Below are 1153433 nucleotides of genomic sequence, written 5' to 3'. Positions count from 1 at the left end.
ACACCTAAGGAACCCAAAATATTCTTACCAATCTAATGAAATGTTTAGGCCTGATTCATAATTTTTGAATGCTTGGTACTAGCAATACTGTCTGTGCCACTGTTGATTTTGGGCCCTCTGAATGAATTCTTCAGAGCTTTGTTGTGTTGTTCAATGAAGCCCTGTTGCTACATTATTGAATATATCATATATTCTACTGTTTTTCTTCTGTTTTTCTTACTAAACGTCTCCATGTCATAACTAAACAATAGCCATGGTTACCATTACTGGTGGAATATTAACTTTTGCCACTCCTGATTTCTTGTGGTTAATAAAATTTGCAACCATCACATCACCTTTGCAAATATTTTGCATTTAATAGTGTATTTATTATGTCTTCTAGCAGTTCAACTTTGGATATACACGTTTTTCCTCATGACAAGGATATATTACTGCCACATGGATTGCTTTCTGTTGCTTTATAGATCTGACAAAACATACAGGCAGATAGGAGCCTAATTGGTGCTTATAAGAGTGGCAGAACTTCCACAATTATAAATTGCAGGACTGGAAGGGACTTGGAGAAGTCATCTAGTGTGGTTTCCTGCACTCGTGGCAGGACAAAGTAGAAGATTCCTGACTGTTTTCAGAGGGGCTGACAGACTTGCCGGGCCCCTGGGCAAAGTGTGTTTGGATCTCTGACTCTGTGCTCCTGGAAGGGATGGGGCCTTGGGTGGAAAGGGTGGGACCTCCTTAGCACCACTGGACTGCACAACACCCCAACCCCCACCTTTCCCCACCCCTTAGCACTGCCTGGACCATGCCTCCCAGGGCTCCAGTGATGATTTAAAGCATCTGGGGCTCAGTTTGCCACCACTGCCGCAGTAGCAAGGGAGCCCTTTTGAGTCATTGGGCCCTGGGACAACTGCCCCTTTCCCCCACCAGCAAGGGGCTTGGGTGCTTGTCTAACCTGCTCTTAAAAATCTCCAATAATGAAGATGCCACAGTTTCCCCAGACAATTTATTCCAGTGCTTAACCACCCTGATGGGAAGTTTTTTTTCCTAAGGTCCCACCTAAACCTCCCTTGCTGCAATTTAAGCCCATTGCTTCTTGTCTTATCAGTGGAGGTGAAGGAGAACAATTTTTCTCCTTGTAACAACCTTTTATGTACTTGAAAATTGTTATCATGTCTCCTCTCAGTCTTCTCTTCTCCAAACTAAACAAACCCATTGCTAATAACGTTTTAAAAGGGGAGGAAAATACTCAGTGGATTGATTAGCAGAGGGCTCAGCAGTAGGATCCAAATTAGGCTTAGCTGGTTGTAAAAATGAGTTCATCAAAGGAGAATTTGGACTTCAAATCTAGGTTTCAACTGGGTTTACAGAGTGTGAACAAACAGATACTTTTAGAATAATTAGAAAGGCCACAGACCCTGTCTGCTTTTGCTCTAGTATCTTCCTCTGCATTCAAAGAACTGCAGTCATTTTCCAGGTTTATGGCCAATTAAATTAATCCTCTCCAATATGTGTAGCATATGCACTGTGCTCCCTGCCATACTATCTACAAACAGGGCCTGATCTCACCAACATTACTGGTGGATCCAATGACAGAAATTGTCTGTTTTCCTGTGATAATAATTCATGCTTTCCTGAGGATGTGCAAGGGCTTTGGCACACATCTCTTACATAATTACAGAAGCTGCCTACATCAAGTCCATTCAGTGCGATATACCCCCTCAGTACCATTTACCTGCATACTTCTAAAGACCTAGCACCTACTAAAGCAGTATCAGTCCTAGCTCAGGGTTGAAAGCTTGATACCCTTCCTACCCTTTCTTGTTTGGCTTTCATTTTCCTATTTCAAGAAGACACGGAATTTGTTCAGGGGCTGCCTGATAAATGAAAATTAGCAATCAGTATTAATGAGCCTACTGTATATGCAAATTCAAAAATTACAGCATATCCTCTAGTACAATTAACTAACACCATTTGTGCAACTATAGATAAGGGGGTGTCAGTGAGTCTCATATATAGTAAACTTTTTCGGAGGCGCTTTTATTACTTAGAAAAAAAATCTATTCATGCTGAAGCTCTGTGTGTATATTCATAGACAAGGACTGAATCCTTTATATAATTTGGTTCCAAACCAGTTCAGATGTTTTTTTCATTAGAATGGTATGCTTGCCAATTTTGCATGCTGTTTTAGTTCCTCTAAAAAAAATCCACACACTTTAAAAAGTGAATTATTTGGCCATTATTTGGTAATAACTATTAGTATATTCCAAAAGACCAAAGACTTAAATTGAGACATTAAATTTTGACCATTCACTACTGTAGATATGCAGAATATTTCATGACCTTTCTCCTTATCCTTGCTTCTTAAATGTTTATCTACATTGAACCAGATTCAGACACTATGCTGATATAACACATTGACGTGGCTTGATCAGAATAACTAATCATATTACTGATCTACTCATTAAGGGTAATATTATGAAGACATTAATCAATGGATTATTAAATACACGCTATTTCTTAGTATAGTGAAAGCTTTGTTAGAAGGCACTCGTGTGGATTGGGGGCTGAATGTGACATAAAAAAAAGCTTATTGCTCTGTCCCTACCCCCTACAGCAGGTCTGGGCAAAATATCTGGCCTGCCAAGACACTGGATCCAGCCCACAGATGCTGCAGGAAGCCCCAGGCAAGCTTCCCACCTGCCTTGCCCCACCCGCACGCCGCTCAGAAATGCAGCTGTGGGTGACTTCACTTTAAAAACATAGCCTGGAGGGGAAGGGGAAAGCTTTAGGAACTGCTCCCACTCCCGGCACAATTCCATTGGCCAGCTTCTGGCAAGAAGCTGGTCAGTGGAAGCGGCCTGTTTGAATAACAGGCAGCCATGAAGCACAAGAGGATCACTTATACACAGAGCACATGGCTGCAGCCTATGCAGTGGTGGAGCAGCCAGGGAGGCTAATTCAGGAATGGGTAAGATGCCTGGCCAGAGCTTTGCCTCTGACACCCTCACCCCTCCCTTCCCCAACCCTCTGCCCCTAACTCCTGCCCCCCTACTCTACCTACCCAAATCCTCTGCTCCCTCCTGCACCCATATTCCCCTCCCAGATCCGGTACCCCAATTCCCTGCCCCAGATCACAGTCCACTCCTGTCCTATCTAATAACCCCCAAACCCTGCATCCCCCTCCCATACCCCAATTCCCTGCCCTAGGTCATAATCTGACCCCTTAAAGCCCAATCCAGTGCCCCAGATCACAACTACCTCCTTCACCCAAACACCCTCCCTTACCCCTAGCTGTCTTCTGCACCTAATCTCCATCCCAGACTCTGCACCTCTTCCATTAACATCATGGAAGATTGTGGCCCTTGACCACTTTACAAATTCTTGGAGTCCTCCTCCCCCTCATCAAAAATTATTTCCCACCCCTCCTGGCAACTTGAGGCAGGCTGAGGGAGAAGGAGGCACCTGCTGCTGCTATCTGCCAGAAGTGCCAGCAGTCAGAAGCCTCACAATAGCCAGCTGAACAGTGGGGAGTTAGTCATGTGTGCCTGAAGCTGCTGCAGAATTGTGGCTGGGAGAATGCTGGTTAACGAAGTTTTCCAGTTAATAGTGCTGGATAAGAAAGCTTTCACCGTATAACTCATATTATCTCATCAGGACATTGATTGGTATATTAGTGTAATTCACTATCTCCCATCAACGGAATTTAGTCATTTTTGGATTATAATTTAAACATTCTTCTCTGCCCTCATCCATTAATATCAAGGTTTGTGCACACACAAAAAGTAGAATTTGCTACGATGTATACAATATCCCAGGTTTCAAACCCTCTTCAAACAGACACAAGCAAGGAACTGCCCAGGTAAGACTCCTACTCTCTAATCTGAAATCACACTGCTGAGGCTAAATATTACTCCACATAAAGGGCTGAAGTCCTTACTCAAAGAGATATTGATAGCAACTGGAGATTTATGTAATGAACACCAGATAAAGGCTTTGTTATCTGGGCCACATGATAATGCTACTTCGATATAGGCAGACACTACTTTTCTGTCCTACTAAGACCGAACTATCTTTGGGGAATACTGGATTCTTCCAGATGAAAGGAGAGTATATGCTTTCCAAAGACAGGTCAGCCATGGGGAGCAAAGACAAAGGAAGGGGATCCTGTTGGGTCTATAGCTGTTTTATAGTCATTGTCTAGAGTGTGGCAGAGAAGCTGAGAGAGGTAACAGTCAATCACAGAGTATCCTTAGGTGGTGGCACATTCCTGGAAGAGGTGATGGAAGAAATATAGTAAGTCTAGTGATTCACTTCACATATGTGTACAAGTGTTCAGAGACCTATCTGAGATTATCTCAACTTTGGTTTTTCATCTTTTTTTTTTCCCTTCTCCTGCTGACTGGGAATTTCCGAATATAGTTTAGGTTTAAAGCTTGCCAAATCTGACTAGAAATTTTCCTAGGTCATCCCCCACCTGTGGTCGCAAAGTTAAAGATTGATGATGGTCTTTGTGTCTGAGAGGCAGATTAGGAAGCCACAAAATCCATACTAACGGTATGTCTGGTACAAACTAATGACTACTTTTGCGGCAACAGGCAATGCAAGTAAACACATTACAATATTACAGGCAACAATTAGATAAAGAGTTTTAATAACGCCAGGTGGTAACATGGATATAGCCTAAGTATACAATTGCAACTAACTAATAGAACACCATAGTCACACCCTCCTGAAGACCTTGAGGAGTGACAGGATTGTTACAGCCTGTTTTGTTTGTATAGCAGGTATCTCAGTGAGAGGGGAGAGATTAGGATAGCATAAGAAACTAAAGACTTAAGTAGTACTTATAATGAAAGTTTAGAAAGTAAGTAAAGAAGAGATGAGAATGAAGATTGCAAACATGCCTTGCACCCCTGGTTGTATGAGTTTATAGGCCTGTTTGAAGGCATTTAGGATCCAACCCTCAAAGCCATAAACAGATTTCTACACCCTAAGATAGTTGTGGGTGCTCATGTCTGGCTGGAGTATTATATTAAGGCACCCCTTTGAATATGCTTGAGTTCTCACATTGTGTCCTCATGAAGAGAGGTGTTTTTGATTAACATTCGAAGAAATACCACAAGTCGTGCTCCGTTCCTGCTTTCTAGGAAAGCAGGATGTTTGCCCCTTCAAGTTAGGGTATATCTTGGGCCTCAGTGATCTTTAACTCAGACAATTATGACATAACACCACACCTGTGAGATTGGCACGAGATGCCATGTCTGATCATTCTATTTTCAGGACATAGAATATTTGCATGCTGTCTTGTACGTCCACATGATGGCTTTTGTGGATCACCTGTCCCAGCCCAAAGAGCTAGATCCAGAACCTTTGAAAAGGTTCAGAAAAGGGCAACAAAAATAATCAGGGGTTTGGAATGAGTCCCATATGAAGAGAGATTAAAAAGACTTGGACATTTCAGTTTAGAAAAGAGGAGACTAAGGGGGGGATATGATAGAAATCTATAAAGCATGACTAGTGTGGAAAAAGTGAAAAAGGAAAAGTTATTTACTTATTCCCACAATATAAGAACTAGGGGTCACCAAATGAAATTAATAGGCAGCAGGTTAAAAACAAACAAATAAGTTTTTCTTCACTCAGTGCATAGTCAACCTGTGGACCTCCTTGCCAGAGGAAGTTGTGAAGGCTAGAACTTTTAACAGAGTTCAAAAAAGAGCTAGATAGCCATTGAGGGACCTAACCTCCATGAATCTATTAGCCAGGATGAGTAGGAATAGTGTCCCTAGCCTCCGTTTCTCTGGAAGTGGATGACAGGGGAGGTATCACGTGAGGATTACCTGTTATGATCCCTCTCTCTGGGGCATCTGGTATTGGCCACTGTCGTCGGACAGGACACTGAACTAGATGGACCTTTGGTGTAACCCAATATGGCCGTTCTTATGAATACCACTACATATATGAATACCTCTCTATCTGTTGATGATTTAACTCTAGAATACCATATTTCAACAAAGAAAGAAAATCTTCTATCTTATCTCTCCTACATCTTTCTTATAATCTTACTCTATTGCTGAAGCTAACTTCTTACTGGATAAATTTTCTGTAGGCCTTACGTTTCTTCTAGATAGAATGAAAAACAGTGAAAAGTTTATCAAGACTATATTAGTTTGCAGGTAAGGTTAGACTTTAAGGCTACGCTCCCCACCTTTTAAAAGAATGTTTTTCCATGAGTTTCAACTGAGTCTTCTTTATTACATCTCAGATAGTTCTTTAGACAAAGTTCCCCAGAGGGGAACCTATTACTCAATGAAAACCCCATGAACTGGGTTCCACTACCAGGCCCATTGAGTCATTAAAGTCCGGCCCCCTCAATAACTAGATAGCTCAGTAAAGACCATCTTCCCTTTCTGAAAAATCACAGCCTTGAGGGTCTGTGAAGTGAGGTTGACACACCAGAATTAGCATAAGGGCAAATAATCAGTCACATTACATTGAGTTCACTGTGTGTCCTATTGCTTTCACCTGCACTCTCTCTCTCTCTCGGCCTTCAAAATAAAGCCCACATTGCAGCTTTCTCCAAGCAGTAGTTCCAATTTTTCAGCTGACATGTCACACTGAAAGATGTCGTTTCAGATTTGGTTAAACAAAGGAGTCAAACATGCTATAGCAGATTAAGCTTGAGTTGATCTTGGGGGATTTGCTGAGTGAAAGTGAAGGAGGGTTTTTCAATCAGTCAGTGATTTTTTTGTGCCTGAACACTGCTTTTTGGCCATTCGCATTAATTGTTTGGTGCATTTGGGGTCGTTTTTCTTTCTAAAGCTTGTTACAGTTGTAAAGGAATGTAGCAAATAGGCTGTGTTAGGGCTTGATTAGTGGAACTAAGTAACCATATGTTTGTGAGCAATCCTTTGGCTACTTGCCATGTCCAAATAATTGCAAACAACCAATATTTTGCAGGCAACCACACAAGGACTCCTCTTGGAATATGCCATGGATTAATTGGCTCCTTCCAGGAAAAGAGACTACCACTGTATGATTTAACAAATGCATGGGAAGAGAGATTTTTAAAATAAAGGCAAATCCTAATTGCCTTACTTATGAGAGAACTATTGACTTCAAAGCAAGCCAAGATTTGGGCCTAACAATATACATGTGCTGGAGGAACTCAAAGACAACAAAGGCAGACACAAAGGAAAACACGAGCTGGAAAGAAAACAGCCAGTCTCCTTTCCATAACATCCATGCTGCCTTATTGAGTTCAGAGAAAAGTGCTGGTTCATTTTGGTTCATTACAGTAGAGACATTCTCTGCAATGAATCCCCTTCTCCTTATTCTTCTGATATTTTCTGTGGCACTTATATGGGAACTCATCTGGCACGCAGGAGCTGAATTCTGGCTTGAATTTGGGATCTGGTTTCATTACTTAACAGTGCAATCAGTGATCATCCGTAGCTGAAAACAAACAGCATAAGCCAACTTGAAAATGGGGTGTATATTCCCATAGATCTGTCTTTTACTACTTTATGAAGGAAAATGGGTCAGGCCACCAACTCTCAGAGCAATACAGATCTTCAAGAAGTCCTTATCTATTTGGCTTAATCCCTGAATTATGTAAGAGTTAATTTAACAAGACAACCTTTGATATCTCTGAATTCAGGCATTTCCCATAAAACACATCACAGAGTTTCATATGGGAATGAGGACTTTTCATATTTTAAAAGGAATAATATCTGTCTTTAGTGATGTATATACAACTCACTTCACCCACATCTAACAACCATTCATTTATGAATACATGAACATTAGAGAAGCTCCAAAGATAGGCACTCTAGATCATACACACTAACCAAACAGCATTTCATCATCATATTCAATTTTCAACTCAGAGGGCCTGATTTTCAGAAATAAATTCTGATGATAGGTCCACTCCTAATTTGTGCATGCAATATCATGTATGTATTTTGGAGAGGTCCTCCATCTAACTTTGAGTGCACGTGTGTTCTTGCAACTGCACACAGGTTGTACAAGAGGTACAAAGGAATGTCTCCATTTTACAAATGGGCAAAATGAATCATATGGTGATTAAAAAAATATCCAACACCCATGTTCCCTGTAAGCTGTGAGCTTGTGTGGCTGCTCAGGAGAGATTCAGATGCCTCCCAACTGATTAGCAGAGTGTGCACAGCTGTTTTGTTTTTACTGGTGGTATACATCCACACATGCCTCAGTGCCCATAAAAAATACTCTGCAGATTGATGGAAAAGATTAGAAGGAACATCGTCCAAGACCACACTGACAGAGCTAGGAATTGAGGGGTGGGGCAAATACAGGTAAGTTTTTATAGGGATGTATTAGGCTATCAAGCAATCCCTGTCAGGCCAAATGTCGGAAAAGCTTCTTTTGGAAGAAAAGAGGAAAAAGACATAGCCTCAGTTTCATTAAGCTTTCATTGGGAAAGGTTTCTGAGATCCACGATGTGTGAGAGACTGCTTGATTCAGAGTAGGGGATTTGAACTTTTGTCTCCCCAACCCATGTGACAGACCTCACCACAAGCCATTCCTGGGAGTGGGTTTCTCTTCAGCTCTCCTGTTGGAACTGTTCCATAATTAAAGGTTTGCTGGACTAGAGAGAGACTGACTCTATAGCCCAGGTAGTAGGACAGTCCCCTAGAATGTGGATGTTATAGGGCCTTGAATCTGGGTCTCCCACATCCTAGCAGACTTTCTTAACCACTAGCCTATTCGGGAGGGGGAGGAAGGGTGGTTGTTTGGTTTTAATTTTCATGCCAAATTTTGAAAGGTTTCTGTTTCATCCTAATGTGGAATAAGAACTTTCAGATAGTCGACAGGAAACAGGATGGACGTTTCTGAGCTAAGTCATTGCTTGCTCAGCTCCACACTTAAGTGTTTATCAGTTACCAGTCTAATCTCCTTAATGCATTGTTCCTGAAGGGTGCACAACACCATTCTCTGGTGGGAGTAATTTCAGACCTGAGGATACTGTGTGATATTAAGGTAACCCAAGGGTATCTTTAATCACTGTGTAATAAAGCACTGTTTCTTCCTGTCTGTAGAGTGAAGGCTGTTCTTCATGAAGAACAAAGTAATAATTTGAGACAGGATTTTTTTTTGTTACTTTCCCCACCCTATCGCAAAGGAGATGGCCTAAAAAAGGGGGAAATTTCGTTGTTTGCTCTTAGGACAAGTGGAAACAATAAGAGCTGTAGAGATCTCCTTTCTCTTTCAGTCTTAAGTATATATCCTGAGGTGTTCAAAAGCAAAACTTGGGATAAGTTATGCAAAAAAGGGAAAACCAAGAATACAAATACCTACTATCTACAAAGAGCAGCTGGTGAAAAATAGAGTGGAGAGTTTACAGAGCCAGTTTAAACAAAACATTTTGGGGTTCTTGGCATCTCTATACTGCGCCTAAGAAAAAAGGTTTATAATGAGGAGTCCTGGATTTGTATGAAGAATGGAAAAGTGAGGAGAAAAACAGATGTTTTGCCCTGGGCACTGGTGGAATCCACAGGAATTGGTGAAAGCCCAATAGTTTTGGATAGTGAAGGGAAGACTTAGACTATTAAATATACATTACAGGGGCAATTAGGCAATAGGTAAGTCTTCCCCTCTCTAGATTTCTTGGGCCAAACTGACCAAAGTGGAAGTGAGAATTATATAGGTTGGCCAGTCTGATTTCCATTGTGCCCCAGATGGATTCCCTGTCACAGACAGCAGGCACTTTTGTTTCTGATGCCATTCCTTGGAATGGTGCGCTGGGTGAAGCAGCTCTGGTTTCTAGCTGGAGTTACTCTGTCACCACATGATTTGAGACTGTTGCAGGGATGTGCTAAATACTGCTAACTGATGCTGCCTCTTCGGTTCCTATTCAAACCAACATCATCCACTTTTTAGGAAGTATGGAATGTTTCTCTCTTCCCCTGTGGACTAAGGTAGTGCGGGAGAGTAAATGCAACACATTTAACATTTACCCAAATTTCTCCCCCCGTATGATTTATGCTTAATAGCAGGTAGGCTGAATCTATGCTGAATCCGGTCCTATTATATAAGAACTTCTAAATCCCAGGGAATCCACAGGTTAGCCTGAATCTTACCTTGTTTCACATGCTTGTTTCAGTGTTGCGGCTCACAATGGTGTATACACTGAGGGAAAAACTTGAGGGCAGACACACTGTAACCTTCAGCAGTGTACAAACAGCAGTGTAGGGAGGATCTGGTTTAGATCATTGGCCCCTTCTTTCTTTCAGACTACATTTTGAGATGCTTTTAAGGGAAAATAGCCTGCGGAACTTGTTCAGATTCTCATCCTTTTGTAATGCAGGTGAGCATGGATACAGATTTTTTTAATCCCCCATCTCATGGCTGGTCTGTCTGAGCAATCAGAGTCCTACTGTTCCCATCAAATACATGCCGTTCTTTAGCTCAAGCCCATCGTGGGGAATGGAGAGGTCTGAAGTTTGTCTCCCATCTCAATCCACCAAGGGGGTCATGACACTTTCTGTGCAACTGAGAAATTGGCAGCCTTAGTTAAAAAGTGTTGGCAGAGAAAATCTTTGGACGCTGGCTTATTTCAGGCTGCCTTCATTTCAAATATGCTCCTTGAACATGACTTTTTTCCATTAATTATTATTGTGCTCTAAGAACGTTCACTAGGGCTCTCAAATGTGGACCAATCTTCAGTCCCTTATATGTGCCTCTCTCCCATTGAAATTACATGTATGAAAGGTTGGCAAGAGCCAAACCCCTGGAGTACAGATTGTGATGAGTGAGTAGCTATTTACCGAGTATGAAAAGAGAGATAATCTTAGGTTTCCTAGATCAGTCTGAGTGATGTCTGGCTGCATTCCACTTTATTAAGAGAAGGCTCATTTTGACTTACTGGCTTGCTCGGTTCCATTCCCCATTAGAGAAGCTCACAGAATAATAGCACATTTGACTACAAGCGACATCGGAAATTGTACAGTAATGTTTGCTTTTTTCAGCAGAGCAACTTTTCCAAAAAGGCTCTGATCCTTTCCTTGTTCCTAGTGACTTTAAAGAGTTACTATCTGGGAGGTACTTCAAATACAACTTGGGTGATATTAAAGCTTAATAAATATACGGTTTCCATTTTCTTTGCCACTGACATAATATTCTTTTTAGATTTCCTTTACCTAACTTTTAGTATGCCTATCAGCAGTGAAGTGGCCTCTAGTTGCTCCCATAACAAGGGAATTTGTTCTTCTAATTCTAGCCACATGGTGTCTCAGGCATCAATTCATCATTTAAATTTGTCGTAAGCGCATTAAATAGAACATTGAAATTGTTCTTGTCAAATAATCTCCAAGAAGTATAGAGCCAGACTCTGCTACATCCACAGGGTTCTGCTCTGACATTTTGCACTGTTAAAATAAAGCAGACATTTTTCCTCCTTTAAGAACTCTTTAAGCTATTAAATCACATTATCATTTATACATATTTTTATCTGCTGTATTTGCATGGTGATGGCTGTGGATCTGTCAGTGTTTTCACTATAAGCCCTTATTTCCAGAGACTTACACAGTAACTCAGCCTTAATAATTTGCTCCAGGCTAAAACTTAAAATGCAAAGTCTCAGCCTGAGATAATATTTCTTTTTTTTTCTCTGTTTTTAAAACAAATCATTTTGACCACTCTGAAGGGTGAGATACGTGAGCAAGACCAGAAAATAATCACTTTTTCCTTTCTTGCATTCATTTAATTCCCAAACAACTGCAGTTCAGTGGGGCCTGGTAAGCCACTCAGACCCCAGGATTCCTCCCAATTTATGTCCTCATAAACTCATAGACTTTAAGGTCAGAAGGGACCATTATGAACATTTAGTTTGATCCCCTGCACAATGCAAGCCACAGAATCTCACCCACTCACTCCTGTAATAATCCTCTCACCTATATCTCAGATATTGAAGTCCTCAAATGATGGTTTAAAGACCCCAAGATGCAGAGAATCCTCCAGCAAGTGACCCGTGCCCCATGCTACAGAGGAAGGCGAAAAACCTCCAGGGCCTCAGCCAGGTCTACCCCAGAGGAAAATTCCTTCCTGACCCCAAATATGGCGATCAACTGAACCCTGAGCATGTGGGCAAGACTGACCAGACAGACACTCAGGAAAAAATTCTCCATAGTAACTCCTATCATCCCACCGTTGGCCTATTTACCACTGATAGTAAAAGGTTAATTAGTTGCCAGGATCATGCTATCCCATCAAACCATCCCCTTCATAAATCCATCTAGCTTAATCTTGAAGCCAGAAAGGGCTTTTGCCCCCACTACTTCGCCTGGAAGGCTGTTCCCAGAACTTCACTCCTCTAATGGTTAGAAACTGTTGTGTCTTGAATAGGAGAAGGCCTGAAGAGATCTTTTATAATTGCGACTGAGAACTTTCCTGGCCATCATTGTTCATGGCACACGAGACAAAATAGTCTGCAACATGTTCTTGGGAAGAATATTGGGAACAAAACTGAATGCTGGCTTTGGTCAGTGGAATGAGCAGCTGTGACTGGCACAGGAGAGAGACGTGTTGGGTAAGAAAGTGCCCCTTTTCCATGAGCAGAGAACCTGTAAACGAGGCGTGAAAGTACATTTGCACTTGATCTTAGCACAGTTCAGCAAGAACCTGCAGTTGTGTCAGGTGGGGCAGGCCTGTGGTGACAGATTTCTGTAAAGGGATATCATGCCTTACTAATCTACTACAGTTCTTTGGGGGCATCAACTAACATGTGGATCGGGGAATCCAGTGGATATAGTGTATTTAGATTTCCAGAAAGACTTTGACGAAGTCCCTCACCAAAGGCTCTTAAAGAAAGTTAGTTGTCATGGGATAAGAGGGAAGGTCTTCTCATGGACTGATAACTGGTTAAAAAACAAGAACTAAAGGGTAGGAATAAATAGTAAGTTTTGAGAATGGAGAGAGGTAACTAGTGGGGTCCCCCAAGGGTCTGTCCTGGGACCCATCCTATTCAACCTATTTATAAATGATCTGGAGAAAGGGGTACAGTGAGGTGGCAAAATTTGCAGATGATACTAAACTCCTCAAGGTAATTAAAACCAAAGCAGACTGTGAAGACCTTCAAACAGATCTCATCAAACTAAGGGATTGGGCAACAAAATGGCAAATGTAATTAAATGTTGGTAAATGTAAAATAATGCACATTTGAAAAAATAATCCCAACTGTACATACAATATGATGGGAACTAATTTAGCTATAACCACTCAAGAGAGAGATCTTGGAGTCCTTGTGGATAGTTCTCTGAAAACTATCAATGTGCAGCAGCAGACAAAAAAACAAACAGAATTTTGGGAATCGTTAAAAAAGGGATAGAGAATAAGACAGAGAACACTGTATTGCCTCTATATACAATCATTCTATGTCCACATCTTAATACTGTGTACAGATGTGGTTACCTCATGGAATGAAATTAATTGGTAGCAAGTTTAAAGCAAACAAAAGGAAGGTTTTTTTTCACACAGCGCACAGTCAGCCTGTGGAACTCTTTGCCAGAGGAGGTTGTGAAGACCAGGACTTTAACAGGGTTCAAGAAAGAACTAGATAAATTCATGGAGGTTAGGTTCATTAATGGCTATAGCAAGGATGGTTAGGAATGGTGTCCCTAGCCTCTATCAGAGGCCGGGAATGGGTGATGAGAGAGGAATTGCTTGAAGATTCCCTTCTCTGTTCACTCCCTCTGGGACATCTGCCATTGGCTACTATTGGAAGACAGGACACTAAGCTAGATGGACCTATGGTCTAACCCAGTATGGCTGTTCTTATGTTCTTATGATATAATCCTGAGAGCTGGCAATACTGGTAACTCAAAAACTGTCTAATACCTCTCACATGCTACCTTTTGTCTTCCTTTATCCCATCCCCTGCCCAAATAAACTCCAGACAAGCTATAATCCAGAGGCCAGGGGTATCAGCTGGAGGAGAAATAGGTTGATTATAAAGCAGAAAGCTTCTATTTGCCCAGTAATTTCTGGCAATCAACGATAATGAAAACAGAAATAGAGAAAGTGCTTGATAATTACATGATTTTTTGTGTACAACATGTTAATGTCTGCGTGAGCAAAGTGGCAGCTATTCAAAGCAAGAGAAGGTTGTGTTTCCTTAACCAGTTTACTACAAGTGGCTATTGTTTAAAAGGTGTCATTGCTCCTCTCTCTGTCTCATATTAATTATTGAAAATGATATTTAACTGAATCTGAAAGGCAGAAGATTCTGGAAACAAAATTATTTTCTGCTTCAACAAAACCGTTCCATCTGTGAAATTTAAAAATGGGGAGGAAGGCAATGAAATTTTCTGTGAGAAATAAATAAATAAGATTAGAATTGACCTTGCTGCTATGAGGACTTCTTCCTGCCTCTTCAGGGGGGCAAAAAAATCAAACATGTTAACCTTGTTCGTTTGTTTCCACTGCCTGCAGAAGGCCTCTTGGCACATACATCACTTCTAATCTTATTTCTATTTCCTCTTGTATGTAGTGCATTAACCTCACTTTGCATTTGTCTTGTTTTTAATTTAAAAAAAAATGTTCAAGAGATTGAACCCTCCATTTGCCAGTTGATGGTGATTTGGATCGTAATGGCCTCCAAAAAATAATTTGGTTTGCGGGGAGGTCAATTAGCTTCTAGATTAACTTGAAATTGTTTTGAAAATGTCCCACAGGCATCGGTACAGTGACAACACAACTTGCTAGCAATCTGCAGCTAAGGAGAAGAGAGCATGAGAGGAGTTCGCCTCCAAAGGCTGGGGTGGCATATCTGCAGCAGTTGATATGAATTCACTTCCAGGTTATTGTTGTGATATCTATGATATGCCAGGCTGTGTGACTTGGCGGAGCAGAAAAGTAGGGATCTCACCAGTTTTGAGTTTTCCTGGGTAGCCCCACAACAGCTCTCGCTGATCTAAAAACCCCAAAGCTTTGAGAATGTGCAGATCTGAAGTTTTACTTTGTGGTTTGGGCGTTTGCTCCGAAGGAGGATGCACCAGAGCAGCTGTTTTGGAAGGCGATGCGTGTGCAGTTAATTCTGGAGACATCACTCATTTTTCCTTCCCTCTTGTCTCTGCAGTTGGCACTGATATCGAATGCCATCCTTCTTCAGTAGCTTTGCATCATTTACTTAAGATGAAAAGTTAAAGTATGTGATTGATGTTCTAGAATTTAGGGGCTATTGAATGCTGTCAGGCTGCTTGATGTTACACAATACAAGAGGAGGAAACGCCCCTTCCTCGGGAAGACTTATCTTTTGAATGCTAGCAAAGAGCATATTCATAGAGCAAGGAAAAGAGAGCAGACAAGAGACTGCAAAGCCAATAGAGCCATCATCCATCCATCCATGCCAATATGTGCAAAAAGGGTTCAGAAGCACAAAACTATTAGAGAGGAATCCAAACCCACAAATGGATCCTGTTTTGATTATTAGCTAGAAGAAAAGCCAGTGCAGAATACCAACCAAGGTTTGGATCGATTGATAAGCTCTTTAGGGCAGAGCTTCATACAGTGTCTGACAAAATGGGGGTCTTGGACAACGACTGGGACATCTAGGTGCTACAATAACGCAAAGAATAGATACTGTAATTTTTAAGCCAATCTCATGAGTTTGGGGGATGGGGCTAAGCTCATGAGATTTGGCTACTTGGGTGTCTCTATGATGCTCCATTGAAGTCAGTAGGTCTTCTTCAGGCCTGCTGATTGGGGGGGACAAAAGGGGCAATTGGCCCAGGGCCAGGGCCCCTTTGAATGGCTGCTGGAGTATGGGAGTGCTGTGCCGAGCATTCCACAGGGCTCTGAGGAGTGCAGGGAAGGTCATGTTGCTGAGTGGTGCTAATGTCTGACTGCCCTTGGCCCCGCCCATTCTTCCAGCAGCCCCGCCCCCTACAGAACTGTCCCCCCACCCCACCCCCACACCTTGCCATGGTGCCCACGGTGGCTATTGCCCCCCCCCCCCGGTTTCCTAATTGGCGTAATGCCCCACCCTAGAAAAATGCTTTTGGGCCCAGATAATAATCCATGACTGGATTATAAATCAAACCAATTGTATGATGCACAGAGCAATCTGCATGGACCACAGACCACACATGGGACTAGTACCAAAGGGAGGAACCCTCCCTGAGCTCAAGTGGTAGAGACTTCGATTTTGGGAGCCGAAGGACTAGGGTTCTGTGTGCGTGAGATTTATATGGTAATTTATCTACCCCAAATGAATTCAATAAGGAAGCCATTGTACCTTAAAAAGGCACATCCAAAATAAGAGAGGATTTGGTATGTATGAACTGTAGGAGGCACATGATGATTTCACCTGCCCTGTTATGCAAAATAATTCCATCAATCTTCCCTACTTCATCCCACTCCTGCCACGTTATCCAGAGCACAAGAACATCAAGCTTAATTCTTGAAGTCAGTGAAATTGAGCTAATCTCAGACCATTTTTTGCAGAACTACTACTTTCTAGTTGGACCCAGGTGGAGACACAGAAAGAAAAGGCCTTTGCTCTTGAAAAAAGGCATCATATTTTTTAAACGATGAAAGCATTCTTAAAATCTAGAATTAAACAGAGGAACCAACAAAGTACCTATGCTGGGAATTCTTTGGCACGCTGAGTCTTAGTCTAGGTGGAAAATGGATTGTATTAAACTTGTGATGAAGAAACCAGGGAAAACATTTCACGTCTTTCCTTCTATATGTTTTTTTAAAAAGAAAACACTATAAAAACGGTCATCTCTATTTCTTTCTGCCTAATCAATGAAGCAGTAAATATAAAATTCAAAGTAGAAAAATGTCCTAACCAAGCCCAACTTTATGAGGTATTTAGAGAGTAATTATACAGTGAGCTTTCCTTACCAGAGCATGGATAGAAAGCTGCTAATACTGAGGCTTAGAGCTCTTTTGATAAGAGGTGCAAGGTTTAAAAAAAAAATGGCAGCTATAAATTACCATTCTAAATTCAGATGCCTAAAAGAGGTAGCGGTTTTGCAACTGTTTGTGCACCCCAAAAACTGCCACTGGGGTTGGGAATTTTACACTCTTTTTACAGATGGGAAAACTGAGAGCCTGAAGGTTTAATTTACCTCAGTGCTGACGTGCGGTGTTTTAGAGTACTTCTATCCACTTTGCATGGCATATTGATTAGCTGCTCAGTTTTTGACATCAAAAGCTTTTTTTCTCCAGATGTTTGTTACAGGGAATCCATGTCTTTCCATTTAGAATAAGAAGCACTAAGCTCACACTTCATTGCTCACATTGCTTCTTAATTATAGGAAAGTCACAGCCAACGTCAGGCTGTTGAGCAATGCTTTCTACACCATGCAACAATTGCTGGTAAGTAAAAAAAAATTCAGCTTTCGAGTTGCTGATTGTTTCACCCATGTTCCTCCAGCGCTGCTCCCCAGGATTCTTTTTAAAGGGCAATTTAAAATGAAATCAAATAATGATTGAATGCATTTCACATTAAAGTTTTTAGTAGAAGGCCTCCCTTTTTTCCCCTTTAAATTCTGCAATGTGCCTGTCCATCCCTAGAGATCTTTGGTAATTTAAAGAGGCAATTGCTTCTTGAGCTTGTCCTGTGAAATTAAAGAAATAGAGCTATAGAGTCCATTGCTAAAACTCCAGGGAACTGGATGCAGTCCAAGAAAGACTTAGTCTGGGTAACATCAATATTTGTCCCATTAAAAAGCACACTATAAAAATCAGTAACATTGTTCAGAAGATTGCTTGGGTCCTTGTGGGCTAATTCCTCATTATAAAACGCAGCCACTAGCTGACCGGCAAATCTGTACATGAAACAGCTATATAAGCTAGGTAATGTACGTGGCAAATTCCCTTCCAGACTTTTGCTCATACTTCAGCAATGACAGCGTATAATATTGGAGCCATTTTTAATTGTACTAAAGGCTGTAGAATATATCCTCTCTTGACTCCAGACTGCAAGCTCAGCTTCAAATAGAAAACTGAAAAACACCCATTTTATTTCTTTCTAAAGCTACTTCTCTTTCAAGCTAAAGCTGTTTCTTTGAGTTTCTTCCCTCACAAGGAAGAGTCATCACTTAGTATTAAAATCCTCTCCAAAGAATGTTGCTTGCCTAAATCTTAAAAGAGATTGGATATTTATATGGAGTTGAAGAAGTGGGCTGTGCCCACGAAAGCTCATGATATCATCTACATATTCTGTTAGTCTATAAAGTGCTACCAGACCATTTGCTTGATGCTTTTTTCTGTAACAGACTAACTTGGCTACCCCCTGGAGTTCAAGAATATCCAGAATTGTCATAATTAATGACAAGAATAGTTTTGGAAGGTTTGGTAAGCCTTGTGCTTCGTGGTTTAAACCAGTCCTTATTACAGATCAGGATGAGACATAGGGGCAGATTATTTCACATCTGTTTATTGAGGAGGTTTTACACCTTCCTATGAAATAACTCAAGCTGGAAATAGGATACTAAGGCAACAAGGGCCTGATCTAATCCAGAATGCCAATTCCTAGTTTCTTTACAATTCTACAATAATCTTTTAATGGCTCTTAACCCATAGCATGCTGATATTTTCCAGACTGCCCACCATGTAAAAAGGCAAGAGAAGACATTTAGGCTACGTCTACACTGCAGGCTTCTTGTGCAAGAATGACTGTTCTTGCACAAAAATTTGCCAGGTGTCTACACTGCATGTGCGTTCTTACGCAAGTAAATTTACAGTACAGCGTCGGAAAACAGGGCTTCTTCTGGAAGAGTTATTCCTCTCCCCATGAAGAATAAGCCCTCTTGCACAAGAGCTCTTCCGTAAAAAGGCAGTGTAGACAGGCAATGTGAATTTCTTGTGCAAGAAAGCCCTATGACTAAAATGGCCATCAGAGCTTTCTTGCACAAGAGAGCGTCCACACTGCCATGGACGCTCTTGCGCAAAAGCACATCTCTTGTGCAAAAGCACATGGCAGTGTAGACGCGCTCTTGTGGAAGACCTTTTGCACAAGAACTCTTCAGCAAAACAGTTCTTGTGCAAGAAGCCTGCAATGTAGATGTAGCCCTACTTTAGAACAGTTTTCATTCAGAGAGCCCATATGTAAGGCTGCTACTATATCTGCACCTCATATTTATCACGGTAATTTGACTGTATTCATGCAGCTATTTAAGCACCCAGCTCGTCACTTGTTCATAGTCATGTATAGTCAGAATCATTGTTCAGCAGATGCATATATGCAACAGCATTTCTGCCTTTGGCTTTCAGAGGTTTCTGAATGAAAGTTTGGTTCCATATTCTGAAGAATTCAGACTTAAAGCCCAACTAATTCAAAAGCTGGGTCTGATCTTTACTTCAGGGGCACTAGAAATGCAGGTTTAAGACCTGAACACAGGGTACTGTATTTTTTTTTCAAATACAAATATCTTTGCTTTATAAATGTAACCTACAGATCAATGGCTCTTGCTCTTAATGCAATGCAGATGGTCAGCTATAAAAGGAAGAGTAGATTTTCTTTTTCTTTTCCCTTTTTAAATAACTTTTCTAAGAAATTCTCCCAGGAGAAATAGAAATCCTTTCTTCAGACAAAGATAACTGCACATATGTGCTACATCTTTTTTGTAGCCATGCTTTTTTCTTTCCAAGTGGGTCCAGAAGTCCCATGTCTTTCTTATCCTCTCGTCCATGCCTTTGCACAGGTGCACAATTCCTGAGGTGGTGTGAGATATGTTGCAAAGTGTGCACGTGCCTCTGCGTATAGAATGGAAATTTAAAGTATTTTTGCCAGTCAGTATAAATATATGATTTTGCCTCTCTTGGGGGGAAAACACACATGGTGACTTTACACATGGATGTCATTAAAGTCCTAATCCCTCTCCCTCCTCCCTTTTGCCGCTCCAACACCAGCTTCCCCAGCTTGGAGTTAGGGTTATGGATAGGTTCATGTTAGGATTAGAGATAGGGTTAAGGTGACTTAGGGTGAGGGGTTTAGGTTTGGGCTATGGTTTAGGGTAAGTGTTTGGTTGGTTTTAGGGTAAGGATGTCATTCATATGTAGACTGTACTAGTACACGATGACAATATTTCAATGCCTTAGTTTGGAAACTCACAATTTCAATTGTCTTATGAATGTATAATAAAATAAAACTAGATTTGGTAATTAGGAGCTAGCAGTCATACATAGGAACTGGTATCTACCTCTTCCAGCTTTGAGCAGGAATAAACTGTAACCACTAGTTCAAGCGATTTCATTGTAGATGGAAAGTGATGGAATAAGAAATGTGTGGAGGTAGAACTTTGAATAATTTGAAACAATCCTTTCTATCCCGCCACCCTCCCAGCACCTTTGTTTCATGTAATACATTTTTTAAAAAAGGAAAAACAAAAGATGCACCCTTTATTGTTTGCTACTAAACAAAAAGAGTGACGTTTGATCATAAAATACACTTCTGCATCAAGAAACCTGACAGAAGAAATCAATAAAAAAGGAATTGCTTGTCTTGTTTTTTTTTTTTTTCAGAATAATACTCAGAGAAAATATGATAACACATCTCGAAGGCAGGTCAGGAAGGGCAAGTTTAGCTCAACAGAGGCATGGCATGAACAAAGTGTGTGACTAATCCATATATTCCTTTATTACCTGGGCACCATCTTCCCCAACTCTATTGGATCAGAGTCAAGCAAAACAGATTTTAAGATTACATTTTGTTTATCCAGCCTTTTCAACAGCAGGCGTTTATCACCATTATGTGAGTAAGGTTGCATTGGCCTGCAGAAATGGTGCAGTTTAGAAATGCTTATTTCTTCTCCCTTGCTCTTGTACTCCAATTCCCATGTTGGTGTCCATGGATGCTAAATTGCTAAACCTCTTTCGACAACGACACATGGATTTGGCAATGGTCAGCAATCCCCAGCCTTCCAAGGCATAGAAGATAGAAAAGAATTGTCTTCTTCTCTGTACCAAATTATTTTTCCTTCAGATAGAGCATACCTTCTATGGAGAGCCAAAAGGAATAGGGAGCTTATGATACAAAGCCTCCCCAGCCATCACTGAAGGTGCATGTGTACAGCTGATCAGCATATGGCTTTTGTGGTGTTATATAGTATAGTGAAGATGAGAGTCTATGTGAACAGGAATTAGGTAGCATGTGAGGTTTGGGATAGCAGGGGGAGGGAGAAGTGGGAATTTGGAGGTTGTCATAAGCTGTAACATCAATATAAATTCCTGAGGCAGTTTGGTGTTTAGGAAGAAGCGGCTCAAACCAGCTAAGCACAACTCAGGTGATGTACAAGATATGCACAAGAGCATAATTTCTGCCAGTTCCAATTTGTTCGTGCAGGCCCCAGTCCCGCAAAGTATTTAAGCATGTGCTTAACTTTAAACATGTGAATAGCATCTCTGAAGTCAATATTTCCTCATGGCTGCATTGAAGTTAATGAGATGATTCATCTCAAAGTTCAGCACATGCTTAAATACTTTGCAGAAATGGCTTTATTGCTGGCTACATAGCTCCCGTGCTGGGAGAATTTGACCTAAAGTTAGTGAGTGTGTGTGTGTGTAATTTGTGGCATATCCATCTATGCAATAACCAACTCTCAGAGGGGGCTAAAATAATGAATCATACTAAACATGGTGAAATAAGCAATCCTTTTTTGTGCTAGACAGGGAATGAGTTTCAGTGTTTCAAAGAAGCGATGATCCAATAAATAATGGAGATGTTAATACCTCATGTTCAGAAGGCCAAAGAATCCGAATTTTGTCTTGATTTCAATGAATGTTGCAAGAGCTCAGCAGATTCCTGGACATGTGGAATGTTAAAATAGGTAAGACAAGAAATGAATTCTACAGTATCTTGCTCCAATATTTCAAGACATATCTGAAAACGCTGTATGTGTTCTCTCTCTACCAAGTAAGGCTGCCTAGTAGTAAGTCAAATGAAATGATAATGCTCCCTTGGTAGTGAATTTGCCATGTAGGAAATAAGGCTATGTCTACACTGCAGTTTTTGTGCAAAAACTTGCAGAGCATCCACACCTCAAACACGTTTTTGTGCAAGAAAATGTACAGTGAATCCACAGAACAGAGGCATTTTTGTGATATATTTATTCCTCTTTCTACAAGGAATAACTCCTTTTTGCACAAGAGTTCTTATGCAAAAAGGTGTGTGGGGACGGGAAACGGGGGTTTTGCGCAAAAACAGCCTATCGGAAGATGCACAGGTGCCTTGGTGGCTATTCTGTTAATGGCAATCAGAGCTTTCTTGCAAGAGAGCATCCATGCAGTCTGGGGGCTCTCTTGTGCACAAGCACATCACTTTTCCAATGCGCTTTTGCAGTGTGGACACGTTCTTGTGCAAGAAGTTTTTGCGGAAGATCTCTTCTGCAAAAAGCTTCTTGCGCAGGAAGCATGCTATGTAGACATAGCCTGAGTGATATGAGCAGGCTAGACATAGAAGTGTTTCATGAATTTGATTCCCACATAAAGAATGTATGTGGAAGCTGAAGTTGGGAGATGTCCCTGTGTGCCAACTGAAGTACTCTGAAGAATTATAAGGATATCTTTGAAGCTGGAATTGAGCACTATGTTATATTCTGGCCAGACCCTCCGAATAAGATATAAACAATAATCAGCAAAGACAATATCCAGCTATATTGAAGAACATGTTGATGAAATTCAAGTAACCCCTTGAGAGCTTGTAAGCTGCTTTCTCTCACAATTCTTTGTTGCAAACACTGATTGAAGGAAACAGGAAGGTCAGTAGTCACTTCCAGGCTAACATAACTCCAGCCATGTTGGTAACTGCTAACCACATCATATCACAGTCTTTGGTGAGAGTCCAGGGATCCTAACAGTGCTGTGTAGTGTCTTGATTCTGTAAACCATGCCTTTTGCAAGTTAATCTTTGAAAGCTCATTTTAGTGGCACTATATTCATGATTAAGGGAGTGCAAATTCTGTTATTTGCAGATTAAATAGTTAAAGGGGCTATACCATATGCTTGTATGGCTAAGACTAAGGACTACATGAAGAACCTATGCTTTGCCTACGGTCAGCTTTGCCTATGCATGATTCTTCTGTTTATTCTGTTGAATAATTCAGCACTCACTTATTGTACAGGCTGAACATCCTTGATCCAGCACCCTTGGGACCTGGCAGGGAATTTGCTGGACCAGGGGAGGTTAATGCTGGCCCCTCTGCTGCCACTGGCTGTGAGGCTCCGCTCTGGCAGCAGTAGAGGGACTGGCACTGATGGAACAGAAACGGGGGGTGCTCAGGAGAAGAGGCAGGCTGGCTGCAGAGCTCCAAGGCTGGGAGCCAGGAGTGAAGCCCCATGGCTGGCAGCAGAGACCCATGGCTGCCAGACCATGCTCCTGGCTTTGGCTGGGCTCTCACCTGCGGGGCTCCACCGCCATCCTTCCTTTTCCCTCCTGGCACCCCCATCTCCACTCCTGCCCTTTCCTGAGCTTGAACACCACAAATCAGTTTTGTGGCACTCCAGGAACTCTGGAAGGGTGGGGAAGGAGGTCCTAAGCACAGGCCACTGAAAAGGGACAGCAGGTGGGTGCGCCAAAGATCGGACATGTCACCAAACATTCTCTGTCTCCCTGGTGCTTCTTTCTCCCATGCTCAGGGTCTTATTTCCATTGTTGGGTTTGGTGAGTGGGTGCTGGGTTTTATTGATGGCCTGTCATGTACAAGTGGTCCCTTCTGGCTTTAACTCTGTGACTCTGCTATCCTCTTGAAGGGAGGAGACTGGATTTCCTTTGGAAAGCTGTGCACGGTCCAGTCCTACCATCACTGTAATTCTGACAGTGGAAAGGACAGGACATGAAAAAGCCCCAAGAATTGTCTTTTGACTTGCTTTGCTGGTTCACAGTTTGAATTTGGTTGGAGAGCCGTAGGTAAAATATAACATCGAGGGATTTTTCCCCCTCTTTTGTAGAGGCACTGTATATTTTCTGTTCAGCTTAAGTGGTTCATACACTGTTCATACCAGTGCAGAAAGAGAAACACCCCGAGGAGCAAGCTGCAAAAATGGACGAGTGCTCTAGTTCTATGTTGGGCATTCTAATCCTCTGCTGTTCACTGCCTTTGTGTCACTACAGATTCCATTATCCTTTCTCAGGAAACAATTGCTTCCTCCCAGGGACAGAGATGTAGCTGTGTAAGCCCAAGGCTCTTTGCAGCCTGGGAAGTTTGAAGTTTAACTTAGACCCGGGGATATTTGAGAAGTTGTGAAAGAAAACGTATTGGCTTTTCCTCTATTAAGTTTCTGTAATGACTTTTACTGAGCCCAAAGATTCATCTTAGAGATGGCAGCCCAGAAGCAGCTTGGGAAGCAGCACTAGGTGAATGGCAAAGGTGCTTGATAATAAGGAGAAAATTAACATATCAGCAGGCAGGATTTAGTTGCACATGACAGCACCTAACAGTTCCATTTTTTCAGAGCTCCATTAATGTAGAGAACTCCAGCCCCATTCTGCAGGGTGCTGAGTTCCCTACTGAGCTATGTAACAGGTGAAGCTTTTAATTTTGCCTACTGCATGTGTACATCTCTAGCTACTTTGCTGTCTTCATATCTTGTGTTCAGTTCAGTGCAGACTGTCAGAAGAATCACCCATGTGCTGCTCTCTCACACAGAGATTTGACTTTATTTGATTGTTCCTTTTATTTAGTCAGAATGGATTTCATTTCAGGTTCTTTCTTTACTTGGGGGGAGGGGAAAACGATCCTCATTGGGCCTCAGCAGATTAAGGTTCAGATCCAAGGTCTGCCATGTATTACCTCTGTGACATTGAACGGTTCACTTATGCTTTTTGTACCTCAGGTCCCTATCTGCAAAAGGGGACATTAGACTGGGGACACCCTGTTGAGGCTTACAGCTGGGTTTACTCACAACTTGCACCTGATCCCTAATCTACGGAGGCCCATGTGCACGTTTTATCCAGAAGAATCTTTCTTCTAGCAGAGAGGTGCAAAACCTTCGAATAGAGTCAAGAACACAAAGCTAATCATGATGCTCTTTATGTGGTATGGAGACTTTTTCTTTTTGTCTCTGTGAGAATTAGGCTCTCTGCTGATTTATGGGACCCTGTCGGGCTTTATGTACTCAGAGCTAGCAAAACTTAATTTTTTGCCAAGGGAACCCTTCCATGATTTACTGTGTCTTTCTGAGACTCCCACAAGTCATTTCACTAAAAAAGAATCTCACTAGAAAAGGTTGCAAAGTTTTACCACATCTACAGTGAACTTTAATGGCATTCCATGGAAACACAGGACCTGTTCTCCAGATAAATGTTTTAGTGACTAAAACATTTACTTTGCTACTTCTCACAAGACACAGTCAACCTGTGGAACTCCTTTCCAGAGGATGTTGTGAAGGCCAGGACTTTCACAGAGTTCAAAAAAGAGCCAGATACATTCATGGAAGATAGTGGCTATTAGCCAGGATGGGTTGGAATGGTGTCCCTAGCCTCTGTTTGTCTGGAAATGGGTGACAGGGGAGGGATCATGTGAGGATTACCTGCTGTGTTTCCTCCCACTGGGACGTCTGGCATTGGCCACTGTCAGCAGACAGGATACTGGGCTAGATGAACCATTGGTCTGACCCAGTATGACTGTTCTTATGTTCTTAATTGACAAGGATATTTTAGTCAAATCCAAAATTAAAAAATTAAAACAGTGCTAGATTTTGTTAAGCTACTAAAAAATAAGCAAGGAGAAAGAAATATTGAAGTGAAATGGTTATTGTCATTTTTGTGAAATGTGGGCGGCTGTGATACATTCCTCTGCCCAGCCTAAACTTTCCCAAACTAGGTATGGCCTGTATCCCAGATTTATCTCTTTATTCCTAGAGGACCACCCCTACCCAGATAGAATTCAGCTCATTGAGACTGCTATTGTAGCTACAGAAAGCTATAACCAACAGTGTTTCACAGAATCGCCCATAGCAGGTGCTCATTGCCTCTTCTGCAGATGAATCTGCTCGGTTCTGGAGCAAAGCATAGAAAGCTAGAAACCTCATAGGAACACAACACACACTGCTTTCCTTTGCCATGAAAAGGGCATCCATTTTTGTAATGGCACAAAAATGTCTATGCCATAAACACACGTGATGATTCTCTTTTCATAATTTTACAGAGGAAGTGGCTGGTAGCTAACAGGATCATTCTCGTGAACTATGAGAGTAGTACCTGCAAATCTGCGGATGCTTTATATCTGCGGGTTTCTGCATCTGTAGATATGGAGGTGGATATCTGTGGCTTGTTTTTGCAGATACTGGTGCAGATACAAATTTTGTATCTGTGCAGGGCTCTAACTGGGGGGGAGAGTAATTGATGACATAACCAGAAAAGATTCCGGATCAGGCTTTAAATAGTGTATGTTTGCATGTTTGAAAATCTTGGGCCTTAGTTTTCAGAAATCTAACAAAAGCCAAGGAGCCCCCTTTTTGAAATCTGGGCTAACTAGTCAGATTATTTTCCAAGAAATAATCATTCATATTGCAATTTTGAAAAGAAAATCTCCACTATAGGACTAGGCAACTTTAACAACAAGAAGATATGAGAAATGTGCCCTGTATTTTTTAGTATCTAAAAACTAGAAGACAATTTAAAATTTCCCAAGAGGCCAAATGTCATGTGCCTGTATATTTTAAATCTCTGAAAATGGAGGTGAATCTATGCACATTAAATCATGGACCAAGGATTTGTCAAGATTAAGAGGACTATAAAGTACCCAAATATGACTGCAGAGATTGTTCACGGGTTTAAAAACTTGAACAAAAGCAAGCAAAGTTTCAAAGAAACACCAGCTGCAAGGCCAGTGATAAGAAGTGCATAGAAATGACAGCATTTGGGCTATTTGTTCCTATATCTGTGACAGAGATTCACTGGATTGTGTGTGGACAATATTTCTGCCACTATCCAAAAGTAAAGAAAGCGCAGAAAGTAAAATAAACAAAATGATTCACTCAATATCATTTATTCTGAGGAAGGGGGTTTTGCCCACGAAAGCTTGTGATACTATATATCTCTATATAGATATAGATATACTTCCTCTCTAGGGGGACACTCAGTGCTTTTTTACAGTTGTTTTAAAAAAAAAAATTCTTCATAGCGATCAGTGAATGAAAGTTCATTTGTAAAGCACTTTTTTTTCTGGGCTAACACTAGAAGTGTGTCTAGACTACAAGACTCTTTCAAAAGAATATTTCGAAAAAGCCTCTTTCGAAAGGGAGCATCTAGACTGCAATCAATTCTTTCAAAAAAGCAAGATGCTTTTTCAAAAGAGAGCACCCAGGCAGTCTGGATGCTCTCTTTCGAAAAAGCCCTGTTTGCATTCAAGAACACCTTTTTTCAAAAGAGCACTTTCGATAAAAGGCATTCTTCTTCTAAATGAGGTTTACCACAGTCGAAAAAAATGCTGTGTTCTTTCAATTTAATTTCGAAAGAACACAGCTGCAGTCTAGATGCAGGGGAAGCTCTTTAGAAAAAAGGCTACTTTTTTCAAAAAGAACCTGTAGACTAGACACACCCTAGTTAATATCCTGATTTTTAAGAACAGGCTATTATAGCAGATGCTCTTTCAGGGCTAGATTCTGCTTGGATTATCTGAATAAGAAACTCCCCTCAAACTCCAGTTTATGCTACCTAAACCTGGGTCCTGTGCTCAGGAATAAGCAGGTGCTGCATGCTTGCTAACTCTTCCCTAAGGGCAGTTGGTCTAGGAATGGTAAAGTATTAGCTCTGCCCCTCCCATTCACTGGCCAGTGCAACTAAATCAGCAGGGTGTGAGGCATAATTATCCCTTCCAAAAGAAGGAGAAAGTGGGGGAGCAATTGTCACTCAGAGGTGAGTGTTGGAAGTGTAATGGGTGGTGTAATTTATGCAGTGTGTGCTGCTAAGGCCCTGTTTAAAGTCACATTCTAATCCCATATTTGCAGTATGGCTCAGTACAGCAATCTGTAAAGTACACATCCTCCTTTCTCCTCTAACTGTAGAAGTGTTAGCTGCCCAGTTCACACTGAATGGTCTCTTGCAAGATGTGGTAAATCTTTATCTGTTGTATCTAGCATTTAATTGTGACATTCTGATTACTTTTCCAAGACCTGAAGAAGAGCTCTCTATGGCTATGTCTAGACTGCAGGCTTCTTTCGAAAGAGGCTCTTTCGAAAGCATCTTTCAAAAGAGCCTCTTTCAAAAGATCGCGTCTAGACTGCAGGCGGATCTTTCGAAAAAGAAATCCGCTTTTTCGAAAGAGAGCACCCAGCGAGTCTGGATGCTCTCTTTCGAAGACGGCCTCTTTACATTGAAGAACGCCTTCTTTCGAAAGAGGGACTTTCGAAAGAAGGCGTTCTTCCTCGTAAATTGAGGTTTACCGCCATCGAAAGAAAAGCCGTGTTCTTTCGAAATAATTTCGAAAGAACGCGGCTTGAGTCTGGACGCAGGGGAAGTTTTTTCGGGAAAAGGCTACTTTTCCCGAAAAAACCCCTGAGTCTGGACACGGCCTATAAGACCTGGGTTCAATAAAAGATGTTACTTTACCCACCTTGTCTCTAATATCCTTGGACAACACAGCTACAACACTGCAAACAACAGCAGAAGACATCATCTTCATTTTATGTTAATTAACCCACAATACTCGGGTTAACTTGGCTGTGTTACTTTGGCCATATAATTTAACCCCGACATGTTCCATTTTGCTAATCTGTAAAATGGGCGTAATAATGTCTGTCTCTGTGAAAACCAAGATCCTTGATAATATCCTATAAGACCAAAGTCCATGTATGTGTCTAATTCCCTGCCCTGTGTAACTGATACCAAGAGTATAATATGATTCCTGAAAGAATTACATTATTATATGGGTAAAATGAAAACATCCACAGTTACATTAGACAGAACTTTAAAATTACCAGGACTATAAATGCTTATGATTCAGGGCATAGCCAGTTATCTTCCTGGAGAGAGGGAAAAACTTACCCTTTGGGTAGCTTATAGAGTATGCTTACATTGTGGTGTTTATTACCCCTTTCTCTGAAGCACCTGGTAGTGGGCACTGGTGCTGTCTAAAGGCAGGCATCTGGTATGATAATTCCTATAAAACAAATTGACCCAGATTATTTTCCCAATTATAATCATGTCCATCAGAAGTAATACTGGTGGTGTGAGTGGAATTACTTTGGATTTTCACCAGGTCAACAAGATTAGAATCTAGTCACTCAGCCAAAGATGTGAGGATGTGTCCCAAAACCACATCATATGCAGAATTTTCTGTTTGACACAGAAAATGAATTTAACAATTACTGAGGCCAAACTTTGTATTCTTATTTCCTGCAGCAACCTGAAATATCCTGCGTCTGTCATGACTGATTTAAATTAGCAACTAAAATACTAGAGCTTGATTGCCATAATAGAATTTCTGTTTCCAGAATGATAAGGACATAATGGCATGTATTGATCTGCTAAGATGGTAGGAGTCATTGAAAGATGGATCTCCCCATATTCTTCTTGTCCTTTCTCTATTATAATATTTATCGAGAACATGTCAGAATGGTTGGCATTAAAGCTTGGGAATTTGATAAACTGATAAATAGTGCATATATGTGAAGCAATGATTGATCAATGTATATTAACTAAGGTTATTTGGACAAGGAAATGTAATACTTTCTCCACGTGGAACAAAATTTAATAGTCTATCTCACTTCTCATATGCTTCCTAGTAATCGCCTTCAGTTATCCAGACCCCAATTAATTACAGTCATTTAGATGGTGAACACAGTTTCTTTTGTGGGTACACCTAGTCAGAATATTGCTTGGAATTTTTTTTTTCAAACAAGGAAGACTTACATGCAGATTATTTTTAAGCAGATTTTTTTCCTATGTCATACCCATTTTAAATGTACATTTGGAGAATCCACAATGCATTGCAAGCAGGTTTAACATCTAAATTAAAACCTGCACAAGAAAAAAGATTTCACCCAGTTTACCAGTGTAAGCTCCTAGCTAAGCAGTAATGATTCCCTTAGTTTCCTTGGGATTTTATGTTCTTTTCATAAATTCAGAGAGAAAAAAAGTGCTTGCTTTTTTTGTTGTTTCTTTTCTGAAGCAAGGAAAAAGAAGTACGTGTCTTTTCCCTCCCTTGACATTCAGCCATAGAGTGTGTGTGATAAACACACAATGGTGAAAACATCATCAGCTGAAAAAGGTTTTAATTTTAGTTCTTGAAGACAATGACAAATCTAAGCCCATCCACATGAATTAAGACATAGCAGAGGAGATAACTGAACAAGAATAATGAAGCAAGTTGAAAATATTTACTGGAGGGGAACCTTGGAGACTGGCTAGGTTGCTAATTTCTGTAGTGTTCACAGTTTCCTTAAGGTATATACCAGCCAGTCCACAGATATGCACAACAGCTGGGATTAGCAACTCCAAAGATAGAACAATGCAGGATAACTAAAGTATCAGCGCTCTATGCTCCTCATGTGTCAATAGCATTGCAAGAAATATCACTGGAAGAGACAATAAGGAACCCACAGCAGGGTAGCTTCCCATAAAGAGAGACAGCACCACTGCTAGCAGGGGTACACACATGATCTGCAAGCTGTGAATGTTGCCTGCAAGTATTCTCATTGGGAAGGATCACATACATAGAAACCATCCTGGGAAAAAGAAGTGGTGCCTTGACCACACACGAGGGCTCTCTGCACTTCAATAATGGAACTTTGACTATCGAGCATGAGGCTGGCATGAGTGGGTAACGAGGCTCAGACTTCAGCTTGACTTCTTATTTGTTTAAAGTTTGCAATATGCTTAACTACCTGGGTGAATCTGAGGCTTCGATCAGGTCTGTTGAATTTGCTTCTGCAGGAAACAAGATTGACTACAAACGTCATGAGTTCTAGGTCCACGTTCAAAACGCCCATCTGCAAACTTGTTTTCTTACAAAGTAGCCTCTTACCCTGTTAGCATTTGCCCAAGAATAAAAACCATCTAGATGTATTTCACAGGCTTCTGATGGTTGGGAGTGGGAAGTTGAATGTACTGAGATACTAGAACAGTGGGGGGCTGTATTAGAAAAGAAATAAAATAGAATAGCCTTTTCAAGTGATAGTGTGATGTCTTTAGTTCTTTCCTCTTCCGAGACTTAAATACAACAAAGGAACTTTCTGTATCACATTCCTTTACTGCCTCCAAACCTCCTTCCTGGGAATGAGTAATGATGTTTGATTTAGTTTTGTTTTTATAAATGAAGGCCAATCTGCTTTCTCCTTTTAGTATAATAATTTCAGTATTTCTCTCTCTCCCTCTAACTGTTGAGTAATAGAGCACTGCCATTATTAAAAACCATTTATATTATTTTCCTGCATTATGTTGCACTGATCATTGTTTATGCTAAATGTGTCTGCTTTTTCACTATTTTGTGATACTCTGCTACCTCCTTACTTTTTTCCTCTCTTAGCAATGAGCTTCCTTGAGGAAAATCAGAAACACTGAAATTTTGAAAGGAAGGATGATCTAGTAGTTAAGTCATTTGCTTGGCACTCAGGAGAGCATCATTCAGTTTCCTACTCTGCAGCAAGTTTTTTCTGTCACCTTGGACAAGTCACTCAGTCTCTCTGGTTATATCTACACTACAGATAAACAGCCGTGGCTGGTCTGTGTCAGCTAAGGTAGTCAACAGGGCTGTTTAACTGAGGTAACATTATCTGGACTTGGGTCGGACTCCAGGCTCTCTGGATCCTGGACTCCATCCCGAGTTCACACATCTACATTTCATGTAAACAGCCCTCTAGACTGAGTCCCATGAGCCCATAGCAGCTGACACCTGCCAATAACATGTTCAAATGCAGTGTAGATATAGCACAGTGCCTTAGGCCAGGTCTACACTGGATCTGTCAGTTCAGCTTAAGGTACGCTTACCTTAAGATGAGCTTGGCAGTGTCCCCACAGCAGAAAGCTTATGGGAGCAAATAGTCCCATTGGCTTCCCTTACTCCTCGCAAAAGCAGGAGTACCAGAGGCTGGTGGGGGCACCCTCTGAGTTTGATTAAGCGAGTCTTAATTAGGCTTGCTAAATTGACCTCTGGAAGATTGATCACAGCAGCAATGATCTTCCTTTTAGTGTAGACATGGACTAAGTTCACCATCTGTAAAATGAAGAGAATAACACTGCCTTAGATCACAAGTATGTTCTAAGGATGAATACTGTTAAGATTATGAGGTGCTCAAATACTGTAGTAAGGCAAGTGTCTATAAGGATCTATTTGAAAAGCTGGATATTTTTTATGGAGATGAGTTTGTTCCCTTCTATTGTTTGTGATGAATAGTTGCATAAAAAGAGACCTTTGTTTCTCAAGGATTCCTCTGTTTTTAGTCTTTGTAGTCCACCTGAATCAGTGACTTCCCCATACTTGAAGATAAATGTATGTGTCTCCCACTGATGTCAACATACTTCTTTACTACTTAATCTCCACTCTGCTCCTTGCAGAGCAACATATAGGAAGAATTGCATCTTAGTAAGAAACAATTGCCAGATTATATATTTTTTTAAAGAAAGTGACAGATGGGGCCTGATTTTTCAACCTCTCCCCATAATCTGCAGATATCCCCTTATTTTGTGCCTGCATGTCCAGATGTGGGTGTGCACCTCCCCAGTCTGTGCTCACATATATTAATGCCCACGTAACTAACTGTGTGTAAAGAAATAGGAATGTGCGCATATGCATGGGAGCAAATGCTAATTAGACTCAGTGGTGTGAGCATCACTGACATAGCTAATCACTATTTCTTTTTTAGAAAAGCAAAGGGATTTTGCCTCACAGTAACCATTCAACATACAATGATTTTTCCTTTACTGTTAATGACTTTGTCAGGGACATAACTATGCTTTATAAATATTGGCTTATGAATATGCATATTCATAAGTCAAAGATGCATTAGGCAAAATGCATCATGTAACATATCCTTTTGGAAGTTATGATCTGCTGAATGTGTATATTCTATTTCTGTGCGTGTATCATTCTTTTATGTGAAGTTAGAAATATGAAGTTTAAATCTGATTATAAATCTAGATGTGCTAATAAGGGCCATTAGTGGTACTCTGAAAACATAATGGCTCGGTACTCAAACCAATGACTTGTGAATAATCTAGTTGTTCCTGTAAACTTGGATTGTGATTAGTCCTGCCAGGACATATGACCAAGCCACCTCATGCTGGAACCCATTTTGGATCTTGTGCTTTTCCACTGCAGACGAGAAACATTTGAACTGAAGACAAATAATTCCTGCCTTGGGAAAGTGGATATAAAGGTTGCAAACAATACAGTAGGGAGTGACTAGATACCAGGAAACCTCTTACCACCCAAGATGCCTTCTGGAAACATCTAAGGCTGAACAGGAGGAAGGATGAGGCCCAAACTAAGAGGCTACTATTAGAGTAAGAATTGGCATGTAACAATTTTCTTAGTGACTCAGAGGTGAGCTGTGTAAGTCTGTAACTTTAAAACAACAATTAGTCCTTTAGGCACCCCTAGATACTAACATATAGTATCATGAGATCTCATGGGCAAAACCCACTTCTTCAGATAAGCTGGAGTTAGCAGCTCATCTGAAGAAGTGGGTTTTGCCCACAAAAGCTCATGATACTATGTATATTTTGATAGTCTCTAAGGTGTCCCAGGACTACTCGTTTTTTCTTAGTATATTAGGCTAAATTGGCATGTTTTGTTTATTTTGGCTTAGTAACTTAATTTGATCATCTCTGTTTTCACATACAATCACTTAAATCCTACTTTTTATACTTAATAAAAACACTTCTGTTTATTATCAAGCCCAATGTAAATAATTGTTATCTGGGGGGAAGGGAAGAGCAACCAATGTGCTTATATCTCTTTCATTGATAAAGAGAGTGAACTTAGGAGCTTTCTCTGAGTAGAACTTTTACACAGAGTAAGATGTGTTTATTTGGGAGTTTGATCCCTTTTGAGGGTTGTGTTCTTGGATGTTGTCAAGGCCCTATAGCTGAGGTGGGTCAGCATCTGTGTTGCTCTGCCGGGGGGTTGTTACCCTACCTCTGGGTCTTTGCTGGGAGACATCACAGTCTCTGGCCCCACAGGATGGTGGGGTGCCCCAGAGGGGAAATAGGTGGGCTCAATGATAAGATCAGCACACTGGGTGACAGCCCAAGGTGACCCCTATGATCTAACCCATCGTTGTTAGAGTCATTGTTAATAACTTATAGTTATTCTACATTCAAGATATCAATATAATCTATTGGGAAATGGATCAAGATTTTGTATGTAAGGTTTCCGCTTCATAGTGGAAGAAGTGAATGAGCAGAAGATGACATGGTCTATATTAGTTTCCTTACACAATCTTTCCGGTGACTTTCTTCTGGTTATTAAGGATATGTGGTTTCATTTTTCCTTTTTGAGATACATTCAGGCTATTCAGTTTGCCAATCATTTGAATACCAACAAACTGGCTGATTTTGACTGTCAGAGCATGACAAGCTAGAATACGTCTTTTGAGTGAATTGTTGGTCTGTCATGTTATTTCTCCTGGTAATGGTATAAGAGCTGATAACAATTCGAATACCTAAAAATAGATGTACAGAATAGGCCTGCAAATTTGTAACTGGAAGCTGGTGTTTTATCATCTTGGCTTATTCTGCCATTACATGCTGTAATGTGATAACTTAAAATAACTAAGTGCCAGTTGCATGCCAAAAATATAAAGTGTCATTCAGTATTACAATATCTCTTTCTATAGGAAGCTCTTTTCACTTTCTGTAGTAGCAGAAATAATTCAAAAGAATGCCACACACTGAATTGCTTGCAATGGACCAAATGCATCCAACTATTATTAGTCTCAGGATGCTCAGAAGATATAGATTGGTCCATTTCTGTTTAATATGGGAATTAATCTTCATCTCTCCCTAGTTTCCACTTGCTATGGAGTTCATGCGTGACATGCATTCTGCCATTGCCCTGACAACAGTTTCTTTGTTTTCCATCATGAAGTGGAAGCTTGCGCCTATAAGATACCTGATACCTTGAAGTACTGATTTAAGGATGCATCATTGGTGCCAACTTCCCAAGAGGCGATTTTTGAAAAGACACTCTTGGGTTCCAGTGAATGGAAGTACAAAATCTGTTTTATATTTGCCTGGATAGTCATGCGCTAATTTTTGTTGTTCCGTGAGTTGTTCATGCATATAATGAATATGCAGTAGTTTCAATGAGCTGGAACCTTCTGCTTCAGATGGTGCTTCAGCAAGTTATTTCCTTGTTGTAATCCAGACAAAATGTTTCCTTGTTGTGACAAATATGTGTCATGACCATGCATTTAACACACTTCTCCTGAAAATTATGTAATGTGGTGGGTTATTTCACTGAAAGCTGATGATAGGCAGTTTTCAACAAGCTGCAATATTTTGGACTATATGTTGGCATTGCTATCACTTTTCTTTCATGTATTTGCCCTAGCATCTGGGCAACACCCAAGCTATGATGGCACTTACTGCCTATTTACGATGAAATATGATTATTTCAATATATTCTTTTTCAATCTATTTGTCAAAATCTCAAAGATATTGCCAACTTTTATCAGTTGGATAAGGACCACGAGAGGGTACTAGAGATGTAAAGCCAAACCAATTTTAAAGCCAAACCAGATTAGCTATTACAAAAGACAGAACTATGTAGCACTTTAAAGACTAACAAGATGATTTATTAGGTGATGAGCTTTTGTGGACCAGACCCACTTCCTCAGATCAATATGTGGAAGAAAATCGGCACAACCATATATACCAAAGTGATACAATCAAAAAAAGTGAACGCATGTGAAATTGACAAATCAAATTTTAGAACAGAGTGGGGGTCAGGGGGAAAGGTAAGTTTCTGTGAGGTAGTGACATAGGGATGATAATAGGGGAAGCTATCTTTGTAATGGGTGAGATAATTAGAGTCTTTGTTTAAACCCATACATAAAGTGTCAAATTTAAGCATGAATGACAATTCTAAAGCTTCTCGTTGAAGTCTGGAGTTAAAGTCTCTTTGAAGCAATATGCATGTTTTAAGGTCATTAAGTGAATGATCAGTCTGGCTGAAATGGCAGGCAACAGCTTTCTCTCTGTGAGAGAGTCTTATGTCTGTTTTGTGTGTATTGATTCTTTGGCGAAGTGTCTGAGACGTTTGTCCAATGTACATAGCAGACGGACACTTTAGGCACATTATGGCATAAATTATATTTCTGGATGAACAGGAATATGTGTTCTTGATCTTGTAACTGGCACGGTTAGGTCCAATAATGGTGTCAGCAGAGTAAATGTGTGGACAAAGCTGGCACCAGGGTTTGTTGCAAGGGAAAGTTCCAAGGTTGGTTTTAGTGTGATATGTCCTATGGTTGATGGTAATAATCATCCTATGTATCCTATGTCACTACCTTACAGAAACTTACCTTCCCCCCTCACCTCCACTCTGTTCTAAAACTTGATTGGTCAATTTCACATGCGTTCACTTTTTTTTGGTATATATGGTTGTGCCGATTATCTTCCACATATTGATCTGAGGAAGTGGGTCTGTCACACGAAAGCTCATCATCTAATAAACCATCTTGTTAGTCTTTAAAGTGCTAACTAGTTCTGTCTTTTGTTTCAGCTACACCATACTAACATGGCTGCATCTCTATCACCAATTTAGCTATTGTAGTCCTCCTTAGCAAATGAAATAAAATAAACATTTTTAAAATGCTTAGATTCTTCTGCATTCAGCCACTACTGGAAAGGAATTTGCTACTGTGCTACTTCCAAGGGGTTGGCCAAAAGGTCTTGATGATTGTCCTTTGCGGGGAGAGACAATATGCTTAAGCTTCTATTTTTATTGAAACTGCATGTTGCAATTTAATGTAGGTTAACACTCCATTAAAGATGTATCACATGCTACAGTTGCCACGCAGGAAGGTCCACATAGCTTACTGAAACCTACCTCCCATTCCTGCAGGAATATGATTTTGTTGCGCTGCTTTTACATTGATACACTGTGGCCCTAGGCCCCATCATTGCAGTGTTGGCTTCTGGTTAGACAGCATGTAAAGATACGATTCTCATAGACTTTAAGGTCAGAAGGGAGCATTATGATCATCTAGTCTGACCCCCTGCACGATGCAGGTCAGAGAATCTCACCCACCCACTCCTGGAATAATCCTCTCACCTATATCTCAGATATTGAAGTCCTAAAATGGTTTAAGGACCCCAAGATGCAGAGAATCCTCCAGCAAGTGATCCGTGCTCCATGCTACAGAAGAAGGTGAAAAACCTCCAGGGCTTCTGCCAATCTACCCTGGAGGAAAATTCCTTTCCAACCCCAAATATGGCGATCAGCTGAACCCTGAGCATGTGGGCAAGACTCACCAGCCAGACACCCAGGAAAAGTTCTCTATATTAACTCCTATCATCCCTCCATTGGCCTATTTACCACTGATAGTGAAAGGTCAATTAGTTACCAAGAGCATGTTATCTCATCAAACCATCCCCTTCATAAACCCATCTAGCTTAATCTTGAAGCCAGATAGGTCTTTTGCCCCCACTACTTCCCTCGGAAGGCTGTTCCAGAACTTCACGCCTCTAATGGTTAGAAACCTTCGTCTAATTTCAAGACTAAACTCTCATGGAGGTCACCGATTCCATGGGCTGGGACAGTAAGGGGGTTGGATCAGCTGCCAGAGGAGGAGCAGGAGTCCCCAGGCCACCGGAACCACGCTAGTGGCCACCCCAGAGCTGCTGGAACAACTAATTGGTGGTCAGCCCTGAGGTTGACAGAATTGCATCACCGGGACTATTGAAACAGCAGCCAGTGGCCAACCCTGGGGTTGCCAGAGGAGCGGCTTCTGGGCAACCAGAGTTGAGCCAGCACTCCTGAAGCTGGATTAGCAGTCGTCAGCCCCTGCCACAAGAGCACTGGGGCTAGAGCAGTTCCCCCACCCTGCTGCAAGGTATATTTAGTATGAATTGGGAACAGGTCATGGGTGTCTGTGATTTTTTGTTTATTGCCAGTGACCTGTCCCTGACTTTTCCTAAAAACACCCCTCACTGACTTTTAACCTTAACAAGAAGGCATGTTTCAGCACCAGGCATCTGCTCCTTGTTTGGCCAATAGCTTCCATCAATGGCTTTAAGATAGTTCTGCTCCTTGACTTCATTTTAATCATCCTTGAGATGCTGTAGCTAACTATTCCAAATGCAGCCTCTGCAGTGAAAGCTGTGGTCAGTAGGGTGGAATGAGGAGATGTAATTATTGCTGTTTAATCACAGCAAATGTGTTGCACACATCCCTTTTCCATGTGCACATTTGTCTGTGTATGTTAAAGGGTGTCATCATGCCCTTGGTATGTTAAGTTTATAGGTAGCCACTAGTAGTAAAGATTTTGTTGTTTGTCTAGACAGTGTTTTCTCTCGGGAATATATTGATGTCTCTTGTATCTGTCAGAATGATTTTAGTTTTTGAGGGTGGTGGGGCAGGCAGGGGATAACTGAGAATTGTATAGTATGTATTTTATCATGAGATACAATTAGTGGACAAGAATAGCTATCCTGTCAAAAAAAATCTCCTATCTTAAAGCAAAACGAATTGCTAAACAATAGGAAAAAACTACAGCTTTTACTTTGGCTTGTGTGTTTCTGTTTCTTTCACCTCACCTGGTTTTGCTAAGTTCAGGTGCCTCACTTCATCTTCTTTCCCCTCATTTTAAATTGTTTTAGAAGTGCCAAGAGCATCTTGTTTGATTTAATAAACTCTTTGTCAGTCATAGGCAGATTGGTTGAAGAGCTGCAGTTCTCTTAGGTATCTGCTTATGAAGCATATGAACCTGTTAGTGGTGATTTTCCTTCATATCCTCTTGTGTTTGTTTTTTATGAGCAGGATAGAAAGGTTCTGTTGTGAGAAAGTCGAAAGGTGGTTGACTCATTTTTCTCTCCCGTTGCAATTTTATATATTTTTCCCTCCTCTGCAAACGTTGGGTTGAGATTGTGCTGCCATGCACTTATTTCCCAGGCCTTCTTCAACACATGGCGATATTGGCACAGACATGCAGAGCTGCATTCTGCATTGAAGTTGCATTAAACTCTACCGGGAGCTGAAGCTTTGCATACTAAAAGTTGTGTAAAGGTGTCAGAATGGTCATTTTAGCCTAGAAAAATATGTTGTGAATTGATGGAAGAAAGTTTAGAACAGAATCATGAAATAATTAGTCTGGGATAGACAAACTGGTATGTAAAACATAAACAACCCAACCACTTTAGAGACATGATCTTGTAAGTTGCTGACCATTCTGACCCAACCCAGCAAAACACTTAATCATGTGCTTAACTTTATGCGTGTTAATAGTCATCTAGTCTTCTCCGGGACTGATTATGTGTATAATCCAAAGCATATACTTTGTAGGATCAAAATTTAAAACCTCTTTCCTACCCCAATGTATGCCCCAAGCCATTTGTCAGACATTGGGTCATGATTTCTCCTTGGATTTGATCCTGTTGAGGTATAGGGGACGAAGAGTCCTGTGGCACCTTATAGACTAACTGAAGTGTAGGAGCATAAGCTTTCGTGGGCAAAGACCCACTTCGTCAGATGCATGTAGTGGAAATTTCCAGAGGCAGGAATAAATATGCAGGCCAGGATCAGGCTGGAGATGACCAGGTGGATCCAATCAAGGAGGATGAGGCCCACTTCTAGCAGCTGATCTGGAGGTGTGAATTCCAAGAGAATAGAAGCTGCTTTTGTAGTTAGCAAGCCATTCACAGTCTTTGTTTAATCCAGAGTTGATTGTGTCAAACTTAAAGATGAACTGTAGCTCAGCAGTTTCTCTTTGAAGTCTGGTCCTGAAGTTTTTTTGCTGCAGGATGGCTACTTTTAGATCTGCAATTGTGTGTCCAGGAAGATTGAAGTGTTCCCCTACAGGTTTTTGTATGTTGCCATTCCTAATATCAGATTTGTGTCCATTGATTCTTTTACGTAGGGACTGTCCTGTTTGGCCGATGTATATAGCAGTGGGGCATTGTTGGCACATGATGGCATATATTACGTTGGTGGATGTGCAGGAGAATGTACCAGTGACAGTATGGCTGATCTGGTTAGGTCCTGTGATGGTGTTGCTGGTGTATATATGCGGGCAGAGTTGGCACCGAGGTTTGTTGCAAGGATTGGTTCCTGAGTTCGAGTTATTATGGTGCGGTGTGTAGTTGCTGGTGAGAATATGCTTCAGGTTGGCGGGTTGTCTGTGGGCAAGGACCGGCCTACCTCCCAAGGCCTGTGAGAGCGAGGGATCATTGTCCAGGATGGGTTGAAGATCACTAATGATGCGTTGGAGAGGTTTTAGCTGGTATAGTTAACCTCTCCAAAAAGCTAAGAGTCCTCGATTTTCATTGACCTCAGTGGGGATAAGGTTTAAGGAAACCTATAAAATCTCCAGAATCAAGCTCATGACTTCCAACGTGGCAGCAGTATTTCATTTTCTCTACAGTAAGTCAGTTCTCTATTTTCCCCTGTGCAATGTGTCTCATCTTCCCACCACTAATCAAACAAGAACAGGAGACTGGTCATTCAAGAGAAAGCTGTGGTTGAAACACACCTATCTGGATAATTAGCTGAGGTCTGATGGGGAAAGAAATATGTAAAAAGTCTGTGACAATAAGATGGGTTCAAAAGAGTTTTTGAAAGACCTTACAGCCCAATTCTAATTAGAGAATGGCCCAAAGTGGTCAGAAAATAAGGCTTCTGCTGTAGAAATTCTTACCATAAAGACCAACATCAGCAAAGATGCTTAATTATCCACTGTATAGAATAATCCCCTTGTGGAGACTGCTGCATGTACTGTGTGTAAAGGGTGTTGAAATCAGAATTATCCTGAAAGTCATTAGTCTGAAAAGCAAGGCCAGTAGAAGATGATGCAGTAATAGAAACAATTCAAAATAGTCATCTTTTCAGCCACTTCTTGTTTAGGTGTTCTGAAAACAGCAAGCAGAGACAGAAATGGGAGATGGATTCTCTATCCATTACACCATTTTAACTTTATTGATTTCAACTGTGTTACTTCTGATTTCCAGCAGTGGCCATCAGAGTGAGAATTAGACAGCATCTCAAGATGCCCAGCAAAATCCCCTATAATGTTTTGAAAATGGCAGCAGCAAAACAATCTCTGAGTAAAATAATATAGTGCTGGAACTCTGGTCTCAATCACCACAATCTACACAGAATATAGGCTTCAAAACATGGGCTTTAAAAAGTGATCCAACATCATTTCACAGATGCCGAGAAATAATTCTACTGACCTACAGCACTGCACCCACAAAAGCTCATGATACCATCTACATGTTTTGTTCGTCTATAAAGTGCTTCCAGACCATTTGTTGTTCTTTTTTGTAAGGGAATGTCTACACTAGCCCCCTAGTTCGAACTAGGGAGGCTAATGAGGGTGACCAAAATTGCAAATGAAGCAATTATTCCTCCTGGAATGAGGTTTAACAGCTAATTCGAATTAAGGGCTTTACTTCGAACTCCCATTTCACTGCTGTGTGTAAACGCAGGCAGTTATTCCAGGCTAGTCAATTTCCAAAAATGGCAACCACCCAGGAACATGCTAATGAAGCGCGGGATATTTAAATCCCGCGCTTCATTTGCAATTTTGGTCTCCCTCATTAGCCTCCCTAGTTCGAACGAGGGGGCTAGTGTAGACATACCCACACAGACTAACTTGGCTACCTCCTGAAGCATTTTCTAAGGAGTGAGCTATAGATATATATGCATCAAGAACTTTATGGGTCTAATGTTCAAAGGTGCTGCTGAGTACCAGTAATTCCAAATGATTTTGGCTTGAGTTGTCAGTGCTCTGCATCTCTGAATATATGCAAGAAGCCCCCAACTTACGAACGGTTTGCATTCCAAAAGTTCATTTGTGCGTCTGTTGTTTGGAACATGGAACGCATTTCCCCATAGTAACAATGTTATAAATGGTATTCAGGTTCCCAGGCTAGCCCACAAAAGCCCATTGAACCCATAATGTAGCTGAAATAATGTATATTTGCAGTGAAAAAAATCGTAGAAATAGGTGTTTTTGTTAATCTTGAATGCTGGTGCTTGAGGAAAGGCAGATTTAATTGGAGGAGGATGTAGGTGGAAATTCTGAAGGGGACTTTGGGTCATCATCAAGATGCCACCACTCCCACCTCCGCGGGCTGGGCGCTGGCTCCTGCAGCTAGCCTCTCTATCTGTAGGCCCCATTCACCAGGAGGTGGTGAGTGGTATGAGCACAGGCCAGAAGATTCTGGAGGAATGGAGTGCGACCATGCAGCCGGTAGCTGAAGAGAAGTTTCAGTTTCCCCTTTAAAGCACCAGTTCTCTCCAGAGTCTTCCTGCACAATCACCCTCTGCTCCTCCATAGTCTTCTGGCCAGCACTTGTGCTGCTTACCACCACCGGTGCCTCTTGCCTGCTCCCCGAGGCTGCAGGTGAGCTTGTGTGTATGTGTGGATGTTTTTAAGTCAGATGTTAGTCACTCGTGGCATGTCTACATTGGGGAGTTATTTTGAAATAAATCCCCTTATTTAGAAATAACAAGGCGAGCATCCACATTAGGGCTACGTCTAGACTGCAGCATTTTTCCAGAATACCAGCAGTATCCTGGAAAACCAAGGCCACATCCAAGGAATGCATCTGCTTTTCTAAGAAAAAATTCAGAAATGTGGATGTGTTCTTTTGCCATCCCTGTAAACCTTGTTTTAGGAGAAAGAAGGAATGGCTTGAAAGAGCAGGTTTTTCTGAACTTTGGTGCTCTATATATGCATCAAATTTCGTAAAAGCCTCTTTTGAAAGGAAAACGGGAAAAGACATGCAAATTGCATTTTGCAATTTGCGTATCTTTTTCCAACTTTTCTTTGTAGTCTAGATGTAGACTATCAAGCGTGTTATTTTGAAACTAGCCAATTAGCCTGTCATAAGACGGGATTTTCAAGTCTCTCCTCCACGTCGGTCTTCCCTCCTGAGCCTCCAGTCTCTCTCTCTCTCTCTCTTTCCTCCTCCTACTGCTTCCTTCTCTCTCTCTCTCTGTCTCCACACTCCTCCACCTCCTGTCTCTCACTCGGGGGACCACAGAGCCCAAACAGCAGCTTGCACTGCTTGCTCCCCTGTGGTGGCTCAGCTGAGCAGCACAGAAGTCAGCAGAGCGCCACGGTGGGAGGTGAAGGATGTGACTTAGGCAACAGCACCACCCAGAGGGAACAGCCAGGGAGGCAACAGCGCCGCCCAGAGGGAACATTCAGGAAGGCAGTAGTGCCACCCAGAGGGAACAGCCAGGGAGGCAACAGCGCTGCCCAGAGGGAACAGCCAGCATTTCAGTGTTACAGAGTCACAGACATTGGGCTACTATATATGTGATAATGAGCTTGTTAGTTTGAAATAATAACTCTTGCTTGGGAAGAGGACTAAGCTTATTTCATAATAGTTATTTCAGGAGTTGTTATTATTTTGAAATAACCTGGTTGTGTAGACAAAGCCCCGGGGAGTGCCTGTATATTTACATTCATACAGGTGGACAGAGAGAGAGAGAGAGAGAGAGACACCCTGCATGGGGAAGAGAACTATATAGAGCCAGAGTTGTGACTTGCTTTATTAGACCCACAGCTTAGACACCCTGTAGCTCCTATGTTCAAAACATTCCCTTGAGTATCAAATGTATCATTGTGATCAGTCTTTTCACCATTTTCTGCTTATGACTAATGAAAAGTCTGGGTAGTGTAGAAAGTGTTTATAAGTTGCCTCTGAGAAGTCGTTTTATTAGGTAAGTCTCTGTGCTCTAGAGCACCAGTGCACTGTTGCATCAGTGCACTGCCTGCGAGGCAGAACTGAAGGAAGATGTGTATTCCTCTGGAGGCCAATCTAAGAGACAGCAGCTGAAAGCAGCAGGGGACAGTTGAGCCCAATACTAATCATAAGCAACGTGATAAGACATAGGACACATTCCTGATGAGGGAGATCCTGTTGGAACTACAATGAGATAGCTTGGCAGGTTAACAATACTCACTTCCTAATAGCTGACAAACCAGATATGCCGAAGCCTTGTTTGTACTCAGTCACTTGAGATTCATTGATATGAGCGAGGAAAAAAAGTATTGTGTGTAACTTACTGTCCCCAAATCCCTTCATCTTAGCGCAGCCACAGACCTCATTCCCAGGGCTGACAAAATAACCTGTCTGACAATAAATGAATGCCTGGCCTTTTATGCTGTCAGCTCACGGTCAGATGAGTTAGAAATGTTAAGTGCCGATATTCATGTTCAGAGGATTCTTTGAGACTCTGCAACCTCTGATCCTCTACTAACATTGCACACGACTCCTCATCATCGTATTGCGCCATGTTGAGGTCTCCATTGTAGTAGCAGGAGCCTCACATGCTCTAGTTGAGAAGTCTTCATGTCGATCATTGTTGAATGCTCAGAACTTACTCGTTGCCTGGTAACAATTTTTCACAGCGGCACTAAAATGTGCGTTCTGATTGCTTTAAAAACTGACAGCAATTATAGGAAAGGCAGACCGCTGCTTTCATTTTAGAAACCAAATATACAAATGGGCCTTCCTATTCCGTTAGCATTACATTATGATTTAAATAGGCTTCCCACTGTACAAGAAGCTGAGTGGTAAGGTAAAAGACCTGTGATACTGAGTTTTTATGTCAACAGCAGTCCCATACTTCGCTTAGCTCTGAGCCAGATCAGAAAAGAGGCGATTCTGGAAAGAGCTGAAAGACAAGAATATGTGTGGATTTGACTGTTCACTCTTATTATTCTAGGGCCATCTCCTGTGATCTTCACTCAATTTTTACTCAGGCAAACTTCTACTTTACTTTAGAGAGACCCTCAAATTTTGACTTCTAAATTTCACATTGTGTTTATTTGAGGCATCATCTATATAGTAGTCCAGTGTCTGTGAGTCTGTGACGCTGAAATGCTTGCTGTTCCCTCTGGAACGAGGGAATGAGGTGTAACGGTAGTTCGAATTAGAAAGCCTAATTCGAACTAGCTACTCCGTGCCACGTGTAGCCATGGGCACGGAGTCCGCACTAACGGGGATTTAAAAATGACAGCGCCTGGCAAGATGCAAATGAAGCCCGGGATATTTAAATCCCAGGCTTCATTTGCAACTTCGATTGCCTAGATTAGCCACCCTAGTTCGAATTAGGGTGGCAGTGTAGACAAACCCAGAGAGACGGACAGAGCAAGAGACCAGAGGCTCAGGAGAGAAGACCGATGTGGAGGAGAGACCTGAAAATCCCGTCTTATGACGGGCTAATTGGCTAGTCAAATGATGAATTACTTAGGGCAAAGTAACAGTGCATAAAAACAGGGAATATAGCCATGTTTTTATGTGAAATGGCCTAAAATACTTGCCTGAAATATTTTTCTGAAGAATAAATTCCTGTATTTTTAAAGCTGGCTGCAAATGTGTAAATGTATATAAAGGGAGACGGTTTTTTTGTATAACTTTGAATTTGTGATATGCTCCTTGCATCTACCCTTGCATTTCAGTGTAATCGACTCAGGATAGCTTTTGCCAAATAAAAATACCAGAGTGAAAAAAAAACGGTATTGAAAGTGTCTCCACTAACCTCCTAGTCCATCAATGAGATGCTGTGTCTCTTTCCTCTGATTCCCTCCATTGTCCATTACTCTTTTCCACTTTTTGTCAACACCTTAATTGTTGTACTTAACTTTGCTTTTCTCTACCCTCCACCTTTACTACTTTAACCGCAACTCTGCCACTCTACTACTGATGCCCACAGCTCAAGTTTTTCCACTCCCCACACAATCCACCCTCCAGATTAACCTCAACATTTTCTACACTGGGAACATGAGTTGTGTTAGAAAATGTATCAGCTAGCCCTGTTTAGTTAATCAGATAACCTGTTAGACACCACTTAATGCCCATTGTCAACAAAGACAATGGTGATTGGAAATGTGCTAAATAGTCATGGTTAATCCTGGAGAGATACAACTAATATGAGTGTTCATATGTCACAGTTTCAGGAATAGCTGCACTTCTGTTCCCTTTCTAGTATGTCTGAGTGCACCCCATGAAGCTTCAGCCCTACTCCTATTGCAGAGTGCAATTGTACAATTTTCCCTGTTTTTCAGCTGTGCTTACTTGCAAGCCAACTGGGTTAAGCATCTTTGGGACTCTGACCAGTCATGTATGCAATGATCAGGCAGTCTTCTGAAAAGAAAAATATTGCTTAGAATCATAGAACTGGAAGGGACCTTGAGAGGTTATCAAGTCCAGTCCCCTGCCCTCAAGGCAGGACCAAGCACCATCTAGATCATCCCTAGTAGTTGTCTTTCAAACCTGCTCTTAAATATCTCCAATGATGGAGATTCCACAACTGCTCTAGGCAATTTATTCCAGTGTTCAACCACCCTGACGGTTGAGAAGTTTTTCCTAATGTCCAACCTAAACCTCCCTTGCTGCAATTTAAGTCCATTGCTTCTTGCCCTAGCATCAGAGGTCAAGGAGAACAATTTTTTCCTTCCTCCTTATAACTCCTTCCTCCTTATAACTTTACTATAGGAACCTCTGTCTTTTACTGGGAGGATCCTTTGTGCTACAATCTAGCACTAGAGACTACAGCTCCAATGAGTCCTTGGGGAAAAAAGAGGGAAATGGTTGCTCTTTTCCAGGCAGAGAGAGAGAGAGAGAGAGAGAGAGAGTTGGTGGGCTCCAATTTGGAGAGGGGAGCCAAATTGCTGGTGTGGAGCCTTTTTGCAGTCCAGGAGCTGCTGCTGCTGGAAGCTAGAGCCTGTTACTGAGAACCTGCTGGGGCTTGGATCTAGCAGGCTATTTCAGAGGCTGTTGGGGATTTCCCCTGGAGGGGAGAGATTTTGGCTGTGCCTGTGGCTGAGGATGGCCTGCATAAACCATCATGAAAGGTGACTGTGGCTCTTTGGGAAAGTGCTGCCTAGGACCATGCACAGAAGACAAACTGGCTCTGGGTAAAGCCTGATAAAAGTGAGTGAGGAGGGAGGACCGAGTGAGTAGGGGCGGGGCCTTGGAGAAGCACCAGGAAGGAGGTGGGGCAAGGATGTTTGGGTTTGAGGTAGATCATGGATTGCACTTAAATTCAAAAAGCAATCTCATGCTTAAAAAGGTTGGAGACCATTACTCTAGTGGATGTGGAGACTGCCTGGCTATGTCTACACTGGTGTGATCTTGCACCAGAGATATGCAAATGAGGCTAAGCGTGGAATATCGCTGAGCCTCATTTGCATATCTAATGAGCCGCCATTTTGCGAAAGACAGAAGGAGCTGTCTACATTGCCCCTTCTTGTGCAAGAAAAACCCTCTTGTGCAATGCTGCTACGCTAATTATTTTTGGGAATAACGGCATTGCACAAGAGGGTTTTTCTTGTGCAAGAAGGGGCAGTGTAGACAGCTCCTTCTGGTTCAAGAGCCTCTTCTGCAAAAATGGTGGCTCATTAGCTATGCAAATGAGGCTTGGCAATATTCTACGCTTAGCCTCATTTGCATATCTCTGGCGCAAGATTGCACCAGTGTAGACATAGAGTCTGTGTGGAGAGAGAGAGAGACCAGAAGGGAAGAATGATTGTGATTTGGTCAGAGGGCTAAGCAGAGGCACTGAGCAGCAGGCAAGGGGCTGAGAAATAGCCAGATGGGGTCCTGACGATGGAGAGCTAATTCCCCCCATAAGCCAAGAAGAGATGCCTGAGTAGCTGGTGCTTGTTATAAGCAGAGACTGTGCCTTGCTGTACAGAACCATAAAAATACTGGGTTAGAAGGGACCTCCACAGATATCTAGTCTGGTCTGCTGCATCAGGGCACGACCATGTCTGAAGAAAGCCTGGAGTATTTTGAATCATACTATTATATCAACAATAAAGCATCAACGAGAAGAGCTGAAACAAACTCTTCAGACAAGTTATAGACTAAAAACTGTTCCTAAATATTACCTGGCCTATATCCAAATTAAAAATACTTAGAAATCAGGATTGCTTTGCAAATGACTTTCAAATACAGAGGACATATGATTTCACATGAATTGTCTGACTGACTCCCTCTAATTGCTACATACTCTCTGCAGCAATAATGATCAGTCTTGGGACCACTGCAATTGTAACATTCCTTCAGTATCTACACAGAAGGAGACTTTCCTGTGTTATGAAATTGCCACTCAGAAACTGATTCTGCTTGGTGGTAAGTTCCCTCTACTTACATTAACTTCAGCAGGAGCTGACGATGCTCCAGGCTTTCTAGGATCAAGCAATATAGCAGAGCTGCTTCCTGGATTGTGTGTATGTGGTTTTTACTCTAGATAAATATTCTGTACAGAAGCTAAACGTTAGCTTCCTCTATGTTTACTGCCTCTTGCTAATATTGGGTTTCCATTTCTAATCTAAAACCACAAACACAGAAAATAATCTCTTCAGTGGAATAGCCCTAATAAGTTGTTTATTCACACTTCATTAAGCAATTGAAGGGAGGGAAAATCCACTTTCAGTGGCCTTTTTGTTTTCCACATAATTAAAGACACTGGGCTCTTTTACTAAGATTAGCTCAGAGGTTTTGTTGATTGCTCTGTCCTTCCATGTCATCTTGAATGATTATAGTGATTTTGTGCCATTGACAGCTGTCTCATTATCTTTACATGGCACTCTCTAGACTTGTTTACCAATACACTGAGGTTAAATGTGGATGTCAAGGCTTAACTATAACTTGGTTGCCCTTAATGTCTGTCAGTGTTCTTTGCCTTTAAAACCAAGTTAGGGAAGATTGCAAGAGACGTTAAGTGTGCTGATCATGTCTTTTGTCAGCATATCCAATGCAATATAATTAGTGGGGTCAGACTTCACATACTTTGTATCATTTTGTCAGAAAGCTGTAATGGCTTTTATTGGCCTATAGCAGAGTTGCAGCAAAACATCTGCCCTGCCAATAAGCTTAGGTGACTCCAAGCTCATGAGGTCAAAGCCCATTGAACTGAAAAGCTTATTCTGTGGTGTATTCTGTGGACACCAAAGGAAATTAATGGGTTGCAGATTTAAAACTAATAAAAGAAAGTTCTTCTTCACACAGCACACAGTGGAACTCCTGCCAGAGGAGGCTATGAAAGCTAGGACTATAACAGAGTTTTAAAAAGAGCTAGATAAATTCATGGAGGTTAGGTCCATAAAAGGCTATTAGCCAGGGGGTAAGGAATGTTGCCCCAGGCCTCTGTTTTTCAAAGGTTGGAGATGGATGGCAGGAGACAAATTGCTTGATCATTGTCTTTGGTCCACCCCCTCTGGGGCACCTGGCACTGGCCACTGTCAGCAGACGGGATATTGGGCTAGATGGACCTTTGGTCTGATCCAATATGGCTGTTCTTATGTTCTTAAGTTTGGCTGTTTTTGTTTGTTGGTTTATTTGTTTTTTTCAGTGACAAATCACAAAGTTCCCACATAGTGCTCCATATGAGAGACTCAGTAAGAGTAGGGACTTTTACACTGATGTTGTCCTTCTGGTGTGCCATGGTTGATTTTCCCTTCATTTCATTCTGACTCCGTGGGACTAGAAAGGCACAAAAAGGGTTTTATTTGGGGGTTCCTGCCTAAGAACACTTCTGCCATATGCCATCGCTTCCTGAGGGCATGGGTAACCGTAGTGAAGATCTAGCTCTTCTATCCTACACAGCCTGTGACCGGTTGTATGAATCATGCTGTAACATCATGATTCACTGCTGCAGCACCTCCTGCTGGTTACTTGGGAAATCAGCTCTTCAGACGCCAAGAGTCTTCTGTTGGCTGGTGTCTCACCCTTACTTACGTGTCTGCTGCTGGTTCAGACCCTGTGTCCCTTCCTGCCCATGGTGCCCTTTCCTCTCAGTACTACCCTACAGCAATTCCCCTGCACTCAGAAGTCCCCCATCCCCCTCCCCAGTACCTTATACTCACCTTGCCTCAGTGACCTACTGCCAGTTATCATCTAATCCCTGCCTCAGGGCAAACTGCAGTCTGAAATGGTCACTCATCAACTGTGGCCTTTTTCACTGGCTGCCTCCACACAACTCTAGTACTGTCAGACCTTGAGAGCAAGGCCTCAGCCTGGTAGTTTGCCTGGCCAGAGCTTCCCCAGTTCCTCCTGCCCTTCCCTAGCACCACTCTGTCTCAGGAAGCATCTGTGGCTTCTCCAATAGCCAGTCCCCTTCTGTGCCACAGCTTGATCAAGAGTGTGTTCTCTCTTCCATGCTAGGAGCCCTTATTTTTGCAGCCCCAGCTGGGTCCTGATTGGCTGCTACCTGCAGGCTCTATAATCTCTGCCCTCTCCCAGTCTGGATTTAACTCCAATTAAGGCCAGTGCAGGTGGGAGGGGGGACAGATAATCCATCACACCTGAACTAGAATTGAAAGTGTCAAGGAGCAACTCTGGGCTCAGGCAACTCTGCCCAGCTGCAGCTGAGGAGTTGCTGCTGCTGGAGGGGAAGCTTCAAAGGGAGCCAGGCAGCTCAGAAGGAGTCTGACCAGGCAGGGAAAGGAACCTATCCTGAGAGTTTCTGGGATAGGGTGATGCAGATACTTTCTTGTGTAGAGGAAGAGCTTGTCTGTTGATCCTGGAGGGCCTAAAGGTTGAAATAGTACTTTCCTCTCTGAGATGGACTGCAAGATTTTTACAAGGAAGTGGGTAGTAGAAGGTTGTCCAGAGAGGCAGCGTTAAGGAACTCTTGGGAGCTGGACCTCTGGCAGACCTTACAGGACTCTGGGCCAGAGCCTGGTGGCATTGGGAGGGCCAGGATTCTCCTACCAAACCTCTCACTCCAATAAGAAGTGCATGAAATACTTCACTTCCTATACTCCCCTGCGGGAGGAAGGAAGGAGAGGGTAAATAATTTTTGAACCCCCAGAAGTAAATGGACACTCATGGGGAGTCAATTATTGAACCCCATATCTTCCTAAGAACCTTGCATGTTCAAAAGTTTCAGAGGAAATTCTTTCCGGCAACCATGCAACACACCTCCATCATATTCATCCAGGAACCTACCCCTGCAATCAATTCTGGTGCCAACATCTGTCTACACATCTACGCAAGCAACATCATCACAGGACTTAACCACATAAACCACCGCATCAGAGGCTCATATAACTGCACATCCACCAATGTGATCTATGCCATCCAGTGCCAGCAATGCTCCTCTGCCATGGATATTGGCCAAACTGGGGAGTCTATGACAAAGGGTTAAAGGACACAGATCAGATATCTGAAAAGGTAAGACACAGAAATCTGTTGGGAAACATTTTAACTTGCCTGGGCGCTCATTAATGATTCTCGAAGTTTCCATATTATTACAAGCCAATTTCAAAAACCAGCTTGAAAGGGAAACTTCAGAATTTAATTTCATTTACAAGTTTGATACCTACAATAGAGGTTTATCTCTGTTCGCTCTCAGATACTGCCATTGCTTCGCTGGGTTTCCTCTGGCTTATTCTTTGGTTTTGGCACCTGGGATACACAGCTTCACCAATCAAAGCCTTCGTATCTTTGTTTTCACTCAGGGTGCATCTAGACTGGCAAGATTTTGCACAAAAGCCGCCGCTTTTGCGCAAAATCTTGCCACCTATCTACACTGGCCACGAGTATTTGCACAAGAACACTGACTTTGTACTGTACAAAATCAGTGGTTCTTGTGCAAATACTCCGACGCACCCGCTCAGGGATAAGCATTCTTGCGCAAGTATTCTTGTGCAAGAGAGCCAGTGTAGACAGCCAAGTTAATTTCTTGCGCAAGAAAGTCCGATGGCTAAAATGGCCATCGGAGCTTTCTTGCACAAGAGAGCGTCTACACTGGTACAGATGCTTTTGCACAAAAGCAAATCTTTTGCGCAAAGGCACATGCCAGTATAGATGCTCTCTTGCGCAAATACTTTTAATGGAAAAACTTTTCCGTTAAAAGTATTTGCACAGAATCATGCCAGTCTAGACGCAGCCGTAGCCTCAGGGAAATCTCTCATTGTCCCTGATGAGTTAGTTCTTCTTCAGTCCTTGTCATTCGGCAGTGTCTTAGGTAGTGTCTTCTTAATGTTTTTCCACTATGTTGCTCCAGAAAGCAATTCAATTGGCTCTTCCATGTAGGCAGAATTTAAATCAGAGACACATTTGCAGCTGCTGTTCCACTGGCTGCAGCTTAGTGTAACCCTTCTGCCGGGTAGGCCTGGCAGTAACCAGGGCTGGGTTCAATATCTTGGGGTCCATCTCACACAAAACAGCTCGAGCCCCCACCCAGTAATCTGGGAAATTCACACACCCCTGGGTGCCTCTGGGAGCCAATGCTTCCCCACTCGCAAGCAATGAGTCTGAGTGTAGGAAAGAAACATTTAATGAAACAGAGAGAGAAGTCATACGGCATTAACTTGGGTAAACACCACAAACAGAGTTCATAACCCAAACATGAGCTAAGGCCACCCCCAGCCAAGAATCACGTGAAGTCCAAAGAGTCCGACACCCCAAAAGTCTCTGTCCCTGGTCTGTGCCACCCAGAGTCCCAAAGTTCACCCGCAGGGTTTCACCTCCCAACCTGGGTAGAAATGGGGGGTGGGGAGATAGATGGGGGCACCTTACAACACTCCTCCACGCTCCACCAGCTGTCTTGTCCCATGCCACTGGATGTTCTACTGGTTGCCTGCCGCCACTCCTCGCCTGCCGCCGCTACATGCCACGCCGCTGGTTGCCGCGCCACATCGCTGGTCGCCGCTCCTTGCCTGCCACTGCTCCATGCCACGCTGCCGCTCCTACCGGCCACATTGCTCCACGAGCCCGTGATTCCCATCAGCCACTCTGCTGGCTGTCGCCACTTCACTGGCTGCAATGGGTCTGGCTCTCAGCCAAACCAGTGATTTCAGCTCTCAGCGATTTCAACACTTTAGCCACCAGCTGGACTGGCAAAGGAATCCAGCTTCCACTGGACTAACAAAAGAAAAGACTCCTCAGGGAGTCTGCTTTAGGTCTGTCTTTAAAACAAAGGGGGAAAGGGGCAGGTTAGGCCAGTCTTACAGCTCACACCTGGTAGGTGTGAAGCAGGCTGACTCAAGCTCTTTAACCCTTCCCCCCAGCTCAGTTCAGTCAACTCTGGAAGAGGGAGACTTGTTCCTCAGAGACCTCTTACCATGATGTTGGTGTCTCTCCTGCAAGCACTTGTGGCATGTTTTACAGTTCCCACATTTAGGGGTAACATGATTAGTGACCCCCCTCAACAGCCCCAAATTATTTACAATTCTCCACATTCCATTCCAACACAGACCCTCCATCATCCCTGGCTGAATGGGATTTACATAGTCATACCTGGTATTCTCTCCTGAGCTGTATTTACATATCAACAGTTAACAGTTAATTACCTTGCAGAACTAAACAATTGGAGCGGGCACACCCACTCCTCCTTTTAGCTGGCTGATAGCAAGCAGCAGTTCAGCCCCTGCTTACATCAGCTTGATGGAGGGTTGTGAACATGGGATACAGAACATTTGGATCACTGCAGTAAAAAAAAATAAAAATAAAACATGAGTCAGTAGGATGGTTTGTCACATTTCTCCCTGATTCAGCCTACCAATGTTAAAAATTTACGATGCTCACCATTTATCGGTATTGTGCTAGCGTCTAAAAACCCCAACTGCTATTGGCAAAGCCGCGGCGAGAAAAGCCGCTCCGCGTCTCCCTGGTCTGCTGGGAGCTACTCATTGGCTACGTCTATATTGGCAAGATTTTGCGCAAATACTCTTTAACGCAAGAGTTTTTGCATTAGAGTATTTGAGTAAGAGAGCGTCTACACTGGCATGTGCCTTTGCACAAAAGATGTGCTTTTGCACAAGAGCGTCCATGCCAGTGTAGATGCTCTCTTGCGCAAGAAAGCTCCGATGGCCATTTTAAACATGGGGCTTTCTTGTGCAAGAAATTGATATTGCCTGTCTACACTGGCCTCTTGCGCAAGAACAGTTGCGCAAGAGGGCTTATTCCTGAGTGGGAGTGTCAGAGTATTTGCACAAGAACCACTGATTTTATACATTAGAACATCAGTGTTCTTGTGCAAGTACTTGCGGCCAGTGTAGACAGGTGGCAAGATGTTGCGCAGAATCGGTCACTTTTGTGCAAAATCTTGCCAATGTAGACGTAGCCATTGTGCTAGGCATTGTGCAGGTGTACAGTGAGAGATTGTCCCTGCTTAAAATCTCAATACACAAGAAAAAATGGATAGGAAGGGAAATAGAAGTGTAGTAAGGTGACTTGCCAGGGTCCCATGGCAGATCAGTGGCAGGGGTCGGAATAGAATCCAACTTCACATTCATGGACTATTGCCCTATGTACTGGACTATGCAGCTTCTCTAAAGATTTCTTCAGAAGACACCTCAAAGGTAACTGAATTTGTCAGACTTAGAAAAAAAATTCTTCCATCAAGATGTTTTCGTTGGTGCTGGGGGTAGATACAAAATTAAAACTCTGCCACACAAAACTGTCATTCTTTTCTAGTAACTTCTGCTTTGAATTAAAGCACAGCCTAATTTTCTAATGCTTTCCCAGTGCCAAGCAGTACTTTAACAATTTATCTTTCTATTTGGTATCACTTTCTCGATTGGAGAGAATTAATTGTCTGGGATTGCCAGAAATAACTACAAATCACACAGCAGTTACCCCTAGCCATTAGTCTGAAAGTGGCTACAATCACCTTCTTCTGAATTATTCAGCTAAGAGGTCATGAGTAGCAAATGCAATGAAAAGCCATTTGCTTTAGTGCCATTAGCACACTTTGGAGATAATTATATAATTTTTCAAGTATTCCAAGGGATTTACTTGAGCAGTATAATCATGTGTGTGAATTTCAGCAATGGGAAATTATAGATAATTTCTGTTTGTTTTGCTTCTGTTTCTATAGCAATAAGAGAAATCATTTAAAAACATAGCACTTTGTTCTAATAATCGTGTTAATACAGTCCCTAAAACGAATAATGCTGCTGAAAGAATGGAGTCACCCTCTAAGAAAGTAATCCAGTAATGTTTTCTATATGTCAAACAAATACTTTTTACTTTGCAGACCATTATAGGAGGAGAAAGTTCTTTGACTTCAGGTCAAACATCATTAATAGAAGTGTTAACTTACGTTTGGTTACAAAATCAAGAGTTACTGTCATTACCAGCAAGGTCTCTGCTTAACAGTAAGCTCACATATTTTGTTTGCAGAACTGGCAGGTAAGAAGATCTTTGGACTTGAAAACTATGCATTTTCATGTTAAATCATTGACATTTACACAAACTCCATACAGGTTGTCTGTTCCTATAAACCAGGATGGACAATAAAACGGCAGTTGTTCACTACAGTTAGTCCCTTGTCAGCCGATGGTCAGAGCTCTGTGTGTGTGTGTGTGTGTGTGTGTGTGTGTGTGTGTGCATGTGTGTTACACCCGAGCCTTCAACTGCTGGGACACAAGGACCTGTCGCAGTGGGCAGTCTAGGAGAGACTGAGAGTTTAACGTCCGTGTCTTTGTCCACTAGGATCGGGATCCCTTCGTGGAGGGCAGCCAACAGGCTGACAGATGCCCCAGAGTTTATAGGAAGAGCTTATTACATCTCAGATTTTAACTGCTAGGATACATGATCCCTTCGCAGCAGGCAGCCTAGGGAAGGCTGAGAGATGCCCCTACGGATCTGTCCTCTGGAAGCGACACGATCCAAATGCCCAGCTCTCCCTGTATCTGTCCCTTATGACCGGCTGGAGTTCTTTTAAATTGTGCTTGGTTCTGTTGCAGCAACTGAAGGAGTCAGGTTAAAGCTTAAACAATTACAGGTTTATTAAAGAAGCTTATAAATCATATGGTTACAATGGTTATTGCTCTATTTCTTAACTGCTAGCAAATATAGATCTTAAAAATGGTTACAAAGAAAATAAAGATAGAAAATAGAAGTAATGGTACCAAGTGACAGCTTAATCTTTAAAGAGCTCTAAGTCTATGTGTACACTTAAGACAAAGGACCACATCCAGGTACAATTTTACCCCCTTCTGTGCCTCTCAACTCCAGCGTATCAGGCCAGGGCCAGTCCCTCAATTCCTAGGAAAGACGAATACGAGGTGGGCGTCCCCGTGGAACCTTGAGAGGTCAAACACCTAACCCGACCAGCAGATAGATGGTAGATTGACATTCAAAGTGAGTGTGCTGCTGGACCCATCTTTATACCCATAGGGTCACGTATTTCTCTTTCTTATCTGTGATGCCAAATGGTGTTGGTCTGTATTTGTGATGCCAGTTCTTACAAGGGAGTTGTGAACTTAATTTACACTTGTAAGAGAGATAACTAAATTGGGAATACTGGGCATTCTTTTCTCAGTGGGAGATTCCTCTCCCAGGGACAACTGTGTGTGATCGTATCAATATAGGTGCCAGCCAGGGCAGTTCTCGCAGCCTCGAGGTCAACAATTGCCTTAATCATTTTTTCTCATATCTATGTTTTCAGCTTACCCAGGTTCAGATGAGCCGGCATATCCTGGCCTCGCATCGAGGCTTCAAAGGCTATGCTGATTTTTATTGCTCCTTCTCTGCCCTGTAGACAGGCACCTCAGAGGGGCAAACAAGATGGATGTGACAGAGGGGGACTGTCTTGCTACACCCCAGATGAGCCACTGCCGCTATATTTATCTGCACCTCTTCAGGTATGGGTGATTGCATTGCCCATTGGCCAGGATAATGATCTATGGCCAAAGGGAGCTGTGATTCCCATATCTGTGGAGGTAAAGGTAAAAATGGCAGTGTGGGGACCATCAAGGGCTTATCCTGGTGGACTGGATCCGGCCCATGGGCTGGAATTTGTCCACTCCTGATGTGAACTATAGTTCCACTGAAATCAGCAGAACTATGCCAATTTCAACATTTGAGGTTCTGGCTCCATAAGTCCATTTTTTAGACTTAGTGAGTATAACGCAGATTTGAAATACAAGATATATAAGAAGGGAAGCAGGTAGTGTCACTTTTTATTTAAAAGATCCCAGTATAATTGAAGCAGATGGAGGAGAGAAAAATATTTCAAGTACTAAAGCAATTTCCAAAATTGTGATTCTACAAAAATGAGTGAGGTGAATGATGAATGGGATGAGGTAAAATGACATACATGGAAGAAAAAATTAAACCAAGAATAATATCTGTATAGCCTCTTACAAGTACATGCAGTTTAGTCATTTGCATGCACAATTACTCTGGTTACATGCACAAACAAATCTAATCCCCCATTTGTATGTGTAGCTGCCCAGTTGGGAAAAATTTTAATAAACACATGCAAATTACAGGTGCAATTTTGTGTGCATTCTGCACATGAAATTGTGTGCCTAAGTTGCATGAAAATTGAAATCCTTCTGGCTAACAGAGAAAATAAGCTGACTTTGAAAGATATATGGCAATTTTTCTTGGATATATATGATTATGAATATAATGTCTAACAATTTAAGCAGTTCCACTTGCTATGAATAATTCATCAAGATGCACATACATATATTATTAATAATACTAATATTAATTATTTCTATAGTACCGGAAAAGACCGGAAGGCAGTGACGCATCGGAGGTTGATATGACCAGCTTCTGGTGAAAGAAACAATTAGTAGCAGGGAATTTGGATAGGTGAAGATGGGTGCAAGGCTGTGGGGAAGAACAGCAATTTAGAGGTCACAAGGCAATAGACAGCAAAGATACGATAAACTAGGGTTTAGCAGTGGTGATGGAGAGAAAAGGATATGTTTGGTAGCTATCAGTTCTTTTTCTGTTCCTTTAGCATTTTTGTTTTTCTTTTTCACTCTGCATCCCATATATGAATATATATATTCAAAGTGATGTCATGCCTATTTTTGAGCACACTGCAGAGTACACCTGCCTTAGATGCGTAAAACCTACAACATGTACATACAACCCACATTTTGCATGCACACCAGACGAGAGGGCTCTACGTCTGGATCAGGTTCAAAATCTTGTAGGTTCGAGACAGCCAGTGAGGACAAAACATGAAAGGTCATCACTGAATGCTCTTTAGTACAACAGCCAGCTCATGCTGAGCCTAGCTGAAATGGGCCCTACTTGTGGCTGCTCAGAAACTTAATTAAAGCTTTGCTTTAATAATCTAGAACTGAGCGATGTACCAGACTGAAAACCCACAGCATCTTGCTTTTGTCACCTCCCTGTTAAAGATTAGGTATACTGTAAAGAAAGGGATGTAAAGAAAATCTTTTGGGTGGTGCTCTTGTTTTGTTTTAGTTCAGATAAATTCTCTGATTCTCTAAATTTTCCAAGATGCTCTGAATAAAGCCTTAATTACAATTAATCTCCAAAGAAATACTTACAGTAGCTATTTCTGGTCTTAGAAAAATGTTTTTTTCCCCCCAAGGTATAATGTCGTGCTCATGAAAATTAATGGTTTGTCACTCATATCTTTTACCGCATCTTTTAATGATCATTCTTAAAATGTATTATTGTGGGGTTTTTTCTTCAAAAATTGGGCTAAAAACATTAACAAAATATTGTGTGAACCTTTTTAGCCATTTTTAACCAAGGCCAGTCATATAAGTTCCATCTATAGTCATAGAATGTCCTTAGACAATGTGATAAGAGTAACAAAAACACAGCTAACATCCAGGGAACAGTGTGAACAGTGCTACAACTTTGTCTAATTCAAAAGAAGTGTCCAAGGCACAGCCTACAACATGGTCAGCAATTGAAAGAGTTCTGCGCAAGGCATCACTTCTGACCTGAGTAAGACCTTCTATAGAGTGAGAAGATTAATCTGTCCCCTAAGGCCATGGCTTCACTCCAAAGAAGATCGACACTGCTGTGATCAATCTTCCAGAGTTCAACTTAGTGAGTCTAGTTAAAACTAGACTCAGAGGACACTCCTTCTGGAGTCTGGTACTTCTGCTCTTGCGAGGAGTAAGGGAAGCCAGTGGGACATTTTTTCCCATTGGTTTCCCTCTGTGGCAAATTTGGTTTACGGTAAGCCAATTCCAGCTACCTATTCCACGTAGCTGGAGTTGTGTACCTCAAGCCAAGCTACCAAGTCTCATGTAAATGTGGCTTTACTCATTCCTTGTCCTTTCTTTTCTTTCAACAGAGGTGCTGCTCATCATGGCATTTCATTAGCTATGTGAAATACATTTTGCTAGCAACTGTATTGAGACATGACAAACTCACATATGGTCCCATTCCGCCACTCTTATTCATGCTAAGTTACTCTTTATCCCACGTATACCGAATCCTTGATTAGCCCCATCGTGGAGCTGTTTATGATGTTACGACTAGCTTTAATAATAGAAGGTCAGTGTGATGATTTGCATGCTTAAAAACATAGTAACGGCGGTTCAATCTCTTGGGTATTCCAGTGTTTATAAAGAGCTTGCTAGTCTGGCCTAATTTTCTTTCCTGTTTCTACGACACTTTCTTTAAAAAAATCCTATTTGCAATATCCCAACTACTGTAATCTGGAAAGTCCTGTTTTGAATAGCGGCATTTGGAAAAATTAAATGAAAAATTCAGGATTGTGCAACAAATATAATTATATCTTTGAACAAGGCTCACGAATGGCGGAGCGGGGGAGAGGTTAAAGTGGTCAGTTTTCCAGCAGCCTGGAGCTCCTGGTCACTGCTGCCACTGCAGCTGTGGCAGCAGTGGAGCAGCCAGAGGCTTGAGCCCCTTTGAATTGCCCAGAAGCATCCAAGCACCACTCCTCACAGCTCTGAAGTCTGGAGAAGGGGTTGCGCCGTGGTCTGGGAAGCGCTAAAGGCTGATTGCCCTTGGTCCCTCCCCTTCCACTGATGCCCCACCTCTTCCAGGAGGCATGAAGCTGGGACCCTTCCACACGTTGCCCCTAGGCTACAGTGGCTGTTGGCTCCACTGCTTTGAACTATTGCTCTCTAGCTTTGTCCTATGTGGCAAATGTGTTATTTGTGCTCAGCTGTGTTTTGAGTGCAATATGACTGAAAATTTACAAGTTGCAAGAAATGTTTGAATTTGTCAATAGGGCAAATGATAGTCAGGCTTCTCAACAGTCTAGGTGGTGTAACCCTCTCCAGTAAATCATGCCTCAGAAACCATTTTCTAGTGGGAGACATAATAAAAGTGAAAAGCATTTTTACAGCATTCAGGAAACTATAAATTATTGGAGGCATTTTTTTTTATTATTATTGCTGTGTGGTAAATCATGTTCTGGGGTATGTCAAAAAGGGTTTGTAAACTGAGAGCCTTTTGTAATTACTCAAATGAGATTGACTCTTTTCAACTTAAATTCCGACAACAAAAGAAATGCAGTGTGTGTGTTAAATGTGTTTACTAGCTCGGCTGCTTCCTGTAGACATAGGCCAAGGACTGATGGTTATAAAACCGTAGACGTATGAAGCTTTTTTATTTATTTTTTTTTTTTGGTGTTTGAGTGCACACAAACAAACGTAGTATTAGGTTCAAAGTGAAGGTTGATGGACTGCTTGGTGAAAATGGATGTATTGTAAGGCATCCACCTTTTGTTCATTTACAAACACTGTGAATATTTTGATGTTAGCACTGTAACCACTATCCCCCTTGCTTGTAGAACATTGACACAATATCTGGGGTTTTTTAAAGCATTTTCTCCTTCAAACACAAAGGGCATTGTTTTATTTCCATACCGTTTCTCAATGAACTTTATATCACACAAATATTATACAGTGCCATAGCCAGGGGAGCTGCTACGGACCTCTGGGCAAGGCGGGGAAACAGCTCTATGCTCCCTGAAGGGGTGGAGCCTTGGGTGAAATAGGTCCAAAGCAGCCAGCTCTCCATGCCTCCCAGACTGTCACAGCTCCCCAGTACCACCCAGGACTAAGTAGCATGCCACACTGGGCTCCAGTGGCTATTTTAAAGGTTTGTGGCTCAGGCCGTAGTAGCAGTAGCAGTAGCAGTGGCTGGGAGCCCTGGGTCACCTTTGAAATGCTTGGCCCTGGGGTGCTTATATATTGTAGCCTATCAAGTTACTTTCCTATCATGCTAATAATATGTTTGTGTTAATTTAGATTAATTCGGTAATAGTTAAAAACGCTAATGTAAGAAATCTTCTAAAAGCTGCCCTCAGCATTCCCGTAGGCCCTTTGTGTTAGCTTGACTGATATCTGGGGGTACGTCTACACTAGCCACCTAGGTTGATCTAGGGAGGCTAATGAGGGTGACTGGAATTGCAAATCAAGCCCGGGATTTAAATATCCTGCTCTTGATTTGCATGTTCCCGGCCGGTCGCCAATTTAGAAATTGACTAGCCTGAAGTACCTGCCTGCATCTACACGCAGCAGTGAAATGGGATTCCGATGTAAAGCCCCTAATTTGAATTAGCTGGTAAACCTCATTGCAGGAAGAATACCAGCTAATTCAGTTTAGGGCTTTAAATCGGAATCCTGTTTCGCTGCCACGTGTAGACACGGGCAGTTACTTTGGGCTAGTCAATTTCTAAATGGCGACTGGCCGGGAACATGCAAATCAAGCGTGGAATATTTAAATCCCGGGCTTGATTTGCCATTCCGGTCGCCCTCATTAACCTCCCTAGATCAATCTAGGGGGCTAGTGTAGACGTACCTTGGGTTCAGGTGTAATACACTTGGCCTTATGTCTGCTCAAATTTGTGAAGGCTGCTAATACTAACACAGTAGCACTCAACTCCTTGAGGGAGGGCTTTGCCATTAATGCACCTGGGTACAGTACAGCCCAGTTCTAGGCTGCCTGGTGAGTCAGGTTCCCCTGCAGTGCAGTGGCTCCTGCTCTAGAGTATAACAAGATGGTACAGCCTCTGAATGCAGTTTCCAATAAGTGCCATGTCTGCATTACAATCAATTAAAGGACAGGCTTGCACTTGAATGAGAGAACATACATAAGCTCACAGTCCAGGTCAAGTAATGTGGGGTTATATTTTATCTTTTGTCCATGCTACAACAGGCCATTTGCAAGATCAGCAGGATCTGAGGTTTGCAGACTTCCGTGGTTGGGACACAATCTCACCCAGACTCTGGTCATAACTTATTTATGAATTCCCGGGCCTGAAAAAGGGGAACTTAGGTCTGGACCTCTCACCCACACAGTATGACGGGAACAATACCCTCAGACTCAGCAGATGTATTATTAAATATAGGTCCCAAATAATTGGTTCAGGCTGAGTTAAGCAATGAGGACACAGGTTGCGATAGATAACCACAAAGACCCATGGCAACGAATTGACGTATATGATAATAAGTTAAGAGCAATGATATATTGACTAACAGGAAAAGAACACTTCAGAATTAGAAACACCCCATATTGAATATGCATAGAACATGTTATCGTCAGCATCACTTAGTATAAAAGTGGGACCCCAGCCCAGAGGCGATAGGGAGAAGAAGATGTAGTCCTTGGAAGGGCCAGAATGATGGCCCTTTGTGATGATGGGGAAGGCGAAGGTAATGAGAAAGATGATGGGCTAATACCTAAGATTGTTCTGGAAGGAATGATGTAAGGATGTGGTGAGGAAATATGAATGTACATTCCCTGTCTTTAAAATTGAGGTGTTTGTGACTGCACCAACTTTATTAATAAACTGTGAATATTGTAAATATACAAGGGTATGTCTACACTACCACTCTAATTCGAACTAGGGTGGTTAATGTAGGCAACCATAGTTGCCAATGAAGCCCGGGATTTGAATTTCCCGAGCTTCATTTGCATATTGCCCGGTGCCGCCATTTTTAAATGTCTGCTAGTTTGGATTCCGTGCCCGCGGCTACACGCGGCACGAACTAGGTAGTTCGGATTAGGCTTCCTACTCTGAACTACTGTTACTCCTCGTGGAACGAGGTGTACCGGTAGTTCGGAATAGGAAGCCTAATCCGAACCACCTAGTTCGTGCTGCGTGTAGCCGCAGGCACGGAGTCCGAACTAGCGGACATTTAAAAATGGCGGCGCCCGGAAATATGCAAATGAAGCCCGGGAAATTCAAATCCTGGGCTTCATTTGCAACTCTGGTTGCCTACATTAACCACCCTAGTTCGAACTAGGGTGGTAGTGTAGACATACCCCAAGAGTTTCTATATTGTGAGTGTTACAACTGTGCACATCAGGGTTCCCAATCATGCTATAATTGAATACTGGGCCTGATCCTGGGACAGAGAACCTGTTAACCCTAAAGATGGGTAATTAGAATTTAACATAATCTTGGATCAAGCTACAGTATCCCTCCATTGGTGGGCCTGACCATAGCTCAAGTGCAAATAAATATGCCTCATTCTAACTCTGGTGTGGGGACTAAAATGTACGGAGCTTTTTTCTTTTATATAAGCAACAGAATGGGGGTATGTCTACACTACAATGTTAGTTCGAACTAACGTCCGTTAGTTCGAACTAACATTCATAGCCGCTACACTAGCGATCTGCTAGTTCGAATTTAAATCGAACTAGCGGAGCGCTTAGTTCGAACTAGGAAAACCTCATTTTACGAGGATTAAGCCTAGTTCGAGCTAGCTAGTTCGAATTAAGGGGTGTGTTGCCCCTTAATTCGAACTAGTGGGAGGCTAGCCCTCCCCAGGTTTCCCTGGTGGCCACTCTGGCCAACACCAGGGAAACTCGTATGCCCCCCTCCCGGCCCCGGCCTCCTTAAAGGGGCACGGGCTGGCTACGGTGCCCGTGCCAGGTGCAAGCCTGCCAGCACCCAGCCAGCAGACCCTGCACCTGGCACGGCACAGAGCCACCCACCCGATGTCCCCCAGCCCACCCCCTCTTCCCGGGACCAGGCTGGCGGCTCCCGGGAGGTTGCCTGGCACCGCAAGAGGCGGGCACCTTCCTGGGCTAGTGCGGACATCGTGGACCTCATCCACGATCTCCGCACTAGGCACAGGAAAGTGGCCGGCTAGGGCAGGAGAGCTGCCAGCCTGGCCACCCAGGAGCAGGTGTACATGAAAATCAAGGGGGTCCACTGAGACCCCTGACCCTGAGCCCTGAGCTTAGAATGGCCGTCCTGGGTCAGACCAAAGGTCCATCTAGCCCAGTAGCCTGTCTGCCAACAGCGGCCAACCCTAGGGACCCTGGAGGGGATGGACCGGAGACAGTGACCAAGCCATTTGTCACGTGCCATCCCTCTCCAGCCTTCCACAATCCTTGGGCAGGGACACCACTCCTACCCCCTGGCTAATACCACTCCATGGACCCAACCTCCATGACTTGATCTCACTTCCCTTTAAACTCTGTTCTAGTTGTAGCCTTCACAGCCTCCTGCAGCAAGGAGTTCCACAGGTTAACTATTTGCTTTGTCAAGAACAACAACTTTCTCTTACTAGTTTCAAGCCTGCTACCCAGTCCTTTCCTTTGGTGTCCTCTAGTCCTTCTTTATGGGAACTAATGAAGAACTTTTCTGTATGCACCCTCTCCACCCAACTCCTGCTTTTAGAGACCTCTATCCTGTCCCCCCTCCGTCTCCTCTTTTCTAAGCTGAGAAGTCCCAGTCTCTGTAGCCCCTCTTCATCTGGGACCTGTTCCCAACCCCTGATCATGTTAGTTGCCCTCCCCTTTCCCAGCCTTTCTCTTCCCCTCTCCCACCTCCTTTTCCCAGTCTCCCCCAGTTTTGTTCAATAAAGACAGATTCCATTTTTGACCACAATTGTCCTTTATTTTGTACATCAAGAAAAGGGGCTAGGGAAGGGTAAGTGGAAGGAGGTGAGAGGGGAATGGGGTACGAGCCCCCGATGGGGAGGACTGGGCTGGCTTTGTGGGCTTCTGGGGGTGGAAGCTCTCCTGCAGCCCCCCAATTGCCCCCTCTCCCCAGATGGCAGCCTGCAGCAAGTGCAGCCGGGCTGATGGCCGAGTGGTGTGATGTGCCCAGTGTGGGCACTCCGGGCACTCCAAGCCAGGACTGGTTTTCAAGCGGGGCACCCCTGAGAACTGTCTGTCCAGGGTGGGGGTCGGGTCCCTTTAAGCGCAGCCCTCGGCTAGCCTGAGACAGCATCTCCACGCTCTAAGTGCCATCCTTAAGCCCTGTTCAGGGTCCACTCAGTGTGGACATGCTAGTTCGAATTAGCAAAACGCTAATTCGAACTAGTTTTTAGTTCTAGACGCGTTAGTTCGAATTAGTTTAGTTCGAATTAACTAATTCGAACTAAGTTAGTTCGAATTAGCACTGTAGTGTAGACGTACCCTATGACATCTCCAAAGGAGCCAAAATAACTGCAGAGGAGAAATCTATATAAGCACTTATGTGCAAGAAGATGTTGCCTATATTTCAAAGGTTGCACCCTGTTTAATTGTCAGTTAATGCATGTTTTACTGTTAGCCAGTAACATTACCTATGAGTGCCTATTGCTGCTGCTAAAGTGCATCAAATGTGTGGAACTCTGGTCTGCATCCTTGTATCAAGCATTGGTAGATCCTTCAAAATTTGTGGCTGTCCGCTTTATATCTGCGGGTATCTCCCTCTGCAGATGTGGAGGTGAATATCCACAGCTCATTTTTGTGGATACAGATTCAGATCAGATACAGAAACAATTTTTGTATCCATGCTGGGCTCTAGGTGTAGGCCGCATGTTTACTTCACATAACTGCTTTAATTAAGGATTGGCTTGCAATGTATACATTCTTGTGTACGTTTTCTTTGATGATTTTTTCATTTGATCAGTATTAAGTGCTGCATTCATGAAGTGCTTGGTTGCAATTACAAAGTGCAACATGTGTTTTAGGAACCATTAGCAGCACTGGTGCACCATAAACCAATACGATTCTATAATTACAGGGAGTATTTCTGACAGCAGTGTTTATCAAACTGTGCTCTGCAGAGTCCACATCTCCAGGGGCTCCGTGAGGTTGACAAACTGGAAACATCGATAGGTACAACACATACAATCAGTGGACCACTGGGGCTCCACATAAATTTTTATGCATGTAAAGGGCTCCGGAGCCCAAAAAGTTTGAGAACCACTGTCTTATAGGAAGCAATGGCTTAGGGAATGACATGCAAAGTTATATTGCATCCTAATGCAGTTAGAAAGAGAGCGTCCCATGGAAGGCAGTGTTGTGGAAGCCATATTGGTCCCAGAATAGCGGAGTAGCTGGGAGAGATTATATCTTTTATTGGACCATCTTCTGTTGGTGAGACAGACAGACTTTTGAGCTGACATGGACTCTTCTTCAGGTTTGAGAACTGTTTTTAGTGTGTCACTGCTAAGTGTAAGGTGGAGTAGGTTGTTTAACACTTTCCCTATAACACATTTTGACAAATAGCTGTTGAAATCTGATTTCATTCATTTTTTCAGGTTGTTTCACCTCCTGAATTCGGTAGGTTGAATGCTGTTGGCTGTTTTCAAACTTCTACATCCTGTTCTGAGATATGGGACCTGAGTAACAATGAGGCTTTGGTGGCAGCTGGGAGTTTCACATTGGTTGGATAACAATAACATACCAAATGTGCATTAACAGAGATAAGACAGCAAGCAAAATAAGGAAGCTGTGATTTGAAAATCACATTACAATTTCAGAACCTGTACATTCCTTGGAAATTCTTCCTTATCGATGTGCCTTTCGGAAAATAGGTCACAAATCAGATGTTTGTAAAAGACAGCTTAAAAAGTGTCTTCAGCACCCTCGCACTTCACCATGTGCATTATGTCATTTCTAAACTTTCCTTTTTGTTCAAACTAACCAGATCCTCTCATCATTGTAATAACACTTCCAAACACTTGAAAGCTTGTCACAGAGGTTCTAAGTCCATTTGAAGAAGAGGATAAGAAGCTGCTGTGCTTTGCATGTCAGGGTAGTTGTCTTAATACCTAATGAGCCTCTGTGTTCCTCAGTTGTAGAGCTTGAGGAAACTAGGAAATTCCTCTTTGAAAAATGAGGGCATTAGCTCTTGGGGAGAGGGGGAGAGGAGGAAATGAAAATAAACTCACCCTCTAGCAAGTTGGCTAATGTATATTGAGTGAAAAGCAAGTAACCATTGAGAACATGAATGTTGCTTTACCTGCAGACCATGGGTGGGCAGTAATTTTTAATAAGGGTACTGGTGAGGCTGCTGCGAGCCAGATCTGTCAGCTTAGCAGATCAGACTGAGCCTTCTGGCTGTATCTTGCCCACCCCTGCTGTAGACCATGGATGGTGCGGAACAAAACAGAAGCTCGGTTCCATCTTCCTTCAATATAGAAAAAATTTAAAAAAAGAAGAGAGGATTTTGGTTTACTTTATGTCCTTCCCCTGTCATGTCAAGAGGCTGATTATAACTCAAATAGCCCAGCATTATAATCAGAATGTGAGTATCTTTTAGTTTAATTTACCAACAGTATATTATGGTGTGATGGAGTGAGAGAAAATAATAGGAATAATTGTTAAAGCAAGAGAAAATATTGTAAATAAAATTTCTCCAAAAATATCAACCAGATTTCTCATGTAGTTTACTGTCAACCTGTGGAATTCCTTGCCAGGAGATGATGATGTGAACTCAGGGGGCCTTAGCCAAACATTTAAACCAGATTGTTTCTTTGCCTGGATTATTCACAGACATTCCTCAGGAAAAGGGCCATTTTTTTCCTCAAAAGGCTGCAAAGAAACCAAGAATTCTTTTCCAATAATACTTTTCCTCTTAGCATCTTCCCAACAACTACTTCCAGCAGGCTGAGGAACAGCCATCCTCAGCCCCAATCCCTGTAGGATTTGCTGGCTGAACAGGTGGTTACTGCAGCCTTCAAGCATTCCACAATCTCTTGTGGTGACTGCAGGAGCTGCCCCTTCTCCCTCCCTACCCGGGGAGCTACTCGGCACAGTGCCTATGCGATGGAATTCCACCGGGAGATTGCTGGCCATCCCGGTCTCCCCTTGGGTAAAACAACCCCTACTCCCCATTTATTCCACATTGCCTGCTATCCCTCTCCCTGCACTTCAACACTGTGCACAGCCATTGGTTTGTGATGCCAATTGTCAACTCACAGGGGCATGGCCAAACAAGGTTGTAGATTTGCTTCACAACAGAGTCAATTAAGGATAGTTGCTTTTATTAATTTCACTGTGTCACTACTATTACAGGCTTGATACTGCCAAATGGTTACACATCTACCACAAAGTGACACATCAATAAGCACAGGCAGAGCAATGCATAAGAGAGCAACAGGCACTTAGAAATGATTATGCCCTTTCAACCTGCGGGGAGTCCCGTTCCTGTCACCTCGCACCAGGCCGTAGTGGACATGGCTCCAGCTGGGGGAATCCAGGGCACTCTCCAAGGTCTAGTTGCCTGGTGAGACTCACCTGGCACGGGACTCCCTACATCAGTGTTACTACAGTTGTTTAATGGGTGTGGGTGTACTGGCTCAACACCATTCTTATCACTCTCATGAACTGATCCTGAGCTCAAACTTATTTACCACTTAGTAGCTTCCCAACTCAAGACATGAGTTAAAGCTGATAAAGCCCAGCTGCTGTTTGTGTTTGCAGGTTACAAGGTTACTAGGCTGTGTACTTTAAGGATGGAAATTTCCATCCCAGATCTGCTAAGCTGCAGGACCCATATATAACTTTTTATGTGACAGTTGTGAAGACCAGGACTTTAACAGACTTAAAAAAAACCTAGATACATTCACGAAGGTTCAACCCATCTATGCTTATTAGCCAGGATGGGTAGAAATGGTGTCCTTAACCTCTGTTTGTCAGAGACTGGAAATGGAAGACAAGAGTAGGATCACTTAGGGTATGTCTACACTACCCTCCTAATTCGAACTAGGAGGGTAATGTAGGCATACCGCACTTGCAAATGAAGCCCGGGATTTGAATTTCCCGGGCTTCATTTGCATAAGCCGGGCGCCGCCATTTTTAAATCCCGGCTAGTTCGAACCCCGTGCTGCGCGGCTACACGCGGCACGGAGTAGCTAGTTCGGATTAGGCTTCCTAATCTGAACTAGCTGTACTCCTCATTCCACGAGGAGTACAGCTAGTTCGGATTAGAAGCCTAAGCCGAACTAGCTACTCCATGCCACGTGTAGCCGCGTGGCACGGGGCTCAAACTAGCCGGGATTTAAAAATGGCGGCGCCCGGTTTATGCAAATGAAGCCCGGGAAATTCAAATCCCGGGCTTCATTTGCAAGTGCGGTATGCCTATATTACCCCGCTAGTTCGAACTAGCGGGGTAGTATAGACATACCCTTAATGATTACCTGTTTTGTTCACTCTGTCTGGGGCATCTGGCATTGGCCACTGCTAGAAGACAGAATAGTGGGCTACACGGACCTTTGGTCTGACCGAGTATGGCCGTTCTTATTCTCAAATTATGTAAATTGGTACATCTTTATTACAGTAAATGGAGTGGAATTAATTTTCATCAGCTGAAAACTTAGTCTTATGTTCTTGAAGATAAATTTTCCTTTGCAGTATGTAAAACTGATTGGATTTATAATGGTGTAGAAAAAGGAACCTGGAAAAGTCTAGATGCATATAACTCTTGTTTAGAAAGCCCTTCCAGAATCACTTAAAACCCATTTATAAAAACAGCGTGCTAACTCATGCTTATTTAGCCATGCCCTCAGTAATTTAATGCAGTATGAGCCAATGTGTTAAGGGGAAGCAGAGAGAATGTTAGAGCCAAACAAGTAGTTGACAAGCCCTAAAGTTGAAAAATTCATCCCAGGGAATCCAGGGTATGTAAGTGAACATTATGAACCTGCTTGTATATGTGCTGTTGTGTAGGTTCATGAAATCATGCTACTCAAATGAACATGAACAGTCTTAGCACATTTAGTACTCAAGTTTACGAGGTGAAAGTGGCAAGGGTGCTCATGTCATACCCTGGGAGAAAGTCACATGCCTCCTAGTTCAGAGTGCCCCCCTCCCTAACATTGCTCCATCCTGCTGCAGATCAGTGCTCCTGGGAGGCTCCTGCTAGCTGTACAGAGCAGGGGTAAGGGATGCCAATGTCACAGTCGCGGTGTCCCCTCTCCCCTGCACCCCATGTGTGCAAAGCAGGGACACAGGAGGCTTGACTCAGGAAGACTTGGGTTGAAGCTGTTTCCTTCTGCTCTGAGTGGAGAGTGTGAATGTCTCTCTTAAAGAGACAATGCACTGTTTCTGAGATTTCCCCAGCAGCTAGTTCACATAATCTCTCTCCCTCTCTCTTCCCTCCCCCTGCCCATGTACACCCACCTCTGCAGAAAAGGGGAGGGGAGACAGGGCTCAGGAACAGAGAAGAAAAGCTTTCAATCAGTGTCATAGATACAGCTCCTGCATCGTTCATGTCCAAAGTCCTGTCTCTCTATCACTCTCATCTCCCAACATATATTCATGGTGGTGTTGGTGCTACTCTTTGATGCTTCCTGCAATGTACATACATTCTCTGTAATATTATTCTTTCACTGTGTGCTATTTTAGGGTTTTGTCCGGTCCGTGCATTTTGTAATTTTTATTTCTCTTGCACTTAAATTTAATTCTTTGAGTAGGGAGTTCTAAACTGCCTAACTTGTCCTGGGTGGTCGAGTTATTATCCTTTTGGTTATATATATATATATATATATATATATATATATATATATATATATATATATATATATATCTGGATGAAAAAAGTAAGAGGGAACATGCCAGCAGTGCAGGTACGGTACTGCCCAGATGTCAAGCAGACCGAGTCCTGCGGGGCTTATCCGCTACTCGCTAATCTGCCCTGGAGCTCAGAATTGTTGTCAGCTACTCAGGGGGGTATTGTTTGTTTTGTTCTTAGAGATACATTGCAAATGTTTGAACTCTAAATCAAAGAAAATAAGGCTAGTATGATACATTTCCTAATGGCTATGCCTGAGCTAGTTTGTTTTTTGGTTTTTTCTTGGGATGTGTGTTTTTTTTCTTTATCCATTTATCTGCACACATCTGTATACCTGCATAGTTATTGTGCAAAAAGCTATCATTATATGTAATTGAACATCAAACAACTATTTCATTAATGGACCCATTATCAGAAAGCACAGTGACATTAAAATATGTGCATGTTGTTACCATAGATACCTGACTTTTCTATCACGTTCCCCCCCCCCCCACATGCACACATATATACACACACACAGAGCATGTTATTCTAAGCATTTTGTATAGCTGCTAATGTACTTTTGATAGACATAATTACCCCAGGTATGCTAGACAATCTTTATTTGAATGCTTTGAATCAGATGAAAGTGTTGTAAATGCAAATGCTCAAGAAAATAACCCTTGTAATTCATAATTCATCTAATCCGAACAGGAGATGTTTTTGCTAAAGAATTTTAAACGTGTCTGGTGCATTGTGATTTATAAATCTGTGGAAGCAGATTTCTTTGAAACTTTTTATTAAGGCAAAGTTACAATAAAATACTAACATGCTACATTGTGCATTATTTATTGCTATTCAGGATCAGGGTAATATACAAAGAACCTGGCTATAGATTCCGGCTTGCTAAAAAAGTTTTCTGAACACCTTCTGTTTTCTAAACACCTTTCACCATTTGGTTGGCATGGAGGGCTGACAGCATGTGTTCACGTTTAGTTACAAAAGGACTTGATTGTGTTAAATAGACACATACTTGGCCAAGCAGTGCTGGGTTAGGAACAGTAATGTTTACTCTTACTAGAGCCCTCATGTACCACATGTTCAAAGCCCTTTACAATCTCTAATTAACGCTCACAACCTCATGAGGTAGGCATATGGGTGGGCAGTACAGGTTATACCTCTATAGTCTGGCAGCATCTGAGGGTGTTTTGGGGCTAGAACACTCACAGGAGAAAGTCAGGGGCCCTATTCTCAGCAACTCCTCTCCCATTCTCCCAGAGCTTCTAGAGTGCCATAAATTGTTGAATTGCAGTGTTCAGGTTTGGGGAGGAGGAATGAGGAACAGGAGACTCAGGGGAAGAGGGGGTGCTGAAAAGCACCTGTACAAATCTGGCAAAAATTTGTTTGCCACATTCCGCCATTGATTTGTATGCAGAATCCTCCATTGATTTAAATAGGGAGATTTGCCTGTGGATCAAAACTACAGGAGGATTGTTCAAGAAAACAGCTTTTTCTAAAAGGTTTGAATGTTCAGATATGAAGATACGCTGATCTTAACACAGTGATAAGTATAACAGCCATGAAAGACACTATTCATTACCAGAGTATAGCACTTCCTGATGGTATTATTGCTTCCTTCAGTGAGAACTGAAGGAAGTGAGACAGGGTACGTCGAAACTATGAGGGGGAGGGGTTTCGAAAGAGGATATGCAAAGTCCATGGGAATTTGCATATCTTCTTCCATTTGCTTTTTTTTAAAGTGGGTCTTTCAAAAGTGAAAGTAGTCCGAAGGCAATTTTTTTCAGAAAAAAACCTATTTTTTGAGAAAACCTCTCTTCCTAAAAAAAAGGAGGTTCACACAGTTTTTCAAAAAAGGGTTTTTTCCTGAAAAAAATGCATCCAGACTACTTTCACTTTCAAAAGACCCTCTTTCGAAAAAGCAATCTGAAGAAGATATGCAAATTCCCACTGAATTTGCATATCCTCTTTCAAACCCCGACCCCCTCCCCCCCCCCCGTAGTTTGGACGTAGCCCCAAGGTTTCAAATTCTATTGTACCAGGCATTCTACAAATAAAACAAAGATACTCCCTGGCCAGAGAGCTCTCAATGCAGTATGTACAAAGGCTGCTGAAGAATACGCCATTTGCCAATGCACTCAGCAGAATTTTTGGGGGGCAGTTTTGGTGTGGACATTTCCAGTGGGGCTTGTTCAGAGAAACCAGTGCTCTCTCCATCTATATTATCTTTGTGCCCTCTTCTCTATCTCCCATCAGACATTGGGAGCCTCATTTCACTGGGGATGAGCTAACCCTACTGACTTTCTAATGGTACAAAACCAAACAACCTTGTCTTGCCCTTTCTCTGCCCATTCCCTGAGGCCCTGCATCCTCGCTCCATTCCCCCGCCCCCGTCACTTTCAACAGGCTGGAGCAGGGGGTGACAGGTCAGAAGGACATGAGGGCTCCAGCTAGGGAAAGGGGCTCCGGACTAGGTCTAGTGATGAGGGATTTGGGATGAGGAAGGGGGCTCAGGGCTGGGACAGGGGCATGGGTGAAGGCAGGGCTCTGGCTGGGGGGCACCGGCTTGGGGGGTGAGGCCAGGGTTGATGGAGTTGGGATGCTGTACGGGGTGTGGGCTCTGCGAGGGAGTTCAGGGCTAGGGCAGAGAGTTTATGTATATGGGGGGGTGGGCTCTTGGATAAAAAGTTTGGGGTTTGGGAGGGGCTCCAACCTAGGTATTAGGAATGTAGGGTTGTGGGAGGGGCTTGGGGATGGGACAGGGCAGTTGGGGCATGCAAGATGGTGCAGGATGCGGGTGGCACTTACCTAAGGCAGCTCCCAGGAAATGGCCAGCTGGTCCCTGCAGTCCTAGGCAGGAGGCCAGGGAGGGTCAGCATGCTGCCTGCTTGTACCACCCCCATAACTCCCATTGGTTGCTGTTCCCAGCCAAGAAGATGCGGAACCGGTACTCAGGGTTCAGAACTGCCATGGCTCCCCGTATGCCTTGGAGCCACAGGGACCTGCTGGCCACTTCCTAGGAGCCTGCCTTAGCCCTGATGTACTGCCAACCAGGTTTTTAACAGCCCACTCAGTGATGCTCACTGGAGCATCCAGGATCCCATTTTGACTGGGCATTCCAGTTGAAAACCCGATTCTTATCCACCCTAGACTGAGGTCCCATGGCTCCCACTCACTAAACTTGGATTTACGATTGCCAAGAATTTCTTCAAATCATGCCCTTGTTTTTCCTTTTTCTCCTGGGTCTTTAGATTTGTCTCGAGTAGGTTTTCATGTATAATCCAAGTGTAACACTAATGGACCTCAAGTCATCAGCAGTTGAGATCAAACCTGGGCCCTCTGCATCGTAACACATGAGCTACAAAGATACGTGTCTCTTAGCCGAGGCTGTAGCAAACTCATTAGTCTCTAAGCTGCTTTAGCTGCCACCAGAGAGGGACAGAGGGCATACCAAGCAGGTAAGGGTTATGCAGGCGTAGATGGAAGTAATTTTTAGATATTCCTGAGATGGGACTGTTTGGAGTTAAAAACAAATTGTAATTAGTACAAAATAATGAATGATTTATTGAACCAACTCTACTGCTACTTGTATGACAAGAAACCCACTGATTCTGATGCAGTTGCATGGGTGTAAGAAACAGCAGAATTTGACCTCTGACTAACGAATCAAATATCACCATCTAAATTGCTTATGACTGAATGTGTGTGTTGACTTAAATTCTCAGCTTCATTTTTTTGGACTTCATAATTTATTTATTTGGTAGCTCTGCTGATAATGGCTTTTTTCCTGCATTTCTAAAAAAATGACTATGAAAGTACTGGGACAGATTCTCAGCACAACGTGAGAAAGGAGTGTGTAAAGGTGGCTTGAAATGTGGATTGAATTAATCTGTATCAGTACTCCTAGGTAGAGCAGCCTTATGTGGAATGCTGGGCACCATTTTCTCTGTGCCTATTGAAGTCAGTGCCTGGCTAGATTCCATGAATTTACCTATGGAAATCCCACTCTGTAACTGGAAGCACAAGCATAAGGGCCTAAAAGGTAATTGAGAGAACTGTTGTTTTGGATTAACTGTAGACAGCCCTCAAGGAATTAACTAATTCTTCCCTGCTCAGTCCACAGAGGGAAAGTACGAGAATCTTTGAAATCATGTCAAAGCAAGCAAATCATTTCTCCTGAGTGCAGACTGTCAATTATGATGAATTATATGTGGCAGTTTCGTGATGTGGGTAGTGGCCTCCTAGGAATATAGATGATGCTACCAACTTTACTATGGGGAAATGTTCTTGCTGTTCCCCAGTGCAGAACATAGTGCTTTTGTTCCGTGGACAGACCCCTCATGTTGGTGCTGGGGAGAGGGATGTTTCCAAGTGAGGGATGTGCAAGTGAGGTTCATGTGATAAGTGAGGTTCAGTTGTTCCTTCATCTAAAATCAAATGCAAGTAGTGAGAACTACAGTTCTTGGTAGGAAGAACCTACCATGTCACCTTGCTCCTGTTCAAAACAACGTCTTGTCAGAAGAAAAGCTAGATCTCGGAAATTACAAGCAACAATAAGTCTGATTTCAGATCTCTTGAAAGTGTACTTTATCCCAAAGGTGTACAGCAAAGTGGGTCAACCCTTCATCACACTCATTTTCACAGAAAATATAAAGAAACAAAGCCTAAATGGCTTTACTTTTTGTAAAGCCCTGTGTTTAAAGGTAATTCTATCATTTTCCCTGTGATGAATACTTCTTTCACTTCATGTGGCACTGCAGAAACATAGAAACTTTGGCAAAGAAAAAAAAATGTGAAATTACTTCAATGCGACTGTGCCTCTGGTTTAAGTCAAGTAGCTTTCTTCCTACTACTCTCCTGTACTCTTTTCTAAGTGCACAATTTCACACAAAATTTGGTTCTCTTTGGATTAATACATTTCAAAATGAAGTTGATCTATAACCAATTTTCTCCTCATTTAAACAGTGACCTGCAAGTGTTACTCTAGGGACCAAACAGGATCAGAGAAATTATGTGTTGTTCAAGATGTTCGCTGAAGCGGAATCACTCACAAATATGTGCATATGGTGCTAGGTGCTTTAGGGATCAAACCAATGTTTACTTTATTGTACATTCTTCTTGTTTTGAAGTTACTTATTCTCCTTACTAGAAATTCAACAAAAACACACTAATTAGTTAATTACAAAAAAAAAGTCCCTTCACGTTTTCTGTTTCAAGATTTAACTCTGTGCATCTAAAGCGTGTGTGTAGTGCTAACACGGAATGCATCTGTTTGCATATGCTGGTCAGCTGTTTTAAGAGCAATTGGCAATTCCCCTCCTCAACATCAGATGAAACTGGGCATCAACGTTATCCTTCCTAAAAGTTTCAAATAATGGAGATAGTTCTTCTCTCTTGAGTCAGTGTTGAAATGCAGGATATATTTAGAGTGGCTTGCAGGATCCCATCCATGTATGATAAAAAAATGCAGTGTGATTCCCTAGAGAAACATTCCATTTTTTATATTATGGAACACATTGGTACCCATCACTGTGGCTTTGCATGAAGTAAATGAAGGCTGTCAGAAAGTTCTTATGTTTTCAGTGAATCAGTTTGTCTGTGATTATGTACATTGATGTCACTCATTTTAGAGTCAGTTCTTGAGACCCGGAAGAAGCTTAACAAAAGACATATTTGAACAGTAATATAGCTTGTTCTTTTGAGTGAATCTACACTTGGGCCATACTTCTGCTGCTCCACATCATTTATCCTATGATTTATTGTAAAGGGCTACCCATATTGACAACTTTTTGCAATGGTTATTTCACTAATTTGAATGGCCTTCCTATTTCTATTACTAGGTGTGTCCACATTCATACACATTCAACTCATTTGTTCAAAACAACATGAAAAAGGTTTTGCCCCAGTGTTGTTCAACTGGCAAAAATCTTATAATATATTTTAGAAATGTGCATCTGTCCATCTGTCTCTAAGTCTGTTTGTTCAAGAACTCCTCCTAAACGGTAAGAACCAGGACCACCACATTTGGTATGCAGCTTCCTCTTATCATATCTTAAAGGTCAGAGTTTGGTTGTGCAAAGACAATGGGATGTGCCTGGAATTGGATTGCTTCTCATAAAATAGAAAGGGAGGGTACAATTGCTTTATACCCTAAATGACTGCTTCTTGGAGCAGCTGTTTCTGGAACCCACAAATGGAGAGCAGGATCTGGTCCAAGAGGTAAATATAACTGGACCGCTTGGAAATATTGACCATAATGCAATAAAATTTAACCTCCCTATAGTGGGGAAAAACACATCAGCAGACCACTACTGTGGCATTTACTTTCAGAAAGGGAAACTACACAAAAATGAGGAGGTTAGTTAAACAGAAATTAAAAGGTACAGTGACTAAAGTAAAATCCCTGAAAGCTGCATGGAAATTTTTCAAATACACCATAATAGAGGCCCAACTTAAATGTATACACCAAATTAAAAAAACACAGTAACAAAACAAAAAAAAAGTGCAACCGTCGCTTAGCAACCAAGTAAAAGAAGCAGTGAAAGATAAAAAGGCATTGTTTAAAAAGTGAAAGTTAAAACCTAGTGAGAAAAATAGAAAGGAGAATAAACTTTGTCAAATTAAGTGTTAAATTATAATAAGAAAAGTGAAGAAGGAGTTTGAAGAGCAGCTAGCCAAAAACTCAAAAAGTAGTAGCAAAATGTTTTTAAGTACATCAGAAGCAGGAAGCCTGCTAAAGAACCAGTGTGGTCCCTGGACGATTGAGATGCTAAAGGAGCACTTAAAGATAATAAAGTCATTGAACAGACACTAAATTAATTCTTTGCTTCAGTCTTCAAAGCTGAGGATGTTAGGGAGAGTCCCAAACCTGATCCATTCATTTTAGGTGACAAATCTGAGGAATTGTTCCAGATAGAGAGGTCATTAGAGGAGGTTTTGGAACAAATTGATAAATTTAACAGTAAAAAGTCACCAGAACCAGATGGTATTCAACCAAGAGTTCTGAAAGAACTCAAATGTGAAATTACGGCACTATTAACTGTGGTTTGTAACCTATCCTTTAAATCAACTTCCATACCTAATAATTGGAAAATTGTTAATGTGATGCCAATACTGAAAAAAGGCTCTAGAAGTGATCCTGGCAATTACAGACTGGTAAGTCTAATGTCAGTACTGGGCAAATTAGCTGAAACTATAGTAAAAAATGAAATTGTCAGACACATAGATGGACACAATTTGTTGGGGGAAAAGTCAACATTGTTTCTGTAAAGGGAAATCATGCCTTCCTAATCTACTAGAATTCTTTGAGGGGGGTTAACAAACATGTGGACAAGGGGATCCAGTGGATATAGTGTACTTGGATTTCCTGAACACCTTTGATAAGGTCCCTCAACAAAGGCTATTAAGTAAAGTAAGTTGTCATGGGATAAGAGGGAAGGTCTTCTCATGGATTGATAACTGGTTAAAAGGCAGAAAACAAAGGGTAGGAATAAATTATATATTTTCAGAATGGAGCGAGGTAGTTAGTGGGGTCCCCCAAGGATCAGTACTGGGACCAATCCCATACAACCTATTTATAAATGATTTGGAGAAAGGGGAAAACAGTGAGGTGGCAAAATTTGCAGATGATTCTAAACTGCTCAAGATAGTTAAGACCAAAGCAGACTGTGAAGAGCTTCAAAGCTAAGTGATTGGGCAACAAAATGGCAAATGAAATTTAATGTTGATAAATGTAAAGTAATGCACATTGGAAAAAATAATCCCAACTATACATACAATATGATGGGGACTAATTTAGCTACAACCACTCAAGAGAGAGATCTTGGAGTCATTTTGGATAGTTCTCTGAAAACGTCCATTCAATGTGCAGTGGCAGTCAAAAAGCAAACAGAATGTTAGAAATCATTTTAAAAGGGATTGAGAATAAGACAGAGAATATCTCACTGCCTCTGTATAGAACCATGGTACGCCCACATCTTGAATACTGCGTACAAATGTGGTTGCTTCATCTCAAAAAGGATATATTGACATTGGAAAAGGCTAAGAAAAGGGCAATACAAATGATTAGGGGTTTGGAATGGGTCCCATATGTAGAGAGATTAAAGAGACTGGGACTTTTCATCTTTGAAAAGAGGGGACTAAGGGTGGATATGATAGAGGTCTATAAAATCATGACTGATGTGGAAAAGTGAAAAAGGAAAAAATATTTAATTGCTCCCATAACAGAAGAACTAGGGGCCACCAAATGAAATTAATAGGTAGCAGGTTTAAAACAAGCAAAAAGACGCACAGTAGCAGATTTAAAGGTAGCCATGCTGCAACAAAAAAAACTTCAAGAACAGACTTCAAAAGATACTGCTGAGCTACAGTTCATCGGCAAATTTGACACCATCAGTTTAGGATTAAGCAAAGACTGTGAATTACTAGCCAACTACAATAGCAGTTTCTCCTCTCTTGGTGTTCACACCTACACATCAGCTGCTAGAAGTGGGCCTCATCCTCCCTGACTGAATTGACCTCATTATCTCTAGCCTTACTCTTGATTGGTACTCTTTTCTCATGTCTTTATATTTATATCTGCCTCTGGAATTTCTACTATGTGTATCTCACGAAGTGGGTCTTTGCCCACGAAAGCTTATGCTCCAATAAATCTGTTAGTCTATAAGGTGCCACAGGACTCCTCGTTGCTGTTGCAAACAAAAGGAAGTTTTTCTTCATGCAGCACACAGTCACCCTGTGGAACTCCTTGCCAGAGGATATTGTAAAGACCAGGACTTTAACAAGGTTCAAAAAAGAACTAGATAAATTCATGGAGGTTAGGTCCATCAATGGCTATTTGCCAGGATGAGTAGGAATGGGGTGTCTAGCCTGTGTTTGTCAGAAGCTGGAAATGGATGACAAGAGAGGGAACACACAATGATTACCTATTCTGTTCACTCCCCCGGGGGCATCTGGTGTAGGCCACTGTTGGTGGACAGGATACTGACTAGGTGTACCATTGGTCTGAGCCAGTATGGCCATTCTTATGTAGGAGTCTGGCAGGAGGGACAGTTATACTGCAGAAAGACCACAGGTGGCAGCAAGGGGCCGTATATAGGGACAAGGATAGCTATGATCACATTGGGCTAGTGGGGTTGAAGAAGGGGACAGCAATCTACTATATGTTTCAAAGAGTTTGCCTGTCTGTGTGTCTATCTGTCCCCCAGCTATGGCACATGCACTCCTGCCCTGACTGTGCCCACTGGATCTGCAGCAGCCATGGAGAGCAGCTTCTCACCTGCTGCAAAGCTGTTGCGGTGAGAGAGGGCTGGAGTTGTCCTCTGTCCCTGGGGCAGCCTGCATGTTGAACCCTTCCTCTGCTGTTCCATCCCAAAACAATTCTTTAAATGAAGAAAAATAAAAACTTATTTGAGTTAAGAGCCCAAGCAACACCAGGTAAATTTTCAAGTTCTACATTTAGCACTTGGAAGGCTTATTTGTATAACCACAGCAGGAAATTCAATGCTACTTGCTGCCTGAAGTGATAATTCATGCCCAAAAGAATGAGCTTAATGAAAATGTTTAGGATATCAAATTCAACATCAGGGAACCTTACAGAAACACTTTACCCATGGAGTATGTTGCCATAGAAAAAGTCCACATTTAGAAGAATTTTCCCCCAAGATTATCATGGAGTGCAAATGCTTATGAAAGACCAAAACACAAGCATGGGGAAATTAGATTGATTGTTACTGATTCAAAAGCTTTTAGAAGTTTGTTTTTCACTATTGAATAGCTGGTCTGATAAACAAGATGGAACAGTATAAAAAATTGCCAAGTTGGTGCACTGATTTTGACAGCAGCATGAGTGATCAAAAACAGTGTATACAGTATTTTGTTAGTTTTCTTGGAGATTTTTATTCAAGTAATTATACTAGGATCAGAGGACTAGAGCTCTAATGGATTCAATCTTTCCCAAATATATAGGGCCATATTTCCAAAGGACACAATCAAGTGGCTGCTGAGGTGTTTTGGCACATAGTTACTGTTGTCATTTAGCCAGGTGGATTCTGATTTTAAGATATCCCACATATTTATGGCAGCTTCAGGTATGGCAAATCAGAAAAACAGTCCATTTATTTAGGTACCCAAATATGGTTTTAGATGCTTAAAGTTAAGCATCCAAGGTTGAACATTTTGGATGCAATTTTCATAAATTCTCGACTTTGGTCTTGAAAGTCAATGGGGCAGTTTAGCCATCGCTGCACACTGCTGAAACAACACTCTTCTGGCCCCATATCTGAATATTTTTTAACAGTTCACAGTCATGCTGGAAGGGCATAACAAGCGGGGTTCCACAGGGGTCTATTTTTGGACCAGTTCTGTTCAATATCTTCATCAACAATTTATATGATGGCATAGAGAGTACACTTATTAAGATTATAGATGATATCAAGCTGGGAGGGATTGCAACTGCTTTGGAGGATAGGGTCATAATTCAAAAAAGATCTGGACAAACTGGAGAAATAGTTTGAAATAAATAGGATGAAGTTTAATAAGGGCAAATACAAAGTACTGCACTTAGGAAGGAATAATCTGTTTCACACATAGGCTACGTCTACACTGGCCCCTCTTCCGGAAGGGGCATGTAAATTTCACGAGTCGTCGTAGGGAAATCCGCGGGGGATATTTAAATATCCCCCGCGGCATTTAAATAAAAAACTTCAAAGTAGGAATAAGACCCTCCGGAAAAGGGCACTTTTTCCGGAGGATCGGGGCCAGTCTAGACGCTCTTTTCCGGCTTTTTTAAAAGCCGGAAAAAAGTGGCGGACATTTTTATTTAAATGCCGCGGGGGATATTTAAATCCCCCGGGGATTTCCCTACGACGACTCGTGAAATTTACATGCCCCTTCCGGAAGAGGGGCCAGTGTAGACGTAGCCATTCAGAATGGGAAGTGCCTGTCTAGGAAGGAGTACTGCAGAAAGGAATCTAGGGGTCATAGTGGACCACAAGCTAAATATGAGTCAACAGTGTGACACTGTTACAAAAAGAAAAAGAAAAAAAAAGCAAACATGATTCTGGGATGCATTAGCAGGAGTGTTGTGAGCAAGACACAAGAAGTCATTCTTCCACTCTACCCTGCACTGATTAGGCCTCAATTGGAGTACTGTGTCCAGTTCTGGGCACCACATTTCAAGAAAGATGTGAAGAAATTGGAGAAGGTCCGGAGAAAAGCAACAAAAATGATTAAGGATCCAGAAAACATGAGCTATGAGGGAAGACTGAAGGAATTGGGCTTGTTTAGTTTGGAAAAGAAAAGTTTGAGAGGGGACATGATAGCAGTTTTCAGGTATCCTTAGCCTCTGAGGATGGGACAAGAAGCAAGGTGCTTAAACTGCAGCAAGGGAGGTTTAGGTTGGACATTAGGAAAAACTTTGTCAGATTGGTTAAATACTGTAATAAATTGCCTACGGAGGTTGTGGAATCTCCATCACTGGAGATATTTAAGAACAGATTAAACAGACCTCTATCAGGGATGATATAGGTGATGCTTGGTACTGCTGTGAGGGCAGGAGACTGGACTTGATGATCTCTCGAGGTGTCTTCCAGTTCTAGTATTCTATGATTCTATGATTTCAGCTTATATATTTTATGGTATGGTAGAGTCTTGATTGCAATTCTCTAGTTAAAGTGGGGAGTCAGCATCTTATTAAGAAACCCACATTTGATAATTGGTCATTCTTTTACCCTAATTTGTGTGCTATTAATATGTAGAAAAATTACCATCTCTGCATGATCCAAACTCGTTAACTCAGTTTTGCCTGTTTCAGACATAGACCAACATAATTAAAAATGAAGTAATTTCCCAAACAGAGTAACTTCCTTTTTGGCTTAAAAAATTCCTAACTTGCTTTTATCTATTAGCCATAAACCACTAGGCCAGACTCCTCTTCTAAATATCCAGTGTGAAAAAGTGAAGGGTCAGTCATCAATATCCACATAAGGAAATGAATATCTCTAGGCTCTGGAGTAATTATGGTGTTGTGAGCAAACCAGTAATATCTCTACTGAAAAGGATGCATTGTGTTTTAGTTTACAAGGGAAAAATGACAAAAGGTCAAATCCATGATTTAGTAAAAGATTTTTGTTCCACTGCACATAATACTTTTGTACATTCTGAGATGCTTTCAGATACTCTGAGAGACCTCTAAACCCAACAGACTTTTTATTATCCTATTATTGATTGTAATAGAGAAAAAATGCATTAATAACATTCCAATCTGCTAGTAAAGGTATACTTAAGTTCTATGTTCACTCCCACAGAGCAATAAAGGGCTCATCCAAAACCTATTGAAGTCAGTGGGAGTCTATTTGCCTCAGAAGAAAATGGATAAGTTATGTGTAGAATATTATTTTCCATCCATTTAATATTTTTGAAAATTTGAAATTTTCTCCTGCCTTTTTTGGAGGACAAAAAATCAAAATCTCAAAGTTGTGGTACGTGAAAAAGCAAAACAATCTGTTCAAGTAACTTTTCTTTTTGATTTTTACTTGTTTTCTTTTTTCACCATCTTTAGTCTCGTTAGCTTAAGCTTTGAAATAAAAAGTAATTTTTAATTAGTGTGTCGTAATTATGCTGGACTTGAACCATGGAAATATAGGACAGGAAGCAACCTTGATAAGTAATAAGCCCCTGGACAGAAGCAGGGCTAGTAAACACAGACCATGACTGACAGGTGTTTGTCCAATCTTTTCTTTAAAAGCTACAATGATGTGGATTCTACAGCCTCATTTGGAATCTTATTCCAGATCTTAACTGTCTTTATAGTTGGAAAGTTTTCCTAATATCTAACATAAATCTCCATTGCTGCAGATTAAGCCTATTATTCCGTGTCCTTCCTTTAGATTATGTCGTCACTCAGGGGAAGATTGATGTTACCAAGATCGATCTTCTGGCGTTCGATATAGCGGGTCTAGTTAAGACCCACTAAATCAAAGGTGCTTCCCCTCCCATCCAGCGAGGAGTAAGGGAAGCCAATGGGAGCATTTGCTCTCATTGGCCTCCCACTCTGAGGATGGTAGAAGAAACTTAAATTAAGGTACATCGACTCTAGATACGTAATTATTGTACCAGAGTTGTGTCTCTTGATTCAACCTTCCCCTTTAGCGTAGACCTGGCCTTGTAGCAACCTTTAAAATAGTTGAAAACGATGGTCAGACTCCGCCCCCAGTCCTTTGTCAGTAATTAACATGCCTTGTTTTTTTGTTTTAAAAAAATTCCTTAGAGGTCAGGCTTTCTAAACCTTTCATCATTTGTGTTGCTGTACTCTGGATGTCTCCAGTTAGTCCACAGGTTTCCAAAAGTGTGGTGTTCAGAATAGGACATAATATTTAACTGAGGCCTCGGTGCCAAGTACGGATGGACAGTTAATTCCCACGTCTTACATATGACAGTCTTCTTAATGTTCTTGAGAATATCAACCTTTTTTGCAAGCATTACCGCTTATTCAATTTGTGATGAACTATAACCCTCAAGTCCTTTTCAGCGATATTACCACCTAGACAGCTCTCCTCTATTTTGTAGGTGTGCTTTTATTTTTTCCTTTCAAAGTGAAGAATTCACACTTGTCTGTATTGAATTTCATCTTGTTGATTTGAGACTCCCTATACAATTTCTCAAGGTTGTTTTGATTCTAATTCTTTCCTCCAAACAATTTGTATCCCCTCTGAAGGTGGTGTCACCTACAAATTTTATAAGCATAGTCTTCATTCTCCAAGTCATTAATGAAAATAATGTCTAGTACCAAACCCAGGACTGATCTCTGAATGATCCCACTAGATAGGTCATTCACTTTAACATTGAACCATTGACGTTAATCTTTGGACACTGTCGCTCAACCAGTTGTGACCCACAATAAAATTATTTCATCCAGACTATGTTTCCCTAGCTTGCTTATGAGAATGTTACATGGGGCTGTGTCAAAAGCCTTTCTAAAATCTTTAGATCTCCCATTTCTGCTTTCCTGTATCTACGAGACCAGAAACCCTGTCAAAGAAGCTGAGAAGAAAAAGAAAATGTAAGTCTATATGAGAGAACATTTTTGCAAATAACAAGGGTGAAAAGTGTCTGGGTAGGGTTAGGTTTAGAGTTACAGTTGAAAATGGAAGCCTAGATGACAAAGCTCATTAGATTCTAAACAGATCATCGGGCTTTTGAAATGAGAACAGGGATGCTCCCTGTGCAGTAGTGACAGAAAGGAGCTGGAAAGAAAAGAGGAGACAATGATATGATAGTTATAAAGCAGGCCTAGCTACTGAGCAGTGTTTCCACTTCTGGGAAACTTCTAATACAAATGTCAGGAGCCAAGGAAAGGGAGAAAAGGATGCAAAAAAGTCAAGAAATGTGAGATTTACCGCAGGGCTCAAGCTGTGATCTCACTTTCCCTAGCATTTATATTGGTCTTTAAATGTACAGAATGCATCTTTTCTTCAGTTCCCTTCTTGCTGTCCTGATGGGCAGGAGTGGCACTCTCACCCAACATGCATTGGCTACAAAGGGAAAGATTGTCTTGGGGCAGTGGAGTGGTGCATGTAAACAGAAGTTCTCATCAGTACAGGAGTGGGAGGGGAAGACCATACCAGAGGCAGAGAGGAAATGTGACCCCCCCTCCCATGTGACTCCATTTGAAACCACCACACTCTTCCCCACCTTCCAACTCTATCTCATCGCATATTAACTGCTGGGCATGGCTGAGAGTTCCTAGCAGGGAAAGGAGCTGAACACCCAGCTCCTCCAGGGAGCTTTCATGTCTGTGTTAAGGGCTGGGGGGGATGGGCTGCGAGTTCTTCTCCTTTACCCACTGAGGCTACGTCTACGCTGAAGGAATTTGTCTGCAGAGGCAATGCAAATGAAGCACTCATTAGCATTTCTCGTGCTCTCATTGGCATAGTCTCTTCCGATCCATTTTGTGGAAGAGGTTTTTGTGGAGAAAAAAACGCGGTGTCGATGGGGCAAAAATCCCTTTTGTGCAAGATCCTGTATACCTGTTGTTTTGAGGAATAAGGGTTCTTGTACAAAAGGTTTTTTTGTGCAAAATGGCCCTGTCTACACTGCGTTTTCTTCCGCAAAAACCTCTTCCACAAAATGGATCAGAAGAGACTGTGCAAAGGAGAGCACAAGAAATGCCAAAGAACACTTCATTTTCATTACCTCTGCAGACAAATTCCTGCAGTGTAGACATAGCCTGAGAGGAGAACGATGGCTGACCTAGCGCTCCCTGCTCCAGCCCCTAATCTCCAACCCTGGAACACAAAGATGCAGCAGCCAGTGCAGGGGCTGGGGATGGCTGACACGAGTCTTTCCAGTACTCAGTACCGTCTGAAAATAACTTGCTGTACTGCTTAAAAGATCATACTGGTCCTGGCACAGAAGCCTGAGGAAGTTTAATTCACGACCCAGCTCTGTCTCCACTCGATCCACATGTAACACAGCTAATATATTAATAATACGACCCAGTAAGACCATGGCAATTGAGATATGGATTTAAACATCAAAATTGATGATGAACAGCTAGAGAGGATAGATCAATTCAGATGTCTTGGAAGAGCCAAGAGCATACATGCGCTGAAAAAATAAGAAGCGGTATCAGCAAAGTGAACACAGCCTTCAGTAAACTTTTGAAAACTTAATGCCATACCCTTACACACAAAACTAAATGTCTACTCAGCCATAGTTGTTGCCATAGCAACCTACAGCAGTGAAACCTGGCAACCTAAAAAAACAGATGCTCAGAAGTTAGATGTGTTTCATCACAAGTGCTTGTGGAGAATATTAGGAGTAAGTGATGAGGAAAGAAAAATGGTTGATGCAAGGTCTCTATCAGTAATGATTTGTAAGCCATGGTCCATACTATGACCTTGGTCCAAAATAGCCCCCCTAAGTTCAAATGAGTAAGTGGTGCATCCACACTACCAAGCCCATTATTTCAGACTATTGAGCTGTGGAATTCGAACTCTGTACTCCTGCTTTTCATCAGGAATAATGCTAACCCTGAACTTGTAGATTCAAAATAATGGTCGTGTGGATGCTCTAGTGCTGCTAATTTGAACTAATTGGCCTGCTGAAGGCCTCCTGCAGCTCCCCAGAGTGCTTCCAGGGGCTCTGAGTCCAAGGTAGCACATCCACATTAACGGAGCCTGCTTTGGACTAATTTCAATGCTTCCCTGTAGTGAGGACATGCACATTTGAATTTGTTAAATCAAGAGTTCTTAAGTCGAATTTAGTAATTTCAAAATAATTTTCTGGCGTTCCCAAGAGAGGACATCAGAGGCTAGGGCATATGTTAGGAATGGATCATAACCAATTACTGGTTATGGTTTTCAGCTGGAATCCAGAAAGTCCAACATGAAATAGGGATAGACCTAGGGTGACTCAGAAGCATACAATGATTAATGACATAGATATATATGATTTGAAATGGGAGGACTTAGGTCACATGGCAGCTGTTCAGCTAGCCTGCAGAGTGAGGGTAGACCAATTGCTGAAAAGGACGGGATGGACTAAGGTAAGGTCTAAGATAAGGAGCCACTAACACTGGCAGAAATGGTAGCAACCCTTATTTCCTGTGCTTTTCCAGTCCTGGATGCCAAATCATAGCTCCCTCCCTTTAAAAACAAAGAAAATCAGTGCTTAGTTATATGTGTGCACTAGGATTTACTTGGGAAATTGATTACATTTTAATTAACAATGAGTACATAGGATTAAAAAGAGAACATCCACAGAGACCATAAACAGTTTCTCAAAAAGGAACATATTGTGGACTCCCATGTGCTCCCCGTAATAAACAGCCTGCATGCACAGGCATTCTTTAGAGAGATTTTTTTTTGTTAGCGATTGGAGGGGTCAGATCCCCCCAGCTGTGTAGCTCAGTGAAAGCCAGCAGAGCTCCACTTCTTTAGATTGGCACAGGATCTGGTCCAAAGAAGTGAAATTAAAAATTCTGTAACTTCTCCAACTGTTGAATCAGGTTTAGAATAAGTTCATTTTTATTCCTGTCCCTGGCCCATCCTGACAAAAAAATGTAAAGTGAATGAACAAATAAAGAACTGAAGTGCTTCATCTTTCATATGTTATCATAGAAAACTATGTTATGTGTTTGATTCCTGACAGATGTTAGTCCTACTATAGTTCAGGCCATTTTTTTTGTACAGCTGTGATTTAATAGATCATAAATCAATCACCACTTTTGGAATTTCAGCTAACAGATGTCGTCTTTAGAGATTTTAGTATAAACACTGTTAACCCACAAATTCTTTCTGAACAAATGTCAGTTGTGTAAGAATGCCAATTGGCATACATGTTACTTGAACATTTGACTTATTAATAGAGCTTTTTCTCAATGAAATAGATTTTTTTTATAGAAAAGGCATGCCTGCTTTATTTCTCCATGAGAGTCCCAGCCTGCAATATCTGCTTGCTTGCAATGATGTCATTAGCTAGAAACAGATGCACTCAAGAGCATTAGAAATCAATCACTGGTGTTGGCACTTTAAAAAACAGCTGCTTTCTTAAATGGTTTGGAATAAACATATTTCCTGTCGAAGAAAGATCACTAGGTTATAAAACTGTTGATTAGTAATGAAAGCCCCTGGAAATTATAACTCAATCAGTTTTAAAACTATTTTGGTTTATTTTAAATTCTGGGAAATTACTTGCAATGAAGGCATGCTGGCTGCCCCCATGGAATTTTTATCATATGGTCACAAGAATGGGATTTGCAGAAATGGTAGATAAATTCTCTCTCTTTCAAAACAAGATTTACTATGAGGCTTGATTGTACCATTAAGGCATCGGCCTACATTGGCCATGGCACATTCTCATTGTCCCAGGGGAACTTAAGGAGGTATTTGTTTGAAGGAAGCAAAATTCTTTCCTCAACTCCCTGATGCACAGTATAGGAATGTATTGCCTCACCTCTCCTGCTACTCTGCAGGAGAATTATATACCATTCACAGCACCATTCTGTGAGCCTTACTTGGCCATTATTTGGGCTTTAATGGAGTAGCTGGAACTTACAGGAAGTACACATAAAGATGTAACCAAATATCAAATGTGTCTCAAAAATACCCCATCTCAGTTCACATAGAGGACTCAGATTAGTTTAAACTCTACCTTGATAAGTAGCTTATGAACCACAGAGATGTAAGAATAATTCCACAGCAAATGCTTCATATGGTTTAGTGACAAGGAAAAAAACCTGAAATGTTACAATGTATCCAGCGGAAGTTGGTAGTCTGCTTGTTCTCACCTCTGCTGCTGATGGATATGCTTCTGTTTATCCCATTCATATGAAGGTGTTGGCTACACATGCTATGGCTTCTGCTGCTGGTGCCTGTGCTAGACTGCACAATCTGATCAAAATCTAAGCCCTTATATGGGGGTCACTAGACTGCCTTTAATTCCAAATGCAACTACAAGTTGAACCTCTCTAGTCCAGCATTCTCTGGTCCGGCATGATTTTAATTAGCCGTATTCCAGTTATTGTGGATATGGCCCAATTTCCCACAGTCCTATAAAGTTTGTTTACAGACACCAGTCCTGGCTCTCTCAGTGTTCTGTGCTGTTATTTAGCTCTAATTTATCCCTAAATGTCTTCAAACAGCCCAATAAGTAGTGGAAGTGCTGGTAATGTGGCTGGACAATATTGACCTCCTGTGGTCTGGCAAACTCTCTGGACTGAACTAGGGAGGTTCAGCTTGCACAAAACGCTCAGCATGCTCACATTCTTTTCTGAGGAACACTCTCCATGTTTATAGAGCTAGGAAAATAATAGCATAGATCAGAAACTTTCTTATTTTGCAAATTCTTTGAGTCAGGGTTTGTTTCATTTCCATGTATGTACAAGTGGCTAGTACAATGGGCTTTGTTGCATGAAAAAGACTCTGCCTGAGCATACTTGATTTTATACATGCATTTTCTGAAAATACATGAACTGTAAGGTCTAAGATTTTAAACTGCAACCCATTGTAACCTTTGTCAAACTTTGTAACTCTCAGCAGCTGTGTTCAGAGACTTACTGTAAACTGCAACTTTGTAACCTTTGTAGCTCTCAGCCACTTTGTAACTTGCTCTAATCTGCATTCTCCCCTGAGTGATGGAGAGAGAGAGAGAGAGAGAGAGAAAAAGAGTGTGTGTGTGTGTGTGTGTGTGTGTGTGTGTGTGTGTGTGTGTGAGGAACTGTAACTGGAACACATAGTGATGAGTCATCAGACTGCTGCTTTGCATGCTCCCTGGTGATGAGGTGGATGAGTCACAGGGGCTATACAGACACAATATAAAGGAGAGGGAGATTCTCTCTTTCTTCCCCTGCTCCTGAGAAACTCCTCCTTACAGCCAGTGTCTCTCCTCCTGACCAACTCCCCAGCCATGATGAGCAGACAGACCCCTCAGGATCTACATGCCTGTGTTAGCTCCTTCTGCAACCCATATGCCTGTGTAAATGTGTGAGTGCCTGAGGGTAGGAATGAATGTGTGTGAATGAGAGAATGAATGAATGGAAGGGTGTGTGTGTGTGTGTGTAAGAGAGAGAGAGAGTTGGTTCCCTCTTTAGTTTAAACCAGTGGTCCCCAATCTTTCGTGGCTGCCGGGCGTCCAGGGGTGGGGCCGCTCACGCGCTGCGCTTCTGGGGGTGTGGTCATGCATGCACTGCACGCCCGGGGATGGAGGCCGCCCATGCACCCTGAGCCCAGGGCCGGCACCACGCATGTGTCGCGCGCTGGAGGCAAGGCCAGCCCAGATGTTTCGGCAGGCACACATAAATGCCCCAGCGGGCACCATGGCACCGCGGGCACCGCATTGGGGACCACTAGTTTAAACCTTTAGTAGCAGCTCTGTCCCCTTTAGTTTAAACTTTTGGTGGCAGTTCTATCTTCTTTAGTTTATACCTAGTGGCAATAAACCCATGCTAGTGTAACTCTTGGTGGTATCCAGTGGGATTTTGGGGGGGTAACAGGCCCCTGGTTCGGGACTGGGTTTCCTAGGAGCGACCACAATACAAACAATAAATAATATGCTGGAATGCATGAAAACCTTTCTAGTCTCTTTGAAAAATTCATAAATCAGTCAGTTTTCATGACTCCGAGCACATTAACACCTGCAGGTCCGCTGGTGGCGGGGAAGGGGCGGGGGAAATGGATGACTGCCCAAGGGCACAACAATACAAAATAGCCTGAAGCTCCCAGCAATGGTCAGTGGAGTCCCAGGCCCTTTAAATCACTGCCAGAGCACCATGTGGCACACTCCGGGCAGCACTAAGGACTGACTGGGGAAGGCAAAGCACCTCCAGATGTTGATAAGGGCTGACTTGCCCCACCCCCAGCCCTTCTGCTCAAGGCCCCACCCTTTCAGAGTCACAGAGAAACCTCCTGCTTTGCCCAGGGCCCCACTGAACACTTCTGTAGCACTGAAACCATAGGGTGTTACATTGTGAAAAATATTTATTCCATTACACTTTCAAAACCTGCTTTGGTCACACTTTATATTAAGGGTCTGTTTACTTAAGGCTTTAAAAGGTTTAATAAATTATTTATGCTTTAATAGTTATTTAACTGAGTTAGAGTCCGAGAGCTCAATAGGTTGCTTAAAATCCTCTATGACATCTTTTCTTGTTCTTACAACCATTTGTAACACTCTCCACTCGTGTCTGGAAAATGCTGAGAGTATTAATCATGTGTCTTTAATGAAGAGTGTGACCAAGCCTTTTACATGTTGAAAAACTACTCTAAGATCTCTGCCCCAAATTTTCAAATGTAGTACTTAAAGTTACTTTCCCAAACTCATTATTTAGGCAGTAAAATTCAACTGCCTTGATTTTTCAGTTACTAAACAGCCTAAATTTTTCTTCTGAACGTCAGGTTAGTTCTGTCTTAGTACAGACTGATCCTTTCTAGTCTGGCACTCTCTGGTCCAGCAACATCCATGGTCTGGCATGATTTTAGTTACCCTGCTGTGCACTTATCATGGGTTTGGTGAAGGTTCCCATGGTCCCATAAAGTTTGTTTTTACCTACTAGTGCAGGCTCTCAGTGTTCTGTGCCATTAATTGCTCTAATCTACCCCTAAATGTCTTCTAATTGAGGAAGTGGATTTTGTCCACAAAAGCTCACAATACCATATATATACACACTTTTGTTAGTCTCTAGGGTACGTCTACACTAGCCCCCTAAATCAATCTAGGGAGGCTAATGAGGGTGACCAGAATTGCAAATCAAGCCCGGGATTTAAATAACCCACGCTTGATTTGCATGTTCCCGGCCGGTCACCATTTTAGAAATTGACTAGCCCGAAGTAACTGCCTGCATCTACACGCAGCAGTGAAACAGGCTTCCGATTTAAAGCCTCTAATTCGAATTAGGTGGTAATCCTCATTGCAGGAGGAATACCACCTAATTCAATTTAGGACTTTAAATCGGAAGCCCGTTTCACTGCCGCATGTGGACGCGGGCATTTACTTCTGGCTAGTCAATTTCTAAAATGGTGACCGGCCGGAAACATGCAAATCAAGCATAGGATATTTACATACTGGGCTTGATTTGCAATTCTGGTCGCCCTCATTAGCCTCCCTAGATCGATCTAGGGGGCTAGTGTAGATGTACCCTAAGGTACTACAGGACTACTTGTTGGTTTTTCTAAAAGCCCAGTAAGCAGTGGAAGTGTTGGTAATGCTTCTAGACAATATTGACCTCTCGTGGTTCAGCAAATGTTCAGGTCCTGAGTGTGTTGGACTAGAGAGGTTCAACTTGTATAAAAAAATACAACTAGTCTATTCCAAAGCTATATTGATTAAAAAAAATAAGTAGCAATCTCAGAAATAGTCTTCTCCCTCTCTTCCACTAAAAATTACTTCCTCCTTTTCTCCTGTTGAAAATCTCAGATATTGGCTGGTGACTTATATTGAAGTCCTGCTGGTCTTCCATAAAATCACCATAACATAGCATCAAAGATTGGCAAAACTCTTAGGGTTGATTGCATGTACCATCTATAGCTGAAAAGCAGCATTGTGTTGATGTGATAATAATATGCAATCATACATGCTGTGCTGTTGTATACTCAGAAAAAAACACTGTAACTAATGCTCATTGATTTCCATTCATCAAAATAAATGTTATATTACAGTAAAAAAGCACTATTTTAAACAATATTAAAGTTGCAAAGTCAAGCAATCAAAAGTTAAGAAATTCCAGAATGAAAGTTGCCTAGGCAACTTTAATTTGGTGCCCCTGTGCATGATTGCTATTTTTTTTTTAATGAAGAAATAATTCTATCATGGAACATCTGACGTCCAACTTGGGGCATTAGAATAGTTTGGACCTTTAGGTTCCTATTTAGAATCCTAGAACTGGAAGGGACTTGAGAGGTCATTGAGTCCGGTCCCCTACCCTCATGGCAGGACCAAATACCATCTAGATCATCCCTGATTGGAGCAAGCACCATCTAGATCAGTGCTATGCAACTTTGGAAGCCCCAGAAGCCACAATGATACTCATAGGGCCACAACTTAAGTGTGGTTGCATATACATGCAAATATATATATATATATATATATATATGCAAATAGCTTCTTTCACACTGACAGGCATGAATGCAAAACACTTCCCACAATGCCCCAGTGCTCTCGGCACCTCCTTCCTTGGGGGCTAGAAATGCCAACACACTCTACCTGTCTGTTCCAGCCAGCCTGTCCACTTGTGTCTTTCAATGCTCACCCTGCCTGGGAGATGCCTCGCTGTTGTGGAGCATATTCCCAGTGGAGGCCATGTTCAAAGAATCCCACCTGCAGGTCTTGTGTTGAGCCCTACATAAACCCAAACCGCACCACGGGCTGCAAACAAATATGTTGAGTAGTTCCGGTCTAGATCATCCCTGGTAGGACCAAGCACCATCTAGATCATAGAATCCTAGGACTGGAAGAGACCTTATGAGGTCACCAAGTCCAGCCGCTCACCCAAAGCAGGCTATTTGCTGAATCAGAATAATGTAGAACCTTGGGACTCTTATTCTCAGGAAGGGAGTGTGAATTAGTGGTTAGAGGCTCTGCTACCTCTTCTATTTCTGCTCCTATTTATTTTCCTTTCCCATGCTCTCTTTGCACCTATAAACTGCAGATATAAATACACCCATATGCCTATCCTCCTTCCTACACCAGCACCTCTTCTGTTTCTGTTCTCACTAGAATTCTCACTTGTCCTGATTTTTTGTACCTCAAAGGCAGGAACTGTAATTTTGACCCTTTTCTTCAGTTTACTTCCTCTTCTTGTCTCCTCTGGGCACCAGAAAAGGGAGCCTTGAGGGGAGTCTCCATGCTTTCCCTTCCATACTCTCCCTGGTGCCATTGTTGTCCCTGGCATTCACTAGGGAATTCCTCTTCAATCCCACAAGTCCTGATCTGGATCATGAAGGGAATCTTCCGAGAATTTAGATGCCAAATGCTGAGCATGTATGAACACAGGTGTTTGGTTTGGTTTGGTGGGTGTGCGGAGTGGGAGTTTATTTGGGACGTGGGGTTTTTTGGATGCTCGTATAGTGGCTAAATGTGGGCAGATTTTCATGTCTTTTTTCCTCTTTTCTTGGAAACAGCTGAACCATGTTAGCTGAAATTTTAAAATATATAAATGAATTAATCTGAGACAGACATGGAAAATGTGAGTTCAAATGTTACATGGTGTCGAAGTTCTAAGCAAATGGGGTGTTGTTTATAATGGAAAGTGTTGGGCAATTTAACTCTAGGCGATACTGCCAGCGTGGCCTATAATGAGTTCCAAGTTGGGAAGGTATATTGCCACCCTTGGAATGCTCTTAGCATTTCCCTCCATGCATGAAGTGCATCGCTTTCCAGAAGCTGCCTCCCTTTTGCAGGAATGGTTTGCACATGTTGCTGTGCCGCAGGCCTGTATCCATGTGCTGACACCTCTGCTTGGCTGTATAGGCAAATCACGTAGGTGCAAGCACAAGTACTCACAATTTCATCCTAGTCCTGCTCGCTGCTCCCAGTGGTGAGTGTGAGGATCACTGCCCTCCTTTCTCTGCCCCTCCCTTTCCATGTTGTCGAAAACAGCCCCATTCCTGCCACTTCACATGTTCTTGGCATAACCAAACCCTGGCCTTGCTTTAAGGTAGGGTAAGAGGAAGCTTCCTACCAAATTTGGTAGTCCTAGCTGTTACTGTTTAGGAGGAATTCTTGAACAGACAGACAGACATTTCATTTCTAAAATAGATAGATTTACTATGCTCCACTTTCACCACAGAAATGTTATGAACATTTTGTCTTTCAAGTTCCATCTCTATCAAGTGAAGAATTTTAATGGATTGCTATGATTTCTGTTCCTGCCAGTTGGGAGAGGTGTTGTTATTATGGTTGACTGGCACATGCCTCATTACTCTCCAAGAACTTTTTCAGTATGCTTCAGAAATCCACTTGAAACTGTGATGTGTAGTGTCTAGGTTTCATTAGCCACGATACAAAAGAAGTCTGGGTTCCTTTTGTTTGTGTGAATGTCCAACTAGTAACGAAAAAAGAAGCTCTCCGGGAAATGAACAGTGTAGGGAGCTCACACTGAATTCTGTTATTAACACAGCTGCGCAATGTCATGAAAGGTATAATTCAGTGCTGCCTCTGATGAAAAATAATTTCAAAGGGGAGTTTCTCTTGCTGACTTCTTTGAATCAGCTTGTAAAAATCTGAACTCTGAATTCAAACCTGTTCTGAAGTAAAGCAGATTAATGAACTAGCCTTTTACCTTAAGACTTGGCCCTGAACTCAGGTTACCAGACAAATCAGCATGATAAACTGTTTTTACTTTGTCATGACTTGGTGTCTTAGGAAATTAAATATTTTATTGTTGTATTGGATGGTGTATCCTTGATTAATGTGTTCTATGTTGTATTTTTCATATAAATATAGATTTAAACTACCCTTGTTTCTCCTGTTCTCTCTTTTCTGCTATCAAAGATTCTGAAATTGAACAGCCAACAATACAGGGTGCATATACATGGCACCCCTACTAACCAGAGCATGTATACTATTGGTTGGTGTTTGAAAATAGTTTTGCTGCTTATTTCTAAATCCTTATCTGAGGCCAAATCTACACTTGCAGGAAGATCGGCATTCTAGAGCTCAATAGTCCAGCGTTCGATTTAGCGGGTCTAGTAAGGACCCACTAAATCAAATGCTGAGGTTCCCCTGTTGACTCTGGTATCCCACACAGTTGTGAGGAGTAAGGAAAGTCAACAGCAGAGTTTCTCCAGTGACCTCCCACTGTGAGGACACCCCAGAAAATTGATGCAAAGCACATTAACTCTAACTCAGCAATTCTCACAGCTGGAGCTGCATATCTTGAGTTAACTCTCTGCCAGTATAGACCTGGCCTGAGAAAGAATGTGTTCCTGTGAAGGTAATGTATGAGATATTTCAAGTGGATCAGTATGACTATCTTACTAGTGATTTAGCATAGGTTGCTGCCAGTTGGTCTGAATAAAGGAGTATACTTTCACTTCTGTTCACACCAATGTTGCACAGAACTGTGCACTATGGAAGATGGAAGAACAACTCCTTTTACATGGTGGCATTAGAATCCACTTTTGTACCCAGCTGTCTATGCTGGAGAAGCTCTAGGTATTCTGTGAAGCAAGGAATAAGATATAGGTAGTTCAGTGACTGCATACAGTTGCGGCTGCAATTGTGCATTTGGCAATCTACTCACATGCCACCTTGGACAATAACATGTTTTAAAGAGAGAGGTCACGTTGGCCACAGACAAGTTACCATTTGAATTGTGCATAATACAATAGCCATCCTTTCTCTGCTCACTTATCCAGCCACATCATCATTCAGATTGCCTCCCCATTCACCTTGGAGACTTTTTCTTCTAAAAGAAAGACCAGGAACCATACTTTCAAAAAAAAAAAAAAAGTGTGCACCCATCCAAATGTCGTGATTCTCCTCAGTCTTTTTAATGAGTTGTCCAAACTCCTGTGGCTTATAGGAAAGTTCAGGTCTAAGTCTGATTGTTGTGACTGGATCTCAACTCTTTTTCATTTGATGTTAATTAGTGAGGAGGAAGAGTACAAGACTGTGACCCATGGAAAACCTGTACTAGCTGTTTAACCCAGTGCTGATCTTTCTCGTTGCACAGGTTTTCATGAAGTCCTCACAAGCATACAAATCAAGGCAGGGAAGGCATTCTATCAGCTTACCTTGGCCCTGATCCAGAAGGAAAGACAAGGACCAACAGATTTATTAGGTATTCTCCACTGATGCTGAATGCATAGTCAGTGCCTGCTGGGTAGTATACTATAGCTTTAGAAGCTTGAAGAGATCTAATGACTTTACAGGCTGGAGAAGTTGAAAAAGGGGCAAGTCATAATTATTTTTCTGTATCTCTCCTGATTTCTCAGCTATCAATCTGATACTCGGAAGTTTAGGGAGGACTTGAAGAAGCATATAAAGATTAGTGAATGAGTTTCATCTTTATACTTGTAAAAGCCTAGGAATTTAGATCATAGTGCACATACAAATGCTATATTCATATTGGATAAAAATTAGGTAGATGGCTAATGTATATCAAATTTCAGAGGTTGATGGGTAACAAATCTCAGCGACTGTCCAATTGCTGCACTTTTAGGTGACATTTTTAGCTACTTGATTTATTTTGTATTTGTTTTTCTTTTGTTAAAATTTTCCAACACCCACATCCTATATTCAGGCTGCACTGCCAGAAGATTGATGCTGCAGCACTCGCTCTTCTGGAGTTTGATTTAACGGGTCCAGTAAAGACCCACTAAAACAAATGCTGAGGGTAGCCCTATTTACACTGGTGCTCCTTGATTTGTGATGAGTAAGGGAAGTCAATGGGAGCATTTGCTCCCATTCACCTTCTGCTGTGGAGATGGCGCCAAAGGACAAATTAAGGTACATGAATTCCAGCTACGCAGTTAACATAGTTGGAGTTGAGAATCTTATTTCAGCCTTTCAGGTAAGAAGAGTCAAGGTCTCAGTTCTGTAAGTCAGTTCCATCCACACTAGGTGGCATATACTCATACTTGGAATGAATGCAGTAGCATATACTCTTTTAGAAACAAAGTGATGAAAAGTGGGCATAAACTACTGCATTTTACACTACATTTTTATTTGTTAGTTTTCTTTTCAATTAGTCCTACATTAACATTTTCATGCCAGTTTTGCTTCACTTTGATTTAAATTTAAATACCATGAATCCTACCCTAGTGCATTTTATTGGGGTTCAATTTTTATTAATTTGTACAGTGAGTTCATACACTATTGGTAATATATATAAAAGTAGAAAAGTGCCCTGTTTTGCATGTGAAGCTGTTCATATGTTGGGGAACTAGGCATCTACTGCTTGGTTTGCACATGCAAATTGGATGAAACCAAAATTATATAAGACTGTAAGGAAATACATTTCATATGATACAAGAAAAACAGAGATTTGGTTGATAACCTCAGTCCCCATTCATTGCAAAAAACTTTAATCTGCTACGGCAACAGATATGCAACACCATAGTCAAGAGCTTAGAATTATGTTCTTACTGAACACTTCATGACCTTGGCTTATGCTACTGAAACTGCTATATTTAAAGTGTGAAGTTAAGAGGTGGAGCTAGTATGCACACAAGCAACATAATGCAAGTTAGTGTCATGCAAATAGGCTTCACCCTTATTAAAGTGGTTTGTATGATGCGTAATGACTTACACAAGCAATAATCTTTGAGACCCTAACTATCTTGTAAAGTAGACTGTTGTGTTTTGTTACAATTGTGGGTCAAAACTGCGATAAACATCAGATTAATGCATTTTAGAGAAATTAAATTTACAGTGATTATAACGGTAAATATTTTTCATTTAGCATGTGCATTCTTGACAAATTCTGTAATATCTCTTTGTAAAGCTGTTTCAGTTCTTGAATTTTCTTGGTACTATAAGTTTTGTGTTTAATTAGACCACATTGCAATCTTGCATATGTGCCTTCAGCTCCCAGTAGTTTCATGGACAACCTCTTAAGCATAAAACATAATTGGACCACAACTCCAGTTCTAAGCATCCCCAAATTGAGGAATCATACAATCATAGAACACTAGAACTGGAAGGGACCTCAAGAGGGCATCGAGTCCAGTCCCCGGCCCTCATGGCAGGACCCAGTACTGCTAGACCATCTCTGATAGATGTCTATCTAACCTGCTCTTAAATATTTCTAGAGATAGAGATTCCACAAGGAAGTTCAGCTCCAGCTTTGCATCCAAACTTGTGTCATGCTTCTTTATGTACAATGAGGTGAATCAAAATCCTAGCTCAGACTATCCCAGGGTCTGACTACACTAGCCCCCTAGTTTGATCTAGGGAGGCTAATGAGGGTGACCAAAATTGCAAATGAAGCACAGGATTTAAATATCCCGCTCTTTATTAGCATGTTCCCAGCTGGTCGCCATTTTAGAAATTGACTAGCCCGAAGTAACTGCCCGCGTCTACACGAGGCAGTGAAACGGGATTCCAAATTAAAGGCCTAAATCGAATTAGCTGGTAAACCTCATTGCAGGCCACCCACAGAACCTCAATGGGGCAGGCTGCAGGTTGCCCACTACTGCCCTCAATCATTCCTTTCTGAGTTTTTATTGTTTGTATTCAAGAGGAATAAAGATCTTTTAAGACTTGTCTCTTTAGACTGAATTGACTCTGTGATGGGTGCTGCAGAATCCACAGGACATAGATGTGGCTCCACTTGGTCTTGAGACCACCCAAGACATAACATCTGGCAGGGATGGAGAAGCATGGATCCAAAGGTATCTTTTCAGGAGCTCAAAGAGGACAAGGCAGCCCAAAGAACTGAGGGCTATCCAACGGTATTTTACCTCTGTAGTGTCTCAAAAATAATATAACAAGACTCTGGCCCCAAAAGGATTAGTTTTTTTTTTTTTAACCAAACAAGCATCTTCCATGGAATTCAGATCTGCTAAACTCTTCTCATTGCTCCTCTCAAATAAAAAGACCCATACATTAATCAAGTCTTTTTGTCCCAATATTCTGAAAGGGTTTTTTTTTAAATATCCATCCATCTATATATTTCCCACACTGTGTGACACTGACTTATTTGACTCACGTCAACCCAACCTATCCCCAGAATTTGTGATCCTGAATCAGAACCATTCTGCCATGCTGAGATTTTCCAGGAGGAACAAAAACAATTGTAGAGAGTTTTATCATTAGGCTGAAAAATCCAACCCTCAAAATCAGACTAAGATCATCACAGCTTTGCTCATTCTTGACATTCAAGGAAGTGGCATGTTTGACATCAAAAGCAAGCAGAACACTTTAAACTTAGTAGGGCTCCTTTATTCGATCATTGTTCTTTCCCATAAGACTGTCCCTTCAAAGTTTTAGCAACATTTCATTTATTTTTCCTTTTGCTTTTTCCTCTACCATCTCCCTTCCTTCAAACTTTTTGACACTTCTAACAACCCAGTACTGTTCATTGTGAACCCAACCCAGCAGTTTGGGGATGCACAAACACTAAAAAACCAGGTGTCAGGTATCACAGGGAATAGGTTCTCTCACTATACACTCTGATTGTTCTAATTACAGTGCTAGGTAATTGGAAGATACAAGCACTCAGTCCTGGGATCCGAATGGCATGTTCAAAATCACCCCAATTGTTGCAAGTGCCTCTCAAAAGAAGAATTTATCTCAAAATAACAAATATAAATCTTCATCAATTATGTCCATAGTTGACTGAGTGTAATGAACGTGTAAAAATCTTCTTGCACATAGAAAGGTATGGGGAGGAGTGGTTAGGTATGTTTCCTGCAAAGATAGGGCCAAATCTTGGCCCATATTGTGTCTTAACTGGACTTTGCACCCCAGGGCCAGTAGCTGCTGTGTCAAGTTGACATTTTTATCCATTTTGTGAAGCAAGCAGCCAAGGGATTCTGCTGGCCTGGAAGTCTGGGAGCCCTTGGTCCCTAACAGCGGGGCAGTCAGTATAGCAAGTCCGTCCTGAAACAACAGACTTCAAAGCCTGTCCAGTTCCTCTAGGTCCCTAGCTCCACAGCATAGAACATGGAATCCCTGACAGCCCCCAGATTATAGTCTTAAAAAGGTGATTTTATTAACAAAAACAAAGATATATTTAGTAATCACTGACTCATACAGTTACCTACATGCTTCCAGCTCCCATCCAGCACACACCATACGATTCATCATATATAGCCAAGCCCTTCGATACAACCGCATCTGCTCTAATCCCACTGACAGATACCAGAAACTTCAGGATCTCTACCAAGCATTTATAAACCTCAACTACCCACCTGGAGAAATAAAAAAGCAAATTGAAAGAGCCAAACGAATACCTAGAAACCATCTACTACAAGACAGACCCAAGAAAACCAACAATAGAACACCACTTGTCATCACCTACAGCTCCCAACTTAAACCTGCCCAACACATTATCAATAAATTACAGCCTATACTGGAACAGGACACTAAACTCCAAGAAGCTCTGGGAGACAGACCCATAGTCTCCTATAGACAATCACCTAACCTCAAGATGATTCTTACCAACAACTACAGGACATACAACACTAATACCAACCCTGGTACTTTCCCTTGCAACAAACCCCGTTGCCAGCTTTGTCCACATATTCACTCTGCTGACACCATTATTGGGCCTAACCAAGTGAGTTATAAGCTCAAGAATACATATTCCTGCGCCTCCAGAAATATAATCTATGCTATCATGTGCCGAAAGTGTCCGTCTGCTATGTACATTGGACAAACGTCTCAGACACTTCGCCAAAGAATCAATGCCCACAAAACAGACATTAGACAGGATCACAAAGAAAAAACAGTTGCTTGCCATTTCAACCAGAAAGGACACTGTCTCAATGACCTACTCACCTGCATCCTACTTCAGAAGACATTCAAATCTGCACTTGAAAGGGAATCCTCTGAACTGTCATTCATGTTAAAATTCGACACTCTCCAAAAAGGAATGAACAAACACTCGAACTATCTTACCCATTACCAAGATAGCTTCCCCAATTATCACCTCTAATACTATTAACTCACAGACATCTACCCTTCCCCACCTCTAATATCATTAACTCACTGGCATTCACCTTCCTTTCTCCCCTTCCCCCCGCATCCCCCTTCTGTTCTGAAATGTGATTTGTCCTTTTCATATGTGTTCATTTTTTTAAATTGTATCCTTTGGTATATATGGCTGTGACTATTTTCTTCCACTATTTGATCTGAGGAAGTGGGTCTGGCCCACGAAAGCTCATCATCTAATAAACCATCTTGTTAGTCTTTAAAGTGCTACATAGTCCTGTATTTTGTTTCAGCTACACCAGACTAACACGGCTACATTTCTATCATATATTTAGTAAAGCATTCTTAGTTGGCAGGTGATACAGAGCAACAGAAAAAAGGCAGATTAAACGCACAGAGAATTGCTTCCCTGGGATTCAGTTTAAAAGTTACAATTACTTGGGTTCAGCACAAACATCATAAACCAGAAAATAACCTGATTGCATCTAATGAAATATTCCCTAATCTAATTATGTCTCTGTTTCAAAGTTTAGGGTTGTTGTTTTTTCTTAGATATGGATATTTCTGGAAAATCCACACCTTATTTCTGGTTCAATCCATTTCTCTCCCAGATCTTGCTCTGAACTCACACAAAGAACTGAAGCAGGCAGAATCTGTTTTTGGATTAAAAAAATTCTCACTCTCCTCCCATTGTCTCTCCTGGCTCCCTACCCACACTTCCTGGATACTCACTGTTTCTAGGTTTAACTCTTTAGAGGCAATTTAATTAATTGAATGACTGATGTCTAGAAAAGGGCAATACCACTCCCATCCATCACAGGCCCACAATGGGCTTCTCTTTATGCAGTTTCAGGAATACAATTGTGTTGATAGCAATAATATTAGTTTCCGTGATAACCACCCATATTTCAAAGGTCCAGACCTTGGCACAAGAAATGCCAGTTTGTGTTAGAGCTTTTCTCAAAAAGAATTCTCTCCTTACCAGAGTTTATGAAACTTTCACCACAAGTCCTAAAAGTAGGCAAAACTCATTGCTACCAGTGGTTAAAAACTGTCTCTTTCCCTCACAGAAACAACACGTAAGAGTTTTCACTGGAAATACAAATATTGAAATACTAGAGGATTCACAAATCATTGCTTGGGTCCTTAACTCTTTTTTGCTTGTTTTTCTTCATTTAAATCATTGCTCTGGGGTGAGGCTAGGCATGAGGAGTTCAGTTTGCATAAGACCTTGATCTAGGAGGAGTTCTTGAATTGTGGACCTTCATTTTCTGCTGAAAAAAATCAATATTTCCTATGGAAAGCAAATCTCTAGAAAACAATTTCAAAGCAAGATACTTGAACCATCTACTCATTGCAAGCCTTGTTCCGCGGTTCTTGAAACTGGGCTTAGTTTTGAGAAATCCTGTGCTTGAGTCATAGGCCACAGATTTGAATGGTGGCTTTTTGTGCATCTGAGTAAAATACTTCAGTCTGATTCCCCCCACACACTCCAGTCACATTAAGATGAATTTTCAAACATGCCTACAGGAGTCCCTCAGAAATTCACTTACCTCCCTCAGGAATCTTTGAAAATTCCTTCCTAAACTCATAAGTCTTCCCAGATGTTCTCTAAACAAGTTAAATCAATGATGAAACTGACCCAGCTGGTTATGAACATTGTATTATGTGTTTGCACCTGCAGCTGATTTCCTTATATGAGGTGCTCATCAAAAACCCCATAAAGAATTTAATACAAGTAACTTTTTTAATGTTTGCCTATAATTAAAGGATTCCACATATCAAAAATTGTGTGTGTGTGTGTGTATTTATTTTTAATGAGAAATGAAGAGAGATGCCTAAGCACAGAGAGGGTTTTAATTAGAAATTCTACCTGTAAATACATCTAAACAGCAGGTAGCAAGTAATGAACTATTTCTAATAATCATCATCCTGTTTTTCCACCTTAGATAACTTGGCTCATTAATTACTTGAACAGTCAAGTTGGGTATTCAATACTCTTGTGCAATATAAATTTTAATTTAATCAGACACACCAATAAAAGTATTGTGGAATAATTTACATTACTCTGTCATCTATACATGCAGATATTAGTGAGCTAATATCTATAAATAAATTTGTTGTCCTCGTCCATATTCATTGATTTGTCAGAGTTTCACTTATTGACGACAAGTTTTCATTTGCCCTATTCAACTAATATTGTCAATTGCTCCCCCTCAATTTGTTTATATATCACATGTGTATGTGCAAAACCCCTCAACTGAGCATATAAGACATACTTAGAGATTGAGCAAATGCACACTTCACTACCCATTGTGACTGCACAAATGTGGATTCTGCATATACAAATCAGAACATATGCAAAATATATGTATGTATGTTTAACCCCACAGAATATTTGCCCCTGTGATGTAGGGAGATTGTTTCAGGAGCAGAAGCCAGACCAAAGACCTGAATGGGCTATCAGAAAGGAATACAGCTCAGGAAGGAGCACAGTGGAACAAAATGGAGGGTAAGAATTGAATAGGGCATATAATTGAGTCTATAAGGGAGGTTTTGTAGTTATTTTTACCATGGATATCCCCTTAAGGCTTAGTAGACAAACCACTATCTACCATACAATGCAAAGGTGGAAGAGTTGGGATCTATGGAAATCATAATGAAGGCACACAGAGAGCAACCAGGACACCCCTGAATGCCTGTAATCCTTAGCTAGGGAGACAGTTAAGACTCCACTAGTGATCTGATGGTGAAGCAATGAAAATAGTGAATGGGATTCTGTGCTGCCATTTCAGGTAGTGTGGTTCAAAACTCCCAGCCCCAAGGGACATAGCGCAAAGGCCATTTTAAACCATCTTTCTGATTCTGGGCTGCTATGGATGCTGAAATATTTCAGAAGCTGTAGCTGGGCCACACGTGGGTAGCTCCACAACCAAATGCTGCCCAGAATGACCACAGCTAGCTCTGCATGCTACCAATAAATCTCTCTTACGCTAACCCTATCCTGGGCTTGCTCCCTGTACTGAGGCTTGTGAGGGGGTCCTACATTAGTGTTCCTACATCAGGCCTGCTCCATCTATCTAGTGCAGTGCTTCTGAGGGGGGAAATTCTCTGTGACCTGGTGACAGGACTGTCATGGAAGGGAGAATCCATGCTAGTGTGGCTTTCTCAAGAACCAAGTCTGTGGCGGGAGAGTGATTATTGTCAGTAGAGCCACTTGCTGTATGACGTTAAAAAAAGCACTTAAATTTTCTGTGCCTGAGCAACTTAACCTTTCAACTGAAAGGGGAACCGTTGTATCTGGGAGGCCGCCAGTTGTGCCCGTGACGAGGAACAGACCATCTGTGCTCTGTGTGCAGCTGGGATGATTGATTTTTAGCATATCTAAATTTGTATGTAATTGGTTTACTGTGGGTATGGACAGTGTTCCATCCAAAACAAATCACTTTCATTTAGGTGGGATTCAAAAGTCCAATTTATGATAAACTACAAGATTTACCTGGCGTTGCTCAGGTCCTTGACTCAGTGAATTTTGGGGATGGGGGAGGTTTGGAAAATAAAATTAAAAAAATATACTTGCTTCATTTTAACCATTACTTTGTGTGGGGTTGGGGCTGAGGGGTTCAATATGCAGGCTGGCCTGTGGAGAGAGGACTACCCTAGACCTCTCACACTGCAGCATCTTGAAACCAGGGGAGAAGCACCTCTCCATGGCTGCTTCAACTCCAGTGGGCACAGCTGGGGTAGAGCTGCATGTCCCCCAACTTGGGCATGTCCAGGTTCATCTGTCCCCTGTACTCCCCAGCCAGAGTGAGGAGTGCAGCAAACTGTGCACTTTCCCCTTGCTCCATGATGAAGGGGAACAGTCAGCAATGTTTGCTGTACAAATCGGGGAGGGGGAATTCACCCCTCCTGCCCTCCATAAGGGATACCTGAGGGATGGGAGGCTCGGGGCTGGGGCAATCCTGGTTGAAAGGAGGGACACTCCCAGCTAGCCTCTTTCACCTTCCTGATGATTCTCTTTTCTGCATAGTTTTATGGGTGCAATCTCATTGTAGGCACATTTCTTGGCATAACCATAACCTGACCTTGCTTTAAGTTATGATATGAGGAAGCTGTATGGTGAATTGGGTGGTCTTATCTCTTACCATGTAGAGGAGTTCTTGAACAGACAGACATACAGACACACAAACTCTCTCAAATACATAGTAGTTAATATATGTATTGATTACAGTAAAATACTGCTGAAGGCAATAAACACAATACTGCAAGATTAGTCTTTAATTTTTCTATAGTTTTTAGATTCTCATGTCTAAGGCGCTCATGTAGAAGGAACTCCATGTCAGGAATAAGATTGGCACTCAGTTTTCTTCAAGTTTTGATCCAGTCTTTTTTGAGGAGGAGTAATGAATTTGGGCACTTTGGAAATGGTTCACAAAGCCTTGCAGGAAGATAATGACTATCTTACTGTGTTTTATATTCAGTTTCATATTTAGTCATCAGGGCTAGCCCAGAATACCACCCACCATTGCAGTAAATCTGGAGGACTCTTCAGTTCTTTACATGGTCTCTCTTCAGATGGACAGTTCTCTGTTGCAGGCATAATTTACACTCTAAAACTTGCACCAGGAAATAGTAGCCTGGGTTCAACCTGGCTTGAAATATACCCCATGAATACCTGCATGCTTTGACTCTGTTTTATACAAAACTTGAACCAAAATCCAGGGAAACAAATGTAAAAAATTCCACTGATGACAGTGGGCATTGGACCAAAGCCCTTACAGAACCCATAGGCTACATCTACACTGAAGAGGTTTTGTATAAAAACGGCCATTTTTGTGCAAAAACTCACAGAGCGTCTACACTATGAGCACGTTTTTGCACAAGAGAAAGTACAGTAGATCATCAGAAGACAGGGATTTTTGCACAAGAGCTATTCCTCTTTCTAGGAGGAATAAGCCTTTTTGTGCAAGAGCTCTTGCGCAAAAAGGCGTGTGTGGATTCACAATTCTGTAAATGGCCATCAGAGCTTTCTTGTGCAAGAGCATCCATGGCAGTGTGGATACTCTCTTGTGCAAAAGCACATGTCAATGTGGCTGCGCTTTTGCGCAAGAACTTTTTGCGCAAAAAGTTCTGTTTTTTTGTGCAAGAAGCCTGCAGCGTAGTTGTAGCCATGGTGTTAAGACATTCTTGATGAGCAATCTGAATCCTTCTATAGATAGAGACTATTCCAGGTAATTGGTAAAGCATGGCTCATCTATGCTCTTCTCAAGCAAACAGAATCATTGGCCTGAGAATAGAGACTGATGGCTATGCTGAAGTCCAAAGTCCCATACTTTATATTATCTCACATGTTTTGTCAGCCTGGAAATAATTTGATTACAACTATTATTGTTTTATGTATAAATCTTAACTATTTCTAGACCCCAAGCATATTTCACTCTGCTCAGCTGCCACGGTCCATTTTAACGTTGGGAAAGGACAGTTTCTCTAAGCACTAACTTTGTATCTTTTTTGGTCCCCAATTAGTAGTAGTAGTAGTTGTTGTTGTTGTACTACTAGTTAGCCACTCTACCTGGCCACCAAAAAGACTTTAGGCTGCACTTTTCAGCTGCTTTAAACTAAGTTCCGTTAAATACTTACTTAACAAACAAAACCCAACAATATGACCAAACACCCTAATTCCTCCTCCAGATTTGATGACGTGTGCAGATACTGGCTATGTTAAGGCATTGGCAAGTATTACATACCGCCTGCATGTTAGCTGGGCATTCCCACATGCCCGGGCAGTTTTGCTACCTCATCTATGAAAGAGTTACTTTACAATAGGCAACTTCGCTTCACTCTATCACTTCATTTGTTTGGTGGAATGAGTTTTGTTAGCTATGTTTCTGTGCCTTGCTTTTAAGATAACATTGATCTACTTGTTTTACCCACCATGCTGCTCACTCCTGTGTATCTGTAAGACTCCATGGACTTATTTGTAGTTGCATTTTACTGGTTCCTCACTAGGTGCTAGAAATTCCCTTCTACACTGGAGTTTTGGGGCCCCTTTCAAAATCTCTCCTTTGATGGGTTCTCCTGTCTTTTCAGAGAAGGCCTGTGTCTTGGCCTCTGGGGTTGTTTGGATAGCGGAGGGTAGAATCCAGTGATAAAAAGAAACTAAATATTTCCTAGGGTAATGATGTTCTGTCTCATCATTTTACTGAGCTGAGATTTGTGTTGTATCTTCAATTTGGTCTTCATGTGAATGTGCTATCTGCTTGTCTATTCAATGAGTCCATTGTCTATAATGGAAGCATCTTTGCTATCAAGTTACATATGTTCAGGACGCTATGCACCTTCTGGCAAATTATTTCAAGTTCACTTTGCCCTTAGTTCCATGAAGAAAATGAAGTATGAAAGGTCACTCTATTTTTCATTGCCTACACCAAAATAATTTTGTGTTAGTTTTTCTTGGAGGGGAAATCCACACACAAACACACACACACATACATTTTTGATAGCTTTGGAACTGCTAATATACTGGCTTGTTTAACAATTATTTATTTGTATCCTTTAAAATTGATGAACATCATGTTCTTAACATAGTTTTCATTTGACAGTGTTAACTGTCAGAACTTTATACTAACACTTGGGTGAGAAAAAGAGGGGGGATTAAAAGAGGCGCTGGACTGCAAAGTGCCATCATGTTAAATCAAACTGATACAGTGTCTGATTCTATGATAAGTTAAGTCAATGGAAAGACTCCTATTGACTATAGTGGTCATTGGATCAAGCTCATTATGCATGGCCTCATCTCAGAGTTCTGTGAGTTTATTAAGTTATTTCCAAACCTAGATACATTTTTAATTGCATACAGCTGTTCTATGGTGAGCAAATTTGAAAATTGAGGTGTCTAAATGAGAACTAAGTTATTTGGAATTTCTGTCCCCATTTATGGCTATTCAGCCCTCTTGAAAATCTGTCCTGGTATGTGCAAAATGTAACCATTGAAATATGGTTGAAAATTAAGTGACTAAAATTCTTAAATGGGAGGCTTTAAAGGTTTGTCGCTTTTGTAGGTTTAAAGTTTAAAACAAGTCATTGTACTATCAGAGACCACTCACTGAGCATGGTTAACCTATTTTATTCAATTTTATCTGGCATTTCTATTTCCAGGAAATCCAAAGCAACTGGAGGTGGAATTCAAGCTCTGGAACAAAGCAGGAAGAGAATTATCACTCTGGCTGAAATTTAGGGAGAAATGAGAACTCACAGAGATAGGGTGAACAAGAAGTTCTGAGCTATTTGCCATCTTCAAGTAATCAAAACAAGTTCTATACTGTGGATGTCATTATTATTGCAGACTTCTTTTCGTACATCATGTATAATAGATGAGGATCCTTTATCATAGTGGAGACATCAGAATTTATATATTTTATTTTGTATTCCTATTCCACTCACTGACTTTTTCCCCAGCATTTCATTTGCTAAAGATGTCAGAATCCGTTGTGTAATATGTGCAAGTTCCTTTCTATCTGACTGTCTGAAATAGAAGCTTTTTTATATTTTTATTTTTTCTTCTTTGAGTCAACTACAATATTGTGAAATGCTGAACAACTGGAGTCTTTGGAATAAGAGGAAGTAGTTTGAGAGGCATGTAAATGTGCTGCTTATTATTATAGCAAGCGACCAGGTATAAATGTGACAGCTAATCCTTGACATTTTCACTCTGACTCATCTGGAAATTAAATAACTGATGAGTATTTGGATTCACATTTGAAAAGCACCAACGTTACTAAGCTCTCCAATGCAAACATTTTGGACATACTTAAAATATAGCTATTAAAGCACGTGTCTCTTAAAAATGAAATGGAATTACAATATGAGACGTTGTACAGTCTGCTTGTGCATCACTGCTGTTGAGTGAAGGAAGTCAGAACGGTACAACTGAGTATCATAGGTCGTATAGTACTAAAAGCTAAAGGAGATTCTGCTTGAATTGGAGTGCTAGAAGCCTGTGATTTTTAGAATAGGATTTTTTGGATCTAGGTTCTATGTCAGCTGATGCCACAAAAATGTCATAAAGGGTAAAATCCTGAGTCCTCTGAAGTTAGTGAGAGCTATGCCTGTTAGGGCTAAAAGACTAGGGTTTAATTACAATCTTACTTTTTAGTTATACGCAGACTTGAATTATTTCATGCTAAGTATAGCTAATGCCTCCAAATCTTACACTGATATGGAATGAAGGGCATCAAAAGATATAGAAGTAGCATGTGTAAACACATAGTTGTAATAATCAAATTATTCTGCCACTTTAATTTGCATTGGATGGGATTTTTGTCTAAGGACTACAGGATAGGGACCACTTTTTAAATGTTGATTTTCAGTGAATTAACCAAGTTTTTTTTTTAAATCAAAAGGTAATCTAGTTGTTAAAATGATTACTTGAATCTAGATACTTCTGTTAAGACAACCAGAATTTTTATTGAGAGTGAGTTAAAAATTCAGATACAGTAATGTAATTATATAATTATGAGCAGAACTATTTGTCTTAATATAGTCTAACTAAACATTTCTGGCTCTCTAGATTAATAGATAACCCAGCCTTTTTTCTTGTCTTTAAAAGAAAAGGAAAAAATGTCAACAGAAACCATTTCCAAAAAGAATGTGCTAGGTCAGTTAATGTTTATCTGCAGTATGTACTCCGCTGATGTCTTCATGCTGGTAATGATTTGTTTAAAGTAGAAAGCAAAAAATACCAAGGTACATATTTATGTGAAAAGATGAATCATTTTATTGATGTCAGTCTTTTTTTTTTTAACAAGAGTTTATATCTAACAGGATACTCTCCAAGGGACACTCTCTCCCAGCCAAATGCAAGGGTTACATTTGGCTTGTTAGCGATGCATGTGTTACATCTAATGTTCCCTTGAACACACTTAGATGCAGTGACTTCCCTGGGTGAATTGTTCTGTTGCCTGATGGACCACTATGGAATTTTTTTTTTTTTTTTTTTTTTAGTGTATCTGAATTTTCTCTTTTCTGATTTAAAATTAAAGGCCATATTGTGCCTTGGAATTCCTGCCCACCCAAGAGGGCATGAGGAAATAATTATTCTTCTTCCAGTCCTGTGTCTTAGGCTTAAGCATGTAAGAGTAAGCAGTTGCCACACACCCACTCAGTCTATGTGTGGAGCAGGTGGGAGGGGATGGGTAAGAAAAGGTGGAGACTTTGCTCCTCTGCCCTCCTGCCTCCATATGCACTAGCTTATGCAGCTAAGCCAATGTGGCCGGGTGAGGTGGTGTCATAATTTCCTCCTGATAAAGACCAGCAGCAAATTGTTGCCTCCTCCCAAGTAACAAGGTGGGGAAGGAAATGTGGTGTGGAGGTAAAGGGGTTATGAGTCACGGAACCTCCTGCAACTAGCTTAGGTAACACAGCTTATTCAGGGCAGTGTATAAGGTCACAGTCTAGTTCTAAAGAAGGGTTAGAGAACCTTTTTTGTGTCAGGGGCCTCTGATCCACAGGAAAATCAGTTGAGGGCCACATACAAGTGAGAAGCAAAATAAATAAATCAATGAAATGAAAGGAAAAAAAATAAAAAAATAAACCCAAACGAATGTGACCCCCAGCTGAGAAGGAGAGAGACACTCCCCACTTTCCCCTCACACTCCAGAGCTTGGGGGAAGCCCAGTCTAGTAAATGTTGTGCACTCCATTCCCATGGTGGGGCAGCAAGGGGGCTGGAGCACCAGCACAGGCTCCCAAATGCTGGGGGAGGCCCTGAGCCAGGGACTGCAAGCCAGGGACTTCATCCAGCCCCCGGGCCTGAGGTTCCCCACCCCTGCTCTAAAGAATCTATATCCTGACACCTTTAAATACCCTGCCTCCCCTGGATGTCAGTTTCCTTCATTTATTGATAGACTGTTATCTTATCCCCTCTTTGTCACTGCTTTTCCATACTGCACATATCCATTTCCTTCAGCCCGTCTTGCTAGGACATGCAAGCTATCCACTTGATCATTTTCATTGCCCTTTTTCGAACGGCCGCTAGTTTATCAATGCTGCTTTGACAATGAAGAGTCCTAACATGAAGATAATATGTCAACTAGGGCTAAGTTCACATAAGGAAGAATGATCACCTACAGGGTCTTACCAATATTAATCCCAATGCTTTGTGGTGTTGGGCATCTCCACCTGCCCAGGGCTGAATGCCCTTACCTGCCACTGAGTTCATTGGGAGCTCAGAGTGCTCAGAACCTCATAAGCTTGCATCTTAATGTTACACCCAGTTTCACAATATGCTGCAGGTACACGCTCTGCATTCCTGTTTAAGCGAATGCTCATTCTCTTTTGAACTTTCTGCTTGGAAGGATTTTCGCTTAATGCATACTCTCCATTGTAAAATAATTAGGTCTAGCTCTTCATTGCATTGACTTTCATCCATTGTTTTAAATGTTTGTGGCCCATATACATTCCCATTCTATTCTCTACCATGTTTACAATGGCTTATCATTTGTATTATATTACAGTAGGTCAAATCATTCACAGCAGAAAAAGACTGATTTAGCTGGGACAACACAGTGAATGAGACGCCACACAGACAAATATGTCTCTAACTTTTATCTGGTGTTTAAGGAACAGAACTGAGGGTATGTCTACACTAGCCCCCTAGTTCGAACTAGGGAGGCTAATGTAGGCATTCAAAGTTGCAAATGAAGCCCGGGATTTAAATATCCCAGGCTTTATTTGCATCTACCTGTCCAGGTGCCATTTTTAACCCCCCCCCCCATCCGAACTAACTGCCCACAGCTACACGTGGCAGTCAAATGTTAACTCGAACTAAGGATTTATCTTTCTAAGGATTTAGTTTGAGTTAACGTTTGACTGCTGCGTGTAGCCGTGGGCAGTTAGTTCGAACTAGGGGGGTATAAAAATGCCACCCGGACAGGAAGATGCAAATAAAGCCCAGGATATTTAAATCCCGGGCCTCATTTGCAACTTCGAATGCCTACATTAGCCTCCCTGGTTCGAACTAGGGGGCTAGTGTAGACATACACTGAGGGAGAAAACCCAGAAGGTTCTGGCCCATTAACACCTTAGAAAGATAAGTCCAGTATGGTTCAGTAATACAGAACCATGTGCTAAAGAGGAAGGAACTCTTAGCTTCCGCCTGACAATTTTACCTAGCAATCTGGACCCAGACAGTCCTTATCTCTCTTATTCTCTCCTCAAATGAGGGGTAGGGATTGAGATTATCATATATTTGTTTATATTATGGTGGGACATAGAAGTCTTAGTGATGGACCAGGGACTCTCTGTGCATACCACTGCACATACACAAAACAAAAAAGAGCCCTTGCATAAGAGATGGAATCTAAATATAAGACAAAAGGCAACAAGTGGCTATAGAGAGAAACCAGGGTGAATAAGGAAAAAATAGGACAGCAGTAGCTGTGTAATAGGCAGTAGCTAACCAAAAAGTGTGGCGCTGTGGGTATCAAGGCAAAGGGGGATGATTAAGATGGGATATGAAAGAGGATAATGACCTAACTTTGTGGAAGTTTACAAGGAGCTTCCTCCAAAGCATGAGAGGCAATATGAGTTAAAATACTAACGTGCTTGTTTGAAAACTTTACACATGGGCTATATAGTCAGGCATTATTGACCTACTGGCAGTCAGCATCTCATTACTGAATGTGAGATGATAGGCAGCATGGGAGTAGGTCCTGTGGAGCCTGAAAGAGAGGCAAGGTATCTTATGCTTGATGTGATGGAGAAAGAAGAGCCCATAGAAAACTGACACAGCCCAATCAATCACGGAGAGGAAAACACCCTATCCTCAAATCCTGAGATGATTGACAGGGCCCCATGGCTAGAAGTCACCTGTCCAGTGCTTCATTCTGCAGCAAATATTGGACAACACATTCATGTACACTGGACACAAATCATACACCTTGGGAATCCAGGTAAAGTGATGCTGACAGGGAGAGCACTTCCACATGGAATACCCCACAAGGCTGTTTGGTGTATAACACTGCCTCCTCAGTCATCACAACAGCCTCAACCCTCTGCTGTCTTCTCCTCACAATTACCATAAAGGCCAAGTTTTTGCAAAGTCCGAGAAAGTTCTTCCCTTTTATATTTATAATGGGATGAACCAAAACTTGAGTTGAAACACCCTGAATTTTTAAGTGTTTAAAATCTGGATCTCAAATTTGCATCTTGGACACATCTGTAGTGCATATGCGACCTATTTTTTATAAGCTGAGCCTCAAGGTTCTGTCTCACATGGGAAAATGCAGCAACAATTCTACATGCAAATTCGATATTTGCACATGCAGATAGTTCCAAATATTCATTTGTGCAAGTACACACATGCTGATTGGTGCTTCCAGTTGTGGGGTTTGAATATGCAAACAGATGCACAGAAACATGCATGGACAACTGGCTGCAACTTCATACACAAAGTCTACTGTATAAGCTTTCTAACCCTGTGTTTGAACCCAAAAGCTGCAAGCTGTCCGGCTCTTTAATTAATTAAGTAAGCCCAGAAGCCAGAGGAAGATGACACAAGAGGAGACAGGGACAAATGGTGTCCCAGAGAGCCTAGAGAGCAATGTCTCACGGAGTCACGATGCTGGTGCTGTAACGCTGGATCAACAGGATGATATTGTGCAATAGAAGTCTGAAGGTGACACTGCAATGTTTGAAGAACCTCCCACAAGTACAGGTTGAACCTCTCTAGTCCAGCACCCTTAGGACCTGACTGTTGCTGAACCAGAGATTTTGCCAAACTATAGAAGGTTCAAACTGTAGTGACTTTGTAGGTGATTTTCTGTTCTGCAAAGCTAAGAATCACTGAATTGGATAGTTTATGTGTATGATCATGTTAGTTTGTGTAGTTGCTTTTCTTTTTATAGTTCACATTTTGTGTACGGATAAATAATGGCTTAGCCTGAGCTAATGAATGTAAAGTCTGGGTGGACTAGGTCTTTACCCAGCTGTTCCAATGAGTGTCATTAAAAGGAGATGGTTGTAAAATTAAATAATATACCAGGAAATTTCTCTAGTTCTTGTGCATTGCAGATGTGCTCCTCTGCACTGAACTATAGTTCCAAAATGCAGTATGAACGGGGAAATGTGTCAGAGTGCTATCAGCAAATGATTAATAATATTAAATGCTAGTCCTGTTTTACAAAGCAGCATTATTTCTAAACTTTTTTTTTTTATTTGTAGCATTCACATGAATTGTAAGCAGCATTCCAGAGTTGATATCAGGCATGTAATGGTTTTTATAGAATACTAGCTACATCTCACAATTAAATGCGCTATTTTCTTGTAAACAAAAAGAACGTAAAAAGATCATCAGAAAAAAATGTCCCAAGCATAACGGTTTATACAAATATAGCAAAAGGATTACAATAATATAAGCTGGCTGTGCTAGAAATGTCCAGTCTTCTGTTTTGTCCTTAACTTGATGGTGTAAATCCCACAGTCAGCTATGGGCTTTTGAATGTAATAGACTTTCTCTTCATAGCTTTTGAACACTGTAATGCTAGGACTTCCTCAGACAATGAAATAAGAATTTATTTCACTCAATTCAAAAGTACTTCAAAAAGGGGAGGGGGATAATAATCAATTTAAAAGCTAGACTTCAATGACTATTAGATTTTTTTTCCTTATGCTTAATTAAGTCTAATGAAACAATGCAGACTTTTTCCTGTCACCTGAGGTGTGATTATGTTAAATATTTAATTCTTGTGAAGGAGTAAGCTGCACATCTAATCTATATCTCGCAATCTGTTCCCTCTCTGGAGTATTTTTCATTTAGTTCTGCCTTTAGATAATGAGTTCCATTTCAAAGGAAATTGTTAAATACGTCGGCAGGAAGGGGAACGTGTTACTCTGTACTGTTTGCGCAAGAGTACACTGCTAACTAGGCTTACAACATGTAGGCTTCACTGCATTGGCAAGAGGGTACAGCAGAGATGCTTCCTTCTGCCTTTCCACAAGGCTAAAATGACACGAACCAAAGACACTAAATCCAAACTGTGTGTGTGTTTTAGGATCTATGTTAGGCTCTTCCTGCACGGCACAGCCAAGTGATTAAGGACTTTGAAAATAAGAACACGGAGTTCACATTGAAAATATCCCTCTCAGCATGCACACATTTCAAGGTTGCACATTTCTTCGACTTGTTTTCCCAAGGCGCTGTCAACTGTGTAATAGAAAAATGTATTTGTACATCTTTTTTCCCCCATCCACCGTACACTCCTTTGAAACATAACAACGCATTTCTACATACACAGTCATCCCTTAGGAAGAAATCTCTTTAGTAGAAAGGCCAGGGACATGTTTATGGAAGCAATCCCTTTATAATACAGTTGTTTTCAGCTGGTCTTAATGATTTCCTCCTATATCAGGTGATGGGGAAAAATTTCATTTAAAATATTTTACACGTGGATTTAATATAATATTAGATGTTTCGTTAGAAACAATGTGAAAATAGTTCACTGCAGCTTGATTTACATTTGTTCTTAAATGCAAATAACGACTAAAGACAAATTCACATAATTATTTTCCAACTGGATGGGTCTGCATGTGTATAATAAATCCTCAATAGACCACAGCAGAAATAGCTACTTCTTATTTACAACTCAGGAAGAGGATCCAGCAACCAGACTTTATTATGTGGAGTGAACTTTTTAAAATTAAATTAGCAGGACTAATGTGGTAGTGCATAGCAAATTAATTAGTTTGCAGAGTCTTGGAAGAGATGGTATCAACTGTTTTAGATTTCATAATAGTGCTCTTTAAAAAAATTGAGGCAAAGGTTTCCACTTGCATGTCAGTTAAATAAACACCTGCTAGATTAAAATCTGCATCTCCTAAGGCAACAGTGCTAAGGTGACACCTTTAGAAGCAGCTGAAAAAGAAGAAAGCCCCTGCCCTGGTAGAAAAACCAATCAAGCAAACAGAAACTTTTCATTTGCTACAATTTTATGTAGTTACAACTGTTGTATCATCGTGATCTGCATTTTAACTCACATGTTTTGATTTACAAAACCAATAGCATTCTGAGGCATTATTAAATGGAACTCAGTAGGGTAACTTCAGTCAAACAATGATACTCAAATAAATGAACACAACTACTGACATGCTATTTGGGAGTGGGAGGGAGGGTCACTGCAAGAATGCCTTGCTGGCACCTGTTGGGAGACTAGAACATGTATATTAAACAGCCTAACTGGCTTTTCAAAGGTAACTTTGCACTTATGTAAAATTGATAGGGCATTCATTATAAAATCCATGCAGCATCTTATTAAATGTGCTCTGTCATTGAAAGTAGAAGGTGGAGGCTTTTTAAGCTGGGGTTTTGTTGCCCTCTAGTGAATGAGGTCAGCATTATGCATGTGAAATTATTTTGATCACTGCATAATTAATGTGCAATGAATTGGTACAAAAGTGCAGTCGAATTGCATCCCATTCCAGCATGAATTAGTTAAGACATAGAAAACCTCTTTTATTTTTTTCATGCTTCCCCCCCCCCTTCTTCAGTGAAAACGCACAGTTGTCTGGATATCACAAAAAAGCAGGCTAGCCAAAGACAGCAAGTAAATCAACAACACAGATCTGCAGCACAGTCATTTTAATCCATTGGTATATACTTAATATGTCTCCTGAAAAGAATGTCTAATTATACTGTCATGCTACAAAATGCATTTTCAATTGTGATAAATTATGCCATCCTTTCAGGGAGCATACTGAGATTTATGGAAGATTACTGCAAAATTATTATGCCAGGATAAAAAAAAGTTATTGGCACCAGGGAAAAAATAACAAAATAGTAAAAAAAAGCGGGCGGGGGGAGGAATTTGTAAAATATTACACGGGATGTGCAGCTTTAGGGTCAAATTCTGCTTCAAATGCCCTCCTCCATGTGTGTCTTCTAATTGCATGAATATCAGTAGTGTTGTTACAGTTCTTGGAAAAGGGTGACTGCCCCAGCCGTGACTGTTTTAAAAGCCCATTGGGCCAAAAGTTCTCCGCTGCCTTGCATCTCACTTTTTCACGTACATCTGAGTGTGAAATTGGTGACTGATGCTTCCAAATCCCACAGAGCTCGTATGTTAGATTCATTTTACACCAATGTAGATGACTATATAAAGTTCAAAGCAGTGGTGGTTTAGGAATGTAAGGAGGTCTTTCTAAAGGCATATAGGACTTGGGTCTGCAAAGGAGTCATGGTCAACAACTGTGTAATAATCATATTCACCTTGACCTGAAAATAGCTGGCTACCCACAGCTGCTTAGACAGAATAGCTCTACTGTGTTCATGGGCTGCCCATAATCCAGAATATATTTGGGTGCATGTTAATGCTACTATTATTACACATACACAAGCATTCTTGTATATGGGTGGCTTCGGTATACTATGATTCCAGAGGTTTGCCAGAATTTTGACCCATCGTCCTCATTTCTGCCAAGATTTTTGTCTTTTTAAAAGCAAATTTTAAGGCTTCACCCTATTTTGTGGTTGTCAATCAAAGCCACTCTGTGCACAGGTCATTTGAGATCACATAATGGCTTTTGTTGTAATTATGCACCCACATGCTCTGACATTGTGCACCCAATACTGTCCCATCATGGGTCTTAGCCTTCAATCATTTCTGCAGCGTTCTCATCTTTAGCATATGGGATGACTGCAAAAGTGAGATCTGCTGTGGCATTAACAGTCCTGAATGCAATCATATAAAAATGTTCAGTTCCCTCCACAAACCATCATAGACGTGCTCTAAAGCATATGCTCAAATGGAAAGGAAAATCAACATTTCCCCTTCCCCTCCCAGCTCTTAGTTGGCCTGATGAAAGCCCATTGAAGTCAATGGGAATCAAGCTCTGTATTCCTGGAAAAGGCAACAATCATCTCTCTATATGGTTAGAGAATAGATAAAAGCTGTCACTGTTAAGGACAGGGATGGGCCAGAGCCGTTTGGGACTAGGACAGCCAGAGGGGTCAATTATGGCTTGGGATATTGAGCACAAAATGACAACAAAGCCCTTTATTGAATAGTGTGGAAGATGAACAGAAAGGCAGGAGCAGAGAGATAAATGAAAAGGAGCAGTGTTCACTGTGCACCAAGAGAAACACAGGAAAAACCTAAAAAACAACAAACAGACCAGTAGCACCCTAAAGACTAACAAAACATGTAGATGGTATCATGAGCTTTCGTGGGCACAGCCCACATCTTCAGGATACTCCTGTCATCTGAAGAAGTGGGTTGCGCTCGTGAAAGCTCATGATACCGTTTACATGTTTTGTTAGTCTTTAAGGTGCTACTAGTCTATTTGTTGTTTTTTAGATTTTTCCTGTTACAGACTAACTCGGCTACCCCTCTGAAGACCAACAGAAACACAGTAAAGAAAAGGTGACTATTCTCCACATAAAACAGGACCCAGCTACAGGAGAAAATGTGGTGTTTCAAGCCACTGAGAAGATGTGACAAACAGTGGGCCAAATCCTGAATGTACCACATGGACCAGACTCTCCTCTCAGACAATTGATGCATATATGAAGGGTTGCCACTAAATCCAATGGAGTTACTTCAGGTTTATGTAGATGTGCACAAGTGAGGGTAGAATTTTGCTCAGAGGCATCTATGAGACTTTTGACTCCAACAAGTTTCTGGCAAGATATACTGTTGATAAATATTGAAATATAACAATAATGTCCTGGTTTTTAAGTTGGCTTTGCTGAGATTTTATAGTAGTATAAGGAGGCTGGCGGTGGGTGCGGTGGGGAAATCTTTGATCAAAAGTTATTTATTATAGGCGAGATTCGCACTCAATTCCTCTGAGCAGAACCTTATTTCATGAATGGTTTCACTTATTCTAGGGGAAGTACCCCAGAGAACAAGGTACTATTCAACATAAGGATGGTATAATTAGTTCTCTATAAGTAATAATCCATTCACCCAAAAGACTTCTCAATCACATCTTCCCAAAATGAAAATACAACTGTAGCTGGTAAGATAGTTGTTACATATGCCAGAGCTAACTCTGACAACCATGATGTGTTCCGTCCACCTTTCAATAACAATTTGCCTTCCTTATTTGCTGCACTATTAGAATTCCAGAAATGTCATCACAGTCCCATTCTAATTTCCCACCTATTGGTTGTTTTTATTTGCTCGGCTATTCATTGTAACAGAATTTCCACTACTGCCACACAATAATAGACTCTATTATGATATATTGTATAGTTCAGAGCCAGTAATGTTGGTATATGAATTTGTTTTACAGAACCGATGGCCTAAAGCCGCAAAGGAGAACTATAATGTTATATCTTGTATGGTCTTAATTAAATGATAAACCATAGGATAGATATTAGGGCAAGTCTCCTGAATGGAGCAATGTCTACATAAATAGAGTAGCAGGAGTTGATGTACCTTAGATCAAGTAGATACAGAGTTTCCACTAAGGAGGATCAATGGGAGAAATTCTCCTGTCGACTTCCCTTATGCTTCTCATTCCGGTATAGTATCAGAGTCAACAAGAGAGTGATTGGTGGTTGATTTAGCTGATCTTCACTAGATGCACTGAATTGACCCTTGGGGGGATCGATCACTCCAGCGCCAATCTCCCAGGAAATATAGACATGGCCTTAGTGATACCATATATAAATGTGGAGTAATTCAGTTGACTCTAGAGAAATTCCTTCAAATGTAGAAAAATGTAACTGAGATCACAACATGGCACATTTTTCATTTATAGTTGGGCTTCTTTTTCTTTTGATTTTACTTTGGCAGGCCAGTAGCTGTCACTTATGCACATTAATATTGTCTTACTCCGTTAATAGCCACATCTAACTGTAGTAAACTGCTCACAGATTAAGGTATTACTTGTGATGGATGTGAAACCACTCTGTAAAAATTTGTTAGTGCTCTTTGTTGACCTATAAACTAGGACGTATATTGTGTGAACATATTAGGTTAGTTTTAGAGAGGGTTGTGAGGAAAAAAAGTATGAAGTGAAAAGAGTGGCTCAAACTACTAATCAGCAAACCAAAACTTCCAGGCTGTTAGGTGACAATGACAAGCCATTGGCTCTGAGGATTCTGACTGGATCTGTAGCTGAACCTATAGGTCTAGCTTTGTCCAGAAAGGCTATGGGCCCTGGACAGAGAAGAAACAAAGTATATACCAGCTTTAAAAGGGATGGTCGCTCAAGAGAAGGCTAGTAGTTGTTGGAGAGAACCAGACTGAAGCTTTGTCTACACTTAAAAGTTTAAAACACAGTCAGCAGCTCTTTAAGCTGAAAGTGTGGCCATGGTACTGTAGCCAGACAGGAACCCCCCTTGTAACATCCATTTTTGCTTGCCTGGAGCATACAGGGCACACAGAGCAGAAGGCCCAGGCTGTGTGACCGTGAATGGCTGTAAACAGAGATACGCCAATTGCTGACCAAGAGGCTGCCAAGGAGTGCCCTTGACTCAAACCCATACTGATACGAACACACATCCATCCCGCCGGGGGGGGGGGGGGGGGGGGAGGAATCTCTCGCCCAGTAAAAAAAATGTCTAGTATTCACAATTTAGTTATCTCTCTTGCAAGTGTAAATTAACTTGAAACTTGCTTGTAAGAACTGGCGCCACAAAACAGACCAGTAGAATTTAGCTTCTTAGATAAGAAAGAAGATACAGGCCCCCAAAGGTATAAAGATAGGTCCAGCAGCACATTTTCTCTGAGTGTCAATCTACCATCTATCTGCTGGTCAGGTTAGGTGTTTGATCTCCCGAGGTTCTAGAGAGGACGCCCACCTCGTATTCGTCTTTCCTAAGAATTGAGAGACCGGCCCTGGCCTGACACGCTGGAGTCGAGAAGCACAGAAAAAGGTAAAAATTGTACCTGGATGTGGTCCTTTGTTTAAGTATATATATACATAGTGTTAGAGCTCTTTAAAGATTAAGCTGTCACTTGGTACCATTATTTCTATTTTCTATCTTTACCTTTTTCCTGTGATTATTTTTAAGACCTATATATCTATATCTATATCTATATCTATATCTATATCTATATCTATATCTATATCTATGCTAGCATTTAAGAAATAGAGCAATAGCCATTGTAACCATATGATTTATAAGCTTCTTTAATAAACCTGTAACTGTTTAAGCTTTAACCTGACTCCTTCAGTTGCTGTAATAGAACCAAGCACAATTTAAAAGAACTTCAGCCGGTCATAAAAAGACAGACATAGAGAGAGCTTAGGCGTTTGGATCTGTGTCACTCCCAGGTGACAAGATCCGTTAAGGCACCTTTTCAGCCTTTCCTAGGCTGCCCACTGCGAAGGAACCCCTGTGTTCTAGCAGCTAAAATCTAAAGTGTAATAAGCTCTTCCTATATAACAAGGCGTCTGTTGGCCTGCTGGCCACCCTCTGCGACGGGACCCCAGTCCTAGCAGTAAAGACACGGACGTTAAACCTTTTCTCAGACACACACACACACACACACTGCCCTGACCGTTGGCTGACAGGTACGAGCGCTGACAGAGATATTGCTCAGCACATAGGGCTCTTCTAGACTACGCGGAGGATTCTAAAGAGAATATGCAAATTCCCAAGGAATTTGCATATCTTCTGATCTCACTTTCGAAAGTAGAGCTTCAAAACTGAAAGTAGTCAAGATGTGTTTTTTTCGGAAACCTCCCCCACTTTTTTTCGAAAAGCTGCTTTTCCTCAAAAAATGAGGTTTACGTGGCTTTTCGAAAAAGGGGGGATTGCCGAAAAAACATGTCTTGATTACTTTCACTTTTGAAAGCTCTGCGGAATTTGCATATCCTCTTTCAAATCTTCCGTGTAGTCTAGATGAGCCCATAGTAAAACCAAGAGGGGAGTAGCTAAGTGTGCTGAGAGCACAGCTCCCAGCTCTGTAGCTTGGCCTGCACTGGCGCTTTAAAGCACTGTACCTGGCACTGTAAAGCCCTGTTTTTTCACATCCCATAGCCAGAAGGTTACAGCTCTGAAAGTGCCTATATAGACCTAGCCTGAGACACAGCATCCGAAGAGGGGCACCTGAAGAAGCTAAGCCTGAAGTTACTTTCAGGATGTTAAGCCGCTAGAGGAGATCCATGCTTAATTAGTAAGGAAAGATGTGCCATGGCTCAAGCAATTTTTTTTTCTTACTTTCATAACTGACATGCAGGCGAGCTGACAGAGTTGCCAGGCCTGTAGGGAAGGTGTGTGTGTGGGTGGAGTGGGGGGGCGGGCTCTGCCCTTCCAGAAGGGGTGGGGTGGAAGAGATAGCCTCCCTGGGAAGCTCTTCAGTGCCACCCAGAATATGTTACCTGGGGTTCTGGGAGTGATTTAAAGAGGCCACAGCATCAGTTTTCCAGGAGCCCTGGTCCCTTTCAAATCAGTATGCCTAGGAATTGTTGTTGCCTTCCCTCTAGTAGGCCTGCCAACATGAGAAGCTTAGAGGTGCCAGGATTATGAATAATCACACCTAGAGGTGCCGGAGCTCAGCCCCAGAAAGCCCTGGCCCAAACTAAGCCCTGGGGAAGAGACATGCATGTAAATTGTTGTTTTTATTTTTTTTTCTCTAAATGCTTTGTTCTTGCTGTTATAATGCTTTGTTCTTGCTTTAAGAAGGCTGGCTGATCACTATATATCATTGATCAGAGTCCTGAAGGAAAGAACCTGAAGGTGCACCTGCTGGGTAAGAACATCAATATACAGGAATCTGAAGTCCAGGGCTAAGGCTAACAGAACTGCAAAATTTCACCGCAGAATAGAAGAAGGTGTAAGTCTAGATTCCAAAGAGGGGTGTAATCAGAGAGGAAGCCATAGGTAGTGGGTATAATAGGGCAGGGAAGGCTAAGCCTTCCCTAGGTCAGGTGTAGCTTCAGGACCTGGGTTGTGGGGTTTTGCTCATTATGAGCTATGCAGGTTCCAGACAGCCACGGAGATAATATCTGCTATTCTGCTGCTCCGTTTCACCAATAATCTTCCTGGATTCCAGATAATTTATTAATGAACCTGGGAAACTGAGTAGCAGGTACTAGAACTAGGTGATCGGGGGTGCTGCTGCACACCCTGGCTTGAAGTGGATTCCATTATATATGGGGTTCACAGTTTGGTTCAGTGGTGCTCAGCAACCCCCACTGTATAAATTGTTCCAGTGCCCCTGCTCCTCAACCACCCAGAAACCTGCATGGCACATATGAAAAACTCAGCATTCGTCTGCTGGGCATCTAAGGGTCTGGGGAGGGGAGGCATACTGTGTTTCCCATTCTCTAGCATGACAGAGACAGCCTGGGGCTCCTCTGGCTGCAGTTGGGAAGAGGATGCTTAAGGTTTGAGCTGCAGGGGAAGAGCCTCATGTGGAAAGGGCACATTTGGGGGCTAGACTTCCCAAAGGATGTTTCCACCCAACCACAGTCCAAGGAGGAAGGGGAGAAAGTGCAGCTAGCCCTATAATCCTGACACCACTCCCAGATCAAGCTATTAAAAGCAGGGGCTGAAACAGGAGGCTAGAGCGAAGCACAGCGCAATACTAAGCATTTCTTAAAACACAGCCGAATGCCGGCACACTGCATTTTCTTGAACAGAAGCTACTGATTTTGTGATCTGCCTACACTGCAGCATCTTGCTTAGGGGTGGTGCAGTCTCCTCACACTGTAACAAATCTTGATCTCCTGGCACACAAGGTTAGATGGTTACTCATTTCTCCATGTCCTTTTGCTCCTGAGCCATGCCCGCCAGAGGAGCCTGTTCCCACCCATTGACACCCACAAGGCCATTATTGCAAGCTTTGAAGAGAAGTCTGGAGAAGAAGCTCTTACATGCCTACCATTGTTACACTGCTACATCCTAACGGCACTCAGATAAAATTGAGGCCTTCAGGAGGGACTCTTCCGCCTCCTGCTTATCCCAGGGGAAACAGTTCAGAGTCTCCACCTTGTTTTTGAAGCGTCGGCAGAAATTGGGTGCTCACAGCCCAGCCTGCCAGCAGTGCTCAACATGTACTTTTCGTGTTCTTTAGCTATGGCAACCTCTTCCCACAGCATTGTTTCAAAGCACGTTTTTAACATTAGATTGCTAAGAGACTCCTACAGGCCCCTGCCAAGAGTCAGCGTTGGAGCGTGGGTCAGCTCATGCAGTGAGGCTGGATGAAGTTTTAATACCAGTCTGGATAATGTATGAAACTGACATGCTGTAGCCGAAGCAGTGTTATTACAACTACAGCCATGAGATGTAAAAGAGTAATAATCGTTACTGACCTCGTTTGAGACGTATAATGTACTGTCATAACCAAGAATACCTAGCAATGACTTGCCTATTCCGTACCAGCAGTTGCAAGATATTTGCTTACAGTCTAAGGTGCTTTGGCGTGTACTTCCACTACAGATTGAATCTCTCAAAGCCAGCACTCTCTGGTCTGGCAATATCTATGGTCTGGCATGATTTTAGTTAGTTGGATGCCCATTTATCACAGGTGTGGCCAAGTTTTTTGCTGTCCCATAAAGTCTGCTTATAGCCACCGGTCCTGGCTCTCACTGTTCTGTGCTGTTATTTAGCTCTAATTTAGCCTTAAATGTCCTCTAAGAGCCCAGTAAGCCGAGGAAGTGTTGGTAATGCTGCTGGATAATACTGACCTCCTGTGGTTCGGCAAATTCTCTGATTTGGCACCAGTCAGGTTCTGAGGGTGCAGGATTAGAGAGGGTCAACCTGTATTCGATTTAAGCCAAGAGCATGAAAGCAGGTTTAACCATAACCTATATTTTCCTAGATACGATTGTTTATTATTTAAATGCAATGCACTCAGAATGATTTTTTCCTTCAGTTAGCAGTATGTATTCTTGGCCTCAGTATCACCCCAACAAAGTGTCATCTCTCATATTGCAGAAATGGAAATATTTTCATCACTTTTATGCTATGGATAGGTCCCATGAAATATTTTTTCTCCAAAATGTTATAAATGTTTTTGGCCTTCCGACTGAGTTTATATATCCTATGGAAATTAATCTGAATAAAGAGGGCACCCTTAAAGAAGATTCTGTTTGTTGATTCTTACCTTATTTGTGGTATTTGGTATGTTCCTTTTATTTAGGAAGAATTGCAAATATTGCAAAGAAAGGTTAAAGGATTTTCTAGGTAAATTGCAAATTTTAATGGCTCCTCCTGTTGCTATCATCACTATTGGCATGCAAATGTAAAATTATACAGAGCTAAAGTAAATCTTGGCTTTTTCCAATATCCATTTATTAACTATAATGCCAATTTTTCTTTGGTTTCATCTAATTTTGCATTAGTTCATAAGTTTGTGTATTAGTTAGACATGTGGAAAACTGAGATACTTTCTTATCTTCTACAATTTTTTTGTTTTGAATCTCATCATTAGATGGCCTCCTATTACTTTTATCTCTTCAAAATGGAGGCTTCATTTCCTCTCCCCCTTAATATGCAAATAAAGGCTCTTAAAATGGAAACCCATTGATGAAACTGACTGACTTCAAATGGCACGATGCATTTTCAAATTTGGATTTTTTTTCCCTGTGCTCAGCATTTCATAATGAATGAACGAACCAAATTTCAGTATTCTAGTTCAGTAGCAACTTGGAAATTAATTATCTCAAGCAGTCAGCACATCACACCATTAAGAGCATCTGTATGTTATTAGCTAATAGCAAGTCTGTGACTGTCATATTAGAACTGACTGTTACCTTGTGTATTTTTAATAATTCTGGACAGTCATTGCCAAGCAACATTGAATGCTCCCACATCCATTAATCTTCACATTCAAATTGTGTATTTTAACATGCATCTTCCTTTTCTGCAATCTAACGTATGCACACAGCACAAATTATCCCAAACGTGATTGATTATTGGTTAATCTCAAATTCCAGAAGGAGGGAGATGACAGTTGTGGTTTTAAGAACTGGCCTCATTTACAAGCATGTGAATTATAAATCAGTTAGAAAATTGCATGTTTTTGTTGCTGAGTTGACCTGGAACATGATATTACAAATCAAAGGGACATTTTTGTGTGCTTTTATTTTAACTGTGATGAACTTTCAGCGTGGGAGCATCTGTTCGCATTGTTCCTTGTGACATCAGTACAGCGAGGGCTCTACCAAATTTACAGCTGTGAAAAATACATCCCTGATGATGAAATCTGGTCTCCCCCTGTAAAATCTGGCCCTTAGTGCACTTATACCCTAAACAAAACAAATTACACAAGGGAGATCAGAGTTTCTCAAATTGGGGATCCTGACCCAAAAGGAGGCTCACAAGTTAGTTTAGTAGAGTCACAGTACTGCCACCCATACTTTCGCACTGATGCTTTCAGATCTGGTTGTCCAGAGATTGGCAGCTGCTGGTCGGGCACCCAGCTCTGAAGGCAACATCCCACCAGCAGCAGCATTAAAGGTGGCAATATCATATTATGCCATCCTTCTCTGCCGCTGTTGACAACAATTCTGCCTTCACACCTGGGCTCCCAGCCCACAGCCCCTGCTCCACAATTGCCCACCTTCGAAGGGAATGCCGCTGCCAGTAGCTGTGCAGAAGTAAATAATGCAGTGCCGTCTCCAAAACAACTACCCCCAGGGGAGGACTGGCAATCAAAATAGGCCCAGAAAATGGGTTGAGAATGGTCAACTTTTTCATGCACACTATCTTTGTTCATTTATACCATACTCACATTGTTATTTATTGTCAGTTACAGAAAACCACACACCCACAACGACCAACGATAACAGAATTAATCCAACCACTGCGTAATCTCTACTCACCGGTCAAGACTCAAGCAACTCTATCACCGATTCCACCATTGCACAAAGCAGGCCTACGCATTGCTGTCATGCACCATCGCATATTGCGCATCGCATGTTCGTTCCATTGATTTCAACCGTAATGCGATGTCATTCACTTTGGTGCCAAAGAAACCAAGGCTGAACCAATGCAGTGGCCCACGCCCAACCACACACACATACACACATGGCTTCGGTTGCCTTGGATTTATTAGGAAACATTTTGAATTTTGGTATTATAGATTTTTTTGGTATTAGAACAGTGGTCTCCAACCTTTTTACACCCAAGAGCACTTTTTAAATGTCAGAACAAGCCAAGATCTACCGCCCCATCCTTTCTCCAAGACCCCACCCCTTCCTTGAAGCCCCGCCCTCTCTATTCTCCTCCTCTCCATCACTTGCTATCCCCAGCCCTTAAACACTCTGCCAGAGCCAGCCCCAGCCCTTTTGGTGTCCTGGGCCCGGGCGCATGGCGCTGCCCCCGGGGCGCACGGCCGCTGGCGCGCAGCCCGGAGCCTGCCCCCAGGGCACATGGTGCATGCGCTGCCCTGCCTGGCCCAGCCAGTGCTGGTGGCACGGGCACCAGGCTGTGCAGGGCCCCGCTGCCATTGGGGGAAGGGCACTGCTGGGCCAATGCTGCAGGGCCGGTGCCGCAGGAGCTGGGCGCGTGGCGCCTGATGGCATCTATAAGGGACACCTCACGCCCCTTACAGCTGCCATCAGGCGCCCCCCCATCAGTTGGCACCCTGGGCAGCTGCCCAGCTTGCCCGTGCCTCAGTCCGGCCCTGCACTCTGCACTGCTGCTTATTTATTATTGTTCTGTAGGAAGAGGTTTTTCCAACATTTGGCCTGTCTGGACGGGACCAAATGTCAGAAAAAACCCTTCTTTCCTTGTGGAATGAGGAATACAGGGCTTGCCGAAAGAGCATGTTTGCTCTTACACTAAAAAAAGTGAAAGAACAAACACATCCATGGATGTGGAGGAGTTTTTCTGGGATATCTCTGGAATCCTAGAAAAAGTCCTGGGCTACATCTACACTGGCCCCTTTTCCGAAAGGGGCATGCTAATTTTACAGATCGTAATAGGGAAATCCGCGGGGGATTTAAATATCCCCCGCGGCATTTAAATAAAGATGTCCGCCGCTTTTTTCCGGCTTTTAGAAAAGCCGGAAAAGAGCGTCTACACTGGCCCCGATCCTCCGGAAAAAAACCCTTTTCCGGAGGATCTCTTATTCCTATTTTGAAGTAGGAATAAGAGATCCTCCGGAAAAAAGCCGGAAAAAAGCGGCGGACATCTTTATTTAAATGCCGCGGGGGATATTTAAATCCCCCGCGGATTTCCCTTTTACGACCCGTAAAATTAGCATGCCCCTTTCGGAAAAGGGGCCAGTGTAGACGTAGCCCTGCAGTCTAGCTGTACCCTTGCTGGGTTGAGACAGGATGTGTGGGCTCTGGGATGGGAATGAGAGATCTGGGTGTGGGAAGGGGTGAGAGGTGCAAGCTCTGGGAGGAAATCTGGATGCAGGAGGAGGTGAAGAAGGGGATGCTGGCTCAAGGAGGGGGCTCCAGGCCGGGCAGTGTTGGGGTCAGATGGAGGGTTGTGGTACTAAGTAAGCCACAGGCTTGTGGATGTGAGGATGCAGGAATTTGGGTTGGAGTATGTCAGGGGCTCAGGGCAGGGGGTTCAAGTGTATGATAGGCTCAGAGGTAGGGTCTGGGTGGTGGTAGTGCAGGAGTGTTATGATCCCGTGGCCAGATGGGGGCTCGGCCCCAATTGGATGTTTGTTGGCCAGGCTTCATTTTTAAATAAAATACTATGTCAAACACAAAAAGTTTCTGCATTGTATTTATTTATGAGAAGGGCAGGGAACCTGTTTTGAATTAGGGGTCACTGACTCACAGAAAAGTCAGTTGGGGCCACACAAGTGAGATGCAAAAGAAAAAACCCTCCGCCAAAAACCCTCCGAGCCTCATTAATGTGGCCTCAACTGTGCTAGTGGGAGCAGGGGACATGGTACTAGGGAAGGGTGCTAGTGGGTGCTGGGGTAGGTGACAGGGTGCCAGTGGTGGCAGAGTGCTGGGTTGGGGGCAGGGTGCCAGTGGGGGCAGAGAACATGGTGCTGGGGGGCAGGGGGCAGGGTTCTGCAGAAGGGGACAGGGTTCCAGTGGGGGCAGGGAGTCCCCCGTATCTGCCTCCTCCTGGGACTCCTCTCCCTTTCCCCTCCTTTTCTCCCTCCCCCCACAGAGGAAGGAAGCCCTGGCGTGGGCCTCCTCCAGGGATGACTCCTGCCTTTCCCCCAGAAGAGGGAAAGCACTGGCTTACGCCTCCTCCATGGACAACGCTCCCCTCCCTCCCCCTGCAGAGGAGGGAAAGCCTTGGCATGCGCCTCCTCTGGGGACGCCCCTACCCCACCCCGCCCCGCCCTGCCACGCCAGTTCACGGCATGCCACGGCCCAGGGGAAGGGAAGCAGCCACTGCACTTCCAGACCCCCGGAAGTGGCACGCAGCTGCCGGACTTCCGTCCACTCCTCAGGAAGATACCACTACCTCCTGTCACTGTAGGTAGGTAGTGGGGCTTTTTAGGGATGGGGGAAATCGGAGGGGGCCCCCAAATGCCCCATGATCAACTTGTTGAGCCTTCGGAATTGACCAGTCAATCGTGATCATCGGGTTGGTGACCATGGCATGAGACGCTTTACGGTGGATATTACGGTCCATTCGGACAACAGCCCACCGGGAAATTCCCGGTATCCCGCCAGGCCAATCCGCCCCTGGTTGAAATTATGGGTATGTCTACACTACAAAGTTAGTTCGAACTAACGGACGTTAGTTCGAACTAACTTTAATAGGTGCTACACTAGCGCTCCGCTAGTTCGAATTTGAATCGAACTAGCGGAGCGCTTAGTTCGAACTAGGTAAACCTCATTTTACGAGGACTAACGCCTAGTTCGAACTAGCTAGTTCGAACTAAGGGCTGTGTAGACCTTTAGTTCGAACTAGTGGGAGGCTAGCCCTCCCCAGGTTTCCCTGGTGGCCACTCTGGCCAACACCAGGGAAACTCTATGCCCCCCTCCCGGCCCCGGCCCCCTTAAAGGGGCACGGGCTGGCTACGATGCCCGTGCCAGGTGCAAGCCTGCCAGCACACAGCCAGCAGACCCTGCACCTGGCATGGCTCGAGCCAGCCACCCGATGCCCCCCAGCCCTCCCCCTCTTCCCAGGACCAGGCTGGCGGCTCCCGGGAGCTTGCCCGGGACCACAAGAGGAGGGCACCCGCCTGGTCTAGTGCGGACATCGTGGACCTCGTCCACGACATCCGCACTAGGCACAGGAAAGTGGCCGTCTAGGGCAGGAGAGCTTCCAGCCTGGCCACCCAGGAGCAGGTGTGCATGAAAATCAAGGGGGTCCACTGAGACCCCCGACCCTGAGCCCTGAGCTTACAATGGCCGTCCTGGGTCAGACCAAAGGTCCATCTAGCCCAGTAGCCTGTCTGCTGACAGCGGCCAACCCTAGGGACCCTGAAGGGGATGGACCAAAGACAGTGACCAAGCCATTTGTCTCGTGCCATCCCTCCCCAGCCTTCCACAAACTTTGGGCAAGGACACCACTCCTACCCCCTGGCTAAGACTACTCCATGGACCCAACCTCAATGACTTTATCTCACTTCTCTTTAAACTCTGTTCTAGTTCTAGCCTTCACAGTCTCCTGCAGCAAGGAGTTCCACAGGTTGACTCTTTGCTTTGTGAAGAACAACTTTCTGTTACTAGTTTGAAGCCTGCTACCCATTCCTTTCCTTTGGTGTCCTCTAGTCCTTCTATTATGGGAACTAATGAAGAACTTTTCTTGATGCACCATCTCCACCCCACTCATGCTTTTATAGACCTCTATCCTATCCCTCCCTCAGTCTCCTCTTTTCTAAACTGAAAAGTCCCGGTCTCTTTAGCCTCTCTTCATATGGGACCTGTTCCAAACCTCTGATCATTTTAGTTGCCCTCCCCTCTACCACCCTCTCTCTTCCTCTCTCCCACCTCTTTTTCCCAGTCTCCCCGAGTTTTGTTCAATAAAGAGAGATTCTATTTTTGACCACACGTTTTCTTTATTTTGTACATCAGGAAGGGGGGCTAGGGAAGGGTAAGTGGAAGGAGGTGAGGGAGGAATGGGGTACAAGCCCCCGATGGGGAGGACTGGGCTGGCTCTGCGGGCTTCTGGGGGTGGAAGCTCTCCTGCAGCCCCCCCAATTACCCTCTCTCCCAAGATGGCAGCCTGCGGCAAGTGCAGCCGGGCTGATGGCCAAGTGGTGTGATGTGCCCAGTGTGGGTAGTCCGGGCACTCCAAGCCAGAACTTCTTTGCAAGCGGGGCACCCCTTAGAACAGTGTGTCCGGGGTGGGGGTCGGGACCCTTTAAGCGCAGCCCTCGGCTAGCCTGAGACAGCATCTCCATGCTCTAAGTCCTCCTTTTATGCCTTGCCGGCACTGCTTCCGGCCATCCTTAAGCCCTGTTCAGAGTCCACTCAATGTGGACTTGCTAGTTCGAATTAGCAAAACGCTAATTTGAACTAGTTTTTAGTTCTAGATGCGTTAGTTCGAACTAGCTTAGTTCGAATTAACTAATTCGAACTAAGACTAGCTTAGTTCGAATTAACTAATTCGAACTAAGTTAGTTCGAACTAGCGCTGTAGTGTAGACGTACCCTATGAAATTTACTGTTTTTCAATTCCTATGATCATGAAATTGACCAGAATGAACCATGAATTTGGTAGGGTCCTATGGCATAGTAATGGCCTTTAAAACTGGTCCTACTCTCAGTTCTCTTCAAAAACATTACCATGTCATTATCAAGCTGTGATATGAGGATTTTTGAGGATGCATTTTAGACAGGGAGTATGTGAGTTAGAAAAAAAAGTGTTTTCCAGCTCTGACTTCTATGATCAAAGAGCAAATCAACAGAATGGTTGGGGAGCTGAAGTTGCTAAGTCCACTCAAGTATCAAGGTCCTGATTAATTATGATGTTATTCCAATTAAATCTCAGTGTAGCAACTTTGAAATTACACAAGTGTAAAACTGAGATGACACAGTGGTTTATCAGACTGAGACTCATACCAGAATGAAATGTACCTATTACAGTCCTGTGTATCTTCTTACACTGGTATATGTATGTCAGGAGTAACACCACTGAAGTTGAGCGTAAAACTGGTTTAAGTGAGAGGATACTCAGGCCTAGGATGTTGTTTTGAAAGAGGGAAGTCCACATCCTGGTTCTAAATAATGGTTCTGAAGTTTCTGGGACAAACTCTGCTCTCACATGGATTAATGTGAGTTGTTCTGGTGTCATGCCCCTATAGTTTTGGGGTAGAATTTGGCCTAGTGATTTGCTTTCAGAGTACATGGCTAAAAATGCTCAGAGAAGCACTTTACTTGAACGTTTAGAAATATTTCTGATAAAACTCCTTTCAACCACATCAGAATTACTGTGAGATTCCACATAATTACAGAAGATTTAAGAGAGCTTTTGTGTTACCGTTCTTGAAAGCTTGAGAAAAAAAATTCATTTCACTCCCACTTTTTTTCTTGACACTATGGGATTTTTCTTCCCATTTTAATCAGAAGTAAGCTTCAGTGGAGAGGGCACCAGTCCAATCTGGAAGGAAGTGCAGGGAGGTTCTGTTCCTAGGCTTCCCACTGATCTACTTTGCAACCTTGCAGAAGTTACCACTCTGTGCTGCTATATCTTCCCCCACACACTTTGTTGAGCTACTCTATTTAGATTGTGTGTAATCTGACCTAGGACTGTCTTTTACTATGTATTTTTGGTAAAATATCTTCACTTTCTATTAGAAAATGGCTTTTCAATTAAACAGGAATTTACTCTCCCAAAATCTCCATTCTATAGACCAGGGATGGGGAACCTAAGCCCCAGAGGGCAGGATGCAGCTCCAGGCTTTCTTGGATCCAGCCCCCAAGGCTCAGGACTCCCCCTGGTATTGGAGAGTTCATGCTTGTGACAGGTGGATTTTGTTGGTGTTGTTGTTTTTCACGTGTGCAACTTCTGACTGATTTTTATGTGGGTCAGTGGTCCCCAACCCAAAAAAGGTTCCCCTCCCCGGATATAAATAATATTTGCACTTTCATTAAAAAACCTCCAAAATAACTTATTTTGCAATGCCAAAACCAGAAATATTTTTGTTACTAAACATTGAAAAATTTGAGGTTTTAATTTTTTAACCAAACCCCAAAACTTTTGAAGGAGAAAAAAAATCAGTCCCTTACTATTTGAACAGTTTCTAGCACACTAGGGCTCTGACCTCAGTTGGGATCTATAGGCACTAAAGTAGTACAAATAAATAATAGTAAATGATGGTGCCATCTCTTAAAAATCACTACTGTCTACACTATTAAACTCCATGAGAAATTTTTCACAGAAGATCATATTTAGTTCTTCCTCTTTCTGCAATATTTTTCAGCCCTCTTGTGCCAATTACTTATCTTTCTTGCCTGGGACTCAGAGGATTGTTTGCACTTGAACTAGACTGGATTTTTTTATTATAAATCTAGGGGAAAATATTGCTCTCCTCCACACCAGTGAAATTCCAGAGTAACTCTACTGAAGTCATGGAGCTTACTTTATTTATGCACTTCTGTAACTGAGATGTGAATCTAGTTTTTCATGTCCCATGTTAACTAAATTCTAGAGCTGGTCAAACATTTTCCAGATTCATCAAAAACAAAACATGTCAATTTAGACAAAATTTCATTGTGACAAAAATCAGAATGGAGCATTATAAAAAAAACAACAATCAAAATCAAGAGGAAATCTTTCAACTTTATCAAACCAAAATATTTCCATTACTACAAGAAGGAATTTTCCTTTTTCATTTCATGAAAAAAAAGTTGTGTTTCTTTGTCAGAAAACCCATAAAAACCAATTCTTGTCCATGCCTACTGATTTCCAACTTCCCTGTCAGTGTGTGTAACCATTTTTAATTGCAAGAAAACGCCAATGACTGAAAACAAAACACTGACTCCATGGTAAGATGTAGTTATTTTTCAAAAACTAACAAAAGAATTACTTCATTTTTTTTCATTATTGCTTCCCAGCTTTGACAGAGAGTTTTCTGTCTTCTTCATCCCCACAAACATTAAAAAAATAGAACCAGCATTTTAAAAAAATCAGGCTTGTGTGGCTAATTATTCCCAATTTACAAATTGTGTAAATTCATGCATATCGTCAATGCACAATTATGCCCCAAATTTATTTTAATATCAAAGTCCTAATGTTTATCTGACCCTACCCGAGCACATGCTAACTCTGTCTTTACAAGACAGAGTTGGGTATTCACTATGATAATTAAGCTGTATTCTCTCAACAAAGTAGCATGTAGGTCTGTGTGTTATCTGACAGGTAACAGTTGCATTCATTAAAGCAGGATATTCAAAACCAGCATACTTTGACAGGAAAGATTCCATAAACAATGCATGTCAGCCTTCACAGTCTGTGGCAGTGCAAATGCATCGCGTTCCATGATTGACTACAACTCCCTTCACTTGTGCTCAGATACTACAGGGATGAGAACAATATATACAGAATAGAGCAGAATCAAGGAGTATAAAATAGATAGATAGAGGGGGTGTGTGGGGATAGATAGATAGAGAGAGAGGGTGTGTGGGGATAGATAGATAGATAGATAGATAGATAGATAGATAGATAGATAGATAGATAGATAGATAGATAGATAGATAGATAGATAGATAGATAGATAGATAGATAGATAGATAGGGTTTGTAATGTACATAGACGCATAGATGTGTATGGCTGGGAAGGGACCTCAAAAGACCACCCAATTCATCCTCTAGTTCTGAGGTAGGGCTCAGTCAACAATGACCATCCCTGAAAAATGTTCCTCTAACCTGTTCTTAAAAACCACCAATGATGGGGGTTCCCCAGCCTTCTTCGGTAGCCTATCCCAGTATTTAACTATCCTTACATTAAGAAAGATTTTCCTAATAGTTAACCTAACTCTTCCTTGCCACTGATTAAATCAATTACAACTTAAGTCAATCATTACATTAAGTCATTCCCTTAGGGGCACCTGGCATTGGCCACTATGGGAAGACACGAGAGTGGGCTAGATGGACTTCAGCTCTGAGCTAGTCTGATCATTCTTACCTACTTCCGCATCAGCCTATAATACTCTAGCTGCTTGTACCATTTTTATTCTTTGGTTCCAGTATCTTGCAAGCTATTGACATTAGGCTGCATAATCTCTAATTCCCCAGGTCCTTTTGGTTTCCCTTTATAAACACTGTGTTTGCCCTTCTCCAGTGCTCTGGGGCAATTACTGACAGCGCCACAATTGTTTCAGCTTATTCTTTAAGATCCCTCAAGAGAATTTCATTAGGCTTTGCCTATTTGAGTACATCCAACTTATCTAAATAACCTTTAACTCATTCCTTCCCTATTCTGGCTTGTGTTCCTTTCCCCTTTTTGTTCATATTGAGTTAAACATCTGATCACAATTAACTTTTCTAGTGAAGACTGAAGCAAAATAGGCATTAAATACCTCAGCTTTCTTGGTGTCTGTTATTAGCTATCCTTTCCCACTAAATAGTGGACCTAAACTTCCCTTCATCTTTTTCTTGCTTTTAACATATTTATAGTACCTCTTCCTATTGCCATTTATGTCCCTTGCTAGCTGTAACTCAATTTTTTTCTTCGCTTTTCTGATTTTGTCCCTTTGTGCTACTTAGAACATATATAATCACTTGGGGTACGTCTACACTGTAGTATTATTTCAGAATAACTGATCTTATCCTGAAATAACATAGTTTGTGTCCACACTACAAGCAGTTATTTTGACATTATGTCAAAATAATGGCCAGCTGGAGGACTTCTTACTCTGACTCCTATAACCCTTTTACGAGGAGTAAGGGAAGCTGGAGGAAGAGTGCTCTCCCTCAGACTTCCTGCTGTGTAGACAGTGCCAAAAGCCGAAATAAGCTATTTTGACTTAAGCTACGCAATTGATGTAGCTAAAGTTGCATCACTTATTTCAGCTTTAGCCCTGCTGTGTAGACTTGCCCTAGAAGATTTTCCCGGGGAGAGAGGACAACTCAATCCCTCTCTCAGTGCAGCAGCTTGGGGCCACGTGAGAAGCACCTCTGCATGGCCACTGCAGCTGCCACGAGCACAGCAGGGGGAGGGGTGCATGTCCCCTGGCTGGGGGACAGACACACAGAGATACCAACAGACAAACTCTCTGAAATACATAGTAGATAGCTCGCCCTTTCTCCATCCCTGACCCCTGCTGGCCCAGTGGCAATATAGCTGTCCTGGTCCCCATGTCTAGCCCCTTTCTGTCCTTTCCTCCCTTCATCCTCATTCTGCAATATAACTGCCCCTCCTACCAGACCCATCCCTTTCCATTTTTTATAAAAATCAGTCGAATTCCAGGCACATCCCATTGTCCAGGCACAACCAAATCCTGACCTTGCTTTAAGTTGCATACTAAATGTGGTGGTTATAGATCATACCAATTAGCTTGAACAGACTGACTCATAGATGGATGGACAGACAGACAGATGCACATTTCTAAGATATATCGTAACAGTGCCATATATATTATGGTGGAGTGTAACGGAAGCCATGTACGTGTGTGTGTGTGTGTGTGTGTGTACACACATGTGCAGAATGTAACCCTGTCCTATAACCATCAAAACATGATTCTGTTTTCAAAATTGCTGCATTCTTCTATTGCCTTTGCCCTCATTCTCATTCCCTCCTGCTTCATGTTCTCTCTCTCTTTATAGGAAGGAGGACTCTGCTTTTATTTGTTTTGTGAATTGCCATGCAAATTCACACAGCTATATGAGTTACATTAGTAAAATACCGTGGCCCATGTATTGAGAGCAATGTGGCAACAATTCATTGTTGAAGAAAGAAAGAAAGAAAGAAAGAAAGAAAGAAGAGAAGAGAAGAGAAGAGAAGAGAAGAGAAGAGAAGAGAAGAGAAGAGAAGAGAAGAGAAGAGAAGAGAAGAGAAGAGAAGAGAAGAGAAGAGAAGAGAAGAGAAGAGAAGAGAAGAGAAGAGAAGAGAAGAGATAATTTGGGAACCAGCACCTAGCAATTATGTCATCCCAAATCAATGGTGAGCACAAAGTCCACACCCATCTGTCACTTATGGGAAAGAAGAGCATTTGAGGCCCATTCTTCTAGAACTAGTACACAAGATAATCCATTAGACAAGAACAAAAGAAAGAAACAAGGAAGGGAAGGCTCCTCGAATTATAGGATTTATTCTAGAGCAGGCACTGGGCATGTCGTAGTTTTGTTTCATAAGGTACAATAATAGAGATGGATATGCCACAGCACAATAAATGAGTCAAATCACAATTCATTCGTTACTCTTTTTATCTATGTTTTCTGTAAGTAATATTTGTAGAACAGTATTTGGAAAGGAAAGTCATGAGGAGCGACCTAAATGTTGTGACACTAACTATTAATCCCTGGCCCAAGAATGATTGTTTCTGACAATGTTGCAGATAGATGATTAATGACCTTTTCTTTCTTTTTCATTCAGAAACAGGAACATGGCCACTTGAGTTTTCCTGAAAGGCCTTCCTGCCTTTAATATGCAGCAGATCCTCAGGTCTATCCATGATGCACTCAGAATCACCCAGAGAGGTGAGGCAACAAGGCTAACATTGTCTAAAGGCATCTGCCTCCCTTGGGCCTGCGTTTAAATCAAATCCAAATGGCAATCTAGTTGGCTGGAACATACTTCTTTAACTGCTGAATTAAATATGATAATATCCTAGAAATTTACACTCCATTTTTGTGTTTTAGGGCAGTTTTTTTAAAGCATGCATTTTTAAAACTAGAAGGTACACAAGAGAAAGTGCAGGTAGAGGTCAGCTCCCATTTAGGCACCAGCATAAGTAGCCAGATTTTCTAAAGAGCTAAGCCCAGTGAATGTTTGAGGTCTTTTTGGCTACATCTACACTGCACAGTTATTTCAGAATAAGCTACACACTGAAGGGAAGCCTCAAAATTAGTCCGAGGCAGGCTTCCCTAATGTAGACGTGCTATATTGATTTAGAGCCCCAGGAGGAATAACTTAGAATGGCCCTGCTGAAGGGCTATTTCAAAATAGCAGCAGTGGAGCATCTACACACGCCTTATTTCGAAATAGCTATTTCGGAATAGGCACTATTCTTCATAGAATGAGGTTTACAGAAGTTGGAATAAGCCATCCGTTATTTCAAAATTATTTTGAAATAACAGAATGGCTGTGTAGATACTCGCATAGTTATTTTGGAATAACGATCAATAACTTTGATGTGTAGACATAGAAAAACCACTACAGCTGAGCACTTCTGCAACATGGCCCTTATACCAGTGCCTAAATGAGAACTGAGGTCTTTTGTATCTCTGGTCCCAGATAGGATGCTGAATACTTGAATATCTGCTCTGTAGCTCTGGAAAATTCAGTCCTTGCTCCACACCCTTAGTTATGGCCGTAGTAAGTGAGAAGAGGCATCACTGTAGTTGACCTTGCACCAGACAATCCAGCTCTCTCTAGCTGGCAAAATGATGCATGGGAGGCTATGACAATTTTACATGCAGATGGAAACCCATCTTTGTACTGATTCCTAGTCTCGTGATTTTCCTGAAGATAGTTTATGTTGCTGCTGATTATTAATATTGCTGCCTGGCCACCTTTAATAATCCATGCTATTATTCAGCACTGCTCACCTTCAGCTATGTGCTTGTATCCCTGTCGGCCATCCATGCCCATAAATATCACCACTGTATACTGCCATACAAACCCCTGTAAATCACTGTTGCCCGGTCTATCAGTCCTGCGCGCGGCTTGCTCTGAAATCCAGCACTTAATGTGGGTTTCAAAGTGCAAGTGCAGGTTAAAGCAGGATAAACCTACAGATTTGCTAACTGGAATAGCTGTGAATGTCACTGTTACAATCACTACAGAATTCTTTAAAGACGACGACCCAGGACTGGGTCCGGCACCCACTGAAGTTGATGAGAGCTTTTCTACTTATGTAAAGGGTCTTTGGACCAAATCCCTAGAGACCTAGCCACACTCTGTGATCTTGAATATTTTGTGATCTTGGAAATTTTGTGCCAGTGATTGCTGAGCAATTTTGTAACTCTGGCCTGAGTTTTGAGTGCTGGGCACTTAAAAATCTGACCCTATAGCCAGAGAAGAAAACACAGAACTAATCTGTTCTCTTTTAGCTTTTAAACAGTTCCTGTATACTGAAAAATGTGTATTGCTTTAATGAAGGGGGTTCCTGGTCCTGCTTGCAGGATATGGGTCTTCTGCAGTCAGTCTGCAAAGAGCCAGCCAAGAGCAAGATGGGCTAAGAGTGCCTTTTTGCCTTAGGAAGCACCCTCTCTAAGAGTATGTCTACACTACCACCCTAGTTCAAACTAGGGTGGTTAATGTAGTCATTCGAAGTTGCAAATGAAGCCCGGGATTTAAATATCCCGGGCTTCATTTGCATCTTGCCGGGCGCCGCCATTTTTAAATCCCCGTTAGTGCGGACTCCGTGCCCACGGCTACACGCGGCACGGAGTAGGTAGTTCAAATTAGGTTTTCTGGAACGAGGAGTAACGGTAGTTCGAATTAGAAAGCCTAATTCGAACTACCTACTCCGTGCCGCGTGTAGCCGCGGGCACGAAGTCCACACTAATGGGGATTTAAAAATGGCGGCGCCCAGCAAGATGCAAGTGAAGCCCGGGATATTTAAATCCCGGGCTTCATTTGCAACTTCGAATGACTACATTAACCACCCTAGTTCGAACTAGGGTTGTAGTGTAGACATACCCTCATGTATTTCCTCACTTTTCTTTTTCTTGTGTGTTAGGATTCTGGATTCCAAGAATTAAGTATTATTACACTGCGACCTTCCAGAAAGAATATTTTATGTTTTCATCCCACTTGTGTGTGTGCATGACATGGATCTAACACCTACATTCCTCATAAATACTTGAAAGATTGTGCAATGTGCTCAGATAACATAGTAATGGGAGCCTATGAAATTACATAAGATAGATAGGAATCCTGAGTAATTTACCTTTCTCATATAGTGGGTTTTGTTGTTCTTCATTTCTGTTTCTATGGACATGGGGAGTTAATTGTTTCACCTTTGTGGAAATTAAAAAAAAGATCATCTCCATCAGAATTGGTTGACAAACCCAGTGTATCATTTCAGAAGTTTGTAAGCCATCAAACTCCACGAGGTAAGAAGCAACTCATGATAGTCCAGGCATAAGTGACAATGGTGTTAAATAAAGTCAGACTGAAACCTATCACAGATTGCCTGGAAGAATACATGACAAGCCACATTGGCAGAGGTCACTGCAGGTTGATTGCTATTAACTCCTCGAATTCAAAAGGGCTATTATTTAGTCGTGTTATTGCTGCAAGAAACCATGTATTGTGGTCACAATGTGCTGGCTTTGGAAAGCTGCTGAGCTCTTATATTTTCATATTAATTTACAATGTCCCTTTTCTATGGGGAGGTGGTTTTATTTTGACAAAGTACAGTAACACTCAGGCAATCCTAATATCTAATGTATAGAGAAGGTCATGAATTCATATCCAAGCAGGTGCGAATATTACAGTGTATATGCCAGAGATGGATGGCACTTACTTGTGGTTATGCTACACTGCTAAGGAAGACACTAAATCATAAAATGTTACTTCTCACCTTGCTGAAATTGTAAAAAGGATGTAACATTTCTTTCCGTTGAAAGATCCAATTAGGGATGTGGAAGGGCAGGCTATAGCAAGGCTTCCCAAAAGCTAGAATAGCTTCTCCAGAGGAAGAAAATGTAGCACCTGAGACTTGGAGCACAAATAATACTTGCAATCAAATTAATAAAATGTGGAGGCTCTACATTACCCTCCTTTCTGCTGCCACAATGTGCTTTCCCTTGGATGCCAGATTTAAAAATGACTGTTGCATTGGAGTTGCTGTTAATGCATCATATCACATTGCTCTTGTTAGAAGCCAAGCCCTTGGCGTAAGAGCTGGCTTTAGGGTTTCAGAGAATGGCAAGTGTGCTTGTTCTTGGAAGACCATTGGTCTTTTCCATCTTTTACTCATGACCTCAGTCTGCGCGAAGGGCATGCGCAAGCAGCCTACGTTATTCGTGTGTCTCTCACACTTGCCTCCCATCCAAACCACTTTCCAAGCAACAGAGTCTCCCTGAAGTTGGGTAAAGTAGAAACTGGAAAGGCAGGTAAGTAGGATGGAAAATGAGAGTGATACATGGTATTCAGTGGGAGGTATGTTGGGGCAGGGAGTTGTTACCTCCCCAGCCAAAGGCTAGAATATTTTGTCTTTTGTCACTCCCTTGCTGTAAATCATGGCTTAGATAGGTTAATTAAAACATACTATACAAAGGGTATTTTAATAAGTATGATTATTTCTCTTTTCCTCCTTTCTCTCCCTATATTCTTTCTTCCTCATGCAAGTTCTTTCTTTCTTTTAAAACCTCTCCCCCTCTATCTTCACACCCACCTCCTTCCCCTCTATTGTCTCTTTCTCACACTCCTTTGTCCTTTCCTCCTACTCCCCATTCTTGGAACTCTCTTTCCCTGAGATACATCCAGCCTGGACGTCTCCTGTAGTGTATAGGAATTGTCAGATATCCCTTTAAATTGTTTGTGGTGTGTTTAATGGCATACTACCATATTATTCTACGCTATATTCCTTTCCTCTGCACAGTGAGGAGGAGATGCAGCAAGAAGGGCTGAGCTCTCTTGCCTTTTAAGTAAGGGGATGTGCTATGCCTGACTTACTGAAATGCCAGGTAGGGGGAGCTTGAGATAACAAACTGGTGGAGGAGAAAGGCTGTTCCTTAGCCTGCTATCAGATAATGGTTTGCTCCATTTCAGAAGTGTCCCATCCCCTTATTTACATACATGGTGGGGAGATGGGAGGAGTTGTCAGAGAAACAACATGGCTTGCTGCTTATAGCAGGGGATTGAAAGCCAGGAGTCCAGGGCCCTCTTCCCAGCTCTGCTGCTAAGTGAGAGCTAAATATCACTTTGTGTCACAGGCCACGTCTAGACGGCAAAGTTTTTCTGCGATACCGGAGGTATCCTGGAAAAGTTCTGCTGCATCCAGGCAACACGTCCGCTTTTTTGGAACAGTTTCCAAGAAAGCGGGCACATTCTTTCAGCATTGCTATATTCCTCTCGGTGAGAGGAATAAAGGATGTTCCTTAAAAGGAGGTTTTTCTGAAATTTGCCCCCTCATAGATGGGCCAAATTTTGGAAAAGCCTCTTCTGAAAAAAAAAAAAGCAGAAAAAGATACTCAAATTGCAGTTCCTATAAAACTCTGGAGTCTAGACATAGCCTCATTTTCCCCACCTGCAAAATGGGACAGCAAGAGCTTCCCAACATTATAATACTCTTGGAGAGCCCCTGATGAAAGACATAAGTGCAAAGCGTCAGCATTACTGCTTCATGTGCTGACCGGATGATGAAATGAGTTCAGGAAGCAGGCTAACATTCATTGCTTTTGTGGGATGTCGAATCTTTAACATTATCCTAATATAGTTATGTAGTTTCAGTGAAAGTAACGTATTTCAGATTAAGAAAATCAATGTGGCATCCATGCACTATGACTGGTTAGCACATTAATATTATGAATATCTTAGTTAAGGGGTGGGGGGAAAGACCTCAAGTATATCCTATCTAGGTTAGATTGCATTAATTTCTTTTGACTTCTTTCAGACATATACACCCTTTGTTTCCTTTCTTGCTTAAGGTTGCAGAGTATTCACTTTGCACTTAGAATTTACAGATTATTAATAGAATGATCTTTTTTTCTCCCTTCAATCTGTTTTCTCTGGCTTCCAAAATACCATAAGAGCCTGGATATAAAATTGCTTGCAATGCACAAATTTTAAGCATCCGATTTTATATTGCAGCCTCTATTTGCTGAAACAAATAGGCACAAAAAGAAGCTACTGCCACAGGCAATTTATGTCACCATTTTCATTCTGTATCTTCATGGATAATTTATAAGGAAATTCTTTAAAATTGTCTACACAGTGCCTACATTTGGGTATGTACTTTATATAACTTAATGCTATTTGAAAAATTATAGACCCCATAACTGTATAATGCATTTACCTTTTTGGTGAATGAATCAGATGAATCCGCTTGTGGGATTAGAATAGGAAAGAAAGGCAAAGAATATTTGTCAGCAGGGAGTACACTCAGCTTTCTGGGAAACAAGATAGGTGTGAGTCTTGTGGCTTGTGTAAGTGTTCCTCGTTTGGCAGTGAAATGCAAAATAGCGGCAAAATGAATTGATTGGGCAGTTAATATTTGCAACTCCAAGGATTTAGCAAAAAGAATAAATGGGCATTTATAGGGGAGCTCAAGGAAAACAATTGTATTTTAGACTGATTGACTGAATAGCATGTCAAGCAATATTCCCATCAAACCAGCAGAACATGCCAAACGGGGACATGAAAGAGTGATACCTTCTAGTGTATGACTATAGCCTGCTGCAACCAGCCTCACAGCCTTAATCTACAGACTTGGGCAAGTGGGATTCACAAGAGCGCTCTAAAAATAGCCATGCCGACAGCATTCTGAAGTGGGCAGCCCAGGCTTTAAATCCCCATTTCATGGGGCTTCAGAGCTTGAGTTCTCCAGCCGCAAATGCTGCCCACACGGTCCTTTTTAGAGTGCTACACAGCCCTGCTCACCCAATTTCTGTTGTAGACGTATCCTGAGAGTTATAATGTCTGAGCCTGAACTAAACAAGCCTATGTCCCAGAAGGGATTTCCCAGATGGGGTAAATCGATGAGCACAACTGTGCTAGGATAATGATACCATTCAAAGTGGCATCAGTGAGCCTGGAGACAGGCTGGAATAATAGTCAATAGCCAAGAGTTAGGCCAGTATCATTTTAATGGTATACTCAAGCCAGCTAATTTTCCTCCCCAGACAGAGTACTTGGTTTTATGTCTACTATTGTAGGCCTGCTCCTGCTCCCATTGGGTAAGCTGTACCATTTAGGAAGATATCTGTGCATGGGAAGTAAGACAGAGTTGTATCAGTCCAAAGGAAGGACTGGTAGCACTCTACCGATGGACACTCAAGGAGTTTCCTGGTGTGTGGCCCATCATACATACCCTTTACACCCAGTAAAGAGGTGATGTGTAGTTCAGCGGGCTGGCATATGAGAAGACAAGAACATGGCTCTGCCTACTTCTGTCCCTTTCCTTTGGGAGCATCTTGATAGTAGATCTGTGCCACCCCACCTCCAGTCACGCGCACAAACACGAGAGCAAGGGCCGCAGTTTTGTCTGGATCTTACATGCCCTGAAGAAGGTGAAGGGAGGTTTTTTTATGTATTCCCTCATCACTGTGAACCTGCATCAGGATCATCTAGAATTTTGCCCTGGTGCAATGACTTTGTTAATGTGGGACTTAAGTCTAGGAGTGAGCAAACCTTGAGAGAGTCCTAGTGTCGATAGGTATTAGAAAGCTTGAATGTTTATCCGAACTATCCAAAGCCACTGAACCTGCCTATGTAATATGACAACTTACACTCATTTTCCTGGCCATGGGACCAGAGGCACAGCCTTGTGTTGGAGAATTCGGTGACTCCAAGGCATCCTTGGAGCCTGTTCTCTCCCCCTCTCAGTCCCTCCTAGCCCATGAATCCTGTTCTCTCCTTCCACCCACCCAGTACAAATGGCATTTTCTCTCCTCCCTCAGACTTCCCAGCCACCAGGGTCCTTGACTCTCTCTGGCACTGCAGCTCAGGGCCAGGATGGGGGGAAAAGGGTTTGGGGCAGGGGGGCTACTTACTCAGAGTGTTGGCAGGCAAGATGGTGGAGACCCATCCCTGTTAGCTACTCCCTTGGTAGTGCGGCTTCCCTCGATGATACTCTGCAGGATAGCTCTACCCTGCAGGCCTGCTGCTCCCAGAGGCCACTCTCATATTGCATCACTCTGAACAGTGGCCCCTCCCTTTGCATATTATAGAAAACTGTCCTTTCTTCAGGGTTTCTGGTTGTCCTGGCACAACCAAGCCCTGACTTTGCTTTACGTTAGGAGAAGAGGAAGCTGCACACCAAATTTGGTGGCCCTAGCTCTTACCATTTACGATGAGTTATGGAACAAACGGACTCACAGACGCAAAGACAGACACACAAACTCTAAAATATAGCTAGCGCTAGCTGCATGCCCCATATGGGGTTGACCTTCTTTAACTACTACCAGGATAATTAAATCACAACAACTTTTGCAAGTGGACAAAGCTTTAGCAGATTTTTCAGAATTGTTAAAATATTAGGTTCCAAAACATTATCTGAGGTTCTTGTTTTTATCTTAACCAGTTTTTTTCCATCCACATAATTGCATCCCAGTCTCAGTTTACTTGTAAAATACATCTGGAGCATTATGTAAAGACTCAGTGCCAAAACATGAAGCAGATTCTTAATTCAGGTGCTTTGTCAAAAGCAGCCAACTTGAAAACAAGAAGCACATTAAATATTAATAAAAGCAGTTAAAATATGTAATATGTAAATCAAATGCTACCGTCACCATATTTTTTCCAAAGCAATTACTCTGACAGGTCAGAAAAAGAAAAAGTCTGTTATTGTTTCAGCTTGGTTAAGCTGATAAACAATATTTTGGTTGCTTTTAAGCATTCTAGGACTGTTAAGCGATTACAAAACTTAATCGCGATTAATTGCACTGCTAAATAACAATAGAATACTATTTATTTCAATATTTTGACTATTCTCTACATTTTCAGATACAATTATTTCAATTACAACACAGAATACAAAGTATACACTGCAAATATTTGCACTGTAAAAAACAAAAATATATAGTATTTTTCAATTCACCTAATACAGTTTAAATTTCCCTAGTCCAGCACTCTCTGATCCAGAAATATCTGTGGTCTGGCATGATTTTAGTTAGCCAGATTTCCACTAATGATGGGTGGGGCCAAGTTTTCTGCAGTCCCATATCATTTGTTTACACTCTCCAGTTTTGGCGCTCAGAGTTCTGTGCTGTTATTTAGCTCTAATTTGCACCTCAATGTCTTCTAAGAGCCCAGTAAGCAGTGGAAGTTTTGGTAAGGCTGATAGACCAGTGGTTTTTGAGCTAGGGGTCGCAATGCAGTACTGGGTCATGGAATGTAAAACATTGGGTCTCATTGCTGCAGGGTGATCAGTGCAAGTGCTAAGGCAGCTACCTTAGCTGTGCCCCCAGAAGTGGCCAGCAGCAAGCGTAGCTCCTGGAGGGGCGGGAGAGGATAAAATAGTGAACATAGTGCACTTTGTATTCTGTGTTGTAATGGGAAACAATATATTTGAAAATGTAGAAAAACATCCAAAATATTTAATAAATTTTGATTTGCATTCAATTAACAGGGCAATTATATCTCTGATTATGATTAATTTTTTAATCATAGTTAATTTTTGAGTTAATCGCATAAGTTAACTGCTGTTAATTGAGAGACCTAATTTTATCCAAGAAACATTATAGCCCATCACCACAATTTTAAGAAATGACTGATTTTGTTTCTCAGTTTGGGGTGCCCATCTTGAGGCAGCTATAGTGGCTTGATTTCCAGACAGTGAACACACAGCATTTTCTGAGAATCAGTCTCCGCTGAGGTCCCTCAAATTGGGCACCCAGCATCATGAGTTTCTTGAGAAAATTGTAACAAGCAAAAGATATGAGACAGTGCTAGCTTACTGATACTACTGCCCCACTGAGAAGGCTGCAGGCCAAGCTGGAAGCAGTTAACCACTTTCTGTTGGGGGATTACAAGCACCTAAGTAGCAATTACTAGGCTATTGATACAACTGGCAGTAATTGAGAGGATAGAAGTGGGAAGAATAGAATGCCTGAGGGAGGAGCTTAGAGGGGGAGCAATGTGACTGAGAGAAGCCATGTGGAAAACTTTAGCTGCAATATAGCTGTATCATGTTCTGTTTGAAAAAGATCTGTGGCCTAAAAGGTACATGCGGTGAAAGGAAAACAGCATGCGTGTGTTTATTACTGAGAAGGGGTGGAAAATGGCAAGGCAGAGTGCCACACTGGACAGTGGCAGGAGCTAAAGAGGGTGTTACATTTTCAGTGAGTAGACAAAAATAGTTTATTTGCATATTGGTTACCCTGTATTTCTGTGTGAGAGCAGGCATTTCTAGGTGTACAAAATGTACTTTATACATAAACCAGGGTCTGGCTTGCACATGTAAATGAGTGTGTTTTGCCTCTGCACATGCAAAAGTTATAGCTATATTTTAGAGAGGCCTGTTGAAAATTTGGCCCATAGAATTTTTATGATTGTGACACATTTGTACACTATGACCTTTCTATATTATTGTAAATGTATAAAGATTACAGGTGTTTTTGCGTATACTGTACTTTACAAGAAGAAAATAAATTTTTCATTCCTCTGGAACATCTCGCTATACAACTGGAATATTACCTGAACCAAGTAAACAAAATTATCTTCCAACCTGAATAAGAAAAATGTAGCAAAAAGACTTTATCTTTCTTTTTTCAACTTTCTTATTATCTAAGTTTGGCTGGGATTTAAAAGAAGGAAGAAAAAAAATAATCCAACCACGTAGAGCATTGTTCGCAGGAAAGCTATAACGCCTGTGAAAGGCCTAGCTGAAAGTTTAGAATGGCAACTTTTTTTAATTTAAATTATCAGTGCAGGGTTGGAGTGCAGCAGCTGGGAGGTGGTCATGAAAATTGTGCTCCTCATTTGTACATTCTTCCTCCGGTCCTGGCTAATAAACACACCTTTTCTAATGTACTTATGTGCCTCTCCCCACATACCCATCAAGGCAGTTCTGAGCCCCTTACATATTAATGAATTTATCTTCACAACCTGCTGTCTTACTTCAGAGGCTGGGCCAGCCCAACACTGCTCTCAGGTTCGGAGGTTAACCAAGTAAACACAAATCGCTTAATGAAAATAAATGTCAGGTTTATTAGATGATATAAAAAGAAAAGGCAAGAGAAGGCTTACAACATCCCTTTGGCTTGCTGAGGACTCCAACTCAGCAAAGGATGGATGCCTGGGCCAGGTCTGAAAGGCACCTCTGTACAGTTCCAAGTCCTTCGGGAAGTCCAAAGGCCATCGTCAATATTAAGCAATATATAGCCTGTACACAAAATCCTAGAAGCAGCAGCTAACTCTGTGCTAAAGAAGAAACCAAAACAAACACCCGTCTCTGTGAGTAGATTCCCACAGGCAGGCATGTCCACTCTGAAGCTTATCTAAACTAAGCGGTGAGCTCACCCCCTTACTAGGCGCAGCCTATCTAACAAGCTAGCTAGCAGGGAATTTTCCTTGCTAACAGCAGGCCAAAGCCTATTTCCTAGTTTGCAGACATGAAAACTGGGAAGATTCAATAACTCCTTGAAGTACAATGGTCTTCCGGTTTTCCAATCACAACACCTTTCTGGAAATACCAGCATGCTGTGGATTCAGCAGGTGGCACTCTTCCTTCTAGGACAAAATTGACCCAAGCATGACACATGCAGGTGTGTGCTATTGGGGTAGCATGTATGCATGTGTCCCTCTCTGTGCCACATAAGCGGATGGATCAGCTACACATGTGACTTGGCTCTTTAAATCAGGTGGTAGACACACTCGTGTGTTCATTGCTGCACGTCTCTGGTTGAATTCTTGGTATCCACCAAGATGGCTATTGTGCTGATGGAAATGCTAGCACTCAGATAAGGCCTTAAAATGAGGCCTTGATAATGGTTTCTGATCAGGCAAAACCCCTGCCCCCTCTTTTAAGGAGAGGTATTTCAGCCCTATTTGGAAAGTAGTGTATTCATCTAATTAAATCCCCCTCTGTAGTTTTAGTGGTATTCACTACTCTTTACTTCCTTCCTAAATGTTTTTGCATGATAGTGACTTCATTTTAGTGGTGAAGGCAACCGAAAGAATGACGTAATGTTATCAGGTTATTGGGCCAAATTCTTGGCATCAATTGACACAACTTCATTGAACTGTGTCCAAATTCCTACTTCAATCAGGTAACACCTCAAAGCATGTATGACCATAAATGTTTGATCCTAACATTAATCCTTCCTTCCCTTTTAAGTTAGTGCCCCTTTAACAATCCAGTGACAGCAGTTGGCTCCTTAACCTCCTGCCATATTGAATTCTTCTGGCTGATCTATAAAAGCCAGTAATGTTCAATTTTTTGGTTCTTAAATTCTTATATTATACATGGGTGTCATTTTCATCCCCTGCTTGTCAGACAGTTTGTAAATATGAATGGTACATAAAAAGCTTTGTGAGCAAGGTTTGTGATCATACATAATTTTCTTGGTATTCCTGAAGCACAGTTAACCCTATAGACAAAGACTAAATATTAATTAACATGCATCTTAAGTATCTATAAATGCATCTCTCAATGTTTTGAAATTATGTTTTGTCCATCCACAGTTGTTTTTACTTAAACATTTTAGTACAGAATTTTGGTTTTCATTCCTTTTTCCACATGATCGTTTCACCCCATGGGCTTTTGTTTCATGTTTTGTCTTGGTCATGATTTTGGATTGATGAGAAGGGGATGATGGTTATTCTATAAAAATAATGTAATTGAACTGCAAGCTGTTTCCTAGATGTATTTTAAAGTAATTATCTTTACACAAAAATAACATATTCCACTAGTCAGCAAAAGTTTATTGTCAAAACTTATTAGCTACCAATGTTCGTTTGTGGAAACTGTACAGCATCTGCCTCCCTGCCCTGTTTTTTGTTTAAAACGTACACAAAAAACCCCGCCATCTGCTTCTCAACACTCCAAAGGAGACATCACTGTCCAGTGGGATGTTTATCATATGTTTGCCTTTTTTTATGATCATCTAAAAGTTAGATAAAAGGCAAGTCTATCTATTTTTGTCCTTAAACTGATGCCTTCATTTATACATTTAAAAATATCTTTGGTTTGCTAGGTGATGATTATGAAGTTTTCTAACAATTTTATTCTTTAATATTTAAGGCTGGGCACTTGTATTTGAATCTGAATCAAGATTTTTAGAGATAACTAGTGATTTAAACTGCATAACCTGAGATACTTAAAGTGAACCCAATTTTCAGCATGTGATTGCTTAGCGCTCTCTAAAAATCAGACCCGTTAAGGGAATTCTAGTTGGGAACACAAAGCCACTAACTACTTGTGAAAATATTGGTCTAAAGTATTATTTCCCTTCCAATCTATTACATTTTGTTCCTTATCAAAACTGAATGCCTCTAGGCTTTTATAAAATATTTCCATACTATTTCATGTTTCATTTGACACCACCAATTTCATCCTATTTTTTTAAAAAAATGCAGTATTTTGGGGCCTGATTATACAAACATTATTCGTGTAAGTATTCCCTTACTGCCACTGATTTCAATCGGACTTCTTGTGCAAAAAGTCCTTGTGTGGAGGAGAGCTGGGCAACATTATTCAGCCAAAACTTTTTTTCTGTCAATAAATGCAGTTTTGGCTGACCAAAATATTTTGCTAATATGTGCATGTGGGGAGCAGGCCTGTTGTCAGGGGGGACAAAAGTGGATAAGCGTTCCGCCTGGCAATTCAAAGGGCCCCAGGGCTCCTGGCCACCGCCCCCGCCCCTGAGACCACTGGCACCTCGGGCCCTTTAAATTGCCACCAGAACACTGCTGGGGGGTGGCACACTGCAGTCTGGGCAGCACTGAGGGCTGACTGGCCCTGCCACACCTCTCCTGCCTGAGGCCCCACTGTTTCTGGAGGCATGGAACAGGCCCACCCCCTACCTTGCCCAGGGACCCACGGAAGCTGTTAGCTTCCCTGTGGGGAGAACCTGATTAAAAAGCAGAAAAGATTTAAGCATTTCATTTATGCCTTTTGGGAATATTTTAATATTTCAATTCCAAATGATTCTTTATTCCAATATTTTATAAAATGCTTGAAAATGTTTTGTTATGGGCCAAGCTGCAACGATTTTTTTGTTCAATATTTCAGAATTGCCAGGAACCAAAAACTATTGTTCTTGAAGCTGCAGTGTGAGGAAGGGTTTGAAGGATCAAGTTCTGCTATTAATCATCTTGTTGTTAGTTGGGTCCCAATCCTGCAAACTCTTTAGGCCTGGGCATAGCCTTCCTCACATAAGTAATCCCCACAGCTGTCTGCAGCTTTCAATTTGGGGGAGTAGTGTGGCCTCCTATACCCTCCAAAATGCCTAGGTTAAAAAGGGTTAAAATGGGTTTTTAATGAGGTGGAAAGGCTAGAAATGTTCTTTGTGCCCAGTCTCCATAAATTTTAATGTGCTTCAATATATTTGCATTGTATAAGATCTGCAACTATAATTACTACTTTAATACAATATTTTGGTGCAGAATTACTGCAGCAATGGGTAAGGTAGCTGAGAGTTGGCGTTTTCTTTAATAGAGGTCATACATCTACTAGACTACTCACTTCATTGGATGGCCCAGTACTGACCCTTTGTTTCCCTGCATATTTAAACATATGCCAGCTTACATCTCTACATTACTGTCCTTTAAAAAAAAATAAAGATACAGTCTAGTTCCAGCCAGGTAAATGCCCTTATGGGTGGAATTTTGTAGATTAATAGTGACATCTTGTGTTCAGTGAGGTGAATACATATTCCTCTGAAATCATCAAGGGAAAATACCCACAATCTGCTCTCTTTAAAGACGTGAAGCTGTTTATTTTGTGAATCTCACTCATACAACCCATGCAATGTCAGTATATAATATTTTAGATGCGTGACCAGCTTACATATGTGTATATGTGTGTGTGTGTGTGTGTGTGTGTGTATTTGCACACACCTAAATATTATATAAACACACATACTTATACCAGCACCAAGACAAACAGAAAGGAAACTGCTTTAAGTTCCATGAAATCTCACTATCATTTAAAAAAAAGTATCAGAGGAACAAGTTACTGTGTAATATTTGATTCATCCATGTTATTTAAATACAATTTCATCTCCGCAGCTGACTCAAACCTAACTGTAATACAGTGAATGTTGGGGGATTATTCATATTAAGGTATGACTTTGATGCATAATGTCAATAAACCTTTGTGGCCCTTATTTTTACTACAGGTGTAAAGCAGATAATTAAGAAGTTAAGTAGGATATACACCAGTTTAGTGACATTCTGTCAACAAGTTCTATAGAATCTGGAGGGCTCAGATGAACACTGTTCCATTTAACTTTTCAGGTCATGCCATTCCTGTCAGCCAAATACAATAGGAATTACTCAATTTAATGCTGTTTCATTTCTAATTGAATTCCATTTGGTAAATCCTGAATAAATACATTATAACTGCTGCTTCGGTCAAACAGAGAGAAATAGCCATCTTTTAATGACTCCCCTGTGGATTTAATGTCTATTCTATCTGTTAGAATAATGATTCCTACATCACTGGAATATATTTAAAGGATAATAGTTATTTAAACATGCCAAGTCTTTTTTCAGCAGATAAGTATTTTTAATTTGCATTTATGAAATCAAAAAGAGGACTAGAATAACCAGTTGCATTGATATTGGGGATTTCCTTTCTCTTTGATAGCCATAAGCCCAAACACTTGTGGGGAATCACACAAGTATAAATCAGGAGTCATTTCATTTTAATCAATGAACTCACATTAGGGAAAGACTGGAGAAAGTGGATTCTATTTCCGTGTGGTTAGATCCCTAGACTAAGCATGCTTCCTATGATCTGTTTCTGGCTTTGTCTCTTTGTGCCATTGTCTCTTTCTCGTGGCCGATCATTTAATCTGTAAGTGTATCTCTACACAGAAGGGTTAAAGTAGGAATAAGCTACGCAACTTCAGCTATGTCAATTGCGTAGCTTAAGTCGCAATAGCTTATTTCGGCTTTTGGCACTGTCTACAGCAGGAAGTCGAAGGAAGAACACTCCTTCGTTTTCCCATACTCCTCATAAAATAAGGGTTACCATGAGTCAGAGTAAGAAGTCCTCCAGCTCACCATTATTTTGAAATAATGGCTTGCTGTATAGGTACATTCTTAGTTATTTCGGAATAATGTCAGTTATTCTGAAATAACACTGCTGTGTAAACATAGCCTAAAAATCCAGTAATCTCTGGGTAACCTTATGTGCATAGCTGGCCTGTAGTACACCTGATTGGCTGTACCACCCGAGTAGTCAGAAAAGTCAGCTGACCAGTTATTAGTCAGCTGTCTATGTTAATTCCTATGTCTCTTGACCCTCCCAACCCTGCTCTTGATTTGGTCCCTGCAGTGCCTCAGTCCAGGTAATCTGCCTCTGACTCTCGGCCCAAGTTCTTAGCTTCTGACTTTGACTGCGACCCTTGGCTTTGGCATCTGACTTCTGACCTTGGGCTCTTATTTCTGGCTACCAACTCCTGCTCCAACTACTGTACTAGGCACATCTGCCCTTGTCCTAGTTTCTGGCCAATTTCTGCCCCACCTTCTCATTAGGAGAACTAGTACTTCTATTTTGCAAATGGTTCAACTGAATGTAATAGATTTCTCAGGAAAGAAGGGACTGCTCAGTGGGAGTAAGGATGGTAGAAAGAGGCCATCTGTCTTGTTTTCACCATCTGTAAAATGGTTCTAATGCCACCTGCTTCTCAGTGGTCATGCAAATCCTCATGAGAACTAGTTGCAAAAATGTCCGATGGAACACTTTTCCACTGGAAAATGCTTGATTTGACTAAATAAAATCATTTCATAGGAACTTACCAATTTCTTCAACATTTTTCAATGCAAAACTATGGGAGTCGGGGAGCGAGACAAAAGTGCACAGTTTGCTGCACTTTTCACTCTGGCTGGGGAGTGCAGGGGGCAGAAGAACCTAGACCTGCCCCAGCTGGGACATATGCGCCCCTCTCCCTTTGTGCCTGCAGTAGTTGGTATGGTGAGGCGCTCATCATTTGGCTCCAGGTTGCTGTGGCAAGAGAGTGCTTGAGTAGTCCTTTCTCCCTGTGGCAGCCTGCAAACTAAACCCCTCAGCCCCAGAATGAAGCATATACATTTTCATTTTATTTCCCCAAAAACATTAATTGAGTTAAGGACCCAAGCAATTCTGGGTAAACCAAGTAATTTATATTAGTCATCATATATGTCAAAATGATAAAGATGAAACAGGTTGATAAAGTTGTTTTGATACTTCTGAAACGCTTTATTTTTTTATTTACTTACTTATTTATTTCCATGCGCAGTTTGGATAGTTTGTTCCAATTTGGTAAAGAAAGAACTTTTCCAAATGTTGGAATTTCCCACAGAACAAAGTTTTGAATTTTGAGCAGCTCTAGCCTTCATTAATTAGCATTTCCAAATGTCTGGATGAAAGATGCTAAGTGCAAAGTATTATTAAGGGATTACAGACCTTGTGTGGGTGTTAATCCATGCCACCAGCACAAGGGAACAGCAATTACAGGCATCTTACAAATATCTGTGAGCTTGTAAGAGAAGCATGGGATAAAAGTAGATTGCAACCTTTGTGGAGAAACATTGCCCTATTCAGGAGGAGGGGTTTGGGGAGCAGATTGCTGGCGGGTGGTGGTGCTGGCATGAGCAAGGAGCACAGAGAGACACAGCACAGTTTTATAATGTGGTCTCAATCTGCTTTAGCGCACAACTGCAAGTCTGTGTCGATTCAAAGACCACTACACAATGTATGATGGTGATTGCATATTGTCATGGCTAATTCTAAATAAACTGTAAGTACAATAAATATAACAAAGTGTCAATGTAGGGTTGCGAAGGGGCCATCTGTGCAGCACAAAAAAAAAATCCTGCAGAAGCAAGTCTCAGAGCCCAGTCAACTGACTTTGGCTCCTGCTGTGGAGCTAAAAATACCACTGGAGACATTCCAGCTTGAATTGGAGCAGGCCAGGAGGGAAGGTCTCAAAGACTGGCCTCTAATCAGAGGCCAAATGTCTCCATTGCTGTTAGCCCTGAGGCATGAGCCCAAGTCAGTTGAGCTCGGCTCTGAGACATGCTCATTCAAGGTTTTGGGGGTTTTTTTCTTTCCTGCGTTGGCATGCCTGAAGTGTTTTTAAGGTGTATTGCTGTATCACCTGAAATTCACTTCTGGGCCAGTTTAAGGCCTTTGCATCAGTTAAATCCTTCTTAAGCAGTGGTGGGCAACCTGCAGCCATCATCACGGGTCTCTGGGTAGTTTACAAGACATTTTGTTTACTGATGCTCACGTGCAGCGTTGCCAGGTTCCGTGGGTTGCCTTCTGTATAGGGTTTTATTTTTCCTCTAGCAATATGAACATGAACATAAAACAAGAGCACGTGAAGTGAGGTGCGTGCTAATTGCACACAACGTTGGTTGTGAGAGCTGTGCACTTGCACTGCATCCAATCAAAGCCCTGCTATGGTTCCATCGGCACATTCTGCAAATTTTAGGTACGCAAGCACAGTTAGCAAAATACCCGACCCCAGGAGACCGTCTTGGTTAACAACAATCTTGCATTCCACTGAGATGAGGGAGGGCCATTCGTGCGGCCTGCTTACTAGCCTAGGTTGCCCATTGCTGCTCTTAAGTCTTTGTGGGGGGAAAGGAATGTAGCTCCTGGCTGTGTGACTTTAGGCAAATCACCTATGCCTCTCCTTGCCTCCACTCCATCTATAAAATGATAATAATGATATTTGTCACCTCCCAAAGGAATTGTGAGGAGAAATGTACAGTGAGGCACTCAGTCCAGTGAGGAGGTCCATAGAAACTCTGCTGTTTTCATAACACCTCCCCACCCAAATTTATTGTCTTTGCATTTTGCCTTGTAATGGTCTTTGTAATGAGTCTCTTTATTCATTTTGCTGTAATAAAAAACAAGTTCTCAGTAATGGAGAATCAAAGAATGATAGTAGATTTGGTCTCAAAATGTTGCTTCAAAGGCTAACTGTACACAGAGTGTAAAACTGTTCATAAAATTTCTCAACCAAAATAAAGACAGTGAAGCTACATCCAAAATTCTTTCCACAACACCTTCAGATATTTATTTTTCTTTCCTCCTCTCTGCCTTTTGTTTACTACTTTCTGAACATTTAACAACTCCTTTGATTTTTTTTTCTTCCCCAAGGGTTTTAATCTTTTACTTACATTCTAAAAGCAGATCACAAGGAATAAATAATCTCTCCAGGAATTAGCTACAGTATAACTGTGGTGTACTATAAAGTATTTTTATGTGCAAATAAAAAAGGCTTGTGATTGATTGTGATTCATTCTGTTTTGGAGTCCCTCCTCAGTCCTTTGGAGATTGAGGTTTAAATGTGTCTAGGTGGCAAAACAGCTCATGCTCTCTCTGCCCATGTAGATTCTCACTAGTCAAAGAAGAGGAGAATTCTTTTAAAACACGCTGATGGCAGCCTGACATATTTTATCATAGCTTTCAGCCTATTGAGGTAATCAGGCATGTGTTGTTGAAATGACAAATGAAGCCAATCAGGCTCAAAAACTGAAGGATTGCAGCAAGTGGTTTTTATGTTTGTTTTTATGCTTTGAGTTGATGCGCTAGGGAGGACACTGGTGACATACAGGATCCTGACCCTATTCCCACTGAAACAAATTGATGCTTTTCACTGGCTCTGGTGAAACCAGATTCAGATCTAGTATGTTGATAGTAAATTAGTTTTCCACCTCTCCTTATAGATACCTGGGCCTTCGGGAGTCTTCTGAACCAGAAACCAGAAAAATGCCTTACCTACCTATCCTGCAGGGTTCCCTAGCAACTATATGCTACAAAGTGAGGCCTCATAACTGTAGCATGTAGTTGCCGGGGAACTCCTAAGGGCTCCCTAGCTTCCACATTAGAAGAGCTTGTCTCTGAGCTTAGGATAGAGCTGGTTTCAATGGGAGAGGTAGGGTTTCCTCTGGCTGCTGAGGCCTTCTCATTGACCATATTAGGGGATCTGCCTAATAAACCCCCTTGAAGATGGGAAGCCATGAGCTGCAATGGTTCCTCTGGATTCAGGAAGTTGTAGAAGGTGGTAGAAAATGTCTAGGTCTTGCTGAAGATAGAAACAATGCATGAGTTGGTCACAGAGCCTAGTGAATGGCAAGAAGAAAGGGAGAGTTGGAAAATTCAAATTGGGAGTGGAAAATTCAGAGCTTGATTCATGACCATCAACCTTATGAACTGAATGGCAGAGCACCATCCATGAACACCATGGCAAAGCAAACCTTGCCAGATTTGCAAGTGCAGCGTGTCTTTTTGTTTGTTTTTAAAAGGCTGGCCCTGTGAATAGTAGCCTATTTAATTTGCATAGTTTGGATTGTGTGTCTCACTCCCAGAGTTTAAAAACTGCTGGAAGAAATGATTTAAAGAAGTGCTTACATGCCATAGTAAGTGACTGCTTCTGTTGAAAGGTATTTACTGAGGGCTATGGGGGAGTATTGTTTTTACAGGGTGACCTTAAACAGTTATGGAGAATTCTAATCTAGGCAGATAAAAAAACCCTCAGAGCTAATAAAACTGGGAGAGAAACACTCCTAGACTTGTAGTACGGGATACAACTTTATGTGCTTATGAACTGAAATGCTTTGGCAGCAGACCAAATGTGTTTTAGCAGATAGAAACAATTATTGATCAAGAACTTTTATACTAGGAGCCAAAGTTAATAACATTTTATATCAAAATCAACTGTGAAACCTGAGGGCTAGAGGTGTATTCTGAAAATATTTACTCACCCTTTGCTATGAACAAGATTGTGGTGAAGCAGTTCAAATTCACTAGCATGGGAAGGTACATCTCGGCAGAAATTGAAAAAGAGCATGCAATCTACACCAGCAAAAAGTGCATCATCAGTCATTATTTGATTTTTCTGACTTATGGTGGCAACATGTAACTAGTTCTCCAACTATATTGTCTGTTTTGAGTTTCATCCACAGGACAATTTTCATAAGAAAGAACAGAGACATCTTTTTGTCAGGTCAACCAGAGCCTTTACCCACATGTTCACTCCAAGGTATCACCACATACTATAATGGCTTTACACCAGATTTCACTGAAGTGAATGAGAAGAGAATCAAGACCTTTGAGGGCATTTGTCTACTGAAAGCATCAGAAAATCAGGAAATGCCAATACCCACTAACAGAAAATCCATGGGTTAACACCCAAATAACTTATCTATGCTGCTAGATTTTGTGATTCTCCACTATTTCCAATCTCCTGTCCCCAACATTATTGCCCACAATGAGCAAGCTGAGAAATATGCTTGGATTTACTTTCCATTTCAAACCCTTCCTGTTGTCTGAAGACTGGCATCTCAAATTGAACAGTCTTGTACTTTTCTAGAACTTTAAATCTTTTGATTGGATATTGCTCCTATAAATAGAACCCTGCATGGATATAAAGTGTATATTTGTATCCACATCTATATCCACAAAAATGAGCCATCCAGAGATGTAGATACCCATGAATATCAAGTGGATATCCACAAATTTGCAGGGCTCTAGATATAAAATTTGTTTCTGCATCTGCAACTATATCTGCAAAAATGAGCTATGGATATCTGCATCTGTATCTGCAAATGCAGATACCTGCAAATATAAAGCAGATATCCATGGATTTGCAAGGCTCTATTTATAAAATCCTGGGTGTAATTCTATGTTTCTGGATGGATAGGTTGGATGGGATTTTTCCTTGATTAATTTTTTAAACCCCTCAGCCAGAAGTGAATTCTCTTTTTATTTTAAATTGAACAATATTCAGAATCTTTTTCTTGTCTTATTTTTATATATTGTATTTATTTTTATGACTTTTGCTAACTGAACTGCAGGTATAGACCTTCATTTTCTCTGTGTTCAGTAGGTCTTTGCCATTTATACTGAATACTTAATATAGGTTTATCTTTAGGAGAGGTTTGTAGCAGAATGAATTGCAATTTTCCCAGCAACCCACAGCACTAAGAGTTTGTTTTGTTTGAACATTTTTCAAACTAACTTTTGGCTTACTATAAAAGAGTAGCATTTCTTTGAAAAAAAAAGAATGGCATCTAAGGTCCGTCTGGTCGTTTGGAAGTTCTCACAGATACTTGAAATACACTGTTTCTTTCAGAAGAATGAACTACAGAAGATTGGTCACTTTTCTGATCTTTATGCTGAAAAATTCTGAAGAGAATGGGCTTTGGGTAAATCAAAAGCATCTGAGATATAGTACCCTAATGCCTATTGACAATCTATGAGACTTGATCTCTTAAATCACTTTGGTACTTTTGAAAAATGTGTCCTTTATCTCATCTTCTTCCCCCATTTCACCAGTCCTTGCATTGTACTACGCATATTCCTATTTTTATAATAGATAAATGTGCAGAGGAGGGTTCCATATGTTTTTCCTATCATTGAGTGTGTGATACACCCCAAGTGTCACAAGGCATCTTCCAAGTGTCAAGTGTCCCCCAAAAGAGCAGAATATTCTTCCTTCCAAAAGAGTCCAAGAACAGAGAGACCATCAGGTTCATTTAGCCCTCTGCTGCGTTGAGTCTCTCAGAAGTCTTCCACTCAAGAGTTTTGCCTCTGAGCTCATTTTGAACCTAATTAACATCTCAGCTTGTTAGAAGATTCTTCTCAAGTCTGTTTCAGGAGTTCGCTTGCTCATGTCCATACACAGATACGGATCAACTTGGGATATTACTTTGCCCTGTAAAGCTATCTGCTTCTTTAAGCCCTCATTGAAACTCCAACCAGTTTCATATTAAAATAGGCATGCTTTTGCCAAGCCAGAAGCCAAATTGCAAAGATGTAACTTTCAGTTGTTAGAGGTGTTAATGGATAATTTGTTGGCCCTAGGCTTTGCCTACCTGGAGACTTAATTTGCAGTTTGGATCAAACTCTTCTGAACATGAAGATCCACATGCAACACACTTGGCCTCCTCTGTGTGGTAGGGCAGAGAAGGGATGAAAGCTGAGATTCTGGAATGTTTCTGGACCTGCTTATGGACTTTGGAAAGCTCAATTTAGATCACTGCTTATAATGATTAGATAGGACTGTCCCATACCGAACATGCAGATGGGAATGGTACATCCCTCTCTGTCACACACTCCTAGAAATAACTTTCCTGCTTGCTTTTGTGCAGAAGAGGCTCCATAGGTTTGAGGAAGAGCCCAGAAGGGGTACACCAAAGACGCTGACAGACATGCTGGGGCACCATCCTCTGATCATCTGCAGAAGATAGCTAATAGTTGCAGAGTGGCCACAGGATTTTATTGTCTGGAGGGAGTAGGGCCAACCTGGATGGCTCCTGTGTCTGTGGATCTGGGAGTGGCATTTCTGGGTTCTGCAGCATGGCTACTTGCCATCTTAATAGGCCCTGGAGCCTGTGAAGCAGATGCATGTTAGAAAACTCTTAGATGACACTCATGTCATCTGCCTCTCTCTTCCTCTCCCCCAAGTTTTTTACATCGGCTTAAGGTCCACATGTTCAGAAATGTGTGCACACACCTGTGTGTTTCATTTGCATGTGGATTTCTGAACGTCATGAGAACAACACGTTGCTGCCAGGTCTTCTGATGCTTTATAGACAGCAGTGCAGGGGTCTTCTTGATTCCACAACATGCCTTTTGCAGTCACAGAGCAATTGTCTCAAAAATCGATCAGAGACACCTCATGCATGACAGTCAAGGAAGAAACCAGAGAAAATGTAAGATGTTGCCTCATCAAAACTGATTATTTTAAAGCCCACTTCTACAAATATTTGAGGTGAAGCTGAGGGGTACTATTAAAGTGAGGTCTGCTGAGTCTTGCCCCATCAAACTCAAATCACATTTGGCTTTGGGTAATTCACTTTATGTACTTGAAAATTAGTCTGTTTCCAAATGAAACTCATAAAAAATGATTTTGTGGTTAAATGTCAGATTTTCTTCTTTGTCCAAAAATTCTCATAAATAAAATAAAAAATCACACTGATCTAAAGATAAACTTGTAAATACTAATTGATGTTTGCATTTTATATAATTATTTCTGGTAGTAGATAAGAATTTGATGAGCCAATTTTTTGTCTGATTTCCTTAATTGTGCCTGTAAGATTTTTTGCAAGTGGGTGCTTTATGTGCACATTTGGTCTTGGACTCTCATATTTCTCGAGTGTAAAGAAGGCTTTCTGTAGATAATGAACATGCACACAATTTTGCAGATTCAGTAAGAGTGCATGCTGAAAATCTGAACCTCTGTGTCTATCGGTGGCAGCATACAAGGAGCAGCACTACTTATTTCATTGTAACCCACATTAAAACACTTGATGCAATACTCACATGAACAATTTCTATGTCATGGAATATGGAGCTTTTAATATTGACCGTTGTAAAAAGAAACTTTAAACGTGCCATATATTTTTGGCAAAAATCCCGAAAATCTTCATGACATACTTAAACTATCAACTAGTGTTAAATCCCTTAGTCTAGCTTTCAAAATATTTGACTCAACCAACAGCATGTGGCGTTGTGGCTGTGCTGTTCCCAGGATATAGGAGGGACCAGATGGGTGAAGCAACATCTTTTATTGAACCAATATATGTTGGTGAAAGCGACACGCTTTCGAGCTTACACAGAGTTCTTGACGGACCCACCTTGTGTCTCAATCAGTGGTAGGCTTTTTAAATGGTAACTTCTCTAATCGATTTGTCATGGGATACAGTTCTGGTGCAAATGAAATGCTGCCTGCTATCATGCAGAGCAATTGTATTTTGAGTTGGTAGGGGATAGAGGCTCTCATTCTCTTTATTACAGCTAGGCCTGCCCACAGTGTGTGTGGAAGGGGGCACAGAAAGGGGCAGTTGCCTCAAGACGTAGCAAATCAAAGGGGCTTAGAGTTCCCAGCCTTTTAAGTTGCTGCTGGAGTGTTGCACTCTGTGCAGCTCTGAAATCTGGGAGGGCTCAGCATTGAGGCCTGGGTGGTGCTGAGGGCTAGCTGTCCACACGCCCACCCTTCCACCCGAGATCCCACCCCTTCCAGGAGTATGGAGCAGGTCCCTCTCACCCTGCCTGGGGGCTTGTGGAAGCTGTCGGCCCCCCTCATTACAGCCATTTAGAGTATATCTTCACTGCCTGCCAGATCGACGGGTAGCAATTAATCCAGCAGGAGTCAGCTTATCACACCATGGATAGACATGATACACTGATTGCCAAGCACTCTCCCATCAGTTCCGGTGGTCCATCAAAAGGAAAAGAGTAAAAGGAGTTGATGGGAGAGTGCCAGATGTTGATTTACTGTAGGGAAGGTACCGCTATAAGTAGATCTAAGTACATCGACTTCAGCTACGTTATTCACATAGCTGAAGTTGCAAAACTTAGATCGACAGCCTGCAGTAGTATAAACTAGACATAGGTGCCATTCCAACCAAACCAGAAACTGGGGAGCATTAAGTCACCTTTGCATGAACACCCGCTGAGTTGCACCAATAATTCTTAATGTTGCCATGAGTGTTAACAAATGGATGCGATACACTCATCATGGCACAATTCTGCAGGTAGTCTGGGATGATGTATGGCAGAGAGATTCCGGCCCAATGCTCCTCCGACTAAGGTTAATATAAGATTTCCCTCTGATTTGGATGAGCATTAGACTAGCCCAGCAGTCCCACCGGCATATTTTAAAATGGACACCTCATGCTACCACTTCCAGATTCATTGTTTTGCTTCTTTGTGCCTCTAGAAATTAAAAAGAAAATATTGAACAGGACACAATGACAGCGCCTGGGTAAAATGATTATGAAAAATTCTCAGTAGATAAATTAGCCTGTGAATTAAAGAGACCTGTGCGTAAATAATATTGAAACTTGATGCAGGCATTATATAAGAAAAAAATATGTATTCATTGCTGAAGTTCAGAAGCTGGTCTGCAAATGGCTTGCCATTTTCTGACTTCAATCAGAAATGTGATTTCTCTACTTAATAAAATACTCAACTCAACAATCCTTAAACACTAGGCCTTTAAAAATGACACCTCCTGCGGTGTGTGTGTGTGTATGTGTGTAAGCAAGAGAGAGACAGTGGTGGAAAATCGTAAAGTTTCAACAAGGAAATCTGCACTAATGGGGAAACAGATCTTTGCACAGACAGATCGACTGGCGAGCTGTTCAGGATCATGAGAGTTTTTAGCAAAGAGAATTTAGTTTTTCAAGTAGCTTTTTGGTAGATTGGCATAGCGAGAAGTCCATACTCACTCATTCTGCTGGATGTGAGTAACAGATACCTAATGAGTATCCATAAAATAAGCTACATCTTAGATGACAGGTGAAAATTAATGGGCAAAGTCACAAGTGAGCTTTGAGTGGTTGTTCGTATCATCCAGCAGCTCATTATGCATTCTACCAAAGGGAAACAAAAGTAAAAGTTAATTCTTTATATTTCACATTAAAGGCTAAGGATTCAATTAAATTCAAATGATTTGTTATGAAATCTGACACCACTGTTCTCAACCTGATCCTTGCTTTAAGTAAAGAAACTGAATAATTATGTTGCCGCTAACAAAAAATTAACATTTATTCTACAACTTGCACTTCTTTGGAGCCGAAGTTTTGGATCCAGGATATAATTTTCATCATGATGAATAATCACAAAATCAGCTCCTAAGCAGGGGCATTGAATTTCCACTTCAGTTGTAACCCTCAAGAGATGGTTTTCCCATTAACCCACCTAACCTTCTCTATCTGTTGCTTTAATTCTGACCTTTGCAATCAACACACTGCACTGCTTGTATTGTTTTGCCAGAAACTCCAGGAGAGCTGAAAGAACAGTTATTCCGTGACTATTCCGGATGTGTTCTTAAGTAGACTACATTGTTCATAAATTCCTTTCTTTTTAAAAATCACAACTTCAGGAACAAAAATATCAACATGTAAAACTGGATTGTATGTAGATTCTGATGTGCAATTTATTTGTAGCTTCATTTTTTGGTGTGTTTGAAAGTAGTTGCATGATATATGATAGGGTGGCTGGATATAGAGCAGTAATATTAGTTTGGGCTGTGATGTCATTAACTAAGCAAAATTTGATTTGCATAATACTTGGATGAAAGATGTTCAAGGAAAACCCACACAGCTGTAAGAAGTGCAGGGGGAGACAGGCAGAGTTGTTTGTTTTGTCTTCTAGTTATAACACAGAGACTCAGCAGACACGGTGCTACTTTGGCTACGTGCAGTACTGCAAAGTTTTTCCTTAGTAGTCTTGCCAGCCAGATCTGCTGACAGTTTCCTTTTCCCTTGTGGACTCAACTTTTTGCCCAGGTCACCTTTGGGATTTTACCCTTTTGGGGTAAAGCAGAGTTTTCAATGAATAGTTACAGGGCCTCACATAAGGTCAATGACTCTGGTCCAGGGCCAATAGTTCTGGCCCTTTTGGTCTGGCATCTTTCCACTAGTCTTCACTGTCATGATGTAGGGAAACCCAGAGCCTCCTTTTTACCAGCCCAGAGCCATCCCACCCATAGGATGGTTTGGGGCGGCCACCCCCGGCCCTGTGTTTCAGGGGACCCAACATCAGCTGCCTCAACCATCTTATGGACAGGAGCCACAGAACCCAGGGTGGCCTGGAGGTTTGACTGGGGCAGGGGCCTGGCATGGGGGTTGGCTCTCCCTTCCCACTCACTGTGGCAGTGGGATGCAGAGTGGCCTGATCCTGGCCACAGCCTGCTCCACTCCCCATAGGAGAAGAGGGGAGCAGAATGGGGCCAGGGCACTCTGCTTCCCGCCATTGCGGGAAGATGGGCAGCAGAGTATAGCAAGAGGCTGGATCACTCCGGCTCCCACCACTGCGGTGAGTAGGGGAGGGGGCTGAACCCTGCTGCCGCCCCATGCCAGGCCCCCTGGGTAATCCCCTTGCTCATGTTGCTCAGAGGAGGGGGCTTTGAGGATGAGGTGCAATGGGAACAGAGCAGGGGTGGGAAGAGGTGGGGCAGGGCTGGGGTAAGGGGTGGAGTTGGATCAGGATGGAGCAGAGGCAGGAAGAGGTGTGCAGGGACAGGTCCTGGGATGGGAAGGATTGCCCCCACACCTCCTTAGTGACAGCCCTGCATGCAGCAAATAGCTACATTCTCTCTGATCAGTCCTTTTGCGTCTTCATCGGTCTACTTCCTATGTTGGCCTACCTTCTTCTCAGGGGACTTGTATTTTCAGCAGAAGGTCTGCTCCCTGGTGCCAAGCCCTAATCCCAGTTTTCAAGTCAACAAAGGAAAAGAAACTAATTAATGAGCATAAGAATTTGTCTTACCAAGATCCTCCATCCCTCTCCCCAACTGAGCTAATAAAAATGTTTTGAGCTGTTTTGTAACTTAATTTTTTCTCAAAAATTTGACCCTTCCATTGCTGAAAAAAACAGCTGTATTACTGATCGATTTTATTGTAGGGAAGAGATGGGGAGAGAGGAAAATGTCTCTTGAAAAAAAAATCCAAAATCTTGTCCTTGTAAACTTGAAACATGGAAACTTTTGACCAGGTTGAATATATAATTTTTAAAAAAGCATTTTCAAGATAAGTTGGCCCCATCATTTGAATATGTAAACAAAGATTTTACAAATGAGACACTCAGTATGCTTGTCCAGGAGCAAATGGAACTGGGCTATAAATCCTTTCATTTCATGCCTCCAACTCCAACATTGCCTGATTTCACGGAGGTCTTTGGCCTTCTAACTTCCAAGTCCACGCTAAGTCTTGCTCCTTGCCTCCCTTTCTGTGTTGATCATTTATACGCTGATTAGTTAGCTTTGCACTGAAATAATAATGGGGCCTGGTCCAAAGCCCACTGATCTCAGTGGGAATGTTTACTTCACCTACAATGGACTCTAGATTATCATCATAGTAATAAACTTCCACCTTAGGCAAGATGAGAAGGATTATTTGTTTGAGGGCGGGGAGCTGCATTCCCCAAAATTTGTGACTATAGCAATTCATAAAATAAATGCTACTAGAAACTTGTCGTGAAATTTGCTATGAAGGTGAAAAGCACAATGACATGGCAATTCAGTACACCTGATTTTTTTACAAACCATAAAAATACTCATCGGATTCTTCTATCCAGCTGTATTGTTAAATATTAAACTCTAAAAAAGGATGTCTGTCAATAAACATTACAGCAATTTGGTACTTCAGACTTGTCAAAAATTGAATGCTATTTTTAAGATACTGCAAGCTAATAGTTGTACACACAATAATGTTTCCAATGGTAAAATTGCCAGTTACGTGTAGTAATTCATTCACTGTCTGTCAGGCATGCTAGGTAGCAGAAAGCTAGGTCAGTTGAATTGGTTATTAATGGATCCATTCAAAAATAAGCACTTGGAATCTAGAATTTGCTACAACAGTAAAAAACTGTATCATATGCCTATATGAAACTAGTAATGTTTTTATTCTGCTTAACCAATTTATATTTTATGATCTCTAGAACAGTAACTTAATTTAAAGTTCCTGCAATTATTTGTAAATGCCTCACTTTTTGAGAGAGTTATTAAAATTGCAGTTGGCCAGAGCAGGACAGGCCCATGCATCATTGAAGAAGCTAGTAATTTACAATGCAGTTGCAACTCCACATTAACATTCTAGGCTATAACGAAGATTCACATCAAACAAATTCAGAAGCAATTTTATGATTATATACTTTCCAAATGCTATAAAAAGTTAGAATTGCTCTCCAGATTTTCAGCATAGTTATTTCATTTTGTGGTGCTTCATTAATCAAACCCACATAAGCATTGTTGTGTCATGTTCTTTCCAGTGCCCATCTATGTCAATGTATATACACTGAGCATTCTATACAGGGATTATAAAGTCATAAATAGGAGGTTTTCCTTGCTTAATATTTAGAGAAATGGGTGCAAGTGCTGTCCTCCTCTAGATGATAAAGTAGTTAATTTTCTGAGTAAGTTTAGACTGACCAAAATCTATGCAGAATTGAAATATGCAAGAGCTGAGTTTTGCTTTTCTATAATGTACTCCTGTCCAAACCAATAACAATTTGTGTAACACTGTACTTCAAATAGCTTGAAAAATGTATGTTAAAGAATTACAATATAAAGCAACACAAATGCCTTTGAGGGAGAAAATAGCCAGACAGTATAGAATCATTTTGATTGCCGATCAAAATTCTCCTCCTTTGAAAATGAACCTTCACAACTCTCTGTGCTCAACCTATGGCAAATGACACTCACTACACACTGGGTGTAACTTGAAGAATGCATAATACATAGTGTAAAAGTTTGAATATTACCATGCTATTCTGTTAATTGCGGACACCAGCAATGAACATGAATAGTGTTACCTACTGAAATGTCCCATTACCAACATCAGCTAGCCTTCTCCATACAAGTAGAAAAGCTGAATTCAACAAAAAGCTAAACTATACCAAGAGGTAAGGGGGGATAAGCAAGATAAATTCTGATGTGAGATTGAAGATGTCTGTGTCCATACTATCTAGTATCAACTAAAGGAAAACAGACATGCGTAAGAATGACCTACATGCCTCCACCATATTTATCATTATATTAGTATCATGAAAAAACATCATTAAGGCTTTATATTTTCCCTTTATCACCTATTCATTAGTGGATTCAGTACCTGATTCTGTGCCATTGATTTCAAGGGGTGCAGAATAAAATCCTGAGTGCACGAGAAAGTGAAGAACTAATGCCATCACTGTCTCGAGTCCAGGAAGGTTCTAGGTAAGCATTCCCTCACAATTTATCAATGCAACCCTGTCATTAGCAGCTGCATGCCAGCTTTATGATTCATAGTATAAGGCCAGAAGAGACCATTAGATCATCTAATCTGTCATATGTAGAATCTTGGATCATTGAATTTCACGCAGTTACCCAATAACTTCTGTTGGGCTAAAGCTTTTCTTCCAGAAAGGAATCCAAATCTTGAGATGGAGAATCCACCACTCCTTTGGTAACTAGATCCACTGGCTCATCTCCCGTATTGTAGAAGTTAGGCACAAACTTTTTAACTTGGAATTTGATCAGCTTCAACATCAATCTAGTAATTCTTATTATGTCTTTCTGTGTTAAATTAGTCCTTTAGCCCTCTGTGTTTTCTTTCAGTGAAGGTACAAATGCATTGTAATCAAGTCATTCCCTCTGTCTTCTTTATGATAAGCTAAATTGATGATGCTCTTTAAGGCATCGTCTACACGGCAATGACACATCCAGAACTGGCCCATGCCAAGTGGCTCAGGCACTTGGGGCTTGGGCTTAAGGGGCTGTTTAATTGCAGTGTAGACATTCCGGTTTGGGCTGGAAATTGGACTCTAGGACCTTGAAAAGTGGGAGAGTCACAGCCTGAACCTCAATGTCTATAGGGCAATTAAACAGTCCCTTCCCACCAGTATGAATTAATTGTCTCAGGTCACCTGTGGTAATCTAATTGCAATGTAGACCATTGTAACCTAGGTCTCTGGCAGTAAAGCATTTTCTCTAGCCCACAAATTGTTGTTGGGCTCTTCTGAACCCATTCCATTTTGCACATCCTCTTAAAAATGTGGACACCCACACTGGACACGGTATTCCAGTCAAGGAGGTCAACAGCTTCTGCAGGCCCTCAGGAAAGGTGTGTGGTGGTGGGGAGGGGGAGGTGGCTCTATACCCCTGGTAGCTGTTGGGCTTCAGGAAGAAAGGACAGAGCCCAGGGTAGTCAGCCCCTGCCCCCTCCAGCCTTCAGAGCCATGAGGAACATGTAGAGCGGTGCTCCAGTAGTGATTAAAAGGGCTGGGAGCCCCTTTGAATTCCCTGATCCCAAGGCAACTGCCTCTTTTGGCCCCCTCTTCATTTTTGTGGGCCTAATTATAGTATTAGTCCCACCAATGTTTCATACATTGGTAAAATTGTTTCCTTATTTCTACTCACTGGTCCCCTGTTCATATATCCAATGAGTCGCGTTAGCCCGTTTTGCCAATCCACTGTAGCAGGAGTTCATGTTGAGCTGCTCTCCCACCATGACTCCTAAATCTTTTAGAGAGTCACTGCTTTCCAGAATACAGTCTCCCATTGGTGGGTATGGCCCACTGTTCTCATTGCTAGAACTATAGTTTTGCACTTGGCTGGATTCAAAGGCATGTTCTTTTAATGGGGCCTGCTTACCAATCACTCTGTAGGCCCCTGTCTTCCATCATTTACCATTCTGCCAAACTGTGCCATCTGCAAATTTTAATCTGCAGTGATTTTTGTATTTACTTCCGGCTCATGGTGTAAATGTTCATAGAATCATAGGACTGGAAGGGACCTCGAGAGGTCATCGAGTCCAGCCCCCCGCTGCTGCCGAAGACGCGGTCGGCGGGGTAGCCGGGATGCGCTGCTCGGCAGGTGGCTTAGCCGGCGTGGCCCCGAGCAACGTGGGGAGTGATGGGGTGAGGCAACCCCGCACCGAGGGTGCCCCCCCCCAGCAGGGCAGAAAGAAGCACCGCGGCTTTTCCCGCCGCTGCTGAGGAGGCGGTCGGCGGGGCAACCAGGACGCGCCGCCCGGAAGGCAGCTTCACGAACGCGGTCCCGAGCACCACGGGGGAAGGACCCCCCGGGCTGGGGTTGGCAGGGGCAACAGGGGAGGAATGCCACCCCACCAGCCTCAGGGCGGGCGGCCCCGCAGATGCCCCCAGTCAGCCCTATTCCCCGCTGCTGCTGGGGGTGAGTAGAGACAGCTGGGGAGGAGAAGGTGGAGCCGCGGGGAACACAGGTGCAGGTGTTCTGGAGGGGCGGGGGCGGCACCCTCCCCAGGCATAAAACCAGCAGAGTCAGAAGAAGGGGGAGGCGAGGAGGAGGACGTCGGAGGAAGAGACTGAGAGGCACGAGGAGGCAGCGGGACAAGCCGGCTGGTGAGTGGACGAGCGAGGGCGTGAGGAAGCAGCCCAGGGCGGGTGTACTGGAGCACGTGGGCTGATGAGTTGAGGCTCCATGCCCCATCAGCCGGGTTGGGGGAGAGAGGAGCGTCTCCCCCGCCTTAGGGCCCTGGGCTGGGGTCTGGAGAGAGGGAGGGCCCGGACCCCCCTCACCTCCTCGCTCGAGGGATCGTCTGGGCGACCGAAGGGAGGGTTGACCGGGCGCCGCTTTATGGAGACCGGGAGCATCTAGGACGTCAACCGGGGCAGCGGGGCTTCCCAGGGCGGGGTGAGCCTGTGGACCCCGTAACAGCGTCCGTGGCCAATCTAAACGCGCTTTGCCGCAGAAAAGCCTCGATCGTCATTTTCGCGATTGGGGCTTTTTTGCGGAAAACACTACTGTGCTGTCTACGCTGACCCTTTTCCGGAACAGTTTTCCGGAAAAAGACTTTTGCCCGAACGGGAGCAGCATAGTTTTTCCGGAAAAGCACTGATGATTTTACATTAGATCGTCAGTGCTTTTCCAGAAATTCAAGCGGCCAGTGTAGACAGCTGGCAAGTTTTTCCGGAAAAGCAGCTGATTTTCCGGAATGATTTGCCAGTGTAGACACAGCCTTTATATCTAAAATATTTGTTCCTGCAAAAAGAATTGGGAAGAAATTCATCCCCTGCTAGAGAAGGGGAGTAGACGGAACACAACATACTGGAGCTTGGATAACAAAGTAAGACAGACCATGTAAACAGAGGGAACTGATTACATAAACTCAATCACTTGAAACTAGAAGTCACAAGGGTCACAAACAACTTCAGGAAATCTCTGAATCCATGAGTTCAAAGACCCTGGGACAAACTTCCTACCTTAGCTGTGGTGTATCTCTGACATTGTTAGCACTGTGGCAAGTTCCTGTTGCTATGATGATACAGCTAAGATGAAGCATGGCAATTATCTACATTAAGGATTTAGTTATATAACCTCCTGTGATTAGCACTTGCTTCTCTAATTGGAGGAGGGGAAGTGTTCATTTTTTTTCATAGCAAACAGGGAATTAAGTGTGCAACAACCATTAACAATAATGGAAGTCTCCTCCTATTCTCCTGTATCACTGTTTAATGTATTTATTAAACAATGCTGCACCGTTAAGTAATGTTCACATAAGCAGACTGCTTCTTCAATAAATAATTTCCTTCACTATAGTACTAGATAATTAGGATATTTGGCAAGTGCTGTTTACCAGCCATAATGGAATTGTTTCAGTCATTCAAGAGCAATACAATTAATAAGGAACAAGGTAAAAAATGACATATTTTCTATTAATTTAACTTTCCTTAGAAGTTGGTACCCTCCTCACCCACCCTCTTTTTGAGTAAAGGAGCCAAGGAATCTGGAAAAGAGAAGAAGCCTTGGGAAGATGACCATCTCACAAAACTAGCTCAACAGAAATGTGTAATGCTGTTCATGAATTCATTATGGAATCTGTAGGCATTGGGAACTGAGCATTTATTACATAGACCAAGTGGTCTACATGTGACACTCCCAGAATCCTTCAATGCATGTACAGTGTTCTGTAAACGTAAAGTGCAACGTCATTCTGCCTACAGTTCATTGAGTGGAAGTCACCATTCATAGTGTTTTGGCTCAAGATCTGTTGGCCCTGCAAAGGAGATTATATGCGACCAGTTCTGGTATCTTGTGGCCAGATATTTTTCATGGTCAGGCCATCACACTATAAAATACAAGACATGGTTTATAAAGCAGAGCGCCAATTCTGGAATGGTCACTAAAGATAATCAGTGGATGAAGAGTATGATTCAAGGCGAGAGGTGAATAAGGACTAGAAGACTGAACCCCAAAATATTATGATGCGGACATCCCCAGGTAGCCTGCCTGTCAAATGGATATTCCAAGTGAATGCTTTTGTGTCACACTTGAACATACACAGAAGATTCCTGGTGCCAGAGAACAGTACTGACTATAATCCAGACAGAGTGAAATTTTTAAACTGGGAAAGCCCCATTCCCTGTCCTGCCCTATTTTCCTTATGGGAAGTTGGCCTGAATTGCCACAGCAGGATTCCCCTTGAGTGCTGCCTGCTGATTTTGCGGGCACATTTACACTGCACACTTATTTTGGAATAAGGGTATGTCTACACTACCACCCTAGTTCGAACTAGTGGGGTAATGTAGGCATCCCGGACTTGCAAATGAAGCCCAGGATTTGAATTTCCCGGGCTTTATTTGCATGTTGCTGGGCACCGCCATTTTTAAATGTCCGCTAGTTGGGACCCCGTGCCCGTGGCTACACGCAGCACGAACTAGGTAGTTCGGATTAGGCTTCCTATTCCGAACTACCGTTACTCCTCGTGGAACTATCTGGCAAGTCCATCAGGGGGCTGTGCATATCTGTGAGGCCCTGAGGGAGAGTTTCACACAAGGACCCCAGTGACACTCCCCCTCGGGCCTCAAAACAAGGGGCCTGTGCATTGCCCTTCTTTGACTTTCCTCCCACAGCCCCCCCTTCCCCTGCAGAGACAATAAACTAGATTTTTTGTTTTGGAACAAATCACTCTATTTTTTTTTTTACCGGGGTGAATGTAACAGGAGAGGGACTGAGGAAAGAACCTGTGAGAGGAGAAGAGTGTGGTGGGAGGAGGAGGAGAGGCTCAGAACTGGGGCTGGGAGTGAAGCCTGCATCAGGTGGTTCCGCCGCCTCTTGTGCGGGACCCTCAGGAGCTATGGGGGGAGGGACTAAGGGGAGAATCTGGAGGAGTGGGATCTGGGATGGGAGAGGACACCAAGCTGTCGATGACCATGTGGAAGGCCACGCAGAGGGTTCAGCACAGTTGCAGCAGCTCCCATTGTGTGTTGCAGCACAGCTAGAGATCCTCCTCGAGTCTCCACTCCTGTAGTTTTGATGAGTGTGGTCAGAGTGGCTAGCAGGGCACCCATGGGAAGGGCTTGGAGGCCTGTTATTTTGAAATAACTGCAGCTGCCCTGTCTACACACACCATAGGCGTTATTCCTTGGACAATGAAGGTTACAGAATCCAGAATAAGACACCCACTATTTTAAAATTACTTTGCTAGCATCTACATAGCAAGCCCGTTATTTCAAAGTTATGCTGGAACAATGCTGCTGTGTAGACATGACCTATGACTCCGGCCCACAACATAGGGTATGTCTAGACTACAGGCTTTTGTCGACAGAAGTTTTGTCGACAGATTCTGTCGACAAAGCTTCTGTCGACAAAGAGCGTCTAGACTACATTCAGTTCTGTCGACTAAGCAAGTTGCTTTGTCGACATGGCAGTGTAGATGCAAAGGACAGTTTAGATGCAATAAAAGCCTTCTGTCGACAGAACTCTGTTGACAAAAGGCATTATTCCTCGTAAAATGAGGTTTACCAGCGTCGACAAAACTGCTGAGTTCTGTCGACGTTATGTCAACAGAACTCAGCGGTAGTGTAGACGCAGGTTTAGTTTTGTTGACAAAAGTCCACTTTTGTCGACAAAACCCTGTAGCCTAGACACACCCATAGGGAGTATATCAGAGAAAGAAAGTCAGTGGCTAGAGTGTGCAGTGAGACAGAGCCAACAGAATGACTAGGATGGTGAATGGTTTTCATACTCTGTCAAGGGAAGTAGCCTTGAGGTTGCTCTAACTTACACAAGGACCCAAATGGGCTCCCCCAGGACCAAGAGAAAGCAGAGATGGTATACAGTACCAAGCATAGCTCAGCTGGCGGACATGAGGATACTGTCCTAAATTTACAGATTTTGGCTCTGTTTTTCAAAGTTTTGAAACTTATAGTAAGAAATGCACATTTGACAAGGATTCTGTGACTTTATCCAGTGGGCTTTGCTGAAGCTAGGACAGGTGATGATGCATTATCCATCTCACCACTTTCATAAATCAGTGCAAAATATTTCATCTTCATGATATCACAAAGTCATTCTAAACTCAAATTCTTAATTTGGTTTTATTTCCTAGGTTATCAGTTCTCTGGTGACCAGACACACAGAGAAGTGAGTCTGTTAGCAAAGACCTATTTCAAGGTGTCATGAAGCACCTTTTCAGCTCTAGCCAATAGGAAAAACTTTCCCATTCATAGTACAAGGGGCCCTGAATGGTTTGAGGCTACCAGAGAGCCCCAGTGGCAGAGGTTGCTAGTGGCCAGAAGTGGAGCCCAGCAGGTGGGCCGGGGGCAGGGAGCACAGCCAGGTGCTGGAAGAAGTAGAGCCAGGTGTGGGATTGGCGACCAGGAGGGAAGCCCAGCCAGGAGTCTGGTAACCCCCTGGGAGAGCCCAGACCTACTCTGGTCTGGCAAACTCCCTTGTTCAAGGCTGCCAGCCAGGGAGGTCCAACCTGTACCTTAAAATTTTTTGTGTTATAGTAACATTCTTCTTAAAGCCAGATGCAGGAAAGCCGTATTGGGTAGCTATTGTTTGATACTTGACATGAGTGACTTTCTTTATATTGTATCTTCCAAAGTTGTAATCGATTTTTTGCAATAACTTGCTGTACCGTACAGAGATGAATATGCATATAAAATACATACATTCTACAAAGGAAAAATATCCACCCCATGTCCTATTCATAATTCAAACTCATTATCTCTGTTTTTCTTACTTTAAACTTCTTGCAATTTTAAACCAAAGCTTTCAAGTTTCTTATCCATTTCAGCCACTGTAGCAGGAATTATGTTGAATGTTTAAATAAGTTTTAGTAAGTGAGACTAGCACTGTTTGATAAGTAATATCCGAGTCTTTTAGTAGTGTAAAACCATGAAGGTCTTTAGCTTCCTGGGATCTTCTCTAGATTCCTCCTTAAATATAAGTAGTTGCATTTGCATTTCTCTGATTCAGTACTAAAGGTTAAACAAACTATGAAAGTTGGTTTCTGGAACTTTAGGACAATGGCTGCCACATGGGTGATGAAAGGAATGGAAGAATATAATGTTGAAATTGGTGGAGTAAATGCATGTGAATAGTGGGGAGCTGATGAAAAGCCATTAAAATTGAAAATAAAGGTATAATATATTCTGGGAAACAAAACGGTTACCACTCAGAAGGAGCAGCATTAATTATTTCCAAAAGCAGAAAAATTGCTTATAGACTGGATGCCAATTAACAGCTGGTTGCTCTGAGCTAGGTTTCACACACAATACGTGATTATAAGAATAATACAATGTTTTGCACCAAAAGATGACTATAATGATGAACAAAAAGGTCAGTTCTACAATTGCCAGAAATTCTGGATAATGTTTATGCGTGATACCTACTTTGCAATTATGGACTTCGATGTCTAGGTTGGGGATAGTGATAGAAATGTAGCCGTGTTAGTCTGGGGTAGTTGAAGCAAAATGCAGGACAATGTAGCACTTTAAAGACTAACAAGATGATTTATTAGATGATGAGCTTTCAGACCCACTTCCTCAGATCAAATAGTGGAAGAAAGTAGTCACAACCATATATACCAAAGGATACAATTAAAAAAAATGAACAAATATGAAAAGGACAAATCACATTGCAGAACAGGAGGGGGATGCGGGGGGGGGGGGGGGAGGAAGGAAGGTAAGTGTGGGGATGACAGCCAACTGGGTAGAACAAGTGGCAACCAAGGTGCTGGCTCCCAAAATCAAAATGACGGAAAAGCTATTAGAATCATGGTTCATTTTTGATGGCTCATATTTTGCACACACACACATATACACAGAGAACCTTGGAATTCCCCATATGAGGTCACCAGGCACCAGAATGACTGTCCATGGATGGTAAGAAAACTTAGACCAATGTGTCAGGATATCAGAGCAGAGAGGAGCAACTGTTGGAAGTGACCACAATTTTTGAGCAAGGCAAAGGAACCAAATGTGAAAAACAAAAATCCAAAAAGCACTGAGGAAAATGAACAGCAAAGGCTAACAGAAAAGACATGACAGCATCAATTTCCAAATGAAATGAAACAGATATCAGGGACTACAATACTAAAGTTTCATCACAACACATCCATGTTGACATGCCAGGGCCCTCTCTACTAACAGCACCATTGATGGTGCAATAACTGTAGCTGGTTTCCAGACATGCAAACCTACAGACAGAGTAAGTGAGTATACGTGGAACTGTGTGAAAACAATTTGGTAACCAGAAATCTACAATGTGAAGACCAATTGATGACATTTGAATTCAAATATTATCACATAAACTTCTGAATGTGAAGGCTGAAAATCCACCAAAGACACAGGTAGACAGGCATTCCAAGACAAATGCCTCAGGAATGAATAATAGGTATTTGATAGACTTCATTTCTAACAGATTGAGATTCCCCAGATTTTACCAGCCCCATATCTCTAAAATTATTCCCCCTTCCCCTCTCCCCCCAAAAAAGAGGGAGATATCTGGGGCAAGTGATACGGGAGATGTCAGAGTGCCTGTTACAGTGTGTGTGCTATTTTGCTGCTGTAAGAACAAGTGCAAGGGTCCAAGAGAGAGAATCTCTCCATTGACCAGAGGAAAGCTTGCAGGACTTGCCCAGAGAGAGAACATGCAAAGAATGGCTTAGATAGGGAGGTAAAGCTTTGTTCAGGCTGTGACATTTGATGGATTCGGATTCACTTCATTTGCACCACCCAAGTTTTCATCAGAGGCTTTAGTAGGACCTCCTAAAGTGGATAGAACACTGAACTGGGGCGTCAGAGCTCATTTTATTCCTAACTCTGCCACTGACCCACTTTGTGGACTTGAGCAAGTCACTTCACCTTTGCCTCGGTTTCCCTGACCATGCTTTGCCTATTTAAACAGCAAGCTTGGGACAGCTACTGTCTCCTAGAATGCATTTGTATCTAGATCTTGGTTCTTGCCTCCTCAGTCCCCATCTTCATGTATAAACACTAGAAGAAATATTAATTTTGTGGTTTTATATATTTTATCATTCTGTTTCAGTTTATAAATTATCCCTGTTGTCTCCAAGATAAACCAAAACCTCAGCCCATTAATACCATTTTAAGAATGGAATTAACAAATAGCTCTAAAAGTAATCACATGGAATGAAAATGCAGAATAAGGAGAAGCTACTGTTGTGATTTAACATAGCTCTCCTTAGGATGCCCTTCCTAAAGGACTACCAAACAACCAATGCGTCGGTTTGTTCTGGTAAAATGTATGTGGCAATCAGCTCTTATCCAGCTTTAAATCTTGGAAAAGAGATACCCATTTAACCTTTCAACTCCTAATCTAAATTTATTACACGGGAAAAATTGTGCCTAAATATCAGTGTATTTATTAGAAAAGCCTGCTGCTCTGTCCTGAAGTTCTTCTTTCTGACAGCTGAATCAGAAGACAGAACAACGCTAATACACAGGCCATCCATGCTGGAGCCTGCACCTAGGAAACCCCAAAGCAAGCATCACTCCCCCTGATCTTTCCTTGTTTTAGAAATGTTTTAGGGAGTGTGAGATCTGTGACCCTCCTCCCCACCCCTATCCCCCACAATTCTTCACCAGCATCACACCCTGCATTGTCACTTACATTCAATTTACCCCAGTGTGGAATGTTACTATTGGGCTACTGTGTGTTTGTCTGTTTGAAAAGTGACAGTTTGAAAAGAGTGAATTGGGAGTGCTTTGTTCCAGGTGGGCCTTGAGGGGCTAATTGGATCAAAGGCAAGGCTATGGGCCAGGACACCTGCTTGGAGCGAGCAGCCTTATAAAACAGGCAGCCAGAGCAAACAGGGCAGCAGCCAACAGGGCTTACAAGAAGTGCAAACTTGGACAGATGACTAGGGAAGAGTATAAATATATTGCTCGAGCATGCAGGGGTGTAATCAGAAAGGCCAAGCACAATTGGAATTGCAGCTAGCAAGGGTAACAGGAAAGGTTTCTACAGACATATTAGCAATAAGAGGGTGGTCAGGGAAGGAGCAGAACCTTTACTGAATGAGGGAGGTAACCTAGTGACAGGTGAAGGAGCAGAACCCGTAGGCTGCATCTAGACTGGCATGATTTTGCGCAAATACTTTTAACGGAAAAGTTTTTCCGTTAAAAGTATTTGTGCAAGAGAGCACAAACTGGCATGAGAACACAAACAAAAGCATCCGTGCCCAGTGTAGACACTCTCTTGCGCAAGAAAGCTCTGATGGCCATTTTAGTCATTGGGCTTTCTTGCACAAGAAATTAACTTGTCTGTCTACATTGGCCCTCTTGCGCAAGAGGGCTTATCCCTGAGCGGGAGCGTTGGAGTATTTGTGCAAGAACCACTGATTTTCTACAGTACAAACTCAGTGTTCCTGCGCAAATACTCGTGGCCAGTCTAGACAGGCGGCAAGATTTTGCGCAAAAGCAACCACTTTTGCACAAAATCTTGCCAGTCTAGATGCACCCTTACTGAATGAGGGAGGTAACCTAGTGACAGGTGATGTGGGAAAAGCTGAAGTATTTGATGCTTTTTTTGCCTCTTCACAGACAAGGTCAGCTCCCAGGCTACTGCACTAGGCAGGGCCAGATTAAGGGGGGGGGGCTAGCCGGGCAGCTGCCCAGAGCGCCAACCTATGGGGGGTGCTGATTGAAGTGATAAGGGGCGCTGCGCACCCAAGGGCGGGGCTGCGCATTCACCACGTGCCCGGAGGCGGGGCCACACATGCGCTGCGCGTCCACTGCCCGGGGCACAAGTATGGCTCGGTCCGGCACTGGCTCTAGGTAACATAGTATGGGAAAGAGGTGAGCAGCCCTCAGCGGAGAAAGAACAGATTGAGAAGTATTTAGAAAAGTTGGACATACACAAATCCATGAGCTGGATCTAATGCATCCGAGGGTACTGAAAGAGTTGGCTGATGTGATTGCAAAACCATTGGCTGTTATCTTTGAAAACTTATGATGATCTGGGAGGTCCCAGATGATTGAAAAAAGAAAAATGTTGTGACCACCCTTGAAAAAGGGAAGAAGGACAAGCCAGGGAACTACAGACTGGTCAGACTCACCTCAGTCCCCGGAAAAATCATGGAGGGCAAGTCATGCCTGGCCATTCTGATTAACTTCTATGATGAGGTAACTGGCTCTGTGGACATAGGGAAGGTGGTGGATGTGATATATCTGAATTTTAGCAATGCTTTTGATACAGTATCCCACAATATTCCTGCCAGGAAGTATGGATTGGATAAGTGGACTGTAAGGTAGATAGAAAGCTGGCTAGATTTTTGGGCTCAACAGGTAGTGATCAACAGCTCAATGTCTGGTTGGTGGGTAGGGAAAGGGTCCAAACTGACCTACACAAATTGGAGGATTGGGCCAAAAGAAATCTGATGAGATTCAACAAGGACAAGTGTAGAATCCTGCACTTGGGACGGAAGAATCCCAAGCACTGTTACAGGCTGGGGAATGACTGAGTAAGCAGCAGTTAGGCAGAAAAAGACTTGGGGATTACAGTGGATGAGACCCTGGATATGAGTCAGTAGTGTGCCCTTGTAGCCTAATGGCTAATGGCATAATAGGGTGCATTAGGAGGAGCACTGCCAGCAGATCTAGAGAAATTATTATTGCTTTTTATTCGGCACAGGTAAGGCCGCATCTAGAGTATTGTGTCCAATTCTGGGCCCCCCATTACTGAAAGGATGTGGACACATTGGAGAAAGTCCAGTGGAGGGAAATGAAAATGATTAGGGGCTGGAGCACATGACATATGAGGAGATGGTGAGGGATTTGGGCTTATTTAGTCTACAGAAGAGAAGAGTGAGGGGGGATTTGATAGCAGTCTTTAACTACCTGAAGGGAAATTCCAACGAGGGTGGAGAGAGGCTGTTCTCAGTAGTGACATATGGCAGAATGAGGAGCAATGGTCTCAAGTTGCAGTGGGGGAGGTCTATGTTGGATATTAGGAAAAATTACTTTACTAGAAGGGTGGTGAAGCATTGGAATGGGTTACCTAGGGAGGTGGTGGAATCTCCATCCCTAGAGGTTTTTAAGTCCTGGATTGACAAAGCCCTGGCTGGGATGATTTAGCTGGGGTTGGTCCTGCTTTGGGCAGGGGGTTGGACCTGATGACCTCCTCAGATCTCTTCCAACTCTATGATTCTATGATTCTACATTGGTACAGACCTTACTCAGGTGTGCAGGAGGGCAAAGAGGGAACCGGGCCTCCCTTTCTTGGCTTGCCCTTGTTCACATTGCAACTGAAGCTATAGTGAGCATACCAGGGACTACTCTCTTTGTGCTCTTTATAGCAAGCAAGTAGTTGTAGGGTGGGGGGAGGACATAAGAATAAGCAGTGGGGAGAGCTGTGTTCTATCTCCATTAACTCAGTTCACTAATGGACAGAATGGCTGGTAGGATGCACAGTGGGCAATAAGTTTCTTTACTATACGGAGTGAAATAACTTCTGAAGAGCAAGAAGGGAATGGGAAGGAGGGGAGGGGGGAATGTGACTAAGTCAGACTCCATTTACTCTTACGCTTCTGGGACAGCACAATTACATGCTGCTCTTACTCAAGGATTACTCAGTGCTGACTAAGGGCCTGTCTACACTTCCCGGGGGATCATTGCTGCAGTGATCAATTCCCCTGGGGTTGATTTAGCAGGTTGACTGGTGATCACTCTCGTCAACTATAGTACTCCGCTGGAATGAGACACGTAAAAGAAAATCAAGGGAAGAATTTCTCCCTTCAACCATCCACAGTGGAGATCCTATTGTAACTTGACCTAAAGTACGTTGACTCCAGCTATCGTATTCACAGTTGGAGTTGTGTAAATTAGATCAACTTTGCACTGTAGTGTAGATCTGCCCTTAGCTTCATTGGAGCTAAGGGCAGAATCTTTTAACTAAATTCTGCTGGCAATTACATAAAGATCGACATCTCCTTTTGTATCTCTTATGACCCTGAAACAAACCCTGGATTATTTTAAAATCTTCTTGACAGTTCCTTAACCATTACTTTTTTAACCCATTTTGCTAAGGGAAGTATTTAGAATACCTTTCCTTGTTTACCGTTCCAAAAGCCTAGCTTTTTGCTTTCAAAGGGGGCTATCAATGCTCCACAAAGCACATGAAAATAAACATTGTTCTCCAATAGCAACCAACTCCAGATTGTCAAGTAATGGGAATTTAAAATTCCAGAGGAAGAGGTTACAACACATTAGCAAATGGCATAAGAATTCAATATCCAGCTGCCTTTTCCGTATGGACTTGACATCCACAACAGAGGGGAGAAAGGCAGTAAGATTTGCATGAGAATGCACTCATGCAAAGAAATTGTCACACTCCCCATCATGATGCTAAGAACTTAATTCTGGGATCGAATGCATTGCAAGGTAATCCAAGCAATGTTTAACCATACTAGAAGTTACTAAAGCTTCCAAACTCTAAGAGGGATGTATCTACTGAAACAAAGTTCATCGGAACAAAATTTTCGAATTAGGGACAGTAGTATCTTCATAAATGTGTAATTATCTACAGAGCATGCAAAACACTAATATGTCTAAAATAGTTTTGCACAAAGGCAAATATTGTATGTAGACTGAAATGACTAAATTGCATGTTACTGATACATTTAGTTGTGTTAGTGCAAGTCTGTGTATACACTTTTCCTAATAAGTGTCCTCTTCTGATTTTCTGTAACTGGATTTTTTTTTTGCCAACTTGAATCACTTATTTCAACTTTTGCTTATATAAAAAATGAAATTTTTGACAGACTTAGAAATAACTATTGAGAATTAAAATGTATTTTAATTTATTTTAGTGCAATTCGCTGTGTGAATGACCCTTCAAAACATTTAGGCTTTGTCTACACTGCAGGGTTTTTGTGCAAGAAGCTTTTTGCGGAAGAAATCTTCCGCAAAAACTACTTGCACAAAAGCGCATCCACACCTCAAAAGCGCATCGCAAAAGCAATGTGCTTTTGCTCAAGAGAGCATCCACACTGAATGGACATTTTTGCACAAGAAAGTTCTGATTGCCGTTCACAGAATGGCCGTCAGAGCACCTGTGCTTTTTCTGATAGGCTCTTTTTGCGCAAGAAACCTCGGTTGAGCATCCACACACACCTTTTTGAGCAAGAACTCTTGCACAAAAAAGAGTTATTCCTCACAGAAGGAGGTATACCTACACCACAAAAATCCCTCTGTTCTGCCGTTTTACTGTAGATTTTCTTGCTCAAAAATGCACTTGAGGTGTGGATGTGCCATAGGTTGTTGTGCAAAAACCCTGTAGTGTAGACATAGCCTTAGACTTGAAACAATGGAAAAAGCAGAACAGGATTAACCAAGACAGGCATTGTTTTTTATAAAAACCAAACCAAAAAAGCTTTAAAACTATTTTCTGCAGTTCTCTTCCTCTGATGCTGAATGCAATGTCTTTGTATGTCTTTATTAATCTGGACTGTTTGTTTTTCCTCCCTCCAGTCCCACAGAAAGATTAAATCAGTAAAATGGACACTCGTTAAGTGCCTACATCAGCCTTATCAGCCTGACAATGCTCTGTTTTTCTCCTTCAGTTGTGGTATCATAAGGATGCTGTACTGTATATAGCACCACTTAGTGGCAGAAAACCTATTTCAAATCCTCTTTTCTGGAATCTAGTCTAAGAAAGTTTGTGTTAAGCTTAAAACAAAAACAAAAAAACTTTTTTTCACACTAAGATTTAAGAGAGGTTCACAGTCATGATAGCAAGATGACTATTTAAGTAACATGTAGCCTATTTTCAGGCCAAATCTCTAAAGCTGCACATTTGCTTTTGTGAACACAAGATTGTACCCCCAAAGCAGGGGTTTGTGACCCATACATTTGGTCATGCTTTCGTGCATCTTGCACATGCTAGCCTGCAGGGACACAAGCCCTTTGTCAGTATGATCAACTGCATGTACAGGTTTGATTTCCCTTGTCCAACACCCTCGGGATCCGAACCAAGGTGTTGCCAGACCACGGTTCTTTGCTGCTGGCCTCTGGGCTCCACTTCTGGCTCTGCAGTCACCGGACTCTACTCCCAGACACTGTGCTCTACTGCTGGGTTCCTCTATGGGCTGTCAGCCCTGGCCGGTCTCCACTCTGGACCGCCAGTCCCAGCCAGGCAACACACCTGGCTGTCAGGTCTCAAGCTTTCGGATCCCAAGATGGTCTCTCAGGATAGGGATGTTTTGCTCACTGCACTTGCATACCTAGAATGTGCATGGTGCTCTCAGGGCAGTGCTGAGGGCTGCTTAGCCTTAGCCCTGCCCCTTCTGCCCCCATCCAGGGGCACGGAGCAGGTGTCCCCACCTTGCTCAGGAGCCAGGCAAGGCAGTTGGCTCCACTGGCCTTGACCTAGTCACTGAGCGGCCAAAGGGCAGAAAGGTGCCTAAAATTTAGGCATTGCAATATCTAACTCTCTTTGTCGATCTAGCCCTTAAAGTCCTATTGAATTCAGTGGAACTAGTGCTTGTGCTGGCCTTCTGCATAAGGCTGAATTTTACTCCCTAACCACACACAAATCCTATGCACCACTGAAGTCCCATTTTCACCCTATTTTGAAGAGTTAGGTGGTGCATAGGTACAGAAAGGTTAATTTTGTCCTTTAAGCAAATGACCAGTAAGTCCCTGGGCAAGATGTGAATCATCATAGAAGTAAAATGCTCTATAACTTGTTTCAGATGCCCTCAGCTATCCAGGCCCCCATGAACTATATGAAATTAGAATTGGCACAGCTGAACTTCCTGCTGACAATAGCCAACTTCTTGACAAAATGTCTCATGTATAGCTTTAGCAACAAGGGCAAGACAGGGGGAAACCTTTGGGGAAACATTCCAGCAATCTATGCAACTAGTTTTACAATCAGGGGAGAACTTTAATGCCTAAAAATATAAATATATATAAAATAAAATGTGCATAGAACAAAACAAATATATTTTCTTAGAAAGGAGACAAAGCAATATCAAAATTGTTTTGCAATCTCTGACAAAAAGCTTCACTTTTCAGACACATCAATGCCACCAGCTAAAGGATAAGAAACATTGATTTAATTAAAATCATTGTCAGGTTCAGAGATGTATAGATTTTAAGGCCAGGAGGAATCATTACAATAATTTCATCTAATCTCATGTATAACATTGGCCATAAGTTTTCACCCAGTAATGCCTGCCTCTATCAAGCCCAATAAATCCTAGTTTCTCTACTGTAGCACACATCTTTAGAAAGATACATGATCTTGAATTAGACACTTCAAGTGATGGAAAACAGACCATATTCATTGGTAAGATGTTTCACGTGTTAATTACCACACAGTTAAAATTTTAAAAGTTCATTATTTCCAAATTGCTTATTTTCCAATTTCAATTTTCCTTTCTCTGGTATTTTTTGTTCAGGTTTTCTAAGGAGGAGGGAAAGAGTTTTGTAGTCATTTTAAACCAATTTTAAAATAGTCTTCTCTAATAAATTGTCCCTCTGACATTTAAATCTCACTCATTTAAACTTTGCAGCACAAACACCCTGTTTTTCCTTCCAGTTTGTGCATAGTGAAATATGCTTCTTGCCATGTGAGCTTTCAGTTTGTGTGCTGAGTAATAAGTAAAATATTTGCTTCTGCACCACTTGAACAAAAAGTGCTTATTACATTCCAGACTTTTTTCCCATTAGTGATGGCACTATCTGTTCATCATTTCAATAGATCACATTATGATTGTAAATAAATTGAAAGAACAGTAGTAGAAGATACTGTAAATCCCATTTTTGTGTACAGCTCAGTCTTTTAATAATGCCTTTCAACATACGGCATTTCCAATCCTGTACTATACTATGCATCAGTTGTTCCTACAGAGACATAAACGTGCAGAGCCAATTTGGTTAATTAGTTAGATGAACAAAATGCAAATGCAATTGTACACTGACTTGGGTGTACAATGCACTCAGATTCCATGCGTGTACTGGATAAATTCTCACACAAATGCAACTAATTAGTCACTTGTACATAGACCTTCCTATTTTCATGCATATTCATGACAATTCTGCATGTAACCCTCTTTGATTTAACAAATAAAGGCTGTGACACATTTGGAATAAAACAATGAGTTGTCTAAAAATATACAATAGCGTGCATATGGATCATTCCAATGCCAGCAACCTGCAACTGTTTTCAGCGCAAGATGTAGGCTCTACCTATTGCAACAGAGTTCAGAAAAAGCTGCTAAAATGAAATGTCAACCAAATCCCCAAATAACTAATAGATGGATTCCGGGATCCAGCCTTTGGCTTGAACCAAACCACATTTTCAGATCATTGTAAAAGGCAAATAATACAATTTTCTTATCTAAAATAATACGTATTCTTAAAAGGCTAAAGTTCTATAATATATGGTCTCAGTCTTGGTTGGCTAGCATAGCCAAGCAGAGTCCCAAAAATACTGACACTTACCTGAGCTCTATTTAGCAGAACCACCTGTATTTATTACAGTAAGTGGGTACAGAGGCAGATCCCCTTATTCTACTGGTACAGTATCCCCCTCTCTCCTTGAGCTTGCCAACCAGGGCTTTGCTTAGACATATGGGCTGTATCTACATTGGCACCCCTTTCCGGAAAAGGGATGCTAATGAGACCAGTCGGAATTGCAAATGCTGCAAGGGATTTAAATATCCCCCGCGGCATTTGCATGAACATGGCTGCTGCTTTTTTCCAGCTCGGGGTTTTGCCGGAGAAAAGCGCCAGTCTAGACGGGATCTTGCGGAAAATAAGCCCTTGAAAGTAGGAATAAGAGATCTTTCGGAAAAGGGCTTATTTTCCGCAAGATCCCATCTAGTCTGGCGCTTTTCTCCGGCAAAACCCCGAGCCGGAAAAAAGCGGCAGCCATGTTCATGCAAATGCCGCAGGGGATATTTAAATCCCCCGCGGCATTTGCAATTCCGACTGGTCTCATTAGCATCCCTTTTCCGGAAAGGGGTGCCAATGTAGACACAGCCATGCAGAATATGAAGCTGCATATGACACCTCTAAATTTTTGCCCCAAATTAAATAGTGCCCTATGCTGTGTATGCCTAGTGCAGGGCAAGGGCAGTTTCTGCTCAAACAGCACCAATCCCCCGCCCTCCAGCTCCTGCTTTGCCTCTTGGCCCAGATGGTCCAATCCCTCAGCTCTCTGGCCCCGGCTCTGCCTCCCAAGCCTGGCAGCCCAATCTCCCATGCCCTCAGCCCCTGCTCTGCATTCTGGCCCCAGCAATCCAATCTCCTGGCTCCTCATCCCCTGCTCTGTCTCAAGGCTCAATCCCTCAGTCCTCTGCTCCCTCCCCCACTTCCTAGCTCTGGTGGCTGAATCCTCCAGTCCCCGGCCCCTGCTTTGACCATCCCCCAGTTCCAGTGACCCCAATTCCCCAACCCCTGCTCCATCTCCCAGCCCGCAGCTCTGGCAGGCTTGCAACACTCCCCCTCCTGCCTGTCCCCCCAACTGACTCTCTGCCTTGTTCCTTCCTCACTGATCCTGCTCCCACAGCCCTGAGCACAGCCCCCCCACCCTTCAGAGTTGCTTCTCTGCTCCTTGGTAAGAGATGGGGTTCAGGCTGTGTAGGACACCAAAATACATAAGGGATAAGTCCCTTTTCCGATGGATATACTCTGATGCCTGGTGGTCAGGGGTCCGGATGGGATTGTTGGTACCATCAATGCCCCCTTCTCCCCACAGTACGGGAAGCCCATGGCAGCAAAGCCGGCAATGATGGGGGTCGAAGTGGGCTAGGTTGATGAAAATTCACAGCAAGCAGGATGGTGTTGATGGCCCTCACCACCTAGAGAAGGAGCCAAACAAGCAGAGAATCACAGGGTTGCCAGGGTCTTCAGGAAGTCCCTGATCCCCTCCTGCTCTTCCCCCTTTCCTCCCCCCCCCCACACACCAAGAGCAACCCCGACTTGCCCCACCCCCCATTAGGGCTTTGTGAAGGTAAGACTGAAAAATCTCCTGGGGAGGGGGCTTCCACCACCCCACCACCCTCCTCCACTTCCCTAGGAAACCTCACTACAGCTGTTTAGTTCAGCACCATACCCACATGACCACGGCCCTGATGGTTGAGCTCCCCACTCTAAGCTGGTTTCCGACAGATCAGTAGCTGTCCAGTGTGATGGCTACCCAGTTCTGGAGGGGGATGGCGCATCTCATTTGGGTGTCCCATTGCTTGAGGGCAGGGGCAAGCCACTCACATAGCTCTAGAAAGGTCTCCTTCTGCATACAGAAATTCGGGAGCCACTGCTGGTTGTCCCACTGCTCGAGGACAATCCGGTCCCACCAGTTGGAGCTGGTGTCCAGTCACCAGAAGCAATGGTGCACGATGTGCAGGGGAGGGCAGGTTGGGTCGAGCTGCAGGAGCAGCGCCCAGAAAGCGGAGAGGAATTGCCTTACAATGAGTTGGGAGTCCTGTTTCTGCATGGCCTGGAAGCCAGCCCACAGAAACAGCTGCAGGAGATGCACCAAGACATATAAGAGCCATTGACTGATGGGAGGCAGGTCCGGGTCCATATCTAGAGTGTTGAGGTGTCCACAAGGGCAACCACAGCCGGCAGAGAAAAGGCATGGCTGTCCCTCAAGGAGGTAAGCAAAGGTGAAGAGCCTGAGACATGGTGTTCAGGGGGGGTCCCTTTAAGCTGGAGCCTCCAGTAGCCTCAAGCAGCAGCTCCAGGAAGTGAGTGCTGTCCTGATACCCTGCCTGAAGTGCTTCCAGGTGGCCTTAAATATAATTCAGCATTAAATGAGTGTGGACACTCTATTTTGAAATTGCTCAGTGCTATTTTGATGGGCATTTGCTGTGTAGACACGCTATTTTGAAATAAGCTACTTCAAAATAGCTTATTTAGGAATAAGCATGCAGTGTAGACATGCCCAGAGATACTTCCTGAGACAGGGGTCCTTCCCATCTCTTGGGAATTCCCACTTTCTAGTGGCTGTCCAATGAGCTCTTACGAAGTCATGTAACTCACATTTTATTTTCAGTTTTCCCCTTCAAACCTTTTGGTTTTTAAGTTCCTTCCTCTGAAGTGTCTCATCTTCTATATTATTTTGGGCCAATGATGTTGACAGCTTCAGAAAATTACTTCATATCAAACCAGATAATGGTCGTTTCCTCCGTGCTACTCTTAGCATCAGCTCTTCACAATAAATACATTTAGACTCCCTTCCCTGGTGCTAAATTGATTGACATTCACAGAGGGGAAGATATTAAAGCTTAAAAGCCTGTTAGTTACTGGGGGCTGGTCACCTACCTCCCTTTGAAAATAGCACTGAGAAAAAACATATAATTTTCAGAGGAAAAAGCTCCATGTTTGTCATTGATATTCAAGGTCTAGTCTACATTTAAAACTTGGTATCAGTTAGTGGTATGATTCTTTGTCAGTACAGCTCTAATTTTTTTTTAAAGCCATTGTCTACACAGTTATAAAAGTGCCTTACTGGTATAAAAGTGCTTGAAACCAATATGGCCTATTTGAGTTTCTAAACTGGAATAAATTGTACCAATATGATGAAAACCCATGTCCACACTAAGTAGGAACTTTACCATTCAACTATAAAGGGTAACGAAAAAACATTCTACAAATATATTAGAAGCAAGAGGAAAACCAAGGAAAGAGTAGGCACATTGCTCAGTGAAGAGGGCGAAACAAGAACAGGGAACTTGGAAATGGCAGAGGTACTTAATGACTTCTTTGTCTCGGTTTTCACCATGAAGATTAATGGTGATAGGATGCCTAACATAATGAATGCTAGTGGAAATGGGGTAGGGTTAGAAGTTAAAATTTTTAAAAAAGGTAAAAATTACTTAGAAATGTTAGATGTCTTCAAATCACCAGGACCTAATGAAATGCATCCTAGAATGCTCAATGAGATGATAGAGTAGGTATCTGAACTGTTAGCGATCAGCTTTGAAAAGTCATGAAAGTCGAGAGAGATTCCAGAAGACTGGAAAAAGGCAAATATAGTGCCCATCTATAAAAAGGGAAATAAGAACAATCCAGGAAATTACAGACTAGTCAGTTTAACTTCTGTGCCAGGGAAGATAATGGAGCAAGTAATTAAGGAATTCATCTGTAAATATCTGAGAGATAACATGGTGATAGATAAAGCCAGCATGGATTTGTAAAGAACAAATCATGTCAAACCAATCTGATAGCTTTCTTTGATAGGATAACAAGTCTTGTGGATAGGGGAGAAGTGGTGGATGTGGTATACCTAGACTTTAGTAAAGCATTTGATATGGTCTCACATGACTTTCTTATCAATAAACTAGGGAAATACAACCTAGATGGGGCTAGTATAAGGTGCGTGCATAACTAGCTGGATAACCATTCTCAGAGAGTAGCTATTAATGGTTCACAAGTATCAGAGGGGTAGCCGTGTTAGTCTGAATCTGCAAAAGTGGCGAGGAGTCCTGTGGCACCTTATATACTAACTGAAGTGTTGGAGCATAAGCTTTCATGGGCAAAGCTGATCTGGAGGTGTGAATTCCAAGAGAGAAGAAGCTGCTTTTGTAGTTAGCTAGCCATTCACAGTCTTTGTTTAATCCTGAGTTGATTGTGGCAAACTTGAAGATGAACTGTAGCTCAGCAGTTTCTCTTTGAAGTCTGGTCTTGAAGTTTTTTTGCTGCAGGATGGCTACCTTTAGATCTGCAATTGTGTGTCCAGGGAGATTGAAGTGTTCCCCTATAGGTTCTTGTATGTTGCCACTCCTAATATCTGATTTGTATCCATTTATTCTTTTACGTAGGGACTGTCTAGTTTGGCCGATGAATATAGCAGAGGGGCATTGTTGGCACATGATGGCATATATTACGTTAGTAGATGTGCAGGAGAATGAACCAGTGACAGTAAAACTGGACAGTCATCAGCTACTAGAAGTGGGCCTCATCCTCCCTGATTGGATCCACCTCATCATCTCTAGCCTGATTCTGGCCTGAATATTTATATCTGCCTCTGGAAATTTCCACTACATGCATCTGACGAACTGGGTCTTTGCCCACGAAAGCTTATGCTCCAACACTTTGGTTAGTCTATAAGGTGCCACAGGACTCCTCGCCACTAATGGTTCACAGTCATGCTTGAAGGGTATAACAAGTGGGGTTCCATAGGTGTCAGTTTTGGGACCATTTCTGTTCAATATCTTCATCAACGATTTAGATATTGACATACAGACTTATTAAGTTTACAGATGATACCAAGCTGGGAGAGGCTGCAAGTGCTTTGGAGGATAGGGTCATAATTCAAAATGATCTGGACAAACTGGAGAAAGGGTCTGAAGTAAATAGGATGAAGTTTAATAAGGACAAATGAAAAGTACTCCACTTAGGAAGGAACAATCAGTTTCACATATACAGAATGGGAAGTGACTGTCTAGGAAGCAGTACTGCAGAAAGGGATCTAGGAGCCATAGTGGACCACAAGCCAAATATGGGTCAACAATGTAACACTGTTGCCAACAAAACAAAGATGACTCTGGTATGCATTAACAGGAGTGTTGCGAGCAAGATACAAGAAGTAATTCTTCCTCTCTACCCTGCACTGATTAGGCCTCGGTTGGAGTGTTGTGTCTCGTTCTGGGTACACATTTCAAGAAAGATGTGGCTAAATTGGAGAAGGTCCAAAGAAGAACAACAAAATGATTAAAGCTCTAGAAAACATGACCTATGAGGGAAGACTGAAAGAACTGGGCTTGTTTAGTTCAGAAAAGAGAAGACTGAGAAGGGACATGATAGCAGTTTTCAAGTAGTTAAAAGGGTGTTACAAGGAGGAGGGAGAAAAATTGTTCTCCTTGGCTCTGATAGGACAAGAAGCAATGGGCTTAAATTAAGAACATAAGAACATTAGAACACCCATACTGGGTGAGATGAAAGCTCCATCTAGCCCAGTATCCTGTCTGCCAACAGTGGCCAATCCCAGATGCCCTAGATGGAGGGATCACAACAGATAATCCTCACATGATCCCTTGCCCTGTCACCCACCTCCAGAGAAACAGAGGCTAGGGACACCATTCCTACCCATGTTGGATCATAGCCATTGATGGACCTAACCTCCATGAAACTATTTAGCTCTTTTTTGAACCCTGTTAAAGTTCTAGCCTTCATCACATCCTCTGGCAAGGAGTTCCACAGGTTAACTGTGTGCTGAGTGAAGAAAGAATTGCAGCAAGGGAGGTTTAAGTTGGACATTAGGAAAAAATTTCTAACTGTCAGGGTGGTTAAACACTGGAATAAGTTGCCTAGGGAGGTTGTGGAATCTCCATCATTTGGAGATATTTAAGAGCATGTTGGATAGACATCTCTCAGGGATGATCTAGATGGTGCTTGGTCCTGCCCTGAGGACCCTCTGAAGGTCCTTTCCAGTTGTAGTATTCTATGATTCTATTCCAGCAGAGTGAAAGAAGCATAATTTTTAAGTATACACTGGTCCGCTGGTCCTTACTCACCTCCTTTCTGTATCCATTATATGCTCAGGACATATCTATAAACTGAAGAGTCATTTTAGTGTCTATTTTCTAATTTGGAGGGGAATTATATGATGCTCTAATGTATATTAGAAACATTTGTTCTAAGGTCTTTAGGTCACATCCTTCCCTTTTCTGTTTCTGCCTTTCATTGAAACTGTGAATCTGACCATAACTCAGGGCAGGGCAAGACTATAATTTCCCAGTGATAGTGGTGGGAGATCAGGGATCATGCTCAATACACAGACAAAGCCATCAAAGTCTTTCTCGCTTAGGAAAAAATCAATTAACAATTGTATGTTATCTTGGTAAATTTCCCTCCCTACTCAGGCTACTCTTACACAATTATAGTTCCCTTGGACTGGGGGCAAGTCTACATTACAGATGTCATAACTCAAGCCGACCTGCCTGGTCTCCTGTAGACCAGGCTGCAGAGATTTAGGCCTCTGTGGTGATTAGCTATTCTGAGGCAGGTTTCTTTCAGAGGAATTGGCAGGTTTGTCTCAGACGTAGGAATTGCACAAGAAAGTCCTTCCTGGAGCCTTCGTTAGAACACTGTTTGAATCAAGCAGACTTTATGATGAGTCCGTTTTTTGGTGGTATTTGCGATAATCAAGACCCTTGTTTGATATCTCTTTAAAATAATTTACAGATATTATTTTGATTCACTGCCTAAGCATCTTTATTGTTGTTGCCACAAGTAAGGGAAAGAAAAGAGCATCAGTGAACAGCCCAGGAAGCAGGCAAAAGCCTGTAAAATGCTGTATACCTATTATAATATATTTCTTCCAATGTGCTGGTAAAGTTACAGAAGGCAGAATTTTGGGGCATAAGGAGTAGAGTCAAAGCTCCACCTATTCCCTTCTCCACCCCTTCCACTCACACTTGGAGTCGGGAACATAGCAAACACAGTGGAGTAACTAGTGTAAAAGTGTGCCTTTCTCTCCTTTATTCCCCTACACAGTTTAGCAATTATGTTATGGTTGTGTTGGCTAACACGAATCAAAATTATCTACATGGCCATTTTGTTTTTGGTCATGCTATATCAATTTCTGGCTATGGCATGCATATTCAGGTTTGCCTGGGTGGTCTGCAGAGGGTTTTTTCCCAAAAATTTTTAATTTAGTTCCCAGTGCTAGAGGGACATGGTGATAAACATAGCCTTACAACTTACCCCCAGAGAGCAAAAGAAATAGAATGGCTGGCTTGTAAAAATATCAGTGCTTTAAACTATAATCTGTCATAAGGTTACAGATGTGAAACACGCACTCTTTTGTCTGCCTTGGGCTTATTACTTTTTGGGTGGAGAAGTCATAAGAGGAAGAGGGAAAAGGTGTGGGGAATTACCTCATTTGCAAAAATAAGTAGAAAAACAAGATCAGAAATGTTACACTTTTGTGAACATCATAATTTAATTCTACATTATGTGTTTGTGAAGTACGTTGGTGTGTTACTTTACCAAAGGCGAAAATGAGTTGGAAAGAGGGTTTTTAATTGACTCTAATATAGCCAGCACTCAAATGCTGTCATGCAATGACTATACTGTTCAGAAAGTAGACCAGAGAGCCACTCCTAGCCATCCGTCCTTAGCATGGTTGTTTCTGTGATTCTCCATAATCCTCCTTCCTTTGTTACTGCTTTTGACATGGACCAAGATTAGTAGGAATGCCTCTCCAGATCATATCAGGACTCAGCCACCTGTCTCCTACTTTCAGAACCTGAAAGCATCAAATTTATACGAGACCCAAGGTCATGTTTGCACGTTGTATTAATTTAATTTCTTTCCATATGTCACTTTCTTTTTAGTTCAGGCTATCTTTCCCACTAGTACCTGGCCTGGACTTCTTTACTCAAGCAAACCTCTCAGTGAACTCAAGTTCCCATGCAAGTAAATTAATTAAATGAGTGAAAGTCCTTTCTGAGTAAAGAATTCAGAGCAGGAGCCTGGGTTAGGAAGGAATATGCCTCTTGGCTTTGTTTTCCTTCACTCTGTCCATTTAATTTCTTGTTCCCATGCTTTCACACATTTGATGCCTGCTTGACAATATTATTGTGCACTGTGCTCGCCCTCCTCGGTGATCACACTTTTTTCTATTTCGTTTTCTGCCCACAAGTAACTCAGCTCACATCTGATACTCATCTCCTTCACTAAAAGTTCCATTGTCCCCTTGATATGCACGTGTGACTCCCATTGCTGTCAATAGGAATTACATGTGTGCATCAAAGGGAGACAGATCCCCTGTGTACTCCGTTCTCCTCATTATCTTGGCACAGTCAGTTCTGTAAATGTCTCATCTATGAGCCTCTTATTCTCTTCAGTGTTGTGTAGTGTATGTAGCAAGTTGGCTCTCAGGCTCAGCAGTCCTGCTCCTGAGGTGTTTATAGCAAGTTAATTTAATGTGCACGTGTACATTCTGGAATACCTTCATCTGGCCAAAACCACGTCTTATAGGGTATGTCTAGACTGCGTCCCTCTGTCAGCAGAGGAATGCAGATTAGGCAGGTCGACATTGCAAATGAGGCAGGGATTTAAATACCCCGCACCTAATTTGCATAAAAATGGCCACCATGTTTTGCCGACTCAGCACTTTGTCAGCCAAAAGCAGCAGTCTAGAGGGGGCTCGATCAAGAAAGAAAGCCTTTTTTGACAGATGCCTTATGGCACCTGCAAGGAGGTTTACAGGATCTGTCAAAAAAGGCTTTCTTTCTCAACAGATCCCCCTCTAGACTGCCGCTTTTTGCTGACAAAGTGCTGAGTCAGCAAAATGCGGTGGCCATTTTCATGCAAATTAGGCACAGGATATTTAAATCCCTGCCTCATTTGTAATGTCGACCTGCCTAATCTGCATTCCTCTGCCGACAGAGACATGCAGTCTAGACATACCCATAGTGTTCACACATCACATGATAGATCTTCCTACTTCCATTTTTACACGAGTCTTCGTAACTAGTGCCCTGCAAAAAATTGAAAGTGAGGGAGTGGTGGGCAGGAGAAAAAGGAGGATGATACAAAATATAGTCAGCAAAGCACACTATCAATCTCAGCTGTGACGCATAGATTCAAACAATTGACTGCAGTTTGAATCTGTTTGTCAATGGATACAAACAAATTAGCCAAATCATTCTGTTTTCCAAGATCTGTTTTCCAAGATCACCTTCTTATGGGCACTTTAAAATGAATTAACTCTTTAAGGGTATGTCTACACTACAGCACTGATTCGAACTAACTTAATTTGAATTAGTTAATTCGAAATAAGCTAATTTGAATGAGTGCATCTAGACCTAAAAACTAGTTCGAATTAGCATTTTGCTAATTTGAACTAGCATGTCCACATTGAGTGGACCCTGAACCGAGGTTAAGGCTGGCCAGAAGCAGTGCTGGCAGGGCATCAGATTAGGACTTAGAGCGTGGAGCTGCTGTCTCAGACTAGCCGAGGGCTGTGCTTAAAGGGACCCGACCCCCACCCCAGACAGACAGTTCTCAGGGGTTCTCTGCTTGCAAAGCAGTCCTGGCTTGGAGTGCCCTGAGTGCCCACACTCGGCACATCACAGCACTCGGCCATCAGCCCAGCTGCACTTGCCCCAGGCTGCCATACAGGGAGGGTTCAATCGGGGGGCTGCAGGAGAGCTTCCACCCCGAGGAGCCCGCAGAGCCACCCCAGTCCTCCCCATCGGGGGCTCGTACCCCATTCCTCCCTCACCTCCTTCCACTTACCCCTCCCCAATCCCCCTTCCTGATGTACAAAATAAAGGACACGTGTGTTCAAAAATAGAAACTCTCTTTATTGAACAAATCTTGGGGAGACTGGGAAAAGGAGGTGGGAGAGGGGGGGCAACTAAAATGATCAGGGGTTTGGAACAGGTCCCATATAAAGAGAGGCTAAAGAGACTGGGACTTTTCAACTTAGAAAAGAGGAGACTGAGGGGGGATATGATAGAGGTCTATAAAAGCATGAGTGGTGTGGAGAGGGTGCATAAAGAAAAGTTCTTCATTAGTTCCCATAATAGAAGGACTAAAGGACACCAAATGAAATGAATGGGTAGCAGGCTTCAAACTAATAACAGAAAGTTCTTCACAAAGCAAATAGTCAACCTGTGGAACTCCTTGCTGCAGGAGGCTGTGATGGCTAGAACTAGAACAGCATTTAAAGAGAAGTTAGATAAAGTCATGGAGGTTGGGTCCATGGAGTGGTATTAGCCAGGGGGTAGAAATGGTGTCCCTGGCCTCTGTTTGTGGAAGGCTGGAGATGGATGTCACAAGACAAATGGCTTGGTCATTGTTTCGGTCCATCCCCTCCAGGGTGCCTAGTGTTGGCCACTGTCTGCAGACAGGCTACTGGGCTAGATGGACCTTTGGTCTGACCCATTACGGCCATTCTAAGCTCAGGGCTCAAGGTCGGGGGTCCCACTGGACCACCCTGATTTTCATGCAAACCTGCTCCTGGGTGGCCTGGCTGGCAGCTATCCTGCCCTAGATGGCCACTTTCCTGTGCCTAGTGCGGAAATCGTGGATGAGGTCCACAATCTCCGCATTAGACCAGGTGGGCGCCCGCCTCTTGCGGACCCGGGCAGGCTCCCGGGAGCCGCCAGCCTGGTCCCGGGAAGAGGTGGAGGGCTTGGTGGCAGCGGGTAGCTGGTTCGTGCTGTGCCAGGTGCAGGGTCTGCTGGCTGGGTGCTGGCAGGCTTGCACCTGGCACGGGCACGATAGCCAGCCCATGCCCCTTTAAGGGGTCCGGGGCCGGGAGGGGAGCAGACGAGTTTCCCTGGTGGTGCTCAGAGTGGCCACCAGGGAAAGCTGGGGAGGGCTAGCCTCCCACTAGTTTGAATTAAGTGGCTACACAGCCCTTAATTCTAATTCGAACTAGGCGTTAGTCCTCGTAGAATGAGGTTTACCTAGTTCGAATTAAGCGCTTCGCTAGTTCGAATTAAGTTCGAACTAGCGGTTTGTATGTGTAGCGCCTATCAAAGTTCATTCGAACTAACGTCTGTTAGTTCGAATTAACTTTGTAGTGTAGACATACCCTAACAGAGAAGGATGAAAGTAAAAGCCGCTAATCTGGTTTCAAAGTTTACTAAAGAAATTTGAAGTAGCATAATGGGGGAAGGCAAAGCAGGCACTATTTATACCCTACTATTTCTTTATTCTCCTTCCTTGATCTCTCTGAAAATACAATTGGCCTTGGTGCCAGGATACAGAATAGATCACACAGGTCCGAGTTATAGACCCTGAAATGAAAACAGTTCACAACAGATTGTTGGGTGAGTTAATGAAAAATTCTAGTCCACAGGCTGTTATTCCCCAAGTAGAGTTGGCGTCACTGCTTAGAAATGATGGTTGGTACACATGATACGTTATGAAAGCATTATAAAGAATGCACAAATTGAAAGAGTGCACTTGCATTCTCCCAGATCCAAAATACAAGGAGGTTTGATAACTATTTTCTCAATTGGAAAGAGCAGAAGACTTTTTGTTAAAGAAAAAGAAGAAAACCTTCTTGTTACTTAGGGTAAAAATACATTTTAAGAAGCAGTGGTAGATTAAAAAATGGTACGTACCATCAGATTGAACCTCTTCTCAAACCATACTGGAGGAAAAAACCTGCTCTGCCTTTTCTTCACGATGAGATGTGCTGTTAGACTTGTTTTGATAATACTGTGAAACTTGAAATGATAACAATACTCTTTTGGCCACACAAGTCCCATTTCTTAAAATCTTAGAAGTAAAACCAAGCTTGTCTGCAGGGCTCTTTAAACTTTATGTAGCAGCAACAACAGCTGCCCTTAAACCCATGACAACAGCCCATTCCAAACTTTGGAGCTCAGGGTGAAATTATGAAAGGGCAAACTTAGACTACATATGTTCAAGGAGATTTTATTTTTCCCTGTCATTGGGTCATGTGGTTATATAATATTCTGCCAAAAGCAGTAATAGCAAATACCAATTTAAAGTAATGGTGGATATTTACTTGATGTTACATAATACATATGGGCTACGTCTACACTGGCCCCTTTTCCGAAAGGGGCATGTTAATTTCACAGGTCATAATAGGGAAATCCGCGGGGGATTTAAATATCCCCCGCGGCATTTAAATAAAAATGTCCACCGCTTTTTTCCGGCTTTTAGAAAAGCCGGAAAAGAGCGTCTACACTGGCCCCGATCCTCTGGAAATAAAAGCCCTTTTCCGGAGGATCTTATTCCTACTTTCAAGGGCTTTTTTTCCAGAGGATCGGGGCCAGTGTAGACGCTCTTTTACGGCTTTTCTAAAAGCCGGAAAAAAGCGGCGGACATTTTTATTTAAATGCCGCGGGGGATATTTAAATCCCCCGCGGATTTCCCTATTACGACCTGTGAAATTAACATGCCCCTTTCGGAAAAGGGGCCAGTGTAGACGTAGCCTCAGATTATATGCTTCAAGTAGGTAACCTGCTAAAATGGAAGGAAGGGACTATTTCTCTTTGGCTACGTCTAGACTGGCATGATTTTCCGCAAATGCTTTTAATGGAAAAGTTTTCTATTAAAAGCATTTTCGGAACAGAGAGTCTAGATTGGCACGGAAGCTTTGCCGCTAAAGCACTTTTTGCGGAAAAGTGTCCGTGCCAATCTAGACTCGCTTTTCCACAAAAAAGCCCCGATCGCCATTTTCGCGATCAGGACTTTTTTGCAGAAAACAAATCTGAGCTGTCTACACTGGCCCTTTTGCGCAAAAGGGCTTTTGCCCAAACGGGAGCAGCATAGTATTTCCGAAAGAACACTGACAATCTTACATGAGATCGTCAGTGCTTTTGCGGAAATTCAAGCGGCCAGTGTAGACAGCTGGCAAGTTTTTTCCGGAAAAGCGGCTGATTTTCTGGAAAAACTGGCCAGTCTAGACACAGCCATTGTGAGTGTATGTGCACAAGCCCGTACGCACACACATTAATCTAAACAAAATCATGGTCTTTGATTAACATGATACTAATAAAGCTACATAATAGCAAAGCAGTAAGTGTACATGTCTCATTCTTATTTGTGTATCCAGCAGAACTATTTAAGGACCAGACTTGGCCCTGGAATCTGATTTTGCATTTTGGTATGTCCCTATTTGGGCAAATCAGGAGGTCAGCTGCCCACCTATCTAATTTGATCTTTCAAACACTGGTAATATGCACAATATGTGTATCTGATAATTTTATGTGCAGTTGAACTGCATGCATAAAAAAGAATGACCACAGTGGGATGTCTGGTTCAAGCTGGCAGAAAATAATAAATTATACTTCGTGCTTATCATGGCTTTACATTTTCAAAATGCTATACCTTTCCCTCAATTGAGGGAGGCTCTCTGGGTCTGATTAAATTCTAGTTTTACAGCAATGAACTCCACTGAATTACTGGAGTAAATGCTAATTTGCACTGCTGTGAGATCTGAATTAGATCAAATGTTTGTTTCCCTTAAAATTAAGTAAATAAATAAAGGGCTTGTTTGGAGTTGGGCCCATACAAGCCAGCTAAGGAGCTGAATCAAGATTTAGTTCTTTAAAAGCCTGGTTTTTACTAGCACTGGCTTTCACTCAAGTTACTCTGATCACAGGAAGGCACGTGCCTATTTCATTCAATCCTCACCTCTACCATAAATTTAATTAGAACAAACATAAGACCTATGGCTGCTTCTAGCCCCTAGTCTCCAGCATAATGCAATGGATGAAACCTCCAAATACCTGCATAAATAGTAATGTGTTTAGCCCTTTGCTAAAACTGAACATGGGCAAATTTTACTCCTTTGTAAACTCAGCCTTTCTTTTTCATGTCGTCTCTTTTCTTTTGGATTTTCTAATATGGGCATTACCACATTATCTACCGGTATCTATATAACAATTCATTCTTTGTCAAAATATCTTTCAGTACTTAACAGACTAACAGTCTTTTTCCCAGTTTGTGACTTTATAAGGGAAACTATTCCAAACTGATATTTAAGCTGTGATTCCTTCTGGGCCTGTTGATTTTTCTTCTCATTTTTGTTTGTTTGTTTTTGTGCAGCACATTACATTGTGGTGGATGAACATGAAGGAAAACAGGTTCCTTTCTTAGCTGCAAGCTGGACTTCTGTGAACACAACTTTGTATTTTTTCCCCTTTTCTTTACACAGTGCAGGTGCTTTTAAAGTGGCCCTAGACTTTTGTAACAGCCAAGACAGACGTAAGTCCTGTCCTCTGTAGGACCATAGGATACTGCCTAAATTTGTAGCTGGAGAGCAATGAAGCGGATCCGACACAAGACTGCTAGTCAACTGATGTTGAACGTATTCATCTCTACCGGACCAAAGGCAATTGTGCCCAACTAGGACCACTAGCTACATCCTTTTAAACGCCAGCGGTTTCAGAACGCTAAGTGAGTATCACACATGCGGATAATGAAGTCCTGGGGGGCTCCCGCTTGGGGGCTGGCGCTCCCATGGTGATCACTTTACCTCTTTATTCTTCGCTTCACTCAACCCAGTGCTCCTGGGGAGCCCCAGCAAGCTGGGTGTCTAGGGCCAGGCACACGGGGACCCAAGGGGGGGGGGCTCCTGCAGGGGTCAGCATGGCTCTCCGCGCACGGCTCCCCTCCAGCAGCCCGGTGCTCCCCTCGCCCCGTGCTCGCCGGTGCCTGAGCAGCAGCAGGGGGCTGCCAAGCGTGCTCCCGGCTCCTGGCGGCTGCCGCGCGTCAGAGCGAGGCGCAGAGCGAGGCTGCTTGCGGGCTGCCTGTCACTCCGGGCCCGGTGGGCCGGGCTTGGGAGGCGGGGACTCGGCAGAGCTGCACCGAGAGCGCTTCACCTGCAGTTCAGAGCGGGCGCGCGGAAGGGGGGACGAGGAGCCGGCGAGTTGATTTGTGGGGAGGGGGAGACGAGAAGGGGGCGGCCCAGGCAGGCTGGAGGGAGGCCGCCTGGGCGCGGGGCAAGCGGCGAGGAGCAGGGCCAGCCCGGAGTCCGAGCGCAGGCGGGGAAATGCCCATTGGCTCAGGAATGCTACTTCTGCTGCTGCTTCCCTTCTGGGGCTCGGCCCGGGTAAGTTGGGGGCCCGGCTCCCACGCCGCCGACTGGCCCAGAGGATGCATCTGGGGAGCAGGGCTCGCCCGGGTTGGGCTCGCCGGCCTCGGCCGTGGGAGGGGAGGGGGGAGGTAGCGTGTAGCTCGTGTCTCTTTACACACGCACCCGGCTCTATCTGCATACAGCTGGGGAGATGCGCGTGTGGCTATCCAGGCACGGGGCCGCCTGCCGCGAGAGAAGCCCACACATCTGTGTGTGTCGGTGTGCCCCGCACATCCGTGTGTGTGTGGCGATGTCTGTGTGTCCCACACATCCTTCTGTGTGTGTATCCCACACATCTCTGTGTGTGTGTGGCGATGTCTGTGTGTCCCACACATCCTTGTGTGTGTGTGTATCCCACACATCTCTGTGTGTGTGTGTCTGTCTGTGTGTCCCACACATCTCTGTGTGTGTGTGTCTGTCTGTGTGTCCCATACATCTCTGTGTGTGTGTGTCTGTCTGTGTGTCCCACACATCTCTGTGTGTGTGTGTGTCTGTGTGTCCCATACATCTCTGTGTGTGTGTATCTCACATCTCTGTGTGTGTGTATCTCACATATCTGTGTGTGTCTATCTGTGCGTCCCACACATCTCTGTGTGTGTGTCTGTGCGTCCCACACATCTCTCTCTCTGTGTCTATGTCTGTGTGTCCCACACATCTCTGTGTTGTGTCTATATGTCCCACACATCTGTGGGGGGTGTCCCACACGCTTTTATGTGAGAGAGATCGAGAGAGATCGTGTTTGGAGCAAGTGGCGGCACGCGCGTTATTTCGTCTCTTGTTGCAGAGAGTGTGTGCAACAATGTCAGGTCTGTGTCTCGTGCTGGAGCGAACACACAGACACACACGCGCGCGCATTCAGACGGCTCTCCCGAGCCATTCGTAGTAAGCACTGGCAGACGAAAAGAGCCTACATGGATAGGGGACGGGTGGCGAAGGCAGAGCGGCACGGAGCCCCTCGGGCGGGACAGGAGGGAGCGCCCACTCAGTTACAGCGCGGTGCTGTCCAGTTCTCCTGGGGGCGGCGGGCCTGGGTGTGTTGCTGTAGGTTTGCAGTAAGGTTAAGGCGCTGATCTGAAAGCTACAGAATGCAGGAACTTCAGCGCTGACTCGGCTCCAAGTGGGACTCGGAGCCAGCGTGTCACCCTCTCTTACGTGTTGCAGCTTCTCTCGAGAGTCCAAACCACGCAGGGTTCCCCGGCAAGAGAGTACCAGGCACAGCAGGGCTAAACGCGGAGCAGCCTCCTTTAACTTCTGAATTCCGTGCCTTTGGCAGATGTATGTCAGCTCCCTCGGAGCATCTGCTGTGTGCCATGGGTATGGCGCACGTCGTTTAATTCCACATCTCTCCATCATTACAGGTTTCCTGTCAGGGCAGCTGCTGGGGGGAAGGTAAGGGGGGAGGGGTTTGACAAAACTTGCCCGTAATTCTTAATATGCCTTTCCTCCCATACACTTGCACGGCTTGTGTGTGTGCCTTTGGGCGTAGCTAGAAATACTCTTCATTCTGTGCTCCGAGTCTGCAGCACACAGTTCCGATACAGTGTATGTCATAGGATGTTGAATGCACATTTGCAATCTATTCTGTAATGGAGGCTTTCTTCCGAATTCAATGTTGTGGCTCCAGAGGGCTAAATGTGTAGTACAAATCCCCGTGAGTGTTAGTTCCTTTTGCCTGCACTGTAGCTATTTTTATAACCTCCATCTTTTGGCTCTATAATTTACTGTACAGTATACTTTAACTGGGCCTGCGCTGTCCTGCGGGCTAATGGCTGGAAAAGTTTGTTTTCAATGTCTTAACGCAGTCGTATCAAATAGACAAGCAAATGAACCCCCCCGGGTTATATAATAGACACACGAGAAAGAATGAATATACGTGGATGTAGTCTTCGAATGTTGCCTGGCAAATGTGGCGTTTGTGTGGGGCTTCTACCTATAAACCAGCCGCGGCATTTATTTATTTTACAGGCGGAGCCCTTGTTGTGCCAAGTTTAATCAGTGGGAAACCTCCTTGTCCCAGTTATCAGCCATGAAAAGCGGGAGGGGGGGGGGGGGAAGCGCTGGAAACTGGCAAGCTTCCCTGTACAGCGGCACTAGCTTGCAGTTCTCACAACTGGGCGATTTTAAATCCAAAAGCTATTATCTTCAGGTAGACCTTCTGAAATGTGTCCTAATTGCAACATCTTGCCGGAGACCGTGAGAGTCCACAGAGCTGCTGCTTTCTTGCACTTCCCAGACAGGAGCTGGCATCTGTCTCCCAAGCGTGATTTCGAGCAGAGATTACCATTGGCTTTTCTTTCTGCTTAGTAAGCTCATCTGAAAGGACAAGCAGTGTGTGTGTTGCTGCGTGCATGTGCGAATGCAGCTTTCTCTCAGTTCATAATTATTTTAAAATCCACCTGATTTCCTGGTTTAAGGGGCTCTGTCTGCTGGGATTATGTGTGTGTGTAGTGTGTAGGTATGCGTGTGTGTGTGTGTGTGTGTGTGTGTGTGTGTGTGCAAACTCTTCCTGAGTCAAAAAGTTGCACGTTCTCCTGGTGGGTATCTGATTCGTTTGTCTAGTGCTCGCTGAGTTCTTCCCCTGTGAAATCGGTGTCCAGTAGCTCGCGAGAGATCATCTCTGCCCCTTGAGCTTCAGACATTCCCCTGCCACCAGCATTTAGCTGTAGGTAACTCGCTACGGAGCTTTATGGAGCATCGACCAAGGCTGAGCAGGGATAGTCCTACATTCGGGGGAATCCCGGCTGGGCGCTGGATGCATCGCGTCTGGAGTCCGGTCCCTGGCTTCTCTCTGCAGCGCGGAGCGAAGGAAAGAGAAAGTTGCTTGAAGCTGCCAAGTTTTTCAGGAGGCGCTTTCCCTTTAAGCCAGGCGGGTCTGGGGCTGGGCGATGCTAATAGGCTGCCGTGGCTTGGGGCAGCAGGTGCGGGGTCATCCTTAGGGGGTCTGCTCTCTATTAACCTGCGTGCGCGTGTTCTTGTGTTGCAGGCTCGCGGGCCCCCCTCGCTCCCTGCCAGGTGGTGATTGCTCAGCCAGTCTGCCCTGATTTGCTAGGCGAGGTACCCGGCCGCTTAATGTGTCCAGCGCAGAGTAACCGCGCGCTGCCTGCAGTTGAGCTGGGATTTCAGGAGGCTTTCTGGGGATGGGGTGGAGCTGGTGCCGAATTCAGAGAGGGACGGGGGAGGAGCGCCTCTTCCCAGTCCTCGCGGAATTATTTTTAATCGGGCTCCAGCCCGGCCATGTAAGGGGCCCGATCCTGCTTACGGATAGGAAAACTCCCACGCATTTTAAGGTTGCAAGATCAGGGCCTCCAGTAGAAAGGAGCCCTGTTGTTGTCACTGATGAATTGCTTATCCTCGACCCCACCCCCTTTAATCACACCCAGTCAACCAGGCTATGAGTAACAATTCCTTATTGCATTTCAAGCCACTATTTTCTGTCCAGGTTAATGTTTCTAAATACCCGCAGGAGCTCCTTTTACAGGCTTCTTGTTACATGCACAGACCCAGTCTCTTACTGCACACTGCTTTGTAGTTCAGGTTCCACGACACCTGAACGACATCTTAACAGCAAACAAAAATCATGTTGTTTGTTTCCCTTTGATTGTTCTCCACAGGCACACAATGGGGATATTACAGTCAGACCCACCTGCAAACCTGGCTTTTCAGAAGAAGATTACACCGCTTTGGTTTCTCAAAATATCATGGAAGGGCAGAAGTTACTCAAAGGTAAGTGGAGGAAAATGATTCCTAGATGCGGCAGTGAAAATCTTTTATGCTCATTTTTTTTCCTGATGGTGTGGGGAGAGGAGCTTAGAGATTTGCGAGGCCAGAATTTTCTGGTTTTGCTGGTGAAATTATCTGTAGAATGTTTGTAGGAGGATGAAGCATGAAGTGGTTTACCTGAGAGTAATAGTTTGTGAATTAGATGAATCATTCCATGACCACGTCACTCAAATGAATTATTGAACTATAGTACATGATGTCTTCCTTTTCACCTCTTAATCTCCCACTCCCCACCTCGTCACAGGAACTTTAGATTGGATTTTTACAGAGTATTTTTATGTATGAAATTCAAAGATCCTTAAATTATCCCTACTTTGAAATGCATGATAAAGCAGACGTTGTTGTTGGAAATGTGGTAAACAAGCCTACAGACATTCTGTTCACAAATGTGGCATTCATTTTCATTACTGCCCCACTGACAACATGAAAACACAAGCAGGAAGAAACTACCAATTAGCTTGATAGTAATTGCAGGATTATAACCACTTTTGCGAATGTAAACTCAAGGGCATCTTCTTCATAACCCAAATGACACTAGATTATCCTGCGTATTGATCTATTTCCCCTACAAGTTAAAAATAATTAAACTTTATATTTGCATGATCCAGAAAATGTATCCTTATTTTACTGCTGTGGAAATTTTTAAAGACAAAATATAACACTCTTGATAGTCTCTAACAGATGCTGTATAATAATTTTGAAATCACAATACAGTGAGAACGGCTAAGCAGCACATCGGGGTTATAATGTTTTACAATGGATAGTAAACTTTCTCACAAGTTTATTTTGTCACAAGGGGCCTATTTCCAGCATGGTGTGAATTATGTCCCCTTCTCTACTTCCCCTCCCCAAATAGCTGACACTAGCTCTGCTGCTTGGATTCATTAGAGAGACAGGACTGCTGTAGTTCTCTCTCTGGCTTCATCACCTGGAACTGAACATTTTGCTTCAGTTATATAACCCTTTTATCTCTCCATGGTCTGGCAGTCAGTTTGGTTTTTCAGCCTAGTTGTCTTAGTTCCGCGGTGCAGGAATTCACCTGGCTGCCCCTCACATTAATTAGCAGATTTTTAAAAAAGTTACTATTTTTTTATTTGAAAGGTAACTATACAGACATGTCATATAGGCAAATCCCAGAACACACGTAAACCATGAAATAACAGAGAAATGCTACCAGGTAGTCACATAGCTAATATCTCTCCCTTCACTGCACAAAAAATGTAGGATTTTGCTGATCAGTCTGTGAGCTGAACGTGTAGATTTTGACCCTTTGGCTATGGGAATTCATTTTGATTTACAGTGTTTTGCAAATATTTATTTCTATTTTTCATCTTACTAAATAATGTCATTAGTCTGCTACTTTTGGAGGAGTATTTGTGATAATTTGGTGTTGATGAATTGTGCTGCAGATTGTGTAGGTGGACAACAGGGATGGAGCAGAAGGTCTGTTTCGAAGAGTTCAAAGTTATTGCCAGCTAAGCCAATGGAATAGCTGTCATTTCATTTCAATACCAGATGCCATCTTTATATAAATATAATTTCATATTTATTTAGTCACTCTAGTTGAGCTGCATAAAAACATGTACTTAATGAACCCTGGTTTTATCCTTTAGGCTACGTCTACACTGTCAGCTTCTTGCACAAGAACTCTTTTGCAGAAGAGTTCTTGTGCAAAATCTCTTCCAGAAGAGAGCGTTTACACTGGCATGTGCTTTTGCGCAAGAGATGTGCTTTTGCACAAGAGCATCCATGCCAGTATAGATGCTCTCTTGAGCAAGAAAGCTCTGATGGCTATTTTAACCATAGGGCTTTCTTGCGCAAGAAATTCATGTTGCCTGTCTACACTGGCCTCTTGCGCAAGAACAGTTGCACAAAAGGGCTTATTCCTGAGCGGGAGCGTCAGAGTTCTGGTGCAAGAATCCCTGATTACATACATTAGAACGTCAGTTTACTTGCGCAAGATACGCAGCCAGTGTAGACAGGCAGGAAGTTTTTGCGCAAGAGCAGCTGCTTTTGTGCAAGATCACGCCAGTGTAGACACAGCCTTAGAATCCAGTGGAGCTCCCACTGAAGTCATGGCAAAACTTCCACTGACTTGGTGGAGAATTGGCCCTCAATCTGTTATTTAAACACATATGTAAAACATATATATATACACACCATATGCAAAATGTGTGCTATGTAACATTGCCAGGTGTTACGTCAGTTGTAGAGCATTTTATCAACTGTAGGAGAGAGGGAAAAAAGTGCAAATGTTGTGTTTGCCAATAGTTAAAGTGTCGTCTTTACACCTTTGGAATTGTACACTCAAATACATGCTGCTGTTTATCATAGAGAAACAAATATCTAATTAATTTGGATAATTGTTGGAGAAAATATGCTACATAAAATTCCACGTTGTGCTTATGTTATTCTTATATATACTCAAGCATGCAAAATTGGTAGTTTTCCAGTTTTGATTTAATTTTACTTCCTAACACACTACGTCTGCGATATAAAATGTTTACTTCTTTCTTTCCATCTGGGTGAAGCATTCAACAATAGTTCATCCCCAAAATGGGTTCATGTTGCTTACATTAATGTGTTTGATGGATTGGCATATGTACTGTTTCACACTATCTAGCCAAGCAAAGCTTTTCTGCCAGTTACCACAATCTTGTCAACAGTATTCAGCAATTCCTCTTCAGGCTCTGTGGGACTGTTTGCGTGAGAGAGGCATATAGGGTTAGGTCAGCCAAGATTTTGGGGTAATTCAGGGACAAAAAAAAGTGGTGTTTTTTTTTTCTTTTCAAGTGACTCAAAATGTGAAATGCACCTCTCTGATGACCAACATACATTCCACTTAGCCCTAGAGGGTAGATGATCAATTTGGTTGACTTCCCTAGAGCTCTGGTGATTTTCACCAGTTGAGGATTTATCCCCAGAGGATTTATATGGTGTTATAGACCTTGTGCTGGACCTCAGGCCAGGAATTAATTTCAACTAGTGTTAATAAGATTCAGTATGAATAAATGAGATCTATTTAAAAGCAGTGAGATGTTAAATACAGTATTTACATACTAAATACTTGTCTACATACATACATGTTACAAACACACGTATCAAAATAAAATGTTCCTAGCATTCCTGGTTTGAATAAAGTTAAACAGCTAATGACTACTTATAATTGAGTTATTCCAATGGAAACAGCTTAGCCTTAGTTTGACGACAAAAGCTTTAACGGATTCCTTGTTTTATTATCAGTGTGTCGTAAGCTATTAACTACTACTTTGTGGCTCGTCTTATTTGCTTGAGTCAGCTTTCTAACTTCCTCAAAACATACAGATTCCTGCAGGAGTTATTTGTTACACAGTAATTAACTTGTTTGTGATAAATGGATGGAAGAAATGTCATGGCATTTTGTTTTATGTCTAAATGAAAAGTATTTGCATTCTAAAAATTTCATGCTAATTAGGCTTTAAATAGTTTTCCCCACTAGGGCTGCAAATGCTGTATATTGCATCTTATTGCAAATGCCGTGGCTTAATATGGGGCATTAGCGCATGTGTTCCATAGAGCCAGTAGTTCCCTCCTCTTTTTTATCATGAATCATTTTGATGTAATCATCTAGATTTTTGTCTGTTTTTGTTTTCAGGATAATAAACTTACAGCCATGATTACTGAGGCATGGTAATGTGTAAAATAGGATGGTAAAAGTATTTTTCCTTAGGCTAAAACTGAACCTTCTCAAAGCTGCAGCATAGCAGAGGACAATTACTGTGCTGGTATCTTTTTCTCTGTTTGTTAATAATTAATGTAAACTAAAACTGGTGAGAACATCTATCCTGAGGGGCTGGCGGCAAGGAGATGTTGCTACCCTGGAGACCAAGTTCAGGAACAACCAAAGGGGTTTGATCCTTGGGCTAGTGGAGTACAGGTCTACTAGGGTGATAACCTTTTGGCTTCCTAAAGAGGAAGGGGTAACTATTCAGTAGGTTGCTGGTAATAGTGGGCTGTGTGGTTTAAAGGTGACTGGGAAAAGTAAATTAACACATTGGTCTGGGGCCCTTTTTAATGCTCCTTTATAAAGCCTAAAAGGTGGGATCGCATTTTTTTTTAAATGTGGGTTTTCACATTTAAAATTCAGACATTGTCTGCTCTAGCATTGTGATGTCATAATTTCCCCAGGCATCATCATAATCTGGTTAGGCTCTTACAGAGCTTGCATCTCTCTCTCTCTCTCTCTCTCTCTCTCGTGGCTAGAAGCACAGTAAGTGTTGTGACTTGTCTGTCACCGAGGCACGCTAATCAAGAGACTGAAAGTGAAGCTATTGAGAAGGATGGGTTTTTTAGTGAAACCGTTTAAAACTCCCTTTTGTTTTCTGTGGTTCACATCTAGTTTATATCTTCTGTACTGTCCACAAACCAAGGTGGTGCTTTGTCTCTTTTGATTTAGTTAAAGTGGTATAAATCCCCTACTGTGGACACACTTTGATTTCTTTTTAAAGTGTTCAGATTATGTCTACACTACAGCCTATGTCTTCACAATTTATGAAGCTCAGCAATGTGCATAAATCACCTTCGTGAGTGACATAAGGTACATCGACCAAAGGGCGTGTTACACAGCATCTTATTAGTGTGGGAGCTCCTCTCCCCAACGCATCTGCCGCTCTTGGAGGTTGTCTTTTTTTTTTTTTTTTTTTAAATGCCAGCAGTGGGGAGCTCTTTCTCATTGGCATAGAACATCTTCACCAGGTGCAGATGTCTCTGTATGCCTGTGCTGCAGCAGCATTATACATGCTTATTTCTGTGTGGGAAGAGGAACAAGCTGACTGCTACAAAACAGTTTTATGCTAGGATAACTGGATCCACACTAGGACTTTGACTGGCATAACTAATTTGATTAAAATAAAACTCTATATCTTTTACTGAAATAATGAAATCAATATGAAATTGATATGTATACCTAGCCAAGTGATATTTTTGAATAAAGTAAATTTTTTCTTAAAGGAACTTGCAGCTTAAATGAATGTGTAGGGAGTACGAGCTCCTAATAGGAATCTTCCCCACTCCCCGCATCCCGAGACGTCTTCTGCAAAGTCAGGGAAGATCAGACTCCACATTCCTGATATTTTAAAAGCTTAAAACAAGCAAAAGAGGAAAAAACCTAACAAACCCTTCAGGGCCTCTTTTATCCAATAGTAGTCAAAAGCAAAAATAAGCAAAGTCCCTATTTTATATATCTATATCTATATAACTCTAGCTCACATTTCATACCAGCCTCTAATGTGCTTTTTCGAAACACCTGACTGTAAAATAGACGCGGGGCTCCCTGTTGCTGCCACCACATCCCAGGCAGCAATGAAGGGCTGGCTAGGGGAGGCTGGCTCCTAATCCCACCACTTCTGGGAGCATGTTAGGCTCTTACACCTTCCCCTTCACTTGGCCCAGGGACCCGGCAATTCCATTGACCTCTTGGATGATCTCGTTGCATGGAAAACATTGATGAAGACATTTTCAGGCAGCTAGCCCCTTCTGTCGCTTGATCCGCCGTAGCTACACTTCTATCTTTCGCACTCTAGCTCAATCGGAGTTACCCTGGGTAAGTCTGCCTGAGCTGGAAATTATCCTCCAGCCCCACTGATCTGAAGACATACCCTTAGAGATTACAAGGTATTGATGACTAGAGCAGGGGACTGGACTTGATGACCTTCTGAGGTCTCTTCCAGTTCTATGATTCTATGACTGTGTGATCTGAATGTAGCTAGGTGACATACACATCTTTCCTACTGCTCACAGAATTTAATTAAGCTCACTGAAGACCATTCCACTGTCCATCAGGATAATGGATTTCAGTCACTTTAGTCCAGTCTGTATTCAGTTTATATTCATTCCAGGTTCCCATTTGCCAGGTTTGGAAATCAGTGAGCCAGTCACTCTGAAATCTAAAATTTGGGTCTTGCCTCGCTAGGTCCACCAGCAACGGAATGGGGATGTGCAAAGAGGGCAATTGTCCCAGCGTCCAGTTGATTCCAAAGAGCTGAGGCTCCAGCTGCCAGCACTGGTACCAGGAACGTCAGGCCTTGTAAATTGCCGCTGGAGTGCCATGAGGCTGCTCTGGATGGCTCTGAGGACGGGTAGGGTCACACACTGCACTCTGGATGACACTGGGGACTGCGGGAACGGCGTGGCGCACTGACTGCCCTGCCCCTTCTGCCTGAGGCCCCACTTGGCCCCTGGTCTGTGCATGGCTCCCTGCCTCTCAATCTCCAGTTCAACTGGATAAGCCAAGACCAAAAAGAGGGAGGAAAGCATACTCAGGTATCCTAGTGCGAGAGAGACACGATCCTGCCGTTTACTTACCGTGATGGCTTTTCAGTTTCTAAAGAAAGTGGTCATAGTGTTTAGGGTAAGGATGTTAAATTGTGGTTGTCTGGATACACGATTAGTTGATAAGGGCCGCTCTGCAGAGCCGCAGCAGGGGCAACTCCTGGAGCAGGCTCGAGCTGGGGCCGAGCAATCCTGGTTTGTGCCAGCTCCAGGAGCCACCCATGCTGCAGCCCTGCATTTTAAATGTAGTAAGAACTGCTGGGCTCTTATTACATTTAAAATGCAGAGACCCAGCATCCCAGTCTAGCATGAGCTGGGACTGCTCAGCCTCAGCTTGCACTGAGTCTGGCAGCCCCTCTTCACGGTGGCCAGCCCTGTGTGCTGCAAATGGGGACTGCTTGGCGGCAGCAGCCCGTATCCATGGGGGGGACCTACCTCCCCACTGGGACCCCCAAGGACAGGGCTGCTGCTGGAGCAGCCACTGCCAATGGTGAGCCTTGGCCCTTTATAGCAGCCTCCCCTATCCCTCTGCTGCCTCTAATAGAGACAGCAGGGTGGGGAAAGGAGGGGTTTGCACAGCAGAGATGGTGCTGGGGGAAAATGAGTTTTAAATCAGCTGCCCCCTAGCACTGGCTCCTGTCTTCCTCCCCTCCCCCCGGTTGCCTCATAGAGGCAGTAAGGGTGTGGGGGAAGCCAGTAGTTGATACTTCATTCGACTACCTGATTATGCTTATTGGGTAGTTGACTACTTGCTAACATCTCTAGTTTGGGGACAACACTCCCTAACTTAAGAGCTGATTCTGCGTTAACGTGTTCTGGCTTGGCTGAGTTGCTGTGTTTTTTGCCTAAGTCCTTTTTATTCTTTCTTAAAAAAAAATACACCTTTCCCCTCACACACACCTCTTTTCTTCGCTCTCAGTTGCATTTAGTGGCTACTGGAGAAATAATAGGAGTGATAAGGATTGCAGCTGTAATATTCCATAGCCTCAGAAATGTTTAACATTTAAAAGACGTAGCTTCATAGTGAGTCCCCAGGCCATAACCTTCTGTTCTGAGGGGCTCCGATTAATTACTTTTTATTGCAGGTGATTTTATGAATCTGCCCACTGCTGAAAGGGAACTACAAACCTGGCATGCTAGAGGCATTTAAAGCAGGGGTTTCTTCCATGTCTTCTGGGGGTGGGGAGAAAGAGACACAGATGTATTTGAGCAATGTGTTTAAAAAATGGAAACAGTTGTTTAGCTGAGGCTTTTAGCCTTGCATGTGTGCTTTAACGTCCAAAAATAAAACCCTATGAATGCAGCATCTCCAAAATCATGCATGGCTACTTATGTGTATTGTAGCCTCCTCAGTAGCTTTTTGGCTTCTAAAGCTTAGTGGGGAAGAGGGAGACCTGGTCCCTGGAGACATTCTATCAGTCTTCAGCCTAATGGGCAGAATGTCTTTAGTGCCACTGGGGGAGGGGGCATCATTAGAGGCAACATTCACACTACCTTCACGGCATGCATGTGTACTACTTTTCCCCTCCATGCCATCAGTTCATAGAAGGTGCACAACCATCATCCTGTCTTTGCTATGTCGTATTATGTTCCCTTGATGTGTCCTCTTGCTGGAATTTCCAGGAAGCAAAGGGAAGGTTACTTGGTCCCCTGTTCAGTACCAATCCCAGTCTGCCCTAGTGTGTTCAGTGGGGAATTCTACTACTGCCTGTTCTAACGATTCCCAGAACCTCTTCTGGTTTGGTGTGACTTGGTGTTTCTAGTGGCCTATGCTGTATGCTTAGGGTTGCCAGGTGTCTGGTTTTGAACTGGACACTCCAGTATTTGAGCTTTCTGTTCGGGCAACAAATTAAGAAAATAGAAATGTCCACTATTTTCTAAATACGATGTAATGCAGATTGTGATGTAATGTCAAATGTGTCCAGTATTTTTGTTGAAACCATCTGGCAACCCTATGCATGCTCCCCAGTTGATGTGTATTTGAACAGAAACCTACACCAGCCTTGTAAGTTCTACATGATTTTTATATTAAAGCCTGAAAGCAGGTGAGCATCCAGTTAGCCCCAGGACTCTTCCCTACATATTGACCAGTCTTCTGTCCTTACATTTTGAGCAGGGAGCTGTTTGTTCTTTCACTCTGTCTTTGTCTAAGTGGTGGTTAGTTGGCTGGCCACTTCTATAGTCTTCAAGGCTTGTTCCAATAAGCTTGTCCTCTCCCGCTTTAAGCCCAAAGTTTTCCAGGAGAAGGAGCCTCTCCACCTGTCCTACCTAGGAAATGCTTCTCCAGTCCCACAGCTGTCTGATTAAAAGTATTTAATTCACCTCGGGCTTATTGCAAATCAGAATGTACCAGATAAATAGGGAATTCAAGGGAAGTCCCCGGGCAAGGACCAATATGTTGACTCAATGAACATTTCAGGATGGGAGACTACCATGGTGTATTATTCATATTGTGCAGTACGTTCCAGATCCTAGATCTAATATAAAATTGATTTTGGTGTATGTATTTAATGAGACATGACTATTTACTAAGAGCCTGCAAATTAAGCCTCTTGTATTGTTAACAAATATTACATTCCAGATCAGTGTTTCAAACCAAATAGCACAAAATAAAATCAGCTTGTCTCAAATTCTGGGGAAGCAACTGATCCTTATCTTTTTGGCTTTTTCAATGAGAGACTCAGATGTTTCTCTTTTTCTGTAATTTGACTATTCAAAAACTGCACTGCTTCAAAGTAGTCCTCCTAGACAAGGCAATATCTAGGAGAAAAATTAAATAAAACAGCATTTTTTTCCACTAGAACTTGCTATTTGGAGTATATTTTGTTTTCCTGGGACGTGGCTCAGTTATACTTGGCACAGTATAGTTTTGTTAACCAGTATAAAACATATTCTTTTGATATGTAAACCACTGACACCTACATCTTCCAATCTCAGACATATTTATCATAAAGCAACATCTACATTAGCAAAGTGACCTGTCACTGGCTATGTTACTAAGCAGTGATCCCATTGAGCTGCTGACCGTGTGGAGTTTCTAGAATACTATCTCAAATAGTGTTTAAAATGTTATTGTTTCATCTATCCACACAAATGGTTAAACTCTTCCCCCTCACACCTGTTCCCATGGGCCCAAAGTTGATTCCTGTGGTCTCCTCCACAGACATTCTGAGTGACAAGTCAGTTGGGCAAGTCAGTTAATATCCTGGTGTCTCACTTCCCCATCTGCACAATGGGGTGAATAGCACAACCCTGCCTCAGAAGTGTTGCGAAGATAAATGTATTAAAGGTTGTGAGGCATTCAAATGCTGTGGCAACCGGGGGCATATAAGCACCTTAGTCATCAGTGGGTCAATTTACTAGTGTAGAGGGGGCTTAAAAGTCTGATTCAAAAGCACTATTGATTATGGGATTTTCAAAGGAAGCCTCAGTTAAGCCCCCTGATTAGTTTGATCCTGCCCACAGAAGTCTTGTGATATGGTCCAGAAACCCCAAGCATTAGCACTCTCCTGTGCGACTGGAGCTTGAGTAGAGCCCTGGTGTCCCAGGTTGAGTGTGAATGAGGTTTGTGTGTTTGTGGGGTTTTTTTTCTCATCTGTTTGTGGCCCCCTTTTCCCCCCAACTAATTTTTTTTTCTTTTTTCGTCAATAGTGTTTGACTGAAAAAGGTTCCCCACTCCTGATCAGGGTGGATTGATTTAAATCATAATTTAAATAGCCCCAAAAATCATTGTTTTAAATCAAGTTACCAAAAAAGCTAAAACTGACTGCTTAGAGTACACTTAATTTTGGCGTAAGCCTCCTTGAACTCACTTGCACTTTTTTGTTTTGTTTTGTTTGAGAAAGCAAGTATAGATTGGGATTGCTTTGGAAAAGCTGAGTCATGCTGAAGTGAAACAGGAAATAGAATCTGATGCTGAAACTAAGGTTTTCTGCGCCTGCGGCAAGCTACTGAACTGTGCCTCTCCCTGCCCCCAAAAAGATACAATTCTTAATTTTTTGTATTAATTTTGTTCATTGCACATTGTTAATTGCACATATATTGAGATTGTAAATAGATGATAGTAAAGATATAAATGAAATAATATTCTAACTTTCTAATTTTAGGGGCACATTTGTGCCCCTAAATGTACTGTCTTTTTTTTTTTTTTTTTTTTTTTTTTTTTTACGGCTCTGAATAGAATTATGGCATCACCATTATGGTCTGTGGCCATGGCCTTTTAAAGTAAGGGGCATCTATTGTGTAATATAACATAAGAAAATGACACCGTGGCAACTGGCAATTCTAGATTTCTCTTACTGCAGCTTTCCGTATTGTATACTTGGGTGATAGATTCTAAAACAGGCTGTGCAAAGGGGCCTCCGCAGGCCGAATCTGGCCCTCCAAACGGGTTGATCTGGCCTGCGGCCACCCTGCCACTCCTCTGATCCCCTTCAAAAATTGTTACTCACCTCTGTTCTAAACCTAGTTAACTAATTAAACAAGGCAGAAGGGTTAGCTGAGCTAAACTTTTTTTTTTTTTTTTCAGTATCCAACACCTCAAACAGCTTGGGAATTTATTTGTCAAATCACACTTGTACTAAAAGGGATAGAAAGTGTCTTCAAAAATGATGTATTGCACTGTGAATTATTTGAGTTACTAACCAGTTGATCCACTCAGCCATATCCACATCTTCATCTACACCATTTTCTCCCAATAATCAGTTTTCCTTATGATGTTTCATTCTTGCAGCTACGCCTGCATCATCTTGCACTGCTTACACTTGACATGTTTTCCTTTTTCACATATTCCCAGATAGGGTCTCTCTTATGCCAAGAAGCCAACACATTTTTTTTTCCTGTGGCAAAAGTGGGGGGGAATATAGGAAGCTGGGTGTCTGTTGAATGTTTTCCTTTTTTCTTTCCAGTCCACTCCACTGTTCTTTTCTATGCTGCCTCTATCCTTTCCTATATATTGTCTCTCTGTCCTAAGACAACGTCTTAACTAACTCCTCTGCTGTGCTTGGCTAAGGTCCACCACCACTGAACAAAACAATCCTATCCAGCCTGTGTCTCCTTGCACATGTTACTTTTTAGTTTGCTGGGAAACAAATTGAAAGCCAAGAACTTTCAGATGCAAGATCCAGTAGTTAGTCTGGACAGACTAGAGCTGTTGGTTCACTTTTATGAAACTATGTTTAAGTGTAGCATGTTTGTGATAATATTTAATTGTAACTTGTTTTAAGTGATAAATTTAGTATTTTATTGATTTTAAAAAATTCAATTTAAATAATTGGATTTTTAACTTTTTAATTAAATCCCAGCTTTTTAATTTTTATTTTTTTAAATAATCAATTTTTATCAATCCTGATCATGATCTAGAAGAAAACAGGTACCTAAACGTAATGTAGTTCATGGAGCCTGGTAACATGTTGAAATACTATGTCCACTACTAAGTGTTTACAGGATCGTGTCCACTGCTTGCCTCTTAGATAAAGTTTGTAAAACTTCAGTTTTTCAATGGCTTAAGGAGTTATTCTTTATAAGAATCCCTTCCCAATTGACTAGAAATGAAGTTCACAGTGGGATTGATCCTGGACCATTGAAGTCCATGGGGAATCTTCACATGTATTTAGAGGCAGAAGAATTTACCGTATCTATGTATTTTTCTCTGTATGAAACCATGTTTGTAGTTACAAAACCTCACTGGTTAACTTTTTTTATTGTATCTAGATCATTCCATGGTCCACATACATCATCCTTGTAATTTTATTTCAATGTCAATTTTTTTTCCTGAAACAATATGATTTTTTTTAAAACTATTTTTAATTGGCAGAAGGACTTTGTGGAAATCAAATAGAGTCTGCAAAGATGGATGCTTGCAGGTGAATGTACTTGTCTAGCTTCTAGCAATGCTAACTTCTAAAGAGGTGGTAATTTAAACACAAGGGACTAAAATTCTGCTGTGTGCATCACCACTAAAGTCCAGGCATAACTCTGAGCGTTATTTGTCTCCCTGAATAAAGGAAACATCAGACTTCTTCAAGAGCATCAAGCATAAAGATTTTGTTTTGAACAAAATAAAAGGAAAACATCTGTTCTTTTTCCTCAAAATATTTGTCAGTAATACTGCTTTATTTCCTTCAGCAGAATCATTCCCAAGTGAATTCCTGTGAAATGCATAAAGTTGTTAGTTGAGCAAAATTCCTTTCTGCTGCTGTCTTTAATGTTGTTCTTGCTTATATTTGACTGAAATAGAACTGCATTCATGGCCTCTTAATGTTGCTTATTTATTTATTTTAAATTGCAAGTGCATGGAAAAAGAGAGGAGAAACAATGTTTTGGCATCTGGGTTGTACAGTCATTAGAAGCTGAGATTTTCATTTACTAGTCTGCGCTCTCTTCCCAACGCATCACCTGTTTCTATGACACTGACTCATTACATGCCAGCCTCATCTCTTGCTTATTCTCTGTTCACATTTAATGCAAATGCTCAATTATATTTGCTTTGCCAGTCCCGGCAATCAATGGCTATTAGCCAGGATGGGCAGGGAGGTGTCCCTAGCCTCTGTTTTGCCAGGAGTTGGGAACAGGCGACAGGGGATGGATCATTTGATGATTCCCTGTTACGTTCATTTCCTCTGGGGTACCTGGGATTGGCCACTATCGGAAGAGAGAACACTGGGCTATATGGACTTTTGGTCTGACCTAGTATGGCCATTTTATGTTCTGTCGCCTGCCTCCGCTCCCATTTGCTGCCCTTTGGTAACACCAAGAGCCAATAATAGGGACTAGTTCAAAACTCCTTTGGCTACATTGTGACTAGCTGCTATGATGGGCTGGGTATGCTACTGCCTGTTAAAATTTCTGCTCTTGTAACAATCATTTTATGGAAGGCCCAGTTGGAGGGCTGCATCCATTTGTTTTACCCATGCAATAGAAAACTAAAAATATAAATCCTTTCCATTTAAATCAAGACCCAATCTATGTGTTACATTGGTATCCAGAAGCATTGCTACCATTAAGGTTTTTGACATGTGCTTTATAAATCACAATTTTGTAGTTGTTTATAGATGAAGAATAAAAACTAGTTCCAGCCTAGTTTGTCTGGGAATGATCACCCTGCTTTTTTTTTCCTTTGAAATAATTATAAACATAGCAGTTAGTCAAAGATAAAAAGCCACGATTACAAAATTTGTCACTTACAAAGCTATTCATTGGCCCAAACAATCAATCCTGGCTATAGGAAGTCCCCAGAAGGATACCACGAAGACGTGTCAAAGAAGCAAATAAAACTATTTCTTGTCTGAGAGAGTAATGTAATGTGGGATTCTTGGCATGCAAAGCAAAACCACCAAGACTTATAGTAGCAACTGCTTTAATTAAAAACAAAATCATGGTTTGGCAATTCTGTGGGTATAAATGTGAAAACCCAAACACCAGAGTAAGCGGTTGCACTTGAATAAGTACAAATCAGTGCTGATTTAAGACATAACATGTAACAAGCTATTTATCCATGATGAACTTATCCATGAATTAAATAAATAAAGTAACTGTGATATTAATCAACCCTAAGAGTTACTACATGCACTTGCTGCTGGAGACAGTCCTACTGACTTGAGAGAGACTACTCATGCAGGATCGGGCTCGTAGTACGCTAGCAAGTTATTACCTTCGGGGGCAGGGATACCTCAGTGGCTTGCACATTGGCCTGCTAAACCCAGGGTTGTGAGTTCAATTCTTGAGGGAGCCATTTAGGGATCTGGGGCAAATTTGTCAGGGGTGGTACTCGATCCTGCTATGAGGGCAGGAGACTGGACTCAATGACTTCTTGAGGTCCCTTCCAGCTCTGAGATAGGTGTAGTGCTTCATAGCCTTTTGGAATGCTGGGCTGGCTTGAATAATGCTGCCAAATATGCAAATGTTTGTGTTGTGTTTAAGTCTCGTGCATCAGTGCCTTGTGATCTGAAGTGGGAGCCGCTTTCTATTAACTTGGCTCTGTCTTGTTTGACAGCTTGGACCAAGCTAACTTTCCTCTGCATTGTTGCTTTTGCGTATTCCGAACCACCTTCCTGTTGAACAGAAAACCTCCATCATCTACTTCTCTGGTTTCCTCCATAAACACATTTTCCAGTCCCAGATACTTTGCTTATTGCAGCATAACCCAGTTCTCAGGGCCTCTCATGGGGATGAAGGGCAGTTGCCCTGAGGTCCAGTGATTTTTAAAAGGCTTGGGGCCACTACCGTGGCAGCTATGGCACCTGGAGTTGCAGGCCCTAAATTGTCACTGGAGACATGCATGGCACAGTGTGGGTGCCAGTTAGGGCTGGCTGGGGGAGGCGCAGCGTGGTCTGGGCAGTGCTGAGGGCTGGCTGCCCCCTTCTGCCTGAGGCCCCACCCTTTCCAGGAGGCCCAGAGCTGAGCTTCCTCCACATTGCCCAGGACTTGAAGTCTGCCTTCAGCCCTGCCTGTCCCCAAATTAAAGCTGTAAAATCCCATGGAATTTAACGGGTTAAACTATAGGTTAACTGGTTAACCACCCATTGTGGATGGGGTATGTGCTGGAGCAGCCCCAGCACTTGTTTCACAGTGGGCCTGGCTGGGCTGGAGCAGCCCCTCTCTCGCGCTCCCCTTGGCTGCAAACAGTGAACTGCAGCTAATGGGAGCTGTGATACTCCGTGTCTACAGACACTTAGATAAACAAAGCATCTTGTGGCCTGCCAGTGGCTTATCTGGGCAGGCCCGTGACTCAACTTTGAAAACCCCGTCTCTAAGCATGTGTATGATGTGCCTTTCTGTGGTGTCTGAATCCCTTTGGTTGGCCTGCTAACTGTAAATATGTAGCCCAGAAGCTTAAAAGTCACCCCAGTTGTAGGGGTGTTCCTCTTCTCCAGTACCTCAAGAATAGCATTAAGACATATGAATGTGGTTTGGATGGGGAAATTTCCACTGGGACCACCTGGACTGCCTCTAGTCTATGGTAGACAACATCAAGAGTCAGTGATGGCAATTTGGTGGCGCTCTCTCGGCCTGAAAGTTTTTTCTGTTTAGAATGTATTTTAATTATGTGAGACAAAACTGGCTGAGATGTCATCTTGCCCTTTGCTGCTATGAATATGTAATAACTATATTTCTCATCAGCACTGAGTATCTAGATTGTAAATGGACAATAAGGCTCATCAGGAGGCCTGTATGGTGTATTGGTCTTTTTTGAGGACCTATCCTACAGATGGGAAAGCTCAAAGGCAGGCTTAGACATTTGTCCACATTTCTGAGTATTTTAAGGTTCCTTCCCCAGAACTCCTCCCTCCTTTGCAACTCTCTAGCTGACATCCTGGATCTTTTTTTTTTCCCTGTGACTCTCCAGGTGACTCTGCTTCTAAACCAGCATGTAAAGACTCCCACTGTCTTTCCCAAGATGCCACTAAATCCAAATTTGCGTGGTCATACTCCTGTGGTCTATACTTACTGTGAGATTGAGACTCCAGGGATGGATCATTTGGCGTTTGATTTGTTGGGTCGAATAAGAAGTGTGGCTGTGAATGGGTAATGGCAAAGCTGACCTGTGGGCTGAGGGCTGCTCTAGCTGGGCTGGAGCGGTCCCCCACCTGGGATCCAGCTTAATGTTTATCTGATTAGCTGATTAAACAGGATTTTACATCTCTAGTAAGGAACCACTAAATTGAATGCTGGTGGTGCCTCCATTGCTCCACAGAGTCGCAAAGAGTAAAGGAAGTCAACAGGAGAATTTCTCCCCATCAACCTCGCACAGTGGGGCCACCACAGAAATTCAGTGTAAGGTACATAGACTCCAGCTACATTATTCTCATAGCTGGAGTTGTGTATCTTAAAACAGATTTCTCCCACACTTTAGGCCTGGCCCAAGGCTGCATTACCGCTTGTCCCAAAGTATGTCAGATTTGAATTCAGTAGGGACTTTCTTTCATGATTTCTGGGCTGTGCCACAGATTTTTCAGTCAGAAGTTAGAGCCATATACCTAGCCTGAAAAAGGTATAGAAATGTTTGTTTGTCTGATTATGGGGGAAAAAGACTGCCTTGGTCTGGAGACTAGATAGCTATTTATCAAGTTAATTCTGTTCCCCCATCCCTGACTGGTTATCTCATTTCTAGTAAATTGTCCTGTTAAGTAGGAAATGAATGAGAATGTGTTGCTACATCCCTATAACCCCCTGCCCAATGAATAGATTGCGCTCTGCACTTCTGTTATGGGAACCACCAAACACTTCTGAGCTAATTTAAAGAATGCAAGAAAAAATGTAAAGAAAGTGATATTAAAATAACGAATCCACATCTAAGCTATTTGTGCAGGGAAAACTTGTGCTGACTTGAAGTCAAAGAGCCAGCAGCAGACCAAATGTTGTGTTTTAACTAACCTGTGAAATCAGGAAACTCAAAGTTCAAGAAAAAACTCCATACAAACCATGCCCTGTTTTACTGCCCCTGAGAAACCTTAGTAATTGCTCTATGGCATTTTTTTTAAAGCCTACATTTCTGGGACTGATCGGTAGCTCAGTGTAGCTGGGATGGGAAAGAATGGAGTTTAGTCCTCAGTCTGCTGAATTTAATAAGTGTGGACATTTTCAACTAGACTATATTGTTTTTAATGCGTTTTAGTATTTACTTGTACTGACTCTTAATATCTTGGTGCACGAACTTCTGCCTGGATTTAGGAAGAATTAAGCTTTCAAAGATATATATATATAATAATCATAGAAACTAAGAAACGTGAAGATAAGAACAGTGCAGGTGCTAAACTAGAATGTGTGCTAGGGCTGTGTATTTGGACTCCAAATGAATCCAAATAAATGCTAATATCAAGTTGCATTTGTCTTTGCTTTTTGTGGCTTTTGTAGGTCAGAGTGACACAAAATGGTGTCTTCTCACTGAAATTTCACTAACTAGATACACACATCCATGAAAATGGCCCAAAGAGTTGTTTCAGCTGCATGAACTGCATACTCTGCCTTCAATAAAATTCCTGTAGCACACTTAAAAACAGATGCAAATATTTGCAATGTAAGTGTACCCTCCTAATGTGCACATTACTTGATTCATGAAGACATATACAAAACATTTCACTGTGAGGGTGATATTGTGAGCATGTTTCTATTAATAAAGAATCAATGTACTGGCAGTTTCATCATATTGAGATTTTAAATGAAGAGGGAAGACACACTGGGTTACAATGGTGGTGTACTGCTGGTACAAATGTATATTATCCCTGGGAGGATCTGTTTTACGATACAATTGGTGTTTTAAGTGGAGCTCAGGTGAGAAAAGTGGAGCAAAGCAATGCATTTCCCTTCTATCCAAACTGCAAATGAGACATTCAGGTTGCAGTGTATGGCATAAAACAATTCCTCTGACAGGAAGACTTGCAGGCAACATTTGTTCTCATCAAGCGATCCCTTTCTGTCAAAGGGGAACAACAGAATTAAGCTGTGCCTGCTAGACTTGGCCCCCCAGCCGGATGCAATGCCGTGGCTGGAATGCGGGGATCTGTGGTTCCTTCTAGCCCTACCTGCCACATGTGCAGAGGCCGCATTCCCACTGCTATATGTACCGTATGTTTGCTAGGGATGTAAAATCCTGTTTAGTCAGTGAATTGGTTAAACATTATGTTTAACCAATTAATTGCTTAAACAAGGGCAGGCAGGAGTGACCCCCAGTTCTTGGTGTACCCTGCCTCCCTTGCCATGGGTGGAGACTGCTCTGGCCAGGCCAGGCCTATGGCAGGTGGGGGCTCTTCCATCCAAGCTGGAGCACTCCTTGCCCGCAGTGTGGTCCAACAGGCCCAGTACACTGCATTGTAGGCCTGTCTGGGCTGGAGCAGACCTTCCTCCTCCAGCTGGGTCACCGGTAAAGGTGATGCTTACCGGTTAACCATTCACATCCCTAATATTTGCACAGCACCTACAGCAAGGGGGCCTATTCTCTAGGCCCTACTGTGATATCTGTTAAATAGTAGTAATATTTCTAAGGCTTTGTTTATACTTATGCAGAGATCAATATGCCAGTGATTGATCTTTTGGGGTTCAATTTAGTGGGTCTAGTAAGGACCTACTAAATCAAATGCTGATGGCACTTCCATTGACCCTGGTCCTCCATGGGAACTCAAGGAGTAAGGCAAGTCGACTGGAGAGTTTCTCCCTTTAATCTCCCATCATGGGACCACCTCAGAAATTCAGTTTAAAGTACGTCAACTTCAGCTACAAAATTCTCATGGCTGGGGTTGCGGGGTCTTAAATCGAATTTCTGGTTTTTAGTGAAGACTTGGCCTAAAAGAGGTACTGCTTTGTTAGCTTGTTCAGAGAGCTAAAATGGTTGATGTCGTGCCTGCCCCACACCCAGTTTTTCCCTGAGCAAGGAGCAGTCCATGCACCTGGGGGCGATGGGACCACAGGCAAAGACTGGAATTGTGTGCTTGCAGGAGAGCGTGTGCACAGGGAAGGCTATGCTGGCTCTGCTCACCATACTGGCGCATACTGAGGATTAGGGTGAAATAATCCTGTATAAATATATGGCGATAATTAGCTAATCAAAGGGCCCAGCCTGTTTCCTGAGGTTGCTACAGCTGTTTAAAAGGCTCATGACTCTAGCCCCTGCAGAGATAGTGCCACAAGCGGGAGCCCTTTTAAATAGCCACATCAACCCTGGGTGGCTGCCTTGCAATGTGGTAGCGCCGGAGCCATGAGCACTTTAAATTGCTGTTATTTAAAGGGCTGGCAGCTCCCCGTCCCTCTTCTACCACATTGCCTGACCGCTCAGTGGGGTTGCCGTGGCTATTTAAAGGCCTTGTGGCTCCACCCCTGTTGGGATAGTGACTGTGAGCCATTTAAATAGGAGCCTGAGCCACTGCCTGGAAATTCGGTGGCACGGGCAGCAGGATATAAATAGAAAGTGGCCAGATGCAGTCTCGAGCCAGATCAAAGCGTTAGGTGGGCCGGATTCAGTCCCTGGGCTGCATCTTTCCCAGTTAGCTGCTGCATTGCTTGTTCTCATCATCGCTTTATATTCTACAAGCTGAATCACATTCCAGCACGTTTCACCATTACGCTAACTTGTTTGTGTGTCTTGTTCACCTGTTGTGACTGTGTTTTAGAGAATTGTTTTGAGCAAAACTCACTGCTTTGTTGTTAAAGGGAAAATCTCCCCCTGTTGATGAGATCTAGAGCTGCACATCTGAGGAGAAATGAGTAGGGAGAGTGATTTTTCCAGATGAAAAATTTACAGAATTTTCCCACTCGCACTAAAAGTACTCTCCTTTGGGATTGGGAGAAGGCATCGTTTCAGGTCTAGAAAGTCTTACTACTTGTCTTTCAAGAGCTTGATTTTTTGCTGGCTGGTTGCTTCACTCCCCTGAGAACAGAAGGTTTATACAATTACATGTAAAAGGCAACTGTTACACTTGTCTCCAGAAGGCTTAATTTTTTGTTCCTACATTACAGGGGTGAATTATTCTTCTGTTTTTCCCACCATGGGACTCTAAATGTTTTTCTTTTTTGGTTGACTTCACATTCCCGTTTGGCTTGTGATTCTCCCAGCACGATAGAGGAATGTGGGTAACTGGCATCAAAAGAATATCTCATTCTTGAGTTTAGGTTTTGGGGTTTTGTGTGTGTGTGTGTGTGTGTGTGTGTGTTTTGTTTGAGGTTGAAGGGAAATGTAGTGTAAAGTTACTGTAATGTTAAGTGTAAAGACTAGGATTGGGTTGAATATAGGGGTGAAATCTTTCTTTTCTGACAGAAGGATACTGTCAGAATGCAACAAAACATTTTTGATGGAACAGCCAGCTTTCAGCAAGACACTAACGGAGAGAGCTTTTAGTGTATGTCTCAGTAATGTGAATTTCCAAATGACTCATTCAAATGAGTTGTAAAAAAACCTATGTAATGTGCTGATGCTGTATGCCATGAAAAATAGTGCGTTCCATTCCTCAAGAGGAAATTTGATCCATCCTGAATAGAATCCAAAGTACCGTAATTCAGGTTTTATGGGTAGCGAGCTCTCTGCATTCAAAGGTTGTGGACTGTATTATAATTATTGTGTGGCTTCATCAACACTATTTTACACTATGGAATAGAGGTCACTGTGTGTGTGTGTGTGTGTGTGTGTGTGATTTTTCCATATAGATTGATGCAGTGCCCTTTCCTCAGTCCCATCCCAAGCAGATGACTGGTTTAGATGGTGGGCTGGCGTAGAGGGCTCCTGTGAGGCTATTGGCTTGCAAAATACAAACACCAGCCTTGGCATGAGGCTGGAATCTTGTTGGGTTCTGAAAGCTATGCACTTGACAGACCAAGGATACCCATGTGAAAGTGAATCAGTAAGTGATGCTCATGGTTGTGACTCAATATTGAACCAACAATCTAAAAACCTATGTAATGGGCTGATGAGAGGGGTCAGTGTTCTGTCGGGTGAGACCTCAAACAGAGATCCTGACCACCTCTGGTTATTTCAGAGCACATTTTACTTTGATAGCAGTATGGATGTTGACTCCAAAGCTCCGACAGAGCTCCCTGGCATATGAAGGCATTTTACCTGTCTGAATTCTCCCTCCATTATCAATAGGATGGGGTATTTTTTTCACTTCCTGCCCTGCGCTCCTACACAGAGCTGCTGGTTCCACCCCAGAGCAGAGCGCTGGTGGACGTGCTCTCTGCATTTTCATGAAGGGGTGACAAGTTCTCCTCCAAGTTCTCCTCCAAGTACCTGAATGACTTAGTGAATGGGGGAATCGTGAATGGGGGGATGACTGTGGCCCGTCAAGGTCACCTGATTGTGGGCTGAGAGACATTTTGCTGACATTGACAATCCACAGGCACCACCTCCTCACAGCTCCCAGTGGCCACAGTTCTCTGTTTCCAGCCAATGGGAGCTGTGGAAAGTGGCAGCCAGCACATCGCTATAGTTCCTCTGCCTGCATGCATCTCCGCCCCAGCTCCCATTGGTTGGGACTGTTAGGACAGCCCCTGAAAGCTATGGGGAGGGCACTACATGTGGATGGTCTATATCATCAACATGTCTTGCAGCCAGGTCTGCCAACAGGGTGAGGAAGGCAAGGGGGCAGTTGCCTCAAGGCCTGGCGATTCAGGGGGGCCCGAGCCTCCTGGCCACCACCACTGCTACTGTGACAGCAGTGGCAGGCAGAGCCCCAGAGCCTTTAACTGGGTTTGGGGTGGGAGTGTCATGCTCCATGTGGCACAGAGGGCTGGGTGCTCCTAGCTCCACCCCTTTTACTGGTCCCTGCCCCTTCTGGGAGTGCAGGGCTGGCCTCCCCTCCCTTGGCCCATGGGCCTGTGCAGGCTGTTGGCTCCCCTACTAATGGGCTGCAATCAGATGATCCTGGTGGACCACAGGTTACCCGCCCCTGCGCTCTACCTTGGGTGTGGTACCCCTTTCCAGTCCATCTCTGACTTCCGAGAGGAAGAATTTAGTACTTAGCCTATCTTTTGTTTGTTTGAAAAAAAGGCATGCAGTGATGAATGCTGTGAAACTGTGTGCACCTCGGATGCAACTGAATCTGCGCTCTGTTACTTATTTCTGGTTGCCTCCAAGATGTGCTAATGTTGTTACAAATATTCTTGCCCCAAAGAGATTACAGTTGAAGCTAGGGATGTTAAATTATGTGTATTTGTGTAAACACGTAACTGCTGGTGGGAGCTGGTGCTCATGGGAAGCCGGCTTTTACAGAGGCAGCAGTACAGTGGGCGGGGGAGGTGACTCCACAGGAGCCAGTATATGCAGAGAGCTGGCCGAGATCCTGCTATTAGAGGCAGTAGTGTTGGCGGGAGGGTTTGTGGGGCAGGAGCAGGCAGTTATGTGGGATATTGCACATTGGCTCCAACCCACTCCCCTCTGCCTCCGATATAGATATGGGGACCATATTTTCTGAACCAAAATTAGGGTCATGTTAGCCACGCCCCCTGCCGCAAGAAGTCCCACCCCTGGAAGTAGTACTCTCAGGGTCAAGACAGACACATCACCAGAAGTAAAGGATGCCATGTGACCACTGTAAGAACTCCTCCCACTGTCCTCTACCAATAGGGATGGGTTTGGCCCCTACAGGACCCCCTCCCCCATGCAACTATCCTGCAATTGCAATGACCCAATTTGCATTGCATTAACGCGGGGGGATAGGCTGGAGGAAGTGTTCCCTCTAAGATTTTCCTCCCATGAGCCTAGTGAATTTTGTCTTGTGCACCAGCATTGAGTTCATGTGGCTTGTTCAGATGTGTGCCACTGTGGCACCCAAATTATTAATAAATATCTTATAAACCTCTTCCTTTTCCCTCTGCTGCCATGTCTCCAACCCTCCCCTTGCCCCATCTGCTCCACGATCCTCCCCCCAACCCTCTCCCTCCTCTGCTGTCTTGGCTCCTGCCCTTCTCACTCCCCTCAGCCCTTTGGGGACCTGCTCCCCTCTCCTGCACCAGCCCTTCTCTTCCCCCTGTGTCCATTCCTCCTCTAGCTCCACTCTGATCATCTGTAGCTAGCCCTCCCCATCCCCTCTCCTGACACCTCCCTCTACCCACCTGTCCTGCCTCACTCCTCTGATGCCCGTCCCTCCCCTCCACATGTGTGCCCTTCTGCTTCACCCCCACAATCTCCTGGCACCTGCACCTTCTCTTAACCCTGCACCTTCCTGGTGCCTCCCCCTTCACTCACTGCCCCTGCCTTCCTTGCCCTCTTTCTCCCTGGTGCCCACCCCTTCAGCACCCTCTGTCTCAGTTTTCCTCACGCCCCTCTGTGCCCTCCCACATGACTTGCTCCATCCCCTGCCTTCCTCATGCCCACCCCTCCTTTCAACACTTCTTCTTCCGACATCCACTTCTCACCTCTCCTTTTCCTCTCTCTTGCCTTTATTGTCCCTCCCCTTTCCTCTTCCAACATCACCCTTACCCCTTCCTGCTCCCACCTCCACTGACACCTTCCCCTGCCCTTTTCCTCATTGTCTCCTCTTGGCCCTCTGGCATTTGTCTCTCCTCCACCCTGCCCCTTGGTGCTTTCCTCTTTCTTCTCCTACCCTGCCCCTCCCTCCACCCCTCAGCGCAAGCCTTTTCTTCTCCTCACCCGCACCTCCACCTTAATTCTCCCCCTACCCCTTCCCTCACCTTCTGCTTTCCACGTGGAAAGCAGTTTGCAGGGCTGGAGCCAGGCTGCAATGCTATTTTTATTACTGCAATCCTGGCCCCAGCTGCTCCCGGGGAAGGACCGTGTGCTGGGACTGCAGCAGAGGCTGCCCGCGGTGCAGTTTTTAGTACTGCAGTCCTAGTCTCTCTGGGCTGCCCGGCATCAGCTGGAGTCAAGCGGCAGCCGCACAAGGCCCGTTCCAGTGAGGCTGCCCCGGCTGGAATGCTCCTCGTGCAGCTACCACTTGACTCCAGCTGGACCCAGATAGCCCGTGAGGACCCGGACCAAATACTAAAAATAACACCATGGGCATCCTCTACTGCAGTCCAGTACCTGCTGATCCCGAGCATGCCCCACTGCGCTGTGTCCCAGCTGGGCTCCACGTGGCTCCTACCAGGGCTCCAAGGCGGCCTAGAGGAGGAGGAGGAGGCGGCAGTGCTGCTGGACCAGGATCCCATGAGGAGGAGGCGGCCTCATGAAGGGAAAGAGGAGAGGGTGGTGAGGAAGGGGCTGCATGCCACCGGAAACTGGCTCAGCTGCAGTATGCACCCTGCTGGGGAGGAGGGAGAGGAGGCTGCTGTGCCGTGCAAGGAGCAATGGCATGGCGTGGCGCTTCTTCCCACAAGCCGGTGTCCCCATCAAGTAGTGAAATGTCCAGCAGGGATTTCCGTGACATTTCACTACTTGATGGGGAACCAGGACAGAGTATTTTAAATTTGGGAGAGTCCTGGAAAAATTGGGCTGTATGGGCAGTGTAGATATAGAGCGAGGAGGGGGTGTACGTGTAATAGCGCTGGTTAACTGATGAGCCTGGGCTTATCCATTAACCATGTACACAAGTACATGTTAGCATCCCGAGGCATGAAGAAGCTTTATGAAACAATGCAAAGACTTGTTCATAAAATATTGGCTAGCTCAAGGGTGCATCTCAGGTCACATGAGATGTTAATACCTTGTAAATATCAATTTAATGCAACTCCAGCTAATAAAAATCCCTTCAGAGGTATAAAATTCAGTGCCCTTAGAATTACAGAAGCCTTTGAAGACAGTTTAAAGATTAATGCATTGGAAGGAGGGGACTTCAACACTCTTGTTACCTGTTTATTGTTAAGTATCAGAGGGGTAGCCGTGTTAGTCTGAATCTGCAAAAGCGACGAGGAGTCCTGTGGCACCTTATAGACTAACTGAAGTGTAGGAGCATAAGCTTTCGTGGGCAAAGACCCACTTCGTCAGATGCATGTCACATGCATCTGACGAAGTGGGTCTTTGCCCACGAAAGCTTATGCTCCTACACTTCAGTTAGTCTATAAGGTGCCACAGGACTCCTCGTCGCTTTTGTTTATTGTTAGATGCTCACAATGGAAGGAAGGAGCCTACATGTTTGAGTGACAAGCCAATTTGGCTTAAATTCTTCTTGGGCTATAATTTTGAATCATTTACTTTAAGTGCTTATGAAATGTGTCAGACTTACAGAACTAGTTAATGAGTCGTCCTGTGTATCAGGGGTGTGATCCAAAGCTTGTTGTAGCCAATGGAGAGACTCCCATTCATCTCAGTGGGTTTTGGATTAAGCCGTTATGCAACAGGAGCAGCATGAACAATGGCTGTGCACAAGGCCGGTGAGACTTTGCCGGGCCCCGGACAAGGTGTGGGGGGGACTCAGCTCTTTCCCCCCCCTGGAAAGAGCAGAGCCTCAGGCAGAAAGGGGCAGAGCTAGGGGGACCAGACCTCAGTGACTGCCCAGCATGGATTCCAGCACTGATTTAAAAGGTCTGGGGATCTGACTACTGTTTCTGTTACAGAAGCAGTGGCCTGGAGCCTTGGGCCATTTTAAATCACCAACCCCCAGGGCAACTGCCTCTCCCCCCTCCCCCCCATTAGTAGCTCTGAGTATGCAATATTTCTTGCTATGCCCTGCCAATGTGCACTGTTACTCTCCAGCTACTACTGAGCCATTTAAAAGTCTTGTGCATACTAAGGTTTGTTTTGTTTAAATCTGTTTTTTCTCTCACAAATACATGCATAGTTTTCACTGAGGTCAGTAGGAGATGTATATATGTTTCTGGGCCCTTGTTTCTTGAGTACTCTGGTGAGAACTAAAAAACCCACAACCCAATATTAGTATTAGTCTTCGAGATTGGAGCGATTAATAACTGGTCTTTAACCAATGCCACATGCCACAAAGCTCATACAGTGACGAATCATTAGTTGGTAACAAGATTTTTGTCCTGTTTGGCTTGACACATGACAATAATTGTATTTCAAATTCCCTTTTTTGCCCAATCAGGATCCCATTTTTTGTATTTCTGTAGAGGCACTAGCTATTGCAATTAGGAAAAAAAATCAAGCAACCTGTGATCCTTTTTCTTGGCTCCAAGTATGACTCATTATTATAGAATACTAGAACTGGAAGGGACCTCGAGAGGTCATTAAGTCCATTCTCCTGCCCTCTCGGTAAGACCAAGCACTATATAGATCATCCCTGATAGTTAAGAGCAGGTTAGATAAACATCTGTCTCTCATGATGGAGATTTCACAATCTCCCAAGTAATTTATTCCAGTGTTTAACCACCCTGACAGGAAGTTTTTCCTAATGTCCAACCTAAACTTCCCTAGCTGTAGTTTAAACCCATTGCTTCTTGTCCTATTATCAGAAGCCAAGGAGAACAATTTTTCTCCTTGCTCCTTGTAACACTCTGTTAGATACTTGAAAACTGCTATCATGTCCCCTCTCAGTCTTCTGTTTTCCAAACTAAACAAACCCAATTCTTTCAGTCTGCCCTCATAGCTCATGTTTTCTAGACCTTTAATCATTCTTGTTGCACTTTTCTGGACCTTCTCCAATTTCTCCACATCTTTCTTGAAATGTGGTGCCCAGAATGGGAAACAATACTCCAACTGAGCCTAATCCGCGCAGAACAGAAGAATCACTTCTCTTGTCTTGCTCACAACACTCCCGTTAATGCATCTCAGAATCATGTTTGGTTTTTTTGTGACAGTGTCACACTATTGACTCATATTTAGTTTGTGGTCCACTATGACCCCAGATCCCTTTGCTATAGTACTCCTTCCTAGACAGTCATTCCCATTCTGTATGTGTGAAACTGTTAGGAAGGAACAACGTAGAGCACTTTGCATTTGTCCTTATTAAACTTCATCCTATTTACCTCAGACTGTTTCTCCAGTTTGTCCAGATCATTTTGAATTATGTCCTCCAAAGCACTCTCAATCCCTCCAAGCTTAATATTATCTGCAAACTTAATAAATGTACTCTCTAGTCCAATATCTAAATATTTAATGAAGATATTGAACAGAACCTGTCCCATAACTGACCCCTGTGGAGCCCCACTTGTTATGTCCTTCCTGCATGACTGAGCCATTGGTCTCAGACTGGTCTCTGAGAATGGTTATCCAGCCAGTTATGCACCTATCTTATAGTAGCCCCATCTAGGTTGTATTTCCCTAGTTTATTGATAAGAAGATCATATGAGTACATATCAGATGCTTTACCAAAGTCTAGGTATACCACGTCCACTGCTTCCCCTGCATTCACAGGACTTGTTATTCTATCAAAGAAAGCTATCAGATTGGTTTATCATGATTTGTTCTTTACAAATCCATGCTGGCTGTTACCTATCTCAATTTATTATCTTCCAGATGTTTGTTTACTATGATTAGCATGTATGCTGATGATTTTTCATTATGTACAACCAGATTAGATTTTAAAAAATCATTAACATTTTCTCAAGACAGATTATTTTTCCTTTCTCTGTTGGGGGGAAGGGGGGATTTATTGCTAAAACTGAAAGTTCTCAGTAAAACTTGTTCCTACAGGCTCAATTTGCCCCAAGAACAAAGGTTATTCCTCTTGCATCATTGATCATGTACGCATTGAAATTTGCTCTCAATGTGGTTCATAGCTATTTTAAAGGACTTCCTTTTATGCCTCCTTTTCTCAAACTTATCTTATCCAACAAACTGTCAGAATTACAAATGGCTCATTGCCCTTCCCTTTGCTTTCCAGCTCATTCAGGATCCCTCCCAAACCTTGGTTTCTTGAAACATCCTAACGTTGCCAAAGTATTAATATAATTAAAAACAAAAATATTAAATTTTAAGGCCAGATTCTCAGGTGATGTAAATCACTGTAGCTTCTGATGTCAGTGGAATTAAGTCCACTTAATAATAGTCCCATAATATTCTTGTAGGATTTCTCCCCAGTAGTTGTTCTATGTTAAGTTGGCATTACGAACAGTTCTTCCTCAGAGTAATTGATAGACAGCAGCCTGGTTTCTAGCACTGCTGATTCAACTCGGCAAAGCCCATTTTCCTGATTTCTGCGTGCACTGGATTAAATTTCTCTCCTGGCCATATTGGAGCCATGTGCTACAATTTTATAGTCTCTTGTATCGTAGTATTCTAGTTCATGGCATCTAAGTGCATCTCCTACTTATTTAAAACACTTTATTTTATTGCATGTAATCTTTGGAATTTGTGTGTTGGTCTCCTTATAAAAATATAGCTTAGAAGTATTACAAATAGATCACCTGTCTAGTGAATACTCGGTAAAATGATCAGTTAATTGAACAAGGGTTGAAGTTAGCATGAGAATGCAGCTGGGATTTGGTGTGCATGATCATCTTAACTTTAGGTCTCATTTGTGGAAATTATAAAATCATAAAAGCCAGGGGAGCCAACAAAATTGCTGGGCCCCTGGGCAAGTTGTGTGGGGGCATAGCTCCCTTCTTCTAGAAGGTACAGCATTTTGGGGGAAAGGTGTGGGGCTGGGGCAGCCATTTGTCCAGTGCCATCTGCTTTATACTGCACCCCCTCACCCTCCACCAGCCTGTAGCACTTACAACAATCTTGCAGTCCACTGAGATGAAGGAGGGCCACTCATGTGACCCACTCTCTAGCCTAAGTTGCCATTGCATGCCTAGAGAATAAAGGGGAATGGCCCCAGAAATGACACTGTGACTATTGTAAGTCTTCATTCTTTTGTGCATGAGCAGAAGTGCTGGCTAATGTATGTTAAAGTGTACCAAGCTCCAATGCCAGGACATGTGATGTCCTTCTAAGATTGGATAGGCTTCTTAAGTCAGTGGGCAAGGCTCCATTGGTGATGGTGATAATCAGCACGAATGATATAGCATTCCGGGATACTTTGCAAATAATACATGATATCTGGGACCCCAGAAGCATGCTGAAGAAGAAAAATGTCCAAGTAATCTTGTTTTGAGATCCTCCCTGTACTGAGAATACAGGAAGCCAGAAGATTCTGGAAGAGACCTGTAGGCTAAGTAAGTGCTGTAGAGTTTAGATTTTGTGGACCATTGGCCCACTTGTCATAGGTAGAGGGAGATGTATAATCTGGGTGGCCTCCACCTCAGTAGAAGAAGAGCCAAACTCCTTGGAAACAGGTTGTCTAGCGGGTAGTCAGAAGGCTGTTAGTCCAATAACATAAGGGAAGGATAAATAAAGAGAAAATATGAGCATTCGTTGAGCAGGGAATCAAGAGGCTAAGAACAAAGTTAATCAAGGAAGCAAAGGATGTGAAGAGAATATATGCTTAATGGCCTATAAACCAATGCTAGGGTGTTGGTAACAAAAGAACAACTGGAATTGCTCCTTTATTAGCATAAATTCGATCCAGGTGATAGTCCTAGATATTACTTGTGAGATGACTCACTTGGTTGGAATGTTACAATCAATGGTTATAACCTATGTAGGAAGAATTGAATGAAGAAAATAGAAAGGGAAGTGGCACTCTGTCAAAAACAGCTTTACCTGTTTCCGAGTCACTGATAACTTGGAAGATAATGATTTTGAAGGCTTATGAATCAACATCCTAACAGATAAAGCACAAGATGGGGTATTAGTTAGCATCTGTTACAGGCCACCAAATCACTTTAGAGACCTGGACGACTAGCTCTTTGAGCACCTGTCTGTAACATGTAAAGAGAAAAAGGTGTGTGGTCACAGGGGACCCCAGTTTGAAATATGCTGGAGATCTACTAAAACACTGCCATTGCTAACATTCTTAACATTGATAGTTACCTAACACAAAATATGTTGAATCTAACAAAAGGGAAATTCTGTATTAGGCCTTAGCAGATAAAGAGGAACTTATAACAGAATTAAAAATTGATGGTAGCTTAGGTACAAGTGATCACATTTAGAATGTGTAAGTAGAATAGAGTCCAAACCAGTTCACTTACGCAAACACACAGAAGCACAAACCAGCTGGAAGGAAGAATTTAATCAGGAACTGAAGAAAATTGATAAGAGAAGCAATGGCATGCAAGGAGAAATTAGGGTAATAAAGAAACTTGACAATTCTATTGGTCCATTACTAGGTGGGAACAGTAGAATTATCAATCATCAGAAAAGGCAGGAATGTTCAAGTATTTTTGTTGTGTATTTGGGAAAGAAGACATTTTAGTTCTATTGCATGGTGATAGAAAGTGTTACAATTCCACAAGTATATTGGGAGGATGTTAAAAAGAAGCTATTAAAGTTAGACATTTTTAAAGCAGAATGACCTGGTAACTTGCCTGCAAGAATTTTAAAAGATCTGGCTGAGGAGCTTGCTGAATTATTAATATTGATTTTCACCAGATCTTGGAACTCTGGGGAATTTCTAGAAGCTAACTTTGTGCCAACGTTTAATAGGGTAAACAAGACGACCTGAATAATTACAGGCTATCAATATGACATCTGTTTTGGGCAAGTTAATGGAATAGCTGATGGGAACTCAATTAATAAAGAGGAGGTAATACAATTAAGCCCATGTTGATTGACATAATGGAAAATAGATCCTGTCCAACTAACTTGATTTTTTTTTGGATGAGATTACAAGTTTGGTTGAGAGGTAGCCATGTTAGCCTGTAACTTTAAAAACAACGAGGAGTCCTGTAGCACCTTAGAGACGAACAAAAATATAGATAGTATCATGAGCTTTTGTGAGCAAAACCCACTTCCTCAGATGAGCAGGGTGGAGAGGAAGTGGGTTTTGCCCACGAAAGCTCATAATATTATATATATTTTTGTTTGTCTCTAAAATGCTACAGGAGTACTCATTGTTTTTAAAAGTAAATAGTGTTGATGTTCTATACCGGGGTGGGCAATACGTTTTGATGGGGAGCCTTTCCAAAAGTGGTTAAGGGCTGCACTCTCCCATGATATTAATGGAGGAGGTACAGGATCTGTGATGGAAGCTGGATACAGAAGGGAGCTTGGAGTAAGGGATTTTGTGAAGGAGAGTGTGTGAGGTCTGAGAGGGAGTTTGGGTGAACGAGGCCACTGTGACCTGGGGCATGGTATTGGGGTGCAGGGATTTGGGTTATGACCTAGGGCAGGGGATTTACAGTGCAGTGATTTGTGTTGTGACCGGGGGCAGGAGGGGATTGTGATGTGGGGCAGGGTCTGAGAGGGAGTATGGGCTCAGGAGGGGGCAGAGGGTTTGGGGTATGTGGGGTAATGGGGTAGGAGTGGGGGTGCAGGAAAGGGCTGGTGGAGAAGGGAGGGGCTGGGGTGTCAGAGGTAGGCTCTGGCCGGGAGACTTACCTATGAGATTCCCAGCTAGCAGCCCAGCACGTTTCTCAGGCAGGAGCCTACCCTGCCCCCATGTGCTCTTTGAATAAGCGCCTGAGAGTAGGGGAAAAAGGTGCTTCGTGCACTGCCTGCTCTTGAAAGAGGCAGCTCCCATTGGCCAGAAACCAGCCAATGGGATTGTGCTGGGAGTGGGAGCAGTGTGTGAAGCACCATTTCCCCCTCCCCCCTGCTCACAGTTTGTGGAACACAGCCCAGCAGCTGCTTTTCTGAGCAGTGTGTAGGGGTGCGGTATGCAGGGGAGTTTGCTTGAGGCTTCCTGCTGCATCCATAGGATGGATCTGGTGGCGTGCTGGGCCTTGGGATCTATGGATTTGGAGCAAAATTTGGCTCACTCTTCTTAGCTAGGTGTAAATGCTGCTGTGACCAACTTGCCTAGTACCTGGGTTTCCCACCAGGCTGAAAGAAGAAAAAAAAAACCCTCAGCAACCCTCATGAACTAAGAGAGAAACACTATTAGTGAAAACACATAAACATTGGCTAGAGGTATTAATAATAACAATGAAAACTGGGCTTCTTCCAGCCTGAAGCTGCATCTAAGGCTTCGTCTACACTTGCAGCATAAAAGTGCTGCCGCAGCAGCAATTTAATGTGACCGAGTGGTTGCAGTGCCCACACTGGGAGAGAGCTTTAGGAAAACCATCACTGAGGGGTATAGCTCCCAGTGCTGGGAACCTGTCTTCTTCGGCAAGTTACTATGCTGAAACTGGCTGTGCACTGGAGGGGTGGGGTTGATTTTTCACAATTCAGAGTGAGAATGTTTGAGCTCAGTAACATGCCAATGTAGACGAGTCCTTAGTAAGTGCTACTTAATCCACATCTTCATATGCAATGGAAATCAAGCTTAAGGAATGTGCACAGGTGGAAACTAACTTTATTCCTCCTGTTTCCCCCTTTCCGGCACCAGTATCTAATCACATTGTTTTCTCTCTTTAAAGGACTTATATCAGAAAGACAGCCTATACTCGTGTTTATCTTGGAGTTCCTTTATTGCTTTTCAGCTTTATCAGTGTAGTGAAAAAATCATTTTTCCTCCTAGCTCCTACAAAGCTGACCAAAATTTTACAATTAAAAGGTGTTATCAAATCAGAATATTTTCCATTGTGATAATCCCTTGTGCGATATAAAAATGTGGCTTGTGTTGATGGTTTCGATTACAAAACAAAAGTGGGCTGATCAGGGAAAAATTGCTTTTTAACAGTTTCCTCTGTTTTCTAAGACTTTGTTCTATTCTCACAATATCAGCTAGCGTTGCAGAGCAAAAGGCTTATCTATTTATTTCTGAACATATTGTGTTAATCTAAAACTCCTTCTCCCAATGGAATGTCTGTTCAGGAAGCTCTAACCTTCCTCAGGAATGTTATTTGATTTCAGAAGGTTTTTTTTTTTTAAGGGACTGATTTATTTGGATTTTGGTGAGCTTGATCTTCTAGAATGATAAACAGCTTTCTTCATCCTGGTTTGTTATAGAACAACAATGCAGAGCAGTGATATAGGGCATGTGACGATCACAGCAGTTCTGCTATTTAAATTTAAGTTTAATGCTTTACAATGCTAAAACGATAACCTATTCTGAGGAAAGTTGTAAAACCAATCTCTGTCACATAAAAAACCCAAACCTGTTGGAACAGCTTGGATTGTATCGTATAAATCTGTTTTGTTTTCTCAACAGAAAAAAATCATGCTTATGTTTTAACCATTAAGCTAGAATTTTATGCCAACAATGTAGCTATACATGTTTCCTACTATAAAGCTATGGCAAAGTGGGGGGAAAAACATGTGTAAACTCAATAGGCTTTGCACATGTTAAATGATCTTAAAATATTTGTAAGCTAACCCTTTCCGAATAGATTTACTAGGAGGTAGAGGGACAATAAGTAGCTTGATCTTAGTTTTAGTGGAATTTTGTTAGCAGCATAATCCTTGATTAATTGGAATTGAGTTGTAAAAGTAGGAGTTATTGCACTGCAGCAAATACTCATAGCAAATGCCTTTTGTCTTTTAATGGCTGTGGGATCAGCTGTTACCTGAGCCTCTTGGGTGCAGTACAGGGTGCTGACTAGCAGATGAGAGATAATTGGATGAAAATGGGGACAAAATGAAAAAGCAGAAATATTTTTAACCATGCACAGGTGTTGGGGTCCAATTCTACTCCCATAAATCTGTTTGAGATTTGCCTTTGACTTCCGTGAGAGCAGGATTGGGCTCTTAATAGGATTATACTCATTTATTAACCCATTACCAAATTAAATCAAGGAAAGTGGATTTGTGTCTAAAATGAGCTTCCTTGTGAACATTACCTGTCTCTGGAGTACTGTAGTTGGTTAGCAATGACAATGATTGCTTCCTATGTACGGAAGTATATTTGCTGTTTTATTTATCCAGGAAATGCAGCTCTTTGGAGATGTATGATTAACCATAGCCATTATTATATTACATGCTCAGATGGGAAGCTGGAAATTAAGGGCATGCCTGAAGAATGACATGCATATATGATAGAAGATTAGCTGAATTTTAGAGTTAGTCTTTGTCAGTATTATTTTATGTTTCCTAAATCCTTGAGGACCAAGTTCTGTTTGCTTTACCAGCATTTTCCCCTTTTCTTAAGAGGTGTTTGTATCAAGTGATCAGAAACAAACTCTTCTAAGAGGTCTCATCTTTACATGCAGTGAAGGACCAAACCCAAACTTTGCTTTCTTTACTCACTCAAATCTCCTGTTGAGGTTGCGGGTTCAGGGAATAAAACACTCAGGATTAGTTCCAGTGAATCTTTTCAGAATAACTGAAATTTACCAGAAGTGGGACTGAGAATTTAGTGATTAAGACTGTGCTAAAGACCTGTGTTTCTGAACCAAAGTAGGACCAATCTGTATTTTGTTTTTTCCCCCTTCCCCTATGTAGAAATAAATGCTTAAGAATATCTGAAACATCCACCAAGTATCCTTTCCTCACTGAGAACTGGGTAACCATGTAAAATTATATTGTCCGGAGGGGATTGAGATATAGAAGTGGCCATGTGCTTAACTGTGCAGGAATCAAACTGTTTTACTGATAACATTTTATTGATTCATCTCCTCTCTCTGTTACAAGTAGCCTGAAGCCTCGCAAAATGAGCTGGCAATGTTTTTGTACTGTGGACATTGCAACATTGCAGTTCCTCATAGGTACTGAAATTTTATATACGAGCTTGCAAACTCACATAATTATCATGACTTGTAATGACTGCAACTGCAAGGTTTCAGTTCAAGCTAGAGAGCTAGTAATTTCTCTTTTATGCTTAAGAATCTGCTTTATTCTTCAGCTGTTGTGTTTTTTTTTCACTGGGAAAAGTGGAATCTTATCTTTGACTTTAATGAAGATGGGTAACATGATTGAAATCAACATAACAAGGCAGCATTCTATAACACTACCGATGAAAAATGTTGTCACGTGGAAGAGTTTTGAGATGTTTGCACGGTCTACCACAGGGGTGGGGAACATCAAGCCTGGGGCCCAGATGCATCCTCCGGCTTGCTTGGATCTGCCACCTGAGGCTCAGGGCCGACCCACACCCCCCAGCATTGGGGAACCTGTACTGATACTGCTGCCCCACCACCGAGCTAGAGCACACAAAATCTATTAGGTTGAGCCTTCCCTAGTCTCTGGTGTGTGAGGGGGAATGTGGGGAGTGTCTTTCTCCTTCTCAGTTGGAGGGCCATGTCAGTGAGGGTTTATTTTATTTTGCTTCGCTTCTTATTTTTGTGTGGCCCCCAACTGATTTTTCTATGGATCAGCGGCCCCTGACCCTGAAAAAGAACCCCCCATCCTGGGTCTACAAGAGATATTTTGTCATTTTCTGAAAAGAATTGCAGTGTTTTAATAGCATTTTTTAAAAATTCTTTTCATGACACATCTTTAAGAAAATGAGTGGCTTCACAAAATAACAATGGCATATTGTGAGTTTAACCTGCATGTATTGACTAATTAAATTATTCTGAAGGAGCTAATTTGGTATATTTCATTTAATGAAGACTTACTTAAAATTTTAATGATGTGTGGGTCTTTTCTTTTCTCTACAATGCCATATTGACTCATGACATATTTTTACACAGGCTTCATTGTACCATGAATAACAGTAGTTGAAAGTGTGAGCACTTGATGAAGTATCATTAAATTAGCTTATTGTAGTTGCAGATGTTCTGTTATACTAATTTATTGTGGTATGAATTGATCATGTCATACTCAAATACTCAGTAGTTTTTAAAGCTACACTATTCTTATTGATTATACTACTCTACCTTGAGTGTTTTATCAACCTTCTGGCAAGGCTGAGCCTTATGCAACTCGATGGTGTAACCATCTTTGACTGTTTTCACTGTTGTCTTTTTAGTTTGTAAACTCACTGAGAAAGGGACTGTGTTTGTGCAGTGCCTAGTGCAACAGTACTCTGATCCTTTGGCTCTACTGGTACACAGTAATGCAAACAGATGTCAGGTGCTTTTGAACATTATGTTGACCTCCCCTGGCTGTCTCCCTGACAAAGTGTGGACCTCTAACTACCAATAGATACAGTACTTCTGCTCAAGCACTACAGACCAGCCGGGCAACACAGCTTCACAGGTGATTAATCTGCTGCCCAGTCAGTCAGCTCCATGCACAGAGCCCTGAGCCTCTGAGTGGGTGGGGCTGATTAATCACCCACTGTGCTTCCCCACAGTTAGAGGGAACACTGCTCCAGACCTGCATTTGTGTGGCAGAAAGAACACGGTTCTCAGCCAAGTATTTATACCATGAGTGACCATAGGGAATGACAGAGGAAAATGGTAATCAACTATTCCTTGGGCAGGCAAAAGTTTCATAGCGTTCTTCCCATTAAGTTCAGTGGGAGATTTGCTGTGTAAGGACCCAAGGGTCTAGGCCTATGAATAACTATGAAATCTATTGTGAAAGAGACACTGTCAAGGCTAATGTATTTAATTAAAACACTGCACAAATATCGAAGGTGCCATTTTTCTTTGAGACACAAAACCACTGTTCTTGCCATCAGTATTGATTGAAATAACATGGGTCTTTAATGAACATTAACTTTAAAAGAATCACAGAACTATATTTACAGAAGTAGTAGCGTTGCACTGCCATCTTCTAACTTGGTTTACTAGTAAAGTTTCACTATATTCTACAGACCTAAATGTATTTCAACTGCCTATGGTATTCCTCATTTCCAGACCTAAACTATCATTTTGCTGATAAGCTGCTGCCACATTTCACTCCAAAGGTGGCTACATTTCGCGCCTTGATGAAATAAGTTGTAAGAAGCTCATTATCATAAAATTGTACCTGCCCACTGAGTTTATGATCACAGACTATGTTGCCGCTTGCTGTGTCTCTCCACTCTTTAATGTAACAGAGAAAGTTATAACAAAAACCAATGGCTGGAAGCTGAAATCAAAAACCAAAATTAGGCACAATTTTTTTTTTAACAGAGAAGGTGATTACTCACTGGAATAAACTTCCAAGGGAAGTGGTGGATTCCCCAAGTTTTCAAATCAAGCCTGCATATGTTTCTGGAAGTTATGCTTTCAAAAGACGTAAGTTACTGGTCTCAATACAGGCGTCTGGGTAAAATTTAATGGCCTGTCATCTATTCAGGAGATTGGACTTGATTGAAATAATGGTCTCTTCTGGCTTTAAGTTCTGAATTTGTCTGCCTGCCTGCCTGCCTCCTGTCATCTGACAGTTCAGAGTTCTCCAAATGTCAATACCTGGCTTTCATATAGCAATGGAAAAGAAAGTAGACAGCAAGGCCTGAGAAGGATCAGGTGCTTTGCATGCTAGCCTTGGGGAACTAGTTAATGCAGAGTACTGTAACTGTTAGCAAAATACAGTAGCATTTTTTTAATTGAACAGAAATCTGAAGAAAATGGAGTATTTCTATACTGTAAGTTTGCTTTTGGTCTGTCATCTTTAACTACTCTTTTTAACAAAATACAACCTGAATCAAATACTTGTGAAACTTACTTTTTCATCTGCATAATCACAGAAGTGAGTCAGGGGAAAATAAAGTGCTTGCAACCAACATTTTCGTTAAGGATAAACCATCAAGTATGGATTTGGGATCCTTCTCTGTTTTAGCTTGGGGAGCTTCCATATAATATGTGTGGTTGAAAAGGAGTCAACAAAAAGATGCTTTAGGGTGTGGATTACATGATACAGTGATGGCTTTGGTGGTCTTTAATCAGTGAGAGACACAGATTAGACAAATTGGTGGAGTGATATCAGTACCTATCACATAATTAATATTGTCTTACTCTTTCTTTGTAGTCTTCCATTTGCCTGTATCCATCTTTTCTCATCTTACATTTAGATTGCAAGTTCTTTTGGGGAGAAGGACCATCTTTTTGTTCTGTCCACATAGTGCAATGGGGCCTTGGTCCATGACAGCTCCTAAGTGCTATTGTAACTCACACACTTAGTGGGTGTGATTCACTGTCCCAAGTGCAGGGGCATTTAGGCCACTTATAGCAGAGATTTAAGAATGAGTGAGCTCTGCAGCCTAATCTGAAAGCCAATTGACTTCATAGCTCAAGCTGTAGAGGTTCCTATGCTAACCTCCAGGTTCAAATCTGCCTAGTAGTGGTTATACTACCATAATGGAAATTGATAATATTTGTTTTATGAAGTATGGAGTGTCTTTGAGATGTGGTTCTTACCTTCTGTCTTTTTGAAATTCTAACTATTGATAATCACACTCATTTGCAAGATGGTGTAGATGTATTCGAAGAGACCCAATGATAAATGTGAAGGACCAACAATGTAATTCAGCACAATGGTGCTGTTACAGAAGTAAACACAACAGTTGTTACTATTGACATGATAAAGGCCTGAATTAATCCCATTGCACTTCCTGAGTATATAATTTCTGACAACACACACAACCCATGCTGGTGAGTAGAGATCGGAGAACCAGGTCTAGGACTAAGGGGAACCCAGAGAGCCCTTGGCAAGGGGGAGGGGCGAGGAAAATGTCACTGGCACTGGAGGAAGAACAGGGGATCCTGATATGGGAAAAGATGGGCATTGCACGGAGTGTTAAAATGTCTCCTTTCACTAAAATCTGGGTCCTCCAAGGTGTCTAAATACTTGAAATAAAATAATCTCTTAAATTATCAAAAGTGCTACTGGTAAAAACCAAAGGTAAAAATGATGAATCATTCACTTGGTCCTCACCTAATACTTGACATTCCTCAACTCCCATATTTGGTTGAATAGGCCTGATCTACACTGGAATGGAAGGTCAACCTAAAATACGCAACTCCAGCTATGTTAATTGTGTAGCTGGAATCAACATATCTTAAATTGCTGTTCACACAGTGGGAGGCTGATGGGAGCACATGCTTCCACTGGCTTCCCTTACTCCTCGCACGGAGCAGGAGTACTGGTGCTGATGGGGGCACCCTCTGAATTTGATTTAGTACATCTTAGAATCACTCGACCCACTAAATTGAACCCGGGAAGATCAAATGTGTCTATCTTCCCCATAATGTAGATTTGCCCATAGGGAAGTCATCCATTTTAGTCTTGTGGAGTATCCACTCACTTAAAAACTTTGGGTGGCATTTGGAAGAGGTGGGGGCCAAAAATGCAAGCAGTCCCTGACATTTGCAGAGAGCTTGGCCAACACTATAATGTACAGTCCTCCCTAGTTGGCATTTTTGAGCAAGCTGAACCCTTGTTACAACATACATCAGTGAAAAGCAGAGGTCTTAATTTTCTGTTTAAAAAGAAAGCTGTGTCTGCCACATCCTGGTAAATAGCATTGCTAAGTGAGGAAGAATCAATGAAACCCAGATAGTACTTGTGTGTAATTATAATATGAATATGGAAAATGCAAGACACAGACTTAACCCATGGCAGCTGGCTTTACGTATCCAGACTTTTCTTCTAAAATGAAATGTGAACTAGGAACCCAAGCAGTTCTATGTCACTCAGCTTAGCCATCTGTAGAATTCTTAGTATTTGAATACAATAGTCACGTAGTGTAAATTGACATGGTGCTTTGCAAAATGTGTTATGAAAAGTGTATGGCCTAAATAAGAGAAGAAAACCACAAGAAACAAAAAGACAAACAAGATAGAAGACATCAGAAGAGGAGGCACTTCCTCTTGAAACACCATACCTTGGAAGCAGATGTTGCATGTTTCGGGAAAGAGTTAAATACATGTGGTTGTTGCACACAGACCAGGTGCTTTATAACTCAGAGAAAGTTGAGAGTGGCTCTCTTGAGAGGAACTAAGGTGTGGACTTGAGTAGGCTTGAGTGGACTTGAGAAGGAGGAAACTTAGGAGAATCAGGGCTGGGGGAGAACATTTTAGCTGAATTTGATCTTATTTTTATTTTCTCCCTTATCATGAAGTGTATGTGTGTGATACACAAGAAAACAGAAAATATCATAATGCCATTACATAAATCCATGGTTTAGCCCCCACTTGGAATACTGCATGCAGTTCTGGTTGCCCTGTCTTAAGGTGGCTCCTGGGTTGCAGGCTGTTGGGCAGAGCAAGAAATCATAGGATTTTAGGACTAGAAGGGACCTGGAGACATCATCTAGTCTGGTCCCTGCACTCATAGCACTAAGTATTATCTAGACCAATCTTGATGGCTGTGTTTGTCAAATCTGCTCTTAAAAAATCTCCAGTGATGGAGATGCCACAACCTCGGGGCAATTTATTTTAGCGGTTAAACACACTGACAGAACGTTCTTCCTAATATCCAACCTAAACCCCCTTTTCTGCAATTTAAGACGATGGCTTCTTGTCTTCTTCTTGGGGTTAAGAACAATTTTTCTCCCTCCTCCTCGTAACAACCTTTAACATAATTGAAAATAGTTATCATGTCCCCTCTGTCTTTTCTTTTACAGACTAAACAAATCTAATTTTTCCAATCTTACCTCCTAGCCCAATCATTTTTACTGCTCTTCTCTGGACCTTCTTCAGTTTGTCTACCTTTTTCCTGAATTGTGGCACTCAGAACTGGACACAATACTCGCACAGTAGAGCGGAAGAATTATTTCTTGTGCCTTGCTTGCAATACTCCTGCTAATATATCCTAGAATGGTGTGGTTTTTGTTTTTTGTTGGGGTGATGGGGTTAGCAACAGTGTTATAAAACCCTCTTCCACAGTACTCCTTCCTAGGCAGTTATTTCCCATTTTGTATGTGTGCAACTGATTTGTTCCTTTCTGACAGTCAATACCGTACTTTGCATTTGTCCTTATTGAATTTCATCCTATTTACTTCAGACCACTTCTCCAGCTTGTCCAGATCATTTTGAATTTTAATCCTATCCTCCAGAGCACTTGCAACCCATCCCAGCTTGATATTGTCTGCAAATGAGGGTTTCAGGATGGCTTGGGGAAGGGTATAGGAGTTTGGAAGGGGGCTAAGGGCTGGGGCTAAGGGTTGGGATATAGGAAGGGGCAAAGAGTGCAAGGTCTGGGCAGCACTTAACTCAGGTCATTCTTAGGAAGTGTCCAGCATGTCCCTCTGGCTCCTAGATGGAGGGGAGGGCCGGGCCAGGGAACTCTATATACTGTTTGCACAACTCCTATTGTCCATGATTCTTGGCTAATGGGAGCTCTGGAACTGGAGCTTGGGGCTATGGCAATGTGTGGCACACTCATGGCTGCCCCTATGCTTAGGAGACTTTGGGACATGATGGCTACTTCCTGGGAGCTGCTTAGAGTCAGGCAGGGTGCCTGCCAGTCCCGCACAAACTGGACTTTTAAAGACCCAGTCAGTGGCGCTGACTGGAACCACCAGGGTCTCCTTTCAACTGGGTATGTTGGTCAAAAACCAGACAGGTGGCAATGCTAGATGGAGAGATGCAAGGGGCACAGAGATGTATGCAAGGCCTTGTGTGTCAGGATGAAGAGCTTGGACTGATGTGTTAAGAGGTAGGAAGCCTGACACAGGTGAAGCATGGCAGTGAGGGATGCATTTCGCAGTCACATTTTGGAGGGGCATGGCCAAGGGCAGGGAAGGTGCACCAGAGAAAGTTCCAGTAATCAAGGCAGGACATAATTAGTAAACAAAGTGAAAGAAGGAAAGAAAGAAAGTTATCAACTATTGATGTACATCTTAATCGGTTTTGTTTAATGATTTGTAACTGAAAATCTGTAGTTAGAAATGAGCTGATTTTTTTTCCCATTCCTTTTCTTTCTGTTCCTTCTAGATAATGAAATGAAAGGATTCCTTCATAGCCATGCAATCCAAATGTCAGTGTTCCGGCTCATTAGAGAGACCAGCACACAGTTTGTACTTTTTAGTGGACTGTCAGAGTGACACCGTTCTAATCACCTGCTTAGCTGTGCCTTTATCACACATGAGAGTACCTTGTGGCTAAGTCTATAGTGGCACTTGACAGCACTGTAACTTTTTGGCTCAGGGGTGTGAAAAAACACCCCCTCCTCAAAGTGCAGTGAGTTACAGCACTATAAAGCATCAGTGCGAATCAGGCTACCGCTACTCCCTTGCTGGAGGTGGTTTACATAGTGTTGGAATAGCTCTTTCAGGTTTCATGCCATGACCACACTCAATTGAAAGTGCTGCTATGGCTGCACCTTAAGTTTTAAGTGTGGACAATGCCTTTGTCCAAAGGGAAATAGCATTTCTAGAGATTTGAAAGCCTTACCTGAGTCTGAGGCCTGTGACTGATTTAGTTCTAAATAGAGTCCGGAGGCTGGTCATTGCTTCTGTGCTGATGAGTTGCATTATGTGTTAGTTTACATCTTGCTGACCATTTCCATTACCATGTCAGTGACCGGTTGTGTGCGTCTCATGGCAAGGCGTTTGCAATCAGTCAGAACAATGGGAACCGGATTCATTGTGGTAAATGTGTCACTTAGTAAGTGCCCCTTCATCTTAAAGTGTAGGTTGAAAATCAGATTTAAAATTGGGCACTCCAAAGTGTATTGGATTGACCAAAACCTGATTTTTTTTGTTTTGTTTTTTTTGGAACCTTTTATTTGAAATGCGTATTGAAAGTTTTTGTTGAAAGTCATTCAGATTTGTGCGTTGTCCCCTGCCCCAACCCCGCCTCCTTTCCCCCTCTGTTGGATCAATACTTAGCAGTAAGTGTGTGCACTTCGCTTCAAAGCCAGACGTGACTCCAGAGGCACTTTTTTAAAAAAAATAACTAGGAGAACACTGTTGAATGTGTCTCTTGCATTTGAGAGCTGGTTTAATTGATGATTCAGACTCCTTCGTAGTAAACCCATTGATGTGACCTTAAAGAAAACTTTTAGGGTAGGTGATCTCAATTTCTCAGAAAATAAATGTATGTTATGTGTGCACATTTTACTGTGAGAAATGGGTTCTGTTGAGTTCAAAGGCTAAGAGCAGTGGCAAATGCCTTTATTTAAGGGCAAGCATTCTGAGATTGCACTTCTGTTTAGTATGTTTCCAAAAACAAACATATGACGGTGTAAAAGCTTTTAAACAGCACTGCGCATTGGCTTGGTCCAGAAGACATTAAAAACTGTAACCAAAAAAATCAATGAACAAAAGGATGTGTCTGCCAGATTGCATGCAAGTATCCCTGAATAGCTGACGGGTTCATTTTTTACTTGTTTATGGGCAAATTACAGAGGTGCATCTGTTCCTCATCTATATAGAGTCAACCATTTCTAGTTTTTAAGACACTCTTTGACATTCTTTGAAGATTTAATGCCAAACAGAAGATTGGTTAGAATTACAGATACAGTAAACTTTCAATGAAATGTTTCTGCCTGAAGACTATTATACTTTTTGCTCCTAATTTTAACGAGGCACAATATAAAGGTCGTCATAACTAAAACAACACACATACACAAACGTGTCTTACCACATATGTATAATGCGAAATAATGTTTGGTATTCATGAAAACTCCATTCTACTATATTTACTTTGCTCACATACGTACTCAAGGTTTTTTCTCCTTAGGGGGAACCATAAAACAGTGGCAGTGTTAGCGTATGCATGAAATGTAAGGTCAGAACAAGAACATTTTAACTGGTCACAAGGTTATTATTTGTAAAAGTCTGATGTACAGTGGCATATGCTATCATCACAAATACATGTACAAACTAGGCAATTGCAATCAAAGAAGGACCAGTTGCTATTTGTGTAGTTTTGTGCCTGCAGTTAATTGTGAGTGCAAATGCTATCCTTTAGATATCAGACAACCCAGTTTGCGTGTACAGTCAGGCAGCTAGATGTCCTCTAGCTGGCATTTGCAACAGCAAACTAATTCCGCCTGCAGTTTTGTGCTGACAAAAGTGGAGGCTGTTCTTGGAAATCACACCTTCAATGTAAATAACTTTAATGCTATCACACTGATTCTTCTAAGTTCAATCATATAGTCCAGGAAATACATAAACCCCTCTGAAACTGCAGCCAGAGGAAACTGACAGTGGCCATCAGTTAGTGGATTTTGTTTAGTAATTGCTTCATCTATTCAATACTATTGAAAACACCCAGGAGCAGAATATAGCTGCAGGGGAACAACACTCTAAAGCAGCCACCTAATTAATGAATCTCATTGCCACTTAGGCAGCATTATATAATTTGCCTTGCTTGTCAGAATAGATCTGTTCCTACCAGGTTATGTACTTGCTCTTCAGAAAAGTAATATTATTATCTGAAAAATTAGTGAAGTGGATTTGGAAGCCTGGTATGCTAAGATCCACAAATGAAGAGGATTGTATGTTCAGCTTGTGTTTACATTGGTGAACTTACAGGTAACTGAAATAATATGCAGCAACACTACACAACTATTGAAGGTATAAGCTGTCTCAGCTTTATCTGTACTGCAGTGGCCAAAGTTAGCCATTCTATTCAGATGAAGGGAAAACAAAGCCATCTCAACCACTGAACTGTTTTCTTATGTAAGCAGGGGAAAGCAAAATTATGCTTTGAGAAGAGTAAAAGGAAAATTCTTTCTGATATTAAGGTTTCCCCACTCAGCTATACAAAAATAGAGAGCAGTCAGGTTATGTATCATATCCAGGTGTCATAACTGTGTATGACAGAACAAGTGGGGCAGCAGTATGGCTGGGAATGAGTTGTTTACCTGCTTCTCTCTGAAGATTTTTTTTTTTTTAAGTCTAATGAAAACTGGTGAGGTCTATAGCCAATTGTGTGTTAACCTCCAGCATTAAGAAAATCAAAGTCATGATTAAAATATCAATGCCTGAAATTGCCCTCTTGGCAAAAATTAAAATCTTGCCATAAGGCAGAGCTAATATTTTTAATTGAATTAAAAAGTGATGTATCTCTTTTTACCAAGTTACAGTCAGATTCATTTAGTGATCGATACATTCAAAGGCATTTTATAGCAATCAGGATTCTCTTCATCATGTAAATGAATGGCTATAATAAAACAGTAGACATGTAAATTCTTGATTACATTGGGCACTCTTCCTAGCCCACATCTGCAGACCCATGAGGGCACATGGTAGAGTCTGTGCTGCATATGGTAACCTGAACAAAGGGCCCCAAACCTTCTAACCTTTGAGGGGAGCGTACATCCCTTCAAGCTTCTGACGGCTTTGATGCTTGGCGCCCTGCTTCTGTGTGGAGCTTCATTGAAGTCATGGGAGCTCTGCACAGGCTCAAGGGATCCACCCGTGCGAAGCTCATTGCTGGAGAAGAGCCTTAATTCATGAGCTCCTCTGATAGGAAGTTTGTTCCTTATCCTGGTCTGGCCATTTTATTGGATCTAGATTTAAGTGGACCTAGATTTTTGCCTCTAGTGGATCTCTCCAACCGTAGGCAGCTAACATAGTGACTCCTTTGCCACACCACTGTTTCTTTACTCTTACAGCCCCCACATGCTGTATGAGCCATTTGGGAAAAAGCAGGCTGATGCAGATTGGCCCCAGGATCGGGGGAACCTGAAAGACCCTTTGATGCCTTTCTTCCTCAGGAGTGCCCAGCACTCCTTGTCTACAACTGAGAATCAGGCGCCTTATCTTTTACCTCGAGGCACCTAACACACTTTTCGACACCGTTAGAATAAAAATAATAATAAAGGTTTGAAAATACAGATACATTAAAGTACATGCAGCAAAATCAAAACTGTTAAGTATTTTAATGCACTAATTATTACTTTATACTGGTGTGCATTTTTGTGTGATAACCCCAACAATAATTTGTTATAATCTTCATTGGGCTTTTCCCAATGTTTTGGTGGGTTTTGAAAGCTAACTAATATGTGCACTTGGCTGAACTTTGCATTTATCTGTAGGGAAAATGGAATGAATATATTAAAGCAGATGTGATATGAATAATAATTAGGAAGTATTAATCTGCAGCTCCTCAGATTTCTCTGTCAGTAAATTCCTAGTTCATTTATTTACTCTACTCTGGGTTATAGGTCAAATACAATAGGCGATATGATCTTATTTTGCTTTCTAGCTTCAGTGTAGGCCTATAATGTTGGACAGGTATGAAATTCTAGTAAGAATTTTATCAGAAAGTGGTACTCGTACAAACGATTCCAATAGCTCATGTATGCAGTGAAGCATTCTTTGCCTATGATTCAAGCAATAGAAGAAATATAATTTAACATCTGTGATTATGTACTGGGAAATGATGTTATCCCACTGTATGCAGTCACTATATTTCTCTGGACATGAGCACAATAGATTTTAGAGCTGGGCAACCTTTCTCAAGCCAGCTAGTTTCTGGATTGGTTATTAACTGGCAGAGAGATCAATTAAGATATGTGTATGTGTTGCAGGGGTCAGATTAAGGTATATGGATTTGAATGGTCAGTTATCCTGTACAGTTAACAATTCTCCCCCCCCCCCCCCTTAGTTATTTCATGCATATGTTGACTCTGGCCAGCAGTAATTTATAATTTGCTGTGTTTCAGAATTCTAAAATTTAAAAGGACAATGATCTTATACTAATAACTAACAAACCATTGCAAAGTACTATTATAATTATTATGCTGTGCAGTACAAAAGAGCCATTATTTTTATTTGTCTTAAAGTGTTTATTATGCTTCTAATTATAAGGCTCACTAGTCCATTTAACAGTGCTCCAAATAATTAAAATCTCTTTGTAGTTCTTTTTCCCTCTGCACATTTTCCTGCAATAATGTAAATATTTTGTTGAATGATTGATTGCCATGTGTGTGTGTGTGTGTGTGTGTGTGAAGTGTATTTCATTGTATTCTAAATGAAATGTTTGCATTTTTTAAACTTTGGTTCAAATACGTCATTGGGAATTTTAGGAGGACCATTATCTGGTACACATAAAACCATATCAAATGTGGGTTGAAACTCTCTAATCCGGCATTCTCTGGTCCAGCAACATTTGTGGTCCAGCATGATTTTGGTTAGCCAGATGTCCACTTATCATGTGTGTGGCCAAGTTTCCTGTGGTCCCATAAAGTTTGTTTATAACCACGAGTCCTGGCTCTCAGTGTTCTGTGCTGTTATTTAGCTCTAATTTACTCATAGACTCATAGACTTTAAGGTCAGAAGGGACCATTATGATCATCTAGTCTGACCCCCTGCACAGTGCAGGCCACAGAATCTCGCCCACCCCTCTTAGAATAATCCTCTCACCTATGTCTCAGATATTGAAGCCTTCAAATACTTTGAAGGCCCCAACATGCAGAGAGTCCTTCAGCTGTGATCTGTGCCCAATGCTACAGAGGAAGGCGAAAAACCTCCAGGGCCTCTGCCAATCTACCCTGGAGGAAAATTCCTTCCTGACCCCAAATATGGCGATCAGCTAAACCCTGAGCATGTGGGCAAGACTCACCAGCCAGACACCCAGAAAGTTCCCTATAGCAACTCCTATCATCCCTCCATTGACCTATTTCCAACTGATAATGAATGGTCAATTAGTTACCACGATCATGTTATTTCATCCAACCATCCCCTTATCATAGAATCATAGAACTCCAAATAGCCTGGTCAGCAGTGGAAGTGTTGCTAAGAGTGCTAGACAATATTGATCTCCAGTGATTCAGCAAATTCTCTGGTTTGGCTCTTGTCAGGTCCCAAGAGAGCTGGATCAGAGAGGTTCAACCTGTACTTCACATGAAGACAGATGTGGATGAAATCCTGGCGATGCTAAAATCAATAGCTAAGCTCCTACTGACTTCAACAGAGCCAGGATTTGTTTTGTGTGGTGTATTTTGTAAGAGTAGTTTATGGGAGTCTCAGAACTAGAACCAATATAGTGGCTTTTACTGTTTTGCCCAAGAGTATCTTCCACATGCATGATGGTAAAGGTTTTCAAAAGTGGCTTTTGCCTACATCATAAAGAAGCCTGACTTTCAGATAGAGCAGAGCAACAGTCTCCTGAGAATTGAGCCCTTCTATGATGTCTTTTGTGGCACACCCCAAAAATGAGGTGCCCAAACTGAGGCGATACTTTAAAAAAAATTGAAAAATGAAAGCACAAAAATGTGGGGGGAGAGGAGAAAGTGTAATTCATACTTTAAGAAATTAAATGAAAACAGTGAATGCTCTTTGTTTTACAATAGCAAAAGCAGTTAGAGTTGTGAGCATCTGAATCAATAGATAAAGTTTGCTTAAGTTCAGTTAGTGAAAATGCTTCAAAAGATTCAGCGGAATGTCACCATCCAAAACTTTGAGATAATTTCTGAAAATAACAGGTCTGCCAGAATGTCAGTATTTGAAATGAGAAGATTACTAAGGAAGAATTGGCAAGTAATAAGTGCCCTAAAGAGACATGAAAAGTTAGCAGTTTCATTTTACTTTGAGATGGGGAAAAAATTGCTTAGCACCACTTATGGCATCTTTCTTTCAAGATCACACCACTAAATGAACCAGTTATCATCCCTTGAAGGTAGGTAAAGGTGAATGATGTGATTATTAACCCAAAGTGCAGCCATCTCTGTGGTGGAACATAACTATTTGGCAGCAGGCGTCAAAGCAGCACAATAGCTCAAGACAGGAAGTAAAGGAGAATAATGTATTGAGTCAAAACTGTAGGAGGATGACTGGGAGGCAGAATATACTGAAATGCAGCTTGTTAGGTCTGGATACTGCCACTCTTATGAAAAATTCTGTGGGATGTATTCCTTTACTCTGGACAGCCATGGGTTAGTAGTACTTAGGCATCTTTGTTGAAGTCCAAATTTGATTAAATGTCCCAAAAGTTTCTCAGCTATCTAAAACCAAAAAGCCTGTTGGCTTTGTGTTATCCATTTGTAATTTTCTCCTGTGAACCACATGCAACCGCCTTTAAAGTGTTGGAGATTCCTAAACCAGTTTGGAAAATCATTCATGTGTTTTGCAATTAAGACAAAATTAACTAAAGTGCTTCATGGTTTGGATGGTGGAGTCAGTGGGCCTTGTTCTTGTTTCATCCATTTTTACACACGTATGTTACATGGAGAACTATGCATTTAAATAAGTCTAAATGAGAAAACACACACAATGAATGCGCATCAGCAAGCACCAAGTGAATGTATGATGATATAGTGACAGGGGTGACTCTCTGCTGTGGTGCCTCCTACTGGCCATCTTGGGGATTAGCTCTGTTTCTCAGTGCACCTTCATCTAGTGACATCTCACCGCTGTCACTTCTGCTCCCGGACCTGTGTCATTTCAGGACCATGGCATCCTCTTCTGGACATAGCTGTCTGGCTGTGCCCCATTCAGTTCTCCCTTCTTTGAGGGACCAGCAATCCACTGTCTACCCATTTCCTCCTCAGTGGTGAGGGTAGTGGCAAAGGGTTGGGAGGAGACCCAAATTCACCCACTACTCTGAGTCCTGGCCCAGGGACCCTATTGTTGACAGCCACATACTGCATCCCCTTCAATCTTTCAGTCTGTTTCCCTTGTCCATTTGCACCTTCTCTGCCCTTGTTTCATGGCCTCTATCAGCGGGTAGTCAGGAATTAACTCCAGATCCCCTGATCCTGCCTAGCACTGGTCCCACAGGTGTTCCCTTTTTTCCTTCTGTAAGGCAGCCAGTTCTTCCTCCTTGAGCTCCAATGAGTGACTGAAGCTGCTCTACTTATATGGCACAACTTGGTCCTCATTGGCTGCCCCTATAAATCCTCTCCTGATAGGTGGCCTCCTGTGCAGCCTCCCAAGAATTTTTAACCCCTTATGGCCCAGTGTGGGGCAGAGGCCTTATCACACATATATAATGGTACTATTGAGCTACTGTCATGGATGATAAACTTCTGTAAGTTTGCAGAGTTGTTGTAGCTGTGGTGGTCCTACCATATTAGAGAGACAAGATGAGTGAGGTGAACTTTTATTGGACCAACTTCTGTTAGTCAAAGAGATTTGCTTTCAAGCTACATTGACCTGAAGAAGAGCTCTGTGCAGCTCAAAAGCTTATCTCTTTCACCAACAGAAGTTGGTCCAATAAAAGGCTATTCTTTGTAGAGGTATTGTTTCCAAGATACTGTGAGTGTAGCATCAAAGCTTTTGCAAACATAGATCCTTGCCCCAAAGACTTTATGGTTTGAAGCCTGTATACTGAAAAATGGGTTGCAGGATCAGGTTGTAAGTTAGAAAAGAGAGAGAAACACCCAGGAAAGCAGTACACAAAAGTCAGGTAAGAGAATAAGCAGGAAAAGTAATATCTGTGATGGCTAGAAAACATTTTCAAGGAAAATATTATTTGCTCACCCTGGTGTACAATATCATAACATTTAAGTAAGTTAACCACATTTATACTTAACTCTTTGAACCTCAGTATGGAGAAAGTATTCTAATGCCCTATTAAAGACTATAAGCAGAGAAAGTTCCAAATATTACATTTGGTTCTGTTTTTCCACTTGGTGCCAGACAGCTCTCAATAGGTCTTAATGCAGCTCCAACAGTTTATGCTGTTTAATAAATCTAATCTGCAAAACAGGTCACGTAAAAACTAAAAACTTTTCTTCTAATTACAGTAAGATTTTATTGAATGCACATTATACATATAGATCATAATACTTATTAAAAAAAGACTATTAAGATTTTACAGTTCAAGTTTTTACAGGCAATGGGAGCTGTAGAAGTCTAATGCTTTCTGAGAATCATATCTGCATTAGCAAGATAAAGGACAATTTAGGAAGATTACAAAAGCAATGATTTAGAGTACAACATAAAAATCTGCTGAGAACTAATTCGCAATGCCAGCTGCTGCTAAGCTTCTTAATCTTTATCTAGTTCAATTAAAATCTGAATGTTTGGGATTTCATTAACAACTGGGGACTTGGAAATTACATGCACTTTTACACTGTATTCAACTTCTTATTCGCATTATTGGAAGTTTCCCAAAATGTCTTCAGGTAGACTAAGATATAATTAAAACTTAAGTACTTAAAGGATAATACAGAAGCAAAAGAGGATTATTTTAATTTTCTCTGTCAGATCCAATTGACAAAAAAAAAAATCCTGTGCAAGTAGAAATAAGTTGTGGACCAATAAATATCACAATGTAAGTGATATTTGTCAATGATGGGCAATAGCTGTGTAGAAAGAGAGAGGATGCCACTGAAAGGCCAGGTAATGTTTTGGAATATCTTAATTATTGTCTCTGTTCCATGCTTTTTTGTTTTTTTTTTACGAGAGAACTTCACACCTAACTGTTTGCTTCAGTAGACATGTAACCATGTTGCTATTAATTAATTATGCATTTCAAAGGATCTGCAAGTAGGCCTTTCTAAATTAAGCAAAATGATGAACAAGCTTTTAATCACTTAATACGGTGTATAAAAAGTTAATTTCCATTAATTCCTCAGGAACAAGTCTTTTAAAAAATCAGGGTTAAAAAGAACCTTAATTTTTATGCCTCTCTCTCTCTCTCTCCCCTGGTGGCTTTTCTGTTTTCTGTAAAAGGGGTTTTTACACTTTTTGGCACCTGCTATTTCAAATTCATGAAGTGAAATACATAATGGTGGACCCCTTGCTCCATTCACCTGAAGAAGTGGGCTATGCCCACAAAAGCTCATGATACTATTGACATGTATCGTTAGTCTCTAAGGGTATGTCTACACTAGCCCCCTAGTTCGAACTAGGGGGGCTAATGTAGGCATTCGAAGTTACAAATCAAGCCTGGGATTTAAATATCCCACGCCTGATTTGCATCTTATCGAAATAACGACCTGTTATTTCTCCTGGAATGAGGTTTAACAGGTAGTTCAAACGAGGGCTTTAATTCGAACTACCGGGTCCCTGCCTCATGTAGACGTGGGCAGTTAGTCTGGACTTGTAAATTTAAAAAATGGCGACCGGCCAGGAAGATGCAAATCAAGCGTGGGATATTTAAATCCCGGACTTTATTTGCAACTTCGAGTGCCTACTTTAGCCTTTCTAGTTCGAACTACGGGGCTAGTGTAAACATACCCTAAGGTGTTGCGGGACCATTCATTGGGTTTTTTTCAGTTACAGACTAATACGGCACCTCTGAGACCTTGGAGTGTGCTTGCTGACTTTGGATCAGGCCCTAAACTGTTCCAGACCCCAACAGGAACCTGACCGAAAGCCCAGTGAGATCACTGTGCAACAGGATTCTTTCTGTTGACTTCAATGGGCTTGGGTCAACCCTTGGAGTGCATGCTGCCAATTGTCATTATTGGAGAGATTCACAATGACTTCTGCCTGCTTTGGCTCAAACCCCATATGCAAAAACTTGTAGTGGGGCTAGATATGGAGAAATAGTCTTCTGGAAGAGCTGTATAATCCTATCCTACTTCTATACAATATATCCAACTATCTTGGGAGTTTATATTGCTGCCCATCACCATAGTACAGTGAAATCTTTGTTATCTGGCCCTCTGTTAACCAGAATACTGTCACATCTTCAGGTGCACAGGCCTGGCTTGGTTTACCATGATGGGCTTAACACTTTTTTATTTAAGAAGTACTAATCATATTTAACTCAAAATAGAAAATGTGAAACCAACTCTCTCACACTACAAAACTACCAACATTAAAAACTTGAGCTTTACTATTATTGTCCATTGGTTTTTCCTAGGTTGATGAGACCCTCAGATAAGTGGAATTTTTAGATAACCAGAATACCCTAATCCCCAAGTGTGCTGGATAACACAGGTTTTACAGTATCTGAGTGCCTTCCATGAAAAAGATATAGCTTTGGTCAGTTCTCTAGGGTGAAGCTCTCCCCCTTTTCTGGGGTAAACATTAATTGGCAGGAAACTAGAGAATAGATCATGTGATATTTCTGATCATATCTGTAGATATAAGCTTTTATTCTCTGATTTCATAAAAGTTCTGTTTTTAAGCATCTCATAACAATCTGGATGTCCCTTTTGACTATTCAGCCTTGCCCCTTTCAGAAATTTTGGAGTCCTATCAAAGATTTCAGTGAGTGGTTGAGAAATTTCCTTTTTGTAAAGAGAAGAGAGAAATAAATAAAATGAAGGATGCTGATATATCACAAATGGATGCATTAAATGTGTCGCTAGGGAGATGTGTGGGAGTGCAGCACTAGAGATAACGACAGATATAAGTATCTCTGCCTTTGGTTTCAAATATAGAATTCTTTGCCACAGATTGATCCTATAGGAGTCATAAATACACATTATCTGTAATTATACTCAAACTGTATAAACCTTACCTTATTAACACTTACTGCACAAAGGTTTTTTTCTTAGATCTTTTATTTTCATGACAATGTCAGGCATTTTAATTTACAGAAAACTGTTCCAGATGTTATGGATTTTGTTTTAGCTGCTGGAATGTATGGTAAGTTGTCCCACTCCTGTTCTCCCTAAATTAAGTCCATTATTTTATTACATTGGCTTTGCAGAGTTTTGGTACAGTTTCCAAAAAAATTGATTTTTTTTTTTTTTTTGAGCCACAGGCGAATGAATCTTTTTGGAAGATTTGCAAGCTAAGAATTTTTCAGCCTCTTTTTTTGAAAATGCAATTTTGGAAGCCCTAGCATTCTATCCATTTTTGTGTAGTGCACACACTTTATATCAAAAGAAGAGCTAAGTTTACAATAGCATAAACATTATGACTTTTGAGTGCTACAGTTGTGGACTTATGTCTGGGACAGAATTGTAGAAGGACTCCCAGGCCTTATTTTAGCATCCTATTGGACCCCATTCTGATCTCACTTACACCATGTAAGTTAGGAGTAATGTTACAGAAGTCACTGTAGTTACATTGGTGTAACTGAGGAAGAATGGTTTAAGGAGATGAGACTGGGATGTACTTTTGTTTATGTGATTTACGGGAAAGATGTTTTAATTAATGTTGCATTGTAAGAAAACCTATATTTAAAAGATTTACCAATATATGTTATACAGGGGCTGTCTCTACACTGGGCCACTTATTCCGGAAAATCAGCCGCTTTTCCGGAATAAGCTGCGAGCTGTCTACACTGGCCCTTGAATCTCCGGAAAAGCAACGATGCTCTACTGAACAAAATCAGCCGCTATTCCGGAAAAACTATTCTGCTCCCGCTCGGGCATAAGTCCTTATTCCGGAACACTGTTCTGGAAAAGGGCCAGTGTAGACAGCCCAGTAGTCTTTTCTGGAAAAGCGCATCTACATTGGCCACAGACGCTTTTCCGGAAAAAGAGCTTTCCGGAAAAGCAGTCTGCCAGTGTAGACACTTCTTTTCTGGAAAAACTGAAAATGGAATAGTATTCCGTTTTAAGCATTTCCGGAAATTCATGCCAGTGTAGACACAGCCAGTGTGTTTTAATGCAGTCTATAGGCTGTTTTTTTAAATATAAACCTCTGAGCCTAAAAATCTGTTGTGGAAATAAAGTAACCATCATATTTGAATGCGCTGGACAATAAGCATCCTTTGTTTATGTGGGAAAATAGAGCAGATGCATCAGCTTTCAGCAGTTCCATTACTACAGAATAAGCAAGTGTCAGCCAGAACATTGAGATAGATACTGTTGTGTTTTTTTTCTTTGCTGAAGTGAACTTGCATATTATGATGTCCCAAGAGGATGTGGTTTAATATTAACTGTACCAAGACATGGGTATCTTCCTAAAGCAATATGAATGGGTGTAAGAGATGTGTCTTTATGTCTGTATTTGCGTTCCGTGTTTCTGAAACATGGACCTCAAAAACAGACCTGAAGACACATCTACTATACCCATTCATGTACTGGCTTCATAGATTGCTCTAGGAAGGTACTCAGATCTTGGCACAGTTAAAATTGGACAATATCATTGTCTGTACTTCCTCAATAGCAAAACAATATTTGTGCTAAAGAGAATTGCAAGATAAGCTGTACCATTTGTCCACTCTTCATACATTTCTCCTTCTCACATATATAATCTATCAACCATTTTTTCCCTTACTAAACAAGCAGTGATTAAAGGGCAGGGATAGAGAAACATTAACTTGGATGTAGGGGCAAGAGAACCCCAACAGATGGTCCATTAAATCACAACACCTGCAAAAAGGAACTAATATGAAGATACATACCTGTACTGTAATTTAGGAAAAGCACTGCAGATTTTAATACTCCAACAACCTTATAGCCAGATTCCATGTGAGTGTAATGTGAAAGTTTGTCTGACTTCAGGGGAGCTGGGCCAATTTACAGCACAGAAAATTTATTCCCTATTGTTACATAGGACTAAAAACCAACCTTGAACAGAGAATAGCAAAAGTAATTTTGATTTAGGGACAAATTCTGCCTTCCTTATACAAATAAAACTTTCATAAGGGAAAGCGTGACAGGCCCATAATGTTACATGTCACACTTACTTTACGACATCATATCCAGAGATCTTTAAGTAGTGGGTAACTTTACATCATCATTGTGCTCTGTTAAAAGATAGTATGTGCACAGTGGGGTTGATTAAGAATTGTAGGACAAAATGTGCTCTAGAATACCCTTATATAGTTCCAGTTAACTGCACAGAAGGTCAACATGGGCAGAATTTCTTCCTACTCTGACTCCTGCTATAACATTACTTTTTAGCTTTCCTTGGTTTATTAATTTATCCAAGGATGATTAATATTTATATTTAAATGTGGTTAAGAACTTTTCTGGTTAAAAAGTTATCTCAGTCAGCTTTTAAAAGCCAATGCATGGGAAAAATAAGAGTTAACAGTATCATGAATAGAAAATTGTGCCAATATGTAATACTGTCATAAACAGTACCACTGTATCTGTATATTTTTACCTTATGAGTCATGCCAGAAAATACTTAGTTTGAGGGGAAAATGGTCTGTATCTCAGGGGTAAAGGCATAAGTAGTGTGTGGTCTGGGAGTTGTGTTGGAACTATAATTACTCAAGCTTTACAGAATTGTAAAGTAAATAGACATGTCAAACCCGTTCAACTTGTTGATACTTAACTGATGCTGAAGCTGAACTACGTTAACACACACATACCATCCTGATTGATTCCCTCTTTTTATATTTGTGCACATTTTGTGTCTTTGTACCCCCCAATCTCAGTGTTGGCTGCTTTTTTCGTGCATACACGAAAGGTTGATTTGCAAACAGACAGAACTCATACTGTGCATTTAAGTCACAATGTAAATTCTGAATCCTTTGCTGGTCAACTGCATGGAGTAAATTATGTTGATCCTAAGGTGACAGCTGTGTCATCTGCTGAAGATTTGTCCCATTCTATAATTTATGTTGACCAAGGCATATCAAGTCAGTTGGCTTTCAACCATTCTTTCATGTATGTCTCTGTATTTCTTTACTCTTTGCATGTACATATGAATGTGTGTGCTTTCGTCTATAATTGGGAGACTGGAAGATCAACTATTGTATGAGGCTATTGTTAATAATGCACTATGACTTTTTAACCCAATGCAAAGGTGAGGGCAAAGGGAGAAAAGTAGAATTGGGGGAACATGGAAGTCTCTTACACCAGCAGACTGAGACCTAACGAAGAGATACAAGGACCTCTGCAGACCTCAGATGAATCTTAATGTTACTCCTAATGTCAAGTCTACTGTGGGTTAGGCGTATAAGTAGTCTAAGCCAATCCTTTAAACCACCTTGCTATTATATCTTTCCTCTCATTAAAGAAAGCATTCATCTCAGATTTTCACCCATTGTTAGATAAATATTGGCTTTCTCAATTTTTCAATGCACGGAGATTCTCTTGGGAGTTGAGCAGTCATTCTCTACCTTCTGTAAACTCTTCACTAAATGAGTGTTTACTGAGAGAGCTGTTAATATAATGTGTGAATTGACAATAAAACAAAGTCATATGATTGGCAAGAAGAATGCATATTGTTCATGCAAGCTCTGAGGAAAGGCCATGTAAACCACATTCCATTATGGGTAAATTTTATTATTTTCAATAATTTTTTGTTATTGTGAACAGTCAGTTAACTTCCAATTAGAGTACAGTACAAACTGCAGTAAATCTCAGTATTACAATAGTGCTAGTTAATTGCAGATCGATTGGCACAAATCAGGAAAGACAAGTCTTTGCTTTTAGGGAATGAACTATTTTTTTAGTATAGAAAATTATAGCATTCCAGTTCCCTCTGTGAACTATAGAAGTCTCATTGCTCTTTAGAAGCGCAAGGTGTCGAGGATGGTCCATAATATCTTTCAGCATCATTGGTCTTACTTACTGGAGAGTGAAAATTGCCTAATTTACATGAATTAGCAGAGGGCTGTGTCTGAAATATCTAAAATGCTCAGTTGCCCAGAAATACTGTCAAAATACCCTTTGGGGAATTACTTAGGGCTCAGTTGTGCATCTGAAGGGGCCATTGCATAGAATACATCATATTTTATACAGGCTTGAGTCCTCCTCCGACACTCAAGCATAAATCCACAAGTGAGACATTACGTTCATAATTCCCTCTTAAAAACAGCCTTTCATAAAGTAGTTTCATTGCTATTACCTGGGTTATGCCCCCAAAATCATCCTTGGGATGGGGATTGGGGAGAGAGTCCTTGTATGCAGGAGGAAGAGAGGAGAGCATGTGTGTGTGAAATAAAAAATGGGCTTTGTTGCTAAAAAAGCCTGTAATTAACAACATTTATGACTCATCACAATTGAGTGTTACAAAGAAAGGCAGTGTGTCCTAAATCAAGTCTGTGGTGACAAAACAAATTTATTGTTTCAAGTGATACTGAATAAGTCTTTGGCTGGGAAGGAGGACAAACTCATCAGCCTCTGAGCTATTAGGGTTTTGCAAGATTACCCTTTTTCATCTTGTGAGAAAATGAATCACTTTGCCTGTTTAAGGTAGAGCGGGTTGTCTGTGGCTATGGTAATTGAGTAGGCCAGGAATGATGCTGACTGATGGTATTGGTATTTGGTTGAAACAGACTGGTTCAGAAGTAAAATTAAATGCTAAGCTACAACATTAGAGTGGGGCTAAGCAGCTTGTGCTTTCATTGGTTTCCCTCATTTCTTAAGCAAGGAAAGACAGGCCTAATCCAAAGCCTACTGAAGTCTCTAGGAGTTTTTCTATTCACTTCAGTAGACTTTGGATCTGGCTCAAAACTAGATTACACGGTTTTGCTTGATTATTTTTTAGGTTATGGAAATTCTGTGGTTGATCATATGATTTGGTTATCTGATAGAGAATAATTTATATAAACATTCTATAATCATTTGCCAAAGACTGGGGCAGGGGGAAAGAGGGTTAATGGCAAATAAAGCCCCTACCTCAGCCAAGCAGAAAAAGTGCTCTCAAGAGCCAAAAGCTTCTTGCCATAGTTTTTCTTTCTTATCATCCCATCAGATGAATGGAAAGATAGCTCCCATGGCAGAGGGATGCGGCTGGGAATCTAACCCAAATCATATATAGGTTGACTACAACATGTTGATATGCTCTTTGGGCATATCTTCTTGGTTTGGACACCACTGTTGACTCCTAAGCTATGTTGTCCACCTCTGCTGCCCATTGCCACCCCCAGGCTATTAATGTGGTAGAAAAGTAGATTCAGGTCCTGACTCTGCCCCTTGTTGGGGTTCAGGCCTGCCAATGCTGGGGAGAGTGAAGAAAAGGGATAGCTGCTCTGGGGCCTGGCAATTCTTGGGCCCTTCACAATTGCTGCTGGAGTGCCAGCTGGCACACACCAGAGCCTTGTGTCATGCTGGCTGAGGGAGATGGGGTGCCTCATGATCTGGGTGGCACTGAGGGTTGGCCCCAGCCCTTTTGCCTGAGGCCCCACCCCTCCTGGGAACACAAAGCCAACCCCCACATTTGCCCAGGGGCCCGACAATCCTATCGGTTTCACTGGCCCAATCACTTAGTGAAGGGAGTACAGCCCTGCCTTCCTAAAGGCTTTCTCCAAAGTAGCCTCTCCTACAGCCCTTGAATACTTGGGCTAGGGAGGAGGGAAGCTGAGTTTAAATTCACCTCTTGCTCACTCGTGGCTAGATAGTATCTTTACACTTTGTCACTACACCTGATTCATCCACCCTCCCTTTTCTGTTAAATTACAAAAGCTGAGTAACATATGGTACATGTGCTGGCCAGTCTCTGCATTCCTTTACCCTAAATTCTTTCACAAAGAATATGTGGACTGCAATGTCTGTTAACAAGCTGAGATCATGGGGTCTGACTGGACAAAACAATGTTGGGGGCAATGTGCCAGAACAATGTGTATTATGTGGCAGGGTTGGCCTCATTAGCTGGAGTCTCTCTGCATTGCTGTCTCAAGGGTTTCACTGCAGAGGGTGTATTTCCTTGTGCCAGAATCTGTCAGTGCAGTCAAAGAGATTCTGTTGCAAACTTCCAAAAGAATGTGTCTAAGGAGATTGGAACAACAGTCTTAATTGCTCATCACCTAATGAGCACAAAATGTTTCTGGGCACATGATGGTTTGGGACAATACAGTGCTTCAGAGTTACGAAACTGGTTTTTTTTCCTACGTGCATAGCTCTGAAAAGACTAAGCAATTTAATTATGGATGATCCACTTGACTAAATACTGTGGGGTGTGAGTATGCACGTATGTGTGTAATGGAAAAGCCATCAAAAAGGATTCCTTTTACTACAACAGTGCTACATGCGTCATTGGTGGCCTCCTTCTCTTAGACTTCGGAGAAACTTTTATCCCTAAGATCAGTGAATAGGTGCACCAATCTCTGGTAAAAAGACATACACAGATATCCCACTACCTTAGAGCTTAAAAGGATGGAGGAAAATTATGTGTCTTCATATCCTGCATTTGTTTGAAAGGGGATTGGTGTGTGACTGAAAAGCTAGTAAACACTCATGGACTGCATATGGTGGCATTGGTGAAATGGCGATCTATTAAAAGAGCAAATATCAAGAACTGATATTTATCCAAAAGCAGAATGGAAGCTGCTGGGTTTGCATTTGCATAGCCACCTCTACCACCCATCTTAAACATGAGGCTTCTTCTTTACTGCAAATTTTAAAAGATTCCTATCCCTAGTGTCAGTTGGCTTTCACAGCTTCTATTCTGCATATCCGCTTTGATGAAGGATGTGCGGTGAGGCATTTGACACACGTTGCTGCCTTTACTTAGGTGCAGAAGATGGTGTCATGGGCTGATGGTAATACTACAGGGCAGTTATTGGGGTAGTATAAGTGGGGAAGCCAAGGCACAAACTGGGTGAAGTGACTTCCTTTGGCCTCTCTGCAAATCTGCAGCAAATTGGTGTAGACCAAGCCCAGTTCTCTTGTTTCATAATCCTGTGATTTTACCACAATAATCAGTTTTGACAGCACTGTTGTAGTTTAGGAAAAGTATGTTGCAACTCTGTCACTGTTGTCAACAGCTATAGGTGCAGACCATCCAAAGTGAGTTCATTCTGTAACATGAGCTGAGGCCATGGTTTCGCTAAATGGAAGATCAACGCTGCCGTGATTGAATTTTTTCCAAAGTTCAGTGTAGCAGGGTCTAGTTAAGACTTGCTAAATTGAACTGGGAGGGCACCCCCCTCACATCCAGTACTCCTGCTTCTGAGAGGAATAAGAGAAGCCGATGAGAGTGTTTGCTTTCATCAACCTCCTGTTGTGGGGATGGTGGGGAAACTCAAAATAGGGTATGTCGACTCCAGCTATCTAAATTCATGTAGCTAGAGTTGTGTGTCTTGATTCAATGTTCCCTTTTAATGTAGATCTTGCCTGACTGATGACCCCTAAATTGGCTTGTTGTGGCATTTCCCTCCAGTTTCCAGAAGTGGGACACATGGTCTCCTTCCATTGATTCCACTCCATGTATTAGACTGTAGGGAATGCTGCAAGAGAAGAGCAGTGAGCATATTGAGTCCCCTGTGGAATCCAAAAACATTGCTACATGCCAAGTCTCTAAAGTCTCTGGGAATTACTGTACCAAGGTCACGTGTATACATCACCTTCAGTGGCACAACATGCTGCTACGGGTGTCAAGTCAGCAATATAATGATTCTAGATTTTTAAAATATAGCACGACACAGCTCTCTTCCAGGATGTCTCATTGGCTACATAAAATGAAGTTCAACAATACATGTGTTTCACTATCATTACAAATGAGACGTGTGCATTGTTTTTTAAAAAATTAAAGACTAAACATGGGTCAAAGCTTCATTCAAAGCAGGCAGACTGGGGGAAGAAAAATAACTCAGGTAATTTTTGTCAGAGTCAAAAAGGATCATAAAATCTGTTGCCTGACGAGTAAATATAGTTGCTTCAACTTCTAGCGAAGGAGCTGTATTCTAAGCTGTATTGTCTATAAGTCATCTTAGTTTGTAAACACCTATAGTTTTTTTGTTTTGTTTTGTAATTTAGTTAATCACTATGCTTGTCCTTTTCCATTTCCTAATATTTAGCACTGTAAAACTTAGACACCTGAACACGTTAGCTACCGAACTATTCTTTATGAAATATCAGAAAGAGTTCAACTTCACTAAAACAGTGCTATCTTTGCTGACTTCCTACTCTTAGAGTTTGGAGAATTTTTTCCTTCGCCATTTTTTTTAAATCCCTAAGGTCAGTGGGTGGGTCTTTATCTCCGGTATAAAGACACAGAGATACCCCACTACCTTTGACCTTCTCTGGATGCCTGATCTTGCCCACATTCAGCCTTGCACCCACTCCAGCCCTGACAGGGTGGAGATGGCTGTCAGCCAGGTCCCGCGAGTCGAATCCATCACTCTGAGTTTAAAGGGGTGGAGGCAAACTGTATGTCTTCATATCTTGTACTTATTTGAAAGGTGATTGGTGGCTCTTGACTGAAGTTTTCTATTTATCCAGACAGCAGCTGAAGCAGTATGAGTTTGCCCTCAAACACATCACCGTCTTGTCTTAGAGGGACCATCTTGCAGTGTGAGTGGGCAATGGAAATTGAACAAGCCCAATCAATTCTTGCTTTTTCTGCCAAGACTTCTAACAAAAGTGGAATTTTGTGCTGGATGTGGAAGTTTCTTTTCTGATGTCCACTTGATGGATGCAGTTTCATATGGAACCGGGGTCAATGGGATTTATGTTCCTAAAGCATTTAAGGGCTTTTGGAGATTTTACACTGCAATACATTTTGGTTTACTTCAACTAGTATCCTAAGTATGAAAGGATGTCGGTATTATTACTGATGACTTAAACCATTCATGCTCCAGGGCTGTGTGGGGAGGCTTTGCTCAGAGACTGAGCAGAATGAGGAGGAGGGGAAGGGTAAGTTAAGACTGAAGCTACTGTGAAGGCAAGAGAATGGAGATTCACCTTAACATGAACAAAATCTAAAAACTCTACAGGATACTCGGGCAGAAGAAAGTTGCCTGTAAATTTGTTTGCCACATTTTTTTCCCCCAGAGGGCAGGCTTATGTTCTGATATTTCCTGGGTGCATTGATTGCTGTGTGTGATGCTCAGAGCAACGTGTGGCCCTGCATGTGAATTTCAGGTACATAGTCCAGTACTACTTGTACTATTAACCATTGAGAGTTATATAGAATGCTTATATAATTAGCTACGTGCACTCGTCTATGAGCACTGTCTGAGTGTTCAATATCAGGTGGTTCAACAAAGTAGTCCAGGAAGGAAATGTATCCACTTCTTCAGAGATGTTTGCAAAGCAAAGAAATGGTGACAGGAGACCAAATTCCATTTTAAGGCTCTGGTCAGATGCGCAAGTCACTTGGTGCACGCAGCATTTTAAAATGCAGGTCAGAAACTTGTCAGGTAACTAAATTTTACTTGTCTAGACCGAGCTCCGGATAATTCACAATATTGATCAATAGCTTTATAGCACCTCATGATATTATTTGTAAATAGAACTGTGCAGTGATTTTTCTAACCAGGCTTGCAGACTGAGGAGTAGGTTTTGCAGCCTTTTAAGTGTGCTTTGAATTATGCTGGTGGTACAAAGCAAACTTAAAACTGGTTTAAAGGAATGTAGAAGGAGCTATTCTCATGGCACAGGATTCGCGCATCATCTCAGGTCATGTCTCCATTTGCTACGCCAGAGATCGAGCTTCTGGCATTGGATTTAGTGGGTCTAGTTAAGACCCGCTAACTTGAACGCCGAAGGTGGCTCCAGTTAGTGCCTGTACTCCTCACAGTTGCTCTCGTTGGCCTCTCACTGTGAAGATGGCACCGAGCTCAGCTTTAAGGTAAGCCAACTCCAACTACATGTTTTACATAGCTCGAGTTGTGTACTTTAACCCAACCTTCCAGTCTAGTGTAGCCCTGGCCTCATATGTTACCCACAAGTTTCATATTAAGTAATAGTTCCCGCTGGCTGCTGGCAGCTAGCCTTGTAGGTGACTTAATGCCTTTTTTGCACCTCTCCCCATGCTGATATTCGCAATAGCAGTTCAGCTAGTCCGAAGGATCTGGTCATGATAACGTTGTGCTCTTGGGAGTTTTGGTTAGGATAACCTTGTGCTCTTGGGAATTTTGTATGCTTCAGTTACTTTGTATATTTTGGAAATATGGTGAAGGTAATGGTAGGTGTCTGCTTACTAAAATGAATAATTTGTAATCTATTCTGTCCATTGTAAATATTTCTTATTGTTCCTGCTCTGAATATTTGCTTTAGCCTCTGACTATTTCCTCTGATACTGAAGAAGAAATTCAACAATTGTAATGATAGCTTTAGGTAACAATGAACTGTGGTACTCAGTCGGAATGTGGTATCTAAAGAAGGCCATAAGATCACAATCTTCACATTGGAATTAAAAAATAAACTGGCATTCTTTGATTCTCTTGACCATGTGTACATTTTTGTACAGTATATACATGCTAGAAACAGGAGAGAAGAATAACCAACAAATCAAATAACAAAACATTGAATAGGTCCAATTAATACATTTTTCCAGACATCTTTCACAGAATGGATGAGTCATTAATATTCTGATTATATGTTCTCATGAGACTGATTGTAATGAGAGCAGGAACCACCACATTATAAATCCATTCTCCTGGTGATAATTGTAACTAGAACAGTAACTGGTACAAATGTAATTCATTAATTCATTCTTATGAAAATGTAGTGACTGAAATTTGGTTGTTATCGTATGCCCCTTTGATGCAGTATCTAGGACAATTTTTGTGTTTACAAAATTAAAGTATTGAAATTGAAATAGATTATAATACAAACGGATGTAAACTTCTTACGATTCCTCCTTATCACAATCCTCTTTCTTTGCAAGTTTCTTCTTGCAATTAAGATCAAATTGAAATAAAGTTAAATGTTAGTCTTGATTTGTGGTGCTCAGGATGGATGATTAGTATAGCTAATTTGATCTCAAGTTTCCTCGAATTCCTCTTCACACAACACACAGTCGTCCCGTGGAACTCCTTGCTAGAGGATGTTGTGAAGACCAGGACTTGAACAGGGGTTCAGAAAAGAGCTAGATACATTCATGGAGGATGTCAATGGCTATTAGCCAGGATGGGTAGGAATGGTGTCCCTAGCCTCTGTTTGTCAGAAGCTGGGAATGGGTGGCGGCGGGGAGGGGGATCACTTGATAATTCCCTGCTCTCTGGGGGCACCTGGCACTGATCATTGTCGGAAGATAGGATACTGAGCTTAGATGGACCTTTGGTTTGACCCAGTATGTACACTCTTATGTTCCTACTGGAACATCCAGGGATCCTTGTTAATGTCTTGATCCAGTACTTCTTGAAAACATCTGCTCTGCAAAGCACAAGTAATTAAAAGACCATTCAAACTGAAAAATATCTTTTAGGATGAAACTTGAGTCAATATAATTTTCTGAAATTTTGTTACCCAGTGTTGTTATGGAGCTAACAGCATAACTCTATGGTGATACGTTTTTCCTGCTGCTTTAGAATGCCTTATGATGAGAAGGCAATTTTTTGTCAAAAAACTTGTTGTGATTAGTTTAGCAGAACCTGGAGAGAGGGGTTATGAGATTTTAGGAGATAGAAGCATCTAATATTTGGGGTGATCATTTTTTAATGATGTCTCCGGTTATCCTTCATACGCCTCACCACAGGAATAACTGAAGGTCCATACTATTTCACATAAGCTGTGTGTAATTTTGATAGCCATTATTGGACACTGCTTCATTTATGTTTTATTTTTACTAATAACAAAATACTCCTTTTGCCTAATTGCATAGATTGCATGGAATTCTTCTTGTGCTCTTTGTTCACTTCTGCAGCTGATAAATTTCATTTCGTGTATCAGTTTATGCTTTACTGCAACCAGCTTTCTCTGCATTTTCAACTTGGAAAATGTATCCTGTGTGTTATCCTCAAAACCTCCTCTATGAAGTACAAAAGATCTTATAGATAAAACTTTTTGACGTGATACTCAGCTGTGGTACAATCAATCCTTCCTGCCACCAAATATCTTTTGAATGATCTTTAGTATTTTTCTATAAGTAGCATTGATGTTGGTTTTTTTTTATAATCGTGCTACCATTAAATCTTTGGAAAGACCCAGATATTTCCATAAAGATGTCTTTATTGGAACTTTAATGGCACTGTTGTTCTGAATTACAGTGTTTAGATTTTATTTGGCCTTGTTGTTAAACAATAATGCATTACTATGAAATAGCAATTTGTTTTATCTTCCTAAAATCAAACATTCTTCATAATGTGTAGTATTATATTGAGATGTCAATCACTTGAATAAAATACTCTATTTGGAATACAAAAGTTTATTGCTCTTAAAACCAAACCAAATCCCTTCAAACCGAATAAATTATCTTTGTGGCTTTATAGATTTTCCATTTTTAAGTAGTAAAATTAGGGGTGTAATATTCTGGTTAAGTAGTTAACCACTTAAATTGATGGTTAAATATTTTGCTTAACTGGTTACCTGGGATCCTGTGGGTGGCGGGGGAGGAGGCTCTCCAGCCTGTCTGGGCCCACCACGCAGTGGGTGAAGGGTTGCTTTGGCTGGGACTGGCACAGCCCAACTGGGCTGAAGCACCCTCTACTTATGACATGGGAGGCCTGCCCGGGCGGGGCTGCTGGTTAACCAATTATACGATAAGCATCACCCTTACCTGTTAACGTCTCTAATTTCAATGCTCGCCTTCCCCCTCCCCCATCCCCAAGGGAAGCATTGCAATAAATGGAGCTACAGTTGTGACAATCCCTGGGTGCTATTATTAAAATTCCAAAAGTATAAGCAATAAATTAGTACCCATGAGCCATAGATTAATGGAACAATAATAGTAAGCTAGTCTACAAAAAAGGTCATTGGGTAATTAGGAAATGCTTAGTGCAATGTCAAAATGCAGTTTAGGTTGGTTAAAATGAGGTGATAAATGCTCCTGCTGCAGTGCAATCACTGAAAAGTAATTTTATGCAAAGACCTGCCCCTGTGGCTAGTTTACTCTGGCAGTGTATTCTAGTTGATGCAGGATTGGGAGATAAAGGGCCTGAATTGTTAAACTAGAAAAATTGAAGCAGCTGCTATGTGCTGTGCCTGGATAGCACATCAAAGTGCAGCAGAAATAAAGTGCCCTGCATGATGCTGTCCAGCTCCAGAGTTGATAAGTCAGTGGAAGGGCAAGATATTATAATGTTTATAGACCCTGTATCAAAGTGACTAAAAATTAATGTCTGGCCTTTTGGGCTAGCCTAGTGAGCAAACATTACGGCATATAACTAAAATGCCACTATTTTTACTGTAATCATTAGGTGTGTGCTTGTCCAGGTCTCCTGGTGCCCATCTATAGAACATATAACTCTGTTATGACCCTAGATAGAGAACCATGGCTCCTAATCTCATGCTGTAGCAGCTCACACCTTTAGCTTTGCAGGTGTGCAATGCTCACAAAATTGATACTGATCTCAATCTTGTAGGATCCTATGAAACTGACCCCCACTCTGCGGCTATACTGCCTGGTAGGACTGCACTGTTGTTAGTGAGGTGGAAGACCTTTAGTAAAATGGAGAGAAGACCAGATGCATCATCCAGGATGTCCCTTACATGGGCACATTCTACCACTTAAGAACCTGAAATCCGGAAACAGCTTTGCCTCTGAAAATCCCTTACCAAAAAATACCACTGTAGAAGGCAACAATGGAACAAAATGGCAGGAAATCCCAGTGACTTTGGAGAACCTGTTTTCTTCAGAACAACTCTCTCAGACAAGGACCTCAAATGAAAACACCAGCATGCTCTAAACTAGGGGTGGGCAAGTTGCAGTTAGCGGGCCAGATTCATCCTGCTAAGCTGCTGTATCCAGCCTGTGGCCACTTCGCTGGCACTCTTACAGTAGCTCACGCTTTAAACAGCAGCTGCTAATTGCTCAGCACGCTGGAGAGTGATGGGGAGGTTTCACAAGCTGTCCCTACTTCCTAGCAAAATCCCTCGGCTCCCATTGGCCAGTTTCTGGCCAATAGAAGCTGAGAAATTTTCCTGGAGGCAGGACCAGTGAGCACAGAGTCCCTCCCTCCCATGCTCCCCCCTACCCATGCTGGAGCAGAGCCACATGGAGCAGTTAGTCCAACAGGCAGGTGGGGAGACTGTCTCTGGTTCCTGCAGGGCTCCTGGCTGGGAGCCTCCTAGGTAAGTGCTTCCCAGCCAGCGCCTGCTTCTGGCACCACAGTCCCTATCTTCCCCCCAACTCGCTGCCTAGGCCATCACCCTCTCCTGCCCTAGGTCACTGCCCTAACCCTCTGACCCCACCTCCTCTAGGTCAAAACTACCTACCAGACCCTGCACCCTCTCTTACTCCCCTCTCCTGCACCCATACTCACTTCTGGACCCTGCACTCCAAGCCCCTGCCCCAGTCCACAACCTCCTCATTCGCCAAAATTCCCTCTGAGACCCCACACACCCTCCTGCATCCCAGTCCTCTATCCCAAACTTCCTTCTACCCTCCACCCATGGTCCCAGACCCGACTCCCTCTGCATAAAATGTGCCCCTTGACTGCTTGCCAGAATCTTTGAGTGGCCCATTAAAAATTATAGCCAACCCCTGCTCTAAACCGAATGAGTGATTAGATGGCAAAGACTGGATGGTAATACGATCATTTTGAAATTGTGGAATGACCCAAAATGTGAATGACCCCACCAGATCTTGACTGTGGTTTTAGAATGCTACATTGTGAAGATGAGCTCTGTAAATCTTCAGTTAATTCCCAGTGTGTCAGTCAAGAGAGAGGCCATCACAACATGACATGTGGTGTGCATGTGTATTAGATGAAATTAATACCAACAATAATATGGTAGCAGAGATTATTAAATTAGCTGATAGAACCAAGTGTGTGATTGCCAGTTGTTCAATGCACACACAATACTTCAGAATATTAGGAAATCGTTTTTGTAAAGCATATCTTCCTTGAATGCCTGAAATTAGATATCGTTGCTCTTACAATACAAAATTTTATTTATCTCAAGATTTATCCAGCATGGTCCATATGCAACTTTCCCAAATGCACAAGCTGTAGCTGTAGATTCTGCATTTGTAGGAAACTGACCTATTCAGAACAAAGGCTGAGTTGTTCTGAAAACCAGAAAAACAAATTTACAAGACAGTTCCATAGCACCATGCTATTGAGACTACCCAAAAGGCTTTCTGTTACATTGTGGGTCATATTCTCAGCTGGTGTAAATCAGCCTGGCTCCACTGAAGTGTGCATTTTCCTGACGGAACATTAGAGAAATGGGTGAATGGTTGATTTTCGAATATCTGGTTTCTAAGAATCCTCAGATCCAAATTCCAGCAAACTTGGGTGAGTTCTTGTGAACTGGCAAGGACTCAGCCACATCAGGAGTCTAGGAATTGCCAATGCCAGAACAATGCAGTGATTCATCTTATCTAATCTAATCTCTGGTGGTAGTTTTTATGAAACTGCAGTAGAACCCCTGTTTTACAAACTAATTGAGGTGTTCATAAAATAAAAAAAATCATAGAAGAGAAGATCTCAAAATTGAAGTAGGCACGGCGCTCTGCATTGCTGTCTTCTCATTCTTCAGGTCACTGCAAAGCAATTTGCAATGCATTGAAAGTAGTGGGATGTGAAGGGATTTCAGATTGTTTTTCTTGGCCATCACTTGGGTTATGTGGAATTTTTTACCTGGTCTGGAAAAATGGCTCACATAGTTGTCATTCATAAAATTGAGATTGCACTGTATTAACGTGACATTGTACTACCATATTCTTTATAGAAATTAGAGAATGGGTAACCAGTTAACCAGTTATCTAGTAAGCCGGTTAGGTGAGACCAGGAGCAGAAGCTTTCCCACCATGCACTGTGCTGCTGGCTTCTGCTGTGACTTCCACCCCCCCCCCCCATGTGCAGGGCTGTCCCTCACCCTGTGCCGAGGGCTAGCAGCTGCAGCCCAGCATCAGGGGTAGGATGGGAAGGGGATGGGGGAGGGAAAGGGAGCAGGATCACACTTAATAGGTTAACCAGTGAACTGATTAATCAGGATTTTATATCTCTAATATACAGGCAGTCCCCGGGTTACGTACAAGATAGGGACTGTAGGTTTGTTCTTAAGTTGAATCTGTATGGAAGTCGGAACTGGCATCCAGATTCAGCCGCTGCTGAAACTGACCGCCAGTTCTGACTTACATACAGATTCAACTTAAGAACCCCAAGCGTCCCCAAGTCAGCTGCTGCTGAAACTGACCAGCAGTGGCTGAATCAGGACGCCTGGGGCAGAGCAGCTGGGGTGCTGCCGGGTTGGTCCAGTAGTGCCCAGAGTGGCGCTGCGGGACTACCCGGCAGCACCCCAGCTGCTCTGCCCCAGGGTCCTCAACAAAAGCCTGGTCTGCTGGGGGGGGGGGGGCGCACTAGCTGCGCCCCTCCCCCCCTCAGCAGACCAGGGACACGGGGAGCAAAGCCGCAGCAGCAGCGGGGTGCCGCACCTCTGAGGCTTTGCCAGAGCAAAGCCTCAGAAGTGCGGCACCCCGCCACGGCTGCGGCTTTGCTCCCGGTGCCCCTGGTCTGCTGGAGACGGTCCCCAGCAGACCAGGGGCACCCCAAACAGCTTTTCTCACCCCAGAGGTTGAGGTGACGGGACCGCTGCGCTCTGGGCGGTCCCGCTGCCTGCGAGCTCCGGGGCGAGAGAGCCCCCCGTAAGTGCGGATCCGACATAAGTCGGATCCGCGTAACTCAGGGACTGCCTGTATTTATATTCAAAATCTTATTTCTGCCTAACTTGAATATGCTTTATGCAAAATGTGGTGTATAACCTGTGCTTGAAAAACTGCTGAATGATTGTATCCTCTTTGTGAGCATGTATCATTCCTGTATTTGAAGTTAGAATATGAAGTATAAAGCTGTTTATATATCTAGATCGGGGTGGGAAATCTTTTTTGGGTCGGGGGCCACTGAACCACAGAAAAATCGTTCAGGGGTTGCCTGCAAGTGAGAAGGAAAAAACCCCAAACAAAAAAACCAACCCTCGCTGGTGTGTCTCTCAACTGAGGAAGAAGACACCTCCCATATTGCCTCACACACCAGACCCTAGCGGGGACCCAGCCTAGTAGATTTTGTGTGCTCCAGCCCCATTTGGAGGGCTGGAGCTCCAGCACAGGCTCCCCTGAGCCTTGAGGGCCAGATCCAAGCAAGCTAGGGGTCATATCTGGTCCCTGGGCCTGAGGTTTTCCACCCCGATCTAGATGAAGGCTATTAGTAATACTCAAGAAACGTAATGGCCCAGTACTCAAGAAGACCATGATCTGCGAATAATTTTGCTTTCCCTATAAGTCTGTGCTATAGTTGATCTGTGTGGACATCATGCAAAATTACTTGAGGTAGAGTATAAATGCCTGGTTTTCTAAACTATAAACCCAGTCTATACTTGGTAAGCATCAAATTTCTGTTCCTTAAAACATCTTGTCATTTATTTTTCTTCATTGTGGCGTCTTCTTTTCTATTAGCTTGTATTTGGTAAAGTCAAATGCCCAGAACACTTCCAACACAGTAATCTGAAATAGATCTTTCTGCTATGAATCTATTAAGAATGCTTGTGCAGACCTCAGTGCCCAAAACTGTATCCTCCGTTCATTTGTAAGTACACTGCATTTCATTGTTTATGTTGAAAAAAGCTTTTCTCTGGGTGCCAATTATAGAATATCAAGCTTTTATTGCATTGACACACAGTACAATGGAGCAAAAATTACTATTTTCAATCAAGCATTCTGCTCTCTGTTGACTGGAAAGCCCTAATGTCACATTGCATACTGCAGACTCCAGAAACGTTCAAAAGGGATATTTTTGTCTATTCAAATAGTCGCTATAGTTTTCTGTATTTTGTGTTCTTTTCTGTCAGCCGTTTCAATATGTTAGTATATTTTCAATTGCAGCTTGTACCACTTTATCCTGTAATACTAATGGATTTCACGGTGTACGTGGTGTTGGTCTACATCTGTACTTTGATGGGATGTTTCCAGGGAACAACTAGAGGAAAAAGAAATTAAGACAATAGATAGACCTCTTCCTTCTGTCTGCACTCCAAAATGGTGTTATATTCATGAAGCTAGTGACAGTGGTTGATATGTTCAAAGTGGACTATAGCATGTAGCCAAACAATTCTCAATTAAATTAATGTCTTTGACTCCGTAATAAAACTCTTGACCAGTTATGATCATTACAGATCCTGCAGCATTTTTTTGCAAGAAGAGAGAAGTTCAAGAACCAGTCGGCCAAGCACCTACAGAGAGAGAATGCACAGTACCACCAAATAGCCCTGTCTCACCCCACTCAGGGTCCCATCTCTGACCATCCCTGATGCTTCAGAGGAAAGAGATTTAAGAAAAACCTCCTAGAATACATTGGGGGAATCCCTTCATGAACCTTGCTAGTTGCCGGCTGAAAGCCTGATGCACAAGCATTAGGAACATCTACTATATATATATATATAATATATATATATATGAGAGAGTTTACATGTGAGCAAGTGAGTGTGTCTGTCCATCCATCTGTCTATTTTTTCAAGAACTCCTCCTAAATGGTAAGATCTAGGACCACCAAATTCGGTATGCATAACTTATAACTTAAAGCAAAGTGAGGGTTTGGTTATGCCTTGATAATGGGATATACCTGGAATGCATTTGTTTTTCATAACTAGGAAAGGAAGGGGGCTGATAGCAGGGACATTGTACTGTGTAATGACTACAGGAGGGCAGTAAGGGACCAGAGATGGGGACCGGGACAGCAGCAGCAAGGAGCAGGGATGTGCCTGCCCTGGCTGTGGTCAGCCCCACCTCCATCAAGGCTAGTCCCAGGGCAGTCTGCCTCCTGGGCAGTGCAGACTCCAGTGTGGCCAGCCCCCAGAACTACTGGCAAGCCAGTGCAGCTCCCACTGTAGCCAGCCCTAGGGCACTGCCACCCAGCCAAGGTAGTCCCTGCTGGTTTCTGCACTGCCCACATCCTTAGCTTCTGCATTGAGCCCCTCCTCACCCCCGTAACTCTGACTCTGCACCCCCACATCCATCCCCTGCCTTGAAAGACCTGAGCCACCCTGGATAAATCTTCTAGTAAGATATAAACTGACAGTGAGCCCCAGGGCTGATGACCTCAACCCTCGACCATCACATGAAATCCTCTTGCCCCACTGCATTCATTCATTTGTTCAACTGTTTCTTAAAACTAAATTGTTTGCCCTCTCAATTCCTCATGGGATGATGCTCCAGAACCTCACCCTTCTGATGACTAGAAGCTGCCGTCTAATTTCCATTCTGAATAGCTGCTTTATATTCATTTATTCTTTTACCAACTTTGCCCTATAACTAAAACAGTTCTGGTCTTTACCCTCAAGTAAATGTCTAGAGAGCAATCTGATCCTCTCTCATCCTTCTTTTTGCTAGACCAAAACAAATCAAGCTCTTCAAGTCTTCTTTCATAAAACAGGCTCATCATTCCATTGACCATTTTAGTAGCTCTTCTAAATTTATCTTTCTTGAACTTGGGTGACCAGAGTTGTACACAATATTCCTAACCCGCTCTTGCTACTAATTTGCCCAGTGGGATTAGTCCTTTTCTATCGCTACTGGAAATACCTTGTCTAATACATCCTTGGATTTCATTTGCTTTTTTCAGGGCTGTATCACATTGGTGGCTAATAATCATCCTATGGTTAACATATGCTAGTGGCCCAGCCAGGGAGAGAGGTTCTAGTCATGGTGTCTTGTTCTGCTCGGTCTGCCTAGTGCTCCTACTGAGATCTGGGGTAAGGAGTGCAAGACTTGCCCCTCTCTGTCCATCTGGTGCCCAGTGAGGGCTCATCTAGACTACATTCCTCTGTCGAAAGAGCAATGTAAATGAGCCCCATCGAAAGTGCAAATGAAGCGCGGATTTAAACATCCCATGCTTCTTCTGCATATTCATGTCTGATCGCGGTTTCGAGAAAGGGTATTTCAAAAATGAAACCGCAGTCTAGATGCAGTTCTTTTGGGGGGGAAAAACCCTCTTTCAAAAGAACCCGTACTCCTGAAAAAATGAGGAGTACGGGTTCTTTCGAAAGAGGGGTTTTTTTCGAAAGAACCGCGTCTAGACTTCAGTTTCACTTTCGAAATACCCTTTTTTCAAAACAGCGATCGGACGTGAATATGTAAATGAAGCATGGGATATTTAAATCCGCGCTTCATTTGCACTTTCGATCGGGCTCATTTACATTGCTCTTTCGACAGAGGAATGTAGTCTAGACGTAGCCTTTGGGACTTGTTCTGCTCCTCCCGCCTGGCACTCTTACCGGGGAATAGGATTCAGGCCTGGAGGCTTGTAAGCTCTTAACTCCCACTCTCCAGCAGGAACGTCAGGTGGATGGAGTGGAGCAAGCCCCCGTGGCCCGACCCAACTCCCTGGCAGGAGCACTGGGTGAGCTTTGAAGGAGGTGGGGACAGCACAGGTATGGGTGCACTTTTCTTCACTTCCCCTCACCTCCCAAGGCGCTAGAGGTGGGGAGAGGCGGGTCTGATGGCTCCTGTCATTGCCCACCTACCCTAATTTGGGACCCACTCTGTCCCAGTCAGCTCATGCCACTGACCTACACTCGCAGACATCTCTTCTATTCTGTTGCTTCCAACTGATGAGACCCCTCCTTGTAGCAGAAATTCTAATTATTATAGCCTTTGTGCATGATTTTGTAGCTTATGCCATTGAATTTCCATGTGTTTCTGTCAATCCAGTCTTCACACTCATCCAGATCTTCCTATATAATGTTCCAATCCTCCTCTGGAGTCGTCATGCTTCCCACCTTTGTGTTCTCAAGAGATTTCATTAGCACCCTCCAATTCTTGTGGTAAGGTAACAAATACAAATAATGAATAAGGATGAGCCCCAAACAGATCCTTGTGGAACTCTGCAGGTAAACACCCTTCTACCTGATAATTCACCTTACAGCACAACCCGTTGCTCTTCCGCTTTTAGCCAATACCTTATCTATCTTAACAATGCTTGTACTGATCCCCATCTTCCTGAATATAACTAGTAATTTCCCATGTGGCACCATGTCAAATGCTTTTGTGTCACCTTAAAATGTCTTACTGAGAAGATAACTTAGAAGCTGTCTCAGCAATTTTGTGTGTGTGTAATTGTCAGGAAATGAGCTTCTAACTGCTATATGGATTTCTGTTGCTATTTTTATTTCATTGTTTTCATTTCCTAACGTGGCAATACAATAATATAAATCCCCGTTATACTAGTTTATTTCTAAATACAGCCAATAAAATAATTTCTGGTCCATTTTCCATTTCCTGTACTGAAATGCCCTATATAGTCAATGAATACATTTTTTTTCTTCCATCCAGTACTGCAAGTTTAGTATATTTAAGCTGACATTTATTGCTTTCATTTTTGTAAGGAAGTATGGCTGCTATTAATAAAGAATAAAAATTATAGTCGTCATTTACCAACTTCTGAGGAAAAATTTCTTTCAGCAGATGTGTCAGAATGCAGAGAACATAGGAGTGTTCGATTGTATTTCTTCCTCTTACCACATTTATACACTATTATTAGGAGTAACTAGTTAGTAACTGCTTTATGGAATGTTTTTGGGGATGTTAGATTATCGAGACACTCGAGTTTAAAGGTCAGGACCATTATCACTGCTTCTTCTGACTTTTTCTTCAAGAGATTTATAACAATCCTACATTGGCAGAGGCATGAGCTATTTTATCTAATAGCTCTTTCTAATCTTTAATTTCTCTGGTTTTATGATAACTAAGGTATTTAAAATCCTAATGGGCTGGAACTTTACATGCCAGCTGCTAGAATACTCTTAAATTCTGTTCTGGGACCAGTAGTTCTCTCTCATCTTACATTTTAATCATATACCATTTTTATTTCATGTTCTTATTTTTCTATTGTTTCCCATTTCTTGCTTTCTTAATTAATGTGCTGAATAATGTGTCAATTGAAGTCATTATTGGCACCCCGATGAGAGGAGCTCACCTTCAGTCTTTAATAATAAAAATAACAATTTTTCCTGCCTAGTTTTGAAATTATTATTTCATATTGCAATAGCACCTAGGAGCTACAGTCATAGACCAGGATCCCATTATGCCAGGCTCTGTATAAAGACAGATAAAAAAGATCCTTGCCCCAAAGAGCTTTCAATCTAAGTATAAGACAAGAGACAGACAGACGATGCTAGATGAGGGGGGAAACTGAGACAATATTGGAATATGCATTTCTGAGCTGTTCGGTTTATTGTTCAAGCAATAGGGGGTTAATTGTTATGATCTAGGAAACTGCTCAGTGCCTCAGACCCTTCTCTAAAAGGCTTATTCCTACAGGGATGGGAAAGCACTTCAAAAAGCCCCAGGATTATGTGGAATTTCAGCTTTCCTAATACATTCCTGTTTTCCCGCATTCGCGTCTGGAAGCATTGACAAAAGGTCATGGGGCAGGAGAGAGAAGGCTTTTGTCTAGAGGTGCAGCAAAGCAATAGAAATTGATTATAGTGACTTGTAATCTACTGATACACTGGAAGACTTACTCACTGGTTACGTAAAATTGATTTTTTTTCAAGACGTGGCCCAATAACATAATAAATCACCCTCACTTGGATTGGGGAGGGTGGAAAGCTTCCATGGATCTCACTTACAGATTCTGCTCCTTGCCCCCAAAATCTATATACCATCCGTGCACTTTTTCTAGATTGACTGTGACTGAAATCCATTGACAATGCCTGCATTCTTTAACAATCTAGGGGAATGTTTGTGGATCTACAGCTTTCCCTGTAAGTACTTAACTCAATTTTTATTAAACCTTTTTGGTTTTTTGTCGGTTTGTGTAAGAAACAATCGGTCTCTGTCAAATATTTCATTACATTTTTTTTGGCTTCCTTAAAATAATTACCCTAATAGTACTGAGACCAGTTTGTTGTGAAAAGTGCTGTATACTCTTAAATGAGTGCAACATGTTGGATGTTTTGTCTCATATTATTTCAGATGATATATTTGATCAGAGAAAGATAGTCAGGTTTCAGGAGATACCTGATTTGATGTGATACTAAGAGTAATAGCTGATAGCATGACTCCTACCAAACACACAGAGACCTTTTACCATGTAACACTGGCTTCCTGCATGTTCACTAGCAATATGTCCCACGGTTTTGTCTGCTGCAACAGTTATGGTGCTAACTAAACAGATATGGCCTTGTCTACACAGGTCTTTCTGAGATTCTCCCACTATTCCTTAGCTCAGCTATGCCATACTAGGGTAAAGTCTCAGAGGGGTAGCTGTGTTAGTCTGTAACTCAAAAAACTTAAACAATGAATAGTCCTGCAGCAGCTTACAGGCTAACAAAAAATGTAGATTGTATCATGAGCTTTCATGGGCACAATGTTTTTTGTTAGGCTCTAAGGTACTGCAGAACTAGTCGTTGTTTTTTTAGGTTTGTACTAGGGTAGACAGACACCTAACATTTTTACCTCAGAGCAGCGGAAACATAGATTTTCTGCAGTTGCAAGGAAAGGAAAGACACGCACTCAAACAATTCACAGCCAACATAGTGCTCTTAGGGTATGTCTAGATTACACACTTCTTTTGAAAGAAGCTTTTTTGAAAGAATCTTTCAAAAAAGCTTCTTTTGAAAGAGATTGTCTAGACAGCCACAACTTTTTCGAAAAAGCGTATCGCTTTTTCGAAAGAGAGTACCCAGGCGATCTGTTTGCTCTTTTTTGGAAAAAGCCCTGTTTGCAGTCAAGAATGCCTTTTTTCGAAAGAGCTCTTTTGAAAAAAGGTGTTCTTCCTCGTAAAATGAGGTTTACCACTGTTGAAAAAACCACTGCGTTCTTTCGATTTAATTTTGAAGGAACATGGCAGCAGTCTAGATGCAGGTGAAGTTTTTTTCAAAAACAGGCCATTTTTTTTTTAAAAAAACCCTGTAGTCTAGACATAGCCTCAGTGAATGCTGTGTGTGGATGTGGTGCACAAATAGTGCCCTATGCCATTGTTATTGCACTAACTGAGGTACACTAATATCTAGTGTAGATACAGACTAGCTGCTCCCTGAACGTTTCCCATCCAGTTGCAGAACTAACCCAGCCTTGCTTAGTTTTGCGTGATCATAAGCATAGCTTCAAGTTATGGTTTCAGTCTCTTTTAATAGTGAGACACAAAAGTTGACTTATTTCAAGCCTCCTATCATTTTTAAGAAAAATTGTATTACTGGGAAAACGCTTGATGCTGTGGTGCTGGTCTGTTTTTAGTAAACTCTTGTAAGAAGAAAACCTAGCACATAGTTTATATCAGGGTCTCAAACTCCCAGCCCGTGGGCCCGTCCTAGCCAAAGCAATGGTGTAATCTGGCCTGGGAGGTCCAGAAGGCTGGGGTGGGGAGCCTGTCTATTACTGGTCTCCAAAGCTTGTCCCTTCCTGCCATCGCCTTCTCTGCTGTATGGCATCCTGTCCCCAATATACATGGCTTTGGGCATAGGTGGGCAGTAAATTTTTGAAGTGGCCCTGGGCTACACTGGAAGGGGCGGGGCCTCAGACGGAAGGGACGGGACCAGGATGCTTCTGGGCTTCCACACCCACAAACCATGATTGCTCTTGGAATGGGGGAGCCCCTATCCCCCTGCTTCTCACTAAGCACCCATGCCCCTGGTGGTGAGAGGAGACTTCCCGTGCTCCCCCACCCCCAGGCCAATCAGGTTCTGGGGACGGAGGAGCACACGAAGCCTCCTCCTGCCCTGCCAGGAGCATGCAGCTCTTCTAAGTGCAGCGCACGCATCACAGGGTAGGGCTAGGATGGAGGAAACTTTGTGCACTCCCCCCACCCCCAGGCTCTGATTGGCCTGGGGGCAGGGAGCAGCAGGGCCTCCGGGGTCCAGATCAACCCACTTGGTGGGCTGAATTCAGCCCGCGGAGGCCCTTTTGCTCACGCCTAGCTTTGGGGATCACTAAAGGTAAGGGCAGGGCTTGGTGCTGCCCAGCAGCAGCTGTCATGCCCCCCACCCCATGCTCCCTGTGGCAGCAGGAGGGGGGGAAGTGGAGTGCACTGTCTGGGTACGCACTCTTCTCTGTCCTCTACTTTCTCCCTGGCTCCTGTTGTCTTGGGGAGTGCGGAGGACAGGGCACAACAACTGTTGTTGTGTGGTGCCATGCCTCACCCAGAGATCCCCAAAGCTGCATGCTCACTCATCGCCAAGAGTGGAGGGGAGGTGATGGCAGGAAAGGGTGGGGCTTAGGGCCAATAACGGACAGAACTCCTTGCCCCAGTCCACTGGGAATCTTGGGCTTGGATTGTACAATTGCTCAGAATTGGCTCATGGGCCAGAAGTTTAAAATCCTTGGTTTAAATGGAGAAATCTTTCCAGAATACAGTCCCGTGTGAGAAATTTACAAAACAGAGTCTGTGGCCAGCTCTCTACTTCCCTTGTTCTGAATTATAGCAGTGACTCTCCTTAAAAGCAGTGTTTAATTTATTTTTTTCAACAGAGTTTTGTGGACAGGGACTCCTGATTAAGCTGCTGCCTGCTTGTCTTTCTCATTGCTTTTTGGTTTCCTGGCTGAGATAACCAAGAAATGTTGCAGTCTCTCTAAGGGTACGTCTATTCTACCGCATTTTGTCGATGGAAGTTTTGTCAACAGATACTGTCGACAAAACTTCCGTCGACAAAGAGCGTCCAGACACATTGAGTTCTGTCGACAAAGCAAGCTGCTTTGTCAACAGAACTCCGTAGTCTGGACGCAATGTTACAGGCAATAACACCTTCTGTCGACAGAAGGTGTTATGCCTCGTAAAATGAGGTTTACCAGCGTCGACAAAACTGCTGAGTTCTGTCGACGTTATGTCGACAGAACTCAGCAGTAGTGTAGACGCAGGTATAGTTTTGTCGACAAAAGTCCACTTTTGTTGACAAAACTCTGTAGTCTAGACACACCCTATGTGAATCTGCTGGACTATGGCTTTTCCTTGATGTTTTCAGAAACGTAAAGGATGAGACATGTTATATTTTTATTGGGAGCTGGAAATTAAGAAACTGTCGAATAAGTCTGGCAACTACAGCAGACTGACTCCTACAGAACCGATAGGAGACCTAACTCACTATAACATAATCTTTCTTTCTCCATGACTGTAAATATCTTCATTCTGTGTAATTCTATAGTGTTGTTAACTGAAGACTACTAAATGAAGTAACTCAATTTTCTAATGCCTGAACACACTACAGTGGAGTGGAGTGCAGGAACTGTCCCCATCTTCTCTTCGGGCCCTGGCCTCTTGCCCCACCTCTTCCTCAGGGCCCACCCCCTGTTTGTTCCTTTCTCTCCCTCCCCTAGTCATGACCGATTCTCTCCCCTTCCCTTCCTCACTGCTCGGTCCTCTACATTTGCCTCTTCCCCCAGTTGAGGTCCCTCTGTTCCAGGCCTGGGACAGCAACTGCAGCCTGTTATGTGGAGCCGTCCTGACCACAAGATGCAAGTAGGTGGCTGCCCAGGCTGAGCAGGGGTTGGTTGATGGTTTGATGACCCGGTGCCTCCTCTCTTCTTCTGACTAGAGATTGCATAGGTTGCCTTTCAGCCAGACTTTCTGGTCGAAAAGCAGATACCTGGCAATCCTAGCACTAGACTCATCTGCTTGTCTGTCTCTCTCTCTCTCTTTAACTCTTTTCAGAAGAAAAAAACAATTTAGTGATGAGGGTAAACAGTGAACACTAATGGGTCTGAAGCTGAGAGCTCTTTGCTTGGAACACTCAAAGCCCTTGAATTGGAGAATTTCTGAATAAGGAGACTTTTCTTAAAGGCTAAGGGTTTCTTTTTCTCCCCTTCCCCCCCCATAGCTTTAGTAGACTGCAGGGTGCTTGCCAAAGTTAGGATATTTAATCCCGGGGTCTTGAGCTCATAAAATATTTAAAAAATGCAAAGGCAGCACTCAGTTGCTGCCCTTTGGCACCAGTGACATTGTGTCAGGATTATGGATTGCTGCCAGTCGTGCATTTCGGTCTGAAAAATTGTGAGTTTTAACTTTCTGCGAGGGTATCGATTGTAAGGTCAGTCCAAATCACTTGTTCTACTTCTATCAGTGTTGTGAAAAAAGACCCCATAGACCTCCCCTCCCTTATTCTGATAAACTATGCTCTGCAGTTACTCTTTTCAATATAGCTCTCAAATGATTTAATAAAAGGAGTAAAAATAAAATCATACTCCCCAAATGAATGTATATTCAAAAGAGCATGAACATAGTTGCTTACATCCAATTGTTTTTCTGTTTATTGTTCCCTCAGACTCGCATGTAGGCATTTTATGAGGCCAAGTAAAGATTCCTATTGACTGTAGTAAGAATTCTAAGCAGTCATAAAAAGCATTTTTAATCCTTGACTTTGAAACCTCTAGTTAGCAAGGCAAATAAAAGGTATTAATTGTTAGAAAAAAGCAGGCAGAATAGGAGGCAGACGTAACATTTGCAGTAGCATCTTAAACTTTTAAAATAATCACCCTTGTAGGAAAGAATTGGAGTCTTACACTTCCAATTAAGTGAGTAAAGGAAGATTTGCCTGAGATAAGGTATCAAGATCCCACTGGATAAGGGGAAGGAAGGAAGGAAAATAAGTGGAACCATGGCTATGCCTCTCTCCTCCCCCCTTTGCTGCTCAGCTCTGCATACCAGGAATAGGATGATCCTTTAAGAGGGCATCACACATTTTTTTCCTCCTTGCCCCTGGTGGGAACTCCGAGAGGAATTATGCTTTACTCCTGGTTGTGCTTGACAGACACCATATATCCCATAATCTTTTTGAAATGGAAGACTACAGCTACTCTAAGAGAATGAGGGATGGTTTAATAATATGTTGTTTCTTTAAAATGCACCTGACATCTCTTCCAATTCTCATGCCGAACAGAGAGGAAAAATGTAACATAGGATGTGGACTCCCACGATCCGTTGCTGTGCTGACTACATATAAATATCTATGAAAACTTACACAAGGATGCTTTAATGGCAGCTGTCAGAGATGTTTGAAATGGATTGGACCTTTTCGGTTTTCTCTCTAATAATGAATATTTGGAGAGACTTTTAAAGCTATTAGTACCTAAAAATATGATAATGTTCAGTCAAGCAGGAATGAGCACATCATTGTATGCAGAAATATGTTTTGCATCCAGCTCTTGTGGCATATCTTTATTAGTTTGTATTTTTTATATAAATAAAATACAAGAATTTATTTTAATAACAAAAACAGGTAGTAGTGTAGTATTACCCTTATATGACACAGCCATACTGAGAATATTCATATCGTGGAGCTAAAATAACAGATAAAGGCCATATTAAAGTTACATTTAGTAAAATTGAATTATCACACATTTAGTTCCATTGTAGGCTTTCAGATTTCTACTCATGAACCAATATTAGTGTGGAAATTTAAGTTTAGTCTTCAGATCACTAACAGTGTAGTCCATAGTCTTTTATTGTTGTTGTTCTATGTGCAGATAAGAAAAATTCTCTTTCTCCTTTCTCTTTCAATTCATTTATATACTCAGGGTTACTTTCACACAATGGAAATAAATAGAGTTATATTTCTACAGTTAAAATAAATGTTGCTCCTGTGGAAATAAATGACTTATTCCAACAAAAGAAAGCTGATTATACTATTGATAAAGAGGCTGTCAGTCAAGTAATTCTCATTTATATATTCAAAAGTCTTAAGTAATATAGCTTTTTTTATAGCAGCACAATAAAAAAAGCAGCAGTAGCTCTGTTAAATTTTGATCTTCAGGATAATTTTTTTAACTCTCTGCTGGAAATCATCTTCCTTCTGTATCTTGCAGTTACTTCCCTGGTAAGTAGTTTCCGTGGCTTTAAGGATATTTTCTTCTACTACTAACACCATAGCTATTTTTGGTACTTCTGGTAATATGACATATGGTGTGCCTCCTCAAATCCAGGTGACTTGTACACCTCTTAGCCTGAGCTCTGTGAGCCACATCACGTGGTAAAGACCAGCTGTGGATGTCTGTCTAATTGCAGTGTAGACATATGCTTGCACCCTGTTGTGCATAGCCCCATTCAATGCTCTTGCTGCAAAGTGTAGCCCATTGATGCTATGAATCTGCCTCTATCTACTTAAATTACCCCCATTACTAAAGTATCTGAGAACCTCACAAAATTTAATGTATATGTATTCACAGCATCCTTGAGAGGTAGGGAAGTGTTGCCTAATGGATAGCACACTGGATGGGGACTAAGGAGACCTGGGTTCTTCATGGTTTGATCAAAGGCCTGCCGGATGATCAGGGTCATCCCCAGGAATACACAAAATATGCAGTTGCATAGAGCACGGGAAAATTTGGGACAGCAAATTTTTGGGTGCCCCATTAGAGATGTTAAAATTAGATTTATGAACTAATTGAATAGTCGATGGAATTTCCATTGATTATTCGATGAGTCGATAAGGGTGCTTCCGCTTTGAAATGTAGCAAGAGCCCGCGGAAGTGCCGTGCAAGGTTCAGCCTTTGAAATGTACAAGAGCCCCAGCAGCCCCTCTTGTACATTTCAAAGATTGAAACATTGCTTGGAGCTGGGGCCCAATGGGGGACGCCCTGAGTTCCCTGCTGTCCCTAGGCACCAGCAGGGGCTCTTGTGCATTTCAAAGGTGGAGTGCCACCACTGGGCCCCTGCCCCCCTACTACAGAGCTGGAGCTGGGGGCAATTGGCTTTTAAGCAGGCTCCTCCCAGCACTCCCTTCTCTCTTTCTCCCCCTCCTCTTCCCCGGCTGCCTCTTTCTGATAGATGCAGCAAGGGGGTGGGGAGCGACTAGATAACTATTGTGTCAACTATCCAATAAGCTTTTGCTTAACAGATAGTTGACTAGCTGATTAGTTGCTTACATCCCTATGCCCTATGCCCCATGCAGCTGCATGTGCTTGTAGGCAAGTGGAGAGTAGCCCTCATTCTCTATGCAGATGGGGAGCTGAGGCATGAAGAGTCCAAGTGGCTCGTCCCAAGTTGGACAAATCTACCAAGTAGGAGGAACCCCTTCCCAACTCCAGATAGGGCAATGCCAGTCACTAGTGTAGGCCACACCAACAACATAAAGGGAGGGAAAGGGGATGGAAGAGACCTGTGGCTTGCCACCTATGGATCTGAAAAGATTCCTCTTGATGATTTGTTTGTAGTACAGGGGTGGGGAACCAAACTCACTGACCTGGCTCCCAACATGATGGTGTTAATTCTTTAGTCTCCCCATGAGGGAGGGTGCTGAAACTCAGAAACCTGAGGGGAAGCTGGAGCTTGAGTGCTGTCTCCCACTGTCGCAGGGGGAATCTCCAAACCTAACTGCAAGTGGGATCCAAGTAAGCCGAGGGCCAGATTTGCAAGCCACAGGTTCCCTTGTTTTAGGAAGTAGGAACAATTGAGAGTGAGATGGAGAGAGAATGTAGGGTGAAGAGGAAATATTACATCTTAGTTCCACTCACACTTACTTCTTATTTTATTTTAGATTTCATATTAAAAAGTCTGAGGGGTCGCTGTGTTAGTCTGTAACTTTAAACACAACTAGTCCTGTAGCACCATAGAGACTAACAAAAATATATAGTATCATGAGCTTTCGTGGGCAAAACCCACTTTATCAGATAGTGAAATGCATAAAGAAACTCTCACAGATCCAAACAATCATCTTCCTATGCAAGTGCAAACAGATGATCATCATACCCAACGGACTAAGGGGGAAAAACTCATTACAATCTACATACTGCACAGACTACTGAGAGAGAATATGCCCCTCGCACACTCTCAAAGAAACTGAGGAACCACCTAATCCACATCCTATACAACACAAAGAAGATAATCAAGAAGGAGCTTTCAATGTCGGAGAGACTCCTAAAAATCAAGCTTGCACGCAAATTTCCACGTGGCAGGACTTTACAAAAATATAATCTGAAGAAGTGGGTTTGCCCATAAAAGTTCATACTACATACATTTGTTAGTCTCTAAAGTGTCACATTGTTTTTAGATTAATGTTAATATAAGAACTCCCATCCCTTAGCTCAGCCTCCCCTGATAATTACACTTACAATAGCCACCCAGCAACAGCATTAACTCCGCTCCCTCCAGCCAACAACCTGAAATAATCAAAAGCATCAGTAGTGTTTACTGTGGCCAGTAAAAAGAGAGGAACTTCCCAAAAGCCTCTCTTCTCCAAACCATAGTCAGGAACATCCCTGCAGTGCCTGTTGAAGGCAATAAGAGTACAGCTTGGACCTCCCTGGTCCAGCACCTTTGGGACCTGACTGGTCCTGAATGAGGGATTTTTCTGGACCAAGGGAGGTCATTTCAGGCCCCCTGCTGTCAGGCCCCATGCCTACCAACTCCTCCCTTGGTCTTCCTGGCTCCCCCTCGCTCCCAGTCCCCCCTCACAGCCCAACTGAGCCGCATGCTGTCTCCTGGCTCCCCCTTCACAGCCCACTGAGGGTATGTCTACACTAGCACCCTAGTTCGAACTAGGGTGGTTAATGTAGTCATACAAACTTGCAAATGAAGCCCAGGATTTGAATTTCCTGGGCTTCATTTGCATGTTGCCGGGCGCCCCATTTTTAAATGTCCGCTAGTGCGGACTCTGTGCCCGTGGCTACACGCGGCACGAACTAGATAGTACGGAATAGGAAGCCTAGTCCGAACTATCTGTACGCCTCGTGGAACAAGGAGTAACGATAGTTCGGAATAGGAAGCCTAGTCCGAACTATCTAGTTCGTGCCGCATGTAGCCGCGGGAACGTAGTCCGCACTAGCAGACATTTAAAAATGGCGGCGCCTGGAAACATGCAAATGAAGCCCGGGAAATTCAAACCCCAGGCTTCATTTGCAAGTTCGTATGACTACATTAACCACCCTAGTTCGAACTAGGGTGCTAGTGTAGACCTACCCTGAGCTGCGAGCTGGCTCCTGGGGCCCCATCCTCACTGCAGCGCACTGGGACTCTCTGATCCTTGAACATCCATTGTCATGACCAGAGAATCCCAGATTTTAGAGGTGCAACCTGGATTGTGTGATTGCAGAGGCTTTTGTCAGAGGCTGGGAATGAGTAACGGGATGGATCAGGTGATGATTACCTGTTCTGTTCACTCTTTCTGGGGCATCTGACATTGGCCACTGTCAGAAGACAGGATACTGGGCTAGATGGACCTTTGGTCTGATCCAGTATGGCCGTTTTTATGTTCTTATGTAGCACTGGCTGGGTGATGGCTCTAGATCCAAATGGATTTATTTATTGTCCGGAAAGCTTTCTGATAATGTGAAAGGGGTTAATGTTTCTTTTCCTTGCGTATTACCCCTCCATTCAAGGCACTGGGTTTTGTTACTCTTTTGTAATAGTAAGCTATTGTTATTATGCGAGTACCACCCAATTAAGTTTAAAAACAGCCCACACAAAAGAAATAACAAGTCACGATGATTCATGTAGAAACTAAATATGTTTCAGGAGGACAAAACCTGGAATTAAGAAAATGTGCATGTTCAAAAGACATTACTGTAGGAAAAAGTGTAAGAGGTGTAACAAGCTTAGCTGAGTTTGCCAAAAAGAGCCTACCCATTTAGCTAACTGGAGGATGCACTGCAGACCTGTTAGTTGAAGATCTGCCCCATAATTCCAAAATTAAAGCAACGCCCTCAGTGTTTTTAATTTTAATAATTTAATTTTATAACTTCTAAAAGGAACCTTCCAGTGCTGACTTAATACAATCACGTTAAAAAATGAAGTTAATGTAGCAATGGTGCTAGAAAGAAAATGTGTTTCAACCACAAGGAGCTGCAATGGCAAATAAGGGTATGTATGCACAGCAGCATTATTTCAGAATAACTGACATTATTTCGAAATAACATAGAGTGCGCCTACACTACAATCCTTTATTTTGAAATAATGGTGAGCTGGAGAACTTCTTACTCCAACTCATGGTAACCCTCAGTTCATGAAGAGTAAGGGAAGTTGAAGGAAGATGGTTCTTCCTTCGACTTCCTGCTTGTGTAGACTGTGCCAAAAGCCAAATTAAGCTATTTCGACTTCAGCTACACAATTGATGTAGCTGAAATGCATAGCTTAATTCAACTTTAGCCCTGCTGTATAGATGTACCCTTAGAGATTGTGTTCAAATAAGGATCTGTGACTGTAACAGGTGACTGCATATATGATGAACTTTTACTTCTCATTGTAGACTGGAAGTTACCTTGGTGGGTGCTAATTAATTGTTGGTATTTTTCCTAAAGAAATCCTACCTTCAAATGGCCTTGAACAGAAATTTCCTTCCTCTTTCAGTTAAGAAAAGCAGGTATTCAAATAAAACTAAATAGAACAATGTCTAATACCAAGACTTTTGCCCTGGAAAACTTGAGGTTTGGTCTGATTTGATTTTAAATGAATCTGATCTGTTTTGCTGTATTAATGGTGCTATAAAGTGTATTCTACTATGCTAATAAATTTCTTTGAAAACATTTTCTGATACATATTAAATCAAGTTTCACTTTAAGGGTGTGTCTAGACTACAGGTTTTTTTTGAAAAAGTGGCTTTTTTTCAAAAAAAAAAAAAACTTCCCCTGAGTCTAGACTACCACTGCGTTCTTTCAAAAGTATAAAGCGGCTTGCTTTTTTGAAAGTACTGGCTGTAGTCTAGACTCTCTCTTTCGAAGGAGGCTTGTAGTCTAGACGTTCCCTTAGATAGTGACAGCTGGAAAATGTACATTGAAATGTATGGAAAAAAGATAGGGGGAAATATCCATGCTGTTCTTTTTACTGTTTAATGTGCCAAATCAGCAACAGAGAATGGCCTAGATTTCCAAAGATTGTAACTTGTTACCCATGTTATTATGTTGACAATGCTCTGTTTGGATATCACAGAATGAGCAAATGATCATAACCAGCTGTCTGAGGTGGGAGTAACTTTATTTATGATTATGGCCATGATGCTTACACCCACACAGTATGTACCATTGCATATATGCGTAGCTATCTTTACCAACTTCTAACCATAGTCATGTAATAAAAAGTATAACAAATAACCATTTTGATTAAAGAATGATTTGGAAATTCCCAGATGTGTCACAGAGAGTGAAAATGCAACATACCTAGAGCTAACATTTATTGTAGGACTTGCACGAAATTGTTTGATGCCTTTGTGCTCCCTCTGCTGGCTCCTGCCGTATAACAGTGTAATTAACCTAAGGTTTCCTTGTAGCACCTTGAAATCTACATGTTGCATATAACTACAGAATACAAAAGCCCACAACTAAGAGGCATTTTTCTGTTTCCGCTCCTCTGAACATAGGAGAGTGAGAGACAGACAGACTATCTTTTAAAAGCATTTGTGGTTTTCCCTTGATTTGCCAATCCTCTTGTTCAGGCTCAGTCCAATTTTTTCTGCAAGCAGCTCCATATTCTAGGTGGTATCATCAGGGACACTGTTCTCAGTGCCTGACTGCCATCTTCGGGGATCATGGATGAGCCTTGAGGTATGTTATGTTCTAGACTTCTGTAGTTTAGGATCAGCCTTTTGAAACCTGCTCTGCAACGAATGGAGATCCAGCAGAGTTTGCAAACCACACATATGATGTGTCCCCCTCATCTTTTGTCATGATAGAGCTTTGCTATTAAGTGTTATGTCAACTTTAGTTTTCTAACAGGCTGGTGGCTTGAGATGTAGAGAAACAGACAGTCTTCTAACTGGAAGGATTGGATCCCCATGGTGAGGTTCTCAACCCAGAAGAGTGGATGCAGCTTGCAAGATGAATGAAGGAGAAATGAGGTTATAATAGATTCTGAGGCCAGAAAGAACCACTGGGTCATCTAGTCTGACCTCCTGCATAATGCAGGCCATGAAATGTCACCCAGTTTCTTTGTGTGGAGACTAATAACTTGTGTGTGACTAAAGTGTGTGTGGTGGGGGAGAGATTGTGTGGTATTTGTGTGTCCAGGGCAGAGCTGGTTGAAAAATCCAGTTCTGTTTCAACCAAATTTTGAACAGAGTAATTTCATTCAGCATTTTCGTCAGAAAACGTTGATGTTTTGATGGGAAGAAATGAAACAAGATGACATGTTAACTTCCAAAGGAAATAAAATTTCAATTCAACACAAAATGAAATCTTCCTCTACTTTACCAAAACTGAACAGTTCCAAAATATTTATATTTCAAGAACAACAACAAAATTTTGAGTAGCTCTGGTTGGGGTTTATTGTGGAGTCCAACCAACCAAAGAACCTCCATGCCATCTGGATTATGTTTAGTCAACTGTTTTCCCTCTAAGCTGCACAGTTGTGTGGCTGCCCAGGAGTGATTCAAGTGCCGCACACTTCATTGGCAGAGCTGTGCACAAGCCACACTGGTTCTGTTCTCGGCCTTCGAGCCTGTGGCCGTGCAGAGCATGGAGGGAGAAAGGGGTGTTGATGTCAGTGTCCTCCTCCTATACCCCATCTCCACAGAGCAAGGCAGAGGGGACAAAGCTCAGGAGGATGAGTCGAGCTTCTGAGGTCTGAAGGAACCATCAGGGCTGTGAGTGCCTTAAGAGACAGCCCACAGTCTCTGAGATTTCCCCAGCAGGCAGGGGATGTACATACATGCGCACACATACCAACACACTCTCTCTCCCTTGCCCATGTACCTCATCTCCACAGACGGGGCAGTGGGAGCAGGTCTCCAGAGCAGGAGAGCTTTCAGTGAGATTGCCTTAAAGAAGCAGCGCATGGTATGTCTCAAAAACTTCGCTGGCAACCAGCACACATACAGTCTGTCTGTCTCACACACACACACATGGTCTTTCACACTCACCTCCCACACGTACTTGTGTTATTGTTCTTGTTATTTCTTGGTATTTCTGGAATGCATAGATATTTGCTGTAATTTTATTCTTTCAAAATGTGAGATTTTAGTTTTTTGACTGGTCTGTGCATTTCGTCATTTTAATTTCTCTCTGCTGAAATTTAATTCTGTAAGTATTGAATTCTAAAATGCCTCCCCTGTCCTATAGTAATTATCCCTATGGTAACTTATACCAAAAAAAAGTGTAAGCTTTTTTGTTTTAACTGGTGGTGCACATCCTCACATCTCTTTGGTGCACATAACAAAATGTATTCTGTACATAGATGGGAAAAATTGGACGAGAAAAATTGGTCTTATGCCCTTGATGACTTGTGGACACACTCTGGCATGTTTCTCAGTATATATCCCCTTTCCTGATCACATCACTGCTGACTGTCTTGGGCTGAACTTATGCCAGATGCATTTCATCCAATTTCTGATTTTTCTTTTTCTTTCCAGGCATTGATAAAAAAGATGGACATAATATCAGAAACCTAAAAGGGTCTTTGGCTTTTGAGTATTCATGAGCTATACCAAAGAAATGGCAGACAGACAAATTTCAGACTTTCACCTTTAAATGGATTTATATTGATTTAAATAATGCAGCGTATAATAATGAAGAGACTAGACTGGCACCATAAATAGGTTCTATGTCAATATAGCTTATGACTAAGATTTTTAAACTATGGGATTTGAATGCCCAAGTGGTCTCAGTCTTTGAATAGTTGCTTTGAAAATTCCCACATGAGTGGGGAGTATTCTCCTCCTATGTTAAAGACCACATGAAAGTAAAACCAACTACAGGAACAGATTTCCAGAAGTGGTGAATGCCTTTTTGCAGACGTGTGGTACCTGCTCACAAACACAGCCAGGATTTGCGCACGTGCATGAGGTCACACGTATTTGCAGATGTGGTTCTGTCATCTCAAAAACAAATCTACAGAAATCGGAAAAGGTACAGACAGAGCCTGGAGCTGCCATTTTCAAGGGGCTGCTGACAGAGCCCGACAAAAGCCCACTCAGGACACGCAGCAATTAAAGGGGCTGTGACTGCATTTTGGCTTTTTTGGGGGGGGGGGGGTGGTCGCCTGTGCCTGCCAAATGGTTAGGACTGGCCCTGAGTACAGATTAGGAAATAACAAAAATTATTTGGGGTAGGGCATGGCTTCCAGATGAAGAGAGGTTAATAAGATTGGGACTTTTTAGCTTAGAAGAGAGACAATTAAGGGGAGAGAGAATAGAGGTCAATAACATGACAGGTGTGGAGAAAGAATAATACTTCCTTATTTATTTTCTCATAACACAAGAACGGTGGGTCACCAAATTATATTAATAGGCATCAGATTTAAGACAAACAAAATGAAGTATTTTTTCACACAGTGCACAGTCAACCTGTGGAACTCCTTGTCAGAGGGTGTTGTGAAGGCCAAGTTTATATCTGAGATCAGAAAAGAACTGAAGTTCATGGAGAATAGGTGCATCAATGGCTATTAGGGTGGCCAGGGTCCTTAGTCTTTATTTGCAAGAAGCTGGAAATGAGCAACAGGAATGGGCAACTTGATGATTACCTGCGATGTACATTTCTTCTAACATTGGCCACGGTCAGAAGACAGGATCCTGAGCTAGATGGGCCTTTGGTCTGACCCAGTATGGCTGTTCTTATATTCTTAAACATTTGGGTCTAAGTCCACAGAGGTGATTTATAGTCAGCATTGTAGCCCCTAACTTTAGGCTCCCTGTCATCTAATGGAATCCCTAGCCCCAGAGTAGACCCCCAGGCTCCCTGTACAATGTATGATGATGAGAGTTAGGTGTTCCTGGGGGAATTACGCAATCATGCACCCAAGTAATTTAATGTATAAAAAGTATGACTGCACATTGTCACATGATATTGAATAACATGCCTTAGCAGAGAAAGTCAAGGGGAGGATTGATTGCTTTTTGCCAGAAAATGCCATAACAAACGTGTCCCATTGCAAAAAATATACAAGCAGAAGAGAGAGTAAAGGCTTTTCCTGGACATGTATTTAAAGATGGCAGAAAACAATTCTGCAAAATGTGCAATGTCCTTCTGGATCATCAGAGAAAATCAACAATTGCAAACCACCTCACCAAATCATAGAGGCACTTACAGAGAAAAGCTGCATTGCAGGGAGAATCACTAAAAATGCAGGTTACACGCTCAACATGTTTCAGCACAACCATAGTAGTACAATGTAAGCATTTGGATGTTGTCCATGACTGGGTCTTTACTTGTGCTACTGAAAATATTGTTATCTACAATGGTCCATTTTTGCATATGCCAATTTTTAAGTAGTCTAATCAAGAATGGAGGAACAATTCCAAGAGGTTACCACTTTCAAGATGTGTATCTTACAGATGTCTCCAACACAGACAAACTTTCAGACAAAGTGAAGGATAACTACACATCGGTTCTATTTGATAGAATGACTGATGAAAGGGGCTGCTATGTACATGAGATTTTACATGAATCCACTGGTGAAAGATGGTACTGTAAAGTTGTCCTCCTATTTTGCTGACATGCCCTTCTGCAGAAAACAAATCACAGCAGGTCTCAAGCAGTCTTTCACACTGTTTACAAATGTGGCTGTCTTTGACATGGATAATGCCACATACACAAAAAAAAGTTTAAAAAAATGTATATTTGGACTGTTTTCAAATAGTATCCACGTAACATGCTCACATAATCAGTCTGATGGTGGAAAGTTTTCAAAAGCCATACAAGGATGTCAGTGCATTGGTAAAAGCTTTCTCACAAATGTTTTGTCTGTACCTCAGGGGAAAAAAAAGTTCCCAATGCAATGTTGGTACCAACCCTACTAGCAACCAGATAAAAACAGCTGGTTTGCTGCTGTTCAGCACTTCCAATATATCATGGCTTTGCTGAAAGCTTATAGGTCTATAAAATCATGACTGGTGTGGAAAAAGTGAATAAGGAAAAGTTAAGTATTTATTCCCACAATAGGGGTCACCAAATGAAATTAATAGGCGGCAGGTTTAAAACGAATAAAAGGATGCTTTTCTTCACTCAGCGCGAAGTCAACCTGTGGAACTCCTTGCCAGAGGATATGGTGAAGACTAGAGCTTTAACAAGGTTCAAAAAAGAGCTTGATAGATTTACGGAGGTTAGGTCCATCAATGGCTATTAGCCAGGATGAATAGGAATGGTGTCCCTAGTCTATCTGTCTGGAAATGGGTGACAGGAGAGGGATCATGTGAGGATTACATGTTGCGTTTCCTCCCTCTGGAACATCTGGTATTGGTCACTGTTGGCAGACAAGATGCTGAGCTAAATGGACCTTTGGTGTAACCCAGTATGGCCATTCTTATGAAAAAGAAATGGAGGTGGTTGGTTACTTGACAACACATCCTTTGTGGACCTTGGAACAGTGCTGTCAGAGAAACCCAGTGTTTTATGTTGACGATTACATTGTGTTTTATCAATGAAATATACAATCCAATTGTTGACTAGATGGCTATATTTGAAAGCCACAGACCATGCACTCTCCTTGCTTTTGAGAAAATGCAAGAAATCCTGTTTTTCCTTGAGACAGATACTCAGTTTTCAGAGGAAACTGCTGAACATGTCATTAATGCAACAACTAATTAAAGTAGCAAGTTGGTGAACCTGTTTCATTTGGGCTGTTGACAATTCAACTGAAAAGCTGAAGTTGTACAACAGTGATACTGAGAGTGGGCAGCCCACAATTAATTTCCCTGAAACGGGTAAGGATTTTCAACTCTAGAAGAGTTCCTATTATGTCCTGATAAAGATTATGCTTCAATTCCTGGCTTTCTTAGCAGAGGAGTTTGGTTTGTGTATTGGGAAGGTGGCACCCAGTGTGATCCAGAGAGTTCTACAGTCGAGGAAAATTGATGTTGCCATGTTTTGGTCATCCATAGCCAATTGTTTTCAAATTCAGAAGACATTAGCTTTCAGATAAATTCTAAGAAACTCAGCTATGTGAGTGCAGCAACTCTTTACATAACCTTGTCCCTTCCAGTTGGAGGTGTTCTCTTTCAGAAGATAAACTGAAAGGGCTGGTATTCCTTTTTTTCAATCTTGGAATTTAAAAATCCATTGGTTTAACTTTATTGATACTTTTTTCTTAATTTTTTTATTCACTGTGTTAGTATTTTCGTAAGCAATATCAGAGAAGAACCTAAGGTAGCTGCACAATAATTTTGTTACATTGCACGGCACATTGAGATACTACAAGGACTCAAAGCATTCATTTGTTTGTTGTTCCACACACAGACTTTGAAAAGATGTGAGCAATTAATTTATGAAAGAAAAATAATTTTGCTGCAAATCCTTAAAACTGATACCAATTTAAAAAGTCCTTACTTAACAACATTATTTAGTTTTAAAAATCACACCTGCTCGGTCATTTTTGTTGTTGCTCAAGGAATGCTAAAACACTGCAGTAGATTCTATGATAAAATGTTCTGTCTGTGCTATATAAATACAAAATACCTGCATATATGTGTAAAGAAGGGTCAAGTAGTTCTATCATTTAATAATAATAATAATAATAACAATAACAATTTAATTTAGTATTTTTAAAATGTTTCCTTGCATAATTTTCTAGGGCGAAGTCAGACACTGAAGAATGTAATCTGCCAAAGCCAGCCAGCAGGTTGAGTGGGGAGCAGCATAAACTAGCCAATAGGAAATGCCATAGAGAGGGGTGTGGCCCAAACCCTATCCTTGGTAGGATTTGGGCAGTCGTTTCTGCTTGGGATTCACAGCCATGAACCCTGTGTTGGAGTTACGTGTCTGTAACAAGACAGTCTGCCCTTTAAGAGCCAGGAGACCTTGGGCCAGTCTATTCTGTTCAGTAGCCCATCACTCCCATTACCTGTGTGCAAGGGCTGGGACAGGGGTAGGGAACCTACGGCTTGGTCCCCTGGCTTATATGGATCCAGCCTTGAGACTTGGGGCCTTCCCCCCCCCCCCCCCCAGCACTGGGGAGCCGGCGCTGGTGATTCAATCCTGTGGCCACCCCTGCCCGTTGCTGCCCCCCTTCTCTGCTCCTGCACCCTGGGTACGTCTAGACTACAGGCTTTTGTCGAGAAAGCTTCTGTCGACAAAGAGTGTCTAGACTGCATCCAGTTCTGTCGACAAAGCAAGCCACTTTGTTGACATGACAGTGTAGACGCAAAGGACAGAGTAGCTGCAATAACGCCTTCTGTCGACAAAACTCTGTTGACAAAAGGCGTTATTCCTTGTAGAATGAGGTTTACAGCCGTCGACAAAACTGCTGAGTTCTGTCGATGTTATGTCGACAGAACTCAGCGGCAGTGTAGACGCAGGTATAGTTTTGTCAACAAAAGTCTACTTTTGTCGACAAAACCCTGCAGTCTAGACACACACCCATCTTCTGCCCAATCCTCCCACCCCCAGTCCTGCTGTCTCCCACCCTTCCAGTCCCACCAACTCCCAGCCTGCTCCTGCACCTTGCTTTCCTCTGAGATCCACCACCCTAAGCACACTTCTTGGCAGCCCCCTCCCACACACAGAATCCCTCATTTTTGGCTCCACCCTACAGTCTAGGGGAGCCCACAAAATCTACTAGCCTGAGTCCAGTAGGCTGTGCTGTATGAGGGGAGTGTGGGAAATGTCTTTCTGCTTCTTAGTCAGGTGCCACGTGAGGTGTGTTTTTTGTTTATTTGTTTTGCTTTGCTTCTCTCTTTTTTTGAGCCCCCCCAACTGATTTTAATGTGGGTCAGTGACCCACAAACCAAAAAGAATTCCCCACCCCTGGGTTAGGATTTAAAAGGTGAAATATGCAGTAGTTGAATGCTGGCTATGGTGGAGAGCTGATAGGCTGCACTGACATGAGGCAAGAAACTGGGTTTCAGCTAGGAACGTGCTGAGGGCTGTGGCTTGCCAGAGGTCCTTGGTAGGTGAGTAGATCTGACCTAGATGGCTGAGAGAATTAGAACCCATGAGTTGACAGTGAGATAGTCTGTTGCTAGGGTGAACTCATCTGCCAGGAAGGGGGCTGAAGGCTGAGTCCGGTGGGGGCCAGCTACTCTTGTTTTGAGGTTGTATCGAATTGAGGTTGTATTGGATTACGGAACTTTGTTAACCCAAAAGGGGTTGAATGCTTTTAAAGTGGCTTGGTTGGAGGGTCACCTCTATGGCAGCAGAGGCTGAAAGTGCCATGAGTCTTTCTGCAGGGGGGAGGGTGCTTTGGCATGGTAACACCCTTTCTTTTGGGGTGTGGGGGAGAGTCTGCAATAGAGGTGGAGAGGAAGTGAATCGTATAACCTTTAGCCCAATTATGAGAGCACTCACCCAGCATGTGGGAGATCTGAACCAAGATTTCCCCTCTGCTTGATATGGCTCAGGGATTTAGACCCTTGTCTTCTGCTCCTTAGAAGAGTGCTCTAACTACTTGGCTATAGACTATTCATTCGTGGAGGGGTCTCTGTCTCTCCTGGTGAAGCCATTCTGCTTTGAATAGCTACTTATGTACTCATTGGGCCATGAAAAGAGGAGAAAAGGACTGTATAACCTAGTGGTTAGAATATTCAGCTGAGATGTGAGATATCCAAGTTCAGTCCTTGTTGCAATAATTTTTAAGCGCCTAAGAAATTTTATTAGCAGAAACACTGGCACCTGCAGGGCCATCGCTATCAACATGCAAAACATGCAGCTGAGTAAGGCATCACAAAATTTGAGGCACCAAATTGCACCAGTTTTCATGATGCCCTGTGCACTTGTTTGCTGCCTATGGGTCCTGGGCTGCCCCCAGTACCATCTCCCACCACAGGTTCTATGCCATGGCTCTGGCAGCTCCTTGCCACACCTCCCTCTCCTTGCCCCAGGGCTCTGGTGACTCCCAGCCATACTCCCTGGCTGCCCCCCAAGGCTCAGTGCCCAGCCGCCACTCAGAGAGTGGTATTTGCAGGGCTGGTGGACTCATGGCCCAGGCGACTGCTATGCAGCAGGCCTCTGAGGAGAAATGCTGTTTTCCCCTTATCAACGCCGCTTCTAACCGGTGGGCTGTGTGACCATTCACTGTTCCTCTGTCCTGTGCCTCCCCACCCCTGTGCGGAACGGCTTTTGATGGGGAGGGAGGGCGGGACTGGTGCTGGGCTGCATAGGGCACCAGCATCAGTAGCGACAGCTGTGAGCACCTGCAGGGTTAGGTGGCAACTGATGAGGGATAATGAGGGGAGGATCCAAATTTTGTATTTAGATGCCTGAAGTGGACATGACATTCCTATATCTCTTTGCAGAGCCAGTCCTTGTACCGCCTTGGCTTGTACATGCATAACAGGCATGATGTTCTGAATGCATAATGGCTGCATAGGTACTAACACACTATGGCTACGTCTACACTGGCCCCTTTTCCGGAAGGGGCATGTAAATTTCACTAGTCGTCGTAGGGAAATCCGCGGGGGATTTAAATATCCCCCGCGGCATTTAAATAAAAATGTCCGCCGCTTTTTTCCGGCTTTTAAAAAAGCCGGAAAAGAGCGTCTAGACTGGCCCCGATCCTCCGGAAAAAGTGCCCTTTTCTGGAGGCTCTTATTCTTACTTCAAAAGGGCACTTTTTCCGGAGGATCGGGGCCAGTCTAGATGCTCTTTTCCGGCTTTTTTAAAAGCCGGAAAAAAGCGGCGGACATTTTTATTTAAATGCCGCGGGGGATATTTAAATCCCCCGCGGATTTCCCTACGACGACTAGTGAAATTTACATGCCCCTTCCGGAAAAGGGGCCAGTGTAGACGTAGCCTATCTGTCTTCTTCCTTTTAAAGTATGTAAGGGATAGGACCTTACCTGGGGGGAAAAAAAGAGGGTGTCTTAGAAATCATCATTATATTCTATTACATGGATGAACTATTTAACTTGTTTAAAACATAATATTCACTGTTTTTAAAAATTTTAATTCAGGGTAATTAACCTGCCTTCAAGAAGAATAGCAATTTTAATAGAAAGCTTGTCTTTGTGGGTCTGGAAGCACAATAGTTGATGAAAGTTTTTGTGGTGGAATAGATAAAATATTTACACTATAAATTTAGTTTTAGTTAAAACAGAAGTCTAATTTTGCACATTGTGGTTCTGAAGTAGGACCATGCTTACTCACCCATGCAACTATGCCCTTTAATTAGGCTTTTATAGTTGAATAATGAGTCTAGCATTAACATATTTTTGATTGTTTCCTGTTTGAATCATACTTCATCAAGAATGGCAAACAGAATTAGTCATTTTAGGTGAAGCCCCAGGTTCAGTTTATTAAATCTGGAAATAAAAATGAGCTCATGAACAAACCTTGTATGGTCCAGCTAACTTGAGAATGACTCAGATTTAGTCCTGACTACAGTAAAAGGTTTTTTTTTAATCCAGCATGTGTGTGGGAAGGGGTGAAGACTTTGGATGGAGATGTGGCCTCTGAGATGGGGCTAGAAATGAGAGGCTTGGAATTCAGGTGAGGCCTCCTGTCTGGGAGTGGGGGTATGAAATGGGTTTTGTGATGCCGGATCCGGGCAATGATCAAAGCAATATCCGTCTTTGCTGCTCCTAAACGGTGTAGTAAAATGAAGTCCTAAAACAATGCAGCACAAGTCAGGTCTGAGGCCTGAGGCCTAGCTAACAATGGATAAAACATGGCTAAGCTGTGAGCAAGAGGCAGGCCCCAGCTCACAGAACTTGGCACAAACAGGGCTGAGTGTGCAAAACATGAATTGGTAATAGTAGGGTTGCCAGGTGTCCGGTATTCACCAGGACAGTCCAGTATTTTCAGCTCCTATCTGGTTAAAAAAAAATTCAGAGAATACTGGACACCTAAAATGTCCGGTATTTTCTGAATTTTTCCCCGGCCAGGAGGCGAAAATGCCGGGCACCTGCAACCCTACAAACACTCAGCGCCTGGCCACCCTCCTTCCCCCCCACCTCCCAACACCCCCAGTCACCCGACCCCAGCCCCCATGCTTACTGGTTCCCCAAGGCTGCCGGCATAAAATGGCTGCCGGCCAAGAGACCGAGGGGAAGCAATGCTTTCCCCTGGGTCTTAGTGCTGAACCGCTCCCCTGTTCCATGTCGTGCTCAACCACTCCCCTGTTCTTATACCTGCACTAACTCTTAAAGGGGACATGCTGTTTGAATGCTGTTTTTTTCCTTTGCTCAACAACTTTGGTCCCCCCCTTTTCCCCCCCTTCAACAGAATTTTTTTCCCATTTTTTTTGGGGGGGGGAAGAGGGTGTTTGGTATTTTTGTTTCAACCATCTGGCAACCCTAGGTAATAGGCCCAGGTGCAGAACAATAATTGGTACTGGTCATAAATGGAAAGCACATGATATCACTAGCTCATTAAAAAAGACCTTGTTACCCAGTCCTCAGATACAGACTCAGGTTCAGGAAAGAGTCTAAAATGACAGCTTGATGGATCGAGATGATCTAATCAAACCACGAGGTACAGGGTGCTGACCTGACAGAGGATGGTAACCTGACAACATCTAAGGGTAACCTTACAATGTCAGAGGGTGGCAACCTCATTTAAATGAGGTTCTTTAAATGAAGTGTGACTTGTTGTACCTGTATATAAGGTGTTTTTTGGAGGACAGCCTTTGAATGACCTAGGGGGCAGTGGAAATTTCCCACTTACTGAGACATTCCATTGTGGCAAGTACAAATGTGTAGTGGTTTAGTAGTCTACTGACAACTATTACTGTACTTCACTTTACAATAAACCTGGCCTGGCACCTTCGATCCTTATCTGGTTTGTGGTCTTTGGGTTCTCTCTTGGGGTCTGCTGTGGAAACTTAAGTGCACAAGTCGACACAGCACATATCACTGAGTACATACACAAGCAGCCTTCTGGTTATCATCATCAATGGAGCCAGAGACCTGTGAGGATACCTCAGCAGTAAATTCCAACCCCCCTCCTGAAGAGCTACATAGCTAACTGTGGAGCCAGTACTCTTGATGGGGCAAGGTCACATGCAGAGCTCCCAGGACTGTTCTTCTGCCTAGGAGCAGGAAGAACACATTGCTGCTTCTGGGAAGCCATTTGGAGCCAGGTAGGCAGCCCGCTGGCATTGTGCCAACTGTACTGTCAGTCGGACTTTCCAAGAAGATCAGAAATGCTGGTTTATACAGTTATCTGATTGGTGAAGTGTTGGATACAACAGATTTTACTGTACAAATGTCAGTGTTTTAGAGATGAAAAGTAAATTTAGAATTTGCATTATAGTCTGTTTACATCTCTTAACATCTCGACGACTTCTTTCTCTAGAGAGACATACAGTATCCTGAAGTAAAAAATAACGTGTTCAAGTGATCTTAGAAGAAAATTCTTGTGCAAACATTGGAATAAAGCCTACGGAGGTTATTACCTGTGAATTATGGAGTGTGCCATTTAAAATCACAGTGTGTGTGTATATGACAAGCTGGCTGGTCCTTTAAGGAGAGTTGGGTCTACTCTCACCAGTGAAGGATCAGCTACCTGCCAGCTGAGACTGATCAGCTAGGGAACAAAGGATTATAAAAGCAAAGTATCTCAGTTGGGGTAGAGATGTTAAGAGCAGGAAGCTGTGTTATAAAGCTCTTGGTCAGGAGGAAAGAGTGGCAGCAAGCAGGCTGGCACTTCTGGAAGGCCCTGGAGCATGGCGACTTGGGCCATCTCCATAGCAACAGGGATGATCCATCTCAAGTAGATGTACACATGCTAGCTGTACTGAAGCAAACATCTGAAGTATCAGAATGGTCATGACACTGTGGGTGACAGCTTTAGTCCTGCCCAAGTACAACTCTGCCTGATCCCAATATACATATACAGGTGGACTACCCACGCCTCTGCTCGTGCTGCTGTCACCACACTAGCCCAAGTACAGTTAGCAAGTTTGTCTATTTGAGCTGGGAATCACATCTCCTGGCTGCTGTATAGACAAACCCTGTACACATGCAGGGGATAGATAGTAAGATCCTGAGTTAGAGGAAAAGGACAACTGAGGTGCTGCATTTGTGGCATATGGAGGGAAAAAGTTAAACCCCCTAAGAAAAAGAGCCTAACCTAGACTTTAGCTGTGATATCAATTCTTCCTCGGTAGGGACACAGGCCTGTGGCCTACAGTGTTACTAGAACAAGTGTCTTTGTTTCGTCCCCGTGTTTTCCAAATATTTCATTGTAGATGTGCATTGCTGATCCAAAATTGGACCCTACCAATCTCCAGAACATAATCATATTCTGAATACATGCAAAAAAATTCTAAGTTAGCCTTTATTAGTTGAGTGCAATAGAAAGTTTCTAGTCATAGTGCTAAAAACTACATGAGTGAAATCCTGGTGGCATGAAGTCAATGAGAGTTTTATCATTGTCTTCAGTTGGGCCAGGAATTTACCCCATTTATACTTTTCTAAAATTTTGTCCAATGCATGGGCTGAAAGCGGGGTGGGAGGAGGTTGTTTCCAAGGCGTCCTTTCCAAGTTACTAACTGAAATTAGACTGGCTCAGGTTTGGCCTGGATTTTTTTGATTGCCTTAAGCCTGGTTGGTTTGGTTCAAATGATTGTTTTAAATAAAACAGCAGTCCATCTGACCTTATGTTATATTTATCTTAGTTTGCAGCACTGTACAAAGAGCCAATGAGCCAATCATTCAAATTTCCCTAAGGAAAAAATTCTGTAACTGTCACTCTGCTTTTGTTTTTTTAGTGAGGTATTTTGAGCATCCATCATGCTACCAAAAATGATGTCGGAGTGTGAATTAGCATTAGAGAGAATATGGTTCAGCTCTTAGGTGTTGTAACAGGTTTGGTCCTTTGTGCAAGCACCCCTTGGTGGCTGAAGGGGGTGTCTCAATATTTACTCACCTGTCTGCAGGTGAGTCAATATCCAGTCCATGGTCGGGGTTCAAGCCTCTTCTTTTGCCCTCCTTGCTCAGGTGTGGTTTGCAGGGAGGTTGGGGGGGGGGAGGACCAGGCCCACCCACTCCTTTGGGTCGCGGCCCAGGGACCCTACATGTAGCAGTTACCTGCCAAGTTTCAAAGTCCATAATTGTGGTCACATCCCTGGGCCACTTCCTCCGGATGCTGTTTCATCCTTCTCTAGGGCCTTGTTGCTGAATTCTCCTTGTCCAGGGTTCTGCAGGGTTGTTGTTGTTGACTAGCCTTTAGCTGCAGGGTCCAGCTCCAATCAGTTACGAGGCCCAGCTCCCACTTGGAGCTGTCCAAGGTTCCAGTGTTTCCCAGTCAGCCCACAGGACTGTCTGGGTTGAGCTTCAGGAAGGAACTGACAGGCCTTAGCTAGAAGCTCCTTATATAGCAGCTTGCTGCATTCTGATTGGCTTCAGTGAAGGCTGCCCCTCTACCCTGCTCAGAGGACCTCTCCACTGCTCCTGCTGCTGGCCAGGGTACTGAAAGGCCTCCAGTGGGGAGGTTGGGCTTTGTCCACCCCATCACAGGTGTGCAGGCATTGGTCTTAAAGACTCCAGTAATCTCTTCTGGCATAGACTTCCAGGTAAGCCTTCAGCAAGTCACTACTAGGTTCAGATCCTCAGAGATATTTAGGTGTCAAAGTCACGTGAATCTCTCTGTGCCTCAGTTCCCCATCTGTAAAATGGGAATAATAGAGCTTCCCTACTTCACATGATTTAGTGAGGGTAAATAGCCTAAAGAGTGTGGCGGGCTCAGGCACTAGGCTGATGGAGGCCTTAAGTATCTCCTGAAAAATATTTTGAACTTGCTGCCCTGATGAAGGGATCTCTAAGCTGTTAATGTTTTCATGTGGAAATCTAGTTACTCAAAGTGAGAGCAAGATTTTTCAGGAGAGAAAGAAGGAAGGGGACTGACTTTCAACCCTGATGAAGATAAGGTCAAAGGGTTGAGTATCCTCAACTCTCATTGATATCTCACAGCAGTTGAGAGTGAACTTACAGAGATGGACCCAGGATGTACAATTGGTGGATTGGTTTCTGCTTTAGAGGTATATCTAGCTTTGAAGGGAAGGGAAAGGAAGGAAGGAAGGGAAGGAAGGAAGGAAGGAAGGAAGGAATAGTAGGTGTGCTTGCAGAAAAGGCTGTCCCCAACTCCACAGTTCTCCTAGCTCAAATGGGAATCGTGAAACTGATCACAGAGACAACTCTGTGTAGTTTGCCTTAGTTTAAATGGAGGAACATGCCAATATTTCCACATTTTTAAATTTTGAGTGTTTGTAGTCCTTTGCAGAAAATCTCTCTTGTTTCCTCCAGCAATTATTTTAAGAGCACTCATTTGATCTGTTGTCTATCTAACTTACGCTGGCTAATTACTCAATAAGGAACTTTTTTTCCCCAAGACCTTTTTCCTTTCAAGCATCATCTCACAAGAGTGAAGTCTCTTCCTCTTTTGATTTCACTCCATCACAGTTTAGCTTTCATCCAGACATGCGTCAGAATTTGATGGGAACAGTTAGTGCACAACAAAGCCTTATTTTTTTTTTTTTTTGCTTGCTTGATAAAGTTGAAAGATGAAGCATGTGAGAAAAGGTTAGCTTTAAACCTCTCACCTACATATAGAAAGGAACCAAGGGCCTGGCCAATATAGGAGAAATTTGAGCAGCATGCTTCATTTACTTTGTGTAGATGCAAGAAAAAAAATAGTTTAGGCCATCTTGATGTCCTCACAACTTATTGCGCTGTAGGCAGAGTGAACGCAATGAACCTAGTATTTATAAGATAGCAATGAACTGGGAATAAAGGTGGTTTCAAGACAAATGCTTGTAGAGGAATCATGCAATATGGGCCCAAATTCTTTCAGCATCACGTTTCCTATTTCTGGGGAATTGGGCTCAGAAATGAATGTGACTAAATGAATCTTCTTGACTTAGCTTGTAAAAATGAAAACAACCCCTCCCCTACACACAACAATTGGGTAAACTATAGTTGTCCCAGAGAGAGGCTTATAAAAGAACCATAATTAACTATTGCATATCTTTTTTAAAAAAAATTTCTCTCTTGAGAGAGAAATGCAAATGCAGACACCTGAAATTGCAAATGAAGCGGGGATTTAAATAGCCCATGCTTCATTTGCATAATCATGTTATGGCGCTATTTCGAAATAGCACTATTATGAGAGAAAAACCGGGGTTATTTCACGAGAAAACCCTTCCCTAAAAATGACCCTTGTAAGGGTTTTCTCTTGAAATAGCACTATTTTGAAATAGCCCATAATGTGATCATGCAAATGAAGCATGGGATATTTAAATCCCCGCTTCATTTGCAATTTCAGGCGTCTGCATTTGCATTCTGAGAGAGAGAAGAATGAAGTGTAGACATACCCTAGTTGATTCAGGACATTTTTTGTTAATGAGATGAAAAGTTTGAGAATAGAAAGTTATTGACCTGAAGTCTGGCTTCACTTGGAATTAATGAACTAGCGCTATTATAAAATAAAAATATTGGCATATTGCTTAGCTTAAGCTAAACTTCTGAATTCAATTCTTTTTCTTTACATGTATTTGTCTGATTCTTGAAGAGAGAAAAAAATGGAATATGAACATTGTAAAGTGAGACAATGAAATGACCCTGAAGCATTGTGTGGGTGGGTTGCTCCAGGGTGTGGTAGGGAAAGCAGACTGTAATGTTCCAATGTGGCATGGTCTTTATTCCTCAGAATTTTGAAATCCACAATTTGGGTCACCACGGTCACTTACATGACAGCGTGCTTTTGTATCAAAATAAATATATAAACAAACAATGGCAATATTATTAAAGTAATGGGAGTAGAGAAAAAATCTGATTTAAAGTCAAAAGTTTCTATTTGTACACATCTTTTTATAGGGACTGGAAGGGGAAAAAAGGATTGAAAAGGACTGAAATGTTAATTGAGTTTGAGAAATGCCCAGTTACACATGCACACCTAATCTGGGTGTGCAATTTCAGTAACTGTGGTTGCTAATTAAGTAGGTTCTTGGGCTTCTGACCATTTGGCAAAAAATCAGATGTTTGATGCTTTTTTTAATTCAGTGTTTCACTGTATTGTTGTTTCATTTAGATTAACATAAGTAAGTAACGGAGACATGTTCATCTGTATCCCACTGAGAAGAAATGCTGGTATAAATAGGTGTTTCATACTATAACAGTCAATCCCCACCACCACTTTTTGCACTGAAACAAAATGCCTTATCATGTAGGCTAAATAAAGCAGGTCAGTAAATTAACAGACAGGAGGAGAAGCCCTATGAATGCAATGGAAATATCAAAAATAAGCTGCTTAAAAACTAATATCCAAACAAACAGCATTCCCTAGTTCATAAACATTCTTCTGTGTTGCATACAGAAGTTCAGACTTAATTTTCTTTGGGTTGCATCGCAGCTTTTAGGCTGTGGCTCCGAGTAGGTGTTGGTACAATGAGAGTTAAGAGTGTAGGGGGCAGTGCCCACTGTTCTATCTCTTTAGCATGTGGAACATACCCTGGCAGAAAAATGGAATCTTTCCCCACATGCTTTTCACTGGCTCAGTGTCCCAGATGCAGCTATAATGGATTGCAGTTGGAAGAGGGAGGTATGATAGATATAGAGAGAGGTGTCTTTAGCTCTCCCTGTTCCTTGCACACATGCACTCAATCTGGCACTTTGTCTTTTGCTCTTTCAACAAAAATGAAGCAATTTTTATGACTTTAGGGTGTATATTTTTCTCACATATTAAAAATAATATTTTGGCATTCGATGTGTAGGTGCTACTAAGAAAAATATGAGAACAATAAAGTTTCTGTGCTGGGTATTGTCAGAGCAATGTTATATTTTTCTCACCACTTGAATTCCCATAGGTCTACACTGTACTCCCATAATGGCAGTGCTTTCTTTCTAATTTATATAAAACCCTGTCTTATAACCCTTTACACCATGGGATCACGATTCATATTGCATCCCCCAAGTAAGACCTTCTACGTTGTTGTCTGCATCACCTTAACTGCTATCACACTACAACAGGGGTCTCCAAACTACGGCCCGCGAGGCCCTCTCATCCGGCCCGTGGAGACCTTTTTGTCTACGGAAAAAAATTACGGAAATTTACGTGTATCCTGCCAAGATCAGCCGCCGCTTATGTGGACGTTATGTTTTTACCAAATTAAAATAGAGGCAGCTAGAAGTCATTGAGTTGCAAGCAAAGTTCAAAATAGGACTGGTGGGTTTTTACCAGTTTTTCCCAAGGAAGACTTTCCTAATGTCAAAACTTTTGCATCAAGGTACCTTTCAATCTTTGGAACAACATACCTGTGTGAACAAACATTTTCAAGAATGAAATATGTGAAGAACAATTTGAGAACAAACTTGTCCGATGATAATCTCAGGTCACTGTTGATGTTAGGGACAACAAATCTAAAGCCAGAAATGTCTGCTATTTTGGCATCCAGGAAACAATTTCACCATTCACACTAATACAGGTGTTCATGTGTAGTGTATCAATGTGTTATTAAATAATAACTGAATAAAATAATATTAAATAAATAATTAAAAACAACATCCATGTTTTGATTGTTTTTTATTTGGACCTCAAGTGTGTAGTCGGCCCCCGAACTGCTGTTTGATAGTTAATGCGGCCCTCGGGCTGAAAAGTTTGGAGACCCCTGCACTACAATAATGTATGAAAGAAAACTAACAGTCAGAATAAAATCAGTAGAACAAAAGGTATGTGAGTATTTTGGTGATCAGATTTTTCTGCCAGACTGACTAACCAATCTCTTCTGCTGTTCTTCATGGATTACAGGACATTTTCCTACCAAACCAATAGTTAATTGCAGATCTGCAGAGTGAAGGAATTTTATATCTAGAGCAGTGGTCAACAACCAGTTGATCGGGATCTACTGGTAGATCTTGGAGCTTCTGACAGGTGATCCTGACTGGTTTGGCCAGGAGGCTATCAAGTGCAGTGCTTCAGCTGCCCCTCCCCCCACTGCTGCTCATCTCCTTCCCTTTGCCTTGGAGCTGCCCCCTCCCCTGAGCCTTCTGCGTCCTGTGCAGAGCAGGGAAGGGAGAGAAAGGAGTGCTGATGTCAGGGTGCCTCCCAACCTGTATTCTACCTTCACAGAACGGATGCGGGCGGGGGGGGGGAGGCACAACAGGGCTTGGGATGGAGAGAGTTTGCTGGCTGCTTTTAAGAGTGGTACAGGGACAGGGAAGGGGTGAGCCTGCCTTAGGCCTACTACACCACCACCTGAGGTAAGCCGTGCCCAGCTGGAGCCAGCGCTGATCCCCTGCCCAATCATCAACCCTCTCCTACACTCCAACTCCCTGCCCTAGCCTTGAGTCCCCTGGACCCAACCTCCCTTACAGAACCTGTACCCTAAACTCCCTCTGTCCTCTCAGCTCCCTGTCCCAGGCTCAGTTCAGAGCCCCTCTCACACTCCAAATCCCTTAGCACAAGACCAGAACCAGTGTCCCAACCCTCTTCCCCTACCTGGTGAAAGGGAGGGAGAATGGGGGAGGGAGGATGGAGTGAGCAGGGGCTTGGCCTCAGAGAAGGGGCAGGAAGGAGACGGGGCAAAGATATTTGGGTCTGAGGTAGATCCTGGATTGCACTTAAATTCAAAAAGTGACCTTGTGCTTAAAAAAGGTGGAGTTCCCTGATCTAGAGCATGGTTCCATGTAACAAAGGAAAAGGAACATTACATTCCCATAGTGTGAGATTTATTTCATGTTGCCATGAGTTATATAGAATGAGGATGCAATGTGCAAGTCAAAGACATTGCTCTAGGTTCTGTTGATGCTGAACAGAATGCCATTGCTAAGATGTTTTGCGAAATATCCTTCCTCCAACCTTTTCAACATGGCAATTCTGTTCTGATCCCTTATTTAGGAAACTGCATTAGATCATGGGCCATGTGTCTACTCTAATCCACAGTAAAGATTATTTTTGTTAATCTAAATTACTAATATCATCTGGTTGACGCTAGTTTTGTGTGTCTGAAAACTGTGTTTTTCATTTTCCTTACAAATTGTGATGAATGGAACAGGTAAAAGAGAGTCAGATTTCCAAAGGGACCTAGTAGAATGTAACAGCAAGGATACTAGACTGTAGGATGGTGTGGGGGAGTGGACTCATCACCCTGCCTCAGTGACCCTCTGCCAGTCTTCATCTAGCCCCCATCTCGGGGGCTAACTGCAGTCTGTAAGGGCCACTCATCACCAGCGAAGGGATGTGGACCTGCTACCCCCGCTTACCACGGCTGTCCCTCTATGGCCCTCCTAGCCCCGAGCCGCGCTCCAGGCCCTACAGCCTGGGATCTCGCTTGACCAGAGCTTCCCCAGGCCCTGCCTTGCTGTCCCAGCACTTCTTGAGCTCCTGGGAGCCTCCTGCTTTCCCAGCTGCCAGCCCTGACTGCTCCCCCCTCCTCCAAGTGGGGAACTACTCTCCTTTATATAGCCCCCAGCTGGGCCCTCATTAGCCCAGCATGCCTTTGCTTCCAGCCTGGGCTCCGGGCTTGGGTTTTGCCCTTAAAGGGCCAGTGCAGGGCATGCGCCATGTCACACATCCTCCCCTTCTCTTCGGGCTTCCCTCGCCCCACCTGCCTCCGTTCCGGGCCTGCGGCTTACTCTCACCCCGGACTGGTTTCCCCTCAGGGCCCTAGCTACTCCCAGGTTCTTTCTAGACACCTCTGAGCATGCACAGCAGAGGCAGTGTGCCAGCCGATGCACCCTCCCCTTCCCCGCCCCCCCCCCCCCCGAGAGTCATGGCGGCGCTGCTGTCAGTGCGGAACAATGGTGCCCCATCACAGATTGGGACAGCAACCTACTACCAGACAAACACAAGCCTCTCTTCCACACTTGTAGCATGACTAATTGTTAATGAAACATCTCTGAGTAAATATTGGTGCTTGTGACTGGAAAACTAAGTCTAAATTTAAATTCAATATCAACATTTCAAAAAAGAGTGCCTCTCTAACTGACCCCATTTTTGGCAAATAAGATCTGCTTTTGCATTTGGCAGGTAAGATCTTTTCAGACAAGGCCGAAGAAAGATCCATTATTAAACTGTACGTGTGAATGAGATCACTAGGAAAGCATATGCACATTTTGTTACTGTGTTTTAAAATTAACACTAAAATTGCTATGCTTTAAAAGTGTGTGTGCATGTGCGAGAGAGAGAGAGAGAGATTATTTTCTAGTTCTGAGTAACTCTTACGTATGTGTCAAGAAAACTGAATAGTTTCAGATGCTTTATTTCTTATGTAACTGTCACTCAGGTGCATCGTGATGCCAATTGGCAAAGGATACGGGTACAGAGATCCCTTGGGTTGACCAGAAGGGGTCATGCAAGATCCCTGCAGAAATCTGGTATATACATTTTGTGGTGATTATGTTTACATGAAAAATATCTGAAGTTATGTGTATATGTAACGCCTATAGATCCTGGTATTCTGTGGGTGAAACCAAACCTGGGATTTCTGGAGCTTAGTGTATGATACTCTCTGGCATGATCTAAAGGGCAACTGGCTATTAACTAAGGCCATATCTACATTGAGAGATAAGGCTGAATTTATTAAGGTTGATTTTTTTTTAGCACCCAATTTTGTAAAGTTGAAGGTGCATGTCCCCACTGTGTGCAAGAATTTGGCATAGTTCGAAGTAGTGCATCCCTGCTAATGATATATTGTGGATAGCTATCTCTCAGTGCCTGCACTCCTTTGCATTTTGAGTTAGGTTCCCAGTGCAAGCTGGGACCAAAACTCTGCAGCAAGTGGTTCTGGGTACATGACAACAGCATCCCATAATGCACATCTCCTCTCTTTCCCCACTGCTTGAAAGAAATGGCAAACAGTATTTTCACACCCTTTTTCCCCCCTGGTTTTCTGCGCAGACATCATAGCAGCGTAAGCATGGAACCCATCATGGATCCTATTGAGGTTCAAAGCATTATGATGATAATTATGATGATAATATTAACCGTGATGTGCCTACTGCTGGAATATATCCAGAACACATTCATGGTCCGCAAGAAGGAGGATGAATCTCAGGGCCATGAACATACTCTTTTGCGGAGCACTTGAGCTGAGTGATTGGCAAATGCTGTCAGCATAGGATCCTCTAGAAACAATGCAATGCCGGTTCTGGTGCTGTCAGACAAGCACAGGCTGGTGGAACAGCAATGTGATGCAAGTATGGGACAATCTGCAAAACTTTTGCATGCATAAGGCCACTTTCTGAAGCAAAAGAATACCAGAATGAGACCCTCTCTGACAGTAGAGAAGCACGTGGCAATAGTCCTGTGGAAGCTTGCAATGCCAGACAGCTACCGTTGGGAATCAGTTCTACAATGTGGGTTTTTGTGAGCCAAGTAGCCAATGTTACTAATATCCCTCTTCTAGGGAGGGCAGTGACTCTGGGAAACATGAAGACCATAGTAGGAGGCTTTGCCATGATGGGGTTCACTAACTGTAGCAGAGCAATGGAACGCACATCCCCATCGTAGTTTTCTGACCACCTTGTCAAGGAGAATGTAAACTGCAAGGGGTACTTCTCGACAGTGCTGCAGGTGCTGGTGGATCACAAGGGTCATTCAATTGACATCAGCGTGGGATGATTGGTAAAGATGCATTACATGTGCAGCTTCAGGAATTCCTATCTCTTCCAAAAGCTGCAGGCAGAAACTTTCTTCGAGACTGGATTAATATTGGAGGCTGTGAAATGCCAATAGTGATCCTTGGAGACCCAGCCTACCTTTTGCTCCCTTGGCTTATGAAGATAACATGGGCAGCCTGAACTGCAATAAGAAGTAGTTCAACTGCAGGTTGAGTAGGCGCAGAATGGTGGTAGAATGTGTTTTTGGGGTGTTTAAAGGGAAGATTTTGGAACCTACTGACTAGGTTAGACCTCAGCAAAAGCAGCATTCCCATTATTTTGGCAGCCTGTTGTGTGCACCGTCATATTGTGAGAATAAGGGAAAAGTTATCTTGCAGGGTGTGGGGGCTGAAGCACAGTGCCCAGCCAGTGATTATGAGCAGTCAGACATCAGGGCAACAAGGAGAGCACAGTGAGGGGCACTGAAAATTAGAGAGGCTTTGAAAGATTGCTTTATGAATGGCCAGAATTGAGAGTCATGCATGTTGCTCTTAACCAGGTGCCAGAGAACAAAATGTAATTAATACATAAAACCGGTGTGCCTGCCTGTAAATCCTATAAGCCCCCTCCAACAGAAGCAATAAAGAAACTGTTGTTCAGAAATCATGCATTTTTATTTAGGGAACACAGCAGGGACAAAAAAGGAGTCCAGGGTGGAAGCTTTGCGAGGGGGCGGTGATCACAATTTCAAGGAGGACTGCCTTTTTCTTTACTGCACATCCCTAGGGGTTGAATGTGAGGTTGCCCTTGATTACCCCGCTCCCACTCCCCCCATGTTCTAGGACCTCTAGGAGAGGAGGCTATGGAACACAATGAGAAGGGAATGTTAATCCCCAAGGGCTGGAGGGGATTCCTGTGCATATATGCACCCTGGAAAGCCACGTTTTCTGTCACATCTGCCATGGATGTCAAGGCTCTCTCCTGGTTCCTCACTTCTAATTCTCTGCATGCTCTCCTGTCCTCACACTCCATGCACATCTTCGCCAGCAGCATATTCCTTCAGTCGCTTACAAATTCCCTGGCTAAGTAGGTGGATTGCATGTACTCCTTGAACATGTCATCCCTAGTTCATTTTCTCCTGCAAATTTGTGCCAGCCGGACAGCTGGAGGAGCCAGGGGACTGCACAGGAGGCTCACTGCTATTCCTGCTGTAATAGAAAGTAAAGGGCAGACTTTTCAGGAGATACATTGTGGAGTGTAAAACTTAATCTGTTAGAATAAAAAGAAGGGTTTGCCTGAAGACAATAGGGGTGTGTTATGTACAAGGCCACTGGAATGCTCGTACGCATCTACAGGTATACCACAGAGTTCATAGGGAAATAGCCGGACTCAATTTGGTGGCAGGAATGGTAAGGAATTGGCTGGGGCATGAGCCTGCAGGAGGGAGGGGATCCCGGCATGGCGACAGGGCAGCGCAGGGGTTCACATGGCGCCTGTCTGTTTGGCACCCGCTGTTTGCCAGGAGAGTGCAGCTTTTCTTTCCTGCAGGAGCATGCAAGTGGGAGGGGGGAAGGGGTATGGTGTCAGGACAGGGGCTCATGTGGCACCAGTGTGTTTGGGACCTCTCTGCACACACACCGTTTGCTGGGACAGTGCAACTTTCCTTTCCCGTAGAAGCATGTGGGCAGGAAGGTGGAGGGGGCTTGGCATGGTGGCAGGGCAGGGAATCTAGGGCTATGTCTACACTTGAGGCTTCTTGTGCCAGAAATATGCAAATGAGGCTGTGTGGAATATCGCTGAGCCTCATTTGCATAGCTAATGAGTCGCCATTTTTGCAGAAGAGGCTCTTGTGCCTGAAGGAGCTGTCTACACTGCCCCTTCTTACGCAACAGAAACTCTTCCACATTGCTGTTCTTCCTGAAAAGTAATCTGCGTAACGGCATTGCGCAAGAGGGTTTTTGTTGCACAAGAAGGGGCAGTGTAGACAGCTCCTTCTGGTGCAAAAGCCTCTTCTGCAAAAATGGCGGCTCATTAGGTATGCAAATGAGGCTCGGAGCTATTCCACGCTTAGCCTCATTTGCATATTTCTGGCGCAAGAAGCCGCGAGTGTAGATATAGCCATGTTTTGTGTTTGGTACCCCCCACCACCATTTGCTGGGAGATAACTTTCCCTACCTGCAGGAGCACGCAGGTGGGAGGGGGAAGAGGTTCCTGAGGTGGCAGCAAGGCAGGGGCTCACTCAGTGCCCGTGTGTTTGGCACCCTGCTCCCCATTTGCCAAGAGAGTGTAACTTTTCCTTCCCGTAGAAGCATGCAGGCAGGTGGGGGTAGGGAGTCTGGGTGTGGCGGCAGAGCAGGGTCATAAGCCATTCTTAACTGGGGAAGAACAAATGCTGGTTTACTGCAGAGGCATCAGCTAACAGCTTTCCCTTGCTTCATCCAGGTTTCCATGCACAATATCCATCTTCTCCAAATCCCACAGAGTGAAAGGGATCAAATGCTGACTGAATGGAACCAGAAACTTGGGCCTTACGTTGCACTGCTTTGTGCTGCAGTGATGCAAGACCTTACTGCTGGCTTGGCATGGAAAGGTGTCCTACCATGGAGGACAGAATAAGGCAGCCTCCCCAGTAATCTTGTGAGAAGGATTAAAAAGTTACCTCTATGGGGGTATGTCTACACTACCACCCTAGTTCAAACTAGGGTGGTTAATATAGGCAACCGAAGTTGCAAATGAAGCCTGGGATTTGAATTTCACGGGCTTCATTTGCATCTTGCCGGGCGCCGCCATTTTTAAATGTCCGCTAGTTCGGACTCCATGCCCGCGGCTACACGTGGCACGGACTAGGTAGTTCGGATTAGGCTTCCTATTCCGAACTACCGGTACACCTCGTTCCATTTGTATAAACATGGCTGCCGCTTTTTTCCGGCTCGGGGATCTTTCGGAAAATAAAGCCTTTTCTGAAAGGTCCCTTATTCCTGATTTTATTTAAATCCCCCGCTTCATTTGCAATTCTGACTTGTCTCATCTGCATCCCTTTTCCGGAAAAGGGGTGCAGTGTAGACACAGCCTATGAGTCTGAGTCACATGGGAAATGACATTCAAATTTTCCCAGAGTTTTTCTGTTCACCTGGAGTATGTCTACACTGCACAGTTATTTTGGAATAAGCTATTCTGAAATAACTTATTTCAAAATAGCATGTCTGCACTGCAAGGAAGCCTCAAAATTTGTCCGAGGCAGGTTTCCCTAATGTAGACATGCTATCTTGATTTAGAGCCCCACGAGAAATAACTTTGAATGACCCTGGTGAGAGGCAATTTTGAAATAGCAGCAGTGGAGCATCTACACATCCCCTATTCCAAAATAGCTATTTTGGAATAGGCATTATTCGTCGTATAATGAGGTTTACAGAAGTTGGAATAAATTATTTCAAAATAATACTATTGCCTTGTAGATGCTGGCATAGTTATTTCAGAATAACGGCAGACACACCCTTGGAGAGCAGTAGAGTTGAAAGTCCTGGCTAGAGCAGTCAAGGCAGGGTACTGTAGGACACCTACTGGAGGCCAAGAATGTTGACTTTCACAGCACCATGTACTACCGAAAAGCTGACTATGCAAGGTTGAATTTAGCATTACTCTTTGTGAAAGCGGGAGAATGGAAATTGACTTTAATAGCCCTTAAAGTCAATAGAATGGATGTGGTGGTGTGGACTCATTGTTCAGAAAATTGACCTAATGTGGCTAAGTTCAACTTAAGCTCCCAGTGTAGACTAGGCCTAAGGCTTTAGAGCAGTTTAATTATTCTCTGTAAGTGGTCTCAGTGACACTATATATATACATATATATATGTGTGTGTGTGTGTCTATGTATATCTTACCTGTCCCTATGGCGGAACATTGTGTATTCTATGTCAGATTTCAGAAAGAATTTAACAGGAAAAGTTAAGCAGGGAGGGACCCTATTCTGTGGTGATCATCAAAGGTCTGCTCTGCTACATTTGTGGGTTCAGAGAGACTCCCTACCATCCTTTGCCTAGGAAGTAAACTGTCAGCAAGTTTGCTTCATGCATGAAATGGGATCTCAGCAAGGCTTGACTGAAAATGCCGGAAGAAACTGGGTGAGATACATTTTTGTAGATGTGAAAATAACTTATTAGCTAAATTTAGGTTCAAGAATGTGTGTTCTGATTTTATTTTATACTAGCAGAAGTACCCGGCGTCGCCCAGGGAAAATATAGTAAAAGATGTGATGAATGAACTACATCAGTGACATTAACATAGTATATTTTATTGGAAATACTTTTCTCTTGTACGTCTACACTTGCAACCTAGTTCGAATGAGGGACGCAAATGTAGGCGACAGTGCGTTACTCTGCTCAACAGCTGTTCCCAAAGTGAAAGTGCACGCCGGAACACGTTAGTTCAAACCAAACCCCTTGATTTGAACTAACGCGTTCCGGTATGTATTTTCACTTGCGGAACAGCTGTTGAGCAGAGTAACATGACAGCGAGATCATGCTAATGAAGCATGGGATATTTAAATCCCTGCTTCATTAGCAATTTTGGTCACCTACATTTGCGTCCCTAGTTTGAACTAGGGTGCAAGTGTAGATGTACCCTAGTATATTACTTTAAGAAATTAACATAGCTAGTACTTTTTCTGTTATCATAGGGAAAGGATCTCGTAGTTACAGTTTGTGACATGCTTAAGAGAAGAGTCCAGCAAATTCCTATGATCAGGCTCTACTCAAAGCTAATTAGCGGCCTAGTTGGGGCTCTAAGGGCCCAATTGGGGCTCTGGGGAAATTGATTTTGAGATATAACCAATCCAGTTATTTAAGTTAGGAAATCAGGAGAATCTGTGCAAAATTTGGTGTTTCTAGCTCTTACCGCTTTGGAGATCTTTCAGGACAAATAAACAAACAAACTTTCAGAAATATTTGTAGGAAGATAGAATCATTTGCTCCCATCACGCACACTGGTTTTTATTTGCATCTCTATTATTTCTTAAATGAATTGCCTGTTGGTTTATAATTGAACTGTGCATAGTACAGGAGCTGTGGTCTAAAGTAAAACAGGTCCACTGTTCCCTGGGAACAGAAGATCTGGGATTTCAATGGGTATTCAGTTATCAGGCGTTGGATACAACAGGGGGACACCCTCACATGCCCTCCCCTTCCTCCGGTCACTTCTAAGGGTATCTCAGGTGTTGATCTGCCCGGCAAAAACAAGGCTGGTGTAACAGAGTGAGTGCTTGAGCAGCTGGCAGACTGTGTTAGGGAGCTAAAACCCAGCTCACATAGGCTAGATTCCCTTGGGCAGGAGGCAGGCAGTAAGAAGGCGATGCACAACTCTGAGTCACAGTAACTAGAAAGATTGCAAAAAGTATTGCAGACCACAGGCACTTGTGAGCACTGTTCCTATCCTCTCTCCATGAGCTGAAAATACACATATTGTCAGGTGCCTCTAGCAGTCTTTAGCCTAGTCTTTCCTCCCTCAAAGTTTTCATAGCATTACGTATTGTCTGCACGTAAAAGGTACAAGAGAAACTGAGCTACAGCCATGTCAAAGATTACAGGTCAAATGTGAGAAACCATTGAACCTCCAAAGAACAACAAAAATGTGATTGGTTTACTTTTGCTCTTGAGAGGAAAAAAGCCAAAGTTTTTCCCCCCAAAAATGAGAACTCACAACAGGAAAGGTGTATTTTCATTTAATGTATTAACGCGTGGTCAAGGATCTGCCATCTACAGAGTGTGTGTGTGTGTGTGTGTGTGTGTGTGTGTGTGTGTGTGTGTGTGTGTGACTAAAGCAACAACAGATGTGGTCTGAAAGATGCTTAGTAAAGTTATGGAAGGAAAGCCATTATGTCAATTGTACCAGATTTTTTATTATATCCTGCCATTTTTGTTTTGCCTGTATTATGGAAGCCAGTGTATATACTGTTCTGTGTGATTGTTAGCCGCAGGAAGCTGGTATTTTCATATATCTATATACCGCCAGTTTCTTTCACATTCCACACCGTTCTGTAGTTTGTTCAGTGACTCTGCACATCAGTTAAAACCAGTTTTTGGCCTTATTGCACTGGGATCTTTTCCTCCAAGGTTTCTTGAGCAGGTGGTTATGAGAGAGTCAAAAAAGCCAGACATCTGCAAGTTACACCCTTTACATGGAAGTTTGAGAACTTCTCAGGTATTTCCCAACTGGAAATTATTTGACTTGATGAACAAAACCAGGTGGGGACAGCAATATTTAAATATGGGTGCGCTGATATCATTCCATCCTTGAATGTTTATGTCAACACTTAAGCTGGGACGTTCAAAAGCTCTAGACTGAGGTGCACAATTCCTATTGATTTCAATGGGGCTTGTGATCTTAACTCACTTGGACATTAATTCCACCTTTAGTGCACAAATGCTCATATTATGCACCTGAGCTAATTGGAATATTTTTATAATTTTGTACATTCCAAGGCCAGAAGGGACCTTTGAGATCATCTACTCCGACCTCCTGTGTAACACATAGGGTTGCCAGATAGCTTCTGAAAAAATATCGGAAAAAAAGGACACTGAGAGTTGTTAAGCAACCCTTCCCCCCCTCCTCTCCCCCCAAAAAAGTTGTGGTCCCTTTAAGAAATGCTTTTGAGGCTTTTTGGCCCCAACAGGCTGCCGGCAGCCGGCCGCCATCTTTCCTCACTGTGCCAGGCCGGACATCTCCCCTGCGGAACCTGGCAAGCACCTGGGATTTTTGCCTCCTGACCAGGAAAAAAATCAGAAGATACCGGACATTTTAGCTGTCTGCTATTTTCTGAATTTTTTTACTGGATAGGAGGCAAAAATACCAGACTGTCTGGTTCAGTACTGGACACCAGGCAACCCTCGTAACACAAGCCATAGAACTTGCCCCAAATAACTCCAAGAGCAGATCTTTTCTGGGACTTCCTCTTGGAATATCTTTGAAGCTGATTGGTTGGGCAAACCAAAATTTCTCTCCTGAAATTGCCTTTCCCCTTTATGACAGAAGAAAGCATCAAGATTCTGTTGAATGGATTTCATTGAATTACCAGTAACTTATTGCCTATGCAATAATTAAGTAAAATACAAATGACATTTCCCCCCTCAAAAGTAGAGTCATTTATTTTGTTCATACTGTCAGATCCTTTATAATGACTCCTGACCTCATCACTACTCACTCAAAGGTGCTACTTTAGGCATTTTGGAGTCAAGGCATTGACTCACAAATATAGTTTTTCCAAAATGATTTTTTTTTCAATATTTAAAATGATTTTAGTTTGAAATCATTGATATTGTATGGTGAGGTCATGATTAGGAATGTGCAGGACTAATCGACTATCCAATATGTGGAGTCTATAAGAAAGAGGCCACAAGAGGGGGAAGATGAAGGGTTACTTCAAAGTGGCAGCGCCGCATGGAGACTAGGGCCAGGCCCTGGACTCCACATGGCACTGCCAATTTGAAATGTCGTGTGCAGCCCGGGGCCAGCTGGGGTGTCCCCGGCTGTATGTGGCATTTCAAAGCAGTGGCACTGCATGGAGCCCAGGATCAGCTGGGGACTCCCCTCCTGACTCTGGAGTCCACGCAGCGCTATCACTTTGAAATGCCACGACAAGCCTGATGCCGGCTCCTTGCAGTGTTTCAAAGCATCAGCACCCCATGGAGCCTTTGAAGAAGCCCTAGGTCTGTTGCTACACTTCAAAGGCAGAGGCCCCCTATTGATTAATTGAATAGTCAATGCAAAACACATCGACTATTCGATTAGTAAATTACTTGCAATTTAACATCCTTAGTCATGATTACAAATTTACCAACTGCACCAGTTATTTAAAGCATAATTCAAATGCTGCATTCCAATAATATTGTTTTACCAGGAACATAATGAGAGTATGTTTTTAGTAGACATTAAATCCCTTAATGAGGGGACAAAATGTAATTAATACATAAAACCTAGTGTAAAACAAGCTGTGCTGGAGTTAATATCACATTAAACTAGTAAGTTTTTCATTAAACAGATTAACTGCCTCTTCTTCAGAGCTGTGGAAGGAGGATATTGCAAATGTATTTATATATCCCTGGATCTCTGCTTTGTCAGTTTATGGTCCTGTTGGCCATGTGCCATTGGATGCATGGAGGGAAGTTGACAGACATTCTTACTTTACAATATTCATACCTTTTAATTGCCCTAATTGTTAAAGAATTCGTTTGTACGGAATTAAAAAAAAAACACAGGACTGTTGCTGAAGCATATAATCTGTTTTCTGATGTATCCTTGGAACAAGAGTGTAATGCCGAATTGTCCAATAGTTATGGGATTGGCTTTGTGTTTCACACTGTCTTTCAAAGATCATATAAAAGCAGAAGAAAGCAAAGATGTTTGTCAACTTGTTTCACGTTTGCATTGTGCTAACCTCACGGTAATGTGGCTATTATGGTCTCATTGTTGTGATACTTGAGAGAGCTCTTCCATTGTAAGCTCTTTCTGTGAGGGCCTTCAGACTCCCAACTAGGTATGTGAGAGTGCATCTACCCAGCACCCAAAACTCAAAATAAGATACACAATTTGAGCAGTGAAAATTGCATAGCTTATTTCAAGTCTATTTCAAAATAAAGCGCTATTTTAAGCCGTCCCTTACTCCTTGTACAATGAGGTTTACAGGGATGGGGAAATATTTTGAAATACTATATTTTGAAATAGTGGACGCTTTCAAAAGATGTAGGGTAACCATTTCAGGATACTTGTGGTATCCCGAAATAACTTTGCTGCGTAGACATACCCTCAGTGTGTAGTCGACTACATGATTAATCAGTAAGCCTGGGCTTATCATTTAATCTTACTGACTACACGCACTCCCTCTTTCCTTGCTCCTCTGTATCCCCCTGAGCTGCCTGCCCCCGCCCCCACGCTGCTGCCTCTGATAGAGAGGCAGCAACGTAGAGGTGGGGGGACAAGTAGGAGCCCATACACTTGAGAAATGACTTTCAAGCTGGCTCCCTATGCATATCCACTCCTGCGGAGCCACTTGGCCCCCTGCGCTGTTTGTCGCTTTATCAGCTCTCCACGAGCACTGGCTTCTGCCTGCTCCCCCACCCTACCGTGTGTGTAAATGTGTAACAGCTAAAATGTCAAGCGGTTACATGTTTACACAAATACCCAATAGTTAACATCTCTACTCAAAATGGGCATACATTAGATTAGAGACAAACTCCATGTTCTGATTGCCAAGAGCTTATAGCTTTTCCCCCCCCAAACATACTTTTTGAGGCTGACTTTTCTAATACCAAGCCTCCTTCCAGAAGTGACTTCTTTTTTTTTTAACAGGTTTGAAGAAAACCTGTTAAAACTGCATTTGACTTATGAGAGAAGCAAGAAAAATACTTTAAGAAAATTGTGCAGATGCATTTTTGGATTCAGAAATTGCTCGGAAGCAGAACTGGATGGCTCAAGGGACACACAGATGTTCTCCTTTAGTAATTTCAGGAACCAGCTAGAGGAAGAGTCTGTGGAAATGGCCTTCATGTACAAATTTGATACATTCACCCAAGGAATGAACAAAGACATGTCTTGGATGGGTCATTATATTCAACACCCAAATGACATCAAAAGCTTAGTATGGGGCACTTACAGCCCAGTCTATTAGCCTCAGTTAGCATGGAAACTTTAATTGATAGATTTTTTTTCCCCTCCCCTCCCCGTTCTTTTTCTGATATATATGGGTATGTCTAGACTGCAAAGCTTCTTTTGAAAAAGCTTCTTTCGAAAGAGAGCATCCACACCTCAAAACCAGATCGAAAAAGCCATCTGCTTTTTTGAAAGAGAGCATCCAGAATGCATGGACACTCTCTTGAAAGAAAGCCCTGATTGCTATTCACAGAATGGCCACCAGGGCACCTGTGATTTTTTCAATTGCTTCTTCTTTCGAAAAATGTCCCTGTTCTGCGTCCACACACACCTTTTTTTCAAAAGAGCTCTTTTGAAAAAGGCATTCTTCCTCATAATTTGAGATTTACCAATGTCGAAAACCCCCCTGCATTCTTTCGATTTAATTTCGAAAGAACACGATTGCAATGTGGACTCAGGTGAAGTTTTTTTGGAAAAAGGGCAGTTTTTTGGAAAAGGGCTGAGGGAGAGGAGAGGAGTCTTCCTGGTTTGGCCCAGAGTGGCCACCAGGGGAAACTGAGAAGGTCTGGAGGCCCCTATTTCGAATTAAGTGTCTACACAGCACTTAATTTGAATAAGCTTTTTCAAATTTGGTGTTACTCCTTGTAGAATGAGGTTTACCAAATTCGAAATAAGCGCTCTGCTATTTCGAATTAAATTCAAAATAGCGGTTTGCCTGTGTAGACCCTATTGAAGTCAATTCGAAATAACTGCTGTTATTTCATTGTAGTGGAGACATACCCTAACAATTTAGGTAGCTAAATAACATCATTAACAGGTGAGAGAGAGAACAAAATTCATTTTAACTCTTTCCTTGCTCTTCCTTTGCCTTCAACAGCTACCTTCTAATGCTGACCCTAGCTTTTATAGGCAGTAAAATAGTTATTCCGGCATAGGTGGGCTATGGAGTTTTCATAGCATGGTTGGGGGCGGGTCTCCGAAAGTAGAAGGCTGAGAATCCCTGCTCTAGGTAACTGCTTTAAATCCAGGGCAGTGTAGGAGTGACTGAACGTAAGCTCCATTGGATAGCGAGTAATCTATGCTAAATGAGTTTAGCAGCCTCTGTCTGTTCTTAGTAAACATGTACTCACATCACAATTAGAACTAATTTAACCTTGTTGGCATTCTCAGCAGTATTTCCTCTACTTGCAGTGGGCAGTACAGCAAACACCGTGGTTAACTGAATGACTGCACATGGCAAACTTGCATTGTTAATAATATTGCTGCAACTGAATGTCACAGGGGGAATATCCAGGGATCCAAATCCTGCTACAAGCCTCTCCAACAAATAACTAAAAATGAGTTGTAAAAGGTGTGTGTGTGTGTGTGTGTGTGTGTGTGTGTGTGTGTGTGTGTGTGTGTGTGTGTGTGTGTGTGAAACAAGCAGCTGGGATAGGGGTGTGGGGGGGGGCAAACAAGCAGCTGGGATAGGTTACTGATGCATTTTGCAGGCCATTTTATAATTGTCGGAAAGGTACTGTACAATAAAACTTTACACATTGCATTCTAAACTTGTAAAAATACCAGGTTTTGTGGGACACTATGGGGAATATATGCTTGGTTTATTTTTATTTCATTCTTTTTTTTTTTTTGCATTGAATATGTAGTACTTCTGGGAGCCAGTGTTCAAAGCAATCAGCTTATTCCATTCGATTCCTTACAACAGCCTGGTTCTGTGGCTGTCTGCGGTTTCTGCTCTCTGGATTTTCATTTTCAGAACTTATCTCTCTTGGCTTTCTAGCTGACTGCTCCTCTTGATCAGTTTTCCCACCACCCCACAAAATTCACAGGGAGTCTGATGGGGGTGTATGTCCCTCATGCACTATGGAAGACAGATCTATATGAGGAATCCCACTACAGGGAGATTATTGGGGGTAGGGAAGACATGGTCAATGAATACACAACTGTGACTTCCCTCTGGATCTCACCAAATACATAACCTCCCCTTAAGTGAAAGTTTTACTTTAAAGCACATTGGAATGAAGTTAATCTTATATTTTAGAGAAATGCTCATCACTTGGACTATATCCTTCCAAACTGCTTTTGAAACTGTTTCTCTTATCTGTTTGAATGAGTTTCACTTCTCTCATTTGCCTCATGTCCTGTGTTTTGATTTTGCAGCTGAATTTTTTTTGATCCTGCAATTAAGTCTGTTTTGGGAAGGAAGGATATCCTGTAGTTAAGGAGCTGGATGGGGCCACAAGACCTGGGTTAAATTCCCATCTGCACAACTGACTTCATGTGTGAACTTAGGCAAGTCAGTTAGGGTATGTCTACCCTGCATTCCTCTTTCGAGAGAGGAATGCAAATGTAGCCTAGTGAAATTGCAAATGAAGCGCAGATTTGAATTTTCCCCACTTCATTTACATAATCGCATCCTGCCGCTATTTAGAAATACCCTATTTCGAGATAAAAAATGCCATGTAGACGCGGTTATTTTGAAAGAAACCCCTTCTTTCGAAATAACCATTAAACCTCATTTTTAAGGAGGAAGGGTTATTTCGAAAGAAAGGGGTTCTTTCAAAATAACCGCATCTACACGGCGTTTATCTCAAAATAGGGTATTTTGAAATAGCGGCCAGACGCGATTATGCAAATGAAGCACGGGAAATTCAAATCCGTACTTCATTTGCAATTTCGCTTGGCTGCATTTGTATTCCTCTCTCGAAAGAGGAATGCAGTGTAGACATACCCTTAGGGTGCATCTACAGAGCAAGGCTATAGTCGAATTAAGCTGTGCAACTTCAGCTACGTCAATTGCGTAGCTTAAGTCGAAATAGCTTAACTCAGTTTTTGGCACTGTCTTCACAATAGGAAGTCGAAGGAAGAACACTCTTCCTTCAACTTCCCTTACTCCTCATAAAATGAGGGCTACAGGAGTCAGAATAAGAAGTCCTACACCTTGACGTTATTCCAAAATAATGGTTTGCAGTATAGACACACTCTTTGTTATTTTAGAATAAAGCCAGTCATTCTGAAATAACGCTGTTGTGTAGACGTACCCATAGGGACAGGTCATATCTTTACTCATGCTGAAAAATATGTTACTCTGTATATTACCTGATCCACAAGATAAGGGGTTCACAACCTAGCTCTGAAATTTGCTGTATCTCAGTTTCTGTAAAATGGGGCTAATACTTCCTTCCCACAAGCATTGTTGTGTGGATAAATACATTAATGTCTCAAAGAGAAACATACATTATTAATAAAATAATTTAAAAATGCATGATATACATATATGCTTTATATATTTTCAAATAATCATAAAATCCTCCTTTTAATACTATGCAATATATGTTAACTAGCTCCACTTAAAGAAGTTAAGATCAATTAAGATTGTTAATGGCTTCGCTTCACACCCTTTGCTTTTTTAATTTCTATTTTTCTAGCACTTTTAAAAGTTTGATAATAAAGGCTAAAAATACCCTCACAAATGCATTTTCCATCTCTGAAAAATGTCTTGATTGTTTAATTATATAGGGTGTGTGGGGGGGGGGGTGATGCTTTGGATGAATGTGCACATTGCCACTGCAAATGCCACCTGTAGTGAAATGGCTGCTGTTCTCTGCAGAGGACCAGAAGTGCTCTATTTTCCAATTACAAATGAGCGAATCCACAGGGTGATATTGGATTAATTGACAGGCAGCCATGCATGAGTGATCCGACACTTCCTAATGTAAATCACAAGTGTTTTGGAACAGTTAGAATAAAGATTTTTATATTTATTGAAATTAATCCAAAATTCAAAACCATGTCGGCACACAGGGAAGAAATATATGTCAAATAAAATTCAAGGCTCCATCTATGCTGCAGAGAACTTCTTTGCTAGCCTTTTTGAAAATCATTTGTAGAGTAATTTTTTTTTACTGCTTTAGCATATATCTGTTTTAACATACTCTAAAATGGGAAGGAAAATGTGCCTTAAGTATTGTTACTTAACTAATTACATGGTTAGATTCATAATTTAAATAAAATGGCTTGATTTGTTAATAAATTATTTAAATTAATAGGAAAAATGCTCCAGCAGTTCTTTAATACCCTTTCAGTTTAACATAGTATATTACAAATGTCTGCTGTTGAACATACAAATACCATGTTTAATTTGACAGTTGAACTTTTGGAAGAAAAATGCCAACAAAGGTTTAAAAAAAAAAAAAAAAAGCTTGGTTAGAAGCATTTTTCTCCAACACAAGAATAAATCAGTTGAAAAAAATCACTATAATCTTATATATAATTTAGGTAGTTATGTAAATTAGGTTGTGGTTGGTAATATTGCTGTTGACTTTTTATTGTATAGACTAATTTGATATTGTTCTAGAAATATGTGCCTTTAAATATTTAACAATAGCAACAATACAAGTCAATAGATGATGTTAAAAGTATTACTTTTATATAATTTATGTTCATTGATGATGATAGCATGCTTCATTTCATCACCCGCTTATACAGAGTCTGCTAGATGTTTCAAATCTCATTAAGCTATTTATTCATTGTAATGAATGATTTTAATGTACTGTATTAAGGTTATGCCACACTGCACTGTTCAAAAATCCATCTTACTGTACATATTTTAATGTTTGCAGCCAAATTAATACCTTTATTACTGCCTCAATGGTTGAGTGGACACTGTTTGTGCATTAATCATAGTTGTCTCAGCTTCATCCCATTCCTTCTGTGCTAAAGTTTGTATTGCTGCATTTTGTGATAGAGATATAGTAATCTAGCTGTCTTGGCCTTTGCATGTAAGGCAATCTTTCTGAAGCCAGTAATAGTCTGTCATTCAGGTGTCACCAGACCCACAAAAGATACAGCATTTCACTGCACCTTACACAAAACGTGCAACCGATTCTTCAAGTGAAATCTGCTGTTCTTTTTTCCTCCACCTAAATCCTTTAAAATGTGGTTTGCACATAGCATAAGCGAATGATAAGATCTCATTGTTGGATACTAAGAAGTTCAAATAAAATTCTGTCATTCATAAATCCAATCTGTTCAGCAAATGATATGCATTTGAAAAACATATAAGCTGTTAAATGCAGAAGTCTGGGTGGCTGGCATGGGTGTTGTACCATATTAACTCAGAACAGCAGTGGAGATAATGTTACCATATAAGAAGTGACAAGAAATAGTTCAGATGTAGATTAAAATAAATGAGAAATAGATAAAGCACTATTTGATTTAAAAATCAGAATTTTGGTCAACCAGGCTTCAGATAGTTGAGAGTTGACTATAGGTAAAGTTCCAAGACTTTACACAGTCTTCAGGGGAACATTTCCATATGCCGAAAAGTCTAATTCTCTCCTGTTTTGTTATCCAAAACACAAGAAATGTAAATACAAAGTACTGTAATTGATAGTAGTAAAATAGTGCACTCAAATGTGATTTAAAAAAAAAAGTTTTTCTTGTTATGTCTTCGGCCTCATTAATGCTAAATTTTTTTTGCATTTAATAATGGTTCACTTAATCCCTGTGAATAACTCCTTCTACGGAGCATATCTCTTATAAAAATAAAAGCATTTTTCCTTTAAAGTTGTATTTTAATTCAGTACAAATAACAGTGTAGCTATGTAGGCAATCATATTTAACAGCAATCTGAGAAACTGGAAGTTTTTTTCATGTATCAGAGAATGATTTGTGAAACTATTTTATTAAGTATAGAACATTTACCTGGCGTTGCTTGGGTCCTTAACTCAAATAACTTTTTATTTTCTTCATTTAAATCATTGCTCTGGGGTAGGGCTGAAAATGAGGGATTCAGTATGAAGGCTGACCCCTGGAGAGAGGACTATCCCAGGCTTCTCTCGCCCTCCCTCCTGGCTAGACCCCCCCACCCCCCAACTCCCAGCTTTTGGCCAATGAGAAGCACCACTTCATGGCTGCTTCAACTCCAGTGGGCATGGCTGGGGAAAGTCCAGGTTCGTGTGTTCCCATGCTCCCCAGCCAGAGTGAAGAATATAGCAAAATGTGCACTTTCCCTCACCCCCTGATGAAAGGGAACAGCCAGCAATGTTCCTGTACAATGGTGGAGCTCCAGCCCAGCTGGCCACTCCCTTGATGGTATAGCTGCTCCCAGGGGACACTGCAGGATTGCTTTGCTGTGGAGACTCATTGCCCCCAATGGCCATTCTCATATTGTGTCCTCTAAACAGCAGCCTCTCCCTTTTCATGTTTTGGAAAACTGCCCTTTTCCTGGGGCTTCCAGTTCTCGTAACATACACTGACCTTACTTTAAATTAGGAGAAGAGGAATCTGTGTATCAAATTGAGGCCCTAGCTCTTATCATTTAGTAGGAGTTCTTGAACAAACGGACTCACAAACAGACGCATTCTAAAATATATATATTTAGAGAGAGATTATTTTCAAAGACGTTGATTCACAGTTGAAGAGAATGGGCAAACTCATTTTTCTTAATCGTGATTACATTCATATCTTATCTATGGTTTCATTATTATAGTACCTGAGTGCCTCATACTCATTAATGGATTTTCTCTTTACCACATGCTTGTAAGATAGGGAAGTGCTAGTCCCATTTTACAGATATAGAAATGGAGACAGTCAGTGGATTGTGACTTGCTCAAGATCACCCAGAAAGTGCCAGAACTGCACCAAATAACTGAACCCCATTTGAGCATTTTAGCCACTTGAATTGTCCTTTAGGCCGTAATTGGGTGTTTCAAAGTTTGAGCCCATTGAATATTGTTGGGTTTTTTTCTGTTTAGGAGAGATGGTGGAAAAGAAACCAAAAAAAGGAGTGATGGGAAAAAACAGTGTAACCTCCCAGCAGATGAGTTACTATGAATTTCACCAATGCCACTGAGAGCAGAATTAACCCCACTAGTTTATGCTTGTTTGTGCCAACTCAACTTTTTGGAGACCTTTTCTATCTGTAATGCATAATAGGTCTTCCCATATCTAGAAAATCTCTTAATGTCTACACTGCAAAGTTAATTCGAAATAACAGCCGTTATTTCAAATTAACTTTAATAGTGTCTATACATGTAAACCTCTATTTCTAAATTAATTCGAAATAGCAAAGTGCTTAATTCAAATTTGGTAAACCTCATTCTACGAGGAGTAACGCCAAATTCGAAATAGCTATTTCGAATTAAGTGCTGTGTAGACACTTAATTCGAAATACGGGGCCTCCAGCCGTTCCCAGAGAGCCCTGGTGGCCACCCTGGGCACAACCAGGAAAACTTACTCTCCTCTCCCCCAGCCCCGGAGCCATTAAAGGGGTAGACCCTGGCCACAGTGTCTGTGCCAGCTCCAAGCCTGCCAGCCCAGAGCCAGCAGTGGCCCCAGCAAGCCACTGGCAGCCAGGCCTCCACCGCTCCCTAGGAGCAGTCTGCCAGCTCTCAGGAGCCTGACAGGGGCTGGAGAAGGTGGGTACCTTCCTGATCTAGGGCGGAGATCATGGACCTTATTCAGGTTTGGGGGGGATGCCCCCAACGTCCATGATCTCCGCACTAGATGGAGGAATGTGGCCATCTATGGCAGGATAGCTGCCAGTCTGGCCACCAAAGGCCACATGCAAACCCAGGAGCAGGTTTGCATGAAAATCAACTTGGTCTGGCGAGACCCCCAACCCTGAGCCCTGAGCTTCCCCTTCCCCTTCTTCCCCTTGCTTCCCTCTTCCAGTGCCTTCCTCCTAGGTTTCCCTCTCCCACCCTCTCTCTTCCCCTCTCCCACCTCCTTTTCCCAGTCTCCCCAGAGGTTCATCCCCTCCCCCAGTTTTGTTCAATAAACCCAGTTTCTATTTTTGAACATATGTGTCTTTTATTTGACATCAGAAAGGGGGACTAGGGAGGAGTAAGTGGAAGGATGTGAGGGAGGAATGGGGCATGAGCCCCCAGTGGAGAGGACCGGGGTGGCTCTGAGGGCTCCTCGGGGTGGGCACTCTCCCTCAGGGCCTCCTGGATCCTGACAGCCCCCCGATGGACCCCCTGGATGGCAGCCTGCAGCAAGTGCAGACGGGCTAATGGCAACGTGTCCACAAGACACACCGCTGTGCCCAGGGGTAGCTCTGGCTCCATGTGGCCAAATGCTGTGGTGTCCCGAGTTTGGGCACTCAGGGCACTCCAAGACAGGACTGCTTTGCTGTCCCTCATCAAAGGAGACAAGCAAGCGGGGAACCCTGAGAACTGTCTGTCCAGGGTGGGGGTAGAGTCCCTTTAAGCCTGGAGCTCAGTTAGCCTCAGGCAGCAGCCCCACACGCTAAGTCCTAACCTGATGCCCTGCCAGCACTGGTTCCGGCCAGCCTTAACTTTGGTTCAGGGTCCACTATTTTGAAATAGTTTTTGTGTGTAGATGCATTAATTCGAATTAGCTTAATTCAAATTCACTATTTTGAATTAACTTAATTTGAAATAGCACTGTAGTGTAGACATACCCTTAAAATCAAATACTTTTAGGGATGAGGACATGTATTAAATTAGAGGGTGATAAAAATCTCTTGAAGTCCAGCTATCTTTTGAACCCTGAAATCCTAACCCCCTCCAAAATAGTTTGATGTTCACAAAACATCTAATTTACCTACAGCTGTAGCCTGTCAACTGGAGAGGTTGATACCATGTTGTATCAGAGTTGAGACCAAAATGAGCATGAACTCTCAGCTCATTCCAAATGAAGTATGAACCTCCTTCCCCCCGCCTCCTTTGGTCTTAAATTTCTTTCAGTATAATGTGACCAGATAGTCAAAGAAACTTGGGAAATTAAGATGGATTGTGCATTTTCCTTGTGTATTTGTAACGTATTCAGCTATAGTGATAATGGTAAAGTCTTAAAGAGAGATTAAGGTAAATTGTAGCAATTGTTATTTGTTTATTTATTAAAGGCCAAATACAGCCAAAATCAGCCTCTGGACTCTTGCTGGGCTACTCTTGATATAAAAGTAGTTCAGTAAAGAGCTGTTAATGGGGTTTTAAGACTCAACACCTTGCACTATGAGGCTTCCAGAGGGGGAATTTACAACTGCATGTAGCATTAGCATTCCACTAAGCCCGGTCAGGGAATTCCCAGAAATCTTGTCATTGGGGCAAGTTCTTGCTTAAGTGACAGAATGTCAGTGAGACAGGGAAGAAATTTATAGGGGGTAGCTTCTCAAAATATCGTGCGCTAGACAGCTGACAGCTTTTTGGGAGGTCAGTTAAGAAGAGCAAGAAAGAAGCTATGTGACCTGAAGATGGAGTGACAGAAAAGATGTCTTTTTGCTTTATAGAATTATGTTAATTTTTTGTGTCCTGTTAATCTTATGAAACTGATAACCTGCATTTGAAATGATAAGACCAGGTTTAAGTGGGAAGGGCCACAATTTGTGCTCACACTCACCTTGTGCAACTTCATTAACTTCATTAGGGTTGCATTAAGTGTAAGTGCACAATTTGGCCCTAAATGATTTAAGAAAAAATAGCTCACCACACTGCGTAGAAGTGATATGAATTCAAGTGCTAAGAACACAAGTCATTAGTTTTCTCCAGAGATGAATCTATTTAGCAACCAATGCTGTAGTCCACAAACAAAGGAGTTTGTTTAGCTCAGTAGGAGGTGCAAACATTTCTTTTGTGGCAATTTGCCCAACAAAATGTGGGGTGTATTTTTTTTCTGAGATTGGGCCTGGTGTTTGACAGAAAATCAGAAATACAGGGCTTTGTACATGAATTTTAAAAGGGTTGCATGACTGTAATTATTATTAGGCCTCATATTTTCTATGTGATTGGTTTCATTTAGGCTCTTTGTTACATCTGCAGCCGAAAATGTAAGTTTGCCCCTTTGTGCCCTACTCTTAATGGTGTACCTCCAGTGTGACTATCTTGTATCACCAGTTACAATCAGAAACCTTACCTGTGTAATTAAAAAAAAAAGAAATTCTTTTAAAAAACTGTACCAGCTGTACACTATTATTATTGGTGTGCATTGTGTTAAACAGAAATAATTGGCTTTTTTTTTTAAAAAAAATGCATCTTTTCAGCTAGGTGAAAATGTTCTCATTTTAGGTTGGGAGGAGAAAGACATTTTAAACAGTACTGTATCTACATTTGATTTCTGAGGTAGCTTGAGTAATAGGAGCTGAAATATGGGAACACGTAAGTTCAAATGATGGCTCTGATACTAATTTCTACTGCGGCCTTGGGCCAGATATACCCCTTTTCCTCAATCTGCCTTGTCTGCAAAATTGGGGTGATCGTTTCAAAGCTCACTGGTATTGTGTAAGGGATAATAAGATAATATTATCTCAGAGCCAAATTCTATCACCCTTTCTCATGCTAAGTAGCACCTTACTCCACAAAGAGTCCTACTGCAAAGGACTGTGTACGAAGTAAGGGATGATTTAATACAAAGGTGGCAAGATTGACCCTAATTGTTTTGAACATGAAAGTTCTCTGTATGTTTATTAGCAGTAATAATATTTATTATGATTTTCTCTGGATAAACGGAGGTAAAGACAGGCTAATTCCTTATTGCTTATATTACAACAGTTTGCCAGCATTAATACTACATTTATGCACAGTAATGTTGAACCTCTCAAAAGACCCATTACCAACATTTGCACTGGCTATCAATTAAAAGAGCAATGAAAAGGGAGGAGAGTTTAATAAGCAAAATGGATATTACTGTGAATGGAAAGAATAAAAAATTATGAACTGAAAAAAAAATCAAGAGTAGTTCTTTATGATATTGGGAGAACAAGGACGCAGAATACTAAACAGATAAACAGGAGCAGCCCTGAAAACCTATTTTAATTGAGTACAGGTTAAAACTCTCTAGTCTGGCACCCTTGGGACTTGACCAATGCTAAACCAGAGAATTTGACAAGCCATGGGAGGTCAGTATTGTCTAGCGGCATTATCAACACTTCCGCTGTTTACTGGGCTTTTAGAAGAAATGTAGGGCTAAATTAGAGCTAAATAACAGCACAGAACACAGAGAGCCAGGACTGGTGGCTATAAACAAACTTTATGGGACTGTGGGAAACTTGGCCACATCCATAATAAGTGGATATCTGGCCACCTAAAATCATGCCAGACTACAGATGTTGCCAGACCAGAGTGCCAGACTAGAGAGGTTCAATCTGTAATTAAAGCTAGTCTGCAATAGGTGGTAGTTTCTTTTTGTAGTATTAGTTAACTGGTTTCCTTAAAGTTCTACCTTTTGTGTCCCCGCACTTTATCCTGAATGCCTTCAAATGAGTGATTTCAATGGGAAATGTGAGTGAACGAGAAATGCAGGTTTGTGTTATCTTCTTCTGCAGCAAGGGACATGTGTCACTTGGTGTATTAAGCTAACGTGGTGGATTCTCTGTAATTTAAAGTTTTTATATCATGTTTTGAAAAATTTAAATAACTCAGAGGTTATGGATTTAGTGAGTGAGTGAATGAGGTTGTGGGGCTTGCAATGTGCAAGAGGTTAGACTAAACAATCAAGGTGGTCCCTTCTGGGTTTAAAATCTCTAAGTCTGTGTGAGATTGCCAGAATACATTCACATTTAACAAATTAAATACTTTCATTTTATTTGAAAATTTCGAGCCACTGTTCCCAGTTAACCAGGCTCTCATGTAGAGGAGCAAAAAACCATTTGGCTCCCATTTGCTGCCTTGTGTTGGCTACCTAGGTTAAAAATAGCCTTTACTCAGCTGCTACTCCTTCTCTTGTGCAGGTAAGTGGCAATAGGAAAAATCTTAGCTCCATCCTCTTCCCCTCCTCCAGCCACAGGCCTGTGTAGCTCTGGTGATATCCTTGAGGAACTAATCTGAGCCAAAGGGTGGCTTAGATTACACCCCCATAGAACAAGTGGGAAACCAGGAATCAGATTGTGATTCTGAATCACAAATTGGTGCATCGTCTGCTCCCAGGGTAGTGCAACATGCCCCGCCTTTTTGTGCAGGGTTTTTGGGAAATCCACAGGTCAGTCCCTAATGAGGAAGGCAGGTTTGTCATATTTGGCAACATTTTTTTCGTGTTAAATATCCTGTGGTGATTTCTATTGGCTTATTTGTTTGTTATGAAAATTAATTTATTTGTCCAAACTAAACTTGCAACATAGAGGTAAAAATTTTCTATGACATTTTATTTCTTTCCTTAGTTTCAAATGGAGGCCCTTTTTTTGCAAACAGCTTTCCTGGCTACTCTATGCTGCTGCTATGTGCCACAGATGTGCTCCTCTTGGTGCTCAAGTGGGAAATCTCTCTTCTGCTCACACCAGAAGTGCTAAGCCATCATCTTCTCCACACCAAAATGTCCGGGCCCAGTTCAGCTCATTTGCACTAGTGCAAATCCACTGAAGTCAGGAGAGTCACTCTTGAATTACACCAGGATTAAGTGAGGGTAGACTGTACAGCACTCATTCAGATCACTGTCTCTTGGAGAATGCTGGCTGGCACTTGGAGAATCAGTGATAGACCATCGTGAGGTGAGTTGGTGGCTGCTGGTTTCTTTCAAAGGTTACTCTTAACATCAATCCATCAGGGAATAGCTTTCAAGCAGCCATAGTTTTAAATGACCAATAGGGTCGTGCACAGTCTTCCCTTTTTAAGGGTATGTTTATAGCTATTGAGCACAGGCCTACTGCACAGGCACAGTAGGTGTGCTTCAGTAGGACCTTGCCCATTGGTACACCCCCTAAATGGGCACGCCCTTTTGTGGTTCCCCCAGCTTTGCTGCTTGGTGGGATATGGCCTCAAGACCATCACCCATTTACTCCCTGCCTCCACTTTTGGAGTGATTCACCCTTCTGTGTAACTAGCAGGGGGCAGTCCGTACATGTAGGTAAGGTATAAGGATAAAGACTGAGGTTGTGCCTGGACCCTGCATGTAGGAGAGAGTATGTAAGAAGGGAATCAGAATCACAGAATACTAGAACTGGAAGGGACCTTGAGAGGTCATCAAGTCCAATCACCTTGCACTCAGGACAGGGACAAGTACATCTAGATCAGATGTTTGTCTAACCTGCTCTTTAAAATTTCCAATTATGCAGGTTCCACAACCTCCCTAGGCAATTTATTCCAGTGCTTAACCACCCCGACAGGGAGTTTTCCCTGAGGTCCAACCTAAACTTCCCATGCTGCAGTTTAAGCCCATTGCTTCTTGTCCTATCCTGAGGTGTAAAGGAGAACAGTTTTTCTCCCTCCTCTTCGTAACAGTCTCCTTGCAGCTTGCCCCTTCTTTCGGAGGTCTGACCCCAAGTCACTGAGTGATGATCCATGTCCTTTAAAACTTAAATGAGTGACCAAACGCCCACTCACTTCAGGGTGACTAGGATTATCCCAGCCTAGCTCTGCTTGCTGCAGAGTCAGTACCTGTGATCTTGAGCCCCAATTCATTCTGTTCCCACTTGAGATGGTGTAAATCAAGTACACTTGCCTTGAAGTTAATGGTATTACTCCTGAGTTCCATCTGCAAAAAATCAGCCTCTGACTGCTTGTGTAGTGTGGAGTGAAGCTGCAGATACTTTCTATTGGAATGAGGTCTTGTGAGCCAGCCTTAAATGATACTTTCAGTCTGGCAGCAGGGAAGGTATTTACTTTTTGATGGTCACAGAAGAGTCCCAGTGAAATATTCTGCTGGGTTGATGTCTGCACACTGTCATATTAAAACTAAATAGACTTTCATAGTTTTATATCTAAAGATCAGCTAAAAGGCCATGTGATCCAACAGAAACCAGAACACCCCAAAAGAGGCATAAGCTAATGTAGTTACTCAACTATCTTGGCAATTTGCACTCTTAGGCTGTGTCTACATTGGCAAGATTTTGCGCAAAAGCAGATGCTTTTGCGCAAAAACTTGCCTGTCTACACTGGCCACGAGTTCTTGCTCAAGAACACTGATGTTCTAATGTAAGAAATCAGTGCTTCTTGCACAAGAACTATGATGCTCCCGCTCAGGAATAAGCCCTCTTGCGCAAGTGTTCTTGCGCAAGAGGCCAGAGTGGACAGGCAACATGAATTTCTTGCGCAAGAAAGCCTGATGGTTAAAATGGCCATCGGCGCTTTCTTGCACAAGAGAGCATATAAACTGGCACAGATGCTTTTGTGCAAAAGCACATCTCTTGCGCAAAAGCACATGCCAGTGTAGACGCTCTCTTGTGCAAATACTCTAACGCAAAAACTCTTGCATTAAAGAGTATTTGCGCAAAATCTTGCCAATGTAGACGTAGCCTTAGGGTATGTCTAGACTACATGGCTCCGTCGACAGAGCCATGTAGATGAGTTTACTAGACATAGGAAAATGAAGTGGCGATTTAAATAATCACCGCTTCATTTACATCAAAATGGCTGCCTCGCTGTGCGGAACAGCATTTGGCAGCACGGTGGGGCAATCTGGATGCTCTGCAGTTGACAGCGGAAGCCTTTGTAGACCACTCCGTTATGTCTTGTGAAATGAGGTTTACCGGAGCGGTCGACAAAGGCTTCCGTTGTCGACCGCGGAGTGTCCAGACTGCCCTGCTGTGCCACCAAACAGCTGATCAGCACAGTGCGGTGGCCATTTTCCTATGTCTAGTAAACTCATCTACATGGCTCCGTCGATGGAGCCATGTAATCTAGACATACCCTTAGTGTATCTGGTTCAACACCTTTATCCAAATAGAATCAATCCAAATAGAATCAATATCCAAATAGAATCAATATCATTTAGAGCAGGGGAAAGTGCAGAGCAGGTTTATTAAAAGAAAATGGAAACAATCAATGCTTTGCTTGGGGAGATGCAGAACTCATTAAGTTTGACAACTTTGATCAAAGTTTGATCAAGAAGGCCCAGGTGCAAGCATGTGGCCCCGCTGGATTGTTGACAGGCCCCTGCTGGGAATAACAACAGTTTTCAGTGGTGACTGATTAGGCATGGAACTTCTGTCATGTCCTGTAAGGGACCAGAATGACAGCCTCTTGCGTGCCATAAAAAATCGTTAAACCTTTTTATGAGGCTGAGAAAAATTTAGGAAGCAATGAAATGAGTTCTCTCTAGCCCTGGATGCTGTTCATATAACTTTTCAGGACAAATAACCGATATTGTACTGGAGACTCTATAGCAGTTTGTGGGAGAGCTCCTTTTCTTTCGTGTGTGTATGTAAAAATCATTGCACAGTACAATAAATCACATATTCACCTTGCTATTTTAAACTAATAGGTGTGTTTTACTGAGACAGTTCCTGAGAGTGCAAAGAACTGTGGCATGGAAAAGGTTAAATCAATAGACAAATTTTTCAGAAATCTATTTTAGGAGGAATTGCAGCAGTTGGTTCCTCCACCCCCATTTTCTAGGAAGATATTGGAAAATAAATGGAAAAAACTACTTAATACCTCAGGTATGATAACTCAGAGGAACATATCCAAACGTCTAGGGCAGGTTCTGGAAGCATTCAGTGATAAGCATATGCAAATTATGCAGAATGTAAAACACACTATGTAAATTTATATACCAGCCCATTTAGGGGTGTTTTGAATATTTGCTAAGATCTAATGTCTCCTTATATGCACTGTAGCAAACATTTTGGGAGTTAATCTGGTAACCACTCCACTGAGAATTCCATTTCTCATGAAACTCTTCTGACCTTGACCTTAGACACAAGTTGCTGTTGTGTGGTCTCACTGTCCAATGTCTTCTCCTCAAACGAAGAGGAGAGGTGCACAGACAGCTATAACTTGTTATTGGCAGACTGGTAGAAGGTTCCCTATTGTGACCCTTATGCTATTTTGAAATTAGAAAGTTAAATCTGTATATACTGAATATAGATAATTGCCAACATAGACATTCACAACTTTAATTCTGGTATGTCCTAGGTTCTAAATGCTTGACTTTGCAATCTTATTATTTTTTTCTTGCAAAGTCTTTTGGAGCAGCAGCATCAAGTGATAATCCTGTGGCACATTTAAGCATTCTTCAGCACACAGCGGATGGCCAAATGTGGGCCTATTTCAATCAAAGGCTAGCTAAAAAGGGATAAAAGGCAAAATCTTGACTCCACTGTTATCAATGACAAAACTGATTTCAGTGTGGCTAGAATTTCACCAATGCTGAGTTTAGTTGCTCAATAGCATGCAAATAGCTTGTAATTAATACTCGCCAAATCATATTAGAACAAATCAGAAAATTTTAGTAAAAAACATACATTACAGTTGGAACAGGTAGCTTTGCCTATTATTAAAGGTGCGTTCCATCTCACTAATAAGGCCATGGTTTCCATGATAACTTTTTCAAACTTTAACTGTTTGGGCTGAAACTTTTCCATGTTTGTGCATATCGGGGGGGCGGGAGGGGGGAGAAAAATGTAAACAATTTGGTTTGAAGTGAAACAATTGTATTTTTTATTTTATTTTAGAAAGATGTTTTGTTTTGGAATATTTATTCAAAACACGAGGGAAAGTTCTTGGGGTTTTTTTTTAAGTAGTTGAATAAAATATTTCAGGTTTAAAAAGGTTTGTTTTGGACCTGCACCTGAACCAAATATTCAGCTAGTCAAACACTCCTATTTGTCTTTTTGCTATCCCCATGAAATTCCATCCACATTTGTCAAAGTTATAAGCCTCTGTAAAACCGCAGTTCACACATGCTTACCAGAGACTTCTTAGATTGTAGAAGCTAAATTCCCCGAAGATTCCATCCCCACTAAGCCTGCCCCAGGATATTCGACTTGACCATGAGACAGTCCTTTCTCTTCCTGCCTCATTCACTACATGCCCTGTAATTTCTGCAATGGGTTCTGTGGGCAACAACTTCTTGTAACACAAAACACTGATTCCATCTTGTGCACTGAATGAAGTGGGTTTCTGAGATTAAAAAATGTGAACATGCCCTTGCAGACTGTATCATAATGCATATGTACAAGGTGGCGGAGGTAAGATTGCATGGGCAATCTAAATTCTGATCTTTCCTAACTTTTGTGTGCTTGGCTTTGCAACCTTAATAATGTTCTTTTAGCATAGTTTCTTTTTGTATTGTATAATATATTGGAAAAACAGTGACCTTTTTCCAGTAACACTTTATATCCATTTTCCCCCTCTGATTGCTGACTAGAAAATTCAGTGAAATATTTTTTTCCAATAAACATTTGGCAGGGGAAAATATCCACTTTTAAATCAGTAGTCAGTATCCACATGCCAGAGCTACTGCAGTCATGGCAATATTGTCAGATTACTTGAGTTTTCCTGCTAGTCACGGTTTTGGCTTGGATTCTGTATATTTAATTGATGTAGGTTCTTATATTGTGCATGTTTCTAACATCTGATCACTTAGTCTTTTAATTTAATCCTAGTACTCAGATCATCTATGTATCCTTTTTTTTTCTACCGAGGCTCAGAAATATACAATTAGCACAGTGTTCTTCATCTGAAGGATCATCACACATTCTTCACTTGTATGAATTAATTCATTAAAAGCTACTTCCCAAAATCTTAACCTCCTGTGTGATTAAGGAAAGCCTTCCAGAGAGCTAGAACCATTTTATTGATAGGGCTATTTATACAAAGTCCTATTAATAGCCTAGAAAGATGGGCTCTCCATGTATTTTTATTAAAAATTACATTGTACTTAATGAACACCAATCATCGTGATGTGAATTTAGAAAACCTGACACCTTATTTTATAGAAAATGAAGTCCCCTAAAATATTAAAATTATCATTTTTCATAACAAAAAAGTGATATAGTCCATTGAAGTAGAGCTGAATTTATCTTAGGATTGTACTTGTCATGGCCTTGAGTATTTATTGAGTAGTTTTAAAAGTTCATTAAACTCAAGAGATTAAATATTGCTCTGAGCAGTGCTCCATAAAAGAAAAAATATAGGGCTATTACTTGGTAAAATGTTGTGCTATGTTGTTAATTTAACTCCCCTGAGTTCTCATCTTCTGATTCAAAAGACATTTCCTCGTGCTGTTAAATTTGACATTTTCAAAGAATCTCGGACTGTTTCTCACAGCATTCACCAGAAACTCAATATGGCACATTCATTTTAGAAGGGGGAAAAATGCCACTTCAGCCAGTGGTTCTTTTGAAATGTCAAGTGCATTAATCTCCCCTATTTATCCAGCTACCATTTCACCATGTCACTTTATTAACTGAAAACTAGTTGTTCACCAGAGAAGCTTTCTCTATTGTGGATGTAGGGATAATTCTCAGAAGTGAATATGTAACTGCTACCAAAAATTAAGCCACCTTGAAACAAGAATATTTTTCATTCTGTGGAAGCATTAATAAAAAGGAATAGATTATTAACATATTTCCCCCACCCCACAGAATATACTTTCCAGCATGATTAAGCTGTGATGTTTGCAATTTATTTTGCTTAGTATTTCCTATAGAACACATTTTAATCTCCTTTGGAAGGTCCTCTCTATCAGCTCATTTCATGCGGTGGAGGACATTCATTTCATTCATATTGCTCGTTCTTTATGATAGCCACAGTGTTAGAATTTTGTTTACCTGTAAGTTGGTTTTGGAAATGCATACCACCATTGTATATTACAGTAAGGGATCACCTGTATTTCAGTCTGGGCGGGGGAAAAAACACAGCTTTTTGATCACTTATCCATAGGAGTTTAGACTTCAGATTTGGTGGTCCAGCACAAAATCTGAGCTGTCCAAATCTTCCAGCTGTGGACTCATTCTCTCAAATTGCATAATACGAAATATTATTCTACTGTGATTGTCTTTAAGTCATTTCTCTGCATTTTGCTTTTGTCTTGTAGACTATTATATGCCAGGGTTTTTCTTTTTTAGTCTCTTGCTGTGTCTGATCTCTCTTGGTTTTGCTATTTAAAGTGGTTCTCATTGTATTATAAGACTGAGACTGGGAATCAGAACTGGAACTGGGATATTACTCTAAATTCAAATACAAATTCTAACCCAGAAAGAATAGTTGGAGTAATATCCACATGGCTTGTAACCTCAGTCTGATCATGCAGAGTAATGTTAACCTGCTCTTCCCCTAGTGTTATCTGCTGTTGCTGCTGAGTGTTTCCTGAGACTATGTCCATGGACATTCCTGGCTCTTGTATAAGCTAACACAGAATAGTATGATGAGGTTGGGAACTCATTTTATCTTCAGACTAAACTACATTCCTGGACTACACATGTACGCTCTCACTTATTGTGGAATATTTTTTTTAATTTGAGGCAATTTTACAGACAGCCATTGGAATATGGCTCATTCTGAAGGTACGTCTACACTGCAAGTTTATTTCAGAAAAAGCTATTCTGGAAGATATCCTCTGGACCAGCTTATTTCTAAATAGAGCGTCCACACTACAGGGAAACCTCAACGTTAGTCTTAGGTATGCTCCCCTAATGTGGATGCACTATCTTGATTTAGAGCTCCATAAAACACTGGAGAGGAGTAACTTAGAGTGTCCCTCGTGAGGAGCTATTTCGATATAGCAGCAGTAGAGCATCCACACACACCCTCTTCTGAAAGAGCTTTTTCAGAAGAGGTTATTCCTCGTGGAATGAGGTTTACCAACGTCAGGAAAAGCCCTCCGTTATTTCGATTTTCTTTCGAAATAATGCAATTGCTGTGGGGACGCTAGTATTGTTTTTTCGGAATAACAGCCGTTTTTTCGGAATAACAGTGCAGTGTAGACACACCTTTAATGTCCTCACTCAGTCCACACAGGTGTAAAGTGGTCTTCCAGATTAACAATTAGTTCATTACAATGAAAGGCCAATTCTTTTTTATCACTTAATCATTGCTGAAGTTCTGAACCCATAAGAATGTTACTGAGAGCTGGTGGATCTGGCACTGGAATTTATAGATTTGCATGTACAGAGCTGATTTTTCTGCAGCTTTGCTTCTAGGCCTGGAAACATTTCCACTTTCCAATTTGTCATCCCCATGGGTAAGTTTTCAGACACAGAGACTAGGATGGTTTTTTTATTTGCGAGTTCTGGCAAAGCACTTTCTGGCTTTTGCAAAGCCTCAAACAGGAAATCAGTCTCCAACAAAGTAAGGAAGACCTCAGTCACAATGGAGCTTAACTCTTTGTATGTACAATTTATTTACTTAAACTTGTATATGTTGATTTTATTGGGAATTCCCGTAGCTCAAGATATTTCACTCCCTGGACTCAGAATGTCACAAATGGGTGGCATTCTGACAATTCTGAGCATTACCTTTGGCCTGAGAAACAATCCAGCTTTTTATGGTGGCCATCTAGCTCAAAAAAGCTGACTTTGTGGAATTAGCATGTTAACATAATCTTTTGGGATTTGGATGATTAGATTTGGAGCCTGAATACCAACCTCAAGATGGTATTGACACATTTCAGATTCAGCACACATTGTTGGGTGCTGCACTATCCACATACAAGACAACCAGCTCTGAGTTCTTCTGCCTTTATCCCCATTCCTTAAAAGGCCTTAATTCCTTGTATGACACCATCTGCTGTGCCATATTTTGAGTCCATTGTGTGACCAAAGAGCGTAAATTTCCCATTCTACACCAATCTTGAGGTACACAGATTGCTCATCTCCAGATCTCTCAGCAAGCACAGTAAAAAAACCTGACACACTTCCTCAATACTGCGCAATTGTCTCTCTAGTTTCATCCAAGATAAAGGCTATTTCAAAACTTAAATTGAGTTCCACGACCATGTAAGTAATTTTAAATGAAGTACCAATTTTTGGCTCTTTTCATCATGTGTTTTACAGAGCACTCAACTAGTGTATTTTCTTACAGGCAAAATTACATATTTTCTGCCTCTATGCATTTCACATGAGCATCAGAGCAGTCATGTACATGCAAGCAATCCATTTCTTACTCAGTTACAAAAGACTGCCATTAGGGAAAAGCTTCCCTTGGTTGATGCAAATTAAATAAAACATTTCATCTTTCTAACATGAAACCCATGGATATATAGTTTTCCACAAGTTCTGGAAAGTATGTTTACATCAGTTTTTAATATTTGTTAGCATATATTTTCTGTGCCATGTTCTTTACTTTTACTTAGTCCAGAGCTTTCAGAATTACCCTGTATTTATTCAGATTGATGGAGGGCTTTTTGGGGTTGGGTTTATTTATTTATTTATGTATTTTTACCCTAAGAACTGATTGTGTAGTTTTGAAGTGTCTTCTAGACACCTGATACCAACCAAGTCTGGGTGCATATAGCTCTTATACCAATGTCTGTTTAAAAAAAAAAAAAAAAAACCTGCTTGTGTGTAAATCACAGAATGTTTTGAAAATGAAATTGTGGGGCCCTGGCAGAAGCAAGGGTGCAATTCCAAAACTAAAACTAAGAATTAGAGAAAGGCCCTTCCTCTAAAATCAAATTAAATCGTGTTTTGCAGCACTGTAGTTTATTTCACTAAAAAATTTACTCTGGCTTGACTGACAAATTAAACTATCAATTGTCTTGCAAAAATAATTGCCTTTGAAATATTTGACTGGAGCTTTTTAGTTGGCCGTATTTTCTCTCTTCTGATATCAAACAGTGTTTTGCAGTAGCAGCTGCTGCTTCTGAGTATGCAGGCTCTCAGATTTTCTACAAGGTCTACTCTGGCTTGGTTAGAAAATGTGCACAATCTCTTTTTGCAACTACCTGGCTAACACTCACAAGTTTAGACCAGTGTTCCCTGTAAGCTGTGTGTTTGTGTTGCCACGCAGGAGAGATTCAAATACCACCCAGGTGATTAGCAGAGTGCCCAGAGCTAGATTTTGTTTTTTTTTTTTTTAATTAGTAGTGCCTCTATTCATGCAGGTCTCAGTGCACATAAAAATTACATAAGAACATAAGAACGGCCGTACTGGGTCAGACCAAAGGTCCATTTAGCCCAGTATCCTGTCTGCTGACAGTGGCCAGTACCAGGTGCCCAAGAGAGGGTGGGCCGAAGACAATGATCAAGCGATTTGTCTCCTGCCATCCCTTTTATCCCCTGGCTAATAGCCTTTTATGGACCTAACCTCCATGAAATTATCTAGCTTTTCTTTAATCTCTATTATAGTCCTAGCCTTCACAGCCTCCTCTGGCAAGGAGTTCCACAGGTTGACTACACGCTGCGTGAAGAAGAACTTTCTTTTATTAGTTTTAAACCTGCTCCCCATTAATTTCATTTGGTGTCCTCTATTTCTTCTATTTATATTATTCTACATATGGATGGAAAAGTTTAGAGAACATTGGTCTATGCTCATACCCAGTTGTGTAGTGGGAAGAGATCCTATTAGGTAGGTCTGTGATAGCCTGATGCAAAATTCAGAGTTTGTTCTGGATTGAAAAATAGTGGTTAACCAAACCAATTAAAATAAAGGTGAACACTGTATGTTGTCACAGTTGTGTAACCATGCCTATGGGTCAGATTATATGCAACCATTCCTTGAAATTATGGTTTAAGTGAAAGATGATTTCTCCTTTAAATTAATAGCTGTCCCAGGCTGATAACTACTATAACATATTTAATTGGGAACACAAGAATAATCTCATTATGAAAACTGTAACCAAACAAATTGCAAATATCATGACGTGTTCCCATTTGAGATTCTACTGTGTATTGTTAGCAGTTATGTTTCTTACATGCTTTATTGAACCTAGGGCTCTTATGCGTAAATATAAATAATGTTGAATGTTTGAATATACATGTCCCTTGGAAATTTCACATATTAATCAGAAGTTACTATTTTTGGGGATAAAAGCTCTGTGTGGTGATTTAAATGGCTTTAAATTGTGATTGTAAACCAGGCCTGCTGATGGGGAGAGGACAAAGGGGGCAACTGTTTGGGCCCCAGAGAGTCAAAAGGGCCTGGGGTTCCTGGCTGCTGATGCTGCTACTGCAGAGGCAATGGCCAGCGCCTCATGGCCTTTAAATCCCCACTGGAGCCCCAGGCAATGTGCTTTGGGCAGCACTGAAGGGCTAGTGTGGGAGGCTTGCTCCCAGCCCCACCTCTTCTGCCAGAAACCCCGCCCCTTCTGGGAGCGCAGAGCAGGCACCTGGCAAGTCTGTCAGCCCCCTTGTTGTAAACATTTACATCTCCCACTGAGTTAATTGGGTGAGACGTTGGGACCTATGTAAGACACCAAGGTGGTTCTGAAGGTTTGTTGTATGACATCAGTTGCCATTCTTATTTCTTAAACATTCAAGTGCTGTCACTTCAGAGTAATATAGCTGCAGCAAGGTGCTGAACTCTTAGGGGCTTGATCTAGTTGTTGGTAGGTTCTTTGATTTCAGCAAGTGTGGGATCAGGTCCTCAGCATTTAACAGGATTGGACCGTTAGTGTCTTCCATCCTAATTGTTCTTCCTGATTTTATAAGGGTTCTGTGGCATTCAGCTGGCAGACAGTTGAGGGGGTTTACAAGAATGTTTTGCCCCTTCTATTTGGGACCAGCCAATAGTGTTTTCTTTTGTTGAAGAGTATGATGCCATTGGCCAGTATCACATGCCATTGGTTCACATTGGTCAACCTTGTAGCCTGCCACTCTGGATAAGAAGCACTTGTCACTCTGTGGCATAGCCAGTAGCACATCCCTACCAACTTTCTAGCATGTAGGGTTTACTGAGCTGTACTTCCAAGGCTATTTCTAGCTGTCCATGATGTAATTTGCTGTGATATGCTTGTGAATGTGGATGAAGCTTTTTATTATGCCACTTTTCATTTTTACCAGTGCTCGCTATTGGCTGAGAAATGTTGGACAGAATGGGAAGAAACATACTTTCCCTTTCTAAACCTACCATAACGTTGTACGTTTCAGTAGCATGGGTGCAATTCCCCCATCTTTCTTGGTCATTCCTATAGCTACTTTGTTTGGAATGGAAGATGACAGGTTGCACTTCTTATGTTTGTGCAGTTCCACACACCCTGTTCAATCTCACTTTGTTTGACATGTTAATAAGTGGCAGGTTTTGCTTTGAAAATATCTCAAAGCATACACATTCTGCAATTAACACCTGAAAATCCCATGGAAATAACTTCAGTGGTGACACACATGATTTGTGTGGAGTATGTTGTGGCAATTCTGTATGCAGACTTAGGGGTCTTAGACAATAGAATAGAATTTCTACCCAAGAATCTGTTTGATTTATTGCTCAAGGGGATTGTGAAGCCTGTTCCTGTACCAATTAATGGGCATTTTGCTATTATTCAGTGTGAGCAATTAAGCCAACAAGAGCACTCCTGAAAATCCCACTTGGGGTTCTATCATGCAGAGAAACTGCTTGGAACTTCCTGCTTTGGATGTGGATGGGGTATGAGAGGCATGAACAAAGGTTATAATAAAACAGGATGGCAGATGTGAAAAAGAAGTTGCCTCCTCCTTTCATAAGTACTAGTATTATTTTGTTCACTATAATTGTTTCCACTTCTGATATTCCAAATAAGTTAATAGATTTATCCATCATTAGACCTGCCTTCAACTTAAAAAAACATTGAGGCCGGGGAGAAGGGTGTTTATATTATTTTACATGAAATTTTTCAGCATTTCTTTAAGCTAATAGATTTGCTTCAGGCGAACCATACATGAGGCTGTGAAGTTTGCCAGAGAGCTTGATTTTAAATTCTATTTTATGAGAATTTAGTGTATCTAATAGAGAGGATTGGTATGTGAACTTAGTCTCATTTCACTCGATGTAATGATCCATTTCATGTAGATAGTCACATGGAACTTGATTTACAGCCATTTCCTCCCCCACCCTGGAAAAATTATTAACGTTTGCTTTAGAACTTTTGGCCATTGCACAGGAAAGAAAAAACTAACTGTCCAGTTTATCAATCGCCATTATAGTCATTTAATGCCTTTTGTGAAGAGTAGAATGTATTTAGCAATTAAATTTGATGCGGTACATAATTATTTTATCAACCAATTGCCCTTTCCTTGGTACTAATGCATTTCAGATCTTCTAATATGTTTCTCGGTTGTGGGGAAATGTTTCTGCTGTCTCCACAATTATATATGAGCTTTAGCCAGATATTTCAAGAGAGGGGTGAATATGTTTTTTAAACTTACTGATTATGCAGAAAATGGCAGAACAAAACTGAACAGTGAACTACTAGCATTGTATGTGTCTGAGAGACATAGCTCTTCAGTAGCTGCCGGTTAGGAGGATGAGTGGTGTTTAGTGGTGGAGGAGTATGCAATGACCTGGCTGTCGGTGTGAAATAATGGTCATACCCTCTAGTTTAGAGGATGTCTCCTGGATATCCATGGATTTGCAGGGCTCTGCCTATATCTGCATTCTATCTGTGGATATCCGCATCTGTGGATGTGGATATGGATATCTGCTGTTCATTTTTGCTGATATGGATACAAATTTTGTATCTAGAACCCTGCAAATTTGCAGATATCCGTTTTATATTTGTGGGTATCAGTGGGTCATTTTTGCCAGTGCAGAAGAGGATTCCAATTTTGTATCTGTGCAGCGCTCTAGAGATAGAGTTGCCAACTCTAAGGGTGTGTCTAGACTACATGGCTCCATCAACGGAGCCATGTAGATGAGCAGGGCTTGCCAAGCTGCGCGGTTCAGCACGCTGCGCATGCACAGACTGCACTTTGCATGCGCTGATTGTGCTGAGGCGCCGTGCCGGCCTATATTTCACAAGGCATAAGGGATCTGATGACAAAGGGATCTGGGGTTGGTTGATCCGCGTTTAGACTACCGCGCTGTGCAGACAAAAAAACTGATCGGCACAGCACGGCAGCCATTCTGATGTAAATGAAGCGGCAATTATTTAAATTGCTGCTTCATTTGGCTATGTCTAGTAAACTCATCTTCATGGCTCCATCGACGGAGCCATATAGTCTAGACACACCCTAACTGAAGCTATTCTGAGAGGGTTTTATTCCAGCGTGATGTAATGTTGTTTTCTTAAAATATTGTATATGATTGAGTGTAAATAAGGTCAAAATGTTTCATTTCAGTATAGTCTAATTGTTTTAGTTTTTGACTTTATCTTTTGGAGTTTTGTATTACATTATATTTTGAAATATAGTACCACAAAGCAAAAATGGTAATGTGGAAGCTATATGTTTTGAACCAATAAGTTTGAAACAAAATATTTATGGACTATTTGATGTCATGAAAAATGCCAACATTTCAGCTTTTCACTGCAATTCAAGAGGAATTCAAACTTCAAAATATTGTACATTTCTCATGGGATGGAAATTGTGTGTTTTGACCAGCTTTAATAGATTGTCAAAGCTATTTACATCAGATTTCTTTGGCCCATGGAACCCGGTTACTCTGAATCCTGAGTTAGAAGGTTTGTATCTTGTCAAAGATCTAATAGTTGTAGAATCTTTACATATTTGTAATGAAAGGTCTAGTTTAAAATTCAGAGAGCAAAACTGTAAAGTCAGATTCCATTGTTTCAATTTTCCAAGGTCACTTTTATTTGTGCTTCAGGTATTGTACCATATAGAAATGCAGCTTATTCAGAGCTACTTTAAATGCATTCATACATTTTTCCTACCTCAACATTCATTTTCAAAATAGATGTTTTTTCATGCAATATATTTGTACAAGTAAATTAAAGCAAACTTTGATATATCAAAATTATAATGAATAACTGTTACTATGAGGGTGTTATTAATTTTGTTTATCCAGAACATTGTTTATTGCATGATAATTTTGATAGTATTAGAAATAATAAAATAAGCTAGGAAGGATTCTTTTTAAAAAATGAGTGAAATCTGGAAATTGCTGTGTGCAGTCGTCAGTTAATGTAAATATCTTCACATGTTATTTTTAATTAATTAAATTTTATTGATGCAATTAGGTGGCTGACAACCATGGTTAAACTGAAGTAATAGGGACATGATGATTTCACTTATTATTGACCAGAGTGCCTACAGAATTATGATATATACCAGGACCTCATAAATCTACAGGTTCAAAAATTAGAAGCACATTATTTATAAGGTCACTAGCTTTATTTTCATCACCAGATTAGTGTTGCCCATTCTTCCATTTTCTACATAATCGTTTTTCCCTTTGAGTCACTTTTTGTTGGATTAATTTGTTTAATTTTCACACCCATCACACACTGCTGTAGTGATGGTTTTGCTTTTGCATCAAAGCATCAGATAGATTTCACACTTCTTCACAATTCAGAAATAACTATAGGCATTGAAACAGTACATACCACCTGATTTTGAATTCATTTTTTGAGACTTCATTGTAATTATGAGGGTTGCAAGTAAAGAGACATGATTATTCTTGACAGTGGTCACAGAGAGAAATGGTAATGCTGTCAGGTGTGTGATGGATTAGTGGAGAACGTCGCTTTGTCATCACCTAGTTTCTGAATCACTTAGTTTTCTGAAGTGCTGTACGTGTGAGCGCTGTTTCACAGGTCAACAATGTAGAGGCGTTGCTCTGTAGAGTTAGTCCTCGGTCCTGCAAAAGCTACCTATTATTTAATATTACACATATGGATAGTCCTTTTGAAGGGATAATGCCTATAGACAATTTTCACAGAACAGGTTTAAGGCCTCAGTCTTGCAAAGCACTCCAATTGTATGGATCCCTGAAAACCCAGGCAGAGACCCATTAAAATCAATGAGAGCCCTCATGGAAGTCATTTTATAAATCTCCTACTGGTGGGAGTTGTCTGACTCCCTTGTTCTGTTTGTACAGCACGTAGAACCATGGCCCTAGTCCATGACTGGGGCTCCTTGGTGCTACCACAGTAAATATAACAAGTAGCAAATCATAGTGGGTCTGACAGAGTCTCCGGGCTCCTTGGCAAGGCGGAGGGTGGGCCTCAGGCAGAAGAGGCAGGGTTGGGGTTAGCTGCCCTCAGTGCCTACCAGAGCACACAGTGTGGGACTTGGACCATGATTTAAAAGTTCGAGAACTCCTGCTGCAGTAGCAGTTGAATTTTTAGGACTCAGGGCAGTTGCCTCCTTTGCTCTCCCCCGCCTCTGCTAGCAGGCCTGGAAAATCCCTTCAGTTTGCTCATGGGCACTTCAGTAGAACTACTTCAGTGAGTAAAACCAGTAGAATTTGGACCCATATTAGAGCAGAGCAAAGGAGACAGGCCATGTGTGGAGAGGACCTGAGTTATGGTAGTGAAGGAGTGTGAGCTTTTCTTCCTGGATTGTCTTATTCTTGTGTCCCCTGTCTTCTGTCAAGATATTGTTATGCAGAAAGGGGCTCATGACTGCCATCCAGAAGCAGAGGTGCAGCCACATGTGAATGACTCACCCACTCATCATCCAGACCCACCCAAATCTGAGCCAGAGTTATAGTGTGGCCACAACAACCCAGGCATCCCTTAGGCACCTGAAATCCAGGAAAGAGCCATTCATCTGCCCTTCAGAAACCTGCACTCTGGGGGGGGGGGGGGAGGTCTAGACTACAGGGTTTTGTCGACAAAACTATACCTGCATCTACACTACCACCGAGTTCTGTCGACATAACGTCGACAGAATTCAGAAGTTTTGTCGACGGTGGTAAACCTCATTCTATGAGGAATAACGCCTTTTGTTGACAAAGTTCTGTTGACAGAAGGCATTACTGAATCTGCACTGTCCTTTGCGTCTTGCATTGTCGACAGAACTGGAAGTAGTCTAGAGACTCTCTGTCAACAGAAGCCTATAGTCTAGATGTACCCTGGCAGCTTTTGCTTGCAATGTTTTGAGCTGCTCCATGTGTGTGCCCAGCTTAGTAGGTGAAGCCCCGCATCTGGGGGTCGCTAGTGCCAGGAAGAGTGTGTGGTGTCCAGAGAGAAGCTGAGCTAGCACAGTTTGTTCACCTGGAAGATGCATCTGATGAAGTAGATTCCAGCCTACAAAAGCTCATGACCAAATACATTTGTCTTTAAGATGCCACAGGACTCCTTGTTCTTACTGAAACAAGAACAGGGCCACCCCTCTGAAACTTGACTCATGCCACTGTCAAGAGGGTGTTTGATTGATTGGAAGATCATTGCAAAACTCATTTAATACGAGTGCCAAGCATTCTCTTTCAGGTTCTGTAGAAGAAGCAATTAAGTCCTCTTTATGGTAGCAATTGCCTGAGGCACTAGGTTGCATGGCAGGTTGAGACGGAAAGGATTCCCTGTCTGGAAATGCAGAGGGGCTGTATTTTGGTTTGCATGCCTGTGGGTTAGAGGCTGAAAGCCAGAAGAACCATTTGTATGAACATGACCCTGAAAGGAAACTGATCCATAGGTGTCCGATATGTAAGGCAGGGGAAGGTTCTGCCTTCCCAAACCACGAGGCATCGCCCCACCCACACTGCACCCCCAGAAAGCCTACAGTAGGCATTCTGGGGTGGAATGTTGCTGCCCCCAGCACTCACCCTCCCTGCGCTCTGGGACAAGAGAGGAAGGGATAGGCCAGGCCACACACTGCACCCTCCTCTGGGACTGGGGAGGGTGAGGCCACGCTGCGGGTCCTCCAACCTCCTCTGGAGCGGGGGGACTGGGGCCATGCCATGCAGTGTGCACCCTCCGACCTCCTCCGGGGCTGGAGAGGCTGGGGCCATGCCATGCACCCTCTGCCCACCCTGGGACTGGGAGGGGAAGTGTGTGCATGGTGTGCTGTCTCGCCTCCCCGTGGGGGCAGGGAAGGGGCGGGGCCTCAAAAGAAGGGGCAGAGCTGGAAGTGCGGCTGGGTTCACCGACCACCCATGGATAAACCCAAAGCTTCCTGGGCACATACCTCTAGGATTGCTGAGTAAGAAAACTGCCTTCTTGTTTGTTTCATACACCTTCTGTGAGCCAAAGAATATTTCTGACTCATGTCATTGATTTCTTATCCTAATGGAAACAAGGCTCTGAATACTGGCTGACTGCTCAGGTCACAAGGGCAGTGATATTATAGACTGAGCAAAATCAGCCAAAAGGGCATATTGGTGGAGAGGTTATCACTGGAGGGGCTAATCAAAGAAAAGAGATTTGAAGGAGAAGAGCACATTTTCCTTGTACCTAATATCTGTGAGGGCATTTCCGCTGCAGCAGACAGCATGGAAAATGAGGGAGGCACTAAATTTCTTTGGGGGATGGGGGGATGGTCTCAAGTTCACAGAATTGGAGGAGACAAGCAGGGAAGTGAGAGAAAACAAGAAAAAAAATAAGCAGAGTGGAGTTGTTGGAGACCTGGAAGATGGAGGGGTAGAATTTGTTGCAGTAGATCTGATGTGATTAGAGCAATAGGCAAATGTTCACTCTAGCAGTCGCATATTAGGTGAATTGGTATGAATAGAGTTTCAAAGATGCAAGAGTGTCTACAGTAGTTAAGATGAGAGCAGCCAGGATTTGTGCTTCATGGAATTAGTGAAGTAACTTTGTGCATAAAGTTAAGGACAAGTGTAACACTTTGCAAGGTCAGACTTTTAGAAGAAGGGATAGATTTTAGCAATATTACATAGGAAGAAATCTCAGGATTTGGCAGCACCATTCCCACTACAAAACTGTTAAGCAAATGTCTGTTACAGAAGTAAATCTGTGAAAAATAAAACCATTTTCTTTGTACTTCACTGAGCCAATTTTAAAAAAAAAACAAAGAAAAAGAAAAGCAGGGAACCCTTCCTACATGTATTAGAAATCTGTTTTAAAATCTGTTAAGTGTGTATTTTCTGTTGAAGGAAGTTATGTTGCCGTAATGTTTTCTCGTTCGTTTCATCTAAAATATGTGAAACCTGCTGTTTCCTAAACAAGTAAAAGCAGATGGGGCAGGCTCAAGTGCTAGGTTTTGCTGATCGCTTTAGCTCTGTTAGTTCAGTTCTCACCTACTTTAATGCCATTATGTTTGAAATCTGCTTGAAATTCTCAATTTGGCAGGCCTCACAGCTGCAGCATAGATGGGTAGAGCTGATAAAATAGTTTTGAAAATAATTTTTGAAAAGTAGTAAAAGCTATATTTCATCTTGCCAATCTTTGTTCTGTTTTGCTTTATATTGTTTTTGATCAGAACCTTATCAGAAAAATGAATGTTGTAATAACGTGAATTCCAGGATTGCCAACCTCATGATTTTAAAAAACCATGAGTCAGGCTTCAGAAAATCATGAAATTATCTTAAAGAGTTTATTAAAAATTAATCGGGAGTGATTATTATTTGTCTCCTGGTTTCTAAGCCTTCAGGGTGTGGTCACTTCATGTTCTGAAGCTTTTCTTCACAATCCACAAGACCTAGAGTGTACTTCAAAAAAGAAAAAAGTAAAAAGAAAAAGAAGGAAAACAAGCTAAGATTCTTATGCAATCCTTGATAGACATGAGCTGGTGCTTTCAAATGATTGCCAAATAACTACAAGAGAATTGACAATACTGATATTCACTAGGGCTAACTGAATTCTTTGGAATTCAGTTCTTTAAATTTTTTTTTAACCAAATCCTGCAGTTATTTGCCTCCCAGCTCTGCAAATACAAATCCATTCAGCTTTCATTGGATAGTTTGTGTAACAAGCCCAAGGAGTGTTTTTGTTTTGTTTTGTTTTTTGTTTGGGGGTTTTTGTTTTGTTTGTTTTGTTTCTAGACATCTTTGGAGAGCTATTGTCCCGAGATGTGTTGGAAAGAGTGGTCAGTTGTCTGTGGAGGTGGAGGCTGGCTTCAGGAGAGAGGGTGACTGGTTTCCCAATTGTCTAAACAAGCCTAGAGCTAATCTTTTATAAGTACAGATGTATTGAACCTCAGATCCAGGGGTGAAATTTTGGACATTTGGAAGTTGGTGGACAGACTCTAATTGACTTCAGTAATGCCAGGATTTTACCACAATGCTGTATTAGAATGGATTTGAGCTGTGACGCAAATATCATGTACAGGGTAACATTGATTCAGGGATCTGGGGTAGTTTTTACTTTCCTTCATGTAGTATGGATCCCCTGCTAGGATCATATGGACATCTCTCACCCAGTCAGTTCCTTGTCAAGTCAGGGGTCCCTGGCATTGGTGGCACCTTAGTCTCTGTTGTTCTGGCTTTAAAAACAAAACAGCTTAGTCTCCTGAGGACTGAAATGTTTAATTCAAATGATTGGGTTTAATATCTGGATGAAACTTGATGACCTGTTATATACAAGAAGTTTCTTTTTGGCTGTAAATTCAGGGAAATTGCATTGGATATAAAAAATATTCTGCAATAGCCTAGCACAAATATTATGGAATCCACATAAATATAATTGGACTGAGTGTCAATATTTTCGGAAGCCATTGTACTAAAAATGCAGTCTTGTGTTTATTGTTGTGGGATTGCATAGATCTTTAGCAGGGAAAAGGACAGGATGAATGCAATCTCTGGGAAGTATTAGGCATTTCTGTAGATTTGGGGGCAACAGATCTGAAATGGACTCCCTGGGAAATAATTCAGGTGAGGCGAATGCAAAGTACCCGCTTACGGCAGTAAGGCCTTTTAGAAGCTGTACCTGGGGCGGAAACCCATTGTCTGGCTCATTGCCTATTCATGGTCTCATGGAAGGCCCAAACTGGAGAAATGAATGACGCAGAGCCATGAGTGTTCTTGTTCTGAGGAAAGGAGGTTATGAAATTGAAACAACAGGAAAACCATGTTCAGGTTTGAAGCACGGTTCCTCTGTCAGAGGCCATGTTGGGGTTGGGGTGATCACTGGCAAGTTTATTAGCGCATATCTGAGGTAGAGTTATTGTTTCAGTATGTTTTCTCTCTGTTGCTGTTAGCTTAACATTAAACGTGGTCTGTGGTAGGTTAACTGTGGTCTTCACACAGTCTCTGATGAAAAGGCAAAAGAAGCCTGTTTAAGCCTCCTGTCTACTGGGGTTATTGCACTTAGGTTTTCAAACTAAGTGTCAAGACTCAGTGCTGAATCATGGAATATCAGGCACTGGGTCTCATTGCTGCAGGGGTTTCAGATGACCAATGAGGGTACTAAGGCACCTACCTGCCTGTCCTGGCACTGCAGACTTCGCTGGGCCCCAGAAGCAGCCGGCAAGAGGCCCCACTTCTAGGTGAAGGGTGAGAGCGCACAGGGCTCCGCACACTGCCCCTGCCCTGAGCACGAGCGCCTCACTCCTATTGGCTGGGAACCTGCTGCTGGCTGCTTCTGGGGCGCAGCATGGTCTGTAGCGCAGGAGAGGCAGGAAGCTGCCTTAGTTCCCTCTTCCCCCCCGCTGTACCACCGACGGGGAGCCGCTGAAGGGAAGCCCTTCCTGCCATAGCTCTGACACCCCCAAAGCCAGAGCCCCCTCCTACACTCCAACCTCTCATCATCAGCCCCACTCTGGAACCCACACTTCGGTCAAATGATATTGGGTTGTAGCATCACCAATTTTTTTCAACTGGGTCAAGGGGAAAAAAATCATTTGAAAACCGCTGTAGAGGACTGTGTGGCCTGGGATACCCTGGTCAGAATGGAGAGAGAAACATGTGTCTCTGCACCAAAGAAGCAACAGCTGTGGAGCTGTAAGTTGAGAATGTCTTGGCTGGGTCATAGAAGAGGAACACAGGTATTATTGCCCTTAGCTGTAGCATGCATAGTCAACTGTGAATGAAATGTACATCTATATTTTTATAGAGTAAAATGTTTTGCGATTATAGCCTTCCTCTGCCTTTAGGTACAATAGATCAAATAAATCCCCACATTATTGTGTGCTGGCAAAATCACTCTAGAGTTCAACTATTACTCCACTATTCCGTAGACTCTTTATCTATTCAAAATACTTCTGTCTTAAAATGTATCTTCCTTGAAGAATTATTTTTGCCATCTGGTAGTCATGGGTGAAAGACAAACTTTTCATTCCTGCTGCATGAACTGTGAGGGTTCTCCCCTCCCCCACCTCCTGTTTTGTTTAAATTCAACAGTTTTCGTGAAAAAAAAAAAAAAAAGCATCAAATAGCCAAGATGGGACTGGGCTTCTATTAGCACGGCCCTGAATTTATCTAAAGATGTTTGATGAGAACAGCAGGGGTGGATAGCTGTGAAGTTTTCCCTTCATTGCATTTGCTGTATCAGTTCAGTTTCATTTATGTGCACAATGCCCAGGGAACTAATACATTTTAAGACAGTGAAGCTACTTGCAGTTTCTTAATGGGACTCAAGATAGTCAACAGTGCAGGTCTTTTGAAAGTGTTAGTGTAATGGAAGCTCTTTATGATTGGCATTATATCTTCTTGGTTGCCTAAAAGTCTCTCTGCCAAATGAACTACAGGGAAACAGTTTAAAAGTGGGGGAGAGTTTCAAAATAACTAGCTATGTAATTGTGACACCTTCAAAACTAACAAAAATATTTAGAATTATGAGCTTTCGTGGATAAAACCCACTTCATCAGATGAATTGGAGTGAAGATAACAGAAAATAAGATATAAACAGCAGAAGAAGTACCTCTCAGTTATTGAACCCATGTTAATGAGGCTAATTGAGTGGTCTGGATGTGTCCCATTCATAGCTTTTGACATGAAAATGTGCATCTTAGAGGCAGAAGAAATTGAATTTTAAAATGGTTTTTAAAGTTACAGACTAACATGGCTACTCCTCTGTGACTCTTTCAAAACCATTGTAAATCCGGAAGGTTTCTCCTTTAGTTAACACTGAATTTAGAATTCTTCATTTGTTCGTGATTGAAAATTAGTTGAGCCTGAAGGCAACAGGCTTGAACATTTTTGAGATTATAAATTGCACCACTCAACTTTTTAGTTGGGATTTGATGGAAGTTGCCAGCTGCGTTGCAATGAATATAAATGTATTCCAATTGCTAATAGTTTGCAGTTTGTTTGGAATGGGACCAAATATTTTAGGATGCAGCTATTTTCCACTACAGAATGAGAGGTCAGATTTTCCACTATTATAAATCAGCTGATCTCCATTGATTTCAATAGAGTGGGGCCAGGTTACCTCACCTTGTCCTGTGTTCTTTCACAGCTTCGTATGTCAAAGTCAGTGGGATGATCATGCATAGAGTGGCTACAATATCAAGCCAGTAGGTGTGGGTACAACAAATTAGTCACATCTTTATCCAAATATATTGAGGCTACGTCTAGACTGCCGCTTTTTGTCGTAAAAAGATATGCAAATTGCGCTGCACAATTTGCGTACCTTTTTCCGATTGTTTTTTCGGAAGAGACTTTTCCGAAATTTGGCCCGTCTACACTGGGCCAAATTTTGGAAAAACCTCCTCTTTCAGAAGAGCCCTTCTTCCTCATGAAACGAGGAAGACAGGGCTTCAGAAAGAGCGCATCTGCTCTTCCGCAAAAATGTCGGAAGAGCAGATGCGTTCCCTGGAGGCGGTGGAGTTTTTCCGGGATATAAGAGGTATCCCAGAAAAGCTCTGTAGTCTAGATATAGCCTGAGTTAAAAGGAGGGTAGTGCTAGTAGAATGATTCTGAGCATAAGATTTGTGACTGTTCCCTTTCAAAGGAACTAAAATGTGGTCTCTTACAGATAAATATAAATGAGTAGACCAGTGAATTTGCATGACATCATACCTTTTTAAAGATGCAAATTGAAAATTAAGCCTCAAAACAATAGAATCCTCCTGGGTCTTTCAGAAAGCATTGTGCATTGCTCATCAGATTCTGGTGCCAGGTTGGAAATTTTATTTCACAACATGCCCCATGAAAGAGCTTCTGGAGCTAGTTTCTATTCTGGGTACAGGAGACTCTGTTGAAAATATTGTTTAGTCATTTTCAAAATCTGGAAAACCCATTTAGGAAACACACCTTTTCTTGGGTTGGGCTGTATTGTAAAGAATTGAATTGATGACACTTGGTCTTAGGCTATATGTTAAAATCCAAATGCTGGCTGTGGATTCATAATAAGAGCCTAATCCTGAGCTCTGTTTGCCCCTAATCAGCTCTCAAGCCTAACTGCAAATTGGTTTTGTCTCTCCCCACTGAGAACAACTCCCCTCCTCCTGCACTCGCCCTGCCTGCCCCCCACTCCAGCTTTGGATGAGGATTTACTGAGCTCCTTTGTCACTTCATCTACCTGCTCTCTCCGTCTGTGGAGAGCATCTCCTAAAACAAAATAGAGAAAAGCAGAAATATAATGTGAAGCTACTCCATTACCCTCCCATCTCCCCACTCCCCAAAAAGAGAGGATTTAAATTAAACTGAAGCAGTTCCCCATGTACCAAGTCCCAAGTGGAAGAGACATTCTGGTATAAATATACAAGAAATAGCCTCTTTGCAGATTTATGATCACATAGGCAAAGGGGGAAAATCCTTTAAGCTGTTTTATTCTTCTGGAAACACTGCTTGCATTAACAAGGCTCCTGTGAGGTAGCTTACTGCTATGTAGCTTCCTTTTTCTTCCATTGACAGTCACTCTTCATGGGAGATGAGTGCTCTACAAATGTGGGGGTGACGCTAACTATGGATTTTAAAAATGTAAATCCTAAAGATAAGCTGGAAATGTCTTACAAGTGTCCAGATGGCCATGGGGTATATTTGAAATGAATCGCAAGTATAAACTTGAAAATGTTTTCAGTGTTTGATCTTTAGAGCACACTGCTATTAAAATAAGGTATTTAGGGACAATGTATTTTGCTTTTGTGTGATATAAATATTTATGTTTCGTTGCGCATGGCAACTGCTGATCACAGAAAGCAACTTAGTTATGAGAAAAGAAGAGCTAAGTGTAATTTTGATTATAGATGAAAGATTCTCATTACCCTGCAATGTCATATTCATGGGATTTCTGTGCTTGTGGATAGCTCCAATTTGGCACAGATTAAATTTAAATACAGTTTGCCCTGGACAATCTTGTAAAGAAGTTAGTAGTTAATGTTGTAAAGACTCACTACAAAACCATTCAGCACATCTGTAATTCGTCATGTTATAAATTCCATCTATTGACAATCTGTTAATAAAAAAGAACCCCATAACAGATAACTTCAATTCAGGCACCAGATAGAGTAGTCTTTCTTTGTGCAGCTGAAATATTAATTACCCTAAAGTGTTATAAGTACATCAGTATGACTGGTTTAGTAAATGTGGCCTTGCTGCTTGTTTTTCACTGTAACAGCGACTTTTAACTTGCAAATTCCAAAGTCAATTCTAGGACAGATACAGGTGTTCTAAGAAAATGAAAGATAAAGGGACACAGATCTCATTTATATACTGCTGTTTTCTGCAATAAAATGTGTGTTTCAATCCATCTTTGATACACGCTTGTCTTTTTCTGCAGATCAATGTTAGCTTAGCAGCCAATCACGACCCATCATCACGTCAATAAGATGTCTGTGTGTGAAAGTGCAACACATTTGTGTGAAACATAATACCCTGCAGCCTTCTCTGCTATGTAACCTATCCCTGAGCACTAGGTCAAAGGACTGATTGACTCCAGGGTGCATTCTGTCAACCACAGCAGATTCCCTTGGATGGATTTCAGAAAGGCTGTTTAACTTTTTAAACACTCCAGTTGAAAGTGTTTAGTTCTAATGGAGTTAATACATTGTGCTTAGAATTTAATTGAAAGGGCATACGAGACAAAGCTTGCTCCCACTCCTTCCTCCCCCCTCAAATGTGATTTCAAATTAGTAGGGATCAGTAGTGTTAAGTAGATGAAATAATATAACTCTCTCATTCCAAATGCTCAGATGTTTTAAAAGTAATGATAATAGTTCTCCAGTTTTTGAGAAACATAGTAAAGATTTATACATTTTTAAGGGTCTGTTAGATCATATAGTGTGACCTCCAGCAAAACACAGGCCACAGAAACGTACGGAATAATTTTGGTCTCAAACTCACATATGTAAGAAAACAATTTTGATAAAAAAGCTATTATAATACATTTTAAAAACATCACTCTTGTTCCAAGATTGAGTTTAATTTACTCAGAGACTAAACCAAACCTATGCATTGTTTGATCTATTAACATAGGTTGAACCTCTCTAATCCCGCACTCGCTGGTTCGGCAACATCTGTGGTCCAGCATGATTTAATTAGTCAGATGTGCACTTATCATAGGTGTGGCCAAGTTTCCTGTAGTCTCGTAAAGTTTTTTTACAGACACCAGTCCTAGCTCCCAGAGTTCTGTTCTGTTATTTAGCTTTAATGTATCCCTAAATGTCTTCTAGGAGCCCAGGAAGCAGTGGAAGTGTTGGTAATGCAGCTAGACAATATTGACCTCCTGTGGTTCAGCAAATTCCCTGGGTTGGCATCAGTCAGGTGCTGAATTAAAGGTTCAACCTGTACCCTAATTTTGATGCCAACATGTATAGTCTGTTTGCTCCATCATGTATAGTCATAAATAAAATAGGATCTTCCACATGTGAGGAAGTTGTGATCTGCTGTTTGTTTTTTAGTGTGTGTCTTTAGCCTTAAAAGGAAAGTTTGGTTGAACCTTTGGGATTATTCTGAATTCTTAAGCTTGTACACATCCAAACAATTAAGGGTGTCACTGGTTTTATTGCAATATACAGTATCACAATGGTTGGAGAAATCATGTTCTTTGATATTTATTAATGTACCAGGCAACTGTTCAGCCAAAAGCCAACCCCTTTATTGCTGCCTCAATCTATATTCAGTCTGGGTTCTTAGTGTGACTTGATTTGACTAGGGATGTTAAAAATTGTGTAAGAGGGTAACTGTCTAGCGGCTTAAAATCTCAGCAGTTACACTGTTACCCACACCTCACTGCGGGCTCTGCAGTTCAAAGCTAAACCTTCACTGCCCTGCCACAGGAAGCTGAGTGTAACCAACACCACTAACCAATAAGCATTCACTTATTAGTTAAACGGTTAGTTATTTACACTCTTACACCTCTAGCTTTGACACTATTTTCCTCTTTTTTCAACCCCCTTTCCTCTTCCCAGTTCACAGACACACTCTGAACAAATTTGGGAATATGAGAGTTCTTTTGAAAACTGGTTTATACCAATACTGTACACAATATACACTTAAATCATTTCCTGTTAGTTCTTAATAAGGACAATATAAATAGTCTACTATGCAAAACACTGGAAATGTGTATGAAACAATACTTTTTTTAAGCATTACTGTGAGCCACTGCTGAGTGGAATGAAATGCTGTTTCATTTTGTTACAAAACATATGTTTAAGCAGGAAATCCATCCGCATTAATTTTAATTTTCGTCTGTCAGCATGTACCAATCTTCACTGCCTGTCAGAATTCATGGAAATATCTAAACCAGAAGCAATGGAGAACACAGTGGTCTTCAGAGACAGAATTCAGGAGTTAGCTTATGGTGATGCTATTGTTAATATTATTAATTAATGTTATGTTTACCTCTTGAAATGTTAGATCCCCTGGAATGATACTAATTACACATGTTTAGTAAGTGATATCATATGGTGTCCAAAAATACTGTAGATATCCCATGTTATAAATGCACTGTAGAAGACTAACTTATATTCAGGAAGTTGAACTGAATTTTACATGCTGTACTACAGGTTGAACCTCTTTAGTCTGGCACTGTGTGGTCCAGCAACTTCCGGGGGCCAGCATTATTTTAATTAGCTGGATGTGCACTTATTATGGGTGTGGCCAATTTTTCCATGATCCCATAAAGTTTGTTTACAGCCACCTGTCCTGACTCTGTGTTCTGTGCTGTCCTTTAACTTTAATTTACCCCTACATGTCTTGTAAGACCCCAGTAAGCAGTGGAAGTGCTGGTGTTGCTGCTAGACAATATTGAGTTCTTATGGTTTAGCCAATTCTCTGGTTTGGCATTGGTCAGGTCCCAAGGGTGCCGGACTAGAGAAGTTCAACCTGTATTTCATAAAGTGTTCTTCATGTGCTGTCAGTGATATTGTAGTAGTTCATATGTGTTTGCACAATGATAAAAGCTTTCAGTGGTGCATGTGTCAGCTGCATCAGCGTAATAGGACTCAGAAATAACCTGATTTTCATCTATCCAAGCTGTGGTTTGTAGGTGCGATAGCTACACAGGTTGAAACTCTCTTAACTGGGATTCTCTGGTTCAGCAACATCCATGTTGTAGGACTAGAGTCCTGGTAGAGTGCTAGCGGCAAGGATCCCTGTGGGGCTGAAAGGGCAGCGGACTGCCCATAGGGAGATATGGTGGGGCTACCCAGCAGGGCTGGGAGACCTGGCATGTGGCTGCCTGGCTGGACTGGCAGCTGTGCACTGGGTCTCTCGGACTTCTGGGCACCCGCACGCTGGGGCTTCGGGACCTACAGGCTGTCAGAAGGTGGGGAGTCTGCCAGGAGACCAGCAGGCCAGGCCAGGGGACTGGTGGCAGGGGTCCAGAAATGTTCTCCTCTGGTCCACCAAAATCCCTCATCCGAGACCAATCAGGTCCTGAGGGTGTTGGGCCAAGGAGGTCCAACCCATCCCACCAGTTTTGTTGCATGTAAAGCACCATATTTACATTCTTGACAAATATGAATAGATTAGAGAGAGGCCCGTTTTCCTTTATAGAACCTTTCTGGTTTTTCCCAGTCATGATGTATTCGTACAAGAGCCAAGTCCGGCTACTTTGCACTGTTTCCCTGTCTCTGTCTTAAATTTTATGTTATGTTTGATGTTGCTGTCCATTACTGTGGTACATGCCTGGTAAAATACGCTGCAGGTAGATAGCTGAATGTCAGATTGCAACACACATGATGCTACTCACTGAAAACACTTATTGACACGAATGTGGGAAGTAACCACAATTCATGATTTGACTGACAATATTGATCTTTTGGGGGAGAATCAAATGATCATAGTTACATTGCACCCAGTATTTTACAGTCTTCAAAAAGGCTTTTCTGAGTTTGTGGCTTTTCTTAGGTTATAAAGGTGAAGGAACAGTTCTGGTTTTCATTTGATTAATATTAACCCAACCAGTGTCCACAATTAAAACCACTTATCATGGAAATTCTTATAGTAGAATTTTTACTGTTGCAATGTCTCTGTGAGATATGAATCCACCCAAGTCATTGTGAGCCATCCTCTGGCAGAGTCGGGATTGGGAAGTGCCCACTTAAATCTCACCACAGCAGTGTTTCATGATACTATTTGTTAGGATATTTTCAAGGCTCAGCACTGTTCCTCTTTAGTCAGCTATCTGGAGGCTTCCCTTCAACATGCCCATGGATTATGATTCAAGTTTCCTCTGTGGTGCTGTGCCAGTATGCAGAATCAAACTCAGGGAGGCAGGCTTAAATCACTTGCAGCATATGAGCACTGATTAGCATTCTCCACAATACCATGCAAACTTTTCCAGGTTATTTTATAACAAACTTTTCACAAGATGATCTCTGACTTCTTTTTTGCTTGGCAGCCACATGCATGTGGGCTTCATGCAGGATCAGCGGCTTAGCTGTTAATTCCCATCTCCCTTGTCAGACAATCTGCTTTTGCCTGCTGGTGTTCTTTCTTACATACTTTTTCACTACTGCTTCTGAAATCTAACTCCTGAACTTGTGTCTGTGACTGCTAATCTAAAACTGACCAAGGTTTGGGTTTCCATTAGAGATACCTGTTTCTACTTCCCCCACCCCTCCAACTCCCTACTTCTTGATTTTCCTTTTGTACAGTATGTGCCCTTTATGTCTGCAGGTTAGTAATACATTTGTGCTTGATGCTCTCTGCACTTGACAATTTTATCATGGTATTTAACTTGAAATATTTGTCATAGTATCTGTGTTTGTCAGCAGTGTCTGTCATGGGAGTTCCCTGTTTCTTTCACAGTGTGTATCTTACTGTCTATAACGTTCTCATTTCCTCAAATGGTTTTATTCCCAGCATTAGTCCAATTTTAGTCTTATCCTTACATTTATTTTGTATCTCTTAATGCTCTTCTTAAATTAGCTAATTGACTATTGGCTATTCACTTGGGGCTGGATTGTCACAGCCTTTCCTTGGTTTCTAAGGTCTCCTCTTTCCCCTGTGCTCAGACTGCATGCTGTTCTTGCTGTTTGTTCACATTTTATGGGGAGAAATGAGGGTGTTTTTCCATAACTTCCCACTGCACACACCTGGGTGGAAGGAGGCAAAAAAATGGGAGGATCCCTGGTTTTGTCCCTCCTACTCACCAGCCAGAGTAGCAGTTTGTTTGCACAGGAAGAAATAAACTGCTCCACCAAAAGTTCTGAAGTAATGTATTCTCCCAAACATGGAGCAGGGAGGGAGGGGAGACTCTCGGGTATGTTTACATTGCAACAGAACACCAGTGCCATCTTACTTGAGCTTGCGGGGCTCAGGCTGCGCGGCCATAAAACTGCAGCATGCCCAAGGATTCTAGTGCCTGGAGTCCAGCCTGAGCCTAGATGTCTATGGTGCAATTTTATAGCCCCATAGACAAAGCTCCCCAAACCATAGTCAGCTGACACAGGCCAAGTGTGAGTGGGTTATTGCAATGGGGAATTACCCTTTGTGTCTGAGATGGTCTGCTGTTTGGGTGGGGAAGCTACATGTTCAGGGTAGTTGGTAAAATGCTACCCTCTCTTCAGGGTAGCTTGCAAAATGACTACCTAGCCTAAGAGGCTCTGTCAATAGGCTTGTGGCTTATGGTCACTTCTCATGGAATACTTGAGAAATGTAGAGGGTTAGCTTTGAATTCCTTGTACTGCACAGGAGAGAGCCACAGAATAAGGTTCTCTTGCCTAAAATGACTGGACTCTGTATTGCCCTGATGCAGAAAGCTTTTACCTCTTGGCTGTGTCTAGACTGGCCAGTTTTTCTGGAAAATCAGCTGCTTTTCCGGAAAAACTTGCTAGCTGTCTACACTGGCCGCTTGAATTTCTGCAAAAGCACTGACTTCCTACTGTAAGAAATCAGTGCTTTTTGCGGAAATACTATGCTGGTCCAGTTCAGGCAAAAGAGCCAGTGTAGACAGCTCAGATTTGTTTTGCACAAAAAAGCCCTGATAGCGAAAATGGCTATCGGGGCTTTTTTGCGGAAAAGCGCGTTTAGATTGGCACGGACGCTTTTCCGCAAAAAGTGCTTTTGTGGAAAAGCATCCATGACAATCTAGATGCTCTTTTCCGAAAATGCTTTTAACAGAAAACTTTTCCATTAAAAGCATTTCTGGAAAATCATGCCAGTCTAGACGCAGCCCTTGAGTTACGCTGTATACGTGAGCTTTTATGTTGTATCCCAGCCTCTTTTCTCCTTGTTGGTCTATATAGCTGTTTGGGGCCAGCGACCAGGTCTTCCTCTTTTTATGGGTGACCTACTAATCGGCATGAGCTACCTGTCCCTCTGTAACTAGCCCACAGAGAATGCAAGTCTGTGTTCGCTCTTACCAAGAGCATAGTTCCGAGGTCCAGCTGATTCAGATCTTCTGCATTCCGCAAGATTCTTCTCTGTATGGTTGCACACCAATATTTGTGCCATGTAATGGCATTTGTGATGTGCACCTGGTTTCTGGTCCAACAAGGTGCTCATTTTCCCCCTTCATGCACTTTTCAGGTCACGTTGGGAGAACCAGGGTCATGTAGTACTGGAAAAAATGTGCTTTGATATTCAGTTATTTTTTTCTGGGAGTTGGAAGAGCTCTTTATCAAAGATGGGAATTTACTCTCGAGTGACACTTGAGAGGTACAGCAAATGTTGTAACAATGCCACCTAGAGAAGGTGCCAAGAAAAAAGGAAATAATCATTTCATTATGAAGAGTGTGTGGTACATTTCTGCTCAAATTAGAGCGAGAAGCAATGCCAGATATAAAAAACAAAAAATCTGCCAAAGAGTTGGGAGTAGATTCAAGAGCCTTTTCCCCCAAAAAACATCTTGTCGTGGAATGAAAACTTTAGAGCCTAAGGTGTCCAAGTTAGCAATGGTGGTAGGAAATGTGAGCCAAGCACACAAGTAGGTTCAGAGAAGCCAGTATTTACCCTCACCATGACTGAATATTTAGATTGCAAATAGAGGGGCCCATCGTGCTGACTTTCTAAGGAGCTTGATTAAGAGGGTGCCTAATTCCCTTAGTCATGTTTTAAAATTCTCACCTCACCAGCTAGGGTTGGCTGGGAGCAGTGTAATCACAGTCTGGTGGGGGAGGGGAGATCTGTGCCTGTAGCAACTGAAGCAATGTTCTCTGTGCCCCTACTCCTCGGCCCCATTCCCTTCCAGCAAAAGGGGTCTGCTCCTTCATTCCCCCTCCCTCCTTCATGCTGCATGGTTGGGTATTGAGAAGGGAAGAGGAAGTCATATGCTACATGGAAGTTCAGAATCTGGGACTTGTATTGTAGCAGCTGCTGCTACTGAGGATTGAGGTGCTGGAGGACATTCAGGGCTGGGTGATGGGCTCAGAGAAAGGGGGGCATGTGTGTGCGTCCCAAGCCGGGTGTTCCTTTCAGGCAGCCTCTCTCATCCCCACCTTTTCTGCTCTTGAACAAATAGCTGGATTTCCTGTGGTTTTGCTGATCAACTCTTCAGGGCTCTGGAAGGGATTTTCTCATATGGCACCTTTGGCAAACAGCTGGGTGGGGATTTACACCTTCTATTTGATATCTAGGAGTGTGCTAGTGTATGTATTAAATGGCAGTTGTCACAGCTTTGGGTTCCAGTGTGTTTGGGCTAGTTGGACTCTATAACCCAACTAGCACACTCCTAGATATCCTAGGGCACTGGTTCTGAGCAGTGATGGGCACGGAGGATGAGTTGAGCCTGGCAGACTCAGCCACATTTTTGCATCTGTGCAGGGCTCTACTCTTCTCTCCTACCTCCAGCATTGAGGAGGGGAGCAGGTCAGCACCCCATCCACCAATTATGGTCTCTTGCTAGTAGGGATGTGAAAAGTTAACTGGTACTAACCACCCTTAATGGTGATGATTCTGTGCGAATAGGCTATGAAATCAAAGGATAATAGCATGTCTACATAACACCAATAGGCAGAACTGAACGTGGGACCTCTGCGTTGCTACAGCTTGAGCTATAAACCAGCTGGCTCTCTACTGAGGCTGTAGAGCACACCCGTTCTTTTTCTCTGTAAATGGTCTAAGCGATACTAGAAACCTATGTCACCTAGGATAATCTCTTTTGTGCCATCTGCATACCACCTAACGCCTCTGTTTTGGAGAAGTTTTCTTTTTCATTTGGTGGGGAAAGGAAAGAAGTGGCTGCAAATTCTCTTTTTCTTCCTCAACTGATGGGAAGTTTGCTAGAGCCACTCCCGCATGACACAGTAGTTTTACTCTCTTCTTGCAGGTTGATTAGGGGAAACGTCATACTAGTACACTTAACAGTGAGGCAAAGGAGGCAGGAAAGGGGTTGAGATGTATGGAAAGAATCCTAACTGTTTGCAATCATGGAGCAGCCTGAGAGAGGTCAAGCATTGGTAGTGTTGTGACAATGAAGCTACAGCATATCTGATATCCAATCTCTTCAACCGATTTTCCTGGTTAGTGTCGAATTCCAAATAAGATCACTCGGGAAAAAAATAACCTGGGTTATGTAAAGATGTAATACTATCCACAGACTTCCAAAGCAAATAGCGGCTCACTCTGAGCAGAAGCACGACTTTCCTCTCCTCTTAAGGCAACTCTAGTTAAGGTTGGTATAAAAATGCCTGTTAATTGGAGTACCTGGAGAAAATGATAGGATTAATCTCTAAGTAAACTCTAAAGAGCTCTGGGAAAAGGCTGCTTGTATGGGTTGATTTTTTTTAAATCCCTCCCCAAAACCTGAGTTTGCACTCTGCTTTGAAGATAGGCTCATCAGTGTGCGAAGCAGACTTCTGCCTTGAGGCCATTCATAGTGCCGAAGCTTGTGAAGCTAAAACAGTTTGATGTGTAATTGCAGGAGGAAATGGAAAACCTGCTGAGCATGGCAGGATGTACTGCCTTATCACCCTTTATGTGCATCCAGTGCTTGCTGAAATTGCCAGCGGATCCGCAACATCGACAGAACGGTGACATTTTTCATGGACTGCCGTGTTCTGAATCAACACTGCAACAGTGCGATTAGAGTAGGTAAAGGAGTAGAAACAATCAAAGAGTTGCATGTGACAGATCAGTTTTTAGTCATTCCCCATTTCTTATTGCCTGCTGTCTTGTGTGATATGCAAAACAGCTTCTCCAGACGCATTACACCTTCACATTACCTGAAAATTGAATTTTATTTGGTGGCCTGCATATAATTTATAGTACTCTTCCAATACACTTCAGTTCTCATTTAGCTAAAAGTGTGTTCTTTATTTGCTTCTGGCAGGGAAACAGAGAAATAAAACTGAACATTCAGCACCACTTACAGTATATAAGAACCAGGCTATTGAAGTTTAAGCTGCTTGAATATGTTATTGACAAGAACTGTCCATTCTAGAGTAAGCACATGATGTATATGAGTATCATCTTTCCATAGTAATTAATGCACTGAATCTGAATACTGAGTCTTAAAGATACAAACTACTTTTTATATGCACAGAGAATGAGTATAGAGCATTTCATGTAAAGCAGAGTGAGTGAGCAAACTAAAGAACTTAGGTAATGGATGAGGAAAAAGGAGTTTCTTTTTTAACAATTAGGATAGAATCCTCCTTTTACTAAGCATTTCATTTTTAAGAAAATGTAAATAACTTGCAGCTTATATTCTATATCTAGGAGCTTGATTGTTGGAATCATGAATAATATGTTTTAAAATATGAATGTGCTTAGAAAGTATCAGAGGTGTGGAAATTTCTATATATCCTAATCTTCTGATTCTTTTTTTTTTTTTTTTTTTTTTTTGCTTTTGACCAACCAGCATTGTTATCTGAATTATATTTCTCCCTTAAATGCACCAGTATGTCCACAGATGCATAATTAATATATATAATTAACCACAAAACCATCTGGTTGCAATAAGGATGCTCCTGCAAAGAAGAGTTGTTGCAAATATTTTGTATGGAAACTCCATAATTGCAAGTGCAATTGTTTTTTTTTAGACTTTGAAGTATAAGTATCAAAAATATTCAGGGTAAACATTTTCTCTCCGATGCACCTGCCCAATCTTGAGCTGTATACACAGCATGATCTTATCCAGGAAGCAATGTGTTAATGTAGATGCCTACCAGGAATCATGAGAGAGCTGGCCAAGGCATTCAAGAAGTCATCAGAAGGTGGAAAATATCTCAACCAGTACTAGGTTGCATGGTGACTAGACAGGAAGACCCTGGAGAGAAAATGATGGGAATGTGTCAGCAATGGCCCCCGAGACTCACATTGCCACATCCTTGGGATGTAATGCATTTGGCATAATGAGAGGCATGACAGATTCCAATTTACATTGGAATCTACAGACACACTTAAAATTAGGTAGACTATATGAGGCATCTGCATGAGGATCATTGATAGATCAGGACTTGTGAGAACTAATATATCAACTTCTGAACTCAATTACAGCAATGTAAATATGGTTTCACCGAAGTTATTTTAGTGCAAAAATGGAATTTGCAGTGTAGATAGTTAAATGTAAATCAAGGGTATCTGTGATTGGACTCTTAAGTATTAGTTTATATATTTTTTTCCAGGACCATTTAGAGCAGTGTTTCTTAAACTTTTTGAGACAACAGAACACCAAACAATAATATTTTTTTATGTGGGACACCTAGTGTTTGATAAAAAAATTGTCAAGCAAAAAAAAAAAAAAAAAACCTCTGAAAAATTTGTTGAGGCGGGAGGGTGGAAAAAGAAGTAACAAAAACAAAGAAGAGGTTGCGGCATACCTGCAAGTTGTTCACGGAACATCAGTGTTCCACAGAACATAGTTTAAGAAACACTGGTTTAGAACCTAATTTTCAAAGAGGCTCAAGTTGAACCTATAAAATATTTCTGAAGTTTTACACATGCAGCTCATTTGTCTGTATGATCAGGCTGGGAGAATCACTTTGCAATACCAAATAATTTTTACCATCTCCTAGTTTGAGAGATGCTGAGGTGAACATTGAAAATAAATGCCATGGGTATTCATTTGTATCTTTCAAATAAATTTGAATCCGTTTTTTTCTTCTAAGAAAAATGTATTCTAATTAATAGGTTTTACAATTATGAATATATGGAAAAAGCAAAGGTTAATCTTGAATGTTTTCCTTTAAAAATTTTTTCATTGCATAACTCACCTAACAATGTGAATTTCATCTTTGAATTGAGTATATTTCCATCAATTATGTTGTTAATACCATTGTTAGGAACTTACGTTATCTGTTGTATCTTTTACCCTTGAGAATTCCAGGAACATTAAATCCAATAAATCCAAGTTCTTTCTTTATCAAGGGAGAAATTTTTGGAGTTGCTTCACTTCCATTTTTAAAAGTAATGCATTCAAATCTCAACAACAGACTAAGACACACTTGAAAATGGGACCTACATCACTCAAGCACTTTTGAAAATGTACCCCCAGGTCCTGTCTCTTCCCTTCTTGTGTGTGTCCTTGGCATGCTGGGGTCCACATGACCCTGTGTTACAGACCTCTCTTTTGTTCCTTCTTCATGTCTATCACCATCCCTATCCAAGAACTGAGCAAAATCCTTCACCCTCATCAGTGCTTCATCCTGCTGGTGTGGAACATGCACTCAGAGTTTTACTTGCAAATGAGAGCTTCAAAGGCATCCTGTAAACTTTGTGAATCGTTATAGAGGGATCAGACATCTAGTGTTGTTTTTAAATGAATTCCTCTGTGCTGTTTGGAGGTTCCAAAAGAGCCAGCTTCTCCTTTATCTCAAAGACTCAAAGGTTTCTGCTCTTGGCACCATTTCCCAAATATATTTATTTATTTATTTATTCAGTAAAACCATTGCTTCAGCCAATACAAGATAATGTGCTTTGCAATTCTTAAGCTCTCAAGCAGGGCTGCTGACTGATTTGCTCCTTACTTGCAGTTTTTCATTAGTAGGCTTGATAAGCATTCAGTTTTAGCAGCTGGGAAGCAAAGAAGTCAACCATTAGCTTTACAGCCTGGAGTGGAGGCAGTGCCATTTCCAAGGAGCATGATCAGGAATCTCAGCATTGTTGGGCCTCCCGCAAACATCCACCCTTACATAGCGGGGTACATACTGGCTCAGGGAAGGCAAAACTGACAGCAAATTGTCATAATCTACTAATAGTATGTCTTGTGTAACTATCAAGTCCCCACTGGGTATAGGTAGCATAGGCTTTTGCAGACTTCTTTCCCATCCTGAACTGGACATAAATTCTTGTGTGGAAAAATAAAAAATCAGAAATCAAAGGCCGGAGAATCAGGAAGCATTTAGATCTAAATGCCACGTTAAAAGCAGTACCCACACAGCAAATGTGGAAATGCAAACTACATTCTACTTTATCAACAGAGCCAAAAGTCACACATTAGCCATCTTGAATCTCTGTGGTGAGATATATATAAAACTTTGGTTCAAATGAATGAGTCTCTTTCATCATAGTTCGCATGTGAAGATACCAATAGTAGTGTATTATCTACTTGATCTGTGCAGCAAAGTGAGAATACTGTATATAGAAAAGCTCTGGGGTGGCTTTTTCTGTTTTTCTTTTTCTTTTTTTTCCTTTGGTACATAAATCCTTTGCAATTTCACACTGATTTTCTAAACAAGATTAACAGGTGCTACTCCTTTTATTATAAGAGCAACTTTAATCATGTTATAGATCTCAAAAACAGTAATGCTGCTCAGGTCTTTCCATGTTTGAAGGGTTGCTTTTTGCAGTTTTTCTGCCATTATAATCTTGGCTTTGATTAAATAACAAAAACATTAAAAGATTTATTTTCTCTTCTCAAACGTTGGTAATTTCTTTGCACTCCTCATGAGGTAGACGAAGCTTTCTTTGGACAACTGAGAGAAGCTTCCAGATCGCAGGCCCTGGTTCTCATGGGTGACTTTAGTCACCCTGACATCTGTTGGGAGACCAATACAGCAGTACACAGACATTCCAGGAAGTTTTTGGAGAATGTTGGGGATAACTTCTTGGTACAAGTGCTGAAGGAACCGACCAGAGGCCATGCACAGCTTGACCTGCTGCTCACAAACAGGGAGGAACTAGTAGGGGAAGTAGGGGGGAGGGGGGCAACCAGGGAAGCAGTCATCATGAGATGGTAGATTTCAGGAACCTGACCAAAGGAAGAAAGTAGAGTAGCAAAATACATACCCTGGACTTCAGAAGAGCAGACTTTGACTCCCTCAGAGAACTGATGGGCAGTATTTCCTGGGATGCTTACATGAAGGGGAAAGGAGTCCAGGAGATCTGGCAGTATTTTAAAGAAACCTTATTAAAGGCATAGGAAGAAACCATCCTTATGCGCAGCAAGAAAAGCAAATACGGTAGGAGACCAGATTGGCTTACCAGGACATCCATGGTGAGCTTAAACACAAAAAAGAAGTTTACAAGAAGTGGAAGGATCAGTTTTTGGACGGGTTTTGTTCAACATCTTTATTAATTACCTGAATGAGGGGATGAGGGGATGGACTGCACCCTCAGCAAGTTTGAAGATGACACTAAGCTAGAGGGAGAGGTAGATACACTGGAGAGAAGGGATCGGGTCCAGAGTGACCTGGACAGATTAGAGGTTTGGGCCAAAATAAATCTGATGAGGTTCAACAAGGACAAGTGCAGAGTCCTGCCTTTGGGACGGAAGAATCTCAAGCATTGTTACCGGCTGGGGACTGAAAGACTAAGGAACAGTTCAGCAGAAAAGGACCTGGGGATTACAGTGGATGAGAAGCTGGATATGGGTCAACAGTGTGCCCTTGTAGCCAAGAAGGCTAATGGCATATTATGGTGCATTAGGAGGAGCACTGCCAGCAGATCCAGAGAAGTGATTATTCCCCTTATTTGGCTCTGAGGCCACATCTGGAATATTGTGTCCAGTTCTGGGCCCCCCACTATAGAAAGGATGTGGACACATTGGAGAGCGTCCAGCGGAGGGTGACCAAAATGATTAGGGGGCTGGAGCACATGACCTATGAGGAGAAGCTGAGGGATTTGGTTTTGTTTAGTCTGCAGAAGAGAAGAGTGAGGGAAGATTTGATAGCAGCCTTCAACTTCCTGAAGGGAGGTTCCAAAGAGGGTGAAGAGAGGCTGTTCACAGTAGTGACGGATGGCAGAACAAGAAGCAATGGTCTCAAGTTACAGTGGGGGAGGTCTAGGTTGGATATTAGAAAAAACTATTTTACTAGGAGGGTGGTGAAGCACTGGAATGGGTTACCAAGGGAGGTGGTGGAATCTCCATCCCTAGAGGGGTTTAAGTATCGGCTTGACAAAGCCCTGGCTGGGTTGATTTAGTTGGGATTGGTCCTGCCTTGGGCAGGGGGCTGGACTTGATGACCTCCTGAGGTCTCTTCCAGCTCTATGATTCTATGACATAACAGTACCAGCAGATGCTAATATACATATGTGGAAATTAATGTCCTGAAGAACAGTATGGACGTTGTTCTGAGGATATTAAAATTTAATTTATAGTGCTAGCTAACTACAGTATTGAAAAACTTCCTTTTTTAGTGGAAAATCAAATTCATGCTATTGAACATAGAAACGAGTTTCTCCATACACTTGTGATTAGGTTTTAGGTTCTAATCTCCATTACTTTATGAAATACATTACAGCAGGTTGCATTTCCTTAATGAATAAAACTTACCTTAAATTATGTCTGGCATTGCAAGTGTAGATTCCTTGTAAGATGATGGTTCCATTTTGTCTTTTATTTCCTGTTGATAGTGTTATGAACACCAGTGCAAACCATGTGTCTTCTGCAAAGACCTCCCATTAGAAATTATGGAAATCTGCTGATATTTGTGTTGTGTTTTCCTCAAAGATGCTAGTCAGACCTAGTTTTATAGGCTAGGTTTTTTTTTCTTTTTTTGAAAGTACATAATAAATCGATACGACACACTTTATTATAAAAGAAACTCTCTGGAGGACATTTATTGGGCAAACTTGCAAAGTTGCAAAATGGCAAGCTTATGGTAATAGCTTGCTATCAATGCTGCCTTATATTACTGTGTATCATTTCCCATGGAAATTTCATTGTAGAATCTGTCGTTTATATTTTAAATAACATATCCTGAAAATATGCTTTCTGGAGGGAATTGTCCTGTGCTGCAAGTTAAGCCACATATTTGACTGGAAGTAGTACAGATACATTTGGAAAGCTAGAGGAATAAAAGAAGATATTGTAGATCTATCTTTTTAAGGTGGCCTACCATGTTGTAGTCAATGGAAATTTTGATACTGACTTCTGTTGAGCCTAGGATTTTACTCTGTATTTTACTTGTCAGCATTGTGGGGCAGTCAGGTTGCTAATGTGATACCGGTATTATTTACTCAAAGGTCTGTCCTCAAGTCTTATGCGAGACTGAATAAAGGACATTTTTTGAAGGACGCCTCAGTATTTAATAAGTACTATTCCAAGCCCCATGATGGGAATGTTGGAGTAAACTGGAATTATATAATTTCTTCTCTTTGGATTTTATTTGCATTGGTAAGAGAAGAATAGAAAACAAAATAGAGGGGAAGGAATGTATATGTCTTTTACCAGTTAATGTGTCCTAATGTGCGTAAAGAGCCATTTACATATATCTTTGGCACAGTAGCATTTCTTTTATACTTTCTCTGTGTGTGTTCACCCTGTGGACTAAGAAACTTTAGATGTTATGAATAGGTTCCCATTGCCCTGAATGGGCGCGGTGTGTACAGAATTAGCAAACTGTGTGTGTTGCCCAAAGTGCTTTATATATCAAAGTACTTAACAGGCATTAACTGATTAACTAATCCTTTAAAGGTGTAAATCTGTCTAGTCATATGCATGTGCACAAATAACCCCACCAGACTAGGCCAACAGACTAGGCCAACATCACGGCTAGGTGCAATTTGTGGAGTTTCACAGACCTAGAAACACATCTGAGCTGCGGTTGGTTCACTGCCTGTAGAATACCTTACAGATGTACTTATGTTCTTATTACATTTGGTGGCAGAATTCCTATTCTTTTCCATGGAAAAATATTTTGGCTCATTCTATGTGATTTCAATGACTGCAATTATTAACTTCTAAAAATCACATAAAATGAGTCTAAAAGCAGTATTATTTAAAGAATTTTTCATGGGGGTGTGAGGAGGAGGCAGACGTTCCTAAATTAGAATCTGGCTTTGGTTACAAATTTGGGACAGATCATCCATGGCCAAACTCATGCCTGATGTTAAATCACCAACTCAGTTATTACACCAGATATGAATTCAGCACTTAGAATGACTTTTCAGGACCCATTGAAATCGATGGGGCCAAAATTTTGCCTTTATTTTTCCCACCTGTAAAATGAAGGACCTAACATTTGAACCTAGGTCACAGACTCTAAGATGTCGTCTTTCTCCTTATTTTTTGTAGACAAACAGATGAACCCTCTAGAAAGAATAGTTACTTTTGAATATATATGACAGAAAACTGCAGGTTTGTTACATGTCTGATAAATAGCTACCTTTGTTTGAGTTGCTTTATGCATGTTCTGTACAGGAAGAAATGATATCATGAGCATGTACATGAAGAAATGATATCATAGGATATTTACCATTTACAAAGTTCAAATAAAACATGAATAATAAGCTATTACTGCCTAATATTTTAATAGGGTGTACAAATGCTAGTATATTTACTCATTAACTAAAAGTAAATTTGTTCCCAGTTTAGCAAGAAAAGAAAGTTTTTTGTTTTTTCGTTCATTAAAAAATGATGAATATGTATTGAGGGGAAAATAAAATAATTTGAGAGATGCTCCAAAAATGAAAACATCTATTGAATTCAGAATCATGAAAAAGATTACAATTAATTTTTTTGTTCCTTCCTTTGCTAGGATGGATTTATTTCTGTCATCCATAACTCTATTAAATCAGTGATAGAAATGTAGCCGTGTTAGTCTGGGGTAGCTGAAGCAAAATGCAGGACAATGTAGCACTTTAAAGACTAACAAGATGGTTTATTAGATGATGAGCTTTCGTGGGCCAGACCCACTTCCTCAGATCAAATAGTGGAAGAAAATAGTCACAACCATATATACCAAAAGATACAATTAAAAAAAATGAACACATATGAAAAGGACAAATCACATTTCAGAAAAGGAGGGCGATGCAGGGGGAGGGGGAAGGAAGGAAGGTAAGTGTCTGTGAATTGATGATATTAGAGGTGAGGAGAGTGGAATGTCTGGGAGCTAATGGTATTAGAGGTGATAATTGGGGAAGCTATCTTGGTAATGGGTAAGATAGTTTGAGTATTTGTTTATTCCTTCCCGTAAAGTGTCGAATTTTAACATGAATGACAGTTCAGAGGATTCCCTTTCAAGTGCAGATGTAAAAGGTCTTTGTAGCAGAATGCAGGTGGTTAAGTCATTGAGAGAGTGTCCTTTCTGGTTAAAATGGCAAGAAACTGTTTTTTCTTTGTGATCTTGTCTGATATCTGTTTTGTGGGCATTAATCCTTTGGCGAAGTGTCTGAGATGTTTGTCCAATGTACATAGCAGATGGACACTTTCAGCACATGATAGCATAAATTATATTTCTGGATGCGCAGGAATATGTGTTCTTGATCTTATAACTCACTTGGTTAGGTCCAATAATGATATCAGCAGAATGAATATGTGGACAAAGCTGGCAACGGGGTTTGTTGCAAGGGAAGGTACCAGGGTTGGTATTAGTGTGGTATGTCCTGTGGTTGTTGGTAAGAATCATCTTGAGGTTAGGTGGTTGTCTATAGGAGACTATGGGTCTGTGTCCCAGAGCTTCTTGGAGTATGGTATCCTGTTCCAGTATAGGCTGTAGTTTATTGATAATGTGTTGGACAGGTTTAAGTTGGGGGTTGTAGGTGATGACAAGTGGTGTTCTATTGTTGGTTTTCTTGGGTCTGTCTTGAAGTAGATGGTTTCTAGGTATTCGTCTGGCTCTTTCAATTTGCTTTTTTATTTCTCCGGGTGGGTAGTTGAGGTTTATAAATGCTTGGTAGAGATCCTGAAGCTTCTGGTCTCTGTCAGTGGGATTAGAGCAGATGCGGTTGTATCGAAGGGCTTGGCTATAGACGATGGATCGTGTGGTCTTTTCTGGATGGGAGCTGGAAGCATGTAGGTAACTGTATGAGTCGGTGGGTTTTCTGTAGAGAGCGGTGTCTAATTTTCCATTGTTGATTTGTACTGTGGTGTCCAGGAAGTGGATCTCTAGTTTAGAATGGTCCAGGCTGAGGTTGATGGTGGGGTGTAGGTTGTTGAAATCTCTGTGGAATATCTCCAGTGTTTCTTGGCCATGCGTCCAGATCATAAAGATGTCATCGATGTATCATAGGTAGAGAAGGTGTGAAAGGGGACGGGAGTTGAGGAAATGTTGTTCTAGGTCAGCCATAAAGATGTTAGCATACGGTGGGGCCATGTGTGTACCCATGGCTGTGCCGCTGATCTGGAGGTATAAGTTGTTCTCAAACTGGAAATAATTGTGGGTGAGAACAAAGTTACATAGGTCTGCTATCAGGTTGGCAGTAGTGTCCTCTGGGATAGTGTTTCTAATTGCTTGTAATCCGTCTTCATGTGGGATGTTGGTATATAGAGCTTCTACATCCATGGTAGCAAGGATGGTGTTATTGGGGAGGTTATCGATGTTTTGTAGTTTCCTTAGGAAGTCAGTAGTGTCTCGGAGATAGCTGGGGGTGTTGGTTGCAAAGGGTTTGAGAAGAGAGTCTACATAGCTGGATAGAGTAGTAGTAAGCGTGCCAATACCAGAGATGATGGGACATCCGGGGTGCCCAGGTTTATGGATCTTGGGAAGCAGATAGAACAATCCTGGTCGGGGGTCAGAAGGTGTTTCTGTGTGGATTTGTTCCCGAGTAGCTGTGGGGAGGCTTTTAAGGAGACAGTGTAGTTTCTTTTGGTATTCCAAGGTGGGATCAGAGGGGAGAGGTTTGTAAAATGTGGTATTCGAGAGTTGACTGGTTGCCTCCTGGTTATAGTCGGCCTTACTCATAATGACCACAGCACCCCCTTTGTCAGCTGGTTTGATTATAATGTCCAGGTTGTTTTTGAGACTCTGGATGGCATGGTGTTCAGCGCGGCTAAGATTGTGTGTCACTTGTTGTCGTTTGCGAATAATGTCAGTCTGTGCATTGTTGCGGAAGCTTTGTATATAGAAATCCAGATTGTAATTCTGACCGTCAGGGGGAGTCCATATAGAATTATTTTTCCTTTGGTGTTGATAGGGGGGATCTGGTAGGTCAGATTGATGTTCATTGGTGGTTTGGAAATATTCTCGGAGGCAGCGAAAAAAAGCCTCAAGGTCACCACAAAATTGTATCCAGTTTGTGGGGGACGTGGGGAAGAAAGAGAGACCCCGGGATTAAATCAGAATGTTTTTGTGTAAAAAAATATTGCAGGAATGTTACCGCAATGTTTGTAAAAGCATCCAGTCTAAAATGGGGAAAATAATCCCCTCAAACCCTGTTTTGAACCAATGATTAAAGCCAATTAAGTAATGTTGCAACACTTTATTCTGTTTGACAGGAGTGATGCATTGCCTTTCTGACATGATCAATCTCATTCTTTGAATACTTGACCTTGTGAATGTACATTCATAGGCATCAGCAATATTAAAAATCTCTGTTGGGCTCTTCTGCTCTGAAGTGGTGTGAGTGTGTGTGGGGGGGGAAGCCCCCCAAAACTTTTGGAGATGGGGCCACAGTTTTTATGATGACACGCACGGCTGTTAAAATGAAATTACTGTTCCTCTCTTCAGCCTTATTTATTACCTATTTCCTGACTTTTTATTGGTAGTAATACATGGAAGGACCAGACAATCCATAGGAAAGTCCTATATATAACTAGAGACCGTTTTTACTCATTTGGCCCATTGACTCCAAAGAAACTACTCAGTAGAGGAAGGGTTCCGGATTAGACCCTAGAGTTGGAAGGACCCTTTGCATTTTGTCCCACAACCCTCCCTCGTTTAAATCAGAACATCTGGACACACTCTGATTTTATTCAAAAGAGACTATCCTAAGAAGCAGCATTTCCTAAATAGCCTGAGACAGGGTATGTAGGAATTGCCAGATCCTATTGTCTAGCCTCCAGCCCCTGGCAGTGGCCACCTCTAAATGCTTCAAAGTAAAGGGAAAGAAACCTTCACAGTGGGCAGATGAGGAATCCATTTCAGGTGTCATCCTGACCTCTAAAAGTCAGAGAGATTGGTTTGAACTCAGAGTATTGAGTACAATGCCTTGCAATCCTCACTTTGCTGGCAATTTATAGATACAGTGTATCAACTGATTCATCACCATTCCCTTAAATAGCTATACATAGTGCTTTTGGGGGAGAGAGGAATTACACTGTGATTGCTGACTGGGAAATTTGTTAAATAGCTGAAAATTCACTTTGACTGGTTAATCAGGTCAACTGAGAAGGAGGCATTTGTCATTGTGTCCACAGGTTATTTTCAGACACACACCTAGGTCAGCTAATTACTCTGAGACATATGAAGGGCCACTCTTTAGACAAGAGAATTAGACAAACAAACAAACAACCCCCCATGACACATTTGTCATATTAGTTGCATTTCCAAAGATGCTTCATTTCTAGAGTCAGTATTTCAAAAGATTCCCTTGAAAAGCTCCATTCATTTGATACACCAGCTTTGAAACTTCACTGCTATTTAAAAAGATCTTCAGACATAATCTACTGTTTAGTGTTTAAACCCCCACGACTGTTATTTAACAGTGATTAGTAAATGGCAGGCTGTCAGTACTGGTTGTGAAGTTGCATCAGGCAGCCATTGTTCTTTCAAATTAAAACATTTAAACATTTAAATCCAAGGCTAGGTCTGCAGGCTCATTTTAATTATTCTTTTTGTCTTTTGGAAATACCTTTCTTCTAATGATCACACAGCTGTCATATATGTTACCTTTAGTCAGAATACATGACAGTGCTTTCCCATTAGCTGTCATTATTTTACAAGGAAAACCAAAAAGACTAGAGCAGATATATTAATTCAAAGGAAGACACTGCTGGCAAAGTTATTAAAATAAAAATATCTGAAGACTCAGATTCATTTGATTTATAGCAAAAAGTAGCTGTGAGATCTCTTAGCAGTTTAGGTGGCTGATTATTTGTTTGTTTATTTATTTATTATCTCCTGAAAGCCTTTCTGATACACCCCGAAACCTGACTATCTATTTGTCGGTTCAGAAGAACAAAGTTGTTTTACAGCCTTCAAAATATTCCATGATATATTTAATTGTTCTTTTTAAAAATATTTTTCCCATTGAGAGATACCATGGTGTTAAGCAGTAATAAAGTAACAAACCTCCCCGCTCCCGTCTTAAATTTGTGCTAACTGCTTTGAGTATAAAATCAACATCCTTCCCTTTTTGTTGGGCTTTAGCATTTCCCCATCAATTACTCTCATTCACAGTAGCACCAAGACTGTATGGGTGCCCTCAAATGGCCTTTTGTGCCTATTGTGCTTGATACAAGGGGCTTTAGATGTAAACACATTTGCTTATCCTTGATTTTCTTTCCTCTGAGATGGAGAATCTCATTTCCATTGGCATTCTGGGAGAACACAAGATAGATAATAGGTTACAACTTATAAGGCATATTGATATGGCTGAAACAATACATGAATTCTGAAAATGCTGTTCTGATGCACTTTGGACAAACAGGACAAAACATGACCCTTGCAAGGCACAGGATACATTCAACTCCCAGAGACTCTCATGGGAACAAAGAACTCTTGGCACATCCCAGGAAGTAATCAGCACCTTTCGGTCCAGGTGCATACAGAGGGAAAATGGCAGAACTGAAATATGACAAGCAGATTTCATTATCCTGCTTCTCTAGGCCCTAATGTGGCAAACCATCCCTATTCAGCAAAGTACTGAAGCATGTTCTTAAGTCCCATTGACTTTAATGGCACTTATCCAAATACTTAACTGCTTTGCTCAGTGGGTATGGATGCTTAAGTGCTTTGATGAACTGAGGCCTAATGCTGTGTAGTGTCTAAAGACTGGTTATCTATGGAGGCGATTGTATTGTCCTACACACAAAAAAGGAGGAGGAATGTTTCTTTCTTATTCCATGATACACACAATTGCTTTCCTGGTATTGGCCTTTGCTTCCTTCCCTCATTCTCTTCTTTAAATTTCTGCTTCTCCTTTGCCTCTGGAAAAGAACAACTCTGAATTAACTTGATTTTTTTCTTCTGTTTTTCTTTTATTTTTTTCCTGTGTATTCTTGAACACTTTCCAAGGATCCATGATTTTGCTGTCAAAGCTGTTTAAGTGGCTTTGGCATCCTCTGCCAATGCCAGCCTGGCTGAGTCCCATGCGTAAATGAACGAGTTTTTAGTGGCACACGTTAAAGTAACGGTTCTTAAAATGGATTGCTTTGGGAAAATTTTTGTTAGGATTATTTTTGCCCGTGTGTGCATTTAACTCCTTGCTGTTAAGCTGCAGACTAACCAAAAGTTTACGTTTAAATCTTCCAAAGCCATACATTGCCTTGGCTGACTCCAATCCAGCTCATTTCATCTTTCTGATGTATAATCTAAAGAGTTTTTTCTGTTGTTTCCCTAGGAGGTTTCAGAAAGCAATTCTGTGCTCTTCTGCAGCAGAAATGTGGCATATATTCCCCATGACTACGTTTTATGAGTAGAACACAGAAAATAACAATTCAAAAGAACTAAACACAATGGCAGGATGGAGTTACTTCTCAGACCTGTCCAGACAGACAAGATTAATCATACATGCCTTTTTTCCCCCTTTGTAATTTCCTATAGTGTGTATAAAGTTGTTATATTTACGTGTATGCTTTATTTGCTTAGTTTGTGAGGATGCAAACATCTATCATGTTCTCTGGAAATTCTGTTAGTCTCTTAAAAGAGACAAACCAATTGATTTGATTTAATGAAAGGGAGTTTTTTAAAACCTCCCCATGTCAGCCCTTCGCTAATAGAATGTGTAAATTTCCAGTGCCAAAAAATAGTTTCATTTTTACATTATTATAAAAAAAAGTCCCTGTTAAAGTGAGAACTCTGGGATCAAAAAGCTATAAGAAGATTGTAGTATGGGGGGTAGTTCATATAAGCCTATTTCAGTGGCTGGAATGACTTTCTTACCCCCACAGCATGAGTCATAAAAATAATCTGAAAATGGAGGGTCGGGAGAAGAAAGAGCAATTTAGCACCCCTGAATAACCAGTAAGCTGAAGGTTGGACTTTGGATTGGGTCATGGGAAACACACATTTAAGAACCTGATTAGTAAAACAAAATGGTTGTTTTCTAGCCAGGCCCTACTATTAGGAAAACTGTACAAAGCTAGGAGGGTACACAGTCTGCTCGTTTGCTGTGCTGCAGTGTTGAGTCAACTTCTGGTTCCACAGAATAATATGCCAAACTTAATACAGAGTTCAACTTAATGCTAGCAGTGCTAGTCTCTGCTGCAAAAGCAGGGCACTCCTCAGGAGGTTTCACACTCAGCAGCACACAGGAGTACTATGCAGAGCAAAGGATAGATTTAACAAAGGTCTCTTTAGATTGATACAGGTAGTTGCCATCAGACTGGGAGGAGATTAAATAATTAAAACTCTTAATGCTCATCTTGTAGAACGTTCCCATTTTCCAAGTTCTCTGACAAGGGCCATCTTCTGCTTCCTTTATTTCCCCCCATTACATTAACAGAAGTTCTACAACATGAACAATTCTTTCAAAGATTACACTGCCCCTCCTATTAATTTGATTTTTAATTGCTTGGCCTAGGTTTTGTTTTCAGTGTCTCTGACAAACCTTAATATTTAACGCACCCTAATTTCTAGCTTTCTCTCTAAGGGTATGTCTACATTACCACCCTAGTTCAAACTAGGGTGGTAATGTAGTCAACCAGAGTTGTAAATGAAGCCCAGGAGTTGAATTTCCCGGGATTCATTTGCATGTTGCCGGGCGCCGCCATTTTTAAATGTCCGCTAGTTCGGACTCCGTGCCCCGCGGCTACACGCGGCACGAACTAGGTAGTTCGGACTAGGCTCCCTATTCTGAACTACCGTTACTCGTTCCACGAGGAGTAATGGTAGTTCGGAATAGGAAGCCTAGTCCGAACTACCTAGTTCATGCCACGTGTAGCCGCGGGGCACGGAGTCCGAACTAGCGGACATTTAAAAATGGCGGCGCCCGGCAACATGCAAATGAAGCCCGGGAAATTCAAATCCCAGGCTTCATTTGCAACTCCAGTTGACTACATTACCACCCTAGTTCGAACTAGGTTGGTGAGTGTAGCCATACCCTAAGATAGTAAACCACTTTAGGGGTGGGAAAAAACAATATTGAAGCAATTTATTATTCTTATTGCACTTTGATGTTCTGGCATGTGTGTTATGGGGTGGGGCCACAGATGACTGCTGGGGGTTGTCCCTTGGTGTGCTGATTATGCCACTGGTACTCAATTTCTTGCTCTCTGGGGCTCCCCACCACCCTTTTCCTGCTGGGCCAGATTCTCTGGTCTCTCTCAGATAAGGCACAGAGTTGGGGTGACCTACTCCCTGAAGAGCAGTACAGACATTCATCTTGGCCGCTGAGGATAGAACAAGAAGCAATAGGCTTAAACTGCAGCAAGGGAGGTTTAGGTTAGACATTAGGAAAAAGTTCCTAACTGTCAGGGTAGTCAAACACTGGAATAAATTGCCCAGGGAGGTTGTGGAATCTCCATCTCTGAAGATATTTAAGAGTAGGTTAGAGAAATGTCTATCAGGGATGGTCTAGACACTATTTGGTCCTGCCATGAGGGCAGGGGACTGGACTTGATAACCTCTCGAGGTCCCTTCCAATCCTAATATTCTATGATTCTATGAATTAGTTCTAATTCACTAAAAAAAATTATTACAAGCAGTTCCTTACCCTAAAGAGCTTTTCCTTATTTCATGCAAATCTTCAAGTCAAAGACAATCATTTACTCTGACTCGGGTCTCCAGTTCTTCGTCTCTTTTGTATCTTAGTGTGTCAGGCCATTCTTCAGACCAGCCAAAAACAAAGGGACAGCTTCCCATAGTTCATATAGATTCCAGCACGGGGTGAGGGGTGGGGAGAATGTTTTGTTCTCTATCCCTGCCTTCCATGGAAAATTACCTGGTCCAACTAGTATTCTTCTACCAGTGGTATGGCCACATGTCTTCTAGGACCTACCACTGCTTAGACTTAAAGGACAAACTAGGGTATTCTCAAGTCATTAAGTTAATCTCCCGGTTGTTAAGGGTTCCTGGCACACCATTTGATGGCTCTGTTTTCCAATTAAAACCATAAAAAAGCTCATACCTTATATTTCTAATTTTATGTACAAGAATGGTACAAGCACCCAAATAAGAATTACAGATCCAGCAGATTGCAACACTAAAATTGATAGGTTAGATGAAGTATTTTGTCAAAAGCATCTTTGAATGATGCATATTTATATTAATAAGCCAGTTTCATTAAGTGGAGGAGATCACAATGGGAACCAAACAAAGCCCCATTGTAAGCATATAATTTATTTAGAATCATAAGGTTAGAAGGGACACTAGATGGACCCTTTTAGTAACTCCCCTGCCAACATGCAGGATTTGTGGTGTGGAATCCATCCAAGACAAATGACTATCCAGCCCCATTTCAAAACCTTCACTGAGGTGGTTCCCTACTCTACATATCCTGCCATGGTATCTAGGACATTATGTAGCACAATCAAGATGGCTAAAGGGTGTGGTTTGCAAAATTGTTTGGCATGGACCAAATTCTGTTCCTGTTGAAGTTAATGGTGAAATCCCTTTGTTTTCAGAGGATACAAAGTTCTGTTATCACGAAGCAGTTTTGAAAATCCTACTTGCAACTACAGTTGGAAATGACCCTCCTTAAAGTCCTTTTCAAAATGGCTGAATTAATCCTAGATACTACCTACTAGTCATTGTACACTGCAACCCAGTCCACTGAGAATATTAATCTGTTATACAGCTCCTAGAGAGATTTAGCCCATGATGTAATTGTTTGCATATTTTAGCTTTGCAGGTCCCCAGTTTCATCTGCGTTGTGTTGGCCTAGATGCCTGCTGTCACACAGACTTCCATGCAATGGAGCATATTTACTTTGCATGCGCAAGTATTTCAGTGTGTTTACAAATCAGATCTTTGCCTACATTTAGACATGCTGCACATGCAACATCCTTAAAGGCATAACAGAGGAAATTAATACATTTTGGACCGATGGCGGTCATTAGAACACAACATCAAAACATACGAACGGGGATACTGAGTCAGACCAAAGGTTCATCTAGCCCAATATCCTGTCTTCTTCCAACAGTAGCTAATGCTAGGTGCCTCAAAAAGAATGAACAAAACAAGGATTAATCAAGTAATCCCACCCCTGTTACCCACTTCCAGCTTTTGACAAACAGAGGGTAGGAACACCATTCCTACCCATCATGGCTAATAGCCATCGATGGACCTATTCTCCATGAATTCTAAGGGCATGTCTGTAAGAGAGAGAGAGAGAGAGAGAGATGGACTGAGATGTATTTCAGACAAAAGCCATTTCCATACTTTGCAACCAGACACAATAAAGCATGGATTGTGTGCAAATGTACAGCATGATGTTAAGATCCCTAACAGCGGGGGAGGGGAGATGGGTGGATGAACACAGCTAGAATGAGTATGAACCTCAAACTTGGTCTAGAATGTAGCCAGCATCTAAGAAGTTTTAGCTCCAGGCACGTCTAGATTATGTTTTAATTCTGAAAGAGGATATGCAAATTCTGTGGGAATTTGAATATCTTCTTCTGATCGCTTTTTCAAAAGTGGATCTTTTGAAAGTGAAAGTAGTCTGGATGTGGTTTTTTCAGAAAAAAAACCCTTTTCTTGAAAAACTGCGCAAATCTTTTTTTTAGGAAGAGTGGGGTTTTTTTTGAAAAAGGGTTTCAAAATTAAAACATAGTCTAGACGTGCCCGGAGCTAAAACTTCTTAGATGCTGGCTACATTCTAGACCAATTTTGAGGTTCATACTCATTCTAGCTGTGTTCGTCCACCCTTCCCCTCCCCCACACTTTTAGGGATCTTAACATCATGGTGTACGTTTGTACACAATCCATGCTTTATTGTGGTTGGTTGCAGAGTGGTTGCAAAATTCCATGGGAATTTGTATCCTCTTTCGAAATTAAACCATAGTCTAGGCATGCCCTCACTGTCTGAAATAAAGGAGCAGCAGAGGTGGTTAACCAAAACCAACTATTGGAGACTGCTATTAGTTCTAGCCCTTATTCGGGACAGATACTCAAGGCATATGAATTTGAGCAGTGCCCGAGTTAGAGTTATGATTGATGAATTAGCTAGTGGATACTCTTAAGTTCTTGCAATGTGTCTACTCCTATTGATTTTTGTTGTCACTTTGTAAAGCAGCTTCTCATCTCTTTTTGTATTCTTGCATGAAAATATGAATATTTAAGGAATAATGTTCATAGTGGAGGAATATATGGGTCTACAGCAGCTTCTGATGATTAAATGACATGAAACACAGGGGTTTTCTAAGTTGCAAAAGTAATTTATTATGCATACACTCCAATGACAGGAGCCTTATAGCTATTGCACAACATGAGAAGGAAACTGAGGAATGACACAATAAAATTGAAAAAGCACTGATATTTCTTCTGAGAATTTGAAAGTTGTAAATTCTGTTTGTTTCAGACTTGATTTTGGCAGCCACTTAGGGGGCAAAAATGTGTAACTCTTTATGGGCAGAGAGAGTTAGAATATTTTCTATATTGTTTTATAGGTTTTTATACTGCACTCATGATTGTTGTAGCTGTGAGCGCTTTCCCTCAGTGTGTTAAGCAAGGTGGCTGCCTATCTGTCTCGTTTGTTCTCTCCTCTCCTCTGAGGGAGAAGCATGTGGATTGTCTTGATAGTTTGGGATGGGAAGCATTGTTAAATATACCTGTTGTTGTGTGATTGTATTAGATAAGTCCAGGTCAAAGAAATGTCTTCTGCACTTGAAGCAGAATGCTGTGAAGTTTGCCACAGTCCTTCATTCCCAGAGGAGTTCATATTCTAGTCTTGGACCAGCTCCAGAGAAGGTCCAGTCTCCTGCACAAATGTGCTTTTTTCTAATTGTTGAGTGTTCCATTATGCCAGAGGTGCAAAATTATCAACCATAGTCCATCCTAGGGCTTTTAGGTATCCCGTTCTTGTAGATGTCCTGGGCCCAGGCCTTGGTTATAGAATTCTACTAGAGTTGCCAACTTTGTAATATTTAAAAACCAGACACTCCAGCACTTCCGCCTCCCTGCCCTGCCTCTCTCCTTAAGACCTACTGCCTATTTGCTCTTTGTTCATCCTCCCCTCGTCATTTGCTGCTGTGTCTCCTCTTCCTGCCCATCTACGTTGGGAGGGACTCGACTATGGAGCTGGGGTGGGGAGGTGCAGCTGCCTGACCTAGGTAAGAGGCAGCCCCAGCTGAACAGTGGCTGGTGCAGATGATGACCCAGCACCTCCCCGACTTCCCCACTCGCATTAATGAGGTTTTTTTGTGTCTGGTCAGCAGATCTGACCAGTTGTCAGGTCCTCTTGGCGACTAGACTTTCTGGTTGAAAACCAGGCACCTGGCCACCCTAAACTCCATAGACAAGAGGTTCAGTGGTGGAAGTGTCGCTTCCTATCACTACTCTTTGGGTGCATTACCCCAGGAAGGACTCAGTACGTGACTCCTGAACTTCTGTCATATCTCTAAGCCAACACAGCAGTATCTCATGACCAACCATGTCAAACTCTGCAGAGAGGTTCAGAAGGATGAGACTAGTTTGTCTCCCTTAACAGACCTCTGTCCACTGGACATGCATCCCTCCACACACACATTGCAGGAGCAGAACACATGCCTCTGCTTAGTAAAAATTGCTAACGCTATGTGAGCTTTTCATTGTTTAATATCTGCACAAATGTCACAGAATTTGCACTGAGAGCCTAGATGGTGCAAGAACATAGTCAGTGTTGCGCAGATATTTGTTCAAAGTTTGCTGTCAGTTATGTGGGTTTGCTCATGTGTACACTTGTGCCTGCACTTTGTTGCATTAACACTTGCATTTATTATGTCCAAGTTCTGTCATCTCTACATGGAAACTTTAATTCTGACGAATACATATGTAGGTTGTGATGGGGCATCTGCCCCACACTGGCCTGTTAAGGCTAAAACCCAACTTTGGGAGAGGGCTGAGAGTACAGCCCACAGCGGAGTCAGATATTGCCAATTAGGGCCTAGCTGTAGGCTTTATAAATAAGGGCTCCAGGAGGGAGAAAAAGGGAGACTCTTGCTCTAGCTGGGGAATAGGAGGAACCTGGCTGCTAAGGAAGCTGGGGGTTTCCTGGGACAGGGAAGTGCTGGGGAAAGGTGGGAAGGGCTGGGGAAGTCTGGCCTTGCCTCACTCCCAGGCTGCAGGCCCTGGAGCAAGACTTCAAGGTGCTAAGGCTGTGGGGAGGCGACCAGGATAGACAAAGGGAGCAGGTCTGCCCCTTTGCCAGTGATGAGTGGCCATTTCAGACTGCAGTTTGCCCCTTATCTCAAGGGCATAGAGGAAGATTGGCAGTGGGTCACTCAGGTAAGGTAGATATAGGGGAATTGGGGGATTCCGTGGGAGGGGAGTACCACGGAAGTACCGAGACTGAAATACCCCCCTGGAAGGCAGCCAAGAGTCACAGGAGTGGGCACTGCCAGAGGGCAGTCTCCTGAAGAGGACACCATGGTTCGGGAGCAACGTGGGTCCGGAACTGAGATGGGCAGACACCAGCCAAAAGGAGGCATTTGGGGTGTGTCTAAACTACATGGCTCCATAGATGGAGCCATGTAGATTAGGCTGATCAGCAGAGGGAAATGAAGCCGCAATTTAAATAATCGCGGCTTCATTTAAATTTAAATGGCTGCCACGCTGAGCTGACAAACAGCTAATCAGCTGTTTGTCGGCTCAGCGTGCTAGTCTGGATGCTCCCGCGCCAACCTGAAAGCCCTTTATCGACCTCCCTGTTATGCCTTGTAGGATGAGGTTTACCGGGGAGGTCAATAAAAGGCTTTCATGTCGACAGGGGAGCGTCCAGACTGCCCCAATCTGCCAACAAACAGCTGATCGGCAGAGCGGGGCAGCCATTTAAATTTAAATGAAGCCGCGATTATTTAAATCGCGGCTTCATTTCCGTTTGCCGAACAAACAAATCTACATGGCTCCGTCAATGGAGCCATGTAGTCTAGACGTACCCTTGGTGGGTAGATGCAAGCTAATTCCCAGTGCTACCAGCAGGCGCACCGGGATGGTGAGTCCGTCCCGTGCCAGAGGTGTACATTTATAAAATTGCATATGCCCACGTGGAGACTGGACTGTGAAAATAAAGCCTCTTGATCTTTCGTTTAAGAATTCATTTAAAATTAAACTTTTCTAGTATGTCATAAGAAGACATCTCTGTAATAAAGATTTTATTAAGAAAGCAAATCAAAATGTGAAAATGAAATTTTCTGAGAACTAACCATGTCAATTTATAATAAACCACTTAATGCCATAAGGAAATTGAAAAATATAGTCAGCTCAGCTAAAAATCAAACTGAGGATACTAGAATACATTAAGCAATTTATATGCGACTTTAATATCAGAGAAAATTAGTTATTTATATTTATAAATCTAGGACCTAGATTCTGATCTCAGTTATACTAGTGTAAATCCAGAGTTATTCAACTGGTTTCCTGTCTTTCAGTGGAATTATTTTTTTTTCGTTTTTAGCTCTGATAATCATCTTTTAATATAAGAAGGTGGGAATTGTAACTACATGGTGGTTTTTCTTGTTAAATTTTGGATGCTTTTGGTAAGTGTCTATGTATGGTATTAGACTAATCAGTCTGGGTACGCAGTCATGATTTTGTCCAAGTAGCTTGGCAAAAGTACCTCTCTTTAGAATTACCATCATCCTGGTTTTCTGTTGCTGAAAACTTGTTATATTGTCATCATCCTGAACTGTGTGGTGGCTTTATGTGCACACATTCACTAGGAAGTAAGGTAGATCTTTGTCTGAAGGCAAACAAATTTAATCTCATGGTTTTTGTGTTAAATTACCATGCCCATGGACTGGTGGAAAATTGTCTGTCTTTTTTAGTACATGCCATTCTATTGGGGTGCCATATGTTTTAAAAATATCCAACAGTAGTTTATTATCCTTGAGTATTATGGTAGTCTTTAATAAGTTCTAATATGTATGTATGCATACACTCTTCCCCTGAGAAAACTGCTAGAGTTACAAGCATGACAATAGCCCCCGTCTAGTATGAGGGTATATCTACACTCCAGCAAGATTGGTGGAGCTGACATTGATGCTTGGCAGGCAATTTAGCGAGTCTTGTTAAGACCAACCAAATTAACCATAGACTGCTATCCAATTGACCCCAGATGAGAAGTCAATGGGAGATTGTTTTCCTTCAACCCTGCATGGTGTAGACACCACAGGTAATTGACCTAAGATACTCAGATAGCTGGAATTTGCATTCCTTAGCTCGATTTATTGTGGTAGGGTAGACATAGCATAAGATGCTATGCATTTATGCATTCTCCACTCTGTCAGAAGGCAATAAGGTACTTTTTTTCCTATAACAATAATATCATAACAAAGACCCCAGTCTTGCAAAGATTCATGCACATTTTTAACTTTACTTATTGCACTAGTCCCATGATGTCAGTGGAAGTACTCATAGTACATAAAGTTAAGCATATATGCAACTCTCTTTATGAGGCTGGCCCAAGGTTGAGGTAGTTTTGTACCTACAAAATTTATGCCTGTGTTTCTGTACCCCAAAACAAACTTTGAATGCAAATCTGATTACTGTTGATTGTAGATACCTGATTTGCATTCACGATCATGTAGTTAGATCACATAGTCTCAGGTGTGTGCTTGCAATTCAGTTGTGATTGCAAATATTGCAGACATAGGTTGGATCCACAAAATAATCTGTTTGAAAATTTGGCCATTTATGTGTTTGATCGTGATGGATGAAAGAAATCATTTTTAAAATGCAGAGAATCTCTTAGGCAGGTTTGTACAATTACATGACTCCAGTCATGTGAAGAAATGGGTTGTACCCACGAAAGCTCATGATACCATCTACCTGTTTTATTAGTCTTTAAGGTGCTACTAGACTATTCGTTGTTTTTTAAGTATTTCACAATGAGAACTCCTGTCTTATGCAGTAGCAAGTAGTGAAAAGTTTAAAATATAATTAACAGAATAAAATAAAAAAATAAAACAGCTTTAATAATAATAGTGATACTTAGATCTTTACATAGCACTTTTCCTCTGTAAAGCTGAAAACATGTTAAAAAGGAGGTCACTATCATTTAATCTATTTTATTGATGGGGAAACCAAGGCACAGAGCATTGAAGTGACTTGCCCTGTGTCATTCAGCAGACCAGAAGCAGAACAAGGGCTAAAACTGAGGTCTCTTAAGTCCCAATCCACTGCTGTAGCCACTAGGATAAACTACCTTAGTTCATCAGTAAATTACTAATTGACAAGATAGTTTTGTACAGGTGCAGTCTTTTTGAGATGAGGCTCATGTTAAACCTGTGTTTTAGGGTCTGCTCTGATCTCGGTTTTGATCTGAGGAAGTGGGTCTGGCCCACGAAAGCTCATCATCTAATAAACCATCTTGTTAGTCTTTAAAGTGCTACATTGTCCTGCATTTTGCTCTGATCTCAGTTACTCCGTGTGAGCTCTATTCAAGTCAGAACTCGCCCTCATCTTCAAGACAATGAAGATTTATGTGAATTTCCTGAAATGATTGTCCATTTTCAAGTAACCTCTGGGAAGCTTTCTCTAAATAGTTAGTCTTCACTGTCATCTGCTTCTCTGCATGTCCTCAGCTGGGCTTTCTCACATCCTTCAGAGGTTAACAATGTCTTCAATTAATTTCTATTGTCCCCACCAGAGTATAAGTCACCATGAGCCGTCTCCAGGGAGAGTAGGGCATCTTTTATTCAAGTAATCAAGTAGCGTTACAAAACATGAAAGCCGGGCCTTGTGCTGGCTGGGGTTCTTCACTAATGACTGCCACATAATAGAGCCACCTGGTGATTTCTGTGTTACATTGCTCTGTAGGAAACCTGAGTTCAGGAACTATTTTAGGACTCTCTGATAGGATGCATACTAAACATGGTTGAGCATCTCATTCGCTTTATCTCTTAAGTGAGACCATGCTGACCAGACAGCACTTTGAGTGTCCCCAAGCAGCTGGCTGATGGAGCAGTGAGGAAGGTGAGCATAGTGACAAGATGCAGAATAATGGGACATATGTAATGGAAATAAGCAGCCACAGGAGTTATGGGGAGTGTAATTTTTGTTCCTTAAACAGAGGGCAAAAATCCATTTTATATTGTTTGTTAAATTGAAGAGCAGTGTATAGCATGCATCCCTCGTATCTTCTCGTACAGTGAGAGTACGGTAATGAGCGGCAGTGTCTATGAATAAATACATTTAAATTTGAATTCTCTTTTCTTCCTTTGCAGAATGCATTTTGATAGCTATTGATCTTTGTACAGCTCATCCCAGAGTTCAGGACACCAAATACGAGTTTTAATTCCTCCACTTATCTCTTGATAACAATTAAATGCTCGTCCTTCCTCTTTCTATAGAGATATATGAATGCCAAGCCTTGCTAAGGATAGGGTTTTCAACAGAAAGACAAGTGAAAATACAGAAGGGTGGTGGAACAATGCCGGTTTACATCAGATGAGAATATGACTCAATATGTTTATCTAAGCTGGGAGTGACTGTCCCAGCTGCTGTATAGACATGCCCCTAATCTCTCGGTGCTTGGGTTCTCTATTTGTAAAATGGGGATAAGAACTCTTCCTTACCGTAGAAGGATGTTGTGAGGATAAATACATTACATTGTGAGGTGCTCAGATACCTTGGTAATGGGGGGTCAAGGAAGTATCTAAGAAAGATCCAGTAACTCCTTGTTTAATATTGTAGTTTATGTTCTTGAAAAATGCAACTTTAAGTGAAATGATGGTAAGTGAATTTCCCTTTAAGACGTAATGGAAAAGGGATCGGAGGATAAGTTGTAGGGAGATTTTTGCCAGACAAAACACATACCCAATTTTTAAAAAGTTCTTATGAGAGAATTGTCTGACGACCTGCTCATGAGCTCCTCCTAAAGCAACTGAGTTGATACCAGGTAGGATTTCCAGGGAATGCCTTGTGGCTAAATGATCAACTGGCATGCGGCCAAGCCCTCAAGGGTTAACATGTTGTTAATGTAGCCATGTAATCTACAGGGCAGCACTGAAGGAAACAAGAGGGAGGAGACACAGAAGATGCACGGGAGAGACTGCAAACACTTCCCTGTGGACACTGAATGTGATGATGGATCCGCACTATCCCACTGGAGTGTACCACTTCTTGCTCCAGATGGTGCATGCACAGATGCCAACTTTCCAAAATGCTGAGGGGAGGAGGGAGGTACTCAACCCTCAGCTCTGCCTCAAGCCTGCCCCCAATTTCTCCCTCTCCCCTCCCAAGTGCATCCTGGCTCCTTCTCCTCCCTCCCAGCCTCCTGAAGGTGTCAAAACAGTTGATTGCTGCAGGCAGGAGGTGTGGGGAGGGAGGGCAGTTGCTGATAGCGTTGCCAGATGGTTGAAACAAAAATACCGACCGTCCCCTCCCCCCCCAAAAAAACGGGAAAAAATTCTGTTTAAGGGGGGGAAATAAAGAGGGAGGAGACCAAAGTTGTTGAGAGGGGGGAAAAAAGGACTCCAAGGACTTATTAAGCCAAAAAAAATTAAAATAAAACAGCATTAAAACAGCATGTCCCCTTTAAGAGTGAGTGCAGGGATAGGAACAGGGGAGCGGTTGAGCACTAAGACCCAGGGGAAGCATTTCTGGGAGAGGCCGGGCACTGAGTGTTTGTAGGGTTGCCAGGTGCCCGGCATTTTCACCTCCTGGACGGGGAAAAATTCAGAAAATACCGGATATCTCAGGTGTCTGGTATTCTCTGAATTTTTTTTACCGGACAGGAGGTGAAAATACTAGACTGTCCGGGTGAATACCGGACACCTGGCAACCCTAGTTGCTGATCTGCAGGGCCTGCCTGCAGAAGGGAGGCACTAGGGCTATGTCTTAGCTACATCTCTCTTTCAAAAGATTTAAATATCCCATGCTTCATTTGCATAATCGTGTCACAGCGTTCTTTCGAAAAAAGGTATTTGGAAAGTGAAACCGCCATCTAAACAGTACAGGATCCTTCAAAAAAGGGGTGTTTTTTCTAAAGGACCATGTCTAGACAGCGGTTTTACTTTCCAAATACCCTTTCAAAAGAGGGATGTAGTTTAGACATGCCCTAGGAGAAAGGGAGCAGAGCTGGTAGGGACTGCCAGCCCACCCTGCTTCCAAGCCCCTGCTAGCAGACAGAATGATGTTATAAGCAAACATGGAACAACTCATAATACCATCTACATGTTTTGTCAGTCTTTAAAGTGCTACCAGACTATTTATTGTTTTTTAAGTTTATCGTATACAGACTAGCTCAGCTACCCCCTGAAACTTTAAATGAGTATGTTCTCTACTAGATCAGGGGTGTAAGCAAAACAACATTAACCAGGATGACGTTAAGTGAGGAATTACTCTAGATAGAAAGACACGGGGAGTTCTCTGCTGCTTGGAGATCTGGAAGAATACAGTCTCCATATGAGTAAATCCTTCTGGATTTAGCTCATTGAGAGTAACATTACAGAAAAAAATCTTTGTTAAAAGTATGGTATTTTTCCCCAACCTTACTTTTCATAGCAACCAGAGGCAAAAAATAGTAAGAGTATGTAAAATTCACTGCAGCTGAACTAACAGGAGAGGAGGGTGTTATATTTAAGCTATTCATTTTTCAGTAATTAAATGGGTTTCAGGGAGAGGATGTTGCTTCTCAAAGAGCGAATCTCTTAATTGGCAGTTATGCAGGGTTAATGAACTACATTAGTGTAAAAAAATAACACATTGAGTGTCAGAATTTGACAAATCAGTCATTGGAGAATGCTGCTTTAGAATATCTTCTACCAAAAATGGAAAGTGACTTTTATTCCTCTGAAAAGAGTAAACCTCAACAAGCTCTGAGATAAGGATGGATGCTAAGAAGAACAGAAATGCTATGTAAGAAAACAGTTTGACTATCATTTTGGGGGGAAGTTGGTTGTATAAAAGAGGCAATAAAACCTCCAAAAGTAAATAAAAAGGAGGGGCCAGTCCGGAGAGGCAGAGGGCAAGTTTGATTATGCTCTTCTTTAACTCGCTGCTGTGAGGAAATTGGAACAATCACAGTTTGTGTTATTTCTGCATTTGTGAGGTTGTTCACTTAACCTGTGCAATGACCTGGAATACTCAACACCACTGAGACAGAAACAGTAACTGAGAGACTTGTGATTTTTGTGGAAGGATTGTATTGAATAGCAGCAGATTTACTTTACACCTCACTTGTAATTGATAAGAGAGGAATTATTCAGCACATTTTCCTATCCCAAGCCTTGCAAGGTGGGATACATTTTGAGGGAGCAGAGCTATGTGCCCTCCGTCAGAACAGTGGAATCTGGTTTAAAATACAGATAATAAATGCCTTTAATAAGATACTCTTTAAGCTTTCCCTACTGCTCCTGTGAACTTAAAGGTTTTAGGCTATGGTAATGGTTTTTGACAAGACAGTTGGACAAGAACAGAATATTAAACCTATTTAAGTGAAAAAATTTGCAATTTACTTAGAAATTCAGAGAACAGTGGATTTGAGAAATATACATAAACACTAGTTAGGATGTGTCAGTCTGATTAGAAACCTTTTTTCTCTCTCCATGGCAAGATGTTCCTTTTTTTCCCGTTTACAGGTTTCTTAAGGATTTTGCTCTGCCCTTCTGTCTCCCTCAGGCGTCACAGCAACCCTAAGAAAAAAAGTACATGTCATATAGGATTCACCTTTTCCCATAATATTAGCTGTTCCTGTGTGGTCAGCTGGAAACTTGATTTTATTTTCTGTAGGAAGCCACATGGGTTGTTGCATGTTTAGAAATTCAACTTTAAAGCTGACTTAAAACAAGCAACAAACCCAGAATATCCTCAATAGAGTATCCGAATTCTGAACCATTTGTATCACTAGAAGATATCAAATTTAAAATATGAACATTTGCCTGAAAAACAATTAAAACAAGGCAGGATCACTGTCTGTCAGCTATTGTACAGGTTGAACCTCTCTTGCCTGGCAACATCTGTGGTCTGGCATGATTTTAGTTACCTGGATGTCCATTTAGCATGGGTGTGGCCAAATTACCCATGATCCCATAAAGTTTGAAGCTGCCAGTTCTGGTTTTCAGTATTCTGCAGTGATGTTTAACTCTGATTTACCCCAAATGTCTTTTAAGAGCCCAGTAAACAGTAGATGTATTGATAATGCTGTTAGACTATTCTGACCTCCCATGGTTCTGCAAATTCTCTGGTTTGGAACTGTCAGGTCTTAAGGGTGCCAGACTGGAGAGCTTCAGCCTGTAGTACGTGGTGGTTTTTTTTGTTTTTGTTTGGTGTTTTTGCATACACAAAACATTTGTAGAACGATACATCTTTGCCCAGTAATAACTGCTGTATATGATATATTTAGATGGAGATACTCAGACTGAGGCACAGGGGCTGCAAATGCCTCTTTAATGTGTCTCTGGTGGCTCTTTGCAGAGCATGGTACTAAAAAACTGTGTGATTTAATTATTAACCAGTCAGGATACTTGTATTATGTTATTAACCACTTGCAGAACACATGATCGATCATTTTCCTGTGACATATTAAAAATAGCAAATGAAATCATGAATACATACTACTAGGCTCTTATCACTAATTTGGCTCTTAACTATTGAGGTCTGAGTATCACTGATATAGACTACCTGATAACGTTTTATTTATATAAAAATACACACACACTACCATTGCACTTAAAATCAATGTGCTTTGATGTTTTCTATATTTAACTCTCATATGCATACATTTCTCTGCCATTCAGTGATAGGGCTGAAAGAACAGTTGGCTATAGAAAAAATAAAAAAATTGATTTAAAATAATTCAACAAGCTGGGCTTGTTTAGTTTGGAAAAAAAGAAGATTAAGGGGGGACATAATAGCGGTTTTCAAATATCTAAAAGGGTGTCACAAGGAGGAAGGAGGAAATTTGTTCCTCTTGGTTTCTGAGGACAGGACAAGGAGCAATGGGCTTAAAGTGCAGCAAGGGAGGTTTAGATTGGACATTAGGAAAAAATTCCTAACTGTCAGGGTGGTCAAATATTGGAATAAATTGCCAAGGGAGGTGGTGGAATCTCCCTCTCTGGAGATATTTAAGAACAGGTTAGATAGACATCTGTCAGGGATGGTGTAGACGGAGCTTGGTCCTGCCTTGAGGGCAGGGGGCTGGACTCGATGACCTCTCGAGGTCCCTTCCAGTCCTATGATTCTATGATTCTAACAAGGCTGATTGGCCCCTGACCTTAGTCTAAACATCTTTAAATGCTTAAATAATAATAATAATAATTAATAATAAAAATCACCATTCTTTAAAGAGGAAGAATTTTGAAAAGGCCAAGACCGAATTTCCTCCTCCCCAGGTCCACATACTTTTTATTTTTTGAGAATGCAAATCTGACTACATCTGCCTCCTACATCCTGAGTTTTCTTTCAGGGTGTGTGAAGATTCATGCAGACTTCACTTCATTGGTTTTGCTCTGATGCACCACTGTAAAGTGTAATTGGTTAGAAAGCTTCTTTGAGAGGGTCCACATGTATTACATCTAAAGTTGTCAGAGGAGTATCCCTGTTAGTCTGTATTTGCAAAAACAACATGTATGTTTCCATGCATCTGATGAAGTGATTTTTACCCATGAAAGCTTACACCCAAATAAATTGGTTAGGGTACGTCTACACAGCAGGGCTAAAGTTGAATTAAGCTATGCAACTTCAGCTACGTCAATTGCTTAACTCAGCTTTTGGCGCTATCTACACAGCAGGAAGTCGAAGGAAGAATATTCTTCCTTCAGCTTTCCTTGATCGTGGGTTACTATGAGTCAGAGTAAGAAGTCCTTCAGCTTGACATTACTTCGAAATAAAGGCTTGTAGTGTACAGGAACTGTTATTTTGGAATAACGTGTTATTCCAAAATAAGGCTGCTGTATAGTCTTTAAGGTTCCATAGGACTTCTCATTGTATTTACAGTTGTGATAGCCATGCAAAAAATCCCATTTACTTTACACCTTTTACCTTTTCTCTTGCACCAGGACTTATTCTAATGTTTGATGCCTTTGCGTATCTTTAAACAAATAATAATTAAAAAAAAACCAAAATATGTACTCTTTTCCTGCAAAACTGGAAAACAAAGACTATTGATAGTGTGATATAAAGGGTCTATCTCTCTCATTTGGCTGCTAGGCATACATGGACTTGTCACTTCTGAGCAGGTCACCTCCTATTGATACCAATAAAAAAAAATTTGTTGCACACCTTGCATCCTTCCTATGTAGATGATCATATTCATGCTTTGTATAGGGCTAATAATAGTATCTGATACTGAAGGTCAAAAATTGGGGAGAAAATATAACAAATAGCATCCAACAAAACTCACCCTCTTCCGCATCATGTCTTGCCAGGACAACCCATATGCAAAGCTTTGGCCAGAACATTTATTGTTCATTTTTTAAAAAGAAGAAATATTCCATGTACCTTTAGGGTTTTATAAGAGACCCTTTTTCTTGACCATGACCTAGATGAGTCTCGCAAGTTGTTCCTGCCACTTAAAAATATATGGATTTTATTGGCCGAAGAAGGAGCTGTCATATATGAGGTTGGCTCTAGGGTTTGGTACCATTTTTTCATATATTTGGGAAATAAATTATAAACACTAGAAAGCAGTACAGGGAAATATAGTAACAGGCTGGTACTCAGAATATATCAGTTTGTAATTACCTTTGAGGAACTGCTCTTATTATGAGTTAATCTGTACTTTAAAATGTTTTATTAGATTTTGTTCTCTGAAGTGAATAATGCTGCCAAGGGCTAATTGCTTTGGGTAAACCTAGAAACTAAAGTCCTTGATGTATCTACTCATTTGAGTTAGCACAGAGGGTTGCACTGTGAGATGTTTGTATACAGCCTTGTTAAAGATCTAATACCCAGCTTAGGTCATTTACCTTTGTAAGGGATCAGGAGTACATTTGGTCATACTTCAGGTAGGAGGGACAGGCTAGATGACCTTCTGAGGTGGTTTCTAACTCTACATTTCTATGATGCTGTATCTATGAGACCTTAGTTAGGAACATCTCTTGAGCACACAGGCTTGCCAACGTATGTTTGATAGGTTTTTTTGATGCAGTTTCACATCCACTGGGTCTGAGCTGCTACCAAACATATTTTGCTCAGAACAAAGATACTGACTTCAAAAACTTAGGAAATCAGCAAAACAAGAATGGCTCTTTTATCCAAGTCATGCATTTTACATTTCCCCCTATTTAATAAGCCGAAGCTTGGAGATGTAGCATTCGATTCCCCTATTAGGCAAGTTCTCAGAGTTCATGTAGGTCTCCAGAAATGTATTTTTTACGCCTTTAAGTCTAAAAAAATGTTCTTCCAAATCCCCACTGAGCCTCAAGAAGAACTTTGATTTTAGGCACAGAAAGTTAACAAGAATGTTTGTTTAGAGACAACGTTGAGGCTTTTCTTCTGGAGCATGGAGTTGAATGCCCAACAAGAATGCTGGGGGGAGCAGGTATTTTGTATTGTTTTTAAGCAGGGGGAAAAGTCTGTGTGCTGGCATCCTGAATTTAAATCCCTTTAGAGACTAAAAATGTATATTTATGAGAGACTACCTCAGAGAAATCTCATGTACTCTCTTGCAAGGCACGGCTGAGCTCAAAATACTATACTATGCTCTGTCAAAATGGTAAGGGTAGATCTACACTACTATGTAAGCCCAGGGTTAGTAGAACTTGGAGACGCAACCCCTGTGTTTGTTAAGCCAGGACTTAAGTGTCTACACTTATTTGTAACCCCAAGTTAAGAACTGCTGAACTCTGGGTCCCCAACTGAGTCCCCTTCTTTCCGTTTTAAAAACCTCTGTCACTCCTGCCCGTGGGTCACAGGAGGCAGTATGGTACAATGGAGGGTGAGGCAGCAGGGCCTTGGGAGGATGGATGGTAGACCTGGGAGGCAGCAGAGGGCCTGGCGGGGGAGGGGGCTGATGTTTAAAATGCTCCTACAAAAGAAGTTACATTTAAATCTCTGCTCACGTCCTGATCCCCAGCATCTATACTGCATTATGTGGGCCCCAATCCACCCACCCATATCCCAGATTTCATTGTGCCCTCCAAAAATGTGGCTGCTCTAGCCCTCTGTTCCTGGTGCAGTGTGGGAAAACTTGACTGCCCATCAAACCTGACTGTCCAGGTGGGACCTTTCTACCCCCATGACTTCCTGGGATCCAGGAAAACAGCCCTGGGCTGGCACAGTCTGTGTTTAGATGGAAGGAGGGCTATTTGAGCATTGAGCTCTCATTGCATTGTAGACATACTCAAAGCTATCAAAATAGCTGAAAAACTTGCCTTTCCCTGTATGCGTTGCATGCTAGGGTTAAAATAAATAGATAAATAAACCAACAACTCAATCCAGAATGATGCAGCTGGCCACAAATGACTAAAGATGCTTCAGAAATTAAAAAGAAACAAAACAGCAAGGGCAAGGAGGGGAAGGTAGAGTAGCAATTAAGGAGGAGCCTTTTAGAGAATGTCTACACTGTGATTAAATAATCCTCAGGACTGTATCTCAGAGCCCTGGTCTGCTTACTCAGGCTTATGCAGCTGGAGGGTTGGGGGTGAGGGCTAAAAATTGCAATGTAGATATTTGGGCTCAGAGACTCTCTTCCTGTATGTGGTCTTTTACTGCAGTGCACACATAACCCTAAAGAGGCCCCTCTTTATTTACTACTCCTGCCCCTCTTCTTTTAAATTATGAAGTGTCTTCAGCTCTCCATGGCCAGACCAGTGTTATTCTGAACTGAAGGGGTTTGTGGTTTTGTTTTTCTCTATAATCTTTAAACTTGCAGTGAAAGCCAGGTTTAAAAGCTATTTTGATAGCTGGCTGACTCTTCCTAAATATAAGGATTTGTGGATAGTTTCTGATTTGATTTCTGAATGTAGAAAGGAATTTGGGTAGTGGATTCTTAAGTGTGGGGCCATAAGCATCAATACATGTGTAATTCTGGAAGATGTTTCAGGTATCTTATATCTCATAAGTTGTCCAGTATAAACAGGTAGCTGGCTGAACTTTTCAAAAAGGAGTTTTGCAAAAATGGCCATGTCTTCACTTGCCATGCCGTAGAGCAATCTTAAGCTGTCCAATTTAGTGGGTCTAGTTAAGACCTGCTAAATTGAATGTTCAGGGTGGCTCTGCTGGGCGCTGGTACTCCTTGTAGTTGTAAGAAGCTGCATAAGGATTTTATGAAGCTGGAGTTGTGTACCTTACCTTGACTTTCCAAGTCTAATGTAGACCTGGCCTATGTTCAGACTACCATGTTCATCTTCCCTGTGATTCACTCTTCCCAAATATTAGTACAAACAGGTTTTGGTGTGAATATCTGGAGATTGCTTATTGCTTGGAAGGATACTTTTTACTCCGGTGCCAACAAAGGCATTCATTCATGAATGGCAGTAACATGAGGTCAGAAATGCTAAGCATAATCCCCAGTCCTCAGATGGGTTTTGAGACTTATAAGAATGGGGCCCAGGCATTAGTGCTGCCACTGAAAATAAGATATCCAAGTGTAATCATCCTTTGTCCAACATTAGTCCTGTTTGAATTAAACAGGGATAATGACCTCTGTGAATTCCTCAATATAATCCCAGAATTACAACTTATGAAGAACAGTGTACTTTTAATCAAGGACTGCTATGAATGGAAATCGATCTTTCTTGCCTGGGTGGAATGTCTGGGGCCTGTGATTCCCATGTAAAAGCTGCCTGTTCCAAAAGGTGGTATGCATGCACAGCTGACGACAGGTTTTGCAATGTAGCTCAGCTCTGGACTCTCAGAAGGGGCAGGGCCTCAGACAGAAGGGGCGGGGTTAGGAGTTAGCCTCCCACAGGCAGCCCTCTGAATCATCTGGGCCACACTGCACAGAGCTCCGGTGGCCATTTAAAGGACCCACAGCCTCTGGCCCTTTTAAATCATTGGGACAACTGCCCCCTTTGCCCTTGCCATTAGCAGTCCCTCTGTACACATTACTACTCTTACACTGTCTGCCGAGTCACATGTACAGTCAGTTGCAGACTGTATTTAAGGCCAAAAGGATTTTCCTTAATAGAGCCAGATGTGCTAATCCAGCCTGAACGCTGGGAATGACTTCATTAGTTTCCTCATCCTGATGCCATCATTATGATCTAGTGCTCTCCCTTCACAAACGAAAAGTGTAGCCTTGTCTCTGACCTCCATTAATGTGTTATCATAACGCCTCCCTTTATAGCACACTCCTCAATAGGATTTCATTCTCCTGTGAGCCATTCTTTGGTGACCGTTCAGGTGAAAGTCACAGATTCCCATGAAACTTGTCAAATGTAGGTGATAACCCGCATGTCTGAGGCTGTGCCAGCTATTGTTAAGAACAGATTAGCTGCTCCATTCATTTGGAATATAAAGTACTTTAAAATAACACTCATATGAAAGTAGCTGGGTATAATCAAACATTATTGTATCCTATTATAACATGTGAAACATGAGGCTGTCAAAATTACTTCTGTGGAATGGAAGTTCTATACATGGGGAATGTAGGATTAAGCTGTTTGTCTATATTTTCTTGCATCTTGTCTGTGATATCAGTCTATATTTAATGCTTGTGAGAGGAAAGGGAAAAAATAAAGCGAAAATAACTGAGCAATGCTGCACACATAGGGAAGAGCATTTCATTGGGACTGACCTTTACCATTCCAAGATGCAAGAAATGAGAGACCAATATTGGCTCTATATATCGAAAAGGCTAAGTTTGAAATTGATACAACCAGATAGCGTTGAATTTGCAATGCCCTATATGGAAGATTTGATTAAATGTAAGATGATTGGCACATTTTATTCGCAAGTACTTTGTGGGGAGTGTATACCCCCAGAATGTTGGCAACAATGTGGAATACACACTGAATGTAGTATATTCTTTTTGTTTGGTACGCATACCCACATGTGATATGTTAAACATTAAACAAGCTTGAGAATAGCACCTGTCCTTGCACGTGTTCCATCCTTTTCACAAGTAGTCCTAGACTAGTTGTGTGTGATAGCCTGGACTGTCAAAATGAAGTATCAAGGCATTTGTAATACTAACTTTTTCACTAAGCTCTGCATTTCTTGGAGAAGATTTTCCATTATGACAGAAGCGCTGGGCATGGCAAATCCTCCCTCGGTAAGTCAGAATGAAGTTACTGTGGAGTAAATCTTATTTAATGCCTGAAAACATAAGAGCACATTTCTAGTTTGATACATAGGGATGAGAAATCAGGTGTCATTTCCAATGGTAGAAAAGTATAACAAGAGGCAATATGAATACCTAGTGCACGTAGATGTAAGTGTTTGTCTTCTGAAGAGCCATGCTTTATCTTCCCCTATAATATAATGGCTTTACCCACCATTTTATTTGAGTTTTTTTACTCCCTGATGCTGCAGAGGAACTAGGACAATACTTTCTGTATTCCCATCACTCATATGCTTGTTTTCTTGCATCCCTTCCTCTGTGCTCCATGTGCTTCTTTAATGGTTCGACTGTAAACACTTTGGGATAAGGACCTCATCTCCTTATAGCTGTAAAGCACCAGGTACCCTTTTAAACTTATAAATAGCAGTGATATAAGCATCACCTTCTATTTAGCTATGCCAAAGTATTTGCAGATGGAGTTGCTTTCTTATAAGGCAATGTAGTAAGCTACCTTTCACAGCAGACTCCTGTAGTCTTATCGCAAAACTCCACTGAAACGCATCATAAAGTCCCTCTTTGCAACACACCTCTCAGCAACAAATAAAAGATTTCACTCCCCTTCCGTATTGGATTGAAATGTGCTTTCTGCAAGGCATCAGTATAGGGCTTTTGCACCATGTTCATTCATCAGTATTCTCTAAATACAGGTCTGACCACTATGATCTGGACTTTCGTAGTCCGGCACCGTCTGTGGTCTGGCATCTCTGTGGGCGCTTCCGGGCTGGAGCACTCACAGAGAAAAGCCTGCCCCCTGCTCAGCAATTCCTCCCCCGCCCTCCCAGGGCTTCTGGGGTGCCACAAGCTCAGGGACGAAAGGGGATACAGGGATGTGGGGACACACAGGGGAAGAGGCCGGGGGCCAGAGTGCAGCCCTGCAGATGACAGTGGGGGCTGGGAGTGCAGGCTCGGTGTTCTTCCAAAGAGCTGCATTCCTGAGGCGCCACATTCGCCCTGCCTCTGCTCCTGAGTGCCCTTGCCCCCGCTTACTCAGTGGCAGCCCCTCTGCTGTTGCCAGAGTGGAGCCCCACAAAGGGTGGCAGCAGAGAGGCCGACATTGACCGAGCGGGGACTGGTCAGGGCATTCAGGGGAAGAGACAGGGCAGTTGGGGAGCCCTGCAGCCGGAAGCCAGGACCACAGCTCTCTCCGCAGCCGGTGGCGGTGTATGGGAGCGCAGCCCAGGCTGCAATGGGGCTCAGTGCACTCCCCTGGTTTGGGCCATGTCAGGTCCTGAGGATGCTGGTTCAGGGAGCTACAACCTGCATTTCCTTGTACTCCCCCAACTGCGATCCTGTAGTTATCTCTAATCTTTTGCCTTGTATGTAGATTGTAAGCTCTGCACGGCAGAGACCATTTTTCCCCCCTGTACAGCACCCAGCATAGTAGAGCCTCCTGGCCATAACCAGATGCCACAGGAATACAAATAATAATTTACATCTCTATATTTGGGACTTAAAATGGTGCTTGTGATGGTCTTCAGCATAGGGCTGAATTTCACACTGATGGCAAGGAAGCAAGGTACATATGTTGCGGTAGCAAGGCACACACAGTGGGATTCTCAGAAATGCTGAGCCACTGGCCTAACCTCTCTTCTGTCGAAGTAATGGGAAATCTTCCATGCACTGCAGTCGGAACGGAGTTAGGCCAGTCCTGAATGCTTTTGAAAATCCCACCCAGGGTACATAAGGATGCAAAATATTCAACAGAGAAACTGGATACTTTAAAATGGCGTTCATAGGTGGCTAGGCCCGCAGCCAGCGGGGGGTAAAAGACTGTGTGTGGTAGAGGGGGGCAATTGCCTTGGGGCTTGGCAATTCAAAGGGACTCAAGGATCCTAGCTGCTGATGCAGTAGCCTTGGATCTTTTAAATCACTGCTGGTGTGCTGCACCCTGGGGAGCAGGGGCAGCACAAAAGGCTAGCTGCCCCCCCCCCCCCCAGCTGTGTCTCTTCCTCCCAAGGCCCCTCCTTTCTTAGAGCATGGTGAGGGACCCCCACCACCTTCCCCAGGAGCATTATCATGATCACCAAACGAATTGTGAGGCTGTGTTTTCTGGTGCTGTGCTGTGCTGTTTCCTCTGCTAGGCTCTGTCAAAATAATACACAATGTTCACAACAAATCATAAAACACAAATCTCAAGCTGTTGGAATGGTCCCTCTGTCCTTGTGCCTAATTAATTATTGTAAGAATGTTTCTTCATGTGCACTACTCGGGGAGTGGTTGGAGGGGATGAACACTGGCAGGTCCAAGGCAGAGGCTACACAAAGCATGTGTACAGGCAACCTTGGTGGGTAGATCTACACTACAGTTAAACCCCCGCAGTTGGCCGGTGCTGGCTGACTTGGGCTCACAGGGCTTAGGCTGCTAGTCTCTAAGGGTATGTCTACACTAGCCACCCTAGTTCGAACTAGGGTGGTTAATGTAGTCATACGGAGTTGCAAATGAACCCCGGGATTTGAATTTCCCGGGCTTCATTTGCATGATGCCAGGCGGCGTCATTTTTAAATGTCCGCTACTGCGGACTCCGTGCCCGTGGCAACACGCGGCACGAACTAGCTAGTTCGGACTAGGCTTCCTAATCCGAACTAGCTATACGCCTCGTGGAACAAGGTGTACAGCTAGTTCGGATTAGGAAGCCTAGTCCGAACTAGCTAGTTTGTACCGCGTGTAGCCGCGGGCACGGAGTCCGCACTAGCGGGCATTTAAAAATGGCGCCGCTCGGCATCATGCAAATGAAGCCCAGGAAATTCAAATCCCGGGCTTCATTTGCAACTCCGTATGACTACATTAACCACCCTAGTTCGAACTAGGGTGGCTAGTGTAGTCATACCCTCAGGGTGGATCTACACAGCAAATTGAGCTACGTCAATTGCCTAGCTTAATTCGAAATAGCTTATTTTGAAATTGGGAACATCTACACAACCTTTATTTTGAAATAGAGCACTCTTCCTCCGACTTCCCTTACTCCTCCTACAAGGAGGGTTTCAGGCATTGGAGTAAGAATTCCTCCAGCTTGACAGTATTTTGACATTATTTCGAAATAATGTAGCTGTGTAGATGTACCCTAAAAGTACAGTGTTGGCATTTGGCTTAGGCTGAAACCCTGGCTCTGGGCAGCATGGATGGCGGTACCAGCTGAGGCTCTTTTTTTTCAGGTGGGTGTTTGAGGGCTTATCCCTTTACCCTTCCACTTCCTTGTGCCTTCGGACTTCGAGTACTGCTGTTCATGTGAGGAGAGGCAAACAGTTCAATGCTTATGGGGGTTGACTTCCAGTCCCCTTTCCTTTCTTCCCCTGTCCCCTTGGTTTTTTCCCCCACTCGCTTCCTGTTTTCCCTCATATGTATAGTAATATTTTCAGGTATACCTTAACCAATCCATCTACTGAAATTGAACTAACAAATTGTAACATATTGTAATGTGATTGTCGAACCAATTATATCCCACCATCTTAATTGGTTTACACCCAGCAAAATTAATTATGCGGGAGACAGAGACAGAGACAATCAGAGAACCATACAGAACCCTGTAGATAAATAATAGAGGGTATGTCTACACTACCACCCTAGTTCGAACAAGGTGTACCGGTAGTTTGGAATAGGAAGCCTAATCCGAACTACCTAGTTTGAGCCGTGTGCAGCTGCGGGCATGGAGTCCGAACTAGCGGACGTTTAAAAATGGATGCGCCTGGCAATATGCAAATGAAACCCGGGAAATTCAAATCCCGGGCTTCATTTGCAACTCCGGTTGCCTACATTAACCACCCTAGTTCGAACTAGGGTGGTAGTGTAGACATACCCAGAGAGTGGGGAAGTCGTTCCTTGCCAGACAGATATGAACACCAAAACCCTTGGCCTAAGAACAAGGCCTCAGACAGACAGACTTTGTACTTACATAGGCCTTTACAGGCAGGCCTGAATATTTGTGTCCTAATAGTGGGTTTTGAACTCAGCACTTTCCAGACTTACCTCCACTGCAGCTGCCCATCAGACTGTGAGTACGGTACTATTTCTACTTGCAGTAGCTCTCCTTGAGGTTCTATGAATATGTCACACCCTGTTAAGTCCATGAGGTTAGGAAGCCAGACACCCTCCTGCCCCAGTTTCCCTTTTGCGTGTGCCACCTAATCCTATTTGACTTCTCAAAGAATGACTTTTGTCTACCACAGTGGGGTAGCCATGTTAATCTGTAACTTTAAAAACAACAAGCAGTCTTGTGGTATATTAGTGACTAATAAAAATATTATACCATGAGCTTTCATGGGAAAACCCACTTCAACAGAAGTTTTACCGACAAAAGCTCATGATAAAGACTAACAAATACATTACAAGTTTCCGTAGGACTCCTTGTTGTTTTTATCTATCACATCACACTGCAAACCTACGTTAGCTTTTCTTCATTAATTTTTTTAAACCATTCTAATTATTTAGCATGGGTCAAAATGCTTCTTTATTTTTAGGTTGTAAGACTGATTTGTCAAATAAAACTGTTACAAGTCTTGTAATTCATTTCCATTCTGTATTTTCTCTTGTTTTTATATTCTCTGCTATGAATTCCTGAGACCATTAGATCATTCTAACTGCTAGGAAAAGACCAGCACATTTCTTGGAATCATAGATACTAGGTTTTAACTTTCTCAACTTTCTTGGTCTTGGAAAATGTTCACTTTTCTGAGATGTTCTTTTATAATGGAATAGTACATTATTATTGGTGTTCCTTGATACAAAAGAAATTCAATACCTCCAGGGTTATAAATATCATTGATTCACACAGACTAGAGAAAGATGCCGCAATATTTTTTAGATTATTAAGACGTTTCCATTTACTGTAAGATGGGAAGAGTTATGAATTTTGTAATCATTATGCCCTTGGTGACTCAGGTTAAGCAATCAAAATCTCTCTTTAAAACGTAATTATGATTGCCTCCAACATTTCATTCACTTTTTTTTCTCCCTGAAAATATTCTTTTGAATGCCTTGAGCATTTTTATATCTGCTGTTAACAAAACTTCTGTGGTCAATGCTGTAAGAGTGCAAAGCCTTAGAAACTGTGTGGCAAATTTTTATTATATTTTCTTTTCTGCAAAGCTTTAATGAAGTTATTAAGCACCTCAGGGTGTCACCGCAGGAATTCAAGCCACCCGGGAATGTATAGGTTTTTCTCCCCCGAGTAAATGTGCAAGGCAAAGAACACTAAACTTTTCAGTATTTCAGTATTGGTACTTAGAATATACATTAAAATTCTTCATGGCAAGCAGACGAAAATATTAAATCATATTTGTACATGTTTATTGCACTAATTTTGATAGATGTTTTAATAAATGGTATAAAAGAATGACTGGCACAAATCTGATGGGGAACGTCAATATATATAATACCTTTGATGGGGTTTTGAATAGCATTTGAAATAGTAAGATCCTGAATTTCAAAAGTGCCTCATTTTGGCTTTTGAACACACATCAATACTGTGGGGCACAAGTGTTTGCCTGACAGAACTGCGCCCCTTTCTGCTGGAGAAGGAGCCTTAAAGGCACAAAGTCCATGTGTGAAATCCTGATCCTGCTAAAGTCAGCTGCAGTGTGTTCTCCCATTGAAGTCCATGCAACAAGGCACTAAAAAGTCTTCTCCAAGATCATGGTTCTAAGCATTATTTTTTACTCCATCATTGTCCCCAAAAGGAAAGGAAGGTCAGGTGAATGGTTCACCTCTCATTATCACATGCATATGGAATAAACTGAGGACTTGTGAAGAGAAGGGAGCTAGTAGCTTTTGTATCAAAAACTGACTTTCCACTAAAGATCAGAGTCCAAGACCTGCACTTATGACAAATTGCATCTTACTCTGTGTGTGCTCCCATAGAGTACATAGTTGTAACTGATGTCAGTGAAGGCTACTCCTCTAAGTGCTTACCATGAGAAGTAAGGGATTCACAGTCTGGCCTACATGTGCCCACCCGAGATATTTGGAATGGATACTTCCTCATCGTTGTCCTGACCAGAGGGTGAGAGCAAGAATTCCATCTCTGTGGCTCATTCTGTCCTTCGTCTGTCTTCCCAGATTGTCATGAAGGATGTTATGGTGCCTGTGACTTTTATGGTCCATAGAGGCAGGGGGGCATGTGGACAAAAAAATATGTGAGGCTCAGGCAACATAGTAGGCAGCAGCACAGGAGGGAAAACTGGAGGCCCTCTTATGAGGGGGAGGAAGGAGCCGTTTTGTTGGACCTACATTCCGTTTTTCTAACCTCCAGTTCATTACTTCAAATCCAAAATAAAATGAAAGAAATTAAGAAAACCTAAATCTCAACAAATTAAGCTAAACTTAATAATAAAGAAAATGAAAGTTGAGATAGAGGAAAAGATAAAGATAGCACCAGGGAAACCCACACAACTAAAGCTTTTTTCCTAATGTTTACGTTCCCTTCAAACAGGAGCTTTCTATATGTAGACCTTTCTCTGCAGATATTGCTTATTGTCCCTCATGCATGTCAGTCATTTAATTAACCTTTCAAATGTCTCTTCATTGCCACTCTGAAAGGGCAAGTCCTCTGGCCTGTTTTAATATTTAAAATGAAAAACTGATGCTCATCAATGATGCTTCATTTCCTGTAGAACTATGTGCCACAGAGCCCTTTTATCTGCAGGGCCTGATATTCATGAGGATGCTTCTACTATATTAATGTAACCCTTTTGCCGGGTAGGCTTGGCAGTAACCAGGGCTGGGTTCAATATCTTGGAGTCCATCTCACACAGAACCGGCTCAAGCCCCCACCCAGTAATCTGGGAAATTCACAAACCCTTGGGTGCCTCTGAGAGGCAATGTTTCCCTACTCGCAAGCACAGAGTCTGAGTGTAGGAAAGAAACATTTAATGAAACAGAGAGAGAAGTCATACGGCACTAACTTGGGGAAAATACCACAATCAGAGTTTGTAACCCATACATGAGCTAAGCCCCTCCCCCCAGCCAAGAATCACCTGAAGTCCGAAGAGTCCAACACCCCAAAAGTCGCTGTCCCTGGTCAGTGCCACCCAGAATCCCAAAGTTCACCTGCAGGGTTTCATCTCCCAACCTGGGTAGGAATGGGGGGTGGGAGGATAGATGGGGGCACCTTAGGACACTCCTCCACGCTCCACCAGCTGTCTCGTCCCACGCCACTGGACGATCCGCTGGTCACCTGCCACCTCTCCTCTCCTGCTGCCGCCTCTGGTCGCCGCTCCTCACCTGCCGCCACTCCGTGCCACACCACTGGTCGCTGCTCCTCACCTGCCGCTGCTCCTACTGGCCATGCCACGGGCCAATGATTCCCACCAGCCACTCTGCTGACCACCGCTGCTTCACTGGCTGCAATGGGTCTGGCTCTCAGCCAAACCAGTGATTTCAGCTCTCAGTGATTTCAACTCTGTAGCCACCAGCTGGACTGGTAAAGGAATCCAGCTTCCACCAGACTAGCAAAAGAAAAGACTCCTCAGAGAGTCTGCTTTAGGTCTGTCCTTAAAACAAAGGGGGAAAGGGGCAGGTTAGGCCAGTCTTACAGCTCACACCTGGCAGGTGTTAAGCAGGCTAACTCAAGCCTTTTAACCCTTTCCCCCAGCTCAGTTCACTCAACTCTGGAAGGGGGAGACTTGTTCCTCAGAGACCTCTTACCATGATGATGGTGTCTCCCCTGCAAGCACTGGTGGCATGTTTTACAGTTTCCACATTTAGGGGTAGCATGATTAGTGATCCCCCACAACAGTCCCAAATTATTTTACAATTCTCCACATTCCATTCCAACACGGACCCTCCATCAGCCCTGGCTGAATGGGATTTACATAGCCACACCTTGTATTCTCTCCCCATCTTGGCGTGAGCTGTATTTACATATTAACCGTTAATTATCTTGCAGATCTAAACTATTGTAGTGGGCACACTCACCCCTCCTTTTAGCTGGCTGATAGCAAGCAGCAGGTCAGCCCCTGCTTACATTAATATACACTTTTCAACAATCCTGTACCTGTCTTAGGCTGATTAGGTTAAAAGGAGATCACCTCCAAGTGTGGTGATGATTCAACATTTCTGTTATTTATCCAAAATAGGCTCAATATAGTCACAGCAGGAGACTGGAAAAATAATAGAGAAATGCCGTGCTCTGTCACTAATAGGAATGCTTATTGGGGCTGGTATCTGTAATTTACTTAGCACCGATATTTCAAACAGAGTATTCTTCACTTTTCATGCAATTAAGTGTCTGTCTCATGTGCTCATATTGTGTATCGGAATGTGTTGAAAACCATACATGCGGGCACAGGGAATCAAATTTTGATTTCCTACAACAGTGAGTGAGAAAATGTTATCACTGAGAAAATAGGAAAAAGGCTAAACCTAACATTTTTTATTCCTAACAATACACTTTAAACAATGGTTAATACTATGAAAATATTGTATAAGAATGATTGATTTCTTGAAAATAGCGAATCTGCAGTATTTAACAGTATAAAATGAGATTTTCAAAGTAATTAGGGAGCTTAGACATATCTTCCATTAAATCGAATAATAGAAAGCACGTGCCTAAATCCCCCAGGCTTCTTTGATAATGTCAACATAATGTATACATTTGAAAAAGTCAGTTTTTTGTAATAACGTTAGGCGTTTGTTTCCAACATCTATAATAAAAATGATCTCTAAGAGACATTCTTCATTAACTCAGCAAACAATTGATCATTAGATATATTACGTGATGCTTTGTAAAACTGAAGACTGTATTGAAATGGGGCTTCCACAAGAAATGTGAATATGTGACACTAAACAAATTTAATGCCATATTTAAAAGCAACAGCAGCTTGGAATTCAGAGTTAATAATGATTGACATCTGCAAAATAGAGCTTTTTTTCCCCAAGATCTTTTAGTTGCCCAACATTGTGAATTCCAAATAGGATCCTTCTATTCATCCCCTTCATGTGACATTCCTATTAATGTCAGTGGAATTTCCACTCATGATTAACAAGTAGAGGGGTTCGGACCAATACAAATAACTTTACTTGGACTAAAATGCAGTCACCTCAGGGATAAAGAGTTGAAGTCATCGAAAAGGGCACAGGAACATAAACTCACTAGATGCTTGTGTTTTCACAATGGAAGTTCAGTAGGTACCTACATTTCTTCCAGTGGGTGTAAACACCACTTCTCCATCTTGGTATCTGAAAGCCTTTCTCCCTTGCCTAAGCACCAGGAAGCTCTTCCACTGCGGATAACTAGTCATCGGAATTCTGGATCTCCAGCAGCCTGAGTTCCATAGATTCATGCTCATGCGTGTTCTCTCTCTGTCTCTGTCTCTCTCTGTGTCTCTTTCTGCCTCAGTGACTCTTTAATTATGTATCCATGAACAGCTTCACGAGAGAGAGTGAATAAGCCCTACGTGAAAACATCCAGTAGTCCAGTTGTTGGAAGACTCACCTGAGAGGTACTAGATCCCTCTACAGATCACTCCTCCACCTTAGCTGGAGGATGAGTTTGAAATAGGGGTTTCCCACATCTCAGGATCTTAAACACGGGGCTAAAAATTATAAGCCAGGTGGTTAGAACTAAGGGAGTGCATCTCACATGAAATTATACCTACAGCGACCCCTATCAAGAACACCCCAGTTTTGCTTTATACTTCTTCAATGTACTCTGAGGCAAAATGGATTAAAATGAACCCAAAGTTTTTATCAGAACTGGAACCATAAAATTGAATGTGAGGAAATAGTATCCAATACCTCTAGTTAATTTTTTCAAATTAATTCCTTCTTCCCTCTGTCCCAGGGTGGGCAATAATTTTAACAAGGGGGCCACATAATTAATTTTGGCATGTGGTTACGGTCCGGTTCACCCCTGCTCGGAAGGGGCATGGCCTGCAGAGGAAAGGGTGGGGCTGGAGACTAGCCTCCCACCCAAGAGTTGTCTAGGGCTGGAGGCTTTGAATTAAACACACAGCAAAGGGCTCACCACTCTGTCCCTGCTGCCATCACGTTGCCTGGCAGGCACTCAGGGTTCCTGCAGCTATTTAAAGGGATCCTGGTTGCGGCACTACCCCGGCAGGGGCCAGAACTAGGAGCCTTTAAAATAGGCGCAGACAGCTGCCAGGCAATGCGGTAACTGTGCTGTTGGGAGCTGAGAGCCCTTTAAATAACAGCAACGTAAAGGGCTCCCAGCCCCACTGCTACCCTGTTGCCTGGTCGCTGCCAGGGGTTGCAGTAGCTATTTAAAGGGCTCATGGCTCTGGCCCATGCCAGGGTAGCGCTGCAACCGTGAGCCATTTAGGATCCTGGTGCACAAGCCACCGCCTAGAAATTCAGTGACATGGACAGCAGGATATAAATAGAAAGTAGCCAGATGTGTTAGGTGGGCTGGGCTGTATCTTGCCTAGCCCTGCTGTATCCTATCTCAACATATTCACACTCTTGATGAAACATGCTGCATCAGAAGTTAACAGATATTTTCAGATTCTTCCTTCTCTTCCTCTTGAAGGAGGTGAGATGTGTTTGAGCTTCTCTGTGAGAGGGAATCGCCACAGAAGGCTTTACTTTAAATAGATCATGGCAGGTCTTTAGTGCTGCTGTATCTGAGAACGGTCACATTAGATTTATCTAGTTTATAGCTCTTTTTCCCCCAGAAAGCAGCTTAATTAGACAGAGTAACATTTTATGATGTCTTTGGCAAAACTTTGTTCCTGAGCAGTGAAGTGAGCACTGGTGGGCACATAGGAGCCATGTGGAAGTTACACGAATCAAAAGATTTGTTCTCTCAAAAGCACTTATTTTTCAATTTAATATGAATAATTAGGCCTGATTGGGAAAATCATCTAGGCTGTGATTGTCCTCTCTGTTTTCTTTTTTATCACCACTTATAAATTAGTGCTGACTGCCACCATGGGTAAAGAACTTTTGTACAGCAACATTATTGCAATCTCAGATGTCCACGTATTCATTTATAGGTGATGGCTATTGAATATAGATCTTCCTTGTCTAAATAGCAGTGCAATTTGCCTAATGAATTGGCATGTCCTTTATAAGAGTTTATTGTTAATGTGCGTGAGAGCTGCTGACGCTGTGATGTCTGAGATACCAAATTCTGCTCTGCATTTATTTTCTTGTTTTAGCAAACAGGCCAAGTTCCAGCTTCCTGTCTACTTCCAGCCTTGCAACTGATTGTTGTAGCAAACGCTTAGTCACTTTCCTTTCCTAGGCTATGTCTAGACTGCATGCTTCTTTCAGAAGAAGCTTTTCCGGAAGAGATCTTCCAAAAAAGTCTTCTGAAAGAGAGTGTCTACACAGCAAAAGCACATCGAAAAAGCGATCTGCTTTTTTGAAAGATAGAATCCACACTGAATGGACGCTATCTCGTATTTAAGTTGTGATTACTATGGATGGAGTGGCCACCAGGGCACCTGGGCTTTTTCCTCTTTCCTCTTCTTTCGAAAGAACTCCCTCTTCCCCATCCATACACGCCTTTTTCCGAAAGAGCTCTTTCAGGAAAGGGCTTCTTCCTTATAGAAAGGGGTTTACTAATGTCGGAAAAACCCATCTGTTCTTTTGATTTTCTTTCGAAAGAATGCAATTGCAGTGTGGACGTAACTGAAGTTTTTTCGGAAAAACGGACATTTTTTGAAAGAACTCTGTAGTGTAGACATAGCCCTAGATGTGTTCTTATTTGATGCTGGCTGGATCAGGAGGAGTCTTGCATGAGGGTCTCCACAAATACTCAATAAAGATTGTTAATGTGAGATAAGATCACTTCTTTTCCCTTACCGATGCAAATCAGAGAGTCTCAAAGATTGGAAGAACCACAGGATACACAAGAAGAGCCAACTATTCAGGGAAGAAACTTTTCTGACTGATTTAGAGACCAAAGCTAACTGTAGTTGGCCCACTCTCCTTGCCCTGGTACCAGTCCTTTCAAGTCAGACACAATGTTTCTCAACTTTCTAGAAAACCTCTTTTATTCAGAAAGCTAAATTTAACAGAAGTGATGGCACCGAGTCCATTAGGAAACAAAAAATGCGGAGAAGAGGACCAGCATCCTTTATGAAGCACAATAAAAGAAAATAATCTTTAACATACTGTTTCAGTGGTAACTTAAACCTGTCTGGTAAATATATAAATATATATATGGGCTGAATGGGGATAAATATTAAGAGAATTTTTGGTGAAAGAACAGATTTTATGCATATGTTGTGGTGATGCCCAATCTTTAGAGAGTACTGGTTTGCAATCCATAACCAGATATCACAAATGGTTGGATGTTTGTTACCAGATAATTCTTTCATAATCCCCCTGAGGCTTCTGAGTGGAAGTGGTCACACAAAAGGAAACAAAAAATTAATCTCTCATTTGCTAGTAGCTGTTATATTTTTGGTAGCCTCTCACTGGAAAATGAAAAATAGCCCAACCATGCTTCAAAATAAATGGGAGATTGTGTCTGTGGAAAAATTAACACGCCAATTATGTACCCAGCAAAATGGACAGAGAAGAGAGAGATAATTAAATACTTTCTTTCTTTTTATTCAGTACTTAAAGTATATTCACCTACCAAAATACCGGTCTCATTTTTTTAATATTACCATTTGATAAACATATCTGGTCTGTTAACTATGCATGTACAAGCATTTCACTCAATTTAGTGAAATCACTGGAAATAACGCAGGTATTGAAATTCTCTCTGTAATATGACACCATTCTGTTAAATGTATTGTATAATGTATCTTTAAACAAACGCTAACCATTGCAACGATTATTTTGTTTCTGATATTTACATGGCAATGATTTGTAAGTTTGTTAAAACATCGTCCATAAATAACAAAATACACATTAGTGTAGATAGACTTTAGGGATCAGATTTTTCAAGGCACGTGGAGGCATTTGAAAATACAGATACTGTAATGTAATTGTGATCCTAAGCAATGAGTTGACTATGCATGTACTGATTTGGATGCAAAGTTGTGTGCCTTTGATCGTGCATTGTCAGAGGCATGTTGAGGGTTACTCCCTAATAAAAGTGAACTAGTATCAAAATACTTGAGCCTCATAATGCTCCCCAAAGCATAAGTCTGAGACTAAAGCTGACAAGGACCGTGCACCAGCTGGGTCTAAGTGGTGCACAGACATTGTGTGAATTCACCCCTCGCAAAATGTTCCACTTTTCCCATAATAAAAGAGATTGACTCAGGGGCGGATATAGGGCAGGGCATGCACGGGGCTTCAAGAAGCCCCGTGCATGCACGTGGTGCCACTGTGTATGCGCCATGACAAAGGGGGGCCCTGCGAAATTGTGCTGCCCTGGGCCCCGCAAAATGGTCATCTGCCCCTGGATTGACTTATGGGGGAAGATTAAAAAGTAGATATGTCTGTCTTGGCTAAGGAGCAGGTAAAGGGAGACATAACATTAACACATATTTGAGTTATCCAAATACTAAGAAAGATTAATGGAATGGTAAAGGGGGAATAAACAGGATTAGTGGGATGAAACTAAGAAAACATTTAAGATAAAGAGCAGAAAACCCTGTGAGAGAATCAGGTGTATCAAGCTTTCGAAATAGTCTCTCAAGTGGAGTGGTGGAGAGACCCTATTTGTTTGGCATATTTAATATTAGATTGGACAGAAATACAAGTTAATGTACGCTAGGGAAAAATCATGCTTTGGCAGGGAAATGGACTACAGTACTTGACCTATCAGTTCTATAGCACCTGAATTTGTTGATACTATGAAAATAATCCTTTAAAAACAGGATTATCTGGCTCTGAACAGGGGAATTTGTGATGTCGGATTTAAAAAAAATGTAAAAGAAGCAAATTCCTCATCAGTCACTAAACTCTCTTTAGCTGTCTCCTATAAAGTTATAGCAGCACAGAGAGTTAAAGGGGAATGATATGAAGAATGCCAAAATAGCCCTTTGGCTGGTTAATTTATAGTGTCCCCATGACTGCCAGCCAGGAATCAGCCACAGAGTACCGATACTGACGGCAAAAGTAATAGTCAAGGAAGCTCTAACATATGGATCCTGTAGCTGCCAGAGTAGCCCTTTTAGAACCCATCAGTATGCCAGTTTACTTTGTAATTGGATTGCTATTTTAAATGGCAACATTTTATGGTCTTGAAAATATAATTTGTATATTTGTGTAAAGTATCTTGTACTTATGATTTTAACATAATTGAGCATTTCTAGTGTCTGTGTTTGATCCTACAATGAAACAAAATGCAGGACAATGTAGCACTTTAAATACTAACAAGATGGTTTATTAGATGATGAGCTTTCGTGGGCCAGACCCACTTCCTCAGATCAAATAGTGGAAGAAAATAGTCACAACCATATATACCAAAGGATACAATTAAAAAAAATGAACACATATGTTCATTTTTTTTTTGAATTGTATCCTTTGGTATATATGGTTGTGACTGTTTTCTTCCACTATTTGATCTGAGGAAGTGGGTCTGGCCAACGAAAGCTCATCATCTAATACCATCTTGTTAGTCTTTAAAGTGCTACATTGTCCTGCATTTTGCTTCAGCTACCCCAGACTAACACGGCTACATTTCTATCATGATCCTACAATGTTTGAGAGAAGAAGTAATTCTGTGTACACTGTGCTGCTCATATTTCCTAAAGGTCCCACTGGTTTTCTTTCTTCTTAATTGTTACCATTATAGGCCTAAACAACCCCCCCTCCTCTCCAAAGGCAAAGAAATAAGAAGATAATGGGATAATAAAGGATAATAATTTGTTTCTATGGGGAACATATGTCCCCATTTCTTTTGCAAAGAAACAGTTATATTCTGATTTTATGCAAGGATTGGTCGTTGTCAGTTGATGGGTCCTGCAGGATGCTGAATCTTAGTGAAGACTACTTAATTACAAATATCTAAGGGCTTGTCTTCACAAGACCTACTAAATCAATGCCGCTGTAATTGATGCAGTGGCATTGATTTAGCAGATCTTTTGAAGATGTGGTAAGTTGAGTGGAGAGCGCTCTTTGTTGGCTTAATTAATGCACCTCAAAGAGATGCAGAAGCTATGTCGACTGGAGAGCATCTCCCATCAATATAGTATACATGACAGTAAGTTGATGTAAGCTATGGTGCGCAGAATGGGGTTTGGTTTTTTTACACTACCTGAGTGTTGTAACTTATGTTGGCTTAAACAGTCATGTTATAGGTAAAGCCTAAGTCTTCTGACTTCTTTGGTGCATTCCAATCAGCTGAGAAATTTCCTTTTGTACATACATTCCTTCATAATATAAAGATGCTTTATTAACTCTGTGCCGTCCGTTCTCTTACCCCTTACCTCTATGGGTCATTTCTCTACTTGGCTGATGGCATGACCATGATTGAATGTATACGCCATGGGGCAAGTAGCAAGAACAGTGTCAGATCCATAGGATGGTCTCTAAAGAGTCACTCGAATATCTTAAAATAGCCATCAATTTTAAGTGATTCCAGGAGCCAGTTCAGTTTCTTCTTTGTCCTATGCAGTTAAATGGTAGTTGCTTCTTGTGTCTTTCACTTACTAATCGGGATGCTACATACTACAGTGTACTCCAGTCATGTGCTTTACAAAGCAGCTTCTGAAGCACAACACAATGTAGAGTGACTGAAGTGAGTGGCATGATTTAGGTCCTTTCTTTATTCCTTGTTCGAAGTCACCTTCTTGATGCTCACACTTTTTTTTTTTTTTTTTTTAAACTAGCTGGACCAAAGGTCCTAGGTGGCAGACATGGGGGGTGTCTTGTGCAAAGTCTAAACACTTACCAAAGGAAGTCCGTAATTGAATGTGCTTTTGTAGGAATGGAGATGCATCATGATTAATACTGTTCACTGTCCGTGCAGGAAGGGCTGAGGAAAGCAATATTAAATTAAATTTAAAATTAAAAAGAAATTAAATGTTTAAATACAGGCCATTGTGCTCTTTAATCTCCTTGTGAAATGCCTCAGGGCAAGGTTACAATAATTGTGTGTTATGTTACCCTGCTAGACAAAGCTCCATTATAATGTGGCTCATTTTTGGAACATGCATCTCATAGGGAATCTGTTTGAGTAGCTATGGTAGAATGTAAATGTATTAAATGTTTCATTATAAAGTGTTCTGTTATTCTGGCTTTCCATTTTAAGCAATGTGAGTTTATTCTAAGGATATCTTAAGTACAGTACTAAAAGCTGCTGTGGTTTGGTAATTATGGTAATTTTAACAGATGGCAGTATAAGGAGTGGGGTTTTTTATGACATGTTGTACAGTTAACATTTCTAGGTAACAAAAAACATTGTATTTGTGGTATAATATTTTGTTCCACTATCTTTCAAAATAGTTCTGTACTCCGGTCTCAGAAAATATGCGGACATTTTACTGATACCATCTGGTGCTGCTAAGGGTATGTCTATACTTGCACTTAATCGACAGAACTTTGCCACAGCAAGCAAAAGTGTGAATGCTGGTTGTCAATAAGAATGAAACCCCCTTGTAGGGAGTGGAAGGATTTTGTTGGCATAAGTGTGGACAAAAAGAGCTCACGCTAGCTGACTTTTAGCGACAAGGTGGTGTCGACACTGCCTTGTCACCAAATGCTGTGCAGTGTAGATATACCCTAAGTTTTTTATCCAGCCAGCTTTCTACCACTTCAGTTACTCTTCTCTACTTCTTCCCAACTGTTAATCATGCTCAACCTGCCTGTAAGTGACCTTAAATTTATATCTAACACACAGTGGGCGCTGACTTTTAAACTTAAACATGTCAGCACAAGGAAAGCAAAGTAATGTAGCAGGACTTGTATGATATTCCTTTGAGGAAAAATGATGTTACTGTTGGAATAAAGTCTTTTTAGAGACTTTGCCCTTTCTAGATGAAAATAAACAGGTGTCACGGTGGGAATGAAAATTGGCAGAGAACAATCTGAATTAGATTTTTTTTTCTTAGTTGTAAAATCATCCCTCACCGTTAGGAAAAACAAATGTAAGACATTAGAATAAAGCAGTGTTTCTTGAATTGTCCATGTCACACCGGTGTGCTGCGAGGCAGTCGGAGGTTTGCTGTGGAGAACCAGAGTTAAAAATGGCTGCCCTTAAAGGGGCAGGTGACCCCTTCTTCTTTTTCTTTTTTTGCTCAACAAAAAAATCCTTGGTGTTCCTCATTTAAAAAAAATATTGTTTGGTGTTCCTTGTTCTTAAAAAGTTTAAGAAACACTGGAATAAAGGATTGTTAAAGTCTCATTGATTTGTTTCTTTAGACTGTACAGTTCTTTAGACTGAGAATGGGTTCACCTCTGCTTTGTTTCCTGGCTGGAGCATTTTTCCATATAACACATGTACATCTGTGTCTCTCAATCTTTTAAACTTTGCTCAGCAATGTTTCAGAGACAGTGGAGGTTAATATGGATTATTCCTCTTCATCCTGGACAGACTGGGGTCCCTGTCAGTGCACATTGTGTTAGATGATGGCTGCTGGTAGGACTACTGAAGGCTTTGCTTTCTCCTTATGCTTTAGTCACTGTCTCAGATGCTAGAACACCTTCAAAGCTATACAGCACAGTTCTCAGATGCATCTCTGATCTGTGTACTTGAAATTGAGAACTACCTAAAAATATAGACCCCAAACCTTGACTCCTCAGCCAATGCTACCTTTTGATTTCAGTGGAAGTTAATCTCCTGAGGGTCTGCTCTTCTAACTGTTTGTAGACTCTGGGACAAAACAGCTCTAACACATAGTAGCATCAAAACACAATTCATTACAGTTCTATTAAAAAGGAGATTATGTGGTTTCATGTAGTTCAAGACCAAGAGACTTTACAACAGAAACTGTGTTTTAGCTGGCACGAGAAATTCCATAAACATGGGATTCTTTAGACATTTTAAGTGTAATTTGTATTTTTTGTGCTGCAGGCAGCATAGCACTTTAACTTGATTTTTTAAAAGGATGTTTTATGTACCATGCTTTGAGTCTAAAAGGTTTCCAGTCATTGCCTGTTAAGCTTTGCCGTGGTGCTATAACTATCCACCCAAAGCCACATGCATTTCTATGATTTTGAGAATAATCTTGGATGCTACACACAGATCCTTATGCAAGTTTTCAGTTTGACAAGCTTGAATGAGGCTGGGTATTGCCCAGACAGATGTTCAGCACCATTTGAATTGCCACTGGACTGTAAACAGCTCTGATATTTATCACTTACATTTTTAGGCCGAGTTAGCTGTGTTTCACATTGCTTCTTTTCCCTGTGGGGATTGTCTCAATAAAACTTCATGCATAGCAGCATCTCTGGACAGGATGCGTGTCTGCGTTTTCACATCTGAGCCTGTGGTCAAGCTCTTATGAAGAGGAAAAACTTGAATTCTTCACTTGGCTCCACTTGATACACAAGAAACAAAAATGGAAAGGTTTGCTCAAGATAGAGCAGTGAGAACTTGCTGCCAAATGCCACTCTGTGGACTTTTTATTTTGAAGATGTTAGTCTTTAAATATTGCTATGTTATCACAGGTCCAGCCTTTCATGATATCTGATAAAGCACAGACCTTCATCTTTCATGGCATTTGATAAAGCTAAGTGCATATTCGACGGTGGACTATCCCTCAGTGTTAGGCAATTCTCCAAGAAGTCACGTAAACTCCATCGATGGCATTGGGCAGGTTGTGTAAATATCTCTGCTGTTTTTCCATCAAAAGCAGTGTGGTCGTGGGGGCAAAGCCAAGTGCGGTGGCCATATTGAGGAGAGGCGGAAAAGGGTTGCTCCATATTTAGGGCATTAGGAAGACTAGGTTTCAATTCCCTGCTCTACCTCAGTTTTTCTGTGTGATCTTGGGTAGGTCAGTTAGAATCTGTGGGTGTGATTCTCAGCTTGAGGAGATGAACTCTTACCTCTCAGTGACCTAATGTGCTAAAAATTGAGTGTAGCTGTGGCAGAGGAGGGGGAGTTTGGTCATCCCGAGTACTGGTCTTGGATGGGTACATACTCGAGGTGGCTAGCCATTTCCCACATCGTGGTGCCACAGCTACACTCTAGCTTCTTAGCTGGATGGAAACTACTGCAAGTATGTCTCCTTGAATGAGGGATCACACCCCGAGTGCAAAGCATAGATATAACTGATGTAAAATGGGGATAATTGTGTTACTGGTATATTGAGAGGATCATATAATCACAGAATCATAGAATACTAGAACTAGAAGGGTCTTCGAGAGATCATCAAGTCCAGTCCACTGCTCTCAAGGCAGGACCAGCTATCATGTAGATCATTCCTGATAGATGTCTATCCTACCTCCTCTTAAGTATCTCCATAACATCTGTGGCAATTAATTCCAGTATTTAATCAACCTACCTGTTAGGAAGCTTTTCCTAATGTCCAACCTAAACCTCCCTTGCTGCAGCGTGAGTCCATTGCTTCTTGTCCTAACATCAGAGGCCAAGGAGAACAATTTTCTCCCTCCTCCTTGTCACACCCTTTTAAATACTTGAAAACTGTTATCATGTCCCCTCTGTCTTCTCTTTTCTAAACTTAACAAGTACGATTCTTTCAGCTTTCCCTCATAGATCAAGTTTTCTAGTCCTTTAATCATTTTTGTTGTTCTTCTCTGGACCTTCTCTAATTTCTCCACATCTTTCTTGAAATATGTTGCACAGAACTAAACATAATACTCTGAGGCCTAATCAGTGCAGAGTAGAGTCAAATAATTACTTCTTGTGTCTTGCTCACAACACTCCTGTTAATGCATCCTACAATCATGTTTGCTTTTTTTCAACAGTGTCACACTGCTGACTCATATTTAGCTTGTGTTCCACTATAACCCCTAGATCCCTTTCTAGACAGCTGCTTCCCATTCTGTATGTGTGAAATTGATTGTTCCTTCCTAAGTGGAACACTTTGCATTTGTCCTTATTAAACTTCATCCTATTTACCACAGGCCATTTCTCCAGATAGTCCAGATCATTTTTGAATTATGAGCCTATCTTGCAAAACCTTGCAACCTCTCCCAGCTTGATATCATCTGTAAATTTTATAAGTGTACTCTCAATACCAATATCTAATTCATTGATGAAGATATTTAATAGAACCGGTTCCAAAAATGTCCCTTGCAGAACTCTGTTTATGTCCTTCCAGTATGACTGTGAACTATTAATAACTACTCTCTGAGTATGGTTATCCAGCCAGTTATGCATCCACCTTATAGTAGCCCCATCTAGGTTGTATTTCCCTAGTTTATTGATTAAAAAAGCCCTATGTCCATGAAAAAATTGGAGGAGGGTCACATATGATGGTAATAGGAGCCTAATTTATAGATATCTAATTTAATTTAGTCATTGCATTGCTGAGGAGATACTATAGTGGCTCCAAGTAGGCAGCAGGATTCATAGAATAACAGCTTGTGTTATGTAAATATGGGGTGTGACAGGTGAACCAAAGGTGTCTCCACTTTGGAAGGTGTGACCCACGTATCTCTGTCCATTGGCAGAGATCATGGAGTACAGGGATCTTCTGAGTTCACCAAAAAGAACCATGTAAGGTCTCTGCTGAAAGCATGAACCACACTAGTCATCAAAATCCTTGTGAGATGTATGTGCAGGGGTTCCGTATGCATACTAAAAATTATGTTCTTGCAAATTAAAGACAGATCACTCAAAAGTAGCCTGCCTTGATGCAGACTTCTCCAGACAGACTGTGGGAGACACTCCTCTCCCTGGTTAACCATTGTGTCTGCCTGCATGTTGAGTCAACAGCTTGAATAAATTGCAAGTGCTGCAGGAAGAAAACGAAAACAGTAGGGGTTATCCTGCCTGTGAGTAAAGACAATAAACTTTTAGTGGTATGCCAGGCTTGCTAAGAAAATCTTTCACAAGGCTTGATCTTATGAAAGGAGGAGCTCAGCTCTCCTGGTTGAAAACATTGGGGAAGAGAATTGGGGGGCAAGACATCCTGTAGAAGACAGGGGAGGAGGGCTCCGGAACTTTGGGCTCCGGAAAAACATGTTGCAATTTTGTTTTACATTTGCTTGCAATATTCTTTCTTACTGTTGTTTATCTCTCCATTCTTTGCTGATAAACCAATTCCTATTTTTGCTATGAATATATCTAAGTGCCACGGGAGTAAGCCTAGTGGGGAACCTGAGCTGAAACTAGCAAGCTGGTGTTTACCAGCTTTGGGAGTGGAGAAATCAAGAGTTCTGTGGTGCTCCAGAGGGATGATTGGAGAACGCAGGCATCGTGTATGCCTGTCGCTACCCTGTACAGAGAGTGAGGAAGATAGTGCTTGTGTTCCCAGAGGCTGGTGCAGTCAGGGAGCTGATCCGCTACTAGCTCAGATGAGATTTCCTCACACTAAGGCAGGCGGTAGCGAGGCACCTCACAACCCTGGGAAGCGGCGCGGAATGCAGAGCTTTGGACTGCAGGGAGGCTGCAGTCAACACTGGGCTTTACTTGCTGATGTGTTGCGGTGATATAACAGATCAATAGAAACAATGGGCAGCCCTTACCCGGAGGCCAGGCTCAAGCCCCCTCCCTAGCACCTGCTACTTGTCATGTCTTCTCCTCACTCCGTGCCTGGGCTGGGTCCTGGATTCTCTTCTGGATTCTCCCAGCGCCTCCCCCCAAGGTGACCTCTCATCCGAGACACAATAGATTTTGCCTCTGAGATACTGAACAGGGCCACTGATGGGCAAGGAGGATAAAGCTCAGCACATCGGAAACCATCAAGTACATCAGCACAAACCTCCGCAAAAGAATGGCACACCCTAAAAACCATTTAAGACAGGGCCTTTACTGGGAGCAGAAACATCAAATCTGGGGATAGAAAGGATTAGGGATAACTAGTAGGTACTGAACATCAAAAAATTCCCTGCGTCTCAACACCCACAACTCTTCCCAGCCCTCTGCTTCCCCCTCGCCATCTTCCAAGGCAGATGGGACACTGGACACTGTAGCATGGTGAATGGCTTAAGCAAAAAGGATCCGACCCTGGTGGGGCAGGTTTCTCTTCTGGCTTCCTGGTGTGGCATCCTGGTGGGGAGTGGACTCTCAGCTGGCTCTCTGGGTTGGTCCTCTGCCACTCCGATGCTGGTCTCTCCTGGACTGGGAGCTGCTTGATCCACGCACTGGACCCATATTGATCCCTTTTGTGCAAAGGACTGGGGAAGTTAACCAGTGACTCCCTGAGCTGCTCTGCTTCTCTCAGCCTCAGAAACTGTATTAAAACTAGTCTCTTCATCCCCGAATGGGGCTGTCCCCTCTCACTAAGGAGGTGAGCTTTCTAACTCATCACTGGCCCAGCAAACAGCTTGTCCAGAGCACTCTATACAGGAGACTGCCTGTTGGCCTCAGCAGGAGTTTCTAGTCCTTTCTGCCCCTACCTCTGACTCTCCAAACATTCTGGGACAGAGTGTCAGAAGTCTCTGGTAGGCCTGATTAAGTCCATCACATAGCCCCTCCCCCTGAGAGGTTCAGGAGTGGTGTACACATTGCAGACGTATGTCAGTATAACTGTATTCCTCAGGGAGATGGAGCATCCACACCCCTGTGCTACAGCTGTACTGATCTAACCAGCTCTGCACACAGTACTTTGTTGAAGGAAGGGCTTTTCCTGTCAGTAGGGGTGCTGACAGCATCGGCAGGCCCCTGGGAAAGGCAGGAGGAGCCCAGCTCCATGTTCCTTGAAGGGGTGGGGCTTCGGGTGGAAGGGGCAGGGCGGCGGCAGCCAGCCCTCTGTGTCACCTGGACCACAGTGCTTCTCCTCCCAGACCTAAGAGCCGCCTGGAGTAAGAGGCACTCTGAAGCCAAGTTAAATGGTCCAAGGCTCTAGTCGCCCTCGGCGTAGTAGCAGCAGCAGTGGCCAGGAGCCCTGGGCCCCTTTGAATCGCTTGGCTCTGGAGCAATTATGGCCCCGGTCGGCAGGCCTGCCTGTCAACATAGCTACCGCCTTATAGGGTGGTGGAGTACCTATGCACTCAGAAGAAGCTCTCCTGTCAGAGTAGGTAGGGTTCTCACAAAGCCTACAGTGGTGCAGCTGCAGCATTGTCTGTGTAGACAAGTCCTTGATCCAGGAGCTGGCAAACTCCAAGGCTGCGTCTAGACTGGCATGATTTTCCGCAAATGCTTTTAACGGAAAAGTTTTCCCGTTAAAAGCATTTGTGGAAAAGAGCATCTAGATTAGCACGGACGCTTTTGCGCAAAAGCACTTTTTGCAGAAAAGCGTCCGTGCCAATCTAGATGCGGTTTTGCGCAAGAAAGCCCCGATAGCCATTTTCACCATCGGGACTTTTTTGCGCAAAACGGTTCTTAGTTGTCTACACTGGCCCTCTTGCACAAGAGGGCTTTTTCCTGAACGGGAGAGTCATTGTATTTGAGGAAGAACACTGACAATCTTACATGAGATCGTCTGTGTTCTTGTGCAAATTCAAAGCGGCCAGTGTAGACAGCTGGCAAGTTTTTCCGCAAAAGCACTTGCTTTTGCGGAAAAACTTGCCAGTCTAGACGCAGCCCAAGTGTGGGGTACAGACATTCAATTGCTTAATAAGGAGAACAATACAAAAGAAAGGGCATTGCAATAGGGTGCCAGCCCAGGCACTGATCACTGGATCACCACAAGAGAGAACAGTGTGGAAGTTTTTGCAAAGGTTGAAGAGTCATTTTTTGTCAAATAAAGTAAGAATGGAGTCTGAATATTCTGACCAGCTTTGACCTTCACTTAAGCTGACTGTATGTCCCAAAACTCCTGCATGTGATATGATATGAGCAGCTTCAGGTGGCCTAATAAATTCACCTGACCAGGTTAAGTCCCACTTTAGTCTCACTTACTCTGTTTTTTTGCAAGGTAGGGACAGCAGTGAACTTCTCTCGCTGTGCGCAGAGCATTATCTTCAGTAAAATCTGTACCACATTTGGACTATCAAAGCTGTAGATAAATCTTGCACCCAAATCTATATGGCATTTTAACAAATGCATCATTATTCATCTTCACTTTTGAGAGTGTCCCTTTTTGCATGACATTCAAAATAACCAGCTACTAAGTGAGTTCCAAATGGAGGCTTTCATTTTCTGCTGAGGAAATAATGAGAGTTGCTGTGGTAACAAATTGTGTATACAGGAAGCAAATCTCTGTTTTTATGACTGTAGTATTTTAGCAGTAAATTACAAAATTATATAAAAATAATGAAACATTTTGCAAAAACCAGTTCAGTAAAATATATAAACAATCTTTAAAATTATATTTAGGGTAGATTTAAACTTTTTTCTATTATTGAGTTCAGTATAATGCACAGTAACGGCAAGTCTGATTCAAAGCCTAGTAAAATGAATCAAAAGGCTCACTTTTATTCAGTGGGCTCTGAATCAGGCCCATCATACAGTGATATGAATGCTCAAAACCTTTAACCTGATGTAAGCCAAATAGTCAATAAATATTAATATTATGGTCCTTTATATTAGCTCTCAGTTTTTTACTGCTTTTGTGCTAAACTGTCTGTCCTCCACTTGGGCAGGAACAGGGAGAAAATAAACCATGGCTTCTCCGTTGTCTATTGCAGTTTAACTCATATTTTCTAATCTAATCATGTGAGTACAAAGGTGTTATGAAAAAAGTTGTAGAAGGCAAAAATTGCTAACGTCATTATATAATAATTCCCACTTATGTGCCACCTTTTGTTCAGGGATCTCCAAACTATTAAACCTCTTATTCCTTCTGTGAGATCAGTAAATATTATTGCTATTACTTACTCTCACTAATTTTATTGGATTATTTTACCCTGTTTCACAGAAGGTAAGCAGAGAACCAATAAAAGTTTGGGATAAAATTCCCCAAAATGCCCACTGATTTTGGTTCTAGAGGTGAAAGTAAGTGGGAGCTCCCTGGTGTGCAGCTCCAGCAAGAGTTGGCTGAGCTGTGGCAAAAGCCAAAAGTGAGCTATTTAAAGAGCTGGCAGGGACCGGTTTGTAATAGGACAGTACCTGTAAGAAATTTTAAGTTACTTTCACTGCTGCTTGGTTCTGGAATCCAAACTGAGATATCCTGGGTCTGCTTGCCAGAAAGAGTTGAGCACTCACAATGCCAGCTGACATCAGAGAAGCTGAGGGTGCTCACAAGACTCAGGATGGGCACCCAGTAAAGGATGTACTCAAAATCAGAGGATGCTTTTGAAATTTGGGCCTTTAGTAGTTTATCTGATGGCCCCTTTCTTTGAAAATCCAGGGCATAGTATAAACTTAGGGGTGAAGTTCATGGTCATCTCCTTGTAGAAACCCCCCGAATAATAGCTTTTGTGTCCAGAACTTCTCAGACACTTGGGGTGAAAAGTCTTCTGCTCTCCAGTGCCGGAACAATAATTGGTGCAGTAACTTGTAGATGGGTGTGCATTCGTTTTGGTGAACACTTGACCTCCAGCATTAGAAGTCCACCTAGAAGCCGTCATCACCATCTCAACACCAGTCAATGAAGTTTTAAGCCAATTGTGCCATTCACAGGAGATATAGGGTCCCCATTTGTCTCTGTTCTCAACTTCACATCACTGTGATTTTCCTCGGTGGCCTTCCATGTTTCTTACATCAATGAATGAATTTCTCTCTGATTGAAAAAAGGATGACATGTGTCTACTGGAAATTTCTGGAAGACTAACAAGGCTTGAATGCTAAACCAAAACAATAAGCACAATCACGACAATGTCGTTCTGTGAAAACTCTCTATACACCCCTCTGTAATTTGTTTACATTACTGCTTTTATTTGCCAAATAATGAAAATATTATTGGCCTAGTTTGAGAATAGAAATTAAATTTTAATAGGATATACAATAGTAATAAAGAAAAAGAGCATACAAACAAGGGTTCTTCCATGATAATTAAAAATTATAAAGTCATTACTCAGACTTGCTTTCTGAATTGCCGAATGAATTAAACTTCTTGTTTCAGTGCAATGTCCTTACAGCGGTCTCTCATTAAAATTCTACATTGTCAAAATGGGTGAAAATGCATCTACAATGAGCAATTTTTGTTTAACCTTGTCTTTGCTGTGGGCCTTATCTCACTCTGCAACACAACTCACCTCTAAGATACTTCATATTTATTTGCTGAGCTGGCAGAGAAGAGGAAAGGTGGAATCACTTTTTACAGTCTGTTCTTTTCCTTTAGATATTGAGGAGATACTACTGTGGGTTACTAAAGCTCTCATACCATAAAATGGTACTTGAAGAAAAGTATTTTATGGCATCTGTGTAGATTAGAAAGAGGCATTTCTCTAACAATTTCATCTTTAATCTTAATAGATTGCATTCTGCAGGAATAGTTGGTTTCTAAAAGACTTATCCCGCAATCTTAGAAGGATAAATATAATAGAGTTGTTGCCACAGAGCATTTTATGAGAAAATATTATACACTTATTTAGGAAAGATACATGAATACCCCTTGGGAAATATTCACGTATCTGCTTTATATATTAAAAGATACTTTGCCCCCCAATTTTGGAAAGCACTGCTATTTTGGATAGCACAGAAGCAGGTACCTTAGTGCTGCCCTGGGCTGAACAGCATTGTGAATGGAAGCCAAAAATCCAATACTTGTTGCTAGTGTTCTACAAGCTATAATCCCAAGATACAAAACTTGGGCATGACCATGCAGTCCATATCCCCAGATGTTGTACCACTGAACTTTATAGGAATATTCTTGAGGAAGCTCTATTCACATGAACAAAGCCTGCAGAATTGGGCTCTGAATTCTGTTTTCATTAAAATAATCAGAAGTATAATCCAAATACGCTCATCTTCCCACATTAGTAGTCTCTCTTCCCTTTTATGTGATATCCAACTCCAGACCTCAATTCAGGAATGAACAAAAGTAACACGATTAAGTCAGTTATTGTTAGGTCTTGTCCTAAAAGTAGAAGTTTAAGTAAATGCTTAAAGGTAAGCAAAAAAGTGTTGTCAAAAATTGAGTTGTCTCCTTAATGGTAGATTTATCTATTAATGAAGCTCCAAGTTTTTTTATATCGTTTTAATGTACCTGGCTTCATGCTAGTTACAAAAGTTTTGATCTCACTGATATGATGTGTTAAGATTTAATAAAACGTATGGGTATTAAACGTAAATCATACACAAAGTATGATGGTTGTATGCCAGAGTTATAAGCAACCGACTGATTTACTGGACTTCATAACAATTGATTAAGCATTCATTAGAACAATCACTAATAATTTATTAAGTCTATAAATCATTCATAAATGCAATTTTAATATAATACATATAAAGTATTTATAATACATAATTATAAAGTATAACAAAAAGTTTGACCAAAATTTTTGTCATTTTAAAAAAGAAAATTCAACAAATAATGCAGCTCTGCTTAATGTGTGCTCTTCTTTATTTCTAGGTAAGTGTCTCAGGTCTTACAGAGTGTGGAGTTTCCTTATGTGTGGTAAATATAAGAACATACTTGGCTGTTCCAGTTCTCTGAGCACTGAAAGATTGGGATATCCTGTAGAAAAGTAAGGCCTGTATTATCTTCATTTTGGATTGACTTTTATTTTGGTTTCTTTTCAGTGTTTTCAGAGTTTATGACCACATTTCTATCTCCAGTTTTGTATACCACCAACAGTTTGTAGGTTTTGTATGCTCCACAAAGATTTTTTTGAGGGGGAGGGGGGAGACATTTTTTGCAAAATGGACATGTTTGAGGCTAGCCGAAAATAGAACCTCTAATTAGAATGGAACAAACTTTGGAATTTGTCTTCATCCCAGAACAGGATGAAAAATTGAAATCAAAATAATCTGGAACAGAAAATTCTGAAATTTCTTGTTTTGATTGGAAATGTCAAAACACTTCCAAATCAAAACATTTTGTTATTCTGGATATTGATTTTATTACTTTGTTGAATTGACCTGAAATGCTACCTTTTGAGTCAAGTCAGCAATAAACAGGTGCCTGTAGAATAAGGGAAAATGGGGCATCAGTGGAGCTCTGAGATCCAGTCAGCAAGAATCAAGCCAGAGTGTGTGAAAGAGAGTTCTTCTGTATTCTCCTTGGTGAAAGTAAACTGGAGTAGAAAAGTGGTCAGTGAACAATAAAAAGCAATTGATGTTGAGTATCCTATCTTGGAAACAGTCAAAGCAAACTCTTAGCTCTATGTTATCAGTATCTATAATAACATCTGGGGAAACTTGTACCTAGTGTTTATTTTTTCCACAATATGTTTGTAATTGCAGGGTGAGTCACCTGAGCTGGGCTGCTGGCGTTAGGGCTTTCTGTTAGACAATTGCTGAAATAATATGTTGTCTATTATAATTTTCACTGGTGGCAATTAATTATGATGGACATACAAAGTGTTTACATGCTGCCTGCAAGTATTCTTTTCAGTGCTGAGAAGTATTATTTGTTCTGTGGTAGACTAACTGAAGGAGTTCATCCCCAATACATTAATTTCAAGATTTTGCAGGGTACCATGCAATTGCCATTTTGGATTTGTTTTGGGGGGGGGGGTTTCCAGAGAAAGAGAGCATTCTCAGCCAATTCAGGCACACTGTGAGGGCTTGTGTTCACTCCACTTTTAGCCCAAAGTGGAACTCAACTGTTGCCTCCGTTTATGTACACAAAAGGCTTTATCTTAAATTAAGCAATGCTTTAAACTCAAGAGAGCTGTCCTGTCAGGCTGTGGGGGGTGGAAGTCACATGCTGCTGATGCTGAAGCTAGGAATGCAGTGGGGACTCAGCTACTGTGTTCTGCCGATACCAACACTGTGGCACGACCATCCTCAAGCTAGGCTTACTTGAATCTAGATAACTTCAGCTATGCCTGCAGTGAAGAATGTCCCTTGTGAAATTGGGAGTTAATTGCATCTTCTACCATGCTTGGCCAAGGACCACATGTTCACTCAGATATCAACAGCTCCACTGTCATGTCCAAACCCTGACACTCCTTATTGGATTGGTGATGAAAAAGCCAGGGCTGAACTGGTCTGGTAAACAGTGGTTCAATGAGATGGTAGTTTTCCGTGGAGGTTGCAACCTGGTGCTGCAGCACTTCGTCTTTCATGTAAGAGTGTGACTCTTCAGCCCTTCTGGTGGTAAAGTTAGCCACCAAATGTGACCGGAGTGTCAGTGATACAATGATGTCTACCTTAATCTGTAGTCAGCCTGGAATAATAGCTCTGAGATGTGAGCATAGTTCTGCATCATCTCTGTGGGTCACTAACCATTCAGTCTTAATTATTACAATTTAAATATGAGCCAATTTCAACTGTTTCACTGTGAACTGAAGCATACAAGAAAACTGGAAGATGCATGTATTATTAATATAGGCACATTCTACTCAGTCTGTATCACAAGTGGCAGAGCTTGTTTGTGAGCAGAGCTGAGGGAGAATATCTACTCTCATTTTCCACTGCTCCCAAAAGTCATCCTCTCTGCCAAATGTTACTAATCAATAATGGCTAGAGAGAGAAAGAAAGATCTTGGTCATAGACATACCTTAAATTCACTGCTGCATGAATGAGTGGGTGGGTTGCTCCAAGAATGCAGCATTTCCTTCCTTTACCCTGAGTCACGTCAATACTTAAAGTGTCAGAGATCGATCATCTGGTGTTCGATTTAGCAGGTCTAGTAAAGACACGCTAAATGAAATGCTGAGGGTGTATCCAGTTGGTGCCAGTACTCCTGCTCTTCGTGAGGAGTAAGGGAAGTCGACGGGAGCTTTTGCTCCCATCAACCTCATGCTGTGGAAATGGCACCAAGCTTGGCTTACAGTATGTCGACTCCAGCTACGTTATTTACATAGCTGGAGTTGCATATCTTAAGCTGACCTTCTGGGTGTAGTATAGACCTGGCCTGAGACTGAGTTCATGGTTGCTGTAAGGGTACTTTAGAAGACTGAAGACCAGAAGCTCCAAATTTGCTTTTGAACCCAGATTACTGAAATGGGACAGCACAGTATGCACTCAAGCTGTATAACAGAGCCAGGTGCTGTCCTGAACCTTTTTATTTTCCAGTTTAAATCAATCAGCTCTGATTTAAAATAGGTTCGGGGATATTATTTTACATAAAGAGTTAAGAGATAAATACTCTAGTTCAGCTTAGATGTAAATTGTAATTGTGGCTTTATAGTGTATGTATTAGAATAATGACCTGAATTGACACTACAAATATAATTACATTGAATTTTTACTGATGGCTATAAACAGTGACATTTCCCTTGATCTTTGAACAGAGTTAGTTATAAAACACATGCTCCACTTTTATATTCACGCATTGCATTCTCATCACTTTTGTCTCGTGTTCCCCGAGGGCTTGATTTAGAAGAAGTGTCTGATTTAATGGGAAAAAAAAGATGAAACAACAAAGACAGCAGTTCAGAGCATTCCTAATGTAAAAGAAGGTGTTTCTTTTTGATTGTGCTGCTCAGAATTCATTGTTTTATATTTTAATATTTTGCTTAAGAAATATGACCTTGGGCTATTTTCATTATTAAAATTATTAAATGTACATCTGCTTTCATTCTGTCTTGGAGGGCCTATTACTGACATTAAGGCATATTGAACTGATTTGATTTAACATATAACACTTTAAAGTTCCCATCAGGCTAGCAAACTGAAAAAAGCTTTTCTAAGGAAGGGTAGAAATTGGACATGGGAACCTTGGAAATTGCAATTTTACTACCGGCAAATGAGAGTCATAAAAATCAGAACTAATCATGAGTACAACATAGATATTTTCAGAATTACTGCTGCCAACCTACCCTGGTTGCTTGGGCTTTCATGGTCAACTCTGGGCAGACCAAAGAGAATGTAAAAGTTGTAGGTAACTTAAAGTGCATGCAAATCTCACATCCTCAGTTGCCTTTGATTTTTATGATACATACAGTCTAGATAACATAATAGCTGAGACTACCTGAGAGTCTCCTTTCTAACAGCGCAAAAATACTGTGATATGCTTCAGTTGATTCTGATGAAATGTATCCGCTGTACTGGGACCAATACTGTTTTATGTGGTTGTCACTAAACCATTATGAAAAAGCAATAATAGATTTTTGAACCTACTCCTGCTATTTGATTCAGCCATCTGAAAGAGGATTTGCCTTATGATATGCTGTATGTGTTTTCATCCATTTTTCTCCAGACTACCTCTGTAAATGGTTATTGTTGGTTTTTTATTATTGTACAGCCTCTCCTCGAGTTATGAACGAATTACGAACCAAACACTTGGTCGTAACTCAAAATGTTCGTAACTCGGATCCCATTGAGTTACATTGCGACTGCGCTGTTCATAAGCATGGGTAGCATTCGTAACTCGGGGACCGCCTTTACAGACGCTCAATGGGAGTTTTGGTTGTAAATGCGAACGGTCGTAAATCGACCGTTCGCAACTCGGGGACCGGCTGTATTGCATTGTAGAACCTAGAGCCATGTTGTCCAACATGCTAGCCATTAGGTCACATTTGGCTATTTGGCTGGTTGAGTGTAGCCAGTTGCCTTGAACAAACTGGCTATTTGGTCGGTTGAGTGTGGCTTGTTCACTATAGCAGAACTGCTTGGACACCACAGGCCTTGAGGCTAGAGTTAAAATCAGGACCCTATTGTACTTTGTGTTTTTAGATATGTTTTCTGCTCCAGAGATTTCATAATCTAAATGGACAAGAGACCGTCTGTGTGAGAATGGAAGTATGATTATTTGCTAGAACTAGTAAAAAATATTCAGTTATTCTTATTGTACAATGGGCTTCCACTGATGACAATTTTCACAAAAAAAAGCCACAAACCACTTTTGTACAGTTTTTAATTTTCAGAATTGTGAGAAAATGCCACTCTAGCACACTTGAAAAAAATTCTTCCCTTTTTTAACTCCACAAGAAAAAGGAAGGAAGGTTGGGCGGAAGTGCAGAGGAGTGAGAATGCTTTTCTCCCTCAAGTTTCCCCTACTACTTTTTTTTCAGGAATAAATAAAATAGAATGAAATTAATGTTGTTTTTCAAAATTTCTCAATTAAAAACAAACACCTCATGAAATTTTCCAGTGAAATAAAACTTTTGTTGTTGAAATTTTTCAAAATTTCCATCAGCTTATTTTACAGTAGAGAACTGAGGAACTGAGATTTAAGGCTGGAAAGGTCAAAAGAGCTTAGCGAAGTTAAACACACATCTTTTGTCAAATTTCATTCTGGACTTTGCCCTCCATTCCTCAGGTTAAGTAATTTGCTTGACATCGCCCACGAAGAGCACAAATTGAATGCAGATCTCTTGAGTGCCAGTCCAGAACCTTAACCACAAGACCATCTTTCATTGCATTAATACCAAGGAGTATCTGACTATTACTGAAAGTCTAGAAAGCATCAAAAATATAATAGTAGAATTACAGCTTGAGCCTCTATAATCCGGCACACTCTGTGTGGCAACATCCGTGGTCTGGCATGATTTTAATTTAGTTTCATCACTTATCATGGATGCGACCAAGTTTCCCATGGTCCCAAAAAGTTTGTTTACAGCCACCAGCTCTGGTTCTCAGTGTTCTGTGCTATTGTTTATTTCTCAATGTCTTCTAAGGGTATGACTACACAGCTGCGTTGTTTTGGAATAACTGACATTATTCCGCAATAACAAAGAGTGCATCTAGACTACAAGACTTTATTTCAAAACAATGTTGAGCTGGAGGACTTCTTACTCTGACTCATGGAAACTCTCATTTCAGGAGGAGTAAGGGAAGTTGAAGCAATATTTTCCTTCCTTCGACTTCCTGCTATGTAGAGAGCACCAAAAGCCGAATTGAGCTATTTTAACTTCAACTATGCAATTGACATAGCTAAATTAAGTATCTTAATTGACTTTTGCCCTGCAGTGTAGATGTGCCCTAAGAACCCAGTAAGTAGTGGAAGTATTGGTAATGCTGTTGGACAATATTGACTTCCCACGGTTCAGCAAATTCTCTGATTCAGCGATGGTCAGGTCCTGAGGGTACCGAACTAGAGAGGTTCAACCTGTATTACAATTTGATAAGGACACATTAGATTAATATTGCCTGCTGCATATTATTGCCATGTATTGCTAGTCATACTGGACAAATTACTATATACAAGATACTTCTAATTTCCATACCCTAAAATATAAAATCTGAGTGTCACAGTTTATTTTCATCCCTATGCAGTAATTAATTGGAAAATAGATATGACAGCTGTCTTTGAAGACATCAGCTTTGTATGCTCACCTCTCTCTTCTCTGCTCATCCTCACGCAGAAGTAAAAATCCTAATTACAAATCCCTAGAGATATTCTGACACCTGTTGTGGTCCTGTTTACTCATAGAGAGGATTGAGGCAGGGGGAGGCGGGAGAGAGAATTTAACTATTACTAAAACTCTCCCTCCTCAGCCAACATAGAAGATAGAGCTTGTTAAATGGAATTTTTTACTTCAAACTAGATTGTCCCTACTAGCAAATTCTGTAGAACGTATTTCTGCTATTGGCCATAGTTAAATGACATTCTTCCTGGCAGATATTAACAACAGAAATCCTTGAACATATTAGATTAAAAACTGTACGTATTGTTGAGCATTTTTGTTCCCTTTTTTCTTTCTGCAGTCTGTGCTGCTGATATGCAAAGGGATTTCCAGCAGCAATTTTTCTTACTTCTTTATAACATTGTCCGAATCATCACCCTTGAGTATATGTGCAACAAGACCCATATAATACATAACTGAGCATGCTAAATATACTGCCAGTTCTAAGATGGTAAGAGTGATCATTCTAGCAGAATGCTGTTTCAGGGAAGTCACCATGTTATTTTGCCTTATTTAAAGATGTTTTTAAATTTGTTTTCAGGCTTACTTTAGCAAACTGCAAAGGGAGTCTTTGTCAAGCTCGGTTAGAAGTTTACCAAACACTGATAGTGTCTTTTGTCCGGAGACAAATGCCTCTAAATGCTTAAACACACAGCTGTACTATAAATCGGTCTGCCTTTAATCACAATAACAATAGTCGCTGACAATACATTAAAGCACTTGTAAATTTCACCCATTTCAGGGGCCTGTCTGCTTATACTTTTAGAAGCAGAGCTAATAAAGCTGGTGGTTGTGAGAGCTCCTGTGTTATCTGGTTATATATTTAAAAAAATTAGCAGATGTGAAAACAAGGAAAGGTAATTTTTGTACAAAAATTGGAATACCATTTGCCAGTGCATCTCATTAGAAAGATTATAGAGCAAAGTAGAGCTGTCTTGATTATAATAACTATCTTTCAGATAATGCAGCATTACATTAGCACTTTACGGTTCTGTTGGGTAAGTAGATTTTTTTAAAATTTTAGTTTTAGTCTGAAATCGAAATGAAAATGGTCTGTTTTTGACCATGAGAAAGAAATGCTGCTGTTTTTACATGTAGCAATGGTTGCCTCTAGTACAAAGTTTATGATGCTGTTAGGGATGGGGGAAGCCATCAGTAACTGACACGTTAGACGCTGGCATTGAAAATGTAGCTAAGGAGACCTTTTATCTCTAGAAAGATGGGCAGCTCTTTTTGTAGTAAATACAATGGCAGACGAGGATAGAACATTTCCTGACCTTTCTGTAAATATTTATTAGTGCTGTTGAGTATTCACCATGTGCAGATATCTTTGGCAGCAGTTACCTTCATTGTCATTTAGCTGGGGCTCAGGTGCTGTGTGCCTGATGTCTGAGCAGTTGTAAGTGATTAAAGTTTTTCAATTTCCTAGGGCTTTATGTGGCCAGATTCAGAAGAGTTCTAAGCCATGGTCCATTCTTTCCTGGACCTTTGGGAGACCTTCAAATTGATGCACGTTTTCTCTGCTTCTCTTTGGTTTGAGCCCTGCTGGTGCTGTATATATATAATTTTGGAAGTATGATTGGGACACAGTTCTGTATTAGTTGAATACTGCTTTCTTACATTTGATAGTGGAACACAAAGCCTTTCACTGCTATAGCACTGGTCTGTGGTCAATTAGTAAAATTTGCCCACTGCTATTTCTTCAGTGGGAACATAACTGGCAGTCTCAGCAGAGACCAGGAATTGAACGGGACACAATTTGTTCACCTCAAAAGGCAGGAAGAGCCTGTTCCAGTAGTGGATTGGAGTGTGTGAAGCTGACACTGAACATGTCTGCCATCCATACTAGGTTTTTCCTGTGAATAAACAGAGGATTTCATTCTCCAGGGTTCACTGTGTAGTCAGTTCCAAAAGTACTAATTCATTCAGGGTATAGCTACACTACAGAGTTTGGTCAGAAAAATGTACACACTGCAATTGTGTTCTTCAGCAAGAAAATCAAAAGAACAGAGGGGTGTTTCCGCCATTGGTAATCCTCATTCTACGAGGAAGAAGACTTTTTGCGAAAGAGCTCTTTTGCAAAAAGGCATCTGTGGACGGGGAAGAGAGAGTTCTTTTGGAAGAAGAGGAGAGAGGAAAAAGCACAGGTGCCCTGGTGGCCATTCCGTCCATTGCAATCACAGCTTACATGCGAGAGTGCATCCATTCAGTCTGGACGCTCCCTTTTGAAAAAGCACATTGCTTTTTTGATGCACTTTTGCACAATGGACGCTCTCTTTTGGCACAGGAGCCAAGCAAACAGAGCTGTAAACAGGGAAGTTTGAGTGGGAGTTTGTAAGGGGAGTTTGGATATTGGAACTTGTTTGGAGTTTGTTTTTGCTGTGGAGGGGGTGTTTTGGTTTGTTTTTGTGTTCACCGGACTAATAGGATTTTGGTGAGAAAGTAGATAAAACACAGAGGCATTAGTGGCCATGGCCCAAGTAGTAGAGAACACAAGGAGGATGATTGGATCTGGTAGCTGTGGTATGTACATGATTCTGGAGGGGGTACCTGAAAGTAGTTTTGTTTGCATGAAGTGCCGCCTGATAGAGCTGATGGAAGAAAAGATCCGAGGACTGGAGATGAAGGTGGAAACTCTGGTTGAGTTTAGAAGGGGGTTTTAGCAGATGATGGGGCAAAGGTATGACATGGCTGAAGGGGAAAGCTTAGATATACAGATGGAAGCAGGATCAAGGGCCTCGGAGGGGGGACTGCTGGGTGAAGAAAATGGACAGTGGAAGCATGTGATTCAGAGAACCAGGCAGAGGAAAAGATGGGTCAGTGAAGGAAAAATAGAGCTCAAGAACAGGTATGTGAAGCTAGAGAATGAAGAAGGGGTACAGCAGGTAGATAATGAAGATGGAAGGGTAAGGAAGAAGAGAAGAGTGGCTAGTCCCATAGATAAAGGGGAAGACTTAATGGAGACAGCACCAATAAATGAGCATTGGGAGGATACAGGATGGGTTAAAGAGGATTACAAGGGAAAATAGGAATGGCAAGGACTTGCAGCCAGAGGAAGCTAGAGATAGACTAGAGAATTTCACTGTCACTAGGAAAAGGCAGGTCTATGTGATTGGGGACTCCTTATTGAGAAGAATAGATAGGCCTGTAACCAGAGCTGATCCAGAGAATAGAAGGGTGTGCTGTCTGCCAGGTGCTAAGATACGAGATATGGAACTGAGGTTGAAGAGGATTATTAAGGGAGCAGGAAAGAATCCATTGATCATCCTTCATGTAGGAACAAATGATACGGCTAGATTCTCGCTGGAACGAATTAAGGGGGACTATGGTAGGCTGGGGAGGATGCTCAAGGAAATTGAGGCTCAGGTGATTTTTAGTGGGATTCTGCCTATTCCTAGAGAAGGGCAACTAAGATGTGATAGGATTATGATGATCAATAGATGGCAGTGGTGCTATAAGGAGGGCTTTGGGATGTATGGTCACTGGGAGGCATTTATGGACAGAGGACTGTTCTCTAGGGATGGACTTCACCTAAGTAGGGAGGGAAATAGACTTCTAGGATGGAGGCTGGCTCAACTGATTAAGAGAGCTTTAAACTAGGAATTTGGGGGAGACGGTTGGGAGATGCCCAGGTAATGTCTATGCCAGATTTTAACACTGAGAGGGAGGAAAACGAAGTAAGAAAGGATATAGCTGGGGGTAGGAGAATGAATATGAGGAAGGTTGGGGTGGATACTAGTCTAATAGGTCATATTGGAGGTATAACGTCCATGCCAAATTAGGTAAAGAATGTGAATGAGGCCAAACAGCAAAAATTAAGATGTTTGTACACCAATGCGAAAAGCCTAGGTAACAAAAAGGAGGAACTAGAGCTATTGGTCCAGGACGTGAAACCAGATATTATAGGAATAACAGAAACATGGTGGAATACTAGGCATGACTGGAGTACAGGTATTGAAGGGTATGTGCTGTTTAGGAAAGACAGAAATAAGGGTAAAGGTGGTGGAGTCGCATTGTATATCAAAGATGAGGTAGATTGTAAAGAAATAAAAAGTGATGGGATGGAGAAGACAGAGTCTGTTTGGGCAAAAATCACATTGGGAAAGAAAACTATCAGCTCCTCCCCTGGGATAGTGCTTGGGGTGTGTTATAGACCACCAGGATCCAATTTGGATATGGATAGAGACCTCTTTAATGTTTTTAATGAAGTAAATACTCATGGAAACTGCGTAATCATGGGAGATTTCAACTTTCCGGATATAGACTGGAGAACAAGTGCTAGTAATAATAATAGGGCTCAGATTTTCCTGGATGTGATAGCTGATTAATTCCTTCATCAAGTAGTTGCTGAACCTACAAGGGGGATGCTATTTTAGATTTGGTTTTAGTGAGTAGTGAGGACCTCATAGATGAAATGGTTGTAGGAGACAATCTTGGCTCGAGTGATCATGAGCTAATTCAGTTCAAATTAAATGGAAGGATAAACAAAAATAAATCTGAGACTAGGGTTTTTGATTTCAAAAGGGCTAACTTTAATAAATGAAGGAAATTAGTTAGGGAAGTTGATTGGACTAAAGAAATTATGGACCTTAAAGTGGAGGAGGCCTGGAATTATTTTAAGTTAAAGTTGCAGAAGCTGTCAGAAGCCTATATCCCTAGAAAAGGGAAAAAATTTATAGGCAGGTGTGTTAGACCAAGCTGGATGAGCAAGCATCTCAGAGAGGTTATTAAGAAAAAGCAGAAAGCATATAAGGAGTGGAAAATGGGAGGGATCAGTAAAGAAAGCTACCTTATTGAGGTTAGAGCATGTAGGGACAAAGTGAGAAGGGCTAAAAGTCAGGTAGAGTTGGACCTTGCAAAGGGAATTAAAACCAATAGTAAAAGGTTTTATAGCCATATAAATAGGAAAAAAACAAAAAAAGAAGAAGGACCGTTAATTACTAAGGATGGAGTAGAGGTTAAGGATAATCTAGGAATGGCCCAATATTTGAACAAATACTTTGCTTCAGTCTTTAATGAGGCTAATGAAGAGCTTAGGGATAATGGTAACTTAACAAATGGGACTAAAGATATGGAGGTAGATATTACCATATCCGAGGTAAAAGCCAAACTTGAACAGCTTAATGGGAGCTTAAGCCGCGGAGCACAGGGACAGCGGGACAGCCCAGACACGCCGTGGCTCCGTGGCTTTGCTCTGCTTTGCTCCCCCTCTCCCTGGTCTGCAGACCAGGGGGACAGGGAGCAAAGCCACGGAACAAGCGGGCAGCGGACAGCCCAGACGCGTCTGGGCTGTCCGCTGCCCGCGTGCTCCTTGGCTTTGCTCTGCTTTGCTCCCCGTCTCCCTGTTCTGCAGACCAGGGGGACGGGGAGCAAAGAGGCAGAACATGTGGGCAGCGGACAGCCCAGACGTGTCTGGGCTGTCCGCTGCCCACGTGCTCCGCGGCTTTGCTCTGCTTTGCTCCCCTTCTCCCTGGCCTGCAGACTGATCGCCATATTTGGGGTCGGGAAGGAATTTTCCTCCAGGGTAGATTGGCAGAGGCCCTGGAGGTTTTTCGCCTTCCTCTGTAGCATGGGGCACAGATCACAGCTGGAGGATGCTCTGCATCTTGGGGTCTTCAAAGTATTTGAAGGCTTCAATATCTGAGATATAGGTGAGAGGATTATTCTGGGAGGGGTGGGTGAGATTCTGTGGCCTGCACTGTGCAGGGGGTCAGACTAGATGATCATAATGGTCCCTTCTGACCTTAAAGTCTATGAGTCTATGAGAAGATCTCTTCCAAAAAAAGCTTCTTCTGAAAGAAGCCTGCAGTCTAGACGTAGCCTCAGGCCTTGATCATGCTAGACACTTAAGCGGATCAGGCCTAGAACACTCACCTCGTGCTTAAACTTAAGGATTGGGAAGTCCCATTGGAGACAATAAAACATTTTGTGTGCTTAAAGATAAGCACATGGTTAAGTGCTTTTCTGGATGGGGTCCAGAGTTTTCAGCACCTTACAAAATAAGCTCTTACATGCTGTGAGAAAAAGTACAGGGTGGTTTTCATTTAAGACTTACTACTGCTTTTCTATATTGATTGCAGTACAGCAAAATGCTGCAGTTTCCTCAATAACGCAGGACAGTCCGTCATCACTGAATTTTTAATAGTGTCTGCTGTACTACTTTACTGTGATTAGCCTGGTGATATATTCTATAGCCTTCAGGCAATCTCTTTGAAATAGAGTTCCATTTTGAAAATATAATACCATGACCATACAGGAGTGAATTACCACGTTCAGAAGTCAGGAATATTTTCATTGGAATGTCTTGTTCACATAACTTTGCATAGGCAAGTTTTTGCAAAATTTAATTCAGACGTAAAACATTTTAGCGTAAAATATTGTGACTTCATCTATGATGTCTACATCTTATGAAAAGTACTCTGTATGAATTTAGTTTCAGAGTCATGTTAATCTGTAACTTTAAAAGCAATGAGTAATCCTGTGGCATCTTAAAGATTAATAGAAATATATATAGTATTATGAGCTTCTGTGGGTAAAACCCACTTCATCAGATGAGTTGGAGGGTATTTGTGTGCATTCAAGAGAGCTGTACATATTGTGGCAAAGTCAGTCCAACTCCTGGGTCCCAGACCCCCTGTTCTGCCCACTAGCCCACAGTTTAAGGGCTGCGGTACAAGTCTAACTCGCCTTTTTCGGCGTATGGCCTTCTATTCCTCTCCACCTCCACTCTCCTAACTCCTTCTCCACGCTCCCCTCCCGTCCACCACAGGGAAGGTTTTTAAAGAGGTCTTGTGGCAGCCTGAATCAGCTTACCTGGCCCTTAATTGACTGAATCAGCTCATTTTCCCCTGATTAGCCAGGGCCATTGCTGTTTATTTTTAAGAGCTGCTTTTCTCCCCTTCTATCAAGCCCTTTAACCTGCCCTATCTCAATATCTAGAGGAGTTTGATCAGCTGATCAGAAAACTTACTGCTGTATAGTGGTGTTTGGAGCCTGGCGTCATAATAAATCATGACTCAGATTCTGTTCTCAGACCTGTAAGCAGGGTTCCCCAGGGTTACCTTGATGTAACTGTCAGTAGTCTAGCTTGGATACATCATCCAGTTTCTCTTCTCCGTCTACAGTTGCACGTAGCCATTTTTCTCATTCCCACTGACTCCTGGCCCCAGTGTTGATCTCCAGGAGACTAATCCAGTCTCAGTGACTCCTCTCCCACACTTTGTCCCGATGTCTTTGCCCAGCCATTCCTAGTCTCCTCCCACATTAGCTCCCATATCTGGCTCTGGAGACAGGTACCTTATCCATTGCACCACTGGAGGAGCCCCCCAGCCTCCCTGCCTTCCCAGGGTGCCAGCTCCATCCCTCAGGAACCTGAGGATGGCTGTCCCTGGGGGGGAGGGGCAGGGTGGGGCTCAAACCTCTTGTGCCATCACCTGACTCTTGTTCAAGTCGTCTTCTTAGACTTCTTGTCTCTCACTACTATGCTCATTTCCCTTCAGGTCAGTCTTGTGTCCCCTCTGCATTTAAATTAAGCAGTTTCCTCCTGTGCATCATCTGGGTGCCAGCCTAAGGGTATTTAGGAAGAAGCAAAGACAGTCTCCCTTTTTACTGTTCCAGTGTTTGGCCCTGGTCCCCAACAGCCAAGAACAGAAATTACAAGGTAAGTCCCATTTGGCCCCAGGCACTATGCAAACAGACTCTTCACTGTTTGCATTTTAAACTCTAGGAGGTCTCTACTGAAAACAGGCTGAGATTTTTTTCAAGAGTTTGTAGCTTGACCAAATTTGAGCAGATATTCACAAGAACAGAAAATGCCTCCCTTCCCCCAGATGAATTTCAAGATCCTGCTCCAAACCGTTCAGGTACGTGTTGAACCTTTCTAGTCCAGCACTCTTTGGTTTAGCAACATCCATGGTCTGGTATGATTTTAGTTAGCTGGATGTCCACTTACAATGGGGTGTGGCCAATTTTCCCACAGTCCCATAAAGTTTGTTTACAGCCACCAGTCCTGGCTCTCAGTGTTCTGTGCTGTTGGTTAGCTCTGATTTACCCCTAAATGTCTTCTAAGTGTTGGTCATGTCGTTAGACAATATTGATCTCACTTCTTTGAGTGATATCTCCGTGGGTGCTCCACTATAGGTGTTGGTTCATCCGGGCACCACAGATTGGAGTTTTCCATAGCAGTATTCAGTTGGACTGTGCATGCACACCATGTGCCTCATGCTGTTCGTTTCTTGCACTTCACGTGCATGGCCCAACTCTCCTCAGTTCATTCGTTACTGCCCTCAGTCACAGACGGAGCTCGCATCTCTCCTCACAGTTAGCTAGTATAGTTAAGTAAGTTTAGTTAGAGTTCTCTTGTTTGTTAGTTGTTTCAAATTTGTTCTTTGTTACCTAGTTATTTGTTAAAAAAAAAAGTGGAGGACATAGGCCTTGGTTAACCGCTGCCTCGCCTCAGCCCTTAAAAAGAAAAAAAGAAAAAAAAAAGAGAAGAAAACAAGGAAAAAAAGAGAAGAAGAAACTGGAAAACTTCTATCATGCTGGGCTCGCCAGGCTTCAAAAAATGCAACAGTTGTTGCAAGCTGATGCTGGTGTCAGATGGGCACTCTTCATGTATTAGCTGGCATGGGGAGGCACACATTCCCCAGAAATGCCCTAATTGCTGTAAATTGACAGCAAGGACATGTTGTGACAGGGAGATGGTCTTCACATGCTCCTGTTGGACAAGGTGCTTCAGCTACCTCAGGCCAGAGGCTCTTCCTTTCGTTCAGCCCCTACTAGGACTGAAAACTAACAACCTGCTCTCTTTCAGCTACATCATCCACTTGCCTCCATATTGGGGATAAACTAGGAACATCCAGCACTCAAGCAGCCTTTCCACAAGTGCTGCAGAACTGAAGTCTTGGCATGTAACACCATCCGGACCGGACAGCACGGAACCGGCATGCTGAGGACATGAGAACTGGAGAACCAGGCCACCATTGGCACCGACAAAACCTTCAGCACTGACTAAGGCCTACGATAAGTCAAACAAGGTGCCAGCTAGGGCTCCCAGCCCGGAACTGATGCCATCGCCGCTGGCACCAATGTCACCCTCATTGGCACCTTCACCAGCACTGATAGAGGATTCCTTGGAGCACATCTTTCAAGAACCTGGGAGACAACACTGACATGGTTCTCCACACACTCCAGTGCCGCAAACCACATCAGTGCTCAGCACCACAGCTAGACAGCTCTTTCCATCGCTCCCTTCCTTCTGAGGCACAATTAGGTCTCTTAGATCTCCGGTGCTCTTGGTTCACAGTGCCTTTGATGATGACCGTAGGAGTGTCTTTTCATCGCAACACTCCTCACCTACAAGATCCTACTATGACTGGTACAGACACAGACAGCCCTAAGCTCATCTTCTTCCTTGGATGGTGCAATGGCATTCCCTGCCACCTTATTCCAGATATCGGTCACTATGGGTACGTCTAGACTACAGGCTTTTTTTGACAGAGGCTTTGTGGACAGATACTGTCTACAAAGCCTCTGTTGAAAAAGAACATTTAGACTGCAACCAGTTCTGTCAAAAAAGCAAGCCGCTTTTTCGAAAAAGAGTATAGACGCTCTCTTTTGAAAAAGCACAGTGTGGATGCAATAGCTCCTTTTTTCAATAGTACTCTGTGGAAAAAAAGGCATTATTCATCGTAAAACAAGGTTTACCACTATTGACAAAACTGTCATGTTCTGTCAACTTACTGTCGACAGAGCGCGGCGGTAGTGTAGACGCAGGTATAGTTTTGTCGACAAAACCCTGTAGTCTAGACATACCCCATGCTGTCATCGCTCGGTGTCCAGGCACCAATCTACCATTTCATCCACACCAGCTATGAGGCACCCCTCGCCACTATTACATGCCCGTAGTTCACCACCCACCGAGCAGCCCGAATAGAGGAGGGCCAAATATTAGATGAGGATGGGACTTAGCATCCTGATACTTCCTCTACTGACCAATCCTCTTCCTCCCTAGATGAGGCAGTCATTCCAGGTGATGTCTCACCAGCAGACAATTTGAAATAGTTTCAGGAGATTGTAATGTTGGGTTACACCATCCCTTTTATCTCCCCCCAACCTCCCCACCTTCCTTGTCCCTTTTCAGGGACTTCCTTCATGAGGAGCTCCCAAGGCAAGAAGTGCACGTCTCCTCACCATAGGAGCAGTTGAGAGGGCACCTGACCAATTCAGAGGCACAGGGAACAGCTGAACCATTTTGGCTGAAATTTTAGCAGTAAAATAAAATCCATTTCCATGCAGGTAGTAAGCACAGACAATTTCAACCCTAACAGTTAAATCTTGGCAAAGTTATTTGCAACTGAAAATAGTATTTTATGATCATGATAAGGGGCACTACAAGCTCCATTTACAGTATTTATGCCCAGGCCTAAGTGTGTAAAATTCATTGTGAGAGGTACAATATGCATGACATATGGAATAGACTGTTTGCATCATTTAAATTTTTTTATTTAAATGAATTATGTTGCATTAAAAGGCAAACTAAAGAAACCTGACTTCACTGAACTGTGACAACAGATGTTCAGTGCACATTAGTGTGCAATGAAAGTTAAATTTGGCAAGGTCCTTGGTTTCTTACATCCTCAAAAAGAATTGATTGGTATATTTATTATTCTAATTACACAATTTGTTGGATTGGATGTAGGCTGTAGCTGATGAAGAGTTATGACTCTTTCCTGAAATGTAGTCCAGCATAAAGCGCCAGCTTCTAGTTCCATTTGCAGTTTAAAACATGCTTTCTTTCCCCCACCCAGTTGGTTTTATTTAATAATAATGAGGCAGTCACACCTGTAGTAGATTAGAATTGATTGCCTGTGATTCATATTTTGCTGTGCCCTCCTGTGGCGTTATTATTTCATGCATTTCTCTACATTATCTGTCAGGCATTATCACTGGATATTGCAAACACCTGTAGCACTAGTTTCTCTTACATGTCTGAGAATATGAGGCTTTTTAGAATTTGCATGGCTAAAATTGACCAAAAAGATAAATTTAAAGAGTGCATTTTCATAAAAACATATTTGATTAACTAAAGATAAAGGGGGAAGACTGTACTATGGATATTGTTCCATGACTGAGAAGATACATTTTTCAGTTATTAAATAGGTTGAGAACAATCACAGATTCTGGGAGTTTTTAATTTTCTCTTTATTATTTTTTTGTGACTCTAGGGCACATGCAAAAAGCTATGTTAGGTCTGTTGGATGATTAAAAGGGCCTGATCCAAAGCCCATTGGAGTGAATTTAAAAAAAAAAACTCCCAATGAATTTAGTACCCTTTGTATCAGTCTCTAAAAGTGTGTTATAAGTCAGAGATAACATGAAAATGGGGGCAGTTTTATTTTTGACATTGTATCCAGAAATACTGCTCTATGGTATGATCTTGTGAAGTGTTCTTGAAGGGATAACAACAAGTTGCGTTGATTTATATTTATTGGATCATTGATAAAACTGTGTTGCAAAGTACTGTGTGAGAGTATGGTTGTACTTGATGAAAAATTGAATTTGATCAGCTCCTCTTCATGGAATTGGAATACCCGCTAAGCAGTAGAAGTGGTGTGGTTCTTCTGTATGAGTGAAATTTAGAGTGTAGAGAGTCCATAGACCTATGACTCTATGGCTGTGTCTACACAGGCAAGTTATTCCAGAAAATCAGCCGCTTTTCCGGAAAAACTTGCCAGCTGTCTACACTGGCCGCTTGAATTTCCGGAAAAGCACTGACAATCTAACGTAAAATCATCAGTGCTTTTCCGGAAAAACTATGCTGCTCCCATTCAGGCAAAAGTCTTTTTCCGGAAAACTGTTCCGGAAAAGGGCCAGTGTAAACAGCACAGTAGTGTTTTCCGCAAAAAAGCCCCGATCGCAAAAATGACAATCGGGGCTTTTTTGCGGAAAAGGGCGTCTAGATTGGCCACGGACGCTTTTCCGGAAAAAGTGTTTTAGAGCATCCATGGACAGGGATTTGTAGGATGAGTATGGAAGGTGGTTTGGGCATAGGTTTAGAGTAGAAGCCAAAAATAACTGGGTTTTAATCCCAGCTTTGACACACACTCCTCTTGCAGCCTCAGAAAAACCTTATGGACTCACATATTCGAAAGCACACCCACGTACATGTCTACTTTCTGCAAACAGTGAATGTGCTCCAAGGTAAGATTGTACATTTCCATGCCTGTGTACTGTGAAAAGTGAACTTTCTAAAGTTGAGACTTTAACACTTCTGCCTCAAGTTCCATCTCTTTTTTTAAAAGAGGATAATTCTAGTTAAAATACTGTACATCGATAGTATGACGTGTGGCTTTGTTAGCTAAAAGATGAAAAACATCCTAATTCCATCCTCTATGTTGTTGTTATTAAATAATAAAATTACAAATGCATTGTTGGAGCAGTGAAAGCCAAACATGTAATGCATGACAATTTGTTTTAAAGCTAATAAATTGTAAGCATATCTCTTAAGCGTCATATGCCAACTTACTAATTTAGGAATGCTTTCAAAAAGGCTTCATGCATGACAAATAGTGTAAAACCCAATCAAGAGAATTTCATTCTAGTGCAGAATAAGGCGGCATGGAAAATTTCAGCCCACATACTGCCTCCATCAGAACCTTCAATGGGGAGAGGGGTTGAACTCTACATATGCCTGGTATTGACCCTCCATACTGTGGTGAATTTCACCGACAATGAATTTCCATCTGAGAGTAAATTTAGGTAACTACCAAATAACAACTGGTATTTTTGTTTCTACCCTGACTAGGTTAATTGAGGCAGATTTCACCTGGAAAATCTACAGCAGATTTTCTTAATAGTACTCACCAAGACCGAATCTATAACCCCAGGACATTGGTATAACAATACATTGGAAAGAATTATTTTCACGTTTCTTATGTATATCCTATATAATGAGTATCTGGAATGTTTCTACACTGCTGATAAGCAGCCTGCAGCAAAGTAGATATAGTTCATTTTATCTTGATTTCAGAGCTGTAAGTCTTGTCTTCTGGGACTCCAAAACTTAACAGTAAACCAAATAACATCCTTCACATGCACTGTCTTTCCTTTCCTTCATATTCATACCAAAGTCTGAGGAAGCTACATTCTCTGCACTAACAGTTCTTTACTGGGAAAACTGTCTGTGGTGTTGATAAATGGTGTGAAGATTAATCAGTCCTCAGATTGCAAAAATGAAAGTTGAACATTTTAGAAGATAATTCCAGCATATTTGCAAGTTGTTTTAAAATTATTTATTTCTTAATAAATCAATTCTCACTATTCCCAACATTCATTAACTCTTAAGGACTTGATAGGGGTAGGGGAGTGTGTGTGTGTTTGAGAGAGAGAGACACTTTAAGTCAGGGCTACTCAACTTTGGAAGCCCTGGGGGCCACAATTATACTCACAGCACATGCAGAGGACCGCAACTTAAGTGTGATTTCATATACATGCAAATATATATGCAAATATATGCAAATAGCTTCTTTCACACTGACGGGCATGAATACAAAGATTAAGGCAAGACTATACAACACGCAGGCCTGATTTAAGTCAGTTCTGCTGATATTAATAAAATGCAATATTTGTCCAATTTCCACCCTTATGACAGAACTTTAATGAGCAATGGCAGTCCAGGAATTTAACTCCTAAAACGAATATCAACAGGAGACCATTATATTGATTACTTTTTGTTTTGGTTCCCACCCGCAAGTCACATGTTGAGCCCCATGTAAACCCAAACTGCACCGCAGGCCACAAACAGACAGGTTGTGAGCTGCATGTGGCTCATGGGCCATGTGTTGAGTAGCCATGCTTTAAGTTAAGGAAAAGAACTGTATAATGATTCCATAGATAGCTTTTATACAATGAATACGAAAGACTGTGTCTTTGTAAAAATGAGATTCAAATAGTTCAATTGACCATACGTTCATCCAAGCAGTACATGTCCAATTCATATAATAGGGCTAATTTTGTCTAGGGCACACAAGAATGAACAAGAGGTTAAATAATAGGGTCGACTAAAATGCACATGACGATAGTGTCACTTATGTTATGATCCAGTTCTGCACTTGTGAGCCGTATGAAAGACAAAAGTAGGCATGCAGCTGGAGACAGGTCTGGTGAAGTAATCGTGAATGTGTTCATAATCATTTTAGGATTTCTTATGCTGGCAGATTAATTAAATGGATTTAAGCAGTTTTTAAAAGGACCTTTTCAAAAGTAAATCTCAGTTTAAAAAATAAATGAAGAAACACATTACACAGCTTCTTTCAGAAGGATGTCTTGAAAGCCATTACTTGTATTTGCTTCTTTGAACAACATCGTAGTCTAGAGGGATGTGCTCAGAGCTGGACTCTGAATTCTATAATTGGCTCTTTCAATGACTCACTCTTTGGCCCCACGCAATTTACTGTGCTGTGCCACCGTTTCCCCAACTATGCAATGGTGATGATAACAGTGACTTTATGGGACAATCTGTGAATTAGTTGGTTAATGTTTGGATAATGTTTCAAAGGTACAAAGCTCTTTATAAAAGCAAAATAGTATTATCATGTGGAAGAGAAATACCATAGAATTTGTTCTTTGTTACTCATCTTCTCTGTGAACTGGCTTTTATTTAAAATATATCATATGCATAATTCTCCTAAAATAATTCAGGGATAATTTCTGGTGCTGCTGGTCCTGTTGAATAGCACTTTATTCCACAAGGGTGGCAGAATCTGGCTCTTACTATTTCTAACATTATATTTTGATTAAGTCTCTACGTACTCTGCTAAGGAAAAATAGTGGTCATCCTTTTGCATAGAAGAAGGGAAGGAAGGAGGGGGGCCATGCAGGTATACTCAGTAACCTCTGCCTAACCTGCTGTGAAACTCTGCAGTGACCCAGGGAGCAAGAGCATATATCATAGGAAAGATGGTTTGCTTAGGTTGAAGGTGTTGTATTATTTTGGCCATTAGATCTGAGAGCTGTACTCACCCAAGTACCACACATTCCAGAGAAGGAGGAGGCTAGACAGTTTTTGTGGGAAGTGGGCATTTCACTTCCAAAGAATATGTTCCTCTTTAGCCTTTTTAAAATTACTCAGAATACATTTTTTTCATTTTCCATTTTAAAACCCATATGATTTTTCATGTCCTGCGAGGAACACGTGGTTAAATGTTTTGTCATTCTACATGTATAATTCCTCACACAAAATGCATGCTGTTTCATTCCCCAGTATGTGCATAACTACTGCATATACCATACATGCATGTCATAGTATGTGTACAAACGGATTTGTATTCAGGAGGTCTTGTGTGCACTTATCCTGGCTATGGGCATGCAGTCATTGTAACCAGGTGGGCAAACTAAGCTTGCAGCAATTCATTAAGTCTGGAGAAGATATCTATAATACCAATTCAACTCTTATGAATCAGAATGCTGTAACTCTGGTTGACTGTCATAGCTGCACAATGTTTAATTAATTGTTCTCAGCCATTTATCATATCAATGATGAATCAAGCCAATCAGGTTCCCAGAGACCATACAATTCCCATTGCTTTCAGTGGGATCCAGTTTGTGAGGTCTGAGGGCCAAAATCTGCCCTCAACTATGTGTAGGCAGAATCCTGTTGATTGCAACAGGAGCTGTGTGCACCACATTGCAAGGCATGAGTGGACATAGTGGGTGTTTTCTGCACTGCAGTCAGGAAGTGCAATTGCACAATATGTAGGCAGACTCTAGCTACCTTGGATTGAGCAAGCTTGCTAAAAATAGCAGTTTGGCCACAGGGGGCACAGATTACCTACCCAAGTACAATCCCACCCAGGACCTAGTTATGTATTTGAGTGACTAGCCTAGCTTACCATGGCTTTGCTGCTCTTTTTAGTGAGCAGTTCAGTCAAAGATAGCTTAGGTATGTCTACATGTGCTAAAATTCAGGGCTTGTCTTCGCTACACAGAAGATTGCTACTGCTGCAATTGATTTTTCTGGAGTTTGATTTAGTGAGTCTAGTTAAGACTCGCTAAATTGAATTCAGAAGGCTCCCCCGCCAGCATTCGGTACTTCTCCTTTTTCTAGCATTTGCTCCCATTGGCCTCCTGCTGAGAGGATACTGCCAAGCTCGTTGTAAAGTATGCCAACTCCAGCTATGTATTTATTCTGCGTAGCTGGAGTTATGTACCTTAAGTCAAGCTGCCAGTTCTACTGTAGATTTGGCCTCAGTCTCTTGGTTTCAGTGTACCTCTAATGATGGTGTAAAAACTCACTTGGCTATTTTGGGGGCTACTAATCTAAATTTTTCACCAATTTACATTAAATTTTGCCATAGACTAATAATATCCTTGAACTTACTATGAAAGTCACTGTGAATTTCCACATAAATCTTCAGTTATAATTTTGCCATCTGACTTTACAGTGCAATAACAATGTGAACCATTGGCAGCAATGGAAAGTGTAATTCAGGATGACTATCATTGTCTCAATATGCAGTAAATTATGCCTGGGTATTCTAGAACTTTCTAGACTACAAATTGTTTCTTGAAATATAGAATGTGAAATCGAAATCAGTCTATTAACTCAGATTGTTTTTCCTATAAAAAAAAATGAACAAAAATGTGAACAGCTTCACAATATATTGGGGAAGGGTGATTGCTGTAATTTGCATCTCCCCATCCTGTTTGTCTGTGAATGCCAATTGTTAGTAATATTTTCCTCGGTATCCTTTAACTACTATATAATACTTGAGAGAGTGGCTACGTCTACACTGGCATGATTTTCCGAAAATGCTTTTAACGGAAAAGTTTTCCATTAAAAGCGTTTTTGGAAAAGCACATCTAGATTGGCAGAATGCTTTTCCGCAAAAGCACTTTTTGCGGAAAAGCGTCCGTGGCCAATCTAGAAGCGGTTTTCCACAAAAAAGCCTCGATTGCCATTTTCACAATCGGGGCTTTTTTGCGGAAAACAGTACTGTGCTGTTTACACTGGCCCTCTTGCGCAAATGATTTGCGCAAGAGGGCTTTTGCCCGAACGGGAACAGCACAGTATTTCCGCAAAAACACTGACGATCTTACATGAGATCGTCAGTGTTCTTGCGGAAATTCTAATGGCCAGTGTAGACAGCTGGCAAGTTTTTCCACAAAAGCAGATGATTTTGCGGAAAAACTTGCCAGTCTAGACACAGCCAGTTTGTTTGTGAGCCAGTTTCTTTGTCTGTTTGTTCAAAAACCCCTCCTAAACCATAAGAGCTGGGACCACCAAATTTGGCTTCCTCTTCTATAACTTAAAGCAAGTTAAGGGTTTAGTAGTTCACGGGAGGGGGCTAAAGCTCCCCTCCATGTGTACACTGATGCATAAAACAATATAAGAAAGAGACAGAAACTCCAGGCAGGTGAAAGGGACTGGTAAGGGACAAACCCCGCCTCCCCATCCAGAACTGCCCCTGTCCTCAGCTTCCCACTCCATCTATGGGTAAGGCAGGAGACTGCAGCTCTTCCCTCCCCCCCTTCATATAGGAACATTGCTGGGTATTCCCCTTTATCAAGGAAAGAGGGGAAAATGTATAGTTTGCTCCATTCTTCAATCTGACTGGAGAGCACAGGGGGCAGACGAACTTGAACCTGCCCCAGCAGGGGGACATGCACCCCTCCCCCGGCTGTGTCTCTTGGAGAGGCAGCGGCCATGGAGAGGTGCTTCTAAGCTGGCCCCAACCTGCTGCAGTGAGAGAGGGCTGGGGTAATTACTCCTCTCTCCCCAAGGCAGCCTGCATACTGAACCCCTCAGCCCCAGCCCCCTCCCAGAGCAATGACTTAAATGAAACAAAACCAGAATTAAGAACCCAAGTAGATGTAATTGAGTTGTACGCTTTAGGTAAAGCTATCACTGGCAATGAAATTTCATGAACACTTTTATATCAATCCATCCAATTCAGAGTCACTTTACAGTGCCTGCCTAATACAGATCACCGAATCCCCCTCTTCTGTCACCAGTGGGAAAAATAAAAGCACTACTTGCAATTATGCTTCACTTATTTATAATTAAATGTGACTTTTTGTTTCCTAAAGAGGAAGGTGAATAGTGGCCTTTTTTGTTGTTGTTTTTTTGCAAGTAGATTTGTCCTCAGTATATCCCCTTCTAAAACATGGATAGTCCATTCAGACCTGGATAAAGTATCCACTGGGATGAAGGCAGATGGGCAACTGATGACTTGTTCCAATCTGGATCAAGGACAGCAAGCGGACAGCATACATAGGGTAGAAAAATTCACCTCCTTTAGGTTGTGGACTTTGCACCATCCCATACTATTGGGGGTAGTAAAATTTGATCCCCCATAGAATGGGCATTTTATGTGGCAATCAGGCCTCCTGATAAGGGGGCACAGGGGGCTCAGTGATTCTAAAGGGCCCGTGGCTCCCGGCCACTGGCTCAGACCCTTTAGAATGGCTGCCAGAGCTCAAGACTACTTGCACCAGACAGCTCTGAGGGTCGGGGGTGAGGGCGGGGCACACTGTCCACGTGACACTGGGGACTGGCTAACCCAGACCCACCCTTTCTGTCTGACGCCCTGCCCCTTCTGGAGGCATGGAGCCGCCTCCCCCTGATCCTCCCCTCTCCCCCCCCCCCCCCCCATTGCCCAGGGGTTTGGCAATCCTGTCCGCTCCCATAGTGCCAATGTAGCACATAACATTTGCACACATTAGGTGCTGTGGAAGTGCTTAGTGCTTGGTTTGTGCATCAAGATTCCTTAATGCATTAGTAAATTTGCATTGGCAATTGTAATTACCTATTGAAATTAAGTGATCCTGTTTATTTGGGCAAATTTGAGACACCATTGTCAAGTGCCCCTGAAGTTCACAAAGGAGCTATCCATCTGCTGCGTATCATCTTGGGTCTGATTTCATTGACTACCCCATGTTGAAAGGTAAACCAATGCCTAAGTACCGGGCTGGATCCACCCTTGGTTAAAAATTTTTGCTTTTTTTCCCCATCCCTCTCACCCCCATGTGTAATTCCTAATAAAAATTAAAATGGTAGATTTCTCAATCCGTTCTGTAATAAACCTTCCCATTCCACTTCTTGCTGGAGTCAGGGTTGGTGGTAGAGCTAAGTGAAAAGTGCCAAAAAACAGTTCAACAATTTTTCATTAGAATTTTGTATTGAATTCCCTTTGGTCCTGATTGCATACCTTGGTGTTTGCTTTCTACATGTTGGCGCAATCGGACCAAGCCAAGATGCCTTTGTTGCAAATCCAACTGCACATGCCTGAGAGAAAGAGCAAAAGCATTTTAGAAATCTTTACAAATGATCAGAAGTAGCACTTCCACAGAAATCAATGCCATGATCCTGCATTGAACTCTTCATAAAGCCACTGGGACTCTGCAGTTGCACACTGAGCACATGGCAGAACTGAACCCTACTGTTGTAATTTTAAGACCTGCCACCTCACAACCATCAGCAGAAACAAGCAAAGTGTCACATATCCCATTAGAAAGTTTAGAATGTCCAGTCTGGTATAAAAGTTCAGGGGGTGCTAGGGAGATCTGCAAAGGAAGCTAGGGCACTCAGTTGTCATTGAACGTCCCTGGGTGCCTATCTCCTTTGTGCTTGTGATAAATCATTGTCACAGTGTTTCCAGCCCTGATGGATCATGACATATGAGTTCTCAAAGTGTTCACTGAGTGAATTGGTTGTAGACGGACACTTGCTCACTGTGCTTCTCAGACACTCAGACCATGGTAATTTTAGAATTTTAGGGACAGAAGACTGTGGGTGGTTCAGTGTTGATTTTATTGCATTTCTTTTTTTTTTTTCCCAAATGGTGTCCGGCATGGATTCCTTCTGGCAACCACACTCCTGGTCTCTAGAATTTGCTTGCTGATTTGTTTTTGCTCAGAATAAGAATACAGTGAACACATGTATGCATTTATATATATGTAAATAAGCTGAAGGGAACAATGGCTTGTCATCAAATAATAATCAAAAGCTTTTTACCTCACATAGCTAAATCTGCAGCACCTGCTGTTGTTTGTTCATATTAACCTGTTTTTCCCAGGTAGTGGTCATGCAATAAGGAATCTTACTGTTTTCCACATTGCTATGACTTTTCCATCAATAAAAGAATTCTCACATTGTTCCAGCTAAATGAAAGACGACAAGCTGGCTTCACAGTGTTTAAACAACAGGCTTCTTTGACGATTTTCTGTTTGCATCCCGTATATATTATTAAGGCCCACCTTCAGGTGTTGCAGCATATTATTCTGCAGCAGTAGAGTATTCCCCTTACTTATCGACCTCCGTTCTGATTTTGGGATGCCAAGTAAAATGCTCTGCAGTGATTGTTAGCTTGTATGCAGCATTGTCAATATTAAAAGAAAAAGCTCCAGTACGGATACTTGGTTTTCTCCAAAGGGACTGATCAACTTTTTAGCAAGCTGGAGTTCAGGCAGAATTAAAATATATGCTTTGCAGTAAAAAAAATGTGTAAACAGGAAAGCACTGTATCTGACACCTAGTATAGCGTTCATTAAAGTTTAATTTGATCTTTTAATATCATGTTAAAGTTTTTCCATCTTGGAATGATGTGATTATGGTTGGCATAAATCTGCCCGGTGCATTACTGCTTAATCTTTATTAGTTTTTATTTAACATAGTAAACTGTAATTTATTTGTATTAATGGAATCATTCTCCCCCTTACCCTGGCCGGAATAGTGCCTCACTTGACTATTGCACTTGAATAAAATTGTTTCACTGACAGCCATGAGCTTACTGCACTCTTCACCTTTTTTCCTCTCTACTGTCTGATGTAGTTGTTTTAATTGACTGTCTTGGTGCCTCTGTGCCTTTTATAGTCTGCTTCACTGCACCCCTTCTCACATTCTCTGTAACAGAGAAGACTCAGCAGATAAATAGGTAACACATACCTGCTGTGTGCTGATGCTTTCCAAACACTGACATAGTTTCAAGCCAATATTGAGGCCAGCTGTTTTTGGTGTGGGTTCTGGGGATTCACAGCTGCAAGAATTCACCGGTCATTACATGTTGTGGTCTGTGGACATGTAATGTTCCTGTAAGCTTCAAGAGAGAATATTGCATGCTTTGTCCTGCTGGTAACAGCTGAGTGATGACCTGACACAGGCTGAACCTCTCTAGTCCAGCATCCTCGGAACCTGACTGGTGCTGAACCAGAGAATTTGCTGGACCATGGGAGGTCAGTATTGTCTAGCAGCATTACCAACACACCCACTGCTTACTGGGCTCTCAGAAGACATGTAGGGGTAAATTAGAGCTAAATAACGTTACAGAACACTGAGGCCCAGCACTGGTAATTGTAACCATCTTTATGGGACTGTAGGAAACTTGGCCACACCCTTGATAAGTGTCAAGTACCAGAGGGGTAGCCGTGTTAGTCTGAATCTGCAAAAGCGGCGAGGAGTCCTGTGGCACCTTATAGACTAACTGAAGTGTTGGAGCATAAGCTTTCATGGGCAAAGACCCACTTCGTCAGATGTTCCTTGATAAGTGAACATCCAGGTGACTGAAATCATGTCAGACCATGGAGATTGCCAGACCAAAGAGCACCAGACTAGAGAGGTTCATTCTGTATGTCTCACATATTGAACAGGAACTGATACAAGCACCAAATAATCTGTGCAGAATACTTTCTAGTTGTGGACTGTCACCATTATTAACTAGCTTTTGGGAGGCAGCCTTTAAGATTGTCCAGTGCCTAAGCTAGGCTATTTTAAAGGACTTAGGAGTGACTGTTACAACAGATGGGTTTTTGGGGTAGTCGAGTTTTCTGCACGGGAATGAGTAGATTTGAATTCTGTCTCATTTATTCTTTGCTGAGAGAGCAAATCCACAGATACCGATATAGAAAGCTTTACCTTATTCTGAGTTCCTCTCATTGTGGACATGTATGAGCACAAATATTAAGTAGCAAAAAACAGCCAAATATTATGCTCTTCGTTTTGCAGAAGGAGAAACTGCGGAAATTAGTACAGATCAGGAGTGACGTGAGGTGATGTAATTAGCCTCACTTGGATCAGCTTACGCCTTCTTACCAATGTGTGACTGGGTAGTGGCCATATTACACCCCCTTTATACTCTCAGGGTATGTCTACACTACCACCCCAGTTCAAACTAGGGTGGTAATATAGGCAACCGGAGTTTCAAATGAAGCCCGGGATTTGAATTTCCCGGGCTTCGTTTGCATCTTGCCGGGCGCCGCCATTTTTAAATGTTCGCTAATGTGGACTCCGTGCCGCGCGGCTACACGCGGCATGGACTAGGTAGTTCGGACTAGGCTTCCTATTCCGAACTACTGTTACTCCTTGTTGCCTACATTACCACCCTAGTTCGAACTAGGGTGGTAGTGTAGACATACCCTCAGTCAGTGGACCAGATTCTAAGTATAAGGGGAGGGGAATTTACACACTATGGGCTCATTTGAGTTTATATTTCTGCAGTGTATGGATTTGTGACACAAGAAGGAAGTGGACAGTGGTCTGTATTTAGTATTTACCAAGATTGCCTTAGATAACATTACCTCTGAAGTGAGTTGCATAGGAAACACTTATAATGATCCAAATACAGAGGTAACGTGTCTAGCCAGAGCAACTGAAATGTTTGAAGCATGACCTCTGTGTTAGACTGCCTCTCAACTCATTTAGACTCCCCTCTGAATTTGGCCCACAGAAAGAGAGTTCATGCCAGAGCTGGGAACTGAATAGCATTTCCCTGACTCCCAGGCCTGTGCAATAGCTGCAAGATTATTCTTCCTTTCCTTAATTCTAATCCTCCCCCAGAGTCTGCTCCCCAGGCTGAGATGTTTGACCTGATTCCTGATGAACAAGGTAATGTTAGCAACTAGTATTGCACGCAGTCTCAGACTTGGAAATTGATACCCTGCAGCTTAGAAGAAAAAATAAGGACAGGGAATTAGTGAAACTTTTCACTACCCTGCTAGTAATTGCTGTTGGATCAATGCCTTGCATTAACATGACTCTGGTATGTATGAGGGAAGTTGCAGAAACAGTACAGAGCGGGCACTTCTATTGGGAATTGACACGGTCATAGACGTAGAAGAACTTATCGGTAACGCAGAAAAAAGATTACATACCTTGTAATTATAAGCCATTGATAATACTTGCAGAAACAGTGTCAAAATGAATATAATATTTAACCTCAAAATATTGTCTTATTTCTCTTAAAACAATGTTACTGTTTGTTTGTTGTTACAATTAATAATAATACTTGTAGTTTTATAATGGTAGTGTAACCACCACCAAGGCAGATTTGAACCTGGGACCTCGGGAGCTGACTCTAGGAGCTTCTACCCTCTGAGCTAAAAGCCAGCTAGCTCCCAGCCCATGCTGTAGAGGTCTCTTGATCTTAACTGTTGCAGTGGTCTAGGTGCCACTTGCAGTACTCAGTAACCACACTAGGGCTATGTCTACACTCGCGGCTTCTTGCGCGAGTAATATGTGAATGAGGCTAAGCATGGAATATCGCCGAGCCTCATTTGCATACCTAATGAGCCATCATTTTTTTCAGAAGAGGCTCTTGCGCAAGAAGGAGCGTCTACACTGCCCCTTCTTGCGCAAGAAAAACCCTCTTGCGCAATGCTGTTCTTCCTGTCAAGTAGTAGGTGTAACGGCATTGCGCAAGCGGGTTTCTCTTGCACAAGAAGGGGCAGTGTAGACGCTCCGTCTTGCTCAAGAGCCTCTTCTGAAAAAAATGGTGGCTCATTAGGCATGCAAATGAGGCTCGGCGATATTCCACACTTAGCCACATTTGCATATCAGTCGCACAAGAAGCCGCGAGTGTAGACATAGCCTAGGTGTGTGGGTTACAGTAGCATTTGGAGAAGTGGTCACCAGGCTTTTTATGCTCAAGATCACGTTCTGAATTTAAGGGCAACCCAAGATTGACCTTTCCCCAAGGTCCTGCCTCGTCCCCAAAGCCCTTCCCCACTCACTCAATTCCCCCCTCTCTCCCTCACCGTTATCGGGCTGGGGCAGGTGTTTGGGGTTTGGGAGGAGGATATGGGGTGCTAGATGTGGGAGGGGAATCAGGACTGGGGCTTGAGATGCAGGAAGAGGTATGGGCGCTGACTCTGAGGAGGGGGTCAGGGCTTGGGACAGGTTCTTGGTGTACAGCAGAGGGTATAGGGTACTGGCAGCAGGAGTGCTGTCAGTTGGACCAGTGATCAGGAGCCCTTGGCAGTAGCAGGCCCAGCAGCTGGGACACCGGGTGCAAAACCAGCACGCTCTGCAATACTACTTCCTGTGCCTATGCCCGCTGGGTGGCATTTCCCACAGGCAGCTCTGGGGCGGCGGTACAGGAAGGATACGGCAAGCTCCGTGCTTGCTCCAGCCTCGTGCTGTTCCTAAAAGGGGCCGATGTGCCACAGCAGTCTCAGGGTGAAAGGTAGGGGATACATGGTTCTGTGCGTTGTCCCTTTCTGCTGGCACGACCTCTTAAGCTCCCATCGGCCCAGTTTCCCATCCCCAGCCAATGGGAACTGTGCATGGGGGAGGGGGATAGAGCTTTCAGGCAGAAGCAGTGTCCCAAAACTCCTGCCCCCTGCCCGCATCTCAATAGCACAGATCCCAGGAACAGCCAGTGGCATGGAGCCAGGGCAAGCATGATCAACTTTGACTGATCGGTGACTCCTGATCTAGAGGCACCAACTGAGAACAGGGTTCTATTGTGAAAATACATAGGAACAAATTTACAACCCTGAAGAGCTTACAAATTTAAATATACAAGAAGGATAATAGTAGATTTTAAAAGAGTTCCGAAGATGCCCAGAATCTGGGATGGGTGCACTTTATTTTTATTTTTTTTTGTAATGGCAGAGATATACATTAAAATAAATAATTTTAAAGCTCTAACCCCTCCCTTCCTGCCCCCCCCCCCCCCCCAGCCACCCGCTTTGACACATTTGCAAAGAGGCAACTAGACTTGTCAGTTGGAATGGCAAAGGTGAAACAGTGAGGTCAAAGTAAGGGGCTGTTTTTGAAAATTTGCCATATGTTAATTATTTGCTGACGTTTATTATTTTTCTATGTTCAGTTTTATCATTTCATTCATATTTTATATTCTCTGCATCTCATCCTAGTCACTATTTGGTGCCAGCCCATAGTCATCATGTAATAGGTCACAATTGCCAGTCTGCACGAGACTGAAGTAATAAGGGTATATTAATTCAGGATTGACATACATTACTAGACATTTGTGGAGAAATCTGTGGAGCTTTTGTTTTCATTAATATTATTCCTATCTACAGATTTTGCAGAATTAAATTATAAAAACTGCTAAGAGCTGGTAATATTTTTGGGGGAAAAAAACTTTACACCTGATACAGGAAATACTGGTACACATATAGGGGAAAACAGAATAGAATCCACTCTTGTTCCATATTTGACATTTTAAATAGTGTTTTATTTCCAAATTTCCTAAAAATAACTTTTCACCAAACTGCATAAGTGTACCAAGATGACTAGTTTTGTGTGAAATTAAAATTACTTACACGTCCATTTCAGTGACTAACTTCAGAATTATCAAATGATGTGTTTTAATCCAATTACATTCTCAGTAGAGTGAGACATGCCTTAGACTTAGCATATATACAGCTAAGGCTTTGGTCCCTGGCATGAATTTTTTATTAAAAACTACTCAGCAGTGTTCAAAGGCCTGTCAAGCTATCAGTTATTACTTTTTTGTGGTCTCAAAGAGAGTCTTCAAAACACAATTGGGAGGATTTTACAAGGTGTTTAGTTATAGGACATTATAAAATATCAAAATTTATTTTATATAATTGTGCTAATCATCTTAATTTTTGTAGCATATTAAGTATAAAAAATACATGGGAGTTTTATGTCGCCAAAAAGAAAGTTAATAGTGGAACCATCAAATTTCCTTACATGGAATTAAAGGGAAAGTAACAGCTTTCTAAAACCTACCTGACTTAAGAAGTAAGCATTTGTGCAGGGAATAAAAAAATTGATTGGGATTTTGGGTTACATGTGTGCGTGCTGAAAACACATTTCAACAAACCAGAACCTAACAATTGTATTTAACTTGCTAAATGACTCAGTTTATATGCATTATGAAACTAAGATTGTCCAGCTTTTTCCATTCTAAAACTGTTTTCAGTTGCATATACCTTTATCAATCTGTAATCATTGGGTTTGAAATTTTTCATGCTGGATGAATGCCTCAGGATGACTCTTTGTGGTAAGTTTCAGCAAAAGTGGTTGAGTCATTTCTAAGCCTTTGTTTATGCACAAAACTGTTTTCCCCCCCACCCCCCCTCATGTTTAAAAAGAAATTAACTTACAACTATTTTGTTGAGAAGCTCTTGGACAGACTATAAATTTGGCAGGGGGGTTACCCTGGTATCAGGGACCTTTTCCCATTGCTAGGGAAACTGGCCCAAACTTGGGAACCGGAAAAAATCTGAGTTCACACATGCTAAGTTATTAGCGTTTGTCTGCTAAATTCTCCCAAGATTCCATCTGTACTGAGCATGCTGCATTCCCTCAGACCTCCAATGTGTGACAAGACTGTGCATGTGCACAGAGAAACTGAGCATGCTCCATCCCGGGGGAGGAGCAGGCTTTCACTGCAGTTTCTCCTCCTGTCAGACAGAGGCCACTGTTGCAACCTTAAAATTCTGTCATTTCCTAATTTTTGCTTGCTCAACTTTGCAATTTTAACATCCTTTTAATATCATTTCTTTGGATGTAGTATAAACATATGCCTCTTTTGGATTTTTCTGTTTTAAGATTATTTTAAACTATATTTTGCTAGTGGCATATTTAACCTTGGCCACATCTGTGTTTAAGATGTTTTGCCACTTTGGAGTTTATGATTTTTTTCCACATCATTTTAGCGATAAAGAGCACTTCATTTGCTGGTATTTTTTATGTAAGACTCTGCTGGATACCAAAAAAGAAACCTTTAAGATATTCAAACACATTGGATAATATACAAGGGCTGTATCAGCACAGATATATACAGTTTCTAGTCGTTTTACACTGTGTCACTTACATCATAGTTTTAAATATCTGAAAGAATTATAATGAACAGGAGCTAATTAAGAAACAAGTAATAAAACGGATTATTCAGGTGCTGCTGTTTTATTACCATCTCATTATGATTAAATAATTCCCGTTAAAGTCTGGATCAAAGAGAACTATCTCACAGGAGAGTTTACAGAGTACTTTAACAGATTCTATTTATTGTATGATCCCAGGTGAGTATTGGCTTTCATGCTGTCATATTAACTTATTGTGTCAATGCAATCCATAAGAAACCTGGAGGAAGTTTTTATGTTGTAGTCCAACAGACTATAGAATGAATAGTTAGAATTTTTTTCATCCCCAGCTTATCTATTTTTAAAATAAACAAAATAGTATGGTGATATCTTAAAGCTCTGCTAAGAAGTAATTCTGTGTAACCTTTTGCATCATAACAACTTATGCTTTCAAGCAGAGAGCTGTGGGTTTATGCCCACTGAGAAGATTGGGAATAATTGACATTTAATTTTTTTTTAAAGTCCTACACATCTTTCCACCAATTATTCATAGGCTTTGTGAGCCCTCAGCATTCTTCTTATTCATGTAATTTTGAGGGGCGTTATTTTGTAGATCAGCGTATGAAATCTGCCTCCAGCTGATTCATGCATTCAAACAGTCACACTGTTAAGCAACGTGGCAGAACAGGGCACAATAACAAATGGATTGTGTCCTGATGGGTGCTATGGAGATCCCTATTAATTAAACTATCTAAATCCGTGGTCACCAGCCAGTCCATCGGGATCTACTAGTAGATCTTGGAGCCTCTGACAGGTGATCCTGACTGGTTTGGCCAAGAGGTTATCAAAAGCCAGCACTTCAGCTGCCCCTCCCCACAATGCTGCTCATCTCCTGCCCTTTGCCTTGGAGCTGTCTCCTCAGGAGCCTCCTGCCTGCTGTGCAGGAGAGGGAGGGGAGGGTGCTGATGTCAAAGTGCCCCCTCCCACTCTGCATCCTTTCTCCACAGACCAAAGAGGGGGCACAACAGGACTTGGGATGGAGTTTGCTGGCTGATTTGGGAGTGGTGCAGGGCCAGGGCAGGGGTGAGCTCCACTGCACCACCCCCAGGAGCCACCTGAGGTAAGCAGTGTCCAGCGGGAGCCCACATCTTGAAACCCTACACCAGTCATGAGCCCCTTCCTGTACCCCAAACTTCTGCCCAGCCCCAAGCACCCCTGCATCCAACCACCCTCCCAGACCCTGCACCTAGAACCCTCTCCTGCACCCCAACTGCCTGCCCCAAACTCAGCTCAGAGCCCCTTACACTCCAAATCCCTTCATCCAAGACCGGAGCCTGCACCCCAACCCGCTGCCCCAGCCTGGTGAAAGTGAGGGAGGATGGAGTGAGCAGGGGGTGGGGCTTCAGAGAAGGGGCACAAAGGAGGCAGGGCCAGGGTATTTGGGTGTGAGGTACATCTTGGATTGCACTTCGATTAAAAAAAATGATCTTGTTCTTAAAAAGGTTGGAGACCATTGATCTAAAGAGACAAACCTGTGCACACACCCACATACATGGGCATACTGTAGTGTAGGTGGGGGAGGGTTTTGCCTACCCAAACCACCAAGCATGGCTCCATCCACACTCCGCCCCCAGAATACCTACTGTAGACATATTGGGGGCAGTGCGTTTCTGTCCCCAACACCTGCCCTCCCTGTGCTCAGGGAGGTGGGAGTCGCATGTTCTCTTCCTTCTCCAGTGCTTTGGGGGCTAGGGAGGCTGGAGGTGCACTGCCCTGCCTCCTCCCCTCCCCATAGTGGGGGGCAGGGCCTCAGCAAAGGGGGTGAAGCTAGGGGCCTGCCTCCTCCAACCCCAGTTGCACCGACTGCCCTTGCCCACTTGTGCACTCCAGGTCAGGAAGCTACCAAGCATATTTGCACACTGCAATCCCCATAGTTTTTCATCCAGTTCTGTGGGCCACACTGAGATGCACCTACAGGGAAGAGTTTACCCATTAATTGGGAGTAGGCCCAAGCTCAAATGAGTGAGGTCTCTTTTGTTTCAAGGCTGCTTTCATTCACAGTGAGTGGAGCCCTGAGGACCATGAATGGGTCTTGAATGACCAGGAAGTCTGGCTGCCGAACAAAGGCAGAGGCCTAACCAAGCAGCTTATGTCCTGCAGTTTATGATGCAATTGACTTGGATATCTATGAAGATTGAGGGGGAAAAAACCCGAGACGAAGACAAACAGGTTTATTTGGACATAAGCTTTCATGGGCAGAAAAAAATCACCTGACAAAGTAGGTTTTACCCGCACAAGCTCATGCCCTGATGTAACCCCAGTAATTTACTTTTTTGTAGATCCACGTGCCATTATTCAAAAAGCAGAGAGAATGGTTAAATTCTTTTCCTCCTTTGGGTTTTCTAATTGAGTACAACAGTATATAAAGTAACGGTATGCTAGTCTCCCCAGTATAAAAGGTATTTCAAACCCTGTATGGCAATAACATGCTGTGGTAATATCTGTATACGGCAGATTGAATGGCAAAGTGAGGTAAGAATATATGCCCCAGATTCATAGTCACAATCATTGTGGCAACAAGTGCAAATTAGGGTAATTCCGTGTGCAGATGCAACCAATTAGACATCTTTACATGTACAGTTACTTGACTGATGCCTCCAATTACTCTGATTTCACAAATTAGGTGCACAGTTTTAAAATACAGGACAGAAAATAAAAACTGAAACCAGGCAGCATTTACGCAGTGAAAACATTTTCAAGCTGTGACTACCATACTTGGAGCAAATTTATTTAGCAGCTTCACAGTGAAAGCTGCTGTAGGTCAATACATGTCTCTGCAGTGTAAGTAGGGTCAATATAATCACATTCCCAGCTCTCTGGAGATGACCTCAGAAAAGAGGTCACAGGAGACCCATACTTGCATGGAAGTGTCTGACTGTCCTCCTTGAAGACCCACTTTCTTCGTAGTATGGTGCCAGAGAGTCATTCTGTGAGTTGCTATAAAGGTTTAATAGAAAAGTTAGGCGTGGATGGACATGTCACATCACGGCAAATCAATATTTGTGGCCATACATCTCAGAGCCAGGTATATAGACTCAGGCTTGCTCTACAATGCTAAAACTAGCAGTGTAGACATTGCAGCCTGGAGGTGAAGATCTCAGAACTGAGTGGGAACGTCTACACTGCCATTTTTAGTGCTGTACCGTGCGACCAAGTTGCACCTGGGCATCAAGACTTTCTGCTCCAAGTTGGTTGTTTTTGTTTTGCTGCAGCATAGAGACACCAGAAGTGTGCCCCAGATTAGCATGCACTATCATTGTGGCTTCATATGTAAATTCAGGTACTTCTGTACTCAGGGCCGGTCTAAGGGGTGGGCTAGCCGGGCAGTTGGCCAGGGCGCCAACCTACAGGGGCGCCCGGCTCCCGGCAGGCTGCAGGGGCTGCCCGGGGTGGGGGCTGTGTCAACTCCTGCAGCACCGGCCAGCAGTGCCCTTCCCCCCACGGCCGGAGGGCCCTACACAGCCAGGAGCAGCCCACCCTGGGCGCCCCCAGGCTGCGCGCTATCGGCGGTGGCTGGGCGGACTGGGCAGCGCATGTGCCGTGTGTCCGCCCACGCGCCCTGGGGGTGGGCCCAAGCATGCGCTGTGCACCCGGAGGCGGTGCCCTGGGGGCAGCGCTGCATGCCTGGGGCCCGGGGCACCAAAATGGCTCGGGCTGGCTCTGTCTGTACTTATATATACCTAATTAGTCATATTAGCATATGGTACTACCTGGCTTATGCATGCAGTTATTTAGTTAAACCTTTTCAAAAGTACCCTTATATCCCATTGCTGGCAGAGAACAGTGATGCTCCAGTTTTAAGGGCATTCCCCTAGAACTCGGGAGATGGGTGTTCACAGCCCTATTTTGTTGCAGACTTACTGTGTAAGCTTGGGCATGTCACTTAGGCTATGTCTAGACTACAGGGTTTTTTCTAAACAAGTGGCCTTTTTACAAAAAAACTTCACCTGCGTCTAGATTGCTGCTGCGTTTTTTTAAAATTAAATCGAAAGAATGTGGCGTGTTTTTTTTTTTTACAGTGGTAAACCTCATTTTACGAGGAAGAACGTCTTTTTTCAAAAGAGCTCTTTCAAAAAAAGGCGTTCTTGACCAAAAACAGGGCTTTTTCAAAAGGGAGCATCCAGATTGCTTTTTCGAAAAAGTGGTGGCTGTCTAGATGATCTCTTTCGAAAGAAGCTTTTTCAAAAGATTCTTTCGAAACAGCCTCTTTCAAAAAAAGCATTTAGTCTAGACGTACCCTTACTCTGTCTCGGTTACCCCCTGTATATTGGGGATAGCAGCACTTCCCTACCTCCCAAGGATGTTGTGAGGATACGCTCATTAAACATTGTGATACATTCAGCCATACCATGGCACAAGACCATACAAGTTCCTGAAACACATCATCAGCCAATGGGAGTTCAGGCGACTCAGTCCCTCACTGGAGTGAATTGGAGCTGGAATTCTAAGGGGGCTCAAGATAAGGCTTCTTAACTGCTGAGGTAGAGGTCTATTGAGCTTCCTGACTTGGCAGCCTACTTGCTGCATAGATTGGACGTGGTACGTTTCTTCCACTCGCATGAGTCAGGGAAACAGAGTTTTTGAAAAGAAGGATTTAGATAAAACTGCTTATTAGTACACGAAGGATTATCTGAGGTTTTAAAGTTTGTTCTTCTCAGTAGGGTTGTTCAAGTGTGAAAACTTGAGGACATGTCAGTCCATCATGGATCTTCAGCTGTAAAAAGCCCCAGTGTTCACTAGAGTGAAATCTGCTTTTAGCTGATGGCTTTTGACAACTACAGAAGATGATGCAAGTTTAAAGACCAAACAACCACTCCCACCTCCACCGCCCACCACAGTTTTGAGGGAGCCAGTTAAATGATAAGTCGTTGCATCTGCTCAGTTGTTCACTAGTTCCCTTTTTCCTCGGCCCCGGAGAGATTGCTGCTGTTATGGAATGCTCCAGTAAAATATGCCTTTCTCAGCTACATCAGTGGTTCTCAAACTTCATTTTTTCAATGCCCTATTGAAAATAGCTGAGGATCTCAGTGAGCCAATTACTGATTTTTCAAATGTTGCTTGTATCATTAGCTAACTGTTGTAAAGTGCTTCAGATAAAAGCTCTCACTCTTATTTAAAAAACCCAAAACCTTATCTGGACAAGTGATGTCCATCTCCATAGCAGTAACAGGCTGGGGCTGGAAAGGAGGAGTAGAATCTCTCCCCCACTGTTGCAGCCACTGATCTGGGCTGGGAGCTAGAGGGATGTTCTCTCTTTCTCTCCTGCCCTTCCCCTTCCCAGCAGCCAGTGAACTGAGGCTGGGAACAAGGGGGTCCTCCCCCTTCCTCTCTCTTCCCCCTCATCCCTGTCCTGGCAGCCAGTGAGCTGGGGCGAGAAGAAGGGGGGCCTGTCTCTCCGGGTATGTCTACACTACAGCGCTAATTCGAACTAACTTAGTTCGAATTAGTTAATTCAAATTAAACTAATTCGAATTAGCGCAGCTAGACTTAAAAACTAGTTCGAATTAGCGTTTTGCTAATTCGAACTAGCATGTCCACACAGAGTGGACCCTGAACAGAGGTTAAGGATGGCTGGAAGCAGTGCCGGCAGGGCATCAGATGAGGACTTAGAGCGTGGAGCTGCTGCCTCAGGCTAGCCGAGGGCTGTGCTTAAAGGGACCCGACCCCCACCCCGGACAGACAGTTCTCAGGGTTCCCCACTTGCAAAGCAGTCCTGGCTTGGAGTGCCCTGAGTGCCCACACGCGGAACATCACAGCACTCGGCCATCACTCCGGCCGTTCTTGCCACAGGCTGCCATCTGGGGGGGAGGGGAAAATCGGGGGGCTGCAGGAGAACTTCCACCCCGAGAAGTCCGGAGAGCCAGCCCAGTCCTCCCCATCGGGGGCGCGTACCCCATTCCTCCCTCACCTCCTTCCACTTACCCTTCCTGATGTACAAAATAAAGAAAACGTGTGTTCAAAAATAGAATCTCTCTTTATTGAACAAAACTGGGGGAGACTGGGAAAAAGAGGTGGGAGAGGGGAAGAGAGAGGCTGGGAGAGATGAGGGCAACTAAAATGATCAGGGGTTTGGAACAGGTCCCATATGAAGAGAGGCTAAAGAGACTGGGACTTTTCAGCTTAGAGAAGAGGAAACGGAGGGGGGATATGATAGAAGTCTATAAAAGCAAAAGTGGTGTGGAGAGGGTTCATAAAGAAAAGTTCTCCATTAGTTCCCATAATAGAAGGACTAGAGGACACCAAAGGAAAGGAATGGGTATCAGGCTTCAAACTAGTAACAGAAAGTTGTTCTTCACAAAGTAAAGAGTCAACCTGTGGAACTCCTTGCTGCAGTAGGCTGTGAAGGCTAGAACTAGAACAGAGTTTAAAGAGAAGTGAGATCAAGTCATTGAGGTTGGGTCCATGGAGTGGTATTAGCCAGGGGGTAGAAATGGTGTCCCTGCCCAAAGTTTGTGGAAGGCTGGAGATGGATGGCACGAGACAAATGGCTTGGTCACTGTCTTTGGTCCATCCCCTCCAGGGTTCCTAGGGTTGGCTGCTGTCGGCAGACAGGCTACTGGACTAGATGGACCTTTGGTCTGACCCAGTACGGCTATTCTAAGCTCAGGTCTCAGGGTCAGGGATTTTCATGCACACCTGCTCCTGGGTGGCCAGGTTAGCAGCTATTCTGCCCTAGACGGCCACTTTCCTGTGCCTAGTGCAGAGTTCGTGGACAAGGTCCATGATGTCTGCACTAGACCAGGCGGGTGCCCGCCTCTTGCGGTCCTGCAGGCTCCCGGGAGCCGCCAGCCTGGTCCCGGGAAGAGGCGGAGGGCTGGGGGGCATCGGGTGGCTGGCTCATGGCGTGCCAGGTGCAGGGTCTGCTGGCTGGGTGCTAGCAGGCTTGCACCTGGCACGGGCACCCTAGCCAAACCGTGCCCCTTTAAGGGCTCCGGGGCCGGGAGGGGGAGAAATAGAGATTCCCTAGTGGTGCCCAGAGTGGCCACCAGGGAAAGCTGGGGAGGGCTAGCCTCCCACTAGTTCGAATTAAGGGGCTACACAGCCCTTAATTTGAACTAGTAAGTTCGAACTAGGCTTAGTCCTCATGCAATGAGGTTTACCTAGTTCGAACTAAGCGCTCCGCTAGTTCGAATTAAGTTCGAACTAGCGGAGCACTAGTGTAGCGCCTATCAAAGTTAATTTGAACTAACGTCTGTTAGTTAGGATTAACTTTGTAGTGTAGACATACCCTCCCTGACAGCCACAACCCTAGAGCTGGGGAAAGATACCTCTACCTCTGGCTATTGCAGCGCTATATGTCCCAAATTCCCCACCCCGTCTTCTCACCTACTGTTCCCACCTCCCTCCAGTTTCCCCCACTTCCACCTTCCACCTATTCTCCCCCAGGCCACCCTCTGCCTCTCATTACATGTACATCTTCTCTGGGGCCAGGCACCTAATTAGTGGAGCCATGCCTGCACAGCTCCGCTAATTAGGGAGACAGCTCTTCATGCTTTCACATGCAGCTGCCCAGGTGCGCACCTTGGGGAACTATCCATGGACCACCTGAATAAGTAACAACACAAATTTGTCAAGAACAAATAATATCAAGCCAACCTAATAGGTTTCTTTGATAGGATAACAAGTTTTGTGGATAAGGGGAAAGCAGTAAACATGGTATACGTAGACTTAAGTAAAGTATTTGATACGGTCTCGCATGATCTTCTTATCAATAAACTTGGGAAATACAATGTAATTAGGGCTACTATAAGGTGTGTGCATAACAGGTTGGATAATCATTCTCAGAGAATAGTTATCGATAGTTCACAGTCATGCTGAGAGGGCGTAACAAGTGGGCTCAGTTCTAATCAATATCTTCAACAATTTAGATGATGACATCGAGAGTACGCTTATAAAATTTACAGAAGAGACCAAGCTGGGATGGGTTGCAAGTGCTTTGGAGGATAGGGTCAAAATTAAAAATGATCTGGACAAACTAGAGAAATGGTCTGAGGTAAATAAGATGAAGTTTAATAAGGACAAATGCACTTCCACTTAGAAAGGAACAATTAGTTTCAAATGCACAGAACGGGAAGTGGACTGCCTAGGAAGGAGTACTGCAGAAAGGGATTTACAGATCAGAGTGGATCACAAGCTAAATATGAGTCAACAGTGTGACTGTTGCAAAAAAAGCAAACATGATTCTGGGATGCATTAACAGGCATGTTGTGAGCAAGACATGAGAAGTCATTCTGCTCTACTCCGCGTTGATTGGTCCTCAACTGGAGTATTGTACCTAGTTCTGGGTGCCATGTTTCAGGAAAGATGTGGACAAATTGGGGAAGGTCCAGAGAAGAGCAAAATAAATGATTAAAGGTCTAGAAAACATGACCGGGGGTGAGGGGGAATTGTGTTTGTTTAATTTAAAAAAGGGAAGACTTTTCAGGGACATGATAGCACCTTTCAGGTACCTAAAAGCATGTTATAAGGAGGAGGGAGAAAAATTATTCTCCTTTAGATGCTTAGGCTGGAGCCTGGGCTCTAGGATTGTGCAAGGTGCCTAGTTGCAGTGTAGACCATGTGGCTGTGTCAGCAGTGAAGAGTAACCGCTGGCAGCAGCAGGGGAAGTGAAGCAAAATGACCCTAGTGAACTTAGCTCCCCTGACAGCTTTTCTGGGCTCCTGCCAGGCAGTCCCACCCCCTTCCCTGGGGCAGCATCCTGGGAGAGCAAAGCAGCTCCTGCTGCCTTGTTCCATTCCCCTCCTCACCCTCCACTGCTACTGGTGAGTGTAGGGGGGGCTGGCCCCCTGCTGTAGGTGCCAGGACACTTCCCCCCCCCCCCCCCGCTAGTGCACCCACCATGGTGTTTGGCACATGTGACCTCTTGTGCCTCCTGACGGGTCACCCCTGGTAAAAAGATAATATAAGATACACCTGTGGTTTTCAACCTGAGTCTAGGGCTCCCGGGGCCCATGAGCATATTTCTGGGGGGTCTGCTACACAGGACCTAGAAAAAACATCAAAACTCCACTGCATGGAGTTGAAACCCGGGCCCTGAGCTCTGCCACCCCGGGGCTGAAGCTGAAGCCTGAGCTATTTAGCATCACATGGCCCTGTGTAGCATGGAGCCCCAGGCAGCTGCCTTGCTTGCTACCCCACAATACAGGCCCTGGGTTTTATATGCAGAGAAAACCCAGTTGTTGTGGCCCTAGTAAGATGTGGAGCTTTTATAGCTGGGGGGGGGGGGGGGAGGCACTTCAGAAAGTACTTTTATGTCTACAGCTGCTATAGCAATTTAAAACATTTGTTATTGCTACACCCAGACTGTCTCCTGCCTAGAGGGAAAAGCATGTTGTGTTACAATCCTGTAACTCATTCTTCTTGCTGAAAACCCTTCTCTCTTTCTCTCCCCCACCCTCCTACCACTCTGCTTTTTGTCTCTCATTCTTTAAAATGATTGTGTGTGGTTGCAAAATTGTTACCATCTCTCCTCTGATGTTCGCTATATTCCATATATGCATGATTTCTGTCTCCTTCTATTATATTATTGAGTAGGCATCACAGAGGGCTAGAAAAAAACATCCCTGTTTTTCAAGGTAGAAAGTAGGTGAATTTCTTTCTTTTTTGTGGCCAACCCTAACAAAATGAGCATTATGTGGCTAATGTCAAGAGGTTTGTTTGTTAGTTTTTGCCCCTGTGCTCTGTGTTCAATATATGCTGTCCATAAAACTGGAATGTTTGGAAGCATGAATTCTGTTTCTATTGCAAAAGGCCAAGGGTAGGGATTTTTGTTTGTTTTGCAATTTATCATACATTTAGATTGATTTTAAAGGAATCCATTAGCATGTTCAACTTTAGGAATGCATGAAGTAATGCAAGTTACTGGGGGTTTTTTCTCTATTTTTTGTCTCTAATATTTGAACATAATCATCCTGTTTGCACTTCCAGCTGGACATCCTGGATTTTTTGAGGACATGTGTGTTACACTTAGATGCAAATATATTTCAACTGCGCCAGTGCTGTATTAAGCTGTAGATTAGAAATATTGTTTAGATTGTTATTCAAGCAAATGGTGGATCATAAGAATAAATGTGAAACTGTCTATGTTGGCTGAATTAACAGAGGATTTAGGAAGAATACTGCAGCAGGAATGAAAGGTGAAAATGCAGAGGTTGAGTGTGAGACAAAGATGGAGGATAATGCTCATATATAAAGGCACTGGTCTTCAATTACTATAAGTAAAAAATGTGTATCAACCTGTTCTAATGGCACAAATATGTCTGAAGTGAAATTATACATTTTGCAAAGGAGCAGATTTCTGATGTTAGAGACAAGTAGTTGCTAATGGCATGATTTTTACCTTACTATATATTTTAGAAATATGTATCTGTCTATCCGAGAGTCAGTTTGTTGAAGAATGCCTCCTAAAAAAAGCTAGGACCACCAAATTTGTTATTCAGCTTTCTCCTATCATAATGTAAAGCAAGCACAGGGTTTGGCTATGCCATGATAATGGAATGTGCATAGAATTTGATTAATTGTTTCTCATAAAATGGAAAGGAAGGGGTCTAACAGGAGAGACAGTTATACTGCAGAATGACCACAGGGGGCAGCAAAGGGCCAGGGATGGAGACTGGGACAGCTATAACTCCTTTTGGCCAGCAGCAGGAAGGGACAGAGAAAGGGGGACTGCTATCTACTATATATTTCAAAGAGTTTGTCTGTCCCCCAGACGGAGGACAGGCATCTCTTCTCTGGTTATGCCCCCTGGAACTGCAGTGGTCATGGACAGGAGCTTCTCACTTGGCCCCAACCAGCTGCGGTGACAGAAGGCTGAGGTTATCCTTTCTCCCTTGGGCAGACTGCATATTGAACTCCCCCCCCCCCCCCCAGCCCCACTCCAGAATAATGATTGAAATGAAGAAAAACACAACGTACTTGAGTTAAGGACCTGCGCGACATGGGGTAAATCTTATAGTATTCTTATGAAATGTGAAATTTTCTCTGTCCATTCCTTTTCTGTCCTGGGAGTCCATCACTAAATATAAAGCAATCAGAAAATGTGGTGCAGTCTTCATATAATCTCCTGTATTTTATCATACCAGTGAAGTTGCTATGTTATACAAGCATCCACATCTTCTTCAGTACACACTTAGAAATTGTTTATGGTCTTGAAGTACAACATCCTTTTATGCCTAATCTAATATTTTGGTCCTTACAGTTATTGATGGTGGCGTTTCATTTCCCTGCTTCGTGTCTACATTTGACATCCAGCTCTGACTGTTCAAGGCCACAATTCTGCAAGGCACTTAAGCGCATTGTTAATTTTAAGTTCATTCATAAATCCATCGTTGTTCAGCAAAACATACTGGCACAATTTGACATCCAGTTAATGTAGTTAGAACTTAGGTACATGTTTATAAGTGAAACATATTTACACCCTTTAGTGAACAGCAGCAGGCTACAGAATGGCCACACCAAGGGTTGGATGAAGTAGTTCTCTTTTTAATACATTCCACATTCATAGGTCACAGAATAAAGGAAATGCTGCAACAATTTATTGTTGCCATGGAGCAGATTCATTGCTGTGGAGAGGGTATTTCAGCTTCTGTGAAGGGGAATATAGACTCAGGCCTATGCTTCACCATTGTGTTCCCAGCTGTCTGATAATTTTGTGTATTTTGTTTACTCCTCTTGTTTTTCTGCTTTACCTGGGTTCTGTTGAACATGCATGGTTGTTCTCATTGTGTTGTAGTGCACATGAAAGATCAGCAAGTGAAATTGTAACTACTGAAGAAAATGAGTGAAGCCCATTTGGTGAATGCCTGACCATGGGTCTTCATTGAATGAAAGGGCCAGAGTCTTGGTCCCAGTGTGGCACTCTTGTGGCAAAAATGGTCCATAAAGCATGCTTAACCAGTTTCCTGTGGTTTCCCCTGCTGAGAGCCTCTGGTGTAGGGGGACTTTGGTGATGAAGCTGAGGTGAGGATTGTGCCACTCTACTCTGGCTATCCCCATGTGCTGGAATGACCCTTGATTGTACCTCCCCACAAGTTCTACACCAGGAATCTCAAACTCCCAGCCTACAGACCATCCCCAGCCAGAGCAATTGCGCAATCTAGCCCAGGAGTCCCAGCGGGCTGGAAGGTTATCCATTACAGTTCGCCAAGCCATGCCCCTTCCTGCCACCACCCCATGCTCTCCCTCCCTATGGATGCAGCTTTGGGGACCACCATAGGGGCCTGGTGTGGTGTGGCAGCAGCAGTTCCCTCTCAAGGAGCCACTGAGAAGCAGAAATTCCCTGCAGCTCTGCCACCACGAGGACTGTGTGTGGCCCAACCACTGCTGCTGCCCTAACTCCCCCCCCCCCACCCCCACCAGTGATCCCAGAGGCCTCATTCCTCGGGGGATAGGGTGCCATGGGAGAAAGGGTGGGGCAATGGCAAGAAGGGACAGGGATTGGGGAATGGTAGCAACAGGACCCCCCCAACCTGCCAGCACTCCTGGGCCAGATTCTGCAATTCCTCTGGACTGGAAAGGCCTGTGGGACAGAAGTTTGAGACCCATGTTCTACACAAAGCACAATTTTGTTGGACCTCTAAACTGGGTCCAAATACCTTTGCTAGGTTTGTAAAAAGCTGGCTGATTTTAGACCAAGATAAGGAAAATCAACTCTTATGAGTCCAGACATCAATTTGATTCTTAATCTCAATCTCCCCCTCTCCTCCTTCATTTTTTCAGTTTTTTAGGTCCTTATGTGGTGGGTGGGGTGGGTGTTTTTGGCCTTACCCTGAAGCCAGAGATTGGGCACGGATAGAGGCAGGATATCAGACTTGAAGGACCCATTGACTGATCCCATAGGGAGGTATCCTTCTGTTCTGCTTCATGGCAACAAGGTTGCTCTCTCCAGCCTAGCCAGGGACAATCCAAGTGCTGCCAAATGAAAGATAACAGTGCAGCAACACCTTGCAGCATAACTTCTGCTGAACCTTCAAAATATGAAGCAGTAAATAAAAGAATTCCCTGGGTGAAGGTTGTCCCCTATCTTTCACGTTCCTCAGGAGGTAACGGTTGCTATGGCAACACCTCATTTACTTTTTTTTATTGATAATTATATTAAGCTGAGTGTAAAGCCTGCTTGCGGGTGCATATTTGTATTGCTGCCCTGGAGCTGCAGCACATTCTGCACCCTTAGTTTTTAAAATCTCGTCCATTATTTTTGACAGCAGACTGGTTTCTTATGCTGCCGTGTTGTCCCACTTGTTTCCTCAAAAGCACCTGATGGCCAGGTAGCCCTGTGCGATATTAAAGTATAAAATGAATGTGCGTGTTTATATTTATTGTCAGGTGGCCCTTCCCCACTTCTACGCCCCGGCCCATATCTGTTGCTGTTTTATGCGCCATCTAAAAATAGAAAGACATTATTTTTAAATCCTAAATAATTCCTCGTGTTCCCTCCTACGCCTGCTCATTTGTCCCTAGACTGCTGCCCTGCTAAATCCACGGCATCTTTCATTATTATTTAAGATTTGTGCAGCTTTCTGAAATATATCTGCAAGGGCCTCTGTTTAAATGCTTGCCAAAACTTGCATTGGCCTGGTGGCATAGGCTGAATCATTCCAAATGCTCTCCCCTATGAACGTGAATTAACATGCGTGCTTGCATATCGTAACAGCCCGGGACTCACCGTTGTGGCGCCTCTAGCTGGTCACTTCGGGAATTAGCTCCATCCAGCCTCAGAGTGACTTCTCCTGGCAATGTCTTGCCTGCTATTGCCCTTTTGGGCCATTCTCCACTGCTCATCAACCTGCGTCCCTCCCTGATCTCAGCGCTCTTCCCTTAGGGTCCTGCCCCATGTCAGTGCCCCCACCCTTTGGGTCCTCCCCTCCTAGGGAACCCTGACTTCCTATACCCACTTTTGCCTCAGTGACCCATTTGAAGTCATCATCTGGCCCCTGCCTCAGGTGCAAACTGCAGCCTGAAATGGCCACTCATTGACAAAGGGGTGTGGACCTGCTGCCTTCCGCTGTCCTGGCTGCTTCTCTGCAGCCCTTGTACTCTTTAGGCCCCTGTATCAGGCCTGCAGCCTGTATATTGGGGTAGACCAGAGCTCCTCCGCTCTGCCTGCCTTTCCCCTGTGTAGATTCCAGGCAGCCTGGCCCTTCCTGCTCCACAGCTGGAGTAAAGGTGAGCTGCTCTCAGCCCTTGAAGTCCTGCAAAGGGCCCAGCTTGGCCCTAATTGGCAGACTACTCTCCACCCTAATTGGACAAGGTTGCAAAAGCCTCCTCTGGCTAGTCTGTAACCTTTTCCTTTCTTGAATGGGCTACAGTACCATAATACGTGCTCATTTGTAAAGCCAAATGCAAGTTTTGGCATGCACGCACAAATGGATATACCCACAGATACAGCCAGCTCATCGAAGTAGACCCTCCCCCTGAAAATGTTGCAGTATTTTGGGGATTGTCTGTGTGTGATTTGTGTACCCCACTTGATGTTATTGTTCTGGGATGATCTGCTAATCTGTTAGCAATAGTTTCAGATGCTGTGTGTCTATCCATGTGTAGATTAAAAGAGCCTGATTCTCATGATGCATAGAGTACATTTGCTCTCCCTTTAAGGCCTCTTTTCACTTCCGGTGCGGGGTAAAGTGGCCTTTGTGGCCAATGAGAAGCAGTTCTAAAAAGAGACAGCACTAAACAAAGAACCTCGATACGTTCAAAGAGGAACCAAAGGAGAGAATTTTAGCAGCATTAAAAGCACAGATTCAGGCTGGGAAATGTGATGGCATGGTATTGCTTTCCATATCACCATCAGAGCAGAACAGTAGATTTGAGAGGACAAGGATGAATAAACTTGCAAGCAATTTTAACCCAATGCTCTTGAAAGGAATGAAAGTTGGTTTGGAATGATCAGAATTTGGCGATTTAACCCCTTTTGCCCACCTTTAAGTTAAATATTTGTATTTTATGCAGTTGAGCTGGGATCTTATGTGTCTTAGTGCTGTCTACCTCCTCCAGGCATTACTGTTATAGGCAAGCACTGCACAAGTTGGATTAGCACTGGAGAAATATGTAGTGAATTTCATAGTATTCTGTTCTCCACCCTTTCCATCTTTTAGGAAATGGTGTGCAGCATACGGGCAGCTTTTAAAAGTTGTGTTTGATTTTGCCTGTTTCTTTTAAATCTTCCAGATATGTTGAAAGAGTGTTCAGACATGTTCCAGGAGCTGCTTCAGCATCTTCATGTTTAGTGTAGTACTCAAGTCAACTTGACTTAGAACATTTTAGCTTCAGCAATCCAGTGCTTTTCCTGGGATTTGTGAGCGGCATTTACCCAGTGACCACTGGTAGAGCCAGGGAGCCATGGGTTGTGGCCTTACTATTTTTTGCTGAGTTAGATGTTAAGTGGTGCTATCAGCCTGTGCACCGGGCTGCAAAAACACTCATTCAAATTTATCCAGGCTGCCATTCACACAGATTTGCATCTTGGCACATGGGGTTGCAGCGTCTGTGGAGGGGTGTTGGAGCCAAACTAGAATGAGACCCCAGGTGACCTCACATGGGGGTAGCAGAGTGTGCTGTGATCCTGTGGGCCAAGTTGTCATACCGCTCACTCACATTTGAAGGAGTTGAACGCAGGGGCTCCTGGCACAGGCGGTCAGTCAGCTGGTGGTGTAGGGTGCCTGAGAAGGGAAGAGGAGAGTCATGCAGGGGGCCCCACTCTATAGCCTCTGTCACAGAGGAGTGCAGCCATCTTGGCCTATTAATAATTTTTGGAGATCAGGACTCAGGCTTGGGCGAGCAATGGAAGGAATTGAGAGCCAGTAGAATGTATGATCTGCCATATTCTGCACAAGCTAAAGATTTTATACCAATTTCAAACTCAGTCCCAGATACAGTGAATTACAGTCTCAAGTTTACAGGTGGAGAACTTCTGAGCCTTGTCAGAGAGGAAGAGGCAAAGCTCCTAACTCAGGATGCTCAACACGACAGAATTAGGTTGGCTTAACTAAATAGCTCCGCAGCTGTGAAAAATGTCATGTACACTGTAATGAAGCTGACCCAGGCCCCAGTTGACACACTGCTATGTTGATGGGAGAATCCTTCCATGGGCTTAGTGACCACTTCTTGGAGAAGTGGATCCACTACAATAATGGAAGAACCCCACTACAGTGAGTGTTTGCACTGCAGCAGCGCATGTAGCATCTCTAGTGTAGACATACCCAAGGTGAATGTGGACGAAGACATCTCTTGCCACTGATGCTGTCTGAGTGCCCAGTTAGTGATGAGTCTGACAGGACCTAAGACATCACTCTGTTTTCATTAATGGGTTTGTGACTGCGGCTTTTGTCTTCCAAACAAAAGCTATCTACTCTCAGCAGATGTTCTAGCAGCTAATTTAAAGCATGTTGTTTGGATATTATTCCCTCAATTGTGTGAACCCATAAGAACAATGAGACTGGGTGCAGGACTATTTTATATGTCGTCAGTGCCAGCAGCTAAATCAGTAACCTTAATTGGTTTGGCAGCTCCCCATTAGTACCAGAATTAAGTGGCTTCCAAATGATTACATTGACTTTGTTGCACTATTATAGTAATAATCAAACAAACAGGCCATTCCATTAAAAGCTTTTTTCCAGGCTCTTGAAACCCATTACATCTCTGAATTTCTTATGCAATGAGTTACATCAAGGGGCCTGTCAAAAAGCAAGTAAGAGTGGGAGGAGGGGAGGAGAATTTGACCATTTTCTGTTGTACCAAGTGGCTTGTTAATTGCAGTATATTCAGGTACTTTCAAAATTTAAAAAGGTTGCTGTCAGATTGAAAAAGTACCAAGAAAAAAATGTTTAAAAAAATTAAGAGACCTACTTGTCTAGATTTCTTTGATATTTACTGCAAAATGCAGGACAATGTAGCACTTTAAAGACTAACAAGATGGTTTATTAGATGATGAGCTTTCGTGGGCCAGACCCACTTCCTCAGATCAAAAAATCTTTTTGATCTGAGGAAGTAGGTCTGGCCCACGAAAGCTCATCATCTAATAAACCATCTTGTTAGTCTTTAAAGTGCTACATTGTCCTGCATTTTGCTTCAACTACCCCAGACTAACACGGCTACATTTCTATCACTATTGATATTTACTGTGATTATACGAATCTGGACATATTCATCTGGGTTAATATAGAATTCCATAGGCATTCCACTGAAAGACAACAATAAATAATTTTAAAGGTTGTTTTGTTTAATTGCCACATTAACTGAAAGAGCCAGTTTTCATATTTTAGTGACTACATTTTGAGCTGAAGATATTCAGATTAAATTACATGCCTTTGTAATGATTAGAAAAGTAATTATATTCTGTTTTTAAATAGCAAATGTAATTCTGTGAGTGTCGAGATAGGTCAATATGACCAGGACAAGCAAATAAAATGTGGAACTTCCTTCCGGTAGCAAAGTTTTTAGCAATAAGCTATTTCTAGCAGGTGGGGAAAAAAAGATGCTAATTTTCCTCAGTGTCACTTTCCTCTGTTAATTTCAAAGCCTTAATATGTTATCTTTATGACACTGCATGTCTAGCACTATTCAGTGATAAAAATAAATCTAAAAAGTAGCTCACAGCACATCTGTATTTATTGGCGCTAAGAAGAACAGCTAAGAAATACATTTTAAATATCTGCAAGTAAAATGGCATCTTTACAGCTATACTGCAAAAAAAACACTAACCTCACAAATAATTTCCTTAAAATGCTGCTTTCCTTACATTGTGTGATTACAAGTAATCTTGGAAGTGTAAATTGGCCTTTTGTAATGTTTATTTCAGCTGAACTCCAGAAATGGTACTTTCTTTCACCCTAATGCTGTTACATTAAAAAGACAAACAAACCCATTTGTCGTGGCTTGCTAGGCTAATTTTTCACAACTCCTGGAATTATACTCAATGTTCCTGTTCAGCTGGAGAAACCTGAGCGAGGGGTTTTGACCTCACTTCCTTCCCGTGATGAGCCAAGTTAAAATTAAAATATCAAGCAAAACAATTTCTGTAGCAAAATTGCAAACGTTAATAAAGTTGAATCTGCATTTGGATTCATATTCCTCTTAAGCCAATTCTATTAACATTATATTTGTGAAGCACAAAAAAAATAAGACACTCGTGTTTGATAGTCTTTGATGTAGCAGATAAAAGAAAATAGCAAAGTTTTAAATTAAATATCCTGTGTGCATATTTAATTTGCATTTATTGTGGCATGTATTGTATGTTAATTAAATGGAAAATTATCATTAAAAAATGTTTACTGAGGCTTATGATATTCAGTTTTGTCAGTGGTGACCTGACATATTTTGATATTTCAGGGGGTAGCCGAGTTAGTCTGTACAGGATAAACTTAAAAAACAACAAATAGTCTGGTAGCACTTTCTAGATTAACAAAACATGTAGATGGTGATCTTATTTGTTTGATGTGATCTTATTTGTGACAAGAAGCCAAGTACTGTGTTGACCTCCACTCCAGCTAGCCTGAATTTAGTAGGTATGGGCTTGATTCTGCCCCCCTTTTTCATGAAGATAGGAAGAGTCCCAGTGACTCCAATAGGCCTGGCTGTACTCTCAAAAGACTGCTCAAGAAGGGTGAGGGTAACACAATGCCTCCACTGCTTACATATATATAGGGCCCTACCAAATTCATAGTCCATTATAGTAAATTTCATTGCCTTAATATTTGAAAATTGGTAAATTTCACATTTTCAGGGGCTAAAATCTGAAAATTCACAGTATTGTACCTGTGTGGGGGTCCTGGTCCAAAAGGAGATTGTGTAGAGGGGGTGTGTGTGGAGTCACAAACATGTCTTAGGAAGGTCCTGGGATTGCTACCAGTGTTCCCTCTAAGCTGCACAGCAGCACAGCTTCACGGGTGATTAATCAGCCCCGCCCAGTCGATGAACTCCCTGCACTGAGCCCTGAGCCTCTGACTAGGTGGGGCTGATTAATCACCTGTAAAGTGCTGCTTAGAGAGAACACCGATTGCTACCCTCGCTTCTGTGCTGCCTTCACCACAGAGCTTCCTGCTGCCACGGGAGGTCCCAGACGTGGCAGTATGTCTCATCTCGCCCCCTCCCTGCTCTGCACCAGAGCAGCTGTGCCCACGATGGACAAGTTCTGGACCCTCGCAGCGGCACAAGGAGGATCAGAGCCAACTCCACAAGTCTCCTCCAGATACAGGAACCTCTGGGGTTGCTGCCCATTCCCAGACTGTCCTGCAAGAAATGGAGGCACCTGGGAGTAGGTCTGGTCTTCCCTTCTCCCCCACCCAAGTGGCTGTGCAGGGGATGGCCAAGACCTGTCTCTACCCCTGCTTGCCAGAGTTAGAACCCCCCTTTGCTGGGTAGCTTCTAGGAACAAGGGGACATTGGATTTCATGGGGATGGGTTTATTTCACAATCCATGAAGTTTTTCATATCCATGAAATTGGTAGATCCCTACATTTATGGACTTGCTGAAATGCATGTTCCTCGGTGCTTGAATTGGGTCCTTTATAGCAACACACCAACACAATGCTCATAGATGTGGGGTGTGCTACAAGTTGTAAAAAGTGCTAGTTCCACCGTCCATATTGAACTAATGCCATTTGCTTTTGACTATAGCCCATGTAGTACCCCGAGTGGCCAGTTGTGAAATTACGGGAAGGAGGTGGCTTTGTCTAGTAAAGGAGAATGGGTTTGAGTTTGAAAATAATGTGAAACCATGGGGTGAGTTGGAGTAAACCTTATTATATGGGTTGAGTTAAGCCCTCATTCACGCTGATGTGGGAACACATCCTTTACTTAGACAAATAAGAGACCACACTTACAACTAGCCTTAAAACAGTCTGTCGGGCAGCATGTTGACCTTCCACTGAGGAATGGCACCTGGTGTGTGTGTGTGTTTGTGTACGGTTGAGAATACACTGAAATGGGAACAGACAAGAAAAGAGAGGTTCTCGTCACTCGCAGGATGTTAGAGACACAAGGAGGGTGAGGTAGTATCGATTATATAGAAGTGGGTTATTGAAAGATATTACCTCATTCTCCTTCTGTGTATCTAAAAACAGAGGGAGGCAGAGAAAAATAAGCAAGAATGCCAAGCAGCAGCCTGTGAGTACAGTTTGACCCTGGGAAAAGCCAAAGCACATGCGCTTGGGTCTGTTGGGTAGGGGGATATAAAAGGCTAATTGTTTAACTAGTTACCCAGTTAGCATTAAGCTTATGGGAATGCGTGCTGGGTAACCAATTGGATAGCCAACCGTGCCAGGCTGGAGCAACCCTGGCTGAGTCTGGCCAGCTGCATGGGGGCGGCAGGCAGGGCCATAACTGCATAGGCTCCCCTGCCGCAGTCATGTCGGAGTGACCTGGGTGGCTAGGTAGGACCCCGGCTATGCTGGTGTGGGATGGCATGACCCTACCCCCAGCTGCGCTGTAGTGGCCCAGGCAGCTAGGCGAGGCTTAGCCCCAGCCATGCTGGAGTAGCCCAGGCTGGTGGGCAGGCAGGATCCTAGCCAGGGTGGGAGGTGCCAGCAGGACCTTAGCCATGCTGGAAGCACCCCCAGACCTAGCTGCGCCGGTGGAATCCTGGCCCCCGTGGAACTCCAGCACTGGATACACTGTCAGAATCCTGACCCCGGATGCATCAGGGAGGCTCAGGAAGCCAGGTGGGACCCAGGTCATGCTGGAGCAGGGCAGATAGGGTCCCAGCCCCGGCCGCACTGGGGCAGACAGGACCTGGGCCCTGGCCAGTAGGGCCCTGGCCTCAGCTGCAGCAGCTTGGACATCCAGGCTGGACCCCATCTGTGCTGGCCCAGGCCATCAGGACACTGGCCCCAGCCATGCTGGACCATCCAGCAGAACCCCAGCCACTCTGACACAGCCCAGGAGGTTGGGCAGGAACCTGGCCCCGGCTGCCATCTGCCCAGTTAAACAGTATAATTTTATCTCTTTATCCAGTGAACTATTTTAATGGTTATTTAGATCCCTAGTTGGGTAAAGAGGCTTGGCGCTGTAAGCTAAGAAACTGCTCCTTTTGTTATTGGTTTCTTCTGCATTTGGAGAAGCAGGACTTTATAATCCCTTGTAATCAACCATGATCTCTTCAAACAATACCAGACTCCGTCAATTTCTACTTCCAACTGGAATATCACCAGGGTGCAGAAATGTGACTAGCTACTCAAGTCAGAAAAGGGGAACAATAATGTTCAATCTATATTTCGTTCTGCTGAGCTGAAATTATTCTAAACAGCCATGTATTAAATGGCCACTGATTGTTTCCATAGGAAAGGGAAAGCACATTTGAATAGGGGTTGGTAATCTGATGACAGATATATTTTTAAACATATGTACACTAAGGCAAATTATAGTTCTCACAAGTTGGATCAATACTCACAGCAAACCAGAGAAATGGCACTTAGGGCTACTTAGTGGAGCATAATTAGTATTCACTAAAGCAGTGTTAAAATGTATGCTGTGCTTTAAACTGTCCTGACTGTATAAGTGTTTAAATACCTTATTGTGCACTCTGCTATTTCTTCTCACATTGTAAACTGTATTCTCCAGAGTTCACAATGATTAATTTATTTTCAAATATGTACAATGCAAGGATTTAGTAATTCATTGTGTTTAATAATTACTTAGGAGCCAGGCTTTTTATTTCATATCAACACGTGGGTACTCTGTCATCCAGTATTAAGTCAATCATTCTAATAGTGAAGTAGGGTTCCCCCCTTGCCTTCTGAGTCCTTTCATGGTATCTTACCAAAAAAGACTAGAAACATTTCCATCACACAAGCTCCGAACAAATTCATTTCACGTCATTGTATGTTTTTTGGCCAGTGGAACAATTGACAAGCGGATCAGGTGTTTGACATGTTTTTTGATAAATCTGCTCCTGGCTTTCGCAGTCAAGTAAAGTTCTGTCCTACAAACAAAACCTTTTCTTGGCAAACTGATTTCTCTTTTTCTTTCTTTCCTTTTTTAAGAACAGATGCTCCTTCCTATTCACTTACAAGAAACATCAGACATCACCTGCATAATTTCATCGCAGCCTCTGAATTTAGCCTCTATATACCACATGTTACAGTAAGCTGTAGAATTATGAACACGTTGGGCGTGCAGGTTGTTTATTTTGAACAAAACATTATGATTCTTCTTACAACTGAACATTTTCTTACCACAGCTTAGAAACTTTATTATGAAGAAGAAAAAAAGGCTGCTTATAACCATCTTAATTTAAATCAAACAAGCACAGAAACAGTTTCCTCACCTTATCAAATCTTTTTTTTAAACTTTTGGGGAGGGAGGGGGGTTACTTTGATTACAAAGTGCTGCCATGTATATGCTTTTTATTTGTTTGTTTTGCTTTTTGTTTTGGTTTTGGGGTGTTTTGGTCTCTTCTGTTGCATGATTATGTATTTACAGTCCCAAATGAGGTGTGTGGTTGACCAGTATGTTTGTAACTCTGAGGTTCTGCTATATAAAGACATTGCTCAATTAATCAGACTATTTATGGAAAGTCGGGCATAACTCCAGGAAATAATGGTCACTCCTCCCTCCTCCATATAATCTAACCTTTTTTCCCCTCCTGCAACTGTAAGTTATTAAATGATTGACTCCTGCTTCTAGGCCCAGCCTTGAATATAATAAATTTTGCCTAAAAGATTGAGCAAAAGAGGAAAATGATCCAAAAGGTTGTGGGGCAACGTTTCTTTTGGGAAACTCTTGTAGTCAAAAATTCATGTTGAATTTGGCTTTTACTGTGTCTTTGGATGGCATAACCAACTTTTCAATCTCAGTCTTGTTTTTTTCTGAAATATAGACAAAACCAGTTACATCTTCTACTCCCCTCCAAGTGCCTCCCATTTCCATCCATGTTAGGTGCTCATATGGAACTAATTAACTTACTATATGAGCATCCCACAGTATTTAGTGTGCAGGTGATGTAGGTCATGACTGTTTCCAAACTTTACACATGGAACACTGAGCTATAGAAAGCCCCAGATTTTTTTAGGTAATCAACCATTGCTTCACTTAGTGTTGCAATACCTACTTGACTTAGGAGCCTCAATCTCATTTTCAAAAACAACTTATTTTCTTAGATCAGTCAGGCATTGCAACATTGAGATGACAAATCTAGGCTAAATGAGTTGCCCAAGGTCACACAGGAAGTATGTGGCAAAGCAGAGAATTGAACCTAGGTCTCTCATTGTTATCAACTTACATGAATGTATTGAAAGTGTCACACTACAGGTTGAACCTCTCTAGTCTAGCACTCTCTGGTCTGGCAACATTCCTGGTCCAGCATGATTTTAGTTAATCGGAGGTCCACTTATCATGAGTGTAGCCAAGTTTCACACGGTCCCATAAAGTTTGTTTACAGCCAACAGTCCTGGCTCCCAGTGGTCTGTGCTGTTATTTAGCTCTAACTGACCTCTAAATCTTCAGGGGGGTAGCGGAGTTAGTCTGTAACAGCAAAAACTTAAAAAACAATAAATAGTTTAGAAGCACCTTAAAGACTAACAAAACAGGTAGAGCTTTTGTGCGCACAACCCACTTCTTCAGATGACCGGTGTGTTGGAAGTCCAGATCCAAGAATAAATAAGGGAAGGAGGGAGAAGGAAAAAAATGTAGTGGGGGAAGGAGAAAAGTGAATAGATAAGCTTCAGAGTGATAGCCGAGTTAGTCTGTAACAGGAAAGACTTAAAAAACAACAAATAGTCTAGTAGCACCTTAGGGTATCTCTACACTTAAATGTCCGCTAGTTCGGACATGGATTAGGACTAAGTAGTTCGGATTAGGCTTCCTATTCCGAACTACTGTTACTCCTCGTGGAACGAGGTGTACCAGTAGTTCGGAATAGGAAGCCTAATCCGAACTACCTAGTCCATGCCGCATGTAGCCGCGGGCACGGAGTCCGAACTAGCAGACATTTAAAAATGGCGGCGCTCGGCAAGATGCAAATGAAGCCCGGGAAATTCAAATCCCGAGCTTCATTTGCAACTTTGGTTGCCTACATTAACCACCCTAGTTCGAACTAGGGTGGTAGTGTAGACATACCCTTAAAGACTAAATAGTTCCAAGAGGCTGATAAGAACCATTAGTTTGTACTTGGAAAGAAAGATGACCAACACCAGATTCTTCACAGACATCAAGAACCATTAGCACCTTCATTGTTTGGTTGGTTGATAATGTGCAAGCCATCCAATATCACGATTCATACCATTTGCATGAGAATTAAACTAGTGAATGAAGTTAAGTTCCAACCCTTCTCTGTGTATTTGGCTTGTGGAATTGGTCTGAAACAAAACAGTGACTTGGAGATCCATTAATGAGTGTCCAGAAAGATTAAAGTGTTCTCCAATGGGATTTTTTGTGTTGCCTTTTCGAATATCTGATTTGTGTCCATTAATTCTTTCCCGCAGAGACTGTCCATTTTGGCCAATTTACATTGCAGTGGGGCATTGCTAGCATTTGATGGCATAGATCGCATTAGTGGGTGTGCAGTTAAATGCGCCTCTGATTTGGTGGCTGATGTGGTTGGGTCCAGTGATGAAATCACTTGTGTAGATATGTGCGCAAAGTTAGTACCTGGGCTGATCACAGGGGTGGGTTCCTGGATACTGATGATGGAGGTATGTTGCGTGGTTACCGGAAAGAATTGTTTCAAGTTAGGGGTTATCTATAAGCAAGAATTGGCCTTTCCCACAAGGCCTCTGAGAGTGAAGGGTCATTGACCTCTAAATGTCTTCTAAGAGCCCAGTAAGCAGAGGAAATATTGACAGCCTGTGGTTCGGCAAATTCTCTGGTTTGGCACCGGTCAGGTACCAAAGGTGCAAGACTAGACAATTTCAACCTGTATATGATGTTTTACCTCAAAGCCCCATTTCCTGCAGTCCTTTGATTATATGATGCTCCTAGCTTTTCTTATGAAAGGCAGATCTCTTGCCCTCATGACTGTGGATGAAACTTGAAAAGGTGGCCCAAGTGCTCAAAAACTAGAAGGCAAATAAAAAGAGGCACATTTATTTTTAATCCATTCTTTTTAGCCAGCTTCATGAGTTTCAAAGCCGCATTCACAAGTTTTTAACTCTTGGTGTTAAGCTACTCAGAGAAGAGTCATTTCTCTTTTGAGAGATATCTTGTATCATCTGGTCTTTAGATATCAGTTGTTTTCAAGGTGGTATTTCAGAAAAGAGCATATGTTCCTAGAAGCATGATGGATAAGATGTTAGTACATGGAGATGTGGAAATGTTGCTGAGAACAGAAATAAATAAGACTGCTATCTTTTCTGCTCCTGGAGATCTGGGGTTTTGTTTTTTGTGTTATTTATTCTATTAACTCTGATGCGGCTTGTCATTTCAGTATACTGTTCCTAGTGTCAAGCAATGAGGTTCCAGACTTTGGGCATACTGGCATTTATTCCTGTGAGGCAAGGGTAGGAAAATGGTCCATTTGCCTGAAAAGGCAGAAATGTCAGCTGCAGCTACACTGAACCTTTTGGCAAGGGACATGTCGATGATCAGCATTACCCTTTCCATAAAATACATGGAAGAGAAGAGTTGAGCAGAACTCTTCAGTCTTGCAATCTGAGATCAAATATTATAATTTTATGCCAGCATGTCTAGCTGTGGATCTAAAGAAATTATAAATTAAAGTCATTTTTTTGTTTCTTTGTTTTCCATAATGTAGCCTTTAAACCTCATAAAGGAATTTCAGAGACAAGAATACACCCTCTCATTATTGTAACTATTGTGGGCTGAATAAAAGAATTAATTCTTATATACATAGTAATTTTGACTAATGAGTTTGTAGATGATACCAAGCTGAGAGGGGTTGCAACTACTTTGGAGGATAGGGTCATAATTCAAAATTACAGTATCTGGACAAACTGGAGAAATGGTCTGAGGTAAATAGGATGAAGTTTAATAAGGACAAATGCACTTCCACTTAGGAAGGAACAATCAGTTTCACACATACAGAATGGGAAGCGACTGTCTAGGAAGGAGTACTGCAGAAAGGAATCTGCGGGTCATAGTGGACCACAAGCTAAATATGAGTCAACAGTGTGACACTGTTGCAAAAAAAGCAAACATGATTCTGGGATGCATTAGCAGGAGTGTTGTGAGCAAGACATGAGAAGTCATTCTTCCTCTCTACACTGCACTGATTAGGCCTCAATTGGAATAATGTGTCCAGTTCTGGGTACCATATTTCAAGAAAGATGTGGAGAAATTGGAGAAGGTCCAGAGAAGAGCAACAAGAATGATTAAAGGCCTAGAGAACATGAAGACTGAAAGAATTGGTCTTGTTTAGTTTAGAAAAGAGAAGACCGAGAGGGGACATGATAGTGGTTTTCAAGTACCTAAAAGAGTATTGTAATAGGGAGGGAGAAAAATAATTTTCCTTGGCCTCTGAGGATGGAACAAGAAGAAATGGGCTTAAACTGCAGCAAGGGAGGTTTAGGTTGGATATTAGGAAAAAGTTCATAACTGTCAGGGTGGTTAAACACTGGAATAAATTGCCTAGGGAGGTTGTGGAATCTCCATCTCTGGAGATATTTCAGAGCAGGTTAGATAGATGTCAATCAGGGATGGTCTAGCAGTACTGGGTCCTGCTGTGAGGGCAGGGGACTGGACTCGATGATCTCCCGAGGTCCCTTCCAGTTCTAGTCTCCTATGATTCTGTGATTCTGGACTCATGCAATTCAGCATTTGTCAGAAAGCTTGTTTTCCTTTCTTTGCAGTTTCTAAAACTTTATCTTGCAATCAGTTTGGGCAAAGCACAGTAAGAGATTTACTTTTGTGTAACAGTATTGTTAAAATTAACTAACTTCATGACTTCTCCGTAACGTTTTGTGGTCGGACTAAGAAAATGTATGCTCTATAGCCTCTGTCACCATACACTGCCCAGTGATTAAGAAACAGCCTGCTGTCTGTTTCAAGGGTATGGAGAAGTACAAAAGGAAGCCCTCTGTACCTTTCCATATTGAGAGGCATTAAAATGGGCTTTAACAATGAGGGCTTGGAAGGTATTTTATTTAAAAGGAGGATGTTTTTATTGCTGGTGTAAGATTCTTATGAGTAGGTATAAGGTGCGGAATGAGACTTAGGGAAAAAAGATCTTTGAAACATTGAGAAAAGCACACATTCCAAACCCCACGGATTTGTAGAGCAGGATCACTGTTCTGTATCTTATGCAGACATATTTGACCACAACTGTGTTTAAAAAAAAAAAAACCTGACTTTTTCAAAAAGAAAACACACCACTAATCTGAAGTTTTAAATGAGGGTTTTAAGTAATACGACTAATGATAAAGCACATTTTACAATAGCAGGACATTAATTGGTGCATTACAGTGGATTTCCTGTAGAAGTGTATATTATGTTCTCAGTAATACCCCATTAGCACACCATAATTAGTATTAGTACAGTGAATTCCAAATGAATTAATGCCATCTTGCAGCTTATTGTAATGTCTCACCCCCGCTCATTTGCACCTCTGGCATGAAACTGGTACAATAGTCCATAATGCTTAAGGATGTACTTTCGCTGAGATCATAGCAACTATTAGCACAGGATCATAGCTCAAATGAAATCTATCCTGAGCCATTTTTTGAAAGAGTAAAGCTAATTCTGTCCCATCCTTGGTCCATGTGGCTATGATGAGTGTACTAGTATGAGTGTCAGTTAGAAGCCAGTTGTGGTGGTGAATTGCCTGATGTAGAGCAATGGCTGTCAGAACCTCTTTTGGTAATGACTGGCCTAGCTAGCATCTGAACTTCTGACCTAAAGGAGAAAAAACCTTTATATCTCATTCTCAGTTCCATGAACCATACGATGTCCCTTCCCCCAACTTGGTGTCTTTAAAAAGCAGATTTACCCACTGCCTGAATATCCAAAAGGAATGAAGGGAAAAGGGAAAACAAGACAGCAGGAAAACACCAAGCAAGCTAGAAATGGTTTCCCTTGATGGGCTGGGTCTTCAGTTGGTGGCATCAATGAATCTATGCTGAATTATAGCAGCTGAATATCTAGCCCATTATTTGTGTGTTAAGTAGCAGATCGGATCTACCAGAATAGCAGAGGGAAACGATTAGAGCCCCATGCAGATACAAAATTTGTATCTGCATCCATATCTGCAAAAATGAGCCACGGATATCTGCATCCACATGGATACCCATGGATAGAAAGCGAATATCCATAGATTGCATGGTTCTAGTAGAAAATTTGCATCTGCACCCACATCTGCAAAAATGAACTGTGGATATCCACATCAATATCCATGGGTGCGGATACTTGCAGATATCCATGGATTTGCAGGATTATTCAAAGCATCAGGAAAACTCTCCTATTTCCAATGCATAACTGTTTATCTGCTGGCAAGATGGATCTCTTCCTTTTTCTACCACAGGGCCATATCTGTTGAAAGCTTCTGTCTCTGATTCACCACTTTCTCACCAGAGGGGTAAAACCAGCGGAGTTACATTAGCATATCATCCAGCTCCCTGACTCTGTGGGTGCTGGTTCTACTTGTGTCTTTGGCACTGGCTCCACCAAATGTGACTATGAGCTCCCCTTGTTTCCCAAATTGTGTCCCCTTTTCTAGTCACAGAAAGTATGAAATATCACAGTATAGTACGATATTCTCGCTCATAATCAGAGCATGTGCAGGATCTCTAAGTATTAGCAGCCAGGACCATAAAGAAGATCATTGATGTAAACCCTTAACTATCTTCCTGGCAAAAATGTAAAAAGGAAGGAAGAAAATGCTGGTCGTCAGTATGCTTTGCCATTATTTAAAAAAAAAAAAGAAAAAAGTCTGCAGCTTACATAGCTGAGCATATTGGCAGATCTCCACTTCCCTCCTGGCCGGTGACAGACGCTGATGTTGTGGTTAATCCAGGCTGGAGGTGGATTAATGTTCAAGGTTAAAAATAAACAAAAAATACCAAAAATCTAAGCTGCCTCCAGCCAATTTCTGACTTTCCTTAGTCACAAGTAAACTAGTGAGAATTGTTGCTATTGAATGTCCCACCTCACGATTATCCTCTACTGCCCAACCCACATAACAAAACATGAAAAGACTTTCTGGCCTGCCCGAATTCCTTATGAATAGGTTGTTGTGATCCAGAGCCTTGGTCCATGGATTTATGTTGCATTGAAAGCTGAGGATTGTTCCAGATGAATAGAGCTCTAAATCATTCTGCTTCGAGTTGTAGGAAGTGACTGTACTACAGATATTAAGCCTTAGCTTTAAGATTAGCTCTTGTAATAAAGAAAACCAGGTCCGTGTTCTCAACAGATGGCAAGTGTTTTAGTCTGCTGTTCCTCACTGAGTACATGATATCCCATTTTAAAAAAAATCTAAACTAATTCTTGATTGTACTTGTATCAGTTTGTTTTGGACTCCAAATGGTGATTCTTTAATTGGTTTATTTTTATTTTTGTTTGCATTTGATTGCAAACATTGTTTTAGGGATTATGTCAGTATGTCTCTGCGTCTGAATATTGGACTATCATCTTAACACTAGCATCTTACACATTGTTCCCTGTAATATAAGTGCTTGGGCAGCCTCTCAGGAGAGATTCAGATGCTACCCAGTTGATTAGCAGAGCACCCACAACTGGCAGCAGGTGTTTTGACAGGTGGTGAACATTCTCATATGCTTCAGTGCACATGACAAAATTTATTCTATACATGAATGGAAAAAATGAGGGAACATTGATTTGAAAGTATATATACAATATATGCCAAAATTGGAAAATGAGTTTTAATGCACCTAATGGTCTTTCTCTTACATTGAAACAGTCATCCACCAGAGATACAGTTATATTTGAAATAGTAGGGCTACGTCTAGACTGCAAGCATCTTTCGAAAGAGGGTTTTTCGAAAGATACTTTTAAAAAAGCCTCTTTCGAAAAAGAGCATCTAGACTACAACCAGTACTTTCGAAAAAGCAAGCTCCTTTTTCGAAAGAGAGCACCTAGGCAGTCTGGATGATCTCTTTCAAAAAAGCACAGTTTGCATTACATAGCGTGTGTTTTCAAAAGAGTACTTTTGAAAAAAGTCATTATTCCTCGTAAAACAAGGTTTTCTGTGGTCGAAAATACTGCCACGTTCTTTTAATTTACTTTCAAAAAAATGCAACAGCAGTCTAGACACAGGGGAAGTTTTTTTTAAAAAAGGCCACTTTTTTCGAAAAAAAACCCTGTAGTCTGGACACACGTTCTGAGCAGATGAAAAGCCTGTGCAATTTTCTTTGTCTCCTACAATGAATAATAAAAAGTCAAATGTAAACTTAGGTATGTTAAATGCGGAAAGAAAAATGCGAAGAGTATTTTTGTGATATAAAACTGTTGAAAGGTTTATTGCAGTAGAAACAGTATTTCCTTTTGCAGAAGCACATTCTAAAAACTGATGATCAGACTTGTGTGATTGGCCACATACAAAACTACAAGTGCAGAATACTAGATTAAATTCAGCAAACTGAATCATTGTAGCTGATTAGCATAGCAAGGAAGAAACTGGTGTCTATAATTTCTATATTTTCTCTGTTTATGAAAGTGATTTGTTGCTTGCTGTGCTAGACTCTATAGTAACTTTTCTCTAGCCTGTTGAGAGTACCAGTACGGCAGTGTTGTGGATTTATTTTATTTTATTTTATTTTATTTTATTTTATTTTGTAAATTTCAAGAGTTGAGAGAGAAGTACACAATGTTTAAAATTTTAAGTAGCAGACAGATGTTATGTATCCCCAAATTTGCTGAGCCATGCAAGGGATTTTAAACAATAAAATTTCTCTGGACTTTAATGGAAGTAACTGGCTAAATCACCGCACACTGCTTAGAAAATTTAGGGGTACAGCGGGTGATTTAATTTTCAGCTTCCCATTTTGATTCACAACAGCAAAAAATCTTTCCGGGATGACATTTTTAAATATTAAAAATTAATCCAGCTCACTACAGAAGGGGCTGCAGCTGGTCACTGTGAAAACCTTCCTTTTTTCTCCATGTTTCTTCACAGAGGGTCTGTTTTTTTAAAAAAAAATCCAAAGAAGTCTTTCCATTGAAAGCTCTGTATCGGGCAAGCTCTGTATTGGGCCCAGTGTCCATAGACTGCCAACTTTCTAATTACACAAACCCAAAAACCTTTGCCGCCTTTCTCCAGGGCCCCAATCCTCGCTTACTCCATTCCTTCCCTCCCCCCATCCCCCGTTCTCTTTCCACCATCCTCACTCGCTCGCTCATTTTCAGCAGGCTGGGGAGGGCAGATTTGGTATGGGAGTGGGGGAAGGTTTCACTGAGGGTGCAGGCTCTGGGGTAGGATTGGGGATGAAGGAGTAGGGGTGCAAAAGGGGGCTTCAGGCTGGAGAGTAGGGCTGAGAGGTTTTGCATGTGGGAGAAGGCTCTGGGCTGAGGCAGGGGGTTGCGGTGTGGAAGGGGGTATGGGCTCTGGGCTGGGGTGGGGCCAGCAATGGGGGAAGGGGTTGGAGTGTAGGAGGGGTTTCTGAGCTGGGGCACAGGATGGGGTTTGGGTGCAGGAGGGGTTCAGGGTCACAGGGGTTTGAGGTGCCAGAGGGATGAAGGGTGTGGTCTCTGTGCAGCTTTCACCTGGGGCAGCTCCCTGCAAGAGGCGACATGTCCAGGCAGCTATGCACAGTCTCTGACCGCAGGCGCAGCCCCTACAGTTCCCATTCACCATGGTTCCCTGCCAATGGGAGCTGTGGAGCTGGCACTTGGTGGGGGGGAAGTGTGTGGAGCCACCCTGGCCATCCCTCTGCCACTTCTACGTAGCTAGATGGCGAGTTTGACACAGGGCCGGCCCACAACATTTTGGCACCTGAGGCGGGGAGCTCAAATGATGCCTCCATGCCCCATCGCTGCACCAGTAGCAGACACAATTTTCTACACTCTGGGTCCTAGTGGCACCTCCCCCCCCACACACACACACACAGTCTGGCATCTGAGGCGGCCACCTCAGTTCACCTCATGGTAAGGCCAGCCCTGGCTTGACAGCCCCTCGCCAACAAGACTTTTAACGGTCCAGTCAGTAGTGCTGACTAGAGCCACCAGGATCCCTTTTCAACCAGACATTCCGGTTGAAGACCAGACACCTGCAACCCTCAGTGTTCCCCTTGAGCTGGGCAATGATTTTCTTCTCCTGGATTATATTGTGGTCTGGGGTCATTGTGGCACAGAGTAAAACAGAGGCAACAGATGGCTAAAATCTAACCTTTATTTTAAAAATTGCACATTAGTAAATGTAGTGGTATTTTCATGACTTAAGCCTAATTAATGAGTTATGGCATTTTTAGTATGGTAGAAAGCATTTTGTCCCATATTAAATGTATTTATATCCCATGAAATGTACACTTTTGAAAACCGTGTATATAGATCTGAAAGAATACTCAGTATTGATTTGGAATGAAGAGGGGCATAATCCTGTTTTTTAAGACGATTCACATGATTTGCAATTGTACGATAACTCGATTCTATTATGCCTTCCCTCCAGTGACAGACCATAAAGATTGATTATACACTTAGAGTGCTATTAAAAGAAGATAGCACATAGATATTGTATGTCTTTTCTTGCTCCTTGTAGCTACACTTTCGCTTTCTCCTTTTCAAAATACAGGCATTCATCATGCATATTTCATGTGGGTCACATGCAGTAGACACCAGTAACAATAATATTTAGCATTTATATATAGCTTTACATCTTCGGTGTGCTATACAAAAACAAATGAATCAGCTCTCAGAACAGCTTTGAGAGCAGAGTTGTGTGAGGATTGCACCTAGGAGAAAATTTCATCAACAATCCTATTTTGTATCCCCCCATTCGTTCACTTTGAGAAATATTTATTAAAATAAGTTGCTTACAGAATAGTTTGTGCATAAGTGTTGCAAATATACACTTGCTTGAGTATTTGCATCAGAAGTGTTTAATCGTGTTGATCCCTCTTTCTGAGTCTAGGGAGTTTTCCAAGGAGGAAGCAGAAACAATACCATCTGACATTAGGTGGCCAGCTACATAACTCAATTATAAACAGGATTGTCTCAAAAGCAGTAGTTCTAGCAAATGGCTTGTTATTCTTGGTCAAATTAGGCCAACAGACTGAGCAGTGATTCAATGACCTGGTACTTTTTTTTTTCTCCACGGAATAAAGTTTGTGCTGTGAAATGTAATGACAACGTAGCTTATGTGTTGAGCTTCTCTTCTGGAAGTTGACTCTTATTTAATCTCATGCGGCAGGGCTACTTCCAGTCAAACTAGTGGCAAATAGGTACTTGATATATCAATTTAGAAGAATCAAAGGAGGCCAGAAGTGGTACTAGCCACATCACTTCTTTGTGTACAGTTGTCTAGGAAACTGACATGCCTGAGTCTTATGTGCCTGTTAAACACAATGCAACTCAGGGTGGACTTGGACTTTTTGATAACCTGTCCTTTTACATCTTCTTTTCATTTCACTTGGGTTTTAATGCTGCAGATGAATGGTGGGAATTGAAGTGTCAACCCTGTTTATGCTCTTTCACTGCTGTTCTAATTGCATAAAAACAGGTGGCACAAATGATATTATGAAGCCACTTGTGTGCGCACAAGTCGTGTATTTGTTTGTAGCAATCTGCGACTCACTGCCATGGCACCTTCTTCTGGTTACTCTGGAAATTAGTTCAAACCAGCCTCCAGAGCACCCTCTTCTGGCCGATGTCTCGCCCGCTGTCACCTCTTGTCTGGTCTCCACTGACTTGGCTATCACCCACGGTGCCCTTCCCTCAGGCTACTGCCCCATACTCTGGGGTCCTTCTGCTCAGGAAATTCCAACCTCCATACCCACCTTACCTCAGTGACCAATGCCAGTCATCATCTATCCCCTGCCTCAGGGGCAAAATGCAGTCTGAAATGATTACTCTCCATAGGCAAGAGAGTGTGGACCTGCTGCCTTGGCCTGCTCCAGATGCCTCCCTGCAGTCCTAGTATGCCTGAGCCTCAGCCTGGGACGTCTGAGGTGAGTGCTTCCCTGGTTCACTCTGCCTTCTGCCAGCACTTCTCTCTCCATGGTACCTCACCAGCAGGCAGCTAGGTCCTTCTCTCTCCAGAGCTGGCACAAGTGTGTGCGCTCCACTTCTCCAGGAGCTCTTCTTATAAGACCTAGCCAAGTCCTGATTGGCTCACTCATCTCTGATTGGCTCCCAGGACAGCCATCTCCTAGGGCTTTTTTTTAACCCTTTCTATCCTGCAGCAGGCTGATTGCCCCACTACAATGTTCTTTTGGGTAGGTGTGGACTTAGTGTGTGAAATCTGTGCATACATGCTGTAGTATCAGTGGCGGTGGCTGGGAGCTTTGGGCCCTTTTGTATCGCTGGGCCCAGGGGCAATTGTCTCATTTGCCGCCACTGTCAGCACCTGTATGGTCCACTGAGCATGCCATGACAACAGAGCCACATAGTTCACCTATTGGGAGATGGTGCTATAGAATGAGTGCAAGTTACTATGTAATTATTGTATTGTAACATGTTGTTCGCTACTGCCAAGTAACACAGCAACAGGAGTGGGTCAGCTGGACAGGAAGAAAAATAATTTACTCAGAACTCATCATTCAGACGTTGAGGGATGCATGGTTTATTTAAGAACTGGCTGCAAAAGGAAAAATCTTCTTGAAGTCAAAACCCCAAAAGTAAATGGGAAGGATTCCTGTAGTACAAAGGTGAAGGAAAAGAAGGAGAGTGTGCAGCCAAAGCCCAATGGGGGAATATACTAGAGAGTTCTGACTGTTCTCAGGACTTCAAACTACCTGCACATTTTCTGTACTACTGCTGTATGTTGCCTATTAAATTTCATCAGTGATCTCCCAAAAAACTCCTGTTGACCAGTTACAATAGGCTTTGCTATACTGTTATTTGAAGCCACAGCGTTAGCTAGCTGAATGCCCCTGGATCCTTAGCAGTTTTCACAGAGCTGTCTTTCGAGGAGAGGGTTTTAACACTGTGTATGCTGGCCAATGTGGAAACCATCCAATTGGCAGTCACATACAAACTTCAGTTATTCTGGTCCAGTGTCTCGACAGAGATGCAGTAAATATTACCAGGAACTTGTAAGATCAAGCAGAAGCATAGTAATGGAGTAAGGTGTCAAACGTGTATAGCCGATCCCCAAGTTGCAAACGGTTGAGTTAGGACTGTTCACATTTACGACCAAAGCTCCCATGGCGCGGTCGTAAAGGCAGTCCCCGAGTTACGAACATGACCTGCACTTACGAACAGCGCAGTCGCTATGTAACTCAATGGTGTCTGACTTGTGAACAAATCAAGTTACGGCCAAGTGTTTGGTCCGTAACTTGTTCGTAACTCGGGGAGAGGCTGTATATATTTATCTGTGCTGTAGTACACATCCCATTTTTCATTTTGCCCTGAAATTTTTCTCAGAAGGAATTAAAATGACATTAAGTGCTGATTGCAGTGCTCTTGTTGCTATATTGGTCTCAGGATATTAGAGAAGGTGGGTGAGGTAATATCTTTTATTGGACCAAGTCTGTATATCTCAAAAGCTTGTCTCTTTCATCGACAAAAGTTAGTCCTATGAAAGATATTACTCACTTTGTCTTGTAAATGCTGAGAGATCTTTACCAGATTCTTTTAATGTTAAATTAGTCCTCAGTGGTCATCTGTTTATTCCCCTCCACCCCCAGTTTATACAAAGCAAAAAAAGTCCCTATCTTGACCTCTAAATACTTTGGCTGTGTCTAAACTGGCAAGTTTTTCCGCAAAATCAGCTGCTTTTGCGGAAAAACTTGCCAGCTGTCTACACTGGCCGCTTGAATTTCCGCAAGAACACTGACGTCCTACTGTAAGAAATCAGTGCTTTTTGCGGAAATACTATGCTGCTCCCATTCGGGCAAAAGCCCTCTTGAGCAAATCATTTGCGCAAGAGGGCCAGTGTAGACAGCACAGTACTGTTTTGCGCAAAAAAGCCCCAATGGCTAAAATGGCGATTGGGGCTTTTTTGCGCAAAAGCACGTCTAGATTGGCACGGACTCTTTTCCGCAAAAAGAGCTTTTGCGGAAAAGCGTCCGTGCCAATCTAGACACTCTTTTCCGCAAATGCTTTTAACGGAAAACTTTTCCGTTAAAAGCATTTGTGGAAAATCATGCCAGTCTAGATGTAGCCTTTTGTTATACACTTAAAAAGCAAAAATATGTTCAGTGGCCTCCCCAAAGTCAAGGTTGGGTGAGGACTTTGAAAACTCAAATCTCAATACTTAAATACTTTATGCATGGGAGTAGTCCCAATGAACTCTGTTTCATGCACATGAGTAATTCCTGATAGGCATGTTTTCAGGATCAAGATTTTATTGTGCACCTAAAATCTCCAGCAAAGTTAGAGCTCCTTCTGCTCAGCTCTGTACAAACATATGTGATTGGAAGATTAACGCCAACTATAGCTTCCTGATAGGAAACATTACTGGTTTTAATAATGTGATAAGATAGGACTGAGATTTAGAAATTGAGCCTTAGAGATATATTATCCATGTAAATCCACTTTTGCTAAATGAATGGCTATACTACCACCAAGGTAATTCAAAATAATTTGAAGCTATGACTACAAAATTGTTCTTGTAGTAAGTTAGGCTGTGTCCAGACTCAGGGTTTTTTTCGGGAAAAGTAGCCTTTTTCCGAAAAAACTTCACCTGCGTCTAGACTGCAGCCGCGTTCTTTCGAAATTAAATCGAAAGAACGCGGCTTTTCTTTCTACGGCGGTAAACCTCATTTCACGAGGAAGAACGCCTTCTTTCGAAAGTGCTTCTTTCGAAAGAAGGCGTTCTTGAATGTAAATAGGGCTTCTTCGAAAGAGAGCATCCAGACTCACTGGGTGCTTTCTTTCGAAAAAGCGGCTTGCTCTTTCGAAAGTTCCGCGTGCAGTCTAGACACTCTCTTTCGAAAGAGGCTCTTTCGAAAGAGGCTTGCAGTCTAGACATAGCCTTAGACATGATTTTTAAATTGGCTGGTTTGAAATGAGGACAATGATCAGACATTTCTTTTTGAGAAGCCTAGTGCATTAATATTTCATTTCATTAAACTCCTGAAGAGTATTACCTGTTAACACAAAATATTTGCTTTGCAATAAATACATGAATGTCAAAATTCTACAATAACAGAATATTGAAGAATGATAGAAGTGTTTTACAAGGAAAACCTAAAAAAAAAAAAAAAATAGAACAATGAATTAGATGCGGATAAGTTAAGTTTCCACATATGAATGGTCCTGTTCAGTTCAGTGAGACTACGTGGCTACGTCTAGACTGGCATGATTTTCCGGAAATGCTTTTAACGGAAAAGTTTTCCATTAAAAGAATTTTAGGAAAAGAGCGTCTAGATTGGCAGGACGCTTTTCCACAAAAGCACTTTTTGCGGAAAAGCGTCCATGCCAATCTAGACGCGCTTTTCCACAAAAAAGCCCCAATCACCATTTTAGCGATCGAGGCTTTTTTTGCGGAAAACAAATCTCTGCTATCTACACTGGCTCTTTTGCACAAAAGTTTTTCGGAAAAAGACTTTTGCCTGAATGGGAGCAGCATAGTATTTCCGCAAAAGCACTGACAATCTTACATGAGATCGTCAGTGCTTTTGCGGAAATTCAAGCGGCCACTGTAGACAGCTGGCAAGTTTTTCCGGAAAAGCAGCTGCTTTTCCGGAAAAATGTGCCAGTCTAGACACAGCCCGTGTGTATAAGGCTAAGCAGATATGTAAGTGTTTGCAAGTTCAGGGCCTGAATCATTTACATATCACAGAAATGCACTATTTAGTGCACGTAGAAATTAAAACACTTAAAGAAAGTGGAATAAAATGCTAATGAGAAAACTACTGTGAACTGTGTTGTTTAAGCCCAAATTTGAAATAGCAGCCATAGTTCTTTGATATAGTAGACATAGTGTCCAAGTTCCAGGGGATTTAATGGATGGAAACCAGGTATCTCATTTGAAAGTCTCAAAATAATTATATATATTCCTTTCTATTTCAGTTACTTGTGACTGAGGGATGGAAAAGCTGATGCATAATAAGTTACTAGTCAGGGGGCATGATTGACTGATTGATAGGATTTTGGGCAGGGATTCAGAAAAGCTGACCTGGGTTGTATGTTTGGCTCTGACACTGACCTGTTGTGTGACACTGGGCAAGTCTCTTCCTCTCTTTAGGTAAACCACTTCCCTCTGTGTTTCCTTTTACACCTTTTGTCTTTCTTGTTTAGGTAGAGACAGGTACTGCCTTTACTGTCTGTTTGTACAGTCTCCAGAACAATGGGACCCCAAACTCAGTGTGAGCCTGTAGGCCCTTGGTTAGCATAAATAATAAGAAGAAATCACAGCAGTGTAGCAGTGACAGTAACTCCCAACCTACCTCTTCCACTAGGTAAGAAAATTAGCTCAATTTGCCTCAGCATCTTCAGCAACAAAAATATTTCCAGGCATGAATTTTATCACAGAACAGTGATGAGGGTACAATACTGGATCTCTCAGCATTCTAGTGTTTACTGGAAATAAACAAAATCCAGTAAGTAATGTGCAGACCTTGAAAGGCTCACTTGTGCTCATGACTGATTTACACCAATGCAATGATTTACACCATGCTGGTCAGGTCAAGGGCAAGGTTCATCTTGTAACCACGAGGCTAGATTCTGATGAGGATATCTGGATGCTACCAAAGTAGTGTTTCATGAATTATTATTATTTATTTATTTATTTGTCATCATAAACTTTATATCTGGATTCTACAAACTGGAAAGGTAATGAAAATGGAAAACTAATATTTAATTGTTGTGATGAGGAGAGGTTGTTCCCTCCCCCCCCCCTTTTACTTGCTGAAAGAATAATAAATGAAAATGAATGAAAAGAAACATGATCATTGGAAGTTCTGAAAGGTGTGAGGAGGCTTTACTGAGATTGTGAGGGATTATGGTTGCCAGAGGGTTGTTGCGCAACTGATTGAAAGACGATATTCAATGAGCAGTTATCAATGATCTTTTGGCACACTGTGAGGGTGTATCTAGAGATGTCTTGAATGGATCTATCCTAGGTCTGGTACTATTCAATATTTTCTTTAATTACTTGGATAATGCAAAATTACAAAATTAGGGATCGGTGGGGTGTTATCAGGCTGGAAGAGGTTGCAAGCACTTTGGAAGACAGGAATAGAACTCAAAATAACCTAGACAATTAGAGAATTGGCCTGTAATCAACCAGATGAAAATTCAATAAAGACAAGTGAAAAGTACACACTTATGAAGGAAAAAAATGCAGAAGTACAACATGGAGAATAAATAGATAGTGCTGTTTGAAAGGACCTGGGAAGTTATAATGGATCACAGGTTAAATATGAGCCAGGAGCGTGAGCCAGTTATGAAAAAGGCTAATATTATTTTGGGATGCATTAAGAGGAGTGTTGAATGTAAGACACCAGAAGTAATTAGCCCACTCTTCTCAGTGCAGCTGAGACCTCAGCTGGAGTACTGTGTCTTGTTCATGACTCCACGCTTTAGGAAAGATGCTGGTAAAATGGAGAGATTATAGAAGAAAGCAACATAAATGATAGAAGATGTAGAAACCCTCATACTGGAGGAAAAGAAGACTGACAGGACCAGAAAACAGTCTTCAAATATAGTAAGGGCTGACATAAAGTGGACAGTGATCAATTCTTCTCCATCTCCACTGAAAATTAATGAGCTTAATTTGCAGCAGGGGAGATTTAGATAAGGCTATTAGGAAAAAATTACTAACTATATGGGTAGTTGAGCTCTGAAATAGGCTTCTGTAGTATGCTTTTCTGCTTTGGGCAAGGGTTTGGACTGTATGACCTTCCGAGGTCTTCTCTAACCCTAGTATTCTATGATTCTGTCATTTATTCTGAGGGAAATTGTGGAGTCCCCATCTCTGGATGTTGTTAAGAACAGGTTGGACAAACATCTGTCAGGGATAGTCTAGGTTAACTTGTCCCACCTCAGCACAGGGCCTGAGCTTGACAACCTCTCAAGGACTCTTCCAGCCCTATATTTTTGACTCCATGAAGAATGACTACAAATGAAACCATTTGGTTTCTCTCCTGGCTTTGCCCTCCCCACCCTTCAAAAGTCTAAACTGAGTGACCCGGAGCTAAAAGTGGTATTGTAGCACCAGTCACTGAAATCAAAGGGCTATAAATTATGTATCAAGTATGCTTCGGTTGTATATAGAGAGATGAGATCTGAACTTGAGCAAATAACACTGCCTAGTGAGTCAGTCGCCTGTCTTTAAGCAGTCAGCAAACTGCTGTCCCAAAGGTGATTGAAATAGACGGGCTTCAGATGAGTTTTTTTGGCAGCCAGCTGACCCTGCACTCCTGTACTAATATCTGATCAGTAACCATCTGTTCAATGCAGCTTTAATGACTAAGCAGTTTTCTAACTGTCAGGGATGACCTGGAGAAACTCAGCAGGGAAATAAAACCATCAGCTCCTGATTGGAATACTGATGGTCATCAATTTGTGAAGTGCAGCAGGAAACCATATAGTGCCTGCATTACCAGCCTTGTTCCTCTGGTATATTGTCAATTTGATGTTAAAGCTTCTTGAATAATATGGAGTCTGTTCTGCCACCTTTCATTATATGGAGCAGTACTTACTATTAACAGTAGTCTAATGGAATTCAGTAATACATATCACTGAGTATAAGAAAACGTAGTCAAATTTTTAAATGATGTAAAAATACCTGATGTGTTCTCTGACATCCATTGCACTTGTGCAAATCTGGAGTAACTTCCTTGAAATTAATGGTTACTCTGGATTAGCAATGGTGGAAATGAGTTTAGAATCAGAGCCATAGCAACTGATTGTATGTAATGGACAGGTTCTGAATTTGATTTGTCCAGCTCTTCTTTCACTGATATAAAGGCAAAGCACAGCCCTCTGTCGTGTAAAAGCCAGTTTACACATTTACAGACAAAACAGAGATTCGCAGCTGCAACACATCTCACACCATAGAAGTGAACACTTTAAAATATGGATTCTTTGTCAGTCACCAGCAATTTATGAACACAATTTCCTAAACATCTGTTCAACTGTTACCCTATTAAATCTAAGTTATTGCAAGTGTCTGGTTATTAAAATAAATATATACATATTGGCTGCATCTAGACTGGCAAGTTTTTCTGCAAAAGCAAGTGCTTTTGCGGAAAAACTTGCCAGCTGTCTACACTGGCCACTTTGAATTTGCGCAAGAACACTGACGATCTAATGTAAGATTGTCAGTGTTCTTCCACAAATACAATGACTCTCCCATATATGCGCAAGAGGGCCAGTGTAGACAGCTGAGAACCGTTTTGCGCAAAAAAGCCCCGATGGTGAAAATGGCGATTGGGGCTTTCTTGCGCAAAACCACGTCTAGATTGGCATGGACGCTTTTCCGCAAAAAGTGCTTTTGCGCAAAAGTGTCCATGCCAATCTAGATGCTCTTTTCCACAAATGCTTTTAATGGAAAAACTTTTCCATTAAAAGCATTTGCGGAAAATCATGCCAGTCTAGATGTAGACATTGTGAATATTGTAATTGAGTTTAAACATTAGTTCACTACCCACGTCATAGAATACAAACACTAGGGAAGTAATTGTTTGTGCAAATTGTGAGCCAGATTCTGCAGTCTTTATTCAGTGTTTATTTGATTTAAAACTCCCACTGATCCTCACTGGAGTTTTACTTGAGTGAATTTTGAGCAAAGACTTCGATATTTGACACCGGTATTTGAAATACAACAATAACAATAAGTATGTAGTTCATGGTCCTACTGACTCAGGAGTTTTTTAAACCAAAACAACCTCATTTTTATAGATCAGTCATGGATATTGATGCATTTCTGGTCATGTTTGATTTTTTGAAAACATAAATGGATTTGTCATAGCGAAAGATCAGAAAGACCAATGGGACTGTTGTGGAAAAAAATATTTAAAAGAAGTCAGTCACTTATATGTCTGCATATTGGAACTAGAGATATAAGCGACTAGTTGACTAGTGCTTGTCAGGTAGTTGAGTAGTGACTCGATTAGTTGCTTCCCCTCCCCCCCCACTGCCTCTATCAGAGAGAGGCAGCAAGGACAGGAACAGGAGCTGGTACGGGGTGGAGCTGGCTTAAAAGCCGGTTCCCCCCAGCATCATCTATGTGAAGGAGGGGATAGGGGAGGCAGAGGTATAGCAAGGCAACCAGGTGCAAGGCGGGAAATAGATTCCTGCCCCACCCCATCCCAGATGCTGTGCCTCTGTTTTCTGAATGTATTAAGAGTCATCTGGCTCTTAACACATTAAAAAAACAGAAGCACAATGTCTGGGACTGGGCACAAGCCGGGACAGCTAATTCCCAGCTTATGATCAGTCTCCCCTGCTGCACCTCTGCCTTTCAAATCTTATTAAGAGCCTGGCAGGGCCGGGAGGTAACCTCGCTGTGGCTCAGTAATTTCCCCCCTTATCGACTAACCGAGTAGTTGATGGAAATTCCATCAACTACTCAATTAGCTGATTAAATGCAATTTAACATCCCTAATTGGAACCTCATACCTTTTTTATTGTCTCATTCAAGATCCAGATTTTTAAAACAGAATTGACTCCTTGTATGGGGATTAATTTATAACTGCTTCCCGTTTGACTGTGTCTTTACTGCCTTCTTTGATGATGTAGAGGTGATAAATAGTATGTAAAATAGCCTCATCTTTCTGATAAAGCAAGTAGTTGTCCTTATAACTTCTGCAATCACTTGTATATTTTCTTCATTTATTCCAAGAGGCGTGTGTAAATATCTGGGTATCTTTTTTTCCAAGTAGCTTTATAAATATTTAAGGCCACGAACATCTAGTTCAATGGGACCGTAATGGTGAAACATTAAAGTGTTATTTTTTGAACATTTGATGACTATTAGAATATAAGGTGCCATCTACACTGTTCACCAGTGGTGGGCAGCCTGCAACCTGAGGGACACATGCAACCCTGCAGGGTTCTATGTGTGGCCCACAAGACCTTCTCTTTACCGTTGCCCATGGGCAGGGTTTCCAGATTCCACTGGTTCCCATCTGCATAGGGTTTTTTTTTCCTATTACTATTGCCAAAGTGACACACATGTAAAGCCAGGGCACATGATATGAGGTGTGTGTTGATTGCACACAACATTGACTGTAAGAGCTGTGTGCTCCCTCCGCATCCAAAGTGCTGCACACCCCACAAATTCTAAGTGCGCAAGTGCAGTGAGCCAAACTACCCTATTCTTGGAGACCATCTTGGTAAGGACAATCTAGCATCCCGCGGAGATGAAGAAGGGCCACTCACGTAGCCCACTCACTAGCCTAGGTTGCCCCTCGCTGCTGGCGTGTAGGGTTTGTGTAGGGGCATGCCACAATGAAAAACCAAGCTGTTTCCATACGATGGTGTGGAGCTACACACATCAGTGAAAGACTCTGTCATAAGGGATGCAGTGGGCCTGCTAAAATCTTTCCCCATGGCAGGGAAAGGCCCAGCAGCAACTTGTGGCAGGGAAAAGCTCCAGCAGCGGGAGCAGCCAGAGACAGCAGGAATGAAATGTTATCCCAACACCTCGCTACTTGTATATTTTTAGGATCAGCTAGTTGGTTACACAGGGTAGTTGGTTGCTCATGTGCTACATGTAAAGCCTATTGGTGGGGAATGGATTGCAGGGCTTGCGTGCTATTTCAAAGCCTTCTTGGCAGTATCCCATTACTATCATTTCAGGCCAGCCACAGGGCATTTGGTTATGTGCACCGTCCCCAGTGGTTTACGAGGGGAGGTCAGGTATGTCTATATGCTCAGTGATGCTGACGCAAATAGCCACCTTACCAAAGAAATGGATATTTTGCAGAGATGCTTCATGCTAAAAAGGCAACTTCCTGCTGGTAAAATGTCATGCAGGGCTTTTCCCGTGAAATTTCAGTTCATTCAGACCTGCATGCTGAGTAGTCCTGCTGGGTTGGGCTGGGGAAAGTGTGAGGAGCTTTTCCCAACTTCACCATTCACACAGTGAACTCGAGTGGAAGTCCTCTAGCATCCTCCCAATATCTGTGAACACACAGATATGCACAGAAAGGCTACGCAATCACACTCTGAGCTCCTGAAAAAGCATGACTGGCCAAGCTGAAAAAGTAGGCAGGACACCAGAGCTCCCATCTGCGCACGTGCTAGTGTCTAGAAACAGACTGAGGATCAGGAGAAATGTTGCTGCACCTTTTTGCTGCAGATGTTAGCAGCCTATACAGTGCACTCTCCTGCACTCTCTGGCTACCGTCTACAAGGCAAGCAGAGACCCAAGACTGTAAGCCTTAGAGCTCAGGTCTGTGGACTCAGGCTCATGCTGCAGCAATAATAAATAATTGTGTAGGCATTTGGGCTTGGGCTTTTATATCCACCCTCCCATGCGGTCAGGCTTCGGAGTCCAAACTCCCATGTGAGCCCGAAAGTCCACACGATTATTATTAGTTCCGTGGCACGAGCCCAAGTCGGGAGAGTACACTAAGTAATTAGCATATGTTCTAAAAGACCATTGAAGGCCACTTCACTATGAATGGTCCCCTAGAAAATGTGCTAACTTCTTATGCTGAACTACCTGTTTAACCTTAGATTCAGTTGTAACACTCTGGGTACCTTCCCCATACCCGAGCAAGAGCGCTTTGTATCTCTAACATTTATCTCTGGCTGCTCTGCCCCTTTACTGTGCTGCAACTTTCTGGCTCGGAGTGTAAATCAGTACCCCCTAAACACAGCAAGTTACAGTGCTGTAAAGTGACAGTGTAAACTGGGCTCCAGTCCTGGGAGCCACACTCCAAGTGCATTTAGCTACTCTCCCTGTGGAGGTGGTTTACGTGGAGCGTTGGGAGAGCCGTATCCACGCTACTAGGATAAGCACTGCCAAAGTTGTGGTTTAATCTTTTAATTGTAGGCAAAGCCTCTCTCATCAATAGAAGTTGGCCCCCCAAAAAAAAAAATTACGGCACCCATATTGTCAGTCTAATATCCTGAGACCGACACCACAACAGCACCGCATATAGCTAGATATCTCCTTTCAGAAAATATGGGTTAGTCAGTTCCCAGGCCATCCACAGGCTGCAAGCTGTGGAATGTAGATCCTGATTTGGGAAAGGTAAAGTGATTGAGACTATGTCTATACTACCGACCTAAAAGTGGCACAGCTGTAAGGTCTCTTGTGTAGCCACTCTGCCAACAGGAGAGAGCTCTTCTGCTGGCATAATTAAACCACCCCCCAATTAACAGCGGAAGATACATCGGCAGGAGAGTGTCTTCTACAGACAGTGCATTCCACGCTGGTGCTTTGGTCAGTAAAAGTTTTGTTGGTCTGGGCAGGGTGCATTTTATTCACCCCCTGACCTACAAAAGTTTTACCAACAAAAGTGTCTTAACTAAATGTAAGATCGAGGGTGTCGCAATCAATATTCCAGAGTTCAATTTAGCAAATCTAGTTAAGACTTACTAAATCAAACTCAGAGAGCATCCCCATCGGCGTCCAGTACTCCTGCTTCTGCAATGAGTAGGGGAAGCCGATGGGAGCATTTGCTGTGGGGATGGTGGCGAAATTCAGAACAAGGTACATCAACTCCAGCTATGTAATGAATATTGGGTTCATCATTCCCTTGTAGCATAGACATGGCCTTGATATAGGCATAGCTTGAGATAAAACATCAACCCTGGCCAAATCTTCCCCTCAAACTGCCGCTAGCCTTTCTGTGCAGTTTAATTAAAATGTTTTTCTCCTTTATTTTCAATGTTGTGCCTCTCTGTGCTTCCAGCTTCATGCTACTATCACAACACAAAATGTCAAAAGCGAGAGATTGTTCTTGCAGGATTTCCAACACAATTGGAACCATGAAATGCCAGAAATGTTAGGAGAAAGCCTGTTCTCACCAGACTGCCAGTCTAATTTTGCAGAACGAAGTGGTTCAGGTAGGTTGAATAAGCTTTGGGTGAGTATCCAGACTTCTGGGCACTTATCTGAACAAAACAGCCCAACAGTTTAAAGTCTGCCCATCACTGCTCAAGACCAGATGTAAACCCATATTGTGATTGCTTAGATAGCAGGAAGCTTTGGCACATTTGTATCTGCTTACTTACCAGTTAGCAGCATATTAATTCCAGTCACCTAGAAAATAACTTCCAATTTGAAAGCAAGCTAAATAAAGGTATGTTCAATTAAGGGTGAAACATATCACTTATCTTCAAATAGTTCACCTTACATTCATTTTTTATCAGAGCTGAGCAAATAATTCAAAACAAATATTTTGTTTGATCAGCTTCCCATGTTATTTCCTCATGGAAAAATTGACCATGAGCAAACAGAAAAATCCCAATAGTCAGTCAGTATTTAAAATTAGTTGCAAATTTTGTCACTGCATAATTCCAAGTTTTCATGTCATTTTATGGACTGTGAATATTGCTGATTTGTGTGTTGTTGGTGCATTGTGTAAATCCCATACTTCTAATTCTTTTACTAGATTAGATGTTTATATAATTAACCAGTATCAAATATATAGTCTGAATTTTGTTCAGGCTCAACATTGGCTTTTTTTGGTGAGAATTAGCTGTAAAGTATGAGCATTTGAATGCTTGTGGAATGCAAATAACTGTCACGAATATGGCTAAACTGGAAATTTGTGTCCAAATTTAAACAACAGTTTTCCTCTCTTTCAGCTGTATTTGTAAATGTAGTTGCATTTCCCATACAGCCACTTCCTGCAGTGAAATTTTCACACACATATTTATTAACAATATATTGGCTGTGTTGAGCCTTATATTGTGTGACAACAATTCAGAAGAGAACGAGAGAGAAGGATTGTGCTACTCTTCAGCACACAGAGAAGCACAACTCTGTTTCTATGCCAAAGGGCTCACTTGCCATGTATCTCAGTTTGTAATAGCACAACCAAGTCAGGAGAACCAATCAAGCACCCTTTCTTAATAAATAAAATAAATAAATACAGTTCCCATTTATTCTATAGGTGAAAAGAAATACAATATGGAGTGGAATGAAATTCAAACCTTAGGTATGCTTTAGGCACTTCCAGAGCCTAGAATGCCATTATACTAGGTGAACTCTAGGGAAACCATTGTCCATCATTTGGCATAATGGAATACTTGGTTTGAAGTTTACAGGATCCAAACACATCTTGTACCCGGTACGTTCTAATCAGCGGGCAGTGCAATTGCTTGTTCTGCAGAATATGTATATAAAAATAATGCACTCTTAAAAGTGCCAATTAAAAAAGTGAATGGCACTTACATGGCTTACAGGCCAATCAAGAGTTTAAAAATAAAATACACTGTGTGTAGTAAACACATGTTAATCTGCAATGCTTGACTCAGATTTATGGATTTTAATTAAAGGGTTTTAAGGTTTAATTAAAAAGTTAAATGTTACTGTCTTCATACCTAAAAAGGGCATTTGTATTTAGTTTAGTTCTGTAACAAAGTACAGTCTCATGCCTGTTCTCTAGTCCAGTGGTTCTCAACCTGTGGTACGTAGACCCCTGGTGGTCCATGACGGTACTGCAAGGGGTCCATGGAAAGTTTAACAAGGATCAGGCCCACCATGGTGGGCCCGATACTTTTTTCTCTTTTCTTTTTTCTTTCCTTATTTTTCTTTTCCTTTTCTTTTTTTTCTTCCCCCAGGGTCTGTGAAATTATAATAGATTGAAAAGGGGCCCGTATGCTCAAAAAGTCTGGGATCCCCTGCTCCAGTCTAAGGTTGTAGCAACAAAATATTACAAAACTCTTCTAAATTCTCATAATATGAGTAGGCTTTCAAAAATATTAGGTGTACAAATCTGTGCATTTATTGCATGTCTCATTTGCTTGGTCAGACATTGCAGTTACCTGATTTTCATGTTTTATACTAGCGGTGACCAACTGCGAGTCCACGGACGGGTGCCAGGTCAGAAACCACTGGCTTCTGGGCTGCAGCAGCCCTAGGGGCTGGGGCTGGGATACACCACTCAGTGCCTTCCCTCCCGCTGTGGCTGTTGGGAAAGGCGTGTTCTGCCCTGCCTGTCAGCCAACCTGTGCCGGGCAGAGGCGGGGTCTCCTCCCGTCCACAGAAGAGCAGCTCACTGCATCGCGAGACAGCCGCATGGAGCCCAGAACGGCAGCCTTAGAGCAGCTATGATCTGGGCAGCAGTGCTCAACTGGCAGCTGGGAGGAAGTGCAGGGCTGGGGGGGGAAGGCAGGCACTGGAGGGCTCTGGGAGCAAAGCTAGTACTGGGGACCTTTAAGGGGTTAGGGGCTCTAAGAGGCTGACACTAGGGAGCACTGGAGTGTCTGGGGTAGGGAGCTGTCACTGAGGGCTTCTGGAGGTAGGGCTAGTAGTGGAGAGGATATCGGGGGGGATGGCTGGAACTGGGGGGCTCTGGGGAAAGGGCTAATATTGAGGACTGGGGGCTGTTTCTGGGGGGGTTGGGTGCAGTGGGGCTCTGGAAACAGAAGGCTGTACCCCAGCCCTGGCCCCCAGAGCTGCTGTAAACAGCTGGCTTCATCTGTGGCAACCGCCTACCACGTGGCAACAGCCAGAGCTGAAGCTGGCTGTTTGCGGTGACTCTGGGGGCCAGGACTTTTTGTGGACCATCAACATTCTATTTGCATATTTATATATTAATTATGTACATAATGGATATGCAAGAAAATGTTGCCAGTCCAGCAAGAGTTTCTGTATGGGTTTGCCGGTTCACAGTATAAAAAAAGATTTGGAACCATTGTTTTATAACATTTCTTACTTGGGCAAAATAGGTATACATTGTATATTTTTGTGTATACAGTTGCATATTCACATTTTAAAAAAAATCTGGCCATATTGTGTATTTGTACTATACAAGAACATATTCTAACTATCTCATATAATGTAATTAAAAATTACGTAGGTAGTGCTGAAGTTTTAGCTGCTGTACTACCAAGAAGGATTTGCAGTTCCTTGTGATGGTACTGATGAGGGTACCTTCTGAGTTCGATTTAGCGGGTCTTCACTAGACCTGCTACATCGAACTCCGGATGATCAGCTGCGACAGTGTCGATCTTCTGCATAGTGTAAACATAGACTAAGGTGCCACAGGACCACGTTATGATTCCAAAGGTCAGAATTTCACAGGTTGGGGACCCAACATTCTGTGCCTTCTTTTTTCTCTTCTCCCTAACTTCCAAGGAAAATAAAATAAATAAAAGATAAGTTACAATGCACAGAAGATTTTTATTTTACTGTTTTTGCAACAGTTGTCTGATACCAGACTGTCACATCTAGATGCACAATAGCTATTTGTCTTCTAAAGGAAAAATATATTTTGCAACTCTACCTCTACTGAAGTAATTCAATGAAAGAAGGTATATCTTGTTCAAGGTATGTACAAACTTTCTCTCAGGTTGTCCTTGTTTGCCTGCCAAAAAATGTTGAAACAGGAAGGGAAAATTGCTGATATGAACTACCCACTTTCTCTCTGGGGCATCTTGCTGATTCTCAGTTTTTCTCTACGTAAACTGCAATTCCATCATTGGTACAAATGTTTGTTATTCGTTAAATGATGTCATGATTTCCAGGAGCTGCATATGTTGTATTGCTAGGTGATGTTTAGCAATGCCTGAGTCCCCATCTGCTACCTCCATTTGGCATTTTGTGCCTGTCTTCAAACTCTAAAATGTTATGACATTATTTCCTGTAGTTCTGGGTGCCAGGTGTATGAAAGCCTTTCCTTGAAGGATGTGCATGTTCTGGTGAAGAGAATAAATAATTTAGAGTGGGCATAAACCCTTACTGCCAAGCATTGGTTATGTCATTGTTTGGTTACTGAACACCATGCATATGCCAGCCGCTTCCTAGAGTATTACTAGAGGTTGGTGCTAATTATTTATTGAGAGATTATAGCTATTTGGATACTGTTGAATATGATAATCTGTGTTTATTTTGGTAGATTTCACACATTCCTGAAATTGTATAACTGATGCTTTTCTGTTACTGCCTCTTAGTCCTTCACATAGGCTATATCTGCACTACAGATAAGGTCAAAGCAACTGCAGTCAATCTTCCGGGGTTTGAATTAGTAGGCCTAGTGAAGACACGCTAATCTGAACTCTGAGGGCACTCCCGTTGATGCGGGTAGTCCTGCCTCCACGAGGAGTAAGGGAAGTTGAAGGGAAAGTGTGCTCCCTTTGACTTCCCACAGTGTGGATGGCGCCATAATTTGAATTAAGATACTTAAACTTAAGATATGCACTTAATGTAACTGAAGTTGTGTGTCTTCATTTGAACTTAACCCCGTAGTGTAGACCAGGCCATAAATGCATATTTGTATTATCTGGGCAAATTTGCCAGTATGTATTTATAATTTTGTCCACGTGGATGACATTTTCAGTGTACATTGTATTATGCATATGCAGCCAGCGCTGACCACCTACCTTCATTTCCCTTTATTTGAATGGGCCTTGGTAAATAAAGTATTAAAGCCATTCTTCCCTCGTTCCCCCAGATCAACATAATCATCTCCCTCTTCTTAGAGCCTTTTCTGTAGCTGACTCCTTCTGTCTCTGTACCTGACTCCTTCTGTCTCTGTACCTAGTCTAGCCCGCTCTTCCCCTTCTCCTCAACTTGAACCAGCTCTCTTCTGTCCCACCCTATCCTGCTAGCCTGTATTGTGCTCTCCCAGGAGATAATGCCTTCACAACCAACGTTCACCTCATCCAGTCTGTTCCTGTTTGTCCCATATTCTCGACCCTGCTCCTCTGCTAGGATCAGTGATTTTGGAGATGAGTTTCCTGATGGACTTGCTGTAACACAATGAGGGTATCAGCACCAGTGTATGTTAAACACATTGAGCTAGATCTTTGACCCTAACCAGCCCACTTCTGCAAGAAGACTCCACAGAGCTGCCCTTACCTGTACACAAAAATATGTGGGGACTTGAGCAGCTCCATTATGTTTAACTGGTTGACTAATTAAACGGGATTGTATAGCCTTAGTGGTGACAATGCATTGCAATTATCCAGTGTCTTTTAGCCAGTGATTTCAAGCACTTTACTGAAGTGGGGACTATGAGCCCCCTTCTATAGATGAGAAACGGAGGCATAAAGAAGACAGGTGATTTGCCCAAGGTCTCACAGTGAGTCAGTAACAGAATTAGAAATAAACCGCCAGTGTGCTGATGCCCCAGTTCCCAGCTCTAACCACAAGACAGTTCTGCCTTAAGTAATAACCATAATTACTTCAACTTTCAAGTTTTAAACATGTTAACCACTACTAACTAATGACAAACATAAAAATAAAAACTGGAGGTCTTCTGAAGCCTCCAGATCTTAAAATTCACTTCTGTAAGCTCTTAAAATAAATGGATTAAGGTGAACGTCAAACACATTTTCTTAGCAGAATATATCAGGTGAGCCCAGACGGTGCAGTGCTAATAGAATGATCAGTGAATTCTCTACATATTGCATTGAGCTGTTCAAGATGTAAAAGTGTGACTCCTTGTTTATAAACCATAGTCATCCATAAACAAGATGCACTATGTATTGTGGTAACAGCATTTTTCTCACCTGCATGGTCTCCAATTATCCTGCTCTTAAATATCTCTACTTAGCCACTAAATGGAACTTTAATATTGTATTTAACTACCTAATATCTAGATGTAACAAGAATCAAAAAGTAGAGTCTCTATATAAAGAGAGAGTAAAAGGCAAGGAGGGACAACATACTGTTATGTTGAATATGTTGAAATGGGGCTCTGTAGAAGGATATGCATGGTTGGTAAATTTCAAATTCAGTTACAGGAGACGTTATTTCATTATTATTGGATTTTTCAGAACTTGATCTCTTTTCCCTAATCACTGTCTTTGAACTGGTGCTTGAAATGTCAGATTAGAGAATCAGAATGTGTGTTTTCATTAGCCTCAAAGTTTGGTTTTGTACCTTATCCAGAGTTTGTTTTATACAACTGGTAACTCTTCGAAGGATCTGCAAGGGAGCAACATGGCCCAGAAATCTGACTGTGAAAGAATTCTACTTTTAATAAGACTGAATCATAGCCATTATACCATTAAACCATAGCATTCTGCTCAATGAGAACTGCCACCAAAATGGAGAGTGAAAGCCTAATTGAATTGGAAAACTTACTAGTTTGGCCAAGAGTTGAATTGGTTCCATCGTGTTCTGTTTCATTGCTACTGTACTAAATGCTAATTACTTTCTTCTTATGGTTGTATAAGGAGGAACTTATCTATACTTTCTAAAGTGCTCCAAAACTGGACATGTACAGATTGTTAAGAGGTTTGGCATAACTTTACAGGAAAACCTCTTATTCTCTGTAGTTAAAATGCTGAAAATGTATTGTGTTAGCTTCAGAGGAGGCAAATAAACCCAGCCAGATCCATGTATTCATACAACCTTTGCATTTTAAATACAGAATATCAACTGCTGTATCCCTAGGGTTTTTTTAAAAACTGTTTTACTGCTTTGTTGTATACATAACATAGATGTGTAATGCCTTGGCTGTCCAAAGCCATTCCTGTTCTTTCCTTTCAGGCTTGGAATTCCTAAATTTATTTGTTAATTGTTTAGTTACGTTTTTTGTGGGCTAACTGGAAACAGATTTGCACAGAGGTGTCTCTTTGCTTTATGTGTAACAGGGAAAAATAAAAATGTACAATTGGGAAGATTTATAGTTGGCCAAAGGAGTGACCGTTTTGAAATATGGCTTACTGGTTGCTGAAGACACAATGCTAGTGTATCTTCAAGAGATTAAATCACATAGTCTTAAAATAGTATCTGAAACTGTGGGATTGTATTGGTTGAGTTTGGTATCCCTTTTTCCCTAGTTTATTTTACATTTTAACTAGACCCCAGAAAAATGCACAGCAGTACTTATACTGCTGAGTTTCTCTTTCTCTGCTTATACTTATCTTTCTGAGCTATTTAACTACATTAGATTTGCCTTTGAATGGTGTTTAAAAGGGCAGCTTTCATCTGGAGACAATAACAACTCGGCATCATGGCAGGGGTGGGCAATAGTTTTTGATGGGGGATCACACCAAGAATTTGGAAAGCCATCAAGGGACGCACTTTTCCATGATGTTAATGGGGGAGGTGTGGGGTCTGGGATGGAGGCTGGGTGCAGAAGGGAGCTTGCGTTAAGGGATTGGGGTCAGGGTGTGGGGTCTGTGAGGGAGTTTGGGTGAAAGAGGCAGTTGTGACCTGGGGCAGGAGACTAGGGTGCAGGGGTTTGGGTTGTGATCTTGGGCAAGAGGGGGTTCTGACCTGGGGTAGGGAAGCAGGTTGGAGGAGGAGGTGTAGGGGGTTGGGATGTGACCTAGGGCAGGAGGGGGTTGTGACTTGGGGCAAGGGACTGGAGTTCAGGAGGGGGTGCATGGGTTTGGGTTGTGACCCGAGGCAGAGGATTGGGGTGCAGGATCTGGAAGAGGATATGGTTGCAGGAGGAGGTGCAGAGGGTTTGGATTATGTGGCGTAGAGGTGCAAGAGTGGGTACAGGGGTTTAGGTTATGACCTGGGGCAGGGGACTGGGGTGCAGAATCTGGGAGGGTATATGGGTGCAGGGGGTTTGGTTATGTGGGATGGGGGGCAGAGGGTTGAGGTGCTAGAGGCAGGCTCTAGGCAGGAAACTTACCTGATTGACTCCCCGCCTGCAGCCTTCTCAAGGAGACTCCCTGCCTGCCCTGACCCCACACTGGCTGCAGTGGTCATGTGGTCTTTGAACAGCTATGAGCCTGAGGGGAGGGGAAGAGGGGAAGAGGGTGCTTCACAAGCTACCTGTTGACAACAGGCAGCTCCCATTGGCCAGAAGTTGTCCAATGGGATTGTGCTGGGGGCAGGGGCAGGGGCAGCATGTGAAGCCTCTCTCCCCTCCCCTGGACTCTCAACGGTTTTGCGGGGAGGAGAGGGAGGTCAGGCAGGTAGCCTGCCTAAAGCTCTCCACTGTGTCAGCTGTCCAGATGCCGCATCTTGGCAGGCCTAATCCGGCCCGCGGGTCATATTTTGCTCAGGTCTGCATCACTGAACCAGCCCTATTTGCATTTCGTATGTGCGGTGCATTTAGCAATCATTGGGCCAAATTCACTGCTCTTGTAAACTCCGGTGGAGTCACCCAGATACACCTGGACTGGTTTTGGCCTATTGTTTGTGACTTAGTGAGGGCCAATAAGTAAAGTGAGGCACAGGGCTTGAATGGGCTCAGCTTGTACCAGGAGGTGATGCAGAGTCACACCAGCACCTGCAGAGCAACAGCTCTTGCAAAGGCCCATTATCTAGCTGCAGAGCACGTTGCTTTCTGCCTCTTCCTGCATGACTCTGCTAGCTTAGTGTATTAGAGATGGGGATAGGAGATCTGTGGCCTCTCCTCTTCCCTGACTTGCCCCCTTCCACCTGCCATGGTGCAGTGAAGGTGCAGCCACTTTTTTTCAGGCAAAGGGATTTCAATTGCAGCTGAAGTTGCCAATGTCTCTGCTATTCTCTGCAGATCACATGCAGGTGAGGGAAGTGGCCCCTTATTCACCCTCCCGCATTTGCCCAGCTGAACAAAATCTGGCCTACCATGAGAAGACTAACTAGACATTGATTTCCCACTGGAGGACATATATTTCCCCTGTGTCTTCGCTGTGCTTTGCAATGTCATCTCCAAAATATATCATAATATGCTGTTTATTCTGAGATCTTCTGCTCAGATTACCTTCCTGTAGCGCGTTGACTCATAAATCACTAAATGCATATCAATGTCCTGTGGGCACAGACATTGATTTCAGTTTTAGGACAAGGAAGTATTGTCCCATTAAACCAGGAATCAGTGAATTCTTTTAAAATTATGGGCCAGGTGCTCAGCTGTTGTAAACCACAGTGGAAATATATCTGCTTACATCTGTCCGAATGGAGCTGTTCCAAACGACAACAGCAATCTAAAATGCTATATTAACGTACCAAAAAATGTCGTAGGTAAAATGCAACCCTAGATGGAAGGAACATGGTTGTCTGTAGGGGGATAACCTCTTATGCACTGTGAGAAGCCTCAAGTCTCCTCTCCACATTCAGATCATCTTAAATTCACTTCCTACCTTTAAGCAAGCAGGAGTTGGGTTTTAATTGCAGCTGCCTATGGGCCAGATATAGCTTGGGCTTGCGATTGATTGGGTCCTCCAGAGAGAGCCAAACAGAAGAGAGGATAGTCAGCAGGAGCAAACTCAGGCCAATTAGTTCCCACTGCTATCGGCAATGCTATGGGATATCCATTTTTTATCAGCAAGACTGCAGCTTGCGTGAGGAGGCCTCCGTTTCTCATAAGCAGATCATTGACTTATGCAATCTTCTGGTATGTTTAGAATATTTTTCCTCTTACTCTATTGCATGCACTAATTTTGAGAGGACATATCGCTGATTTTTGCAGTGCCAAGGCTAATATTTTCGTTCAGAATATTGTGTTAAGTGTCAGCTGAAGCAGTAAATGCGTTTTGACGGCATGTTTCACTGTCATGGGAATGCATACAAGTAGCAGCAAATGCTCCAGCTAGCGGTCCTGTGTTTTTTTTCCTAATTTATCAGAGTAGGTGATCAAGTTTTTTAAAGACCAATTCAAAGTGTTGTTGTGTATCAAAAGAGAGAGCCTAAAGCTTCAGAATGAAGACCCTGGGCAACAACAGTGTTCCTCTGGCACAATGAAACGCTCGGCAATCAGAATAATGCAAAGGTGATGGGGCATCCACATCACACAAGCTCTGAGCAGTTTAGCATAGGCCAGAAGGAGTCAATTAACCTTAATGCTGCACCTGGAGGGAAGCCAGGGATTGATGAGCACTAATGGCAGATGCAGCCCAGCTGGAGGAAGAGCTGGGACAGGAGTTATGAAGCCAGGAAGTAAAAGCAGGAAGAAGTTGTAGGGAGGAGGTCTGCTGTCCTTCCCTAATGGTACAAGGAGGAAATCCAGGGAGTAGTAAAAGCCCGCAGGTCCTACCCTGGGCTGGTACAATTTATAAGAGACTAAAGTACCCACAGGAAGTAGAAGATGCGTCATTGGTAGATCAAAGGATGGAGAGGCATGGATTAGAATGGAGCCTAGGGAAACAGCAACCAGGACTTAGACTGAAAAGACCTAAGTAGCTAGTTATAGGGTCCCTGAGCTGGAACCCAGGTTCCCCTACCAACCACTGGCAAAGAACTGGAGCTGGAGCAGAAGACTATCTGACACAGTGTATCTACAGTTTGTCTGGTGGAGCATTATTAACCCAGAAGAGAGGGTAATAATGCCCTTTCAGCCAGGTCACAAAGGGTGAGCACTCCCCACATCATGGAGAGAGAGCCTATAGCATGAGCAATCAATGGAAGGTGGGCACCAGATGAGGAAAAAGTAGTTCTCAGACCAAGCCACAAGGAGGCAAACCTTCAGGGAGTTGACTCCTTCAGAGTGGGAGACAAAACTTTCTCTGAGGGTGATCTGAGACTGTGGAACGGACTCCCTCAAGGACCATCACAAACCTCCCCATTTTCCACTCCAAATGCATGTCACGTTTCTTTGCCCCTGCCGTCTCTAAAATAAACACATACCCAGTATATTTATATATTAAAAAAACAACAACAGACCCTACCAAACATGACACTCCACTGCACATGTTTCTCCCTCTGGGGAGAAAAGGAGAGAACAAACAACACGTGACAGATGTATAGTCACGTTGCTGAATGCAATACCGAAAGGCGCTCGGATACTACGGTGATGAGTGTGGTTTAAAATCCTTTTATAGAATAGAATGTATTACTCTGCTTTGAAGGTATTACAGCTTGGTAAATCAAGACAGTTGATTAAATTCTGTACGGAATTAGTATCTGAATACTGAATACCGCCCCTGATGTTTCTTATGGGAGTGAAAAGTGTTCTTGGTTTCTTAAATTAAAGGCACAGGACTGGATCCCCCCAGAACAGAAAGTGCACTTGCCAATTGATGGGCAGAAATCCAGCTGTTGGCAGGAGCTGGCGTGGGCCAAACTGGCTGCTGAACTTGTGCATGCGAAGCCATGAAATGCAATTAATTGGATGCCCAAGGCTGCATCCCCACTGGGACACTGGATGTGGTTTTCCAGTCAATTTCCAGCAACGGAGCTTGAGAATGGCATTAGGTCACATGGCACTGCTAGCAGGTGCCAGCCAGTGCCTTGCATGTGGGAGAAGGTGGGTGAAAACTCACTCCAGGCAGGCTAACTAGGCATCCTGGCCATGCTGCTTGGTACCATCTCTAAGGCTGGTTCTAGAAAACCGTTTCAGAGCATGGCAGGTTTGCAGTAGGCACAGTGTTCAATGCCCATTTGAACGGGCAGTTCAGGCCCTGGTTTGGATCATTTAACCCTTTTATGTATTATCCATGCGCCGCCTCAACAGAAATTGAAAATCAGGGCCCTCAGTTCTGCCAAATAAGCTAAAGGAAATCTTCCTTCTGACTTTGCCAGCAGGAGCTGCAGCATGCTCTGCTTTTCTCAGCTGGAGCTCACTCTTACACAGCGTCTATGAGAGCAGATATGGCATTATTAATGCACCTCGGAGAAATGTATTCCAGTTCCCGTGGATTCTCAGTGCCGAGAATTGCTTGTCTGTTTTTAAGAACATAAGAATTTCAATAAAAGGTTTATTTGCCCACACACACATACTGAAAGAAAAATGTCTATCCGTTTACCACGCGTCCTATCTCAGATGCCCTTGGCATCTTGCAATAAACTATTTTGTTTTCATTGCAGTTTTGAGAGCTTTGCCCACCAGGCTTTTCTGAAAGTGGAGGAAGTAAGTGTGAATTGATGCTTAGCCTCATTAAGCAATGAGAACCCTGTGGCTAGCTTGAGGGTGTTGCAGATTGAGAGCCTCAGTTGATCCCAAAAGCTTGTACCCCTTGGAAAGCAAGGGGGCAAGCTTCCTTCATGTGTCTCATCGGAACCCTGGAGAGGGCACACGTGAGCACACGCAGCAGAGCTGTTCCTCTGCCAGTCACGGTCAAGACAGTCAAACATTATGAAATATATTTAAGGTCTGAAAAGCAATGGAGGGTTGCTGGCCTTACTCAGGAGATTGAGGAAAGGCTTGTAGGTAATGTTCTTCCTGAGGGTCAGTTCCTAGCTGAGCCATGGAACCTGCGTGTGACATGGAGCAAATCACTTAAAGGAGTGGGTCAGAAGATGGGACAGAGGTTCACAAAACTTCTATCACTTTTTTCCTTGGGGAATTTTGAAAATTCGAGCTATCCTTTTCGACCAGCTCTCTTCCTGACTTGTCTGTGCTTCCGTTTCCTCCCTGCAAAATGGAACTGTTTCTTTCCTTGGTCTTCCCTCTTGAGTTTTCGAGGATTATGTGGCTGCACAGGGCTTAGTGTGGTGAGGACCTGATCTAAGTTGGAGTGCTACTGCAGTACAAATAAAAATAGCAATAAGTAACATGCTGAGATTTTTTTCCCCAAAAATATCAAGAAATATGCTTTTACGTCATCAAAAGAATATTTCCTGATATTTTTGAAAAAACATCTCAGTATGTGATGGATATTACTAGATTTATTCGGCATTGCTCAGGACCTTCAGGCCAGGGGCTACGGAAGTGGGAGATGCAGGAGTCGGAGGGGAGGGGCCTCAGGGCAGGAGGTAGAAGCTGTGGGAGGGGGATGCAGGATTCAGGGCTCAGAATTGGAGCTCAGGACAGGGGCTGGGAGGTGGCGGAGGGGAGGGGGTTTGCTAGGGTGATGACAAGAGTGGCACTGCTCTCACGGCAGCTCCTCAAGGTGGACTGGAACTGTTCTGCCCTGGTGGTTACTACCAGGGGGTGGGGCTGGCTGTTCATCCCCCTGGCACTTCCTTGATAGGTGGAGGCTCCTAGTCCCTCCTCTGTGCCATGGCTTCTCACTGGGAGGGGGGTTGGGGCCCCCTGGCAGCTCCTCATGGGGGCAGGCTGGACTGCTGGCCCTGGCCTCCAGGTTGTCCAGGGTAGGGAGTGGGGCAGCTGCCCACCCAGGCTCCAGCTTATCTGGGAGAATGGGGTTCTGCAAGATGGCCCCAGCCTCCTTCCTGTTCAAAGGTGAGGGGCCAAAGCAGCATCCCCCACTCCAGCCTCTGGCCTGTCCAAGGTGGAGAAGGGGTGGGACTTGGCAGGCCAGTTCCATCCGTATCCACCTCTGATCCCCAGATCGTAGCCGATGTTGCGTATCTTACCTCGACTTTAGCCCACAGTGTAGATGTCCCCTCGCCACCAGGCTCTTACTGCATTTAAAAGGCAGAGCCCCAGCAGTCTGAGACCCAGAACCAGCCTGGATTGTCAGTCTTGGCTCATGCTGAGTCTCCCTCTGCACCTCTGCCTCCCCTGCCTTCTTCCCCTCCCCCCTTCCTCTCTCTCCCCACCTATGCTGAGGGGACCTGGCTTTTGACCCGACTCCCCCCAGAGCTGGCTCCTGTCTCCCCCCTCCCCCTTGGTGCCTTGAGTACTTGAGTGCTTGCCTAGTCGCTCACATCCCTATCTCCAAGATAATGATTTGCCTCAGGTTACATGAATTAGGCTTTTAATGCAATCATATTATGGCACTGAGTGCTAATAACACTGCATTCCCAATGGAATTCTGCAGCCATGGGACATGTATTCCAGCATAATTAGTGTTTATGATCATTATGTGATATAATTATATTTTCTAGAGAACACTTCTATATAAAAGTCTCACCCCAAAATTACTTTTATCCCTGCTAAATAAATCTAGGATTTCAACCAATAAGAATGACCCTGTGAATTAAGATCAGATATATTATTTTAACTGTGCAGAAGATCTTTTGTAGCTAATTTACATGTTAATACTTTGCTTTTATCATAAATGGGAATGTGAAAATAATGAATAAAATATGCACCAAAGTCAGTTCATTTGTTTTAAATTGAGATGATTGTCCTTCTTGATGTGTGTTGTTGTGCTTTTAGGGTGTGGTGGGCAGGTTTTAATCCATTAGGCATGATATTAACCCCTCTGCAGAGACTTGTCCATGGCTTGTATGTCTCTGATGTCCTACTTAAAATGTATTTTGAGTTTAAGTGGGATTTAAGCACCGCCTAGGTCACTTTCTTTGCACACAGGAGAACGTTTTATTTTTGTGATCTATAAAAGCAGTTAGCTTGGCTGCAGTGGAGACCAAAAGTTTGTTTATCCAGACATCTTGGGTGAAATCCAGCCCCCAGTGGGAGTTTTGCCATTGACTCGAGGTAGGCCAGGATTTCACCTATTGTGGATATGTTTCAGAGACTAGCTTGAGGTGCAAGAAATTATGTTAGTCTTCATGCTTATTTCGCCTCTTTCCTGAGATGGGTAACTAGCACCATTAACAAGTAATCCCCTCTTATCCTCTGCTTTTACGCTAGGAATGGGATCTTAGACCATCAACTCATTTCACAGAGGCTAGTTAAATGTCAGCTTGTGGTTACTATTTGTTCTTCGCTAGATTTAAACCAGCGCCCTATAAGTTAACAGCTTGATATCCTACCACCAATTGTTATATATACATTTGCCTTCAGGCAGTAGCAGATTAACCACTGAGTCCTGGCCAATTGGGGAGGCCCATAGAAAAATGGGTGCCCCTGCACCCCACTACACCTTCCTTCCCGGCATTCCTGCTGAGGAGCGGAGTTGGGGGATGGAGGGTTTGCCCTGCTTCGCCCACTTCGGCTCCTCTCCCCATCAAGAGTGCAAGGCAGTTGGAGCAGAGCAAGTCTCTCCCCTTTCCCGTGCACAAGCGGGGTTGGGGGAAGGGAGGGGAGACACAAGCAGAAACTCCCACTTGCTCTGGCCGAAAGCCCCACAAACCCACATTCCTCCTCTGCCTTCCGGTTGGAATGTCAGTGAAAATGAAGTGTACTGCTTGTGTTGAACACGCCTAACTCCCCACTAACAGCCCTCCTCCCCTCACATTTGAGTCATTCGGAGTCTGCTGGTGCCAGCGAGTATTTTTAGCAAATAAAAGGGCTAATTAGACCACAAACTTTTGGCATGTAAAAAGTAAAAGTGTAAAGCTGTGTGCTTCAGTTCACCCTTCTGCACAAGTTGAATCTTGATCAGAACAAGACTGCCAGTTCACCCTTTCCATCCCTGATCAGGCCTTGCTTAAAAATATGCAAAGGATTGGTACAAAACTGGGGAACTGGAAGATTTTTCCTTAGAAACTGACAGTAAAAATGTGTTGTAGTGCCATGTAACATTATTTCAGTTATATCTGTTCAGCCACAATGCAATGCACTCTTTTAAAGGGAGGGTCTACTCTAAGTAGTTCCTTTTAACATTAGTGGTGCACGCTTTATCCCCCTCTCCTGTTGTCTCTCTTCCTTCTGCTTGTTAAGAGCAACCAGAGGAAGCTGTTTACTGTGTACAATAGGGAGGAGAAGGGTGATTTGGTCCTAGAAAACTACCACATGTTCTTGAGCACTATCTATTGGTACTTTACCTTTTAATTCACTATTCCCTTATCTACAAAGAGAGCATTTCTATCACTTTTCATTTCTGTGTGGATCACTTCCTCTGCAAGACTCTGTTCTGAGTCAAGAGGGGCAGCAGACTGCAGGTGAAATGTGCCTTGCCTAGAACCCAAAGGCCCCCATCTAGTCCCAAAAGTTCAAGTTAGTCCAAACTGATACTCACATTTGTAGTGCTTGGGGGGCAGGTTCCTGATGAAATAGGTTAGCCCACAGGATAGATGATACAAAAGCTTCACGGAGGCAGCCGAGTTATTCTGTAACTGGGAAAACTTTAAAAAACAACAAATGGTCCTACAGCACCTTAAAGACTAACAAAACATGTAGATGGTATCATGAGCATTCGTGGGCACAACCCACTTCAGATGAATGGAGTTATTAAAGACCCAGTTTTGAAATAAATAGGGGATAGAGGAAGAAAAGGAAAAAAAGGGAAAGAAATAGTCAATTAGAGGCTCCATGTTAGGTGAAGCTGATAGAGAAGTTGCAAATGGTTCTTAAGTACCCATTGTCTGGTTTTTTTATGTCAGTAGGATGTGGAATGTAGCGGGCCATCCAGCCAATGTCTTTATTCATACTTTTGTGATAGGAATCGAACCTGTAAATGAAGTTAAGTTCCAAGGCTTTCCTATGTATTTGGCTTGTGGAATTGGCCTGAAACAGCAGGATGACTTTGAGATCCATTAATTAGTACCTGGAAAAGTTAAAATGTTCCCCAACAGGTTTCTGTGTGTTACCTTTTCGGATATCTGATTTGTGTCCATTAATTCTTTCTCATAGAGACTGTTCAGTTTGGCCAATGTACATGGAAGAGGGGCATTCCTGCATTTGATAGCATAGATATGCAGTTAAATGAGCCTCTGATGTGGTGTAGTGATAGAAATGTAGACGTGTTAGTCTGGGGTAGCTGAAGCAAAATGCAGGACAATGTAGCACTTTAAAGACTAACAAGATGGTTTATTAGATGATGAGCTTTCATGGGCCAGACCCACGAAATGAGCCTCTGATGTGGTGGTTTATGTGGTTAGGTCCTTTGATGATATTGCTTTTATAGAGGTGTGGATAGAGTTGGCACCAGGCTTGATTGCAAGGGTGGGTTCCTGGATGAGTATGATGGAGGTGTGTCACATGGTTACTGGAAAGAATTTGAGGTTCAGGGATTGTCTATAGGTGAGGATTGCCCTGTCCCCCAAGGCCTGCGAGAATGAGGGATTATTTTCCAGGATAGGTGGTAGATTGTTGATAATACATTGGAAGGATTTAAGTTGTGGGTTACAGGTGATGACCACTGGTGTTCTGTTGTTTTCTTTCTGGGCCTATCTTGAAGTAGCTGATGTCAATCTGGTTTATTTTCACTTCTCCTGGTATTTCAGTTTTAAGAATGCTCTATATAGATCCTGTAGGTGTTTATCTCTGTCCTTGGGATTGGAGCAAATCCAGTTGTATCTTAAGTCTTGGCTATAAACAGTAGATTGGGAAATGTGTGTAGGATGGAAGCTAGAGGCATGTAAGTAAGTATAATGGTAGGCTTCCGGTATAAGGTGGTGGAAATGTGTCCGTCATGTAATTGTACTGTAGTGTCAAGGAAGTGAATCTCTCATGTGGACTGATCCAGACTAAAGTTAATGGTGGGGTGAGGTTGTTGAAATCTCTGTGAAATTCTTCAAGGGTCTTCTTCCCATGTGTTCATATGATGATGATGTCATCAACGTAGCATAAGTAGAGTAAAGTTGCTAGGAAGCGAATGCTGAGGAAACATTTAAGGTTAGCCATAAAGATGTTGGTATATTGTGGGACCATGTGGCTGCCCATGGCTGTGCTGCTGACTTGAAGATATACATTGTTTCCAAATCAGAAATAGTTGCGAGTGAGGACAAAGTTGCAGAGCTCTGTAACCAGATGTGCAGTGGTGTCATCAGGAATGGTGTTCCTGATAGCTTGTAATCCGTCTTCGTGTGGAATGTTGGTGTAAAGAGCTTCTGTGTCCATGGGGTGGCCAGGATGGTGTTTTCACGTAGATTACTGATGTTCTGTAGTTTCCTCAAGAAGTCGGTGATGTCTCAAAGATAGCTAGGGGTATGTGTACATTAGCCCCCTAGTTCGAACTAGGGAGGCTAATGTATGCATTCGAAGTTGCAAATGAAGCCCGGGATTTAAATATCCCGGGCTTTATTTGCATCTTCCCATCTGGGCGCCATTTTTAAATCCCCCTAGTCCGAACTAACTGCCCGCGACTCACGCGGCAGTCAAACGTTAACTTGAACTAAGTCCTTAGTTTGAGTTAACTGTTACACCTCATTCCACTAACTGCCTGTGGCTACACACGGCAGTCAAACATTAACTCGAACTAAGTCCTTAGTTTGAGTTAACTGTTACACCTCATTCCACTAACTGCCTGCTGCTACACATGGCAGTCAAACATTAACTCGAACTAAGTTCTTAATTTGAGTTAACTGTTACACCTCATTCCACAAGGTGTAACAGTTAACTCGGACTAAGGACTTACTTAGAGTTAACGTTTGACTACCGCGTGTAGCTGCGGGCAGTTAGTTCGGACTAGGGGGATTTAAAAATGGTGCCTGGACGGGAGTTGTAAATAAAGCCCAGGATATTTAAATCCCAGCTTCATTTGCAACTTCGAATGCCTATATTAGCCTCCCTAGTTCGAACTAGGGGGCTAGTGTAGACATACCCTAGGAGTGTTGGTAGCATAGACTCTGAGGAGAGAGTCAATATAACCAGATAATCCTGTTGTAAGTGTGCCAGTGCTTGAGATGATGGGTTGTCTGGGATTTCCAGGGATTTCCAGGTTTGTGTATCTTGGGTAGCAGATAAAAAGCTCATGGTTGGGGATTAGTGGGTGTGTTTGTGTAGTTTTGGTACTGCATAGTAACAAGGAGTTTCATGAACAATTGGTTTATGGTTGGTTGGTTGGTTGGTTGGTTTGTGCATTCTGCTCCCTGTGTCACTTGAATGGAAAGCATAGGGAGAAACCAGGAACAAAGTGTACAGATGCCCACGCCAGTCTGCAACTGTGCAGTCAGCGAAATGTCCCCTGAATGCACATTGGGTCTTTTGTCTAGCCAGCGTGGGGCTTAGATTCTCTAAAAAGCCATTTAAAATGTCTTGAGCTACATAGGATTCTGCTTGAGTATAACACCACATCTCTTGTACACTGCGCACTTGTGTTTATCTGGATGCAGAATGCTCTTTATCCTTTTGTAGAGCCTGGTCGTTGGCAGGAGGTATTGAAACTGGGACCTTAGGAGCTAAAGCCATGTGCCTATACAGCCAGCTGGCTGTCACCTAAGGCTGTAGAGCAGATTTCACTCTCCCTTTCTCAGTGATTCAGTGATATCAGTGTCTCTCAGTTACACTTACAATGTGCTAGAAGATTTGCCTGGCATTGCTCATGTCCTTAATTAATTTTTGGTGTTTGGAAAATAAAATGAAAATGTCCATGTTTCATTTAAATCATTGCTCTGGGGTGGGGCTGGGGATGAAGGGGTCAGTTTTCAGGCTGCCCCAGGGAGAGAGGACTAACTCAGCCCTAACTTGGGGCTAGATGAGAAGTGCTTCCCCATGGCCTCTGCAGCTCCAGCATGTACAGCCAGGAGAGGGGTGCATGTCCCCGGCTGGCGCAGATTCAGGTTTGTCTGTTCCCTGCACTCCCCAGCCAGAGTGAGGAGTGCAGCAAACTGTGCACTTTCCCCTTGCTCCCTGATGAAGGGAAACAGCCAGCAATATCCCCTCATGGATCGGAGGAGGGAGGAGATGTTTCAGCACCACCGTGCTCCCTAAGGGACTCCTGGGGAATGGGAGGCTCAGAACTGGGAGGGTATATCTAGACTAGATGGCTCTGCCGACGGAGCCATGTAGATGAGTTTACTAGACATAGGAAAATGAAGCGGCGATTTAAATAATTGCTGCCTCATTTACATCAAAATGGCCGCCGCGCTGTGCCGATCAGCTGTTTGGCGACACAGCGGGGCAGTCTGGACGTGCCACAGTCCACAAGGGAAGCCTTTGTTGACTGCTCTGTTATGCCTCATGAAATGAGGTTTACCAGAGCGGTTGACAAAGGCTTCCCTTGTCGACCATGGTGCGTCCAGACTGCCCCGCTGTGTCGCCAAACAGCTGATCGGTACAGCGTCGTGGACATTTTGATGTAAATGAGGTGGCGATTATTTAAATCGCCACTTCATTTTCCTATGTCTAGTAAACTCATCTACATGGCTCCGTTGGCAGAGCTATGTAGTCTAGACATACCCGGACAGTCCAGATGGAGGGAGGATGTGCCTTTCACTTGCCTGGTAATTCTGTCTCTTTTGTCTATGCTTTCATAAGAAGCAATCCCATTCCAGGTACATCCTATTTTCCTAGTGCAGCCAAATCCTGACCTTTCTTCAAGTTATGATAAGAAGAAGCAGTCTACTGAAGTTGGTAGTCCTAGCTCTTACCATTTAGGAGGAACACTTAAACAAATGACCAAACTCTCTCAAATATAGATTATCATCACCAGGGCTCGACAAATAATGTAATCTACTTGCCTGGGGCAAGTAGATTGCAACCCGGAAGAGCTGGTGCAGAGTGATCTGCGCATGCGCAGAGTGCAGAACCGCGCAAAACTGCGTGGCTGGCGAGCAGGGCTCACTGCTGCTTGGCAAGCCCTGATCATCACTATTGACATTATTTTATGAAGCCAGTTTGAAAAAAAATTCTGCTGGTTAATGTTGCACATTACAAAAAAATCTGGAAGACCCAATAATAGTATCAATCATTGGAGTTCTGTTGTGTTTTAAATGAAGGTCCTGAAATAACATGCACTAATCAGCAATGATTAGACAAATTTTGGATTCCCCACACTGCAGTCAGCAAGGGTATTTCTACACTACCACCCTAGTTCAAACTAGAGTGGTAATGTAGGCAACTGGAGTTGCAAATGAAGCCCGGGATTTGAATTTCCCGGGCTTCATTTGCATAAAGCCGGGCGCCGCCATTTTTAAATGTCCGCTAGTGCAGACTCCGTGCCGCGCGGCTACACGCGGCACGGACTAGGTAGTTCGGACTAGGCTTCCTACTTCACGAGGAGTAACGGTAGTTCAGACTAGGAAGCCTAGTCCGAACTACCTAGCCCGTGCCGCGTGTAGCCGCGTGGCACGGAGTCCGCACTAGCAGACATTTAAAAATGGCGGCGCCCGGCTTTATGCAAATGAAGCCCGGGAAATTCAAATCCCGGGCTTCATTTGCAACTCCGGTTGCCTACATTACCACCCTAGTTCGAACTAGGGTGGTAGTGTAGAAAAAAAACCCCAAGTCACTCACTTGTGGTCTTTCTTCCTAATTTAAAATGTGGTTGAGAAAGAGGGAGTCACATTGATGTGTGTATTCAAGTCTGTCTACACTTACATATTTTTTTTCTGTTTAATTCTGTTGTTTGTAATATAGGATAGGGTATCTTAAATGGCTTTTCTCCATTGATTTTTATCCTTTTGCATTGTTGGGGAACAAATCAACATTTGCTATTGTACGTGATCTCACTTTACAATTTGTATTTCCCACTGTATACTTATTTGTCTGTCCATTGATGATGTGCTACTCTGATTATCAACACCATTGATTATGATAATTGTAGATTTAGGTACAGAGACTTCCCAAAAGCACTCTGTGAATAGAAATTACATTTAAATCAGCGAGACAATCTAGATAGAATGAATGCAGGATTGAGCTGCTGGTGCTTCTATATATGCTTTCATTGAGGAAAGGATAGCAATATCTCAAACTTTTCTGTAGGTCCTACCCAATGTGTTGTATTGTTTATTAAATTCATACCTAAATCCCAATGTACTGATTTCAAATAGATAAGGGGTATTACCAATATCATGTAGCCCAGAAGAACTGAGGCCTCTGAGAAAGGGAGAGTGAACAGCCTTAGCTAACAGCCAGTTCATTTTTAACTGATGCGGTAGAGGCTCATGGATTTAGCTCTGAAGGTCCCAGGTTCAGTCCCACCTGCTAACAATCCAGGTCCATCAGCCCTACTGTTGTATTACAATTGGTAAAACAAAGAGGATTGTGATTGGCCAATGACAATAGGGCATAGTCTGACGTATGATTAAAACTCAGGTATTCCAGTTTCCAGTCCCATGCTCAGACCACTGGTTGATGACTCTTTTTTTGTACTTAATTTATAAAACTGCAGGAAAACAATGTGCAGAGCTTCAAGTTGTGTCCCAGTCTTCCTGCAATTTCTAGTGATGTTAATGGAAGTTGCAGGTCTAGTAGGCCTGAAATAAGTGGCCTCTTGTCATAGGTACTTTGGAAAAAAACAGATTTCTTCTGATTACTCCTGGTTTTAAATGTATGAACTGTTTGTGGTGCAAAGCAACAGAGATACATTAGAAATATAAGGAAAGTGAATGCCTAGTGATGCAAAAATAGTGGCATGATGTATTTTTTGGGGGGGGCGGGCGGTATTTCTGAGTTAAAACAAGACTCATGCCCTAGAAAGTTATGCATTAAAGTGACACCTCCTAAAGGTAGGAGCAATGACAGCCCTGCTTCTGCTCGCTGATTGCTAGAATTGACTTAACAGCCCCAGTGGAGCCACAGAGTTTGTCCTACATGCTGACAGACTGGGTGCTGTGCGAAAATGAATGCAACCTTTGCATATGGTGATTATGGAAGGAAAGGTTGGTGCCGACACCCAAAGGAGAGGGCAGTGCTTTTCTGTTCTTGATTCTTGGTTGGCCCTGCTCTCAAAACAGCACTTCTGGGAAAACTATCAGACTCTTGTTGGAAAACTAAGAGTGAGGGACAGCAGTTGGTTTTTCAAAGATTTCACTCTGCAAGAGACTCAGATGAGATGTATGCTTTGGTGTGTTAGGCCTAATAGGAGCATTTAGTTATTTATACTAAAGCGCGGAGAGTGGTTGACAAGGAAGAATAAGCATTAAATTACCATCATTCTTCCTTTTTGTCTTTACAAGAAAATGTGGAAAGGAGCTCTAGGAGCCCAAGAGGAGAGCCAAACAAGTTTTAGCTCAAATGAGAATGAGCATCTCTCCCTCCCCCGCTATTTCATTTCCAAAGCCAAGATTTCAGAGAAAATGTGACTTCATATTTCAGTCTTGGAAAGCATTCTGCTGCCACCACCAGCTTTTACTTTAAAAACACTGGCTGTAAATTGTGGCATATTTTTCTTTCTTTGGGGCAGGACATAATTTTAGGGTCAGATTCTGCAGATACTAATGGGGTGTTTAGCTGGAGCAATGTGAATATGACCTGCAGGATTTAACTTCACCGGAGCTGATAGCATTGTTTCAGAGGTCTCCAATTTACTTCCTCATTTCAATCCCATATTTTACTTCTCTTTCAAAATACATTTAAGTCAATGGGGTTTGTGAGTACATGATTCGTCTTGAGCTCAGGCTGTGTATTTATTTGATTTTGAGAGTCTGTGTTGAGATATCTGAATGATCTATTGAAAGATCTGACCCAATTCCTATTGAATTCAGTGAAAACTTTCCTTCATCTATCTCTAAAACTTATACCATGCATCAGAAGAATGTAAAGACTAAGAATGATTGGGAACAGATTAGGAACCTACCTTAAACACTATTTTAGTAGCTCCCTAGTGAAATAGGAATTAAGGAGTCTAAGCTACATTAACTATATACAACCTGATGTTGCAGTTCAGTAGGTCATGAAGGTGGATGGATGGATTTGGGTTTGAAGAAAAGAAGTTTCCATGTGAATGGACCATGATTGCCTTTCTCTAAGTGAGGTTTTGAATGATCTTTTCACTGATTGCAGGCAGGGAGAAACCAAGGGATAACTCATTGAACTTTAGTGAACATCTATCATATGTTTGAGGGAGTGAGTCTGTCTGTTCGAGAACTCCTCCTAAATGGTAAAAGCTAGGACTACTGAATTCGGTAGACAACTTAATGGTATGCTAATTTACAGGAAAGTAAGAGATTGGTTTTGCCAGGAAAATGGGATGTGCCTGGAATGAGCTTGCTTCTCATAAAGCCATTCAGAAAAGAGACAGAATCATCAGGCAGGTGAAAGGGGCTGGCGGGGGGTGCACCCCTTTCCGTCCGGGACTGTCCCAGTTTCGAGCCTTCTACCTTCCAGGTGCTCTTCAGGGAGGACAGGGGGGCGAAAGCTCTCCTCTCCCTCCAATTCTTATGGGAACATTGTTGGCTGTTCCCTTTCATCAAGGAACAAGGGGAAAGTGCACAATTTGCTGCACTTCTCACTCTGGCCAAGGGGCTCAGGGGGCAGACAAACTAGACCTACACCAGCCAGAGGACATTCACCCCTCCCCAGCTGTGTCCGCTGGAGCTGCAGTGGCCATGGAGAGGTGTTTGTCACCTGGCCCCAAGCTGCCACAGTGAGAGAGCTGGGGTAGTTCTCTCCCTATGGGGTGAGGGAGAAGTACCCCAGCCACACCCCCAGAACATTGTTTTAAAGGAAGAAAAGCAAAAATCGAGTCAAGGACCTGAGCAACACCAGGTAAATCTTCTAGTAGTAAATAAAAAGAGCTCTTCGGACAGGCTACATCTAGATTGCATCCCTTTTTCGTAAAAGGGATGCAAATTAGACGTATCGCAATTGCTAATGAAGCGGGGATTTAAATTTCCCCCGCTTCATTAGCATAAAAATGGCTGCTGCTTTTTTTCGGCACGGAGCTTTGCCGGAAAAAAGCACCAGTCTAGATGCGGATCTTTCGGAAAATAAAGCCTTTTCCGAAAGATCCCTTATCCCTCTTAAAATATCCCTTAAAATAAGGGATAAGGGATCTTTCGGAAAAGGCTTTATTTTCCAAAAGATCCGCGTCTAGGCTGGTGCTTTTTTCCGGCAAAGCTCCGTGCCGAAAAAAAGTGGCAGCCATTTTTATGCTAATGAAGTGGGGGAGATTTAAATCCCCGCTTCATTAGCAATTGCTATACGTCTAATTTGAATCCCTTTTACGAAAAAGGGTTGCAATCTAGACGTAGCCTAACTGATTCAAGCTTATCATGCAGTAAAAAGGCACCACAGTTTGAATAACTGTCAGCCATTCCTGCTAATATTAAATATTGTATGTTTATAGGAGGGGGAAGTACATGATATGAAAGCAACTTAAATGAGAAAACATGTATCATAATTTGTTCTGTTGTGTGTTTGTACAGCATCTAGCACAGTTGGGTCCCTGCTCTGAGTGGGGCTGCATGCTACTACTACAATGTAAATAATACTGCTAAAAAATCGCTGAACAGAAAGAATTAGGATGGAATAATTGAGCCTATTACAAAAAATTCATATTTTCATTATTTTTCTAAATGTGTGATAAAGCTGCAGGTATTTATTTCTGAGTCTGTTAATCACAAGGGATTGTCAAGACAACCAGAGTAAAATGTATCTTTGATGCATGTCTTTATGTATAGTAAAAAAAAAATCCAAGAAACACCCTTTCCTTGGGGAGGACAAACAACAGTAAAAGAAGAGGGGTTAAAAATACCTTTTTTAATTGATTTTTTTTCCCAGTGTTTAAAAAGCATTAGATAGGGTCTTTCAGCACTGTAGGTTTCGAGAGAACGAGAGTAACAGGAACTCATTCAAATTCCAAATGCATCCCCATCTGTGTAACCGGCTTGTTGTTATTGTACTCTGCTGAATTGTTCGGCATGGATTAATTTTGTTGACTAAATTCAGAGAGTACATTGTGGAAAAGATTGAACTTTGTTGGGGTCTGGCTTTCCCCTGTTCTTTGAAAGGAGGGCAATACATGCAGAACAGCCCTGAAAATGTTTTCACATAAAAATTCAGTGTCTATTGGCTGAGGGCAGAGAGAGGGCACAATTGCTTTAAGTGATGTCGTTCCATTTAGCTCCTGGAGGAATGAGTGGCTGGGAAAACTCCACATGGTGTTCAAGCTCCATCTTCTTATTTAAAAATAAAGGAGGAGTCTGCCCATGAACGGTAGCCGAGTTGGAACATTAATGAATGCAACACAGAAATCATAAGGATCAAAAATGTAATTATCCATTAAAACGTGCTGTTTTTGTTGTGGAGTGAGTGAGTAAGTGAGTGTGTGTGTTTCACATAAAACAACTGTGGCTAACATATAAGTCTTGGCAGCGATAAGACTTCCTTCTGCTCCTGCGTCTTGGGGGAAAATAGCAGTGAGCTTTTGAGATTTTTCCATATGAGCCTGAAAAGACTCTGTTCACCAGAGTTCATATTCTGGTTAGTAGCTATTTGCAATGAGCCTCAGTAAGTGATGAGTGAGCTTAAACGTACTACCTAGGAAGGCACAACGTGAAGATCAAAAAGTCTGCTTTATCTTGGTTGGATTCAGTGTGGTGTAACAAGGGTATGGAAAGGGTAAGGACGTCTATGCAACTAAGATGTATGTAATCCTCCAAAAATATCTTTAGTAAATCTTTTAGGTGGAATTTAAGAACATAGTGCCTCTATATTAGCTAATTATTTTAATTCCATGTTGTTAACTACAGCCAGCTCCATTAGAAGGAGGATAATGAATGCCTGACACTTGCAATACATTATTTCCCCTGGGTTGTGAATAAGGAGATATTCAGGTAGCCCAAATGAAAGGCTTTTCTACAATGCATAATTAGCCAGTGGAACTCACTGATACAACATGCCACTGGCAAGATTCCAAAAACTACTGGCCATTTTAATCAGACAATACGAACATTCAGAACTAGAGCAAAAAGTATTAAAACATAATACAACCTTTCCCTCCCCTTTTAGAAGAGATATAAACCCTCATATTTCAGTGCATAACCCAAACTTTAATTCATGGAGGTTAAGAAGAAATTTCCCTCTTGTCAGCTATTCCAGAACTGCCTACTTCAGGATTTATAATGTCTTCTGAAATACAGTAGCTAGTTCTGGCCATTTTCGGAGACAGGTGAGTGGATCAGATGGACCGTAGATTTGATCCAGTCTGCAAATTCCTAGTGCTCCCTTTTTACAATACATATTTTTTTGTCCCTGGAAACAGTGACAAGAAAAATAGTGAAAGCCTCAGGGAAGCTGAAATGCTGGTTATGTACATAAGAGAGCAGCCATCTCCTGAGTGCCCCCTTGTGGCTCTGTCTCTGTCTCCACTCCCCCGCCTCCGCCCTTCAGAAATGCATGCAGTCTTCTGTCTGGGCTGAAGCTAGTTTAATAGCAAAAACTGTTCAAAATAATCCTAAGGGTGCCATAATAAAAGCTCATCACTGCAACACAAAGTTCTTACTCAGCTCTGGCCTCTGTCCCAGCCAGAACTTTTCGTCAATCCCAGTCTGTTCTCACAGCCAGTCCTCCCAGCTGGAGCTCAGCCTTCAGGCTCTTCCCCCTACGGCCAAACCCAGACAAAGTTTCCGACAGGACTTTCTGGCTCACTGGGCTCTGGCCACCAAACTCCCCTGATGTACAGGTCTTTCTTGCAGGAGCCTTTATCACTCTCTCCAGTTTCTTGGCTCAGTCTCCGCCACAGCCAGATGTATTTCCTTCCAGTTCTGTCCTTACTGAAACTCCTTCCCTTGTATCAGGAGTGGGGAGCCTAAGGCCGTATCCAGAGAAGCCACAGGGCAGGGGGAAGGGGGCAGCCTTGCGGGCCAGAGTCAGGCAAGCTTGGGGCTGAGTCAGATCCACCAGCTCTTCCTGGTCCAGGGAGGAAGCAGATTTGACCACAAAATCTACTAGCTTGGGCCCCCCGAGGCTCTGGTGTGCCAGAGGAATGTGGGGGTGTCTTTCTGCTTCTCAGTTGGGGGTAGGGTTGCCAGGTGTCCGGTTTTGTACTGTTTTGCGTGCTCTGTCCCGTAAAAAAAATCAGAAAATACCGGACATGTGCACTGTCCGGTGTTTTCTGATTTTTCTGGCTGTGCACCAGACGGAAGCCTGACATGGGTGAGGGGAGTAGCTGGGAGTCCCAGCTGGGAGGTGGGGGCTCAGTCAGTTGAGTGTGAGGAAGAGGAGCCTGCACGGGGCAGGCAGCAAGTGCCCAGGTCAGTTCCGCTCCCCGCCGGCCAATTTGCTCAATCCCCCCCCCATTCCCGGCCAGCCGGTTCTCCCCCACTTTCCCTCCTGATCTTCCCCGGCCAGCCTCCCGCACCTCCCCCCCAGCTCTGCTTCCTGCCGGCCCGTTCTTCTTCCTGATCTCCCCTGGCAGCGCCGCTGCACCTCTCCCTGCCCCCACCAGCTCTGCTTCCCTCCCCCCCTTCCTCCCAGTCCCCCCTTCCTCCCAGCCACCCTCGTAACCCCCAACCCCCTCCAGCTGTGCTTCCTACCCTCCTTACTCCCGGTCCCCCTTCCTCCCTTCCAGCACTGCTGCACCCCCTGCCAGCTGTGCTTCCCACTCGCCCTTCCTCCCGGCCAGCCCTGCGGGCCCTGGCCACCCCCACAGCTCTGCTTCCCGGTGGCCCGTTCCTCTTCCTGATATCGCGCAGCCAGTGCCACTCCCCACCTGCCAGCTCTGCTTCCCACCCCCCCTCCTTCCAGCCATCCTCGTGACCCCCAATCCATCCCAGCTGTTCTTCCTGCCCCCCTTACTCATGTCCAGCCCCACCCCCTACCAGCCAGTCTCCCCTCCTTCGATATCTCATGGCCAGTCCTGTTCTGCCCGACTCCCTCCCCTCCCACAACCAGCCCTGCTTCCCATGGCCCCCCCATCTCTCCCGGCCAGCCCTGTTGCCCCCCCCCCCCATTCCCGGCAGTCCCTTCCTGGCCGGTCCTCCCCTGCCCCCACCCCATGAAGCATGTCGGGTTTTTTTTTTTTTTTTAATGACTACCTGGTAACCCCTAGCAGTTATCCAGGTTCTTGGAGGTTTTTGTTTTTGTTTTTTTTTGTTTTTGCTCAAGAACTTTGGTCCCCCCCGCCTCCCCTGCCTGTTTTTTCCTTCAACAAAATTTTTTCCTGGTGGGGGTTTTTTTTTTTTGGAGGGGGAGGGTGTTCGGTATTTTTGTTTCAGCCATCTGGCAACTCTAGTTGGGGGCCTTGTCAGTGAGGTGGGTATTTTGTTTTCCTTTGCTTCTCACTTTTGTGTGGCCCCCAACTGATTTTTCTGTGGGTCAGCAGCCCCTGACCCAAAAAAAGGATCCCCACCCCTGCCTTATCATCCAAGTACAGCCCTCCTGCCCCCTTAACTGGCCAAATGGGAACCTGCTTGCATCACAGAAGCCAGCTCAGCCTGTGACATGGTACATTTGCAATCTTTCCCCATCATGAAAAGCCCAGGTCTGGTTGTAGCTCTCCTCTAAAAAAGGAAGAACTGTAATCAAGCTCCTTAGTCCTTCAGGCTGTTGAAAAAGCTAGTTGGTGCTGACCTGTTGTTTTCATTGTTCCTGCTGTATGCATTGGATTGAGTGCTCTCGTCCCGCTCTTTTGCACTCTCTTGGTAGAAATGGGATTGAATCCTGTAAAATGCAAGGAAAACTGAGCCATCATGTAGTTTTATGGTGCTTCGCTGGAGGTGTGGACCCCATGACCCAAGCCGGGCTGACTGTCTGTCTCTTTTGTTCCACAGCTCCCTCTTCTCATACTTCTTTTCTTCACCTCCTCTAGATTATGGAGCTTGTCTTTGGGCTACTAACCTCTTTCCATCTACCCACTGATATTGTCCTGGGAGACAGATGTCAGGATATAAGTGAAGGCGTTGGGTACCTGTGATTAAAAGGCAGATCATGTAGCATGATGTCTCCTGTGTTGCTGGCTGTTCCCAAGAGCCACAGCCCCCCAGCCCTCTGACATGCGATGCCCTAGATTGGGGTCTGTCCAGCCATCGCCTCTGCCTTTTCTATGAAGTGCGGTAAGTAACAATCACCACCAGTGTTCCCTGTGCGGGCCGCACAGCTGCACGGGTGTTTTATCAGCCCTGTCCAGTCAGTCAGCTCCCTGCATGGAGCCCTGAGCCTCTGACTGGGTGGGGCTGATTAACCACCTGTGAAGCTATGCTGCCGCGGATCTTAGCAGGAACACTGGTGACCATTCTGTCTCCTAAGCTCCCTTCCCTCTCTCACCCATTCTCTGCTCTCTTTTTACTGTTGCTCACCCAAGCTTTCCTGCCCCAGTCATGATCCTTCCCAAATAGATTCCTCTCTTGTCCCCAGGATGGCTGGCAAAGTGGAGGAAAGCCAGACTGTAGAAAGATAAGGAGACCAAGCTAATGGTCACAGAAGGAACTTTGCCAGGCAGATTTAATCATGTCTAGCAAGAACGTGGCGCACACCGTTTTAATGAATGAAAAATGTGGAACAGGTTTTATAATAATTTTCAATTTGCTTTTGAGTTGTACAAGCTGCATGAATATCCAAAGACATTTCTCTCTGTCAAGAGATGAATGCCCTCAGAGCTGTAAAGGGCAATATTTTGTGAGTGGAGAGATGTTAGCCCTGGGCATTTTGGCAAAAGTGCAATTTGGGTAATTATATTTTACCGGCCTAAAATCCCCCTGCAGTTTCAGCTGGATGCAGTACTCCACTCTGATTTGTGCCCTAAATTGCCATGTAGTTTTACACTGTGAAACAGCTGCTGGCCATGAAGCATTTGGAGATCCTGTGGGATGAAAGACACTGAATCAATGTAAAATGATACCACTGTCTTGTTTGCAGTGAGATTTAATATAAACAGGTGATTGCTTCAGGAGATGGAGTTCAGCAGAGTTGCATTAGTCAGGGGGCTCTAGGAAAGAGGTGTAGTACCAGCAACTCGCCTGCCTCCCCGATGGGTGTAGCCAGGGCCGTCCTTAGGCATATGCAGAGTACGCAGTCGTATAGGGCACCACACTTTCTGGGGCACCACTCTGCTGGCCCGGCACGGAGGGGAAGCATATGCGTCCGCTCTGCACCAGAGCCAGTAGGGGCTCTGCCGGCTTTTATGGCCCCGCCAGAAGACCACACTGGGCCGAGGGACTCCGGTGAGGAGGCCAGCAAACTGACCCCGGCTGGAGAAGGGAAGCTGTCAGCCCGGGCAACAGCATCGGGAGGAGCTGGGGCTGTGTCGGGGGCGGGGTCACATGCGGCGAGCTGGAGGGAGTGGGATGACACACGGCTTGGCATTGCGGCACCATTTTTTAAAAAGGCCAAGCTGCGCCTTGGGAAGAGGTGCACCGAGCGAGGCGTGGGGGGAGCAGAGCCTCGCTAGAGGCGGGACCAACCGTGCTGTGATGGGCCGGGGCTGCGAGTGTTGAGCGGCCCAACTCCAGTTCCGGCACTGGCACCGGCACGTGGTCTGGAGCCCGGGCTGCGGGGACTTCTGGGGCCTGATTGCAGTAGACTCCAGCCCTGCAAACGGGAAGGCAGAAGGTAGGCGAGGCGAGGGGGAGGGGTGGGAGAGGAAGGGGCTTGTGCTGATGGGAGGGGGGAGAGGGGGCAGGTCAGGAGAAGAAAGGGTAAGGCACCAAGGGGCAGGGATGCAGGAGAGACTAATGCGGGGGGGGGGGGGAGACAATGAGGAAAAGGGCAGGAGGGGGAGGTATCAGTGGGAGGGGGACAGGGTGATGCTGGGAGAGGAGAGGAGAGGAGAGGGGAAGGGCATTGGGGGCTAGAAAGGTAGCGGGAGGGGGGAAGGTTTAAAAGAAGGGGTGGGCATGAGAAAGATGGGGATGGAGCAAGTCGTGTGAGGGCACAGACGGTCAGGAGGGGAATGGGGCAGAGTGGTGAGGGAGTGGGCATCAGGGAAAAAGAGGGCAGGGGTAGTAAGGGAAGGGGGAGGCACCAGGAGAGTCCAGGGGTAAGGGAAGGTGCAGGTGCCAGGGGATTCTGGAGGTGAAGCAGAAGGGCAGACACCTGCAGGGAAGAGACCAGCACCAAAGGAGAGAGGCAGGGCAGGTGTGTAGAGGGAGGTGTTAGAAGAGGGGATGAGGAGGGGTAGCTCACATGATCAGAGTGGGGCTACTGGAGGAGTGGGAACAGGGGGAGAGAAGGGCTGGTGGAGGGGGGCAGGTCTCAGGAAGGCTGAGGGCAGTGAGAAGGGCAGGAGTCAGGACAGCAGAGGAAGGTGGGAGGTTGGGGACAGAAGTCACCAGGGGAGCTGATGGAGCAAGGGGAGGAGACATGGCAGCAGAGGGAAAAGGTAGAGGTTTATAAAATATTTATTAATAACTTGGGTGCTACAGTGGCACATCCAAAAAAGCCACATGAACTCAGTACTGGTGCACAACACAAAATTAATTTTGCTCATGGGAGGAAACTCTGAGATGGAACAGTTCCCCCAGCCTCTCCGCCCCCCGAGTTAATGTCACACACATTGGGTTAATGTAATTGCAGGATAGTTGCATGAAGGGGTTTGGTGGGGGCCAAACTAATCCCTATTGATAGGAGGATGGTGGGAAAAGTCCTGTGGGGGGGGGTCACATGACACCTTTTACTTTTGGTCATGTGTCCATCTTGCCCTGAGAGTGTTGCCTCCAGAGGCATGGCTAATGGGGGGGTCAAAGAGACATTTAAAAAAATTATTTGGGTGCACACCCTAATGAAATATGCTGCTCATGCCTATGACAGGAAGCAGTAGAGCATGTAACAGCAGGGCTGGGTCCTAGATCTGAATGCACTGCCTGCAGCACAGTGTGAGGGAAGGGATTGACTGCTGGGGTTTCTGGAAAGGGGAGGGAGTAGGGGTGGAAGAGCAAGTCAGTCATAGGGGCACTAGTTTAATAATCTCGCGTAGGGCACCATAAATCCTAAGGATGGCCCTGGGTGTAGCCACACACCCACTTTGCATCCAGGCCTACCCACGACTCTCCTTGTGCCCCAGATTTTACTCCAACTGGGGAGCAAGGCTGGGGTTTAACCCCCACCCACACCATTGCCCACCCACCCAAATTCAGGGCCCACCCAAGCGGGCCTGCCTGGCTATGCCGCTGTCGCACCTGCATCCTGACCTTCGCTATATCCAGAAGGTTTTGGAGGAATCTCCAGCTGACAGAGGGTTGGTGCCTCAGATGTGTCAGGAGCAGCTATCATATGCAAAGCCCTCAGATGAGGCTGAGAGAGAGAGAGAGTGCCCTGGTACAAATCCCAGCCCTTTCCTTGTCCTCAAGATGGCACTGGTGGCAGTGACAGGGCATTGATCCTAGGCCTCAAAAAAGGGGTCCGTAAGTCTCCTGTCTTTTTCCCAATGGTGGCAGTGGCTGGCTGGTTCTGCCCTCCTCTGGTACATATTTCAAGCTCTCCTTTAGCCAACAGGAAGGTGCGTTCCTATGGCTACAGTCACAGGCCCATTCTCATAGCGGCTGCGGAGCCACCACAGAGCAGTGCAGCGAGAGCAGCGGTAATGAGCAGGCAGTTAGCTCTCAGACACTGATCTCTTCTTTCTTGTAATGCCTCTCCCCAGGAAGGTTGGAAATGTCACTCCCTTTACACTAATGAGGAAAAATTGTATTGTAATCTAAGGACAGGGATTTGCTTATTAGAGACAGTCATTTAGAGTGGGCCAAAACAGACTCTCCAAACAAAACATACATTTCAATAAGTGTAATGCACCGAGTGTCCTTAAAAACGTGCCGTTTACGGCCGGAACTGATTGTTTGCGATGTGTGTTTGCAATAATTCTCCCTTTCAAGCATAAAGGATACTGCAAATACCATAAATAATGGCAAAAGGTAAAAGGGAATCCCCCTGTCATTTGCACAACATCTGTAATGCGTGCTTTCTGGGCACTGCTGGGGAAGGGACAAATGGCAAGTCTCCACGTGAGATGGCGGCGATAGAGGGTGTGGATTTCACAGGCTACAACCACGTTCTCTTCTCTGTAGCTGGGGAGGGCAGTTGGTGTGGGGCAGGCACATCTGCAGTTCTCCTCTATGGGGACAGAAGTTTTTTGTAGCCTGTATATTGATCTGCAACCTGCTAATGCCCTACAGCCCTGCTCTGCAAGAGGTCCTGGCTTATCCTGATATAGGTTGGACCTTCCTGATCCAGCACCCTTGTGATCTGACTGGTCTCAGATAAGGGATTTTGCTGAACCAAGGAAGGTAATTACTGATCCCACCCTCTGCCTTGCCACCCCCCTGGACCTCCCTCCCGCCGGGCAGCCCAGCTGAACTGCACGTGGAACTTCCCAGCTTTTAACCTCCCTGAACAGCCCAAATGAGCTCCCCCCAACCTCTCCCCACACACACATTCCCTGGAGCATCTGGTATTGGTCCACTGTCGAAAGACAGGATACTAGGTTAGATGGGCTTTTGGTCTGACCCAGTCTGGTCATTCTTATGTTCACCCTCTCTGGGACTCTCTGATCTTGGAATATCCGTGGCTCTGCTAGACCACGGATATTGCTGGACCAGAGTGTCCCAGTTTATAGAGGCGCAACCTGTATAATAAGATGTAGAGTCAATGCAGAGGCACATCAGAGGAGAAGTAGAGTCTGAGCTAGCAGAACCACCACTACATGGACCATTCAGGTATGGTGAAACAGGGTGCATCCTATTGAAGTCCATGGGCCTAAGAGAGAAGGGAGCAAGATTTTTCTGTATTTGAACTTGGTATGGGTTCAAGCAAACTGCAGGATCTGTCTGCTAAAACTTTACTAGAAATATTTGATTTAAACAAATTCAGAATTTTTAGAAAAAGTTTTTACAATTTCAGTGAAAGATCTTAGGTGAAAAGATCTCTTATTACTGATATTACCAAAAGAGAGTTGCCTGATTTCTCTTACCATCATCAGGAAATTTTCTTTATAAATAGCAGTGATATCCCTTGCTGTCTAAATGTGGGTGCGGTAATTGAATTAATGTATTAACAAATCAAAAATTCTATTGAGAGAGGAATTTTAAATACTGGGGTAATTTTAAATACTGAGTTTTGTTTAGCTATTAAATAGTTTGAGTAAAGAGATAAATATCAGATTTATTTGTAAATTAAAAACTCAGCTATTTTCTTAATAGTATGTCACTCATACAAGAAAATGGGACTTGTTAGATTTTATGAATTATTATCAAAGACAAACATTAATTTGGCAGGGTGTCCTAAAAAAGGGCAATAAATATTAAAGACTGCTCATTATGCCCGTCTGTCACAGATTTGCACTTCATATAAATCTTGTTACAATTAGCTACCTTATCCAACAAGCACATTTAATTTCTGTGTTGGGAAGTAGAATTTACGTTTAAGCTGCAAACAGTTTGGCAGGGTGCTCCTTAATCTTGTTTTAGAAATGCTAGCAGTAAAGTTAGCAAGTGGATTGAATCAAATCAAGATTTTATGGAAGTTACATCTGTCATTTTTAAGGAGAATAGAGAAGTTTGAGAATGAGGCAGAAGTATCAAGTAATAGTAGAAATTAGGAAAAACATTCTATAGGTTTAGAGTACTGTGCTCGACTCAAACTCCTGAAGATTTAATCCAGATTGATTTAAGAAAATTTCTAGCAACTATTTTAAAATCTTTTTTGGCTATGCCTACTTTAAGTACTGTAATTTGTTCCATATACTTCCCCTATCCAAGAATACAATATGTGATTAAAATATGTACAGGACTTCCCCTATTGGTACTTTTATTCCACCTATTTGAAATGAGGACTCAATTTAGAGCTGACCAGAGGATGAAAATTCCATGTCATGTCAACTTTTAAGTTTTTAACATTTGTTTTTTTCTAAAACCTTTTGAACTTTTTCTTTCTAAAAGAGAGTTGTATCTTTTCTAATCAGTCTTGCTGATGGCAAATTGCGGGGGGGGGGGGCGCAAATGGGGCAACTGCCTTGGGGCCCGGTGATTTAAAGAAGCCCAGCGTCCCAAGCCCTTTAAATCAGTGTTTCTTAAACTGTGTTCCGTGAGTCAGTCGGAGGTGTTCCACGGAAAACAACAGAGTTCAAAATGGCCTCTCTTAAAGGGACAGGCGACCTTTTTTTTTTTTTTTTTTGCTCATTAAGTTTCCCCCTACCCTTTTTGCTCAACAAAAATCCTTGATGTTCCTCATTAAAAAAATTATTGTTTGGTGTTCCTCGGTCTTAAAAAGTTTAAGAAACACTGCTTTAAATCATTGCCGGAGCATCACAGGCCATGCTCCGGGTGGCTCTTAGGGCTTCCTGAGGAGGAACGGGAGCCATACAGCATGCCCCAAGTAGGGTTGGGAGGGGACACCACAGTTCGCGTGGTATTGAGGGCTGGCTACCCTTGGCCCTGCTCCTTCCACCTGAGGCTCTGCCCCTTCTGGGAGCATGGAGCTGCCCCCTCCTTATCCAGGGGCCCAACATGGCTGTTGGTTCCCCTAACTCTGACTGAAGCCTGAGTTTTCCTGTTTGGGAAAATGAGTGGTTAGGTGAGATGGTGGTTAGGACATTGGCTAGTTATATGCTTGGTCTGTCTCTGCCTGTCTTTCTCCCCATCCCCATCCCCATCCCCAATCTCTAGTCAGAACTGATACATCTCCATGAAAGAGCATAAATGCAGCAACATTTCATGTCACTGAAAATGTTCTTACTGGTTTTGCTCAAGCCTTCGCCTTTTACACTCTACTGCTGGTAGTAAATCTCTAGTCTAACTTCACTTCCTATATTATGGGAGTCAACATTTTTGTACATTCCATTGTACTGAGGGATGCTGGCAGTAGCAGACTGCTGACTATCACCAGTCTGTGGAAAGTGAGCAACGCACGAAAGAAACAAATAGGAAAATTGTATGAAACAGAATAAAAGCAGCAGCTGACTCATTGCCTTCTCACTGTATATATGAGGCATTCTTTAAAATGTCTGTGGACTTTAGGGAACCCAAGCATGCCTCTCATCTCGATATCTGATTGCAGTTCTCTCAGCATCCCTTTTATTTCCACCTACACTGCAAACAGGGCTTTTTCCCAGCCCCTCAATACAGGTCACCTTAGCAGCCTTGGAGTTGCCCCAATAACTATTTCTATTAACTTGTGCCATAGTATTTTGTTTTAAAAAAAAAATAAAGCTACTCAGTCCTGGGATTAAGAGGGAATCACCGACTACAAATGTTGATGTGTTTGATCGTGGGTAGCAAAAGTAATTTATCTGCTCAATCAAGTGGCCATCTGTCTGTTTTCCCGTTTTATGACCAGGCCTTGACAGATAAAGATTTTAGCGAACTGCCTTATTAATATCATATTCACCGAGCTATGATTCTATTATCTGAATTCCAGGGTATTTTTCCTGTCAGCCACATGTGCAATTGGAATATCACCCTGATCTTAGCATAAGGTGAGGTTAAACTATCCACTAGCAAAGCTCTGTGCTATTTCTTCTACAGAGTTGGGTTGTCTGCCCTCCTTGGAGCTTTTTGCTGAATAATATATCTTTGAACAGAGTAAGTCCCTCACTGAGACCTGAATGTTTTGGGGGTGAGGGGAGGAGAGTTATCCTCCAGGTCTATTGCTTGATTTGCAAGATGCTTACTAATAAGCCTGCTTTTTTATGCGAGTTACCTTAACCACCGTGTTAGTATCAGCTATTTGGGCAGTCAGGGATCATTGCAGTAAAGCAGCATAGTTGACTTTCCCTCTCCTCTACAGCCAAGCCCAGTATGCTAGGAGAGAGTGGTGGTTTGGAGCCACTCTGTCAACTTAGCACCACCGGTGAGTTCTATCCAGCTGGGCAGAATCACCAAGGAGCTGGCTTAGGCAACTTTCAGGCTGCTTTTGCAAGGATGATAGTGAAGGATCTGGACCAATGTCATTACACTGTCCAAGATTTGTCATTACTAAATTTAGAGAGAGAATGAAAACTGCAAAGAAATGCACAAACATATTGTGCAAGCACCTTTTTGAATGCTCATTGAAAACGTGGCAGGTACCACAGAGCACATGATCTTATTTTGAGTGTGTCTGTTTAGCCCCCAATCCTGCATCATGAAGGAGAAGTCAGTTTGGATACTCATTGGAGTCAGTGGGTCGTTACATGGGCTTAGGAGTTCATGGTGCCTATCATTAGACAGATGCTGAGAGAAAAAGTCATTGGGGATTTGGCGGGGGTTAAAAATTAAGTTTACAAACTTGGCCAAGTTGTTAGGAAATGAAGAAACCTATGTGAAATCTATAATTAAAGATTTTGGCAAAGCAAGGTGATGTTTCATTTAGTTGCATTTAATCCAGACTTTACTAAAGTTAGCAAATGGTTTAAACTAGCTTTCCAAAACGGGTGTCGGTGAAGATTGATGTGAATACTGTCCAAGAGCCTGATCCACTGACCTGTAAAGTGCAAGAAAGTCTTTCCATTGACTTCACTGGGCATTGGATTATGTCCCAGAAGCCTATGAAATATTCAGAATTTATATTTGGCTGAAATAAGGGTTTTAACAGCTTGTTAAATCTTAGTAGTTTAGTAGGAATAGTGCAGTATTTATTAGGCGTAAGGTGCTTGACCTCTGGTCCTTGCTCAAGCAAAACTACTGCTAATTCTGTTGAGTGCATGGGAACATCATTCTCAGTCCAACTACATGGAATTAATTGGTGCAAACAAGTTCACATAAACTTCTGTAAGACAGAAATTGCAAAGTTTTCATAATATTATCCAAAGTCTGATGGCACAAATTGGGACCATGTATAAGTTTGTCACTTATAACCAGCTTGCTCTTTACATAAAACTTGATAAGTAAGTATGCTGCTTGTCTTGCTCTCAATAATGGTCTGCCTAATTATGATGCTACCAGTGGCTATTGCTATGGGCATAACTTCAGGAAGAACAGAAATAAGATGAACATGTCAATTCAGTAAGAGCATTGACATTAAAACTTTATTAAATGATTTATATTCAAGCCAAAAACTGTCTTGCATTATATCACAGGAACTGAAAAATTGCAGCTAGGAATATACAGAATTAAAACTTAAATTTCTGCCTTTGGTTACACCAGTGCAAGCAGAGTGGAGTTATGTATCAGGGCAAATTTTGACTCTTATTTCTCTGATGTTAACAAAGACCATTGCACAGTGAAGTTTTCCATGTTATCTACTATATACGTAGTATATATGTATACTATATAGTTGGTGTGTCTATTTGATCAAGAACTCCTCCAAATCGGTAAGAGCTCGGACCACAAAATTCAGCATACAGCTTCATCTTATCATAACTTAAGGCAACATATGTGTTTGTTTGTTTGTGCCCAGAAAATGGGATGTTCTTGGAATGGGATTGCTTCTCATAAAATCTCACTAAGCTAGGGGGAGAGGTAGATACGCTGGAGGGCAAGGATGGGGCCAAGAGTGACCTAGACAGATTAGAGGATTGGGCCAAAAGAAATCTGATGAGCTTCAACAAGGGATGGAAGAATCCCAAGCATTGTTACAGGCTGTGGACCAACTGGATAAGTAGCAGTTCATCTGAAAAGGAACTGGGGATCACAGTCGTTAAGAAGCTGGATATGAGTCAACAGTGTGCCCTTGTAGCCAATATTAGGGTGTATTAGAAGGAGCATTGCCAGCAGATCTAGAGAAGTGATTATTCCTCTTTATTCTGCACCAGTGAAGCCACTTCTGATGGATTATGTCCAATTCTGGGTTCCCCACTACAGAAAGGATGTGGACACATTGAAGAGGGTCCAGTGGAGGGCAACCATAATGATTAGGGGGGCTGGAGCACATGTCTTACAAGGAGAAGCTGAGGGATTTGGGCTTATTTAGTCTGCAGAAGAGAAGAGTGAGGGGGGATTTGATAGCAGCCTTCAACTTCCTGAAGAGAGGTTCCAAAGAGGATGGAGAGAGGCTGTTCTCAGTAGTGACGGATGGCAGAACAAGGAGCAATGGTCTCAGATTACAGTGGGGGAGATCTAGGTTGGATATTAAGAAAAACTATTTCACTAGGAGGGTGGTGAAGTACTGGATGGGTTACCTAGGGAGGTGGTGGAATCTCCATCCCTAAAGGTTTTTAAGTCTCAGCTTGACAAAACCCTGGCTGGGATGATTTAGTTGGGATCGGTCCTGCTTTGGGCAGGGGGCTGGACTCGGCCTCCTGAGATCTCTTCCAGCTCTATGATTCTATAAAAATCAAACAGAAAACATACAGAATCACCAAATCAATATAGTCCTTAACATTGACATAACTGAGTAAAGTTTGAAAGAGACTGAACCAAGATGAGCCAGAATCATAGGCTGAATCTCAAATAGGATTGCTTCTCAGTAAACCTTGAAGAGATAAAATGGAGGAATTTGGAGTAGTGTTCTGTTTTGATGCAGCCAAATCAATGCTTTAAGTTTGAAAACTAGAAGACAATGTTATTGGAAACCAAATTGACTCTAGCCCTTTTAAATTAAAACATAGAGCATGGTTAGAGTTTACAGGGATGAAGTAAATAATACACTTGATAGAATTCCCATTTGAAAAAAAAACCCTAAAATTAACTTCATAAAATAATACTGTATTTCTGAAAAATTCAATCATTTCAATAAAGTATGTCCCTTTTCCTTTTACTTAAAAAAAAATTGAGTTAAGGACCTGAGCAATGCTGGGTAACTCTTGCTAGTAAGTTAATAAATTGTTGTCCCCAGTCTATTTCCTTTGAAGTCAATGGCAGTATTGCACATGACATGTAGTAACAACAGTATGCTTATCGTAGAGTTAAATTTCAGAAGCTTTGCGATAGTTTTACATTCCAAGATTCATTCATCTTCCAAGCGCCTCCCTTAGACTTGAGTGTTTATTTTAAAGCTATTAACTCACTGGGTAGTTAAAATTTTAAAGATTTTTAAGATTTCTGTAGGGTTTTAGATCATGTTCTTACAAAGTACATGAGTTAACACCTTGCTTTGGTTTTAAAATGTAGCATTTCCCATCCATGTTTGACATGCTCAGGGCTATTATGAGCCCTGATCCTCAGAGGGAACAAACTACAACATTAGGCTTTAATATTTTATTATGAAAGAGTCAAGCTGTTTACAAGCTGTGTAGCAAAAGTGTATGCTATTTTGTCACAGCACAGTGTTTCCCCCAAGATTAAGCATAAAACTGTACATAATGGAATGGAGATTTTAGCTCCTCCCTAACAAAAACAAAATAACACAGTCTAGAGAAAAAAAGACATGTTATGTAATTTGAATAAAAATGCACAGAAAATATTTCCATTGGACACATCATAATTTAACATTATTGTTTGCTCAGATTTTTGTTGATCCAAGAGTTTAGAGTATTAATACACCCTATGTAATATATGCCATATTAAACACATATACACATTATACATGCTGGTTGCATAGTGACAATGTTAAGAGAAAGAAAAGGCATACAAATCTGACCTGCAAAGTACTTAACCATGTTAACAGGATTTAATCATGTGCTTAAAGTTAAACACGAATGTAAGAGCTTTGCAGAGTCATGGCCAAATTCAGCTGAGGCTCCATGAAAGATCCTGCCTAATTCTGAGAGTCCTTTACTGCCTCAGGAAAGAGTACACATAAGCCCTGTCTATACTAAATGGAAGATGGCTGCTGCCATGATCAATCTTCCAGAGCTCAATTTAGTGAGTCTAGTTAAGACTCACTAAATTGAACTCACAGGATGCCTCACACTGTTTGTATGACTAAGGGAAGCCAGTGGGAGCATTTCCTCTCATTGACTTTCTGCTGTTGAGAAACACAAAATAAGGTACATTGATACAAGCTACATAATTAACATTACTGGAGTTACATATCTTCATTCAAACTTCCCTATGAGTGTAGACCTGTCCATAGTGAGAATAGCGCAGAACTCTGCCTCTGCTCCTTTCTGCCCTACTACACCCCCCAACATACTCCCTAAGAGTGGATTTACATATGCACCAGCATGGGATTTCTCTGATGGTGATTTGCAACGAGAGTGTGGGCTCCTTGTGGTAGGAGAGTGGTGCAAAAAGGCTGTTGCTAGGCTTCAGAATTTGGCCCATTGACTTTTATTTTGGGGGAGGGTGAAATGCTTATATAGGACACTGGATTGGTCCTATGCTACTCTATGAAGAGTGCTTGATGCATAATTTAAATATGTTCCCAGAAGTGTCATTCTGTGTTATCCAAGCCAAGTTTCAATCCCTTCTTTGCACACTTCCTTCTCCAGCACACCCTAAAAGATTACATTTATTACCCAGATAGCATATTTAAAAATATATATCCATGTAGAGTGGTGATACACATTTCTCTCTTCCCCCATTTCAATGCATAGGATTGTTATGCTTTAATTGGGTTTTCTATTAAATATTTTCTTAGGACTCAGGCAATATTAAGGTTGAATTGTTAACATCATCTGTGGTAACTTCTTTAGAAATGTCACCACTTGATATTTTTCCCTGTGTAATAAAGGGTGACCATTAAAAACTGAGCAGTTTTAGTGATTGCAGCACTGTGTTTATGTATTTTATGAATTATAGTAAGTAAATGTATAATGTATTATAATGTCAGTTTTAGATAATAAAGGCTTAGTTTGGATCCCACTGGATTACAAAGGTGTTAAATGATTTCCCTTCTGTGATTTTTCTCATATTTCAAATTTCATAGTAGCATTGCTGTCGAGATCTATTTGACATTCTATAACACTTTCTCAAATACAGCCTGTCTCTTCTCCTGACAGAGAGCATGCTTTGAATGAAAGTTCATTAGTCTATTGAAACATTTCAGTTAATTGCTAAGCTCGTATCCAGAATTGTGAAGTTCATATTTCCATCTGTGCACAAGCATAGTAATAAAGCATTTTTTGGACAGGTTAATTTGCCTAAAATACCATGTAGTCAATCAGAGTAACAAAGTTGTTGATGGGAGCATCTGTCAAACTATAGCTTTCATCAGAGCTGTCCCTCTCTGCTAGACTAACATCTCTGGCTTCCGCAAGTTGGCAGAAACACAGCAAACAATAACAGCAGCTGCACTAGAATAATGTTATTCTGATGCTAAACACCAAACAGCTGGGTGTTGCATTGGTAAGAATGGTTTTATAGTTCAGCCTCTTATGAAAGTAAAATTCACTCATTCAGATATGGCATTGTTTTAATATTTAATTTAGGTTGTTTATATTATTTACATTTTGTTAATTTTACGTTTCATATAATTTGCTGGAAAATAGCAACCTCTTGGAAATTTGTGTGTGTGTGTGTGTGAATGCCTGCATATAAAGTATTTTTCTTTCTTTCTTTCTTTCTTTCTTTCTTTCTTTCTTTCTTTCTTTCTTTCTTTCTTTCTTTCTTTCTTTCTTTCTTTCTTTCTTTCTTTCTTTCTTTCTTTCTTTCTCATAAAACAAATTAAACGTATAAACCAAAATTAATAAAATCAGCTTTCTGTAAAAGCTTGTATCTTTCATCCGTATTTCAAAGGCATGCACTACTACACAGCCCACAGTGTGTCATTAATTTCCTGACAATCAAAAACATCATTTAACAATTAGGTTCCAGTCTTCTGCTGCATTTCTCTCATCAGCAGTGCATATGGTGACTACAGCCAATATTTGTTGTATGTCAAAAATACATCAAGTGATAATGGAGGCAGAAGTAGAATAACTTTATTTTGATAAAACTTAAAAAAACAATGAATGGTCCTGCAGCTGACTAACACAGCTACCCCTGAGACTTCTATTTTGATATACATAGGCCTATGTTATGCTCATGTCACTAGTGTAAAACTGAAATGAATCCACTTAATCAGTGCTCTTACCTTAAATTTACATTGCAGTGAGGCAGAGCAGAATGTGTCTAGCATAGTCTCAACTGTAGAACTTAAGTGGAAGGAGAGCGATTTGGCTCACAGAATCCTTAACTAAGAATCTGTGTGCGTGTTTTTCATCACTGTTAAGAATTACTGAGCCTGATTTTTAAAGAAATCTTTGAAATGTTTTCAGGAAAATGTATGTTTGTATTGTTTATGCATGTAAAAATGCAGATACCTGTACAAATGCACATTTGCTTATGCACAGTATACAGTTGTAAGGGCTGGTGACAGATTTCGATGGGCCCTGGTCAGTTTGTGTGTGTGTGGTGAGAGCTTTGCTCTTGTTCCCCCAGAAGTGGTGTTGCTTGGGACAGCCAGCCTCAGCACTGCCCAGACAATGCCACACCTCTCCCAGCCAGCCTTCTCTGTTGCCTAGACTGCAGTGTGCAGGGTTCTGGTGGCAATTTAAAGTGCCTGGGACTCCAGCTACCACTGTTGCCATAGTATCAGTAGTGGTGGCCCACAACTACGAATCCTTTTAAATTGGCACGCTCTGGTGCTACTGCCCCCTTTGCCTTTTCCATCCCTGGTTGGCAGCTCTGGTATTTTTGCACACAGGTGCTCTTTTGTGTGCATATATACTAGTATTTTTGCATGCACAAAATTGTGGGCACAATTTAGAATGCTTGTTTGAAAAATTGGCCTATAATTTTCAGGTCATTACACTGCGAGAATAAAGTAGGGTTGCCAGATGGTTTCAACAAAAATACCGGACACACTTGACATTGTATCACACTCTACATTACATCTTATTTAGAAAATACCAGACATTTATATTTTCTCATTTATATTTTCTCAATTTGTTTCCCAAACAGAAAGCTCAAATACTGGACTGTCTGGTTCAAAACCAGACAGCTGGCAACCCTAGAATAAAGGCCATGGACGCTACTTAGTATATATGTCACCATTTAGTATACAGTTTGTATGACTTCTTAGATACATTACCCAAAGTAAAGATAATGAGTCCATATTGAAATAGGGTCATAAATTAATTGAACATTGCACTTAATGAGAGAGAAAAGGTTGGAGAGGTAATATTTTTTATTAGACTGACTTCTTTTGGTTGAACCTATGAGCTTTCAAGCTTCAAAGAGATCTTCTTCAGGGTCTGGGGAAGACCTCTAGATTGCTTGAACTAAATTCAAGTTGAGACAACCCCTTTTGCTGAATAATGTAACACATGTTTTGGGAGACCATTTAAAGTGGGCAATTGAAGGCTAGATTGTTAAGCATAAGAGTTCACACATGCGGTAGGAGACCACTTAAAGTGAAGTGGGCAATTAAGGGTTAGCAGACAGTGGGGTGTGTTAGATTGTCATAATGAGCCATAAAACCAGTATCTCTGATGAATGAATGGGTTTTAGTGTCTAGCAAAATTAGGAATTTGAATTCCCAGACTACAGAGTTCATGGACAGAAATATGATGATGAAGCTGAGTTCCACTGACTTTCAGTTTTTTGACATTATGGAATAGTTGTATTTGCTTGTAAAGAAATTCTGCATTTCTGTTTTCAGTTGTTCATACAGGGATGAGCCCCTTCCTGTGATCATTCTCACACAATAAGCATGTACACTTTTATTTCGCACTTAATACTTTTAATGCTGCAATTCAGGGCACGTAATAAGGAGGCTGATTCATTATCAGATACAGCTTCATTGTTCACTTTTTCCTCAAGGACCTCACAATATGGTTACACTACACCAAATCTTAATGAGTACAAACTGAATTACAAAAACTGTGATTGCATAGTTAAAGCATTTGAAAAGAGAAGATTGATAAACTAATGGAAAGCAATATTACATGTGATTGTTTTCATTTTGTACACTGCATTAAGAACACTTACAGAAGGCAGATTTTAGAGACCCTTTGGTAAGACAGAGTTATACAGGCACAGTACAGATACTTGGCCAGATTTTAGTAACATAAACAATACTGTGGGTAGCAGAGAGAGTATATCAAGCTGAATAAACCTGGGACCTCCACTAGAAATCGAAATATGTATTTGGGAGAATGTATGAACAGGTCATTAGGATTTGCTAGCTGTATGACTCTAATACAGTGTTTCTCAAAGTAGGCCATGGGCCCGCTCTGAGAGAGCTGCTGACAGGCCGCTCCGGTTTATTTACTTGCCAACTCCACAGCCATGGAACTTTGTGGCCTCCATTGGCTCTGGTTTGCCATTTGCAACCAAGGGGAGCCGTGGGAAGCGATATGGCCCAAGCCCCTGCTTCCCACGGCTCCTCTTGGCTACAAACAATGAACCACAGCCAATGGGAACTGCCAGGCTCCATGGCTAGGAAAACAAACCAGAGCAGCCCCTTGGCAGCCTTTTCAGAGTGGGCCTACAAATTTTGAGAAACACTGCTCTAATGTGATATATGCCATCTAGTACCAGCAATGCCACTCTGCCATGTATATTGGCCAAACAGGACAGTCTCTGCGACACAGGATAAATGGAACAAATCAGAAAACAGAAATAGTAACAAACAGAAACCTGTAGGGGAACATTTTAACCTACCTGCTCACTCAATCATGTATTAAAAAGTAGCCATTCTAATACAAAGGAATTTCTTCACCCAGTTACAGAGAGAGACTGCAGAGCTGGAATTCATCTACAGAACTGACACTGTCACCCTGGGCTTGAATAAAGACATTAACTGGTTAACGCACTACAAAGCCAATTTCCCCTGCCTTTGACATCTGTATTTTCACATCAAAAGCTATGAAGGGACTCATCCAGCCCCCTTAATTAGCCTCATTATCATGAATCCCACAACTGACAGCTACTTCTATTGCTGTTATATATACCTTGGATTCCATTATTTCAACTCCAACTCATCTGATGAAGTGGGTCTTGCCCACAAATGCTCATGATCTCAGGGTATGTCTACACTACAAAGTTAGTTCGAACTAACAGATGTTAGTTCGAACTAACTTTCATAGGCGCTACACTAGCGTTCCATTAGTTCGAATTTAATTCGAACCAGCGGAGCGCTTAGTTCGAACTAGGTAATCCTCATTCCACGAGGATTAAGCCTAGTTCGAACTTACTAGTTCGAATTAAGGGCTGTGTAGACCCTTAATTCGAACTAGTGGGAGGCTAGCCCTCCCCAGCTTTCCCTGGTGGCCACTCTGGCCAACACCAGGGAAACTCGTCTGCCCCCCTCCTGGCCCCAGACCCCTTAAAGGGGCACAGGCTGGCTACGGTGCCTGTGCCAGGTGCAAGCCTGCCAGCACCCAGCCAGCAGACCCTGCACCTGGCACGGATCGAGCCACCCACCCGATGCCCCCCAGCCCTCCCCCTCTTCCCGGGACCAAGCTGGCGGCTCCCAGGAGCTTGCCCGGGACCGCAAGAGGCGTGCACCCGCCTGAGCTAGTGTGGACATCGTGGACCTCATCCACGATCTCCGCACTAGGCACAGGAAAGTGGCCGGCTAGGGCAGGAGAGCTGCCAGCCTGGCCACCCAGGAGCAGGTGTGCATGAAAATCAAGGGGGTCCACTGAGACCCCCGACCCTGAACCCTGAGCTTACAATGGCTGTCCTGGGTCAGACCAAAGGTCCATCTAGCCCAGTAGCCTGTCTGCCGACAGCGGCCAACCCTAGGGTCCCTGGAGGGGATGGACCGAAGACAGTGACCAAGCCATTTGTCTCGTGCCATCCCTCTCCAGCCTTCCACAAACCTTGGGCAGGGACACCACTCCTACCCCCTGGCTAATAGCACTCCATGGACCCAACCTCCATGACTTGATCTCACTTCCCTTTAAACTCTGTTCTAGTTCTAGCCTTCACAGCCTCCTGCAGCAAGGAGTTCCACAGGTTGACTCTTTGGTTTGTGAAGAACAACTTTCTGTTACTAGTTTGAAGCCTGCTACCCATTCCTTTCCTTTGGTGTCCTCTAGTCCTTCTTTATGGGAACTAATGAAGAACTTTTCTGTATGCACCCTCTCCCCCCAACTCCTGCTTTTAGAGACCTCTATCCTGTCCCCCCTCCATCTCCTCTTTTCTAAGCTGAAAAGTCCCAGTCTCTTTAGCCTCTCTTCATATGGGACCTGTTCCCAACCCCTGATCATTTTAGTTGCCCTCCCCTCGCCCAGCCTCTCTCTTCCCCTCTCCCACCTCCTTTTCCCAGTCTCCCCCAGTTTTGTTTAATAAAGACAGATTCCATTTTTGAAGACAATTGTCCTTTATTTTGTACATCAAGAAGAGGGGCAGGGAAGGGTAAGTGGAAGGAGGTGAGGGAGGAATGGGGCACGAGCCCCCGATGGGGAGGACTGGGCTGGCTCTGTGGGCTTATGGGGTGGAAGCTCTCCTGCAGCCCCCCGATTGCCCCATCTCCCCAGATGGCAGCCTGCGGCAAGTGCAGCCGGGCTGATGGCCGAGTGCTGTGATGGCCGAGTGCTGTGATGTGCCCAGTGTGGGTACTCCGGGCACTCCAAGCTTCCGGCCATCCTTAAGTCTGGTTCAGGGTCCACTTAATGTGGACATGCTAGTTCGAATTAGCAAAATGCTAATTCGAACTAGTTTTTTAGTCTAGATCCGTTAGTTCGAATTAGCTTAGTTCGAATTAACTAATTCGAACTAAGTTAGTTCGAATTAACGTTGTAGTGTAGACGTACCCTTATTTATTTAAGATCAGGCTAGGACTATAACAGAGTTTAAAGAGAAGCTAGATAAATTCATGGAGGTTAGGTCCATAAAAGGCTATTAGCCAGGGGGTAGGAATGGTGTCCCTGGCCTTTGTTTTTCAGAGGCTGGAGATGGATGGCACGAGACAAATCGCTTGATCATTGTCTTCGATCCACCCCCTCTGGGGCACCTGGTGCTGGCCACTGTCAGCAGACAGGCTTCTGGGCTAGATGGACCTTTGGTCTGACCCAGTATGGCTATTCTTATGTTCTTATGTTCTTATTTTGGTTAGTCTCTAAGGGTATGTCTACACTACAACGTTAATTCGAACTAACTTAGTTCGAATTAGTTAATTCAAACTAAGCTAATTCAAACTAACAGATCCAGACTAAAAAACTAGTTCGAAATAGCGTTTTGCTAATTCGAACTAGCTTGTCCACATTAAGTGGACCCTGAACCAGGCTTAAGGATGGTCGGAAGAAGTGCCGGCAGGGCATCAGAGAAGAACTTAGAGCGTGGAGATGCTTTCTCAGGCTAGCCAAGGGCTGTGCTTAAAGGGTCCCGACCCCCACCCTGGACAGACAGTTCTCAGGGGTGCCCCGCTTGCAAAGCAGTCCTGGCTTGGAGTGCCCGGACTACCCACGCTGGGCACATCACAGCACTTGGCCATCAGCCCGGCTGCACTTGCCGCAGGCTGCCATTTGGGGAGAGGGGGCAATTGGGGGGCTGCAGAAGAGCTTCCACCCCCAGAAGCCCGCAGAGCCAGCCCAGTCCTCCCCATCGGGGGCTCGTGCCCCATTCCTCCCTCACCTCCTTCCACTTACCCTTCCCTGCCCCTCTTCTTGATGTACAAAATAAAGATAACGTGTCTTCCAAAATGGAATCTGTCTTTATTAAACAAAACTGGGGGAGACTGGGAAGAGAGAGGCTGGGCGAGGGGAGGGCAACTAAAATGATCAGGGGTTGGGAACAGGTCCCATATGAAGAGAGGCTAAAGAGACTGGGACTTTTCAGCTTAGAAAAGAGGAGACGGAAGGGGGACAGGATAGAGGTCTCTAAAAGCATGAGTGGGGTGGAGAGGGTGCATACAGAAAAGTTCTTCATTAGTTCCCATAAAGAAGGACTAGAGGACACCAAAGGAAAGGAATGGGTAGCAGGCTTCAAACTAGTAACAGAAAGTTGTTCTTCACAAAGTAAAGAGTCAACCTGTGGAACTCCTTGCTGCAGGAGGCTGTGAAGGCTAGAACTAGAACAGAGTTTAAAGGGAAGTGAGATCAAGTCATGGAGGTTGGGTCCATGGAGTGCTATTAGCCAGGGGGTAGGAGTGGTGTCCCTGCCCAAGGTTTGTGGAAGGCTGGAGAGGGATGGCACGAGACAAATGGCTTGGTCACTGTCTTCGTTCCATCCCCTCCATGATTCCTAGGGTTGGCCGCTGTCGGCAGACAGGCTACTGGGCTAGATGGACCTTTGGTCTGACCCAGGACAGCCATTGTAAGCTCAGGGCTCAGGGTCGGGGGTCTCAGTGGACCCCCTTGATTCTCTTGCACACCTGCTCCTGGGTGGCCAGGCTGGCAGCTCTCCTGCCCTAGCCGGCCACTTTCCTGTGCCTAGTGCAGAGATCGTGGACGAGGTCCACGATGTCCGCACTAGCCCAGGCGGGTGCACGCCTCTTGCGGTCCCGGGCAAGCTCCTGGGAGCCGCCAGCCTGGTCCCGGGAAGAGGGGGAGGGCTGGGGGGCATCGGGTGGGTGGCTCGATCCGTGCCAGGTGCAGGGTCTGCTGGCTGGGTGCTGGCAGGCTTGCACCTGGCACGGGCACCGTAGCCAGTCCGTGCCCCTTTAAGGGGTCCAGGGCCAGGAGGGGGGCATACGTGTTTCCCTGGTGTTGGCCAGAGTGGCCACCAGGGAAAGCTGGGGAGGGCTAGCCTCCCACTAGTTCGAATTAAGGGGCTACACACCCCTTAATTTGAACTAGTAAGTTCGAACTAGGCTTAATCCTCATGGAATGAGGTTTACCTAGTTCGAACTAAGCGCTTCGTTAGTTCGAATTAAATTCGAACTAACGGAGCGCTAGTGTAGCGCCTATGAAAGTTAGTTCGAACTAACGTCCGTTAGTTCGAACTAACTTTGTCGTGTAGACATACCCTAAGTTGCTAGAGGTCTACTCATTGTTTTTAAAGTTACAGACTAGCATGGCTGCTCCTCTGAGACTTTTCAGTTGTTAGGTTGTACAATATGTAGCATAATGGGACCCGCCACAGATCTTTCATACAGGTAAGAATTAATAAAAAGGGCACATGAGTTGATATGAGGGATTAGCTACTGGGAGAAGCAGAGCTAAAAGAAAGGTGGGAAACAGAGCTAAAACAGAGGAAGTTCCCTCTCCACATCTCTGGCTTGGGGTACCAGCATTTCTGCACCACTCTCCCCCTTGTTTGAAGCAGTGAGAGCTCCTTGTCTGTTTCCATCTACTTTAAGCGGTAGGGCAGCGTTGCAAGTAGTAAAGGAGAGCAGTTTGATGTGGGGAGAGACAAAAATCCTCTCAGAATCTTGGGGTGTGTCTAGACTACATGCCTCCTTCGACGGAGGCATGTAGATTAGCCAGATCGGAAGAGGGAAATGAAGCCGCGATTAAAATAATCGCGGCTTCATTTAAATTTAAATGGCTGCCCCGATCTGCCGATCAGCTGTTTGTCGGCAGATCGGGGCAGTCTGGACGCGATGCGCCGACAAAGAAGCCTTTCTTCATCGGCACAGGTAAACCTGGTTTCACGAGGCTTACCTGTGCCGATGAAGAAAGGCTTCTTTGTCGGCGCGTCACGTCCAGTCTGCCCCGATCTGCCGACAAACAGCTGATCGGCAGATCAGGGCAGCCATTTAAATTTAAATGAAGCCGCGATTATTTTAATCGCGGCTTCATTTCCCTCTTCCGATCTGGCTAATCTACATGCCTCCGTCGAAGGAGGCATGTAGTCTAGACACACCCTTGCTGAGTAAAGGAAGGTTGGAGAATGGTAATTAGAGGTTAACAAAAGGTTAAGGGAGGAGTTTTCCATGATAAAAGTGGTTATGTGTATTTTTTAAAGAATATTCTCCATAGTCTCCAGAAGGTATTAGTGGGTATTGCCTAGTGCAATGGGTCTCAACGCCTCCTGCCCCCATGAACCACATGAAAATTGCTGAGGGTGTGAAGGGACCACTGAATTATCCTTCCAAATGCTGTCAGTACTTTCCACAGGAAAATGATGACCAATAAATACAATATCGGTAGATTAGCTGAATTGCGCCCAGTGAAAACCACGCATACACTACTCAAAAATGTGACCAGTTGCAAATGATCCTACTACACTACATATATAATTGTAAGTAAGGTCCTTATCCTACAAAACACCTAGCAGCACTAAGGATGTTAAATTGCAGTTATCTGGCTAAATGTGTATCGATACAATTTGTATCAATGACACAATTAGTCAATGAGGACTGCTCTGCAGAGCTGCAGTGGTGGTAGCTCCAGGAGCCGGCTCGAACTGGAACTGAGGAGTCCCGGCTTGTGCTGGCTCTGGGAGCCACCCATGCCGCAGCTCTGCATTGTAAATTTAGTAAGAGCCACGTAGCGCCCCGGATCAGTGCAAGCCAGGACTGTTCGGTCCCAGCTCGCACCGAGTCCAGCAGCCCATTTGTTTGGGGGCAACAGCCCCTGTGTTCAAGAGGGCTCCACTTCTCTGGTGGGATCCCCGCAGATAGGGGCTGCTTCACAGCAGCCTCCCTTATCCCCTTTGCTCCCAGTGCCTCTCATAGAGGCAGCCGGGGGGGCAGGGCAGCCTCATGGAGACGGTGCTGGGGAAAACTGGCTTTTAAGTCTGCCCCACCTAGCACTGTATCCTGTTTCTTCCGCCTCCCCACCCTTGCTGCCTCTCATAGTCAACTACTCACTAACATCTTTACCGAACCTAGTGCTGCTTGCTACCAAGAGTCATGGGAGTAGCCTGAAAAGCCAGAACTATGCCAGATAACAAAGACCTGGCTGGAATGGTTTCCTTATTTCTCCCCAAATGTCCATTAAGGTTTAGCAATAGTTTGGGGAGAGCTCTTTTTCTCCCATCACAGCAGCCAGTGAGCTGGTCCTGGAAATGAGGGAGGGTGTTCTCCTTCCCCCATTGCAGCAGCTACCAAGCGGAGGCTGGGAAAGACGGGGTGAGGGAAGTCCTCCCCCTGGCACCTGCAGCCCTGGATCTGGGGAAAGTCACCTCTTTCTCTGGCCACTGCTGCCCTGTACACCCCAAATTCCTCCATCCTTTCTTTTCACCCTACTGCCCCCCACCTTACCGCACTTACACCTACCTCTATTCCCCTCCGGGTCACCACCCCACCTGGCATGTGCGTCTTGTCCAGAATCTAGGCACCTAATCCATGGAGCCACGCTTGAGTGGCTCTACTAATTAGGTGGGAGGCCCTTCATTCTCTCATGTGCAGCTGATCAGGTACACACCTTAGAGGAAACCAACCATGACCCCTCTGAATGGAAATCGCAGATCACTGGCGGGCCATAGTGTGAGAAATTCTGACTTAGTGGAGAGAGCACTAGACTGGGGCCATACAAAACAGGCCCAGTACTACTTAGCTAACCAAGATGGTATTGTGAGGCTCCATTTGTTTGCAGAGTACTTTGAGACGCTGTAAATGTACCAAGCCATTACCATTATAGTCCCTCCTGATGCACAACTTCCCTCCAGCTGCGCCTGACCACTTTTCCACCATGGCTGGGTTCCCTGGTGTTCTCTGCAGTGAAGACAAACTTGTCTGCATGTGAGAGAGAGAACATTGTGCAGCTCAACATGGCAGCACTATCACCCCTTCCCCAGGGTTTTATCTACCTCCTCACTGCCTCCTCCTAATTGATTGAGAGGAGAAAACAATTAAAGGCAGATACATGGGATTGTACAATCAGTATGCTATGTGTTGTCCTGCTTATCTCTGTGCTTTATAGAAGAGGGGGGAGAAAGCATTTGCCAGCAGAAGATTTCACTACCGTACCATAAGAAAAGGCCACCATTCCAGAGGAATAACATCCCAACCGCTACTCTGTATTCTATAAGGTGGAATGTTGGAGGATTCCCTTACTGTGTTGCCTTGATAATGAAGAACCACTCACTAGCATTAAAAACGCTGCTATGAATATAATAAGATCAGGAAAGATAAGAGTGGGTGGGAGAAAACGGTCTGATTGTTATTCCTACTTCCCTACAAATGCACTGAGTTGACATCTCGTTCCTTCATGTGACAGTGTGTGTGTTTTTTAGCAACATCTGCGGCAGACTGTAGAAGGTTTCTTTGTAGCTGTGACCAGTGTTCCCTCTCATCTTTTCCATCCATGTGTGGAATAAATATGTTATGTGCACCAAAGCATGTGTGAATGTGAACCACCAATAGAAACCAAAGACCTAGCTGCAGTCGTTCTGCTGATCAGCTGGGCAACATTTGAATCTCCCAGGAGTGGTTGCATAAGTGCACAACTTACAGGGAACACTGGATGTGACTTCTCAGGAAATGTGAATTTCACCCTCAGAATGAACTTTGAACTTCTTGCAATAGAGAACAGAGATGTAGGCCCCCACCTGCTCAGTCCCCACTCTCAAAGTGCTGTGGGGAGTCAGTGAGAGTGATGGGGTTCCCATAACACTACCAGAAAAGAGCAGTCTTTTCATACGTGTTCTCAGGCTAATCTGGGACACAAACATGTGGAAGTGGGGAGGTTGCTGTCTTGTAGCAGCCATTTCATATATATATATATATTACAACCATCTGCTGCTTTGTAATGTAGAGCCAAAGCTTTACAAAGCTTCTGCAATTCTTGCCAACAAAATTTGTGACTGCATTCATTCACACATCAGGTTACCAAGTTTGTGCACACAAAGGCAGAGTTTTGCAGACATCATGAACAACTGCACATTTTTGCAGATGTTCCTTGTGCACCATGCTTGGAGAACTAGACAGTATAATTTTCCCAGTTTAAAAAAATGAACAGTATTCAAAGTCAGTTTGTGGGGTTACTTATCTCTGTGCTGGGGTGCAGTTTTTTCCCCATGACTTACACGTAGCTTATGCCTGGGTGAATCCATTGACATCTGTGCAGAGTTTTCCGATTTGCTGGTGTAACAGGGAATAGATTCAGTAGAATTCACTTGAACTTTCTTTTTTTAAGTGAAAGATGAATTGGAGACAGCTACCCCTTGTTAAGGTTTATCTATTGCTTTGCTTAGTTAAATTGAGTTTCATTTATTCCTTTTCATTTAAAAGTAGAATAATTGACCAATTGCTGATAATTAACTAGAAAGACAGGGCTTGATCTTTGTCTGCTTCTCACTTGGGCCATGTTTATACTTACTTGTGGATCGATACTCTGGAGGTCGATCTTCCAGTGTTTGATTTAGTGGGTCTAATAAGGACCCGCTAAATCAAACTCTGAGGCGCCTCAATCGGCACTGGTACTCCTACTCCTCATGGGGAGAAAGGGAAGTCAATAGGACATTTTTCCTATTGACCTCCTGCTGCGGAGACAGCGCCAAAATTCGAATCAAGGTACATTGATTCCAGCTATGCAATTAATGCAGTTATCTTAATTCAAATTTATCCCCTAGAGTAGACCTGGCTTCAGTGAAGAGGACAGCTTCTTGTGAAGCCCAGATAATATGTTGTTATTTTTGTCTAACCCTCCCATTGGCCTCCTGGATGCCATTAAGATACAGCACTATGCACTGCCCTCAGTCCATGTATGCCATTCCTATTGTTTAATTTCAAGGGCTGCAAGCAGAGGTCATGGCTAGTATGTGACACAAGCAGTGTCAAGAGTTAGAGGTTTGAACAGGTACAGCCTTACAGAACTGGCCTGATTAAAATACATACTACAGCTGTCAAAGATATGCTGCTCAAACACCAGGTAACCCAGATCTGAATTCACGCCGCTTCCAGAAATAGAACTTCACAGCAACTCACTGAGCCAACAGAGCGCAGGTATCAAACCCGTAGATGTCTGTGCACTACTGAGTTATTAACATGCTCTGATGTGATCCTTTCACACTTGCTGCAGCAGCCAGAAAGAAGAGAGTGTCAGCCATGCCTATTTCAGTGGGAGCAGGAGAGAGAGGATGACATAGGAGAGGAGCTAAAAGATATCATGGTTCTACACTAGGGGAGGATTCATTTACAATGATTAGGGCAATCAGTCTGTGGCTATGTTGTTGTTAAGATCTTCGGCCAACAACTGTAGGCAGCTGTACTGCAGAATCAGGGCTGGTTTCCCTAAGGTGGTGGTCCTCAAACTTTTTACCTCCTGCCTTCCCCCCATCCATGTCATGTCTCTCCTCCCCACCCCCACCCCCCACACACACATGCCCCCAAACCAGGAACGGAGCACAGCTCTAGGAGGGGGAGACACAGCCAGGGGTGAGAGGGCTGAGACTATGGCCATAGCGGGAGGCAGCAGCAAGAGTGGGAGCAGAGCAGAGGCTGAGGCCGGAAGCTGGGACCCTGGGCACTGAGCTAGCTGCAGACCTGCTGATAGGATTTTCAGGCTTTGGGACAGAACAGTCAAGGGCCCCCCTGCCTCCTCCCTCAGCTGGAGCCAAAAGTTCCCCTGTCAGAGAAACCCTAAGCACCTTCCTGGTGACCACAGGACCTCGGGCCAGTCACAGCCCTGTCCCCATCTGCCAGGAGGAGTCCCTCCATCCCCACCTGCCTGAAAGAGTCTCTCCAACCCCAGTTTGCCTGCAAGATCCTCAGGCCAGCTGTAGCTCTCTCTGCCACCTGCCTAGAAGAACCCTGGGCCAGCTGCAGCTGCACCTCCCCTTGTTTCCCCAGACCCAACCCAGCAGTATTTTGAATCACTCAGGCCCATTGGCAATTCTTCTTGACCCCCCATTGTCAGTGGACTTGGCTAGCAGCCTGGAACAGAGCTGGATTGTGGTCCTTTCCCACCTTCCATGGGGGCTGGTCTGATCCCCGCCTGCATCCCTCTGAACTTTTCTCTGTTCCCCCACAATTTGGGGATCTGCTGCAAGGAGCCCAGTTTTGCTAATATAGCTATATATTTTAAAGTTGGAAACATCTAGTCTGACCTGCTGTATAACACAGACAATAGTATTTTGTCCAGGTACCCTGTTTGGAGCCCAGTAACTTGTGTGTGACTAAAGCACATATTTCAACAAGGCACTCATAGGCTGTGTCTAGACTGGCAAGTTTTTCCGCAAAAGCAGCTGCTTTTGTGGAAAAACTTGCCAGCTGTCTACACTGGCCACTTGAATTTACACAAGAACACTGACTTCCTACTGTCTGAAATCAGTGCTTCTTGTGGAAATACTATGCTGCTCCCGTTCGGGCAAAAGTCCTTTTGCGCAAAAGCTTTTGCACAAAAGGGCCAGTGTAGACAGCTCAGATTTGTTTTGCGCAAAAAAACACCGACCACGAAAATGGCAATCGGGGCTTTTTTGTGCAAAAGCGCGTCTAGATTGGCACGGACGCTTTTCTGCAAAAAGTGCTTTTGTGGAAAAGTGTCCATGCCAATCTAGACACTCTTTTCCGCAAATGCTTTTAACGGAAAAGTTTTCCGTTAAAAGCATTTGCGGAAGATCATGCCAGTCTAGACGTAGCCATACTGTCTGGATCTGAGGACATCAAGAGATGGAGAATCCACCATTCTCCTTGGTAGTTTGCTCTCATTGTTAATCAAAGGTTCCACCGGCTACCAAGGGAGGGTGTGGAATCTCCATCAGGTTGAACAAACACCCATCAGAGATGGTTCAGGTTTAGGAGTTTACTTGGTCCTGCCTCCGTATGGTGCAGGGAGGGGAGGAACAGAGAGAGTGAATAATCCTTCCTGCCCTGCATTTCTATGATTCTACAGTCACCTTCAATGATAAAAATGTGTGTCTTATTTTTCATTTGAATGTGTCTGGTGTTCATGTCCAGCTAGCGGTTCGTGTTATGCCTTAGTCTGCTAGGGTAACGAGTCCATTAGTTCCTGGTATTTTTTTTCCAGTGAAGATACACATATAACAAAGTGAAATAGGTTATGAAAGCTTCAATTGTGTCTCATTCTAGACCACAATGTTCCTTGCATACTTATGCATTCTGTACTACATTAGCACACCCACTTTACAGATACATAAGTTTTTGCTGGCCTATTTTAGCCCAAAGCTTATTTACCTTGAAGCAATATAGATTTTGTTAAAGAAGAATGACAGCTTTACTTGCTTTTACTGTCCACTGTGGAAACATTACAGATTTGATTCTAAATTAATCTTTATTGTATTCTTAAATTTCCTTTGATTCTTTGACGTATCCTGCCATCTCAAACTTGGGTTTGTTGGCTACAATCAATTTATTATTCATAAATTCTCTGTTTTGACAGCAGTAGACTGGATTCAATTACTACCAAAAGGCCCAGGCATACCAGGCTACATTGGTGGAAAATGAATTGTTCAGTGATGTGATCTGTCTTAGTGAACATTAAGTGCTTCTTTGATAATTATATGTATACGTACATACACAAGAAAAAAGAACACCTCCTCTCCCCCAGAAAGAAGCTGAATACAGAGGGGGAAAAATCAACTGATTACTCTTAGCGGTGACATCCTGTAAAGGCACCTAAACCCTATTGCTATTGACACACAGAACTGCTTCAGCACAAACAGCAGCAGTGGACTGCAATAATGCAAATACTTCTAGACAAAGTTATTCCCTGCGTTCGGGTTTATATGTTGCATTTTTCAGATAACGATTTGTAAGATAAGGCTTAAAATAATTCCTCCGATTCACAGAACACCATTCAAATCCAGAGACTGCTCATTTCCAAATGGTGCAATCTTACCTTTGGTTTTTTTTTTGGGGGGGGGTATATTTAAAAAGGAAGGGAGTTGCTTTGAACCAACATAGGTTATTTTTCAGCCTGCCAGATGAGAATTGACTGCAGAATTTTTGAAGGCTGCACAGGGTGTCTGTCAGAGTAATAGCAAGTTTTGCTGACAGCCTGAGATTTTCACACATGCCTGGACTCTCTCACGTCCTGTCCACCAAGGAAAAGACTAAATGTTAGATTCCTTCATCATACTAGATTCCATTCCAGGATAAAATCTTTCCCAGTCAGAGCAAAAATAAGGGAGAGCTAGTGACAGACACTAAGCTAGGCATAAAGTTTGCTGCTCGCTTCTGTAAATGTATTTTGCTCTTGTATCTTAATTTAAAAAACAACAAATGTTTGTCTTATTGTTGTCTTCACTGCTTCTCCCAGAATTCCACGTGCCCACTAGCAAGGCTTTTGACAAGGCAGCTAATGAAATCTTTACAGTCATTACAAAGCACAGTATTTCACTTCATGGTCTTGCCGTCGACTCCTGTGCTTTCTGGAAGGGACAGACATTTTACTTTGAGGATTTGTTCTTGCAACATGATCCATAGATTATTGTTTTCAAGCCAGCAAGGAGTCAGCTCTGTGCTTAGATTTCTCATAGGTGCTACAGGGCAGGGCAGAGTGGTAGAAAGAGGACTGAAGTTCTAATTAGGCTTTTTGAGGGTGAACAGGAAATGTTACAAAAATTATTAAAGGAGGAAGAGGATTGGTTTTGAGAAGGTAGAGGTCCATGCTCATTTGTCACATTGCTGAGTTTCTCTCCAAACCAGGAGGTGTTTTGCCTTCATTAAATATAAATACAAATTTAAAATTTAAAAAATTTAAAATTTTGCTCCTTGTTTTCAAAAGTGTTCAGCAGCCACAATTAGCAGTAGGTTGTCAGAAGAAGCATAGCTCCTGGTTGGCTCCTACTAGATTTTCAAAAACATTCTCACTGAGAAAGATGGGAACAGTTGCAAGCTTGTTTAAAAATCCAGCATTTACAAATTGCCTAAGCTGGCAGCTCTTGGGTGCTCCTTTGAAATTCTGGCCCAACATATTTAGCCAACACATTCTCAAGAATAAATCTTTGAGGAGAAAAATTGACTTTAATTTCCCATTGCTGAGTCAATGGGTTCATTTTGCCAGTTTACAGTGGACGGCTCAGAGACCAATAGTTATACATATACCCTGCTCTTTGGTAGATATTTTCATCAGTAGATCCCAAAACACATTATCAAGGAGGGTTGGAATCATTATCACTGTATTATAGAAGGGAAAACAGAGGCATAGAGATGCAAGTGTCTTGCCCAAGGTCACTCACCCACCTTGTAAAAAGAATAAAGTCCAGGTCTCCTGAATCCCAGTCTAGTACTCAGGAGAGAAGTTACAAGGGTTAAGTGTTCATATTCTGTGTTATTTATTGCTATGCTAGTAACAGCAGCCATACTGTTAGAAATAAATCATTAGCAACAACTTTTTGTAATTATTTGTGAATTTTCCCTTCATATCTTCATCCCAGACCTATATACTTGGCCTTATGGGTTGCATGAGCTTCATTTTCCTGGTGTTTGGTCCAAGAGCACTTTACCTGGACCAGAAAATCAACAGTCCATCTGGCTTTTTTGGCAAGATATATTTCAGGGATATTTTCTATCAGATGTGTGCATGTGGCCACACATAAATTTTAAACCACACAGCTTATTGCCTGGCTATTCCAAGAGAAGGAGAGGAGGCAGTTGATATGGAATTCAATCAGGTTGCAACTTAATTGTATTAATGTCTGGGACTACCTGGCAGATACAATGTATAGTGCAGGCAAATCCATATTTACTCAAATCATTCCCCAGTGCTTTCACCAGACTCCCTTCATTTTTCATCCAGGTCTCCCAGCCAACCCATGGCTTGGATCTTACCATCCATCGCCCTAATAGGAGGGTTCAGAATGGGGGAGGGGTTAGCACTCTGTCTTACCTATCATAGGAGTCCCCAATTCTCCTCCCCCTTCTATTCCTTTACCCAGCACCTTCTTTTAAGTCCTTTACTAGGTCATTTATCTGGCCACTGCCATGGCTGCTGCATAGAAAGAAAGCTTCCCATGACCAGGGCTTGCACCTTTATAGCTGTCTGCCCTCGCGTTCCCGGAGGCTGTGTCAGTGCCACAAAACAGACCACCACTCAGACTTCTGCAGCAATTTCTGACCTCCTGGCCCCTCCTCCCCTTCATAAAGCACAGCTGCCTCCCTTCTGAAAGCCCAGACTACGTTCCCCCCACTTCAGGTGCGGTCAGTCTCTCTGATTTCATTGGATGTCTGCAGAAGTCTGTTTCTGCCACGCTTGCCTAACTAAGGCTGTCTACGCTGCCACTTTTCAGTGCTAAAACTTTAGTCATTCAAGGGTGATAACAGTGCTGGAAAGCGCCAGTATAGAGAGTGCTATAGCCGCGCTCCCAGTGATAACGCTACCACCACTTGTTCAGGGTAGATTTTTTTATCACCAGGAGAGCTCTTCTCTGGCGATACGTTGCCCATGTGATTGCACTATGGCAGCCGTGTTAAGATGTGGACTATGTTGACATGCCCTAAATCCTCATTGTCCTATTAATGACCTACTGGTTGCCTGCTGTCTACACTTGGGTATTATATTGTCTCTAACAGAGGTATGAAAGCATTCTGTGAGGAATATGCTGCAAGATCATATAAACTCTTTGGTCCTTGCTATTACTGGGATCAGAACCATGCTAGCTGCAATCCTGTGTAAATACACTTCTTGCTCATAGGTTTGGAGATTTTTTTTTAATGACCAGCATGGATAGGGAAATACCTATGTATTTGGGACCATGGTTTTGAGCTCGAGCCTTCCAGATTACTAACATATGGATGATATTTTGAATTCCAAAAATGTATTCAATCCATAACCTAGTGTTCAAGAAATAAACAATCAACTAATATTAGTCAATTAGCTCTGGTTAGAATTGTGTGATGAAACCATGCGTAAACTACCTGGAGGAAACCTAAGGGATCATTTCTATGCACATCGTCTTCTACTATCTATTTTAGAGAGTCTGCGCATCTGTCTGTCTGTCTGTCCGAGAGAATGTTTGTTCAAAAACGCTTCCTAAATGGTAAGAGCTAGGACAGCTACAGTGATACGCAGTTTCCTCTTATCATAACTTAAAGCAAGATAAGGGTTTGGTTGTGTCAGAACAATGCATGAAATGCAATTGTTTTGCATCAAAGAGAAAGGGAGAGGTGTGAAAGCTGGGTCAGTTATACTCATGAAAGACTGGGGGGGAAGGGGCATCAAGTGCCCCTACCCTGGGGAGCAGCTGCTGGCAACCCCTGCCACCCCAGCCTGCCCCAGGAAGTAGCCTCTGACTGGGTCATGCAGCCCCTGCCACCCCAGGGAGAAACCAGTGTTCATCCTGCACAGCCTATTCTGTTCTCCCTCCCTGCCCCCCCCCCATTCTTTTTTTGTTATAAATTCTGGGTTCCTAGTTTTTTTCCATTCTAGCTCATCTGAAGAAGTAGGCTTTGAACACGAAAGCTCATGATACTATATATTTTTGTTAATCTCTAAGGTGTCACGGACTACTTGTTTTTAGTGGTGAAAAGGTGAAATTTCATGAATAGAAAATCACCTATCAGCTAGCCCTCTGACGCTATTGCAATGCAAGAGTCCCTCCGGGTATGTCTACACTATCACCCTAGTTTGAACTTGGGTGGTTGATGTAGTCATTCGAAGTTGCAAATGAAGCCCGGGATTTAAATATCCCGGGCTTCATTTGCATCTTGCCAGGCGCCGCCATTTTTAAATCCCTGTTAGTGCGGACTCCGTGCCTGCGGCTACACACGGCATGGAGTAGGCAGTTAGAATTAGGCTTTCTAATTCGAACTACCGGTACACCTCGCTTGCCTAACTAAGGCTGTCTCATGGAACGAGGTGTACCGGTAGTTCGAATTAGAAAGCCTAATTCGAACTACCAACTCCGTGCCGCGTGTAGCCGTGGGCATGGAGTCCGCACTAACGGGGATTTAAAAATGGCGGCACCTGGCAAGATGCAAATGAAGCCCTGGATATTTAAATCCCGGGCTTCATTTGCAACTTCGAATGACTACATTAACCACCCTAGTTCGAACTAAGGTGGTAGTGTAGACATACCCTCCATGTGTTTATTTAGACCTTGGTTCAGGGTGTCAAATTTGCATCTGAATTCTAGCTCAGAAGCTTCACGCCATATGGAGGATGCTTTCAACCACATTGTTGATTAAGGGAATCTCATGTGTCTATGATATTTTCTGTAGAATTTCTATATAAATTTTAGGATTTGTATATTCTGATTGATGGGCCCTGCATTCACAGCTATATTCATCATTCACCAGTAGTGTCCATTTTCTCCAAATGGTCTTCAGTCTTGTAAGTAGAACTAGGAAAAACGCTCTCTCTTTTTTGCCTCTGAATTTCTAGTTCAGCAAACTAAGATATGTTTTCCTTTGCACATTTACCACTTTCTTCTGTATTCTCTGATGTAATCTGAAGTTCACACTGGGTTTGGTCACCCATTTTACTAGATACTGAAGCAATGCTTTAGATTTTCTGATACGGGAATCAACATCAGCATAAAGTTGATTGCAGCTTCTGCTTTCCCCTCCAATGTCAATGTCACCCTCATGTCTGGCTCCACTGATAGAGAAAAAAAAAGACCTGCTTCTTGTAAAGTGTCTGAAAGTTAAGCTGCCTATTGCTTAAGAATGGATTATGGATATAGAATGTTGTTACTATCAGAAAAAAAATTACATATACACAGCACATTTCTAAGTAGATTTACTACCTTCTATAAATTCTGGCAACCGTTCATGGAGTTCATCAGAAGCAATGAATTGAATATGCTAGATCAACATTAATTTATAATATGCCTCACTGACCCCTACCACATTTGGAGCAATCAATACAGCTATGATCCAGACTGTAAAGTGTCTAAAATATATACTGTGTCTTAGGTACCATCCTCATCTAACAGTTGTATAGGCAGTTACTCAACAGGCTATTGATAACCAGTGGCACTATCTACTGGTATGGTAATTTAACATCTTATGTCTCATTGAATTAATTGATTTCTCGCTAGGGCTGTACATAATTTTCTGTGTTTTATTATTTTTTCTGCCTGGTGAAATACTGTGAGCCTCACAGTTCCAATACACTGTAGTAAAAGAAAAATCAATATTAATTGAAGTGTAAACTCTTGAAAAAAGTATGAATGGTATTTGGTAATATAATGGCCTTTATTACATATGTGTCAAGTTAAATGTGAGTCAATAGTGTTGCAAAAAAAAAAAAGCAAACATTGTTCTGGGATGCAGTTAACAGGAATATTGTGAGCAAGACACGAGAAGTAATTTTCCTCCTCTACTTTGCGCTGATTAGGCCTCAACTGGAGTATTGTGTCTAGTTCTGGGTATCACATTTCAGGAAAGATGTGGAAAAATTAGAGTAAGTCCAGAGAAAATCAACAAAAATGATTAAATGAATAGAAAACATGAGCTATGAGGGAAGACTGAAAGAACTGGGTTTGTTTAGTTTGGAAAAAAGAAGACTGAGGGGGGACATGATAGCAGCTTTCAAGTACCTAAAAGGGAGTTACAAGGAGGAGGGAGAAAAAGAATTCTCATTAACCTCTGAAAAGAGAAGAAGCAATGGGCTAAAATTGCAGCAAGGGAGGCTTAGGTTGAACATTAGGGGGTGCATCTACACTGCGCCCGTAGGTCAAAATAAGGTACACAATTTGAGCTATGCAAATTGTGTATCTTATTTCAATCTAATTTTGAAATAAGCTGCTATTCCGAAATGTCCCTTAACCAGCATAGAATGAGGGTTACAGGGATGTCGGAATAGCGAGCCTGTTATTTCGAAATCTATTTCAAAATCACGGGCTGGTTCAAAAGACGCAGAATAGCTATTTCGGGATACCAGTATATCCTGAAATAGCACCACAATCTAGATGAACCCTCAGAATTCTACCTAACTGTCAAGGTGGTTAAGCACTGGAATAAATTGCCTCGGGAGTTGTGGAAACTCCATCATTGGACATACTTAAGAGCAGGTTAGTCAGGAATCTGTCAAGGATGATCAAGATGGTGCTTGGTCCTGCCATGAGGGCAGGGGACTGGACTTGATGACCTCTTGAGGTCCCTTCCAGTTCTAGTATTCTATGATTCTATTCTATGATATTAATACAAGTTGGATCTCCCTGATCCAGCATGGTTGGGACCTGACCAGTCCCAAATGAAAGAATTTCCAGACCAGGGAAGGTGTCCCTGTCCACTGGCCCGAGCTAGCCAGCCCCCTACTTCTGACCCCCTTTACACCTTGCCCAGCTGGGCTGTCTGCAAAGCTGCTGCTGGCCCCTTGTCCAGGGCTGCCATGGACATATGGGGTTCTCCAGCCCCCAACCCCACACTGCTATGGGCGGTCAGGTTTCCCTGGCTCTGCTTTTCCTTGGGTGGCCAAGTTTCCCTGTCTCTGTTCTGCCACTCTTCACGCCATGTAATAGTTTAATGCAACGTTTTTTTCAACAGTCTTCAAACATACTGAATTAACACACGCCAGTGAACTTCTAGTGTGCTCCAGCTGATTCCACATGGGCCAGTTAGAGTGTAACGTGCTAGTGCACACTAGAATTTATACTCCTCTGAGGCTGACATGATGTAGATGAGTCCTTTGTGTGAGGAAACCAATTTTGTGAACTACTTTGAAGAATTGTGGTTTTAAAAAAATCCGATGCCTATAATATGATGCTTTTCATCTTCAAAGTACTTTACAGCCATTAACCAGTAAATAATATGGTTAACCTATCAAAGTACAATGTCGCGGGGTGAAACAAAGCAAGTGGGCAGTTCATCTGTGACACATGAAAGGAATTACGTTCCTGTCAACTCACAGGGTCAGGGCCAAACAGAATTATGGATTCGTTTCAAGACAGAATTGATTAGGGATAGTTGCGTTTATTAATTTCACTACGTCACTACTATTACAGACTTAATACTGCCAAATGGTTACAAAGCTACTGCAAAGTAACGTCAATGAGCACATCCAGAGCAATGCATAAGAGAGCAACAGGCACTTGGAAATGTTTACGCCCCTTCAGTCTGCGAGGAGTCCCATTCCTGTCACCTCGCACCAGGCCGCAGTGGACGTGGATCCGCTGGGGAGGATCCAGGGCACCCTCCAAGATCTAGGTCCTGAGAGACTCACTGGGTAGGAGACTCCCTATGCTAGTTATACTACAGTTGTTTACCGGGTATATGTGTACCTGGCTCAACGCCTTCTTATCACTCTTATGAGCTGAGACCAAGGTCAAACTTGTTTACCACTTAGTAGCTTCCCAGCTCAAGACATGGGTGAAAGCTGATAAAGCCCAGCTGCTGTTAGCATTTGCCTGTGTGCAGCTAGAATGGAAACTTCCATCCCGGGCCTGCTAAGCTACAGGACCCACATATGACTTTTTATGTGACAGTTTTCCTTTTCTGGTCTGCTCTTGTCAATTTAGTTTGCCAAGCTAAAGGACAGAACTTTGCAGTGAATCTTCAAAGAGGTGTAAATTCATTTATTGTCTTGGTATCTTGGGCTACGTCTACACTGTCAGCTTCTTATTCAAAAACTCTTTTGCGGAAGAGTTCTTGTGCAAAAACTCTTCCAGAAGAGAGCACCTACACTGGCATGTGCTTTTGCGCAAGAGCATCTATGCCAGTGTAGACGCTCTCTTGCACAAGAAGGCTCTGATGGCCATTTTAACCATCGGGCTTTCTTGCGCAAGAAATTCATGTTGCCTGTCTTCACTGGCCTCTTGCGCAAGAACAGTTGCGCAAAAGGGCTTATTCCTGAGCGGGAGCGTCACAGTTCTGGTGTAAGAAGCCCTGATTACATACATTAGAACATCAGTTTACTTGTACAAGAACACATGGCCAGTGTAGACAGGCAGCAAGTTTTTGCGCAAGAGCGGCTGCTTTTGTGCAAGATCGCACCAGTGTAGACACAGCCTTGGAGTTGTTTTTTTAAATGTCAGAATCAAGTGGTGTTTTAGGGTTGCCACTCATTTAGTTTTTACCCCAGCATTCTGGGTTTCAGCTTATGTGTCTGGATGCTGTTTGGCAAGCCCTGATGTCCATTTTTTTTAATCTGCGAAAAAGAGGAGGAACATGGGTAAGGCCTTGAGAGAAGATCTGGGATAGGGGACAGGGTTTATAAGGATGAGGTAGAGCAGGGGCAAAGCCTTGGAAGATGTAGAAAAGGGTGAACAGGCAGAGAAACCCTACTGTGGTTGGAAAGATCTACACTTACCCAGCATCATTTTTTATCCTGCTTCAGCTGCTAGGTCACCCAAGCAAATGTAGGTCTATTCTGAAGTCAGAGCCTTTTTAAATGGATACAGGATGTGTTAGATTGGGTGGAACACTTTGGGAGAGGTGTTGGGAAAAGAGAGCTGTATATCTCAATTTCACATAAAACCATTTCTAAACCTCCTTTGATGCAGTTTAAACCCATTGTCTTTTGTCCTATCATCAGAGGCCAAGGAGAACAATTCCCCTCCCCCCCCCCAGTGACACACATTTAGATTCCTGAAAACCGCTATCATGTCCCCTCTCGGTCTTCTCTTTTCCAAACTGAACAAGCCCAGTTCCTTCAGTTTTCCCTCACAGGTCATGTTTTCTAGACCTTTAATCATTTTTGTTGCTCTTCTCTGGACCTTCTCCAGTTTCTTCACATCTTTCTTAAATTGTGGTGCCTAGTACTGGACACTCTATTCCATCTGAGGCCTAATCAGTGCAGAGAACAGCGGAAGAATGACAAGATCTCTAAGTAATCACCAGGAATTAATGGATCTCAAAGGCCAGCATTTGTTGTGCTTGGCTTGGCTTGGCTTGGCTTGGCTTGGCTTGGCTTGGCTTGGCAGTACTAATCAGTCACATTAGACACAGGGGCGATGAAAGCCACTTTTTCAAAGATAGTCCCTGGTGAAAAATAATATAGCAATTAGCTTGCTTCCCAAAACAAATTAATTCCTTTCTGAATTACTTAAAGAAACTATATATTTTTTATTTATAAAGCTAGAGATTTATTGCAATGATAACTCTGTGTCCCCAGATACTGAATTTCCAAAATAAAAATGCAGACTTAAGGGGCTTATAGACAGCTGCTTACTTTCTGCAGTTACATAGAACTTCAACAATCCATGGTCCCCAAATGATTCCAGAGTCCCCAAACTATCGTCCTACATAGTCCCTAACTCTTCCATTGTCCCCAAGCAATTTAGAAAATATCTCACCTCATGCCCCTACTTTAATCTAATTGATATTATAAGGGTTTTACTACCTTTCCATCTGTAATAATTGTTCTGAAAAATAATCAGCCTTTATGGCTTTTTAAAATATTCCACTATTATGGTACATTTAGTCTGAATTAGAATCTTTAAAAGTTTCCATAAACTTTTCTGTGTCTTCCAGTTAATAAAATAAAGGCTATTACATACACATAAGCATAAAGCTGACATAACACAAAAGATGACCCCACCCCCACTCCTAGAAAACAAATGGCATTGATACTGAAAGCTCAGTTCTCAACAAATCAGTTTGTGTTGATCTATTAACTTCCTAAGTCTTAACATAAGATGCTCCTGGGTCCCTGCTTCCTGAAGGAGGGCAATGTTATAACTGCCCTTTCTCTCCCAGTATATACCCTGAAAAAACTTTAAAAACTAGTGGTCCTGTAGTGCCTTAGAGAGTAACCAAAAAATATAGTCTAACTCCCTTTTTCCTCCACGGGTTGCTCCAGAGTTGGTCACACTCACAGGTGTGCCTGGGCGCCTGATGGTTTTAACATAAAAGGAGATCCTGAGTACCCCAATGGTGGTGATGTTTAGTTGGGGAAACCCTATCCACCCCCTTGCTGCAGCCCCTTGCTGCAGGCCCTTGCTCATAAAGAAAATACAATGGTGGTGCCTCCACTTGGCTGGCCCTGTACACACTTACTGGTGTGCCTTGGGAGCCTCCAGGAATAAACTTATTCCAGCAATAATCTGGATCTAACTCCAGAACAACGATTACAAATCATAAATAATATACATCTAATAGATTGCATTAGAATGAACAACCTTTACTTGACAACTTAAAGAAACATGGGTTTAACAGATTAACAGGGAATAACATTAACAAAGTACACAGAAATAATAGGAAACTTATCAATCTTGCATTTGTACTTCCATCATTTATCCCACCCCAGAGTGTGCACTCCTCTCGACTCAGAGTCCTAGATGCTTGCTTGCGTGGGCACGCTTGAAGATTCTGCGACTGAAGTCGATGTTCTCTGTAGGTGGTGTGTGTGTGTTAGTCCAGCTGTACAGCCAGCTGCAAATTCCCTCTGCCACTGAACTGGTTCCACCAAATGCCAGCAGCTCTGGTTCACTGGTCTGGCCACTCTGTCTCTCTTTGGACCCAGAGTTAGTCTGTATCTCTGAGGTCTGTCCCAGGTAGCACTTTCCCATAGAGCCCATTTACTTACAGCCTCCTTCTGTGTGCTGGGTGTAGAGTAGTCCTTCTGAGCCACAGGCACAGCCAGAGAGTCTCTCCTCTCTAGGGCAATCAGAAGCAGCCTACTAGATCCCAGTTCCAAAGGCTTGCTGTCCCAGTCTGTAGCTGCAACATAACAGCGCCTGAACTGGATAAAGCTCCTCAAGAGCAGCCTGGCTCCCTTTTTTCCCCCAAAACAAAGGAAAACCCACAGACTGCTCAGTCCTTCTCTCCACATGGAGAGCCTCAGACCAAAAAAACTCCTTCCTGGTTTCCTCAAGGGGTCATGGGAATTGTAGTCCCTAGAGCTAGATTGCAATACACAGGATCCTCCCAGAAAAAAAAGGCAGAGGCACCTTTAGTAAGGGGACTGCAACAGATAATATGAGCTTTTGTGAGTACAACCCACTTCTTCAGATGACAAATATATAGCAGAAAAAGAGGGAGGAGGGGGGAAAATCTGTCAATTAAAGTGTCCATGTTATACCCTAGTTATCCTCGCTACCATCATTTTTCTGGCGCTTAGGATAATACATTTCTGTATCAGTGTGTCTTCTGATCTTTTCCATCTGTGTGCAGAATAAATTTGTGCACTAAGGCATGTGTAAACATGTACCACCAGTTGATAAAAAAACATAGCTGTGGGTGCTCTGCTAATCAGGTGGGCAATATCTGAATCTCTCATGAGCGGCCACACAAGCGCAAAGCTTACAGTGAACACTGCCCTGTAGTGAGGGATAAAGTTAGAGAGGTTGGCGAGCAGAGTGTCTTATCAGGTATGCAACTTTGCTTCTCTTCCTTATGTATATCACCCTTTGCACATAATGGTCTACCCTTTCTCTGCATGACAAGTAGCTGTGGGGTGTTTTTAAATTTTTGTGTTATACCAAGAGCTCGTCTTTGAGGAGAACCGTTAGCAGCTGGGACCCCAGTTGCTGTTACACTGAGTATCACCTACTCATGCAAACAGACCTGTTAAAATCAATGGGACAACTCCCGTGAGTAAGTGTTACTCAGCAGAGCTGAACTTAGCCCTGGGGCTGCAGGGAGAGGGAGAAGACCTTAAAACAGCTGATAGACCCTTGAGATTTGCTCAGCCAGAGTCATATTTATTTCATGGTAGAAAGGCATGTTTAACTGTAAATAAACTCCTTGGGCTGGCACTTTAATTTGCAAATATTCTTTCATTTTAAAATTGAGTTCTCGAGTGAAGGTGAGATTTGGTTGAGTAAAAATGATCTCTTTTAAAAAAAATCAATGCTGATATGTTTAGATCTCGTCAACAACAGTATCCAAATAAATCAACTCTTGCCAGTACAAGCAGGTGGCTTTTCTACTGTAAGGGTTTTACATTATTTCTTACCCAGCTGGAGAAAAGATGCGTTCCTTTCCCCCTTGGAAAAAACAAGCAGCCTAATAACATAAAAAAGAGACATCCATTATCACATGTAAGTCAGTGGGAGAAGCTTTTTAGAACAGTCTGGTAGCTGGGTTTTCATATTCAGATATTTTCCTATTCATAGAAATTCTTTCATCACCAAGCGAACGTGGTGCTAATTAATTAAATATGAACTATTGATTAATGTATGAAGAGCAGTGAAAGCTGTGGCTAAAGGATTGGTCTATTTTCAGAGACTCTCCGTTTTATATTTTAACTAATAACTTCTTAATATTTTATAGTTCAGCTCTGAATTAGCAGAAATAAACAACCATTTTAAGGAGGATGAAAAGCAACTTCAGCCAGCTACAGTCAGAGCACCTATGCATGATTGTAGGGGAGCTACACTTCTGTAAAGACAGAAACTGTGGAAATCAGAATTAAAGTGAAGGAAAGGCAAGATAGCACAGAAGAATAATAACTTAGCTGATGACCTAGGTTCCAAGTATAATTAATTACTTTCAGAGCACAATGGACAACATTAGGTAAATTATTATGGGTCCTTGTCATATTCTGGGGACTGTGCCATCACCTGCCCTATAACCTGGGATGCTCCGTAACGCCTTGCTGCTGTAGCTCCCAACCTGGATCATTCAAAAACAGCCTGCATCATGCAGGTGACCTTGAGCATTTGTGTGTAACTGCAGCCTGCCAGACACATTTGGCTTACACTCTGGCTATTACCATCTTGGTGATTTCTGCAGTGTGATTCCAGCATACTCCTAGTCCCTGATTTGCCCCCAAAATGTATGTTCTCTATTGGACAATCCAGGGATGTCAGGTCTGCTGTCCCTTTAAGGAAACAGTACACAACAACTTGCTACCTTGAGTGGAGTTACCCAGACAATTTAACTTAAACACGCTGGATTAGTTTCAATGAAAGAATAAAACAAGTTTATTTGACTACAAAGAGAGAGATTTTAATAGAGTCCAAGTAATGAGGCATGAAAGCTAGAAATGGTTACCAGAAAGATAAAGATGAAAAATGCTTCCTCGTGCCTAACTCAAGGAACTGTACTTGATACAAAGTCCTTATCACATCCTTCTGACATCACTACTGTCCAAACTTACTAGGTTGGAACCCCATTCCCAGAGTTCCATGGCTGTTTCCTCTGTCTTCCTTGTTGCAAAGAGGGGGATGCAAGGAGAGTCGGCCAGGGGTTTTGCCACTCACTCTTATAATTCAGTCACCCTTGGAAATCATCTTCCTGAGAATGACCCCTAGATAAAAAGTTTTTTCCAGCTGAGAGCAAGGAGACATGGAGTCTGGTGTGTGGCAGGGCAGGTTTCTTAAGTTGTTTGCCAAGATGCAGACCTGTTTGTTCCTGCCTTTTTCCTTGCCAAGGGATGGCTACATGATAGGTGGTGTCCCATCAGCTTTGATGACATCAGATGGGCATCAGCTTGTCCTTTGTCCTCGAGAAACAGACCTGTAAACAGGTCAGTCATGATTTCCACTTTTAAATGTAATGTTGCCACCTACATTTTGTGGGAAATTATTGACCAGTAAGCTGGCCACACCTCCTTCCTCAATTAGGAAAAGAAGTGAGTGAGTTTTCAAATGATGCCTCACAAGGCATATCTTGTTCAAAGATTATTACAGTAGCATGTAGTGTGAGTTAGGGATGTAAGCAACTAGTTGAGTAAATAACTACCCGATAAGCCTAGGCCTATTGGGTACTTGAGTCACTACTTGACTAGTCACGTCTCCCTTCCCCCACCCCGCTGCTCTATCAGAGGCAGAAGGGGGGGAGCAGGAGCTAGTGCTGAGGGGAGCCGGGTTAAAAGCCAGTTCCCCCCCAGCACCGTTTCCACGAGGTGGGAGGAGAGCAGAGGTAGTGAAGAGGCACATCAGGAGAAATGGTGTGAGCTGGGACTCAGCTGTCCCAGCTCATGCCCGGTCCCAGGTGCTGCGCCTCTGTTTTTCAAATGTAGTAAGAGCCATCCAGCTCTTGCTACATTTAAAAGGCAGAGCTGGGATCTAACCCCACTGTGGCTCTGCAGTTTCCCCCCTTATCAACTAATCAAGTAGTTGCTGGAAATTCCATTGACTACTCGATTAGCTGATTAAATGCAATTTAACATCCTTAGTGTGAATACAGGGGTGCATTTCTTCCCAGACAGTTGGTATTACCACATAGAGTTTGCATTCCAGTGGGGCTACTGGCACAAAGTAAGAAAGTCCACTCGAGCCAGATCCCATTTCCAGTGAATTGAGCGGGGGTTAATCCTTGAGACTTCAGTGGTAACCAGATCAGCCCCTTCCATCTTCTGTTATGTTCCTCAATGAGAATGCAGGAAGAGTGAGAACTGATAAAGATGAAGAGGAAGGAGGAGGGTAAAATACGCACCATTAAAACGGCCTCTTTTTTGTATTACCTTCTGATATCACCCAAATTTCAGGTTTGTTCCCCTGATTTCAAATCTGTGCGAAAATATACTCTGGAGAAAACAAGTTGATTGAATTGTCTGGGCATGCTGGTAGCATTTGGGTTCTTTCATATATATCTGGAAGGAAAGGTGGAAAGTGATACAGGAAGACATTCTCCTGACAGACCCTAAGAACTGGGATTCTGGAGAGCAATCCTCTCTACTTGTCTTATAAGCAATGGAATACTTTAAATGAACAGCTAGCCTTGGAACAGAGGAGGCATATTAACAAAACCACCATATGAATGGAAAATGTGTAATGTACCAGGAGAACCTGAGCAACATCAATAATGAATTTCATGTTGCTCATCGTACATGTATGTTCTAATCCTGTTGATTTATCAAGTACCATTCCGATATAGCAAAGTACTGTATGATCTCAGAAGCATACAACATTACAAAACAGACAGCAATAAAATGAATGGTGGGTCAAACATGTATGTTGCAAGGGTAAAATGGATTATTGAGAGCTCGTGCATGTACTTCAGGGCACAGACATTGGGTTGTTGCATTCAAATGCAGTAAGGATGCCTTACTTTGTATGTACCTGTCATCATCAACAACAACCATGGGCTCAACGCCCATTGGTGTCTGATGGCTCCCTCACTATTTCCTTCCATCTTTCCCTGTCCAATGCAGAGTGGCTTAGTTTCTGTAGACTAGCTCCACACCAACCCACTATATGATCTACCCATTCTCTGTGGGGTCTGCCTCTCCTATTTGGATTATCCATTATGCCGAATACCATCTACACTGATCTTCCTTCCTATTTCCTTATCTCCAAATACCATTGTCTTCATTTTATCAATATTCATAATCAGTCCATATCACTTCCCTTCTTCATTTAGCACCTGCACCATTCTTGCTAACTTCTCTTAATTTTCCTGGATGATAACTATATCATCCACGGACCTCAAGTTGTTAATTCTCATCCCGTGCACCAATATCCCTTCTACCTCTTCCTTGATCTTGTCCATCACTCTCTCTAGGTGTGTGATGAAAATACTCGGTGATATCAGACCTCCTTGTCTCATACCTCTAATCGTTCTAAACCAACTTCCCAACTCTCCGCACATTCTCACTACTGCCTCTGCATTATTGGTGATATCCTTCAACAATTGTATCAATCTGCTATCCACTCCATATGTCTCCAGCACTGCCCAAGTCACTTTCTGATCTATACTGTCAAATGCCTCTGGCACTGTATTTAGAAATACCTGTGGCAACGGTGTACCTGTGGCACTGTATTTAGATTGAGATCTGAGTAAAATCAATAATATGGAGACCATGAAGAATGGAATTTCACTGGCACAGAGCTGTGTCTAAGTAAAGACTCCAGAATTTGGCCCAGTGTGAAAATGAGAGGGACTCCATTTTCTAAGTGACAGAAAGAAATCGTGCAATTGAAAATAATAGTGAGAGAATATCTGAATCAGTTCAAAACAGATCCCAGGAAGAATGATGCAGCCATCTTTTACTTTTCACTGAAATCCATACATCCATTAGGCTCGTGAGTTAAAGGCATGCAAATATAGGAAACAATGCCATGGAGCCTGTTTCAAATTCAATCTGTATGATCAGTTACCAACAAGGCTGTCAATGCTTAACATTACATTTAGAGCAAGAATTTTGTGTTACAGTAGTAGTGCAGTGGCCTAAAAAGAAAGCCAGGAACTATGACCAAGATCTCTAGTCAAACTCCAGGTGTGTTCTCTTTGTACCTAAGATGACATGAGCCAAGAACATTAAAGAGATGGTGCAATTAGCTTGAAGGAGATATCGCTTTGTGTTGTTCTATAATGATGCTTCTAGGCCACTTCTAGAATCAGGAGATCCACAGGAAAATATCATTAATTACACCTGTACAGAGGAGGACAAGAGGTTATAGTTGGCTTCATAGGGTACTTTTATGTCCCAATGAAAGATGAGCATGTGAGCAAGTAGTATAGTTCTTGAACTGAAGCAGTATGTTGAATTACTGGAAAAAATAAAATAGCATTGAAAAAAGTGCAGGCAGGAGGATTCATAAATTAAGCTCTGAAATGAGCACACGGGGTCTGATCCAAAGCCCACGGAAGTCAACTAAACATAGAGAAAGGAATAAATGAGTCCTAACAAATCTGTCTGAGCCACAAGTGACAGTGGTGATGGGTTATTGGATAATTATGTACTTTGTGGTTACTCAAAAGACAAACCACTCCCCCCACAACCCTCAATAATATGTGAGCTTTTTCGCATACTACAGAATTATTTTATATTAACGTTTTTTCAGTTGTTTAGAACTCACTGTTTAACAAAAGTCCTCTTCCATTTTAATGATTTTTGCAAGAAAATACATTAATAACATTTAAACAGAAAATGCTACAAAAAAATTGTTCATGCCTGCCAGCCAGATTCCATATTGTGTAATTATATTCTGCAGGGTTATCTAAATTCTTACTCTAGTTTCAGCTCCATCCAATGTTCTTTAGTTTCTGGTCTAAATTTTTTTTTAAAGTTTGCAATGCATTGTTCTATAGCTGCTCCATTTTGTCACAGAGGTCTCTGCGTTTCAGATCTGTGCAAGCAGAAATCCATTTTTTTCTTTGTGTATACGTAACATGTTTTTTGAATACACAGTGCTTTGGGATTCTTCCATTTGAAAGGCCAGGTAAATGGGATATAGAATACAAATAAATTATTGGGACCCTTTGCTGACACTGTAGAGCAGTCATCAGGATGTACTGGTAGATCTTGGAGCCTCTGAGAAATGATCCTGTTTGGTTTGGGCAGGAAGCTATCAAGTACAAGCATTTCTGTTGTCCCTTCCCCCGCTCCCCTATCGTCGTGCTACTCCTGTCCTCTGCCTTGGAACTTCCCCCTCCCCCCGAGAAGAAGAGGAGGAAAGCACTGATGTGAGAGTATCCCCCACCCCTATACCCTATCCCCACATCGGGGGGACACAACAGGGTTCAGGATAGGGGGAGCTTGCTGGCAGCTGCACCAATGTCTGAATTGTTCAGCATACTTAAAGGAGCAGTGTGTGTGTGTGTGTGTGTGTGTGTGTGTGTCTGTCTGTCTGTCTGTCTGTCAGTCACTCATGCAAACATGCTGTGTCTTTCACATTTACCTCCCGAGCCAACACAAACTTGTTTGTGGTGGTGTTATTTCTTCTTTTGCTTTTTTTCAAAGTGTATTATTTTAGGCTTTTGACTGGTCTGTGTATTTCATGGTTTTGAGTTCTCTCTGTAACAGGTGCAACTCACCACCATCGCCCTCGGCTGGTCACTCAGGAATTAGCTCATCTCGGTATGGGAGTGCCCCCTTCTGGCTGGCGTCTCAGTTGCTGTTACCTGTTTGTGTTCTAATGGCTCTGCCACCTTACATTAGGACCTGTGTTCTTCCCAGACCACAGAATCCTTCCCTCATAGTATTGCCATGCCGCAGTGCCCCCATACTCTGGGGCCCTTCCCCCTCAGGGAGTCCCCATCCCACTATACCCACTTCTGCCACAGTGACTCTACTGCCAGTCATCATGTAGCCCCTTACCTCAGGGGCAAACTGCAGTCTCAAAGGGCCATTCACCATAGGTACAAGGGTGTGGACCTGCTGCCTTCGCCTGCCCTGGCTGCCTTCCTACCGCCCTAGAGCCCTCAGGTCCTGTCACTGGGAAATCACTTAATCTCTGCGTGGCTCATTTTCCCATTTGTAAAACATAATTCCTTTCTCCCATCTTTTGTCTATTTAGATTGTAAACTTGTCGAGTCAGGGACTGTTTCTTACTACATTGGAGTACAGTATTTAGCACAATGGGGCTCTGAACTCAGTGTGGAGCCTTCAGGCACTATTGTAATAGAAATCATAAATAAGAAAGAGGGGCCAGTGGATATAAAAAGTAGCCACAATATATCTGATGCAGTTCTTTTTTGTGCTACTCATCTGTCACTGCCCTTTGCAAGTAGAAGTGAATGCTTTGCTAAATGAGAAAAAATAAAGTATTGTTGCAGCTGTACACAAGTGATCAACCACAAGGGTGGTTTTCTCCATGCACATTTTCCAGCTTACAATGTGAGAACCTGAAGTCTGTCTTCTGCCAATTCCTTAGCTTTCTGCTCCCCTTACCTATTCTTTTCTTAACTGGGAGTGCAATATGCAATGCATGTGAATGTATTTAAAATATATACAGCCAATTCCCCGACAGTACAATTATTACTCATGACTATCCTTCAGTGTGTTGTCCTTCATGTTACACCCAAAGTATCTCTAGTGTAAGTTGAACCTGATGTTATCTCTCTCTTATTGGTATGAATTATTTACATGAGCACTGTTGATCCCAGATAATCCCAGATCTTGTGAAATCTTAATCTTCTGTTCATCAATTTGGGATCAAATTGAATTTAATCACCTCTCTTTTGGCCTTTGCAGATTGAGAGGCATGAATGTAAAATACACTAATAGATTTGCATATTATAATAATTACTTCTTGGGAGGATGATCTGAGTTCAAGAATTTCCACAGAATTCCTGGTTTATTGGGATAGTCATTGATTTAGAGATGGTCATCGCTGCAAAATGCAATCAGAACCCAAAGATAATATGTTTTAACCCTGGGGTAAGGCTCAGCTTCTACACATGGTAGAAGCCCTGAGGTGCAGTTATTTCTCCAACATGTGGATTTTTCATACCCAGTTGTCACTAGTTCCGCTTTATACAGCTAGCAGGCTAGGCACACAGCCCCTGCTAATTTAAATGCAGCAGCTCACAACTCTGTACGTTGTATACCTTTCATTTAGAGGTTCCTACCTGATTGTGTTTGCCTGAAAAATCATGGGTACCCTGATTAAGCTTTTTGTAAAACGGGACTGGTAGAGCAAGTCCGCAGCCTTAACAGCACTCACCACATTCACCCCGTTATGAGAAATGATAAGATGGGGGAGGGAGGGAAAGAATATTGTAGGCTACCTGTCAGTCTTACCAGTGAATTTCTCTGGCACCTTCACCGCAGTGTGGATTTTTCCATTTTAGACTTGCAGGATGCTGCTTGCTGATGGACATAGCTGAGTGGGCATGAAATTTGCCTGTCTGAAGGGAGAGAGAATCCCCATGAGCATATACATGGTTGTGCCCTTCCCTAGGGGGTAACTCTCTGAACAACTCCTTATGTCTCTCTCTGCTTCTCCCTTTCTCGTTCCATATCTTGCCTACAGTATAACACTACTCGGGGAGTAGGTACAGATGGCAATTTTTTTTTTCAGTTTTAATTGTTATTTATACATTTTATAACCATTTTACAGGTGCTCTTTCACCTGGTATGTTGTTGCCCTTTTCAGCTGGAAAGACATCCCACAAATAGGAGGATGAATGATCTATCTGGTCAGGAGCAAAGGGGATAGAAAGCAGCCCTTGCTAGGGAGCTTGAGGACTTTTCTTACTAGAGCAGGAAGACTATCATTGCAGCCAGCATTGTGTCATTCATGCTCTCTTTTGCCTAATCAAGTTGTTAGATTGGCTCTGCCTGGTGGCCAGATCCCACAAAGCATCTGAATACAGAACTTTCACTGGGTTCTGTATTCAAATGGCCAGCTTGCTGGCGCACCTTTCATCTGAGCTTCTCAGAGCAGCTTATAAAAATAGATGTTACCCATCTGGTTTAGAAATGGGGAAAATAGGCATAGATTTGCCCAAACAACACAATGCAAAACAGTAGCATTTGAGAACAGGGTTCAGGAGACCTCTGGTCCAACTATAACAGATATCACCTTCCCTTAGGCACACACGAACCTGACTATGTTATGTATTGCACATTTTCAAAGATCATTCCCATGCTACTGGGGTTTTAATTCCAATGTAATCCATAATCTGCATCGGGTGGACAAATACCAGCTTGCAAACTGCATCTGGGTTAGCCCTTGGCAGGCCACCGCTGCTATATTTATCTGTGCCTCCACAGGTATAGGCGACTGCAGATTCCATTGGCTGCCGATCACTGTTCCTGGCCAATGGGAGCTGCGGGAAGGAGCACAGACCAGGACGCTGCTTTCTGCAGCTCATGTTGGCTGGGAATGGCGATCTGCAGCCAACAGGAGTTGCAATTTCCCTTACCTGTGCAGACACAGGTAAATAGCACAGCAGCACAGCAGGGGCTAACCCCGGTGAACTGGCTGTGGACCATGGGCTGGTATTGCCCACCCCTGAGCTACATGGCAAAGCTAATTAATTAAATTAAAATTAATTAATTAAATGAATGGAGATTGCCTATCTCCTAGAACTGTAAGGGACCTTAAAAGGTCATCGAGTCCAGTCCCCTGCCTTCACAGCAGGACCAAGTACCATCCCTGACAGATTTTTGCCCTAAATCCCTAAATGGCCTCCTCAAGGATTGAACTCACAACCCTGGGTTTAGCAGGCCAATGCTCAAATAATGGATAATCCAAATGCTCAAACATATGATCCATAGCTATACTGGCTGGACCAGAATAAAGACTCAATTGCCGTTTTATTTCCATTTTTTACCTTCATGGAGCTCACATAATTGTCAATAATTATGAAGTTATATAAATTATTTGCACTGTATTAATACAATTTTTCTATTAATCTCTGACAAGCCATGGAATCTGATATTTTTACTGTGACCAACCATGAAATTTGTCAACTCTGTCCATGATTTACATAGGGATCTATTTATGAAATAGTATTAAATGAAGAGGACCGCATCCTAAGTACCATCAGTAAACTAATTTACAGAGCGGGCTCTGATTTATTTAGATATTCTGACTTTTTTGGTCTTCCAGATAATAATGATAATGTAAAGAGTTCACCATGAAAACAACAGTGCTTGATGTGTTAATAACTCTTATAGTTTTGCATTTGTTTTTGAGTTTTCTCTTTCTATGGCATGCTGTGTCTGTCTGTCTGTCTATCGATAGATAGATAGACACACACCAGGATATATTTATTTAAAGGTGGCCGAAGCATCAAAATATTGCAATGTTACAATGCTACACCAGTAGCCACCATTAAGGCCTGATACTTCACCTGGAAGAAACTGGCAAATATCTCTCTGATTTCAGAGATGCAGGACCAGGCTTTAAATGTATGTGATTTAAAGGCTGAATTGACTCTTCAGATCCAGAAGTCAAGACATCATATGAGAACCACAGTTTTTCATGGGCAGCTATGGGAGATTGTGGCAGATCCACCACATGCCCAAGGTGTGGGGAGCCCAATGAGAGCAATCTCCAGCCTGTGTTCCTGTCAGGGTCGAACGGAGGTGTGGGCGAGCCGGGCAGCTGCCCAGGGTGCCAACCGATGAGGGGCGCCTGATGGCAGCTGTAAGGGGTGTGCGGCGTCCCTTACAGCTGCCATCAGGTGCCGCGCGTGCGGTTCCCGCAGCACCGGCCCCATGGCACCAGCCAGCAGCGCCCTTCCCCCACGGCTGTGGAGCCCTGCATGGCCCGGTGCATGCGCCAGCAGCGCTGGCCGGGCCAGGCTGGGCAGCGCATGCGCTGTGCGCCCTGGGGGCGGGCCCCGGGCTGCACGCCAGTGGCCGTGGCCGGCGCACACATGCGCCGTGTGCCCTGGGGGGTGGGCCGGCGCATACGCCCTGCGCCCAGGGGCGGCACCACACTCCCGGGCCCAGGGCGCCAAAAGGACTCGGGCCGGCTCTGGTCCCTGTCCTCCATATCTCTCACCCAGAGCACATGGGTAGTCTATGGTTCTTTTCATTTGCCCACTGCACGGCTCTTATTATGGCTGAGCTGTGGCTCTGAGCTCCGCACTGGCTCAGAGGAAGCCAGTGTGGAGTGGTGGATCCTCCATCTCCATCTGTCTTAGGCTGGGCAGGGAGTCGGGAAGAGGGGATGACATACAGGCTGGGGGCTGCAGACAGGGTCTGTGTGACTCCCATAACTTCCTGGGCTCTCCAGCCAGGCTTCACACTAGAGAGGGGATAGGACATGAGGAGCAAAGAGGAGGGTAAGCATGAGGGCTCTGCTGTGGTAAAAAATGGATGGGCCATTTCCAAAAAGTGGGAGGGGTACGGCCCATCCTGGCCTTCCTGGTTCCAGCACACCAGAGTCTTGGTTGTGGAGAAAAGCTTGAAAATGTGATTTAGAAAGGCTCGAAGGCCAGAAGACAAATAATAATAAACTCAATCTTACTAGTTTTAAAACCACAATACATCTAAATCCACCTTGTGATTTTGGGGTACTTGACTCATGATTTCTGAACGCTTGGAAGCTGGCAATCCTGGAAGCTCATTTTCTCCATCTGCAAAATGAGGTTAAATAATAATAATTACAGTATTTACCTACTCCCCAAGGATGTTGCAAGGATTAATGTAAATGTTGCCACAGTGTTTTGAATATGTAAAGCATTATATATGTTAAGTATCATTCTCATTTGCATGCTGGCAAGCAAACAACCGAGATCTAAGGCTAAAATTCAGTTAAAGCAGCCTACCTCATCAATAACAGATAAACAATCTTTTATTAGTACTGCATAGTGCTATGAAGAGTTGGACAAAGATCACTTAAAAGAATATATCCGAGTGTCGAAACAACCTTCCTAATCATTTTTAATTTTCTCAGAAGTATTTTAACATTAGGGAGTTTATCACAGAGGATGTCATATGCCACTACTAAACAGTGGTGAACACATGGAAATAAGTAGAGTTCTGGCATGTTTCACTGCATAGAGCAGGGTGGGGAACCTTTTTTTGGTTGGGGGGGTCACTGACCCACAGAAAAATCAGTCGGGGGCCTTCCCTTGCACTTCAGCCCTGCCCCCGGCTTACCTGGACCCAGTCCATAGAGCAAGCCTGCGCTCATGTTCCCACCCCACAAGGGAAGGAGGGCGCTCAGTTTTGGGGCTTCTCCTGGCCATGGAGTGAGCAGGACCTCATGCTCCAGTGCCATTGGGGGAAAAGTGAAACATGGGGTTTCCCCCAGCAGCAGAACGAGCAAGCACTTGCACTCCAGCTGTGTGGGGGGTGGTGAGGCTCGGAGACCTACCCCAGGACTGGAGCACATGCGCTGGCTCTCCCCACTGAGAGGTGAAACCTTGAGCCTCGCTGCCGTCTGGATCTAAGTAAAGGAGGATAGATTCAGCTTGCGGGCCATAGGTTCCCCATCGCTGTCAGAGAGGATAACAAGGTAAAGACTGAGGGCTTGTGTTGAACACATCAATCAGAGGAAAGAATTGTAGAAAAACTTTCTATGTGACTTTCTTCCCTCTTTAAATCATTAGAAATGGTTTTAAATGAGGTGCAGTTTTTCAGCTGGCACTTGTATTGTTTTTCCATTGCAGGATATAAAAAACTGCCTAGCACCACACTCTTGTCTCTGGCAAGAATGAAAGGAAACAGAGCTCTAGAGACTAGGTCTCTGTATATATCACAAAAGGCCTCATTCTGACTTTGGATATACATGTACTTCAGTAGAAAGCACCTATGGGTAGCTAAAGCTAGAATATGTTTCTTATGTATTCCTCCCTGGATATATCTGAATTTCAAAGTCAGAATTGGTGGCAGAATTCTTTATGCTTAAACTGAAATATATTTTACCACAATATAGACAAAGGCCATGCCCACACTACAGCCGAAGGGTGGCTTAAGGTACACAGTTCCAACTACATAAAAAAGCATATCTGGAACCGATGTACCGTAAGACACAGGGGCAGTCAACGGGAGAAATGCTCCCATCATCTTCCCTTACTCCAGGGTGCCCTCAGCTTTTAATTTATTGGGTATTTACTAGACCCACTAAATCGAATTCCAAAAGATCGACCTCTGCTGTGTTGATCTTCTGGGAAGTGAAGACGTGGCCTAAGTGTAGAAAGGAACTAAACTGCAAAGTTTGAATCTGGATTTCCTAAAATTCCAGGGTGGTTGTATTTTGAGTTTTAGCTTGGGCGCTCCTCAAATTACTAAATATTTCTGTTTCTCAGCAACTGTGGCTTCAGTGTATCTGTGTAGAGGAGAACAAGGTGCTCCTGTATAACATCACCATTACAATAGGGTTGCCAAATCTGGAGTCTCCTGGAGTTGGCATCCATTTCCCAATGACTACTGAAAGCAGGACTGGAGATTTTAATAAGAAAATGACATTATGTTATTTTGGAAAAGAAATCTCCTGGAGTAGCTTCACTTAGAATTGGCAATCCCACATTATTGTTATTTGCACTGGAATAAATCTGAAGTAACGTCACACTAATTAATATAGAAAATTGGCGTGAGATCATACGTCTGAGGATTTTTAAGTGCTTATCTTTCAAGAATAGTCAGAAAGTTATAGCCGCATATTCCTTCAGGAGGTTCATGAGAGTCAAACATGTAAATTCCTGTACACCTTTTCTAAATATATTTCTTTCCTGCAGTGTGTCTGCATACTCTGCAATCTCTGTCATTCAGGACTAAATGCACCTGAAAAGAATAGGAAGTGGAACAACAATTAGAGAAAGCGGAATTGACTGATCTGTATAGCATTGTGTGCAAGTGGTTGAAAAAGAAAACCAGAGAACAATGGATATCTGATCTGTGATGCACTGGCACACTTTATAAAATAAAACATCAATGGGAGAGGCTTCCAGTCATGGAGTTATCGCATTGTATCTACATAGATTTGAACTCATTTGTTCAATTGTAGTATTGATATTCATGAGGCTATTGAGAGCCATAAAAAACTTTTCCAGTCAGCTAGAATCCTAGCCAGACACTGCTACAAAGTAGAGATCATTACATGGCCTGCATTACTGCAGTGTCATGAGGTAGGGAAGTACTGTCATGTCCATTTTATAGATGGGGAAGTGGGACACAGAGAGAAGAATTGACTTGTCCTAGGTTACACAGGAAGGCTGTGTCCAGACTTGAGGGTTTTTTCAAAAAAAGTAGCCTTTTTTCGAAAAAAACTTCTCCTACGTCTAGACTACAGCCGCGTTCTTTCGAAATTAAATTGAAAGAACGTGGCTTTTCTTTCGACGGCGGAAAACCTAATTTCATGAGGAAGAATGCCTTTTTTCGAAAGTGCTCTTTCGAAAAAAGGCGTTCTTGAATGCAAACAGGGCTTTTTCGAAAGAGAGCGTCCAGACTGCCTGGGTGCTCTCTTTCGAAAAAGTGGCTTGCTTTTTCGAAAGTACTGCTTGCAGTCTAGACGCTCTTTTTCAAAAGAGGCTTTTTCGAAAGTATCTTTCGAAAAAGCCTCTTTCGAAAGAGGCTTGCAGTCTAGACGTAGCCGAAGTCTTTGCTGGAGCGGGAAATTGAATTCAGGTGTTCCTAGTTTCTTGCTAGCATCCTAACCATTGGACCATCCTTTCTCTCCAGGGAAATCCATTTGACATTATTTCTAGAGAGAGAGAGGAACATTTGGAAGTTGTTAGTTATTTTGAGTTTTTGAATAAAAAAAATTCCTGAATTCTGAATAATTTATTTTCTTTTATTATTAATCATTTATTTTTCTTTAATTAAGCCCATGGTGTAATAGGTTTCTGGAGAGCCCTACCAAGAACAAGAAGGGATTGTGTTGTAGGATGCAATCTCTGCATTGCATTGAGGGATGCAATTTTCCTATGTTGAATGTATTACTTGTTTAATACTTATTTATTGTAAGTGGAATACCTAGTTCATCCACCATAATGATTTTAAAAAACACTCTTGTTTTACACCATAAAATACTATTTGGACCAGTTCTATCAACAGTGCTGAGCATAATTGGGGCCTCTCAGTCTCTTCAAATGTAAATATAGAAGAATAATATCATACAGACCGTGGCTATGTCACCAGTAAATAAGGGGAAAGAAATGGTTCGGTTACTAGATCGCTCTCTGCTCCTAACAATACACTGAATAGGGGCCAAATTAATCTATTTTTTGAGGGGGTTTATTTTTACATAGACAATCTCACATTCATGTTTGTGGTTACCTATGTCTAGTCAGCAGGGCTGACAACTTCACTGGGCCCCTGGGCAAGGGGAGGGGGACCTGCTGTATGTCCTGGAATGACAGTGTCCTGGGTGTAAGGGATGGGTATGGGGCTAGGCAGCCTCAGCACCACCAGGAGAGAGTCATGCCTCCCCATGCAGCTTTCAGTGCTGCTCAGATTGTGCCGGCTCTGGCAGTGATTTAAAGGGTTCATGGCTCCAGCTGCCACTGTTGCCGTAGACGTGGCAGCAATGGCCAGGAGCTCCCGAACCCTTTATATCACCAGGCCCCAGGGGCAACTGCTCCTTTTGCCTCCACTGTTGGTGGGCCTGTGTCTAGTGTTTAACTGTAAAGAACCCTTCATTCCCTGCTCCGAGTATGTTGCCTTAGAGACCATCACCCACTTACATTCTTGGTGTTGGAACTAATCAAACACATCTGTTCTTCTTGACAAGGTGAGTCAGGAGAATAGTCTGTGTTGTCATGCAAGGTCCTATAACCTGGTATCTTCACAGATGCTTACTGTTTTGCCTAGTCCTAATTCTTTCACAAAATGAACAGTATTCCAACAAAGCTCATTCTCAGCCTCACTTTCAATTTTTTTAAAAGCAATTCTCGGTAAGAACACACAAAATATAAAAGGTAACCGATCCACAAATTAATATATTTCCCTATTTCTTAACCCCAAAGTTGTTCTTTGCATTCTTACTGGAGAGAAAATTTTATGGAAAGAGAATTTTATGGAAAGAGTTCTTCAGAGATTAAATACATTAGAAAGCAAACAAAGAACATAAAGATGGTCTTTTCTTTGTCTCATATCAATATTCAAAATAACACAGGTAACATAAGAATTCCTGCTGTCTAACCAAGATGGGAAAGAATATCTAGCCAGTTACTTTAAAAAAAATCATGCAAACCAGCACATTGATCTTGCATGCTATGTGAAATGTGTGTCTGTGAGTGTTTGAATTACGTGTTCATCATATATTACAGAGAGAGAATTCAAGGTAAATCAAAACTTCTTATTGATTTCTGAAGAAGGGGAGAAGGCATAAACATGGCAGAGGGTTATTTCAATCATTTTGTTTTATGATCCTCTTTACCAGTGGAAAATTAAAGTGTATAATATGAAGGGTGCTATTGACTGATATGGGCTGTTTGCTTTTTTCCAGAGTGGACTCTCTTCTAATAATATGTTGATATTCCCTTGACTTTATTTTATGTTGCTACATTCTTTCACTTTTTTTCAGCATTTAATAGCATTGTGAGTTTAAAATGTCCTTTGAGTCCCCTATAAAGGGGAGATCTGCTCCCATTTTACTTCACTGGGGGTACGTCGGCAGAGGCATGTAGATTTGTTTGTTCAGCAAAGGTAAATGAAGCCCCGATTTAAATGATCGCGGCTTCATTTACATTTACATGGCTGCTGCGCTAAGCCGACAAACAGCTGATCAGCTGTTTGTCGGCTCACCGCTAGTCTGGACGTTCCCCCTGTCGACATCAAAGCCCTTTGTCGGCAGCCCCGTTATTCCTCGTGGAATGAGGTTTACCGGGGCTGCCGACAAAGGGCTTTGATGTCGACAGGGGGAACGTCCAGACTAGCGGCGAGCCGACAAACAGCTGATCAGCTGTTTGTCGGCTCAGCGCGGCAGCCATGTAAATGTAAATGAAGCCGCGATCATTTAAATCGCGGCTTCATTTGTCTTTGCTGATCTGTCTAATCTACATGCCTCTGCCGAAAGAGGCATGTAGTCTAGACACAGCCTGGGAGAAGGATCATGCTCATATTGTATAAGATACCAAATTTTACAATTTAAGGTAAATTCCACTTCAGCTAATCCAGTGCATGTGTAGTATATGAAGAGAAGAGGGGGTGTTTGTTTTGGGAGGAAAGATGCACTAAATAAACTAAATGAAAAAAAGCCTGAAATGAAAATTTCTGCTAACATCTCCAACAGGTAGGTACCTAATATGGTACAGTCAGTAGTGTGAAGCACTAGGAAATTTTCTGTAACTGTCAAGGCCCACAGAAGAAGTGATAGGATATGCCCTGGTTGGCATTGTAAGCTCCATCATATGCGTGATGCATTAGAAGACTAATATCTGTGCAAGTGATAAGTGGACGAACTAGCATGAAGTAGGACAGTGAATTTCAGAGAGGACAAACTGCCACTCCCCAAGACACAGACAGAATGTGACAGGCCTGAGGAAGGTGGCCAAGTCTATTAATGGCCTTCCATATTCTCAGGCTGTGCCTACACTGGCAAGTTATTCCGGAAAATCAGCTGCTTTTCCGGAAAAACTTGCCAGCTGTCTACACTGGCCGCTTGAATTTCCGGAAAAGCACTGACGATCTAATGTAAAATCATCAGTGCTTTTCCGGAAAAACTATGCTGCTCCCGTTTGGGCAAAAGTCTTTTTTCGGAACACTGTTCCGGAAAAGGGCCAGTGTAGACAACACAGTAGTGTTTTCTGCAAAAAAGCCCCGATCGTGAAAATGATGATCGGGGCCTTTTTTCGGAAAAGCGCGTCTAGATTGGCCACGGACGCTTTTCCGGAAAAGTGTCCTGCCAATCTAGACACACTTTTCCGGAAATACTTTTAACAGAAAACCTTTTCCATTAAAAACATTTCCGGAAAATCATGCCAGTGTAGACGTAGCCTCGCAGTATAACTTAGCCTGCTGTGGATGAAATAAGCCTGACAGAAGTGTAAGGCAGCAATAACAAGGAAATAAAGGAACATAAAAATCTCAAGACTTCTTGCTGTACAGTGAAGCTGTGAGAGCAGAAAGAGAGGAGAGAGCTCACTGTGGTAATCAAACGCTGAAAGAATTAACAGGGTCTCAGTAGCAGCAACAGCTCTTCCCCACTGAGCTTCTAGGCCTAACAAAAAAATGACAGGGAATGTAGCTAAATTCGTGCTGTAGGAATGAATGAAAAGAGAGCCTTATATGAACCACTAACAGGACTGGCATAGACACAGTGAACTGAAGAAATACCCAGAACTAAACAAGTGTTTGCAAAATAATTTCCTTTAAGGAGTTGCTATCAGCCCTGACATATCCCACTTTTTAACTTACTGGGAGAAGACGGTATTGATCCAGTTCCTTAAGTCCTTACTGAAGCAAAGCTTCCACTGGGTCAAATCTTGAACCTCCTCACTCTGTTTTCAGTCAGTTTCTTCCAACTGCTTTCTCAGATAAGCTGTTTAAGTCCATGAAAATTTGCTTTAGTAAGGACACTAAGAAAACTAAATAAGCAACTCAGTGCTTGGCCCAGTGATTTTAATGAATGTTTTGGTTGAGAGAGAATTTAGTAAAGACTTTGGGTTTGGGACTATAAAGCATCAGCTCCTGAAGTCTGATTCAGTTTCCACTTGGTCCTTTTCCAGAAAATCTCCCATTAACTTTAGTAAGACTTGCCTATGTAAGGGCTGAGTAAGGACTTTCACTCTTGGTCCACTGAGGATAATCAGTGTCTTTATCTTTTAATCTGGTCACTCCAAATGTTTTGAAACTTCAGATGAGAGGCGTAATTGTTATTGGCATTGACAGTTTTTATTTGCCTTTTGAGTTCTGCTGGGCACAAATGCATTGCCTTCCCCTAAAGTACGTACGTACATTATGTGTGCAGTCAGTACAGGCAGTCCCCGGGTTACGTACAAGATAGGGACTGTAGGTTTGTTCTTAAGTTGAATCTGTATGTAAGTCGGAACTGGCATCCAGATTCAGCCGCTGCTGAAACTGACCAGTGGCTGACTACAGGAAGCCCGAGGCAGAGTTGCTCTGCCCCGGGCTTCCTGGAATCAGCTGCTGATCAGTTTCAACAGGCTGAATCTGGACGCCAGTTCCTACTTACATACAGATTCAACTTAAGAACCCCAGGCGTCCCCAAGTCAGCTGCTGCTGAAACTGATCAGCGGCTGATTCCAGGAAGCCCGGGGCAGAGCAACTCTGCCTCGGGCTTCCTGTAGTCAGCGCTGGTCAGTTTCAGCAGCGGCTGACTTGGGGACGCCTGGGGCAAAGCAGCTGGGGTGCTGCTGGGTTGCTCCATTAGCGCCGCTCCTCGGCGCTACTGGAGCAACCCAGCAGCACCCCAGCTGCTCTGCCCCAGGCGTCCTGATTCAGCTGGTGCTGAAACTGACCAGCAGCGGCTGAATCAGGATGCCTGGAGCAGAGCAGCTGGGGTGCTGCCGGGTTGGTCCAGTAGCGCCCAGAGCGGCGCTGCGGGACCAACTGGCAACACCCCAGCTGCTCTACCACAGGAGTCTGGAGAAAAGCCGGGTCTGCTGGGGGGTGAGGGGCGTACTAGCTGCACCCCCCCCCCACACTCCCTCCGAGCAGACCAGGGAGACGCGGGCGGTGGACCGAGGAGCACCACGGTCCCACTTCCAGGGTCCACTGCGGCTTTGCTCCGCGTCTCCCTGGTCTGCTGGTCTGCTGGAGACCAGCAGACCACGGAGATGGGGAGCAAAGCCGCAGAGCACGCGGGCAGCGGACAGCCCAGACGCACCGCGGCTGTCCCGCTGCCGGCGTCCTCAGAGGCTTTGCTCCCCGTCTCCCTGGTCTACTGGTCTCCAGCAGACCAGGGAGACGGGGAGCAAACCCCGTTCGTAACTGCAGTTCTGACATAAGTCGGATCCGCGTAACTCGGGGACTGCCTGTATATACATTGAATAAAGTCAAAGTTCACAGACATGGGTGGTGGGTAATGTAGGCAAGGGAAGGGTGGGGCGGGGACTACAACAGCCTGGCTCTCCTGCTGCCGGCGAGTGCTGGGGCCGGGGCTGTGGCAGCTTGGGTGTTCGGCTGGGCTGGGGCATGGGAACCCCTGCCCTTCAGGTTGCCAGGAAGGATCGGGCTGAGATGGGTGGGGCTGGGCTCAGTTGGGGAGAAGGCTGCTGAAGGAGCAGGGACTCAGGTGCAAGGGATGGGGTTGGGGCTTACCTTCCTCAGCTGTGCCTTCACCCACCGCCCATTCTCCCAGAACAACTTCCCACGAGGCCAAGAAAAGTACAATAGCACAAAGACCTAGTTTGCATATAATGGATCATTTTTGCTAGATGCTTTTCTTTTCATAAGGCTGTGAGACTAAAGATATGAAACAGGCCACAACGTCATGAGCCGTATCTTGGACTACTCAAGTTATATAAGCATGTGGTCTACATCTGGAGGCAGGAATCAAGACCACTTTCTTATGGCTCCCAAAGCAATGTTTTTTCTTTTCTTTTTTCTCCATTTTTTTTCTTTTGTTGTACATATATGCCTGCCTATTTGAGAGTGTCCTTAAGGCAACATAGAAACAGCAGCTGCCCGAGACAGGAAAGATAGTGTTTGTGCAATAATGAAGTGTCATGCAGATGTAAACACAGTTTTGTTGTTGCTAATGATGATTTTTTTTACAATCAAAACTTTTTCCTTTTTAATTGTTTTAAGTAGCAATAAAGAATGCTTTTCACTAGGGATCAGAAAAAAATTGTTTAAAAACATGGATCTTATTTTTGAATTACAAAAGCATAAAATGTCTCTTAAACATTTTAAATCAATTTTCTTTTCACTCTTATAATTCAAATCCCACAAAATGGATTTCTTTCAAGTTTTCTTGTATGCCAAGTTTCAGCCCAGAGGGATTTTTTATGGCTTAAAATAGGGTGTTGTAATGGAATGCCTGACAGATCCTTTACTATATTGTCATTGGCACAATGCTTTAATATATAGTATATGAGATTAACTCATATTTTAATGAAGCATTTTGAACAGAACAAAGGGAGCATTTTTAAAGTATTAGTCATCAGCTTTGTCAGTTTGATGATCCCAGAAGTTAAGAATATTCATCATTTGATTGTTTGTTGTTTTTTGGAGTTGAAGCCAACTTTTCAGTAATTGTTTTGTGTTTGTTCTCAACAAAAGAGTGATGCCTTTGTCTGCCTTTCAAAGCATTAAATATTTCAGAACTGGGCACCCTACAAAAGCATACTTTTTGTGCAAGCTGTAGTACTTCTACAGCCTTCTAGGACTCATACAGTTTAATCAATATGTCATTTTGGAGGCTTTGTGAGCAAAAGGGCTTCTATTTTATGCCCTCCTTACATGAGATTTTGGAGGACATCGGTAGAATGGAGTTGGACTCCAAAAGGAATGGTTTAATGGCTAGTGGAGCTAATACAATCATTTTTAAAGTCACCAAACTAAATTAAGGTTTGTTTCCATGTGGAATGAATGTGCAGTTACACAATGTCCAGGGGAATGGAATTTGAATAGACCATCACCTATTACCACTGGAAAATCATTCCCTCTCTGAATGGAGTCATAAAGAGCCATGATACAGCCACAACAGATTACAATGTCACTGATGATTCAGTGTATTGTTTTGGTGCCTCCTCATGGCAATTTTCGGAGGAGTGAGCAGAGTGCTAATTGGAATCCAGAGCTGCAGGCAGAGAAGAAAACAGTCGTTAGTACCAGTTCTTTAAAATGTAATAATGAAACTTTGGTGGAGTTCATTGTATAGTCAAAGAGACTTGTAGTTGCTCCTTTTTTGAACATGTGCTGAATTCCTATAGCACTTGAAATTCCTCTTTGTAGGATGCTTTTGTTCATATACTATCTCTGAAGTATGTGATCCTGGCCATTGTCAGGGACAGGACTCTGGACTACATAAAGACATCTGGCATGGTCCAAGTCTCCAATTTCCTATCTCATAAAAAGCTTAGTAAGATTAAAAAAGGAACCAGATATTTACTGGATAATGGGAGCGTGCAAAGTTACAGTAGTAAAGATTTTTAAAAATAAATGAGTTTTTCAATAAATCCTCATATTCAGACCAACCTTTAATTAATGAGGGGGCTGGGAAACAACATTCCCTTATAGGTAGATTACTTCATCACTGACTTCTAAAGGCTTTCTTATCCTTCCTCTGAAGCAGCTGGTATGGGCTACAGTTGCAGATTGTAAGATGCTGAACTAGATGAGCAATTCCTATTTGGTGATTTTTGAGATAAATTTATATGAATCTGGATTAACCCTCTATAGTTTTACCCCATATTTACATACGTGTATGTGAGACTACAGTCTCATCCAAAAATCAGAAGAATATGAGATTAAAAATCCTGCATATAAAATACTATACAGGTGTTACATTGTAAAGTAGGTATTTTTTGTCTATTGCACACTGAAGTGGTTCTTCAGTTCTTTTTACTGATTTAGGTATATAAACATAGTGCAATCTTTGTGACTTGTTTCAGTTGTTGACAGGAGTGGGCAAAATATATGTGACACATTTTGCACATCTGCAGTGACCTGCAGTGGTTCAAAGCAGAGTCCACACCATTTGGCAAGCTTGTACTAAAGGCAAATATTAGCTAAAGTAACTAGATTTATCTCAAAACATCTACATTTTTCCATTCTTGTAGAAGCTGTTCTTTTTAAAGGGTTCCTTAAAGTAAGCACTGATGTAAATTGTACAACTAGCTCATGGTGAAATGGCTGGCAGTTAACTCGAGCTGTGTTTTTTCTTTGTAGTGCACTGTTGATTTACTGAAGTTGTACAAAGTAATTCCCATCAGCAGGTGACTAAGAATGTCCAGGTTTTGCTTTTCAATTAATTATGAAACAATCTGTTGTCAGCATTCCCAGCAGATAGTGAGACTTTGCCATTCAGAATGAATGCGGATGAATGTGGATGTACAAAGACTCCTGGGAAGAAAGGCTGTAATGAAATTCAAACTGAACTGAATTGGAGAAAAGGGCAGAGAGGGGGGGAGGAAAGAATGAACACATTCAAATCCTGGACGAATAGAGAAAGGCTGATGAATCGTTTAATTCAAGCAGTTAGCATGGCTACTGAACTCAGAGGGATTTGGTGTGAGAGAGGGAAGAATGGGACATTCCTCAATGTACGAAGTACATGCAGGCTCCATAAATTAAATGACTTGGAAGGGGAGAACAGCGTAATGCCCTTAAAGGTGGCAGCCACTTTCTAGAAATTGTCACCAGGAGAAAAGTATATTGATAGATGCATATTGTGTACATCTGTGTATATGTTTAATGTGTATGTAGTAAAAACAATTTCAAACTGGTTGAAAAAATTCAACATTTAAATTTTTTCATCAAAGAGGGGCACCTTTTCATGGAAGTAATTCCCGTTATTTAACCAATTTTAATACATACTGTTACCCCCAAAATTCCCACCGGATACCACCCAGGGTTACACTAGCATGGATTTATTGTTAAACTAAAGACGATAGAGCTGCCCCTAAAGGTATAATCTAAAGAGGGAACCAGCTATCTCTCATACATACATACACACACACACACCTTCATTCATTCACTCACATTCATTCCTGCCCTCAAGCACTCACACACTTACATAGGCATATGTGTTGCAGAAGGAGCCAGCATGTACATTCTGGAGGGTCTGTCTGCTGATCATGGATGGGGAGCTGGTCTTCTAGCTGCAGAGAGAAAGGATTCTCAGAAAGAAAAGAGGGTTTCTGCCACAGGCTCTCTTCTTTTATTGTGTTTGTGCAACGCCTGTGACTTATCCACTCATCACTAGGGAGCATGCCCAGACTTCCCTTGATCCAGCAAAGCAGCAGTCTCCTTAAGAGTTCTGATGACTCATCACCTGGCTCCATGTGCTCAGCCTTGCGGTTTTCTAGTCCCACACACACAATAGTCTACACCAGGAATGGCCAACCTATTACAGACCATTTTGAAGTCTGCATGGGACACTGCAACTCCGGCTGTGTATCTTTCACACAGAAACATGCTGCCGCTTTCAGAGCCGCGAGCCAAGGGGTGCGAGAGCCGCAAGCTTTTCTTTGAAGAGCCGCATGCGGCTCACAAGCCATGGGTTGGCCACCCCTCGTCTACACTTACACACACGTTCATATCTCAGGGAAGAATGCAGCTTAGAGCAAGTTACAAGCAAAGTGGCTGAGAGTTACAAAGATTACAAAGTTGCAAGGTTCAGTCATCAAGCTTACAGTAAGTTTCTAAACTTATAAAGCAAAGTTTCTGAGAGTTACAAAGTTGCAAGGTTTTACAAAGATTACAGAGTTGCAAGGTTTGGAGTTGCAGAGTTTAAAAAGCAATGCAGTTGAAACAATTACACAGCTTCAGAGAATTATTTACAAATCAACAGTAATGAAGTGACTTACAAGACAACTGCTTCCCTTCCCCTCCCCCATCAGCAATGCAGTCAACAGGAGGTTTTTGTCAGTCAAAGTTATGTGTTGGCAGGACCTTACAGTTTAGTGTATTTCCAGAAAATCTGTGTGTAATAGCTCCGGCGGAGGCTTTTATGCAACACATACACAATGATGAATTATTACAAAAAATGTATTTGTGAAGTGTTTTTTGCAAATGCTTCTCTACTGGAGTTCCAATTCTGAAAAGAGATCAGACACACAAACAACAGGATAACATTTTCAGAAATGTCTAAGATTTTGAGGCATTTATGCATGATGCAGATAGTGGCCACTAGGCAACTAACTCCTACTGATTTTCTGTTAGACTCTGGCTCCCAAATGCCACAATCATTTTTGAAAGCAAAACTTGCATTCCTAAGTCACTTAGGCCTTGTAACATTGAACTGAGACATGTCTAAATACCTTTAAAAGTCTTAGTTATTTTTGAAAAATGAACACTATGTAAGATAAGCACAGCAGTATTTGCTTTTAGCTGAAGTTTTCTGTAATGTTGGAAATAATTTTCATCCTTTATTTTCCTATGCCAGAGGTTCGGGCCTGCTGAGAAATTATCAGAAATCCTTGAATTGCATCTATTGTTGGTTTTTTAGCACTGAATATTAAAATCCACAATTAACACTAATCTTTTAAATGTGTGTATAAAAGAGAGACACAGCAGGCACAGAATGGACTTCTTATTAAAATTAACAAAAGAAAGCAAATTTGAACAAAAGAAGTAATTGCTGAACAAAGGCTTGGAAATTAAAATTACTTTTGTAAGCCTATTTTGGTATTGAAAAAATACAATTGCTGTTTGCTAATAGATCAATACTGCTGTTTACAACAGCCATGTATAACTTTGGAGAAACAATTCTCCCCATAATAAATGTTGAAATGCAATGGAATATTGCTAAGTTGTTTTAAAAAAACCATTAGTAGTTTTGGATACCAGGTATCTATTTAGGTTTGAGGAAAGACAAATATCAAATACCTATTGGTCAATTTGGGTACTGAGATGCTCTAAGTTAGAAATGTCATTCTAATAAACCATCTTGTTAGTCTTAAAAGTGCAACATAGTCCTGTATTTTGCTATTGGTCAAAGAGTTTTCAAAACGATAGTCATGGTGGAGATACTGTTTTTCAGGGTTCCAATTCAAGAGAATATTAAGCACAGGCCCTTCTGTAGGGAGATAAAGGGGAGAAGTGCCCCAGGGCCTGGTGATTCAAAAGAGTCTAGGACTTCCAGTTGCCAGCCAGAGCCTTAGCCCCTTAAATTGCCACCTGAGCCCTGCATGGTGTATTCCAGGAAGCACTGAGGGCTGCATGGGGGAGGCATGTCAGGCTCCTGGTGGTGGTGAGGGCTGCCTTGGGGAGGCTAGCCTTATCCTCACCTTTTTTACCCGTTACCCCACCCATTCCTGGGGTGCAGAGCTGCCCTCAGCCCTGCCTTGCCCAGAGGCCTGGCTAGGGTTACCATGTAGCTTCAGAAAAATACTGGACACACTTGATTGGGGCAGGGAGGATATCGGGGAGGAGTGGCTGGTCGGGGGAGTGGGGCTGGTTGGGAGGGGTCAGGGGGAGTGGGCCTGGCTGGGGGGGAGAGAATTGGCCAGAAGGGAGCAGGATTGACCCGGGCACATGCAGATCCCAGGGCGCTTCCTGTCCTGCGCATGGTTCCGGCGAAGCATGAGTGAGTCCAGCTACGGCTCCTCTGTGTGCTTGAACAGCGCTCAGGAGCACGGACAGGGCTTGTCCTCCTCTCCAAGGTGTCACTTGTCCATCACATGCAACCAGAGGCTCCCAGTGCCAATCGCACCTCGCCTCCCAGCCACTCCCCCCAACCAAGCCAGGCTTCTGTCGGGTGCCCAGACGGAAAACCAGAAAATACCAGACATTGCATATGTCCGGTATTTTCTGATTTCCTTTTACCAGACAGAGGGCTCAAAAAACGCACTGTCCGGTTGAATACCGGACACCTGGCTATCCTAGGCCCGGCGAGTCGGCTCCCCTGATTAAGCACAAACTTAAGTCCATCCTGATTTGCAACAGCAGTGAAGAAGGAAGTACTTAATTTTAAGCACATGCTTAAAATAGGGCTACTGACCTGTCTCAAGCCCAGTGGCAATGGTACTGTTTATGGTTGTGGTCCTGAGGGTGACGCTATTAACAGTCATCACTTTTTTGAACTTCTCCAGTGTAGAAAATTAAAATCCAGCATTTCATCATGCATGGAGCTGCTTTTGGTTCTTATTAGTGTTGCTTTTTGCCAGATCATGCTCTCAACATACCTTTGGAACAGACCAAGAATTTATTTTTGTCACTGTAATGTGTGTGAGTCTTTAGTTAAAAATCAACTCTGATTTTAATCCTTCTAAAAAGAAATGCATGCTCAGAAGTAGAATTGGGCTATTTCTCTCTTGGGTGGCACAGCTGATTGTTTTGCTGATTCTGACTTCCCTCTGTTAAACAGTACCAGTAACTACCTCAGAGAAGGAATATCCCAGATGTATCCTCTTATCAAATGATGAATGCCTTTTATAAAATGTCCTTTCCAGGGGCTTAGGCAGTCTGGAGAGATTCAGAATAATACCTCAAGATTACATTGAGGGTATGTAAGAGCTAGCAGACAAGCTTATGTTTATTCATCTTTTATGAAGCATGTGCATAGCCAAGGAGAGCAGGGTTGTCTTATGATCCGCTGGGGTCACATAACATCAAATGTATCCATGACCTCTGAGTGTGTAATGTGAAGGCTGCACTATTGCTATGTTCAAAGATTATACTATTAACAGATATTGGCTGCACTCATTTTTCCTCTCTTTTTCCCCCTTTTTTAATCCTCTAAGATTACATTGCCTGACAAAGACCGTTCATTTTGAACAAAAGGAGGAATGGATTGCGGCAGCTACAGAGGGAAAAGATTGATCCAGGGAATCATATTAGCATTGTGGGCAGGCAAGAAAAGTGATTTTAACCCCAAAATAAGTGTGATGGAAAAATATTCTCTTGCAATCTTTCAAATAAGGGAATTTCATTCAATGTTCCATCACTCTCTGCCGTTTGCACCAGATTGTGTACCAGGGATGCCTGCAAGTCCTATCCAGCAAAGTGTTTGAGCATGTGCTTAACTTTTAACCCATTCAGGAAAGCATTTAAATGCATGCCTGACTTTAAGCATGTGTTTAAATCCTGTTGAAATCAATAGGACTTAAATTCTAGAATCAATGGGACTTGAGCATGTGCTTAACTTTAAACATATACTTCAGTGTTTGTTATGAATAACCATGTTCCTTTAAAATCTTATTACTCATATAATAAAAGGGACACGTGTGTATGCCTTGCTGGATCAGGCCATGGGGCTTGGCAACTCCACACAGATCCTGGTGGGTAAATGCTACTGTCTGGATATATATAAGAAAAGCTGTCAATTGTGGGATATCACATGTCTCTCTTCAATGACATTTTCACAAAGGAACTCATCTTTTTACTGAGATAAAACTACTGGCTTCTGGAAAGTTATAATTATTTTGTTAGAATTTTTTAACCTTTTGAATACTGAGTAAAGGAAATGACACTTAGCAAATAGCCATCTCTTTTATCTTAGAACATAAGAACGGCAATACTGGGTCAGACCAAAGGTCCATCTAGCCCAGTATCCTGTCTGCCGACAGTGGCCAGCACCAGGTGCCCCAGAGAGGGTAAACTGAAGACAATGATCAAGCGATTTGTCTCCTGCCATCTTTCTCCAGCCTCTGATAAACAGAGGCCAGGGACACCATTTCTATCCCCTGACTAATAGCCTTTTATGGACCTAACCTCCATGAAATTATCTAGCTTCTCTTTAAACTCTGTTATAGTCCTAGCCTTCACAGCCTCCTCTGGCAAGGAGTTCCACAGGTTGACTACACACTGTGTGAAGAAGAACTTTCTTTTATTAGTTTTAAACCTGCTACACATTAATTTAATTTGTTGTCCTCTAGTTCTTCTATTATGGGAACTAATAACTTTTCTTTATCTGCCCTCTCCACACCACTCATGATTTTATAGACCTCTATCATATCCCCCTCTCAGTCTCCTCTTTTCTAAACTGAAAAGTCCCAGTCACTTTAACCTCTCCTAATATGGGACCCGCTCCAAGCCCTAATCATTTTAGTTGCCCTTTTTTGAACCCTTTCCAAGGCCAAACTATCTTTTTTGAGGTGAAGAGACCACATCTGTACACAGTGTTCAAGATGTGGGCGTACCATAGTTTTATACAGGGGCAGTAATATATTCTGGGTCTTATTTTCTATCCCTTTCTTAATAATTCCTAGCATCCTATTTGCCTTTTTGACCGCCGCTGCACACTGTGTGGAAGTTTTCAGAGAACTATCCATGATAACTCCGAGATCTCTTTCCTGATTTGTCATAGCCAAATTAGCCCCCCTCATACTGTACGTATAGTTGGGGTTATTTTTCCCGATGTGAATTACTTTACACTTATCCACATTTTCCATTTTGTTGCCCAATCACTCAGTTTGGTGAGATCTTTTTGGAGTCCCTCACAGTCTGCTTCTGTCTTGACTATCCTAAACAGTTTTGTATCAACTGCAAACTTTACCATCTCACTGCTTACCCCTTTCTCCAGATCATTTATGAATAAGTTGAAAAGGATTGGTCCCAGGACTGACCACTAGTTACCCCTCTCCATTCTGAAAATTTACCATTTATTCCTACCCTTTGTTTCCTGTCTTTTAACCAGTTCGCAATCCAAGAAAGGACCTTCCCTCTTATCCCATGACAATGTAATTTACACAAGAGCCTTTGGTGAGGGACCTTGTCAAAGGCTTTCTGAAAATCCAAGTATACTATATCTACTGGATCCCCCTTGTCTGCATGTTTGTTAACCCCTTCAAAGAACTCTAATAGATTAGTAACTTCACAGAGTTTGCATCTACCTTGGAATTTAATTGTCCTGCTATGCCATAGAAAGAGCTGTTTTTTCTTACATTTTCTCAGTATAGTTTTTTTAAACAACCAGGACTTCCAGTCCCCTCCCTAACCTTAATTATGGAAAGGTTTTAATGAAAATAATTTTTAGCAGCTTTGTTTCAGTGACCAATACGGAATGGGATGTGACATCTCTGCATAAATGAAATTTACAAATGTGTGCACGACCCAGTACTACAACTGAAATAAAATATCCAGATGCCGCTTCATTTTGACACATTGCATTGTAAGGTCACAAACTGAGCCAAAGATAGAACTTGAAGTATGAAAATATATAGGTTGATGTAAACTCGGTTGTTAACCCCCTGAGTACGTCAGGACAAATAGCATTGACTTGGAGAAAGCACTTTTTCTCTGTCTATGCTTTTCTGTCTGTAAATGGACTGCTTTTAATGAGGTGGCCCTGGGCCACCCTCAAATGGACAAATAAAGGTCACATTGATGGGATTCTTTTTTGGTGACTGCCTTTTTAAAATAGCCCAATGTAGGTGAACATTGTAACTAACGTCTTTCTTTTTTAGCTAACTTTCCATTGTATTCATTTAGAACCTCTTCAGTGAAATGCAGCTTGTTGAGATCATGATCACTGGTGTGAAAACAGTAAGTTTTTATAGTTTTGCTCCTTGTACCTGGCAAGAAAAGACATCATTATGAAGACTGGCAATTTTCACTTCAAATGAAATGTCACATCTAATATTTCACATGAGCATCTACATCTTGATTAAGGTCTCATTATCTAGAGAGCACGTGGACTGAGTCCAAAAGAATTATATTTTAAATATTTGTCTATCTATTTTACATCCTCCCTATTTCTTGTGGGGTTGAGGAAGGAAAGGTTTGTTAGTATGGAGGTTACTTCATTAGTTTGATTCGGCATGTCTTGGATTCATAGTACTTTCAAGAGACATCATGATATAAATTCAGAATGTGTTAGGAGGATGCCCACAGAGCAAATAACATGAGCAACCTCACTGCTAAGGGGAAAATAAAAATTACATGTCTACTGCAGACAATATGACAAAACAGGGTGGTATGCAGAGGGAAAAAATCTCTAGTAAATACTGCACACTAATGCACAATTCAGATAATGAATTAAAGCAGTAGAGCCCATAAAATTATACTTTTTAAAAGTGTACATTTTCCAAAAAACAAACTTAACAGCTACACACTGTGGAAACACATGAAAACCTTTAAAAATGAATGTTTCCTAAGACAGTCAAATTATGATGTATTTTGCGTGCTCCTTCAGAACTCCGTATTGATAAACTTGTTAATATATTGTACTATTTATGTTTCTAAGTGTTATCCATTTGACTGCTGGAGGGTATTAAGTAAGAACGTACCTCTGTGAATAATTTAAAAATTATCCCTGTGCACCATAGTTTGTCTTTGAAGTTTTACCCTGTGTGGTTGCTATTTATGTAGATAGGTTTTCATTTAGATGCCGATGTTCCCATACCCTTTTGGTTCATCTATCATTTTACTGAAATAATTGTTGTGAGTGAACGGATACAACATCAAGCTCATGTACTACCAAAGATACATGAATCAGAGGTTGGGTGCCCACCTCCCTTGCCCTCTCCCCCCTGCACCCCACCGATTAGAGAAATATACAGTGAGCTTCAGGTCTGGAGGCTATCTGTTCTGTAATAGCCAGGATGTCTAATGCTTTGTGATGAGTCAAAAGCACTGTCTATGGTAGAGAAAAGAAGAAATATGCGGTCAGTCAAATATGGCCTAATTGTGCACCTATACCGCGTAGCACGATTGAGCCCCTAGAGGCTTCTCTGAAAGTGAACTCTATGGCTATCTCATTTACAGACATATGGAACGTTTACCCTATAGGGCATGCTTCTTATTTGATGCTGCATACCTCTAATTTGCATCCAAGTGCTGGGCATTTTGTTGCTCTTACTTGTTTATATTACATCTATTTTCCACTATTCAAAAAATTATTGTATCTTTGGCCAAAATAAATATATGATATGCCAGGATACAGAGGGATCATCCAACAAAGATAACAAGGATTGCCTTGATAAAATTCAGCTTGTCCATTTAAACAGCTATACACATTATCTTCTACTTCAGTTCAAACATCCAAGAAGTTAGAATCTAAATTTGCTAGAGCCTTTATTAATTATATATGCATATACATACAATTTGAGCTGAAAAATGTATCCATTCCTATGCTGAGAGTGCACATTGTGGTTGAAATAGATTCCAGATGAAAGTAGGACATAATTATCTATATCAGGGTTGTCTCTTCACATTACGTACGTTAAGCAGTCATAAAGTAGAAATATTTCCTTCAACAATCAGTTAAGGATAGACATCATTGAGACAGTGGGAAATACTTAACTAGATGTAAATCTACAACAATGATGTTTGGGGCAAGATTTTAATCCTGCTATGAAGTCTATACAGCTGCAAGCAGATATGGTGAGATTTGTAATGTTATTTGGGTGTCTAGAAGAATTTTCAAAAGTAGCTAGACATTGAATGCCCATTGAAATACCTTTAAAAAGCTGTGCTTAGCACTTTCTGTAGCATTGGGGTCTCATCCTGAAAATAAATAACATACTGTGTGCAAAAATCTTGATGTTGGAAAATCATACACCAGAATATATCTACAAATTAGGACAAATCTTTCAAGATTTTTTTAGATTAGGATTTTGAAACAAGACACTCATTAATATAGGGATATACATGTATATCTATAGATAGACCTATATCTATAAATATATATAGAGAGAGAGATTTCGTTTTTTAGAGCGTGCAGGTCTGATTGTCTGAGTCCATCTGTCTGTGTGTCTGAATCTGATTGTTCAAGAACTCCTAAATGGTAAGAACTAGGGTTACCAAATTTGGTATGCAGCTAGGGCTGTCAGGTGTCCAGTATTGAACCAGACAGCCTGGTATTTGGGTCTTCCATCCGGTAAAAAAACCAGGAGCAGGTTTGCATGAAAATCAAGTTGGTCCTGCGAGACCCCCGCCCCCCGAACTCTGAGCCCCGAGCTTCCCTTCCCCCTTCTTCTCCTTGCTTTCCCCTTCTAGCTCCCTCCTCCCAGGTTTCCCCCTCCCCTCTCCCACCTCCTTTCCCCAGTCTCACCAGAGTTTCATTTCCTCCCCCCCAGTTTTGTTGAATAAAAAGATTTTGTGTTCATGAAAATACATGTATTTTATTTGACATCAGGAAGGAGGGCTAGGGAGGGGTAAGTGGAAGGACGTGAGGGAGGAATGAGGCACAAACCCCCAGTGGGGCAGACCAGGGAGGCTCTTAGTGCTCCTCAGAGTGGAAGCTCTCCCGCAGGGCCTCCTGGATACTGACAGCCCCCTGATGGAGCTTCTGGATGGCAGCCTGCAGAAAGTGCAGCCAGGCTCACAGCAACATGTCCATGAAAAGTACCAGAGTGCCCAGGGGCAGCTCTGGCTCCATGTTGCAGAGTGCTGTGGTGTCCCGAGTGAGGGCAACCAGAGCACACAGAGACAAAATGCTTTGCTGTCCCTCATCAAGGTAGGCAAGCAAGCAGGAAAAGCTGAGAACTGGCTGTCCGGGGGGATCCCTTTAAGCACAGGCCTCAGGATAGCCTCACACAAAGTAACTCGTGACCTGATGCCCTGCCGGACCTGGTTCCAGCCAGCCTTAAATGCAATTCAGCATCCACTCAGTGTGGATGCACTATTTCGAAATAGCAAAACGCTATTTTGAAATTCATTTTGTGTATAGACATGTTATTTTGAAATATCTTATTTTGAAATAGTTAATTCAAAATAAGTTATTTCAAAATAACACTGTAGTGTAGACATGCCCTGTTTGATTTGAATTGTGTTTGATGAAAGTAGGATATAGGACATTTAGGACCAAATTCAAGCCAGATGCAAGTAGGAACAACATGACTGAAAGCAATTTAGTTGAATTTCATTGTCAAAGAAGAGGATCATCCTGACAAAAATTTCCCTTCTCCTTCACCCTGCCAGTGAATATAGGGTGAAGCACGGGCTGTAGGCAGCCACTGGCAGAAGGAACATCTGAAACTGAAGGAGACAATCTGTAAAACTGAGTTCCTTCTAGGTTTTACTGTGCTTAACTGTGCCAGCACTTTGCAGATGCAAACACTTGCTAATATCTAACACTTGTGTGCATCCTTTTAAATAGTTAAATACTTACATGTGGTAAGTCTTTGTGGATTAGTGAAACACATTAATTTGGCAAATGGTAATGCTAACACCTGCACTTTTCAAAGGACTCACACAAGTGTTAAGGTAGGTGCAGGCACGTGCAAACTGAAGATCTATCCCTCTTTAAGTATAAATTGGGTGCTCCCTCAAGACTACATTGAATTTATTATTAAAATGAGCAAGACTTCAAACCCCTTCTAGAGGCTAGTATATAATCACTTACTTTTGCCTTTTTACTGGGAGGCAAGTATACTAAATAAATATGCATAATATTATCCCTTTTTGACCTCATTGGCTAGTCAAAATTCAGGGCCGTGGGAGTATTCCATTTGGGAATATAAATTGATGATGGAGTTCGTTATTTTCTTTGAAGCAATCTTTATTTACAAGAAAAGTATAAAGTCCTACTTCTCAAACTGTAGGAGAAATGAAGTAAAAATCAGTAGTTTCTTAGTTTACTGGCCCAAGCTTCTTTTTGGCCAATACCCTGACCTAGAAACTTCTCTTGAGAGGTATGGGGTTTTTTTGTTTGCTTTTTAAGGGTCACATCATGCCTGTAGGTTTCTACTTGGCTTTCTTGGTGTCTTTTTCAGACTCTTTTGTTCTGTGTTCTCACTACCGTCCCCACCACAATCCTCGCCCTAAGCATTCTCTCTCTCTCTCTCTCTCTCTCTTTCTCTCTCTCTCTCACAAGCCACTCAGCAAAACTATTTCCAAAACTCCTGGGAAGGCTAACATAACTCTTTCCTTTTAGGAGGGATTGTGATTATTTTACCCATAAAATTATATTAATTGAAGGATGCATTCAGACGCATCAATCGTGAGGTTTTACCTCAGCCCATAACAAGGTTTCAGCCAACAATAACAATAGGTATGATATGAAGAAGGTCCTCTGAGTCTGACTTCTGTATACCCTTATACACATAAAAAAGGCTCAGAATAGTACACTAAGTTTACACTGCTGAAAGAGAACTTATTTGAAAGTGTTTGGCCAACTACAGACATAACATTAACATCTCAAACCAAATCTCAATAGTATATAGTTGGTGGCAAAACTCCTTTAAGTGCCATCAAGATTTGACCCTTTATTAGTATTTTCATTTCACCAGAAGTCATATGTGGAAAGCGTAAGCGTTATCATTTTCTATGAAAAAGTAATATTGTCATGCTTCCAGGCATACTTTTTGTTCTGTGTACCATTTGATGTGATTTAATGCAATGTGAATTACCTACCAATTGTATACAGTGCAACTAAGTAGCTCTTTCTAATGCTCAGTTTGAATTTTCTCCTTTTGACAACCCGTACAGCATGTTCTCTCTGAATTTTTAAGATTTACTGTTACACGTAAGAATAAGGATAAGGTACGTTGAGAATGACAACATGGGTTAGACAATTCCTGAATGTTCATTAATGGTATGTGTGTGCGCATGTGTATGTTATATAAAATAAATAAACCATTTACTCGGAAAAGCCTTGCACTTTGGGGAGAAGAATGTTATCTAGAAAGTCTACCAAAATGAAAAATGTCTCTACTATATGAACAAGCTATACATCACTCTCAGGTCAGTAATACTATATTAGTGCAACACTATTATTTTGAAAGACAAAGGGCCAGATTTTTAAAGGTATTTAGGCACTTAGTGGTATTTTCAAAAGCACCTACGCTCTTGAATACCTTTACAAAATTTCTCCCTTGTGAGCCTAAGTCACATTTGAAAATGGAAGTTAGGAGTTAAACGCCTAAGTTACTTAGGTACTTTGGAAAACGTTACTAATTTTACCACTGATGCACATATAGATATAATACTTGACCGTGGGAAAGCAGTTTTGCTCACTCATGAATATGCAACAATTTACTTCATAAGATAAAAACTGATACATGTTTGCACACAGAATTGAATCCATTAACACTGTTGTGTATTGGGTTGTAGATATAGATCTTGTTGTTATAGTAACTGAGCTAGGTCACTAGGGTGTCAGTCCAGCCAGTTTGAGCTGGTTCTAGTTAGTTGTATGTTATGAAATAAAATGGACACTTGCAACTGCTCAAGGTCTCTGTGTTTCCAATGATTTGTTCCTAAACTGTGGAACTTCAGATGATATAATAAACACAAAGACAATAGTTAGTTTTTAAAAATGTAGTTGTTCTTTTATTAAATCATCTGGTAAATTTGTAAACATTGGGAAGGTAAGGAAAAAGTGGATTTTAACATAATCAGATTTGTTATTTTGTCCCTATTGCTACATGAAAGAATTATTGGTGTTGAAAATGTTCTTGTCATAGGTATATGACTGCTGTGATCCAACTTGTAGTGCTTCTTGTTACCTTCTAAATGTATTCTCTAAATGTTTGATATACCAGAACTACAGCTAACCATTGGCTGAGGCTCAGATCTTATTGCGAGTATGATGTGGTATAGCGGTATAATCACAGGACAAGGATTCAGGGACTCCTGAGCTAAGAATTCATTTACACTGTGTAACAGAATACCTGTGTAAATTAGTTCACAGCTCTGTGTTCACACTCTTCATCAATGGTAGGCAACTTGTGGCCCACAGGCCACATGCAGCTGATCAGGGTAAGCTGCCTGTAGGCCACCAGACAGGTTGTTTACCTTGCCTCTTCAAGTGTAGTTGCCAGCAACTCCCATTGGCTGCTATTTGCCATTCCTGGCCAATTGGAGCTGTGGGAAGTAGTGGCCAGAAAGTCCCTGCAGCCCACACAGCTTCCCACAGCTCCCATTGGCCGGGAACAGCAAACCATGGTGAATGGGAGCTGCAGGGATCTGTGGATGCAAGGTAGGTAACCTGTCTGGCAGCCCACCAGTGATATGTCATACACTAACCCTGAATCTGATGGAATCAAACAAATCATTTGTGTTTTCTCTGCCTCTGTTCCCCTATTTGTGCAATGGTATGATAATATTTACCTCACAGGCTCTATGCTGAATTATGTCAGGTATGAGACACTGCATGGCATGTACACTTTGTGGTGTGAAGCCAGCAGTTGGAAGAAAAAATAATTGAGAACAGAGTTGGCATGAGTAAAAATCTTGCCCTAATCACATGACCAGTAAATAAACTCTAAGACATTGGAAAGGACAATATTAGCAAATTAGATCCTAGGAACCACATTGAAAGTTTACTTAGTGTGTTTCCCATGATAAAGAGTTGTGAGAACTTTCAATTTCAAGACTCAATACCTCTTGAAAGTCAAGTTTTCTCTGCTTTCATTACAAATATAAAGACTAGCCCAGGATCGCTGAAAGCTTCATGAGCCCAGGCCGAGTTTCAAATGATTACTTGTCTCTCCATAGGTTGCCAAAAGGGATTTATGTTGTTTTGGTTTCAAAACATATGAAACCTCGCAGTTTTGGCTGACTTTCACTTTTCACTTTGGGGCTTGTCCCAAACTCAGGTGTGAAATGGTATGAAACTATTTTCTCTCCTGGCAAATTAAATTGAACCCTCTGAGAACAAAATGGCTGAACTTTGTAATGTCACTGAATACATACTAAAGCTGGGGAAACCACTGGCATTTAGGGGATTTGTTACTGAAGGTTTGTAATATCCTACTTTAATAATGAACCTGAGATTGTGCAGCCACTCCCCATTCATTTGTACACACTGCAACTGTATAGAGGTAGGGGGGTGGGCGACAGAGCATCTTTCTCTTCCCCCTCCCCCTGTTCCCTTCTCCTATTTATTTTGAGTTTTCTTATCCCCTAGTCATAACTCTGGTCAACTGAAGAAGTGGGCTGTGCCCATGAAAGCTCATGATACCACCTACATGTTTTGTTAGTCTATAAAGTACTACCAGACCATTTGCTTGCTGTTTTTTTCTGTTACAGACTAACTCAGCTACCCCCTGAAACTCTGCTCCAAGGTTTCCAACTACGATGCGCTTCTGCTTTGAGAGTGGCCCAGTGCTTTAGAATGTTTCTGTAGAGTTATTATTTTGGCATCCTACCTTAATTTTGCTGACAACATAAGAAAAAGGAAATGGTAATTTTTAAATGCTTGTAGCTTAGCCAAATCTGAAAAGAATGTAATGGGCCAAATAAAAGAATTTCTGTGCCTTCAGGCTTTTTCCCTGCTGAATTTCAATGGCTTGCTGCAAACAATGAAGTTGGTAGATCTCAAAAAAAAAAAAAAAGTCACAGGAATCTTTTATAGTGAAAATGGTTAGGCAAGCTAAAAAGGGATGAGGGGGATGGTACCAGCACCCCCCATAAATAAATATACAAAGAGAGAAAGAGGGGAGTAGAAAGGGAGTGATCTGTTATTCGCACTAACATTGAGCTGTATCTTTCCCTGGGAAAAAAATAGACAGCTAAATATGTGAAAGTACAAAAAATGTGGAATACATTTCATGTAGCTCTTGAGAAACTCAGTGTCTTTTCATAAACACGGGAATAATATCTCATAGTATACTAAAGTGAGCACTCTTCCACAGTCATTCAGCAGTGGCAGAAATTCACTTAATATCAGTGTTATATTAAAGCAAAAAACAGGACTATGTAGCACTTTAAAGACTAACAAGATGGTTTATTAGATGATGAGCTTTCGTGGGCCAGACCCACTTCCTCAGATCAAATAATGGAAGAAAATTGGCACAACCATATACCTAATAAACCATCTTGTTAGTCTTTAAAGTGCTACATAGTCCTGTTTTTTGCTTCAGCTACACCAGACTAACACGGCTACATTTCTATCAGTGTTATGTTAAGTGATTGTCTGGGAATCTATGTTTCATAACGGGGAGGAAGGTGTACTGTATACTAAATACAAAGAGTTTTACAATCCATTACATGTATGTTACTGTTCAGGTTTAGGAAATTAGGAAATAATAAAATGTATTACAAAAATCTCAGGCAAACGAAGTAAAGTCATCCTTCATGTTTCCATATTTCTTCAATTATGCAGCACTTATGAACTGTAACATCAGCTTCTAATGGGAAACCCTGCAATGCCCAAATGAGAAAAGAACAAAGGTGGAGTTACAGTCTAAATCCTGAACTTCCTTAAATTTGTCACGTTAGGTCATCTGTTGATGGCGGTAACCGCATTTGTAGTCATCTAAGGATGATAACAAATAGTTAATGAGTTATGTGAAAATAACCGGCACAAATAATCGTGAAAGGCTTCAGATCCCTGATCTATGGGGGGTCTACCTATTCAGGAAGTCACAGCTACTTCACAACCCTTTCAATTGTGTTAGTAAGTTGTTGAGCCTCCTGGGGATCTTGGCACATGTAAATGAGCTCCCTGCCTGTGTGTGCTGCTGCTCCTAATTGTAAGGATCTTCAGTCTTCTGACTTTCATCTGCGAAGACAGTAGGAATTAGTTCAACCCTACTACAATAAGAATTTATAGACATGGCTGTGAGGATGGGTATGCTCAAGGCTGCCTTCCATTTGTCTTCCTGCTTTATTGTCTTCCCTAATGTAAGTCTTGATGCTATCCGGAATGTACAGGAGAAGCAAAGGATTCTGAATTTAGGATTTACCTGGAAAGGGACAGAGCTGTGTATCCTATATATTAAGTGTACTTGGATTTGGATTTTCAAACCAGCCTCAGCAACTGCACCTGTCTCTCTCTGTCTGCTGGTTATTCCTCAACATTGGGTATACTACAATGCAGTTTAGCTTGACTGATTAATGCAAGAAAATGTACACATTGGCACATTTACAAAACATAGATAAATTGTTTGGCTCTTTTTGAAAATTTGCCCCTTTATAATTTTATACGTATAGGATCAAGTGTTCCGAATGGTTTCCATCCAGCCTTTCTATTTGTAAGTACTCATCTCCTATTTTCATCTGATTTGTGTAAACAAAGTGTATAATTACATGTACAAAACTTTAAAGTCTGCCTATCGAGTGTTTGGGCTAAAATTTGATTCTCTCCCTCCCCCCGCAATGCATTTAAGCATAAGGATAATTTTAAATGATAATATTTAACTACCTGGTGCCCAGAGATTTAAAAAAATAATTTAGGATAATTGTTTTTAATAATAAAAAAGCTTTGCTATTTTAGTGGCTAGTTAAAATTTGTACCCATAATATTTCATCCAGAGTATTCAATGTATTGCAGAATTCATTTGGCCAGTTTCTAATCTCAGCAACTCAATTATCCTTCCCAACAGTAGACAAATTTACACAAGTTAGAGATTTAAGAGCAGCAGGTGAAAATGATCTGATCCTACAGCATCAGGAACGGGGTTTTGTTTTTTGTTTTGTGGAGGGGAGAGGATGAGGGAGGTTTTCCAGGTGGAAATAGATTTGTTTGGTCTCAGACTGTAATTTTATGCATGTTCTGCCAAGCTGCAGGAGGACTTGCCAGTTTTTATTAAAAGAATAAAAATTTTCACAAAACTCCTGTAGATCTGCAAACTGTTCATAAATTTATTGACAGTTGGCAACCCTGCTGTGCATGCTGTAGTGTTATATATCTGCCTTCTTCACATCTGCTTCACTGAGGTACGAGACATTGAGTTAAAGTAGCTTAAGGTTTCAAGGAGACTTACTAGTGTCTGTAAATAAAATGAAAAAACCCAGCCATATTACTCCTTTGTGTAGGTTTAACTTTTTACATAAAAGAATTTTAATCAGATCTTTAAGTCCATGCACAGCAGTGCTGCAAAGTAGGGGGTCTATTCCTTCTCACTTGACATAATTCCAGTTGACATCAACATGGAAGACATATATAGAGATAGGGAAACATATGCCAAATGCTGCAGTACCAGGAGAAGCAGAAGTAACATTCATTTTAAGGGAATGTGTCCATCACACTAATTGCTATTATTTGGGGGGAAGAATCTTTGATTCTGCCTACCAAGTCTGTTGATCATTTGCAATGGGAGACAGTAAGCCAAAAAAATGGTGCATTTCCAAATATTTCCCTTTAAAAGAAAGTGGGCGGCTTTCCTTTCCCTTTTTTAAAATTTGTCCTATCCGCTAGTAAGCTCAATGAGGTTCCTGCATTTGCTATCTGCAATGCATTGTGCCATGGATTCTGCTGACCACAGTAGATAAATGGCATACCTTTGTCCCAGTCCGGGGAAGGCACATTTAACTGGTAAAAATTGAAATACAGTGTCTGGGATTTAGTGAAGCAAGGCAAATCCTTTCTATAAGCTGTAGAGGTGACCTTTGAAACCACCTCCCACACTAAACTTCCTGCTTTTATTTCTGACACCTGATATAAACCACTGGAAGCGTTGGTGAGAAGGCTCTTATATTTTCTCTCTGTATTCAACCCTTTAAATAGAATTTTAAGCCCAACTAGGAATCTTTCCTGTCTGTAATTTGACACAGTTAGAGGGGCTTCAATGCCCATGAAAAATTACAGTATTAGCACAACACTCTAACTCAGGTGAACAGAGCCATTGGCAAGATTTGTTCCTACTTCCCTAACCAGTGGATAAATAGTGAGCTACCAAGTTGCTGATTTAAGGGACAGTTTAATCATCTATTTTATTTTAAATTTTGCAAAATAAGCCTAACAAATATTTGTAAGGAAGGTTTAAAATACAAAGGAGAACTACATTTAAAAATAGATCTTGACAATGTAAAATAGGTTAGTGCTACCTTTGAGGCAAACAAACAACCCACTTAAGAATTAAAAATTTCCAAGCAAATGATTTGGAAAGCCTTCCCTCTTGAAGCATGATCAAAGTTAAATCTTGACAGGTAGCATTTATCACAGGTAGTACCTTCTGCTCAGTAGGTACTCGATGAAGCAAGAGAAAAAAAATTAAAACAGTGGTTCAGAGTTACATGACTAACTATTGTATTTAGAGCATAAAAAGGGAGACTTTAGAGAAAAAAATCTCTATTTGTATTGAAGCTGCAACTTCAAGTGTTTTGAAATGCTCAAGTTGTTGTTACACAACTGCATTTCAAGTACCCAGAATCGTAAAAATTAGAGCTGGAAAAGAACCGTGAGGTCATGTTGTCCAGCCTGTGATTGGTCACTATGGCCAATGGTCGTCTGGCCAGCTGGTGGCCATCTCTACCCTCTCGAACGTCACCAGAAATGCCTCGGGGTTGTCGCTCGGCCCCATCTTAGTCAATCGGCTCGGCAACTGTTGTATGGCTGCCGCCTCCATTTTCCCGGTCACTAGTGAACTCAGGCCCACTCGACCAGGCATGGCATGCTGCCGCATCCAGCGTTCTTGTTGAGCCTGTTGTTCCACAAGTTCTCGCAGCAGTTGGCTCTGTTTCTCTTGGTTCTGCGCAGCTAGCTGTTGGATCAGGTGCACCTATTGCTGCTGCTGCTGTCTTTGGTTCTCTGTGAGCCACTCCAAAACCTTGGCTGTCTCCATACCTGTTGCAGAACACTTCACTATCTCTCAGTCACTTTACCCTTATCCCTTCCAGCAGGGATAGGGACCAGGATGCCCATGTTCTCCACCAAGTGTTACACAGAGGCTGGCAGGAGTAGGTCCCGGTTTATTAGTATCACCTTCTCAAATAATAGAACACAACCGATGCACCCCTCCCTTAGGTCTGTCCCCGGTCCTGTTTCTACTGGATGGGAGACCTTCAACTACCCACCTACGTCCAGCAGACACCGCCGTCTTGTGGGACCCTCCCCCAGTTTGAGTCTCCTTGGGTCCAGTTGTATCACAATGTCCCTTTTAGTCTTTCCATGGTTCAAAGTCCCCACTTGCCTTTGATCACTGGCCTCAGCTGTCAATAGCAGAGTAGGGGGATCTGGGCCCTCCCTCACCACTGGGTCCCGGCCCAGGGCCCTAAGGTGGGGTCACAGCTGCTCCCCTGCCTGGTTGGCAGGGAAGCCTCCCAAAACATGCCAGCCTGCGAGCCTAATGCCCCCCCTCCAGACCACTTCCTACTCCACACCCCAGACTTGGGACACCAGCGGGTCACCACCGGGAGACAATCTTACCATCCGCCTCTCTGCTACGCAGCTCGGTGGGGGCTCAGCCCTGGAGTCCTTTGTGCCTCTCTGCGCCATCCATTCGCCCAGAGAGTCACCATCCACCAGCTCCTTTCCTGGGTTCATGTGCCAGCCTCTGCCTTCTCTCTGTGGCATTGTCTCGGCTCCCCGGCTTGGGCCCACCAGAATAGTGCTGGTGTCATGCCGCTCTCCTTTCCCCCGGTCAGGCATCTGTCCGGTTTTTTAATCACCCACCAGGGTTGCAGCATGATGTCATCGGCGCGCACTGCAATGTTGCCAGTACGTCCCGTGGCACGCTTTCCTAGCTCCCTCCGCAGGAGTGCGCTGCCCCCACTGGCCACCCGGGAGCAGGTGCCGCACTGCTTCCACCTTTCGGGTGGCGCTCTCCACAGCGCCAGGATGAACCCGGCTGGAGTGTGGGGCTCGAGTGTCCTGCCGCCGCAGGATTCGATCACCCCGTCAGAAAGCCTGTGAACAGTCCATTTGAAAACAATGGGAATTACTCAAAGGTTTAGGAGAAAATTTTCAAAGGCATAAAGGATAAATAGACATCCAACTCTCTTTGAAAGTCAATGGAAGTTGAACACCTAACTCCCATTTGTGCCTTTGAAAATCATCCACTAATGTTAAATGATTGCTTTAGTGCCTTGTTGATCAGGAGCTAATAGAACTACATTGCTAAGAAGCTTTTTTCCCCTACATTTCCCTTAATTTCATCCCATGACTTTTTAGGTATTGCTGCTTATAGGTGTCCTCCTACTTAGTTTAGTTAGTTGGTTGGTTTGTTTGCCAGTGATTTCAGGTGCTGACTCAATGCTCAGTATTAGGACCAATAATAATAGAGATGTAGCCGTGTTAGTCTGGTCTTGCTGAAACAAAAGACAGGACTATGCAACACTTTAAAGACTTACAAGATGGTTTATTAGGGGATGAGCTTTCATGGGCCATTCCACAACCTCCCTGGGCAATTTATTCCAGTGTTTGACTACCCTGACAGTTAGGAACTTTTTCCTAATGTCCAATCTAAACCTCCCTTGCTGCCGTTTAAGCCTACTGCTTCTTGTTCTATCCCCAGAGGCCAAGATGAACAAGTTTTCTCCCTCCTCCTTATGACACCCTTTTAGATATCTGAAAGCTGCTATCATGTCCCCCCTCAATCTTCTCTTTTCTTCCACAATTTGATCTGAGGAAGTGGGTCTGGCCCACGAAAGCTCATCACCTAATAAATCATCTTGTTAGTCTTTAAAATGCTGCATAGTCCTGTCTTTTATTAGGACCAAGGTATCCCCTACCTTCAGATGAATATTTTCTCCCATTCTTATTTTTAAAGTATAAGAGCTTGTGTCGTCTACACGAGAACACATTAATCCAAATTAACCTATATAGTGGATTAGCTAAACTGCATTAAACACCATGTGGCTGCCCTTATTAAGAATTAAAGAGTTAAGATCACCTCAGTTCTGAATGAGAGCATCCGACACATGGGATTTAATGCACTTTAACTAATCCACTGTTAAAATTTATTCAGATAAATTTTCTTGAGCATTCCTGTATTGGCAAACACTAAAAATTGACACTAACCATAACCTGCCTCTTTGATAGCTGGCTCGTATTAACTAAAGTAATCAGATGTGGAATTAGAGGGGTATCTTTGTTTTTTAAAACATTTATGAATTGATAGCTTATTTAGATCGCTCGCATTATTTTCTTGAGAATGTTGGTGTAGAGGCAGGTCCTATTTTCATTTACACGGCAATACATTTGGAATAAGTCTGTGTTGCATCCAGTATAATTACTCTGCATTCATAGCACATAATTGGTATAAGAATGTTACCCCTGACTTTAGTCTTTTTTATGGTGTGCAGCTAATCATAACCCTCTGGATCCAAAGTATGCGAGTTTAAGAAAAGCACTGTTAAAATGTTGTGGCTATTGTGAATGGCTATAAAATATAGGTGCAGTGAATGAACATGTCCAAAAATCCCTATTTCAGCTTATGAGATCCACCAATCTTGACTAATGGGCATTCTTCTTCACAGATGAAGGACAGGGTCCCAGAACAAAGTAGGTGATTACCTGAGTGATTTTTCTCCACATTTCACTGAGTTGCCTAGTCTTAAAATAAATAGGATGAGTTAAACAAAAGGTTTATTGACCATACATGACACTACAAACCCACCCATAATGCAGCTATAATGCATAGTCTAGGTGGGCACCATGTTAATGTATCTGACTTGTGAAAATTCAGTTAGAACAGGAAATTTTCCCTTTCCGCTCCACTGCTCAGAACTAAGTCTCCAACTACCAGTGCTCCCTGTCTCTACTTCTCCTCCACTCTCCACAGATCTTCACAAATACCGAAAAGTGCTGTCTGGTATTTGGACCCCACAGAAATCTGCAGTGTGGAAACCATGAAGTCCTGCATGCATTACTTCTGGGCACCTATGTCCATAAGTGATGCTAAAGATTTAAAATGGTTATGGAGCTGCAGTTGTAAATTGTATCTACGAGTATTAGCCTTGCAATGCTTTTAACATTTTTTATACTGGATGCAAGACTTCACTCTTCAGAGAGATGATTCTAGACTTGCAGCGGCACTCAAATACTCCAGAATGAATTGGCAATGAAAAATGAAGCTTTGGGGTCAGCTTTTTCTGGTGCAGATGTAGGCCCCTAAACAAAAGTCACCTGATCATCCAAGGTCCTAAGCATGCACAGCTCTCATTAATCACTGAGAGAGCTGCAAGAATTCAGCATCTTTAGAACTGGGCCGCTTGTATTTAGGTGCTGAATTTTAGGAAATGGAGTTTGATTATTTTGCCTTAATATTTAGATGAAATGATTTGCTTTTCTGATGAGCCAGTCCAACAGATTTGCCATGGACTTATGAGTGAACTGGTGCATAAGATCTCTGTAGAGTGTTTCATGAGATGTCGCACGCTTCAAGTGAGGCTACTTGCTCCCCTTTTTAATAAATGGAAGTTTTACCACTGCTTTGGACAGAAGCAAACAAGAATATGTATAGTGATTCCTTTAAACTCTTTGAGTAAAGAATAGGATAGTATCTACTGCAGCTGGCCTCTTTACTCTTCCTCATTTTTAAGTAAAGTATTTTATTATCAACTTGCCAGCACAAATATTCACAATGTGATTTCACTTGTACTTTTCCCACTGTTGTAATCACTTCCATTGAATTGGAGTTGATACCGATATTTATAAGACGGGTGCATAACTGGCTGGATAACCGTACTCAGAGAGTAGTTATTAATGGTTCACAGTCCTGCTGGAAAGGTATAACAAGTGGGGTTCCGCGGGGGTCTGTTTTGGGATCCACTCTGTTCAATATCTTCATCAACGATTTAGATATTGGCATAGAAAGTATACTTACTAAGTTTTCAGATGATACCAAGCTGGGAGGGGTTGCGACTAATCTGGAGGATAGGGTCATAATTCAAAATGATCTGGACAAATTGGAGAAATGGTCATAGGTAAACAGGATGAAGTTTAATAAAGACAAATGCTAAGTGCTCCACTTAGGAAGGAACAATCACTTTCACACATACAGAATGGAAAGTGACTGTCTAGGAAGGAGTACGGCAGAAAGGGATCTAGGGGTTATAGTGGACCACAAGCTGAATATGAGTCAGCAGTGTAATGCTGTTGCAAAAAAAGCAAACATGATTCTGGGATGCATTAACAGGTGTGTTGTGAGCAAGACACAAGAAGTCAGTCTTCCGCTATACTCTGCGCTGGTTAGGTCTCAGTTGGAGTATAGTGTCCAGTTCTGTGCACAGCATTTCAAGAAGGATGTGGAGAAACTGGAGAGGGTCCAGAGAAGAGCAACAAGAATGATTAAAGGTCTAGAGAACATGACCTATGAAGGAAGGCTGAAAGAATTGGGTTTGTTTAGTTTAGAAAAGAGAAGATTGAGGGGGGACATGATAGCAGTTTTCAGGTATCTAAAAGGGTGTCATAAGGAAGAGGGAGAAAACTTGTTCATCTTGGCCTCTAAGGATAGAACAAGAAGCAATGGGCTTAAACTGCAGCAAGGGAGGTTTAGGTTGGAAATTAGGAAAAAGTTCCTAACTGTCAGGGTAGTTAAACACCGGAATAAATTGCCCAGGGAGGTTGTGGACTCTCCATCTGTGGAGATATTTAAGAATAGGTTAGATAAATGTCTATCAGGGATGGTCTAGACAGTATTTCGTCCTGCCAATGAGTGCAGGGGACTAGACTCGATGCTCTCTCGAGTTCCCTTCCAGTCCTAGTATTCTATGATTTATGTATCCTGTGATTTTTTTACTTGAATGTTCTCTGGGTCTGTGCAAGAAGGCTTCGTGTTTCTTATTAAACCTGGATACTTCACCTTCCCAGTGCTTTTTACTATATATCCATTAAAATCCTTTTCTTGTCCTTGTCCTTAGAGTCTCATAACTTTACATATCTGGAGATTGATAAGGCATTTATCTGATCAAAATCATTCTTCATCTATGCAGATCTCAATTTATTGTTCTCTTTCTTTCAGTATTCTCTGTTACTATCAGCATATTACTGCTCCTCACAGCACATTCCTTCTTCAGATCTTACACAGAAAGCCAGATAATCCTCTTTGACATGCATGTAAATCTGGAGTAAATTCAGTGTGAGCAGGACTGAGACAATAGACATCAGCAGGGGCAATTAGGGCTCAGTTTGGGGATGTGTGTGAAAATATGGCATGTGTCCACCTCTCTGGAGCTTATATACCGTGCTCCAGAATTTAAGCTTTCATTTTTTTCAGAGTCTAGCCCTTATGTTTTTGAAGGAAAGCCTCAGAATATGAACCAAGTGTCACTGATTCCATGATGTCTGCTTGAGTCTGCAGAAAGCCTGAAACAATAGTTCTCAGAGATGAGAAACACCCAACATTTAAATGCCAGCATGGCTAACTATTTCCTTGTTAATAAAGTTAGTTGAAAAGGAGAGAAATGAACATGTTAAGAAAATCTTCTCAATTTATTTTAAGTGCTATATCCTCTTGGTCACACTATACTTACTTTAGTTCCCATCAGTCTTGTTACTAGGAAGAGACAGGGGTTAGTAATTGGAGATTCAATCATTAGAAACATAGTAGCAGGATTTGAGATGACCAGGAGAACTGTATGGTGACTTGCTTGCCTGGTGCAAAGGTTGTGGATCTCTCAAGGCATCTAGATAGATGTATGTGCAGAGCAGGGGAGGAGCCAGTGGTCATTATACATGCAGGTGCCACCAACATAGGGAAGGATAGGAGAGAGGTCTTGGAGGCCAAATTTAGGCTTCTAGGTAAGAAATTGAAATCCAGGATCTCCATTGTAACCTTCTCTGAAATGCTTCCAGTACCACACCCAGGACCAGTTGGACAGGCAAAACTGCAGGGTCTCAATGCATGGATGAGACAATGGTATAGGGAAAAAAGGGGTTAGATTTATTAAGAACTGGGGAAACATTTGGGAAAGGGAGAGCCTATACAGGAAAGATGAGCTACATCCAAACCAAAATGGAAGCAAATTGCTGGGACTTAAAATTAAAAAGATCATAGAGCAGTTTTTAAACTAAGGGTTGGGGGAAAGCTGACAGGTGCAGAAAGCACATGGATCAACAGAGACAACCCTTAGGGGAGGGTCTATTAATAGCGACCTTCTATGTCTTAATATAGAGAAGATGGAAGATGATAAAATAGAGGTAAGATCGCATGAGAAACATTCAAATGAAAAAGAGTTCCATTCAGTCGCATTATGTAATGGCAGACAGCTAAAAAGTGATAAGTTTTTAAGTGAGCATATACAAGCCCTCGAAATCTAAGTAATAAGATGGGTGAACCAGAGTGCCTCATATTAAAGGAGAATATTGATATAATAGGCATCACAGAAACTTGGCAGAATGAGGATAATTAATGGGACACAGTAATAGCAGGGTACAAAATATATTAAAGGACAGAACAGGTTGTGCTGGTGGGAGAGTCACACTACCCATGAAAGAAAATATAGAATCGAATGAAGTAAAAGTCTTAAATGAACCAATATGTTCCATAGAATCTCTATGGATTGTAATTCTGTGCACTAATAATAAGAATATAGCAATAGGAATCTATTACCGACCATCTAACCAGGATGGCGATAGTGACTGTGAAATGCTAAGGGAGATTAGAGAGAGAGGCTATAAAATTAAAAACCTCAGTTAATAATGGCAAATTTCAACTACTCCTATATTGACTTGGTACATGTCACCTCAAGATGGGATACAGAGATAAAGTTTCTTGATACCTTAAATGACTGCTTCTTGGAGCACCTGGTTCTAGAACTCACAAAAGGAGAGGCAATTCTGATTCAGTCCTAAGTGGAGCACAGGATCTGGTCCAGAAGGTGAATATCACTGGACTGTTCGGAAACAGTAAATTATTAAATTTCATACTCCTGTAGTGGGAGAAACAGCACCGCAGCCCAACAGTGTGGCATGGAAATCCAGAAAGGTGAATTACATAAAATGGGGAGGGTAGTTAAACAGAAATTGTCAAAAGTGAAATCCCTGCAAGCTGCACAGAAACTTTTAAAAGACACCATAATGGAGACTCAACTTAAATATATGCCCCAAATTAAAAAAAAAAATAGAGAACCAAAAAAGTGCCACCGTGGCTTAACAAGCAAGTAAAAGAACCAGTGAGAAATAAAAAGATATTGTAAGTGTAAATTAAATCCTAGTGAGGAAAATAGAAAGGAACCTAAACTCTGTCAAATGAAGTGAAAAAATATCATTAGGAAGACCAAAAAGCAATTTGAAGAACAGCTAGCCCACAACTCAAAAATGAACAGCAATTTTTAAAGTATAACAGAAGCAGGAAGCCTGCTAAATAAATGCTCTTCCAGGACATTACATGGTGAGGGAGGCAGACAGGGGGTCAGATGGGTTTGGCTCTGGATATTTTGGGCACCACCAGAATTTCTGCAAACCCGCCACCTGTGAATGGTTGTTCTATCTTCTGTGCATTTCAGCACAAAGATCCTCTCTCCTGAGAAGTAATCACTCTTAAATGTTTTATTTATGGACCATTAATTTCCGTAGGTGGATATATTTTCATTGTCAGTTTTAGTAGATTGAAGTTACTTAACTAGTCCGTCCCACAGTGGGAATCACCTATTGGTTATCTACATCCAAGAGGCATCACACTTCTAACACCTTGGTTAAAAAATGTCTTGTAAATAATTTTTATAAAACAGAGAACTTAATTAGATTATGCAACTACTCAGGTGTTGAATTCATCCTTGCACAGGATGCTTTTCTTCAAGGCTTGCTAGGGGCCTGATCCAAAAGCCCATTGCATTCATGAACAGCCTGTTGTTCGTGCAATGTGTGTGGATCAGGCCTTAGAGATCTTTAAACTGATAACATCACGAGCACAAAACCAGTGTAAAAGAGAAAATTCTAGAACAGAATGAAATGAAATGCAGCAAACATAAATTGATTTTGTATCATCAATACTATTTGGAGTTATGATGTTGCAGGAAACTCACGGTGTGTCAAGTCTACAGGGTTTTTTCAAAAAAACTTCCCCTGTGTCTAGACTGCTGCTGCATTTTTTTTTAAAGTAAACTGAAAGAACCTGGCAGTTTTTTCAACCGCGTAAAACCTCATTTTATGAGGAATAACACCTTTTTTCTAAAGTGCTCTTTTAAAAAAAGACGCGATATAATGCAAACTGTGCTTTTTTGAAGGAGAGAATCCAGACTGCCTGGGTGCTCTCTTTCGAAAAAGCGGCTCACTTTTTCGAAAGTACCGTCTATAGTCTAGACACTCTCTTTCGAAAGAGGTTTTTTCGGAAGAACCTTTCAAAAGAGGCTTTTTTGAAAGTATCTTTCCAAAAAGCCTCTTTTGAAAGAGGCTTGTAGTCTAGATGTACCCTTATTTTCTGCATGCATTTCAGGGTTGAAAAGTATAAACTTTGTCAGTCTTTTGCTGGCAGATCTGCTTTAGATAACTAGACATGCACTAATCTCATTTTAGCCTACAAATGGAAGAATAAGAAATAAGGAAAACAAAGTTATCCAAGTCACTCCAATCCCTAATTATTTGTTTGCATGGGTTTTTTTTAGGCCAAATTTGCAAAAAAATTTATATTGTACCAGGACATTTCTGAGGTCATGCTTATAGACTTCAGAGCCCCAGTTCATTCAAGGAGTGGATGAGAGGAAAAATTTGCAAGATCCTGAATTCTCAAAAATCTTTCAGTGTTTAATACAACAGTAATTGCAATGACTTATAAAACTGTCTAATTTGTACCCAATGTTAGATAAAGAAGTCAAGTCTCCTGGGTTCTATTCTCAATTTTGTGACTGGCCATCTTTTATTTGTTTGCAATGTGTAAGTAGGCTATAAAACTCCAAAGTTAACTGGAGTTAACTGACCCTTCCTGATTTCTATTACAGTAAAACTCCAGTGGTCCGGCATCTGATGGTCTGGCACTCCCGATGGTCCGGCACCATCAGGAACCCGGAAGTGCTCCAGGCAGCCAGACCATTGGAGCTACTCTGCCCCCAGCTTCCCAGATTCAGCCGCTGCTAAAACTGACCAGCGGCTGAATCGGGGAAGCCGGGGGCAGAGCAGCTGGAGTGCTGCGGGGTAGGTCCCGTAGTGCTGCCCCTCCGGGCTGCGGGACCCAACCCGGCAGCACCCCAGCTGTCCCCGATTCAGCCGCTGCTGAAACTGACCAGCGATTGACTCCAGGAAGCCCGAGACAGAGCTGCTCTGCCCCCGGCTTCCTGGAATCAGCCCCTGATCAGTTTCAGCAGCGGCTGACTTGGGGACGCCTGGGGCAGAACAGCTGGGGGGCTGCCAGGTTGGTCCCCTCAGAGGCGAGGTTTGGCGCTACCAAACCAACCCGGCAGCGCCCCAACTGCTTTGTCCCAGGCATCTGGATTCAGCCGCTGTTGAAACTGACCAGCGGCTGACTCCAGGAAGCCCGGGGCAGAGCAACTCTGCCTCGGGCTTCCTGGAGTCAGCCGCTGATCAGTTTCAGCAGCGGCTGACTTGGGGACGCCTGGGGCAGAGCAGCTATGGGGCTGCCGGGTTGGTCCAGTAGCGCCAAGGAGTGGCACTGCGGGACCAACCCGGCAGCACCCCAGCTGCTCTGCCCCAAACATCCCCAAGAGCAGCTGGGGTGCTGCCAGGTTGGTCTCGCCGTGCCACTCCTCGTCACTACCGGACCAACCCGGCAGCACTCCAGCTGCTCTGCTGCAGGCATCCCCGATTCAGCCGCTGCTGAAACTGACCAGCAGCGGCTGAATCAGGGACGCCTGGGGCAGAGCTGGACTATCGGAAGTGGGGGCTATGAGGGGTCTGGGTGGCACCCCCCCCACCCAGACCCCTCATAGCCCCCCCTTCCGATAGTCCGGCAAATCTGATAATCTGGCACCCCCTGGGTCCTAAAGGTGCCGGATTATCGGAAGTTTACTGTACAAGGATTCTTCTTGTATCTTCTTCTGAAGCATCTGGTATTGGCCGCTGTAGGAGACAGGTTACTAGGCTAAACTGACACAAGTCTGATCCAGTCTGGTGATTCCTATGTTCCTACTTACTGTGTCCCTTGAGTCAGTCACCTCTCCATGCCAGATCCCTAGTTAGTAAAATGGAAACAATAATGATTACCTGCTTCCAAAGGATTCTGTTATACTTAATTGACTGTGTTTACATATAAATCACTAGATAAAAATAGTCGGAAACCAGAGTAGCATTAGTATTTTTAAAATATAGTTAAATCTGCTATTTTCCCTTCATTAAATGTATTACTCCCTTAGATTCAGGTAAACAGGGAAGAAACATACCTGAAAATGGAGAGTAATGAATAATATAAAGTCCTCAAACTACACTCTTCACCCATATATAACAAAACACATTGCAAAGGAGAGTTACAATATTCCCATTTTACAGATAATGAAACTGAGACAAAGAAAGGTCAGAGAATTTGCCTAGTGTCACAGAATGGGCATTTGGCATAGCTGGCTTAGTGCCCAAGCCACTGGATTAATCTGCCTCTGTGAATGCTGAGAAAAAAAAGAGGAAAGAATACATATACTGAAAATAGACCTTTTTTTTTAACTCCTATGTGCATTGCAATCTATTTCAATATGTGTCCACCAAGTCTTAGTGTCCTGGAGGTAGAAGGCTCCATGAAAATATATTGTACCCGATAGTTAATCCAAAGATGAATTTGCCTCAAAAGTCTGACTGCTCTCCATCTATGCTTATCTTTCTTTAATATGTAGCAGTGAAACACATGGGCAAAACTGGACCTTGTCTTAGAGTTGGTGAAAACTCAGAATTCTTGTTCCACAGAAAATTGTTATATTTTTAAAATTCCTTTCATCCCAAATCTAAATGAAATGTCATTTCTTGCTAGACAAAATTTTTTGGGAAAAATCGTTTTGGAAACATCAAAACCTCATTAAAATGGTTCATTTCAGTAAGAAAAAAGCATTATGTTTTGACCTTATTTATTAATTGATCTGATCTGATATTGAAGTGTTCAGTTTGAAAATTTGTGACCATCGATACTTAATATATTAATATGAAAACCTCCTCACTGAAATAAATATAATTGAATCTTCTCTATATTAAGGCATTCAGCCGGAGCGCAGCACATAGGTGTTGCATGCGAGAAAGTTGGTGGTGAATTATGCACAGGTCTTGCAATGGATAGTACAACATTTGTCACTTCATGACTGGAAAATTAAATTTTGACTATGTCAAAGGCACCTGCTTTCATTAAGAACCATATTAGGGAAAATGTGAAGTTTAAAAAAAAAAAATCTACTTGTGAGTTAACCAAGGAAATTAATGTCAGATAAATAGTTGGGGAGAGAAGGGTGATAAGGTACTTTTAAACATGAATATACAACACTTTTCCAAACATACCAGGAGCACTCACCTTTGGGCTGAGATTAAACACAATGGCTATGTCTACACTCGTGGCGTCTTTTGCGCGAGTAATATGCAAATGAGGCTAAGCATGGAATATTGCCGAGCCTCATTTGCATACCTAATGAGCCACCATTTTTTTCAGAAGAGGCTCTTGCGCAAGAAGGAGCATCTACACTGCCCCTTCTTGCGCAAGAAAAACCCTCTTGTGCAATGCCGTTACACCTATTACTTTTCAGGAAGAACGGCATTGCGCAAGAGGGTTTTTCTTGCGCAAGAAGGGGCAGTATAGATGCTCCTTCTTGTGCAAGAGCCTCTTCTGAAAAAAATGGTGGCTCATTAGGTATGCAAACGAGGCTCAGCGATATTCCACGCTTAGCCTCATTTGCATATTACTCGCGCAAGAAGTGTAGACATAGCCAATGGGTTTAAAACTGACTTTTAACATAAGCTTAGCAATTAAAGTTCTCTCCTCACTGTGACAGACTCAGGGTAGCTGGCTACAGTTGTTTGGTGGAGGACAAATATACAGGAAACTGAGTAAATAGTTTTCTGTTCCCTGAGTGAACTGGCCAGGGACTGCTGCCAAGTAATCAAGGCAGTAGGGCACCTGGAGCCAATTAAAAGCTTGCCTGAAACAGCAGGCTAATCAGTGTGCCTCAGCCAGTTAAGGCCTGATGGGGTCAGTTTTAAAGGTTTCCTCTCAGGAAGGGCAGGGGAGAAGGCCAAAGACTAAATGTGAAGAGGTGCACTGAGAGAGCTAGAGATTGGGAGTGTGGAAGAGGGTAATGGAGGAGCAGGAAGGATTTCTCAGGTACTAGGGACAAGGTACTGGGAAGGATTGTTTAGAAAGTGGCCTGGGGAAAGACTGGGAGTGGAAGAAACAGTGCTAGTTGCTACTTCCATAGGGTCCCTAGGCCGGAATCTGGAGTAGAAGGTGGGCCTAGATTCCCCCCACATGTTCCCATGCCACTACTGAGCCTGCCCCGAGTGGGGGAGGAGGGAACACCAAAATTATGGAGAGGTTTTCACCCCAAACTATGAACTATCCTGTGATGAGGATGGCTCAGAAGGCTGTGACCTTTGCCTCTAGTAAAGGGCCAGAGGCTGTGTGGAGTGCCACAGCTCAACTCTAAGGCAAACGTTAACCACTGGGAAGTACGGGATCTTCAGATTACAGCCAGAGCTTTGCCCCATCACCGTGTGGCTACTACACCATCAGCCCGGTGCTACAGCCATAATGAACTACTGGCGATGAACAGTAAACCCCTGACATTCTCTGCATTTACAAAGACACATGTAATGGGCCAGGGCCAGGCACACAAAGTCAATCAAATTCCAAATGAAATAAGGTTTCCCTGTGATTGCCAGCTGGAGCTGTTGAGAAATGTCCTTAATTCCCAGCCCTGGTTAGAGTGACTGGAACACAGGTTGAAAATAACATTATAGTGTGTATATTTCATGGTGCTTTAAAGGGAGAAGTCTGGAGTAGCTGGCCACATAAGCGGCTTTCACATAAACACTTCAGTTCTGCTTCACTGAAAATTGCTTAGGTGCTGATAAGTAAAGCTACACACTTTGACATGGCAGACAGCACTGTTCATTTTGTGTCCTACAATTAACTTGTCCCAGGCAAGGTAGGCCCACCAAGTATGCATAATTCACGTGACTGCTTTTTTGCTAATGCCCCCAAATGATCTTCCCCTACACCCCCCTTAAGGCAGGCAGAGGTGAAAACCTATTTTATAGTCTCATCTATCAGCCCCTTCTCTGTCTGGGTGGGACTGGAACTAGCTGTGTGCTATGGCAGAGTATTATCTGCTGTGAATATTTAGGCCCTGATTTTCAGTAGGCCATGTGGGCAATTTTGCATGTAAAAATCCATGCAGAATTGTCCTTGTACTTACTGTAATTGTGTGTGCAAATAGAGTATCTTTTGCAAAAGGCCTTTCTGTGTATAACTGGCCATTTGCACGTACTTTAGAAACCTCCTCTCTCCGTACAGCAGTTGAAACTCCTACTGAATGAGGGGACAAGGCATTTGCCGTGAAGGAACCTGCAAATCTGAAACATGTTTCCAGCACCCCTTAGGTGCAACAGAGTCAGCTGAACTTCAGGGCCTGCTGCTAGCTCTGTTTTGCTAGTATTCCAAATGAGGTAGATGGAGGAAGATGTATCTGGCCTCAGATGGACAGTAATATGTTAAGAGGTTAGTGCTGTGAGGAAAAAGTCATTATTAACATGGATACATTTCCCTTGTTTTATATTGTACATGCATCTAAAGCTTAGGGCGGCCGCATTACACAATTTGAAATAAATACATCAAATAAATATGCAGACAGAGAATGTTGCATAGATTGGAGTTCTGGCATAAGTACAAGTATAGGATGAAAATGCTGTCTGTGCATATCCACTTCCCTGATGAATGTGTCTGTGCACATCCACTTCCCCAATGAATGTCTCTTTCTAGATTCTCTGGTCTGGAGCAGCACAAAGATGCACAAAACAGCTGTGTCTCCCCTGCTGGATTTTCTCCTGATGTAGCAGAGCCCCGTGCAAGCACAGATAGAGTCTAAACCACCTTTCTGCAGCCTCCCAGATTCATGTTGGGGTTAGAGGGTACATGGCCAGAGGCATGCAACATGCAGCAGTGGATGGCCCTTTAGCAGCATAGATAGGTGGCATAAACTAGTACAATTTTGGGGCAGTTCTAATCTATAGCGGAGCTGGTGCTAGCCACAACTGGCTGTTCTGCCAGGCGGAAACTGGAGACAGCTGAGCATCTGGCTCTATCAATTGCTCTTATATAAGTGGATTATGACTGTCTGCTCTAGTTAGAGAGGCTTTTCTCTCTTTTAGTCTGGTTTGCTTTGCAGATAGTCATGTCTGGTTTTGCCCTCCACAGTTCACTACTGTTTGAGGTGGGATAAATTAGGTGCACTGATTTTGAAGATTAGTAAAGACACAAACTACATGACATCTAAATAATGTTGACATGGATGCTATTTTGAGTGTAAATTCCTTATCGGGGAGAGTGCCTGTTTTTTAAAATTACTTTAGTTTTTTAATCCTGCTGGAATGTTCCATCCGAAACAAAGGTTTGGTTCCAATGCACAAGGCAGCATTTCAAGTTCTTGTGAACTGTTTAGCGTGGCCTTGTGCTGTTGGGCCAGGTCCTACAACAGGAATACACTTACAAACAGAAAACGGTAAGATATAGACAGGGAGATCATCATTGGAAGGGGTTAGTGGACTCTTTACATGAGTAATTTCATATCTCAAGGGTTTCATGTTCAAATATTTATTCTTAGGTCAGTTTGGGCATGTCTACGCTGAGGGCAAAAGTTGAAGTAAGTTACACAACTTCAGATATGTCAATTGCATAGCTGAAGTCAAAATAGCTTAATTTGGCTTTTTGTGCTGTCTACACAGCAGGAAGTTGAAGGAAGAACACTCCCCCTTCGACTTCCTGTATTCCTTGTGAAATAAGAAGTCTATCAGCTCAGACTGATCTGCTGCAGGAAGTTGTTATACTTAGCTAGCGGAAATAACAAAAAAAGTAGGTTATCAGTAGTGAAGGTGAGAGTAGGGATAAGAACTGCCCTTCAAATTGAACTCAGGACCAATATTCCATCTAATGTTTACCATCCATGTGTGGATTTTTCCCATACATGTGCAGAGTAAATTTTTTAATATAAATCAATGTATGTGCAAATGTGCACCACCAGTAGAAACAAAACCTCGGTGTGGGCGTTCTGCTAATCAGCTGGGTGGCATTTGACTTTCTCTTGAGTGGCTGAACAAATGCATACCGTACAGAGAACACTGCTTAGGATGAGTTCTGTATGAAATTTTGTCATCAAAATTGGGGCTTTTTGAAAATTTGATTCTTTGACCAAATAAAATATTTAATGGAAAGTGTCTGCTTTCTGGGAGAAATTTGGTGTTTTTTTCAGAAGACCAAATGCCCCAAAGCAAAAATATTTCAGTTTGAATGTCAACTGAAAAATCAGTTTTCTGTAGAAAATTCAGAGGGAAAACATGTTTAATTATTATTTCTGTACACATTTTCAAAAGAAAAAACTTTTGACTAACTCTACCTGGTACCTCCTAGCACTTAGAAGCATAATTTCTATAGCTTGTGCTAAAGGAGTAAGTCCATTGGCTGCTGGCTGCAGTAGCCTCAACCCATATGATCCAGCCACAATGAACAGTAGTTTACAAGATCCGTAAAATACTTCTCTCTTTCCAAACTGATCTGATAAGGGATTTCACTCCTCAATATTAGCCTATTTTATCTTACATAGTCCACCAAGCCAGTCATTAGCAGGTGATATTTGCCTTGCTAAATCTACATGGTAACAAGATCTATAGGAGGGGAAGAAAAAGTGTGGTTAAAAAAAACACCTTGTAGTGACTTTGTTGGCTGCTTTTTGAAGCAACAACATAAAGTTTCACTTTGTCACTGGATAGGATACATGGTGTATTTTATATTTTGGATGCACCTCAGAGTCCCTTTCCCCTCTTCTCAATTCTTTAAAAAAAGTGAAAGATTAATAAGCACTTTGTCCAGTGCATATGAACTGCCTATCAAGAATATTTTCAGCAGTGCACCTGTGATACACTGCAGATAGTGCTGACAGAAGCTAAAGCAAAATGTCATACTTTCAGATCCAATGCGCTGTAGAGTTGGAATAAGGCCTGTACTGCCTTCAGAGACTGACAGCTAAATCCTTCATTCTTTCAGCTTCCAACATATGGCATGAAGTAGGGTGTGAAAGATAAATTTCTTTGGATAGGCGCAGAAAATATGTGCAACATTTTTACTGCTTGGCTGCATAGAAAAATCAAAACAGCAGTGTTTTCTGAGACCAGAAATTCAATGCTTTGAAGTCATACATCCAGATTGGTAATGTTGATTGCACAGCTGATTAGGGTCAATTAGCAGTTTACTCTGCCAGCCTAGTCAGGGCCATATATGGAGAGAGGGTCAAAGCAACAAGGGTCAAAGCAGCCATGAGACATCCTGCCTCTTTCAGCTGTTAGATATACCTATCTCATAGAGCTGGAAGAGACCTTGAGAGGTCATCAAGCCCAGTGCCCTGGGCAGGACAAAGTACCATCCCTGACAGATTTGCCCCAGATCCCTAAATGGCCCCCTCAAAGATTGAACGCACAATGCTGGGTTAAGCAGGCCAATGCTCAAACCACTGAGCTATCCCTCCTCCCTACAAGTTCATTTCTTGTACCACAGTGATTTTTTTTCCATTAGCAAGGAGAAAAATTCCAGATATGATGTAAACGTCTTTCCTGGAGTTTGGAACTGTCCATGGTACCAGTGTATTTTTTTTCTCATTAGCAAGCTTGGCCACTGGCTATTTCAGGTCGTTTACATTGGCCTGCTTGTTTCATAATGAAACCAAAGTGATAGAAACCCATTATAGGTTTTAATACACTATTAATACGGTTTTGTTTAATGAACACACAGAGTCAGGGCTGCAGTCCAGGTAGCAGATGAAGGAATTATTTTGATTGGCTCAAGATCGACTGATGCTCTGTAATGCCAATATTGCTAGACACTGTGTAGGTCAAGTGTGCATTAGGCTGGCTGAGGTTTATTCTGAAGTGAGCCAGATGCTGTGCTTTTGCTGACACATTAGCCATGCAAGCATAGGATGGTGTTTTAGTGAATGATGGAGGAAGAACATGAAGAGCAGATTCAGAAAGCAAAATAAGCACAGCAAAAGCAAGCACACAGCTGAAATTTAACAGTGAAAAATAAATCAACACACCACCAAATATAATTTTAAATATGCATTTTATAAAAGTTTATTTCATAGAGCTGGTGTAGTGGTATTTGTAATGTGCTGATATACAGTGAAGTTTCCTGCAATAGCCTGTTATCAAAAATAAGTCCTGGCAGTTCTCGAGTATAACTCTCATTAGGACACGTTTGTGCCAGCATTTTCTGCTGTGTAGTTTATATGTTAACCTCACACTAGTGATGTATGCCTGTTGATCAATCAGATATAAAATAGATTATTTCTACTTTGCTCCTTAACGTGTTTTTATGGGCTATAAATCTCTCTCTCTAAAAAAGGTAATTTAACCTGAAAAAAGTATGAGTCTGAGTGATGTGCACAATACAGGCAGGTATCAGGTATTCTGATTTGGGCCATGATTAATTGTAATGGTCAGGCTGCTGGTTAGGTTTCTGTGCGCTCCCGTGTCTGACTATATATTGTCTGCTATTTTATATTTAAATATTAAGCTCTTTGGAGTGGGGTTGCCTGTCCTTTTCACATCACCTTGCACACTGGGGTCCTGATCATTAACTAAATCTCCTAGGGCCTATTACAATATAGTAATATGTTTTCTAGCACACATAAAATAGTGTAACTCAGATAGTGCATGTGTTTGGTCTCTGGCCTTCAAAATATTGACACCCCCAAATTTTTATGAGTGTGCATGCATGAATGCACACAAACAACCATTTGTGCATGCAAAGCCTTCATTTTCAGTGGCATATTAGTAATATAAGCACACAACTTGAATTTGCAACATTTGAAATGTAAATGTTCCAATTCAGTGTGCACAAATCAGATATTTTTGAAAATATAGCACTATTTTTTACTATTGATTATAGCACTTTAACTGGGCCATGAGGTTACAAATTTCAGAAGATATTGTGAAGACATTTAAATTTCTGCCACTCTTTTCATAATCTTTGGGTACTTATATTGCCATGAGAAAAGACATGTTTTGTTCTGCTGTGTGTGTTCATAGTTTCTGTCATGGGAAGAATTTATTTGAATTGAATTTATTTGAATTATGGGATCATAGGCTGAACCTTCTCTGCATTCTGTCTTTGAATTGGTTGACCATTCCTTTCTCCCATAAAGGTTACAGAGATTGTAAACAGAGAAGTTCACTGGCTAGTCAAATAAATTACAGAATATTGACAAGGTCAAAGTAGAGTAGCTCATTTTTGTAATTCAGAAAATATATGGACCATGCAAAGTCTGGTGTCTTAATCTTGTAAAACATATTGCTATAAAAATGAATTAATTGTGACATGGATTGTAATAAGAATGCGAAAAGATATCAAATTAGCTCACTCTCATTATAGCTTCAAGACTGATTCTGCGCAATTCCTGTCCAGTTAGCCTTTTAGCAATCAGAATAGGAGCGTTCATGCTGAATAGTCTAACAATCTGTTTACACAATGAAATAATCTTCAGATTTGTTAAATTAGTGTTTCAATAGGGTGGCATCTAGGTTGCAGACTAGAAACGCTAGACATGTTTATATTGGTAGATTGCGCTACAGCTCAGAAGATCCCAAAGCATTTCACCGGTGATATACATCAGTTGGTGTTACCATATTTCTAGTACAGAGATAGAGATTAGCTGTCAACAACTAGCTGCTCAGGAATACCAGATTTAGGGGCCAGTTGTTGCCTTCTTCTCTTCCCATCTGTGGACTGAGTGCTAGCTGCCAAGAGCTCATGCAATATGTCGGAGCTCCATGTGACATGAACTATGCTCTACAGCAGGGATGGGTAATAAGTCGGAGGGAGTTCACTAGGGTTAGCTCCTGGTGGGTTGCCAGCATTTTATTTACCTGTGCCACTGCACGTATGGCTCCGTGCAGCTCCCATTGTTCCACAGATCGCTGTTCTCAGCCAATAGGAGCTGCGGGAAGTGATGCAGACTGGGACACCACTTCTTGCAGCTCCCATTGGTGATCCATAGCCAAGAGAGGACGCAAGTGGCTGAATCTGCAGAAACGCAGGTAAATAAAGTTCTGGCAGCCTATGGTGAACCACCTCCAACCCACAGGCCACTTGTTGCCCACCTCTGCTCTACAGAATTGCACAATATCTGCCGTGTGTTGAGACAAAGTTGAGATTTCTATCTGTGTAATCCATTTCTCTCTGTAGTTGAAGAGAACTCTCCCAGGGTATGTCTACACTACAAAGTTAGTTCGAACTAACGGATGTTAGTTCGAACTAACTTTAATAGGCGCTACACTAGCGCTCCGCTAGTTCGAATTTGAATCGAACTAGCGGAGCGCTTAGTTCGAACTAGATAAACCTCATTTTACGAGGATTAAGCCTAGTTCGAACTAGCTAGTTCGAATTAAGGGGTGTGTAGCCCCTTAATTCGAACTAGTGGGAGGTTAGCCCTCCCCAGGTTTCCCTGGTGGCCACTCTGGCCAACACCAGGGAAACTCTATGCCCCCCTCCCAGCCCCGGACCCCTTAAAGGGGCACGGGCTGGGTACGGTGCCCGTGCCAGGTGCAAGCCTGACAGCACCCAGCCAGCAGAGCCTGCACCTGGCACGGCACAGACCCACCCACCCGATGTCCCCCAACCCACCCCCTCTTCCCGGGACCAGGCTGGCGGCTCCTGGGAGCTTTCCCTGGACCGCAAGATGTGGGCACCTTCCTGGGCTAGTGTGGAGATCGTGGACCTCGTCCACGATCTCCGCACTAGGCACAGGAAAGTGGCCATCTAGGGCAGGAGAGCTGCCAGCCTGGCCACCCAGGAGCAGGTGTGCATGAAAATCAAGGGGGTCCACTGAGACCCCCGACCCTGAGCCCTGAGCTTACAATGGCCGTCCTGGGTCAGACAAAGGTCCATCTAGCCCAGTAGCCTGTCTGCTGACAGCGGCCAACCCTAGGGACCCTGGAGGGGATGGACCGAAGACAGTGACCAAGCCATTTGTCTCGTGCCATCCCTCTCCAGCCTTCCACAAACTTTGGGCAGGGACACCACTCCTACCCCCTGGCTAAGACTACTCCATGGACCCAACCTCCATGACTTGATCTCACTTCCCTTTAAACTCTGTTCTAGTTGTAGCCTTCACAGCCTCCTGCAGCAAGGAGTTCCACAGGTTAACAATTTGCTTTGTCAAGAACAACTTTCTCTTACTAGTTTGAAGCCTGCTACCCATTCCTTTCCTTTGGTGTCCTCTAGTCCTTCTTTATGGGAACTAATGAAGAACTTTTCTGTATGCACCCTCTCCCCCCAACTCCTGCTTTTCTAGACCTCTATCCTGTCCCCCCTCCGTCTCCTCTTTTCTAAGCTGAAAAGTCCCAGTTTCTTTAGCCTCTCTTCATATGGGACCTGTTCCCAACCCCTGATCATTTTAGTTGCCCTCCCCTCTCCCACCTTCTTTTCCCAGTCTCACCCAGTTTTGTTCAATAAAGACAGATTCCATTTTTGAACACAATTGTCCCTTATTTTGTACATCAAGAAAAGGGGGTAGGGAAGGGTAAGTGGAAGGAGGTGAGGGAGGAATGGGGCACGAGCCCCCGATGGGGACGACTGGGCTGGCTCTGCGGGCTTTTGGGGTGGAACCTCTCCTGCAGCCCCCCGATTGCCTCAACTCCCCAGATGGCAGCCTGCGGCAAGTGCAGCCGGGCTGATGGCCGAGTGCTGTGATGTGCCTAGTGTGGGTACTCTGGGCACTCCAAGCCAGGACTGCTTTGCAAGCGGGGCACCCCTGAGAACTGTCTGTCTGGGGTGGGGGTCGGGACCCTTTAAGCGCAGCCCTCGGCTAGCCTGAGACAGCAGCTCCACGTTCTAAGTCCTCCTCTGATGCCCTGCTGGCACTGCTTCCGGCCATCTTTAAGCCTGGTTCAGGGTCCACTTAATGTGGACATGCTAGTTCGAATTAGCAAAACGCTAATTCGAACTAGTTTTTTAGTCTAGATCCGTTAGTTCGAATTAGCTTAGTTCGAATTAACTAATTCGAACTAAGTTAGTTCGAATTAACGTTGTAGTGTAGACGTACCCCCATAGAGGCTGCTACAGACCTGAATCGTCTGATGCTATGCAGACAGGGAGGGCATAATTCTTTTATCACTTCACTGGTATTATCTCTGATTTATATCAGGAAAGTCAATGGAAATACACTGGTATAAAACCAGTAAAAATGGAAGTAGAATCAAGTTCAAAATATATTAATGTATACACTGAGTAGTCACACTTGTGACCAAAGGGGAATATGCCTATTGCTGTCGACATCTTTATATTTCTTGGTTTCGGTTACAACCCTCCTGATACCCAATTCTTTTTATCATTTATTATTGTTTCCATTTCTACCACATCCTGTGAAAATGCAAGAGTCACAGAAACAAGAGAATCATAGAACATTAGATCTAGAATGGTTCTTGAGAGGTCATCGAGTCCAGTCCCCTGCCCTCACAGCAGGGCCAAGCACTGTCTAGACCATCCTTGACAGATGCCTATCCAACCAGAGATGGAGATTCCACAACCTTCCTAAGCAATTTATTCCAGTGTTTAACCACCCTGACAGTTAGGAAGTTTTTCCTAATGTCCAGCCTAAACCTCCCGTGCTGCAATTTAAGCCCATTAAGAAAAAAGAGTTCATATCCCTTTAGGAAAAAAAGCAGATAGGCCAGAAACGCCTTTGGATATTTTAAAGGCAATAGAAATGATATGAGTCTTTCTTACAATTATGGGGTGAGAGAGGCATGGCTTTCCCTGAACAATCTCTACCATAGGATTGGTATTTCACTTCTTTCCTTGGTTAGTTCTTTTTTTCTTGTATCGCTTTGTGAACTTATTGCTGGGGAAAGGTGCCAAATTAACAGTTCTGGGGAAAAGAAGCAGGTTTTCTAACCACAGAATGAGGCCATCACAGATAGCAGTGATTCAGTCTTCCTCCTGGTGCCATTGCAATGTTCTGAAAAGATCTCCTTGAGGGATGAGAGGAGAGTTCACTCCGTACACCCTCTGTGGAAGCTCCCTCAAGGTTTGTGTTCAGTGCTGATTGTGTTGTGAAAATCTGTTGACTGGGAACTGGCAGAGACAGCCAACTAATCTACTATATATTTAGGAGAGTTTGTGCATCTGTCTGTGTTTCTGTCCATTCTTCTTTGAGTCTCTTTGTTCATAAACTCCTCCTAAATAGTAAGAGCTAGGCTCATCAAATTCGGTGTGCAGCTTCCTGTCATCATAACTTAACGCAAGGACGGAGTTTGGTTGTGCCGGACTGTGGGATGTATGTGGAATGTGATTGTTTCTCATCAAATAGAAAGGAAGGAGTGTGATAGCAGAGATGGTTATATCCCAGAATGACCACAGGGGGTCAGCACGCACTCCAGCCCAGCCATATGGCCCCTGCCACCTCAGAGAGCAGTGCCGGCCAGCCCACACAGCTCCCACCACCCTTGGCTAGTCCTGGGGAGAAGCCAATGGCTAGATCATCCGTCCCCCACCATCCTGGGGAGCAGCCAGTGGGCAGGCTGCGCAGCCTCCACTGCCCTGGGTCATCCACTGCCCAGCGACCAGTTGGTGGGTCGACTGTGCAGCACTCGCTGCCCTGGGGAGCAGCAAGTGCCCACATTGGGGAGTAGCCAGTCCATGCAGAATTGGTCCCAGGGAGCAGCTGGTGGCTATGTCCCCTCTCCTGAGGGTCCCCACCCTTCCCAACCCCCTGCCCTGACTCCTGCACCCCCCCGAGTCCCTCCTCACCCAACTTCAATTCCTGCACCCCCACACCCTGCTCTGACTCCTGCACCCTCCCCCCCCCCCCCCCCCCCCGAGCCTCCAACCCTCCTGTCTTCAAGTTTCACTTAAATGGTCATTGTGCTAAATAGGGATGTTACCAGCTTTCTGTCACTGCTGACCCAGACTGGATATGACCTGGAAAATGAGCTATGGAAGACCCTTTATTCCATTACCAATCCTTTGACCTATTCAATCCCCAAAGCTCCCACCCCACTCCTCATTTTTAATTAATCAACAAGAAATTATTTCTTAGAGAGTTATCTGTCCCATTTTTCAATCGACCCATGCTATGTTAATTTTGTATCTCTTAGGAAGTTTGAAAACCGAGCCACAGCAGAGTCTGTTGCTAGATGCAGTGGCAATGTAAGCAAAGAGATTGTGCAGGGAATTGATTTCTGCAGCTGGTGCATTTGCCATTGAACAGTAGTAAGGCACTATTGCAGAGCACATACTGTTTTTAAAAAAATCAATGTTTTCGGTGTCAAAGGAACCACAGTAGCAGCAATAAATACATGCAGGTGATTATTTAGCATCCCTGAGAAAAAGACAAGGACGGAATGCTGCTATTGGCACTTTGGTGTGCACCTAATAAAACCAGTTTTAATAATTCATGTATGGATGCCTGCTGATTGCATTATGCTAGACATCTGTTTGTCTAGTTGTTGTTTCTTACCTTGCCTGCACAAGGAAGGGTTCTGTGAGTTGTTATCTCTGGCTTAATAAGTTCTCCAGCTGGGTTTTTTCAGTCATGGCAGTCCAAAGTCCCATAAAGATAAATAAACACCAAGGTTAATCGGTCCTACCATATGAAACTTCAGAACATCTTAGGTAGGTAGATAGGAATTTATTTGCTCTGGGATACAGTTTGAGTGGATTGGACAAGAATTAGGCTTTCTTATTTCAACACACACTGTGCTACAGTTCTTCTCCTGAGAACTTAAAAACTGATTAGAGGTGGTACCCAAATATTTTGCAAAATATATCAACCTTCTGTGAAAAAGATTCAGTTCATATATGCAGCATAAATGAGGGATGTAAAAAGTTGTTTCAAAAGGTAACCGTGTAACCACTAAAAATCTTAGCAGTTACAGGGTTACATAGGCTGTGGACTTAGCTTTATATTGCAGAGCCTGCAGCAAAGCCTCCCCAGGAGCAGAGCCACCAGTCCCTGCTGGCTCCACTCTCGTTGGGAAGGCTTCATTGTGGGCTCTGCAGCCGGCTCCTCAGGACTGCTGGCCTCGTACCTGGGGAGCCAAAGCTTGTAACCTATGGAGAAGCTGGGCCAGACCTGGCTCATCACAGACAGGGCTGCTCCAGCCAGCTGGCCGGTGCAGCCCCAGTCTGTGGTGGGCTCTGTGGGGCTGGAGCAATCCTTTGCCCAGGTCGGACAAGGAGCTGCTCAAGCCCCTACTACTTAACCAGAATGACTTACTTGTTAACCTTTGACATCCCTCATATAAACAGACCTCCCTTACCATAGGTCTGAGCTAGTCAGGTTGTAAAGGTCTAGTAGTTCTGCAATGCCAGAAAAGCCAATTATAATAAAATGGGAAAGCACATGCTATTATTTAGTATGTTTTAAATAAGGGATTTGATAGAAACAGTTCACTTACAATAATGCCTGCATGTTTGAGAGGGTGGATGATACCTCTATTTGCCAGCTGCTCAAATATAAGTCAGGTATCTTAGATTAATTTCACTGCATGTGGCTTTCCATAATAAGTGTCTTACCAAAACCACTTTTACTGGTAAGGACTATTAAGGAGCAAGACAGTGGAGCATAACGGCCCCCCTCCCTGAGAGAGGGCGCGGAAGCGTTACAGGGCCTCTCTAAGTCACAGCAGCCGTCTCTGGCTACCATGTGAATCATAGTGTTGCCCAGAATCTCTGCAGTGCTGGAGCCTCACACCAATACGCCTCAAACTCAGTATGCCCTCTACATTAGTGTTTGTAGGGAAGTCCTTGGAAGCACAGCTGAGACTGTCTTCCACAGTTTCTGCACCAAACCCACCCCTGCTGGAAGCAGGGATTGTTTGCAACAACTGGAACTGACACCTTTTGCACCATGTTAAAAAGACCTGAATGGGGATAAGAATCTCCCCCTTTATATCATTCTCTCATTGCACTCCATGCATAGGTTTGTGAACCCAAAGGCACCACGGAGAGTGTTCACCATTTCAAGTGCTTGATCAAAACAAGTGCCTAAGGGTACGTCTACACTGCACGCTTATTTCAAAATTAGCTATTCTGTAAGAAATATGCCTAGGAGGCAGTGGGGAGTACAGTAGAACTCCGATTGTCCAGCATCCAACTGTTTGGCACTCCCGATACTCCAGCATCAGAATGCCAAGCGCTCCTGACCAGCTGATTAAAAAGCCTGCCACTCAGCACACATGCTGCCTGTAACCAGACAGAGCATAAGGATGGGGGGGGGGGGAGTGGGAGTGGGATCGGGATCGTGTTACAATATGGAGAAGCAGCAAAATACAGGACTATGTAGCACTTTAAAGACTAACAGGATGGTTTATTAGATGATGAGCTTTCGTGGGCCAGACCCACTTCTTCAGAAAGTTCATCATCTAATAAACCATCTTGTTAGTCTTTAAAGTGCTACATAGTCCTGTATTTTGCTTCAGCTACACCAGACTAACACGGCTACATTTCTATCAGTATGGAGAAGAGCGTTTTGCTTCAGCGAAGGGGAAAGGGGAGTGGAGGGGGAGGAGGATCAGGTTACAGCACAGAGGAGACGGAAGAGGAAAGGGGAGAGGAGAAGGAGGGAGATTGTGTCCTGGCCAGCTGTTAAGTCGTGCAGCTATACTGGACCTCCCGATTCTCGGGCAAATCTGATAATCCGGCACAATCTAGGTCCAAAAGGTGCCAGATTATCGGAAGTCTACTGTAATTAGTTTGAATGGCCCTGGGGAGGAGCTATTTCGAAATAGCAGAAGTGGAGCATCCGCACTACAGCTACTTTGAAATAGCTATTTCGGAATAGGTGTTATTCCTCATGGAATGAGGTTTACAGAAGTCGGAATAAGCCATCCATTATTTTGAATTTATTTTGAAATACTGGAATTGCTGTGTGGACGCTAGCATTGTTATTTTGAAATATCATCAGTTATTTCAAAATAACTGTCACCCTGTTAGTGACTTAAGGGCCTAAATCACTTTTGAAAATGAGACAAAGTCTCCTAAGTCACGTCAGATATTTTGCGTAGAACAACAGAAGCTGACATTGTCCAATCTGATTTGTTCTCAATATAAACCAATTGTGTGTGGGAGGGAGGGGTTTATGGTTTAATTACTCTAGTTTCATGATCGTATACAATTATGCACTTACTGAAAAACACAAATCTGTGTACTAATGCATATGGATGCAGACTTGAAATATATATTTGAAACCTTAAGTCTCCTATCTTAGGTCTGGAACACAGAGTCTAAGTCCAATTCCCATCTAACTGTTCTGATGAATAAAATGAGCTTTATCTCTAATAATAGAGAAGTAGTGATTGGTTCTTGGGTCTGCTGCTGCACATATTGAACTCAGTATTAACACTCCCATTGACTTCAGGTCAGCAGCACAACTCACACAAGTAAGGTGAGCAAGTTTGAGTGAATCGCCTTCCAAATATTTCCCCTCAAAAATTCTGCAGAACTTGACATTTCCCAGAAGTTCCCATGATCCTAGGAATTACCTGCTTTAGCTCTGACCCTGCTATCAGACCAATGCAGATGGAGTTGTGCACCTATATAGACTTCCACTGAAGTCAATCAGACTCTGTGTAAACACAAGGGGATAGGGTCCTTTGTTTACACCTGTTCGTAATTAGAAAATAGAGCTTGAGAATTTGTCTAAACTGTATGAAAAAATTCAAAATAGAATCCAGTTAAATCCAGTTGCAGCGCTCCTTTAAAATGAGAAGGCATCACTATTCCTATCCTGAGACTGCAGGCAGAACCACTTCATTCTGTGCTTATGAACATTTTCCCATTTTGTATTTTATTGCTTAACCTTGTAGGCATTCTGTTTTTGCAATTAATTATTCCACTGGTTATGAAAGTCTTGCACAGCCCTGATTTAGTGCTGTTGAAATTAAACAAGGAGGCAAAACAACTGTTGATAATTACACAAATTTCATATATCTGTGTATGCATCTTACAACAACAAAAACTTTTTGTTTGCACTGATGCCTCAGATTTGATAGTGTCAGTAACTCTAATTATAGGCGATGGAAATTTGGAAAAGTTCCATCATGCTTATTTACCATTTCCACCAAAAAAAGTACTTTGAAGGATTTTGCAATTAATCTTCAATTTCACTTTATAGAAATTTAGAATTCTTGATCCAAATCTCTTATTTGTTACATAAAGCAAATATACAGTACAGCAATTAGCATCACACAATATTTATATACTCTGGTACATATTTTTTTCTCACGTGTAAAGGTATTTTAATGTAAGTTTCAATCAAGAATAGAATCAAAGAAAAGCAGCACTCTTAATTCCGGATAGATCTTTAGTGATTCAGACATTATTGATGTGTTTAGGATAACAAGGGAACAAGACAATCCAATTAAATGATTTTTTTTTAAAATCCCTACTGTTTTCTATGACAAACTATCCTGTTAATGTTGTAATTCATAGTTAGCTTTCCTGGAACCCCGTGTCTCTTCAGACATGTAGAGAAGATATTTTTCCTCTAAAACACTAGTAAATTCTTATGCCGAGTCAGTCTGTCTGTCCTTGTTGTCGAGCTTTCCACCAACTGTTTTTGCCAACATTACCAATAAATGGATGGTACCAAAGCTCCTTGCTGGAAGAGGAAAGCTTGCAATAAGGACATCCTTCCTAAGCAAATCAGCTTTTAGTGTCTTGCATCTTCCACATCCTGCAAGGTTTTGTATGTGTCTTGTGTGGGAGTGGGAATTGAAGGCTCACTCTACAGAATCAGGTTGTTATTCTTGGCATCTGGGTAGGAGAGCTGTATTCCCTTTTTTTGTGGTCAGCCTGGCATCAGTCATTGACTTAGTATAATCTCGGGGCTTCATTTTCCAGGATTAAGCTTGATAAGAACAAATCCCAATAACTTCAAGTTTTATATGCTCCTGAAATCCCGATGCTTCCTTTTGTCTTTAACTTTCATGTTTGATCGAATCATTTGGTGTCAGGATTTTTATGGTTTCCTCTGATGGCATTGGAAGCTTTGCTGCTCCACTTAAAGACAGTTGTCCAAATTCTGCGATACTCCTTTCCTTTATTAGAAAAGAGAAGGGAGCAAAGTGCTGGGCTCTACTGAGAGCTGCATGGTCTAGGTCAGGGGTTTTGAAACTTGGGCCGCGGACCCTCCAGGGAAGGCCCCCGGTGGGCCTGTGATGTTTTGTTTACTCTAAAGCTCTGCAGCCATGGAATCTCCTAACTCCCATTGGCTGTGGTTTGCCGTTTCAAGCCAAGGGGAGTTTGAAAAGCTCCGCTCTAGGTAATAACAGCTAACCACAACCCCCAATGGGCTGCTGAGCTGCCAATAATAGCTGAACTGCAGTCTGCTCCAGCCACAACCCTCACTGCCAAGTCACCCCATCCCATCTCATCTTCACGCTCCATGCCACTGGTGTAAGGAGTTCCCATCGAACAGAGTCTGGCCTGTTGGCTTCAGTGCAAGGCGTACTAGCCTTCGTCATCCTTCTCTGCCTCACATTAGATGAGCACCCATCTCCTGTGAAATTTATATGGAGTTAAGGCCAGACCACTCTGTGATTGCAACTTTCTGTTCCCATAATGTCAAGAATACAAAGACAAATCAAAGGGTCATACAGTAGGAAAGCTTCTTTCTGAATTTGATTCCAAGAATGATAATTGCCGGTTGCACGGGTAATTCCTGGACTGCCATTCTGCATTGGAGCATATTGTGCGAAAGGTGCTTGCAAGATGTTCCCTGCAGTGTCTTTATAAATCTTAGCAATACTTGACAGACAGCAGTTAGCTGAAACAGCAGGCAGCGAATAGCCTGTGGGACACTTAAAAAGGGACACTTTGACATGCTATCCATCAGAAAAGGGCTGCTTTTGTGTCACTGCAGGGGAGGACAAGGAGCTGGGCTAAATGAAAGTTGGATTTAATCATAGTCTGACTTCATGGTATCACCCTCAACCTCACCCACTGGACTGCAACTAGTGAAGAGCTAGTTAGTTTTAATGATAGAAGCTTAGACTCTATTGAAATTTAAATTAGGCTAATGACTAGTGATATGGCTAACGGGTATAATTTACAAAACACAAATCCCTTATGTGAAAAGTGTACCACACATGAAAATCCCCTAGTTTTGTTTTCATTCATTTAAAGCCCAAAATCAAACACTAAAATCTTGTTAACATTTCCAAGGCTGTAAAACACACCATTAAGCCTATGTCTGCTTTGCCTGGCAGAATCCATCTAGAAAAGAAAGACAGACTCCCATCTTCAAACATACCAGACACTAACTTGAAAGCTCTTTTTCTTCCTTCTTTGGTTTAGGGTCAGGATTTTCAGCAGCAGCTCAGCATTCACAGTCCGGGCTACATTTACAAAAGGGCTCGCTGCCCACAGCTGGGGGACAGATTTTCAAAGCACTCAGCTCACATTCAGGCACCTCATTTAGTGGCCGGGTTTTTCACAAGAATTTTGTACTTTGGGGACAGCTTTTTGGAACAACTGGCCATGTATCTCACAATGGAATGCTGAGCACGTCTGAAAACCAGACCCTCACTCAGGTACTGGAAGTGACAGGACAGGAGCTGTTAGGAGCTGATCTCATCTACAGATTTGGTCCCAAGTATCTGCAATGGGCCTACATTGTACTGGCCAAGACCAGGAGATTTGGAAATCATATGAGATAAACCTTGTTGCTTAAATAAGGGCATTCAACTTAGAAGACATTGGGAAGCCCTGACATTTTAATTCATACACACAAAAAATACTTTGTTGGGAATGAGTTGCAGTGCCATACAGCATGACTGACACCCCACCAATCAAGAAATGAAAAGTTGTGTCACTCACAATCAACAAAATTTACTCCCCTTCCCACAGTCAGACACTTTACCATACCAGGACTACTGCACACGTACTCTGGATTTTTCTTTATCTTTTTTGGTATGCCCAGAGGAGCCGAATCTGTGGGGAGCTCCTGGACTGGAACATCCATAGAAAAAGAAACTAGTGGGTATTCAGCACCCATCAGCTACAGCCACTTGGAGGCACCATCAAAGAGCTAATTGGTATTAACATTAGACTTACCAGTCTGTAATTGCTAGGATCACCCCTAGAGCCCATTTTAAATATTGCCGTCACATTAGCTATCTTCTAGCCATTAGGTACAGAAGCTGATTTAAAGGATAGGTTACAAACCACAGTTAATAGTTCTTCAATTTCATATATGAGTTCTTTCAGAACTCTTAGGTGAATGCCATCTGGTCCCATTGACTTGTTACTGTTAAGTTTAGCAATTTGTTCCAAAACCTCCTCTAATGACACCTCAATCTGGGACAATTCCTCAGATTTGTCACTTATAAAGAATGGCTCAGGTTTTGGAATCTTCCTAACATCCTCTGCCATGAAGACCAAAACAAAGAATTCATTTAGTTTCTCCACAATGACCTTATCATCTTTGAGTGCTCCTTTAGCATCTCGATCACCCAGGGGCCGCATTGTTTTTTTACCAGGCTTCCTGCTTCTGATGTACTTAGAAACCATTTTGCTATTACATTTTGAGTTTTTTGGTTAGCTGTTCTTCAAACTTCTTTTGGGCTTTCCTTACTATGTTTGGTGTGGGCTTCCTCTTGGAAACCTTCCCCTTGTCATGGACGGAAGATTTGCTCACCTATTGTGGAATGGACAAAAGCAAGCACTCAAATAAACATTTACCTGTTCCATAAATGGTGTTCTTTGAGATGTGTTGCTTGTATCCACTCCACATCCTGCCCACTGTCAGAGTCTCCAGCAAAAAGGAACTGAAAGTAGAGGGAGCGCGCAGTGCTCCTTATACCATACTAGGGAGGTGCCACTCCATGGCTCGCTAGAGGTGCTCCCCTACGGGTACTGCTGGTGGAAAAATTTTCAGCATCAGTGTATGTGGCGAGCAAACATGCCTATTGTGGAATGGACATGAGCAACACATCTCGAAGAACACCAGTTATGGAACAAGCAGCTATCTTTTGTATCTAAAACTAGAAGAGGAGGGTGCAAGTATCCTAGCAAATGAACTTTTGAGCTTCTACTGCCAAAAAACTGAGCTAAAATGAACATTACCTTTGCCTGCCAGTATTAAGCAGCATGAAGCCTTTACGTGCCATGTTTTTGAATAACGCATGAATTGTTCTATCTCTCTGACATTTAAAACAACACAGAGGCTAAACTCACAGCTATACCCAGGCCTTGTAGTTCAGTGTGTTCAGCAATTCAGACTTCCATGAAAACATCACTCAGGTGGGATACTAATGGCTAGTTCAATTCTGAAGCGAACATCATTTTACCATTAGAATCAAATGTTTCTTGGTATCTCTACAAACTAAAGTATGTATACAGGAAAATGATGTTTATGAGGCTCTTTCACAATATAACAGCAAGCATCTGTCTTTTAGTATCTTAATTTCACATGGGCATTTAATTGCATGGTACATTCAGTAGCGTACTTGAACTAAAAAAGGTTTACTTAAAGAGCACCATATTGAATTGCTTGCCATTTGTATAACAGAATTCTTTCATTTCCCATGACTTTCTATTTTAAGGTGATGATGTTGGGAGTTAATTTGCCTTCTTGAATGCATTTAGAGATTGCAGTATGTACAAGCTTTACCAGGTCACCTCAGACTAATGCTAAGCCACTTAGCACCTAACACAAACATTTTTTTAAAAAAAGTTAAATAATAATAAATTAAAGATCAGCTTACCCAGATGCTCATGATATTATGCTGTAAAATAAATTATGATACTGTACAATATTATATTAAAAAGAAATAAACCCCTGAATTTCAACCAAATAAAATCAATGAAAGGGATTAAGAATGACAATAATTTAAAAGGAAAGATGGGCCAACAGTGGGAAGAGGTAGAAGCTGCGGTCAATGAGTTCTATGGTTCAGTGCTGCAAAGGATCTTCCACGTGGTTATGAGATATCTAGAAGTTGAGTGATGCATGTCAAAAAGAGGCTCAAGGACAAGATATGTGATATAAACAAGGCCTGCCCATTAGGAATTTTAAAGACAAACATTCCAGCCAGGTGTTTTCTAAATGCACGGTGTAGGTGTACTGTGATTACAGTTGCTCAAATCCATATCAGGATCTAGAAGAAATCATATTTGTGCCACATTGTACATTCCTTACGCTGACAAAACTCATACAGAAGTCAGTGGGAATTTTGCCTGTGTCAGAACTATAAGACTGGAACCTTGGTATCATAAAAAATAGTCCCCTTTTTTGTTAATACCATAAACACCTTCTACCTATTTCTCCACTTCATTATCCTGGCTTTTCTTTCACTGTCACGCCATAGATAAGAATAGAGTTGTACTGTGATAAAACCTCTCTAACAGAGGGAGGAATCCAGACTGATTTATTTGGTTGGTTGATTGATTGGTAGGTTTGGGTTTTGTACATGTGACTATAAAAATGGATGTTAAGCAATAAATCTGTTATATCGTAATCCCTTTGGGGCAAGGAGTTTGTCTGTATTGCATTGTACCACATAGAACACACAATCAGCTCTGAAAATAACAGTAATGTTAATTCATAAATGAAATGCAGTATTAAGTCCTGTCCCAGTGTTTATGGTCCATCATGAAGATGTGTGGAAGAAATATGTGCTGTCAAGAAAAAATTCTGGGTTTCGGTGGTGACTTTTTTTGGATTTGAAAGACATGCAATGACATTCTTGTTCTCCACATTTCATAGTACTGGCATTTTTTCATTGCACACTACTTGTTTTTATTGAATAGAACATGAAAACCATTAATATACTAGCATTTCAGGTGGTGAATGGCACAAGGAAGAGTTCTTTTCCACTTGACAGTCTGATGTTGAGAAGATGTGTGTATGATTCAGGTTCTGCATTCTGATTGGTGTTCCATTAGTTCTGCCTGGTCCTAGGCAGAATGAGCAGTGTGCTAGTTAGCATGCTCCCTACTTTTTCTTCCAAAACACCTGACTGCATTGGCAAACCCTCACTATCCTTAAATCTCTCTAGACAGAGGGGGAGCAATGAATCCTCACAGGCACACTTGAACTACAAGGGACTCTGTTTGGGTGCAGGAGTCCACGCGTAGAATGGGGCTTTAGATTCCCTTCCTTTCAATAAGGATGGGGGAGTCTCCTCTGGGTTGGCTTAAAAATTCTCAAACCCTTTGTGTATATAAGGCCTTTTATTCAAAGAGTTTTATTTTATTGTGGGAATGAATTCAGGAGTGAGTCATGGCACCCTGATAACCAGAGGCGAGGCAGGAGGTAAACAGAGTGACAAGCAGACCTATGCTTTGGCGATTTCAATGCCTTGCCAGCCCAATTACTCCAAATGTAATGGTACGTACATCTGAAGCTGCCCCATGAACATCCTTTATTTCTAGGTGTCCTTTGAAGAGTTTTAACAGACGCTGGTGAGTTCTGTTCCTAGGCTCTGCTAATTTATTTCTAATGTCCCTTCACTGAATAGATACATGTTAATATTCATACAAACCACACCTTGATGATGGTGCATTGGGCAGATTCTGTGTTTCTCACCAGCTTATCACACTGTCTTGTACTGTATATACCCATCCTCCTATATCAAAGAGCAGAAAAGTAAAATATCCCCATATGTAGGAAAGAAATAATGCAAGAAAGCATTATTGCGTCCTCAAATAGTGCTAGCAATGACTGAGATCCAGTGACTGCTGATACGCTCCACTACTGTCAATTACTGATAGATGCATTAGAGGATATGGTCACTCCTGAATACTGTTCACCAGCAAATTGAGAATTGGATAAAACTGATGGTTCAGCCAAGTATGTTCCAAAGTGCTTTACAATCTGCAAAATTAATCAGTAGATTGTCAGACAGCTACAGACTTATTACTTTTTAATGACATTTTTTATTACTTGCTAATTATAAGGTGAAAAGGCATGAGATGCTGCTAGTATTATAGTTCCTTAAGTAAATTAGAGCAGAAGGTCACTATAAATTGAAAAGTTATTAACTGAATACTTTGCTGAAGATCTAAAGCTTATCATTACAAAACACAGGAATCCAGATACTCTTTTTTAATGTCCACAGATGGCACAAGCTAATTATTCTCATTTGTATAGCACCTTACACCTCTGTAGATTTTTTTTCCAGAATATTGAAAAACAGATGATCACGCCTGTTTTTGTTGCTGTGTGAGAGGTTTTTTTTCATTAACGAGATCAGGCAGGACCATCTGTGTGTTCTAGTAAAAAGTTTACCACCAACAGTGAATTCCAAACTTTCAAACAATGGAAGAGTGCATAATTTGTCATGTGTGAAGACAACGCATTGGTTCATTGTCCATGTAGCTAACTCAAATATTTCTAAAGACATTTATTTTCTGTCTTGAAAGGAAAAATGAGTCACACTCTGTTATCTTCCTTGTGTAGCCCCCAATTCAGGTAGGTAAGTAGGCATGAGCTTAACTTTTTAAATGTGTGTGAGTAGTCCCATGTTCTTAAAGACAGTCATGTACCTTGCTGAACTGGGATCATCATGACTTAATTTAGGTTTAGTAAAACAATTATAATGTGCTAACTCTGAATACAACTGACAATGAAATCAATAATTGGTTCTTTTCTTTCCTGTTAGTGGGAATATGTAGAGACCATTTCCCGGAAGCAGAATGGTTAAGTGCTTAGTAAGTGTGATTTTTCAAGATGGTTTGAATCATAGAATCCTCAGGAGGTCATTGAGTCCAGCCCCCTGCCCAAAGCAGGACCAACCCCAACTAAATCATCCCAGCCAAGGCTTTGTCAAGCTGGGATTTAAGATTGGATTAGAGATTCCACCACCTCCCTCGGCAACCCATTCCAGTACTTCACCACCCTCCGAGTGAAGTAGTTTTTCCTAATCTCCAATAAAAAGGTTGCCCCTCTTTATTTTCACACTACCCAGCACAAGTCCACTGAGAGCCAGCTGCTGCACTGGCGTTCAGTGATTTAAAAGGGCCTACGATTCCCATCCACCACAGGGACCAACCAGAGCTCCAGGCCTTTCAAATTGCCACCAGATCCCTGGGTAGCACACTGAAGGGCTTGCTGGAGGATGCTACCTCTAGCCCTGCCCCTTCCACCTGAGTTCCCACCCACTACCGTGCCCAGGGAAGTCTGTTGACTGCCTTGACCCAACCAGGTCCCCCTGCTTTGGGGAGCACATTGTCAGGATCTGCTACATTTCCAAAAGTTGGGCTCATCAAAAAATTCAGGTGCCTCCTACATTTTTGTTATTTTGGTTCAACACTCATGTGTGCTTTATAGCACACACACGGCACTTGGTAGGATTCCTTTGGCTTACCCTTGTTGACTGTGTTTTTAATGATAGGCATGCTTCCAAGTAATGCTCAACTTTCTGCTTTCTCATTAAAAGCACTGGCTAAGGAGAAGAGATGGAACCACCATAAGTTATTACAGGAAAGTACACACGATGCTTATTCTCCCTTTTTCATGACTTCAAAGACATCAACAGCCAAAAGATCAGTCCTACATTTTTCTAAGCATGTAATTAAGAACCTTTTGCAAAGTAACCTCTCTAAACTAAGAAAACAAAAGTTTTCATCTGTGTAGTCACCCATAACTCAAAAAGAGGAACCCTGGTTACTTTTCAACAAAGGCTCCCAGCCTAATAGTTGTGTTGTAGGAAGATCAATAGCCCAGTAATGAGCTAACTTTCTGCCTCTATATAAGCTGTGGAAAATTGCTATGGGTTTGATTATGTTAGCTGGTATTGTGAGATGATAAACTACCTTTTAATAGAACATTAACATTAATCTAAACAAGATTAGTGGTGCAAAGCGTTGTATGAATAAGTTTTCTCAATTAAAACAGATGGTCTTCCATGCGGAATTCTGTTATGTTAATATATCCCCATTTTCCCCCAACCCATGTACTCTAGATGAGCTCAGCTGTGTCTGCTATAGCATGCATTTTATCATCTTTTATTCTGTGAGCTTTTCAGCATTTCATATTTATCAAATTATTTCTGAATGATTAACAAAAGATTTGTACATTTTCTTCTAATTATACGTGTGTCATTTATCTTCACTATTTCTTTTGCCCCAAGCATTTTAGAGACAGCGGAGAGTGATATGATTCAGCAATTAGAATTGGCTTTAAGCATCATTAAGGCTGTCTGAAACGGGGGAGAAGAAAACATTGAAGGCTGCAGCAGCATTAATGTGTAGTGTTAGCCAAAATTAATGATCAAACTTTGCATCTTAGCATCTTAATATTGTCTCAAGCAAAATGGTTTTACATTTGGAAGCAATGCACAGTTGAAATCTAATCACTAGATTCCCCCCCAGACAAGCTTTTACTGTTCATTAATAGAAGAAACAGTTTTGTTGCTTCAAGTATGAAGATTATTTTTTTTTTCATGGGCAAAAACACAGCAATGTTCTCTAATATATTAGAAAGCCTGAAAGCTTTTGGGGATTTTTTACTTCTTGTTTCTTAAAAAAAAAAAAAAATGATAGGACAAATTCATCCCAAATATGGTTCTATTTATGCTAGTGGTCCTAATAGGCCAAATTTAGAGTAGTGTAAATAGACACAATTTGACCTCACCCCAATCTTCACCCTGGGACAAGGAATATAAGGTACTAAAATGTGAAGGGAATTGGAAGTGGGAACATACAACAATTTTTAAAGGATTTCTGCTTTCTTTTTCTGGCCATCCTGAAATCTTCTTGCAGACTTTACCCTGGATCGTGACCCACACCTGTGCCTTCGGCCACTCCGGTAATATTAGAAAGTTGCCTTAATTAGGAGGCTGACAATTCTGGCATGGGAATAACCCCAGGTGCAGCATAACCAGTGTTGCTGGCCTTAAGGATTTATCTCTAGCTACATAACACCCCCTCGGGGTTCATTACTGACTGGTATAGATTAGCCCTGAGGGTGGTCAAAACTGTGCTGGCTACTGCATTGACTCCGGTCTGCACCCAGCATAAAGTGGGCAGGATTTGGAAAGGCAGTGTGACAGAACTTGTTTCCCTCTCTTCTTGTTCTGCACTTTTTCCTCCCTCTTCCATGCCTCCCACCCACCAACACAATTTCAGTTTGAAATGAACAGATCTATGTACAGTTATGAATGAAAAATGTAACAAAGATATTTGAGGGCAGATTCATCTCTAAGAATCCTAGGAATATCATGTGTCTCCAGAACTCAGTGTTTTGCCTGTGCAAACAGCACCTGGACTTTTTGGGGGGCACATATATTGCATGAGATACTAAAAATGTCATCCCACCATGAGATACTAAAAATATGGTTGCACAATTTTGAATATATGTTAATAATAATGTAGCCAGTTCCTTGCCACCTTTTGGATATTTGGCCTTCTATGTTTTGTTTCTGGTTATGCTATGGGTTTTTTAGAAATCTTACTTTTAAATTAAAAGGATCAAAATGCTTATCTTCTGAGTTCTATGTTCACAAATAAAGAGCTGGTTCACAATGGCCTTGTTGATACTGTATTCAACATTAAGAAAACATGCACAAATTATTTTTCATATTTGAAGAGGTTTCCATTGTGTGAGTGTTCTATTTGCGGTGGAGGTGTGACTTATTTTCTGGGCCAGACATCCTCCGAGATCTGTATTCACAGCTCATGTTAGCATCGATGGGAGCTATACATCTGAATCTGTCTGGATCTCAAAAATAGGATTATGTGGAGAGGGACAGCTGTTAATTAATGGTTCTCATTGAAGAAGAGTTGATAGAAGCCAGAAGCATCACTCATACCTCTCTGATTTAAATAATATTAATTTTAAATGAAGTTTTAGTGAACAGTTTTGGATGATACAATCCGTCATCTGTGAGCTAAGAATTGCTAATGGGCCAGTGGGAGCATAAGCTTTTCATTGTCAGTATTTCCTCAGGTTTATTATAATGGATCTGAAATTACTTTAGTGTGCACATAACTCAGAAATCTCAGCCATCCACCAGAGATAAGCAACCAGGAAATGACTGAAAAAAAGGAAATGTTTTATGTGGAGGTGAGTAAACTTGAGAAACGCACCCGGAGAATAAGCTTTCTTTCCACAAAGTCCACATCAGGTTTTGGGAATTTAAGGGTTAGCTTGCCAAAAATATCCATTCAGAATTTCAGCAATACAGAATCCAGGAGACTCCATTTAAATCCTCAGTTAATCATCTCAAGAACAAATAATCACCTTACATGAGAACTCCATGTGGCAACTGGAGGCATGTGAGGTTGTAGGGGAAAACCTAGTGACCTCTCCTCTAATAACAGCACAATTGAAAGAGGATGTCTGGTTACTTGCTGTTTAAGCAACCGGACAAAACCAGGGAATAGTGATAACATCTAATATCACTGTGCCACAGGTGCATTGTGCAGCCCAAATACAGTGGGAGGAGAACAGATGAAACACTTGATAGCAGGAATGAGCCTGTATTTTTCTTTTGCAGAAATCAGCAGGTGGGAGGAAACTTCCCATGCTACTCTTGTTCTTCCTTTGTTTTAGTTTTTTTTATTATTATTATTTTGAGTAACCTTGTTGCACATGAAAATGAGGAAATAAACATACCACGCCAGGCATTCTCCAAGGCGGTAGGGTGCCCACATCCTGAGTGAATCCTTCACAAAGACAGCATCTGAGCATTGTGAGTCTGTCCGCTCTTATCAGCTCTCCAGAGCATCCCTTCTGCCTGCAACGTATGAAGTTCCAGCCAGGCCCACCCAAACAGTATGCGGTGCCCAAAGCAGCGTGGCTGAGCCAGGTAGGCAGGGCCAGGAGCAAGGCAGTGTGGGGCCCTGAGTGAGTGGCCGGGTGGGCGGAGCTGGGAGCTGAGCAGTGGGGGGTCCTGAATGCCTTGCTCACCTTTCCCAAGGCCGGGCCTGGTTTCAGCTGGTGCAGATGGACATAGCAGATGATACAATCCACTGTATTTTGGGCATACATCTGTTCAGGGAAGACTCTACTAGCAGGTACCAGGATTGCAACTATCAACTAGACTCAATCCCTGAGGCCTTGTCTCCATTATGTAGTGGATCGATGCTTTTCGATCTACTCGTGTGTTTCAATCCACCAGTGTTTGATTTATCAGGTCTGTTCAAATCAATCTCCGAGTGCTCTCCCATCAATTCCGGTACTCGGCCACGGTGAGAAGAGTCGCTGGAGTCTCCTCATTCACATATCAGGCAAACCTTCATTTTCCATTTGTGTACTGGTCAGTTACAATGCCTATGTGAGGCTCTGTAATCCATCGCTTACATGGCATAGTAAAGCTCGGTGATTGGTCTGTAGGATCTATGAATCTTGATTCTTGATTCTAGTGGCTCCACTCCTTGTTTTTTGTTGACAGGCCCAAGGTTTTAAGAACTTTGACTGCTGACCAGAAGGGGTTCCTGGACTTTAGGTGGTATTTCTGGGTGGAGGCTGGAGATCTTGATAGGTGGGCAAGTCTGATGATTCTCTTAGCAGTGTTCAAATGCACGTTGACAAACTTTGTATCATGTCAAGAACTTTGAACTACTTGCCCCTTTTGGCATACAGTATTCAGCTTCTGAGAAGACAAGGGCCAAAGACTGTAAGATGTGAACATCTTCTCAACAACTGATCCCAGTTAATTTATAGATTACGTTGTCTGTAGCCTTTGCCTTGGCAACTGTCTTCATTGGATGCTGGCAGTATGTGAGGCTGCCATCCAGAACCACTCTAAGATATTTCAGGAAATCCTCATGCCTTAGTTGGATATTGCAGAAAGTGACACTCAGATGCTTCTTTTCATGTTTGCTGCTTAGGTAGAAGGGCAGACAGCTCTTTTTGAGGGTTTGGTTATAATTACCATAACCTGTATGGGGCTGTGTCTTTAAGACAAGCCTAGCAGCTTTTCCTCAGCCTTTCCTATAATCTCACAATTAGGGGGAATTAGTAAACATAGGTCGGTGTGATGAAACTTAATTAGAATGACTGACCCCAGCAGAACTCAGTCAGAGGGAGGAGACACAGGTAATAGGAATAAGGAGGATGTGTTTTCTGGAAAAGGCCTGGGGAAGTTAGACTGGAAGGGTATTGCTAGACTACATTCCTCTTTTGAGAGAGGAATGCAAATACAGCCCAGCGAAATTGCAAATGAAGTGTGGATTTGAATTTCCTGTGTTTCATTTGCATAAGGGCGTCTGGGTGCTTTTTCGAAATACCCTATTTTGAAAGAAAAAACGCAATCTAGATAGGGTTATTTTGAGAAAAAACCCTTCTCGAAAAAACTTTTGCATAATGGCCCAGACGCCCTTATGCAAATGAAGCATGGGAAATTCAAATACGCACTTTATTTGCAATTTCGCTGTAGTGTAAACATACCCAAAGAAAGCCACAGAGAGCAGGGTAGGATCTTCTGGGGGAAGTCCGGCGATAGGATTTGTAAGTCCTGGTCTACACTACATGATAAATTCGATTTATGATATGCAACTCCAGCTTCGAGCATTGTGTAGCTGGAGTCATCGTATCTTAAATTGAATCTTAAATTGAATTTCTTTGGTATCCCCATTGCGGGAGGTCAATGGGAGAAACTCTCCCATCGGCTTCCCTTATTCCTTGTGACCCGGTGGAATGCCAGAGTGGACAGGGATGCCATCAGAGTTGATTTAGTGGGTTCTTACTAAACCTGCTAAAACTAACCCTGGAAGATCAAGCTCTGGAGTGTCAATCTTCCCGTAAGTACAGACTAGGCCTAAGTGAAAGGGAAATTCCTGAGGTAAACTGCCAGACCAGTGCTGGAAATGCTGCTAGGGAAGACACAGTCTAGGAGGAGCTCTGCAATGCCCAGAAATAGAGGCAAGGCAGAAGATGTTGCTAGCTGAAAGATATAAGTGGACTTTTCATTACCCAGGAAGAGGTTTGAACTTTTCTGTGACTTGGCTGGGGAACAAACCACACAGAAACCAAATAGAGACTCAGGAGAAAACACAGATGAAGGAAAAGTCTATGGCAGGGTCAAGGAAATCACCAGTAAGGGCATTAGATAAAGTCCCTCTGTACCAGAACAACTCAATACATGGGTGTTTTCAAGGGGAGGGTCCATTCTAACTTTACTCCCCCATTTTTCATGTCTTCTGTGAGGATGCATTGTGTGTGGGTCCATCCTTTGATGGAAAGCCTGAGATAATCCACACATCCAAATGTGCATGACTGGGTCAATGGCTTGCCACTGATATAGATATTTGAGAGCAGTGGTGCCGAGATAGGAGCCCGCTGCTCAGCAAACAATGTTTGCTGCTCTCTTCTATTAAATGTACTTACAACTTGTGTTTGGCAGGCGTGACTGTTGGTAGGCTCAGTGTTGTTCTGCTCTGGGTTATCTTTGACAGTGTGAGAAGCAGGCAGTCCTGCCAAACCATCTCATATGCCAAGGATAGTTCATAAGTCCAATACATTGATAGCCAGCTTTGATGTAGGTTGTTCATGCAATTACCCATTTCCAGGTAAACACAGATTACGTTTTAGGACTGTATTCCTGAAAGATTAGTGTAATTCTCTGGAATATCATCCTGTGCATTATGCCTCAATAGTTACTAATGTTTGGGCATTATGCATAATAGTTTGAGCATAATGCATAGAAGTTACTTTGGCTAATAGTTTTTTGGATCGTCAACAGCTCTCCCTAGTTTCAGGAAGGCTGTGACCTTTACCTGTTGCCATGCTTTAGACAAAGTAATAAGATTTGATAACACTCTCCCCAACATTATGCATTGCATGTATTTAACCTTTAAAATGAATCAATCAATCAACAAATCACATCAACCAACCAACAAAAAGAAAAAAACATATTCCAAGCCAAGTTTTTACCCCCCATAGTGAGAACAGACAGACTCCATTAAGTCTACTAAAGACTTCTCTATTGCAACCAATTTTACATGAAATATGTGCAGATACTCTGGTGACAGATGACATGCCAAAACCCAAAGAATGATTCTCTGTTTTTCCCTGCAACTCTTTCAGTTTTTAGAAAATCGCCTTAAAATATTGCTGGATGGATAGCAATTTTGGTAATATGGTAATTACAAAATCTAGAGATAATTAAAATCCAAGAAGCAAAAACTAAATGTGGAAAAATCAAAATAAATACAGCTTATGTGTTGTGTGTATTGTTCATTTGTATGTGTGTTTTAATAAGGCCAGCCCTTTATGGATAATAAAGGTTTTTAAGGAAAATTTCCCAATAGTAGTAGTTTGACTGTCCAGTGCAAAATTGTATACTTCCACCATTGTATAATGTACTGTCTTCTGCTCTCCACTTACAACATTTCAATGTTGCTGTATTTTCTGTAATTTATAGAACTCCAATGGTATACAATGTTTGTTTTCCGTAAGTTAGAATGGTGGAGAATAGATGCTCAGTTTTTGTAAGAGACAATGCACCACAAGGTGGGATATTACTAAATGATGTCTGTCTGTTATGAAGAACAATCAGCGTGGGGGAAGTAATATCTTTTATTGGACCAATTTTTCTTGGTAAGAGAGACAAACTTTCGAGCCACACAGAGCTCTTCTTTGTTTGTGAAGAACTGCGTTCATCCTGCCAAAGAGAAATGTATGAATTTGTGGTGTTTGTTGTTAAAAAGAATCAGTTTGTCATTTTTTCTTTAAAAATAAATATCTGCCTGCTTTATGGCATCTTATTGCTCTCTCAAGAGTTCCTGACCATGTTTCTCTATTTATATGTCTGGCTTTAGTCAACCTAAAGACACCTACTTAAAAATAACAGTTGACCAGGAAGACTACTCACTAAGGTTACCATAGTGGTCTTTGCCATCAAACCTGTTAATAATATGCTGCAATTTGTCTCATCCAGGATGCCTGAATGAGCCTACTGCTAATTATTATATTATTGGCTGAACACACAGCCTTATGGGGAAAATTTGCAAACAACACAGACTAGAAAGCCAGGTTTGGAAGTGGCATATGATTGCAGCCGTAGCTCAGTAATGGACCCAATCCAGATGGTTTTTGCACCCAGAACTGCTGAGTTCCTGTTTGGAGCATGCAAAGAATGCAGGATAAGGCAGACTACTGCCAGGTTGCAAAAATGTAATATGTGGGAGACGCTACCAGTAGATGAGTAAATGCATTTTTATTGAGAGAAGACAATGTTTTCCTTTTGGATTCTGGGTCTGTGTACTTTTGGAAAGCACTTGGCAGCCACAGCAAATATGTTTACAAAAAGAGCAGAACTGGTAAAGTTCAAGTTCCTGTTTGGATTCAACCCCAGCAAACTGAAACTGAAATTGTGCCAGACGTTTGAAGTTGCCAGATGACAGTTCATCTCAAACAGAAAACTGAAGAGGGAGAAAGAAATTTGTCAAATAAATTCCATGTGGAATTTCAGGCTGTTTAATGTGATTCACAACACTCAGAAATATCTTGGGTTTTCCTATTGTTTTTTTTTTTACTTGATACCTTCTGTGATCGCACTGCTTTGTGGCACTTTTATCACATCCTTTAATTCACTGGCTTTGGCATCCCCTTATTGTATCTGATGATGTTATATTAGGCTCTGCAACATCCAAGAAGTGAATTTAAGGCCAATAATCTGGATCTTTCCTCATGATCTGCTCCAGAAATAATAAGGTTTGGACTGCTGTCAATAGGATAGATCTTTTGGAGATACATGCATCCTTTTTTATGCAATCTGAAACCCCAGAACTATTCTCTGACAGAGTGGTAAGGCACAGCTGGCCTTTGTTATGCTCTGGGTTGCTGACTGAGTGCCTAAAATTGAACCCAACTGGGTCAGAAAATACGAGGCAGGCAAAACCTGCAAGCTCTACAGGATTAGGTATCTGAAATGTCAGAATCGTTAAATCCAGTGGATTCTGAACATTGCTTCATTCAGAGCAATATTAATTCCCACAGAATCTGCAGATTTTGTACCTGCCTTGCAGTGAAAATCAAAGAATACTATTCCTTGTTGTGCACATAATCAAGCTGAACAGTGTGGCTACGTCTACACTGGCATGATTTTCCGTTAAAAGCATTTTCGGAAAAGAGCGTCTAGATTGGCAGGATGCTTTTCGCGATCGGGGCTTTTTTGCGGAAAAGAAATCTCTGCTGTCCCTTGCTCATAAAGAACATATAATGGTGGCGCCTCCACCTGTCTGGCCTTGTAACACACTTACTGGTGTGCCTTGGGAACCTCCAGGAATAAACTTATTCCAACAATTAACTGAATCTAACTCCAGAACAACAATTACAAATCATAAATAATATACATCTAATAGACTGCATTAGAATGAACAACCTTTACCTAACTTAAAGAAACAGGATTTAACAAATTAACAGTGAATAACATCAATTAACAAAGTACACAGAAGTAAAAGGAACTTATTTAGATGCCATTTGCACTGCCAATATTGATCCCACCCCAGTGTGTGAAGTATCAGAGGGGTAGCCGTGTTAGTCTGAATCTGCAAAAGCGGCGAGGAGTCCTGTGGCACCTTATAGACTAACTGAAGTGTTGGAGCATAAGCTTTCGTGGGCAAAGACCCACTTTGTCACATGCATCTGATGAAGTGGGTCTTTGCCCACTAAAGCTTCTGCTCCAGCACTTCAGTTAGTCTATAAGGTGCCACAGGACTCCTCGCCCCAGTGTGTGCACACCCCTGGACTCAGAGTCCCAGACTCTTGCTTGCGAGGGTGCGCTTGAAGAACTGCAGCTGTAATGGAGATTCTCTGTAGGTAGTATGTGGGTCCAAGCTATGCAGCAGCTCTGGTTCACTGGGTTGGCCTCTCTGCCTCTCTTTGAACCCAGAGTTAGTCTGTATCTCTGAGGTCTGTCCCAGGCAGCATTTTCCCAAAGATGCCCAGTTACTCACAGTCTCCTTCTGTGTGCTGGATGCAGAGTAGCTTCTAGCCACATGTACAGCCAAAGGGCCTCCCCTCTAGGGCAATCAGAAGCAGCCTGCTAGATCTCAGTTCCAAAGGCTCACTGTCCCAGTCTGTAACTGCAACATAACAGCTCCTTAACTGGATCAAACTCCTCCACAGCAACCTGGCTTCCTTTCTGCACCAAAAACAGAAGGAAGAGTCCGCAGACTGCTGAGTCTTCCTCTACACAGGTGGAGAGACTCAGATCTTTCAAACAAAAGTCACTTCCTTCCTGGTTTCCTTCAGGGCTCATGGGAATTGTAGTCTCTGGAGCTAGATTGCCGCACACAGGATTTTCCCAGAGAATAAGCAGAGGCACCTTTTAGTAAGGGGACTACACTAGTCTTCTTGCTTAAACCTGGTGGGAATATAAGACTACCCGATTCTCTTCTAGCTTATGCTGATTTAAACGAGTGAATGTGAGAAGAGTATTAGATCCATCTTTCCCACGGTTTATTTGTAGGGCAAATCTGCTATGGAGGGGGGGGGGGGAGAGGGAGAGAGAGAGAGAGAGAGAGAGAGAGTGTGTGTGTGTGTGTGTGTGTGTGTGTGTGTGTATTTGTTAAGGAGAGGAAAGCAGGAAGCTACCTGACTTGGATATTTTTAAGAGCTATATTTTCTCTCTCCCTTTCTCTGAATGCCTTTTCTGGAAATGGGTCTATATCAATCTTCCCTTTCTAAAAAGTTCCCTCCGCTCACTATTGCTTTCTTCTATAGACTAGCCAAGTAGAAAAGGTATACATCTGTAGCACCCAAGATAAAGCTCCATGAGGTTAGCAAATGAGATCTGTGCCTGGGGCAAGCTACTGACCTACGCCCCTCCTCCCCACCCCAAAAATGATACAATTCTTAATTTTTTGTATTCATTGTATTCATTGCACATGTTGTTAATTGTGTTGCAAATAGATGATAGTAAAGATATAAATGAAATAATATTTTAACTTTCTAATTTTTAATTTTTTGCCCCTAAATGTACTGCGCCTGGGGTGAGTGCCCCACTCGCCCACGCTTGTTATGGCTCTGAGTGTCCCCTACATTCTTCAGACCAGGGTGTCTCTTACACTACCCTTGTGAAAAGTAGCCGCTCCAGGCTCTACTCTCACAGCAAGAAGTATATAAAGGCGCACCTAGCAAAGTTATATGAATGCTGCTCTGCCAGTCATTCATAAACAGAGAAATGGCAAATCCCACGTATGCCTGAGTCGCAGCCTTGCACCCTCAACATGTGCATTTTACATAACTTAAGACCCCCTTGATCAGTGTAAGCTCAATAATCGGTCTGCCATACTGTCAAGGCGTAATGAGTCTACACTAGCCTTTGCTAACCTAAGTAGAAATTCCTCATCCACATTTAAGTCAAAACTCACTGCTTTAGATAAAATACTAAGTTAATTAAGCAGAAAAAGATAGGCATGAAGTGATTATAAGTGACAAAGGCATAAAAATCTGAATTGGTTACCAAAGAAAATAAAAGGATAAAATCACAATTCAGTTCCTAAGTTTTACCAAGGCTAATAGTTCTAAAAGCAAAATAGTTTGTCTCATCACAAGCTGCAATTCATTTCCCTGGCTGTCTCTTTTCAGACTGGAACAACCCCTCCCACTGTTCAATGATTTGGACCCCACCAAATTCACAGCTATGAAAAATGTATCATGGACTGTGAAATCTGATCTGCCTCCATGAAATCTGGTCTTTTGTGTGCTTTTCTTTGTCTTTCACATGATCTTGCTTTTATGAGTTGAGATGGGGGAAGAGTGGGAAATAGAAGCCCCTTTTCCTCCTTTTTATACCCCAACTCCTTGTCCTGGAAAAGTCCTTGCTGGGTCCAGACTATTCTTTACATGCTCTGGAAACCATTATTCAAATGATTTGCAAATTCTTGTCTGCACCTTTTGTGAATGTTCAGTTTGTGCTGTCTTGCAGATGACATGTAAAATCCTTTGTTTGTAGTGAGCAGACAGTGGTTTCCTAACACTGTCTTTTGTGTCTGTGAGGGACTAGTTTGTGAGCATCCTTCAGACTCACAATCAATGTTCCCTCTAATTTTTTCCATCCATGTGCAGAATCCATTTTGTTACATGCACGGAGGCACCACCAATAGAAACTCATGCTTATTGTGGGTTCTCTGCAAATCAGCTGGGTGGTGTTTGAATCTCTCCTGGGTGCAGTGCCTTTTTTGTGACAGTATGCACCAGTATGGGAGCACTCGCCGCTTTTCTCTGGCATAGGCCCTAGCCAGCCCTGGGAGTACTCGCACTGCGCCAGATGGAAGCCCGTTTGGAACATAGCAATTGAAGGGGCTGCAACTGCATTTTAGCCCCAACCTTCTAGATGGGGATTTTTTTTTTTAGCATGACAAATTTTCCCCCGGCTTTTTTTTTTCTTTTAACAAAAACCATTGCCAACCCTAGCATCGGCACTCTTTTTTTTTTTTTTTTTTTTTTTAAACAAAAAAAGCACTGCGTGGGTGGCTGCCCAAGTGCTCAGCTTACAGGGAACACTTCTCACAAAATGTTTCAGTAACAAACACAGAAAAATCTCGTAACTCCATATACAGTATTGATTCACACATTTTAACAGGACTGTGATGTCCAGTAGAGCATGAGTGATATCTCACAACATAATGCTTTGCAGAAAATATGTCATAACCATACAAAAGTAGTGAACATGGGGAACAGATGGAGTACAGAGTGTCATGCATTGCATGGGATGTTTATGGTTAAATAAATTTTATTTCCCCTCACAGTATTAAAATTATTATTTCCCAAGAATGCATCTCCATATTGCTTGAGTTTCTCACCATGAAACATCTATTGATGTTTATAACTTTCTCTGCATAAATAGCTTGACAATCTGAGTGTTATGAAAATCGTTAGTGCTAAGAAGTAGAACCTCAAGTCTTTTCCTACAAATTAAGTGCATAGGGATTTATTTACTCTGTGCTGTAGTAGTAATAATTAAAACACATGCCACTGCAGGTAGCTCCCACAGCTTGCCCTTTGCTCTGAAACAGAGAAACTCATTGATTAATCCATGAGGTCAATCAGTCCATCTTAGCTAGAGAGTTAATCATAGTGAATTCCTGCAACAAGGCCAAAAGCAACGTGGGTTCATTTAATGATACTTAATCGAAGAACTCAAACTCTCCTGTACAGCAGAGAGAGATTTGTTTCTACTTAGCAAAATGATCTCATTAATGCGGCCGTAAATTTCAGTTCCATAGCATGAAGGTATGGAATTTTAAGATGAGCAAGGTTCATGCAAGTGACTGCCCATAAAATGTCAGGGTTTGCCAACAACTAGCATAGGATTACCAAGTTTTTTTCTATTTTAAGGATGAATCAAACTAGGCCAGGGGAAAAATGTGTCATATAGTACCATTATGTGGTAACTGTTAGGCACACAGTTCTTTGATGGTGCCCTGTCTGCCATATTTGCAGAACTTGAATCATCACTGTGTTACTCCACGTTTATGGTGATGGCACTCCCATGGACTATGGTGGACTTACAGCTGCGTAAAATGAGAGCAGTGCAGTGGAGAATCAGACCCTGGTATGTCATTAATGGCTCCTTGACGTGAACTGTGACTGGATGTATCTTCACAGAAACTGAACTATTTTTCCCAAACACTCTATCTGCAAGAGTTCCTCTGATCAAGTTATAACTAGACAGAATATTTCTGGGTATACTAGAGGGCTGTGCCCCCTGCTCACTACACTCACCAACCCACCCCTCTCTTTAGGGGTAGGTGTCTGGCCAGGGAGAGGGGCCAGGAGCAGGCTGGGGACAGAGTGTCTGGCCAGGGGGCGAGGGCAGGAGCAGGCTGAGGGTAGGTGTGAGGCCAGGGAGGAGGGGGCAGGAGCGGGCTGGTCGCATGGGGTCTCGGTGGAAGGGGTGAGGGGGTTGGGAGTGCAGGGTTTCAGCAGGTTGAGATGCCCCAGCTACCCTACTCCTACCGGGGAGCTGGGGTCACCCTGACTCTCCCTCCTGGCCGCCAGGGAGGGCCCAGACCTGAGGCTGTCCTGGCCCCTCTCCTCCAGTGGCCAGGCCGGGTCTGGGGCTGGGACTGAGGCCGAGGCCATGCCGTGGCTTTCCTCCCAGCTACCAGGCAGGACCAGGCTGCGGTACACCAGCTCTGGTTCTCCCTCTGGATGCTGGGGGGGGGGGGGGGGGGAGGCTGGGCCAAGGTCCTCTGGCCACTGTGGGGCCCGGGCTGCTGGGCAAGGTCAGGCTATAGTGCCATCCCCAGCCACTTGGACACACACATACACACCCTGGCCGCCGGGGAGGGCTAGGGCAGACCCTGCTCTAGGATCACGCCAGCCTGGGTCTCTCACCCTCTGTCCCCAGCCACCAGGGAGGGCCAGGCTGAGGCTGCGGCAGCTATGGCTCTCCTCCCAGCTGCTGGGGAGGGTTGGACTGAGGCAACAGGCAGCCTCAGCTCTCCATGTGGGCCCTGGGGAGGGTCAGGCTTGGGAGTGGCTCCTCTGGATGCAGAGTAATAACAACAATACACAATAACAATGAAAAGTATACCTAGAGAGAGATTATTGTTATTTCTTGGTTGGTTAGAATTGATTTATATATTTGCATTGGAAGCCACAGGGTCCATTTATGCTAGGAGCCATTATAATGATTTTCCCCAAGCCCTTGGCACCCATACCACCTATTTTCCCTGAGGCACTACCTTTGTGCTACCCATTCCCCGGAGGCCTCATCCTCATACACCCCTCCCCTGAAGCTCCACCCCCATGCTGCCTCTTCTTCCCTCCCACCCCCAAGACTCCACCTCTTGCGTGTTCCTCTCCATCCCTGTCCTCTGTTAACTCACCTTTATGGCCAGTAAAAAATGATGAGCCCATTACACCCCCTGTTCTGGCATATGTGGTGGTCGGCTGCACCAATGCACTGTGCCGCTGTAAGCTCTCCAGTGTAGCCACTCTAAACCAATGGGAGAGGGGGCTCCTGACAACTTAATTAATCCACCTCAAACAGTGGCAGCAGCTGCTGGCAGGAGAAGTTGTCCCACTGATGTAGCATTGGCAACACCAGCATTTAGGTCAGTAAAACTTAGGTCATTCAGGGTATGTCTACACTACCCCGCTAGTTCGAACTAGGAGGGTAATGTAGGCATACCGCACTTGCAAATGAAGCCCGGGATTTGAATTTCCTGGGCTACATTTGCATAAGCAGGGTGCCGCCATTTTTAAATCCCGGCTAGTTCGAACCCCGTGCTGCGCGGCTACACGCGGCACGGAGTAGCTAGTTCGGATTAGGAAGCCTAATCTGAACTAGCTACTCCGTGCAGCATGTAGCCGCGCGGCACGGGGTTCGAACTAGCCGGGATTTAAAAATGGCGGCGCCCGTCTTATGCAAATGAAGCCCAGGAAATTCAAATCCCGGGCTTCATTTGCAAGTGCGGTATGCCTACATTACCACCCTAGTTCGAATTAGGAGGGTAGTGTAGACATACCCTCAGGTGTGTGGCTCATTCAGACCCCTGAGTGACGTAAGGGTAGACATAGCCTAAGCCAAGAGACAGCAGTGGGGAAACATTGAGTAGGTCATTGAGACAATATTGGTCAGCATGATAGGCAGTAGCCTCAATAATAGATGAGACACGTTCTGAGCTGCTCTGCTGAAAATGTTGAGCATGTGTGTGACAATCAGGGTCCAGATGCCACCAGGAAAAAACAGGACCTGAACCCCCAAAAGTAAGAAATTGAATCAACTGGCTGAATCTAATGTTATTGTGTATAAAACAATAGTAAGTAAGGTCTTCTGTGAAGCTTGAAATGTTTTGAACTTCATGGACACCAAGAGATACAAGACAATGAATCTATGTACTTACGTATATTAAAAAGTATGTTTGTGACTTATACTACAATTTTAAATACACTTAACCACAGGGAGGGGCTCTTCCCAAGCCAGATATTTACATGAAACTAACTTTTAGTATTTGTCCTGTCCATTGTCCAGCCAGGAAAAGACCGTGGTGGACCATTCAAGTAAATGGGAAAACACTGAAACAGCTCCAAAGTGAAAACAAAACCACAATAATGGAAAAATAAGTCTTTGTCTATGCTGACAAGTACATTAGTACTTTCCACGGTAATGCTTTTGTTTTTCACTGATGCATAAATCCCTCTCTCCAATGACAAAAGCTTTCTTTTGGCGAGAACTAGTATAAGGCCTTGTCTACATTGGCATGTTTTGTCATCAAAACCAATGCAATGTGATTTTTGTTGGAGAAAAATACCCAATTTTGACAACAAAAAACTTCCACCCTGACAGAGACTTTTATCTTTTCCCCTCACTTTATTGTCACCAAAGAGCCAGTGTGGATTCTGCTGTTTGTTTTGTCAAGAGAACTGGCTTTCGCCAGTATCCCACGATACCTACCCTTATGGCTGTGCTCAGTGTTTTGTGATCTCTGCAGCCCTGCAGGCATGTGCTCCTCCCCTTTCAAAACTCCAGGAAGTGTCTGACAGCTGAGTGAGCTGCTCCATTTGGGGAACAAAGAGCAAATAATTGGAATGCTCCTGACTGTTCTGCCCTGGTAAGAAAACAGCAGCAGGCAGACAGCTGGTGCAAGGGGAGGGCTGGAGAGACTGCTGTGCTGCTTTGACATGCCTCAGAATGTCGAGCTCACAGAGCAGCTCTGCCTTCCCACAACTCTGCACTGTAGGATACTTACCCACAATGCTTTGTTCCATCTGTCGACAGGGGAGCTAGCAATGTGGTCATGCTAATGGGAGACAAAGAACTGGTTTGATCAATTTTCACTTTCGGCAACTTTTGTATGACAACAGCACTTTTGTCACCAAACCTTCCCAGTGTAGACATCTCCTGAAAAAGTGCTATGACAGCAGAAGCGGGCTCCTGCCGACAAAGCAAACACAACTCGTAGCTGGTGGAACATTCTTGTGGGGAAAAGTGGCGACAAACAGTGTTTACGCTGTCTGACTTTTAGGCGACATGGTTGTGTTGACACAGATGTGCTGCTAATAGCTGTGTAGTGTAGACATGCCATAAAAGGAGGAAATAAAGCACCATAGTCTGAGAGAGAGAAAAAAACTACAAACCCTAAAAGAAACGAGGACATGAAGGACATGCAGGGACTGCAGTCCACCATCTCAAAGGGGCACTATCCATGAAACACCAAATCCCCTCTATGATATCGGGGTGCGAAGTTACTGTTTAAGGGCAAAATATAACATCTGTTAGGAGAGGGAAATTGTCTAATACAGAAGTGTGAAGCCTGAAGTTGTACTTTTTATTTTGGGGTAATGGTGTTTGCTTTTCCCTGCTGTTTCATCTTTGAATTTGTGTTTTTTCTATGAAGTAACCTTTTTTTAACCAGTAGCAGTACTCTGGTGTGCAAACTGAGTGGTGTGGGGGTCCTAAAGTGAATGGATAACAGGGCAGGTTTCCCTCCTATGGGGGTGATGAACCAGAGTGAGAAAGTCTGAGTGCTGGTAGTTAAGAAGTTGGAGAAGATGGATTTGGGGAGATTCAGGTCTGGAAGGGTTATTGGGGTCACGCTGCAAGGAATATCTAGGCTGTTGGATGCCAAGATGAGACCTTTATGCTCGTAGGCTGGCTTCTAGTGTCAAGGATCTGAGCCATAGCAGTATGGCTTTAAGGCAGGGGGTGGCAGAATCCCATACTGGTCCATCACCAGCACAACATTACAGCATGCTCCTGAATAGTTTCTCAGAACAATGTAGTAGTGACCCTTTCAATTAAAATAATACAACATGGATGTCCTCTGAGTGAGGCTTTTTATCCCCCTGGGTTTCAATGTTCCACTGGTTGGAACTGAGGCACAGGTCTAGATTTATCCTAAATACCAGCAGGTGAATGCAGACACTGGGAAATATTGTCTTTGTAAGTGCTCAGTTCTAATCCCATAAAAAGAAAGGGATGCTGTTGAAAGCATCCCTCTACCAACTGCTAGATCATGTCAATTTTTATATAGAAATCTTCTACCGTTTTTTTTTAAGCTAGCCCAGAGCTGACAGCATATGTTTTACACTGCAGTGGGGTAGAGTGATTGATCCTAAGTAGAAAAGCCTTTGGGGTCTATAGCTGATACTTGAGCTCTGGAAAAAAAATCCAAATAAAGCATGTTAATGTACAGCAAGGAGCCTGGTTTAACTGGACCAGCTCCTGGCTTGCTGAAAATTAGTTAGAGGCTGGCTGGCTGTTGCTACTATGATTCATCTTTTCTATTGTGAGCTATCGTCATTTTCTCCAGGGAGCCTTTATTCCCCTCCAATTGCAAAATCCAAAGTGAAATATGTATTTCCTTCATTAAAAACATCTATTTTAGTTGAATTGTCTTAGAATAAATGGAAAATGGCACAGATGAGAATGAGAGACAGGGGGACAGGATCTGGTAATTGGTTTTTCTTTATTAAAAGGCTGGCTTATAATCACAGAATATAGAATACTAGGCCTGGAAGGGACCTCAAAAGGCCATCAAGTTCAGTCTCTGCACTCACGGCAGGACCAAACACCATCAGATCTTCCCTGATAGATGTCTATCTAACCTGTTCTTAAATATGTCCACTGATGGTGATTCCACAACCTTCCCTAGGCAATTTATTCCAGTGCTTAACCACTCGTACAGTTAAAACATTTTTCCTAATGTCCAACCTAAACTTCTTTTGCTGCAAATTGAAGCCCATTGCTTCTTATCCTCTTATCTTATGTAAAAGAGAATCATTTTTGTCCCTCCTCCTTGTAACACCATTGTAGATACTTGAAAGCTGTTATCATGTCCCCTCTCAGTCTTCTCTTTTCTAGACTAAGAAAACACAATTCTTTCAATCTTCCCTCATAGGTCACGTTTTCTAGACCTTTAATCATTTTTGTTGCTCTTCTCTGAACTGTCTCTAATTTCTCCACATCTTTCCTGAAATGTAGTTCCCAGAACTGGACGCAATATTCCAACTGAGGCCTAATCAGAGCAGAGTAGAGTGGAAGAATTATTTCTCATGTCTTGCCTACAACATTCCTGTTAATGCATCCCAGAATGGTGTTGGAGTTTTTTGTTTGTTTGTTGTTTTGTTGTTCGTTTGTTTTTAAACAAAGTCACACTGTTGACTCATGCCTTGGTTTTGTTTGAGTGGGTATTAGATCTAAACCTATATCTGCTTTTTTTAATACACTCACATCTCTTCATCGCTATTGGTCAACTACAAAAGCAACCAGCTAATTGTTTCCTTTCTAAATCCACATCTCAATGTGATAAAAGTATGATGTGCCTGTTTTTTGCATCTAGTGATAGTAGATCAGTGGGAATGGAAATCGTGTTTAAGAAAGCTGTCCAAAGTAGTTACAAAGCTAGAGAAGGTGTTGTATGGATTTAGACAGCTATGGAATTATAGAGGTAAATTTTTGAATGGGGCCTTTATTCAGCCCATACAATTCCTTTATTTATAATTTAACACCTGTGAGTAGGAGGGATTACAACTTGCATCCATAAAACCTGTTAAAGGCATTGTTTCTGTGGGTGCCCTATATGCTTTTTTATAATACATAAAATGCACACAGAGTTCTTAGAAATTGTATAGGGTGTACCTCCATGTTTGCACCTGCAAAGTGCATGCACAAATTTGTGTGCTCAAAACCAGGATTGTCTTTATGATTTATAGAGCCTTACTCAGTACTATTAAACTGGTGCCTCTGTGCCCAGTGGCAGCCTGGGAGTGGTGACGATTGTTTTGAGATATGATTTTATAGTCTTCAGCCACACACTAATGAAATATTTTAAAACCAATTGTAAATTAGGGTCCTATAGGCTAATCCAGTAAATTCAGAAACTGACAGTACAGGAGATACTGAGGGTTGGAAAATGCCTGTTAAATGGCTTAATTACCACTTGAATGGCTTTTTCACAGATTTGATGTTCTTCTAATCGGTCTGGCAGGCTTTTGCACTTTTAAGTTAACAAACTCCTCTCTGGAGGAAACAAAGCCACAGAACAGGGATAGGAAGAGGCAGATGATTGCACATTAAGACCCAGTGGTACCCCAAATTTTTGGTTGCCCTACGCAACTGTGTATTCTGCATATGAGTAAATATAACCCTGCCATAAACTGATGATCTTGGAAAATGTAAATCTAATTTTTCTATAAGCAGAAAAAAGTGATTTTTTTTACCAGCTATGACAAATGTAGTGAATCTTGCATTTACTTGTTGTTTGTTTATTGTTTCATTAGGGTAGCCCAGTGCTTCTGAACCTTTTTAAACGACTGCACCCCTTTTAGGAGATTTGTTGAAACCAGTTTTGAAATTAGACATAAAAATACAAGTGTCACAGCACACTGTTTTGGAAAAATGGCTTACTTTCTCACTTTTACCATATAATTATACACTAAATCAACTGGAATATAAATATTGTATGTACTGTGATACTAGAGCTAGTTTTTCACTTGTGAGCTGTTTTTGAAGCCCAACTCCCTCCTTCCTCTCCCCCTCCCCCTCCCGTATAGGGCTGAAGCCTATAAATTAGCTTTTGGGTCCCTATGTTGAGAGCCCCCGGGCATTTGCCCCCTCTTACCAACCCCAAATGCTGGTCCTGCATTTATTCCTCCTCGCCCTCCCCTCACCCTCAAAGCCATCCTGTAATCCTCCTGGGAGTTGCTATCTTCAGGTTGAGAAACACTGAGCTAGATGAGTTGCATACCCTGGAAGATTTCAGCATACCTTTAGGGTAAACATATCTCTAAGAAGCACTGCTGTAGCTAAGGGAGTAGTGGGTGAAATCCCATCAACCATACATACTATATCTCATAAATGTTATGCAATTTGTGTTTTTGTACACATTGAGGATTCATTATAACTGAAGACTGCAAGAACATAAATGAGAGTGTATTTAGCACAAAGTTAGACACTAAAGTGTAAAGGAGGATTAATATGACTCCAGACAGGCAAATACTGATTACCATAAGTACAAAGACTATATATATAATCTATTGGGACAGTAAATGTGATGTCCACAATCAATTAATAAATGAAGACATGACAAGGTGTGAATTGCCATGTTTGCAATTTTCTGTCTGTCCATTTATATGTAAAATATCATTATTCATTGTGATTGCTCCTAGTATGCAATAATATAAGCATGTATTGGCATATGTGGAAGAGATTGTCAAGAGACAGAGAAGGAAAGATTGATCAAAGAGATTAGTTAAAATTGCCTGTGTTACAGAATTATTGACTGCGTAGGAATAAAGAGTAGAAATTTCCTACCTCATCACAGAAATATTTTCTTCAAATCATCACTCTCAATATATAAAAAAGTTTTTCCTGCTGGGTGACAATGACATTATCATACTCTGACATTCTCTGGCAACGAAAGTCACCAGAGAGAAGAGGGTTGGCGAGTGTAGCAAGGGTAAACTGGGATATGTTTTTTTTTTTAAAAATAAGGTGACTATCTGTGGAAAGTTCTAGACAGGCAGCTGGAGAGCATGATTTACAGAACAAGTGTAGCATAGACTTCGGCAGTGGAAGGGTCCCACACTACCAGAGAATATGCCTCAGCAATGAATTTGGGCTTGTCTACACTACAGGTTATTGTCAGTAAAACTTATGTTGCTCAGCATTGTGAGCATGCAGCATGGTGTTTCAGCAGTAATTTAAAGGGTCTGGGGTTCTGGACACTGTTGCAATAGCAACAGCGGCAGGTGGGAGCACTGGGTCCCTTTGAATTATCAGGCCCAGGGACAACTGCCCCTTTTCTCCCCTCTTTCCATCCTCCCCCATTGGCAGGCCTGAACTTTGGCTTTGCTGCTATAGCTCCTATAAAAGGATTGTGTGTGCATGTAAGAACGTGTCCATTTATGATTTTTTTTCATATAAGCCTTGCACCAGTCACTCAGGTAAAGATGTATAGCTTTCGGATTTTGGTTACGGCGTGGTTTCATTTGAATGGGAAAATAGTGAAATTTTCTTATCAGGGTATGTCTACTCTGCAGCACTATTTTGGGATACTTCCGATATCCCAATATAGCTATTCCGGGTTCTTTAAACAAGCTTGTTATTTTGAAATAGCTTTTGAAATAACGGGTTCACTACTCTGAATGCCCTGTAAACCTCGTTCCATGAGGATTAAGGGACGTTTCGGAATAGCGGTGTATTTTGAAATTTGGCACTGTGAAGATGCTCACATTGTGTCTCAAGTTGAGTAGCTCAAATTGCCTAGCTTATTTCTAGCTACAGGTGCAGTGTACATGAACTCCTATACATTTCAGATAGAAATACCATTTCAGGAGAGTGATTATAGAGAGAACCTACCAAAAACTGGCCTTCTCCCCTAGACACTAATCATTCATTCGTGTGGTTTTTTTAACTCAGGAGAGCTAGTTAATAATTCACACTCAAAGGTACATGTGTCTGCATGCACACAGCTTTTGTATGCTGAATCAGAATATTTTCATAAAAAAACACATGCCTTCTGACCTGATTACTAGGGGTATAGTCACTACACACATATCAGTGACCTAGCTAGAAGGACCCACAGGGCTCCAGTGCCCTGACCCCGCTCCCAAGCTGTGGCACCAAGTGGGCTGACAGTGGGACAAATGCTGAAGAATGAGGAGAGCTCGGGGGAGGGGGGGGTGAGCCTGGATGCAAAGTGCAGGGCCATGGCTCACTCATTTCTGCCCATGTCTACGCCCCCGACATCCGTAGCAACACAGTTATTTGAATTGCTGCCTTTTTCTTTTACCAGCAGACTTTTGTTTTTCTACAGTGCTAGAGATATGAAATGAAGTTACTAAGGGTGTGTCTAGACTACATGCCTCCTTCGACGGAGGCATGTAGATTAGCCAGATCGGAAGAGGGAAATGAAGCCGCGATTAAAATAATCGCGGCTTCATTTAAATTTAAATGGCTGCCCCGATCTGCCGATCAGCTGTTTGTCGGCAGATCGGGGGAGTCTGGACGCGATGCCCCGACAAAGAAGCCTTTCTTCATCGACACAGGTAAACCTGGTTTCACGAGGCTTACCTGTGTCGATGAAGAAAGGCTTCTTTGTCGGGGCATCGCGTCCAGACTCCCCCGATCTGCCGACAAACAGCTGATCGGCAGATCGGGGCAGCCATTTAAATTTAAATGAAGCCGCGATTATTTTAATCGCGGTTTCATTTCCCTCTTCCGATCTGGCTAATCTACATGCCTCCGTCGAAGGAGGCATGTAGTCTAGACACACCCTAAGAGTTTATTAGTGCAATGTATTTATGGGGACAGTCTTGAAAATATAATGCATAAAATTAGTAACATTGGGTTGATATTTTGCAAAACAAACAATAACAACCTTGCAACAAACCATTGTTTTTAACAAGTTTTAGTGTTCCTGGTTTTTTTTCTATTTATGCATTTTTTTCTTTCACAAAGGAAGGAGGTCTTTGAGTATTTTGCTCTCTGTGTGAGAAACAAATCCAGTTATAGTATGAGAGTCATTACATATAGTTCAGGGAGAAAGAGAGGTTTTTTTGTTTTGTTTTAACACTGCATCTCCTGACAGTAGAATAGCATTGCTGAATATTTGTATTTTGCTTTAAAAATGACTATTACCAGTCAGATCTCTGAATGCTATAAAGAAGACTGTCCCACCAGTATCAGGTACTTTTTAGAGATAATAAAAAGTGCATAGAGCTAAAAGCATTCTCTCAGGCTAACAGGAAATAAAATTTCATTCCCAAATCCTTGCCTTTTTTTCAACCTGATAACCATTAACTTTTTGATAGAAATGTAGCCGTGTTAGTCTGGGGTAGTTGAAGCAAAATGCAGGACAATGTAGCACTTTAAAGACTAACAAGATGGTTTATTAGATGATGAGCTTTCGTGGGCCAGACCCACTTCCTCAGATCAAATAGTGGAAGAAAGTAGTCACAACCATATATACCAAAGGATACAATTAAAAAAATGAACAAATATGAAAAGGACAAATCACATTGCAGAACAGAAGGGGGATGCGGGGGGGGGGGGAGGGGGAGGAAGGAAGGTAAGTGTCTGTGAATTGATGATATTAAAGGTAGGGAGAGTGGGATGTTTGTGAGTTAATGGTATTACAGGTGATAATTGGGGAAACTGTCTTGGTAATGGGTGAGATAATTCAAATTCTTGTTAAGTCCTTGTTGGAAAGTGTCGAATTTTAACATGAATGACAGTTCAGAGGATTCCCTTTCAAGTGCAGATGTAAAAGGTCTTTGTAGCAGAATGCAGGTGGCTAAGTCATTTAGAGAGTGTCCTTTCTGGTTAAAGTGGCAAGAAACTGTTTTCTCTTTGTGATCTTGTCTGACATCTGTTTTGTGGGCATTAATCCTTTGGCGAAGTGTCTGAGATGTTTGTCCAATGTACATAGCAGACGGAGACTTTCGGCACATGATAGCATAGATTATATTTCTGGATGCGCAGGAATATGTGTTTTTGATCTTATAACTCACTTGGTTAGGTCCAATAATGGTATCAGCAGAATGAATATGTGGACAAAGCTGGCAACGGGGTTTGTTGCAAGGGAAGGTACCAGGGTAGGTATTAGTGTGGTATGTCCTGTGGTGGTTGGTAAGAATCATCTTGAGGTTAGGTGGTTGTCTATAGGAGACTATGGGTCTGTCTCCCAGAGCCTCTTTGAGTATGGTATCCTGTTCCAATATAGGCTGTAGTTTATTGATAATGTGTTGGACAGGTTTAAGTTGGGGGTTGTAGGTGATGACAAGTGGTGTTCTATTGTTGGTTTTCTTGGGTCTGTCTTGAAGTAGATGGTTTCTAGGTATTCGTCTGGCTCTTTCAATTTGCTTTTTTATTTCTCTGGGTGGGTAGTTGAGATTTATAAATGCTTGGTAGAGATCCTGAAGCTTCTGGTCTCTGTCAGTGGGATTAGAGCAGATGCGGTTGTATCGAAGGGCTTGGCTATAGACGATGGATCGTGTGGTGTGTTCTGGATGGGAGCTGGATGCATGTAGGTAACTGTATGAGTCGGTGGGTTTTCTGTAGAGAGTGGTGTCTAATTTTCCATTGTTGATTTGTACGGTGGTGTCCAGGAAGTGGATCTCTCGTGTAGAATGGTCCAGGCTCAGGTTGATGGTGGGGTGTAGGTTGTGGAAATCTCTGTGGAATATCTCCAGTGTTTCTTGGCCATGTGTCCAGATCATAAAGATGTCATCGATGTACCGTAGGTAGAGGAGGGGTGAAAGGGGACAGGAGTTGAGGAAACGTTGTTCTAGGTCAGCCATAAAGATGTTAGCATACTGTGGGGCCATGCGTGTACCCATGGCTGTGCCGCTGATCTGGAGGTATAAGTTGTTCTCAAACTGGAAATAATTGTGGGTGAGAACAAAGTTACATAGGTCTGCTATCAGGTTGGCAGTAGTGTCCTCTAGGATAGTGTTTCTAATTGCTTGTAATCCGTCTTCATGTGGGATGTTGGTATATAGAGCTTCTACATCCATGGTGGCAAGGATGGTATTATTGGGGAGGTTATCCATGTTTTGTAGTTTCCTTAGGAAGTCAGTAGTGTCTCGGAGATAGCTGGGGGTATTGGTTACGAAGGGTTTGAGAAGAGTGTCTACATAGCTGGATAGACCAGTAGTGAGCGTGCCAATACCAGAGATGATGGGACGTCCGGGGTGCCCAGGTTTAACTTTTTGTAATTCATAGCAAGCAATCCCAGAAGGTCTCCATAAAATGGAACTTCTCATATTTATCCACACAACTCTCCATTCTACTGAAGCAATTGTGATATGATTCAGACACCAGAATTCTTAACAATGGGATGGGCAAAACAACATACATTTTAGGCTTGTTCATTTCCCTTTTCCTAAGCTAAGGAATGTGTTTTTTTCACAAAGAGGGATCAGAATGCAAAAATCTACTTGCCTTGCTGAGTGACAGGCGGGGGAAGTCACTTAGCATATTTTCCTATCAAACTTTCATTCCCAGTGTTTGGTTTAATCTTAAAGGGGTTAATGAGGCAGTGTTATCTACCAGTTTGAATAGGAAACTGGGAGTCAGAATTTCAGGATTCTGGTCTTAGTACTATTACAGCCATCTTAAATATGGCAGCTCAGGTCAAGTGAATTCCCAAGGTCCAGTTGCAGCAAAACTAAGTCATATAGGTACCATGTCATCCTAGTGGGTCATCCTAGTGGGTTCCTCACAGGTCCTCTACTCCAACAATGATTATAAACTTTTGGATGATGCATGTGCTCCCCTGCAACCATGCAGAATTAGTCAACTCAACAGATTCCAAGAGCGCTCCCAGAAACCACAAATCAGATAAGGATCCAAAGCACTTCAGCAGGTTTATTGCCAAGCGACATACAATAATAGTTATAGTTGTCAGCAAACCGACTCGCTGCTGCGCCACTACACCTTGCCTCTTGCTCACAGCTTAACTCTGCTTTATATTAGCAAAGTCTTGACCATTGCTGTATAGGCCTCAGGCCTCATACCCAGCCTGTGATATGTGGGCTTATGTTTCAGATCTTCATCTTACTACACCATGTCATTGCATGAACACCAATAAAGGTCCAATCGAACAACCTGTGAAAATTTAGCCCAAAAATTACACATCCTTTTTTTTTTTCAAATTAAAACTTTATAATGAGACATCATACTGTTTAACATTACTGATTAATGAACAGAGCTCGATTGTAAGAACACCACCCATAAATACAATATACTTACAAAATATTAAAGGATATTTGCTAGCTTGATTGCCTGTTTGACTAAATGGTCTCAGATCTTTTTTCAGAAGACAAAAGCTGTCTGGGGCAATACATTGCCTACTAATGTCTATAAAAGGGGATTAAAATTTTTATATATGGTGACCTCTTTTCTGGCTATGGAGTCTTAAGCTTTGTCTACACTTGCAGTTGATTGACAAAACTTTTTGACTTCCTCTGACTGATAGAAGTTTTGCTGCAATACGTGTAAGCACTCTCCTGCTGATAAAGCAAAAGCCGCTCCAGGGAGGTAGGAGTATTTCGTCAGCCAAAGTGCTGACATTTACATGCACTGACTACTAGTGACAGGGCTGTGTTGACACAGCCTTGATGCTAAAAGCTGCTTAATGTTGCAGTAGTCTTTGTGTTCTTAGCTTAGCCTCCTCCAAATGGCTTATGAGTAAGGATATTAAATAGTTAACCAGCCCTTGCTGGTGAATTCTGCCAGCAGCCAGCCAGGCCGGGTCAGAGTATCCCTGTCCATGGTGTGGCCAACAGGCTGGACGACTGGACCCTGTGGCCGCAGCTGGATCCACGAACCCAGGCAGCAGACCCTACATTAAGCAGTTAACTGGTTAAGCATTTTCACATTCCTACCTATGAGATGACATTATAATGTGACAAACAATGGCTGTTAATGTATGTCCTAAGGACCCAGTTCTGCCATCGTTCCTTACACAAAGATCCATTGAAAATCAACATGATGCTGGAATGCAAATGCATAGGGCATTGGGCCACGAGTATTAAAGCAAGCGAGCAAGTGATTTGCTAAAGATTGCACAAAGAATGACCAGAAAGAGACATTTCTACATGTCCACGTACCTGGTGCCCACGCATATAAACCTAAACCATCTTTACAGAAGTGCTGCGACTTCAACGAGCATTCAAGATTGGTGCTAACAGGCTGGCTTTGCTGGTCTCCCCTCTGTGATTCTGTGCTTACAGGTTCCTTGCAGATTGTTATATAATATGTGTTGGGTTTACTAAAGCTACTTGTTTGTACAGAGATAGATTTACCATTTGTATCTTCTGAGTTTCAAACTCTATCTTCTGAAAAGAGGGCAAATACAATTAAATAGCATTTGGACATTTCCATTGTCACTTTTAGGGAAAGTGAGTATTTTGGAGCAGTTCATGAACCAGAGTTTGATTCCTAATGTGGAGTGTACTTTTGTCACTTAGTGTAGGTAGGAGAATTTGTATGATGACCCTTTCAAGTCCAGGAGAAAGGTGACTGCTTTACTTTCTCACTTTTCAGCATTTTGGCTAAGATCAAGGGAACTGTATGGCTGCCTTTACATGTCAGGATGGTGGAAGGTAGTGCTCTGTAGCAGACAATGCCCCAAACTGCAAGATACTGTCACGCCATGGTCCAATGCCTGGCAAAGGAACAGAGCTATTCCTAGACATGTGGCTCTATCTGCCATATCAAAAAGTGGCTGTTGTTAATTAAATAGGATTACAGGACAAAAAATTATCCTGTTTTGAACCCAGAAGGACAAGGCTTAATGCTAATTCTTTTGTGAATAGTGTCCCTGGCCAAATTAAATTCAAGTAGTCTTTCCCCCTAATGCTGAGGCCTTTTGGTGTCCAATACGTTCTGTGCGTAGACAGAAAATCTTGCATGTTCGTTTTGTGTGGTCATTTGAGCCTGTCCAGTTAGCTTAACAAGCTAAATAGTTTTTTAAGACAGTTTATAAACTTGTTGCATTTTTACACCATTTTCTGTCTGAAGAAAGTTACAACTTTTTTCTTTTCAGTCAGTCCGCTGCAGTGCAGACTGCTACAACTTTTCTGCCTGGCATTCGGTCCCTTTTTTGCCGTATCAGATGTGTCAGATTGCCTCCTTTTCATAGAGCAGGCAATTAAAAATGATGAGGGTAAAGGGTTAAACCTAAAAGCCTGCTAATGAGGATGCCTTCCTGGTTTTCTTTTTATCCCGCATTTGATGGTGTTTTCAGCATAAGCTTTCGATAAGCATCACTGAACATTTATCCACAGTATATTAAAAAAAAATCCATCCTGTAAAAATGATAGATGTGTGGCTCTGCTGTTTATCTGAAATCCTAATTACTGATGCCACTGCATTTGAATGTTAAATTAATGCAGTGTTCCTTAGACTTCAAACTGGTCATAGATAAATTCAAGTCCACAGAGATCTGAGCTTGGCAAACTTAGTCGTTTTTTGTTTGTTTTTTCTTATTCAAGATTCTCATCATAAATGTACAGTTATCTAAAGAAAAAAGATCAGTGTTATCGGGCATCATGTGAATTTTAAATTTAAATTTTATATCACTTAAAGAAAAATGGAGAGAAAGGAATTTAAAAAGATAGATTGGTGTCGTATTTATAACAATAGAGCAATGTGCTTTTCCCCCCATGGTGACCGCAGTAAAAATTCTGAAAAACTCTGTAGTAGCAGAAACAAAATACAGGACTATGTAGCACTTTAAAGACTAACAAGATGGTTTATTAGATGATGAGCTTTCGTGGGCCAGACCCACTTCCTCTATTTCTATCACTATTCTGTAGTAGCAGTCTCTTTGTGAGGCAAGGAGTATATGTATATGTAAAGATAATAGGCTTTCAGAGTGGAGTGCTAGCAATTCTGCTATACCACATGGAAATATATTTGCATTTGTGTGTGCTCGGATGTGTAGAATCATAGAGCTGGAAGAGACCTCCGGAGGTCAGCAAGTCCAGCTCCCTGCCCAAAGCAGGACCAATCCAAACTAAATCAACCCAGCCAGGGATTTGTCAAGCCGGGACTTAAACACCTCTAGGGATGGAGATTCCACCATCTCCCTAGGTAACCCATTCCAGTGCTTCACCACCCTCCTAGTGAAATAGTTGTTCCTACTATCCAACCTAGACCTCCCCCACTTTAACTTGAGACCATTGCTCCTTCTTCTGCCATCCGTCATTACTGTGAAAGAACCTTTCTCCATCCTCTTTGGAACCTCCCTTTAGGAAGTTGAAGGCTGCTATCAAATCCCCCCTCACTCTTTTCTTCTGCAGACTAAACAAACCCAAATCCCTCAGTCTCTCCTCATAGGTCATGTGTTCCAGCCCCCTAATCCAGTAGGTTGACAGGAGTAATAATGTCAGCTATGCTGAAGAACACTTGAGCATTTACACTGTAATTCCCAGCTTTCAGTAACCGATGACCACATGAAACATTTCCCCCACCTTACTGAAACATCCAACAAACAAGATCATCATCTTCTGCTGCAAGCTGTGAGAAAATTGGGCACAAAATATCCACCAGGATCTACTCCCAGAGATCCTTTTCCAGCTTTTTACTGGTGGCTGAGGGTTGCTGTCCAATCACAAAATGAGATCCACCCATGTACTCTGCAAATCCTAGGGATCTCTATAGATTCTGTGGAACCCAGCTGCATTCATGAGTAATGTGCAAAGTGCACCTGGAACCATGCATCATCGCATTCACTGCTTGTCTCCTAAAGTGCACCCTGAAAGAAGCATTGTTCCTTAGGAGCGTCATGTAACGTGCATTTTATAAGCTACATGGTATATTTTTAATTTGAAATGTGGTATTATTTCATACAGGATGTATAGGAAAGCGATCAAAGCCGGGCTTAATTTAATGCAGTGTCATTTGTAAAATATATAGTTGTAAGGGGACTAAACCTGGGTCACTGGCGGGCTGGATTGAACTTGGGACCTTAGGAGTTAAAGCCATAAGCCTCTACCACATTAGCTGAAAGCCTAGCAGGGGCTGTAGAGCAGACTTCACACTCCCTCTCTGAGGCCTCAGTGCTTCTGGTCTACATAGCATCTCTCACGCATGCACAAAATACTTAAATTCAATTGTTAAAGTCCCTGAAACGACCTTACTCTGGCCCAATAAGACAACTTCCATCTAAGGGGAACCTACAGCTGTGACACAATTGTATCCATCCCTTGTGCAAGCTTGTCTCCTTAGCCACCATAAAACACTAATACCTTCTTTTCATTTTGGAGTCTGTGTTACGGGCTTTTCCATTAAAGACATTTCATTTTAATTGTTGTGAGATAAATTTCCAAAGTTCCTCTACCTGGATTAAGCTGCACAGCTCTCATTAAAGTTGGACTTGTCTGGCTGAATCCTTCTACACCCCTTTGAAAAGGTACCTGAGAGTCCACAGCAGGGATTACACGGCAATTGTGATCTAACTAGCTGATAAAACAATTCAATAGAGAGGATTTTTCCCCTAGCAGTGTCGTTTGTGCTTTCCATAGTTTACTGGAGCGATCTTTGTAAGGTACATTTGTGACATACCCCAAGATACAATCTGGACTGTGGAATTGCTATGTACCCCTCTTACTGCCCTGCTTGTGTTAAGCAGCCCTTTTAGGTTTTGCTCTCACACTGTTGTTAACCTGTGAAAGCCCTCCCAAAGCACACCCAGGGAGCAGGCACTCTCTCCCTCTCTGTACTCATGAATTGTGTGCTGAGAGACACCTGCAAATTTGCCAGCCCAGCCTTGCACCCTAGAAATGTGCGCCTTACATTGCTCCAGGCCCCCTTGATTAGAGTAAGCTCATTAATTAGTTCATCATACCATCAAAGTGTACAAATATGCATTGGGTAGATTCCCCAAACCTCAATTAAAACCACACAGGCTTAGATAAGACATTAAAACAAGTTGAACAGCAGAAATAGATTTGAAGTGATTGTACGTGATATAAGCATAGAAGTTCAGAATTGGTTTTGAAATAGAAGATAACGCAAGCTGTTTCCAAAACTTTATCAAACTTGACTAACAAGTCAAATTTGAAGCAATAAGGCTTCTCTTACCTAAAAGCCTACCGCTTTTGTTGTGTTGACTTTTCCAATTCAGACCATTCCCCTAGTTCAAATGTTTTTGTCTTCCAAACAATCGTGTTGCCTTCAGTGTAGGTGGGAAAGGATAGGGGAAGTGGTGATTTCACTCTCCCTTATTTATAGTAGTCTTCTGGCATTTGGGAATATCTCCTCTGTGTGAGTGCAGTCGGTGGTATAGCTGAGATCTGTAGCATCTCTTAGGTGAACTGCAAACCATTTGCTCACACCATGGCTGTATCTAGAATGGCCAGTTTTTCCGGAAAATCAGCCGCTTTTCTGGAAAAACTTGCCAGCTGTCTACACTGACCACTTGAATTTCCGCAGAAGCACTAACGATCTCATGTAAGATTGTCAGTGTTTTTGCGGAAATACTATGCTGCTCCCGTTCGGGCAAAAGTCCCTTTTGCGCAAAACTTTTGTGCAAAAGGGCCAGTGTAGACAGCCCAGATTTGTTTTCCGCAAAAAAGCCCCGATCGCGAAAATGGCGATCGGGCTTTTTTACGGAAAAGCGCGTCTAGATTGGCACGGACGCTTTTCCGCAAAAAGTGCTTTTGCAGAAAAGTGTCCGTGCCTATCTAGACGCTCTGTTCTGAAAATGCTTTTAACAGAAAACTTTTCCGTTAAAAGCATTTCCGGAAAATCATGCCAGTCTAAACGTAGCCCATTTGTTACTTCTGAGGGGTTGGTCTGTGGGCATTATCCAGGCTCACAGCATGTTCCGGTAACAAATATAAAGCAAAATTTCATACCTTCATATGCAATCTCGATAAATAAATGTTAGCCAGATAGTGATGCTTAACATATTGTCACTTTTCCAAGGATACCTTAGAAGGCAAACTTCACACAAGATTCAGGGCTTAAATTCAACTCGACCCTGATTATTTTCAAACCTGTGGGAGCCTCCAGGGCTGGGGACTTCAGCCACTCAGCTGCATGCTGCGGGACCTCTCCTTCCCCCATGGGGCTAAAGTCCTGAGCTCTGAATTGGAGGACGGGAGAAGCTCAGGGAAATACTCTTAGGCTACGTCTGCACTGGCCAGAACATATGAAAATGAGGCGTGGTGATGAATATCACTGCGCCTCATTTGCATACTTAATGGGCCACCATTTTGCAGAAGGGACTTTTGGACAAGAGCTGTATCTGCCGCTTATTTTCAGGCAGAACGGCTCTTGTGCAAGAGGGGGTTTTTGCACAAGAAGGAGCAGTGTAGACTGTTCTGTCTTATGCAAAGCCCCTTGTGCAAAAATGGTGGCTCATTAAGTATGTAAATGAGGTGCAGTGATATTCATCACCGCGCCTCATTTACATATGTTCTTGCACAAGACTGGCCAGGGTAGACGTAGCCTTAGAAAATTTAAGCCTTGACCAGATTTATCATAGTTTTGTAGTAAATGGTGATCATAATAGTGTATACGGTCACAACAATCATCATATGCCATCAGATTTAGGACATAAATACGTTGGTCCATTTTGGAGCACATGATACACAGGTGAACCATGACAGTGCTCCTAAAAGCATTACTGTATTTGAGTCACTCCGGACCTGATGCTGAGATGGGCTAAGCAGCGACACCTCTCGTTGAAACCAGTGCCCTTGGCAGTTCTCTGCTCAGACCTTAGATCAGCCCTTTAGTGCATATGTAAGTAGACATAAGAGAGAGCCAAATGAACCAGACATCGAACCCTTGACGTTAATAAGCAGGTACTCCCATAGGCAGAGAGGTCGACTGTCTTGCTGGGCCCCTGGTCAAGGGAGGAGGGTGTCTGCTCTGCAATATAATCTATGCTATCATGTGCCGAAAGTGTCCGTCTGCTATGTACATTGGACAAACATCTCAGACACTTCGCCAAAGGATTAATGCCCACAAAACAGATATCAGACAAGATCACAAAGAGAAAACAGTTTCTTGCCATTTTAACCAGAAAGGACACTCTCTCAATGACTTGACCACCTGCATTCTGCTACAAAGACCTTTTACATCTGCACTTGAAAGGGAATCCTCTGAACTGTCATTCATGTTAAAATTCGACACTTTACAAAAAGGACTTAACAAACATTTGAACTATCTCACCCATTACCAAGACAGTTTCCCCAATTATCACCTCTAATACCATTAACTCACAAACATCCCACTCTCCCTACCTCTAATATCATCAATTCACAGACACTTACCTACCTTCCTCCCCCCCCCCCCGCCCTGCATCCTCCTCCTGTTCTGCAATGTGATTTGTCCTTTTCATATTTGTTCATTTTTTAAAATTGTATCCTTTGGTATATATGGTTGTGACTACTTTCTTCCACTATTTGATCTGAGGAAGTGGGTCTGGCCCACGAAAGCTCATCATCTAATAAACCATCTTGTTAGTCTTTAAAGTGCTACATTGTCCTGCATTTTGCTTCAGCTACCCCAGACTAACACGGCTACATCTCTATCACTGCTCTGCAGGCTCAGAAGGGACGGGGCCTGAGGGCAGGGCAGATGGTAGGCAGCCCTCAGTGCTGGCCAGAGAGCACCAGGTCTCCCTCAGGAAACACTCAGTGCTGCCCGGAGTGAGCCTGTGTGTGCCCCAGCAGTGGTTTAAAAGCCCCACGGCTCTGGGAAGTCTGGGTCCTTTTGTATCGTTGGGTCCTGGAGCAGTTGCCCCCTTTGCCCCCACCCTGTCGATGGGCCTGCCCATAGTCCTAATGGACTCAGTAACTGCTCACCAGTCTGAGTGAGGGATTCACAGTCTAGTCCTCACAGTAAGCTGAATGCACCCGTAGGGTGTCTCCTTTGAAGCTAATAAACTGACACTAAGGATGAACTTGGCCTAATATATTTAGTTATTAGTGTGACTGTTTTGCTAGGCTGAGTCTACATCCTGTGATTGAAGTCTTCCATCTTTTTGCCCTTCTAAGATCTCCAGTGGGGCAGAGTTCCTTGTGTTTAATAAATCTCCGTGTATTTGTCTACCTGTTGTAACTGAGGGGAACAAAGTGGAGCAGAGAGGTTGCTTGTTTAAAAAATTAGTCTTAATTTCTCTCAGGATTGTCTCTGTCTAGTCAAGTTTGTTTTAAACTAATGGAAGCAATTAGTGATTCACAGAGGGACTTTGTCTAAGAGGTAGCCATTTCCAGATAATGGAGCATAAAAGTCGGCACAGTGACATATGACACTTACGCAGCATATTGGAGCAGTGGATTTTGTGTCTTAAACAGATGTTTAAATGTATTGACTCTTGAACCAATATTTACAGATTTGTTTCACTTTGTACATTGTGTGCTTTTAATTTGAATGAAATCAAACTGTGTTGAATTGTTTTTAAAAGGCAACCATTATAGTCAGTCAGTCTCTTTCTTTCTTTCTTTCTTTCTTTCTTTCTTTCTTTCTTTCTTTCTTTCTTTCTTTCTTTCTTTCTTTCTTTCTTTCTTTCTTTCTTTCTTTCTTTCTTTCTTGTACCTGTTTGTGTTTTTTAGAGTTTGCAGTTCCATTACATAAATCAGGGCTAAAAATGCCCCCAGATTTCTTTTGTATAGCACATAGATTGCATGGCAGGAGTGGTATGAAAATAAATAGAAAGATTTTTGCTATTTATTTATCTATCTATCCTGCCAATGGGGGAGGGAGTAAAGAGGGACAGTCACCTTAGGGCCTGGCACTTCAAAAGGACTTGGAGCTCCTAGTGATGGTGGTGCCAACAGATCGCTGCCCTCGGTGCACTGTGCAGCTCTGAAGGCTGTAAGGGAGGGGCATGCTACAATCCAGGAGGCATGGAGTGCTGGCTGCCCCAGAACCTCCGTACTCTTCCCAAAGCCCTGTCCTTTCTAGAGGCATGGAGCTGGGTCCCCCCACACACCTTGCCCCATGGCCCGCTTGGCTGCCAGCTCTGCTCCTATCTGTCTATCTAGGGATTTGCCTACACAAACTTTTAAGCTATGTCTACACAACTACTTATATGGGCAAAAACCCCCTCTTGCACAGGAGCCGTTTAATTAGGGATGTAAAAAAATCTCTACTGGTGAGCAACATAAATTTTGCCAGCATAAGTGATACTGTGAATAGCGTTTGTCGATGGGTGAATGTCTCCTGCCAACATAGCTACTGCTGCTTGTTGAGGTGGTTTAATTATGTTGACATAAGGGCTCTCTCCTGTCAGCATGGAGCAGCTACACAAGAAATCTTACAGCAGCAAAGCTGCATCGGTACAACTAGACTGCTATAAGCTCTCCAGTGTAGACATAGCTTTAGTTTGCACCAAGATGGAGTGCAAATCGACCCCCGACTAGCCTGCCACTCACAAGCTGCTCATGTGGGCCCAGGTGATGTGCACTAACAGTGCTTTGAAACAGAAGTAGATTAAAGTGCACTAAGGAACTGTTAGTGCACATCCACAGGGTCTCCACGGATACTTAGTGCAGGGTAGATTCACATCCCAGCTTCTTGCAAACTAAGGATGTGTCTAAACTACACCCCCCTCCTGTTGCACGAGGCAAAGGGATTGGTTGGAAAAGGCTTTCCTTGTCAACCGATTCCCATCTAGACTGTCGCTTTTTGCCAGCCAAGTGCCGCATCAGCAAAAAGCAGCAGCCATTTCTATTCAAATGAATCACGGGATATTTGCAATAGTGATGTGCCTAATCTACATCCCTGAGTCGACAGAGGGGTGTAGTTTAGACACACCTTACATGTTTCTCAAGACAAGCCCTGAATGTGTTCTTACATATTTATCACTAGAAGCCTTTCCAGCATTGCTCGGTTCCTTCAGGGCAGGGGGCTGTGGGTGTGGCAGGTGCAGGAGTCAGGACAGAGGCTTGAGGATGTGGAACTCAGGGGAGTTGGTGGGAGGTGTAAGGGGACTCAGGGCAGGGGGGGAGCTCAGGATAGGGGGCTGGGAGGCCAGGAGGGCTTACTGGGGCCGCCCATTGTGGGGTAGCTGGTGCTGCTCCCATGGCGGTTCCTCACAGGGAGGGTGGGGCTGGGCTGACAGTGAGCTGTTCTTGGGTGGAGCGTGGATTCCTGTCCCACCCTCTCCCGCAGCCAATGGGCAGAAGGCTCCCTGCAGGTGGGGAGCCAGGGCTGGGTTGCCCTTGCAGCTCCTCACAGGTGGGACTACACTATCCTCCTCCTGCCTCCAGCCAGCAGCTCCTCGGGAGGGGCCAAGGCTGCTGGCCAGAGGGGCTCTCCACCCCATTTCCAGCACTTTGGCCAAGGCTAGAGAAGGAGGTGTTTTCAGGGAGGGGGCCACTTACCTCTGGCCAGTAGCCTGCAATATAGAGAACCCATCCCAAGTTGTCCACTCTTCCTGTTGCAGCCGTACCTCTATGGTCACTCTGCATTATATCTCTCCCTCATTTCCCCAGAGGTCATTGTGGAGCACAATAGTGCCTCCTATCAGACCTCTCCCTTTCCATGATATGGAGAACAGTTGAATTCTAGGTATATCCCATTTTCCTGGACCAACTAAATCCAGACATTGCTGTAACACACACACACTGAGAGAGAGAGAGAGAGAGAGAGAGAGAGAGAGAGAGAGAGATGAATTGGATGGGGGGCTAAATTGTCAAAAGCTCCTGAGGAATTTAGGACCTGAAGTCCCATTGCAAGTTGGTCTCCAAATCCCATTGGGGAATTGGAATCTACTAAAATGCTAAATACATCATGATTTTCTGATGCTAACATAGCTTGGGTTGTGTGTGATGCCATCCAAACCTTACAGCTGTGTCTACATTGGCACCCTTTTCTGTAAAAGGGATGCTAATGAGAAACTTCGGAATTGCAAATGCCATGGGGGATTTAAATATCCCCCACGGCATTTGCATGAATATGGCTGCCGCTTTTTTCCGGCTCGGGGTTTTGCCGGAGAAAAGCGCCAGTCTAGACGGGATCTTGCGGAAAATAAAGCCTTTTCCGGAAGATCCCATATTCCTACTTTCAAGGAATTTGGTTTAGATGGAGCCCGTCTTTCCTGCATAGGCTCCCCCTTTCAAGTAGGAATAAGGGATCTTCCGACAAAGGCTTTATTTTCCGCAAGATCCTGTCTAGACCGGCGCGTTTCTCCAGCAAAACCCCGAGCCGGAAAAAAGCGGCATTTGAAATTCCGAAGTGTCTCATTAGCATCCCTTTTACGGAAAAGGGTGCCAATGTAGACACAGCCTACATGTTTATACTTATTCAGACTTTAGTGTGCTCCTCATCATGGGCCTTGTCTATAGGCAGTAGACAGTCATTTAAAGTGTCAAGAAACTTTATCTCTGCATCCCATCCTGAGGTGAAATGTACCCTGTCAATATGGGGGTAGCTGAAGTTTCCCATTGAGTTTTCTTATTTTTGATAATCTCTGTCCTATGTACCTTAGCATTTCACAGTCACTATCACCATCTTGGCTAGATGGTCGATAATAGATCCCTACTGCTCTATTCTTATTATTAAAAAACAGAATTACAATCCATAGAGATTATATGGTACAATTTGGTTCATTTACGATTTTTACTTCATTTGGTTCTATGCTTTCTTTCATATATGCTTTCTTTCATATATCTGTTATCTCAATATCCTCCTTTAATATGAGGCACTCTAGTTCACCCTTGTTATTCAGACTTCTAATTTGTATATAAGCACTTAATAAACATACCACTTTTTAACTATCTGCTGTTATATGATGTGATTTAATTGGACTCTTTTGATTGTTTATCATCAGCTCTTATCTCTGTTATATCATCTTCCATCCTCTCCTCCTTACTAGGATATAGAGCAGGGGTAGGGAAACGAAGGCCCCGGGGGCAGGTGTAGTCCCTGCCTTGCCTAGATCCAGCCCCCAAGGCTCAGGCCCCCAGCATTGGGGAGCTTGTGCTGGCACTCCAGCCCTCAGCCACCATCCCTCTGCATGAGTGGAGCACACAAAATCTACTAGCCTGGGCTCTCCCCCCCCCCCCCCCCCATACTCTGGTGTACAAGGGGAATGTGGGGAGTGTCTTTCTTCTTCTCAGTTAGAGCCCACGTCAGATTTTTCTGTAGGTTAGCAGCCTCTGACCCCAAAAAAGTTTCCCACCCCTGATATAGAGAGTATCTATTAATATACTCCCCCAAGAGATGTTTCTGTGTGATCCATGTACTCTCCCCCAGTCCTTAATTTAAAAACTGCTCTACGACCTTTTTAATGTTAAGTGTCAGCAATCTGGTTACATTTTGGTTTAGATGGAGCCCGTCTTTCCTGCATAGGCTCCCCCTTTCCAAAAAGGGTCTCCAGTTCTTAATAAATTTCTCCTCCTTAAATCATTGGTTTCATCCGTACATTGAGACTCAGTATTTCTGCCTGTCTACCTGGTCCTGTGGGTGGAACTGGAAACATGTCAGAGAACGCTACCACTTGGATTTCAATCTCTTATACCTAGCAGCCTAAATTTGGCCTCCAGCACCTCTCTCCTTTCTCTCTATATATCATTGGTACCTACATTTGCCACAACCACTGGCACCGCCTCAGCACTACACATACATCTGTCTAGATGTCTCAAGAGATCTGCAAGCTTCACACCAGGCAGGCAAGTCATCCTGTGGTTCTCCCAGTCATTGCAAATCCAGCTGTTTGTTTCTAATGATCGAATCCCCCATTACTAACACCTATCTCTTCCTAATAACTGGATTTCCCTAGCCCAGAGAGGAATCCCCAGTGTGAGAGGAGACAATGGGTACGTCTACACAAGCCCCCTAGATCAATCTGGGGAGGCTAATGAGGGTGTAACAGGGCAGCTGCCCTGTACTGGCCCTTTAAGAGCCAAACCCTGGCCTGGAGCAGGCCCGGGGAGTTCAGCCCAGCTGGGTGACATTGGCCAATTAAGGCCCAGCTGGGAGCTATAAAGGGGAAGGGCTGCTTCAGCACAGGCAGTGTGAGCCTGGCTACTGAGGGAGCAGGATGCTCTCTGGAGCTAGGGCAGGGCTAGAGAGCCAGGTTGGGCCAGGGCGCTCGGACAGACAAGACGGCCAGCCTGCTAGGCCTGCAGCAAGGCCTGCTGGAGAGACACCAAACCCCCGGAAGGGGGGCTCAGAGCGAGTGACTTGAGCACTGCCGGAGGGCAGTGTGGCGAAGAGAGCAACGCGACCGGAAGATTCCAGAGGGGAAATGCCATGTGAGCTGAGGCCTGTGCGGGTGGAATGGACTGATTCCGGGGCCAGATGATGGACCCCCGCTACGGTGGTGAGTGACCCCCCCTCACAGAGGGCGATCGGAATTGCAAATCAAGCCCGGGATTTAAATATCCTGCGCTTGATTTGTATGTTCCTGGCCGGTCGCCATTTTAGAAATTGACTAGCCTGAAGTAACTGCCCGCATCTACGCACAGCAGTGGAATGGGATTCCGATTTAAAGCCCATAATTTGAATTAGCGGGTAAACCTCATTGCAGGAGGAATACCAGCTAATTCGAGTTAGGGCTTTAAATCGGAATCCTGTTTCACTGACTCGTGTAGACGCGGACAGTTACTTCAGGCTAGTCAATTTCTAAAATGGCGACTAGCCTGGAAAATGCAAATCAAGTGCAGGGCTTGATTTGCAATTCCGGTTGCCCTCATTAGCCTCCCTAGATCAATCTAGGGGGCTAGTGTAGACATACCCCCAGATACCCTCTGGAGAGAGCATCCCAACTAAGGGATTGTTTCCTCTCCAGTTGGGTGTTCTCATCCCTGAGCCTTTCATCCTCCTCAGCAGCACAGGAGCTGTCTGACCTGGGGTGGGACAGTTCTTCTGTGTCCCAGAAAGTTTCATCTATATGCCTCTTTGCCTCCCTTAGTTATTCCAGTTCAGCCACGCTGGTCTCCAAAGCCAATTCATAGTCCCTGGGGGCCAGGAACTCCTTGCACCAAATGCACACTTATGCCACCTGCCCATAAGGCAGATAATCATACTTGCTACATTGGGTGAAATAAATTGCATAGCCCCACTCTGTTGCTGGGCTTTTGCCTGCATTCTCATTTTACTCCTAGGCTGTGTCTAGACTGCATCCCTTTTCCGTAAAAGGGATGCAAATTAGACGTATCGCAATTGCAAATGAAGCGGGCATTTAAATCTCCCCCGCTTCATTAGCATAAAAATGGCTGCCGCTTTTTTCCGGCTCGAAGCTTTGCTGGAAAAAAGCACCAATCTAGACGTGGATCTTTCGGAAAATAAAGCCTTTTCTGAAAGATCCCTTATCCCTCTTAAAATGAGGGATAAGGGATCTTTTAAGAGGGATTTTAAAAGGGATAAGGGATCTTTTGGAAAAGGCTTTATTTTCCAAAAGATCCGTGTCTAGACTGGCGCTTTTTTCTGGCAAAGCTCCGAGCCAGAAAAAAAGCGGCAGCCATTTTTATGCTAATGAAGCAGGGGAGATTTAAATCCCCGCTTCATTTGCAATTGCGATATGTCTAATTTGCATCCCTTTTACAGAAAAGGGATGCAGTCTAGACACAGCCCTAGAGATTATCCTTTCTTGATGTTTCTTTTTTGAAATCAGGCGGCTTTGGTTTTGTTTAAAGAAGCTTAAAGAGTGTTAAGTGTATCCCCACTCCTCCCCCCAACCTCTGCCTCTGAACTCCCTAACAAAGCTCCTCTGTTAGCCCAACTTTTGTTTCTTAACTTTTGACTGGAGAACCTGACAATGCTTTTTGGGGACCATCTCAGAGGGGTAGCTGTGTTAGTCTGTATCTGCTAAAACAAGGAGGAGTCCTATGGCACCTTTAGGGTTGCCAGGTGTCCGGTATTGACCTGGACAGTCTGGTATTTTCACTTCCTGTTCTGTAAAAAAAAAATCAGAAAATACCTGTGACGGACCGGGCCGTGTCTGGGCACAGCTGAGGGCGTCCGCTCAGGGCGAATTGCTCGAATCCAGGGCTCCTTACAGTCCCCCTGACTGGCGACCTCTCCAAACAGGCCACAAACCAGTCTCACAGAGCGCTTCAGCAGCCTGCCTGAAGCCTCCCGAGCGAAACCCCTCCGACACCCCAGCAATATCCGTGCCCCAGATGGCCCCGGGCCTATACACAGGTGGGGGGTCCTAGCACCCAATCCCACCTACCCCGAACAAGTTCTGTCCGGTTCCAAGAAACCAGCCACAGATCCCTGGTCAATTTACCCTCTGGACCTTACCACAAATCACGCTAGGCCAATCCTTTAGAATCTATATCTAAAGGTTTATTATTACAAGAAAGAAAAGCCTAAGAGTAAGGTTATTAAAGTACAGTAAGTTACATGCACCGAATCTCCCAGTTCTCGATGCAGGCTCTAGCAGAGATGTTGCAGCTGCTGGTTTAAAAGTTCTTATTGCACATCCTACGATCAGGATGGGTTCACAGGTCTTCCGGGCTCTTCAATCCCTGCAGTGCTGCCTCTGGGATGAAGTGCTGAGCTGAGAACAAAATGGCATCGACCACATGGCCTCTTTATACTCCTTCCTGGCCTCTTCTAGTATGTAGCAGGTCACCTGGACCTCAGCCTCTCTGTGTTCCCTGCTGGCTGCTCTCAGGACAGCCCCCATTCTTTGGGTGTGTCTTTGGCCCATTGAGAACCATTGTCCCACAGGTAATTAGCATGTCCACAGGCTCCACAGGCTCGGCCCTGCCCAGTGCTTAACCACATGCAGGGAAATCTTCAGTTTCCACACAGATTACAGATCTACACACACAGACATTATATACTCACATAAACAGTGTACACAGGATCAGAAAACAACAAGCTCCCATTCAATACCCCACATGGCTCCCTTTCATACAGATTTCTGGGACCAACACCCCCACCTAGGGGTGCAGCAGCGATCTGGCTGCTTCCCTCCAATTCGGTAATGTGACAATACCGGACACTTAAAATGTCCAGTATTTTCTGATTTTTTTTTTCCCGGCCAGGAGGTGAAAATACCGGACACTTGGCAACCCTACAACACACTCAACAACTGAGCTGCAGGTATCCCGAAAAAGCAATGCAGTCTAGACATAGCCTGTGTGTGAAATCTAAAATAAAAAAAGGCATGTTCTTACAATCTGCCTCTGCTAAAGGGGTTTTGTATTTTGGGGAAATGTAATCTGAGTACAGCAGAATATTCAGACAGCCCTAAAATATTTTTAAAAGAAATTACACATGCAAACATTTGCTGGGAGGGGAAGTTAGGGAGAAGAGGAATATGTGGGGACGGACTGGAGCTGCAGTGATAGAAGGGGAATAAATGGGGACCAGAGATGGTGAACAGCTGTGAGCATAGATTGGGGAAGGGAAACATGGAGGTCAGATGGGAAAAAATGGTTCAGGTGCATTTGTCAGCCTCATCCTCCCTTGATCTTGGGGTAGGGGAATTGGTGCTAGGTAACCTTACCTGCCCATAAGAAAACTGTCAGCTGTCTGTGTGGGGGCACTACTGCAGGGAAATCCTCAGCAGTGTGAGAAACCCCCTGTAAATAGCTCCTTAATTGCTCTTTAAATAGCCCATTATCAGCTCTTTAAATAGCTCCCCCCCTCCTTAAATAGCTCCTGAGTCCCTGCCAGTTCTTTACATGGGTCCCTGCTGATTCTTTAAATATTCCCCTGCTGTTTTTTGCCATTGCTCAGCCAGCTCTTGCGGGAGCTGCGCACCAAGGTGCACCTCCTTACTTTCACCTGTGGCAGTATCTCAAAGTGATCCCAGGACTTCAGCAGCTGTAACCGGCCTGAAATAGAATTCTCAGTCTAAACAGCCACAGACTTTGGGAACATTGCGATTTAGTTCCACATCCGAACTTTGTGGTTTGGAGCAATCTCCAGAAGGGATGTAAAATCCCAGTTAATCAGTTAACGCAGCGTTTCCCAAACTATGGGCCGCGGCCTGGTACTGGACCGCGGGGGAAAAAAAAAACCAGGCCTTGCATTGGCTGCCGGGAGGGGAGCAGAGCAGGACAGGCTGGGAGGAGGGGGGGGGAGGAACCAGCCGCTGGGAAGCAGTGCTGGGGGCAGTGGGGCTGTCTGGTGGAGATCCAGGCAGGCAGTGAAAGCAGGGCCGGGAATGGCGGGGCTGTCCCGCAGAGATCCAGGCAGGCGGGTGGCGAAAGCATGGCTGGGGGTAGTGGGACTGTCCCGGTGGAGATCCGAGCAGGCGGGCGGGCGGCCAAAGCAGGGCTGGGAGCGGTGGGTCTGTGCCGCAGAGATCTGGGCGGGTGGCGAAAGCAGGGCTGGGGGCAGCGGGGCTGTCCCGTGGAGATGCAGGTGACGAAAGCAGGAGTGGGGCTGTCCCGTGGAGATGTGGACAGGCAGCGGAAGCAGGGTTGGGGGCAGCGGGACTGTCCAGCAGAAATGGGGAGGAGGGGAGCAGCAGAAGTAGGGTTGGGGTGGCGGACGGGCATCAGAATCAGGGTTGGGGGTAGCAGGGCTGTCCAGCGGCGGAGATTGGAGAGGGCAGGCAGCGGAACCAGGGCTGCATGGGGGAGGGTGGGGGGCTAGCCGGGGGAGATCAGGAGGAGGAGGATGGGAGAATCAGCTGCCAGAAGCAGGGCTGGATGGGAGCAGTGGGACTGGTGGGGGGGAGGGTCGTCGGGGGAAGGGGCTGACCGGGGGAGATTGGTGGGTGGCGGGGGGAACTGGCTGCTGGAAGCAGGGCTGGATGGGGGCAGCAGGGCTGGACTGGGGAGATCAGGAAGAGTAAAGGGGGAGAGCGGGACTGACCTGGGCAGACCCTGACAGATGAGCGAGTCTGGCCGGGGATTCCATTTTTTCCCCCTTCTCCCCCACATACCTTCCCTGGAGTAGTTGCGAACTGCCTAGCAGGTAGACATACTCAGACAGTGTGAGCACATCTACCAGCCAGGCAGCTAAGGACTAATACACCTAATTATAATAAAACTTACCTAATTAGAAAATACCAGGCATTTTATATGTCTGGTAATGTATCCATTTCTTTCCCAGACAAAACCTTCAAATATCGGCCTGTCCAGTACAAAACCGGACACCTGTCAACCCTCCCCTTCCTTGCACCCTCCCTCTTAGCCAGATACCCTACCCCCAATCTGCTCTTGCTCCCGCCTCCTGAAGTGCTCATGTGGTGCCTGGTTGCCCAAGCCCTGGCCCAGGCTGGGTGGAGGATGCAGCCGGGTGAAACACTGAAAATTTATTCATTTTTCATTCTTTTTTTTAATATGCATTTATAGTTTTGGGCTGCAAAAGACAATACTGACAAAAAACAGCTTCCAACTAACGTAAAAAGTTTGGGAAACCCTGATCTAGCCAGCTTTCTATCCATCTTACAGTCCATTTATCCAATCCACATTCCCTTAACTTGCTGGCAAGAATATTGTGGGTGACTGTATCAAAAGCTTTGCTGATGCTGGCACTGGAGGCTTTGGGAGGACCAGAAACAACTTATTTGAATATTCATCATTTGCTTATTGAATATGCAAATATGCAAATGAATGTTACCGGTCCTCCAAAAGCTTGTGAATGGATTTACTGGTCTCCGTGTCAAAAAGTTTGGGAACCCCTGAGTTAACGGGATACATGTTAGGTTAACCTAATATTTAATTGGTTAATCGACTAAGCAGGATCTCAGTGCTCCAGCCATAAGGCTCCCACTCCCAGCTCCATGCTAGAGTTGGGGCTGCCAACAGCTCCCAGCCCCCGTGCTGGGGCTGCTCTGGCTCTGCCAGCTCCCACACTGGAGCTGGGACTAGCTGTCGGCTCCCAGACCCAGCCACACAGGGCTGCCTGCCAGGGCTGGAGCAGCCCTCCACCCGCAGCAGGGCATGGACGGAGGGCTGCTCCTAGGGAACCAGTTAATCGTTAGCCAGTAAGGATCAGCCAGTTACCCCTTCACATCCTTAATCTCCAGTATTTACTAACATCATGGAAGATTATTTCTGTAGTCTTTCACCATCCCTTAACCCAGCAAAACTCCTGGGCTGCGTCTAGACTGGCATGATTTTGCGCAAATACTTTTAACAGAAAAGTTTTTCCATTAAAAGTATTTGCGCAAGAGAGCGTCTATATTGGCATGTGCCTTTGCGCACAAGATTTGCTTTTGCGCAAAAGCATCTGTGCCACTGTAGACACTCTCTTGCGCAAGAAAGCTCTGATGGCCATTTTAGCCATCGGGCTTTCTTACGCAAGAAATTAACGTGGCTGTCTACACTGGCCCTCTTGCGCAAGAATACTTGCACAAGAGGGCTTATCCCTGAGCAGGAGCGTCGGAGTATTTGCGCAAGAATCGCTGATTTTGTACATTACAAAGTCAGTGTTCTTGCGCAAATACTCGCGGCCAGTGTAGACAGGCAGCAAGATTTTGCGCAAAAGCGACTGCTTTTGCGCAAAGTCATGCCAGTCTAGATGCACCCCTGTTCATCACAACAGAAGTTTTACCTTAGTAAGAACAGAACTTTAAGCTCCTGACCATCTTCCATTTTCTAGGACATCAGTGACAGGGCCTGAGACTACAGAACTCCAAGATAGGGGCGCAGAAAATTCCTGGGTTTTGTTCCTGTATTTGTCTCCTTCAGTGTCTTTGATGCAGATTGTAAACTCTTAAAGGCAGGGAGTGTTTCTCACTTTCCAAACGTCTGTAGGGAGATGTTCAAAGTTACGTATCCATACTAACCAAAATAAAGGTAACAATAATGTAATACACTATTTCTTAGAGAAAGCAAGTACAGGCAGTCCTTGGGTTACATGGATCCGACTTACATCGGATCCCTACTTACAAACGGGGTGAGGCAACCCCGCACTAGCTGCTTCCCCCCAGCAGACCAGGGAGATGCAGAGCGGCTTTTCTCAGCAGACACCTTAGCTTGAGAATAAAGGACTGAGGGAAGTGAGGTGCGGGAGAATAAAACTGAGCTCTGGAGAAATGTTTGGCTAGAGTTTCCCCTACAATATGTACCAGTTCCGACTTACATACAAATTCAACTTAAGAACAAACCTACAGTCCATATCTTGTACGTAACCCGGGGACTGCCTGTAATTATTTTTATTTGAACTTACAGCAATGCAGGAGATAATCATTCCTATTATGCAAAATATATTTTGGTGTCACACAGATGGGAGGCACAGATAGCTGGGGAGAGGGTTAAACTGAATATTCCAGATGAAACAGGCATAGAAGTTATTTGCTACCAACCATGCAACGACAACAAAGGGAAGTCGTAAAATAACACACTTTAGAAAACAAAACAGTGAAGAGCTTTTTTTCCCCTGGGTTTAGGAATAAACAGTAATTAAATCACCTAAAATGTGACAGTGAAATTGCTTGAAACAAAATCCACCTACTATAATTGCTTTGATACCCACATTTTTTTTAAATACTAGGTAACTTTATCCAGTGTTTTTTATCAGCAAAATGTGACACTTGCTGTTGGTGACTCATAATTTATGGCAGCATTAGCTGACAGTTCCAACTGCATCTAGATTAAAAATATGCACTAAAATGGTTTAAATAAATATATAATCTGGAAAGCCTCTGTAAGCAGCACAGTTATGAAATGATCTCGATACTAAACTCATTTAGAAATGCACTTTGCATAATGCAGCAGACGGCCGGCCCAGTGGTTGGAATGCTAGTCTAGGACTCAAGAGACCTAGATTCCACCTTGGGCAAGTCATTTAGGGCTTGTCTACAACAGGACATTCAGGAAAATGAATCTGAATTAGCTAAAGGTCAGAATTTGAAGTGAATTAGTTAAACCCCTGTTTGAATCCTCTTGTTTGGAATTAAAGTGTTCTCAATTTGGTTTAGTTTAATTTACTTCCAAAATGAATTAAGCTATCGTGAATTAAAGCCAATTGAATTCTGAATGAAAGTAGCCACACAGGGGTTTAATGCTGCTGAGCTAATCCACTGTAAAGTCATACCTTTAGTTAATTTGGATTAATTTTCCTGACTATCCCTGTCTAGACAAACTCCTAAGGGTATTTTTACACAGAGAAGAAAAACCCAAAGCTGGCCCGTGCCAGCCGACTCACCAGGGGCCCTGAGCCCAGAAGTCTACACAGCACTGAAACAGCCCCACAGCCTGAATCCCAGAAGCTATGAAGACATATCTTAAATGTCTCTGTCTCTGTTCCCTGTGTAATGATAGTACTTTCCTACCTCTTGGGAGTATTCAGAGGATAAATACATAAAAGACAGTGAGGTGCTCAGATACTACAGTGATAGGAGCCATCTAAGTACCTGTGGGTATGTCTACACTACGAAGTTAATTCGGACTAACGGATGTTAGTTCGAATTAACATTCATAGGCGCTCCACTAGCGCTCCACTAGTTCGAACTTAATTCGAACTAGCGGAGCACTTAGTTCGAACTAGGTAAACCTCATTTCACGAGGACTAAGCCTAGTTCGAACTTACTAGTTCGAATTAAGGGCTGTGTAGCCCCTTAATTCAAACTAGTGGGAGGCTAGCCCTCCACAGCTTTCCCTGGTGGCCACTCTGGGCACCACCAGGGAAACTCCTATGCCCCCCTCCCGGCCCCGGAGCCCTTAAAGGGGCACGGGCTGGCTACAGTGCCTGTGCCAGGTGTAAGCCTGCCAGCACCCAGCCAGCAGACCCTGAACCCGGCACGCCATGAGCCAGCCACCCGATGCCCCCCAGCCCTCCGCCTCTTCCCGGGACCAGGCTGGCAGCTCTCGGGAGCCTGGCCAGGACCGCAAGAGGCGGGCACCCGCCTGGTCTAGTGCAGACATCGTGGACCTCGTCCACGAACTCTGCACTAGGCACAGGAAAGTGGCCGTCTAGGGCAGGAGAACTGCCAGCCTGGCCACCCAGGAGCAGGTTTGCATGAAAATCAGGGTGGTCCACTGAGACCTCCGACCCTGAGCCCTGAGCTTAGAATGGCCGTACTGGGTCAGACCAAAGGTCCATCTAGTCCAGTAGCCTGTCTGCCAACAGCAGCCAACCCTAGGTACCCTGGAGGGGATGGACCAAAGACAGTGACCAAGCCATTTGTCTCGTGCCATCTCTCTCCAGCCTTCCACAAACTTTGGGCAGGGACACCATTTCTACCCCCTGGCTAATACCACTCCATGGACCCAACCTCCATGACTTGATCTAACTTCTCTTTAAACTCTGTTCTAGCTCTAGCCTTCACAGCCTCCTGCAGCAAGGAGTTCCACAGGTTGACTATTTGCTTTGTGAAGAAGAACTTTCTGTTATTAGTTTGAAGCCTGCTACCAATTCATTTCATCTGGTGTCCTCTAGTCCTTCTATTATGGGAACTAATGAAGAACTTTTCTTTATGCACCCTCTTCACAACACTCTTGCTTTTATAGACCTCTATCATATCCCCCCTCCATCTCCTCTTCTCAGAGCTGAAAAGTCCCAGTCTCTTTAGCCTCTCTTCATATGGGACCTGTTCCAAACCCCTGATCATTTTAGTTGCCCTCCCCCTCCAGCCTCTCTCTTCCCCTCTCCCACCTCTTTTTCCCAGTCTCCCCCAGTTTTATTCAATAAAGAAAGATTCTATTTTTGAACACACGTTTTCTTTATTTTGTACATCAGGAAGGGGGGCTAGGGAAGGGTAAGTGGAAGAAGGTGAGGGAGGAATGGGGTACGCACCCCCGATGGGGAGGACTGGGCTGGCTCTGTGGGCTTGTCGGGGTGGAAGCTCTCCTGCAGCCCCCCGATTGCCCTCTCCCCCCGGATGGCAGGCTGTGGCAAGTGCAGCCAGGGTGATGGCCGAGTGCTGTGATGTTTCACATGTGGGCACTCAGGGCACTCCAAGCCAGGACTGCTTTGCAAGCGGGGAACCCCTGAGAACTGTCTGTTCGGGGTGGGGGTCGGTTCCCTTTAAGCACAGCTAGCCTGAGATGGCTAGCCTGAGACAGCAGCTCCACGCTCTAAGTCCTAATCTGATGCCCTGCCGGCACTGCTTCTGGCCATCCTTAACCTCTGTTCAGGGTCCACTCTATGTGGACATGCTAGTTCGAATTAGCAAAATGCTAATTCGAACTAATTTTTAAGTCTAGCTGCGCTAATTCGAATTAGCTTAGTTCGAATTAACTAATTCGAACTAAGTTAGTTCGAGTTAGCGCTGTAGTGTAGACATACCCTAAGATAGATCGCTGTAAATCCATTTGCAGTTCCTTTAACTGCTGTAGTGTGTTTCTCTTCAGAGGGTGTATGTTTTTTCTGGTGGCTTCCTGGAGCAGTCAAAAACATTGTGGCTTGCAGGTTCAAATCCTGTCTAATCTATTGAGTGTGTTACAGGGTAGTTTGTTTTGTTTTTAACATAACTTTTGTGATATTCAACGTGGCATCCATAAACAATGTTTCTCAATCTCATTTTTAAATTACTTTTACCTACAAATTCACAAAGGTTTATAAGAACGAGAACTTTGATCTGATGATATTTAATGTGTTCCTTGCAGTTTGTAGCAGGTTTCAGCATTCCAACTCTTTCACTTGACTGTATTGTGTGGAACAATATCTGTCTAGTCGGTAAATTGTTGAAGGGTTATGCAAAAAAAAATTTGTCTAAAGAATACCCACAGTGGGGTAATAGACTCTAGTTGAATATAAAAGATAACGATGACAAGGGAGAAATCCACTTGTAGAAATGGGTAACAGCTGTGTTTTAGATTGAATGAAACTGTATCAAATTCTTCAAAAACGGCCCACAGCTTCTTCCCTGGGGATGGAGATAAAGCACAAGAGCATTCCTGAAAGGTCAAAGAAATAGTTAAATAATTTCCTTGATGGTTATTAGAGATAGAGAGCATGAAGTTGAAAATTAAATGTCTGAAACTTGGGTTTGATTGCTTTTTTTTAAAATCTGTCAATCTCAAGGCATGGTCTCTGTTTCTTGCCTCCTATTCTAGTGAAATTTAGTGGCTGTGCTGGGAACAACGGAATTCGGTATGAAACCAACAACTTGGACTTCAAAGTGAGGACAGATGGGACCATATATGCTGCCCACCAGGTGCAAATCCCCTCGAAGCAGACAGTGTTTATGGTAACTGCGTTGGACCACCAGGCCCTAGAGAGATGGGATACCATGGTCAGATTACTGGTAGGGGAGAAATCACAGCACAATGGACACAAGGTAAAGGCCTTAGGGCAGTCTTTGCTTAATTAAAATTGCCTCTTGTTGTTCGTGGAATCACAGAAATGCAGAGCTAGAAGGGACCTCAAGGGGTCATCTAGACCATCTTCATGCACTGAGGCAGGATTAAATGTACCTAGACCAAGGGGGGGCAATATTTGTGATGGGGGCCACTCCAAGATTTTGGTAAGTAGTAAAAGGCCGCACTTTTTATCGAGCGGGTGTGGGGTCTGGGATGGAGGCTGGGTACAGAAGAGAGCTTGAGAACTGGGGTGCAGGAGAGTGAGGTCTGAGAGGGAGTTTGGGTGAAGAAGAGGGTTGTGACCTGGGTCAGGGGAGTAAGATGCAGGGTCTGGGGGGAGGTATGGGTGCAGGAGAGGATTCTGGCCTGCGGAAGGAGCATAGGAGGGAGTGCAGGGTCTGGGAGAGAGTTGGGTGCAGGAGAGGGTGGAGTGTCAGAGGCAGGTTTGGCTGGGAGGTGCTTACCTAAGAGCACTCTCAGACAGGCATCTCTGCCTGCCAGCAGCCCCTGACTGGCTGTTCCATGTAGCTCTCTGGATTTCCGTTAAAAGCATTTTTGGAAAATCATGCCAGTCTAGATGTGGCCCCAGAGTTTACCTGTAACCTTTTCTCAAAACACACAGGATCACATTGTGTGCTGTTGCAGTGGTGTAAATGTGGAATAACCCCACTGATTCTGTTCCCACTGATGTGGCTAAGAGACAAAATGACCCGGGAAGTTTTCTACAATGGCTTTATAACAACACATTTCTCGGAACAAACAATCTGTCCCAAAAGCCCTAAAAATGGAGTGTGTTCCCACACTGGAGGATCCTGCTAGCACATTTTAGCACACTTTCTTCACAGACAAAAGGGTTGGAGCATCATTTCTGGCCTGATAAGCAACACTTTCTAGTGCCCTCAGTGGCCAAAAGGGCAGTCAGGAACAACTTGGCATCTTTGTGGCAGGTATCCAGTCTGCTGAGTACTAATGTCCCTTCTCTTTGGAGTTAAATAAACTAAGATCATTCCAAAAACCACCATTGGACACTTAGGGAAATTTCATAAGACATGGCGACCTAGTGACTAAGGAAGGAACAGTTCGTGCCCTGCAGTCTGAGGGTTACCTCATGCCATTTAGACAATGTGTGACAATATGGCTACGTCTAGACTGCAAGTCTCTTTCGAAAGAGGCTTTTTCGAAAAAGAGCATCTAGACTACAATCAGTACTTTCGAAAAACCAAGCTGCTTTTTCGAAAGAGAGCACCCAGGCAGTCTGGTTGCTCTCTTTCTAAAAAGCACAGTTTGCATTACATAGTGCCTTTTTTCAAAAGAGCACTTTCGAAAAAAGGCATTTTTCCTCGTGAAATGAGGAGTACTGCTGTCAATAGAAAAGCTGTGTTCTTTCTATTTAATTTCGAAAGAACGCGGCTGTAGTCTAGACACAGGTGACGTTTTTTCAAAAAAGGCTACTTTTTTCGAAAAAACCCTGCAGTCTAGACAGCCTAAGAGAGCGAGAGGTGTGATTTACCTGCGTGTGTATGATACTCACGCTACCTCTGATTTACCTAGTATGTGTGTATAAATAGCTGTGTAGCTATAGGAGCAGAGCCATGACCGAGCCGTGTGGAGTACAGACTCATCGGTTTCATGCATGGCTCAGATGAATCTCCGCTGTCATTACCAGTGCTGCCGCTGCTAAAACTGTTATGCCTGCACTAAGTCAATGAGAGCTAGCATGTGTACGTGTGCAAGGGACTCACAACCATAGCACCTGGTGTAGACGATAATGATCCAGAGCCACTCCACCACAGGGGCAGCTTAGAAAGGCCAAAGTCGTCTTACATGCTTCATGACAGAGCCTCTCACTCCCCAAGGATGCCCGATCCTGCTTTCTCTCTGTCCTTTCTGGGACAGTTTTCACCTGTTGGGGGACCTGGTGGAAAGCACTTAGAGGGGGTTGTTTCCTGTAGCCACTGAATATTTTCACCCCTGGATTTTAACACGGCTTTGAGCCATATGCCACCTCCTCCATCTTCTGTGGCATTTCTCTTTTTTTTTTTTTTTTTTTTTTTTTTGGGGGAAGACATAACTAAACCCTGTATTTTATACCAACTGTGTTTGCCACTTAGTAACAAAAGAATCTAGCGGGGCAATTTTTTTCAGAGAGGAATGCAGATATATCTCAATGCTTCATGAAGTTGTGTTGGTTTCACTGAATTGTTTCAGCTGAAAAAAATAATCCAAAGAAATCAAAATGTTTCATTTTGACATTTTTCCTAATGACACATTTTAAATGTTTGGCTTCACAGTGACAACTTCTTTCAAAAATGTCTTTAATGTTTTTTTAGAAAACCCAAACAGAAACCTATAAACTCCTGAAATCAAACCAAAATGCTTCATTTTAGAGTTGAACACATTTTGTTTTACGTTTTGATTGGCTAAACATTTTGGAAAAAAAATTATTTTGTGTTTGAGTTTAAAGCAATTTTAAAAAATTCAAAGTTGCCAGTGAATTACAAGAAATCTATTCATCGCGAAGATCTGCAAAAGAAAACCCATTTCTCTCTAACAGTGATTAAATACTAGGGAACAAAGTAATGCTGCCTCTGTACTATTTTCTTCTCATTGCAGCAGAAGGAAAACCCAGAGACTGCTCATTTCTGCTTTAGTAAAATATTTGATTGAAAATTCTGCTAATGCTAATATAAACTGAACTCTGGTTCAAAACAGAACAAGCTACAGCTTTTTAAAATTCATATCATTCCTTTCTAAAAAAGCCTTATTAGTGTGTAGTTCGAGGCTGAAAAATTGTGGAAAACAAGACTAATGACAAGGTCACAGGCAGTTTTATTGTGGGTCCATATCGCAGGCATCTGACTTGAGTTTTATTTAAACCCTTATGCTTTTTGCAAGCAAAATAAGACTTTGTTTACCAAAGAAAAGAACAAGATCATGAGATTATTTTCAAAGATAACAATGTGGTGCTAAAAACCAACAATATCTAGTTTCAAACTACAACCCTAATATTCAACATTTCATGGTTGTATCAGGAAAAGACTTGAAATGTACTTTTATAAGGTATGACACAACTCGAGCAAAAATGCTTTGAGGAAAAACCTGTTTTAGGGACTTTTCCAATTTGCCTGAAAGACTTCAAATAAATATATATAACGTTTTCTGAGAACAGTTACATTCGGTCTGTGACTCAACTTCTTTTCTACTCAGGACTGACTTGTTGACTTGCTAAATAGTGGGAGATTTTAAGGAACCGACACCGATCCATGGACCAATTATTGAGAAACACTAGCGTAGACAATCAGAATCATCCATTTTACTTCGTAAATCTGTGGGAGATTTTGTGTAAGTAATGTGTAGCTCCTAGATAATTAAAATAGCTAGTGATAAGTCTCTTACCCAGTCCCTGGCTGTCAGAGTTCGCTGGCATTTATCCCTGACAAAGACATCCCCTGTGGAGATGGTTAGCACTGACCTGTACTTCGTCATGCTCCTTGGGATTGCAGGCCAAATAAGGCTGACTCTTGCAGAAATATACAGTAAAACTCCAATTGTCCGGCATCCAGTGGTCCGGCACTCCTGATAGTCCAGCACCAACTGGGACCCGGAAGTGCTCCAGCCAGCTGGACAATTGGAGCTCCTGTGAGCCCCACGCACACTCACGGGCCGGGGAAGGGGAGGAAAGAAGAAGGGGATTATACCCCTGTGATGGGTTTGCCGGGACCCGCATTTCGGCCGGCCGGGGGGCAGGGGCGGCTGGGAGCGGTGCGGCAAGGGGCAAACCCTCCACCATTTTGCAGGGAGACAGGGGAAATCCCCATGCAGCTGCCTGCTACAGGCTAGCTGGGGCTGCAAGTGGCAGCGGAGGAAAGGGGGTGAGGGGAGGGGCGGCACTGCGGGACCAACCCGGCAGCACCCCAGCTGCTCTGCCCCGCCGGTTCCCCAAGTCCGCCGCTCATCAGTTTCAGCAGTGATGAACTTGGGGAAGCGGCGGGGCAGAGCAGCTGGGGTGCTGCCAGGTTGGTTCCGCAGCTCCACCCCTCACCTGAGCGGCACTGCAGGACCAACCCGGCAGCACCCCAGCTGCTCTGCCCTGCCGGTTCCCCAAGTCCGCCACTGCTGCTTGCAGCCCCAGCTGGCCTGTTGCTGGTAGCTGCGTGGGGCTTCCCCCACCTCCCTGCAAAACGGTGGAGGGTTTGCCCCTCGCCGTGCCGTTCTCCACCGACCCCCCCCCCCTCGCAGACCCATCACAGCCCCCCTGCCAGAGTACCTCCTGATACTCTGGCATATCCAATAATCCGGAACACCCTGGATCCCAAAGGTGCCAGATTATCGGAAGTCTACTGTACTAGGCACAAGGCTGGCATTAGGGCTGGGCAAACTGGACCCATGCCCAGGGTGCCATAGCCAAAGGAGAAGGAGCAACTGGGCATAGGTGTTGCTGTACAAAGGGGGAGGAGGGTACTGGGCCGAGGAGCAGTGTGGCAGGACATGCTGGAAGTGCAGGGCTGGGATTGGGGGCTCAAGTGGGAGGAAAGTGCAGGGGTTGGGATGAAGAGGGCACTGTGCAAAGGTTAGGGCAAGGGAGGCACAATGCAGGGGCTAGTGGTAGAGAGCACAGGATGAGAGTGCAGGGGTTGGGGAGCCAATGGATGCCAGGGGAAATGGGTGATGCTGTACCCACAAGGGTGAGGGGCACCAAAACACAAGTTTGCCCATTTTCCCTAAGGCTGGCCCTGACTAGACAAAAGAGAATTGCAATATCCCTCTGCTCCACTTCCTCACTAAATTAAAAGGAGAAAACAAAATTTGGCTCAGAATTATCCGTGAATTAAAATTCCCAGGGCCACCAACAGGCAAAGGGGACAGATATCCTGGGGCCCAGCAACTTACAGAGCCCAGAACGCGGGGCCCTTTTAAATTGCTGCCAGAGCCCTGCACAGTGGCAGCATTGAGGGCTGGCTGGCAGAGGCTAGCTCCTAGCCCCACCCCTTCTCAAGACCCCACCCCTTTCAGGGGCCCAGAGCCAAGCCCCTCCTCCCCCATTGCCCAGGGCTAAGCAATGTCTCTTACCAGCCCTGAAAATTCCAAAAATTATTTGGCCTGTCTAGAGAGATTCCTCTTTAAAAGCCATCATAGGCGTGTGCACAGGGTGTGCCGGGTGTGCCCAGGCACACCCTAATGTTTCACAGGGGGCGTGAGCGAAGGAGCACCGCTTCAGCGCTCTGGGGAATGAACACTGCGCCGGGTTTGCCGCGCATGCGCAGCCAAAACCAGTGGGTCTTAGGACCCCATGGGAAGAGGTGGCAGGGATGCAGCAACGTCACCCAGCCGCCCCATCAAGCGAGGTGAGTTTAAACCCCAGGCGGGAAGGCAGGAGTGTGCCCCGGGCAAGAGATTGGGTGCAGTGCGGCTGGCCTCGGGGAGGGGCCGGGGTCAGGGACAGCGTGGCTGGCCTCGGGGAGGGGAGGGGGTTGGGGGCAGTGCAGCTGGCCGAGGGGAGGAAAGGGGGGAGGGGGCAGTGTGGATGGCCTTGGGGAGGGGGCCGGGATCGGGGGCAGCACGGCTGGCCCCCAACCCCCTCCCCAAGCTGCTTCCCATCCTCTCTTCCCCCGGCCCCTCTCTTCCCCCGGCCAGTCCCAGGCCCTCAGCCAGTCCCTCTTCCTTCTCCCCACCCCAAGATCAAGTGTGTCTGTTTTTTGGCGGGAGGGTCTACCCTATGAGTCGGACCCAGTGCAAGCACCAAGTGATGGGGACTGCCGGGACTTTGGGAACCAGAGACTACAGGGTGGCCCAAAAGGGGGCTGAGAAACCTAAGAAAGACAGAGTAGGGGGAGTATCAGAAGGATGACAGTCAGGGCGACCCTAGAACTCTGTTACAGACCAGTCGGCAGCTGCTGGAAGAGGAGGAAAAAATAGGGGGTAAGGGTCAGAGAGGAAGGGGCTTGTGCTGAGGAGAGGGGGGCAGGTCAGAAGAAAAAAGGGGAAGGCACCAAGTGACAGGGTGTAGGAGAGAGACAAATGCCAGGGGGCCAAGTGGAGACAATGAGGAAAAGGGCAGGAGGGGAGGTGTCAGTGAGAGGGGGGGACAGGATGATGCTAGGAGAGGAGAGGGGAAGGGCTTTGGGGGCTATAGGGGAGAAGGAGAGGTGCTGGGAGAAGGCTTGAAAGAAGGAGTGGGCATGAGGAAGGCGGGGATGGAGCAAGGCACGTGTGAGGGCACACAGGGGCATGAGGGGAACGGGGGCAGAGGGTGGTGAGGGGTGGGCATCATGGAAAAAGAATGCAAAGGGGGCAGAGGCAGTGAGGGAAGGGGGAGGCACCAGGAAGGTGCAGGTACCAGGGGATTCTGGGGGTGAAGCAGAAGGGCAGACACCTGCAGGGGAGGGACCAGCACCAGAGGAGAGAGGCAGGGCACGTGTGTAGATGGAGGTGTTAGGAAAGGGGATGAGGAGGGGTAGCTCACCTGATCAGAGTGGGGCTACTGGAGGAGTGGGCACAGGGTGGAAAGAAAGGCTGGTAGAGGGGGGCAGGTCTCAGGAGGGCTGAGGGCAGTGAGAAGGGCAGGAGTCAGGACAGCAGAGGTGGGTGAGGGGTTGGGGGGGCAGCAGGCACCAGGGGAGCTGATGCAGCAAGCGGAAGAGACAGAGTAGCAGAGGGGAAAGGTAGAGGTTCATAAGATATTTATTAATAACTTGGGTACCACAGGGGCATATCCAAACAAGCCACATACTCAGTACTGGTGCACAACACAAAATTGATTGTGCTCATGGGAGGAAACTTATAGGGAACACTTCCCCCAGCCTCTCCACCCCCTGAGTTAATGTCACACACATTGGGTTAATGCAATTGCAGGATAGTTGCACGAGGGGGGGTTGGTGAGGGCCAAACCAATCCCTGTTGGTAAGAGGATGGTGGGAAAAGCCTTTGGGGGGGGAGTCACATGACACTTTTTATTTATGGTCATATGTCCATATTGCCTCGAAAGTGTTACCTCCAGAGGTGTGGCTAATAGGGGCCAGAGGGTGTGGCTAATGGGAGTCAGAGTACATTTAAAAAAAATTCTTTGGGTGTACACCCTAATGAAATGTGCTGCGCACGCCTATGAAAGCCATCTTGTCCTAATGGTTACTACAGTGCAAAGAGGGGGGTGGACTGGACGCAGTGGTTAGGGCACAAGTCTGCAACTGATGAGACACGGGTTTAGATCCCTGCTCTGCCATGTGTGGGCTCTTGGACAAGCCACATACTTGTTTTGCCTCAACACCCTGCCTGTAAAATGGAACTAAGAGCACAGCCCTGCACTGGTGTCAGGATTTATTCATTAAAGATTGGGAGGTTCTCAGATACTGTGACAACAGGGGCCATAGATGGAGCTTAGACAGAAAGATTGTAGTATTGGAGGAGCCTTCACAATGGACAGCGTGCAGGTAGACTGCTGCTCTCCAATGAGGATGTCATAGAATTCAGAAAACTGTGTTGCTGCTGCAGTCTGTTTGCTGGAGAGTCTGAGATGTTGTTATCCACATATCTCAGTAACAGTAGCACTTTTTCTCTTGGTGGAAGCTGATGTTTTAAAATTGAACAACACTTATACTATTTCCTCTGTTTCCTCTCTTTTGTTTTAACACCCTAAATATTTGCTAATTACCTTAGAGATAACGTTACCTCATTCTTGAAGGCGCTATAGGGAACACTGCATAAACATGTGGTAAAAGCTACTTATCCTAGGCATAGCTGGCCTGGCAGATTTTCAGTGTTGACTACTGTAATACAAGAATTTTAACTACAGAATCTTAAGTTTGATAGCAAAGAGGCTTACATATAAAAAACAAGTCATTTTACGAACCATAAAGAATTATTTTCTCTCTTGAAGGTAAACTTTTTTCTGGTGAGCACAAGTGATGTTAGTAACTGTAGGAACTTTTTTTTTTTTTTTGGTTCAGTCTTGCAGGAAACCTGATAGCAATTCAATTAGAAAATGCAAATGAGGTCACATATTTCCCACTGGAGTGCTGAATTACCCCAGAGGAATCTGAGCGATATTCTAGCATAACAGTAAATACTTAAGATAAAGTTTTTCACACTGTTCTCATCTGACTGGCTGTTGCAATTGAAAGTGTCAATGGGACCTATGGGTATAGTTTGCAAACAAGAAATTGTTGTTTATGGAACTAATATTAGGCCCTTATAGCTCACGTCAGCATTTATGAAAAGATAAACTTGAGTGGGATAATATTCCAGAAGAAAACAAAGTCAGCTTACTGGCTTTACTTATCTGGAATTAGCTGTGCATTGTTGGCTTTTCTAAGAACAAGCACTATGTTTTTTTTATATCAAATGCATATTCAATTAACCAGATGCAAGAGATGAAAACTATGTGCTTGCAAACAGCAATACAGCTGAAGATGTCAGTCTTCAGAATACCCCCTGTTTCATATATGCAGATCCTGAAATCTTCCTAAAGAGTATGGATGATTCTATATTCATCCCAAAGGCTGGTACTGAGCCCTCATTTCTATCCATCACACCAGTCTTCTCCACCCATATCTTTGAATCCCTTGAAGTCTGAACTCAGAAACCAGATTCCTAAGGGCTGGGTGCTCACTTTGGGGAAATGATGTTTGCAAGTGGCTTGCTCAAACGGCAGAATGGGTACCGAGGGAAGGATTTATCAGAAAAGATCAGCTCTCTGCTGCCTGGGAACTTTATGGAGCTGAGACCTGGGCCACATACAGTGACTGGTGGAATAGAGTGGTCCTACATGGCTATAAAATGTCTGAATGAGGAAGAAGATAAATCTGTGGGGAGTTTCCCCCGATCTCGATGAAATTTTTGCTCACTATGGACACTGGCAAGCCCGCATGGGTGTACGGCTCAATGAGAGAGCCTGAGGAAGTTCCAAGATTCAGTTCTCGGTATACCCATGGGATCAAATGGCACTGCCACACCAGGCCCACACTTGGAAGGGGCTGATAATGATCAGATGGGGGCCTACAACTATGTTTGGCGCCGAGCCCACAAAATGTTATTCCAGCTCTGCCCATGTGTGGAGGACATGGGCAACAAGGCAATGAAATTTGCCCCTCCTAGGGTTGCCAGGTGTTCAGTTTTCAACCAAAGGGACCTGGCAGTGTCTGATCACTGCAGGTAGAGGAAGGTGTCGGGTCATAAACCAGCCCCTGCTCAGCTTGGCCCACCTCTTCTCTGCTAGCAGGCAGCAGGCTCCAGGTCAGGCTGTAGCTTCTGCCTCAGTCCTGGAGCAGCTGGAGCCCAGCTAGGGGGGAGGAAGAGGCAGAGGATCCAGCAAGGAGGAAGGAGAGAGAGAGGAGCAAGGGGGGAAGTGACCTCAGGGAAAGAGATGGATCAGGAGGTGCGGCCCAAAGAACAGGCAGAGCAAGGGGGAGTCCAGTTTTCAGGAAGTACAAAGTTGGCAACAGCATTGTTTGGGGAGGAGGGTGAATCATATAGATGGGCATTCTGCCTTCCTAAAAATCCCTTCTTGTGCTTTCAGATGGATCTGATACTCTTCTTACTTTTTCTTACAATATTAGAAACTTTTGTAGTTCTCCACAAAGCTAAGTGCATTGGCGTTATTAGTTAGATGGAACCAAATTTCAAAAGCCGTGTGGACACATATTTGTCGTGACATACATTTGCATACACACACCATCTTTCGTGCACAAATAGCATGTGCATACCGCTGGTTGCCCAGTTTGGTCACCTATACACACCAGTTTGTTCATTCTGGTGACAGATTCAGCATGCATAATCCATGTGTGTTGATATTGCAGGGCACTGTCTCCTTTAAGGGAGATGGCTCTCTTAGAATCTTGTTCAAACTTTTTCCTGTCAGCCGATGTGTTCTGAAAGTCTGTGTGGCTTGCCAAATCTGACAATTTTTCTTACTAATTGACTCTAATGTGATCTGTTCTATGCAGCCACGCCGTTAACTGATAAAAAAAAAGAGATAAAGTAATGAATTTTTGCTTAACTAGCTGATTTAATTAAAAATGTTTTATATTGTAATTGTATGGTTTCTATAAACGGAGAGGTAATTTGGTTTAATGAGTTCCTAACCAAACATAACATTCTTGACTATGTGTAGCCAGATTTGATAAAGGTCACAAATACAGAGATTCTGTTGTTTGCTTTTGTAAATAGCAATGATCAAACAGCTTGATTTGGCACTTGAAATATCCAGACTGGATTGGTTCCCCTTTTCCTTTTTGTACCAGAAATTATTAATATAGTTTTAGGCGCAGAAGGGGATCTTCTCTGTATCTGAATACTGTTCATTATCTTTAAAGTGGAAATACACTGCCAAAATCACGTCTTATTGTCAGTTAGTAGCTTCTCTGCAAACACATTAATTTAATGCCCCTGCTGAAGCACTATACACACAGGAACATCTTGCTGCTAAAATGCCAGTTTTCAGAGCGCTTTGACACAAATCATTCATGAATAGCAATTTAGGCATTGATGCTAATGGCACGTGACGTGAAGCTATCTTTGATTAAATTCAGCACAGAGCTTACAATTATTTGTAAATATGGCTGATAAGTAGCCATAATAGAGTTCCAACAGAAAAACAGCAAAGAAAACAGATTTTGGATTCTTCACCTGCACAGTTTCAACACAAACTAAATTGACTGTAGTAAAAGAAGGTCTAAAATAAGAAGGGTCATCTTTCTATCACTCCCTCACCCCCATCTTCAACTTTGGCAAATTCGACAATGACCTAAATACAAGAGAATCAATTACCCTAAAATAATTTCTCCCTTTGTTCTGAAAAACTTTCATTATGCTGAGTGGAAAAAAACAACAACAAAAAGAAATCACTCTCACTGCTAAAAGATCAATAGCTGAAAAAAGTTGTATTTTGGAGAAAGGGGGCTTATTGTTCTTCTGGTACCATCACCTATGTCAGCAAAATGTTGTTTCCTCAGAACAGAATTCATGCAGATGTTTACCCAGCCTCATTCTCATGCTCTCTCTGTAAAGAACTTAGATATATTTTCATTGTTTTATTTTGTGGTTTGGTAAATAGCATTTTCTGCTGTCATTCCCATAGCTACCATGGAAACCAGCTAAAATGCTTCAGAATAAATACTTTTATTTATATATATGCTGGGAGAAAGGAAATGGTACCACGTTTCAAAATATATCTAAGTATGCAAAAAGAAGAGATATATGTTGGAGGACTGGATTGAGGATTGTTCTAGAGAGACTTGTCTTTTTTTTTTTTTAATCTAACCTCAGTAAAATATTGGGGTTGACAATAAAAACAAAACCCCGATTATTTATCTTCAGAAATGTGTATGACGCAAAGCTGTAAAAAGGCAATGAAAATAATAAGACTAACAAATCAGAAAGACATAAGCAAGTCATAAATAACATTGATATTTTGGAAATGAAAACACTTTTACCTCTCCTCCCACCACAGTTATTGTTTATTTACAAAGCAAGAATAATATATTTCAGCAGTGAATGGGACTTGTTTCATTTCCAGGGCTGATTGCTATAAAATTAATAATCTTTAAAGAATACACCTTAAGACACAACATTATTTATATGCAGAGAATGGTGGTTTATTTACCCAAACATTAGCGCGATCCAAAATGTTCAGCTAAGCAGGAACACAAAATATTATATTATATTATGTAAATGAGATTGCGATACGCTCTGCTGGATAATAACTTCCAGATGTCTCTGTAGCCAGAGGCTGACTGATATCAAAGACAGGTTGGTTGGAAGGGGAGAGGTGCCAGCTGGCTGGACTGGTTACTGCTAAGTGTAGCGGAAGGTGAAAGCTGGTATTACTTCACACACACTGATTTCATTTGTGGACTAGTGAAAAGATTGTGGCTCGCAGCTTTCCCGTTGCAATCTGAGATGGTAATTGTGGTTGTTGGAATCCCTAGTGTCATTCATCTTATGTGAGTTATTTCCTCCTTAGATCTATTTTGTAAATGGGAATTGAGCTTAGCACAACAGGCCACCCATTAAAGTTTGACAAGCCACAGACTAACAATAACAAGCATTTAAATACAGTCATCAGCCTAGTGGGTACTCCTTGCCTTTGCAGCCAGTGCAAAATGTGAAAAAGGGAATCTCTAAGTTTGGAACAGAAGCCCAGGAAAGCCAGAGCTCCAAGGAACCTCTGGTGTTTTTAAGTAGTGTCATCTAAACTTACTTAAGCTTCATCCACACTAACACTTTTGTGAAAAAACACACCCCTGATGGACAAAACTTTCATCCACAAAAGCACTGGTGTAGACAGTGCTAGGTCAGTGGGGGTATGTCTAGACCAGTGTTTCTCAACCTTTTTTTGCTCATGCCCCCCTTCTGAGCTTCGTTTACCCCTGTGGCCCCCCTCATAGCCGCTGTTAGTTGGGGAAAAAAAGGTACATAATTTACCTAACGTTCTATTTTTTCCATGTGGCCCCCTAGAGGTAGGGTGTGGCCCCTGGGGAGCCATATGGCCCACAGTTGAGAACCACTGGTCCAGACTACATGCCTCTGCTGACAGCGGAATGTAAACTAGGCTACCCGACATAGTCAAAGAAGTTGGGATTTAAATATCTCTGGCTTCATTAAAATAAACATGGCCACCACACTGTGCTGGCTCAGCTGATCATCGGCACAGCGCGCGAGTCAAGACATGGATCGGTCGACAGGGGAAGGCTTTGTCGACCGCTCCTGTAAACCTCATTTCATGAAGGAGACATTCTCTTGCTGGTGCAACTACTACCACTCATTAGGGCTGGTTTAATTGTGCCATCAGAAGAGCTGTCTCCCACCGACACAGAGTAATTACAGTGGAGACCTTACAGCGGAGCAGTTGTATATGCTCGGGTCAGGAGTGCAGACAAATTTGTTTTAAATTCTGGACATCACCTAGAGCAGGGGTGGTCAAACCTTTTAGCCAGTGAGGCCATATCTCAGTATGGAAATTGTGTGCAGTGCCATGAATGATCATAAAATTGAAGCTTGGGGTGCAGAAGGAGGAGGAGGGCTCCAGCTGGGGGTGTAGAATCAGAGCTGGGGCTGGGGATGATGGGTTTGGGGTTCAGGAGGGGGCTCCAGGCTGGAACCAAGTGGTTCAGAGGAGAGTAGGGGGATCAGGCCTGGCATAGAGATGTAGGGTGTGGAGGGGAGTGCAGGGGCTCAAAGGTTTCGGCTCCTAGTGGAGTTTACCTCAAGCTACCCCTCAGAAGCAGCAGCACATCCCCCTTGCAACTCCTACACAGAGGCCCAGCCAGACAACCCTGCACACTTCCTTGTCCGTAGGTGCTGCCCCTGCAGCTCCCATTGGCCAGTTTTAGGCACAAGAGCCTACAATGAGGCGTGAAAAGACTACAGCATTTGAGGTGTGTCTTTGAGAAAGAGGTGGCCACTGAGGCTGGCTGGGCTGAAGGTTTGGTTGTTTTCATAGTTTTGGATGGACTTTAATAATAGGCCCAAGAAGGGCCACTGTAAAGTGATTTGATTGGAGGGTCAGGTTGCTCCTGTAACTTAAGTAGGCAATGGGGGGAGGGCTGCACTTCCAGAAGGGGCGGGGCCTCAGGAAGAAGGGGCAGGGCTGTGGAAGCCATCCCCTAGCACCACCTATGCTATGCCATGACCTCCCATCCCACTATGGCGGGGACCAGTAGCCTTGGGCCCTTTAGAATTGCTTTCCAGGATGGTCTCCCCTGCAACAGCTTCCCTTTCACCCCATACTTTGTCTTGAATTTCCTTCCTTTAACTTAAGGGCTTTGGTCCAACCTTTCGTTCCAATCGACTTCTCTGATTCATCAGTGTCCTAAGCAGGTGCCATTACCAAATTACCATGTCTCCTTTCTAACTTATAACTGACTTAGTGTTTTGGCTGAAGCCCTAATTTGCCTGTTCAACGTACAGCTCTTGGTATACATTTTAAATTCCACCTCCAAAGAGCCAGGATGGAAAGGAACCACTGGCAGAAAGCAGAATTAGATTGCTGGTTTGGCATGTGTTTTCCCTTCTGTTGCAGAATGAAGTGCAGAAACAGTCTGAAGGGCTTTGTCTTCGTTCCTCAAGAGGCCATGATAGACACATTCCCCTAGCTCAGGGGTGGGCAAAAGGCAGCTAGCAGGCTGGATCTGGCCCACCAAGCTGCCAGATCTGGCCCACGGCCGCTTTGCTGGCACCCTTACTACAGAGCAGCTGCAGCCGCTTTAAACAGCAGGCTGCTAATTGCTATGCTGTCTGAGCAGGGAGGAGAAAGCTTCACGCTCTGTCCCCGCCTCCTAGCAAAGTCCCTCAGCTTTTTGGTCAACAGGAGCTGAGAAATTTTGCTTATTGCAGGGGCAGCTAATGAAACCTCCTCTCTCCCTGTGCTGGACCAGAGCCACGTGGTACAGCCCGCCCAGCACACAGGCAGGGAGCCTGTCTCAGATTCCTGCAGAGCTGCTGGTTGGGAGCCACTTAAGTAAGCACCTCCCCTCCAGAGCCTGCCTCTGGCACCCCACCCTCTTTTCCCCCCAACTATCTGCCCCAGACACCACCCATACCCTCTGTATCCCCTCTCCCCACCTCCTCCAGGTCAGAACTCCCTCCCTGACCCTGCACCCCACTCCCCTGCCCCAGATCATAACCCCCTCCTTTACCCACACTCCCTCCTGCACTCCAGTCCTCTGTCCCAAGCTCTCTTCTGCACCCCACCCGCCATCCCAGAACCCGCGCCTCCTCCACAGAAGTGCGACCCTTGACCACTTACCAAAATCTTGCCCTCCCCCTTAAAAATTATTGCCCACCCCTGCCCTAGATCTATCTGAAAGACACCATGAAGTGTCCTTTTCATGCCAAGCTATTAGGGATAAATCAGGGATAGCCAAATCATGTCTCACAATTCACCTACTTTCTTCCCATTCTCTGCTTACCAGACTGTGGGGGCTGGAGAGTGTTTGGGGTTCTGACCTACCATAGGGTGGTATGGTTAGGGGTTTCTGCCAGAGATGACTGGTGTCTGCTGGGAGTGATGGGCACAATTTAAATGTTTGCTCCATCAACAATTTGAGTCATACCCCCAAGACACCACCCCTCCCTGCAGCTCCCAGGTGTTAGCTCTGTGCGGAGAGGTAGTGGTACACAGCTGAGAGAGGCAGGGAGGGACAGCTGCTTTAGCTCCACAGGGAGAGATAGTAGTTCTCCTTGCAGCTCCCGGCTATTTGCTGCTCTTTCTACCCAAGGCCAATGGTGAAAGTAACTTCAAATTTCTTACGGGTACTGTCCTATCGCAACCCGGGTCCCTGCACACCAGGGCTCACCTACTTACTTTCACCTCTGCTCAAGGTGCAGTTCCTGGTTTGCCAGCTCAACCATCTGCTGTGCAAGCAGAGGGTCTAGCAGCATCACATGACCAAATGGGGCTAGCCAGCTCTGGCAAAAATTAGGGGCAGGCATATGGTATCTCCCCCACCCCCCGACCTTACCTTCAGCCCCATGGAGCAAGCCCTGTTCCTGCTGAAACCCCAAACTCTGGCCCTCAAATTTTTTGTCGTATGCAGCTCAAAGTTTGGCCACCCTTGTTATAAATAGTTAAAATAGACAGATCCATTCAGTGATTAAAGGGTAGTGATCTGCAAAGGACAAAATGGTGCTCTGAGTTTGTAGTCACTTCTAGACTGCAAGCTTCCTTTGGAAGAAGCTTTTCCGGAAGAGATTTTCCCAACAAACTTTTTTTGAAAGAGAGCGTCTACACAGCAAAAGCACAATAAAAAAGCAATCTGCTTTTTCAAAAGATAGTGTCCACATTGATTGGATGCTATCTTGCATTTCAGTTGTGATTACTGTGGATGGAGTGGCCACCAGGACGCCTGTGCTTTTTCCTGGAGGCCTTTTCTTTTGAAAAAACACTCTTTTCTGCATCCGCACACACCTTTTTCAGAAAAAAGCTTCTTCTTTGTAGAAAAAAGTTTACCGCTGTCGGAAAACCCCCTCGGTTCTTTCGACTTTCTGTTGAAAGAATGTAATAGCAGTGTGGACGTAAGTGTAGTTTTTCCAGAAAGACGGCTGTTTTTCTGGAAAAACTCTGCAGTGTAGACATACCCTTAGGCTATGTCTACACTTCCGGCTTTTGCCGACAGAGTATGCTAATGAAGCGCTCATTAGCATTTGTCACGCTGTCATTAGCATATTCTCTGCCTGAGGCTTTTTATGCAAGAGGTTTTTGCACAAAAACAAGCAGTGTAGTTGGGGCCATTTTTCTCAGAAAAACCCATTTACACAAGATCCGTATGTCTCAAAAAAGGAGGTCTACCGGATCTTATGCAAAAAGGGGGTTTTGCGCAAAAAGGAAACGTCCACACTACTTGTTTTTGCACAAAAACCCTTACCACAAAAACGGATCGGAAGAGATTATGCATATGAAGTGTGAGAAAATGCTAATCCACGCTTCATTTGCATAGGCTCTTGTAGCAAAACTCGTAGTGTAGATGTAGCCTAAGTGTACAGAGAATAAGAAGAAGAAAAGATACCATTGCAAATATAGGCCCCAGATTAAGTGGCACATTGTTCCTCTTGCTTATTCAATTGCACCAGAGTATGGAGAGCACAAGGTGATCATCTGCCTATCTGCATCCCAAGCATGAAGGCTAGAGATGTGCATAGTCCCTACTTTTTGGGGAACACAGGGAACATCGCTCTCTGTCAAGGATGATAGAGCAGGGTGATGCCCCACTCGCACTGTCTACCCTGAACCACAGAGCTGGTTGTTTGCAGGAGAGGACAGGCTGCTGAGGAGGCAGCTCCTGAGGCAGTCTGTCCCTGTGTTTATAACTGAAGTGCTTCCTCTGTCCCCCAGCATAATTTGGCCCTACATAAATAAAAGACAGGAGGGCCCAAAACTACATTCCATTTTGGCCTTTATCCTGCTCCAGGGAATGTAGCCAGGAGTGAGAGTGGGTGAGCGCAGTGGGGTTGACAGACTCGCTGGACCCCTAAGCAAGATGGGGAAGGGAGGTGGCTCTGTTCCCCCAAAAGGAGCAGGGCTTTGGGCAGAAGGGGCAGGGCTGGGTTTAGCTTTCCCCAGGACAGAGCACTGTTTGTCAGAGGCTGGAGAGGGATAGCAGGAGACAAATCGCTTGATCATTGTCTTTGGTCCACCCTCTGTGGGGCACCTGGTACTGGCCACTGTTGGCAGATAGGATACTGGGCTAGATGGACCTTTGGTCTGACCCAGTACGGCCGTTCTTATGTTCTTATGTCTAGAGAGCACTGCCTGGGGCTCCGGCAGCATTTAAAGGGACCAGGGTTCCTGGCTACGCTGATACTACTGTGGAAGTGGCAGCAGCCAGCAACTCCAGGCCCTTTTGAATCACTGGGTCCCAGGGCAGATGCCCCCTTCCTTCCTCCCCATTGGTAGGCCTATGTGGATGGGATGCTGTTGTCTTTCGGTAGGCCTCAGTGTAGAGTAGCATAAATTGTGCTGGGGCTTGGCTGATAGCACAGAGAGCCGCTTTGTATCCACCAATCACGCCTTCCCCTCTTCCCGCAACAAACGCCGCTCCGGCAGAACGGAGAACCCGGCTCAGAATATGGCCTGAAAGAAAATGCACTGGTGGGACAATTGAAACAGAATGCTTAGGCAGTTAGCTTCAGCCTGTGGAGACCTGTTGTTGTGCACGGTACTGGACTGTCATAGATACAGATCTTGTTGTTATAGTAACTGAGTTAGGTCATTAGAGATATAATGGACAGAAGTAGTGCTAATCAGCACCCAGTGACTAAGGATTTAAGTCAGGTAGCTAGCAAAGCTACCTACCAGGGGGCCGGGAGAACCAATTGAGATAGAGGGTTGAAATTTGAATTGGCTATGGGTTCCCTGCCTGCTTTCTTTGTGTAAGAGAGATAAACCAGGAGTTGAGAGACACAAAATGATTTAAACCCAGGCAGGTCCCAACAGGCTGCCGAACAGCAGACAAAAGCAGCCTCTCCGCCCCTCCTCCCCCAATACATGCTGGGCTCCCTGGGCAAACAAAGACTCCACCAAAACAAACAAAGTGCTGGCCTCATTGTGTTAGCAAAAAAAGGACCCTCCTCCTAGAACCCTGGGTGGTGTGTGGAAATAAAGCTATTAGCTCAAAGCATGGTGCAGAGCTGTTTGGTATTTGATGAGTTACTCCTTTAGTCCTGAGTTTGTCACAGGGACAGAAATAGATGTGAAATCTTCTGAACAGGGGAACAGACAGCAAAACAAACATTAGAGGGGAGTTAACCTTTCCCTATGCTATCCAAAACTAAAAAAAATGTTTGGCTAGAGTTTCCCCTACAATATGTACCAGTTCCGACTTACATACAAATTCAACTTAAGAACAAACCTACAGTCCCTATCTTGTACGTAACCCGGGGACTGCCTGTATTATGATTCGGAGGATGGGGAGAGGAGAGGTTTTTGTAGCCAAAGCCTGTTGAGGCAAGGTTTTGAAGCTCTCTTGTGAGCCCCACCTTCTTGGAATGCCAGAGTGGGGAACAGCCCTGATAAGGGGTCAGCCCAGCCTCTTTTGGCTGGTTCTAGTTCTGTGTTATGGAATAAAATGGCAACTTGCAACCACTACAATTCTCTGTGTTTCAAGCAATTTCTTTCTATTCTCTGTAACTCCAAATGATATTACACCTGTGTTCAAGTTCCTCCTTTGGTACTGACACCCCACCTTGACCTCAGGCAAGTTTCTCTGTCCCTCAGTTCCCCAAGTGTAAAATGGGAATAATAGTATCTCACCTGGATGCTGAGAGGATTAATACACTGCTGGTCATGAAGTGCTCAGATTCCATGAATCCAAGGGGGAATGAGCAGTTGTTAACTAAATGGAAAAAGATTTCCTGGCAAAAATAAAATGGGGAATTTTTATGAGCAATTAGTATAATTAAGCTTCTGTATTTACACTCCACATTTGAGTTGGGCTTTAAATCCTTGCAGGTTCAAAATAACATGCTAGCTTGCCGGTGTTTATAGTTGATCATTGCTGCTATTCCTGAATATTTCAGTCAGAAGAATGAACAGGTCTGGCATTCATTCTCACCAGACTTTGTTACAACATTTGTCTCGCAGCTTTTAAAACAGCCGAAAAACATGTACAACTTATTTAAACAACACAAGAGAAATTAAGGCCGCTAGAACACATCATCAACAAATGAAGATGAAAAAGACTTGTTGGGATTTTATAAATCAGATTGTTGTGAAGCTCTTTTTAAAATTCTGCATACCGAATTCAGAGACACTTCGACACTTTATTCTAATGTAAGAAAACATCATCAGGGCAGCAAAAAAGCTTGTCACTGTCTAGTCACCTGCCAGCAAAGACTAAAAAGGCTGGAACTGCCTTACCGAGCAGGCACTAATTATTTCCGTATACACAGAGCTTTGGGATTTGTGTTAATTCTCAAGTCTGTCTTTAGTTCAGAAGAGTTCCAATATGTAAACTCAACAGAGCACAAATTATTTGACCACTCTTTCATAATCTGTCCCCACACTCACATGGCAATTATGTAAACTGATCCAAATACTTGCTTTGGAAACTGGAAGCCAATTAAAAATATAGATTTTCCCATGGTTAGCATCTGATAAGCCTAATTTAAATACACACATTTCTGATTATTTTCTTTATTTAATATTGCCTCCTGTCAGTGGTTGAGGGAATAGTACCTGTGGTGTTAAAGTAGGAGTATCCTACTGGAAATATTGTACTTAAGGCATGGGTTGCTAAGAATAACTTCAACAGTACCCACTTTATCGTAAGAGTACATCTCTAATGGTACATCTACACAGTAGCATTTTCTTCCAAAATACCATAGCGCGCATCTACACTACAAGCCTTTATTTGGAAATAATGTTGAGCTGGAGGACTTCTGATTCTGACTCATGATAGTCCTCATTTCATGCAGAGTAAGGGAAGTTGAAGGAAGAGTGCTCTTCCTTCGACTTCCTTCTGTGTAGACTGAGCCAAAAGCTGAATTAAGCTATTTTGACTTAAGCTACACAGTTGATGTAGCTGAATTTGCTTAGTTTAACTTGACTGTAGCCCTGCTATGTAGACATACCCTAAGAGTCATACTATGATGCTGTTTGTTTATTCATCACTTGCTAAAGCTACTTCTCATTTTGAAATTTTTTGATGGAAAATGGGCTAATTATTTTGAAAAATAGATCATCTTTAAGGTCGGTGCTAAACATTTTTAATCAGACTTTTCTCAAATATGTGAAACAGAATCAAGGTCAGTAGGCATTTTGGAGATACAAGGAAACATTATCACAGCCAAGGTCAGTACCCACTTAGCAGTAAGGTACAGATTTTAAAATGGTAACCACTTTATTTTTACGTGCTTTTTGTATAATTCAAATCTGCAGTGATGTGCTGGTGCAGATCCAGCTGTGTACCTGTAAATCAAGTAGTGTGATATCTAATCTGTGGAACTCCTTGCCAGAGAAGGTTGTGAAGACCAGGAGTTTAACACATTTCAAAAAAGAACTAGATAAATTCATGAAGGATAGATCCATCAATGGTTATTGTTCAGAATGGGCAGGGATTCTGTCTCTAGCCTTTGTGTGTCAGGGATGGGAATGGGTGATAGGGATTGGATCATTTGATGATTACTTGTTCTGTTCACTCTCTCTGGGGCACCTGGCATTGGCCAATGTCAGAAGACAGGATACTGGGCTAGTTGGACCTTTGGTCTGACCCAGTACAGCTGATCTTTTTGAACCCTCCTGTCCCCTCATTCCCCGCAGCCTGAAGGCTATTTGTGGGGGGCAGCCTTCAGGGGTCACCCCTTGCCTCAAGTCCAACCCCCTATGTGTCGTCATAGGTCATGTTTTCTAGATCGTTAATCATTTTTGTTGTTTTTCTCTGGACCTTCTCCAATTTCTCCACATCTTTCCTGAAATCTGGTGCCTAGAACTGGACACAATACTCCAGTTGAGGCCTGATCAGCTCAGGGTAGAGTGGAAGAATGACTTCTTGTTCATTGCTTATGACACTCCTGTTAATGCATCCCAGAATGATGTTTGTGTATATATTCAGAATCAAGTTCTGTTTAAAAATATTATTTTATGTACAGAATTCAAGATTTGTGATGATTAACCTTTTCAGCACCAGAGCAGAAGCATTGCCTAGCCCTTGTGAGTTAGGAGGGCAAATTACTTCCATAATACCATGTACTAAAATTTTTTGGCACTTTTTTGAAGCCAGGTTAACATGGTAGAGTGGAGTTAAAATCACCCCTGAGGAGTTTTGTTATTTTTTGGTTTCCCAGGTACATTATATTTACTCAAAAATTGCAGGCTTCTTTATCCAAGGCACTCATAAAGCTTTCTGCAATTTGGGATAATGATGACAATACATTCTGCAAAGCAGTTTGATTTGATAATGACAGCTCCATACAGTGTGAAAATGAAGTGGCAGCAAAGATGCCAATAAAGTATATTTTAGACCTCTCTGATGGAGAAATGTTTACTTCATTTTAATAACAACAATTTTTACAGCTATGCATGAACGTTCCATGGAAGCAATAGTCCCAATAAATGTTTTTTCTTCACCTGCTTTTCTCCCACTTACCTTGGGGAAAGCTAACAGCAGTTTGTTTTCTTTTTCCTCAAAACCAGCAAAAAGGGAAGAAGAATGCCTCTACGGATCTTGCACAGCCACCAAGCGACACTTTGTTACCATGGCGCCAGCACCAGAACGCTAACGGGCTGAGAAGGCAAAAGAGAGACTGGGTCATCCCCCCAGTCAACGTGCCAGAAAACTCAAGAGGGCCCTTCCCTCAGCAGCTGGTTAGGGTAAGTGCAACTATTGAAATAATACTAATAAAAAGGTGCTTGGTCTGGTGTAATAACAGGTGCACTCCAGTCTGTAGCATGAGAGGTCCTGATTCAATTGCAACCCCATTTTTCTCCGTTCTTGGGCCAAGGTCTATCCAAGAGGTATTCAGGTGATCTGAAGCAAATAGTCCAAGTCTTCCCTCCCCTCAAATCCAACACAGCAGGAGTTTAATCAGCTCCTTCTAGCTAATCCTGGGGGAGAGGTTGGCTCAGCTCGCCAAAATGGCAGGTTGCCAGCCCTCTCAACCAGATAACGACTGCAGGTGTGAAGCCAGGAATGGTGACTCCTAAATATGAAAGGGTGTTAGAACCTGAGAATCTTTTCTCAACTATCAGTCAGGATGCAGATATACATTTGCCTGCCTGACAAGGGTATTGATGTACGAAGCTATATGAAATCCTTCATTAACTAGCTCCTACACTACATGTTGCTTATTTCTTTCCTTTCTTTGATAGTCATAGAAATCAGTTCCTAGCCCCATGGTAGATTATGTTGACATTTGACTGACTAAAAAATAGGACTACAGGATGCATTTGATTTGTGTTGATAAATGTAGCAAAATTACAAACTCATGTGATTGTTTGTTTGTTTGTTTTATGAGCCAGGATTTTGGTCTCTGGAAAGGAAGACTCACTGACTGATATTTTATAATTCTTCCTTTTGAAGAAAATTGTGACATAATTGCAGAATTTAAGATCTAATTTTAAAAAAAGCAGTGGTGTGTAATTTACATCCCTTGTCAGGAAATTCACCCCGCTCTTCTTGAAACAATGCTTGCGGAGCCCTTTCCTGGATTAAAATGAATTGCTGTCATTACCTGTTCCTCACTGATTAGCTGATACTTTGCATGATACTTGGAAAGAACAAGTAGTTTGCTAAATCCCATAAAAGTATCAGGAAACTTGGTAAGTCATATAATGTCTGAAAGAAGCGCATTTGCAATCCACCAAATATCGGGTGCCGTTGTGTTATTGGTACAATATTGCAGGGATGATTTCAGTCACGATATTATTGGCATTCAAATATTTTTAATGCCTGATTTTGTTTTTAACAAAACTGCCTGGAATGCACTGTGCCAGCTCCGCCAGCCCTCAGAGCAGCCTGGTGCTTGCCAGCAATTTAAAGGGCCCGGGCAATTGCCCCTTTTGCCCCTCCCCCCCCAGTTGGCAGGCCTGCTTGGCATGCAGAATCTGGCCACCGTCTGTCCCTTTAATGTAATGTCATATAATATTGATTGTAATTCCAGTTACTCAAATGAATTAAAGGGAGGAAAAACTCAATAACTTAAACTCCACTAAGCAAAATGAATAGTTTGGGTTACTGCTGAATGCCTGTCAGTATTTGAGTGCTATGCAGCAAGCAAGTTAATTGCCAAAAGAGGTCCCCCTCACCCATTGACTTCATTATGAGTTTTGGCTGAAGAGGCTTTGGCTCCCGTTTATTAAACCTTGGCATATGATAGTGTTATCAGATTACCACGGCAAATGTATCTGTTAACTATGGCTAATATCACCTCACATATTTGTTCTTTCTGTCTGGAGATAAGACTGTAGAACTCCAGAATGTGAAGTCGTGTTCACAAATAGGGAAGACAATTGTAATCTTTTACATACATAAGGAGTAGATTTTCATACCTTAAAGAAACGCCAGCCTTGGGGGAAAAAACAGCTAGATACTGAAAATATATTCTTAAATTGTTAAAGAAATAAATCCCCCGAGGGCTTCAAGATCTGCGGTGCAGACAATAGTATAAAAATAAAACTAAAATAAATGAAATCAAAATTTGGACATGGAGAGGAGGAAAGGTTTTAAAATACTGTGATTTTTGTTTCTGCTGCAGGAAGTACAGAAGGAATTACAATGGAGGGAAAAGTCACAGCCTTGCACAAATACCATATGCTTGATTGAACATGAGAATGCCTGATGTTTCCAGCTTGTGTGTTTGATATTTGATGGGGGTTGGCCTTTTCTGCAACATATAGGCTCTTGACCCGTTTGATAGTCCCTATGAGTGGGGGTAGAATGAAGTGTGTGCTAGCATATGTTAAAGGTTCAGCAGTTAGACCCTGCCCTTTAATTGGCAAGAATAGGAGAACTATGTTTCCAGAGACCAGAACTGTGTGCTTAGTTCAATCCACATTATATTTAGATTGCCACAAGACATTCGGCAGCTTAATAGAGCTAGGTGAACAGTTCTGGTCTGATTTCAAACACTCCTGAGGAGTGGGTGTTGGATTTTTCTGTTCCCTTCTGTTCATACACTAGAGCAGAAAGAGCACATGAAGAAACAGAGCACTGAATCCAAGGTGTGAAAAAGTGGTGTGTGTGTCACAGAATGGCATCCATTTTGTAAGCCTTTCAAAACTAATAGTAGTTCCTAGACCAAGGGTGGGCAAAAGGGCCTCTGCAAGCCTGATCCAGCCTGCCAAGCAAGTTGATCCAGCCTGCAGAGGCCCTGCTGCTCCCTCTGCCCCTAGGCCAATCAGGGCTTGGGGGTGGAGGGGAAGCACGCAAAATCTCTTCCCGCCCTGCAAGGAGTGCAGCACTTAGAAGTTCTGTGCACTCCTGGGCAGGGTGGGAGGAGACTTCACGTGCTCCCCCTGCCCCTAAGCCCTGATTGGCCTGGAGGCGGGGGAGGGGGGGGTGCCATGAAGTCTCCTCCCACCCTGCAAAAGGGGTTCAGCACTTAAAGGCAACCACCAGCTGCTGCTCAACTGGTGGTTGACTCTGAGCACCATGCTCCTTTGCAAGGCGAGGGCAGGGCTTGCTCCCCCTCCTCCAGGCCCTGATTGACCTGGGGGCAGCAGGGGGAAGCACGTGAAATCTCCTCCCACCGCCAGGAGCAGGGGTACCTAGAGGGAACAGCCAGCTGTTCTCTCTGGGGGGGGGGTAAAGACTTTGTGTGCTCCTCTACCCCCAGACCAATCAGGGTCTGTGGGTGCAGAAGCACAGAAGTGTCCTAACCCCACCCTTTTCGCCTGAGGCCCCACCCCTTCTGGGGCAGCCCATGGCCACGTCAAAAATTTCTGAAGTAGCCCCCTGGTCAGAAATTATTGCCCACCCCTTTCGTATACCTTGCACTTCCCCTTGGTTGAGAGAGCACTGTCTGAGCTTACATTTTAGATGCAAACATAACTAATGAAAAGTGGTCCATCCATTGTGATGTCTATGAGTAGTGTTGTATAACCAAGATGAGGTATCGAATGATAGGAAAACCTGAACATTAGAAAAGATCAAATCTACTAAATGTACATTTTTCCCCACTGCTTGCTGGATTCTGTTTGCATTTTTATAGGCCAGACTAATTTGAAATGCATAGGCAAATCATTCACGTCCCCTCCTACTCCTGCTTGCTATTGTGAAGGGGAAAATTCCATTTTATGGAAGTTGATTAGTTACTTGTAAGTATTTTTAGCAAGGCTGTGCCTGAATGAAGCTTAAATTATAGCAAAGGTGAATGCAGCTTGATGGAGCCACGTAGGCCTGCATGTTGAGCTACTTGTTCAGTTGGGGGATCAGCTGTTATTCTGTGCTCGTTAAAACTTTTTGTTCTGACAAAATGAAAAAAATCAAATCAAATCAGCTGTCCACCCCAAAACTTCTACAGTGTTAATCTTGAAGAGGGTTGGAGGGGGGAGTGGAATTCTTTCTGGTAACTACATTTTTGTTTTTCATTCAAAGGAATATTATGTCTGTTTATATGTCAACCATTAGGAGTTTGAATGTCTTTAGGTCGAGAGGAGTACAAAAAAAAAAAAGAGAGAGAAAGAAAGAAAGAACAAATGTCTGATGTAAGAAAACATTAGCAGTACAGAAGCAAATTGTAGGCCAGATCCTTAGCTGTCATAAATCCGCATAGCTCATTGATCTGATCCTGTGTGAATGTGGGAATAAAATTCACAAATATTAAGGCTAGTCCATCATAACTATTGCATCATAGCCATGGAATTTCCAACAGGTCCTTCCTGCAAAGAAGGGAATCATCCTTCCAGTCTATGTAAGCGAAACCTATTGAATCCAAAAACTGGGGTTGGAAGTAGAGAATATCTGTTGGAAAGCATCCAATCTCAATTTAAAAACTCCAGATGATGAATTATGAATTTATCACATCTTTTGGTAATCTGTTCTAGTTGTTAAATACAGTCATTGTTTAAACTGGATCTTGATTGTTTCCAATTTCAGCTTCTAGCCATTGTGTCATACTGTTCTTCAATTTGGAATCTCCATCCCTAGAGGTTTTTAAGTCTCGGCTTGACAAAGCCCTGGCTGGGTTGATTTAGTTGGGACTGGTCCTTGGGCAGGGGGCTGGACTTGATGACCTCCTGAGGTCTCTTCCAGCTCTATGGCTGTGTCTACATTGCACCCCTTTTCCAGAAAAGGGATGCAGATTAGAAACTTCGGAATTGCAAATGCTGCAGCACCCCCAACACCTGTAGTTCCAGCACCTGTGGCTATTTTCTTCACAAAATCCAGGCCTTATTCATTGTATATATTAGGTAAAGAATGAGGCATTGCTGCCCAGTGAAATGGCATGGAGACCAGAACACGCCATCCTCAGAGGCTTCACTTATTGCATTGTGTGTCACGAAATAGGATGGCCTTTGTAGCACCCAGCCTCATTTTCTGTAGAAAGTGTTTGGTGTATAGTTGTGATGGGCAATAATTTTTGATGGAGGGTCACTCAAATATTTTGGAAAGTGTTCAAAGGCCGCACTTTTCTATGCGGGAGGTGCAGGGTTTAGGATGGAGGTTGGGTGCAGAAGGGGGCACAGAGTAAGGAACTGAGGTGCAGGACATGGTGTAAGCTCTGAGAGGGAGTTTAGGTGGAGGAGGGGGTTGTGACCTGGGTCAGGGGATTGGGGTGTAGGGTCAGGCAGGTAGTATGGGTGCAGGAGAGGATTCTGGCTCAGGAGGGGAATATGAGGGGATACAGAGTCTGGGAGGGAGTTGTGACCTGGGGCAGGGAGGTACAGAGGATTTAGATAGTGACCTGGGGGAGGGAGTTGGGGTAAGGGAGGGGCAAAAGTTCTAGAAGTAAGATTTGGCTGAGAGGTGATTACCTATGTGTCTTCCAGACAGCAGCCGTGTAGCACTCCCAAGAAAGGCTGGGCTCCCTGCCTGCTGCAGTTCTAGACCGCTTGAAAATGCAGGCTGTTCCCGCCATGTGGCTCTCAGCTCCAGGAGAGGGGAGAGGCTTGTGCTGCCCCTGTCCTCCACGCCAATCTCTCAGCTCCTATTGGCTAGTTGTTTCCAGCCAATAGGAGCTGAGAACTAGGCTGGGGGCAGGAGATCACACGAAACCACCCCTTGCCTCCAGAGCAGAGAAGCACATGGAGCAACTCTGAGTTTAAAACTGGAACAGCTGTGTGCCTAAGGCTCCTGGCAGAGTGTCCGTGGGCCAGCGCCAGTGGCTTGGCAGGGCGGATCTGGCCCACGAGGCATATCTTGCCTACCCCTGGTGTATAATGAGTTAGGTTTGAGGGTTTCGAGAAGCTGACTGATCTTGTGTTTAATGTGCTGAATGAAGACTCATGAGATTTGGATTGTAGACCTGCCGCTACTTCCTGTGACACCTACCATGGGTCACCAAAGCTTGTTTAAGTTGCTGAATATGGATTTAGGAGCATGTTTAAAAGAAAAAACGTTATTAACATATATCAGCATTCTACAGAATTATTAGTAACTGTTTAAAATAATCTGTACTATTACCTTGAAAAGCACATTTATGTTTGGTCAGCCTGTAATCATTTGGTTCCTTTTTTTTTTTTTTTTTTTTTTTTTTTTTTTTTTTTTTTGTCGATGCTTATTTATGAAAATCTTGGCTTTAATCTCTGTGCCTTGTTTCCATCTCTGTAATAGGGATAATGCGTCTCTCTCACACAGGGCTGCTGTGAGGATCTATTCATTAGTGTTTGTGAGGGGCTTGGATGCTATGGCAATGAAAGCCCCAGCAATACCTGTACAGAAAAATAGTTCCCTGTTCTGAACAGTATGTGTATGATGTGCAGTAAATGAGGCATGGGGCCACATGCTGAACAATGAGGGGAAAATATTAACAGTTGCCTCGTTCCTTGAGTGCTATCTCTTTGTGCAGTGAATGAGGCCATTGGGAGGAAAAATAGTATGTGACTGTATAATAAAAGACTGTCTCATAATGTATGCACACAAGAGGGTAAAATTAAGCTGCCCTTTCCTGGGATTCTGAACAACATCCACTGTAGACATGTTAAAGCTCAGCTTTGTGCTCCCTTGATCCTGCTGCTTCAGTTTGCCAGCTCAGCCCCCTTGTTTCGGGGGCAATACCTGCTGAAAAGAGCCCCAAGAGGCCACAAATGCATTTGTGTGGCAGAGAGGTCTCCTGACCTCCCCCTTATTTTTATCGGCTATATACTCTCAGCAGAGTGGGTAATGTCAGAGTTTCTGTGTCATGTCAAGGCTACCTCAGCAACGGCCTGTCCTGGGATGATTTTCCATGATATAAGATCCTGATTTTAGGCTTTAGAGTCTCGAGGCAGAACTGGCGGCTCTCTCATGTAAATTCCTTAGAGTGATAAGAACTTGACTTGATTTTATCACTGAGTTATGACATTGAATGGCTGAGGAGAAAGCAGGGCCATTTCCACACCAGGCCTACACACAGGCTGGCCGGACATTAAAGGAAGCTTGTGCTGCACCTGCCAAAAGTGGCATGCAATGAGCAGGCCCCAGCAGAGAAAGCAAAGCCTGTCTCTCTTCCTCGGCCGGGGCCACAAGTGCCCCTCCTCTGCCAGAGGAGTTTAGGGGCCAGCCTAGTTCTATCCCCGCTTCCCCGCCTGCTTGCTCTATGGCAGAGATGGGGGACCTTTTTTGAGTTGAGGGCTGCTGAAAAATCAGTCTGGGGCAGCACAAAATTGAGCAGCAATACCCCCTTCCCCCCTATACACACCTTATTGAGGCACATTTCCATCACATACCAGAGCGTAGGAGGGCCTGGGCTAGTATATTTTGTGGGCTCCCTTAGGCTCTGAGGTGGCACCAAAAATGAGGGGTTCAGTGTGTGAGAGGGCTGCCGGGAAGAGGGCTTCAGGTGTGGGGTCTGGGCAAGAGTGAGGGTGTTGGAGCAGGTAGGGGATTGTTGGATCAGGGAGAGTGGTAAGGTACAGGAGCAGAGTGAGAGTGGTGGGTCTGGGCAGGGGGGCTTGCAGGAGTGGAGTGGGGGTGAAGGTCTGGGCCGGGGGTACAGGAGTTGGCTGGGGTTGGAAGGTTGGGAGGGAGGTATGGTTCAGGAGTGAGCTGAGTGTGGGAGGTCTGGGCAGGAGGGGAGTGCAGGAGCAGGGTGGGGGACCAGGATCTGGGCGATGGGGGAGGGGCACTGGCCTGTGCTGCTCCTATTGACTGCAGCTTCAGCCAATCAGAGCGGTGGGGTCAAAGCCTCCCGGCAGCACTTTGCTGCACTGCTGTTTCCCCAGCTGGGGAGAGGGAGAGCAGCAGTGGGCAGAGCCACTTTCTCCTCCTACCAGACTGAGCCCCTGGGTCAGATCTGGCTCAGCTTGCCTGACTCTGGCCCACGACGCTTGGGGCTCCCTCTCTCCACAGCGGGGAGCTGGTGCTGCCACTCCAGCCCCACAGCATGGGGGTGCAGGGCTGGCCCTTTGGTTCCTCATGCTGGGGCAGGGGGAGGGGAGCCAACGCCTCTGAGACTGGATCCAGGCAAGCCAGGGCTGGATGCAGCTCTTGGGCCATAGGTTCTCCCTGCCTGCTCCAGGGAAAGCCACAGCAGCATCTCTTGATTGAAAGACTCTTTTGATATGCCCCATGCAGGCTTCAGGGCCAAGTAACCCCACCCCAGAACCTGCATCAAAAGCATCTTTCAATCAAGAGACACTTTTCAGCACAGCTACTGCAGCAGTGACCAGGGCCCCCAGACTCTTTTAAATTACTACGCCCTGGACAATTGCACCCTTTACCTCCCCTCTTTGGTGGTCCTGGCATAGGGTTTATTCCCAAGGAGCGCCAGCAGGCATCTTCCTGAGTCAGAATGTCTCTGCTGCGACCGTTGTGACAGCTGTGTGGAGCTTACCTGTTTGCTGATCAGGGCTCTGCCTTCCTAGCACTATCCAGCCCAAAGTCTGCATAGCTAAAGAGTAATAGCAGAAGGATTTCTGTTTTGTTCAGCACAGGCAGGTGTAGCCCTAATCTCAGTTGGGGTGTGAGATTGTATCGTGCGCGTTTTGTTACCAGCATAGGAGTCACCATACCCTAGCGGAATCAAGTGAGAGAAATGATTCAACATATAGCTCTTGTTTTATGACATATCCATTCAATACTTCTTATTAGGAAAACAAAAAGCAAAAAGAAGAAAGTAGGTTCCTAAATACGCACCATAATATATATTCATACAACTGCAGTGTGTCCCTTCATTTGCATTCCCCTCAGAGTACAAAGACTAGATGTCATTTTCAATTTCCTGTCACTTCACAGAAGTATCAGGCCTGATTCTCAGCGGGAGCAAAGCAGCATAGCTTCATGGATATCAGTGGAGCTACATCCATTTACACCGCTTGGGAATCAGAATCTAGGCCAAAGAAAACAGAAGCCCAGTGCTCAGTGGGCATTCCATGTACATACACGCAGTAGTAGAGATTGAAAAGTGCAACTACAGCATAAATGCTCCATTTGAAATTCTCTTACAACAGCATTCAAGCCTATACTGTAATTATACGTATTGTATTTCCTTGTATTCAGACCTTTGGGGAATTTATATTGTCCTTGCTAACGCCAGAGGGACTGGAAGTAACAGTCATTTAATGATTCAGCTGTCTTGGGCTCTATGATTTAATCAATCATATGAAAGAAATTTTTAGACCCTTTGTGTTTAGAGTTCTCTTGTCTGAGCAGAAAATGTTCCCTTTTTGAATTGCTTTAATAGCTGTATTTATGCAGCTGAAAGTTCCTTAAGAAATGAAAGTAAAATCAAATTGCTGAGAATGCCTAGATAATTTATCAGAGAATATTCAATTAGAATATATTAATATTTTAGATTTCCATCATTAATTTAATATTCAGAGATTTAATTTAGTCATTGAATTGCTGTAGTGCCGTGCGTGGGTAAGTTGTTAGGCTGAGTGCTTAAAACACCTGCCACAAATGGGTGACTCTCAGTTTGGATTCCCAAGAACACAAATGCTTTTCCACTGATACAAGTCTTGCAGCAGAAACCTAGACACTAAATCTTTCCAGAGCCCTGAATTTTCCATAATAGCAGAAGGGAATAACAGAATCCTCAAGGAGAAATACATGCAAAATTGTACTTATTTGTGCACCGAAGTTCAGTCTGGTAAAAAGTAAATGAGGTACGGTTTCAAATTTGACTATGTATTATTGAAGACATTCATTTTACCTATTACTATTATTTATATTAAGATAACGCCTAGCAACCCTACTTTCAGATTGGGACTCCGTGTTCTGGGCACTATACAGACAGATTGGGAAAGAAGAGAGTCATTGCCCAAGATAACCTACATTGGTGTATCTACAAAATTTAACAGATGTAATTTTTGTGTCTGCAGATGATTTGTGGGCACATATATATATCCAGTTACACATCTAGCAACCAACTTGTTGATGCAAAGCCAGTAATAAGCCATGCAAAGGCTAATGTATGTGCCTGAAAGTCATTGCCAAGACAAACTCTGGGCCTAAATGTTGCAAGTACAAAAAATGTCATGCAGGGAAAGGGCAAAAGGCACTGAAAATAAAATTGGGATTCATTTTCAAAGTGCTTTACAACCACTGATGATCCTCATCAAAACTGGGAAGGGGGGTGTAGATCGGTGTGTCCTGACTGCAGTGTGCACTCTCGCTGGCTGAAAAGTATCCTCAAGAGTTGAACATTGGAACCGTGCTATCGCTCTATTATCTGAAGGTTTTTTCCCCTCCACACCACGGGCTGATCTTCCCAACCTGTTTCCATAAATAAGAATCCTTGTTTAGCAGATGAGGAAACGGAGATGGAAAGACTGAATGACTTGTTCCAGGCCATACACAGACAGGCATTGTCCGAGGTCTTGATAAGAACATGCCCTATGCTCAGCTTCTTAGAACACACCTGTATCTCATGATGGGTTTGGGTTTTGTTAAGCACTCTGAGAACTCTGGATGAAGGCAACCCTATATTCTGGATTTATAATTAATTACATCCAGTTATTTATCTCAATCTTTTTAGTGTATCTGCTCTTTTAATACAGAAGGGTGGCATTTACTGGGATATCAAAGGGGTCCATTCAGTCTGATCAAGAACTACATAAGAATGGCCATTCTGGGATAGGCGAAAGATCCATCTAGCCCAGTATCCTGTCTTCTCACAGTGGCCAATGCCAGGTGCCCCAAGAGGGAAAAAACACAACATGAAATCATCAGAAGCACATCTCGACAGCAGGGCTAAAGTTGAATAAAGTTAAGCTACTTCAGCTTTCTCAATTGCATAGCTGAAGTCAAAGTAGCTTAACTCAGCTTTTGGCGCTGTCTATACAGCAGGAAGTTGAAGGAAGAACACTCTTCCTTCGACTCTCCCTTACTCCTTGTGAAATGAGGGTTACCAGGAGTCAGAGTAAGAAATCCTCCAGCTCAACATTATTTTGAAATAAAGTCTTGTAGTGTAGACTCACACTATGTTATTTCAGAATAACGTCAGTTATTCTGAAATAACGCTGCTGTGTAGACTTACCCCAAGTGATCCTCTCCTGTCACTGATTCCCAGCTTCTGGGAAACAGAGGCTAGGGTCACCATCCCTACCCATCCTAGCTAATAGCCATTGATGGACCTATTTTCTATGAATTTCTCTCTCTCTCATATTGAACCCTGTTAAAGCCCTGATTTTCACAACACCTAGTGCCCATTCCTTGATTATTCTGAACTGATTCATACAAACACTCCCGGCCTGGTAAACTCAGTTCCAGATGACCCTGAAAAATGGAAAAAGCTGAAAGATAAATACCCCTACCTCAAGAAAATCATCCGGCATATTGTAAAGAGTTTATCAATCACTCTAAAAAGCAGTTGACTGTCATAGTCCAATACACATATTGCAACATATTATTATAGTCCCCATCCTTTAAAGAAAGTGAGACAAGTCTAATAATCATTTGGTACAGCTGTCATTATGTGTAGAGGCAAAGATAGGAAGGCATAGCAAGTGCTAATGTGCACTGTGCATAAAAGCTATGCAAAATGTGTGAAGTCAAAGTGTATGGAGGGAAGGTAGGTTAATTCAATAAGACAAGGGATTTTATTTTGCTGGTGCTTTGCCAAATAAATAAGGCTAAAACGCAAGATGAGGCAAAGAATACTCAATCTGTCCCTGTGTTGGAATAATTCATTACTTAACACCCCTCACCCATTTTGCTAGCATGCTACTATAGAATTAGATTTCTTTGCTGGCTTGAGGTGGATTGTTAAAGGAACAGTGGAACCCTGTGGGTGTTAGTTTGGATTTACGGAAAGATGGTGTGTTATAATGTTGACAGCAAGACCATTTCATAAATGTGCTGTTTTGTGTCTGTGTAGTTTAAAGAGAGCAGAAGAGACCACCCACCTTTTTTTCTATCACATCTGTTTCTTTCTTCTAATCTGCATTGCTGAAGAATTAAGCCCAGCACCTCAGAATTTCAGATGTCAGCTTTTAGGATACAAAGAACTTACTCTTGGGTTAATTTTAAGCCTTTGCTCCTGGAGTTAATTGTTTTATTTTTAGCAGTTGAGATTTTCGGTTGTATAGGTGTAAATCCTTTTGCAGCGTGTTCTTATGCAGGCTGGTTAAGGATTGTAAGCCATGCAGTTAGATGATGGGCCACTGAAATATGGCTGTCTAGCATTTGCCCTGGTTTGATTAAAAACCCAGGCTTGATCTGTGCTAGGAACATATGTAGGTGTAAATGTCACTCAAGGGTGTGGAAAATTCTAACCCCCTGGTGTAGACACTGGCACATCAACAGGAGATCATCTCCCAATGATGTAACTACTATTTCTCAGGTAGGTGCTATTTTCACTGAAGTGACAGTGGTGCAACTGTGCAGTACAACTGCAGCCTCTTGAGCGTCGGCAAGCCCTCCTTCTTTATGTAATCACAAATCACAAACGTGACAGCAGATCTCATTTTTTGTGACATTTGCTATTTGGTCATGTCCTTCCCTTGGCACTTTAGATGCTCACTTTTTCATGTGAATAATTAGGCAACTGCAAAGGCTAATCCTAAGGGATATGTTTGGGGCTAGCCTCCAGGTAACGGAGGCTTGACCCTGCCCAGCACTGAACATGCTGGCTGTGACTCAGCGAAGCATTCTTGTAGGAAGTCCCATTGACCCATCCAGGAGAACTCAAAGGCTAAAAGTTAATCGTGTGTCCACTGCTTTGTGTGGCTGAGCCAATGTGTTCAGCACTGTGGCAGGATTGAGCACTTCACAAGAAGTGTTCCCGCTAAGATTTTCCATCCGTAAGCAGAGTGAGTTTTGTCTTGGGCATCAATATTGAGGTCATGTGCTCTTGTTCAGATGTGCGCCACCATGACACCTGCCAGAAAGAAAAATACTAAAACAAGGGATAATTAATAAGCTGTAGTACCCTGCACATACACACCCTGAAAACTACCCAGATTGGCACCCAGTTTTGCTCCCGCCCCGCCTTGCTCCCCCCGATTCCTGCATCCGTGGACTTCCCGATCCGTGTGCCCCATCCTGTGTACCCTTTACCAACTACCATCCCTATTCATTGCTGGCCATCTTGAAAGTCATGTAGAAACAAACATGAAAGGAAAACCTCTCTCAATCTTTAGCTCAACTTCCTCTAAAACACTTGTTTTAGTTGGCCTCTCTCTGTTCAGAGCTTTTGAGTTTGCCTAGAAAATGACCTAGTCTCCCTACTCTGCCCCACACCACCAGAGAGCAATTCACCCCTCAGACTGTCAACTAGGCTGATCAAAGCTTCAAGGGTTGGAATCTCATGACCTTTAGGAAGACACCAAGCCACAGATCCATGTCAGATACCTGTAACTCGGCTGTGCAGACACTATACAGAGAGAAAAGTCAAAGAATCCGTGGCTCTTTTTTGTGGATACGAATGTGGATACAAATTATATCTGCACAGGGCTATATATGTGGGCACAAAGGAAAGCATTTTTTTTCTACAGAATCCTTCCTTGAACAGATGGGAAATGAGAGGAGGGCCAGAGAGAGGGAGGTGGGGTGAGTGCAGTCAGCCATTCCCCCAGGAGCAGAAGGGAAAAGGGAAGCAGGGGCATGTGCGATCTTTCTCAGACCACCCACCCCACTGTCATCTGGGAGTGAAATCCCCACTCTCATCCCCTTGCAATGGACTCCCCAAGCTCTTATCTCTGGCTGAGGCAGCATCCCCGCCTTCTCCTGGGCCAGGCAGCCCCTATGATTGATCACCCTCCAGCAGACCGGAAGCAGGGAGGGTCCAAACTGTGGGGAGTCCTGGAAGGAGCATCACAGCAATGTCCTCCCTTCCCCCCTCTCCACCCCAAATCAGGCAACCTCTGTGTGCGCACGTGGGAGGGAAGGAAGGGGTCTTGCAGGATCTGTGCAGGGGGCCAGGGCCAGGTACAGGGCTGGGGGGGCTCAGCTCTCTCCAGCTGGGCATAGTTTGAACTTCCTATGGGTATGTCTACACTACAGCACTAATTCGAACTAACTTAATACGAATTAGCTAATTCAAACTAAGCTAATTCGAACTAGTGCATCTAGAACTAAAAACTAGTTAAAATTAGTGTTTTGCTAATTCAAACTAGCATGTCCACATTGAATGGACCCTGAACTGAGGTTAAGGCTGGCCAGAAGCAGTGCCGGCAGGGCATCAGATTAGGACTTAGAGCGTGGAGCTGCTGTCTCAGGCTAGCCGAGGGCTGCGCTTAAAGGAACCCGACCCCCACCCCGGACAGACAGTTCTCAGAGGTTCCCCGCTTGCAAAGCAGTCCTGGCTTGGAGTGCCCTGAGTGCCCACACTGGGCACATCACAGCACTCGGCCATCAGCCCGGATGCACTTGCCGCAGGCTGCCATCCGGATGGGGGGGGGGGGGTCAATTGTGGGGCTGCAGGAGAGCTTCCACCACGAGGAGTCCGCAGAGCCACCGCAGTCCTCCCCATTGGGGGCTCGTACCCCATTCCTCCCTCACCTCCTTCCACTTACCCCTCCCTAGCCCCTCTTCTTGATGTACAAAATAAAGGACACGTGTGTTCAAAAATAGAAACTCTCTTTATTGAACAAAACTCAGGGAGACTGGCAAAAGAAGGTGAGAGAGGGGAAGAGAGAGGGTGGGAGAGGGGAGGGCAACTAAAATGATCAGGGGTTTGGAACAGGTCCCATATGAAGAGAGGCTAAAGAGACTGGGACTTTTCAGCTTAGAAAAGAGGAGACTGAGGGGGGATATGATAGAGGTCTATAAAAGCATGAGTGGTGTGGAGAGGGTGAATAAAGAAAAGTTCTTCATTAGTTCCCACAATAGAAGGACTAGAGGACACCAAAGGAAAGGAATGGGTAGCAGGCTTCAAACTAGTAGCATAAAGTTGTTCTTCACAAAGCAAATAGTCAACCTGTGGAACTCCTTGCTGCAGGAGGCTGTGAAGGCTAGAACTAGAACAGAGTTTAAAGAGAAGTGAGATAAAGTCATGGAGGTTGGGTCCATGGAGTGCTATTAGCCAGGGGGTAGAAATGGTGTCCCTGGCCTCTGTTTGTGGAAGGCTGGAGATGGATGGCACGAGACAAATGGTTTGGTCATTGTCTTCGGTCCATCCCCTCCAGGGTACCTAGTCTTGGCCGCTGTCGGCAGACAGGCTACTGGGCTAGATGGACCTTTGGTCTGACCCAGTACGGCCATTCTTATGTTCTTATGTTCTAAACTCAGGGTCGGGGGGTCTCACTGGACCACCTTGATTTTCATGCAAACCTGCCACCAGCCTGGTTCTGGGAAGAGGCAGAGGGCTCGGTGGCAGCGGGTGGCTGGTTCATGCCGTGCCAGATGCAGGGTCCGCTGGCTGGGTGCTGGCAGGCTTGCATCTGGCTCTGGCACCGAAGCCAGACTGTGTCCCTTTAAGGGCTCCGGGGCCGGGAGGGGGGCAGAAGAGTTTCCCTGGTGGTGTCCAGAGTGGCCACCAGGGAAAGCTGGGGAGGGCTAGCCTCCCACTAGTTCGAATGAAGTGGCTACACAGCCCTTAATTCGAACTACTTAATTTGAACTAGGCGTTAGTTCTCGTAGAATGAGGTTTACCTAGTTCGAATTAAGCGCTCCGCTAGTTCGAAGTAAGTTCCAACTAGCGGTTTGCCTGTGTGGTGCCTATCAAAGTTAATTCGAACTAACGTCTGTTAGTTCGAATTAACTTTGTAGTGTAGACATACTCTATGTGAGCCACATGGTGCTGCATGGCTCAACCTGAGGAGGTGGACAGGACTGTCATTTTTGGTGCACGCCTGAACAGGTGTGCACCTTAGAGGAAACCCTGTTCACAAGCACATTCTCTGTTGGGAACAAGTTAACTTGCCCATGTATTTCAAGGATTTAGAGGCCATGTTTCCAAATTTGCTCATGCAGAGGAATGTTTGCTCACACCATATAAATGTGCACTCACTTTGGCAAGTGCCTTCAGTTTCATTTCCAAAAATAGGCATGCAAGACCAGAGGCCAGTAATGAAAATATGTCCCTAAGGCTGGATTTTTCGCCCCATTAAGTTAGGAAAAGCAGAGTTTAGAATGCTGCCATTAACCTAGAGAAAGTTGTGCTTGGTTTTTGAAAGTTTAGCAACTTGTTGGTGGATTATCCTCAAATCTGGAGATCCTTAGACTAGTGCCACAGGGTAAACTTTAAGAAGGTTGGGGCTCCAATTCAGATAGGTCAGGTTTAGCCCATCTCCTCATGTGTATGGAATGAAAATACCAGGGCCATAGTGTCAGGAGCATGTGACTAAAACCCATGCCTGCTTAGGGATATAAAAGCAGTGATTCAAGGGGAAGACTCCATGTAAAGAAAACTGATAAACGTGTCCATGCTCCAATGAACTATGGGAAGACATCTTTATTTGCTGTCCCAGAGATTGACATTCTGGCGTTTGATTTAGTGAGTCTAGTATAGACCCATACATCAAATGCTTAGGGCAGCTCCCGCTGGCACTTATACTTGCAACTAAGCCGACAGGGGCGTTTGCTCCTGTCAGCCTTCCATTGTGTGGACCCAGTCAAGCTCGGCTTTAGGTAAGCTAACTCCAACTATGTAGAAATACAAAGCTGGAGTTGTGTACCGTAAGCCGACCTTACAAATCTAGTGTAGACCTGGCCTGGGAGAGCCTATGTAGGAAGATAGCTCGAAAGGAGCAAGAGGCAGCTAGGAAGACAGGGAGAAGAAATTCCTGTCCCTACTGCAGCTACGAATGCTACCTGTAGGATGCTGAGCCTGCTTGGAGGTTGGGTGAAAGATTTTTGTGAGACTGTGAACTCTCTTCATCGAGCAGACTCTCAAATGGAGAGATTAATGAAAAAGCACCCTTCTATTTGAATTTGATTAACTGGGAAAGAAGCTGAAACTAAGACAGGGGCAGAAGCCAGAACAGTTAAGCTCTGCTACAAATACCTGCACAGAACCAGCTGTGTCCAGAGTCACTGCAGACAACAATGGCCACACTCATACAAACGCTAAGGATATATTTTACATAGTATTGTGTTTTTAGTAAACTTTCAATTAATTGTCATGTAGACCTTGTTACCCAAGTTTTAGCTTGCAGCAAGTTTTTATGGATGAATCCCAGAACCTGAACAGTTAAGATGGTAATTCTGGCAGACCTTTAACTACTTTGTTGCCAGTAGGCATCATTGTAATAATTCCAATCCCATACTTTAACTGTCCAGAAAAGGGAATTTGGTTTTTTTCCCTCTTGATACCCATTTTTTTAAACCAAAACAATAAATGGCCTTAAGATGCATTTGTGTCTGCATTCAGTTTTATAATCCTTGTAGGCTTTTTTTTTTTTTTTTTTTTTTTTTGCCGTTGACTTATTTGTATGATTTGGGCTTCAAGGCTTCATGTGCAATAACATTTATTTAAGCAAGGAAGCTAATTTTATTTTCGTAATGTGTGTGGTGATTAAAAATAATAAAGATTAAAAATGCACAGTCTCATTGTTTGTCCCTGGGAAACACAGCTAGGCATTGCATCTCTGAAAAGATTTGACAGCAAGGCAAGATTATGTCTCTTGCTCACAGTAAATGGTTTCTTATTCTGTTGGTAGTTCCAAAGAGCCCTCAAAAAAATACGGTACTACTCCATTTGTGTAAGGTGGCACAATCTTCTGTCTCATACAAAACCAAATGCACCTTTATTTGGCATTTCCACAGCTATGGTAGTCTAAGAGCTAATAACACAGCTCAACTGGATGTCAATCTTGAGGATGGTGCTCACCTGTGAATATTTCCTAGGGTTGTAGCTGCTAGAATATGGTCAGGTTGCCATATTTGCAAGTCACTCTTGAAAGTTTAGCAGGTAAATGCCAATACTTCTGGTTATATCATCGCCTATCCAGAATGGATCATCATTCTCGTAACTTTATTGGAAGAAGAGCTTGTAGGTGAGCGACTTCAAGAATTTAAGAGAAGCTATGGTGCTTACTGGACTGGGGTACAGTAGATGGACAAATTATTTACTGCAGCCAAATGTCCCTCTAGAGCAACCCTACTTATAAGTTCCTGTAGATGGGGGAAAACCTGTTTGGCTATTTTACATTCGAAGTATTCTGATTTATAGGGAAATGATGATACAATTTACTTATTGGTAATAACATTCAACAATGTCTAACAAAAAAAATCATTCACAGGGTAGAAGAATCAGACATCATCAGAGCATAAATCATTTACTGCAGGCAATAACAGTTATTTATTCATTTGACAGCAAAGAATTGAGAAGGAAGATGCCAGTTTTCTTTCAGTGATGGAAAATATATTTGAATGTCTCTGTGAAAAAAAAATGGCAAGAAAACATTCAGATTCAGCCTGATGGCAAAAAGCGCTATTGGGTAGCATCTGTTTTTGCAGGGAAGTTCTCATTTAGAGAGGAACTTAAACATCAGAGCAAACATTACAACAACTGTCTAGGGTTTACCAAATATTTTGTACCTAGAATTATGTCTATGGTGCAGTTTTCTGTACATTAAAGAAAAAGGCCATTTGGAATTTATGAAACAGCTGCTGGGCTTTTGGAATGTGCAGGGAGCAGAATGATATTATACATACATACATACATATACATATACATATATATATATATATATATACATATATATATATATATATATATATATATATATATATATATCTTCTGAAGTTATGGAAGGAAAATAATTTATCTTTTATTCCCTTTGAATTGCATTTCATACAGTATCTGCAAGCCTTAGAGAGAATATTGTCTTATCACCTTTTGATTAGACATGAATACAAAATTTAAATTAGGAGATAGCATGCTATCAGGAAATCAGTTACTTCCTTTTCCTTCTCTGTCTGACTTGTTGTTAAAATGCGCCCCCTTTTTACCTCTTGTTCCTAATGAGACTTCCTTCTTCTCCCCATGATTCTTTATTTAAGCAAACTTAGCTCTTGATTAATCAGTAATTAGAGAAGGAGTCACACTGATTTTGAGCTTCTAGTATCTTACTTTTCAACTGAAATTCAAGACTAAAATCTAAAGACAAGCCAGGTTATCGATATTACACCATTCTAAACATATCATTAAACTGTCATGGCTGAGCCAGATCAAGCAATATATAGGCTCAAATCTAATTAATCTAATGTGATGTTATTTCATATAACACTCATCGTTCTCCCACAGTCCCTCTTATTTTCACAGTTGCCTTGTTCTCTACCAATAAGCATTTAGCATGTCTGCTGGTGGCTTTGTGCATCTTTACCTCAGCTGACTAAAAGAACAGGTGCTCTTTCACTTCACTGTGTGTGTTCTAAGCCTTCTGGAGCTGATCCAAAGCCAAATGAGCTCCTGTCAGTTTCAGCTTTTGGCCAGACCCTTGTATGTTAACATTATAATAATGGCAGGGAATTATGGAGTTAAGAGCTACTCTACACTGGTGAGAGGAAAATGTCACTGCAGGTGTGCGGCTTAATGGGGGTATTAGTTGGATAGTGGGCATTCATAAGTACAGAGCACAGAGTGACTGTGTTGATGAGAGAAAAGAACAAATTCTGAGTGGTATCATATAAAACTAAAGTCAGGATAACTTTATTTTCCTGAGCAGCCGTCTGTGGCACAAATAAACTCTCAGCTCTCGAGGAGTTAATCAAGATCTGAGAGTGTTTTCTGGGCCAGGTTAATGAGTGTTCTCACTTACAATTCATCATCTTCTCCATTGTGCTCTGGCACTGAAGTTCTGCCTGTGCTGGCAACTTCAAATCATTTCTCAGGCAGCAAACTGTTCTTGTAAAGGTGGTAATGCTGGAATGGATTCATCAAAGGGAGCTGCTAATTGCACACGGCAGATTTTTCATTTCACTTTTTTTTCCCTTGGAATAGGAGGCTTGACAAATTATTTAGAATATCCACAAATGCTGTAATGACTAGATTTCTGATGCTAGTAGACTGGGCTAATGGAGAGTCCCAAGCATGGAAGAGACTCAAGTCAACCATTCAGTTATAGGGGCTGCTCATCATACTAGCTTGAGCTTATGTCATGGGAAAAACTTAACCCAGACACTTCAGAACAGCCAATGTAAAACACTTGCTTCTGCTGTACTTTTCCTCCTCTGTCTAAATACAAATCATTCATCTTCTTGAAGCTGTTCATTATCTTGAAGACACCATGGATAGAGTTGGGGACAAGATGGGGCATGTGAGAAGAAGGTGAGCTCTGTGGTTCGGGCACTAGCCTAAGGCTTGAGACATGGATTTAAGTCTCTGTTGCACCACAGATTGCTCTGTGCGACTTTGGCCAAAACATTTAGCCTCTCGGGGCTCGTCTAGACTATGATGAAGTTTCGAAACAGTATATGCAAATTCAGTGGCAATTTGTATATCTTCTTCTGATCTTGCTTTCGAAAGTGAAAGTAATCAGGACGTGATTTTTTTTGGCAGCCCACCCCTTTTTCGAAAATCCGCTCTTCCTCAAAAAATGAGGTTTATGTGACTTTCGAACAGGGAGGGGGGTTGCCGAAAAAAACGCATCCCGACATAAACCTCTTAAAAGCAATAACAGCTGTCAACAAGAAAACCCACGCAGCCTCTGCATATTGGTTTACTTTGCTTTCCACATCCCCTTGGTCCTGACACAGAGGTTATGTCTACGCTGGGAAGGTTTGATAACAAAAGCGCTTTCGATATGCAAAAGTCGCCAAAAGTGAAAACCGGTCAAACTGTTTTTTCTGTCTCCCATTGTCGACATTTCATGGCCACATTGTTAGCATTCTGTTGACAGATAAGAGCAAAGCAATGTGGGTAAGCATCCCACAATGCAATGTTGTGGGAAGGCAGTGCTGATCCCTGCGCTTCTTGGGATTTCTTCCTAGATCTACGAGCTCTCCATGCTGAGGAATGTGAGAACAGCACAACAGTCTTTCGAGCCCTCCCCCTCCAGCAGCAGCAGTCTGCCTGCTGTTGTCTTTCTAGTGCTGGGCAGAACAGGAGCATTCCAATTATTTGTTCTTTGTTTCCCAAACAGAGCAGCTCACTCAGCTGTCAGGTACTTCCCAGAGCTTTGAAAAGGGAGGGGTGCATGCCTGTAGAGCAGGGCAGCAGAGATCACAAAGCACTGAGCACAGCCACCAAGGCAGGCATTGTGGGATACTGGCAAAAACCAATTCTCTTGACAAAACAAAGAGACAAATCCACACTGGCTCTTAGTCTTTTCTCCTCCCTTTATTGTCGACAAACGTCTCTCTCAAGGGTGAAACTTGTTTGTTACCAAAACTGGGTGTTTTTCCTGACCAAAGCTGTGTTGTAGTGGAAACGTTCTCACTGATTTGTCAACGAAAGGCAGTTTTTGGTAATGTGCCAATGTAGATAAGTCCAGAGAGTAAAATCAGCCATAGAGCATGCAACAAGTAGGGGGACTGCAAGAATGCCAGTGTGGTGATGGCGGGTTCATACAGCTACAGTTGAAAGCAGCATGGGCAATTTGCTGTCTGTGTTCCCAAGTTAAACATCTAGGACAGAGGTCAGCAACCTTTCAGAAGCGGCATGCCAAGACTGAACGTATTTACTTCTATTTAGGGATCCGCGTGCCATTGCTACTTTTTAAAGTCAATAATAGTCCTGCTCACATTTTAGCAGCTTCATTAATCTCTCTTGGTAGCCTAAAGTGTGTGCCGCTTCCTCCTTCACCTCCGCTCTTGCCCCCACATCCCCTGTGCCCACAGCGCAAACAGAGACAGGGCAGCAGCACTGGGACTCATAGCCCTCTGGGAGCAGCATTGGGGTGAGGAGGGGCCGGGGGGGGCAGTCATTTCCCTGCCCTGCCCAGCCCTGCCCTGCCCAGCCCAGCCCTTTGCCCTGTGTTTCACCTGCAGGCTGCAGCTCTGTGGCTGGGGCAGGCAGAGCCTGGGGCTGCCCAGGAGCCAGCCCCCGGGAGGGCGCAGCAGGGTGCTGGGGAAGGGTCTCCCCACCTGCAGGAAGCAGCCATGACTTAGTCTGGGCCCCGGCATGGGGCAGCAGCATGTGACTGGCTTTGCCACCCTGATCTGCGGAGCAGCCTCAGCCCTGCCCGGTCCTGGAGCAGGAGGCAGAGTCTGTAGTGGGGGAGGGGGGGAGGAGTTAACCCCTTAGCTCCTGGGAGCTGCATGCCCAGGCTGTGCAGGGGCAGCTGCAGTGACACGGAGCCCAGTGTAGGGTCATGTCACCCGGCCACTTTGCCGTGTTGTGCGGCAACCACAAGGCTCGAGCCGCAGCCCAGGCTCTCTGCTGAGTGGAGGAGGGGGGCCGTGCTTGAGCCATGGACTGCCTGGGAGGCAGCTGCGTGCCACTCAAAATCATCTTGCATGCCACTTATGGCACATGTGCTGTACATTGGTGATCCCTGGTCGAGGGGATGGGAAGAGCTTCATGAAATGGCAAAACTATTGCTTGCTACTTTAAACAAAAGGCTTATTCCACTAGCACCAGATTCCAGTGTTTCACCAGCAAGGCATTTTACATTGATTTTCTATCCCACACCTTTCTGTAACTTTGTGTCTACATGACAGCGATGTGTCTAGCTGCAGCTTTCCTTTTGTTCACTGCTAATGTGCATGCATCACTGAGAAAATATCTACTTTCACTACAATTGTTTCATCCAGGGAGTGGGACTGATTTGTTTTATTTATTTATTTTAGACTCTCTCCATATGTCTCGGTCGTTTCAAAAGCTCTCTCTTGCCTCCAGTCCAACTACAGGCATAACAATTTCTCCCTTTCTTCCATGCGTGAAAGCTCCTTTCTGCTCATTTGTGAGAGAAGTTTCCTGTAGTAGTTCCTTTTTATTCAAGTTGTTTTTAAAATATAGGAGAAATCGTGTATTTTTGGAGGGTTCCAGGAAGAGTTTATAGACATCAGTCTGTTTGGGACTTGATCTAATGTCCATTGAAGTCAATGAAAAATTTTCTCCTTACTGAGGTCAGGATATGTCCCTTTGGCTCTGGTTATACTGCAAAATGAGCCATGATCTGAATAAGGTTTGAAGCGCCATTCTTGAAAATGAGTTTCCAGAAGTGTGGTTTTGCTGAACACGGTTGACCCATTTGAGGTCATTTTTTTTTAAGTAAATGGTTGTGCAATACTGTTCCCCAATTTATCCATGCTGGCTGGCACAAAGGCATTCAAGATGGGGCCTTGAAAATGATTTCAGTATCTCGTCTATTTGGATACATAAACAGGTTTTGATGTATGTGCCAGCAAAGATTAGAAAACCTTGTTGCGATATCTGGCTTGGTGCTAATCTCTCTGCTCTTCAATTGATTAAACATGCAGCTGCTAAAATAATAATTCTTTCCAGTCACTCTGACCCCGCTCACTTCTGCAGTGTCCTTCCACATCACATCTCTCTCCTATAACTCTGCTTTTGCTTACATCTTTGACCTTCTCTGTTCTTATTCCCACCTCTGTCCTTCCATTCCCTATTGTCATTCCAGACTTAGCTACTGTCTCTTCCCTCGTTTAATATCCTTACCGGTTTGTATCTACAAACTTTCTTTCCGGTTACCTATATTTCTGGTACAACCTTCCCATGTATATATGTCAAGTTCTCCCCATCTGCTCCCTGGAATGAGATGGTGACGATGCTGCTAACCCCACTCATTCAAAAACATGAGTCAAGTCCCTGACCAAAATTAAGCCATTTTTCTTTAAAAAAAAAATGTAAACTCTTTTTCTTTTCATGTATCTTCGGTTTTTGAATCATTTGGCGACATTTGGATACAAATATCAAGCCTTTCTCCTCTTCCATGAAGGCTAGAAATTTACTTATTTTAAAAAAAGAAAGACAGAAATTCTCACACATTCACCTGACACCAGGAACCGGTACTTTTCAGAAATGTATTATTGTTTAAAATAAGAGAGCTGGCAATAATGGGCCTGAGATGAATACGGTGGTGCTAGTCAACATTTAGTAACTAAAGGGTTAAACTCCCAGTAACTACAAGGTATTGGCAGGAACCCAGGCGAGCCAATGGAAAAAGGAGTTGAAATTTAAATTGGAAGATATACCTGCCTGCTGTTTTTCTGTGTGTGAGTTTTAAGCTAGGAACTGGGGGAAACAAGGGCTATGTCTAAACTGCAGGCTTCTTTCTGAAGAAGCTTTTCCGGAAAAGATCTTCTGAAAAAGCTTCTTCCGAAAGAGAGCGTCTACACTGCCATAGCGCATCGAAAAAGCGATCTGCTTTTTCGAAAGATATCATCCACACTGAATGGACGCTAACTTGTATTTAAGCTGTGATTAATATGGAAAGAGTGGCCACCAGGGCACCAGTGCTTTTTCCTCTTTCCTCTTCTTCTGAAAGAACTCCCTCTTCTCTGTCCACACACACCTTTTTCTGAAGAGCTCTTTCGGAAGAAGGCTTCTTCCTCGTTGAAAGAGGTTTACCAATGTTGGAAAAAAACCTCTGTTCTTTCCATTTTTTTTTGAAAAAACACAATTGTAGTGTGGACATAAGTGAAGGTTTTTCAGAAATACAGCTGTTTTTCCGAAAAAACTCTGCAGAGTAGACATACCCAAGATGAATTGAACCAGGCAGAATTACTATGCCTACAAGGAATACTGGATATGGAAATGGACTGGACCTTGAAGGCAGATATTGAGTAGATAGGGAAAATGTAGTTGCAATTAGATTATTTTCTTTGTTTTGTTGTTTTGTTAAACTTCTCTAAGCTAAGTCCATGTCCCCTCCCCCCCCATTCACTGTATCCAAGCTGCAACCAGAGAAACCATCTTTCTCTTTGTTTTAATCTGTTCTTTTCTGAGTTTCTCTGTAACACCTAGCAACCACGTATGCGTTACCAAGTATATCTTTTTGTTTTTTGTTAATAAAATCACCTTTTTTAAAGCAATGATTCAATTCTTGTGTCCTGGAAGGTAACAGGAGGTCTGTGCATGCATGCCTAAGAGTGAGAGGTCACCATCCGAGGCTATGTCTACACTGCACATCAGTTTTGAAATAAGCTATTCTGGAATAGCTTATTTCAAAATAGCCCATCTACATTACAGGGAAGCCTCAAAATTAGTCCGAGACAGGCTTCCCTAATGTAGAAGGGCTATCTCATTTTAGAGCCCTAGGAGGCACTGAGGAGGATAACTTAGCATGGCGCTTCTGAGGGGTTTTTTTGAAATGGCAGCAGTGGAGCAACTACATGTGCCTTATTCAGAAATAGCTATTTCGGAATAGGCGTTATTCTTTGTAGAATGAGATTTACAGATTTCTGAATAAGCTGCCCGTTATTTCGAAATTATTTTGAAATAACAGAATGGCTGTGTACATGCTCACCAAGTTATTACAGAATAATGGCTGTTATTTCGAAATAACTTTGCTGTGTAGACATACCCAGAGATTGCAGTTTGTTTTCTCTTCTTTTTTTCCTCAAACTCTCTTGTGGTAAAAGAGCTTGGGGGTACCTCTCTGGAAGAAGTTCAAGTGCTTCTTCCTGGGTTTTCACTGGATGGTGGCAGCCTATCTTCCAAGGCCAGGGAATCTATGACCTTGGGGAGCTTTTAAGCAGAAGCCTATAGCTGCAAGGAATTCTTAAGGTGTGTTGCAACCCCCCCACCTTCTGCACGCAGAGTGTCAGAGTGGGGAACAGCCTTGACAGGGCCTTAAAGACTTCCCTTTTCAGTCCTAATGGACAAGCAAACTATATTGAAATGTCACAGCAGTCTATGACTTTTGGGGAACACATGGCTTCTGAAGGTTGTTGGAATATGAGTCTGCGAGACCTGACAATGTCCCTTTAATTCTTTTATTCAGATGTATCTGAACGTGATTGTGGAAGATATTTATACCATTCAGTGTGCTGATGAAGGATCAAGGAGCTCCTATAGGCAAGATGCTTTTAGCAGCCTTTCAGCCCTGTTGCTACTAGCATCCACTTGTACTGATGGCAAGAGCTAGAAAATGGAATGTGAATCAGAGAAAACATGGGGAATAATAGGAGGGAAATGCAGAAACCATTTTCAGTGAGTTATACTAAAGCCAAAGATCTTCCACTTCATAGAGAGATTATTTAAGTTTCATGCAGCTTTCCAGATTATGACAAGCTGAACAACTTGTTCTGGCTTGGTGCTCAAGTGCCATATGGTACTACTTCAGCACTGTGATGTGATATTATGAATAGGAGTGTGTGAGTAGTGAAATTGTTTTGTTTCTTTGAACCATATTGCAGTACTACTTACTGCAGCAGGCACTTTAAATGGAATTCACTTTTAATAAAGGGGGGGATAGATCAGTAGGTTTCAACAACATCCTTAAAGCAAATCGAGGGGAGGGTGGAATTCTGAATAGCTAGTCCGGTGATTGGGAATTCATTTGATAGAAGCATCCTGAGGACCTGTTCATATCCTAGAGGTCGTGTCTTCTTTTTGGGCACTCAATAATGTGGCACTAGAGTCAGCTCAAAAGCAAACTAACTATTCAAAGACTTCTCTTTATGTCCTCACTAGAGGTTTCCAATGTCCATAAGTGTGGCTATTAACAGTTAAATCAGGGATGGGGAACCTCAGGCCCAGGGGCCGAATGCGGCCCCCAACTTGCCTGGATCCAGCCCCCGAGGCTCAGCACTGGGGAGCCCGCACAGGTGCTCCAGCTCCCTGGCCACCCACTTGCAGGGCCGGAACACACAAAATCTACTAGCCTGAGTCTCTCTATGCTCTGGTGTGCAAGGGGATTGTGGGGAGGGTCTTCCTCCTTCTCAGTCGAGAGCTTCTCACTTTGCTTCTCATTTGTGTGTGGCCCCTGACTGATTTTTCTGTGGGTCAGAGGCCCCCGACCCAAAAAAGGTTCCCCACCCCGATGAAGGCTGAAAAAGAAGATAGTTCTTTCAGTTTGTAATCTCACTTAAACAAACAAGGGCATGAAAATACTAAAACGGGTAGGTGCATAGCTGTAAATGTGTCATGAAACTCTCTCTGTAACCCACCGTGAGGTAATATGTTGGGATAGTTGAAATCTCCCAATATTATAGGGTTTTTTTATTTTTAAAAATATATATTTTTAAATTTTTTTCTCATCTCCCTTAGCATTTCAGTCAGTCACCATCCTGGTCAGGTGGTCGGTAATATATCCCTACTGCTTCCAAGGGGACCTTGGTACAGGGTGAGAGCTAGGGCTTTGGGGCTGGAGCCTGGTATTTGTACTGCATAAGTTGAGCTTCTCTGTGCTTTTGAATATATTTTATTTAAGAAACTTAGATCTTTCCAGCCTATCCAAGAAGATATCTCTAAGGATAGCCTGCCAAAGAGTCTCACTCAGGTGCTGACTAAAAAGGATGAGCCTGAAGTTTTTGATCTTGTTCTCGTTGTACTTGACCTGAAGCATAGGAATGGTCTAATGACCTCGGACAAGAGATGAGTTTGAGGCAGGGAGGAATGGCAAGAGAACTCTAACAGATGACTGTTGAGTATCTGTTGAGGGCTAAATCTGGGCCCCAGCACCAAACCCAGTGGAATGAGAGGGACTTGTTCCATGGTCACTGGGGTTGGAAGTATTTTTCCTAAGTCTGGGCTGGCAGAAGTCAATGCCACAGCTACTTCTGCAGCCTCAGGGCCACAGTTGCTGTCATGCCCCTCCGTCATGGATGGGAAACTTGCCTGGTAGACCTGCGTAGTGGTAGATTCATTTACCCTGGCTTTCATTCACTTAATTTCTCTGTCTGTTGTGGCAAGACGAAGCCACCACGAAGCATATTTCTGTTACATATAGGGGGTGGATCTCCAGCAGCCTGAACCATACCGAAGAATAACGTTGGTCCTTTTTTACTGAGGCCTAAGAAGCTCATAGGGGAAATAGGATTTCCCCTTTAATATTTTTACAGTTACCAGCCGTACCATTACTAAATTTCAGTCTGCCTACTTACCATGTACAACCGAGTCACATTGGAATAAAGTCCAAATTGTCAGTTGTCTGTGCATGCAAATGCACGTCCAAAATTATGTGTGCATCTTTGGCCCAGTTTTGCATGTGTATTCATTGAGTGTGATGATGAAATCATGGTCATTGCACATACAAGTTGTCAGTCAGACGTGCAGCTGGTTATTAGTGTGAACATTTGGCATGATAGTTTGTGCAATTATAATAAACGCATGTCTAATAGCATGAACTGAAAATCTGGACCTATGTTACTTAATCATCAATTAAAATGTATATCTGGGGAACTTTAATGCAGTATCATTTATTTGACATGGTAATTGTATACAGAATATATCTGATTTTTCAGACAATAGTTATTGGGTTTAGCATGTCTGTATGTTTCACTATTTCATGTAGTAGATTTCCAATCCCTAAATGACTGGCTTTTGGGCCAGAACAGTGTTTTAATTTACAATGTGTAAAGTGCTTTGATGCCTCAGTTCCAATTGATTTTCACTTGCTGTTTTTGCTTTGGCTTTATACTCCGAGGTTTCCTTTTCTGTTTCTGTTTCTCATTCGTAATATATTCCCAGTTGGAATTTAGTTTGCGAAAGATCTCTGTGCTGATTTGGTGTTTTTCTTAACAGTCCTTGTATCCTTTTATGCATCGTTCTCACACAGTAAAAACATTTTAACCTTTTCTTAATGATTAACATTTCCATTCCTGCTGCTCATTAATCGAAACTGGGAAAGGACCATGATGTGTCACCTTGGGAGGCTGCTCTTTTAGCCATTATGTTCCTGCTCTGTGGAATTCCCTGCCCACAGAGATTTTAGTGGGACATCTACTGCTTCCTTTTTGATGTCTGAACTTAAAACTGATTTATTTATTTTGTAATAGATAGGCTAGCTTGCCATCCCAGGGAGTTATCTCCTTTTGTTAAGCTCTTTGAAGCACTAGATGTGCTAAAATGTTATATAAATCCAAGGAGCTGTTACTATTTTTTGAGTCGTAAATGGTGCATAGCACATTTGTAACACAAGTACACAAAACCAATTGCAGCTGAATTATGGTTGACACCTGGGAAAATATAAAATGAGGAATAAATAGAAATTCAGCTGTAAATTTTTCAACATGCTTGAAGTCCAGCCTCCCTTTCTAACTGCAAATTTCACTTGCTGTTTAAGCTGTCGCGCAGGGCTACTCAACATGCATGCGGCCCACGGTCCATTTGTTTGCGGCCCGCAGTGCGGTTTGAGTTTATGCGGGGCTCAACATGTGACCTGTGGGTGATATCCTTTGAACATGGTTTCCACTGGGCGCACACTCTACAACGGCCAGGCATCTTCCAGACGGCATGAGTATTGAAAGACGCAAGCAGATGGGCTGGCTGGAACAGATGGGTACACGTGTTCCTAGCTCCCAGGGAGGAGGTGCTGGGAGTGCTGGGCCCTTGTGGGATGTGCTGGCTGCTTAGCCTTGTGGGCACAGCCTGAGAGGTGCTGACCGGATCTCACTGGCCATATTTGGGTCTGGTGCCACGGCTTAAGGCTTAATCTTTGTATTCGTGTCCGTCAGTGTGAAAGAAGCTATTTGCATATATTTGCATATATATATGTATGTATATGCAACCACTCTTAAGTTGCGGATCTCGGCATGTGCTGTGAGTATCACTGTGGCCCCCGGGGCTTCCAAAGTTGAGTAGCCCTGCTATAGAGATAAGAGTGAACACTTGGGTCTCTGGCCACCTGACTTTTGGCCTTGGCCTACTAAGGTGAAAAGCCTCAGATTTGCACCAATACCTAAACTGCAGGCACACAAATTCCCATGAACCGAACATTGTCCAGGATTTTCAAAAGAAACTAGTGATTTTGGATGCCTACTTTTTGGGTGCCCAACTGGAGACCTCTTGAAGGGACCTGATTTTCAAAAACTGCCAACCACATATTCTCTGAGGGTATGTCTAGACTACATGCGTAGCCAACTGAGGCATGTAAATTAGACATACGGACTTAGTCAATGAAGCGGGGATTTAAATATCCCCCACTTCATTAGAATAAAAATGGCCGCATGTTGTGCCGGCTCAGCTGCTTGTCGGCGTGAAGCGGCAGTCAAGACGGGGCTCAGTCGGCAAGGAAAACCTTTGCCGACCAATCCTGTAAACCTCATTGCACAAGGCATAAGGGATCGGTCAGCAAACGCTTTCCTTGCCGACCAATCCCCGTCTTGACTACCGCTTCGTGCGAACAAACAGCTGAGCTGGCACAATGCGGTGGCCATTTTTATTCTAATGAAGCGGGGGATATTTAAATCCCTGCTTCATTGACTATGTCGGTATGTCTAATTTACATGCCTCAGTCGGCAGAGGCATGTAGTCTAGACATACCCTGAGAATCAGTTTCCTTTTAAGATGCTTCACACTGGGCACTGAAAATTGGAGGCACACAAAATCACAAGCCATCCTTGAAAAAGTTGGACATTCTTTCCCTACCTAATGGTAACACAGGAGTGTTCTGTTTGGAATGGTGCATGGGACTGGGCCTACTCATATATCAAATATCTGTAATTTTTATATATACAGCTGCCGTCTGCTATAATTTGATATTTTAGTTCACAAATGTGTCTTCAGTTGGCTTTTCCAGCTGAAGTTATTTCTTTAGTTTAGGTAGTAGAGGCATATGGTTTCTGTGATAGTCAGGCATCATTGCTGTGGTGTCCTGACAGACCTCCTGTTCCATCAGTGATGATAACCATTTGGCTGCATGTGTATGTGCCTCCTGTGTGCCGTGTTGACTTTGCACAAGTAATCGACACAACAGACTCCAGGGGAGACCCCAAAGACCACAAAATCAGATAAGGATCAAAGGCACAAAGCCAGGTTTATTGTCGAACAAAGTACAGTAATAGTTATCGAAGACTACCGAACTACTATGCATATGTACACCCTGACAATAGTTCATTCAGTCAGTGCTAGGAATGCAACACTGCCCCCCTCAGTTGGACAATGACAACTCTTTGGGGTACATTTTTATACGCTGGTACAAACAAGCTACGCATCACTCCTGACGTATCAGGTTGCCACCCTCCGAAGTACCTAGATCCACCCATTACCTTGTTCATGGGGGTTCTATCCCTATCACTGTCAATTTAGACCCTGTCCTTAACCTGGGTTGGTACGCTCCTGTTATATCTGTGGGGTGTGTGTTGGTACCGAGCTGTTTCTTCATGGGGTATTCTGTTAAGACCTTTCTGGAATGTTCTTACAGCCTGTGTTTAGTACCTCTTGCCTGTGTCTACACTGGCACCCTTTTCCGTAAAAGGGATGCTAATGAGACACTTCGGAATTGCAAATTCCGTGGGGGATTTAAATATCCCCCGCGGCATTTGCATGAACATGGCTGCCACTTTTTTCCGGCTCGGGGTTTTGCCGGAGAAAAGTGCCAGTCTAGACGGGATCTTGTGGAAAATAAGCCCTTTTCCGGAAGATCCCTTATTCCTTGAAAGTAGGAAAGTTCGTTAATGTGTTTTGAGCTAGTCCTGTTTCACAGAGGACTATATCAGAGTGCTCAAATGAACTGCTAATACATGTCAACAGGATGCACATGGACAATTATACTGCAATAGGCTAGCACAGGATAGATTCACATCCCCGCTTGCTGTGCTCTAATTGTTTGTGTAGACAAGACCTGCATGTCTTGCCCAAAGTCATACTGGAAATCTGTGGCAGACAGAGGTTTCTCAAGTTCTAGGCTAGTGCCCAAACCTCTGGATGTGGTATTTGATTTAGGGCATTCAGGTGTTTGTAAGTAATAGGTTTCTTGAATAAGGGTGTTTGAAAGTCTTTTTGTTGAAAATGGTTGAAAATCCTTTTATTTTTTACACCCTGAATTAAAAATTCTTTTAATCTTTCTCTGATCACAGCAGATTATGGAGTGAAATGGTGCAGCATTTCTGAATGGGATTCTCAAATAAAAAAATCTTAGAGTTGCGATAATTCTGCTCCCGTTGATGGTAAAACTTTCATGGACTTCAGTAAGGAGCAGAGCCAGTGCTGAGCACTTTTAAAAATCCTCCCCCAAATTGAAGAATACCACTTCAGAGCTGCATAAGAATGTGTCACACAAAAAGGAAGGCAGCCTGAGTAACTGTCATTGGATATAAGGAATTTTAAAATTCACAGACATTACCAGTTTGCTTGTTTGGGTGTATGTTTTTATTTTCCATGACCACAAGAAGATTTCAGCGTGCTCTTATGTCTTTGTCCTGCTGCTGCTGTATGCACAGCTAATCTCCATCAGATTTATCTGCAGTCAAACCTGTATTTGATCAGGTTGCTTCATGCACAGCTCCACGATGTTTTGAGTATGTTTGTCATGTTTGGATGGCAGAAGGTTACAAGGGAATAGCATAACTTAGATACATGCTCTCTCCAGTAAGGCATTGTTTTACCTTCAGTGCTTTGACTTCATATCTAATGTAGACTTTTATGGTGCATCTATAAAGGTATCAATTACATACCACATAAAAGAGAGTCATTTTTAGACCTTTTTTTTTTGTCCATTGGGTAACAGAAGGAAAAAATATGATTACTGCAACACTTTGTTTCTTGACTTCAATTGGCAGGTATTTAATAACTATTTATTTAATTAAGTGTAAGAGAACCTTTATCACCATGTTTGTGTATGGTATAACAGAGTTTTCTTGTTGTCCTTCAGAACAGATGTGAAGACTTTTTATGGCTGGCTGTCCACTATAAACTGTCCACAATTTCAGGGTGCGTTGCGTGACTCATTAAAGCTAGCAATTAATAGTGTCTCTATAGGAGAATACAGGCAGAGTGAGTTTTCTATTATGTCATTTCCAGCTGCTTAGATATTTGAATTTTTTTTAAAAAAAAAAACCTTTTATACATGCAATACTGCAATTTTACTTCAGCTTCCAAATAAGATGTTTTAGTTCTGTTGCTCTTCTTTACTTGGAACTATGAAACTTTAATTTGATTACCAGTAAAAGGGTAAATTTAGTACCTTCATAGGATACATTATACTGTCTGCAAATCTATGCAAAATATGCTTGTATAACTCTTATCTCAATCTCCTTATTCCTGGCCCTACCTATGTGTTTATTTCATACACATATAGCTTTTTGTTATTGCCCTAAGCCCTTGTCTTTCTAGATCCAAAGTTGCACTGATGCAAAATCCAGTGTGGACACTCTTATATCAATTTAATCTAATTCAGTTCCTAACCAAATCATGATAAATGGACGTACGCCAGGTTTGAATCTGTGTAAGTGTCTCCATGTTGTGTTTCGTGCCAGTTTAGCTAAATGGATTGTAAAATACATCTTTAGTTAATCCTGTGCAATTTGAAATATAAACAAGGGCATATACTACAACATTTGAGATCTTTTTAATCTATATACACACAGTGCCTAACACAATAAAGCCCTGATCCTTGATTGCAACATCTTTGTGCTTGTGTATTATTTATTATTCCCAAACCAATATCCTGGATGCAAATTTTGCTTTTCAGGTTGATTTAATAAGAAGCAGTGAAATATCTGCATTTACCAAATGTACCTGAGCAGCAAAAAGTAGCCCAACATTCTGAGATTATACTAGACAGTATAATCTAATGCTAGGTGGCATTATTGTCTAGGACCAGAATATGATTTTGGCAAACTTTTCAAACAGGAAACAGAAATAAGCGGCAATAACTTATTGTGGGGTGCGCTGTTGTTGATTGCAGTGATAAGTTATGTAAATATATAGATATTAGGAATTGAATCCATGCTTACGATTCAGTTTTCTGGAACAAACGAGGGCTGTGCTACTAAGCAATATTTAAGCCTATTTTTTCCTCTGTTTCAGGCTCCATGCTTCTTTTGGGGTCTAAAAGCCAGTGGTTAATGATGCTTTAAAATGATTCTTTTCTGGAAGAACTGTTCTGAAAAGGGAAAGGGGGGAATATTTAGTATATTCAATCTCTTTCTACTGGAAACTCATTTTAATTACACTATCCTAGATAAACTTTTTGAAAGAAAGGAGTTAGCGATTTTGCCAATGGATTGTATTGGTATTCTTTGATTTTAAATGGTGTGTGCAAAATCTATCCCTCAGGAAGGTTTCCTGGAATAGGCATTCCACTTGGTCACTATGTGAGGATAAAGTCAAACTTTTCTGGGGGTGTGTCTAGACTACATGCCTCCGTCGACGGAGGCATGTAGATTAGACAGATCGGCAGAGGGAAATGAAGCCGCGATTAAAATAATCGCGGCTTCATTTAAATCTAAATGGCTGCCCCGCTCTGCCGATCAGCTGTTTGTCGGCAGATCGGGGCAGTCTGGACGCGCCGCGTCGACAAAGAAGCCTTTCTTGATCGGCACAGGTAAACCTGGTTTCACAAGGCATACCTGTGCCAATCAAGAAAGGCTTCTTTGTCGACGTGGCGCGTCCAGACTTCCCCGATCTGCCGACAAACAGCTGATCGGCAGAGCGGGGCAGCCATTTAAATTTAAATGAAGCCGCGATTATTTTAATCGCGGCTTCATTTCCCTCTGCCGATCTGTCTAATCTACATGCCTCCGTCAACGGAGGCATGTAGTTTAGACGTACCCTGGGAGTGCATTTCAAAGAGGCCCATTGGAGATGAGGAGAATTTTACATTCACATCTCCTAACCAAAATTCATTTTGGATAGACTTAAATGCGATGACAAATAGAAACATGAGAGTAGTGTGTAAATGAGCTCAACAGCTACCATTCTTCAGAGTAACATACTTCATGCAAAACTAAAAATGTCAGCAGCTAGAAACAAAAGAGAAATGTACAGTAAAATGCCGGAACTTTCTTTTAAAAATATGGCAAGTGGTTTCTATATAAAACTCATTGCCTTTAGAATATTCAGGTCTACCCCCTGCTGGTTCATGACCATTTAAACCCTTGATTAAAAAAATTAAAAGGTGTGTGTGGAGGGGGGGGGGTCAACTTCACAGAGTCAACAACTTGGAAATTCATTATAAATATGAGGGTAGGAAACCCAGCCAGCTGTGCATAGGAGGATCATGAATGCACACCAGCCTGTTGAGAATGTTGCACCCTCTTAAATGTGTTCAGAGCTGTCCTATCTCCCTAGTGCAGCTGGCTTTCTCCTTGCAACCTCACTTTGAGGTTGTGATGGACAGTTGCCCTGCACTGGAGCAAAAGAGATTTAAAACACCCCTGGGAGGAGGCTGTCCTGAGAGCCAATCTGGAGCAGGCATGTGGTAGCCAATCAGGGCCCGGTGGGGCTATATATAAGAGCTTCTCGCCTGAGAGAGCTCAGTCTTTCTCCAGCTCTGGAGGAAGAAGAACTTGCTGTCTACATAGATAGAAGTACTATGGACAGAGCAGTGCTGGGAAAAGTCAGGGGAAACCAGGGGAACTCTGGCTTGACCAACTCCCAGACTGAATCTCTAAGGCAGGCAGGGGCCTGGAAGGGTGCTGGGGTTGCAGAGAGGCAGGTGGGGATAGGAAAAGGCAGCAGTTCTGATGATGAGTGGCCACTTCAGACTGTAGTTAGCACTTTCCCTCAGGGCAAATCAAAGAATGGCAGAGGTTCACTGAGATGAGCGGGAGAAGGGAGTTGAGGGGGAGGAGGAACCTGGACATAGGCACTGCCCAAAAGGAAAGTAGCCAGGGAAAGGATTGCTGAGGTCTGGGAAGGACATAGGTTCCAAGTAGTGGAGATCTGGAAAGGGCAGGTAATGACAGGCGAGACACTTTCAGATGAAGGCGTTCCGAGGCTGGACTGAGCTAATTCCCAGAGCGACCAGCAGGCGGTAAAGCTTGTCACAGGAGCTCACAGAGAAAGCAGTTACTGAATCTAGTGTCTGCATTTCTCCCTGACCATCATGCAAGGTCTACGAGAAGGAGAGACTGATTTCCCCCGCCTCCCTAAAAACATATTTCCTGTTAGAAACGTAACTTTCTTATTTTTCCTGGGGGGATGTGTTGGTGGGGTTGGAGGGGAAACAGACAATATCAAGCCAAACTCCTGAGCTCTGTGAGGGGTTTTATATGCTGTTAAATCAATTTCACATGGAACAAGTCAAACATCTTGGTGCCCTTGGGAAATTAAAAATCCTCATCCCAACCAGCTAGCGCCCTGAACCTGCTTAAATTTCAGTATGTTTCCTAAGAGCCTTGCTGAATGGGGACAACATCTCTCCAGCTAGAATGCACATGACAATATTTCCTCACCTCTATGAGGGAAATCTGAGTGTGCTGTTTTAGAAAAGCATAGCTGGTTAGTCCAGGAACACCGAGAGCATTTGAAAAACCATAGGCAGTTGTCATATCCAGCAATTCACATCAAAATGGATTCTTTGCCTAATGGCTTTAATAAATGTTATATATCAGTTTTAATATCAGAGGTATTTCATTTACAAGGTGATTATGTGTTTGTAGAACATCCAGTGCATTTCATTTAGCAGTTACATGCGCTAAGGGATGCATTGAATTAAATAGACTGTATATAGAATTAAAGTAATCATCTATCTGATTTGATGTATATTGTATCTGATTCAACAGGTGATGTAACTGCTGTAACCCAATTCTCCATGCAGTGTAATTTTTTCCACTGTGTGATCCCATGAATTTTATTAGTGTTATTTGTTAATGTATTCATTTTAGTGTGATTTAAATAATATAGAGAATTATCCGGCCACAGAACTGATCATGCTGTGAAATTAGGTTTTGATGGCAAGGTTTAAAGGAGACCATGGGATACTTTAATGGACCTATTCGCTTTGTTAGAGAACTGCTGCTCCTGAGGCATATTTATTAGCATTGCATCTGCAGTGGCTACTTGCAGTTCTAGAGAAACCTTCCTGCTCGATAGTACAGCAGGGCTGCGTCTAGATTGGCAAGTTTTTCCACAAAAGCAGCTGCTTTTGTGGAAAAACTTGCCAGCTGTCTACACTGGCGCTTGAATTTCCGCAAGAACACTGATGATCTCATGTAAGATTGTCAGTGTTCTTGCGGAAATGCTATGCTGCTCATGTTCGGGCAAAAGCCCACTTGCACAAAAGCATTTGTGCAAGAGGGCTAGTGTAGACAATGCAGTATAGTTTTGCGCAAAAAAGCCCCGATGGCGAAAATGGCGATCGGGGCTTTCTTGCGCAAAACCGCGTCTAGATTGGCATGGACACTTTTCTGCAAAAAGTGCTTTTGTGGAAAAGCATCCATGCCAATCTAGATGCTCTTTTCCGCAAATGCTTTTAACGGAAAAGTTTTCCGTTAGAAGCATTTGCAGAAAATCATGCCAGTCTAGACGTAGCCCAGTAGTGCAAATGCAACAGTAGCAGAAGTAACCCCCCCTCCCCACACACGTACACATACACACACATTCATGCAAGTACATCTATATCTGTAAAGAGAGAACATACAGTATAGGGCAGATTTTTCCTCCGCCAATGAACATAGGTGGGAGTGCAGGGGGACCCAATACACAAGGATGCAAACTGTTGTTTTCACCATGAAGCCCCAGCTGTGCAGGAGCTTTTGTGTATGGGGGTGCTGGTTTGGGGGGCAGAGCAGACGCAGGGGTATGTTCTGCTTTCCATTCCTCCCTCCATGCCGTGCGTGGGGGGTGAGGGGGATATATGCATATAGGAGATAGGAGATTTAGTGCCACTAGGAGGAGGAGGTTGCATTTTAAAGGAATCCTTTTTCAGCTCCCACTAAGCCCTCAGCTGCAGCCCTGCTCTGGCACTATACAGTTTTGCTGGAACTGTAGTTTTGATAGTATTTCACATTTGAGGTAAACCAGCATTCAATCGGAGTCAGCTAACCGGGTGCTTTTCTTTTTTAATATGTATTCTCTTGGTGACGAGTGTAAAGGAAAGCAATACAACTATTCAACTCTCATGCTACATGAGTCACTGTTATGAGTCAAATAAAGACATGAAAAAGGTACTTTGAGATTTCCGGTGTAGCAATCAAAAATCATGATAGTGAAAGAGTCCATAAGAACCCTCAAGTACCTCCAGGCACAGTTTCTAAGCAATGAAAGTTCCAGGGCTGTATTGTTTGATATGTTATCCAACAGAATAAAACATTTCCAGTTAACGTTAAAAACATGTTTGGCTCTAACCAGCTGGAACCAAGAGGCCAACAGCTGGCATTGGTTCTATTTTAAATTTTCCTTGTGAAGGGCCTCTGGGAAATTGCAGTGCCTTTTACTTTCCACCTCTAGTTTTAGTTGCAGCAAAGGAGGAGAGCGAGGCTGGGTGGAAAAGAAAGCTGAAAACCACCTGTCCTCATACTCTGTAGGTGTGTGGTGCTGCCACATTGCCATGACATTGGTATTCCATCTAAGACATTCTTCTGTTCTTCTAAAATTCAGATAATACTATCCAAATATTAGAGATGTACCAGACTGGGAATCTCAGGTCTGAGGCTACATCTGTATTACCGTGGTATGTCAATGTAAGCTGCACAATTCCAGCTACATGAATAACGTTTCTGGAGTCAACATACATTAGGTCACATTACCACGGGGTCTAGACAGTGTGGGATTGACAGGAGAAACTCACCCATCAACTTCCCTTACTCTTCTTGTCCGGGGTGGAATAAAGGGGTGAACTACAAAGCAATCTGTGGTTGATTTGGCAGGTCGGAACTAGACCTGCTAAATCAACCACTGGTGGATCAATCTCAGAGCATCGATCTGGGCTGTAGTGTGGATATAGGCTAAGAAAATCTGAGTGTTGGTGTAAGATGTGCGATCAGAATCCATAGGTCTGAACACCTGTTCTCCCCTTCCTCCCTTGGTTTTGATCCAATGTTTGGTCCTTGGATCAGTGTTTGGTATTGGTCTGAGTGAAATTGAAGACTTGCTAAGTATGTTAGATTTCCACATTTTGGGAGGAATTCTTATGGGGACAGCTAGTGAGATTTAAGTGTCAACAAAATTAAATCCACCCCTCAGCCTCCATTCATTCTTGAATTATTTCTATAGTCAAAACCTGTATCTAGATACACATACCATTTTCTCATCCCATTACTAATAAAGACTACAATTTTTCCCTCAAAAGCATCTTCTTGCAACTGTTTTTCAACATTCCATTATCAAGTCCCTTAGTACAGTAATTTTAAAAAACAAATCCCTTTGCAAAGTAGACTGTAGCTCTGATTTCAAGCAGTGCAAATTGCAAATCATTGTCTGAATAGTCGTGGATCAGCTTAAGCAAATGATACTTTTCACATCCTTGTAGCACGATTTCTATTGCTACATGAATGAGTCTGAGAAACTGGAGCAGGTGTTAAGCAAGTTGCCTCCAGATTGTTAGTTGTTTTATAAGCCAGATTTGTCTGTGTGTGTGTGTGTGTGTGTGTGTGTGTGTGTGTGTGTGTGTGTGTGTGTGTGTGTGTGTGTGTATGCGAGCGTGTGCGCATGCAGGCACATGTTTTGCTCACGCAGAGAAAGGTTGACCCCAGTGAAGTGGTAGCAGTTGTATCTCAGGATAATTATGCTAATTATATTCTGAAGGATTTCTCATTAACTCCCATGTTTTTAAATGGAGCAAAACTTGGAATTTTTCTTCTTTTGTTTCCCCTACACAAACTCCTTTTTTTTTCTTTTTTCTTTTTGGTACAATGTTGCTTATCTAATCAACCACTAGTGTTTTCTCTTTGACAGGCTCACAGCTGTAGTGACACTTTGTCTCACTCACATCAAACAAGTAAATGGCTTTCATTCATGGTACCTTTTGTCTGATCAAATAGGTAATTACTATGTGAAATTAAAGGCGTCTTTAACAAAAAGGTTCCGCATTGTTCATGACTGGCAGAGGTGATACAAAAAGAAAGTACAGTGATTGGAATGCCATGCTGAAACCAGCCCCATCTCTGAAAGCAATCAAAGGTGTTATTTATACACATTCCACTCCCTTGAGTGAAAATACAAACTAGGCTGAGCCAGACTGACAATCTACCTTTAATCTACATTCCCTCCATCCTTTTAATTTTTTAATGGAACATCAGTTTATTAAAATGAAAAATATGACAGCAAAGTCCTTATGCCTGATATGCATTAGTAGAACAAGTAAAATACCCATTATGAGCAGCATCTTTGAATCTGCAGGATATTCTTTCTGATTGCCAAATGCTCACAGGTTAATTCATGCTGTAGTTTTTAGTATTGTGGGTACTGTTTTTTCTTGACACAGAAACAAAACAAAGAGTCTCAGAATGTGAAAAATTCCAACATTTATCCAGAAGCATCTCTTCAAAGACACCATTTTAACCCCCCCCCCCCCCCTTCTTTAATCACTAGCTCCGTCTACAGGTAAACACTATTTCCCGTCTTTGTATTTTGCTTGTGGGAGTGGTAAGCTTACCACCAAAGTATCTTCATCAAAGTGCCTCTTTTGTGAGACTATATCATGTCTGATGACAGAAAATTGAATGGGCCTTTTTGTTGGTCTCTCACACACATGTATCTCTTTAATGAATGCCAAAAGGTTACTTCATTCTGCAAAACTAATCAGGGACCTTGTTCCAGCAGCATGAGCCCCTGGAGCAAGCAAAAGAGAAGGGTAAACAATGTAAATATGCATAACTGTTTGTCTTTTGGTTATTAACAGCACATGCCTGCCAAAGATCAAGTCAAGGTCATATTTGAGAAGGTATTGTGACCTAGAATTTTGAAACAATATTTTTGCCCCAAGCTTTCTGGCATAGTTGGTCACTAGCCAAATGCAGAAACTTTAGAAATTATCTGTTTTCTTCAGGTACAATTCTGCTTTTGGAAGTTGGGGCTAATGGGAATCAGTTGAGTTTTTAGGGCAGACGTTGAAGGACACCAGAGCTAATACTGAAGTATTAATCATATTAAATATATGATGAATACAGTTTGTGCAAATGCTGTGTATACACTCAGCCTTCATATACATTATAGCCCAGATTCTGAAACCCTGACTTGTGCTCTCATACCTTCATGATCAGGTTAGTTTACCTGAGCACCCTTCCAATTGGCTTGACAGTCTAGAAGATTCAGCGGGCCAGCCTTCCCCGGTTAGTGTTTCCCCTTTTGGGAGAAGGGATGCAGCGTTTAGCTGTTCTGTTCCACTTCCCCCAACTCCTTCCTATTTGGCTGGATGAGAAGTGTGCCTTGCCCTGCCCTTTCTGAAAAGCTCAAGCCGTTAAAGTATAATAACAGTATTCCTTCTCTGAGTACTGCTCATTCTTGGGCTTGCTTTCTCCCTATCGCTGTCTCATTTAGACCTCTCTGTATCTTCCTGTTGGATCTTTCAAACCTTGAAAGAAGGTCCTGCCATGATGGCAGGGGACTGGACTTGATGACTTCTTGAGGTCCCTTCCAGTTCTAGCATTCTATGAACCATGCTAGGTGGTAGGGTGTGTTGACCACTTGGTGGTATGGCCTTAGATGGCAGACTACCCCTCTCGCACTGAGATATACAATGGGTGTTGTTCAATTGGGGTACAATTCTGCAAATAAGTTCACAGCACAAGCAGAGAAGCTTCTCAGGCATATGTTCATGGTGGCACTGAAAAAGCATCTTCAACCTGCAAAAGCCAACCGGCTGGTCCAATAGCATATGGGCAGGAAATACTGCCCATGGAATCCTGGGTAATGAATCCATATAGTTCATGGACCCATTTGCCTTTTTTGTGGCCTGCATCTTCCATGCCTTCTGCTCCCCATTACATTGTTCCCACACTGTAGGATTGGAGTTGTAACTGATCCAGGACTGTTCATGAAAGATCAAACAGTTGGGTTACGCCTATACCAGCATGATCTTGCGCAAAAACTCGTTAGCGCAAGAGTTCTTGCGTTAAAGTAGTTGTGCAAGAGAGCGTCTACACTGGCATGTGCTTTTGCGCAAGAGATGTGCTTTTGTGCAAGAGCATCTATGCCAGTGTAGATGCTATTTTGCACAAGAAGCTCTGATGGCCATTTTAACCATAGGGCTTTCTTGTGCAAGAAATTCATGTTGCCTGTCTACACTGGCCTCTTGCACAAGAACAGTTGCACAAAAGGGCTTATTCCTGAGTGGGAGCATCATAGTTCTTGTGCAAGAAGCCCTGATTTCATACAGTAGAACATCAGTTTACTTGCGCAAGAACACACAGCCAGTGTAGACAGGCATCAAGTTTTTACATAAGAGCGGCCACTTTGGCACAAGATCACGCCAGTGTAGACACAGCCTTGCAGCTGTAGCCAAAGCCAGGCATTTTTCATCTGTCTCTGGCTACGAGCATCCAATCTTGTCTCCCTGATACAGGCTATGCTTTCGGACTAGTCAAGAGCCCAAACTAGAATGCAGCTGTCCAGATTATGAGCAGTGCATTGTGTGGAGAATAGATAATACCAATGTGCTGGATTCCAGTGGAGAGGAAGGGGCCGATTTAAATCTATAAAACACGTAAATTACCCCAATTACCTGAAAGTTATGATCTGCTAAAAGTCATTGTTCTATGTACATGTGTATAGTACATATGAAGGGAACCCTGCAAATATATGGCTATCTGCTTTATATTTGCAAGTATATGAATCCACAGATGTGGGTTCAGATATCTGTGGCTCATTTTTGAGGATACGGATGTGGATGCAAATGCAAATTTTGCGTCTAGAACCCTGCAGATTTGAGGCTAACTGCTTTATATACATGGATATACACATCTGTGGATATCTGCAGATCATTTTTGCAGATGCAGATGCAGACGCAGACACCCATTTTGTATCTGCACAGGGCTCTACATATGAAATTATGAGATTGTACTGGGTAGCTGTCACTAAAACATGCTGTAAGTTGGGGAATCTGGGGATATTAGCTCCCCAGAGACAATAACAAGGAGAGTAGTCAACACGCAGGTGGGATGTCAAACTACTAAACACATGGAACTGAAGGTATAAAAGAGACCACAGGAGCCCCATGCTTGGACTTTCTCCTGCACCCACCTCTGCTACCAAGGAACAAGGATACTGAGGAGAAGACTGAAGACTTCGACAGTGGGGACTGGCCCAGGTTTCTAAGGTGAAATCTGTGTTCTATGAACTGCAATATCCAGTGGGGTGAGAAAAATTGCTTAATCTAGTTGCCCAGACTAACAGGTTTGAGAGTTTAGACTGTGTGCTTATGTTTTATGTCTTCTGGTAACTAACTCTGACTTTTTGCCTATTGCTTACAATCACTTAAAATGTATCTTTTGTTGTCAGCTTGTTTTATCTTTACCTGTGAGGTTGCCTGAAGTGTTTTAATACATTTACTCAGGTTTTACATCCACTTTCTTGATGAAGTGGTGAACTGATTAATAAGGAGCAGTTCAAGACAGTATATTCCTGAGGTGCAAGGTTAGGAGCTGGAGGAATGGAGAGGGAAGGATTTGACTGGTTCCCTACTCTGAGGGATTCATGAGGCATTCTGGGAGCATTCCTACACTCTAGATGGGTGCGGGGCTCCACGTGCTGTTGTGTGGGTGGTAACTACACATGGAGAGGTTTGCTGCTTGTCACTAACAAAGCACTGTGAGAGGCAACCCAGGCTGGAGTGTCAAGTAGGAACAGTGGTCCCACAGTCCCAGGCTGCACCCCAAGGGTCCCATCACAGTTAGTCTCTTGGGTGGTTCCAGAGAAGTTGTATACAGTGAATAAGTTGTCTGGGTGTATTGGATGGTGTTGCCACAGGCGTGGTAGGCCAATGATTTGATCCACTATGTCAGATCTGATATTCTTATATATAAATTGAAGCTATTGTTACTTGATTTAAATAAATACCTGGTTGCTTTTGGGTCTATTTGAAAAGTTAGTCATGGTTTTCACTATTAAAGCTTCTGAGTAAGTATTGGAAATAATGTTGAGAAATACATCATATGAAAAACTACAACAAAAATTATGTGATGGTATCCATTTAATGATAGTTTGGGAATGGAATGAATGGATAAAAAGGCAATATGGAATAAAGAGAGCAATGCACTTCAGTTAATATAGCAGTAGAGATTCTGTTTGCTATAGCTTCTAGTATCACGGCTTAGACGGTTACCAGGAAATCTGCACTTTAGCAGCAGAAAGTTTGATTTCTAACCTTAAAGATACAATCTGTTTTCTTGGATTTGTTTCAAGCTTTGCAATGCCAGCTGCATAAAATACCACTAAGCTCTTGCACAAAGAAACATTTGTAATCATTTTACCCTGTAGCAGAAAAAATGTCTCCATTTAGACGCTCATTTTGAGTTCATAGGCATATTAAGGACAAACTTTAGATCTTCATGAGGTGTAAATGTGTGCTCCCACCCCTCCTTGGTTCTGTTTTCTGCCCTCCCATAGATTGTTCTGTATTTCAGAACATTAGAAGAGATCTTTAATGTGACAAGAAACAAAGGAAAACCACTGCGCTGCAGCAGAGATGAACTTGAGAATTGTGACCTCTCTTTATGGCCTAATCCAGCCTCTCATTGAAGTCAGTGGAAAAAGCACCCACCGATTACAGCCCCTAAAAGATGCAGTGGGTTCTGTTGGATTTTGCCCTCCTTTTGAATATAACAACTCACACTGCTAAGTATGAGGTTTTATTTATAGATTTAGAGAGATGAGGGAATGATTTCCCCATATCACTTCACATTAAATCAGTATCGGATATAAGGGTAGGACTGGAGGCAGCCAGGGCTACGTCGAGACTGCAAACCTCTTTCGAAAGAGGCTTTTTTGAAAGATACTTTTGAAAAAGCCTCTTTTGAAAATGAGTGTCTAGACTACAACCAGTACTTTCGAAAAAGCAAGCTGCTTTTTCGACAGAGAGCACCCAGGCAGTCTGAATGCTCTCTTTCAAAAAAGCACAGTTTGCATTATATAGCGCCTTTTTTCGAAAGAGCACTTTTGAAAAAAGGCGTTCTTCCTCATAAAACGAGGTTTTCTGTAGTCGAAAAAACTGCCGCATTCTTTTGATTTACTTTCAAAAGAACGCGGCAGCAGTCTAGAGGCAGGGGAAGTTTTTTCGAAAAAAGGCCACTTTTTTCGAAAAAACCCTGTAGTTTAGACACACCCTCGGGCTACGTCTACACTGGCCCCTTTTCCGGAAGAGGCATGTTAATTTCAGCGATCGCAATAGGGAAATCCGCGGGGGATTTAAATATCCCCCGCGCCATTTAAATAAAAATGTCCGCCGCTTTTTTCCGGCTTTTAGAAAAGCCGGAAAAGAGCGTCTACACTGGCCCCAATCCTCCGGAAAAAGCGCCCTTTTCCGGAGGATCTTATTCCTACTTCAAAGGATCTTTTCAAAGTAGGAATAAGATCCTCCGGAAAAGGGTGCTTTTTCCGGAGGATCGGGGCCAGTGTAGACGCTCTTTTCCGGCTTTTCTAAAAGCCGGAAAAAAGTGGTGGACATTTTTATTTAAATGCCGCGGGGGATATTTAAATCCCCTGCGGATTTCCCTATTGCGATTGCTGAAATTAACATGCCCCTTCCGGAAAAGGGGCCAGTGTAGACGTAGCCTCAGAGAATAAAAATTCCATTTTGTGACTGGCTCAGTTACAAGGCTAACATCACTTCTGGTCTCTTTGAATGCAGTCCCCCCAGGTCTTGGCCTCCTAGCCGCCACCTCTCTAGGGATGGAATCATGCAGTTCTCCCTCTCACAGACTGGACCCCAGGCTGCAGCCCCCTGGTAGTGATCATGATTATCTCAGCAGGTCTGATGTTCGCTCCAACTCCTAACAGTCGTGTTCTCTTCCAGACCCTGTATTAGACCTGCAGCCTGGGAGTTGGATTAGACCAGAGCTCCCTAGCTCTGCCTGCCTTTCACCAGCATTGCTTTACCCTCTCTAGCTTACCCAGATAGCCTTGTTCCTCCTGTTCCATAGATGGAGCAAAGGTGAGTTCCTCTCAGTCCTTGTAGCCTTTTATAGGGCCCAGCCTGGCTCTGATTGGCTGACTGCTCCCCACTCTAATTAGACAGAATTCCATAAGCCTCCTCTGGCTTGTCTGTAGCCCTCTTCATGCTGTAGTGGGCTATAATATCATTACACATCTCCTCCCTGAGCAGATGTTCAGGAAATTGTTACATGTCAGCTTTCTCAGGTTATTACATGCTTCATGTTGGTCACAGTGACAACTTTTGAGGTATCTTTTTTTTTTGTTTTTCTTTTTGTTTTTTTGTTTTTTTGTTACCAGTTGGAATAAAAACAAAACCTTCCCAACACTTTTTATGAAATGGATTTGAGTGCAAACATACATTTTTATATCAAAGAGGTCAGATATTTGATTCTCTCTCTCTCGTTCTCTCTCTCTCTTTTTCTGGTCACTTCTGACCAGAGAGCTTTAGATCTTAGGAATCCTCCCATCAAAAATGTCATCATAATTTATATGCATATGCAAGCATTTCAGAATATTGTGACCAAAATACATTGCGTCTGAAAAGCTCTGACTGGCTGTAGTTGGGACGTATGTAAATAAGTGGTGGGCAACCATCAAAAGTACAACAAAACATATTGTTTAAATCAGTAACAATTTTCCAAATTCATGTTGCTTAAATACTTGAATTTGTGCATCACAGCACATTTATATTCGATATAACTGCGTAACTTATCATGAGGCTGCAACCTTTTCATCACTTGAGCCAGGTTCTGATCTCTGCTTCACTGCTGTAATTGAAAACAGGTCCCACGTGTACAAATACAGAGAATCCTTCCTTACGCAACTATCTCAGCAACCGGATCTGAGCATTCTCCCATAGAATCATTTATGGCTAGGTTATACAATTTAGGCATAACACTGCTTTGGGAACTGCACTTATACCTGACTTATTTACTCCCCCTCTCCCTTCCTCCGCCCCTTGAACTATATCCTTGCATAAGGGCCAGTTATAATTTAGCCCCAACTAATACAGTTTAATACCAAAGAAGCCCTTTAAATAAGTGCTGTAGCCTGGACCAAGAAAAAATGTGAAAAAAATATATTTAACTGGACAAAGGACTTCATATGCTTCCTGATGCAATGAAGATTAAAACCTCATGGTAGCAATGTGAATTGGCCAATGAAAATAGAAAATTTAAGATCACATATATAGAAGTCAACTGAGGATTCAGTATACATCAGTATTTACCAGGCAGCCTACGTCTGCTTTGGTAAACCTTCATAACTAGATACTAAAGGCTCTGCGCTTTCTCCCAAAACTGTGATCACAGTCTTCAGAACTGTGAGAAGCTTTCTTTGATAAACCGGAGAAAAGCGCCAGTCTTTCAAGTAGGAATAAAAGATCCTCCGGAAAAGGGTTTATTTTCCAGAGAATCACGTCTAGACTGGCGCTTTTCTCCGGCTTATCCCCAAGCCGGAAAAAAGCGGCAGCCATGTTAATGCAAATGCCGCGGGGGATATTTAAATCCCCCGCGGATTTGCCTATTCCAAAGTGTCTAATCTGCACCCCTTTTCCGGAAAAAGGGGTGCAGTGTAGACACAGCCAACAAGTCAGCCCACAATGATGCCCAGAATTTAAAGGGCCTGGTAACAGTGACTGGGAGCTCCAGGCCCTTTTGAAACACCAGGCCCAGGGGCAATTGTCCCCTTTGCCTCCTCCACCCCGTTCATGAGCCTGTCCTAGGCTCACATATTGAAAGGTATTCGGGTATTGCTGTGCTCAGCACAGGAGCGGCTCGAGGAGAGCTGCTGGCAACTGGCGCCCTAGGCAGAATGCGTGATCGGCGCCCCCACCCTCAATGGCGTGACATCATCATTGGGTGCCACGTTAGACGCGGTGCCCGAGGCAACTGCTGAGGTTGCCCACATCCACGGGCCACCCCTGCCTCAGCATTGCCGTGCCTAGCCAATATAGGAACTCAAGTCTCATTTTTAAAAGGGTTTAGGCATTGCAAACCTAAATCCCCCAATTGTCAGTGGGATTTTGGCTTCTAAATTCTGACATTTCTTTTGAAAATGAGATTGAGGCTATGTACACACTACAGCTCATATTGATATATGCTGTGTCACTCAGGGGTGAGAATAAGCCACTTGCCTGAACTTCATAAATTACAATGACCTCAGTGCTGGTGGGGACAGTGCTATGTCAGTGGGAGAGATTCTGCTGCCAACCTCGCTACCACCGCTTGTCGGGGGCTGGAATAATTAAGTTGCTGAGAAAGCTGTTCCCTGTCAGCTTTGAGCATCTCCACTAGCTCTAATGCCACTGTCCTCACTGAAGCCAATATCACCCACAAAGAAGCAATGAGCCTTCGTGCACCAACCCCCCTGCTTTGTGTGCAGGTGCCAGACTCTTGCCTCCCAAAACAAGTCTTCTCCTCTCCTCTCAGTTCACCCATGGTCAGAGATCGTGGGATGGTCAGAGAAAACACTGTGAAGATACGTTGAAAACAGATTTCAAGAAAGCTGCTGTGAGCATCACAAACTGGGAAGAACAAGCCACAAACCAACTTCAAAGATGCCACATCCTCCATCAGGCAGTGGCCCACTTCAAGGAAAAGCACCTTGCCCTTGAAGCTGGACAGAGAAGGTGCATATACACAGCACTGTAAGTCAAAATAAAATATGCAATTTGAGCTAGGAAAATTGTACATCTTATTTTGATGCTATTTCGAAATAGCTTATTTCATCATTTAGCGCTGTCTACACAGCACCAAATTTCGAAATAAAGAGCTATTCTGAAACATCCCTTACTCGTAGAATGAGGTTGACAGGGTCATTGGAATAGTGAGCCTGAAGTAACTGGCTTGCTGTGAAGACGCAGGATAGCTATTTCAGGATACTCCAGTATCCTGAAAATAGCATTGCAGTGTAGACGTACCCAGAGGGTGCATCTAGACTGGCAAGATTTTGCGCAAAAGCGGCCGCCTGTCTACATTGGCCGCAAGTATTTGCACAAGAGCACTGACTTTGTACTGTACAACATCAGTGGTTCTTGTGCAAATACTCCAACGCTCCCGCTCAGGGATAGGCCCTCTTGCGCAAGTATTCTTGCGCAAGAGGGCCAGTGTAGACAGCCAAGTTAATTTCTTGCGCAAGAAAGCCCAATGGCTAAAATGGCCATCGGAGCTTTCTTGCGCAAGAGAGCATCTACACTGGCATGGATGCTTTTGCACAAAAGCAAATCTTTTGTGCAAAGGCACATGCCAGTATAGACGCTCTCTTGCGCAAATATTTTTAACGGAAAAACTTTTCCATTAAAAGTATTTGCAGAAAATCATTCCAGTCTAAATGCAGCCTCAGAGAGAGAAGAAGGGGGAAAGAAAGAACTTTGTCCCAACAGGCAGCAGACTCAGCAGAAAAAGTCTGTACCTTCTGCGGGTAAATCTTTGATTCCAGGATTGGACTCCTGCGTCATCCCAGGACCCTTATGTAAATCCATGGCAGCGATCATCCTTGAATCAAGGGAACACCGATGACAATAGCAACCACACAACTGCACCACTGTAAGCTCTGTTGTGTAGCCATTGCCTTAGACTCTTAAATCAGTTCAGGCCTTGCAAGATTTGAGGGCAGCAAGTCTTAAATACCTTTAACAATCTGGGACCTAGTGGCTTAGCCTTTATGTGCATTACCTTTCTGTCTGCAGATTTCCTCACCAGCCAGTGTCAGCCATTCTGGGGTGTCAACAACACTATAAACTGAGAGGAATGAGGTCAGCATGCCCCACCGGTTGAAATCTCAATACCACTTCGGAGAACCAGATGGTTTTTTGTTTGTTTGTTGGTGTGTGGTTGCCACGAACTCAAAGTGACTGACACATGCATTAAAAACTTGGTTTGGGCAGGTTTGAGTCATAGAAATGTTCAAAGCTACAAGTTTAACCTCTCTAGTCCAGCACCCTCAGGACCTGACTGGTTCTGAACCAGAGAATTTTGTGGACCATGGGAGGTCACTATTCTACTTACTGGGATGTTAGAAGACATATAGGGATAATTTAGAGCTCAATAACAACACAGAACACTTGAGAGCCAGAACTGGTGGCTGGAAACAAACTTTATGGGACTGCAGGAAACTTGGCCACACACATGAAAAGTGGACATCCAGCTAACTAAAATCATTCTGGACAACATGTTTCTGGACCAGAGAGTTCTGGACTAGAGAGGTTCAACTTGCAAATTAGCCTATGAATCCCCAGAAGTGATCTCCTGCCTAACTGTTCATTCAAATGTGAAAGTGCTAAATTAAATAAAAATTCTCCTCCTACAAAACTAGATTTTTTTTCCTTTGTTTTTCCTTTGTTTTGAGGTACAGAGGAAGAAGCTGGGCAGGGATCAGTTCCCCTTCCCATTTGGCAATCTCAGACTAAAAAAAATCAGGATTGTCTTTGCAAGGAAAACCAAGGGAAACGTTCCCATATTTCTAGAACACTTGGTATAAGCGCTCAAATCATGTTTAGAAATGACATAAAGAATATCTTCCCAAAATATTATAGTATTAAAGCTGTTTGTAATTACTTCCTTTATGAATGTATTATTCAGAAACAGAATGGCTCCTACATTTGAGTGATGAGGTTTTGGTAAAATAATATGTAAATAGTCTGTGATCAGACATGTTCTATTGAATAGAGAAAAAAACTTTCAAATATTGTTTTATTTTCACCATTATACGGTGCTTGGGTCAGTTAGGCTATTTTAATCCCGTATTTTCCATGCATTGATATTTTTCAAAGAAGGCCAATGTTCACTCTTCGTTTTACAATGTTAACTCTTTTTCTCCCTCTAAGGCATAGCAGTGGCTTCTGCTAGCACAGCTAGCTGGCACTGCTTTACTTCAGCACTTTGTGCAATTCCTTTCTCTGGTCTACAGTAGGAACTTCAGTACATAACCACTGGGAATAAGTTAGCCTTGATGCTACTTGAAAAAGGTTCCTTTTTGTAGCATCCCAGCTCTCATTTCTGTCTCCCTTATATCTTCGTCTGCTACAGGATCAAGTAGTCTTGTATTTGTCATAGCCCGGATTCACTTAACACTTAGTAGTTCAGGCCTCTGTTCTGCTTCGGGGCAGAAAATGATGTGTGAGGGGGTGCGTGGGGACATTCATTTAATACAATTTAGCATCTAGGGAAGCTGTTGAAGGCACAACACAGCACTCACTGCCTTATCTCTGTCTCCTAGCAGACATAGCCATTCTCCAAGGTAATGCTTGCTGAGAATCTATTTGCATACTGCACGTAAGGGCTTAGTACCACTGCAGAAGCATCCAGCATGTAAGTGTGTCTCCTTTACATGCCTTCTTTTGGGTGTTACAGACCCTTATGAACACATAGTGGTGCAGACAGGGCTGCTGACAAGTGGGGGTGGCAAATGGAGTAATTGCCCCAGAGCTCTGAAATTTAAAAAGGCCTGGGGCTCCAGGAGGGCCACCACTGTTATCACAGCAGCAGCAGTGGTTGGAGCCCTGGGCCCTTAAATTGTCACCGGAGCCCCGAGTAGCATGGTTTGGGTGATGCTGAGGACTGGGTGGGGGAGGCTAGCCCCTAGCCCTGCCCCTTCTATCCAAAGCTCCACTCCTCCTGAGGGGCCCCAAAGCGAAGCCCTTCTCCCCACACACACACCTTTCCGAGGCCCAGCAAAGTCGGTGTTGCCAACACATCTGCTGGGCTTGTGTGCACATCCCAGCAGGTTTGCACCTCCTGTCCACAAGGGTCTGCACATTGCAGGATTGTGTGTGTAGCTCTCTGTGCAGCTCTTCTCATGAAAATAAGCTGTTCCGTACACAGCGGCCTATTCTCAGTGCAGATGGGAGGGTGAACAGGCATGCAAAGATTGCTGAAGGAAAAGACAAGAGATTTTCCCCAGGATTTAGGATTAGTCAATATCTGGTCCATAAATCACTCTCAAACCTCAACGGAAAGAGTGTAACGAAGTACAAGCTATGTGCCAACATAATGCAATTCCCCCTCCCCACCTTGTGTCACTTCACCTTTTCTTATCATTTGCCTGACAGCAGACTCAAACTTGAAAGCGCTCATTACCAAGCATAGTTGTTACTTGGAGTAATCCCAGTGGTAGTGAGCATTATGCTTAGTGTTAAGTATCCACAGAGTCTGGTCCATTGATTTGTAAGCTCCTCAGGATACGGACCTTTTCTTAGCGCTTTTACCTGTGAAGAATCATGCACACCTGTGGCACACTGATAGGAAAACTCAGCAAATAACCTAAAATTGCCCAGTCAAAGATTAGTCTGATTAAATAGCTTAATTGTTGCTTGATATTGATGACATTCACAAAGTGATATTTTAAATATGTATTTACCAGTTTCTTAGAATTTCATATCATTTTCCATTGATTCTTAGAAATTTTGTTTCTATATTTTGATAGTTTTCTAACCAAAGATTGCTTACCTATGAGTCATGGACTTGTGCATTACATGAGGGCTTATCAATCAAATTGCTAATTCCTGACCAAAAGTTGACCCAATCTCTCTCATATCCTAGGAGACAGCAGTGATGCAGTATTAAAACCTTATCGTGTTAGTGGATCTGAAGAGGGATGAATTCCTGTAATATTAAACCCCTCCTTGCCATACACTAGCTTAAGTATCTCCGAGTAAAATATTTTTGAAATGTGGGGAAGCCAAATAATTCTAATTCTTTATTTTTTATTTTTTAGCAAGAGAAAAAAAATGCAAGGCCTTAAGGATCACGCAGTGGTACTCCATTCAGTATGTTTTTTGCCACAGGTGGCAAATGTTCAAAGGTGTTATACCAGATTGATTCCAGAATTAAATTTAAGATGAATCATAGAATCATAGAATACTGACCAAATACTGTCTAGACCATCCTTGATAGACATTTATCTAACCTACTCTTAAATATCTCCAGAGATGGGGATTCTACAAGCTCTCTGGGCAATTTATTCCAGTGTTTGACTACCCTGACAGTTAGGAACTTTTTCCTAATGTCCAACCTAAATCTCCCTTGCTGCAGTTTAAGCCCATTGCTTCTTATTCTATCCTCAGAGGCCAAGATGAACAAGTTTTCTCCCTCCTCCTTATGACACCCTTTTAGATACCTGAAAATGGCTATCATGTCCCCCCTCAGTCTTCTTTTCTAAACTAAACAAACCCGATTCTTTCAGCCTTCCTTCATCGGTCATGTTCGCTACACCTTTAAGCATTCTTGTTGCTCTTCTCTGGACTCTCTCCAATTTCTCCACATCTTTTTTGAAATGCAGTGCCCAGAACTGGACACTATACTCCAACTGAGGCCTAAGCAGCACAGAGTAGAGCGGAAGAATGACTTCTCGTGTCTTGCTCACAACACACCTGTTAATGCATCCCAGAATCATGTTTGCTTTTTTTGCAACAGGATCACACTGCTGACTCATATTCAGCTTGTGGTCCACTATAACTCCTAGATCCCTTTCTGCCATACTCCTTCCTAGACAGTCGCTTCCCATTCTGTATGTGTGAAACTGATTGTTCCTTCCTAAGTGGAGCACTTTACATTTGTCTTTATTAAACTTCATCCTATTTACCTCAGACCATTTCTCCAATTTGTCCAGATCATTTTGAATTATGACCCTATCCTCCAGAGCAGTCGCAACCCCTCCCAGCTTGGTATCATCTGCAAACTTAATAAGCGTACTTTCTATATCAATATCTAAATAGTTGATGAAGATATTGAAGAGAGACGGTTCCAGAACAGACCCCTGCAGAACCCCACTTTTTATACTTTCCAGCAGGATTGTGAACCATTAATAACTACTCTCTGAGTATGGTTATCCAAGCCAGTTATGCACCCACCTTATAGTAGCCCCATCTAAGTTGTATTTGCCTAGTTTATTGATAAGAATATCATGCGAGACCGTATCAAACGCCTTACTAAAGTCTAGCTATACCACATCCACCGCTTCTCCCTTATCCACAAGACTCATTATCCTATCAAAGAAAGCTATCAGATCAGTTTGACATGGTTTATTCTTTACAAATCCATGCTGGCTGTTCCCTATCACCTTGCCACCTTCCCAGTGTTTACAGATGATTTCCTTAATTACTTGCTCCATTATCTTCCCTGGCTCAGAAGTTAAACTAACTAGTCTGTAGTTTCCTGGGCTGTTCTTATTTCCCTTTTTATAAATGGGCACTATATCTGCCCTTTTCCAGTCTTCTGGAATCTCTCCTGTAGATGAAACAACCTCATTCTACTCGTACTTGTCTACACTAAAGAGATCAACCCTCTGAATGGTTAATCTTCTAGCATTCGATTTAGCGGGTCTAGTGTAGACCTCCAAATCGAACACTGTGGGAAGCCCCTGCCAGCGCTATGTACTCCTCATTCTTGTGAAGAGTATGGGAAGCTGATAGGAGCATGTGCTCCCGCTGGCCTCTCAGAATGTAGATACCACTGTGGCACAGCTTAAGACCAGCCAAATCCAGCTACACATTTTGTATAGCTGGGTAGCAAATTTTAAGTTGACCTGCCTGATCTAGTGTAGACCTAGGCCTAGGTTTTAATGCTCAAAGCTATTAATCCCAAATTATCATCAGAAAACATGCAAGAAAGACATAAAAAGATCAGGCTATCTAAGCTTTCAAACAGAAAGTCATGTCAAACCTGTCATCCCCCCATCACTTGCTATAAATGGAGCCCCATAATTTCATTATGGTCTATTATAATTCCGTTTGTTTACCCCAACCTGTAATTTCTCTTCATTTACAAAAGAAGTTTTAAAGAACTGCTTTTGTTGGCCATTGCACAAAGCAATCTTAAAATAGAATAAACTCAATAGGAACACCACCCAAATTAATTCTCGAGGCAAGCTGTAATATTTTTGAATGCTTCCTCACATCTGGCTGTTGTAAGCAGTGTTTAATGTAGCATGCATGCCAAGCACTGTGATTGGAGCCATCCCACAAAACTAGAGTTTAGATGCAGGCGTTGAAAGCTAGGAGTTTGTGGTTAGTTAATGAACTCCAGACAGTTGCAGTAGTAAAGAAGCAAGTACAAATAAGAAGAGGAAGGAAGAGGCACAAATAGCAGCAGGGATTAAAGAGCAAGGGTTTCTTTCTTTCTTTCTTTCTTTCTCAAACTGGCATTTCAATAATTGGTCTGACTTGACTTTCATCATCTCTTCACTGTGAGATAGTGAAGTATCATTGAGATGGTATACTGTATATTGGCAAGAAAATCAAATGGATTTTATAACATGCCTTAACTCAACCAGTGAGGAATAGCCATCTTTACAAGCCCAAAACTATGCTAGTGTGCAACATCATGAGGGATTTTACAGGCACGAAATATAGAAAATTGAACGTAGCAGTTGCAAAAAGGATACTGAATTCTCCAGTGCAAGGCTTTGAGTTTGCCACAGTACATTCTTTTACGCTGCTCTAGTTTTATGTATCATTGCTGGTAATGCAGACCAAAGTGTCTCACTATATAACCTGGGTCCAATTTACAAAAACAGTGTCTCAAATGGCTAATGCAAAATGCAGAATGCATGCATGGGTGCAAACTGACAATGGTATGTACAAAATGTTAGCTCCATCTGTCCACATTGGGGCTACTTTCTGCAATTATTATTTTGTGTGCCTTGTGAAGTGCCTAGGAGCTCCAGACATTGTGACAAACACAGACCAAAAAGACAGCCTCTGCCCCAATGAGTTATAACAGTATCTATCCACAGTAACTTCCAGGTGGTCACCATTAAAATATGTAAGGTATTGATGGCTTTGGGCAATTTATTCATGGAATCATGCAGTCATAAATAGCAACAGACATACTTCATCTAAAAGTAAGATTTTTAGGGTTACCATTGTAGAATAGCACATAATCTAATATATATCTAAAAGTTCAAACAGCTTTATGTTGTATATGCAACTTTGCTGGTGGTAATAAACCTTGTTTGGCAATATAATAGAAGCCACAAATAACATTTTATGCCTTTTCCCCCTGTACCTCACCGGTTCAGAGGTCTCCCCTCACAAGACCAATAGAAGGTGTTTTATAATGGTATCTTAACATTTCCTGATGAGCAGCAGTTTTAAACTGCACCCCTCTTGATGATCTTTTGAGGCTCCATTAAGAGTGGCTATGGCACTTGAGCATAAAAGATTATCCTACATTTTTCTTAAAATCCCTTTGTGATGGGTTGCAGTCATGGAAGACCCCTTGTGATTGTTCTCTGTGTGCTGATTATGACACTGACACTCTCCTTCTTGCTCTCTGGGGCTCCCCAAGATCCTATCCTGATGGGCCAGATTCTATGGCCCTCCCATACCCCCGGGTTGTTTGGGTCCATTCCTCCTGTTCCACTCCCTCACCCTCCATCATCCAAAGTCGTGGCCTACCCAAGTGGGTCCTTCTGGCTATGCCACAAAGGGTCACCTAGTCTAACCCCTTCAGACCAGAATCTGTTGAACCTTGATGTTTAACCACATGATTTAATGCAAAAAAATAGTCAGTGCACTATTTATTACTATATACTATGCAAAGGAAAAAATCCAAATGTATTCATATTTCACAAACTCCTTTAACTGAGTGATTTATCATGTCTTCTCAAAATACATCATTAAGATGATCATATGCATTTACAGAGGCAGCAAAGCCAGAGCTAGAAACTCATTTTATGATATTTTAGTCCCTGTTTTCTAAGGCGCTGTTTTGCCATGATTTAGTGCTTGTGTACATCAGTTATAAGAAAATGTCACATTTGATATCCTCATTTTTTCTCTTTTCATTGCTGATTGGTATAATTTATATGAATACTTTAAACCCCCCACTGTGTATAGACTACTTGGAATGCACATATAATTACAAACCTTTTTTCCCATCTTTATGTGGCTATGTGGATGTGGAAAAAAACTTTTTTTAAAGCTATTTTAGTTATATTGATGAAATACATATTCATTTTGGATGCTTAGGTATTTTAGTCATTATTACAGAGTGTGTCTCTCCAATAAGCATTTTTGAGGAATTAGGAAAGCCAAAGTAATACAAAGTGAATAAATAGCATAAAGATTACAGTATTGTAAAGCACAATGTAAAAAAGGGGAAGAATTTATTGCTATGTTGGAAGCATGAACAGTAGTTTGAACTTGGTTTCCAAGAGCAGATTTCCATGGTTTAATAATGCTGGAAGAGATCAATGTTCTTGGTGATGAGCAGGTTGCTGGGCCTAGGAAAAGGAAAAAAATGTTTTTTAGTTAACATTAGCTCTCTGCTACAGAGCTCTGCAGTATGTTAGATCTTGGGGTTGACCGTGGCTGCAGCTGAATATAAAAATGTAGCACATCTGCATACTAAGGAAACATTTCCACTGTCTGCAATGTTCAAAAACAAGGATCAAGCAAAGAAAATATTGCAGCTTTAATTTTCAGCAAGGCTTAAACTCAGCCTTTGATTTTTCTCCCGTGAATAATTATTGAATTCATTTTACTACATTCATGTAGAGGTTGAAGTACCTTTCCCAATCCTACCTGGTTATGCATGTGTTTAACTTCTCTTTTGTGAGTTCTCAAGGGCTGTCAACTGTCTAATGGCACAAAACTGAACACCTCTGCCCTGTCCATACCCCCCCACACTTTTCCTGAGGCCCTGCCCATGTCCTGCCCCTGCCCACCACTCACTACAACCCCCTGCTCCCTTTGTTCTCCCCCACCCTCACTTTCACCAGGCTGGCACAGGAGGGTTGGGAGCTGAGGCAGCATGAGGGCTCCAGCTGGTGGTGCAGTCTCTGGGTGGAACCAGAAATGAGAGGTTCAGAGTGCAAGAGAGGATGCCAGGCTGCGGCAGGAGGCTGATGATGGGGAGGGCTCCAGCTGGGGGTGTGTGCCCTGGAGTGGGACCAGGTAGGAGGGGTCAGAGGGCAAGAGAGGGCTCCAGGCTGGGACCTGATCCAAGTTCCAGAGACTGCAGGAAGTTGTGAGGCTCCCACTGGGAGTGCAAGGTCTGGGGTGGAGCTAGAGATGTGATTTTGGAGGTACAGGAGGGGACTCTTGGGTGAAGCAGGAGAAGTATATGGAGGGGCTGGGTCCTGGCAGCTCTTACTGCAGCTCCTAGGAAGTGGACTCCAGGTACCTGCAGCCCCTGGGGAGGTGGTCAGGCAGCATCTATACACTGTCTTCACTCCCGCAGACACTGCCCCCGCAGCTCCCATTGGTTGCAATTCCCAACCAGTGGAGCAGAGCTGGTGTAACCACCACCAGGCGGATTTGAACCTGGGACCTCAGTATAGGAGCCTCTACCCTCTGAGCTAAAAGCCAGCTGGGTCCCAGCCCATGCTGTAGAGGTCTCTTGATCTTAACTTGCTGTGGTCTAGGTACCACTTGCATTGCTCAGTAATCACACTAGGTGTGTGGGTTACACTGGCACTCAGGCAGGAGAAGCATGCAGAGCCTCCCTGCCCCAAGGAAACCTGCCTTGGCTCCAGGCCCCCACTGTACCACTGTCTAGACTTTTAACAGCCTTGTCAGTAGGGCCAACCAGAGATGCCAGAGTCTGTTCTCAACCAGACATTACGGTTGAAAACCAGACCACTGGCAACCTTAGAGTTCTCCCATTTACTTCAGCAATGCTAGCTGCACTATACTAAAGAGCTGACTATATATAAGGCCTTAAGGCCAGATCCAAAGCTTATCAAAGTCAATGGAACGGCTCCCGTTGACTTGAGTGGGCTTGGGATCAGGTCAAAAATGTGTAAGTACAAATATGGTACTTAGATGTCCACATTGCAACAAACTTCAGGTTCAAAAATCTGAGTGTGTTTTCAAATATCAGGATAATTTCCTCACTCTCCTCCCACAAAAAAAGTTTAAACAAAGAATAGATGTCTAAAAATATCTGCATGCGGTGCCAATTTACAAAGGATCCATGTACAAACTTAGAAGTTGTAGCCATTTGTTTAAAAAATACTTTTTTTTTATCTGGCGGTTCCTGAGCACCTGAACAATGCCAATGGTCTTGACAGTTGCATTAAAGGCCAACATAGTATTTACTTTGAAAAGAAGAAATCACACAAGTTGCTAACTAGGACCAGACATAGGACTCTATGATCCCATACGTTCTGTAGGGCACACCTGAGGCTAATGAAACACCTCATTTTATTTGCAGTGCAGATTCTGAAGTTTCCAAGAAACACCTATGTTTCAAAGAACATTTCCTGCCACCTAAAAAATCTCTAAGGGTATGTCTACACTACCCCCCTAGTTTGAACTAGGGGGGGTAATGTAGTCATACAGAGTTGCAAATGAAGCCCGGGATTTGAATTTCCCGGGCTTCATTTGCATAAAGCCGGCCGGCGCCATTTTTAAATGCCGGCTAGTTCGGACCTCATTCCACGAGGCGTACAACTAGTTCGGATTAGGAAGCCTAATGCGAACTAGCTAGTCCGTGCCGCGTGTAGCCGCGCGGCACGGGGTCTGAACTAGCCGGCATTTAAAAGTTCGAACTAGGGGGGTAGTGTAGACATACCCTAAAAGAGGAAGTGGTCTGGTCCAAAAGGAGTGCTTTTAACCAATTGGCCCACATATGCAGATCCTGATTTTTTTTTTTAAGCAAACAAAAAACAAGGCCTTTGCATGCTGAAAACATTTGTCACTTGTACCATGGCTAAACGGCTGATCAAAAGCTTTCACTTACCTGGAGGCACAGAGGAAATGAATGGTCACATGTCTGTTTTGCAACAGTGTCCAAGTTAGAAAGCAAACATCAACACCATCAAGTGTCCACTAAGACCCTATGAAAATCATGTGCCAAATTGTGACATATGTAATCTTTCCCATGCCTACCTTCCAAATTGCAAGGAAAAGCCCATGTTCCTCACACCAGTACTCAAAAACCTTCAGAGGCACATCTGAGGACAAGTGAGAATACCTTCTCACTAGCACGGCATCTTCCCGACATAGCAAAGAGTCAGGTGGCTTCAGCGGTGCATGAACAATTGTTGACCATAATGACAAATATAAATCATATGTTGCTGCATTCAGGGGTATGAGGCACTTTGCATGTTATTGAATTGTTCTCAGGTTGGTGCTGTGTACAGGCCAAGGTTTGGTCCTTGTTCTGTGCTTGATTTTCTGACAAGGACAAAATATTTAAGAGCTGAATGGCATGTTTTTCCTCCTCTGATGTAATCCTTGCTTTTCTTTGAATAATGCAGCTTTCTTATACTGCTATGCAGTACTGTGTAGTCTTTTATAACATTAAACTTCCATCATTTGTGCTGTGACCTGGGACTTCTTAGACCCATATATCTGAATACACTTTTGGACCCTATTATTCATTACCCACATACACAGAATAACTGTAACTCAGTTCTTTCTATGAAGTACCTTTGGATGAAAATCAATGTGAATTCAGCAGGGTTAGCGGAGTGAGGGAAATAAAACACAAGCCCAGCCTTTGCCAATCAAAGCATATTCATTTGAATTACCTGCTTGCAAAGTGTGTTGAAGATGTAAAACAGTCTGTATGTGCTGTGTATTATTTGCAAGCAGTACTCCCACATAAACCTATCTTCACAGGTCAAGTTTAAGAGGTTGGCTGAACAATGTCCATGGATAGTAAGGCGCTGGAGAAAAGTGAAAGACCCCTCTTATAGTTCTCTCACAGGTAAATCAGCAAGCACTGCATCTGGTTAGCAGAAACTGGAGGATTTGACAAGCACAGACATTGTTTTTCTCTTTTTTCTTTCTGCCAGTGAAAAAACCAATGTAATTCTGCTTTGCTTCCTTTTTAGTGTGCAAACATAACTCTTGCCATTTTAACCAGAAAGGACACTCTCTCAATGACTTAACCACCTGCATTCTGCTACAAAGACCTTTTACATCTGCACTTGAAAGGGAATCCTCTGAACTGTCATTCATGTTAAAATTCAACACTTTCCAAAAAGGACTCAACAAACATTTGAACTATCTCACCCATTATCAAGATAGTTTCCCCAATTATCACCTCTAATACCATTAACTCACAAACATCCCACTCTCCCTACCTCTAATATCATCAATTCACAGACACTTACCTTCCTTCCTCCCCCCGCCTGCATCCCCCTCCTGTTCTGCAATGTGATTTGTCCTTTTCATATTTGTTCATTTTTTTTAATTGTATCCTTTGGTATATATGGTTGTGACTACTTTCTTCCACTATTTGATCTGAGGAAGTGGGTCTGGCCCATGAAAGCTCATCATCTAATAAACCATCTTGTTAGTCTTTAAAGTGCTACATTGTCCTGCATTTTGCTTCAGCATCATTTTGGGCATGGGTGGGACCCTACCAAATTCACAGTCCCCTTTTGGTCACTTTGATGGTCATGGAATTTTAAAAATAAAAAATTTCATTATTTCATTTATTTAAATCTCAGATGTCATGGTGTTGTATTATAGGGGTTCTGACCAAACGGAGTTGTGGAGAGCTCATGGTGCTGCTACCCCTAATTCTGTGCAGCTGTAAGTAGCAGTGCTGCTTTCAGAACTGGGCAGCTGAAAAGCAGCGGCTGCTGGCTGGGATCCCCGCTCTGAAGGCAGTGCTGCTGAGGGTGGGGTGTTGCCTTAAGAGCTGGGTGCCCGGCCAACAGCTGCCATTCTCCAGGCACCCAGCTCTAAAGGCAGTGATGTAGAAGTTAAAGTTACAGTACTGCTTTCCCCCAAAATAATTTTGTGACTATCCTACAACTCCCTTTTAGGTCAGAACCCCCAAGTGAGAAATGCTGCTCTCCCCCATGAAATCTGCATAGTATAGGGTTTGTTGTTGGCCTCCGTCGGTCAGTTGACCATGGATGACGTATCCTAGTTCTCGTCTTGGTTCGTGTCGGATTGTCTGGGACAGCGTTGGGGACAGCGTCGTTGGTGGCTGAAAAGGCCAATCCGGGACAGGCATTCTTTGCCACAGAAGTCGCAGCTATAGGTGGTTCCCTGGCTGTTGTTGTTGCGTAACTTCCTGCGGGCTCGCTTTTCTTCTGATGCACGCATCATGTTCGTTTCGCCTGACTTGAGCTGTGTGCCCCTCCACTTCAGGCGGTCTGCTGCGAGGTCTTCCCAGGACTGCGTGTTTATGTCGATGGCTTTCATGTCCCTCTTCACGACATCTTTAAATCGCAGGTTCGGGTGCCCTGTGGTTCTCTTCCCAGATGCCAGTTCCCCGTAGAGGATGTCCTTTGGGATCCTCCCGTCCTCCATGCGGCGTACATGGCCAAGCCAACGCAGGCGACGTTGTCGGAGCATGGTGTACATGCTGGGGAGGCCGGCTCGAGTCAGAACTTCAAGGTTGGAGACTTTGTCTTGCCAGGTAATGCCCAGGATGCGGCGCAGACCTCGTAGATGGAAAGCGTTCAGTCTCCGCTCTTGTCTCGCGTATGTGGTCCATGTCTCGCTCCCGTACAGCAGGGTGCTGATGACGCAGGCGTTGTACACTGCCATCTTTGTTGCGATTGTCAGCCTGGGGTTGGTCCACACTCGGGTTGTCAGGCGGGCTAAAGTAGAGGCTGCCTTTCCGATCCTCTTGTCGAGCTCAGCGTCAAGGGAGAGATTATCGGTGATGGTGGAGCCCAAGTACGTGAACTGGTGGACGACGTCAAGCTGGTAGTCGTCTACTGTGATGGCTGGTGGAGTGACAGTGTCCTGGCTTAGGACGTTTGTTTTTTTCAAACTGATAGTCAGCCCAAAGTCTTTGCAGGCCATGGAAAATGGCTCATCAGCGACTGTAGTTCTTCCTGGGTATGTGTGACGACTGCTGCGTCGTCGGCAAATATCATGTCCCTGATCAGCGTCTCACGTATCTTCGTCTTGGCTTTGAGGTGAGAGAGATTGAATAGCTTGCCGTCCGATCTGGTGCGGAGGTAGATTCCTTCCGTTGCTGAGCCGAAGGCATGCTTGAGGAGCAGGGCAAAGAAGATCCCAAACAATGTGGGGGCAAGAACGCAGCCTTGCTTGACGCCGCTGCTGATGCTGAAAGGCTCGGAGCAACTGCCGTTAAACTGTACTGTTCCCTTCATGTCTGTGTGGAAGGATTCAATCAAACTCTGCAGTTTTGGTGGGCAGCCGATCTTGTGAAGGATTTTGAAGAGTCCGTCTCTGCTGACCAGGTCAAAGGCTTTGGTGAGATCAATGAAGGAGACGTACAGGGGCATCTGCTGTTCTCTACACTTCTCCTGGAGTTGTCGTAGGGAGAAAATCATGTCTACGGTTGACCGTTCTGCGCGGAAACCACACTGTGACTCCGGGTAGACACGTTCAGCTAGCTTCTGCAGTCGGGTCAAGATGACCTTAGCAAATACTTTGCCTACGATGCTAAGAAGGGAGATGCCTCTGTAGTTGTTGCAATCACTTCTCTCGCCCTTATTCTTGTAGAGGGTGACGATCTTAGCATCCCGCATATCCTGCGGTACGGCTCCTTCTTTCCAGCACTGACAGAGCACTTTGTGAAGAGGGTGCAGTAGGGAACACTTGCACTGTTTCAGCAGGTCTGGAGGAATCCCGTCGCTGCCGGGGGCTTTTCTTGAGGCCAGTTTATCAACAGCCTTGCTGAGCTCTTCTACTGTTGGCTCTGCATCAAGTTCTTCCATGGTTGGCAGGCATTCAATGGCATCTAATGCTGCGGAGGTCACCGTGTTCCGTCTGGAGTAGAGGTCGGAGTAGTGTTCCACCCATCTCCCCAACTGTTGTTGCTTGTCGGAGATTATTTCTCCAGTAGATGACTTGAGGGGTGCTGTTTTGCTCTGGGTAGGGCCCAGCGCTTTCTTAATGCCGTCGTACATGCCTCTTGTGTTCCCTGATATGGCTGCTTTCTGGATGTCGTTGCTGAGCTGCTGCCAAAATTCGTTCGCACAGTGTCTGGCAACCTGTTGAGTCTTGCTCCTAGTAGCCCTGAGAATTTGTAGGTTCCTCTGGCTTGGTGACCGCTTGTATTCTGCCAGGGCGGCGCGCTTGGCTTCTATGACTGGAATCATCACAGAGGACTTTGCTTCAAACCAGTCGTGCGTCTTTATGGTCCTCTTTCCAAAGGTTGCCAGGGCAGTGCGGTGCATTATGTTCCGCAGTGTTTCCCACTTTTCCATGGCAGAGTCTCCTGTCTGTGTAGCGTCAAGTTCCTTCTCAAGCGCTTCTGCGAATTTCTGCGTCAGGTCAGGCTGCGACATCTTGCTGACGTCGATGCGAGGATTTCCTTGTTTCCTTGAACGATGAAACCTCTTCGGGTTCAGCCTGATCGTGCAGCACACTAAGGAGTGATCTGTGTCGCAGTCAGCGCTGTGATAAGAGCGTACGTGCAGGACGCAATTGATAGCTGAGCGGTGAACTAGTATAAGGTCCAACTGGTGCCAGTGTTTCGAGCGCGGATGTCGCCAGGAGACCTTATGCTGGGCCTTGGTCTGGAAGTATGAGTTGGCGATGCACAGGTTGTAGAAAGCGCAGAGCTCGAGCAGGCGTTGGCCGTTCTCGTTCATTTTGCCAACGCCAAATTTTCCGAGGCACGAAGGCCATGAGTCATTGTCCGCACCTACTCTGGCATTGAAGTCACCCAGAAGGATGAGTTGTTCCTTGTCGGGGATGCTGTTGATGACAGATGTTAGGTTCTCATAGAACCGGTCTTTAGTTTCCAATGTTACGTTCAGAGTTGGGGCGTATACGCTGACGAGGGTGATAGGGCCTGTGGTGGTGTTGAGACGAAGGGTGAGGAGTCGTTCTGAGCCATTACTGCCTGGTTCTACCATACTCAGTAGGCTATTTTTCACCGCGAAAGCTACGCCATGCTGTCTAGGCTCGTCTGGGGCCTTTCCCTGCCAGTAGAAGGTGTAGTCTTTTTCTTTCAGAATGCCTGAGTCTGCCAGTCGTGTTTCCTGTAGGGCGGCGATGTCTACGTTCAGCCTCAGAAGTTCGTTGTTGATGACTGCTGTCTTTCGTAGGTCGTCAATGTCCCGTACGTCTTCGGAGAGGCCCGTCAACATTGTACGGACATTCCAACATCCCAGTTTAAGAGGTGGTCTCTTTCTCAGTGTTTTGTTGCCTGGTGCAATGGTTGCAGCCTGCCGTTCGGAATGTTCCTAATCCCCATGCACCCAGTAAGGAAAGCAGACTGTGGCGGGGCAGTACCTGACTGTCTGGGGGCTGCCCAGCTTGAGGCGGGCGGTAACTGCCCAGTGAGACCCGAAGATCCCTCCCACCGTCGGGAACAACCCCTGGCGCCATGCTCTACGCCAATTGAGCTGTGGCTTATAACCGGTCAACTGTTGCTCCCCGTGTTGTTTCCGCGCTAGTAACGCTAGCGAGGCTGGAGTGTCCTCTCCAGGGTTGCGAGATATGTTGGTAGTCGGATACTAGCCAGGACAATGTAATATGGAGGAACAGGCTATTGCCCACGTAGCGGGTCCCCCCTCTCCACGTCGTCGATGGATCCAAAGGAACAGCAGGGCTGCTACAGTTTGGCATCGGCGCCGTCGCAGGAGTTGCCAGAGCGAGGCTGCAAGCAGCGTCGAACTGCCTTAGGGACTCCGACTCCGGATTTTTCCTCGAGGTTTACTCCTGAAGCCTTTTCCATGGAAGAATATAGCCGCAAGGCAGCGGAGGTTTAAAATCAGGGTTTTCCTTCCCCTAGATGAACTGCCTTCCTAGGCTGACGAGTATCATCTCCCCGAAGCAACTGGTTATAAGGCGCCAGTGACCCGCCTGCGCCCCTTCTCCTGTCAGTTAAAACAGTATAGGGTAAAAGCACATTAAATCCCAGATTTCATGTCCATGCCGCCATTTTCATGGCTGTGAATTTGGTGAGGAGCTACGCATAGGATTTCTTAGACAGTTGGATTCCCCTGGCTGGTTTTACTGCAACACAATCTAGGAGACTACTGATCACCATGTACTTCAGTAAAAAACTATCCAAACCTAGATTGCAAAGCATTCCAAAGAATATAGGAATAGAACCCAGAGTACCTTTCTTACAGACTGTTTGTTTGTTTATTAAGGGTATGTCTACACTACTACCCTAGTTTGAACTAGGGTGGTAATGTGAAACCCGGGATTTGAATTTCCCGGGCTTCATTTGCATCTCGCCGGGCACCGCCATTTTTAAATGTCCGCTAGTGCGGACTCCGTGCCGCGCGACTACACACGGCATGGACTAGGTAGTTCGGACTAGGCTTCCTAGTCCGAACTACCGTTACTCCTTGTTTCACGTTTCCGAACTACCTAGTCGGTGCCACATGTAGCCGCGCGGCACGGAGTCCGCACTAGCGGACATTTAAAAATGGCGGCGCCCGGCGAGATGCAAATGAAGCCCGGGAAATTCAAATCCCGGGTTTCATTTGCAACTCCGGTTGCCTACATTACCACCCTAGTTTGAACTAGGGTGGTAGTGTAGACATACTCTAACTTATCAACAACAAAGTAATGAAGTAGATTCTCTGGATACTAGCAATGAGTAAGAATTGGGACTTGCATTTCTTGAGGATGTCACTGTAAAAATTTGCATATTTCCAACGACCGTGTTTTCCAAAAACACAAGATTGTTCCCTGATATGGTTAGTGAATAATGTGTTTATTATTCTTGTCTGCAGTACAGGGCATCTCAGTGCCTGGAAAATCACTCCTAATAAACTCATTGCCAGTTTATCATTTTAATAGAATACCAGTTTTGTGTAATGCTGAAGATATTACTCCCTAGTATATATCAGTGGCAATAATGTGAAGAGATAGGCGCATTTATGGCACAAATTATTACCGTGTGTGGATTTTCAAACAACAAATTTTACTGTCCCATTATAATGAAAACAAAATGAAGACTGATAAATCAAATAAGAGCCTAGTCCCAATCACATAACCTGGAAAATTGGCTGTTAGTGCCAGGACCAGACAGCCTGTTCAGAAGAAAGCTTGACTTCCCATGGATGGCTAAGAGACCACCAACTGAGTCTACTCCTAATTCTCACCTCTTCCCATTTCCTATCTGTGGTGGTACATAAATCCAGCCCTACACGGTGTCTTCTTTGTGCTACCATGGATGGAGAAGCTGATAGTCTCAGAGCTCTTTGAGGTGGAGTTCTCTGGCTATTTTTAAACCATAACGAAGGAGGCAGAGGAGTTACAGGAGAAGTCTCAGGCCCCACTCTGCTGGCTCTTCCGATGGGGGAAGAAAAGGGACATAGCTTTCTTCTTAAATGTACTTTTTATTTAATTCAAATTTCAGATACATTTAGGAGCCGGTCCAATCCTCATTGATTTCAGTGGATATTGGCTCAGCCTGTTAGAAAGCCACTGACTATAATCTGCCAAGAATCACTCAGGTTGCAGGAGAGCCTGTAAGCTGCATTGTCAGCACAATGTGGAAGCTGAAGTAACTCTTCCAAAGTAGTAGGTTTCATTGCCTGACCTGTGTTCTGCCAGGAACAGCTGATAGGCTTAGCGGGGCTGTCACCCAGTTCCCTCAACCTCGGCCAAAACTAAGAAATGAGAAGTGGGCATTCTGCCAAGTGAATAAAAGGAAAAGCTGTCATTTTTTTGGTTGAACTTAAACTCTTGAATACTCCTTGAGGGTGATACCATGTTAAAGTATTACTTGCCATCCAAGAGAAAGAAAACATACCTTATTATCTTATTCTCCTACTGCACTTACTATGAAAACAACACATTTCCCCATTTTTAGTAACTTGCAACCCTTTCTGTCTCCCCTTGATACCTCCTGTTAGATTGATTTGATGTGCACTAGTGATTTTCCCCACAGGTTAGCAGCCTTTCGGTTGTATTACGTCCTTTAGAAATAGTGGGATCTTTTCATTTGCTGCACCAAATCTTTCTTTTCCCCCACTCTTTCTCTATTTTTAATTTCCTCCTCTCTTATTTTTCCTTGCTACCATATAGCAGGAAGTTTTACAATGATTTCATAAGGGTTATGCTACACTTCACATTTATTGCAATGACGTATACCTATTATGTTACATTAATTCAATAAGGGATATATTACACTTTCCTCAACAGACTTACCCTGGTTTTATAAAGGAATTATTATAAGGGGTCAGATTCATGACTCTTACTCAACCTGGGGAGCACTTACTCAGGGGGATTAGTCCCACTGAGATTGCTCCCCTGAGTAAGTCCCCACTGTGGTGGGTGCAGTCATGGAGATCCCCTTGAGCAGACTGTCACTGATGTCCCGAAACACCACTGAGCCCACCTACCTGCTCTCTGGGGCACTTTGCTGCTCTGCCCCGCTGAACCAGACCCTCGAATCTCCTCCAGCATTGTCACAGAGTTGGGGTCACTGCTCCCAGGAGAGTAATATAGATACTGGGATCAGATCAGCTCGGAGAAGGACCAGCCAAGGAGATTTGACACAGCAGGCTATGGGACCAGAACCCCAGATAAATACGTCTTATTCTGTATAAAGCAAGCTCATAAAAAGTTCATCCCCTTTATCAATGAAAGAGAGAATACACAGCTGTCATCCATCAACCAGGTTACAACTATTTACCCTGGGTTCATTAATAAAAGCAAACAGATCATATACGTTATAAGTAAAATAAAACAAAACCCACCAATTACATGTAATACTTGTTATATGTGATTTCTTATCCTAATAGTAGTTCAAATCATCTTTTTCTCACAAGCTGGAAAGCTTTCCATCTTGGGCCTGATCGTTTTTCCTGTTCAGTCTTAGATGTTTCCAGCAATCATCCTGGGTGGTAAACACGGGTGTCCTCATGTCAAACAGCAGCCCCTATTGTTTGGTTTCCCTCCTTTACATAGATTTTTCCCAAAGCAGGATCTTTGCAGGTCAAACTTTTCTCACATTTTGTGGAAAATAAAGTGGAGCATCCAAAATGGGTTTCCGCATTAGGTGACCTGGCCACATGTCTTGGCAGGACGGACCATAGTCCAGGCTTACAGGAAAAACAAGACTATTCGCACATCGTTGTCCCAAGTACTGGGCTGTTAAGTTCCTTGATACTACTAATGGCCTGCACTTAGATTAGTAAAACAGTTTTACACTTCATATTTCTAACTTCATATACAGGAAATCATACAAACAGAATATACACATTCAGCACATTATAACTTTTCTAATGATATGTCACAGGAAGTATTTTGCATAAAGCATATTTGAATTATGTCATATTCATAAGCCTATTTCCATAAAGAATACGTGATGCAACATCACACGCTCTAACTTGAGTAAGGATAGCACAATCAGGCCCATATTGTTCTCGTTCAGCCTAGTCAGTCCATATTGCCGGGGAGTCTCTGCACATTTGACAATAAGTTGAATAATTTTCTTTTTTCTTTAAGTAGCGCTCATTCATACTCAGTTCCCGAACCCAATTAAACAGGGTCATTCAGGACAAAAGCACCTTACATTCCTGAGGTCTGTTGAATTCCCAGCCTGACAGTGGAATTTCACAGCCCCCGCCTGTCCCCTGCCCGGGGCTGGATTAAGGGGGGGTCTAGTCGGGCAGCTGCAACCCATGGGGGGCACCTGATGGCAGCTGGAAGGGGCGCCGCATGCTGGCTGTGCCACGCGGTGTCCCTTAGAGCTGCAATCAGGCGCTGTGCGCCGGGGGCCGTGCAGCACCCCTTAGAGCTGCAATCAGGCGCTACGCGCCTGGGGCTGGGGGCCATGTGGCGCTCCTTAGAGCTGCAATCAGGCGCTGCCAACCCTATTGCAGCTGTAAGATGCGCAGCATGCCGGGGGGCGGGGCCATGCATGCACCGTGTGCTTGGGGGCGGAGCCGCGCATGCATCGTGTGCCCGCTGCCCTGGGCGCAGAAATGGCTTGAGCCGGCCCTGCTCCCACCAACTAGAACAGCTCAAAGCATTGCACAAAGGGATCTAGAACATGGGAGCCAGTGGGACTGTGCTCAACACAGAGCCGAAAAACCACTAAGGTCCAAGAAGGGCTCCGAGAGTCATGCCCTAAGGTGTGCTGGTAGCTTTGGCCTGCACGGTGAGTATAACGAGTCCTTCTATTTCTTATCGCTGGGTAAAATCACCAAGCCTTTACCTGATTCCCACAGGCAAAGCTCTTTTACTGAAGCATTGCTTATGAGTTCAGTCCTTTGGTCCCATTTGATATGTCAGACGTATAAAATATATCTTGGAAGTATAAAAATACTCCTGTTTGCTTAAGACAGGGATGATTCCCTCAGTGTGTAGAGGAGCATCCTCAGCTCACATCTCCCCTTAACATGTTGAGAATTTATGTTTATCATTCTTATTAGCATCTCCAGGGCTGTGTTGGAATAATAAACCACCTCCTACAACTGAATTATTGTAGGATTGTCTGCCTCCCCTCCCCCCCACCGCAAACATCAGAATAAGTGAATATATTTTATTGAAGAGCGTAGGCAAATTCAGGGTACACTCTTCCTGGAGTGGAATTGATATGCTGTGATAAGTAAATGTGGCACTTTGCGCTGCATGACTCAATCAATGCACTCTAAGCGCTTTGCAAGCATGCGAGAGAACTGCCTGTATGCCAAGTGACCACCCATGGTAATCCTGCTGAGGAAATCAATTCACTTCAGGGTCTAGTGGCGGAAGTTAGTTAATGTGGGTGCTGCTGCACAGCCTCTAAAATTGCCACTGTACTAAGAGCTGAGCACCGTGGTGGCACAACCTGCCCTCTGCTGGGCAATTCTGATGAGGCCCGCATGCAAATAGGCCGCATTGGCACAGGACGGGGCATAGCCAAGTCCATCAGGGGACAAAGCCTAAGAAAATTCCAGTGACCATTGTCTAGCATCAATTGTTCTTTTCACAATAAGTGATGCAGAGGGCAGGCAGAGTTGTAAGAAAGAGACTGAGCGTGCATTTAGGCCAGTGTTACATGAGGAGAGTCCTGTGCTTATCTGGTAGCAGCCTGCCCCAGTTTACACACCTTTGTGGTCTTGCCAAACTAGGTCCCTCCTGAAACCTGACATACTTTATCCATTTCCCTTTATCACACTTTGTATTCCCTGAGGGACGATTGTGAGTCAGCCTCTGTCTGGCCTGCTTCCGGGATGACTCCTTAGGACAATAGTGTGCCTGCTGACACAGAGAGATAAAATGTGCAACTCTGTATGTCTACACTACAGGCAAAGTCGAAGTAAGATATGCAACTTCAGCTACGTTAATTGCGTAGCTGAAGTCAAAGTAGCTTAACTCGGCTTTTGGCGCTGTCTACACTACAGGAAGTCAAAGGAAAAACACTCTTAGAATCATAGAATCATAGAATAATAGGACTGGAAGGGACCTCAAGAGGTCATCGAGTCCAGCCCCCCGCCCTCAAGGCAGGATCAAGCTCCGTCTACACCATCCCTGACAGATGTCTATCTAACCTGTTCTTAAATATCTCCAGAGAGGGAGATTCCACCACCTCCCTTGGCAATTTATTCCAATATTTGACCACCCTGACAGTTAGGAATTTTTTCCTAATGTCCAATCTAAACCTCCCCTGCTGCACTTTAAGCCCATTACTCCTTGTCCTGTCCTCAGAAACCAAGAGGAACAAATTTTCGCCTTCCTCCTTGTGACACCCTTTTAGATATTTGAAAACCGCTATCATGTCCCCCCTTAATCTTCTTTTTTCCAAACTAAACAAGCCCAGTTCATGAAGCCTGGCTTCATAGGTCATGTTCTCTAAACCTTTAATCATTCTTGTCGCTCTTCTCTGTACCCTTTCCAATTTCTCCACATCTTTCTTGAAATGTGGTGCCCAGAACTGGACACAGTACTCCACCTAAGGCCTAACTAGTGCAGAGTAGAGCGGCAGAATGACTTCACGAGTTTTGCTTACAACGCACCTGTTGATACAACCTAGAATCATATTTGCTTTTTTTGCAACAGCATCACACTGTTGACTCTCATTCAACTTGTGGTCCACTATGACCCCTAGATCCCTTTCCGCCATGCTCCTTCCTAGACAGTCGCTTCCCATCTTGTATGTATGGAACTGATTGTTCCTTCCTAAGTGGAGCACTTTGCATTTCTCTTTATTAAACCTCATCCTGTTTACCTCTGACCATTTCTCTAACTTTCTAAGGTCATTTTGAATTATGTCCCTATCCTCCAAAGAAGTTGCAACCCCACCCAGTTTGGTATCATCTGCAAACTTAATAAGCGTACTCTCTATCCCAATATCTACATCATTGATGAAGATATTGAACAGTACGGGTCCCAAAACAGACCCTTGAGGAACTCCACTTGCTATCCCTTTCCAGCAGGATTTAGAACCGTTAACAACAACTCTCTGACTACGGTTATCCAGCCAATTATGCACCCACCTTATCGTGGCCCTATCTAAGTTGTATTTGCCTAGTTTATCAATAAGAATATCATGCGAGACCGTATCAAATGCCTTACTAAAGTCTAGGTATATGACATCCACCGCTTCTCCCTTATCCACAAGGCTCGTTATCTTATCAAAGAAAGCTATCAGATTAGTTTGGCATGACTTGTTCTTCATAAACCCATGCTGGCTATTCCCTATCACTTTATTACCTTCCAAGTGTTTGCATATGATTTCCTTAATTACCTGCTCCATTATCTTCCCTGGGACAGACGTTAAACTGACCGGTCTGTAGTTTCCTGGGTTGTTCTTATTCCCCTTTTTATAGATGGGCACAATATTTGCCCTTTTCCAGTCTTCTGGAATCTCCCCTGTCTGCCATGACTTTTCAAAGATCATAGCTAAAGGCTCAGATACCTCCTCTGTCAGCTCCTTGAGTATCCTGGGATGCATTTCATCAGGACCTGGTGACTTGCTGACATCTAACTTTCCTAAGTGATTTTTAACTTGTTCTTTGTGTATCCTATCTTCTAAACTTACCCTCTCTCTGCTTGTATTCACTACGTTAGGCACTCTTCCAGACTTCTCGGTGAAGACTGAAACAAAGAAGTCATTGAGCATCTCCGCCATTTCCAAGTTTCCTGTTACTGCTTCTCCCTCCTCACTAAGCAGTGGGCCTACCCTGTCCTTGGTCTTCCTCTTGCTTTTAATGTATTTATAAAAGGTCTTCTTGTTTCCCTTTATGCCTGTAGCTAGTTTGATCTCATTTTGTGCCTTTGCCTTTCTAATCTTGCCCCTGCATTCCCGTGTTGCTTGCTTATATTCATCCTTTGTTAGTTGTCCTAGTTTCCATTTTTTATATGACTCCTTTTTTATTTTGAGATCATGCAAGATCTCCTTGTTAAGCCAAGCTGGTCTTTTGCCATATTTTCTATCTTTCCTACACAGCGGAATTGTTTGCTTTTGGGCCCTTAACAATGTCCCTTTGAAATACTTCCAACTCTCCTCAGTTGTTTTTCCCTTCAGTCTTGCTTCCCATGGGACCTTACCTACAAGTTCTCTGAGCTTATCAAAATCTGCCTTCCTGAAATCCATTACCTCAATTGTGCTGGTCTCCCTTCTACCTTTCCTTAAGATCATGAACTCTATTATTTCGTGATCACTGTCCCCTATACTGTCTTCCACTTTCAAGTTCTCAACTAGTTCCTCCCTATTTGTTAAAACCAAATCCAGAACAGCTTCTCCTCTGGTAGCTTTTTCAACCTTCTGAAACAGAAAGTTGTCTCCAATGCAGTCCAGAAACTTATTGGATAGCCTGTGCCTCGCTGTGTTAGTTTCCCAACATATGTCTGGATAGTTGAAGTCCCCCATCACCACCAAATCTTGGGCTTCCTTTGACTTCCCTTACTCCTCATGGAAGCAGGGTTACTGCTGTCGACCGGAGTGCCCCCTCACTTCGAATTAGCTGTCTTAACTAGGATTGCTAATTTGAACCATTAATGAGCATGGATGGTTGTCCACCCTCTCCTTGTTTCTTTCCTCTGCTAATTTTTTAAATTACGTAGTTGACACAGGAGAGATTTCTGTCTAACTTCCATCCAAGTTTGTTAGCATCTTTAGGATACATTTCAGAGTCTGTGTAAGTGAGTACAGTTCCCCTAAAGTAAGCAGAAATATGCCTGCTTACACCAGTCCTGAATTTAGTCCACTGAGTTTCCATTGTGGCCTGAGATGCACTTGTAATGTGAAGAATTTTGTGAGAGTCTGAATGCACTGTCCATATGATACAATCAGTGCATCTCTGGGACAGGTGGCATGTGGGTAATTGGTACCTTTTTAAAAGAGAAAATGGTTTGTGATCCCTTGTAAAGGAAAATAAAATAAAATTATGTCATTCCCCACTGTCATTTGTTCAATGGATTGATATTGTTTGAAAAGGCAGGTATTAAATCTGGGAGCAGCATGATGAGTGTTATAAAATAGCCAGTGATTTTATTCTAACAACAAAATATGCCTCTCATTCAGTTCCCACAGATCTGGAAGTCACACGTTTATTTTAGACTATAGTCATTAATTTATTTGGAATTATCCAGCATGAGAACATGGAAAGGAGTCACAGGGTAATCCAGTTAGCAGGGGATTGTGCAAAAAATGTTCATTCAATTTTAATGTTCATTATCAATATCCCTTGTACTATCTCTCTATTAGTAGTAGGAAAAGTTCTGAATTAGGTAAAAAGATAGGAGATGGGTAGAGCAATAGGTTAAAGCACTTCCTGAAGTCTGGATATAGATCCTAACTGGATTAATTAAGGACAGGCTGTGAAGTACTATCTCAGCATGAAAAAAAGAATGAGGAGTCCTCTGACACCTTAAAGATTAACAGATTTATTTTGGACATACGCTTGCGTGGATAAGAACACACTTCATCTGATGCATGAAGTGGAAATTACAGAGGGTATGTCTACACTACAAAGTTAATTTGAACTAACAGCCGTTAGTTCGAATTGACTTTCATAGCATCTATTCATGCAAACTGCTAGTTTGAACTTAATTCAAACTAGCGGAGCGCTTAATTCGAACTAGGTAAACCTCATTCTACGAGGACTAACTCCTAGTTCGAATTAAGTAGTTCGAATTAAGGGCTGTGTAGCCACTTAATTCGAACTAGTTGGAGGCTAGCCCTTCCCAGCTTGACCTGGTAGCCACTCTGGGCCAAACCAGGGAAACTTTTCTGCCTCCCTCCCGGCCCCGGAGCCCTTAAAGGGGCACCATCTGGCTACAGTGCTCGTGCCAGTTGCAAGCCTGCCAGCACCCAGCCAGCAGACCCTGCACCTAGCATGGCATGAGCCAGCCACCTGCTGCCACCCAGCCCTCCACCTCTTCCCAGGACCTGGTTGGCGGCTCACAGGACCCTGCCCGGGGCCGTAAGAGGCGGGCACCCGCCTGGTCTAGTGCGGAAATTGTGAACCTCATTGAGGTTTGGAGGGAGGCCTCCAACGTCCACGACCTCCACACTAGGCACAGGAATGCGGTTGTCTATGGCAGGATAGCTGCCAGCCAAAGGCCACACGTGAACCCTGGAGCAGGTTTGCATGAAAATCAAGTTGGTCCAGTGAGACCCCCGACTGAGACCTGAGCTTAGAACATGAGAACATAAGAATGGACATACTGGGTCAGACCAAAGGTCCATCTAGCCCAGTAGCCTGTCAGCCTACAGCGGCCAACACCAGGTACCCCGGAGGAGATGGACCGAAGACAATGACCAAGCCATTTGTCTCGTGCCATCCATCTCCAGCCTTTCACAAACAGAGGCCAGGGACACCGTTCCTACCCCCTGGCTAATAGCACTCCATGGACCCAAGCTCCATGAATTTATCTAACTTCTCTTTAAACTCTGTTATAGTTCTTCTGGCCTTCACAGCCTTCTGTGGCAAGGAGTTCCACAGGTTGACTATGTGCTGTGTGAAGAAGAACTTTCGCTTATTAGTTTTAAACCTGCTGTCCATTCATTTCATTTGGTGTCCTCTAGTCCTTCTATTATGGGAACTAACGAAGAACTTTTCTTTATTCACCCTCTCCACACCACTCATGCTTTTATAGACCTCTATCATATCCCCCCTCAGTCTCCTCTTTTCTAAGCTGAAAAGTCCCGTCTCTTTAGCCTCTCTTCATATGGGACCTGTTCCAAACCCCTAATCATTGTAGTTGCCCTTTTCTGAACCCTTTCCAAGGCCAAAATATCTTTTTTGAGGTGAGGAGATCACATCTGTACACAGTACTGAAGATATGGCGTACCATAGTTTTATACTTCCCCTCCTCCTTCTTCCCCCTTCCAGCTCCCTCCTCCCAGGTTTCTCCCTCCCTTCCCCCACCCTCTCTCTTTCCCACTCCCACCTCCTTTTCCCAGTCTCCCCAGAGGTTAATCCCCGCCCCCCAGTTTTGTTAAATAAAGAGAGTTTCTATTTTTGAACACGTGTCCTTTATTTTTTACATCAGGAAGGGGGGCTAGGGAGGAGTAAGTGGAAGGAGGTGAGTGAGGAATGGGGCACGAGCCCCTGATGGGGAGGACTGGGGTGGCTCTGTGGGCTCGTCGGGGTGGAAGCTCTCCTGCAGGGCCTCTTGGAATCTGACAGCCCCCTGATTGACCCCCCCCTTGGATGGCAGCCTGCGGCAAGTGCAGCCAGGCTGATGGCCGAGTGCTGTGATGTGCCGAGTGTGGGCACTCAGGTCACTCCAAGACAGGACTGCTTTGCTGTCCCTCATCAAGGTAGACAAGCAAGCGGGGAACCCTGAGAACTGTCTGTCCGGGGTGGGGGTCAGGTCCCTTTAAGCACAGCCCTTGGCTAGCCTGAGGCAGCAGCTCCACACTCTAAGTCCTAACCTAATGCCCTGCCAGCACTGGTCCCAGTCAGCCTTAACTTCGGTTCAGGGTCCAGTCAGTGTGGACGTGCTATTTTGAATTAGCAAAAGGCTAATTCGAATTAGTTTTTAGGTCTAGATGCACTAATTCGAATTAGCTTAGTTCGAATTAACTAATTCAAATTAAGTTAGTTCGAATTAGTGCTGTAGTGTAGATATACCCAGAGGTAGCATAAATACACTAGCACATGGAAAGAAGGGATTTACTTTATCAAGTGGAGGACCAACCCAAAGGGAGCATCTACACAGCAGGGCTTAACTCCAAATAATCTACGCAAATTGAGCTACATCAATTGCATAGCTTATTTTGAAATTGGGAGCGACTACACAACACTTATTTTGAAATAGAGCACTCTGCCTCCAACTTCCCTTACTCCTTGTACAATGAGGGTTACAGGAGTTGGAATAAGAAGTCCTCCAGCTTGACAGTGTGTCAACATTATTTTGAAATAACTGCCGGCTGTGTAGACATGGATTAAGTTATTTCGAAATACTGCTAGTTACCATATATTTAGTAGCCCAGTGTCTGTGAGTCTGTAATGTCTGTGAGTCTGTGAGTCTGTAATGGCTGTTCCCTCTGGGGGGCACTGTTGCCTGAAATGCTGGCTGTTCCGTCTGGGCGGACCGTGCTGCATGGGGAGTGCGGGGCCCAAACGGCTGCTTGCGCCGCTTGCTCTCCCGCGGCGGCCCAGCTGGGCAGCGCAGAAGTCAGCTGACCGCCATGGTGGGAGGGGAAGAGGGGTGGGGCGGTGACGTGCGGTGTGACAGCAGCTCCAGGCCCCGCCCCCTCACCGTGAACATCATCGCCCTGCCCCCTTTCGCCTCCCACTGTGGCTCTCGGCTGACTTCTGCGCCACTCAGCCAGGCCACCACTTGGGAGTAAGTGGCGCAAGTGACTATTTGGCTCCACACTCCCCATGGAGCACGGGGAGTGCGGAGCCCAAATGGTCGTTTGGGCTCCACGGTCACCCAAGTGAGAGGCAGGAGGGGGAGGAGAAGAGAAAGAGAGACAGAGAGAGAGGCAGGAGGCGAAGGAGAGCTGAGGGGAGGGAGGAGGCAGTAGGAGGAGGCGAGAGAGAGAGAGAGACGGAGCGAGAGACCGGAAGCTCAGGAGAGAAGACCGATGTGGAGGAGAGACCTGAAAATCCCGTCTTATGATGGGCTAATTGGCTAGTTTCAAAATAATGCCGCTGTGTAGACATATCCTAAGGGATCAGCACTAACAAGACTAATTCAGTCCAGGTGGATGTGGCCCACTGCTAATAACTGATGAAGAGGTGTGAATACCAAGAGAGGGAATATTGCTTTTGTATTAAGACAGCCTTTCTCAGCCCCTATTCAAACCCAGACTAATAGTGTCAAATTTGCAATTGAATTGCAGCTCTGCAGTTTCACTTCAAAGGCTGTTTCTGATGTTTTTTGTTGAAGGATGGCCACTTTTAAATCTCTTACTGAGTGCCCAGGGAGATTGAAGTGTTCTCCTACAGGTTTTTATATGTTGCCATTCTTGATGTTTGATTTGTGTCCATTTGTCCTTTGGTGCAGAGACTGTCCAGTTTGGCCAATCTAAATGGCAGACACACATTGCTGGCACTTAATTGGATATATCACATTAGTAGATATCTAGGTTAACAAGCCCCTTATGGTGTGGCTGATATGGTTAGATCCTATGATGGAGTCCCTTCAGTAGGTATGTAGGCAGAGTTGGCAACAGGGTTTGTTGCAGGGATTGGTTCGTGGGTTAGTGTTTCTGTTCTGCAGTGTGTAGTTGCTCGTGAGTATTTGCTTCAGACTGGGGGGCTATAACTCACGTCGGTAAGAATTTAGCAGTGTTTCCTAGGCCAGAGCTTAAAGAGATCTGTGTCCTATTCCTGACTCTTCCTTTTGGACGACCTTGGGCATGTTATTTAATCTCTCAGTGCCTCAGTTTACCCATTTGTGAAATACCATTCTTCTTTGTAAAGCACTTTGAGACCTACTGATAAAAAATGTGAACTAGAGATTCTTATTGTTCACTTTTGAATAGTCACATGGGTGTCCTTGGGACTACTCCCATGAGTAAATGCTCACCAACAGGAGGTAGGTTTTCCCTTCATGTTCATGAAGTAGTATGAAGATATACAAAGCTTCAAAAAATGTAAGTAACATTACTCAGAAACTATTATTAAAAAGAGCCCTGGGACTAAAAAAGTGTGAGTATTAATGGTTCATTGACTTGGAAGCTTAGAAAATGCCTGCCCACAGTTCTGCTTGCGTTAGTGAAAGTTATAATGGTCCTGGCTTTCATGATCCCCCAAAGGTCACTAAATTGATCCATAATTTAAATTCATTCAAAATAAGGAAGAGCAAGTTGCATCAAGGGGAATTCGGATCCACGTTGGTTTGGAGTATTCTGAAAACTTTGTCAATGTATTGGGAGATTACCAGGTGTTCTAGTGAGTCTGAGACAGTCTAGAGTTCCTTTGACTCTCTAGGTGTCCTGACATTATGTCCGAACAGTGACGTGTACTAACTTTTGCTGCTGCTCAGCGGTCTCCTTCCATTACTCTGCCAAATGATTTTGAAACCCTGACCCATTCCCTATGTGGACATCTGCATCGTCAAACATACAGGCTGTCAAAACCAGCTGTTGGCGTAAGGAGAAAAACAAAAACAAACTTTTGATGCATTCACAGATCCTTCTGGTGATGCTGCAAGCTATTCTCAGGGGCTTCTGTCCCTAAAATTCTGCCAGGACCTAACAGAACTGAAGATTTGGTCAGCTTAATGCATCGTTCAATAATTATAAAGCTGCTGGTGCTTCCATATTCCAAGTAAGAAGAATACAGTAAAGTCATTTCAGATGTCTTATTGCTGTATAGTAGAAAGTTGCAAGAGGTTTAGTCATGTGTTCACCTTTCTCCCTAGAGAGGCAATGCTGGGATTCTCTTTGTTGGCTTAATTTTATAGTCTGCATCTGCCGCTGATTAACAGTGGGAACTTCTAAGTGCTGACCAACTCTTTTCGCAGCTCTCTAAATAATCGGAAAGACACACAAAGTAATAAAAAGAGAGAAGAGGGTGAGAATCCATATTAAAGACATTAATAATGTGAATGGAAGTCTATTTAAATAATGCTTTGGAACAGACTGTCAAGCATTAGTTTAACATACAAGTTATTTCTTTCTTGACTAAATGCTAGAACCTTCTGGGGAATTCATGGGCCAGCCTTTAATATTCACAGATTTAGGGAACAGAGGGCTGACGTGAGTTCTCCTGCATATGGCCCCATGCTTTATTATTGGTCCCACTCCAGGCTCTGTTCTCAAGTAATGGAGATTTAGACAATTTAATGTATGACATATTAAAACAATAATGATTAAAAATGCAAATTAGATTAAAAATAATGAAGTATGTACTTTTGTTTTGCAGAAGTAAAATGTTCCTTATGACATATAGAAATAAGGTCGAAATATGTACGCCCATTTTAAACCAAGCGCCTTAATGAGGTCTGTAATGTCCTCGCTATAGTGTAAAATATAGAGATATGCTTATGCATCATGCACTGTGAGCTAATGGCTTTTTTGACAATATTGAATGTGTTAATGACTTTAATGTGGTGGAACATGGTTTTGGTCAAAGTTTTATAATGAATTTAGATTTGTTTTCGTCATCTTTTTTTTTTTTTGCACCGCCCAGTGTGTGTGTGTGTGTGTGAGTGTATCTATATACATAAATATATATAAATATTATAAATATGCACACCAGCTCTGAGGGACCACAGTCTGCTCTGAGGTACGCTGGTGCAGTGTCTTGTTCCCAGCATGACTCACGCAAAAAATGCACATGATATTAGCACTTTAGGTTTTAATTCTGCAGGTCTAGTCTGTTTGATCTTTCCTATCTGGAAGAAAGCAATAAAAACATTGTGACCCTCATATGAGTAAGATGTCTGGGATTTGGTCTTTAGTGTGTAGTGGATATGCCATTGTTTTATTTTTACGCAAAATTGCTGTGTAATTATTTTCACAGGGACCTGATCCTGCAAAGTGAAAAATATCAGTGCAAGCTGAGATGCTTGGCATTGATTGTCTCATAGAAGACCCTGGGTATTGGTCACTTTCTGCCTTCTGCATGATGAGGCTATGAACCTGTGAATAGCCTTTTTCTTGACAACCAAAATACACGTGCATAATGTTACTTCTCAGAGAAAGAAAATGAACATTTCTGTGGGCTCCTGTCACTCCTTATTTTCACATTTTCACACATTGTATCAACAGGGAATGTTAATTTAAGAATTATGACAGATTCCCTCATCTTTCCTTCATAATGTAGCAGCAGTTCATTTCAACTCACATCAATAGCATTCCTACTGACCAAGATTATAGCTCAGTTGGAAAATAAGTCATTCAAATATCCTGACATAAATATTTTGGAGCATTTTTAGATTAGGGAGAAGGGAGGGGAATCTCTGGTTTCAGATGCTATTTTTGTATGCCTGTCATGTGAAAAATGGCTGTTTTTCTATTTTTACACTGAACTTTTTTTTTTTTTTTTTTTTTACTGCTTCAGCAATAACTACCTTACATCAGCAATTTCATCAGGATTTTTAGCATGCAGTTATTCCACAAGCATCCACAGATTATAAACCCCATAAGCACTTACTGACACCATAGTCCAGTGGAGTCATTTAGAACTGTTACAATCAACACTGTCAATGATCCATAGATAATAGGTCATTAGGAGATGCTTGAATTGTATGTTGTGACGATTCCAAGCAGCGTGGAGCTGATGCGCACTTTGTACGGAAACCCCTGTCACTGAGATAGGAATCTCTCAGAAGGAAGAGGAAGAAAGAAAACGAACACAGCAAATGTCTTTGTAAGGCATTCAGATTTTAAATGACAGAGCGGCTGGCATCAGTGATGTAATAATGCTTAGTAACTATATGGTGCTTTTAATCTTTGCATCTCAAAGTACAAAAGGGAATGGGTATCCTGGTCGCCATTTGACAGATGAAGACACTGTGGTGAGAAGGGTGTCGGGGGACAGGAGCAGAGCGGAGAGAAAGCTGAGGGCTAAATAGCTGGGCTGTGGGAAGGGTGCTGCTGATGCATATATAGACACAGAGGTAGGTTGACTATATTTCCCTATGTCAAATATGGGACACATGGTAAAATTGCTCTGATATAACTGAGTTCAGCAGCGGTCAATCAGAGCTATGCAGCACAAATATTCAAAATAGCTTCAAGTTCACAGAGTCCCCCCCATAAAAAGACAAACTGTGTTATTATCTGTCTCTGCATCTTAGAAATGTGCAAGTCTGTCCATCAGTCTGTGAGTCCATCTGTTCACAAACGCCTCCTAAAGCGGGGGTGGGCAATAAAGCAGTGGTGGTTCTCCAGGGTTAGCCCCTGGTGAACTGCTGCCCCTATATTTACCCGCACCTCCACAGGTCCGGGCAATCAGAACTCCCATTGGTGGGAACGGCAATCTGTGGCCGACAGAGCGATGATACCCTGTACCTGCAGCGGTGGAGGTAAATACCGTGGTGTGGGGCCTTCCTGGGGCTAACCCTAGCAGAATGGATCTGGCCAATGGGCTGACATTTGCTAATCCTTGTCCTAAATGGTAACACCCACCAGCCCTACGAGCCACCGGCCCTAGAATTGTGGCCCCCTTGGGACCACCCCTGGGGCTGGACAGGGCAACCCCAACCCCCACAGATAGTAGAGGCTGGGCAGGGCTATTCTGCCAAGAGGTTTCTGGGGGGCAGGCATGCTGGCCACAAGGGGGGGCCAGATAGCCACCACCCCCTGCCAGAAGTGACCAGTCGGAGGAGGGGGGCCTGGGCAGGCTGGCTGGCTGGAGAAGACACGTGGCTCCCCTCCAATAACTGCTAACTCCAGGAGGCTGGGAAGTGAGCACCAGCTTCCTGAGATGAGCCACCCCTCCCCCCACTGCATTCACGTAGGAGCAGCACCACTCTCACCAAAACAGGCAACTCCAGTAACCCTCCCCCATCCGTCTGCCCTGAGCTCTCTGTCCTGAGTCTCCTACTCTGATACCTGCACAACCCTTCCCTGAGGCCCCCCCCACCTCCCACCCCTTGGCCAGAGCCCCCACCCCCTGCCTTGACTCCTGCACCCCCATCCTTGGTCCTCAGTCCCTCCATACCGTCCCTGTCCTGAGTTCTCTGCCTTGAGTCCCTTGCCCTGTATTCCCAACTCCTGCCCTGAGTCCCCCCCACACCACCCAGCTCCCTGCTCTGACTACCACATCCCCCATCCCCTACTCTGATCTCCACGAGGACCTGAGCAGCATTGGGTAAATCCTCTAGTGACTAATAATAGGTAAAAACATTGAAAATAGATATTTACAGTTAATAGTTAGTGATGTTTAGAAGTGCCTGCTTTGTCCTCATCTTGCTGTCCTCCATGGTGTGATGCTTCATGTGGACTGCATTTGTCACGTAAATCGATTTATCAGAGAATCCACTTGTTTTTTGGCAAATGGTCATAAGATGCAGCACAGTGACAGTCTAGGGCAAAATTCACTCACGCAAACAAAATATCCTTTATGGCAGAAACACTGAGATGTGATTTTTCAGGTAACCAAACTCCACTTATTACTGAAACAACACATCGAACAAGATGGTGCCCAGCAAACACAAAATGAACTCAACTGCTGTTGCCATATCTGGGTATTCTACTGCTTTCTTGTCCCTCTCTTCAAAAATGTTGCACCCCCTTTTCATAAATGGCAGTTTTCTGAGTGTTCCAGTCAGATATGTGACAGGGTATTATTGGGTTTGCATTTGTCCATTTGTCAAAAAATCGATTTTTATCTTGTTTCGGGTGGGAATTCTTGTGTGGCAAAGGCAAGACTGCTTTGTACATTATCCCATACCAGCATCCTTCTCAACAGGAACCACTCAAGTTTTCTCTGCATTGAAAGGCAGGATTCCAGTGTTCAAAGTACTTCCAAGATGTAGAATAAAAATTCTCGACTGCATTGTAAAATTCCTGTTCCTTAATTTCCCCAAACTCAGCCAAAGACTGCAGCAGGGTGTTTTTGTGTGTGCTGTAACAAATCTTTCTCTGAGCCTCATGCTAAATTATTTTGAAGGGTAGGAATATTCAGCGCAACTTCTGTCACTGAGGCTATGTCTACACTACAAGGTTTTTGCGCAAAAACAAGTGTTTTTGCACAAAAACCAGTGGAGCTCCACACCTCAAGCACGTTTTTGTGCAAGAAAATCGACAGAACAGAGGGCTTTGCTGGAAGAGTTATTCCTCTCCCCACAAGGAATAACTACTCAATAGGCACTTCTGTGCTCCTCGTTTTAAATGTACAAGAACCCTACAGGGGCTCTTGTATATTTCAAAGGAGGAATGCGGAACTCTGTGTGCAGCCCCAGGCCAGCAGGAAGTCCCACTGACTCCGGGCTCCATGAGAGCAATTACCCCAGGGGCTCCTGTGCATTTCAAAGCAGAAGTGCCCATGTGGAGCCTGGAGTCAGCGGGACTTCCTGCTGGCCCCGGGCTGCACGTGGGCATGCCAGCTTTGAAATGTACAAGACTCCCCAGCGGGGGCACTTGTGCATTTCAAAGCGGAAGCGACTGCATGGAACCTGGGGTCAACGGGGGACTCAAAGTTCCCCACTGACCTTGGGCTCTATGCGGTGCTGCCACTTTGAAATGCCACACAGAACCGGGGTCAGCTCAGGACTCCCCAGCTGACACCGAGCTCTGCACGGCATTTCTAAAAAACCCAGGGTCAGCTCAGGACTCTCCAGCAGACCCCAGGCTCTGTGCACTTTGAAATGATTTGATCTGATAGAAGTAGCAAATGGGGGTAAGGAGGGAGAACGACTAGTCAACTCGACTATCCGATAAGCATTTGCTTACCAGATAGCCAACTAGTCCTTAACATCCTTAATCCCCACACCCTTAATCCTCCATAAGGGAGAAGCGGTGGATGTCATATACCTAGACTTTAGTAAGGCATTTGATACGGTCTCACATGATATTCTTATTGATAAACTAGGCAAATATAACTTAGATAGGGCCACGATAAGGTGGGTGCATAATTGGCTGGATAACCGTAGTCAGAGAGTTGTTGTTAACGGTTCTAAATCCTGCTGGAAAGGGATAACAATTGGAGTTCCTCAAGGGTCTGTTTTGGGACCGTACTGTTCAATATCTTCATCAATGATGTAGATATTGGGATAGAGAGTACGCTTATTAAGTTTGCAGATGATACCAAACTGGGTGGGGTTGCGACTTCTTTGGAGGATAGAGACATAATTCAAAATGTCCTTAGCAAGTTAGAGAAATGGTCAGAGGTAAACAGGATGAGGTTTAATAAAGAGAAATGCAAAGTGCTCCACTTAGGAAGGAACAATCAGTTCCATACATATAAGATGGGAAGCGACTGTCTAGGAAGGAGCATGGCGGAAAGAGATCTAGGGGTCATAGTGGACCACAAGTTGAATGAGAGTCAACAGTGTGATGCTGTTGCAAAAAAAGCAAATATGATTCTAGGTTGTATCAACAGGTGCGTTGTAAGCAAAACTCATGAAGTCATTCTGCCACTCTACTCTGCGCTAGTTAGGCCTCAGCTGGAGTACTGTGTCCAGTTCTGGGCGCCACATTTCAAGAAAGATGTGGAGAAATTGGAAAGGGTACAGAGAAGAGCGACAAGAATGATTAAAGGTTTAGAGAACATGATCTATGAAGCCAGGCTTCATGAACTGGGCTTGTTTAGTTTGGAAAAAAGAAGATTAAGGGGGGACATGATAGCGGTTTTCAAATATCTAAAAGGGTGTCACAAGGAGGAAGGAGAAAATTTGTTCCTCTTGGTTTCTGAGGACAGGACAAGGAGTAATGGGCTTAAAGTGCAGCAGGGGAGGTTTAGATTGGACATTAGGAAAAAATTCCTAACTGTCAGGGTGGTCAAATATTGGAATAAATTGCCAAGGGAGGTGGTGGAATCTCCCTCTCTGGAGATATTTAAGAACAGGTTGGATAGACAGCTGTCAGGGATGGTGTAGACGGAGCTTGGTCCTGCCTTGAGGGCGGGGGGCTGGACTCGATGACCTCTTGAGGTCCCTTCCAGTCCTATTATTCTATGATTCTATGATTCTATGATCACACACAGGCTGCCTTTCCTATTGGCTGCCTGCCTTTCTGGCACTGAGCCCTGCTTGAGAGCACCACCTGCTGGCGACCGCCTGCCGCATTCACCTGCCAGCCTCAAACAGGAGGCTGCTAGTTCCATTGACCTCAATTGACCAGCAGGGGGCGCACCAGAGCTGAAAATATGGGACAATTTGCCTGTTCTTTAAAAAAAAACAGGACAGCTTCAGGAGATCTTAGATATGGGCCTGTCCCATTAAAAACGGAATGGATGGTCACCTTATACTGAGGGAAAGGGGGTTATGCTGTGTATAGGTGCTCATGGGGGAATGGAGGGGGACTGAGGAATGCATCGCCACAGAGGGGATGAGGAGCAGGAGGCAGGAGATACAAACAATAGAATAAGAGAAAGAGAGGAGGAGGAGCCCTGGAGGTTGGATTCGAAAGAGGCAGGAGAGGCAGAAGCCAGAAAGTAGAAAGTGGCTTGGAGGATAAGTGACTTATGCAAAGGTCATGGAACAAATCAGTGGCAGAGCCAAGAGCAGAATCCTCACTCCCAGGTTATGTATAGAGTGCAGGCTTCTTTCCAAAGAAGCTTTTCCAGATGAGATCTTCTGAATAAACTTCTTCCGAAAGAGAGTGTCTACACAGCAAAAGCGCATCGAAAAAGTGATCAGCCTTTTCGACAGATAGCGTCCACACTGAATGGACGCTGTCTCGCATTTAAGCTGTGATTACTATCAATGGAGTGGCCACCAGGGCACCTGGGCTTTTTCCTCTTTCCTCTTCTTTTGAAAGGACTCCCTCTTCCCCATCCACATACGCCTTTTCCGAAAGAGCTCTTCCGGAAAAAGGCTTCTTCCTCACAGAAAGAGGTTTTCCAATGTTGGAAAACCCCCCTCTGTTCTTTTGATTTTCTTTTGAAAGAACATGATTGCAGTATGGACGTAATTGAAGTTTTTTTGGAAAAATGGCCATTTTTCCGAAGAAACTTTGTAGTATAGACATAGCCCTTTTCTTGTTCCCTATCCACTAGACAATACTACCTAACGGTGGAAGGGCATGGTGAGTGGATAGCTCAGTCCTGATCCATGTTTAGAATTCTATTTAAAATGTAGTTTGTCTCTGTTCCCATTGCTGTAATTCCTCGGTCCCAGTCCCTTCACCCACCCATTCACATTGTAATTCAAGGTAGAAACTCCATCCTCCCTGAGAAGTTGTTTCTCTGTCCCCAAAAGGGAGAGACTCCATTGGGCAGGTCAAATATCTTGATAAAAAACATATTCTGTGCATCCATAAGCTGGAAACTCTGGTTTTCCAACCATTATGGCCAGTGAAGGAAAGCACCTTCGATTAATAAACAGGTTTACACTTTATATTTCTAATTTAAGTTATGCATATTCATATTCTAAAACATATTTCCATAAAAACCGGGGGGGGAGGGGTGGTGCAAAGCCGAAGGGGGGGCTCGGGCAGCGGGGCACCCCAGGCGCGCCTGGGCTGCTCTGCTGCTGGCTTCCCCGAGGCTTTGCAAAGCCGTGGGGGGGGCTCGGGCAGCGGGGCACCCTAGGCGCGCCTGGGCTACTCCGCTGCCGGCTTCCCCGAGGCTTTGCAAAGCCGCGGGGGAAGCCGGCAGCGGGACAGCCCAGATGCCCCGCGGCTGTCCCGCTGCCGGCGTCCTCAGAGGCTTTGCTCCCCGTCTCCCTGGTCTGCTGATCTCCAGGGAGACGGGGAGCAAAGCCGCGGAGGACCCAGGCAGCGGGACCGCGGTGCGTCTCGGTCCGCTGCCCGTGTCTTCCTGGTCTGCTGGGGTGGGGGTGGGGGGCGCAGCTGGTATGCCCCCCCCCCCCAGCAGACTAGGCTTTTCTCCGGACGCCTGTGGCAGAGGAGCTGGGGTGCTGCCAGTTGGTCCCGCAGCGCCGCTCTGGGCGCTACTGGTCCAACCCAGCAGCACCCCAGCTGCTCTGGTCCTGATTCAGCCACTGCTGGTCAGTTTCAGCCGCGGCTGGTCAGTTTCGGCCGCTGCTGGTCAGTTTCAGCAGCGGCTGAATCAGGACGCCTGGGGCAGAGCAGATGGGGTGCTGCTGGGTTGGTCCAGTAGTGCCAAGGAGCGGCGCTACTGGAGCAACCCAGCAGCACCCCAGCTGCTCTGCCCCAGGCGTCCTGATTTAGCCGCTGCTGAAACTGACCAGCGCTGACTACAGGAAGCCCGAGGCAGAGTTGCTCTGCCCCGGGCTTCCTGGAATCAGCTGCTGATCAATTTCAGCAGCAGCTGACTTGGAGACGCTTGGGGTTCTTAGGTTGATTCTGTATGTAAGTCAGAACTGGCGGTCAGTTTCAGCAGCGGCTGAATCTGGACGCCAGTTCCGACTTACATACAGATTCAACTTAAGAACAAACCTACAGTCCCTATCTTGTACGTAACCCCGGGACTGCCTGTATGTGTCCAGCCTGTGGCATGGAGGCCTTTCATACTAGATGACAACTTGGAAGTTTTAGCCTGAATTCATGAATGGGCATCATTCTGTCCCATTGGGCTGAGAGATATGTTGTGGTAGATTCTCTGGTAACTAGGTATGTAATATATAGCTATGTCTGCTAATGCCCTTTGAAATTGGATGGGATTGCTAGAATTTTTTATCCATTAGTTTAAAAAATACTAAAGGTCATATTCTTATAACGTTCCTGTGATTGAATTGCACTTTCCTGTGTAAAAAGTCCCACTGCAATCACTGGGTATATTCAACATGAGTAAAGCTAGCACACTCTAAACCCAAAATACTTATTGTTTTCATATAGCAGCATTATTTTCTTCCACACTAGCATGACCAAGAATATGAGTTCAACCTCCACCGTCATTCGCAGATAACACAAGAGACTTCAAGTGGGATTTATCTGTTTACTGACTAAACCTCTTGGATGAATGAAGGCTCAAGAAGTGTGATGCTGAAGCTGAGAACAATAAGGCCCACCTAGTCTCTGCCAGCTATTTAAAGAGCTCACTCAGTTCAGCCTCTTTAATGGGAAATAAACTTTTCTTTCACAGACTCAGTACTTAATTACACCAACTCTGTGAAGCATCTAATAAGGTGAAGGGCAGTAAAGTCACACTCCAACACCCTTCAGGTTTGAGTTTTCCCACATAAAATTTAAAAGAAGAAATCGTTTTTTAATACCTCACCAATCCATAGGATTATTTTAATGGAATGTCAGGCTTCCATAGAAACACATAGCTTTAAATAAAACCAATCATCATAAGATATGTGAAGCATGTTTTAAAGACATGCTTTGATTCATAAATTTATATTCAGATATCACAGAAACTATTTAGGTTTTGTTGGGATATATGATCAATGTTATTATTATAAACAAGTGTGTGTATGTGCATGTCTGTCTGTCCATTAGATCTTAACTGATGACATGATGGCTTTACTAAAGACAAAGGGTGTTTTGCCATTAACCCTCTGTATCCCTGCCAAAAATCTTGAGTGCTAACTGGGGTGCTCTCTCATGCCCCTTTGCTGTTCCTCTGAGTATCCCTCAGTGCACCCCTCCCCTTGCAGGCACCTTTCGCCTATGCTTATGAATTGTGTTTCACTCAATTAGCAAGGGAAAAGGCATGTTTTAGCTGAGATGAGACTATGAGGTGTGAGTTTTGAATTTGAACTTCCCTGTATTCAGAGGTGTTTGGTTTCAGGGTTGTAATCCAGGCCTCTCTGATTTTCAGAAGCAGTTGGGAAAGTCTGGGCATTGTACAGACTGAACCTCTTTAGTCCACCACATCCATGGTCTGGCATGATTTTAGTAAGCTGGATGTCCTCTGTCATGGGTCTACACAGCAGGGCTAAAGCCTAATAAGCTACACAACTTGAGCTACGTCAATTGTGTAGCTTAAATCAAAATAGCTTATTTCCACTTATGGCGCTGTCTACACAGTTAGAGCATTCTTTCTCCAACTTCCCTTACTCCTCATAAAATGAGGGTTACAGGAGTTGGAATAAGAAGTCCTCCAGCTTGACATTATTTCAACATTATGTCGAAATAAATGCTTGCTGTGTAGATGCGGATTATGTTCTTTTGGAATAAGACCAGTTATTCTGAAATAATACTGCTGTGTAGACATAGGCCAAGTTTCCTGCAGTCCAATAAAGTTTGTTTACTGTCACCAGTCTGGCTCTCAGTGTTCTATGCTGTTGTTAAGCTCTAATTTACCCCAAATATCTTCTAAGATCCCAGTAAGCAGAGGAAGTGTTGGTAATGCTGCTAGACAATATTGACCTCCCATAGTTTGGCAAATTCTCTGGTTCGGCAGAGTCAGGTCCCAAAGGTGCTGGACTAGAGAGACATTCAGCTTGTAATATGAGTTCTTTATATGCATTCTTATTCTGTTTCTTCTTCCTCATTCTCTGTTCCTTCCAAGTGCCGAGAGCTCTCAAAAGAAGCAGCCACAGCAGCAAGCTTTCTCCCCATAGGGAGCACTTTTTAAATGACAATCTTATTTTGTATTATAGCTCCTCTCCATTAAATCCTTATGTACTGCTCAAGCCAAGATGAGGGTCTATTACGGTAGCTGCTACCGGCTTCAAGTTTTGCATGCTGTGTCACAATGTACTGAAAAGGCCAGAATGCATGGTTATGAATATAGTGAAATAAAAAAGCAGCCAGGGAACAGGGAACCAGTAAATTGCACCACTGTGGGGAAAGGCAGCTCCAGGAGCATCTATGGACTCCTAATTTCTTGATTGGTAGAAGATCAAATAGGCCACACAGACGACAAGTTTAGTCTTCTGCAATAGACTCTTTGCTAGAAGATATAAGGTGCCGTGTGAGCAGCTGTGTTTGCCATTCTCTTAATTAGAGGGAAAATAGCATCCCACAGCCATAGACTCTAAGCAAGAGGGATGATCAAAGGTGGATGGTATCCTCAGAATAAAGAGGCGGCCAAAAGCTCAAAAGACTGCGAATTGGAGCCATAAAAAAGAATTAATAGGATGCCCTTCCAAAACAACATTTTTTTTGATCTGATAAAAACCAAAACACATATAACAACTGCAACCATTATGCTCAACACAGCATTTTAAAAGTTCACATGCTTACAAACATCCCGCTATGCATAAACTGTGATTCATTTGGGATGTTGTTAATTAATATTGGCATAGTTTAGCCTCCTACTGCTGGCCAGCTTCTTGCTCAAAAAGAATTGTTTTAAAAAAAAAGCGCAATATTTCATGTGGAAACCATAAAGCTCTACTTCAGCTGTTAGACAAGTCTATTAAGGCAAAAGGGGGGAGGAAGGGGATGTCCAAGTTTTTTTCCCCATTGGTTACACTGAGTTTCTTTACTGTTGGCAACACAAACAACCTGATTCTTTTGCAAGCTGGTGACCACCCGTAGCCGATTAAGAGGTGCCAGCCTTTTGTTACCCTGCTTTTTTAGAACAATTCCCAGATTCCAATGGGGAAAAGCTGCCATTCTCTATTGAAACTCAGAATGTTGTATCAGCCAACACGCTTGCAGCTTTTTTATTTTAATTTCCTTATATAAACTAATGGACATGGATTCTTTATTTCAAAACTAAACAATACTCCTTTTATTAAAGCTCTGCATATGGCTGTTTAGCAACTAAGCACTAAATCCATGGAATAGAGGAAGAGTACAGCAGTAGTGGATTAATATATAAATGGATTGTTTTTCCCCCTCTCTAAAGCCTCCTTAAGTGCTGACTAACAAAAATAAAACCTGAAAACTTTGTGTGCTAATTGTCATGTTCCTTGGCTTCCAGCCCATCTGCTGCCTATCTTCCTTTGCATTTTAAAAAGTTTCATGTAAGAGCTTTTTTCTTCTGTCTACAGGCATACTATGCAGCTTATTCAAATCTACTGATAGGTCAGAGGGTCAGAAAAGTGTCCCTCCTCTGCCTTTATTTAAGCAAAAAGCAAGAGTGCTTGAAAACATCCCCAAATAGCAACATACCACATACAGCATATCACAGACATAATGGCTGTCTTTGTGTTTTCCCTAGAAATAAACATGAAGGGCAGGTCCTCACTTAGGCCAGGTCTACGCTGGGGGAGAAAGTCGACCTAAGATACGCAACTCCAGTTACGTGAGTAGCATAGCTGGAGTCGATGTGCCTTAAGTCGAATTTCTACAACATCCCCGTTGCGGGAAGTTGACAGGAGAAACTCTCCTGTCAGCTTCACTTACTCCTCAAGTACCGAATTTGACAGAATGTGCCTGGAGTACCGAAGTCGATGGGGGTGCAACCAGAAGTTAATTTAGCAGTAACTTACTAGACCCACTAAATCGAACCCCGGGAGAGCGATCTCCATAGCATCCATCTCCCAGTAAGTGGAGACAAGCCCTAAGCACCACAAAAGTACTGAGCTAGCTCCTCATCTGTTGTACATTCATGTCATTCCACTGAAGTCAGTGAAGCCACACTGATTGGCAACAGCGGAGGATCAGTCCCATGGTGCAGCTTATTAAATGGGCCCATGAGGATTCCAGCATGTGTCAGACCCATCGTCTCTGAACTTGTATCTCAGGAGAAGAGTGATTTAAAAAAATATGTTTCTCGTTAGTATACTCTGGGGAGTACATGTGAGAACAAGTGATTGATACACCTGGATGGCTTTCGTCTCACATATTCCAGTTCAGATGATATAACTAAACACATCACCAGAGCTGTTTCTGGAGATATCTGCAAAAGAAATAAAACAGGACTCGAGCACCCTTCTTTCTCTCTTTCTCACCCACACACACACGCTACTAAATTCCTGTAAAGAAAGACTCTCTAAGTGGTTTTTCTGGCCCTCGCAGATGATTTTTAAGAGTCTTTTTTAGCAGAAGAGAGTAGGTGTGCCCAAGAACAACAAAAAACATTTGGCCAAGCCTCATTTCTCCTTCCCTTCCTCTTTAGTTTCAATTTCACAACTGCTGTTAGTAGGAAGCAGTCTCTAGGGCTACATCTAGACTACATCCCTCTGTTGGCAGAGGGATGTAAATGAAGGACTTTGAAATTGCAAATGAAGCCAGGATTTAAATATCCGGTGCTTCATTTGCATAATCACATAATGGTGCTCTTTCGAAAAAGCTCTATTTCGAAATTGAAACTACAGTCTGGCTATGTATAGACTACAAACCTCTTTTGAAAGAAAGCGTCAAGACTGCAACCAATTCTTTCGAAAAAGTGAGCCGCTTTTTTGAGACAGAGTGCCCAGGCAGTCTGGATGCTCTCTTTCGAAAAAGCTGTGTTTGCATTCAAGAACTCCTTTTTTCGAAAGAACACTTTTGAAAAAAGATGTTCTTCCTCGTAAAATGAGGTTTACCACGGTCTAAAAAACTGCCGTGTTCTTTCGATTTAATTTTGAAAGAATTCGGCAGCAGTCTAGACACAGGGGAAGTTTTTTCGAAAAAAGGACACTTTTTCGGAAAAAAACCCTGTAGCCTAGAAACACCGTCTAGACGCGGTTCTTTTGAAAATGGGCTGCTTTTCTGAAAGATCCTGTAAACCTCATTTTATCAGGTTTACAGAATCTTTTGAAAAAGGGCCCCATTTTTGAAAGAACCACATCTAGACTGAGGTTTCAATTTTGAAATAGCGCTTTTTCGAAAGAGCACCATTACGTGATTATGCAAATGAAGCGTGGGATATTTAAATCCCAGCTTCATTTGCACTTTCAAACTGCTTCATTTACATCCCTCTGCCGACAGAGGGATGTAGTCTAGATGTAGCCTAGCAGTGCCTGGAAAACCCCCAGAGCATGAGTGAATTCATCTTGCTAGGGCCTAAGACTGGGAAATGCAAGTGATCATCAAGAAATCATGAAGTGGGCCTTTGTGCTAAGGGCCAGTTTTTCAAGAAAATGGAGCACCCTTTCTTTCTTTCTTTCTTTCTTTCTTTCTTTCTTTCTTTCTTTCTTTCTTTCTTTCTTTCTTTCTTTCTTTCTTTCTTTCTTTCTTTCTTTCTACATATGGCTAATGTGTAAAAAGCTGATAATGTAAGTATAAGATGATAGAAACTTATTGCAGACAGACAGACCAGGGCAACACAAGGAAGCAATCAGATGATAAGAAATCGGCTTCCATTTAAGCACTAAAATAAATAGCCAGCTTATCAAGAGTTCAGTATGTTGGAGGCAGAGAGCTTTTGAAAATATGACCATAAATTTCACAATAGAAACTACTAAGAAATGAGTACACCTGAAAATCTGACCTGTGTTCAGACACCACAGTAGGGACTGAGTTTTTTTTTTTTTTTTTTGTTTAATATGAACCACTGAGCTGTTTTAAAAATCTAGGTCCACGTGCTAGCAAATGCACGATTTTTTCCTATTATCTGTTTCTCTTACAGTAATAGTATGTTCAATTATAACAGTAATAGAAAACCTTAAAAACAGAGTGGTTCTGTAGCACATTAGAGACTAAGAAAAAAATGTATAGTGTCATGAGTTTTCATGGGAAGAACCTACTTCTTCAGATGAGTGGCGCAAGAGGCCACTCATCTGAGGAATTGGTTTGTGTGTATGAAAGCTTGTGATATTATATATAATTTTTTTGTTAGTCTCAAAGGCCTGGTCTACACTAGGATCTTAGTCCGAAATTAGCCCCCCAAGATCAATTTTTTAAGTGATGCATCCACACTACCAAGCCCATTATTCTGAACTAAAGGGCTATGGAATTTGAACTCTGTAGTCCTCCTTTTCACGAGGAGTAACACTATTCACAAGCTTGTAAGTCAGAAATAACATTAGTATAGATGCTCTAGTGCCACTAAGTCAAACTAATCGGCACCCAGGATACCTCCTGCAGCTCCCCAGAGTGCTTCCTGGGGCTCTGAGTCAAAGGCAGGCTCTGTTTCCTCCCCATAATGAGGACACGAAACTAGAAATTTGTAAAATCAGGTGCCCAGAAGTCGAATTTAATACATTTGAAATAGTTGCCTAGTGTAGATGTGGCCTAAGGTGCTACAGGACCACTAAGGTTTTTTTTAAGTACCCCTCTGAGAGCAATAGAAAAAAATTCTGATGGAAATGTGATCTCAAAGTAAAAATCTCTCTTTTACATTAACTAGCACTTGCAATAATATGTCTACCATCACATTCAAGGTGGCTCTCAGTGACACACCTTTGTTTTCAGTAATACATCTCAACATTTCCAAATATACAGCTACTGCACTCTTCTAAAACAATTGGAAAGTGTGACTGGTAATTGCTACATGAATATACCTGCAGTCTTTCTCTTTGTACCTCTTCTAGCTGAGAATGAAAGATCTAACCATTGTTCCTTAGAACAGTATTTAACATGTGACTATGAGTCAGAAAGAAGCTTAGCTGCAGAACTTTGAGTAAAAGTTTATGTAATTGAGAGATCTGTAATGAAGAAGGACGGATTCTGCTAGCACACAGTTATATGAATAATTTTATCCAATTTCAGTAGAACTAGTTCCATACTTAAGTTTTTGTAGGATTGCTGCCTCAGAACTAGAATTATTCCGGCCAGCTGCATTTACTGTTGTTGTTAATCCATTCTTACAGACACCACAAATAGTGCATTTCATTGTGCTTCTTTATTGATCGGGGGAAAGATTCACTTTGACAGCAGTTTCAGAAAAACCAACATGTTGTCCAAGATGTGGTAGAATTATTAATTATTCTAAGTTGACATATGGAAATTTAGTGTTTAATGTTTGCCCTGACACACTAAAGCAGCATCGTGCCAAGTTACCAGCTGATGCCCAAGAATTTCTAAGTCAAAAAATAATATCTGAAATATTTTCTAGTGCCATGTTTGGATTTTAAAATTCATGCTTTGATTATTTTTGTTACACTTAAACTCCCTTTGGCAGGAAAAAAAAGGGGAGGGGTTGAAATTCCACTGCATTACCCACTGCAATCGGAATAAATTAATAGGATTTTGCAGGTTTTTGCAGTTGTATTTGTACAACTTCATCTTGAAATAATTTTAATTTCTGTGACTAGGCTTATAATTTTTTCAAGCATGCTATACAGTTGGCTGTACATAATTATGTCTTACAGCTTTAAGCACTTACAATCTGCTTACCTAAACTATTTCACTTTGAACATGGCATTTAAGTGATGGTGAAGGGACTATCTGTCATTTTCCAGCTCTGAAATTAAATGATCAGTTAATATATCAAAAATACTTAAAAATGAACAAGGAGAGTCAACATGTCTTGTCAGACAGAATACAATTATCTGCAATTATAATAACACTGCATTAGGATCTTGAATTGTACTGGACTGTGTGGTCTCTACATGTATAAATTTATCAAGCATCTGATCTGTGTGGAAAATCACAAAACAAGCTTTTTGCTTCTAGCAGTCATTATTTTTGGAATGTCCTTTCCCTGCATGTGGTGTGAGAGTTAGGTGGAGTAAGTAAATTACCGTGTAGTCCTTTTCAATATTATTAATAATACTTCCCACTTTAAAGAATATTCCTTTCACCGTTCTTAAGGTATCTCTGAAACATTGACTAAAGGCTTATCTGCATGGTGCTATAATGTGTTTTATAAGCATGTGATTTCTAAATCATACTGTCCCGTTGTACATTAATTTGTCCATGTAGACTCTTCTGGTGTGAACTAAAGTTTCCCTAGTGCATTTTCACACAGTACTGTTTCAAACAGCACTCCATTAAAGTACACTAGCAATCTACACAGAGCAATTACTACACCGTATGTTAGGGCATATTTGAAATCACACCCCTGTAAAACACTTTATCCTATGGTATAAACAAGCCTCATGCTTCTAAATGCCATGCTATAGGTAATATATATCATTTTGCCAACTAGTGAAACACAGCTGTGTATACAAACACATGCCTGATTTGCAAGGGCATTTTTTGTAATTGCATGTGCAGTTTGGGTATTTGTATGAACAAATGCTTCTTTGGGAGTCTAATTGACCATCTGTTTGTTCAGAGGCCTGATTTGCTCCTACAACAGTGGGAAGTGCATACACTAAATGGGCACACAGGCTCCTTTGCATAATGTCTTTGGTTTCTTATGTTTTAAAAATCTGGCTCTTTAAGTTTGAAAAGGAAATGTTGAGATTCTCTCATAAAAGGAAGCAATATGGAGGGTTTATAGACACTTCAAAAGCTGTAGCCTCATCATGCTTTTTAAAAGGAGAGTGCTGTATGGTATAGCAATCCTATGTCTCATACTAAAGGCAGATAGATAGGGACCATATCAGTAAAATGCAATGCTTGAAATGAACTAATCTAACACACTGATAATTCAGGTTAGAGCAAACTGGACCTTCAGCTCTGGGGGAATAAAAAATAGAAACTTAGTTAATGAAGCAGAAAAACTTGCCAGAGATTCAATCCTATGAATACATTTCAAATCAGTGAAGTTCAACTAAGTTTGAAATTTGCTTATAGGCAATCTCCTACTGCTAATTAATGAAGCAGTTCTTCAGACAGGAGCAGAGGCTGATGGAGTCTGAGGACATCTGCAAAAGGGGGATTGGTCTGGTAAAGATATCTTTGTAAAGTAGATCATAAATGTAAGAATTGTAGCTGGTTGAGGGTGACTCAGGGCTCCTTTGGGAGGGCACAGAGGTACACAGGGGGGCTATGTCTAGACTGCAGGCTTCTTTCGAAAGAGGCTCTTTCGAAAGCATCTTTCGAAAGAGCCTCTTTCAAAAGATCGCGTCTAGACTAAAGGCGGATCTTTCGAAAGAGAAATCCGCTTTTTCGAAAGAGAGCACCCAGCGAGTCTGGATGCTCTCTTCCGAAGACGGCCTCTTTACATTGAAGAACGCCTTCTTTCGAAAGAGGGACTTTCGAAAGAAGGCGTTCTTCCTCGTAAATTGAGGTTTACCACCATCGAAAGAAAAGCCGCGTTCTTTCGAAATAATTTCGAAAGAACGCGGCTTGAGTCTGGACGCAGGGGAAGTTTTTTCGGGAAAAGGCTACTTTTCCCGAAAAAACCCCTGAGTCTGGACACGGCCGGGGATCCCTGGTTTACCTAAATGCAAAATAGTTCACCAAAGAGTGGTGTAGGAGGTCTCAAGAGACAATAATCCACAGATTGTCATAATCATTGTCAAATGTATGTTTGGGTAGCATTTAAGGAGTTATGTATCTGTGCTAAAAAATATGGAGTTAAGAGAGGTCACCAGGAAGTGGAAATGTTCCTGTTAGGCAGGAAATAAGATGTCTATCTCTTGTCAGGTCATTTATATATTAGAATAGAAGCATGGCCATACTGGGTCAGACCAACGGTCCATCTAGTCCAGTATCCCATCTCCTGACAGTAGCAATGCCAGGTGCCCCAGAAGGAATGAACACAACAGGTAATCACTGAGTGATCTATCCACCGTTGCCATTTCCAGCTTCTGGCAAACAGATGCTCCTAGAACCATCCCTGAGAACAACCAACCCATTCTGTGCCTCATAATACTTGCCTATCCACTGACTGAACAAGGAGCAGAATGGAAGTTTGTGAAATGTTCCAGGAAGGACATCTACAGATGAAACAGAGATCAGGGATGCAAGGAAACACACAGGAGCCTCCACCAAGAAGGCGACTGACAGTGTCTTTGTTTTATGAAAGGAGGAACACAGCCAACCTGGCTGCAAAGCTTTGCCAGGATTTCGGGTGAGCACTACTCTACCAAATATGAGAGTATTTTGTTCTTGAGGCTCTATAATGGGTGTTATGATTTTATTTGGCCATTTGTTGCCTGTGCTTCTACTTGCTACCATTTGAATCTCTCTGTGTTGTCAAATAGATATATTTATAGTGAAATCGTGCATAGATTTAAGTGCAATGGCATTATGGAGAGCAGTGATCCAAGCTGGAATGGGTAAGCTGGTCTGTTTTGTTCCTTTGGAAGCAGTGTATCTATAAATACTGTGAGTGTCCCAAGGACTAAACATCCCAGGGAGGTTCTCAGAGAGCTTGGGGAGTGTGGTGTGCCAATTGCTAAGCTATAGGGCAGGCAAAAGGGCCTCCGCGGGCCACATCTGGCCCGCCAAGTGGGTTGATCCAGCCCCCAGAGGCCCTGCCGTTCCCCTGCCCAAGGCAATTAGGGTCTGGGGGCGGGGGAGTGCTGCATGCTGCTTGCAGGGCAGGTGAAGACGTCATGAGCTCCCCCACCCACAAGCCCTGATTGGCCTGGGGGCAGGAGGAGCCCTGATTGGCCTGGGTGCAAAGTTTCCTCTGCTCTCTCATCCCACCCTGCTGCGAGGATCACACGGCACTTCAAAGTGCCATACACTCATGCAGGGTGGGGGCAGGGTGAGGGAAGCTTCGCACAGCTCCACCACCTCCAGGCCAATCAGGGCTTGCGGGCGGGGGAGCACGTGACGTCTCCTCCTGCCCTGAGAGCAGCACTTGGCACTTTGAAGTGCCATGTGCTCCTCGCAGGGTGGGGGTAGGACGGGAGGAGGCTTCACACTCCCCCCGCCCTCAGGCTAATCAGGGCCTGGGGACAGGTGAGTGTGTGAAGCCTCTTCCCGCCCTGCCAGGGGCATGGGCGCCTACTGGGAAGGGGGGGGCAAAGGGGCTCCCCCACCCCCAGACCAATTATAGTCTGGAGGTGGGGAAGCCCAGAAGCATTTTGGCTCTGCCCCTTCCAAATTAGGCTACGCCCCTTGTGGGGCAGCCTGGAGCCTGGCCAAAAATTATTGCCTACCCCGCTCCAAGGTGTCAGCCTACAAGGCCTAGAGGAGAGTGCTTGTGTAGCCCATGGCTGGTGGAGTTGAATAGCTGACCAATGGCAGTCACAGTCAAGGCTGCCTCGTGCTACAGGCAGAGGTGTGAGGGTATCTCAGAGCCATGGATACTCCTGGTAAGCGTCACTGTGAGTGGAAGGTAGCTGGGGCAATTGTCTTTGACAAACAGTGATAAATTCAATAGGAATCCAAAGGGTCTTTGGAGATGAGGGTTTTACAGAGAATTGCTGTTTTTTGATTGTAGAAGTGGAATGGTATGGGAAAGGGGGAGAAGAGGTGGCGACCAGCCTAGGGAAATTATTTTAGGAAAATGTTAATCACAGGTGGGTGGAAGGGATTAGGCTTGATCCAGCAGCAGTTGCCTTCAAAGGCGAGCAGGCCGATACCTAAACGTGAGTGGGATGGAGAGAAGACACAAATTCCCTTTGCTCACCCACATCTGTAGATATACATATAAAGGAGCTATAATCTGGATGCAAGCACTTATAAAGTTTGTGGATGGCGTTTCATGTGCCAAACTGGGAGGCGTTTCATGTGCTTTGGAGAATAATTAAAATTCATATGAAAATTGGAGAAATGATCTGAAATGAATAGAATGAAATTCAATAAGAACAAATGCAAAGTAGTCCACTTAGGTAGGAACAGTCAACTGCACACTTGCAAAATGGCAAGGAGTACTTCAGAAAGGGTTTTGGGGGGTTATAGTAGATCACAAGCTAAATATAAGTCAACAGTGTAATACTATTGCGGGGGGACGGGGGACGGACCAAAGATCATTCAGGAATGTAATAACAGGAGTGCTATAAGCAAAGCATTAGAAGTAATTCTTCCATTCTACTCCTCAGTCCATTGTAGTATTGTGTCCAATTCTGGAAACTGCCTTACAGGAAAGATGTGGGCAAATCAGAGAAGTCCAGAGCAGGTGAAAAAAAGATTAAATGTCTAGAAAACATGACCTATGAGGAAAGATTGAAAAAACTGGGTTAGTTTAGTTAGGACAAGAAAAGAGTGAGGAGGGACATAACAGTTTTCAAGTACATAAAAGGTTTCTACAAGGAGGAGGATGAAAAATTGTTCTCATTAACCTCTGAGGAGAGGACAAGAAGCAATGGGCTTAAATTGCAGCAAGGGAGGTTTAGGTTGGATATTAGGAAAAACTGTCAGGGTAGTTAAGCACTGGAACAAATTGCTTAGGGAGGTTGTGGTATCTCTCTCAGTGGAGGATTTTAAGAACAAGTTAGACAAACACCTGTCAAGAATGGTCTAGTTGTTATGTAATCCCCCCTTGAGTGTAGGGGACTGGACGAAATGACCTCTCAAGGTTCCTTCCTGTCCTGCACTTCTGTGATTCAGAAACAGCTATAACCAGCTCTTTGATGCTCCCCCACCTCATTCCATGGCTAAAGCTCTGGTGCAAGAGAGTCTGGCCCAGTGTTTGGAGATTTGTGGAGAGTGATATTCCCCGAAGCGGTTTGCCTCTCCGAGAGAGCTGAAAGGCAATTTACTACAATATAAGAAATCATATTAAAAATAGGTTTTGTGATACGCTTTATGGCAGGTGTGGGGAACCTCATGCCCGGGGGCCAAATGCAGCCCCTGAGGCTCAGGGCTCCCATCCCAGCATTGGGGAGCCCACTCTGGTGCTCAAGCCCCCACCACCCTACCATGGGGCAGGAGCACACAAAATCTACTAGCCTGCCCGCCCCATCCAGAAAAGGTTCCCCACCCCTGCTTTATGGCGTACCTGAGATCAGTTTTATTTTCAATGGATATGGGGAGCTTATATGTGTATCACAGTGTATATGGTGTGCATACATATGCATGCTCATATGTGTGTGTGTGTGGTGCATATGTGTCTATTAGTGTGTACTGTGCATATAATGTTCACAAGTATGGTATGTGTGAGATGAAGACAATGTGTGTGTATGTTTTTGCACAGTGTATGCAGGGTATGTGAGTGTTTATGCACCACACATACAGTGTGCATGTATGGTACAAATGACATGTACGGATGTGTGTTGCCATATCCTTGACTTTTGTTCGTCAGTACTTTTTATGCTTTGTTGTTGGAGTCCCAACATTCTTTGACAGTACATTTTAAGGAAGAAATGCTGCACTTGGGTGTTCGTGTACAGATGCCTTTGTCCTTGGTAAAAAGAAGCACACGTGCTCATCCAAAGATAGAATTTGGGCCCTCACGCTGGGGTGGGAAATGAGTGGCCTGCAGCCTGGACATGGTTCACTCAGGTTAGTCTCTGGCAGGCTGGTGGTGCTTTTTTACCTGCACATCTGTGGTACTGTCACTTGCAGTTCCTGTTAGCCACAGATTTCCATTCTTGGCCAAGGGGAACTGTGGGAAATGTCCACATCTGGCGCACGGACCACTTAGGCTACATCTATACTGCAGCACTACTTCGGGATACCGGCGGTATACCAAAATAACTATTCTTCATCTTTTGAGTGCACCCGTTATTTTGAAATATAACGAGCTCACTATTCTGACGTCCCTGTAAACCTCATTCCACGAGGCAGAAGGGACATTTTGGATTAGCGATTTATTTTGAAATAAGTGCTGTGTAGCACCACATTTTGAAAGAAGCTATTTTGAAATTGACTTGAAATAAGTACACAATTTTTCAAAGAGCTACATTTTCAACCATTTCAGGTTAACTCATCCCTTTGCCGATGAATGAGATTATTTTTCTATATATTCTATAGAATGTGATATATGTGATAGAAGGCAAGTGTCTTGTGACATAACTAGGGTCATTAGAGAGACTAAATACAATGTTAAGTGTAAAAATACACCCAGGGATCAGCATATTTGATACACTAATAAGATTCTTAATCTCTGCCCTTCAAGCATCCACAAAGTAATATCCTAAAAATTAACCTCAACAGATTTTATAGCCCCAAACTTAGAAATGGAGAATTTTATTTTTGTGTCCAATGTTATACATTGTTAGCTGCTTGTAAACAAGCCTAGAAGTTTCATTTAAGGTTGAGGATAGTGATTCTAATCCTGCCATGTATGATCAGTAGTGTCTGTAGGTATGGTACCGAATGTGAATTGAAATACATTGCTGTGTAAGGTCAGGAGAGCTAGACAACAGGGGGAAAGATATAGCTTATTATGGAAGTAAAGGTCACACCAAGACAAATTATATCCCATGAGAGTGGAAAAAACTTCCCTTCATGAAGATACAGAAGTGTCAGTTTCTTAATGTTTACCTTTTTGCTGCCTCCACGCTATGATACCGATAGGAATGGAACTTGTGTCGAAATGGCTCAGTGTTGGCTGTACAGTGACTATTCTTTTCTCTCTGGTGTGATGTGCAATTTAATGTTTTTTTAAACAGCTTGGACCAGATCCTCAGTTGGGGTGAATTAAAGTCAATGGGGCTAGCCTGATTTATACTAGCTGAGAACTGGACTTGTTAGTTACCGTGATATAGTTAACCCAGCTAAGCACGAAATTTGCTAGCTCTTCTAATCTCATGGAACAAGTGATTTTATTCTTTGTATACTACCACTCCCAGGAGAGGGCTGGTCTCTCTCTTTCCTACATTGACTTTGTGGATTTATGCACAAGCTAAGTAAGTTACAGTTTAGGGCCTCAGTTTATGAGGGGCCTCTAAATAAAAAAAAAATTACTATTTTTTAATTGCATCCTCACCTATATACTGGTATATATGCAAATATATTATCTCTATTTTCATTGTCCTTTCTGTTAGAATAGTGCACATTTTTTGGTAATACTATGGGGATTCTTAAACGTGACATAGCTTAGGGCAGGCATGTCCAAAGTCCGGCCCGTGGGCCAATTGCGGCCCGTTTCCGGTTTAATACGGCCCCCCGGGTAATTTGGCAATATCTATCTTTTATGGCCCCCAACGAATCCATATGTATTGAGATGAATACATTGTAAAATCTCAGTTAATGTCAGTTGGTCTAAATCAGTTATAAATATATTTGGACACAACATGTATACTTGGTGTTATGTTCCTGTTCATATTTTTTGAACTTAAAAGTTGACAGACAACCTTTATTACCAATAATATGTAATGTACTTTACAATGTTCCTGACATATATTTCAGCTTCCTGGATTTTTTTTCACCTGGCCTTCAGATATGAAAGGCAGAGTGATTTAACACCTGTTTAGATTTGTCATCCATGTGACAAAATGAAAAGTATGCCATTTGCAATAAACTTTGCATAAAATAGTTAATTTGCATTTAATTTTAATGGTTCAAAGAATGTCAGGCAAAATGGTCGGCCCTCACACATGTTCACTTCATCAAATCTGGCCCTCTTTGAAAAAAGTTTGGACACCCCTGGCTTAGGGCCTCAGCATGTCTTAATCCGGCTCTGGTGATGAAAGCTAATGGAAGGCTCCTGGATGGACCCACAGCAAGGACTCATTTAGAAAAGATTTTTGAGCTACATCCCAGTATTCTTACTTGGTTTTTGTTTAGTCTTCACTTGTACATAGGTGTCACTGGCTAGCTGCTTGAGGAAGGGTTGTAGGACTAAATTATGAATAAGTATGTCAGGATGTATCCCTTTATAAGTAGATAACGGAAAATGTCCTCCTGTAGCATGTAGAATAGTGACTTTCCAATCATGACAAATTATTATAACTCTTTCCTTAGCTACCAGAGCAATTTGATTTGGTTCAAACTTCCACCATGCAAGACAGGTCTTCATAAATGGATGGAGCCCTGTCTGTCAGAATCAGCCTCCTCCCCCATCATTTATTAAGGAGCCCTGGTATCTTGCATGATTTGAGATCAGACCAAATGAAATATCCCCAGTAGTTTAAGAAATCATCTCGGCCAAATTCTCTGCTCTTGGAAGAGGCTGTTGCTCCATTGGACGTGCTCTTAATTACATCCAAACCACTTTGTGCCCTACCAACTTTCATGATGAGAGCTTAGACAATGTGGGTTCTGCAGGTGGAGGCATCTGATTTCTTGCTGTGTTTAAAAAAATGGGTAACATAGTGCTATATATTCTAGATCTTTAAATAATATTCCGTTTCTATCCACTTGTGCACTGTCTCTCTCTCTCTCTCTCTCTCTCTCTCACACACACACACACACACACACACCCACACACACACACACTATATTTTTCACTATTTCCAGAATGTAATGCCATTTTCCAATATGAAACCTAAAACCATTGCAAAAGAACTGGAGAACTGTACATATTGCTTATTAGCATTACATGTGGAAGACCCATTAGCTTTGGCCACTTCTTGTTACAGATGCATTAGCTTTTTGACCTTCATAATAACAAGTAATGAAGGTTGCTTAATTAGCTAATCATGAAGACCAGGCAACAAATTAAAGTAGATTGAATCTTCACCAGTAAAGAAGAAGAGACCTGATGACTGTGGCATCAAAACTCTGGCACCGGCAATCAACTCATGCTATGATTGCCTCATCCAGGCAATCAACTCATGCTATGATGCAAGTGCTCTGTAGGTGCAAGTGATATTACAGCAAATCTAAAATACAGCTGATGGCCAGTGCAATTAATATTGACACTCTGCAAAGTCTTGGGGACTTGTAATAGCTCATATGATTGTATTGGCAAAGGAGATTTTCTGAAACTCATAAAGGTCTCGTTATCAAGTATGGTTTGGATTCTGCTTTTCACTTTTGCTTGTTGTTACATCTTCCCCTCCATTGTACACAGGGAAGAAAGACAAAACCTAAATAAACAAACCAGAAAAACCTGGAGGGAAAATTCTAATTAAAAACATAACTGGGGGAATGAAGGGGAATCAGTGGAATCACATCCATACAGGCTCTTGTTTATGAATGGAAACTGGTTTGTTGGGGAGAGACTGGCAGAAGTAAAAGAACCAGAACTTTGGAGGCTCCAATGCAATGCCATAATTTACGAGATTTCTTTTGCTGCCGGACTCAGAGGGTCAATGAGCAGGAAACAGACTTCTGGTAAGCATCAGCTTGGAGGCAAAGCAGCTTTGTGGTGATGTTACTGGGGCTTTCAGAGAGTACCCATTGTTGCTAGAAAGCTGCATAAAAATATGGTAGCAACCATGAGGTTTATTCCCTTGCATTTTAATGTTTTGCAGCATCTCGTTTCACCCACACAGATCCTATGATTCAGATGTAAAAGCAGAGGCTTTAATACAGAATAAAGACGTTCTTGAACTCTAAAGGACTATGGGATGCTATTTTTGTTCACTGTTGGCATTAAGTTAAATCAATTACAAATCTTACTGAAAAGATTTTCCAGAGGATTCAACCTGCCATCAGGCCACTAGGACTAAGGGAACACCAGGCTAATGGGCAAGACCTCCCCAGTTAGGTTTGTGTGTATTTTTAAAGTCTTTTAAGCTCTTCCTTAGGAATGGTGGTATTAGTGCAGAGAGAGACGGAAGAAATCAAAAACTCAACCCCATTTGGTATTTCCAACCTTTCTCTGTTTGTCAGCCCTCTTAAAGGGGGAAAAGGTCCTCTCCCGGTCGGCTTATTTGTAGATACTACATATGACAATAGATTTGTATTCTAGTGGCTGGAGACCTGTGCACTAACTCAGCTTACCTAGTTAATGGGAATTTACCTTTAGCTCAAGTGTGGAAGCACTTTTTCTTTCAGGTCTCAGGATCCTTTTTTCAAGTTCCAGCAAAGACAAATTAATCAGAAGACAATTGTAGTTTGCTTTCTTTCTTTCTTTCTTTCTTTCTTTCTTTCTTTCTTTCTTTCTTTCTTTCTTTCTTTCTTTCTTTCTTTCTTTCTTTCTTTCTTTCTTTCTTTCTTTCTTTCTTTCTGTCTACCAACCAACCAGCTTGAGGTCACCAGAAGCTATAATAACAGAGGAGAGAAGTTAATGAGTATTCCCTGAACTCCATGGGTCTCCATACTTCTCTTACTTAATTATTAGCTGTCAGTTGGACTTTTGATCATGCTTACTGAAAACAAATATGTTTCAAAGTAAATGGGCGGTAATATGATTGGAGATGCAGTCTTAGAAATCTGCCTTTTTACTAATTTATAAAGAGATTGTGAAATTAGAACTGAAAACATGTACATGTACGATTCTTAAACTTACTGCAAATTCAGTTTTTAAAAAAAACTCTATGTAGGAATCTCACTGAGCAATAAGATGTAGTTGAATTAAAATATTTCCACTAAAATTAATGAGCCAAACTTAGACTGCTTGAATTGACTCTACAGTGTGCTGACTTAAAGGATTTGAATGTGTTTGCATTTCTTGGCTTCCATATAACGTTTTGATAGAATATACCCTACAATTACTATACATTTGGTCCTTGTAATGGGCAAAATAGTTAAAAACATAATAATAAAAATATTTTTTGCTTAGCATTGACACTGTTCTACATGGCCATTAGTAATTATGGTGTTTTGTGTAAAACAAAAAAATCAGGTTCAAGTATACAGAAGTCATGCAAATTCTAATGTTACTGTTCAAAATTTCATATGAGGCTTTGTGGGATGGGCAGTTTTGGAGGACATATTCAGAATCACATCAGAGCAGATCAGGCTACTATCTTATTTTTCAGTTTGTTGGTAAAAAGTAAAATGGAGGATAAATTCCTCATTTTGCTGTGCCTAGGTGAGTGTTTCTCAATGTGGTCTGCAAAGACACTTTGAGAAACCTATTCACTGGCTGCACTGGTTTATATACTGGCACCACAGCCACAGAGACTCGCGGCTCCTATTGGCTCCGTTTCACCATTTGCAGCCAAGGGGAGCCACAGAAAGTGGCAGCCCGGCCCACACCACTTCCCACAGCTCCCCTTGGCTGCAAATGGTGAAACCGAGCTAATAAAAGCTGTGAGGTTCCGTGACCACAGCACTGGTAAATAGACAGACTGGTGCATCCAGTTAATAGTTTTCTCAAAGTGATTTTGTGGACCACTTTGAGAAACACTGGCCTAGATACATCCCCAACTGGGTACATCTTCCCTGTGACCTGTAAAATAACTTGTTTTGTATCAATTAGCAAATACTACACCATGACAAAATAAGTTCAATTTAACTTCCTATTATATCATGATACAGCATATTTCACAGCAGCATTGCTGAGTGAAATACGGTTGTTGTGTGTTATTACATGGTATATTGGGTTATACATAAATCGTAATTCACCAGCTATCTAGCATCCTCTGACATGCCAACTAGACAATTCTCAACAGCCCATTTGTTCTTATTTCCAGTCATAGAGCAGCATTGCTGTCAACTCCAGAGGATAGTTATCCTTTGTCCTGTAGGGCGAGAAGGTAAGTAACTGCAAGACCCAGCGCAAGAATCAGGAATACTAAGGCAAGGTCTACACTGGGGCCAAGCTTGAACTATGGTACCCAAATCCAGCTACAAGAATAGCATAGCTGGAGTCTACCTTTCTTAGTTCGAATTTCCATTGTGTCCCCCCTGTGGTGGGATGATGGGAGAAACTCTCCCATTGACATCCTATACTCCATGTGACCGGTGGAGTACCAGAGTCAATGAGAGTAAGATCAATGGTCAATTTGACCCCCGGGAGATCGATCTCCACAGCATCGATCTCCCGGTAAGTAGAGATGAGGCCTAAGACTACAAGAAGGATATGATCAGTAGAAACAAAACAGAGGTATAAAATCTGTTACCTTGAACAAACCCTTAAATTGGGCTGGCAGGAAAACTTGGAGCAATACAGCTGGATGTTAAATCTTGGTGGATGTGTATGTCCCTTAAGATTTTGTCTAAAAATGTGACATGAAGTTCTGTATCAGAAAAGAATAGTAAGCATGTGAAGGGGAAAGTCCATTAAAAATCAGCAATGCTAGAAATGATAAGAAAAAATCTGATGACAGAACTATATGAGTTTTATATCAAGGTTTATAACCTACGTTTCCATCTATTTTGGCCATTCTATCAGAGAATCCTTAAAAGAGAAAGGCCTGTTTCTATTTTTACTTACACTGATGTTAGATCTGTGTCATTTCACTGATCTCCAGTTATTATGTATTTACTATAGTGTAATGCGAGATCCAAATCAGACAAAACTCTTTCCAGCTGTGAATTGGGAATTGATTTAAAGTATTGGACTTCATTTTGTTTGGCTCAAGTACTGAATGCCACACCTCATTAAGTTGATAGGGAGTTCTGATTAGGACTCAGTTCTTAACTCTGCCACAGGTTTCCTTTATGGTCTGGATCATGTCATTCAGTCTCTCTGTGCCTCAATTCTCCATCTGTAAAATGTAGATAATGTTTCTCTATCTCACTAGAATGGTGTGAGGAAACCTCCCTTAGTGTTTCTAAGGCACTCAGTATAATATCAGGAGAGTCATGTCAGAACTTAGTTATACAGAATTGCAACCTCTGTCCTGATTCTGAACTTGAGGTCTCCCATTTGATAGTGCATTTCTTGATATGGTTAACAATCCCAAAGGCTAAATTCCTTCCCATGTGTTTCTGGAACATGAAAACCTTTTTGAAGAATGAATCCATTACAACAATCACCACCAACATCATAAGTTAAGTTAATGCACATATCACTTTAACCATGTCTTCATACATACTGATACAGTGAGGATCATGGAAGCCTTAGGATGCTACAGTAATAATGTTTTAAAATATATTAATGAATTTAAGGAAAATTAACCTTTCACCATCTGTTCTGTAAATTAAAAAATATTAATTAATGTAAGATAAGTGAATGAGATGCATGTATATAGTCTTCACTCACAGTGTTGTTATGAGCATGTGCTGTGTTTTTCTCATTTACCAGACATAAATAAGATGTAAAGCTTCTGTGTTCTAATCAAAGAAATTTCCCAAAAAAGCGACTGTTCTTCAAATATAGTAAACTGGTTCAGTAACTATTTTGACAAATAAACAAAGGTTATATTTTATTCACATAAAAGTCTTAATAGATAAAAAAGATTTACTAAATTATACACCAGGAATGGTCAGAATATTACAGGTGGGAAGTATTCTCCTTTTTTAAATATTATTTTTAAAAAAGCTAATTAAATGTTAAAATTATATGTTCTGAAACAAAATTAATGTGTTTTTGTACAAAGAGTACCTCAGTAGTGGTAAGACATACCACATTGTCATCAGTCTTTGTGACTTTGTGACATACACCTCTTCACCTTACATAATTTCTCTGGAAAAACAAGTTTAATTTTTTTTTTACTGAAAAGTAAGTTCAGGAAAGTGGTAGACCATCAGAATGTGTTGTGATTCACAAAAAAAAAAAAAAATTGAGTTATTAATGCGGTACAATTATCTCATAGATGTTCTTAGTGCAGCTAGATAATTCATATATATCCTGTGGTATATTTCATTTCCTATGGCTACAGTGATTTACTTACAGAAAGTTTAACCTTCATTAGTGATAATGAAATCAATTTATGGAAAGAAGCGCATATATATATATATACACTCAGATTCTGGCCTTCCTTGATTCAGGTTCCATTTTAATTCCAGGGAGGAAGGGGTTGTTTCACTGTGTCTATCAGAAACTTTGCTAAACCATTCCTCTTGCTCTTTCCATCCTTGGTAGCCAAAGGTTTGCTCAAAGTAAAAGGTTAAACATTTCCCTCAAAAGACTCTCAGACTGGTACTCATCCTGATTCTGTTGATAAGACTAGATATGAACATCCATTTTCATTGCAATCAATTTTTAGTTAGATGTGGAACTCCCTGATTTGAGCTATTTTGTGTGTATTGAACGGTTGGCACCTATCTAGCAGTCAGGTCAAATGCTTACTTTCTAAAATATGCCCATATGTTATTTCCCACACAAAGGGGTTGTAGCCGCAAACCCCATAGTTCTGCAAGTTACATTTACCAACATTACTTCAGGGAGTTGATACGGAGAGCTACATTTCTAAGAGCATGCTTTAAATTCTGCATCCACAAGTTTGCTAATGCAGATTGATTAGATGTCTATCAACCTGGTGAGCTCCTACAAATACCCTTTGTGTAGACAAAAAACTGTGCTCACAACATTGTGGGCACAAAGTTAATGGGCATGCTGAGGTCATGTTGAAAATGTTCCTGAAACTGTGGTCCCTGTAGGAGCCAGCTGAGGTCACTCAATTAGGGTGAACTGCAAACAGAATGGGGGCAAACCCCCAAAGTCAGTGAATATTCCAATATTTAACCAATTTGTCTGGTAGTGAAGTTAGACTTACCAGCCTGTAATTGCTAGGATCACCTCTAGAGTCCTTTTTAAAAACTGTGTGTCACATTAGCTACCCTCTAGGCATTTGGTAGGGAAGATGATTTAAAGGGTAGGTTACAAAGCACAGTGGGTGAATGCCACCTTGTCCTGAACACACCACACGATCCATCGTCTATAGCCAAGCCCTTCGATACAACCGCATCTGCTCTAATCCCACTGACAGAGACCAGAAGCTTCAGGATCTCTACCAAGCATTTATAAACCTCAACTACCCACCCGGAGAAATAAAAAAGCAAATTGAAAGAGCCAGACGAATACATAGAAACCATCTACTTCAAGACAGACCCAGGAAAACCAACAATAGAACACCACTTGTCATCACCTACAACCCCCAACTTAAACCTGTCCAACACATTATCAATAAACTACAGCCTATACTGGAACAGGATACCATACTCAAAGAGGCTCTGGGAGACAGACCCATAGTCTCCTATAGACAACCACCTAACCTCAAGATGATTCTTACCAACAACCACAGGACATACCACACTAGTACCAACCCTGGTACCTTTCCTTGCAACAAACCCCGTTGCCAGCTTTGTCCACATATTCATTCTGCTGATACCATTATTGGACCTAACCAAGTGAGTTATAAGATCAAGAACACATATTCCTGCGCATCCAGAAATATAATGTATGTTATCATGTGCCGAAAGTGTCCGTCTGCTATGTACATTGGACAAACATCTCAGACACTTCGCCAAAGGATTAATGCCCACAAAACAGATATCAGACAAGAGCACAAAGAAAAAACAGTTTCTTGCCATTTTAACCAGAAAGGACACTCTCTCAATGACTTAACCACCTGCATTCTGCTACAAAGACCTTTTACATCTGCACTTGAAAGGGAATCCTCTGAACTGTCATTCATGTTAAAATTTGACACTCTCCGGGAAGGAATGAACAAACACTCAAACTATCTTACCCATTACCAAGATAGCTTCCCCAATTATCACCTCTAATACCATTAGCTCACAGACATCCCACTCTCCCCACCTCTAATATCATCAATTCACAGACACTTACCTTCCTTCCTTCCCTCCCCCCCCCCCCCCCGCATCCTCCTCCTGTTCTGAAATGTGATTTGTCCTTTTCATATGTGTTCATTTTTTTTAATTGTATCCTTTGGTATATATGGTTGTGACTATTTTCTTCCACTATTTGATCTGAGGAAGTGGGTCTGGCCCACGAAAGCTCATCATCTAATAAACCATCTTATTAGTCTTTAAAGTGCTACATTGTCCTGCATTTTGCTTCACCTGGTCCTGGTGACTTGTTACTGTTTAGTTTATGAATTTGTTCCAAAACTTCCTCTAATGACACTTCAGTCTGGGACAGTTCCTCAGATTTGTCACCTACTTTTAGATTTACCAAACCAGCATAAACAGCTTCTACACTACACATCTCCCTTGATGTACCCAGCTCAGGACTCCACCCAGGTACCCAAATCAAATATGATCACTGTGATGGATAGGAGGAGTGCTGGCCAGCACCTGGTGACTATGGGGTTAAACTCAGGTAGCTAGCAAGGGTGTTGGCAGGGGGCCAGAAGAACCAATGGGGATATAGTGCTGAAATTTGAATTGGATATAGATATCTGGTCTGCTGTTCCTTTGTGGATTCTAAGTTAAGGGCTGGAGGGAGCAGATGAGTAATCAGAATTACCATGGCTATAAGAAATATTATTGGGCCTTGAAGTACGTACGGATCAGCCCAGATCATGAGTAGACGAAAAAGTATATTTAGTTGCAATCAGGATATTTTTCTTTGTTTTGGTTGTTTGGTTAAATTTCTCTGTGTGAACCTGTGGCTTCTCTCCTTCATTCACTATCTAAGAGTTATCCTCTGTGTTTTAATTTCTTTCACTCAGTTGCTCTGTAACACCTATCAACTAAATATGCTTTATCAAGTAGATCTTTTTGTTTTGGTAATAAAATCTCCCTTTTTAAGGTGATGATTTGAGTCTTGTGTCCTGGAAAGAAACAGGTCTCTGTGTGTGTGTGTCTGCATGCCTCAGACTAAGAGGTCAGCTACCAGAGACTGCATTTGTTTTCTCTTTGTCTGTGTCGAGACTACATCCCTCTTTCGACAGAGGGATGTAAATTAGACACTTCGAAATTGCAAATGAAGCGGGGATTTAAATATCCTGTGCTTCATTTGCATAATTGCATCATGGCACTGTTTCGAACAAGCACCATTTTAAAAGTAAAACCACAGTCTAGACACGGTTCTGTCGAAAACTGAGGAGTACAGGATCTTTCAAAAAAGTCTGCTGTTTTCAACAGAACCACATCTGGACTGTGGTTTTACTTTTGAAATGGCACTTGTTCGAAAGAGTGCCATGACGTGATTATGCACATGAAGCGCAGGATATTTAAATCCCTGCTTCATTTGCAATTTTGAAGTGTCTAATTTAATCCCTCTGTTGAAAGAGGGATGTAGTTTAGACACAGCCTTTGTTTTCAAGCTCTCTTGTGGAAAAGGAGTTTGGGGGTACCCCTCTGGAAGAAGTCTAGGTGCTTTCTTTCTGGGTTCAAGAAGAATGGGGGTTTTTCTTTTATTTAACTTGGTGGTGGCAGCTACCCCCCAAAAAAATCAATGAATCTCTGACAGGGGAGTTTTTGTAAGCAGAGCCTATAGAGGCAAGGTATTTAAGGTCTCTTGCGGGCCCCTATCGGAGTGCCAGAGTGGGGAACGGCTCTGACAATCACAATTACTGAAAATCTTATTTTGTCATATACAAAAATTCTTCTGATTCCAAAGGATCAGCCGCATACCAAGGTTGATGTATAACTTAGATATTTCCTCACATACATGCATATTAAATTCTTATTAACTAAACTAAAATGTATTAAAAAAGAAAAGAGTAAGTATTGGTTAAAAGATCAATATACATACAGACATGAGTTCAGTTCCGGAGGTTAACTTACATAGTTGTTCAGCTTGGTACTTGCAGATGGATCTTTATGGGACAGTGAGAAACTTGGCCACACCCATAATAAGTGGACATCTGACTAATTAAAATCATGCCAGACCACGGATGTTGCCAGACCAGAGAGTGCTGGACTAGAGAGATTCAACCTGCACCTGTTCTAAGCTATAATACAAGTTTAAGTCCAATCAGCTTTTCTTAGTACTAATAGCCAGAACGAGCAGTGAATCTTCTATAGGAGTGACAGATGAGGCTTTCTGTATGCACTGACCTTCAGCTCCAGAAGTGTAGGTCCAGTAAGAATCAATTATAGTAGTTTCTGGTAATAACTGACATTATTAAGTGCTAGAGGTAACAGACTATTAAATGGAGGCAGTGCACAGAGAACAGTGTACAAACTCAATCATCTGGACAAAGGCATCAAAGAGGATTCTCAGAGATGGTTGTCAATGCTCTGTCATTATTCTGTGATATCACATTCAGCATCATGTCAGCCTCCCAAGTGAGGAGAGGAACAAAATACTCGTTGCTCTCATATAGAGTGTTTCAGAATAGCAACTACCCCCTACCAATTTCCTCCAGCTGATAAACAACAGTTCATCTCTCCTGCAGAATCCACCTTTGCTCACCTATAATGGAACTTCTTTCAATTCAGTTATTTGTGCCTCCTACCTACACCATAGTATTACACACAGTGTGCAGATTTTTTCAGAAAATGCACTGCCATGCACGCTCAGCTATAAGATGGATCTGTATGATCTTCACACTAATTTATTGCATTCATAAACCTGGCAAGAAGAAAATACCTGCTTTTCGCATTGACACTTGTAGAACAGTTTGTGACAGTGTGGAGGTGGTAATTTGTTTATATGTACCTTGTACTTTGCATTTTCCTGCAAAAATGGCCCTGACATTACAAGATCCTCTTTAAATGGCTGATCTAGATAGTACTTTCCAATTTAAAGCCATACAATCAAGGTTGCTAGGGTAACATCTTAGCCTGCCTTTTTTATTTCTGTTTATCTGTTTCCAAAGTTCATGCCATATTTGATTCGTACATTTTTTAAGGTGGGAAGAAGGCAGGGGGAATGGGTTTCAAAAGCAATACTATAATGCTCTTTCGCTAAGAACAGGTTCAAATATAATGCTAGCAGTCCATCAGACATTGGTAACCCTGCATTAACAAGCCAATAAACTTGTATTGGAATGAAATGTGTATGTTTACATACAAAGAATGGTTCAAAATACAATCCTGGTGTTTGCAGAAAATCATCAAAAGTGATTAGTGGGTGACTAGTGATTTACAGATACCCATCTCTAGACACCTAAAAGGGGCTTGAGGTTTAGAGGGCAAACATTTGACACTTTGTGAAAGTCAGGCCTCCTTTGAGGTGTCTCTACTTAGATGCCCTCAAATTACAGTTGTTATAATCACTAGTTGCTTTTGAAAACGTAGGGTCAACATGCTCAGTCAGCCTGTTACAATTCTGGATTAAGATTTCCAAAAAGAGTCTAGGGGAATTAGGTGCCCAACTCCCTTGGGGGTATGTCCACACTATAGCGCTATTTCGAATTAACTTAATTGGAAATAGTTAATTCGAATTAAGCTAATTTCAAATAGTGCATCTACACACATAAACTATTTCAAAATAGCATTTTGCTATTTCAAAATAGCACATCCACACTGACTGGACCCTGAACCGAAGTTAAGGCTGGCCGGAACCAGTGCCGGCAGGGCATCAGGTTAGGACTGAGTGTGTGGGGCTGCTGCCTGAGGCTAACTGAGGTCCATGCTTAAAGGGACCCGACCCCCACCCCGGACAGACAGTTCTCAGGGTTCCCCGCTCGCTTGTCTACCTCGATGAGGGACAGCAAAGCAGTCCTGTCTTGGAGTGCCCTGAGTGCCTGCACTCGGGACACCACAGCACTCGGCCATGTGGAGCCAGAGCTGCCCCTGGGCACTCCGGTGCATCTCATGGGGTCATTGCCATGAGCCTGGCTGCACTTGATGCAGGCTGCCATACAGGGGGGGTCTATTGGGGGACTGTCAGAATCCAGGAGGCTCTGCAGGAGAGCATCCACTCCGAGGAACCCTCAGAGCCACCCCAGTCCTCCCCACCGGGGGCTCGTGCCCCATTCCTCCCTCACGTCCTTCCACTTACCCCTCCCTAGCCCCCCTTCCTGATGTCAAATAAAAGACACGTATGTTCAGAAATAGAAACTGGGTTTATTGAACAAAACTAGGATGGGGGGATGAACTTCTGGGGAGACTGAGAAAAGGAGGTGGGAGAGGGGAACAGAGAGGGTGGGAGAGAGGAGGGGGAAACCTGGGGGGGAGAGAGCTGTAACGGGGAAGCAAGGGGAAGAAGGGAGAGGGGAAGCTCAGGGCCCAGGGTTGGGGGGTCTCACCGGACCAACTTGATTTTCATGCAAACCTGCTCCTGGGGTCACATGTGGCCTTTGGTGGCCAGGCTGCCATAGACGGCCGTGTTCCTCTGTCTAGCGCGGAGATCATGGACATTGGGGGCATCCCCCCCAACCCTGAATAAGGTCCATGATCTCCGCCCTAAACCAAGAAGGCTCCTGCCTTCTCCAGCCCGTCAGGCTCCTGGGAGCTGGCAGACTGCTCCTGGGGAGCAGTGGAGGGCTGGCTGCCAATGGCTTGCTGGCTCATGTTTTGGGGCCACTGGGTCAGGGGCCCCGGTGGCCACTGTTGGCTCTGGGCTGGCAGGCTTGGGGCTGGCACAGGCACTGTGGCCAGAGTCTACCCTTTTAATGGCTCCAGGGCTGAGGGAGAGGAGAGTAAGTTTCCCGAGTGGCCACCAGGGCTCCCTGGGAAGGGCTGGAGGCCACCTATTTCGAATTAAGTGTCTACACAGCACTTAATTCGAAATAGCTATTTTGAATTTGGCGTTACTCCTCGTAGAATGAGGTTTACCAAATTCAAATTAAGCGCTCCGCTATTTTGAATTAAATTCGAAATAGCGGTTTGCACGCATAGACGCTATTGAAGTTAATTAGAAATAAGGTCTGTTATTTTGAATTAACTTTGCAGTGTAGACATACCCTTAGAGTCTATTAAAAATTCCAGCTCTAAATATTTGCATGCATAATTTAATCCCTGTGGATGCGCGTGCAGTTGCATAAATTGTGTATGCAAATGGATATACTTCTGAGAATCAGTGTCAGAAGTTTCTGCTTTCTAGGTTCCAAAGGATCATTGTAAACAAAAGTGAAAATAAAACGAGTATTTGGTATGCAAATCAACTATCAGAGTTAACAGCATTTCTTATAGAAGGCTTGCAAGATAGAGCCTTAATGTCATTCTAACTATATAACGTGTTCAAATATTTGAATATCGGTGTCACCAACCCATTGTCCATAGCTTACTGATTGTTATCTTTAATTATATATACAGATTCGTTCTGATAAGGACAGTGAGATCCATATCAGATACAGCATCACTGGAGTAGGAGCTGACCAGCCACCTATGGAAGTCTTCAGCATTGATCCTGTGTCTGGCAGAATGTATGTGACACGTCCAATGGACAGGGAAGAAAGGGCTTCCTACCATGTAAGTATATGTCAGTCTTTTTTTAATGTGTTGTACATGTATCCCCCTACTCCACAGTCCCTCTTCACTAGAACAGTGTAAAAGGGCTTTGTGGCTAGAACACACACAAAGATTTGGGTCTTTCCCTAAGTTTTGGGGTCTGCACTCACAAAGTCAAAGTAAAACCATCAGAACTGCTTGATTTCATCAAGGGGTTTTACCTTGTCACAGAATGTTTTGTACAATTTCGAGGTAGAAGTCAGGAGCCCCCATTTGTTTGCTCAAAGTGAGGGCCCATACTGGCATTTTCCATTCATAAGGATGTGAGAAAGTTCAGAATGTATTGATCACATATTTGATTCTGCATCAATTCAGTTAAATCAGTGCATTTTGTATACGTCTCTATGGGAGGTAGAAGGTGGAATTTCCAGTACAAGGAGACATACCTGCACTAGCTGTCATCAAACTAGCATGCCAAAATGCGAAATGTTGCCTTAGAGCTAACCTAACATCTTGGATTGGATCGTTCTTGAAACAACTATCTCCTCGTGTCACTCACCAACACTACACTTCTGTTTTTAGCGCCTTGCTTCGATTGACATGGATATGTCCTCTTGAGCTGCAATGTATATTTTCCAGCTCCAGTATAGACATACCCTTTAGGTGTAGACTCTATTATAGGTTGGCCCTTGTTAAGATACATACATAAAAACATAAGAACAGCCATACTGGGACAAACCAATGTTCCATCTAGCCCAGGAGTCTGTGTGCCGACAGTGGCCAATACCATATGCCCCAGAGGGAGGGAACACAACAGGTAATCCTCACGTGATCCCTTCTCTGTCACCCATTTCCAGACAAACAGAGGCTAGGGACACCATGCCTACCCATCCTGGCTAATAGCCATTGGTGGACCTAACCTCCACAAATCTATCTAGCTCTTTTTTTAACCCTGTTAAAGTCCTAGCCTTCACCACATCCTCTGGCAAGGAGTTCCACAGGTTGACTGCACTCAGTGAAGAAAAACTTCCTTTTGTTTGTTGGTGTCATAGCTGTTGCCACCATGGCCTTGTACTGTAGACCCAGACCACAGTGTCAGAAGGGGGTTTTCCATCATGGTAAGAACTCCAGCACATCAAGTGGGGGTAGCCAGGTCAAAGCATTTAGCCATCAATCTAGCTGTGATTACACCAGGATTAGGTCACTGCCTAGCGCACAGCTGTAAAGTTGTCACACCCTGGAGTGCCCTCGCTATGTTGACCTAAATTTTAAGTATACATCAGGGTTAAGTTTAGCCAATATAAGGGCTGGTCTGTTCTATAAAGTCAGGTGAAGTGGGGCTGTGAAAAATTTTGTTTGTGATGTGGTTAAACTAACCTAAGCCCCGTTGCAAATATCTTCTGTCAATCTGAATTTACTGCCTCTTGAATTTACTGCTGCAATGGAAGAACCGCTTCCATCTCTGTAGCGCAGTGGTTTTCAAAGGAGGGGTCATGACCTAGTACTGGGTTGTGGAATGTCAGGCACTGGGTCTTGTTGCTGCAGGGGGATCAGGTGACCGTTGGGGGTGCTACTTGCCTGTCCTGGCATTGCAGACTGTGCGTTGCCTCAGAAACGGTCAGCAGCAGACTCAGCTCCTCGGTTGGGGGAGGGGTAGAGCACAGGACTCCATGCACTGCCCCTGTTCTGTGCACTAGATCCACAATTCCATTGGCTGGGAACCTGCTGCTGGCTGTTTCTGGGGTGCAGCATGGTCTGCAGTGCCAGGAGAGGCAGGAAGCTGCCTTAGCACCCCTGCTGCAGCACAGACCGGGACCTGCCCCGGGTAAGCCACTCCTGCCCCAGCTTTGATCCCCCCCTTGCCAAAACCAGAGCCCCCTCCTACTTCCAAAGCTCTTATCCTCAGCCCCACCTGGAGCCCACACTCTAGTCTAATTATGTTTGGTCGCAAGCACCAACAATTTTCTTCAACTGTGTCATGAGAAAAAAAAGTTTGAAACCCGCTGTTATAGTGTACCATACAGCAGCTGTGTCATTGTAGCATTTCTAGACAAAACCTAATCTGAGCCTGCTTTAAACTAATGGATTGTCCACACACACAGTATTACACCAATTTAGGGTGCAGCTACACTAGAAAACCATTGTGACACAGCTGTAGGAGGTTTTCTATCACTGTAGTAAATCCATCTCTTCGAGAGGCACCATCTTGAAGAGATGGATTCTTCCATTGACCTGGCAGTATCTACGCTGGGGCTTGGGTCAGTTTAACAGTTTAACACAGTTTTTCACAGTTCTGAGTGATGTAGGTTAGACAACGTAACTTGATAGCGTAGCAGTGGTTAACTGGGAGCTGAGCAAGCTTGTGCATAGACCAGGCCTAAAAGAATGTGAAAGAGCAATACCAACATTAGGGTGTCATGGGACATTGTTGATTCATCGCTCATGACTGCAGTTGAACATGCAGTAACAATTATAATCATTTCTCATTTTAAATCCTCTCAGTACAGTGAGTGGATTTTACAAGATCTTACATAGGTAAATAGATTAATAGTAAATACAAGGGAATTAATAAAGATTAGGAACACCAGGAGATGCTTCCATAGTCTCTACTGGTTCACAAAATATTCCACCTGCAGAGTAATTACAGAGTAACTGGTCTTTGTGTTATAATCTACTGCACAGTTATAGTCACAAAGTATTACAACATATAATCAAACAGTAAAAATAAAGTCACTCAGACTGATAAAAAAAAAAATATTACTCCTTGCATGCCAGCTGCACACGACTTCAGTATTTTCTGCATCTGACCATTAGCTCTTTTCTATAGCAGCTACAAAAAGTTGTTTCGTGAATTGTTTTATATCAGCATTAGACCCACCCTTTGCTCTCATAACAGTCATTGCTAGGGATGCTATAAAATATTCCTAACTTCTGTGTCAGAGATGCACAGTTTGGCCAAGTCTACACTCAGGAATAAGTTTGAATCAAGTTACTCAACTCAAGCTATGTTAATTGCCTAGCTAGAGTTGACGTATATTGATTCGAACTTTGGCGCCATCTCCACAACAGGAGGTTGAGGAGAGAAATGTTTCCATTGACTTCCCTTATTCCTTGCAAGTACAAGTACCGGCACCAATGGGGCACCCTCAGTGTTTGATTTAGTGGGTCCTTACTAGACCTGCAAAATCAAACACCAGAACATTGATCTCCGGAGCATCAATCCGTGGGTAAGTATAGACGTGGCTTTTGTTAGCTTTATCAGGTGTCTAGTTAACTAAGTTGACAATGCTTCTGGATAGAAGTAGAGGGACAAAGAAAATAGATTGCCTCTTAAGTTGGATGGGAAGAGAGATTTTCCTCTGTGCACAAGAGCAATTATTTTGTCTGCTATACCCATAAAATATGAAGAGGATTATTTTGAAAAAAAGGAATATTTGAGCTAGAGCCTATGTTGTGTCAGTGTTTTCGATATTTTTTCAGTGCTGCTGGGTCATTATAACAGCTCAGTTGATATAATTCACAAGCTAACACCTTTGATGGAGCCATTATGATGTCTAGTAGTAGACACTCTGAGCTAAAAAAAATGACACTGTCTCCCATAATAATGACTTATGTGACCCATAATACATAAAAAATGTACCTTATAAGTATATTTAGACCAGAAATCTCAAGGAAAGCTTGGAAAGGTGTTTGGGGCAGAGGAAGCAATATTAATTTCCAACACCTGGAATCAATGAGAACTTCTTTTATTCTCATTTATGGGAGTCTCTTTTCTGGAAGGCGAGACACATAGGCATAACCAAACACAACCATAGCCAAATTAAAGCTTAATAAATTATTAGTAGATATAATAAGTCCATTATAGGCAGGAGCAGTGTATGACACAACAAATCCTGCATCTTACCAAGGGCCTGGGGTTAGATTTGATGACCCTTGTGGGTCCTTCTAACCCTATGGTTCTGTGTTTCTGTTTTAAATGGCTGTAGGCCTATCTGTAGAAAGTGTTCATAGATAATTTTAAGTCATGGTTATGATTTATTAAACCATTAGATTGTGCATTTATTAACCCTGTATAGCCCATTTCTAAATATACCTTTATATAAAGTGGTAAGTAACCCACCATTCTGTGATGAGGCAAGTGTCCCAGAATTATAGGAAGTAAGAAAACATGCTTGGTGCAAAACTTCCCTGCATGGGACGTAACTAGATCTGTTTGTGATTCTCTCTCTCTAAGCAGTGAAGACAGAGGTCAAATCTTTATCTGGTCTTAATCAGCATAGCTCCATTATTATGACTGTTGTTCCTTGGAGCCCCAGCTATGAACTAGTACTCCACTCTGCCTGCAGCTATACAAACACAGAACAAAAAAGACTGTTGTGTGTATAGACAATTGACCCACAATGTGGGAAGCAGCATGAACCCTAAGGAAAGTGAACAATATGAGGGCTATAAGCATCATGGGAAGTTGCAGGATTTATTTTCCCCTTTAGGGGGCATACTGGAGAAGGGAGAGGGTAAATGTGAGGAAAATGGAAGGGAGATGGGACACGGAAGGAAAGGAGGTCAGGCAGGAGAGAATAGGATAAGGAGGAAGGTGTGGAGTGTAAAGTTACCCAAAGGACCAGCAGGCATGGCGGTTACTGCCCCTACCAGCTAGCGTGCCTAGTTGGCGCCTCTCTGTAGTTTTCTGCCAAGTTCCACATGTTGGGAGAAGAGGAGAGGTGGTGTGTGGTCCTAGTGCCCTCAGAGGCAGGAACTTTCCTGTGCAAGGGTGATGCATTCATTCTAAAAGGTCGGGGGGGGGGGGCGGTTGAGGCCTTGCCCCCTCCAGGGCCCCACCCTGTCTTGTCTCTTCCTCTCAAAGCCTTCTGGCCAAGCCAGAGGCCAGAGATAGACTGGGGAGCATGGGCCCTCCTGCCCAGGATGGGGGCGGGGGAGCACTGAGAGCAAACCCAGGACTCCCCAGCCAATACAGGAGGCTCCCTGCCACTGCCTCTCACCCTGTCACAGCTCTGGCTTCCAGGCTGTCTCAGGGTGGGGTCTCAGGAGCCAACGAGCTGCAGCTGGGCCATGGTAACTGTGACTTTGGAAAGCTCCAGACCCTCCATACACCCTGGACAGGGAGACCCAAGGGCAGCAGATGGGCCAGGGTCTGTTCTCAGGCCCACCCTTCCTGGGCTGATGGAGGGTCTGTGGCTCCCCCAAACAACCAGGGTTTCTCAGACCACTCTTGCCCAAGTTGGGCTCCAGCTTCCAGCCTTGCTGAAGTGCTCAGATGTGTGGGGAAAAAAAGGGGCAGGGAGCCGGACCAATGGCCCTTGGTCCCTTCTATTCCAGGACCCTTGTGCATAGTTCTGGGACCAAAGAGATGCTGTGGGGGAGTGGCCCTTGCTAGGCCCCATTTTTTGTCCACTCCTGCAAGACAGCAGTCCCTGTCTTGGTTCCTTACGCCGCTGCAGGCATCTATGGGTGACTCCTCTTCTGCTCCAAAGAAGTTGATTTGTCTTATGCCAGGTTATTGTCACTGAGGGTCCTTCTGGAAAGCACCAACTCTTCTAGAGACAGGTCTGATCCTGGATCCAGACACATCTGAACTTTGGGAACATTTGGATCCAGATGTAGGTTTGGATCTGAATTTCACAGCTCCATTAATCCCTAGATATTATTAATACCTAATCTCAATTCTTTTTAGTTCACATAATGGAGTTCTGGGGCCAAATTTTCAGCAGGTATAAATCCACCTAAGATCAGTAGAACTACCTTGATTTTCACCAGGTAAAAATCTGGCCCCTGGGTGTTGAGCAACGTAACATATTGGACTATCTTCTGTGTGCCACAGGCTTGAAAGTTCAGCAGGGAAGGCTGGGTATGATATATGCAGCTCCATTTTTTAAAGACCCAAATGGAGCTAAATCTTTTCAGCATCTCTCTCAGCATCAAGTGCTGTCCATGTCCATTTTATTTCTAAATCACCCAAAAAACAAACATAAAAAATCTTCCTGAGAACTAGGGAGGACACGCGCCAGAGATCTGTGTCATTAACTCCCAAATTTTCAATGTATATTTTCTTTTGTATAATTATCCTGATTGCTTCAAGATTGCTCTTTCTAAACCACTCATCTTTTAATTTTCCATGTTAAGAAGCATTCGCCTGATGAAACACCCCCCCCCCCCCCCATACACACACAGTTTTTTTCTGAGATGAGCCATATAAATGTTTAATTATGTTGGTAGTTCTGAAGCAAATTCACTTGCCAGATTTTAATATTTCTCTTGAGCTTGAGAGGGATGGATTTTCCAAGGCTCTGATTCATTGCAGCAGTATTTTCTCTGTTTCATATAGGTCTCCATGCTAAAAAACTTAGGGGAGATATCAGTGTTTAATATGGATCACTTCTGACCACAGCCATCCTGCGTTCCCATCAGCTCTCTGTGGTATATGTAGGTGATGACTCTCTGCTTGCACTGATGGACAAATCAGTTTCTCCTGGAGCTTTTCTGTTTATTTCAGTTGCCAGAACTTACCATCAAATGGAAGTCAGTAGTGACGGGCAAACAGACCAGTTAGTCTTACATATTTTCAATTTATTAATAAAGCACCATCCCCATAATATTTACCAGTCAGGCAACAATATTAAATTAACATGCCTCATTTATATGCCTGTTTTAAAATACAGATGTAACTTAGAATAATCCCAAGCAGCACTTTGCTTCCATTAACACATTTATGAAATATCATTCAGTCAAAGATGTCTGGACAAGAGGAGATTGGTTACAGGCTGAGACAGGAATAATTAAAACTGTATGGGAGACAAAAATGATTTGCTTCTTATTGTAACCATGTCGCTCTATTAGAGAGACAAGGGGGTGAGGGAATTTCTTTTACTGGACCAGCTTCTATTGGTGAAAAAAAAAGACAAATTTGCAAACTTATGCATCTCTTCTTCTGTTATGTGAGCTTGAAAGCTTGTCTCCTCCACCAACTGAAGTTGGTCTAATATAAGACATCCCCTCTCTGAGACTATGTCTAGACTGAAGGCTTCTTTCAGAAGAAGCTTTTCCAGAAAAGACCTTCCTGAAAAACTTCTTCTGAAAGAGAGCATCCACACTGAAAAAGCACATCAAAAAATCTATTTGCTTTTTCAAAAGATAGCGTCCACACTGATTGGCCGCTATCTTGCATTTAAACTGTGATTACTATGGACAGAGTGGCCACCTGGGCACCTGTGCTTTTTCCTCTTTCCTCTTCTTCTGAAAGAACTCCCTCTTCCCCGTCCACATATGCCTTTTTCTTCCTCATAGAGGTTTCTTCCTCATAGAAAGAGGATTGCCAATGTCAGAAAAATCCCTCTGTTTCGATTTTCTTTAGAAAGAACCTGATTGCAGTATAAGTGACTTTTTTCAGAAAAATTGCCATTTTTCCAAAAAAAAAAATCTGTAGTGTAGACATACTCCCAGACAAAAGGACAATCAGAAACAAGGAACTTGACCCAGCACTTCTTGCAATAATTAGTTTTGAACCAAGTTTACAAAAGCTTAAATGTAATTCTGGTCATTTGTGCCATAATAGCCTGATTTACATGTTTAATTATGATAAAGTGTGTGGCAATTAGGCACAGAATTGCATACCTCATTTTTTAAAAGATCTGTCACTTACTGATAATACATATTTACATTAACGGTGTTAGTGCAGAAGTAGTATTTAGATTTAAAACACTGTACCTTGTTGACTTTGACTAACTACCTTCAGATAGCACCAGCCTCCAGGGTCATCAGCAGTCATGATGCTGAAGCATTTGTGTACCAACAGCTCCATTTGTGCTAGTAACTGCCGGGGGGGGGGGGGGGAGGGTGAGAAACCCACAGAAAAAAACACAATGGTAGCTGCTGCTAATGAAGGATTTTAAAAAATATTTTTAAAATATTTGTTCGTGGGGACTGGCCAACTACAAAATAGAACTATGACTACTTCTGTCAGCAGAGGATCTGAACAACGAGCTAGACTTTATTTATATTTATGAATCCTATTCAATGGCTGTTGGATTGCAACATTTTCCATTACTCATATTTATTCTTTCTCTAATCTGCAGCCAAGACCATTCTCTTCACTTGGTGATAACGTTAATGTTTAATGTCAACTTTAATGAACTAAATACCCCAGCAAGCACCCCATTTGAAATTGCACCTGATGGTCTCCCATTTTAATGCTTTTGTGTGCTCCTACCTTCTCTCCTACCCGAGGCTATGGCAACTGGCTTTTCAAAGAATGGTTTCTGCAGTTACAGAAGTTTTTTAATCCCTTCCTGAATGGGATTGTGCTCCTTTCCAGTTGCCAGGAGTAAACATGACCGTAGTTTTGTCACCTTGCCCCGAATACTCACGTTTCATGAAAAAACACTTCAGAGTATCAACTTCTCATCCCATGCGTTGTCTCATCACAACATCCATCATGTAGCAGATGGAACTTGATTGCTGCCCTGCCCGCTGAGCACTGTTTGAGACTAAATCATGCATACTGAATAAATAAGACATAGTCATATATACTTATGGAGCAAGAAAGTGTAAAATATGCTGGGCTTCATAAGGTGGGGTCTGTGTTTCTCAATCTGAGTGCTCCAGGCTACATCAAGCATGGGACAGACTGTAGGACAAAAGAAAATGGAAGAGGGCAGGGAAAGCTGCCTTATATCTTCTTCACCCTAGCCATCTTTAAGTGTGCCTCAAAGCAGCACGTGGCCCCTTGAAAGCCACCTGCCTTCCCTACCTGCTCCAGCAATGACCTCTAAAGCAGCCAGCCCCAGGAACTACTCTCCTGCATTATTATAGACTAGCCTGCTAGCATGAGCTTCTCTTTCCCATGGAGTTCATGTCAGCTGCAGTTGACACTAGCAGATGGTCCTGACCCCCAGGTAATGAGTATATAGTCTATGAGAGAAAGAAGGGATATGGAGGAAGGTCATTGTCAGGTGAAAGAAATAAACAACCATCAAAAGTGTGTGCACGTATGCAATGGAGGAAGGTCATTGTCAGGTGAGAATAATAAGAAACAACCAAAGAGTGTGTGTGTGTGTATATGCACATGTGCACACGTGTGCACCCCCCATGGACGCACACGTGTGCACCCCCCATGGACACACACACCACACAGAAAACAGAAAAAAGAGAGGAGGAGAGAAAACATGGTCAGAAAGGGAGGCAGTAACAACCATACAAGAGGGATGAATGGGGGAGGAGAGGGGCTGCACATCACTAACTTCAATTCCTCAAGCCCTAGTTCAAACGTGCATACATTCAAGTACTGTTCTCACCTTCAGCATTCCATTTGGAGGCTCAAATTCTGATGTTACCATGGAGGAGGAGGAGTCTCGTGCGTGTGCCTCACTGCAGGTTTAGTGACATGACTGCAGTCTTGCTTATTGATTCTTTTTCTTAAGTGAATCAGGAACGTATGCATCTTTACGCAGGCTTGGTATGTGTGACAAGTAGATAGACGTGCAGTACTGAGAAATTACTTATTCCAAAAGATTTCAAACAAGAAGTATCAAATGTAATTAAAATTTGGGGGAATGAGGGAGCCAGATCTGAAAGAGAAAGATATCGGTTTTGCACTCTGCTTTATCTCAGCGTTTCCGCTCCTGAAACTGCAGCAAGAAGGAATCCAGTGAGGCTTCAGTTTGAAGATAATAACTTTAATTTTAGCTCCGAATTACTTTTTTTCAAAGGCAGTCTGACCTTTGACTTGGAAAAGTTATTGAATTGCTACAGCTGACATAATGAAGGATAGCTCTGCTGACACAAGTCAAAGCCGTTTATGCATAGGCGTGAAATGCAAATATTAAGAGCACTAAGAATCAGGGAACACAAATGATATAGACTACATTAAAACCAAAGTCAGACTTTTTAAAAATGTGATTTTTAAGCTTTTAAATTTTTTTTCCCAACTTCACAGTTTGTGTGGTAGTTTGCTCTCTAGCCTGGATTAGATCTCAATCCAGCATATCAAATAACACCTGATTATATTTGTTAAGCCTTTTTGAAAATATATAGAAAGGGGTAAAATCCTATCAATCATAGTCTTGGCAAAAGGAAAAGTCTGAAATCAATATTAAATACAATTAGCAATCTTATGTGCCATGCATTAGAAGAACTACATATTACTTTGACACGTTGGGCCTAAATTTTAGAAGTGCTAAGAATCTGCAACTTCAGTTGAAGTCAATGAGAAATGTTGATACCAGCACATCTGAAAATCCATGACATTATACAGAAGGAGTCTTGTAGGGGAAAGCATGATAGCAGCTGGTATAACATGAAGAATTCACTAAGGGCCGATTGGGCACGCCTGCTTGTATATCGGATGTGTAAGTGACAGCCCTGTTTATCTAGACAGCAGTTTCACCAAGCTCCTTTTATTCAGAGTTTTCATTCTTTGTTCATTAGTAGTTCAGAATCTGCCCCTGAGGTTTTGAACACTGTCCCTGATTTTTATGTCAGTACAGGGATTCAGCAGTGCTCACTGGTACTGAAATGAGGGAAAGTGACAAAATTGAAGCTTCAGTGCTCTCCCAGAGCCAGATGTCTCTCCATTGGCCAACTTAAGTCAGGCACAATGCAAGACTTTCATGGCCAGGCCTTTTTCCAAGACAGCTTCAATAAAATACATTCAGTGCACACTCCATTTAGAGCAGCCATCTGTTCCATATAATGAAGGAGCTATCCATTTTTTTTCTCTCACCTGATTACTGATTGTTCCAGACTATTGTTGATTGCTTTGTTTTATTAATTACTCATTTTGACATGCTGTATCTATCCCTTTTATTATGAAAACAGATGGTCTCGGTTTCCTAATTCCTATTTCTAATAAGATGGAGTCCCAGTGCCATTTTAACTGAGAACTCAGCAGTACAGTGCCTGCTATTATAATGTTGCATCCCTGATGCTGTAATTAATGTTGAGATGGGCATCCCATTCTTAACGATACATGGTTTCTTCCCTTGGAAGACACTGAATAAATATAGGGAAGGGGCCATTTTTTTGTTCAATGTTTCTAGGGTGCCTAAGACAATGGTTGCTGTAAATGACTAGTGCTCCTAGGTGCTACAAAATACAAATAGTACTTATTAATTGCCACTTGTTATTGTGGTCACAAAGCAATTTAAGATTCCATGATAAGTTATTGAAGTTCTTGTGACCTGTGCAAAATAACAGTAAGCAAAAATTAGTCTTTGGAGATTGCCAAGTAACAATTACTACTTTTCTTGAACTACTTAAATGTAGTGATTTATTAGCAGTGCAGAAAAACAATTCTTTTTAGCTAATAATAAAATTATATCTGTTTCTCTTTTCTATTATTTTTTTAGGGTTTTTTTTTAATGTTCAGCCCTGATGCGAAATGTTGTATGTCCTGCAAAGCCTAGATGAAAACAATTATCTGTTGGTGCATCTATAGAACTGACACTCATATTGTTTAACTTTTGGAAAATCCATTTGATTCTGCCACTCACATTATACTTCCACTTTGTTTATTTCCAGCTGAGGGCTCATGCTGTGGATATGAATGGAAACAAAGTGGAGAACCCCATTGACCTCTACATCTATGTGATTGATATGAATGACAACAGGCCTGAGTTTATAAACCAAGTCTATAATGGATCTGTTGATGAAGGATCTAAACCAGGTAGAGTTGGAAAAACTCTTATGATAAGTCTAAGTCTTCAACTAAAAAGCACACAAGTTAATTTGATCATATGTTCCAGGTCTCCTCATGATACTTAGAGATTGTTCTTTTTTGTTAAAGTTTGAAGAACACTAGAACAATTAAGCTGCACTATCTCACACTTAGAAGGGGAGGAGGTGTAGAGTTGGATAAAATGGGACCTTTGTCCAAATGACACAATTTGGAAGTTTTATTTGCAAAAGCAACTGTCCGCTGAAGCTTTGTAAAATCAATTTTGGTGTTGCCTGTCTCATATATCTGTTATATTTACAGTGGTCTACAGCAACATGGAAACAGTACAGTAATAGTGACAGAAGTCTAATAAGAAAAGCAAACTCTACAATCATCTTGAATTTTACCTGACTGTACACTTGAGATATTGTGTGTTTGACTGTCTGAAACTTAATCTAGTAATTTGTAAGCTCAGTATTTACCATCCACTCTGATCCCAAGAAAGTTGTGCAAAACCAACTAAATCATATGGGACATGATCCAAAAATCATTCTAGGAAATGTTAAGGTTCACATTAATTTCATAGCATATGATCTTGTGTCATGATTTTTCTGCCAATGATGAATTACACAGAGATCTGAGACCAGATTAAATAGAAAAACTCTGTTCAAACTCTCATGCGAAATCAGCGAATACTATATCTGTGCATAGAGTTGAGGCCATTTTAAAAGTCTTTGGAAAGAATTAGCCTTTTTTATCATTTCCTTTCCAGATATATTGTTGATTCCTTATCGGGGCAGAACAAAAATTAGGAAATTTAGAATATGGTAAATAGTTTGCTTTAGCTTATTGCTGCATATAACCAATATGAATGCATTCCTTATATAGCGAAGAAGTGGAGATGGTTGTAAAAACTATTTTTTGGTAATCTGCTATAAAATACAAAGCACCTGAAACTTTAATGAGATTTTTTTTCCCCCTGGATAAATTTATCTTCAGTTGTTTATAGATAGAAGGGTTAAATATCACATGACTTTTGGTTTGTGTCAGCAAACATTTATCATTACTTCTCTGCCGCCTGAGGTAGTTGTCATAGAGAAGTCTCCCGAGGCCACTATTTTTAACAAGGTGAATTGCAATCCTGATTGATTGTCTTTCAGCAGTGTGAAGAATGGCTGTTGTGCTGACATGTAGTGGGGACAAAATGTGACATTATTTCTTGAGGAAAGAACATTACACAACTTCCTCTTGATATGTTTGAGGTAGAGATGCACCAAAGCTTCAGCATTCTCATCCAGATTCTGAGCCTCAGAATTAGGATGTAAAGAAACTGAACTGATCATTCTAATGACTCTTTCACAGAGGAAGTTTTTTCTCCCCTATTGCATTGAAGCCACATTGAGGCTTCCACATACAAGTTATCAAGCTCTGAAGTGCTTATTGAAATAAGCCATGATGCTCATGATATTTCCATAACAAATCAGACTTCCCAAATCTTATTGTAAAACAAATCAATATTGAAAGTGTTCCCAAATGTTTAACTAGCTCTGCTCATTAGGATGATGGAAGGAGTAAATTGCAGCCCTTTCTTGTTTGAAATCCAGATAAGCCTATAAGCCATTAAATCAGGATAGGACTACAAAATACTTATGCCTCTGGTTATACAAGTGATTTTTGGTATTCTGCATCCCAGACCAGTGTGTCTGCCTTTAAGGCAGGTAAATGGGAAGCAGTCTGTTTTATTCCAAAGCAATTACATTTGCCTTTGATGTATTTATTTCCCCTCCTTTCTTGTTTAATCAGCATACTTTTAAAGGTTTATACTAGTTGTTGAATTGCTGTTCCTTGCCTCTTTAAGCTTGCTGGGGGACTTGGGTGTCTGGTACCATCTTTCTGCAAACATGTAATGTTGAGATAATAATGGAGAGGCCATAGTGTTAAGTTGTGCATCTTGTACCCTCCTTACCTTACAGCCAGTCTCCAAGTTACAAACAGTCGATTTACGACCATTCACATTTACAACCAAACTTCTCATTACACTGTCATAAAGGCGGTCCCCGAGTTATGAACGCGACCCGTGCTTACGAACAGCACGGTCACAATGTAACTCAATGGGGTCTGACTTACGAACATTTTGAGTTACGGCCAAGTGTTTGGTCCATAACCCTTTCGTAACTTGGGGACCGGCTGTATTCCAGCTGGGGCATCACTGTTTTGTTTGGAGACATATATAGCTAAAATGAAGTACATGATATATCGAGATAATCATAAAGCTCTCAGAGACTTGGATACATCTTCTTTTCACTCAACTTATATCAGGAAGTTACAGTAGTAAGAAGGTACAATACACTACGGAATAAGATCGAATTAAGATACACAACTTCAGCTACATTAATTGCGTAGCTGAAGTCGAAGTAGTTTAACTCAGTTTTTGTCACTGTCTACACTGCAAGAATATCAAGGAAGAACACTCTTCCTTTGACTTGCCTTACTCCTCGTGAAATGAGGGTTACTGCTATTGACAGAAGTGCCCCACTCGGATCAAATTAGCAGTCTAAAGTTGACCGCTAATTCGAATCCTGGAAGATCGACAGCAGCAGCTTCGATCTTCCTCTGCAGTGTAGACATACCCTAATAGTCTTTGTACAGTGCAAAAAAATAAAACAAAACCAAAAAAAAACCCTGCAGCCAGGATTCCTAATTATTCATCATAATGATCAATAAATGAAAGGTAACAAATAGCCTTCAGAAAACAAATGGCAAAGTGTGTTCACTATTGATTCAGCAATGCATTACATTTTATGTACAGACTCATGCAGTTTTGCTTCAAGCAGGATGGAGAAAAAGTCTTATATGATATAGCAGTTCAGTATTCATTTGCCATAAAAGGCTCACTTTACTCCTAATGAACTCTTCCTCGGGACTTCGACTATTCATCTCTGACTAGCCCTTTGAATACTGTTTCTGATGCTTACCATCTGTCCATATACAGTGGTCAATGTTTAAAAGCCTGTATTTATTCAATTACCACATTAAAGGGTATTTTTATGTATTTTAACTTAGGAAAGAAACTCTACTACCATGGATAAATGTTGACTTTAAGGATGTGTCTAGACTACATCTCTTTTCTCGAAAAAGGGATGTAAATTAGACACTTCAAAATTGCAAATGAAGCCAGGATTTAAATTTCCCATGCTTCATTTGCATAATGGTGGCCGCAATTTTTTTCAACATGGGGATTTAGACAGGGATCTTTTGACAGGGCAGTTTAGACAGGGATCTTTTGAAAATAAACTCCTCTTTTGAAAGATCCTGTAAACCTCATTTTTTGAGGAATACAGGATCTTTCAAAAAAAGGTTTTATTTTTAAAAGGTCCCCATCTAAACTGCTGTTTTTCTATTGAAAATCTCCGTGTAGAAAAAAAACGCGACCGGCATTTTGCAAATGAAGCATGGGAAATGTAAATCCCGGCTTAATTTGCAATTTTCAAGTGTCTAATTTATATCCCTTTTTCAAGAAAGGGATGTAGTCTAGACAGCCTAAGGGTATGTCTACACTACAGCACTAATTCGAATTAACTTAGCTCGAATTAGTTAATTCGAACTAAGCTAATTCGAATTAGCGCATCTAGACTTAAAAACTAGTTCGAATTAGCGTTTTGCTAATTCGAACTAGCATGTCCACACTGAGTGGACCCTGAACTGAAGTTAAGGATGGCCAGAAGCAGTGCCGGCAGGGCATCAGATTAGGACTTAGAGTGCGGAGCTGCTGCCTCAGGCTAGCCGAGGGCTGTGCTTAAAGGGACCCGCCCCCACCCCGGACAGACAGTTCTCAGGGGTTCCCCGCTTGCAAAGGAGTCCTGGCTTGGAGTGCCCTGAGTGCTCACACTTGGCACATCACAGCACTCGGCCATCAGCCCGGCTGCACTTGCCACAGGCTGCCATCCAGAGGGGGGGTCAATCAAGGGGCTTCAGGAGAGTTTCCACCTCAAGGAGCCCGCAGAGCCAGCCCAGTCCTCCCCATCGGGGGGTCGTACCCCATTCCTCCCTCACATCCTTCCACTTACCCCTCCCTAGCCCCCCTTCCTGATGTACAAAATAAAGGACACGTGTGTTCAAAAATAGAAACTCTCTTTATTGAACAAAACTTGGGGAGACTGGCAAAAGGAGGTGGGGGAGGGGAAGAGAGAGGTTGGAAGAGGGGAGGGCAACTACAATGATCAGGGGTTTGGAACAGGTCCCATATGAAGAGAGGCTAAAGAGACTGGGACTCTTCAGCTTAGAAAAGAGGAGACTGAGGGGGGATATGATAGAGGTCTATAAAAGCATGAGTGGTGTGGAGAGGGTGCATAAAGAAAAGTTCTTCATTAGTTCCCATAATAGAAGGACTAGAGGACACCAAATGAAATGAATGGGTAGCAGGCTTCAAACTAATAACAGAAAGTTCTTCTTCACAAAGCAAATAGTAAACCTGTGGAACTCCTTGCTGCAGGAGGCTGTGAAGGCTACAACTAGAACAGAGTTTAAAGAGAAGTGAGATCAAGTCATGGAGGTTGGGTCCATGGAGTGCTATTAGCCAGGGGGTAGAAATGGTGTCCCTGGCCTCTGTTTGTGGAAGGCTGGAGATGGATGGCATGAGGCAAATGGCTTGGTCGTTGTCTTCGGTCCATCCCCTCCGGGGTACCTAGTGTTGGCCGCTGTCGGCAGACAGGCTACTGGGCTAGATGGACCTTTGGTCTGACCCAGTACGGCCATTCTAAGCTCAGGGTTGGGGGTCTCAGTGGACCACCTTGATTTTCATGCCAACCTGCTCCTGGGTGGCCAGGCTGGCAGCTATCCTGCCCTAGATGGCCACTTTCCTGTGCCTAGTGCGGAGGTCGTGGATGAGGTCCACGATGTCTGCACTAGACTAGGCGGGCGCCCGCCTCTTGCGGACCTGGGCAGGCTCCCGGGAGCCGCCAGGCTGGTCCCGGAAAGAGGCGGAGGGCTGGGTAGCAGCGGGTGGCCGGCTCGAGCCGTGCCAGGTGCAGGGTCTGCTGGCTGGGTGCTGGCAGGCTTGCACCTAGCCAGACCGTGCCCCTTTAAGGGCTCTGGGGCCGGGAGGGAGGCAGACGAGTTTCCCTGGTGGTGCCCAGAGTGGCCACCAGGGAAAGCTGGGGAGGGCTAGCCTCCCACTAGTTCGAATTAAGTGGCTACACAGCCCTTAATTCGAACTAGTTAATTCAAACTAGGCGTTAGTCCTCATGGAATGAGGTTTACCTAGTTCGAATTAAGTGCACCGCTAGTTCGAATTAAGTTCGAACTAGCGGTTTGCATGTGTAGCACCTATCAAAGTTAATTCGAACTAACGTCTGTTAGTTTGAATTAACTTTGTAGTGTAGACATACCCTAAGAGAGTAACTACTACCAGGAGCCAAAGTCCCTCTGAAATTAGTGGAAACTTTGTCCAAATAAAAACAGTAAAAAACTCAAGATCTGACTCATGGAAATTTCCCAGACAGCATCAAATATATGGAGATGAGAAAAGCACAGTGACCTTGAGATAAAAGAGAGCCCCTATGCAGCTGATTAAGAGGGTCAGTAGAGCACAACACCTCTGAAATGAATAAAGCACTCTGTTCTTCCATTGCAGCACATCCCTGAGTAATGAGGAGAGTGGAACTGTCCCAGCCAAAGGGGAGTGTGTCCACACACAGGACATGCAGTTGTGTAGTAGGGCACCCAAAAATTTTGGGCACCACTGGGTCTTAATGTCCACCTATCTGCCTCTTCCTATCCCTGTTCTGTGCCTCTGCTTCCTCTGGAGATGATCTAGCTAATTTAAAAGTGAAAAAGCCTGCCAGACCTATTAGCAGAACATCAAACCTGTGAAAAAACCCATTCAAGTGCTAATGAAGCCATTTAACAAGCATTCGCCAGCCCCAGCTATATACTGTAATGTTGGTTCCTGGATTTACTGTGTTAGTCTACAGGGCCTTAGCTTATAATTTGTTTTAAAAATAATTCGGTAGTGTGTTGCAGAAGATTATAAAGTCACATCTCTAAAAAAAAACATCGTTCCCCCTACTCCTGGCTGCCATGGGTCATAGGGGCACCAGTTTAATAGGGCTCCATAAATACTAAGTGTGACCCAGAGAATGCTGCAGAGTTGGCAATCTTTGCTAGCCCGTGAGCAGAATGAGGAGGAGTTCATATGGATTCAGCTCCTTCAACAATAGAAATAGCCTTCCTTGGCCATTCTAGATTGACCAGGAGAATGTTGCTGCAGATGAATGGAGAGACATGTCCAAAGAAGGTCTGAACTCCTTTTCTGGTGAGCAAACCTTAAGGGAATGCATGTCACTCTGACTCCAACAGATTGTCCAGGTTTCCAGAGAATGTACTGTCTGAAATGTGCAAGCCACCACTGAAATCAAACCTGGCCAGGAGTGCACACCTTAGCTCAAGTCATGTTAATTATAATCTGTCTTTATGGTTGTCTAATATTCTTCTTTCCTTAAACTGAATGGTACCGTATGTCATGAGTTATCCCTTTGAAATTAATAGAATTACCCTTGCAGAGTAAGATAATACTCAGTATGAATAAGGGTGTCATTCTCTGGTCCTTGTACAATTCCCAGATGCATGCTAGATATTGTATTGAATTGTATCTCATTTCCCTTCTTTGATACTCTTTAATAAATTCTTCCTTGCTGTTTCTAGTTTATTTAGTCTGAGGTTATGCAGATGAACCCTTTAGTTTTTTAAATGTGGGGCCTTCCAAATAAACACAGAACATGAATAGTTATGTGTGGTATTTTCCCCCACAGAATCAGTTCCCCCCTCTTGCAGACACTCAAGTTGTTTTTGATTTAATGCACCACTGTTTGAAAGTGTATCTTAAAAGGGCCATGTTTTACTCACATTGAATAATGTTCTGCTTCTTTGAACTTTGCTTCTATATGAAGAACACAGCTATATTTTAAAAAATGCTGCTGCAAGCTAGAGCTGAAATTCCCCCGGTCCCTCCAGCAGCCTTAATCAGCAAAGTTCTAGTTCCCTCATAACTGTGGAACTTTCCTTTCAAGAGCTGATAAAGCTGTATGGATTGCACAACTTTTTTTCTGAATGTAGTACATGCTGCAAGAATTCTGTTGTACCTTTAAAGCTTATTTCTGTGAACCAGGGCAAACTAGCTCAATGGGTAACAGCCAGGGAAAACATTCTTCTTCTTCTTCTTACCATGCTTCACAGAATCCTCTGCAAATATTTTTACCAGTTATTGCCTGACACAAACTTTAGCTACTAGAGTTTTACACCAGTGCTTGTATAGGATTGTGGGATCCAAGGAATTGGAGGTGGGGTGTAATGTTGTGTGAGAATTGGATTTTCAGTTTCATGGGAAATGCTCTGATTTAATTTTTTTCCTTTCCAAAATAAAATGAAAAATAAAAAAAGAAATTTTCCATGAAATGGAATTATGGCAAAAGTTAAATTTCAGTGTGATCAGAGAATTCCATTCCTCTGGAAGTTTGCCCATGAAACTTAAGAATATCTTCCAGTTCACTCAGGAGTAAGAAACTGGTGTCAACTCTTCTCTTCAATTTAAAAATATGCTAAAGAATGAAACAAAAACCAGGGGGAGGTGAAGTTTCAACCTTATGAAAATTGATTGGAGTTTAGCTATGGACTTCAAAGAGTCCAGTATTGCACCTAGTGTAGGCAGGGAGGAAGTAATGGATTAATATTAAAATGTGTCCTGCATAAAACTTATTGGAAATCTTCCGACTGAAAGTTATTCCAGAGGAAAATGCCAATTTGTCAAGAGTGAAATGTTTTAGACCAAATTTTGCTTTGAAACAACAAAAACGAAAAGCTCTGGGAGTGAAGCATTCTGATAAGGTCGAAACTTGTTAGACCTTTGTGGAGCAGAATGTTGGAGCAGAATGTTTTGAGTTCCTATTCCAAAACATCTTTTCCTTTCAATTTGTATAATATATTACATAATATAACGCATAAAGTCAAAATTGGAACAAAACCTTTAGATTTTATCAAAACAAAACATTATAATTGATACTCCTCACATGAAAATATAACTAACATTTGCTGCCTCACCCTAATTCTGTGCAATTCTGATAGTATGTGTCATGATATTGATGTCACCTAAAAAAATTAAATAGCTGGAAGCAAAATCTACATGTAGCGAATTGAGTAAAAGAAAGCTCATAAAATAAATATTCTGTATAATACCAGGGATTTTTTTCAAAGTAGCGTATGCTATTAGTGTCCCAGTTGTTTGTTATTTCCATGCTAGCAGAGATTCCCTTGAGAGATTAACACCATGGACTAATGCACAGATGGGGCTAGATACTTGAAAATCATCTGAATATTAAGAATTTAAATCTTTAGCATCAGTGATTTGAACAGAAAGCCAATTATGGGGCTGAATTAGTTTTCAAATTAAACTGCAATTTAAGGCTTGTGAAATGAATCCTTTAAGGTGTATAGTTGCATTTGTACAGAGACTTGTGTGAAGAACTGAAGGTCTGAGTTCCTGGCTCTCGCTCCTCATTCACCTGATAGTACAGTTAAAAAGCTGCTCATCATCCCATAGGTTGTATTTCTGCTTAAATTATAAGGGGGAGTGTTGTAGGTGGTAAAATGGTTGTGAGAGGAAATGAGAATGACAAAGGTAAAGTTCCAGAGTCAGTGGCTATAGAAACCATTATTTATTAAAACTGGCAGAAGACAGTAAGGATATGTCTAGACTACAGGGTTTTTTCGAAAAAACTTCACCTAGACTGCAGCTGCGTTCTTTTGAAAGTAAATCGAAAGAACACAGCAGTTTTTTTTGATCATGGTAAACCTCATTTTACGAGGTATAACGCCTTTTTTCGAAAGTACTCTTTCGAAAAAAGGTGCTATTGAATGCAAACTGTGCTTTTTCAAAAGAGAGTATCTAGACTCTCTTTCAAAAAAGTGGCTCGCTTTTTCGAAAAATTTGCTTGTAGTCTAGACACTCTTTTTCGAAAGAGGCTTTTTCAAAAATATCTTTCGAAAAAGTCTCTTTTGAAAGAGACTTGTAGTCTAAATGTATCCTAAGTGAAAAACACTTCCTTCCCTTTTGACTTTGAATCAGTCCAAAACTAGTACGCTGAAGCTAATAATCACAACTTTAATACAGACAGCGTGGTTTTACGAACTTGAAGCAAATAATTTTCATTATTCTTTATTTAAGGCCTTGATTCAGCAAAGCCTTTAAATATGTGTTTAAATGTCACTTAAACCAATTGGACTTGGATATATGCTTAAGCAATTTGCTGAATTAGGATGAACTTAAATACGTGTTTTAAGTTAAGCATATCTACAAGTGCTTTGTCATGCCAGGGCCTTAGTAAATGAAGAGCATTTAGAAAAACCCATAGCCAGATTTCCAAACAATATTAAGTGCCCAATGGAATGAGCAAATAAAGACATCATAACGTACTCATGAACAGGAAGCAGTGGGTTGCCACATATCAATGGATATATGTGAATATATAGGGACAGGTCTTCATCATATGTAAATTGTATTGATTTCACTGAAATGACAGTAATTGATACCATCTGAGTATCTAAGCCACAATGGAAGGGAGACTTGTTCTTGAAACTATATGTCAAAGAGCATGTGGGTGGTGAGTGGGTGCATACCCAGAAATTTGATGAAAGTGTCTCAGTGTACAAGCTGGTTCTTTGACTCTTGAAATTGTGGAATATTATACTGGGTAGTTTCAGACAAAATTAATGATACCTGTACCCTTAAAAATCCAAAACTATTCTCTACCAAATGAAAAGGGAGATGTAACTTAAGTGTAACACAGCAAGAGAATCTGCTTTTCTCAATATGACCCAGATTTACTCACTTCAGTTATTATTACCATTCAAGATCAAATTCCACACGTCTGTGTATACAGTGAAATCTCAAGGGGGATCCTACCCTGCATGAGTGTATGTTTTGCTAAGTGCATTTCTTCCTAATCAGCACTAGAACCAGAAGAGCGTAGAAATAGCAAGAGTATCATTGTCCTTAAAGGGATAACACTTAAAAATTCATCTGATTACCTAATTAACAGAATATGATTCAGCAGTTTTTCAGTTTTATCAGATGCATTATCACTATGTTCATCATCCAGCCCATTTAAATATCTTAATGCTGCCTTAGTCTATTTTAATCTCATCCTTGCATTTTGTAAACTATTAAAAATGGTGTGATCCACCCCATCCTCTTCTTTGACATGTCTCACATAATAAATTTAGGACAGATCGTATCCTCTTTCACGTCTTCTGCTCTGCTGAGCACCACTCTGAGAAAAGAAAGTGCTCACATGCAACTAGGTTTTGCCGATTTTCATTTTATGTCAAAACTGGAGTTATGAAATAGTTTGCTTATTCACTTTTTATTGTAGAAAGATCCAGTCCCAGCAGCAATGTGGTGAATTATAGGGACCAAGAATAAAAAATACACATCCAAAAACTCTAATGATTTTCCCTTCACAGGAAATGGCCAAGTTGATAGAAAGAAAAATTGGTTGAAATAATTTCCTGAGACCATTCTGGAAATAAATTATAGCAATAGAGTAGCCCATCCACTGCAGTGTATTTACCAAACAACCACAAATAATGTGCTATATACCTGTGGGGAAATGAGATATATTTAAAAGAATAGAAACAAATAAGTTGGTGACAGTGGAGAGTTGTGAAGAATCATGCTAACCAGGCTATAACTATGCTTCCAGTGATTCTGTAACATATTTTGCAGGAAAACTACGCACAATATACAGTGTTTCCACTTGTAGACTGAAGGTCACATTTTATGCTGACCTAACAGTATTGAAGTCAGTGTACTTTGGCCCTATCTGTTCACCTGACATCACCAAATCTTATCAGATTACAGCTACGGGCAGCAAGAGCCTCCGTGGGTCCCTGGGCAAAGTGTATGTGGGGGAGGGGGGGCAGGGGAGGACTCCATGGTCCTAGAAGGGGTGGTGCCTCAGTGGATGGGCAATGTCAGGGCAGCCAGCCCTGATCCCTACCCCAAGTGCACCATGCAAGTCCCCACTCAGCCCTCAGCATCACCGAGCGCATGGCGCTCCCCTCAGCCCTGACTAGCGCACGCTGCACAACACTCCACTGGCAATTTAAAGGGCCCGGGACTCTAGCCCCAGACGGGCTCCAGGGCAATTTCTCTCATTGCCACCCCTCCCCCCGTCAGCAGGCCTGACTACAACATATGAAAATATCTAAATGTGTTTGAAAGGGATGGAACAGGTGACAAACAAATCTGACATCCTGTGTAGCTGCTGTGACCGATATGACCATTTTCTTCAATACCCTTGAAAACCCTTGTTGATTTATGTTTGTCTCTTTGGATCCATTATACTAAATGCAACTTTATAGATTCATGTGAACCAGGACTGTACGTTAAGTTCTCTAGGGAAGGAGATGTGATGCGAGGCATGGAATAAGGAAGGACGGTCTTGAACAATGTGCCAGACAAAAATGGCCTTTTGAGACAATGCATGTGTTACAGGAAAGTAGCTGCTCACCTATTACACAAGCCTCAGATCGTAGGCCTAAGCTGTATAAAGGAAAGTCTCTCTATTCATGGGTAGGCTAGTTCTGAGCTAAATTATTAAAACATGTAGCCACAGAAAACTCCTTAGTGTTGTTTGATGGACTGATTCCTACTAGCACCCTTATTACAACTGGGAGGTGGTCTCTGGTAAGAGTATTAGTATTGGTGTAGGTTATTTTAGTATGCTTTGTATATGACGCATTGACTCTCAGAATAAATGGGTTTGCGTCTGAAGCGCTGTCTAGTAACCTATGATTGCTGGCAATTACTGCTGTTCATAGCCTTGGGAGAGAGAGCAGTACATGGTACTGGCCGGTTTAGGCAGTCTGGCTTATTGAGAATATCACAGTGTAGGCATTGAATAGTGCAGGCTGGGAAAAAGTCCAGTCAGGATAAGAGAGACATGGGTCTCTACTCTAGAGAAATGACAGCTGAGCATCCGGGACCCTGAAGTGGGAGGGAGCGCTAGCTGGACCACGGCAGGAAAACATCATTGCAGTTCTCCTGATACATTCTTCCAATTCTCAATCTGGTGACTATTTAGTGCTATCGACTGTATATTTTGTTTCTTTAGTTGCATTATGGCCTATCTCATAGCTCAGCTCTACAGAGAAATGTTGATCGATTTTTTCCACTCTTGTCATGAAAAAAAAAAGCCTAACACTTTTAAATTCTCTGTTTGAAAAGATGAAACTACCTTGTACTTGTATAAACCACTTTCTCCATGAAATTTCAAGATGCATGATAGTACTATGCAGTGTACGTAAAGGCCCAGATTTTGTAGAAAAATGTCCACATTATTTCACTATTTTCATATGCATTTGCCATCAGACATATAACTATCTATTTACATGCACAGTTGTAGCTGTGCAGTAGGAGTGCGTGCAAATTGGATGTACAAATGCAGTCATACTTTTATGCAAATTGTATTTGTTCCTCACAGTTTTGAATATTTTGTCCTGAATCTCATTTATTCCACTTTTTGAGTTGGCTGTGAGAAGCAAGAGATTCCATTTATTAAACCACCTCCTAGGCTGAGGCTCATCCATTTGTACTGGAGTCTGCTTTTTGCCTGTTTCGGAGTTTTACGTCACAAAACTTCTCTGTGGTGCTTTCAGCCTCACCTGGCTACAGGCAACGATCCCAAACCATACAAAGTTAACATCAAATCTGGCCATACCACTGAGTGATTCGTGCTCAGCGCATTCAGTAGAGTTCTTTCCCAAGAAGTTTATTTTGTTCTTCAGTTCCAGATGACAGCCCCCTTTCTAGCTTTTTCAATCATCCCTCTTGTAGCACTTGTTCTCTTCATTCTTATTAGGTTATCTCCTCATGCCTTGTTTGAGGTTGAGAATCTGATATCTCCAGTAATTAGGGAGTGACATCCTCTATAAATTAGGCTAATTGCTTGAAAAGTCAAAATATGCCATTGATTATAGAAAAAATAATGGTGAAAGAGCTATCAGCTACTCCCCAGAGAACAGAATCTGAAAAAAGAGTGCTGCTTCTACTTTACTTTTCTGTCTGTGTGATACAGGATATAGTTTAGATTAAACATACTGCAATTTATTACTTCTGCAACAGAATTTCAATAATCTGTCTCATCTCCATGCCTTGCATGTGTTTATTTAGTTGACAAAACTGCATAAATTTAGTGAGTCTGATTCTCATTTTGCATGTGGGGTGATGGGAATGTAAAAATGACTTTTTATCATCTATTTAATCCATTTTCAGTAAACTCGTAAACTTTAGTCTTATATATTGCAGCAGTTGTCTCTATGCTGACCGCAAGTTAATATCTTCTAAATTCCCCTCTTCTGTCATCTTCACTACTTCTACATTTGGTAATGACAGCTCTCACTATTCTTCATTCATTACATTGATTGAAGTATTGAAAGCAAGACTTCATTGATTTTAAAATAGTTATTCTGGCATTTCTGTGGCTTGACTAAAATAGTAGGTATATTTCATTTCCTTCTCGCAGGCTGTGACTGTGCACTTGTGTCTGTCTTCCTTTCCTATATTTAAAACTAGTGAAAATCTATCCTTGTTGAATCCAATTATAAGACTGTGCCTTTATCCAAGGAAATTTAGAACTCATGGGCATCTGTAAGTCAAACCATAATACAGGCAGTCCCCGGGTTACGTACAAGATAGGGACTGTAGGTTTGTTCTTAAGTTGAATTTGTATGTAAGTCGGAACTGGTACATATTGTAGGGGAAACTCTAGCCAAACATTTCTCCAGAGCTCAGTTTTATTCTCCCACACCTCACTTCCCTCAGTCCTTTCTTCTCAAGCTGAGGTGTCTGCTGAGAAAAGCCGCTCCGCGTCTTCCTGGTCTGCTGGGGGGGGGGGGGGGTGTTAGCTTCGCATCTCCCTGGTCTGCTGGGGGGAAGCAGCTAGTGCAGGGTTGCCTCACCCCGTTTGTAAGTAGGGATCCGATGTAAGTCGGATCCATGGGACCCGGGGACTGCCTGTACATAGTTTAGTCAGGGCTATTCTGATTATAATTAAATTTTATTATATGCCATTAACTAGTAGGAATGTTAAATTTAGTTTAATCAATTAATTGATTAGTCGATGGATTTTCCATCAACTAGTCGATTAGTCAATAAGCAGGGGAGCCACAAAGAGGTTAGTTCCCACCTGGGGGAGAACCCTGCTGCAGCTTTGCCTTTTAAATGTATTAAGAGCATCCTGGCTCTTCATACATTTGAAAGGCTAAAGCACAGCAGGAGGGACCCAACGCAAGCTGGGACAGCTGATTCCCAGCTTACGCTGGGTGCCCCCCACTATGCATCAGCCTTTCAAATGTATTTAGAGCTGACTGGCTTTTAAGCTGGCTCCCCCCAGCACCCGCTCCTGCTCCCCCTCCTTTGCTGCCTTTGGGTACGTCTAGACTACAGGCTTTTGTTGACAGAAGTTTTGTCGATAGATACTATTGACAAAGCTTCTGTCGACAAAAAGAGTCTAGACTACATCCAGTTCTGTCGACAAAGCAAGCCGCTTTGTCGACATGACAGTGTAGATGCAAAGGACAGTGTAGATGCAATAATGCCTTCTGTCGACAGAACTCTGTCGACAAAAGGCATTATTCCTCGTAAAATGAGGTTTACAGCCGTCAACAAAACTGCTGAGTTCTGTCGACGTTATGTCGACAGAACTCAGTGGCAGTGTAGACGCAGGTATAGTTTTGTCGACAAAAGTCCACTTTTGTTGACAAAACCCTGTAGTCTAGACACACTCTTTGATAGAGGCAATAAGGGGGGGGGGAGAGGGACTAGTCATCCAGTCACTTACGTCCTGATTAACATCTGAGCTACTGTGGTCTAGTGGCAAAAGTACTGGACTCAGAGGATCTGGGTTCTGTTCCCAGCTCTTCTTCTACCCTTTAGGTGACTTTGGATAAGTCACTTCCCCTCTTTGTGCCTTAGCTTCTCCATCTGTAAAATGGGGATAAAGGTCAGTGATCTCACTTGTAAAATACTTTGAGATCTTCTGAGAAAAAGTGCTGCATAAGAAGTATTAATGATTATTTTTACTGTTTCATATTCATATGTATAGGGTTGTTCTCGAGTTCTCCAATGCTTCATGAAGGACATGAATTTTGGTGCATCAGGCACCGTGGGTTACAGCTGTAATACGCCCCTTTTATGGACAAGTGTAACTCTTACACTTATAACAGTTATAAAGGATCATGAGTAAGGCCCAAAATGCTGTACCACCCCCTAAGCATGTTTTCTGCTTTCAGCTGTTCCCTTGGTCATTTAAAAGAATATCAGCCTTCCAAAACAAGAGCTTCAGTGGACCTAAAATGCCAATGTCAGATTCTCCAGTGATGTGAATTGTTGAGACTCCTTTGGTGTCTTTGGTTTACATTAAGAATCTGTCCCTCAGGGTATGTCTACACTACCACCCTAGTTCGAACTAGGGTGGTAATGTAGGCAACCGGAGTTGCAAATGAAGCCTGGGATTTGAATTTCCCGGGCTTCATTTGCATATTGCCGGGCACCGCCATTTTTAAATGTCCACTAGTGTGGACTCCGTGCCCCGCGGCTACACGCAGCACGGACTAGGTAGTTTGGATTAGGCTTCCTATTCCGAACTACCGTTACTCCTCGTGGCGTACTCCTCGCCCAAATCTTGTCAATTACACTTTTTTTCTGGAATCACAACAATGAGATCATCAAGACGAGGAGAACAAAGTCAAAGTGCAATTTTCATACACAAGTCCATGATGGACAATGTGTTGAGCCTGGAATCCAAGATTTTCAGATGGTTGCTGCTTTCAACATTGAAGCAATATTTAATTTTTTTGTAAATCCTCTAATATTTTAAGAGAAGGAGTAATATTTGTATAATTGTATCACTCAAAGGACCTATTCACATCTGGGCACCCATTTTGTACAAATATGGGACCAGATTTTTCTATCTTTCTTCTCAGAGAGTCATACCTCATTTGGCAAAAGGTCTTCTTGGAATGAGTGGTATTGCTTGAAGAGTAAGATACCATTCAATATGAGTAAGGGTCTGAGAATCTAACCCGGGGAGTACAGAACAACTATTCTCAGGATGCTTTCTTTAATAAATAGAAATTGTAAATGTTTTATGAAAGTGTTACAAATGTTGTGCCACTTTTAAGCACAAACTTTCCATCGGTGATTACTTTATTCTTCTACCAAACAATGGTATGTAGAGCATTCAGTACAGGAGCTATGCAATTTGGAGAAAAGAAATAAGGTGGATGGGGAGGATTCCATAAGTTCAAAGCCATTATTAACTTGGGTTAATGAAGATCTAATATAATACGGCCATCACTACATGTCTGCACATAATGATTCATTCCTTTTCTATGGGGAGATGATTAAATTAAGTATCTTGTAAGACAAATTAGATTGAGAAGGTTAACCAACCTTTAATGACTCTGCAACATTTACCAGCTATTTAAAAACATAAACTGTATGACACAATTCAATAAAGAATTAATGTTATCACAGAAAACTGCATGAAGTTTTAGCCTGTCTGTTTCTACACAAGAACAGATGTGGGCAGGAGAGAGGGGCTTAGGTGTTTGTTTATTGCATTTGGTATGAGGCATAAAGGACAGAGTGAAAGGCTTCTTTTTTTTTTATGAATACCCCATTAGCTCTTTCTTCTAAGATGTGTGAAGTCTAATTAATAAACACCAGTCTTCTTTTTACCCAGGTTAGAACAGTGGGGTAATTATGATGCAATTGTAACTTTAAAGCATTAGAGGCCATTTTTGGTAAGAAGTATGAGCGCAACTGTTCTCAGCTTTTATTTGCACACATGTACATCTTAACATAGTGGAAACCCAATATTTACTGCACAGAAGTCAGGTTGCAAGGCTGTGAGAGAGATCAGAGGTTGAAGACAAAGGGAAACCCAGGGCAGCAATTAGTCTGCAATTCTTTATTGTTAATATCTGAGCCAGAAAGAATTCACCTCTTAGGATGACTCTTCAGAGTTAAAAGTCTCAGTAACTTTAGTTAGTTTGTAACTTTAAAAACTATGATTTATTTCGAACGCCCGTTTCACTGCTGCGTGTAGGCAGTTATTCCGGGCTTGTAAATTTCAAACAATGGTGCCCGGCCAGAAAGATGCAAATCAAGCACGGGATATTTAAATCCCGGGCTTGATTTGCAATTCTGAATGCCTACATTTGCAGCCCTATTCTGAAATAGCTGCAAGTGTAGACATAACCTTATATATAAAGCAGAATGTTTATATGTTTGTGCTCTAATAACTTGGACACTATAAGACCTACTGCAACCAAACATTCCATGGGATAACCTTTTCTCCAGGTGAAGGTTTTAAGGTACTGTGGGAGGGTGTGATGGGGGCCCCACTCCACCCCCCCCCCCTGCACTATAGCTCCGCCAGCGGCAATTCGCTCCCAGGCTGCCACTGTTCTGGGCCTGTGGCACTTGTGCGGAGGTGGCATGCGGAGGACCGCCCTCACAATGCAGGCGCACCTCAGCTGGCATGCAAACTGGTGGGCAGGTGAACCCAGGGAGTGCAGGGATGCCGGCATGGAAAAGGGCGCTGACGGTTAAAACCGGCGCCAGGCCAGACACAAGGAGGGGAGAGAGAGGAGGAGGAAGGGGGAGCGGGGTTGGCTCTTTTGCATGCTGCTACCCCCCCCTTTCCCCGCCCCCTCCCCTAACTGCCGGCCTGTGCCCCACACAGACTGCACCCCGCTCCGCCCCACCCCTCCACCTCCACCTCCCAAACTGCCAGCCTGTGCCCCACACAGACAGCGCCCCGCTCCATCCTCCTCCATCCCCGCCACCTCCCAAACTGCCACCCTGTGCCCCACACAGACAGAGAATCTGATTTTCTTCCACCACATCTGTCCAAGTACCACCCTATCTAATATATAAAGGAGAATGTTTGTAAGTTTGTGCGCTAATAACTTGGACACTATAAGAGCTACCGCAACCAAACTTTGCATGGGATAACCTTTCATCCAGGAGAAGGTTTTAAGGTACTTTTGGACCCGATCAGGGTCCCACCCTGCCCCCTGCAGCACTTAAGGCCCTGGGCATGAGCTGGGGCACCCCTTTCACATGTAGCCTCCCGGGACTCGCCCCCTCTTGCCCGCAAGGTTACATAACTGACCCTCTTCCCCCCTCTCCCACCGGCATGTAGTGTCCCCTCCCCCATGCGCACAATGGCTCGGGCACCCGCCCTGCTCCCCATGGCACCTGCAGCTCCGGGTGCGAGCTGGGGCGCCCCTCCCGCGTGTAACCTCCCCTCCACCTAGGGTCGTTCCCCACCTGCCACTCCCCCCCTCTGGAAACCAAAACCAAAGCCAACCAGCCTTTCTGCTCAGCTTGCTGGGCTTATCGGAGCAGAAGGAATCCGTGTGCCTGCTGCAGCGCAGGGTGGAGGGGCCGGGTTAAACCCTCAATGCGTTACACTGCTGTAAAGCCAGCTGGCTGCTGTTCGTACTGTGAGTGGGGCTCTTCTGAGTCTGGTCCCAGCCATCGGGATTAGATGTGAGCTCTGAGTGTTTGCTTGCCAAGACAGAGCAGGTGGATCCCTGAGCCAACCTTGCAAAGAGAAGTCCCCTTGCTACTGGCTGCATGACTGTGTACTGTTCTCCTGGGGTCTGGCTGCTCAGTCCTGGGGGAGGAAGGTCCTGCTGCTCTCAGAGGGTCAGGTGTGGGCCAGGAGCCATCAGCCCCCAGGGTCTGTGGCTCTGGGGATCCCTGGCTCAGGGTCCCCTCCTTTCCTAAATTTCCTAAATTTTGTTCTTCCAGTTTCCAAAGCAACTCCGGGTAAGTCCAGCTAGTGCACATATATAGTATCCTGAGCTTTCGTTGGCAAAACCCACTGTTTCAGATTAACATGTGTTTCCAAGACATCTGGGCATGTATATAGAGATACAGGTATTATCTTCTTTTTATTTTTAATTTTTCCTTATTAAATGGGTATGAATAGTCTTGAGTCAATGAGAAACAAGGAACCACACAAAACTAGTTTTACATAGTAACTTTTCAATGCAGAACTTACTTTAGTAATTTCTAAACTGAACAAGAATCAAGGTTAGGGCTTGGGGAAGTTTGTGCAAAGTCGCTAAAGTGTGACTATGAAGCATAAACAGTATTCCATGCTAACTCCCTGTATATTCTGCACTAAATACATAAACCATACTTACTAGCTTCTGGGTCTCCAGACATAATATATCCTGTAAGGCTCTGTCTTGCACTTAATGGGTTCTTTATCACTTCCTCTAATCATGTGCACATGGCACAGAAAGCCCAATCAATCTGAAGGGAAAGTTTTCACATGTTGACACTCATATGGCTTGTTTAGTTGGGATCTGGAGATATAATTTTTAGCTCTGGAAAGCATATTCATGATCAATCAGGGTAGTTTCTGCAGCGCTATCATTGGGGAGGGCTGGCTACCCTGAGTTTGTGCTTAAGATTTCAGATAGGATCATACCTGAGCAGCCAGCTTGCACCTGCCGTTTGCACTGCCATGGTCACATTGCTATTTTTAGCATGCTCGCTCAATCGGAGCTAGTGTTGGTACGTCTACGTGAGCATTACCTGTCCAGTTCTAGCATACACATTTCCTGTGTCTCAGGCAGGCAAGAAATTGGGGCAAAGGATCCCTCGCTATTTCATATATTTAATTGTCATTGGGTTGAAATGAATTTGTATCACTTGACAAAGTAATGTCCAGAAGGCTGCATTCTTTGTCAAATGAAACCATGTACTGTCAAGCTCAGATTCTTGGTGTCTTCTTTAATGGGAGATCAGCTATGCAGTGTCACATGTTAATTTTGACTCAGTGAATATATGAACGTGGCACATTAGTTAATAAAGAAATAATGTACATGGCTCTTGTCAGCGCTCTCTGTGCACAATAATGCCATCAGTGGCTTGGGAGGGTTATTCAACAAGGGTAACAAACTTGATTTAATAATTGACGTGATTTATTAGATGGTGCATTGTAGTTAACATATGTTGTACCTGATGTGATAAGGAAAGTTTCTGTTTCATCACTGTTAGTGGATCCCATGTATATGTAAGAGAAAACAGATCAGACAAATTGTTCAGAGTATGTATTTTATAGGTTCAGTCAGTGTTCTGTGCTTCATCAGGTCATGTTTTAATGAGGTCTGGGTTGTTCACTGCGTACGTGCATGAGCTCTTCAGATCCAGAATGTACCGTTACTGCTTATACAGTGCTACACAGAAGATAAGTACTAAGTAGTATTAGTCAGGGGTGCTGACAGGCCCCTGGGCAAGGTGTGTGGGTGGGGCAGCTCCTATTCCTGGAAGGGGCGGGGCCTCAGAAAAAAGGGGCAGAATTGGAGCAGCCAGCCCTGAGCGATGCCGAGAGCACACTCTGCTGGCCCACGGGTACCCCTTCCCAGCCCCCCAGTGCTGCCTGGAGCACACAGCACAGTACTCAAGTAGCAATTTAAAGTGCTTGGGGCTCCAGCTGCCACTGCCACTGCAGCAGCAGCAGCAATACGAGTCAAGTGCCCCGAATCCCTTTGAATCGCCAGGCTCTGGGGCAAATGCCCCTTTTGCGCCCACCCAGCCCATCAGCAGACCTGGTATGAGTTACCAAAACCCATGACAGCCTCAAATCCTGGCGTGGCTTACGGTCATTTCATTCTAGTCCCCACATTTCAAAACCACCTGGTACTTGTCAGTAGCTGACCCAGAAGTGGAACAGTGAAACATGCAACGCTTCAGCAAAGCTGTTTGGAGCAACTTTCACAGTGTCTGTCCATGAGGTAGGAAGGAAAAGACCCGTGAGATGAGAATAGCCATTTCTTTGCAAGTGGAATGATGCACAGCGAGCACTGTTAGTCTGTGACTTCCGTTCCCGCTAACGTCAAACATACACACTATGGGCTCGATAAAACAAAAAAAAGCAGCCATGTAGCACTTTAAAGACCTACAAAATAGTTTATTAGGTTGGACTGTCCTTACATTGGGGAACCCTTACTCATATGAGTAGCCCCATTAACATAATTGGGAATCCTCACCTGAGTAAGGGCTGTACAAAGTAGCTCTCTCTATATGTCTCGATACAACAATGATGAGAACTATAGAAACAGATCCATTTTACTTCAATTAAAATATACAAACAAGTATTCCTATGCATACTATTTAGATGCACTGACAGTAGTTAAATTTGCACTCAGAGGTGCCCAGTACCACAACAGTATATGCCTGTCCAACTCCACCTAAATATATACAGGATATGTATGTGTATTTATGGTATTTACTTCATCAGGCCATATTTTAACAATGTATCTTTTTGTTTTCACACATGAGAATCAGAGCAGATTGCAGCAAGAGCTACGGCTGCCTCATTCTCAGTGCACATCATAAGAGGCATTTAACCTGGCTGTCTCATGTGTCTTTACGGGATTGCAGGTCAAGGACAGCTTGTATAATCAGCTTTTGAGATCTGCAATGTATAAAAATTATTAATTTATTGGTCAGAGTGTTGCATCAAGGGAAAGTAGGGTAAAGGGAAAGAAAAGTCATGAGGTTCAATCCTACAAAGTCTTGCCTGAGTTGTCATTCTTCTTCACAGGATCTGTCTCAATTAACTCAATAGAATTACTCACAGGAGTAAGAATTTGTAGGGTCTAGCACAGGCTTGGGCAAAATATGGCCCTCGGGCCAGATACGGCCCGCCATGCCACCAGATCCCCCGCTTGCCCTGCAGCCCTGTGCACCCTGCAGAAAAGCAGCTGCAGGATTCCGTTTCTGTTTTGAAACTGGAGGGGAGGTGGAAGTTTTAGGAGCTGCCCCGCCCCCAACACATTCCCATTGGCCGGTTTCTGGCAGAAACCGGCCAAATGTGAGCTGCTTGTTAGAATAACAGGCAGCTAAGAAGAATCGCACCCCCTCTCCTGGGCTCAGTTATTCATGAAGCACATGGCTGGCCAGAAAGGCTGGCTGGGAAACTTTTTAAGCTCTGCAGGCAAGCAGGCTAGTTTGGCAGCTGACAAGTAATCTCTTGGCCACAGCCTGCTTCTGGCCTTCCAGCCCTGTCCTGCCCCAACTCTCTGCCCCTCACTCAACATACCGAAACCCTCTGTCCCCCTCTTACACCCACACCCCATCCCAGATCTGGCACCCCACTCTCCTGCCCCAGATTACAATCCCCTCCTACCCTAGGTCACATCCCAAATCCCCTGCATCCCAATCCCCTGTCCTAAGTCACAACCGTCTGCTTCATCCCAACTCCTTCTCAGACTCCCGTCTCCCTCCTGCACCCCAGACCCTTATCCCAAGCTCCCTTCTGTACCCAACTACCATCCCAGACCGCGCATCTCCATTAATATAATGGTAGAGTACGGCCCTCGACCACCTTCCAAAATCTTGGAGTGGCCCTCCATCAAAAAGTATTGCTCACCCCTGGTCTAGCACTTTGTAAATTCTTACATCTAAGCATCTCTTGTGAATATAAAAGAATATAAAAGAATCTTCTTTGCTTTCTGTTGACAATTTGAACAACTTTTATTTCTGAGCAGTTACATTTTCTTATGCCAAAAACTTGAAAATCATGAAATCTGTTTCTCCAGAGCTTGATGTTGTGGAAATGGCTTAATACAGTGTGCATTATATCTCCTAAAATAGATTTTATTCTCTCTTTTCTCTTCCATTTTCATTAGCCATAAGTTTTGACATTCTGTTCAGAGCTTATTTTCTCTATGCACTGCATTAAGATAACATAAATTCCAAGTCAGATGTCTTATGCCACATGTTCTATTGAAATTTCTCCTATAAAGCATTTATCTAGGAATGGCTTCTGTGTTTGTATCAGTTTTCTCATCATTAGTGAAAAAAAGGAATGCTGCAAGAGAAAGAACAAATAATAACTCATGCAATCTTGTTCCAAGTCAATGTTCCTTTCCTCAGCCCAAGTTTATGGATCAGAAAAGTTTTAGGATACTTTGTTCTCATTCCACAAATGAGGACCAAGGTTATTGCAGAAAAACAGGACTTGCATTTATCACAGGAATTTTCACTATACATTAAAAAAAACGAAAATAGCAAAACTCACAAGGGTCTGTAGTACCATAGAGAACAGAAACAGCTTGGTTATGCAAGCTGGACAGAGTCCAGTTGGATTATGTGCACCTGCACAAGGACGTGATCCTGTTGGGGAGCTGCCTGCTAGCACCCGCAAAGGTGGTCGCTATCCAAAAAGTGAAGCAAAGCAGTGTGATTAACAGCTATACACACTGCGATGGCCAGTAGAGCTGGCTGAGTTCTGCCACCATTGTCAAAGGATCCATTTAGACTGAGCTAGAATATCTGCTGAGACCCTTGGCACCTCCTTCATGGTGGACCGTGGGTTGCCAACCATTATCTGGCTCTCACTATGCATGACTCTCAAATGAGAGTGTAATAGCGATGCCCTCCATTTTTCTATCAATTCTTGTGTGTTCCTATGGCCCGTAAACTTGGTCCATCCTTGCTTTTTCCTTTCTCTTGTTTGGGTATCAGATGACTATTTGTAAGCAGCGTCTGTCCATCATTTAAAGTTGTTCTTTCCACCCAATAATAACAAAGGTTAGGCATCAGCTGTCTGGGGGGGGGGGGGGGGGGGGGAGAAGGGTCATAAGACCATGCAGCTGCAGGAGTCCATCCAATCAAGCAACATCCTCTACCATCATAATGATAATTTCCCACTTTAACAGAACACCCTGCTGCCAAACTCCAGTGATAATAAGCCTGTCATTGCGCTCCCAGCAATATCTGGAAAATAGGCTTTTTGCAAGGCAAATGAAGAAGCTGATGATTAGCAAGAAACAAACCAATGACTCAATATGTTGCTGGCCACACATACCAAACCATTGATTTCCTTCCCTGCTGGGCAGCAGCTGTTTGGTTTGCTCTGCAGATAAGCCTTGTTTCTTCACTGAAATGGTGTTGGCGCTGCAGTGTTGGATGTTGTTACTGCAGGATTGGGGGTCATGTTGATTGAGAGTCATGCTAGAGTGGTGCATGTTAGTGGTGTATGTAGGCTGGGAACTCTGGGAGATCTTGTGCTGTTAAATCCTAGAAATAGTCTCATTGAAAGGTTACTGGGCTGATTTTTGGATGGAAAAAAGCTATCCCTCTGGGAGAAGGTACAGGAAGCTGCAGAGGGAAATTGCTGCTTTAAAACATATAAGCCTTCGAAAACACTACAAGGCTGGAGATGGTAATGGAACAGGGGAAGCTTGGTTATATATTAACATTATCCTTCCAAGGTGGCCATCCCAAACAAAATTAGTATTTTCGCAACATACTTCTTGATTAGTTAGGTAGGTTTCCAATGTGATGTTCTTAGCTATATAAGATTTCTAAAAGAAGTGCAGGTTTCCAGCTTACCAACAATGCAACAACTGTCTATTGAAAAGGTGTTTTTATTTTGTTTTCTCTTGTTTCAAGGGACCTATGTGATGACTGTGACTGCAAATGATGCAGATGATAGTACTACAGCCAATGGGATGGTGAGATACCGGATTGTGACTCAGACCCCACAGAGTCCATCACAAAATATGTTTACCATTAATAGTGAAACAGGAGACATTGTCACAGTGGCTGCCGGACTTGACAGAGAGGTGAGTTTAAAGGGAAAATATATAGATGTTTTTGGCTATCATTGATTTACTGAACAGTAAAATCCAGAGTTGGATGTGTGCCCAGATGTTCTAAAGTTTAGAGTTACTTGTTTGTATTCAAGGGTTCTGTCTCAGAGGGTATGTCTACACTACAGAGAAGTTTGAAGCTGCTGCTGTCGATCTTCCAGGGCTCGAATTAGCGGGTCTAGTTAAGAAAGCTAATTTTCTGAGAGGGATGCTCCAGTCAATACCACAATCCTGCTTCAATGAAAAGTAAGGGAAGTCGAAGGAAGAGTGTTCTCCCTTTGACTTCCTGCAGGTTAGACAGTGCCAAAAGCTGAGTTAAGCTACTTCAACTTCAGCTACACAATTAACATAGCTGAAGTTGCGTATCTTAATTCAACCGTGTCCTGTAGCGTAGACATACCCAGAGTGAAGCCATGAGGTTCAAATCTGGTTGTGACTTGGTTCTGGTATGAGCCTTTTGTCCTAATAATCAGCAAAAGTGGATAATCTTAAAAAGTGTGGGATAAGCTTAAAAGTTGGGGGGGGGGAAGAGAACCCCTTATCCCTGGAGAACTTATGACTATGGTACAAAGCTGTGGAAAATAAACTATAGAGAACAGTCTTTCACCAGCCAGAGGATGAACAAAAGTCTCTCCCATCTCTAACTTCTATGAATCTTTAAATTTTATCTGTGGGAACAATTCTAGGACCATTGGGAACATTTTCTTAAATGTAATGCTATATTCCAAACACTGCTTCGTTATCGGGTATTTAAAAATGTACATACTTGTGTTAGAGAACCAGCGTGGTCCTTGCTTACTGGTGATTACATTGATAACATTAGGAAAACATCTGCTGTATATTAAAGCACCTACATTTTTGTTTTGAGAAGCACTCTTCTCTAAATATCTTCTTTCTGTCATTGCAGAATATGCTAATTTTCCAAATGGGAAAAAAACTGTGCTAAGTCTTAAAACAACACTCCACCATCACAGATTAGCTAAAATGATCCTCACAAGTCCTTCCTGCTTTGGAAATGCACATCTTATTAGATAAAGTCAGGATGAATCCAATGGTTGACTTCCCAACCTCTCACAGAAAAAATGATCAGATTAACATAAATGCTAGGACTTCCTGTCCCCAGAATCAATCAGAAAAATGGAACAGAAAAGGAAGTGGAATGTCTCGCCCCTAAATTAAAAGCAACTTGGCTAGGCTGTGCAGTAGAGATTCCTGTCCCCAAAGTGCATTCTGATTGGCTTGGAGGAAGAAGTATTGAGAGTTGGCAACTGAACACTTTGCGATCAGCATTTCTGTCTGTTTCATTCAAACATCTGGGGCTGCCTCTTGCTTCAAGGCTTATTCTAAGGCTTCAGGATTCCAAGCTGCTTCCGTGCATCTCAGTCCAGCCTGGGAGCAGAAATCCTAAACACTGCCTCAGAGCAAGGGAAGGTGGCCGCTAGTGAACCCAGAAAGCTGGATAGCAAGTCAGCAGCAGGCAGAAGGAGGCCCTGGTGGCAGTCAGAAAGATTTGGAACGGAAACAAGGGGTGCTGGATGGAGCTGGCACAGAACTGGGGCTCACCCGAGGCACAGTGTCAGCAACCTTGAGGGAGGAGGGTCCGTGAAACAGCTGACTGAGGAGCTGGTCAGATGAAAAAAGAATTTGTAAGAGATTGGAGGTGAAGACAGGAAACAGAACTGAGGAAAAACCATAGCACTGCAGTTTGTCTCTTCCACAGGCTGATCTAGGCGACTTTGTACATATGACAAAGGGCTTTTCCATGCTCTCGCTATTTACAAAATCAGAAACTTAACAGAATCATAAGCAGATAGCTTGTTCCATGCAATGCTGGAGCCTGTTGCAGACTTATGGTAGAAGCAGTGGAACTGACAACCTCGCTGGGTTCCAGTATGGGTGGGGCCTCAGATGGAAGGGGCGGGGCTTTGGCTACTCTTTCCCCAGGCAACAGAGCTCCAGCAATGATTTAAAGGGACTGGAACTCTAGCCACCACCACTGTCACAGTAGCAGCAGTGGTGGTCGAAAGCCCTTTAGAATTGCTGAGACATGGGTCAGTTGCCCTCTTCATTCTCCCTTGTTGGTGAGTAGAAAAGGGGATATAGGCAGCATACGAATCACTAGTAATCTCCTAGGGTACGTCTAAACTACATGCCTCTGTCGGCAGAGGCATATAGATTTGTTTTTTTGGCAAAGGCAAATGAAGCCGCGATTTAAATGATCACGGCTTCATTTACATTTACATGGCTGCCGTGCGGAGCCGACAAACAGCTGATCAGCTGTTTGTCGGCTCGCACGCTAGTCTGGACGTTCCCCCTGTCGACATCAAAGCTCTTTGTCGGCAGCCACGGTAAACCTCATTCCACGAGGAATAACGGGGCTGCCGACAAAGGGCTTTGATGTCGGCAGGGGAGCGTCCAGACTAGCGCGCAAGCTGACAAACAGCTGATCAGCTGTTTGTTGGCTCAGCGCGACAGCCATGTAAATGTAAATGAAGCCACGATCATTTAAATCGCGGCTTCATTTGCCTTTGCCTATGTGTCTAATCTACATGCCTCTGCCGACAGAGGCATGTAGTCTAGACACAGCCCTAGAAATGACAGGACAACAACCAAGTACCCAAAGCTGGATCCTAAATCCTAAGGGGTGAAATCCTGTAGAAATCAATGGCAAAACTGAAGTTGTTCCCCTGACTTTTAGGTCTTAGAGACATCCTAATTGTTTAGTAATTTCAGAGGCTTAGAGGCAAAGGAAGAGCAAATCAGCTTTAAAACTCACTAGCCAAAACAATCAAACAGAAAAAAAACCAAAGGCAGAATCTTTGCTTCTTCTGCCCTCTCCCTACCCCCACACCTTTTTCCTCTACTACTTAAAAAAACTTTTAGGCCATGTATACACTGCAGAACTTGGGTGATCATTGCTGTGCTGTGATAGCTCCCTGTGTAGGCACTGCATAGGTTGATAGAAGATCTTTTGCCAACATAGTAACTCCACTTCCCCAAATAATGTTAAAGAATCACTCTACTGTTAGACCAGGTCTACACTTACCCCAGGATCGATGCTCTGGAAATCAATCTTCCAGGGTTCGACTTAGTGGGTCTAGTAAGGACCCACTAAATCAACTACTCATGGTACTCCACAGGGTCACAAAGAATAAAGGAAGTTGACAGGAGAGTTTGTCCCATTGACCTCCCACAGTGGGGACACCACAGAAATTCAAATTAAGGTATGATAACTCAAGCTACACTATTCTTGTAGCTGTAGTTACATATCTTAGGTTGACTAAGGATGTTGTATATCGGCTAATTAACTAGCCATCGACTACTTGACTAATTAATAGGCACTTCCACGTTCCTCCTTTGAAATGTACAAGAGCCCCTGCTGGGGCTCTTGTACCTTTTAAAGGAGGAATGCAGAACACCATGTGCAGACCGGCACCAGCAGGAAGTCCGGGCTGCACATGGGTGCAGCTTCGAAATGTACAAAAGCCCCCAGCGGGCTCCCCATGGCATTTCAGCAGATTCCCCAGCTGATCCTGGTTTGGCGGAAATGCTACGGAGCCCGGGATCAGCTGGGGAGTCCCCAGGTGACCCTGGGCTCCACAGCACCATGTCAAAGGGGCAGCACCACACAGCTAACCCCACTATGGCTCTGCCTTTTAAATGTATTAAGAGCCAGCAGGTTCTTAATACATTTAAAAGGCTGAAGGGCAGCAGGGGGAACCTTGCTGATAGAGGCAGCAGGGCAGGGGGAAGTGACTGGTGAACTAGTCACTTACATTTCTATGATATAGAACCTCTTTATCAGCTTACATAGTGGACATTTTACACAGCTCTAGCAATGTAAAGTGGGTATAAATGTCATTGTCACAGTCTTAGTGTAAATAAGACTCAGGTTCATATTTGAGGTCTAGGTTTATTTCGATAAAATAGTTAAATATGAGTGGTAAAGGTAAGATAAGAAAAGACATTTTTATCTTATCTAGTTCAGCATTTCTGTTGCCTCAGAGTTCCCTATGTTATACATTTAGTGCTCTCTGAGTCTTCATTTAAATATTGATATTGATAAATACTGGTTTCTCAGCAATATGTAGATAAATAAATTACATTCATTACAGTAGCCAATAAATGATCATCTTTGCAGCTCAGTTTGTGTGTCATGAGCAGTCATTCAACTGACTATCAAGATGGAAGACCTGCAAGGAATCTATTTTGAGGCAAATTCTGGTAATTTACAGCCATGTATAAACTCTGATTTCTCACCAGCTGAGGAGGAAATTAAAAACTCTAAATGTGTCTGACACTGAAGATTGCAAAATGAAAAGGAAAGGTATTAAAATATTGATAGCTTTAAAGTTATCTTACCTGATTCCCATTAATCTGGATGTAAATATGGTCACAAAACTCTGTGTCCATTCACTCATTATGCCTGTGCTTAATTGAATGGATCCCAACAGAAGATAAAGAAAATTGGACTGCACTTCATAAAAATTATTAAAGGAGGACAGGTTAGTAATAGTCTAATTTAAGCTTGTGCCTGCAAAAGGGTGAGAAGTGCCAAGGGTGGAACAAAAGAGCATCTATCTCATTGAACTAATAGAGAAATGATGGGGTTTTAGAATGTAAAGAACCAAAAATTCAAAGGCACACTGAAACACTGAAGCTAACATCAGGTTAAAATCAAACACTTACTCAAAACTGGCAAAAATGAAGCAAATATAAATGGATGGTTGGAGAACATATTAAGACAAGGGGATAAAAATCAGGCAGTGACTGGAGCATGGAATATTTGAGTTTGCAAGAAAGGCCGTAATGATATGAAATGGGCAGGACATAACCAAACTGTAAGGAAAAGATGCTTCTTTTATTTGGTTTATAGCAAGCTGATGCAAAAGTAAGTTGTTCTAGAAAAAGCAGCTAGCCAATTGCTAATCATTTTATTTGCTTAATTTAGTAGCATGTCCAGATTCCAGTCCTCATTGTTCTCATTTTGTCTGTACCACTGAGGTACATGCTGGAGATAAATGAACCAAGTGTATCCCTAACACATGGCATTGGAGTGTGCAAAAATCTCATATTTGTACCCAGGAGATAGTGACTAGGGCCACACTTAGTGTTTATTCCACATTCTCACTGAAGCTCGAAATTGTCCAGCCAGCCAGGGATCAAACCCAGACTGTCATTCTGAAGGCCAGTATGCCAACCACTGAGCTCTTGATGTAGTAATTCAACTCCACCGGCTACATTGATTTATCTTGTGGCAGGATATCTGTCTCAGCAGCACAGTAACCTTCATCAGGTCTACAGCATAGGCAATATCATCCTCTGAAGAGCTCTCACTACATATTTTATGAATGAGGACTTTGAGCATGTAAAAAAAAAATAGCAAGAGAAAAGGAACTGGCTGATTCCACACATTGCTGGCAGGCCAATAATTGTCGAGACATCTCAAATGTCATCTGGGCTTATTTGAGATAATAAGTATTTCGGCACCACAGTGCTTGAAGTGAAATGGCGCTAACTTTCTGAACTCTCCTTTTGACTGTCGCCTTTTTCCAGTGCATTCTTCTCATTTTAAAAATAAATAAAGAAGAGAGTTAAGCAGCTTCTTAAGAATTTTCAGCATGCTTCTAATTCTTTTTAAAAAGGGCTGGAGCTGTGCTGCTGCAAATGCTTTAAAAAATACATGACATCCAGTTCTGTGATTACCACGCTTGGCTTTCTGAAAATGTGATGTTGCTAGTCTCTTTCTCAACCAAGGGGAAAGATAAAAGGGAGTGCCTGCCAGCAACTGAGCTTGTGGCTTATTTTATTTATGAATGAAACAGCAGGATTTTTAGCAGTGTGGGAGGAACGGTTCCTCTCACTGCCTGGAAGATGCGGCTGACCTCTTCTCCAATACGTCTGTGGAAATTAGAATTTTCGGAGAGGCCAGGGTTTTGAAAGGGTTCGTTTATGGTGTCTTTGCTTTTTTCATGTATGGGGGTCCTTGCTATAAGTCAAAAATACGTTCCAAAAAACTTGGACTTATAGCGAAACAACTTTAAGAGGGGAACTTTTTCCCCGCGACAGACTCCCATTTAAGCAAATTGGGGGGAGTGTTTCGCACAACGTATAGCGGGGAATGGGAGGACTTATAACACATCAGTTCCTACAAACGTCAACGACTTTAGTGTGGAACGGATGAATACCAGGGCGACTTATAGCGAGGACCCCCTGTAATTCAGCTAGGCCAGTGTTGGGTTCACTTGTGCCCTTCATGGTAACTCTGCAGCAAGGTGAGAGCAATTGTCTTCTGGTATCTGCCAGAGCCTTTTCAGGGCCGGCCCACAACATTTTGGCACCTGAGGCAGGGAACTCAAATGATACCCCCATGCCCCCACGCTTGGGCTAAAACTTTGAAAAGTCTCAATTCTCTGAGTCCTAGTGCCCCCTCCTTCCTCGCCCCCCCCCCCCAGTCTGGCGCCTGAGGCAGCCTCAGTTTGCCTCATGATAAGGCCAGTCCTGAGCCTTTTGTTAGAAACCCATTGGTAAGTGTACTGGAGAATTATTGGGCTGGAGACTAATGTGCACCAGAATTTTGCTCAGTATCTGTACAGAGAAGGAGCAGGCAGAAAGGACATTGTATTTCCAGTCCTGGGGATAACCGAGGCCTTAATCAACCTCTGTTGCAAGCTAGAGCACCCATTGAGCTGCTCTAATTTACATCTTCTGGAATGACCCTCTGCACTTTATTCCACTGGCCCAGGCTTGCTGCAATGCAGTGCATTCCAGCAATGTCCCTTTCTGCTCTTGGACAGCCCTGTATACTAGCTGCAGAATGCAGATAACCTGGACTGGCTTTACAGCACTAGGGAATCATCTGTGACAGGACAATCCAGAGCAGAGCCTTATTGGCAGCTTTAATCCCCCTTTATGCCACTGAAACAGCACAAAAGGGATTTAGCATGGGGTTAGGATCTGTGTTTTTTATTTCCTTCCCTGCTTATCAGTGTGCTGCTATCCAAGTCTGCGCCGCCCTCTGTGAATAAGATTATAATAACGTTTTGCTGCAACATGATACTGAAAGATCTGGACATGATACAAGGGATACCTCAGTGAATCTATGGAGATCAGATGGCTGAGGGAGATAAAAGTAGGGACAGTGAATGAAAGGGAAAAAACGTCCAACTAGCTTCTCTGTGGTATGTGAATTTGTTTAATATTTTCATCGCCAAAATTAGCCACCTGAAAAGAACGGTAATGGCTGACAAGTTGGTCAGGGCTTGTTGCTCTTTGACAAGTACCATTAAATATGAGCTATATTTTCCATGTATTATCTGAATCCTTTGCCTTAAATGGTGATTGCTGTGTAGTAGTCCTTTCTTTCTTTCTTTCTTTCTTTCTTTCTTTCTTTCTTTCTTTCTTTCTTTCTTTCTTTCTTTCTTTCTTTCTTTCTTTCTTTCCAAAAAGATCTAAAACAACTAGGCTCAGTCTGATTTTCATGGGTCCAAAGGATGTTATTTTCCAAAATGGAACACTGAGGTCCGTGTTTTAAAAACACATGCAGAAAAATACTTCTGCAGTTGCATGCTCAAGGGGGAAAATCTCCAAATATGTTGCTTTGGTATGCTCTTGCTTTTAAAACATGTGTATATCTGTGTGTTCTCATCTTGAGTCTCTGTATTTGAACATGTGGCCTTAAGGCTTCCTGGACACTACCTCAGAGCAAAATGACTAACTACTGGAATAAACTATCAAAGAAAAGGACAGATGCTCCATCTCTGGCTGTCTTTAAATCAAGGCTGGATGCAAGATGTGTTTCACTTAAACACAACGTATATTGCACTCAAAACAGGTGAAATTCTATGGCCAGGGTTAGGAAGGATGTGAGGTTGAATGATTTAATGATCCCTTTGGCCTTAAAGGCTGTGTCCAGACTCAGGGGTTTTTTCAAAAAAAGTAGCCTTTTTTCGAAAAAAATTCACCTGTGTCTAGACTGCAGCCGCGTTCTTTAGAAATTAAATTGAAAGAACGCGGCTTTTCTTGCGACAGCGGTAAACCTAATTTCACGAGGAAGAACGCCTTTTTTCGGAAGTGCTCTTTCGAAAAAAGGCGTTCTTGAATGCAAACATGGGTTTTTCGAAAGAGAGCATCCAGACTGCCTGGGTGCTCTCTTTCGAAAAAGCGGCTTGCTTTTTCGAAAGTTCCGCTTGCAGTCTAGACGCTCTTTTTCAAAAGAGGCTTTTTTGAAAGTATCTTTCGAAAAAGCCTCTTTCGAAAGAGGCTTGCAGTCTAGACATAGCCAAAATCTCTGAACCTAAGGCATGAGGAAAAGTTTGTCTGATATTAAAATAATATGTTCTCCCCAATGCACTCTAGAGGATGACAATTGGGGCATACCAGTCCTCAGCTCTGAACTGGGTTCCCCTGTCATTCCAGAAAACTCCAGTTGAAATTTAAGAAATCATATCATTGTTATCAGGGGAGCCGACCGAGTACCTAGGCAAGGTGAAAGGCGTGGTTCTACAATCCCCTCCTAGAAGGGATAGGTCCTCAGGCAGAAGGTGCAGGGCCAAATCAGCCAGTCCTCAAGACCACCGCCCTACCCTCAGCACTACTTGGAGCGTGCTATGCCACACGCCCATCTCCCCCGGCATCCCTAAGAGTCGCCAGGAATGCTGGGCCCCAGGGCAACTACTCCCTTTAAACCTCCCCCCATTGGCTGGCCTGAACATTATCTATTTGACTGCTGAGGGAGATGATGTGCTGAGATGTGTTGGAGACAGTTTAGTTGACACAGGTTATCTTCATTATATTCTTCATTATATTTCTGGTGGACACATTTTATACCCTATTTAATAAGACCAATTTATAAAGGCCCCTTAAAGACCAGGTGGGGGAGCAAGGTGGAGGATATGTGACTCTCCACTCACCAAAGCAGCAGTGGATGAATCAAATAAAGAGGAGGAAAGTAAAGGAGCTAGTAACAGAAACATCATTCCAAAGTAGACTCAATAAGTGTGTGTCTGGAAATATGAATAAGTGGTAGGAGGATGAGTGCCGGCTATGACTCGCAGAGTTAAAGGTAGCCCTAGAAAACCCCATTCTGTCACTTACCATGGTGAAGTTTCACAGGTGCTGCCATTATAGCTGCCGGAGGAACTTTAAGTAGTGGAAGTAGGTAGAAAGAGAGAGAGAACTGGGGCATGAGCACGAGTGTCCCTAGGAAAGAGGTTTGGAGATCATAGGAGAAGCAGATCATTCACGTGAAGCAGAAGGAAAGGATAGAGAAAAAGATTCAAAAGCCGTGTCAGCTCTAAGAGCGAGAAAAGACCCACAGAAATTAGTTGGGCTCCTGAAAGAAAAGGAAACATTCCCAGGATTTCTCCTGGCTTCGCTTCGTGCTTAGAAGAAGGGCCACCCTAGCACATTCAATTATGACATCAGTAGTTATCCGTTCACAAATTTCATGCCATCAAATGAAGGAAGAAGGAGAGCTAGATGCAAACCTAATGGGCCAAAGAACAATTAGTCATATAAGCTACAAAACCTGGGAGCACAATTTGAATTTTCAGGCAAATAGCTCCCCATGGCCCTAGCTCCATTCACTACGTATAGGATCTGTGTTTGGATGCACATGCTGCTGCTATCACTACAGGTTTCAGGAAGTGAATAATATTGGCAAACACAGATAAACACTATTGAAGATAGAGCAAAACAGAGCAAAGAACGCACATTCAATCACTTACTCGGGACATACTGAGAGAGGAAACCACTTAGATGCCAGCCAGTGTCTTTGGGAGCCATTCTAGATCAATAGATCCTGGGGACATTTTAATCCTTATCTTCCCGTGGTCATGCTGATGAAAAGGAGATGCAGGGCTGCACACTTTGGACATGCTGAATCATCAGTACATCAGCCTTTCTGTTTAGCTAGAGGAGCTGCTCTTAGGTTTACATGACACTCAGTGGATGAGCCATAATCAGGTAGCTTCTGTGGAGGATTATCACAAGCATTCTTGCTATTTCAATCATACACTCTGCCTGCAACTTGCTGAAATGTTACCACCTTGGTACAACACTCACCAGACAGCAAATCAAAAGTTTCCATGCAAAACCTCCAGCCCACAGTGTATTTTATGTGTTCTTCTGAAACTTTTTTAAAAAATTGAACTTTTCTTCTATCATTTTTTGCCCTATTCAGTCTGTCTAGCTAGGGATTTATATAATTGAAGTGGTACCTCAACACTTCACATGGGTCAAGATGAACACACAGGCTACGTCTACACTGGCATGATTTTCCGAAAATGCTTTTAACGGAAAAGTTTTCTGTTTAAAGCATTTTTGGAAAAGCACATCTAGATTGGCAGGATGCTTTTCCGCAAAAGCACTTTTTGAGGAAAAGCGTCCGTGGCCAATCTAGACGCGCTTTTCCGCAAAAAAGCCCCAATCGCCATTTTCACGATCGGGGCTTTTTTGCGGAAAACACTACTATGCTGTCTACACTGGCCCTTTTGCACAAAAGTCTTTCGGAGAAAGACTTTTGCCTGAACGGGAGCAGCATAGTATTTCCAGAAAAGCACTGATGATTTTACAGTAGATCGTCAGTGCTTTTCCGGAAATTCAAGCGGCCAGTGTAGACAGCTGGCAAGTTTTTCCAGAAAAGCGGCTGATTTTCTGGAAAAACTTGCCAGTCTAGACACAGCCACAGTGTTCTCAGGATCTATCTTTCCATTCTGCAGTCAGTGAGACATCTCCTTGTTAGGTATGGGAGCAGGGTACAATTGGCAATTTTGCTGAAGGAAAGTTAGGTCGAATACATTCATGCTGATCCCTTTGAGAAGTTAGTTGTGGACCTGTTGCCAAGAAAGCTTTGTCTCCTCCATTCAGGTGTTTCACTTTTGAGGGTAACAATTCCATTGTTCCAGTGACATGCTGCTGCCATGGAAGCTAATAGGTAATCTGCCTCCCGGTCCTACTGCTTTTCTTAAAACAGAGATTGCCCCATGTCACTGCTCACCTTACCTTTGGTCTGACATTTCCCCCACTTCTCTTGATGTCTTAATGAAGAGTAAGAAGCAAAGGCAATGCTGTTGCTCACATGATGATGGTGAGTCTGATTGTTCTAGAGAAACATTTTCAACTCAGGGTCTTGGGCATTCATAAGTCATTTGTAATGATGAGCAGAGGACAGAAACATCTGATATTTAAAGATATCTGGTAAGCCAGTTTAGACCTATCCTGAATAATCTCCACCAAGGATGATTTCTTATTCCTTAACTGAAATGGAAGGAATTTTCTTCCCAATCATATAGTCTAGAGCTAGTCACTGGTGAACAGAATTGTTTTTCCATTTATTTATTCATTTATTTTACCTTTCTCTTTGAGTTTGGCATTAGGATATTGTATGCTTTAGCTCTGTGCATGCTCTTGTATGTGAAACTATAACAATGTCTTTAGAGTCATTAATTTCTCTCGTAAACTCATAACCAGACACCTTTCTTTCTTTCTTTTTTTTCTAGAAAAAAAGTACTTTTGAGTCTAATTAGATTCCAAATAGAAACTTCTGAAGGGGAACTGAAGAGAGATCTTATTAAGTTTTTATTCCATTCAAGGGTGCCATTTATGAGGGGCTAGGGAGCAGTAGCTCCCCCCCCCCACCCCGCAGTTTGAACTCCTGGATTTCCTACTTGACATCTGCTTGAAGTTGTATGCCTTGGCTCCAGAGGTAGTTCTTGAATGCCACCGAGTTTGAGCTGCTTGCAGCTTTGCCTTTGGGGCAGGGAGTTTGTTATAAAAAGAAGGAGGCAGGGTGATTACGAATAACAGGCTGAGAATTCAAGTTACTGAAGGATCATTAAAACATCATGAAAACATTGCCAGGCACTCCACTTAAAAGATGGGGGGAGGGGAGGAGTAGGAACGAGTGTTGTGCTGTTGGGATTTGTATTTGGATCACTGTATTAAACTTATAAATATTCTTGGAAAGGGGGAAACAGTGACTAATCCAAAGTTGACTGCAAAGAATTACAAAGGGATTTTACAAAACTGGGTGATTGGGCAACACAAAGGCTGATGGAATTCTGTGTTGATAAGTGCAAAGTAATGCATGTGGAAAAATATAATGCTAACTATAGATACAAAAATGATGGGGGTGTCTAAAATAGCTGTTACCACTCAAGAAAGAGATCTTGGAATCATTGTGGATAGTTCCCGGAAAACATCTGTTCAATGTACCATGGCAGTCTAAAAACTAAAATGATAACAGAATTTTAGGAATCATTAGGGAAGGAATAGATAATAAGACAAAATACCATATTGCCGCTATCTAAAGTCATTGTATGCCCACATCCTGAATACTGTATGCAGATCTGGCCACCTCAACTAAAAAAAGATATATTGGATTTGGAAAAAGGTGTTCTTATAGAGAGCTTAAATGCATTTGCCCCCTTGCTGTACACCCCACTCCTCTTCCAGAGTTGAGATAGAACCCTGGAGTCCTGATGCGCTCTCTCTCGCTCTGCACAGAGTTAGTAACAAAGTAAGAATATACATTAAAATGTTAAGGCCAACCAGTATCCCTTAAGTCACTTGCCACAAGATGTCAGAATATGTTAGTGTCAGAGCTGAGTGGGTCTAATATTTATTTAATTTTCTTTCTTTTATATAGGAATTAGACACCGTGCTCCTGTCTGCTAACTGCTAAGTTGTCTGCCGAAAAAGTAGACTTTTCCGGTGCCTTAGTAGCCCCGGGATAGAGTTGATATGTGTGGGGGGTACGTTGGTTTCCCCTCCTCCCCATTTGATGCCTGGCTTGTACTGAGCATGCTCAGTAACACTGCTGAAGCCTCTGTCCTCAGTCCACCTCCCCTTCTCTCACTCTCTTCCGCCCCCTCCCCCATCACTGCATGCACAGATTGTCCCCCCCCCATCACCAAAGTCTGAAATGGCACCCCTTATTCCATTTGTTGTCTGCTAAAAGATTTCAGAGAGCTCCAAGTTCTCGTACAAGTTTGCACTTGTTTCAGGTTGTTCCTGAAATCCTACCACCACCGACAGTGGGCTGATTCACACATTATTAAGTGGGAGTGGGGTTGGGGAGTATCATTTCATAGTAGAGAGCTCATCGGGTCCTTAATGTAGTCTCTGTGGCTCAGGCCTGCATTTCTTTTTCCATCTGAGTTTGTCTTGTGGTGGAGAATAGTGGAGAATGTTGTATCATTTGAGTTTTACTCAGAGGAGTACCTACTCAGCTCAGACAGATTTAAAGTTTTTCCTCTGGTACATCACATAGTTTCTGACAGCTCCTACCCCTCTCAAAAGGGATTAGTGTATAAATCTGCACCAGGTCAAGTGAAATAATTAAACACAAGCTGGCTCTGCTAATTAACTTATCCACAAACCATTGTCTGTTATTAGCATTTTAAAGACTGACTTAGTTAACTCTTTATTTTCTAGCACTATGTACATTCATTTTAATAGTAAATCTTTTTAAAATGTAGCCCACAGCTAAATTTAAGGGTTCACAGTTACAGTATTTAAAATGTACCCGTTGGCTACCTTGTTTACAGAGGTCTTATCACTGCCACTCTGTCTGTGGCACATGAATAAATTTACAGTCCATGTCAGCATATAGCAGACGTTTTTCTCAAATGAATGCGGGGGAAAAGCAGCTTAAGCACAAAGAAGAGCAATTGCAACTCCACAATGTCTGGGGAGTTTGACCTTCCAAATGGAATTTTTTTATCCTGTTTACAAAAATGAAATATACAGTTGTGGGAGACATGATGTTTGTGAATTGGCAAACATAATAGGGCCAGATTCTGCTAGAACCTTACTCTTGGAGGACTGCCACTGATTTTGCAGAATAACATGGTAAACAATGTGGCAGAATCTGGCCCTTTAAAGGAGGGAAGGAACTATTCACACTGGACAATTATAGGCACCATTAGAGTACAATAACTAACACTAACTTTAGGCACAAAGATTGAAAAATTGGTTCATTGTTAATAGGTTTAAAATGGATAATCTATACTACTCTTTGCTGTAAACATGAAGGCACTTATACTCCGTGTTCCATAAACACATGTGATTGTTCCTTAGAGATCTAGGAACTGGAATAATTATAGTAGCAATTAGGCAGTCCGTTCTGTTGTCCATTTAACCTTACAGTCAATTTCCCCCTAAAATCTAAGTTGAATTTATGCTTTCCCATCATCCTGTGACTCCTGTTTTAAAACCAGTGTTCAGTGTGAAGGCAGTGGAAGCAATTATGCATATGTATGCCATGTTTATGCATAGCACTTGATGCAACGAGTTGATATTTCCAAATTGGCCATTTATTCACACTTGATAATATTTTATATTTCCAGTGCTGCAGCTGTAGTTTTCAGTTCAAATAACCATACTACACAGGTTCTGACCCTAAATCTAACAGCCAAATTCCACTGGCAGAAAGGATGGTTAGAATTCTGTAACAAATGATCTCTTCTGGCCTTAAATTCTGTGGATCTATGAAAAAAAAAGACAAGCAGAATGATCTGTTTCTGGATGGCAATTTAACATGTATATGAATATGGAATTTCTGTCCATTAGAAGGAGCAGTAAACAATGTTAAATGTTTAAAAAGGAGGAGAGGAGCCAGTTCCTCAGCTGTTGTAATTCAGCCGATCTGATTTACACCAATTGATGAGCTGGCAGAGGGTCTGTAAATTAATAGTTTGTAAGTCTTGTATCCCAGCTAATGGCTTTTCTGGTAAATTTCTGCCTTTCTAAAGATATCAAAACATGTATCAGTACAAATGCTGATTTGAAAAACATTGTCTTCATGTCTACTACACGTGATCTTTACAAGGCTAAAGCAAACATTGGGACATGCTCCTCACGTTGCATTGTGTACCATCCACTTCACCAAGAGAATGATTACTGTGTCTACTCATTCCTAAGCTGCTTTTGTTTTGTTTTGTTTCAGTAAAAGTGAAGAATCAACAACTAGGGGTTGGCTTCTGAATGGGTCTACACTGTCGTTGTAAATCAGGGCTTGGCAAACTTCAGTTCCCAGCCCCTCAGCGTAAGCTTCTTGCAGGCTACGATGTTTTGTGTACCTGGAGCGTCTGTGGGCATGAAATCCCTCAGCTCTCAGTGGCTGTGGTTCGCTGTTCCTGACCAATGAGAACTGCGGGAAGCAGCACAGGCTGAGGGACATGCCGGCCACCACTTCCCACCACTCCTATTGGCCTGGAACAGCGAATCAGATGCTGAGAGCTGTGGGGATCCATGCCAGCAGACGCTCCAGGTAAACAAAACATCCCGATGCACCAGTAGTTCCTGATGAGTCGGGAAGCGTAGTTTGCCAACTGCTGAAATAACAGGATCAGCTTATGAAAGGGTCATTTTTGCCATTTTTGCCTATCCGACTTAGAAGAGTTGGCTTATAAACCAGCGGGCTAATGAACGTTGTACTTTGAGTGCAGTGGTATTGATGTAGCTGCAGTGAGCTGTTCTGTTTGAAGAATCTGTATTTGTTTAACTGCCATGGGAGCTTAATGCCAAGATGAAATAGTAGTTAAGAGGACAATACTCATTCTCCACGCCGTTTGTTTTGGAGATATGTATTTTTCTAATTATTTTAGCACTAAATCCTAGCCTTAGAAAGGGTTTGATCTTGCCTGATTCTATCTTTTTGCCACTGTTACATTGCTGAGGAGTGTGATGGGCTTTGGAAATTCATTATTAGAATTGTAATTTGTGCTTCCCTGCCCCTGTTCATCTTTGACAGCTAAAGACATGATGTTTAGCAAAAAGATAAAAGCATAATATTTGCCTTGTAAACCAGCAAGTAGATGTGATTTGACTGGCCACATATTAGAGACCCAAGAGAAAATAGGAGAGGGATTTCCAGCGATCATCACAATCCATAGGAAATGTGCATGTCTTCAGATTGACTGTACATTTTACACGGTGACTAAAGAGGCCGCCTATATGTACTGCACAGGAATTAATGATTTCACAGCCGAGAGAGGACAACAAAATAACATGGGCTGCTCTTGTTGTTCGTCCTGATGCCCTCTCAGTTGCTTTCTCCATGGTTTCTGCTATCAGTGCATACACTTCACATACAATAGTTAGATAAGCCCTAAATTATCCACATGCCAATCTGAGAAAGCTATTCCATTTCTATAGGAAGAAACTGCTATTGTCACTTAAATGACCTCTGCCTTTGGTATTAGCATTTTAGAAGGAACTCTTGTGGATCTGAAGATGATTTCTGGCATAACACTGCTGACCTTAGATCAGGGCATATTTGTAGAGGAACCCTGGATTAATGTCAAATGAGCAGTCCTGTGGCAACTTAGAGACTAACAAATATATCACGAGCTTTCATGGGTAAACCCCACTTCCTCAGATGAGTTGGAATGGAAATTAGAGATTCCAGAGTATATATAACAGCAAAGCAGTTACCTTTCAATTGCAGAACTAGTGTTAATTACACTAATTGAGTCAGGCTGGATGTGTCCCATTCACAGCTTTTGATATGCAAATGTGAATATCAAAGGTGGGGGAAATTGGCTTTGTAATGCATTAACTAGTTAATGTCTTTATTCAAGCCCAAAGTAACAGTGTCAGATCTGTAGATGAATTTCAGTTCTGCAGTCTCTCACTATAATTGGGTGGTGAAATTCCTTTGTAGAAGAATGGCTACTTTTAAATCCATGATTGAGAGACCAAAATGTTCACCTACATGTTCATGTGTATTACCATTCCTGATGTCTGACTTGTGTCCATTTATCCTTTGTTGTAGACTGTCCAGTTTGGCCATTATACATGGCAGAGGGACATTGCTGGCACTTGACTGCATATATCACATTAGAGGATGTGCAGTGGGAACCTTTGATGTTGTGGTGTATGGGTTAGGCCCTGTGATGGTGTCACTTGTATTGATATGTGGACAGAGTTGGCAACAGGGTTTGTTGTAAGTGTAGGTTTGTGGGTAAGTGTACCTGGGGTGTGGTGTGTAGCTACTGCTAAGTATTTACTTAAGGTTGGGAGCTGTCTGTAGTTGAGGATTGGCCTGGATTAATGTGTTAGTTATAATTTTGATAATACATTACTTTGAAGAAGCTTCAACCTGCTCACCCAATGACATAAGAAACAATGTATATCCTATGAATGAATTCACCTGAATTATGTAGATGAAATCCTGGCCCTAATGAAATGTCTGGCAAAATTCTTATTGACTTGAGTGGGGACAAGATTACAGATGCATTGTGTCTAATCTTCTCCCTTTTCCATGTTCTGAGCCCTCACTTACATTTATAAATTAATCACTTTATGTATTTGTAACACCGATAGGCAGAAGCGAAACTCGGACCTCTGGAGCTTAGTGCATGAGCCTCTACAGCTTCAGCTGTAAGTCCAGTGGCTCTCAGCTAAGGCTGTAGAGCACACTCCTTCTTTCTCTCTCTATAAGGAATCTAAGTGCCACTTCACAGGACAGTGAATCACATCCAGTAGGCATGTGGGTTACATATGTACAGCCTGAAAGCAGCTGGATTTCCCACACTAGTCTGAACTTTGACTGTGGGTTTTCCCCTAGAATACCCCTCTGTCTCAAAGAGCTGATGAAACCCTTTCACGTCCTAGTTGGAGCCAAGAGAATCTTCTTGATCTGACCGCAGAAAGAATCAGAAAACATGACTGCCCCTCTGTGAAGGTTTCAGTCATCCAACATCAAAAATTCCTACACTTCTCTAGAACCCGGCATCCTGTCAGACAGCCCATTGAAAATGTACTGTGCTGCACAGGAGCCAGATATGTTTTTTACACACCCTTATATCCTGATAGTTTGACTGCAAGACTAAAATGTTGATCCTACAGCCTCCCTGTCTTTCTTTGTCCCAGGAGTGGCCTGAGGCAGGCTGCAGCAGCTGGCACCCCAGGCAGAACGCGCAATCGGCACCCCCGCCTGCAGGGCTGTCAGTGGACTGACGTCATCATTGGGTGCCCCATTGAAGGCGGTGCCCTAGGTGGTGGCCGAGTCCGCCTATAGTCGTGGGCTGCCCCTGCTGTGTCCCATAAAGGTGTGTTAACTGTCCTAGCCTGAAAGGAATAAGGATTCCTTGCACTCACTATCCCATTTCTGGGCAAGTCACAGTATGGGCATTAATGTATAGTTGGATGTTTGCATGGTCACATCAGGCCATTTCATGTCTTGGCAGCCTTGATGTGCAAAACGACTTGAATCGTTGCATAAACAGATCTCTCCCTGTATATGTACAGTTACCTTTACTCTGAACATAGGCTAAGATTTTCAAAGATGTTTAAGGTGAATTGGGCACCTAACATGCCATGAGTTTCAACTGGAATTGGGCATCTTTGAAAATCCCATCCTTAATATTTTGTGCTTCCAGGTATTATGGTGATGGGAACCTTAAAAGCACACCCAGTGAACAAAACAAATGGTACATTTTAGCATGAGACACAGAAATGTAAGCAGAAAAGTCAGAGGAGGTGATTACATTTCATTTAACATTCTTCACCCCCTTCCAGTGCAGTAAACTGATGTCTAGAATATGCTGGCTTTCCTGTACATGCATTTTGCTGACAGACTTTCTAGCAGCAGACTGGCTTGCTGCTTATTTTGAAAGCTATATTATTTCTATTCAAGGAGAGCACTGTGTCATGATCTGAGGTGATAATATTGAAAGGCTACTGTTAGTGTATTATCATCTAACAGGATGCAATTACCTGATAAATTGTGACACTCTGTATAGCTGGGCATTGGTTATAGTCCCCTGGGAGTGCAGTTCACAAAGTATAATCCAGTGGTCAAAAGTTCTTCAAGTACCAATGAAATATGCTCTAGTGGTTCCCTGGGTTTTATAAATAAGAAAATAAAGCAAGTAATTCAAGACACAGGCTCTTGTCTCTTTGACTTCTCTCTTCTCTGCTCCAAACCAAAATAAAACATGAAAGAACAAGCTGAAGGACCTTGTGGCATTTATTGAAGGAATAATCACAGAAGCACTTATCAAACCAGGAGACCCTTTTTTGTACTTTGTTACTTTATAAATAAGAATGAATTTTTTTCTGGGGTGGAAATCAGGTTTTAAGCACACTTTGCAACATGTCATGAGTGAAGCTGAATGGATGAATGAATGAACGGATGAACGAACAAACGAATGAATGAATGAATGTCTCTGCCACTAACTGATTTTTGTTCAGCTGCAGAAAGGCCTTCTCATATATCTCCTGTTTGAAGAAATAGTAGAGAGAAAAGGTGGGGGGGCGTTAATATCTTGTATTGAACCAGCTTCTGGTGGTGAATGAGATAAACTTTTGATCTTACACAGAGATTGAAAAGAGCTCTGTGTAAGCTTGAAAGCTTGTCTCTTTCACCAAAGGAAGTTAATCTAGTAAAAGATATTGCCTCACCCACCTTGTCTGTCTAATATCCTGTGACCCACACAGCTCTAGCAACACTGCCAATGGATAAATATATCAGTTCAAAAGTGTTGTCTGTCCATTTGTTAGATGACTAATAATTGGGCACGACTTTAGAGACAGATTTGGAGATGTTCACCTATGTGAGGCGAGTCAGGAATGAAATGTAAGGCTTCAGATTTTCCTTCTGCCATTGTGAACTGACTTGTAGTCGAGGCAGAGCTCACAGATCAGAATAAGATGGTCATACTGGGTCAGACTGGTGGTCCATCTATCCCAGTATCCTATCGTCCAACAGTGGCCAGTGGCTGATGCTTCAACAGAAATAAATAGAATAGGACAATTTATTGAATGATGTTTTCCCTCTCATCCTGTTCCAGCTTCTGTCAGTCAGAGGTTTGGGACACCTGAAGCATGGGGTTGCATCCCGGACCACCTTGGCTAATAGCTATTGATGGACCTATCCTCCATGAATGTATCTAATTCATTTTTAACAGTTATACTTATGCCTTCCCAAGATTCCCAGGCAATCGATACCTCAGGTTGCTTGTATGTGGTGGGAAGTAATTCCTTATGTTTGTTTTAAACCGTCTGCCTATTCATTTCATTGCATGACCTCTGGTTCGTGTGTTACATGAAAGAGTTAATAACATTTCCTATTCACTTTCTCCATACCCATTCACCATTTTGTAGACCTTTATCATGTCCCCCTTCAGTCGTCTATGTTCCAAACTCAACAATCCCAGTCTTTTTTTAATCTGTCCTTCTATGGAAGCTGTTCTATACCCCACTTCCCCGCCCTCCTTCACTGTATCTTTTCCAATTCGAATCTATCTTTTCTGAGATGGGGCAACCAGAACAGCACACAGTATTCAAGGTGTGGGTGTACCATGGATATGTAGTAACATTATGATATTTTCTGTGTTAATATCTATCCCTTTCCTAATGTTAGCTTTATTTATTTATTTATATGACTGTCATTGCACATTGAACAGGTGTTCTCAGAGAGCTATTCAGAGTGACTCCAAGGTCTCTTTATTTGAGTAGTGACAGCTAATTTAGACCTTATCATTTTTCAGAGCTGGCCCACAACATTTTGGTACCTGAGGCGGGGAGCTCAAATGACGCCCCCATGCAGGGGCGGATGAGAGTTTTGTGGGGCCCAGGGCAGCACAATATCGCAGGGCCCCCCCTTTGGAGAAAAAACAGAAAAAAGGGGTCCCCCCATGCCCACTCCTCCAGTAGCCCCACACTGATCAGGTGAGCTACCCCTCCTCATCCCCTCTCCTAACACCTCCCTCTACTCACCTGCCCTGCCTCTCTCCTCTGGTGCTGGTCCCTCCCCTGCAGGTGTCTGCCCTTCTGCTTCACCCCCAGAATCCCCTGGCATCTGCACCTTCCCTTACCCCTGCACCCTCCTGGTGCCTCCCCCTTCCCTCACTGACCTTGCGCCCTTTTCCCTCTCTTTCCCTGATGCCCACCCCCTCACAACTCTCTGCCCCCATTCCTCTCCGGCCCCTGTGCCCTCACACATGCCTTGCTCCATCCCCACCTTCCTCACGCACACCCCTCCTTTCAAGCCTTCTCCCAGCACCTCCCTCTCCCCCCTTTAGCCTTCAATGCCCTTACCCTCTCCTCTCCCAGCATCACTCTGTCCCCCCTCCCACTAACACCTCCCCTCCTGCCCTTTTCCTCATTGTCTCCACTTGGCCCCCTGGCATTTGTCTCTCCTCCTCTTTCTTCTCCTGACCTCCCCTCCTCCCCTCAGCACAAGCCCCTTCCTCTGCCATCCACCTTCTGCCTTCCAGTGTGCAGGGCGGCGGCAGCGGCCACCACGGCCCCGGCCCCAGCCCCAGCCCAGGCTCCAGGCCACATGCCGAACCGTGTGGTACAATGCTGGGCCACATGGTTTTAAAGTTCCAGGCTGTGGCATCACGCCACGCCACGCCCAGGCATCTCCCCTCTCAGCTGTTGCGTAGTGTTTCAGCACACCACATATGTGCTCTCTTGGCCCCATGTGGCCCGTACTGGCCGGTGCCGGGGAATTTCAAAAGTGCAGGGCTGCAGCGCCCTGCCACAATCTCCCCCTTCCTCCTCCAGCAGCCACCAGCCGGCCCTTCGGCGGATGGCCCATCGGGAAATTCCCGGTATCCCGCCAGGCCAGTCTGCCCCTGGTGCTGGCGCGGGGCCTAGTGAAGCACGGGGCCCAGGGCAGCCGCCCCGCTCACCCTGCCCTATATCTGCCACTGAACCCATGCCACCTTTTCTCCTGCCTGCCTGTTATGTCTGTTGTGCCAGCCTTCCTCCAGAACAGCACTCCACTATCTCTGTGCATCTAGAGCAAAGAGAATATATATGCACCAGCAGCAGACACAATTTTCTACACTCTGGGTCCTAGGGGTGTCCACCTCACCCCCTCACCACAGTCTGGCACCTGAGGCGCCTCATGGTAAGGCCAGCCCTGTCATTTGTATCTATAGCTGGGCTACTGTTTTCTAGTGTGCATTACTTTGCACTGATCAACATTGAATTTCATGGCATTTTGTTACTCAGTCAGCCAGTTCTGTGAAATCCCTTTATAACTCTTTGCAGACAGCTTTGGACTTAACTGTCTTGAGTAATTGTGTATTGTCTGCAAACTTTCTGCCATAACAATTTTTACCCTCTTTTCCAGATCATCTATGAATATATTGAACAGCCCTGGTCCAAGTGCAGATTGTAGGGAGACTCTGCTGTTTATTTCTCTCCACTGATAAAAGTGACCATTTATTTCTACCCTTTGTTTTTGATCTTTTAATGAGTTATTGAGCCAATACAGGAGCTTCCTTCTTATCTTCCTTTTTGCTTAAGAGCCTTTGGTGAGAAATCTTGCCAAAGTCTTTCTGAGCATCCAAATATACTACATCCACTGGATTCTCTTTGTCTACATGTTTTTGATACCTTCAAAGAATTGTAATAGATTTGTGAGGTATTCATCCCCTCCCTCCCACAACATAGGGTATGTCTAGACTACAGTGCTTTTCTGGAATACCAGAGGTATCCCAGAAAAGCTCTGCCATGTCCAAGGAACGCATCCACTTTTCAAAAAAAAATGTTGGAAAAGCAGATGTGTTTTGTCAGTATCTCTGTAAACCTCATTTCACGAGGAAGAAGGGATGTTCTGAAAGAGGGTTTTTTCCCCAACATTTGGCCCTGTATAGATAGGCCAAATGGCAGAAAAGCCTCTTTCAGAAGAAAAGTGGAAAAAAATATGCAAATTACAGTTTGCAATTTGCGTATCTTTTTCCGATTTTAATTTGTAGTGTAGACATAGCCATATTGTGTTCCTCTATGCATTTGATCATTCTGTTCTTTATTATCATTTCAAACAATTTGTCACATAATGAAATTAGGCTATCCAGACTGTAATTGCCAGGATCATTTTTGGCCCCTTTAAAAAAAATTGGCATCACATTAGCTATCTTCCAGTCTTCTGCTACTGATTTGAGAAATAGGTTACATACTGCATTTAGTTGTTTTGCCGTTTCATGTTTGAGTTCTTACAAAACATTTGGTGAGTACCATTTGGTGTTGGTGCCATATTACTATTTAATATATCTGTTTGTTCCAAAACTTCATCTATTGACAGTGGACAGTCTGGTACAGGTCATCATATTTATCACTTTAAAAGAATGGCTCATATCTGGAAATCTCCCTCATACATCTGTTGCAGTGAAGACTGATGCTAAGAATTCAGTTAGCTTTTCCAAAAAAGCCTCATCTACTTGAGTGCTCCATTAGCTACTTAATCATATAGTAGCCCCAGTAACTGTTTGGCAGGATTCCTCCTTCTGTTGTACTTACTTTTTTTCCAGAGTGATCTCTCCTGGTCTGTAGGGAAAGTTGTAGCTCTGTCAGGCAGTCTCCTGACTATGTAGAGAAATAAGGGAAGAGAGAAGATTTGCCATTCACCTTCCTGGCCATGAAAGAGAGTAAAAACTGTATGGAATTGACAGGGAATGGGGTAAAGGTGGAAGGAAAATATAGTGGTTTGGTGTGCAGAAGGAGAGAATGAGGGATTCCTGGAGGTAAGGGATTAAAGAAGTAGGCATAATCATCTCTGTCCTTGCTGTCTGTGATGGTAGGTGCTAGGAATGCTCTAAAAGCAATTGGAGAAAGACCTCCATCTCAGAAATGAATGATGCTGACTGAGAATGATGGCTACAGAGCAGGAAATTTTTGGTAGAAGGAAGAGTTTAAGCAGTGATAGTTTAGGGCATCCTCAGGGTTCCATCTGAAATGTAAAGGGTGCCTTAAGGTTAGAAGAAAGGCTGTTGAGTAAAAACTAGTCAAATACCACAATATAGTAGCCGAGGACAGAATTTGGCCCACACTTTGTCCTAGAAATTACCAAGTTAAAATGTTTGCCCCTCCTTACACTCCTCATGTAAACTCTGTCAAAGGATGGGACTTCTGTGTTTTAAGGAATACAGGCAGTCCCCGACTTACATGGATCCAACTTACGTCGGATCCGCACTTACGAACGGGCCTTTTCTCGCCCCGGAGCTCACGGGTGGCGACTCGCCACCCGTGTCCTCTGGGGCGAGAAAAGCTTCTCCTGGTCTCCCTGGTCTGCTGGGGGGGTCCAGCAAAGCTGCTGGACCCCACCAGCAGACCAGGGACACCCGAGGAAAGCCGCCGCCTAGGCGGTTTTGCTCGTTTTCCCGGGAGCAAAGCTGCCCAGGCAGCGGGACCCCCAGGCAGCGGCTTTGGTCTGGTGTCACTGGTCTGCTGGGGGGGTCCAGCAGCTTTGCTGGACCCCCCCCCCCCCCCAGCAGACCAGGGGGACAGGAGAAAAGCCGCGGAGCACGCCCGCAGCGGGACAGCCCAAGCGCGCCTGGGCTGTCCCGCTGTGGGCGTGCTCCGCGGCTTTGCTCTCCGTCTCCCTGGTCTGCAGGAAGCCGGGGAGCAAAGCCTTGGAGCACGCCCGCAGTGGGACAGCCCAGGGGCGCTTGGGCTGTCCCGCTGCGGGCGTTCTCCACGGCTTTGCTCCCCGTCTCTCTGGTCTGACCAGCAGACCAGGGAGATGGGGAGCAAAGCCTGGGAGCACGCCAGCAGTGGGACAGCCGCGGTGCGCCTGGACTGTCCCACTGCTCACTTGCTCTGCGGCTTTGCTCCCCGTCTCCCAGGTCAGCAGACCAGGGAGACGGAGCAAAGCCGTGGAGGACTTGGGCGTCCCCACCCCCGTCTCTCTGGTCTGCTGGGGGGGAGGGTGCAGCTAGTGCCCCCCCCCCCCCGCCCAACAGACCATGCTTTTCTTGCCTACCCCTGGGGTAGAGCAGCTGGGGGCTGCCGGGTTGGTCCCGCAGTGCCGCTCCAGACCAACCCGGCAGCACCCCAGTTGCTCTGCCCCAGGTGTCCTGATTCAGCTGCTGCTGGTCAGTTTCAGCAGCAGCTGAATCAGGACGCCTGGGGCAGAGCAGCTGGGGTGCTGCTGGGTTGCTCCAGTAGCGCCGAGGAGCCGCACTACTGGAGCAACCCAGCAGCACCCCAGCTGCTCTGCCCCAGGCATCCCCAAGTGAGCAGCTGCTGAAACTGACCAGCGGCTGACTACAGGAAGCCCAAGGCAGAGTTGCTCTGCCCCAGGCTTCCTGGAATCAGCCGCTGATCAGTTTCAGCAGCAGCTGACTTGGGGACGCCTGGGTTTCTTAAGTTGAATCTGTATGTAAGTCAGAACTGGCATCCAGATTCAGCCGCGGTTGAAACTGATCAGTTTCAGCAGCGGCTGACGCCAGTTCCGACTTACATACAGATTCAACTTAAGAACAAACCTACAGTCCCTATCTTGTACGTAACCCGGGGGCTGCCTGTATAGAGATTGTTATTGTATATCGAATGAATGGTCCGTTTAGACTGGCATCTGTTTCTGATATTGCCAAGTACCAGAGCTTTGGAGGAATGTATGAAAGTTCCATAGTGGACAGCTGTGCAGATGTATATCTTGGGGTGGACATTTCTTACCCCAAGCAATTAAAATGTGACTTAAGCAAAATCTCATATTAATTCAAGAGAGAATATTATTTCCTTATTCTGTGTTGCCTGGGCATATGTGCCTAAGCAACGGGTGCTGCAGAGGTGCCCTGAATCAAGATACAAGTTCTGATGGTGGTGGAGATCATATAACATGAGCTTCCTGCTAATGTTATTCTGTCTGAAATGGGCACCTACACATATAAACAAGATTTGTGCAACTCCAATTAGTTTGTCACTGAATATCTCATCTGGAGATGGCTTGGAAGCCAATGGATCTTCTATGGTTTCCCAGTGGCCATCATCATAATGTCCTAAGCACATGTTCCAACTCCATCAGGGTTGCCCTGATAATTTTACACTGTAAAATTTACATCAAATAAGGCATATTAATGGTAAGCTAATTTATGCAACACCGTCTCCCAGATCATTGAATCTATATAAGATTTTTTTAATATCTGCTACAGCACAATGTTTGTTGCTATGTTCATTTCTTTTTCCATCCTTTAAAACTCAAAGAATTTTTCTGAAGTGGTCCTGGTAAAAATTCGATATGGGCTTGAGTGTCACCTCATCAGAAACTTTAATCATCATTATAATCCTATTGGGTAATGGAATAAAGAGAAGGTGTGTCTGAACAGAGGAGTGTGTGTGTGTGTGTCTGTCTGTCTGTGTGAACTCTGAATTGAACTATGCAGTGATTCTGAATTATAGCTATTTGAAAAGACAGGATATTATAAAGACTGCTACTGTGGTAGAAAATTATATTAAGCTGTGACAAGACAAAGTTGACTATGTGCTAGTATAGTGCAGATATGCCAGGCGCTAGTCATTTGTACCTATTGATTAATCTTAAATATAACACAACATATGAAGGAGGCTGGGGTTGAATAATTATTGAGTTCATCTTCAGCTGTTGGGTAAGTCCCTCTCAGCTTCTGGAACCAGCTGTCTTGATTCACATAGCTCCAGATTAATAATGATGACAACAAAGAGAAAGCAACCTACATTCATTTTTAGAAGTTAATTGTTGCATTTTTTTAAACTCTAATATAGGTTTAACCTCTCTGGTCCAGCACACTCAGTCTGGCAACATCCATGATTCAGCATGATTTTAGTTAGCCAGATGTCCACTTATCATGAGTGTGCCCGATTTTCCTGCAGTCTCATAAAGTTTGTTTACAGCCACCCAGTCCTGGTTTTCACTATTCTGTGATGTTATTTAGCTCTAATTTACCCCTCAATGTCTTCTAAGAGCCCAGTAAGCAGTGGCAGTGTTAGTAATGCTGCTAGACAATATTGACCTCTCATGGTTCAGCAAATTCTCTGGTTCGGCGCCAGACAGGTCCCGAGGCGTGCCAGACTAGAGAGGTTCAACCTGTATTTTTAAAAAAATAGCTCTGCATCCCACAGAGCAGCCTCTGTCCATGGTAAGCCTGGGTAAGGTTGGGTGCCCCGCGGACAATGGCTGCTACTACCCCACCATTGTCACTTGTGTATCAGAGGCAGCAGCGCAGGGTGGCAGGTGAGAGCTGGTCTGTGTAGGGAGCTGGTTTTTAAACTGGCTCCCCTCGTGGACCAGCTCCCACCTGCCATCCTGATATAGAGGCAGCAGCGTGGGGTGCCAGGGGACCCCCAGAAGTGCTGCCAGCCCCGCCCCTATGGTCTATTGAATAGTGGTGTAACTGATAAAATTTGTTGTGGTTACTCAAGTATTCAGTTACACACTATCTGACATCCCAACTTTTAATATGATTCTGCATTTAAAGTTTGATCGGAAGCTCACTGACAGACTCCTGTTGAGATTCAATGGCTTAGTTTGTCTGTTATGTGCAATGCGTTCATTTAAACAACATGTGAAGATACCAGTTCATCGATGCAATGTGTTTTTCTGCGGTTTCATAAGGAGACATTATTTTGTTATGTTCCATTAATTATCAGGAGTTTTTAAATTTTTTTACCAGCACGAATCTCAATCTGAGCATCATTTGGCTTCATCCTCCCTCCCCTGTTCTGCAGCTGTTAAGCTATATCCAAGAGATTTCTGAAAACATTTTTCAGTTGTGCTCTTACTCCTTGCATGGCTTTATTAAAATGGTGTCGTCGCTTTAGGGTCACTTACCTTCGGCTTTTCAGAGCTTTATAACTCAGCTGGTGTCATTCCCATAGAACTGAATGTGGCAAGCGAGTTGTTGGCTGGGATGTTTTTCTTATAAACGAAGCATTTTGAGGCGGCATGGGATAGATCTTGAACAGACAATAAAATGGAGCAGGAATTGTTTACGACCCTGATTGTGTACATTCGTACATGTGAATGGAAATCTTCACTGAGCCCTACTGACTCCTGTGGAGATCCATCGAGTTGTAAGCAATCTGCCTAGATGTATGAGTTTGCAGGATCAAGGCCTAATCTTGAAAACTGACATTTGGAATGTGTTTTGTCTTGAGAGTAGATGATATAGTTTGACATGCGTACAAGATAAGGTAAGAGGGCCTATCTATACATGGTACAACTTCTAGGAACCCTTGATGATCTATACAAATGCCTTTGTTGTAACATACACACCCCTTCATTTATCTAACTCTTCTCCCAATACAGCCAACAATTGTCATGCAGAAAATGCACAGTGATCAGTGGAGTCGACTGCCACTGTGGATCCTGAGGCAAGGAGGGGGGAGCTGGATCTGTGCTCCAGGAAGGGGTGGGGCCAAGGGTAGTCAGCCCTTAACACCACCCCAACCATGGTGAGCCCCCCAGCCCTCAGAACTACTCAGAGCATTGCTCTGGCAGCAGTTCAAAGGGGCCAGGACTCCAGTTCCTACAGTAGCAGCAGCTGGGAGCTTTGGGGCACTTTGAAACTCCAGGCCCCAGGGCAATTGCCCCCTTTGCCCCCCTGTCAGTGGGCCTGAGAGTGATAAATTGCTCCATTGCTCACCTCACCAGTTTTCCAAAAGCCAGAGAGTAAAATGACATTGCAGCATCTCTAGTGCATTAACACATTCAAACTATTTCAGAATAGGGAGAGCAGAGGAAATAGCAATATCAAGGGGGCCTCATGGAGAATGTCCTGCCAGTATGCTCATGGTTTCAGGGTGTTCAGCACATTACAGGATAGGGCCGCCATAGATTAGATCCTATGGGGATGCTGTGTAATCCTGCAAGGTGCTTCCATTCCCACTGACATCAATGGGAGCACAGAGCACGCACCACCATTTCTGAGAATTACATCAGCAGGGTTTTTTTGTGTTTCCTTTATTGGGAACTAGTGGGGTGCAATCTAAAAACAGTGGAATGGTACTGATTGGCCATTCAGGTCTTCACTGGACACTAATACTTACTTGCACCATATGGATGAAAAAATAGCTTTCTAACAGTAGCTTATCTGCTTCAAATGATCTGTAAAATCAGCACTCGTTGCCACAAAATGTTGATTAGGAAATTGAAGCTTCCCTAGTGTGTTAGTGATTTCATAGTTATAGACCTTCATAGTGCTACCAGGCCTTAGTCCTTCAACTTGTGTATGTGATTAACTTCAGACACAGGAAAAGTGCCATTAAACTCTGTGGAACTATTCAGCTGTGTAAGTCTTATCAAAATCAGCACCTAACTCTGGCCACATGTCCACTTGCCATGCCAGAAATCGATCTTCTAGTGTTTGATTTAGCATGTCTAGTTAAGACCCACTAAATCGAATGTTGAGGACTGTTTTGGTTGGTGCCAGTACTCCTCACAGTTCAAGGAATAAATGCTCACGTTGGCCTCCCTCTGTGAAGATGGCACCAATCTCAGCTTAAGATAAGCTGACTCCAGCTACATATACTACGTAACTGCAATTGTGTACCTAAACTCAACTTTCCAGGTCTAGTATAGACCTAGCCTTTCTTGAAATTCTGATAAACACTGTGCTTGTCTAGTTGTGCAGTCACCGCTAATTTTAAATTTAGTTCATCCTAGCGCTTGATTCTGAAAATCTGCAGTAGGGAACTGATTCTAAAATTGGATGGGTGACATCCAGATCTTGTGTAGGACAAAAACAACTTGGATTTTAAAATGGAAAAAAAGTTTTTAAAAATTGTATATGTCGTTTTTATGTCACAGCTTCCTTTCAATTCTTGTTTCCTCTTTTGACAATGTAAGTCATACTTGGGCAGGAAAAAAAAAAGCCCACAAACATAATTGCAACCATGTCTAATTAGGCAGAGCTATGTAAATGTAGCATTTCTACATGATTACAAATGTCAGGAGGGTGTTAGATAAGACATGAGAGTTTGGAGTATCTCTTGTGTACCTAGTCTAAAATGTCCTTATTGCTAATCCTATTCATCTGGAGTTGCTTCCTAATTAGAATATTTATGGACTAATAAGGAGGTGAATGAGACACTCCAGTTCTGTTCTAAAGGTAAGAGAAGGGATTCATTTAGACTACATGTCTCTGTTTTACAATGCAATTACCGTTGTCCTAGACAATCTATTTAGATTTACTTTAGCAAATGTTTAAAAAAGTTTCTGTGTTTACGCTCTGTCTTTCTCATAAATTCTGGTTCCACTCCAGTCAAGAGGACTTTTGCCATCCACTTCCACTAGGAACAGGATTTGGATTTTCAGGACAGATTTTCAAAAGCCATTTTCCCCCTGTGGCACTCAGGGAAAGCAAGAGCCATTTGGCTGAGGTGCCTACACTGTCAGGTATTGAGCATTCCAGGGTTAAAGCTGATTGAAAGAGGAGAGGGAATTCGACACACTAGGGCTATGTCTAGACTACATCCCTCTTTCGAAAGAGGGATGTAAATTAGGCAGATCGAAATTGCAAATGAAGCTGGGATTTGAATTTCCCGTGCTTCATTTGCATAAAGGAGGATGCGTAAAACTGCCAGCTAGACTCAGTTCTTTCGGAAGAACCGGTAAACCTTGTTTTTTCAGGCATTACGGTTCTTTCGAAAAAGGGTTTTTTTCCCCGAAAGAACTGCATCTAGACAGCAGTTTCACTTTTGAAATACCCGTTTTTGAAAGAATGTGTGACCACCATTATGCAAATGAAGCAGGAAATTCAAATCCCGGCTTCATTTGCAATTTTGATCTGCCTAATTTACATCCCTCTTTTGAAAAGAGGGATGAAGTTTAGACATGCCGTAGGTGGCACTAGGACACTGGAGAAGAGGAGGTTGAGGAAGATTGCTGCTTACCTAAACGGGTGGAGCTGCAGAGGAATGCTGATCCCCAAGTAAGGGGCAGGCAGTGGTGAGCACTGCCACTCAATCTATGGCAAGGGAGGAAGGAACAGTGGGAATGCCCCTCAGATTTTTTTACAGGAAAGGAAATTGAGCTTAAGGTGCCTGCTCCCCATTTCCTGTTACTATCACTTCCAACGGCATCTGCAAGCCACTGTAGAGTGCTGCCTGCAAAGCCATGTCTATAATTTTTTGCTAAGCTGTGGGCAAAATATTTTTGTCGAAGCTGACACCAGCCTCAAAATCAGCTCCTTTTAAAGTCTACTTCCTTGCAGCCAAATCCGATTGCCTACAACTCCTGTTCTGCACGGAACCCCTGCCCTCTCGTTCTTCAGCAAACAGACTTGGATGCCTGTGAAAACAACATTCTGTGGCTTTAAAGGGGATTTCAAGAAATTTGTTAAAACGGCACGCTCACCTTCCTTCAAGTCTGCTCTGTATAAATTATAATTAGGTACGAGGATCTCATAGATAAAGATAAATATAGCCTCATTCCACTGCTGATGGAAATCATTATCAGTCATTATCAACTTTAATTAATATATTCGCATTATTCAAATACAGGTAGAAAATGTTCTTTGGTGTCAAAACTAGAAAGGTATTGTACCTTTCCTTTGTGTGATATGAAAAGCAGCTGACACCTCTTAGCAAACTTTGCAGAAAACATTTTCTTTAGAAGAGGGTCATGCATAATAGCATCCTTATATTTCCTTCTCCATTCTCCCATATAAGATTTGTTAAAATCTAGGTGGACCTTTGTTGCTAAAGAACCTGTCTTCTCCCAATACACCCTTTTTCCACTTGAAGACATAAACTGTTGTGTGTGGCATCAGTCATCTCCATGGCAACCAGTTTTGATGCCACAGAGTATTCAATTCAAGGTGCTAGGAGCGAGCAATAGCAGCAAATGTCCTTAGCTATGAAAAACGATTGAAAAGAAACAACACACAAAAAATGGGCTAAATAAACCTTTGCTGGTTCTAAATGGACATTTTCCATTAGGCAAGAGCAGCTTTTAAAGAAATACCAACTATAGCACAATCCAGCTGAATGCGTCCATTGATTTTGTTCGGTTTGAATGTTTCTTTTTCTGAAAGATAAGGGCCAAATTCTGCAGAGATCAATAGGAATTGGGCATGTTCTTAGGACAGAGTTTAATTTTTAGTACAGGTTGGACAAGGGAGTTTGCTGGACCAATGGAGATCTAGGATGGGCGGGGAAGTGCCAGCTTCCCTGCTGGACTCCTCTCCCCAGCCTCCCAGTCCTGTCAGCTGCAGCAGCCCCACTGGAGCGCCTGGTGGTCCCACCGGGCTCGTGTCAGCTTCACTGCCCCACCAGAACTCCCGGTGGGCCTGACACTCTGCTGGAGCCTGCTGGCCTCACAGCAGCTCCTGCCAGAGCTCCTGAGTGGCCACGCAAGCGCACAGCTTACAGTGAACACAGCCCTGTAGTGAGGGATAAAATTAGCCGAGCTGGAGAGCAGAGTGTCTTATCATGCAGGCAATTTTGCTTCTCTTCCTTATGTATATCACCCCGTGCACAAACAGTCTTCCCTTTCTCTGTGTGACAAGTAGCTCTGGGGTGTTTTTTTAATTTTTGTGTTACACCAAGAGCTCATCTTTGAGGAGAACCGTTAGCAGCTGGGAGCCCAGTTGCTATTACACTGAGTATCACTTACTCATGCAAACAGGCCTGTTACAATCCATGGGACAACTTGCGTGAGTAAGCAATTCTCAACAGAACTGAACTCTCCAGCATCACTGCTTAGAACTGCCTTTGCCCGTGTCTACCAGCTGTGCTAAACATGATTCTCATGCAGCCGAGGATTATACCCAGTATTTCAATAAAACAAATGTTTTAAAATAGAAAACACTATCAAATTAATTTAGATGGAACAGAGGGGGCCAAAGATGTTAACAGAACCTAGTCACTGTCCCAACATTCAGCAGCATTCAGCAAGGTTGGGGTTTGGTATAGGAAGACATTAGCCTGCTTAGTCCTATGGCAACAGCACAATTAAAAATCCTGTTGGATGTCTATTAAAATACAGAAAGGAAAAAAACTATCAAGGCATTTGAAATGTAAATGATTAAATAAGGCTTTTGTTTTAACAACATCCCTCGTTTCCTTTCCCTTTAACTGGAGAAAGATTTTAGAAGCACATACAAAGAGTGTTTAATGGTCTTTTAAGTTGGGGTGGGGAAGCTAAGATCCGTGGGCCATATGTGGTCCCTGGCTTGCCTGGTTCCAGTCCCTGCGGCTGAGGGTCCTCCCCCACTTCCCAGTACTGGGGAGCCTGCACTAGCACTCAAGCCCCCCTCTATCCCTCCATGGGGCTGGAGCACACAAAATCTACTAGCCTGCACCCTCCTAGGCTCTGGTGTGCAAGGGGAATGCGTCTTTCTCCTTCTCAATCAAGGGCCACGACAGTGAGGGTTTGGTTTTCTTTTTTTGCTTCTCACTTATGTGCAGCCCCCGACTGATTTTTCTGAGGGTCAGCAGATCCTGACCCAAAACAAGTTCCCCGCCCATTTTAGACGGTATCATAGATGGTAAGAACTGTCCTTTTGGGGGGGGGGGGGAAGAGAAGTAAGTTATGATGGGCTAGAGCTGTCATTCTCTTGTTGTTGTTAGGTGGTGTTGTTGATCCCGTTTTGTAGAAGACAAAACATAAACACACACAAGGGAAGTGAAAAGAACCACAAAGAGAGAAAATGCAGCTTCTGTCTCTGGTGCTGACTTTCACTTGCAACCTGACTGATGGAGGAAAACAGGCACAGCACACAGTGTTATCGGGCTCTCTTGGACTTGGCAAACTTATACCTGCATCAGGTTGTTTAGGGCATTGCTTTTAGTCACCTGTTTCTGGCTACAGGCAAACAGCTTGGGCCAAAATACAGTCTGTGCCAGCTAAGCCCGTTTTGCATTAGGCTGAAGGAAAAAGGAGAGGGATAGGAAAGAGAGTAAATAAGGAGGGGAAGGAAAAGGAACCAAGGTGGGGAAGGGGAAATAAAGTATTCTCATATCCCATGCAGTGTTCAGGATTCAACTGGAGCTGATGCACCTGGTGGTGTCATCTGGGTTCTTTTCTCTGGCCTGATTTGGTTAGGCCATCTCTTAAGTCAGGTCTACACTAGATCCTGCAGCTCGGCTTAAGATACTCAACTTAAGTACTCTCAGGAGAGATTCAAATGCCACCCAGCAGATTAGTTGAGTGCCCATAGCTAGGTTTTTGTTTCTACTGGTGGTTGCTCATCCCTTGGGGCACATAAGATGCATAGCTGGAGTAAGCAAACACTCCCGTCAGCTTCCCTTACTCTTTGCAAAAGGAGGAGTACTAGACGCCAGCAGGGATGCCCTCTGAGTTTGATTTAGCAAGTCTTAACTAGATCCACTACATTGAACTAAGGAAGATCGATCGGACAAGTGTAGACAAGGCCTTAGGATACTAAAGCAGATGGTCTGGGGTCACAAGCAATGGTAGCAATGATTGTGAAGCTTGCTTCACTGGTCAATTTTTCTCCCTAAAATCTTTCTTAAGGACCCCAAAAGGGAGAAATGGATGAAAGGTCCATTCCCTCAATATTGTGTCTGCTGATTAGGCCATATATTTAACATACCAATTTTATTGTATTACTTTTCAGTTCTTCTGGTTCGTGAGAGAAGATCTTAACACTTGTATCAGGGGACCTTTTTGTTTGGACTAATTCTGTCTCCATCTCTCTTTTATACTTTACTCATCAGCATTTGTTGTTATAAGTTATTGTGGGTATGTCTACACAGCAGAGTTATTTCAAAATAACAGCAGTTATTTCGAAATAATTTTCCTAGCGTCTATACAGCCATTCTGTTATTTCGACATTAATTTGAAATAGCAGAGAGCTTATTTTGAAATTGGTAAACCTCATTCCACCAGGAATAATGCCAATTTCAAAATTTCTATTTCAAAATAAGCGCTGTGTAAACGCTTATTTCAAAATAGGGGGCCTCCAGCCCTTCCAGGGTGCCCTGCTGGCCGCCCTAGCCACAAGGTAACTTCAGACCTGATGCCCTGCCGGAACTGGTTCCAACCAGTCTTAAATGTGATTCAACGTCCACTCAGTGTGGACACGCTATTTCGAAATAGAAAAATGCTATTTCGAAATGCATTTTGTGTGTAGACGTGTTATTTCGAAATAAGCTATTTTGAATTAACTATTTTGAAATTAGATATTTTGAAATAATGCTGTAGTGTAGATATATCCTGTGATATTTTATGATCTGTAATTTGTTTTTTACAGTTGAGCTCATAATTATAAAATGTATAGATCCCATTATTATGGTAACACCCCAACCTCACAAGAAGTTCTTAACACCTCACAGAAGCAGGCTGAGTTTTGTAATTTCCAAAGCAAACTAAAATCTATCATGAGTGGTGGTACCACTGTCTAATCGTTGTTTTCCCTCCATTGATAGTCATCGGTAAAATTTTAATTGTAAGATAGCCTCCCCTGTTCAATGTTGAAAATAGGATTGTAGTTACATTTATTGTATTTTCCAGTTGTCCTTCCTGAAAATGACAGAACTTTCTCTATGTGGTATGCCTTCTATCATCTAAATCAATGACTCCATAAGATAATAGCTTAGTTAGAGACCCCGAGGACTCAAACTAAGGGCCTGTTATGTCTGATTTAAGTTAGCACTTTGTTTTCTCTGTCACATAATAAATTTCATAACCTGGACTGTGCTGACATTTGCTATGAGAAAGGAAAAATAAAAACAAAATCTATATAGCTTCCATAAACTGTCAACTAAAGCAAGCAGCACAATTGGTGGGCCAGAGTAGCTGCAAAGATAAAACCTTTTCGCTTCTGAGATTCAAAAGTGACTGCAATGCATGATCATGGTCTCACCTATTCCCTTCTGGGAACTAATCTGCCTCGCAGACACCTTGACCTGTAGTTTATCACAGTTGGCAGCTTCCACTTAGAAGAGACTCACATCCAGGGTCTAAATCCCCACACCTCCTACCTAAAGAGAGTGGTCCTACCAGATCAGAATGGCGCACAGTCATGTAGCGTTGCTTTTGCCCTGTTGTAAAAGTCTGTTCTCTATGCTTTCACAAAATAATTTTGTCCAAGAAATGGAAGAAATAGCAAAGATCTAACTCACATGTATGCTATAAAATAGAATTACTATATCGGTTATGAAGCTCTTTGAGAACCTCAGGGGGAAAGCACTGTAGAAGATTAAAATATTGTTAATGATCTCTCTCTCTCTCTCTCTCTCTCTCTCTATGTATATATATATAAAATTTCCTGCAGGATAACAGAGTGATGTCATCATGTCACTCTGTGTCCTGAGGAGACAAGCCCCACCCACTCTGAGCCTTGCCTTTCCCAGGGCCCACATAGAGAGTTGCAGTGACCCGGTGCTCCCCCACAGTGGCCGGGAGCAGAGCCATAGCTGTCATGGCCTCAGCCCAGCCTTTCCCAGCAGTTGGGGGGGAGGGCAGCTGAGAGACCAGAGCTGGCGTGGCATGGCATCAGCCCTGGCCCTCCCCAGCAGCTGGGAGGGGGACTGACAGACTGGGGCTGGTGCAGCCTCGGGAGGGCCCAAGAGACCAGAGCTGGGGGGTGAGAGAGGGGAGGACTGCCTACCACCAAAAAGAAGAGGGTTGGTGAGTTCAGTGATCGGGGGCACAGCCCCCAGTTACTATGTATTATTTATTTCACTCTCTACAAGTATCAATGGCGTATCATTATAAATTGCCTGTAGGAATATGTATAGTTTCCAAGGTGCAAGGTTAAGTCTATTAATGGCTATTAGCCAGTCTGGGTAAGGAATGGTGTCCCTAGCTTCTGTTTGTCAGAGGGTGGAGACGGATGGCAGGAGAGAGATCGCTTGATCATTACCTGTTCGGTTCACTCCCTCTGGGGCACCTGGCATTGGCCACTGTCGGCAGACAGGATGCTGGGCTGGATGGACCTTTGGTCTGACCCAGTATGGCTGTTCTTATGTTCTTAAGGTGGCTAATACTCTTTTTACACCTATGCATCTCAGGAGTAACCTCATGAAAGGGAGTGGAGTTAGCTTATTGTAAAATGAATCTGAGAAGAGAATTGATCCTAGTGAATTCAGGATTAACTCCCTCAAAAATTGTGTTGGGATAGGAAACAAAAAGAAATCCAAAAGAAAACTAACAATGTGATTCTTGAGCTGTCTGATTTCAAGGTTATGATTATTTAACCCCTAGCATGCTGGGAGTTGAGATACCAGAACATGAGATACATTTGGAGGGAGAAGATGCCATCCTGGCATTCACAAGGACCAAGATCATTTCATGCAGTTTTACCTCTTGCAAGGGGAGAAGGTCCCAGTACTCAAGCCTGAGCTGAAATGTCTCCACCGCAGTTAAACAGCCCTATAGACCAAGCCCTATGAGCCTGAGTCAGCTGGCATGGACTAGCTGCATGTGTCTAACTTCAGCGTAGACATACCCAAAACCATCTCCTTCCTTAAGACATCTGGTCTCCATATCACCATGTACAATTTGCCACAAACTTTACAGCAAAATTCAACCCTTTAATAAGACTGTTTCCAGCACCTCTGAAAATCAGGCCAAGGTGTCTGAACCTGGGTTCCCCAAATTAGTGCTTGGCTTTAAAAATATGGTCCCAAATCTCTTTGTGTATCAGGGCTTCACCTGAAAAAGAAACATGTTAGCTACTTCCCTATCTCACAAAAGGATCACAATGATACAATTGTTAATGCTTGTATGTATAAATAAGTTTAAAAACCCAAAATACACCCCATTCTGTATGCCATTTTAATAAGTATTTTGTGAAGCATTGAATATGACCAGGTCTTCTGCTAACCTCAATTAATTATTTTGTCAAAATTATATTTTGCAATTTTTTTTTTCAGTTTAGGCCAATTGCATTTACAATATATGCTGCTAAATTGAACTTCAAAATTCAGGGTCTCTTTGCTTCCCATATGAAATTCAGACCTTCCATAGCCTAATTTTTTTAATAAGAACATAAGAACGGCCGTACTGAGTCAGACCAAAGGTCCATCTAGCCCAGTAGCCTGTCTGCCGACAGTGGCCAGCACCAGGAGGTTAGGTCTATAAAAGGCTTCTCTTTAAACTCTGTTATAGTCTTAGCCTTCACAGCCTCCTCTGGCAAGGGGTTCCACAGGTTGACTACACGCTATGTGAAGAAGAACTTTCTTTTTTAGTTTTAAACCTGCTACCCATTAACTTCATTTGGTGTCCTCTAGTTCTTCTATTATGGGAACTAATACATAACTTTTCTTTATTCACCGTCTCCACGCCACTCATGATTTTATATATCTCTATCATATCCCCTCTGAGTCTCCTCTTTTCTTAACCTCTCTTCATATGAGACCCGTTTCAAACCCCAAATCATTTTAGTTGCCCTTTTCGGAACCCTAAGGCAAAAATATCTTTTTTTTGAGGTGAGGAGACCACATCTGTACATAGTATTCAAGATGTGGGCATACCATAGTTTTATACAGGGGCAGTAAGATATTCTGTGTCTTATTTTCTATCCCTTTCTTAATAATTCCTAGCACCCTATTTGCCTTTTTGACCGCCGCTGCACACTATGTAGAAGATTTCAGGGATCTATCCACGATAACTCCAAGATCTCTAATGAAGATCTTTAGCTAATGAAGGTAGCTAAAATTGCAGAAACCTTAGTTATAGAAACTTTCCCTTCTAGCTACTGAGTAGAAAACTTCAGTGTTTCTCCAGTACAGTATTATAACCACATGTATTAAATTTCATCAAGTAAATATGGTCATCAAGTTCCTCTTTGGTATCTTGTGGCAATGTGAAATTAATTCCATATTATAAGACTCTGGGATCATGTCAATAGATCTCTACAGTGCTGACTCCTTTATGAAATTTGCCCTGCTAAGATAGAACCCGCTTACTGGTCACTTAAAAGCCTTTGACACTTGCAAAGATCCTATGCATCCCTTGTCTGACAAAAAGTATGGAAATTAAATACTGTTTGATCAAGGGTCTAATCTGAGAAAATTAAATCCTGCCTTTAATTATTTAAATCGCTTTTGGCTACTGCTTGATTCTTTATACTTATAAAAAGGGCTGATTTATGCTGTCTCCCTTTATGCTGGGAGAATTTTAAAATTAAAGGAAAGCCAAGTAAATCTACTCCCTCTTTTTAAATTAATAAATATATCCTTACCTCCAATAATTTATACTTCAAAACATGGAGTGAGTACTTTTTTAAAAAATCGTTCACACTTAGTTCTTTTACTGTGTTTGAAGTGGTAATTTTGTTTCCTGTATGTTCACAATTGCCCTAATTGAATAACAAACTTAACCTGTTCCTATGGCATTATTCTAGAGAAGGGGGCATTATTAAAGCTGACTGGCCAATATTGGTGGGGGGAACCCTTATAAAAGAAATCTCTCATATGCAACATGTCTCTGATGTGGCATATAAGCACCCAGAAAGGTTTAAAAAAGAGCCTGAAACCTCTATTGATGGTTCCTGTCACACCTGGAGAAGGCATAGTTAGGTAGAAGGAGGAACTTAAAAGTAAGAGTGCAGGATGGCCAATGAGAGAAGAATTGTTCTCTTGGAAGGAGAGACTGGATAAGGCTCGGATCAATGGGGAAAGAAAAGGGATATGGCTACACAACCAGGACTAGCTCTTCGAGTAGGTCCTGCAAAAAGGCAGGACTCAAGGGAATCACCCCTGTGAACTAATGTTCTGAGAAAAGCATGGAGTATCAGTGTAAAGAGGAGGAAAAGCTGAAATATCAAACTCAGTAGTGGGGAGAGAGGTCCTAATGTTTGAGACACTCAAATTTCCTGGAGAGACTGAGCTTGAAGAGAAATCTCAGTAGAAATGAGAACCTTTGAGGGTTTCCTGTCACACCTGGAGAAGGCATAGTTAGGTAGAAGGAGGAACTTAAAAGTTGCTACATTTGCTATAATGCTGCTAGAGGATATGATTTGGAATTTGAATGACATTTATTACTCCATGAAGGAGGAGTAATGGTAGTTCGAATTAGAAAGCCTAATTCGAACTACCTACTCCGTGCCGCATGTAGCCGGGCACGGAGTCTGCACTAATGGGGATATAAAAATGGCGGCACCCGGCAAGATGCAAATGAATCCCGGGATATTTAAATCCCGGGCTTCATTTGCAACTTCGAATGACTACATTAACCACCCTAGTTCGAACTAGGGTGGTAGTGTAGACATACCCATAATCTCTCTTAGCTGAAGTTAATTCTCGTTTTCCCATTCAGTATTCCTCCAAATGGCCATATGTTACCTACTGGTATCAGTTTTTCCGCTTTGGGCATGTTGTACTTTAAGTTTGCAGATGATACCAAACTGGGTGGGGTTGCAACTTCTTTGGAGGATAGGGACATAATTCAAAATGACCTTAGCAAGTTAGAGAAATGGTCAGAGGTAAACAGGATGAAGTTTAATAAAGAGAAATGCAAAGTGCTCCACTTAGGAAGGAACAATCAGTTCCATACATACAAGATGGGAAGCGACTGTCTAGGAAGGAGCATGGCGGAAAGGGATCTAGGGGTCATAGTGGACCACAAGTTGAATATGAGTCAACAGTGTGATACTGTTGCAAAAAAAGCAAATATGATTCTAGGTTGTATCAACAGGTGTGTTGTAAGCAAAACTCGTGAAGTCATTATGCCGCTCTACTCTGCACTAGTTAGGCCTCAGCTGGAGTACTGTGTCCAGTTCTGGGCGCCACATTTCAAGAAAGATGTGGAGAAATTGGAAAGGGTACAGAGAAGAGCGACAAGAATGATTAAAGGTCTAGAGAACATGACCTATGAGGCCAGGCTTCATGAACTGGGCTTGTTTAGTTTGGAAAAAAGAAGATTAAGGGGGGACATGATAGCGGTTTTCAAATATCTAAAAGGGTGTCACAAGGAGGAAGGAGAAAATTTGTTTCTCTTGGTTTCTGAGGACAGGACAAGGAGTAATGGGCTTAAAGTGCAGCAAGGGAGGTTTAGATTGGACATTAGGAAAAAATTCCTAACTGTCAGGGTGGTCAAATATTGGAATAAATTGCCAAGGGAGGTGGTGGAATCTCCCTCTCTGGAGATATTTAAGAACAGGTTAGATAGACATCTGTCAGGGATGGTGTAGACGGAGCTTGGTCCTGCCTTGAGGGCGGGGGGCTGGACTTGATGACCTCTCGAGGACCCTTCCAGTCCTATGATTCTATGATTCTAACAAAATAGAGCTCCCACGTTAAGATCCCCTTTCTAAAGTGTACTGAGAACATCAACAAATTCCTTTTGAGTGCCTAGAATACTCAGATTGCCTCGTGCAGAAATGTTTGCATTTTGGTAACTTTTTAATAAGAATATTCTTAGTATTCCGCATGTGACCTCACACAATTCCCTTAATATGATGCTTACAAAAACAGTCTTTTCATTTATATCCTATGAATAGTCCTGTGACACGTTAGAGCCTAATAAAAATATATTGTATCATGAGCTTTCGTGGGCAAAATCCATCTCCTCAGATGAGCTAGAAGCTGAAGTGAAAATACAAGGAACCCAGAATTTATAACAGAAAAAGAAAGGAGGGGGAAACAGGTACCTTTCAATTATTTCTCAGTTGTTAATTATTATGTAATTTATATCTGACACATCATCTATTTAGAAACCTTAGGCTTTCATTAGCTTCTAGAAAACTACTGAGAAACCTTGTACAACAATAGTAGAACTATATTATCCATTCATTGTAGAACATGTTCCTGCTGCAGCATCTACGAAGTTACAGGTATTTTGTCCCTCACTTTGGTATCTTACTTTTCCCACCAATATGAATGTTGTGTGCCCATACTCCTAGTCTATCAGTCATTCTGAAATATATTGCTTCCTTCTTTTATGTGTTTACTCCCCACCAAGTTTTGTATCAGCATTTTTCATGTTACTTCTTTCAGGTTATTTATGCATATAGTGAACATAAATTCCCTCCCAATTCTGATCTTTGTTGCATGCCACTAGTCACTGCCATTCCTCTGAAACTGCTGCTGCTCATAGGAAAAATATCTTTCGTTTTAGCAACTTTTGGAGGGTGTGGCAGAAATTGCTTACATAAATGGTTGTTTCCTCTAAGGTTCCTTTTGCACTCATTTTCACATAGAAATCTATAGTCAGGGCATGTCTACACAGGGGAGTTATTTCGAAATAACTAGGTGAGCATCCATACTGCCAAGCCTGTTATTTTGAAATAAGAACTCTTGCTTGCGAAGAGGAATAAGTTTATTTTTCAATAGTTATTTCAGGAGTTGTTATTTCGAAATAGCCTGGTAGTGTAGACATAGCCTCAGAATAGCATGGAATTGCTCACCAGCTTAGATCTAGTCCAAGAGCCATGATTCTGACATCCTTATGCTCTTTCATGTTTTTAGTGTAGTGCAAATTATATTCACCACAGTCATCAAATGAACCCAGAATGTGAGGTATAGTAATGGGAAAGGAACTCATAAAAGGCAGCAGCCGTAACTCAGAAAGCAGAACACAAGAGAATTGCTTACCATTTAGAGAAATAAATGCACTTTCTGCAACATCCCTGACACTTTAATTAACACAAACACAGTTCTCTGGGCAGAGGTTTTTTGTTTGTTTAAAGAAATCTTACCTTGTTATGCTTCACCACTGCTCAGGTGGAATAGCTCCACTGGGTGCTGGAGACATGTGGGCTAAGCGCAGAGGTGTTATTTTCCAGTTGTTCCAGGGCCACTTTGTCAGCCTATTGGCTGGAGTGCAAGGGGGGCTGACAGACTTGCCGGGCCCCTGAGCAAGGTAGGGGGGCAGCTCCTCACTTACAGAAGGGGGGCTCAGGTGGAAGGGACAGGGCTGGAGCAGCCAGCCCTCAGCATCGCCCAGAGTGTGCCAGCCAGCCCCCCAACCCCATGCAGCCCTCGCAGCCACTCAGCGCGTGTCACACTGCCCCCCTCCATCTCTCCCAGCCAGCCCTGAGAGCCACCCCAAGTTTGCCATGTGTCACTCTGGCAGCAATTTAAAGGGCCCGGAGCTCCAGCTGCCGCGGCTCCTACAAAAACAGCTGTAGCAACTGGGAGCCCTGAGCCCTGTTGAATCGCTGGGCCTTGGGGTAACTACTCTCTTTGCCCCCCTCTCACCTTGTCAGTGGGCCTGCTGGAGTGTATTGCACTGTCTTGGTGTCCCCACTCCATGGGGGAGGGGAGGTTCCTGTGCACAGTGATCCTTTTTAGAGCTGTATTCTGCATGGACAGGTGGTGCAGTCAGCTTACCCAGAGCCTGCTCCACCTGTACAACACAGCTATAGCGACAGCTTCCTCAGAGCCTCTTCCACCTGTATGACACAGCTATAGAGACAGCTTCCTCAGAGCCTCTTCCACCTGTACAACACAGCTATAGAGACAGCTTCCCCAGAGGAGCCGCCTCCCACCCAGTACAATGCAGCTACAGTGACAGCTTCCTCAGAGCCTCTTCCACCTGTACAACACAGCTACAGTGAGCTGGGGGCAGGATTTGTCCCTCAATGTCTCAGTCAGTCCATACCACCAATCCAGTCAGAGCCAACAGGTTCTGCTACACACATTGGACAAAATTTGTCCCTGGTGCAATTTTGATGCTGTCAGTCTACACTCGGGGATAAGTTTGCATCGAGATATGCAACTCCAGCTACGTTAATTGCATAGCTGGAGCCAATGTACCTTGATTTGAATTTTGGTGCCATCCCCGCAGCGGAAGATCGATGGGAGAAACACTCCTGTTGACTTCCCTAGTAGGAGTACCAGTGCCAACGGGGGTGCCCTCAGCATTCGATTTAGCAGGTCCCTTCTAGGCCCACTAAAAAAAATGCCAGCAGATTGATCTCTGGAGCACCGATCCATGGATAAGTATACAGACGTGGCCTGATGAGTTACTGATCCACCCACCGCTGCCACTACCTCTTTTCTGTGGAAGCAAATTGGATCTGAACCTTACTCTGGTGACTACCTGCTGACATCAATGGTGTTTCCCTAGAAGAATTTGGAAGTGAAAGCTCATGAAGGTTGTGCTCCCCTCAGTGGGCAGAGAAACAGTCAGTTGCCTTCAGAGCTCTCTCTTAACAGAAACTCCCCTTAGTCTGTACTTCCTTTGTCTCTTTTCCAATAATACTGTCAATCAGAATCTCTCTCGGCAATCGACCCAGGGAGCCAACGTGAGCTTGCCCATACTGTATAAAACAAATAGTCGGGGACACAACAGTAGGAGAAACTGCACATTAATCTCTGTTCAGTTGTTTTACTTCTTCTCACTAACCTTTCATTTTGTTGAATTTAATTTCAGTCTGTAGCTTTTCTCCAATATAACTTGCTCCTTCATTCTTCGGCTGTCCCCCTGCTTTCGTGTTATAATATAAGTAGTTAGCAAGAAGCAAGCAAAGCTATTAAATCAAAGTGGAGTAATTCATTACATATTTGGGTGATACCAGGTTTGCAGCAGAGTAGTTTGTTCATTCTATACAGAGTCAATTCTCCTTAGCAATTCTCCAAAGTGCCATCATTTTTAGGGTACAAAATCTTAGACCTTTCAGTGCTTTGTTAGAAACAAGATAAATATAAAACATATACACACATGTAGCAAATACCTTTAATGGCATCGACTGGAAATATTTTAGCATGTTTTTTTAAGGTGGGTGAGTTAACCTGAGTCTCCAGGGATATAAAACTTGTGACTGCTGCATTTCTTCAGCTACCCATGAAAAGTGGCACCATGATCATGACAGTTCTGATCTCCCTACAAAAATGAGAGACACAATATAAATTGCGGACGATATTGTCAATGTTCATTGAGCTACATTTATCTTAGTCTTCTTGATTATCTTTTTCAAGCAGTCCAGCCAACAGGGTTGGAGAAAGGAGACAATTTTCCCTAAAACTGAATCATGTCGGGTATTTTTTTCTTTTTAATCAAAGCAGATGCACCAAAAAACAATCAGGCTGATAAAAACAGAAGTCAGATTTGCAAAGAAAACAGCTGTAGCAGCTAAATGGCTTAAAGCAGAGAAAATAGGGAAACAGCATGTGGGACTAATGATGGGTGGTTTTCAGGTTTCAGAATACATTAAGGCATTCTCCCTGTTTATTAAATTGCTCTGGCAGCATTTGACAGCAAAGGTTTTGCAGATTATGAGAGTACAAGGGACATAACTAGGATTTTTTAAAATTAAAGCATGGCCTTTGGGTAATCACCAAGAAGTAACATACTGCAAAGAAGGATTTGCTCTGGAAAACTCCAGAGGGGGGCAATTTGTTTTTAATATCATCATTCCCCTTACCTTCTTCATGGCACCTGATTAGCTTTCTGTAACACTCACTGCCATTGTCACAACAACGCAAACACAAACTGTCGGCACCATGAATGCAACTCTGACATATTTACTGAAGGGCATGTGCTGACAATGACAGTTTGCTGTGTGGCCACTAGACATTAAACTTTTGTTGTAGATTTTGTTGTCCTGGAAAAGCTGGAAATAATACAGTCATTTTGCAGAAATTGCCACAGCCAGACTCTTGTTCCTCAATCCTATTTTCAAGAAATTTATAAAATGAAAATGGTATCTTCTGTTCATCAGCATACAAAATATTAACATCAGTAGAAAGTGACATCTCTTAAGTTTAAGTTGCTCTTTGCTTTCTGCTGAGGTAAGAAGATCACAACATATACTAGACCATCGCCTCTTGCACTATTACTTTTCAGATCCCTTATTTTGCGTCTCAGCTCACATGTAGCCCACAGCAGGCTGGGATGTGTAGTGCACATTTCTAAAGCACAATATTTTCTAGTATGCTAATTTTGGAATTATTTTTGGAAAACCATGAAACAGATAACTGTGCTTATCTATAGAAACAGTTTCGTGGAAGGAATTCTAGAATTTACAAAGTCTGAAAACTGCTAATATTGTCCACCTAGTCTGGTGACTGGACTAGTTTAGATCCAGACCTTTCAATATATTGTACCTGGACAAATTGTTTTGACTTACAGAGCCTCGGTGACTTTGACAGGACTCTATGAAAATGTGGCACCCCATCTTCAGGATTGGGGCCTTAATTTTTAAAAGGATGCAAAAAAGCACCTGAAAACACTGATTCTCTCTCTCTCTCTCTCTCTCTCTCTCTCTCTCGAATTTGAAAACAACCCAACCTTTTATTTTCAATTTGTTCCATGTTTGCTGTGCCTTTTGCCAAGTTTCAGTCAATAAACAAAGTGTATGGCCTTGTTCTAAAACCCCTGAAAACGCTGACACAAACTTAACTAGAGAGGCACAATTTAGAAAGTAGGTGCTTGTGTCAACTTTGAAGAATGAGATGAATTTAAAGGTGCTATTTAGCAATGAAAAAATTCTTTGGGTTTAACAGCTTCTTTTTTTTTTACACAGCCTAGTGTGTCTCAGGCAGCCATGTGCAAGTAATGGCATTCTTCTAAACCAAACAAATAGAATAAAAAATGATGTGGCCTCTGACCCCACCCTTTGCAACTCATAATCTAGAGCTAGTATCAGGTAAAAACAGAACATGCTATGCTATTAACCTCCGATACAGAGCATTTTTAAAACATGTTTTCACCATCCATGGTGCCTGCCCAAGGTCAGAACATGATAGATATCTTGGAGCCTGCGTGGGGATTGACTGACTACTTTGATTCTTGTATTTTTCAACAGGCCCCTTCCCTAACACAGAAGTGTCTTTTTAAATATATTGTTTATATGTTCCACAGGAGCAGGGTGGCTCTGTTGACTTTTTGGTTTGCTTTCCAAAACCTTGATCACACCCATCTATTATCTGGTGTCCCAGGGGAAAAATTCAACCCACTTGAAAGAAGTATGCAAAAGGGGAATAGCTGGAGTAGATGATGCTCCAGCCACTTGCCTTCCCAAGGGGAGGACATTCAGGTTTGTCAACTGTAAGCAGTAAAAAATCGTGAACCAGGCCCCCTGAAATTATGTGATAGTCTTAAAAGCCATGATATTTTGTAATAAATAAACGTGGGGTTCTTTTTTATTTGCCTTCTTCTTTTCCAGCTTGTACTGAGTATGTTTCTGAGCTTTCTCCATACCCAGGTGGGCCAGAAACTTACTTTTTTGAGGTGAGATTTTCACATGCTCACATGATCCCCAAAGCCAGGTCTTCAAGAAAAATACCAAAACCTACATGTTTCCTGATAAGAGCATGAGATTTTGCAGCATTGGACCTCTGACACGCCATGTGTACAGGAGGGACTTCAGGCAAGGAAGTATAGGAGTACTCAGTACTGTCTCCAGGCCTATCAGGGATTCTCTCTACTAGCTGCATACTAAAAGGAGGTTGCTATTGCCACACCAGCTGAGCAGCACAACAAGAGCAAACAGGGGCAGAGAATCTGCTTCCTTGTGTCCAAGCCTGCTCAGAAGCCAGCAAACAAAGCACGAGGGTTTAGCGCTGTTTTTAACTTTATAATGAAAAAGATTAATATTATTTCCACTTTTCTTCAGATAACTCTTAAAACACTTCCTCATGCAAAAGCGCTAGAGTTAACTCATAACATTACTGAGATGGTCTACACTACAGCAGAATGAAAGAACTGTGCTTTCAGAAGTGACCACACATAAAAAATCCTAAAGGCTAACGCATGTGGATTGAACTGGATTCACATTTATATTTAAGCTTTGACACTTATCCCTAAAAAAACTGAAGCAGGAAAGAAATGATCAAGCATCTGTCAATTTAGAAGGTGTTTTTTAAAACAAGAAAGCATTTGCCTATCACAGCATTTTAAAAGACAAAGGTTAATAGCTTAGGAAAGAAACAGGCATATAATATAAGATGTGAGAGTGTTTTACATGTTTAAAGCACTGAGGAAAATGTTTTGGTTTTTTTTTTAATGTAATACTTCTGCTGGGTAGAGCCAGCAGCAGACTGGACCAGGTTCAATATCTAGGGGTTCCTCTTCATCCATCCAACACAGAACTGGCTCCAGCCTCTTCCCAGTAATCTGGGAAATTCACCCAATGCCTCTAGGTGCCTCTGAGAGGCAATGCACAGAGTTTGAAGTAACATGGCATTAATTTGGGAAAACACCACAAACAGAGTTCATCACCAAAACCACATGTAAAAGCCCCAACCACAACAATGTCCTTTTCCTCACAGGTTCTTAAGTCCAGCAATGTAAATGTCCCTTTCACATGCCTAGCCATTCTCTGCTCCCCACTCACAGTTGCTGCCCTTGGTCAGAGCAGACCCAGACTTCAGAGGTGCAACCACTGAGGAATAGAGGGGAGGTGAAGAGGCATCTTACGCATTCTGTTGGCCACTTGCCATCTGCCTGCTCACTGCTCTCTGGTGCCGCCCTATTGGCCATTCATCTCGCCTCTCCATCGCCACTCTGCTGGCTGCTTGTGGCATCTCTCCGCCCCTTACCTGGCTCTCAGTTGCCCTCCTCTACCCATCAGTCTCAAAAATTTCAGTTCCCAGTGATTTCAACTCTTAGCAAGTAGGGTAGGAAAAATACAACTCCAACACAATTAGCATAAAAAGAGAGGCACCTAGTGATGTCTATTTAGCTCTGTTCTTTGAACAGTGTGTGTTGGGGGGAGGATGAAAAGCCTGTCAAACTAGTCCAAGCAGGGGAAGCCATATGGCCTCCAGGCCAAAATAACCTTCCCTGACCTCTTACCTCTATAAAGCTTTGAAAAGTCAAGTCCCTGCATTTGCAAGATTCCTTCTGCTAACAGAGCCCTTACCTTTGGAACAATGTAGCACAGTCTTACTTTTCCGTAGTCCCATAACATTACAAACAATGGGAATTATATTTTAGCTATCCCTGCATTTAATACAAACATACCTAGTGCTGGGTCACAAATTAAGTTGATTACAATGAGCAAAATACCACTTCATCTGCTGAATATCTAAGATACCCAAGCAAAGCAGGAGCAAACTGTATTTACATAGCTGCACCCAGGGTTTCTGTCCCATTCCAGTTAGCTATAATGGAAACATTCTTTCAGATCCTGCCTACATTAAAAAAGCAGAATTTGTGATTGTTAGTCACGTTGATAGAGGAATGCTATTTATTGGCAGTCGGCTGTCAAAAACTTTGACGTGTTAAAATAAAAATTCTGGGCTAGCTTCTGGCCTCACTCTACCTGTTTCAAGAAACCCTGACATATGGTGTTTTCAGTGCTCTCCCAAGGTTTATATAGAGCACGTCTTCTGATGTGGCATTGTGGGCAGAATCCCCCTGCGCTCCAGCCAGTGAATCAGAGTGAACAGTAGGTTGAGCGTGTGAATTATTTCTAAGTATCTTGTGTCTCTAGTCACTTTTGAGTCACAAATCAGTACTTGAATGTGGAACGTCACCACTGTGCAAGGGCTTATACAGGGAGGCATTTTCCCCCTAGGTCTCATTTAAATCCTCAAATGAATTTGAGGTGGGAGTTCAGCAGCAATTAGGCCCTGGGCTGGTGCTGTCTATGAATAGCTGAACATATTTCCCATTTAAAACTGGTCTGTTTATGCCAACTTTTCGCATGTACGTCCTGAAGTTACATACAGTAAAAATCCGTCTCTCAGGCATGCTGGAGAGTGGGGAGAGGGGTTAAATTAAAAATGCCAATTGACTAAGAGGGAGGAGTTCGGAGTGCACAGGGATGTGTGGGGCAGGAGTGTGAGACACTCTCTGGGGTCTGGCAGGGGTTGGGGCATGGGAGAGGCTAAGGGTACTGAATGGGGGAGGCACTCACTTCCAGTGGTCCCCACAAATAGCTCCCCATCCCTGCTGCTCCTGGTAGAGGTGCAGCCAGGTGGCTCTGATGCAAGCAAACACACTGCCTCTGTTTGCAGACACCCCACCCTTTGCAGCTCCCATTGGCTGCGGTTCCTGGACAAAGGGCTGGGAGCTACAGAGTCAGTGCTCGGTAATGGCGATGGGGGGGGGGGAGGAAGGGAGGAAGGGTGAAGGCAGCACTCATGCAGAACTACCTGGCTGCACCTCCACCAACAGCAGAGATGATGAGCCACTTGCAGTGGCCAACGAAGAGGTCAATTAGAGCTAAATAACAGCACAGAGCACTGAGAGCCAGGAGTGGTAGCTTAAACAAACTTTATGGGACCTCAGGAAATTTGGCCGCACCCATGGTAAATGGACATCCGACTAACTAAAATCATGCTGGATCACAGATGGTGCCGGATTAGAGCAGTTCAACCTGTACCAATTTATTATTGGCCCTGAAATAAATTAACCAAGGAGGATTTCACTAAGCTTACTTTCATTGGCATTCAGCATTACTACAGTAGCATGAAGCCAATGAAAAACGTACAAATATAAGAGGAGAAGATGTAAAAATAGATGTGAGAAGAAATGTTAAAACCTGTAGATTTTCTCTTTGTCTCTCCAGTAATTCCCCATTCAAATGCAACACTCCTGTAAGCTTCTATTTCTTTAACACACACGGTGATAAATTTAGCCAGACACCCACATCTAGAAAAGTGTTACTTAATACTGGAACTGTGCTTTAAAAATATAGGTCTGAATTTTGCAATCTCTGTGTATACTAATGTGGACTCATTTAATCACATAATTACTGTATGTCAAGACTTTGACATACAGTTCCCAATTTGCATGCATTACAGGTGTCTATTGGGAACACAGTTTTGTGCATAAAACAACTGTGCATGTGCTTTTGAACATTTGGACCTTAAATCACATAAAGGTTTTATTCATTGTTGCTTTATTTGCTGCCAAATGCCCTGTTCCTTTAGAGCCTCTTTGTAAATATATTTTTAGTCTTGTTTATAAACTCTCACAACAATAACTTGTGCAGCTAGGTTCTTGGAAAAGGTATCTGTCATGCCAGTCTGTGACTTGATGGAGATAGCCACATGTAATAACTGTAATTTTGTTCAGGTCACAGATTCCTTTGTTTTTGGCCATGTAACTTGCCAGCTCAGTGATATTGATTTGTGGTAAGGAAAGGGGTCATAAAATAGAAAACCTCTTCACTTAAATCCTTGTTGCAAAAACATGTAGTGATTTTTGGACAGAAGATTGTTTTGGGTTTGGGTTTTTTTTCAAAATTGTTTGTACATAGAGCATGCTGGGAGATCTGATTTTCTGCTGTATCCTTACTTTATAAATAACCTCTACATGGTCCAAAAGATTGTTTTGTTATATTTTGAATCTTTTAATCACTCATAAAAATGATCTGTAATCTTTTTCCCCGGCCAGAAATATAAAGTTTGTTTTGCAATGTTGTTGTAGCTGTGTTGGTCCCAAGGTATGAGAAAGACAAGGTAGATGAGGTAATATATTTTATTGGACCTCCTTTGGTTGAAAGGGACATGCTTTTGAGCTACAGAGAGTTCTTCTACAGGTCTGGGGAAGATAACCAAAGTGGCTGAGGAAAACACAGGTTAGGGCAGATTGTTAAACTTAAGGAGTAAAGCAGGTTGTAGGTGGCCACTTGACGTGAAGTAGGAAATTGAGGGTTAGATTGTTATGCATAAAGAATATGAAGTAGGCAATTAAAGGTAGCAGGCAGTGTGTTCTGTTACAAGTTGTTGTAATGATCCATTAAAACCAGTGTCCCTGTTTGTCTCTGGAACCCTTGTGAGGCATCATCAAACAGATCCCATATTTGATGAGGACCACATACTGAGAGAAATATTTTCCATTCCCACTCTTCTAGCCTTCACACATCACCTCAGCCTTGTTAAGCTCCTCATCCCAAGCCATCTCCCCATAGACCAGGACACACCAACTCAGAGTGGTACCCAACCCCGCCAGAACATCAGATACAAAATCTGCAGACAGATTTCCACGGCTACAATGATCAATTCCCCCTACAACACATCTTTCAAGCTTCATGGGCCCAACACATGCGTATCACAACGGCTATGTCTAGACTACACTGAAGTTTCGAAAGAGGATATGCAAATTCTGTGGGAATTTGCATATTTTCTTCCGATCTCGCTTTCGAAAGTGGAGCTTTCAAAAGTGAAAGAAGTCAGGACACAGTTTTTTTGGTAACCCCCCTTTTTCAAAAAGCCGCTCTTCCTCAAAAAATGAGGTTTACATGGCTTTTCAAGAAACGGGGGAGGAGGATTGCCGAAAAAAAATGCATCCCAACTACTTTCACTTTTGAAATCTACTTTATGCGGATTTTGCATATCCTCTTTCGAAGCTACAGTGTAATCTAGATGAGCCCAACATGTGGTGTACCTCATCCAGTGCACCCCATGCCTCAATAACAACTGTGTGGGTGAAATCAGGCAATGACTACTCTTTCAAATGAGCTCACACAGAAAAAAAATGATAATTGACAATAACACCCTGTTACCCAGGGACAAAATTTTTTTACAAAGTGATCACTGCATACTGATTTTTCAATACTCATGTTTAGAAGAAACCTGCTCAGCACCTTCAGAAAGTGAGCCTGTGAACTTAAATCCATAACTCTGCTAGACACCAAAAACTCTGGACCATGGATTTCCTTACACTTGACGAAGAGCTCTGTATAGCTTGACAGCTTGTACCTTTTGCCAACACACTATAAAGTGAGTTATATTAAGCCAAGCATCCAGAGGAGATATAATGAACAGTATGAAACATTTCACATACTCAGAATGAAGCTGATGGGAAGGAATAGTGTATCCTATTACTCATGCCGGTGGCCACACATGGAGCAAATGGCCTCACCCCTTTACAGAGGGCCAAGCTATGCACCACTTAAATCAGGGGCGGGGAACCTGTTTTGGGTTGGGGGCCGCTGACCCACAGAAAAATCAGTCGGGGGCCTCACATAAGTGCGAAGTGAAAAAAAGAAAAAAAAAAACCCCTCACCGAATTAGCCCTTGATTGAGAAGGAGAAATACATTCTCCACATTCCCCTCACACACCAGAGCCTTGCAGGACCCAGGCTACTAGATTGTGTGTGCCCCAGCCCCATGGAGGGATGGTAGGGGAGTTAGCACCAGCGCAGGCTCCCCAATCCTGGGTGCCAGATCTAGGCAAGCTAGCGGGGCCATAGGTTCCCCACCCCTGATTTAAATCCTACCCAGATCCTCAGAATAGGAGTTACAGTAGGACTTCATGGGTATAATAGCCTTCTGCTGGCCTTCTGCACAGCCGAGAAATTCAGACACAGGCAAATCACTTAGGCATAGTTGTCTTTATGAAGCCAGTGAAAGGGGTCCAAACTTGATGCCTGAGGTTTTACACACCACATTCTCCTTTATTTTGTCTGTCTGTAGGCTTAATGCAATGTGAAGTTCCAGCCACAATGATGGATTATTTTGCATTTGTTAGAAGTTTTCTTTGGTAGTTCAGACAACACACTTTTCCTTGTCTACTCTAGATGCAGTAGACTAGATCTTCAGCTGGTGGAAATCAGTGTTTCCCTATTGATTTTCACCAGAGCTTTATACCAGCAGTTTGCTTCTCACCCTGTGTCCCTGACTAACGAGCCTTCATTTATTTCCTAGGACCCTCACTATCTACTGGTGGGACATGCTTCAGCCTCATTTACTTTAGCTGTTGTATTGTTTTTCTGACTGGGTTTGGATCCCCTACCCTTGTTTCTGTTTTCATTGCACTTTTCTTTTCTCTATTCCTATTCTTACCTTGCAAACAATCTCTCTGTGAGTGGGGTCAACATTTGACTGTACACTGTTGAATTTGTTGTCCTTGTGCTGCATTTTTTCATTGGCCAGCTTTGTGCTGTGTTTGATTGGTTTGTGTCCTATTTTTATTGTTTCCTTCCTTTAATATTCTGTGTTTGGGTTTTGTTTGCTTGTTTTTCACAACAGGTAGATGTTTCTCAAGAGGCACCCAGCTGTCCGATTAGTCTGATGTTATCCAGATTCATTCTTTGAGTATCTCAAATGAGTGGCAGCTAATGAAGTAACAAAACCTTTTAAAATAAGACTTGCTTGTCCCTTAGCTAATATTCTGTCAGGAGGATTTTATCACTAAGTGTTCTTCAAAGCAACTTTGGCTTAATAAATAAATAATCCAAGAATTAAAGGAGTTTTACAGAATTAGGCCCAATGTGAATTAGTACCATCTAGTTTTTCAGCATAGCATGGAGCTAAGTGTGACCTTATCCAAGGTCTGCAGTTCGAGTTCAGAGTCAAGTTTGCATTAACAGTGTCATGAGTTTCTGAATTGTTTTTGACACAGAAACCAAACTGTCTTTGTAGTGCCCTAGCTGGAGGCAAGACAGAAAGACAAGAGTCGTGAGTGGCTCTGACAGTCCCAGGTTGTTCCAATGGATAAACCTGTAAGTGGTAGCATCTATTCTCAACAGCTCCTGAAGGGGCTGGGTCACAAACAAAGTAACACAAAAAAACGGCAACTTACAAAGAAAAGGAAAGAAAGAGAAAACATGGATAAAAAATGTTTTATTGTCCTGTTCTTTCAAGGAAAATAAGGACCATTTTTCTTCTGCTATGTTACTGCGGCACTGAAGCCTTTATAACAGTGTGCAAAAACTAAACCATCAAATATGAAACACTTTGAATTGCATGCTCCACATCTCACTGCAGTAATGAACATTGGAAGTGGTGTCACCCATCTAAATGCAGACATTGTTGAACTGTTGTCTTCAATATAAACTTCCATCTGATTTATCTAATGTTTGTGGGACCTGATTGCTTTTAAATCTCCCTCCCCCTCCCCAGCCCTACTCCTCCCACTCCCGCCATTGCTTAAACCTCATTAAAAACATAATTGAGCACATGAGCATTTGGGCTGCACATAAACACTAATATTGCTCATGGTAATTCTCTATCTCTTGAGAGCGAATCATAATGTTTATTCATTAATAACGATACAATGCTTCTATTCTACAGTACCTTGCTTCCTTTGGCTCTCCAAGAGTTTTACAAACATTCATGGAGTAAGCCTGGGAGAAAGGCATTATAAAGGGGAAACCTAAGGTTTAACCACAATTTCCTGGCATACATCTTCTGCCTTGACCAATTCCTCAATTGGATTTTATTATACAAAAACCAGAGGCCTCATCCCAGGCAGTATGAGTTAACAGGGCCCCACTACTACCTCCAACACGGGTTCTAGTTACAGTGAGCCAGTGAAAGCTGGTAGGTGATATCACATATCGTTACACCCATCAGAAAGTTAATACCTAACACTGAACAGTCCCAGAGTGAGGATAACGCTGAGATCACGGCCTCCTGTTTATAGAGGCTGGGCAGTAACATTATTGCAACACTATCTGAGCAATGAGAATGAAACCAAATTGAACTAATCCTCACTAGCAACTCTTTCCGCTTTCTGAGCTTCAGACAACTACTTTTAACATCTGCAGATAGAAACCAAACAGGGCTTCCACTCATTCATGCCATAAAAACATCATCCTGTTACTTACTTCTACATGCCAGCTGCTCTGGCAACCTCCACCTCTCCATTTATCTTCATTGGCTCCCAGGCATCTTCCTTGTCCTGAGCATCTAAGTCCTGCACAAACTAGTTCCTATGTAACACTCTCCCTCTATCTCCGTTCACTCATCTCAGGTTCCCCTTTACTTCACCAAGTCACTCAAACCTTGTGGCTTGGTTTTCTTTCAGGTAGCTTTATATGCCTTAAAACCACTCAGCCCAATCCAGTGTGCCTCCATCTTTTCCTTCTTGTCATCCCTTCTCAAAATGCACCTTCCCCAAATGACCTATCAATTCCAGTACCCTTCCCACTGCAGGACAGATGTATGAGCCAAAAAACGACTGAATGATATGCTTAATGATTGTGGCTTGGTGCTTAGCGTCACCTTTCCTGTTGGCAATTTTGATTGGATCACCTCCTCAGTTTTTGCACATCATTTAGATTGCATGTGCTTTGGGGTGGGGACCTGTCTCCAGCCTGCTTTCCACACTGTTAGTCCTGTATTTATCAATAACATCATGCAAATGGAGACTTTCCCGGGATGCAATTTTAAAGGTTAGTTTTGGCTTGGTATTCAGAAGTGCAGCAGACTCCTGGGTCATTTAGGACACATACAGAGTAAGGCCCAATTTCTGTGCTAATGAATAGAGGTTCTTATATTAGCTTCATCACCATAGACGTGAGGACTTAATAAGAATGCCAAGGTTTGACTATAGGAGGAAAATCATTCACTCATGAGCCACACATAGAAGTGATCTTCTGTGACAGTATCTTCCCCTTTTGCATGTGAATCTCAAGATTGCATATGCAGAGCCAGTAGGAAGATGGAAGTCTAGGCCACAGCTGAGGGAACTGCAGCATCTCTTTTCTAACTTCATGAAGCCTGCTCTAAAACATCCTGAGTCTGTACAATTCTTCCCCCATTCTGTGAAAACCCAGTTGGAAGAGGAATCCCTAAGAGCTGTGATGAGCAGGGAAAGCTGCATTGTCCGGGAACCCAAATGGCCAGCCTAGGTTCCTAGAACCCGCTCAGAAGGTCTCCACTGAATTCCAAGATTTATATAGATTTCATGGGATTTCTCATATGCTGTGCTATTTCTATGTGGTAAATCCTAGTTTCAAACAGAACGAAGGATCATTCCATGAAGGAAGCCTCCCTTCTCCTTTGGCTCATCCCATGTTTTTCCATCGACAGGGTCAGTTCCTGCTCCAGGTTATTAGAGGTGAAGTGATTTTTAAAATGTTATTTACTTGTCCATATTTACACAACTTGTTTCCTTTTTATTTTTTTTATTTTCCATTTGTGTTGGAAAATGAAAACAGACTAGTTGTTTGCCCTTTTATTTCCAGTCATTTCACCTTTTGCGTCTCATGAAATAGCAGATGGTGGCAACATTTAGATTTCAAACACTGCAGAAGAATGATTGATTCCCAACAAACGATTATGATTGAGTTTTATTTGTGTTCAGGTGTGTACTGAAAATATTGCTTGTAATCCTAGGTTTTATAAAAAACAATTTACCAGAGCTGGTTGGAAGACTATGGGGGGGGAAGCAGTTCTCCATAGGAATATTGCAACAAATATTATTAATGTTTAATTTTCAGCAAAACGTTCTCTGGAAAGATTTTAACTTTTTGTCAAAAAAGCCCAAAACTTTAAAAAAATGTGAGTTTTCAGTTGCCAAAAGCTTAAAAAATACTTTGCTTTTCAGCCAAAAAAGTCACTTTCTGACAAAGTGAAAAGGTTTAAAAAATTGCAGACACTTGCAAAAGATTTTTGCTTAGTCTACTACTACATTATTTTCCTCAAAAAAGAAATATTGAAAGTAAATTTTTCCCAGCCCTGTTGCTGACACGTTGAATCTAAGTAACTCTTGTATTCCTTTAAATACAGATGTGTGAGGTGGAATCACTCAAGACATTAAATGGTATATTTTTCTCTTTTTTTTTTTCTTCCAGAAAGTTCAGCAGTACACAGTCATTGTTCAGGCTACAGATATGGAAGGAAATCTTAACTATGGTCTCTCAAACACAGCAACTGCCATCATTATGGTCACAGACGTGAATGACAACCCACCAGAATTCACTGCCAGCACTGTGAGTATCAATTCATCAGCACAACAATGCATGCACACACGAAGTGTTTGTAATTCATGGACATATCACTCGTCTCTGCTGGTTTGGCAGACAGGGAAAAGAACCTTGATAAATAACTATGTAACAAAAACTTTCAGGGAAAAAAAACAGGGGGAGGAGAGAAAGAGAATGATTCCTAATTTAGAAACACTGGCTATCAGTTTCATTGAGCTAATGAAGGAACTAAAGAATGTGGCCAGGATACTGTCTACTAACTTTCACCAAAGGGCATGCAGTAGTTTGACAGCAATTGGTTGTAGACATATCTGAGCTACTTATGAGCTAAACCCTGAACTACATTTTGTAGCTTAGATAAAATTTAAAAAGAATAAATAGTCTAAGTGGTAACACGTAGTCCCCATACATATTTCACTGTTATCTGTAACAGATGTCTTTGTTGTACAGGCAGTAAGTGCATTAAATAATACTGCATCTGTTTTTAATTAGCTCAAAATCTTTCATATACTAGAGCATTTTGTGTTTATCTTATTTTGATCCAAGACCATCGGTCTGACTTCTTTGACTAGGAAAAATAGAGATTGCAATGGACAAGGTAAGTTAAAGAATTTTGGGAGGGGAGAAATAATAAAATAAGTTAATTGATTTCTTCACCAAAACCTAATGTGGGAAAAAATAGTATATCAGGAACTCAGATAAATGCAGCATGTAATGAAGTAATGCTGACATAATAATGATAAATAATGAATTATTAGCTTTTAGTTGTTAACATTAGGGTGAAGGTCAGCTAATAAGAAAAGGAAAGTTTCAATAGCAAAGAGAAAATACTTTTCAAAATGCAATCACAATTCTAAAAAGTCATTTTGAACATCCTACTTGAACATCATTGTAGACATGGGAACACAGAGTCCAGAGAGATGGAATTGTGCCTTTACCATCACTTGACACTGTAAAATTGTACTGTGTATCGTGTCACTGAGTGCTCTCATAGGTATATGGATTAGATTCATACTACTTTCATAGGGTACTCAATGATATACTATTCTATAAGATACATGGAGCCAAACTCTGGCCTCAGTTACACCCCTGAAACTCTGCTGAGTGCACTGGACTTCTATAGAAGCAACCAGGGGTGAAAGTAACTTAGGGTATGTCTACACTACCCTCCTAGTTCGAGGAGTAACGGTAGTTCGGAATAGGAACCTAGTCCGAACTACCTAGTTCGAGCCCCGTGTAGCCGCGCTGCACGGGGTTCGAACCAGCGGGGATTTAAAAATGGCGGCTCCCCGCTTATGCAAATGAAGCCCAGGAAATTCAAATCCCGGGCTTCGTTTGCAAGTGCGGTATGCCTACATTACCCCACTAGTTTGAACTAGCGGGGTAGTATAGATATACCCTTACATTTCTTACAGGTACTGTCCTATTGCAACCCAGGTCTCTGCCAGCTCTTTAAAAAGCTCCCTGTTGGCTTTTGCTGCAGATCAGCCAGTTCTTGCCAGAGCTGTGCACTGGGGCGGGCCCTTTTGCTTTCACCTCTGCATGTAACTGAAAGCAGAGTTTGCCTCAGGAGTCCAGATCTACAAAGTGCTGAGCCACTTCATCTTCCACTGATGTGAGGGAAAAGAGTCATTAATAGGAGGCAGTCTCTACCTAGCGAAACTCAGCCGCGGCCATGGAAATAACTCAGCTTTCAGTCTCTAAGGTTGGTAGCCCAGAGCATACGGAGTATGGCTCACAATAGAGTATGTAAGATGGTGTCTCTCATGATAATATAGTTAATGAGGCTCAGAGGGGTAGGCATGTTAGTCTATAATTTTAAAAATAAGATTAATCCCATGGCAGCTACAGGCTAACAAAAATATATAGTATGAGCTTTCATGAGCAAAATCCTCTTCATCCAACTCATCTGAAGAAGTGGGTTTTACCCAGGAAAGCTCATGATACTATGTATTTTTGTTAGTCTCCAAGGTGCCACAGGAATACTTGTTATATTAAATGGGGTATTTTCCATTTAATATATTGGAGAATGTATTTCACAATATGATACATGCAGTACTAGGAGAACCATAGAACGCAGAGATGGATCTTGGGTTATCTGGTCCTTTCCCCTGCCAATGTAGTATTGCTTCCTCCTCTACAATTTGTAGTCTTATCCAGTCTGGTTCTCAGTATCCCAAACAATGAGTCTTTTGACTGCAAATATATGTGTGTCCCGCATGCTAATGTTTGCTTATGGGGGAACTTTATGCTGCCAGGTAAATACTTCTTCCATCTTAATTTGAGTGAAAAAGTGCTGACATCTAGTGGGCACGTTATTTAAGCACTAATGTGAATTTCTTAAAGATATCCCAGGAAAACTTGTACTTGTCCCCACATGAAGTTAATGTAAGAAATGTAAAGTGACTGTCATCTTCTTGGTACTAACATTATCCATGTAATGAGCAGCCATATGGCTCTGTTATCGTTTTTGGGGCGGAAACCGTGAATTTATATTGTGACACTTGTGAGATAAAGGAGCATATATTAAGAAATTTAGCGGGATTTATTTATTCAGAACTGAGTTTGATGGAGGGGAGCTCAAGAAAATTACATTCAGGTAAATTCTGAGTATTTAAAATCTCAGCATGCATGAGACGCTGAAGGGATAAAAGCTACTAAGACAATTATCCATAGAATCAGGTTAAATGGATCAGAAAATTCCACTCTTCCCCTAAGCAGGAATGATTTGTACCATCATTTCTCTAATTTCAATCACTGCAAAAAAAGAGTTTTGCAAGGGCCAGAGGGGCCCTTTATACTGTATCAAGTGGGACTGTGCATAACTCAAACCTGAGGATATTTTACAGTGACATTACCTCATAGCTCTCTAGTAAAAGTGATATTTAATATCCTCCTGGATATAGTAAAGATCCCATTACCGATAGACACAAAAATGCTATCTGATCTTCACCTGGGGCTGCCACAGGTAAAATCATCAGTCCAATAATTCTCATTAAACCTGTAGTGAATTGCTTTGCTCCCCCCACCAGCTCTGAAATTAGTTCTTATGTCTTTTCTGTGCTTTAAAAATAAAATAGAGGCTTCTATAAATTCACAGCTTCTTTGAGGGTAAGAAAGCTTACCATGACTCTTAAAAAATACTTCTGCACTGAAATACAATCAAAAACAAAATAGGCTGAACAACTGAAATGGTGGTGTGCTCTTGGAAAGTTGCCAGATGCGAGAAAATCAAGGGTAATATTCAGTGCAGAAATATACAAAAGCACACCCTATAGTGTTCCTAAATTACCTGTCATTCAAACTGGGGGGGTTTAGACTTAATAGTTTCTGGCTATAAATGTAGCCCAGGAGGATGCTGCAGCATGCTGGTGTTACAGCTCATGTGTTCAGCAGCAGGAATTAATTTTACTATGTAAAATTTAACAACTGGAAAGGAGAAAACCAACCACAGTGGTGGTCAAAAATCATGCAAATTGTCTGCGGGTAAAAGTGCTTTGACTATAAATATATATCAAACGAAGTTTTAGACCCAAATGACAGATTTACACACATCAGAATTACACACCAAGACCAAAAACAGTATATTATAATCGAAAAAGGTTTTGGTTAAAGACCACCAAAAAAACCCCAAAGCTTTGTACTAGATGTGGAATGAAAAAGAAACAGTAAAATCAGACAAGAACTATTTAAAACTATAAAGTGAAAATGGCATGATGAAACCCAGAAACCATTGGGTCCTACATTAATATCGAAACAAGTATTTACCACAGGGCTACTCAATATGCGGCATACAGGCAGCATGCCCTGCAGTCCATTTGTTTGTGGCCTGGGGTGCAGTTTGGGTTTACGTGGGGCTCAACATGCAGCCTGCAGGTAGGAGCCAAAACAAAAAAGTAGTCAATATAGTGGTCTTCTGTTGATATGTGTTTTAGTAGTTAAATTTCTGGACTGTCATTGCTCATTAAAAGTGCTGTCATATGGGTGGAAATCAGGGAAATATTTCATTTTATTAATATCAGAAGAACTGACTTGTGTAGTCTTGCCTTAATCTTTGTATTCATGCCTGTCAGTGTGAAAGAAACTATTTGCATATATATTTGCATGCATATGCAACCATGCTTACGTTGCAGCCCTCAGCATGTGCTATGAGTATCATGGTGGCCCCCGGGGCTTCCAAAATTGAGTAGCCCTGATTTACCATATCTCTGAATAGATCACCTGGGAAGCGAAGGAGAGAAGGCCTGTGGAATTATGAGAAAGAAGAAACTTGCCTTCCCTTGGAAAGGGTTCTGAACCCATATGGGAGAGGGATTTGCCATCATGAGGAATAAACTCTTTAACTAGAATATTCATAATCACTAGGGAGAGCCTACCTACCTGCTTCGATTGTATCGTATCTTACATTATGGCAGCAGAAAGCATTGTGGGGCAGTATCATGTTGGATCTGGAATAGCCAGATCTGCACTGAACCAATATGGCATCCCATGAAGCTGTTGAGATCTTCTTAGATCGTTACCCAGGAATGCCATGGGTCAGTTCTACATGTTGAGTACACTGGAGCTGGGTAGAACCATGAACTGTTGAAAACTCTTCTGGCAACTGATGGATATTTGTAACCCATTCTTTTTTTTCTAAAATAAGGCCTGGGATGCAGGGGTTTGGGTTGTGACCTGGGGCAGGCAATTGGGGTGCAGGATCTGGGAAGGGATATGGGAGCAAGAGAGGGCAGAGGGTTTGGGTTATGAGACTTATCTACTTGACTCCCAGCCAGCAGCCCTCTCAAGCAGATACCCTGCCTTGCCCCTCCACTGGGTACAAGGGCCCTGTGGTTTTTGAAGAGCTATGAGCCTGAGAAGAGGGGAGGATGGTGCTTCCCGAGCTGCCTGTTGACAACAGGCAGCTCCCATTGGCCAGAAACCGGCCAATGGGATTGTACTAGGGGCAGCAGCAGCACACAGACTCTTTCCTCCCTCTCCTGGGGCCACAGCTGTTCAAACAGAAATCTGCAATGGCCACATTTCTCAGCAGCATATGAGAGGGCAGGCAGGAAGTCTGCCTGGGGTTCCCCGCTTCATCTGCGGGCCAGATCTGGTGGCTTGGCGGGCCAGATTCGGCCCGTGGAAGGTGTTTTGCCTAGGCCTGATGTACAGTATAACCTCAATAATCCAAACTTCCTGATATCCCTAACAAGGTCATATCCCTATGATCTTTTAATTATGTGGAAAATTCCCTACAGTATCACAGACCTTTATTATCCCCATTTATCCAGTTTCCTTCATAATCAGAAAATTGGCAGTTGTAGTGCATTTCCACAGAACCTTAACTATGCCTCTAGCCAGACTCTCCTCTCAGATATGGGAGGGGCACTGAATCATATCACAGAAATTAGCATTGATTCTGGAAATGGTAAATTGGTGAGTGCTGTTTTTCTGAATTGGAATTTGGGAGCACAACATTGGCTAATCGCAGACAATCCTTCTGTGTGTAAGTCACTGACATGGCTGGATTTTCATACTAGGTGAAGACAATATAATATGCCTACTGAAAAAAAGCATTTAATTACAAAGCAATCTACAAGTACATACTGGACAGGATGCCTTTCTGCTGTTTCACCGAGGACACAGTTAATAGCCATCCAAGGGTTTCCACTTTAAATAAGTAAATGCTTAATCAGAGAGGAGAAGTAAAGGGAGTTCCAGACCCACACTCAACTCATATAAAGTCTATTTTTATCATATTCAATCAAGAACAATCAGGCACAGAGAGGAGATGCAGATGAATTTGCATGATCAGACTTCTGTGACTTAAATGTTAATTAAAAGTTATTTTAAATTTGCCTACTGTGCAGAACTTGTTTTTATAGTAGCCCATGGAAGGGAAATATTATTTAGCAAGGCTGAAGTGCTCATGATTAGCAGAGCTGTGGATTCTTGGGAAAATCTGCCTTGCAATCAAGCTGTCCTTTAGGAGGAAAAAATAGAGTGAAAGAGAAACTGGGCTATTCAAGTTCTCTAAGCTCCTAAGTCTTAGGTGGTCTTATTTAAAGCTACTTTAAAATTTGCCCTTTGGCACTGCTTTAAGAATCTGCAGTTCCTATGCTGAATCCAAAGTAGAAAGTAGCATATTTGAAGGAGATGCCTCTGGAATCATTTTCCTTTCAATGCTCTCTCTCTAATCACAGCTCTGACTACATTTTTGGCAGGTCAGATGCTCGCCACATCAGCCTGTCTCCTGCACAGGTGTAGAAAAAAGAAAAGGGAATGAGAAAAAAAGAACTTTTCCCACTTTGCATGCCCCTTTTAGACACTGTTCACAGCAGGAATCCTTGTACTCAGGGAACACAATGATTGTTACAAGAGTTTGTCTACACAAGCAAGTTATTCTGGAATAAAGTAGGAGGGTAATTCAACACAGAAAGAACTTTTCTAGAATAACACCAACAAGCTGTCAGGAAAGTACAATGAACGTTGCTATATTCAGCAAAAGGAGCATGACAGAGAGCAGAACATGGCCCAGTCCTTCTCTGCTTTGAGCAAAAGAGATGGCTAGCCATAGACGGGAACACATAAATATTCATTACTGGTGCACTGAAATATCTCATTCAAAAAGGCAGGCTCTGGCAGTTCTGCCAAACTGGCTGGATGATTTTTCACATGGATATTTAATTTATAGCTTCAGATTGGAATCATATCAGGCTGCTAAATAATATTATGTTGGTAACCTGTTTTTCACACTTGACTGAAGCAATCACATCAATCATATGTCAAGTATGACTTATGGCAAAAAGAGACATCTGGATCAAAAAGGCACCCATGTGGCATATTAGGGCAGAGAAGTGAGAGTCATCAGACCCAGCTTGTCTTTCTACTGACTCACTTTAGGACCTTGGTCAAGTCAGTTAATATGTCTATGAGCTCACTATTTGTAAAACAGGGATAACAACACTTACCTATCTCTGAAGTGATGGTTCAGGACACTGACCAGTGTGACTCATCCCACAGAGCAGTATTCCCCCAGACGGGGATGGTACAAAACAGTCATGTCCATACTTGGAGGGAGAAAACTTGTTCATCTTGGCTTCTGAGGATAGAACAAGAAGCAATGGGCTTAACCTGCAGCAAGGGAGGTTTAAGTTGGACATTAGGAAAAAGTTCCTAACTGTCAGGGTAGTCAAACACTGGAATAAATTGCCCAGGGAGGTTGTAGAATCCCCATCTCTGGAAATATTTAAGAGTAGGTTAGATAAATGTCTATCAGAGATCGTCTAGACAGTATTTGGTCCTGCCATGGGGACAGGGGACTGGACTCAATGACTTCTCGAGGTCACTTCCAGTCCTAGTATTCTATGATTCTATGACACTTAGAAAAGACTTAGGGACTAACTATTCAGAAGAGTTTGCCTAATTGTGGTGTAGTGTGTCTAATCTGTGGCCATTTTCCTATGCAGTCACCATGATTACTTGTCAGCTGCTCCAAAAATATGGGACTAAATTCAGGGATCAATTTAGAATAATAATAATTTATATAAAGAAAGTGGCCTTAGCACAATTTGAAACTAGTTATCACAGGAGACAAAAATGAAGATGGGACTTAAACAGCACAGATCAAAAGCTGGCAAAAGAAAAAGACCTCCTGTCATCAAGTGGAAAATCCACATTCCTGCACTGATTTATAGATAAATGCTAACAAGTGAATTCTATATGGTTCTGAAAATGAGATTTATTATTAAAAACCAAATTGTGTTTTCATGGAAAATCCCACCTGATTCTCATGTGTTCGCATTTTTTCCACTCACAATGAAGTTGGAACAAAAGTACACTAAAAGTCTACACAGTCACAGAGCTGTCCTCTTATAACCCAAGTAAATGACTGTATTCAAGCAAACCCAGTATGGCCAGCTGGATAGGCTCCTACCAGAACATATTCTTAATCTCCTGTGCACTTCAATTAAATATACAAACAATGAAATGTAGATACTGCAGGTCAAGCTAGCTCTTCTGAATAAGAATTCAAGGCTTTTTCGTGGAAATGGTCTTTCTGCCCTTAATTACATTCCAGGTGTCCCTGAAAACCTTTGTCATAAATAATTAATTACAGCAAGACTCTTGGTCCAGGAGGAATGAGAGTGGACTTGCTGGTCAAAACTGTGCTTTCTTTTTATCTGACATGCAGCTTTGCTTGTGCTACTTTGAATTACTGACAATTGCGTATCTTTGTTTGGGAATAAAAAGAGTTTAAGAAGTTCTTTAAATCCTGGTCTGCACAATAACTTTCCCATTGGCACGCTGGCTTATGGGGACAGTTAGAGATGGCCCCAAACCAAAACCCCAGGTCTGCCCACCAGAGCTCTGAAAATCTGAAGCATACCTAGACCTGAACTGCACAGTGGGTCTCACCTCTCCACCTGGGAATACTGATTTTGGAACTTGGGCTCACGTCTTTTTGCACCCTTAAAAAAGTATTTTATTTGTCCTGGCAACACCTCCCTCACCTCAGATTTGGTTGCTGATCATAGAATTCCTGGAGCTGAGCATACGCCTGGTTTCTCCTACCAGCCAGTAGGAAAGTGACACAGACTTGAAAAATAGATCAGAAGACTTCAAGAGGCTGCAGATAGACAATTTATCCAGCGGGGCTTTGATATACCAGAAGTGGAGGAATATAGCGACCTGGCCAGTGGACAGAGTCACAAAGAGGGATCTCCTTAACACAGGGGCAGGCAATAATTTTCACAAGGGGGGTGGGAGCACTTGATGAATGTTGGTACCTAGTTGCAGGCCGGCTCTGGGTCCTCGGAAGGGGCAGGGCCTGAGGCAGAAGGGATGGGGCTGCGGGCCAGAGAGACAAAGAGAGTCTGTGAGTGTGAGAGACACTTGTGTGTGAGACTGTGACACAGACGTGGAGACAGACTGAGTGTGTGCAGCAGTGTGTATGTAATAGTGACTGTGTGTGTGGCACACAGTGTGGCACAGACTGAGTGTGTGTGACAGTGACACAGAGAGTGTGTGTGCTGGTTGCAATTGGGTAAGTTTCTGAGAGAAGCTGCAAGCTGTCTCTTCAAGGGACCTCTGTCCTGCTCCGTTGTCTCCTCTCGCTTCTGCACTCCCCTGAGTCACTTACCATCGATGCTTCAGGCTGGAGCAGTTCCGCTACATGTCTTCCTCTCCCTGATCCCTGCACCACAGAGATAGAGTACAGGGGTAGGAGGATACCCTGACTTCCATACTTTCCTCACCCCACCCCCTCATTTCCCCATATTATTTCTGAATTAGACACCCACGGTATTAAAAACAGCTGCCATTTTGGCCTAGTAGCACTGACTCCCCACCACTATACTGAGCTTGGGTTACTCAGAGATGGTTCAAGGCTCTGCTTAGCCTGATTCTGCCCTGCATCTAATTAGAATCAGATAGGCTGTTCCTTGTAAATGGGTCAGTCACGCAGCAAAACCGTCAAATGTAATCTTCAGATGGGGGGGAGATAATTTTATTTCTTTTCATTTATACCTGCTCTGTGGTTAAAAGAAGAATTAAAATGAGGTCATTAAACTTTCCTTGGAGACAAACCCCAGACCTCCGTGGTAATATGATTAATCAAATGTAAAAGTGAAGCTACCCTCAATGACTATAACTCATTTTTATAAAATATCTAATTACTGTAACATAGTCTGCTGCAGAAAAGAAAAGGGGAAAGAAATTAATTGCAATAACAATTCAGGAAGATAAAGTTTTTCTGAATTAGGTCTGCACAAGAAGCTAAATTGAGTTGATTAAGTAATTTTGGTTTCAGGAACACCCTTGATGGAAGTTAATAATAATGAATTTTTCAGACCTTGGTGTTGTAAATTGCCAAAGACCAGTGCATTTAAAATATGGAAATGACAAATTCATTACAGATTTCAATTCCCTGTTGCACCTCCCTCTCCCCTCCCCCCCCCCCCCCCCCCACAAAAAAAAAAAAGCAGTAAAAAATGCTTGATTGGTCTCTCTTAATTCAGACCCATATACTTCTTGGTTTAAAATCAAAACTAATGCAACCATCACTTTCTACACTAGAAAGCACGGTTTCTGCCAATTAGAGTTACAATGCCAGACGGGAGTAGAGCCCATGGCACTATTCATTCCCTGCTTCACAACACATAAGTGGTTGCAATCCAAAAATTACAACATAACCGCCATGAATGGATACATCATAAGTACATACTCAGCTATCCTTTACAACACTAAAAGCTCCTCTGTCCTCTCAGGGCCAGTATGTAATTCCCATTAATGGGAATGAACTGCACACATGTACAGCTAGTAACACACAACAATCTATTGGGGATGTTTGATCTTCTAGCATGATTTTTTTTTTTTTTTTTGCTGGTTCATGCAACCAGCTCACTAAAGCAGTATAGGGAAATGATCATACACATTCTATATAGTCTAGTGCCACCACATCAGTTCTCACATTATCTTGTCATAGACCATTTGTCATGAGCCATTTCATTTGCAACATCTGGCTATGTTACATCTCCTAGTGTGATAGCTCATTTAATACTGTCTCATCATAGTTTTCCTTCTCCATTTAATATATATGTGGGGTCTGGAGTAAGAAACCATAAAACCATACCGTTGTAATATGCATTATGTAATTCTGTGGATGAAATATCCAGAGTGGAAAAATGATGCCAGTGCCAAAGTGCAATGAGATGTAACATTACCAGTTGCTGCCGACCAAACATCCACAATTAAATTAAATGATCTCCACTCTATCTACATTGGATAGTAAGTCCTGAGGCCAAACACCGGTGTTTTTCATCCAACTGATATATATCTACTAGACATCACTACCACAACGTGTGGTGAATGCTATCTTTTATTCTCTCAAAAAACACTTTTGAGAAAGTTTCATTGGAGGAATAAAGCAAATGTTTCTTGCTGGCTCTCAGAACTCTGAATCATGGAGATTTTCAAAAATAGGAATTTAACCCCCAATTTAGTGAAGCATTTGTTGATCTGCTTAATTTTCAGCATGTGCTTAAGTTCCACTAACGTCACTGGAATTTAAGCATATTTTAAAGTACTGAATGGGGTAGAGTTATTTTAATGCTTACAGTTAACCATGCTTAAATGTTTTGGCTGTAAATGGATATCGCTCTTCAAAAGCATTGGAGAGAAGTTAGTTTACATCAGCTGAGGATTTAGGTCTGAATTTGGCCACGAAAAATGCATAGCTACATTCGGCTGTACATTCAATTATCCATTTTGCAGATGCACGCTCATATTTTGTATTTGTGTAACTTAGACACCTGTGTTTAGAGGCTTGACCCAAAATGTTGTCATGGCTTGAACTTTTGAATGAGAAATTAGGATTCTTAAGATCTCTATTTCTTGAATGCCATATTATATTATTCTTCAGTAAATTCTGGGCATTTTAAGCTGGCCTCTAATTTTGTGCACCCAATGTTGTGTATGCAAATGAGGTTGGCAAAATTAGACACATTTTGAGAACACAAAATAGTTGGATGCCTGAATGCTCAAACTGCTTGTGCAAAACTTGGTGTGCACACCAAACAGATGAACTGGTTTTGCACATACATTCAACTGCATGTATTAAGTTAGGCTCACCAAATCAAGACAGATGTGAAACTGTAGCTCAATATATGTTATAACATTAATAGTTCATTAGACCATTGATGAAAGGGTGAGTAAGTTATTGACCTAAATACAAATGCCTTTGAATGTTAGCAAGCTTTGTCAGTGTCAGAGAATGATTTTCAAATGAGATCAACAACTGAGACCTTAATTCAATACCCTTTGTACTGCACAGTGTCATTGTTTTTGAAATATTGGTTTGTAGTTTAACCACAGTGTAGCTGAGGTTGTTGACAGTGTAGATAGATCTACAATCAGGAAGGAGCACAGTATCAGCTTAATTTTCCTATTCAAAACTGCCATACAGCCCTCACCTAGACCATTTTTTATCTACCTTCAGCATTAATCCATAATTAGGAATTTTGAAAAATACTGCATCTCATGCAGTTTTATGATTAATTATTTTATATCATTTATATTCCACCATGCCTGGATCCTTTGCATTATAAACTAGGGCACCACATTAATTAATAATGCAACAGTATAGGTCCAGATTTGACATAACTGATAGAAGGTAAGGCAAATACCTATTTCTAATGGATTATTTTAGTAACTTAAATGCACATAGTATCTCAGTCTGATTTGGTTTTGAGAAATTGGGATCCATATAGTACCTCCACAGTCTTAAACATCAAAAAATGCATCTTCTCTTTCCAAAATATACTAACTTCTTTGGCCTTTTAAAAAAAAATCTTCAATATCCTGTTGACCCAGTACTAAACCCTAACTTGCCAAAAAACAGTTGCTTCCCAGAGATAAGAGGATAGATAGTCCAAATTCTGCTAAGCACATTTCCATTATAAAATCTTCAGTGACATACTTAAATAAAATAAAATAGCAAAGGATTTAGTAGTGCTGTGATGAATTTCCTCTCATCAAATATTTCTAACTGTGCAGGATGCCTTAACGTTTCCCAATTGCAGAGAAAAGGGTCAGAACACTCAGTACAGGGAGAATTAGAAATCGAGAGGACATGACTTCTTAAACTGCGCTAGAACTTTTCAAACTGTTCAGCTTTGCACAATTATAAAGGATTCTGACAGCAAAAGAAGAAGTACCACTCTCCTGGCATTAAGCATTGCCTACAAGTACATATACTAGGGAAGTTAAATATCGGTTAATTGAATAGCTTATTAACCTCATGAATTCTTATTGGTTACTCGACTGCTCTCTAGTCCCCGGGCGTGGGGCCAGCAGCGCCCTGCCACTCAGCGCTACTGCCTCTTTGTCAGTGTGGGGTGCCAGGAGGGAGCTGCTCCGCAAGTTTAAAAACCAGCTCCCATTGCAGACCGGCTGCCTGCCACAGCTCCCGGACCGTACGCAAGCTGGAATTGAGCTGGGCTGCCTAATACACTTTAAATGCAGAGCTACAGCAGGAATAGATGCTGGACCTGGCGCAAGCCAGGACTAAGCCAGGTTGCTGGCCAGTCTGCTAAAATGTTTCCTAGTGGGGAGTATGTGGAAATGTGTGTAGTCTATAGCATTAACCTATAAGCTTTTGCTCATCAGTTAATCGGTTAATCAACCATACTACTATATCCCTAACGTGTACACACACTCTTCATGCCATACACGCAGCCTTCCGCTCTTCTCTTTCTCCCCACATCTTTTCCAGTGTATCTGTGTGTGTCTCTCTCAGAAAAGACCTAGTCCTCCTCCTTCTTTTCTTTCTAGCCATCTCTCTTTCTCTTTCCCTCATTCTCATTCCTAGGTCCATTCATTATTTACCATTTATTTTATCTGTATTTTTTCTTTAGCATTCCATATTACTCTAGACAGTCAGACCTTCGTGTTTACTATTTTTATATGCCTTATATTACATAGAATCATAGAACACTAGAACTGGAAGGGACCTCAAGAGGTCATCAAGTCCAGTCTGCTGTCCTTACTGCAGGACTGTCTAGAATAGATCATCCCTGACAGGTGATAATTTGCTGCTTCATCAAAACATTGATTTCATTTCCTTATATTAACTTTATGTTTGCATTTTGCAATTGAACCTATATTTTTTTCTGCTACATGTTGGTATGTTAAACTTTTTGTGGCAATATGCAAATAATGATAATTATGTTGGCATTGATTCAGGAAAAGCATGTACTCTTTAACATCAATTAGACTGAACTATGTGCTTTACTTTTAGCTTGCATTTAAGTGCCTTTCTTGAGCAGGGTTACTTTATTAAATTGGGGCTCTATTGCTAAACAGAGATTTTGCAGATTTTCCTGCCTATTGTTGCTCTACAGCTCCAGTTGTTTAAAAAAAAATCCTGTATGTGAATGTATGTGAATTCTAATCTGGAAACAGCAGTGTGTTCAATTGCAGTGCAGAACATGGTGAAGAAGAAGTCAGCATGCTGACTGCATGAGTCTTGCTACAGAGGAATCTTGCTATAAAACTCAACATCGGGATAAGGGTGTAAATGAAAATTCCAGTTCCAGGACTCTTAAATGTCGTTCTTCCCCAAATTTCTGCCTACTGATCCCCCAGCTACATGAACAGCTTTTATATGCCTTAAAATCTGGAAAAAAATTAAAAACTCATTATGAGCAGTGGGCAGTTAATAAGAGAATTCTAAACTAGATTTATCAGCTCAAGGCTCTTTTTTATGAAACTATATTAAACTTGCATGAATTAAAATAGCCTGTTCTGTACAAATTTCACCAAGAAGTACTGAGTCAGACCAATGGGGTGCATTTCAGTGGCTTGTGATTTGAACTGTATCACTAATTCTTTGGCTGTTGTAGTGGGTTTATATTCTAAATGGGAGGACGATTTTGTAAAATCTGAGCAAATGAAGAACACTGACTTGCACTTAGGGTATGTCTAGACTAAATGGCTCCGTCAACGGAGCCATGTAAACTAGTTTACCCAGCATAGGCAACAAAGCGGGGATTTAAATAATCCCCACTTCAATTTAAAAAAAAAAGCCGCCACACTGTGCCAACGATCAGCTGATCCAGTACAGTGCGGTAGTCTAGACGCAGATCGGTCGGCTGGGGAAGCCTTTGCCGACCGATCCCATTCACGAGGCATAAGGGATCAATTGGCAAAGGCTTCCACAGCGGACTGATCCACGTCTAGACTACCCCGCTGTGCCGGATCAGCTGACCGTTGGCACAGGGCAGCTACCATGTTTATTTTAATGAAGCGGGGATTATTTAAATCCCCGCTTCTTTGCCTATGCCAGGTAAACTAGTTTACATGGCTCCATCGACGGAGCCATGTAGTCTAGTAGTCTACACACCCTTAAAGTGTAGGGAAGAAGAATAAAGTTTGGGCCTGTTAATTATGCATTACAGCAAATTAGTAGTTTTCATCAGGTTTTAAAATTGATGTAATGTAGTTAAAGGCAGGATTTTCAAGTTAGACTTGTGTAAAAAGAAAGTTTGCATACAAATGTCCAAAGCCCCATTTCTAGAAAGTATTTTACCATGTGCTGTTCCATTGACTTCAGCGGGATGGTTTACATGACTAAACTTATGCATGTGCTTAAGCACTTTCCTGAATTTTGAGGGTCAGGTTTTGGTCTCAGTTACACCAAACCAAAAGTTATTCAGCTGAGTAACTAGAACAGGAATCTGGCCCCAAAACATTTCTCTTGGCTCTTTTCTTTCACCATGGTCCTGAGTAGCACAAGAAGTCTCAGGAAAGTAAATGATTTATATAAATAATAGTCAAAGAATCTGGATGGGTCCTTAAGGAGGCGCTCGGGACAGGGGCTTAGGGATGTGGGGGGCTCGTGGCAGGGGGCTGGGGCTGTGGGGAGTGCCAAACTCAGGGCTGGAGGTGAGGAGGGGATCAGGGAAGGCAACTAGGGACATGGGGGAGGTGCACAAGTCAGGGTTGGGAGTGAGGCAGGGCTCTGAGCAGGGGCCTGAGGTGGATGGGATATAGGAGTCAGGGTTGAGGGCAGAGAATGGGGGGTGCAGGAGCCAGCAGGGGCTGCAATTCCCGAGTGACGGCTCCCCAGAGCTGGCTGTGGCAGAGGGGACCCTACTACCAAGCCTACAGCTGCTCCCCAGGGGAGGCCATGGTGGTGGGAGCTGTGCTGAAAGCCAGTGGCTGCTTTGCAGGGCTGGGGTGCTTGCTGCCCCCCTGTGGTCATTTGTGAGTATTACTGTCCCTGCTGTCACATCTCTTCCTTTCTATTTCATGTGAAACCATTGCATTCCTGTCATAACCAACCCCTGAACTTGCTTTAAGTTAGGCTACGTGGATGCTGCCTACCAAATTTGGTCTCACCATTTAGGAATTCTGGAACGAACTAACTCACAGATGGATGGGCAGACACACACACACAAACACACTCTCTCAAATATATAGTAGATAGTGGCAGAATCTGGACCTCTGTATTTTCAAAAGCTTTGTTTATACCAAGGGTCTCAATCTTAGCTTAACTTAAGGCCAGTGCCAGTCCTCATATCCTCCTAGTGGGCCAGTGGGCACCCTTCCTCTTGTAGGGCTCCAGGGCCATGGGTGGGTTGGGGCTGACAACAGGGTTTGGGCCCCTCCCACACTCAATGTGGTGGTGGGAGCCATGTAGAAGTGGAGCTATGCAGCAGCCTGGCCTACCCTCGAATCCCCAGCAAGCCCGTGCTGGAGCTGGGATGATCTGCTTCCCGCCGCTGGGCTGAAGCAGAGGGTCCGGGCTGGCCTCAAAGATGGCGGCGGAGCAGAGCAGAAGCTGCTGCGTCACTCCACTTCCCTGCAGTTCCCATCATCATAGTGAGTTTGGTAGGACCGGATGCAGCTGCCACTCCATGCCAGGCCCCCTATGATCCCCAAGGTCCTGTCCCTCGGAGGAGTGGGCTTGAGGGAAGCAGAGCAGAAGAGGATGGAGGAGGGGCAGGAAGTGGCGGGGAAGGAGTGAAGCAGAGGCTGGATTTAGAGGAAGGATACAGACACCCCTCCCGAGGGTTGCAGGGACTCACATGCCAGCAACCATGCACAGGCCGAATTGTGGAACCATGAGTTTGAAACCCCTGGCTTCTACCATCTCTTGTGAGGTGAAAGTCACATTAGCATTGCAGTCCATGAGGGTCAGATCATGCAGCCACAACAGACAGAGCGTTACAACCCGCCGTGACGGGGCTAGGTTCTAACCCAGGCTGTTTGTTCTTCTGGTGATTTTTTTCCACGTAGATATGTAAAACCATGTTGGTGTCTCTTGTTTGAAATCAGTGCACTGTGAAACTCTGAGGAGGAAATTGCTGACTGGAGTATTGCTGAGCCAGCTAACCCGCAGCATTGGTTTACAGTGTTTCGTGCAATTCATTTCCAGGCTTCATCGCTTGTCTTTTGCTTCTTAACAGCTCAATGGTTATCAGAGGGGTATAAGGTAATGGGGAGGGAGAGCCTAACCTGGACTGAGCTGAATGTGTTTGTAAAATATGTACTTTAATTCATCATGTTCTCAGGAGGGCTAGGGATCTGAGCACAGGTGCTGAGTTCCAATCCTGACCCTGCCACTACCTTCCTGTGTGACCATGGGAAAGTCACAGCCTCTCTAGACTTCACTTCTATATAGGCTAGAGCAGTGATCACCAACCGGTAGATCGGGATCTTGGAGCCTCTGATGGGTGATCCTGACTGGTTTGGCCAAGAGGCTATCAAGTGCCAGCACTTCAGCTGCCCTTCCCCGCACATCTGCGCATCTCCTGTCCTTTGCCTTGGAGCTGCTCCTCTCTAGGAGCCTCCTGCTTATGGTACAGAGCAGGGAAGGGAGGGGGTGCTTATATCAGGGTGCCCCCCTCACCTCCTGTATTCTATCTCCACAGAGAAGAGAGGGGGCACAACAGGGCTTGTGATGGAGGAAGTTTGCTGTCTGCTTTTCAGAGTGGTGCAGGGCCAGGGCCAGGACAGGGGTGAGCCTGCCTTAGCCCCAATGTACCACCACCCACGAGCCACCTGAGGGAAGCTGTGTCCAGCTGGAGACAGCGCCAATCCCCTGCCCCAGTCATGAACCCCCTCCTGCACTCCAAGCCCCTGCCCCAGGCTCAGTTCAGAGCTCCTCTCACACTCCAAATCATTTAGCCCAAGACCAGAGCCTGCACCCCAACCCTCTTCCCCTGCCTGATGAAAGGGAAGGAGAATAGGGGTGGGAGGGAGGGAGGGAGGAGGGAGTGAGCAGAGGCGGGACCTTGGAGAAGGGGCACGAAGGAGGCAGGGCAAGGGTATTTGGGTTTGAGGTAGATCTTGGATTGCACTTAAATTCAAAAAGTGATCTTGTGCTTAAAAAGGTTGGAGACCAGTGGGCTATAGTGTTTCCCTGCCAGTGTAGGGGAGTGTTGTATCAGTGCAAAGAGTTATTGTTTTATTTTATTTTAGTAGCAGAATTAGCTGTGTAAATTTCTGTAGCCAGGTCCAGCAGTTTTAGACTCTATGCCCTTATTTAAAAGATAGCCTGATTAATTAAACCTAACAAATATCGCTCAGAAATGCAGCAATCCCCTTGTCATACCATTTGTTCCTTAGGCAGGAAACAAAGGTGGGTTAGACAAGAAAGCAAATGGACTGCTCAGGAGATTCTCAGCTACACTTGAAAATGGAAGCCTCTGCTATCAGATAATTTTTAACATCCACTGTTTCCATTGGATCTTGAGATAAGATCTTTTATTGTTGAGTACAATGGTTGTTAAAGGTCATTGCTGCAAGGGCTACATCATTTAAACTGGAAGAGATCCCATTTTGGATAAATTCACAATTTTTCTTCCTAACAAGATGATAGTATCAGGATTTGAATGTACAAGGGTGCCAGGTTACAGATGAAAGGCTTTTGTGTTCTAGAAGCCACACTATGCCAGCCTTCATGAGTTTCAGTGAGACATGAAAGTCCCCAAAGTCAAGGAGGTTGATTAAAGTCATACTTTATAGCCTTTTAAATACAGATAACATACAACTTTCCTGTATGGGGTTAATGTACAATTTTCTTTCCTTGGCAAGACTGTGTGCCTTTCCAAGGACGTCATTTTAATCTTGTTTTAAACCTTTCATATGAATGTTGTAAAGAGCTGCTTTGTGTTGTAAAGCATTTTTATAAAATGTATAAATGTATATGTGGGATTCATTTCATAGGCTATATTTATCCAAAAATGGTTATCTTGAAGCAAAGCAATGTCTCAGTGTCATCATTTTTGTAGCATCTTTTCATACTGTAAAAAAAATGTAACTCTGAAGGATGAAAAATGTTATGAAAAATGTAACGCTTTTTATTTAATAAAAAAAAAGCCATTCTATCCCCTGGACTGTGAATCTTTGACAAGGATTCTGGGATTCACTGATCCAAAATTAAAACTGGATCCAAGCTTGGGCCCCCTTGAATGTAAGAGTCGGAGATTACCGAGTTTCCACTTACTAAGAGCTTAGTACAAGGCGGGTATGACATGCCGTTCCGAAAGGCACTTTTTTTTCTTCCACGTTTTTAATTTGCACTTACATTTCCTTAATCCAAAAAGGCAAACCATGTCGTTTCAGTTAAATCTAATTCTTACTTGAGACTAAGGAGAGCAACACCATTGTAAAGAACAAGAGTGAAGGCAACAGCTCTCAGCAATTCTGAGATCAAAATGGTTGCTGTCTCTGCACACACTCAAGGTATGGGTCTTAGAAACTGAAAGGTGTGGTACTCAGAAAGCGAAGTCCTAGCTACATACCTCTGGTAGTGACAGACAGGGTCAAGGAATGTACCTGAACAATGGGAAGAAACACGTAGCCCATTGGTATTGGGCATATTGACATACAACTGGATCCTGCCAGCAAGCCCACAGTCTGAGTGACTGAGAAATAGAATAGATGCCCTAAACATTGGCTCATTGATTTACTTACCAATATCTGACAAGTTTGCTTCCTTCCTAGGTTTATTGTTTCCACTTAAAATTCTGTCTCTCATTTACTTTCTATGCCTTAAATCAAGATGCAGGTATCATAGAATCATAGAACACTAGAACTGGAAGGGACCTCAAAAGGTCATCAAGTCCAGTCTCCTGCCCTCACAGCAGGACCAACAACTATCTAGAATCTAAATCATTCCTGATAGATGTCTATCCAAACTGCTCTTAAATATTCCACAACCTCCCTAGGCAATTTATTCCAGTGTTTAACCACCCTGACAGTTAAGAAGTTTTTTCTAATGTCCAACCTAAACCTTCCTTGCTGCAATTTAAGCCCATTGCTTCTTGTCCTATCATCAGAGGCCAACAAGAACATTTTTTCTCCCTCCTCCTTCTAACACCCTTTTAGATACTTGAAACCCGCTATCATGTCCCCTCAGTCTTCTCTTTTCTAAACTAAACAAGCCCAGTTCTTTCAGTCTTCCCTGATAGCTCATGTTTTCTAGGCCTTTAATCATTTTTGTTGCTCTTTTATGGACCTTTTCCAATTTTTCCACATCTTTCTCAAAATGTGGTACCCAGAACTGGACAAAGATCAGGCCTAATTAGCACAGAGTAAAGCAGAATAATGACTTCTTGTATCTTGCTCACAACACTCCTGTTAATGCCTCCCAAAATCATGTTTACTTTTTTTGCAACAGTGTCACATCATTGACCCATATTTAGCTTGTGGTCCACTATGACCCCTAGATCCCTTTCTGCAGTACGCCTTTCATGACAGTCACTTCCCATTCTGTATGTGTAAAACTGATTGTTCCTTCTTAAGAGGAGCACTTTGCATTTGTCCTTATTAAACTTCATCCTGTTTACCCTCAGACCATTTCTCTAGTTTGTCCAGATCATTTTGAATTATGGCCATATCCTCCAAAGCACTTGCAACCCATTCCAGCTTACTGCAAACTTAATAAGTGTACTCTCTACACCATCATCTGAATTGTTGATGAAAATATTGAACAGAACTGGTCCCAAAACAGACCCCAGCAGAACCCCACTTGTTATGCCCTTCTAACATGATTGTGAACCGTTAACCATTCTCAGAGAGTAGTTATTATCCAGCCAGTTAGGCACCCACCTTATAATAGCCCCATCTAGGTTGTATTTCCCTAGTTTAGTGATAAGAATATCATGCAAAACCATATCAATGCTTTATTAAAATCTAGGTATACCACATCCACTGCTTCTTCCTTATCCACAAGACTTGATATCCTATCAAAGAAAGCTATCGGATCGGTTTGTTCTTTACAAATCTATGCTGGCTGTTACCTATCATCTTATTGTCTTCCTGTTGTTTGCAGATTAATTCCTTAATTGCTTGCTCCATTATCTTTTCTGGCACAGAAGTTAAACTGACTGCTCTGTAGTTTTCTGGGTTGTTCTTATTTCTTTTTTTATAGCTGGGCACTATATTTGCCTTTTTCAAGTTTTCTGGAGTCTCTCCCAATGTCCGTGCCTTTTCGAAGATGATTGTTAAAGGCTCAGATACCTCCACTATCAGTTCCTTGAGTATTCAAGGATGCATTTCATCAGGCCCTGGTGATTTGAAGACGACTAACTTTCCTAAACATCTGTTGCATCTGACAAAGTGGGACTTTGCCCACGAAAGCTTATGCGCCAATAAATCTGTTAAGTCTATAAAGTGCCATATAAGGACATCTCATTGTTCATGCAGATACAGACTAACATGGCTACCCCTGTGATAACTTTTCTAAGTAATTTTTAATTTGTAATTTTTTTTATTTTAACTTCTAAACCTATCCCATTTACAATAGCATTCACTATGTTAGACATCCCGTCACCATCAATCTTCTTGGTGAAAACTGAAACGAAGAAGTCATTAAGCACATCTGCCATTTCCAAGTTTTCTGTTATTGTTTCTCCTTCGTCACTGAGTAATGGGCCTACCCTGTCCTTGGTCTTCCGCTTTCTTCTAATATATTTGCTTTTTAATAATTTATTTGTAAATAACACATAAATCTTTTACTAGACTTTAGACCCTCATTCACAGATTTCAGAGCTTTTCAGTCAGATGGTCATTTTGAATAACACCAAATGGTTAAGATAAAGGTAGCACTTCCAGATCAGCTTTTAACGGTGGGTGAGCTAGCCAGTCCATGTTCCTGAAGACCATTAAAACATGGATGACTCCGGCAGGCCGTTAAAAAAGCATGTGGAAAGTAAATTTATCCAACCCAAGCAATGAATTTCATAATGGGATATATGACAGCTGTGCCTAGTTACAGTGAAGCAAAACTGCAAGTTGGCAAGAATGCATTGGACTTTTACAATTTATGCATTGGAAGGCACTGGCCACTTGGCATATAGCTAGCCTGGAATGTCATATGTACTCATGAAATTAATACTAAATTGATCCAAGTGAATACATATGTGCGGATGAGAAGTGTAGTGCAGTGTGTGTTTGCACAAGAGAGTGTAAGAAGGAACACAAGATAGTGAACTTGCTTACTGGTCACTAAATGACAGGTTAGATAGTAAGGGTATGTCTAGACTATATGGCTCCGTCAACGGAGCCATGTAGATGAGTTTACTAGACATAGGAAAATGAAGCGGCGATTTAAAAAATCACCGCTTCATTTACATAAAAATGGCCACTGCGCTGTGCCGACCAGCTGTTTGGTGACACAAAAGGGCAGTCTGGACGTGCTGCGGTCGACAAGGGAAGTTTGAAATGAGGTTTACCGGAGCGGTCAACAAAGGCTTCCCTTGTCGACCAGGGCACGTCCAGACTGCCCCGCTGTTCCTCCAAACAGCTGATTGGCACAGCGCGATGGCCATTTTGATGTAAATGAAACGACGATTATTTAAATCACTGCTTCATTTTCCTATGTCTAGTAAACTCATCTACATGACTCCGTCGATGGAGCCATGTAGTCTAGACATACCCTAGGTATTCAGTGAACTGCTCTTCAGGAGATAAGTACATGGAGATAAGTAGCTAGAACATGATCAGTGGTAGAAAGAGGATGCCTACCATTGAGAAAAACTTGAAAGAAATCTGATTAGCATTTTAAGATAGCAATATCTGCAGATTTACACAAAAACTACATCTTTGATTATTTACAAAACATGATCATCTTGTGCAAAATCTGGAAGTTTAGGGCTAGATTCTGACTACAGCTACACACATGTAGATTTAAAATAACCATTTTGAAGCCATTTTGAAAGTTGCTCCAGATTTATACTGGCATAGAAATTTAGATCCAAACCTGCATAGAGACCAGATGAGAGAGGATAACTTGTGAAGCTAATGCAGACATCCATACAGCAAATGATATTGAAAATTAAAGGTCTAAGAAGTGATGGCAAGGCTTAAGAAAACAGCAATTAGACTGCTAGGAAGAGAAGCAAAATTACTGGTACTAGAAACAAAAAGAAAAAAATAGAGGATTATTGATTTAAATATCCAGCTGGCAGATACGGAGTACAATTTGGAGTTGTTTTACTTCTCTGGGCTTTTCTGAGATGTAGAGGTTTTATTTAACCCTGAAAGTAAAAATGCAGGCATAAAAACATGGTGCAGGAGCAGTCAATTAGCATTATATTGGCTTTTTTCAATGCTGCAACTGGGCAAAGAACTCACAATTAATGCTTTATAGGATGATCTAACTCATTTTCCTTTACACAAATTGTCAACAAACTACAGTTTTCATCAATTTATTTAATAATCAAAATTATTTTCTAAATATTTCGTGCAAACACATTCCAACCTCTGGACTGATCGTAAACTGTTCCCTCTGAGCATTCCTGTGAGTATTATGTACACAGGATTCTATATTCAGGGTGTATGATTGCTCGCTTGAATCACAAGGCATTGTCTCTGTGTGGATAGCCTAACCCTTCCAAAGTGCTTCTACCCACAACTAATTATGTGCTGTAAGTATGGTTAGAGATCAGAAATTCACTTTTTTAACAAATATTCATACAAACAAGATATTGCTAGAGCAAATTTTCATCAAGGGCAAAAAGAAAGGAGCTAACATGGAAGAAATGAAATTCCCTCTAGCAGTCACCAAAATGAACCTGAATAATTTTTCACTGTATTCAGCCATTTCACATCATTACACTGTGGGAGTGTCTGCAATGAGCTGCTTGATTTTACTCCACTATGCTTGGCTCTACAGTTCAGACTGTAGAGTTAGGAGATGTTGCAAAGCCATAAAGTCATCATTTGAACTTATCATTTCCCTGCTTATTTCCCTTTTTTTCTTTTGACTGATGCTTGTACATATGTGCTATCAAGTACTGAGCAAGACAAAAATAAACTCTAGGGTTAAATGACTTCAGTATAATCTGATGCAGGCTAGAAATCAAAATGAATTATTACCTTTCCCATACCATATGACTGCAGACAGACCAATCTAGGAGCCAGTGAGAGGATCTTTCACAATCATACCAGTATGAAAAAAAATAGAAACTACATAACTTCAGATGGATAGGGCAGGTTTAAGAAATAATGGTAAATTGACAGAGCAAATATTTATCTCATAATGCAAGTTCAGACTGAATAACAATCAATTCCAAAATAGCTAGCAAGAGAGAGATTTAAAAAGCATGAAGAAAATGAAAAACTTCATAATGCAGCAGTAGAAAATGAAGCAAAATAAATTACTGATGAATACAAGTAAATGTTGCAATATTAGTATTGTGAAGATACAGATGATTATAAAATATTTTAAGCAATAAATATTTTATAGGATATATGATTCCTAAGTGATTCCTGCTCACAATTGACGCATGAGATTTATCTTAGAGAAATGTTTGCTGCAGAGCTTGGTGAAACTGCAGTTTTGCTTTGTAGGAGGCCATGTGCATCCTTTTATTTAGGGCTGTTGATTAATGCAGTTAATTTATGTGATTAACTCAAAAAAATTATCACGATTAAAAAAATAATTGCAATTAAACACAGTTTTAATCCCTCTGTTAAATAATAGGATGCCAATTTAAATTTATTAAATATTTTGGATGTTTTTCTATATTCTCAAATATATTGACTTCAATTACAACACAGAGTACAAAGTGTTCAGTGCTTTCTTTATACTTATTGCAAATATTTGCACTGTAATAAAAAAAACAGAAGTAGTAGTACTGGTTGAACCTCTCTAATCAAGAACTCTTGTCCAGAAACATCCATTGTCTATAATGATTTTAGTTAGCCAGATGTCCACTTTTCATGGGTTTGGCCAAGTTTCCAACGATCCCATAAAGTTTGTTTACAGTCACCAGTCCTGGCTTTAAGTGTTTTGTGCTGTTATTTAGTTCTAATTTACCCCTAAATGTCTTCTAGCAGCCCAGTAAGCAGTGGAAGTGTTGGTACTGATGCTAGACAATATGGCCTCCCATAGTCCAGAAAATTCTCTCATTCAGAACTGGTCAGGTCTCGAGAGCACCAGATTAGAGAGATTCAAACTGTATTTTTCAATTCATCTCGGATAAGTACTATAATATAACTAAAGAACTCTTTATTCTGAAAGAGAAACTTACAAATATAGGGGTTTTTTTTGTTACATAACTGCATTAAAAAACAAAATAATATAACACTTTATTGCCTATAAGTCCACTCAGTCCTACCTTTTGTTCAGGCAATCTCTAAAAGAAATACTTTCTTTTACATTTATGGGAGATATGGTTGCCCACTTTTTACTTACAATGTCACCTCAAAGTGAGAACAGGCATTCACATGGCACCTTTATAGCTGGCACAGCAAGGTATTTGCATGCCAGATATGCTAAACATTCATATGCCTCTTCTTGCTTTGGCCACCATTCCAGAGGATATGCTTCCATGCTAACTATGCTCATTTAAAAAAAAAAGCATTAATTAAATATCTGACTGAACACATTGGGGAAGAATTGTGTGTTTCTTGTGCTTTACCCGCATTCTGCCATATGTTTCATGAAGTCGCAGAGGATGACCCAGCACATGTTGTTCATTTTAAGAATGCTTTCACAGCAGATTGGACAAAAGAAAGTACCCATATTAGATTTCTAAAGATAGCTTTAGCACTTCACCTAAGGTTTAAGACACTCGAGTGCCTTCCAGAATCTGAGAGGAATGAAGCATGGGGCATGCTTTCAGAAGTTTTAAAAGCTCAACACTTTGATGAGGAAACTAAAGAACCCAAACCACCAAATAGGAAAATCAGCCTTCTGATGATATCTGACACAGAGCACATCTATATTACCAAGAAGATTGATGCTGCAGCAATCGATCTTCCAACATATGATTTAGCAGGTCTAGTGGGGACACACCAAATCGAACACCGAGGGGAGCCCCCCCATCAATGCCAGTACTCCTTGCTGTTGCAAGGAGTAAGGGAAGTCAACAGGAGTGTTTCTCCCATCGACCTGCTGCAGTGAGGAGGGAACCCTATCTCAGCTAAAGATATGTCAACTGCATCTATGTTATTTACATAGCTGGAATTGCGTACCTTAAGCTGACCTTCCCCTGCAGTGTAGACCTGCTGAAAATGAACATTCATCAGTCCACAGTGCTTTGGATTATTATCTAGCAGAACCCATCATGAGCATGGACTTAAGTCCTCTGGAATAGTGGCTGAAGCAGGAAAAGACATCTAAATCTTTATCACATCTGGCACATAAATATCTTGTAATGTTATAACAGTGCCATATGAATGCCTGTTCTCACTTTGAGGTGATGGTGTAAGCAAGAAGTGGGCAGCATTATCTCCTGCAACTGCAAACAAACTTTTTTGTCTGAGCAATTGGCTGAACAAGAAATAGTACTGAATGGACTTTCTAGCCTCTAAAATTTTACATTGTTTTATATCTGAATGCAGTTATTTGTATATCAGTTTACATTTGTAAGTTCAACTTTCATGATAAAAAGGACTACCATTCCTCCCTCTCGCCCTTCCACTTACCCTTCCCTACCCCCCCTTCCTGATGTCAAATAAAATACGCATATTTTCAAAAATAGAAACTGTCTTTATTTAACACAACTGGGGAGGGGGAATGAAACTCTGGGGAGATTGGGGAAAGGAGGCAGAAGAAGGGAGGAGAGAGGGTGTGAGCGGGGAGGGGGAAACCTGGGAGAAGGGAGCTGGAAGGGGGAAGCAAGGGGAAGAAAGGGGAGGGGAAGCCCACAGGGCTCAGGGGTGGAGGTCTCGTCGGGCCACATGTCTCCCAGCATGGCAGGCACGGGGGCCTCCAGATGGGGAGGAGGGTGCGGAGGTTGAGGTGGGGGTGTGGAGATTGAGGAGGAGGTTGTGGAGGTTGAGGAGGAAGAGGTGGGAGGGGGACAGGAGTGGGAGGAGGAACAGTAGCTGTGGGGGCAGCAGGTGCAGGACTGATTTTCCAGCTGATTTTCCAGAAAAACTGACCAGTCTAGACACAGCCTAAAAGAAAAACCAGAACACATCCTATGGAATTCTATCTGATGGGTCAAAATAACCCAGAGAAATAATATTGTTCTCTCTTAAATTCTAAAGTCTTTTAGAGCATTTTCTGTAAAATTCTATCATTTCGCCCCCATTAAATTCCCCAGGATTCTCTTTAAAGGACTGACTTTAGGGAAAGTCACAAGGGCTCAGCTCCTTGCAGGATGTTGCCCAATAGGAGTAAAGGATGTGTGGTGTCTTGCAGGGTTTGGCCCTCTATTGTATGGTTTGTTCTGAATTAGATCATCTTACTTGGTCCCACAAAAAGTTAAATGAATAGCAAACCAAAATCTGGAGTTGGCAGTTATTTCTTATATGGCCTTTACATGAGCAAAACTCTTTCTGTGGGCATTGGGAACTTGGCCTGAGCTAATCAAAGTTGGGTGAGGCTCTCTAAGATTTGGGTGACAGGATAGATTAAATCTTTAAATTTATCTTTATTCATGCCCTTCACATGGGCTGAAAGCAGGAAATGACAGTTTCTAGGATATGTGCGTTACTCAATTTAGCATGCTTAGTTCCCTTTGAGTTACAGCAAATATGATACCTTGATTTTAACACTGCACAGTCAACTGCCCAAGGAAACCAAAGGCCCATCAACTTGTCATCCCTGGCATGCAGTACAACATTAATCTAATCCAATGGGATATAACTATCATGGATTTAGCAAGAGACGATCCTGCCTAACTAATCTCCTTGAGTTCTTTTGAGCAGGGTTCAAGCCTGATAATAGTTGTGTGCACCTGACATGATCTAATGGATGTTTCAAAAGGCTTTTGATAAATTTCCATACGATATTCCCCTGCTCAAATTAAGTGCCACAGAATTTCCAAATGGGGCATGAGAATACATAAAGACCTTGCTACACAGTGAGAAACAGAGAGAAATAGAGGAGCTATGATATATTTTGGAACTAGAATTATTAAGTGACATCCCACTGTTTTGTTCCATTACCTAATAGACCTAGGCAAAATACCATCTGTATTTGCTAATGAAAACTTATTTAGGATAGAGGCATAAGTGAAAAGACAGCAAAATGCCATTAAAGAGATCACTAAAGGGCAAAATTGCATTTAGATTGGCATATGGCAAATTAAATATTTTTGCTGTCAGATGTGAAATTTTATCTATTGGTGGCAAGTATATATAAACGAAAATGTTGAATGGTGTGAAACTAGAACAATATTATTTTATAAGGAATCTTCAGCTAAGTAACACATTAATTATTGGTTATAATTAGCATAGTTTTGCATAAATACATATTAAGGGCCAGATTTTCAAAAGTGTTCTGAGCCTACAACTGGGGCTTAAGTTTCAATTTTAGAACTGGGGTAAGCAGCTCCATTTTTTGCCCAGTGTTTAATTCGCCATATGTCTGTCTAAGTGTTGATTTGTAATTGCTGTCAATAGACGCTTCTGGCTTCTGAGCATGTTTGAAGATGTGGACACTCTGTTCTGGTGTCCAAGTGGATGCTTTTGGTCTCTAATGGCAAGACATACAAGCTGTCAAGGGTCCTTGACCAGATAAGTGATAAATTGAGGTGTAGAAAGCAGAAAAGAGAGAGAAATACAGGAATCTGAATCTTAATATGTATAAACAAGGTGGCTGTGTCTACATTGGCATCCCTTTCCGGAAAAGGGATGCTAATGAGACACTTCGGAATTGCAAATCCGCGGGGGATTTAAATATCCCCCGCGGCATTTGCATTTACATGGCTGCCGCTTTTTTCCTGCTCAGGGTTTTTGCCGGAGAAAAGCGCCAGTGTAGACACGATTTTCCGGAAAATAAGCCCTTTTCCGGAAGATCCCTTATTCCTACTTGAAAGTCCTACTTGAAAGTAGGAATAAGAGATCTTCTGGAAAAGGGCTTATTTTCCGGAAAATTGTGTCTACACTGGCGCTTTTCTCCGGCAAAAACCCAGAGCCGGAAAAAAGCGGCAGCCATGTAAATGCAAATGCCGCGGGAGATATTTAAATCCCCCGCGGATTTGCAATTCCGAAGTGTCTCATTACCATCCCTTTTCCGGAAAGGGATACCAATGTAGACACAGCCGGTGTGTATCTTGAAAACCAATGATAAATAATAGAATCAACCAATAGGAAAGGCTGATACAAAATCACTAAAAAAATAGCAGGCAAAATCAAATCAAAAGCAGAAAGAAGGAAAACTAGGTAAAATCAAGGCATCATTTGAAATCTGAATATCTGGATATGTTAAAGGAACACAGTCAACTTTTTTAAAAATCGCTTTGGTCTTACATTTTTAATCTCCTGTTACCACAGTTAACAGTTCCAGTTCCTAGAACTGAAAGTGATTACTAAATGGAAGTTCTCTGTTTTCCCAATTAATTTAATTTGCACATCTGACAACACTTTGTCTGTTTCTCTTCGCTAGTTAAGCTATGTCTACACTACAGGGATCTATCAGAAAAAGGTACGCAAATTGACCCGTCTACACTGGGCCAAATTTTGGAAAAGCCTCCACTTTTGGAAGAGCCCTTCTTCCTCGTGGGAAGAGGAAGATAGGGCTTCTGAAAGAGCGCATCTGCTCTTCCATAAAAAAAGAGAGCAGATGCGTTCCCTGGACGTGGTAGAGTTTTTCCTGGATACTGGTATCCCGGAAAAAATCCCGTAGTGTAGACATAGCCTTAGTCACTGTCACCCATGTATTTATGTAGGTCTTTCAGACAACAACAGGGTGGGGAAAAACATTTAAAGAAAATGGAATTGAAAAACACAAGTGCTAAAAGGACTCAGGAGCAGGTGTAGTAACTGAGAGCACTTTTACCTCTAGTTTTTCTACAATTGCCTTCTTGGAACACTGAAGTCCAGTTCCCCAGCTGATGTAAATCAATTCCAGTGTTGCCAGGGTACCCGTTTGAACCAGCTGGGGATCTAGTCTGACAATCCTTATGAACTCTTTGAGCATAACTATTTGTGCCTTTTGACTGCAGTATTCTGGGGAGGTTCCTGAGAACAGAGTGGAAGTGGTGGTTGCAAATTTAACGGTGATGGACCGGGACCAGCCTCACTCCCCCAACTGGAATGCTGTGTACCGTATTATCAGTGGAGATCCTTCAGGTCACTTCACCATTCGGACAGATCCTGTTACCAATGAAGGCATGGTAACTGTGGTGAAGGTAGGTGACTTCAGTGGGACAGTCTCTGCGATCCTTTAAGCTAATTGCTCCCAGGAGGATTCCTAGAAGTCTGCCATTATTTCATGTCTTTTTTGCCTGGGAATGTCACTGCTTTATCTCCATCTGCTGTTTCCGATTTCTCTCTGTCACACATGACATGCATAAAGTACTGCAAGCCACTAGCTCTTGGCTCACCATCCTCTCATTCTTCGGCTGCACCACAAGCCCCCACAAACACTCACGTAATGAAGTTAGGACCCTGTCTCTGAGCTGCACTTCAAGGTACTGCTGCTATTGGTCTTCACAATGTTTTGGCTCCATGCTGTAGCAGAGATTGGATGCTGTAGCCTTGCCCGGTATGATATATTCTAGGATTTGGAGTGCTCCTTCCTCCATCAAAGGCTGGAGCATACCTATCTGCCTGTGAGATGGGCAGCAGCACAAAACCTGGAATTCTCATATCTTATGAAAGCAGGGAAAAAATGAGAATGCAGCCTACTAGAAAATTATCGCAAGGAGGAATGACGTTGATGGTGACAGAGAGGAAAACGGGGAAGAAGTCCTCAGAGAAGGTTTTAGTCTTACAGAGCTGCCTGAAAAGTTTAGAGACTATTGTTTTACTGATACCAAACTATCGACACACCTTGTGGGCCAGATAAGCTGCTGGTGTAACTCAAAGCAGCTGCCCTGACATCAGTGGTTTCATACATATTTATACCAGCTGAGGATCCAGCTCAAAGACTCCTTGAGAAACAGGCCCCCTGATATTCTTAGCTGACTGCTTGCTGCTTTCAATATTGCTGCTGAAATAGAAAGTGAGAAAAGAAGTTCAGAGCTCTGCTTCATCCACTTTCTATAAGATCCTAACTGCTGCAGCTTGGAACCTAGAACCCTAGGTATCTAATTCCATTTCCCTTCTTTTCCTGCCCCTCCAAAGGGCACAAGTTCAGTCTTCATTTGACGGGTCACTTCACATTCTTCTGCAGCAGACCAGCAGCAATCCAAGCAGCAAATGCCTCTGCAGATACTAAATGAAGTCAGAACACAGCTACCTTCATTCAACATTCAGTGAATCAGTTACTAGATAAGATTCCTAGGGATGTTCCCACTTACTCTGAGGAAAGCAAAGGAAGCATGAATAGGTTGCATGAATAGGTGATCTGAAGGAACTTGCCCTATATGTACCACGCACTGCACCTGAAAAGATTTATTTATGCTGTCAAGAACAAAGCCTCTACCTTTTGGAAAGAATGACCTTCTCTTAACAAAAAGTTTTAATAAATACAGTGCAGCACTAAAGTCTAAAGAGCTGCACCATTAAAGAATGACTCTGAGGAGGAAAAAAATTACTCCCTCATAGCTAACAAATTGCAGTCATTCTTAATACATGCCGTTGGACTATTAGGAAAAATGACATCAGTGAAATGCCATTCAGATTGTGGTGGTGGAACTGTGTGAGCTTGTCCTGTTCTTTGCCCCTTAGGCCGTGTATGTGTGTCTGCAGATGCCATGTCGCTGAAACTTTAAAGGAAGCATCATCTTACCTGCTAGATGGTATTTCAGCAGGCTTTTTATTTATCACTCGTATAGCTCTCTAATGATGACTGGCAGCCTTATCTGCTGCAACATCAAAATACCTTTTCTGATTTGGTTGGGTAGTATTTCTTTTATTTTGCTTTAAAACCAAAAGCTCAACAGGGCAAAATGAAACAATTTAACTTTTTTCCACTTCAGCAGCTGATCTGAAGTAGAAACGCCAACACTCATAAAATTTTCACTAAAAGAAAAAAAGCGCTTTATTCCTAATCTAGCAAAACATAAAGTGTCATGACTGTAGTTTTAGAGCTACATCAAAGTGAAAAACAGGGGATTTACATGATCATCCTGCTACATCAGGACTTTTGCATAATGAACCATCCCTTATTCAGAAATAGCAGGCAAAAAGCAGGACAGATTTGTCAAGATGTCATTGATGCCCATGTTGTTTTTCCATAACTATGTAACCAATAGTGATCACAATGCAAAGAACCACACTGAAAATCCTATCATGTCACATTGAGCTCAAAGCCTAAAATTATATTTAATGTCTTCAGTAGATAACCTCACCTGATTCTTTTGTATGTCTTAAGTTTCTCACACTCTTGTCAAACTAATAGAGTTTCTTGGTATTTTTCAGCAGGAGAGTGAGAGAAAACTGCCTCTGATTAAATGTTCCGGGGGGGGGGGGGGGGGGGAGGAAAGAGTCTTTGGATTTCACCTTCTGCTCTGAAAACTGTTAAAAATTTTCAGCCAAAACAAACTGTTTTACTGTTGGGGGACCGAGTGCCAACTGACCTCAGACTTGTCAGTGATTGCTGCTTTTGGCATTCATTGACTAGTTCTTTCCCACCACCCAGAATGCACAAATCGCAGACAGACTCTTGCTGAAGAAGTATGTCATTGATTCACTGCTTCATTGAGTGACCAGACTTCCCCAGCAGGGCACAGAATAGGGTTAAATTCAAGCAGGCCCCACATTTAGGTGCTCACCTTAATACACTGTTCCAGAGTTATTTATCCTATATTGTATAAACACTTTTTCTGGATAATACTACACATTGAACCTCTCTCGTCTAGTACACTCTGGGCCAGCAACATCTGTGGTCCAGACTGATTTTAATTACCTGGATGTTCATTTATCATGGGTGTGGCCAAGTTTTCCACAGTCCAATAAATTTTGTTTATAGCCACCAGTCCTGGCACTCAGTGTTCTGTGCTGTTATTTACCTCTAATTCACCCCTAAATGTCTTCTAAGAGCCCAGTAAGCAGTGGAAGTGCTGGTCATGCTGCTAGAGTATTGACCTCCTGTGGTTTGGCAAATTCTCTGGTTTGGCAAACCAGTCAGGTCCCGAGGATGCTGGACTAAAGAGATTCAGCCTGTAGTTAGTTTGTTAACTCAGTTGTTTACCTGATTCCATTGCTGGCTTATCTTTTTATCTAGCAGTTCTTTTTCCTTTCTAAACAAGCAGGCACCTTTTCACATGTCCCAACACCTAAAATATGCATTCTACATACCACCTCCTTACAACACCTGAGTGGTCACCTAAGTCCCATGGCCTTGTTTCTACTTCTAAATGGGACCCGTGAAACTTTTAAAACAAGAGTATAACAAATAGAAGCAGGGAGTGAGCTTTTTGCTCACAATGGTGAACAGTTAAGCACACGTGTCCTCTTGAACTCAACAGGACTAACTGTGGGAGTAAAAGAGTTCACATCTTTGCCTACAGGAAGTAGCAAATCCAATGCAATAGATGCAGTCTTGTGAAGAATGCTCATCCTCCCTAAACATGTCTTTGTTGGTGTTCACAATTATAAAGGGGCATAACGATGTTCAAACCAAACAGCCATTTAGAACTCAAATTAATGTCTGTGAAGACTGCTTTGCAGCATTTTCACCAGCTCTCAGCAAAACCACTTGTGCCCTACCAGTCTAATCACCAAAGGATAACAATTCCATTTTTTGCTTTTCATATCACTGCTGTAATGGTGTGCGGCCTTTCTCTCCACTGCAAGCCTTGTAAATGAGGAGAGAGGGACTTCCCACTCAGTCGAGATACAGCATAGTCTGAACACAAACTCCAATAATCTGAACACAGGATGCCCTGTGGCAGCCAGCTCACTAATGCTGTATGATGTACTCTGCAAGGATCAGAGATAGGAATTTACAATGGAGATGCTTCCATTAATGATCTCACTCTTGACATAACAGTAGCATAAAGCAAATTTGTTCCTTTCAGTTGAAGATACATTGAGAAGAGAAGGACACATTGTAAGTTCTCTGTTTCAACCTGCTGTACCTAGATAATTTGAGCCACTGTGCTCATAGGAGGTTGAGTTGTGCATCCCAAGAAGAGCTGTCAGAGTCAATTTTTGGGCAGCCTCTAATTCTGTGCATATGGTGAAAATGACCTGTAAAAGTGGATGCACACCTCATGATTGACACATTTAAATAAAGACGTACAGGTGTAACCCATCCACCTAGTGTGGTTCACTGTCCCATGCCGTGGCACCTAGACCACAGGAACAGATAAGAACGTGAGACCTCTACAGCATGGTCTGAGAGCCAGTTGGCTTTATCACTCAAGCTGTAGAGACTTCTATACTAAGCTTCAGAGGTCCCAGATTCAAATCTGCCTTGTGGCGGTTACACAGGCAGCAGCGGAAAAATCACTTTTGCGGTGGCAATCGGTTGCTACGCTAACACTGAAAACGATATCTTGATTTAATTAAGCCAAGGTGCTGTGACACAGTAAGCAAAAGAATATCTGGTGGCAGGTAATAGGGTAGCTCCTTAATAACTCCAATCTGGGTACGTCTAGACTATGTTTTATTTTCGAAAGGAAATATGCAAATTTGGCACTAATTTACATATCTTCTTCCAATCACTTTTTCGAAAGCGGGTTTTACAAAAGTGAAAGTAGTCTGGCCGTGGGTTTTTGGAGGGAAAAAACCCTTTTTCGAAAAACCGTGTAAAGCTCCTTTTTTTAGGAAGTGCGTTTTCCCCCCAAAAAAACCCCACATCCACACTACTTTCACTTTTGAAAAACCCACTTTTGAAAAAGCTATCGGAAGAAGATATGCAAATTAGCTCTAAATTTGCATATCTCCTTTCGAAAATAAAATGTAGTCTAGACGTATCTTCTGGGACATCTAATAATAGTGTCTGTATAATCTCTGATTGGTATGTATGCTGATCTTCATTTGTGTTTCCCTGTGGGGTCAAACTGTCAGTATGTATGCATAGGTACGTCTAAACTACATGCCTCTGTCGGCAGAGGCATGTAGATTTGTTTGTTCAGCAAAGGTAAATGAAGCCGCGATTTAAAGGATCGCGGCTTCATTTACATTTACATGGCTGCCGCGCTGAGCTGACAAACAGCTGATCAGCTGTTTGTCGGCTCGCCGCTAGTCTGGACGTTCCCCCTGTCGACATCAAAGCCCTTTGTCGGCAGCCCCAGTAAACCTCATTCCACGAGGAATAACGGGGCTGCCGACAAAGGGCTTTGATGTCGACAGGGGGAACGTCCAGACTAGCGGCGAGCCGACAAACAGCTGATCAGCTGTTTGTCAGCTCAGCGCGGCAGCCATGTAAATGTAAATGAAGCCGCGATCATTTAAATCACGGCTTCATTTGCCTTTGCTGATCTGTCTAATCTACATGCCTCTGCCGACAGAAGCATGTAGTCTAGACACAGCCCAGCAGTGCTCAGGTTCAATTCCCAAATCCCAGGCAAGTCAAGTTTGTCTCTGCACGTGCATTTGTGTATGTTCAGATTCCTGATATGACGCAAGTAAGGTGCACGTTCATTGCTTGTGCTTTGGGACATTTGGGCCTGTGTATCATAAATGCCATAGATCAGGGGTTCTCAAACTTTGTGATACCGTGACCCCCTAAAATGCTAAATGAATTTGTGTGATCCCCCCACCCCACCCTCACTGCTCCAAAGTTGTTAAGCAGAAGTTGCACCACTTTGTCCAGTTTGGGACTGCACACAAACTGCCAATGCACCCACCCCTCCCCCTGAGCCATGCCCCCCAGTCTCCCCATCCCAATGCACTCACCCATGCCTCAGACCCAGGCCCCCTTAGCACCCCCCCATCCCAGTGCACTGCCCCTCCCCCTGAGGCAGGCATCCTTAACATCAGGAGCCCCACTCCAATCAAATCTTCCCCCTCTTCCCCACAGAGCCAGGCACAGAGGAACAATCTTACTTTTAAAGTGGCTGCTTCTGCCACCCAGCCCAGCTGCCTCAGCTCGCAGCTTGTAGGGGAGGCATCATGTGGCCAGCTGATGGTCTCTGATGGTCACATGGGCCAGTGCAGTGCGTGCTCCACTCCCATCCAGCCCGACACCCCCCTAGTGTGGCGCCCAGAAACTGCCCTCTCCAGCCCCCCCTTCACTGGACTCTGTGGCGCTCCTCACTCCCCCACCCCCACCAGACGCGGCAGGGGTCCGGGTGAAAACCGGACACCTGGCAACTGAGATGCCAGGAGAGACAAATTTTTGCATAAAAAAATTGGATCCAGCTGCGACCCCCCTGTAAGTTGCTCGCGACCTCCCTGGGGGTTGCAACCCACAGTTTGAGAAACGCTGCGATAGATAGTTAAAAGAATATATGTTTGGCCTGATTCTGCTCATTGGGCCTTGCTCACTTATATGTAGAACCCTGCAAATCTGTGAATATCCACTTTATATCTGCAGGAACCCACATCTGCAGATGCGCATGAAGATACCTGCAGCTCATTTTTGTGCAGATACAAAATGTTGTATCCACACATGGCTCTAGTTACATGGGTGCATCCCCAAACCAGAGCTCCTACATGTTCCCCTGGAATAGAGAAGAATTGAATGCTTTTTAAACAAGTGGGTGAGGGGTGTAGGAGTCACTCTCACAAATGTGAGATGTGTGGAAGTTCATAATCTAACTAATGAATGTCTGGGGATATATAACCCAGGTTTGGAGAAGAGAATGAAGGATAAAGGATAAATTTAAGATCCGACAATAGCTGGGTTAAAGGAGGTTCTATTATCAATATAGTCCGGTTGACAGCAATTCTGGGCTCCTGGGCAGAATATTCAGTGAGTCCCCATGCACATACAAGCTGCACCATCACAGTCCACCTCACATTTGGGCATTGCTGTGCCTGAGCTGGCTAGTGCCCAATGAGCTGCCAGCTATGCTGCTGCGGTCTTCCACATGCCCACCTGGTAAAGATGCTAATTGGTTAATGGCGTAAACCCAAAGACCCTTGCCCTACCTCTGCCCCACCTCTATTCCTGAGACCACAGCCCTGTCCTGCCCCTTTTCTGAAACCCAGCACTTTCTCACTCCATTTTCCCTTCCTCCATAGGTCACTCTCCCTCTCCCCCTCCCCATCCTCGCTCACTCACCAGGCTAGGGCTGGGGGTTAGGGTGCGGGAGGGGGTGCAGGGTGTGAGCTCTGGGAGAGAATTTGGATGCTGCCTCTGGGCAAAGGCAAAGAGGGTTGGGTGTGGGAGGGAATCAGTGTGTCAGTGGTTACCTCAGGTAACTCCCAAAAGTGCCTGGCACACCCTTCTGACAGTGGCTCCTAGGCAGGGAGAGCAGAGGGTCTCTGTGCACCACTGCCCACAGGCACCATCACTGTGGAGTTAGCACTCATGGTGGGGGGAGCTCGTGGATAACACACAGCATCAGAAACCACAGGGATGGTCGCTTCTGGGAGCAGTGCAGAGCCAGGGCAGGCAGGGAGCCCGCCTTAGCACTGCAGTGCTGTTGGTGTTAGCTGAGGCCCCAAGCCTCTGGGCAATTGTCCTCCCCACCATGGGTAGTCCTGTGTGAATATCATTTATTATATTCAGATGCTGTTAATTCAAGCTCACAAAGAGAAATGCAAACATATTATAGGCAGGACTGGGAGCAATATCTATTAAGGTAGCCTAATAGCTCCCATCATAAGACCCTGGTTTCAGTTGCTTATTACTTTGCCATGTCTGAGAGGCTGAACTTTTCTGTGCTGAATGTCTGCCTCAGGCTGAATTAAAAAAAAAAATAGCCACAGCAGTTCAGTTATTACTGAGAAGGAGGCTTGGGGGAAATGCAGTGTTTAGCCAATGTTAAAAAACTGGGGGGAGTATACTTTTGTGGAGGGGGGGGGGGTTCCATGTTATAGAACCCTCATGCTTTGGAGGAGGGACTTGACATTTGGCACGGGACTGACCTTTGTGACCTTTTGTCATCCCCATGAAAATCTCTCCATATTTGGTTTTAAATCTCTGAAAAACTGCAGTTTCCATGTGCATATAAAGACTTCTTGGCTATTAGAAGCTTCATTCCTCACAGATTTCATCTGCCCTGGACATTCTCCACTCTTGTACCGAGCAGGACATTGCTTGCAATTCAGTTCTCTGCTTCACAGTCTTTGCCGTGCCCAGAAACCTGAACTGAGAGCATGGAACATCTCTCCTGTGCTCTCCATAGCCTGCACCTAGGCAAAGTGGAGGAAGAAGCTACCTACTTGAAACGCAAAGGGAATGAGAACTGGACCTGGATGGGGAAGTAAATTAGGAGAAGGAGCCCAAGAGGGAGGAGGGAAGAAACTGGGAATGGGAGTTCGGACAGGGTAGAAGATTAGGACTGGCTGGGCCAGGAAAGACAGCCTGAGACCTGGGGGCAGGGCAGGGAGACAGATCTAATGAGGTGTTAGCGTGCAGGGAAGGAACTGGACTGGCTGGGCAAAGCAACTTAGACCAAAATGCAGGAGATTGGGGAGATGGCCATGAGCTAGGGGTGAGGAGCCTAGCAAGAGAGATTGGGATGGGGAACGTGATTGGAAGGGAGGCAACTCAAGAGGGAAAGAGAGATCAGATGAGAAGCTGGGAGGAAAGGAATTGGCATTGGTTGGGAACAGTGAGTGAAATGAGGACATACTGGGCAAGGAGACCGAGATTGGGATGCGCAGTGGAGACTAAGACTGGCTAGGTAAGGAGAACAGGATGTAGGTGGAAAAGAGATGGGACAAGGGTAGGCTGGAGAGGATGAGGCAGAAGGGGTTATGCTCAGGGGAGGAGTTGGCAGAAGCAACCAGCCCACTCTCTTACAGAATCTGTGATGAAACTGTGGGTCCCTGCTTTCCTCTGCCCTCAGCAAACACTGATGAAACTCACTGGCAAAGCAACATCATTTTGAGATGTTTCCACTTGCTTTTTTAAAAACCTAGGAAATTACACACAACAAAACCACCCATTAAAAATCATTAATTGCTGCAAATCAAGCACTCAGAAGCTAGAATATATGTGCATTAAGGTGGTCTGTGCAAGCTTAAGTCACTCCTCCCCCCTTCCTTGTGTGTATGTGCTGTGGATGATTTTTGATTACATGATCCTCTACTATTTTCCCACAGGATCCCTGCCTCATTCACTGCACAAGATGGACCTGTTTGCTCCATGGATGCATTGGGGTTTTGTAGAAAATAGTTGAATTCTGCCATGGATCACTGGATTTTATCCCTGCCTCAGTCAAAGAGTTCCTATGAAATGCTTGGCTAGTCACCAAAATGTGTTTCATAGGTGGTTACTAATTGGGTATTTTCTGATTTTCTGGACACAAAAACTTGAGACCCTTGACTATTTTTTGCAGATGTAGTGAGCACTTGCAGCAGCAGCTGAAGTCACTGGGAGCTGTGCTTTGAACATGTGAAGTGCTATAAAATGCTAAGAACTCTGGAAAAAAAACAGAACCTAAGCAGCTCAAAATGGGTACCCAAAAGTGATTAATGCCTTTGACTTTCATCTCTCTGTGATTTAGTTTGCCATCTGCAAAATGTGGGCAAAAATGCCCCCTCCTTTTACAGGGGCATTGTGCAAATAAATTCATTAATATTTGTGAAACACTCAAGTTATAGTGAGAAGTACCATAGAAAAGCCACCGGTGAAATGAATAATTCTGTCTTCAGAGCAGGGTTTGAATAGTGTGCAGAAAATAAGTCATGAGGCACACATCAAATGAGGAGAAAAAAATATTGAATAACTGCTCATTATTTGAGCACTCTGTCCTATTCACTGACTGAGAAAGAGGTTCTATGGGGGACAAAAACTTGTAATTAAAGACTGTGATAATGCATGCACACAAGGGGCAGAATTAAGGTTACATGGGCAACCTTAATTCCAGACATTCCTGTTTTTTGAGGGCTTTATTTTGCAATCTGAAATAATGTTTTATTGTGTTTTTGTATATGCAATCCGTGATATACATATACATACATTTCTTTCCCACACACATATACTTATAATAAAAGAGATACATGAGGAATCAGATATTCTCAGCCAGGGGAAACATAATTCTGGGCTATTGCTCCTGCAGTATGTAGCATTTTCAGTGACATTAAGATAGAAAGTGTTAGCCCAGGGTGAAGAACTGAGAACTAGAAGAACAAACCACTGTCCCATCACATCTGGTTAATGCTCACCCATTGCCTACCCATTTGCCAACCATCTGCTCAGATAAACCATATGGTACCCCAGAAATATACAAAAAATGAAATAAAGTTTGAGGTTAATATCAGTAGTAGCAGATTATTCTGTTTACACATGGCTATTACACTGAAAACTGGATTGACCTTCATTTGGGCAGGGAAATGTGGTTTGGATGCACCGATGGGGAAAGGCAGGCACCATTGGGTTTCTTCACAGAGGTCAGTTTTATGTTGAAGTCAGAGCTCCATGTAGCCTCCTTGGTGGATGCTGTGCAGGGAATGTTCTGTATTCAGTCTGTGTATGGCTGAATTGGCCCTGGCTGCTAACAAGTCCTTTAGGAATGGGAAGGTTAGCACAAGCATGTCAGTCAGATACAGCGCCCATATTTTACCTTTCTTTCCCATCGTCCCTCCATTGGACTCAGTGTTTCTGTGGTTTGAATTCAGGCCTTTGCTTGCCTAAAATGAGCAAAGTCAGATTCCCTGTGAAGCCAGGAGACAAAGAGAGTGGTCTGGTAGCCAGTTGCAGCTCTCTGATTCTCTGAACAACCTAAGGGACAGAATGGAAGCTGTTCTAACCTGATCCCCAAGGAGCCATCTACCAGCAGAGGATTGCCAGAGAGCAGTCAATCCACCTGCCCACCTCTCTCTGCCCCTGAACAACTCCAGCCCCAGTGCACCCCTCTAGGGGGAAAGGAGAACAGGAAGAGAGACATAAGGACCAGCTATACCAGTCTGCACCTGCTACGAACACCCTCATTCCAGGGATACCCAACTAAGATTTAGCAGTCGGTCTCCACTCCCTTTGTGCAAAGGCTGTGAAGCACAGCACAGAATCAGTAAATTTCTCAGCACAGTGGAAGACCTGTTAGAGAGAACTGATCATGGCCACTAGGGTCAGCACTGATAGCTGAGGTGTCTGGTCACTGTCATCCTCTGCATACTGGGCCTTTCAGGGAAGAAGGTTCTCAAAGGGAAGCTAAGGAATACTTGGCAAGGGCCTGAAGGATGAACAGACAGATATGAGCTAGTTCTCCTGGAACTAAGAAGCGGGCCACAACTCTGAATTCATTAACAAATTTGTGCTTCCCATAACCAGGCCTGCCACCAGAAGGGGGCGAAGGGAAGAGTTGCCCTAGGGCCTGTCAATTCAAAAGGTCCTGGGGCTCCTAGATGCCACCGTTACCACAGGAGTGGCATTGGGTGGAAGCCCAGGCCCTTAAAATCGCTGCAGAACACTGCACAGCACATTCCGAGCAGCTCAGAGGGATTACATTTTGATATATTTGTATTTCATTTAAAAAAATTTGTAGGCCACCTCGCATATTTTAAATAGAGAGGTGGGGATTGGAGGAGGAGGGGATGGCGCAATGCACTGGAAGCAGCGCTAAGTGCTGGCTGCCCTCAGCCCCGCCCCTTCCACCTGAGGCCCCGCCCCTTCTAGGATCACGGAGCCAGGCCTTCCCTCCCCTTGCCCTAGGGCCCAGCAATTCTGTCAGCCCACCCTGCCCACAGAATGTCAATGTAAATTTCTTCTGCTCTGAGCCCAGCCCCTCAGTCTGTCTTCATCTGATGAACTACAATCCACAGAGCAGTGGGTTGAATGTGTATAAATGTTTGGTTTTAGTTTGATAAATTTTGTGAAAGGCACATGCAGAGGAAAATGAAGTATTCATGAATATAAATTAAGAAGACTAGAAGGGGAATTTGGAGCCGAAAACACATTAGCTGAACAATTCCAAGGCCTCACCTAGTATTCAAGCAGGAAGTTTTCACATGCCTTCTCTTTTGAAAGCACTGCAAGTCCCTAAACCAGTGCTGGTGGTAGAGTTGCCAGGCAACCGGTTTTTGACTGGAATGCCAGGTAGAAAAGGGACCCTGGTGGCTCCTGTCGGCACAATTCACCGCTGTGTTAAAAGTCCAGTTAGCAATGCAGTGAGGCTAAGGCAGGCTACATGAAGCTCCTAGAAGTGGCTGGCATTTCACCCTGGATCATAGCAGGAGGAGCGCACTGTCCCTGCCCCCAGCATTGCCACCGCCACTTCCATTGGCCAGGAACCAGCGCCAATAGGAGCTGTAGGGGGCAGTGCCCTCAGGTGTGGGCAGCATACACCTACAGAGTTGCCTGGCCACATCTCCAATGAAGGGGCTGACGGCTGCTTCCTGAAGCAGCGCGAAAGTCAGAGCAGGCAAGGAGCCTGCATTAGCTCTGCTGTGCTACCAACTGATAGCTGCCTGAGGTCATTACCACCCAACCAGCACCTTCACACTGAACCTCCATCTCCAGTTGGAACCGCCTCCTGCATCCTGACTCCCTCCCAGACCTCACATCCCTACATACACCCCAATACTCTGTCCCAGAGCAGAATCCACTCCCACACCCAAACTCCCTCTTGGAGCCTGCACTCCAAACCCTTTGGCCCCAGCCCTGAACCCACTCCCACACCTTGAACCCCTCATTTCTGGCCCCACCTCAGAGCCCTTTCCCTCTTCTACCCTTCAAACCCCTGTCCCAGCCTGGTGAAAGTGAGGGAGGGAGAGTGAGTGATGGAGGGAAAGGAGCTGGAGTGAGGGGACATAGCCACAGAGAAGGGATGCGGCCGGAGTGTTCCATTTTGAGCAAAAGAAAGTTGGCAACCCTAGCTGGTGGGTATTTGGGGTATCACTCTGTGTGAGTTCCTTTTATTTATTAGGAAAGTGTCATCCCTGCCTGTCACGAACTCATTTAGTAATGGGAACACAAACTATTCAGTCAAATACAGATCCCAACATTTTACATTTTGCCATTTTTCCTCAGTGAAATTTGTTTTCCCCCTCAGCCATTAGCCTCAGACCAGCCTTTCCATAGTTTCAATTCAGCCCCTGTTTCTTACATGTAACAAAGGGGACATATTCTTGGCCGGTACAAATCAGTGTAGTTCTATGGATGTCATTAGAGTGTTGCCAGTTTACACCAGCTGAGATGCTGGCAGTCTCTAGAGCTAGTCAATAGTCATCACATTAAAAGACGTATTAGAGGGAATTGATATACTTCTAAATTAATAAATTATGGCAAAGCATGCTTTAATGGGCAGAGGTGTGAGCTTGCATAACTCAAGCCTCCCTGACGTATGATTAGAAACAACCCTCTTAATAATTACGCAGACGGAATCGAGATTATTACACTGCAGCTCAATCAGTTATGCCAGGTAAACCTTTTTTATGCCTTCTCACTTCTAAGAGATGCTCTCCTTTTGTGTATGTTGAAATGAGATCTACAGCCACCCACTGGCAAAACATACCTTTGGAAATGTCTGAGTAACCATAAAGCATCATGTGAGACGATCTTTCAAAGGCACCAGTGGGAGACAGCATGATTTACCGAACCAGCTGTAGTACCTTGCCTTCACATGTAATCTTACTTGAGAGGAAACTAGAAACGCTACAGGCTCCGGAGTCCACTGAGTCTGACCCAGTTACTTAGCCTGCAGCTTTAAATGCTAATAACTCTATTAAGTACCTGTCTAATTCCCTTTAACATGGCTACGCTTGTTGCTTTTATAGCTGCCCTTGATGGGATCTGTTGCTGAAATCTGAATGCCACGGTAGGCCAGGTCTATACTACAAACTTCTAGTAGTATAGTTCTGTCAGTCAGGGTTGGGATGAGGTGCGATCCTTAACCAATGAAGCTGTGCCCACAGAAGCCCCTAGTGTAGACCAGTAAAACTGCATTTTTGTAGCATAGATTATGTTGCTTGGGAGTGGGGTATGGGGACTGAAGTAAAGTATACGGACAAAAGCTGCAACCACGCTAGGGGCATCTTGCCGGTATAGTGCCCTAGGATAGTTAAATACTGGCAAAGCACTACTAATGTAGACTTGGCCCTAAAATCAGTCTCTCCCTCTGGAAAACACTTAGCACCTGAATAAAATTTAGATAAATCCTTCCTGGTCTTTCCAAGGTTTATTTATCCTGTTTTCTCATTTCCCAAAAATCTAAGGGCCAAATTCTGATCTAATTTATACAAGGGTGAAGCTGGATTAACTTTGCTTGCTTATGTGGTTATTTCTTTGGAACAGCTTTGCAACTGAGAGTAAATCCTGCCCCTACATCCCAGAATTAGATTCCACAGTGTTCTATGGCATTGCCCCCATTCTAAATCTTCCAGCTTTCCATCAGCAGGTGAAATTTATTCTCCATGTGAGGCTATCTTGTGTGTTTGTTGTAGGCTGTCGATTATGAAATGAACAGGGCCTTCATGCTGACCGTGATGGTATCAAACCAAGCTCCACTAGCAAGCGGAATCCAGATGTCCTTCCAGTCTACAGCAGGAATCACCATTTCAGTCACGGATGTCAATGAGGCACCTTATTTTCCAACAAACCACAAGTTAATCAGGCTGGAGGAAGGGGTGCCGATGGGGACGGCACTGACAACATTTTCAGCTGTGGATCCTGATCGCTTCATGCAGCAAGCAGTAAGGTGGGAAACCAAATGAGCAAAGGCGGCGGTATAAAATCAAGAGCAAGAATTAGGATATAGAAGGTTGGGGAACATGCACCAAATCAGAGCAACCAAAAACCAGTATGCACCAATCAAAATTTGCAGCATAAACTATCCTATATGATGTAATGATCATACTTGGCACTTGTCTAGCTCCCTCTCTCCAAAGCTCTCGATGAACTTAGCAGCCTTTATTATTCAGGGTGATATTCAGCATAGGACTATTTGTAGAGTAAGACAAAATCAGAACCAGAGTCACAAAAGTGTATCTTTAAAAGGATCTAATTCTGAACAAGGCTGAGAGCTTTCACCCTGCTCCTGCACTGAAATCAATCAACAGTGGGAAACTATGTCCCCTTATCAGAATAAAACGTATTTATTGTTCATATTATAGTAGCTCTTCAGGTCCCTGTCCCAGAACAAGGCCCCTCTGTCCTGGATACATATTCATGATCAAGAAACATTCCCTGCCCTGAAGAGATTGTAATCTAAATAGACAAAAAAGACAAAGGCTAGGAGGAAAGAAGTTATATTATTCCAATTTACAGGTGGCACAGAAGGATTGCGGGCTAGATTTTCAAAGGTATTTAGACACTTAAAGATGCATATAACCAGGATTTTCAAAAGCACTTAGCTGCATCTTTGGATGCCTAAATACCTTTGAAAATCCAGCCCTAAGGGTATGTCTACACAGCAAGATTATTTCAAAATAACTTAGTTTGCATCTACACAGCAGGCAGTTATTTTTAAATAGTGTTGAAACACTGTCAAGCTGGAAGACTTCTTGCTCTGATTCCTGTAACCCTCGTTGTACGAGTAGTAAGGGAAGTCGGAGGAACAGTGCTCTGTTTTGAAATAAGCGCTGTGTAAATGCTCCCAATTTCAAAATAAAATTTCAAAATACGCTACACAATTGATGTAGCTCGATTTGCGTATCTTATTTCAGGTTAAGCCCATGTTGTAGATGCACTCTATGGATACGTCTACACTTGCTCCCTATTTTGAACTAGGGATGCAAATGTAGGCAACCGAAATTGCTAATGAAGCGTTACACCGCTCAACAGCTGTTTCAAAAGTGGAAGTGCGCGTCGGGATGCATTAGTTCGAACCAAATCCCTTGGTTTGAACTAATGCATCCCGGCGTGCACTTTCACTTTCGAAACAGCTGTTAAGCAAAGTAACGAGCCGGCGAGGTCATGCTAATGAAGGGAGGGATATTTAAATCCCCGCTTCATTAGTAATTTCGGTCACCTACATTTGCATCCCTAGTTCGAACTAAGGAGCAAGTGTAGACGTACCCTACGTGTTCTGTCCAATGTGGCAAAGCTGGAAACCAAATCTACTTTTCCAAAATTCCAGTCTAGTGAATGAATCACAAGACCATCCTTCAACCCTCTTTCAGGAGCACCTTGGCACCTTCCAGATACATGTTCAAATTCTATTGAACTTTATGGGCCTGACTTTTTGAATAGTTAGGCTTGCATAATGCAGCTGCCAGTCTGCATAAACAAAGTAGGTAGTTGCATACTCATGAGGCTTATTATGGTCATTTACATATAATTTGGGCCTAGGAATTAGATGAGCAATGACGCTCACACATCACACAATAAAATCAGGCCCAGTCGTTTTATTAAACATTTTGTGAGTGATAAAAACCCATGTACGTCTCTGAGCCTCCGTGCATGCTAGAAACTATTTTTTCTGCTAATTGGGATTTTTAATTCTGCACAGGTTGTTCCCTGATATTTTACCTACTCAAGGATTACAGTCTCTCTGGCATAGCAGGAGAGCATAGTGTGCAGCTGAGGCCAAGTTAAACTTACATCTTTTGTGATAAATCACTAGACGATTGAGACGTTTCACTTGGGATGAAACTGGTGTAGAAAATGACAGTGTTTACTCGCTGCCTCTGTCCATTGCCTTTGGACAGGTATTGAAATGCTTAAAAAGAGAGACTGTCTTCGCTAACAAGGCATTTTTTCCTTTGTTGTTTCATTCTGAAGCCTTTAAAAAGTCTTTATTTCCCTTCCTTCCCTCCCTCTAAAGCCAGTTTTTCAGTCCACAGAAGTCAACAGTTCCCATTCTGATCAAATATTCTTTCTGATCTATGGATGTTGGATTGTAATCTAGAATAAAAATTGCTAGTTTTAACATTCTCCTGTTTGGGGAGAATAACGGACTTTTCAGAGTCATTCTTCTGACTGCATGATGATTACACAGGACCTTGAATGACCTTCTCTAAATATTGACAGCTAATTACTTGAGCTGTTCCTCGCAGTGCATGCTAGACACTATTTCATTGAAAATTTGTATTGAGCAACATACTATTTTTAACAATAAGCTTAGTGCACTCTTACCTGAGTTTTGTCGGGGCAGAGTGACTCTATGGCTTTGCAAGAAGCTACAAAATATTATTAGGATCAGTTGAGACTTTTCCCCAGAAGTTTTTGTGAACAATGCAAATTGATGTTGTGGTTTGTTTTTGTCTTGTCTTCCCAGCTGGCACTGCTGAGTTAGACAAAAAACCTGCTAGAGGGTAAATATTCGCAGCAGTGAAATGAATGGGAGATACATATGTATACACTAATCTCATAAACATTTTGCAGTTAACTGAGGACAAGATCCAGCCACCATGTCTTAGCAAGAAGCTTTTATAGTCTTTTATTAAGTATAATTTTCCCAAATGAAAGATTAGGGCTTAAGAACAACCTCCAACAAGCCACAGCTTTTATTAGTGATCTTCGCCTATGTCACATCTCAAATTATCTTCGTTAGCCACAAATGAAGCCATAAAGGCAGCTTTGCAAGCCGGATAACTGGTCATTTTCAGCAACGAAAGGGCACAGTGACGACAATGATATTTAAAAAACAATCACCATAAGGAACATAGGCCCATGCAACGTAACATCTTCACTTGGCACGGGCTTGTGCAAATAATGTATTGTTGTTTTAGTCCACACTGGATTTTGACATTGAAACTCAAAGAGAAATTTGAGCAGTCTAATAAACCTGAAAGTGAAATTCGGCCAAAGCCATGGAGTTTCAGTTGCTTATGTATCTGGGGACCTTGAATTTTGCAAGTTGTTGATGTAAAAACTATCAATAAGCTTGAGTTGTCTCAGGTTTGTCTGCTTATTTCATTAACATCTAATATGATCATTTCTGTCGCTCCTGGACACTGTAACAGGTTGCAACAAAGATTCATTTTCACTCAAACATTAAAAAAGTAAACCAAGTAGAAATAATGAACAATAGAGATTCTAAAATAAATTAGAGAGAGTGCCTCTGTTTAGAGCCATGTGGAAAAGACTTGACTGAAATGTGCCAAGCTCTGTATATCGAGCCAGGTAGAATGCTGACAAACTTGAGCTATGATAGATTGGCAAGGGGAGTACATAGGTGCTGGAAGTAGGGGGTGCTGTAATAGCTGCAGTTGGAGACCCTCCAGCTGAGAATGCCCTGCCTCTGGTCTTGGGGATTGCTAGTAAATGTGCCTCAGATGAAGCTGGGCTGAATCACCTGGTCTGAATTTCAAGACTGCAATGCTGTCAGGAACTCGGGGGATCTCTGCCTGGTTCCTGAGTTGGCTATGAATGTTTCATCACTGTTCTAAAAGAATGAATTTGTTTTAATGCTCCTCTCAGATCTAGAGTGACCACATTGTTTAGCAAGATATCTTATGATCGATCATTTGCCCTTCTACTGGCAGGCAATTAAATAAGCCTCATACTACCCCTGAAATACATAGGTAAGTGTTGTTATCCCCGTCTTATATATAGGCAAACTGAGGCACAGAGAAATTATGTGACTTGCCTAAGGGAATGCAGTGTCTCAGAGCCAGAGCCAGGAATTGATTTTCCAATTTTCAGTCGTACACAACAATTACCAAAACATATTCCCTTCTATGATTGCAAACCAAATAGTATTCTTTGTTCTTGGGACTGCATTGATTCTGCTAGCTTCCAAAGGTTCTGAAAGGTAGCCCACCCTGCTACTTGGGTCATGGCATTTCAACACTTCCATTGCAACCCTTTCTTCTAACAAAGTTAGCTCAGCTGTAACTTCGATCCCAAATTCTCTACTGGCCATTACACTGTTGTTCTGCTGTCCCCATAGCCCGTGCACATCTGCATCAGTTAACCATGTCCTCACATACTGGTTAGGCAATCTTCAGAGTCCACCTGACTATCCATCTTCCTGTTTGTAGTCCTCCTCCCACCTTCTGACATGCACACATGCACACACACACACACACACACCTACCCTTGCCTGCAGCCACTCCAAAATGACATGCCTAGAACCCATGCTTCAGCGTGAGTTCCCTTATACACTGCTGAGGTAACTGAATGCTAATTCCTCATGGTGTACGGGGTAGAGGTGAAGGGATAGCTGGTATTTGGGAGTCACTGATATTGTAAAGGGATGGAGTAAGAAATAGAAAAATCATTTCTCTTTTAGTCTGAGCTCTTGAGGAACAAACACACAAATGTAGTTGTCATTTTGTACTATAATAAAGACCCTTTTCTCTTTATTAACAACTTGCTGTGGAATAGGCTTGTTGTCTGTAGCAGGAAACTGGAGCATAAGTGGCACTTAGCAGAAGGCAAAACCTTTAATGGGAAGAAAATGGAAAAATTGAATAATTGCAGAGGTCAGAAAAAATGGACAGCAATAAGCACTCAATTAGTGTTTTGTTTGTCAACAAAACCGGTTATCCAAAGCTCCATTGAAACAGAGGTCAGGAGTCCAAAAAACCCTTATTTCAAGCTGTATTAAGGACATGTCACTGAAAAGACTGCCATGTATTTATTTCCTTTCTCTGTAGATACTCCAAGCTGTCAGATCCTGCAAACTGGCTGAACATTAATGCCACAAATGGTCAGATCACTACTGCTGCTGTCCTTGATCGAGAGTCAGTCTACATTAAGAATAATGTCTATGAGGCCACATTCTTGGCGGCTGACAACGGTGGGCCCAAGCTTCCCATTGTTCATGCTTCAATAATACTCTAATGTGATGCATTAACAGGAATGATGCCCTGACAGAGTTGTCAGTATAAGTTATCTTTTTTTCCCAGGTTTTATAGTTAAAAATGTGAAAGTGGGACAGGAAATTGCTGGAGTAAATTTAAATGTGCACAGCATTCAGAGAGTGTTATTAAGGGAAAGAGAGGGCAAATGGAAAATTGATTTGGGAAGTTCTGTGTAGCATTGTAGCCTATATCTAAGAATATACCAAAGGGGTAGGAGTTCAATGTGCTGCAAAACACACTGATCTTCATTATCATCCCAAAACTGCAGCTCAGAGCATGTAGGAATCGTTCCATCAGGAAATCAGAAACAATTTGAGGGGACAGAGGGAATGGTATTAAAAAGAAACTGACTTGCTTTAATGGTAAGATGCTGTAACTTTCTTAAAAACTGTCTGTCTCTGCTACTCTGATTCCGATCTCTCTGGCTGTGTCTAGACTGGCAAGTTTTTCCACAAAAGCAGCTGCTTTTGCAGAAAAACTTGCCAGCTGTCTACACTGGCTGCTTGAATTTCTGCAAGAACACTGACTTCCTACTGTCTGAAATCAGTACTTCTTGCGGAAATACTATGCTGCTCCCGTTCGGGCAAAAGTCCTTTTGCACAAAGCTTTTGCGCAAAAGGGCCAGTATAGACAGCTCAGATTTGTTTTGCGCAAAAAAGCCCTGATCGCGAAAATGGTAATCGGGGCTTTTTTGCGCAAAAGCGCGTCTAGATTGGCACGGACGCTTTTCCGCAAAAAGTGCTTTTGCGGAAAAGCATCCCTGCCAATCTAGACGCTCTTTTCCGCAAATGCTTTTAATGGAAAACTTTTCCGTTAAAAGCATTTGCGGAAAGTCATGCCAGTCTAGACGTAGCCTCTGTGTATCTATTTACATTTCTAACGTGCCCCAGCCATCACCACAGAACTTAGGTACTAGTGGGCTTCAGTGTAGCTGGATTGCTGTGACTAGTACAATGTTTTGTCCTGAGAGACAAGGTGGCCAGAAAAAGGTACTCAGGGAGTGACTCACAGCTAAATACAAGGTGGAACAGATAAGGAATTAATATATGTTGTGAGAGATCATTCAAAAGGACGTGCACAGTTAACACCTTTACTCATCTTCTTGAGGTATTAGGCTGGGGTCCTGAACATTTGTGCTTATTTGAGATAGCACAGCACTTATAATGAAATTAGTGGAGTCAACCCCAGTGTCCTGGCCCAATGCAAATTCAAGGGATTATATTCCACTGACCTACATTTCTCTTAGTTCCAAGAAGAGACCAGACATGAGCAAAGGTAGCTATTTAATTTATTATTTCTTTTAGATTTGGTGCAGCCTCTATGGATGCCCATTCGAATATCTAAAGGGCTAGATTTGCAAAAGTACTGAGTTGGATAAGCCTCACTTTTAGGCCCCTAGAAAATCACAGGACCATGCTGTGAGTCACAAAGCCTGGCTCAGGCACCCAGGTGCCTTGTAATATGAAGTGGGAGACATAAGTGCCTTAGACTGTGATTCACAGAAGCCGGCATGCTAGGTTGGAAGCTACCTAAGCTAGACAGTGGGTGATGCTGACCAGAGGAGGGAGAGCAGGAAGGAAATTAGTTAAACAGAAATTTAAAAGCGTAACACCAAGGCTGTGTCTACACTGCCGCGATCTCGCGCAAAAGCGGACGCTCTTGTGCAAAAACTTGCTGCCTGTCTACACTGGCTGTGTGTTCTTGCACAAGTAAACTGACGTTCTAATGTATAAAATCAGGGCTTCTTGCACCAGAACTCTGATGCTCCCACTCAGGAATAAGCCCTCTTGCGCAAGAGCTCTTCCAGAAAAGGCCAGTGTAGACAGGCAACATGAATTTCTTGCACAAGAAAGCCCTATGGTTAAAATGGCCATCAGAGCTTTCTTGCACAAGAGAGCATCTACACTGGCATGGATGCTCTTGCACAAAAGCACATGCCAATGTAGACGCTCTCTTGCGCAACTACTTTAACACAAGAACTCTAGCGCTAAAGAGTTTTTGCGCAAGATCAAGCCAGTGTAGACGCAGCCCAAAAGTGAAAAGACACCATTACGGAGGCTTGACTGAAATACATACCCCAAATTAAAAAACAGAGTAAGTGAACCAAAAAAGTGCCACCATGGCTAAACAACCAAGTACAAAAAGCAATGAAAGACAAAAAAACTAAACAGTAATATGTCACCAGGACCAGATGGCATTCACCCAAGAGTTCTGAGGGAACTCAAATGGGAAATTGCAGAACTGCTAACTGTAGATTGTAACCTATCATTTAAATCAGCTTCCGTACCAAGTAGCTGACAACTGATGTTATGCCAATTTTTATAAATTGTAAAATTATTATAAATTAGAAAATTATTATAGATTATAAATTATTAAAAACTGGATGATCTCTCAAGTTCCCTTCCATTTCTAGTATTCTGTGATTCTGTGATAAAGGAGTTCAGCGGTGATTCTGGCAATTACAGGCCAGTAAGTCTAACTTCTGGGCAAACAGGTTGAATCTATATTAAGAACAGAATTGTCAGACACATCGATGAACATAATTTGTTGGGGGAAAAGTCAACATGGATTCTGTAAAGGGAAATCATGCCTTACCAATCTTCTAGAATTCTTTGAGGAGGTCAGCAAGCATGCAGACAAGGGGGATCCAGTGGATATAGTGTACTTCGATTTTCAGAAAGCCTTTGACAAGGTCTCTCACCAAAGGCTCTTAAACAAAGTAAACTGACATGGGATAAGAGGGAAGGTCCTCTCATATATTAAAAACAAAGAGTAGGAATAAATAGTCAGTTTTCAGAATGGAGAGAGATAAATAGTTGTGTCCCCCAGTGGTCTGCACTGGGACCAATCCTATTCAACATATTCATAAATGATCTGAGAGAATGGGCAAACAGTGAGGTGGCAAAATTTGCAAATGATAGAAAGTTACTCATGATGATTAAGGCTCAAGCAGAGTCTGAAGAGCAACAAAAAGATTTCACAAAACTGGGTGTCTGGGCAAAAAATGGCAGATGAAATTTGATGCTGATAAATGCAAAGTAATGCACATTGGAAAACATAATCCCAACTATACATATGAAATAATGGGATCTAACTTAGCTCTTACCACTCCAGCAGGAGATCTTGGAGTCATTGTGGGTAGTTCTTTGAAAACATCCACTCAATATGCAGTGGCAGTCAAAAAGTGAACAGAATGTTGAGAATCATTAAGAAAGGGATAGATAATAAGGCAGAAAATATCATATTGCCTTTATATAAATCCATACTGCATGCAAATGAATACTGCATGCAAATGTGGTCACCCCATCTCAAAAAAGATACATTGGAATTGGAAAAAGTACAGAAAAGTGCAGCAAAATGATTAGGGATATGGAACAGCTGCTATATCAGGAGAGATTAATAAAAGACTGGGACTTTTCATCTTTGAAAAGAGATGACTAAGGGAGGATAAGATAAAGGTCTATACAATCATGACTGGTGTGGAGAAAGTAAAGAAGGAAGTGTTATTCATTCCATCTGATAAAACAAGAACTAGGAGTCATCAAATGAAATTAATAGGCAGAAGGTTTAAAACAAACAAAAGGAAATATTTCTTCCAAAACATACAATCAATCTGTGGAACTCTTGTGAAGGCCAAGACTGTAACAGGATTCATAAAAGAACTAGATAAGTTCATGGAGGATTGGTCCATCAATGGCTATTAGCCAGGATGGACAAGGATGGTGTCCTTAGCCTCTGTTTGCCAGAAGCTGGGAATGGGCAACAGGGGATGGATGACTTGATACTTATCCATTCTGTCCTTTCCCTCTGGGGCATCTGGTTCTGGCCCCTGTGGGAAGACAGGATACTGGGTTGAATGGACCTTTGGGCTGAGCCAGCATGACCATTCTTATGTTCTGCTAGCCATTCTCAGCTCGGAACCCTTTTTGGTGTTAGGTTTCTCTTTTCCAGAAGGCAAAGGTTGGGAGTCAGGTGGGGGACAGGAGAACTCCCACAGAACTCACAGCCCAGGGGTTAGGGTACTGTCCTGGGCCTCTCCTATCTTGTTTGAGTGCTCTAACCACCGGGCTATAGACATTTCTCTCTGCCCCAAATGGTTCTGTAACCTGCTTCACTTGTGGATAAAAACTTTGTTGTTTGCATGAGGGAAAGAGAGACCGCACGAGCATGGCAGACTCTGGAGCCTGGTGGTTAGAGAACTCGCCCAGGTTGTGGGAAAATGACTCCAGTGATTTGTTAAGTGTCCAGTGTAACAGCTTCAAAGGGGATGGGGCCACACTTCAGAATATCTCATAGCCCTGTAGCTAAGGTGCTCCCTGAGAGGTTTCCAGTCCCTCTTCAGATCCCTTCCCTTCATCAGCTGGGGGCAAAGGGTGGGAATTTGAATCAGGGTCATCAATAGGGTTCCCTCTAAGCCATGCAGCTGTCTAATAAGCCCCGCACAGGGGCACATGGCTGCTGCTGCTATGGGCAGGGCAGCTCCCTGCTGGGGCCAGGGCAGAGACAACGCTCCTCCAGCCCCAGCAGCTGGGTCCTGGGCTGCAGCCCATAAAGCCCCTGTGTTCCAGGCCATCCCTTTCTGGTGGGGGTGGAGAGCAAGGTGGCTCTGCATGCTTCCATTTCTTCCCACCTCAGCTGGAGCTGCATCACACCAGTGCTGAGAAGCTCTGACCCTGCACTGCCCTCACTTGGAGGCTCCGCCCCTGTGGCTCCCATTGGCTGGGACTCCTGGCCAATAGGAGCCGTGAAGGGTGGTGTCTGCAGGCAAGCATGTGGCAGAGCCATCTGTTCCCACCACCACCAAATGGGAGCTGCCAGAGCCCCAGAACCCCAACCCTAACTCCGTCCCTCACCCTATATCCCTGCCCAGAGCCCTTATCCTGAGCCTGCTCTGCCACCTTTTCTCTCTCCTAAAACCCCCACCCCAACCCTGAGCCCCCTCCTGTACCCTAACGCCTGCTCACACCTCCCCCTCCCACCCTAGCCCCCTGCCCTGAGCCCACTTCTGCACTCCAAACCCCTTGGCCACAACTTGGAGCCCCCTCCTACACGCCAAACACCTCACACCCACCCCACACCAGAACCCACATCCCAACCAGAGTGTTCATCCCCCCCCAACCAAGAGCCCCCTCCCAGTCTGAATCCCTCAACCCCTCCCCCCCATAGATGGTTCATTTGCAGACACTCCTTTAAAAGTCAACTGGGAGGGAGCTCTTTGGGCTTTTACGCCCCTTCTCATCTTGCTGAGGTCTTGAGAGGCTGCCAAGTTACTATTTCCCCTCCCCCCCATGATACCTTTGAAGGAGATGCCAGGCCTGGCTGCCAATTCCCTAATCAGATGGGACCCAACTCTAACATCCGCATGGCAACAGCACTCTTTTCCCTGCGACAGTCTCTGCTCAACTCCAGCTGCAGTACAAATCCCAGAGCCCTTTCTATGATTCTCTCTCCCCCATAGCCTGACATGACATGCCTGACAGAATAGGCAGCAGCCAGCCAGGGCCTGACCATCCTCCCTGGAAGAGAGGGAAAAGGAGCCACTCTTCATCCTTTTTGGCCCAGATCCCAGCTTAAGCTGACATATACACTATGGCCAAAGTCTAGTAAAGCACTTAAGCATGTGCTTAACTTTAAGCACGTGAGTGAGTAAATGGGACTGATCATGTGCTATGCTGAATCAGGACCATGGCCTGCGTGTCAGCTTAGGTTTGCAATGCCGGTTAGGATCCTTCAGTCTAGAAGCCCCTATATAAAATATAAGTGCTTTCACACAGAGATGAGCTTGCTTCCCAAGCTCTCCTCCAGGTAATGCCAGTTGTAGTGTATGCGGCTATGTCTAGACTGCAGGCTTCTTTCGGACGACGCTTTCCAGAAGAGATCTTCCAAAAAAAACTTCTTCCGAAAGAAGGCATCCACACTGCCAAAGAGCATCGAAAAAGCGATCTGCTTTTTTGAAAGATAATGTCCACACTGAATGGATGCTATCTTGTATTTAAGCTGTGATTACTATGGACAGAGTGGTCACCAGGGCACCTCTGCTTTTTCCTCTTCTTTTGAAAGAACTCCCTCTTCCCCATCCACACACGCCTTTTTCTGAAAGAGCTCTTTTGGAAAAAGGCTTCTTCCTCATAGAAAGAGGTTTACCAATGTTGGGAAAACCCCTCTGTTCTTTCAGGGAAAGAACACGATTGCAGTGTGGACGTAAGTGAAGGGTTGGGGTTTTTTGTTTTTTTTTTGGAAAAACAGCTGTTTTTCTGAAAAAAAACTCTGTAGTATAGACATAGCCTAGGAAACAAGCAGAGCTGCTTAGAGAGCTTTGATATTGTTAATTAGTGCACTAATGGGCAAACCCTGCCTCCCTCCTGTGACTGCAGCAGAACCTTCAGAGTTCCACAGCTTGACAAGGGGGCAGGATTATGTGAGCTCTCACAGTTAGTATTCACTGGTCCTGCCTTAGAATCATAGAATCATAGAATCCCAGGGCTGGAAGAGTCCTCAGGAGGTCATCGAGTCCAGCCCCCTGCCCAAAGCAGGACCAACCCCAACTAAATCAACCCAGCCAGGCTTTGTCAAGCCGAGACTTAAAAACCTCTAGAGATGGAGATTCCACCCCCTCCCTAAATAACCCATTCCAGTGCTTCACCACCCTCCTAGTGAAATAGTTTTTCCTAATAGCCAACATAGACCTCCCCCACTGTGACTTGAGACCAATGCTCCTCTTCTGCCATTTGTCACCACTGAAAACAGCCTCTCTCTTTCCTCTTTGGAACCCCACTTCAGGAAGTTGAAGGCTGCTATCAAATCCCCCCTCCCTCTTCTCTTCTGCAGAATAAATAAAGCCAAATCCCTCAGACTCTCCTAGTAGGTCATGTGCTAATCATTTTGATTGCTCTCTGCAGGACCCTCTCCAATGCATCCACATCCTTTCTGTAGTGGCCACAATACTCCAGAACTGGACACAATACTCCAGATGTGGCCTCACCAGTACTGAATAAAGGGGAATAATAACTTCTCTAGATCTACTGGAAATGCTCCTCCTAATTCACCCTAATATGCCATTAGCCTTCTTGGCTACAAGGGCACACTGTGGACTCCTTCACAGACGATTCCCTGTAGACTAGCTCATAGCACTTCTTGTGAGGCAAGCTAGGAGCTCTGGGTGACCTTTGTGCTCCACAGAAGTCTGAGGCTAATGTGGTGACGATCAGGACTCTCTTGTGCTAGATCTGCTGTACATTTGCCTTTTAAATCAAAATAGACAAGACAGACAAAGGAAGGCTCATTAGCCACAGAGGGTATGTCTACACTACCCCCCTAGTTCGAACTAGGGGGGTAATGTATGCATACCGAACTTGCTAATGAAGCCCGGGATTTGACTTTCCCGGGCTTCATTAGCATAAAGCCGGCGCCGCCATTTTTAAAAGCCGGTTAGTGCGAACCCCGTGCCGCGCGGCTACACGCGGCACGGACTAGATAGTTCGGATTAGGCTTCTATCTGTACGCCGAACTATCTGTACGTGGAACGAGGTGTACAGATAGTTTGGATTAGGAAGCCTAATCCGAACTATCTAGTCCGTGCCGCGTGTAGCCGCGCGGCACGGGGTTCGCACTAGCCGGCTTTTAAAAATGGCGGCGCCGGCTTTATGCTAATGAAGCCCGGGAAATTCAAATCCCGGGCTTCATTAGCAAGTTCGGTATGCATACATTACCCCCCTAGTTCGAACTAGGGGGGTAGTGTAGACATACCCTGAGAGATTAAGGAATTTGCCACGGGTCACATAGAAAATCTGTGGCAGAGTTGGAAATTGAAGTCTCCTGAGTCCCACAACTGTGCCTGAAATGCAAGACCAACCTTCCTCACTAAAGGAAGGGACATGATTCCTCCCTGCTGCCCCCACCAAGGTTCCTACCACTACACCCAGCAATTCAGTTGGATACTGATGGAACATTAGGAGCACTCTCATTTAATATCTGTTCTACTGATAAGGAAAAGCTGCCCATATAGCACTTCTTTCGAGCCATCCTTCGGCAGCTCTGAGACCTGAAATTTGGATGAATTCCATTACCTTAAAAAATTAATCTGTAGCTGTTCTATTGCAGCCTTCAAAATGCACGTACACCACCACCCCACTTAAAATTCTCTTTCAAGTGCTTAGGGTAATGGCCTAAGTTTTGTCCAAGTTAATAGATTCCTTTCAGATTTCTCCCCAAGTTCCATGTGCTGTGTCATCCTACACTTTATCAAAGCAGGCTTGAAGGATTTTTTTTCCTTTCCCTGAAGAAAGAAACAACATTCTGTTTGGTAAATCCTTTTGGATATCCTCTGTATGTGATTAATAAGCTGTTCCACTGACTAGCTCGTAGGACAAGATTTCTCCCTGAACTACCATAAGGAGCTGTTCACACAAGAGCAAAAAGTGCAGCTTCTGTTAAAAAAAAATCAGAATAGTTTAATATTTCTATTTCAAGTTGTTTCCTTTTTCAGCCTTCCCTCTGCTCCATCTAGTTCCATATGCTTCTGAGGGGTATCTCTTAGATTGTCTGCTGTTATAAAGTGATAAAGAGGAGTGGATGGTTCCCCAGCATCAGACTCAGTTTAATTTCTTTCTGCTAGTACTTGTCAGCTCAGTGTTACAAGAGAAATGGCCTTGTACATAGGAGGGCAGTTTAAAGGCATTTCCTTTCTCCAGAATGAAGAAAACCCACCTGGCACCAGATCTATGTATTCTCTAGAAAATCCCTCCAATGAAATGATAATGGGGAAGCATCACATTTTTGCATGACTCCAGAAGCTGCCGCCAGTGTCCAAGGCTTTTCCAATATCTTGATGCTGCTAGCTAGAGCAGGCCTTTCAGAGCACCCATTACTATGAAAAAGGAAAAGTCGATGGTCAATTGCACTGTGGGTAGACATAGAGTTGTCCCCTCGACTCCTGCATTTATAGGTTCGAAATCTTTTCCATACCACGGTGGTTCTCAACTCGTTTCAGTCTACGGACCACCAGGCCAATCAAAACATTTTCGTGGACAACCTCCTTTTTGAGACATGATAAAAAAGCAACTGCTCAGCATGACAGCGGAAGCTACACTGACACTCAGAGCCTCAGATGGAAGTTACTGGCAACACAACGCAGTTGTGTCCTAGGTGACACTATGGATGACGCGCCGCGTGCTTTTGAATACAGCGTAAAACAGCCTAACAGTGGCACCTGCTCACGCCATGTGACTTTGGACAATGTTCCTGTGGACCATCGAAAAAGTCACCATGGACCACCAGCAGTCCATGGAGCACTAGTTGAGAACCACAGCCATGCCAGCTCATTTCTGTTTTAACTTTCAGGCTTTGTTTACATTACATGGAAGATCACCATTCCCACAATCAATCTTCCAGTGTTTGATTTAGCAAGTCTAGTTAAGACTCTCTAAATCAAACTCAGAGGGTGGCCCCACCAGTGTCTGGTACTCCTGCTTTTGCTCCTGTCAGCCTCCTGCTGTGGTGATGCTGTCAACCTTGGCTGCAGCTAAGCCAACTCCAGCTCCGTATTCTATATAGCTGAAGTTAAGTACCTTATGCTGAGCTGCCAGATCTAGTATAGACATGGCTTCAGATCAAGCCAGAGAGTCCGACTCTCCACTGAAGTCAAATGAGCTGGTTTGATTTATGCCAGCTGAGGATTCAGCCCCATGAAGCTTGTGGGATATTAACACCTCCCTGCTCTTTCCCCTAGTGTAGCTGAAGCAATTGTTGTTTTGATAAAGGAAATTGCTATAAATTGTTTTTTATTGTTATTATGGCTGTTTTAATCTCTCCTGGGTGTGCTCCCTAATGCATTTCAGGGACATCCAAAACCAGCTAACAGACTAAATGGGCACCGAGTTACCCACTTGCTTGCATCTGTCAGCATCTTTGTATGTACTTGCAAGGGTTGGTTTTGCAGGTGCAAATACTGATTATTTCAGCTGGTCCTGTATTGCTGCCTCCAGCTGTTGGAAACTTATTTTAAAAGCCCTTTAAAAATACATCCCTAAAGGTACAGAACCACCTGTAGAGTCTGTAGTCAGTCCTGAAGATATTCTGGACATCAGAAAAAAATCACCTACACTTTTCCACAGAAGATACTAATAATGACTCTGTTTCATGTACAGCCTTAGTAGCCCCATGGGCTTTGCCCTTCCCTGCAGCAAACTCTGTGGCTGATTAAGGATGTTTGTTCTAAAGGGAGACTTATGCATCAGTCCATGGGTAAAAAGAATGGTGTCTGCAATAACAGGTTGGAAGGGAGAATGCAAGAATCATGGGAAACGGATTTTCAGGGCTCCTCCAGAGACTTTGAGCCCTTCAGTCACAAAAACAACAACAACAACAAAAGGAGCATTAGAGGGAAGTCCTAAACAAACAGAAAGCATCATGGAATGATGGAAAAAGTGGTCTGTGTTTAGTTTGTTTTATGCCAGCACTAGGAAGAAGGGACTGTGAATTGAAAATATACGCTTAAAAAATTACTGAGGCAGAGCAGTTTGAGGAAATAGGTAGTGTAGAGGCCTGGAACAAAACTGCCCGCAGTGCAGGGACGGGGGGAAATGAAAAACATTGAACCATTGAAAAAAAAACTAGCTGTTTTTCTTGCTAGAGGGACGGTTACTGAAGCATGCCAGGCTAGGAAAGCAGAAGAGCCAGCTATTTGCAGAGGATTTTACAGGACGGTGACAGCTTTTAATCTTGAAAAGTGAAACAAAAACTAAGAACCTGATCCAGATAACTTTACATGACTGAACCTTACTCTGGCAAATAGTTCAGCTCAAGTCAATTTGGACTACTCATCTGAGTAAGGATTGCAGGACTGGCACCTCTGTGTCAGAAAGATAAGCAGCACCCTTGCTATTTGGAGCAAGGTTTAGAATTGAAAAGGAGGAGGATATATTTAGTGGGACTATCTATTTTTGTATGGTTCTGGGGAATCAGAATGTGTTTTTGTGACAATCACCATCTGGACCAACATACTGGACATTGAACCAAGCACTTGAAAACTAAACACAGGTGTCTTTCCAGCTTTAACTAAAAATATAAGAATGACCATGCTGCCAGTATCCTGGCTCCCAACAATAGTCAATGTCAGATGCTTCAAAGGGAGTGAACAGAACAGGAAATTATCGAGCGACTGTTCTCTAGTTCCAGCATCTGGCAGTCAGAGGCTATGTGTGTAAAAGCCATAACTAACCCCATATCACCTGTGGATTGGACAGAGTGAGCCACATACCACCTCCCAATCAGTGGGTTACACTTCATTTCCTCCTTGCTCCCACCATCTGTTTTTCCTTTCTTGGTTTCTCCCCCTCTGTCGTGCTGCAGACTTCTTCTCTCCTCCCAAACAGAAATTGGCAAAAACTATTTAACTTCACCTTCCTACTGGTTTCATTGTTGAACAAAATGAGATCTAGATCCTGGGTATGGTTTAGCAAAATGAAAACATAACCCAATTTTGCAGCAGGAAACCATTGCAGGTTAAGCCCTTGTCTACTGAAATGGGTCAACCCTGAAACCATGTATTTGAATGTCTCCACACTTTGAGGTTTTGAAAAAAAAGGAGACCTGGATCCTGAGCTTTGGCTCTGTCAAATCAAGCATTCTTGCCCAATTCTAAACATCTCTGTCCCCCTACGAGCCAAACACTACAAATAGCTATAATGTTAACTCTTTCTCCCTCTTACTGAGTGCAGGACTGGCAAAAGACTTCAGTGGGCTATGGGTAATGCAGGGGGGAGAGGCTAGCTCTGGGCCCCTGGAAGGGGTGGGGCCTTGGGCAGAAGGGGTGGAGCTAAGGGCTGGCTGCACTACCAGGACTGTACCTCGCGACGCTCTAGTGGTGACTTAAAGGACCGGAGCTCTGGGCCCTTTTAAATCTCCAGGCTCTGGGATAAGTGCCTTCCCTCTGTCAGCAGAAAGAGCACCATTTCAGGAGAGCAGGGGTTCAGCAGCCATGTGTACCGGGATGTGGTTTGCTTTTCTTCCCGTTCCCCTGATGATAAGGGAGCGAGGGAAATGTAGCTGGATTCCATGAATTACTGTTCATGGAATCCAACCCTCTCCCTTCACCAGCCAGGAGTGAATCCAAGTACTTTCCCCTCGCTCCCTGATAATCAGGGGAATAGGAAGATAAGCAAGACGTATCCTGGTACACATGGCTGCTGCCCTCCTGCTCTACCGAAATGGCACCCTTGGTCAGTGGCCCCGACTGAGTCACTTGACTGCCCATTATGATGAGGGCACACTGGCTATGTTTACACTACAGAGTGTCCAAACCTCAAGTGTGTTTTTGTGCAAGAAAATTTACACACAGAAAATTGTATAAGAAAGTTCTTGTGCAAAAAGGTGTGTGGACGCTCAACAGGGGTTTCTTGCACAAAAATAGCCTATCAGAAAAAGCACAGGTGCTCTGATGGCCATTCTGTGAACGGCAATCAGAACTTTCTTGCACAAGAGTATCCATGGAGTGTGGGCGCTCTCTTGCACAAAAGCACATCGCTTTTGGAATGCGCTTTTGAGGTGTGGACGTGCTTTTGCGCAAAAAGTTTTTGCGGAAGAGCTCTTCTGCAAAAAGCTTCTTGCGCAAAAACCCTGCAATGTAGACAAAGCCGCTGTAACTTCACAATTTACCTGGGTGTTGTGTAACATGGAATCTAGTGCAGAACCATGGAACTGCACCGTTTTACTCAAACCAAACAGCATTTTTCTGGTGCACTTGGAAAGTTTTAATGATACAGCTCACCAGATTTCACACCAGGACAAAGGAAATGGCTAGGGATGTAGGGGGGGAATTGAAAAAAGAAATCCGCCTGGCTTGATCTGTGTGCTGTGGAGCTATAAGGTTTTCCAAGGGCATGGAAGTTAGCAAAATAGTGCATGCCTCTTCTTGTGCTGTATTTGTCATGCCTCGTTTGAATCTGCCTCTCCCGTTCAGGTATCCCCCCGGCAAGTGGCACTGGCACGCTGCAGATCTATCTAATTGACATCAATGATAATGCTCCGGAGCTGCTGCCAAAAGAGGCGCAGATCTGTGAAAAGCCAAACCTGAATGTCATCAACATAACAGCCGCAGATGCTGACATCGATCCAAATGTTGGGCCCTTTGTCTTCGAGCTGCCAAGTGTGCCATCTGCAGTCAGGAAGAACTGGACCATAACAAGGCTAAATGGTAAATGGGGCAGGCAATCTTGTGGACATTTGGAGTCCTGTGCACTAATGAGGACCATGTACAGTTTCAAACTTCCCTGCTTCTTCATCTGATTTTTTTTAAAACATATTATCACCAACATTATAGACAAGATAGCTAATCAGAAATGATTTGTATCAGACCTGTAGCATCAGTCTAAGCACTTTGGCACTTGGCTTTTTTAATGCAGTTCATAATTATGAACAGTTATCAGAACTGAACTGGATATAAATCATCCGGAATAGCCAAGGGGAAAAAAGCTATTATCAGTCTTCCTTATGTTACAATGTAATTGTCATGAGCCACAATCACGATCAATGTTCATTTCTCTGACCATAATTGCTTAAAGGCAGCCTTTTAATTTACCGTGGAACCAGGCGGGCTAGGTAAGTGTGAAGATTGCCAGGATGAGAAGGATTTTTAAATCGGGGCGTGCAACCTCCATCGACTCTAATTGGCCCACTTATTGGCAGTTTCAGCATAGAAGGACCTCTTATCTTAAAAGCTGATCCCTGCAAGCCAGGTTTGAGCCACTCTGGCCTGAGAAAGCATCTTGTCCTGTACTTGTTCAGTGGCTTATTCAGGGATTCAGACTTGGTCTACACATAAATGTCAGGGTGACACGGCCATGAAAACAGAAGAACGCTTCTGTCTATGCAATTGCGGTTGCTCAGGGATGTGGGGTGAAATAGTGACAGAAAAAGCCCTTCCATCGGTGTAGATTGCAGCTACACTATGACATTTCACCACATTTCTATGGCACTATGGGGTAGTCTCCATAGTGTAGGCATAATCTCAGACTCCTATACTGCCATTCCAGCACTTCTCACAGTCATTTGATGTGTGGCAATAGGAAGGAAAGGAAGTAAGAAATAAGATGCTAGGATGCTTGGATAGGGCTGTGGAAAAATATTGGGGCAGGATACAATGTTCCCTCAAATTATTTCCATCTGTGTGCAGAATAAATTATTTTACATGCACCAAGGCATGTGCAGATGTGCACCGCCCATAGAAACATGGTATGAGCATTTTACCAGCAGGGCAGCATTTGAAACTCTCCTGGGTGGCTGCTTAAGCACACAACTTACAGAGAACACTGGGATAGTGCATGTGCAGAGCCCCAGCATAGTGGGTACAGCCCAGAATTGGGGAGGTACAATTTTACTGCTAATTTCCCAACTCTCTCCAGCCAATTTCAACGTTATCATATGTGCTTCACTATTTCACCATTTCTTTGCCCTCCATTTTTAAATTCAAACAACTGGGAACTGGTTTATTAATGCCATCAAACAGAGTTCATAGGTATAGTGAACTGGCATTACTTTGACATGAGGAATGTGTGATACATCTTGTTCATCTTGGCAGGCTCGCCATGCAACCAGATTTTAGGGCAGTGGTCGCCAAGCTGGGGCTGAAGGGCTGCATGCAGCTCATTGGGGTTCTGTGTGTGGCCCACAAGACATTTTTACTGTTGTCCCTCACACAGGATTGCCAGATTCTGCTGGTTTTCATCTGCATAGTTTTTTTTTCATACTGGTGTTACAAAAGTGGCGCGCATGCAAAGCAAGGGCATGTAAAATGAGGTGTGTGCTGATTGCACACAACACTGACTGTGAGAACATACCCTCCCGCTGCAGCCAATCAGAGCACTGCACACTCCACATAATCAGAGCACGGTTTAATCTGCACACTCCACATAATCTAGGTACACAAGTGCAATTAGCGAAACTACCCTATCCTGAGAGACTGACTTGGTTACGACAGTCTTGTGGCCCATTGAGACGAAGGAGGGCCACTCATGCAGCCTGCTCACTTGCCTCAGTTGCCCCTCGCTGCTTTAGGAAACAGCCTGAAGCTCAAGTGGTTCAGATGTGGAGTAGGCTATTGTAGCCTAATCAGCCTTTTCCTCTGAGCTAATCTGACAGTAAAGTTTCCAGTGTATTAATATTGGTTTTAGTACCCCTGTCAGATCTGCAGTCACCTGTCTGTCTGCCTGTTTCTATTTCCCTCAGGTGACTATGCCCAGCTCAGTTTGCGAATAATGTATCTGGAAGCTGGCATGTATGATGTCCCAATTATCGTGACGGATTCAGGGAACCCTCCCTTGTATAACACTTCCATCATTAAAGTGAAGGTGTGCCCGTGCGATGAGAATGGAGACTGCACTACCATCGGAGCTGTCGCTGCAGCTGGGCTGGGAACTGGTGCCATCATAGCCATCTTGATATGCATCATTATTTTACTAAGTAAGTGTGGCAGCAGGCAACACATGTGCAGAGATCTTAAACCAGAATAATTTGGATTGAAAATGCCAAGAGAAACGTGACACTGAGCGGTTAAGTGACTTGCCCAAGGTCCCACACCAAAGGTGTTGCAGAATACATGAAAGCACCCAGATCACCCACTTGTCTGTTTGTCTATGATGCATGTAGGTTGCTGCTCATAGCATTTAGAAACCAAATCCCTGACTGCAGGTTCCTGCTGTATCCAATGCACCAGTGCAGCCTGTTTCAGGTGTGGACTCCATCAGAATGACAGCTATTCCCATCGCTTGTAAAAATTCAAGCTTGAAAAACACTCGGGAAAGATAGTTTAAACCTACGTGAAGTTTTTTAAGACAAAGACATAAACACACACCTCTGCAAGCTGGCTGAACCAAGCAAAATACAAATGTTGCAGCTCACAGTTTTAAGGGGGCGAGTGCACAAGTAGATCCATTCTTTGCAGCATGCATTTGTATATACCTTTTTTTGGAAGGGAAATTCTTTTCATAATGGAATTAAGCTTCATATATCTGGCAAATGATTAAACTGCCTGGCCCAGAATTTTACAGGTATTTATGCGTTACACCATTCAGCATTGCAACACCTAACTGATTTAGGAGACTAAATCTAGACACTCCTAAGTGCCTAAGTCACTTTTGAAAATGAGAATTGGGGTCCTAAGTCAGTTAGGCTGAGTAAAGCAACTCCTAAATACTTGTAAGCACTTGGCTTTCTATCTACTATCATTTACTTCTCATGCTAGCTAACCACTTTCATTCATTTGCAGAGGTACTATTTTGGGGAGGGTTCTAGGAATGGCAAAAACAGAGTTCTGTCCCTGTAGTGTATTCTAATTCAGGTTCTTGTACATCCTATATCACTTCAGTATTTGAGCAAAGTTGTTATATTGCTAGCAAGAAGCATTTGCTCATCACAGGACTGCTAAAAGAGTTAAGCAAGGCTGTACCGCAGTGGTTTAAGTGGAAGAGGCCCTGTCTTTAGCAGCGGTGTCATTTGTGGGTTTTCATCAGCACTATACTAAATGTATACGCATTTAAAAATAAAAATGATATCATTATAACTTCAAGCAGGAGTTGGCACAGTAGGGACGGATAAAAAGAAGCACTAAAATGTACAGCGAGGTAAATATTCATCAGGAAACACAGGATGAAACTGTGGGACTCCCATTAAAGTTAATGGGAGTTCTGGTGCTAAATCACACTTAATATTTACCCCCAATGTGTTTAAATGGAAAGCAGGCAAAGCAATTTATGCTGTGAATGCTGCCTAATATATATATGTATGCTACGGTACATTAGGAGAGTAGGGTACCATTGGCCATACACTCGACTGTAGGGCTTGAGTTTCAGTGATGGGAATACATAGTTGTATATATACTTTATACATGTGAATGCCAAGATGGAGGATTAAAGCAGGGTTATTTGCATCTGCACGTGCCCTTCTCTGCACCTAACTGTCCACGGGTGTATTAAAAATTTCTCATGAAGGTGTGGTATTTGTTTAGCAAAACGTGATGCACATTTGTCACACTCATCTCTGAAAAGCTGTCCCTTATTATCTACACAGAGTACAAAGAACAAGCTGGTCCCTACTTCTAATTTTTGTGATGCTTTTTTATAGTCGCCTCTTCCAACAGAAGCATAAGTTGCAAGCACAGGTAGCTGCACTTGCATTTGCACATTGTGACAGACAGTGGCGTGTCCAGGCACAGTGCCATTGCGTGGAGCTTGGCTGTCCTTTGTAATCGGCAGGTGTGCTTTTCGCAGGTGCATGCTGTGTGCGCGTATCAATTATGCAGACCTGATTTACGTTCCATCAGATGAAATGTTGGCCTGGAATCCTGATTTCATAAAAAAGAATGAGGGCATAGTAAAACTTTGCACCAGAAGGAACAGAAGCAATAGACCACAAGACTTCCTTTTGCTGCCTCCTTTATAAATCCAACTGGAAAGTGTGATTTATACACTTGAAAATTCTATTGACTAAAATTAACTTCAGCTGACAGACACTTGATTTAAGATATTCCTTTTTCATTGTCAGATACATTAGCCCATTTTAAATTATGGTTTTTATTACAAAAGCTTATTTTTACATTCATTGTAATTCTAATTGACTTTTTTATGTTCAAGAGCTGCAAAGGCTTCTATCAGTGATGAAAAATGTAATTTGCGATGAGAAGAGCTTTTCAGTTACATCGTACTACTGTCTCACCTCTTTAAAAATAAAGATATAGTTTATGCTGTGACCTCTAGACGATGATGTGGGAAAAGGCCCATGTGATTTTTTTTTATCTGTAATTCGTTTTGGAGTCAGGCAGGTCAAGCTTTAAAAGTCAGACCAAGAACTAGGATCCACTAGTTGTGGCTGCAAACAGTAGAAAGTTTCTTTTACTTTGGTGCAATGTTGTTGGGGTTTTTTCCCCATTCATACCTGACATATTACTGCCAGGATAACACATCTGAGGAAAGAATGATGCTATAAAAAAATAGTGAAGGGTGAAGACAATAGATTTCAAGAAAAACTACATTCAGAGTGAAAATGGGTTTAACAGCAGTAATACAGCTTCCCATTCTGTCTGGTGAATAAAAGAGAGAGAGTGCATGCACGACATCTGCTATTGACACTTTGAAGGTCTTTTTTTCAAGGTAGCAGTAAAGGCATTAATGGCACCATTTTTCTAAAACGCAATGGAAAAGTAGCATTAAAGAAAAAAACCCTGCTAACCATTATAATATTGTCTTTGTGTGCCAGGCAGGAAGCTAGTTGTGAGAGGTTTGGGGGGGGGGGGGAGAAAGGCAATAAAAGACTTCAATCATCTGCTAAATAGTCAAGAGGTTTTACATCAGAGGTAAGAGTTAAATTTTTTTTAAAAAAAATTGTATTTTACTCCAGAACAGATCTGGGATACACTGTAAAGAAATGTGGAACTATCTGAAAACAGTTCTGTTAGCTAGCAGGCAGGGATGGCAGCCAGTTGGCACACAATGGCAGTAATTAGTTGTCCAGTCCTCTTCTATTCACGTCAGTGAATTCTTGTTGGGTATAAATACTGTAGTGCATAGAAGAAAAGAAAGAGGAAGAACTCAGATCTTCCTAACCATTTTAGATGAAAGGATGTCAGCTAGCTTGCCTTGATTGCAAGTCCCTTGGAGTCCACCCACCCCAAGTTTGTCTCATTTTCCCTCTTGTGCTCAGTGAAGTGATGCTGAGGCACCACAAAGAGACAAGGAACAAAAATGTTTTAAAAATCACAATGAGACAGTTCAAAATATGAAATGTTCATTCCTATCTCTGAGCTAAATACCCAGGGAGCACTAGAGCAGCCAAATAGAATTTGAAAACCCTGCATTCTCTCTGCAGGGCTCTTCACTTGGGAAAAAGATGTGTTCTTAAGTCATGCTAGCTAACATGGGGTAAATCCTTGGTGAAGACAAGGTGATCTGTGGTTTTAACATGAGTTAACAGGGTGAGGCAAAGACTAGAGGGAGCCTAGTCTGGTTAGCTGAGTCTGCTTACTCATGTTAAAACTACAAGCTGCCTTGTTTTCACTGGAATTTTACGTCATGCTAGTTAGCACGTGGTAGCTATCAGGAGTTAAGAACACATTTTTTTTCCTAGTAAAGATAATGTGACAGAGCTATAATTTGATTGCTCTTTTCTCAGCTGTGTGTCAGTTATTTGAGTAAAAATTAGAAAAAAGGTGGGGGTTTTAAAGCTATCAGCAAAAGAGGTTGTATTGCCTGGTGATAGCAGAGACCTGGTACTGCTCTTGTGTTTAAATCTACTAGCCTTGTTGGAAAGTACAGCACCTGTGATATGGGGCTTTGAAGAAAGGTGATGGAGCTACATATCTGTGTAACGTTGCTTAAGTGGCAAACATCCTCCTGTGATTTAACGAATGATTTTCCTATCTGTGTTATTGTAGTATCTGAACTGGGGAGATTAACTACAGCCTGGCATATAAAAACTGATGCCTCAAAAATTTAGTTCTGTTTACCAGAATTGGTTGTACACTTCTTAGTGCTGCAAAACCCACTACTCCTCCCTGAAAGATCTCTAGATCCATTCTCCAGGCAGGCACCAGAAAACATATCTGAATGCTTTAGTTAATGTTATTTTGGAAATATAGAATCCCCCCCCCCAAAAAATGAGAATGAGTCCAAATTGCATTATGTGGGCTAATGTTATCCACCCCATTACATCCCTCTGAGTTAACTGCAGATCATTAAGAGGAAAGAAAAGATCACAGCGGTGCCATCTTATAAATTCACAGGGCATTTTTGTTCTGCTATTGAAATTCAGCCAGTCAAGGGAAAGTGCGCTGCAACAGGCTATGGCTTGTTTGCGTCTTAACATCTTCATGCCCCTCTCCCCCAGTCCTCCATCCTCCAGAAAAAACACTTGGCGACATCTACTGTTCTCCTATTTTCTGTTAATTTTCTTTTGACTTATGTATCTGGCTCCTTTAAACCTTGGCCTTAATCAATGCGCTTAAATGAATTTGGGTAGCAAGGGGCTCCTGGGGAATCCGAAGTCCCTCCCTTACCATTGTCTGCACCCTTCACTGCCACCTAGAGCTGAGGCTGATGGTTGTGAACTCGCATGCAGGACTGGTGACTGGGACACTGGGGCTAATAGTGGAGTCCCCCGGGACAGCCAGGGGGACCCACAGCTAAGTGAGACCCTTGGCCAGCAGCAGGCCCAGGTGGCAGGAGCCCAGGTGGCAGGGGCATGGGGCTGGCAACTAGGAATGTGGGCAGCAGGGGTGAGGGCCAACACATCCAAATCCTGGGGATGCTACAGCAAGCCTATTTTCCATGCCTGTGCCCAATCATATTGGGATTTACAATTCATGCGAAAAGTTACAGCATGTGCAATTTATTCCAGACTTGTTTATTTGAAAGGTACATCTTGAAACATGGAGAGGACTCTAACACTGGAGGCATTCATAACAAGAGCTGAGGGAAGGAGGGGGAGAAATTGTAGTGTTGATTTCAGTGGTTTGCAGAAGAGGTTCCATTCTGTGTAAAATACTTCAGTGGTCCTAGGGTGAGAGAAGGAGAATAGGAATGATGCTATCACACAGTGTGAGGGCACTCATGGTTCAGGGGAGAGACCAGAGTGTCCAGTCCCTGCTCCTCTGGATATTTTATTACTTATACAAAATGGAACAGTTTCCACAGGACAGCTTGGAAGATATCCATTTGCCTGTTTGGGGCAGTCTCCTGGGAAGGGAGAAATCTGGGATCTGGCCTTTATTCTAGAGTGGGGCTCTGAACTTGTCTCTCCCACAGCTCAGGAAAAAGCTTTATCAGCTGGGCCAGTAACAGGTGGTTGCACCTCGTAAATCTAGCCTACCATTTGCATTGGTATCATTAAAAAATACCTGCAGAGAAAAGCTTCATTCAACCAAGAATGTAATTTTTCTGATAGTTTTAATTAACAAAACATGCTGACAAGTTTGGGTTCCAATTCCACCACCAATTTTTTTTTCGATTTTTCAGAATTACCAGTGAATCAAAAAGTCAGTTGTGCACCCAGCTTTATTTACAACATCATTAACCGCTAACACTAGGGTATAGATGTTGCCTTAATAAAGTGGAACAACCAGCACAGAGATGGCACACACCTCTGCTGCTTCTGGGTGTATACATCAGGACATGACTCTTGGCTAGCAGCCATATTCCATCTCTGAAGGGAGAGGGGGAGGGGAAAGATTAGGGTGGTTTAACATGCTCCCTTCAACCAATACAGCTCATCCTTGGCCCGTGTAAAATCTCACTATTCTGGTTCGTGTCGTTCATTATTGCAGCCATGGTCTTGCTGTTTGTGGTGTGGATGAAACGCAGGGAAAAGGAGAGGCACACAAAGCAGCTTCTGATCGACCCCGAAGATGACGTGAGGGACAACATCCTGAAATACGATGAAGAAGGAGGCGGAGAAGAAGACCAGGTGAGGCGAGCTGAACACTCATCTTGGGATTGCTCGGAGTCATTTCTCTGCATCTTACAAACCTCAGAAACTTCATTCTGCCCCTAAGTCTGATATTTGAGATAAACAGCAATTACCAGGCTCATCCTGGACAGGGAATATCCATGAGATTTATATTAGCTGTTACGAGATGTACTAGAAGCTACAATTTATATTGGGTTTTTTTCTTTGATGTATATGCACAGGTTCTAGTTGTCTCCTAGTGCATGCCTGTTGGCTCTAGTGATGTTGCATGAGCAAATATAAGAAACAACTTGAGTCCATTGTGTGTAGTTGGGACAAGGCACCATGGATAGGACATTTCCAGGCACCTTGGACAGTGATGTGAGAGGGGCGCAGCCTGTCTACTGGGGAAAAGATGATAAACCAACATATTAACACTAACATATAAACAATATTTCTGTTATTTCGATAACTGAAAGTATGTATTTTCCCATTTTCCATTTAGATGCCTGCATAAAATCAAACAGCAGCTATCTTCCTCCTTTGGGTCCTATGGCCCCAGGGTTTTCTTGAGCCTTGGGCTTTTTCTGTACTCCTTAATAGTCTCTAATGTGCATTTCATTTTTCTTAATTTCTGGCCTTAATTTATAAGAAATTTCTACATACGTTTGGGGAAACTTTTTCCACAGTGAAGCTAATAAAGGCAAAGCTTTGCTTCATAGTTAATCAGTGTGTGTGTGTGTGTGTGTGTGTGTGTGTGTGTGTGTGTGTGTTGTGTAGAAGGGGAAGAGCTACAGATGAGAAAGAAATATTGATATATACTGTGTGTGGAATTTTCAGTTTGTTCATGTATAATATAAGGCACATCTCCTGGATTTAACGTACAACTGTAAATTGCTTGTGCATTTGTTTCTGCCTATCTTAGATTATTTTAGAGACTTTCTAAAATGGATTAATTTTCTTCTCTCTGACCCCTTGAAAGTTGTACTTACAACTAAAATACCTTGCTATTTCAGGTCGGAGAGGTACAAGAAATAGTCCAATTACAATCTATCTAAACCCATTCTAAAATAGATTTTTCTCTCAAACATGTAGTTCATAGAGAATACATAAAGTTATGAGGTGGTATAAATGATTTATCAGCATTTGTCCGATGTGGACTGCATAACTCATTTGTGCCATCATACATACAGACACGTAATGACAAATTAACTGTTGATGTGAAAGGTTTCAACGCTAAAAAAAGTCAATGGAACTGAGCCCTTTTATTCTAGAATTGAATATGGTCAGTGACTATAATACAAAGGGCAAAACATAACTGCCCTAGAATCTCATGTGTCTTTACGTATGTCATTAGTCTGACATCACTTTTATGGTAAAAGGAACTGTTATGGTTTATATTATGGTAGTGCTTGAGATCCCCAGACATGGACAAGGGCCACATTGTGCTATATACTGTAAAAATACAGAATAAAACGACAATCCCTGCCCAAAGAATTTCCAGTCTAGGTATAAAAGACATTACAAAGGTACAGACAAGGGAATACAAGCGAACGACAAGCTGGTTTTGGCATCAGTGCTGCACCAGTGTCAAAACACTGGACTTATGAACACAGTCACAGCCATTTAACAGAATCCAGAGTCAACTCCAATTGCTCTCCTTACATTTACAGACCCCACTCCCCCCTCCCTTTGATGTCCATGGGAAAGAAACTTCTGATAGTCAAGGTCCACCTTGATGATCTGTGGTGAGAACTTTGTCCAAGACTTGGGCAAAGTTTTCATTGATATACCCGTTCAAGTTCTTTCCTCATGTATGCCTGCACAGCTCTGTTGGCTTCAGTGGTGTTGCATGAGCACATATAAAAAGCAACTAGAGTCCATTGTGTGTGGCTTGAACAAGGCACCATGAATAGGACATTTCCAGACATGGAACACAAAAATCTTCATACTTAGCATTTCTCTCACTTTCTTCTTATTTTGTTTTTAATATCACTAAGCAATTATTTATAAATACTGCCCCTATACATTTAGCATCCCAAATCCAAGGGCACTTCCATCTAGTAGGCACAGATAGATTAAAGTAATAAACATTCAAACTAGCTGAAAAATCTGGTTTTGAGTAGGGATGTTAAAATGCAGTTAATTGACTAGACAAATAGTTAATGGAATTTCCATCGACTACTCTACTAGTCGATAGGCACTTCCACATTCCACCTTTGAAATGTACAAGAGCTCCCACTGGGGCTCTTGTACATTTCAAAGGAGGAATGCAGAAGTCCACATGCAACCCAGGCCAGCAGGACCACTGACTCCAGGCTGCACTTGGGTGCCCCCGGTGGGGGCTTTTGTGTATTTCAGAGCCATGTAGCCTGGGCTCAGTGGGGAACTCCCCAGCTGATTCCGAGTTCTGCGTGGCATTTCCCCAGAATGAGGTCAGCTGGGGAGTCCCCAGATGACCCAGGTTCTGGGGAAATGCTGTGTGGAGCCATGGCTGCCCCCTTTGAAATGCCACGAGCCCGGGATCCACATGGTATTTCCCCAGAAATAGTCCCCAGCTAACCCCAGGCTCCATGGAAGTGGCATTTTATAGGGGTAGTGCCACACAGCTGAGCAAAAGATATAAGATACTGAAGTTAAATATGCACAGTGTTTCAATTGTATTTAACTTAGGTGTTAAATTTGTTTTAAATGGGATTAGTCTCATGGAGCGTACATGACTCAGTTTCACAAGTCATTTTTAGATTTCACCACCATGTATAGGACCACTAGAGATACCCTATACATGGTAGTGACATTTTGCTATTGACTTCAGTTGAAACAGGTTCAGGTCCATCAAGTTATTTATATGCCAGTGTAGTGTATACTCTCTTGAAATTCTCAGTGAAAAGCTCTAAGTTTCACTCCATGCCTCTCCATTTGTTATAGGATTATGATTTAAGCCAACTTCAACAGCCAGAGACTATGGATCACGTACTCAACAAGGCACCTGGAGTCAGACGAGTGGATGAGAGACCCATTGGTGCTGAACCCCAGTATCCTATAAGACCAGTAATCCCCCATCCTGGGGACATTGGTGACTTTATTAATGAGGTATGTTTTTTTAGGCTTTCTGTATCTCTTCTGAAGGCTTATACAGTCTGTTAATGTTTCTGATGCAAAATGTTTGAAATACAATTTACCACATTTTCAGTGCTCACAATAGGCCAGCATTTTGCTCCCATCAGGAACGTAAGCTGAGAGAAGTCAATGGAACTATTCACGTGAGTGATGGAAACAGGACTTGGTCCTGCAAAGGCTTTAAAACCAAAATAAGCCAAAATGCAGCAATGAAGTCCAAAGTTTATTTTCTAGTTTCACCCAGTGTGTCGCACTGAACATGTAGTTTTTCATCTTCAAAGAACTATGCCCTAATCTTGCTCCCATTTCTGTTCCTAGTAGTTTCACAATTGCCTGAAATGAAAGCAGCATCTGGTTCTAAGAGAGGGTTTTTTACAGATGGAGGAGCTGTGGCAGAGGGATTAAATGACTTGCTCACAGCCACAAAAGCTATCAGGAATTCCTGCCTCCTGGAGCCCTATCAGTTTACTAGACCATGGCTCCATCACCAACAAACTCTGGCAACAAAACCTCAGAGAGTTTTCATGAGAGATAAATGCTTATTGCAACTTTACTGCACTTTTAATTCTTCAAAAATGTTTAGCCAATCATTTTTAAAATGAACGAGTGTTTGCAAACCAATCAATGCATTATTTCCTCTGAGGCAAAACACGATTCATTTCATATGTCAGAAAAATAAATGTGGCAGCGATTTAAGTCTGTCATACCACTTTCTGCTGGGTTTTTCTGATTCCTCTCATTAAATTCTTTCTCCCCTTTTCACTGATCTTTGCACACCTCTGTATGTGGACACACTTCTGTTATTATTCAGTTCAGTAAAACTAATTCCCCCCTCTCGTACCTTCTGGAAATGATTAATAAAGAGTAACTTTTTGCTGTAGCTCTGGTACTTTCCAATATGTTTCTAGCCCAGCCTGTTCCCAGCTGCAGCCATATAAAAGGGTCAGTGCAGGGCGAACCAGAACAAACTTTTCCAAAATGTGCCTGAGACTCACCTTGTAATGATGAAGCATAAAATCTCTTCCTAAATGTGTTGCCTGATCAGGTCCTGTTGAAATTGGCCTATATAGGTACTTACAGTCCCCATTATCGTCACAGATTTAACAAAACTCTTCAGGTAACAGGATGGTACATTGAATAGTCTTGAAATTGCAAGGCATCACTTTCAAAATTGCATGGAAGTGGAGTTCCTTGCTCTGCTTGTAGACTTGAAGGGCTCTGTAGTGAAGTGTGAGTTCTGGAAGCAGCGCTCAGTTCTGCAGACAAACAGTCTAGAGTAAGGTTGAGTGAGTTGTGTCTCTTGGTTTTGGGGAGCAGTCTGTTTTGTCTCCCTCTGGTTTGGGATTTTCGGATGTGATCATTCTCAATTCTAAGAAATAAAGACAGTTACATTACAACCTTCCAGGAAACATATTTATGTGATTATCAAATCTCTCTGTCTGCACATCCTGAATGTAACAAACAGCATCTATTACTATAGTTTCTTTGTAATCCCAGGGCTTGAGAGCAGCAGACAATGACCCCACAGCCCCGCCATATGATTCCCTGCTGGTCTTCGACTACGAGGGGAGTGGATCTACTGCAGGCTCTGTCAGCTCCCTCAACTCTTCAAGCTCCGGTGATCAGGATTATGACTATCTTAATGACTGGGGGCCTAGGTTCAAGAAACTGGCGGACATGTATGGGGGAGGCGAGGAAGATTAAACTGACCTCATGTTCTTATTTAAAAAAAAAAAAGGAAGAAAAAAATAAAAAAGACAAAAACAGGAAAAAAGAGACAACGAAGAAGCAAGAACTGTACAGAAGTGGCAGCTTTTTTTAATTAATATCCCCCGCTGACTGTATTATTTTTAGTGGTCATTTAGGAGGTTTTTCTCTTTTTTTTTCTTTCTTTTTTTTAATGGGTTTTGTTGGGTTTTTTTAGAACATTGAGCTGTCTAGCATGAACACTTGTCTCTGCTGCATTTTTTTTTTTAATGTCAGCTGGGATATCACTCATTTATCCGCTTTATGACTAAAGAGAGTGAAAGGCACTCTGTCTTAACTTGAATTTCTTAGAACAGAAGCACTGTTTTTAAAATATATATATATATATTTGAAAGTGCCTTTTGGTACATGTATCAGATTCCCTTCAATCTCAGGAGTGATCAAAACAAACATACAAAAAAATGTTTCAACCATCTTGGGCAGCACTCTCTATGACCCTAAGCCAGTTCTAGCTGGGAAGGAGTTAACAAAAGGAACCGTGGAGATTGTTTCTTTTTTGCCTTTTTTTTTTTAAAGTGGGTGACTCATTTTGGGGTGGGTGGGGAAATCTTAACAGCCATCTTTAAACCGAAGCAGGTGGTGAATTACTCATAATGTTGTATATAATTCAGTTTTATCAGATGCAAAATATTGACTGGGGTTTCTCTTGTAACCTGGTCACACTTGATGTAGCTGCATAGAACTATAGCATTGATAAGCCTTTGGTTATTGCAACAAAAGATCTCAAACAGACCTTGCATAAACCCTACAGTAAATCATGAAATGACCAAAGGCCATTTGTTTGGTTTTTTGCTCTCAATGTGTTTTTGGCTCCCCCTACCTTTTGAGCAGTGTAAATAAAAGCTGGGTTACATGTTGCTGTCATGCATCCATAATGATGCTTGTTAGAATGAAAATCAATGCTGTTTTCTTAGCTTAACCACACACAGGGACATCACATAATCAGTAACCTCAAGACTAGGGCAGTGTTAATAACATGGACAGTTTTATCAGTGCATTACCATGACAGTAGTATAAAGTAGGGCTAGTACTATATTAATGCCTTTGAGCATCAGTAGCCAAAGCTCAACAGCCTCATGTAACCCCGCTAATGTGTGTCCTTTATATTTGATGGGTAGGCACTTCTATCTATATTAAATGTTTTTTGGAGAAGAAAAGCAACAAGGACCTAGTAAGTATTTTGTGATAAACATGCTCAAACATTGCCAATTAAGCAAGAGGTTTTGCAGCATCCAGACGCAACATCAGTATTATAAATGGTAGCATACTACCTAGTTTATATGTAGGGTCAGTTTAACCAATAACAAATAGTTATTAGCTTTTTTATTATTATTACATTTTTCCTTTACTGATTTGGACTAGTGGGTTTATGTCTAATGTTTGTAAAATGATTTAGACTGCATGGATGTGTAATATAAACCACATTTAATGGATTATGAGCCACTTAATTCATGTGCTATGAAATCTTGGATTACCTATGTTTTATATTCTGCAGACAATTTTGCAGTGGGTTCACTAAAAAATTGTAGAAGTGCTTAGATATATTTTCATTTCAATCCAAGAATGTGCACAGTATCAGAAGGTGATGATTATCCAGGGGATGATCATGCTTTTTTTGATATGTAGATTGAATGCTTGAGAGTTAAACAGGGGAAGTGGGAGAGAATTGTGTGTGTGATAATGAATAGATATTGTTTAAGAGGGAATACTAGGCTGCAGGATTGTGTCTATAGATTTTTAAAATGCTCCTAGTGCATTTTATATTCCATTGTATCATATTTTCTATAAAATGCAATTTCTGTAAATTAATGAGCATTGGAAATGTGTCTTGTCTGAAATGGAATGTGGTAAAAGTATGCTTGAGAGGACTCAATCTCTATCTTTTATATTATTAATTACCAAGGGTGTGAGGGTCGGTTGGCTTATCTTTTCACTATTCTGGAAAAAAAAACCATGCACACAAGTTTCTTGAGGAGAGAAAAATGGTAGGTAATATCTCAGGAAACAAAGAAGAGTCCAGTAGCAACACGTCACTGTTGTATCTGGAATGAAGTGCAGTGCATGACAAACTCAACATCTGATGCCTTTCAAAAATATTTACTCCATAGTTGGGAACTCTACCTTCCTCATCTTGCCACTTTGCAGAGTATGAAAACCTTAGGTCACTAGCACCACATACCCCGCCCCTCCAGCCCGTACAGCAGCAAGTCAAATAGTTTGTACCTACACTGATACATGGGAAATAACTGCACTCGTCCAGCAGCTTGCTTTGAATTGCAGTCCCTTTGCAGAGATTTGACCTATGGACTTTATCCATGTACTGTCTTGATCCTCTTTCTTTCCAGAAAAGTGTTAGACTCGAATAGATTATAAGCAGATTGAATGATGCACAGGCATGGAAATTGCACAATTGCAACAAAATTAATGAATAAAAACATGCACTTAGTGTTTCTCAATTATTAGTACGTGTCAGTTGTTTGAAACCATTATTGTAACCTCCTTTTCACCACAGGAGGAAGATGCAAAATAGGTGGAGGGAGTTATTCAGTTTAGAGACATGAGATGCAAGCCATGCCCATTTCTCTTTATCTAGCATGTTTCTTTCCTTCTGTGCAGACAGCCAGTCCCTGGAAACCTTTAAGTGAACAGCTAACGAGGAATCAAATCTGCTGATCCCCACTTCTAAGTTATGCTATGCAATCCACTTGGTACCAGTTGGCTAATGCAAATAGTCTAAACACCTGCTCTGGAAGGTCCGGTATTACCTTTCCTGTCTTTGGTGGTGGTGGGGCATTTTCCAGAATAAACCACTATGGTAGTGCTCTAGGTAAAAATGCTGAACTATGATAGCAAGAAGCAGAGGTTAGGGAGGATGTACACTGTGACTATGTACAAGTTAATTTGATTATCCCAGTAATTTACTCCATGCGATACAGATTTCATGGGGAGAGAGTAGGAGATCAGTGTTTCACAAAATGGGGGTCCTTGCCCAAGACGGAGTTTCAGGGGGGTTGCAAGGTTATTTTAGAGAGGAGCAGTGGCTGATGGCTGGGTGCCCAGCTCTGAAGGCAGCACCCGGATAGCAACAATGTAAAAGTAAGGCAGGGTGACAATACAATACCATGCCACCCTTATTTCTGAGTTGCTGCCTTCGGAACTGGGCGGCCAAAGAGCAGCAGCTGCTGACAGAAGCCCTGGTTCTGAAGTGATCAGCACAAAGGTAAAGATGGCCATGCCATCTTTATGTCTACGCTGCTGCTGGAGGCAGCTATAATTTCATAGCTGGGCTTTCAACTAGCAGCTGCTGCTCTCTGGCCACTGACTTGTGAAGCAGTACTTCCACACCCCCTCATACACACAAAACTCCTTTTTTGGTCAGGACCTCTACAATGACAATGCTGCGACATTTCAGATTTATATATCTGAAATCATTAAATTCACAATTTTTAAAATCCTATGACCATAACGTTGACTAAAATGGACCATGAATTTGGTAGGTAGGGCCTTAAGTAAACTTACAATAGAGACAAACAAGACAATGACAATGATGGGGACATTACTAGGGTTAAGCATATCCAGGTCTGCCAGCAGGAGGCAAGGAAAGGAGCCAAGTACTCCAGGGCCCAACAATTCTAAAGGGCCTAAGGCTCCCAGCAACCACCACTGCAATGCTCAAAGCTCAAGGCCCTTAAATCGCCACAAGAGTGCCATACAGTGTGCTCTGGGCGGCTCTAATGTCTGGGGGGACATGCTGCAGGTGGCATTGAGGGCTGGCCCTGCCCCTTCCATCCAAGGCCCCACCCCTTCCGGGAGTGCAGAGCCAGCTTCCCCTTTCACCTTGCCCACAGGCTTGGTGCAGCTGTCGGCTTCCCTGAGCATATCTCAGCATTTAGGCTACATCTACATTGGCAAGATTTTGTGCAAATAGTCTTTAACACAAGAGTTTTTGCGTTAGAGTATTTGGCAAGAGAGTGTCTACACTGACATGTGCTTTTGCGCAAGAGATGTGCTTTTGCGCAAAAGCATCCGTGCCAGTGTAGATGCTCTCTTGTGCAAGAAAGCACCGATGGCCATTTTAACCATTGGGCTTTCTTGCACAAAAAATTCATGTTGCCTGTCTAACTGGCCTCTTGCACAAGAAGGAGCGTCATAGTTCTTGCGCAAGAAGCACTGATTTCTTACATTAGAACGTCAGTGTTCTTGTGCAAGAACTCGCGGCCAGTGTAGACAGGCAGCAAGTTTTTGTGCAAAAGCGGGTGCTAACGGAAATCGTTTGTGATTTAAAATACATTGGAAATTTTTAAAATAAACATTTCCCTGAAGAATTTGCCCCTCCAGATATCACAGTCCATGTTAGTGCATTAGTGCCCATAAATGAAACAACTTAATTTGTTGTCTTTAGACCAAATTGTACTCACTTTCTCCATGACCCCAATGAAGTCGTGGGAGGTAACCATGGATCAAATCTGACCATGAGCTCCTGGATGTGCAGAAGCATAAATAGCAAAAATAAAGTCACTCTTTACAATTTTTCATCTTTAGTCTGTTGGGTGGGGTTTGTAACAGAAGCAAGGAAATGTGTTGATATTTACGTTTACAGTGTCTTTTTAAAAAGATGTTTGTATCAAAGAGACCTGATTGGAATTTTTTTCACAAACTCTTTTGCCAAAAAATTGTGATTTGTCAACACCAAAGCTGTTCACAAGGCAGGACTAGTTTCAACAAATCTTCTCACTGGTGGGGAAGAGGGAATTCCAATTTTTTAACTGAAAAATTTCCAATTTTTGAGTGAAAAAATGAGTTCTGGGTTCAAAATCTTGGTCAATTAAATTATTTTAAAGAGGCCTAGGGGGCTGCCCCCGGCTTGCTATGCTCACCAACCCCAGTGGCCGGAGAGCCTGATGATGTCATTCTGTCGCGTGGCAGGAAAAACTTTTATATATATAGAGAGAGAGAAAATATGAAAATAAAATATTTCTATTGACCTGAAACATCCTCTATCCCCTTCATAATGCCAGATTTTTGGTTTGTCAAATGGTAGTTTTGACTTTTCCTTCTAATTTAAGACACGAAATTATATGGCGACCTGAACATTTTCATAGGATAGGAAAAAACATTTCTCACTTTGCCTTGGACTAACCCATTTCTCTGACCCTTATGACGATGGTCATTTTGTTTAGAGGAAGTACGTTAGAGGTTCTCAGCTATTCTGGAGAGGGAAGAAGCAACTTAGGCAAGGTGCAGGCTGACATTTTCTTGTACATTTATTTAACAGTTGACGTAGTGGTGGACAAGAAAGTTTATTCTCTGACTACTATACATAATAATAGTAGGCATAACAAGCTGATTGATGAAACACGTGCAGTTCAGGCTTATGAGCCTTGGCTGCTTTATCCTCCACTTCCCAGTGATGTGGGAAGGTGATTGAAAGAGAGCTGGCTTTAGGAAGAATGGAGAATTACCTCCCACCTGGATCCTCATTCTGTGATTTCCATTTTCCCCACTATGCCTCACAATCGTAGCACCTCTCACCTCCATCTAGGGAAGGAGGAAGGCAAGCTCTCTGACTGAAGAAGCCAGCAAAATGCAATGTAGAAAGCAGCTTCCCTACCTCCAAGAGACCACGGATACATGTAGTCTCTGAGCCAGAGATCATTAATATTTGAGGTCACTCCCATATCCCCTTCAGGAAGTTGGCCTGAGAGCCATGCCCACAGGCCAGTGACATAGCATTAGTAAACATAACTGTCCGTATCCAATGTATTTATTATGTAGCTTGTAAATATTAAGCATCAGTGAAGGAAATCATTTGCAATGAAACAAAACAAGGGACACTCTCAATGGGCGATCAAAGGCAACTGAGAGTGAGTAGGTCACCTTTGGTTCTATAACTGTCCTTATGTACTACTCATAGTTCTGTTTCTGTTTTTTTTATTAGGAGCGATACCTTCGATTGTTTTAAGACAGTGGGGGTGAAATTCACTCATGTGCAGAAGTCAGCACAAGATTAGTCCTTAAGGCCTGATTCCCGGGTGCTTAGATCTGAATTCACCCATCTGGTTTAAGTAATCCATAGGCCCATTGCACAGGGGTGAATTTCACCCCTACACAATTGCTATAGTCTGTGAAGAGTCTGTATAACACAAATGTAGCAGTTGACATTTTGGCCTGAAAAAACTATTGAAAACAACTTATCATGAAACTATGGGACCTTGACCTGTAACATCTTTTAGAATGCGTCAGTGTAAATGTAAAAGTGTTGGGGGAATCGATGTATATGTTAAAAGTATATGTTTAGAAACAGCAATGAGCCAATGTAGTTTTCTCCCAGGCAGAAATCCTCTCAGTTTCATGTGGAAAGAAAAAGGTATCTCAAGTACACACAAAAACCACCTACAATTGCTCACTGCAATGTGTACATAATGTAGTTATTTGCTCAAAGCTACAAATCAAGCAGGGAAGGGGAAAAAATCACCTATATGTATAATTGGAACGCTTTTTTTTCTCTTTTCTTTTTGCATGTTTCCTTTTAAAATGGACAAACTGTGTAGCAGCCCGCATGATTGTGGTTGTTTTCAAGAAGACTTCTAGTGTTCTGACGTATTCACACCGAAATGCAAAAGCAAGTGCATCAGTTAAACAAGTTCGAAAACCTTTTTTTGTAACTGTCAACAGCACAAATATTTTGTATTGTTGTTTGTACCATTTTTGTACCAAAAACAAAAGAGGGAAAAAAAAGGGAAGAGAGTAAATGTTTTCAATGTGTTTTTAGTGCCACTGCAATCTTGGTTCAAAACTGAGTAACAGCTTTGCTGATTTATTGTGTATCAAAGCTGAACTGGTGCATTAGCGCCTAGCTCCAGTGTAATAAATAAAATCCCCCTTTTAATAGTCTCCCTTGCTTTTTTTCATATACACAGCCCCTATTCATTTAGTAAAAAATATAGAAGCAACTAGAATTCAAATAATCTCTTAAAGCAAGAAGATAAGGATCCCTTAAGCAAGAATCATTTTAACTGGGATGTGTCTTACAGTATGTGGGCAGCTGCACTGGGCCAATTAGTGTTGCCAACACTTCTTTTGCAAATCCCTTTTCAGGATATTCTGAACTTGTTTTGTTGTTGTGACTTGAGAGCTCATTAAAATGATCATTTTATGGTGGCTAGCACAAAGCGTAATGCAGACAGGTCCTATAAAACATTGCCCACAATGTTCTGGCAACAGTCTGTGACCTTCAAATCTGCTAGCCCACTCCTCGACCTCTCACGGAGCATTAATTGGGCAGCAGTTTCTGCACTGCCAGCAAACACATCGTCACTTGGAATGGATGGAGGTCAGCAGGTCACATTGCGTCTGGTTGCCTTCACGCTCACGCTCAGAACCTCACACAGGCATTCCACCAACTCCCACGTGTGCACACATGTCAGGAACAGTGATGGGCAGAGAGACAGTCTATGGGACATTCAGACATCCCTGTGCATGAACTCGCACAAGCACAGCTGCTATGACATGAATGCATTTGGGAGAGCACTACACTGATGGTACTAGGCAACCTTTATTGCACGGCTACCAGGTCGAAACAGACAAGTTCATGTGAAACATGTTAGTGGTCTTTAAAAAACACATGCCTGTGGGGCACATTGCCTTGTGATGTGGAAGTTAGTTGCCTGAAGGCTTGGCTACACAAAGGAGCAAAGTCCAGTGTATTTAAGTACTACTGAGGATCCAGTGGAGGGCAACCAAAATGATTAGGGGGCTGGAGCACATGACCTATTAGGAGAGGCTGAGGGATTTGGGTTTGTTTAGTCTTCAGAAGAGAAGAGTGAGGGGGGATTTGATAGCAGCCTTCAACTTCCTGAAGGGCAATTCCAAAGAACATGGAGAAAAGATGCTTTCAGTAGTGACGGATGGCAGAACAAGGAGCAATGGTCTCAGATTACAATAGGGGAGGTCTAGGTTGGATATTAGGAAAAACTATTTCACTAGGAGGGTGGTGAAGCACTGGATGGGTTACCTAGGGAGGTGGTGGAATCTCCATCCCTAGAGGTTTTTAAGTCTTGGCTTGACAAAGCTTTGGCTGGGTTGATTTAGTTGCGATTGGTCTTGCTTTGGACAGGAGGTTGGACTCGATGACTTCCTGAGGTCTCTTCCAGCCCTAGGATTCTATGAGATCCTGAAAACCCCTGTTCAGCAGCTGCCTACTGCTGTAGGTGCCTAGAGTCCCGCGGTACCTAAAGCTTTGCCTGTGTACATGCGCAAAGTCACCTAAGTGCTGATGGCTCAAAGCTGCTTAGCACCATGGGGTTCTCAAGTGACTCCCTGCTGAGCTTTCCTGTAGGACCTGATCCAGTGCATGGTCTCAGAGCACACCTGCCCCAAATAGAAGACACTGGTGGCATTGTCACAAGGTGTAAAACCACGCTGACTCGGGCACGTTCCTGCAGCTGCATGGCCGGAGGAAAGTGACGTTCTGTTGCCCCAGCTGACGATACATTGATAAATCAACCCAGCTGTAAAGTACAGCATGAAGGGCCCAGGCTTGTAGCCATGAGCAGTAAAAATAGGACATATTCCCCAAATCTGCAGCCCCATTCAGTGTGGCAAAGCACCTTTTTTCTCGTCTCAGTGTATTCTCACTGCTGCAGTTGCGCCACTGATCATGGCCAGCGGTGAGCAACCTGCAGCCAAAGGGCCACATGCACTCATCGGGGATATGTGTGGCCCACAAGACATTTTGTTTTCTGGTGCCCATGCGCAGGGCTGCCATATTCTGCTGGTTTCCAGCCACAAAGCTTTTTTCCTGACAGTATTACTACGTGACACACACATAAACCAGGAGCACATAAGGGGAGATGCCTGTTCATTGCACACACCATTGAAAGTCATGTGCTCCCTCTGCATCCAGGCAGAAGCGCTGCTATGGTTCAATAGGCACACCCCACAAATTCCAGGACAATTCCAACGCACTATAAAGACACAGCTTGGAGTTTCTTTTATTCACCCACCAAAGGCATGAGCTGAAGTGGGTATAGTTCTCCTTCACCTAGCCTTGGCTGGGCTCTGCTCTCACACCAGCTTTACAACCTAGATCACTACAGGGGACTAGTCACCATAGATCACTGTGTGGGACGAGGCCCATGCTTACAGTTCCATGAGGGCTTACGAAGGTCGCTGAAGCAGCTACTTGACAACAACGTGCTTCCACCATGTTCCGGAGCTATTTCAGTCAAGTGTGTGGAAACACAGTGTCTGGTTTGGGGTTCTTTTTTTTTTTTTAAACAAACAAGTTAATTAAGAACATAAGAACATAAGAACGGCCATACAGGGTCAGACCAAAGGTCCATCTAGCCCAGTATCCTGTCTACCGACAGTGGCCAGCACCAGGTGCCCCAGAGAGGGTGGACCGAAGACAATGATCAAGCGATTTGTCTCCTGCCATCCCTCTCCAGCCTCTGACAGACAGAGGCCAAGGACACCATTTTATCCCCTGGCTAATAGCCTTTTATGGACCTAACCTCCATGAAATTATCCAGCTTCTCTTTAAAGTCTATTATAGTCCTAGCCTTCACAGCCTCCTCTGGCAAGGAGTTCCACAGGTTGACTACTCGCTGTATGAAGAAGAACTTTCTTTTATTAGTTTTAAACCTGCTCCCCATTAATTTCATTTGGTGTCCTCTAGCTCTTCTATTTAGGGAACTAATAAATAACTTTTCTTTATCGGCCCTCTCCACACCACTCATGATTTTATAGACCTCTATCATATCCCCCCTCTGTCTCCTCTTTTCTCAACTGGAAAGTCCCAGTCTCTTTAACCTCTCCTCATATGGGACTCGTTCCAAACCCCTAATCATTTTAGTTGCCCTTTTCTGAACCCTTTCTAAGGCCAAAATATCTTTTTTGAGGTGAGGAGACCACATCTGTACACAGTATTCAAGATGTGGGCGTACCATAGTTTTATACGGGGGCAGTAAAATATTCTGGGTCTTATTTTCAATCCCTTTCCTAATAATTCCTAGCATCCTATTTGCCTTTTTGACCGCCGCTGCACACTGCGTGGAAGTTTTCAGAGAACTGTCCACGATAACTCCAAGATCTCTTTCCTGATTTGTCGTAGCCAAATTAGCCCCCATAATACTGTATGTATAGTTGGGGTTATTTCTCCCAATGTGCATTACTTTACACTTATCCACATTAAATTTCATTTGCCATTTTGTTGCCCAATCACTCAGTTTGGTGAGATCTTCTTGGAGTCCCTCACAGTCTGCTTCTGTCTTGACTAAACAGTTTTGTATCATCTGCAAACTTTACCACCTCACTGTTTACCCCTTTCTCCAGAACATTTATGAATAAGTTGAATAGGATTGGTCCCAGGACTGACCCTTGGGGGACACCACTAGTTACCCCTCTCCAATCTGGAAATTTGCCATTTATTCCTACCCTTTGTTTCCTGTCTTTTAGCCAGTTCTCAATCCAAGAAAGGACCTTCCCTCTTATCCCATGGCCAAGTAATTTACACAAGAGCCTTTGGTGAGGGACCTTGTCAAAGGCTTTCTGAAAATCCAAGTATCCTATATCTACTGGATCCCCCTTGTCCGCATGTTTGTTAACCCCTTCAAAGAACTCTACCAGATTAGTAAGACAGGATTTCCCTTTACAGAAGCCATGTTGACTTTTGTCCAATAAATTATGTTCTTCTACATGCTTCACAATTTTATTCTTCACTATTGTTTCTACTAATTTGTCCGGTACTGAAGTTAGACTTACCGGTCTGTAATTGCCAGGATCGCCTCTAGAGCCCTTTTTAAATATTGGTGTCACGTTGGCTACCTTCCAGTCATTAGGTACGGAAGCCGATTTAAAGGATAGGTTACAAACCACAGATAATAGCTCAGCAATTTCCCATTTGAGTTCTTTTAGAACCCTTGGATCAATGCCATCCGGTCCCGGAGATTTGTTAACGTTACGTTTTTCTATTTGTTCCAAAACCTCCTCTAATGACACTTCAATCCGGGACAGTTCCTCAGATTCATCACCCACAAAGGACGGTGCAGATTCAGGAATCTCCCCAACATCCTCAGCCGTGAAGACCGAAGCAAGGAAATCATTTAGTTTCTCCGCAATGGCTTTATCGTCCTTGATTGCTCCTTTTATGGCTTGGTCATCTAGGGGACCCACAGGTTTTTTAGCAGGCTTCCTGCTTCTAATGCACTTAAAAAACATTTTGTTATTTCTTTTTGAGTTTTTGGCTAGCTGTTCCTCAATATCTTTTTTTGCTTTTCTTATTGCATTTTTACACTTGATTTCACAGAGTTTATGTTCCTTTCTATTTATCTCACTAGGACTGGACTTCCACTTCTTAAAAGATACCTTTTTGTCCCTCACTGCTTCTTTTACATGGTGGTTAAGCCACGGTGACTCTTTTTTAGGTCTCTTGCTATGTTTTTTAATTTGGGGTATACATTTAAATGTCTCTCCATACCCATCTCTTTGCTCTGAGACTGAGTCATCATGGGGGTGCTAGTTCTCAACCTGCACTTCTCAGTTTCTTGGCATTGTGCTTATGCAAGGAATGTATGTAACACAAGTATATCACAATGCCTAGGTTACTTATGTGCAGGCCCTTAGACGAGGTGGGGGGGGCAAAAGGGGCAGTTTCCCCAGGGCCCAAAGGGTTTGGACTTCCTGGCCACCACCACTGTTACTATGGCAGCAGTGGTGGCTGGTGTCCCAGGCCCCTCTGAATTGCTGAGAGTGCTGCTTCGTGTGGCTCTGAGGGGAGGGGTGCACTGCAGTCTGGGCGGAGCTAAGGGCTGACTGCCCTCAGCCTCCTCCCTTCTGCCTGCGTCAGGCTCCACCCTGTCAAGGGGCGTGGAGCTAGGCCCTCCCTCACCTTGCCCCATGGCCTGGGATGGCTGTCGGCCCTGCTGCTTATGTAGGGTTTCTCAACTTAGGAAGAGCAGCTGAGCCACCCCCCTCCCCCAAAAAGCCCTGGTCCTGAAATGACATGGGCATGTGCTTAATGTGCAGAGTTGACCAAAGCTTAACGATGGCATAAAATGATGGAGCTAAAACTTTAGCTTAGTCCTAAGAAAGTGTTTTGTTGGCTCGGTTTGCCATACGCGGGCCTGGCATGTTCCTCCATCAATCACACTGACCTTCTGAGCAGGCGTGGTGAGATTATTCTTGAGTATATTTTTCATTAATGAACAATGAATGTTTGAGCCTCCCTACTCCCCTCCCCCCAGGAAAACCTACTTTGATCCTTCAGAAATGTGTTTTCTTTCTTCAGAGTTGGTGGGGGTAACAAAAGGATGAAACCGATGGAAATGGAATGGTCCCTTCCAGCACAGGTAATTGTGAGCAAGTCAGTTTTATGACATAATCAAAGCCTTCATGTTTTCCAGTGGCATCACTGATAAATGAAAGGCTGTAACTGGGATATTCCAAGAAGCCAAGGGGGGAGCGAGAGAGAGAGAGAGAGAGAGGTGCCAAACCTCCACTTAAAGTTAGTGGCACATGGAGCCCTGTGTTCCCCTTTGGCATTTGCAATCACAAGCATGTGGCCATCATTTCACTGAATGGCAGTGGCAGCTGGTACCTGCTCGGGGAAAGGTGCAGGGAGGACCACCCAGAAGGACAGGAGAGATGTTGGGGCACTCAATTTAGCAATTAAAATGTGGGGGGCAAATGTTGGCAGGGACATGGGGGAGCAGCGCACCTCCCAAGTACTACAATGAGTCATCTGTGCTGGATGAGGGAGGAGGGAAGGTGGCATTAAACTAAGTTGCCTCCTATTCACATCACTGTTTCTAGAGCAGGCGCGGGGAACCAGTTTTTTGGGTCAGAAGCCACTGACCCAACAGAAAAAAATCAGTCAGGGGCTGCACAAAAGCAAAAAACAAAAAACAAAACAAACCCCACCAAAACCCACTTTACTGACATGAGGAATGGGGCCAAAAATGAGGCGGTCAGTGTGTGGAAGGGAGCTGCTGGGAAGGGTGTGGGATCCGGGCCAGAGAGATAATACAGGAGTGGGATGAAGGCTAGTGCATATAGGAGGGTGGTAGAGTGCAGGAGTAGGCTAGAGGTGAGAGGAGGTGGGTGGGAAGTAGGGTGAAGGCCAATCAGAGAGGTGGAGAAAACCCCTCCAAGCAATGCTTTGCTGCACTATCATTTTCCCAGTTGGAGGGGGGGCGGCTGGGACTGCTTCCTTCTCCCACCAGGCACCAGCCCACGAGGCTCAGGGCTCCCCACACCCGCAGCGGGGAGCCAGTGCTGGTGCTCCAGCCCTGCAGAAGGCTCTGTTTCAGGGGCCATATCTAGGTAAGCTGGGGGGGGCCAGATCCGGCCCCCTCCAGCCATAAGTTCCCCACTCCTGTTTTAGCGGCTGTATTCTGATTTCAGCTACACTACTGTAAATTCATTGAGTGCAAGTGGGGACACGGGAGTTTACAAAGCTGGCACTGAGATCAGCCTCTGGCAACAGAGAGCCAGGGCCTATCCTTTTGAACATTCACTAGGCTATGTCTACACTGCATGATTATTTCAGAATAAGCTGTTCCAGAAAAAATATGCCGAAATAGTTTATTTTGAAATGGCGCATCTACACTACAGGGAAGCCTGGAAATTAGTTCAAGTCTGGCTCCCCTAATGTGGACGTGCTACCTCAGTTGAGAACCCCAGGAAGCATTGGGATGTAATTACTTTGAATGGCTTCGGAGGAGAAGCTATTTCGAAATAGCAGCGGTGGAGCAGCCACACTTCGGCTATTCCAAATAGCTCTTCTGGAATATGCATTATTCCTCGTGGAATGAGACTTACAAACACCAAAATAAGTCACCCATTATTTTGAAATTATTTCAAAATAACGGGCTAGCTGTGTAGATGCGCACAGTGTTATTTTGGAATAAAGGATATTCTGAAATAATGCTGCCATGTGGCCGTAGTCCTAGTAAAATGATAGGTTAGAGAAACAGGGCGACACTCTGAAGGAATCAAAACTGAATTTCAGGATGACTGATCCCTCCTGAAGTTATGCTTGTTCGTTGTGCTATTGAAACTTGTCTTTAGCTAACACTGCAAAGAGAGTAGGAAGTAACTCTTAAGTGCACGCTCTTCTGAGCCTTTAAAAGAAAGACTTTTGGTTGCTTATATTCTAATTCAGTGCATGTGTTGCGGGACTGGGAAGGACAAGCTTCATTCAACTTCTTAGGGAGAGGCTGCAGCATTTCTCTTAATTCCAAAGTAGATTGAAAGGAAACAAAGACAAGTGAGGGTATTCAGAGGGGACTGAATTTCCAGTCTTCTTTTACAAGCTTTTGCCTCAGCCTTGATTATTATTTATTACCGTCTCATCTCCTGACTGCTGTAGAGCCTGCACAGGGGGATAGAGTTAATGAGACATTAAAGATTTGTATTTTGAAGGAAAGTGTGTGTGTTGTGGGGGTTATAGCAAGCTCACAGACAGAGCAGCCTAACAGGGAAAGAGTCCTAGCCAAGAGTCATTTTTAATGCCCCCCCTTCCCTATCACACATAGCTATTTGGGTGCTTAGATGTCTGCATTGTTTTACACCACGTGGTTTCCTCCTGATAGAGCTGTATTATGCCCCCCACCATTGTGATTAATGCACAGCTTCACAGCACTCATCTCAGCTCCGTGGCCCAATCTATCTATTCTGCTCGTAGGCCTTTTCTCGTCCCCCTCTCTCCCTCCTCCCGCCTTCCTGGCCCTTAATGAGAAAAATAATTTTATTTTTTGCTGTAATGCTTTTTCGGAAACAGCCGCATGTTGGTGGCGGTGAGTAATGACAGAAAGCCGCTCCCAGCTTCATCTGTAACACACAGCTCTCAGCACATTAGCCCCCGGCCTCCATGCTGACCCAACGAGGGAGAAAGCAGCCAGCCCAAAAGGGGTCTGTGATGTTCCTCCATTGCATAATTGAGGGAACTCCCACCCTCCCCAACATGCACACACAGCTCACCCAAATTATTCTTTTGGATGAAAGGAAATTCTCCAACACATTGGTTACGCCTGCTGAATCTCCAGTCAGGTGACTCTGCAATGAAAGGAAAGAAAAGGGTAGGGAATGCATTCAGGCATAAGAAATCAAATGTCTTCCAGATGTGAAGAGTGAAACGTGATCTGGTTGGAGATCTCTTAACGCCGTAATGAGGGATGAGGACCTTTTACACCCAGCAGCTGTGTTTTTTCACGCCACATCACAGCAAGGAGGTGATGTCTTTTGCCACTTCGTCTTTCCCTGACAGTTGGGAAATGGAATAACTTTGCCTGCTGTCCAACTCTGAATGACTAAGATAAGAGGGGTGGGAGGAGTGGAGCCTGAAATTGCCATGTTCCAGCTGCCTGTTCAACTCAGAAAGGTGGTTTTAATCTCGCCCACCCCAAATGGCCTCCGAGCCTGACCGTTTTTGCTCACCAAAGAAATGTCAATGTTCAGCCAACAAGGCTTGAAGGAGACCCTGGCCAAATTAATTACCAGCCCATACATTTTGCAAAGGGTCTTCCCTGTGTGAAATCAGAAACAGGGAACAAAAAGGAACTTGTGCCTCCATTTAAAAAGTGTGGATTCGAGAGTCAAGGGCCAGACTCACTCAGCTTTTATGCTTTTATAACCCACACACCTACTGGGTGTGGTTCCCTGTTGCATGTAGTGGCACTTAGACCACTTAGAGAGAAAAAATGAGGTCGCACTGTGGTCTTAGCCAAGCAGGCTGGCTTTTAGCTCGTGTGCTTGAGCAGGGGTGGCCAACCTAAACCTGAGAAGGAGGCAGAAGTTACCAATGCACATTGCCAAAGAACAACAGTTCTATGTCACCAGCCCTAATCAGCTCGCCACTGCCACGCTCAGCACATCCCGCCCACTGGCAGCCCCATCAGTCAGTGCTGCCTTCTCCTTTTCCTCCTGCCCACTGGGATCAGCTCTGAGAGACACTGGAGGGGGGACTCATGGGTTTGACAGGCTCAGTGGAGAGGGTAGGACGTTATAGGATCCTGGGGGAAAAGGATGGAGGGGGACAGCACGTAGGGCAGAGCTGGGGGTTGAACCCTCCAGCCCAGTGGAAAGTTGGCACCTGTAGCTCCAGCCCTAGATGTGGTACCCATTCAAGGAGCCACATATTAACTTCTGATGAGCCACAGGTTGGCCACCCCTGTACTAGGTGCTCACACACTAAGCTCTAGAGGTCCCAGGTTTGGTTCTGCCTGTCAGTGTTATACTTTCACACGGCCCCCACTGTCATTGTAGCGGTTATGCAACTCTGGAGGGGGATAAGTTTGAGACAACATTGCCATTTAAAACAATTTTGCTTACAGTGGCTCCATGCTTGGGGACTTGGCCGTCCTCCTCAGCCTTTATTGGTAGGCATATGTGCATGAAAATTGGATCGTCATTTCTTAAGAGTTCATTTACTCCTGCTGCTGAGCACCCACCTGAAGTCATAATCCACTGCAGGAGCCAGGCTTATCATTTCAATGAGCATATTAACATGGTAATGATTTGCGTCCCAACGTTCATACAGCTTGTGACGAGTCCCCCCCTCCCCCGCCCGCCATACTTTATGAAATTGGCTTATGAGTATAAATATGCATAACTCAAAGATGCTTTGGACAAAATACATCATGTGATTTCTCAATTGTAATGTTACACTGCTGGATCTGTAGATCTTATTTGGGTGCATGTAGCATTCTTGTATGAAAAGTTAGAAATATGGGGTATGAAATGGTTTTAAATGTGTACCCTCAGTGGTGCTCCTGTGATGCCTTAACAACTGGGTGATCAACTTAACACATTGAGAACAGCCTTGTTTGTCCTTTAAATCTAAGCAGTGGTTGGTCTTAGGACAACAGGTGACATCTGGTATGGGATCAACAGTTTGACGAGATAATTTTCCATGGAAAGTGGGGGGCGTAGAGAACAAATCATTCCCACCCAAACAGAATCTATATAAACAATGGGAAGCTATCTCTCCTTTGGCCTGAGGAAGGGCCTGGCACAATAAGAGAACATCTACACCGCGGACCTATTTTGGGATACCACTGGTATCCTGAACTAGCTATTCCACATCTTAAGAACAAGCCCGTTATATTGAAATATAACAGACTCGCTATTCCAACATCCCCGTAAGCCTAAGGATAAGAGAAGTTTCAGAATAGCACTTTATTACAAAACAGCATCCTGGTAAACCTTGTTGCATGAGGGATAAGGGATGGTACAAAATAGTGAGTTATTTGAAATTTAACACTGTGTAGAGATGCCAAATTTCAAAATAAGCTATTTTGAAATCAGATACGCAATTTGTGTAGTGCAAATAGCGTATCTGATTTTGAGTTTAGGGTGCGGTGTAGATGTACCCAGGGATGCAGTCTAGACACAGCCACTTTTCCATAAAAGGGCTGCAAATTAGACACATCGCAATTGCAAATGAAGCGGGGATTTAAATCCCCCCCACTTCATTTGCATAAACATGGCTGCTGCTTTTTTTTCCGGCTTGGAGCTTTGCCGGAAAAAAGCGCCAGTCTAGACGGAGATCTTTCGGAAAATAAAGGCTTTTCCAAAAGATCCCTTTAAAAAAAGGAATAAGGGATCTTTTGGAAAAGGCTTTATTTTCCGAAAGATCCCCGTCTAGACTGGCGCTTTTTTCCGGCAAAGCTCCGAGCCAGGAAAAAGCAACAGCCATGTTTATGCAAATGAAGCGGGGGGGATTTAAATCCCCGCTTCATTTGCAATTGTGATGTGTCTAATTTGCATCCCTTTTACGGAAAAGGGATGCAGTCTAGACACAGCCATCGTGTATTAGGATGAGCTAGTGTGTTTCATTTGTTTTGGCGTAATAATTTAATTTGATCTGTCTGTTTTCACTTGAAACCACTTAAATCCTATTTTTTACAGTTAATAAAAACATTTTTATTTATTATCAAACCCAGGGTAAATAACTGTTACCTGGGGAGAGCAACCACTGTGCATATCTCTCGTTCATTGTTAAGGGCGGCAAATAGCTATATGAACATTCTCTTGTAAAACTTTTATACAGAGTAAAACAGATTTATTTGGGGTTTTGGTACCTTTTGGAGGATAGGTTCCTGGGTGCTGTGAAGGCCCTATAGCTGAGCCCTCCCATAGTCCCCAGCAGAGCAATGCAAACCATTACCTCAACTCTGTGACTTGGCTGTGGGAAACCAGATTTTCTTGTCCCAGCAGAATGGGTGGTCCCAGATGGCAGGTAGGTGAACTCAAGACCCTACTGTGAATCAGGTGGAGTAGAGATTAAACCCAGGTTTGCCACAGTTGGGGTGAGTATTCCTCTATGCTTGCTGGCTTCTATGAATGCCATTCTTCGGCAAGTCACATTTTCTAGTGTTCTATATGGAACCTGGGGGCCTACTAGGGTGCTGAGGAGTCAGGTAAATGATGAATGGCCTCACACTGCTGACCTTAAATTCCGGTTGTGATGCTAACCTTAAATGACTTGACAAAGATCACACAGGAAGTCTGTGGCAGGGCAGGTTGCTGAATCTGGATCTCCTGACTCCCAAGCACTTCCTCTAACCACTAGATAATCCTGCTTCTCTTAAGAAGCCCAAAGACTGAGCCAGGAGTTATCATCTGATCTTAAGTGCAGATGGCAAATTGTTTATTTTTGGCAAGGAAATAGGCGCAAACAGATGAACACCTTGATTGTTCAGAGCCCTGGTGGCTTTCATTAGACTACAGTGAGAAAAAATATCACCTTTGATATGTCATCTGAGCCAGTGTGAGGGGGTGCATGGCACCAAGCGAATAACTATGGAAACCATCAATGCTTTTTTAACAGTCATTTTCACAGAAACCTTCTGCCTAATGGAGGATATTTTAACATTCTGTGACTGTCCAGAACAAAAAAGGAAAAGATCAGTAAGGAATTTTTTTTAATGATATTGGCAAGCTATTGTGATAGCTGCTCTGAGGGACATGGCAGTCTCCTTGGGTTAGATGGTGCTCTGCTTCACAAACATGGACACCAAAATGATTGATGCAGTACTATTCAGCCTGCCACTCTGGGAACTTGGTGTCAGATCCAAGACTGGAGAGTTATTTTTCTCTGCAGGCAATAAGTCAAATAACTCTAGGAAGCGTCAGCACAAGAAAGGTTACAAAACTGTCTGACTTGGAAGAGATGGATGCAGGCTGCCTAACTTGTTCATCATAGTGTCCCACTTCCAAGGAAACAGTCATATAGAGAGACATGCTCCAAGAAAGCTGGTAAAGCTTTGAAATAAGATGAGAAACAAACCCTAGTTAAACATATTGTGTAAGCGGAATTTCAAAAATGACCATTTCTGCTTAAAGTTTAGTATTTGTCGGTCACGCAATAATTTAAATTAAAATTGACATTGCCAGGTTTTAATGCTTTTCATGAATTAAATTACTTTGTTTGATAAGCTCTCTCATGTGTACACTTTTTGACTTTGACTTCCAATGGGAGGTGAGTTCCTGACTGTCCTTTGATTCACTGAAAATCTCCCCTTAGTTCTGGCTAAATTATCTTAAGAATCATAATCTGATATTAAACTTAGATACAGCTCCCATTGTTGCATTTCTATGAAGTAAGTGCATTCTCTTAAATTGATTACTGATGAATTGAGTAGCAGTATAAGGCAGTATAACCAAAGGATCCCATAGTGCGTTATATACACAGGAGACAGGGAAGTGTCTGGGATGGGAGATGGAAATAAGGCTACGGCTACACTACCTTTTTTTACAGAAGAAGATATGCAAATCATGCTCGCATTCGCATATCGCCTTCTGATTCTTTTTGCGGAAGAGGTTTTGCTGTTATTTGGACCCATGTAGACAGAGCCAAATGCTGGAAAAAAGCCCTCTTTTTAAAGACCCCTTCTTCCTCGTAAATCGAGGTTTACAGGGTCTTGCAAAAGAGGGGTTTTTTTCTGACATTTGTCCCCATCTATACAGGGCCAAATAGCTGCAAAACCTCTTCCGCAAAAAGAATTAGAAGAAGATATGCAAATGTGAGCACGATTTGCATATCTTCTGCGGCAAAAAAATGGTAGTGTAGTCATAGCCTAAATGGATAGGTAAACTGATACCCAACAATGGTGAAACAGGAAGTGCTGGTCAAGGGCACTACAACAAACCTTCTGCTCTCTAAAAAGCACCATGAGATTTCTACTGTCCATGAAGACAGGACAGAATTTGCATCTTCAAGCTATTTTTCCAGAAAAAGTTTGCCACTCAACTATCTGGGAAGGATGATGAGCTGATGCCAGCCGATGGTCAGGGCAGTGTGTGTGTGTGTGTGTGTGTGTGTGTGTGTGTGTGTGTGTGTGTTACACCCGAGTCTTCAACTGCTGGGACACAAGGTCCCGTTGCAGTGGACAGCCTAGGGAAAGCTGACAGATGCCCCAAGAAGTTTAATGTCCGTGTCTTTGACCGCTAGGACCAGGTCCCTTCGCGGCGGGCAGCCAACAGGCCAACAGATGCCCCAGAGTTTACAGGGAGAGTTTATTACACCTCAGATTTTGACTGCTAGGATACATGATCCCTTCGCAGCGGGCAGCCTACAGAAAGCTGAGAGATGCCCCTACGGATCTGTCCTCTGGAAGCGACACAATCCAAATGCCCAGCTCTGCTTGTATCTGTCCCGTATGACCGGCTGGAGTTCTTTTAAATTGTGCTTGGTTCTGTTACAGCAACTGAAGGAGTCAGGTTAAAGCTTAAACAGTTACAGGTTTATTAAAGAAGCTTATAAATCATATGGTTACAATGGCTATTGCTCTATTTCTTAACTGCTAGCAAATATAGATCTTAAAAATGATTACAAAGAAAATAAAGATAGAAAACAGAAATAATGGTACCAAGTGACAGCTTAATCTTTAAAGAACTCTAAGTCTATGTTTACACTTAAAACAAAGGACACATACAGGTACAATTTTTACCCCCTTCTGTGCCTCTCGACTCCAGCGTATCAGGCCAGGGCAGGTCCCTCAATTCCTAGGAAAGACGAATACGAGGTGGGCGTCCCCATGGAACCTCGGGAGGCCAATCACCTAACCCGACCAGCAGATAGATGGTAGATTGACGCTCAGAGTAAGTGTGCTGCTGGACCCATCTTTATACCTATAGGGACCCGTATCCTCTTTCTTACCTAAGATGCCAAATTCTGTTGGTCCGTCTTTGTGACGCCAGTTCTTACAAGGGAGTTTCAAGTTAATTTACACTTGCAAGAGAGAGAACTAAATTATGAGTACTGGACATTCTTTACTGGGCGGGAGATTCCTCCCCCCGGGATGAGTGTGTGTTTGTATCAATATGGGTTTTAGTCAAGGGCACGCCTCTGCAGCCTCTTGGTCAGCAATTGGCGTAACTCTGTTTACAGCCATCCAGGGTCACAGCAGCCAGCATATCCGGGCCTTTTGTCAAGTCATCAAAGACTATGCTGATTTAACTGCTCTGTGTGCCCTGTATGCTTCAGGCAAGCAAAAATGGATGTTACGGGGGGGGGTTCCTGTCTGGCTACAGCTGAATTCACCATGTCTGGATTAGATTCTTCAAGCAGCACAGTTATTTCAAACCCAATACTCAGACTAAGAAGGCATCCTCTCTGGATCATAATTGTGTGTCATTGTGGCTCAGCTGATGGCAATTTGGCTGCAGACAGATTGTGACAAGTAAAAAAAATCCAAGGATTGGTGTCCATTATGGAGGCAGTAAGAAGGTGCATTGCTCAAGGGCATCAGTCTTCCATTGAGAGGCTAAAGTCTCTTTCTGCCCATCCCTGGAAGCTACCTTGGTGGAAAATCAAGGTCTCAGATGTGATTCTTCAGAAAGACTGGAGAATTGTCGTGTCCCTGCCAACATTTCCATGCACGTAAAAGTGGGTTAATCTCTAAGCCTGTGCAAATGCTTTCTTATTGCATTCCTAATGGTTACTCCATTAATCCCTACAGATGCTACACGATCTCACTATAACTCATTATTTGCTCAAGTACTTGGGTGTGAAAGGTGCCATAACAAATTCCAGATGGTGAAAACTCGTGTTAGTATTCAACAATTAGGTAATGTAGAGAGCCTTTACAACCTCAGTGGAATGCTTTGATCAATCATGTGATCTATTTTTAACTCACCATACCTAGCATATTAAATGTAAATCAAGTGTGTAATTACTGAGATCAATGTACAGTGTTACTGCGATCAATGAACGGCCTGCTCTTCAAACATCCCATGCTACTGTCAGGAAGAAAACATGCTGAATCGATATAGGCAAGGTCTGACATGGGCATGTTGTGTCATTCATTATATAACTAGGAATATATGCATAAACCATTCCATGTAATTCCTCTCAAGACAGGCCACCGACTGTGTTATATCTTTTCATTTTATTTGGGATATTATATCCTCGTTACTTCTGGACAGGTGGCTATAGTTTAACCAATGTGGTACAGAGCAGAATGCAAGGTTCTTCGTGACACACACAAATTAGTGCGGTAATAATACAACTTTACCAGATGCTACTGACGATGCCTATAAAGGACAATGTCGTTGCTACGCAAGAATATACATGTTAAAAGCAGGGGATGATACATAAGAACATAAGAACGGCCGTACTGGGTCAGACCAAAGGTCCTTCTAGCCCAGTATTCTGTCTGCCGACAGTGGCCAGCACCAGGTGCCCCAGAGAGGGTGGACCGAAGACACAATCAAGCGATTTGTCTTCTGCCATCTCTCTCCAGCCTCTGACAAACAGAGGCCAAGAGCACCATTTTATCCCCTGGCTTTTATGGACCTAACCTCCATGAAATTATCCAGCTTCTCTTTAAACTCTATTATAGTCCTAGCCTTCACAGCCTCCTCTGGCAAGGAGTTCCACAGGTTGACTACACGCTGTGTAAAGAAGAACTTTCTTTTGTTAGTTTTAAACCTGCTACCCATTAATTTCATTTGGTGTCCTCTAGTTCTTCTATTATGGGAACTAATAAATAACTTTTCTTTATCGGCCCTCTGCACACCACTCATGATTTTATAGACCTCTATCATATCCCCCCTCTGTCTCCTCTTTTCTCAACTGAAAAGTCCCAGTCGTTTTAACCTCTCCTCATATGGGACCCGTTCCAAACCCCTAATCATTTTAGTTGCCCTTTTCTGAACCCTTTTTAAGGCCAAAATATCTTTTTTGAGGTGAGGAGATCAAATCTGTACACAGTATTCAAGATGTGGGTGTACCATAGTTTTATATGGGGGCAGTACAATATTCTGGGTCTTATTTTCAATCCCTTTCCTAATAATTCCTAGCATCCTTTTTGCCTTTTTGACCGCCGCTGCACACTGCGTGGAAGTTTTCAGAGAACTGTCCACGATAACTCCAAGATCTCTTTCCTGATTTGTCGTAGCCAAATTTGCCCCCATCATACTGTACATATAGTTGGGGTTATTTTTCCGGATGTGTATTACTTTACACTTATCCCCATTAAATTTCATTTGCCATTTTGTTGCCCAATCACTCAGTTTGGTGAGATTTTCTTGGAGTCCCTCACAGTCTGCTTCTGTCTTGACTATCCTAAACAATTTGGTATCATCTGCAAACTTTACCACCTCACTGTTTACCCCTTTCTCCAGATCATTTATGAATAAGTTGAAAAGGATTGGTCCCAGGACTGACCCTTGGGGGACACCACTAGTTACCCCTCCCCAATCTGGAAATTTGCCATTTATTCCTACCCTTTGTTTCCTGTCTTTTAGCCAGTTTTCAATCCAAGAAAGGACCTTCCCTCTTATCCCATGGCCATGTAATTTACACAAGAGCCTTTGGTGAGGGACCTTGTCAAAGGCTTTCTGAAAATCCAAGTATACTATATCTACTGAATCCCCCTTGTCCGCATGTTTGTTAACCCCTTCAAAGAACTCTACCAGATTAGTAAGACAGGATTTCCCTTTACAGAAGCCATGTTGACTTTTGTCCAACAAATTATGTTCTTCTACATGCTTCACAATTTTATTCTTCACTATTGTTTCTACTAATTTGCCCGGTACTGAAGTTAGATTTACCGGTCTGTAATTGCCAGGATCGCCTCTAGAGCCCTTTTTAAATATTGGTGTCACGTTGGCTACCTTCCAGTCATTAGGTACGGAAGCCAATTTAAAGGATAGGTTACAAACCACAGATAATAGCTCAGCAATTTCCCATTTGAGTTCTTTTAGAACCCTTGGATGAATGCCATCCGGTCCCGGAGATTTGTTAACATTAAGTTTTTCTATTTGTTCCAAAACCTCCTCTAATGACACTTTAATCCGGGACAGTTCCGCAGATTCAGGAATCTCCCCAACATCCTCAGCCGTGAAGACCGAAGCAAAGAAATCATTTAGTTTCTCCGCAATGGCTTTATCGTCCTTGATTGCTTCTTTTATGGCTTGGTCATCTAGGGGACCCACAGGTTTTTTAGCAGGTTTCCTGCTTCTAATGTACTTAAAAAACATTTTGTTTTTTTTTTTTGAGTTTTTGGCTAGCTGTTCCTCAATATCTTTTTTTGCTTTTCTTATTGCATTTTTACACTTGATTTCACAGAGTTTATGTTCCTTTCTATTTATCTCACTAGGACTGGACTTCCACTTCTTAAAAGATACCTTTTTGTCCCTCACTGCTTCTTTTACATGGTGGTTAAGCCACGGTGACTCTTTTTTAGGTCTCTTGCTATGTTTTTTAATTTGGGGTATACATTTAAGTTGGGCCTCTATTATGGTGTCTTTGAAAAGTTTCCATGCAGCTTTCAGGGATTTGGCTCTAGTCACTTTGCCTTTTAATTTCTGTTTAACTAACCTTCTCATTTTTGTGTAATTCCCCTTTTTGAAATTAAATTCCAGGGTGCTGGACTGCTAAGGTGTTCTTCCCCCCACAGGAATGTTGAATGTTATTATATTATGGTCACTATTCCCAAGCGGTCCTGTAACAGTTATTTCCTGGACCTGATTCTGCACTCCACTCAAGACTAAGTTGAGAATTGCCTCTTCCCTTGTGGGTTCCTGCACTAGCTGCTCCAAGAAGCAGTCATTTAAGTAATTGAGAAATTTTATCTCTGGTTCTCTTCCTGAGGTGACATGTATCCAGTCAATATGGGGGTAATTAAAATCCCCCATTATTATAGAGTTCCCTATTTTGGTAGCCTCTCTAATCTCCCTCAGCATTTCAATGTCAGTATCGCTGTCCTGGTCAGGTGGTCGGTAATATATCCCTATTGCTAATTTCTTATTATTGGAGCATGGAATTACTATCCATGGCGATTCTATGGAACATGTTGATTCACTTAATATTTTTATATTAAAGGTGTTTGATATATTTTATTGCTCTCAGACATATGGCTGTACAGCCCATATTTTCAGTATTACACATGATCACTTGCGAGTGTACTCACGCAGCCGCTGAATGGGTCATTTACCACCTAATTGCTACAAATGTGCTTAATTGGAAATGCAAATTAAAGAACATAAGAACGGCCGTATTGGGTCTGACCAAAGGTCCATCTAGCCTAGTATCCTGTCTTCTAACAGTGGCCAATGCCAGGAACCACCAGAGGGAATGAACAGAAAATCATCAAGTGACCCCACCCCTATCACCCATTCCCAGCCTCTGACAAACAGAGGCTTAGGACAGGCCTGGGCAAAACACCCTCGCTGGGCTGGATCTGGCCTGCCAAGCCACTGGATCTGGCCTGCAGATGCAGTAGGAAGCCTCAGGCAGACTTCCCTGCTTGCCCCACTCCCACATGCTGCTCAGAAAAGTGGCTGCTGGGATGTTTGTGTTCCACAAACTGTGAGCAAGAGGAAAGGGGGGGTGGTGTTTCATGCACTGTTCCCACCCCCAGAACAATCCCATTGGCTGGTTTCTGGCCAGTGGTAGCTACCTGTTTGAAGAACGGGTAGTGCACGAAGCACCACTCCCCCATCCCCTCAGGCTCTTATTCACTGAGTACATGACCCTACAGCCTGTGCAGGGGTGGGGCAGGCTCCTGCCCGAGAAATATGCTGGGCTGCTGGCTGGGACTCTTACAGGTAGGTCTCCCAGCCACAGCCTGCCTCTGGCACCCCAGCTCCTACTTTCCCCAGGCCCTCTGCCCCCACCCCACATAATCCAACCCTCTGCCACCCTCCTGAGCCCATACTCCCTCCCAGAACCTGCACCCCAATCCTCTGGCTCAAATCACAATCCCCTCCTGCCTTACAACTCATCCCAAACACCTGCACTGTAATCCCCTGCCCTAGGTCACAACCCAAACCATTGCACCTCAATCCTGTGTCCCAGGTCACAACTGCCCCCTTCATCCAAACTCCCTCCCTGCTTCACAGAGCCTTCTGCACCCAAATCCCTTACCCCAGGGATAGGCAAGACAGCCTTCACGAGATGGATCTGGCCCACCAAGCCCATTGATCTGACCCATAGCTGCCCTCCTGCTTCTCCCTCCCCCCCCCCCAAGCCAATCAAGACCCGGGAACCGGGGAGTGCGCAAAGTCTCCTCCCCCCGTCAGAGGTGCGTGATACCAAAGGGAACCCCAGCTATTCAAAACATCTGGCAGTTCTCTCTATGCACTGAGGGATGGGAAGGAAAAGACTTCATACATTTCCCCCTCCGCTAGGCTAATCAGGGTCTGTGGGTGGGGGAGCACAGGAAATCTCCTTGCTCTGCCCCTTCCATCCAAGGCCCTGCCTCTTCAAGGGTGGCCTGTAACCACTTCAGAAATGTGTGAAGTGCCCCACCCCCTTCGTAAATTATTGCCCATCCCTGGCTTAGGAACACCACTCCTACCTAACCTGGCTAATAGCCATTGATGGACCTATGCTCCATGAATTTTTCTAGCTCCTTTTTTTAATCCAGTGAAAGACCTGGCCTTCACAACATTCTCTCACAAGGAGCTCCACAGGTTGACTGTGCATTGCGTGAAGAAGTACCGGTACTTATTTTTGTTGGTTTTAAAACTAATTGGACGCAAACAGCTATGAATTTCAGCATACACAGAGTTTTTTTTAAATGTGGCCCTTTGTCTCTTGTAAATTGGATCTAGGCTGTCTAAGCTCCTTACTGTTTAATAGTTAAGATATGACCATAAACCCCAATGGTTCACTTCAAGAAGGTGCATGACTGTGAATACCTTGCAGTTAAGAGGGCACTTTTGATGCAAGGTCTTAAGGCACCTCATAACTATGTAACTGATGCCATGACTACACTAAACAGAAGATCACACTGCCGCAATTGATGTCCTGAAATTCAATTTAGTGAGTCTAGTTAAGATTTGCTAAACTGAACTCAGAGAGCACTTCTGCCAGCTGCTGGTGTTCCTGCCTTTGCAAGGAGTAAGGGAAGCCAATGGAAGCGTTAGCTCCCATTGGCCTCCTGATGTGGGGACAGCGGGGAAATGTGAAACAAGATACATCAACTTCAGCTATGTAATTAACAGAGCTGGAGTTGCATATCTTCTTTCAACATACCCTATGAGTGTAGACCTGGCCCAAGGTACCCATTTCATTGCAATAAAGAGACATTAAAGGATTTGCCCAAGATCACAGAGTGAAGGAGAGTAGGAAAAAGAACCCAGATGTGCAAGCATAACCAGCAGAATATAACACAATATAAAAGTACATCAGGATGGAAATGCATTGAATAAGCAGGGCACAATATAAAATATTTAACCCTGGAGCACATTACTAAAGTGGTTTCTTTCAAGATTACATTTCTGTCCTTGTAAAAGACACACAGTCAGGAAGAAATATCCATCACCGAACAACTCTACACCATTTCGACACAGTGGAAACTTTGACTCAGGAGATCCAGCCAACTCTTACATGAAGTCTGCCTTACGTCCTGCTCCTGAAGAAAAAGTCATTTCTCCCCAGAGTGGAAGTTGATGCTACAGTTGAAGCCAATGAGTGAATGATGCATGTACTCTTGCTATATGCAAGTTAGGAAATGTCTTATAAATCAAATTATTTTTTCCATGGATATTTTAAGTATATTGAGATTGTAGAACATGCTCATTCTTGTCTGTTCCATTACTAAAGGGTATTTGACTCATTTGAAAGCACTGCAACATTCTCTTTTGCTAATGAAAAATGGTGTAAACTGAGTGCAAAACTCAGTGTTTAGGTCTTTACAGGAGGATAATTCTGAATCCTATAAAAACTTACAGACAGTAGTGTTTTCCATACTGTGCCTAATGGAGTTTTCTTACCCCAGCATGTCACCTGGTTTTGCCATCAACAGGGTAGGTATTTGAAGGAAGGGAGTGTTTGGTTGTGGGTTTTTTGTTTGATATCATGCAATACATGCTAGAAATTCACTTGATATCATGCAATATATGCTAAAAATGAAGAAAGACTTATCTTGATAGTTCATGTCTAACCTTGCTGTTGTCAGTTAGGCTACCTTTGTATAATTTGCTAAGAGGATGATGAAAACATGAGTCCAAATTAGAAGACAAGTTGTCCATGAACATTTTACCTTTTCCAATCCCTAGCAAAACAATTCTAATTTTGAGGTTTTTTTCAAGCAGCTTCATTTAAAACAAGAGTCTGGTAGGGCTAAAAGATGGAAAGAATTAGGCAGATGAGACAAAGCTGAGAGGAAAATCTCACAAGGGGAAGGGAAGCAGATCAAAAATTCAAAACTAATTTTCACCACAAGTTTCCAAAATTTCAAAAAGTCATTTGCATTCAAAACAGAAGCCAGTTTTGTTTACGCAGATCATTTTTTACCAAATAGTTTAGTGAACCTTTTAGTTATTTTCTTTCCTTTTTCTCCCCTCCCCTTTTTCCTTTTCCCTCTGAAAGCAGGGGTTGGGAGAAAGGACATAAATAATAACCAAAAAGAGAAAAACAACTAACTTTGTTGTTTTCCATCTTTTATAAAGAAACACAAAGTTGTAAAACAATTAAAATGTTTTGCAGAAATTAATGATTTTGAAGAAAAAACTTTTTATTGAAAAAAATGGCTTTCATTCAAAAACTTTCCATCAGCTCTAGTGAGGCGGGATTTAAAAAAAAATGAACAAAATGAAATTGTAAGTGGAGATATTGACTGTGCAGTCAAGATTAATACCTGTCTAGCCCTGGAATTCTTTGTTTGATGGTGGTAAACATCAATTGTTTTAGAAAAAGTAATAAATAATCCAGAGTGCATCTAATTACACAATATTGATATTATTCATTTCTACATCACCATAGCTGTTCATAGCTCTTATCAGCCAGTCCTGGAGGAAACATTTCCTTTTAGTCTTTCATAATCTTCCCTAGCTTTGACCACCAGCTTCTTGAGTGCTGGATTGTTCAGTTGGATGGATGGATCAGGCAAAAGCAGAGTACAGGGACCCAGGAGAGGAGATTCACATCAGAACTGGCCACTTGTACCCTCCAGGAATCAGCCTATCATGTAAGTAACAGAACTGCTACTTTGTGGAATAGGAGGATGTTGGTTTACATCTCACTGGCATTATTGCTAACCTCAAGAGGTCAAAACTCATGAGTCAGTTCTTCAAAATCATGAGATTTTAAAAACCATACAATTATGATTTTTAATGTCTTTTGACTTTTAATTCCCCTCCGATTCTCTTCCAATGTGTGCATGATAATTTCAGATTGATAAATCAACCTTCAATGTGAAAAAAAACCCTAACATCTCTCTCTGGATGCTTAGATGGAGACGCCATTTACCCTCCACTCACCCCTAACCAGGAAACTGCCATCCAGTTCCTATTATTGTCTTGATACTCTTCCCTCCTAGCTTACTCCCTTTGCTAAAGGAAGGGTTGGATGGTATATAGTTTGAGAACCAGTGACCTAATTGACTCATCATGATGCACCCTGGTAGCTAGAACAGGGATGGGGAACCTGTTTTGGGTGACCCACAGAAAAATCAGTCATGGGCCACACACCAGTGAGAAGCAAAAAACAAACAAAGAAAAAAAATCTCTCAGTGACACAGCCCCCGACTGAGGAGAAACACACTCCCCACATTCCCTTTGTACACCAGAGCCTAGGGGGGGTCAGCCTAGTAGATTTTGTGCTTCCAGACCCATGGTGGAGCAGCAGGGGGGCTGGAGTGCCAGCTCTGGCTCCCCAGTGCTGGGGGGGGGCACTGAGCCTTGGTGGGGCCACATCCAGGCAAGCAGGGGGCCACATCTGGCCCCTGTGCCTGAGTTTTCCCATCCTTGATCTAGAACTTAGATTACTTTTCATGGTTGATGAATTACAGATAAATACATTAAAAAACTTAAAACGTACACCAATAATTCATATAAGTCACACTGTCACAGTAAAAAAATCCATAGGATTGATGTAGGGTTTTGCAAGAACTAACAATTCCCTGAATCTGCAATTTCTCTGCCTGGGACTGTGCAGCACTCCCTGCTTACACACACACACACACACACACACATATGATGGTGGGGTGTGTGTGTGTGTGTGTGTGTGTGAAGTAGGGAGTGCTGTCCTCCCCCGGTTCCAAATACCCCCTCAGCTTCCCTCCTCACCCCCTACACCTCATTCCCCTGAAATCTCTAAATCCTCCTCCTGATTTCCTCTCTCCCTCCATCCCTTTTCACAGCATCTCTGGCTGCTCCTCACAGTCCTTGCATTCTGTCCAGCCACCTGAACCACACAGTGGCAGCCATTTTGTCTCTGGGCCTGGCTTGAATCTCATTGAAAAGAGTGGGAGGTGGCCTCCAGCTTTATGAAGGGCAATCTCACCTCCAGTGAGACTGTAAGGGAGTGGCAGCCATCTCAGTGGATTCAGCCTCACTGACAGTAAGAGGAGACGGTGGCCATTTTGAATGAAGGAAAATTATTGAGTTGGGAGCCTGTCATGTTTTCATGGGACAGGTTAAAAAAGTAAATCTCCAAATCTGCAAGGAAATCATGGAGTTGGCAATATAGCACTGGGGACTAGGGGAGATTTTCAAAGGCACAAATAGATGTCCAGCACCCAGCTCCCACTGGCTTTCAAAGGGCACCGAATTAATTACCTTTTGTGCCTTTGAAAATCACACTCATTTATTTATTATTAATTGTACTGTGATAGAACCACGAACACTAGTGGTCCACCTGCAACCTGAGGACCACATGCAGCCCATTGGGGTTCTATGTGTGCCCATGGGACAGTTTGTTTATCATTGCCCATACACAGGGTTGCCAGATTCCACTGGTGTCCGTGTTGGTTTTTATCTACCAGTATTACTGAAGTGACACTCACGTAAAGCAAGGACACGGGAAGTGAGGGGTATGCTGATTGCACACCACATTGACTGTGAGAGCCACGCACTCCCTCTACAGCCAATCAAAGCAGAGCTACGGTTCAATCAGCACACCCCACAAATTTTAGGTACTCATTCGCAAAAACTACCCTATCCCAGGAGAACATCTTGGATACAATAGCCTTGCAGCCCACTGAGATGAAGGAAGGCCACTCATGCAGTCCACCCAGTAGCCTAGATTGCCCAACTCCAGTCATGGCCCAAAACTCCAATGTACAGCAACAGCACAGCAAGACAATCCGTGCCCCAAACAGCTACCAATCTTTGCTTCCCAGTTTATTTAAATTCCTCTTCCCTGCAGTGAGTACCATGGCCACAAAGATGGCAACGTTACTTTTTTTAAATCATTCCTTCTTTAGAAATGGACACAGACCGACAAATATTTATTTGCAGCCAGTGTAATTACTCTTTCCTTGAAATACTGTCCCCAGCTCAGACAGTGACACTTGATGCAGGCTCGGTATTACCATGCTATCTGGGAGTGGATGCCCATCTTCAGTGTGTAACAGTCCTGGCTAGTCTCTGGAAGAAGCTGTTGTATTATATTTTAATCTATCCTTCAGTGGTTCTAGCTTTCAAGGTTGCTGTTATTTTACACCTCAGCAGACGTTCGCGGTGAACAAAATGAGGTTGCAATCCTCTCAGGAAAGCTGGCGAGAGTCACAAATCCATCTTTGGGGAAACAGATTTCAGTTTAGGTCCAAATAATTAGTTCTTCACCCAGGCCTTAAGATAAGCAGACTGTGTATGCGTCAGCACTAGCTGCAAAATAACATCCCAGAAAGACACATTATGCTTAGATTTCTTTTACACACGCTTTTATAAACAAGAGTTTTAGCAGGGAGATGTCAGCTGGGATCATTCTACTGAGTGCGTTGGAAATGACTCTTCGTTATGCAGCAACCACAACATGATACATAAAGCAAGAGCTGCACAAAGCTATGAACTCATTTTAATTTTACTGCCTCCAGTTTTCATGTATGTGCTGTAGATCATTTAACAGTAAAGTAATCAAACTTGTACAAACACCAACTGCTTTTACATTAGGCATCTGTCTTAATGCGTAAATCTTGTGTTTTTTCTCTCTCTTTCTGCTGTTAAGGACAGGGCTACAATAGAGGGCAAGTTCAAAGTAAGATACGCAACTCCAGCTACATTAATTGCATAGCTGGAGTCAATGTACCTTGATTTGAATTTTTGCACCATTCCCACAGTAGGAGATCAAGAGGAGAACGACTCACGTCGACTTCCCTTATTCTTAGTGAGGAGGAGGAATACCCGTTCCAACAGGAGGTGCCCTCTGCATTTAATTTAGTGGATCCTTACTAGACCCACTAAATCAAACACCAGAAGATCGACCTCAAGAGCAGCGATACACAAGGAAGTATACACATGGCCTAAAATTCCAACAGTAGTCATACACTTGCTCTAAACTGAAGGTCACCTAGGATTAGAAATACTTCTTCTCCACAACTTCTTTATTCTGCCTGCATATGTGATGCAGTAATATTAATAAGTAGTAATATTAATAAGTACTAATAAGTACTTTTTTCCTCCTTGGTGTGCCTTCAATTTATCATAGAGAGGGAGACTACAAACTGAGAACTTACCATAGATGTGCTGTAGCAGATAATCCAACCTGACAACACAAAGAGACAGACTGGGGGGGGAGGGGGGTGTTGATCTCTGCACTTCAGTAGTAGCAACTGGTCTCCATTTTAGGAAAGTTGCTAATGAATTGATGATCTCTGAGCACTGATTTTTTAAACAGAAAGGTAGTTAAGGAAAACACCCTGGGTTCTGTCCAGATGATTTGCCAGTGAATGAGATGAAAAATTCAGGAAATATGACATGGAAGTTATTATTTTCCAATGGCTTTTGTAATGTCTTCAAATTTTTTCTGTGTCATATTCCCTTCATGGAAGATTTCGTCAGTACAAAATAAGCATGAACTTCTACAGCAGCATGTGATTACTGGAAATTGGTAACAGAGCCTTTGATTTACAGATCTAGGTTCAACTCTGGTCAAAGTCAACGAGTGAAAGATCTGAAGACTCTTTGGTGCATTCACCATAATATATATATATATCAAGTACTAAGGGTTTTCTTTTTAATGGTTCTTTCCCCTGGTGATGGTAGTTAAAGTTTTCTGGTAACATTTCTCAGCACACAGCAATAAAATACTGGCAGATAAGGAAGGATGAAAGAAAGCATCTTCTGAAGAAAAGAAAAGTGATCAAGAGGGAGAGTGGAAAATTTAGTAGAGGTTGAAACACTCTAGTCCGGCATCTCTCGTCTGACAACATCTGTAGTCTGACATGATTTTAGTTAGTCAGATGCCCACTTATAATGGGTGTGGCCCAGTTTCCCACAGTCCAGCGGTAAAGTTTGTTTACAGCTGCCAGTCCTGGTTCTCAGTGTTCTGTGCTGTTATTTATCTCTACTTTACCCTCCATATTTTCTTAGAATCCAGCAAGCAGTGGAAGTGTTGGTAATGCTGGTAAGCATGGTTTTTATGCTTTATCTACTTATTTCCTTGTACCAATACAGTAAAATTGTGTAACAACAATAAGGCTGCGTCTACACTGGCAAGATTTTGTGCAAAATCTTGCCGCCCGTCTACACTGGCCGTGAGTATTTGCACAAGAACACAGATGTTGTACTGTATGAAATCAGTGCTTTTTGCGCAAATACTCTGATGCTCCCGCTCAGGGATAAGGCCTCTTGCGCAAGTGTAACATCAATTTCTTGCACAAGAAAGCCCGATGGCTAAAATGGCCATCAGAGCTTTCTTGCGCAAGAGAGCATCTACACTGGCATGGATGCTTTTGCACAAAAGCAAATCTTTTGTGCAAAGGCACATGCCAGTATAGACGCGTATTTGCGCAAAATCATGCCAGTGTAGATGCAGCACTTTGTTATGAAGAGAGCTGATAACCCTTGACTATGTATAGGCTTATAGAGGATATATCAGTACAGTCATACATTATTAAGCAGCATTGCAAGCGCAGTTCCATTTATTCGCCTCAATGAAATAAAAATAAAGAGACCCACTTGCTACAATATTGGCCTTTCATGGTTCAGCAAATTCTCTGGTTCAGCACCCATTAGGTCCCAAGGGTACCAGACTAGGGAGGTTCAACCTGTAATATAAAATTCAGGATGTCATGGGGCAGATTAAAACTCAAACTCTCTCCCAAGCAAACAGATTAAAACAGTCCCATAACACTGAGCTATTTATTGCCATTTGAAAGATACCAAAGTCTTGTTTACCCTCCAGAAAACTGCTGCATTGGTGGGTTTTAAAATAAGTCTTTTTAAGGTCTTATTCCATGATCATGTACAATATTAGATTTTGACCTGTAGGACTTTTCCCGATCCTTCATTTCTCTCTCTCCCTCTGCTCAGTATGATGCAAATAGTCTACTTTCTGAAACCTTTGCATGTCCTAAAAACAATTTCCAACATTCAAGAGCTTGTTAGTTTTCCCTTTCCCACCACTTTCCCCACCCCAGAGTGGGAGAGGAAAAGACAGGTAAAGCACCAGCAAAACATAGCAGATTGTTTCTATAGACATCCTTTGCAAACTTTTGTCACTAGTGACTTGCTTCTTTCATGACAATTTGGGAAGTGACTACCATATATGTACCCCAGGAGCCAACTCCAGGAACCAGTCATGGCTCAATCACTATTTTTCCCATTGTCCCTTGTGTTGCTCTGAGAGGTGGAGAAAGTGACCTATTGCTGTCTATCCCAGGAGCAGGTTACTTAGAATCATAGAATCATAGAGCTGAAAGAGACCGCAGGAGATCATCAAGTCCAGCCCCCTGCCCAAGGCAGGACCAATCCCAACTAAATCAACCCAGCCAGGGCTTTGTCAAGTGAGACTTAAAAACCTCTAGGGATGGAGATTCCACCACCTTCCTAGGCAACCCATTCCAGTGCTTCACCACCTTCCTAGTGAAATAGTTTTTCCTAATATCCAACCTTGACCTCTCCCATTGTAACTTGAAACCATAGCTCCTTGTTCTGCCATCTGTCAATAATGAAAACAGCCTCTCTCCTTCCTTCAGGAAGTTGAAGGCTGCTATCAAATTCCCCCTCACTCTTCTCTTCTGCAGACTAAACAAACCCAAATCCCTCAGTCTCTCCTCATAGGTCATGCGCTCCAGCCCCCTAATCATTTTGGTCACCCTCTGCTGGACTCTCTCCAATGTGTCCACATCCTTTCTATAGTGGGGGGCCCAGAACTGGACACAATACTCCAGATGTGGCCTCACCAGAGCCGAATAAAGCTTCAAACAAAATCACTTCTCTAGATTTGCTGGCAATGCTCCTCCTAATGCAACCTAATATGCCATTAGCCTTCTTGGCTACAAGGACGCACTGTTGACTCATATCCAGCTTCTCATCCACTGTAACCCCCAAGTCCTCTTCTACAGAACTGCTACTTAGCCGGTCGGTCCCCAGCCTGTAACAATGCTTGGGATTCTTTCATCTCTAGTGCAGGATTCTACACTTGTCCTTGTTGAATCTCATCAGATTTATTTTGGCCTAATCCTCTACTCTGTCTAGGTCACTCTGGACCCTATCACTGCCCTCCAGTGAATCTACCTCTCCCTCAACTTAGTGTGATCGGCAAACTTGCTGAGAGTGCAATCCATCCCCTCATCCAGGTCATTAATAAAGATATAGAACAACAGCGGTCCTAGAACTGAACTTTGGGGCACTCCGCTAGAAACCTACTGCCATCGTGACACCGAGCCATTGATCACTACCCACTGGGCCGGCCTTCTAGCCAGCTTTCTATCCATCTTACCGTCCATTTATCCAATCCACATTCCTATAACTAGCTGGCAAGAATATTGTGGGAGACCATGTCAAAAGCTTTGCTAAAGTCAAGCTATCCACTGACTTTCCCATATCCCCAGAGCCAGTTACCTCATTATATAAGCTAATCAGATTGGTCAGGCACGACTTGCCCTTCATGAATCCATGTTGACTATTCCTGATAACTTTCCCCTCTTCCAAGTGCTACAAAATGGATTCCTTGAGGATCCCCTCCATGATTTTTCCGGGGACTGAGGTAAGGCTGCCAGGCCTGTAGTTTCCTAGATTGTCCTTCTTCCCTTTTTTAAAGACGGGTATTATATTTGCCTTTTTCCAGTCAACCGGGATCTCTCCCAATCTCTACAAGTTTTCAAAGATAATGGCCAAAGGCTCAGCAATGAAATTTGGCAACTCCCTCAGTACTCTTGCATTAAATCCTGACCCATGCATTTGTGTGTGTTTAACTTTTCTAAATAGTTCCTAACTTGTTCTTTTCTCACCAAGGGCTGTCCACCTCCTTCCCATACTGCATTGCCTACTGCATTAGTCTGGAAGCTGACCTTATCTATGAAGACAGAGGCAAAGAAAGCATTGAGTACTTCAGCTTTTCCCACATTATCTGTCACTAGGTCACCTCCAACATCCAGTAAGGGACCCACACTCTCTCTGATCACCCTTTTATTGCTAACATGCCTGTAGAAACCTTTCTTGTTACCCTTCCCATCCCTTGCTATTTGCAATTCCAATTGCACTTTGGCCTTCCTGATAACTCCCCTGCATTCTGGAGCAATATATTTATACTCCTCCATAGTCATCTGACCAAGTTTCCACTTCTTGTAAGCTTCCTTTTTGTGTTTAAGTTCACCAAGGATTTCCCCAGTAAGCCAATCTGGTCGCCTACCATATTTGCTTTTCTTGCTGCGCAGCAGGATGGTTTCTTCCTGTGCCTTCAATAAGGCTTCTTTAAAGTACTACCAGGTCTCCTGGACTCCTTTCCCCTTCATGTAATCATCCCAGGGAATCCTGACCATCATTTCTCTGAGGAAGTCAAAGTCTGCTTTTCTGAAGTCCAGGGTGTGTATTTTGCTACTCTCCTTTCTTCCTTTGGTCAGGATCCTGAAATCTACCATCTCATGATCACTGCTTCCCAGGTTGTCACCCACCTCTACTTCCCCTACTAGTTTCTCCCTGTTTGTGAGCAGCAGGTCAAGCTGCACATGGCCTCTGGTCTGTTCCTTCAGCACTTGTACCAGAAGTTATCCCCAACATTCTCCAAAAAACTTCCTGGATTGTCGGTGTACTGCTGTATTGGTTTCCTAACAGATGTCAGAGTGATTAAAGTCCCCCATGAGAACCAGGGCCTATGATCTTGAAGCTTCTCTCAGTTGTCTGAAGAAAGCCTTGTCTACTTCATCCACCTGATCCAGTGGTCTATAGCAGACACCAACCACAATATCACCCCTGTTGTTTCCACCTTTAAACTTAAGCCATAGACTCTCAAAAGTCTTTTCTCCCTCTATATACTGGAGCTCTGAGCAATCATACTGCTCTCTTACATATAATGCAATTCCTTCTTTTCTCCCCCGCCTGTTCTTCCTGGACAGTTTATACCCTTCCATGACAGTGCTCCAGTCATGTGAGTCATCCCACCAAGTCTTCATTATTCCAATCAAATCATAGTTATTTGACTGGGCCAGGGCTTCTAATTCTTCCAGTTTGTTTCCCAGGCTTCTTGCATTTGTGTAAAAACACCTTATATAACCAGTTGATCACCCTACCTTCTCCATTCGAATCAGTGGTCCTCCTTTGTTGCTTGTTCCTCCTTGTGTTTCTTCCCAGTATCCAACTTCCTCAGTTGTGCTACTCAGCACATTGGAGAGGAAAGGGGGGTAGAACCAAAGCTCTGTCCCTATGTCATGATCAGAAGCTGTGCTGACCAGCACCCAGTGACTAAGAGGTTAACTCAGGTACCTAGCAAAGGTGTTGGGCAGTCAGCCAATAACAATGCAGGTAAGAATTTCAAACTGGAAAAGAAGGGTTTTTCTCTCTCTCTTCTTTGTTTGAGATTAGAGCAGTTTCTCCCAGGTAATGAGGGAGATGGGAGGCGCTTCTCTCTCCAGGAATGGACTTCTTAAAATGTGTAAGTAGGGAAAAGTCAGGGTTTATTGTTTTCCTTGTTTGAGAGTTTGGAAAACATGTCCGAGCTGGCTAATTGTTTTCCTCTTTTGTAACTAAGGATTACAGCTTAGGGACTTTCCCTGAGTATCTATATCAAATGATGGCTCTTTTCATCTAGCCAGTTTACTATGCTTGCAACTGTACTTTTGTTTTGATAATAAAAAATTGTTTTTTGTATTCTAATTAACTGGTATTGATTGATTCTTGTGTCCTGGAAGGTCTGGCTGTCTGTATGTGCATGCCTCTGACTGAGGGGTCAGCTACCAGAGACTGCAGCTTGTTTTTCTCTTTTCTTTTTCAAGCTCTCTTGGGGAAAAAGAGCTGGGGTACCCCTGGGTTGGTTTCAAGTGTCTACCCTTGTTGTGTTTTTATTTTGGGAATCAAAAGCACTTGATGGTGGCAGCAAGTCCCCCAAAATCTGGAAATTAGGATTTTGGGGGGAAATTTTGTAAGTAGTGCCTGTAGAGGCAAGATTTTGGAGTGTTCGTGCAGGCCCCCAACTTCTGTATTCACAGTGCCAGAGTGGGGAACAGACTTGACACCCTACTAGCCGACTCTTCCATCAACCCACAGGGAGTACTGGCTTTTAGAAGGCTGCTCTTGGGCCCTTACACTGTGACTTACAATGAAGGATTTGTGACCCTTCAAATGCTGCACAAGTGTTCCACAAGGCCTTTCATCCTTTTAGTAGTCTTTGGTGCATTTCTCAAAAATCTTTTAATCATTCCTTCCTATGTAACATTAAAACCAGATATTTAGGTATTGAAAGTAGCACCTCAGCGTCTTCAGAACTAAGAGCCAATCAGGTGTGCAGTCAAAGAACCCCCTCCCCCTTATCCATAAGTCAAGTTCTCTTGTTCACGGTTTGAATTATTTGTGCCCAAAACACAGACAGACACAGACACACATATATTCATGCCCTTCCACCTTCCCCTCTCCTCCCTTCCATTTGTTTTTTATCACTGCTAATGATGCTGATTCGGTCTGTCATGTTTTTTTATGTAGGTAAATTTCTTATCAGATGTGGGACAACACTTGTCAATGAGGCATTTCTTGAAAGACTCAGAGGGTAAACAGTTATATTATCATTTGTGTCTGCATTAACATTTTGATTGTCAGAGCCCTCTTCACTTATTAGTGTTTCCATGTTGTCAAGGTTGTTGAAGGGAATTCTGGGCTGCTGGCTCATAACAAAATTACTACTGTCCTCACCATTTCCTTCAATGTCCACTGAAGCATTGCGGAGTAAAAAGGGTGGGAAATGAAGTTAGACCCAAGAAGAGGAGGCATTAAAGTATGGTTCAATGCTGGAACCAGCGACTCTGTACAAATGACATTGGGGAGTTCCCTGCCACTTTGCCTTTAGATGGTTTCTATTTCAAATCCGATCATTGTGCAAGTAAAAATATCATTTTTCTCATTGCCTGCCCTGCACACTCAGCTGGGACTCAAAGTCCAGCTGGGTTCTTCCCTTCCAATACAGCATCAAAAGAAAGAAAGACTCCACAGTCAAAATGTCTAACAGATTGTAAGTGCTTTGGGGCAGGAACCATCTTTTTGTTTTCTGTTTATACAGCACCTAGAAAACTGGAGATTAGGCAGGGGTTGGGCAGTCCCACAATATAAATAATACATTATAATAAATTATGTCCTTAGTAATACCTGTGCGAACTCATTGATTGATTAGAATTTGATAAACAATCCTGCTGAGGAGACACGAAAAAATGGAACACATAGGTTCCTCTCTCTGTGTAGCTCTGGTTCTGAAAGGTTAACCAAAAACTTTTTTTTGATCACTACAGCAAGATGAGATTCTGAATGCAGAAAGGGCAAATCTAAGCTGTCACCATTTTTACATAGTCATTTTTCATGTACACAGAGATTCGATAACTCACATGCCTTACAACTCAATATGGGTTTATCCCCAGGAATTGGTGAGCATTCTGGGTACGCCTTCAAATTTTGCAGTAGCATTTGAGAGCTGCTGAAAATTGGGTCTTTTCAGCCTCTCCTTTCTATGATTTAATGAGAGCCACCATTCCCTTGGAACTATCACAACAAGGTCATTTATCAGAATAATAGACAATCATGATATAGCCAAATATTTCATAGAAACTCAGAAGAGCTATCTAGTCAGTTTCACAAACCTTTCCCATGATGTTCCATGTTGAAGCCTTGTCTGAGGATATGTCTAGACTGCAGGCTTCTTTTGGAAGAAGCTTTTCTGGAAGAGATCTTCCGAATAAACTTCTTCCGAAAGAGAGCGTCCATGCTGCCAAAGCGCATCGAAAAAGCTATCTGCTATTTTGAACGATAGCATCCACACTGAATGGACGCCATCTCACATTCAATCTGTGATTACTATGGATGGAGTGGCCACCAAGGCACCTGTGATTTTTCCTCTTTCCTTTTCTTTCACAACGCCCTCTTCCCCATCCACGCACACCTTTTTCTGAAAGAGCTCTTTTGGAAAAAAGCTTCTTCCTTCTAGAAGGAGGTTTACCAATGTTGGAAAACCCCCTCTGTTCTTTCAATTTTCTTTCAAAAGAATTTCAATTGCAGTGTGGACGTAAGTGAAGTTATTTTCGGAAAAACGACTGTTTTTCTGAAAAACCTCTGTAGAGTAGACCTAGCCTGAGGCGTTAGAAAGTCCCTCCAAGCAGGTTCTCAGAATGATGCTTGTACACAGAAAATTTGCTTTGTTCCAAATAGAAGTTTAAATAAACCACACTTTAAGGGTAAAATAATATAAAGGACAAAAACATCTGGCCTAGGAATTTTTCAGTCTTGTGTGGAAATGAAATATAAAAGCAGTGAGTTTTAGGAAGAATTCCACCCCTTCTTATGCCCAGAAACTATGGGCACAAACTAGGTGCTCATTTGCACAGGAACTTGCTCGAATAGGACATCACTAGCAAAAGCCAATGCATCCCGACTTTGACAAATGACACATTCAATATTCTGAGTTACACACCATGCAGTAGAGTTTTCTTGTTATCTTTTCAAACTCCACTCACGCCGAGTTAAATAATACAATTAAACAGGGACGTGGGGGAAAGAATGGGGCCAGAGAGAAAAGAGAGATTTTCAGACGAGATTTGATAAGAGCTAGAGAGTCAATGAGGCAAGGAGACCTGCCACTTCTTTTCAGCAGTATCCAGCCATCAGGAGCTCCACAAGCAGCTTCAAAGGTTATTGTGTTTACCACTGCTATTTCCAGCAGACAGTGTCTACAGCATCATTCTTTATTCTCCACTTTTTGGGGAATTTGTGTGTGACCATTTTTTGTCTTAAGTGGTTTTTCTTGGCAATGTTATTTCCCAGATTAAATCAGCAGCAAATAGAGGAGTTCACTTCAGATAATGGACCAGTTATTTTGCCATGTCCAGGATTTCACTGGAGGGTTCCCTCGGCTCCCATGATGTGCCTGTTGCTTATAAAATTCTAATTAGCACGTACGACGCATCACACGATCACTGCTTCCATAACTCAAAGGTATGCGAGTCATAATGCACTAGCAGTGCAAATTTTACACAAGTTGCTCAGTTGTTGTAGCTTTGAATCTGGTGAGCTGGTGGAAAGGACAAGAACAGCTGGGCCTGGCATTTTTCAGTCTTGTGTGGAAACAAAGTGTAAGGAGTGAGTTTTAAGAAGAATGCAGTATACCTGGAAATAGCCATCTAACCACGCCCTCCCATTGACATCATGCCCTCTACTCTACTTAAAGATTTTTCTATCAGAAGAATCAATCAAATAATTTATCCACACAAAATGTGTGGTGAAGGTTTGGTGTAATGCCTGTAGAATGGAATCCCTATGTACCAAAAAAAATGAGTTGTACATTGGGCACCGAATGGCACTGATGCTAGAGTATGCAGATAGTTATCATCATCCGTAACTTTACTCCCATGTAGAATAGTAATAGAGATGTAGCCGTGTTAGTCCTGTCTTTTGTTTCAGCAAGACCAGACTATGCAGCACTTTAAAGACTAACAGGATGGTTTATTAGGTGATGAGCTTTCGTGGGCCAGACCCACTTCCCACAATTTGATCTGAGGAAGTGGGTCTGGCCCACGAAAGCTCATCACCTAATAAACCACCCTGTTAGTCTTTAAAGTGCTACATAGTCCTGTCTTTTGTTTACTCCCATGGATATTCATGGCATTGGCCTTTACTGCATCCTGCGATAGAGCTATTCCTCCCTCACATCCTTCAGGCAGCCAGCACATTGGTATTGTGTCAGTGAGATACAGCACTAAAGGGGCGGAGCCTAGAGGAAGAGCCAACCTAACATCTACACATCTTTGTTTTACAGGTGCAAATGTTGATGATTGTACAAACCCAACAGACAGGGTTCTGCACACACGAGGGGGTAGCACCTGCCCAGAGTACACTCATGAACCTACACAGACAGGGATCTTCCCCAAAAGCAAGTGTAATGTCTGGTCAGTGCAGGGTAAATTTTCAATGCAGCTAAGAGACATAAGAGCCTACAGAGCCGTCCTTACCCATACACAGAATATGCAGTTGCACAGAGCACCTGAAAATTTGACACCTCTTCCTATGCCTGTCCCATGGCTTTACTTCCTCTGGAGAGGATGTAGTCAACTTAAAAGTGAAAAAGCCTGCCAGAGCTATTAGCAGAACACAGAATCCATGAAAGAGCCATTCAAGTGGTAAGGAAGCCATTTAACAGGCATTTGCCAACCCCAGTTATATCCTTGTCATCTTCTGAACTTACTGTGATAATCTACAGAACTTTCATTTAAAATTTCCTTTAAAAATAATTCATTAGTGCATTGCTGAAGATTATAAAATCACAGCTCTAAAACATCATTCTCCTGCCCCTGACACCATCAGGCATAGGGGGCACTAATTTAATACTATTGTGTAAAGACCCATCAGTCCTAAGGATGGCCCTGAAACTAAGTCTTATTTTCAAAAGTGACACTTAAGAACTCAATTCTCAATGAAAGCCAGTGGAACTTTGTGCATAAAAGAGGCATCACAGAAGTGGTGTTTTTAGCTGAGAGAGGGTAGAAAGTCCCGCTGCTCGCTGAGCTGGTCCATTGCCATGAGCATACATGTGCTAGTGTAACTGTAGACATTGATCCAGGAGCAAGTACTGCGCTTTGTTGGCAATAGCCTAGCTGAGAGCCTTCACCGCCAAACTGGGTCTGTGATTGTTTTAGTCGGCTTGACCAGAGATCCCTGTTCTGACTCCTTGGCCAGAGCTGGTACAGAATACAGCGAGAACATACACACAGCCAACAACTGACCACAGTGCCCTAGGTCCCTTTCTAGCTGTAGCCACACTTTCAGCAATGGAAGGAACACAAGGAATATTCCTAACGTCTCTGTAAGACGTAAAGGCAGTCAAGCCATCGAGCTAACTTTTTTAAAGGTCCTTTAATCAAATTAGGTTATTACGATAACCCCTGCAGCAAACTGTAAACTTGCCAGGTCTCCTTTATTCAAGTGCAGCCTCTCATTTAACCGTAATCTCCTTCCCAAGTGTATAAGGCTCTCTGCCTTTTTGCTGAAAGCTGATTGAGTTGGAGTTTTCATCAATATCCGAGATGCAAAATTGGTCATGGGCTTACGGAGCTGCTTAGAATGCAAGAGAGCTGATAAACTCCAATCAATTGCATGGGGGAAGGCACTTCAGATTTCATCACTCTCATGAAGGGGGTGGAGGAGCCGCTGTGCTTATGTGTCACTTCAGGAGATGTCAGCTCCATGCCCTTGAAGAGTACAATATTGGCAAGTTCTAAACCAGATCTAAGACCCAACCCTAACTATTTAAGCACTACACCCTCATGGAAGATTGGTTTGATTTCCTGTCCTGGTGCTAGATCCAGACCTAATCCCTACAACCTGATCTAGCAAGGACCAGGAGTTTTATGAATGACACACTCAGCTCCTGAAGAGATGAAAGAGCTGTAGATCACTCAAGAATGACCTATGGCAGAATGGGATGTATTGGCAGCGCAAGGATAACCGGAAGGATGATGGCCAAGGCACCGGGGCTGTGAGGGTAGAGGGAGATTTATTCCCTGGGATGATGCTACCAACACCCAGAGGGAATCCACAGAGTTCTGGTGCAGATAAGCCAGTAATGCTGCAGAACGAATCCTCCAGGTTAACAATACCCGGGATGCCTTCCCAGCTCCACACTCCATCTAGCAAAGGGTTCCTTATTAAAAAACACATGAATTTTATGCTGGCAAAATGTTGCAGGTTGGCAGCCTAGCAAACTGAAGCCTGCTGTTTGTGTGCAGAATGGGGTGCAATATGGCAAGCAGCTGAGCAAGTTTCCCTTCAGGCTGCCTCTGTCCCGCCTCCATCACTCAACTTCTGTACTCCTCTGAGTCACGCGCTTCAGATTGGAGCAGCTCTGCTGACAGGGTTTCTTCATCTAGGACCCCTGCTCTGCAGAGATGAGGCTCAGGGGCAGAGGAACACCCTGATTTCAGCCCTTCCCTCGCCCTTCCACACGCCCTGCACAGCTAGCAGGAGAATCCTGAAAGCGGCTCAGCTGCAGGACAGAGCAAAGTGGGGGGGGGGGGGCAACTGGCTATAAGTATTCACCTCTGCTAATCAGCTGGGCAGACTGGAGAGAAATGCTTGACAGGTTGGATCCAGGTCCCGGGCCCACTCCTGTTCTAGGGCAACAGAACAGCTCAAGCGCAATGGCCGTCCCGCTTCTCCCTCCAGAGGTGCTGTAGGGTTGGGTCATTTGTTGACAGACTCACCTGTTCATTGGGAGCTGGGTTGAGCCTCCAAATTCTCCTTATGTTCCTCCTGTAGACAATCATGGAACACTATTGAGAATGCAGAATGTGTCCTGTCTGGTGAAGAGCAGCAGAAATCCCCAGCACTTTGAGTGCAGTATCCTATCCCGCACATATTTCTCTTCTTGCCAGGAGAAAATCTGCTGCTCTAACGTTCTTTACACTGCAGACAGGTCCAACCACATGTGCTGTCTCCCCAGAAACTTCACTGACTTCCTTTCCTTTGCTGAGACCCTGGGAGGGATGGGGGAGCTAGGAGGAAAAATTTCTTCATATCTTTTAAAATGAAATAAAAAAGATCCCAACCTCCCATTTCCAACCAAGCTATGATGCCATCCGGCACCAAACTTCTGCTTCTCAAGTTCATGGTGACATGATGACATGCATTCCACTGGGCCATACTGGTCTTTCAAATGCCCTCCAAGGGGAAGAAAATAGTGTGGTGCTTTTACAGCACTCAGGCTGAAACACTAAGAACTAACAGTGGCTGTGCACTGTTCTCCAATTGCCCTGGTGCAGAGACTTCCAAAAAGGCTTTAAGGTAAACGCACATCATTTCTGCTGAGGAGCAGTATTAGTCACGTACCGGTAAGCAATAGGCTTAAAGATATGAAGATCTACCTGGTCCATCCGTTAGGGCTTTAAAAGAAAACCATTGCTCCAAAGTTATTTTAACATAAGAACATACAGAAGAATGGCCAAAGGTCCATCTAGTCACTGTCTGCCTACAGTGGCCAATACCAGATGCCCCAGAGAGAGTGAACAGAACAGGGAATCTTCAAGCAATCCCCCTCCCGCCACCTGTTCCCAGTCTCTGACAGAGGCGAGGGACACCATTCCTACGCATCCTGGCTAATAGCCATTGATGGACCTAACCTCCATGGCTGTGTCTAGACTGCATCCCTTTTCCGTAAAAGGGATGCAAATTAGACACATCGCAATTGCAAATGAAGCAGGGATTTAAATCCCCCCCACTTCATTTGCATAAAAATGGCTGCCACTTTTTTCCGGCTCGGAGCTTTGCCGGAACAAAGCGCCAGTCTAGACGGGGATCTTTCGGAAAACAAAGCCTTTTCCAAAAGATCCCTTATTCCTTATTTTAAGAGGAATAAGGGATCTTTCGGAAAAGGCTTTGTTTTCTGAAAGATCCCCGTCTAGACTGGCGCTTTTTTCCGGCAAAACTCCAAGCTGGAAAAAAGCGACAGCCATGTTTATGCAAATGAAGCGGGGGGGATTTAAATTGCCGCTTCATTTGCAATTGCGATGTGTCTAATTTGCATCCCTTTTACGGAAAAGGGATGCAATCTAGACACAGCCCATGAACATATCTAGTTCTTTCTTGGACCCTGTTAAAGTCCTGGTCTTCACAACCTCCTCTGGCAAGGAGTCCCACAAGCTGACCATGTGCTGTGTAAAGAAAGACTTCCTTTTGTTTGTTTTAAACCTAGTCATTTCATTTGGAGTGACCCCTTGTACTTATTTTTCACTAATATTCCCCCTTCTCTCTATTCAGTTATTTGAAAAAAAACCAACAGGGGTGGGAGCTAATTTCTCCCTGTCTTTCCCTTGTCCAGCACACACTTAAAATCATCCTGCCTGTGAGGGGGGGCGCGAGGGGGTCACTCACCACCGTAGCGGGGGTCCGTCGTCTGTCCCCGGAATCAGTCCATTCCGTCTGGCTCGGCCTCCACTCACGGGCATTCCCCTCTGGACCCCTTCCAGTCACATATGTCTCTTCGCCACACTGCCCTCCGGCAGTGCCCAAGTCACTCGCTCTGAGCCCCCCTTCCGGGGGTTTGGTGTCTCTCCGGCAGGCCTTGCCGTAGGCCTAGCAGGCTGGCCGGTTGGCTGTCCAAGCGCCCTGGCCCAGCCTGACTCTCTAGCTCTGCCCTAGCTCCAGAGAGCGTCCTGCTCCCTCGGCAGCCAGGCTCGCACCTCCTGTGCTGAAGCAGCCCTTCCCCTTTATAGCTCCCAGCTGGGCCTTAATTGGCCAACGCCGCCCAGCTGGGCTGAATTCCCCGGGCCTACTGCAGGCCAGGGTTTGGCTCTTAAAGGGGCCAGCACAAGGCAGCTGCCCTGTTACACTGCCCCCTCACCTTTCACCACACAGCCTTCCTTCCCTGGGCCACCACCCACCACTTCTGCCCACATCAGCCTTCCTCTACGGGAAACATCCCATTCACCCAGTTGCTCTGAGCGTGTCCAAGGGAGAAATGTAAATATTCGACATCACATATGCTTTAATTTCCACTCCATAAGGGCACTGGGGAACTATTGCTTTGTAAAGGCATAAAACCAGCCTGCCATGGTGAAAACTTCATACTCACCCCGGTTCTGACACTTGACTTGAGAGGTTAGCAAAGGGAATTGAACCACAATTCTGAAGCAGTCAGAACGACATGCCAAGCCGCGCTCTTCGCCTCCTCCTCCGCAGATACTCGCTTGCTCCCCCTCCCAACCCTGACAGGCCAAACTGATTCCATATTATTAAGAAACAATAAGAAGTCTCTCTCTCTTTTTATTTTTGTCCTAGGCAAGTAATCATAGCAGCAGCTCGGTGTTTCTCAGGCTGCTAGTATACTATGGGGACATATTATTCACACAGCTGCTGTTGAAAGGTTGTGTCTGTACACACTATACTGAAGTACAAGTAATTGCTCTGTCACTTTCTTCAGCCCTGAAAAGCCTTTTGTTTTCACTTGTTTATTCATTTTCTGCCTGGCATAGTGGCATGTATCTGTAGAAACATGGAGGGAAGGAGGCTGAAAATTTATTGGCTCATTTTTAATATCTGCGGAGATAGTTCTATAGCCCCAACCGTCAGATTTTTCTTATCTCATGTCTTATTGGATTCTCCTAGCTCTCCCCTATCACCACCTACCAATTTTTAACTCTTTGGTCATCTCCCTAGTCCACCCTCATTTTTTACCCCTTTCTTAGGGAGGCAATCATGGTCTAGTTCATGGGTTCCCAAACTGGGGGGGCGTGCCCCTCTGGGGGGTGCTTGAAGAAATTCTGGGGGGGGGGCACGAGGTGACCCAGACTCCTCCCCCCCCCTTAAGTTTTGCTGCCCTGTTCAGTTCCTTTTTTCCTTTTTTTTTTCTCTCTCAACAAGTTTTGCTGCTATTTGGAAGGGGGGCGTGAGGGTTTTTCAAAAATCAAAATGGGGGGGGGGGCGTGATGCCAAAAAGTTTGGGAAGCACTGTATAGCGGGGAATAAGGGTCAGAGGATATGAGAATCTATTAACACAGATGCTGACTCACAGGATGAACTTATACCAGTGTGGCCCAGATTTTTCAGAACTATATTCACATAACTACATGCACAAAGACATGGGCACTGCACACAAAAATGAACAGTTAAGGTCTACGACTGTATTTTCAGAATACATCTAATTTCCACATCAGCTATCCCTGAAATGGCAAACAAAAATGTCCTGTTAGACCTTTAGCTCATCAGTTAGCTATACACAATTTACTGCAGTACCGCTACAGCAAATACAAGCACAAATTAAGGGCACAAATGCAGGTGCACACATCTATTTCTGAAAATCTGGCTCTTAACTGGCTATTTATACATGCTGTCACAATAACCATGCATGCAAGATTAGGTATGCATTTTCCCCATCCACCTACCAACTGGAATTCTGAAAATCAGAGCCATAATCTCTATGTAGCTGAGTATCCTCATCACTAAAATATGGATAATGGTACTTACGCATTTTTGTGAAGCCATCTGAATGCCTCGAAGAAAGGGATTAGTATTTGTTAGGAATAACAATAATATGTTGAGGAATAGGGAGGTTGCTTTCATTGAGGATGGGCTACCGCCCCAGGGAAGGTTTTTGTTAAACCAACTAATGGTTGTAGTGGCAGCAGCGAGATGTACTAATCTATAAGGATCAGATTTATAAGAGGTACTGTAGCATCACTCCAGTCAGGGTTTCAAAGCCAAAATGACTTAGAACAGCAAGTCCCATTTTCAGAAGTGACATAGGCTCCTTTTGAAAATAGCAGTTAGTAATATAAGCCACGTAAGCCAACAGTCTCAAAACTATTTAGCCTCCTCACTTTCCTTGAAATCAATGAGAGTTAGGTGCCTAGATACCCTTGTGGATCCAGATCTTAGGCCTTTCAATGCTGAGCAACTTTAAAAATCGGGGCCTTCATGCTTAGTTGACCAGGATTTATTCTTGTCATCCTTACACAAAAATAAGGATAAATACATAGGAACGGCCATACTGGGTCAGACCAAAGATCCATGTAGCCCAGTATCCTGTCTGTCGACAGTGACCAATACCAGGTGCCCCAGAGGAAATGAACAGAACAGGTAGTAATCATGTGATCCATCCCGTGACCCATTCCCAGCTTCTGACAAACAAATGCTAGGAACACCATTTTTGCCCATCCTGTCTAGTAGCCATTGATTGACTTATACTCCATGAATTTATTTAGCTTTTTTAAAAAACCTGTTATCGTCTTAGATGTCACAAAATCTTCTGGTAAGGAGTTCCACAGGTTAACTGTGTGTTGCATGAAGAAATACTTCCTTTGTTTTAAACCTGCTACCTATACATTTGGTGTCTCCTAGTTCTTGTGTTATGGAAATAAATAAATAACTCTTCCTATTCACTTTTTCCACACCAGTCATAACTTTATAGACCTCTCTCATATCCTCTCTTTTCCAGTCTTATTAATCTCAGTCTTATTAATCTCTCCTTATATGGGAGCTGTTTCATACTCTGAGTCATTTTTTATGCTTTTCTAAACTTTTTCAAGTGCCAAGATATCTTTTTTGAAATGAGGTGACCACATCTGCACACAATATTCAAGATGTGGGTGTATCATGGATTTATTCTCTATTCATTTCTTAAAGACTCCTAACACTGTTTTTTTGACTGCTGCTGCACATTGAGTGGATGTTTTCAAACAATTAGCCAAGATCTCTCTCCTGACTGGTAACAGCTAATTCAGTCCCAATCATTTTATGTATATAGTTGGTATTATATTTTCCAATATACATTATGTTGCATTTATCATCATTAAAATTCATCTGCCATTTTGTTGCCCAGTCACTTAGTTTTGTGAGAGTCTTTTGAAGCTCTTCACTGTCTGCTTTGGACTTAAATATCTTGAGCAGCTTTGTATCACCGGTCATCAAAAAAAAGAGAGAAATTCCCTGCACATTAAGCTGAGATTCCCTGTCACTCACTAGTAATCATACTTATTTTTCCTGGTTTAACCACTGAAGGTGGAGACATCGTGATTTTGGCTTTGGTCTAGAAAAGTGCATCACATACTGCTCCCCAGCCCCTTCCACTGAATTTATTCAGGCTGTGGTTTGCGTCTGCTGATTTAAAGGCAGTGCCACTTCATTTGAAAGGAACGCCTTTGGTCTAACTTCTAAGCAATACTTAGCTAAGAGAAATGGCCCCCCCGATCATGATGTTTGTCTTCTTGCTAATCTTACAAAGCTCACAAAGGTCCGCACAGTTTTGCTTTCTTCCCTAATGCTGCAGGTACAAGAGAAAACAAGCTCACAAGAAGCAATAGAGATCTCAGCTAAAGCACTGTAAGTCCAACCAACACCGCTTCACGATAAGGAGCAGTGCTGAACTCCAAAGAGAAGCAGCTCAGGCGCAGACGGATGGGATTATCCATCCCAAACCAGCACCAAAGTGATACTGATCGCATGTCGGAATAAAAGGGGCAGTTTCATTTGCACTTGAAAAGCTTCCATCGAGCAGAGAGAGTATGAAAGGTTCCATAAACATGAAGAATAGTGATAGAAATGTAGCCGTGTTAGTCTGGTGTAGCTGAAGCAAAATGCAGGACTATGTAGCACTTTAAAGACTAACAAGATGGTTTATTAGATGATGAGCTTTCGTGGGCCAGACCCACTTCCTCAGATCAAATAGTGGAAGAAAATAGTCACAACCATATATACCAAAGGATACAATTTAAAAAAATGAACACATATGAAAAGGACAAATCACATTACAGAACAGAAGGAGGATGCGGTGGGGGGGAAGGAAGGTAAGTGTCTGTGAGTTAATGATATTAGAGGTGGGGAAAAGTAGATGTCTGTGAGCTAATGGTATTAGAGGTAATAATTGGGGAAGCTATCTTTGTAATGGGTAAGGTAGTTGGGGTCTTTGTTCAATCCCGCCCGGAGAGTGTCGCTCATCATCTAATAAACCATCTTGTTAGTCTTTAAAGTGCTACATAGTCCTGCATTTTGCATAAACATGAAGAGCAGAGAGTTGTAAAGGAGCATCACTAAAATCATGGAGTTTGCAAATCCACTGCTTCAACTGACTACTATGTTACGCTGCAGTTTAATTATGAAGGCCCAGATTTAATTCCCCTGGCTTGGGTCTTTGTTTCCAACACCACTAGGCTTATGGCTGTAAGTAAACTTGATGGAGATGTCAGTGATGAGGCTGGGAGTAGGGACTATGGGAAGTGTTAGCCAGCGAGATCACTGCCTCAGCAGACCGAAAGGGGACTCCCCTGCTGAGCTGGAATAAGGTGCATCTCCTGAACATGAAGAACAGACTTCAAGAACAGACTTCAGAGAGAAACTGCTGAGCTACAGGTCATCTGCAAATTTGACACCATCAGTTTAGGATTAAACAAAGACTGAATGGCTAACCAACTACAAAAGCAGTTTCTCCTCTCTTGGTGTTCACACTTCCACAGCAGCTGCTAGAAGTGGGCCTCATCCTCCCTGAGTGAACTGACCTTGTTATCTCTAGCCTTACTCCTGATTGGGACTCTTTTCTTATGCCTGTATATTTATACCTGCCTCTGGAATTTCCACCACATGCATCTGATGAAGTGGGTCTTTGCCCATGAAAGCTTATGCTCCAATAAATCTGTTAGTCTATAAGGTGCGACAGGACTCCTCATTGCTTCTGCAGATTCAGACTAACACAGCTACCCCTCTGATACTTGGGCTTTCAGTGTCCTGCTGAATGGATTTTAAGACCTAAAGAGCAGTATTCACTGCAAGCTGGACACTTGGTTGGCTGCCCAAGAGAGAGTCAAAGGCTGCCCAGCTGATTAGCAAAGCACCAATAACCTCCCGCAGCTGACACCATGCGTGTTGCTATCAGTGGTGTATACCTGGACATGCCTTGGTGCACATAAAAAAATTATTCTGCTCATGAATGGAAAAACATTCAGGGAACATTGAATAGGAGTTTAGAATCATAGAATCATAGAATACTAGAACTGGAAGGGACCTCGAGAGATCATCGAGTCCAGTCCCCTGCCCTCATGGCAGGACCAAATACTGTCTAGACCAGGGGTTCCCAAACTTTTTGACACGGGGACCAGTAAATCCATTCACGAACTTTTGGAGGACCCGTAATGTTCATTTGCATACTTGCATATTCATTAATCACATTATTAATATTCAAATAAGTTGTTTCTGGTCCTCCCAAATCTCCCAGTGCCAGCTTTAGCAAAGTTTTTGATATGGTCACCCACAATATTCTTGCCAGCAAGTTAAGGAATATGGATTGGATAAATGGGCTGTAAGACAGACAGAAAGCTGGTTAGACCAGGGTTTCCCAAACTTTTTACTTTAATTGGAACCCTTTTTTTTTCAGTTCTGCTTTTTGCAGCCCAAAAATATAAACACATGAAAAACAAACTGAGAAAATACCAGACATATAACATGTCTGGTATTTTCTCAGGAGATAAGTTGTATTATTACTAGATGTATCAGTTTGTAGTTTCGAACTGCCTGGCTGGTAAATGTGCTCAGGCTGCATGAGTGTGTCTACCCGCCAGACAGTTTGCAACTACTCGAGGGGTGTGGGGGGGGGAAGGGGGGAAGGGACAGTAGAATCCCTGTGACAGACTAACTCGTGCTTTGAGGGTGGGGGGGAATGGGGTCGGGTCAGTCCCGCTCCCTGCAGTCCCTCCCGCCTGCTCCCCTTGCTGCACCTCTAGCCAGCCTCACTTCCCCCAACCCCCTCCCGGGCAGCCAGTTCTCCCCCGCTTCTCCTCCCAATCTCCCTTGGCCAGCCCCGCTGCCTGCGTCCAGCCCTCCTTCCAGTGGCCGCTTCTCCCACCCCACCCACATCTTCCCCGGCCAGCTCCCTGCCCCCAACCTCACACCCCCCGGCAGCCCTGCTTCCACCAGCCCCCCCAATCTCCTCAGCCTGCCCTGATTCCCTGTCCAGTTCTGCTTCCGGTGGCCAGCTCTCCCCTCCTCCTCACCCCAGAATCCCCTGCACCTGCACCTTTGCTTAGCCCTGCACCCTCCTGGTGCCTCCCTTTGCCCTCTTTTTCCCTAACACCCACCCCCTCACCACTCTCTGCCCCATTCCCCTCCTGCCCCTCTGTGCCTTCACACACGATTTGCTCCATCCTGACCTTCTTCATGCCCACCCCTTCTTTCAAGCCTTCTCCCAGCACCTCCCCCTCCAGCCCCCAGTGCCCTTCCCCTCTCCTCTCCCAGCATCACCCTGTCCCCCCTCCCACTGACACCTCCCCTCCTGCCCTTTCCTCATGGTCTGCACTTGGCCCCCTGCCATCTGTATCTCTCTCCCGCACCCCTGTCCCTTGGTGCCTTCCCCCCTCTCCTCCCCCCCGCCTCTCCTCTCCCTCGCCTCGGCCACCGCCGCATGAGCCGGTTCCCCATCTTCTCCTTCCATGTTGCGGGGCCGGAGCCAGCCAGGCACCGCCATGTGCCTCCTGCGGGTTTCAAAACCCCAGGCCGTGACATCACACCATGCCCGGGCGTCCTCCCCGCCCACGTGCAACACTGTGCATGGGCAGCAGGTGGCGAGGAGGAGCCGCGCACAGCAGGGATGTCCAGGGCCGAGGGGAACACTCTGGGGGCGGGGTGGGAGGACACGCGGGAGGATCCGGGGCCCGCTCCAGGCAGAGCCAGGGAGAGACCCAGCTCCACATAGTGTTGGAGCAGGGCCTCGACTCTTAACTCGCCGGCACTTCCGGGTGCAGGGGCGTGGGGCCTGATTCGACCGAATGGGTCGAATTGGCCTAAGAGCCGGCAGCCACTAGGTACGCTGAGGCCCGGCATTTTTTGGGAAACACTGGTCTAGACCATCCCTGATAGACATTTATCTAACCTACTTTTAAATATCTCCAGAGATGGGGATTCCACAACCTCCCTGGGCAATTTATTCCAGTGTTTGACCACCTGACAGTGAGGAACTTTTTCCTAATGTCCAACCTAAACGTCCCTTGCTGCAGTTTAAGCCCATTGCTTCTTTTTCTGTCCTCAGAGGCCAAGGAGAACAATTTTTCTCCCTCCTCCTTATGACACCCTTTTAGATATCTGAAAACTGCTATCATGTCCCCCCTCAATCTGCTCTTTTCTAAACTAAACAAACCCGATTATTTCAGCCTTCCTTCATAGGTCATGTTCTATAGACCTTTAATCATTCTTGTTGCTCTTCTCTGGACTCTCTCCAATTTCTCCACATCCTTCTTGAAATGAGGTGTCCAGAACTGGACACAATGCCAGCGCAGAGTAGAGCGGAAGAATGATTTCTCGTGTCTTGCTCACAACACACCTGTTAATGCATCCCAGAATCATGTTTGCTTTCTTTGCAACAGCATCACACTGCAGACTCATATTCAACCTGTGGTCCACTATAACCCTAGATCCCTTTCTGCCGTACTCCTTCCCAGACAGTTGCTTCCCATTCTGTATGTGTGAAACTGATTGTTCCTTCCTAAGTGGAGCACTTTGCATTTGTCTTTTTAAACTTCATCCTGTTTACCTCAGACCATTTCTCCAATTTGTCCAGATCATTTTGAATTACGACACTGTCCTCCAAAGCAGTCGCAACCCCTCTCAGCTTGGTATCATCTGTAAACTTAATGGCTGTGTCTACACTGGCCACTTATCAGCCGCTTTTCCGGAATAACTTGAAAGCTGTCTACACTGGCCCCTTGAATTTCCGGAAAAGCACTGACGATCTACTGTAAAATCATCAGTGCTTTTCCAGAAAAACTATGCTGCTCCCGTTCGGGCAAAAGTCCTTTTCCGGAAAACTGTTCCGGAAAAGGGCCAGTGTAGACAGCACAGATTTCTTTTCCGCAAAAAAGCCCTGATCGCGAAAATGATGATCGGGGCTTTTTTGCGGAAAAGCGCGTCTACATTGGCATGGACGCTTTTCCGGAAAAAGTGCTTTTCCGGAAAAGCATCCTGCCAATGTAGACGTGCTTTTTCTGGAAATACTTATAACAGAAAACTGTTCTGTTTTAAGCATTTCCGGAAAAGCATGCCAGTGTAGACGTAGCCAATAAGTGTACTTTCTATGCCAATATCTAAATCGTTGATGAAGATATTGAACAGAGCCGGTCCCAAAACAGACCCCTGCGGAACCCCACTAGTTATACCTTTCCAACAGGATTGTGAACCATTAATAACTACTCTCTGAGAACGGTTATCCAGCCAGTTATGCACCCACCTTATAGTAGCCCCATCTAAGTTGTATTTGTCTAGTTTATTGATAAGACTATCATGAGAGACCGTATCAAATGCCTTACTAAATCTAGGTATATGACATCCACCGCTTCTCCCTGTCTCTGGGGTTGAAGCTTTTAGTCTTGCTATCTACAGTATCCCCAAGGATGATTCTGCCCAGCTGCTGTACAGGGCACGAAGGAGCTTCCTTCTGTACCTTCCATCCAGGGAATAGGCACAGTGGTGATCCTTACACCCAGGGAGCCCACGGCCTCTGCAGAGCCAGTGTAGCCAGCCTTGGCAAAGGGACAGGACCATGGTGCTAAACAGATTACGTACCCCTGCTCCTCAAGGACAGTACAGAGGCTGCTGTCTCCAGAGTTGCAGCAAGCAGGTATAAGGGGGGACATGATAGCGGTTTTCAAATATCTAAAAGGGTGTCACAAGAAGGAAGGAGAAAATTTGTTCCTCTTGGTTTCTGAGGACAGGACAAGGAGTAATGGGCTTAAAGTGCAGCAGGGGAGGTTTAGATTGGACATTAGGAAAAAATTCCTAACTGTCAGGGTGGTCAAATATTGGAATAAATTGCCAAGGGAGGTGGTGGAATCTCCCTCTCTGGAGATATTTAAGAACAGGTTAGATTGACATCTGTCAGGGATGGTGTAGACGGAGCTTGGTCCTGCCTTGAGGGCGGGGGGCTGGACTCGATGACTTCTCAAGGTCCTTTCCAGTCCTATTATTCTATGATTCTATGATAGTGTGTACTCAGGCCCAATGCCTACTGGAGTTCCCAGGGACACCAAACGTGTGGAACTTAGACACCAGCTTAATGCCACAACCCAGCTTCAGGTTTCTGAATCACAGGGTGCCCATTTATGGAGAGCTCTGTGGATACCAAGGACTGATGCAGCCTATCCAGAAAGGTTAGAATATCTTCAGTGGAGCCGCACAAGGTAACCTGTATTCTAATCTGTACAGAGCGCAACGTAGATGCCCACAGAGCAGCAGCATGTAGGCCCAGTGTGATCAGTGGGGCAGCAGTAGTCACCCTCCCCCAGGAATCAGTGTGAGCTCTAATCCAATAAAATTCTGTTGTTCGTTGCTGGAGAATTCCTAGGACAAGCTGCTTTGATTCATAACAGTACGAACCAGCATGGGGCCCAATGCTGCTCTCATTCCGGTGGAGTTACTCCCAACTTACACCAAAGTTAGCCAGAGATCGTTCAGGTGCAAGGGTCCCATTGGGCATATACATTGAGGGACTTTGCACCAGTCGAGCAGCATAAAGCAGCCTTCAAGTGGGAATAAATTACACCCACTTTGAGCCCCCTTCATGCTGCCAGAGCAATGTAAAGGGCCTTAGTTTAAATTAGAACTAGGGCCATCTTGTACGGACCAGGATCAGCCGAACTCATTTTGTAGTATGAACTCAGTTTTGATATTAAACACAATTTGAGTGCCAGGGTACTAATGCAATGCTTGGTGCTGCAAAGTTTAGTGCTGTTATCTTACATTTACATTTTATTTCCATGTTCAGCTACAGAATAGATTAATTAGAAACAACTGGCATGGTTATTTATAACAAGCACTTGTGCAAACTGGGGAGCAAAGTATGCACGTTTGCCACTTGCACGTGATTTGGAGGGACCATCATGAGCCCAGTATTCTACAGTGAGATGTCCAAACCTACATGAGATATTACCAGCCCTAATCCCCACAGCTGTGCATTCAGCATGTAAAAGAAGACAACGTATTCAAACTTCGACAAAGAAAGTACTATTTCCCCCATACACAAGAAGTGACTCAGCAGTCAAATAAATTCTTATAACCTTTGACTTAGAAGCTGTTTTACTACAGTAAATAGCAAGTTATACCCCAGAAAACAGTTGTAAATGTTTAAGATTGTATGAAACAATATTTCAAAAGGTAGGGGAGGGAGAGAGAATTCCCAACTAGGAATCCTGCCACTACAAATATTAGCGATTCATGCATCATACAAGGGATTAAGCGCCAACCAATCATGTAAAAGGAAGATCGATTTCAAGATAATAGGAATGATACACATTGCGTTTTCCCTTCTTTTCCTGATTTTAGCACTCACTGCAGAATTTACTTCCCATTTAAAATTTCCATTTAATAACCATGAAACACATGCTAATTCAGATTACATTTTCAGCAAGGCCTCTCAAGCCATTAGTCCCTGTCTAGTAGGGATGTTAAATTTAGATTAATTAATTAACAAATTGAATAGCCAATGGGATTTCCATCGACTATTCGGTTAGCCTATAAGGGTGCCTCCGTCCTTAGTCTATGAGGGTGCGGGGCTTCCTTTAGAAATGTACTGAACCCCACTGGGGCTCTTTTACATTTCAAAGGCTGAGGTGCTGCAGGGAGCACAGGGCCAGCAGAGGACTGTACAAGAGCCACAGCGGGTCTCTTGTACATTTCAAAAGCAGAATTGCAGCAGAAGTGGCACGAGTGAAGACTGCTTCAGTCCCTGCTCATGCCGTTCCCCACTGTTCCTCTACCTCTCCTGCCCCCTGCGAAGACGGTGCTGGGGGGGGGCACCGGCTTTTAAGCTGGCTGCCCCCAGCACCGACTCCTGCTCCTTCCCTTGCTGCCTCTCTCTGTTTACTGGATAATTGACTAGTTGCTTACATCCCTCTTGTCTAGACTCGGAAAAGAAGATGTGCGTGGGTGGTGGTGGATATAGGAGGCAAGGAGAGGCAATGTCTACTCTGGGTCTTAGTGCTCAACCTTCCCCTCTTCCTATCCCTATTCTGACCCATCCTGATGGCTCCCACAGCAAGCTGTTGCACACTGGTGACTCTTCACCTGAAGTGGATCTGTTACCTTACAAGTGAAAAGCCTTCCAGCTTGCCAGACATATTAGCATAACATTGAACCTGTAAAAGAGCCATTACGCGGTAATGAAACCACTTAACAGGCATGTGCCATCCCTGAACTTACAGTAATGCACAAGTGTGTTTGTCAATGTCAATAGGGCCTTAGTTTAAATTTTGCTTTAAATGCTTCATTAGTTCATTGCTGATGATTATAAAATCACAGCGCTAAAAAATCCTGGCATAGATATTTAGATATTTAGTGCCAAAAGTGTCCGTCTGCTATGTACATTGGACAAACATCTCAGACACTTCGCCAAAGGATTAATGCCCACAAAACAGATATCAGACAAGATCACAAAGAGAAAACAGTTTCTTGCCATTTTAACCAGAAAGGACACTCTCTCAATGACTTGACCACCTGCATTCTGCTACAAAGACCTTTTACATCTGCACTTGAAAGGGAATCCTCTGAACTGTCATTCATGTTAAAATTCGACACTTGCCAACAAGGACTTAACAAACATTTGAACTATCTCACCCATTACCAAGACAGTTTCCCCAATTATCACCTCTAATACCATTAACTCACAAACAACCCACTCTCCCTACCTCTAATATCATCAATTCACAGACACTTACCTTCCTTCCTTCCCCCCCACCCCCGTATCCTCCTCCTGTTCTGCAATGTGATTTGTCCTTTTCATATTTGTTCCTTTTTTTAATTGTATCCTTTGGTATATATGGTTGTGACTACTTTCTTCCACTATTTGATCTGAGGAAGTGGGTCTGGCCCACGAAAGCTCATCATCTAATAAACCATCTTGTTAGTCTTTAAAGTGCTACATTGTCCTGCATTTTGCTTCAACTACCCCAGACTAACACGGCTACATTTCTATCACCAATCTGAGTATGCAGCTTTAGCCTTAAATACTTAGATCTTCAGATATACAGGTTTTTAATAACTTCTTCAAAAGGCCACCCTTATCTAAATTACACATTTTAATTTTAATTCCTGTAGTACAAAAACTTTCTTCCGATATCTTCCTGCACTTTCTGTCCATCCCTGTCCTTTCATGCCCCTGTTGAAGAGAACCCTTCAAAGGACAGGGTTCCTTTTCTTCCAGATAGCTGGACAAATGAGTTTCGTTTTTACTTCTATTTATTTGATGAACTAGGTTTAAGAGAACCCAAATCAGTACTTTTCTAAGAAATATAATCCTTTATTATGCTTAAAATCTTTGGAAACATATTTTTACCATAAACATATAGTGGAAATCATAAACATGGCTTATTATGAAAATCACACAAAATACATTACTATTCCCTTTTTCTAAAAGCAACAAACTTTGTTATGAACACATTAAACTGCTCTGACTTGTTAATTTAAAATAATGCCTTTGTTTCAGTGAGTTTAAATATTTAGTAATCAGAAATTATTACTTTTGAATATACTAGAGTATATTTAAAATATAAAATCAGCTTAGAAATACTGATGAAGAAAATGTAAAACAGACAAGGACTGAATGATGTGTTCCCTAATGTTTAATGTTGTATTCAGCAGGACAACTGACTTACCCTTACTACAAAACTTTTGCTGGTAACTCTCTGACAAATTTCAGGGTATATCAAAAAACTTATAACTGACATTTTTTTATTCCCAAATGTATCATTTTTTAATTAGATACCTTCTGCATGTCCAGTTTTCACAATCTGGCATGTAGAGGAAAACATGCTCCATTTTCTTTAGAAACAACGAGGAGTGCTATGGCACTGTGAAGACTAACAAAAATATATAGGACCATGGCTTTTGTGGGTAAAACTAAGGATGTTAAGGACTAGTCGACTATCTGATAAGCAAATGCTTAATGGATAGTCGAGTCAACTAGACGCTTCCCCTCCCCCTTGCTGCCTCTATCAGACAGAGGCAGCAAAGGGGGAGGGGGGAAAGTGAGTACTTCAAAGCGGCAGTGCCGCATGCAGCCCGGAATCAGCTGTGTGGCACTTGCCCCAGCCTCCATGCGGCATTGCCTCCTTGAAATGCCACGGTGGCATTTCAAAGGGGCAGCGCCGCACAGAGCCTGGGATCAGCTGTGCGGCGCTGCCCCTTTGAAGTGCTGCCCTATCGACTAATTGAAGAATCGATGCAAAAATGCATCAACTATTCAATTAGTGAATTACACTCTACTTAACATCCTTAGGTGAAACCCACATCATACATTTAAAGTGGATTTTACCCATGAAAGCACATGATCCTATATATTTTGTTAGTTTCTAAGGGTATGTCTACACTTGCACCCTAGTTCAAACTAGGGATGCAAATGTAGGCGTTCTAAATAGTCAATGAAGCGGGGATTTAAATATCCCGCGCTTCATTAGCATGATCTCACCGGTGAGTTACTCCGCTCAACAGCTGCTTCTAAAGTGAAAGTGCATGCCGGGAAGCTTTACCCACCACCCAAGGAAACGTGTTTTACAAATGTTGGCAAACAATGTATCTCAACACATTTTTAAACACTACTGGACATGCAATAAGTTTGGGGGTGGGGGGTAATTAGTATATACATGCTACAGCGTTTGCTAACCAAACATAATTTTCCCTGTCTAGGCAGGATTTGTGGTAGTGGGAGGCAACATGCAGCCCATCCAGATATATATGTTGCCCAGGAGACATTTTCTTTACTGTTGCTCACACAAGGTTGCCTCGTTGCGCTGGTTTCCATCCACATAGTTTTTTCCCATGGGTATTACTAATATGACACATACAGCGAGAGCATGTGAAATGAGGTGTGTGCTGGTTGCACACACCATTGGCTGTGGGAACCATGTGCTCCCTCTGCATCCACTCAAAGCACTGCTGTGGTTCATTCGGCCGCCGACTCTAGGTACACCCCGCCGACTCTAGGTACACCCCGCCGACTCTAGGTACACAAGCGCAGGGAGCAAAACTACCTTATCCCAGGAGACCATCTTGGTTACAACCATGCAGCCCACTGAGAAGGAGAGCTGCTCATGCAGCCCACTCACTAGCCTAGGTTGCCCATTGCTGACCTATGGGATAATATACCCGCCTGTTATCACCACCTTCTAATGGAGGTCAATGGGGATCCATGCAGGGTCAGCATTTCTTATGAGACAGGCGGTTGCCTCCCCCTGACTGCGCAGGATAGAATGGGACATATAATGTTCTATTGGCTGGCCCATCTTACCCCCCATCCCACCTAAAAAAATTCTGAAATTACAGTGAAACCTTTGTTATCCGGCACTCTATTAACCAGAAAACTTTGTTAATCAGCATTGCTCCCAGCCACAATACTGTCACAACTTCAGGCACACAGGCATGGCTTGGTTTACCATGATTGGCTTTTTTATTTAAGAAGCACTAATCATCTTTAAGTCAAAATAAAAATGTGAGACCAACTGCCTCACACTACAAAACTACCAATATTAAAAACTTTGGTTTTACTGTTATTGTCCATTGGTTTCTCCTAGATTGGTGAGACTCTCAGATAACCGGAATTTTTAGATAACCGGAACGCCCTAATCCCAAAGGTGCTGGGTAACACAGGTTTTACTTTATCCCCCTGCCTGGCTGCAATTTCAGGACTGAGCCTGAATCCTTTCCTACCTTCTAAATCAAGGGATCCCCGCCCTTGCAACTCTAAACACACCCAGCAGCCTGTGTCTCAAATACATGGCAACGTTATTTTGTCCTCTCGGCAGCTCCAAGGCGACTAGCTAACGGCTGGACAAAGCATACACCATCTGTATGTCGAACACACAGGAGTATATATTTTAACATGTCCATCTTACCCGAGGCTGTGGCATGAGATGTATTGACTTGAGCGAGCCACATTCCGATTGGAGACATTCAAGGGAACAGAAAACATTGTAGCCTACTGCAAAGAGCAACAAATCCAGGCTGTCAGTCAAAAGGGAGATGCGAGTTCCAGAGACCCATTCCCCCTCACAGACTCTCCTGCTGTGATTTTCCTCCCCACTTTCTTTCCTCAAGGCCGTCCTCAAATTGTGGGGGTATCACATGCAAAGAGAGGCAAGTCTCTCAGTAGCTACTACTCAAGGCATCTAGGACTTGGCTGGTTAAAAGTCAGCCAGCACCTGGATGCTAACTCTGATCTCAAAGCACCAGCCGAATGCACTTCCTGAAGCACTAAAAAAGCAAGCACCTTCTGCACCAGTTCAGGTGTTCAAATGAGGTTTCAAGGCACAGCCTCATTCCAGTGGGTTTGTCTCAAGGGTGGAAAGACACACCTCACTGGAGTAAGGTCCACACTGATGGCTGTATCTTTCAATGCCACGTTCAGGGGGGAAGCAGTCTTGGTGACTGCTGCTAGTTAAGCAATGGCAGCTTTTTTTAAAACAGGCACAAATAACTGTAATACAGTAACATGGCTTTTATCATGGCAGTGCACAAAGTTAATTTCCTATTCAGTTAAACAAACAGGAAAATTCATGACAAAAATGATCTCCTACACATTCGAATGTGCACATATCCACTTATCCTACCATACAGACACTCAGAGCTTTGCTTAATTACAGATGGAGGTGTGCAGGCTGCAGTAGAGTAAATTGGGTATGCAAATCTCTGGGTTTTAAGCATACAGCCAGGATACATAAGGAGCATATTAATGTTTTGTGTATCAAGTCCTGCTGTTTAAATACACTAGCTAGAACTTCTCAGAAGGAAGGAACACTGGCTCTGATTAATTTGGAAGCCTCAGCAATATCTGAACTTCAATTATTTCTTTAAATAAAGTTTTGTAACAGCAAATCTATGACAAAACAAGAGTAATTGCACATTGAAGTCTATGGTACTGATCCTCTGGTTCAGTAACAGGAAACAAACCTATATTCGTGGCTTCCCTTTTAAACAACATAATTCAGATGCCAAAAATTGCAAATTGTTTACCCTACAAAAACTCCCCATCAAACACAGAAGCACAGCCTTAGGGCTTTTAAGCCAGACTGAATTCCTTAATTACTTAACAAAGGCTCAGTCACATCCTTATTCTATTTTTTTTTCAACTGTTACCTTGAAAATCATGAATCCTGGCTACTTTCCATATTGCATGCTGCTAAAAACCCTCATTAGCAATAATTTTGCCCAAGCAGTTTCCTATCAAATTTAGAAACAGGATGGCTAGTCAATTTCTGCATCTTAATGGTGCCATAGAGGATTAATGGAAAGTGTTGTAATGTGAGCGCTAGTGCCTGATAAGTGTTTGGGCTGTATCATGAGCTCCCTTTGAAGCCTACATCAAAGATAGAATCTCAAAAGGGTTTTCTGAAGGATGCACATGGTAGCCAAGCTTCACAGAGCAAACACTTTTAGCAATTACAAGTAGAGAATGAGCGGCCAGAGAGAACACTAGAAATTTATGGAACTGCTCTCACTGTGCAGTACACTCAAACCCACAAAACCTGACTTGTTTCTACTAAGGATTGGGCGGGGAGAAAGAATGCGCCATCCATTATTAAAATATCAGCTCATGTACACATCCCTACATTACTACTTAGCAGAAGGCAAGGCATCCATGGGGTAGTATTTAATAATATTCTTAAGGATTACTTGGGTTTTTTCATCTAGAAAGTCAACCTTCTTCATCGGGATGAAAAAAAAATCATGTTTTTTAAATAATTTTTAAAAAAAGAAAAAAGTTGCATTCCATTAAGAAAGCAGCAGTTCAGTGTGCAGAATATTTCTCTGTCAATCTTTAGAAGCCTTCTGTCTAGAGTAAATAAGCCTAGCACGCAGCTGGTTTGGTGTAAGCTGTCATTGTAGCTTATGCATCAGTCAGAAAAAAACCCATAACATTGGCAGATCTCTGACTGCATAAATAAAACATGCTTACCACTTGCCATCAGCTAAAAATAAATAAATAAAAATAAAGCTGCCTTTCTAACTTTTCTTTTTTCTGATCTATACTTCTCATATTCGTAGGATAAATTCAGGTTAGGACTCCATATATACAGAAATAAAACTCGGCTCTAAGGGAAGAATAGAAAGGATGCACAATAAATTTGAAAAGCTAGGGGATGTCTGGAAACAACCTATTTAGTGAAGAGGAGTCCTATGAAGTTAGTAATTTAAAGGAAAGTCATGTCCAGGACCAAAGATCAAGTCTAGCCTACATCTGGACAGGCCAAGGTTTTTACACTGATTAATGATTATGGGTGCCCCCATTCTGGGGTTCCCAATTTGAGACACCTTGAAGGGCCTGATTCCCAGAGGATGGTGGCTTGGCAATTGCTGAAAATCAAGCCCTTTGAGGTAGGCCCCAAGAATCATTAGTCAGTTCCAGTGTTCCCTCTAATTTTTCTGTCCATGTGTGGAATAAATTTTGTTATATGCACTGAGGCATGTGTAGATGTGTACCACCAATAGAAACACCTGCTGCCAGCTGTCATGGCTGTGGGTGCTCTGCTAACCAGCAGGGTGGCATTTGAATCACTTCTGGGTAGCCTTCCAAGGATTCAGCTTACAGAGATCTCCAGTCACTTCTGAAAACCTTCCCGTGATGACCAAACCAGACTTCTGGCTCCAGTTCAAACAGACATTCTGGAAAAGCTGACCCTGCGGTAAGTCCTATGTAGCCAACCCCCTAAGATTCCGCCCCAGCTGACTCCTATGGTAGGGTTGCTACTGGAGGTCCTGTCCACGTCCTGCTCCATCTCCGGAGCCCTGCCCCTACTCACTCCATCCCCTCTCCTTTCATTGCTAGCTCTCCTTCACCCTCACTCACTTTCACAGGCTGAGTGTGGGAGGGGGTGAGGACTCCAGCTGGGGGGCTCTAGGGTAGGACCAGGGATGAGAGTTTTGGCATGCCAAAGGGGGCTCCGGGCTGAGACGGGGCGTGGGAGTGCGGGAGGGAGAGCTCGGTCCCAGCAGCATTTACTGCAGCTACTCAGAAGCAGCTTCCAAGTCCCTGTAGCCTGAGAAGCTCTGTGTGCTGCTGCCCTCATGCCCTAAAGCCTTGCTCCCTGTTCCCGCCATTGGGATCTGTAGAGCTGATACTCGGAGCCGGAGCAGTGCATGGAGCCTCCCTGCACTTAGGGGCTACCCAGACTTGGCAGCCACATCCAGGAGCCACACGGAGCCAGAGCAGGCAAGCAGCCTGCCTTAACCTCCAGCTCTTGCCCCCATCCCCTCTGCGCTGTTGTCTCGACTCTTCATGGCCCGGTCGGTGGTGCTGACCACAGTCACCAGGGTCTCTTTTCCGCCAAGTGTTCTGGTCAAAAACCAGATGCCTGGCAAACTTATTCCGTGGGGATCCAGTTAGCTGGCTGCACAGAGTTGATTGTGAAATTGTGAGCAAAGCATAGATCTGAGCTTAGTCACTCAGATCTCATCCTGCTTGCAGCCCAAGCCAATTAGTCACCCATGCGTTAAATGCAGCTGTTTCTATTCTTTGTTTCTTTGGCAAGCGCTCTCTGGGATTCTCTGCTGGAGCTGTGTTCAGCCCCAAAACTGGATGCGTTCAACAAACCCACTCTAGTCCAGAGGCAACAACAGCATTTTTAAAAAGTAGTTTGGTCAGTAAGCTTCACCTGGTGAGATACTCTGGGCTCATATCAGATGTGGGGCCCATGGACCCGCTCAGAGAAATGCAGACAACATCGTTATAGGATGACACACATACCTCCATCAATTACACCCCCTAGCAATCTGCACAGGCAGGTACCCATTTTGCATATGCAAATCTCTATGTGCACAAACAAGATGAGTGCAAGAGGCCAGTATGGGTTTTGTAGCTACATCCCCTGGGCATCCGTGCCTGCGCCCATTTTGGAAACGTGGTGCCCAGAAAACAGATACTTGCCTCGAGCGGTGAGTCATTCCATCCCTGCATCCCGCCAAGAGTCGATGTCCATCTAGGCACCTCAATGGAATGCAGACCTCGGTGTATCTATCACATAATTCCATCAATTTTCATATCAAATCCCTGGCAACGGAGATGTCACAGTCAAATGCAGTAAATTGGTTTGCCATAAAATACATTCGCCATCTAAGCCGTCATCTGCCAATACCGGCCCTTTTAACAGTAAATAATGCCAAACTTCCCTTTTTAGAAGCCTCTAATACTAAACATCCAGGGGAAGAATCAGAATTTAGGTGGGAACGTAAACATGTGTGTGCAGGTGACATTAACTAAAAAAATCGGATGTCTACGAAGCTTTGCTTCAGCAGACAGATCTGCCTTACTGTCTGCCTCAGAGACATTGTCTCCTGCATTGTATTTCATTTCATGAAACTGAAGCCAAGCTAAAAACAGAGGCAGCTGGCTGGACGGGGTTACCTGCTGAGTAATGGATAGTGCTCTGGCTTCCCACTGGAGGGAGGTGCGGATGAAATTGCTATCCTCCCATGTAAACCTCTAATCAGATCTCCCCAGGGAGGTATGAGATTGCTTTCCAGTGAGGTCAAAGAGGATATCACATATTAATTATATTATATCAGGTTTATTCTCCATTCAGTAGGCAGGGAATTTACACACACAGCTCCCATCAGGCTACCAGGAGGCACTCTGGTAAAACCCTTCTGCAGCAGCAGACCTCCAGATGTGCGAAGTTGAGCTTAAAAATTGTGCAGTAACACCGTGGGGTTGCATCGTCCGGGAGACATGCTGGCGAATTTGTTTTGGGGGAGGGAAGGAGGCGGTAGCAGGCAGGCTACCAACACTTCCTCTTTGTTAGTGCACGGCATGAATATTGTTGCTCATTATTTCCAGGGCTCCCTGGGGGCATGCTACACTCACTCCTCCGCTAACAGAGAATTCAGCAGCTCTGTTTCTCACTAGGTCCATCCTTCCCAGTTTATGTGGAATCCATTTTTGTATTTTAGATATAAAACAAAACCACCTTTCTTGGCGTCAGGCAGGCTGGGTCAATGGTCACTGCAACTAGCCTATGTGTTGAGAAGTGTAGGGTCCTCTCACCTGCTTCCCATGTGACCTTGGGCAAATCAGGGAACTGAGTCACAGACAGGTTCTCTCTACAGTGGGGATAATCGCCTGCCCCACCACCCGGTGTATTTTGGGGATCAATGCCTTAAAGAGTGTGGGATGCTAATGCACACAGTGATGGGGGCCATATAAATACCTAAAATAGACTATAGAATAAGGATGCTATTTGAGGAAGAAGAATCACTTGGATGGATTTGCATTTACACAGTCAGCCATGGGCAGTGGGTATCTTAGGCAGGGGAAGGCCCGGCCTTCCCAAACTGTCTCAATTGCCCTCCCCATGCTCCACTGGAGTCCCCCAGACTCACTCCCCTTGCTGCTGTTCTGATACCAGAGGCTGTAGCAGGCCAGTTAGGTCTGCACGGCCAGTTGGGTCTGCACGGCCTGTTTTCCCAGTGCTAAGGTCACTCTGGCCATCCAGTGCTGGGGCTGATGGCTTGGCTGTAGGGAGAGCCTTGCTGGTTGGGGACCATACCTGCTGGCCAGCTCTTTGGAGCTCCAGGGCTGAGAGAGGTGGACGCTGTGCTGCCCATGGGTTCTCCAGAGCTGAGGCTGCGCCACCCGCTGGCTCTCTGGAGCTCCAGGGCCGAGGCCATGCCATCCACTGGCTCACCAAAGCTCTGGGGAGACGGGGAGAAGTCAGAGGAGAGGCCAGCAGTCCCCGGGGTGGGGGGGAGGAGAGGGGAGAAAGCATGGGCTCTGATGAGCAGGTTTGGAGGGGGATGTGAGTCAACAGTGTGCCCTTGTAGCCAAGAAGGCTAACCACATTAGAAGGAGCATTGCCAGCAGATCTAGAGAAGAGATTATTCCCCTTTATTCAGCACTGGTGAGGCCACATCTGGAGTATTGCATTCAGTTCTGGGCTCTCCTATTACAGAAAGGGTGTGGACGCATTGGAGAGGGTCCGGTGAAGGGCAACCAAAATGATTAGGGGGCTGGAGCACATGACTTACGAGGAGAGGCTAAGGGATTTGGGCTTGTGTAGTCTGCAGAATAGAAGAGTGAGGGGGAGGGGTTGATAGCAGCTTTTAACTACCTGAAGGGAGGTTCCAAAGAGGATGGAGAGAGGCTGTTCTCAGAGTGACAGATGGCAGAACAAGGAACAATGGTCTCAAGTTGCAATGAGAGAGGTCTAGGTTGGATATTAGGAAAAACTATTTCCCTGGGGGTGGGGCGTGAAGCACTGGATGGGTTCCCTAGGGAGGTGGTGGAATCTCCATCCCTAGAGGTTTTTAAGTCCCAGCTTGACAAAGCCCTGGCTGGGTTGATTTAATTGGACTTGGTCCTGCTTTGGGCAGGAGGTTGGACTCAGTGACCTTCTGAGGTCTCTTCCAGCCCTAGGATTCTATGATACTCTGTGGTCTTATTTTAATGTAATCAGGGGACACTCACATGCCTCATTTGCTCTTGTAGTACACACGACTGTGTGGGAAAAGTGGAGTAGCTGAGCAATCAAGACAGATGGTTCTATAACTCCAGAGAATAGCCTAAATAATCAACTCTTCACTAAAGATTGTTGCTGGTCAAAAACTTTGTGGAAATGTTTTTTTCTGCTGAAAAGAGTTTTCTGTCAACATTTTGAAACTTCAGGTTCTGGTTCAAATAGGCAAAGAGCAGCATTTTTCAAAGGAGTCCATAAAACCACTTTGAGAAACCTGTTAACTAACTGCAACAGTTTGTTTACTTACCAGTGCCGCAACCACATAACCTCGCCGCTCCTATTGGCTCCTTTTCACTGTTTGCCATAGGAAGGGGCGTAGACCAGGCCGCTGCTTCCCACAGCTCTGTTTGACTGCAAACGGTGAAATGGAGCCAATAGGAGCCACGAGGCTCCATGGCCGTGGCATTGGTAAGTAAACAAACCAGTGTGGCCAGTTAACAGTGGTTTCAAGGACCACTTTGAGAAACACTGGCACAGAGGCAACTTTTTCTCACAAGTGCTAAGAGAGTAATTAAATCCTATATCTTGCATTTAACTTTCTACTTTATGTAACATCTGGCAAGTCAAATATATATTTCTCTAGAATGTGGACTGCCGTGAACCCAAGGAAAAAAACAGAACGACTGTAATTAATGTCAAAATTCCCTTTTCTGCAACTGATCTGATGATATCAAATGAAATCACACTGCATATGTCTAAGAGCAAATTCTCACTGCGTAGCAGGCTAAAATCTTCCCTTATTTGAGCAACTGCAGGGAACAGTTTTCATTCTTTTTTGCCATACTTATTAGTTCCTTCTAATGTGTCAGTTGTCCACATATTCATTCTGCTGATACCATTATTGGACCTAACCAAGTGAGTTATAAGATCAAGAACACATATTCCTGCGCATCCAGAAATATAATCTACGCTATCATGTGCCGAAAGTGTCCGTCTGCTATGTACATTGGACAAACATCTCAGACACTTCGTCAAAGGATTAATGCCCACAAAACAGATATTAGACAAGATCACAAAGAGAAAACAGTTTCTTGCCACTTTAACCAGAAAGGACACTCTCTAAATGACTTAGCCACCTGCATTCTGCTACAAAGACCTTTTACATCTGCACTTGAAAGGGAATCCTCTGAACTGTCATTCATGTTAAAATTCGACACTTACCACCAGGGACTTAACAAGTCTTTGAACTTTCTCACCCATTATCAAGACAGTTTCCCCAATTATCACCTGTAATACCATTAACTCACAAACATCCCACTCTCCCTACCTTTAATATCAGCAATTCACAGACACTTACCTTCCTTCCTCCCCCTTCCCACCCCCCCGCATCCTCCTTCTGTTCTGCAATGTGATTTGTCCTTTTCATATTTGTTCATTTTTTTAAATTGTATCCTTTGGTATATATGGTTGTGACTACTTTCTTCCACTATTTGATCTGAGGAAGTGGGTCTGGCCCACGAAAGCTCATCATCTAATAAACCATCTTGTTAGTCTTTAAAGTGCTACATTGTCCTGCATTTTGCTTCAGTTAGGTCTAGACATTTTTCTTCCTCTTTCTTGATGGTCCTCCCTGTATCTCATTCTTCTCTCCCTCTCTTCCCCTCCCCCTTTTTTTAAGCTCTGCCTGGATTAAAGGTCTCCATTAAACTTTGTCTAGTTAATAATATACAATCATTTTGATTTTATGGAATTATATAAGCAAATCAGGCAGTGCAGCAAAGAGAACATCAGTTCTCCATTAAAGAGAGCACCGCCTGTCATTAGCAATCTCCACTCCAGAAGTGACAAGCACATGCCTGTGCAGAGAGTGCTGTCCTAGGCCCTGGGGGCTTTGAGTGGTCCTCAGTGAGCCTGGTATTGAAAGTTAGAAATACCCTGAGAAGTCTTTTCCCCTCTAATTATCATCACAGAGTTGGCTACATATTCAACCCACCAGAGAAAGACTGGAGTGAGAATAACATCAGGATAGGATTGTCCAGTGTCCGGGTTTTGAACCAGACAGTCCAGTATTTGAGCTTTCTGTTCGGGAAACAAATTAAGAAAATATAAATGAGAAAATATAAATGTCCGGTATTTTCTAAATAAGATGTAATGTAGATTGTGATGAAAGGTCAAGTGTGTCTGGTATTTTTGTTGAAACCATCTGGCAACCCTGCCTCAGGAGTTTGGCTTGGAACAACAAAATCAAGCCCATTCAGTGGTCAGAAGCATTTTTTGTCTGCAAATGGATCATTTTCTTTTCTTTTCTTTTCTTTTCTTTTCTTTTCTTTTCTTTTCTTCTCTATTTATCTTACTCCAGAGTCAATATTCAGCATGTCCAATATTAACGATTTAGACATTTGTATAAGGGGTTATAAAGGCAAGAAGACCCAGAGACCTAAGCTCAGAGGAGGAAACTGTAACTTCCCAAGCTCTAACCCCACTTTGGTAAATGACAGAACAATTTCTGGACAATTTATAAAGAAAACAATTCCAGCCTAGAGAGGGAAAAAACTGGAGCTCCAACCAGCTCCCCTGACTGAGAAAAGAGATGCTACACAGAGGAGTTCCTTGGGGATCTGGTGCCCCCTTACATGGCGTTACTTTGTATTCACTGACTATGCCAATGAATCTCTCTGAAGAACTCATTGTGACAGGTTGGGTCACAGGGGTTCCCCTTGGGTTGTCACCCTGTGTGCTGGTCATGCAACTGGTGCCGGCCTATCTGCCCTCAGGGGTACCTCATCACTTTGTCCAGAAGATCTGGTCTCCCCCAGCCAAGACACAGAGTTGGTTTAATCTCCCTTCAGCACTGCAACACAGACACTGAACCAGCTCAGCTCTGGTGCGGCTCAGCTATAAATCCTTGACAGCACCCAGGAACCCAGCCCCCAAATAAATCTGTCTTACCCTGTATACAAGTTTTACTCAAAGAAAGCCCCTTTATCAATGAAAGAGAGATATGCACAGTGGTTGCTCCTCCCAGGTAAGAGTTATTTACACTGGGTTTGATAATATCCAAAACTGTTACTATTCAGTATAAAAAGTAGGATTTAAGTCAGGCATGTCCAAAGTCCGGCCCGCGGGCCAATTGCGGCCCGTGTTCCGGTTTAATACAGCCCCACAGGTAATTTGGCAATATCTATCTTTTATGGCCCCCAACGAATCCATATGTATTGAGATGAATACATTGTAAATCTCAGTTAATGTCAGTTGGTCTAAATCAGTTATAAATATATTTGGACACAACATGTATACTTGGTGTTATGTTCCTGTTCATATTTTTTGAACTTAAAAGTTGACAGACAACCTTTATTACCAATAATATGTAATGTACTTTACAATGTTCCTGACATATATTTCAGCTTCCTGGATTTTTTTTTCATCTGGCTTTCAGATATGAAAGGCAGAGCGATTTAGCACCTGTTTAGATTTGTCATCCATGTGATGAAATGAAAAGTATGCCATTTGCAATAAACTTTGCATAAAATAGTTAATTTGCATTTAATTTTAATGGTTCAAAGAATGTCAGGCAAAATGGTCGGCCCTCACGCATGTTCACTTCATCAAATCTGGCCCTCTTTGAAAAAAGTTTGGACACCCCTGATTTAAGTGATTGCAAATGACAACAGATCAAAGTAAGTTACTAAGTTTAAAACAAGCAAAACATTTAATGTATGCTCCGATAAATCTGTTAGTCTATAAGGTACCACAGGATTTTTCGTCGCTTAAAACATTTCAATTAATCCTTAAAGAGATAGATATAGATTGTAATTCTCACCCTCATTTTTACTCCAGGTAAAAGCCATCAAGACAGAGATTATCTTTTCTCTCTGGACTGGGTCTACAGCTCTTTGTGTCCTTAAAGTTCTTTTACAGGTTTCTTCATGTGTGTCCTCTTGGGGCAGGGAGGCCATTTCAAAGGCCAGCTGAAGACAAAAGACAGATTGCTTTCCATTCCTTAAATAGACTTTCTCCCGGGGAGGGATCCTTTGTGTGGGCTGGTCACATCAGTGAGCCTGCCTACCTGACTTCTGGGGCACCCCACCACCCTGTCCTGCTAGGCCAGAAACTCTGGTTTCTCTCAGGTAAGGCACAGAATTGGGGTAACTGCCCCTCAGCAGAGCAACCCAGACACTGAATCAGCTCAGCTCTGGGAGGGCTAAGGTATAAGGTTGTTGAGGGCACCTAGGAACACAGCCTCCAAAGAGCACCAAACCCCCAAATAAATCCATCTTAACCTGCATAAAAATTTTACACAGAAGAAGCTGATAATTTCACCCCCTTTATCAATAAGAGATATACCCAGTGGATGCTCCCCCCCCCCCAAATTATTTACATTGGGTTTGATAATAAACAAAAGTGTTTTATTAAGTATAAAAGTAGGATTTGAGTAATTGCAAGTGAAAACAAGATTAAAGTAAGTTGCTAAGCCAAAATAAACAAAACACACCAGCTAATTCTAATCATATATATAGTAGCCCAATGTCTGTGACTCTGTAACGCTGAAATGCTGGCTGTTCCCTCTGGGCAGAGCTTTTGCCTCCCTGGCTGTTCCCTCTGGGCGGCGCTGTTGCCTGAGTCACGTCCTTCACCTCCCGCCGGGGCGCTCGGCTGACTTCTGCGCAGCTCAGCCGGGCCGCAGTGGGGAAGCAAGTGGCGCAAGCGGCCGTTTGGGCCCTGTGCTCCCCATGCAGCATGGGCCACCCAGAGGGAACAGCCAGCATTTCAGCAACAGTGCCGCCCAAAGGGAACAGAAAGCATTTCAGTGTTACAGACTCTCAGACATTGGGCTACTATATATATATAGAAGCCAATTAGCCTGTCATAAGACGGGATTTTCGGGTCTCTCCTCCACGTCCTATTCCCTTTCTATCTGGCATGTAATACATTTCTTACTATACTAGACAGGTCTCTCCTCCACGTTGATCTTCTCTCCTGAGCCTCCTGTCTCTCACTCCGTCTCTCTCTCTTTCTTCTCCTCCTCCTGCCTCCCCCCGCCTCTCTCTCTCAGCTCTCCTCCGCCTCCTGCCTCTCTCTTCCTCTTCTCCCCCTCCTGCCTCTCACTCTCTTTCCGCTCTCCCAAACGGCCGCTTACTCTGCTTGCTCCCCCGCGGCGGCCTGGCTGAGCAGCGCAGAAGTTAGCTGAGCGTCATGGTGGGGGGTAAAGGGGAGTGGGGTGGTGACGTGTGATGTGACAGCAGCTCCAGGCCCTGCTCCCTGGCCGTGAATGTCACCACCCCGCCCTCCTTTGCCTCCCACCATGGCGCAAGTGATTGTTTGGGCTCCATGCTCCCCATGCAGCACGGGAAGTGCAGAGCCCATACAGCCGTTTGGGCTCCGCGGTCCCCCGAGTGAGAGGCAGGAGGTGGAGGAGAAGAGAAAGAGAGAGATGGAGAGAGAGGCAGGAGGCGGAGGAGAGCTGAGAGAGAGACATGGGGAGGAAGTAGGAGGAGGAGAGAGAAGGAGCAAGAGACCAGAGGCTCAGGAGAGAAGATCGACGTGGAGGAGAGACCTGAAAATCCCGTCTTATGACGAGCTAATTGGCTAGTATAGTAAGAAACGTATTACATGCCAAATATATTTCTCACCCCTTGTCCCTCTTTCAGGTAAAATGCTTCAAGACAAAACTTATTTTTTTTTCTCTAGCTAGGTCTACAGCTCTCTGTGTCTTTAGAGTTCTTTGTTTTCAGGTTTTTTCATGTGTATCCTCTTAAAGTTGGAAGGCAATTTTAAAAGCCAGCTGAAGTTAAAAGCTTGATTGCTTTCCATTCCTTAAATAGACTTTCCCCCAGGGTGCAGATCCTTTGTTTAGTTACCCCACCCGCATGGAAAAATATCAGATTCAAGATGTATTCCAGTACTAGGTCCTTTGGTCACTTATCTTTCTAGGACCAACCTCAGCTTGGGCTTACAGGAAAAACAAAATCATTATGGATCGTTACCTTGGGTACAGAGCAGAATGTTTCCTGAGTATCAGTATTAGCCCTCATTAGCACATTTAGAATTTTAAACAGATCCGCGCGTCATATTGCTAACGTCACATACAAGAATGGTACAGCACAAAACCAGAATATGCACATTCAGCAGATCGTCATGTTAAATGGGATGTGTTGCACGATGTGTTTTATCTCAAACGTCTTTGGGTTACACATATTCATATGCCAATTTTCATGAAGCATGGCGGAGGGGCATGACGCTCACCTACACACTACTGTAGTTGGGTCCCAAAGGAGCACATCTTCTCCACGGTGCCCAAGGTATGCAATCTCCAACCCATGTATCAGTTTTCTAGACCTAGTTCTCTTCTCCACCACCCAGTGGAAGATGTGAATCAATCCTGCTGGGCGGGCTCAGGGTTTGTGCCACAACACAGAGCATATCCCTCCATTTCTTCCCAGGGAAGTGCTAAGTAAACTCTTGGCAAGCAACAAGCAAGGTCTACAAACAGACTTACAAGTAAAGATGCCATTGCAAGCATTTTATAAGGCAGGTTGTATAAATTAAACAGTCTTTATTGTTCACTGTCTTCCTTGGAGCCAAAGGCATCAATACGGACATTTTAAAGCCAGTATTTTAACTAAACGATCTGTATGTCCTCGTCAGAACAGTTCGTTTCACACTTGTCCCTGCACTAAGAACAATACCACACTTGGAGTCCAAAATGGCTTCCATTTCAGTCAGGAAAATAGCATATTTCTATTGATAGTCTCCATGAGGCAGCAGGGAGAGGGTCCCTGCAGCATGCTGCATCAGTGTTGCCTCATCACCAAGTGGCAGCTGCCCCCGCAGACAACTTAGAAATTTAGAGGTGCAAGTCAGAGAACATTAACTTACAACCAGCCATAGAGCAAGCCCCCCTCCCCCCGCACATACACACACACACACAGTAGTTATGTGCTTATTGTGGCACAAAAGTATAATCGCCTTGGGTTCACTTCAGTGAGCTCACTATTTCCTTACATATATTAAAGGCAGACAGGTATATCCAAGAGATTGCCAACCAATCCTTTGGAACCAGATGATACCTAGCCACAACTGAGCTAGCTAAGTCCAGTTTATCTCCATGGAATTTCACCAATTCTTTCAGAGGACAATGTCTCGGAATCAAGACCTGGCTCCAAAGTGCTCAGCTTCAGAGATTTCTAAAATAAATGCCCACACCAGGAGGAGAACTCACTTTGGTTTTCAAAACTGTACATCCTACAAGTTAACGGATCTCCTCAGAAAGACTCAAAATCCTCTTCAATATCTCCTCTGCAGTGCTTCCTGCAAGAGCGCCACTTAGGATATGTCTACACTACAGCACTAATTCGAACTAACTTAATTCAAATTAGTTAATTCGAACTAAGCTAATTTGAACTAGTGCAGCTAGACCTAAAAACTAGTTCGAATTAGCATTTTGCTAATTCGAACTAGCATGTCCACATTGAGTGGACCCTGAACTGAGGTTAAGGATGGCCGGAAGCAGTGCTGGCAGGGCATCAGGTTAGGACTTAGAGCGTGGAGCTGCTGTCTCAGGCTAGCCAAGGGCTGTGCTTAAAGGGACCCAACCCCCATCCCAGACAGACAGTTCTCAGGGGTTCCCTGCTCGCTTGTCTAACTCGATGAGGGACACCAAGGCAGTCCTGGCTTGGAGTGCCCTGAGTGCCCACGCTCGGCACATCACAGCACTTGGCCATCAGCCCGGCTGCACTTGCCGCAGGCTGCCATCCGGGGGGGGGGGTCAATTGGAGGGCTGCAGGAGAGTTTCCACCCTGAGGAGCCCGCAGAGCCACCGCAGTCCTCCCCATCAGGGGCTCGTACCCCATTCCTCCCTCACCTCCTTCCACTTACCCCCCCTTCCTGATGTACAAAATAAAGGACACGTGTTCAACAATAGAAACTCTCTTTATTGAACAAAACTCAGGGAGACTGGGAAAAGAAGGTGAGAGAGGGGAAGAGAGAGGGTGGGAGAGGGGAGGGCAACTAAAATGATCAGGGGTTTGGAACAGGTCCCATATGAAGAGAGGCTAAAGAGACTGGGACTTTTCAGCTTAGAAAAGAGGAGACTGAGGGGGGATATGATAGCGGTCTAGAAAAGCACAAGTGGTGTGGAGAGGGTGCATAAAGAAAAGTTCTTCATTAGTTCTCATAATAGAAGGACTAGAGGACACCAAATGAAATGAATGGGTAGCAGGCTTCAAACTACTAAAGAAAGTTCTTTATGGCCAAGAAAGTTCTTCACAAAGCAAATAGTAAACCTGTGGAACTCCTTGCTGCAGGAGGCTGTGAAGGCTAGAACTAGAACAGAGTTTAAAGAGAAGCTAGATAAATTCATGGAGGCTGGGTCCATGGAGTGGTATTAGCCAGGGGATAGAAATGGTGTCCCTGGCCTCTGCTTTGGAAGGCTGGAGATGGATGGCACGAGACAAATGGCTTGGTCATCGTCTTCGGTCCATCCCCTCCGGGGTAGCTGGTGTTGGCCGCTGTCGGCAGACAGGCCTTTGGTCTGACCCAGTACAGCCGTTCCAAGCTCAAGGTCAGGGGTCTCACTGGACCACCTTGATTTTCATGCAAACCTGCTCCTGGGTGGCCAGGCTGGCAGCTATCCTGCCCTAGACGGCCACTTTCCTGTGCCTAGTGCGGAGGTCGTGGATGAGATCCACGATGTCCGCACTAGACCAGGAGGGCGCCCGCCTCTTGCGGCCCCAGGCAGGCTCCTGACAGCCACCAGCCTGGTCCCGGGAAGAGGCGGAGGGCTGGGTGGCAGCAGGTGGCTGGTTCGTGCCGTGCCAGGTGCAGGGTCTGCAGGCTGGGTGCTGGCAGGCTTTCACCTGGCACGGGCACCGTAGCCAGACCGTGCCCCTTTAAGGGCTCCGGGGCTGGGGTGGGGGGCAGAAGAGTTTCCCTGGTGGTGCCCAGAGTGGCCACCAGGGCAAGCTGGGGAGGGCTAGCCTCCCACTAGTTCGAATTAAGTGGCTACACAGCCCTTAATTCGAACTAGTTAATTCGAATTAGGCATTAGTCCTCGTAGAATGAGGTTTACCTAGTTCGAATTAAGCGCTCCGCTAGTTTGAATTAAGTTCCAACTAGCGGTTTGTATGTGTAGCGCCTATGAAAGTTAATTTGAACTAACATCTGTTAGTTCGAATTAACTTTGTAGTGTAGACATACCCTTAGATTCTAACCCCAAAGAATCATCTCCAGTCTTCAAGAAGCTTCTGTATCAAAAACTACTCGGTTGACTTCACTCATTCAATAGTTTCTCCTTTTGATTCACTGTTATGAGTGCTGATATCTCATTATCCCTGAAGACTACATTTTCCATTTTGTCACTATCCCACCCCAGTACTGTAGATGAGTCAATAATTCAAGCGGGGCCTATGTAGAAACTTCTTAGCCTGTGCTATACGACTGATCCTTCTCTGAAGTTTTACCAGTTTGGTCTGCTAACGATCTTGCCTTTGCTATCTTCGTCTAGTTAGTTACTGCTTTCCTCAGAAAATACCGAGGCACACATACATCTTTTCACAGCCTCAAGCTGTACTTCTTACCTTGCATGAGCTAAATTTAATTTGAGATAATGTCCATGAAATAGGGCATTATCACAGGGTCATGATTTTTTCTGCTGTTACATAAATGCTGAAGCAAAGCCAAGCCTCTATTTTAAGAGTAGGAGACATTGATCTTCTGACATTACTCCATTCCAAAGACATTATTTGTGATACAGCAAATTATTGCTATAGGCACGCTCATTTCAGCAGCTGAATGTTGATCACAGAAGAATGGTACTTGCTCCTACGTCCCTGGTGACCAGCTCATTATTTTCGAGAACGCTGATTAGAATAGATGCAACAGCACCTAGACACTAAGTAATGAGAGCCAGGATGAAACTGACCTTATTGCATTTTCTCTACATGAGGCTCTGGACACCATTTAAGTGTTATGTGTGCACACAATACACTCCTGCGCACACACACAGAGTGCAAGACTAGCTTACCTAAAAATCTTAGATTTATGAACAAACAGGCTAAAATTTTCTTTCTGTAGCTTGCTAGTGACTTAATAAGCCATCTTGCGATATCTGATTAGCTGGCATTGTATTCCAACTTTTCAGTAAGCTGGAAGAGTCACAGAAGAGAGCAGCTTACACTTTAAATCAGAGGCAAGCGCCTGCTTTCAGAACCAACAACTGACAAAGGAAGTTTTGTTTGATCATGGTAGGCCTGCAACCACTCCAGCTAAAGAAAAAAGAAAACCTCCTATTGACTTCAGCAGGAGCAGAGAGAAGCAAGATTCAAAGAGAGACTGGACTTTTATATGGAGAGCAAATATACACAGAAACATTAGCATCACTGATGAATAAAATTTTGCATGGGAATTAAACCGCATGCATCAGGGATTAAACCAATTACTGTTAGAAATAAGGCCCAAACCTATGTGGGCTGGGTCCAATTATTCCACACCTGATCTCAGGGGATTCCTAGACCTTTCTCTGGTCCTAGACTCTGGCAGAGAAAAGGTTCTGGACCCCAGTCTGCTGCAGAGCGCCAATTCCTTTGTTAGCATCTATCTATGCAAGGTCCAGTGCTCCTGTCATATGAATCCACTAGTTTCTTTAGCCACTTTAGAAAAAACAATAAACCTCCAAAGTGAGGCTGATGCAACCCATCAACAAACAGAGCAAGCCATGACCTGCCTCCGCTTTTTTCCGGAACAGATTTGCAAAATTGCTCACCATCTGACAGCAATATTAAATCTGTCCCTGGTGGTATCGTTCTAGGGGACTGCAAATCCAGAGTGATTTGACTTTACAAATCTGATGCCATGTATACAGCAGCAACAGTTGGTTTCTCTGTGGGCATGTCTACACTGCACGCTTATTTTGGAATAAGCTATTTTGGCAGCAAACCTCCAAAATAGCTTATTTCAGAATAGTGCATCTACACAGCAAATGCCCATTGAAATAGCGCTGAGCTATTTTGAAATAGAACCTTCACATTCATTCGGCGCTGAATCGCATTTAAGGCCACCTGGAAGCACTTCATGCAGGGCATCAGGACAGCACTCACTTCCTGGAGCTGCTGCCTGAGGCTACCTGAGGCTCGAGCTTAACGGGACCCTCCTCCCCCGTTCAGCTATGTCTCAGGCTCTTCACCTTTGCTTACCTCCTTGAGGGACAGCAAAGCCTTTTCTCTGCCTGCTTTGGTTGCCCTTGCGGACACCTCAGCACTCTAGACGTGGAGCCAGACTTGGCTCCGAGCAATCAGCGGCTCTTATATCACATGCTGCACCTCCTGCTGCAGTTTCTGCAGGCTGCCCTTGTGGCCCTGCAAGAGAAGGACCCCCAACTCATTGCGGGGTGCCTCCTGACATCTCTCCAGGAGCTGAGGATGCAGCTTGATCCCACCATCCTCCCTTGCACCGCCGCTTCTGGCAACTGGACACCAGCTCCGACTGGTGGGACGGGATCATCCTGGAAAGGTGGGATGACCAGCAGTAGCTCCAGAATTTCTGCATGCAGAAGGACACCTTCATGGAGCTGTGTGAGTGGCTTGCCCCTGCCCTCAGGTGATGGGATACCCACATGAGACCTGCCATCCCCCTCCAGAAGAAGGTAGCCATCGCCCTCTAGAAGTTCACTATTCCGGACAGCTACCGATCTGTTGGGAACCAGTTTAGCGTGGGGAGATTATGATCATATGGCACTCTCATGCTACTGTCCCAGGAGGGCGGTGACCTGCTGGAATGGGGTGCCCTAGTGAAGGGGGGGTGGAAGCTCCTCTCCCCGGGAGGTTTTTCAGTACTGACTTCATAAAGCTCTGCCAGGGGATGAGGCAAGTTGGGGTTGCTCCTGGTGTGTGTGCGGGGGGAGGGTTGGGCTCAGAATTTCTGAGGGTCCTGGCAACCCTGTGATTCTCTGTGTGTCTCCTTCTACAGGTGGTGAGGGTCATCAACACCATCCTGCTTCACAGAGTCATCAAACTGGGCAACGTGGACCACATCGTTTCCGGATTTGCCGCTATGGCCTTCCCCAACTGCAGGGGGGCTATTGATGGCACACATATCCCCATCGGGGCCCACAACCACTGGCCGTCCACGTACATCAACCGCAAGGGGTACTTTTCAATGGTCCTGAAAGCCCTCATTGACCACTGCAGCCAGTTTACAGACATCTATTTTGGGCGGTTGGGGAAGGAACACAACGTCTGCATCTTCTGAAACTCCAGCATCTTCCAGAAGCTGCACATCGGCAGTTTTTTCCCCGACTGCACCATCAGAGTGGGGTATGTGGGCATGCCTGTGTGCATTGTAGGGAGCGAAGCCCTACACCGGACACCTTGACCCCAGCAAGGAATGTTTTATCGCCAAGTTAAGCAGGGCCCGCATTGTTGTGGAGGTCGCCTTTGGCCATCTGTAGGGGAGGTTCTATTGCTTCCTCACCCAGCTGGACCTCAGAGAGCAGAATTTCCCCCAAGTGTTGGCTGTGTCCTCCACATCCTTTGTGAACATAAGGGGGAAGATGTTCCTGCCAGGGTGGAGGGCAGAGGCCAAGTGGCTCAGCAGGGCTGGCTGCCATCCTGCATGCCCATTGGGGGCTGTGCACATCCGGAAGGCCTAGAGGGAGAGTTTATGCTGGGCCTCCCCAGAAGGGGCCTCTGTAGTGGCCCAGTGTGCCTTTCCTCCACCACCCCTTCCTTTCCCTGTCCTCCCTTCCCACCTTCCTCTCCTCCTCCCCTGCAGACACCACAAACCACACTTTTTGTTTTGAAAGAATAAACTGGTTTTCCTTAATTGGGGGGCAAATGTAACTGGGTAGGGACTGGGGAAAGAACCTGGGAGGGGAGAGGGAGGTGGAAAGGAGAGGAGTGGGGGTGAAGAGATGCTCAGGGATGGGGTTTGGACTGGAGTCTGCCTTTGGCAGCCACAAACAGAGGCTAGGGGGAGAAGGTGCAGGGCAGGAGCGGCCACCAGGTGACCGAGGATGGTGGTGAAAGCTGCTCACATCGTCTGGCCTTGCTGCAGCAGCTCCTGCCAGGTATCGTGGTGCAGCTGGAGGTCCTCCTGCAGTCTCCGGTCCTGCCGGTCCATGGAGCGGTGCAGGGTTCACAGGGTGGTAACGTACTCTCTTTGGAGGGCCTCGTGGGCTCGCCTGCACGTGGGGGCCATGCGGGGTCAGGAGGATGGCACAGGAAGTATAAAGCTCACCTCTCACAGCTGGTCCAGCTGTGTAGAACAAAGAGAAAGGCAGTCGTCCTAAGGGACACTGTTCCCGGGACTAGCCCTAATCTCTGAGCCAAGACCAAAAAGTCTCGCGTCAGACGGAGGCAATGTGCTTCAAGCAAGGCCATCTGTGGCCTAGACAGCGGGCCCTTTCCTGCAGGGGCACAGATGTCCAAGGGGGACATCTCACTGCCCCTATATCCCAGGAACAAGCAGGCATAGGAAGGTGCCTTCCAGACTGGGAACCTGTGAGCAGGTGGGGGGCCACGGGGTGGCTGGGCCTCCCTCTGTGCCACGCACATGCTGGGTCCGGCAGTGGTTGTGTCCCACAGGGAGAGTACTTGTATCCCTGCCCGCTGGAGGAGATGGGGGCAGGGTGTAGGAGAAAGGTGCGTGAGAGCAGCATTCCTGAGAGAAAGAGAGAGACATTGTGTGTGTGTGTGTGTCCCCACAGCCCCCTTCTAGTGGTGGCTTGTGGTGGGAGGGAGTTAGGCAGGCCTCTGCAAACACTGTGTGAACCAGAGCACAAGGGTCCTCTGTTGGGCTGTGTGCCCCGGACTGGCGCTCCACCTGCACAGGCTGCTACATGATTCCCAGGCCGAGTGAGGAGCACGCCCCAGCCCATCGCTGCCCGCCACCTCCACCCGTGTGTGACTAGGGAAAGTAATGGAATTCACCTGATGGGCCTTCCCCAGCTTTGGACAATGCCTGGGAGACATCCTGGGTGGAGTGTACCAGTTCCAGAGTGGGCATGACGTCCTGGCTGGCCTCGTCCGGCTCCTCTTGCGCCTCCTCCTCTGCAGCGGCTCTGCTCCCTGATAGGGTGACGAGGGGCATCTCCAGCCCTGAGTCCACATTCGAGGGGGAGTTGCTGACCCACCCCCTACGATGTGGTGGAGCTGGGCATAATATGGGCAGGCCTGCAGTGCCGCCCTGGAATGGAAGCTGCACTCCCCGGTCTTGCCTTAGTTCTTTAACTTTCATGCACACCTGCTCTTGGGTGTGCATGTGGCCCTTGTTGCCCAGGCTGTCAGCCATCCGGCCGTAGACATTTGCATTCCTGCGCATGGTGTGGAGATCCTGGAGGTTGGTCTCCTCTCCCCAGACCTCAATGAGGTCGAGGATCTCCACACCAGACCAGGAAGGCGCACACCTCTTTCATCCCTGGGCTCAGTGGAAGCAACAAGGTCACTCATGGCAGCTGCCAGTGCTGTGCAGGCTGCTGCTCTGTGGCTCAGGGCTGTCAGGCCCTACTATGTGCCACAAGCCTTTTCCCCTATGGCTGCACCTTTAAAGCCTGCTGGGGAAGGGGGACTATAAAGTTCTCATGAGTGTGGACAGAGTAGCCGCAAGGCACCTATGGGATTTCTTGGAGGCTACTTATTTCGAAATAACTCCCGCTGCCCTGTCTACACACGCCCTATTCTGACATAGCAATTTCAGAATAGGCATTAATCCTCATCAAATGAGGGCTACAGAATCTGGAATAAGATACCCATTATTATGAAATAACGGGCTTGCTGTGTAGACGCTCAGTTAGTTATTTCTGAATAACATCCGTTATTCCAAAGTAACGCTGCTGTGTAGACGTACCCTAAGAGATTCTAATTGGACCTTGTGTTTTTTAATTGAGAGAGAGAGAGAGAGAGAGATAGGGTACGTCTAGACTACAGGCTTTTGTCGACAGAAGTTTTGTCGACAGATACTGTAGACAAAGCTTCTGTCGACAAAGAGCGTCTAGACTACATTCAGTCCTGTCGACAAAGCAAGCTGCTTTGTCGACATGGCAGTGTAGATGCAAAGGACAGTTTAGATGCAATAATGCCTACTGTCGACAGAACTCTGTCGACAAAAGGTGTTATTCCTCGTAAAATGAGGTTTACCAGCGTCAACAAAACTGCTGAGTTCTGTCGACATTATGTTTAGTTTTCTCGACAAAAGTGGACTTTTGTCGACAAAACCCTGTAGTCTAGACACACCGATAGATAGATAGATAGATAGATAGATAGATAGATAGATAGATAGATAGATAGATAGATAGATAGATAGATAGATAGATAGATAGATAGATAGATAGATAGATTTTCCCTCATTTTTACATTTAGCAGAGTCACTACATTTCTCACTACTAATACAAAAGTCTCCTCATGAATCAGGTTTCAAGACTCATCTTTTTAAATTCAGTCCAATTCCAGAAGTCGGATTCATTTTCCTGTTTCACTTGGTGCTTCAAATATAAAACAATCTGTAAGGATTGACAGACTTTCATGAGAATAGGTTTGAAACCCTGGCAAAACTTATGCATTCAGTTCTTCCAGCAACAAATGCTTTATTTGAATCAGATCAAGATGATAGTCCTTTCCTTCCACTTTAACAAATTTTGTGACCTACATCATTGTCAGAATAAGTTTAAAAACACACAAACATGCAAGAATCAAACAATATGAAGGTGGAAATAAAGTTAGTGCATGTAATCTGTAGTGATCAGTGAATGTCAGTGATCGGAAGTGTGGCTTAGTATAGTAATGAGGTGCTTACTTCAATTTTTGGCACACTATCTAGACATTGTAGGTCAAGGGTAGGTTAGAGATCACACAAGACCAGGCTAGCATGAGATTTTTTCACAGACCCCACTTACAAATGCTCTGAAAACTTTGCTCAAAAACAGTTTCTCATTGACTGGGATTCAGACATTCTGGGCCTTATTCCCAGCTCTAGTCTTGTGTAAGCAAGTGTTTATGTGATCACTTATTTGACTGTGTAACTAACGATTTTACCATAATGCATATGTACAAGGGGCCTGAATTAAGGTCACACCGAAAACTTTAATCCTGGCATTTCTTTTCAGGTGATCGACTCTGTAATTCTTTTTCCACAGGTATTTTTATCATGTAGTATATACACAGAGAGACAGGATGTCATAATTACATTTGATATATATTAGTCCCTTTACACATGTAGCACATCTAAGAGACCACTTTTATATTAATTTGTATGTGCTTCAATATATGATGACACATAAATGCAGTATGTAAAACAGATGCTACATAAAAAGCATTTGACATTCCATATAGTTTCGTTCCACATGAGCAGCACTATTCTCTCAAATCAAGGGCATTTCAAGGTGCAAAATGAAGCTTGTTGCAAATTTACGAGTCTTTCTTGTCTCTTGGAGGCTTGTCTAGTGCTTTGACTTAACAAGACTGAGGTTAAGGAAGGTGTGATAGGCATTTAATTAGAAGCACACTCTATTCCTCTGACAAGTTCATGTGCGAGTGTGCCTAAACGAGAGTAATTTCAGTCCCAGGCATTTGCTGAAGCAAAGACACGGAAGTGAGGACGGAACAATTTAAATAAATAGAGAGAACAACCCTTTGATTGCAAGTTCAAATGTGGAGGGGTATTTTTGCGCACAAAACTAATGCACTTGCAAACTTCACAGATTCAATTAGGGAGGAGCAGAGAAAAATTACCCGGTACTTAAATGAATACTGCAGTCATGGTCTTTGAATTTTTAAATGTACTTATTTCATCTATGCTTGCATCCCTTTTCACATTCACTATTGGTGAAGATTATAGCAGAGAATTCGCTGCCAAGAATGTTACAAAAAGAATGCATTTTAAGCCATTATTTGAGAATAAACATAAAAGTAAATTTTAGATTCATAGCACATAACTGCTCTGCTCTGATTCAGCAAAAGTATACAACCATCATAACTTGTATGGGATTACTCACATACTTAAGGTCCACCAGGGCCTGATGAAATGAATCCTCTTTAGCTGACTGAGGAGATCTCTGAGCCATTAGCAATTATCTCTGAAAATTCATCAAAGATAGAAGAGATTCCAGAAGATTGTAAAATGGCAAATATATAAAACTATTAAAAAAGGGAAATAAGGACAGCTCTGGGAATTATAGGCTGGTCAGTTTAACTTCTGTACCTGGAAAGATAATGGAGCAAATAATGAAGGAATCAGTTTGCAAACATCTAGATCGGTGGTTCCCAATCTTTTTTATACTGGGGACCAGTAAACCCATTCACAAGCCTTTTGAGGACCGGTAACATTTATTTGCATATTTATTAAGCAAAAGATGAATATGCAAATATATTGTTTCTGGTCCTCCCAAAGCCCCTAGTGCCAACAGGAGCGGGCCCTGTCGACTGCCCTGGGTGGTTTCCCGACCCCAACCCAAGGTATCTACTTCATCCCCATTTGGGACCGGTAAGGTTAGAAGGTCCCTCTCAGGCCTGCCGGGTGACTCGGCTCATATGGGCCCGGGAAGTTGGTGAGTAGCCCCGTGTCCTCTCATCCAGTTGCACCTACATTCATGGGTAAAACCGTGAGCCAGACTCTGCCCCGGGGAGTGTCGCTGGCCCTACCTGTCTGGCGGGTTGTTCCGCCTCCCCTCCTGGCCCCAATCCTGGCTGCGCCGGCACTGGTCATTCTGCGCTGGTGTGCACAGCGCCCGGCCTTCTCCCTGGGTCCTAGTGCCCACCAGATGTAGCCCCACCACCCAGGAGCCTTAATGGCAGAGCTGTAGCAGTGGTGGGCTCTCTCCCAATAATTGTGCTCAAAAAATTTTCTGAGGACCGGTATTTTTTTTTTTTCTAAGGACCAGTACTGGACTGCAGACCACAGTTTGGGAAACGCTGATCTATATGATAATAAGGTGATGAGCAATAGTCAGCATGGATTTGTCAAGAATAAATTGTGTCAAACCAACCTGATAGATTTTTTTGACAGGGTAACAAATCTTGGACAGAACAGGACAGGACAGGACAGGATACGATAGGAGGGGAAGTGGTACATGTGGCATATCTAGACTTCAGTAAGTGTTTTTATACCATTTCACATGATCCTCTCAAACAAACTAGGGAAATACAACATAGATGGAGCTACTATACAGTGGAAGCATAACTGGTTGGAAAACTGTTCCCAGAGAATAGTTATCAATAGTTCTCACTGTCATACTGAAAGGGCATGTCAAGTGGAGTCCCACGGATCGCATCTACACTGCATGGTAACTCAAAATTAGACATGCAATTTGAGCTACTCAAATTGCGTATCTAATTTCAATGCTATTTCAATATAGCTTATTTAGTCATTTGGCACTGTCTACACAGCACCAAATTTCAAAATAAAGCGCTATTCTGAAACATCCCTTACCCCTTGTAGAATGAAGTTTACAGGGACATTGGAATAGCGAAATAACAGGCTTGCTGTGAAAACATGGGATAGCTATTTCGGGATACTCCGGTATCCTGAAATAGCGTTGCAGTGTAGACGTACCCACAGGGATCAGTTCTGGGTCTGATTCTGTTCGATGTCTTCATTAAATGCTTTAGATAATGGCCCTGGAGGGACACTTATAGTATGCAGAGGATACCAATCTGCAAGTGCTTTTGAAAATAGGATCATAATTCAAAATGTTCCGGACAAACTAGAGAAATGGTTTAAGGTAAATAGGATGAAATTCAGTACAGACAAATGCAAAGTGCTCCCCTTAGAACAGGGAGGGTTGCCAGGTGTCCAGTTTTGATCCAGACAGTCCAGTATTTGAGCTTTCTGTTCTGGAAACAAATTGGCTACGTCTACATTGGCAAGATTTTGCGCAAATACTCTTTAACGCAAGAGTTTTTGCATTAGAGAATTTGTGCAAGAGAGCGTCTACACTGACATGTGCCTTTGCGCAAAAGATGTGCTTTTGCGCAAGAGCATCTGTGCCAGTGTAGATGCTCTCTTGCGCAAGAAAGCTCCAATGGCCATTTTAACCATCAGGCTTTCTTGCACAAGAAATTCGGCTATGTCTACATTGGCATGATTTTGCGCAGAAGCGGCCACTTTTGCGCAAAAACATGCTGCCTGTCTACACTGGCGGGGAGTTCTTGCACAAGAACACTGACGTTCTAATGTATGAAATCAGTGCTTCTTGCGCAAGAACTATGATGCTCCCGCTCAGGAATAAGCCCTCTTGCACAACTATTCTTGCGCAAGAGGCCAGTGTAGACAGGCAACATTAATTTCTTGCGCAACAAAGCCAGATGGTTAAAATGGCCATCGGAGCTTTCTTGCACAAGAGAGCGTCTACACTGGCATGGATGCTTTTATGCAAAAATACATCTCTTGCGCAAAAGCAAATCCCAGTGTAGACGTTCTTTTGCGCAAATACTCTAATGCAAAAACTCTTGGTTACGTCTACACTGGCATGATTTTTCCGGAAATGCTTTTAACGGAAAAGTTTTCCGTTAAAAGCATTTTCGGAAAAGCGCGTCTAGATTGGCAGGACGCTTTTCCACAAAAGCACCATTTTCGCGATCGGGGCTTTTTTGTGGAAAACAAATCTCTGCTGTCTACACTGGCCCTTTTGCGCAAAAGTTTTTCGGAAAAAGACTTTTGCCCGAATGGGAGCAGCATAGTATTTCCGCAAAAGCACAGACAATCTTGCGTGAGACAGTCAGTGCTTTTGCGGAAATTCAAGCAGCCAGTGTAGACAGCTGGCAAGTTTTTCTGCAAAAGCGGCTGCTTTTCCGGAAAAAGTGGCCAGTCTAGACACAGCCCTTGTGTTAAAGAGTATTTGCGCAAAATCATGCCCATGTAGACGTAGCCTTCATGTTGCCTGTCTACACTGGCCTCTTGCACAAGAACAGTTGTGCAAGAGGGCTTATTCCTGAGCAGGAGCATCATAGTTCTTGTGCAAGAAGCCCTGATTTAACATATTAGAACGTCAGTATTCTTGCGCAAGAACTCTCCACCAGTGTAGACAGGCAGCAAGTTTTTGCACAAAAGCAGCCGCTTTTGCTCAAAATCATGCCAATGTAGACACAGCCATTGAGAAAATATAAATGAAAAAATATAAATGTCCAGTATTTTCTACATAAGATGTAATGTAGATTGTGATGTAATGTCAAGTGTGTCCGGTATTTTTGTTGAAACCATCTGGCAACCCTAAAAACTGGCCTGGGCAAAATATGGCCTGTGGGCCAGATCTGGCCTACGAAATCACTGGATCCAGCCCATGGAGGCAGTGGGGAGCCCCAGGCAGGCTCCCCTGCTTGCCTCAAAAACACCCCGGGCAGTGCAGAAACATGGCTGCCGGGCTCCATTTCTGTTCCAAAACTGGAGGGGGGGGGAAGCTTTAGGAGCCACTCCCGCCCCCAGCACAATCCCATTGGCTGGTTTCCAGCCTTAAACCAGCCAATGGGAGCTGCTTGTTTGAATAACAGGCAGCCAAGAAGAACCATGCTCCCTCTCCTCAACTCAGTTATTCACTGAAGCATGTGGCCAGGCAATCAGGCAGGCTGGGAAATGTTTTAAAGCTCTGCAAGTCTTAGATCTGAAGGCAGGCAGGCTGGTTTATGTGCTGACTGGTAAGTCTCCTGGTCACAGCCTGCCTCTGGCACCTCAGCCCCTCCCTGCCCCAACCCTCTGCCCCCCACTCAACATACCCAAAATCTCTGTCCCCTTCTTGCACCCATATCCTCTCCCAGATCTGGCACCCCAATCTCCTGCCCCAAATCACAATCCCCTTCTACCCTAGGTCACATCTCAAACCCCTGCACTCCAGTCCTCTGCCTCCTTTACCCAAACTTCCTCCCAGACTCCAGTCTCCCTCTTGCATCCCAATCCCTTACCCCAAGATCCCTTCTGCACCCAACCTCCATCCCAGATCCCACATCTCCTCCATTAATATCATGGAAGCATGTGGCCCTCAACCACTTTCCAAAATCTTGGAGTGACCCCCAATAATTAAAAAATTATTGCCCACCCCTGCCTTAGAAGGAACTATCAGTTGCACACATAGAAAATGGGAAATGACTGCCTAGGAAGAAGAACTGCGGAAAATGATCTGGAGTCAGAATGGACCACAAGGCAAATATGAGTCAACAATGTAACATTATTTCAAAAAATGCGAACCTCATTCTGGGATGTATTAGCAAGCATGTTATAAGTAAGACATGGCAACTAATTCTTTCACTCTACTACATGCTGGTTAGGCTTCATCTGGAGTATTGTGTCCAGTTCTGGGCACCACATTTTAGGAAAGGGTTGGACAAACTGGAAAAAATCCAAAGAAGAGCAACAAAAATGATTAAAGGTCTAGAAAATATGACCTATGAGGGAAGACTGAAAAAATTGGGTTTGTTTAGTCTGAAAGAGAGAGAACTGAGAGAGGAAATAATAGTTTTCAAGTACATAAAAGGTTGTTACTAGGAAGAGGTAAAAATGTTGTTCTCCTTAATGCTTGATGATAGAACATGGGGCTGAAATTGCAGTAAGGGAGGCTTACATTAATATTAGGGGAAAAAACTTCCTAGCTGTCAGGATTGTTAAAAACTGGAATAATTTGTCTAAGGAGGCTGTGGAATCTCTCTCATTGGAGATTTTTAAGAGCAGGTTAGACAAACACCTGTCAGGGATGATCTAAATCAGAGGTGAATAATAAGCAGCCGGGAGGCCACACATGGTTCACTAGGGTTAGCTCCTGGTGGGCCGCTGGCACTTTATTTACCCGTGCATCCACAGGCATGGCTATTTGCAGCTCCCATTGGCAGCGGATTGCAGTTTCTAGCTAATAGGAGCTGCAGGAAGTCATGTCCTGGTCCGTACCACTTCGCACAGCTCCCATTGGCCAGGAATGGCAATCCACAGCCAACAGGAGCTGCAAGCAGCTGTACCTCCATATGTGCAGGTAAATAAAATGGCAGTGGTTCGCCAAGAGCTAACCCTGGAGAACTGCATCTAGTCTGCGGGTCACTTATTGCCCATCCCTGGTCAAGATGATACTTACTTTGCCATGAGCACAGGGGACTGAACTAAATGACCTCTTGAGGTCCCTTCCAGTTTTATGATTTTATGAAAACATTTTAGAATCTTGCAGAATATGGGGCATTGTTGTTAGTTACAGTAACCCAGCAGCTCCTTTGAGTACCAACACTGATAGACAGCCCTTAACCCAAAGGCAATCTAATCTGAGACAAGAGGCAACAAATGTGTTCAACAAACAAGAGGGAATAGAGAGGAGACCATGAAAATCAAATTGAATGATTCCACAGCTAGCTACAGCACAGCTCTATGATTCCTTAAGGACATGTTTGGTTAATAAATAAAATTGGTTGTTCCCCTTTATCTCCCAATCCATAGGCCTGGGGTGATTGCCCAGGGGCCCAGCAATTTAAAAGAGCCTGGGGGCCCCAGTCACTGCCTCTGTAGCTCTTGATTAAAAGATGCTTTTGATATGCCCCATCCAGGTTCCAGTGTGGGGTTACTGGGGGGTATATCAAAAGCGTCTTTGAATCAAGAGACGCTGCTCTGGCTTTCCCCAGGGCAGGCAGGTTGGGCCCAGGAAAAGGAGGGAAGGTGCAGTGCAGCTGCCCTGGGGCTCATCCTAGCAGGTGGGGGACAGCTCCTCTGGTGGGGGAAGAGGCATGGGGTGTGGTTTGTGGCCCCAGCTGAGGGAGGGAGCAGAGAACCCACTGAACATGTTAGGAACTATTTAGAAAAGCAAAACGTACAGAAATCCATGGGTCCGGACTTAATGCAGCCGAGGGTACTGAGGGAGTTGGCAAATGTCATTGAGGAACCTTTGGCCATTATCTTTGAAAAATCATGGAGATCGGGAGAGATCCCAGATGATTGGAAAAAGGCAAATGTAGTGCTCATCTTCAAAAAAGGGAAGAAGGACGATCCAGGGAACTATAGGCCGGTCAGTCTTACCTCAGTTCCTGGAAAAATTATGGAAGGTAACCTTAAGGAATCTATTTTGAGGCACTTGGAAGAGAGGAAAGTGATTAGGAATAGTCAGCATGGATTCACAAAGGGCAAATTGTGCCTGACCAATCTGATTAGCTTCTATGATGAGGTAAGTGGCTCTGTGGCCATGGGAAAGTCAGTGGATGTGATGTACTTTGACTTTAGCAAGGCTTTTGATACGGTCTCCCACAATATTCTTGCCAGAAAGTTAAAGGAATGTGGATTGGATAAATGGATGGTAAGATGGATAGAAAGATGGCTAGAAGGCCGGGCCCAGTGGGTAGTGATCAACGGCTCGATGTCAGGATGGCGGTCGGTTTCTAGCAGAGTGCCCCAAGGTTCGGTTCTAGTACCAGTTTTGTTTAATATCTTTATTAATGACCTGGATGATGGGATGGATTGCACCCTCAGCAAGTTTGCAAATGACACTAAGCTAGGGGGAGAGGTAGATACGCTTAAGGGCAGAGATAGGGTCCAGAGTGACTTAGACAAATTGGAGGATTGGGCCACAAGAAATCTGATGAAGTTCAACAAGGATAAGTACAGAGTCCTGCACTTGTGATGGAAGAATCCCAAGCATTGTTATAGGCTGGGGACCAACCAGCTAAGTAGTAGTTCTGCAGAAAAAGACCTGGGGGTTACAGTGGATGAGAAGTTGGATATGAGTCAACAGTGTGCCCTTGTAGCCAAGAAGGCTAATGGCATATTAGGCTGCATTAAGAAGAGCATTGCCCGCAGATCCAGAGATGTCATTATTCCCCTTTATTCGGCTTTGGTGAGGCCATATCTGGAGTATTGTGTCCAGTTCTGGGCCCCCCTTTTAGTTACAAAAGGATGTGGACACATTGGAGAGGGTCCAGAGGAGGGCAACCAAAATGATTAGGGGGGTGGAGCATATGACCTATGAGAAGAGGCTGAGGGAGTTGGGTCTGTTTAGTCTGCAGAAGAGAAGAGTGAGGGGGGTTTTGATAGCAGCCTTCAACTTCCTGAAGGAAGGTTCCAAAGAGGGTGGAGAAAGGCTGTTCTCAATAGCGACAGATGGCAGAACAAGGAGCAATGAGAGGTCCAGGTTGGATATTAGGAAAAACTATTTCACTAGGAGAGTGGTGAAGCACTGGAATGGGTAACTTAGGGAGGTAGTGGAGTCTCCATCCCTAGAGGTGTTTAAGTCTCGGCTTGACAAAGCCCTGGGGGTTGATTTAGTTGGGATTGGTCTGGCCTAGAGCAGGGGTCTGTACTTGATGACCTTCTGAGGTATTTTCCAGCTCTATAGTTCTATGATTCTATGATTTCTACCCCGGGGCCCAGAATTGCTGTTAGTGGGCCTAGTCATTCTCCACTAATGCACAACCAAACTGCCCCTGGAGGCAATCCCGCAGAGATGGGACTTGAGGACAGAGCTGACCCATGAAAACTGATTGTAGGTAACACTGATCCAATCAATGAGCAGAAGCATGGCCCATGACCAACAGTGTCCAAACAAAACAGCTAGAATGTAAAACATGACCAGTTTGCCAACAATCAATGGGCCCAGAATGGTTCTCTGAAACCCTTCAGCAAATACCTTCCAACCACAATCTCATGCGAGTCGCAGTCTGCTCACTGACAATTCATGAGCTAAGAAAAGGGCAAAACTCGTTGAATGAATTATCCATGTGCCCCGGTCACTGAGCTCTAGCTGGAATTGTTTGCAGGCCATATGAAGTGTGGCTGCTAATCCACTTTGGTCACAATCCACTTCTTCATCCTCAGGGGGCACAAGGATTTTGGTTGCTGTAGGAAAACCTCTGCAGCTCTTGTCCTCAAAAATCCAAGCGGTGCAATAGGAGCATTCAAATGAACCCCAGCCTGTCATCATGAATATACTTGTACTAGCCAATTAGATTGTCATAAGACAAGATTTTCAGGTCTCTCCTCCACGTCGGTCTTCTTTCCTGAGCCTCCAGTCTCTCTCTTTCTCTCTCCTCCTCCTCCTACTGCCTTCCCCTCTCTCTCTCTCAGCTCTCCTCTGCCTCCTGCCTCTCTCTCTGTCTCTCTTTCTCTTCTCCTACCCCTCCTGCCTCTCACTCGGGGGACCGCGGAGCGGAAACGGCCATTTGCGTCACTTGCACCCATGTAGTGGCCCAGCTGAGTGGCACAGAAGTCAGCCGAGCGCCATGGCGAGAGGCAAAGGGGGGTGCAAAGGGGGGTGGGGCAGTGACGTACACCGCCAGGCCCTGCCCTCTGGCCGTGTATGTCACCACCCCTTCCCCTCCTGCTGTGGCGCTCAGCTGACTTCTGCACCACTCAGCCAGGCCACCGCGGGGGAGCAAGTGGTGCAAGAAGCCATTTGGGCCTCGTGCTCCCCATGCAGCATGGACCGTGGCGCCCAAACGGCCACTTGCGCTGCTTGCTCTCCCGGAGTGGCCCGGCTGAGCGGCGCAGAAGTCAGCCAAGCGCCACAGCGGAAGGCAAAGGACATGAGTCAGGCAACAGCGCCACCCAGAGGGAACAGCCAGGGAGGCAACAACGCTGCCCAGAGGGAACAGCCAGCATTTCAGCGTTACAAATTCACAGCCATTGGGCTACTATATATATGACAATGACTAGGCACAGGATAGTCAGAAGACCTGGCCCAGAGGATGTAGCAGTGGATCAGGGCTCTGGAACGTTGGATGCTATTACTGGCTTTACCTCTGAACTTGTTCAATTCATTTTGCCTCTGTTTCCTCCCACCCTCTCTACTTGCCTTGTAAGCACTTTGGTGCAGGGACCATCTCATACTGTGTCTTTGTACAGTGCCTGGCCCAATGAGGCCATGAACTGGGTGGGGATGTCTGAGGGGCTACCCTGATGCAAAAAAACAGAATGACTATGCTCCATTTTAAAATGGCACCCCGACTGCGAAAGGGTCTGTGAAGCCACAGAGTCACCTTTGCCAATTGGTTCGTCTGTCTGTCTGTCAGCTCTGTGCTGACCCACCTGTGGAACAATGGGACTGCCAAGATAAATAGAAGGCCCGGAGCAGCTGAGAAAAGGAGATTCACCCAATATGGCTGCATTTGAATGGCCAGACACAAGGATAGGGTAAGTGCCAAACCTATATCAGGAAAGTGTCATTAACATTAATTTCAGAAGGGGAACCACGTTAGTCTGTAATAGAAAAAAATTAAAAAACAACTAATGGTCCTGCAGCACCCTAGAGACTAACAAAAAATGTCAAGGGTCTCATGAGCTTTCGTGGGCACAACCCACTTCTTCAGATGAATGGAATTTAAGGGGTCCGGGTTCCAAATAAATAGCAGAGAAAGAGAGGGAATGGGAAAGGAAAGGAGAAAAAAATGGGAAAAGAGTTTCCATGCCAAATAAAGCTGATAGAGAGGGTTCTAAGTACTCTTAAGTACCTGGTATTCGGCCTTTTATGTCATTAGGATGTGGAATGTAGCGAGTAATCCAGTTAAGGTCTTTGTTTAAACTTCTTTTGTAGGTATCTAATTTGTAAATGAAATTAAGCCCTGCAGCTTCTCTTTCGAGCTGGTTTTTGAAATTGGCTTGTAATAATATGGAAAGTTCGAGATCCATTAGTGAGTGCCCGGGCAAGTTAAAATGTTCCCCAACAGATTTCTGTGTGTTACCTTTATGAATATCTGATTTGTGTCCATTAATCCTCTGTCGTAGAGACCGTCCAGTATGGCCAATTTACATGGAAGAAGGGCAATGCTGGCACTCGATGGCATAGATCACATTGGTAGATGTGCAAGTCCTGTGATGATGTTGCTTGTATAGGTGTGTGGACAGAGTTGGCACTGGAGTGGATTGCAGGGCTGGGTTCCTGGATGAGTATGATGGGGTGAGGGTTGCATGGTTGCTGAAAAGAATTTGTTTGAGGTTCAGGGTGGTTGGTAGCTGAAGATTGGCCTATCCCCCAAGGCCTGTGAGAGTGAGGGGTCATTTTCCAGGATAGATTGTATATGGTTGATAATGCCTTGGAGGGGTTTAAGTTGGGAGCTGTAGGTGATGACAAGTGGAGTTCTGTTTTCCTTGTAGGGCTTTGGATCACCCCTTTACAGCCAGATTTTGGAAGAGTGTCCAATACCCATAAGGCAGGTCAGATTTTCAGAAATCCATGTAAGCTCCTAACCTAAGCAAAGTGAAGAGACTTTCAGAAGTTCTCAGTGGAAGCTTCTGGATGCCAAGCATTTTTAAAACTCTCTGCTTCATCAAGCTACCTAACAGAGGGCTGGAGCTCTTTTGAAAGTCCAGCCAGTTATTTAGGCTAAATGGCAACAAGTGGTTGTCAGTGCTCACTGTAAGCTATGCAATTATGCAACTGCTCAGAAGAGATGCCAATGTCACCCAGCTGATTAGCTAAGTTCCTGTTTCTCTTAGTGGTGCACATTCACACATGCCTCAGGGCACATAATAAATTTTATTCCACACATGGATGGGAAAAATCCACACATGGATAGACAAGATTAAAGGGAACATTGCTGCTTGCCCGATCTTTAAAAATCAGCTCCCTATGTTTTCAGAAAGCTGGCTTCCCTTTTGCAGCTGTGAATGAATAGTAATATCTGGACAGCGGACAGCAAACCACCTGATCTGCAGCTATCCAAATGCTAATATCTGTGCCTGCAGTTCATTTGCAGGTGTTCAAAAGATTAGCTACATGGGATTTTTTTAGAACAAACTGTCCATGACAACAGGCAGGTTGAGCCTCACCCCTTCTGCCAACTCACCTTTCCATTTATAAACACCAGGAGAAAATTTTTCTCAATTGAGCATGAAATCCTGGCGCTAATAATTCGAGCCTAGTCTGTCAATTCTTGGAATGCAATCATTTCCCTCCTCCCCAAGAGCTGATTCTTCCAATAAAGCCTAGAACGCCTGCTGTGCAGATATCTCAAGTATGAAGGTCACCGTGGGGTTTCCGTTGTGAAGTGAGAAGGAATCTTATGGAGGCTGGAGTTGACTGAACTCTAAGCAAACCTGCAGGGATCCTTTCCCATGAGACGCTTTTAGTGAATGGAGTACTGCAGGGTTGCTCCAACGCTCCTCTTAGCATCTACCTGGTGAGAGCCTATCAATCACCCTTACTTTACAAGGTGCTTCATGCTTTACATGCATTGCACTGCAGGTTTCCTCTGCATTGGGGAATGAGTAAATGCCACATGACTAAATTAAAGCCAGTAAGAATGTGTACATTGGAGACCAACATGCAGACATGCTGTAAAAAAAAAATCCAGTGGGCAGACATTCCTCCCTGGGAGACTATGGAGACACACATGGCAGTTGTTTTCTTGCACCCTCCAGAATCCACACAGAAACTATCCTGGCCCTTCATGGAGGGAAACTCGGGGGAAGGAGGAGCTGATGCTCCTGAAAAGAAGAGTGTTTGTATTTTGCAGGCTCATCCCCTGCATGTGAATGCAAGAGAAGCACAGAGCGTGACCAAGAGAAACATGGCAAAAGGTCCAAAGCAACCCAGGGGGCACTTCCCAAGCCAAAGAGAAATCTGAAAGCAGAAGTATGTACATCGGCACGTGACATGGCTGCATCTGAATCTCGACATCTTTTCAGAGGCCGTTGCCTTCTGATTTTGTGCAGTGACAGAGCAAGCCCCTTTTAGCATCCAGGAACTTCAGTGCATGCTGTTAGAAAGTCCCTAAGGAAAGAGGGACATGGGACACTAAAAGCTTTTTTTATTTTTTTTTTAAGTGTATCTCTTTGCAGAGTATCCATTATCTTTGCAGGGTTTGATGCGGAGTAGGGAGGATGTGTACTCCTCACTCTTGATTTAAGCCCTTCTCTTCCCTTACTTCCCCTTGAAAAGAAAAATCCAGGGTAATTTTTTTATTTCTTATCTGTTTCTTTCAGAATCCGCTTTTCTTAAGTGGTTACTATGGAAACTACACACACGTACAATCTAGAGGTAGCTAATGTCAGTGTAGGTGTCATTCCCTGGGTTGTATAACCCAGTTGTAATCCTCACAAGGTTTACAAAAAGGGGTGAGCTGGCCAAGGCCTTGAGGTGGAGGGAACACCTCTATTCCTTAATAATGAACAATATTTGATCAAAAGCATCTCCCCCTCCCCCACAACATTGACACTTACACCTGTGACTCAATCAAACCACTGCAAAAAAATCACTGCAGCCTTACAAGATCCAGAGAGTCCATTGTTCCTTTGCTGGGCAACACCCACACCTCTCACAGAGCTTACTGTGTGATGAAATACAAGCGATACAGAGGGAAGTGCACTGAATAATTGGCTCTGCTGCGTAATATACTCAAAGAAGTATGATTTAAATCTAGGTGAGAGGAGGGTGGAGGTCCTACAAACTGTTCAGCTGGCTTCTTGGCCTGCCAAGAATTTTAAAGTTATTCAAAACTAAATCAGATGTGACACCAACCTGAGCTAAACTTCATTGGGGAAAAAGACAATGGAGGAAGACTGTGCAAAAGACGCATTTTTGTTTTATCCTCTCTGGGTCTGAGGGAAACAATTTAGGCTACAGGAGCAAATCAAGGCTGAGCATCTTTCAGTGGCTTTTCATGAGCTCCCATTTCTCAAGCTGGCAGGAGAACATTACTAGGACACATCCGTAATTTCCTTTATTTTGATCTGCTGGCACATGAACAGTGTCCCCTGGCAGGAGAAGGAGACGTATGTTTGGACTCTTTTCTGGGTCACAGTATGGGAAAAGCTAACATGGGGTATTTGATGCCTAATTAATAACTTTGCCAGAGACACAAGTAAAAAAAAAAAAAAACCATCTCTAAAGTAGCCTTCTGTTGATTGGGTGACCTTAATTAGACTTTAAAATGGAAAAGGCTAATAGGAAAGAATGACATGCCCGTCCGGGGTGAATAAAATGTATCGATCAAGCTGGCAACCATTCACTAGGAGAAAAATCTATGATTAAAAAGTAGCTTGGTGATAAACACAACACAGCTCTTCATTCATTCCTTTAGTCACATGCATGGGATGAGCTCCACGCAGAAGTGACTGGAGGATATTCTACAGGCATGTGTTATATAGGAGCTCCAGGTAGATGATTAATGGTCCCCTGGCCTAAAAGTCATGAATTCACTCAATTACCATCAGGCTGCCAGACAATCCCATGTTGTCTCACAGAACCACAAAAATATAGATACCAAAAAAAAAAAAAAATGAGGCACATAAAGGCTGCGTCTAGACTGGCAAGTTTTTCTGCAAAAGCAACTGCTTTTGCACAAAAACTTGCCAGCTGTCTACACTGGCCACTTGATTTTGCGCAAAAGCACTGACGTTCTACTGTCCGAAATCAGTGCTTCTTGCGCAAATGCTTTGACATTCCCGTTTGGGCAAAAGCCCTTTTCTGGAAATGTTTTTGCACAAGAGGGCCAGTGTAGACAGCTAAAAACTGTTTTGCGCACAAAAGCCCCGATGGTGAAAATGGCTATCGGGGCTTTCTTGCGCAAAACTGCGTCTAGATTGGCACGGACGCTTTTCCGCAAAAAGTGCTTTTGCGGAAAAGGGTCCGTGCCAATCTAGACGCTCTTTTCTGCAAATGCTTTTAACGGAAAAACTTCTCCGTTAAAAGCATTTGCGGAAAATCATGCCAGTCTAGACGTAGCCAAAGAGTGTCAGGCCCTCCTCAGCCTCCAGGAATGAAGCTTTATTCCTCACGAGCACTGCTGCCCAGAAACTCAGACTCATTCTATAACTAACTCTGTTTTCTGAACCTAGAATCCAAACTGTAAGATTTAATTTAGTTCCATTTACCTTGAATAGCCCAGGGAGTGCTGCTAGTATATTAACACAACCGTCCCCCTTTTCAGTTTGTGATAAATCCTTGGCCCACCAGTGCATGCCTTTGCAGAGAGTGAGGGACGATGGACTAGGAAATGTATTCATTTGTTTTCCCATTCAAACAAAACCTTTCCATAGTCACCACAGAAGAGGAGACAGAAGCACTTGGAGGGGAGGGGAAGGATTATAACAAGCTGCACATTCCTGTTTAATATTTATACTTTGCGATACAGTCAGTATACTCAGTGTATCTGGCCAGAACACAGTGTTCGGCTATGTTCTGGAGGGAGCTCTGAGGGTTTGAACACCATGCAGGGAGCAGGGAGCAACCTTTTCCAGGAGCTCCATTCTCCAGGCGAGCAATTTGCTCTTGTGCAATGTGCTCCTGAATGGACACAATCAGCCACACCCACCTACACCTGCAATAGGTGTCCAGCCCAGAGGGAGAAGTTAAAAGGGCTGAACCTGGCTCAGTTAGGCCCTGACTGGGAGGAGCGGCTCTCAAGCTGTCATGAGAGAAGTACGATTAGAGTCAGGAAGCTGAAATGGGGCCTCGCTAGAGAAGCTACATCTGCAACAAGCAGCTCAAGGTAGTTAGGAAGGAGCGACAGGATATGAATCTGGCCAGGATTCTATGTGCTGATGAACAAGACTGCATGGACCAGGAAGATGCCTGCTGACTCAGGGACTCCCCTTCCAGGGGAAGGGAGAAACCTCCCCTGCAGAAGAACCAGTTGCGTAGCAGAAAGTGCTGAGAAGCTGTGCAAGGAGCTAGTGGCTCAGACTTATAGGCTACGTCTAGACTGGCATGATTTTCTGCAAATGCTTTTAATGGAAAAGTTTTTCTGTTAAAAGCATTTGCGGAAAAGAGCGTCTAGATTGGCACAGACGCTTTTCCGCAAAAGCACTTTGCGTCCGTGCCAATCTAGACGCGGTTTTGCGCAAGAAAGCCCCGATCGCCATTTTCGCCATCGGGGCTTTTTTGCGCAAAACAATACCGCATTGTCTACACTAGCTCTCTTGCGCAAAAGCATTTGTGCAAGAGGGCTTTTGCCCGAACGGGAGCAGCATAGTATTTCTGCAAGAACACTGACAATCTTACATGAGATCGTCAGTGTTCTTCTGGAAATTCAAGCGGCCAGTGTAGACAGCTGGCAAGTTTTTCCAGAAAAACTTGCCAGTCTAGCTGCAGCCATAGAGAACGGAGGTGATATTTTGGGAGCCAGCCTGAGAAGAGGTTGAGACATAGGCCAAAGACAGGGCATAGTAGGAGGTGGTCTGGAAAGGCAGCAAGGGGTCTGTGTCGTCACGCCTTGACTGCCTATTCAAGGATCTTGGCATAGAACCCTGTAGAGAGGGCATGGGTTCCTTTACCGGCCCACTCGGGAAGGTGGAGCAGAACCCTCCCCCCACTCCCTGACAAGTGGGGAAAGACTACTGACTTCCCTTCTCCACTCTTTGCTCCCCATCCCCCAAGAGCAGGACAGGTAAGAACTAATGAGTCTGGACTCAGACCAAAGTGAAATGAACAGACTATTGAACTACAGATTTACTCCAGAATCATAGAATACTAGGACTGGAAGGGACCTCGAGAGGTCATCGAGTCCAGTCCCCTGTCCCCATGGCAGGACCAAATACTGTCTAGACCATCCCTGATAGACATTTATCTAACCTACTCTTACATATCTCCAGAGACAAGGATTCCACAACCTCCCTGGGCAATTTATTCCAGTGTTTAACTACCCTGACAGTTAGGAACTTTTTCCTAATGTCCAACCTAAACCTCCCTTGCTGCAGTTTAAGCCCATTGCTTCTTGTTCTATCCTCAGAGGCCAAGATGAACAAGTTTTCTCCCTCCTCCTTATGACACCCTTTTAGATACCTATCATGTCTCCCTCAGTCTTCTCTTTTCTAAACTAAACAAACCCAGTTCTTTCAGCCCTCCTTCATAGGTCTTGTTCTCTAGGCCTTTAATCATTCTTGTTGCTTTTCTCTGAATGGGTAGGCCTCTGTGAGGGCTGAGCTGAGGCTACAGCAATTGTCAGCAGGGGGTGGAAAAGCTGAAGAGCTCCTGGGAGCATGCCAGATATTGGACAATGGGATGTGCATGAAATGCAAGTGTTTCTAAATGAATGGAGAGGGAGTGGTGGGGTAGCAGGGACTGTTCTATTCATGAATGACCACGGGGGGAAGGGCAGGCAAGTGGGGGGGACATTTATACCCCAGAATGACCACAAGGAGGAAGCAGGCACCCCAGGGAGCGACCAGCAGGTGGGCCGTGTGGCCCCCACAACCATGGCTGGCCCCCAAGACAAGCCCCTGGCAGCCCCCACTCCTTCCCCTGAACTCTCCCACTCACAGTCCCAACTCTCTACCCTGACTCCTGCATGCCTTGCCATGAGCTCCTCCTAACCCTGACGCCTGCACATCCCACGCTCTCAGCCTCCTGCCCTGAGCCTCTCCATACCACCAGCCCTGACTCTTGCACCCCACACACCCACAGCCCTCTGCCCAGCAGAATCCAAGCAATGTCAGATAAGTCTTCTAGTTGCTTTATATTTTAGCACCTGTAATTCTCTTGCTTATTACAGACAACACTAAGTTTATTTCTTTTCTTTCATACTAGGCTAATCAGAGAATGTAAAGCAGTTCAGACATTCTATAAACAATATCCTCAACCACTATCTGTGGGTATGTCTACACTACCCCGCTAGTTCGAACTAGCGGGGTAATGTAGGCATACCGCACTTGCAAATGAAGCCCGGGATTTGAATTTCCCGGGCTTCATTTGCATAAGCGGGGAGCCGCCATTTTTAAAACCCCGCTGGTTCGAACCCCGTGCAGCGCGGCTACACGCGGCATGAACTAGGTAGTTCGAACTAGGCTTCCTCGTGAAATGAGGAGTAACGGTAGTTCGAACTAGGAAGCCTAGTTCGAACTACCTAGTTCGTGCCCCGTGTAGCCACGCTGCACGGGGTTCGAACCAGAGGGGTTTTAAAAATGGTGGCTCCCCGCTTATGCAAATGAAGCCCGGGAAATTCAAATCCCGGGCTTCATTTGCAAGTGCGGTATGCCTACATTACCCCGCTAGTAAGAACTAGGAGGGTAGTGTAGACATACCCTGTCTGTCAGAGTTGTTTTTAATGTATTCTTTGGTTTTCTCGGGTTTCAGTGTCAGAATCTTACAATTATATGGAGTAAATACAGCCAAAATAACTGCATGCATTTTAGAAAACTTAGTCTACATATGATAAATATATGTAATAATTAAGATTCTTAAAAGCTTGCTTTAAGTGAAAATATGTAAAACACAATGCAAAGTTTTAATTTAAACTACAAATATTTTTAAATGTTTAACCCCCACTATGTTACTGTCTGCTTCCTATTCTACAAGTTTGTTCCTGGCATCTTGACAGCTAGCGATGTTAGCATTAAAATGAATCTATTTTTTAAACAAATACAGCCTTGTGTTAATATAGTTGTGAATTAATATCACTTACTCAATATCTTGATTACATTCAATCATAATGTAATCATTTTATTTCCCTGTGGTTTAAATACATAAATAGCTGCAGCATATTTATTACATGTTTGCATTTTAATATTATCTTTAATTAGGTGCCAGTGTATTACAGACTATAACATAATTATACAGAGGGAGGGCATGTTTGTAGTTACTTCACATACTTGGGATTTTTTATTTGCTTGAATCTTTGTAAGGTTCCCCCAGATACTATGTACCTTGAAATCTATAAATATCTTAATAGACTTCATTAATACTCATGGCTGTTTATATTCTGAATAAACACACATTAGATAAGGATGCTGAATTTCATTTCAAACCAATCTGATAGCTTTCTTTGATAGGATAACAAGTCTTATGGATAAAGGATAAGTGGTGGATGTGGTATACCTAGTCTTTAGTAAAGCATTTGATATGGTTTCGCATGATCTTCATATCAATAAACTAGGGAAATGCAACCTAAATGGGGCTTCCATGAGGTGGGTGTATAACTGGATAGATAACCACTCAGAGAATAGTTATTAATGGTTCACAGTCATACTTGGAGAGCATAACAAGTGGGGTTCCGCAGGGATCTATTTGGGGACCAGTTCTCTTCAATATCTACATCAATGATTTAGATGATGGCATAGAGAATACGCTTATTAAGTTTGCAGATGATACCAAGCTGGGAGGGGTTGCAAGTGCTTTAGAACAGTGTTTCTCAACCAGTGGTACAAGTACCCTTAGAGGTACTCGAGAGAAGTCTGAGGGTACATCAACACAACTGAAATTTGGAGAACTGAATTTTTGTTAAGTTTTACAGTGCTTTATTATTTTTGTACTTTTTACACCCCAAAATTTCATCACCCACCTGGCTACGATTAAGTTGTTTAAACAAATGTGTTGCAATGGTAGGAAAAAATTGTGTGTCTGAAAACTAGAGGTACTCGGGGTACTTTTTTTTTTTTTTTTTTTTAAGAGGATACTTTATCAAAAGAGGTTGAGAAACACTGCTTTTGAAGATAGGGTCATAATTCAAAATAATCTGGACAAACTGGAGAAATGGTCTGAGGTAAACCGGATGAAGTTTAATAAGGACAAATGCAAAGTACTCCACTTAGGAAGGAACAATCAGTCTCACACACAGAATGGGAAGTGACTGTCTAGGAAAGAGAACTTTGGAAAGGGATCTAGGAATTCTAGTGGACCACAAGCTAAATATGAGTCAGCAGTATGACACTGTGGCAAAAAAAGCAAACATGATTCTGGGATGCATTAACAGGAGTGTTGTGAGCAAGACACGAGAAGTCATTCTTGTGCTCTACTCTGCACTGATTAAGCCTCAGCTGGAGTATTGTGTCCAGTTCTGGGTACCACATTTCAAGAAAGATGTGGAGAAATGGGAGAAGGTCCAGGGAAGAGCAACAAGAATGATTAAAGCTCTCTAGAGAGCATGAGCTTTGAAGGAAGAATGAATTTGTTGTGTAAAACCCCCACTCATTCCAGTATAATGTGGATGTAAGTCATGTAACTTTCAGTTATAAATCACACATGTAACTCTGCTATTGTAAGCCATGTAACTCTAAGTCATGTAAGTTTCAGTCATTGTGAGCAGCTTAACTTTCTGTTACTGTAAGCCATGTGACTTTCATGTAAAAGTTTCAAGTTCTGCAACTTCTTGCAAGCTTTGTAACTTCCAGCTATTGCTTATACAATCTTTAAGTTCTATCCTGTGACAAGGGAGTGTGTGGGTGTGTGTAAGTGGTGTGAATAGAGGAGGTGTAAGTGGTATGAATAGGGTAATATCTGTGCCTTTGTGAAGAGGACCAGGGAAGCTACAGAGAGGAGGGCTAGGTGGGGTCTGATGTAATCTTTGCTTGCACATGAGAAAGGCAAGAAACAGAGGTGCAGCAAAGATGAGAAAGGAATTAATATGAATGAGGAAAATAAGGTCTGTGTGGGCCTCTTGGTGACGGACACAGAGAAAAAACTCAGTGTACATGACAGGGGCCACCCAGCTCAATAAAGAGAAGAAAGCACAGAGATCACAGATCATACGATCAGCTTGCTGGACCAGATTGGTGACTGCAGGCAGACACACCAGACCCACCATGCTTGGCTTCTTCTGCTCCCTCTGCACAACTCATCACATGCATGAGTATATGGATGGGGTGTGTATGTATGAGAAGGATTTCCATTCCCTTTTTGCTTGATCCATTAGCAGCACTGAATAAATCAATATAAGTGTAACCCTAGGTTGGTTTCCAGTGAAATTAGGTAACATTAACGAGCTTTTTAATTTAGAAAAAAGAAGATTGAGAAGGGGACATGCTGGCAGTTTCTGAGTATCTAAAAGGGTGTTACAAGGAGGAGGGAGAAAAATTGTTCTCCTTGCCTCTGAAGATAGAACAAGAAACAATGGCCTTAAACTGCAACAAGGGAGATTTAGATTGTATTAGGAAAAACTTCATAACTGTCAGAGTGGTTAAGCAAGTTAGACAGACATCTATCCCGAATGATCTAGATTGTGCTTGTTCCTGCCAGGAGAGCAGGGGACTAGTCTTGATGATTGCACAAGGTCCCTTCCAGTTCTAGTATTCTATGATTTAGGCTATATCTATGCTACAGATTTCTGCCAGCACAGCAGAATCAGTCAGTGGCATGAAAAGGTGTGATCCCTAACTGATAGCTGTGCTACCAACATCCCCTACCATAGAAACAGTTATACTAGCAACACTGCACTTTTGCTGGTGTGACCCCACCTGTTCTCTGTACCAGTATGGTGATTCATAATAGTAATCTATCCTGGTGAAAGTGAAGGATAGCTATAACAGCAAAGCACCCCTTGACTATGGCCACACTACGGGGACTACAGTGGTTTAATTACAGGTTGTAGCTATCCTGTCATAACCCCAGAATAGATGCAATCTACAGCAATAGAAGAGTTCTCTCCAACACTATAGGAAAGCCACCTTCCTGAGTGACAGCAGCTAGAGCAACAGAAGCATTCTTCATTTAACCTAGCTGCGTCTACATTGGGGGTAACGCCGGCATAAGGATGGTGCTCAGGGTTATGGCTTTTTCCATACTCCTGCACATCATAAGTATGTTGTCCTAAATGCTAAGCAAAGACTAGAATCATAGAATACTAGAACTGGAAGGGACCTCGAGAGGTCATCAAGTCCAGTCCCCTGCCCCCGTGGCAGGACTGAGCACTATCTTGATCAGGGCTACACAACTTTGAAAGCCCCAGAAGCCACAATGATACTCACAGCACATGCCGAGGGCTGCAACTTAAGTCTGGTTGCATGTATATGCAAATATATATGCAAATTGATTCTTTCACACTGATGGGCATGAATACAAAGCACTTCCCACAATGCCCTGGCACTTCTGGCACCTCCTTCTTTGGGGCTAGAAATGACAACACCCTGTACCCGTCTCTTCCAGCCAGCTTGTCCACTTGTATCTTTCAATGTTCACCCCACCTGGGAGACGCCTATTCGTTGTGGAGCGTGTTCCCAGTGGAGGCCATGTTCAAAGGACCCCACCTGTGTTGAGCCCTGCGTAAACCCAAACCGCACCGTGGGCCACAAACAAATAGGCCGTGGGCTTCATGAAGCCCGCAGGCCGCATGTTGAGTAGCCCTAATCTAGATCATCCCTGATAGGCACCTAACCAACCTGTTCTTAAATATCTCCAGTGACGGAGATTCCACCCTAGACTAGACCCTAGTGAAGACCTACATTTATACTAAGGCTTTGTTTACATTAGTTAAAACAATACAACTTTCTATACAGTATGGGAAAAGGAATCATGACACCAATATAAGCCTGTTTTGCACTTAAAACTTACACTGGTATAGTTAGGTCAGTTGGGGGTGGTGGGTAAGGCCAAGTCTACACTAGAAAATTCTGTTTGCAGATCTGTGTCAGCAAAGGGGGGTGCAAAATCCACTGTGTAGACACAACATATCAACAAAAGAATCTTATGCCCAACACAGATTGTTATCCAAGGTGATAGTTTAACCGAACTGGCAAAAGAATGTCTTTGATAGTACAAAGCCGTGTCTCCAGTAGGAGGCACTGTTAGCATAGCTCTATCAACAAAGCCTTTTTAGTGTAGACGGGGTGGGTAATAAGCGGATCACCTGTTTGCAGCCAATGGGAGATGCAGGAAGCAGTGTTCTAGACTGAGCCACTTCCTGCAGCTCTCATTGGCTGGAAGTGGTGATCTATGGGCATAGGGAGCTCTGTGCAGCCATACCAGCGGAGGTGCAGGTAAATAAAGCATCTGGCGGCCCACCAGGCTGTTTATTGCCCAACCCTGGTATAGACTGGGTTTTTTTGTACAACCCCTAGAATGTGTCCCAGAAAAAGAGTGTTTTTCCTGGTATAGCTTATGCTTAGGCTTGGAAAGATTAATTTTTCTTTGTGAATGTTGATTTCACCATACATGCACAAACTGATGAAAATAATATTTCTATCAATAATAATTGAGATATACACAGAGAAAGAAAAATGCTTCTTGAGAACTAATTAATCTAATTTATGGCTATTTACTTTGTATATTTTGACATATGATAATTTGTGTATTACTGTTTTATAAAGCTTTATTTTTTGGAATCTAAATGTCTCCTGTCATTAAAATAATTGTCTGAACCTCTCTTCCCTATCCCTGTCCAATTCCCCTATAATTTCCTGCAGCTGTGAAAATTTAAATTGATAACACAGCTTCAAATCCATAATTTTGTGCAAGTATGAAAATTTAAATAAAAATGTTAGAATCGATGTTAGAATCGATATTATCCGTCAATTATACAAAGCAAAAATTGAATTCTGCCAAGAGTACTTATGTGTCTCAAAGGCTAAGCTTTCCAGTAGAAGCCATTTTATACTGATATAACATGGGTCTATGCTGAAAGTTTGTCAATATAGCTATTCGCACCATTGTATATCTGTATAACTATGTCCATACTAGGACTTCTACTTGTATAACTAAATCACTTTAAATTAAAAATAAGTGTTCCCGTGACCAGCATAGTTAAGACTGGTCTATATGTGAGAGTTATCCCACTGTAAAGTGCCTTTTCCATCACTATAGCAGTGGAAAATCGTCTTTAAAGTAGGTGCATATTATTGCCACCTCCTTAAAAGATCTCATTACACTGCTAGATGGAGTAAAGGGCCCTTTGTGTAAACGGGAATCAAGTCCAAGGGCTCCAATGACAACTGTTATGCACATGTAAATCCTTTCCTGTTAGAGTGCACAAGCAAAGTTAGAGGGCTAAATTCCACCCTGGTAGGCAGGTGCACAGCCCCTAATTGAAGCCATTGCTGTCCTCGCTGCAGTCACTATGGAAACAGAGAGAAGTTTATTGGAGAAGACCATCTGAGGCACATGAACAACAGAGAGGGTCCATTCCTAGATAGGCCTGAGGGGCAAGCAAGATTTTCAGAACTGAGTTCTTCTGAAGAATGATGAGTGAAATCTTGACTTCAGCAGGGTCAGGATCTCACTCCTGGCCTTTATTTCGGTGCTAAACCCTTCTGATGATCTAGTGCTAACTGTGGGTGCTGTGCTCTTAAATCTGTAGAAACATTGCAACCGGAGCCCATTGTATTCAAAATACTCTGCAAAACCAGAACAGCCTGGAAAGCCAAAGCAACTTTTCTGTCTGTGTAAGCATGAGCATGTGTAATGCTGACAGGCAAAACCAAACCTGGGCCCTTCAGAGCTTAGTGTGTGTGCTTCTACAGCACAAGCTAAAAGCCAGCTGGTGCTCAGCTAAGGCTGTAGAGCAAACTCACTCTCTCTCTGTAAGGGTACGTCTAGACTACAGGCTTTTGTCGATAGAAGTTTTGTCGACAGATACTGTCGATTCTGTCGACAAAGAGCATCTAGATTACATCCAGTTCTGTCGACAAAACAAGCCACTTTGTTGACATGACAGCATAGACGCAAAGGACAGTGTAGACGCAATAACACCTTCTGTTGACAGAACTCTGTCGACAAAAGGCGTTATTCCTCACAGAATGAGGTTTACAGCCGTCGACAAAACTGCTAAGTTCTGTCAACGTTATGTCGACAGAACTCAGCGGCAGTGTAGACACAGCTGTAGTTTTGTTGACAAAAGTCCACCCTGTAGTCTAAACACACCCTAAGTGGTGTGAGAGCCTGTAGGTGGGACAGTACCACATTGTGTGGGTTACATTTGCATTGCAGACTATTTGATAGATGAAATCCTGACCTCCATTCTCATCAGTGAGAATTTTGATATCAACATCACTGGGGTCAGGATTTCACCTGAAGGGTCTTGCTGATGTGCTCTAAAACCAGAGCCCAAGAGCAGCTTTCCCAGGGTACGTCTACACAGCAGGGCTAAAATCGGAATAAGCTACACAACTTTCAGCTACATCAATTTTGACTTCAGCTACACAATAGCTTAACTTGGCTTTTGGCACAGTCTACCCAGCAGAAAGTAGAAGGAAGAACATTCTTCCTTTGACTTCCTTTACTCCTCATGAAACGAGGGTTACCATGAGTCAGAGTAAGAAGTCCTCCAGCTCACCATTTTTTTGAAATGCTTGTAGCGTAGACATGCTTGTAGTGTAGACGGCAGTTATTCCGAAATAATGCTGCTATATAGACAGAGTCCCAGGGAGCAAGTAGTAACTTCCATTCTCATAACCTTGCCATTGCAATAGATCTAATTCTTACTATGCCCAAGTCTAAATACCATTTAAATGTTTTAGATGTAATTTGCATTGTCTTGAAAAAGTTTTTTAACCCCCTCCCAAATTTAAAACCATCTGAGAGTTGCACATTCCAGGGCATCAAAAATAACCTTGAAATCCATTCAACAAGCAGTTAAGTTATTTACTGTATATCTCATTTAAGTAAATCATGACCTTAACATCTCTACTTTAGACCTCTTTTCTCCTATCCTAACACAGAGCCCCCCTGCCTTTGGTGGAGAACTGCACAGTGGTATGCCCATTTGGAGCAGCTGCCAGGACAGAAGCCTTAGTTTGTGCTTCCATAGCACTGTTTACCCAGGGACCTCAAAGACTTTTGCAAACACTCCTATGTGGCAGATTAATATATTGTAGCATCTCTGCCATGGAGATTTACTAACACAGATGTTTGCAGCATGAGTGGAACTCATCTTTGTGCAGAGACTCAGCACGAGGCCCAAGGCACCTGGGTGAATTCCACCCGCAGCGAACATCCAAGTCATAAGTGTGAGGTTTTGCGGAAGCCAGAATTTTAAATTACTGCATGTTGGGCACTATCGCTGGAAGTGTTTGTGCACTCATCTAATCAGGGAACAGAAACAAGTCTACGTGACCAATCACAACCAAGCCGCACAGCTGGAACAGTGAATACTTACCAAGAACTGTTTGCAATCAACCCACAGAGCTGAAGAAAAAAAAAACTGGCACAAAGAACTATTTGAATTATTTAAAACAACAAATAAATGTGAGGCAGCCGCTTGCAGCTAGTCAACATTCTGAGAGCAGGGAAAGTGGCTAAGTCAATTGGGTACGTCACTCATTGTCAACGAAGCCCACTACTATTGTCATGACACTTCTACAGGCGCACAGAGGCTCAAGTGCAGTTGTCCTGCCAGGGAGCTGGTGCAGCGAGAGGCAAAGTAACTCAAAGCCAATGCAGAGCAATTGGCCCAGTGCCTCTAGCACAGGGGTGGGCAATCATTTTTGCAGGGCGGGCCACTTCACCAATTTTGGTAGTGGTCACAGGCTGTCTCCAGGACCCTTCAGACGGAAGGGGCGGGGCCTCAGGCGGAAGGGGCGGTTTCTTCTAGTTGCCATGTGGCCCTGGCAGAGGAGAGGGGAGACCTCGCATGCTCCCCCGTCCCCAGGCCAAATCAGGGCCTGGAGGTGAGAGAGCATGTGAAGTCATTCCATATTCAAAACAGCTGACGGCTCCCTCTAGGTGCTGCGTGCCCTTGGCAGGAGAAGGGAGCCACCAGCCGCTTTGAATAGCAAAGATGTCACCCACTCCCCCACTCCGGAGTCTCAACTGGCCTGGGGGCTGGAGCACGGGCCAGATCTGGCCCACAAGCCATATCTTGCCTACTCCTGCTCACACAGGTCCACACAGATCTCAGGGGATATGCCAAGTCTGAAAGTTGGACCACCTGCTGCATCTGCAGGAGACACCACAGAGCTACATAGATTCCTGGCGGATCTACCGAGTCAGGGGCCAGACCACCAGTTACAGCTGTGGGATCCAAACCCTTCTTCATCGGAGGAGATAACATGGAAATGTCACACCCCTTTCCTCACCATCATACCCTGGGATAGGGAGCCCGGGGCCTCAACTATGTTTTTTAAATCCTTTTTGTGCCAGGGAAATCAGGGGGGTTGTCTCTCGGCGTGCTGTCTGAGCCCTCGTAACACCAGGAAGCACTAGAAAGAATGTGATTGATAAACCAGATCCCAACTATGCTCAGTTTAATGAGCAATAACATCTGTGCCAATTATCCAGGTATAAAGGCAGGCCTCTGCGTACCAGAGGGCGAAAGGGATGGTTTGCTCTGGGCTTTCATCCAAGCAGGTGTTATGCCCCAAGAGGTTGAGTGCTAGCTGGGTTGCATGACAGTAGCAGCAAATGGAGCTGCAGCTGACCAGCTCTGCTAAATGTATTGTACCTTTCAGGTAATGAGCAGGCTCCCGTTAGATACAGCTCGGCACCCATTCTTTGGATTTGGGGAGTCAATAGAACTGTATATTTGACCTCAGAACAGGTCCATTCTCAACGGGGGGCTGACAGACTTGCTGGACTCCTGAGTAAGGTGGAAGGGTGGCTCCGCGCTCTCGTGGAAGGGGGACAGCCAGCCCTCTATGCACTGTGCAGCACTCTGACGGCATTTTAAAGGCCCAGAGCTCTGACCACTGCCACTCCTGTGCTAGCAGCAGCAGCAGTCGGGTGTCCCAGGACCTTTCAATCGCTGGGCCCTGGGTCAACTACTCCTTTTTGCCTCTCCCTCATCCCCCCTCCCCAATCGGCGGGCCTGATCTCATTGACCAGAAGCCTCCAGACTTATAGCTTCCTTTATGTGGGATAAGAACCGAGGCTGAGACCCATAAAAGGACTGCCGCGTTGCAATGCTCATTGGCAAGGCGCCTTGCTTTAAGGTACCTAGAAAAATCACAGGAATAATACAGCGACCCACAAAGCCCGAGTTAGGCATCTAGGCTCCCCCTACAAAGAATGGGGAGAGGGAGAGACACTGTACAACCTGACCCACAGAAAGCAAGCATGCTAGGCAGGGAGTCGCCACGGTAACCTGGAGAGGGGTGTATTCTAAGCCATTCCTCCTCAGAGACAGGCACCTCGGTCCAAGCCAAAGCGAGGTGCCCATCTCTGCTTAGCAATCTAGAAACTCATTCCCCTGTCCTGGAGTCAGGTGGCTTAGGCACCAGAATTGTTTCCTGCAGAAATGAGCTAGGTTCCTGCCTTGCTCCACACAAAAATGGCTGGAGATGGGGAGGAGGGGCAGAGGAGGTCTCCTACACCCCAGGTAAGTGCTCTAGCCACTGGGCTAAAAGTTATCAGGTGGGCAGCCTCACCACCTCCAGCAGCCAGACTTACAATGGGACCTCATCAGGTAGGCAGCCTCCGAGCATGCAATTTATATGACTGAATGCCTGTTTTCCCCTCAGGCATCAGTCACTCTGGGGCTGTTGACAGGCAACCAGAGACCCAAAATGAAGCAACAATGTTCATCCCAGAGGCAGACGCCTAGGCACCAAGGGACCTTTCACTCTGAAAACATAAGCATTGATTGAGTTTAGGGGCCTACAAGCTATGGCAGAAATTTGGTGGATCAGAATGGAGCCTAAACTCCAAGATTTAGACACATCATCCTCAGGTTGCGGGGCCTAGGTAACTTGGTAGACCAGAGTCTGAGTCACCAATACATCCACCTTATCTGCTCCATCCCCATGAGTGAGGGCAGAAGACAGCAGACAGGAAACAGTGACTGTGTAAATGACAGCTGGGTTTTTTGTTTGTTTTAAAAGAGCTCTGGATGATTGACAGCACTCCAGTTCATCACATCTGTGTGTGTTTAGATTTGGCTGTCTTAGCTGGCCCCAAACCAAACTGATGCTTGTCATGCTGAAGTTCAAGTATTTTGTTCTCCCTGTATGTCAACGCTTCTCAATTCTGACATCTTATTAGAACCCAATGGGACCCACTAACCTTCAGGGTTATTGGTCATAACGTAATTCAGAGAGAGCGAAACTAATCTTGTAGTGAAGCCACAGGACTTGGCTGCTTGGATTCTTCTCCCAGATCTGCCACAGATTCTGTGGGACCTGGTTGCTTCCATTCCTTGGTTTTCTGCTCTGTAAAATGGGAATAACAAGACAGACTACCTCCCACAGCACACAAGTCGCAACTGTATGCAGAGGCAGAAGTCATTACTGTATGTGCAGCCCTTGAAGGGGCTGAAAGGAAAGGACCTAGAGAAATTCAGAGTCTTCAAGAGCTGCGTCCTTGAAAAGTCATGCTGTATAAAATAAATTATAGCAAGATTCCCATCTGAGACCTGAGTGTTGCCGCAGGCCTGGTCTGTTTGCCATTGCTAGGATATCTATTTTAAATAACTGACTTATCAGAGAGGTTGCTGATTCCTTTTTCCCTTTATAGCTCGGCTGTAGGGTAGGGAGAGCACTCGTGAAACTCCTGAGCGAAGTGTGTGAGGATCCCATGTGTGCCTGATTTTCTGCATCCTCTTAGAAGGCAGTGGCATATTCCCAAAGCAGGGCAATTAGGAGAATTAGCTCCCCTACAAAAAGGCATGGTCGGGACGGTTGGATGAGTCACTGTCAGATTTTCCCTGACTCACTGAAAGCAGCCTCCCAGGAGCAGGCATTTAAGCTGAGGATTCGAAAGGGACGTCTCCCACGTCTCTAAGGAAGGCTGATTCCAAATGCAATGGTTGCTCAAAACACATCCCTTTTACAATGCCGGGAAAGCTGGCACAATTTGCTACCTAGCTGGCCTCAGCCTGCCTTCCCTGGCAGACAGAGAGCCTCCAGCTGTGCTCATTCCTGTCCCCAGCCCCTCACATGACTCTCTTCTGTGGCTGACTATTCTTAGGAAAGCTGCTGGGTTGCTCTCTCATCTCCAGACACTAGGGAGGCTTCAGGGCTCCCTCGTATCCATTCTCTACACCAGACATGGACAACGCTGCAGAATAAATCAGTGGCGGTGAACTAGGATAGGTAATCCTGCAGGGGCACGGACATTGCCTGAAGCAGATCTTCGCCAGGCAAGCCTACCCCAAGCACAGCTTTAAGTTAATAGGCTGTTGGATGAAAAAGCAAGCTCTCATTTCTCACACATCACCCCTGTCCGCCCTGAGAAACTGTCCATAAATCACCCTGTGATACTGCACTTAGCAAGAGAGTTGGGAACCACCCTGGCTGCATTATACAACATCCTCATAAGCAGAGTTTCACAGGGTGGCATCCCAGCCTCGACCCTTAAACAGAGCCAGGGTTTCATCTCCAACCCCAGGGACTAGAAAATCTACCTGTGGGGTTTTTTCTTGTCTCCATAAGTTGGCATGGGAGAGTGGCTTTGAGGCCCAGTCTGCATGCTGGGCACCAAGCCAGCTTGATCTGCCCACTCCATTTTAAGCTGCTTTCTCTATTGCCTGGGAAAATACTTCCCCCCCTCCCTAAAAACAATGGAGTTTAAAATTGCTTTGCAGCCCACAGTAAGTAGTTTTATTTTTATTCCTCTATGTTTTTCTAAACATACACATATCAAAAGCAGACATTTCAACTGTGTGCAAATGGATAAAGAGCAATCTCTCGAGTATTCATAACCACCGCCATTACACGGCTATCAGAGCAATTCACAATCTTTACAGTATTTCTAGGTGGTAGGTAAGGGATACATTACAAATGAGGAACTGAAGCAGAGAGAAACTAAAGGTCTTGTCTACTTACCTAGATGGTCAAATTAAGATATGTAACCCCAGCTCCATTAATTGCGTAACTGAATTTGACATACCTTAATTTGACCTTTGGTATCATCTCCACAGTGAGAGGTCAATGGGAGCAAATGCTCCCATTACCTTCCCTTGCTCCTCGCAAATCAAGGAGAACGGATGTTGAAAAGGGCACGCTCAGTGTTTGACTCAGCGGGTCTTTACTAGACCCACTTGAACGCCAGAAGATTGACCGCCACAGCGTCCAAAGTTGCCCGAAGTTGCAGCTTGCTCAAAGTTGCAAAGGAAGCCAGTGGTAGAGTAGGAAATGGAATCCCTAAACACTCGGCCATCCTTCCTCCTTCTGACTCCTAAACAACTCCATATCTAGAGCTTGTAGGCCCTTCCTAACTCCCCCTCCACACCATGCTCGCTCTGCCCCGTCATCCACAATTAGCAAGAGGGATCTGAAGAGCAAGGGCAAAACCTCACTATGTGTCATGACGTGGCAGCCTTTCCTAGAAACCACTTCCCATGTTCTTCCTTGCTAGCATTCCAGAGGAAACTGCTTTTTGCCGTTAGAACGTCACAGATTCTACCCGAGAAAACATGAAGCATTTTCCCTCTCCTCTCCCCTCCCCCCATCTCCATTTTTGCAACAATGCTGGAAACTGAATGGGAGGGGGAGGAGGAGAGATGAACCAGGAGCAATTTATTTTCCGCTTCTGTTTGTTAGCAAGAGAAGAGCAGGATACTCCAGTGAAGTAGTTTGCTTTATCCTCCAAATACGTATGTGCTTAACTTTACTTACATAAATAATCCTGCAGACTTTAATGGCCCTCATCACCTGGGTAAAGTCAAACATCTGCCTCTGTGTTCGCAGAGTTGGGACTGCATTGTCAAGCCTGTGTGTTCATTTGTGTCTCCTTTCCTTTTACTGAAGAGGCATTACACCATCTCCAGTCTGCATTACCAGGCCACGTGGCAAGAGAGTTACTGCTGGTCACTCTTCTCGCTGCTGTATTTTATTCACAGAAGCTAAAGTTATGCAGCAGAGAGCCCTTTGAAGCAAATGGGTAGTTGACATTGTGACCTTCAATAGAGAAATAAACTAGATGTGGTCATCTAGTCTTTACCTCAACTTGCTAACATATGTTAACTAAAACTGCCTTTCTGCACTAGGATTCCAATCCACCCCAGATCAAGCAACATGTGATTAAAAACCTTTCTTCTCCATAGTAGCTAGGCCACACAATGAACTTTGGCCGTCATCACAGCTGCATGGCTGCAATGCAATGTGGAAGAATAATGAGAGTGTCGAAGCCAGTTGGACACCACTGTTAGCTATAGAAGTGCTGAGGTGATGGCTCTCCCAGCGACATGCTTATCTCTGATGGCTTTTCTTGCACTCAGGTCAGAACAGCTGTGGTCAGAACCCACCATGGTGAATTAGTGCAGAAAGGACAGGGGCAGGCCTTGTGTTGGTTTATTGGGGCAGATTCACCCCAGTAGAACTTCACTGGGATTAATGGAATCATACCCAGGCCAACTTTTGTCTCCTTTTGCCCAGACTCTACATCATACCAACAACAGTGCTGTGCACTTGTTAAGGTCTTCACCATACAGAATGGCACGAGGAAATGACTTTCCCCAGCCCATTTTCCAGCTCCTACATGTGGTGCATTCTTAACCAATCCACTGAGCTCTCTGCTCCAAATTCTGCCCGCAGTGTAAAGCGAGAAGTGACCTTCCTTTAACTCCATGGAGTTGCACTTCATTTATAATTTGGCCTTTTGCCACATTTTAAACCCCTTCTCTCAAGTTCAATTAAACACATAACACATAACACAGAGTGCCCAGGCCTAAGGCTCAGTGGTTAATTGGGATAAGAAAAAAATATATACCGAGGGGCTATATAGTCCAGCTGAAAAGCTGGCACATTGCAGGTTATAAACACTCTCTCGCACTCGCTCTCGACTGGCTTTTAAAACCCTGTATGAGACAGAAATAGCCTCTTTGGATGTAGGGTATAAAGGATAATGAGCCTTTGCGTCTCATACTAACAGACCAATGTAGAAACGCACCCACTCACCACTCCTCTGAAGTGGAAGGCAAGACCACACAGGTTTCCCCCCCCCCCCAGTTTAACTGTTTATATTACAATAGTGTCTAGAGATTCAACCAAGATCAAGCCTCATTGTGCTAGACACTGTACACACACCCAATAAAAGCCCCTTCAGCAAACCATTCTTCTAGTCTCCAGTCCTTCCATTTGCCTCAGGGGCAACCTACAGTCTAGTTACTGGCCATTCTCAGCTATTGGCCAATGGGGTACAAACAGTTCCCTCTTTCCCTGAGCCACCTCCCCCATAACCCTAGCTCCTTCTCGCTTCTTCCAGCAAGGCCTTCAGTCCAGCAGTGGTCATCCAAGGGCTGCCCTGCCCTGCATTGCCTAGGTGTTCCCATGGCAGCCAATGCTCCCTTGCACCTGAGAGAGGAACTCTGCTTTGCTGAGCAGCTCCTTATATCTGGACTGCTCCAGCAAATCTACACCTGACTGGCTCCTAATGAGCCCTCTTCTCATTGGCTAGGAGCTCTGCACAGCCTTTCTACAGCAGCTCTCCCTCTCTTGGGGGGGACTAGCTCAGTGATTTGAGTATTGGCCTGCTAAACCCAGAGGGTTGTGAGTTCAATCCTTGAGGCAGCCATTTAGGAATCTGGGGCAAATCTGTCAGGGATGGTATTTGGTCCTGCTATGAAGGCAGGGGACTGGACTCAATGACCTCTCAAGGTCCATTCCAGCTCTAGGAGATAGGTATATCTCCATATATATATTTTTCCCCAGTGTGGGGCAACCACCTCACCACACTGACATTTTTCAAAAGCTCAGGAAATTGGTTATTTTGGGCTCCCAACTAAAATTCCCATTACCACTGATTTTCCCGGGAGAAGCACGAAGCCAAAACAGACTGGCTTTGGAAATTCCACCCAAAAATGTCTCCCCATTATTTCTGCAGAGATACACTGGTGGCAACCATTAGCATACTGGAGCATAGCTCCAAATCGTGTGCATGACCTTCTTCGCCCTTGTGCATGACAACTGTAGGATTTTATTATACTGGTTTATTTGTGATTGTATTTTCCTCCCCCATTTTAGCCTGCTAGAGAAGCCTGCAGTTACTGCATTAATGTCATCTCCACAAGATCTCCCTGTTTCGGCTGGCAAGCTGCTCTCGTCCCACAGACTCTGTGAACTGCTAATTAACTCCCCATTATGATTTTTAGCAAAGTAAAGCAAAGTGACACAATTCAATTAAAATGACAAAAGGAGGGTTGAGCTGACATATGTTTCCTGCAGTAGGTTTTTTTTCCTAGTCAAGGCAAAAGATGAGCCCATCTTACTAGTGTTGGTGTCAGGGATGACAGGAAACCTCTGGCTGCCCCAAATCAGGTCATTGGTGTATTTTATTTCCCTCAGAGAGAGGTGCCTATAGAGCCCTCTTCTTTGCTTTACAATCCCTATTCTTGAGTCCTGTGTGACACAGTAACAACCCTTCAGAACCCTGTCCAGGGGACTCTATTCAAGGGCCTAAAGATGGCTAAAACCACGTGGCCAGCTTCACCTGAGTCTCCCTGAGGAGATGCTGCTGATTCACTCCCATCAGCTGTGCTTACACCTGTTTCTTTTTTCCTGGAGGTTTCTCCAAGCTCTCAGTAAAGCCCAGTTTTTCTGTGTGGCACCCAGAGCCAGCCTTACCCATATGCAAAATATACAGTTATAAAGAGCACCTGAAAATTTGGGGCACTACTGAGTCGTATGTCCACCCACCTGCTTCTTCCTACCCTGTCGTGTGGCTCTGCTTCCCCCGGAGAGGATCTAGTGAACTTAAAAGCGACAAAGCCTGCCAGAGTTATGAGCAGAACCTGTGAAAGAGCCATTCCAGTGGTAACGAAGCCATTGAACAGGCATTTGCCAACCCCAGGTATACCCTGTCCATTTCTGAATTTACTGTGCGAGTCTACGGGCCCTGAATTTAAAATTTGCTTTAAAATATTTCATTAGTGTGATGCTGAAGATTATAAAAATCACATCTCTAAAAATAATCATTGCCTCCCTCCCTTCCCCCCCCCCGAGCTGCCACTGGGCATAGGGGCAGCAGTTTAATAGTACTGCATAGGGCCCCATAAATCCTAAGGATGGCTCTGGTGTCACCTTCCTGCCCACACCAATATCTTTCCCTTCCCCCACATACCTGATCTTCCTGCCAGATGTCTCCTTATTTCCCCCAGCATTGAACTGATCCACTTTCAGTGCCTCCTTTCCACTGTCCCATCCACCTCCAGTTGTCCCACTCTTCCATCCTCTTTCTGATCTCGCCTTACACTCACTTCTTCCCAGAATCCTTCCCAGCCCCAGTTTCTCACCAATGGCCCAATCCAGGAATGCACTTAAGAACACATTTGACTTTAAACATGTGAGTAGTCCCATTGATTTTAATCTCAGGAGTAGTGAAGGGATTTTAAGACTTGTCTACATAGGGAGTGATGCCAGAACAATGACTCCAGATTATCTCCCTATGTGGATGCTTTTACACCAGAATAAAAGAATAGTAGACATGGAGGTGTGGGTAAGAGTTCTTCCGATAAACCCCATTGCCCTAGAGGTAGCCTGAGTCAATATGGACACCTAACAAAGCTCTGGGAACATGGAAATATATTTGATTTGCTATTCTGGGATATGATATAACAGGGTTTGCCCCAAAGGACTGGGGTGCAAAACTCACCATGTCCTGACCCAGTGTCCCAGAAGGAGAGCTCATTATTTTCCTTCCTGGGGAAATTAAGCCAGAGTTGAAGTGGATTAAGATAATTTGGAATTAGGCATTCTTAAAACATAATAACGGTCATACTGGGTCAGGCCAAGGTCCATCTAGCCCAATAGCCTGTCTTCCAACAGTGGCCAATGCCAGGTGTCCCAAAAGGAATGAACAGAACAGGGAATCATCAAGTGATCCCTCCCCTGTTGCCCATTCCCAGGCTCTCACACAGGCTATGTCTACACTAGGTAGTTATTTATTTCAAAATAAAAACTCTCAAAATAACTATTTCAAAATAAGCCATTCCTCTTCACAAACGGGAGTTACTTCAAAACAACTAGCCCTTTATTTCAAAATAACAGGCCTGGTAGTGTAGACACTCACCTTGTTATTTTGAAATAAGGAGAATTATTTTGCAATAACTCCCCAGTATAGAGATGCCCAAATAGAGGCAAGGGATACTGTTCCTGCCCATCCTCACTAATAAGCATTGATGACTTATCCTCCATGAATTTATCTAGTTCTTTTTTGAACCATTAAAGTCATGGTCTTCACCACATCCTCTGGCAAGGAGTTCCATGGGTTAACTGTGTTGCGTGAAGAAGTACTTCCTTTTGTTTTTTTAAAACCTGCCATCTATTCATTAATTTTGGTGACTCCTGGTTCTTGTGTTATGGGAACAAGTATATAACTTTTCCTTATTTACTTTCTCCACACCAGTCATAATTTTATAGACTTCTATCATATCCCTCCTCAAACTCCTCTTTTCTAAGTTGAAAACCCTCAGTCTTTTTTAATCTCGCTTCATATGGTAACCACTCCAAACCCCTAATTTGGAGACCTGTCATTTTTGCTGCCTTTTTCCAAACTTCTTCAAATGTTAAGATATCTTTTTTGAGATGAGGTGTCTATATCGGTGCGCCATATTCAAGATGTGGGCATACCATGGATTTATACAAAGACAATACAATATTCTCGGTCTTATTCTCTACCCCTGTGTAATGATTCCTAACATTGTTTCAATTTCCGCTGCTGCTGCACATTGAGTGGATGTTTTGAGAGGGCTAACCCCAATAACTCCAAGATATCTCTCTCTCTCTCTCTCTCTCGTGGTAACAGCTAATTTAGTCCCCATCATTTTATACGTATAGTGGGGCTTATGTCTTCCAATAAAATTCATTTGACATTTTGCTGCCCAGTCACCATTCTTATTCCAGAAAAGCATTCATGCAGGCAATTAAGCAGGAAGAATTCTTCTGCTTTAAACTAACACCCACCTTTAACCCTCAATTAAATGCTCAGTGTAAATAAACCTTTCTTTGGCCTCCCTTTGCCTGCTTCCCCGGAGCATCCAATGTCTAAGTACAGAAAGGGCCGTATTGGGAAGAGCTCTACAGAAATGCAGTATTCTCATCCCTACACATAGTGGTTCAGGTGTGTGGCCGTCAAACCCGCTTCCCCTATCAGGCTCAGCTGCCAGTAAATCATAGAAGTAAATCTAGAAAAACAAACAAACCTCCTTGCACTTGCAAAAATCTCAGATTAAATTACCACTGCACAACATGCCGCCGAGGCAGGCGGTAACTGTAGCTATAAACCCTACTCAACAGAACAGGGAACACCCTACGGCGCTTTTGCCAGCGGTGGGGTTGTGCGTCGCACGGTGCGCAGGAAGGAATGCTGATACCATTATGGCTGGGAGCAGTGTATCGTTCCCTCCAGCACCTGTTTAATTAAACATGTTAAGACACGGCAGTGGGAAGTTTATGGGCTTTTTCCTTTCGATGCACTGCAGCTCATTAAAAACTAAAGAGGGAGTGTTTGCTGGAAACACGTCTTTCAAATAAGTCTTAATTTAAATAATTAAACAAGCGCCATTTATTTTTTGTTGTTGTTTTTATTTTCCTACCAGCTTTCTTGTCAGTTTAGCTCAGGTTTCGGTTGACGGGCGCAGCCTATGTACAGGGAAGGGAGCAGGGATAGCAGGAGACTCTGCACAGACACAGGCCAAATCAGATTAGGATTGCTTCTCCTGCTCTGTTAGGCCCAGAGTCAGTGGTGCCCTATAGACCTTTGGGATATGTTTGCACAGCAATAAAACACCCAGGTCGCCTGACTCTGGCTTGCAGGACAAGGTCCTAGAGCTAGGGCTCCAGGATGACTCCGAACATCTACTCTGCAAGTTACAGCCCGAGGCAGCTGACCCAGACCAGCTGTGGGTGTTTCACTCCAGCACAGACATACCTGTCATGCCAAAGCAGCCAGTGCAATGAGATCACGGAGCAGGGATACAGCCCTGCATGAAGAGTACTGGCTAAGGGGCAACCCCTGCAGGAGCTCGTGCTGCAGCCACATTCTGCACGGTTAAGCAGAAGGAGCTCACTACCCCAGCATGCGCGGCAGGTATAAGAGGCAAGGCAAGGCAAGGCAAGGAAGTCTGAGTTTCAGCCCACCAGGAGAGCTGCCCACCATGTGGCCTTCAGGGCTGAGGTTCCACCCTCCCCATGCTCCAGTGCTGCCTGCCCTTCCTCTTCTCCAAGCTCCAGCCAGGGCTGGGGCCATGCACCATCTGCCTACCCTCCCCAACCTACTTGCTGGGGGGAGGGGAAAGGCTGGGGCCACATGCCATCTGCTGGTGAAGGGGTGGCCTGCCCCTATAATGGGGCAGCACTTGGCTCCCACTAGGCGCCTAGGTGGCACCTGCAGGACCTCAGACAGAAGGGGTGGAGCTTTGGGTTTTCCTTCCCCAGCCATAGGTTCACCTGCCACCCCTATAACCCAGCATGGTACTAGTGAGTTCTATGCTACTGGAGGAGCTATGCTCCAGCTAAGAAGTGAAAACAAGGTCCTCCTGCCCGTGGAAGATTCTCCAACAATCTGGCTAATGCAGGAAGTGCACATCACGGTGTCCCACTCTCCTCTGGCAATCGCTTCACGTTCAGCTGAATACAGGGTCTCACGTCCTGTCCTGAGCTATTTTGTTTAAACATTTGGCCTGGTCTGCCACAGCGGTAACCCACTGGACTCACCCTGACCCAGTTTGTATTTCAGTTTTTAAAGAGCGTTGGGAACCATTCGATAAGAAAAAATATGATAAGGGATATAAACCCTCATGCTTCAGGATGCAAGTCAACTACTAACTGCCTGGGGTCAGGAAGATATTTCCCCCATGGGCACAATTGTCTACTATGGAAATTTTATACCTTCCTCTCAAGCAGCTACAATTGTTCGAAACAAGGTAGCAATAGGAAAACAGTTGGTCTGATCCAACAGCCTTACAGATTGCAGTTACTGAGGCAGAAGAATGGCAGCTGTAACTCAAGAAAGGAAGGGAAGCTGGGGCAATTCTTCACAGCTCAAATGAACACAGTCAGGAACCCAAACATACGCCATCAGAGTCCGCACAGATCAAATATCTGTAAACCAAACAGCACCATGATTCAAGGGATAGTGCACTGGCAAGTTAGGTTTAAGATGGTCTCCTCCGCTCTGGTCCACTCTCCCAACCTGCAGACAAGAATCTAGATTTTAAAACCATCATATTTGGACTGACATTTTGATAGCGCATTATTAATTGTCCCAATGTCAGACCTGTCAGATTGTCCCTCCCTGCTCAAAAAAATGAACCCTTCTGTCACGCTGATGGAAAAGGGAGTGAACTCGGATTGTTCCCTTTGATCTTACCAATCATTCTTTATGAATATTGTTGCATGGCTCCTACATAGCATAAGAATGGTCATACTGGCTCAGACCAATAGTCAATCTAGGCAGCAATGAGTCTTTTGACAGTGGCCAGTGCCAGATACTTCAGAGATAACAGAATTGGGCAATTATTGAATAATCCATCACCTGATTTCCAGCTTCTAGCAGATGGAGGTTTAGGGATACCCAGAGGGTGGGGTTGTCCCTCTGACCATCTTGTCTAATAGCCTTTGACGGACCTCTCCCCTCTGTGAACTTCCTAATTCTTTTTTGAGCCCAGTTATACTTTGGGCCTTCACAACACCCCCTAGCAAGGAGTTCCATAGGTTGACTTGGCATTGTATGAGAAATACTTCCTTATGCAAATTTTAAACCTTCGGCCTATTAGTTTCATTGGTTCTTGTGTTACGTGAAGGGGCAAATAATGCTTCCTCACTTTCTCCACACCATTCAAAGTTTTATAGCCCTCTATCACATCTCCCTTTAGTTGTCTCTTTTCTAAGACAAACAGTTTTAGCTGTTAAGCAGATATTTCAAGGTGACTTGCAGTTTCAGGTCTATTTATGACATACCGTACAAATATAGAGTCTTTAGAGAAAGGCATCTTAATCTTTGTAAAACCAACAACTACCCTTGCTCTGTGCTAAACCTATGGAAGACAGATTATCCAGAGAACCTATAACAAGCACCAGATTTTCCAAACTCAGGTCCCATTTAGGCACCTAAATAAAGGCCTGAATTCCAGAAGAGATCAGCACCCAGCAGCTCTCAGCATGACATTAATGAGGTTGCGGGGGCTTTCTGAAAATTCGGGTCCTCCTGTTCAGCAGGTTAAACACCCACGGCTGTTTAACTTACACGAAAGTACCAGGAAAGTTCACTTGAAAATACCACTGGAATTTCTCCTTTCTTATGACTTAAGAAAAATCTCCATAGGGATTTTCTAATTTTTTTCCCCGCATTCAAAAGCACTTCTTCCTCTCAGCTGTACGAGCAATTCTACTTCTTCAAAAGCGAAAGTTATTGAAACTTAGCTCTTCTCATGTAGGTGACCCATCTCTTCCATGTGACCTCGGTCATGCAGTTTCTTCAGCTTCCAGTGAAGATTTTGTCCATCACGCCCGATGCCCACTCATTTGTCCCCACCATGTTAGATGATACCTACCTCCCTTTCACTTTGCCTTTGGTCCCCCGCCTAATGAGCTTGCTCTTCCAAGTGCTCCAGAAACCACAGTCCTCTTTGCTCAACAGAGCTCAATACAAATGGCTGACTAGTGTGAATTTCCCAGTTAAAAATCTTTTCTCTTACACAAGTCAAAGGATTCTTCCCATGCAAGCTGTAGACAATGCAGTACCGAAAGCAGAAAATGCCTTGTAGACAATCAGTACACTTGTCTTTTTTCCCCTGGCTGGGGATAGAAGCCAGGGGACTATGAAGATGTACCTAGATCCTACGACAACCTAAGCACATGACTTGACTTCTCTTACATGGAGCAGTCCCATTGACCTCAATAAGACAAATAAGCATAGCAAAGCACATGCACAAGAGTTTCCAGGGTCATGTGGAAGCCAGTTGCGATCCAAACCTGAAGTCAAGATCGCCTTGGTTAAAAGATAACCACAGGTTAGTTCCCAGCACCAGCCATTATGGGATATATCCTCAGCTGATGTAAATCAGTCTTGCTACACTGAAGTCCAAGCACGAATCACAATTTACAGCTCAGGATCTGCTTCTGCATCTGTGCCGGTCTTAGAGGATTCAAGCTGTGAAAAGGGGATGCTAGGCTCCAGGCCTGCTGAAAATGATTTATGGATGCAGACGACAATGCGCTCTCACTTACTGTCAATGATGTTCCTTCTCCCTCTACTACCCTCCTCTCTAGAACAGCCTATGTGATCAGCTGGCTTAATAAACCTCTCTTCCTCTGTCAGTCTTGATAAAACTGTAGCTGGTTTTTTCTATTAGCAAATTCAGTCAGGCTAATACCTTTACATTTCGAGTTGTGGGTTCCACTTTGGATTGTGTCACATCTCCTAAGTATCTTAAAGTAATACTTGATGATATTCTCCCCTTCAGTAAACATATTGATTACATTACAAATAAGATTACAGCTGAACACGGCCCTTTACAGAGAGGCAGACAGTGTCTTTGCCTTCACACCACCAGAGATGCCGGAGTTTATTTGTTACAGGATATCTTGATTATTGTGATGTACTCTGATCCCACTCTTCCCCACCTGCAAGGAAATAGGACACAATAGACCTGGCATTTTGGAGTGATTAGAACACATGCAGGGGAGGGTGTATATGGTCAGGAACTAAAGAGTGAAGGATCTTATCCTGGGGAATGAAATAATTTCTTAACAATGTACTCACCTTGGGACTTTTATTAACTGGAATTGATGCATCTGTAGGGCATGAAGGCTGGGGGGGATGCAGCTCTTGCAGACAACCAGAAAGCTCCAGATGGTCCAGAGTCCTAAAGCCATTGTATAATATTACAGTATGTTCTCATGAGCATCCTTTTGACCTGTGTCAGGAGCAGTGTGCGCTCACAAGGTTGTCAGCAGTGTTGGAAGGACAGAAATCCCAAGCATAGACCCAAGGTGGAGCACTTAGGTCCCCAATTCTCTCTGGTTTGGTGCACGGACCCAACTCTATAGCCATAGAAAGGGAAGAGAGGTCATCTCTGCAGCATGCTCCCTCTGGCTGAGTACATGTGGATGGCCCTTGTCTTGTAGATAGTAGGGCAAAGGAGAGGGGAAAACTGCTGATTTCGACTGTGGACCAGATTGCGTTCACTTTGATGGAATAAGTGGGCCAAGAGTCAAAGGCCTACAGTTAGAGGGTCATGCTAACACTAAACCTCCAAACACGGTTTTGGATTTCCAGTATAGCCTGCTTAGCCCCATGACAAAGACATTGGACAATTCATGCCCAAGTTTGGAAAATGACTCCTCAAGATTCTCACAAGAAAACTGATCAGAACCAAGACATAAGGCATTTAAAACAGACTGATCGATTTTGCAAAGACAAATCAACACAATGGTGGAAGAGCCTCCTTCTCAACAGGAGATTCCAGGGACACACCAATAACTTGCCTCTTTCCTACATGGATTTATTCCCACAGAGGAGAGAACAGAGACTTTTGCTCTGCTTTGTGTCCTGTTCATAAGAAAACAAAGAGCCTACAGATTACTGTAAAACACACCCCCACACACACATTACTGTGTAACTAGTGTGTGTAGGTGTGAATAAGTGCAAACAGAAGCATTTAAACTAACTCAAAATAAGCAGAGTCTGGCTAGTACCTCCCAGCTAATCTAAACCTGCAAAAGGACCTTGAAAACAGTCAACAGAAAGACAAATGTAGCTTTGCTCCAAGAAGATCAAACTTCTCAAAAATGGCCAGAACTGCATCTCAATAATCTGGAGCACGTTTGTCTTTCCTGGGTGCCAGGCCTTGTTTGCATCTACATTTAAAAGTCTTTAATAAAGATAGTCGAGAGACATTTGGAAGAGATATTACGTTCCATTTGGCTCAGACCTAACCACCGAACAATGGTTGTAAGGGAAACTTGCATTTTCTCCTCTCCAATGCAACAGGTTCAAAACCTGAAATTAGTTTAAAGAAAATGGATCAAAGATTAAAATGTTGATCTTGTAAGCATGGTGCATCTTGAAGCTGATTTCCCTGCATTTCTACATCACCAAGTGTTCCGTTTCAGTATTTACATTCTGTTCCGTAAATGCTTGTATTCTTCTAGCACTCTCTTATTCTGCACCTTTACCAATTCCCTTAGCTTTCAAATTGGGTTTCACTTGTAAACTTGCAGATATCTGCTAAACTCAGCTACTCTAACCCATATAAAGACTTAAATGCATAAATACATAGTCCTTTGATTCGAGCATGCTGAAATACTTAGGGACATCCTAATTTTTATTTATTTGAAGATTTGTGCCAACTAAACTAATCCCCTTTTTTCCCCCCTTTCCATTTTCAATTATTTAGAGCAAGGTAGATGAATAATTTACATTATATCTTGCATTAAGTAGAAAAGCTTTTTCCTTGAATACAAATTCAAAATGACTTTTTTTGGGGGGGGGCACAAAGACTGATCTAGAGGGATTGTAAAATCAGTTTTCTTCATTCCGGGATACTAAATTTCATTATTTTACGTAGGTTGACAGCACCATCTGCTGTCCAAAGAAGGAAATGTGTGCTTCTTGTCTAGGTTCCTACAGTGCGCGCTTCACTATAGTAGTTGAGCTGTCAGATTGAAAGGAAATGCTGGTGTTTAAATTCACAGGCCTCGGTTTTGTTCTCCGATCACATATTAGCATATGTCTTGCAATATTAGATTCCTAAGCCTTTAGGATACCAGATGTGGGTAAAACTGACGGAACAGGTGCAGTTTACCCCTGTTTTTCTACCTGGGAGGTAAAAGGTTGCTGAAACATTTAATAAATAAAAAACAGTTGTATAGCACTCTCAAGGGCAGGTTCACTAAGTGCTTCCTCAGCAATAACTAAGCTCACACCTGGGTGACACGAATGGTAAGTATTATTGTCCCCATTTTAAAGATGAAGATCCTGAGGTAGAGAAACATCAAGTAACTTGATCAAGGTCACAAAACAAGTTAGTGGCCAAGATGACAATCCAAGGCAACATCACTTGTATTAGCTTTGGATGATTTTCTTTCTAACCGATTTTCCTTCTAACCGATTTTCCTCTTTGTTTTCATTTCCCTTTTATACAGTATACTAAAGCCAACAACTCTTTATACTACTGAGAGCTTAGCCAGGTCATCCATGCTTCTCAATAACATACTGAATGCCAGTTTTCTGCTTCAACATTATGTTTTTTCTAGTCTGATCACATTCCCAACCAACCCAAAAGGCCTACTAGGAAAAAACAAACAATTCACACATGCTCCACTTACAAGAGTTTCTTAAAGTTTTTGTCTCCTTCAGACTTAGAAGTAAGAATGAAACTAAGTAAGGATGAAGCTTTAAAAGCTCAGAGCTGTGGCTGTGGATCATAGGATGATTGTCAATCCAAATGTAAAATCCTTTCTATTCTACCTCTGAGTAGATTTGAATCATGACTTACTCCCTATTCCGTTTCCATGAAACCAGTTTCAGTCAGGATCATGGAAGTTAGAAACATATTGGATCTCTGAGGCCATCTACCCATGTAGGTTCTAAGTCCCCACACAGATTGTGGCGCAGCCACAGCTGGTCTGGGTCACCTGGCTCTGGGTGTGATATGGGGGAGAGGCCCAGGATCCAGACCCAACCCAAACATCTACACTGCAGTTTTATAGCCCCACATCCTGTTCTCAACTCCACTGACCTGGGCCAGCTGCAGGTCTTTTATGGCAATATAGACATACCCAGAGGGCATATTAGATAGAGACGCTATATCTAACTCAGAGCTAGAAGGGACCTTGAGAGGTCATGCAGTCCAGTCCCCTGCCCTCCCTGTAGGACCAAGTACCATCCCTGAAATATTTGCCCCAGATCCCTAAATGGGCCCCTCAGGGATTGAACCCTGGGTTTAACAGGCCAATGCTCAAACCACTGAGCTATCCCTCCCTCAACGCTTTTTCACCATTCCAAGGGGAGTGCCCTCTTCCTGCCATAGGAGTCGCTACCTGCTCCCCTTTTACTATTCATGTTGTCCAATACTCCATTATAAAAGATACTTAGAATTTCATGGAACAAAGACACTTCTCCAGTCTGGGGGCCTTCTCCCTGCTAAGTACCGAAGGGCTACCGCAAACAAGGGCCATGTTGCAACCTTTTCTTGAGACGTTCTTTTTGGAGTTGGCCAAGCTAGAAAAGGTTAAAACCCCTCATTTCCTTTGTCTCACTTGCCTCTCTCAGGAAAAAACACAGGCAGCTGCCAAACTAGAAAGGAATGTGAACGTTCTCAAGAGTTGGACCCATGTAGCCATCAAAGCAGCAGCAGCAGCAGCAGCACCCACTGCATTAGGAATGCCAGAGAGCTGCAGGTATAATGGTGGGAACAGGCAGATGCCCAGGTTTGGCCAGGCTACATTCTCCTCCCACTTGACCACACACCTTACACTTAACAAGCTGGGAGCAGCACATGGGACAGTAACTCCCCCAACTCCCAGCAAGGGAGAGAAAGACCTGGCTTTAGCATCCCTCCTGTAGAGCTAGCACAGTGGCAGTGGCCCATCCCTTCCCTACCCAGGATCACAACCCTGATGCTAGATTCTCCCGTGGCTAGTGCTAAAAGCTCAAGGATCAATCCTACAACAGGAGGCACAGAGGAGGCTGTTTTAAAACTTCAAAAAAAAAAAAAAAAAAAAAACACACACACCTACCTCTCTGGCCTGCTTTAACCCCACCCATGCCAAAGTGGGGTACCTGCCCCACTATATCCTCTGTGTTATTCAGGTTAGTTTCAAGCACCTGAGAGTGAGGAAATGCCAGCTCTACAGTGGTCTGTAAAATCTTAATAGTGTTTCCTGGTGCATGTGCATTATGCTATATTCTTCAGGTACATAACCACAGTTTTCCCCACAGCTCCCCAGTGTGCTTCATTCAGTACACAGGAAGGAGGCAGAAAGGGGCTTAATTAAGGTTGCATGGGAAAGCATTAACTAATGGGCTCAACTAATCCATTCCCTGCCTTTAGAGTGGCCTTGGGCGTTGGTGGCAGTTTGGTCTCTCCTGTTCTCTGCCTCTGGAATGTAGCTGGGGCTCCTGGGATTGGAAATACTTCTAACTCAAGTCTTTGGTCTTAATATAGGGGTAACTAGTGACATTTAATAGCCTGTGATAAACAAGCGGTGAGAATAGCTAATCTCATGGTCCCCTTCAGGGTCCTAACAAGGGTGAGGCACTTGCCTCGGGTGCAAAGCTGAGGGGGCACAGAAAAATAACACAGAAAACTAATTATTTTAAGACAGCTACTTATCTTAAGAAAGTGCTGCTTCCCTCCTCTGCCCATTAGCATCGGCCAGCCCACAGTTTACATGTCAGGCTGCAGGTTGCCACTCCACGATCCAACAGTCACCAGCCCCGGCGGCTGCCCAGCACGTTGGCTGCTTCTGAGCTGCACGGGAGGCTGGGCACTGGCTCAGCAGCACCACGTGTCACTTTGAGGTGCCCTAGTGCAGTTCCCAGGCACGGGGGTGGGGGAGAAGGGGCTCAGATTTGCCCCTGTGCAGAGCAAAGTGCAGGGGGTGAAGTGGGGGCATCAGGCTGGGAGCCAGGTCTCCTGGGTCTTGTCTCTCCTCTGCCAGCGGGGTGGCTCTAGGTCTTAGGGGTATATGATTAGAGCTGGGGGTCTGGGAGCTACAATCCCCGGGTTCTATGGGTCGGGGTCCAGGCCCTTAGCCTGTTGGAGTCATGGTTTCCCCTCCAAAAACTGGAGACCATGCTGCTGAGCTGCCTGTGCCAAGTGCTTTGAATGTGCTACACAAATCAAGGGGACAAAACAGTGACTGTGGCTTCTTGCAAAAGAAGTTTTACTAAACTACAATTAATTAAGAACTACGTTCGAGCATCCATGTGTCAGGAGAGATCATCAAATAAGTCCATCTTATCAATAGAACACAAGGTAGCGAATAATATTAATTTCAATGCAATTATTGATGAGTTTGCCTCATAAAGAGCACGCAAAGTACAATTATAAACAAATACCTGACATGGTGATATTTTATAATGATATGTATATATGTATTAATTGTTTATGCAGAACTCATAACTATAATAAGTAAACATTGTGCTATTAATATTATTATAGTTATTTATGTATTTTGCCTTTTCCTACTAAATAACTACTATGAATATATATACACGAGGGTGTGCAAATTTTATATTCTTGCCTCAGGTATAAAATTAGCTAGTTATGGCACTGGTCCCCTTCTGAACTTAACCTCTATGAAACTGTGAAAGGGCTTCACTTTATAACTAAACATCATTCTTTTAAGGGAGTTTTCCCCTTACAGGGTCTCAGGACTCTGGCTTCAGTCTAAACCCATCTATAGAGCAATTGTACATCCCCTCAGCCTGAACCTAGGTCAGTCATGTATAGAGTCCAGATTCTCATTTACACAAAAGACCCTTCACAGTACTAGGACCTAGCAAATGAGCCTTGAATATAGTTTATTAAGGCTCCTTTCCAGGCCAGGGTGGTGCAAACGGTCCTTAGAGTAAAGGAATCAGGGTGTATGTTGGAATACTATATTAGTTTGAAAACAGTGTTCTCATAAAAGAGAGGGGTCAAACCTCGAACTGTTGTGGAGTGTTGACCTCCTTGAAATACTGAAGGTATTTGTTCTCATCAGCTTAGCCTGCAAACCACAGAAATGGTTCGGATTCCTCCCTAGAAATCACACCGCTCCATGCATGCCAAAATAAGTTAGAGAGTTTCCTTAAAACTAAGATTGCTCTCAGCAGCTTCATTTTGCTATTGGATGGATTGGCCCATCAACCAAATGCTGCAGTGTTGTGAAAATAAGTTTGCTGTCAAATTGCCCGATTCCTCCTACAACACACAGTACGTATAGGGGTGTCAATGAATGGACTCACCGCTGCCTTGTCACTGGGTGTCATGTTGCCAGTGCTCTTCCTCAGCCAACAGCTACTCCAGGCCTGGGGCAGTCTGCCTCTTCTTGAGATTCAGCCCCCTAGCTGCCTTACATTTAGTGCCACTCATAATCAAGGAGTCCAATAAACTAAAACACAAACATAATTTCACCCCTTACCTGGGTTCACTGCTCCAGGGACTCTCCACCTAGATCCAGGCTCTGCAAGGTCATCTTATCTCTTCGGGATCAGTGATGTCCGCCAGGGCTCTCTCTCTAGAGGACTAGCTCCAAATTCAATGGTCCTTCTCCCTCTTCCGTCAGAGGGTTTCTGCACTGCCTTTTCCAGTCAGCCAGTAGGAGAGCCCAGGCCCTCCCTCTCTTCTAGGTTCTAGCCAAGGGACCCCATAGCCAGCAGCTAATATCTAATGTCTCGGACTCCTCATTGCCTCCCTTAACTTCTTCGGGGGCATCTACACAGCATCCTTACCTCGAAATAAAGCACTATTCCGACAAGTCCCTTCACCCTTGTGGAATGAGGCTGGAATAGCCCACCCATTATTTATTTAGAAATGACACATGCATTTAAAGACGTGGAATTGCTATTTCGGGATATTTCCAGCAGCCCAAAATAGCCCCACTGTCTAGATGAGGGCAACTCAATTTTGGAAGCCCTAGGAGCCACAATGACACTCATAGCACATGCTAAGGGGGTCACAACTTAAGTGTGCTTGCATATGCATGCAAATATATATGCAAATAGCTGCTTTCATACAGACAGGCATGAATACAAAGATTAAGGCAAGACTATACAACACGCAGGCCCCATTTTAGTCAGTTCTGCTGATATTAATAAAATGCAATATATACCGGATTTCTACCCATATAAAAAAGTGCTGTCAATGAGCAATGACAATCCAAGAATTTAACTACTAAAACGCATATCAACAGAAGACGATTATATTGACTACTTTTTTGTTTTGGCTCCCACCCGTGGGCCACGTATTAAGCCCTGTGTAAACCCAAACTGCACCGCAGGCTGCAAACAAACAGGCCACGGGCCACATGCAGTCCACAGGCCACTTGTTGAGTAGCCCTGGTCTACATGTAGCTAGCCTTTCCTATCTCAGCCTTTTCCCCTCAGCTGTTCACTGGACTTTTGCTGTACATTTGCCTCTCTCTCGGGGCATCATCCCAGAAAAATTCAAGGGGGAGTGGTCAGCAGTCTATTATGTGTGATTATATTCCCCCCCCCCCATGTAGGGTGTAGAGACACAATGGTGCATACACACCTATGAAATGGCAGAGGCAAAAGAGCCCCCCTTGCTCTATAGCAATCAATACTCCAGTTCTAGGCCTTTCCTCTACTCTGTCAACCCACAAGGTTCTGCTGAATTCTTCCCTTCTGACCTTACAACCTCCTTCTCATCTGGGCTTTTTACGCAACACCCAGCTCCTCCCCACAACCTAGCTTCATCTTCAGTTGTGTCTTGTCCACCTGCCCCCACCTGGTGCAGTCAGCTGAACTAAAGGCACTCTCTCCCTCGTTAACACCTTTTGTTACACGTGTGGGGTTCAGACCTTGTCCTAAGGGAACCAAATGCTGCTCACTAATTCATACAAGTAGTCCTACTGACTTGTAAACAGGAATGCTCCCAGGGATAAGCCCAACAAGATTTGACCCTAGCTACTTTGTGGAAAACAGGGAAGCAGCAGCCAAAAAGCCACTGCAGAAAAAGCAAAGTGAAAATGCCATTTTATGCAGGAAAGTATTTCTGAAATGGCATACCATGTGTATAGTACAAGCTTATCAAAAAGTCACTCCTGCCCCTCCAGTCCCAAAATACTGACTAACATAAGCAACAGTCCAAGTTTTTCTCCAATCAAGAAAGCATATGGATCAAGACCGGTAATTCTTTAAATTTTCACAAAGTCGGAAAGTTCTCCTAAAGGGCTAGGAGTGAAATTTGAGAAAGGAATATTGGCTTTCACCTCTTGCTCTTTGGTTCAAATCTAGCCCAAGGCTCATAGCGAGCTATAAGTTATGGGCACACTGTTTGGTGGCTGGTTGTGTCCTCAATTCTTTTACTACAGGGCACAAGTTCATAGCATGGAACACCCCAGTGGGAGTACTGTCCTAATTCACACTCCTAGCTAGAACCAACAAGGAGTGACTGGCAGACACACCCGAAGTAGCATCTCCAGAGCAAGGATGAGGCAGAGGGGCAGGGTAGTACAAGCTGCCCTCTCCATTCTTTGAATAAATAAAACCCTGGAGGCACCCGGCACATTGTCTTTCACAGACACCAAAGTCACTTACCAGTAATACCTCGCACTAAAATACTGCTTTTCTTTCAAAGTTCGCCAAGCATTTTTGCACAGATGGGACATCTGAGGGTGTCTGCACAGCATAAGTCCTGATGTCTACACTGCTACTTTTAGTCCCATAATATTAGACTCTGACACTGACTACTATGGGTTTCCCCATCCCCTCCCTCCCCCCCATGTATCCTGAATTGCAGGAAGCTAAAATGACTTGCCCAATGTCACTTAGGCTATGTCTAGACTACGGGGGTTTTCCGGGATACCAAACATATCCCGGAAAAACTTTGCCATGTCCAGATAACACATCTGCTCTTCTGTTTTTTTTGCCAAATTTCAGAAAAGCCTGTTCAAAAAAAAGCACCCCATAGTGTAGACATAGCCTTAGTAGACGAGTTGCACAAAGGGGACTAGTATGCAAGTCTCTAGTTCCACCTGGTGCTCTATCAAGTCAGCCACACTGCTTCCCTTAACTAAAACATGCCAAACTTACACAAATGTATAGAGGGCTCTGTTTGGGCCATATTTTCAAAACAGAGATTAAATTGAACTCGCTTCTGTTTAAATTTGCTCTGCTTATTATAACCAATTTTTAATCTTGAAGTTTGGCAGATATTTTCAGGCCCTCAAGAGCAGGTGCTTCTCTCTTCACAGCCAAAACCTCCCTTCCTCCCCCAATTATAGTTGCTGGAACCTGAATTCAAATATTCATGTGGCACCTTGTATCACATTCACCCCAGAAAAGTAGGGCAAAGATTTGAATACAGAAACAGTCATATTACAAATGTATTACTCAGTAGCTCAACCAATTGACTGTCACTTAGATGCATAATTTCTGTATAATTAAAAACCCTAATAAAATCTTCCTTACTGCAAATTTTATGGACAGAGTGTTTGCACATGTCTCATTCTGAGAGGTTTGTTCATATGCTACCTATTTAACCATACAGCTGCAAAATATGAAAACAGGCTGAATTCAGAGCACCTTATTAAATACTAATTACTTTGCTGAATATTCATGTAAGATGAATGGTATCAATAGTTCAGGCCCATTACAGCTACATACTGTGTTGCCTTGGCTTACAAAATTAAGTTAGATGGCAAGTCATTCTATTACTTCTTTATTGTATTGTACCCTACAGCAGTTATATGAACTCTCATACACCTGATTTAATTTTTCCTACATCTCAATCACATGCCACCTAGAGATCTAAGGAGAAATTGCAATGTATTTATTAACATTATTTCTTTGTTGAGATTGCAGATACTCTCCATCCCTATCTTAAAGACAAAGACATTTTTATTTAGACAGTGTCTGTTATTACTACACATGAACAGAAAAACTTCCCAATAAAGACATTCAACCACTTCTGATCCCTGAAATATGCATATGCACTTGCACATACATGGGATGATAGCGATTTGCTAAATTGAGAATCAATGGGCTAAAGTTATACTCATTAAGCATCTCTGATAACTTTATCTGCTTCATCATCAACCATGGGCTCAACGCCCGTTGATGTCCAATGCCTCTCACTATTTCCTTCCATCTTTCCCTGTCCAGGGCAGAGTGGCTTAGTTTCTGTAGACTAGCTCCACACCAACCTACTATATCATCTACCCATTCTCTGTGGGGTCTGCTTCTCCTATTCGGACCATCCATTATGCCGAATACCAGGGTCTTAACTTTTTGCTCGTTGTTCATTCTGCAGATATGCCCGAATAGCTGTAACTACCTGCTTGCTTTCCCCTTATTCCCTCTCAACCAGGACTTTTCTCCTAATATTCCAGACTTCTGAGCAACTTCATACAATCATCGGTGTGTTTATTTAAATTATCAATATTCTTTAAAAAAAATCCTCCCAATACTGGAAACCTCCACAACCCTTCTTCTTTTCCCTCCTCCCCCCGAAAAAAAACTAGTAGCCAAAGATCCGGATTAGTGTTCAGTTCTGCACTAGTGATAGGTTTAAGCTTCTGTACCTCAGCTACACTTCCCGGGTCCCAGTGGCAGCTTTGAACTATTGGAAAAGACTGACAGCAAGATAAACAGCACATTTACTAGTCTTGAGAAGTCCTAAGTGATCAGACTGTCTAGAAAAATGATTTTTTGGCCATTTTGAAAAGAGGGTTTTAAAATTTTATTTTCAGAAGTCTGTGTAAGTGAACTTGCACTATTAAGGTAACACAATGGGTGGAAAGAGATAAAATGTAACTTCTTTTCCCTCTGCCACACAACTTAAGTCTCTCCAGACTATTTCTAAAACACTTTCTCTGCTAAATGTGGCATATATAAATATGCTACATCATCTGTACAGATTAGGGATGTGAAGGAGTAGTCGACTACCTGATAACTATTGCCTACTTGATCTCTCCCCTCCCTCCTTTAGACTCTTAAAGGGACAGAGAGGAGCCGGCCTGCAAAGATGTCTGGTCCCCTGCCTGGTCTCAGGGACACAGCAGTGGCAGCCGGCTTGTGCGGAGACAGACAAGAGGACAGTCTGCTGTGTCCCTTTAAAAATGCAGAGGGGCAGTGTGAGGGGGGTCTCTCATCAGCTGCTGCTGCTGCTGCATCCCTTTTAAAAATGAAGAGGGGCAGCATGAGGGTTGTCCTTAGACCTAGCGGGGGGTCAGAGAATGAGCCAGCGTCTTTGCATGCTGGCTCCTCTCTGTCCCTTTAAGTGTGCCAAGCGGCAGCTGGGAGATGTGCTCAGATGCAGCCAGAGCTGGAAGTGATCGCTTAAAAGTGCCCTTCCTTAACGACTAGTCAAGTTATCGATGGAAATTCCATCGACTACTTGACTAGTACATTAATTGATACTTAACATCTTTAGTACAGAAATGTTTATAATGACTTTCATTACTCAAATGTGGGCCTACCACTTGCAAATAATACAACCGTCTCAACCCCCTGCCCATAAAATCTCTGACCCAAGTCTTATCCCATATTGTGCTGCAAGAATTAAGCATGAAGACTGTTGAGATATCAGAAAGTTAAGTTTCTTCTCCACTTACCTGCCAAGATGTAAATTCCAAAGTCTATGTTTTCCCCCAGCAACTCTAAATGGCATCCAACATTTAGAATAGGCATTTTAATGTTTAAAGGAATATTGCAATAATGGCTCTAAAGCAAAGTTTTTAAAAGCTCAATTTTAAAAAAGCAGAAATGAAAGCAGATGTCTGGATTTGTTTGAATTCCCATCAGATTTGTAAATTCAGCATTGCAATCGAGCACAAGAACCACAAAGAACTGACTTTAGGCCCAATCCAACCAACACTTACTGAAATAGGGATGTTAAATTGTGTTTAATCCACTAATCGATGGAATTTCCATTGACTAGTTGATTAGTCAATAAGGGGGGAAACTGCAGAGCCACTATGGAGTTAGCTCCCGGCCCTGGGAGCTAACCCTGCTGCGGCTCGGTCTTTTAAATGTATTAGGAGCCATTAGGCTCCTAATACATTTAAAAGGCTGAAGTGCAGTGGGGAGGACTGGGCACGAGCCGGAACAGTTGATTCCCGGCTCTCACCTGGTTACCCAACTACACTTCAGCCTTTTAAATGTATTAAGAGCCTAGCAACTCTCAATACATTTAAAAAGCAAAGGTGCCTGGTCCCCCACTATCCCTCTGCCTCCTCTA

At 43.0% G+C, this 1153433-nt stretch overlaps 1 protein-coding gene and 2 long non-coding RNA genes across 3 annotated transcripts; 1 reads left to right on the top strand and 2 right to left on the bottom strand.

The window, feature by feature from the left end:
* The first annotated feature begins 200491 nt into the window (after nucleotides 1–200491).
* Nucleotides 200492–1022260, top strand: CDH4 (cadherin 4). The gene is made up of 16 exons (XM_075901106.2): nucleotides 200492–200721; nucleotides 204357–204468; nucleotides 707067–707290; nucleotides 728935–729111; nucleotides 845723–845878; nucleotides 857390–857534; nucleotides 882070–882242; nucleotides 939326–939463; nucleotides 969355–969540; nucleotides 983744–983997; nucleotides 988844–988986; nucleotides 1002009–1002242; nucleotides 1004273–1004506; nucleotides 1010358–1010497; nucleotides 1013408–1013572; nucleotides 1015097–1022260. The coding sequence occupies exons 1-16, from the start codon at nucleotides 200662–200664 to the stop codon at nucleotides 1015301–1015303; spliced, it is 2748 nt and encodes a 915-aa protein (XP_075757221.2). The 5' UTR covers nucleotides 200492–200661; the 3' UTR covers nucleotides 1015304–1022260.
* Nucleotides 785095–834995, bottom strand: LOC142818838 (uncharacterized). The gene is made up of 2 exons (XR_012896494.2): nucleotides 834735–834995; nucleotides 785095–785816 (listed from the first exon to the last, which is right to left on the bottom strand). It is a non-coding gene; the product is annotated as an uncharacterized LOC142818838 (long non-coding RNA).
* Nucleotides 807838–810397, bottom strand: LOC142818839 (uncharacterized). The gene is made up of 2 exons (XR_012896495.2): nucleotides 809949–810397; nucleotides 807838–808318 (listed from the first exon to the last, which is right to left on the bottom strand). It is a non-coding gene; the product is annotated as an uncharacterized LOC142818839 (long non-coding RNA).
* Nucleotides 1022261–1153433: the final 131173 nt, after the last annotated feature.

This window comes from Pelodiscus sinensis, chromosome 17 (assembly GCF_052426305.1).
Source record: "Pelodiscus sinensis isolate ZL-2025 chromosome 17, ASM5242630v1, whole genome shotgun sequence".
Lineage (NCBI taxonomy): Eukaryota > Metazoa > Chordata > Testudines > Trionychidae > Pelodiscus > Pelodiscus sinensis.
This window is presented reverse-complemented; position numbering and strand designations above follow the sequence as displayed.

Coding starts and splice junctions, on each gene's coding strand:
- CDH4 (XM_075901106.2), top strand. CDS start 200,662: ATGCCCATTGGCTCAGGAATGCTACTTCTGCTGCTGCTTCCCTTCTGG. Junction 200,722..204,356: donor CCTTCTGGGGCTCGGCCCGG/GTAAGTTGGGGG, acceptor TGTTCTCCACAG/GCACACAATGGGGATATTAC. Junction 707,291..728,934: donor CACAGCACAATGGACACAAG/GTAAAGGCCTTA, acceptor CCTCAAAACCAG/CAAAAAGGGAAGAAGAATGC.